Source organism: Agelaius tricolor, unplaced genomic scaffold, assembly GCF_023055355.1.
Source record: "Agelaius tricolor isolate 1412-34295 unplaced genomic scaffold, bAgeTri1.0.p SCAF_10, whole genome shotgun sequence".
Taxonomy (NCBI): Eukaryota; Metazoa; Chordata; class Aves; order Passeriformes; family Icteridae; genus Agelaius; species Agelaius tricolor.
In genome coordinates this window covers 25,099,994-26,253,426 of record NW_027269270.1, presented here as the reverse complement: position 1 = coordinate 26,253,426, position 1,153,433 = coordinate 25,099,994, and the positions used below count along the sequence as shown (strand labels likewise).

Sequence of the window (1,153,433 nt, the reverse complement as noted above, 5' to 3'; positions counted from 1 at the left end):
AAAGATGTCTTACTCACCAGGGGACATGGGCTGTTTTTAGGATGGAAATATCACTGTTTGTTTTTGGGACACTGAGCCCCCAAGAGCAAAGTTCTTGGCCTCAGTGCACATAACCCAAAACCCACCAAGCCATAACTGCAGCATCGTCTTTACTGAGGTAGCAGGGAACCATTCTGCCTCTCCCCAGAGCCACTCACCTGTTCAGCTTTCTGGTGGAAGACAGCAGACATGGCTAGGATGGTGCTGCGCTCATCCAGAGCTGCAGCAAAACTCTTCCACTCCTGATCCAGCTGGCTGGATATTTGTTTGATTTGCTGGGAAGCATAGTGGCCTGCCTCGGAGAGCCTCGACGCCACAGACATGATTCGATTGATGTTGACATAGGCATTCTGAAAATTAAAAAGCACACATAAATAAAGAGAGGGAAGAACTGTGACCACCCTCTGCATTCATTACACATTCCAAGCACCATCAGTTGGAGTAAAGCCAAGCAGTTCAGTGAGAGCAATCAGCCACCTGCTTCAATATGCATGAATAGCAGGCAGAATACCTTCCACTCTAAAAACACATCCCTCTGGATTCTTTCTGTACATCTATGCCATTATCTAACACTGTTATCTCCCCCTCTCTCCTTGAATTTATTTATGTAAAACTAATTTGCCATACTTCAGCTACTCACTCACCTGTTAGGGTGTACTCATTGCTTCTAAAATATTCCTGATATTTTTGTTGCATTAATTCATATTTCTGGATGCTATGTCCACATATTCATAGGTAAAAGGTTTGCTTTATGCCCTTTGAGAACTGTCTGATAATCCTTTATGGACATGTAGAGTCAACAAATGGAAAAGTCTTACAGAATTTAAAAGAGCTCATAAGGCTATCCTATAGAAATATAAGTGTTTCCATAGAAATGTCTATTACATTATGGTGTAGAGTTAAAATGTTATCTTTTCTGCAGGCTATTTTAAGCTGTTCTCCAGCAGAGATATTATTCAATGCTATTCTGCATTTAGAAGGACTCAAAAGCCTCTAAAAGGGTAATATTTTCTGTTCTTTCATAAGAATTTTCCATTATTGTTTTTATTCAGCCTTGAAGAAGTGGAAGAATGGTTTTTTTCTCAAACTGAACCTCAGACAGCAATATAATTGCATTACAATACCCCCATTCTGCATAGGAATGTAAGCTGAAAATAAATAGCCATCATGAAAGTGTCCCACACTGATGCACCATCACAAGACAAATGACAGCTGTCCTGCAGATTCCTGGAAAGTCACTTGGTGTAAGCACTTTTCCTTTCTCTTTCCTCCTCACCAGAGGAAAGGAACATCTCACAATTTGAGATGTTTTGCTAATGATGACTTACTGCTGCTTTCTTGTCTCTCTAAAATATTTCCAAAGGGCCTTACAAATTTCTGGGAGTAGAATCTGTAAGACCCTCAGGCACAAGGACAGACACAGCCCTGATGATTTTAGCAGCATTACTCATGGGCAAATAATAAATCAGAGATGGAAGTGTTTGTTGGAGCAGGATCTCATCAGAGTGAGTGGGAGCAAAACGTGGAAAGGTATCTGCCAATCCAAACATGAAATGCAACAGAGCACTGCCAAGGTAGGCACAGGTCCAAACTAAGTTGTAAAGCAGGGCAAAATATGTCTGCAAAGTGTGTGGGATAACTATGAAGTACATTCATCATAACTCTAGGTGCTAAAGGGGAAAAAGATTGGGCCCCAGCCCTCTGAGCCACTCAATTCTCCCTGGCAGAACCATGACTGTGACAACTGTCATATAAATAACATAGATCTAAAGCAATACCCAGCCTTCAGTCTTCTTTATTCCTCTTATCACAAAGCCTTTTCTTAAAAATTGGATTTGGCTCAAAATTGTTAGATTAATTTTTAAGAAATAGCCATCTTTTTTCACTACAACTAGAGAAACCAATAAAAACTTCTGTTTTGGAGCTTAAAGTATACTAAAAAAAGTTACTATGATTTGAAATTTTGACCACCAGCCACTGTCCAACATTTCTTTGTGTCCCTCTAGGTTACAAACTGGAAATCCTACTAAATGTTTAAGCCTTTTTCCCAGAAATCCTTCATGAGTAAAACCTCAGCCAAGATAATTTTGCAACATTGCAGGTCAATCCTTTTGATGGAAAGTAGTTCAGCATCACTACAGGTGCTAAAACTTAGATGAGTTGTGCCAAAGTCATGGAGCATTGCTGTGTTTGAAGAAAAAGTTCATGAAGAAGTTTCAATTTCCTGTAGAAAATGGTTGTTTTCATCCTGATTTTGTTTATTTATTTTTATTTTTTATTTATCTCAGCCACTGCGATGCAATGGGCATGGAGGGAACAACTGTGAATTCTGTGGTTCCCAATGGCTCCAGCGCACAGCTGTGTTAACCAGCAGGAGGGTAAGGGAAAGTTTAGCTAAACTGCAGCAGATGTTCTGAGAGTCTAGTTTTTAAGTCAGATAGATTTATATATTGTTATGTCTGTTGTATTTTTATACAGGGATAAGGAGGAAAATGTCTCTTTCCTATATGGGAATTTTTCATGGAAGGGTACCAACCCATTAACTCCATAGCTTTTTCAGCAGGAAGCAAGAAGCAGTTTGGGAATCACCAGCTCATGCCTCCATTCTTTGTGCACCAAGTGGAAAAGGCTCAAAAAACAGAGACTCCTGAGCTTCTCCTGCTCATTTTTGAGCAAAAACTGCACCCAAGTGCAGTATCACCTGTGATGGGCTCTTCTGTATTGCTGCAGCAGATTGAAGTAAAATGCAGTTTGGCCTCAAGGCAATCCATAATTTACTTTCAGGAAAAAAACCCAACATTTAACTGACCACAATCCACAAAATGCAAGACATTTCTGAACAAACATTGTAAGCCAGGTTTTTTTCTTTCATCTTTATCTGCCAATGTGTAATGTTCTGAAGTAAAATGGAAAATCTATGCTGACGAAATTCGTCTGTTGACATTTCACAAAGTTAAATTTTCCTTTCCCTCTGGTGTGTTCACTTCTATAAACTGAGTGAATTGAGATTTCTTCTGTGTCACTATTATATAGATCTTTCAATCTTAACAGGAAATAAATTCAATACAGTAACTAATGTCTGTGACTTTGTTTTTCCTTTAGGCTTAGAAAATTCACAATAGTAGGTGCATAGAAAGTCTTACTTTAAATTTAAACCTAACCTCATCTTTTTTTCAAACCTGAGAGGGGTCCCTGAAGAAGACCACTCAGGGATCACTCATCTATGGCTATATAGGAGCATAATAGATCAAAAAATGAGGAAACAATATATTAATGCCTAGAAGTAAAAGCACTTCAGTTAACATTCTGTAGTCATGACACTAGGATGCACTGAAATTTTAGCTAATAAATACCTTTCAGCATTTAACAAAGTTTATTTCACATGTACTTGCATGCTTTTCAAAGGCATTTCTCATGTTAGACTTGATTTTTTTATTTTCAATATTTCATCAAAGTCAGTATGAAAAAAAAACATTTTCTACAGGAAATCAAAACTTCTTTGGGAACTTTTCCTTCAAACACAGCAATGTTCCATGACTTGGACACAACTCATTTATTTCAACTTTGAAACTTTAGTCCAAAAAGGGGGATTTTTGCCTTCTAAAAATCACTGGGCTGGAAAACAAAACAAAAATTTCCCCGCATGTACACGGATATCATGATAGGTAAGAGTTTCTTTTACAGTTGACAAAAGCCTTGAGCAGTGCCTTGTAAGCTCTCATTCCCCTCTTTGTCCACCAACTCTCAGCCCATTTCTGTGGCCCAGCCAAGAGCCCGATTCTGGTCCCCAGGGTGTGACACAGCTGTCCCACCAGCACAGCAAACACTGTGCACGCCCAGCTCCCTCCCAGATCAGAGCCCCCAGTGTCAGCAATGAGCACTGACAGAGATGGAGCTGCAGCTGTGCAATGATCTCCCTCAGGGAAATACAGCCATTCATCCCTGATCACCTCATGGGCAAGCTGGGAGACCTCCCCTCTAATGAAACCCTACAAGCCTGGCTGGGACAACAAAGAATGCCTGACACTCAAAAAAGAAAAAGGAGCAGTGGAAAGCATTCAATCTGCAAGGAATTTGGAGTGTTCATCTCATCATTTCCTAGAGGACTAGGTGAGATACTGTGATGGCAAGCAGCAAAGGTGGACTACAAGACAAGGGTTCTGCAGATTAGCTGAAAGTCAAATTTGATTGCTGAAGGACTTCTCTTTAAAATAAAATAAAAAAAAAACGGTTTATACTGTGCTACTGTGACTTTAGAAACTATATGTGAAATGAGCCTAACACATAAATCCAAAGCAGAATATTTCAGTGACAAAAAAACCCTCATGAGACATCTTTAAGACCTTTAAGTTTCTATAACAAGACCAATTACATGTAGCCTATGTAATATTGGATGGCATTTAACTCAGCCTACATACAGAAAAATACCATTCATTGAAGTAAGATATTGGGAATTTTCAACAGATATTATTAGTCTTTACATGATAATTGTAACGTGTTAGAAATATATTGTGATTTGGGATAACATGGATCTCTGTGTGGTGTCAGATAATTCCCTGACACCAGCAGGACAGGCAGCAGTATCAGCACTGAATACTCTCATTTTTGTGTGCAGAAAGCAGGAACTCATAATTTAAGGAAATTATCAGATCCAGGCATAAAAAAGTCCAGGCAAGGGACATACAAATAACTTTGGTCAGAACAAATGGCTTGTACACCAGGTATACAAGTGCTGAGCTACATGTAATATGCTTTGTGCCATATTGGAACACTGAGGATTTGTTTTCTAGTGAATTTATTAGATTATTGATATTGCTTGAAAAAGGTCTGAGTTAAATATTCATCTTTGTGAAAAGTATTATTGCTTCAGTATAAACATTATACAGCTGTGATAAAGAGTAACAATTTATTTTGAAACTGAAGTGAAAACAAGCACCGCCTCAAATCACAGGGAAAAAAAAATAATCTATGCTCCTTATTTGAAAGAAAAATACCACACTACAGTTTATTACCTCAAATATATGATTTCCCACATTCCATATTGATCATTTAGAAGGAAGAATTATTGCAACAAACAGAGAAGCAAATTGTTTTTCCAAAAGGGAGCTTTGGTCACAGCATGCCTATGGAGGTGTACAGGAAGATCATGCAACAAAAGGCATGACCCAGTAAACATTAGGGATGTGCATTTTCTAGAGGAACTGAAGACTGTATTTTAATTTTTCTTAGTTATGCCAGGCTTAAAGGACAGTAGGCACAGTGTAAAGAAAATAAAAATCCCCAAAAACAAACACAACCAAAACAAAACACCTTAGAGATCCAAAATCGGATCCAGCTTTCCCTGAAGTTTGTAGGCTTTTTCCCTGCTAAACATGCAGCCATCTTTAGCTACTTTGTCCTCCTCCAGATCTCCAATAGATACTGATTTTAATGTATTAACAAAACAAAACAAAATTCAATACCATAAAAAAGCCCGAGCCCCACATCCAAAAAAAGCACCTCAAGATTTCATTATTTTATTACTCATACTTCTGAGTAATAAACAGCTGAGCTATTCTGAATCCAACAGTTGCTGATGTATTGCATGTAAAAAGATCCAGCTAAATTATACATCAAATTTCTACCAAAATCATTAATTTCCTGTTAACAGCAATGATCTCTTACCAAGCATAACTCCCAGTTATTTTAAGAAAAGAATACTAGACACCATTATTTTACATTACCATATTTTGTTGTATTATTAGCACAAAAAAGGATAAAGGGAGATCCTCAAGCCTGACTCTTCTAATGGTATTTCTGAAGAATTATGACTGAATTTGCATATTTTACAAGTCAAATGAATTTTAATGCACTCACCTCCAGGACACATTTACTTATTGGGACTCTGAGAGCAGCACTGTTATATGAAAACAGTGTTATCCTGGATTTTGCTAGATGGCACTGTGAGGGCAAGTTTAACTATCAGGTGCCTAGAGCCTGGTTTTGAGTGCTCTGCTCTGATATAATCACAATAAACACATTAATAGGCATTACAAACATTTCTCATCTCCCACTGTTATGCAATGCCCTAGCAAGGCACAGTGCTTGAAGTGAGGAATAGCTAGCTAGGTGGAAGTGGCCTGTGGAATTCAGGTCAGAGAAGTTAATTACCTGACCTGGAATTTGGCCAGAACCCCAGGGTTAATGCCTGTAACCTGATGAAAGCAATGTGGGGTCCTCAATTTCCTGGGGTAGTCAGGATCTCTTTTTCCCATTTCAGTCAGCTGCTCTCCAGTGCCTTACACCACCAATTTCAACCACCTCTGAGGTGTCAGCCCCTTGCAGCTGCAGCCTGACCCTGCACAGCAGGAGGAGGTTTCACCTTCTGGAGTGCTTCACTCAGAGCAAGCTTTGCTGCAGCTGACAGTGTTCAGAGAGGGCTCATCTCTGCACTGCACAGTTGCAGCAGGGGGTATACGTGCATTTTGCCATCTCACTGCAATGATCAAAACATCAATACATCCTGTCCTCATTTCTGTGCTGAAAGCAGGGCAGTTTCCAGGACAAATAACCTTATGTCTGGAAAGAATAAGAAAATGACCAAAGCACTTTAAAAGGTATAATGATTATAATGATGGTTTTCTTTTTTGAAAAAGAAAGGTAAATTGAGTTGGATTCAAAAGTTCTGACCAATTAACAACAGAAAAAGGCAAAATCCCACTGTGGCCACAACTGACAGCTTGATTAGTGTCTCCTTTTCAAGGTTTTGAAAAGTACCTTATATTTAAGGTGTATACCTCCACCCTCTGTGGAGAGAGAAGTATAAATTATTAAAGTGCATCCTACAGCTCTCATTAATTCCCAGTCAAAGAAATGTCGAAAACTTAAAAAGTAATGTATTTGCTCTCCAAAATGTAAACAAACTCCCCAGGACTGAGCTGCTCTTAAGTCAAGGAAGTTACCATACATCAGTGTCTGGCTGGACAGAGCAACACTGCTGCTGCCCCATCCAGCCTGACCTTCCTTACATCGCCTCTCCCAGGTCCCTCGTTCCCTGAGCACTGGAGATGCGGCCCCCTGTGCTGGCCCTCTCCTCCCTCCTGTGCTGGCCCTCTCCTCCCTCCTGTGCTGGCCCTCTCCTCCCTCCTGTGCTGCTCACAGCACCCTCAACTCACCATGGAATTCATGGCAAAGTGGTTGTGCTGTGTCTGCAGGTCCAGGGCGTGTTGGTAGCTCACACCGATCTCTGTGTGGCTCTGCAGGAACAGCTCCTTGTTGTGGCTGATCCAGTCGAACATCTAGAAGGGTTCACACGGAGAGAGGTAAAAAAAACAGAGTTAGACAAGAAGGGAAACAGTAACAGACAGTGCAAAATATAAAAATCCTGTTCTGAGATAGACATGTATGCAACACAGCCAAAATCATCTCACCTATGATCCTCAATAAAATAAACTGTTGCTGAGCAATGGAAGCATTGAAGTTATCCCCAAATTTCACTATTAACAGACTGATAGGTCAGGAAAAATAATTTATTAAACATGTTATTCAGTAAGCTTGATCCCACAGTCTTGTCCTATAAGTAATGGGAATTTCATATGCAGAAAAATGTCAGCAGAGGGAACTGTAATCAGGGATTGCTTCATTGCCCAAAGATCTAGCAGTTGATAAAGTACCTTTAATTCACAAATGTACTAAAAAATCAATAAATATTAGTGATGCAATTTTCTCAAACTCCTTTCTTTTTTATTTATATATAAAGTTTCCAAATATTACATTCAAATAGCCAGCTGACTTCCTACACTTTTATTTCCTAGATCTTTCCAAGCTCAAAGTCAGAACCCAGCCTTTCTGCGACTTACTATTTCTGGGAATGAAGAGAAAAAAAATAAAAAAAGTATTTTATTAATATCTATAGAGAGCACACATTTCAACTTCTTCCACTTCCAAATGTATTCCCGAGCAAAATGGATTGTTCAGTACTTCAGACACGGATAGAAATATATTGAATAAAGCTGATGAAACTCATTTCTTATTCAGAAGCACGTCAGTATGACATTTCAATCTGCAGCCCATTCATTCATTATAAGCTGTCACAAGCCAGCTAAGAGATAGTGCATTTATGTTTTAGCTTGTTCTGTGTTGTGCTAGAGACTAAATGCATTCACAGTGAGAACTTTTCATTCTTTACTCCTGACTGCAGCTCTGCAGGCAATTGCAATCTCAGACCTTTTCTGCAAATATTGTTTTTGCAGAATCCCTTTAAAACCATGTTTTCTTATTTCCATCCCAGTAACCTGGGGAACTGTTCATTAATAAGGACTCTTTCATCATCATAACAATAATAATAATAATAATAATAATTAAAAAACACTCTTAACTCATTAATTCATTACAAAAACGAAAAACTAATTATGGAGGCTGCACAGGTCAGGTCAGTGCAGCCCCTGGTCTTAGATAGTCTTAAAGTGTTTTAAGTGTAAAGAGTTTAAGTGTTTTAAGGTAAAAAGGCAGTGATGCAGCTTCTAAGTAACCACCTTAGGGTCAAATATCAGTCCAAATCTCTGTTATATCATTTACATGTCCTCCAATAAAAAGCTGGTTTGTTCTTTAGCACTGCATAACAACTTTTGACCTGTGACAGCTGAAGAACACTCAGAGCCCACTGCTCTGTTGCTGCAGTTGCTCAGGGTCAGTTGCCCATTCCCTGTGGAGATGGGGCTCCTGAGAGGAGAGAAAAGGCCCTGCATGGGTCACCAAAGATTCCTGCAGGAAAAAACAGCATTTCATGCTGAGCACTCAATCCAGCTTGGGAGTGCCCTGCTGTACAGAGGGGATTTGCTAAAATAACACTGAATATCCCTTTCAACACAAGAAAAATAAACATTCCATGTGTCACCAGACACACTACACTGACCTGGTCCCCAAGAAACTGTCACATATGACTGAGTTCTTAATCTTTTATTTATGAAAATACACGTGCAGCTAGAGAGTCTACATCAGCCTTGTATTTTCTGTTGATAAATAGTCCTAAAAGCCAAATTTGGTTCAAGTTACAAAGATGCAAGTCTAAAGTAATATCAATGACATGGATACTTTCCACCAATGGAGCTGATCAGGCCTATCACCTTTTTTTCAGGAAATATAAGTAACAAAATTTTTGCAAGGATGAGGTCAGAGTTTTCAAACTTTACTCTCAATTAAACAGAATGAAACTACCTACTACACCTGAGGAGACATTAAAGCTTTCTCACCTGATTCCATTTTCTCCCTTTATGAAGATTTAATAAGCAACGTTAGCACAACATAATTTGCCACACTTGTGTGCTTAAAGGAAAAAAAAAAGGACAGGAAAAACATAAAGGTAAAAAAGAAAGGAAACTTCCATTACAGACAAGTTCAAGTCCTAACAACAAGATTTTATGTCTCTGTGGAAAGACCAACAGAGATTTCTTGTAAGTAGATATACGTTTGATGAGAACATTTTTTTTTTTTATGTTTTAAACAATCTAAAGACAGTCAGGGAAAATTGGCAGCAATCCACTAAAAATAAACAATAAATTTAATATTTTATGCTCAGCAAAGCCAAATCAGGATCTTTTTAAGACAAGTAATTTAAACAAGTAATCTATTGTTCTGTGGATTGGGAGCATTTCCTTTATCTAATCTATAAACTTATTGCAGGATGAGAACCTAGCTTAAGTTAAACCATGCTTCTCCCTTTTAATGTAAAATAATAAACTATTATGAAAAAGAAAGGAAGTTTAAGAGATTATTTGCCTTTTTTTGGTCTTATTAAATCAACTGAAATATAACAACAACAGTTTAAAGGATGCTCTTCAAGAATTTTGAGCAACACTGAGCAATAGACCTCTATAATGAAATATGTAAGTATTACACAGCACCACAGGTCACAAGATTTCCTTAAAAATGATGGGATTTAAATAAATGCCTAAAAAGGGGGTCATTTACTTTTGAGATACAATGGATTGTGTTTTTCAAACGTTTTTCTTTGACCAAAAACTCCAAAATTTTCTCCTAATAATGTGACTCCAAATTGAGACTCTGAAATACCAGATGAAATGTGAGTTGTGATGGTGCCGTGAGAGTTTGCAACGCGTGGCCAGGAGGTTTTGATATGAAGGTTTGTCAGCATTGTCTGGCCTGGCCCATATTACCAGCAATATTTCCTGAAAGCTTTCAAGTGAAACCTGTTTTCCACATGAGAAACTCTGATGCTTCCTGTGTTCCTGAAGCGAGTGTGCTCCCTCGTTTGTTTAATTAAAACACACCATTACGGATGTGAACGTGGCAATGACCCAACTATTGCTGTTTCTCTCAACCCTGCAAGGACTGCCCCAGTTTCAAGGGGCTAATGTGGGCTCCTGGAAAAATGTTCAAGATCCTTTGACAAGTCAATTTCCCTGTCAAAGGAATGAGTTTTTAATACAATAAATATCAAAGAGTGGAGAATGTGCCCCGTGAGATCAGTTTAGGCCAGATAGAATGTCTCAGCAAACAGATTTTCTGTGTCATTCTAACATTGCTCTACAGCACTGTATCAATTGATTTCATCCCATCCATGAAAAAGACTCTCTTAACAAACCTAGTCTAGTGATTATCACAAAATGAATGGATCTTTAATTATTCCTGTGACTTACTTATTAGTTGGAGTCATGCTGACTGCCAGTGAAATAATTCTGCTCTCAAGCCTTCTAATCACTCCTGCAGTCATGAATTCACACTAAACAGCAGCACAGAATAACTAAGATTGGACATTACATCACTAAAAACACATGAACCAACTGTCCTCAGTGTCTCCCAGACTGGAACTTCTCCACATTGCTGTAGATAATCTGGAGACCAGTTAAGTACTTAGGAGTTTTCCAGTGACTGGGAAGCAGGGGGAGGGACTAAGCACACTTAAAAAAAAGATAAACTTTCAGTGTGATTATCTCTTGTAGACCTGTTTCTAAAAATACATAAAGAAAATTGAATGCCTGTGCTGAAGAACGTGAAGTGCTACATTTAATTAAGGTAATTAGTCTTTTATGAGAGTCAGAAAAACTAAGAATGATCCAAAGGGTCTCTTCCCTATGCATTTTAAGAATCTAGTCTCACTGTCACTAGCGATCATACAAGCACCAGTAATTATTATAGATGTGGTCTTGAGGCAACTTCACTCGAGATTAGGGTATCAGATTACAACTCCAGCATCAGTCCTGCTGGCAACAACAAGTTCTTAACCTCATGTTTTGTCATCATAGTGGATGAGTTACTAGAAAATCCAGGTTAAGTGTTAGACCAAACAGCAGGACTCAAGCTGGTCATGGATAAGTCCTACAGAGGGAGAATGTGACTCCATATTTTCCCTGGATTTGTAACATCTGGCAGGCCAGTGAGTACAGGGTGAGAACAGCTGTTTGAGAACAGACAAGAAACACACGGATATGGAACAGCATGTATGCAGGCTGTGCACAGTCCAGCTCTACATCAGCTAAAATGAGATTTATAACATAATTTCAGATAAAAACCTCTGCTCTCTGGCTTTTGTCAGTGCTTGCTGAGGAGCATTAGCACTGGATTCTGAACACAGTGGTGGAGAGCACCACAGGTTGATGTGCCCAGCATATGGCTGGCAGCCCACCTCATGCCAGTGGTATTGATGGGAGGATTACAGTCCTCATGGCCTTGGCAGCCAGTGAACCGAACATATTTATTAATGAAATTGTTTATACATGCTGGAAATAATAAATCCCAAATCTATTGAACACCATACTAGGGCTGGAATTAATTATGAACTGGCTTGTAGCAAATCATCTTCTTTCTAAGTTCTGAGCCATAAATATCAAACTCATATGGTTAATTAAGGGCAGAATGATAACCATTATAGCCATGTAATCTTGAGGAACAATATAGGGTACATATAAAGAAAACAGTTCCAAAGGGACATTCAGGTCAAGTCCAACCACTGCTTTTGGCAGCCAACCACAGCATAAAATTTCCTTTCATAAAGGGATGAAGCTCCACCTGAAAGCTAGTGAAGTGCTACAGCCCAGCTCCTCCTATGACAAGCAATTCCAAAAACTTTCTGCTCCTGTTACTGAGCTCTTCACATACACTCTTGTCTACACAAGGCTCATGTCCAGCTTATACACATTTTCTCTTAGGTCAACATTTCCCTACAAGTTAAAAAAGTTCTCCCAAGTGTTAAACCTTTTCCAGTGTGGACGAGGTGGGGTCACTGTCTCTTATGCTGTTTGTTTTACTACAGCCCAACTCCTTTGAAGCTTCTTACACAATCTTTCTCTGCACTTGTAGTTCATGGATATCTTTCAATCCCAACTGAGATTTTAAGGACTAACCCTAAGGACTTTGTGAAATGTTGATTTTATTTCTTTTTTGGAAATACTCCAGCTGACATCATTTAGGATAACTTGTGCAGTGCTTCTGCCATCAGTTCTAGAAAAGGAGATACAAAAATGGGAGAGCAACAGCTGCTGGATCAACGTCAGTACCTTCTGCTTTGCCTCACTATCTTTTCTCTTGGTAGTTCCCTGCACAAATACTGACAAAGACCGGTAGTGTTTATGTGATTTGCTCTGACAAGCACAACTCGGATGATGTTCTGAATAAAAGCAAGTTCAAGAGCACTTAGGGAAAATACAAGACAGGGTTTTGAAATCCAGGTAGTCATAAATGCCTTCTCTCAATATGCCTCCATATGCTGCTAACAAAGAGACAAAAAATGTTAACCTAAAAGAATGTCCTGCCTGTAGTTGTGGAGAGGGTAGATCAGAAATTATATGCCAGATGAAATCCCTTTTAGATTAGTGCTTTCCAATCTCTTCCAATCTGTAGACCCCATAATTTTTTTCAAGGCAAGCACTGTAGCCACTTAAGGTCTTCAAAGAAGAAATCTGTTTATCAAATACCTTTACCAACCACTAAGGAACTTAATATCCATGATTCACAGGTTGGGAAATGCTAGAGGTAAGCATACATTGCTTATTAAAGAGATGTCCGTTTAAGAGTCCACACGCATTTCGTATTTTCAAAACTGTCCAGCCAGTGTTAAACTGAATAATCTACAACAGAAAGTGGAAAGTTCCACTCTGAGAGCATCTACAGCTAAGCAAGTTCATTTTATATATTTCCACAATATAAACAATAACACACACACAACAGTAACTGCCAGAGTCCCTCTCTTGAGGTTTACAAAGTTTCCAGCTACAAGGTCTGTTCCTATCTCATTAAGGGAGTTCAAGTATTCTCAACAACTCAATTAAACAAAAAATCAAGGCATATTTCTTACATCTTTTGCAATTGAGTTTAGCTAGTATTTGAACAAAAAGAATACTGGGTAACAGATTTGTGGTACACACATAGTCTACTGACATGCAAGGGCATGATCCAGGAAAAATTTGCATGTGAGCTAACTTTATAAGAGGCAATCAAGAAACTCCCCCAGTGTCTCCAGACTAGAATCAAAACTACAGTTTAATTGGAACCAGCCATATGTCTAGGTCACCTAAACGTCTGGGAAAGGCCAACAGAAGTGCAACACCTCTGGGAAGGAGCACATGGGAAATGCCAACAGCCTGAAGAATCAGGAGCTCTACCTGAAATACAGAAAAATCCCTCCAGTCAAGCCCCTGAGCTAAATTCAGCAGAACAGGGGACTGATGCTGGCTGTCTAGGCAAGCTGGTCCCAAAGGGATCAGGAGCCAGAAATAAAGATTCAGCAGGTAGAACAGGGGGCTCATTAACCAGAGCCTGTCCCACAGCCCCTGAGGTTTACAACTGACAGCAACAAGACTTAAGCAAGAGGACATTGCACAAGCTCTGGTGACAAGGCAAGTCCAAGCTTAAGCTATGAAGTCAACCAGCAGGCCAGGATCAGGCCCAGTGAGGGTAACCAGGCTCAGATACTGCCCCAGGTCCACAGCAATGAGGGAGGTCCCAGGTCATGCCACAAAATGAGTTGATGGATCAGTGTCTGCCTCAGCAGGGTCTGTGGCCAGGCAGAACAGAGCTGTGGCAAAGCTGGCAGTGAGATTGGTCATTAATGTCCATCAGTGCCACCGGGCTCTTACAGTGGGCTGAATACCTCCACAGTGACCAGGAAAATGGATGTGCTCAGGTAGGAGGGTACTGGCTCCAGAATAAATTTTGGACTTAAAGAAAACTTTGATAGCGCATCTAATTTTTTTTTCATTAATCAACAAATTTTATGAAAATTGTTTCAATAAAAAAACCTCCAATCTGCTGTAATTCCTGTTGCCACTTTATAAATACATCCTTAATTAAATCAAAGCACTTGTAGCTTTAAAATAGAACTCTGCATACATCTAAATGCTTTGCTAAGCCAGGGCCTAAATGCAACGTTGTGTTTGTTTTTGTGTTTGTCTCGTGTTTACAGATGGTGACGGACAAGCCAATCCTTCTGCCAGATCTTTCCCTTTCACATGTGCTCTGTGCAGTCCATGGCCAGGATAAATTGGTGTCTTTCCAACAAGGCCAATTTACACCAGCTGAAGATTCAGACCCACAGCTGTATTTGTGTAAACCTCAATGCTGCATGAACACAGTTTTTCCATTATGAATATCTGTGTATATGATTCATAGAGTACAGTAAGTAAGGCTACAGCACATTAAATTATTCCAGACAATGGGCCCAATTGTCAACCCACTAGAAAATTAGCGAGATGTGTGACGTGACAAATAGCTTTGTATTTATAGCAGAGCACCACTTCCAACATACTCACACTGAATGTTCCCACTAAATGCCAGAGTAAGAGATCTGTGTATTTTTTTCCTGACACATATCAAGCCACAGCCATGTACAAAGTAAGGCATCTGATTCCTACAATGTTGAATAGAGAAGTAGGAGTTTTATTGTTGAAGGTGGGAGAAAATTACAGATCCTGAACATATAAATACAACTAATGACATCTGGGTGTGTTTTTATACATCTGCGTTGTTTGCTTGCTTTTTAGATATTGCACCTTTCCACCACGCTTAGTAACATCAAACACTTTCCAGCATTCCTGGAAAGGAGTCACTGTTCCTTAAAATGGAAATGGCCTTTTCTGGGCACAGATCATCTACAGAGAACTGCTTGCTGTCTAGGTGGAAATTAATTCATTGGTTGGATAGGAAATGTAATACTAAAAGATGTAAACAGAAAACAGCCATATGAATGGAAAACACAGTGTAAATTATGAAAATTTCCTCCCCAGATGGGGATCTTCCTTTCAGTTTTCAGAAGAAATTTTCATTCAGATGAAAATGCTGTAGGAGTTTGGTGACTTTGTTATAGACCCTGGTTCTATTCCTGGCTGAATGTGTAACATTCCTGTGACTCCAAATAGCTGCCACTAAGAACAAACCAGCCAGACAGATGTTTGCTGGTTTGTACCAGATTTGTGGCATTTCCTCTACCAAACCCACATGTGTCTGAGGTCCAGGAATGCAGCTGGGTGTAACCACAGCTTTAAACACCTGACTGCTCCCTCAGCAGTGCCCCTGGATCTCACAAGGTGGCCTTCAGGGGGTCCCTGAGCTGCCTCCACCCACTTCCTACCAGCTTTGGCACCAGGGGAGGCCCCATCAGGGAGAATCATCACATGCCAGTGCCTGACCATGCTGCCAGAACATCCATCAGACAGGAAACACCTGGACACAAAGTGTCAGGGAAAGAAAATGAGGGTTGCTGAGGGATACTGTGCTGGAGACACACTGTGGTGTCACACCTCAGGGACGAGTGGCCCGCGTCAGAGCAGGAACTCTAAGGAACAACAGCAGAAAAGAAAATAAGAATCAGAGAAGAGCTGTAATAGCAGCAAAAAGAAACTTATGTGAATATTATCCCTGACATGCTCTGCTGCCCACCAGCCCACCAAAAAACTTTTGATGGACTGGGTATAAACCAAGACACAAATGAGGGAAATTTAAGCTGGTGAAAAGTAGGTGTTTATGGCAGTGTGTCCTGCTTTTTCCTTTCAACACCCAAATCAAGATCAGAAGTTTGTGTTCATAAGCTTTAAACTGAGTAAAATTCCTCAATTCAAGACTGTTTTGTCCGTGACACCTCTTCAGCACCTGTGCAGGACATGAGGCATCCAGGACTCTGGTGCCAAATAATACAGAGGGGTCTTGCAAGACATGAGGGTTCAAGAAAATATTTCTGAATTACATTCTCTGTAATGTGCATGATTTGTAAGAAGAAAAGTCAGAGCCACCTGGTTTAAAATTACACTGATACTTCTGGAAGCTATCCACAGACCATGCTCCTGGTTTTTCCTCTTCAACCCTCACCAGCTCCAGAGAAGACAACCTCTCAGCTGTACACCCACCTTTATCTGCTCTCTATAAATAGATATAAAGGGTAATTTAAGACACACTTTTAAGACCCCAAGCACTGCCAAGTGTGGGCCATTGAAAGCATTTCAGCCAGGCCAGGAAGACATTAATTTAGAAATAATCACATCGCTACATCTGAAAGATGCTGCACAATAAGTCTGTGAACCTCATGTACAGCTTAATTACATTATTTCCTGACAGCTAGTCTCTTGCCACCTAACCTTTTTGAGGATCAAAGCAATAAGTTTAAAATAACCCAGCTTTCTCATCTTTGCCTAGATGTGTAGGCTTTGTTACCGTCTAGAGCATTTGGGTCTTCTCATCTTCATTAGTTAAAGCTAAAGAACTTTTTGGTTAAAACATGCTGTAATCATTCTTAAAAATGAGTTTTAAGTCTGTATTCATGTGCCCAAACTGATTTTTGTGCCATACTGATCAGGGGAGCATTCCTGTGCCTCCCAGCGGTGCCAAGTCGGAGATGCTGAAACAGTCTCAAAATGCTCCCTATCAAAATTGGCAAGCGAAAGAAGGAGGAAATTTCTGCAAATGCAAAAATATTCCATCAGAACATACTGCCTTCAATTATTTTTGGACCCATTCTAATGTTCGAGGAGGAAGCAGGAGGAATAGTAACTGCGTATCCAGTGTCGGCAGCAGGAAACTACAAATAGCAGAGCACACCATGTTCCAGTTCCAGCCACAGCGGCTGCGGAGCCGCTTCCTCACGGGCAGCGAGGCGGCTGCTGCCGGAGCCTGGAAACAGAGCAGGAACAGAGCCATGGCTTGGGCAGGGCTGGCTGTGCCCCTTGCACTGAGAGGTCACGAGCTGTGCTGGACGCCCCAGTGTCAGTGGGACAGAGTGGCTCCAGGTGCTGCAACTTGTGGGAACCCAGGACATTCCTCTGGCTGTCCAGGACGTCCAGGACCCTGCCAGGGGGCTCAGAAGCCCTGGCACAGAGCCCAAAACACCTGTGGGTTTGATTATGACCCATGGAGCAAATTACCAACCTTATATGAAGATCAGCAAGCCACAACAGTTTAGGTAGAATAATAGTGAAGTTATCATGGGGTGGAAAAGTAGATTTTGGAGTTTTTGGTATGGGGGTTCAGGAGGCAAGATGGAGGGAACTGGGCATGTCCAGCCTTTCTCCTTCTTCTTCTTGGCCTCCATCTTCTGCTGTGATGTTGGCACTTACAGATTGGTTTAGAGTAGAAGCTCACTGTCTAACATTGGAAAGTCATGGTAAACATTGTATATGTAGTTTTTAGTATAAAGACATAACACCGCCCCGGGGGCAGGCAGAGTGCCTGGAACTGTCCTGCTGGATGGACCTCGGCAGGACAGGAGAAAGAATTTTATAGATAAGAAACAATAAACAACCTTGAGACCGAGAAATGAAGAGCTCTGACTCCTTCTTCGAGCACTGGGCTGGGAAAAGAGACTTTCTAACTTTTCTCAGGGTCACTCTGACAAGCGAGGGATCCCGACGGTAACTGTGCTACAGGGCACGCTCAGCATGAAGGAAACGCGCAACTCTTCCTCACCCCGAGCTGCAGCAGCAGAGTGAGGCATTGTTAGTAATTTTACATTCCCATCAAAAAGATCAGGTTCAATTCCAAGTGCTATGGAGGAAACAGGTTTATCTGCCAATAAAAGAAAAAAACCCCACCAGATCTGGCAGCACAGGGCAGAATGAATTAATATAGAAAGAAGGAAAGCATTGAGATGTTTATTTTACACATCAGATCGGGACTCCCACTGCAGGACAGGCTTCCTGTGCAACAGGAGGCAAGGCAGTTAACCCCTGTGGTTTTTAATTCCCAATTTTTAGCTTTGAACTATGCATCCTTTGCACTTAATTTTGCTGCTCCAGTGCCAATCCAGCTCAACAGAAATCAGTGTCTGGCAGAAGATTGCCCTTCCTGATGGACAGCTGTCCACATCTGAAAAATTAGTACAAATGCCTTGAGAAGATTCTTGTGTTCTTTGTTTCTGGAGCCTGAACTTGGGTCATGGAAGTGTTAAGGGAGGAAGTCTGTACCCTCAGAGCTGTTGAACCAGCAGCAGACTTGTTGCAGGAGAAACAGAAATGTCAACAGGAGGCTACAAAAGCATCCTGCCCGTTTGTCACAGAGAAAGAAGTGATGGTTACAGCAATTGAAGGTGACATTTACCACTAGAATCACAGCCACAAGGAAGAGCATTTCTGATATATATATATATATATTTACCTTGATCCCTGTACTGCTCTGCTCAGCAGGCAAGGCAATCCCACACTTCCTCAAACCAGATGGCAAAATGGGGCTTGTAGCTGCTTTCAGCTGTAGGAGCAGCACAAAGCATTTGGTGTGTACTTGTGAGTTTGTCCTGTGGTTATTAGCTTTGTCCCCAAGCTTTCTACTGATGGATGGAAAGGCAGAAAAGCAAACCTTCACAATGCTATTGGCATACAAGGGAAGAACCCCCTGGTCTTGACTGATAGATAGGAAAGTAGCAGGCTTGACACAGTGGGGAAGCTGAAAGCTCTTTGGAGCATCACTAATAACGAAGGGACTCCTCTGGACTTGGACTCCTTTGCAGTCCAATTAGCAGAAATAAACTCTGTTTGTGCTTTGAGGAAAGTTAAAAATGTCTATAATGATCTCCTGATCTTGCAAAATATTTTTTTTTTTCCCCACTACAGGTACCAAGAACAGGATCTTATTAAGTGTGACCAGCAGTGGTCAAAGTAATGAATGCTTCCCACAGAGGCCACCAGGATTACTTCCCGCTCCGACAACTCCTCACTTTACATTGGGAGCAACAAATTGCAGATGGCATTAGCAACCTGTCAGAAAGTGACTTCCGATTAAAGAGAGCAGATGTCAGCATCTTTCATTCAGAACTGCAGCCTGCAAAGACAGCAAGTGCCAGCATGCAGGTTCTGAACTGAGACATGCAGGCTAGGCAGGATTCATCCTTCTATTAAAGATGAAGGGGTTTGCAAGTCAATTATTGTTATAGATGCTGAAGATTTGCCCCCACAGCTCCCCAAGGATTCTTTGGTGCCATTGGCTAGGTGATGGAAATGGCAGATTTGACACAGTTTAGCTGCCACTCTCAGAGCCTTCCAAAAGGGAAGGTCCAGATTCCACTATGAAATCTCTTTAGCACATGACATCTACGCTCACAGCATCACAACGAGCTGTCAACACACGCTCTGTGCACAACCACCCCTTGTTATAATGTTTTTTTCTGCTTCTAGGCAAATTTTGTTCTTTTATTTGTTTTGTTTAAAAACAAATAATCTGAGAGCAGGTAAACCCAAGTAATACAGGAAATTGATGAACCTGTTATGTCACCACTGAGGTTCCAAAAAATATCAGTAAAGATACATTCAGAATATTGTACTGTTTATCCAGCTGCATTAGAACACCTCATAGTGGCTTACCTATGACAACAAGTATTGAGGTGCTTCAAGACAAAGCAGGAGCAGTACTCAGTAGCAAAAATTCAATTATTTTAAAATGCTACAGAAAAAAACATGATAAAGAACACATTTGAATAAACACGGAAAGTTAATTAAAACCTGCTACAATAGGGTTATTGCTACATGCTTTCAATTCTCACCTGTTTATTAGAGCCTCCTTTGTTCTAGGAAGTGTGAAGTAATTAAATGCAAGTGATTAGAGCTGGCATAGGTTCATCTGGGGAAACACACAGATTTTTAAGAATAGATGTACAGCTTCCCCCTTTGATATGAACTTCCTGCGTTGGTATTTTGTCTGTCCTTGATTGATGCTATCAGAAGAGTTATTGCTCAAAACAGCTTAAGTGAAGCAGAATATTCTCAGTATATGCCAAAGCAACCCAAATCCTCTGTGAGTATACATATGTGTTCCATAGGAATATTTTCATACCCTTACATCTCCAAGGGCCATTCTCAACTGAAAATCTGCATTTCCTTTTTGGAAACAACCAATATCCCAGTCAGATTCAGGACCTCACTGTGCTAGATATCATATAAACACACACTCAAGTATTTATTGTTTATGCACCAGCTCAGCCTCAATTCAAGCCTCCTTTCCATATCACCTTTGTAATCATCTTTCCAACAATTTATGATCAGATACTGTAAAATGGTGTCTGCCAATCAAACAATTTAGGGACCTATCTGCACTTATTTTCTGTGTTCTGAGTGTATTAGAAATGATGTGCCAGAGCAAACACCTCATGTTGAACATGGGGCCTGCCCTCTGCTGTTTTAGTTTCAGAGTGGGTTAAGTACAAAGCATGGGGTGACATGATGACCTTCTATCCACGTGGCAGCTTATTTCAGCTGACAGCTGACTTTCCTTCCCAACACTGCCATCCCAAGCCTGATTTTATGAACAGTTGTCTAGTGAGAATCTCTATAGCAAAAAAAAAGACACCATATGCTAAAGGAAACTTCAGATTATAAAATAAAGTATTTGTCATTGGCAGCATGGGAGAGAAGATGCCAGATTTGGAAACAAGGTTTCAGGAGAGAACAGACACTATGTGCTCTGTTCAAGAGTCCGTTGCATGAAAAAAGACAAAGATGTTAAGGCAATTTAAAGTACTTTGACTAAATTCAAAGACTCTTGAGCAATGTCTATTCCAGATCCATAAATGTAGAGATCTGTATATTTATTCTATCTAATAAAAATAAGAACCATTTGTGTCAGGAATTGGTTTCAAAGCTCATTATTTATATATCAGGACTACTGAAAGCCCTGGCAAATGTTGCAGATGTGAACTAACATAACTGGGATCCTGGGATGGAGACACCAGCATGGACAGACGGAGATTTGGTCTCCTTACCATAAGTGGGTGGCCAGGGCTGACCCTGCCACCAGCAGGGCTGGAGCCAGAGCCAGCAGCTGGGACCAGGGAATGCCACAGTGCTCCAGCTCACTCAGTGCTGTCACTGGGAGCACTGATAGAGACCTTGAGTCCCTCACAGATTTCAACAGCAGCTGAAATTCTTTCTGCTTTACAAGGCCTGGCCTCTGTCTTTTTAGCAGACAACTCAGGGAGACCTTGAGCATGAAAATGCAACTAGATAAGGGCTACAGCTAAAACTAATCTGAAACTGAGTTGTTTCACCTGAAGGGAGAAGCAGCTGCTTTGGGCTGAGAGGGGTAACTATCACCAACAACTTGGTCCTCTGAGAACTCCTATTCTGGAATTACAGGTCAGAGATTTCATTTATGCTTAGCAGTAAATTCTTGGCCACTCTTCTTATAAAGCTCTCTGCAAACACGTGGATGTTCAAAAACATGACAGCCAGTATTCCCAGGCAGTATCTGCACCCCAAGGCCCTATCCTATCTCTGAAAAGACATTTGAAAAAGGCTGACAGAAACATGCTTAAATGAGTCTCACTTAGACCCTCAGTCAAATACCTCTGCAGAAGACACTAAGCTTATTGAATCCTTTCATAGCAGAAGTCTTATGGAGCTTACCTCAGGTCTAACAACATCCCCCGTGCTCAGAATCTCCAGGAAAGCTCCTTATTGCAATGCTCACTCACTGTGCTGTTCTGATATTCATGGTCTAAGTACTTAGATGGAAAATCCAGAGCATGCTGAGTTCTGCACACCAATTCAGTGTTCACGTAACTTAAATGAAATCTAAATCCTATACAAAAATCCATGTCTAATCCATTATTATTATGCCTGTATGATTATTACTGTTAACTGCTAAATACTATTCAATTCAGTAACAAATCCCTTCATAGTCAAACAGCACATAGGGCATATGTACTTCAGATGTGCTCTCATTATTAATCTTGACTGTGGTTCTGTCCCCTCTTAATGTGCTTCCTGCCTCCTCCCCAGTCCTAATTAACCACCTCCCCAGAACTCCTTCATTTTTTATTCATTTCACATATGAAAGGTTCCTCTGCCACCTTCTCAGAACTCTCCTCATTGGAGTTCTCATCCTTCCCATTCTCACTCCCTGGGACACATCCCTCTCACAGTAATTGTAAGCCAATAATTCACATGAAATCTTTGAGGTGATTGTATATATGGCACATAGCACAGATCAAAGAAACCAAGTGCTTCCAGCAGTGAAATAAGAGAGAGGAAATGGTCCTTCACTAAGTGGATTTTATCTCAGTCAGAGAAGTCTGTCCCAGGTGCTGTGCCTGGTGGAATTATGCAAGTCCTTAAGGGTTAATATGACATGTTGCAAAAAGGAAAACTCTATACATTTGCTTTATGCATCACTTCAAGGGTCTTTTGACCCTAAAAGAAGAAAACTTAGAGGTGATGTAGAATGTAAAAGGAAGCAAAGTTGGTTTTTAATCTTTCTTATACTGCTTTTCCAGAAAGTCAGCTAGGACCCATTTCTAGGAAATGCTTCCCTTGACTAAAAGGGCAGCTACAATTGCTCTACTTAATGGACTGTAATAAAATAAACTGCCTCCTATTAGCAAGAAGGATCATATCATCAGGTTTGTAATGCATTTTATTACAGAACATACAGCATCAGAATTTTCAAATGCAATGTGGGGAAGTAATGTACAAAACAGTTGAAGTGGATGTCATATAATCACAAATGTACTGATAGTTTCCTTTCTCTCAAACATCAAGATATCAATGTTTCCTCTTTAAAGCCATCTTTTCCCACCTAAATCACATAATGCATTTCCACATTTTGCATTCTATTATCCACCAAAGCCATCTTGCATCTTTTTAGACAAAGAGCAGTTTGCAGAACATTTCTTCCCCTTCTGAGGAACATGAACCCTTGGCAGGTGTAACCCTCCAAAACCAGTATGAGCATGGTCAAATACTTGGATTATATATTCTTGGATATTCCTCTCTCCCACTGACTTTGCTGTTGAGCTAGAGCTTCTCTGTAGTTTTCTAGACTAACTCTCCCTAGTGTTAAGTGACATTCTAAATTAGGAACTCCTAAATTTCATCTGGCACTTCAGAATGGGTATACCTTTAGTTAATGGGTATAGTGTGTTTATGCTAACAATAGGAGTCTTCCCAGTACTTTCATTAGGAATTGCAACTGTACACTGGACAGGAGTCAAGTACAGCTGACATATCTGTGACTTTCTTCCTTGAGAAACCTAATGTCACAGTATTTATTTCACTCTGTGGGGCCTGAGTTTAATAGCACCAACTCAGTAGAACAACACATCAGTTCCCTTATTCAAGTAGACCTGCCTGAGGAAGGGGCCAGAGGTGGGTGTGAGAAGGGGGGAAGGCAGTGTCTGCTCAGTGCTGTGGTCTCACTGCCCACACCAGCACAGGGAGCAGGATGCAGGAGAACTGCTGCAACTGTTACTGCACCCTATTCCCCTTAACCATTTGCTTATACCCCCCTCCAAAGCGGTCTCCTATCCATGAACTTTGCATCGTTCATCACATTCCCATCACTCTTGCACTCAGTGAACTCTTTCTGTTGTTCCAGGCTGGTCACATCACCTGGGAAATGGGAGCTACAGCTGCTGTGGGGTAGGAGCAGCAAGTTATCCACGCTTTCTGCTCCCTCTCCCTGCAGAGCAGCTGCACCAGGGCAGCCCCAGCAGCCTGCACAGCTTCCCATCGCCGGCTCCACAGGGAAAATCACTGGCAGAGCTGTGTTTTTCAAAGGGAAGCCTTGGTTTACACGGGGCTGATGGTTTTAACTGTAAGCCTGCTACTTCACTGCTCCTTGAAGACTAGATGTGGCCTGTGGTTTGCCACTAGACTTTCTACAAAGCTGGCCTGATCCAAATAAAATATTTCTCCCACCGCAAGCTTCCAATGAAATTCACTTGTGGCATTTTCTAACTCCTTCTTTTGGAGATCTCCTTTGTGTAGTGGACTGTGTGGGAAGTCAGGAAGCAGAAGGGGAGGTGAGGACAGGGAGAACATGCCAAGCCCCCTCTTGTTGGGGCTGACCCCCACAGTGATAGAGCAGCTCCTTGCTCTGCTGTGAGCAGCTTACAGTGCAGGCCCTCAGCTCAGTCCAGCTGGTGACTGTATTGTTTATACTTAACATGGACAACGCTGATTACATCATGATAGATGGTTTTCATTCACATCCATGTTGGGGTAGTAAAATTGGTGTGGAACCAACAGAAAATGATGTGGAAATTCCTACAAAAGTCAAATTGGGTGCCAGTTACAAATGATTTCCAGAAAAGCTGGAAAGTACAGAGTGTAAGTATAATTTTTGTCTTTTTTTGGTATTTATTCAAGTGTAAAACATGTGGACTCTTGCCTGAATTCTTCTCCCTGTCCAGATTTCCACCAACCAATTATCATTTCTCAGATAGTTCCAATACTTGGATCTACATTGATTGTGGGGTTTTTGTTTCAAACAATATTCAATTTAGACTGGGACATATTTTTTAATGTTACTGGTGACTAAAAATATTTTCCCTGTTACCCAGTAAAACACAGTAAAGCCTCAGTTCTAGTTTCAAAAATATATATATCTGTACATATGTATTTCTCCATTAGCTGGCGAGGAATAAATTTGTTGAACAGTGAGGGTCAGGGCTTCGCCAGCAGCTGAAATGTGTTATTTATCAGCAGATCATTACAGTCAGCACTGCACAGCATGTGAACTTCCTCACACCCCTCTGCCAAAGCTCCCCACATGGCTGACCTGCCTGCTGACTTGAGCTTCAAGGAGCTTCCAGTCTCCATCTGGAGATTCAATCTCACTGCACTGCTTGTGCCTATGTGATAGCCCCACTTTTCCTTTCCCTTGGCCCCAGCACAGGAAAGTAAAACCCTAAAGGCCTGAATGGGGACAAAGTTTCTCTACAGAAAGCCCTGCTCTCTCTCACTGATTTGAGTGGGAGAAGCCCAGGCTCTGACTGCCATCCCCTCTGTTTATTTTGGCAATAATATGAGTTGTTCAGCACACAACTATACAGACTTCTGTAAGTTGTAATGCATGTAATTTAAATATTTTGTGTGTCCAGGCAGTGTTTGCCATTTCTAAATGTTCTAATACAGGGGATCTCTAGGAGGAAGAAAAGTGAATTGATTTGCTTTTAAAACCTGGGGTACTGTAATAACAAAGGGTTCAAAAATTAACCTTACTTAAAATACTGTGTGTTTTAGTCCTTGTGTCCCTTTTTCTTCCCATTTTTAAGGAACTTTTCAGGCAATGAGAACACCTGAAATTTTTGAAATCAGAGATGTCCAGAAAATGAAAGTCCTTGTCCATTTTCTTCTTATTGGAACAGGTTTCCTGAAATATCATCCAATGAATATAGAGAGATATTTTAAAAGACCCTGAAACCTTGTTTATGCTCAGAATTTTATCTTGGAGTTTGAGCTTTCACAGGTTATTAGAGTTATCATTTGATTAGAACTAAATTACATGTCCAGGTTATACAAAAAGAGCTGTCTCTCTCTCCAGGAGATGAAGAGTAACTGGGCTCTGCTACCATACCTGAGTAGAATGCAACTGAGAAAATGAAGGTACCTGGAAACTCTAAAATTCAATACACAGTGGTGGCTATTTCTACATGGAGACAGCACTCGGGCTGGATTTAGCTCTGGACATTTTATGAAACAAGTACTTTCCAGTCTGAGGTGGTGAGACTACTTCAAAGAGACCTGAAAAAGGCAGCTACACAGGAAAAGCACATCAATGTTTTACATCAGTCTACACGTGTGAAATGTGATGTTAAAGGGTCTGAAACCCTTCCGGGAAGAATTTTAGGGACTCACAAACTGAGAAGATTAAAAGCACAGATTTGGGAATATAAAACAAGAAAATATTTTATATTCTTTAAGAAAATGTAGAAGTCAAGAAAAGGCAAGCAGAGCCTGAGCAGGGAGAAGCTGATTATATGTTTAGTTAATGTGAGGCAGACAAAGAAGAGAAGAGCAGAATCCTGGTGTTGTCAAACTGGAATTGCTCAAGACAGCTACTTTTACAAAGGCAGAAATCACATTCTGTTTCTTCCTTCATCTCAAAAATTTCATGCATTTTCTGACTTGCCTAGACCTTATACATATAAATCTCAGAATAACACATGCAAAGGGCTTTGCTGTTGCATTGCCTAGACTTATATCAAATCATCCTTTCATGCCTGTGCAGGAGGTAGAAAGGAAACTCCTTGGAGACTTCCTTCAATGCCACAGAACAGTGCTTGGCAACAAGGACTTCTCAAACACTGACTTGACTTGGGAGCCTTTCAGCTTTTAACATTATTAATTATAATAATTCACTAATAATACTGTTGAATAATTAATAAATTATACAATTATATTAATAAGCAGTGGTCATCTGAATAATCCCAAAGAAGTTGAAAATCCAAAGTGATGCACTAACCAAAGTACAGCCACTGCTGGGAAGGACAGAAGGGAGAGTCCTCCTTGTAGCATATGACACAGAAGGAGCAGGGAGAATGCTACTATTGTAGCATTTGGAATTAAAACTCTGCTCTTATGCATCCCTGAGTGGTTCTGCAGTGACTCTTATTTTAGAGGGACTCATCTGAATTCAAGGTTTTCCCAACAGGAGGATTGATTATACAATGGTGGAGCTTTTTCAGTCCTAGCAAGTCTTAGAAATATTTAGCAAATGCATTGAAAACCAATGTCAAGTATCTTGTTCTGCACTAATGAAGATTAAGTTTGTTTCAGCCATGTGCTTCTTAGTGATGTTTTAAAATAAGACTAACTAGTAGCTGATTAAAAAAACCGTCCTCATGAGATCCCCCTGCTCATGAGTCTGCTTTTCTTCTGCAACTCCTCCTGGGTCTGTCCAGGCAGACACATTAGTGAAACAACTGGATAATACATTAAGTAGAGAAGATTCAGAGATTGGTGCTTTTGATGGATATACAGACTAGATAGACACAAGTCTGAGAGCTCAGTACCTTCCACTGAGAATACCCCACCTCTGTGGCCTGGAATTTTAAATGTGCCACCTAAAAAGGTGCCAAGCACTTCTGCATTAAGAAAGCCAAGGCTTTAGTGCTACATGGTTTTCTAAAGTAAATTTCCTGAAACCCATACTTTAAATTTTCCACAGACTCCAAGAAGTGCAAACAATAATCATAGTGAATCAAACCGCAAAAACATTCTCTTTTCGGTGCTGTGACAAGAAGATAAATATATTCATAAGCTTAGTAAAAGAAGCTTGAAAAAAAAAAGCCAGGGCCTTGTGCTAATGTCTACCAAATATACTCATTATACGACAGAAAAGCAGATTAACTTTCACCAAAAGCAACACAGAAAAATTACTCTTGGATATTAGTATGCCTGCTACAGTTAGCTGGGTGAATTTGGTTTACGAGTCACGTAAAGTGTATCTGCTGGCAACATGAAATTTGCACTGGTGATGAACACCTCATGTTAGCATTTACAGAAAAAAATGGTCACCCTTGCAATAGAGTCTTGTTTAAAACATGAAAAAAGGAACAGATTACTCCCTACCTTCTCTGCATCTTGCTCAAAAAGCCGGAGTTGAAAGCACTGGTCCAGTTTCAACTTGCGGACATGCCACATCTGATGCAAGTGTTGCCGGGTAGAATGCAGCTTGTCTAAAAGGCTGGTGATCTTTGGCACAAGACTTTGAAAATCTGCACTTCCAGGAATGCAGTTCCTACCAGAAAAACCATCACTGGACCTTATGCATTGTAATAACCTCTGGCCCTCACGATCCAGTTCTTCCACAGGAGCTTTAATCACTTTTTTCTTAAGCTGTGTGTGCTCATCAATCAGCCTTCTTGAGCCCTCAACGTCAACTGGAAACTCTTTCCTAGCCAACATTTCCTGGAGATCCTCCAGCCTCGATAATAAATGGATGGCACTGTTGAAAAACTCTTCCAAGGAGACACGCAGCTCTATCCATTCATCGTGGTTGTAATCCAAGGACCCTTCAAACTCATCTGTCAGTTGAGAAGGATCCACAAGCTTTGCCAGGCCTTCCACAGACACCATACTTGTCTAAGGAAGGGAAAAGGACAGCATTTAAATCAGGGACCATCCAATCAGAATTAACAGCACAACCCACAAACAGCATGGAGCAAGTATTTTCCTCATCAATCCATAATTGAAGGAACATTGTAAAGGATGTCAAGGCCTGTGTTTAATTTTAATACATTAATTGGACAGAAAATTTTGCTTCTAATGGCATATATTTATTTATTTAGTCACTCATTAAAAGATCTGGCCTGACTATCAAAAACATGTAGTGAAAATGCTTCTGCCAGAGATTTCATCAGCCCAGTTGGACACTGAAGACTTCTTACTGCAGCTTTTGGATATCTGGACATGGTTGTTCACTAAATGGGTACAGGGCATTGCAGGCACTCTGCTTCTTGTGTTACACCCCAGCTAGCAGCAGCTACACAGAAGCAAAAGTTTCATGTATATGAACTGAAGCAGGTATTGCAAATTGCCTTAACAGTTGGGTTTCTTATTCCAAATTATTCCAGTTGACTTTTTGCCACTCTTTCATATTAGCAATTTCTAATGTAATTAAGCTAAAATCAATGTGCAAGTGAAATGTCATTGAAGTATTAACAACTAGAATTTATTGCCAATAGAAAGTACTGCTCACGAATCATACACGATCAATGAGAAATGGTTTTAATTCATTCAGACTCTGTAACTGGTGATGGAGAAAAGCACTGGGTGTCTGGAAAGCAGATTACAGTTTAAGGACACAGCAACTGATAGATTTTCCCATTAGTTTTAGACAAAATACTTTCTGAAATTAGGAGCATAGGGTTTCATATGTAACTAGAGATTTTCAGTGCTCTCATGTTAACGCCCAAGCTGGCAGCCCTTAAAGGCTTTTCTCTTCATCAGTGACTGCACATCTATCCCCTAAAGATCAGGCCTCTAAAGAAAGTCAGAGCTTGTGCTCTTCAGAAATGGAGGCACCCAATAATCACAGAACTCTTGTAGAAGACATCTACAAAGAAAAACATGTATAATCCTGACCATAATCCTAAATTATGTCCAAAATAGTAGGCTATCCACTGGTTAAAGGTTAACAATAGGCTTTTTCTTCCAATTTGTATCCATCCAAAAATATCAGGCATTCTGCAATGTATTAAAATTGAGACTGTATTGAACTTAATTTCAGGAGAAAGATTATTTTAAAATGTTCTTGCAATATTCCTTGCTTTGAGGAAAAAGGAGGACAGTGGGAGGACCAAACAAACATTGGGAAGGTAAGTATGCTGCTTCAGAGCATTTTCAAATTTTTATACCTCCTGACCTGGACACTGAAACCTCGAAGATAATTCAGTTTAGAGTTTAACTGCCTGTCAGGGAAATACTTCTCTTCATGGCTAACACTAGGGCATCCCCCTGCAGTCTGTCAGGCTAATGGAAACATTACTCTAATCATGCAGAGAATTTGACATTATGAGACAGTAGAAAGGCTTTTCATTTCTCAAATTCAGGAGAAATTTTCTTTATTCAGGTTTGATTTTTTATGTAGTTCTTCAAACTCTAATGAAAACAGTTTTAGTGAGGCAGGTAGGTGCATACGGTTTCCTAGGCATTGCTCATCCTTCTTTTTGAAATCAATTTTCTAAGTGCCGTCCACTGTTTAGCCTCCTTCTGCAGGAGAAGGAAAATAGTCTTGAAGGCACCTCTGAATTAATGCTAAATAAGCTGCCTGGTCCATTTCTCAAAGTGACAGAAAACTTTGGAATCCACATACATCAAACAAGCACTTTTCTTTCTCTCTCTGGGTGAAGATCTATGTACATGCTTCACTCTGGACTGTGACACAGAAACACTGCCAGAATTTCACTCCCCAAAATCCAGCTCATCAGAGTCCACTAAGGGTCCCACAGTGCCCTGGCACACACATAATGCTCCCTTTAGCTCAAAAGAGAAACCTGGCCTTAAAAGAATCCTTTCAATAGAAGTTCCTTGACTGTGGTGTGTATATTGCAGGGTGGACCACAGCTCAGGAAATCTTTGTTTGAATCATGGAATTGAAGGACTCAAACCATTCTGTGATTCTGAGTGTCTGCAGGTGGTCCAATACATAGTGAAAGCACTGACTCTCCTCCTCCAGCCCAAAAATTTGTGAGCCATTGGACACCTCTGTGAACAGCCCTGCAGACAGACTAAGGCTCAAAGGCACTGATAACACACACAAAATGAAAATACCCTTAATGCATTCCAGCAAATGAATCCAGAGGTTTTTAAACAATACAGACTCAGAGCTGTAAACATGAAGCATAACTTGATCACAGTTTACTCTTTGCTATCATCACAACAACTCCACATAATAAAATATATGTCAAGCCTCCAGAAGGTATTTATTAATTTTAAAATCAAACAAATCTTTTAAAAATACATACTTGAACTCTATTACTTTATCTGTCCTCAAAGGTACCAAGGAGTGTAAAGACTTATTTAATCAAAGCAAAATTTATGAGTTGACTGGATTTTGTGAAACAGGGGTAAAAATTTACAAGCATTTAAAATGTGATAACAATGAAAAATTGTGTTAATGAGTAACACTGATCTAATTCCACAGAGCAATTCAAGGGTCCTTGCAAGAACAGGTTGAAGATAAGGACACATTTATATCACACTGACTTCAACAGAACTTAAATATATACTTAAATACAGTCTTCTTAAATACAGTCTTCCATTGCAGTAAATGTTAAGAGCTATAACCAAATTCTCTTCTGCCTTCCAGAGATGCAAAACCTCTGTGTCTCTCTGAATTAATGGATTGGTAAAACAGCCAACAATATAAGTGTTTCTCAGTGAATTATTAAAAAACAATACATTGACTAAGTAATGGCATGGCATGATTGATGTATGAGCACTTCGTGCACCTGAATTTCAGCTTCTTTTTGGGCAAGAAGCTGAAATTCACAGAAAACTGAAGTGCTACAGAGAAGACAGCTGGTTTGTCTTCATCAACAACAAAGCTAGTAAATTCACCTTAATTATGCAGTTATATACTGGTTACTTCTCAAAGGACATGCCTGAGGCACCTTATCATTCACACAAGTTGTTAATGCTATCTCTGAACTATAAATTTAAATTAAATGAAAGAGGTGAAAATTTAGCAAATGTCTTTTCCAAAAAAAAAAAACCACTAGTGGAAGATGGATAGAGGTAAACTAACAAACTCATACATTTGCACCTAGAAAACTGTATCTTTATTATTTTGATGGATTTGGTGTTGCGGTTTTTTTGAGGTTTTTTTCCTATGAGAAACAAAGGAAAGACTTAATGCAACATCACGAAAAATAAATACCACCAAAAAAAACCTCTCAGCAAAATTAACTATGTGAACCTCTGGGATGTAATATGCAACTCATTTCAACAGTGTGCTCAGAAAACAACCTGATGCCAGGGCATCAGCCCCCTCCTGCACTCAGATGTATTTTTTGCTTTCAGTCACAGGGGGTTTTTACCTGAAGAAAAGTTCTTATCAGAAATTATGCTTTACAATTAATTTCTACATGGCTCTCACCTCAAAGATGAACTTGGAACTGCCGAAGTTTGTTTTCTGCTTCTGCCAAAAATTATCAGGTTTTATAATCAGGGCAACATGAATCTCAGCAGGAAAGGCTTCTTGAAGGGTTTTTAGGAGAGGCTTGATCAAATCCCATTTGGATCCCCGCATATCGATAATAACAGTGAATCCTCGTTTGCAAACATCTTCACTGCAAGAATAAAAGCACATCATGATAATTAATATTGTGGGCAGCCACAGTGACACTTGGCTTTTGTTGCTGGTGTTTGGTGCTTCAGAGCAAAGCAAGGAATGATTAACATAAAAGACAAGAGATAGTACAGTGTAAAGGCTATAAGAAAGGTCATATTAAATTGGCTATAATGTAATTTACATGAAATGCAAGTGTCTAGATTACAGTTTAATCTCTAATTTTCCAAACACGTGTAATTCAAATATTCACTAAAAAGCATACATACTTTCACACAATTGGTAACAGAATCAAACACATCTGTGTAGAAGCTCTTTATGCGTACATACAGTGTATTCTGCTTTCAACCCAGCCAAAGTCAACAAGCAGGGTCCTGTGCCTTAGCATTACCACCACTTTTAAATTTGGGTGCCTTCATTTTTAGAGGCCCTTTAAAAAGTTGAACTTCCAGAAAAGTGTCATGTCCAGAAAATGCCTCGCAATTACTCCTTGTCAGGAAGGTCCTTGTGACTCAGCATGTGCACTGTTATCATTGGGGCCCTTTTTCCTCACGACTGATCTTCCAAATGCTGCAGGACCTTTTTCAATCAGCAGTCAGACTTTTCCCCCAGCCCGTGCTCCTCCCTTCTCAGAAGTCCAAGGCAGCTATCTGGCCTGGTCACTGGCAATGCATGGGGCCCAACAACACCACAGCATTCCCTTGCAAACACATCTCTTCTTTTTCCTCACAAGGAGAGAGGAGACAGAATAAAAGGACATGTCAAGTCAAGTCTGTGCAGCTTTTAGCATAACTTTTCAAGGGACACAGTAGTATTAATCCTCAGAAAAAGTGGTTCGGGTATAATATAGAAATTGTAAAACTGTTAAGACTCCAAAGAAATATTCCCAGTGCACAAACACACAGGAGGATTTTCACTGCATTCTACCTCTTTAACATCTTAAAACAAGCTTTCTGATAATAAGATCCATCTCCTACATATTCAGTGGAAAACAGTTCTATAAAGCTTATAACTAGATTTCTGGGCTGGAACAAGGACAGGAATATACTTCAAAGGAGGCACACTGGATGGATGTATTTGGAGAGTTTGCTAACTTGAACAGTCTCAACATAGTTCCAGACAGGAGCACTCAGAGACAACAAGCTTGGTCCTCTGCCTTAATATTACTGGCACATCCAGAGCACACTGCATACAACAGCCAGTGCAAAGGAAAACAAGGGAGACCAGGCACTTCCAAACACTGTCAGGAATACAGATATTTTTATTCTCCTTTTACCTACTGCTGAAAGGTCAGACATCTGATCCTTTCATAACTAATGCCAAAGAAAAGGCTGTAAAAGAAGCTTTGTTGGGGGTGCTACCACCTCTTGCCTTTTGGAACAAGTGTTGAGACAAGGAAGCAAATCAGAAAGCAATGAATAGAAAGGGGTTTGTGTTTTGTGTTATTTTTCCTTTTTTTCTTGCAAAGCTTTAGAGGATACTTCAGGAACTTCTGCCAAATCACTGATCCCTGTTATCCTGAACACACTTTCCCAAGGATTTCTTCAAACACTTGACAAAGAGATGCAGGAGCCATACAGACACGTGGAGAGCCCCAAGAGAGGACACGTAACAGCTAAGTGCAATCTGTCTTTTCTGATATAAATAAATAAATACACCACCACCATCCATTGCAACCACAGCAAGGCACAGAGAATATCAGCTTCATTCCAACTCCCCTCACCATTGCCAACCTGCCAACTTACCTAATTTGATGTAAAACAGTAAGTTAATACTTATTGATAAAACCTGTTTCAGTAAGCAGAACAGGAATGTCCTAAAAGACTGAAATCTTCTGTTTATGAACCTGAAGTCTTAGACACAAACAGATGCAACTTAGCTGTAGAGCTAAGGCAGTGTGATACCCTGGCACCCTTGATTATATACTACCATGACTAGAAGTTTAGCCTGCATTAGAACAGATATTCCAGGTAGGGAACCAAGAAATGTCAATACAGGCTGGAGTCTGTCTGCTGAAGGTTTGCAGCCTCTCCAGGCCTGTGAGGTGCAGAGAAGCAGTGCAGGGAGCAGGCAGTACTGCCACCCACTCCCATCAGCACATGATGCCTAAGTGTGTGTGTGTGTAAAAAAATGCTCCAAAACACCCCAAAATCCCACTGTACTGCCTCTGGAGACTTCAAGCAGGTTTTCAGTAGAAGAAGAAATGGCAATGATTCCCCAAATTTTTCTGGTGGACACAGTCATGGTCACTGATCCTGAGGACTATTCCCAGGCTGGGAATGCTTTCTGATTCTTTCCCTGGAACAAGCAGTTATTCACTACCAGCTCTATCCACAATCCTTGTAACTAGACCAAATTTCCAACAAGCTTAGTACATTTTCAAGTATGAAACTGATGGGAAAGAGGGATGGAAAGGGAGGAAAGGAAGAAGAATAATCACAGAATACTTATGTTCAAAACACATCAACATGCAATCATTCTTACACCAATAATACAAAATTCCAAACAATGCTTTTTATTAGAAAGACAATTTCCCTACTTCTTTCATCATACAGGCATGTAAACTCCTGTATGAAATATAAAAGTGCAAAGGTGGATGTCCGTTTTCAATTGTAGTGCAGGAAACATACAAATGGGCAGTATTTATCATTTTGAGAAAATCCAACTCTATTTCAAGAGTGTTGGTGACATTCTTGAAGAAATAACTCTACTTGCAATTTTTTTCTTTAATGTGATAAATGGTACTATCTACAAGATCTGTGGGTCTTTAGTCTCATCTACACAATTTGATTCCCCCGGCACAGTGATAACTCCACATTGCTCTGATTTTCTGCAGAAAATTAGCACCTGAATCACAGAATTTCTAGGTTGGAAGAGACCTTTAAGATCATCGAGTCCAACCCATGTTCTAACACCTCAACTAGATCATGGCACCAAGTGCCACATCCAGTCTTTTTTTAAACACATTGAGGGATGGTGACTCCACCACCTCCCTGGGTAGATGTTTCCAGTATTTGACCACTCTTTCTGTGAAAAACTTCCTCCATAATTCCAGCCTGTATCTCCCTTGGCGCAGCTTGAGACTGTGTCCTCTTGTTCTGTCTGTTCTTGCCCAGAGAAAGAGACCAACCCCCAGCTCACCACAGCCACCCTTCAGGAAGCTGAAGAGAGTGATAAGGTCACCTCTGAGTCTCCTTTTCTCCAGGCTGAACAACCCCAGCTCCCTCAGTCGTTCTTCATAGGGCTTGTGTTCCCAGCCCCTCACCAGCCTCGTTGCTCTCCTTTGCTCTCCAAGCATCTCAATGTCCCTCCTAGACTGAGGGGCCAGAACTGGACACAATACTCAAGGTATTGAACTATTATTTAACGGTGTTTAAACTGTTGCAAGACAGAAAGCTGCCTGCTCATCATTTCTACTTTCAGTTGCAGAGCTTGCTGCAGAGAGGGTGCCTTAGAGAGCACTTACCCTGCACAAACAGGTAGCCAGATTCTAATAAGGTACTAATATCTCAAAGAAAGAAGAGTGAGATAAGAAAACTATTTAGAGTGTAACCTCTTCAGGACAGGGACCATCTGCCATGCTGTGCTTGTTTAAGGAGCCTGCCTTGCTGAAGGTCTTCAGCTGAATATATTCATACTACAGTCTTCAGCTGCCTGGAATAAATTCCAATAAATTACTTTTCAGGAAACCATAAATGCAAATCCAGGGAATTAAAAATAATGAGTAATAATGGTCTGCAAAACCAAAACTGAACATGGATGTGAAAGCACAAAAGGCTAACATAATTGTGGGGCAATTTATTAAAAAAAAAAAAAAAAAGTTGCATTATCCAAATATTTCCAGCTATTGACAGCATCCTAAAAAATTGGCCTAGACATAATGAAGCTCTGATAAACTCTGGTGAGGCAATCTGGGACAATCTGTCATCTCTGACAGTCAGTCATTTTTCTTCAGTTACCTCAGCATAGATTGAGGAAATGATGTGAGGCTCCTTTTGAATGGACCAGCCATGCTTATTAACTTTATTGCTTAAAAGCAACAACTCCAACCCTTCCCAATTTAGCAATTGATCGGGAAAAGCATCAGTAGCAATCAAGCTTCCTCCACATTTCCCAAGCAAGACATGCCTTATTCCTGGCTCCCAAGATGATACATCAATACACATATCTATTACACACAAGTAACCACTTTAGTATGGCAATTAATGTTGATTGTGCTGCTTAATTTTTTCCGGTATTGATATTTGACCAGAAACTGGAAAAAACACTCAAATCAAGGTATTTGGACAATCCATCAGCCTTTTGGCTGTGCTCATCTGGATTAGATTTGCAATGGTGAGCAGAAATTGTTTGATAGTTGAAAAGTCATTTCAGTTGCTCCATTGCTTTTAAGCAAAGACCATCTTCTAAGTCTAATAAAAATACCCAAGAATATTTGTGAAAATAACACTTATGATCTGGATTAAAAAAAAAAAAAGGACACAATTGAAACTCAGAAGCAGATGTGATAATTTTGTAAAAATAAATGCCTCTATTTTGGTTTCTAGGGTACTTTCATAAGGTTATTTTCTCAAATTTCCTCTTTAATTCAGGCACGCTCTAAATTGTATTTTCTTTGGCAAGAGCTGGGTTGCTGGGTACCAAATGAATTTAAGGACTTCATGCTTTCTGATTAATCTTCCAGATACCTATTGATTATGTGTATTTTTCATCCTTATGGTTTGGCCCAAGCTTCTGGCGTTTGGAAGCTTCAGCACTTGATTAGCTGAAATAACATAATATCTCCATTCCCATTTTGCAGTCATGAGTTAATGATGAAGCAGCACATTTAGCATTCCTGTTGGACCACTAAAAGCCCAGATCTGACATGTCCAGCATCTCATTCTAAATATGATTTGTTAACAGGGAGAGCAAGGTCTCTTTTAAGGCAGGTCAGCATAACCTTGTCAGGAGACACTGTCAGAATAACAAGTAGCTCTTCAGGCATCAATACATGGGAGCAAAATCTGCAGGAAATTAATTATTTTTGAGATCACCCTTCCTTTGATAAATGTGGCTGTAGTCAGCCAATTGGTTCCCAAGCTGAGGGTGGAAAAGGGGGAGGGAGAGGAAAAAAGCAGGTGTGTAAAAGCTTCCAAGCACAAACTGTTATCCCAAAGGCCTCATTTCATATGAGAACTTACTAACTCTGCTGCCTAGCTTCCATATCAAAATGCACCAAGGATCACTTCAGTGATTTATGTGTTAATATTTTTGATTAATTGCAAATTTTTATTCACTTTGTGTGTGGTTTATTTACTCAGCTGGGAAATAAAACCAGACAGAGAGGCTTATAATCAGCATCACTTACAGACTTTCATTCTTTGGTTTCACATCACCATGTTGAGCCTGAACTTCACCTTGTCAATAGAAACAGTCAGTACCTGTATTCATAATTTACTTTTCAGTACATTTAAAGGACCGGATAAAGCAATTTTTAGTAGACCTGTTTGCCAAGCACTCCTGAACTAGCATTATTTATTAAAATCCTTTGCTCTATTTAATACTTCTCAGCAAATGGTACCTTGCTTATTATCCCAATTAAGAAATGTGCTCCTGTGCTGTCATTCTGAGCTGTCACCCACATCCCCAGTGACAGTGGCTGCTCAGCAGCATGAGACAGATTATCTTTTCAAAGATCCTGGGACACTCGTGACTCCTAATCCTCACATCTCCCTTCTGTGCTGCTATATCAGACACCAGGGGAGGAACTTAGTGATGCACAACCCAAGAGCACCATCACTCTGGATGCAATTCACAGCAAGCTCCCACCAGAGAACTTCAGCTACCTAAAGGACTGTAGGAGGACAATCATCATCCTAGATTTTCCTTCTTACATTTTTGAACTTGGTTTCACAATGTTTTTTTGCAATTAGAGAAGAAACAGCCACCCAGACTCCACTTCCAATTAATCCTTTCTCCCTTTCTGTGACCTAAATTTGTTTATTCTCTTTCAGCACTGGAAAGGAATTGCTCATTGTCACTTTTCTTTTTTAAAAAGAGAGAGAGAAAAAAATCAAAGCCAGTTTCACAGTGGCTGGAGCTGGACATAAAGCAGTGATCTAGAGAAATTTCAGTGACATGTTGTAAAAAGACTTGGAGCCAGTGAGGTCCAGGCAAAGACAAACCTCCTGTCTCTGGTTTCCAGCCACTGCTCTTGAGGGACATGAGGTGTGTCTGTGAATGGCACAAGAATGCAGATGTGTGGGCTGCACAACATCCACGTTCAACCCCTGCCTCTGGCCCCAAGACAACAGGAAGGGAACAGAAAGGCAGAAAAATCCCATAAACTGCAGCAGGAGCTAACTGGTGCCAGATGGGTCCTCCTGATATTCTCAAGCAAGTAACTCATTTTGATATTCAATTTTTACATCTAAGAAAAATGGCTCTGAGCTCCAAGCAATTCTGTTGTAAAATGATGTAAGGTAGGAAGAACAGACATCAGCTAGGTGTAAGAAAAGCTTTTTCCAATATGTAACCATGGTTCCATGAGGGCCTGGGGGGTCATTCTGAGAGGTGCAGGTCCCACTGGCATCTCTGTCAGGGTTCAGCAGGGCTGTGTTGAGCTCTCTTCTACCCAGGTAAAAATCCTGATCTACATTGTTACAACCCAGACCAGAACTGGGACCCAAAGCTCTGCAGGCATTTGGCCTCCTATTTAATTGAGCAAATAAACACTATTTGAGAAGCTTCCTGTCTTCATTCAAATAGCAAAGATATAAAACACAGCTGTGTCCAAAAAATGATTGCAGCTGTTAAAGCCAAATCTGGAGGGCAAATGCTATAATTTTTCACATTCCTGTTAAGTTTCTGCTGGTAAATGATGCCTTCATCTAAACCCATTTACCCTCTTCCCCTTTTGTTGCTGCACATCTACTATATTTGGATCAATATCTGGCAGGTCTTCCTTGAAACAGCTGCTGAGATAAATATGAAATTAATCAGGGCTTTGTTTTTTTGGTAAAGCAGGGCTACATTTAAAAATTTGTTACTACAACAAAGAAATATTTGAACAGTAAGTACCATTCAACTCTCTCTTGAGCATTTAAAGTCTTGCATTTGAGATGATTTAGCAGAAACAAAACAAAAATGCTTTACCAAATGAAAATTATATGTTATTGAAATTTGCTAGAAAAAATAAATATTAGGGTTGTGTTGAAATAGAAACACACCATTCTTGAAAAGGTTTGGATGAGCAGAGGCTATTGGAAGCAAGTTTGAAGATTAAAATCCGTTGGATTCCAGAGGAGAAATAGATGTATAAGAAATATATATAAAAACTCCTAAGATTCAGAAAATAAATGGATCTTTCTGCCTGTACTATGAGTTTTTTTCACAGTTCAAGCAAGGAGACCATGAAGGTTGTTTCACATGTTGTCACGGGCAAGTTTAGTCTATGGTCAGCACTGCCAGATTTTCACGTGAGGAAAGGGATACTTCATCTGGGCAACGAGTGCTCGGGCTCTCAGACACGGCATCCTAATTTATCAGTTTTCAACATCAGTGACTTAACAAGTGAGTGAATGGTGCAGGGTGAACAGCTCCAGGAATTCCAGTCAGTGCCATAAAACAGTCACCTCAGAGTGGAAAGCCTCCAGATTGCAAATACATACATTTCCTTGAAACACGTTGTGGGAGGCAGAGAAACCCACAGGGGAAAGACCTTTACAGCACAGAGAAGCCTGCAAACATGTTCAGCTCATGCAAAGAATGATTAATGTAGGTCTAGACAGTCAACAGCAGCACCTGGTAAAATCCAATAATGTCCACAGGCAGACACCGTGCCAAATTCCTTCCTGATGCAGGCAGGTTTGACTACTCTGCGACTTGCACGTTTGATCCAGAGCTTGACTGAGCTCAGAGGTGACAAGAGGAAAAAAACTTCTTCAAAGATGGTAAAATCACTTTTTCTACATAGAACTGACATCTCCTGCAGTAAGCACTCGTCAGTTCCCATACCCTGCTCCTGGCAGTGAAGAAGAGCAATGCACACCCATTTACTGAGGAACTGTAATTAAAATAAGGAGCTACGGAGAGAAGATGAGATGCTACACGTCAATTCAAAGTAAGACATTTCATGACGAGTGCAGGTTCTCATGAAAGTATTACTGAATTTAAAACTGAAAAAAGGCTTTTATAAGAGCAAAATATTCTGGTTTACCTTTTAAGATGATTTCTTTGTCATCTTTCCCTTTTTTTGATCAGTCTACTTTGAATTTTATCAAAAAACTTTGAATTTTATCAAAATATTTTGACTGACATAACATTTTAGAGGTATGTTTGTAGGAAATTTCTAAATATTTTAGGTTTTTCCTCACTTAAAAACTTGCACTTCAAAATAGCAGATTCTTCCACAACTGTCTTAGCTTCTGCCCATTTGCAGTGCAGAGTTTTGCAGCATGAGATTTGCATGAGCATGAGCATTTGTAATTAGCATGAGATTTGCTTTGCACTTTATGTCTTCTAAGCAAAAATGGCATAACTACTCCTTAAGACATACAGGATTTTTTTCCAGAATCCACAGACATAAGGGGAAACACTGGATTCCAGTGCATCTGTCAGGAGGCATGGTTGAAACCCAGAAACATGGGTCCATGGTCCATGGGTGTGCTTAGATACTCTACAAGAATTTCAATTCTCTTTAGAATTGCACAGTTAAAAAGCTGATGCTTCTTTTTTTTCCCTGGGTTGGACACTGAGGACTGACCATAACTAATAAATGAGTGGTACTCTTTTTTTTTTTTTTTTTCTTTTTGAGCTCCACCCATACACAAACAAAGCCGGTTTTTGTAGGCACAATGATTTACCTAAAATAGTTCACTTATCAGATAGATGCTTCCTGCCGTGCCAGGCTGGGTGAACACTGCCTGTTGTATTACATCCAGAAGGACTTGCTCTGAAGCTACAAAATCAATCTATGCTTTAAGATACACTTGTAAAATCAATTTTTGTGTATTCATTCAAACAGCAGACTTTACTCATTCTTTCAAAAAACTACCATCATGGCATTGAGAGTGGAAAAAGTCCTTTTTACAGAGTCCTCAGGAGACAGGGGAAACTGATGAGTTATTTCCAACCCAGCTCCAAAACGTCTAGCTCACATCCAATTTATTCTGAATCTGCCTCCTAGAAAGGCCAGGCTCTCTCACTGTGTCTAGCAAGAGGGGCAAAGCCATGCCAATGAAGCCATGGATGTGAGGTATCATCCCTTTTCACGTGTGGAGACATAAATGTGGGGGAGATCAAAATCACTGGAGCTGACTGAGCACAAAGAGGTTGATAACTCAGTATTTCAAAGGTAGTAGAAGACCCAAAAGACACTGTTTACACCCAGAGTGAGAAAGCTGAATCTAAAAAGCTTCTGGAAAGCAAAAATTAATCCAACAGTCAAAACCCTGGCAATAAATGTGAGGTGAGTCAATAAACCCCAGGTGAGTCACTCTCTGAGCTAACATTCTCTGAGTGTCTTCCCAAGATCACTTGAGGTATTTCTCCAGCCTCAGGTTCTCTCATCTTTGCAGGAGACTGAGCTCCTCAGGTGTGTCTCCTCAGGTTTAGCATCCATCATGCCAGGCACTGTCCCACACTGATGGGAACTCACACATTGCTGTCACGGCAATGCAGTTTTAATGTTGCTTCCCTTACAATCCTGAACTTTCAGCACGTTGCAAATAATTTCAGTTCTCCATCAGTACCTCTGCCTATCAGTCAGCAATAACTGGAAAGACCAGAGGAACTCTTTTATCAGCTAAAGCAGGTTCAGATAAATGCTCTGAAAAGTAATTGCCCAGTTTCAACTGCCTGCTCCCTTTTCCTTATTAGCTATATTGCTTCTCTATCAAAAGCACAATAAAACTTCACTGGCAAATCCATCTACAAGTGCCACATGTGAATGATCATCAACCTATTCATCTCAGGAACTACATACCCTAGGTGGTGCTTTTCCTGCTGACAGACCTGAAAATTATATTGACAAATTAACATATGCCAGGTCAGTAATGATAGGAATCTGCTAGTCAGAGAACTTACAATTTATTGTAGATGTCAGCAAGCCCACAGTAATGAAAATCAGAGAGAGCAGATTCTTGAAATACTGCACCTAAGGATATTGGCCTAATACTGAGCCACTCATTTGGCCTGGAATAGGCACATGAAACACGCATTAGGCCACATCTATTCCACCAGACTAATGGGTTTCCTACCTGTGAGTTAAACTAATGCCAGTATTACATCCTGTGCAGAAATGGGCCCAATGTGGTGGGTTTCTGTAGCAAGTTGAACAACCATAGCTACCCCTTCCCCACTCTGCCAGAAACAACTGCAAGGATCAACAGAATCCATTTCAGAGCTGCTCTGCAAACCTCAGTGCCTCACACTGGACACATCCCCCAGTTTAAGAAAAGCCTGTGGCATGTGAGTCCCTGATACTGAGATAACACAAATACATGTAGCTATTTTCCTTGCAATTACAGCTTCACAAGTTATGCATTTTTTTTACACTTGGCTGGAGCACTGTAGTCCAAGGGATGAGACTGAGTCAGGTGAACCTCGTTGGGTTATTCACCCCCTTCTTGTGCATGATACCACACTTGTCTTTGTTGAAGCCACTGCATTCTTCCATTGAAGATATTGTATCTACCACATCTTCAGACACAAGGAAGATCCATAATTGCAGAAAAATTACAAATAGTTGTGGCCACCTCAGAGTTAATTTTAAAAAGCTTAAGAGAGATCAGTTAATAATCTAAGCATGTGCTTATTTATCCAGGCTGGGATACATTCTCTGTTACACGTGCTGATTTTATATAGGAATCATTTATTGCTCTCTACATATGCTTATCTAATTGTACTGAATACACATGCTTTATTAAACTCACAAATGAGCCCATTTATGGGTCTATGTGAAAGTAGACCCCTTCATATTTTATTTATAAGTGTGACAATAGAATGGCATTGACATAGAACATCCATTTAATTCAGAGGATTTAGAGTTGTCCTAGAGACTTTTCTATTTTTTTGCCAGAATCAAAGCTTCTGGGTTTTTTAATTAGATTTCTAGCCCATCTGCTTGCAAAGATAGCCCTGACAATATAGACTAATGTACATTTGTCTTGTTGAGTCTGCAGCCAGTGGAAGAAACCATGAGACTAGAACATGAACTTGCATTCTCCATCTTATTGGGATGCTAACTGAAAACCCAGTTCTGGCAGCTGAAATACCAGAATTCTTAAATATTTCACTGCTGCCACCAATTTTGCCACCAAACCTGCAGATACAATGTTTGTCAAAGCCATGAGTTATTCACAAAAGCTCTTGCCCATTTTGATGACCATGCTGTACAATTCAGGTTGTCAATTAGGACTGGGCAAGTGCCTGGCTAAATAAACATGCCTGCAATTATAATCAAGGATTTTGCTCCTCTTGTATTGTGTGGAGTAAAAGCAGTGATCACAGCATAATCAAACTAGTACTCGAAGCCTTTTCCTCTAGTGGAAAAGACTGCAAAAGCACAATTACTGGTGATTTGATGTAGAACCTACCAGAGCATTAGCTTAATGCATAATTTTAAGTGCTTTATAACATAAAAATAAGGAGAACAAGTTAAAACCTCTGTTGCTATAACAGGCTTGACAAACAGCAGAGAAAACAGCTCAAATACACTCAGACTTTTTCCTACCACTTGAAAACAAAAAGAATACTGCACTAGTCTCTTATGGGAGTTATGCTATGCAAACTGCTAAAATCATCCACAAAACTAATGAATCCAAAAAAAAAAAACCAAAACTAACCAAAATTCCAAATGTAAAATAACTGTCTCAACCTTCTTTTATATAAACTCCCCTAAAATAATTGTCAATGTGTGCTTATGTCCCTTAATCAAGCCCAGGTTGTTGGTATCTGAAAGGGGAGGTAAGATTGAGTCTGGGTTTATGACAGTGGCTGCTGCCTGAATTATCACATTGTGGGGAGGATGCATGGATGCAGTGGTATCCCAGCCCCGGGGTTTTTAAGGACAGCAATGTTCAGTGACCATGTTTCTTTAGTCCTATGGCCTGCCTGATAAAAATATCTTCCATCTGGTTTCTGTATGGTTGTGCCTCACAATAGAAGGAGCTTGATTAAGCAATTAAGATGGTGCATGAAGCACATGTTTGCACTTGCTGGATATGGATGGACACATGATCACACTTGACTGCTTTTCTGTAGGAAGATCACAGGACTTAAACAAGAATTAGCAAAAGGACACAGTAAGTAGAAGCCTGCAGGCCAGGCAGGCCTTTTACTGCTTTGGTTGACCTCTTGCATCAGTTTCCAATCTATTGTAGTAAATTAATGTGTTAGCCTGAAAAAGTATTGATATCCTCCTTTCATTTGGGACTAAGAGCTGACATGGTGAATGCATGTTTCCACCTTGATGATTTCCTTCTTATGCCCCTGGCAACTTACACAGGAATAAAAATCTTTATTCTGTCTTAAGATGTACGAGGCTTATGGAAAAGTCTGAGAGCTTGGTAATGGCTGCTTAGAAATCCTCTCTAGTCTGTTGTCTTGAGATTCATTTGTTGCCTGATTGTGTTTGCAGAGCAGACATATATTTCAAGTTCATTCAGATTCTGTTGAAGTCAGCTGTAGCCTGGAAGAACCAACAGGGGATCCTGTAATTTTCACAGGAGCCACACATCAAAGGTAGGAAGAACTAATGGTTCGATAAATCAATTGAGACTAACTCATAAAATTACCTCATATATTAATTTCCTTCCAAATACCTTAAAATCCACCCCAAAAATCCTGTTACATCATCTGGTGATAATGATTTCTTTGATCTTCTCTCTGCCCTATCTACCTAAAATAGTTTATCATTAGCTTTTAGAACTTGACCAATATTTGAACCTATGTGATGTGAAAAACAATTCAAAGTCAGTTGCCTCTAAAAGAGCAATGTGAACACAGTATTGACAAAATGGACTTCAGCTTCTGGAAATACTATCTTGTCACCAATTTCAAAAGCCCAGAAAGGGAGATCAAGACAGACTTGCATTGGTATTGTATCCAATACCTTCATTTGATTTATGTTGCTCAAAGTTCTGTACATTATTCAAACATTTCTGGTTTAATTTCCTAAGTGCCCCCGGGAATATAAAAATATATAATGAGGACAACTAGCATCTTATCTGCTAAGATGAACATTTCTAAAGCTAGTGTCTAAGTTAGAGCAGGTGAATTCTCAGATGGCCTCTTTCTCAAAGGTATTGAGTGGATTTTACCTAACTAAAATTTATGCCTTCTTTCTATAATTAGTAGTGCCCAACAAGTCATCGGGTAAGTGCTGCTGATGCTAATACACACAGATACAATTTAACAGTCCCTAAAACTACTGTGGTGAAGTGTCCTACAGGATTCATTCCCAAATGAAAATCCCAGGAAATCCTTTTAGCTGACCTTATTTCCATGTCACCTACATTTTACGATCCGACACTGCAAAATCATTAGGGTGGCTGTTCTGGAAAGTGAAGAGAAACTGAGATTTCCAGTAAGCCTGGTAAGTGAGGAATGATGTAACAGTTGAGGTTTGCCTTGTGAAGAGAGAAGAACAAAACCCTAAAAACCCTGCACATACTGCTTGTGTATTCGATTCCTAGCCTAACAGTTCATTAAAAAGCAGAGCTCCCAGACATTCTTCTTATGGGTAAGATTTTTCACTACTTTCCTATGTACCTGATTTTTAATTAGATTTTGGAATGGAATTGCAGCTCCTACCCACAAATCTCCAGTGGGGAGCAAAATCTTAACTAATCTGTGATCCCAGAAATGTTTGCTTCTCCAGATGCAGTTTCTGAACTAAATTACAAATGTTGTAGAAAGAGATGAATGGAGAAATAAGGGGACATAACCACAAAATTGGATGTCATTAATCAGTGTTGTAAGAGTTTAGTTCTGTCTTTAGAACAAAAGAAAAAAAGAGATCTTAAGGAAAAAGGAACATATTGCCTACTTGAATCATTCTTAGACTAACAGTTTATTAACAATCCATGCTTCCTATGTGCAAGATCACCCATTAGTTAATCAGATACTTTTGCAATTACTGTTCTCCCTTAAACTCTCCTTCCACTCCCTTGAATTACTGCATGGTGAAATGGTACATTTCATAATGAGACAGGTTTTCCAAGTGCATTCTCTAAGGTCAGGCAGCAACACAGTACATGGCCAATTTCCTACAGAATGCTCCCAATTCAGGATTGGGAAAGGCAGCTTTAAGACCCTGCTTCCCAGAAATTAGGGGTCTAATCAATGCACAGTGTTAAAGGGATGTGTACTTCTGCCTCATGCAGCATATCTATAATAAAACCACTTAGGGTTTTCTATCTTCAAGATGTAAAATACCAGTTAATACGGTTTAATATCTGTTTAATATGGTTTACCAAGCAAAAATAACTTTTAATTACTAATTCTTTCAAACAAAACTTCAAAAAGTAGTATTTATTCAATCCTCAATGACAACATCCATAGCACAAGCATCTGGTTTGTCATACCCTCAAATAAATAAACAAAATATAAAGTTTAACTTATCCTTCAAGTGAAAGTTTTTTAATAATACAGCATTAATATTAGAGACTGTCAATTCTTCTTGCAATCCCATGTGAAACAGGGGAAAAGGATAGGAAAGGCATTTGAAAGCAGACTGATCTGGCTGGAGATGAACTGCTGCTATGATTTTTGGAGAGAGATGCAATTATTCTACAAAGCCCATGCTCTATTACAATTTCTATTCACTAACTTTAACCAAAAGGACCATTCATCAAAGATGTCCCTTGTAAATACAGCATCAAGCTTACAGCAGGTTCCTACTTTCTCATGTTTGCACAGTAGTGTGGGCATGTTTAAGAGGTGGAAGATTTCCCTGAAAACAGTTGCAGGACAAGGGAAAGCTGTTTTGGTGCTTTGCCTTGTTGGTGAAGTACCACAAAGAATCTTTCTAAAATATTACATCACTGGAAAATTCTCTAGAGACTAAGGTTTCTCTTTAAAGTTAGACATAAAATAAAGCCCTGTGTACACAGTTAGGGAAACCAATCCTCCGCTGTTAATAGCAGAAAAATACACTGTGGCACACGTTGCTGACCAGACGTTTGCCAAGCCAAAAGCATGTCTGAATTACACTTTGCTGCCTTTTCTTAGGGGTAAAGGAGAGAGTCTAGAATTATTTCTCTTATATCTGCTTTTACTTTGCATTAAAGAATTTCTTTTTCTCTTTTTTTTTTTCTTATCTTAATCTAAGTAGCCCAGGAGTCACACACCATAGAGTTACAATTATGTTTTGCTGCACACAGTGCTGCAGGATCCACAGGGAACTCTGAAGCAGTGCCAGGATCCACAAGGAAGGCATAAAACACCACAGACTTGGTTAGGAACACCTTGTGGAAAATGAGAAGAAACCATTGATGAGATTTACAACTGTCTACCCAACTTGGATACCAATCCCCTTTGCAAACAGCAGGAACTGAGCATCCCAACCTCTGAGACAAATCTTGCCAGTCTCAAGCCATACTTTCCACACTATAAGAACATCAGCCTGCTCAATCCCACATGTTACCATGAACTGGTCATTGTTCTATTTCAATATGATCAAATTTTCTCATACCATAAACTAGCATGGGCTTTTATGAGCATGGGAACTGCCAAACCCTTGGTAGTGGTTTGCACATTGATTCTCTAATGGTTAATAACAAATGTGCCTCTTACATGATCTAGGGATACCTGCACACCTCCAGTCTCTGAGAAGGGCTGAGTTCAGACCACCTTCTCCTCTCTGTGGGCACTAATTAGGTCTCTTTCCTTGATGCAGCTGTCTATTCTCATTAAATTTGTAGAAATGTAATATTCTTGAGCATTTTCTCTGACAGATTTGGTTTAACAGTGACTGACAGCATGATAGAACAGCTTTTTATTATTCATTTGGAGATATGGCTAAAATTATATTCCTGAAAACATATCCTCAGTCGTACCCCAGCTGTGCACTGGGGAACCCAAACTTTGAAGCAGCCTCCCCAACATCTCCATGCATCCAGTGAGGATAAGGATCAGCCTGTCTAGGCTGAGACAACTCCACTCCTGTGTCTCCCATTACTTGCTTCATATTGGCACACGGTAAAGGTCTCATCCATCCTCCATGGGAGTCTAGAAGAGCTTTCCACTGACATTGAGATACCTTGGACAATATGCCCATTACAAAGCAGACTGCAAAGCACAGCAGTTGTTTTCCTGCTTCTAATGACATCCATGAAGAGATGGCATAAGCTACTTCCAAATTGTAATAATTTCTAATAGTGAAAAGGATATAGCACATACTGGAGTTACTGATGAGGAACACAAGCACCCATAATAGAATGAGACAAAAACTATTTTACAGTCTCTGCAAAAACTGTAAGAAAGAGATCACCTAAAAGAAAATTCAGGATTGGCTGAGCTGCTGCATATTCCACTGACGGCTGCTAACAGCTTCAGGAGGGAGCTGAGCACAGCCTGTGCCAGCTCTGCTGCCAGCGAGACGCTCCCACAAAACCTCTGTGTCTGCTAATTTTAGCTTCTCTGAATTACTGCTCACATTAGCACATGCCTGCCTTCTCCAAGGAATTCTGCTAGTCACTGCTGCCTGGACCTCTTGGAGCATTGTGGAGCCACAGGTCTGACGGTTAAAAGGCCCATGAGGAACATGCAAGAGCTTTACACCAGCACTAGCGTGGCCAAGGCCAGGGACAGCAGCATGGGGAGGTGTGCTGCAGAGACTCACAAAACACTTCTCAGAGAGCCACTGAGGAAGAGGATGGAGAAAATGATGCTCTGCATAAAATTTACAGCAGGCTGTGGTGCCCGCCAGCTCCCTCACCAGTGAATGGGTGCAGGATATATCCTAGTTTACAAGTTTCTGCCTTTTCTCCATCACCTCAGCTCCTTCTTCCAGGCAGCAGATGCCGGTACAACCAACATGCAAAAGCCATTTAGGAGGAGGAACAATGCTGATCTAATCCCCAGACTGAGGACCTGGACAGAGCTCAAAAGCAGAGTGTGCAGCACACTCTACATGAGACAACTCAGGGGATGGGATCAGGCCCCAGACCCTGCCAGCACCACTGGGTGGCACTAGGCCATGGTGGACAACCAGCAGTGGTGGCATGCATGGTGACAGGGGTTGTTTTGCTGTTTGATCCAGATTTGGAGAAATCCAAGCAGAATCGTTCCCAGGCAGAATCCTCTGCTGGAAATGCAGTGAGGTACTATGCACAACATTGCTAACAGAAATACAGCAACACAGGGAGTGGCTGCACAGGATAGGCACCCATCTTGAGTGAGAGAGCCAGAATCAGCATCCCACAGCCCCTGCAGGGGAGCTGAGTAGCGCCTGAGGCTCCCCTGAGAATACAGCTGAGGTTTTCTCAGGGCCTTAGCTAAGCTCAGATCCTTGGCAAAGGCCACCAAGCCTTGAGAGGATTCAGGTGATGCCACTGCATGGAATCACCACCCACATAGGAGGCAGCTGCCTCCAGGTCAGCCCTCCTGGGCCTCACAGGAAGCACTGCCAGAGGCAGCTCTGACTTTGCTCAGAGGGTTTTAACAGCCCTCCACTGGCTCTTCTCCCAGTAAGAAAGAGAGAAGCCAGGTGTGGTAGGACTGCAGAGCTGTGGCTGGGCAGCAGCACCTTTTGGCTATTTTCAGGACAGAGAACATGGGAAGATGGGGGCTGTGAGGAGGAATCCATCCTGCCATCCTTCTGGCTGCTCTGAGCTTGCAGCCTGAATGCACTGCCTGAGAGGGCAGGGCTGAACCAAAAAAGGCCAGACCGGTAAAACCAAAAGGCATTGGACCTGAACTGGGTAGAGATGCTTACCTTACTGTCTGGGTGGAGCACAAAGTAAAACAGTGGCCTTTTATTCCATTGGACATGTGCCCTCCACAAGCCTTAGCCACTGACTCCACTGAAGAAGGTACAAGTGAGCTCCCACTTGGCTGGAAAACAGCCAAGGAAACAGCCAGTGCCAGCAAAGGCAAATTCTCTTCCAGACCTGTGCATTTCCCTTCTATGCTAAACTTGGCCTGTAGGGCTACCCTCTGCAATCCTCAGTCTTCAAATTATTAACTCATTGAATTTGTGTTGGAGATGTTAGATGAACCAGAAAGAACCCAACATGACTTTGAAATCTCAGCATGAGATTGGCAGTAATAGAAAATTAAACTCCTTCTCCTACACTGTAAAATAGAACAATTGCCTTGGAAATAATTCAGACATAATAAATGGGGGATTCATTCATATTAACTGTTTTCAATTGCAGATTTATAGCCTAAAATTAAGCAGATGTTGAGTGTTGAATACAATGCTTAAGAACACAATGACAAGTTGAAATCCCAGTTTCTCTGTATGTGGCAATCAGTAACTTCAATTATTTATTGGAATACAATTAAAATATAATTAAATGGAGCAAGCTATACTTAAGAATAAAGAATTATTGTAGAACTTAGTGGGGAAAAAAACAGTAAGAGATTTTCAGGTCTTCCAAAACAGTACAAAATGTTTGGATACAAGATAAACAACTTAGAAAATACTTTGCAAATCTCTTTGGAAGTACTTTAAGGAATTTACTTTAAAGAAGGAATTCACTCTTGTAAGAACGTCAACCTTTATTTTATTTATTTCAATTCTGAAACAAGATAATATTGAAATAAGCTTATGAAGATTTCATTAAGTTAATATCATTTCTTCTATTTCACAATAAACAGAGACTTCTGTTAGACCCATATCGATGATTACTGGTAACAGTGAGATGCAGAGCCCAGCTTACTCTGCCTTTTATTAGTCTTTAGAGGGAAAGGGCTACAGGAGCTGTGCAATTCACAGTACATCAACTGCAAAGCTTTCTATCATGCTCTTTGTGCTGCTCATCACAAAACCAGTCTGAAAACACTTGCACTCTTATGGAGCAGGACAGCAGAACAGGGGTCAGCAGGTAACCAGGCTGGAACCACTCAGAGAGCACTCTCAGCTCCGGCAGAGGGCAGAGAAAAAGAGGACATCTGCTTCAGGTCCAGAGCTGTGCAAGATGGGACCTTATGCTGGCCAGAAAAACAGCAACAGGCAATGAAAGCAGGAAATAATTCAGAAACAGATACCACAGCCCTCCCATTTTCCTTAGGTTTGGGCTGATTTAAAAACAAACATAGGAAATTTTGTATCTGTTTAAAAACCCCACATCTTTATACAAAACAGTATCACAAAAGCTGGAGTGACTTTTGTTTTCACGCCTCTGTGGCAAGACAGGAGTGACAGGAGCTGGGTCTCTCCTGACACACCTAACAGGGTCTCCAAGATGGGGAGGATACAGAAACCTGTTCCAGTTCTTCAATCTGTGATTTTAATCATCTTCTTTTTGTCCCATTTTCCATGTACACTGAGACTAAATTGTTTACTTTAGCTCAGGCTTGCAGAGTGTATTTTAACAGATCACTCTACTTTCCTTCTCTAACATAAGCATCCCCAACACCTTCAGTCTTTTCTCATAACTCCTGCTCTCCAGGCTCTGACAGCTCCTGTCACTCTCTCTGCACTTCTAGGAAGCCCACATTTTCTAGCAGCTTCTGGTAAATGGGAGTTTCCAAGATTGCAGCTGTAGACACTTGCTGCAGAGTTTCAACATCAATTATAGCCACTGTCCACTCACCCAGGAATAAAATGCCTCAACAGGTTATGAACACAGCTGGAAGGAGATCAGAGATCCTCTTCTGAAGTGCTGATTTCCAACAAGCAGTGAACGTGTAACTTTGCCCTGAGGTGGTCAGTAGGAGGACACAGGAAGCAACACACAGCAGTGAGCTCTGAAGCCTTTCAGTAGGACAAAGTAAGAGCACCAATATTTCAACAGAAGTCCCCCAGTTCCTAACAGAATGATAAAAACATAACACACAAATACCACATATGGTAGAGGCTGGATTTGAGCTGACTACAGAGCAGCAAAACACTCTCAAATTCACCAGCACTCATGTCAGTTATTTACTTCTAATGAACTCCTTTCTCCAAAACACCTTACCATTATTTGTTAAATTATTAAATTATATCTGAAGAAAATATTACATCTCCATTAGGCTCATTAGGTTCACTGCATTTTTTTACTGCTGTATTTTGAAACAAGTGTATGGTGGAATAATTATCTTATCGATGGCACCAGATATTTAGTTACTAAAATTGGTATGATGTCCCTGGTGTTATTTTTTAAATAGATAGCTATTTTTATAGAGCTACAATAGCCTCCAGGAAAAAAAAAAAAGTCCTCAAAAGCTCCTTCTGTGCTAAGATCACATAACAGAAATCAGAGCTCTAGGGTTTAATTCCTATCAATCAACAAAATGAGTTTCACACTACTCCCAGCCAGAGGAGCTAATATACACAGAGTACCACAGGTCACCAGAGAAGGGCTTAAAATAAATCCAAGAGTGGGTGAGTATTGCTACATTCTGCCATCCCCTGTATTATTCTTCTAATTTTACAAAGCCCCCGTCATTAAACTAATTATTAAGAGCACTTCAATTGTTTTGCTGCTCCTAGCACCTCTCATCCAGCTTGGGCAGCTCTGAGGAGCTGCTCAAACACACAGGGCTGGCCCTTGGAAACACTTTGCTGCTGTTATGCCCTGGATGTCCCCCAGAACAGGGAAACATTTGAGCAGCTTTTTGAACAGAGCACAAATAAAAAGTAGATGTCTTTAAAAACACAGGCCCCTGAGGCATCTCAGGTTTCCCCTCTGCAGAGAGCACAGAAGATTGCTTATCTTGGCTCCAGAACAGATTGATGTGTTCAGCCGGAAGGTTCACTATAGCTGACAGAGAACATTTCCTTCATCGTATTGCTTCGCCATGCGAGGAGATAACTCAGCCTAATAATATTCTGTCTCCTTTTTATCCTCCTATAGCCTACGCATAACTTAATTCCTAATTCCAAAGGCTCGCAGAGGAGATTGGCCTGGTGCTAGTTTCATTTACACACACATAAATCAAAGCTCAGTTTACTGGAATAGATGGCACTGCACTGGTGTTAAAATATAAAATCTTCAGCAAGGCCAGAAAATTCTCCCTCAGCTCCCCTGATCATAAACACCATTTTATCCTAGATTCAGTCACACCCTCCAAATTTCTAAACATTGCATCCATTTAAATTTGCATGTAAATAGAAGATATCCTGAGTCACAAGAAATACAGCTTCGCCTACCCAGAAAGCATTAGTGCAAATGTAAACCAAGCAGAAAATGGCAGAGTGGTGGCAACTTGGCATCCATGGAATTATCTTTACATGTAATGAATAGTGTCTTCGTTCCTCAGTAACTAATTACAGTGGAACTGCTTAGAGAAAAGGACCTTGTGATGTGCCTGAAAGAGCCAACATAGGACACCGAACCAGGGCCGCATTAGTTCGCAGTGTCAGATACCCACTCACAACCACCTCCTCCTCCTCCTCCTCAAAACTGCAGGATCAGGCTTTTGAACCTTTCAGGAGCCTTAAATTACCCCAGGCAGTGTGGACTGAAAGGTTACCATTTCGGGATAGGAACAAGCTGTGTTCCTAGATCTTCACCCCCAGGCAATAATCCTCAACCACACAGGAAACCCCACTGCCTGCAGGCACCTGCCTGACTGTAGCTCCCAGCTGCATGAAAGCCCTCACTATTCTGCTCTAACTCAAGCACACATAGCTGCTTTCAGAAAGCCCACATTATTATTCTGGTTTTGAAGAAGGAACTGCAGAAAGCTGAATCAGAAATTTTGAAAACTGCTAGCAAGACCCTGGTTTCACTTACCCTAATCTATCATCACATTTCATCACCAATCTCATACCTGCTCCAAGCTCCCAGCACTGCGCCACCTCTGCCCCCTCCATTAAGATATAAAACAAGGGTTAAGTGACGGATAGTATCAATGTGGAGAGCAATCTGTCTCACTCAGAAACCAATGCACCAGGAATAAAGAAAGAATTACCATCCTGGTGTCAATATGATAAATTACAGTATCTTTTTCCTAAAGAATTTCTACTTTTTCAGCTAGCACAGAAAACTCTTTGCCTTTTAGCACTCAACATTCAAGTAGTTTCTTCTGACATCCTGTTCAGAGTTTCTGCTAATGAAATTGTTTATTTTGGTGGATGGCTGATGTAGTTAATAGCTACAGCACTCATCTTGGAATAAACATGAACTGAGAGCCAGTGATAGGAATTCCAACTGTTCCTTCCATATATTTGTTTCCAAAACATAAATAAGTTTGAAAGCTCTGCTGCTTGCCCTTGTTGAAGTGAACAAAATGTTTAGGGAAAATGAGTTTTCAGTGTTTCCTTACACCACACAGGTTATACAATCCCACGTGCCAAACCCATGAAGTTTGTGGTCACATTTCCCTCCTAGAGCAGCAAGTTCACAGCTGTTGCACCAGACAAAACAGGACTAGGAAGAACTGGGAGAAATAGCCTCCTGATCTGCCATACCCTCTCCATAACATTTATATCAATGCCAGAGGCTTGTCTATACAGCAACAAAAGGATTTAAGAAAAAAAATTGCGTGTCTTATACTGCTAATGGGAATCCATTTTCCTCATATCTAGCCTAATCTTTACTGCTTTGGTGTTACACATTTGTTTGTCTTTGCCCTACAAGCCCTCTCTTTTGCAGCATCACAACATGCTTGCATGTGCTTTTCACTCTCTAGACTGAGCAACCTCTACCCTTTTAATCCTTCCTTGACAGGCCACATTTTCAAGACCTCTGATCACTCTTGCTTTCTGTTCCACACCTCTCGATGTGCAATCATCCCAAGAAGGAGACAGTGCTCCAGGTTAATACCTCCAGAGGTCCAATCTGCAAGGACCCTTGGGAAGCCAGTGAAAGTGCTCCAGGCATAGCCAGTCCCTCACTGCTGGGCACATTTTCATGACAAGAGATTGCACAGAGGAAAGGATGTTCTCTGGTGTAACTAGAGAGACACCCACCAAAGGCTTCACACACCAGGACAGAACAAGGCTTTGTAGTGACCACCAGGAGGAGAATGGTTTTTAGTGTTTCTAGGGACACAGGCAGCCAGGTCTTGTATTGGTTCCTTCACGTAGCTCTGACCCCAGGTTCTGCATCATCACAGAAAAATCACTGCTGCACTGATAGAGTGAGGCAACTAAAAGCAGCATCAAAGACTGAGCTAATTGATTCAGTTGTGTGACAGTGGGGAACACAAAGGATGCATCTTTCTATTACTGCCACCTCCATGAGGGAAGAGCAATTAACAGAAAAGGTTGACACGTTAGAAGGTCATTTTTGCTCCGCAATTGCTTGGAACCCAGAGCAATGTCATCTCTCCATACTTGCAACCATGCAAAAAATGTTAAGATGTAGGGCACCACTTTCATTACTGCAGCAGCTGAGGGGGAAATGCTAAGCTCTGGGACACACACTCCCAGGGAGTGACCTACTGCTCCCCCAGCCCCACAGCATGTCTGTAATCTCTCACACAACATGGGTGAAAATGGAGCTGGCTAGAAGATGAAATGAGAGGAGGTGGGGAGAAAAGCAAACAGACTCACTTATTAGTAAAACCTTGGTGACCAAAAGTTCAACAGAGCAAAAAGTGCATCACCAGAGGACTTATGATGTCCAGGAAACAAGCACTGGCAGATCTGGTGCACATGGCTGCATTTGCTACTCACTCTGCGTCCAAATGATTAAGCCTCCTTAGCCCTCTTCCATACCAAACACAACCCTTGTCCTCTGCACATTGCATGTTTAAGGAACAGAGTGCATTTCCAAGACCCTTACCTCCTGACCTCCAGATGCAGCCAACCCCTCTGCCCTTCATGTCTTAACTTCACACTCTTTGCCAAAACATCAACATTGTAAATAGCTCATGCTCCAGGGGTTTAAAAGAGAAGGAGCTCCTGGGTGGCACAGGATTTCCTGCAACCTTGTTCCTGCAACCCTGAGCATTCCTTCTCAGTCCCTCACCTGCCCTGGGGTAACACTCACCTCAAAAGCTGAGGGTTTTGGGCAAGGATATTTGACAAGCTTAAAAATAGGAAAAGCAAGCTGGATGAGGGCATATGTAGGCTCACTCTCTGAGACTAGATCAGAAACACCTCTCTGGGCACTGAGCCCTATAAATGATCTCCCAAGGCTTGAAAAAATAAATATGCTCTGGCAACACACCTTTCCTCCAGTATCCCTGGGAAAAGGATGGGGACTTGCTTGTTGGAAGAGAGCCACGGAGACTAATGCAGGGAAAGGTGGTGGTTTACATTCAGAACAATTTGAAATGCCTTTCTTTGAAAGCTCCCTCTTTGGTCCACCCATGTTCCCTCCCCAGCCTGGAGAAATCTCCAGAAAGTACTGGAGCAGGAAGATCTGCCTTCTTGTACAGGCATTCTCTCCTCCCCAGTAACTACAGCCCCCTACCCCAGCTCTCCCAAACCTCCCACAAGGTATTAAAAAGCAACAACAGACAGCAGGCTCTCTCCAGCTTGCTATATTTAACTGCAGACCTCTAAGCATTCCTGCCTTTGCACTCCTTTAAAAGAGTTGCACAGAAACATGGAGAATGAGAGCTGCTCCTTGAGGCTGTGAGGAGCCTGAAGCCCAGGTTTGCTCCACTGCCTCCATGCTGGGGGCTCCTGCATTGCCTCGTGTGCCACAAAAACCACCGGAGTGCACACAGGAGGAGGAAGGGAACACTTTTGTTCCTCGGCCCCAAGAACTCAAGGTACTAAATGTTAATACTTGGAAATCAGCAACTGCCAAGAACAAGTTCCCCACCCACCCATCCACCCTAAGCTTTGAAGTGTTTTCTTTCTAGCTTTACCTTGGCACGCTGGCCAAATAAGTCACAAGTTTACGAAGGTCTTCCTGCCTTATTCTGTCATGATTGCTGCGGGCTGGGAAGGTCAAGACCGGACCACCTCGTTTATCACGGCCACCTGTGGAAAATAAAGGATTGTTAGAAAATCAGACAGGAAGCACACATCAAAAAAACTACGTGCACTGAATTGATAAATATAAATTACAGCACATTTAAGAGTGTGCACACCCGTTGTAGATTTCAGACTTGCCTAATTGAGGAAGACAAGCTTGCATTTACCAGGAAAATTGCTACTAGCACTTCTTTCACCTAATCCCATCAAATCTAATTTATCTGCCACTCCAAGCAGGAGATGCTAGTGAAATCCTACTGTGGGGATAGTTTTAAACTGGTCAGCACCAAGAAAGTGAAAGCATTTTTCACTGTTGCTGAGTCTGTTGCACTGTTCATTCCAAGATAGTGTACTACATCCTGCCAGTTTGAAGCGATGTATCCCAGTAATGTTTATGCAGCACAATGTTCTAATCTATAAGGTACTTCATTTGAATTAAAATTTTGATAAGAAGTTCATGTCTTCTAAGCTTTTCATTTATAAACTGTTGCTGGCAATCAGAATATTTGTTGGGGGGGAGGGGGGCTTGTGCGTTCCTGTAGCTTTCCTGTCTCAAAAAATCACTTATTTTAAACTGTCAGTGTCTGGCCCTTTGTCTTTTACAACAATTATTTAAAGGATTAGCCTTAAAATAATAACTCTACCCTGAACTGTACAACCACAAACACAGGGGCAAATATAATCTATTCTGCAGCACCTTATTTTACCTTATTTTATTCTCTCCTGTAAACAAAGTTTAAGAAGAGTGAAACTGAAATCTAATACCTCATTCAATGTTTAGTTCTTTCTTTACATATTATCTCAGGATTTCTTCCAGGAATTGTGTTGTTTGATACATGTTTGCACTGTTATCTAGGGAAAAGTTACAGCTAAACTACACCTCATAAAGCTAGTACAGAACTGCAAGGACCTCACAAACAAGCTGCAAAAATGCACATGAGTTTGCATTTCTCAATGGAAAGAATAATCCCTTTAACAGAAATATCACTTCTGAGAAAGGAAACTCATGTGCTTTCTGAGCTAATTTACTTGGCCAACAAGAAGAAAAAGCTACACAAGGACATGAACATCTCTGGCACTGATCCACACTGTGATCTCTCATTAAGAACTCGGGACACCTGCAGTCTGTGCTACTGGCACATTCCTGTTACTATATATACTTTTACTTAAAATATAGATAATTTTTAATTGCTAAGATCTGTCTAAAGAGTTTTCTACAGCACTGCTGCCTGTACAAGACAGAGTCTCTTACACAAACTTCATCTATACAAATAGAGATGCCACTGGCACCCATGGTTTTCAGAGGATGCAGTGCACCTGAAGGGTTACATCGTGCAAGTCTCCAATGGAGCCAGGTTGTGTCTGATTTGTCCAGAGATACAAATGGAGAGGCAAACAACAGATGTCATCTTTATTTTGAGCCCTCATGCAGACAGGGGTACATATGGAGTACAAAAACTGTCCTGCCTAATCTCCACCAAAATCTCTGTCCTTTCTTCCTTTCTATTTGCCTTTGGCTTTACACCATGAAAATGAGGAATGTCCACTGGAATTCAGTGTCACCTTGGCAGATCCATGCCTCTGCCACATAGCATGAAAGTGGGGACATAATGTAAAAAAGGATTCTATTTACAAGGAAATAAACTCTTCTAAATGTTCGGACCTTTATGAAAAAAAGCTTCCTCATTTTAAGTACATTTTCCCTTTGTTGAGATTGTTTCACACACCACATCAATGCCAAACCATTATATCATGCATGATATATGTCCAACAGAAAAGCAAGCCAGCCTATAGAATGGCAAGCAATACAAGCAACTAAAGCTGGAGGGAAATTCTTTTTCAACACAAGAGGCTTTTCAAGGTTTTGAAATATTTCCCATCATATCTAGATGTAACCAAGGTTTTCAAAAGCTTCCAGATATTTGCTGAAGCAGAGACCTCAACTTGAACTGTGTCCCAGAAGAACACACTACCCGCTACTCATTCAGGCTCCCTCTCCTTCATTCACAATCACTTAAATATTTGTACAATGTGGAAAAGCACTAAGATTTGAGATCAGAAGACATCCAAGCCTACATTTATAATCCTCTCTGAGGATATGAAACACCTGGAAAGGGCCATGAGCTTCCCACAGCCCAGCAGCACTAATCACTCAGATGCTGCTCATTCACCTTGGCTTCGTAAACCAAAAATTGTGTTTCTGGTCAGGGACTCCTTTAACACCTACCATTCCACCAAAGTGAGCTCTACAAAATAAATAAATAGAAACCTGTGCAAATTCTGGTAGGCTGAAAACATTAAGTCAGAAAATTCTTGATCCTTTCAGTAACAGCAACCCAATGATTTCAGCTACAGAAAAAAAAAACAGGATCTAGAACATTCCTGTCCTGTCTTTGCTTCAGGATAAAAACTATGTCTCAACAGTTCATCTAAACTGTCCTCAGGGGAGCAGGATAAATAAGGCTCAGGCACAGGGTCAGAAGTTACCAGGACAGGCCAGAGAAAATGGGTTAATTCTCATTGGAGGAGGAAGGTTACACGCTGACCCAGTTGGACGTTTCTGGATGATGGAAGGATAAATAAGCACCCAGACTGATTCCTTCTAGTCTTACAGCACACAGAAACAAGGAGACTTGGGTAAAATATCAAGACATGCTAAGTTTAGAAACAAATGTTTCTCATTTGTGATAAAAGTGCAGCTCTAGGCTTTGAGCAATAGAGTGAAGTTATTACAAATACATCATACATATTAGAATCCCTCAATTGCTTCCTTCAAGTCCATGCAATCCTAGTTACTGAGAAATCACTAATTTTTATGAATGCCTACATAATTTACAATATTACCATGAGCCTGTATAAAGAAACATCAGATTTCTTCTAAAACAAACCATTAAACACTAATTAAACACTGTATGTTTAATTCACCATTAGACTTACAGAGTTCAGTAACTGTGGTTTACTCTCTTAAATACTGAGCAGAGGTTTTGTTACATTTTGTAACTCAAAATCTCTGCTTTTCTAGGAATACTGAAGGGGATATTGCCACCATCGAACATGCCTACATAAGGATGCTCATCTCCTCTAATGGAGCTTGCTAAGAAGTAGCAACACACAATAAAAAAGAAGAAAACCTTCTGGCATTGCCTCTGCAGAGAGGCTGTCTATACCATTCATTTTCTTTATTATTATCTTTTTACTGAAGGGAATATTAAAGTACTAAGAGGGGAAGAAGTTCAGCCCAGATACCACAGTGAGTCACTTGAAGAACCAGGAGAAGAAATGAGGTTTTTCACACTTGATCCACTGTGTTGGAGCTTCACAGTGCTTGAGATTCTGCTTGTTACTAATCCACTCAGGGAGCCAAATCCTGCCCCAAGTCAGCCATGATCTCCACACCAATTGTACATGCACAGTCTTCAGAGAGCTACTCAGCACATTGTTTAAAAATACAATAAAAACTAGAAGGAAGCCAGGAGTCTCAATTGCTCTAATCAATAAGTCCCATCTCCTGCCTCCCCCTGGACTTGAAGAACAGTGATGAAATAATCAAACATGTCATTAGGCTTGCTAATTACAGTTATTAAATGCTAAAACAAACAGCTGATAATTTCTTACTGTTTTTCAAGTTGGGTTTTCATGAGCTTTGCTCTGATTTAGAGAGGCAAACAGATGGTCTGGTTATTAGTGCTCTGGAAAAAAAGAGTTAGAAAAACACATGCTCTTCAGGGCACAGAGTACACTGAGAACAAATATTTAGCCATATATGCCTTGCATTTCTCCTACAAAATCCTTTGTTGATGGCCTTTCCTGTCAGTGGCTTCTTTGCCAGTTCTTCCCATTTCCCCTTCTTCTATCCAATAAGAACCCATGGCTAAATTCAGAGTTTATTCCCAGAAGTAAGATCACATAATTCTTGCTCCACAAATCATCCAGGGGACATTGCAGTGATGGCACACAGCATTGTGATGCATACCACATTAAAAGAAAACCTTAAAGAAAGCTCAGAAAACCTGCATGCAGGCAGGCAGCACAGTCAGTGGCCTTCTGATGACCACTTTGCCAGTCAAGCCTGCAACCAAGAGGAAAGAGATTCCAGTGACAGGATCCCTGTTCTGGCAGCTGCCTGAACACTTCTTAGTGGTGGCCCCAAATATTTCTGCCTATAGTGGCCCCTACTGCCCACAGGTAAGCCAAGAAATTGGCCATCCCAAAGTGTTAGTGATGTGAATCCTGCGTATAGGCTTTACCAACCTCAAAAATCTCTGTGTCCTGAGCCACAGCCATCTCTGTTAATACACAATAAACTGAAATTCCAGCTATGTGTAGTCCTGTCAAGGACAGGAAATTATTAGTTTCCGTTAATGCAGACTTGTATACAGCAGATAATGATTTTATCAAGCTCTGTTTTCAAGCTGCATCTCTCCAGTTCTATCAGCCTTTCCACCACAATCCTTACCTGCCTGCAGAGATCCACATTTAAGGGTTTCAAACCCTCTGCTTCCTTTCACAGACTCTTCATAAGCATGAATTCACAAGGATTAGCCAGAGACACAAGCAAATGTCCACACATGTAAAGGTTCCCAAGAACCTTGTCTAACATCCTGCAGCACAGCAGCAACAGAAACAGGAGCAGCACACGGTGTCTCTGGCCCCTGTTCAGATGTCTACTGCAGTTCAAGTGAATGCATCACTTCATCTGACCCTGCAGATCATAAGCTGATCAATCTTGATGCTGTAGACTCTGCTGAGACCATAAGTGAGTTTCCAGAGGAGCTGAAATAATCCTCATCAGGTATTTCAGTCCAAAATATGGTGAAAAAATGAATTATAATGAAGAGAGCCAGGAGACAGACGGAGCTCAGTTGATGTCAGGCGCTTCAATACAGTGATAAACAATACACTCTGGATTTCTAAATCTAATTGACAGACTTCCTAGGAAAGGAAAGTATCAAGGAATTGGTATCCAGAGTCTTAAAATAACATTCCTTTCTCTGTCATAGCTGAGCTCTGTGAGTCTGCCTGCTACTGGACTTACTGTGAGCACACTTCTGTACTAAAACTCCTGCAACTTCAAGACAGACTAATTTGTTGCAAGGGTCATACACAGGATTAGCTGTGCACCCACCCTCCAGTTCAGTTGGTTTCAATCAGGTGATTCTAGTACAAGTGATGGAAATTTCAGCTCCCACAACAAGGCAATTAACACAGCTGTAGTGCAATCACCAAGGCCTGATCACCCACAGTGCTGCTCTTTGCAGCATCCATGTCTCAGAGTCAATTCCCCAAATCAAATTCTAATGGTAAACTTTCATGACATTACATTTAGGGTTAATGACTCCAAAAACAAGGCTAATTGTTCTTACCAGAAGATCTCCTGGCAGAGCAAGTCAAACACTCTAGATGGGATGCCCAGAGCAGCCACTGAGTGATCCTTTTCCTATCAAGTAGATTTGTCCTGCAACCACCTAAAGCCACTGCATGGATTTGAAGAGACAACCTGTTGTGTCCTGTAATTCAATTTCACTGCTTTATGCAAGGATTTTGGGGTACTTCTTTAATTTTAAATGTATACTGGCCAATAAGCCACAGCACATGGCAATGCCAGTCACTGCTGATAGTGGTACAGACACTCCAAACCCACACCCCAGGGCACAGGGCTGGAAACTGTACAGAACAAGGAGAAAGAAAGAGGACAGATTCACCCTGATAACACACTCTTTCTCTTCCTCATTTGAGACAAGAGTGGAGAAATAGTCAAGGAATGCCATGTTTTTCTAATAGCAGATTTCTCTTTTTTGAACTCCGTTGGTTTCAAACTACACCAGGGAATGGCATAAAAAGAAAGATATTTTTCTGTAACAAAATATAGAAGAACTGTTGATGTTTCATTTGAAATTTCCATTCCAGAGGAAAAGGAGAATGGAAACTTTTCTTTTAAATCAAAACTTTTTGCGTAAATACAAAATGTTTACATCACTCAAAAATTAGATATTTCGGTTAATTTTATTCCCAAACCAATACAAATTCCAGTGTCCACAAACCAGCATTTGTGACCTCCTGAAACCAGGATGTGAACTCTTTCAGCTCCCAGAGACACTTCAACACATTTCAACCCTTTTTCTGAAGGCTGAAGAAAAGAAAAAACTGAAGAAAAAGAAAAACCATGTACCTCGACATGTAGTATCTCTGGCACTAGGTGACCTGTGGTGTCCTTGGGAAGGCCAGTGTCCTCTTCTCTGAGCTTTCCTCTTTCATTAATGCTGCTGGCCTCAATTTGGTGGAATCTAATTGTAAAGCTGTCCTTTCTTTAGATCTATTTACAGTGAAATTCCTTCTCTGAAAGACCTTTCAGGAAATCTCTGCTTTTCCTTAAGGCTCTCAGTCATGTTCAGAGGTTGCTGTTACCCAGATAATGAGCCTTCACCCGAGATGTGGGGCTGGGGACAGTGGGCTACCAAAGGATGGAGATGGCTGAGCTGTTAGTGCATCCACTTCTCCCTGCTCTGCGCCCTTTTGGTGCCCAAAGCACACAGGAAACCCTCCTGCTTTGCAGACACAAGCTGGGAGCTCTGCTTGTCACAGCTGCAGCAGCTCACCAGCTTATTACACCCTTCTGCTGCTGATTGCTCTGTGCTCAACCACGCTCTCAGAAACCTGGCCAGCCTCCTCCTTTGTACTCCTGCCTCGGCAGATGAGCAGACAGTACCTGGGTGACAGCAAGAGCCCACGCGCCACCGCTCTGCCGAGCCCTCCAGGGAGCGGAAACACCGGGAAGGATCCTGAGAAACTCTCCTGGGTGGGATGTAGGGAAATGCTTTCAGCAAGACCCATGACATCAGTCAACTACCAAGCTTTTTATAGCCTAAGTGCATGAAAATTTCCATGCATGGGAAGGTAACATGGTAACAAATTCCCTTCTCTTTCCCGAAAGTTCATACACTTTGTTCCATACTGCCTTGATCAATAGAAAATCTACTATAAATATAATCAAGCAGCTGAACAACGCCCCAATTTACACCACCCTTCTAAAACAGAGTCTGTTTCCCAAGAAAGACTATAAGCCCAGTTTCCAAAATATTTCCCCACCTCTCACTGAAAAAAGCACCTAAAATAATCTACAACCTGTTTTATTTCTTCTCCTCAGTATTCATCTCCCTCTTAGAATACAAAAATCAGTCTCTGGCTTGTAACTCACTCCCTAATGGCTCCCAAAACCATTCCATTGCTGGAAGCAACACACTGAACCACCCAGGGAAAGCCAAGAGTTTTTGAGTTTAGACAACAAGCAGGTGGCCAAAGCCTCCCCCCTGCCAGCCCCCTGCTTAATCTGCTTCCAGGAGGTCAGCAATGGAAGCAATCAGCCATGGCTGGGATGTGCCTCACCCACAACTGCTCAGTCCATTGCTCTGCATAGGAGCTATGGAATGGGATTTTCAGGTATTCTTTAGACACACATGTGAACTTTGTTCAGGTTCAGTCTAGCTCATAGATGAGATCACTGGAAGAAACCAAGAACCAGTTCCAGGAAAAAGTCTTGATATTATCCACCACCCCTCAACTTTCCTGCGGCGCAGGGATGCAGATGCAGAGCCCTGCGCCTGCTGCTGGCTCAGCTGAGAGGAAGTGCCAGGCACAGAGCCCCAGACAGCACTTAGGCTGGATGAATCCATGCCCAGACAGATCTGTATGTCAACTCTGAAATTAAGAGCACTTGTGAGAGCCTGAGTGCTCCTCTGAGATGACACGGCTGTGCAGGCAGGTCCTGTTGTGCCTGCTCTGGAGCAGGCAGCAGCTGCTCTGCCTTGCCTGCCTGTTCTGCCCTTCTGCAGGGTCCAGGTGTGGAGCATCCACCACACTGGAACACAAAGCAAAGCATAGCCCTTGCCTGAAGGGTCTTGTGTGTTTTCTGCAAGTTTCCTGTTGAATCACAGACAAACAAGCTGGTGAGCCACAGCTGATGAGAAAAGCAATAAACTCCGTAACTGACATGTTCAGCTGAGAGTTTTTGTGTGTGCTGATAAATTCTGCTGGTGTAAGGAGAATCCCCTTGACAATTTTACTGTACTGTTATCATTAAAATTAACTGTAGTATTAAACTATGAAGAAGATTCAATAAAACTCTCCTGTTCTTCAAGGAAGCATGATTAAAACACAGTGTGCTCCCAGACTCTGTGCTAACTACAGAACTCTTTTTTTTTGTTGTTGATCTTGGAAAAATCCAGGTATTTGATTTTTCTTTTTTGTCAAAATTTTTCTTCTGTGCTCAAAGAATACTCTAGGAAATTATTCCATTTTAATTAAAAAGAACCTAACCATCAGCTGAAATGTTAAAATAATTTCCTTAATCTGCTTTATTACAACAGTCCAGGGGAACATTGGGCAGTACTTACACTGTGGGCTGGAAGGGGATGCTGGGGCTATTGCAGTGAACACCAGCAACTCAAAGTGTTCTGCAGTAAAGGGAATTGCTGCCCATAGTCATTGCATTTGGAGACCATGAAGAGGAGGTGTAAATCCTAGGACCTCTAGCTGTGTCAGGAACAGCACATTTTGAGCAGATCTAAGTCTGGAGGCTGGTGAGTCTATATGGAGCAAGCTGTACCCTGCCTGCAGCGGATCATGGTGTGAAAGCCTGGGGGATTGTGCTGGCACTGCTTATTTAACACCCCCCTCCGCAAGGCAGCCTTGGCACAGGACAGTGTCTAACGAGCTGATGATTTGATGCGAGACCCTCTGGCTCAGAGCTGAGCACAGGCACCATCAGTGGAAGGGGCTACATAAACAATCCAGACAGGTTGTCATTAATAAATATTCCATGAATTACCAAATGATCTTGCAAGCATTTCCATGCAAAGCAACAGCAGGAGCCAAGAACTAAATTGCAGTACAGTCCCTGCATAAATTCCTCCCCTCCACTTCCCCAGAGCACCCAGTTCAGCTTTTGTGTCTCAAACAAGTGTGCAGGTATGCTGTGTTTTTATGACTATGCTCCCTTCTTTGGGGCAGTGAAAGCTAGCCATGTAAAGCATTTCAGGATATTCAGAATGAGATGCAGTGCAAGATAAAGTGCTCCTGCATGTGAGTACTGTTGGCATAGTCTTGGGTTTTCACAAAAGACTTTTGGTGTTTCAGAAGCTTCCTTCAAACTCCTGGATTTTGATGTAATTGATGAAAGTTTAGTCAGCATTTATAGATCCTCAAATTGTTTCCCCAAGTCACAGCTGGACTTGTGATCTGCAGGCTATTTATTAACTGTTAAAATATGGGAAGACATCTCACAGCAGGTATCAGTAGAGGGGAAAGCTTTTCTTGCCTGGATGACACATCCATGACACAGCACATTGATGAACCCCATCCTTATGGGACTGGGGGCTCAACTCCTGCTGAGAGAGCCAGGGAGGAAGAGTCCAGGCACCAAACAGCCTTGCTGCAACCTCCTCCCTTCTGCAGTCAGCATTACTGTGGAGACAAAGGAAACAAAAAAGCAGACTACAAACAAGAGGAGCTGGCTATTCTTGATAGAGGTTTTCTCATTGCAAGCATGGTTTGTAATCATCAGAAACGCTGCCACTGGAAATACCCTGGGTTTATGCTGCCAATTTGAGTGACTTCACGCAAGATTCTGATTGCTTCAGACTTTCTCTTCCCCCTCTCACTGACAAGTTGTAATTCACACCAGAAGCAATATCATCCAAGCTATTCTCAAAGCCTCTTCCATATTGTCTAGTCCTCATCCACCCCCAGATCCTTGAGATTTGTCTTCTGAATGAAGGCTGTAAATCTTTGCACAGAATGATAGGAGAAGTTTGAGCATCTGAGTTATTATGTAAATGCAGCATCAATGGTACTTTTAACTGCAAGCTGATTGGGACTGTAAATGGAACACCAGTGATTTATAGGCCTGAGTGCTTCCTACATACAGGAATTGAATGCTATTCACTGACCTTGAACCAAAGGCAGGATCCCTGAATTGTCCTTCATGCTGAGACAACCCACATCTGGGCTGGAGCTAAGCAGCTGCCTTGCATCCTACCTGTGCTGCTCATTTACCCTTGCCTCAGAATATGAAGAAAATGAACGTGGACCAGTTTCCCATGCTCTGAGTATTATTGGATAGTCCTGGTCCATATACAGCCCCTTTCTTAGCAGAAGAGCTAATTTAGGTACTACTAAGTTTAAACATGTAACCAGTCCCTCGAGATTCTGCAGCATCATAAGGACCAGGATGTGGCAGACAGTGGTCACAATGGTCTGGAGGGATCAAGGAAAGATGTGCTCACCTGACACAAAGGCCACTTTCTCCTTCAGTATTGGAAGGACATCAGCAGCTTTTAAACCATCATTTCGAAAAGAACCTGAAAAACAGAAAAACAGGAAAGTCACATTAAAAGAGAGCATGTTCTTGCTCCCAGCTTCAGGGACACACCATGTTTCTCAAAATCAGACTGCAGAAAGGCTATAAACTACATAAAAGCACAAAGAGACCCAAATGACTGCTGAACAAAAAACATTAACATCAATAGAGATATGTTTGTTTAAAAAATTAAATACAGAGAATCAGCTCATTGCTCTATCCCTCAGAAGTTCTGAAAGGTTAATAAATTTTCTGTCACAGCATACATTGCAGTTAAGACAGCCACAATACACAGGGTATCATCACGCAGCTTCAGAAGGCTTTAACCCCTACAGAGTAATACCAAACAACTTCAAGCATAGGCCCTTCTTGTTCTTTAGCCCAACCTTTTACACCCCTCATGTTGATGCACTGCACCTGTGTGCCCTCTGTTCCCTTTGGTGGTTGGTCAGTGCCCCTTGGGCACTCCATGGGTGTCAGTGCTGCTCACCTGCTTCTCAAAGCTGTACCCACTGGGGATGAGGCTTGGCCACAGCCTCACTCCCAATGACCACAAACTGTGCACCTACAATTTCCGACCAAGTAACCAGATTAATCCCTGCTGCCTTTTTCACAATACTATCACTTGGGAGATCCCCATCTTGCAGAGCAAGCCAGGAGCCTTCTTCCTTCACTGTTCTGAACATAGCCAGGCAAAATTGCAGGGAACATTATAGCATATACACATCCATTTACATTATAGCATATACACATCAGCCTTTGAGGCAGATTTGCACAGGGGCTGGCCTAAAGAGAGCTTTTCCCCTTTGCCCCTTTCTGCTGTGCACAGCACAGCTGGGATGCAGCGGCTCGAGGTGGGACCACACTCAGAGGGAGGACTCGCTCCTTACGAGTGGTTTGAAACCCCAGCACATTCTCAGAGAATTCATGCTGTTTGATTACACATGAAGCATATCTGCACAGGCCATTTGCTTTCCCTGAAGTGCCTAATTACTTCATGTATCCTAAATATTCACCCAAGAAATCATAGTCTTTTACTCTCTTGGGAACAGAACTGCCCACAGTTTCAGGCTCCAGCAGCATCACTCTGCTCTGCAAAAGAACCAGCAGTAAGGGATCATCCCAGAGCAAGCCAGACACTGCCATTCCCAGAAAAGGTGGGTTTGAAGGACACCTCTGCAGTTCCCCTGAAAAATAACTCATCCATCACTGGGTAGTGAATAATAGCCATCATGACAAGTGATCTTCCATATGGCCTTAGATTTGTTCCAGCTCACCAAAGAATATAACACATTTGAAACCCTGTATTTTCACTTTCTGCCTTTCACAGGCAGGCAGTAACCACCGTTCTTCTGAGATGGTGCCAGGGTAAGAAAGTCTTCTCACTAAGCAGTTTTCTAGAATCAGGGTAACATTGCTGCAGCCATCACACCCTCCTTGCTGAACACAGCAGATGGTACCTGACCACTTGGGTGTGAAAGTGGGACTGGGGATAAAAGCTCCCCCTTTACATTGTCATCTTTTGCTGCCAACATGCAGCCTGCAAAGGCAAAGTAGTTCAATCCATGGAGACATTTGGAACAGACAGGAAGAAGACCAAAACATCCATTTTCAGCTAATCTACAAGTGTTAAGTATTATTATGGTTGAGTTACTGGTTTTTGCCAGTCACAGTCAGATTGTGCAACAAGGCTGTCTTGTACATGTAAATATGTCCCTCCCTGGTGACCAAAGGCTACAGATACCTCTCTGTGTCCCCACTTGCTCTCAGGTGTCACCTCTGTGACACTCAGCCCCAGGAGATGTGAAAGCTCACCAGCTAAGCCTTAAGCTAGTGAAAACTAGCACTCAAAGGAGTGAGGTAATTCAATGCAAGGCCAAGACCAACGTAACTGAAATTTGAACAGGCACTGCAGCAGAGTCCCAGAGGATGCCTAAAGTGTGCATTGTGTCAATAAAGTGTTTTGGGACCTGGGAAATGAGTCCTGATTACTGAATTCTTTCTGTGTTCAAGTAAACAGGACTTTGTGCACTCTGTGTTAAATATATGAGACTTGGCTATTAACTTATCCTCTTAACAAGAATAACCCCACAGATCCCAGGCTATGGCTACTTCTCACATCAAAGGTAGGAAGTGCTCAGCCACAGGCATCGTTTGGAATTTAAGAAGCTTTGTATATAAGCATCTCATCCAACCATGAAGCAAATGGGAACAGCCAATGTGTGAGACACAGCACAAGGGTTTGAAGACACTCAAGTGGAATATGGGGCCAAATTTATCCAGCTGCAAGATCTGCAGTGTCAGTGCAAGTTGAGTTTTCCCCAGTATTCGTTAAATTTGTCAGGAAAATGGCAAAGTCAATTCTTAGGCACCCAACTGTGCAGCAGATAGCCTACAACTGAAATCTTTGTGAGCATTGCTAAAAAAAGCCAGTGGGCGTATGTAAAGCACACCATAAGGACTTCTTAGCAAGAACCCACTATACTGAGGGCTGAAGACCAGTTTCAGACACTCTCCTGCAAGGAAGGACTGCATTTCACAGAGGAAATACATGGAGACCAGGAGAAAAAGGTATGACTTTAAAAGATGGTCATCTCCTGAGCTGTAGCAGGGCAGGCTGCAGGCAAGGGGCTCTCTGATAACAGCCCTGATGTCCTGACTGGACACAGGAGAGGCAAGGAAAGGTTTGAGTGGGCACAGTGCTGCAGCAGGTACCTTCCCCTTTCTCAGTATTGCCCAGGACAGGTCAGACACACTCCAAAGTGAATGATGAATGAATTGAAAAACTGTGAGCCTGTCCTGCAACCAGGAATAAACAATAAGTCCCAAGAGTTGCAAAACTTCCCTCGGGATGAAGAAGGAAGCTCTGAAAGGCAGATCAATGCCTAAAGCAATGCACAGTACTTAACCAAGTGGCACCTCATGACCCACAGATGCAGCCATGGCCAGTGCTTCAGAGGTTGCTCCAGTTCCTGACAAAATTCCTGCATTGGAGGCTACCTTTCAGAGCATGCAGTCAGGTTTCCAGCAAGAGCTGGGGCAAGGTATGCATAAATGGGAAAACCAATGGCTCTAATAAAGACTCCAAAAGCAACAGCCAATCTGTCTCCAGGAGGGGCCAGCATAGCAATGATGCATTCCCCAGTTCATAAGTTATTATAAGCATATCCCTAATGATGCTCATTTTCATCCTCTTCCCCAGCTGTTTCTAATACATTTGTTTTGTTTGTTTGCGTGCTGGATCCAAGGCCATGTCTGCAGAGCACCATCTCATTTTGCTGCAGAGTCCCATGCACACAAAGGCTTTGTAGCCTGCCCTACACCTCTCTGCTGCTTCTCTCAGACAGCCCCTCTGCAGCAGATGGACACAGACTGATAGAGGGATGAAGGAAGGGCAGGCTGAGCCATCCTGCCATTGGCCATGCATTGTTTTGCTGGTTCAACATCCTCATAAATGTGGCACTACACAACAGAGCCCCTCTGCCTTCTACCTGCATGGTCTGCCAAGACACTCAAGCACTGCAATCACCTCTTTACCAAAAGAGAGGCACAGAGAGCATGGTGCTGTGACCCAGTCACCCTGCAGCCTCTCACATCTTCATCACATCCTGGCTTAGTGTGCTATCCATGGAGCAGGGACACTATGACTGGCCACAAACTTTTATTATTCCAGTGACCCAAGAAGAAAGCACACCATACCAGCCTGAGCAGCTGACAGCATTACACGTTCTTGGAAGCACTAAAGAATTAAGAGTGGATCCTCAGTATGGCTGATTCACATCTCAGGGCAGAGCAGCATCGCACGTGCACAGAACATCTCCTAGCAGGGATTCCCTGGGTGGCAGAAGCAGCTCACAGTTTTAGATGAGATGCTGTAATGAGAAGCCAGATGGGTGAGCTGAGAAGCTTAGAGCATGCTTCCACAGTAAATGCAGCAATCTTGAAATTGAGAAAATTTGTTTTTCCCTTGCACAAATGCCCCAACTGGCCTGGAGAGCTCGCTGCCGAAGGAGAGGGAGGTCAGCAGCTCCAGGGGCTTCCTGAACAGGTTGGAGATCAGCAAACAACAAACATCTCCAGAGAACTGTAAAGATTAATAAAATAAGCAAGAGTTTTGGAAAGAATGTAAGCCTACAGACTTTGAAGTGAAAGCCAAGCTCTAACTCTTGGAGTGAAAAATAAATTATCCCCAGAGAGAGCCCTGTGAGCTTTAGCATTTCTTTCTCAAAGCAGAGTGCAGGGTCTCTGCTGGAGACACCGTCTTGGGCTAGATGGATCAATGGTCTGCTCCAGAGTGGCTTTTCCTAGAAAAGCTTCAGTTCTAATCTGAAAAATGCAGCTCTTGGCTTCAAATAAAGATCAGCTGCTGGAAATATGGAAATACTTTCTATACTTAAAAAAAGTATGCGTAGGCAAGAAGAAGGCCTCCTGTCAGAGCACTGCATGGGGCTTAATCACTTGGCTCCTGATGCCTTCAGCAAGAGTTGTTCATCCCAAGTCCCATGCAATGTTTCAGGAAAGGCAGCCCACATTCTCATAGTTCTCAGAACAGATTTGACTATTTAAAAACTTTGGCATAAAGTTTCTTCAACCAAACAAAACTGAACTCCTTGGGCTAAACCCATCCCTCAAGGAACTCCACTGGAGTCCAGGATGCAACAGTAGGATTAATCTGGTCCATATTTCTTCTTCCCCCAGCAAAGGCCTCTCTTGTATTTCTATACCCCCACACCCCAGTTTTTGGGGCATTTATCTCCCAGGTTTATCATAGCCTATTGCCTTCCTACCTTTTTGTTTCCCCACCCCCCTCCAAGTCTCAGTGGAATTTATTTGTCTTTGCAGTACTGTAGTGTCTTGGCTTTCTACAACACACAAACAGAAGGGACGTCTGATGTGAGCAGAGAGAAGCAGAACAAAGGAGACTTTAGTATTCCCATTGTAGCCTTTGCAAACTGAGACACAGAGAGATTGACTTGTCCAGTGTCAGACAGAAAGTTTGTGCAGAGCTGAACCCTCATTTCCCCAATGCTTTTCTCATACAAACATCCCTTTGTTTTCCAGCAGAATATAATCCTCCTTTTTCTTCTCTTTACACTTCTGGTTTCCTCCTCCTGCCCTTCTCTCTCCATTATTCTTTCCTTCTGCATTTGTGCCTCAAATATTTACTTTGTGTGTGTGCTAAACCCCCTTTAACCCTTTCCTCCCCTTCCTGCAGGCTATTGTCTGTCCCTTCAGGGCTGTGAGCCTTCCCAGTTTGATTTCTCTGCTTTTTCACAAGCCATACCAAGGGGCTTAGGGAGGCTGCTGGGGCCTTTGCCTCTGGGATTTTGCTGGCTGAGACTCATTGGTTCAAAGGCAGAGAGGCCACAGCACGGCACAAGCATTTGGTTGAATAGAAGCAACACGTGCTCTGGACTAGTATTTTAGCACCATCTGGCAGAGATAAATGAGGCTGGACACTCTACATCTGCCAATCCCTCCTCTCTGGACAACAGCCTGATCCTTGATGCAAAGAAAGAGCATTTTGGTGCTCTAGGCTCCCCAGGAGCCTGCAAGGCTTTCCTGCCATCCTTCCCCACTGCAGGCAGCAGAAGAGCAGGCTTTGATTTCACAGAGGAAGGAAGGAAGGATTCAATTCAATTGAATCTAAAGACAGCACCAGGGAGAAAAAAACCCACAAAATTAAGCTGTAAATATAATTACCAACTATTACTGAAGACTAACCCAGAACTATATACTTCTCCTTAACAACCAATAAAGTAATACCTGGTCTCACAAGAAGCATTTAGGACTGCAGATTGGAGTGTGGCAGGGACAGGGTGAAAGGCAGGTTGGATCAGCACCACAGCCCTGGGGCAAGGACAGTGGCTGTGCCCCTCCATGCTCGCTCCTATGTTGCTTTGTCCAGCCACCAGATCCAGTGTACAAACTGACACACAGATCCATGCCATAGCTTCAGAAGTTGCAAGAACCTTGGATACCAAAGAGATAGCCTGCACAAAAGATTAATCCCACTGCACCACATGCCACATTCTTTATCCCAGCTGAGACAAAAGTCACATGCATTACATTGCTGCATTTATTCTAAAATTAAAAGATGAATGTTGGCTTTATATGTAATAGTTAGGCTCAGTCCAAGACTAATATTATTTTCTCTGTGTTTCTTCATACTGTCCTTCTTTTTATTAATTATACACCACTCCTGCTTGCTGAAATATCCTTCTGGTCACATCTAAGGGGTGGCAGTACTAAAGGCTACTTCCCCTTCCAAGTTTTGCCTGTGTACTTCAGAAGTCTGGCTGTTTTTCTCCCACTCTACACCAACAGGAGGGTCCTTCTGATTTCTCACTGCTCAAATCCCTGCACAGGGACAGCCCCTGCCAGCACAGCCCCTTCCCTCCCCTGCCCCTAACAGGGAGAGAGGCAGGGCTGGGGTTTGGGGGACCTTGCTAATTGCTGAGATTGTTATTCCTTCCACGGGGTACTTGGCAGCTCTGAGCCTCCCAGCACAGCCTTTGAATGTCCACACATTTAAACAGTAGCCTCAGCTTGAAACCAAGCCAAAGAATGGGCAAGGCCTCAAGGAAGATAGAGCGGCTTGCAGCAAGCATGCAAATTCATTAGCATGCAAATTCATTAGCCCGTGCGCACGTGTGGCCTCCAATAAGCCGTGTTCAGCATCTGAAGCCCAAAACATCCCACCCTGTGCATCCCACCTAAGCCATCAGCCAGGCTTTGCCTTTTCATGTGGCACAAAACCATTCAAAGCGCAAGGATACTGAATTTATGCACAATCTGCAGCGGAGTCTCTGCTTCGACTTCATCCATGGGGGATTTTACTCATTTCATTTTAAACATCCACTAATAGAGATGCCAAGATAATGCAATGGCTGTGAATCAGTCTCTTGCACATTTCCTTTTCATTTTCATCAGGACTTTGGAATCAGGCTGAGATCTTTCAGTTCTTACACTTAGAAAAATAATTAGACATTATATGTCTAATATATGTGCTGTGGACAGCACATCTGACTGCTAGTCAAAAGACTTGGCTCTATTTGTGGTTCTGCTCCTAAATTGCTTTATGATCCTGAACAAGATGTTTTAACTGTGCCAGATCTTGGTTTCCCTCTCTACAGAACGGAAATAATGACTGCCCACATTAGTAAAGCGCAGTCAGGTTCACAGACCTCAAAAGCACCTTTCAAACATGAATTAATTTTGTCTGAAAAAACCTCTCCAAGTTCTCTGAGGCAAGGAACTGTTGCAGTGCACTTTTATAGACAGGCAAAAATGAGGCATAGAAGTAGGAAAGATTTGCTCTGGTGATCACAGAAAGGACTTTCTGGGAAGGAATGGGAGATGTTAAGAGAACTGGAAAAATTAGATCATCTGACACAAAATCCGGTGTTTTATTTCTTAAGTGTACAAGGGATAGATGTGCTGCCCTAGAGGGAAATAAGTATATTCAGCACCTTGAGATTTTAGTGGTTAAGTTTCTTGCCATCTACAGATTGCTCTGATCTACAGATTGCTCTGCACATCAGTGACCACCCAGATGCAACAGTCTTTTATGGTGTTAATAAACAGCTACGGGCCATTTGTAATCTGAAGTCACATTTTAAACACGGCCGTGGTCTCTATCCAGGCCAAGTGTGCATGAATATTTTCTTTTCATTTCACTCCCCTCTCAATTACAATTGGGTTTCTTACGGAAACATTCCTCAGAATTTTATAATCCCATAAAAAGTTTAGAACTACTGATGGATTCCTGCATGAAGGATGCAGGCCCTCTTTGAAGCTGTAGAGGCTGGGTACCCCAGGTCCCATCCTCTATTAAATCTGTAGGTTAGAATAATATCCTTTAACTGGCACTGGTTTAGTCAGCAGGCTTTTCCCAAAAAGCTGCAAAAGGGCATCTGCCAGCACCTGTCACATAGCAGTGATGTGCTTAGGGTTTTCCACCCCTATCCCAGAAAGCCTCCTACTCACATCCTGGAGGTCCCCAGCCATCAGTAACTTCTCCAGGACAAAAAAATAAAATAAAATATCTAATTATGTACAACATTGAGGAGGCACTTTGCTGAAACGCCAGCCATACAAAGGAACCATATGCCAGTGCCCCAAGTGTGCTTTGCAAACATCTGCCTCTCAGGGGGATTTCATGCCAGACACTAAGAAAGCAACTTTAATTAGAGGCCAATTGAAATCCTTGTCCCAAAGCCTGTGGCTGCCCTAAAAAAGAAAAAAAAAAAATCCTAAAAAAACAAGGCAATTGCATTTTCCCCCCCATGTTTAAAAAAACACTCCACATTTTCTCTTTTTAATTTTTCTGACAGAGTTCAACACGCCCCATCCAATCAGATTGACAAAGTTGCCACTGCCTTCAGAAAAATCCCTGTCCAGGAAGGATGGTTGTGTCAAATATGAATGTCAGAGTGGGTTTTAAATTAGTCATTTTTGACTGTGGTTCATTCAACATTCAGAAACCAGCACCTCACAATTAATTAGGCTTACATTTCCCCTGCCTCACGTCGCCTCAAATCCCTTCTGACCGGATACATTTCTGCCTTTGCTCATCTCCTTTGGACCCTCTTTCTTTCTGCCAGGGCTTATGATTTCAGCTTGCAGCTATTGTGTCATCCTGGGAAGCTGATTTAAAAAAAAAAAAGAAAAAAAAAGGAATAAAAGAAAACTTAAATCTGCAATTCAAAGGGGAGTTTTCCCTTCCTATGCATGAATTCCCTGGTTAGGGATAAAGCAAGATCCAGGCCCTAAGCTCTTGACACAGGGCAGGCAAAAGTAGGAACCGTCCCTGCAGAGGGGTACAGGGAGAGTAGCCAAAGCCCTGGTGGGATCACAGAGGCTGCTTCTACGCCAGAGCAGGACACAGTTCATCCAAACAGGGAAGTTGCAGGTCTCTGGGTAATGCATCTCTGGACAAACCCAGCAAAAGCAAGGCAGCAAGAAGAGCAGCAGAAAGCACTCCAGCTGACATCAGGCAGGCCCACCAGGAGCCAGGGAAAGGCTCACGGGTGCACTGTCATGCTGGGCTGCTCCAAGAGCCTCCACCTGGGGAGCAGGACCTCCTGTCACACCCCACTCTTCTGTCTTTATTACAATTTCCCAGGGTCTGCTCTCTGCAAACCAATCCACAACCAATGTCAGCCCACCAACAGGGCCTGTACACAACCCACTGGCAGCTGGCTTCCCATTGCCCACGCTTCTCTGACCAAGCACTGAACTGCAAAGCGGCAGTGGCAGCAGCTCCTCCGAGGCTCTGCCCAGGAAACACCCTGGGTGTAACAGCAACCCCTTAACTCCCCCACCAGTATCCCACATCCAAACAAAACCAGGGCAAACATTTTACATACATCAGCGGGAGGGGGAAGGCAAGACACTCACAGAACTAAATAATTTATCTGCCTCTCTTACGGATGCTGACATTTTTGACACACATTAAACATTAATGAAAATCATTTTATGGATGGCTGAGTCATGCCAGTCAATGGATAATCGCCTGCCTCTCCACCTGCCCCTTTCACCCTCATCTGGCTCCTATCTCAGAATGCAGCCACTTGTAACTCTGCCCTCTGAAAGAGGCCAGGCTCCCCCAGATGCCAAAGAGCAGAGCAACATCACCAAGGGGGCTGAACAGACCCCAGGGAATGCCTGGATGAGAACTGAGCCCACGGAGCCCTAACCCCACTGCAGTTAAATTCACAAACCTGCTGTTTTGTTAATTAGCTAACACGAGATGCCGTGAATCATTTTGGAAAGCAAATTACCTCCCTGATTTCCAAAAGCTTCCTAGCCGCATTTCTTTTTTTAACTTACTATTTTTTCCTTCTCTCAATGTAAAAATGCCAATTAAATTACTGCCTGCCTCTGTTTAATCTAATGTTAGCCTACTCATATTTTCAGCTGCTCCCTGATGCCAGTACGGCCCCTTATGCCCAAATCTCTTTAGCATGCTAGTATAAATGTTTATAGCCCTAAGACTTAGTGCTGTAAGAACGTTGACATTTTTGTGCTAAAAACCTGTGATGTTATTGTCATGATGAATTTAAAAGGATCAGTAATAGGTTGAAAATGCAGCTTTCCTTCAGTTTGTTCCAGCTAAAGATGCATATAAAGAGAGACTGGGATTAAAGTCTCATGAGCCGTCTGGATTGCTTTCTAGATAAGCAGCCCTTAAGTTTGCTGAAATATGTAACTCACCAGAAGGTAGAGTTACAAAAATTCACTGGGCAGGTTTCAAACACAGAGGGTATGCATTCAATCTCATCTCATCTATCACAGAAACATAGAGCCACTGAAGTTGGAAAAGACCTTTAAAATCATCGAGTCTAACTGTTAACCCAGCACTCCCAAATCCACCATTAGACCCACTGGACTGGATGCTGGGTACCAGAGTTACCAGGAATATGTTCTCCATCCCAAACATACCTTTTTTTATGGAACAGGCTAAAAGATTAGCACCTAAATTCAGCAAATTGCCTTTTTTTCACTAAGGGGGAGCTCAGAGCTGCACAAATAACTGGCTACAGGTTAATGAGATCTGACTGATCTCCAGAGGGTACAAGCTGCTGCTCTATAGATCCTGGACAGCTGGAGTCAGATGACCATCCAACTCCTCCCTGAAATACAGGGAAATAGTCTGGGGCCCCTTTCCAGCCCACTGCCAGGTTGCATTTTTTCTTTCAATGGAGGCGACAGAAGTGCAATATATTGGCAATGATATTTTAATTTCACAGACTGAATTATAAAATCCTTTTCCCACACACATTTTCCCTTCTGAATGTATTTTACTGGTTGGTGGTTTCACTGAACAGCATGCCCTGCAAAAAACAGCATTTCCAGGTAGGAGGAAATTGTCACATTCAACGTGTCAGTAACAGTCCACCAAGTTTATTAGATAGGTTTCTAAAGATAGGGAAATTATATTTTGATCTGAGATGACCTACTGCAGCCTTGCTACAGTGGCTGTCGAGTCTCCCTCAAGTATAAGATTGTAGAGCAGACACCAACCTAAACCAAGTTAAGTCAACCAAAGGACATTTAATACTTTCAGTAAATAAGATATGAGGAGAAAACACAGTTTCTCCCACATTTCCTGCTGCAGGTGAGTTTTCACTCCTTTGGCTGTAGCAGTTTTAATAACCAATTTCTGTATTCTTCCCCAGCCAGGAGTTCATCCTGCATAAACATCTGATGCCAGGCATCCCTGCTCTCCCACACAAACATGCAACCACACACACCTTTCCTATATTTGGCTTCTAGCTTTGCTGATAGAAGAACAGACCATGTATTTCCAACCTACTACTCAGACCAGGGTTTCCATGACCTTTTCCTGCAAGCTCCAGCTCTGCTGCTGGAATGACTTGTTCATTATGTTAGTTGTTCAATAATTCTTAGGCACTTAATACTGCTTTGAATAAACAAGTCACAGTCAGAAGTCAATGAAACTTTAGGAGCGATGACAAATCAGAAATAGCAAACTAACTGCACAAAGGAAAAGAAAGAAATGCAGTGATGTTTTTCTGCCTGCTTACAAAGAAAAGCAGAGTGAAAGATGGACTGGAGAGAACAAATTCATCATGCTTTGGCTTCATTACTACAATAATTAATTTATATTAGCAGGTGCACATTAAGAAGATTTGTTTCCGCCCCTCTGCCACCACCAGCTGGTGCAACATGTGTGTGTCAGTCATGGGAAAGAGTGGTTGTGCTGATGCCCTCACCATCTCTTACGTCTGCATCCTGCAGCTTTGTCGTGGCTCCAGTCAGCAGCACTGGTAGGGATGCACAAACACATCACAGAAAGCAGTTTTATCACAAAGGGCTTCAAGTGACCAGGGCCAGCTATGTTGGGACACAACCAGATGCAGAACTGCATTTCCCATATTTCGTGGGAGCTGATTGATGGCAGAGCGCAGGTGTCATGACCAGGTATTTAAAATAGAACATTTATATTATTCTTTTATAAACCTGATATTTATAAAACTGCACTGGAAAAGTAGCTATGACATTCCACCCAGAGCTTTTGCTCCTGAGGAACATATTCATGAGTCCTCAGATCTCTGGTTTATATCTCACCCAGTGAATCCCACTGCATGATTTGGCCCAGTATCAGAGTTCTCAGATTTTACTTGGGACTGAGAGGTCCAGAAAAATATCCTCTTGATAATGTCTACTTACATCTTGTGATCCGATGGAAATTCAGCCTGTGAAATACATCTACCCCCTCTCTCACTTTTCCTAGGAAGCCCTATCAAATGTTGTGATATCCATTTATAGCAACTCCAGAAAGCTGAGATACATGACACTGGCTACTAAGGAAAGCTGGAGGATAAAGCAATAATGACATCTTGGGAACAAAAAATGCATACTGAAATATTATAGAAAGATAGAAATATATAGAAAGAAATAGAAAGTTTCTATATAGAAATATATAGAAAGTTATCAGGCACAAGATGTACAAAATTCAATTATCTGAGTGCTATACCGGCTTAAATGATACAAACAATCTTTTCATGGCCATCAAATGAAGCTTTTTTGAAAACATTTTGTGAACTCACACACAGAGAAAAAAACAAAGAGATAAATAAACAGTGTCATCATCCCCTGCACTGAAGTGCTACAGTACTGAGTACACTGCCTGCTATAAGACTACTGACAATTAAGGATGTATCACCCTGAGCAGTATCTCTGTCTGCATGTATCTGATCTGCTCATTACCAACATCCTCTGCCACACAGCACAACCATGCACTTCATGGAATAAATATCCATTGAAGCCATAGTGGCAAGTCAGCTGAGCACATAAATTGCCCAGGTTCTACCCGGGGACAAGAACAATTATCTTTCCAAATCCACTTTAAAACCCTGACTAAAGAATACTTTCTGAAGAGGTCAAGCCCTGGTGATAGCTAGTACTTTCAAATGAATCTTTGTTATTGCCCAAATACAAAGAGCTGTTTTAATGCATCATGACAGCAGAATGCCTCTTCCCAGAGCGAGCTCACCCGCATTTCTGCGGATCATCATTTAAGTGTTCCGTAAGTCATACAACTTTCTGGCTTTGAAAGATTGCCCTTTGATGTCCAACAGACAGATGTCAACATAAAAAGATAACGGAGGGAAAAAAGTCCAAGCTCTGCACAACCAGCAATAATCAAGAGAACAACAGTGAGCTTGTCTGTGGAGACCAAGCAAGCAAGAGCAGCTGAGCTATCTCCTCACCCCTTTGCTTCCAAAAAGTGTTTTGCAATAGCACAGCTACAAAAAACAAGGTGAAGTGTCACCAGTACCTGTCAGTGGCCCTGCAACCACTTAACAGCACCACTAGCTCAGGAGCACCCACCATGCATAGAAATCCAGCAAAATAGTGCACTTGAAGCCATAACACAAGTCAGTCCTTTGGGTGTCAACTGTTTGGGGAACAGTGTGATGTAGCTTACACTACCACTGTCACTGCTGCTCCAGGGATAAACAGAAGGCTTCTGTCATCACTGTTTTCAATCCAGTCCTTTTCATAAGCATTGCCATTCAACTATAATGATTGTTTTGTTACGTGTGGTTCTACTCGGAAAACTAACTCCATAAAAACAGAATCATGGAGTTCATGTTTATTGCATCTCAATGATTTCCAGATCAAATACAGTCAGTTTACAAGTAAAAAAGATGTTTGGTTTGTTTTTCCAACTACCAGGTCTACAAACTCATGCTGGGATCTAGAAGTTAAGTTGTCATCTTTTTGGCTTGTACAACTGCAAGAGGAATGAAAAAGAAATCTGCTCGCCTGCTCCTGGAGCAGCTGTGTACTTCCAGCTTCAACAGAGATAATAACAAATAAAAATGAAGACAGTATTTTCAAACCCACTTATCTAATTCTGCACTCCAGGGCTCTAGAAAGGTAACCTGATTTTAAAAGCTACTCCAAGGGCAATTCAAAGTGACAAGACTTAAGTACCACTTAAAATTTTACTGCATATTTAGGTACATAAATAGTATGTACCTAACTTTAGACACCCATTTTTCAAAACTGTTCCCCTTAATTTAGTCAGCAAATTAATCAGATTTACATGTGATTACACATAGATAGAAGATCATTTCTGTAGGAAGGTGTTATTTTTATATAGACACTTGTCGGAGAAGAATTGCACGTTAAACTAAGATTTATGAGTCCGCAGGCTGAATTGACATTAACTATTTGACAGCTGCAATTTACTGCATTACAGACATGGCCAATTTGCTTACAGAGACCCATGTGCTCACATGTAACTTAACCATTGCTCAGCTGTCTGTCTGTAAACCCCAGTGTTGTAGGGGTTAGCAGGTTTCCCTTACAGCAATTCTGACAGGTTGCAATCAGGTTTCTGAGCCCCATTATCCTGCACATGAAAAAACAAGACATTCTAAGGGCTGAGGAACAGATTAGCTTTCTACCATGGTGACATACAGATCCTCTAATTCTTTGTCACATCTTCTATGGGTTCCCTACAGCAAAAATTTTCAGCCATGCCCTGGCTTCTCCTCATTTCATCCCCCAATATACTCAGCTTTTTCCTCTGGGCTCCTATGCCAAATGGTTTTGGATGCCACCAGTCAAACATATATTATACCCATAGTGCTGCTCTGTGGATCCCAGTGCCACCTCGAGCCTTGTAAAAGGTTTGCAGGAGAATTAGCTTTGAGCTTTGGGATTTGTGAAACTCAGATTCATGGAGGGTAAACTGAGGGAACATTGGCTCTGTTACCCAGTTGTCACAAAGCTTTCCTCCGTGTACAGGTGCACTAATGCTGACCACCTCATCCAGGTCTGCACTTCGCCTCCTCCATCCTTGTGCCTTAGGGAGTTAATGACAATGTCTGATAGCAAACAAAGAGAAAATGCATAAGAGCTTACAGGAGAAGTGGGCTGAAAATAAAGGCTGGGAACATGGCCAGCCTTTGCAAATGTACTGAGTTAGCGAGTTCTGAGGAACGTTCCAAAACATTAGCCAGTGCTACACACCTGGCCTTTCCATGCTGGTTTCATAAGCCAGAGGTGCCTGCTTGTAAGGACAGTCCTGCCAGGCCATCCCTGTGGCTTCCTCCCTTTGCTATCTCCCTCCAACAAGGAGGAGCAAGGGTGTTTAATTAACTCCAAATGCTAACATTTCTAGCTAAGTGTAAAATTGTTGATTTGGAAAGCAGCGCGCCTGGCTTTCATCATTAAGGAGCGCTGTGATCAATGTAACATCAGGCCAATTATGGCTGTTATGGTGCTGAGAGATGTATTTCTGTTCTCTGGATCTCTTTATGTATTCAGGTGTAAGCTAAGCAAGTGCAGCATCAAATGCTAATTGTTCTGCTTAGGACATACTCCCAAGGAGTCCCATCAATCACACAACCTTTTAGTGCCAGGCAATTGCCAATCCTTTCCCAGTCAGCCCCAACCAAGGTCCTGCCCATGATGATGAAATCTGCCTGCAGATTTTAGAAGCTCACAGTCACACAAGGCAAGGCTGCTGCTCCTGCAACAAGCCACTGCTGACTTGCCTTCATAAACTGCCAAGGGGACTCTGAAACAAGCACAGTGAGAAGGAATGGGTGTACTTGTGGCTCACTCCGTCCTCCAGATGATATTTTCCCAGCAGCAGTCACAGCATGTGCTATTTGAGTCATCCTCATCTGAGAATGCAAATAGTTCCCAACCGGTAGCACAACGTTTCTGCTTGCAGGCTGAGAGCTCAGCTTCTCCCCCAGTGCTCCAAGCTGAGCCCAGTCCTGGAGAGCTACGGGCTGCTCCATGTCAGGGGAGGGACCTTGTACAGATGGCATGGAAGGATGGCAGACAATGAAATGCTTGGGGCTGGAGGGAAAATTGAGCCCTCACAATACCAGTGGCTTTAGACTTTGGATTAAACCCTGTCCTTTGTTATGGTGATGCAGACAGGAGCAGCACTTGACAATATTCAGAGAATTGTGGATTTACCACACTGAAACCATCCTTTGACATTTCTGTGTGACTTTCATCATGGTCTCTCTGAAAATTATTTTAATTCTTTATAGGAAGAAATGGATTTGCCTCGTCATTTACAGCACAGAATATTGCATAGTTACTTGAATTTTCATGAAAAAATAACATTTAATTGGAATCTAAATTGAGTAAATTCAGATATCTGAAAGCAAAAGCAGCATTTTGTGGGAAGTTGCAATTATTCCAGACAACAAAAAAAAATCCAGAAAATTCAGAACTGAGTTAAATGTAAAAGCAAACTGCTATGGCTGAAGTATGAAAGCAGTGTTTAGGCACACTAGCAACAATGCAGAGCCTCCAGGAATATCAAGGAAGGTGTACATAGCTATGGGTAGGGCACAGTACTACTGATAGCAGCAGATTAAATTGATATTGAAAGCCCTTTCCAGATTAAATTGATACTGAAAGCCCATTTCATTTTTTATCTTTCCCTTATTAAATTATTTTAGGATGAGGAAAAAAAAGACCACATATCTGTCCGCTAAGAGTAACACAGAGGTATGCTACATTAATCTGGCAATAAAGCCATCATGGACAATCCATTGGCTAAAAGCCTCAGGATGTATATCTTACTCAAAGTTGCTTATAAATTAATTTAGCCAAAGAAACAGTTACTGACTTTTAAACAAGGGATGTTTCTAACCATTCATTTAACCGTTATCCTGCAAAAAAGTAGCAGATGATGGAGATACATAGACATCAGTGCAGGTCCCAAGCCATTTTTGTGGCTCATTTCAGAAAACTCTCGAGAAATTAACACTGAATCTACCCTTGCATTTTACTACTTGGAAGGAAATGGCCTTCCCTTCCTTGGTGTACCCACTCTGAAAGCCTGTGAAGAACATAACCTATGTCACAGTGAGGCTGAAAAAGCTGCAGGTGGCCCAATATGTGAAATTTTCCCCCAGTGCCATGCAGCTCTGCCTGGGGTCTTGCTGTGCCAACTCTCATCTCCAGGAAGCTGTGACATTTTCCTTGGTGGTCCCAAGATGAGGAAGGATAATGGTTCTCAAGGTTAGCCAGAAACATTTGGTTTTTAATCCTGGCCACTGACACAACTTGTGATCACAAGCAAATCGTTCAGTCTTCCAGCATCTTGGTTCACCCATATGCTGGGGACAGCGTGTTTCCTTGCCTCCCGAGAGCAGCCACACGGCCTGGAAGCAGCATCTTGTCTTTCTACTGGCCAAGAAAATTTCTTACCATCAGTGCTAAGTGGGTGTTTTTTCTGTATGGTTTGCTCAGAGGGAAGTCAAAAGGCAGAAAGCAAAGATATAAAGCTGTTCTCGAAGGAAAACGTCCATCTCTAAAAAAAAGTGAGAAAGTATTCAAGTGCCACACATAAGCACTGCTGCCAAGTGAAGTCTCGAGCAATTAGTCTGCTGATGGTTTGAACTTCACTGGGTGTAATCTAATTTACCATCAGTGCAAGCCAAGTATGTTTCCAGCACATGGTGGTCAGAGAGAGCTACTCCCAGCTGCCCCACTGCCCTGTTCCAACACAGTGGAGACCTTCAGTTGCAACCCAGCACTCAGTGCAAACATTTAGTGAAGGAAGTGAGAAATCAGAGTGGCAAATACTGCATTCAGAAACTCAGAAAAAAAACCAGCTTGTCTGAGTCATCCCTGAGCTTTTAACACACACATCTGAGCAGGGTTGCTCCTATTCTGGAGCAGCCACCATGGAGAACAGTAAAGCAAATCTACTGTGTGGGTGAAGGGAGAGAGGCATGGGAAAGCCAAGTCCCTCCCTGGGGTTGTGCAGGGGGTTATCACTGGCAGGGATAAACCCTTGTCCCTTGCACAGAGCCCTGTGCCATGCACTGCCTGGCCTCCTCTGACACAGACCAGGACCCAACCAGGCACTTGCTTATCCTCCATGCTGCAGATGCTTATGGGTGTTTTTACTAAACACTTCAAAAAGGTGCCTGTCTCAGAAGTCTGTTTACACATTCTCAATCTTCTGAGCTTTCAAACATTTCATTAGATCTGAAATTCCCACCACAGCAAGTGGTGATCCTCAGAAGGTACAGAGTCTAGTTGGTAAAAGAGGCATTTAAGCACAGAGTGGGTGTTAGCCTAAATCTAATCCTCCTTATGTCTTCCTTATATCTGACAAAGACTGCACAAAATTTCTGAGTACCAAAGTCGGCAGATTTGAAAATAAAGCATGAAACCACATATCCAATTGCCTGGATACTGGAGCATATAACTCCTCCATCTATGAGCTTAAAGGCTGCCAACACAGTTGCAGAGAGGAACTGCTGTATGGGGCAACAAGTACAAGTCTTTTGTAAAACAGTTTTTGCAAATTAGGAACACTTCGTCACCAAACCCATCACCTTCAACTTTTAAGGTATATGCCCCAAGTCAGTGTGGCATATTCAGTGAAATGAGGATGAAAATTTGGTCCTCAATAGGAAAACCTACACACTGAAATCTGGAGTAATCAGTTGTTTGTCAGGTGAACCAGAACTGATGCCAAATTACCTCTCACTTAAAACGCTTGTCCCATATGGTTACATGTGAGGTGCTAAGCAGGACACAGAGAGGGAGCTGGCAGTCAGAAATGTTTCATGTGTGGCTAAAAAACAGAGAGCTTCAGAAAGACTCCCCCTGCTCCCAGTCTTCCAGCCAGAGAATCACATCTGGACCAAAAGCTGAAGACTCGTCAGAGGCACCATAGCTTCCTACTCTGGAATATTTGGTTTATGGAGTCTGTGATTGTACATTGGGTAAACTAACCAATAATGTGGCTAAAGAAATGAAAAAGAAATGCATATCAAAAATGAGGAAAATATAGCAACGGGCAGAAATATTATATGATATTATGAATTACTAGGTTATCTTTTGCTGCATATAGGTAAAACCTTACAAAAGGAAGGCCTTGTAAAATCATGGCTAAGGCCTGTTACTTCAGAGAAGTAGAAAAGGACTATGGGAAAGTGACTCTGCTGAATTAGAGGCAGAAAAACAAGTTATGCAATGATTGTGTGTTCACATTGTGGAGTATGGTGGTTGGTTGAATTATGTTTGTTCTGTTTTAAAACTAGGTAACAGATAATGAGCCAACTGCCTAAAAAGGCCCTGTTTTTGCAATAAAGCAGCTGTCCTTTGCACTGCCTGGGGACTCTGCATCACTATGGACTCTCACCCACAATCTTCATCCTTCATCCTGCTGTCCTGTGAGGGAAACCAGGACTTGTACCTGTGAGTCAAATCTGTTCCTCCAGACAGGAGATACATCCAAGGTCTCATATGCATCTCCATTACAGTGGGTCCCAGCCACATGCTCTTCTGGCATAGAAGGCCTAATTCCAAGACCTTTTCAAGGCCTTTTTAAGGCCAAGACCCGGATCTTGTTATGAAGGGACTTGTGCTGAAAGGCAGTCAAGAAGTCATAAAGAAATGTGCTCATCTCCAATCTCTCCAGGCTGGAGCCAAATCTCTTTATAGAAGCTTCCTCTTAGAGAACTGATGTCATCTGGGAGACAATGCTTATCATTTCTTCAGGCTGAATACATATTTATTCAAGTCACAGATACCTATTATTTCTTGAAAACAGGGTGATCTAACTATCCTATGATCTTCCTTTAACCCAACTGTAATTTCTAAGAACTTAATGTAATATCAAGGACTTTTCTAAAAGAAAAAGATTGTGTGATAGCTCATAACTGCCAGGCCTCCTTTCCAGATGAAAAATGGGGTAAGAACAGACAGATAATAAGTGAAAATGAGGACAATGAATTAAAAAAAAAAAAAAAAAAAAAAAAAGGAAGACAGGAAGACTCGCTTTTAAAATGAAAATATTATTTTGCTAAATTGCATGATTAAAAGTCAAAAGAAGAAAATTTGAACGTGGCACAAGTTTAAAAAAGTACATTTTATGCAGATTTTTTTTTATCCTGTCTTCTAAATAGTCAATGATCTGTTGCACATAAAGCTGTAGGATGGTAATTGGAAACAGTCTAGTCTCATGACAGGAAATAAACTCTTATCAATGGCCTTTGCAGATCTCAGTCAAACCATTGGGAAATTGGTAGTCTTGAAAATTAATATGCAAGACCATGATCTTAGAGATGAATGTAGCAAATACACTTATCTGTAATGAGTTCATACTGGTTTTTTGCCATAAAGATAACCCTTGAATAAGAAATCCAGCCATTTCCTGGTTTGGACTTTGTCAGGGTTCCTGGTAACAGCACTGAGGAGAAAACCCACGTAATTTGCTTGGCAATCTGAGCCAGACTCCAGCTTCCAAGCAAGCGCAAACAAGAGATTTTCTAGCATCTCCCGGGCTGAGCTAAAGACAATAACAGAGCATTATATAACATGACAGAAACCCATATTCACCACAATCCATTAGTGCAGTTGAATCACTCAATTCTGCAAACTGCACTGATCGTTCAACATTAATTGGGGCAAATTAAGTTATAATTTATGACTGTTCTACTTCATAATTATTTATGGAAGGAAATAGTGAGGAACTAATAATTAAGATGATGAGGAAAAGCTTCAGAATATGTTAAACAAGAGTGTCCTTTCTTTCTCCTTTCTACCTGCTTAGAAACAGCCTAGTAACTTACCTCTTGGTTTCCTGGGCTGTCATTTACACTTGTGCCTCAGTACCCAACTCACAAGAAACAGAAAATTCACAGCACACTTTCTCTGGATGCATGGGCAGAACCTATGTCCATACTGGTATGAGAGACACCCAACAGCCAGGGGGCATCCTCAGATGACACAACAATGGAAAGTGTTTTTATAAACAGAAAGGGAAAATAAAGAGAAGAAACCAGAATAGCCAGGAGATCTGGAAACCAAGGGAGGAATCCCTGAGTTTGAGGCAGACGGGAGGAGTCCATGAATCTGAAGCAGACACATCGTTACAGAACAACAGTCCAGGCACAGTGTGACTTCTGCACTGGTCCTGAGCCTCTCTTCTTCCAGAATGATTTGGACCCTTAATGAAATAAATAAATCATTTCAAACAAGATCAATAACTACTGCTTATCTTATATACACAGAAAAGGAAATTTAACTTAGGCTCAAAGGCAAATTAAAAATAAAAAGAAAACATCTAGCTATGTAACCTCATTGCTTTCACAGCCTATTATTCCTTGCATATTGTCAGTCCTCTTCAATTAAATGCCCTGTGCTATTTTAAAAACTATTAATCAGTGCCAATTCAAATAGATGTTGTAAATTCATGCAGATGAGGAAGACAGACATCCAAGCCATAATTCTTTACTGCAGGCTAACTTGCTCAAGTTATAAACTGCCTTTTTGAACATAAAACAGGCCTGAATGATCCATTTTTCCATGGTGATCAGAAGACAAGGTGTGAGGTTGATAAGAACATCCTGATATTTGGCAGTAAAACCTCATCAAACCTTTCCAGACAAGATAATATTCAAATCCAGAATCCAAAATAAAAGCAGTATGCAATTTCTTTCCAAGCTGAAAATCCATGATCATTTTGTTCCCATTTTTCTCCTGTCAGACACTGTTTTCTTAAACAGAAAATATTTGTTGTAGAAAAAACCTAAAGGAGTTGACATGCATAAAAAGACTTTGGTTCCCACCCTGCTTTCCTGTTTACCAAGTAGCAAATCTTGCCTGAATTTCTCCACAGTACACAAAGATAACTAGCAGCTAAATAACACACTGCCAGCAAACATATCATTACAAGGCCAAGTCAGTTCATACTAACCATGAAACACCCACTGAAAAAGATGGGAAATCTTTACACAGAATCACTCTGGATTCAGGACCAGGTGGTAGCGTGAAGGGTATAAATCTGAAAAGTTGGACCTTGATTTCTATTTTTCAAGATAATATGTCTTTAAACAAAAATATGGAGCAAGCTAGAGATTGGTGATAGGCTCAAATGATGGCTGTTTTCCCAGGGAAGAACACAAAACCCTGTTACTGTAAAGGATGATGATGGCTTTTCACTTTGCTGGAGAGGCAGAGAAGGATTCTGAGGACAGCTCACAAGAGGATGTCTTCATGTCAAAGAGCAGTGGAATGTACAGATAATCAAGCAGTTATAAATGCACTTGATAAGCTACCACATTAAAAAGCTTGGCAGAGCGATTACCCATCTTCTAGGCAAGAGAAATCTGTGCTCCAGCCTGCTCAAGCACTCATGATGCTCAAGCTGGTCCCATTTGAGTCAGCCTCTTGGTCACCTTGCCACAGTAACCACAACAACAATTTCACCATCTGGAAATTCTTCCTGGAGCCTATTCTCTGCAAGAGTTTGGATCTGAAATGAAGATACACAGGGGAGTGAAAAAGCAGAGCCTGAACAGCAGAAGCTGGACATGGCTTCAGGATAAATGTGCTCCTTATTCTGTCCCCATGGTCCTCCCTCACCTGTATTAGCCATCCAGGCTTGGAAAAGGGACCTGAGTGAGGTGGCATTGTGTTATGTTGGCCCTGTGTACATGGACCAATTTTCTCATATTATAAAAGCAGCATACTCCTAAGCCCAGGGATGATGAACATCCTTTCCTCTGCCAAATTTCTCATGTCAGGTGTCTCTGTGAGAAAAGATGGTTCTTTTTGTTCTTGCCCACAGCAGCAAGCCAAAAATGACAAAAATAACAAAACCCTAAAAAAACAACAAAAAACCCTACACACACATACCAAGCCCCACCCAAAAAACCAAACCCACCCAACAGGAAAACCCTAGGCCTACCAAAAAAAAAAAAACAAAACAAAAAACCACCAAAACAAAAGATAGAACTATTCAGCATTTTTTGCTTTCTTTGAAATACCACAAGTACTTCTGACAATAAACCAGGATGTTCAAAGGGATGTCCATTTGGGGAACCTAGTTTCTTAGCAACTGCAAGAGACCTCTTAAGGAGTAGAGATTTCAAGAAGAGAAGCAATGAGCATGCTCGAAACCTTGCTTCTTTTTGGGAGGTTTCAGAAGGGAAATTTGAAAATATAAACCCTCAAAACATCTGCTTCCACTGGCAGAATTTAATCTCAGTGTTGTATCAGACACAGCCTGCTGGCTCCCCTGTGCACCGTCCTTCTGCTCCCACTAAAGTAAGGTGCTATTGTCAGTGCTGCAAGCAGGTCCTGTTTACATGAAGATCCATCTTTCAACATGCTTAGGAAGTTCAAACAAGCACTTGGCTGTAAATCTGAGAGGTTTACCCAGACAATGCTGTAAGCTGTTTGTGTATGTAGGAAATGCTGCAGGTTGACCTAACACTTCTTCTGAATAGGAGTTTTACAACATCTCCCGTGTCAGTCACAAAGGTAATGGGTGGAAAAAATGTTCATTGTTATTAAAAAAGAAAGTCCATTCCCAAAATAAGATATATCACACTCTATCACTCCTCTGCCAAACACTCCTGTGTACTTAATGACTCCACTAGGAAAAGAGATTAAAAAGAATTGTATAGATTGGATTATCAAATGACAAACTCTTTCAACCTGCAATTCTGAAAGCAGAATGTTCTGGCATCCCACCCCATGCTTCAGCAGCCAGAATGTCAGATACAACCAAGGCTTGCCTAATCTACTGCTAGTAAGAGAAGAGAGTTTCCTTCGCTGTTGGAGCAGAGATTTTCTATTAGTTTAAAACAGAAAGCAGTGCAGATGAGCAGAACACAGGGCAGTTTTGTCCTTTTCACTTGCCCTGCTGAATGGAGTGTCAGCAGTTCAGTCTATGTATCATGAATGCTAAAGCACTGCTTCAGAAGGGAGTCCTCAATAGAGCTGCTGTGGTACCAGGCAGCCTCCTAATTCCCACTGCTGCAAGAGCAGCACAGCACACAGAAAAATCCTCCCCCCACAAAAAACCCAAACATTCTCCCTTCCCCCACGTTTAACAACCTTTCTGCTCTCCATTTCTGCCTCCCCTTTCTGCATTGCTGGATATTACATCTGGGATGGGATCAGTCACATTTCAGTGCTGCACACTTTACCCCAGCTCTCTACTGGGAAACAGGAATCACTTTAGGTGCCTCTTCAGGCAAATTTCTTTAGTGGCATCTTGTTTCCCCTCTCTCCCCTGCCTTCTAGCCTTTTCTGATTTCTGAATAATTTGTTCACACAGTATTGCTTCCTTTGCTATTAGAAGCCATAAATCAAAACACAAGCACTACAAGGTCTTACACTTTCAGAATCTATTAATATTTTGTTTCTTTGGAAAATAAAAATCTATGTGACAAGTATGAGGGAGTTACAATTTCTCTTTTAACACAGGCTGATGGAAATGGAATTTCATCCAAATTTCTGCCAAAACCAAACATTTTTTCCCTATTACTCTAAAAACACAAGAGTTCCCTGAACCTTGGCTCATCAGGCTTGTGTTTGCAGATGCTGTACAGAACAATGTGCTTACATGTTGGGCTCCTTCCCTCCAGGGTCCCACCCCAGCCTCTGGCAACCCTTGACCCCAGGACAGCAATTTGAGGAGGGCTCTCCCAGGGTCCCAGCATCTCCTGTCAGCTTTGCTATCTGTCATCACAGAGCAGCATGAAGTGACACTGTGCATGAGGAAATCACCACTACAAGCCTGGCTCAGGGGACCTCAAATCAGGCTCATATGGCAGGACAAAATTACCAGAGGACAGGGAACTGCTGAACCAGGCAGCAGAGAGATTTAGTCTGGTAGCTGCTCAGCAAGAGAAATGCTTACTGTCCCCTAAATTTTTTTTCCTGGTCTTCTGGACAAAATCTCCTTTTGCCATTAAATTTGTAAGTCACGTTACTTTGAAGATAGCTGTTATTCTCTATTGCTTTACAGATGTCAAGATTATTTACTACAGAAGTTCCTTTTATTAAGAAAAGAATTTTTATAGTTGAATTTCACTAGTTGCAAATAAGTGAGACACCATTTAAAGCACCAAAGAAGGGCTTTCACCACTTCAGAGCATTGGTTTTTGTAACCACTTTTGCAAGTCTGCAGAATTTATGGCTGAAGTGTGTTTGTATAATGTGATCCCAGATTCCAAGAAGTAAGGTTCCAAATAATTCAAAGCTAAACAAGGTCTCACACAAATTATAAACTGTGAGGTTCTGTAGTGTCCTTTTATTCAGGGAGCTTCTGAACATAAAAGAGAGTGCAGCCAGAGTCATTAACAGCTGGCTGTCTCTTCCCAGGAACTCACTGGTAGGAACCACTGAGGTCCATAATCGCTGTTGGAGGATGCCAGCACAGCTGAATGCTCCATTCATCATTTGCATGCCTTTAACAAAGATTACACACACACAAACTTCAAAAGGCCAAAGGTTTAGCCAATCTGTGAAAACTGGGCAATAAGTGCAACATCTCCTGTTAGAAGCTGGTGTCCTCAGCTAACAATCCAGGACAGATCACTGAAAACAATTAGGGCTGTTAACATACAAGACACTAATGACATTTACAGTGTGAAGTCATGTGGCACCCCAGCACGATGTTGAGATTTTATACTAGAGGATACATATGCAAGCACATGTTATAAAGCTGCTCATTAGAGACTACCAGAAATGTCACCTTAGAATCCCCACTCCTCTGAATAAAAATGTAAAAGGAGCCACATGTTTTTTGCTGGTGATATAGACTAAAGATCACTGGAGTTGTACATTTAAACACAAGAAAAAGAGAGAGACAGAGGTCCCTGTCCTTATTCCTTACCTGCCACATTTGTAGGGACAAGGAATGGGTCATGATGGGCTCTGAAGCTAAATGCAATGAATCAACAGCAATAACAGGCCATGGAGATGGTTTTAAAATTCTGTTCAATCCCTCTACTTGTCTCATCTTTCAGAAAGTAGCAGAGTTCCTTCTGTGCTGCCAATGATGGGGTTTGATTACTGTAGCCTTTTTGAGCTCTCTCACACTTTTTAATGATGATGGAAAGATGTATTTCACCTCTAGCTTTGCAAATTCTGTTCCAATGGGAAATTCAAACAAGGTTGGTTTTATTCAAGTTTTGAAAGAAAACAAATTTCGTAATGTCAAAATTTTTCATAAAACAGACTTTCAATTGCTCACTAACTGCCATCCTGATGCTTTAGTGGACATTTAGCAGAGCAAATTTAAAACAGCTGAAATATCTGGAAAAATTAAATCGCAACTCCTGATCTAAGAAAAATATAAATTGATGGAGCAACCTGCATTGGATGCAGAATTAAAATGCACATGGGAAATAAACTGGAATAGCTCACTCAATTTTTGTTCATCACAGGTCATCAAGTTAAAATGAGAAAAGCAAACTTACAGGGTTTTACTAACCTGAATTATAGAATAGCAAGCGGTCTAGGACTGCTCCCATAGAAGTTTGGAAAAAAAACATGCTTTTTAAAAGGACTGATTCTTCTGGCAAAGTCTTAATGGAGTATGGCCATGGGCCGTAAAGGACAGACCACACACACACTTTCTAGACAATCAGTGACTGGACAAAAATCTTCCTTCTGACTTCATGATATAAACTTAATGGCTACCAATTATTTATTCACTCTGTAACTAAAGGTCATGATTTGGTGATACTTCTTCATGATTTGGTGATACTTCTCTGCTCTGCAGATGCTTAAACAATACAAAAATCAATGCACCATAAGGGCAGGGCCATGGCATTTTTTCAAGCAGGAAGAGTTCTTTGTCACATTTTTAAAGCAAAAATCCAAACCCAGAGGAGCAGAGATGAGAATGTCTTCTGTTGTCATCTTATTCCAAAAGTTCTAAACCTTCTTGGTGATTTCCCACAGGCAGCTCCTCACAGCAGTAACTCCATCACAGCCACCAAACTCCAACTCTCTCCTCACCCAGCTAACCCACTCTTTTGTGGCACTCATCTTCTTATTGGACACAGCTGTGCCTATTAAGGGCAGGCCTGTTCCTAATCTTTGGTGATTAGTACAGCTGCAACTCCTCAGGTGTGAGACCACCTTCTGCACTATCTTTATTTTCTTACATTCTGTCCCTCCACAGTCTTGGAAGAGTTCAAAGTGAACTGCAGCCCAAATGCAAAACACACAGATATTTTCTGTCAAGGCCTGAAAAATCCATTTTCCCTGTTGGCTGGTGGTGATTCGGTGGCTTTGGTTGGTACTAAGATGTCATGAAGCCATCACACACTTCTATACTTTCAGGATTCCACCTTTAAAATAACCACCAAAATTGCCAGAAGCCCAAAGCATAATTCTCCAAACTGACACATAATTTGAGGCAATTTGACACATAATTTTACCTTTTTTCCCTTTATCACATGAAATGCATCCACTGATTTGCAGTGTGGCTTTGTCAGAAGCTTTATTCTATAATCAATCTAGGAAAGCAGAAGACACCTTGCAACACACACCCGACGCCACCCAGCCTTTTCTTTCTTCCTTTGTTCCCTTCAATGGCAGTAGCAGGAAGGAATTCCATACAGCATTGAGGATGAACAATCCAGTTAATAACATTGCTGGAAATTCACACATCTGGGATAAAAGGAAGCTTCAGCCTGACAGCTGTTTGAAGCATACAGATAGTCTCATCCTGTTGAACAAGAGCTCCCCAGTACAAATTTTAGATGACTCAGACAACATTTTATTCAATTTTACTAACTTGGGATTTAACACTTGCTTGTGAAAAACCTGCAAGGTAATTTGCAGAGGCCTGAAGATCTATGGAGATTAAAATATCTTCAACTAACCTGCAGTTAGGAGAGAGCACATCTGAGCAATATGAGTGTCAGTCTGGTTTAACTGCCCCAAGAGCTCTGGGTTTGCACACCCAGCAGAGGACAGAGCCTGGCCCTGGCACTCTCCTCTCTCTCATGCCCAGCTCCACAAAGGATCACATCCTGTTAACATCTGCTGCCTCAGGATCCAGGAGGCAAACTGGAGGAAGCCATCAGTCATTCACTGCATCTGTCACACTTGTGTGAGCCACTGCTGTCCAAAGGAGTTTCTGTACCCACAGAAATCTGGTATAAATTGGGTAAAATGCACTTGCAGATCCTTGTCCTCAGCACTAATAATAATAATTGTGCTGTGTACAATCTGCAGGTCAGGAAAGCCACTTTCATTTACAATATGAATAATAATAAGCCAAGAATTTCCTCTTCTCTGCTAAGCAGAACCCACTTCTGCTCACTTTTGGCTCAGTCTACCCAATGTTTTGAGCATTTCCTGCATGCTTTGAGAAGGCAAAAGCTGACCATTCCACTCACAAGCATCCCAATAAAAATTCTGGTACTACAAACCACTCCTTGAACAACAGTCAACAAAGAGACATCTCCAAAAAGCTTTCAGCTATCCCATCAGCAAAAATGATGCTTTCAGGAGAGGTTTCAACCCTGTTTTTTAAGCAAGAAAGATGGATCAGATCAAACCAAGTCGTTTCAGCACAGGGGAAGGAATAGGCAGGAGGCAAACGTGAAGGCATACAGGGAAAATACACACACAACCAGTATTTCACTGCAAGGACCTATGATCTGGCAGTTGGACACGTCCAGCTTTTTTTTAACCTTTTGTTCATTGTTTTAGTAATTTTATCTCTTGATGACAGATGAGGCGGATATTACTAGGAAACTAAATGATTTCTTTGACTCAGTGTTCTGCAGGGAGAATGAGGGAAACATGCCAAAATTGGAGAGAAATTTCCCGGGGGCAGAAAATGAAAAATTAATGAAATGCTAGGCAACATGCAAGTATGTCAAATGACCAAAAAAGGGGAATAAGAACAATTAAAATCAAACAATGCTCTGGAGAGGTCGGGAGGATCAGCAAGTCAGGAGCAAGAGCCCGAAGAACCTTTATGAAGGAAACCCTTTAACTCCCCATGAGGAGCAGATGAGAGACCAGGCAGGCTCAAGTTCAGGACAGAGAGTGAGGAACATCAGGCTCCCTGAGCCTGGCCTGAGCACTGGGAAAAGTTACTGGCAGGAACTTGAATAAAAAGTGACACACATTCACAGGAGGGGTGTCAAGGTGAACAGACCTATTTTTTTTCCTGTAGAGAGGTGACAATGAGGACAGATCCAGAATGAATAAACCAATCCTGCTGAATTAGTTTTCAGCACTCAGGTACCTTCTCTATAGTCAATAAGCAAGTGCAGAAGACAGTATAGATATGCAATAACTTAGCAGACAGGAGGAAAGGTAATATGTGGGCTAATTTTCTTTATTGTACATAAAGCTGTGCACATATTATTGCATATGGAGGTGTTATGCACCCATGACCCAGTTATTGAAAGGCTGTGTCAGCACCAAGCCCAAATTTGCTGTATCCATCTTGAAGTCACTCATCTGCCTGTGAGCTGAGCAGTCGACAGCTCTGAGTCCCAGCCTCTAACCCATTCCCATTGTCAGACTGGCTCTGTGCACTGATCCTGCAGTGGCCCTGCACTTGTGATTGCAGTCCCAGCTTGGAAACTGCTCTCTCTTGGTGGGAGACAGAAGGAGAAGGCTATGGATTTAGTTTTAAACTCAAGAAGGCACTTAGGAATATGGCTATGCTACTTTGGGACAGGACTGTTCTCCTAGATTAGTGAGTGACACTTCAGCCTGCTGATAAAAAGACTGATGCAGAAACACAAAGAAATTAGAAAATAGGTCAATCATTCACTTCTGAGAACAGAAGAGAAAGGGGATAATGCTGGAAAACAAATAGTTGAAAGGAAATCTGACTAGATGATGGTGCAGGATATTGATCAAGAAAGAATCACCAGGGACAGCAGAAAAAAAAATCAAACAGGTCAATGATGGAGAACAGAATGCACCTGCTTTACGAAAAACAGAAAAAGCCTTCTTGTGGTCCATATCCCAGAAAACCAACATGTTTTGCCAGGCACAGTGCCTCCAGACTCTTTAATTACCTTTTAAAAGGATTAATTTTCTATCAAGGCTGCTTACCAACAGGTCACATGGTGAGCATAGAATATCTGCTGGTATCCACTAGGCTGCATTCCCCTACCACAAGCAGCCAGCATTTCTGTTTTACAGAAGCAGAGTGAGGAGAATTGTCAGATGGTGAGAAAGGTGCCAAGACTTCTTTGATGGAAGGTGATAGACAGGTCTCACACTTCCATACCAACTGTTTCAAAGCCTGATTTTTCAATCACTTTTAATAATTTCTCCTGGATCCAAAACAAATGTGGACAGATGACATGATACCCAGACAAAACCTGACTCTCCCACTGGGAGGAGGAATATTCCTGTGGTTTGTATGAACTCAACTTTTAAAGCCAAAGAAAGTAACATTTTTCCTATATGCAGCCATTACATTTCCTTTCTATGCATCTCCTTCTTCCTGTAAAAGAAAAACACTCATGAATAAGTGAGATCCAATATATATATACATTTATGTATATATATAAAGTGTGATGCTGGAAGAAACCTGCTGCCAGAAACCCCGCATGCTTTGGGACTGAAGCTGTGCTGAAATCCACTGGAGCCCTTCATCCACGGCTTGGTGGGCATCTTCCAAAACCCTGCACAAAGCTGTACCCCAGGGCCTCTCCTGCAGGTGTGAGGAAACTCATGGATTTTACATCACAAATGGCACAACATGAGAAACATCCTCATTCCTACCAAACTGACTGGCAGGCTTTTCTCCCAGCTGAGTGTTTCACCAGTTCAATGAGAATAAACACGTTGTAAATGGCTGTCCACCAGCAGTGTGGGGGTAAAGTGATGCTCACCAAACCCAAGCCAGACAAAAGGCAAAGAGCCAGCTGGCACCTGTCAAAGGAAGCCAACAGTAGGCAGAAAAAGCACAAGGTGGAAAGGGGAGTGCCAGATTTTGACCTCAGGTATGTCTGTGCAACCTTTTGAGTCCCTGGGTTTGGAAGTGGATTTGTGCAGGTGCAGCCAGCACTTTCACTGTATTTATGGCAGCATCAGGTATAAAGCCCTGGTTCAGTGGCACAATGATGAGCAATGACATCACAGTCCAGATTTGCTTTTGGGTCTACAGCTGCTCATCTGAATTTTTGGCAGCCATCTCCATGAGCTAAGGTTTTCATTGGGCTCATTGTTTGGTATGGGCTGGAACCTCAGCAGCTGGAGTCAGCAGCTGTAATTTCACATTGCTGCAGTGAAACCCAGGGGAACTCTTGTGATTTGTCCCAGCTGAGGATCTGGCCCACAGAAGGAGAGAGATCACATCATAAGGGAAGCAGCTTCGCCGAGGAGCCATCCAGTCTGCCATCTGGCTTTGCAGCACGAGGGGCTGACACTTTACCAGAAGGAGAGGAAGGAAAGATTCCACTGAGCCCCTGTCTGGATGTGCAGCCCTGCACCAAAGTTGGCTGGGGATGTAAATCCCTGCATGGGATCCTTTCCTACCTGGAAGCACCAATCTTTGCCCTGGACATTGCTATGCATTTTTCTGCATATAAATCAGCTGCATCACCATGACTTTAATTCATTCACTGGCACAAGTGACTCCTAAATAAAACTCGGCACTTTACAGATTTCAATTACACACACACACACACATATACACAAAATAAATTTTAAAAAAATGCAGCCTTTTTTGCTTTCCTCCAATATCCAACACAAAACAATGACCAGAGAAGGCTGTGAGCTGCTTGAGAATTAATGTCACAGGGAGAGATGAACCTCAATGTAATGGCCATGTGGGGAGAGGAAGCATTGTGCAGGGTCTGGCTCCCAGGCTCCTGGGGAAGTGTCTCCAACATCCAGGGATGAACCCACCCATGGATGCAGCCCTGCTATTCAGGGCTCTTCAGCAAGTGAAACAATGTATACAACCCACAACAGTTTAACCCTGGGCCCCTTTTCTGCATTTACACCTTAAATATCACATCACCTTGTGATGCACCCTGACCTTGGGGTGTCCCACAGATTCTGTGTGGTCCTGACATCCTTGCTGAGTAACATTAGAGAAAAGAGGCTGGTCCATCAACAGACGTGGTCTGTCCCTAAGCAAGCTCCAACCCTCACTGTGCAGCTCACAGGCCTCCTTGGCTCATTGGATAATTACAGAGAAGGCCAAAAGAATTTAATTTGGATAAGAGGTGCATTTGGCGGGCAACCACTGAAATAATATTTCAACTTGTCAGAGCATCTCCTCATGAGAAGATCTCAATATTATGAGGTTAAGAAAATCTGAATGTGAAGCAGAGCCACAACACAAAAGCTGTGCTATCATCTGTCAAAGTCATCAACAGCCTTGTCGGTGGGATTTAACAGCCCAACTCCCAGCCCAGGGCCTGTCAGCTCTGTCTCCCACAGCAGATAATACATTCAGCAGCAAAACTCTTTCACATGAGACAACAAATTATTTGACCACAGAAGTGAACTTTGGATTTCAGATTCTCCTTCTCTTCATTGGTGATGAACATGTAATAAGGAGGTGAAAAAAAGAACTGCAAAACAACAGAAAAACAGATGTAAGTTTTTCTGAATTAGACAGGAAGCTTTTTCTGACAGAGGATTGTACACACCTGATTTGCAGTACTTTCAGGACAGCATCCCTAAAAAATTCCTAATTTACAAGTAGGTTTGAAACTTCTACAGAGTAATAGCTGACCTTGATAAGCATTGATCAGAAAGCACTTTAGTGTGGAGTAATCCCCTTGCAATCCAAGTACAAAAGCTTTTAGAGAGCTCTCACCATTGCTGAAATGGTGGGGCTGGTATGGCTAGAAGGAAACAGGACTTATGCTCAGCCTCCCCATTCCCCCACAGGAAAGGACAGCAGAGTGTAAAATCAAAAATTTGAATTAGCCAAGTGTGGGAAACCTCTAACTGGGGAATTCAGAATGTCTGCAATGGAGTGAAAAGCTGCTTCCTGAGTGGCTGCACTCAGTGCCACAAGCCACAGGACAGTCCTGTCCTGAGCTGAGGGTGGTGAGCAGCAAGCAGGTTTCCAAGTGCCTGGGCTGCATGGTGACATTCCCTGCTTAACTGGGGGCACATGGCCACCTCCAGCTGCAGAGAGCTGAGCCTGAATTCCTCCCCTGCCCCACTACAGTCAGTACAGAAATTCAAACTCCAAAGACACATCATCACATGTGATTTCACAGACACAGGCCTGATGCTACAAGAGCTGGTGTCCTGCCTCACCAGCCTGCACACTCCCAGTGCTGAATGCCCCAACAACGTTGCTCTGAGAGCTTTTGTAATCACTGGAATCACTTGTTACAAGCAAAGGAGTATCTGACCTTTCTCTCCAGAGGAACTAGCAAATTAGCCCTCTAAACCTGCATCAATTGGGCTGTGTTAAAAGGGAGAGCCTTCAATCTCTGCAGTAAATCTGTAATTCAGACAGCGTGCAGAGCACTGGATAAGGGGGGCATCTGACACCAAACAGATGTCAGATTTTATCCTTTTTTTTCTCCTCTCTGCCTAGTCTAGACAGTGGGTCCCACATGCTCCCACTTGGGGACACATCTGCTTGATCAGGCTCCTGGAAATGAGCAGTGATGCACTTTGTGTGGATCACACAGAGAATCTTCTCTGAGAGAGCCAACGCCTACATCATCGAGGGGTGACAGTGACACCCCAGCACAGGCTGCAGGCAGGTACCCAGGTGAGGCTGAGCTGATCTGCTCTGCCTTTCAAACCAAGCTGACAAATCCAGAGCCAACACACAGCAATGTTCAGTACTGGAGGGCAAGTGATCACCTCAATGCCACAACACAGGCAGGGGAGTGTATCCTGCACCAGGCACCCCAAGCAGCCACTGTGATTCCCTTAATAAGGACAGGGAGAAAACAAGCCACAAATCTCCCCCACCATCTCAGTCTGACGCATTTGAAAGACTGTCCTAAAATCCTTTGCTCTTCTCAATGTTTGCAGGTCACATCTTTGATAAACTAGTTTCCAGCTAAACTTTTAATGACAAGTGAGGCACTTGTCATTAGGGCACTTGTCAGTGCTCCCAGGGCAGGGGAGGCCCCTCGGCTTGTGCCACTTCACAGCGTGGTGCTGGAGGGGAGGCTGCTGGGCTGGGGGCCCCATATCTCCACCAGCACCCCCTGCTCAGCTTCCTGAGAGTACAAACATTGCACCCTCAAGCATAACAGTAGGAAAGAAATTTAAGATGTTTGAGATGTTTAAGATAAGTGGGTCAGTTAGCAAGGCTGCACAAATGGCATTTCCAGAAGGGTGTTGTTATTTATACAGCACCACAGGGGACTCCGGAGAGTCAAAGACAAATAAATCATGACAGACTCCTTCCCCCAGGGACTTTGTAATCTACAGCTCCAGCCCTCAGGGATGGTAAATGCTTCCTGTGAGGTGATTAGTGCTATCAACTCCCACCGACTTTATAATAGACACAAGGATGCTTAACACCTTGAAAGACAGCACTTTCAAATTACTTTCATCTTCAGCACTAAGGCCACTTACACATAAACATAAAGTTTAAACATAAATCAAGTAGCAAATGGTAACTATACCAAAGAACAATATTCTGCAAAGGACAGGTGGAGGACAGGACTTCCTAGATTTTCATCTCCAGCTTCTACACCACAGGGATTTGCTGATAGGAGATGGACATCTCTGAGGAGTTGAAGAGAAAAGTGACCTCACATGAGAGTGCAGCAAGACACAAGGGAAAACATCACAACCAAAGCTGACCTTCAGCACTGGCTGGGACAAGACACCTCGCTGCTCTAAACTGTTTCTGGGGTATTTCCTCATTTGGGGTTTTAAGTTGGGTTTCTTTACCATTTCCATTTCAGTCGCTTCATAAATGTTAGTTGTATAATAGTAAACCATCTACAGCAGAAAAATTCCTTTCCTAAAAAATAAGTGATCCAGATGGAAGAGATGCAGGAGTGTCCTAGATCTTCAGACTATAAATCTGATTCAGCTGCTGCTTCCAAGTTCAATCTTTTAATTAAATTTTCTCCTTTTATAAGTGGTTTTGTGTTTGGGAGGGGAGAGAGGGATTTCTATCTTTTGAGCATTGAATCTTTCAGCAATGATGTTGCTTTTTTTCCCCCCAAATCCTACACCTCCAGGTAATTTAAGCTGCTTCCCCCATGTAATGATTGGCATGCTGTAATTCCATAAAAATTTCAACAGAGAGACAGGTCAGTCCATATAGTGAAGCTTATCTTGCTGAAGCTGTATTATTTGAGGCAGATAATCAATGTAGTATTTATGTGCTCTATTTATTAACACCTTTGATGACTAATGGTGAAGGTTATTTGTGTTTGTTGAGGGGTTTTTAATCAAATTGCCTATATTTCTGTATAGACAGGGAGAGATTATGATCCTGTTCTGGCAAGTGGTACAGAAAACACTGTACAGAAGCCCTTCAAATCACTAAGAAAAATGAGGACATTATTTTATATTCAGGAGTGAAAATACTGTTCACCTTTTTAGCACTTTTCATTTGGAGAACTCAAAGTGTTTTGAAGAGATGAAGGATGGGGTAGAGACAGTGCCCATTAGAATCAATTAAGTTACCCTTTAATCTTCAAAGTGATCTCTGTTCAAGTCGTACAAGCAGAGGGACAGAGAAGTACAGCCACTGTGGGGTTTGACATCAAAAATATCCCACAAGAACCTCACTGTGAGCAAGGCATACATGTAGAGAAGTGGACACAAGCCCTGTGCCTCAGAAGCAGGATCCACTTTCCTGTGCTTCCCTCTCAGCTGCAAAACTTCCCCAGCACACATACACCACTCATATTACCCTGTTCTACAAGCAGTTGAAGATGTGAAATACATTGGGGGTTTACCTAAATCCAATTAACTCTAGAAAGGGACAGGACAATTTTTAATGTCCACAGCTTCAAAAAGTTTCAAAAGTAAATCCTGTTAGTACAAGAACTGCTTCTAGTTCCAGAGACAGTAATATAAATACAGGTAGTGTCCTAAAAATAAACACCCCAGGTGGATAGAGACAGGAAGAGACAGAAGAGAGGTGTGAGTTTATTTACAGACCAGTGTGAAACTACAAGGCTTTCCAGCCTCGTCATCCTCTGCTTCCCAAAGGACTCCTTAAACATGTTTTTGTTTTCACTGGGATTTCATTCCAATGGGGGGAAACAATCAATCAAAGATATTTTCTGCTCTAAAATGCTGCTTGTCTTTATGAGGTAATAATAAACATATTCATATTAAATTTTATTCCTGTGAGAGATGAAGAGCAGCAGCACATATACGAGCAGTTCCTCTAAGTTCCACATTTTCTCAATTCACTGAAAGAAACAGATTTCCTTTCTGTCTTGCATTTCAGACAGGGCTAGATTTCAAATGAGGAATGTCTTTTGCAGGTGTAATTTTTGCAAAATTAGGGCACCCTCATTTCTGTGGCAGCCTTGAGAAGAGAGACAGGCTAAATCTTTGTGTCTCCTTCTGCCTCTGTGTGGCTGCATATCAAAGACCTAGAAATACTCTGCATCCTAAATTCAGTTAGAAAGCTGAAAACCTCAATAAAGGTTCAGGGCTTCAAAACCCATACCTGAGTGCTCTGCATTAAGCACCACATCTTCCATTCAATAATTTCAAATTACTTTGACTACTTGGTACACAGATCAGACTCAGATTTTTGCTCCTATCTTGTTAAAGCACCCTCTCAGTCACCAGCACTGCTCAAAGACAGTGGTGAGAGCACTGCTTAGAAACTCATCCAGATAACAAGAAAAAAAATACAAAAGAATTTAACTTGTGTTATATATGCATTGCTCAGCCCACTCGCAAAAGTCAGAGTTGTGAAAGCCAGAGAGAGAAAACTGAGCATGTGTGTGTATGTAAATGTTTATAACATCCATACCTGGACAGACAGAGTGATACACATATACAGATGTGGATGGTATAAATCTGTCAGATTAGCAGCTTATATAAAAGAAGTGCAACACCACTAGCAGTTGAGAATTTTTGGAAATACTTTTTGCTTTGCCATCCATATCTAACTTTATACAAGATGTGGCCTCACTGTGTGTTGCTCTGGCTTCCTGGATGCCATATGTTGTTTGTCCAGGTCACGGTGCATGCATGGCATGGCTCTTTTTGGCTGCCACCTGGTTAAGATGTTGTGAGTGACATGGCTGATTCCAGGGGATAAGTAATGCTGTGCTCAGCAGATGAAATGTGTTTTCCACTGTAACTCCTGAAAACTTCAAAGTCCCCAGTGCACTTTCACTTAATGTCTCTGCAGTGGAACTACCATCCCAACCTTATGATGGATTTGCTCATACTTTGTACCTGAATACAAGGCTTCCCTGTACACTTGTTCCTCAGTATGTGACAAGCAGCTGAGGAGCAAGCAGCTTTTTGCCACCTACCTGCCTTTGTGTGCTTGGAGAATGACTCCAGTGCTGCTTCACAGCATCTGAACTGGGCTGAGTGGCTGCTGCTGTGACAGTAATGGAGATGACAGCATTTTTATCTAATAGCACTTGATTTGTTTCTATTACATACAGTAATAAGGCTCCATAATACAGGCAGTTGTATGCATGCTGTGCCCTGCCAAATAACCCAGTTTAAATCTCTATGAAAAGATATAATATATCCCATCTCCCTGTCCACAGAATTCTTCCTTTGTCCATAATACACTTTTGAACAGTTTTTATTTGCAAATGAAAAGTGTTTGAGAGGCATCATCTTATTTAGTTAGGTCCTGCAAACAGCAGATATGGCTTGAACACTGGCTGATAGTCATCTGTCTTCCAAACAGTAACTGCTTGCAGATCTAGGAAAGCTGTTTAAGTGGATTTGGCAAGACACACAAGGTAATATTTACACTTCTTTGTACAGAGATCTGTCCTTGATGTATTTAGGGATTTTTTCCCAAGTCTAAGAGTTCTGTTATTGATTTGGAGACTCAAAGGTCCCCTCTGCTGTTGAGTAGGTTTAAAAGCCACTATGCCATGGGCTTTCCAGTGTCCAAATACCACTGTCATGATCTACAAGCAGTTGCTGGGTGCTCCAATTTAAACTGGAACAAGAAAGAGGTGCTTGCAGAGCACCCAGCTGCACAGACAGAGGTGGAGATCCTTCTTGGCTTATACCAGTGCAGAGGACTGAAAGGTAACAAACATCAACTCATTTTTCACACAGAAGGAAAATGCTGAGGAACCAGCTATTTCCTGTTTTCCTATGTTCTCGGTCAAACCTGGCAACAGGAGATGTTTCCAAGCCTCCAGCTAGCAGGTACTCTCATTTCTGAAATTATATCATTCTACAATGGATTATGCCAAAAAAAGAAACAAATCAGAAAATATAAAAAGACACAAAGGTCAATAAAACCCACTTTGGAGAATCCATCAAGTGATGTTTACTGTCATGAAAAGTTGCTGTTTCTATAAGAGCATTACAGACTGAAGCAGTTTGTGCTGTGATGCATGGGAAGCATCACGGATGTAGCAAACAATCCACAGACTGGAGAGCAGCCCTCCACCTCAGGCCATCCAGGGCAGGAGGACAATAAATCCTCCTTCAATCCCATTCACAAGTCTTGGCACATCAGGCTGAATCTGACTGATAAGACTGCCAGGAGTAATATCTTCTGAACCTCATCTCTTGCCCAGCTTCTCAACATCCTCAGCAGGAGACTCTGCACATTCACCTGGGCATCGACCAGTGACTCTCACTGTCCTAAAAGATCCTTTAAATTTTGGAGCTGAACCACAGGACAGGAAAAGGGATAAGCCTCATGAATTAAATGGTGTAACTCTGAATGGCTGGGTCACTTCTAAGAGAACCTTGTGAAAAACAGAACCAGGAACCTCAAGACCTGATTTGGTCCATGCCACCCCCACAAGTGGCAAAAAACTCCTATTTTCATTTAAAAAGTCACATGGACATAGCTCTCAGTTTAGAAGAGAGCAGTTGAAATTTAGTAGCCTCCCCTTCTTGCCTTTCTCTTGTCTAGAACAAAAAATTCCCTCAACTTCAACACAGAAAATTTACATCAAAATCACATGAATGTGGAAATGCCAGTTTTCAGTGAGGTGTACACCTGTCTTTCTGCCTTCTTACTATCTCTTGACTTCCACAAGGATGTATCTGGGTTTGGCTTGCTCTGCTCAGGGAAATTGTCATTTCTCTTTAAACTACAGCAATGGAATGTTAAAGAAAAACTAAGGTACCACTTAGACCCCTAATCCTCATTGACATTCAGTGTTCCTTTGTATTGAGCTGACTTCCCTTAATTTTTCCGATTTCCAGGCTCAGAGTTGGCATTCAGCACATCACAGGAGATGCTTTTTGTTGTTTATTACTGTTGCCTCGAGTTCATAACAAGATGACTATAACCTGGCTCCAAAATATTCACAAACCCCAAATCTAGCTGTGTAACTGTAGCCACAGAAAGCAAGAGTAGTAGGCAGCAGCAACACAGGACAGAGTATAAGAGAATACGTGGCTGGACTCACCAGTGCTATTCCTGGATTGGTGTAAGTTACAGCCTATCCATAATAAAATTTCCAGAATCTCTGACAATTGAGCCCAAAGCATAAGAGAAAAATTTTTCCTCTTAAATAAGGCATCAAAATGCAAAAGTACAAATCTATTCTGCTGTAATGCATGGGAGCATAATATATCTGAATAGCCAAGCATCAATTAAAAATCAGGCACTTCTAAGCATATCAACCAGGTAGAAAATATGCCTGGATTGACTGAAAGGATGTCCATCCTTAGTAAGGCTCATTTATTCACTTAAAGAAATACAATCTTAAAAAATTTGCTCTAGCCTTTGATCTCCAGTCATCAGTACAAAAGGCATTTGGAGTACTGCTCAGACTTAATTAGCTGGCTCCTTTTTTATACATGATCTCAGTCACACTCTAATTAATCCATTTATGGTTTAAAATCTATCAGTCAAATCCCATACTTCATTCTTAAGACAAGTTCAGAAAGAGATCCACTCCTCCTCCTAATTTGTTGCACTGCAAGAAACATCTACCCCTCCTCTGGACAGTCCCCCTTTCCCAGCCAAGGAGAAAACCCAGAAAACAGACACCTCCAAGGAGCAGCTGAACTTGGATCACCCGGAAACGGGGCTCCTCAGTACACAGAACAAAAAAGGAAATATCAGCCTTATTTTGCAAAAAAGGAGAATGATGAAAAGCTGAACTCCACCTCCTGTATTGCACTGAGCCACTGCTGCACATAATGCGGAGAGCTGTCAAGAGATTTAATTAGGATACAAAATCCAGCGATTTAAGAATTCTCTCCTTAGAACATTCTTAGGGATTTGCTCAGAATTAGAGGATGGTTTAAACATTAAAGGGTTTTTCCCTTTAATGAGATCAGCTGCATAGTGGAAAATGAGACTTTATTTATCTAAATATCACATGAAGAACTGAATAATTTAATAACCTCGCTCAACTAAATCCAACCCAATATATTTACATGTCTTTTTTCTTCTGCTTATAAAATACTTATTTTGTGTTTGATTTCCAATGTATAAACAATACTTAGCTTTACAAACCATAAAGATAAATAATAAGAATTCTGTATTAAAAAAATCATCAGCTATGTTTGGTAACAATAAAATCTCTTTCAGTTTCTACTTATATTCAAGTCCAAAATCACATGATTATTCACTTATCTAGAACTCAGTGAATATTTCTGGACACAAAAAAATTTTCACCTCATTTAATTGTGCTATGTAGCATTCTAAAATCAATGATTGTCCATTTTAGATCAAGAATAGGACTGGGAATCAATAACAATCAATTGCTCAATCTAGGATTGACTGAGGTATGCATTTGGTTAAATACAGTTTTACAGAAAACTTCAACATTTCAAGGTCTGGAAAATAAAATCTAGTACTTCTATTTCCTTTTTATACTGCTTTATCTATCACCGGGGCCAGGTTGGGCCACCCTTGCAAACATTTACTGTCTCAATGAAATGATCCATTTAGCTTAGGTTTATATTTAATTTTAGTTCAGTAAAACCAGTGCAATCAGTTCACCCAGCAACAAGAGAAGGACTGAGTATTAGGGGAAAAAAAAAAAAACCACAACAGAAACATTTGTTTTCCCTTACTGTTACATCAAAAATAATGAGAGTGGAAAACTGGGATCTAATAATTTGGAAGGCTGCCCAAAAATAATCAGTCTACTTTATCACATAAAAATAGTATTTTAAACCTTTAAAAATACAAGTATATTTAGATTACTAAAAAAACCCAAACCTCTTCATCCAGAACAAGTAGATTTACTTAACTAATACTAAGACAATTTCACAGTGCAGGTTCTCTGCATTTTAACTGAAATCCAATTTCCATTCTTAGCAAGTTTGGTATAAACTATGAAGGAAAAGTAACTTGGTAAATAAGAATAAAATTGTTCACTATTTTCGAAGTGATTAAAGCTAAAAGTTGCAAACAGGAGAAAGAAACTGGAAGCTATATAATTGCTTATGTTTGAGTATAATGTATTCTCTTGCTGGCAAAACTGCCAGATTTGGTGTAAACTATGTACTTTGGCAAATCATCATACCCTAAAGTTTACTAAACCAGACCAAGTCTCACTTGTAAAAAAGATCAAAAAAGTAAAAATAAAAAACAAAGACACTTCTGATGTTAATTACAGAGACTGGATGGACTCCATGGTGTGATGACTTCAGGGTGCATCTGCCCACTTTGGTGTATCTCCTCTCTTCATGTAATTTTGTGGCCATGCATGAGCTCAGCAAATGGAAAAGCTTAATTTGTGCACAGCTGCCAGTGTGCACTCTGCTCACCAGACACCTTCTTAGCAGAAAGAACACACTTAAATTAATATTTATTAAGTACCCCTAATGGCACTGGCTGATTTGTGTGCTTCCACTTCAGTCCATGGCTGCCTCACAAGAGCATGGTATGAAACAAACCAGTGCCCTCTGCAATATCTGCTTCACTGCCTGTAAGATATGGCTGTGGAGAGGGTCAAAATGCAAGTGAGGAAGTTTCCACCCCAAGTACCTTTCCTTTTCAGCTGCCAACAGCACGGAGAGTGGTGGAGTGTGGATTGCTGCCATCTCTCACTGCTCCCTTCCAAGTCAATGATGTTTCCCAGTCAAGTAAAGCAGAAGAAAAGTAAGAGACAGAAATAGAACAGGTTGCAAAGACACCCTTCACAGAAAGTAATAAAGCCCTAGAGCACTGTGTGGGCTCAGGAACACCTTCAATTGTGGGTTTCAATCTCTGTTTTTTCAGGAAAGAACACTTTGGAGCATTTCTATCTCCCTGGCTCCTGCTGATGCTTCACTTTGCATAGGGTTGGGGCAGGTACAAACTCTCCCTTTGCAGCACAGTGCTGGAAGACAACTGGAGAGGCCAACATTTGGTGGGTTTGCTCCATGGGCTGAAAATGGCTTAAAACAGAATCAAAGGAGAGAACAGAGAAATGGTGTGATATAGGGGAGAATTAATGTCATTTGAAACACATCTAAAAAGAAATGGAATGCATCACTCTCTAAAAGTGTCTACATATCAAAATTAACAACAAAGAGGTTCATGATTAGCCCAAATGAATGTGTAAATGTTGTAAACTTCTGAAGTAGGATCTATCAATCCCACCCACAACACCTTCAGAGAGCTGAGATCCCTGGTTGCCTTTGAGTTTCCTCAGCACAGAGTTTTGCCATCAGTAGCAAACCAACACATTTAGGCCAAATAGCATCATACACTCTGCTTTAGAGGGGGAACACTTTGGGGAAAAAACATGAAGGAAGATTTTCAACAATTTAGGCAAAAGCTGATGGTGTAACCACCATGAACACATTTCAGACCCCTGTGGTGACTAATGCAAGATCCCAAACTTTGGGTGCCTGACACTCAGCAGACACCAAAGTGCACTGTGCATTGCCTGGCTGTCTGGGTACCAGCACAGCAAGAAGCTTTGCCCTCCAGCAGGCTCACACCTAGAGGTTTGTCTGTAGCAGAACAAAACCAGGGATGAGGGACATGCCAGCCCCTCCTTTGGCAACCTCTGCTTGCATTAGCTTGGAACCTGAGGAGGTAACACTTCCTGAGGACAAGACAATCTCTAAAGACAATACACACAGAATAGGAGAAGGGAAGGTGCAGAATCCTATTTATGCCATGAAAAAACTGTAGCATCAGAGAGAGGAAAAGCTGGGAATGAAACCATCTCAATCCAGCATAGTCAAAAGTTCAAGTAAAGGGCTGTCCTTTTTCAAAATAAAAGAAAAATATGAAAATTCTAATAAATATTTGGGGTTTTTTTAAAAAGAGAGTGCATGTATATAATATTATAAGCAGTGAGAACACAGTATCAATATTGGTATATAGATATTTAGAAGGTTGATGTTCTCAGGATATAAGTAAGGAGCAGACACTTTCACAGTGCTAGCACAGCACAGCCTCAAGATGAACTGAAAATAAGACTATGCTATCAGTAGTTCACTTCTGATGCCAGGTTCTCATAGTCTGCTTTTCATTTTCATCAAGCCTGCTTCATTACCACTGCCTTGATGCAAATTAAGATGAAGTCATCATTCTCTAGACAGATATACAATTTTTGTTAGAAAGGCGATGAACCCAGTTCCTGTTCCTGCAAACAATTATGCAGTGAGCAGTCTAATTCTCTACAGATGGCTTAATGAGGCTGCATATGCATAAAAAGTTACCCATAGGCATATTTGCAATAGAAAGGCCATGGTTATCTCTTAGCTGCAGGGTCTTCCAGAAACCCATGTGATTACCATTGTTGAGAGCAACAAAAGCAATGCTATGAATGCATCATTAGAACAAATATTTCTTAACTCGGATTTACTTTTACACCTGGTGCTAATATTCTTCATGATGGTGTAGCATTCAGAGGGGAAAGTTGCTGCACTGTGTGGGGATGGATAATGAGCATGGACACAGCCAGTAGCAGCCTCTGTGGTGACCAGAAGTTCACAGAGAGTTCTGATGCCAGGATGACATTGGTAGCTGAGCTGCAGAGCTGGCATCATACAGAGGTAGGCAGAGCACCTTAAATCCCTTCTCTGAGACCCATGGAAGGATGGACAAAACCAGGTCCCTTCATGAACCAACTGAGTTCTCAGCTTCAAACACATCTCCACACTCTTGGCTGTATGAAGATTTTGGCACTGAGCTGCTAAGGAAGGATGGCCACCTCTGTGGGATCAATCACCCCAGGATGGTGGGCTGAGTCCAGGCAACGGCAGCGTCAATGTAGTGGGGACACCAGACATGCTTTTGCCATGGAGATGGGAGTAGTGCTTATGGGGAAAGCTTCAGCAGCCCAAATGCAGGGGTTATTACATGCCCAGAAATGCACCAGGGGCCAGTCAGGACTTTATCCTAGCAACCACTTAGAGCTTTCCCCTGACCACAGTGGAATGTTTCCAGGATCAAGTCCAGCATTACCACTCCTACATTTCTTCAGTGGCTGCTCTCCGCAGGTGTTTGTAAACTCCTTGGAGGCTGAGCAGATTTTATCTGCTGTAGCCCTTTATTCTTAAAAAGACCAGCTGTGATAATTTCCACCTCTCCTGTGTAATTTTTGCCCAAATTCTGACTGCAAATTGCATATGAATGCATTTTCTCACTTTGCTTATATTTTGCCTTGTTGCTCTTTAACATGGAGGCACACCTCACAGGGATGGAGAAACAGGGATTTTTATCACCCACAGTCACACAGATGTCATGTGCTTTCACCATGGTAGGACTGGGATGTCCAAGTTGCCACAAGTGAGAGACAAGTCAGCCCCAGGTACTCTTGGGTGAGACTGAGAGGCTGGAAACTGTTCCCTTGCTGTCTGCATGGAGCACGGACCCTGCAGCTACCCGGGAGCTGAATAAGGAGTACAGGGCCCAGGGATCTTCAAAGAGATCTTGAAAGGAAACAGCTGGTGTTTCAAACTCCCCTGCGTGTTTCTGAAAAGCTGCATGAAGCATGTAAAGGGAAAGGAAATATTTGTCTTTAAAAAGAAAACAAAAAGTCATTAAAATCTTGGAAGATGTAACATCATACAAGAAAACAGATAGAAGGAGTTCTTGGAAATATATCATTCAATATTTGTTCCATAGGTTCCCACATTAGACCAGGAGCCAGGAAGACACTCTGCTTTGCTCACAGACTAAAGACCTGGTAAGGGCTAATGGATGAAGTGGTGACTCTGAGCTGGAACACACCCAGGTAGGATTGGAGAACAAAACCCACCCAAAATCTGGGGGAATCCCATAAAGGAAACAGTAATGATATGAGAAATGCTGCCATATTTGTATATGCAATGCAATTGTACTGAAAATACCTACAGAAACTGGAACTGGAAGAGACTGATTGGATAAGTCCAGCGTTAACAAAAATAGCACTGTAAAGCACACATAAATCGGACAGTTGTTCTGTTATGTAGAACAAATAGATCTCCTGGCTCTGGACCCAGAGCTGTTGTCGAAATAATTATGAGTGAGCGAGGCAGAATCCATGGTCTGTTACACAGATGGGAAAGAACCTCTCAGGGCCCATTACCAGCCCAGGGTTAGACCTCATTAACCCTCGTTAAGCCAAGGCAGATTATATGTTGCAAACCAGATCTGAATTTGGCTTTAGATTTACTGCTTGTTTACACTAGCAGATCAAACAGCCTATTTCTGCTTCCAGACACTCTCACTGACCACTCCATGCTTCCCTGGGAAAATTCTAATAAAATAACTGTGCAATTCTGCATTGGTGCAGCTCTTTCAATCCCAGTCAGACTGGTCTAACTCCCAGATACTCCTTAGACAACTGTGCCCTCACTGACCATCTTGCAGGATCTTCTGGGGAAGTTTGGCCTCCTGGAGTCTGCATGAGCTGAAGAGCAGCTCTTCCCTGCTCCAGAGCTGGAGTAGATGGTCATTTCTTTGAACTGTGACATCATGGGTTGCATTTGATGAGTAAACTAAATGCAGGTGGGAAGTCCATGCTCTCTGCTGTTGTATAAATGGTGCCTGGTAGGATTTTAGCTTGGTCTGTTCCTAAACTATTTCCTAGCAGGGTAGCACAGGCCATGTACTATTATCAATGAGCAATTTGCATGCAGCCACCCTGCTCTGGAGGCTAAACCATGGTGTCAGCACAGACCTGGCTGCCCCATACCAGATGCTCTCACTGCTAGAAAATAGTCTGAACCACATTCAACTTGTTGGTCCAGATGCACTCCCAAGTCCAGGTTCAGTGGCTTTCTCAGTAAGATGGTGATTAACTGTCCTTATGCTGCAGTATGGGAATTACTTCTTGCCATATCTTGTGAACACACACACACAGATGCTGGCTTCTGGTCATAGCTCTCCTTCCCTGTCCAGAGATCACAGCCTGTAGGATGGAGAGAGCAGCCCTGCACAGCCTCTGTGTCCAAATAAACCAAAGTCCTGCCACCATCACCTTGCAAACACAAACCCTACAGCCCCCTGGGACAGCTGAGACAAGGCAAAGGAGAGGAAGGGACAGGGAGCATGATGAGAACAGAAGAGTTCAGGTGCAAACCAGATCTGCACTTAAGCCTCAGGCCCCACTGCTGGGGAGCTTCAGCTCAGTGCATTTCTAGGGTGACATATACCCATCCCTCCGTGCTGTGCAAACAGCCAGCGACTCCAGGGGTGGCAGCAAGACAATCAATCTGCCACAGCTGAGAGCATCCAGGTCTGCTGCTGTCATTGGGGGATTCGAGCTGTGGTGCTTTGGGAAACAAAACAAACAGCAGCACACTTCTGTACACACCAGCTCAGACAGCTCATCAAAATCAAACCAGATGAGCGAGGACTGCTTGACCTGGAGGATTTAATTAGAGTTGCCCCCCCTCCTCAAACCATCTGAAGGATTCGGTTTTATTCTTACTAACTTGCAAATTTACTGCTCTAATTCGAAAGGAAAATTCACAATCTCAAATGTCAAGAAGTTATGTTCAATTTCTTTATGGTGTTTTGACCTTCTCAACATGAAGGAAGTAACACTTAAAGAGCCAGTGAAGCAGGGCTGCAGAGAATATTTATGTTGAAAGGCTTCTGTAGGCCTGGGGACCTCTCATGCATCTCAGATCCAGGAGATACCTCTTCATTTCAATAGACAAGGTAGAACAAATATCAAAATTTTTCACAGACTTTGCAAACACCGTGAACAATCCAACCAAATCCAGTTAAGATTTCAAAATGGAAAATCAAAACCACTTCTTTTCTAATTTAAATTATATTTTTAATTAATTGTACAAAAGCAGCAACTGGGTTTTCATTTCTTCTGGTTTTTAGTGAATTGGCATTTCATGCAGCTGAGCAGGGCAATAACATAACTCTGTGAGAAGCATTCTGACATTGCTGGGTGAATTTTGGATAGCTAGCAATTTCTAGGAGTAAATAAATCACTGAGTTTCACTTTGAGCATTGCTGAAAATGTCTTCCAAGCTGAAAGGGAGTCCATATTCATTAAATAGTGATCCAGTTTGTGAAAAGGAGAGGGAGATTTCACCACACCATTTGTAGAAAGAAACTTAGCAAGAAAAATACAGACAATGAGAAAATCTCATCTTGTCTTGTCAATTATGAATACACTCTAAGATGAAGAGGACAGTTTAGTGTAACTTCCACTGGAAGTGCATTTGTTTGCCTGCTGGGAAGCAGCAATCAGCCAGCACAGTGCTTCTTCCACAGTGGTCTAGTTCAAAGCCAGCCTCGGGAAAGTATCTGCATGCAACATCTGGCTTCCATGAACTTCTACCCATCCATCCATCCATCGGCTTTTGGAACGGAAGGCTGCCCGAATGCCAAAAGCCACCATCATAACCTGCATCTGCACCTGCATCCTCTGCTGCAAGGCTGAGTAAGCAAATGTGCATGGAAGATGAGTGTCTCCCTTCCCCTTTAATCCCAACAGGCTCACTCAGGGCCTCTGTTGTGTCTCAACCCAGAGGCAACACTGGAAAATGAGCCCAAATGTCTTGTGGAAGAAGGTGGAACTGCAGACATTGCATGCCAACAGCTTGCAGCCAGTCACATCTAAACTGTCTGGGGATTTCCACAGATATAGCATAAGCCTCACTCCCCAGTCTGCGCAGAGTTATTTCAATGATTGTCACCAGCTCTGCATGTTCAGCCATGCCAGCTATTCAGCCTTCCTTGCAGGACGTGATACATGGACAGAGCATCTCAGTGCTAAGGAAAACTCCTTCCTGTTGCTGCTGTTGTGGCACAACAAGAGGGGAATGAAACTCAGCTCCTGCAAGAGATCTGTGGCACAAATTTGTGTTAGTTTTTACCCACTGCAAGAAATCAATGAGGCACAAGAGCAGAAGAAAGATGGCCCTCACTGGCATGAAGTTTTACAAGCATCCTCCTGCCGTTTCAGCCAGCTTGCACATTTCATAGCATTGTGAAGTTTAAATGCCATGGGATAGATCTGTCTGGCAATAAATTCAGCCAAAGGCAATCTCTTAAAAAGTCATAATTACGTAAGGGTGTGCTTGCTCATTACAATGAAGGATGGAAAATACAGTATGCATCACAGAGCGTAATTCAAAATTGATTTCCTATCGTGACACATTTTACAGAGGATATTCTGCACACAGTTTTTGCCATGGTCCTTTTGCCAAGATTTTTCTTCCCTTTCTTCTTCTCCTGTTTGCCCAGTGCAGGAGACTATTTCAAGGCAATGCCTTCATCTTTGCTGCACATCAAAAGCAAAGATAAGGGAGGAGTGCTGCTCCTATCCTGGCAGTTCTCCATCACATTTTAAAACTCCTTGAACCAAAAAAGCACATCACTCATTTTATTTTGCTACTCGTCAAAGAAGAGCTGGTTGCTAACAGCAAAAAGAGCCACTTGTGAAGCATGCCAGCTCCTGGTCTCATCCTGCCAGGAGCTCTGTCACGTCAGCTCCCACCGATGCTCTGCTTCCTACAAGAATCTGGACCATGCAGGATTGGGCTCTCTTAGAGACTCAGATGGTGCTACAGTTATATGCTTCTACGTTGAAGACTGTATAAAAACCCTGTCACAACACCCTCAGTTTTTCTTTCTGTTTATTTAGACTTTACCTTTTCAGTTGCTTCAAATTTGTAATCTTTTTTGTGCTGATGCTACTAAATAGGTCCTTATATCACAAAAATCACTTTAGTGACAACACTGCTTGGCACCCTTGTCCACAAACTCACCAGAGATGCCAAGAGCTATGGTGAAACCTGTATTTCCCACATTTGATCTTCTGTTGGCTGCTTCCCTTGACATTACTGTACCTGCACAACCTCACAGGTTTGTCAGGTTGTTGCACACCCAGCCATGGTCACATCTACACAAGGAATGAGTTTCAGCCAGTGTTGCACAGGTACAATCTACAAGACTGCAGTCCCTGTGGAAATAAATGCAATGAGCTGCCCTTGAGGAGACACTTGGATAAGGTCACCTGGTGCAAAACCATGCTATGCTCATGCTAAAGCAAACAGCCAATGGGGCAGAGCATTGAGTGGCTCAAAGGCCACTTTGCTCACTCCAAATCCCAACACCTTGGTGCTGGAAAGGCCATGGGCATCACTCAGTGATGATTTCTCTGTGTCACAGCCTTTCCTTGAGCCTGGTCTATGAGGGGCTGTGGTTGCACTGCAGTATGCAAAATACACAATCACACCCTCCTTCATAAATCCAGGTCCCTTATATGCCCTTGCCTCCTGCTGGCACACTTCAAACCCTTCCTGCAGGACCCTGGGGAAGCAGCTGGGTTCCCAGGATGGGAAAGATCTGCCCCAGCTGGGCTGAGGCACTGCCCTGCTCCTTGTAGCAGAACAGGGCTGCCAGGCCAGGACTGAGCAGCTCACACAGACACTTGGGCTTCACCTGCTACAAAGAAGCTGCAATTCCCCATCTTCAGAACTTGCATAAATCATTAAGAGATTATTAAATACCTGGGGTCCAACGAAAATTGGAATTTCTATTATTTCTATTTTTAGAAATAATAATTGAACTATTATTACTTCTATCCTGTAAAACAGAAAGCTCACAAACTCAGCAGTTGAACTGCAGCAGCTCAGGAAAACAAAGCAGCCTGACAGCCACACAAAGCCTGTTGGGGTGCAGCTCTTGAAATCCTGCCCTGTGCTTGAGCTACAGCACCATACTTGGTCCCTTTTGTCTTCCCAAAATAGCAGCTAGCAGGGCTGGAGAAGAATCAATTCCCAAGTAAATCTCATGCAAATTGGAACCACACAAAGGAGGCTATTAAACTGCAATGGACAGCGGCAGCACCACTCTCAGACCTGCATGACATGTTTCAAAAGAGGCTGATATTAACTAAAAACAGGTCTCGATTCATTTATGTTTCTTTCCACTGTGCTTTGTTATTTTAATCACTGAAATACTGGCCACTCATGACCCATTCCATTGTACAGTTTTATTCATAATTAATACATGCACATAATCTGCATTAAGTTACATAAAAAATAATAATGGAGTCTTAGCATCAATATAAAACTACAAATTAGGTTTTGTTTGTAGTTTCAATTTGTCCAATAAAAATATTTAAACATACTAGAAACTAACCAGCGCAGATCTTAATCAGATAGAAGGAAGCCTGCAGTACCTTTGCATGAGTAATGCTACATGAAATAATGGAAATTTCACATATATGCAACACTTCCCATCTCCAAGGGATCCCAGAACTGATTAACAAGTACATCAGAATGGACATATTTTGCAATATGTTGCCTTCCCGTGACAACTTCCTTCCATGGATTTCAGATCACTTAACAAACAGCAATCAAGCCTTCACACCCTGTGCTGCTGCACAGAAAAGAGGATGGGTTCTGCTGAGGGCACCCAGCCCAGAGCATGGGGCAAAGGCAGCAGGTCCACAACCGACTGCCCCAAAACAGCAAAGATTTCTATTGAATAAAGTACTTAATCATATGTTTAAGAGAGTTTTAAAGGATGTAAGCATGGCCTCAAGCACCTTGCTGAATGCAAGTGTGGGGAGAAAAAGTGTGGAAAAATGTGTGGTGCAGAGTGTGAACACCAGAGGCTCGTGAAGGCAGCTCCTGCCTGCCAGCTCTTTGTCATAATTACTTCAGGTTACACATGAATAATCCCAGTAAATTATTTCAGCTGTGTTTTACATGTAATGAAAATAACTAAATACCCTCAGACCCATCACCATTTTTTTCATAGATCCCCACATCTTTAACAGGTCTTGCAACTCAGCTTTCTTTTCCAACTGACAAATTTTCCAGCTGACACTTTCTAGCAGGGACTACATTTTAAACCAAGGATTGTTCTCCAAAACTGGCTGCCCTGGATGCTCTCAGGAGCACTGTGTGTCATGGATAGACACAGCTGGGTGAAGCAAGGGGAGAATGTCCCACCCAACCACTCTCTGATAGATCTTTCCCAATTTAAGTTTTTGCTCCACTGAGCTGAACCCACAAAGCACACCAATGTATGGACACAGCTTTGGCAGCTTGCCATGGCAGCCTCTCTTTTAGGCATGAGGAGGAACTGACTAAATGCAATTCACTTTATTGTCCTCAAACTTCCTGTATCTATAATAATGATTTTCTTTAAAAGATCATGGTTTGGGGATCATGATAAAAACAGATATTTAGAGGAAAAGATTTTCATATAAACTGTTTGTTACAACACCAAAATAACTCGAAGCTTTGTTCAGAAGCCTGAAAATCATATTGATTTGTGGGCAACATCATAGCGATTGGATTTTTGTTTTTGAGGCACTAACTCAACACTGATTTTTCTCCCATCATGTTACAGAGGACACAGACAATTATGTGTAAGGCTTTAGCTGGAACACACTTTTTTTCCCCCTGTGTTAGGAGTAAAGGACCATATTAAGAGGTATGGGAGATTGCAGCAGACTGAAAAAATTATTATCTTTGTCCTTTAAGAAAATGAGAGCAGGGCCTGGGAAGAAATGTCTGATAAAGTCCTTAAAATGTCCATCAAGTGCTAAGCTGAGGACTGTAAAACCTTCCTCCTTCTCTCTAAGTTCTGTACTGACAGCAAACCATGTCATCCATCAAGTGCAATGATTATTTCAGGCTAAGGTTTTCTTTTTTTTTTTTTTTTTTCTTAAGAAAGGATGGAAGTCTGTGGTTAATTCTTCACCTGCAACCAGACTCAGCTGAACTCAGAAGAGGAACAATTACGTTCTGTATTTTTCTGCCTATTATTAAGTGCTGGTTTCCAGTTTTGTTTAAATGCCAGTTATCAGGATTCAATTTACCCCCTCCGAGGGGGATGTCTGGTATCATTCTGAGAGTAGTAACTGCAATATATTATGTTAATTGAGCTCTAATAAGCCTCACAGTGCTTTTGCTTCCAAACAGGAATGGAAATGTCATTTTTTTAAACAGAGTGCACTAAGCAGCTGCCTATACCTGCACCAGCTTATTTCTGAATCTGAGAATATGGGGCAGCAGCACAGATTTCCTGGGCATTACAGAGAACATAAGGAAAACCCAAAAGGTCTAACCATCATTAACACAGTCTTCTCTAAAGCTCAGCCCTATTTAGGAAACTAGGAAATCCCACATGAAGAGTTCTTTTCATCAAGAAGGCCTCCCCTGTCAGCAGCCTCCAATGAACTTTAAATAATGAATTTTAAGGCTGTTGTCCCATGTAGCATCAATCTTAAAGACAAGGAGTCTCCAGCAGTGAATTTCTCTTTTGTTTAACTCTCAGCAGAACTGTATTTTATGCAATTAATGTCAGATGCTGCTTGTGCATTTTGATCATTTCATTTACTTACAGCACAAGAAACGACCATGACCACAAATCCAAGGCATCTTTTGCACTCACTAAAATTTGGCAGCAAGCCTGCAGGGTTATGCAGGCTTTAGCAGACTGTCAGGGATAAACGAGGATTATACCAGTTACTCTAATTAATATTTTGTTATTAGACAGATTAGGGACAATGACCTTTAAAGATGAGCATGAAGAATTCTCTCCTGTTTCCAAAACAGATTAATATATGCAACTGCATGCATTTGTCTCAGTATAGATTTTTAGACATTGTGGCCACCATATAGTTCTCTTTTTGGCATGGCAAAAAACAAATAGGAAAGTTTTAACACTGCTTCAGTTTGAACCTTTGCACCTGAACAACTCCCCTGCAAAACAAACCCCCCAGAATCTTCATGACTTACACAGTTTTAATAAAGGCAATGAGACCTCGAGAGATCCTCCTCCTCTACCACAGGCTGCAGCAGTCAGTCCCAAGCAGACAGCCCTGGGGGAGCTGTCCCATGTGCAGAGGGACCCCCAGCTGCAGGGGCACAGCTGCTGGAGGCCTGGCAGCCTCCAGCCTCCCAGCACATCTGCCCTGCTGCCCACCCTGCTGCCTCGCCAGCTGGTGAGGCTGAGCTGTGCCACAGGGTTCCACACCATCAAACCCTTTCAGTTTTGGATTTTGCATCTGCACTGATCAGCTGTTGGCATGAGGCCAGTTTCCAGCAGCACAAGTTTTCCAAAAGCTGTCTCCCTCTATTAGGCCTATCTGCAGTTCTAAAAAATGCTCATCCTCTAATATCCTGTCACCCCCCAAGCCAGCCCTCACCCTGCTTGTCCACAGGGAAACAACACTTTTCCAAGGGTTTTCTTATCACACCACTGGAGAAAGCTTCCAAGAAGTTTCCTGTTCTAAAGTAAACTAGGTTACAGCTTTATGGTTCACTCTTAACCATTTAAAAAATAATAAAAGTATGTTGTCTGGTCCTTCACTTTTCTCAGAAATCCGTCTGGGGACAATACTTTGAAACAGGTCCATTTATGGTTCACCAACCCCATTGCACATTCAGGCCAAACAATGAAAGGGGGTTTCCCTTCCACACCTGGAAGACATTATTTAAAAAGATAAAGGTAAAAACCTCACTAGGGTAGCAGAACTTTTAGAAAAGTAGAAGCATTTAATCTTTCCCCATGGAGATCCCAAACTAAAAGCTTTACTGGTACAAACTTGCCACCTGTAAAAATTTAAGAGCTTTACCCAAGTAACAGTGAAACCTGGACACATCTGAAATGTGGTAGGCTCTAGTCCTGCTTCAGTGTTAATTTGACCTTGCTCCAAATCAGAGGGGCAGCAATGAACCCACAAGCATCAAAGCACGCTCATGTAGTTCCTGCTGAAGGTAAGAACATGCTCAAAAGCTTTGCTGAACTAAGTCTGTAATGATCAGCCCAATCTAAATAGGGAAACTGCACACCTCAGGCAAGGGGGACAATGGTGCTCAGACATCTCCCCGAAATCCTGCCTTGCTCCAGCAAAGCCATGCTCATGCAACAGCTGAGCAAAGCCGGAATGTTTTCTGCTGAGCTGGAGCTGTATGGTGGTATCTCATTTGCAGGAATACACAGTTCTTCTCTTAATGAATAAATGTTACTGCTTGTTTGTTGTCAAAGTTATACTCTGGGCACTAGGAATGTTGCCTTTTCTTCTACACATCATGCCCAATCGCTAACACATATTAGTTTGCAGCCAGATATTAAAGATACAAGTTGTCATTAAAATAATTTAATTTATTATATAGGACACTTATTTAGAAATGACCATTGATTTTTTTAAAACCACAGTGGGAAGTAATTAGATTTAGTAGGTAGCAAAGCTTCTCATTGATGGTGTGGAGTCCAGGTTTTCAACACTCTCTATAAAGAGAGTTGCCGAAAAATAAAAAGAACTTTTCCTTCTCACCAGGCACAAAAATAAATAAAATAAAATCAACATTTCACCAAAGGCATGAAATTAAATACGTGTTTGCTGGCATGTGCTCTGAAGGTGTCACCCAGGAGAGCATTTAAACGCATATGCTTGCATTTAATGAGTTTTATAAGTCTTAGGAGTAGGTTTAACTTCGAGCATGTGTGTCTGTGTTTTGCTGCACAGGGGAGATGTGGTAAACCAGAGCTTCAGGAGCCGAAGAACCCTGGGGGAACGGGGCTCAGCAGTGAGGAAAGCCAAGCATGCCTTGCTCCTGGAGAGCTGCTTGGCCTTTTTCATGGCTCATCCCTGGTGTTTCACAGGAAGCACGCACATCAGTGAGCTTCAGCCAGAAGCAGTCACAGCAGTCATTCTGGCTGTGCGAGGAACAGCCCACACCTCCTTGTCTTGCAATAACTCTTACCCCTCTAAATCAAGTTGACTACGATACATAAATCCCCTTTTTTTTTCATGTCTGTGGACAGGTTAGCAGATGTTTTCAACATCCAGGCTGAAACCGTAAATGATGAGACAAATTTGGACCTCTGGAGCTTCGTGGGAGGCTCAATGTGGGAGCGGATCTGTCTTCACCCGAGCCTGTACTGCTGGCCCAACCCTTGTCTGCAGCTGGGGGAGAGGAGACATGAACCCGAGGGGGAAGGAGCCACAAAGGATAAGCCCCCAACTCCCCTGCACCCATTCTTGACTTCTGGGCTGTCTCCTTCAATGTCTGATTAGATAGAGAAAGAAAAAAAAACCAAACAAAAAAAATTAAAAAAAAAAAAAAAAACACCCCAAAACAAAACAAAACAAAAAAAAACCCAGACCACCCCCCCCCCAAGTTTTTTAAAAAACCCAAAAATAAACAAAAAAAAATAAACAAACCCACAGTGGTCTCAGTTTCAGCTTTAAAAAAAAGTGAAAAATTAATTGTTTTTTTTTAAAGGATGATCCACGTAAGTAAAAAGAGTAAATTCCTGAGAGATTATTGAAGGCTTCTGTGTGCAGCTTCCCTTCATGATCCCAGCATAAACTAAAAACTTGACACTGGCTGATCCCTCTGAGTGAACCTCCTCTCCCAGATGATGTTTGTTACTCAGATGCACAGAACTGCTTTTCAGAGAGCAGTTGGACATGGAAGCTCAGATCAGAAGCCAGCACAGACACTGGCATGCAAAGACACAGAAAAGCCTGAGGAAGAGCTGGCAGCTGTAAATACCCACAGTCAGAGAAGGACAGGAGTGGAGGGGCCAGAGCAGCAAAGCCAATGCTGGCTGCTCAGAGATGGCAGGGGCACAGAGGGACGAGGCATCCTCCTCCTGCCTCCAGATGGAAACATCTTCATTTTTCATCTTGGTTGTTTTTTCCAAGGAGCTTTATCCTACTAAAAGTTCTTCAGTCTGGACACAGCCAAGGAAGGCCCCAAATGGGCACCAGAGAGGTGGCCTTGCTACTCCCAGCGGGGAACCAGCAGGAGCATCTTTGCAGCTTTTATTGCAGACTGGTAATGAAGGGGGGGACACGGACGTTTTCTGCTCATTAAGGGGCAGAGGGAGTGGGACCACTGCTGTACTCCTTCCATGCACCCAGCACTGGGCAGCTACTGAATGACACAATGCTCCCTCATTAGGGAAAGGGTCAGCAAATGCATCTGTCATCCTTCTGTTACTATTTCCAAATGAACTCAATTAAGTAAATTATTTTTTTCAGTGCAAGAAAAATGCCAAGGAACATTAAATGAGAATAAAAATAAAAGATCGCTCCTCCTTCTCGAACCAAGATCTCAAGATTGTTTGCTTTCAAATGAAAATAATTTTCAAAACATTAACTTGAAGAAAATCACTAAGTGTTTTTCTTTGTGGCTGCTTAATTTGAAAAGTTACACCCACACTTCTCCCCACAACCAAGTATGATTAATGCAAAGCAACTTTCCTAAAGACGAATTACTGTCACACTTTTTTAATCTCAATCAATTATAGATACATCAAAAAATACAATGAGCTTACACTTAATCACAAGAGTTTAAAGGAAAGGTTATGTTATGCTTTAGTTATACAAGGATATGGGCCTATAATTTTTATTGGGACAAAACCTTATTTTGAGGGAATCTAGTAGGTAATCTACATATAAAGAAACAATTTCATGATTTACTATTTCATGTTTGTCTCCTGATGGAGTCTTTAAAATCATTTAACATGCTAATTCATTAACAATTTTGTCCATGTGCCTATAGACATGTCTAACATACAGCTTTCTAGAATGTGGAGAAAGAAGAAACGTTTCCCAGTTTTTTGTAATCTGCCATTGATTTCAGTCAGAAAAGAAAAAAGCAGACAAACAGTAATAAGGCAGATATATGATAAATCTTTAAATATTATTAATTACATTATTTCCATTTCATTTCTGTTTTATCCTTTTTTTATGTTAATGATTTGATAGCATCATGGAAGACCACCAAACAAACTTGTTTTTTCCACTTTGAAGAAATGACAGTATGAGAAAACTTCAGTGCATGAAAAACGTTCTCTAGAAAAAAAAAATATTTTTTTTTTAATTGATGCATTAAAAAAACACAACAGTAGGAGAGGCTGCCTTCTGTTTGTAAATCAGATTTAGTTATCTTGCTAATAAAAACATGGATGCATCTGAAACATCTTCAAGAAGTTCAGTCAAGAGGAAACATTTTAGCAGAGAAGCACAAGTATTACATGTCCAGTGACAACACAAGATCCCTTTCCACAGAAGAGTTTCACTGCACCATGCCCTGTATGAAAACCAGGCTGAAAAGATATTCAATGCTTCAATAAACTTTTCAAGCTGGTCTGAAGTTGTGTAAGATTTCAGCTCTCAGTACAGAAACTGAGTGACCTCAAGTAGACAAAAAGCCTTGCTTCCACTTCCTAGCACACCTTTTTTGCAACCATTTCAAAATTAGTATCATCTCTACTATGTTGCACATGCTTAAAGTCAATAACCTCATCATCTCTGATACTAATTTCACCTCATGCTTTGTTCCCTTTATCGTCTAACCACCACTCTTCTTGCTGAGAGATAGTTAACCAGAATTATCCTCCATCTGGATGCAATAGAGTCAGCCACAGTAAGACTGAAGATGTTTTTTATCTTTTTGTTCAAGGTCTCTCAAAACAGTCACTGAATGAGTTCTTATAAGACTCCTACAATGCACTTAAGGAGCATTATTTGATTGTTTCAGTTCTAGAAAAAGACATGTAAAAAATCCTCCCTTTAGAAGTTGCTTCTAATTTGATACTTAGAGGCTCTGAATTGCCACTGGAGACTCCAGTGAGTTCATACAGATCACCTAAGCTGGTGATTGAAGTACTCGGATCAAATGCATAAAAGTGGGATGTGAGTATTCCCTGCAGGAGATGGAGTTTCAAAGGTACTGCTTAGCATTGTAGAAGTTTATCCAGGTGACATCGTCAAATAAATCAGGAAAAGCAGACAGTGTTTACATGGGCACATCTAAACCATCATGTCTGGGAAATTTTTCCCACTCCTCTGGATGTACACTCTGGCCAAATCCCAACTTAACATCAGGGAAAGTGCTAAGTCCCACTGTCTCCTCTCCAGGTCCTGTGTTCAATGGAAGAAAACGAGGTAAGTCAGGAAACCCCGTTACGCTTTAACACATTGAATGACTGGGACTTAGCACAGCCTTCTGTGCTTTGGAACCAATTAAACCATTTGGGACTCCTGATTCATGGAAAGTTTAAAACACTCAGCACCCAGGAAGCTTATAAAGGTCTTTAATACCCAAACTGCCTTTGCTCTGCCATTTTGCAAACTTATCCTCTAAAAGACACATTATTATTGTTGTTGTTGTTTACCTGTGACCCTTATTTAAGGATCAAACCTCTGGTGTTTGGTGAGGGCTGCAGCTCCTTCCTTTAACACACAGAAGCTCACAGAGATCTCAGCAAGTGGCTCTGCTCTGTGCCAGCAATAGCAGCCAAGGCAGGCTCTGATTCTCAGGCACTTCAGTTTCTTGTGTGGGCAGGGGGTGAGGCAGGTGCCAAAGTGCCTGGTTCATCCAGGAAATGGTCCATAAAAGCCCCTAACGCTGCCCATTACAAGGTCAGCCTTTTGTCTCACCATTCAATACTTTCCTGGCAATTGATGCCCCCATCCATAGCGTGGCTGGTAATAAGCACAGCATCCTGCCAGCAGCTCTTTATGCTGCCTACCTAGAGGCTGATACCATTCCCAAAAGCTTCCCTCGATGTAAGCTTAATGGATAAGGCAATCAATGCAAATAGAATCAGATGCTGTCCAATGTTTTTCCTTCAGTAAGTAGAATCTGAATCTTGAGCTTTTGTCTGAGCTGCTCTTGAGTTCCAGGATAACTAAACACAATATGGATATTTACAATTAGCCACAACACTTCTAACATAATTATGACATGGGGGTAATTTCCTCAGCTAAGTTTATTGCCTAGCAAAAAGAATCTCAGTGGTGAAAACCAGTGTGTTGCTGTAGTGCTGCAGATCATCAGAGGAACATGGCCCTTGAAACCAGTATTTCAGGTGTCAGATCTCACTTTATGCCAACCCAGTGAAGCACAGATCAAGAATTCAGAGTTCCAGCAAAACTGCCTTTTAGTATCTGTTAAGAAGGAGATTAAGATAAACATCTACATGCACTTGCTTGCTATCACAACACTCCTTAGGCTTTCATTCCACCAGTTAAAAAAAAAAACAACCAAAAAAAACCAAAAAAAAACCAAAAAAGGGCTGTAAGCCAGGTTTTTGTTGGAAATTCTAGGTTGTTTTGATCTACCTGTTGCAGAGAAGTAGAGTATGTTGCCAGTTATTCATGTTTTAATGTACTGTCTCCCATGCTGTGTTTCGCCAGGAACACATTCTCCACAAAGGAAAAAGGGGGACAAGATGAAGTGAGCTTGAGAAACTCAAGAATATCAAGCCCTCAAATACCTTTAAGAGTACCACCAAACACTGTGCGACCAAGGACTGGGTTTTTTTGCATATTTCTGTGTATGCACCCAGGATATAATGGAAATCTGGTACAAATGCTAATAAATAATTTCATATTTTTTGACTCAAAAGATTCTCACTCCAGTTTTCATCCTGCTTTACCCTGCAACACACAACAAGGTTACAATCACCAGGAAACATTGGAAAGTTCATTTTTTTTGTCTCATTCAAAATCATGAACATGTACAAAATCCTGTACTGAGGACAAACCTGGTGATGCCTCGCATCCAGACAGACCCAGTGCTCAGCTCCCCTCTGCTCCCCACTACATTGCTGCACCTCTGTGTGCTCTTTGGGAAGTTCTGACACCCCTCTATTTCTGTCTTTAAACTTCTGTTTGCTGCCTCTGTGTGGTCTGAAAGTTTTTCAAGGCAGAAACTGCTTATGCCAGAATTGTGCTGCACTCTCACTACCAAAAATGACCAAGACATGTTTGCAGTTTTGACACCCATTTCTTTGCATTTTAAAGGTTTTCCTTAGTATGATTTAGATACTGACTACAAACTACATGCTGAACAGGACTGAAACACTTAGAAAATCTGCTGGTGCAATGGAATATTAGCCCAGTGCAGGCATTATCCTCAGCACAAATGTGTGAGCCTAGCAGGGTAACAGAGGAGGCAGGAGCTGTGTTTTGTGAAGAGTGCAAGAGTTATAATCTTACTGATTTATGGGACACTAACTGCCTTGCAAGGCAATAATGATTTTCCACAGAGGTCATCACAAATTCTGTCAGTCTGCTTTGAGCAAATCCCATTAAGAAATAGGTGGCTGCAATGTTTATTAAGAAAACCATGAGCCACATGACAGAGCTATAACATTACAATTTCAGTTCTACTGGATGGCCTGTAAATACAGAGAACTTGATGAAGCAGGTATTCCCAAGAGAGGAATACTAATTAAAATAGAGAGAGATGCACTGATAGACTGGCACATTTGTGTGCTTTGCACTGCTTGAATTACTTCCACATGAGCACACTTTATACTTTTCTTTCCATACATCAAACTCTGAGCTTAGATTTTACCTCCTTATCTCTGGCCATCAGCACATAAGAAAGATTTACAGCATGTTACACAGGGTGAACCTGTGAAAAAGTAGTTACCATGGCAACCCAGTATTTCTTTTGTGTATAAACTTGAAGTACTGAACCAAAGGAAGGGCAGAACTCCATACCAACTTCAAGTTGCTTTTTGTTTCTATTGTGTTGTTTTAAAGCAATCAAAATATTTTAATGCCATAAAGCATACAAATTGAATATGTTCTTTAAAACCTTTTAGAAGAAAATGGTCAGTCTTTGCAGAGCACAACTACAGATATGACTTGCCACACATTCAACACATTATTGTGAAAGAAGTACTTCAAGAGATACCCTGACCATGAACAGCTGTGGAGAAGCACAAGAAAGTACAATATGTGTCACTTCATGCCACCACAGGAATTCAGTATTACAAGTCAATTGTGCAATATTAAGATACATTATGGTCAGATTCCTACACATTCCTCTACTGGATCACAAACAAACCTTGACCCATGAAGATGAATCACAGCCATATTTTTGAAAGGTATAAACCCAGGTCCTATTTCACTGAAGTAGCATTACACCTTTGCCCTGTCATTTATCACAGACTACTTTATCTTCATGTACTTAGGCTCCACTGCCCCTAACTTTATTATTTCCCAGCAAACTGCATCTTAATTCAGGGCCCCCACACATTTGCATTGACATCAGAGAGCTTTACTGCAGAAGTCATCAGCAGATAGCTTGGGGTCAGGTTGCCTGACAAACCCTCAATCCTCTTCATGCCTCTACAATTAGCCAAGGCTCCACACAAGGAAAAGGTGAGCAGAACAGGAGCAGAACTGGGGTCCTGTGTGCACCATGGAGCAGAGACTCCCTGCTGTAAGGGGACTCTCTCTCTGTAAGGAGAATTTTTCTGCCTCAGGTGTTCAGGATCTGCAGGCCATGCAGAGCCCAACTGATCCAACACAAATAAACAAATGTGCACCAAGGTGGCCTAAACATCTGCTATGACCATTTATCCAGACCTTTTGATACAAAACACTTCTTAAGAGGGAGAGAAAATATCCAAGAGGAAAAAGTGTATACTTTCAGGGAAAACCAGATAAATGGTACACCTGCAAATAATGAAACAGTAACAACTTTTTTTTTTCTCTACCTTTTTTCAAAAGGAGAAAAAAGTTTTGGGCACAGGATATATCATTCACCTTGGAATACACAGCCCCAAATTTATAATTTTCACTGGGGACCTTAAAAACTCAGTGTCCTTGATCAATGTGGTTCTGGCATCTTCATGTCTCCATGAAGCATTGCCATAGAGCCAACTGGCCTAAGCAGCCATCCCAACTGCTTCATACCCTGGGACTGCTTTCTATTTTCCCTGCTGCACTTGTGTTTTGCACACAGCCACAGCTCTTCCCAATGGCCACTGCTGCCCAGCTCCCACATCTTCACATCCCTGTGGTGGAACACTGCACACTGCACTTGTCCTGAACTCCCTTCCAATTGAAATCACTAAGTCTTTTTTTATTATTAGCAGGAGCTGAATTTCCTGCAGTGCTGGTAGTGTGGAAACACAATCTCTGATTCACAATATTAAAAACACATTTCCCAACCAGAATGGAGTAGAAAAAGAGGGAGAAGGGGAGTGGGATACACATGCAACCCATGGAAGACACATGAGTCTCAGAAAATCACAGATTAACTGGAGACATTACCACCTTAGGGAAAAGAACAGTGGGTTTTTTCAGTTACAGATTGGATGGATATAGCACATACTTGATTTCCTCTGTAAACTGTGAGGTGAATGATTGTTTTTTTCACCTAGTGGAGCACTCCTGCTGCGTGTTCTACAGCATTTTGTGTACAGATTGAAACCAAAGCTTGGGCATTTTCTTCTCCAGTTATTAAGGGAGTCTAACAGTGTTCCCAGTGAACCCAGCAGTAACACAGTGTCATTAAGTGGAGGCCCAGTGCTGATCTCACTAAGACTGGTATCAGAGCAAAGTCATTCCTTTTTTACGGCAGAGCTCCATTTTAATTTTATTTAGGGAGGCAGCATGATCTCATAGGCAAGGCGTCTGGAGATCTGGGTTGTGTTCCCCACCATACCATGTGATCACTGGCAAAACGTGCAAGTGCTCTCTGCTTTCCTTGGTTTTTTTAATCATCTGCCATGTGCTGGAAGTGATCATTATTTACTGTCACAGAGTCCTCAATGAATGATAAACCCTAAAGAAATGCTGAGTGTTACCAATGAAGTGTGTGATTTTTATATGATTAGAACAATATAAATCAGGACTAAACCCACTGTCACCGATGTAATGCAAAATCAAGCCTCCAGGTGATCTGAATGGATATAAAGTTCTTGGGAACAACAAACGACCCAGGGAAGCACAGGTCAGCAGATGAGTGAGGTAATGGCAGAATAGGCTTTGACAGAGAAGACAAAGTGCCATAGAACAAAAAAGTGAGTTCATCATATTTTGTTCATATTGTGTCAATTTTCCTTTCCTTTTACAACTGCATTCTCTTGCACATATATTCTACCTCTTTCTGTTCCTGCTAAGCTTTGTCTTATGGCCTCCTCCTTTCCTCCCCTTTCTAAATTCATGCTGTGCATAAAATTGTCTCACTGATTTAGAGTAAGATTTATTCTTTTTGTCCCAATACTCTGTTCCATTGTAGGCCACCGGTCCTAAAGCAGGGAGATTTAGCATGTGTTTCATAAAATATTTCAACTCTTGGTTCATGTTTTATTCTTTTCCATTTCTTTCATTTTTCCTTTTTATGGAATTTCATCAACACCACAGGATTGGTACCTGGCATCTAAAACCAGCTGATTCAACAATGTGCTACCCTATCATGCATCATGATAGCTCATACAAATGATAATTCTCTTTCAGGTTTGTCTCTCATTAGTCTGAATTCTCTAAGAAAGTCAGAAACCAAATAAGCATTGTGGACTGTACCTTGAATCTAATCCAATCCTCAGAATATCATCATTATATCTATTATTAATAACTAAATTCCCAGCATCCTATCACACTGGTGGTCTGAACACTTAAAAGACCAAATAAAACAGAAATATTCATGTATCAGACATTTACACTTGCAAAAATAATCCTCAGAACTCTGGTTGAAATGAGTTCTTAAAAAGAAAAAGGTCACCACCTAGAACCAATGTTGTTGGTAAGACAGAAAATAAGATCATATAAGGTGCTTCAATGGGCCTAGGACCACCCACTCTTCTGGGTACCCACTCTGGTAACCATTCCTCTCCCAGGAGGCAAGAAACTGGAAAAGAATATTAAGAATATTAAACAAGATTTGGGCAATCTGACTAGTTAGGATTTTTAAATCCCTGGAGCCATGCTGACTGCTGCAAATATATTGGAAACTGTTATTATCAGGAGCACAGCTATGATGGAGGGACTCCAATTGAAATTCTTTCATTAAAGGCTTTTTGAAAGCCAGTTTTCTGTTAAACTTGATGGCAAGGTAGATACTGCAATATCCATAAGTTAGCTCAGTTCACTCTGTATTTCCCTCTAGCATCAGTAGAGCTCTGTGGAATCAAAGACAGCTTTTCCTATCTTTTTGGAGAGGGAAAGATATTCGAGAGCTATAGAACAAACACATCTTCCATGGGCTATAACCTCCAACAGGATGGTGGGATGTGATCTCTGCAAGAGAGCTGCCAGGTTCACAGCAGGATTCAGCACAAGCTCTACAAGCCAGACCCGCGTCAAACACCTTAATAGACTCAGCTTAGAAAAAACCAAAACAGGCCTCCAACTCCTGTGTAGGTATCTCACAAACTGCCAGTCTAAACACAGGAGACATTGAAATGTCCTCTGAGTGAAAAAAAGTTTAAAATCCTCCTGGTTTTCTAGGTTGGGTAAGCAATTTCATTTGCCCAGATGGAAGAAATGAGCTCCTAGAAAGCTCAGCTTAAATGGCCAGGTAGCACTGGTGACAACAAACGCAAACCACTTTAAAATACTGAAATTGATCTGCTTGGTTTTGAAAAAGACTCAAAAGCATTTCCAGCTTGCCACTTGCCAAGTCAAGTTTGGCCTGTAACAAAAAATCAAACTCTTAATAAAACCAGAAAGCACAGGCATATTCCCATAACCAAAAATGATTGAGCTATTATAGCTCAGCAGCTGACTGCCCATCCTCTGAGTTGCAGTAAGTATGTGAGCACCTGAAGCCCACTTTAGTACTGAAATAAAATACATTTGCTGAAAATGTGTGTGGGGATATCTGCAGCTGTTTCACGGAGGTATTAACCACCAATCTAAGAGCATACAAACAGCAGATTAGCATGTTTTGGCTGATAAACTAGAATTTGTGAAGCCACCACTATGTGACTGCTTCCAACCATCCCAATTAACCATTACTCTGTTAGCTGAAAGACTGGGTGCTCCCAGTGACACCAGTTCAAATAAAAACTGCTGCTGATTCAGAAACTGTAGAGATTGACAGTCATAGATAGACAAAAAGCCTTTGAGACAGCTGCCCTATGGGATACGTAGCATAATCAGACACTGAAGCCAGCAGCATTTCATGGATCATGTCAATCACAGTTCTTTAGGCATCTTTTAAACACATATATCTGAAAATTTGAAAACAAAACGTGTTTCTGCATGTATTGTTAGAAAGGAATGATCCAGTTTGTGGTGTTTCCTAATGCTCCTGTATGCAAATCTACATGTTAATCAGTCCCAAGTCACTCTCTGGCATATGATAAATATTTAATTCTTTGCACTGACATTCCAGGTTGAACACTTTTCTATTCCTACCACATTACTAAAGCCATGAGCAGTGAGGAAATGTCTGAAATAATAAATTATATTTGATCATTCTCTGCCGTAGCCACTGCACGGATAAATCTGCCAAGGGAAAGGTAAATGTGACAACACAAGAAGGTGACAAAGAACTGGAGAAACTTGTTAATTTGGCATTATGTGACAGTGGCAATATGCTGCCTCGTGCCTATGTAGAGAAAGAACTTCTAACAGAGTAAAGAACTTTTCCTTGGCCTCAAAGCATTTAAACTTCTCATCCAGTGTCCATGGAGAAACATGGACACTGGATGAGACATTAATTTTTCAACACTTTCTGAGAAATAATTAAACTATCAACATTTGCTCAATCATCACTGGGCATGTGAAGCATAATTACTTTTCCAGTGCATGCATAAAGTCTGGAGCAGGCATGTTCTCCACAGGCAGGACTGAGACTTGGGTTTCTCCTCCAGCAAACATCCAGGAGGTTTGACAGCAAAGTTCTGCTTTTCCTACTATGCAGAAATCCCACCCCAAGGAAAGAAGTATTTGCATAAATGCGGTCCTGTGGGAAGATGCAAGTCCCCTCCCTCCCAGCCCTGCCTTAGACTGGCTGAAAAGTCCCAGAGCTCAGCTTACTCCCAAATCTCCCATGCCCAGAGTGCCCCAGGGTCCCAGCACCACCGCTCTGCCACCCACCCTCTGCTACCAGAGTAGCAGCTGCCAATTTCTCTTCCAGCTCTTTTCAGTCCAGAGAGCCAGAGCTGTACTCACAGTGACTTTTCCATCATTTTTAATTTACAGGTTATCCAGCTGCATTTGATCAAGACAGAGAGAAGAAACCAATGATACAGCAGAGCACTTAGGAACACTAATTGCAAATTACTCTTAAATAATACATCATCCCTCTCTTAATTATAGCAACTTGTACTCTCCTCAGAAAAGTGCACATCTGCTAATGTATTTTTCCAATAATATCAATATGAAGTTGCAGAGAAAGGGTAGAGTAGTGTTTGCTTTGTATCTCGACCTGCTCTCAGCCTAAGTTTCCCTGCGCGTCCATAAAGCTTCTCTATTTTTTCCTTTCTGACTTAAAAAATTCATTCTAAAGATACATTTCTTGAGCCAAAGACTGCTTCCTAACACTCCTTTCTGAAGGAAAGGGTACACCAGGAACCTTAATTCCTTTAATAACTAACTAAATATTGTATCTCCCATTCATTTCCAGAGGCATTTGAGGCTGGACCACTGTAAATTCTGGAGATTTCATGTTTCTACTTGCTTTAGTGCACCAAAAATCCTTGAGGCCATTTTCTCCATTTAATTTGCCATTTTCCTCAGTACTTGTATGAGATATTCAAAGATGTTGAAGCCTTGGCTGCCATTCCAGTTCTACATATGTCCATTGCCACAGTCTCCAAAAGACATCCATGACTCTGAGCTCTTTAATGTCTCTGGTCAAATATGAGGATGACCATGACAAATTCCCAGCAGTGGCAAGCCCTAAGCATTTGCACCAACCAGTCCCTGGCTCTGGAATTGAAAACCAAACACACAGTACATTAGCTTCTGCACCCAAAGAAAATAGACACCTTTGAAAAAAGGTAAGAAAGACTGTTTTCCTAGCATTGTCCACTGTGTAAGCAGTGGAGCTGCAATATGAGCTCTGCTCTTCCTGATTGAATCCCCTGGATGTCACTGCTTCTTGGCAGTGCCACAGTCTGAGTCCTTTAATTTGAATTTCTAAATAATTCAGAATGTTGATTACTAGATCTGCTCATATTATTCTGTTGTCTAATATTTCCATCAAGTTCCAAATAAACCTATAACCTATAACCTGCTGTTACTATAACCCAATCTTGCTCTGGGATCATCAGGTGGCTGCTCTTAGCTGGTCAGCTGGCTCACCACACCAGCATCACCAAACTAATCATCTAAATGAGACACCCTTCTCACTCCAGCCAATTAATCACACATCTGACATGCACAGGCTTGAGATTATTACTCTGAGCAACCAGTTTTCCTCACCACAGAGAAAACTAAGAATAAATAATGAAAGGGAAAGTTAAATACAACCTCAATCTTAGAGAAAATTGCATGGATCTTAAAAGAGATTTTTCAGCCTTCAGTACACAGGGCGTGCATCCTCTTACTGACTAAAAATGTAAGATGGCTTTTTATGTTCTCAGATGTGCTGGCCTATGAATCTCCTTGCCCTGACATAACCTAGGGCTGAACAAAGGACAATTTCTTTTCTTTTGTTAGAGTTCATCATTCAACTGAAAATCTTTTCAAATTTTACAGGAAAACCAGTATACTCAAAATATCTGTTTCAAGGTAGAAGAGGTGAGAGGTCTGATGGAGACATTTCTCCTTCTTTTCAGAAGTAATTACAGTCTACATTGGTTCCCAAATAATCCCTTTAGAAATCATCCCTGAGACCAGTTACCACAAAACATTTCAGCTTCAATGCACAAAGTGTGGTCTTTGCCAAATTTTTCTGACCAGCCCTAACAGAGCTGCAGCCTCAGCAAAGCCACTCTTCCCAGGCACCCTTGAATTTCCCTGTCACTGGCAAAGGGAGCTTGTTCTTGTGTTTCCTCAAAGAATGCAAAATAGGAAGCAGTCCTAATGGTGACACGTCCCTCATAGATAATTAAACAGAAAATCTGGCAGATTTTCAGACAGGCTGCTACCTGCCTATGAATACCAAGTAGCTTTGCTTGACAGTCAGCTAATGCACCGGGCCCCCTGCCTGGGCTGGGTGAGTCTCCTGCAAGACTTTAAACAAATGTTTATGATAGATCAGCATTACACTGCTCACTTCGTCTCATCCAAGAGACGTGACACCCACATCAGTCTATGATGACTCTTGCAAATATCCCACCCCCTTCCCAGCAGCACTGTGCTTGCTCCTACTAGGTTTTCTTTCTAAGCAGTGCCCTGCCCATTTCTGGGTATTTTCACTGGCAATCCCCTACATCCAGCTATTAACAGCCAGGCTATTAACTGGTGCTGCTCAGCTGCATTTGTAGTCGGATTTCCACTTGTTCCAGACAATGATTTTAGCACTGACTGTCCTAGCGTGGGGTCTATTAACCCCACAGTATCCAGGCAGGTAAAAATGAACAACTTTCCTCTCCTCCCAGCAGCCCTAACAGCTGAAGTGTTAAGAGCGTACTGAGGGCAATGCTCTTTTTAACAGCACTTGGCACAATTAAGCTTTAATTCAGAGCTGTTATTTTACAGCTTCATTTGTTTCTGCCAATTTTATGTTTGAAAGGTGGGGAAAGCATGAAGGAATAACAATTTAAGTGCTGAGCAGATGGAGAATGAGTACCTCTTATTCTCTCCATCACTGCTGAAAACAGAAGTTTTCCACCTCACAGGGCTCCCTTGCCAGAAGGAGGGAGTTACACTCAGCACTTCCCAGTGTTTGAACCATCACAGACAGGTATGCTGCACAGAGAATGCTGCACAGAGAATGGAGCTGGGAATAAGGCAGGCACCTCAGCAGCACCACAAACAGTGGGTTGTCAGCATAGGGAATTGCATCTTCTAGAGATCCAGGCACTTTTCAGCCTGTCTTTTTTACCCTAACACTATGGATATGACACAGAAAACAGTGTCCCTGACATGCCAAGTCGCCACCAAGTGTGTGGGCTGGTTGTGCTTCTACTTTTCTGTGCACAGCTCTTTGTCCCTCTGTGTATCTGGCAACAATTCACCTCTGCACCAAGGAACAGGACAAAACCCACTCTCCTCCAGGTATTTCACGTATGACACAAAACACACACTCAGGCCTCATGACTAAACCCTGGCATGGGCAGATGGCACTGCAATTAAAGGATCATATCAGCTCATGAGAGGGAAAAGATAAAGACCTGCTTGTAGAAGTGCTACCGTTCACAGGTTGCTGTTCAAGCTGGAAAGGGAATAGTCCAGAGCACAAATTACTCTAAAAGAAACCAGACTTTAAAAATCACTCTGAAATGATCCAAAGCAAAACACATGCTGTTGCTGATGGGAGATATCCTGGTTTCTAACTCAAGGGTACTATGTGGGCAGAATTGCAGTAGCCCCACGACAGTCAATGTCATTCCAGTGTGTTGGACCCAGAGGTCCCAATCCCACATGGTGGTGGGAGAGGAACCACAGCAAGCAATAACCACCCTGGGCCAGATACAGAAGGTACAGAAAAGGGATGGCAAACTCAACAGTTTCCCCATCCCCAGCACCTCCCTGGAAAGAGAGAAGCAGAATATGGTGCAGGACCCTGCTGGGCGGTTTTGTATTTGACTCTGCTCTTCAGCTCACTGCCCAAAGTGCTCACATACCACAGTAATGAGAACAGTAGAAATGCCTCCAGAGGTAGAATAGATTAGAGACAGACAAACAAGAATGTGGCAGCTAAAGGAATAATCAGAGCTTCCCTCCACAGGGAAAGGGCAAGTCTCGGCACTTCTCTCTCTGCCAAATCACTTCTAAAAATAAACTAGGGAGACAGATCCAGGTCTAATGGTGTGACAAAAGTTAAAGTGCAGCACTGGGGGCCTGTCATGCCTCATACAGCTACAGAATTGATCCACTCAGAGGACACAAATACAAATATTTCTCTGGCATCCTCCACTATGAGCAGGGGTCAGGTCCTGGCCAGGGTACTGCATCAGCTACCACCCTACACTTTGGAGCACAACTTTTACTTTTTCTAGGACAGGTCAACTTTTTTATCTTTTCCACCCCAGTTTCCAGTAAAATAAGGCACATACTGAGCACAGGCTCAATAAGTTTCACTTGTAGCTCATTACCCCATGGTTATTTTAAAATCTACCCTTTTTTGTGCTACCGCCTTAGTATCACCTACTACACAGGACCCAAACTTCCCTGTGAGCTGGGGCTAGAGGAATGCACAAACCTTGCTTGATTCCCCTTCAAATGAATTGTAGCAAACACATTTTTTTCCTGTCTCTGTAAGAGCACAAGAAAAATCAATGCTGCAGCTAATACACTCTTCCATGGAACCACAGTAACCAGTAGTAGATGTCTGTGCTACAAAATAATACTTGGCAAACCCACAGCGCTTTAGGGTCAACAGAGAGATGTCATTCCTTCCTGCACAAAATCATTAACACTGACGCCACAGATATGCTACTCGTAATGCTGAATAAATACTCCAGAAAGATTAATAATATTTTCATTGAACTCTCTATTTAAAGGAATATAGAAGAACCATTTCATTCCTAAGCTGATAATAGGGTCCACGTGTGAAAACAATAAAATAATAAAAATGACATGAATAAGACTTCAATGGAAAAAGCTTTACCCAAGGAAAAGTTTCTACATCAAAGCACACAGATAATCTGACAATATTTTCTTCTACAAAACTGGATAAAGTTACTTAATGATTTAAACAAGATACAGTATTATAATTTTTATTAATCCCTAAAGAGCCTAAACTAAGCTGCAGGGGGAAATTGTCTGCCTTATCCTGATAGGAAATCTAAGGTAGTCATTCTTTTTTTCTGTTTTGCATGATCATGAACAAAAATGCAAACAAATAACTGATTTTCTAGAATTACGACTGCAAACATTAGTGGGGGAAGTGCAGAAGTACACAGAGTTAAAGCATTCAAGAACCTGATCAGTTTTCCAAATCAATAGGTGTAGGAGACTCCATTATTTCTCATTCTTTGTGCAGCTGTTGTTCCTTGACCAGCAGCTCACACCAGGGGCATAGGCAAGACATGCAGGATGTCAGAGAGAACAAGACACTTCACAGCAGGATGTGTCTGGACTCATGAAGTAGGGAGGGACCTTTCTAAACAGAAGAATTTCAAGTTATTCTCTCTCAAAACAACTAAATACTAACTGAATTCTATTCCAAAAGGCAGAAGAGAAAACTAATGTACTTTCCCTTTTGCTTAAACAAGTGAGATATTCATGGTGTAAGGGATAAGTACCAGCAACAATAGCTGTAATAATCAGCTCAGCTAATATCAAATGAGACACATTCCTTGTCTCTCTGTTGGTCCATTGGATTTTCTCCAGTGCATCTGACATAGCAGCAGCAGAGATGTGAGATTGGTACAGGTGTTGCAAATTTAGGAGCAGTAAACTACACAGTAATTGGTCATAAGTGAAGAAACCACTTGTAAAACCACAGATCTGCTACCATTTTTGTTACATTCTCAACAAGTTTTTTTCCTCTCCCGTTTTTTCACTTGCCCAACCCTTGCCACAGTCAGTATTTTGTTCAGTGGGATATGTAGAGCATGGCATCTGATGACAGCCTGGCCTTGAAGCTTAGCCCTCCATCCTAAGTCTTCCCAAGACAATGTAACAAAAGATCCCCAGGTTAAACAGCTGCCAAGATGAGAGGTAAAACAACAGTAACTTGCCAGGGGCCGAAACTGGCGCATTAGGAGCATATTTGTAAAATGAACATGCTATCACATAATTCCTACAAGATTGGAAAGATCTTGCTGGTTCTTTAGGCATGTTACAGCTCTCACTTGGCTCTCTGTGTGTATGTAATCCTGGTCATAATTACATGCATATGTTAGGTATTATTTATAATTCAATGACAAGAGACAGCTTTCATTGTTCTGTGGTCACTGCTGCTCTGTATGTTTGTGCTACATAAAGCACAGATTTACTTTGCCAATCAAAATCTGATGTCTGAGATCCTGTGGTGGACTGACCCTGACTGGACACGATGTGCCCAACAAAGCCACTCTATTGCTCCCCTCCTCGAATACACAGGGAACAGAAAATATCATTAACAACTCATGGGTCAAGATAAGGACAGGGAGAGGTCACTCAAATTACCACCACAGGCAAAAAATATTTGACTTGGGGAAATGAGTGCATCAATCAGATTAGAACAGGATAATGAGAAATAACCCTAAATCTTAAAACACTTTTCCCTCATCCTTCCCTTCTTCCTGGGTTCAACTTCACTCCTAATTTCTTTCCTTCCTCCCCTCAGCAGTGCAGGGGGATGGGGAATGGGGGCTGTGGTCACATCATCACGTGTCTCTGCTGCTCCTTCCTCCTCAGTGGGAAGACTCCTCACACTCCTCCCCTGCACCAGCATGGGCTCTCTCCCATGGCAGTCTCCTGTGAACTGCCCCAGTATGAGTCCCTTCCATGGGGTGCAGTCCTTCAGGAACTGACTGCTCCAGGGTGGGTCACCTGCAGCTCTACAAGTCCTGCCAGGATTCTGCTCCAGCCCTGGCTTCCCATGGGGTCTCAGCCTCCTTTGGGCATCCCTGCTGATGTGTGTCCCAGGGGCACAGCTGCCTCACCACAGTCCACATCGTGGGCTGCAGAGGAACCTCTGCTCCAGCACACATCAGATGCTCCAACTGTTTTACTTTCTCTTACAGCTTGGGGACAGCTCAGTCTCCTGAAATGCTTATTTTGAAAGTCTGTCTGGTCTATTAACAATGCAAGTGTGCATTGGTTTATACCACTGATGCTGCTCATTGCACAGCCAGCCTATAAAAACAGAACCAACCTGCTGAAGAGATACTGGAGACAAAAAATCTGTCAATGAATTACAGCTGGGTTTGCTCTCCTCCCCTTTTGTTGCTGAGCAGCCCATGGACAATACCTCTGCTTTTAGTTTTACTCCTTGTAAGTTCATGATGCAGAAATCAAATATACTGGGAGATTTATAATTTCAGTTGTTCCTGGAGGAAAGATGGCAAACAAGGTATGTCCATGAGAGGATTGCTGGGTAAACAGCAGGCAAAGTACATACAACTCTGGGAAATCCAACCATGCTAGTCTAAATTATTCAACCTGACCTAGTCAATAAATATTGCATCAAAATTCAGAGTAAGAAATAGAAAGTTTGTACATGAGATTTATGTTTCACTCTACGATTCACATTTTAAGTGGTTTGATTAAATATTTATTCTAATATTCGCTTGGGTTAAGAATTACACCAATCTGTCTATACAAAGCTATGCATAAGCTCATAGGAAATTTTACAAATACAGCAGAAATGCATTATTAACCTCCTAGTTTTATTCTAAAACCATTTTTTTTCCTTTCTTGATAAAAAAATCCTACCAATATAATTTATTCCTTTCACCAGTGGGCTGTTGATCTTCACAGCTGTTGCTCATGGGCTAAATCAAGAGAGGTTTCTGTTAAAAGAGAATTCAAGTTCTCAGACATCTCAAATATGTTCAGAAGCAGAAGTCTGGTAAAGGGAACATTAAAGGAGAACTCTCACAAAGTTCAGGTAAGCTCTGCTAAATCACCACAATCTTTGATACATTTGAAAATTTAGATCAAATTCTTCAAAAAGCTAAACTTCTTCCCTCTGATATTTCAGATAACAACATATTCTTTCTGCTAGAGGGAATGATTATGACAGCTTGGCTTTTCTCAGCAATCAGCCTAAAAGTACATGTTATTTTCTTGAGAAGACAAAGAGATCAGCAACATTTATATGAAAACAGATCTGAATGTTTAAAACTAGCAGGTGATATTGAGAGACATTTAATAAGACTTGCTCTTAAAATTGTTTATGGCTCAGACTCTAAAAATGAGCTCCAGTTATGTATGTCACTGTCATTACTCATATCATCAAACAGAAGCCACAAGTCATGATTGAAAGTGTTGATTATTGGTAGCTGACAGCTGCTTGTACATGGAGCTGAACTTGAGGAACTTTGTTGTCCAGCTCTGCTGGATTCACTGAGTTACGTGGTACTTGCCTTTAATACTCTTCCTCTGGAATAATTGAAAAGATTATTTTCCTGTTATGTGTTCTAAAGCTTAGACATAAAAGGCACTATATTACCATTGTGTTGCAGTTTATTAATTAAGGTAGTAAAAAGGCAAAATTGGGCATTTTTCTTTCTTTAGAAACATAATGGGCAGGCTGTGAAAGAGCTTCAAACTTCACCTCTGCTAATTTGATAGAGGGAATATCACATCATTAAGTACGAAAATGGCAAGCCCGTTATTATTCTGTCGGCCTGTCTTTGCCAGAATCTATCAGCAGACCTGCATAGATGGTCAAAAGTTATATGTAGTGAAAAATATGCAATGTCTCTCATCTGCTTTTACTATAACTTCTGTCAAGGTTCTTTCAGCCAGCCACGTAAGAGTATCTGCTAACAGTTATTTAAATTAATGAGCTAAACCCTTCTTTCAGTCTAGGAATGGGATGCAAAATGAATGAGGCTTGCCTTGCTTTTCCCCCCCATTATTTTTTAGCAATGGACAGAGAACTCTAATTCTCCAGATCACCAGACCAAGTATCAGTGTAACTGAGCTAATTTAACTGAAGAGAATATACCAGTACAGATGCTATGGGCTCGCCTCAGTCCTAGAAAAAGTTATATTAAAAAATCATGGTATGTTTCCAGTCTCAGTAATGTCACTGGCCTCCTGTATGCCCTTAATCAAGGAACTTTCTTCAGCATGTGGTTTTTTTTTTTTTATTAGTTAAGACATATATCATAAATAAGTCTGAGACAAAAAGTGTTTTGAAACTCATCCTGAGGATTCTTTAAGCCTAAAAATACAAAGAAAAAATTGGTGTTAATCCACTGCCTTGTCAGCCCTTTTAATTTCCCTGCTTAGGTATATGCAGAAATAATCAAAGCATGAGTACCTCTGTTCTGAAGCAAGAAGAGACTATCACAATCACAGGAATTTAGATCCACCACTTCAGACGAGCTGCAGATAATTCCTTAACAGTTCTTGGAAACAGAGCTACATGTTGTGGTCACATTAGATCATCCACTTCAGAAAGCTATTAAATCTTATTGAAATATTGCAGGTAATTAAGAACTTCCAACATCCACTGGTAAGCTGCCGCAGATGCCATAACCCTGATGGCTGAAGCTTCACCCATCTTTCCTCTTTCAATTTAGCTGACTACAGCTTCCAGAGAGAGGATCTCAGAATTCCACTTCCTACTAATTAAACAACTGTTTAATATGCTGTGCCTTCCTTTGTTTGAATATCCAAGGGGCATTTCTGAGCCTTGTTTTCACATCAGGTCTGGAAGGTCACTAAAACAGCACTCTCAAGGATGTGCTGTCTACAAGCAGTTGAAGCTCCTCCTTGCACATTTGTCAAGGCAAACCCATGGTTGCTTTTGCCTGGCTGGCCCAAGGAAAGTATCCTGGCACAGCCCCATTGCATTACTGACAGGGCACAATCACCTTAACCTGCATCCAAGCACTGGATGGCATCCAGTCCCCAAAGTCCTTGTGCAAGCAAACCCTTTCACCACCAAACCCAGCTGATAAGCTGGAACCTCTGATCCCAAAGAGACAGAGCCTGTTAAGGGAGAAGTTTGAGTGGCTTTCCAGCCTGTGCAGGAGTGTCTGTTAAGATCCATGTTTCAGAAGAAGACAATCTGGCTATACAATCCAGATTCTCTTTCTCCTTATTTCTCTAGTTCTGTGTTTGATCAAGCAAAGAAACTATAAAAACAATAGAAGATTATTTTACAGAAAATATATTTAGATACTTCTCTCTCACAATTAAGTCTGTTAGGCCCTCTCCCAAATCTGGCTGCTCCTGAAAGCTGGAAAAACCATCATGCAGATGTTTACTCAAAGCTCAGTGCCTAAGTATTCACAATGCACAGATTCTTTACTCTGCATTGAATAAAAGGAAGGTTGAGTGAAGAATGGCACTACCAGGAGAATGCAGGTCTCAACTTCCTTCTCCTCAAGGAAGGTGTGGTAGGCAGACAAATAAGACAACCCCATGACAACCGTGCTTGTTGACAGCTGTGGACAGAACAAGCACAACACTGAATGCACATCCAGGTGAACATGTCACCCCAATATGTGAAATCATATCAGATGTCTTCCTTTTCAGCATCATTTGATCAACTCATCCAGGTCTGCCACATCAGCATTTCCTCCTCAGCAAGGAGCAGACACAACAAACTGTCCCAAAGAACTAGGCCTGTGTAGGCTTTCCCACCATTCTCCTTTGACTGCCTTTCCTAGCTGTGAATCATGCAAGTGCCTGTGCAAGGCACTAAGGTTTCTCCATTGCTATGGGAACACAGTACTCTGCAGCTACTGAAATATTCAGCCCACCTCCATAAAATACCACGATTCACAGATATCAGCCAAGTACCTGAGCAAAGAAAGGTTTTCAAAAGCCAATGTGCTATTAGCATTTAATAAGGACAAAGGAAGGTTATTGTCTCTGAACAGCTTGAGATTACTCCAAGCAATGGAATTGCTGCCGGCCTGCTGCACTCAACAACCCTTCCTCCCCCTCACCTGAGATGTTCATAAAAAAGCAAAGTCCTGGCAGTAGAAAAAAAACTATAAAGAAACACCTACACTCAGAATAACACAAACATCAGCCATCCAAATGTGACTGAGTATTTGTGGTCAATATCCAGCTATCAGGCACCCAACAATTTGGATTGTCTCTGGCCTAAAATTACCCTCCCACAGACCTCCAGGATAGGTACACAGACATAATTCCGACATCTGGCCTGTACCTCCTCATGGGCTGAGGCTAGATGGCATTTCTTTCCAAAGAGCTGAATTTTTCCTCTTTTCTTTTACCCACAAAATAAAAAGTTAAAATAAAAAGAAAAATAAGAATTTGTTTCCCATCACTGGCTGGCACAACTTTTATGTATTGTGGAACAATAAACAAGGACACTTGCATGGGATTTGGTTTTTTGTTAGGCAAGGATATTACTGGGATTCAATGGGTTTATTGGGCTATCCTGCTTTAATAAGCCAGTTCTTACACAAACATATTTTGCCTGTCAAGTGGTAAGATGAGGCATAAAAACTAAGTTGCAACAGAATTGAGTTCAGTGGGAAGGGAATTAATTATTTCTCTTTGAACAAAACAAAATAAAAGACAAAAAGTCTTCCACACATATTTTCAGGATCATCCTGAATCTATCAAATTACTGATCAGTCAGAAAACACTGGGGGGAATGGAGATGATCAATTCTATGACTATTAAATGCACTGTAAAGCTGCTTTCACTGGAAATTTCGTGCCTGTTTTTTCTGTCTTCCCAGTGGCGACAGTGATGTGCAGAAAGACTCTACAAATCATAAAGTTGTAAAGTAGGTATGTATTTATTTGGTGTAGGAGCTGTAGGGATTGAAGGAGTACAAGAGGACTTGCCACAACCACAGCCTTTGCAGAGCCATATCAGCCACACTCAGCGAAGACTGAGTTTCTGGATGCAGGGTCCAGCAGCATAGGAACAGGAGGACTGGCCAAAATCCAGAATTTGCCTTTCCCTGAGGTAATAGCTAGCCATGGTTTCCAGTCTCCCACTTTTCTGTACAGGCTGATTGCAATACTGTGAACACCATTCCAGCCACACAGTGCCATACCTGGTGCATATGTGACCTCACGGGACCCTGCATCTTCTCCTTTTGGCTATCCATGAAAGTATTCACGTGATTCTTGGAAGTCACAGGAAACCCCAAGTTATCCCAAGACATCTGATCCAGTCTACCAGACAATAGCCATGATTTGAAAGGATCTATCTGGACCTTAGAGGAAGGTCACAATAATCTCACAAATGATGACAAAGTTTAAACTTCTTTTTCCTAGAAAATGCATAGAAAATTTCCAGCTACTAACCCAATCTAACTTGACTTGAAATTCTGAGACATTCTATGTTGAACAATAAGATGGAGTTCAATCTCTTTTAGTGGTGGTATAATAGATTATGTCACCCTTTATCCACAGAAAAAAAAACCCTTATCGCCCTCAGTCTTCATTATTCCAGAGACATAAACAACCATATATTGAGTATTTTTTTTCAACACGTACTTATATATAGCTTTTCTATTATTTTGATCATTCCAGTAGCCCTTATGGGCACCTTGTTTAATAGAGACATCCAGGCTTCTGTACATATTTTATTAATATCATCTTACACTGAGCTTAGAAGTACTGTGTGTTGGTAGTTGTCAGCCAGCCATTAAAGCACAGTAATTATTTCAGATGTGGTAATGCTGTCATGTTTCAGTTTTTCAGTTTGCCTAATGCACCACTGGAGGACAGTCAGCTCTGGATATGGTGAGCACAGTACATATATGTCAGATAGGACAGGAGGAAACACAAGTTACTGGCCATGCTGCTACAGATCACAATAACATCAAAGACTAAAAGTTCAAATAGCAAAAAGAAAATATAATACAGGTCACAATAACAGAGGTCTTTATAATGAAAAAGTAAGTGGCTTCAGTTTATGCCATGCACAAGTACATGAAATGATGGTGATTTATGCTTTTTAAACAAAAGAAATAAGTATTTTGATTAGGCTTGTGGGGGAGGGATTGCAGGGCTTTGTATTTAAAGCTTGATTTTAACCAGGGAAAATTACTGACTGCTGCATGAGGCAGCATTCAGCTCCTTTCCCTTCCCTGAGCAGGGCGCCCAGCTTGCCTTGGGAATCCGGAGCCGGCAGGACGCCTTTCTGACATCTCCCTCCTGAGCAGCCGTGGGTGTATCTGCTGACATTAACCAGCAGGAGAGCTTCTCAAGGAAGAAAAGCCCTATATGAAAAGGTTTCACAGCAAAAGGAGGAAAAGTCTTTAAAGGGAAAACTACACAGCATGCTGCTCCAGAAGCCAAGTTGAACTTTCATTTTAGATCTGAGCATTCTGTAAGAGCAGAGTGCTCATCTATTTCCTACAGTAAATTATTCTTCCTCAGCTATATTTCTGTACACTTTAGACTTTTACATAAACTTCTATAGAAAAAGAAATCACAGCAATTATAATCCTAGCAATTATGTGAACCCTTTTTGCAAGATGCCAGAAGTTGAATTGTTACCAGGGAAAAAAGCACTTTGCCCTGAGAGAAATGGGGCAATGAATTCTCATCATGCAAAGATGATTAACTTCTCTCCAGGTAATCAAAACCTGAACACATTTTCAGGCAGAATCTATGGAAAAGAAAAGCAGAACCAAAAGCAGCAAACCCCAAAGGTCTTAAATCCAGCTAAGAAGTTTGGCCTGAAAATTAAGCCAGGGAAAAATCTTTAGCAGACAAATAATGCTGTGCCAACATTGAAAAAGTACAAGCACAGAGTTAGGACAACTATAAACTCTAGAGTCTAACATTAACTACAGGGAGATTAATATAAAAGTTAATACAAAATGCAATTGATAAAGGTGAATATGGTCAATACCTCAGTGCATACTTCAATCACTGAAAAATCTTGTCAAACAGACATGACTTGATACTTCAATGAGCCAGCAAAATGTGGCTGCTTAAGTCTGGTTTTATTGGCACAGTGCACTTATCTATTTATAAAATTTTAAAATTAGTATGGTGCAACACCCATATTAAAAATTAGCATGACAGTTTACCAATGAAGTATGCATTAAATTAACTCAGACCTGGCTGAGATCTCAAACAACACATGAAGGATGGATGTTTGCAGAGGTTTTTTCAGGAATTATTATTATTATTATTATGCTTGAAGCCACTGAACATTTTCACCAGTATTCAGGAGGTAAAAGTAACTTCACTACCACTGTACTGCCTGATTGATACAAGGCCTGGTAAAGCAGCAAACAGTGATGAAGGCAGGACATCAGCAATCTGGGTTGCTTGGGAATCCATTCCAAAACTGTGTATTTTTGTAAAGCAAGGTGAAAAATGATACAAGAAACAAAGGGCACAGGAAAGTGGGACTTTTCTCTGGAAGGCAGCAAGTCTGAAGGAATTTAGGTTAATGAGCTACAGCAGCTGACCCCAAGTTCTTCGTTCAGTGATGTTACAAAAGGGATCTGCAAACAGAAGACTGCTAAAGGAGAACTGGAAAACTACTGTAAATTATAATCACTATTGCTACAGTGAAATTGAAATTGTGAAAGTGATGCAGAAACTGCTATAAAAAAATCCAAGTATAGAAAACAAAATCTAAAATGAGATTTTAAAAAACTTAATTTACATAGTTTACCAGGCATCTGACTGCATCACAGGGTCTAACTACTGCCAGTTTTAGAAAAAATATTCAGATGAGAAAGCCTATATAAAGAGCATGACCAACCATATGTTTGATTCTAGGAAGACCTATGTCAGTTCTCCATTTGTTACTATCTTTGTATCAAAGAGGATTTTGTTCCAGAAAAAAAAAAAGAAACAGGAAAAAAAGAAAAAAAAAAGCCAAATTAACTCAATTGCTAAGCCTCAGATGGCTGAGTGAAATATTCTCCTTTAAAAAGTTGTGCACTCAGCATGACAGTCAACCCTGACCCACAGCTCCCTTCTTAACCCAGCACACAGCAGCAAAGCTCAGTGGTGTGGTCCACTCTTGGTCACAGGGCAGATGCCTGATGTCCTGTTGGGAACTTGGTGCACTTCTGCAGTTCAGGCCTGGATCCCTTACCTGGGCAGCAACCACCTGCCCTTCAGCTGGCTAAGGCTCAATGTATTTGAACCATTTAAATGAAAGACAAAAAGAGCGAAAGGAGTGAAGATTTTTCAGACACAGATATACATATGGAAAGGTTAAAAAAATAGGAAAGGAAAATGCTTCTAAATTAAGAATATTTTCCATGGTCTTTTGATGGGTAGAATTAACATCTCCACAAATAGGACAAGCAGGTCATCAAGGAGTTAGGACATGCTATTCTCTGAACACCCTGTCAGGTGCCTTAACTACCTGTCACAGCTAAAATGGGTTACAAGACCTAGAAATAAATCAGTATTTGTGGATACCAGACCAGAGCATCTCAGACAGACCATGGAGTCAGTTCATGGGTCTGTTCCATATTATGTTCAATTAATTTCATGTTTAGCTTAATAGCATTTTTGTGCAGTTATTGCATAATAATAGCAACAGAGACCAGCCCATCTGCATGTTCAGTGCTCACATACAATGTCTTGGGTGTCAGCCAGGCTGCACTCCAAGCCCAAGACCTGGAGAGGTTTTCTCTGAGTCCTGACCCAGGCAGGGCAGCATGTCCCCTGTGGCTGCTGCCCCCCCTTACACCTCCAGCCCCAAGCCCAGCACAACCACCAGACAGCAGGGCAGTAAAAACCAGACCTCTGGGCTGCTCTCCTGATATTCTTACAACTGGCCCAAAGTGACACTGTGTATATATGCACAGCTGAAAAATCTGCACACATTTAAGCTGCTAAGTACTAGGTATGTTGTTACACAAAATATTCACTGACCTCTTGCTGAATGTATTTTAATTGAAGTAATTATTCACTCAGCTCCAGCTGCTAGAACTCCAACCTGATATGTCTGAAAGTAAATAGCTTTTCAGATTGGTTGCTCGGAAAGCTGGAAAGTATCTGCAAACTGATATGCAGCTGGGAAAGAAGTCTTCCCAGACCCATCTGCTCGCACAGCTTCTCTCAACAATTTATCAATAAGTTTTTAATGCTCTTATCAATGAGCTCCTATCAGGTTAACAGCCTGAAGTGGGGATGAGAAGCACAGCCAGGGAGAGGCTTATGCTTTGTTGATTTCCAGTTGACTCCGAACTCTTCAACATTCTCTTGTTTTCATCAAAGTGTAAACTGAGTTTGAACTTTCAAGGTAGAAAGTGTGCTTCTGGAGTTTCCTGGTGAGGATTTTTTCTCATTAATTAATCATTTTGTTAAAGGCTTGATTTTTCCAAAGCAATTGGCAAAGCTTTCACTGATTTGACTCGGAATGATTTCATCCTAACCTTAACACTGTTTGTACTTCCCTAGAAATAATATTGTGTCACAAATGAGCATTTTTTTGCCCTCCCAATCTCTGAAACAGCCTTATGCTGATTCTAGATCAAGCTTCTTGAAGGGTGAAATAATGTGTAGGTATCCAAGTTCAGTAACAGTGCCCTGCTCCTGTGGTTTAATAAGAGCTTCCAGAAATATCCCCATTAATGAGAATATCTCAGTGTAGTGAAAAGTGGGTCTGGATGACACAAGGGCTGAATGCCATTTCTCAAGGTAAACCACAGCGTTACCACTCAGAGTAGAACAGAGAGAAAAACATTTTAATCCTTTTAAAGATTATCCAAGATGGTAAAAAAAATAACCCAACAGTTAAAGCAAGTCAAGGTCAGAGTCAGGAAAAAAAAACCCCAACCAAGCGACAGATTTACTGCTTCCCAGCCTCATGCTCTAATGAAACACAATCAACACTGGCATTAACAATGCCCATTTCTTATGGGTTTCTGTCTTGTGGAGGAGTTCCCTGGGGTTTAAGATGCATTTTGATCCAAAGCCCTCTCTACAGCACACACCCTTTACAATAGGACTTCTCTACAGTCTAATAATGACATAACTCAATTCATACTCAGTCTTTTCCCACTGGGCTCAAAAATTACCCAGAGAACTGCAAGTATAACTCAATCACCACAATGTGGTGGTCTTTCACAAACTGGGCTAAGGAACAAACTGAATTTGTTCAGCTGCTTATCAAAATGTTTTGCAAAGCCTTTTCTACATCTTCTGTTCTGTTTAGATATCACAGTTTGCACATCTCATCCCAGGTATTTCTAAACATGCCAGAGGTTTAGCTGAGCTGATTATGCTTTATGATTAGCTAACTAAGACTATATAAACAATTGAAAACTTAAACTTTCAGAAGATCTCTGTCTAGCAATTGATACCAGATCCATCATTAGGGATCATGGTTCTTGACAGTGTTTGGTAGTCTAGTAACAACAAAAGAATTAAAATATCTGTTTAGTTATCTAGTTGAAATTCCAAGCATTGTTTTCAACACAACACAACCCAAATGAACTTATTTATATATTAATTACATTCAATTTTAAAAATTTAAACCCAGGAGAGATTTATAGTGCAAATGACCAAGGCAAAAAGACTGTTTAGAGAAGGCATAAAATTAATTACAAAGACTTACATGGTTAATATTGGCTTTGCTCATAATACTATCATGTTTCTTTTTCATAAGTTAAGGCTAGAAACTGATTGTCATTATCAGAGAGGCCTCAGCTTTGTTGATTTTGTTAGACCTCTGGCAATTGCACTTTTACAGGTTAACGAAGGCAGAAAATTACTCTGTTTCACATGATCAATAAAAATCTGACACTTTTAAATGCACAGTGAACCCTTCTGGAAATGCCTTTGTCATGAAGAAATCTCCCCTACTAAGAGAACACCCTGAAATTGCTCTACATGCACAGAGTACGTTGAGTCCCTCCTGGTTAGGCAACTGCTCTTTGTTAGTCTACAGAAGGATTTATTAAGACACTGACTCCCACATGGTCCCTGTAGGCACCAGGGTTCAAGCAAAAAAGGAGAAATTTGAAGTAAGCTGTATGAGGGACAGAACATAAAAGTTTCTTTAAATAAACATAACTAGTGCTACTTAGACACTGCAGACTGCAGGAGATGGCACAAAAGCAAGGAGAGAGTTTATGTATCAGCCATGTAAACAACAGCCACAAAGTTATCACAAAAATAAACCACTTTCAGCTTCGTAATCTCTCCAACCCAGCCCTTCTCTGTTTATAAGAGAGGGCCCCTCACTGGAAGGTGCAAAGCTGCAAATCCCCTCAGAGGACCCTGAGGTACAAACAAAGAACTGCCCAAGGCAGACACCCAGTGCTGGCCATGGCCACCCAGTCCTGGGGCTCAGCCATGGCCTCCCCACACCCACCATCTCAAGGACACCCAAGCTTGGGCATCTCCAGAGGATTTCCCACCAGCCCACTGTGAGCTGCCCACCTACCACCTTGGCTTTCAGTTCATGTGCATGAGAACCAGCATTTACAGGTGCCATCTTTCCTGTCCCAGTCTGCCTACCTGCCTCATGCTCTGCAGCTGCTATCAAAGAAAAATCCAACACTTCCCTCATCACCCAGACACTGTTCCCCATTTACATCTCCAAAACCCTTTTTTTTTTCAAAATCAGAACACACATTTCACTTAAGCATCTTTTATAGGTTAGGCTGAGTGACTTCTCAGTGGACCGACTCAGGCGCATATTTTATTTTTCTATTTTCTAAGTTGTGAAATTATCTGAGGAAGGGGCTACTATAATATTTGCATCTCATACAGTCTTGAGAAAATTATGAGTGCTTAACAGATATATAGCACATCCATGAGGGAACACAAACAGAAGAACCAAGATGAAGATGTTGCTTCTAGCAAGGAAATGAGATATAGTACAGCAGAGCATTGCATTTCTCATGCGCTATCCAGTGTGTGTCTCCAAGCTTACTTTGGCAGAGAATTACTACTTTTTAGGGGTTCTTTGCTGGTACTAGCAGGTTTTAAATGAATATAAAATGAAGGGGAAATACTCCACATTGAAATAGTATATGACACTGTACTCAGATGTCTCATTCTAAGAGACATCTTGTCAACAGTACTGGATATAAATCTAAAGGTATCTCATCTAAGAGAAAGTACAATATTTTCACAGAGCAAGAATTAAAACATCTATAAATCTATTCTAAGCATTCAGTTCACCCCTTTGATTTCAAGAATCCAGATTTCCCAAAACAAAGAAATTCTGCAAGATCTGTTTTGTGTACACCAGTGGAAGCCACACATCTGTTATTGCCAAGAAGTTTAGTTAAGCACATTCAGAATAGATTTGCTGCACAATGTTAGTGGCGCTGAACCTGAAAGCAGTCATTAAAGAAAGAATTTATTCTTGTGGTAACCCCAAGCAAGAGTCACCATTCAGCCAATTTAATATCAACAGCAGTAATTTCAACAATATGATATTTAACCACAATCCTAAAATGGCTCAGTCTGGAAGCAACACAATATCAGCATTTGAAAGAATGCATCTCCAGCAACATCTGAAGAGGGAGGAAAGATCCAAGGCCACAGTGGCTTTTGCATGGATTTGAGTACACAGCTCTTGCTTGAACTTTTTCTTAATTGAGGTTGCAAAAGAGTAAGCTGAGGAATGAACACAAATACCGTTCTGGTTGGCAGCAGTGTTCAGAGAACAGCGACAAAGGACAAATTCTTTGCTCTTGGATCATCTGGTTACAGTGCTCCACTGCAGCCTGTGCATATGCCAAGTGACACGCAGGGACCCACCAACCCTTTACAGCTTTTACAGCGCTACCCCTAAATGCATCATCAAAGGAGACCACAAAGCCCATAGATAAACCCTTTTTCCTCCTGCAGTTCTATCACTTGCTTTCCTCCTCTCTTCTCCAGCAAATTCCCCTTCCCCATAGACAAATTCCCTTCCATTCCTGCTCCCCTGAAAATATCCACCAATGGATGATATTTTCACTTCGCTCTCGTGACCCCTAAGCAACCCTGACTCAGTGAAGCCCAGACTCCAGTCCCTGAACCAGACACAGTTTTTCATGACAAATCATTTGGCCTTGAAACTTTCCTGTGGCTTTTGGGAGGGAAGATGTAAGTTCAAAAAAGTTCAAATTGTTCAAATTCTGACCCAAATTGACAATGGCTCTATGAGGCTGTCCTTACAAACCCTATCCTTGCATCAATGTATTCCTTGTATGTCTTATCAGGCTACATGATCAGACCTTTCTGTAACACAGAAATTCTTAGGTGAAATTCTATTTCCATTAAGATCAAGTTCATTTTACAATGAATTTCAATGGAGAGCATTGCAATCATTAAGGAAAAGAAGTAGATATAAAAGCTAATAGAAATGTCCATTTCTCAATATCTGCTGCAAACAAAATGTACTATGAAACTGTTCCACCCAACAGACTGAAAACAAGGGGACAAATGTAACATCCTGAAATAAAATAGCACCACTGCTTTTGTAACATGTTTCATATGCACTTCCACCTCAATCAGCAGAGAGGAAATAGATAAAAAGACACTTAAGAAAAAAGAAGAAGATTAAAAAACTTTTTTTTTTTTTTAGTACAGAAATTTGCTCATCTAGAGATTTCTGGTCTGATCTTTATTAGTCTCCATGCTCTTACAAGTCCCTATGTTCTCCTCACTATAATACTGAAGAAACACTGTTTCATAGCTGGAATTTGTTTGTAGCATTCTTTGCCTCCTGAAGTTTATTGTACTTTGGGAAAGGATAATCTCAAGATGTCACAGACAACAGAAATGTAAGGATTCCTACTGATAGCTCCTTGACTAATTGCCATGAACTTGTCTGCCATACCAGCGGGGTTTTCTATTGGTGTCAGCATCTATTTCTCCTCCAAACCTCAGTAAAATAAGAAAGTTTTGCTGCTGAAGCATACACTTCTATCAGTTTTTCTGTACTACCTGTGGATAACTTGAAAGGCTTAAAGTATTTCAATAAATTAAATAGGATAAGTAGGCACAAGTTCTCATGAAGGATCAGATAACTTTAGGGCATTAGGAGAGAAAATAAGATTTAATCAATGTTTCTGTAGAGGGTCTCTTGTTCCCTTATCACTTATGAGAAAACAAATGTACTGGTCCTTATAAATCTTCGATTTTACAGGCTCCAGGAGCTGGTTGTGACTAAGCATTCCCATCTGTCGGCACAGTTGCCTTGACTTAGCATTATCTAACCTCTGATGACACTTATTAAATACACCCACTTCTCATTCAAACAGTGAACAGAGCTCTTATCAGACAACTCGCTCTAAGCAAACTGATGTAGGGAAGTGCATCACCATGAACAAAGAAGTTATCCACTGGCTGGATGTTTTCAGTATCTTCAGTGTCTGTCTACAATCAACTATCCTTTACCAGCCTCCAACAGTTCTGTCTGAAGCAAAAGGGTTACTGTGCTGTGACCAAAACAGCTTATAGTTATCTCCTCTAAGACAGTCTCTTAAAATTTCTCTTTTTTTCTCATGCACATACACATTGTTGAAGTTTACCATAGCTGGTTCTGAGCCAAGAACACAATCTTTGTTTTTATCACATATTATAGTTGAAAGATATTAAACAAGTATACTACTCTGATGGATCTCTTGAGGGAAAAAAAAAAACCAGAACACCCCAACCCCCAAAATTCATAACCAAGTGCTAATTTGATACATCACAAAGACATATTTTAACTTTTAACAGTTCTTGTCATCATTTCTTTTCAGCTGCCACTAAAAGAGGACACTGAGGAATGAAAAACCCACTCCAGACAGACCACTGCTCCTCTGAACAGCCCATGCAGACCTCTCGTGTGCCACAAGATGTCTGGTGAAAAGGATGGCAAAAAATGCAACTTGAGCTGGGCTAAGATTACCTTATGATGACATAGATATGCTTTTTTAAATTATTATTGTTGCAGCAGGTGGAAAAAGCCAAGGAGTGGATATAAAATGCACGTCTGTATAAAATCCACTGTGCTCAAATGTCCTGTAAATTCAGCTTTTCCATTAAGTTCTCAAAAGAATATTGATGGATATATTGGCCAATTTGGATGGAATTCTGAGATCACTTTTGATAGAGATCTGTGAGGTCTCTGTGTGATATATGCATACAAAAGACTGGAAAGGAGCCCTGCTGTTTAAGCTTTGTAGCTCTTCCATTCACCTCTGAGAGGAATGGAAAGAATGACGACAGTTGTGAAATTTGTCTCAGAAGTCCCATCAAAATTGAGTTATGGGCCCTGGAAGACACACATTTCTTTATTGAACAGTTTAAACTCTTATCTTTGCAGGAAGCAAAACCAGACCATTTCTAAAACAGAACTTCTGGTGATCTTGTTGGGAGGCCTGACTTCTCCACTGGCAGGCTCAAAACACCTTGGCTCTGTGCTTTGGATAGACTGAAGATGTCAGTGAGCCAAACTGAAATCCTTTTCTACCTTGCCAGGTAAGTGCTCATAACTGAGCCCTTTCTGCTGCTGGTGAGAATGCCTTGAAATTTATGTGAGCTTCTTCTTCCAAAACAGCCACTCCACCTGCATTTGGTGAGATGGAGAGTGCATAAAAGGATGGAGAGAAATTGCAAGAAATGGATGGAGGGAAAATGCAAGAAATAAGCAGCATCTGGTGCAATGGAATGTCTTGTGCAGTCAACATCCTAGCCATGCTGCCACTCATCTCTGCATCAGCACCAACTTTACTCTAATGAGTTTTTCATTAGCGTGGAAGATAACAAGATGGACGTAGGAATATCACATGAAGAGACAGGTTTTAGCTGGACAACACACTGTATGTTTGTGTACAGGTGTCTGTGCTTCTCATCCCAGAGCAGATGTGTGTCATGGGCACTAAGGAGAGGTAAATCTGTTATTTGACAGTGATACATAAAGAATTAACACCATCAGAATTAATTAACACCATCAGAAAAGATTTATTTGATAAATACAAAATCATCAACCAGCTCCAAATACACTGTTCAGTAGTCTGGCATGTTGAACTACCCACATGCAGGGTGGTGTGGATCTCAGCCAACCTTGGCAAGATCTGGCTACTGAGGTTGTGTGAACTTGTGAAGTGTTTCACAGGTTTCAGAGGGGACTAAAATCCTTTCTGAGGAGCCACCTGGCTGGTGATGCACAGTCAGCACAGACACTATGTTTCACATGATAGAACCAACTTTTCTTTGTCTTACTCTGTACACAGCTTAGCAAGGAGGAATTGGTCCAGAGAGATTCCTGACTTTACATTTTAAATTCAGTGAAGCACTTGAACACTGGGAGTGATGAACCAAGACAAAACTCAGAGCATTCCTTTGCTTTACAGCATTAGAAAGAGGTAAAAAGAGGTCACCAATAGTAGCAGTCCCTGGATGCAAACACATATAAACTCTTCATTTTCTTAAAATCCCAGCTCACTCAGAGCTTCAAGTCTTCTCATGATGAGGCCAACCATGCCTCAGCTCTTCTCCTCTCACAGAGTCAGAAAAGGTTGCAAGGAGACAAGCTGGTAACAGCCAAATGCTCTCTCCTGCACAGACCAGCCTTGGGCACAAATGGATGTGTTCTGTTGTATCAAAGTCACCTCTTTGGGCCAAGATGAAAACAGGGATTCAGCATTTCCACATCTTATTTTCCATTTACTCTCATGAGCAGCAGATTTTCCATCCTCATTTTGGTTTTCCATCCTCTACAGTGCCTTATTTGCATTCCCTCTGCTCACCAACACTTGCTCTCAGCTCTGTCATTCAGTGCTGCAGGTTTGGTTTGAAGATTGCACAGCCAACTTCTCCCAAGTTTTATCTTCCCACAGGCAAACAAACTTTAAAATTCTATTTATAATTTTAGGCCACTAAAGACAGTAAAGAAGAGATACAGCTTTCGGATGAAGTAGAAATAACAAAAAGAATGTCATTGCTTATTTCTGTAAACAAACTATATGAAGCAAACAAGTGTGTTCTTTCTCTTTTGAAACCCTTAACCATCAAAAACAATGATCTCATGCTTCTGAAAACAAAGAGGAGTTTAGAGACATTTATTTTAAAAGGATGAAGACAGATAGGCTGCAAACAGATTCAAAAGGAAAAGCAAGAGAGGTGGAATGTACTGGACAGCAGAACTTTAAATGACTTTAGTGGAAGCTATGAATGTCCTACATGGCTCAGAGCCTGGCCCTCACTGAATGCTGGTGTAGGGACCCTGCAGTGTTTCCACGTGGTGTTTGGCTCACACCAACATTATCCCATACCCCTTTAACACTGTGTTCATCGAAATAAAATTAAGTTAGTTTGAGTGAATACAAACTTTTCCTACTCCAAATAAACAAAATCAGTTGAGTAAGATAAAACTGATATGGGTTTATAGCATTATGAATTGGGTTTTTTCCTAAATTCAAAAGCAAACAGAAAATTATCTTTATCTTCCCTTCCTGTTTTGTTTTTTGCTTTTGTTATTGCTTTACAGTGAGTTATATTCCACTCATCCCTAAATCAAACCATAACTGCTGCTTGGAAAAGCTGTAGTTTTCACCCTCTCTGCTCCTGGGTTTGGGGACAGAGAAGAAGCTGAAATTACTAATGGAAGAGTTGAATTCAAGTAATGGAAATGTTTGCAGAAGGCCTAAAAATCTCTCTGCAAGATACTATATTATAACCCATGGCAGCATCATTTTAGCCAGGTCCAGAGCAGAGAGGCTCACTCTGGAGGCAATGCTCTGCCACCCAAAGCTTTTCAAGACCATCTAAACAAAGAGAAGTCAGGATGGCTCAAAACATCCTGCTCAAAACAGCCACACCTGCTCCCCACATCCTGGGGCCAGCAACAGGCAGACAAAGCCTTGATCTGCACCATGGATATAATCAATAAGGATTCATGTTTTCTTGAAGATCCTTTCTTTTGTTGCTGCCCCTCCAAGCACAAGGCAACGTGGTGCTGAGTAAGAGAGAAGCATCCTCTGGCAAAAGTCCTGTTTGGCTGGAGGTAAGCACTCTCCAGGGCCAGAAGGGATAACCCAACACTAGTGGAGACATTGCTCACAGATAGGAATTCCAACAACAACTTCAGTGTCAGGCTTACAAAGGACTAAGATGGATTTAACACCCTTAAAGCAAATAACCAGGAAAGATATATTGTGATGGCCATTGTGCAGGGGCTTTAGCATCCAAGGGTGCTTAAGGAATTTCTCTCTTTACCATTAATGCCACAAACAGGCAGTTAACTATCATGGGGTCAAGTCCTACCTGGCTCTCTCTCTCTCACACACATATATACACACACAACTTCTGCTCCATGAGAGTTCAGGGAATCAGTTTATGGCATCAGACCCATAAAATCTAAAATTCTTGCAAGTGGCCCCTGCTGGTGTCCCCCCAAACCACCATTGACAACTCTGCTCTCGGCAAGAGAAGCGGCTCCTTCCCGTGCTCGAGGCAGGCCGGCTCCAGTTCAAACGTTCAAGCTCTGCTGGGCTGGCTCAGGCAATGTTTATAGTTCAGTGGTACGGATGAAAACTTACACAATGCTTTATGCTGTCAAAGCAAAATGTGATCGCTCCAGACTGTGCACTGACATTATTAAAAATATCAATTAAAGCCAAAAATGCACTTTTACACTGAGCTGCTTGGATTAGATTGTAACCAGCTCAAGGATAAGAAACACTGCTTGTTTATCTTAATCACATTTAAAAATCCAGGCCTTTATATTATCTCCCCCCACAACAGCCATTTCAAGTGACAGTAGGAATTCTCCAGTGGCTTCAAATGGATTTTTTTCTGCCAACACATTCCCTCTTAACTTTCAAAGTTTTGTCTCTCCTATTTTTATAACTTTTAGGAAAATACTACCAACTGGTGATTCCCAAAAACAAAGACACAAAGCGGAAAGAATAAAAAAGTCAATGTACATCAAGAAACACACAGGACAATTTGCAACACAGTGCCAAATAAATGCTCATTTGCCTCCATTGGAGGTCAGTGAGGCAAATCGGTGGGAACCACTTGTAATTACAAGTTGATGAGATACAATTGTGGCAGTTGTGTGGCCTTTTAATGATGCCTTTTGCTCTAATTTAGCTTTGGAGATCCTAAGAGAAATGGAAAACACCCACAGGCCTGCAGGTTCCCAGAGTGTCTATTTAAATGTGTTCAAATAAGCCTGACTAATTTGTTTCCAAACTCCAAAATTTTATCTCTATAAAATCTGTGAAATGTTACTGCATATGATCAGTGTGTTGTGTTGGATGAATATCAACAAGTCCCATTTGTGTCACATCTGGAAGTACATATATCACACATACGAGAATATGATCTAAAACTTCAGTTCTCCACAACTATTCCTAACAGACTTAACATACTGTAAAACAGAGATTGGATTGCTCCTGATTTTACCACAAACCTCCTGAAACTTCTCTTGAAACTTGGTTATCAATGTGAACTTTAAAAAGAATAGATCCTTGAAGCCTAAAGCCCAGGATACATATACAAAATGTTAGCAAATATATACTTCTTGCAAATCTCATTTTTAAGGCATTGGTGAACTCAATCCACAATTTTTGAAAGCCTGAGGTTCACAACATTGCCTAAGGCTCCCAGCTGACTACATTGATCCAAGGATCCCTATCATATGCCAAAAAGGAAGGAGAAACCTTGCACTTCTAAACAACCTTGTGCCTGGTGATACCTTTTGCTGACAGGAAGATGAGAAAGTACATTCACAACTATAAGTACAGAGCACTTCAGATTATTTCGAAGTTTTCCATTATTGGGCATCTTATTCTGTTACAACTACTGTTTTTACTGGGGCACTATTGATGCTTATCAAGTTTATGCTTAACCAAACTCTTTGCCTGAAGCCCATTTGCAACAGTTCTCTGGAAATAAACTTCCTATGTGTTGCTTCTTCCTATATATCACCAAGGAACCAAAGGAACCCTTGCTGTTCTCCCATTTCTGAGAGATTAGGTTTTTGGCCTGCTTAGGACTATTTATAACAACAATTAACAAAAAGCAGGCCAGAAGGATGGCTACACTTGAAGAATGCATTTCTCAGTGACAGGATATCTGGTCTTAGTCCCATGTTATCAAGGCACATATTTAATGCAAAAAATTACCTTCTAACATGGAGAAAACAGAACTCTTGTGCTGTAATCAACCACTAGCTCCAAGCAGGGCACTCGTGTATAGAAAAGAAAATGGAAACTCTTTCCTCACTGCACCTCTGACTTCTCACCCAAGTTCTGCAATGGGCACCGGGAGGGCATTTTCCAGGTGGGACGGAAAAACCAGAAAACATAATTTCTGTGCCTTTTTAATAACACTTCTGTCCACAGCAACAGTCTCTATGTACATATAGACTGCAGAACAGTCAGTTGGACTCTTGGCAGGCATAACGTGGTGGAGCAACCACACATGAAGCTGTTACCAGCAAGAGCAGCTCTGTGGCTACAACTACACCAAGATCTAAGGCTATTTCTACTGCACACTGGCTGTTTAGTATTATTAATTATGCAAATTTCTGAGGCTTCCTTTCTGCATGAAAAAAACCAACCCATAACAAACAAGGCAAACACTTAGGATCCTGCAGTTTGAAATACCAGGACATGGACTGTAAGGGCTTTTACCCTTACCCTTTTATCCTGGGTGAGATCCATTGTGCAACACTGAGATTCTGTTGGAAAGTGAAGGACACTCCTCTCCTGCAGGTATGGTGAGACTATCAGACACAAGGATGCAAAAAAAAAAAGGGGCATTAAAATAAAATTCCCTTTTTTATATTATATATGATTCTTTCCCCCATTTTGCTAACAGCCTGACACTTCATGAATGCAAACATCCCTTGACTCTACACCTTCAAGAACTTAGCTAATGAGCCTGTGCTTTAACCTTTAATGAGCAAAATAGGGGAAGCTTTCTGACAGATTCACATTCATTTAAATCTGTACAATGCACTCACCTAGATCCACGCCATGCTTGTACAGTTCCCTCCCTCCTCACACTAATGTTTCTCCTGAACAAGACTCTTTGCCCATAATATATGCCAAAACATTCTTAAATTACGGACATAAATAAAAATAGAAGAAACATTAATTCAACAAAAATCTACTACAGTCTTAAAAACTGAACAAACTTTGTCATCTACTGAACTTTAATTCAGGACTCCCACAATGGGGAGGAGAAGAGAATTATACAAGAAGTCATCATCTTTTCCCCACAATGGTGTCATCCCAGTGCCTCCAAAAAGCTCATTCTTGGAGGCTTAATCCTGACTTGTAGCAACTGATTCTATTTGTCCTAAATATTCATCTGAAAATATGTTCTACATTACAGTACTGCACAGAGAGTCTTTTAAAAGTCTTGCAATCATTGAAGTTAAAAGTCTGATGAGTAATGTTGTTCTGTCTAAAGTATATGTCATTCCCTTTGCCTCCCTGCTTTATTTTGAGACAGATATACTTAAAATAGTTTTAAATAAATATGGAGATTATTATCCAATCTAAAAGATTTAATTTAGCATTTATATGGGTTTTAAATGCATGCCAACACTTTCCTTCATTTCAACCTTTGGCAACTGTTCACTATTCACAATTCCAAGGGCTGCAGACTCATGTCTGATCATTTTAGGATATATGCAGTTGTAGCCAATAAAGACAGTGCTGATTTTAATTAAAGTTTTAATTGCTTTCTGAGACAACAACAAGAAATCCTGATCACGTGAAATTGTGACTGGCTCCTTTAAGAGCTGGTGGGTGAGGATTGCCAGAAACAGCATTGTCCATCACTTCCAATTGGGTGAGTATAAATAAATCCTAAATCATCACTCCTGATAGCATCAGTGGCAGTTTGGTAATCCAGCCCAACTGTAAACAACTTTCTTTCCTTTCTTTCCAGAGAACCAGAATATGGACTGGACAAAGAAAAAAAGCAATCCATAAATTAACTGTTCTGTCAGTCTGTCCCTGCCTTAGGAAATTCTTTGCTGAGGAAACTGGAACAGCTATGACAAATATCTATTACAGCAATTCCTGAGGTGGAGTGGACAAATCCGGGCATAGGAACCCATGCTCAGTCACTTCCATGTCACCAGTTCAAGTCTATCCAAGGTCTCCTGGAAGCAAAATCCCTGTGCTGCCATAAGGTTGTACTATAGCATCCATGCTTCCCAGGCTTTCCCAAGCCTTACTTTTTGCTCTCATTTGGAAGACACCTCCCATGCCATTCACTGACATGCCCAGTGCAGCCATTACTGATATGGAAATCTCCTGCATTTTGGAAGCCACCCTTTCAGGTGCTTGGGCAGCTGGAAGCATGGCTGTGGCTCAGTCACCGGGAGGGTGAGGGACCACCACCAAGAGTCTTCCCAGCTTGACCCAGGCACCACGGGTGGGTGGAAGGAGCCTTAGTGGCCTTTGGGCAATTTCCCTAGCCACACATCCATGTCAAAAGTTGCTGGGATGCCCAGGACAGGTGGTCCCATGCAGGCAGCCACGGGTGCTTCCCCGTGCAGGGCCAGGCTGCGCTGCTGTGTGCAGGACACTGCGTGCATAAATAAATGACTTCAGCCTCGGGGCTCTCTCCAGCACTAAACTGCTGTTCAGGAACATCCATCACCCACTCAGCCAGGCTGTGACTGGACAGACACTCCAGAACCATCAGCTGCCATGGTCCCTACCTCAGAGAAATGGAGATTATGCACAAGCTCTGCACCTATGCACCAGCCAGGGCTGTCCCACAGGCCCTGGTGACCACCCCGAGCACACTTTGCTACATGGAAAGCAAAGGTAATGTTTAGTTGCTTTTTATAGCCTTCCTTCAAGTCATTTGGAGAGCCACTTACAAAGTTTACATATTTAAACATATTACATCATTCTGCTGGGAAGATGTTATTTCTTGTTCATTATTACCACTGTATTCTGGAAAACAACAGCAACTTGGATATATCATTAGTATTTTGTGACAATTAGACAAAACATTGCAAGGTCTCTCTGTACAAAACATTTTCAGGTTCATCAAACATAACTGTGTGGGCCATGCCAAGAAACAGGCTTTTTATGTGGTTCTTGATGGGAGCTGTTAGCCTGTCTATAAATGCTTACCAAACCATCCCCATATAATTTTTCTCTGTGCTGAAATGTAAATACATTTTGTCTCTTCTGGGCAACACAAGATACAAGGTCCTAACTACCAGCCAATAACAACACTAAGTTTTTGGGAGGGCAAATATGCTTACAGAGTTATAACCAACAGCTGTTTTGTGAAATGACCTGCCAGACATTAACACTGATGCGATGTTTTAGGTGTGATTATAGTTACTTCAGCAAGCAAAGCCTTGCCTAAGGGCTGCAGGAAGGAGCTTTTATGGTCAGCAGTGACTGGTGAAGACAGTCCCACCCACATCTCTCAGTGATTAAAACCTCCCAACCCTTTCAATTGCTGACAACCTCCCTAGTTCCCCTAAAGCACCTTAAAGCTGTTTGGCTGCATTTCCCATGGACTATTAAGTTATTCAACACTGACTCTTTGCTCAAGATCTCCTGTATCTTATTGCATGTAAATCACTCAAAATTCCACACTAAGCCTTTTCTGACTTGCTATAGTCCACTTCAAGTGCTCCTATGCACACTGCAAGGCAGCAGCAAACATTGCCTGCAAAGACCTACAGGTTTCCAACCCCCTTATTCATTAATGGAAATGCTTAAAATCCCACTCTTTTGGTCAGAACAGCTCATGATGGAACAGAAGAAGACCTTTTGTAACTACAGGCAACTGCATTTCCTTAGTGATACCTGAGAGCATTTAAATACAAGAGAAGGATCTGTATGTGAGTTGCAATGATCATCTGGTTGGAGCCACTCCTATAACACAGATACATTTTTCATTGTTCAAATGCACTGGCATCGGAACATTACCTGTTTGAGGGAGCATCCCTGGTACAAACACTTCAGCAAAGTATTGTCCAATCCAGTTGAGGAAAGAATTCTTTTGTGACAAAAAAAAAAAAAAAAAAAGAATCTCAAGTCACCATAACCAATCTTTATAAAGGAGAAAAAGAGGACAGATATTTATCAGCAAATTATCCATCAAATGCTGACAAGGCTTCAAATGCTGACAAGGCTTGATCAGTTATTCCCAAGATCAAAACTTGTTATTTCTTATATAATTTTCACTTTTTTGCCAGGCTCTGCCTGCAGTTAAATCCCCCCATGCAGTTAAATCCCTTTTAGCCTGACTGATGTCAATTGGTTTACATGTGTTTAACTGGGAATGGGATTTTTTTCCCTCATGTTAATGCGAGCAGAATGGAGTACTGACCTCCTGAAAGTCAGCAAGACCCTTGGGATGCAGCACCATGGACCCCATACTTGTTCTGCCCATGACACTGATGATTTCAATGACTGCTTCATGGCTGGGGCCAAGTATTGGCTGCAGGAATCCAGGAGAAAGACCAAAGGCTAATGTTACTCTCTGTTTTCAAATTGAATAGGATATACATCAAATCAATGCTGTATTCTTCATTTGCAGAGCATTTAAATTAGTATTCTTCAGAAGCTGTTGAGCTGCACAGGGCATGTAATAAAATCCAGGCTAAGTGATTGATAATGTACCACACAGACCTCAAACTCTGGTGCATTAAATTGAAAAGTCCTTTAATTACACCTCACCTACTATTATCTCCAAACTCACAGGACTGTAACACAACATAGAGAATCTGTGGAGGATCCCCTTAATTAACCTGTTCATCACCTTTTCAGACTATTGGCTGTATTTTCATGTGCTGCTTTGACAATTATTCATATTTTATGCTTCTGAAATATTGGCATATACTTGCAGTCAAAAGCAAGCCCTAGGTAATGCAAGGAGAATCATTCCATCAACTTCAAGAGACTTTCAGACAAAGCCTGAAGATCTAAAATTTCAAGCTGTATTTACCAGGCATGTAGTTTATTCCTATATTTTTGGGGAATATTATAATGCACCTTTTTACATCCTCAGCTTTTTCTGGAGATATCATTTAGCTGGTTTTGTATTTGAATGAATTTACATATGAGGTAACTGCATGTGCAGATTAATATACAGGTATAAATGCCAGAGACTAATTTTTCCAGTTCTAGCTGCAAATCACACTTTAGGTTCTGCATCGGTGAGAACTGCTGGCCACAAAACTACAGCCCCAGTATTGCAACCCTTGGAAATGACTATTCATGCATTAGTAAAGAAAAAAAAAATCTTGTGATTCACTGGCATTCAAGACTTTTAGTGGTGCCTTATGCATTATGCAATGGTTTTTTGGTGTTCATTCCCAGGGCTGAATGTATATTCATGACCTGGTAGCACTGGGATCATCTACAGGTTGGCTGGATAAGAAGAAAAGGAACCATTCAGAGCTCTTTGTTGGTAAGGCTTTCCTTCAGATATCACTTGAAAGCTTCAACAACGAAAAACGCTGAGGTAGACTGACAATAAGGATATTTGGAAATTCCTTTTCTGTACCTTAGCAATATTTAAGGCTGAAAAGTGGTGCAAGATTCACAACACATTTTGTCTCTTTTGATAAAGAGACTTCTGGAACAGTTCCAGGATAATTGGCAAGGACTCAAGCAAAAAGAGTCCATCTCTTGCAGCTTCTGACTATGACTGATGGGTGGCTGTAATTTTACATATATTAGGAACATTTTTTCTCCACCTTAAATAATCTTATATTAAATTCCTTCTGGTTCTTTTCACTTAACCTTAGTAATGCCATGTATCTGTGTCAAAAATGCAAAAAACTTTGGCAGATCATAATATATGATTTTACTCCACCACAAAGAACTACTGATAGTATAGAGATTAAAACACAGACTTCCACTACAGTTCAAATAATTGATTAATTCTACCCAGTGAGTAAATATTTCCATACTTCCTGATTGATTTGGAAGCTACATCACACTGAAGCTGAAATGCTGAGTGATAAAAGATGAACTTTAAACACAACCTCATGCTTTCTGTGCTAATGCACAACAGTATTATGACAGCACCAACATCAAGGAAACAAATATAATTTTATAGTATTATATTAGTATATAGTATTATATATAATATATATATATTATATTAATATTATAGTATATGATATAATATAGTGTAATATTATAGTATTATTATATTATATATACTATTATATTAGTATTATACTATATTATAATATAGTATAATATTAAAATTATTACAAGATGGCTTTCATTCTTTAACCATTTCCTTTGAACTTACTCTGTGGTGCTTCTAAGGTTTGTTTGGGATTATTACTTTCATAGGCTAGGTCTTCAAACAAAATTAAATAAAATGGAGATGGGCAATCTCACAAATGACAAGGGCCCATTTTTCTTTACATTTCAAGGTAAGACCTAACAACAGTACATTGGTTCAATCCTGCTACACAGGGACCAGGGAAGAAGATATGCAAGTCAGATGTCCTACAGAACTATACAGTTTTAGCACACTGGGTCCTACATCTGGTAAATATATGTAGGTGTTTTTAAAACAAAAAAATCATCCTGCAATTTACAATAATCATAAAATTATTATTGTAAATTATATGATATCATAAAATGATATGAACTACAACGTTCTGTCATATTTATTCATTTGGAAAAAAAAAATTACTCTGCTGGCTTCGTTCCTTTTGTGCTAACGTTGTCCTACAAGAAGTGATGCTGTTTCCCTAAGAGCTGCTGAAGTTCTCCCAGATCCTTTTGGTACCACTCTGATGACCTGCACTGCTCAGGGCTGCAGGGTTGGACACAGTGCTCCATGGCTTTACCTCACCAAGGGCCTCATCGAGATCACCACTCAAACTCTGTACACCCCTTCACAGGATTTAAGTGTGATCAATATGCCCTTTGGTCTTGTTCAAAATGCTTTTAAGCATGAAATGTCATTATTATTTGAAGTGAATATTACATGGTAAAAGTAATTAGTATCATGTGTGGAGTTGTAAAACAGATGATTTTTCTTTTGTGTATGCATTGGACAACATCTTCACATTTCTAAAAGTTCTGCCCTTAGGGAAGATTTGTTTGTAGGTCTCATGGTTATCCATTGCCATGGTTCTTTATATCTAAAATAAGCTCGTTTAGATGGAAAATATGTGTTTAGATCTTGGGATATAGAAATACCAGCAGCAGTATTAAAACTTTTTCAGCTTTTTGACATTGGACTCTGTTCTGGAAAGCCCAAACTCTGGATATGCAACCAATGGGTAAATGAAACATGAAGCAGAAAACAGAGATCTGAGGCCCACAAAACTTTATAGAGATTTGCCCACGGTCCAACAGGACATTTATAGCAAGGACAAGAACTGAACACAGACTTTCTGTCACGTACTATAAACACATTACCACTCTTCCTCCATCATCTTATGCCTCTACTTCAGCTGAAAAATTGACTGTAAGTTTAAGCCAAGTTACAACAGCTGGAGAGATATACTGGTCCCCAGTTACTACAAAGCCTTGTGTCACAAATTTGACAGACATCAGTGACTTGCTCTTTGATATGCCAATAGCTTTCTTGTTTACTCCCTCTTCTTCTGGATTTCCAACATCTCCTAAGTTGCACACACGGGTTGGTTCAGTTCTTTAATATTATCTGCATTCAATACTGCTTATGCAAACAGTATTTTTAGTTAACATGCAATTTGGATAGGACTAGCATTCCAAATCTAACATTTATCTTGATTACTTTAAGCTAACTGTACCCACAGGTTCTAAAATGCCAGTTTGGAAACTGCTCTGGGCACAAGATAATATGAGATCACTAATTAACTAGGAAGTTTTAAAAGAAGATCTGATTTAGGCCCTGATTCAGCAAACAAATAACATTAAGTGTGAGTAACCCCATGGAAAACATGTGAAGTCATTGCATAAATCACACAACATTAAGTGCAAGCTGAAAGCACCTTGTTGAAACAGAGCCGAATTTAAAAGTCTCGTATTCTCTTTAATGGAGTGTACTCCAACCAAGTGCCTGGTGTGTTGTGGTTTTCTCTTCTCTGTTAGGGCAAATGGTCTGAACACAGGGCCAAGAGCCAGGAATTCCTGCTCTCTTAATCTCCTCCTGAAACCATCTGCGTTTTGGACGAGTGCACTAACATGACTGCATCCTGGACTCTCACTTGAAAAATGGGGAAAAAAAGTTTCTACTCAGCAACTTCCTCTACAAAAATTATGGTTAAGAGCAATTATTTATTTAAAGGTCTGTGTGATTCACTTTTAAGATCTTCTAATATAACACATTTTCTACTGTCTCTGATCAACTTTCCAAAGTTACGCACCCTCTGCATCTCTTCATCTATTGGATTTTGTGGTTTTTAATTAGTAAATATCATGATTTAAGCACTGACATCCAGAGGAACAGCAACTGAGAAGCTGCTTTCCCACTGCAAAAATCCAGCACAAAAGGTTGATGAGTCCCTTAACTGGGCAGCCTGGCCAGGAGCCCTTTCAGGCAGACCTTGGCACACACCTGGTAGCAACCCCATCACATCAGCTCCTTGTTCTGCTGCTAGACACCACAAATACAGTACTCACATTTGCCTGGGAGTGTCACCTCCTCACTTAATCTCCCTGCTATCACCGACTTTCACCAAGCCTTACAAAAATAAGAAAGTGGAAATAAAGCCAATGGGCACCTAAGGAGATCTGACTTGCAATTCCAGTGTCATGCTTTAGTTCTTCCTCGAGTGAATAGTTCTTGCTGACACTGCTCATCCCTCTGATTTTAATGGAAATTCTCAGGTAATGACTTAACGGGCCATTACTGGATTCGTGGCACAGCAGGAACTACCAAGAAAGGAAAATAAGGGAAGCTATTGATCACAATGGGGGTTTCTCTGGTTTCACCTATCCTGGTTTCACCTATCCTCATGAGGCTGTTACTGAGAGCTGTAACTTCATGGAACTGTCAGAAAAGGAGAGGCAGTGGGAACAGAGGAGGAAGAGCAGTTTCTGAAGGAGGCTCTGATGTGAGGGATGAAGTTTAGAAAAACAAGAGAATCACGTTGTTTTTCCCTTTAGCAAATGAAGAACAGAGACTTTGCTGTTCATATGAACTCATGGCATGGATTGTGCAGCAAAAGGGAGGGACTTTGGGAAAATAGGGGCCAATGGGGGAAAAGCCAGTGTGGTATGTGCTAAACTATCTCTCTCACTTAACTCCTTTCCTGGTCTCTCATATTCTTCAGGCAATGACACACTGAAAACTTTCAGCAAGTCCCCATTCATTCTCACAGCAGATATAATGATATCTGACCACTGCACTGTTACCTGGTAATAAACATGTTAATAAAATGGAAGAATATCATCCCAGGCTTTGTGACAAGACAATGCTGTCTTTTTAGCCATGACTTAGACATTTTCAAACAGTATTTCCTTTACCGTTCAGCTGATGCATTCTTTTTTGTAGGGATTTTACCTTGACAAATATTTCAGGGTCTCTGAACAGTGTAAGAACAGTAATTGCTGGTACTATAAATACCAGAAAATGCATTCCCACCACTTAAGGTGGATGCAAGATATTTTCTTAATTGAGTTCCTGGGATAATATTTTTCAAAAGCACAAAAAGGCTCACAAAACTACAACCTGAAAATTGTGTTTTAATTTGGAGCTTTACCAAGACCTAACACTTACATGAGTGAAGAGGGACAGAGTGAGACAGGCTTCCCTCCCATCCCTGCCTTTGAGGCTGACTTGAATTTATTTTGAATTCAGAAATCTGTCAGCTCGTTGTCTCACCCTGAGCCACTGGGAGCACAGGCATGTGTGAGCTCCTCTGTGTGAAGGCAGCCGGGTGAAAATATTTTGCCTGATCTCCATATTTAGGGCTCTGTCATATTCCCTGAACAAGCTACAATTTCACTCATGACTGAAGAAAACCAGTAGAGCCACACAAATGTAAGCAGCTACATAATGGCTGCATCTGTTTTAATTTTTAGTGGCTTTTCAAATAATGATTGTTATTAAAACAAAGTGTATTTTGTCACAGATGCTCGCAACAAAGACTAATTGGCTGCACAATTACCAGGCTTTGACTGAACGGGCACTGGTGCAGAAAACTGGGTCTGCCCAGGGTCAGTGCCCTACTGCCCTGCTTGGGTTGAGGAAAACCCAAGGGCCATGATGAGTTCCTGGTTTAATCCCAAAAACATAGGGTCAGAAATCCACCCTGCGTAGCCAGGAACCACCAAGGAAAAGATGCTTTGATTTGGTTCATTTCTGGGTTAAGATCCGAAGCCTTACGGTTGTGATAGAAGACACTCTCCAAGTTCTAGAATCTTTGGGAAGTGTGATGCCAAGGAACTTGGCCTTGTGAACCCCACTTTACACAGCCCTGTACAGTAACAAAAACCAGGAGCTGCCACAGGTCACTTTGCCTTGATCCCAAGGAGAAGAGAGAATGAGGCTGTGACCCTACAAGCCATTCTTCAGTCCCACATGTCATCCGTCCAGAGCTTAGGATGAAGGGTTTTTTCATACAAAGCTTTCTTTTCCTGTTTAGCTTTTAAATAGTGATACCAAAACTTGTTCTCCCCTGAAAGATCTCATCCAGTTGGGTTGCATATGTTGCCACCTTATTGTGAAAGTTCCATACCGCCACCTTGATTTCTCATGGGCAGCCCCTCACAGCAGTAACGACTTCTTCTTCATTGTAGAGCCAACAAACTCCAACTCTCCTCACCCAGCTAACCCACTCTTTTGTGGCACTCGTCTTCTTATTGGACACAGCTGTGCCTATTAAGGGCAGGCCTGTTCCTAATCTTTGGTGATTAGTACAGCTGCAACTCCTCAGGTGTGAGACCACCTTCTGCACTATCTTTATTTTCTTACATTCTGTCCCTCCACATGTATATGGTCCACATAACTGGAAGCCAATATTTTTTGCACAAGCATTGATCTTTGGAAGCTCTCATTATATCAATGAATCAGACTAAAACCCAACATGGTTCAGAAAAGTGATGTTTAAAAAGGAATTTTCCTTATTTTTAATGCAGTATGATTTTTTCCTCTTTAAAAGCAATTTTAATTATATTTCAGTTTTGAATTCATTTCCACAAGATGCATAAGTTATTATTCTTCATTTATACGATGTCACTGGAAGCATTTCACTACATGATAAAAAACCCCACAAGCCTGTCTGGCCTCAGGGTAGAAATGACTGGAATGACATATCTGTATTTTTAGTTCAAGAATCAAATGTGTATGGGCTGCAGCTTCAGTCCCTTGTGGCAGGCATCCTCCAGGAGGAGATGGCACATCAGGCATCACGACAAAGGAGAGCAAAGTTGGTGATGGAAGGCAGCAAGAGACTAATGACAGCCAAACTCCTCTGAATTTTACAGATACGTGGAAAAGCCCATGGAAAACTACACTGAGTCTAAAAAGAAAAGGAGGAGCAACCACCTGGTAGATCTGATGGAACTGCAATAATCCATAAGAATATATAGTGTCAATAATTACTAAGCATTTCTGCAACTGCACTAAATGGACTTGGATGGTGGGTGCACAGTCCTGACAAGCTTTAGCTACCAGAGTTGCAGGGCTGTATTCTCCGCTCAAAGATCTACATGTTCAGGTACAGAAAACACTTCCCTCACTCTGTACTGATACTACTTTGAGTACAGATTATTCAGCATCCAAATTATATGCTCAGCAAGATCACCTCCATTTTTATAATTGCCTTATGAATGCATAACACAGCAGTGTGGGGATTTGTATTCCCAGGAATGTCTGCTATCAGGCATCAATCATTAGTCTGCCAGGGATGTGGCTCACCAGTTGATAAAGAAGAGGCACAGAGCACTCTTGGAAAATTATCAGCAAGAATCTTATTTAGGCACAACCCTGTGTTCTATGTGATACAACAAATTTCAGAGGGGCTATGCAGGAAAAGGTCAGGTCTCTGAACAATTTCTGCAGGTCTGGTAGAGAGCAAAGCCCTGCACTCTTCTCATAGAGGATACAGTGTGCAACACTCTCTGCCCTTGCTGACACCTCCAATCAATGCAAAGGGACATTTTAGAGACACTGCTAGTATTGTTGAGGTAAAAAAAAAATACTCCATCTATTATATATTTTTACTGAAGGCTTGCAAATTACTTCTTTCCATTGGGCGCACAAGACAGGATCTGGCATCCCTGAAGTGAAAAAGACCTCAATTACTCATCACTCCCTTAACCTCAGATACCCCAGTAATTGCTGTGAGTCAGTGAGGCACTTCCAGTAAGTGCTCCATACAGGGGCTGATATCCTCTCTGCTCTTTTCCAAAATAGCAACCACTTGAGTGGGAGCAGTGCTGATGTGTGCACACAACTCCCTGGGAGAGAGGGAGGTGGAGGAGGCCAGGCAGGGAAGCTGGGTGCCTGCTCTTTGCCTGGCTGAGAGGTACAGCACAGCCCTCAGGGACAGCAGGAGGGGCTTTACTGCCCCTGCTTTACAGGAGCTTTACAGATGCTGCCAGGGACAAATGTGTCACACGGAAGAAGGAGAATGTAAAGGAGATTTTTGGATGGGCATTCATCCTTCAGAGCCACAGTAGTAATTATCACTGATTACAGGAAAAGCCGGCCCCTCACCTCATAAGGGTGAGAGCAGGTACAGCTACCTCAGCACGACAGCACAGGTCCAGAACACACTTCTGAAGCAATCTCCCAGCTGCTTTGATTTGTGCTGCCAAGGGGGCTTATGGACAGCCAAAGAGCATCTCTTTGGATGATGCTCAAATGACTGACACACACACCCCACAAATGGATGCTCTGGGCATGCACGGGGATTGGCCGGTACAAAGTGCAACAGTTGAAATCCATAATGTGCAAACACCAAATCCTTCACACCAACAATGTCTCAGGTGCAGATTTATTCCCTCTTACATATTATTTACTACTGAATATGTAGCAGCATGTACCAGCTGGGGATTCCGCAGCATTTCTGAGTGTCCTGAGCTCCAAATGCAGGAAGAGCATTTAATCCCTCCACAAGATGTATTTTTCAAGATTGAAGGTCCAAGCTAACTATTCTCTGTCACTTACATGACTGTGGATTGGAAAGTGCTGAGCACAGCTAGTAAGTGAACAAAAAGATTGGTCAGAGAGATGGTTTCCTTCAGCTATAAAAAGAGGACATTCAGATCTTAATGTATTTGAGGCATGCAAAAATATTCTGCTCTAAGAATGATAGGCCCAGCCAGGAAATGCCTGTTTTCACCACATTGAACCATGTGGCTACTAAACTTGCAAAAGAGGGGACAGTCATGCACAGGTCTCCATCACCCATTTCATCATCCCAAGACACACTGCTCTGAGTTTGGGCTCTTTATTCTTTCATTTTTCTGCACACAAATATGAAAGAAATTTATTTTACAGTATTAATGAAAATTTCTCTCACATTTTGCTACAAAACTAATAATACTTGAAAAAGACATGCATCCATCACAGGAGGTTGTTTCACTCAGAGACACGAACAACTGCTGTGGTTGCTGCCTCCCTCCTGAAGGGCTGTGCTTTTTGAGATGGTTTCATTCATCATCTTGTTGCCAACTTAGGTAGGAGCTGTTCCTCCAAGCCATCTCAGCATGACTGCAACTCCAGTATTTTCACTGCACAACCCCAACTTTTGGCTTCCACGGGACTCCATCCTGTTTGGCTGCTTCCCCTGACAGAAAAGATCCTTCAATCCATATTCCTGCAAATATTAAGTCTATACATGTGGCCCTGATTTGCAACCTCTCTGCAACTCCAGTGCTGAATCTGGGCCATTTGTTCAGTGGAAACGGCCAAAGTTATTACTGCAGGTAACCACAACCCAGAGCTGCAAATCAGCATAGGAATGATAAGTCAGTAGAGGCACTAACAGTCAAGAACCCTGATACAGATCCCATAAAACCAGCACTTTGCCAAACTGCTTAGGCCAAAAATCCTTCAGCAGATGCCTTATGAGTAACTTTTTAGAAATCATAATTTGAAAACCATTGGACAGATCAGCAAAGATAATATCACTGAAAGTCCAAACTATGTGGGTTTTCTTTTTTTTTTTTCTATAAAGAAGCAGGACCATATTCTGTTCTCATTTACAGCCATGAGGATGGATGGGGTCAGCAAACAGCCAGTCAAGATTTATATTCACAAAACACAAAAAAAATAAGTTCAGGTTATTTCTATGGCAGATTTTTTTGGTTTTTAACACAAAGAAAAAGCTAAGATACAATTTCAACAGTCTTAGGATAGCAAGGAAACTCAAGAGAAGTTTTCTTATGACCCAGACTACTGCAACAACAGCAAAGAGGCCTGAATCAGAGTTAGAAAGTAGAGAGGGTAGCTGGCTTGCAGATGAAGAAAGAGATAAATCAGTGTGTGGCTGGGATGGAACAGAGCAGTCAGTAAATTTCCACTGCCTTGTGCTGGATCTCTTTGTTTAGTTCTCAGTTACCCAAAAATTCCACCTGAAAACTAGCAGCAAGTAGATACTATAGAATGAAGCAGAAGAGAATAAAGAGAAAATATTATGTGAATTACAGCATTTGGGAAATTAAACCATCCCAATCACTTGCATCAGAGTTACAAGAAATTCATTAAATTGGCATTGGGCTACCTGGAACAAGCTGAATTAGTTGAACAATGAAATTTTAATTCTTTAGTTTTGCCTTCTATTTTACTCAATTAACTGTTTGAAAACACACTGTAACTTTGACACTAGCCAAAAAAAAACCAAAAAAAGGGGAAAAAAAACCACCCCCCCACAAAAAAAAAAAAAAAAAAAAAAAAAAAAAAAAAAAAAAACAGCCAACCCTCCCCAGAGATACAAATGTGCAGAGGTCCAGAGCACACAAACGCCTGGGAAAGACTGAAAGAGCTGAGGTTATTTCATCAGTGAGGACTATGGAAAGACACACAAAGGTTTTTAAGAAAAAATCATAAAAAGGTAGCTTCAAACTTCAGATTCCTGTTTAAATTTCTGCAAATGAGATAAAGTTTTAGGAAAAAAACATTTACAAACAGTGCATTAATGAAGTGCTGGAACAGATGCCACTGCAAGGGTGCCAAGCTGCCAGGTAAAATACAAGAGTCACTGTCTCCACCATGAAGTAGGGGATGAACTGGGCAAGGACAACCTCTTGAGGTCCATATTTTCCATGATTTGTTTTGCACACAACATGCTCCCAACTTTGGCAAGCAGCATTTCAAAAGGTGATCTGTTGATGATGAAGAATGAGGCACACCAGTGTCGCCTGTCTGAAGCACTGGGCCCTCCTGTGCCTCTGGTGAGATAAAACATGGGGGTCTCTCTATGCAGCATCCAGCTGTGAAACATCAGACACTTGAGAGCATCATCCTTGTGACAATTCTGAACCACAAGTAAAGGATCCCAGGAGTCTCTTCATCAATACGTGTTTCCTTTAAATTTCCTTTAAATATCCTTATAATTCATTTTGCAGTGGTGAGAGCAAATGGTTTAAACATGCAAAGGGTCATTTTAGGTAACTCTCCAAAGTGTACCCTCCATTACCTGCAAGTTTGAGAAATATCTATTACAGATATCCTTTAAACTTGATAATGAGCTATGTTTAATAGGTTGTGGGATTTTTATGTACGTAAATTTGAAACAGATTCTCCAAGTAATGAAACAAAGTTGGCGAGCTAGAATTTCACCATGTGGCTGAGCGCTGGCATCACAAGTACGTGGGGGTGCTCAGGGCCCTGCATCTGTCCCAGGCATTTGGCAAAGAGCCTCTATTCTGTTTCTACTGCCACATGAGGCATTTATGTTCAAAGAATTTAAATGCTTCCTGTTCCTGCCCATCCATTTATCATTTTTCTCAATGAAAACCTATTGAAGATTTTAACAAGCACGGAGTTATTTCAGGTATCTCAGATTTAGGCACCAGCTAGAAACAAAAGCTACAAGAACATGAAATATACATTACTCATTCTGGCACTTGAATCTCAAATTAAATCTGACTAACCAAAGGGCAAGTTTAACTGCATACTTGAATGAAAACATTGGGAATAATTCTGGACAGGACTGTATAGCACTGTCTCTGCCATGATGTATCTATAATCTGCTTTTCCCCTAGGTATCCCCTGGGCACAGTTAGAACTAAATAGTATTTTACTGAATTTTGCAGCTCTGATTATTCTGTGCTTTATCAACCTTTGCTCTTCTAGATTTCCCAGTCTGCAAAATTAATTATAATGAATTGGCCAGCATGTGTGAGCACTGCTGCCCTTCACTGTCCCAAAAAGGGCTGCCCAAACATGTACTACGGGTCAGATATAAGCTAATAACCCCAGACAAATGTGAACAGATGCTGCAAGCAGAGGGCTTTTTGTGCTCTTGGAACTGGAGATCAATGCTCCATCCTTGCTGCCCTTTTAGAAATTGACTTATCTCTTCTTGCAGATAAGAGATCTTCTATTTAGACAAATAGAAAGGTAGAAAGATAGAATGATAGATATCTAAGGACTGATTTTTTAAATTATTACTATTACCATCACTAATCATAGTCGATCTGCTGTATTCATTCCCATTATTGCTGGGGGAATACCACAGACATCCCCCAAGCATGTAATAAATTAATGTCTCCCACCATCCAATTGGTAGGGAGCAACAAACTACACCAAGTTTTAAAGTAGATGTGCACAGACTTTTCAAGGGAAAATCTATGGTGCAAAATTGCACTGCTACAGTAAAGCACTTGAATGAAAAAGGCTTACATTCAGCCTTGCAGCAACACTTAACATTTTTACTCTACAGAGCCAGATATCTCTCCTCGAGTATTTTTGCCTCTCTCATCTAGATTATAACTCCCGCAGAATAAAAACTGTCACCATCAACATAAAAAGATCCCTTGACTGTTGACCTGATTTTTTTTTGTCCCCTAGAAAACAGCCATTTGAAACTCTGATTAAACAGGACACGCAAGAACCTACTCTCATCTCCCCAGCGGTGACAAAAATAGCTTTTCTGAGCAAGCACGTCAAGAGTAAACACAAGCTGCTACAATAAAAGAGAAAGTTTGATTTCATAATTCTTCCTTTTGCAAGGAAGCCTTTTAAAGAGAATATGAGGCAGGACCCTAGACAAAGCAGGGGAAGTCCCATGGCAGGCACACAATAAGTGGCAGCACCATTAACATTAGGTCATAACCTCAGTGTTGCTGAGCCTTTGTGTGCGCTGAGCCCGCTGCGCTCAGAGCTGCCGACAGCTGTTCCAGGGCAACACATGGCCAAGGAGAAAGCAGCAGCCAGCAAGGGGTTAAAACCTCGCTTTGGGGTTTTTTGCTGTAAGCAGCACCCCTTGAACTTGCTATTATCCTCCTGCCAGCTCCTCCAGACCTGTCCAAAAACATGGGCGGATGATGTAGGTCTCTGAATTCAATGTAACCATGCCAGGTGCTTTCCTTTCCAGTATAAAATAGATTTTCCTTTCCTGTGTTGCTTTTAAAGTGGTCACTAATTTCTAGCACTTGTGTCAGAAATGAATCATCCAGGCTTATTCAAGGAAACCATCAGTTTTGCACTGAGATTATCTGCTCTTGTATTTTGACTTACTGAGATTCTCTTCTTCAAATTAAGAAAAAAATTTATAAATCCAAAACTGAATTCCTCCATTCAAAACAGCAAACAACAGACCAGCATGCTGCTTCACAGCCCAATAACAAGTTTATCTCAAACATCAAATGTATCATAGACATTATCTTTAAAACCTTTTTTTTAAGTAACCAGAACAAGCATTCTTTAGTCTCATGGCCTTTCTCAAGATGCTGGTAACACATTATTTCTGAATAGAACATATTCCTGAAGTCCAAGTATTTCATATAATAAAAAGATGCAGCTTGTTTTGGACCATCTTGTGGCTACTGCCAAAAAGCATAAAACTATCTTCCTGTTAGGAGTTCATATTTATTCCTGAGAAACAACATGCACTGGACAGAGCTGATAAATAATTCAACAGGGAAATACTCTTTTCTTACAACTAGGAGAGCATGCACTCAGAATGGGAAGTACAGGGAAAAAAAAAAAAAAAAACCAGGAGAAAGGACAAAGCTGTGCTGGAAACTAATTCTCCAGGATGTCATGATGGCATTGATAGGGTAAAACACCTTCCTTCATAATACAATTCTAGTGGAAGACTATTGGAAGACCATTCTACAATGGACTGCAGGGAAGCTTACAGTAAGGGGCTTTGGTAAACCGGAGTGACATAAAACAAAAAGTAAAACTGTGTGGATTTCTCTAATTACCAAAGCCAGGCCTGTACCCAGTTTTCCTCCACAAGCAGCTGCTGGTCAGGGGTGGGATTTTATACCAATACAGCTATAAATGCAGCCTCCCAGAGTAAGATCTGCTATGGCATCACAGGATGATTACAGTGCTCACCCCTATCCATGCAGATAGAATTTCCCCCGAGCATCAACCTTTTCAGGGAAAAGCACCTGTAACTATCCAATCTGCAGTTACATAAGGGAGTGGTGGATTTCTTTAGTAGCACTGGTGGTGTTACAAGTCATACAGCTCCCCAAGAGAGAAGGCCTTAGAAAACCACCGTGGGTGGGTATTTGACAAACTCAGGTGATGTGTCCTGCACCAGGAACCAGCTGTAATCAGGGATTGCTGCTGAAATGCCCAGACTGAGGTTACTGCTGCTCTGCAGAGCACAACACCAGCAACAAACACAGCCAGCAAAGATTGTTGTGGGCTTGACACAAAACAGAAACTTTTCTAAAATTTAAAAAGAAGGCAAGAAAAAAGCAACTCCCATCAACCTTGTGTTCATCAGACATAAAAACTGTTTTGTTTTCTATCAAGATCTAGCCTTAATCGGGTAAAATCAGGTCTCTTGTTTCATTAAACAGGCCCGGCACAAGCCTCCCTGCCCTGTCTATCGACAGGACAAGGTTCAAGACTTCACAGCTCTTCAGTCATTCACTGCTTTCCAAATAAGCTTGCCATTAATTCCCCCATTCTCTCCCTGGAGTCCTACATACAAGATGCACAGCCATTAGTAACTATTAACTGAGTCTAATCAAATACTTCAGCTGAGTTTGAATGTTGCTATTCAGTTTGGGATGTTTAAACATAATTACAGGCAGCAAGACTTTTTGACATGACAAATATTTTTTAATAACATTACCAGAATAGTTAGTTCTGTTTTCACTGTGAAAGCAAACAGAGCAATTCCAGCTGGAAAGTTAACATTTATACTTGGAGCAGGGTAAAAAAGACAGACTCTGGCAGCTATACAGCCAAGGGAACTGCTTCCACTAACCAGGGAGAGATGGTGCTTCCAGGGACACTTTCCTACCGCCAACTTTTCTGCAGTTCAGAGTAGTGAACTGTTAAGAACTTCATGTACTAATAGTTCATTCCTTCTATCATTTTTCCCCCCAATTCCTTCACAATATCCAGCTTCTCCCACACCCTTTGACATGTATCAGGTTGAGTTTTTATGAACATTATTATTATTTCTTCAGAAAAGGAAACACTGTTACTCAACATGGCAAATCTTCCGACACAAAGACTCAGCCTAATGCTGAGCACAGAAGGTTCAGAAGGAGGAAGGTGCACACTAAAAACCTTTGCAATCAGAACCAACAACAATAGAAGTTTTTTCACTTGGGCGCATTGTTTAAATTATATTCTACTGCAGAGTCTAGGCGCCTTTCAAATGTAAATATTTTACAAGAGAATACCATATGGGAGACCCAGCTGTTTGTTTTTATTAGGAAAAAAAATTAAATCCTTTCATTTTGCAAAGATTTTTTTTTTTAAAGCCCAACTCATAGTTACATGCCAACATTTGAATTATCTTCATTCAAATGAATCCCTAAGTAGTTGCAGGAAGTGTTTGAAGTTGGGGTTTTGCAGTTGTTAAGCGCTTAAAGAAGTTGTAAAAGCAATCAAGATTGCAATGTTTATGCATCAGTATTTTCCCGTGTTTGATTAAAAAAATAAAACACACTGACTGTACACATTACTATAGGTGACACATTTAGAGTTCAATAAGGCACAATGACACTTAAATAGGTACATAAGCAATATCAACTACAAAAATAAACCTAGTCCAAAATCAGAGACCAGCAAAAGTTTCAGAGTAACAAATTCACCTGCCAAATTAAGTGTCTAATTTTCTTCACAGATATCTCAAACAGATTTTCTCAAATGTGTTGCTGCTTAGAATCATTTGCCAAGAAATACTCACACAGTGAGTCAAGGCAGAAAAAAATTGCTTCTCTACCATCTTTAAAGCTCAGTTTGCACCAGACACACCAAGAGCCGTGAGTAGGAAAACAGCATCCATATCCCAAGCATTTGTGTTCATGGGTCTCAGGACGTTACTTGTTTTTTGAGAAAGAATTTGCTGTGCTGATCTCTAGAGACCAGTGAGGATATACATGCATGTCTCACCTTTTTTTATCCTACTAACTGGAGTTCAGGAAAACATATCCATGTCCCAGGCAGGCAGCAGTACAGGCTGCCCAAGCTGCTGCAGGTGAGCAGGCCCTGTGTTGTCCCAGGAAGGTTATTTCCACAAGGTACACCCATTCGGCACTCTCTGGAGGAGGCTGTAATTCAGCACAGCACTTCTGCACTGGCCTGGAAGTAAGATATGTTATGGACTGACCACACAATAAACATTAATTTTATCTCTGAATGTGACTGCCACTCATGGGTAAAGATGGGAAGTCCTTTTCCCAGAATAGGCTTGGTGCAGACCCTGCAGGAGAGCACATACTACAAAGCAATGATAGTTTGCCTGGGGTGTGTCTACATAAGGCAAATCTCACCGATGCTCATTTATGTCTCCACTTTCTCTCTGGGATTGTATTTTCTTCCTGATGCAGGCAAATTGTTCCTACAGTACCAACACAGCACACTCTTCTATGAAGTAAAATCTCTTCCTGGGGGAAAGCTGAAACCCAAGTCACTTGGGCAGTACCCTTCCACCTCCTCACACCTGCAATGCTATAAAGCACTGCTGTAGCCCACCCTGCATGCTCTTATCACAGCATCCCCCCAAAGAGCATCTGGAGTCTTTTCCTGAAGCAAGTGACAGTGGCAAAGCTTTTTGGTGACAAGCTGGTAAGACCTAGTCACACTACAAACACTGCATGCTAACACTGATTTACACTAACAGGAAGAAATCCACATGTTACAGCTTGTTCAGTAATGCCTCTGAAAAGCCAGTCCACATGAGAGCCTTTGCCTTTTCAGTGGGCTTGTGTTTGAAATTCAGTGGTAGTATTCAGCAGAGAAAAAGTTTTACAATATAAGGGAGAGGGATTTCTCTGGACAATTGGCAATGGAGGGGTTACTGACGTTCTTATGTGTGCTCCAGGCAAGAGCAGACTTTCTGACACTGTGCCCCAAACCATGTTGTTCTTATAATAAAATCATTCAGGTATCAGTCATGAGGTGGAAGATTACACTGAAATAGTACTCCCCACACTGTATCTTTTTCATTTGCATCATTTACTGCTGGGCATCTGAAAAGAAAGGACGGCTTATGTAAGAGACTTACCCATGTCTGGGAATGTTTTTCATTTCTCCTTCAACACAAAATCTTTCTTCTTATAAAGGGAAAGCCAATGTTTTTTCAAAACTGGACTATACAAATTCAGACATTTCCTCTTTCTGGTTGAAGTATTTTGCAAGCATAAGAGCAATTATCAGTTTAGCCCCATGTTCAGGTTGAGAAACACAATCTTTTAGATATTAATGAAAAAAAAATATCTGTGGAAAGGAGAGGTCTCCAGAATTATCTCCTTTGCCTACAAATAACAAATCTATTCATAATGACACAGGAACTCTCTATATTTAGTGCACACAGGAGTGATGCAGGACAAGTCTGTTTCTCCTGCCAGCAAAACTGGGCTGCACATTTGAGGCTGTGCTTGAAGAGGCTGCCCCAGGTGTCCCTGACTGGTGTGGCTACCACTGCCCTGCTGTGATGGCCCAAAAGTACCACTAGGCTTTGAGAGGCACCTGATGGCACAGGAACCTATCTGAGAGCTACTGTGGGTTAATTGACACTTCAGACACAGAAGAGATTCAGTATAGAACTGAACTGGCCTCCTTAAGCACTGAACTGACTGCATTTGGGTATCAGCCTACTTCACTGAGCACACTTAGTTATTATTTCCCTTCAAAGGTGTCAGGCTGTATGCTAGCTCCATCTCAGTGCCTCCCATCAGCACTCTGAAAAATTGTATTCAAGTGTTTATTAGGACTGAAAAACATCAATAGAGATTTGGCAAGGTTTCTTAATTTCATTTGCAGCTCAGGCCTGCTTGTCAATATTAAACATCAGTTTTGTGTGCAGACCACACCTCCACTCCCAGCGCAGGATGATGCAGGCTGAAATTTCCATGAAAGCCAGGGGAAGGTAAACCAGCATTAAGTTTCTAATGTAACAGCTTCAAAATCATCACAGAAAAAATTGCTATCACAGGTTCCAAGTTTCTACATAGGCCATTGCCCCCATATCCACCAGTATGCAATGAGCAATCAGAGAAGTTACTCCAAAAATAGAAAAATACATTTTGCATTAATGATAAATTCACTACAAAATATTTTTAGTAAATTATTATTAATAGCATGCTCCCCACTTAGGACTCAAATACCATCAAATAAAAATAGGCTTCTGTTGCCAATTGGAAAAGTAGCTCCATATGTGTTTATTGGAGCTATAACAGCATTAGTGTCCAGGTGTAGGGGTTATGATTTTGGCAAGAAAAGCCCTAAAACTTCTGGAAGTACCTGATAAACATAAGCACAACTTGGTGTGCTGTCCCCCTGATGCCAGGCCACCGTACACCTCAGCAGCAGCAGTTAATGCAGTAAAGCACAGATTTCAGATGGCATTTTGACATGTGACTCATTAATTTAAGGGTTTACTCATGGACAGTTATAAAAATACACACAAAGCTACAGCACTCACTCCATAACCTGCATCCAGACAATCTACTTCATGTTCACTGCCTGGCTTAGTAAGCCTTTATTTATCAGATTCTGGCTACTGAAATTAGTGGAAAATAAAATTCAAATTTTCTGATGCACCTAGACCCTTAATTCTTGCTCATTTCTGTAGGGAGTTAAGAGCATTAAAAAAAAAAAAAAAAAAAGTTTGGCACTTAAATACATTCTCAAATCTGGATGCCAGGCAGCAAGAACCTTTATAGGACCTGGGAAAAATCTCAGATCCTCTTTAAGGCTTTTGGTGTCACCAAATGATGAATAAATAAAATTACCAGAATTTTTACTTTGCCTGTTGTCATTAGCTTATCTAGGATTGGTCTGAACCACTAGGAATGCAATAGCACTGAAATTATAAAGAAAGGGAAAAAGAAATCTCAAGTTGATGCTTCAAAACAAGGCAAGGACCTGGGAAGTATATTATGCTAACACGTGACACAGCATTATTCATTCAAATGACAGAAAGAAGTGAGGCTGGAGAGAGCAATTCCCCAGTGTGCAATGCTTTTTCTGTTAGTTCAAATTATACATGATATAGGTAACAGTTATTACTTCAGGAAAAGAGATGCCATGAGGCCAGACTCTTGTGAGCTGGTATAGTACCAAGTCTTCCCCAACTGATTAAAGAGATGATAAAAGCTTTCTTCCCAATCCCTAACGACTTTTTTTTAAATAAATTTTTTAAAAACCTTAAATCACAGATTTACAAATCCTCTCTATTTAATCACTGTAAATGTCACTGAAATATCAGACAAGATACCTGTATGACAAGAGGGAATCAATTTCACCTCTTTCCCCAGAGTGTCTTTGGTTTTCAGTTTAAATTGTCAAACTGGTATCAACCCTCTCCTGGCCAGATGATGTCATAATTAAACACCCTGTGATTCTCAAGCCCTTACGATGCCAAACTGTCTCTCCTTTCCATGCAGCATCTCAGTGACAGAACTGGCATCGAGCAGGACACACAGCTGATGCTGGGAGCCCTGCACAGGCACTAGGCATGTGCTTTTGCTGCCATGTGACCAGAGGGGTGCTTGGCTCCCCCCAAAATCACCTCTTCATTAGCACACATTCACAAAGGTAACAACTAGGACACAATCTGGCTCAGTGTTTAATAACTCCATCATTATGCTGTGAATTTGGTAGTTTATTTCTGAGTGGGAGCAAGACTCGGGCACTGCAGCTATAATGATTCCAATTTGTAACACTCTCCTGATGTTGATAGTTGATGGTAAAGTCTTGGGAAAAAGTTTCATTACTACGTGATAGAGTTATTCTTCTGCCGTTACTATTATACCCTTTGACAGTTATGGTTTACTGACAATAGCTTCAGAGTCAACATTTTGACTGATCCTTTGTCATGTTTTTATCTTTACAAGGTGCAAGCACTCATGTAATACAGACCTGGCAGCTACAGGTAATCATTCAGCAAATCATACTGCTAGCCAAGAACAAACAAGGAATATTATGCCAGTAAATCTCATCCATTACAAGGGAAAGCATGGATGTGTTATACTGCATAGTTTTTGCAGTAAATTTGCAGCAGTGAAAGCGAGGAATTTGACCCCCATTGAGAGAGGCTCTTAAAAAAAAGAAGTGAAACATCCAAAATACCATCATGCCTTGTGCACGCAGCTCCACCAAAATCATACAGATCCTTGATCAGAAGTGCAAATTGGGAATACAACCTGGAAAGGCTGTGCAGTGAGACACACCACAAACTGTTAATCATTAAATGAGCAATTGCTGGACTTGTTAATTTCTAAAAGAGATGAAAGGAATCTCATCTTCTTTATCCACAATTTAACATGCAAAACAAACCTCTGAGCATTACAATACTAGGTGTAATCAACCCACCAGACAGCATTAAGTTAAAACAATAGCTCAGATATCACTAAGCCTCTTACAGGAGTTCAGTCAAATCCAGACTTATTTGGATTACATGGTAGTTTGGGAAATACTGTAGTGAGGATCATTTAACTTCAAACCAAATCCAAAGAATATGAAGTTTTTCTTCCCTTACAAGGAAAAAAAAAGAAAGAATTGCATCAGCCTTCTATAAAATTGCTCAACTGAACCAACTCGTAGCCAGCCTGGAAGCTTAGTGACTGCATCTCTGTGCCAAGCCATGTTTGAATAATGGTTCTTGTCTGCTGTTCCTGAGGCTGAGGATACTCAAGAGGCAAGAGAAGCTACTTATTTCAGAAAAAAGGTGCATTTCATCCTGTTCAGCAATAGCTCACATTGGCCCTGATCTTAGGGTCTGGAAGATAGAACCTAGATGATAAGAAAAAGCACTGCTGAGACTTGAAGAAAGACTTGTCATAGTCTTCTGTGCTTTCAAGCTGGTTTATTTGCTCACAAATTTTGAGAGCTGGTACAGGAAGTCCATCAAAAAGAGAGAGAATGGCAAGCCCATCCATCCCAGAGAGCTGGGAGCTCAACATCTGGCTCTAAGTCCTGGATGCTCCAGTGCTGGGCATGCACATGTGCAAAGCAGACCCAAAGCCTGCCACGAGCATTAGGATCAAACATCTTGATTTCCTTTTATGCCAACAAGGACTGCAGAGATTCAGCATGTCTGAAAGTAGGCATGTGTTAAAGACATGTCCATATATGGATTTAAATGTCCAAGTTTTTTAGAATGCTGCGCTGAAAATATTGGCCCTTTCTCCTTGTAACTGTTAGCACCCGATAACTCTTTAGATTGAAGTGAGAGATTTCCCTTTTACTCCATTCTTATGACAATGTGGCATTGCTGGCTTCAAATGAACTACAACAGAGTAAATCCAAGTGTTAACAGTGAAAATTTAAGCCCTAAAATTATATTTAGTAACTAAACACTGCTGAAGTAAATAAACCAGAAGACTTGCCTAGGAGAACAACTTAACCAGCACTGTCTGTGCTTTTGCTGGGCTGTAAAGGCCAGCTCGTGGAAGCTGTGACAAAACTCAGCTTGAAGCTATTAATTTTCCAACATGACATACTATGATGTTGATCTAAAAGTTGTGAATTAGGAGATGGAAAGAATTCCTGACTTTCAGATTCCATCACATATTTTCATGGTGGGGTGAAAAAGAAAAAAGTTTTGTTCTCTTCATCAGAGGACTGTGGTGTTTTTAGAGAGAGCTTTGCTGTTGTTCAGGATTGGAATCTTCCCTGTGCAGTATCAGTCAGCCTTGCACTGTGACTCTGTACAACAGGATTACACAGCTTGTACAGCTGCTAAGAACCAAATGACACTGAGGTTAAAAGCAAAACATCACCACTGCAAACTTCACCTCAAGTTGAAAGTCAAATTCTTTTTGTTTTCTGGCTCATGTATCATCAGTAATAGTACAAATCCTTTCAGGTCCAGTGCTGTGTAAATCCATTACTCATGTCTCCCGTGTCATCTGGCCAACACCATTTCCTTTCTGGGGTTGTATATGTGTCACTGGGAGCATAATTTGAAGACAATAAGTATATACAGGTGGCTTTGCAAGATAAATGCAGGTACCAGTAGTTCCAATAAAGCAGAAACAAGGGAAACTTTCAGGATTTTTGGCTGCACTTGTAGAGCAAAGTAACAAACTCCCAAAACCTGACTTTCACTATGTGCAGTGAACAATCTCCAGGGCAAGAACAGTCTATGTCATTTCTTTATGAAGAACTATATCTTAATCACTGGGAAAGTCATGGCCTGAAGGAAAGGAAACAAGGAAGGCTTAGAGCAGCACAAATGAAGTGTAAAAATACTCACATAATTTTGCCACTGTGTCTGCCAGGGATGTGCTAAGGCCTTTCATCCAGCTCACAGAGCTGTGCCAGTTGCAAGGGTTTCACATCAATGCAATTAAACCAGGACAACTGTGCTGATGAGGCTGTGGATACAGCATTTTTAAGTAAAAAAGGTAAAACTGCTTGACAAATTTATGCTAGTCTTTCCCAGGGCAGGGTGAGCACAGCTGCTCTGGTAGAGGTACATCTGTGCAAGGGTTTTTGGTCAGAAGAGCTTTGATGGATACAGGAGATCAGCAGTGACAACCACATGGCATTGAGGCTCTAAATAGTCCAGGAAGTGACTGAAAACCTCACATCAAAAAATTCACATCTCTCCCCGCTGGCTTTCTGAGTGATGAACCATCACCTCCAAGACCAGTTTATCCTCAGGCCCTGCTAAGTGGGAGTGCTGGCATGACAAGTACACGTGAACAGCTCAGAGCTGCTCCCAAGGAAGTCAGTGACAAAGTTCCCAGTGATCTTGATGGAAACAGAAGCTGGCAAAAAATGCTGCAAGTCATTGCATGATCTCACTGTGACAGTACTCTGAACAAATCAATATTTAGGTTGAATTTCATTTTGAAAATTGAATCAAAGATTCAATTACTCTGTCTTGCAGGAATTGTCCTTACCTTACAAGATACCAGAAGAAGAAGAAGAAGAAATAACTCAAATGTGCCTCATAATCATTTGCATGTATTCTAGGATCACAACCACTAAAATTCCTTAACCACATTTAACATTATTGCAGGACATTAGTATGAAAACTGATTAATTGTGCATTTCATATTATATCACAGTGATTTATTTGAAATCTCTCTTAAACTTCAACCTCACTGTGATTACAGTGCTCAGATTTGGGGAAGTTATGATAAAATACTCCCTGCCCTCCCCCAGGCCCCCCTGGGAGGAAGACCTGTCTGGGATTCTATAAACTCAAATGGGACTCTGGGTGTTTACTTCAGCAATTTGGCCCAGAGCATATAGTAAAGCTCAGGATGGGAAAAAGGAACAGCATGTTCCAGCCTGGAGAGCAGGTCTGAAGGACATCGAACCACTCCTTACTTGTACTTAGATTAAAACAGCTGATATTGGGAGTGTCCTGAGCACTTTTACTCACTCTGCCCCTGCTAGAAAATCATATGATGTGCCAGGAAGGAATGTTAAATTTTAAATTACAGTACAAGCAAACATTTTTAGAAAGAGATCAGTTTTAGTGGGTTGGACACAGGGCTGCTGAAAGCCATTAACTCAGTGATGGAGGGGTTACCCCAGCACCCCTTTGTAAGGTGTTTATCTGCTCTCATTCCTCATGTTCCAAAGGGGAATGAGATTTGCTGAATTTCATGGTCAAAAAGAATTAATTACTGACCAGGTTCTTCCCTTTGTTATCTTGCAACTCCGATCTCAGCATCAGTCTTGACTGCAAACATGAACATTTGTCTCACTGTTCAATTACCAAACCTCAGGAAAGCAAAATACTTTCCCTAACATTAGAAGAATCAGAGCCATAATATTAAAAATAACCAGGACCATATTTACTGCTATCTGATTTAGAGCTAGCTCTACCCACCTGCTTCCTTCCTGCTCCTAGCTTCAATAAAACACTTCATTCATCTTTGTTTCCTCGAGGTCCCCATACATCATAGGTTACATTCCAGTCCTTGTTTCCTTGGTTTGATTTTTATGATTACTTATCAGCTATATTTTCAGATGGTTCAGTGAACTTCACTGTTCTATCTTTTTAGAAACTGATGAGAGCTAAAACAACTTTTGCTATTAAAAGCAGAGCCAAAAAAAAAAATTAAAAAAAGAACATTTTACTTTGGAGAGAATCCATTTGGATGCAGTCACTCCCTTCTAGAAGCCCTAAACAGCTTGATCCAGGAGACCTGCTAAAAAGAAACATAATTTCTTAATTTCTTCTTATAGCAAGCTGAAGAAACTTTTCCCTTGGAGATTACATTACTTTGATTGGATGTTATGTTTTCCATCCTGATCTCTCTAGTAAAATGAAACTGTAGGAGAAACATATTGCTCACTGAAAAGCTGCATCCAGAACTACTGCAAAATAGGGAGAAAAGGAAATAGAAAGCACTTGAGCAAAATTCTTTTCTGATTCACCCCTACATGGCCAGACACAGTTGGAAAGAGCTGACTTCAGTACAGGAATGACAAATTCTAAAACCTTTTACTTTGACTATTAACTGTTAAAAATGTTCAAAAACAAACTCAAAAGACAAAATAACTCCTGCATGAAATCAAGAACAAATAACCAGATGAAATCCACGACTAACATTACAAAACATTTATTTTTTGTTTATACCATGTGCATATAAATAGAACACAGTGCAAACACCACTCCAAGGCAATGAGAAGGTTGCACAAAATAGCATTCAAAAATCAGGAAATTCCAGAATTAAGGTTACCCAGGCAACCTTAATTTTACCCCCCGTGCATATGCATTTTTACAACACAGCCCTTCAATGCACCATAGCATTCCATTTCTCAAATAGTATCACATACAGAAGAAAGCTCATAACAGCAAATGACAATTTGTCATGTTGTACATGTTGCTGGCTTTTCCTACAGGGAGGGAGCAGATTTAGTTGTAGTATTTCTTATTGCAACAGTGAATTCATTTCAGTCAAAATTTAGCACAAAAAATGTACCTTGGAACACAGAAGATGATTTTTATCCTGGCATAAAGTTTGATACAAACATATTTTAAATAAATATACCTGTGTGGGCAAAGTAGTCTTTTTTCACAGGTAAATTAATGTTCTCCTGTGCTAAACAGATACCATGTTTGCCCTGTAGTCAAAAAAAAGAATGGCATATTGCCCAGAAGAGACTAGATGGTTGACATAAATCCAGAACTTGTGAAGGACTGTTCCAGGGAATAAACCAGCCCCTGTGAAACAACAGAAATCTCCTTTTCTGAAGATGAATGGCTTTGAAGGGAAAGTAGGTTTAGATTAGATATTAGGAAGAAATTCTTCACTGTAAGGGAAGTGAGGCAGGGAAACAGGTTGCCCAGAGAAGTTGTGGATGCCCCATCCCAGACAGTGCTCAAGGCAGGGCTGGATGGGGCTTTGGGACAGTGGAAGGTGTCCCTGCCCATGGCAGGGGGTTGGAATGAGATGGGCTTTAAGGTCCCTTCCAACTCAAACCATCCTATGATTCTATGACATGGAAACCATAGAGCTGTAGAGAGAATAAATACAACTACAGGAATGAAATTAATAATGTCACACTAATAATGAACCAAATAAAAACACACATTTCCTTCTCTCCAACAGAAGCTGATGAATAAATAAATGCAGATAAAAACACCTAAGACTGACTATAAGGGTGCATTTTTGTTCCACAAGACCTACTTCACTCCAGTTTTAACAAGGATCTCAGGCATTTCTGAAACACCAATAGGAAAAACATCAATAATTGTGTTTCCCTTATTAGCACACTTAATCACTCAGCATCAGAACAACTTTCCTGAGAAGGTAAATGGTTATTTGTGGGAGCAGATAAGCCAAAGAGAAATGCTGTGTGTGGCTGCTATTCCCCATGATAATAGGCACTGTAATTCCCCAATACATAAAAGTCGGTCCCTTCTCCTTCTGCCCTTCAACATCAAGGGGCAGATAGTGGTCCAGCTGAAATCAATTTGAAAATTCCTTCAATCCCATCAGAATAGATCCAAAATTAGTCCAGCACAGAACAGAATAGTGTGCTTGGGAGCACTGAACCTGGACCAAAGAGGCTTGGCTGCACTCCTCATCTTTGTCTGCCACTCCAAGCAAGCTGTGTCCCCTCTGCACAGATCTCTTTCTTTGCCTGCCAGCTTTCCCTTATCTTCCTATTTACATTACAAGCTCTTTGGGGCAAGCTTCCTCTCCTGCTTGTACAGTGCACAGCATACTTAAGCTCAGTCAAATAACAATGAAAATATATTATATAAATAATAATGGAAACCATAGCAATGAGGAAAAAAAAACCACAACAAAACAAAAAACTAAGACCTTGATTTGTGCAAAATAATCAGCTCAGATAGGCACAGCTTGTGACAGAGTCTTTCCTACTCCTATGAAGTTGATGGCAAAGCTCCCATTAGCCTTAGTAAGAGCAGGATCAGACCCAGGTTGTGTATGCTGAAAACTTTCACAAGGCCAAAAGTTGTGTAGCTTGAATGACATACTGTATTTAAGTTTCTATGGAAATGTGAAATTCCTACAGAGTGTGGGATGCAGTCAGTCCTGAACCACAAGATATAACCACTTCCAAGCATGGAGGCTCCTCAGGGACAGAGGCACATCAGAAGCACTGGATCTTTTATGAGAAACTTCAGTCATCCAGCCAATAATGCTTACAACAAAAATAATATTTTCCATTCTCACATATTGCTAAGTTGTAAACTGTTCCTTAGATACCTGCACATGGAGTTTATGAGAAACACATGTAAAATCCTGACAAGCAAACCCTGTTTATACCTTTATACACAATAACTACTGAAAGGACCAATTTTCAAAAGATGCCTATTGGGACCTGTCGATTATGCAGTGTGCCAAAGTCATCATCAAGCAATGCACTTCAGATGCTGCTCTGCCTTCCCTGAGATGCCAGCACCTGTAACATCCCTTGCTTTCTTCCAGTGCAGGTAGCACCCTGAGGGTTGCCTTCAAATGTCACTAAGACTCAATAAGAGCTTGCTGAGCTTTCCCAGTAAAACAGGGAAATTCTCAAGTTTAGAGAATTCCTCGTACGATCCACTGTCTGGTTTAAATCATGCCTGGTGAACACCGCATCTTTGTGATCTTCACTGGCACATGACAAAGACTTTCCTACTCAGAAGATGCAAGACCTGATAAACAGCTCCACATTCACAAATCAGCCAGAGAACTCTGTCACATCCTTCTTGGCCTATATCTCTGTTTTCAATTATAACACCAAAATAAGGAAAAGTCAGCACAAAAAGGACTTTCTGTTGCTAAAGCCTGTAATTCCCAAACACAATACAAATTTATCTGATTGAACTGGTTAAAAAGTTGGTGGGGGGGGGGGGGGGGGTTGTGTTGTTTTAGTTTGGTTTTTAACCCATGTGCTTCAACACAACACTGTATGAACAGACCTCAGGCACAGCAACTTCAGCTGCATATTAATGACATTACTCCATCCCTCTCTCACCACTTATGAAGTGTATGGGAAAAAGTTACCTGTTTTCAATTCTTCTCTCCTACTGTATCTTTTCTGGGTCACCTCATGACCCCCTTCATCAAGTTAACTTGACCTTTGTACCTCCCAACATAGCAAAGATGTGCATTCAAAATGGGGTTTGTACTTCTTGTAGTGATGCCTCAACGTGACTAAGCTGGTTTGTATCAATTCTAGGATGACAGAAAGCTTCTTTTCCCTACTTAGATACAAATATCCTTTGAAAGCACACTCCTTTCAGCTTTGTGCTGTTGTGGGATTTTAATCCCCAGAGCCATAAATGTGGCTCTAATATATCACTCACTACTTTACTGATAAAAGTGGGTTCACTGTAGATGAGCAATGCTGAAACAGAATAAAATGTGGTGCTGAAGAGCCTGGGTTTACTCAGCAAGAAATCTCCACTTTCTAAATTCATCAAAACGTGTCTCCACACCTAAAATTAGACCAAAATACTGGAATTTCACTTCCAGTCTTCATCTCTTGCTTTTAGCTACCAGCTTCCAAGCACCAAGAAAGTGCTGTGAAACTTATTCTCTGGGGAACACAATCTCTCCAAAATTATGATCAGAAGAGTGGCTTTGTTTTATGTCATTTTTATGATCTTATACATTACCATTTAAACCTCTACATCACCTGGCATCATCATCTAGTACACACACAAGCTGGCCTGGCATTCCCTGCATTTTTAGAGAAATTCAATTTCTCAGCCCATTTTACAAGTTGTTTGTTTGTTTGTTTAATTATTAGTTTGCAGGTAGGAAATACCCTGAGAAAACAACTGTGCTCTACAAGAACTGACAGATATGCAAACAGAAGTGTCTCTTTTGTTGCATACAAATAATATTTTTAGCATGAAACCAGCAGTGCAATGTCCCTACTGAATTTATGATACAATTAGAAGAACTGTGTTGTCTTGGACCTTCGGTAAATTCTCTTTGAAGATTTCTGAGGCCTTTTGTAAGCTGAATCTGTTTAAATCAGCAGTTATAAACATAAAAACCTAATGAGGATGCTGAACAAACCATACTTTGACTAATTCCAAATTATAAAATTGAAGCTGGGAGCTGACAAACAGGGGTATTAAGTTTATCACACACATAGAAAAGCAACAAACTGTGTACCCCTCTTGCCTTGCTGTTTGAATTATGCACCAGTGCAATGGTGAATGATAAATCCAGCACTGCCTAAAAGACAAATCTGGAACTGCAAATTGGAGAATTTCAGCCCTTTGAAAAAAATTTGAAGAGCTCTTAATTAACGAGCTGTTTAGACACATAGGTAATCTTCAGCTGTTAAAAAAATTCACCCTCTGAAACTGTCAGTATTAGAAAGGATGCCCAGGATTCAGAGAAACTCACTACATGACAACAAATAAAAATAAAGAAAAGTTAGGGGAGTCCTGTAGAGACTGAGGGATCACAATAATCAATTATCCCAGATAACTGAAGGAAGGATAAAAACAATGGCTTTAAATGGAATTACAAAACCTCAGTCATACCCTCCAAATGCAGGAAAAAATTGGATCCATTTCTGTTTTCTCAACCACTGTCAAATCCTACCATTGCATCCAAATCTCCATACATTGGTGCCATCTGTAAAACAGAGATGCTAATAATCCCCCACATCTCACAGCTGTTCTGTGAATTAACTCGCCAGGGCTCCGTGGTGTTTCCATCCTGCTGATGGGCACTCACAGGACATGCACAGCATCACCTCTTTTCTTTGTCAACTTATTAATTACTGCAGTATTCTCCAGGTCTGGCAACTGAGTATCTTTGAACTGCTGAAATAAATAAACAATTGAGAGCCAATAACCTTGCCCTGACTACAAATCAACCATCTGTCACATTCCTGGGTATGACAAAACTTTTAATCAATATATAATTTTCACCCAGTTTTAATGAGTGTTCCTGTATCACTACCCACTGCTGATTGCAGTCCTGGCTCCTTTTGGGCTGGTATTAAACACTTCTGCAATAGAAGGCAATGCCAGCCCAAAGCCCTCCTCTTTCAGCTGTACCTGACAAGCCTGCACACATAAAGTGCATGTGTATATTACATATTCCACTCAGTTTCCTAAACGGGGGACAGCAACAGTTTAATAACCATAGCAGATCCTAAAAATTTAAAAAGCAGTCTTGGTAATTTTTGCAGAAATATTTCAGGGAATAACCAAGGAAGTTTTCACTGAATTTATTTCAGACTAAACGAACTTCTCTCATGCTGTCTGGGCTGTATCTCCTTCTGTCAGGATCTGAGGACGACATTTAAAAATACTTAAATAGGAAACATCCAAGGAATAGTTAATTGTTGAGAGAGGGGGATTTGTGATGGTTCTCTTCCTTCTGGGTCAGGAACAACTAAAGCTGGGAAGCAAAAGACTATTGCCTAATGCAGCATTTTAGTATTTAAAAACCTGGTTTTCTTCCAAAAGAAAAATGGGGCCCTAGTGGCTTGGCAGGCTGCTCCTGAGCCACAGACCCTGTGATGCCAGGATCCTCGGCCCCACAGCGGTTTGCATGCCCTGGCACCACATCCCTCCCAAGAGGGCACTGCCAACCTCACGGTGCCTGGCAGAGCTGGCAGGCTGCACAACTGGGACCCTGGGAAAGGTCCAGCTTCTCTCTCATTTCAGCAATGGCAAACCATGTAAGCAAAATATGCAGTTCCTTTCAAAGAAGGAAATCCAGTGAAATAGATTTTTCTTATCAGCTTTAATGTAAATCTTGCAGTTCAGGATGGCGTGGGGTAAAGTAATATCTCATGATCTCAAGTAAGATGAGGTTTGGGACCACATGTGGTCTCCTTGCAGCTTGTGCAAGAATAGCCTTTGCAGTCCAGTCTGGGTCACACTCTGCTTCAAAGAAAGCATGACTGGAGATTAAAGAATTTGAAAAAAAACAGAACTGGGTTTTATTGGTAAGAAGAAAAAACAAAAACAACCACCAAAAAACCCCCAACCAAACCCAACAGAAACAATCCACAAAAAAACATTAAAAGGCCATAGTCAACAAAGAACAACCACCAAATAAATATAATTTCCATATTTCCATATCATCACTTTGTAGGAATGTGATTTAAAATTTAAATTCTAGCTTCCCTTCTGTAGCCTCCCAGTCCAGCACGGAGCAGCAGAGAGAGAAAGCATTGCAGAGCAAGAACAGACTTTTTCAGCCCTGGCACTCTGGAGGATGAGCAACACTGCAGACCTGATGAGTGGGACAGACCAGCAGCCCCTTGTTTCATACACAGAAAATGGCCTCTTGTAACATTCTGCTTCATTTTTTGGTCCTCAATTCATTTCAAAAGCTCTGCGTGACTTGGTATGAAGACAAAATTAGAGACAGGAGCAATTAGTCAGCCCAAGTAAACTGTCATAGGCTGTTCTGTAGGGGCACAACTGTGAATAAAGCGCAGTGGAAGGAACAGGGTGAAGGGCAGAGTAGATGTAGGAGCACAAAACACGAAGAGCTCAAACATTTCAGCTGCCTTCCCAGGTCTGGAGGGCAGTGCAGCACCAGCTGAGGCTGGTGTTGATCCTGGATGGAGCAGAGCCACACTGAGCTTTCCCTTTCCTGGCAAAAGCTGCAGAGCTGAGGGGCCGTGGCTCACAGCACCCAACCCAGCCATGTGAGACTGAGCTCAGGCCACATGCACCATGAGCAGGCAGCAACAGGGAGGCCACATAAAACCCCCCACTTCACACACAGATACACAAAGCCCAGATGGCACTGGGGAGAGGCAGAGGGAAGCCTCTCTGTGTGTGCACACTTTATAATTTGGGGAAAACTTGCAGATAGCAGGGCACAGAGCTTTGCTACATCAGCAGACAGATGTGAATTTAAGCAAGCCTCAATATTGCTGCTACACTAGTACTTTTAATGTCTGCTAGAAAAGCAATGAAAGAAAGGATCAGGGACTAGAGAAAAGGGGAAATTTTGGTGGTTAGAGCAGATCTGCTTTTTCAGTAAATCATTGAATCTCTGTTCCTCTCTGCTGCAGAATCACCTAAGCTTCCCAAAGGCAATGGTAAAGCTCTCCTTGACTTCACTGAAAGGAGGATTACTGAAAATAGCTAACTAGAGGTGTCAGGAACCTGAATTCTAACTAACATTTTAAAAACCTACAAAGGCTGCTTCTTGCTTCTTTAAAGTGTGAAAACTTCAAACCACTGACAATTTACTGTTTGTGAATTCACCCCCACCCCAAGAAGAGCAAAGTGGGGGGAAAAAAAGGGGTCTGAGACACATCACTGCCAGAGCTGCATTTAGCATTCTAAGTTCCTAATTACACTGTTTAGAGAAAACATATTTTTCCTCTTCAGATTTTCTCTGCTCTAGGCTGCATGTCTGAGACATTAAGTGAACTGCTCTATCACAGCACCTGATCACCAAAATAAACAATAAAAGCAACCATGGACAGCAAGTCACAGAAAAATTGACCTTTTGTTGCTGCCACAGCCTTATTTGGTATGGTAGCTCCAACAAACCACTTTTAATGAATCAGAACAGAAGTATTTCTATCTCTTGGCTTGTTCAGAACAAAACTACCTCATTTTTTGTGCTGCATGAGCACCACCACAGACTGCTCTTCACAGGTCCAGCCCCCACCATGGGTATAAGAATGCTCCAGGTAAACACCAGTATGTGCCACAACTCAGAGACTCTGAAAGCTACAGCCAACACCTTGGATACAGTCTTGAGCAAGTGACTTAATCTGCAGATGCTCAAAAGAGCTGTGTTATTGCTCTTTTCCTAAATGCAGTCTCAATTCATATCCAAGCCCAAAATGTACTTATATGTCTAATATTAGGAGCTGCAGTTGGAACTTTTAGCATAAGCATCCCCTAAAGATCTCCTATCAAAGCTCATTTTCACAATGATGGAGAAGACAACACCTTTTTGTATTGCTTACAAATTGCACATTTGATACATGTAACAACTGAGCTCCTTTGGGTACCCAATAGGGCTGGTGAGGATTTTTGCTTTCTTGTTTGTAGTTTTGTTTAATGAACTGGTGATACTTGGAGTATTAGTTACTAAAGGCTCAGCAATACGGTGATTTTTTTTTTTAGCATCTGTACATTTCAGCAGCATAGTGAATGAGGCAACAAGGTTTCATAGTTTACTTAAAGGTGTTCAGATGTTAACAACTCCAGCTGGTCAAAAGGGTAAAAGATAGATAACAATAAATTACATACTCCAGGTAAAACACATGTTAACTTTCAGAAAACTAAGAACAAAATACTTTACCCAAGGCACATTACAAGCTGATGCTGGATTGAACCAAAGGAACCAGAAGATATTGAACACATTTTCATATTAGGTTTTAAACAAAAGAGCTTGATAAATACAGAGGTGAAAAGGAAGAAAAACCATCTCAAGCTTATTTTCCCAATCCCAATATTGCTTTGTGAAGTACCAAAACTATACAAATAATGAAAAGAAGCAAGTATTGCAGTCATTCAATTTCTGGTTTCTCTGTGGCCAAAGCAATTAAGAAATCCATTCACTAAAAAATTGAGCAAATGTCAAGGTTTTCTAAGCAGTCATGGAGGTTATATTTTTTCCTTTTTAGGACATCTATCTTGGACCAAGACAATGAGTTTCTTTTTTAGATGACTATCAGAAAAGCAGTATTATTTTACATCTGTACACAGAGCAGCTTAGTTGTTGGGATACTGAGAAATATATAAGGGGGCAAAAAACCCCAAACATCTGGCAGCAATTCTCTAGAATGAAGTTAAGTGTTTCAAAAGACAGCTCAGAGCAATACATGGTGCCAACCTGGCAACTTGGTGAATGCAGGACCAGCACTAAAGCCAAGGTGCTCCAATGTGCCCATGTAAGTCATGCCCAGGGCAGACCTGACTGTATCTATTGCCAGCTCTTCTAAGCAATCCCAAAGGAATCACCCCAGCCTGAAGGATACACATTTTCTGGTGCTTTAAGTCACAACCAGGTTAATGTTCTCTCTATGGTCATGGCCATGTGACAAGTCAAAACCAGGCACAGAGCAAATAAACCCAGTTTTCCTAGATTCATTTATTTTCCTAAAGAACTGGACAATAAATTAGACAGAAGTGTGACCAGGATGTAGGAAGAAAAGAAAAAAAAAAAAAAAGACATTTGCCAAGAAGTCTCTAGAAACTTATTTTCCACTAAGGAAGTTGTAAGTATTTGGAATCACCCGCAAAATTTTTAAAACAAATCCACTGGAACATCCAAGTGTCACAGGGATTCCATTTTTCAAAGGAAATACAGTAAGAGGGGGGCAGGAGGGGGAATTACATAATGAATGAATTTTTTCCTTTTAATTCACATTTTACTTCAGAGACAGAAATACACTCATATATACAGGAAAATATCCTTTTCCTCTTAGACATCCTAAATCACATTCAGTGGACAGGTTATGGGCATGCAGACCTACTGTGAAGGCACAGAGAAGGAAACCTCCTGACCTTTATTTCACTACTTGGCTTGCTTAAGGTAACAGCTTCTGACACAAACAGTCACATATATGGTCTCAAAACATAAATACTAACAAAAAAAACCCACAAAAAACCAAAACCAAACACTACAAAATACACATGGACTAGCCCCAGTTCCTAAACTCCTTTTCAAGAACTACCAGAAGGGGCCAGAAAATTTAAGAAGTTGGTAATAACTATTCAAAATCTTGGCTTAAAACCTAGTTTCCAGGTTTTTCCCTAATTGCTTCATTTTCATGTGGTGCAGCACATCTTCCCATGTGAGCAGCCGTGTGCAACAACCTCTCAGGGGGCCCAGGCTCGAGTGGCCTCCTGCATCAGGATCAGACTGCTCTGAGAAGTTACCCAAGGGAGGGTTTTGACAGCTGCTGCAAGGAAGACAACAATTCACACATGAAAACAATTTCAATAAAATTGTGATAACCCATTGCAGGTGAGCACCACTCACACTGCCACAAGTGAGGGTTGGGACTTTCCCCAGAATGCTGGAGCTTGTGCTTGTCCTCTTCCTCTGAATCACTTAGCTGAGATGATTTTTTTAAATCATCTCTAATCAGTTACACCAATAGGAAAATTAGGCTCCCTTTACTGTTAAATATCCCTTATTTCTGCTCAAGTTTTGCACTCTGTGACAAAATAAAATAAATAAAAAACAGCTTTATCTCACCTAAACTGCTATGAGACATGACAGCAAATCTGTCAGTCTCATAACCCAACACCACATGTATCTGTCTTTCCTTGCCATAAATTTCTGCTCGAGCAGCAGGACTATGACAGCTGTACCATGCACTGGCATATTCACAACACTAAACCTCTCCAGAGTAGCTTGATGAAGGGATGAAAGCTCCATACCCCTTAGTGAAACAAAGCCAGCCTGGGAGATAGATCCCCAAGAGCCTTGGTGGCTAACAGCCCCCTGCACAGTTTGGTGATAAATACTGCACGAGAGCAGGCGGGAGCAGAGCTTGCAAACTGCAGCCTCTGCTGTCCTTCTGGAACTGTGATACTGTTTGACTTCCAAATAGCATGAAAATTTACTGCAGCTACAATGCAAATTGCTGCTTTCCCACACATACACTATATATTCACACCGTATTCTGCAATATTTGTCAACAGAAACAGATTTTTCTTTTATTCCAAAACTTATCTTTGAAGCAAATGGGAGGGAGAGGGTATTTGCAATCTTGAACCCTAAATATCTATTGATTTCCAAGCATCCTACACAGGACAGCAGCCCTGGGACCACTTTGACCCACCAGACTCCCAAAATAATTGTTTTTTACAATTGTAAAAATTTGGGGGGAAACTATGTTGTGGTAGTGAGAATCTTGCCTTTCCTACTTCTCATATACCCTCCTCACACACTGGAATCACACAGCAGTAGTTGATGCAAATATCTTAAGGTCTTTTGCAGTGTTTGAATCAATTCCATATACACTGGTGGCAGTGAAGCCCCCTTCCTTCCATACTATTAGATCTCTAGTCCTGGCCCATGCTATTCAGAGTATCAATTGACTTTTCCTGCTTAAATTGTTACATCTAACCCAGGATCTCTAAATTGCCCTTGTCTTTTAAAATATTTATTCTTACTAACAATGTAACCAAGGGCTTGTAAATTTAATAACGTGCTGAGCTGGCCCTACTGTAAATGCCCATATTAGAGACAGGAATATCAAGTAGGACAAACAGGAGGTGCATTGCAGCAGGGAGCCTGTCTGCCTCATCCCACAGAGAAGTGAATAAAGAGTGATCTGGACCATCTTTGTGACAAGAAAGAGATCTGAGTTCTTGAAATCCTAAAATCATAGAGTTATTTAAGTTGAGAAAGAGCTCAAAGATCGAGCTCAACCATTAACCCAGCACTGCCAAGGCCACCACAAAACCATGTCCCTAGGTGCCAAATCCACACATCTTAAACACTTCTAAGGATAACTCCACAACTTTCCTGGGTGGCCTGTCCCAATGCTTGACAACCCTTTCACTGACAAAATTTTCCCTAATATCCAATCTAAATGTCCCCTGGAACAACTTGAGACCATTCCTTCTTGTACTATCACTTGTTACTTAGGAGAAGAGACTGATCCCCATGTTGCTAGAACCTTCTTCTAGGAAGTTGTAGAGAATTAGGGCTCTTCTGGGGGAAAGCAGGGGAGGGGTGAGGGGGATTGATTGTTTCAGCTTTATTAACTGTTTTCCAAACTATCAACAGAAACACTCAAAGATTTAGAATTCATTGAGACCTATTGGATTTAAAGCTTTCTACAAAATCCTGGCAATCTATATATTTGAGATATATGGTTCATGGATAAAAATAAATCACCCTTATGGATAACTTTCCACAAGGAATCATGTCCACACAGTGAAACATTGCTTCTAATGGTTAATGTGAGCTTCAGATGCCTGTACATAATGTAAAGTCAAGTGAATCCATCATGCAAGGTATAACTCAGCCAGCACATACAGCTGCACTGGTTGTGTCCACACTGGTCATCACGAGTTGGCTCAGGAGACAAAAGAACAAGATGGGCACAGATCTCTCTGCCTGCACTCTACTTTCAGGAGTGTCCCCACAAGCTGCCTGGAGGAAGTCCTGCAAGAAGCTCACCAGCATCCTGTTGTGTGCCCCTCCTGCCCTCAAACACACACCTCTGTCACAGTGAAACCACCCCAAAATGCCAGGCATACCCATGCAATCCAAAATAAGGACCTCATCTACCCCTGGTACCAAATCTGCAGGTTCACTGAAATATCACATGGCACTGTTTTACTGGTTGGTGCTCCCATAAAACAAGGACATTCACATCTCCAGGTAAAATTCCTGCTGGCCAGAAGCATGACAGGTGCTTCAGAGAAACATAGACATAACCCTGGCCCTGACAGCACTCAGAAACAAAAATAAGACAAATCTGTATTAAAGTGAATTATTCAGAGAGTGGAGACATTAACATGCAGACAAGACAGAAAGAGATGGAAGAGGCCACTCCATCAGAGCACCCATCAATCACCGTGGCATGAACACAGCTGACAGCTCCATTAACTCTGGCACATGCAGGTCACGGGCTTGCCTGCTTGTTTGTTTGTTAAGAAGTTATTGGACCTCATTTTGAACAAAAGAATTTAAACATGATAGTTTACTGGGGATGCAAACAATGGTTTTTTAGGAGGTGCTTAAGAAAATAGCTGAAAGAGCAGGGCTAAACAAGTTTTCAGCAAAATCTTCTTTTCACTATGAAATATGTATTTGACTCAGAAAAATAACCAAAGGGCCCCATGCTCTCAAATATAATGTAATATTTTTGTGGGAAAATGTACAGTACTTATTAGCTAATAATTTCTATTCTAATATTCTAGGTAGTTTTCAAACAAATTTTTTCAGTTACAAATGGTTTTGTCCAAACACATCAAATTATCTGATTTACTTTTTTTTTTTTTTTCAAAAAAAGCTGAAGAGATTTCTCCTCAAATCATCAACAAACTTTTTTTTTTTGTTACCACCAAAATTTTCAGGACAAGATTATGTGGAGACCATTGCACTGAGAGGCAGAGATGGCATGGAAAAAGCATGGGAAATGGTAAGTGAAACAGCCTGCATACCATGAAATTGGACTGAAATTCTACAAATAAAAGACAGTTGTTGCAGAAGAGTAGTGTTTAAGGCTGAAGGTAGCCAATTCCAGCTCAAGCCATGAGCTCACAGGGTCTTAGCCTCCAGGCAGGTATATGATTTGAAGGAGACCAGAAAGTGCTATAAATGCCAAGTATGCACAGAAAACACTACCAAATCATAGCAAAAGCATCTGGGATGCAGCTTTTCCTGTGTTTTTGTGTCAATCAAGCTCATTTCCAGATGTACAGATAAACCACTCATGCAAAGAGGTTTCCAAAATGCTGGAGACAGCCTGTAGGCTGTGTGTAAACTTGTTTCTGCACATACCACTGCAATCAGGAGACCGGAGAGCTGGGAGCACCTGCTGATAACACAGGAGAAATTGCAGATTTGCCAGGTGCAACCACCTGAGGTCAGACTGTTTTGGGACAGCTCAGCCCCACTGGTATGCATGTACTGCTGTAGGATTTTGTACCCCATCCCCTTACGAGATTGCACAGCACAGGAGCTGACCCTCTGGGTTAGACTCATGGCCTTTGCCTCATGCTAGAGCCCTGTGGGAGTGTGTGCATGAGGAAGTGTGCTTCCAGTATGAATCAATTCATTTCTCCCATATGAATAATGCCTATTGACAGAACCACAGAATAAGCTGAGATGGGACAAATCCATAAGGATCATCAAGGCAATCCCCCAGCCCTGCACAGCACCATCCCCAAGGGTCACACCACGTGCCTGAGAGTATTGTCCAAACACCTCATACAGCTTCCTCCTGAGGCCCCAAAATGACTGAGTTTAAAAGACTAGAACAAGCTAATGGGCTGAGATTAAGGATGTTGTGTTTGTTCTTTGAAGGACAAGCATACAATGCTTTCAATGACCCAGAAAAACATTCTGCAACATCTAGGCCTGTTTGTTGTGAGTAAATGTCACAGGAGGTGAAACAAGGAGAGGTCAAGTCTTCGCCTCAGACAGCTGGAGGAAGCACTGCGTTGTGCTGTGAATGCATTCGGAAATAATCACCAACAAGGGAAAGTCTTTTCTTTCTGGTTGTCCTGAGCCTGAAGGCTACCGGACATGAAGCTGTCACAAGTCATCATCAACACACCTGCAACATGCACCAGATGGGACTACTGAAGTCACTCACATGGGCCTTGGTGTTTGGGGAGCACCCCATCCAATGGCCCAGCCATCTCTCTTCACCACCATGCACCACACACCTCAGTGCACCAGGGCTCCCTCTGTTTGTTTATATGGATGCTCAACTCTCCTGAAGGAGTCTACACACGAAAGCAGGAGTCTCCTATTGTTGCCTCCAGCAGAAACTGAAAGAGAACAAGTCACGTGATGGCAAAAACACAATGCCCTGGTGAGGAGCTGGACCACAGCATCCAGTGTGTGTGCTATGGGAACAAGGGGATTGTATCTCCTGGGGAGGAAAGACAGGGTGAGAAAATGATTTTTCATAGCTGAAGGTATCTGAAATATCTAAAGCCAAGTAATAGAGCGGTGGCTTGTTATGCAGACAGGTCATAGCATGTAGACATGACCTGCATAACCACTGCCAAAAGATTCCCCAAGAGGAAAGAAAGAGCATCCATACTTTCAGCAGGCCTAACTCTACTCTCAAATGCACTGATGTTAAACCAAAGTAATTGAGTCTGAGCCCAGCAGAAATCAATGGTATCACTGTCAAGTCCAATGTAAAACACACACACACTTACAAACTTGCCCAAGAGATTTTCATACTATCCTCTGTGAACTAAAATCTCAAATGTTTTCATTCAGTTTCTATAGAAAGTCTTGCTGTATCTGCCTTTTATCAGCATGCTTAGAATGCTGTGAAAACCCACAGAGCATCTCGTGTCAAGTTTACATGTGTGTCACTCATGTGCATAAATATCTGAAAATTAATGATGGTTTACAGAAAATACTGCCTGGGTAGCAGCTTCCTTACAGTCCAGGAAAGCAAGCACCTGGGAAAGCAAGTTTAGCAGAACCTTACATTTGCTCTAAACTGCCTCTAGGGAAAACCTAGCCATTACCAGGCCCTTTGGTAGGAACATACATCTACAATAGATGGCATCAGGCAGCAAACTGGCCATCAGAGGCTAAAACTGGGAAACACCAGCTGCATTTCTCTCCCTTAACCTATTTCATGATTTCCTACAAACAAGACTATTGCACAGGACAAAAGTCAGGGCAGCTTCCTGAGCTCTCACAGAGCAGTGTTACTTGGCCTGTGGTCCCAGTCAGGGTTCAGCTGCAGCAGAGCTGGGTTCTGCCCCTCCAATCTGTCACTATATCGGCACACAGTCGCTCCCTAACCCGGTTGTGTCAAAATGATCCAGGTTGGCTTTCTATTTAAAAGCATGGAGGGTTCTCTTTAACCCAGATCATTTTGACTGATTTAGGTTAGAGAAGGACTATGTTTGCAGCTACACTTGCAGACACCAACCCCCAGAAGTGGGGACTGTGCCCAGGCACTTTAAGCCTGGCTTGGGTTCAAAGTCTTTGAACCTAGCTCAGCTGCAAGCCAAGTAGCACATCTGGCCACAGCTGTAGATACTGTAGTTCAGGGGAAAAAATGGCAAATGAGGCTACATTCAGTGTCCCAGATAAACTATGGAGTGTAAAAAGTGAGGATATGACCCACAGGAAACTCAGAAACAGCTTCAGATTCCATTATCACAATTTAACCTCCCCCTCCTTTGCCCACCCCCCAAATTCTGGTACTAATGGTCTTCATCTTTCAACTAAATTCTTCACTTTTGGATAAACTTGTTAATACTACAGAGCCACACACCAAGACAGGCATCCCACAGTAATTCAATCACCTCTCAGACTAGGTATTTCTTTCAGCCACCCAGCTCCAGAAATGTGAATTTTAAAACAGAACCACCCTAGAAGAGCTGAGAAGCTTCTCTCCCACAAGAAAAACTCTGTGTGTTACCTGTATGGTAGCAAGGCAGTTCAGATCTTTCTCTTCCTCTATGCTGGCTGTGGTTACACACACCAGAGCCCTTGTCTGGCTTCCTAGGCATGGGCAGAACACATAAAGGATTCATATGCAAAAATAATCTGCAACCCAGAGTGGGAAACAAACAGTTTTGCACCCTTCTTTTGTTCACCCACAAGAGGCACCAGATTTGTGACCACAATCACATTTGAGCCAATGTCAAACATAGCAAGACTCCAAGAATCTGTTACCCAAGTTTCTCACCTAGGCATGCAATCCCATATCATCTTCCAGCAATCTCTGCTACCAGCCTGACTTGAGAGTCAGATCATGTCCTGCTGCTGGCTTACATAGCTCTAAAATGGGAAATTACATTTTCTCGTTTCACACAAGTTTGGTTAAAATGAAAATATTTGGCTTTGTAAAGTACATGAAGATGAAAGATGTTCCTTAGGTGCAAAATACTAAATGTTTCTCTTCAGTTAAGAACACAAGGTCTAGTAATCCAAAATATTTTTGGGGATATTCTGAAGGATTAGACTCTTCAGAATCATTCAAAAAAAAGGAGAAAAACTGGTTGCACATATGCTTCATCATAAAAGTATTTATCTGACCTACAGCCAAAACCATTTTATCTCTGTAAGCAATCCTTAAACACTGCAGAATGCATTCACTGCTTTCATTACCAAATTACTTTTTAAGAGTTCAGCAGGTAATTGAAGTTCCAAATGTCTTAAAATGGTTTGGCAATGCTGAGATTTCCTAGTGGACTTGCTATCCAAGAACTTTAGAGGGAAAAAATCAGCTGGATACTAAATATATACCCTAAAGTAAGAAGGATTCAAATTACACTAAGACACAGGCTTTTAAAGCGGGAGAATGTTTTATATGAAGAGTAAAGCTCTGCTCAGAGGAGGTTCCATAATGTTGAAGCTTCAAACTCATATTCAAAAAGTCCTGTGAATTTTTCAAAGACACTATATTGGCCTAAATCTTTTCCTACTGAACTCCAGGGCTGTTAATTTTTGACAGAAAACTAATTAGGACAGTGCTGTCCCATATACTTTGTACTATTTAGCAGATGACTGTTAAAAACAGAAGGCTCTCAAACCTTTTTCCTAGATAAGAACCATTTCATTACTTTTCCAATTCAGGCAGCAGAAACAGTGAAAGAATGGGCCTAAATCTGTTGCCCACACTGAAGTCCTGTGCATTCTCCCAAGGCTGCAGTGCTCGGTGGCAGGGGCAGGAGGGCCACGAGCAGCACGAATCCTGCAGGCTGGGCAGGCAGCCCCCAGCTCCAGAGGTCTAATGAGGACTCTTGCCCCAGCTACATCAATAGCTTTTGGCAAACCATTTTCTGCCTCAGTTCCTCACACTTATGGAGTGGAGATGATGACAGTGTTCTGTGTTTGTAACTGTTATATGCACTGCTTTAAGTGTTATTATTTTACAGAGCTTTTTGTTCACAGCCAATTACCCAACTCTCATAGGGAAACTGAGGCACAAAGCAACACTAATTGCCTAGTGTCATCCAGCAGGCCAGAGCTGAATTGGGGTCTTCATCTATGGAATTTTACATTATCCTCTAAACTTATCTACAGACTTGGTATTAGACAGCAAAAATAAGGTTGCTGTTTGTCCAGCACTGTCAGATGGCACAACACTTGCTTACTTCCGCTAACACTGCTGTTTAGCTGGCTTGTTGTTGCTCTTGTTCCTGCAGAGAAACATAATATTAGGTTTGTAAAATCACACTGTATATGAAGACACTGTGATGGTAAATGCAGGATTAGTGTCTCACTGCAGGCTCCAGCAGCAGGGAAAGCCGGTGGTGATGTGGGCTGCTCACGGTCTAACACAAGAAGCTTTAATGATGACAAGAGGAACACAGAACAAGAACACCAAGAGCTTTACTTTTCACAGCAGCAATCTTTTCTCTTAGGATTACTCTAAGGCAAAAAAAAAAAATCATTGTTCTGCAATGGATCTGTTCTCACAGCAAGGGGATAACTGATATTTAAGATGAACATGAATAACTGAGGGACCTTCTGGTCTGGCATAGATCAGAAGAAGTGAGATGAATAAAATTAGAAGTCTGGATTCCCCTCTCCAGATTATGGCTCCCATCCAAAAAGGTACACCTGTTTCACCTTACAGGGGTGCTGCACTCCTTACCACTTTATGCCCACTTATTGCCTTACTGCTGAGGCATTTCTATTGCAAAGGTAGTAGAATTCTTGTAAATGGAACTTGGGGATACCCACAATTTTAGGGTGAACGTTTCTGGCTGCACCTTGATGCACTGACACCAGGTAAGTAAACCTTTAGAAGTATCAATTGAGCTGTCTGTCAGATAAAGCATGCCAGACTTTTCCTTGGGGAGCCTCAGGAAAGTTACAGATGCAGAAGCTCAAGAGCTCTTGTCAGAAGAGCTTGCAGCTTGGGTGCTGCATCCTAATTTAACCCTATAAGAACATGACACACAAAACAGCAGGAGAGAGCTGAGATATTGGAAACTCAATTCCAGTCAGCACCAGAAAAAGCACCCATTGATTTGGAATGCTGGAGACAATCAGCGCCTGCCTATCCCCTTCTTTTCATAGCAGGTTTTCTCTCACAAGCCTCTTATCAATCAACATAAGTAGGGAAGCTCTGTCTGACCAACACGTGGTGCTTAACCATTTATTGAGTTCTTCAATAACAATAACATGATAGTAAAATAACATTTTCCAGCTCCACTCGTGCTGCAGAGTGCAGCACACTTTGAAATCTGAAACAATGAGCTGTGACGTGCTGGAGCCACGTGCAGCTGGACAGGAAGAGCTGGAGATCCAAGGAGGTTTCCTTTAGGCACGGAGGCTGAGCCGTGACGCAGGGGAAGCCCGTGTGTTCCCGGACAGCTCTGGTAGCAGCCGGGAAGGATGGGGTGCTTGGACACGGTGTCTGCATGTGCTGTTCCTGACACAGCTGCCAGAGACTGTGTTTATTTTACCTCGACTCAAGCAAGGGACATTGGGCAAAGACAAGCAGAGGTGCTAAAAACACGATCTTGACACTGAAGCCCTATGGAAGAGACACAAATACTAATCACCTCTCAAAATGAAAATGCAGCAATTCATGCAGTCAAATTCAGCAACTACTCATGCACACGAACACTGCAAAGTATAACCAGAGTAGAAATGTGGAAAAGAAAGAGAAGAATACAGTTGTCCCAAGAGGAATTTGGGCAAGACACAGAAACGCAGCCTTCGTTTCCAGAAATTGCTCAGAATTGCCTTATTTGCACCAACAGCTTCAAAACTGTGAACCTCCAGCCTTAACTTCAGAAAGAGTGCACTTCTAATATCTAAGTGCCACTTAGGGGCTCAAATGGATGGGTGCCAACAACAGAGCCATTAGCACCTACTCATCCATGGCAGCTTTCTATCTAAAAATCCCATTTGTCAGCAGAGTCTCAGCAGGACTTCGGTATGATAAAAACCTCCATGACAAGTTCTAAACTTACAAATTTACATATTCATTTACTTATCCATGTGTAAAAGTGTGTCACTTAGCTTTCTTGAGCATCAATACCTAATCCAAGCCCATCCATCACAGCTTTCCATTTGTTCCTGGACTGAGAATCAACTCAAGTTCCTTCAGCACAATTGAAATATTGTGTAGAATTATACAACAGAAATACTGGGACAGTTTCAAGAGACTGAATACAAGGTTTATATTCACTCCTACATGCTGAATGCCTCCTACAAGGAAGTACAAGCACAGGCTGGTGCCCGCCAAAATCCCACTGTAAAGCTCCTGTGCCACTGATGTTAAGAGGAGCTTTGCAAGGACCTGTCCAGACAAGGCATCAGGGACTGATGCTGCAAGAGCCCCTGGCTTTCTAGATCAAGATTGTTCAAATTTCACTGACTGTAGTGGAGAGGTCTGGATGTTTGGTGTTTTAAGGTCTTAATATAGTACCTGTATCTGTAACTCTATAACAAAATCAAGGACCTTATGTAAACTCTTGCATGAAATCTTTGGTCATAGAGGATTTTGAAATAATGCTTTAAAGATAGTCAAAATAGGCATAATGATGTTTCATAAAACATGACAGACCCAACCCCCAGCTGCCAGTGCTTCAAGGGAAACAGGACAGCCAAGAAACTGCAATGTAACAAGTTTTATTTTCCTCAGCAAAAGATCTGCAACTTTCCACTACTGGCACACAGAAAAAGTAGGACTGAGAATGGAGAGAGTAATTTGGTACTGCCCAACACAGCAAGCAAATAGGATTGCAGTGGCAGAATAGCACACATGGACACTCCTGTGGGTCCAGGCTGCAACAACATAACACGTGGGCGCTCAACACCAGTTCAGATCAGGTCATAAAATCCAATTCATCAAAATAACCCTTTAAAAATAGATTGCTACAGTTGGTTTCCTCTGGAATCTAACTGCTTCAGGCTCCTGCCTGAGCCACTGTTTGCAAGGTGTCCTCACACCAAAAGGAAAAGTAATGTCTAGGGAGGTTTAAATGCAGTTCCTGGTACACTTCTCAGGGAAGTGTTATTTTTACAAACTCCCATTACCACATGGATCAGTTTCAATTGATTTAAGCTCATCCAATCAACAGGGTTTCCCCTCCAGTTTTAGCATCAGAGGTGTCCTAAACCAAGACATTCTTAAAAACTTTCTCCTGGCTCAAATAGTTCAAGACAGTCTCATTAGGGATTTGACAAATAACCTAAAGCAGCAGACAGATTACAGACTAGCAGGAATATGTAAGAGATAGCTGACCTGTTTAACAGTCCAGCACACTTTGGAGCAGGCTGAGTTGAATGGAGCAAGCTGTTAACAGGAGATTCACACACCTTAGATCTAAGTCCTTCAAGCTCACAAGATCATTACTATTTACCCGGTAGGCCTGAGTTTCTCCTTCGGACTAAATTTATCTGAATGCTTCAGACTGACTCAATTAGCATCACTCCTGAACTCTCTGCCTCAGCACAGAAAAGCAGAGCAGGAAAGTTAAATTGCTGCAAACAGAGTGGCAGCCAGATCCTAGGAGGTCGGCTCTCCATGACATGTTTCTGTGAACAAGAGGCATTAAACATGAAGCAGAACATGCAAGGATTTTGGGTCTGTGTCTTCACTTCATATGGAAACACCTTCTCTTCACAGCATCAAAGCAAGGCAGGCATCTGGTGCACCACTATTAAAAGACTGCAGTGTGATAATAACAGTCTTCAATGGTGAGGGACACCTAGAAGAGAAAACCTTGCTGCTTTTCCTGTGCTTTGTCATCGTTCTTATGGCTGTCTTACCCAGTCTGAACATGGAACATGCACAGGCTTTGCCTGTTCCTTCCTTTCACTATGTACGCAGGCAATCTTGCTGTTTTATTCTCTAGTGTGTCAGAAAATCTACCTTTGGCTTTCTATATCCCAAAAGCTACAACTCCAATCAAACCTCTTATTGTCTCATTCCTGTGATTTCCTCTGGTTTCTGACCTTCCCCACACTGACAACATCTGCTTCCCTTCCACGGAGGATGCAGGCTGTGATCCCTTTCTCAGCCAAGTGCCCTCCAGTTCTGAAGTGCTCTGTTAGGTAACTTTATGGCATTCTTCCATGCTTTCCCTACAGTTTTCTCATTTCTTCCTTATCTTTCTGCTTGTACCTTATTCTCATCCATTTCTTCTGTTCTGCACCCAGTGCATGACTCTGTAACTCCTCAGACTTGTCCTTCAGACATGTTTAAAAACAAAAGCAAAACATGAATATTTGGTTAAATGAAATTGCAGCCTATTTGACAGCTTTTGTCATAAGCACTCAATGGCAAGGATCCTTTTGTTCAGTGTTCATGCAGGATCTGCTTTAGAAGGAACTGATCCGTGGCTGAGACAGCAATACAAATAATAAACCCTGGTAGAGAACCATCACATTATGGCCATATCTTAGGTCCTACAGGAGGACAACCCAACTGGAAGTTTTATTGCATTCATTCGCAATCTTTTGAATATTCTCAAGCACCTACAGCTTCAAAAGCTGTGCAGACTGACAGGTACAGCTAAAAACCAAAGGCAACTCACTTAAAGTTTTCATCTGGAGTTTCCACTAAACTTGTCCCATGGGAAAGGACAGTAGTAAACAGTTGAAAAGAAACACAGTCCAGATATTTCCACAGCAAGTAAATCTGCTTCCACAGAGAACTGCATATTTCTTGCTAGCTATTATTTTTAACCTCTCGCAGATTTATTTTTACTACAATTTAAAAGTATCTGTTATATGCCATAACATTATTATTATGGGAGACACTAAAATAGCAAAGATTCTAGGCACTTGATACCGTTTTACAGAACAGGGAATTACAGACAGCAATGACTTGACTGCTGCTCACTGCAGCAGCCACCAAACACTTGTGACCCCCTCTTTCTTTCAGCCTTACTGCCTATAGCTCCTCTGTGGAGTTACTCCCAAAGTTGTTTAACTGGCTGGGGAGAAGGAGGGGGCAGCAAGAGGAACAAAAGAACTAAAATTAATCTAATTATTAGGATGAACTTCTGATTTCTGCTGCCAGGCTTTGGACACAGCTTTGGGCTCACAGCTCACAGTCTGAAGCCACTGAAACCATCAGCTACACCTACACATCTCATACCAAAAACTACCTGGGATACTATAGAATCAGAGAACAGTTTGGATTGAAAGGGTCCTTTAGAGATCATCTAGTCCAACACCTCTGCCACAAGCAGGGACATCTTCCACTGCCTCAAATTACTCAGAGTTCCATCTAGGCTTATAGGGAAGGAGCATCTACTACTTCTCTGGGCAAATAATTTGAGAGTTTTATCATCCTCGTCATAAAAAAAATTCTTCCTTATCTCTACTTTGAACTTATTCTCTTTTACTTTAAAAATTTAATTTAATTTTTAATTTAACTTTTAATTTAAAAATTCCTGTCCTATTGCAACTGATCCTTTTCTGAGCCTTCTCCAGCTCTCTCAGCCTTTCCTCATAGGACAGGTGTCCAATTCTTCGGAATCAAATCAGAACCAAGGCTTTAGTTCTGATTTTCACTAAACTCATTTAAATAAGCAAAAGTTCATTTGCGCAAGGGTCTCAGGCTTTGCCTTTATAGTGCATACTCTAATAAGACCAGGAAAATATATTTAAATAAATAAATTCCATCTTTGATAATCAGCTTAGCTTTTCAGTGCTCTAACACTGAGGAACATCTCTTCTTATTAAGTCAAACTATGGTAGATCACAACTTTCCACTCCCAACACACACAACTGGTAAAGCTCTTTGTGTTCAGCTTGGATGCTGTTTGGCACAACAGTCTGACATTGACTTACAAGACCAATGAAAAATATGCACTGCTAATTTCCTAAGTGCCATGCCAGCGCCTTTGGGGGCCATGCATTCACCTACCTTCCCATACAGTAACAGGATTTGCTCCCAGCTAATAAAGCAGGCTTCACATCAGCCGAGGAAATACTTTAGTTAGGATGTCCTCCTTCTTCATTACTGAATGATATATTCATGGCAAAGCACTAAAGTTGATGACATCTTTAAAATACATTTTTCCCGTAGTGTGGGAGATACAAGCCGCTAATCTCTGCAGATCTCCTTTTTCTCCCCCATTGCCCCCGTGGTTTATCATGTCCAATTAGCCATCTGCCATGCCCGCACTGCCACACAAAGGAAGCCCCCTCTCCTGCGCCGCAGCCCATCAGCGGGGCTATTGTCCCTGCTGACAAACAAGAATCAGACACTATTGTTTCCAGCTGACGATGCTGCTCCCAAAGTAGGCTGCCAGTTGCCACTAAAAGCAGCGGGAGCACCAGGGTCCGCTCCAGGAGTCAGGAACCATGCCAGCAGCACCGGTATTACCGGGGAACCTGTACAAAGCACTTTTTGAGATATATACATATAGAAAGAGATAGATATTTTCTGATTTCAGGTAATAAACCAACCCGGGCCAACTACTGCCCTTTTGTTGCACTGGAGCATGCCTGACCTGATGCCTTTACTGCTTCACCAAGCAGTCACCTGGCAAAGAAAGGGTCACAATCCCCAGAAGAAAGCAACATCTTAGAGTCAAATCTTTCCGTGTTATGTTTTTATTATTATTATTGCCATTTTAAAGATAAGGCATATCTTCTACCACTTCAGTACAGCTAATTGCACACACCAAAACTACCCTCCCCCCACCCAAAAAAAGTATTTTAAAAACCCGAAAACTCCACCGTGTCTACATGGGTACTAATTATGTAACAAGGTTAATTTAATTTCTCTCACAAGCAACATACAGTCACCCTTTTTCTCAAGGCCACTTCACTAAAAGAAATGACCAGAGCAGCTGGTCTGTCAGTCACCAAGATGTTAAATTGAAGATCATTTCCTCTTATTATTCTCAGCAAAGCATGATGTGACCTTACACTAAAAACTACAGTCTGCCTAATTATGGTAGTTTTGTTCCATCAGTGAAACTGAAATGCTGGTTCATATAATTAGGGTTATTAAAAAAGGAATTTCATTTTTAGTTTTAAAGGTAATTTGTTGCCTTGAAGTTGAAATGTAACAAATTAGACCTACATACCTGAATGTTTTCATTCTGTGCAATTTGAAAGAAACAATAAACACTCCTAGATTTTAGTAAGAAAGCCACACGTTGATAACAGACAAAGAACCCAAATAAACCATAATTTATTCCAGGCATTTGTTAATGAAGATGAGCAAACAAAATGAATATTTATATTTAAAAGTAGAAACAGAATTATCTTCTAAATCCTTGATTAAGTAACAGAAATTTCTTAAACTTCATCAAATGTTTTAAATTATATTTAGCACTTCAGCAGTGAACATACATAGTTTCAAAATATCACTTTGAATGATCTCTGAATAGTTCAAAATAAAATAAATTAAAACCAGCTGAAACTAATATGAATCCACAGTAATCACATAGGTTAATGACTTTCACAATGACTTATAAACAGAGGAAAGTCTTTGCCCTGGATTCAAACATGAGGATCATTCTGAATCAAATATGAAATACAACACGAAAACTTAGATATTTTGCTGAAACATCACTCCATTCCTAGCACGAAATGCTCTAAATCCCATTTCAACACACTGCAGGCCACATATCACACAGGTGACTGACTTAAACCTAGATTTATGATTGCCATTGCAGTGCCTGGGCCAAGTTCTGTTTTCAGTTACATCTGTGAAAACTCCCAAGCAATTCCTCTGAAGTTCTCTGGATCTGTACAGGAGTAACACAATCCATCCTAGAAGCAAGTGGGAAAGAAATAATTCAAAATATTATGGCTTCTTTTTTTTACAGTCCTTTACACTTTAAGGCTCTCCATTCAGACAATCATATTTGACTTCTTTTTTCATATCCAGCTCTCTTTTGTAAAACATGTATTGGAATATTCCCTGTTATTCTTGCCAGATTCTCTAGGCAAAATTCCCCAAGTGGCAAAGTCCCTTCAGTTAAACACAGGGTGTGTGAGCCATGCAAGGCTATAAAACGGGAGTTGTTTATCCAAAGAAATATTAAAAGCAGGACACCAGTCCAAATCAAACAAAAGCACAAATACCTCTAAGTTGTTTCATGACTTTAAGTTCCAGCTGTAAAAGGCACAACACTATGGGTTTATAAGGCCTAATACTCCCTAAGTATTTTCTTTGATGTAACTATGAAGTACTTAAAATACCACTGGGTACTGTATGGTACATGTCACCGTGGAGCAATAAAGCTGCTCTACATCCATAATCAGCCTTTCCAGAGACCATAAGGTCACAGCAGCTGAAACAACAGAATACTTCATTCCCAACCTTCAAGAGGCCCAGAGCACCTGTGCAGCCAGAGGACTCCCTAAAAGGCTCTTAATGTGGGGGTGTGCCTGGAAATTACAGCAAAGAAAACCCACCAAACCCATCAAAGCCGCTCCCATTTTTCAAACCTCATGTTTCCCCAGCAGGTTATTATTATGAGACTTGATAAAATACAGTATGGGAGGCAGGTGGTAGGAAAGAGTGATAGTTACATGGGCCTGGCCAGCTTGGATGCTCACTGTATCCAAGCCACTCATCATTCCAACACTCACACGGCCATCTAAGTCCACATATAAAAGAGTCTACACAAGCACCAGGAGGGTTCCTCTTTTGTGTGACTACAGGATTATACTTTTCTTCTTTCAGAGTTTTAACCCAAAAACACAGTGTAGGCAACTCTGGAAGTAATCGTGTTCAACATTAATTGAATTAATATCAAGCAGAATAATTAATATCAAGCAGTATCTTCCTACTTGCCTACACCACAATGCAATCTCATCCAGAATAAACACATTGTAAATAACTATCAGATATCATCCCTCTTGCCCTGTACATACCTCTGTGAGAAGGAAGGAAGCAGCATGGGAAAGAAATGCTCCTGTGAACATAAATCATTCATTTAAATTGCTACCTTCCAGCATCAGACAAAAAGAAGTCTTTCTTTTTTGACACAAGACCCCACAGTCCAGCAGTTTCTGCCCCATTTCTTGGCAGCATCTGCATGGCAAGAGAGGGAAGAGGACAGTCATTCCCACCAAGACCTCTTGAGTCACCTATGTGTCCTTTCCCATGTCTACATGAAAATTCCTGAACTAGCAGATCTGTCTGAGTTTGAGGGGGAGGAGATGGGACAAACACAGGGCAGAGCCACACAGCCTTCCCCATGCACTGGGGAGGTTTGGGGGGACCTGGGTTCCACCTGTAGTAAAACAGCAACTCCTCCCGTACATCAATCACATGAAAAAATAAAAACCACCTACATTAGATAATAAAGAAAGAAAACAACAAAACTCATATTCCTGACAGGGTCAGAGGTCAAAGCCTCCAGAACATGGTACAGATTTTGATTAAAAGCAATGCCTCAAAGAACACAAGAGCTTTCCAAATGGTAGGACAGAGCTGACAGTCTTTTCTGCAACGGAGCCTTCTTTTACAGCACACATTACCAGACCAGGCCTTATGAATTAGAAAGTCTCAAGGTGAGGAAGCCAGGCATCACACAAACACCTCACCCCACTGACAACTCAATTGAATCAATTTACCTGCACTACAAGGAGACACTTGAGTCCATCAACCTCAAGGAGCACTTCTCTGCTGACATCACTTCAAGCACATCTTTTGATCAAACAGCCTGGCCAATGCCAATCATTTTAAAGTTATTTAACAGCAGAACTGCCAGTCACTTGTGCACAAATGAACAACACTAGAAGTATAGCTGGCTGAAAAGCAGAGAGAATAATTCATCGCATCCAAAGGAAATGGAATAACGTCAATTTTCACCTCACTCACAGCAAGTATCAATGACAAAGTTGGCATCTTCATATCAGATATAATCAATGTTATACATAAGTGCCAGAAAAATAAATTAGAAAATAAAACAGTACCTGCTAGCGCATGAGAAATATTGATGACTACTTCTTTAGTAATTGGCAGTTTGCTAAATTGTTCTGTCACTGACCTCTAAATATAAATATAAATATTTAAAATTTGGTCACCCCTGTATCCAAAACACACTGCAGAAATTACTACACCTTAAGCAGGAAGTTAAAGTTTCTCTGTGTGTCTGTATTCAGGGGATATCTCTTATTTGTAGACTTTAAACGTGACTTCATTTATGTTTGAAACTGTAAGTATTTGGATTCTGTTCCACACAAGAAAAAAAGTTTCAGTACACATTTAATACAACTATTAACAATTCCAGAGAAACTGGTCATATTTTACCTGTCCAAAGAAACAGACTTAAGAAACTTGGTAAAGCATACCTAGGCATAGATTTGGGTTTTTACTCAAACAGAAGTGATAGAGATGATGCAGAAATTGCTGCTACAATTCAGCAGATGGTGTTATCCTAGAAATCAGAGCTGGAGATGGCAATACTAATTTCTGCCCTTCATCTCCCTCTGCCTGCTAATTTTTATCCCAATTACACGGGATTGATTCTCTAAAAGAGTATTCCTGAATTTCTTACTGCATATATCAGATGGTGACAATTAGAATAGTCCCTTTCCTGCCTGACTCCAGGGAGGTTTTAACTGACTGCCAGCATCAACTACACAGTTGTTAAATCCACCCTTTTCTTAAAGTTACTCCTAGTTCTCATCAGTGTAAGCACCAGAACAGACCTTCCTTTATTACTTCCTGTTAATTTCTTCAGATTGCCTTTCCAGGGACAGCTCAGAAACCTTCTATCTCAGGTGTCCCTGCATAAGGGACCGGTACCTCGCGTGTTTGGATGCTCTGTGAGCAGCGCCACCCCCAGCATCAGCCTCCTCTGCCGGTACCAGGGAGCAGCCTATCGATCCTCCCGGCTCAGTGCAAAGCCCAGCTCGTTGCTAAAAGCCTCCGAGAGAGCTTTAGTTGTTTTGACTCTGTTTTTTTAACAAATGATGAGTTCATGCTTTTCCATGTGGTAACTGTGAATCTGGGATGAGTTTAGGCTGTTTAGTATAAGCTTGGCTTATCAGGGCAGCTAATCTCTAAACCATATACACTCATTTTTTATTTGATGTGAGCATGTAAGACAATGGTTATGCTTTACAAATCCAGAACACAAATTAGGACAAGGCACAGAAACAAAAAAATCTAGCATCAAGGGATAACAAATGCTAAGTCAATGCAGGTCTCTGTAGCTATTACACATCAGACCACATCTGACAGTCCTTGCTCAGACAGGATCACTAGTGTCAGCCTGAGAGGTGTGGGAGTCAGTTGTATCCTGGCTATGATTGTTCTCCCAAGCCCCACATCAGCTGTTCTCCCCATCATCCACTGAACCCAACTTCACACAGCACAACAGCAGTGCACAAACCCACAAGTAAAGGGGCCCCAAACAACTCAGAGAACCAACACTGTCATTTCACAGAACTCCTACTTGTGCTCATGCCTTCCCCATTTTTCAGGGATGTTGCCAGCAGAGAGCCAAAATTCATTACTAATAGTCTGGGTTTTTTGGTTTTTTTTTACATCATTTTGGACACAAGATGCTACATAATGATGCAGAAACAAGACCTTCCTTGTTGAAGCTTAAGGTGAAGCAGACAACCATCAAGGATGGCCTATGCACACATGCTTCAGTGCAAGGATAGGACCTAGGCACATCTCCCAAGCCCAGGTTCCTGTCGTTTTGTTTCCTCAAGAAGCAGAAGTGTTAGGAGACTCTCTGAAATCTCTGGGCTCAATGTATAATGCAGGTTTACAAGTGTGTTCACAGATCTACAGGTGAAATTTAAGGCAAAGGAGGCAGCTTGGGAGAAATGTCTAGCCACATGGCTCCCTGTGCTTTCCCCTCATTTAGGAATACTTTTTTATATAAGCTAGACAGATCTGACTCTCTCCAAATTCAATTCTGGTAACATGCTTACATTGAGAAGGCAGTGTCACAGAGAAATGATTCAGCTTCGGGTGAAGGAGGGGAGAGAGTGAAAAGGCAGGGAGGAACCTTAATTAACACATTCCTTTTAAAAGGAAAATTGGTGGGTTGTTTTTATTTTTTCTAACAAATCTGTCATTGTTGAGACTTTGGAAATTATCTTGTAACCAGGTAGGCTATCAACAGGCAAATATCCTATGGCTTAATGACTTGTGGATCATAAGATACACACAGCCAGACCTTATTATACTTATCCTCTAGATCAAAGGGTTTTCACATAAATGGGGTGCAGTCTACCATAGCAGGGAGCTGCTGCAGGCCTTCAGGATTTTACTTCTTTAAAGTTTTGGTGATTACATAATCGCTTTTTTGTAACTGGAGCTCAAAGCATTGTGTGTAGCTAATGAGCAGGTAGAAGAAGGAAAACAGCTGAAAAGCAGTCTTGACAAACAGCTGTGGCAGTGTCAGTCCTAGCCCAAAAGGGTCAATCCCCTTATGAAACAAGTACTTAATCCTTTACAATTTTTAATTAAAAATTTACCAAGATTATAAAACTTTCTTAAGACTTTGATGGGGGAGGGAGCAAGAGAGAAGAGGGGGGTGTGTCATGCAGACCACAAGTTGCTTCAGCTGAGATGCTCATCCTGTGCAAAGCCATGTTTCAGAGCTGGGGGCTCCCACACAAACACCACCTCACAAACGAGTGCTGCAGCGGGGACCCCAGCACGTACCTATTGCCCACAACATTTAATTAACCACTGCTTCATTAGCAAAGGCTTCCTACACTCTGTTGTAGTCCAGCTACACTTTGGCTGCATTTCAGCATCCTCTGAATCGGGAGAGTGAAACAGAGGGCTCTCACCCAGCCCTGAGCTACTTAGCGAGCCGTCTCCGGGCGGTCAGCATCCCCAGCCGGCTGCGGGCGAGCGCTGCCCAGGGCGCCTCTGCGCTCACTCACTGCCCACCCGAGGGCGGCAGGGGTAGCGCCCGGCACTTCGCCCGGCTGGAGCGGGGCAGGCAGCCAGCTCCGCTTCCAAATACCAGCCGGTACCCGGGTGGCCGCCGCCGCCCGGGGCGGGGGCCCGGCGGGGCCCAGCCGGCGCCGCTTCCCGCGGGGGTGACAACGCGACAGCTCTCCCCGAGCACCCCCGCGGGGCTTTTGTGCCTGCTTGGGGCGGGGGCCTGGCCGGTCCTCTCCCGAGGCGGTGGGAGCGCAGCCCTGCGGTAGCATCCTCCCAGGGACGGGAGGGGCCACGGGGCCACGGGCGCACCGAGGGGCTGCGGCGGACAAAGCGAGGAGGCAGGCGGGGACCCCCTCCATCCCCTCTTCTCCCTTCCCCGCGGCTCCGCTACTGGCGGTGCCCGCGCCGCAGCCGCCAGCCCCGCATCCCGCGGCGGAGGCAGGGCCCGGCGCTGCCCTGGCCCCTTCCCCGCGGCTCCCCTACCTGTTCGGAAGAAAGCATCCACCTCGGAGTCAGGGACAGCGCCTTCCTCCGCCGCCCCTTCGGCGGGATTCATGGCTGGGGGAGAGGCGGCGGCGAGCCCGGCGGCTGGTAATATCCAGTGAGTTAGGGAGGAGGAGAGCCGAGAGAGAGAGAGAAAAAAAGAGGGAGGGAGAAGAGGAGGGAGGGAGGGATGGAGGCGCGTTCAGCTGCGAGCCCAACCGAGCGCCGTTCGGATCATCCCTTCCGCGGTGCCTGCGGGGCGGCTGCCCCGGGGCTGGGCTGCGCTGCCCCCGGGCTGCGCTGGGCGGTGCGGCCGGGGCGGGGTGCCGGTGCCGAGCCCCGCCGCCGCCGGCCCCCTCCCCTCCACCCGCTATTGTTCCGACCTGCTCCGCTCCGCTCCGCTCCCCCCGCCGCCGCCGCTGCCCCTCGCCGCGCTGACAGCCCGGCCCGGCCCCCGGCGGCCGCCCCCGCCGCTTCCCTGCCGGCACTTCCTGAGCCAGGCCGGGCGCCGGCCGGGGAGGCTGCGGCGCCCCCCGCCGCCAGGGCAGCCCCGCTGCGGGGCGCGGCCGCTCCGGGCGGGGCGCGCCGGTCACAGGTGCGGGCACGGACGCCCCGCGGGGCTCCGGAGGGAATTTTTGTTTTATTCCCTACCCCCGTAAGCTCCGCAGGCGGAGCGCTGTGCATCCCCGGGCTGCAACGCTGCCATGCCTCCCCTCTGATGAACAGCCGCGGGGGCACGGCTGTTAGACGGGCAGGTACTCGGGGGGCGAAAGTGAACGCTGATGGGGTTATACGGACACAAAAAATTGTTTTTTGTTTTGGGGTTGGGTGGAGGGGTTAGGGGTTTTTTTTATGTTCAGGAGCTGTTGGGCACGATTGCTTTGGAAACGATCAGCGAAACTGCACGTTGTTGCAGGTACGCCTTCATATTTTATTCTTTACAGTTCTCGGTGACTAGAGAGCCAAAAAGGAGTTTGGTAAGCCAAGATCCTGGTCCCAGCTCAGACATTGATTCTGCTCGCTAAATGATTTTGAATTCTCTACTGTAGTTCCAATATTTGTGGTTTGGGACAATAATTGTCTCAAAAGGAGTGCTCTGAGGAATACTTGTTTGTACTTTGTTAGCCACTGACTTAAATGTTCTTCCCTGAGCCCAGCTGTCAAGATTTCAAGCACAGACAGGCAGATATAGACGAAGACAGATGTTTGCCATTTGGGCACTTTCTTTTCCTGTTCACCTATTTGAAGTTTCCCCAGCTCCTCATTCTTCTATGATCGTATAACAGCTCTAAAATGAGCTTAAGGAAAAATGTTGCTTTTTCACCTAACCACCACTGTAAAACAGGAATGTTACTCTCACATCTCACAGTTGTCCATCTTTGCTTCCTCTACCATTAGATGAAAAAGCAACTGTTGGTATGATGACCCCTCTGGCTGTATTACCCTTGGATAACCCATTCTTGCTGCAAAATCCCATCCATCACTCTCAAGAACAGCAGTCTTTTAGCCAGAACATCCCCGTGGCCTCACTGCCTTTATCCTTTAGGGGTAATGCCTAATCATCACTCATTTGCCACTGAAAATCTCTGATGTTCAAGGGACTTGAGGACAAAACCTCTCCAAACATCCAGCATGGAGGGATGCACTGCAGCACTTCAAAAGAGGTATCAGTCAGCCTAGTGCATCTTAAGGAAAAAAATACTTTGTCTAGCGGAAGTGTCAGAGCCAACTGGTTGTAAGTGACACTGTTTGGATCAGTTCTCAATCCGCAGGTAGTTTAGCAATTGAGGTTAGCAGAACATTTTCTGTTTCAGCCCAGATTATTTTAGATTGCAGAGGAGCATGGATTTCCTCCACTTGATCTCTTCTCAATAGAACATAAGGGAAGGCTGGATTTGGATGTATATTGCACTTGATAAAAATACTGAAAATTTCCCTGCAGAAATTTAACTGTCAAAATGGCATTGACCAGGCAGGATGAGCACAGAGATCCCAGTCACATCTCCTCTGATCTTACTGTTTACTACTCCAATTGAAACAGATTTGTCATGCCCAGAGACTCAGAATTAAGACCAAACATCCTACAGAGATCTACCTAGCATTTCATTTCTTCATTCCCTCCCTCCTGATAGTTCATATGTAGTGCCATTTCCCATGCCTGCCTCCTGCTGGTTTTAACTGAAGCCATTTATCTTTTTATGTTTATGGATTAAAAAAGGTCATTTCCCAACTATCTGCAGGAAGTAGCAAAACAAAGGCTACGTCCAGGCTGCCAAAGCTCATTACAGACCCCTGTGCAGCCTCTGACTCCTCTCCTTAGGACCTCCAGGATGCCAGAAGCACCTCCATATCAGGGTGTGCCAGCAGTAGGGCACTACCACAGTACAAGGACATGAGGAACATCAGCCTTTCAAGCACCAGACTTTCTTCAGTGACCATTTACCCCTTCCACATCACAGCACAGTGTAGAAAAGCCTTCCCTCTTCCAGGCTTAAACAAGCTGCACCATTTTGGATCCCATCTCAAGATCTCATTTCTGAATATTCACGAACACAGAGCAAATTTGCTCTCCAGGAATCTTACATACAGGTACTTTCAGGAGTGTGAGCTTGGCAACTGGGAAGATTGCGGTTTCCTCATGAAGCTTTGAATCCACTCAGGATTTGGTACAACCTGGTTGATTTTAGAGTTAAAGCATTAAAGCAGCAGTCCTACTGTAACATTTTGCACACACTTTTCATATGCACACACCATGGCACTGCAGGATGGGCAGTACTACAGTCCAATATCAGTAAACTTCAGTGGAAACCCAGACACTGAGCTACTGTTTTTCTTAACATTGCAAGCAGAACAGGGCTGTCACTGTAAAATATCATTAACAACTAGGAACCACCATGACTTCAGTTCAAGTCCCAGCAATAAGTTTACAGTTTTTGTTGTTCAAAGAAGAGCTGTTAAATATAGAATGAAATACTATCTGCAATGTATAATTCCCTTTTTAGATATAATGCTGAAGACACCTACAGTTTCCTTGAAAAGCAAAACATGGGAAAAAAGCCCTGTAGAATTACGTAAGCCAAAATACAGTAGTTTCACTGACAGACATTGCTTTAATCTTTTGCATGGCTCTACTTGACAAATACCTCAATCTTTACCAAACAACTTCATTTAACTAGGTATGACTGGTTTTGGTTTTTTTTGACAGCCCCTAAAGCTGCTGAAAGATCAGAAAGTGTCACATAGGCTTTTGATTTAAGGCCTTTGCTACAGTCAAGTTTTCCAATGGGATGGCAATAGGTGGTATCTGAGATGAAACATTTTTTAGCTAAATCTCATGAGTTTGCATGCTACAGGAGGGAGGAAGGAGAAGAATGTGAACAAGAAATAAGTAAAATTCATCTTTCCAAGACAGCAGATCCAAGACAGGAGAAATATATTTGATGGCTCCAGGACAGCTGCACTGCTGGAATCAGAGCAGGACTCTGAGAAGGTACATGCAAAAGTGTGTCCTGCACAGAGTCCAGTGCTACAAAAGACAGTACATGGGTCAAGAGCTGTCATTCAAAAGGGACAGGGAGAAAAACCAATCTGCCAGACTCAGCAGATGAGCTGCAGTCTGTAAAGTGCTGCAGAGACCATTGCTTGTGCAGAAGTCCCTCCCATTCAGTGATACAGCAAAGTCTAAATAGAGAGTGCTTTAGGAGGTGGAATCAAGAGAAAATCTGAATAGTAGAGCAGGAAAATCTAAGTCTTAAAAGCACCTAAGGCTGCCTTGTTAATAAGTTATTTACAGCTACATTCTGGGTATGTGAGAAGAATTTCTCACACCTGTTTAGGCCTATGTCTAGGTATTAGACTTGAAATTACTATGCTCTTATATGGGACCAGGCACAGTTGGGTGGGAATTTCCATCTGTATTCTAGACTATCAGGGATCCTGCAAAGGAAAATCTGCAAGTCCCTGGAGACAGGGTGTTCAGAGAAGCCTCCAGGGCAGGATGGAGGAGGCAGAAGATATGCTTCATATGCTTAAATTCAAATGCCCATATATATGCCAAAGATTATTTCTGGCTCAACAGACAGCATGCACATATCAAGGTTGGCTTTGCAGCACCCACATTCATACTCACACATGTGGCTTAGCTCTACTGTTTGCTCAGATGTGGAACAGCTGTATGGGCAGGCATAGAGCAAGCTCTAATACCATGCCAAAGTCCCTGTCCCAGTATCATCCCTACTCTTTTTATATTCCCCCTCTGGATCACAGCTGAAATGGGAATGGCTGCTCAGTTACCATCTAGTCTCCTGCTTTCAGAGCTGAAACAAATTCCAATTTCCCCAAACTTGGACAGAAAGCTGAGCAATAAGCACTTCTCTACAGAAACATCACTCAGTAGAAAGCAATAGCAATTAGCAAAACAATTTACAAGATATAGAATATTTTTATCATGGTGGCAGTGCAAAGGTTTACCAGTATCATCAGACAAATGTGTCTCTTCCATAAGTTCCAGAACTACATTTGCCACTCTGGCCAGAGAAGCTTGGACTGAATTAGCAACAAGCAGAACAGCTGATGCATCCAAGAAGACACAAGTCTTAGCTAAACTTACAGATATGAATCTGGAAGAGCCAACAGTGACTGAAAATTCTTTTCTCCTTGGTAACTTATTTGGATTAATTTGTTAAATAAGTTGCTATAAGTGCTAGTGGATCAGAGATTCTGTTAACTAATGAAATAAATAAATCTAAACACAAAACTGGTATTCCTCAACCAGGTTCCATTTGCTACATCAGGCCTGAAAAGCGAACCTTGTGCTGGCCAAGTGTACACTGTACTTTTATGTTCATAAAGAACATCAGTCTTAAGGCACTGTTAAGCTGGAACATTTTATTCTGATTTTCCTGCAAACTTTTAATCCTGATTCTGAAGTTCTGCCAGATTCCTAGTGATACTGAGTAGTACTTCTTTACCAGTAGTTCCTAAATTCCAAGCAATCTCCCAGGCAAGTTTTGACCAGTGCAGAAAGAATTACAGAACCAGACCAGAAAAAGGAGATATTAAATATTGAAGTGTTTTTGGGAAGAATGTAAATGTACATAGTAGCTATTCAGAAAACTAATTTTAAAGTGAAGCATGCATTAAAATTAAACAGTGACTACTACTTTATTACCACAAGCATTCATTTCAATGCACTCGTAGGATACTAATTTCACACATGGTTGGACATAAATACTAACCTGTTTTCCATTTCACCAGTATAAATTAGTGTGAGAAAGAAGTTTCTTGCTGTGATAAAACTAGTAGTGATGTATGCAAAAACAAAAACAATGGTTTGGTTTTGGTTTGTTTTTTTCCACAAAGTTAGAAAACTAAAGTTTGGCTCTGTAAATGTGCCATAATATTTAATCCTTGGATTCTCCTCAAAAGCCCTAGTAAACTTAAAATTAATCAGCTAACACATCAAATGAGTCACGCATTCCTATTGAATCAGGTGACAACCTTTCAAAATCCCCTAGAACTCCATACTGCAAAGTACAGTCCTTGAAAATCCTGCCAGCAGTCCCTGTAACTGGCAGCTGTTTATCCAGCCTAGTGCTTTGCAATAGCTGTAATGCTGAAAATGTATATTGTGATGTTCATAACAGACTCCACCCACTAAGGGGAATGTTTTTTCCATTAATTGTCCAAATTAATAAATTTAATCAAATAAACTTTATTTTGCTATTAAGCAAACATCCCAGTATTGCTCATGTAACAAGGCTTATCTACAAATTCTTACCCGAGATACTGTCAGAAGATACCCCTCAGTGGTATTTTTTGAGGCAGTTTAGATTTGGTTTGTTGCTTTGGTGGGTTTTTGGGGTTTTTTTTTGGGAGAGGTTAAAAAAATGTTTTTGAAGGCAGCAATAAGTAATAAGCAATAATTTCTGAGACCAAATCTGATGCACTACAGTCATTCAGTGACTTGGAGTTTTCCCTCACACTCCTCCAGACACACAGCAGTTCTTGCAGCCACATCTCAGAGGCAGCCATCATTCCTCCTGACACCAGGAGTATGGCTCAGTTACTCAGTGTCCCCCTGCTTTCAAGTCACCACTTCTCTGCAGAGGGCTTTAAGAGCCTTGCTGAGCACACTTCCACTTCTGTCACTTTCCCCAGATGTATTTTCAGCCTCATTTGCAGCTACAGCTGGAGAGGTTCTAGATGTTCTCCTTCATTTATTATCTTTTTGGCTTTTTCTTTTCCGCTAATAGCAAGTCTCCTTTCCCTGCTGCCTAGAGATTCACAAGGATGGAGAGTAGCTCCAGCTTCCTCCCAGTATTGCTTGCATCAGGCGGCAAGGGTGATGGAGGGGAGGTATTGGGATACTGGGAATACAGGAAAACCACATTTTACAGCAACCAGAAACTTGTAAGTAGACAAGGAGGAAGCTGTGCCCACACAACCCCATCCTTGTGCTTCCCAGAGCTCCTGAGGGGGTGAGGGGCTGAGGACTAGCCTTCCTTCCCTCTCCACAGCAACTCCAGACCTGGTACTTACCTACCTGCAGGGGTTCTTCAGATCTCAGTTCAAACCCCAGCTTAGCTCTGAACTTTAAAAATAGGTCTCTACTGCCACCATATCTAGCTCAGAGCATCTTATATTTCTCATGCATTAAAAGGTCAGGGATGGATTCCTATGGCTCCCAAGGAGACCTAGAGAGTCAGGGATGATAATGTACATATGGTATACTGAAGATTCCTGATGAGGTTTGTGCCCATTCCAACAACTGCAAGAATTAATGTTTTTCCCCCTAGAAGAGATGCTTCAGTGGCAGAACATTCAAGAAAGAACCTCTGTATAATTTGAGTTTTCAATACATATTGCCACTTTGATATCTGTATTTTTAGTTCCAGTGCTGATGGGGCCAAGATTCATACAGAAGTGTGAGGATCTGGTGTGCTGACAGCTTAGAAGGAGACAAAATTAGGAACCAGATGGGAAGTCACAGATGATACTGTTCTGCAGAAGGGGCTAGACAGTATCTGCAGATACTATTTTCAAAACAATATGTTCCAAACCACTGTGACACTTGCTCTGAGAGGGAGGTCATTTATATAACAGCAGGTAAGACTGACATACTTTCAGCAGAAGAGCTGCCTTCAAGGTAGGTGTTTCTACAGCCCCATCTGTCAATCTGATAGAGGCTGGTATCAAAATTGACCTCCAGGAAAGCTGTGCTATAAATTCTTTAGGACCACACATGATTCTGAGTATCTTTGAAAACATAATGCCTCACAGCTGCTGGAGCTGAAGTACTGCCTTCCTTCAAAGGGTAAACCCTCTGTGGTCATCTGGATCTGTTTAGAAACACTGATATCTGCTAAAAAAGAAGGGCTCTGTATCACTGACTGATATAATGAATCTAGAAATTGTACACAAGAACCAACCATCTTCCTTTCCTTGATTGTGTCATGTCAGCTCTTCCCTGAGCTCTGGTGAACATCTGGAAGAGACCAATTCCACGCTATGCTATGCTAGCATGCCTTATTGCATAGCCAGCATGAGACAGCTCATGCTCCAGAGCTGCCAGAAGTCTGAGCTATAGGCCACAGTTCATCTGGCTACCAAGATCCAACAAAAAAATATATATTAGAAACAAAGATTAGCAGTAAGAATTCTTAGATTCAAATACAAGGTTTCTTTATGCTGTGAACTGTGACGTTCTGGAGAATAATTACCCCTCTAAATAATAATTAACCTATCTGCAACAGGGCTGTAGTATATTCCTGCCTTCAGGTAAAAGCTAAATTCATTACAGTTCAGTGAAATACTCTTGGATCTGCAGCTGAACAACACACAACTTCGGGGTGAATTTTAGTCCTGGAAGAAGCCCTAGTGGATCTTATGCATAGAGGTGATTTCCATACTCCCATTTATGGCAGATGGTAGAGAGCTTTAGCAGGACACTTCAGTGCCCAAGAACACACATTTCTCTTGCAGCTTCTCTCTTCTCCATGCCAGCACACTCTGAGCAACAGCCACATTGGTCCCTTTGCTCATAGGAGTGACACCCAAAACTCAGCCAGCCCTGCTCAAAGTCTGATGTTCTACAAGTGCAAAAGAATAACTGATTGTAAGCTCTGCCAGGAGAAGCTTTTATTTCAAAGATGCATCTCTTCATCAGTTATAAAATCGAGCAGCACAACATGAATTTAAGATTCAAATGTCAATATTGCAAACATATGCAGTTTTCCTAGGCAACAGAAATAAACACTATAGTCATTATTACCATTCACACAATCAAATATAATTTGGAATTCATGAATTGGTATCTTTTTATCTGTAATGGCATTTCAATCCTTCTATTTTAATCTCTTTCAAGGCCATCCCTCCTGCTCCTTTCACATATGTGTGGGTACACATGTATACTTGTGCCGATTCTTGCACCATCAATGGAATGTTTCACAGACACTTCTTTTTTTAATATATCTATTTTTCTAAAATATGGGAAAACAAAACTAGTTTTGACAATGAAGATTAATATTCTATACTAATTACTTTATTTACCAATGACTATCATCTTGTCTGACTTATTAGACTGAATACTTTTCCTATGCCTTGTATCTGCAACATTGGCCCAACAGCAGCATTTAGTTTTCATCAGTAGTGTACATGAGTGTCCTATGCCTACTATTGACTAATTGTGGGACTGAAGTAATGTCCCTGGTCTGGTGAAATTAAAAGCCAAGCATCAAAAAGACCATGTTTCATCCAAATGCCTTTCAGTTTAATCAGTATAAGATATTTTTATTGCTGAAAAGCTCAGGTTCAAATACTACTATCAGCACAACTCATCATACATTTAGATTACATAACCAGAACGAATCCTAGGAAGTTTAATTGGGAGCAATTTCTTACTTGAATTAAAAATCAACATGTTTGCATTCTACATGCTTTCAGTAAAGTGGGTTGTTCAGAAAATTATTCTTCCACCTTGTATTAATGTGGCCCAGGATGTCCCTTAGTATTCCTTCTGCATCAGCTCTTGGACTTTGCACTACCCTCAATAACACCAAGTTCTTACACTTGAGAAGTTGCAGATAATTCTGAATACATCAGTGCACAGGAGCAGCTTCAATTATTTCCTCCAATGCATTGTTGTGTGTTTATCTTCTGTGAATTTAATTTGCCATCATATTGCCCAATCATCCAATTTATTAAATCCTTCGAGACATTCTCCCAGTCCTCCATATTTTCTTGCCTGGTTTCACCACCTCGTTATTCAATTAATCTTCTAGATCTTTATGGTGTGTATTGAAAGGTATACTCTCCAAACTACAAAGTGATTATTCTTAAGATTGAATTGGATTTTGCTGTGATACATTCAGTGGTGCAAAAAACACAACCATGAAAGCATCAGACAAAGAAAAATACTCCAACATACATCCTCAAAGAAAACAAAAGCTTGATGGGCTTCCATGTCCACCAGGGACACAATACTTTGTTGTTCCAGGCCCAATAACACTTTCTGTGGTTTATGGTGTGCTAACAAAATAGCAGGCACTTAAAACAGAGTCTAAAGCTTTCAACCCCTCCAGTGCAAGGGAGCTGAACATCCCCACTACACCAGCAATGGCTGTGTTTGCTTTAATCTTCCTTGTTCCCAGGAAGAGCACCACAAACTGCTTGCTGACACGTTCACATTCCTTCTAGGAGCTCTTCCATCTCCTGCAAACCCAGGTGGGGAGAGGGAGATTAGTGAAATGGAAAAGAGGGGAGAAAGCATCACCATGCTGGGATTATGCCAAGAGCCTGGTAGATTTAGGCACTTCATTCCCACTACAGTTCTGTAGATGTTTAGTGCCAAAGACCATGAAAATTATTTCAAAAATCCCTAAAGAAATGACTACATCTGCCACACTTTGCCAAAGCATGGAGCTGCCTCCCTGCTGTGCTATGGTTTTGTCCATAACAGTGTAGGTGGACATTTTTAGACACTAACATCAGGCAGAAAAGCTACTGACTCAGAATCTGCTCTGAACTTTCAACCTAACAGGAATCTCCCTCTGCAAAACTTTGTCAGTCTTGAAGAAACCAATCCATGAAAAGGTCACAGAAACCTCCCTCTGAGCCTACCCAACAGATGTTGCTTTTAGTTCACCCCACAAGCAAAGACACTCATTTCTTTAGAGTCCAGTATAACTGTCATAGAAGTCAGAGGAAAGACAGTTAAAGTTCCAGGGCTGTCACTTCCTTATTCATTTTGGGAATATTCTCAGATGAGGAAAAAATGTCATGAGCCTTATTTCAATATTTCAAACAGGGAACAACAGCAGAATTTGACTCTTATTTGATTTTCTGAGTCTTTAGGGCAGTGCTTTCTATTTCCTTGCAATTGGCAAATTTCTACTCATGGTTTTAGAAATCTTATTTTCACAACTTTTGCTGTATAATCTTAATGAAAGACAAAGTATCTGAATTAAAAAAACAGAGCTGGAACTTGATCAGTAAAACTCAAGAATTGCGTGACAGTTGTCAGCAGTAAGTAGAAGGACTTGATGGCTCTGGGTGGTTTGTACACACGAGTGTGTGTGTGCGAATGCACAATTCTGCTATGAGTCTGCAAAGCAACCTCAAGCAATTCACATTTCTGTTCCGCTCTTTTATACTTCTGTAAAATGGGTATAGCGATACTATTTTCTTCACAAGAGTGGCAAGGAACCCATGTTCTAGTTTACAGTGTTCTGACATGCTCAAGGAGTGCTATTGAAAAGTGGAGAGTTAATTGGTTCATAAATTGTCAACCTTGTGGTTAAAAATAGCTTTAATACATCAATTCTTTCTGAGTTAACACAGAAAAAGGCAATTACTTATGACAAGGTAGGAAGATCGGGGGTTTTTTGCTGAAATGTACCCAAATGCTAATTATTGTGTAAACATTTTTAACTAACTACCACTCTTTGGAGGCCTCTAAAACAAACTTCAGTACAAACCAAACAAAAAAGCTACAGCACAGACTGCTATGCACTCATCACATACATTTTGTAAAATATTATTATAATGCTAATTGCTTCAAGACACTGTGATGTAATTATAACACCGTTATGGAGACAAAACAATGTTTCCATGGTTCTGTCACGATACCCAAACCATTCTGTGAGTCTAGATCAGAATGAAACTCTCAGTGTGCACACATGGAGGAAACACTGGGCTGCCAAAAGGAAATGAAAGGGTGATGCTGTGAATTGTTGACGAGCAACCTTCAAGAAGAAAATGGAAGTGACATTAACACGATTCTGCAAAGATGGCATGATGTCCAAATTAAACTGAACTAAATCAGAGGCATTCCATTTAAATCATGTTATGAACAAGAGCCATTTATGCATTAGTGATTCAGCTTTTTAAATGAGTCAGTGACAATAAATGACAATGTTTTGACAGCTCATCTTGAATGGCAAGAGCATCATCTGAGCCACATGCCTTCTCTTCTCCCCTTTCTCTGATCACCTTCCAAAGAGAGGGTAAGTACATTTCTGGTAAGAGGAATGGTTTCATAAAGACAACACTCCTGGTATCTATGTTTACTCATTGTCAGTGACCACAAGAAGAAAGCTCCATTCCTACTTTTTTTTTCCTCTAAAAAGTCTCATTTTTACTATAATGTCTGGAGAACATGCTAAGACCAGATCTTATCTTTCCTCATACTATCTAGACTGTATTTGCAGACAGTGCCTTGTTTGGAAGAGTTTGTAGCCTAAACTCACTAGGGAGTTTCAACCAAAGTACTACATTTTAAGAAAAAGTCTTCCAAATTTCAGAATTTCCCAATAGGAATATTCCTGATTTGCTGACTTCCTTTTTTCTTCCATTTTATGATAGAAAAATCAAACTTTCTTCTTTCCTTTTTCTTTCAGCTCAAATTCCTTACCCTTCCACTGTCACCTAAGATTAATCCTCTAGCCTGAACCACTTCCCATGATAAGTCACATCTCTGCCTTTCATAAGACACCACATGTTGCAGGAGCCAATCTCTTTAAAAAATCCCAACCGTATAGGAGAAATATCCCTCCTGTAATTGTGCAGAAGTAAAGATGGGGCAGAAGCTGGAATCCAGACCAGCATTTAGGCACATTTCAGTTCTTGGCTACATCATCCAGACCTGTGCATCTGGAGAGGCACTAACACAAACCCTACACTGATGTGCACCCACTGCAGCCTCACAAAAAAGCTTCAGCTGACACATCAGTGCCAAGCTCATCATCCTCCTCCTTTTGAAGAGCCTCTTCAGTTGAAGGAAATACATTGTACAATGGAGAAATCTTTCTCAAGTGACCACCCAAAGGATTAGTGAAAATGGGCTGCCCAGTAATGGCATTGATTTTTATTTGACCTGCAGTTAAAAGTCCAATCTGGGAAGGCTGATACTGGAAATAGCCTGTATGGCTCATTGCATTGAATAGAGAGAGGTTTTAAAGACACATTCTGCATTAAGATGACTTTACCCAAATAATTTTCTAATTTTTCTGTCTGTCTCCTGCTTCAGGGAAATGCAGTTGAACAAAGAGACTGAACTACCATCACCTCTTCCACTCCCATTTGAGCGTGGAGAAGATCCAGCATGTGCATACTGTAACCTCACAATTTCCATAGCAACACCAGAAGGGTCTTGTTAACCACAGGTAGCACAAAACACTCAGAGGTTTTAAACTATTCAGCAAGTCTCAAAAAAAAAAAACCAAAAAAACAAAAAACCAAAAAACCTAAAAAAAAAACCCCAAGTGCTAAATATACGGATTAGAATTTAAATTTTCTGATAAGAGCATAATTTTAAGGTAGCAATTGAAAAAGGAAATCTCTTTCAGGTTGAAATAGTATTGCTGTTGCACTCATCCAGCTTATGGTGAGACAACTCCAGAAGCATAATTTTCTGCTTTTTAAAAGGAAAGTACTAGTTCAATAGTTAATATGAATCATGAGGGAAACTTTACTACAGAAAAGAACACATCATTACATCTCTGTAATTGTTGTTTTTCTATACATCTGCTATATAAAGCTATAACACAACCTACAGCCAAAGAGAAATAGTGCAGCAATAGGGCTATTGCTCCCTCTACTGTAAATATTCATGATTTCTTATTACAGGTCATACAATACAGTCCAAGTCATTAAAAATACTTCAACTAATCAAAAAAAAAACCAAAAAAAACCCAAAAAACATGTTTTCAGAATGACTTAACCAAATTATTATGTTTTCCGAGCAATGCAGTAGAAATCATATCCAAAGAAATACAATTCTTTTTGTTTGTTTTTTCACTATATAAGAAACCAGCAAGGTATCTGTAGGTTTTAACTTAAAAAATAAATACATGAGGAAACCTTTCTGCCGCTGATCACACTTTTGCTTTCTAGTGGCAAATGAAAAAAAGAAGTAAGTGCCCAGTGAGAGGCATTTTGACCTTCTGAACAGCCTCCCATTATAAACATCAGCACTGAGGAAATCAGCAAATTAATCAGGGAGAGTGGAAAATAAACAAGAAGGTGATTCATGAGGAGATTTACCGGGCTGAATTATACATGTATGGGAAAGCAGATTATTGAATCACACAAGCCTTCCGTTACCAGAACTGCCTCATTTCTCAGCTCAGCATCGGAATGGGATCAGTGCCGAGGTGCTGGGCTCACTCAAAAAGTCTTCAAACAAACTCTGATTCTCTATCAAAGGTCAAAGAGGCCAAACAATTTTATCCAAACCATCTAAAATTAGATTGCTATTGAGCAGAGGACAGACAGAGTTGTCTTAGCACCAAATTGCTCTTTCAGAGGCTTTATTCCTTTGCAACCAGAGATTCATAATTTAAAAAAAAAAAAAAATTTTCTTCTGTCTTTTCTGTAATATTACAGTAATGGAGAATGAGAGTATAACCACTAGATTTTTAGTGCAAGATTCCTGCTGGGAGGCAATATGAAATTGCCTCCTCTCTTCCTCAGTCTCTGCTATGGCTCAAAGCAATCAGCAGCAAAGGGAGTCCAGCCAAGGAGGGGTTGATGGCAGGCAAATACCAGAACATAATCCCTGGACTTGGTTGGCGTTTACATAGGCAGCAGAATTTTTGATAAGGACTTCTAAGAGCACAGAACAGAAAAGATTCATGCACCTCCAAACTTCCCATCTAAATATTTCCCTTCTATCCTTTCTCTAAAATACTTTACAGGAAGGAATGAGATAACTTCCATTTTCTGGTGATCTGAATTCTGTAGGATAAGGTTCCTCAACTGATTAGTTTTAACACAATTTCCACTCCTCAGCTTGGACAAAGCACCTCTTCTTGACTTATCACTGATTAAAATCAATAGTAAAATCCTCACTGATTTCACTGAGAGATGGATCACTGATTAAAATCAATAGTAAAATCCTCACTGATTTCACTGAGAGATGGAGCTCCCTGTGCTCTGCAGCCTGCAAGGATCTGAAATCGTGACTGTATTTAAACATAAGAGATTTTTGTGCCAGAAGGCAATGTCAGGCACTTTGGGAAGTGTCTTCCAAGTGTCTTGTTCACTCTGGGCTCCCTGCTTGGGGAAGCATCTGGCTCTTTGTGCTCAAAGCCCTATAAATCTGCATTAGTTTCAAATATATGAATATGAGTCATTAGCCTATGATTTCAGAGTTAATAAAAGAGAACACAAAGTCAACATCACTTCTAAGAATTTCTGAATTTGGCATTATTGCGTCACTGACCACTCTTAGGACAGCTTTTTCTAGTGAGAAAAACTTCTTTTCAAGTTCAAAAGGACCTTTATTTTCTTTTGAATCTTCATGGAAAAATACCCAAAATAGCAGCACCATCACTTGAATCTAATTAAAACCATTTGTCAGAAACATATTTTAAAATTCAATGTATAGCCAGCCTTGAGATCAAACTACAATTATCCTGGCCTGTGTATAATTGGAATCACAGGGATTGATGAGCACATACAATTGTGATATTTTTTTCCCTTCCACCAAAGTTTTTCATTTTAGAGGAGGAAAGAAATAAGTCACAAAATAAAAGTTGTGCATTTCAGAATATGCTGAAGTGAAAAGCATCCACAGACAATAAAGGGGGTTTTGGTATAAAAGAAAGACTTGGCCAAGTCTGGAACTACTTACAAAACTTTTACTTCTAAACTATTTTCATGACCTGGCTAGAAAGATTTGATATTCAGGTGTGGTTTTTTTCCGACACAAGGATTATTGTCTTAAATTAAACTTGAAAGTTCTAGATGTTTAACCATCGACTGAATTAACAAAAGCCATTTATTTCAAGTAAAGAGAAAACACACATTAAAATACAAGAAGGAAATTCCTTCTTTACATGTACCTCCTTTCCACTTTGATTATTCCTTATCTAAAGACAAGAAAAAATAAAAGTGAGATATATTGCCAAAGTGGCTTTTCACTACCTTAATGCACCTCCCACTTCAAGCTTTTACCAAAACCTTGCAGCTGTTCCTTGTTTTGTGTTGGGGTACAAAGGACAGAACACGTAGAAAACAATGAGCTTTTACTAAAACTTCTCTCCAACTGTAATTTATTAACTCACCTGATATTTCTTCCATGGTAGATTAGAGGCGAGCAGCAACAGGCTACTCCAGCTGCTCCACATCACCGAAGATGAGCGGAACTAAAAAGGATAAATTGCAAAGATCCTGCATCTTAAATCACACTGCTATCACAAAAAGAGATATGGTGTGCAAAGGCAAGGAATAGCTTTTATTAGTTTACCAGGTGTAAGTGGGAAGCAGCAAATATGATTTTGGGTGCAGAATTCTTCTTTTAGACCTTTGAAATAATTTACCCTAAAAAGAGGTATACATTCCCCAAAATATATCTGTTTTTTACCAGTAATTCCATCTCATCTAAAATGTAGAATGTTTTGCTCTATTATTTGCTTTACTTATACCTTAAGGTTTGATCATCCCAGCTGCAAAACTGCAATGCTCTGGCAAGACTGAATCCTACATTTGTTTGTTTTGCAGCCGGCTGGGGAGGTACCAACAGCCTTTCATCACCCAGAAATAGTTCTCCAACAGTAATTTTAATGCAATCCCAGGTACAAAGAAGCTTCTGGTGACAAGAAAAGAAATCTCCAGGTCAGGTGTATGAGAAAACTTCAGGACTCTGATTTGGTCATTATGGCTGGTTTAATTAATAGTACTATGGTGTATCAAGGCTGTGTCTTCTCATGGTTTTGTTACCCTTCAGTTAAGCTGATCCAACATTTTTACTAGCTTTTCATGGACTCTGGGTGAAACTAAATAACTAAGCCAATTCAATCAATAAAGAACTTATCCCTCATTGGCATACTTGCTTCCCTTGCTTTTCCCTTAGGAAGAGCTCCTTTAAAGGCTTGATGCAGACTCATCAAGCACAGTACATAACTTGTGGATATGCAGATTACCTATGTTTTCACAGCTTTCCCCCATATACATAATAAATGGTGCTTGCATGGTGTGGGCAGAGTTATGCTACTGACAACTTGTCTTTATAATGCTTCTATTTGGTGTAAGGAATCCAAACACTTTTATCAAAGCAAAAGGTGAAAAAAACAGGCTCTGGCTGCTAAACTAATCAACAGTAGTTTCCTCCCAACTTTCACTGCCAACTCATTTCCTCCCATGGTCATTATGTTGTTATTTGTACAGCAAAAGCTGCTTCACAGGAGAAGACACTGCTTCTTTTGCCAGGGTCAGTAGGTGATGGGAGGAGCCCATCTTAGACCCCTGGGGATGGACTCACACAAAGGGTCTTTGGGCAGGAATGTTTCCAAGGCCAAAAGAACAATCAGGCTCTCATTTTCCAATGATCCAAAACAGAAAAGCAACAAATAACACAGGGCAAACAAAAGAAGTACAGCTTTGTAACAACATAATTACACAATTCTCTAGTTTCACTTTGTACTCAAATACATCAGCTCTTTCTCTACAGTAAAGCTGTGATTTAGCAGCCTTCCTGATTAGCCAACTGCTATACAGCAAGAGCTGTCTGATAATTAGGTCAGTATTAGACCCCAGCCTCTTCCCTTGCTAGCACTGAAGGCCACTGAGGTGGTTTTCCTCTCTGCTGCTACACCAGCTCTGTTCCAGGGCACCCCAGGGCTCCTCTCCCAGCACTGCCTCCACCTCCCACTGGCCCCACAGCAACTTGTGGCACCCCAGGCACCACCTTGGTCTACCTCTTCCCTTGTGCCTTATTCCAAGCCCTGATCTTTTTTCCAGGGAATTGTAATTTAGGTATAATACAAAACTTTAAAAATAACCTTATTTGATTTCATCTCGTTTAGGCAAAGGAAGGAGATAGGCTTTCTGAACTTAAAGGATTTATGATAGGTGCCCAAATCAGCACTTTCACTACAATACTCTTCAGGATCACAAAAGGCAAGATTTTATTTTCACTGAAAAGTTTGCAGTCATATTGCGTTTCTTCTTATATTTATCAAAGAAAAACTCTAGAGTCCTTCTGAAGCATACTTACATTAAAATAGCATGATGTCAGTCTGATTTGTCAGAATCAGTCTGAACGATGTCAGTCTAATTTGTTCATTTACAATGACATCTACTAAATTGGGCCCTGTGGCTAATTTGGGAAATAGACAAAGTGGCACTTTAACCCCACTTGTCCTCTCCACTATCCCAGAAATTCTTTCCTCCCTCAGCATGGAAGGGCAAGAAAATTCTGTCTGAACTGTAGAGTTTTGAAACTGAGCAAGAAAGAATCATACTGGGCAAAATGTGGGGCTGTAGAGACACCTGAGCTTCAGAAAAATACACTGTAAAGCAGGGAGTTGAAAACACCATATCCTATTTGCAAACTGTCATGCCCAATACACAAAACCTGTGGGGTAAGGTCACAGGCTTAAGCCCTGATTGCAAGATGGCAGCACCAAAGGTGTCATTGATGCAGCAGGATTAAACCTCAGATTACTCCTGCAGAGCACTTCCATTTGGGCTAAAACTCACCAGCTACTGCTCCCTCCCATGCAGAAGGTGATGTGAAGCCTTGGCTTTTTCATGCTCAGCCTCACTTGCCACACACCTACATCAACATGCTAGAGAAAGTTGCTACAGCAGCAATAGCTCACTACAAAATGAGACAAGTTTCCATGTACCTTTTTTTACTCCTAATTCTGTTTAAGCAGGACCCATTTCAGAACTCTTGTTCATTAATGCATCTGCACAGGTGACCTCATGATTTGAGACAGGACAACTGGAGGTGAGCACAAAAAGGGGTCAAAAGGACAAAGTTAACAGGTTCTTTGCAAGGCAATGGACATTTTTTTAAAGTCTGCTAACGTATATCCATTAAATATTTTGTCTTCTTATTATTTTTATTAGACTGAATAACCAATTCAGTTTTTGGGGTTTGTGATATTGTTCTCTTTGACTTCCTTTGTGCTACACACACACATGCAGGTACAAGTCTTCTATAGATTAGAAGACAATCTGTTGAGATGCCCATCAGGTAAACATCATTACAATTGTCACTGGAAGGGGATAACACCTAATGCATATGCACATCAGTTCCTTCCATTTTATTGCTATTTAAATTCAGTATATTCTCTGCTGATGTATCAACCCATACATATTTCCCTTGTTAGTGGACAAAACTGTAAGGAGAAAGGGTGAGCTGAGGTGTTCTGCCATTTACATTAATGTCACTAAAACTGCAAATGTTAATATTGTTATTCAGTTTATTGAAAATAGGCTGTAATCCCACCAGTAATTAGGATTTAGTGAAAAGAGGTTTTTAAAACAATACATTTTCTCTCTTGACACAATCCTTCTTTTCTCCATCTCCAGGGAAAACACTGTGTCTATGTCTGACTTTTCTGTCTATGTCTGACTTTTCTGTCTATCTTTTTTCAATCATAGAAATTTGAGGGAGGACAACCTATGTTGCTTTACTGTGGTTTTGGCTCAAGCCAAATCTAGAAGAGGTGCTAAAAATCTTGATCATTTCTTAACTCAATGCAAGAATAAAGCCCTCAAAAAAGATAGCCACATAGTAGGAAACAGAGAAATAACTCTAAAAAATACAGTAGGAAGGAAAAAGCATAAGCAAAAAAACCCATATGCATAGCAAGTGATTTTGCTGCATCATTTTCAGCATAAATCCACAGAGAATCTAAGGAAATTATAGATTCCTCTGCAGGCTCCATGATAAAGAGCTCAAATCTCTCCACCACCTACACAGACTGCAACAAAAGCTGACACAGAAAAAAAAACTAGAGCCAGAAAATGAGAAAAGTCTCTCTTATTTTCTCCAATTCCCACCTGATAACCTTCCTGAAGGTCAGTCCATTCCCCCATGAAGGTCATTATTCAGCCTCTGCCACCAGACTGGTCCTTAAAAGCAGGATCATATTTATAAGTCCCTCATTAGTTTCTTGATTTGTAACTTAATGCTTTAAAAGAAATGTTTGTAAGTACCATGTGTTAGCCAAAACGGGGCCAAGCAGACCGGTATCCAAAGAATGCTGCACCAATCAGCTGTGCTAATTGCTTCCACCAGCTTGCTGAAGTGCCTCAGCTGAAAGTAATATGGAAAATACATTTCTCTTTGCACCACTGCAAAAGGATTTCCAACACCTCTCCCTGAACAGCTGAAGCTATTACTGTTCTTATGCCACCATCCCTTGATACAAATGACAGAATGCTTCTCCATTTAGCAGACACTTTTATTTGCTCTTCTCTGCTGTTTCCCCCACAAGTTCTATCTCACTATAATTTTTTGGTTTAGTACCTTTCAGTTTCCTTTTCCAACCGTGCACCATGAAGACTCCTCTATTCTAGTTTGCTGAAAATTATAATTCTTTCTTCTGCTACTTGGCTTTCTACCCTTTGATCCTTTTTTTTTACTTTCCAAGTAAGCCATCTGACCCTTTCATACCTCCTCCATGCTTTTTTGCCTCATTCACCCCCTCCTCTTCTTTCTCAATTGCTTTCATCTTAATTCATCTATGTGCTCTTGCTGCCCAGTTCCTCTGCAGCTGATGTAAATTTTTTTCCTAGAGACTGATAAAGCCCAGAAGTCAAAAACTTCATCTTTAATCTTATTTTCTTATTTTCAGTATGGATTCTATAAAATGGATTTGGACTTGCCACTTTACAGTATACTGATGCAGTATTAGGAGAGTTCCAGTTATATCGTAAAGAGCCAAAGGAATTAAAAGTCAAAGCAAAATTCAGATGCTTTAAATATTTTGCTGATTTTGGTTTTAGGTAAAATTATGTACAAATGTACACAGCACCTCCTTCTTTCATTATGTTCTGCTCTTTGCAATTCTCTGGTCTCTTTACATTTGCAATGCCAAAATATACTGGTTAAAATAGACCAAAACAGGAGACGTTTATCCAAACTGGCAGGTTTTGATGGTGGGCAGGGGATTGACCAAGATGCACATTAAGAGAAAAGGAGTCAGGAATGTAACATTTGCCAGTGGCCTTTGTCACACAGCCTGAACATGGGTCTCTTCTGTTCCTGGAAACATCTGGACAGATGCAATAGTATGCTGCAGTCTCCTTCCTGATGTAGAGTGATACAGATGTGGGGAGTGAGAAATCCACAGATGGCAGAAGAAAGGAGAGACTGAAGGGCAAGGGAGAGGTTGCAAGTGTGAGCTGGATTCACAGAACTGGTGAGAATGTCATCTTTTACTCACAGCTTGTTCAATGAACCTCCTTCTTCCATGTCCCAGTGACCCTTCATTCTTTGATTCCAAACTTTCAAAGCCAAGGCCAGAAAGCAAACATGTTTACACACCAGCATGTCAGAGGTGCTGTGCCTTTACCTGCTGATGGCCTGTAGTTCCTATGGTGCCAATTTGACTTAAGAAAATGTGTAGTTGATGAAGAGTTGAAAACATGGAGGCTTTTGATGGGATCAGTTGCTATTGCTGTAGCTGGCAACCCATCCCACAATACCTCTTCTTCCTCTTCTCCAGCAAGGATGGAAGCAGCTGCATGGTACATCCAAGGGTGGGCAAGCCAGCGTTCCTTCCCTGTTGTAGCAGCATCTCTGCTGGATACTGGCTGGGTCATGGAGAGAGGAGAGAGAAAACTGCCCTGACTGCTTTATTTTCTGTTTCTCTTTGAAGCATGGGGTTTACAAGAGAACCAGAGTGGAAGAATGACTGATGGGATCCAAATACACTGTGATGAACAGGCTTCCTCCTGCCACTCATGTAAGCCTAGGGGCCATGAAGTAAGAAAATCCAGCAACCAGGTCATAACTGTCCTTTTTCTTTTCCTGCCAAGTGTCAGAGTAGCAGGTGGCTGGAAAGGCTCAGGGGTCATTTAGGATGAGTGACAGCACACTTTGCTTCAGCCATGGCCACATGGCATTCCTATGTCATCCCACCTGCACCAGAGAATTAGGGAACTAAAAATTTGCTGCCTGAAAGACATACCCTACTTAATTTTGCTGTCCTTGGATTGTCAGATTGGATGTTGAAAAACCAAGATCAAACAAGGTACTTACAGTAAATAATTGATTTTGACTTCCCAGGCTTGATGAAAGATGTATCCTTGACATGAGAACACAAATATGTGAATTTCAAAATGTATTCAGCATTCAAACCCCTCCACCTGCATACATACTGCACTCTGCTACAGTCCAAGAGCAGACAATATATGTAAGGCTGGTGTGCAAGGCTATTGTTTCCCTTGGCTATGGCTACAATTAGGGAAATTATAAACATTCATGTTTCCCCTCTCTACAAGGATATGATGATACAAAACCAGCAAGCTCCTCTTCATTGTCATTTTTCACATCTCTCACAGACTCGGTTCTTTCCGAAAGCCCGGATGCAAACACAGCCTGCCAGCTGACAGGGCTGTTGGCTTTTAGTTTTGTGTTTGTCAAATAATCCTGGTGCTCCAACCCATGAAGGACTGATCAGCCTCTCTTTTCTGCTCACCTTCTTATCAAAACATGGATTAAAGGATGAACAATTAGGAGCAAACTGGGGGAGGAAGGAGTGCAGGCAGTTTTCTGAGCAGCCACAGTGTGCACATGCATAGTAACCTCCTGTGATTTGCTTCCATCAGTGGTGATGTGGTCACCACATCATCCAGCTCTCTCTGGATCCACTCATTAAATTTAACAAGATAATTATCTTTTGTTTTTATCATGAAATTGCCCAGGCTATGCTAAACCAAGAATTCTTCTCTCTTTTGATGTTAATTAAAGACATTCCTATTAAACAAGGTTTATGAACTATTGTACATAGTAAGAATTTATGGCAAAGAGTAATAGCATGTAAATATGTATCACAACAAAAATCACCTATTATTTAATCAAACTCCAATAAAAACTGCTTAGTTTAATTCTCTCAAGGACTAAGTATCTATATGTGCAGTTTCTCCAATTGATTTCGTTCATTCCCTACAAGCTTTACTTCTGCTCTTAGCAATCCACAACAGAAAGTTAATGTGCCCATGTTCTACTGCATTTGCACAAAATATCTTCAGAGGAGAAACAGAATTAAACATGATGGTTTTATCATTATATTCTGACCTAGTAGAACACAAAAAATATGATTTAAAATTACCTGCCTGTTGATGCCAATTTAGATAGCAGTAAGTTTAAAAACAAATATGTATATCTAAATTAAAACAATTATTTGTGTGCAGTCAGGGTGAGTGTTATCAGAAGATCCTCAGATGGTTTCTGTGAATCCTGAAGGTGAGGAAGCCCAGAGATAGCTGTTCATTTCCCAGGTGCTATGGGGAGTCAATAAAAGAGGTAAAAGCAGTGTTCTGGTTTTAATTTATACCAAGCTCCTGTGCCCTTTTCTTTAAGCAGTGTTTTGCCAACCTGAAGAGCATGAAGTCCAAGTGCTGCCGATGCCTGTCTCCTGCAAATTGTTTACAAGTGTTAGAGACAGTGTTCCCTGTGTCTTCTGTGCAGGGGGAAGAAGAGGTTGGCCTTCTACTATTTTTTTTTTTTTGATGGAGGAATCTTGCTTTCTTTTGTATTCCTCCCACAGAGTTTCCTACAAGGCAGCATGATCCAGCCCTCAGTAATTAAGATGCCCATCCTCTTCCCACAATTTTTAAGTACAAAAGCTAGCTCTGACATCAACAAGAAAGAGAAAGTAATATTATTAATGCTAATTGGTTAGTAACAAATCTCTCTGGACATATGAAGCCTATTCACAACTTGAAACAGTTACATAGGGGAACACATAACTGAGCATGAGAGTGAAATGAATGGGGGAAAAAAGATGTTGATGATGAGAACTTCATCAAGAATCCTCAGCAAGCCTGAACCAGCTCAGCACTGACTTCAGCTGGCTAACCCCAATATCCAGTTCATGCTTTGATGAGCAACAATTTAGCAACACTATTTAGCTTTTTGCATCTGTGGGAAAAAAAAAAGAACTGCTTGAAGGAAGAGAGTTTCACTTCCATAAACAGCAGGCTAACTCCCCAGCATTTTCTGACCTTCAAAGATATCTCAAAATGCAATTTTAGACAAATGCATCAGGAACAGACTTTTTATGTAGAAATAAAATAACCATTTCTATTTCATTTGTAGATTAAAGTCACATAAACAAGTACTGCCAACTTCAGCTGGATGTTATTTAAGATTCACCTCCAGAAGTGTTTTTTTGGTTTTCTGTTTTTGAGCTAACACTTTCCAAGTCCTATTTTGCCTATTAGTAATCAGGTGGGAGATTATGATAACATCTTTTTTCCCCCATTCATTTCACTCTTAATCACATTGAACAGTGAAAGTTGATTAATAAATTTCTCAACTGTAAATAGTTTTTTCGGTTTAATCCTGTGGTTCATGTGCAGAAACACAATCCAAACAATAAATCAAATCTATGTCTACCCCACACCTCCTGAAGTGCCCACTAAACTCACAACATGAGAGCAGAGGTCACACTCCTCTCTGCAAGAGACCACGTGGGACAGGAAGCAAGACACCAGCACTGAACCTTGTAAAGGCAGGTCCACCATAACTCAAGAGCTGATATTTTTGGTGCAAGAAAAAGGCAAAAAAAAAAAAAAAGGGAAATAAACTAGGGGAGATGATAACTACTGGACTCAGACCAGGGATTAGAGTTATGAGTGAAAGTGAGGAATCCAGCGGGAGACACTGAGCACTTACTGCAAATCAGAAAGCTTCTTTATGTGTTCTGACACGGATACCAAGACCAAGGCCATCAGTTTCATCTCTGAGAGTGAAACTGAAAATGAAGCTGTGAGTAAGTTATAAGCCCTGGAAAACAAATCAAAGAGAAGGAAAGGGAGAAAATCCAACATCCTGATAGAAGTCAAATAAGGGCGGGAAAAAAATCCAATTTTTTCACAAAATTCAGGTCAGTCTTTGGACGTCAGATCATCCTTTGTATGACCGACAAATTGGGTCACCTTAGCCTAATTCAGCCCTGAGAGCCCTGGTTCACCTGAGGCAAGGCATACAGAGCTCACAAGGCATGAAACGAGTCCCATGACATAACCATAACCACTATTGCAAAAATATTTGAGTTTAAAGTCAATATTGGCAATTTAGGCTGTTGGGCAAGAGAATGTAGCCCTAGAGAAGTTCTCATATATGGCTCCTTTATGTCTCACCATATGGAGAAGCACAGACACAACAGTTCAAGCTTCCCTGGCTTCAGCCAGGGGTAATCCCTCAGGGGTAATCCACAATAATTTCTATTAGAAAAGGAAAACCTTTTCTCAAGTCTTTATATTTTCAGCCTTCTCTGCTGTGGGAGTCACAAATTATGCTAACATATTCACTAGCAAGCAGAGTGAGACCACTGAATTAATTTCTCATAAGACAGCAAAGAGTCATAAGATATGAAAAGATCTCCAATCACTTTCATTACCAGGCTGGACAAATAGTAGGCAGCGATTTTTACTTTTTAATTTTATTTTTTTACATAAAAGAGATATTACACAGATCCTGAGAAATATTTTTTTAATTATTTGCCCAAATATTTCAGGAACTATGATGGGCAGGATATCACTGAAGGATCTGCATGGCTGTTCGATAAGTGGGAGTAAAAATGATTGCTTGAGAGATTTAGCTGAGATATACTGATATATTGAAGATCAAAACCAGAATTTCCAGGTAAAGACTGTGATGGAGCTGGATGAGAAAAATTGAAGGATAATTCCCATCCCATAAAACAGCTTAGGAGAACCTGGGCTTAGAGAATAAATGCTTTCCTGTGACTAAAGTCTATTTTACTTCAATAATTGCTTTTCTCAGAGAAGATAATTAAGGTGAAGATGATGATGATATCAATGATTTAATGCTCTTTAATTCTACTGAATAATTTAAGGTAAAGACAACACTTTGCCTTCAAGCCATTGCTTGCATCCTTTGATGGAGTCCCAGTGCTAACTAGACACATCTAACATATGCTTATTTCAGTCATTTCCTTATTGTTTCAAGATAATGATACATTTTCAGCACTATTATGTGGTTTATAAAGGAAAGAATCACATGCCTACTATTAAATAAATAGTAAATTCCCTAATATTTCAAATGTTTGAGGTTAAGGTCCAAAAGGAGTAAAAATATTTGGAGCTCTGATAAGCTCAGATTCAGAAAGCTCACAGTGGCTAAACCAATAATACAGGTCAGCTTCATAGCTTAGGTAAATGTAGTAAATGTATTGATTAATAGGGACTTGTATGGATTTACATCAATTGCATAGGGCCCACCTGAGACTCCATTTTAAATGGATGGTGGTATCTGGCCTAGGTCTTATCTAATTTCCTAGAAGGATAATCAAAGCTCATAATTTTCACAGGCAGAGAAGTCTGGTACCTTTCTTTATTTCCAATACATCAGGGAAATTATCAAACCTACAAAAATAATATTGAATAGTATATATGTATGTAAATTACATAACCAAGGCATGTACATTTAATGACCAGGTTTGCAGTGAATCTGTTTCCTCATCACCCCACTGCCATCTTCTGAAGCCAATCCACTGCAGCAGCAAGCCTAACCTGGAATAACCAAGCAGTGTAGAAAGTGTAATACGCTGAATTTTTCTCATGACATCTTCTGACAGAACTGATTCATTGTACTGTGATGTTAATATTGAACCAAAAATGGTAATTTAAATGTTTGTATTATTAATACTCTCCTGATAGGAAGGGAAAATATTTGATATATGAATTGTGTTTTGGCTGCTACACGTAGGTAGATTAAAGGAAGCAGTTTCAAATCCTGAGGACCTAGAGGACAAAACCTAGATTAAAACTTCCCTGAACATATTTTAACAAATTAGAAAAGCCTTGTGGAAAAAAAGGTAGCTGTTTAATACAGGAATGTGCAACATTCCACAGTGATTCAGAATTCAGCAGCAATATAGACAACATAACTGGATTTCTTATGCTGTTGCACAAAGTTTTGAGGACTATCATGAAATTCAAGTTCAGCATTAGTTGACAACACTCTGCTGTTGCAAAAGAGAAAAACATTGTACTGAGAAATATAAACAGGGGTAACATTTATAGGCAGATGATGTAATCCTCCTGTTATTCTCAGCATTGGTAAGGTCTCAGCTGAAGTGTTTTGTCCCATTTTGGGCATTATATTTCAAGAAAGATGTGTATCAGCTGAAGTTTTCAGATTAGAGTAACTAAAGTTTATGAAACACAACACGTAGGCAGGATTGAGCAATTTCAGGATGTTTAGCACAGAAAAGGGAGTACAACATAGCAATTACCTTCAAATCTTCAAAACACTACTGCAAAGAAGAAAGGGAAATTACCCTCTCCAAGTTCAGGAAGAATAAAAAATAAAACAGTAAGTTTGAATCCATCAGGGAAGATTTAAGACAGGAGCAGGACAAACTTCTTCACAGTGAAGCATTGCAACAGATTTCTCAGGAGGATGGTAACTCCAAGTGCACAAGGGCCAGCTGCTCCCTCAGTGTTGGATGCCAGGAGTCACGTCCAGTTCCACAACTGGCAGGGCAGAGACCCCCACCCAGGGCCCATCCCACTGCCCTGAGCAAGGAATCAGGGCAGGCAGCTCCAGACAGCTCCAGACAGCATTATTCTGGTGATGCAGCAGATGCAAGGCCAAGCCAAGAGGCAGCCAGCAGCCTGGGATCAGGAAGGCACATGGCCAAGCAAGGCCTGGCTGTCGCTTGAGCCTGGCACCCTATGGCATTGCTGGGGCAGGGACTGATGGCCCTGGGCTGGGCTGGAATAAAAGTCCCTGGCCCAAGGGCAGGCATGAGGGCTCTTCAAGGATGGCTGGGCAGAACCATTAGGGCCACTGATGCCCTCAGGGCTGCAGGACATGGAATGCCACATGGAAAGGCTGGAGGTCTTCAAGAGCAGGTTCCTGGCAGGATGGGCAGAGAAATCTCTGATCCAGCCTTGTGGCAGAAGAAGAGACCTGGTGACCTCTGGGCTTGCCTTCTTTGTTTTGACATGTCAAGTTTGATGCCAGAGATCTGAATCTCTCTATTGTACAACTGCTGTGGCTCACAGTGATGTTCCCCAGACATCAGGAAGGATGCCTTGAACAGAATGAAAAAACATAACACCAGAGCTCTAAAGGTCTCAAATGAAAAAGCAAGAGATATCTTCCCCACTTCTGGCACTAAAATGTTTAACATTGATAATTTACATACATAAGCTTCTTATTCTACAGTAATAGTGTTAACACTGACTACATTTTTAGTTTGGATGATTTGCTTCCACCTGTATGTCCATAAATATTCTACATGGATAATATAAGTACAAGAGATGGTGAATACTGATCTATTAGCTGTTTCTATACAGTGGAAGGTAGATTATTTCTTCAGCTGTGCTTCCTCTGGCCCTGAAGATTTCTGGTTTTCATACTCAGATCACTTGCTCCTCCAAGTCATATCCCCATTGCCAAAGAAAGAATATGTATGTCTAAATGTCCAGTAACAAATATAAAATTATAGCCAGGCATCACTCCTGCAAAATTAACATTCTTCCAGATGTTACAGAACTAGATATTTTCTACACTCACACTGTTAACTTTACCTGGATTGTTATTACTTATAATCATTTATATGATTCTACTTTATTGTCCCACTTTATTTATGGAGTATTTTTGCTATAATCTTTTTTAAATGTACCCAACAAATATGTACTTTGGGCACCAAATTAGTCTCTTAGGTCACTGATGCTCCCCACATATCACAGCACACCTCTAAAAGAAAAGCCTAGGTCAAGCCAAATACAATTATTTTGGAGGATGATATGGGATTACAGAAATTTTTTTCCTCCTCTAAATGGAGGCAAATAGGATGCATTTTTCCTGTGATGCATTTTTAATTTGTGTTTATCCACAGATGGAAGGGAGAGATATATTGCCTGTAGCTGGATTGGCTCACAAGTAGGAGGCACTCAATCTCCCAGAAGAGTTATCTGAGAGTGCAAGGAATATTGGACACTTTACTGAAAGAACTGAGTGGCTGAAGTTTTTAAGCCTGGCATATAACCTGCTCAGAGTTGAAAGTTTATTCATACTTCTGTGGTATCCTGAATGAATATGCTGTATATTGTGGTTTTGTGTTGATGTTTATATTGAAAAAGGAGATCAAGGTTTTAACCAGGTAACCACTAAAAGTCAGGAGGAAAAACTTTTTTAGGAATGAGGGAATTACTTTGACTATCTTCTTTCAAGGATCAATGAGGCAAGAATATTTGTAATAGCTTTTTCCTTTCCAGACAATTGACAACAAATTAAGCATTAGGGAAGACAGCTGGAGAGACAGGGACAAAGCTGTAGGCTTCATGTAACAGTTTGCTACAGCTGTTTCTGCAGGGCTCTGCCTTTGCTGTGAGTGTGATCACAAAACATTTCCCTTGTTTCCAGCATCACTCAGCAGCCAGGACTGATTGCTGAACCAATATCCTGGTTCTGTCTTCCTATTCCTCACTCACTCTGATTTTGTATGGCTAATGAAGAAGAGTGGAACAAACTTCTTGTGTCAAAGGAAACATCAGCATCTTTCCACACTACCTCATATTCAGGCAGTCTCTGTCAAAGAAACCTAAGAGCATGAGGGGAAGTCAGTACCACAACATGTGTTTTCACTTACTAAGAAAACCAAAGGGCAGATAATGGGTTGGGATCTAATGGCAATTGATAGTCAATACATATGGAAAGCAAACTGCAGTCTTCTCACATTTTCTAAAGAAACCAGAATTTAAAAGCTTATCACTTAATGCTGACAACACAGGAAATACAGTCATGGGTTTCACTATGGGTTCAGAAAAGTACCTACAACCGTCTCACAGCACTTAAATGTGTGACTTCTTCAATTCTTTTAACTATTCAACAGAGAGAGGAAAATGGATTTGTGAATTTCTGTTTATCAGTGGAAAACAACCAGGTTACAGTGCTGATGTGACTAGTTAGAGATATTGGTGTGATTGATTCACTGCTGATCTTAAGAAAGGACCTCTCACTCATCCAATTTAGCCCAGCTGAGTACACATTTACATATATAGTCCCATAATTTCTATGTGGGATCATGAGGAGGACTAACAGTGCACTGGCTATAGCACTGCTTTTGTATCAGTATAGCCAGCTTTATTTCCCAGACAAAAACTGTAATTCAGATGAGGTTAGGCCATCGATGTGAGCAAGGCAATCAATTACACTGACATAATCAAAAGTGGATGTGAAGAAAAAAAAAAAAAAGTAGAAGAAAAAGGTTTTGAATCAGAATCACACAACCATTCAGCTTGAAAGAGCCCCTGAGATCACCTGAATGGTCTGGTACAGCTCAAACAGAAGTTAAAGCTTCAAGCAGAAATTTGTGGTTAAAGCTCTGCTGGCTGTTTGCAACAGAAGTATATTATTTTTAAGTCTCTTAGATATTATAACTTTCTTATCTATTTTCTCATAAAACAATAGGAGTTGGTGGGACCGACTTCATTGACCTTTGACCTCAATACTCTCACTGCTAGTTCCAAAACCTGCCTCCTGGGAAATTTGAACAAATGCTTTACTTAGAGACAATTCTGTTCAGATATTTTATTTACTGTTCCTCTATTGCTTCATTTCTTTTCATAACTTAGAAGGAAATGAATATCTGAGAAATTAATCTATTGTTAGTTTTTCCCCTAAACCCATCAGATTCTAGATCTCCTATTAAACTTGCATACTGTGAAAGTTGTCTATGTGGTCTTAAAGATCAGTTTGATGTCACAGATTTTATATTTAGTAGAACAATAAATAATAGTGTTTTAGGTAAAAATTACTATTTTCACACATTTCCACTAATAAAACATTACTCTCGTCAGTAAGATTGCCTGAAAAGACAAGTTGTGACAAAGATTCTATGAAATACCAGTGGAATTTTCCGAGTATTCCCTAACCCAAGATGTGCCTGGATTTATCGCGTGGAAATTCCCTTTTAGGTTGAGCGCAGAGCGGATTTTCATGTGCCCGTGCTGCCATCTCGTGGCAGTCAAGCCTCCTGCACCAGTTCTGACTCGGCGCGGTGTCACCTGCTGCCAGCGCCGTGTCACCCGCTGTCTGAGCACTCTGGGTGTGGCTCAAAAAGGCCATGACAGATCGACTCTTACTGATGTCTCCCAGAAGTCATAACTCAACACTCTTCTGATCTCATCCTGGTGAGAACTTCTCAGGATGAAGAGCATTTCATGAGCTTTACATAAAATCCTTCACTTGAATGTGGGTAGACAGGCCAAGCCAAATTATTTTTTCCCCTCTATATTTACATAATATGAAGAAGAAATTCATCGTTTATAGACACATTCATTCCAAATACATCAGAAAATAAAAATGTGGTGGCAGGCTTTGTGAACCACTGAGACCACAGGTCTCCCATGCAGCAAGTCCTGCTGTAGCTGTCACTATGCATGATCAAAATTGGAGTGAGACATTGAAAATCTAGTGTGCATAATTTTGAACCTTCTTTTACAATTGCACCTCAGTTCGAGGGTCCATAATATATTAATCTTTACTTTCTCATTATATCTCTACCTATCCAACTGAAACGTTCTCTATTAAACTTCTGCTTCCTCCAATCATATTTCACTGTGGACATCCCTTAAGCCTGACTTTGACAAAGAAAGAATCTGTTTTCTATAGGTTACTTTCTTAGCTACATATTCATTGCTATCCACCTGCTCTTTTCTGTTGGCTCTATGTAGCTTGAAGGACAGGTGGATAAACAAAAATCTGTAATTTGCTTTCTGTTAGTCAAGTTGTAGCTTAATTCCCTAATTCTACATTTACAGGGACTTGGAGAACTACCAAAATAATCTCAAACAATAATGACTGGTATTCTCGGCCTACTTGTCTTATAAAAAGTTCCTTATTTTGTGAAATGCCCTACTGTTAAGAACACACAACTTTTTTGAAAGCTCAGAGAAAAGTTTAACATTAGTTTGTGCTGGGGCTCAATCATGCTTAGGTTAGTATTTAGTTACATCACTAGAACTTGTTAGTAGTGGTAGCAAGAGACTTTCAGACTTACACTGAGTGTGAACTTGCCTTGGTTTTCCTAGGCAGGAAAAGACCCATTTTCTGACAAAACTTGATTGATTGACTGATTGCTTGCTTGATTGATTGATGTCTTCTCTCATATTTATTAGCTTCATTTTCTTCACTTTCTCTCCTTCCTGCAACAAAGGAGAATTGTTTTACTTTATTTGAGAATTGCTCCCTCAAAGATGTCTGCTCCTCAAAAGCTTGTGTTCTGTGTGTATTTGTTCATCATTATTAAGCATATCAGTCTTGTGCAGAGTTTTCTGTAAGACCCTGGTGTTTCAACTCACTCTGTAAATAATTTAGGGTAAGAACAAGCTTTTTGTTATTTTCAGCGATGCTTCATGCAATATGGACAGCACCTCAAGCATTAAGATTGCAAATACAACCACATGTATGTTTTAATTATTCATCATTCAGGCAGCTCTTCCTTGGCTAATGATTTGAGTCTTTTCTTCCACATATATTATGCTTTTATTTATCTCACATTTGCCAGCTTTTTTTTTTCTTCTTTTCTGATTGACATTAGCATTATTTCTACAGCAAATAGGGGTGAAATCTGGAAGATTGTCAGTTTTTTCACAAAGGCCTCAGCCATATCCAAAACCATGTCCTGGAATTGTTTGAGGAATGTTAGTTATCTGTCAGGAGGAAAATATAAAAACGGTTTCACTAAATGGAATTAACTTTTCTCTCTGAAAGATATCTTGATTATAAATACAAGTAACAATATAATATTTATAAACATGCAGATCATGGCTTTGAAGCATTTCAGCATTTCGATGTTAGACAAAAAATAATCTCTTTTTATTAATTCAGTTTTACCATAACAAGCAGACAGGTCAGAGATATTCAGTGGTTCCCCACACTGTTTCAATACAGAAAGGCAGTGTCAGTCAGAAGGAGCATCCATCTTCAGCTGGGTGTGTCTGTGCTCAGCATACACTGCTGCAAACCCTCGCAGTTCTGCCATGACTCTCATAACAGCTTGTTCTTCTCTTTAAAGAGTGACAACCTGGAGCTCTGTGACCATGAGAATTTTAATTATTTATGCAATTTTTAATCCTTGTGGTTGCATTTTTAAAAATTATTTATAAGGCAATCTTGCCTGTAGTTTCACAAAGGTTCAGTTGGCAAGAATGGGCCGTGATAGCTTTCTGTATTCATTTTCCTTCACATGATAAAAATGAAGTGCTGGCTGATCTGTGTGTCTTCAAACCAAAGGAGGGCATTGAGGGGGGATTGGGTTTTGTATGTTACCTGTTGCTAAACATCTTGCAATAATTCTTCCTAATTTAAATACTGCACCCACATCTATCAGTTATTAATCCATAAACTTCCAGAGACTACCTTAAAAAGAAAGTATGCCAATGGCTCTGGCTCTAATTTGGTAGTTACCACACATGTTTTTGAACTTTTTTCATCTTTCTCTTTTATCTTTCTAGTTTATATTCCTTCCTTCAGCTGTTCTATTAGTGATCTTATAATTTTTAATTTTCAATGAGAAGAATTGAAGTCTCCAAATTCCTACCAGAAAACCCTTCTCTTTTACTGTTTTGTTTGGGGCTTTTCTTGACAGGATGATAAATATATTCGCAATCTATTTTTAATTCAATTTTGTCATAGTTTCAGCGTAAATGTTAACATGGTAATAACAACACAATTTGCACATTGGGAGAGCAGAGATGTTGAATATTTATACACACTTCTGCTATGGTAGCCTTAATAGCATAGTAATCCAACCACATTTTCAGCCTGAGTAAATGTAATTGCTCCCAATTCTGTGTGTTTACAAGGTCTATTTCTTCAGCTAATATAAGCAAGGACATGCAGAATACTGATATGCCAGTGATAAACATGGTGTGTGTTTGTGAGTGTGGAGCTTGAGGCACCACCCCTGATGATCCACGCACACAGGTGTTCTCTGGGAATGCCACAGAAGGTTTAACAAGCTGGGAGCCAGCGTGCAGGACCAAGAACTGATGGATACAGCCTGCACACCACGATCCAGCAGCTCCTTTCCCAGTCATCCTGCTTTACCTTTGTGCCCCTGCAGCACAGGCAGGCCCAGAGGGGGCAGGCTGGACAAGAGGACTGTTAGAGATACATATTATAATATTGGCTTTTAGCAAATATGAAAATGGATTCTACATGTGTGGTGTTAAAGTAAATTTGTTATAAAGATATACTTTTTATTTCTGTTGTTAATTAAACTTAGACATAGTGAAATAGCTGATGTAAGTATGTTTGTGTTAAAATGCCTGCTTGGATGGATAACATCCAATGAACATATGAAGAGGACACCTGCTACAGATATGCCAACTATCAGCACTCACTGTCTGAAGATGGTGTTGCCTGAGGCCAAAACTGAATGTGATGATAAAAAAGGACTAGAACCACAACCAAGGAATACACATGCTCTAAAAAGGTGGATCCAAGGAGGAGATATGCTAAACAATTATTGGAACATGTTAACTAGTTTGGGGAAAAGTTTACTTTGGATAAGGCTCTCTGAATATGCAACAGGTTGATGCAAGGGAAAAGTATTTAAGGGGGTATCTCCGAAGATAACAGTGTCTTCCTGGCTGAGTGCCAAGACATACCTTTGCTTTATCTTTGTCTCCTATTGTCCTTTATTAAACTTTTTTTTATTTTCACAGGAGAGTGAACGTGTTTTTTACAGTACATAGAGTAGAGCTGCGCCAGTGGTGATTCAGGTTGGACATGAGAAGGTGTTTCTTCACTGAAAGGGTGAGTAGACATCGGAACGGGCTACCCAGGGATGTGGTGGAGCAGCGGACCCTGGAGGTGTTTGAGGAAAGGCTGGAGGCGGCAGAGTGCCAGGGCCTGGCTGACATGGTGGTGTTCGCTCACAGGCTGGACTCGATCAGCAGGGAGGTCTTTTCCAACCCGATTCTGTGACTCTGTGACCATTCACCTGCAGGGCTCGGTTTTCCGCTTATTTCACGAGTGCACGGAGCCTCAGTGCCCGGGGAGCATTGCCCTGAGGAGAGCTGCCGGCTCCGCAGGGCGGTCCCTCAGGGAGCGGCGGGGCGGGGCCGGGCACGCGCCCCCCCTCACGGCCCGCTTAGCCCCGCCCTTTCTCCTCTCGCCTCCCATTGGCTCCTCCGCGCGCGCTCTCCACCAATCCCCGGCCGCGCTGCCCAGCCCACCTCCTTCCCCTTCCCGCGCCCGCGCCCGCCGGCGCGCCGCGAGGCGGGGTCTTTAGTCCCGCCTCCTACGTTAGCCACGCCCCCTCACGGACGGACCGGGTGGTGATTGGCCGGCACGGGCGGGGGCGGTGCAGGAGTGGGCGGGGCCGGGCCGGGCCATGGCCGCGCCGGGGGCTGCGCGGCCCCGCAAGGTGCGTGAGGGCCGGGGGGAGGGGGGCGGGCAGGGCGCGGTTCTCGTTCGGGGCCTCCTCGCCAGAGCCCGGGGGATGGGGGGGCGTCGGGGGATCCCCCCCGCCGTTCGCGTAACGACTCCTGCGCGAGGTGGGGCCTTCCGAGGCCGACCCCGGCTTGCACCGCAGCCACCTGACGGCGGTCCTGAGGCGCTGCGGGCGGTGCTGGGCCTCTTTCTGCCCGAGAGTGGCTCCAGCGGAAGGCAGCGAGGATCAGTGAGGTCTGCAGCATCTCCCTGAAGAGGAAAGGCTGGAGGGACTGTGTTCAGCCTCGAGAGGAGATGGCTGGGAGCGGACCTTACCATTGTGTACGAATGGCTGAAGGGGGTGTGGGAGGATGGAGCCCGGCTCTGCTCGGTGGGGCCGAGCAGAAGGACACGAGGCAGTGGGCACAAACCGATGCACAGGGAGTTCCACCCGAACACCAGGAAGAACAGGTTGTCCAGAGAGGATGTGGAGTCTTCCTGACTGGAGATGCTCAGGAATAGGTCAGGATTCAGAGCTGTGCCATGTGCTCTGGAATGCTCTGCTTCAGCCACTGTGTCCCAGCCTCACCCATGCTGTGTTCGGTGACTGTGATTGTGTTCCTGTGCTGTGTGCTCTGGCATTCCTAAAGTCCCCGCAGTTCAGGTCTGTATTTATCAAACATAGTTTCCATTTGAAATACATTTGTACACCAGCTCTTGGTGAGTCCTTAAGTGTGTGGAAATTAACAAAGCATCTTTCTGTCAAGGCATATTTTGTGAAATGAAACCCACACGTCTCAGGCTCTACTGGCAGCAGTTGCACCCTTGCCTTGAGAGCTGTAACGTCCCTTGGACTGATCCACCTTGGCAAAAGTTCTTGGAATTGGTGGGCAATAGTAGTCTTCAAATGTTGTGAAAATGCTTCAAGAAAATCAAGGTGTATTTCTGTAATCAACAGGCTCTGTCTTCTGGAAGGCTGTCAGGAGCAACTAAACTAACAAATGGAAGAAATCAGTAAGACCTTATTCACTAATACTGTTTTAAACTGAGTGTATATGTGAGCATTTGGGAGCCTTATACTTGTCATACCTCAACTGAACAAAAAATCCTTATGTGTATATATAAAACATTTTGGACTGAAAGGTTCTAAGCAGCCCTTGAACAGACAGGCACAAACTGAATAGAAATTTTGTATATAAAGATACAGATTTCACTCTTCATGTTTTATTTATAAAAAGACTGAATTACTAGCTGTAGAGAAGACTGTTGAGTAGAGACTGAATTCTTCTTTGACATAAATTGTTATTATTTGCTTAACATGTTTTTTGCAGCCATGCAAAGTTTTCAGAAATAGGAAGTTGTTTTGTTTCATGAAGAAATTAATTTTCTTTTGCTTGCTATTATTGAATGAAAGTAAGTGCTTTTTTACTTTGTTTCCCATTAAGGAGGTGGTATAAACAGTGAATTTCACTTTTTCAGGTTTGGCTTAAAGAAAGGATGCCATTCTGATGTAAAATTCTATTCCACTGAATCTGCCAATCAGGTAAATAAATGGGTCTTTAACACAGTTATCTAAAGAGAAGGAAAATTGGAATACCTTGAGTAACAGAAGAAAGCCAGATTAATTTAGATCCTAATTAATTTATATCTGAACCTGAAATTGCTCCTGCAAGGCAAGCAAGAGTGTCTGTACCGTATCTTGCAGATAGGAACAAATGGACATTGTGTGCAGTGAGTTTGGCTCTGACAGATCTCCTCAAGGCACAGGATACATTTTGCAAACACAAATAAGCTGCCTATGGACAAGGGCTGGCCCTCACAGAAGAGCAGGTGCCCTTGTTAGGTTTTTGTGCTGGAAAGAAAGAGTAGCACAGTCAGTGCTGCAGTACTGGTTTTCTGTAGTCCTGAGCCAGTTGTCTCCAAAATACAAGTAGGAGGTATTGTTTAAATGTACATGGAAATAAGAATAAAATACATACCTGTAATTAACCTCAAATTGAGCAAATGGACAGGGGTGCAACAGCACAATTTAGTGATTTTTCAGAATCTATGTGTTTGCAAACTTCCATGTAATTGCAAAGTAGTACATGGGAAATGATATATCTTTTTGGTTATGAGTTGTTCTTTGTCAGGTGGCAGAATGGGGTACACTCACCTCTAAAACAGCATCTTGGTTTACTGAAAGGAAGCAGTGCTACTCATTGACTGACTGCAGTGCTCTTTGTGCAGGTTGATACTATTCATCACGGACTTGACCATTGTGCAGCTTTACTGAAGAGTATCTTACAAAAGGAAGCTCCAGGTTGTACCTATAGAAAACACAAGTTACATTTTTACATTTTGTAATACTCTGTTGATTTGTTTTGTTGACCACTTTTTCTTTCAATTAATACCAGGAAGGGAGACTGTCCATAGACAACCCGGTAGAACAACTACCTTTAAATGTACCTCCAAGCCTTTGCTAACCAAAGGAAATACTTCCAAGAAGAAAGGGTTAAAAAGAATCATTACTCCTTCCCCTGTCCAAAAAGAAGTTGGTAAGTGGGCTTTCTTGGGCTTGATTTAGTTTTTGTTCAAGCAACCTTGAAAGACTCCTCAACATATTGAGATTCAGCAAGGCTTTGCATAATTGTTGCCATTTGTTACAGGTTGATCCAGGGCTGGTTTCACAAAAGGATGTATTATTTCCTTAATGTTTAAACCTTAAATGTTTACCAAACAATTACTGAAATTCACAGGTGTTTGAACTTCAGATACTTGAAAGTTGAATGTTTACAAGTATCAACATCATCGGGTTTATCTGGTAGGAAGTGTGGAGGAGAATGGTAATACCCTTTCCCTGTTTCTTTTGGACAGGGAAACATTGAAGTCCTTGGAACTCAGTTTAGGATCCACAGCTAGAAACTGGTCTGAAGTTCAGTGTCCAGCCAGGCTTTTCTCAAAGAATAATTGGTGGAAACAGGGAAGTGTGGCTAGAAATGACAAGACCTCAAATGGTTTAGTGGCCAAAGCACTGAATAGAAAGTTAGATGGAGTGCTGTCAGCTGATTTGCTTCCAGGGGAAATATTTCATTTATTATCATTTCTGCCTCTCTGCACCCTGTTTCTTCTGTGCAATTTCTAATCCAGCAGATGAGTGGGGCCTGTGGGCAGGTGTGTAGTAGAATGCCCACTGGGAACTGTAGGAAGTGAGCATGTAGCTGATATCTTCCCAGCACTGTAAAATTACAGAGTTTTAATTGTACCTAAGCAGAGATTTCAAGAATTATTTTAGAACTGGCCTTCTGTAGGATTAAGTCTCTGTGCTTCCTTCAAGGACAGCTGCCTTTCCAACTGGTTTAGGTTGCTCTATCTGGTAGAAAAAATTGATGGATTCATTTGCTGGTGAATCAAAATCTGACTGGTACCCTGGGCCATAGGATCTTTGTTTTCAAGGGAGCCTTCCAGAATCTGCCAGACAATACAATGGGTTTGTGTAGATCAAGAAGACAGGCAACTTCAGCTGGAGTTTTTTGTTCTTTCTTTTTCTACAGTGCCAATATCAAATAGAAAAGTTGCCTCATCTACCACACCTGCTGAGAAGGAGCTTTCCAGTGCAGCCCAGAATCAGATGGTTCAATCAAATCATGTGCCTTGCAGTGACCACTCTCCTGTGGCGTATCAGAAACTGTATGAGCATGTGCAAACTCAGATGTCTCTGATAACTGGCCAACCCCCACAGAAGAGCAATGAAATTCCTACTCTAACTCCTTCTCCTACCTCAAACCAGGGTTAGTGGAACTGTTCATGTAGAGTTCACTATTTAACTGCATGAGTTGTGCCCACATTGCCCTGATCTATAAGTGTTGGTTTTTTTTAGGATGTCAAAATGTTACAGCTTTGAATTATCATTTACCTACCTCCACATCAACACTGTCCCTGCAGCATTCAGCTAATTCCTTATCCACTCAGTCAGTAAGTAAAAGTTTGATTCTCACTATCAATAAACATTGAATTAGCACTGTCTACTTATTTATACATTTCCTTGTGTCAGTTTTCCTAATAATTTCCCTTTAAAAAAATTGTGTATTTCAAACTGTAGTGATGCACAGACAAAACACTGCTATTCAAAACACATTTTATGTAGACACCAAAAAATGAAATTAGAGGCTTTTTAGCTGGCTGCTTGCTTCTGCCTGGGGAATTCTGTAAAGGACAGCAAACATGGACAGTGCAGGAAATTATTGATTACTGTTAATTGCGTTCTCAGTAATGGACACTAGGATCATTAAGCAACTCCTGACAGAAGAACTCATATATGCTATGGAGCTTTCCCTGCCAATGATCAAGGCAATTATTTCTTCAGACATGCTGTATTATCTTAGAGTCACATGTTAAAATGCCTGTGTATTTCAGGGTATAGAATAGAGATGATGGAGAATACCAGCTGCCACCTCAGGAAATGTGGCAAAGGGCTTGAATTTACCTTGAATCTGTAAGACTGTAGGTTGATTACCTTCCATCTGCAGGCAGTCCATGTATAGCTAGTGATGACCTTGACTTTTAAAAAATTCACCTACTTAAAATACTGAAAGGTAACAGTGTTGTCCTTTATATTTCTTTTCTTCCTTGTTCTGCTTGGATTCAAGAAACTGCTGAGGGTTTTCATTACAGAACTGCTGTAAAAGAACTGTGATTTAATGTTGCCAATAACATTAAAGGTAATCTAAATCAGATTTACATTTTAAGTCCTCCTTATTATACAGGAAAATTATTCCATTATTAATTTGTAGTTGTTCTTATAATTAGCAAAGAATTAACAAGTTTACATTGAGTCAGACAAGCGTAGTGCTGTTTGGGATTCTTCTAAAGATTTAAAAATCATGTTAATTTTTTTTTAATTAGAATATCTTTCATGCAGGGAGTTCCTGTAGACAGTGCCAATGAATGTGTGCCAGAGATGGGAGGACCTGTTGTTTGCCCAGTGGTTTCTGCTGCTCCTGCTGCTGCTGCACAAACACAGTCTGGAACTGCTGTTCCTGGCGTGATCCCCTGTACAGCACCGGGAGCATTAACCCCTTCAGTGCCTGCTCTGGTCCCAACATCTTGTGCCAGAGAGGTGGCCCCAGGCCAGGAGCAGCAGGTAAAAGAAGCGGATTTGATGCAGTGCATACAGGCCCTGTTACAATCCCATGAGATGCTGAATGGCAGGACTGAACAGAGGGGCCATCATCACTGTCCAGCAAAACATGATGGCTCATGTGACACAGAGGAGGATAGTCCTGAGGAGCACAGTGAGGACCTGGTCAGTGAAGAAGATGAATTGGATGTACTTGATGTGTCTCCAGTGAAAGATACAAGCTGTAAGACAAGTTGTGTGAAGAAGGTTCTAAAATCTAGAAAAGAAAGTCCAGAAGAAACAGCCCATAAAGTTAGGACTGTAAAGTATCTTATGGGTGAGCTCAGAGCACTGGTAACAGATCAAGGTGAGGACATTTTCATTGTGCACTAGAGTTATTACATGCAAATAACACAAGAGCTCAATTAAAGGAGTGAGCACTTCAGTTTCTGCAAGTTGTATGTGTGAGATGATATATGTGACTTCTTACTGTGGGTTTTCACAACTGTAAGACCTTCAGGATTCACTCTGAATAAGTATTAAATTATTTTAATAATATTTTAATCTTGTCATGACAGCAAGATAAAGATTGTTGCTATTCCATACACAGAGCTTTCCCCTAAGAAGGGTCCTGGTGTGGACAGATTGCAATAGCAGTCCCACCTAGGCTGGTTGGAACAATGGTGGGTTGTGTTTTATTGAGGATGTAAAGCATAGTTTTCATATTCAAGCTCAACAATTTTAAATAAAGATAGTTAAAAATTAAGTTTTCTAGGGGGCAAAACCCCCAGATACTATTAAGTCACTTTGCAGGTTGCTTAATCACATGTAAAGCAGTAGTTATATTACAGATTTATAGGTTTATGGAGTCTCTTTCTTCTCTCACTTCTTGCAGGTGACTCAGAAATGCTGAGGCTGATGAGTGAAGTGGAGGACTCGGTCTCCTTGCTCCCAGCTGTGGTGGGAAGTACAAATCTCCAGGCTGAAATAGCTCTGGCTTTGCAGCCCCTGCGCAGTGAGAACGCCCAGCTGCGCAGGTGGGAGCTCCTCAGGGAGCCTGGCCTCACTGCACTGCACCTACAGCATCTCTAACTGCTCTGGCTTAAATTGCCTTTCTTAAGGCTCTTCCCTTCTTGTCTGTGCAAAATTTGTCAATTAGAAAGTGTGCTGGTAAAGGCATACAGTCTAAAAAGCAATGATTAACACAGCATGGCTTTGGTATTTTGGTACTATCAGTTACCTCATGGTGGGGCCTTTGGCTGGGTGGGGTGAATGCATCACTCTGAAAACTGCACTGTCAAGATAGTTAGCCTGCTCGTGTTCTTTTTGTAGTTTATTCTGAAATGCAAAAAAGTCATTTCAGAGGGTTCTCACATAACCGGGTAGCATTTACTTCAGAATAGGGATATATACCAGGTATTTATCAGATACTTGGAAAGGGTCTTTTGTGTTGAAGAAGTACCAGAATGTAAGAAAAATATGTTATTAAGACTTCTTTATGTTTCTGAAATATTCCCTGACATTTAATTCTCAAAAGCAACTTCTCACTAATTTAAAGTGCAGTCCTTTTGAGTGTATTCTAATACTTCTGAATTTGTGCTTTTTCACAATTCACATTTAGGAGACTAAGAATATTAAACCAGCAACTTAGGGAACAAGAAAGCAGTGAGAAGACATCTGGACAGAGCTGCAGCTATGAATGTAAAGTACCAATTATGTTCCTTGATAGGGGTATATCTGTTAAAGTTTTATTACAATAGATATATAATTTTTAATTTTTAATTCTGTAGTTTCATATGTCTGTATGTATTGTGGCCTTTAGTGGTATCTGAACTAAGTGGGTCTAATGATGGAACTGCATTTGCATGGACAGTTGGGCTGTTTTAGACTCCATATACTAGGATTTGGCTCTTCAGCTGCCAAGCAGGTTATTTTTGCTTATGTGCCTCTGAAAATGAAGATGACTGATTAAATAATTAAGAAGAAAGCTTGACCTTTATCTTGTTGCAAAAAAAACCCAACCCTTCTATCTGTTAGCAAAATTCATATTACCAAGATAATTTAAAACCTCAGTTTTTTTAGAAATTCAAGTTACCACACAAAACACTTAAACATTTTATGTTTTACTTTTGGTAGTGGTTTCTTTGCAGTCCTTGAATATGATGCTCCAGAGTCAATTGAAAGAATCACAGAAAGGCCTTGATTCACTGCAGGCTAAAAATGAAGAACTACTGAAAATAATAGAAAGTCAGAAAGAAGAAAATAAACATCTTGCAAAAGGTATTCAAGATAAAGAAGAAGAATTGCTGGAAAACAAACAGCATTATGACATTCATTCCACCAAGCTCAAGATTGGTGCGTGTTTTCAATTTGGTCATTTTTTGTTTAGCATTTTAAAAGTCAAAAGAAGTAATTGTGTAAGTTCTTGTTGGCATTTCAGAAGTGGAAGAGGCATTAGGAACTGTGAAGAGCCTTCAGTTTAAGCTGGAAGCTTCAGAGAAAGAAAATAAGATTTTGGGCATAACGTTACGTCAGCGTGATGCAGAAGTTAAGAGACTGAGAGAATTAACCAGGTACTATTGGCTAAGGTTGTTTTTTTTTTGCCTCCTGACATTATTTTTCTTTTTAAAAAATCTTTCTTATTCCTTGGGGTTTTTTTTCAATCCTGTGGATTATTGTGGTCTTGGTATCTTGGTGGTGGGAGGTCACATAAGCTAAGCCTTCTCTTTGCAGTTCGTTTTGTTACAATGCTGCTATAATTTTGTTTTGAAACAGAGTTGTCATATTCTGTGACAACAGAGTTGTCATATTCTGTGAATTCTGCCAAAAAGAACTATTGCTGTGAATTTATTTTTTCTTGAAAATAGTGGCAAGCTGGGAGATATAAATAGCTTTTTGCAGCTGCATAGTGGTGTGTATCTACAATTGCTTTGGATATGTTGTGCTGAGGAAACAAAACTGTTGTCTGCTATATTTTTAGTTGGGAGTGATTGGAACAGCAGAATATTTTGAATAGACATTTCAAATGCTTCAGTAAAAGTTTAGACACTTCTATCACTGCTGTGCTGACCACCAGGTGGTGGTAGAATGATGTCAAATTACATGTGTGTGTGTGTGTGTGTGTGTGTGTGTATGCTAGGGACAAATATCTAAATGTTCATCTCTTTTGATGGACAGAGCAGTAAGTTAGAAGAATTATTTCTTTTATTATGTTTTTTTATTCAGATGCAATGGGAAGAATAATTCAGAAAACCTTTCTTAGTAATTTTGGTAACTGCTTCTATCTGCTTTCCAGCAGTTTCTTGGCATCAATTTATTTCATTGTATGCTGCTTAAAGCAGGTACAACAGGAATAATCTGGAGAACTTCATTGGGTTGTTCTATTTTTGTTACTTTTTAGCCACAGTGAGCTGAAGAAGAATTCAAAAAACTTGGAATTGGTTCACTTATAACAATATCTAGAAAGTGCATTGCAACTTTGCCACAGCCTGATAAATCTAATGGATTTTTTTCTATAGAAAAGTTTTAACTATTTATTTTTGGTGACTGATTTTGAATCTGTTTGGTTGATTTTACCCTAACAGAACCTTGCAGGGCAGCATGGCCAAGCTTCTGTCTGACCTCACAGGGGACACTGTTAGACCCAAACCTGAGAAATCACTCTCAAAGTCTCGTTTGGAAGACCATGAAAAGCAGATGCAACCCGAGCTGTTTCCTGGGAGTACTTCAGTAATGACTTACCTTAAAACATTAGAAATGGATCATATTTTGATAGATCCACATCTTCAATTCCCAAATAAAATTGGAGAAGTAGAAATGCAAAGTCTGTCCTATGACAAGTTTGCTGCTGAAGGAAGTAAAATTAACAGTACATTCACAGAAGAGCAAACATCAGCTCCCAGAGGACCACCAGCTCCATTGAAGCAAGATGCAGAAACAGGGAGTGATTCTGGAACTTTACTAGATGACCAAACCAAGTTGGATGAGACAATTTATATTCCACTGACTAGCAGTGCCTCTAAAAAACAGCAGCCAGTCTCTGGAAGAAGTGGTGTGCTACCCCAGAGCAGAGGGGCTTGTCAGAGGCTGGATTACCACTGTGAGCTCCCAAGCTCTGTGCAGCAGTATGGATGTGAGGATTCAACTCTGGTGGATAAATTAAATGCGGGGTACAGTGTGAAAAAGACTGTGGAAAACACGCTTGGAGTTACAGGGGGTAAAGCAAAGCCAGAAGGAGACAAAGTCCAAGTGAGACCAAGAGGCATTCCAGGTGGGGCTGCTAAAGATTTCATGGATAAACCAGACCAGCTTCAGCCTGGTCCATACCCTTGTGCATCGATGGCATTTCCAGCAGGGGTTTCTCAGAAAACAGGCAGTGAAGCAGCTGATTTTAGCTGCATTTCATTTGATGATTTCTCGGGGAGGTCTGACTGGAGTGCATCTTCTTTCTCAACATTTACTTCTCGAGATGAAGAGGACTTTAAAAATAGCTTAGCAGCCCTGGATGCCAACATAGCCAGGTTACAAAGAACTCTGCAAAGTAACATGAGGAAACAATGAGTATGAGAAAGCAAAATGGGCTGCCGCTATTTGGATAAATTAAGTTTTTCTGAAGTATATTAAGTATGGTACTGATATGTATATTTGTATGTAACAGGTTGTTCCTAGCTGTCTCAATTATGGATAGAATTTGTTCCTCATTAGGCTGTGGTGCTGTTCCCCTTGATATAACTTGAAATAACTGGCTTTTTATATAAAACAGAAATGTTTTTTTTAAATTATTACTTATTTTATACTCTTTACTTGCAGAATTAAAAGTACTCGTTTACTTGTGGTTTTTGTCTTTCTCCTAAGAACTGTTGTAAGATGCTATACATGAGCAAGAGGTTCCACAGGTAGAGACCAGGGAGGAGCAAGTTACAGAGCAGTGCTGAGATTTAGAGTTGCTAAGTCAGGATTATGCTATTCCAAAAATAAAGACAGCCATCAATATGGGATTTTTAGTGTATGATATATCCTATGAAATACATTAAGCAATCCCTTTTCACTCACCACTGCTAAAACTATTTTCTCTTTGCACTGTACTTGAAGGAAGTTGATGAAGTGGAGAGTCCAGACAAGGGCAAGGAAAGGCTCATCAAACTTCCATTGCTTTCTACAGTCCTGTTATAGGGCATGCTTTTACAAATGTGTGCTTTTATCTAAAGTAAAAGGGGATGTGGTACCAGTGGATAAACAGAACAGAAAGATGCTGAGGAACAGAAGCAACAGAGCTGACACAAAGGAGACAAATGAGGCTTTAGCTGAAAGTTGGCAAACCAGTACAGTTAGGAAAGCACCAGAATATACAGCCTGAGGAAGGCATGAAAACTCTACAGTTGAGGGGTCAAACATCTCTTGGACATAAATACAGGGAGTCTGACTGAATCACCTGAATTGACTCTCACAGGAATGGGAGTGGAGCAGGGAATTCCAGTCTGTGGTTCTCCCTGACAGGCTTTTCCACTTCTCAGTCTCAAGAATATGCATAATGTAAGTGTTTAAATTACAGGTGGAGGAAGGTACTATTGCTATCATTCTGTGCCTCTTATACCCTCAGCAATGCTTCAGAGCTGTTTTCAGGGAAAATATCTTTGGAAAAGGAACAGCAGTATACAGACCAGAATTTAAGACAGCTTTTTCTGCAGAATTGCCTATTATTTTTTTCCTAGAAAACATTGCTTTCCTTCCTGGCACTCTTTTCTTGTATGTTTCCATGTAGGAGAAAAGTTCCTCATGGTCATCTGCTTGTGTGGACATATTTAAAGTTAGGATGCTGTCCATGCATTGTGCTGGGGAGCAGCTCTGATTATTTTAGTTACTGGTAACTGAGTCATACAAAGGTATGAAGAGAACACGCACTACAGAAGATGCCAACTGGCACTCCTGCTTTGAAAAAGGAAAGTTAGACTAAATAGTGACTTCAGTCATTTAGAATGCTTTTAAGGCTTGGCCTGGATTTCTCAGTATTCTCCACACTCCTCGTGCTCAGATTCAAAATAAGGTTGATGGTATGAAAGTGAAAAAGTTTTAATTAAGTATTTACAAGTAGTTTCAGAGTAGAAGCTAAGCAAGATTTTAACAATTATTATGGAGTGGGTTAAAGACGAGCTACAATAAATTCTAATCTTTAGAACTCACAAGAAACCTAAAAAAAGAAGGGAAGAACATTGACTAGTAGACAACTCATTCAATTTTCTCCTTTCACCCAAGACTTGAAGGAGGGTGCTCCTCCTGGCCAAAACTAATTGCAGCATGTTAAAGGCACCTGTGATGTCAGGATGCCCAAGCATGTTGCTTTTGTGTTGAGAGCATTTACATACCTGTGGGGAAGATGTTTCACCATCTTACTTGTTTCCTCTTTGTCTTTATGAACTCAGTTCTATGAAAGCAGGAGGTGACTACTGGAAAACACTTCTGGGCATAATGACATAGGAGCAGGTTGGAAATGTGTCCCTCACTTTCAAGGAGGAGAAACTTAGAAGAAGAGACAGAAAGGAGGAGATTTTTTTAAAAACAGTCCTTTGTTTTGTACTCCAGAATGTCAATCAGAACTGTGGCAACCTAATGAAATATAGAATTTCCCATTTATGGGCATTATGAATGTGCACTGTTCTGTGTTCAGTAATAGCTGCTGTGAAACACCCCTTATGTTCTATGGATTAACTTGAACAGCTCAAACTGCAACATCAGTGATCATGACTTAATATTATAAAAAACTCTTCATTCTGAGGCTGGTGAGGCACTGGAGGAGGTTTGCCCCAAAAGTTGTGGCTGCCCCATTCCTGGAAGTGTTTGAGGCCAGGCTGAACAGGCTGTTCTAGGCTTTGAACAACCTGCTGTCAGGGACCACATCCCTGCCTCGGGCAGGGGGTTGGAACTAGAGGGTGTTTTCCTCCCCTACAGCCCAAACCATCCTATGAGATGTAGCATCGTCTAGGTTCTTGTTTCTTGTAAACACAGAAGTTACAAGAGTTTAATTTAAACAAATCATATTATGTGAAGTTGACATCTGTGCCTTCCAGTGACTCTTCAAACATGGCATCAAGCTCTTTTATGACTTTTATGAACTTTTATGACTTCTATGACCTTTATGAACCCTTTCTCCTGTGGAACATAGAAAAGATGGGGCAGTACTCCACAGTACCTGAGTTTAACATACACATAACCCTGCTCTGCTTTCTTGAGCAATGAGTGCCTGTAACCCAGTGTCCAATTCCAAGAACTGGGGAATGGTAATGGCTCCCTGCAAACACAGAGGATTGCTGTCTTACTACTGTGCCCAATTCCATCAAAAACATCACAAGGAACAAAAGCTGCCTTATTTGCTGAAGTAAAGCCTGCATCTCTGTGTGCTAATAAGTTACCTGGGACACCAGTTGAGATCAAGTGGTAACATCATTTACTTACCTATGGAAGGGAGGTTTTAGACCTCAATATTTCACAAAATGTGTTACCAAAAAACCCAAACAAACTAGGGATTGCTGCTGTTACCTCAAGTACCTTTCTTAAGTCTCTGACTTCATGCAGGCATTTCTAACAAGGATGATTTTTTCCTTATAAGGGAAAGAAATGTTTCCTTTGTTAGATCAGATAAACAGGCTAAGGCAAAAAAAAAAAAAAAATTAAAAAAAAAAAAGAGAAAGTAATAAGCTTAGTCATGTCAGTGATCCCAAATAGTTTAGATGATTATTCAAGTTTTTTCAGCCAGGACACGTCTGCACACCTGCCACAGCACCAGAATTTACCAGAAGAAATGAAAATGTCGAGTATGATTTTGGATATTAAAGTGGGTATGACAGATAATTCAGTCCAAATGCAGATTTAGCTCTAAAGCATCCTAGGTAGATCAGACTACCCACACTAAGTACCTGTTTCCAGTTAAGCTCAGGCAGGCCACCTCAAGTGGTTCTTCAAGATGTTCTCCTTCAGGCAGCTGTAGGGATATTCTGGAGTGTTCAGTTACATGAGTCAGGGCTTCTGCCTGCAGAGCCTTGGGTACAGAGGAGTCAAGTAGGAGATGAGGTCTTAATTGCTGAGCTCACTTTAACCTCTGCTTTAAGGTGAAATCAAGAGTCACTGTCACTCTCCTGACTGTTCTTGCAATTTGAGCTGTAACCAGACAGGAGCCTGAAGAGAACAACTGTCCCCCAGCCTTTGATTTGTATTGCAGTTGCTCAAGTCTCTCTTCAGCATAAGTGTAGGCTGAGTTTGTTTTTACTGAGAAATCTTTTTGGTAGAGAATAAAAGAGTTTCTCTAGTCTCCAGATTTCTCTTAATCTGTGAAAATTGATTGTTTCTGTGTTCTTTAACAGTCTTAGGAAGTGTATTCACTGTAGCTTTTTGCCTTTTACTGCAGTGAGGTAAGGGAGAAGTCCACACTGCTTTCGCTCTCAAGGTTTGGTGGAAATGCCACAGTTACATGGGGATTTTTTTGAGGGGTGAAATTGTGTGTGAGCAAGATGCCTCAGCCATGAAATTCAGATTTACACAATGCATCATCAGTGAATGGTTTAACTATTTGAAGACCAAACACTAAGGTGAACTGAAAGCCCAATGCTTTCACAGACATCTTCTGTTTATCGGGGCACAGAATGGAGAGAATGTTATCCAAAGGTTCTCATTGTACTCCTGGCCCCACACAAGACTGGAGTCACAGTGCACAGGTGTGGAACAATCCCCAGTCATGAGGTGACACCAGTTGTATTGCAAGTTCAGAGACAGGGGGACATGCTGAAAATCTGCTTTTTGCATTCAGGGAAATATCCATTACTGAAATTTTTACACTGTGTTCCAAAGACAGAGTAAAATCAGTGCTTCACTGACTGCAAAAAGAGCAGCTTGAACAGCTCAACATGTAGTGGCCATCTGTGTTACAGCTAACATTATGGTTTATAGGCTCTTTAGGCATTTGAATGTCTAAAGACCACTTAGAAGTATTATTTCTTTAAAGACTCCTGGTTTTGTCCAAGCCCATGATGAATTCTGGCTATTTCTCTGCTGCAATTATAAAGCCAAAACATATATTTTCTTACTGCCTCCTCCCAGATTCTATTCTGTATTTAGAAGCTAGCAGTGCTTTTGGACTTGCAATTATGATATTAAGCTAAGTGTAAAATATTTTTCTTGGCATAATCTAGAATATAAATAGCTTTATCATCAGTTTCTGGTTCTCTTTATTCCCTGGGGAATGCCACTTCTCTTCCATAGTTATTCTCAGTAGTAAGATCATCCCAACATCACCCTTGCTCCAGCACCCCCTTTCCAAGAAACACAAGCAAACCAGGGCCAAGTACTTTCCTCCACTCCCCAAGGCTTCAGACAGACAACACTGGGAAGATGTTCCTGTATATTCCCTGAACCTTCATCCCCCCCGGTCTGCAGGTGTAGAGAGCTTTTTGGAGAATTGGTTAGCTGAGAAAGGACATTCCGATGTGATACCAATGGATAAGGGTAAGAGAAACAAGCTGGGAACTGAGCAACCGATGCCCAATTACTGATGAAGGTCACAGTGACCTTCTCTAAAACGGGAAGACGGGGGAGAAAATTGCTTGCCAGAAAATGTAGTTATCCCAAGGTAGAGAAATTAGAAGAATGTACACATAGAGGCAAAATAATTGTTAAGAGATAGAAGTAGGTGTGTTTGATCATAGTGTGCTTTAACCAATAATGAGCTCAGATTTTGCAATATGCATAAGCTTCATTAACACTAATATAAAAATGTGTAAGCTTTCAATAAACTTCGAGATTTGCTATTCATCGCATATGGTGTGTCGCATCTCTCCCGCCGTTACGACATGCAGGGATGAAGCAGTTCACCATGACACTGAGCTCTCTTCAGCACAAGTCTTGTCTCCAAGCAAAGTTTCATTTCCACTCAAAGAATTTTCAGCATGGCATTTTATGTCCCACACAAGCCCCTGGGCAAGAACATGGCATTCAAGGACTACTGATTTTCACCTTTCTATTGTGACACCCAAACACTTGGGAATGCTGGCATCTTGCCCATCTTTTAAACCATGACCCTCTGTGTGAGAGAGCAGCAGAGCCACCCTGTGAGCACTGAAGCAAGAGTTTAAGTGACTCCTTTAATAGCAGTCATTGACTGAGGAGCAATAGGCTCAGATCAGACTTTGAAGTGAGCTTTTTTCAAAAGCACTCACTATTTTTATTTTAAAAACACTATCCATCATCAATCCAATTTGCTCAGACCAACATATACTGAGCAAATACAGGCATCTGCCTGTTCAAGCTTCCTACTTCTTCCCAGGAGCATTCCTGAACAAGGTCCCGCAATTACTGCTGTGCTGTTGGGAAGCCTCTGAGAGTCACTAACAACCTTCCTTTGGCAAGTGGTAACCACACCTGCAATCACAGTGTCATGTGAGATAACAGTGAGCAGAGTGTGTACAGACTGTGGAATCACAACCCTGCCCATTCACACCCTGTGTTGGGTGAGCACACATCAAACACTCCCTCATGTGCCACCAGTGTCTTTACTCCACTTTTGCTATCATAATCCAGCCCTAATCCTTACAAAAGGGTTAAGAGCATCCCCTGCTCCATGAGCTGGGCTCAGAGCACAGTCCCTGCAGCAGAGCTCTCTCCCAGCAGCTGGCTCTGGAAACAAGAGCAGGAACCACCACCCCAAAGCCATGGAGAAGACTCAGGCACTGCTCGTTCCTGAGGCTGCCTCAGTGTGTGCACGGCAGAGCTGCTATTGTTGGTGCTGCTTAGGAAATATTCCAGGGAGTGTGTAATTGTTTATGCTCAGATTCTTTTATCAACGCTTAATTAACTGCAGTTACAACACATGTTCACCATTAATATTTTAAATTACTGAGATGTTTGCTAAATCTATTCTGATGGCCCTCTTGGAAACTTCCACCAAAGGTTCCAAAAGTGCCTGCAGTACTTGGTCCCTTCTTGCTTAAGGGTCTTCAGGCATGATCTTGGGTGATATCTACATTTCATGCCTGTGACACTATAAAAGGGGCCATTTCTAAAAGTTATCTGAAGCTGATTTTCCTCCTTTGTAAACAGCTCTGGGCATTTTTAAACCACTGCTTTACTCGGCTACAACAAAAGCTGTTGTCATCCAGCCGTGCTGCAGAAAGTGGTTGTTTTGGATTTGGCCACATCTTCCAAATACACTGTTTCATCAGTCATTTCATCCCACAGAAGCCACAATTAGAAACATTTTGCTCCTAAATTCCAGAAACAACCTCTAAAAGCCTAGAAATTTCCCCTCAGTTGGCTCCTTCAGCTGGATCCCCTCTGCTGAAGTAACTGAGCAGCAGCTTTTTCACCTTTTAAACAGGAATGCACAAAATACACCCAAAGTCTGGTTTCCCTTTTACCAAGACCTGGGAGGACTGCAAATGAAAATCATTCTAAAGTGCCTGGGTTTTGTTGAAAAGTCGTTCAGGGCTCCAAAAATTAGCAAAAGAACCCTCTCCTTTTGAAGTTCACTTTACAGGCTTGCGACAAGATTCATTACTTGAGTCACAAGGCTTGTAATTGATCATTCTCAGCCTGTGCTCAGACAGCCTGGCGGTGTAGTATGCCAAGCCACCAGGGATTTAATGTTTGTGGGTTTGCAGGGTTTTAAAGAAGTTATTCTGGCAGTTTTAGGGGACATTAACTAGTCTTGTTGTTCTCATCCACCTCTTGTGAGTATTGACAACTGAGTCAAGGTTACAATTAATGTGTTCCTTCTGTGTGTTATTACACTGAATAACACTGACAGACTGTGCTCTTTTCCTCTGGAGCAGTTTTGCATTTCTTGGTCTAATCTTTGTGGTTTTATGCTTATATATTAAAGCCTTTCCCTTTCCTTCCTGCCATACTTCTCTTCTTGCAAATACCACGTTGTATATGAGTCTGCTCCCATCTTCCTTCCAGTGCAACCCTTACCAGGATAAGACTCTTCCTCAGTTATCCACTGGAGAAAACAAACTCTTACCATAATGGAGTCTGAATGTCTGTGGCTAGTTCTTTATAAATCATAGCTTTAACTTCCAGGGACCCTCCAAGCCAAGTTCCCCAAAGCATGCTTGTAAAAGTCTGTGTACTTGTAATCAAAGTACCTCAGCTCTGAGCCTGTGAAGGAACTCTGCATCTCAGTTTTAGGATCAGGACCTGTACTTGTTAGATTATTCTGTCCTATCACTATTTAACAGAGGAGCTAATAGCTGACAGGATGTGTTAGCTAAGCTTGCTAATTCTGGTTCTCTTACTCCATCCATAATTGATAATAAATTGCTATATGAGAATATAAATTGCAATATTCTTTGCCCCCATTGTACTCCCATTTTCCCATTTTCTAATTTGGCTGGGCAAGGAATTGCTGTTGAACCTCTTGCTAAACTGCAGTTTTCAGCAGGATTTTTCATAAGCACTTTTCCCATATGTGATTATATTGTTGGCATGGCAGTGGAAGTCTGTCAGCAATCTCCTACCTGAGCCTTGAATGCACCAAACACATTTGGAGGAAATCATGCTTTTGTCCTATTTATTTTCCTTGCAAATAATTTCTGTGTTTCAGTGAAAGCTTAAAAGAATCCCTAGATATCTGTAGAAGGTGGAAACAGTGACTGTGATAGCCCTGATCTCTCAGGAAATATTTCCATGGAAATTCAGCTGAAACTATCCTGGCCTTTTTCCTTCACCACTGAGGCCTTTCTCTATAACCCCTGAGCCCTAATGCTGGACCTGCTGCTGGCATCATTGCACTGGATGTGCAGTGCTCCTGAAGAGCTCAGAGCACTGTGAAGTCTGGATGTTTTGTGAGACATACATACAGCAAAAACTTGCTTTGTTATATGACCCTTGGGGCTTTGTAGCTCTCCTGGTTAACTCTGGTCATCTGGAGTCATTTAAGCACAAATGAATGCTCTAAAGGTGCAAGGTAAAATAGTGCTGCCCATCTTATTAGACACACACATCGGGGAATGTGTCTGTCACTTCCCTCATTTCTCAAGGAAAGGGCTTGGCCCCAACTTATTACAGTGACAATGAATGGCAGTGAAAGTCAAACTGGGACTAAAACAGATGTGAGAGAGAAAGAAAGAGGGAAAAGGAGGGAGAGAGATGGAGAGAATCAAAGGAAATAGGGAGAAAATCTCTTTTGCAGATAAAAGAGGAAAAAATCTTCTGCACAATGGACAGCAGCAGACACCAGGCTGGTGACATTGTCCATCTTTCCACTTCCAGGATGGTTGAGTCACTGGAACACCTGAAGGCCACCTTCACAGTTAGATGTCTTCACAATTTATATTCTATCACTTTCAGGCTTTTCCTCCACACTTTTATTTCCAAAAATCTGTTGCTAGAATGCCTTTGTTGTCAGTTTAAGCATGCCTGGACCTACCAAGGATTCCAGTTAGCTCTAACAGGCACAAGGTATGTTGTTTCTTTGGAAACATCAACTCTGATTAAAACAGCAGTGCAGATACGATGCCCTTGGGTGTCTTCAATCCAAGGCATATTTGGGATAATGGGAGATGGGATAATTTCTCATCAAAGTGTAAAGGTCATTCTGGGGACTAGTGGCATCACCTCCAGTTTGCTCAGCTGTAAATAAATTTCCTCAAAGTTTCAGTTGATATTCCATAGTTCAGTACTGGCAGTCAAGCCCTTGACATCCTTTGTTAAAATGCACAATTTCACAGTCCTACTGTCCCTTCCTCATCACCCTCTCTCTACATTGCTCACAAGCATAGTCACATTAAAAGCAGATGATGTTACATGCATTAAAATGCTAATATTTGCTAACATTCAGCTGTATTGAAGCCAAATTAATTCTGGACAAAGCTGATACCTTGGACAAAGATGATACCTTGGACAAAGATTATGTGTACAGAAGAAAGGGGCTTTCCTACAGCCATTGTCCAGCCAAAAGCCTCAGGTAGAGGTGTGTGAGCAACACTCAATCTGTTCCTATTTAGGCTGCTTTCAAACTATAATGAAAGCATATCATTTTTTTGCTAAGGATTTGGTTTTAGATCTCTTTGATTAATTCATTATCATTACATTTGCCTTAATGAGATTATCTTATAGCCATAGTTCCATGAATAACCAGCTCATTTGTGTGCTCTGTTCTTTAGAAATAGCAAATTATTTGAAATGTTCTCAGAGAAAAAAGTATTTTGCACTAGAAAAGCTGTTAGAGCTTTAATTACAAGTTTTATTGCAAATCATTTAGCACTTGAATGCCTCTACTGATGAATAGTCTGATCTGAGTCTCAGACTCTAGCTCATTCTGTTAATTAATTATGGCCATTTTTCTGTGCAATCAACTTAATTATTTCTATTGTTATGAGGCTAAAAGACTGCAAAGTAGATTCTGTTTTAGAAGATGAGGGATATGTATAGAGAAAAAGTCCTGAAAGTCTAGTACAAACAGGCAAAGAATATGTGTAATTAATTATTATTAGAACCTCTATTTAAAAGCAGGGAGGTTGAGGTACAGAAAGCTGCCCAAGTCAGATTACATTGTAAGACTGTGGCAAAGAAATTAAAATGTTTCTTGAGCACCATAGTTGGGGTGAAAACATTTCCTTTTGATGTGACAAGGCTGCCTCTAATTTCCCATCTCCAGCTCACATGAGAGGCACGTTTCTGCTCCTAATGAACCCACAGGCTGGGATAAAAGCAATGTGTGCAACATGCAAACACAGCTCCAGTCAAAAAATTAAACTCTGGCTGGAAAACATACAGGCTGAGGGGTTTTCTGCAGTTTATTTTGAGGGTGGATCTTGGAGTCATTTTTAGGTTGGTTGTAACCCTAGCCTCTTGGATGTTTAGGAAGTAATGGATGCAGTGTTCCAACTGAAGTGAGCATGGTTCCCACTTTACATGTATGCAGATAAAGACAGCTGGTAGGAAGCCTCTCCTTTAAGGGGTAAAATTGCAACTGGCTATGTTTAATGTATGTGAAAGCACCGGGAATTGGAATGTCTGGAGACCAACACATTCTATTGACATGTGGAAACATCTGCTCCTCTTCTATACTTCCCACCCCTATCTGGAAAGTGTAGCTGATCAGCAAGGTTGTTCTTTCTGCTGAAACCCTCATCACTTCTGGAATGGCCCACAAAGGTGCTAAATCAGCACCACTGGGGAGATAAGTCTGAGAAATAATTTGATTTAAGAATAGCTAAAATGTACTAGCAGTAATTCTAGACCTTAAAAAACATACACTCCACTCATAAAATTATCAAGGGATCTTTTGAGAGACACTTTTTGTGTAAGAGTTAATGAGTGTGGAAGGAGCATTGACTCTCATCTCTTGCAGCAAGCATACTGTTAAACAGCCAGATATTACCATAATTCATCTGGATCTCACTTTACAGGGCTTGGTTTTCTTCTTCTTTAATGTAGACATTTTGCAATACTCCAACAGAAACATCCATTCTGATGAAATGACACCAAAGATCTGAGGATGTAAGCAAGCTGTGGTTTGTACATGTTTGAAAATGGCAGAAAAGCTTGAAAAGTTTGCTGGAAGAATCTGCTGGCTATACTTCTGTTCTGCTTTGCTCCACTCCTTTATTCTGCAGTTCACCAGAAACACATTTAGCCTTCTGATCTGTCAAAGTCGTCAATCTTAAAATATTTCAAGCTCATTCAAAGGAACTGTTTTTGAAAATAATAATCAGAGTTGACATCTGCATTGCAATGACATCTTAGTCTGTTTTGGAGATCAGAGAGGCAAACTAGGTACCTTCTCCCAGATTAAGGCTTGGAAAGATCTTAGTGCTCTGCTTAATGACTAAATATTGCCTTCATGCTAAAGACAGTGGCACACATATACCTGTATATAGTTATACACGGAGGCAAAAAAGTCCTACAGCCACAACATAATTTTTAAAAGACTCTAATATTTTGTTAATCCTTATGGTGGAATAACAGAGCATTAGTCACAGTTTTCTGCATCCAAAGCACTTCCAGAAACAAAATCCACCAAGTGCACACTTTCAGCAGAGTGGAGTCCTGGCAGGGATCTCTCCACTGGATGTCTTAATGAATGCCAGGTACAAAATTCAGAGCCACAGCTGCCCTCCTTCCCAGCTAACAGCTTGTGCTGGAGCAGCATCAAAGCTGGCTGCAGGCGTAGCAAATGCATGCACCTGCACTGAGTAATTACTGAGCCTAATGCCAGTATGGATTAGCTTCAGTGCTCTTGTGAGAAAAGTATGGATTAACTCACAGCATTCAGCTCATTACAGCTGTCTTACTGCACATCCAGTTTTTATGGGCACTTATAAAGCAATATCCATCCACATTCTCTTTTGATTTCTGATGATGGAGTCCTTCAGCTGTGACATTGGAGTGTACTTCAAAGCTGCCCCTTTGTCTGCTTTTCTCCTCTTTTTTTTTTTTTCATTTCAAACTCAGCATTAATTTGTAGGTTACTGCTCATGTCCTGCCACCACACAAACACCTAATGTCTATTTCCAACTTTTATAGGTAATTTACTTTTTAATCTCTTTGTAATAATTTCTTCCTCATCACCTGGAACCAGTGGAAAGACTGGATATCCATAAAAAACAAAATAAATTTAGAGATTGCTTCTAAAAATCAAAATGGCTTTGACAACCAGTGCTGTCTGCAGTGGGTACTCATCTAATGAGAGCTCCATTTAGACACTCCTGACTTTTGATCAGTATTTTCCTCTTCTGGAATAAATCTAGAAACATAGAAATGAACAGCTGCTACTTCTGTAGTCATTCTCTTGAGCTGTCCCCGAAACCACGTAAAATTATTCTTATTGTCAACTTGCGATTTCTTTTCTGTGAAAACGTAATTAAGATAAAAATAAATTTCAGCTCTAATGCCCTGTCTGTCCTGTGTATGCCTGTTTTGTCTAGACTGTGAGCAATGAGAACCAGACACCATCTGAAATGTTAATTTACTTTATTAAGGAAATGAGACTTATATGATCCTGGTATCTGTCTGTATCCCTTTAATAGCTTTTGAACTCATTGCCTGATTTTGAGCGAATGTGACAGAAGGGGGGGGGGGATAAGATAATTGACCTGCTACAAGTTTCAAGAAAATTAGAAGTTATATAGAAGAGAGCAAATTGTAAATGCCCTGAAAGGCTGCTGCAAGAATGCTCATGTAGGCTGAGATTATTCATGCAGTAAAGATCTCTTACAAATTTCCCCTCTGCAGGAAAAAACCAAAACCCAAACACCTAGAATCTGAAGTTGTAGTTGATCAAGAAATACAAATAAAGAGCAACTGAAGCCTGAGTCAGGCCGGTGCCCAAGGAATTAGTCTGCTTCTCTGTCAAAAAGCAGCACCACACCTTGTGATGCACAGGAGGAACTGTCACTAGAGTGAGAAAAAGATCAGATTTTCCTGGTGCTGGGCTGGGGATCAGCCACAGGGGCTGTGGAGCTGGCACTGCTTGGAGCAGACAGTAAGCTGCATCAAAGCTGTGCTAAAACAGAGTTTTCTATAAGTGTACTTGTTTGGATTTGGCTGCCAAAATATTTAGGGACTGCAAGGGCATAAAGCAGCCCATGACAAAAGTAGTTATTTTGATCAGAAATAACTTGAATACCCAATGTTTCACTGCAGGGCTGCAGAGGAAAGAGATGCCAGCTGTGATGTCTGCAGATTCTCTGCTGCAAGGAAGACAATCTATTTTTAAGTTACTCTTTTCCCAGCACAGGTGAAAGGAAGAGCAGAACTGGTATTAAGAAACTGGTATTAAGGAACTGTAATTCGTAGTGACGCTGGGCTGGAAGAGCTGTGTTGTGAGTGGGTACAAGCAGATACAATGTATTTTACACTGAGCCTGTGGGATGAGGCCAGGAACAAGAACAGTGAAAGATCAGAGGGGGAAAAAAGGAGTTGCATTTCTTTTCAGTACTATGTGTGTCTCTGGACTGGTACTCATTTTTGTGCTCTGTCATTTTAAGCTTGAAAGTTCAGGGACACTCTGTAGTTATCCTGTGCTTAGCTCAAGGGTGAACATGAGGCAGAGTCAGCTGCTTTCCATCTATTTTCCTTCTCCTTGGGGACTCCTGTTCCTCCCTAGCAGAGAAGGCAGCCCTTGCTTTGGAGATGGAGGAGAAGGTCTAACTCTAGCAATGGAAATTTGGCTGTGTATATGCTGATGGTGTTGAGCCTCACCAGCAGTAGTTGCTGCTTTGGAAGTGGCCTAGAGAGGGAACGATTTTATTTAGAGTATATTTAATTCATTTTCTCTCCATAATGGGAACTGCTCACTTGAATGCTGCCCTACATCCTTTCTCCAAAGCTCCCTGTGGATGCAACCCCACATGGAGCCAAGCACCTGGATACAGACCTGGCTTATTCCATCAGGCACAAGAGGGCACTGTTAAATGGGGTCTCCTCTCTTCTACACGAGAGGTCGCCTGAAGGAATATGAGAGAATTTATCATATCCCCATGCCTGGGAGCTATGGCAAACAATTAAACTTTTTTAAGTTGTACTTTAGAAACAGGATTCCTCTGGTGCTGTAAGATGCCAGCAGCACGGGGATGTATTCATTGTGTAAGTAAACTAATAAAGGACACAACCACTGTAATTTACTCATTACTTTGCAATCACAAAAAAGGAACAAGAACTTGCCTCATTTAGTTCTCACCCTGCATCCAGATTCTAGGCATCCTTTATCTTTCTTTGGTGAGGAGATGAAGGAGGGTATAGGGTATTTTTCTAAGAAACAAAATTTAACCTTTCACAAATTATTCCTCTGGTTTTTGGGTTGTTTTGTTTTGTCTTTTTTTTTTTTTTTGTAACTGGTACCAGACAGGCGGTAGCCAATACTGATTTAAAATATATTTTCTCAGCAGAGGGCTAGATTATGGAACTCCCTGCCATATGACACGTTGGAGTCAAGAGTCCTTGCATGACCTGAAAGAATCTGAATGTGTTCCTGGACACCAGCAAATGCTGAGTTTTCAAAAGGAACAAGCATTAAGGTAGTGCTCCAGGTACAAGCTTTAACAGGGGAATATTTTAGGAAACAGGGTTCAGCCATGTTGCACTATGAAGAAAGAGCCGGGCAGCCTGACTGACAGAGGTGATGGCTGTGAGGCTAACAAATACTGATTTGGCATTCCCAGGCTTCTAAGGAATCACAGATTTGTTTCCTACTTGGTAAAATTTCCCTTGTGCTGACAAAATTCCTTGTCTTGCAAAGATCAAACAATTTCTTTATTTCAATGAAAGAGAAGCCACCAAAGAGAAGGGCCAAAATGTCCTCTATTGCTTTTACATCTTATTATTAGTATTCCACATTTGAAGCACTTGAAATGCTGTTTCTACCATGGCCCATGTGCCAAAGTTCTTAAATAGCTGCTCAGTTGTCCTGTGAGCAAATGGAGGCCTTCACACTTTGTTCTCCAAGTGCTTTCTCCTCCCTGATTCCCAGTAGGTTAAGATGTGTATGAATAAAATACACAAATGTGTAACATAAAAATGCTTTGGAGAAGGTTGTGTTTAGCAAAACAAATGGCCTGACTTGGCACTTGGTTATTTGTACTGCAGGAGGCCTGTGGAGCCCCACTGGGTGAGGTATTTTCACAGGTCTATAAAAGAAAATACTTTGCTTTGGGGAACACCTTCTGCCCCCCTTGTGTCACAGCCTAGAGGTGGAGTTGGACTGTGAATTGCCCCTTTTATCTGGAGTCAATGAGCTCAGCTAAGTGGCCTGATCTAACTTTCTTTGGTGTCCCAAAGCTTTCCTGTAGTCATTTTCTTACTTTATTTCTCCAAGAACTACATTGACACAAACAAGATTAATTCCTGGCTTCTGCTGGTTGTTGGTAGAGCTGAGAACTGCATTTACTGCCTTCAGGAGTGCTATGACAGCCTCACTCTTCCTGTGGATGATGCACCATGTTTTACCATGTTTGGACAGGTAAATGCCACTCACTGTGTGAGGAAAGGTAGGGTAAGAAGGCAGATGCTAGCTTAAAGTAAACAAACCTTCACCTTCCAGCTAAAGGAAAGCTGGAAATTTTTTTCAAGACTTTTTAAAGAAAAACTTGACCCTGCAACAGGAAGCTGGAGTTAAAAATAGAATATAAATGAGAATATCTCAGGGGGAGGAGTCTGTAAGTTTCCAACCTGCTGTCTGGGTTGGAGAACTCAGTGTGTCTGTGGTAAGTGTTTGCCCTACATGCTTTTAAATGCCATGGTGGCAGAAGTGGATTTGAAGCGTATGAAATGTTCTTGGTCTTCTGTAATTCTTGGTATGTTGACAGGGCAGTTAATGAAAGGCTGTTTCAGCTGACCAGTTGGAATATAGATCGAGAATGTGCATGTGGTGAGGAGATCTGCATTCAATTACCCTCCTACCACAGACTGGCTGCAGACAAGACAATTATTCTGTGCCTCAGTTCCCTAATTCTGAAACAATGAGCTTCCTTTGTCTGACTTGTCTACGTAGAGGAGATGCTCCTTGGGGCACTGATTGTCTCTTTAAATGTTTTTATGTTTTACCAGTTAATACAAAGCAGCTCTGACTATCTGAGTACTACTGGAATTTTCCTGCTCCTAATCAGAAGTGGTTAATTAGTCATTTTCTATCTCTGTGTTTAATTTTTGTTTTCTTTATCTAATATTGGCAAAAATGTTTTTTTCTTGAATAACAGTGTTACATTTGGTTTTGGAAAACTGTCTCACGTGATGTCTTTATTTCCCTTTTTTCCCCACTCCATCACAATTTAAGAATGTCAGCAATGGTGGTCCAAACTGCCATACTAAGCCACACAGACAAATTTTTCTTAGACCAAAAATTTTTGTTCTAAACAAACACACACAACTACCACTGCAGAGCTGCTTCACTGACAGTTATGCCCCTGTGCATAAAGTTAAATTGAAGCTTTCAGAGCATATTTGAGAGGCCAAAATATTACTGCCCTAGGTGAATTTTAATGCAGTTTCTTGTGCATGTGTTTTATTCACATTAAAAATATCACTTTGGCACAGAAGCCACTTGGGCTGACTTAAAAATATTTGACCAGATAACAAGGAGATGTAACAGTCACTGGAAGCATTTCCAACTTGGGATACTTAATTAGACCTTATGACTGAAAATTCTTATGGTCATCAGAAGACCAACATTCCAATATATTCCTGGTTATATTTATTAAGTATTTCCTTTTTTGGTCCTGAGTGTGAATGTTTGAAAAAATGTTAATACAACCCACTTGACTTCACTGGCACATTTTACAAAAGAAGAGGAAAAAATGTGGAAGCCACTGAAAACTAAAGGGTTCTTGCTTTGGAGAAAAACAAAGTTCAAGCCAGTGCTACAGACTGGCTGGAACTCTTCCACAGTTTTAAAAGGAAAAGACCCTATTGAAGGCTCTTTTCACAAAACTCCTTTACTTCCTTTGAATAAAAGAGGAACAGAGCACACTTAGCAGTGTGTAAAACACATTTCTTAAAGAGAAGCCAGCTTTATCTTCAAGTCCCAGCTAGTTAATCTGCTGAAAGTCATTTTTAACTTAAAGTCTGAGAAATCTGACACCACCACAGGGACTTAAAGCTTTTAGTCTAGATGGAATTTGCTGACAATACTTTCAGCTAGGGCACAAATAAAGACAGATTGGTTTCTCTCATTAAATTTGGTAAAAATGAATGTTTTCCTCTTTCAGGAAAAAAAAAAAAAAGGAAGGGGACAAGTATTCATTTTCTCTCTCCCTAGATCTGTGAACTGTACTAGCTACATTTACGTGGTATCTTCAGGTACATGTGCCATAGATGAATGATGTGCAAATACAGATGTTTTGGTAGTGCCTGGTAAATCCTGCATTCTCCTCCTGGAGGGGAGCATTCCCCTCAATAAGCTGCATTTTTTCACCTGCTCTGCAATAGACACCTGGCTATGAATCCCAAAGCCTGGGTATATCTGCAGCGTAACTGGGGTTGCCTTCCAAAATATAGATAGTGAACTACTTGTGTGAAACTCCTGCTGTGGGAGGTTGGAAATTCCAAATGTGCACTGGAGCATGGTCAGGTATGTGCTGCATTCACAGGTAACTATATCTTCTTGCATTTTTACTGTTTGCGTATTGGTTGATAACTGAACAGGATTTCCTGGCAAAAGCTTTTAATTACAAATGCTACATTACTCTCCCATAACTGTTGAAGTTACCCAATCTGAGCTTTGTCAACTAACAACAATTTTATTGCCATGAATTAGGCAAACTTCAAATATATCTCCCAATTTATCATGTTTACTTCTTGAAGGCAACAAATATGTGTTATATAACACTTGCCAGACATTGTTTCTATCACACTGTTCTTCACTTTCATTCCCAAGGGTTGGGGCATTTGCATTCTTTAGCATTGCATTAAAAAGAGAAAAAAAAAAGAGAACAATAAAATAAGAATACCGTGCATCTCTGTAATTATGCTGTAGCCATGTAGCCATGACCAGTGCTTCTTTCTTTAGGCTAGAAATTGAGATTAGAGACTGAAGGTTGTAATAAAAGTAAATTATACTCTGTAGCTGGCTTGGCTGGTCTCTGTATGCATAGCAATGGGTACTAACTCCAGATGTAATGGAAGCTCTCCACTGTAGATTATTGAGAAGAATATAACTGTGCTTTGGTAGAAACAGTAATAGGCATATTTGCTAAATTTTTCCAGCCTCTGATGCATCTCAAATTCCCCCTGTCAATTTGAACTTAGCTCTGCTGAAGTGAGAGCTCTAGGACAAGAAGCTGTATCTTCCCCATTCACAGGCACTGTTCCCATTTCATGAAAAAGGACACAGCTAAATGCACAGTGCACAGGGGGAAGATTTTCCTTCTGTTGATTGTCTTTACAATAAACCCAAAGAAGATTTGTGTTGGATACTAGGAAAAGGTTCTTCACCCAAAGGGTGGCTGGGCACTGGAACAGGCTCCCTGGGGCAGTGGTCACAGTACCAGCTAAAGAAGCGTTTGGAAAGTGCTCTCAGGCTCATGGTGTGACTCTTGAGGTGTCCTGGGCAGGGCCAGGAGCTGGACTTTGAAGACCTGTAGATCTCTTTCAGCTCAGGATGTTTTGTGATTCTGATTGATTTGCAGGGTCAATCTGTTTCTCTGTGTCCATTTGCACAACACTGAGGAACCACTCCCTTTATCTACCACATGAAAACCAAGAGCACCTGCTGATGGATTTCATTCAGCAGCAGTCAGAAGTAGTTACTGTTTTTGATGCTCTAATTTATGAAAGCTGAAGTTCTCTGCCACCACCTGTGGCTTTAGAAAAATGAAGATGCAGGATATTTGTAGTTCAACCAAATATTTGGTCTGCTAGTCTGAACAGTCTGTTAGTTTGAAACACAAGTTGTGCAGTTAAAATCAAGCAAAATTGCTAGATCTTCCTTGTTTATCCACTAGCTTATCTTGTTCCAGCCTCTAAATACAAGATGATAAAACAGCTGCTGAGCTTCCAAATCTGAAATTTCCCCAGCAGCCAAATGCTTACAGCCCTGTTGCCTCTTTCCATCAAACCTAGAAGTATAAAGGCTCAGATACCTGCACAAGTCACCAGATAGGCATGAACTACCTGTGTGGTCTTTTGCTGGAACATCTAATCCAGCTTTCTTTCTCCTGAACCAAATAAACTGATGCTGGCCTAAATGTTGTATATCAATTAATACTTACTACTACTATCATGTCTGCCCTCTTGGTTTCCTCCCTCCTTACATACTCAATCTCTATTTGCAGAAAGAAAGTCACAGGATTTTAATGCTTTCTATGTTCACAATCAACAAAGACATAAGCAGGATAAGGATGATAATTTAGTCTGCCTGCAGATTTGGGAAGATATTATAGAGGCTCACTTTTTAGAAGATTATCTTCTAATCTCAAGAGGCTAGAAACTGCATTGCTTTTAAAATGTGTGCTTACATTCTGAAAAAAAACTAAAACAATCTCTTGTGTCAGAAAGAAAAGAAAGAATGGGCTCTGGGAAATGGAGAAATGTGTTCCTTTCCAATAAAGTTAATTCCCAAGTACCTTATTCTAGCAGTTTCCCTGCTTAATTAGGGGTCATATCAAGAACAAGCCCTAAATTTAAGCAATTTCTGCAGAGAAGTGTAAGTGAGAAGGCAGCATATATTAAAATACAATGGTGTTTAGGTACCTCCTGAGCTTTATCCTGAAAGGAACCTAAAGGATTTTACAGAAAGATTTCCACTGAAAGAATGAATGGGGAAGAAAGCACAAGGCAAAAGGAGAGGTTATCTTTACTCCCTCTATGCAGTGCTGCTCCTTGTTCTCCTAATCACCTGATAATCATCTGAACCCTGTAGTTCAGCTTCAGTAACTCACTTTTCCTAACACTTCAGCTGGGTAACTTCATCCTTCACTCATTTCCTGTGCCCTGCCCTACAGAAGCTATATAAGCTCTCTGAGGGTTTTGTTGGTTACAGTCCGTGGCTTGTAAGCTACAAAAATCTAAATGTAGGTCAAGATGAGTTGAAATCTTTTAAACACAGCCAGCCGCTGTTTCCTAAACACATCCCTGGAGCAGCTGCATGGAGGATGTTTACAATTAAAAAACAACCCTCAAGCAGCCAGTTCAGAATGCACAGGATTACTGTAGCCAGCAGCATTCATTAAATGTCATATCTGAACTTTCATTATCTTGAGCTTGATCAGATTTAAGATCAGCATCTAAAGAAGTGGAACTATTGACTTCCAGCATCCTAGAGGGCTCTGAGGACAAAGGCCCAGCTAGAAGACAAATGGTCCCAAAAGGACTCTGGGGATGAACTGTGATTCGACTTTAAGTGTTATGTCATTCTGGTTTCTACTAGGATGGGAGATCCCTCACTTGTTTTTTGGTTTTTTTTTTTTTTTTTCCTTCTTGATCTGACTTGTGCAATTAAAAAACCCAACAAAGCAAACCCAATAAAAAACCCAGCAAAACAAAACAGGAAAAAAGATGAGCTCTGCTGAAAATTAGTCAATCCCTTGAAACCCAGCAGGGGCACCGTCTGCTCTCCTTATGGAGCTCAGTGGCTTTCATCACGATTCAAGTGTCTCCTACTCCTCCCTCTCAGCTGAAGGCAGATGTGGGTTCGCTGGCAACACTGGGCCTTGTTCTTTGTGAGTGTTTAAGGCCTGAGCAATCATTTTAAATTGAAAGCAGAGACAGCGATGCTATTACAAGATTGTCTAGAGCAGCAATTCCCAACTGGTAAGACATGAGAATATTTACAAGACAAAGGTTTCATGAAGTCTAGGCTAGAAATCAGCATAGAAAAGCATAAGCATGATGCAGAGCAGCATCTTCTTAATAGTTAAAATATGTTGAGAAGAAAACTCCTTCCAAGAAGGTGTTGGCAGTACAGTCTTCAGTCAGACCATGGAGAAGGTCAAAGCAAGCTTGTCCCTGGCTCTGTGTTACTCTTTGGTTTTCATGTATTTTCTGTATTCTAATGCCAAATAATCATTTACCTGCAGAAAAAAGTGTTCATACAACAATCATCTTGCTTTTAACAGCTCATGTGCTGATGTGTGTGTAGCTGTGGAACTGTGTGTGCATGCACTGCCATCTGAAATCCACTATAGACAGACAGTCATGCACGTCAGCAAAGATCAGGGACGGATTTGGGCTAAAGAGAAAAACATTTGGCAATCCAGAATTTGCCACAACCATGCAGTGAGAAGGGAAAAGCTCAGGAGTATCAGTCTGGCTGAATATAACCAGCAGGGAGAGAAATTTAATGGAGCAAGTGAGGACTGAGGTACTCAGAACCTCTGACAATAAAATAACTTTTCTTTAGGATTCTCTTCTCAGTGATTCTGGTCAAAATAAAAATAAACAAACAAATAAGTAAGTCTCTACTATCCTATTTTCAAAGTCCCAGAGCCTTTAAAACAGCAAAAGCATCTTGTTCTAAAGGAATTAAGAAAAAACACTGCCTCCTCCTGAAGAGTTAGCAGCAATTTCCCTCAGTGCACTCCCTTTGTACTGCACCTGAAAAAGTCAAAAGCAATGGCTATAACTTTTTATGGACTCATGCTGGTAACTGCTCTCATTGTTCACAGAAGCATCAGGAATGATGCACCAGGAAAAGGCAGCATCCTGCACTGCCTCCATGTATACAGCCTACTCAGGTTGCAGGACACATGGTCTATCAATGGCAGAAAAATTCACCTCAGAATCAAAATGGAAAACACTGAGGTCTCTGCAAATATAAAACTCTTGACATCACTGCAGCCAAGAACAGCTTTGCTGTGACTTGCTTATCTTGGCTTCATTTTTCTGAGTTGATGGCTGTTAGGATGAAACAGTGAGGGAAGAGAAAGAATTGAATCCTGGGCTGTGGTTTGCTCCATCACCCTTAAAAGTATCTTAGTGCCTGGTGAGGAGGCAGCTTTTCTACAGCTTGTACTTTTTCTGTAGCAGCTCAGAACCATGTATTAACACATCTAGCAGCAATCTGCAGCACAGAAGAACATTAGAGGACAGAAAAGGAAAGTTTAATCCATAGAACCTGGGCTTTTTGTATGTCTGTGCCCATGTGTGTTTATGATCTGGCTGTAAGTCCATTTCAAATAGGCAGCTGATTGGGTTTTTAAAATGTGCAAATGAAAAAGTTAAAATATCAGAGTAGAAAGGCTTTAAGTTCTCAATGTCTGTGATTATACTACCTTTCCTCCTCAGGGTCTCCACATTATAAAACAGCAGTTCTAAGATCTTATTGTTGAAGAGGATTCAATTTGTCCCCATCTCGCATTTGCTCTTCTTTCTACACTACTTTAGCACTTAACACAATTAACTGTAAACGGTTTATTAAAATAAATCCCTTGCCCCAGATTTGGATGTCCCTAGGCAGATGTGCCAGAGCATGGGCTCTAGGCAGGCCCATGGGGGTGGGGGAGGCAGGGAGAGCCCTGAGGCCCCTGTGTGCCGAGAGAATGCCCTGTGGCTGGCATCGGGGCACTGCATGGCAGGGCTGCTGTTCCACACGCATCCCTACACTCCCCATACATAACCCTAGGGCATCCCATCCCAGTCCCATGCAAACCTTCACATACATCCTCTGTGCTCTCCCCTATATGCAAGCTATGCAGTTCCTCCAGAACACACACACAGATCTCCCATATGTATTTCATTCCCATCCCATGCGAGCCCATAAGCACATTCCTCTACACTTCCCATACATGCACCCCATAGACACAAGGTCTATAACTCTCACATCCCCAAAGGATCTGCAGTGCACAGCTCTTATGGCACCCATGTACATCCCTACACACTCCTCACACAGCTCGCACCCAGGTCTGGACATCCCCCGTCCGCAGCCGCCCCACCTGGGCGAGCCGCGCTCCACAGGAGCTGGGCTGGGCTGGGCTGGCCGTGCCCCTCCCTTCGCTGGTCCTGGCGCACCCGGGGCTCCCCCTGGACCCCCGGCCGCTGCCGCGGGAGCCGCCACGGGGAAGGAGCGAAGGGCAGCCGCGCCCACCGCAGGCGGTATCACCGCTCGGCACCGCTTCCCCTGCGAGCTCCGCGCTTCCCCCGCTGCCCAGCCCAGCCCGGCCCATCCCGGCCCGGCCCGGCCCGGCCGAGCAGCAGGTGGGCTGCGGCCGGAGGCGCAGATCCAGGGCTGGGCAGCTCGGGGCGAGGCGGCTCCGGCAGCGCTCCCCGGAGCCGTGGGGCTCTCCCTGCCCGCTGCGCCCCGGGACGCGGAGGGAAGCCCGGGGGCGGGCACGGGCGGGGGGTACCGCGGCATCCTCCGCAGGGGGAGGTGAAGTAGGCGGAGAAGGAGGAGGAGGAGGAGGAGAAGAGGGAAACCTGCTTCTCCGGAGAGGCGAGGTAGCGGCGCTGCAGCGAGCCGGCCCAGCGGCGCGGGCTGCGCGCACATGCCGGGCTTGGAGCACCGGAGCCGCGGGATTCCTGCGGGTGGCTCAGCCCAGCTCCCGTCCCTTCCCCGGCGAGAGCGTCAGCTGGGCTCCGGCAGGGAGGAGGGCTCACCTACGGCTCCCCTCCCGGAGTGCATTCATCCCAGAGCAAGCAAACCTGGTAGTAAGTACTTGTCATCTTTTATGTATGATTTTTTTTTACAGTTTTATTGTTCTCTACTGGCAGGTAGCAAAGGATTTCTAAGATGAAGCATTTATAGGCTCGGCTGTAAGGATAATCTCTCTGGCTCTCTCTTGGCCTCCTGAGCCTTTCCAATATAGAGATGCATATGTGGAGACACGTGTAGCAACATTCCTTCACTACACATCTACATCTTTAATGCTTCAGACAAAATGCATGTACTGGGATTTTAATTTTTTTTTTTTTTACTTCTGCTGTTCCTAAAGTAATTTGTATCATGTTGCACAACATGCTTAGTCTCAGAGAAGGATAAATCCTGGTGACACCACTTAAACATCCTGCATGAGGATGGGGGATGGAGATGAATGTTTAAAATCATTAACTTGGCAGAGGCAGTGAAATCACTTCTCTGCAGGCTGCCTTCACGCTATGGAGCAATATGTTTTTGGGGATTCTTTGCCTTTTAATCCTCTTTCCTGTATGTGCACATCTGGACTCTGGCCTGGCACTGCTCCCTGCACCCAGGCTGGAAGGGAGTGGCATGGCAGACTAGCAGGGGCTGGAGACCAGGGATGAAAAGACAGGGGATCCTTCCCTCCTCTTACTCTTTTAAGATACTTTTTGCCCTAGTCTTGTCTTGTGCAAAGTAAATCCACAGGAATACTCCTAGAGTCGGAAAGTGGAATCAAAAGTGTTTTGAAGGCTGCATTATTCTCCCTACAGAGGGAATGGCTGAGAGGATAAGTGCAAATACCTGATTCCACACCCTTCTTCCAAGGGGTTTCCAAGCATTTGGAGGGGAGGGCGGTGTGAGTGTGGAGTTACATGACATGCAGAAGGTGTGTTCCCCACTACATCTTTACAAAATGATGCTACTTCTCTGTGGAGTGCTGGAAATGCCATTTCTGTCAGTGGAACTGTAAGAGAAATAGTAATTTCTCTTTCATTTTAAATGCCTAAGAGAATAACAATCTTTCTCCTGTTACTTCCTGCACACATCTTTATTTTATTCTATTTTGCTAATGACTTGCATTGTTATTTTCAGAATATGATATGTGTCTCCCTGTGCAACGATATATTTGCTGAGATGTTTCTGGAACTAGGTTCTAGGAGAGCATTTTAGGAGCCTTCTGTTTTTAAACCCAAATTATATTTACTAATAACTGAATATTTAATTTTCATCTGGCACATATCCAGTATTTTCTGTTTCCTTAAGTGATACTGTTCTTCTGTAGCTGGTCGCTGCGTGCTCTGCAGTTTGTAACAAAATGCTCATGATAACACATTTTCATAGTACACTAATGTTACACCCATCTTAGCCTTTTACAAATGAATGCTACAGGACAAATATTTAAACTCCAGAAGTAACTGGAGTGATTTTGTTGGTTGTAGCAGGAGAATGTTTGCTACCCGAGGACCAGCCACTAGAATGATAGGCGACCTGTTACTGGCATTTAACCTTTTCAGATGGACATAAGCAGAAAGGAAATGCCTGGTTTAATAAACATCACAACTAGAATTTTATATAAACGTGGGAGGCTCACACCAGTTAATGGCACTGACCCCATTTTTATTGGTCTTGTAGGGAAGTCTTAAAAGGTCTGCTGCAAAGAAAGTTATAAATCAGATACTATTCTGTTGCAAGCATGTGTCCATAGCTTTAGTTGCCCTGCTGCATGGTGCAAAGGAGAATGAAGGAAATCACTCAGTGAAGTTCTGTTGGTTTGCTTGTATAATGCTGAAAGGGAATTTATAAAGTCTGAAATAAACTGAGATTACGTATTGCCATTGGCTTAGGTTAAATGTAAGAGATGCATAATTTTTCACCAGTTTTTCAGTTTTTGGTCTGTTTCGTGTTCTCTGTTCTCCCTGGCTCCTCCTTTAAGTTCATTAGGACTTCCTCTGGGCGATGATCCGATTTTTACAGTCAATCAAAAGCCATACCAATATCCTTACACAGGCCAAATATACTGTACTTAGAAAAACTATAAACCAACAGCTACAAATTACTTTCAGAGCCCTCCTAAAACAAAATGCAGATGTAAATAGAGTTCAGAACTGCTCCAAATGCTGTGCTTTAAAGCTGTGGAGTCTAAATCCAGAAATGTGCTCAGAAGCTCTATTTGAGAGCCATGTAAGGAGATGGCTGAAGTTTCTGGTTAGACTCTGGAGAATTGGTAGCCACAGTCTGTGGTTGTTGGACTCTTCTGGGTAGTTTGAATTCAGGTCTGAGCATGGGCTGGAAGTGATCCTGGTTTTACAGACAGACTCATCTCCTTTCATTCATAAACTTGTCAAGTACATAATAAAACATGCTGTGGTTGTTTGCCTCTGCTGTGTTTAGAGCTGTACTCAATAGTTTTTCCAAACTTTATTCCACAGGTATGAGTTAGGAGTAAGGAAGGTAATTTTCTTCTCCCTTTGCTGATTACACACACTTCTCTCTTTGATGCTAAATTACTCTGGTTTTTTATGACCTCCCATGGAAGGTTAGGTGATCCTTTCTCTCATGGCTCTGGAAACACCTTGCTGCACCTGTTGCAGTAGACTTTCTAAACTTTTTCTGTGGCATCCACTACACCAAACAGGATCTTAGCAAGCTTTGTATAGCTGCCTTCATCCCACTGATGGGAATGCTTCCATGGTGTACATTAGGGCTACATATGTTGTTTGGATTTCAGCACTGGATGCAGGGAAGATATGATTAATCTATAGTGCTGAAAAGGATTCATCAGTGAAGCCAGATGGTTCCAGGTAGGATGGACTCTGGATTTTTTTTTAAATTTAGCACAGCTTTAGATGTCATCCACGTTGTCTGGGTGTTACTAAAATCTGTGTCTTTTACAGTATGGGTTTTGCTGAAATCTTTGTCTTTTCTGAGCAATTGTACAGGGTCTATGGAGTGTGCTAGAGCAAGGTCTGTCTCTAATAATGTTTTCATTAAGCCTCTCTACAGACAGAAGAGTAAACTAATTGCCAGACTAACATGTCATTTGGCTCTGTGAACAAGCTACTGAACACTAACTTATGAATGGAAACTTAAAAGGCTCATTAGCAACCTGCTACATGAAAGAAATGCCAAAGTGAAATGAAAAGACATTTATATTCCTGTCGTTGTTGTTGTTGCTATTAAAGCTGATCTAGAATTCCAGTTTAGTTTTTGTGGGAATCTTAACTAATTTCATAAACCTTTTTTTGCCTCTGAACTTTCAGCAGCTGCTCCTTCTATAAAAGCTAGGAATAACTGGTTCTGCTTTAGTAGGAATGAAAGGGGAATTGAGCTCTATAGAAATGAGGAGATTAGAGCTTCATGAGGCATATACCCATTTAATGCTGCTGGAAACCAAACCTGCTTGAATAATCTTAACTCTCACTTCTGGTGAGCAGAAATTCTAGGGGAAAAAGAAAAATTCCCTTAGTGACTTATTAACAAAGGCTTTTCAGGTTTGCTGGGATTTATCATGTGAGCCTAATCTACCTTTTGTTCATCCAGTTGGCAGGCTTTAAGATTTAAAAGGGTCTGCAGAAACTCCTCCCCCAAACTCCTTATTTAATTAAAGAGGCTTGGTGCATTATTTACTTTTAAGTCTTCCATTTATGTGGGAACAATGAGTTTGGGTTAACATATTGTAAAATATTTGTGAATGCTGCATTATAAGCAAGGAAAAGAAACAAACTTTGGCAACACCTTCAAATTCACACTGACCTAAATGGGTTCAGTGAAACTGACTGAAAGTGAGGCTAGACATATGTAAATGTAAAGTATAAACACAGGTGTGTAGCTCTACAACAAATTTGTCAGCTTCTGTAGGTGATTTCAAGGGCCTGGAGGAGGGTTAGTTTCATTTGCTTCTCTGAGCGTCATCGGATATGCAGATCAGGCTTTGCACATACCAGTAATTTTTATGTTTTGCTTTGGTAGTTCATCAAAGACAGACTGGTAACTGTAGTTCTCTCACTAGCTCCCTCAGTTCCTTCTCCTCCCCCACTCCATTCATCCCTGTAGCTGTGAGCATCAAGTTGCAGATAAAACGACTTCTGAGAGAGCAATGGGATGCAGCTCTTGCCAAAGGCAATTAAGTGCTTAGGATTACAGTGTGCTTTACAAAGTGTGTTCTTGCTGAATCCCTTTCCTCTTCTGTTTGCTGGCACTAAACAGTTTCTTGGCACTTACCTTTGTTGTAACAAGTCTGAGCATTGCTAAACTTCACTACAGCATGTCTAGCAAGCTGCAGTGTCTTCTGTTTTGAGGATAGTCTTTCTGGTGATTCTTTACTGGGAGTCAGCTTGACCTCATCACCTTTGCTGTAATTGGATTAAATTCACTCACTTGCCAAAGACACAACCAGCTGACAGCATATTAATTCTTCAGACTGAAGTGCTGTTTTGTATGCATAGGTTCCATGGTACCAAAGCCATTTTTAGGGCTTGTGACGCAGCCAGTGTGTCACAGGATACAAAATTGTCACAGAGGGATGTTTTCAGTTATTTTCTTCATCAGGAAAGAGTTCAAACAGACCACACACTCTGTGTGAAAGCAGAAGATCTAACCTGTGGGAGAAGAAATGACTTGCTCTCTTTGCCAGTCCTGTGCATCACTTGCTGCTGCTTCTTGTGAAATGTGATAAACTGCTGAGAGCCCACAGACATCCTGGCTGAGGAAAGTGAGTGATGGCTTGTGCTGTTTTACACACTCACTGCAGTTTATTTCTAATTATTGCACAGCAGGTTAAAATCATTATTCTGAGTTGTTGTTTTACTGCTTTTTTTTCTGTTATTCTTCAGCAGTCCTGTGACTGGAGGTATTTACAGAGCGACAGGATGATATCTGAACAAAAGAAATGTACCCAAAAAGGATACTGGAACTGTGTAGTGAAGGATAATCTGATCACCAAGCCTGTAGTTTCACCCAGAGGCCTTTTATATACTGTTTAAACCAGTGTAATCCAGCTTTCAGTGGGAATCACTGCTAAGCAGCAAAAATCACTATCCTGATTGTTAACCTCAGCAAAATGTTAAAGGATGAGTGAGTAATGGGGAGAGCAAGGACCAAGTTGCAAATACTCTTACAAAGAGGATTTGGGAGACACAGTATGGCACAGGCACTGAGATATTTCAAATAATGAAAGGATCCCAGTTTTAGCTTTTCTTATCTGCCTGGAAGTACTGCAAGTTTCCTGTTTGCTGCAGAGGCCTCTGAGAGCTGTGCTTTGCAGGCAGCATGGGCCAGAGGAACTAGAGCTCCCAGCTCTGTATTCCGAGCAGGGCATTGTTGCACTTGATTTCAAGGTGATGCTGCTTTCTCTAAATTCTATAAACTGATGAACATTTCCGGTGCAAAACAACAGGCAAACAAGGGGTGTGAGATTTTCCATATCTTCTAAATGACAGTCACAATTTAATTTACTATGTGAATATGCAGTGCAAATAATAACCAGGATGTCTGCTCTAATACCCCATTATAAAATGCATGTAGTTGCCTAATATTTTTGGCAATGTTGACTATTAAGAAGTTGCTTGTCTCCTAATGGAAGACATATATAATTCCATTAATTCTCTATAATGGTATAACCAGTTTGTTAAATACTGAAGTAAAGGGTTTTTGTCATTCACATATTTTATGTCATGTAATTGGAATCAATGGCATTAAAAAAAAAAATTAAAAAACCCCTCAGGACCAAAATACTGACCATCTCTCCTGGACAAAGATTAAGTCTGACTGGGTGAAAAGAATAAAGTATGTGGGCATGTTCTGTAAGAATCACTCACTAAGTCCAGGTCAGACATACACTGTATGTTCTTACACTGTTGATTGTATCAAAAGGAAAGTTACAAACCAAAAGCAACAAGCTGCATTTAAAATACACAGGAAAGAAATTTGTCAAGAGTGGCCTGCTTTATTTAGGTTATTTACCTCAGACCTTTTAGGGTCATAAGCTTTCCTTTCCTTTCCTTTGGCGAAGAAGATATTTAGTCAGTACTTCATGTCTGAAAGCGTTACTGACTTATCACTAGTTTAAGTCCAGCCTGGTTTTGGAGGTGAGAAACCTCTTCTGTTCTGTGCAGTGTGAGTTTACAGCAGAGCTGTTGTGGGTTAGGCTGTGTGGCAATGTCTGCTGCTGTTTCAGAGCTGACATTGTGGTCCTGGTGGCCTCGGGGGTGTATCATGGGCAGAGCCTGAGAGAACCTCGCAGAGGGAGCCCTGGCTTGGAAACAACAGCTGGTGTCTCACCCCCAACATCACAGCAGTGCAGTTCCTCTGACCTCAACAGAGTTGCAGCATTCATAGTTTTCAGTGACGTGGGAGCAAGACTGGGCCTATATTCTTTTAACTGGTCTATTTAGCAGCTCTTTTCCATATGCAGTCTCCATGCCAGTGACAGGAGCTTCCTGGAACTGACAGCAGACACAAAAGACCCTCTTCTCTAAACCACTGGATCTTAAGAATTTTGAAAGGATGTTACAACAAGCCTCATAATACACCATTGTCAGGCTCTCTCTGAAGGGGCCTGCAGTGGTATCATACCTCTAAGCTTTCCAGAGGGGGTGTGATGACCCCACATGGAAAAAAATACAAGAGTAATGGTTTGGGTGGCTATGAGGAATTTTGTGGTACTACTTCCCTGGCTGTAACTTGAAACCAGCTGGAGGCATTTAGTGCTAACTGAACTCTATATAAAGAGGCAGGCAAATATCTGAGCATGTATCCTGCAGGTTTTTTAAGAAGAGATCTTGGCTTGTGAGTCCATGCATTCTGGCTGCCCCTTTCTCACAGACAGGGGAGTGGTGAAAGAAGGTTTGTTTTATTTTCTCCTACATTTTTCTTTCTTCTTCCTACTCATTTTCCTGTTCCTTTGCAGCACAGCAGTTTTTCATGTTGCTGTGAAAGTGTCTGTGCTTGTGAGTAGAGTGAGCACATTTGAATGGAAGAGGCCGTGGGTTTGGGAAGTGTCGAGCTGCAGCATTCCCAAGGGAGGGGCAGGATTTGCATTCCCTCCCTCAGCCGTGCTCAGGGATGTGCCTAAAGGTGTGTCTGTGGGATGGCGGTGGCTATCCAGGAGGGAATCCCCTCACGGTGAGGGGGCAGGAGCCGGGCTGTGCAGGCCTGACCTCCCGCCATGCCGCCTTCAGAGCAATTCCTGCCGTTTTACCTCAGCCCCGGCCTGTGGGACCAAGGCTTTGCTTGGGGAATTTTGCTCAAGTTTTATGCTAAAGTCAGCCTGAACATGGGCACTGGGGTACTTATTGATCAAATAATCCCATCTTGTGCAGAGTAAAAGCAGTTTCATGTGTGTTTTCTTAAAATGCTTCTAAACTCAGTCAGCAGAAGCATTGCTCCTTCACTTTACCTGAAATAGTGCTTTTATCAAGTTCACCTCAGATGAAAATAAAGCGTTGAGTTCCCATTCAATTTTTTTAGTTCTTCCCTGATACAGAGCTCAGTAATATTTCTTTTCCAAAGCATTTCCAAGCTATAGCAGTGGATGTTGATGTGGCCCTGGTTAGCCTGAGGAGAAGTGGGGGCTCACTTCCTGACTGGACCACAGGGACAGCCAGAAAATGAAGTTACAAAAATAAGGACTTGCAGACACTTCACCAGCAAGGACAGTTGGACATGGTCAGATAATTCTTCAGGTAAAATAGTGTGGGACTTGTTCCATTCTCCATGTGTGCTGTTGACCTTAAACTTAATGTAGGATCCTCTAACTACAAATGCTGTACCACTTTTTGCTTTGTCTCAGAGGGTGAAAGCAAACATATATGTGTAAATAAGTTTTAGTACTTGTTATTCCATTGATTTTATATTATATTGTACTTTGCTGGACAACTGGGGTAACCTTTGAACTTGATGATCAGTTAAGCACTGCAGGATCCTGAGGGTTTTTTATATGCACATACACCTATAATACAAGTACATTGTATTAGTAATGTGTGGCTATTGATATTGGAGTAGGGGACTGTAGTAACAAGCCTACTCACTAAATTGCAGAGGAGAAAAAAGTGTGATGTTTCATGTCTGTTCATGCCTGTCATGATTTCTGTGGTGAGCTTTCCAGTGCTAGTTCATTTCTAGCTGGTTTTCTTACAGGCTTATAGGTGTAAGGTTTTGAGACAGATTGTGCCACAGACAGGAACAAGAGAACTTTGTCAAACTTTGTTAGTTTATCTGTGTAGCATATTTTTTTCCTGAAGAGCCAAACAAAAATATTTTTTTAAAACTGTATGAGTAACAAGTTAATGAAATAAATTGAACATCAAAACAAAGGATGTCTTGAAAACAAACTTGCTGTAATTGCATTTCTTGTGAGCTTTGTTTTGTTTTTTTTTTGTCCAAGCTAATATTTCACTTACAAGACAGGAAATACAGTCTTGCTGATTGCATTTTTAGAGCTATGAATAACTTACTGTCTTCAAAGATGGCGCTAATTTAAAAAATTCTTCTAAAGTGAAACTTCGATGAATTATAAATGCGATTGGGTGGGTAAAATAATTACTTAGTGTACTGTGTGTGCAGATGTTAAAGGCCTTTTTAGGGAAAGGGTGTTAAAAGAGAAGTTCTGGCACCTGTAACTGGTCTAAATTGTTTCATTTCCTTTTCTTTGCTGGTTGTATCTGTCTCTGTCCCATTCTCACCCCTGTCATGAGGGAGAATTAATGTGTTTGCTTTCTATCACCTTGCTCTTTTGTTGGGATCATTGCTTATCCTCAGGAAGCAGTGTGATGTGTGGAAATGCTAAGTCGCCCTAAAAAATGAATAACTTTAGAGCTGCCTCAGTGCTCCAGTTAGCCCAGTGTTGTGTCTGGCAAGTTAACAGGAGAACCTCCAACAGCTGTTTCTCGAGATCCATTTCTCTCCACACATCTTCAGTTTCCACAGCTCTTCTGTTAAGAATATTAGAGGATATGTACCTGTTTAGTCGTTTAGGTGTCTATTTATGGACCTGTTGACTGGAGTTTGTTTAATCCCTCTTTGAACCCATGAACATCCTTTGCCTTCAGAGTCTTGCGTGACAGCAAGTTCCAGAAGCTTGTAACCTACTGGATGAAATGTCCTTTCTATTTAAATGAGTTGGTTGCCTTTAAACGAGTACTGTCTTGTTCTTGTTTTGTAGGGTTGGGCAAACAACTGTTGTGCATTTAGTAGCTCATGGGTTTTTTGTTATACCTGGTAATATCCACTACATATGCCTTCTTTCTGAACTGGGGACTCCCAGCCTTTTTAGTATCTCCATTTCTATCTGGACAGCTTGGTAATGTCCTCCTTAGTCTGTGGAGAGCAGGTCACAGTACTAAAGTTGTGGGAGCACTCAGGCTGTGAGGAGAAATGTCCTGCCTTCCTCTTTTTCTGAAGATTTCAATGATGTTTCTGGCTTTTTTTGACTGCTGTCGAACACTGAACCATCAAGGATGGCTCTAGCTTCCAAGTAGGAATGTTTAGAATTGATACTGCCTTGAGGAATTACTACACTAAAGCTCATCTGCCAACATTTTCCTCAATAATTTAATTTTGTTATTGATAAACATGTTGAGTAACACCAGTCCCAGCACTGATCCCAGGAATTACATTGCTGATTCCTCTCCATCTTAAAAAGCCTGTGAAGCATTACTCTTTCTAATGTTCACTCTCCTACTTCAATGAATTCAGACTTGCCAGATTGTGGTTTCCAGGTTCCCTACACAGCCCTTTCTGCAGCTGGAAGTTATGCAAGCAAGATTTGTGTTTCTCAGGCACAGAGACTCTGTAGCTCTGGCTTACATACCTTGGCTAGTGGTCTGTAAATTCATATTTGAGTTTCTTCAGAACCTGTGTGAAAATTGTTTTGTCTCAGTGCTTTATTAACATCTAGCTTCCTTGTTCAGTCTGGTATTTCCTGATTTTACTTCAGATTGGTCTGGTTCCCCTACCAGATTTGCAACAGAGAGTGCACTGGATGTGTAAATCTCCCCAAAGATTTCATCAGTAAAGGCTGGTGTAAAGAATTCCCTGAGCTTCTCTGCTACAGCTGTATCATCCCTATCTGTGCTTTATACACCTTTGTCATCCAGCAGCTGGACTGCTTTTCCTAGCTAGTTTCCTGTCCTTGATGTATTTCAAGAGCTGTTTACTAGCACGGTCGTCTTTGTTTGCAGGCAGTTTTTGGATTGTCTTTTAGCCCTTTTAATTTCCTGCTTACATTTTACTTGCCATGTTTTATGGGCTCCCCTGTCTTTACTTAAGCAATCCATTTTCTGTGAGCTGACCTATGCCCTGCAATACTCTCCTAACTCTCCCTGAGTCTTCCTGCTTTTTGAACTGCTCCTTTTGAGTGTCCTCTTTTTTTTTTTTTTCTTTTTTCACATCCTTACACGATTCCCTTTCTTAAAATTAAATAACTGTACATAGGTTTTGTTTGATGACCCTTACATCAGAGCTGTTCTTTGTGTTACTTAACAAGTAGCCTTTATAGCTTTCTCTGGTTTGGATGCTCCCTGTACTTAGAAGTTTCTTTTCCACTGGAGAGCTGTATATGGATCTATACAAATGATGTTATATCATCCCTTTCTTTTACACAGGGGCTACTACTGAGTATTTCTAAACATCCTTATGTGTACTTGGTGTACAGCACCTATTAATATTGTAATAATCTGTGGATGCCATCTACCAAAACTGAAGGGCACAAGCTTTGTATGCAACTGTCTGGTGCTAATGGAGCTGGATATGTTATTGCCTTTGCATGCATGCAGTATGTGCAGTGGTGATGAAAACTTTGCACTTCTGAGACCCTGAACTAAATTATATATAAAATTCAGAACCTATGCACTTGAAACATCCAACAGGAAGAGAGCCCTGCTTTTCCAGTTTTGTAAACATGAAAGAAAACCTGAAGGCGAACACTCTGTGGTTATATGAGAAGTCTCTGTGGACATGTTTACAAGAGCTGAATTGTGTTTATATTCATTCCTGTGCAATTACTGGAGGGTTGTCCTTATTCCATAAAACATGTGTATGCATTTGAAGGAGGAGTACAGGTGTTTACTCTCTACAGATGCACTTTGAAGGACTGCTTGTACAGATGCAATCCAGCATTGAAACAGAATATGTAAACAAATTATTGCTGAATAATAGTGCTTGGCTAGTTGAAACTAATATTAATCAACAATACCTAGCTAGGTGAATAAATGTAGGTACTGTCTTCTTTTTGCCCTGACCACAGGGTTAAAGTCTTTGTGGTTTTTTAATTTTTTTTTTTGTACCACTGTGGCACACCCTGTCCCCTGCTAATTGCAGAATGCCTCACATTCTGTAAATGGAAACACCTAAATTTGCAGAGTTCATCTGTTTGAGCCTTTACTTAACCTGTGAGTTCTGGACCATCTTGCTTCAAATCTAGCTATGTGTCTGTGCTTTGTTGTTGAAACTCTTGGATTTAAGCCTGCTACATTTCTTCCAGGACCAGAAAGCTGTTGGAAATGTATATGCTGTCTCTGGGTGATGACTTTACTGATGAATTGCAGGAGTTTCTCACCCTTGATGAGCTAAATAATGAAGCAGAGTTCTATATTTCTATAGTTACTGCAAAAAAAAAAAAAAAGAATGTGAAATTGTCCAGAGCAATTTCTTCATCAAAGCTGACCAAAATAGCATCTGTGGTGAAAACTTGTGCCTCATCACTTCATTGTGACACGTGCAAGAGAAATGATGTTAAAGGAAACAGCTGCTTGTCATGAGAGGAACTGATCTTCATGATACAGAAGACTTCTTACAGTCCTGTATCTGACTAACCCATTCTCTTGAGTGATTCCTTATCAAGTGAAATTTCTGTGGTTGTCAGGATCTTTTGTGGTCATTGACTTCTGTGGAGGGCTTTAGCTGTGGTATTGTTCTCACTGCCAGGCTTCAGAAGGATTTTTATTGTTATCTAGAGACCATCTTCTACTTTGCAGTTGGATTGGTAGCTTTATATAGCTATTACAGCCAGACTTCACTTGTCTGGTATCTAGGTATCAATAATTTCAACAGGAGAATAATTCATTGCTTTCAATTATTTTTTAACTGTACAATACATTCCTTAATTTGGATTATTTGTAGGATCTCGACTAGAATGTTTCATGAGTGGTATGGTCATAGTCCGTAATACTTTCATCACTAGGTTCCAAAACACTTTACAGAGGAGTATCAGAGAGAAAGGAATTTGAAAGGACTCCTCTAAAGCCTGAAAAAAGGTAAGAAAGATGAATATTGTGTTTTTATGTCTGAATGCAAAGTTGTCTTAATTCTAACTAAAATCAGTTTAGGAGGTTATTGAATAAAACTTGTGAGTGAACATATTTGCATTACCTTTAATGAAGGCTTAGCTTTGATTTAGCTTAATGTACCAGGAAAAAAAATGAAAACCAAAATAGTCACTTAGAAATGCAAATGTACCCATGAGAGTGTTTAGGTATCATCAAATATTTAAACTCTTAGCTTTAAACTGCATGCTTGACATGCAGAATTTCTGGTGCTCACTGGAGAATTTTTTGGGGTGAATTTTTTAGCCTAATTCACTTTGAGTCTCCAATGTGCAATTCTTTTTCCCCCTACTTGAAATTTAATATTAGTTCTATTAGTTCAACTGGATTAATTAGCTCAAAAACATGTGCTTAGTTAAGTGGCAAGCCAAAATGAGAGCTTCAACTTCTGAAACTGTTTTTACATTTACTATGATGACTTATTATCCATACTTGTTCTACTCTGTTGATCAAGAAGCCTTTTAGGTGCTTATAAAATAGACATGAAGCTACTACAAGCTACTTCTGGGAGTTGGTAGCCTGAAAAAAATAACTCTTCAAACTTATTACATGGACCTGTAATAAGTCCTGTACCTTGCCCCTTCCAGATGACTGAGTTGAGGTCCAGTGTCAGAATTTGATATTTTTATTTTGAACAGCTCTGGTTAACTTAAACTCAGAACAAGGATTGACTGCTTCCTTTTGTATGCTGAAGTTACATAGTACAGTATTTAACTGGGAGTTATGTTATGCCAGCTTGCTGTGCAAACACTGAGGAAAGCCTTGTCACTGCCTCTAAAGAGTTTTGTCCAAGATGATGAACAGCTGCTTATTTCTAGTGCAGTGATATATCTACAGATTGATAGCTATGTATATAATTTTTCTAATGGGGAGCTGTACTGAACTGATTAAAACTGATTATTTGTGATATGTTTGTTTCTTTAATCTTGAGATTTACTGTGCTTCTGCTTTTACTCTGCTGCTTTTCAAAAGTGTGTGTCATTTCATTCATCTTGTACCATATTCAATGGTGTTGTTAAAAGAGATATCTCAAAGTGATGTGGAGTTTTTTCTCAGTTGAGAAAGATAGGAGAACAGAATCTCATGCAACACCTTTTTTTTTTTGTATTACTATTTTTTCCTCCTGAGTTGTTTCCTTTCCTCATACTGTAGAATAAAAGCATTTTCAGCTTTAGATTTCTGCAGCTTCAGTTTCCAGCCCCTGGGTTTTGGTATGTGTCTGAGATAACTTTAGCATCTGGTACTGCTGGGTTTCCTCTGAAGGTACTGCTCTGTGTGATAAGAAAGCTTGTAACCCTCTCAAACTGAACTTTGTATGGGTTTTGGCTATAATATGCATATATGTATGTATTTATATTTTGCTCTATTTTCCCCAGTCTCCAAATCATTGTCATGCCCCATTTAATTCTCTCCAGACTTTTTCAATGTCCTTTTAAGGACAGGAGTGAGGTGGAAGACATTTTCCATTATATGCTTGTGCGTCAAACTGAGAGGCCTTGCTCGAGCTTCGAAGTTCTCCAGAATGGTAAATTTAAACCAAACACTGGGGAACAAAATGCTAATGCTGTGTACTTTTTAAAGAAAAAAGGAGGGGAAGATCTAACTAGGCCCTGGGGATCCATCTTCACTGTGCCTTATTACCACAGCTTTATCCTTTCCAGTTCCTAAAGATGCTGTCAGTATTGAACTCTAATGACCTGATTAATGCATTGGAGGGATGCCTATAGGTTGTGGTATAGATATTATTTCCAGATGGCTTCCTGGCAGGCAGATTGGCAACAAGATATCATCTTTGTGGTGATGAGGAGGAAGAGTGTGGATATTTTACTTTTTATTTTAATGGAGCTTGTCTCAGCAAATAAATACCAGTCATTGGGTCAGTTGGTCTGAAAAACAGTAGCTTTGTGGTAAGCTGAATTCTATAGATTTATTGGAGTCTATAGAGTAATACAGGAAAAGGATATGATATCTATATTGCTTGCAGAGACTTAAGAGCCCTGTAATACCTGCTCCTCCTTCAGTCAGCAGGGAGTTGTCTTTTGAAGCTGCATGTATCCTGTGCATGTGAAATCTCTGGGATAATCCCAGTCATGTTTCTTGAGGCAAATACTGGATTTCACAGGATTGAATTCAGAGAATTGAGTTCAAGCAATAAAGCAGGCAGCAGCTGTTAAAAATTCCTGAAACACCACTGCTTATAATTTTCTTTCTGTATTTTGTGCTTCTGTCAGGCAGCACTGATCAGGCTCAATATAGATGAGAAAGGGTTAAATTGAATTACTGACAATATCCAGTGGGTCAGACTGAATGAGCTTCCCCTTTGCAACAGCAGTGTAATGTCCTACCCACTTTTCTGACCCACAAAGAAATTGCTTTTTTTTTTTAGTTGACAATGTTTTGTGTTCATGATGGCCACATGTACAGCTGGTTCCATTTAACCCATGAGACTGAAATGTGAAGTAGCTTCTTATTTTTATTGTTAAAGCAAAGATTAACCTCTAATCTCCTTTTTCTTACATGAGGATTTCTTCCATACATCAGTATATAAAGTGCAGACTTGTTGGGCAGAAGAATCAGCTGGGAGACTTGGAGTGTCACAGTGAATCTGCCTTTGGATTTGAGTCCTTTCAGTCCTAGAAAAATATTTCAGTTCCCTGAAGGGAAAAGAGATGGATTCAATAAACCGAAAGTTTTCTTATTTTTTTGGTGGGATTTGCAAGCTGTGCTGTTTCACCACTTCTAACTCATTTTAAAACCAGTTCAACTGTCTGGAAAAGCTGTTGCCTGTGCCAGCAGTATTGTCCATTTGTTTTGTGCATCACAGCTTACATAGAAATTTCCCTGAACTTTTTCCTTCCACCTTCATTGCATTCCTGTTTCACACACATAAATGCCTGATACCCCCTATGGATGTGCCAGGGCACAATTTTCTTCTTTCTTACCTGTTGATCTCTTTTAATGTCAGAAGAGATTAAGGTGGAATGAGATGTGTTTTGATGACTTTGAGACCACACATGCCCCCAGTGGTTTGCACAGAAAGTGCTTATGGAGATGGATACTGTAGCTCTAAACTGCTATTGCACACACTTTGACATTCAGCTTAGGGAGAATGTTGTGCCGTTGAACTTCCTGGGCTAGAAGAGAGGAAGATAATAAACTGCTATAGGAATAAAGCCTTGGCCAGAGTTTCAGGTCTTAATAACAGTTTTTGCTGTGAGGAAGCTCTGAAATTGCAGTGATTCTGAGCCAGGCCATGCTATAAAATTGAGATGTTGGAGACAACTTGCTCATAATGTTCTCTGAGATTTTTTTAGAGACAATGTGGTTCCTATTGCAGTATGCCTCCTCATTCTAAGAGGACTTGCAGCTGATTCTACTACTGCTGTTGACATCAACAATGCTGTAAACTCTGTTCTTTCTCTTAATCAGCAAATATTTTGTCTCCTAGACTGTGAAGCAGTGGTTTCTTTGTAGACATGGGCTTCTGCACCCTACCTCTAGGCTGGTAGGGTGCAGAGTAGCAAGGAGAGGCTCATGGTTTTGGCTAAGTTCCATTTTTCTACTTCATTTAAATTCACTTTTTGACCTGTTCTTCATCAGCTTCACTTCTGAGTTCTACACTGGTTCTTTTTACAGCCAGATCTGCAAAAACACCATAGGAGTTTGAAATGATGGATACAAGACACAACATGAGAAAGCCAACTCCTTCTGCCGTACCTCTAAACCAGCTAAATCCCTAATGTATGATTTGTGTCTTGTGTATATCTGGCCAAATGTTTCCATGCCATAATTTAATGGCAACTGCCTGGTGATCAGTTTCTAGTGGAAGGATCAGTAAAATTTTCTTTGGGAAAGCTTTTGAGGAAAACCAGTGTTCATTTCACCACTTAAATTGTCTTTTGACGACCCACAGTAGCCTGAAAAATACAGAAGCAACCCAAGTCTTGCTCTAGTTTGAATTAAAAAGTGGAATTAATGTGGACAGAAAATACATACCAGTGTCATTGGCTAGTTTCTTCTATAGGAAAATAAATTGGGTTCCTTGCTATAGATGTTTGAAGGGGGCAGGAAATGTTTTGGCTTGGTCCATCTAAACCAAGGAAATCTGAAATCGAGATTTATGTTCCCAGTGTAATTCTTAGAGTTGTGGGCAGGGAGGGAGAAAAGGAAGTGTATTCAGTGGTATGAGGCTAAAGGCAAATTGCCCAGATCTGCCCTCAGAAATGTAAGCACAACTTTCAGTAGTTTCAGAGAGAACTGCACAAAAATAATGAGAGGATAATGTGTACACAAAAGTATCCATCTCTTGCACTATCCTTGCAGTGAATGAGACCCAGGTGGGCCTGTCCAGCCTTATTTACAATGGCTGTGCCTTACAACCTCTTTCACAGTCTGACAATTGGTGAAGTTAGGGCTCTTTATTTAGAGGGATTCTGCTCTCTGCCATATTTGAAGTGTTCTTCTGGTTTCTCACCTGAGAATGTTCACTGTTCATTTTGCACCTATGACTGTTATGCCTCTGGTTATCATATCCTCTCAGTACTCAGAATTATTTTAGCATTTTTCTGTTTGGTTTTGGTGGTTTGATCTCAGTTAACAGTGGCTAGCAAGAGTGAGGCTCAAACTCAAAAGAGGGATGTTTATCGTAAGATAACAAAATTAACCTGGAGATTATGGTCACATGGAAGTTAACCCTATTAGGTTGGAAAGATGCAGCTTTTGGTGTGGAACTGTTGTTCTCCAGAAGCATCACTGACTTCTCACTGTGCTTCTCTGCTGTCTCTGCAAGAGGAGGTGGGAGCACTGATGATATTGTGCCCGTGGTCCCTGGAAATGCCCTGATTTTACCCAGTGAAAAGTGAGCTGTGCCAAAAAGTTAAATTAGAACAATTCTTCCTAGTTCCTCACTTTATATCTCAACTTTTAAGTTCTTGAAAATCAGCAGTGTGTTTAGTCCTCTCCTTGGCTGTACCTCAAACTTGTTCCTCAGTAAACCAAAATTAGCTGTACAAAATATTACTTAAAGTAACTGTGATTTGTCATGTTTTATACCTCTCAAAAGCTGTTAGGTGGTATATTAAAAAGAGTAAAGAAAATAATTACTCGTCTGCAGTATTAACACATGAAAGCAACTACAGTTTTCTATGAGTTTTCCTAAAAGTTATTTCCATTTGAAATATTAACTTGGCTCCAGTAAGTATGGCCTGTGAATTGTACTGTCCTTCTTCCACCAGAGAGCTTGCTCAATTAAAGCCTAGAAATAATGCAGTTAAATTTATAAAGGGGAGTATTTGAGGCATGTCCTTTCTTCCAGTTTCACCTTCTAGTAAAGCCTCATCACACACACAGGTGCTTTGTCCCAGTGGAAGCCATAAGGAGGCTTTGAAGCTCATTTCCATAGCCAGTAGTAATTGCCTATATGTTTGTACCAGTCCCCTTGGGAACTGTGAGACCCACAGAATCTTAGGCTACTGTGTTGCTGTATCTTCTGCTTCCTCAGCCAGCCCAGAATACCTAAGGTAATAAAAGAATAAAATAAAATTGTTTTATGACTCCCATTCATCTCTGCACTGAAGTTTTGTGCAAACTGATAAAACTCTATCTCTCCTCACACTAGGAAGTACCAGAAAATCCCCTTAAAATGTCTCTTGGATCCTCATTTTAAATTACAGTTATGGGCCATATTAAAAACTCAAAAGATAAATAATGCTTGTGTCCTGTCTATTTAGGTGGAGAACTATAGCATGAATTTCTGTTACTACTGCAGGGGCATTTGCAGCATTAACATTTGCTGGTTTGCAGAAGAATTGCTCTGCTTCTTGCCTGTGCACCAGATTTGGATGCAGTGAGGTCAAACCCAGATTTGCCTTCTTTCATTTGCATAATATAACATTGACGCTTCCCAGCTCCCCTCCTGTTCTCTGTTCCCCAAAAGTATTCTAATATTTGGAATTTGTAAACATAGGATTTTGGATTCCATATGCATCTGGAATTGATAAACTGTTGGTATTACAGAGATGTAACCCTTTATACCTCTAACCTAGGAATGCTCTAGAGAGAACTCACCGGCGCATCTGATGTAGACGCAGGCAGATTCTAAACAGCTAAAACCAAACTAAGAAAGTTGCTGCTGAATGAGTGAAATTTTCATTGAAAACTATGTACCCTGGGGGGCATAGAATTTTCATTGAAAACTATGTACCCTGGAGGGGGGAATAAAAACAGTAGAATCCGTTTGGCAATAAATGCAGCCATAATATTTTTGAGCCACTAACTGAAGAGGTGTGAGTCAAATAAAGCCTGTCAGATGGCATTAGTGGGAGAGAGAACCTTTTGGAAGAGACATGATAGTGAAGGCAAAAAAACCCTCACCAAGCAAAAACCTCACTCCTAACAGAATCTTGGATTAGTTGAGGTTCAGTGAATGGCTTTGTTAAAAACACAAGAAAAGAATTTAAATAGAGAAGGCCTGATAAGGTGCAGGGCATCAGAGATCTGTTTCCATAGTGACAGTGTTCAAACAGAGGCCTAGAGGGACATGAATACCATTGCAGATGAACTCCGTAGAAGACATCCATCTGCCAGTGGGGATACTCCTGTTGATTGTCTGAGGCTTTTCCCTATTAGTTTGATTTGGGGTAAAGGTGGTGAGGGGAAACAAGGCTTAGACAAACTATTGACTTGACAGACTACTGCTTCCTTCCATCTCCTGATTGCTGCATTTTGCATGTCCTCTCCACATATTTTTATTTTTGTAAATTTACTGTCATAATTGTTAAAATTAGAGAAAAGGAATAGACACCTCCACCTCTACTTGCCTACTGAGGCAAACACCACTTTACACCAGTGTGGGATTAAAGTATGCATGTTCCTTTACATCTTTCTTTATTCTCCTTTGATAAATAGGTGCACTAATCTAAGTGAGCTCCTTGTGAGAGTAACATGGTGCATTTCATGTTTTGTGTTGCCTACTGTCCTGATGATCCTGTACTGGGAAATTCACCAAGCATCAGCAGGACCTTGTTTTCCTAATTGATGTTTTTCCCTTTGAAAAGGAAGATCAAGCTATGATTAGAAAAGAGCTGTTTCATGTAACAAATATTGTGGTGTTTGAGTTCTTCCTTCCGTTTTTCTTCTCAAAATTCTGTGGATTTTTCTTAGTTAAGCATTCTCTGCAAATAAGCACAAACACCTTAAGCTATAGCTGTATGAAAAAGATTTTAAGATTGAAAGCATACCAGTCATGTCTGTCTAAATCATGATACATTTTGAAAACCCCACCATCTTTGACTAAAACTGCAGCAGTTCTTGGACTTAAACTTTTTTAGTATGGGCTGAATAAACAACGTAGTAAAAGAAATTTATGTAGAAAAATGGTAGAAAAAAGTTTTTGTGGGTCTTCAGCAGTTTGGCTTCATTGCATAAAAGACTGAGGCAGTATGGAAGTGCTGATTTTTATGAGAATGGCCAGGTTAGGACAAATGTCAATCACACATGAGCAGCTTCATACTTTAGATTGATCAGCTCATGCTTATCATTACCATGACAATTCTTAAAGTGTTTGAGACCATATGGAGTCATTGAAATTGCATCTAGTCTGGATCTGGTCATTAACCTGTTTTCATCCAAGAACACAAATAGATTGAATTGGGAATGTTGTGCACTCTTGACCTTAAGAGTTAGGGAGAATTACCTAGGGGGGAGTTTTGGCTTTATTGAGGTAAATGTATTAAATTTTGACCCAAAATTTTACCTTTAGTTGACCCAAAATTTTACCTTTAGTTGACCCAAAATTTTACCTTTTAAAGTAACTTGAATGCATATTGCAAAATACTAACTTTCTGTATGTTGATTCAATAGCTCCTTTATGAAGACACATCCCAAAGGTACTCAGAAGCAGAGGGAAGAAAAGCAAATAACAGTGAAAGTGCAGTGTCTTGGCATGAACACACTAACTTTACACATACTATTCTAGTTAGACTGGGTGTTTGTTTTGGTTAAGGAAACAGGCTAGTACAAACGTCCTGTAATGGCATAGATTTGAATATATAACTTAGACTGTGATGATGACATTAAACTTGGAAAAGAATTCATTAAAAAAGGATATTTTTGCAGGAACTAATTATGTTTTGTAATGAAATACATTTTTACATATTCCATGGGGTGTTTTTTCTCTCAATCATAGCCCCTCTGAGTGCCAACAGAGCAGATAATACTCATTAAATTCTTCCCCTTTTCCACTCCTACATTAAAGGGGAGAAAAAAGTTTACATTGAAATTTCTTTTCTTATTTCCTGGGAGGAATTGAGAGCTGCAAATCACAGCCACCAGGGCAAAAGTTATTTCTCTTCAAATGGCATGGAAGAAAATCTCACTTTTAGCTGACCTCTACTTTTAATGAAAGATATTATTTTACTCTGTGCTATTGTATTTAATTTAAAATCATGTAAATTAGCAAGAAACTGAAAATTTAACTCTTCAATTTCACTATTTCCTTTTCAAAGAGATTTCATTGGTAAGTGTATCCTACTCTAGTGATGGATTTACAAAGATTTCATATTTAGTCTTGCTGCTCAGCTGTCAGTCAAATCACAGCCTGCAATTACTTGAAGGGGAACTACAACTATGGAACACCCCAGCTTTTCTCAGCAGTGGCAGATGCAAAAGGGATGGGCAGTGTCCACAGGTTACAGTTTGAGTGGTTCCTATTGAAGCTTATGAGTGTACTGCAGCTGTGAAATTTGTTGCCCAGAAATGGCAGAAATGGAAATTCTTCTTCAAGCAAGATTTTGGGTTATGGATGTGTAGAGATCCTTTCCAGCTAACATTTCCTGAGACTCAGCCATTATGTTCCCTGCTTATTGGTTTTCCTTCTTTCATCCTCATCCCTGAGTAAGGGAAAGACCTTTTACAGCATCTCACAAAACTGGTGAACTCTGTGAACTCTGGTGAACCAATCTATGACTCAATGAACTGGTGAACTCTGTTCTTGATCTATTCTTGAGTCATAGATTGGTTTGGGTTAGAAGGGCCCTTAAAAATCATCTCATTCCAAACCCCCTTCCAGGGCCAGGGACACCTTCTACAGGACCAGGTTGCTCAAAGTTCCAGTTATCAGTTTATAAATGTAGACAGCTCATTTATTGGAAAATTTCTGAAGCAGTCTCTACCATTCCAATTCTGCACTGTTCTGGATCTCAGCAAGTAATGGTACATTTTTATCATATCTTCATATGTGGGGATTTTTCTGATGTGACAAACAGTCTTTCTGTTCATGGAAATGATATTGTCTTACTTCTCTTATTCTCCTCAATAAAGAATTTCAGGAATTCAACTTAGAATATATTATTAAGACACCATGTAGAGAGGGACCTTTGAAAAGTTGCATCTTGGAAGAAAGGAAGATATTCAATCTCCAGATTCTGGTCCTTTTGAATGTAATGTGATTTTATTTTCAGCCTGATCCAGATCCCTCTGTGCTTGGTTGGGTGGTAAAGTAATTAAAAAGGGAAGGGTAAGAATATGAGAACGGGGGGTAGGGGGACAGGAAGGAGAAGGTGAATGTTGTTATTGGTAACTGCTGATACTTAAAGTGTGGATCCAAGGTCCTTCAGGGCTGAAGATCAGAAACATGTTTCTTTTGCTTTATAAGCACTAACAACAGACACAGCTCCAGGGATAAGGAGTTTGCACTTAGAAACACAAAGGTCCCATCCTTTTATAAATAAAAAATCAGGAACTCTCTCCTGGAAGGATGAAGTACCTTAACAAAGGTCACTGTAGTTACCCCTTTTCACAGAAACTGATAGTGGCACAACTCATGTATTCTGAGTCCAGGGCATTACTGCCAAGTCATGCTTTTCTCTCCCTAATGATTTCCAACAGTCTGGTCAACAAAACAGAGAGCTGGTTACCAGGGAGCCGGCAGAGCCTGTGCCTGTGCGATGGAGCGAGTGCCTGTGTGGATTTGCTGCATGGGATAAAACCATGGTACTGCCCTCCAAGAGCCTCTAGAAGTATTTTTCTCTCACTTGCTGTCCAGGCAAGCAGCATTCCACCTGTGGATTTGATACCTTAGAAGTTTCCTGAGCCAGTTGCTGTTTTGGAACCTGCTGCTGCATGTGCAGAACCCGGAAGCTCTCAGTGGGTGAGCAAAAAACAATCTTTTCCAAGCACCCTTTGAAGTATATTTGGTTTTTAGGAGTGGATTAAAACTGTTCAATTTCTCTGAGTTAACATTGAAGAGCTATGGAATTAGAAGCTTTCTTCTACTTTCAAAGGAATCTATATTAATTTTTCTTGTTCTGGTTATTCAAAATGAGAAAATTATTGGGAGTCCTATTGCAAGAGAGAAAAATCATAAAAGGCAGTGAATGGTCTTGCAAAGCAAGTGTCCCACTGTAAAACCTGGCAGCAGTAGGGTTTCTTTTCCTTTGCACAGGATTTATATTTATGTTCTCCCCTCCTGTCTTTAGTCTCCCCTTTAAGTAATATGGAAAACGCTGGTGCCAAAAAAAAGCTAGATGAAATATTGATAAATGTGGGAATCGCTTAGAACAGAGGCAAATTAGAATACAGCTGGTTTTCATCTTTTCTGTTAACTTGGGAGGTGTGTGTGTGAAGCATTGAGGCTACTGGTTTATATCCATATATCATGCTCTTGGAGAAGGGGAGGGAAACAAGAGTGCTAAGAGTGAGAATCAAACACACAGCTTTTCTTGAGGCTTCTCTTCATTATAGATCAACTTATGAGAAATGGAGGGAATGTTTTTGGCAGCTTTTTGTTCCTCTATATGTCAAATACCTCTGAGTGTTAGGGATGATATGAGACTAGTTCATGGTATGTTTTATTCCCAAACCAACTTTGTACTTGAAAAACTTTGTGGAATTGGAATGAATGTTCACCTCCATGTACAGCATTGCTGAGATGTGGTGCTGAGATTTGTGTCTGGGTTAATTCTAGACAGATTATCAGAAAGTATTGTAGTAATAAATACAACTAGGGATTTGAGAACCTGCAATATGTTAATGAAACATGTAATTTAAATTCTTATGTAGAGCAAGGGGGTTTGGCATTGCTGCAGATAGCTCTATCAAACTGTCAGTTCCAGGGGTGGCCAAATAACAAAGTTCAGAATAAATCAGAAACAATTATTCTGGTATTTTCATAACTTGTATCCGCAGCTCTGACTATAACTCAGAAAGGCTTGATAGAACTGAGGATTCAGAGATGTGCAGAAACCCTCTAGGTATAGAATGACAGCCATAGGACCAGAGGGTAAACCAGGACTCTCCAGTTTGAGAAAAAAATCTTGGTTGGAGGCCAAGGGTGTCATAAAACTAGAAATTATGTGGAGAGGGTAAACAAGGAATAATCAGACATAGCTTCATTTGAATAAAGGGGGAAGTTAGTAAAACTCAGACAACAAGCTTCAAACAAATTGTCTTATATAAATATTTTTTACTTTTTTTTTCTTTAAATACAAGGCATGTGAAATAGATTGTGGAACTCACTACAATAAAATGTCAAGAAGGTCAAAAACTGGGTTCAGGAAGAGGTTAAATTAATAGAGGTTAAACTCAGGGACTATGAAACGTGATGGTCTGACTTCTTAAGTCCATAAACTGCTGACTGCCAAAAGCCAGGAGGGTGTATTTGGGAAAGAATTGCTGTAAGCTTACTCTGGCTTTGTGTTCTTTCCCAAGGCAAGTGCTACTGATGGTCACTAGAGATATGATATGCATAAGAATGAGACATTGGGGCATTTTTGTGGCTTGCTGTCCAACATCTCTGGCTGTCTGACTTAATTTACGACAATGATAGTTTGGTAACGTTTCACTTAATGATCAAACTACATCCTATCGTTTATTCTCTACTCCTTTCTTTATACATTAAGGCTCTCAGTAGCACTGTCTGCCAGAACTTCATCCAGGAGTTTCTCAGTTCCTCATTCGTGTGGCTTATCAATTTAATCAGAACGATTTCTTTGCGAGATGCTGATCCCAATTCTGTTTTATCTCTTCTGTAGCATCTATACATTCACTTTTGTTTCACTTGCTGTTGCTTTAATCATCTTGGAAGCCTTTTCCATTTCTGTTTATTGAAGTTATTTACTGTTGTTACCCAGGTACTTTAGCTGTTGCTTCCCTAATTGGGACCCATGCTTCTCTCTAGCTAACCTTTCAGATTGTCCATTTTGGGTTCTAAATCCTCCTCCCCTGGAATAATGGGTGGGGGGAATTTCCTGCTTTTGTCATGGAAGGGATGGAAGTGTGGTGCTCTGGTTCATGTTTGTGAATTTGAAGGAAGTGATACTGTAAGCTGTTAGTTCTGTAAAGCTCCCTTGACTAGTGACAGACAATTGTATTTCACATGGGCAAAATGCCTTTGAGATGTGGTTGTTCTGGAGTTTGCTTGTTTAAATCTGTAACTGCCAGGAGGGAATTCCAGATCAATGCCAGTGTCCCATTAGTGGTGTGTGAGGCAGTGTAGTGAAGCTGCAGGGCCATGCAGGTTTGTTAACCTCTGCAGTGCTGTGCTCAGAAAGTCTGCTTTTTTTTTTTTTGCTACTGTCCCAGAGACTGGGAGTGGGAACTTGGAAGTTTCCCACTGCAGTCAATAGGAAACCAGCAAGTACTTAGGAATGAGAATTGCTTGCTTTCTGGGATCTGGCCCACTGCCTGTTTTTGTGGTTTGTGTCATAGTCCAGCTTTCACACTCCTCTGGGGGTGGAGAGGTGACAGCTTTCCTCGCTGGCCATGCACATTAAAATACAGCTCACATATGGTGTGAATGTATGCAACCCTAAGCAAGCCATGAGGGAGCAGAGAAAATGTTTGTGCCCTCCTAAGAAGGCTGTCTTGCTGTAAAATGCTGTCTTGATGAAAACTGTAGGTAAACACATGACTTTTAAACTAGTGAGACAGACCTCCCCTACAAAAGAACTGGGTAAAATTTGGGGACGGGACAGATACCACAGTTATACTCTATTTTCTATGAGTAAATTTCTAGTTTTGGGAGCTGTGGAGAGATGTTTGAAAGAGAGCAGCCACTGCTGCAGCCACCTGAGTTGGCAAGCAGCCTGAAACAAGAAGCCTTGAGGTGCTGAATTCCTCTCATTCATTCAATGGATGGCTGATTCCAGTGGCACTGATACAGCTTTAACGGTGAGCATTAACTGTTTCGTTGTGCATCGCAGCAGCTAGAAAAACAGAAGAGTGTGTAATGAGGGTGAGTAGTGCTGTGTTGTGCACTCCAGTACAGCTCAGGGTGAGCTAAACATCGGCTCCTGAGTATCTGTGCAGCCCCAGGCTGCTCAATCAAACATTAGCTAGTGATGAGCAGCAGCAAACAGTGGGAAGTATGAAGTGAGCAAAAAAATAGGAAAAAGAGACCTTTGCCATAACATTTCATTTTTGCCTGTGGGAGGTCTCATGCTCACCAAATTATTTTTTGTCCTTGGCAAGCACAAAGGTTTTGTGGATTTGGGGTCGTTACCTCTGTGGCCTGCTGGAGAGATGGCATACTCTTCCTACCTGGTAAAGAGAACTTTGAGATAGGGGTGTGCCTGTGGTATTTTGTTACTAACAAAAGTAAAGAATAATTTCTCTACCTCTTTTGGAGTAAAGCTTTAATTTGAGACGGACAGTGCTGTTGCTGTGTAACCTAACCCAGGAGTGATTGGCATTCACATTAAAAATGGCTTTGTGCTCATCTGAGATAGAAAACATGGAGGACATTTACATTAAGTTTATTAAAATAAACCATTAATGAAGTTAATGAAATAATAAAATTATTTTTAAATTATTAATTAGTTAATAAAGTTTATTAAAATAAACTATTCTGAGAGGCTGAGATGCATCTAAAAATCTCCTTTCTCTGTATCAAACATGGCTTAATTCCTCTAATTACAGATTGATATTGATATTTTTCAATTGCTGTTATGTTAAAGGATTTCAGTATCCTAATTTGAGGAAGAAACTGATAGTCTCAAAGTTCTTAAGTCTGGAATGAGGTCAAGTGATATGAAAGTAGAAGAGGAAAGTAGTAAAGTTTTGCAAGGCATTCAGCATAGTTACTTTATCCATGAAGAAGAACTCTTGGATTAACATGCAGGTCAGTTCTGCAGAAGCAAGGAGAGACAGACGCTGGAAACTGTCAACAATGTGGGAATGTTAATTCAAATATTTATAACTGGTTATAGCAAAATCCTCTAAGGCTGTGTCCTCCCTCCCTCCTTTTACAAAAGCTTCTTGAAAGCAGATTCTCCTTGTCCAAATCTGTCTGGACATTAATGATATGGTAGATTTTTTCCAAGAGTCCTGGAAGATCAAAGAGCAGATCCAGCCCAGAATACATCTGCTGGACAACATGAATTGTAGTCAGTGGGCCTTCAACAGGACTCCAGTTACCCCAGGAAGTTTGGTATCACTCCTGGGTTCATTATCCTGGGTGCCCACTGCCAAGCACTGGCTTCCTGGACTGTTCTAGAGGTTTCTCCAACCCAAGGGTCTGTTAACACAAATTCTACCTTTTGGTTAGAAACTCAAACCCACAGTGAAACCAGGCAGTGCAGCTTTCTTGTGCACATGTAAAACTATCTCAAGATCACTTTAAAATCTGCCTCATTTCACACTCTGCCTTGAGTCATTCTTTTCCCCTGGTGTATCACATGTACTTTCCAAATAAAGGGGCCAAATGCTGTGAAACTTATTGGAAACGTTTAAAAATTTTGACCTGTTCTATGTTCCACTTGTTCTTGTTTTTCTTAGACTTTCTACAATTGATAATTCCCTTCAGTCTGTCCCATGTTCTTCTAATCAGTTCCTGCCTAGATCTTTTTCCATTTGGCTGTTCTTGCAGACTTCTGATCTTGTTGCCACATTTTCATGGCTTGTGTTATAAATTTTTTAAAGGGTGGCCAGTATTTCCAAACTTTCCATATTCCAGTGTCTGAATCTGAGAGCTGCCCAACCCCATAAGCTGATGCAGTGTCTGCTACTGCTTTATCAGATCCTGCTGATCTTGCAGAGCTAAATCTGTGTATCCCACCTCAGAGATGGCTGCATTCCAGGGCTGGGTGTAACAAGTCATATGTAAAACTACAATACCTGGAAAGCAGTTTGGGACAGAAAGGACACATGAATGTGTCAGATATTAATGCTAGTGTTCCTGGAGGCCTCACTGTCCTGCAGTAAAACAGGTCCAGATATTAGCTTTGTTTCTCTGTGGCTGAATTCAGCCAACAGCATTCCTATCCAACTTCTTAAGTGGCTTAAAAACATTGAAATGAATTGCTTTAAACACTAATAAGTAATTTCTGTTACTGAGAGGGGTGTATTCACTGCCAGCATGGTACTGGTGCTGAAAGTGGATTACATTAGCCTTTTGTTTGAAATCAATTGAGTTTACAACTCCACTTCAAAGCCTTTAGAGTTTTAAAATAGAGCCAGCAGAAACTGTTTAACAAGTCAATGCTGCCCTGTGATTTTCATTGTTCTAGCTTTAGTTGTGAGAGGGAAAGACTTCATTTTCCTCCACTTTCACTTCACCCAGGGAGTGTGGTGCAGTACAATAAGGAGCCCATTCAGCTTTGCCTCACCACTGTGTGCTGGGCTTTACCTAGGCTCCCTTCACATGGCACTGCAATTCCTCCTGCACAGTTTGAGTGTGTTCTCACTTTAAAGATTGATTTATTATGATTTATTATTAGATTGCACTGTCTTTTTGGATTGTTGCACCTTTCAAAATTTCAGTTATGATGAAGAATCCCTTAAAAGGGTTTTATGGAAGAGGGGAGCCCTATAGACTTCACACATTAACTTCTTATTTCTTTTATATAAAGGGCAGCACATTCTTTCAGTGACCCAGGGAAAACAAGAGCAAGGGTTTAAAGCGTGGATGATACCCTAACATTTCAAATTCATAGAGTTTTCAGACATTGTGTGTGTTCTTGTGAATCTAACAAACCAGGAAGCTATATTTAAACATCAACTACTTCTGAGGTGGGGGAGGTGTTTTCCTTAAGGGCTCCTCTTTAACCCTCACACAATGAAGAGGCTTCTGTCAATATAAAGAGACAGAAGGGGGAGCAGAGAGGGAGAGGGTGAGTACCATTGTTTCACCAAATGTTTGTCTTTGCTTTCTAATTTGTCACTAAAACAGTGAGAAAGCTGAAGCAAGGTACATTTTACCCTAAGGAAAGGCTACATCAGTCTTGGTCTGCTTTTTGAACCTTCCTTGATCTGTGTTGTTCCAGCTCAGGAGAAAAACTTCTGTATTTCTAACAGTCCACTGACTTGGAAGAAGTTGAGATGAAACATAAAGTCTGTGGAAATAGAAATCATAGCTGTTTCCTTTTTAGGACTGAGTGTAATTTGTAGTTTGAGGAGAAAGTATAGGGACTGGGTTATGCAGTCTGTCAAAAATGTAATGAAGAGCAACGTGCACTTTTGAAATTGAGCCTGAGATGTGTTGAGCACAAGGATTTTCCTTCTGTTCCACAGAAGGAAGCCCAGACAGTTCTGGATTCTCCCCACCTCTTTTCCCTTGAGGACAGGAGAAAGGGGAGACACAGACTCTTACTACTAAAAGACCTTTTAAGTGCATGGAGATACTTTCCATTCATGAAGTCATATGAAGCCTGAGGTACACAGGTGGCCTGTGTGTGATTCCAGTAGAGTCTGAACACCTGTGCACTCCTGGATCCGCATTCCTTTGGGGTAAGTTAAGATTGGTATTGCACTTTTTTCTTTGATTAGAAATTGCCTCCTTCACACTATCCTGAATGAAATACTTTAGCTCTGACAGAGGTACTGCTTTCTAAAACAGTTTTACTAGAGAAGTTCTTACTCACTCCTCCCCATTAACATCCTGTCTTCAGAGGAAGAAAAAGAGACCTTGGTTGTCATGTTCTTACACGTGGTTTCTGTGGCACCTAACACAGACCTGTAACTGCTCTGTCTTGCTGCCATGAAGATAGAAGAAAATAGAATCAAAGTTAAAGTGGTCTGACAGCATGAAGTGCTGAAGTTTTGAACAGCCCCATGACATTTGCTGCTCAGGGCTTCCTTGTTCATATAGCAAATGCACAAAATACTAGTGATGGAGTCAAACAGGCCTCCATGTGTGTGGAAGTGGTACTTATGGACAAAGCAGTGTCTCCCCTTGTAACTGTTGTTTTTATAAAGCTGCATAAAAATATGTTTCATCATAACTTCACAGTACTAGCAAAGTCAAGGGGGTTTAAATACCAAGTGAGTAAAGGTGGACTTGGAATTTTTACACTGTTCTAGGATGTGTAGAATTGATGGTAAGACTGGAGATTGTGAGCAAAGGATATTTATTTTTGCTTTTCCTGAAGACTTGTGCAAGGGAGCAAGGGGGGATGGGGTATGTAATAAACCCAGACCTTGTGCTTAGATCTTAGAAAAGCATGCTAATATCACAAAATGGCTTTGAATGAACAATAACTGATGTTTACAGATAGTTTCTTCTGTTGGAGTACAATTTGCATTCTAACACAAGCTCTTCATTATAATCACTGGCTTCCCTGTGCTGGTACAGAAAACACATCAGTGCCTTATGCTGCCAAGGACTGTGGTTTTTCAGAAGGAAGAAAAAGGCTTAATGCTATTTGTTCAACCCAGCCAGAGATCTACTGTTTATAATCTGAAATATCATAAAATGTGTTTTCAATTACCTTGTGCATATTTTTAAAGAATTAAATTTCCATCAAAGGATTTTGTGAGCTGTTTGATCTCACTGTGTCTAAAGAGGCCAATCTGACTAGAGATAGTTTTGTCTGAGCACATACAGCACAATTGTAACAAATGTGCCCTTTGAGTGTCTGTGACTTTAAGAGAAAACACTCAGTTTATTAGTGAGAGAAGAGGATGGTGGGGGTCTAATTTCCAGTGTTAGCTGTAAAATAAGTACTTAAAGACTGGGTGTGCAAAGGGACTATGATTCTTTGTGTTATATGAATGACTTAAGCTTTTGTTTTCTTCTGTGTTAATCTGGATATAATATTCCATTTTCCAGACATCTTTAAGTATGAGACACAGCCCTGTTGCACTGAAAGAAGACTGCTTATGATGCCATTGTGCTTAGCTCTGTAAAAGCACACAGATCCTTTGCAGTGAATAAACTACAAATAAAAATAAGAAAAAGTGGAAAATTATATAGATTTATCTAGAAATAGTGTCAGCTATTCCATTTCCTATTAGCCGATTGTTCTGCCTGCTAAACCAAGTTGTTTTTTCAGTGTCAGACTTTAAACAGTGTAATGATGGAATTTAGATTTCTGCTGCTCTTGCATATGTTCCCTAAACTAGAAAAGCAAGGTACAATATTGGGAGCCCACAGTTTTGCTTTCTGTGCTGATACATCTCATGCAAAGAAACACCTGCAAAAATTAGCTTAGGTCTCAAGAGTGATGATTAGTCCAGTGGATTAACGTGTTCTTGTTGCTATTTTAGCTTTGAACTGGCCTGGATATGTCTGTCGAATACTGTACTGCCCTGATGAGGCTTATGTGAGGTGTCAGAACACCTTTCCTGTGCTGGTAAAGTAGCTGGTATGTCTCTTTTATCAGTGCAGCTATTTGGAAATAATTCATCCAGTCAAGTGTGGGTCACAGCTTTTGGTCTCCTTTTCCACCATCCTTTATTTCTGGGGAAGCCTGACATGAAAGCAGAGTTTTTCCTACATATCTTGATTCTTCCTGCCACTTACTGGTCACCTTAAATCCAGGTCTTGTTTGGGCTTCACTGAAGATTGAGTAGCTTTTAGTATTGCTCTTCCTATGCACCAATTTTTAGTTGTCTTAGAAAGCTGTTATCTGTCTGCATTTAAGTAATTAATGAAAATACTTACTTCAGCAAGTTAAACTGCAATTAGGTTGAGAACACTTAATTTTATATGTGTGGTGGCTTTTTATCCACCTTGCTGGCATTGTAATTGTTCCTTAGGAAATACATGTGATATCACCAATAGATGTCAGGTACAAAATAAGCAGCAGTAGGTAAAGCTTTGAAAAGACAAAGGGCCTTTTTTTGCAGGTGTCATCCATACTGAGGAGGAAGGAGAAAGCCAGACAGTCTGTACAGCAGCAGCACAGTTGTATCTAAGCAGAAAGGGTCCTGTTTTTCCAAGGTTTCCAGCTAGTGATAGTAGAGGCAGTAATGAGATACAGGACTGCTTTCCATCTTACTCTGCCAATTCAGCTCCAACAGAGATGCCAAATAAGTTTCCATTTAGGAGTTTTGCAGTAGAAAACAGCTTTAGCAAAATCCCTTCTCCTTTTCCCCAATGCAATAGTCTTCCCCATTTTGTGATATTTGCTACCTGTCTGACTGTCAGCAGATGAAGCAATGGAAGATTTGTATGAATGATGGGTGGAAAATCCCTAACTCATTTACTTGCCTTTTCTTAGTATTTCTGGAAGAGAAAATAGCGACATCTCTGGGGATGGTTTTTCTATCAACTGTGCCTTCACTAATGGGATTAGCAGGCTAAAGGCTCCAAATAAATCCATCACTGGCATCAGTTGCATCAGAGGTGATGTTCATCTATTAATACATCAGTAAAAAACCCAGTGTTTGTTTCCAAGAGTCACTGGAAATGGATCAAATTCAATACTTTTATCCACGCTGTGTTTCGAATCAGCGTTTCGATGCAACACATACAAACCCATTACTGCCTCCTGACCTTTGTGTCTCCTGAAATCTTATGGGAAATTCCCTCCTCTCAGAGCCCTGACTGCAGCACACCATGTTCTGATTCTAGGTGAGTGCTGAATTCCAAGGACTTGTTGACAGTATATGAGCCTCAGTGGGGCAGAGAATTGGGGATTTTTTTTCCTTCTGTCTTTGTTTCTATATTTGATTTTTAACCAGTAATGTAAGGAGTGCATATGTGCAGTTCTGGATCTTATTGCAAGACAGACCCATGTTTGGTAACAGTCACTTGTTAGATGATGTATTGAGGAGTGGAATGTGGGTAACATAAAACGGGATGTTACATCTGAGAAAGCAGCTTTGGCAATGTTTTGGGGAAATATTTTGGCAAAATGGTTTGATAAAAAAGAAAATATGGTTTGGTTTTGTGATGCTGTAGGTAAGAGATCTGATTAAGCACTAATGGACATGTTGAGAAGTGCAGGAAAGGTGAGGAGAACAGAGGTGGGGATGTTAGAGTTTTGTAACACGATAGAGATAATGGTGCACTTAGCATATCCACTTCTTAGCTACAGTTCACAGAGGCTGGACTTGGAAATTATTCAGGAAAGAGAGAAAAGAATGATGCATTGTCTGGAATACTGCTGTGAAGACAGAGACTAAAGCTCAGTCCTTTTAATGTTTAAAAAAGTTAAGAACATGACTGTGATTATAATTGTACCTACCTGGACAGACAGTTACTGATGGTAGAATTAGACCCAGAGGCTGGAATCCAAAGAAGATTTTAATTTTTAGTAGAGCTGAGATGCCAAATTGTTCAATAACCTTAAAAAGTAATATGTCTTTAGAGACATCTTAGAATGACTGGAATGTATGACTAGGTATGTCATGGAAAAATTGGAGTAGCCAGCCAGCCAGAACACAGGACAAGGACAAATCTTTCAAGCTTTAATCCCACTTTGGCAATTTTTGAGAATGTACTTTGGTCAAAAATGTTTTAAGTGAGGACAAGTGTGTGTATCTGCCCAGGACATGCCCAAGTGTGAGATTGGTGTAGAAGCAGCAATGAAAGCTTGGGGAAGTGTTAGTTTGCTGTGCAAAACAAAGAAACTTAAGGAAAACTCAAGTTTCAAAGGGTGATTTGGGTTATTTTGTCCACTGTAATGGTGACCTTTAGAAACAATCATAGTAATTTGAAGAGAGCCACAAAGAACAGCTGGGTAGTATTACTGTAGCTGTGTCAAGCCACAGGAAGGATGGCTGTCTCCTTCTGTCAGGGCTAGGGGAAAACTGGCAATCTTTTAAAATGCCTCACTTCTCAGCTCATACTCAAACTGAAACACAAAAGAGGAATAAACTGTCTTTATCCTCAGCCTGGCTGTGTTGTCAGCTACTGATAATGAAAACGTGAATGGTGCTGCACAAGGAGAATGACTTATTTAGTATTAATTTGAGATCTTTTAAAGATAGTTGACACTGTATCAGTTCCAGGTAAGCCTAAATAACATCTAATTATTAATGTGAAGATCTGAGTTTGAGATAAAAAGCTGAAAAGCAATCAGGTTTTAGAACGCAAAATTACCAAGAGTAACAGCCCAGTATTTCCACCACTGAGTGAAAAATTGTCCTGTGCTAGTGCTTTTCATGTGAACACATTCTTGTTTTCAAGTAATCTCAAAAGATTAATGAGACTGTTTATGCCAAAGTCAACAAATCACCCTGGGTGAAAGCTGTAAACATTGTCTTACTTGTTTTGGTTGGAAAAAGCCTTGGTTTCACTGAGACCCATAGAAATTGAATTGTGTGGTGATTGGCACAGTGGAGAAGCATTTAGGCTTATAGGTTGCAGTGGGGAATATATGTGGAAGAAGGATGCACTGGACTTCTTGGGTAGTCTAGGGAAGAGATCATCTTAAGAGAGGTGGCAAATTCTCTTCTATGGATGCTGTCCATAGTTTCTTTTCCTCAATCTTCTTGTGGACTTTTCGTATGTCTCTTGGAAATATCCAGAAGCAAGGAGTAGTATTGCCTGTTTTCCAACTAGATTTGGTTTTTGCTAGATACCTCTCAGAGTTAAAAAGTATTTGTAGTTATTCAAAATCTCATAGGGACCAGGAGGGGTTCAAGTTTCTTTCTGTACTAGCAGTGGCACAAATTTTTGCCAGATTAATTAACATCTTTGATTAATTGAAATCCTGGGTAAAGGGAAATTCACTGATTGGACTTTCCTTCCCAGCCCGGTCCCACTCCAAATACCCCTTCAGTGCAATAAAAAAAGAACACAGACTCCCTTTAAGAGGCTACATTGAGGGAACTATAACTCTTCAGAAAACTGATGCAAGTCATTGTAATCCTTCCATTTCCCTCTCATGAATGGCTGCTTCTCAAGTGGATTTAGAAATCCCCAAAGAATTTCAGATAAACAGGATTATATTATGTATATAAGCACATACTCAGTGAAAGGAGAAGCAATGAACCATTACAAGCATTAAACATGAAAAACATGAAAATTCTAGATGAAAAGATTTTTGGAAATTAGAGTCATCAGCTTTAAAACTACTGGAATGTCTGATGTTCTTTTCCTTCCTTTTATGATTAAAAATGGAATCTGGAGTAGACTTCTTCTGGTTAAAGATATGTCAGTGATTACATTTTCAGTTATTGTATTTTCCCCTGTTCATGGGTGCATGGACCTCTAAATAACATCTATATAAAACTCTTGAAGGCAGTGGCTCCATTCCTGTAAATTTGTTAATTCTGTACAATTTGGATCTTGAATCTTTTAAAGGGCTGTTAATTAAGCTTGTGATGAGTTTCCATTTTTTGCTATCATTGGCTGATGTCATTGCAGGCATAAAGAAAGAATATGAATTGAGATGGAGCAGCCAAAATTCACAACAGCAGAAGATGTTAATTGGTTTTTCTTTGATTAGAGGTTCATTTCAGAGAAGTAAGTAAATTTTTCCAGCATGTAAAGACGTTAGGTTTTTATTTAGGGTTTTTTTTCCCAAGTTTTGACACTAGTGAGAGGTCAGGAGCACAAGACAAAACAAAAACTGGTCATAGGCAGGTATTGCTTAATCCTTTTTCTCTTTTTGCTCATGCTGTAATAATTTCATTGCAGAGCCAGTCTCTTGATCTGTATATGATAAATGCAGATATTGTGATCCTCCATCAGCTAAAAAATCCTGATTTCTTTCTAGTTTCACGTGTCTGGTTTGCGTTGCAGTGATAAATATGCATTTTCAACAAGAAACAAAATAGCAATTGTACTGACTAAATGCAAGTCAAGATAGCTCCTGGAATTCAGAAGGAACTCAGTAGTTCAAGTTACATGTCTCCTTTTCTGTCCCTACTGAGTAAAAACATAGGATGTGCCAAGAACTGGCAAAATCTGACCTACAAAGGAGGTGCTTTGGTGCTGGGCTGTCAACAGTGGCTTAATTGTGTCTTTTTTTTTGGATTTATGTTTTTTTTCCCCTCTTATTTTCATCTTTATTCCTGACATGTGGGGGTTTAGAGGGATACAGAAGTTTTTTGCACTTCCCTGTTGTCTCATGTGCACAGTCCCTCATTAGGAGAGGAAGGTTAAAGGTGTAGTCTGGTGCTGACACCTCCAGCTTAACCACAGCAAGGTGCCAGCACTGCCTGTTGCCAGAAGGCTTTGAGTCTTCAATAAAGAAAATACACCAGTTTCCAGACTGTTAATTCAGTACCCTTATTAGAATAAAGCTCACCTGGCTGTTTTTAGGGTGTTGTTAGATATTATTTTTTATTTTGGTATCTTTTCCCAGTGAATGAGATTTTTCATGTACTTAATCTGTAGCAGCTGATATGCAGCCCTAACTAGAGTCTCTAGAGGAATCACTCCAGTTTAGAGAACTGGCTTGAGCCTGGAAGTTAAACAGTTTGTTTGGATGGAAAATTAATATTATGAAGCTGATTTTGATTGTTTTCCTTTAAAACAGTGGAAGGCATTCTTATGTGCTGCCTTTCCTTATTGATTTGTGCTAGTAAAGTCTGTGAAATAAATTATGATACATATATATATATATATTCTTGGCTCTAATACTCATGACTTGAATGCTCTGCACTTGGCTCAGCTCAAGAGAAGCTCCACTGTGCCATGGATAATTCTCTTCTCAATGGGATCAGAATGAAAAAGCACACTACAGAAAGCAGATGGTAGTAGAAGATGCACTAGTGGGAAAACTGCTTGTCGTGAGAAGCACAAATCTACCCCTTATTTTAAATTTCTTACTCAGATTCCCTTAAAGAAAGGTTTGGGTTTTTTTAGCAAATTACTCTCTGATATGACATATGTAGTAGTACAAGCAAGTTGTCTGTTTTCTTTATAGATGAGTAAGTTTGTCTCCAAAGTATTTTGGAAACACTTGAATCTTCTTCTGCTTAAATGATTTTTGATTGTTGAGTCTCTGGTGTAATGGTGAGCATATGGCCAAAATTATTATGTCTTTTGTTGCTAGAAAACATGTTTCCTTCTTAAACATAACTCATAAAGTGACCAGTGAGAGTAGAAAATGAAATGGAAAGAGACAAAAGGTAAACCCAAATAAAGGATTCTGTAAACAATTTGGGTTGGAGAGTTCAAGTTAACAGATGTCTTTCTGCAAGAGGCATTTTGAAGGGTGTATTTTTCCTAATGATTTAACTAACAACAGATTTGCCTGATTATTTATTATATTTATTTGTAAACAATGCAAACCAGTGTCACCCTGTGGATGAACTGAGTAACTTGAAGCAGATGTCTCACTTAGCCATGTTTATGTGCCTAGATTTCAGTGGATGTCTGATCCTGAGCCCTAAACCTGTCAGCAGTGCCCCACTCTGTGTTGCGGTGATGTTTCTCATGCCCTGTAGGTTTAGTAGCAATCACTGCCATTAAAACATTTACTTTCCTCAATATTTGCTATACTCAAATGAGAAGTACAGCACTTCTAGTCAGATGCCAATGATATTACATCCAAAGGCTTCACAGGACCATCCTTCTTCTGCCTGAAAGTTGTACTAAGATTCTTTTCATCCTTGTTCCATGATTATTGCTTTATTTTCATTTTGACCTAGGTCTGCAAACTTTCTATTACTTATGTAAGCACACCCACTAAATTAATAAAGAGCTTTATATATATGCAAGGCTACAGATCTTGCAGCAAAGTCCTTAAGGAAAGGAGCTGACACAAACTAGGACTAGGAATTGGGGACAAATGGCTCGTATTTTCAAACTGCTACCTTCTATATGGTTTGCATGTATCTATTTGGTGTATTAAGCATTAACAATACAATTATTTTTTTCTTCCAAGAGGTAAAATTATTTTAAAAAACCCTTCAGCAGTTTATAGCTTAAAGTCAACTCAGCCATCTCCAAAGAATGGGGAAAGAAATAACTTTGTAACAGCACAGATAGCTTGAAAAGGCTAGAAAACTGTAAGTAGACATTTATCTCTTTTTCATCATTCACCTTTTTTTACCTGAACCTACATGTCTTTGTGAGGAGCTTGTTTTTAGTTTATTCTGAATGCTGGAAGTCCTACATTTTTAGAACAGTAACAGACATATATTAGTTAAGTGATGTGTAAGTTTTTTTGTCTGTAACAGATAATTTAAGGCTCTGGTGATTGGGATCTCCCATGCAGAAGTCACAGCAGCTCTGCATAAGAGGGGTTAAAACATAGGCAGCACTTCAGTCTAAAGAAAGTAGTAGTTAAAATACACATAGCATGGGGAAATCTGGCAAAAAGAAAGCCCACAAAAATCCTTTTCTACTCTCTGGGAGATTTATAAGGTACCATAGGATCTTCCCAAAGTAAATTTAAACTATTTTAAAAATGTAGCAAGATATCAGGAAAGCTATTGCTAACAGTTTTTTAAACTTATAGCAGGAAGAAAGAGAAATCAAACATTTAAGAACAACAAAATCCAAATCCTCTGGTCCTTAAAAACAATTGCTATTTTAAAAACAAAACAAGCACACTTGGGGAGGAGCATTTCATCGAATACTCTTCCAACAATATCCAGTTCTTATGAGAATACTTTCCACTTTCCTGGATGGATGTGTTGCACAGAAGAATGAAATACTGTAACTGATGGAGTTTGCCAAAAAGCATGATCAATATTCTGCTAAATCAGGGGAACCTTCCCATTCATTGCAACAGAACTTGAATGGGAAATAGCAACCTTACTTTAATTTGAGGCAGGTTGAATAGTAAAGCTAAGTATGAACTTGTTCCTTACGTGTCAAGTTTTGACCACTTGTTTTAAACTTGAAGCCCTTGCCAATATTGGATGTGTTCTTCCACAGAGCTAAGGCCTGGCATATAATAAGAAAAATTCATATATTGGCCTTCAGCCATCTTTCTACAAGAATGTAGAGAACAATTCAGGTCCTCATAATATGAGGACTTGCTTTCATGAGTAGTTTGATTCAAAAGTGCAACCATGTTAATCTTGGTGTTTTTTTCCTTTTTTAACAGCTAATATGTCTAGTTTAGTTCATTATTCTTCTGGATAATGCAAAATACATGTGCTAGAGCTGGGAAGACTTTTTAAAGTCACTTAAACCAAGATTTTTCTCTCCTGTGGCAAGTGCTGTTGCTAAAATTAACACTTACTTATTCCATAGGCCTGTGTCTGGTCTCCTTAAAGACCTATCTGATAATTTTCAGTAACTACAATTGTGTTTTGGTGCTTGTTTCCCATCTCTTCAAGGTTGTGCTTTGTCACACTTGCAGTGCTTTATATAGAAAGTTTCTGTGATGGTTTGGTGTGACATGGTTTAAAAGCAAATTATCTCTACCCCAGTCAAAACCAGGGCAGTACCTAAGCTTATAAAGCAAAAGAGTAGAAGTACAATTGGCACCTTTTCATGGCAGCATCTTGAAGATTGTTAGTGCATGAAAATCCAGTGTGGCTTTAGTTCCTGTCTCCCTCAGTGTGAGAAAGATAGCCCTGCTTCTCTCCTGGCATCTGTTTGGGTCCTGTGCTGCCCCAAGGCAAAAGAATATTGCTGAGTGTTGATACTTCCATTATTCCCTTCTTGCTTCCAAGTCTCTTTGATCATTGGATCCACATGGTTGATTGCAAGTGGAATTAATATCACTTTAAGCCTCCAGGCTCGTTCAATTTAGCATGCCTCGTCCTTCATGTGTATTCAATATTAAAGCCTCCTATTGAACTGAAAACAAACACAGTGCATTTGTCTGCTTAATTCATTTTACAAGCTTCTAAGATTCTCTGCTGCTGTGTCCCAGATAACATACAAAAAAAAAAAAAATCTAGGAGAAGCCTAGCTTCATTTGTATGTGGCTTTGTGTGGCACAGCAGAAAAGCAGCCACTTGCTGAAATGGACCAGTAGGCTTTAAGCTGAAACTATTATTGTGACTAGAGCAGCAAGAATCTCTGCAGCTTTACCCATTCAGGCTCAGCATGGATCTGTTTTATCCTGTTTCTGCTTGATGTGGTTTTGCATTAAGCTTGGGTTTCAAATTCAGAGAAAAGCCAATACTGGAAGGAAAAACTTGTTGTGATTAGGGATGGCAATGGTAACTGAAACATTTGCCAGCTTCAGGAAACTGGCCTAAGTTTTAGACTTACAAGAAACTACTTCAAATTAGGCAGTTGTGGTCTTTATTTGAATTTTGTTCTAAGGATTTCAAACTGTGATATCAAAAACCTGTAAAGGTTGGTTAACTTATTTTCTTCTGGATGTCTCTTCAGGTGTAGCACAAATAAATCCAGACAGTGTCTGTCTTTTCTAGCACAGGAGCAACTATCTCCTTTTGTAATAAGTGGTTAATAATTGCTTTGGGTATCTCACAGACTTAGATAATTGTGCTGGGAAAAATTGTTCTTGTCTGTTAAACCAACAAACCAATTCTTAATTGGAATTCTGCTGCATCCTGTTATTTGTTCTTGCTGACATTCCCCATCAGAAACTTAAAAATAGAAAATAGGGCAGGAGCAAGTCTTTTTGGTAGCTGTCCTGAGTGGAATTATCCATTTTTTCCCCCCTCTGACTTCTCAAAAGAGAATTCTTTTGCTTATGTGTTCATGAATTTGTGTGTGTTAAAAATACTGATGCTTGCTGGACATACTTTGTAACATCATCTTTAGAATCCTAGAAAAGCTGTTCTCTTTTGTCACCTGTGGGGTGAATCTTTCAGATGTTTGCTGTAGAACCACACATAAGCAACAATGCTGGGAATCAAGTTCAGAAATCTGGAAGTTTGGGTTCCCAATCCTCACTTGAAATATTAGATTTTCTGTAGGATTTGCTGGGGTTACTCTGTTTAAAAGTTATCACTTAAAGCAATACAGAGATGCTTTGAAGTATCCCCACTATTTGAAAGCAGAACCATCTATGTGATCCAAAGTAGAAAATGCTCACTACCTGCCTCTGGTCTCAGATAACTGAGTCATTCCAAATATGAGGCTGCTGCCTCAGAGACAGAAATTGTCCATTGTCCTGTATACCTCACCAGGCAGATTCCTGGAGGCTGTTTTTACCTGTTAGATAAGAAACAGAATAACTACTACAGGGTCATGGTGATTGCAGATCTCACAGAACTGTAGTTCTTTAGTTCAAGATTAATGGGTTTACACTGAACTGCCAAAGCTTTTACAGAAAGATGTGCTACCAGATCCCTGGCTGGTGTAAGCTGGCTCACTTCTGTTGCCCTGTGAAAATAGGCTGTTTTAAACCAACTTAAATCCTAGGTCCATACCTTAAAACATTCCTTTCCCTTATGAAAACATAAGAGTAATCTTAAAAGAATTATATTTGCTCAAAGGTTGGACTGCATGCTTGGAGGTCTTTTCAAACCTTAAGGATTCTGTGTTGTTGGAGAAGGGATCCATGGCCACTGGAAAAAGTAGCCAAGTGGTTGTGCTTACAGGAAAAGTAGGAACAGTATTTGAGAAATAGGGGAAATCTTCCTGTGATCTGTCATGTTACATAGCAGGAATTCCCTTGCAGACCTCTAACCTGCTATGCAAACATCTCTGTGCTTTTCCTGCCACCTTAGCTTCCTGTGCTGTGGATCTTTGAGGTACTTCCTGAGGGTTTGGAATTTGCTGATACTTGTCAAAATAGTGCTGTGGTGATTTGGAGTTGTTTAGTGATGCATGTAACTACTCTATATATTCAAGCAGTCTTTTTTTTCGTTATTAATAATTTTCTTATATTTATTCCTCTGACCTCACAGCTAGATTCCTCAGAAACTGTACATGATGTTTTAAAAAAACCCACCTCATTGTGATGCCTTTAAATGTAGTTAAGTACTTTTTTTTTTTCCCTTTTGCTTTGAAACAACTTGGTGTTTAAGTATTTTATTTCTCTTAATTAGTGCTTTTACTCAAAAGCTTTTCAACAATAAGTTATTTTGCATGCAGTTTTGGGGGCATCTTTTAAATCTGAAGCCAATACATTCCATGATCAGCAGACTTGGATATATGTCACGAGGTGCAAATATTCCAGGAATTTCCTCAGCAAGACCAATGAACTTTCTGTTTGTGTACCTTTGCAGTTTTCAGTGAAATAATTCCTGCTCCCTATTTACAGGCTCTGGATATAAATTGTCTATATAATTGTCTTTTATTGGAAGAACACTGTTTTCATTATCTCCATAAGAGACCAAAATTTCCTTCTGTAACAGGCCAAACCACCTTTTGCTAGAATTGTGACCATGCTGTATCTGAGGGAACACTGGGAAAAGCAATCTTCCATCTTTCTCTCTTACCTTCTTAGTATATTGAGATATTTTTTGTGTAAAGGAGGATCTTGTGTGGGTTCAGAGCTTTCATTTTATTTTGACACTTTCTGTGACAATTTCATAGGGTAACCTTCTGGTTGTTCCTGGTATAAAATGATACAGGTTTTATTGATATTTTCTCAGTCCTCCTCTCCAATATTTATTAAATTCTTTGATATTTTTGATCCCATCAATACTAATCAAGGATAATTTTCCCCAGTTCCTTTCTTTCCAAATTAATTAAGGACCTCTTGTTCATGGACACCTGGAACTGAGGCCTTCTGCTACATTTTAAATTGATGAATGAATCCCTCAGGCACATGTGGTTTGGAGCTTCTTTGCAGAGTTTAAAAGTGTACCCAGTTCTAAACTGGTTTTCAGAGCCTGTGGAGCTCTCTGCAGAGCTCACAGAATTCTCCTGGCAAATGCTTGTAAATGAAGAGCTTGCCTTGGACCTGGTTCCCTTTTCAGGTCTCACTGGAGACATTGGCAGTCTTTCTACTGACTTCAGCAAAATTGAAGTGAGACAACATTACTCTGCCTGTTGCTCACCTCTGCTGTACTGCTTGTGGAATAAAATGTATGGCCAAGGACAAAACACAGAACCCAGCCAGGTTCTGCCCTTTGTCCTCACGGCTGAAATTGGCTGCCAGAATAAATTTAACAGAGAGAGGTCAGATTTTACTCTCAAGGATTTAATAAGCTCATTTGCAAAGTGTAAATATCTCAGTATTGAAGTGGGACCTCATTTAAGGGGAGTAGAAGGATGATTTTCTTAATTTATCATTAAAGAAAAAAGTCTCTGAAGGGAACTACATGCAAAATGAACTGGAAAAAAAGGAGAGAACACAATCATTTTTTGTATAAGCAAGAAGTATACAACAGAGGTAATGGTATGTGAAGAGTCTGCATCATTTGAAAAACTAGCTTTTTCCATATGTTCTTTTTTTGAATCTTCTTGAATGCTGTATCTTAAAAAGAAAAAAAATGAAGAATGCATTTTTCTGTTTCTAATATCAACGGTGCACATTTTTATTCACATCTGTGTAAACACTTGGATAATTGGTGTCTTTCTGACCTGCTCTCTTTCAGTATTGGCATGCAGATCAGTTTTTGGGATCTCATATAAAGGAGAATTGCCCTAAATTGGCAAGTAGACAGATTGAGTAAGGCACTTGGGTAGGGACAAATATAAAACACTTTGCAAACAACAAGCCTGAGAAATGGGGAGGAGGGAGTTGTGGAGAATGACTCCTCAACAACCAACTTTGTGGATGAAATTCTGTCTAAAGGGGCTTGTATGAACCTCACTCATTCTTGGATCACCTGTTTGTTCTTATGTGGGGAAGAGGAGGAGAAAAAATGTCCTTAAGTTCCTTTAGTTAAAACTGTGGTATTAAAAAAACTGAGCCATCATGACTCTGAGCCATACTGCCAGTGTATCTGAATATTGGTTGGTCTGTGGCAGCCTCTGTCATAATTTTTTCTTATTTTCTCTCTGCCTGTGTGACCATAATCCTCCCCTTCCCTATAAACTTTTTGTGTCCTCCGAGTTCTCTTTCATCTCCTGTTGATTTTTTTTTACTTCTTAGTCTCTTCTTTTCTTTGTTTTTAATCTCAATTATCCCTTTTCTTCTCTGTTCCATCATTGTTAGGGATCATCTCTGCCTGGCAGTGTAATCACCTCCTACCTTTCCCTGCCTTTGAGGAGCGCTGAGCCAGTTACTTGTTAGGTAAGTTGATGTGACTTAGGAGATCAAGTCTCTGTAGATATTCACAAAAGCATCACAGTGCCATGTCTGGGTGAATTGGGGTCTTTCAGAAAGGGTTAGGAAAACATGGAGGACTTGATGGAAAGATTTCATTATTCCTCCCAGGTTTTCCCTGCTGATGGAGTAAATGTTGATATGCTCATTGAACAGATACAGTGTGTAAAGAGGGGCTAAGGACTGGATGGGGTCCCAATTTCATGAGAAGAGCCATCCTAATGAAGCTCCAAGCAGAAAAAGGAAAACAGGCCCTTGTCTCCTAGCTGGAAGCAGGGCAGTCAGGACAGACCTGGATTTCAGACAGTCCAACCATTCTTCTGTCCATAAAGGCCCCATGGAAATGTGAAGAGACTCCAAACCACTCATTCACATTTTAATCTTCTTTTATTATGTACTTTTAAACTGTTGCCTTCAAGAACACCCATTGTGTGCTTTTGTAGAACATAGCTGAAGAAATGTGATGTGATCTAAGTAACTTACTGTAATTCTCCACTTTAAAAATCCAGTAAAAAGTATGTAAAAGGGCTTTTATATGCAGTGTGGTGTTTGAATGTAACAGGGCAGTTTATGTTTGAAAGTGGAAACGTCATTAAAGGCATTAATATTTCTGCCTGCATGTCCCGCTCTCTGCAGTCTCAAATGAAAGCTGTTTCCACTTGTTATGAGAAATGGACATTTGGTTGAGATTTGAAAACTGATGCTTAAGTAAGATTAAACCAGATTCCTTCTGTCTCACTGCTTCTCACTAAGCTCTGCAATGTTAATGATTTATATATTGATATTGTTGACATTTTCATGGGCTGATTTTTTTCACCTTATAGCAATTGTTTCTTTTCAGATTTATAGTGTTCTCTACAGAGTAAGAGTTGTCTTACTGGCCCATATCCAGCATGTGAAAGTTCTATATCGTAGTTCAAATTTAACATCAACTGTTAGATGAATCACAAAGTCATGGGCTTGGAAGGGACTTGAGAAGGCCATCCAGCTTCTCCCATATCCAAGGCTTAATCAACTGTATGTGTCAGTCCTGACAGACATTTGTATGACTGCCAGCACTGAAGACTCCACAGACTCCTGGAGCAATCTCTTCCAGGAGTTCTTAAATTCTTAATTACTAAACTTTTTCCCATGTCTGAATGGTACAATTAAAAGTTTATGACTTCACACGTATTTCCTATGTACATTGAGATTAAATTTGTATTCATTTGCTTTGTAGCAAGCTTTTAATTGTTTGAAAATAATTACCACCTTAACTTCACCTAATGGGGCCCTTATGGGGAATTATTCTGTCTAAGAATTTGTAAAAATGCTGCCATTTTTGTTCAGTTTTTTCCTGAAGTCTGAGGTGGTTTAGGCTTGAAATGCAGCAGGTAGCACTGGATGTGAAACCTTACTACCTGTGAGAAGAGAGACAGATGGCTTCAGTGTTAGGAGTTCCTCTTGTTTGGTTACATCATTGCTAAAATCTGGACAGTAGAGGTAAAGGGGAAAGAAATCCCCAGCTTGAAGGATGCATGTAGGGGTTCACATTTCATCATCAGAAGAGTGCTTAATCTTCTTGATCTCTGTTATAGCTCTCTTGGAATGACACTCTTAAAGGTTTCACTTCCATCTGCCTGTGAATACAAATGGGAAGAAGATCACAGGAAGATGTCCTGTATCAGATGAGAAATGTGGGTGTTGTGGACCAACTGTTCTCTCTGATAGACATTGTATTATCCTGAAGTTTTCCCTGCAGAAAAGTTTAGGAACTATCATTGTACAGCCCCATCTCACACCAAGGTTCTAACTTTTTGTGCAAGGTGATTTCTCTTTAATTTACAGTGCCAAATACATTGTTAAGGATTGATGTATACCCAGTGATTATTGGAGTATGCTGGTTTGCATGCATGAAAAAAGCTTCTCTTTCCAGAAAAAATAAACCTGCAGGAGAGCTTAGGCTCTGGGTTTTCTGCTGACAGTTAATGGGTCTTCGTAGAGTAGAAGGCAGCTCAGAATTTGGCCTTGTGCAGAGTATCTCAGCGTGGAGGACCAGTGGCTCTTTCAAATGAAGAACTAATTCCTTTAGTATTAAGTATTTGCAATATAATTTGAAACTTAGTGGTGTTTATCCATGGCCCTGTCTATCTCTGGCTGAAGTCAACAGGTTTCTTTCCAATTTTACCCCAGGGTTCACACACCTCAGCCAGTAAAGTACATGTGTTCATTTTCCCAAATGGTTTAGAACTTGGCAGACTTGGGTCTGTCTTTGTTTTTTTGAGTTCTGGACTTATTTGAAACTAAAGGATAAAGCAAAATTTAGAGGCTAAATATTCTGTGGTTTATGAACCACTAATCTTCCATGACTCACCTTTCATGCAGTCTTATGGCCCTACTGGCTTGGAAACAGGCAACAGCAGTTGACCACCTGCAGCATCAGCATCAAGGAAAGTTAATGTGGTAACTCTTTGAAATGTGGAACCTGAAAAAACCCAAACCAACAGAAATTTCACTGTAATATGCTGATTTAGCGTAACTTTCCACCACCTCTAAGACATCGCAACAATAGGACTTTTACAGAAAAACTTTTTCTTTAAATCAAAGGGTAGGCAGACCTCTCAAAACTTGTCCCATGCTAATGTGCACCAGAATAAAACTTGTCAGCTCTGCTAGAAGTCTTGAAACCTGCACTCAGCTAGAAAGAAGTACCATACCAAATAAACAGGAAATAAGACTTTTATTTTAGAAGTCAAATTCTTTTATCCCGCCCTTGGTTCTTTGAGATCTTGTTTTTACATTTTCTTTTACAATCTCCCATCTCTATAATCCTAGACTAAATTATTGAAGCACTGAATCATTTTTCTTCCTGAGTACTGAGTCAATATATAAAAAATGGCATCTAAGGGGCTTTAATGGAAGGAGTTGTTTAAATGCTAGCAAAGCAATATTGTTGGACTTGTGTATCTTGAGTATTAAGGTCTGAAGCCAGACCTGTAGTTCAAATCTATCTTGTGTACTTGAGACTTCATGCTGCTGTCAGCTTAAATTAACAAGCTTCACATCCACTGGCACTGAAAATTATTCTATAATTGCAAATTGCATTTCAAGATGGTTTAAAGAGCCCCTTTTCCAAATATTTTGTGCAAGTTCTCTTAAATACATTCTCATCTGGGTTTCCCAGGTGTTGCTCAGGTATTCTGTGTTGCTCAGTCACTGGTGACACATAGAAGTTGTAGTGAAACAGTGCAAATTCCACCTGCTGTGAGAGGATGACCTGAAACAAATATCTTCCTAGTGGTTTCCCTGCTGCTTGCATCACTGTATGTCCTGAAAGGCAGCACAGTACTGGGAAAATTGTTTTCCTTCCTGCAAAAAAACAGGTCACTAGTCTACATGCTGCTGTTCAATGATCAAGGTCATACCCCCACCCTGAAGTGTCCCTGAATTTTGGATGGTCTTTGTCACATTTGTGTGTCTATCATAAACACCAGCTTGTACCAGTTCTTCTGTACTTGTCAAGCACAAGATACAAATTAAACACAAAGGTTTATTGGTAAGATGAGGCCTGGTGCAATCTCCCTTCAGAAACTCTAAGTGCATGTTCTGCATATTCTGAAAATCCTTCTTTAAGGACTAGAAGTTTGATCCTTTATGAGATCAGCTGTCAGTGATGAAATTCAGATTGAGATTTTTTAGTTCAAACCTTCTCTAGACAAAGTATTTGGGTTTTTGGTATATATTGAGTACTAGAAATGATTCTTTAAAGGAAAACCAGTAGAATTTTAGTGGCAGTGACTTGCTGCTTAGTACACCGAAAACATTTCTGGTGATCTTGCCTTTTTCTTTGCCTTCCCTTTTAAAATGTTGCTTATAAACTAGAATTGCAGGAGGTTTTGAAGTGAGATTGAATTACTCTTCCCAGAGTGGTTCTATAGGAAGCCCCTTTGGAATCAGCAAGAACAAGCCCAACTTGCATCCCGTTTGCCGTCTGGGCTTCCCTCTGGCTTCAATTTGCTGCTATAAAACAGTTCTTAGGTATGGATGCTGTACTGAACCTGCCCAATGCATGTCACATTTAGCTACTCATATTTCTTCCAAGATAATGACTGCAAAGAAGCTGTTTCTTGTGGTTTCCCTTGATTTACTGCTTCTTAATCTGATGTTTCAAATTAAACCTGAGTCTTCAAATGTCATTGCATTCTTTTAAGACATGTTCAGCTGCTTTGTAGTGGGTGTGCTCTTTCCTACAGTTTAATGCTCAGTGGTTATGGAATAATTGAATAATGTAGCATATCTGTTTTTAATCAGGATGATTCTATGTTATCAAAGGTACACATTTATTTCTCACTTTTCTTTATATTTCTGCACCCTTCCTTGCACCTGAAATACCCTTTGCAGCTGCTTTAATTTATCAAGAAATCTTTAAGGTATAATTGTTCAAGGGCAAACATCAGGTCTCATGTTAGACATTCCATTGCAGCCGCATGAACTACTGAGAGTAAGTGAAGTTAGAAATTTGTACAGATCCAGTGGGCCTGGTATCTTTATTTGGTACCCTAAGTAGCACTGATAAATTGAGGAAAATTAGAGGAAATTGAGGAAAATTTACAACCATTTGTAATTAGAAGAAAGTCATCATCGTTAGTGAATATTTTCTAGTCAGCATAGACTTGTATGGGAGGGCATGATTTTCCTTTAAAAGAATGGGGGTGATATTTAATTTGTTTGTTTTCTTACAGGGTTTTATAAACCAAGATTTTTACTCCCATCCTTGTCCTTTAATAAACCTGGCTTTAAATAAATGTATGTCACTTAGCATCATCTTGAGATATTATTTTACATAAGATCAGGATGAAACTCCTCACCCTTCTATGCCATTTTACCATGGAAACGATTTCAGTTTGATGTCCATGCTACATTAGTTGTGCAAATATAATAAAAGCAAAAAGTTTATTGATTAGGCAGATTTGTGATTTGCAAATTCAACAAAAACTAATCAATTGAACATCACTTGGAAAAGTATATAGGACTAGTTGTACTTCTTGGAAGGATACCCAAGACATAGAATAAAGGAAATCTGCCACAGAACACCTCTCATCTCTAACACTAGTTAGTAGGCCAAACTCCTAGAAGATATCATACATAGCAGCATTAAAAAAAATGGCCTCACTTCATTTCAGAAAGCTCCTTCTGTATTTCATACCTCAAACCCTATCAGAATCTCACATGCAGCTACATGAGAGCTTAACAGTATTTCAGTATTTGAAACATCCTGGAAAATTTTATTATTTCAGAATGGAACATAGGGGCTGCAATAGTATTTTGTTAAAATGAGACCTGGAACTGTTTGAACCTGTTCTTTCCTTTTTCTGTGTATGGACAAGATTTATGCTGATGCAAAGCCTCATGGCTGATGTGCTGAATGTGAAATTCAAGGCACTGAAATTATGGGGTTTGAAGAACTTGCTTCTGGGAAAATCTATGAAGTGATTGTCACAAATCAAATTGTGACTTAGTTTGGAATATTTTTGCTGTCACTTTACTGAGTCTAAGCTTTAGCACAAATTCCCACTAGATCTGTAATTCCCATTTTGTGTGGGTCAGTTATGCAAAAGCATATTGTGGGAACATACTCAAGGATTTTACACACATTTGCCAAAACTTTAGTTTGCAAAACTTTTGGATCATGGAGTTGTGCATGAAGATTTGGCATCTCATCCTGTTCCTACTGTGATGTCTAACAGTAGTATCAAATTTTACTGGGGAAAAGTTAGGACATTTAGGAGTCTGGGTTGAAAATTCCTATTTTTTTTTCTTTTTTTTTGACAAACTGACTTTTCTAAAAACCAGGTTTGTAGAGAACAAGCAACATATTGATGAGGCAACAGAGGAAGACCCCTTAGTCAAGTCAGAACTGATGGGAAATCTCTCTTACTCCTATAGTGTGAGGACACATTCAGGTTCTGCTTGACCACAACACTTAGAAAGACCTACAAATAGCAGAGCACAGGCACAAGATCTGAACATCCCAAAAAGAATGATTTGTGGGCAGTATCCTATTATCTCCTCAAGAAAGAAAAATACTTCTTTCACTTGCATTGTTTTCAGTTCAAATTAGTCCTACTTGTAGCATCATAATCCTGTTCCTATAGAGCCCAGTTCCTGTTACAGTTTCCTGTGTCTGAAGGAGAAGCTGCCCAGAACAGCATGGCCATGACTGGTGGCATTCCAACTCCCCTGCTTCTTATCCCAGCTTCCAGCCTCTGCCCCTCTGCTAAAATGACACACGAATTTATAACCTTTGCTGATCCTTTATGGTTTATTGTTCTTCCTACATGCTCTTTCTTGAGTATCAGTAGCTGACAGAAGGCAGGATACTTCCTTGTGTGGTCTTGTAGGGCAAGACTGAAAAGATAGGCACAAGTCATATGAATGCAAAAATTCATGTCTGCAGTTCAGGGGAGAACATGTTAAGTTATAGATTTGTGCAGAAATATGGCAACCACATGTCAGTCCTTGTGCATGTTAGTCCTTTGGTAAAAAAGAATCTGTCAGAAAGGAAATAAACTGTGTGAGAAGGGGAAAAGCAAGCAGGTTTAGAATAGAAAAAACCCCTTAATTTAAATACTGAAGATTTTAAAGCATAATAGATAGCATTTAATCCCTGGCAAAAGTCTGAGTTCAGTGATCTGTGTAAGGGAATAAACTGTACCCAGTGTTTTAAAATATGTGCTTTAAAAAAAACACCCCCAACTGATTTAAAAAAAGGAAAGGTATAATGAGATCCAGCTTCCTGTAAGTTTATGGTAATTTTGTGCCTTTTGCTAGTTGTTCTATTTACGTGGTCCTTTACTGTAGCCTGGCTCCCACCCTTTAATATAGTTATCCTCACAGCACTTCTTTGTGGTAAGGAAGTACAATAATCCCCACTTTACAAATGGTGAGCCATGGCAAAAGAGAGGCTTAGTGACTCGCCTGAGGTCATGCAGGCAGCCCATTATGGAGCAGGGAATTCAAGCAGGACTCCCAAACAGCAGACACATGCTCCAACCCCAGGGCTGTCTGTCCTTTAGCTCGCGTTTTTAAAGCACTCAAAAGGTTGTATCCAGATTTCCGAGATGGTTGAGGGGTTATTGAATCCAGTCTGACTAACAGAACAGAATAGCTGGACCAAGTGAAAATGTGCTGCTCAGTGTAGAGTTGCAATATCAGTAAGTCAAATAAAGGTTTTTCCGCTGGCAGCTCTGGTTTCCTCTCACTTGCCTGAGCTCGCTCTCTCATACACACACACACAGGCACTCTCTGCAGCTCATTTTACTCCTGCCTCGGAAGAAGGACTTGGTGAAAGGAAATTGGTATAATTAAATGGTTATGTAGGAAGCTGATGGTAAGTATTTACTTTTATAAAATAAGTGGAGGAGGAAAAAATCTATTAGATGGATTTCTTAGTGTTTGCTTTTTTGGGTTTATTTTTGGGAGTAGAGTATTGAGTGACAGAGATTTGTTCCCAGCAGAAAATGCTTGAAACCCATTAGTCTGCTTTGGCATTAGAAAGATTAGAGGGCACACTGTGAGAATTTGTAAGGATTTATGTGCTTTTTAGAGAGGATTAAGAATAAAAAAAAAAATCCAGATTAGAAATGCTATCTAACCACATCACTACTCTACAGACCAGCATTTGCATGATGGTTTTCTTCTATGTTTTAATACCACAATGTTTGCATTGCAACTTCAGTTACAGTTGGTTTTGTTTAAAGACTATAGTCTAGGTGTGCACAGCATGTGAGAGCAATTGTTAGGAGTTGATGTAGCATCCTTAAAATCTGATTCAGGAGCAAGCTGGAGCAAGCAAGAAACACCTAAGTATTTTAGGCATATTCATATTCTATAGAGTTGCTTAAATAAAAGAAAAAAAATATCAGACACATGTTCATGGCTTTTAAGTGCGTGCTTTCTCCTGTCTGTCAAATTGTGAACTTGAACAAGATTTGTTCTCTGGAACATTATTTCTTTAAAATATTTGGACATGGTAGTTCCCTAGTAACACCAGACTGTACAACATGGAATTAGTTATTTGTTTAGGAACAGAATTGTTAAACATCCTCTAAGCTGTAAAAGGATACTTCCTAATTATTTACTAGAAGCATCCATAGTTAATTAAAGTCAGACTGCTAAATGTGGATAATTAGAGGCTTATGTTGCTAGAAAACTGCTTGTGCTGATTTGAGCTAGTATTTAATTTGTAAATTCAATCCTTTTTAGACACTTTATTTAGAAAAAGCTTAAATCTTTGCAAGATGTTCTTATGAAAAAGACTAGCTATGTCTTTATTCTTACAGTCTCACTATACTACACAACAATTTGTCCATAGTTTTTGTCCTTACCAACATGCAATACAAGTGTAACTTGACCAGCAGCAGTGGCTTAATTGTTCAGGGTTTCTTTTTTTTCTTTCTTTTTACTTCCTTCTACACTGTTTCTTTCTTTCTTCTTTCTTTGTTCCTTTCATTTCATTTTGTGTAGAGGTTGGAGTTGGACTTTATCCACAGTATTGTTTGTCCAGTGCATACCTGAGCCCAGTGATGCTTGGAGGATGAGTGGAAGTTGAGTGTTGTGTATTTTCCAGCCACGTGCGAGTGGCTGTTTCAGGTACTTGGTACCATATCCATTTCCATGCCACAGTCACCCTGTGACAGTGACAGCAGTGCATTGTACCTGAGTACAGAAACTTGAGCATTTTGTCCCTGCAGGGGTCCTGTGAGCAGCTGTAGTACCTGTAATTTCCCCTCTAGCTCTTTTCAGCCATTGCAGTGGCACTGACCAAAGTGGAGTGCTCTTTGCATGTGTGAACATCGTTTGAATTGGATTCTGGGTGTTGGCTGTTGGGTTTAGCTTTGTTTTCAGTTTTACTTCCCTTACAACATAATTTTTGAAGCAACATTTAGGTGACATATGCTTTCTCTGATGCTGTTTTGTCATGTAAACACTCTGCAAAGTCAGTACAGATGTGTGGGGTAAGAGATGTTTTGTTACTGGCCTCTTATGGTTTGTATTGCAGCTTCACTGCAGCTTAGATTGTGTTGCATTCTAGTGCCTCCTGACAATAAAATATTTTCATACCATCTACATTATACCTAGCACATTATTGTCACTACTAGTGATCTGAAAATTTTATTGCAGGTTTTTAGTAGTGGAGACATTGCAAATACTGGCATTAGTACGCTGTGGAAAGGTGCATATTAGAAGGGGAGAAAGACATGTGTGAAGATTGATTACTTAAAAAGTTTGGTATTCATCTGAAAGGCAAAATAAATTTTAGAAATGTGCTGGCAGATACGGACTCAGTCTGCAGCAGTTTACAGCAATGTAGTTGATTGAAAGTCCACTGGCGTAAATTGTGGTTTTAGCTGAATGGAGAACTGAATTTGGAGCCTTGTCATTAATGAAAGAACAATTAGTTGAACAAGTCATTCTTCCTCTTTTTCAGGGAAATTGTTGTTTATTGCAGTGACTGTAGCTGTGAGAGACTTTCACTGTTTGTCCCTTCAGGTACTAAGTACATTTGTTAGAAGCAAGGCTTTGATTTCATCTTGTGTCTTTGGAAATGCAATCACTTTCTTTCTTATTTAGATGATATAGTGATTTCACATAATTCTTTAAAGTACAAAGATTTTTATTTTGTTTTCCTGTGTGTGTTTTAAAAAGATGCTTATACTGGAAAGGGAGGCTTATGCTGGGCTCTCAAGTGACTATGTGTCAATACAGACATTTACTGCAAGTTTAACTTCTGGAAATGAAGGCAGAATTTCTCAGTTTGAAGCTCTACATCATGGTTAGGAAATAATCTTTATCCCATTTCTGTGTTGACCTCAACAATTCAAATGCTGGAAACACTAGAGGATTTTGTGGGGGTTTTGTTGTCAATATACAGAAATGCTAACAGAGCACTATGCCAGAAGAAATCTGAAGTCCACAGAATCTGTGTTCTTATGAATGAGGAAGGAGATTCCAAGCATTATTTGAAAACCTGCGTACATAATTTATCCAATATCTCAAATGATTTGCTTTCTAAACTGTGGTTCCTGACAGGTGTATGCAGTGAAGCACAAAGCTCTGTGGCTCCACACCTTAGACCAAAACACTTTCTGGAACTGCCTCTTTCTCTCAGTTGGCTGTGAGGGAGAAAAAACTCAAATGAAATACTTTTAGACTAATATCTTCTGTGAGAAGAGCTGCCCTCTTAAACTGTTTTGTATAAACTTAGAGAAGGCGTTTCTGTTTGTTGATGAAACATGTCAGGTATGTTCTGTGGAAAACAATTCTCAGACTGGGTTTCCAGGTGCATACATGCGGCATTGAAGTGTAAGTCCTGTTTGGAAATGAATGAGTTTTCTGTTCCCCTGCTCTGTAGATAACTGCAGCCTGTTCTAGGAAGAGTATGCTTCATACAGTCAAAAATAATGTGGCCCTAATTTAATTGATTTTTCTCTTGTTCAAATTGAAGTTTTGCTGTTTAGTCAAGTATTGTTAATTGCAACTTTTGTCAGAATCAGATTAATAGATACATAGTCCATCACAGATTGGTATGTATGACAGAGGATTAAGATCAGAAGTCCAGTATTTTCATTGGTTTAACATGACTTATTAGTGGGTTGAGTAATTTCTCAGTTTTTTTCTTTGTTAAACTTGTCTATTAAATTCACATTTTACAGTTGTCTTCTAATTTACATAGAAAATTCAAGGAATTAGTACTAGGGTCAGCTACTATTTTTTTTCCTGAAAGCCATGAAATTTTACTTTTAAAAAATACAGTAATTTTTGCTTTTTCTTGGGAAATATGAACTGTTCAGCAGAAGAATTTCTTCTGAAGCAGATAACTGTAAATAGTTCTCTAAAATGCCATTCTTGTAGCATTATGAAATTTGGTTTCCATGCTATTTTACTAGTTTATGTGCTGTAAGAAGGATTTGCAGTAAAGACTTTGAATTTCTGCAAAAGCATTTGTTCTGTACTAGCAGTACTTTGCAGGGAGATATCCAGATATTTCTTAAGATCTTGAAAGCTTGGTATGAAAAATCAGATTTTCCACATTCCCGCTTGCAACTAAAATCCAGTGCAAACAGAGGTCTCTTTATTTCATAAGTACTTGTTTAACACTGGCTCACTTTTGAGGCTTACTGATTTTGTTGTATTCCAGGCCAGGAAAATCAAAGTCATGGTATGAAAATATCCTCCTGAAATAAGTTATTACCTTTTAGTGCAGTTGTAAAGGATGACTTCTTGGTTAAGGCTCTGGCCTGGGACTGGAAAGTTCAAGCTGAGTTCACTTCAAGACTGTGACCCTGACCACAACTGTGGGCACAGGCACCATTCCTGGGTCTCAGTTCCCCTCCCAGAAAATAACACCTTGCCCACCTTAGGCTGAAGATCCTGCCATGTACACAAGTACAGCACACATACAGAACCTGTCCCTGGTCTGATTCCTAGTTGGTTCTGTCAGAAAGGTAATTAAACATCATAATTCCCATATAACCACTTGTTTCTCTTTTGCAGTCCACATCATGGGGGATGTGAAACTGGTGACAACTACTCGAGTCTCCAAAACCTCCCTGACACTCAGCCCGCCTGTCCCTGCTGAAGCACCAGCATTTACTCTTCCTCCTCGCAATATCCGCGTACAGCTGGGAGCCACCGCCAGGTTTGAGGGGAAGGTAAGAAACAGACAATGGAGAGCTTCTGCATTGGGTTTTGCCCTCTCCTGGAGCTATCTAGGGGGCTGCAAAAGTAGTGAAGTTGCCTCTGCAATATGGGACCTTTACTGAAGAATAATACACCAGTGTTTACCCTCCTGGGGAGGGAGCAGCATTACAGGTCTGTTTCTGTGTAGAGGAGAGTGTTGCAGAGCCTGAGCATTGCCAAGTGTAGCCTTGTTGAGCATGCAGAGAACTGAGGTTATTATCAGTGAGAAACTGCTTCAAGGGCTGTCTCTAGTCAGCATGTCCCCTTACTGCAATTCTACATATTCTCCTACTGCACATTCACATCCCTGCATCCCAAATATCTGCCCATTCACAAGGCTTCATGCGTGGCACATATCTAACCCTGCTGCAGCAAGGGAGGAATCTGCAACGAGTGCTGTGATAGTTCAGTGTCTGCACTGCCTGCCATAGGTGTTCTTAACTTGAAAAAAAAAGAGCATTTTCAGAGTAAAGACTGATTTGTTCAGGAAAACTTGTTAACTCAAAGGGTTTAAAAGGCTGTGTAGTGGGGTGTGTATCCCCCATTCCCCTCTTGTCTGAGATCTTGAACTGTGCATCCTGGCACAATTCCATATTTCTTTCATGTGTCAATCCTGGTATGTATTCATCCTTGTTCTAGCTATCTTCCTTTCTCCTCCCTTAACCCAGTTCTTTTTCCTGGAGCTGTGAGCTTTCCCTCCCCGTCCTTTCAGCTTCCTTTGGTTCGTGTCACGCTCTGATTGCACGCTGACAGCTGCACCATCAAACTGACTGCACTTTCAGTCTTTGAAGTGGTGGGACTCGTCTGACACAGGCAGGAAACTGCAACCCTACTGTAAAAAAAGCAAGGGCTAGAAGGAATTTGGGAAATTCTTAACTTCTGAAACTCTAACTTAAACACAGGGCCGGTAGAGGGCATCTGATATTTATCTTATTTGTTTATGTAAGCCCAGGCCAGGAACTGGGTTTTTTCAACAGGAACTGTGTAGGAAAACAGGTTTTAGAGTATATTAATTTTGAAGTGCTGAAGCAAGACTCAGAACACATTGTTAAATTTGACTTTTTGAAGAAAAGTTGGCATTTTTCATACAAAGCAAATTTCACTAAAGTGCTTAAAACAAAGAACAGGTTTTACCAAACCTTCAAGATTTTTTTTAAATTTGCTTACTTTTAGATGATTTTAAGGCACCAGTCAAAAATGCTTTGTGTGTATGATGTTGGCCAGTCCCCATAAGCACTTCTGTTCTTACTCTTTGTAAGAGTAAGTAAATGTCTTATTTTTTATTCCCGTCATTGTTTCACCTTGTTGCAAATACAGTAGGAAAATGGCAGTGTGTTTCTACTTTCTCCATGTGACACCTGTGTACAAGGCTGTTCTAACTCCAACTGGTTCTTCCAGGCTATGCTGCAATAATAATTCAGTGAAATCAAAGTTGAAGCATGTGCTAAGATTTGGTTTTATAGTTCTCATGTTTCCTAATTAAAAGCTCAAGTGGGATATTTCCAGTTTTTATTGCACTCTGCAGAATTTTTATTATTTAAGTCAAATGGAAACAATTGTAAAATATAATGACCTACAAGCTAGAGTGCCATCACTGCTTTACATTTATTTTATATCTGGTTTTAAAGTGTTAATTTTCCAGGGATGCATATCCTGTTTTTAAAGCCACTTTGAAGACTGGAAGGGTGAAGTCTGAGGGGTTTTTTTAGTAGCTTGGAAAAAAATACACAAATTCAATACTAATTAAACTGTCAAGTTTAATTTCCTTGAAGGAACAAAACTTTGATTGAAGTCCTGGCTTGGACTTACTTGATGAAAAATCTAAATATCTCTTCTGGCAGTTCAGTATATGACTGTAGCCAAAACCTTTAATTTTCCATACTTAAAGTGGGGGTGACAGCATTAGTATTTTGTTTGTGCTCTTACTGTAGTAACAGGGGCAAAGTGAGGGGGAGCACAGCAGCCCCTTTTGAAAGGTGCTGTGGCTGAACAGCTGCAGGAGCCTGCAGAGCTGTTAACATCTGGCTCCATCTTCAGCTGGGTAATACAATGTTGCTTCTTCTCCATTTAATATTCCAGAGGTTCAGAAGGACAGTTGACCTGTTCAGAAAAACAGGTTCAGAAGGACAATCTTAACAAAAACAATTTATTAGGATTTAGTAATAGAAGCTACTCAATGTACTTAGTTTTTTCTATCCTGGAAAACCTATCTAGGCTACAGATGTTATGATATGTTGTTGCAGTATAAATATTAAACCAGACTCAGGCGAAAGAAAAATAAAAAGTTTTTTAAATGGCTAGACAGGAGCTTTTCTTCAAAGAGTTTCTTTGCAGTGGAATTGATCTTATCAGAAAGAACAAATATTTTTAGAATCCAAGACAGGATATAAATCTGATATTGTGATGATCCTGTATTCTCATTAAGTGAACAAGGAAGAGAGGGCCCCAGAATTAAATTTGTTGTTTTTCTTTCCAGCAGCATTATTAGATAAGTTGTGTGAAATGGCAATTCAAGATCAAAGAGAGTGCAGAAATTGAGAAATAGCCCATAAATGTAGGAAATTTGAGGTAGAAAGAAACTGGGGCTTCCTTTAACGGGATTTTATTTTTATTATTTTCCTGTTCCTTCAACTACCACCCTGATTTTCTTACTAAAATTTCAGGAAGTTTATTTATATCTGACTGCAGATCTCAGTTTTCTAGTGGCATCTTAGCATAGAAATTTAAATCATTATCTTTCAAGAGTATGAGTATGACTTTGTCTTGGAGCACAGAGTGGAAACAGTAAGGCAAAGCTACGGTTACTTTCACTAGATACTCCCCAAAGATCTGGATGGACATCTCAGTTGTTCATCAATAAATTGCTGAGGTGATTTTTAGGCAAACCACCCCAGAAAATTGTGAAACTGTGTTGTATGTTCACAACTTTTTAGGACTGGGTTGATAAGCTGTTCTTCAATGGCACACCATGTGTGAGGTGAGCAGCTCAAGGCAATAATCTTGTGCCCTGTGTTAAGGCATTTTAGCTCATTGTCAGAACCTTTAAGACACTCCTGGAAAAGAAGAACAAAATGTTACCAGGCTTTGTTTTAAGCTACTTCTTTCTGGATTGTATTGAACACTGGATGTTAACTTGTGCATTTGATTGCAGCAAGCCCTTAACCTGCCTTATTTGCACATGTATAATGTTGATGGTCATTAATTTTATGAGCCTAAAAAAATACTTGTGCTATGACTTTGCTTGGGAGGAACAGCCAAATGTTCTACAGACCACAAACCCATTGCCTAGTGGTCAGGCAAGAGCTTTCCTCCTTGGACAAAGCATTGTACAGTTGGCAACAGTGCAGTATGGGTGGTTTTTCTGCTTCATGTGGGCCATCATACATGGTCCATTGCCAGAACCAAGATATCAAACTACTAAATCTGTCTGGTATTCTAATCCCAGGGAGCTAGATCTCATGGAGCTCATGGTTTGAGTAGGTGTTGGGGTACTAAGTTCAGCTTGGTGCCCATTGAGTAGTGACTGTTCTGCCCTTCCCCTCCCATCACCCTCCAGGTAAGGAGCTGGATGGTAAATTTTAAGGCAAGCCAGGTCAATGTCAAATCCTACACTTTTAATGTGCTTTCTGGTTGTTCTTTTACAACCCTGCTGTTGAATCTGTTTGAATCAGTTAAGTCCAATGATGTACAGTTGCTTTTGCTGCTGGTGGTTGCACAGGTACTGTTTAGAAAAACAGACCTGAAGAAATGAATTGGGATCAGGCAGTAAAAACAAGAGGCAGTGGGAAGATCAGCAGTGATTCTGCCATCTATTCTGGGATAGAGAGGAGACCCATTTCTGCAGTGTTTTAAGAGGTAAAGAGTAGGGAACCTCTACAAGAATGAAGACTGCGTTAAACACTCCCACAGCATTTATAAATTCTTTCAACTACCCACTCATGTTAAAACTAATTTTAACCTATTTTTTTTTTTACTGCGGTATGTGTTACACGCATAGCACGAGCTAGGCATGGCAAAACCTTTGGTATCTTCCCTTAGATTTGGTCTCAAGGCAGCAGTGTGTGTGCCATTTCCAATCCTCAGTCAGCAGGCTCTCCAGAAAAATGCCTTAATTACACCACATGCCTGGATTTCAGATGACAGGATCAGAGAGGAGCCCATGTAATGGCAGAGGATGATGACATGGCACATCTTGCTGTTGGCCTGAGATATTGCTGTTACAAAATGTACTGAAGCTGCCAGTGGCTTTGGATCTGTGCTTTCTGGAGGGATGCCTGTTCTGAACCTTATAAGGGAAGAAATTCAGGAGAGACCCATGTTTTCATGGGAGACAGTTGTCTGATGGAAGTAAGTGCTGTGAGAGGACTTGTGCTGATACTGTGATACTCCCAGAAACCTGATACGAAACACTGAGGCATGTTCTGAAGGGGAAAGAATTGAAAAAGTTTTCAACTTGCCTGTGGATTTTATTTGGTCTTCCTTTCCACGTATCACTGGAGCATTCTTGGGAAAAATGTGGTGCATTGAGAAGTTACTTAGACATTTTGTGTTAGGCACAAGGTATAGACAGCTGAAATAAAAGAAAAAAAACCCCACAAACACAAAAATAAACACAAAGGGTGGCTGTGAGCAGCTTATGGCATGCTGGTTTCTGTTTGCATCTTCTACTGCTGTGTCTTCTTCCTTGGTGTAATCGACCTCCCATCATATTCACTCACCACATACATGTTCTCATGAGCAATGCATGCATTGTTTTATTTGGTTTTTTTACTCTCTAACTCTATATTGGCATATGGAAACAGTGTCAGCTTTACATGAGGCCAAAGTGAAAATGGCTGCTCTGCTGGGAAGTGGTTAAGGTGGGATTCAGTCAAAAAGAGTTCCCCACACAGTGTCACCTACACCCAGAATTATTTAAACACACTTCCTTTCATCAACTGACACAAGCACCCATGTGTTGATGCCCATTTTCCTTGCCTTGCAAATGATACATCCTTTAGAAAAATTGTAAGTGTTCAAGTTTGCTGCTCAAGAAATTTCTAGGTCTTAGTCAGGAGTGGAGGCCCATGAGCTCCACTTCTGTCTCTCCACATCTGTCTCCCTGTCAACTGTGGCCATCATAACTATACTCAGGATTTCCCTGGTCGAAGTATTTAAGCATTTCTTGTGTAGTCTGTGTGCAGGGCATCTGATGATGCTCTTTAGTGCTGGACTTAAAACACTGTCCCCTGCAGCTGATCTGTGCATGTGCTCAGGCCACAGCCAATATTTCTGGATATTTGGCAGCGAAGTTTGGTCAGACCTTTTGCAGAGGTTTTTTTTTTTTAATCTGCCAGATGTTCAGAAATCCTAGACAATGCTGAATATCCTCAATTCCACCCAGACAAAATTTCTACACAGGAAGGAGGCCATGAGTGGGGAACAGTGAACATACATACATCCCTGTTCTGAGTTGTCTTTTCTCAGGGTCAGTTTTATTATTTTGTATAATTGAGCGAGTGTTCAGTAACCCACCACCTCCCAGCTGTGGAAGAAATGTGCTGTTTGATCCTATCACATGTATTTTTCTATTTGCTTTCTGTCTCCTTTCCCACTTTAATTGCTTATCTACTACCAGCTGGTGACAGGAGTTCAGCTCCATGCAGTGCCAGAAAGATTGGCTCCCTATTTTTGATTGTTGTGGTAGGAACTGCTGTAATTCAAGGAATATAAAAAAATTATAATAACTGTGATGGTAATAATAATAGAAGTTTTTTAAAACACTCCAACTAATGTACATATGGAATTAAAGAGAATCTTGTATTATTTTCTTTAATATCTACCCAAACCAGTGTTGTTTTAGCTGAAGTCAGACTACATATTTGTGCTGCTTTTGATCACCACTTTCTTTATTTCTTTACTTTTTCTTTAATGTGTTTCTAAATATTTTGTATTTTTAGGTGGAAGCAATTAAAATCACATGACAAAGCTGACAGTAAAAGCCTGTGTGATTTCATTGCATCTACCTGCCCCCAGTTTGCTTTAATGGTTGACTCTGACAAGTTTATTTTAAGTAACTTTGATTTTTTTTTGTGACCACCCACTACTGTAGTGTGTTGTTTGAAAGCATGACTTTGTGTCAGCTAAAGAGGAAAAGAGTTTCCATATAATTTATCCATAGGGATGTCCCTAGGGTTGATTTTGAGAAAATTTACTTCATTAGCAGAGATTTCTGGACTTGCTATTTTTCTATAGTCATTTAACAGAAATTTAAAAAAAACCAACCAACCAACCCAAATTCTAAATTATGTATTGACAAGTTTGCTGAGGAAAAGGAGACAAAATATTCATATGGTGGTGTAAAAGAGGTTCAGTCTTTAAGAAAAATAAGGATGGACTAAATGCCATGACTAATCATAAAGTCCACTGTTTAGGGTCGATAATATACATGTATCTGAAAAAGAAGTAGCTCAAATCTATGTATTTCCAAAGAGAAAAACAGCTGATCAGCATATCCTAAATAGCTGAACAAAGAGATGCCCAGAGACTGAATCCATGTAGGTCAGAGTAGAAGCAGTCATTATAATTCTTCTTGGGTTTTCTGTCCCATGATGGTTAATCATGAATCTCTCAGATTTCAACAATGTCTCATTAAGTTCTTCAGTTCTGCTTTTAATTTGAAAAACATCATCATCTTTTCCAGACTAGTCTCCCTTGCTCCTCTGGGTCAGTGCAGAAGGCTTTGTTGTGGTTGATTCCACTGGCAGTAAAACTCTTCATGTAGCATTGTGCTTTCTTATTTAAATAAACGTTCTTAGTAGTACATGAAACATGACTGCAGCTTAGCATTATGACGTTTTAAACTTGATTTTTTAGGGAATTGTGCCTTTGACTCTTATCACACTCATATTAGAGTTGAAAGTTAAAAAAGATCTAGTAACTGTAACAGAACTGAGAGTAGCTGACTTCCTTGTGCTGCAATAGCCTATATTGATGTGAGAGGTATGAAAAGGGAGGTAAAAAAATTTTGGTTGATTTTTTTTTCTTCCAGAAATATGTCTCTAACTGGAAAGATTTAAATTTTATTCTTCTAGCTCACCCTGAAGGTAGGACAGAGTGTTTATGATCAGATGTGCATTTGGCTAACTAGTAATATATTTACTTTCTGCCATCATAAAGAACATCAAACTCCTTGCCTGCATCTGGCTGATGAAACCAGAAAGGTCAGGGAATGGTTCAGTGCCATATGTAGAAATGAGAACCCTACATAAAATAGCAAAGTGTGCTTTTGACTGTCTTTAAATGGGTCCTTGGAATTTGCACCAAACGACTCCAGGTCACACTTTTTAATATAATTCTGCTTTGGCCCTGTGGGAAAAGAGAGTAGTCATTAATAGACAGCAAGCATTATGCATTCAGAATCTGCAGAAGGCAACATGTGGAGAAGGTTTATAATCAAAACACATCATTACTCATTGTGGTTTTGCTCAGTCCATGCTCACTCTAGCACCTCGACTCCAAAGCTAAAAATTTCTGCTTTTGACATGTTACTTGGCTCTGTTCACTCATGGATATAGTATGAAGTTTGGAAACCTACTGGGCAAAACCAGACAAAATAATATTTTTCCATGTAAATTTTGGACTCCCCAGTATCTAAATGCATGCTGAACAGAAAATTACATTGCTGTGAATTCAGCCCATTCATGAGGGGGAGAAACCTGTCTGTCTGACAGGGAGCAGCAAGGGCTGGCTGCTCGCCAGAGGAGCGTGAGCCAGGAGCCGAGGGGAGCTGTGCACGGGCTGTGCCATCACCAGCTGGCCACAGCCCTGCACCATCACCAGCTGGCCACAGCCCTGCACCATCACCAGCTGGCCACAGCCCTGCACTGGCCTCAGTCCTTCAGGCTCTGCTCCAGCAGGCACTGCCATGTGCTCTAACAGGGCTCTGACGTGCCCAGACATGGCAAACTATGAACCAGGGTCAGGGTCCCAAAGGAGGATACAGTCAGGAGAAAAAGTAGGCAAGGCAAGATTGTTCCTCTGTAGGTTTCCAGTTCAGTTTTTAACCTTCAGTCTGTAAGATATTATCTTGTCACTAGAGGTTACTGGATCTCCAGCAGAGATCCAGCAGAGGCCTGAAACAGCATCCATGTTTCTAGCTAAGCTTTCAGAGTTCATTGTTTAGTGTCTGGGGACAAACCTGCCTTGATCATGATTCTTAAGCCAAAAGTCATCCCAGTTCATAATTCAGCATCCCATGTGAATGCACATCTCTTGTGTTCTTCTCTTATGTTGAGGAAATAAGCTTTGGAATGGGAGTGATGTTGAAGTGTTGGGCTAGTGCTGAGGGAGCCACTGCTGCTCCTATTTGGGGTCAGAGGTTACATGTCAAAGCTCTGCACTGGTTGGAGCCAGAAAATCAAGGCATTCCACTGACTGATTGTCCCTGGAGTGACTAGTCCAGTATAAGGGCTTTGAATAACCTGCCTAAATATGTTGACTTTATTCTTCTAGGGAACCAAGCAGGCAGGCTGTAGGTTAGGAGCTAAATAATTTTTGACTCACAAGTTAGTAACCTGATCTCTAGGCTAGCCATCCCACATTAAGAATATGTTGCAGTGAGATTCTAGAGATCTTAGACCTTTCTTTTTCAGAGGAGTTTTAGGAATAGACAGAGTGAAAACCTGGATATTTTTGTTTTAAAAAATTAAAATTCTAGGCTTTTTGATGGTGGAGATAGTTTTATTCTCTGTAAGTAAGTGCATTGTTGTAAACCTGTAGTCAAACAGAACAAAGCAATCTTTGTCTTCTGAAAATGCCGTGGCCTAAACTGGTACAAATTCAAAGTCAGCTTTGCAATTTTTTTTATTGCTTAGATGGAAACCTTTGTAATTCATTTGAAGAATGAGGCAAAATGGAAAAATAAGTTATTTTATATTTTTCTGAGTTTCCCCTGCTTGTCTGCATATTTTTAAAAATACTATGGTAAATGTTACTCTGTGGAATATACTGTTTATTATAAATGCAACAGCTGAGCTTACTAAAACACTAATTAAAAGTCTTACTGCATTCCAACTGCAACTTTTCATTTAAAGATGACAACAAGCTGCACATGGAGCCCAGAGAAAAGGGAGAGGCAAAGACTGACAAATTAAATAATTCTGCTCATGATTATTTGCCTGTTGGCAATGGCATATTGAACTTACTTCATCCAGCTCTGTGCTCTCTCAACTCACATTGAATGAGAATGGTAATTTTCCTCCAGCTGCATGGTAGAGTCAAATCATAACTGTGTGGCTTGAGAGTTTGCCATTCCTTCAGTATGTCCTATAATACACGAGCAAGCCTTTATTTATGGTGCATGTATTATTTAAATTGCTTTTGCAAAGCTTAGAATATTAATGCAATGCACACTGTTTTATAAAAGATTTGTAAAAGCACCTGCACACACATGGCAGTATGAAGTGTAACTTGTGTTTCAAATGTAACTCATTTATATCACACTCCCATACTGGCAAACAGTGAATAAAGATTTTTTTCTGTTCTGTGAACTCTCTGGAACAAGAGTTCAATATACTTAAGGTTGATTTTTTTTTTTGTCTATATAAATTCTGGTGTTCCTTTATAAAAGAATAACTCAGCAGTTTGTCTCTGCAGGGAGGCAAATATAAATATTTCAAAACAAAGTTATTCTAAAAGCCAAAGCACTGGAAGAAAAATTATGATAGAATCTTGGAAGTACAGATTAAAGAACTATTGCAAATGGTATTGATTTCTGCTCATTCCATGGTACCACTTAAACCGCCTCATTCAACTGGAATCCTAGTGTTTGTTTGTAGTATTTAACACATACAAAGGCAGAGTAGAGTTGGGTCCTTCTCTGATGGTCTTTCTAGCCAAAACAACAAGGGAAATAATCATTGTTACCTCCTTGACATTTATGTGGGGCACCAAGGCATGGTGAGATTTATTGTCTTGGGCAAGATGACACAGAAACACAGAGATACATACCTGGATTCAGAGCAGAATGTCTGTCTTCCAGAGTTCAATTCCCATCCACTATCCTAAATGTTTGGGAGATAAATAACTTCTGATTTTGGAAGAGAAAATGAAGATGTGCAATGGGTGCAAACATCACAGATACCTAAGTGCCTCCTGTTGGATGCAGAGCATCATATTCACAATGCCAGAACTGGGTCTTCAGAGCCTTGACTCAAAGCTGGTTTGCTGGGATATGCAAATGAACAGGTTTGTCTGTCTGGGAGACTATTGCATACCCACAGGTTTAATGGAAAACACGATGTTGGATTTGTTCAGACCTCTCAGTAGGAATGGAGCAACTGCAGTTAAGTGGAGCTCTATTGAAAGCATATGCAGAGTAAGCTCTTTTTCCACAACCTAAACAGCTACTTTTGAATGCATGTGTGTTTCTCTTACCAAAATCACAGCAATTTTAGTTTTAAGAGAAAGCATTAGAAAGGAGAAGTGAGCCCAAAAACTTTCTCTTAAACTCAGCATGTCTATAAATATTTATCCTGAATTGTTGAACTAGAAATTTATGGTCACAGCAATTTATACTTAGTATTTCAGTTAGTAGTTTGAGGTTTTTTTCTTTTAAACTGCTGTTTCTCAGTCCATGGTTTTTATTTTTATTCTAAACACAGCCATTTGTGCATTGTACTACCTGAATTACCTCTGCTAAGATGTTACTGAAAGGGTATATGTGAAGTTAGGAAAGCTTATCAATTTCACAGATTATTACAGGGTAAAAGAATCACCAACAGTTGCTAATGAGCAGTTGATGTTTTTCCACAGGATTTTATACAGAAGTCCTAATTATTTCTGGCACAGCAGTAAGTTGCACTTGGTGGAATAAATGGTGCAATGGAAAGTGCCAGTCCTTTAGGCTGTCTGATGTGTTCACATCTTCATGATCCAACATTGCATTTTGTATCTCTTCATAAGCACATGACTCTTAAGTGAAGTTTGTAATAAATGACACTTCATGCCCAGTGCTTTCTCAGCCCTACCAAGAAGCACTCACAAAGCAGAACACATAACTGAGGAGAATTTTTATAGCTTCTCCAGAGCACAGCCTTTTCCAGCAGTCTTTGTCACTATCAGCAGACAGTCGTTAACTGTGCAGGAACCCAGCAACAAAATCCAGTTTCAGCATTTTCTGTGGCCATTGCCAGACTCCTAAATTGCAGGAAATAAAATCTTGTCTGCTTGGAAACTGATAAAGTATGGGCATATTCATTTAAAACACATAGTATTTGTTACCACCTTACACTTCAGAAGTGGATTGCTGCCCTTAATTGCAAATTTTGTAACTCCAAACATATTTTCCAGTGGCTGTGTGTTTTGGGCACAGAAAGAAAGCAGTTTTTTCTCCATAATTTTTCATAATAGGTCATGCATATAGTGTGCACTCATGTAAATTTATAGAGATTCCTTATCATTGGTAGCATGCTAAAAACAGCATCCCCAAACTAGGATAGTATGAAGCTCGTTTGGTCAGTGGCATAGCTCCTACAGGAACATAGGGCCATTAGTGTTCAGTGACATATGAGATAAATTCTTGCCCTATTAAGACAGAAACTTTACACCAGGAAGTAAAAATGCAAACAAACAAACAAACAAAAAAACTTTCAGTCTTCCAGAAATAATATCCAATGGAGAAATCATTTTTTGCAAGTTTTATTGCAATAAATGATGAACATTCTCTTGTTAAAGAAAAGAAACAGGGTGAATTGTCTTCTTTAAAAAGTGACTGCCAGTTCCAACCCCAGGTATTGCATTTATGAAGGGATTGTTATGAAAATAATTGATGGTGTTTAGTTGTGCTGCTTTCCTGTGGTATCAGCAGTCTTTAGACCTGATGATATCCCAGTCTTAGGCTGTGGCTTAAAGCATCTGGATTCTGTGATCAGTTCTGTGAGATAAAACAGCAAAATGTTCTCCTTCTAAGTGGGGACACACATACATTTTGCTAATGACAGAGCAAAATGTTGGTGTTCATATCATCCTTACTTGCTCAGGGAGCTTCCTCCTGCTTCTACTTTGTCAAAACAATCATTATCCACCTTTCGGAATTATTACTGGATAAAGGATGAATGAAGGATTGGCAACTGAAAGTAAAAATTTTGAAGTCTTAAAAGTTCAGCTTTTTTTGATGAGAAGAGGGGAGAAAATTTCCCAACAATTTATTTTTATTGTGTTAAACTGTTTTACGTTTCAGTTTTTGTTCTAGTGCTGCCACATAACATTTATGAACAAAATTAGTGGCTAACACCATAAATCAGGCTGTCCTGCTGAACTGGAAGTTAATGAACCACTTCTATTCTGACAGCTTTTCAAAACTCTGGTCTGATTCCTCAAAATCTTGTTTCCTGTAGCAAAGATTGCTGCTGCTCTGAAATGAACACCAGTCCTATCAGGAAACTTCTGACATGCTCCCGAAATCACTGTTACTGACATAAAGCAGCTGCTTCATCTAGTAATGTTTGATAGAAATCTTGACTCAGAATCACCAAAGAGGTAAACTAGGAGAAGGATGGGGAAAGAGAGATAATTTTAGGGACTTGCTGGGCTATGTGGAAAAATTAGCAAGAGCATTATTTCCATTCCACAGCCACAGTTCTTTCCCTTTTAACTCCCTCATATTTGTACTGCACAATCCTAAATGATACTTTACCCTGCTATTTCTTAGCAATTTTTTAGGATTTTAAGCTATTCAGTACCTCATAAAATCTAACACTTTTTAAAAGTGGGACCATGGGCAGAAAGCTTTGTCTTTGCAGTTTGCCTTTTCTTCTCTAAGGAGAGACTTAGAACCAGGGAAAACTTTTATTAAAATTGATGAGAGTTTCACTCAAGAGAGGGCTGCAAAGTTTATCTTTGTATTGTGTTGAGAGCTCTTGTACTTGCCCTTGCCTTTGGAATCTTTTTGGCCCATTCTGTGTGGCAGTGCTGAAGGTTTTGAGAGCTGACAGAGTCATTTCTTATCATGTTGCTCACATTTTCCTGTGGTGGTGGCTTTACTTCTCATATTTGTAACTCTGTTTTGTGTGGTTTTTATTTCATTGCCAAGGCTCTGGACTTATTCTGTCTGGATCTCTTCACTGTTCACTCAGTGCTGTGCACTTTGGTTTCTGAATACAAACACATTCAGTCATTGTTCATCTAAGGAGAGCAGTGGCCCCTCTGTGCTGCATCTTCAGACTTTGCATTGATTCCTCCAATAGCAAATTTGTTGGCAAGGAAGAAGTATGGTCAGATTATTTCATCTAATGGTATTAACTATTGAAATCTAAGTTCCTTTAAGTGTGAGTTTGGCAAAGTCTGAGTGTCTCCATGTCTCAGATCCTCAGCTATGAAGTCAAAGTTACACTTTCCCAAGTGACAGCTACCACTACCTATTTTGGACTGGAATTATCTTCAGTTTCTACAGAACTCAGTTTCCTGTGCACTCTTACTTTGAAAAAATGCCAGAATTTTACCACTTTATGGAGACCCTGTCATCTTTGTGTGCCAGGACAGCATCTGGATAGCATTGGAGGAAAGAGCCTAAGCTTTCTCCTAGACTTTATCCAAGGTTTATGGCATCTGCTTTTGAGTTGGCAGCCAGAGGAAGGCTTTTTAAAAATGGGAGAAATCAGACAATGACTAAATAGAAATACTAAACAGATCTATCTAAAGATGGACAGATATTCAGTCTACCTATAATCCCACATTAAATTCAGAAAACTTGTACTTACAGAAAAAGATGTCCAGGTGAACTCTTTGGGTGGTTTGCATAAAACTCTCATCACACACCTAATTGCTACAGGTCAGCTGGCTACAAGGTGGGAAGAGTAAAAAGGCAGATGTTGCAGCTGGCAGAATGATTTATGAAAGCTGCATCAGAAAAGCTCTGCCAGTCTGAGACAGCAACAGCTGTGTGAAAATGCCCCCATTAGTGTAGCAGAGGTTTACAGCCCCTGATTCAGTTGCTGATTGACATCCCAGCTCCACAGACATGTTCCACTATACAGTGTGCTCCTTTATGTCCTCTGTACAGGAAAGCGTAGAATCCATCATGGCAGAGTTCTGTATTTCAGCTGACTGATGTTTCAGGTTATTTTGTGGTTGTATGAAGACTCCTGTAACAATACTACTTTAAAGCAGTACAGTTAAACTTATTCCTTAAATTAAATAAAATCTGATTTAGGAAAAGCACCTGTACATGTGATTAATTCCAAAAGACATAAATAGGGCTTGAACATGCTCTTAAGAGCTGCATAAATTGAGACTGGTGTTTGAACTTGGATAAACTCAAGGCAGCTTGACACCTGGTGCTACTCTGAAATTCGACTTGATTCCTTCAGAAAACATATAACACAAGTGGACTTGTTTAGCTTGTGGTACCTGGGATAGCAGTGCTTTTTTTCAAACAGTTATACTCTGGTGATTGAGCATAAAGCCAATACTCTGTGCACCTCTGGGAACTCTTGACTCTGAATTTTACAAAAAGGAAAAAAAAGATCAAATGTAGAAGATTGAAGAAGAAATTATGTGCAGCTGCTGTCTGCTTTTCAGTTAGCAGACCATGTCTTCCATGGATAGGTCATAAATTCTTCCCTGCTGAGCAGCATAAAAACTGATTCCCCTAAAGACCTGTGGTAGTATGTGGAGTGTTCAGCACCTTTGCAATCTGCAAAAAGGGGCTGAATAGTGTGATACTGAATGAACAGACTATGCAGAACTACTTTTCAAGTGTCAAAACTAAAATTTTTGGGGTGCTGTCTGCCGAAGGATCTTGTGTTTGGTGCTTGGACTATAAAGTATCAAATGCCATTTGGCACTTGTGAAGGCAAAGTAGAAAAATAAAACATATCCTAGGTTTACAGAAAGACCATTGGTTTTTCTTGTATGTAGAGGAGGTAATGCTTTGAAGTGAGCATGTTTGCTCCTACTCTGTATTCCATTTTTGCTTTAATGACACAACTGTGGATTCTAGACTGTTCTGCAGAAGAGGGAGGATTTTCGCTTTGTTTGCAAAGTTATAGCTAAGTCTCCAAATATTTAACATTTTTATGTTTAACCTTGCCAGGCGAGTTCTGTGTTTTAGAAGCAAGCTTTTAAAATGGATAAACTATTCTTGAGATATGGTTTGTCTGTGTTTAGAGTCTCAGAAGGAGCTTAACAATGTATCATGTCCACTTTCCTTTATCAAGAACATCTGCTGTTCATTTGTTAAAGCAAACTGCAGCTTGAGCCTAACAGAAGCTTTGTTACAAGACTTAAAAAGAGCTGCACTGGCCAGAACCATGCACCTGCACTAACATTAAAAATTAAATCTAAATCAAAATATAGCACCTATTAGGTGGGCTATAGTTTCAACATTCATGTTGCAGTTTCAACAGTTTTATAGAACTTCTTTCCTAAGACTGAAATTAAGAGTTCACAGCAGTATGAAATATTAAAACAAGAAGCAGCTTTTTTCTCTAGTTTGAGAGAAACACTGCTCTGTCTACATGGACAGAGTATGTTATGGTGTAGCATCCTCTGCTGAGGTCCCTTCACAAGTCTTTTGGTCAAAGTCCAGGGTCAAAACCTATGGGTTCCTGATTCAAGTAAATTAGAGGGCTCTGGCCCTCTAATGACTATGGGAAACATAGTCATAGTCCTCTTTATTTAGAGGACCTAGGATGAGCCACATCCACAGAACAGCTGGTACCATTTGGATTTAATCTCTTGGGGCTGCATGACAGCCTTCAACCATATGACCTTCATATGAGCCTATCTAGAATCTAACTTGCAGTAGAGGCAATAAAATTTTATTTTTGCTGATACCTAGACAATAGAAGAAGAGGAACACTATCCAGTCTCTACCACATTTCAAGTGTAAGTGTTATTTTTTCCTGTATCTTTACTTTTTGGATTATAATTACACTTGCAAAATGTGTCATGCTGTTTAATGGCGTTTCTTCTGCTGCTTTCTTGATAAAATCTGATGGCTTATTACTCTAAGTTTTGCAAAAAGTGCAAGCAGTTTAGTCCCTGCTAGAAATGAGTATTTGCCAGGTTTGCAGGCAGCAGAATAAAGGTCAGATTTTGTCAGGCATTCTGAGTAGTTTTCCACATCTCCCTTGACTTCTCCTTATGGTGACTTCTAAGCATCTGCCAAAAGCAGATGTCTGGGAGCTCAGTGCTAACATCTGACATCTTTGGCTGAGGCTATCCTCATTTTATTCCTTTGCAGCTTCTGGTCTCTATGGCCTTTTCTGAGATGTAGATCCGAGAAATTACTGGTTTCCTCCTGAAGATGAGCATGGAACAGAGAATAGGCTACAAAACTTTCTCAAGCTTCCCTCAATTTCTGGAATTCCTTAATTTTAAGATAGGCAGGCAGCCAAATAAGCAAAGGAACCTGCTGTTCCTTTAAAGGAGGTGACTGCTGACAATCATCTACCAACCCACTGGCTAATTTCGTTTGAAAGCTTATTGCTTGCCCAGTCCACTGTGGATGTGGGAAATAATTTATTCTCTTCTGCATTACAGATACCTATATGTATTAGAAAATATTTAGCATTTCTCATTACTGCCGTTCTTCATTTATGACTTGTTACCCAGGTCGTCCACACTTTGTTTTGTGTTGTTTTACTGCTTCCAGGCATTACAGTCTAACTGTGAATGTCCTCATTATGCTACCTGCATGTGAATAGAAAACATTTCTGTCTTTCAAATGTATATTCAAAATCTATTTTCTTTAGATGTATTGAATCACCCAAATAAAACTGATTCTTTCATTCAATGGTTGAGAACTATACACACATAGGTCTTAATTCTGGACTTTGGGGAATTAAGGCAAAGGTAGTCTACAGAAATAGCAGCACAACTGAACACTGTGTGCTGACAGAATCTGGATGTTTTAAAATTCTGATTTCATGGGAGCAGGATTGTCTCTTGAGAGGAATTTTAGTCATTAGTGAATTAATACTTCAGTATATGAAATCATCTCTATGACGGGAATTATTTTGAATATTATTACTCTCTTAAGAGTTGTAATATTTTGCCAGTCTAAGTATGACTTGTGATGTGCCTGTCTATATATGATGTAATCCAGGGAGATTTTGCAAGCCAGTAAATCCTGTTGATAGCTGTCCTCTTCCTGATCTCAGTGCTTGTGGGACCTTAAACTGCAAAATGGGACATTTATCTGGTCCTTAACATCAAGCACTGAACACCTCAGCCATTACAATGGATGTAGTGCTGGAATACGTCATGTAATGCTTGCCATCATTTCTAATAGACTTTCGATGTAACCGTCAAACTGAAAAATACTCAGTAACAGTACACACCCCATCAATGTTTCACACTTACACTTTGGTTTTTTTGTAAGTCATGGCTGCTTCTTTTGGGTGCTGTGGGTTTATGTTCATTGTCGACCTCACTGGAGCCAGCAGCAGTTTGAAATTTGAAGTTAAAACCATAAGCCAAAAGGGTGCATCCCATTGCCTTAAACTGCTACTGCAACTATGTTTAAGTAGGCAAACCTATGTTTTTTTGAAATTGGTACATAACAGCTCTTTTATGGAGCATAGATAGAGACCAAGTTTGAGAAAATGTTTCCTGTGCTTTTGAACAAGGAAAAGGATCGCTAAATGTATTTGGTGTTGGTGGTCACTGACTGCCTTTCAGTTTGTGACAGCGGGGAATAGTTTGTAGGAGCACATTTTCTAGTAATACTGTCCTGTAATGTACAGCTTCCATGAATTTATTGTATTTTTTTTTTATTTTCTTTGGGAAGCTAGCACCATCCCTTTTCAGTAGCATTCTCTCAGACCCAGATGTGGAACAACCTGAACTCTGGGAGTTTCACATGCCACAGGTTCTCTCTCAGCTCTTTCCCCTTGCTGTTGATGCACTGTTTTGCCTTATCAAACTTTTCCAGGAAGGCTCTAAGCACTTGAAGGGTCCAGAAAAACACTCAAAACTCATGTTTGTGCTAATACAATGGTTATTTGCTGCTTGCTGTCAATTTTCCACTTGTTATTGTAGAGCAGGTAAAGAGAAGCTGCAGCCTCGCTGAGACTGGCAATACTCACACAGGCCAAGTTGTAAATAAGGGTTATAGCATGCTGCTGCTGGGCATTAAATAAGCAGATAAATTTCTTTTTGCTGTGGATTTATTCAAGGCAGATGTTTTTAGTGAGCTCTGGAAAGGTTTGGAGGAATATAAAACCTGCTGCAGTTCTGGAATTGATCCATGAGGATCAAAATCTGGTAACCAGTGATTTGTTTAAGGGTCCCTGACACTTTTATGGCATGACCATGTATTTCAGAGAGGGCTGGCTCAGTTTGAAACACATTCCAAACCCAAACCTGAAATAAATCCTTGCAACAGAGCAATTCTCTAAACTTCTGCTTTCCCATTATTTCATTTTTGACAAAAAATTCAAGAAAAAAGAGTCATAGTTTGGGAAGGGAATGACTCAACCTTTTGAAAGGAAATGGACTGCTGATAGTCTGTGTTTGTAGCTTTTGGTGAGGCATTTCCTCAATGTAGAGATGTAGATGAATGCATTATTGCAGACAGAGCAAGTGTAAAACAAAGACAGAGAAGAAATGGAAAAACACTTAATGTAGCTTCAGCTATGTGATACTGGAATTACATAAATAATGGTCTACCAGAACTTGAAGGGTCAGCTAAAAATGGCCTTGTGTGGTCCAAGAGGGACTTAAGAATATTGTAAAACAAAATTGAAAAGGAAGACAAGTATTTCCTATTGTTTTGACCCCAATTGTTCTCTGTTACAAGTGATGGAAGGTTAATGCTTGAGGCCTTTGGAGCTGGACTGAAGAATTCCATGAAATCACCAGAAGAAATGATTATGAACTGAAAAAAACCAGTAAATATATTAGGTGATGTGTAATTGATGACTTTGTTTTGCAGGCCAGAATCTCAGCAGCTGTAAACAGATGTGGCTAGGCTAATTCCAGTAAAGAGGCTGTGATGTGAAGACAGAACCACTGAAAAGGTCTTCACATGAAGTGCTACTCTTCCATTTTACTGTACTGTAGATACTTGATACATCAGTGTGAAAACAATTTTGCCACAAATATTTTAAGTAAATCTTAATATCCAGGTGAGGCAAAATGAGAACTAGTAACTCCATTCTAATATACTCTCTGGCTTTGGGTAAATCACTTAATCTCTCTGCTGGTTTCTTAATCCAGAATGAAAATACAGGTATGAGGGCAAGTTAATAGTAAGAAATATAAGTTAATAGTAAGAAATACAAGTTAATAGTAAGAAACAGTTATTTGGTGCAAGTCACTTTCTGTGACAGTGAGCACATTATCAACTACCTGGAGTCAGAGTATTGTAACAATCTCATATTGCTGCTACACAACTCCTTTTTTCTGAAATTGAAATGTGCTGAGAAAGATATTCCTTGGAGCCTGTGCTCTGAGTAAGCACTAAATCAATATGCTGGAGTAGGGTGAGGAGTCTGGGACAAGAAGGAGCTGCTGTTTATCAGAAATCACTGGAAAAAGACATGACCACAAAGAGCTTTAGAAAAATGCTTTGACATTTTTAAACAGAAATCAGCCCTCCATTGTGCAGGATCCCACAATTTGTACTTCATGGAAGATGGTTTTCGTTTAGTTAAAGATAGACTCAAAAAGAATTTGAGAAATTATACCAGGAGTAGAAAGTTTCTCTGGTTTATTCAGCATAGTCAGCTCATGACAAATGTTAATGTCCTTAAATATTGAGTAAGTAATGCCAGGGAGAAGACGTCACCCCATCACTGGCAAAATTAATTTGTCTGAACTGATATCCCAAGATTTAAAGGAAAGAGAAAAATTCTGACAACTGTAGGTTAAGCTGCAGCAGATGAGAAACCCAGCTGGAGTGAGGTGGGGCTGGATTAAAAATGAAAGGTTTTTAAAGAAGAGAGCCTAAGAATGGGTAAGGTTGGTTGGCTAAATATTGTAATTTGCAAAGTAAGTGCTGTGCAGTCAGAGAAAACAGAGCTGAAATGAGAATTGGAAACTGAGAGGAGAATTCTGGGAGGAATTTGCCCAAACCACAACCAAGCCTTCTTCACTTCAAGACAGATCATCAATATTTTGCCCACCTGGAGGTTGAAGGGACTTCCTGCTCCGTTGCCAAATTTTGATATGTAGTTCAGAAGGCAAAATTGCTTCTTTCCCAGTGAGCAAACACAGCCATGACTATTACTCATTCCAGCTCATCTTGATTCACTCAGTTACTTCATGGCTTGTAGGCAAAGGATCAAAGAGTCAGGAGATGGAGAGCTGACATATCAGAGGGGGCATAGGAAAGGAGTACGGCAATCAGCAGTTGTTATGATGCCTTGGCAAGCGTGCTAACAATTAACACGTTCTAAAGTGACCCTCAAAGAGGATGGCATTTCTCACAAAGCAGAGGAAGAACCTTTGCCTGAGTAGTTTTTTTATTTGGTGGAAACTGGTGTATGTCTGCTTTTCCCATTTTTTTTACAAAAGAAAGTCACAGGTCCTCATCAAGTTTCAAGAGCTCAATTTCAAATCGATAACTCAGTTCTCAGTTACACCAGCCAAGGATCTGCCTGTAAATCTGAAGGTATCATTAATGCCATAGGAGGCAGGGATATAACAGTATGGTTGTTACTTAATGAGAACAGGACTGGTTCATTTTGCTGATCATTCTTCCTTTGGCTAAACCAGGAGTCTCTTTAGATTGAGCTGTATGTGTGTGACTATATGTAGGTGTTTACAGTCCTCTCCTGCTATAACATGAGAATGACCCTTAATGATGCTTTCTCAAATTGCAGCTCCTTACCTTCTACTTCTAAAGATCAAGACAGAATTTGGTATGTGTCTGCCTTTTTTGCCTGTGTATTGTCAGCAGCTACTATGTCTCAGCACACTTGAAAACTAGATGGCTAAGTACAGATTTACATTATAAGCCCAATCCGTGGCAACCATGCTAGAAGTATTTGGTCCAACAGCCTTGCACTCTTGCATACTCAGAGGTGTAGTAGTATTACTGCCCTTTTTTTTGAGTTTCTGAGCAGTGGGGACCCAGGTGTCAGGATTTTTCATTGGCACTCTCACTGTGTTTTTTCAGGGAAACCATTCTAGTGGGAAATTTTTCTGCATGAGTATCTATCTGCCTGACTAGTCTTATGATTTTAAGTTTGGCTTATCCAAGAGTTTTTTTCATTTCATTATCTTCTGCCATTTGGCTTGCAAAGAGTATGTCTTTAACAGGCGTATTAAAGAGTATGTGTCAAGAAATTTCCACTGCATTGCTAAATGTCCAGCATTTCTTCCTGATATCATCATCTGTTAAATTTACCTTCCTTCTCCACTCTCTCTCACATCTTGCCAGGTCAGAGGCTACCCTGAGCCACAGATCACATGGTACAGAAATGGGCATCCTGTCCCAGAGGGAGACCATTATGTTGTGGACCGCAGCATCCGGGGCATATTCAGCTTGGTCATCAAAGGAGTACAGGAAGGTGATGGAGGCAAATACACCTGTGAGGCTGCAAATGATGGTGGGGTTCGTCAAGTGACCGTGGAACTGACAGTGGAAGGTCAGAAGACTCTTATACTGTTGTTTTGGTGATTATAGTTTAAGTAGAAGCACAAGCTGTGCTAGACAGTCTGGTTAAAATCACAACACATGCCTTCTCATTGATGCAAGAGTAAGGTTCATTTACTGCATTTCACAGGTTAAGACATTGTGCAGGGAGCTACATGTCTACAATTAGATAAAGTGTGAGTTCTGTTTCAGGTGTGGGTGATGATGTGCAGGTAACAAAAGTCCTAGCTTTAAAGACTTTGTTCTAAACTTTGTAATTTTCCATGAAAATTACCACTCGGGACAAAAACTGCGAAGCTGCATGCCTGGTTGTAATTGCATGCTTAATGTCAGACAGGAAACAGCCAGGATCAAACCCAGGAATTTTTAAGAGCACATCTGCATATTAGATAGTTGCAAACTGCCAAGTTTAAAATTTAAAGAGTGACACAAAGCCAGGGAAGGATTGAAATCAATTGTACTGCTTCTCCTCTTGCAATTTGGTCTTATCAGAGACCTGTTGAATATCAAAAACTCTCCGGTCACAACTTTGTCTTGAAGAAAAGAAAAAATCTGCAGCAGTCCTGAGACTATCAGTATTTGGGTTTATTCAGAGTCAAAAACTCTGTTAGAGTACATACTGAAGCATGCATACATCTGACACGATTGCTTTGCCTTCTGTTGTAAAAATTATGTGAAGTACTTATTTTTCCCATTGTTTTCAGTTGGGACAATTTTATGAATGACAGTTTGCATGGAAGTGAAAGATTTTTTTAAAAGTTGTTTTCATATCAATTTTTCTGACCTGGGTTTTGCTGCAGTTCAAAACAACTTCAGGGCAGTACCCAAAAACTGAATTTCACAGAGTTTAAGAATTATATGATCTTTGTTCTAAAATCCCTTTATCCTTCAAGATAGCAAACAAAGCACAGAGGTTTTCTGGGTTTTTTTTTGTTTTTTTTTTTTTCCTCAGCAAAGATAACCACGTGGGGCTGCCTGCTGGTTGAAAAACGAGTGACTGAAACATGATCTATTGTTTCCATCTGCACGGCTGTCCTGTCTGACAGTGAAGTGGGCTCTCGTTAGGCTCTGGGACAGGTGTTTTCTCCCAGCCCGGAGCTGTGTGCTTGCTGCTGCCGTGTCCCCGGGCCGGGCTCTGTGTGCAGCAGGTGGCGCTGGGCTCCCGCGGCATCTTCCTCCTGCCGCGGCATTGGGGGACCAGCTCCTGTGGCATCCGCAGCAAAGGTGCTTCGGGCTGGCACAGGACTGAAAACTGAGCCAAGTAAAGACCCCTCTCACACTCTGAAAACATCCTGCTGTCTTAATATAAAGTACTGGTGCACTGTAGAAATTAGACAGTGTTTCATTCAAAAAGTATTTTTCCATGAATAATCTTCAGCATTGTTACAGCTGAAGCTGGGAGTTAGACAGCAACTCTGCTAAAGCTCGGTTTTGAAGTTGGAGAGCCTGACTTTGAATTACAGGTGATATAACCTTATACTGCAGGTGTTGCATTCCTCCTTTATGTTTCTAACCTAGAGAAATGCAAATTTACCTAGTCTTTATTATCACTAATTCTCAAATTAGAGATAATTGACAAAACTTTGATAATTAGTGATAAAAATTGATAATTATTATGATAAACTAATTGATAATCAGTGATAAACTAATTGACAAAACTTTCAACTTCCTGTCTTTCTGTCCTATGCTTACAGGAAACTCCTTGATGAAATACAGCCTGCCATCCAGTGCCAAAACCTCTGGGTAAGCAGTCTACTGGCTTGGATATTGTTTAACAGACACTTAAGTATATTTTGGTAGGAAAACAAGTAAAATTACTCTTTCTAAAAGTCTCCACTTACCCCAAGCAGAGTAGCTACTGTGAGAGCTGCTGGCTAAACAGTGTGGTTGAGGCAGTCAGGAAGATGGACAGCTACTGCTCCAGCATACTGACTAAGGAATTAATGTGGCTGAAAACAGAACATCCTGCTGATGCCTAAATATTGCACCCTCCTCTGCTGTGATTTTGCACTCTCTTCTCTGCTCTCTGATATTCAAGAATCCTTCTCCACAGCTTCCATGAGTCGACAGTCTCTTTTTAAAGCCAGAGCAAATACTGCTTAAGGAGTCATCCGTAAGAAATAAAAGCAACTGAAATCAGCATTCTTGCACAAAAAATATAAATATTTCCAAGCAACACAGTGGGTAAACTGCAGTCCAGAAGAAATAATTGTTCTGGTTTGAGTAACTTTACCAAGACCAGTTGATGGGGTGATGTAAGCTGGCACATAAAAGCATACTTGTACTTTCTGCACTTCAGTAAGCATTTACAATTATGTGAATGTCACTGTTTTGAAAGCCTCAGGCCTAATTTTTCCAACAGCTGAATTAATTTCTTTATAAATAGTTTGAATTTAAGCAGAATTTTCTCTGACTTCTCTCTCACTGAGTCATTCTGGATGTTGGCAAAAGCACATGTTCTGATTATGTTAGTGATTAAAATACAGATAGTTAAAACTGGAGTATTTAATTTCATCATTAATATGAAATTTGTTTATTTTTTGATTTTAAAATTAACAGATTACAACACTGAAAATGGTAAGTAAAACTGAGTGATCAGGATACATGATTTCACATGATAAATTCTGTATTGCAAATTACCTAGAGACATACACACAGGATAAATAATCAAAACAAGAAAGGACAGTTCAGGTTGCTGTTTGGTTTTGTTGTATACTCAGACTACACAAAGCACTATCCTAATCCATTGTATTGCATAGAGCTAGAGTGATTGTCCTCACTTTTCCTGCTCCTGTGTTTTCCTCCTCTTCAGTATTAATAATTCTATGGTAAGAAAAGGGAGAAGAATAAAAAAAATACACATTTTCATTTGTTCATGTCTAGGAACCAGCCATAAAGCTGCAGGCCAGCAAGTAGTTGATTTTCTTTTAATTTATTATGTGTATAGATATATAAATATAGACTCACCACCTAAAGATGGTTGCTAAAAGACTTTAGTACACATTTGTGTTCTTCTTTAGTAGTAGTATGAGAGAGATGACATTAAAAGTTATCATATATTTAATTATATGATAAAGTGATTTTCATTGTAGCCCATTACAATCACCCTTCTCTCAACACTTTTTCTGGCCCTCCTGCCCATGTAAATCCTTTCATTATGGTATCATCTCTTGCTTAGAAACCTGGAGCTGCCCATATGGCAACCACCATGTCTTGGCAGCACCTTGGGCTGAGGCGATGCAGTCTCTGTTAGTATCTGACACCTGGTAGAAATAGTGAGGTATTGACACGTCTTACTTGCATGTAGTAAAAGGCCATCTGGAAAAGAAGGCCTTAAAAATGGTTCAGTTCGCTTGAAATTAAATGTTAAAAAAAAAAATCACCATCTGCCATCTGCTAATGTGTCTTTGTTGTACCACGGCTTCAGAGCAAGGAGTGAGTGTGTTCCCTTTGACATTAACAGACCTGAAGTTTCACCTTTTTGGTTCTTTTCATGCTATAATGCTGTTTGATGTTTGATGTTTTATGGTTGTGTAGCTGTTTGCAGTTTTGGACTGCAGTCACTGATGCCACTTTAGTTTCATCCCATATATCATTTTCCAGCTGTAGCAGCCATGTAAGTAGAGCTGGGCATCCACACTTAACAGTAATTCACCTGGGACAGGTGTACTTTGGTTTTGTGCCCTCTTCACCTTTGCTTTGAAAATATTATAGCAAATGAGTTCATAAATAAAAGTCTTCCCCAGACTAAAAATATTTACCAGGACATGTCAGAAATGTTGCAAAACCAAGGTGCTGATTCATAAATCAGAACTTAATGTGTCAATTGCACTCAAGAATGAAACAAATTACATGATAAAAACCTGTGAACAGTAAACAAGTATGCACAAATAAACTCTTAGGAGGCAACTAAAAACCAGAAAATGGGGAAAAACTAAATACATGCAGTGTTTCCTATCTCTTCGTTTTCCCAGCTCTGCTTATTACAACTGAAATGGTCCCCAAGATCTGTTCTGTGTATGCCAGATGAGGGTGCATGAGGAGTCAAGAGCAGTCATTACCAGCATTTCCATTTCTTCCACAGCCAAGAAAAATATCGTGCAACTACAGTCTAGGTTACCACCAATGATATACCCTTGTTGGCAGACCACAGGTCTAAAAATGCTTCCTGACATGTGCTCTAACCACAACAGCTTCCAGCTCTTCTGTAAAACCAGAATGTCAATTGCCTTTGCAGGGCAAGACTTGCTGTTCCATCTGTGGAGCAGAGGCCAAGCATCTGGGGAGAAAGTCCACCCAAGTTTGCTACAAAACCCAACCGAGTTGTTGTGCGTGAAGGCCAAACAGGCAAATTCTCATGTAAAATAACAGGACGACCTCAGCCTCAAGTAACTTGGTCTAAGGTATGATTTCCCCAGAAGTTTGTGTTTTCCTTCTCTTTTGAAATTTTGTGCCTTGCAAGGATGAAATGCACATTGAAGTCTTAAGTGCCAGTGTCCCCTTTAGGCATACACAAGATTTTCCAAACACATTTTTTTCTTTGTAAGAAAGGAGCTTTCAGATGAAATTAGCTATTACACTGATTGGGCCATTTTTATTGAAACTCTCAGTTTTTTAGAGAATTACAGTTACTTTCTTTGATTTGGAAGGGCAAATATATGACTGCTCTGGTGGCATCCTGCTCTCCTCCACCCTTCAACAGAGTAATGCCTTATATATAGTGAACAAAAAAAAAAAATCAACTCTTATCAATGCTTCTATTTTCTCTTGATAGCTCCAGGTTTGTGGGGGAAAAAACAAACAAAAAAAATCCTCAGAGAACAGGAAAATGCTTCCAAGTCATTGTCTGCTTTATTCCAGACTTATCCTTGTCTGTAATATAAGAAGGTCAAGGTACATCCCCAAACACAGGCAGCCTCTTGCAGTGTTTTTCTTTGTTTTTCAGGGGGTTTTTTGGAGTTTGTTTTGGTTGGGGGTTTTTTAAATTTGTTTTTGTTTGTTGTAGTACTTTGGTTTTCTGCCCTCTACATATTTGCTTTGAAAACATTGTAGCAAATGAGATTACTGATAAAAGTCTTCACCAGATCAAAAATATTTACCAGGACATGTCAGAAATGTTGCAAAACGAAGGTGCTGATTCATAGATCAGAAATTACTGTGTCAATTTCTAGGAATCTGGGTATAATTAACAGGGAATGGCCAAAACCAAACCTAGATGAGTAGGTGGCAAAATAGAGGAAAAAGGAAGCCTCCTGAAGACGTGAATTATAGAATTTTGGGCACAGTTTATTGTTTTGTTTATACCATATGAATATAATTCACAGAAGGAATTTGGCTAAAGGATAGGAAAAAGGCAGGTTGACCTAATGTTTTACTAAAAAATTCTTGCTCCTCTTCTCTTGAGTAGTTACTGTCTCATGGTGCCTTGTGGTATTTGCAGGGTGATATTCAGTTACAGCAAAATGAGCGCTTCAATATGTATGAAAGAACAGGCATCCAGTTCTTGGAGGTCCACAATGTTCAGCTTGCTGATTCAGGAATTTACACGTGCACAGTGGTGAACAGTGCTGGGAAGGCGTCTGTGTCTGCAGAGCTCACTGTTCAAGGTACAGCAAAGTTTGCAGGGCAGAGAAAAGGGGCCAGAGACATGTCTCTGTTGTGTTCTTGGTATTTACAAGAAACATTCACTTCTTCCCATTTTCTTCTTCTCTCTTTCTCCCTCTGTTCATTAAGTGATGCTGTGATAGCTTGGAACATGCTACAGCTGTAAAAATTGTGTTGGTTCAATGGGAAAAAAAGGCAATCCAAGTGCTTTGTAAAAGATTTCTTTAAAAACACTTTTTCACTTTTACTGTGACTTTGACTTCTATGTTTTGAACATTGATTTGATTTTCAGCAAATGGAACCTGGCACTTGTCATTATAATCAGTAATTAATTTTGTATTTGTTGCGTACTAGCACCAGCTGCACATTTATACCAACTCCCTTACGGGAGGCAAAATTCTGTCTAGATTCATAGAACTAGGAAAGTAAAGTAAAACAGCATAATTCTAAATTATGAGAGAGGGAAAAAACCCATCTTAATAAGATTAAAATTCAGACTTCTCAACTCCCAACCCAGCCTTTCACTGCTTGTTAAGGAAACAAATATATTTGCATAAGTAGAATGTTCTCTTTCATACATGCATTATCATATACAGCTCATTTTGCAGTTTGATGCTGCCTGTTGCATCAGCCTCAAAATCATACAACCTTCATCAAGCTCACTAAAGAGGAAGTTCATCAGTCAGTGGGTAAGCAGTCACTGGACCCAATTAAATAATTAAAACCACAGCTGCTGGCTTCAGCTGCAGTCGTGAACTCAGTGGGTTACATGTGCACCCAGCAGTGACTTTTTTGTTGCGAGACTTTCAGGTTCACATCAGTGCTGTCACTCTGTAAGGTATCAAGAATATAAATAACAAGTGGATGTACATTTGGTATGCTCAGAACCACAGCTAACCTTTCTACAAATTAAAGCTGTACTTTTTATCTGTAAGTTCCAATCTGATTAAGCCATTGTAGAAGAAGCTTCTACAGTTTGCTTCTTCAACAGAGCTTGTACAGAAAGGCCTGTTTCTTTCAATAAGCCTTTTATCCAAACATAAAACTCGATTCCTCATTGCTCTCCCTGGAGTGGTGAGCTTTCTGTTCTGTAATGGCTGCATCTGCCTTGAGAGATGATGCAGAACTGGGGTCACAAAGTCACTTGTGGTATATGTTTGCTTCAGACGCTGACCACATCTCTGAATAATCCATTCTTTCTTGGATTAATGCAAGTCAATCAAAAGGGCACTCTTTTGCAGTGCTCTTGATTAATTGGATGGTTCCACTTACCTAACCTCAATATATAATACCTAATTCTTTCGTTATCAATTAGATCAGGTTGCCAGAGTTGCTGCAGATGTTAGCAGACAATCAAGTGGCTCAGAAGTACTACATGTTCTTTCAAAGACATACAATCTCATATATAGATATTTTCCTCCAATAGCTATACTTTTTCCCTTAGTGGAAGGTGAAGAGGGAAGAGAAAATATTCTTTTAATAGACAAGGTTGCATGGTAGTGTCTTGTCTGCAGCCAGTAGTTATGAAGCTTCCTTTTCTGCATTTATCCAGTCTTTTCAGTTTTCATTTCTATATTTCTGTTACTATTTGACAGGTTTATTGAAACGAGGTCAATGGGTTTTCATCCCTCTCTCATCTCAACTTTTGTTTGTGTGTAAATAGATGTGACAGTGTTCACAGGGGTTCTTGGATGAGGCAAGAGATGAGAATGTTGACTCCATGTTCAAAAGGCTTGATTTATTATTTTATGATATATATATATATTACATTATAACTATACTAAAAAGAAATAGAAGGAAAGGTTTCCTCAGAAGCTAGCTAAGAATAGCAAAGAATGAATAACAAAGGTCTGTGGCTTGGACAGAGAGTCCAAGCTATCTGGTCTGTGGTTGGCCATTAATTGTAAACATTCAAGATGGCCCAATCACAGACAAACCTGATGCATTCCAGAGCAGCAGATAACCATTGTTTACATTTTGTTTCTGAGGCCTCAGCTTCTCAGAAGGGAAAAATCCCAAAGAAAAGGATTTTCACAAAAGATGTCTGCAACAAATGGATTCTTTTGGTCACTCTGAATGTCATGGCAAGTCCAAGCATTTAGATGTGAATTTTTGCTTGCAAAACACTGTGGAAATGAGGATATCATCCATCACATGATTTTGTCTTTTCCCTGAGGCAGAGATGCTGAGAGCATTTTCATGAAGTGCTTTTTGATGACTTGAAAAATTTGTTATCTTGCAAATTAATTATTACGTGTCTTTCTACTGTAGTTTCTAGTCTCACAGCTGACAATAGCATAGGTGCAGCTTTGATCTGACCAGGAGAAAACAAATTCCATCCTGAAATCTTAATTAGGGGGTAATGTAGAGATGTGGTTGGTATTTGGCCTAGAATGGCATTTCTCTCCTATCAACTATTTATCTCATGCTGCCCCCAAGAGAAACACTGTCAAGGTTTTTGAGAATTCATGGAGGATTACAAATCAGGAGACTGATTGTGGGTTAATATGTGCTCAGTTTTATCAATGCAGCTGATGAGGCACCTTGGCAAATCAACATAGCTCAGCCATGTTCCCAGATTTCCTGGTGGTTGCAAAGTGAAGAAATGTGATGGATTAGCTTTTGAGTTATTCGTGTTAGTCATGATAATTCTTGCTACACAGCAAATGGGTTAGTAAATGTTTACAGGTGGGTCCAGGTTTTGGGAGGTTTTACTCCAGTTTACTTGGTTCTGTGTTTTAGCCAGAGGACTGCTGCTGTTTCACTGTGAGGGTGCTCAGGTGTAGGACTGATTGATGGCTTGTATTCCTCTACCTCTAAAAACTCTGTGGAATTACCATAAGATTTGATAAGCTGCTTTCCAGCTGGAATCTCTTCATACACCTCTCCCCCAACAGAGAGCTTTTGAGGGTCCCTGAACCTTTAGCGCTGCAGGGTTGTGAGAACATGATGCAGCAATGTCTCAAAATGGACCCAGACCTCTTTGAGTTTCAGCTGAGCAGCTTCCTGTTGTCCATATCAATTCCAAGTGTGGTGACAGTCAATCTTGATTTCAATGCATTGAAAATTTGAAGAGTGAAGGTTCTTAAGTATATTTTTTGCTTAAAATCTTCTCCAAATTTTTAGAATTGTGCACAGTATTGTGTGTATAATTTCCCTGTTTCTTCTTTTGTATTTCAGGTCCAGATAAGACTGACACATACACTCAGCCACCTTGGTATGTTTTTACTGGAGTACTGTCTCTGAGTGTTGAATTGCAGTGCACTGATTTTGACAATTACTGCATGTGCTTTCTTCACAAAGATAAATTTTTGGGGTGTCAGTCTATATTTGGAAGTCAGAAAATGTTTGCTTGGAATAAGATTCTCTCTTGCTGCTTGATTCAGCTGGTAGACTCATAGGAAATAGCTGGTGGAACTGGTGGCAACATTATGAAGTACAGAGTTCTGGTCTGGTTCAGGAAAGCAAAATTTTAAAAAAACCAAGCTCAGTGAGCAGAAATTCTACATTGTACCAGAGGGTCAAATGTCATTTTTGGAGTTAACATTGAGTGCACCTTGTCAGTACTGAGCTAGTTGTTCTTTCCTGTCATACACTAAACATGGTATGGCCATGGTCTTAGCTGTTGTCTGAAAATACATATGAAAGTAGGGGTGAAGTAACAAGAAAGAAAAAAATAGAAAGAAAATAGAAAGAAAAAAATAGAAAGAAAAAAATTTAGGCCTTTATTGGGATTTTTAATTAAATTACTATAACTTTTAAAATTATTTTACAGAAGTACTTTTCTTCATTAATGGGAAATGCAGGAATGAAAAGTTCAAGGCTGTCTGTGTAAGACACTTTGATGAAGGCCAGTTGCTTTGTAGTCATTGGGATGTTTAATCTGTTCTCAGATGCCCTGGATGAGATTTCTAAATGGCATGCTCACACTGTCCTAACTGCAAAGTGGAATTGAAAATGCTGTGCTATTCTGTTTTTCAGATCTGTGTGATTTTTAGGAACATACTTGAAAGTAAGTTTAGTGTAAATGAAACTGTGCAGCACTAGAAGCAGAACTCCCCATGCATGTGGTTCTCCAGAGTAGTTCTGCATCCTCCATCATTTATTCACACACACAAAAAAAAAAAGATGTTTTTTAAAATGAAAAAGTCCTACTTCCTGAAAAGCAACTGCAAATCTCAAACAGTACATGCAACTCCAGCTGAAGAAAGTACCCCAGTAAATATCCCAAGTCTCCCTGAGAGAATAAATTAATGGCACCAAGTGTAGCAAAACAGAGCTGGGCTGGAAATTGCTGCCCTTATTTCAGATCTGTTCCAATTCTGCCTTGGAGTAATTCTCTGGATGTGTGAGACACAGACAGTGCTCTACAAGTAACAGCTTAGGGATCAAGGCAGTCAACTTCAATGAAGGAGATTAGATTTAAGTCCCCAGTTGGTCAGCTGCTCTTGTGCTCCCAAAGTACTGAGCAGCAGATCAATCATAATTCTGAGAAACTCTTCCTAACAAATGCATAGCTGGTATTGTTACATCCAGTCAAGTTTTAAGGTGCCAACACCCCTTCTTCCTCCCCAGACTTTGGTCTGGTTTCTCATCAGTCCTGTTTGGAAATTACCTGAGTTACAAGACACCATAATTAGAAATAGTAAAATTACTTCACAATTTACATTTTCATTTCCCTTTAGGGAAGTAGTTTATGTGACATTTTGAGCTACATTATACATGACCTCAATTTATTAAAGCATCAAGTAGTATTACATCATGGTCATTCAGATCTCATGTAATTGCTTCCCATCTAAAGAAGTGCATGCAAGGTTAATGTCTGACTCACAAAACATGTTAGAACTTGAGCAGTGGACTTATATTCAGAAATTTCTGAGTTGACATAGTGTCTGAGCCCTGATTTCATCTTATGAAGCTTTTCACTTCACCTCTTTGACCCATCTTCGTGATCTGTCTGAAAGAATCTAAAGGTTAATCAGTTCACCTTCTTGCTGAGGGTTTATATATTTATGTCATTAGTGATAATAATAATAATGAGTCTTTATACAGTGTCATGTATCTCCAAACTTCTCATTTTCCTTCAGCATGCCACCAAAACCAACCACACTTGCTGTTAAAGCTGTTGAAAATCCAGAATTCAAACAGGCAACCAGCAATGGGATTCCTAAAGAGCTGAAATCCAGCAGCACAGAACTCATGGTTGAAACCAAAGACAGGGTGCCAGCAAAAAAAGAGTCTGTTTACATCACCAGAGAAGCCAAAGAAAGTAAGCAAGGACAGCACCAAGAAACCAACACAGAACATAAAGAAGGAAAAAAGGGACCCCAGGTCTTGCAGAAAACTTCAAGCACCATCACACTACAATCTGTCAAACTGCAACCAGAACCAAAGGCAGAATCCCAGGCCCCTTCCATCAGACAGGGTGAAAACAGGAAAAGGGGTGTGCAGCTCCTGATGTCAGCTCAACAAATGCCACCTCCTACAGGGCACATCAGTCCCAGGACTAGAGAAGCAGAAAACAGGTCTGGAGCTCAGGGGGCTGTAATGGAGGAGAAGAGGGAGCCCCTGGGAATTCCTCCTCAGTTTGAGATCCATCCACAGAGCCTGGAAGCATCAGAAGGCCAGGAGATTAAATTCAAGAGCAAAGGTAAAGGGATGAAAATGATTGGAGCCCCTGGGTTTAGTCAGAAAGGGGTTCCCTTTCTATGTGTAGAAGTGGAAAGCAGTTCCTGGTTCTTTGAAAGTTGCTCTCCTCCTAAAGCCTTTTGGTAACAGATGCAGAATCCAGTGCTGTTTCCACAACACTTGGTGAAATTTTCAAACCAAACTATGCCATGGTGTCCATCTCCTCTCTCATCTGGGGTTTCCCAAGATGTAACCAATGCTGCTCCTTCTAGGAGATAGTTTTAGACCCTCTTATATGAGGCTACAAGAGCAAAAATGGGTGGTACACTTTCCAGAACTGTAATTAGTGACACTGCCCTTGAGCCAAAAAAAAAAAAAACAGAGGAGAAAATACAATCAGTCAGTTCATGTCCCTAGGGGCATCTATTTTTATGTCTCATATTTGGTCAGCATGATCTCAATGCTTCCTAACAGCTGAAATGATAAAGTAAGAATTAAAAGGGAAGTTTATAGTTTGCTCCACAGAATATGAATGAGTTTTAACCTCTTAGAAGAGTAATGAGAGTTGCATTTTGCTGAATCTGGGTAGTAGATTTGGAACACTTCTCTTTTTTAATTAATTGCAATTTTAGAAAATAATCTGGAAGCATTTTCCTTTTTTTCTTTTTTAATAACATTTACACTTCAAAGTGTTCACATAAATGAGAAAGAAATTGTTTTTTTGTTTCTCTAGAGGCAAAAAAAAAAAAAATCACACAACACCATGGTAATTTATTTCATTTCTTGATGAGTCTTGCCCCATGAGTACAGATTATAATTTCCACCACAAGCAAGCCTTGAGCATTTGGAGCGGAGAAAAGATTCCAAAGATTTTGGTACATTTTAAACAGTTTATTTTTCACATATATTATTAAAAACATGAATTGTTTTCTGTCAGAGTATCTCACACACTTCGCAAACTTTAACTAATTCATGACCCTGTTTGATAGGTAAATAGAGCCCCTATCACAGATAAACAGGGAGCTCATCCAGTTTTTATTGCAGCCAGTGAATGCCTTTTTGTTTGGCTCTGTACCCAAAACACAAACTCTTACATGCAAGGCAAGGTGTCTGCAGGGAAATCACAGTGGGACATCCCTAATCCCTTTAATAGGTAATCTGAGAAACTCTCCTGAGAATCCTCTCTGCAGGTGGTGACCAGGGTTGCTTTCACTGACCCTTCTCCCTGCTCATGCAGCCTCACCTCAGGCAGGTCCAGGACTATATCAAAGTGACCTTTGAGTATCTCCAGGGCAGGGAAAGTCCACAGCCTCTCTGGGCAACCTGTGCCAGTGCTGAGTAAAAAGGAGTTTGTGTTTGGCAAAAACCTTCTCTGTTTCAGTTTCATATCCATTTTGTCTGTGACTTTTAGAAGAACAGTTTTCAGCCAGAAGCTTTTTTCAGATATGGTTTTATGTATTACCAAGTATTTGTTATTTTAAGAGATGGACTAGCCGAGAAGTTTTAGAAGATCAGAAATGTCAAAATTTCTGACAACAGTTTTGTGTATTGCTAATTAAGGTTTATATAATTATATATGTGTAAAGTGTACCTAATTTATACTAAAGTAAATAATACTAATTAAATATATATTAAGTAATATTAGTTACGAATACCTATTCGTAAAAGTCCAAATGTCTGATTGTCCAGTTTCAGGGAAGCCAAAACCAGATGTGGAGTGGTTCAAAGAAGGCCGACCTATTAAAGCTGGAGAAGATGTCCAAATATATGAGGAAGATGGAATTCATTGCCTGTGGATAAAGAAAGCCAACTTGAGGGACAGTGGATCTTACAGCTGTACAGCTGCCAACCCCAAAGGCCACAGTTCCACCAGCTGGTTGTTAACTGTCAGAAGTAAGTAAGTTCTTGTGAGCCCATCTGCACTTTGGAAACTGTGGCTGGACTTTTTTAAGCTGTCAGAGCGTGGTTATTACATAATTTTTGTTTGACTTCTCTGTGTAGGTTAATTCTGATTCCTACCTCTGTGAGTAAAGTGGTGTGTAATAGCTGGCAAGCCACTTCATGCATCAGTTTCCCTTCTGAAATATTGTGGGTTTTGTTGTTTGTATAGCTAGAACCATCTCAATACATGGCTTGTACACAGGGAGGCCTATTTTCTACTCAGGTTTCCTGTTAATACTTGTATTTAATACAGGCTGTCAGTGGGTTTATTATTGTTGTTCTGCATTTAGTTTTTTTGAAGTTGCTTAGCATTTCTACACTCCAAATTTGAAATGTTTTTTGTGTACAAGCCAATTCTGTGCAGAAGAGTGAATAAGAAGATAAGGGAAGGAATGAGAATTATGATTTGCTAAATTCAAGAACATGTCCCAGTGACAAATTATTTTAAGCTTTCAGGCAGTGTTCTACTGGTCTGCTTGAAATTTTTGTTGGTTCTAGCAAATCCTGTCCTCAGTTGTAATGTTTTCACCTGGTTTTAAGTTTTGTTCTGAATCTATGTTCATGTTAATGCAATTTTTCTCCATTTACTGTGCCTGAAGTTCAGCCAGGATACCCAAGATAATTTCTTTCTGTCTCATGAGAGACCTTTAAACTGCATCTTTAAGTCACACTGTTTCTCACTGAGAGAAGATGAACAAGAGCAGAGAATTAGCCATCCTCTTCTTTGTGCTGAGCTCTCTGCTAATATGCTGCATACACTTCTAGTGATGGGCTGCAAATGATGGATTCTGGCATAGGAAATCACCACCTAAAGCAGAGCTTGAGGCCTGGCAATGCCTGCCTAGGAGATGAGAGAAGAATGCCTTCCTTATACCAGTCAAAATTATTTCTATCCCCCGATAAAACATTTCACCGTGGTTAGCCCAGCCATTTCATCTAAGCATACTTAGAAAAAGGCTCTAAGTGGTAAAGCTAATCTCATTAATTTCAGTTGAAGGAACTGTTTTCATTTTGCTTTTTAAGGGCCTAAAGTGGAAGAGGTTGCACCATGCTTTTCCAGTGTCTTGAAAGGATGCACTGTGAGCGAAGGGCAAGACTTTGTGCTGCAGTGCTGCGTGGGAGGGGTCCCTGAGCCCCACATCACATGGCTTCTCAATGGTAAGGAATCCCCTGCTCTGCAACACCTGCATGAACGCACTGACACCCCAAAGCGCTCTCCATCACCCTCATGCAGCCCGCTGGGACACCTGAGGAAAGCCCTTTACAGGAGCACCGAGTGCGCGGAAAAGGCGCCGTGAGCAGGGGCCGTGCTGCCGCAGTTCTGCGAAGTGACCAGCAGGGTGCGCTGGTGACACGGCTGTGCCAGGTGCGTTACCTGGGCTGTGTCACGCGGACACCCCTGTGCCAGCTGAGTTACCTGGGCTGTGTCACGCGGACACCCCTGTGCCAGCTGAGTTACCTGGGCTGTGTCACACGGACACCCCTGTGCCAGGTGCGTTACCTGGGCTGTGTCACACGGACACCCCTGTGCCAGCTGAGTTACCTGGGCTGTGTCACATGGCTGTGCCAGCTGAGTTACCTGGACTGTGTCACACGGACATCCCCATCCCCTGTGCCAGGTGTGTTACCTGGGCTGTGTCACACGGACACCCCTGTGACAGCTGAGTTACCTGGGCTGTGTCACACGGACACCCCTGTGCCAGGTGTGTTACCTGGGCTGTGTCACACGGACATCCCTGTGCCAGCTGAGTTACCTGGGCTGTGTCACACGGCTGTGCCAGGTGCGTTACCTGGGCTGTGTCACACGGACACCCCTGTGACAGCTGAGTTACCTGGGCTGTGTCACACAGACACCCCTGTGCCAGCTGAGTTACCTGGGCTGTGTCACACGGCTGTGCCTGCTGAGTTACCTGGGCTGTGTCACACGGCACACCCTGTGCCAGGTGCGTTACCTGGGCTGTGTCACACGGACACCCCTGTGCCAGCTGAGTTACCTGGGATGTGTCACACGGACATCCCTGTGCCAGCTGAGTTACCTGGGCTGTGTCACACAGACACCCCTGTGCCAGCTGAGTTACCTGGGCTGTGTCACACGGACACCCCTGTGCCAGCTGAGTTACCTGGGCTGTGTCACACAGACATCCCTGTGCCAGCTGAGTTACCTGGGCTGTGTCACATGGCTGTGCCTGCTGAGTTACCTGGGCTGTGTCACACGGCACACCCTGTGCCAGGTGCGTTACCTGGGCTGTGTCACACGGACATCCCCATCCCCTGTGCCAGGTGCGTTACCTGGGCTGTGTCACACGGACACCTCTGTGCCAGCTGAGTTACCTGGGCTGTGTCACACGGACACCCCTGTGCCAGCTGAGTTACCTGGGCTGTGTCACACGGCTGTGCCAGGTGCATTACCTGGGCTGTGTCACACGGCTGTGCCAGGTGTGTTACCTGGGCTGTGTCACACAGACACCCCTGTGCCAGGTGTGTTACCTGGGCTGTGTCACACGGCTGTGCTGCTGCCCTGTGCTGAATACTGTGTTGCCCCCCTGCCTTTGACAGGAGCTTCTGCTCCAAGCATAACAGGTTGGCATCATGATCCCACAGAATCCTGCAGTTCTAAGCACGGTATCACTGAATATTCTGAGGTGGAAGGGACCCACATGGATCATCAAGTCCAACTCTTACATGAATGGCCCGTACAGGGATCAAACTTGCAACCTTGGTATTACTATCACCACAATCAGACCAACTGAAAACAAAATTCACAATTCCAGCTGTACAGTGCAAACAACCTTAAGGTGGATATAGGAAAGCAAGTGATCATTTAAACATCATTAATTTTTCAATATATGTGTTTATGCTTTTCAGTCTGAGTATTTCACTCAGAGGTAGGGAGTAGACCAATGCCTGGTTCCACCCTTCCGTCAGCTGGGTAGGTCCTAATAGGTGTTAGCAGCTCTGTTCCCAAGATCTTGAAATCAAAGCTCTTCTGGTTTCTTCTCAACTAGAATATGTTCCTTGGCATTCTAATGTTTGCCTAAAGCTGACTAAAGAAACCAGTAAAATATATTTTACTTTTATCAGACTGTATATTCTCCTACCCTGCACTGATTACACAGCTGAATAGTCAAGTTTTCTTGACTGCCTCCTAATATAATAGCCAGACCCAAAAATCAGTGTTTTGCTTTGATTCCAAATTATTTCAGTGATCCAGGCACTATGTGCTTTGGCTAAGGACTCTCTCCATTAAAAGCCATATCTGTAAAACACTAGAAAAATTTATTCAGCTTAACTCTTGCTCACCTCTTTTACTCCTGAAGTGCAATTGATTTTTTTTAAGACTCTCCCAGGCTATCTGTCTTTGAGAGTGTGTGTGTGTGGTTATTTTAAAATTAATTATTTGCACATGATCTCTGTTTTCCTTTAGCTATTCAGAGTAAATGGGTTAACTGAAAAAGGTGGCAGGGCAAATGAACCATGACCTTGAGATTGGTATGTTCCCACAGCCTGGACTGTTCCCCTTCCCAATAACTCCATGTCCAGAATAGAAAGGCCAGTGCTTTATTTACAACACAAAACATGTGAGTAAAGGTTCTGACACTGTCCCATTGGACACCATTTGTTTCTCTGTCTGAAGGCTATGCTGAAGTTCCTCCTTTGCAGATGTGAGCAGAATCTCTGGCAGTTCAAGAATTGTCTTGCAGCTCAGGAGCAACTCTGAGTCAGTCATTTCATGTTCATATCCAAGGTAACCTTGCTCCTAGTGTTCCCTTAGACATTGACTGATGTAGTTACATTCAATTATCTTCACATACAGAGCATCTTCCTGTCTCAGATCACTGACTTTGGGTTGATTTTCAAAAGACTTACAGCTCATCAGGCACAGATATATGGTCTCCATTTGTGTAGCCATGTTCTAATCAGAACACTGGTGTCTCCTGAGAAAGAAAGCCTAGACATAAATAACCCACATGTTCCTGTGATGCACTGTGCTTCCCTGCCTTTTTTAGGTTGTTTGTTTTTTACTGACCTTTCTTCTTGCTGAATCCATATGTCTGCCCCTGTTCAGGTATAATCATGTTTACATTGCATCCAAGCTTCTAACTGCAGTTGGCTCAATATCACAATGTAGGTGGGGTTTTTTTAGTTAGTTGGATTTCAAACCATTAAAGTTCTGTAAGTGAGAGTCAGTGCATTAACTCTGCTCTTAAATCAAAAGTCAGTGATGAGTCTGCGTAACAGAAGCACAAGAAACTCTCATAATAATAAAAATTAGACACATCATATATTACTCTGAAGACACAAGCACACGACTTTCATTCCAGGCTGCTGAAATATATCACTATAGTTTAATGCTTTTCTGTCTTGCATAGGATTGTGAGACATAACTGTTTATATACCATTTTGATACAAACGTGAAAGGATTATAAACAGTTGTTTAATGTTGATAATTCCATGTACACTCCTAGGGGTATTATTTTACTCAAGGATCAAATTTGCTGTTGTGATATCCACTTGAATGCAAACATTTCCTTCCTGTCTACCACCTAGCTAGATACTACAAACTCCTCATATTTATATCCCTGATCAAATAAAGGAGAAAGTTGTGAAATATTACTCCAAGGAGACATAACAGTGCTTTTGGCAAAATGACATGGTGGAGTCTTTCATCAACTGGCCACATGAAGAAAACAGTATATTCACAGTATATAACTGGAGGCAGGCAGACCAATTCTGTTTAAAAAAAAGGTTTGTTAGCATCTGCTCTTCCTGTCTGCAATGTAAAGCTTTTTATATTCACAACTGAACTCTGTTAGGACAGAGGATAAAGCAACATGCTGTGAGCAACCCCACTACTGTTCAAAATACAGCACTTTTGCAGAACTACATAGAAATAAAAATCACATGCAACAGGATGTGTAAAGTTCACTAGAAAATATCAAATTCAAGTTGTCTTCCAAGCATGACAATGATAACGAACCAGAATTAATTTGAGCAGAATAGTGGAGAAAGAATGTATATCTTGGTGAAATAATGAATGCAAAGACCAAGTTATCAATCATAAGAAGCAGGAACAGAAGGCTGCTTTGAGAAAAAAATTAAAAAAAAATAAAATAAAGGGAGGCAGCAGGACCTGCTCCCTTCCAGGCTGGCCATCCCTGGACACTGAACAGGCTGCATGGTGTCCAGTCTGCCTTCCCCAATGTCCAAGGATTCCACGCCACCTGAGAACTGAAAGGAACTTGCAACAACTTGTACAATGTTACATCCAAGTACTACTTTAGATACCAAGACTATTTACCAGCTGTGACTGCATACCAATTCAAAATATTTTCCAAGCATTAGACAGGTTGACCTCTCCTTCAGGTCAAGTGAGACAAAACATAGATGATGTATACTCTGCATTGTCTGTAATTACTTCTTACCATCTGTAAGGATGAGTAGTTTTCCATATTCATAGAGAGTCCACAAATACGAGCTGCCTCACTGAGCTACGAGTTTCATCCGAGCTCTTGCTCTTCTCTGCAAATCCTACCATTAAAGCTTTTGTCCCAACTTTTTCAAGGTGGTTCTTTTCTCCTTCTGGTGTTTTTTTGTTCTCCAATTCTATGTTTTATTTAAATTTCTTTCTGAATTTTCAGATTTATTGGCAACTTCCCTGAAAGTAAAATTCCTGTGTTTTAGTTCTGTGACAGTACTTTAGTGTGTAACTCCAATTTACTTTATCTTTTTAAAATACTTTCTAGTTAACTTCTTTTTCAATTGCAGGAATAAGGAGTGTATGACTGTTAAGTAACTTTTTATTCATATTGCTTTCTTTGTGGGTTTTCTTTCTTCTTAAGTTTAATTGAACTTCTTTCTGCTGAATTTAAGAACAATATGACCATGACTTTAGCATAACAATTCTCAGTAGTGTTTGGTTTTAGGATAGCTTTGTGATTTGTCCAGAAAGCTTTTAATAAATGGGCCAGGGGAAAATTTCCTTTCTTCAGGCATAACATGCCAGCAGAAAGGTATTTTTTGTTATTGTTCCTGCTGCCAAGCTGTCCTGGGGATTTGACTGTTCTGCCTCTGGAGAAGGGAACATTTCACTACTGGGAGAGTTGTTTTTATTACATAAAAATATAAGTACTGTGGATGTAACTTAGGGTCTTGCTGCAGGTTATTCCTATGTTTGTGTTCTTTTTCTGGAGTCTAATGAAAAGGCTGTTCTGTAAGTGAATTCACTATTTTTTGAATAATGCTAAAAAATAGCCAGTTTCGTTGGGAGCTGAAGTGAAACAGACCCTTGGCAAAATTTGAGGACATGGTAAAGAGACCACATTTTGCTTTTCCATGCAGAACACTTTCCCTATTCATCTGGTTACCTACAACAGAAATATAAAGGCATTGTTCTGCTTTTCATGGTGCAGCTTTTATCCCGCGTGTGTTTCTGGAATGGCATCATAGCATCATTTGTCACCACTAATACCTTCAATGTCAGAATGCCATGCAAGGACCCTGTCAGGAGAGACATTCTATAGGTGGACTAGGAAGTCAGTCCAGTGTCCCTTGTCCTCTAACAGAAAGCTTTGTCTGCTTGGGCTTTAGCTCAGCCTGTACATATTTGAATGTAGTCCTATTCCCACATGCAGAAACACTGTGGTTTAGTGTAATAGTTCCAACAGTCTGTGTGAAAATGAGCTCAGAGGAGCTAGTAATAAGAATAGATAATCTGTGACAAAGGTTGGAAAGATTTTATTCTAAAATTCTTCTGGGTAGTTGATTAAATATTCACCGCAATTTTTCATGCAATAGAAAATATACTAACTTAACAGATGGTTATAAGCAAAGGATGAAGATCATCTACCACATTTTTAATATATGCAGGTATTGGATGATGCTGATTTTGGCATATGTTTGTATTTCAGAATGAAACTGTGTATGCATATAGATAGTGCACAGATAATAACTGCCTTCTGAGTTGGCTTCCTTTGAACATCAGAGATGAGAGAAAAATCTGTCCCATCATTTAATTTATCCTGTTCATAGTGCAGAACTGGTTCATAAAACCCTAAGAGCTGTGTGCTTTAAAATTATTTTGGCAATGAAATAAATTTTGATCTTTTTTAACCACAAACTCCCGAGCAACAGACACCTTCAGATCAGTCCTGCACAATTTCTCTGCTGTTTCATCCTCTTCTCTTAGATGACCATGATTTCTATTTCCAGCATGATGTTTATGCACAGGTATAAGGCTGGCTTAAGTATTGCATACACTGGGAAAGCAACCAAAGATGAGTCAGTAGTGGAAACTATTTAATATTGGGAAAACAGATTGCAGAAGCATTTCAGAAAGTTAAGGCTGAGACTCATGACAGTTCCTGAAACAATTGCAAGACAACTTTAAGCCATCTATACTAATATTTAAGCATGTCAAACCAATTCAAGGAAGCGGTTTCTTAAAATAATAATAATCACATCACCATAGATGAGACTGCACCTTTCTGTTACTGGCCATACTGTAGTGTAGATTGACTGCTTCTCTAAATCAGCTTCTTGGTTCCATTGCAGCTTTTACTGTCTCTCTTGGAATGTTTTCCACTACAAAATACCCCTTGAAGGACTTCAAGTGCTTCTCCATGCCCAACCGATTTTGCACATCTAGCTTTCTCTGCATTTTCTCTAGTTTCAGGGAAATTACAAGATGTCTGAAGCAAACACACAGTTCTGGTCTTATCCACCTGAAAGAGAATCCAAAATGAACTTTTACCCTTTTGCTGCTACTCAAGGTAGCAGGCAGTGAATCTGGTGGTGAGCTTTGTCTGACAACCATGCTGTGCTTTGTGCTTGGGATGCTGCTGGTTGTAGTCACTAGAGAGCAGTGGCTGTGCACAGAGTGGGATTTGGCTCTGCACTTTCATAGGCTGGCTGGTCTTAGGCATCCAGATTTCACTGAAAGCTAAAGTGCTTTTGAAATTTGTGGCTGATGTACTAAGTCAGTTCTTTTCCTTTCTGTCTGCAGACCAGCCAATTCAATATGCCCATTCCACTTTTGAAGATGGAGTTGCAAAACTGACTGTCCAAGATGCCCTACCAGAAGATGATGGAATTTATACCTGTCTGGCTGAAAACAACATAGGACAGGCATCTTGCAGTGCTCAGGTCACAGTCAAAGGTGAATATCTCAGACTATTGTTATTACTGTAATCACACAATCTTTTTTAACAAAAATAACTTTGGATCCCTAACAGAGGTGGTTGTGAGTAGATTCCATGTTTTGCCAAGCTTTTGTCAGCTGGGTACCTCTTCTCTCCATTGCAGGTGTGTGCAACTTAAGTGTTTAAGTACTGTGTAAAGTAATAACCACATTTCAGAAAAAGGTATTAGTGCTTTGACCTTCCCAAGGGCTTAGTGTACAGAGCAGTGAGGCTGTTCAGGAAAAGGTTTACCAGTGTAAGAAAGGACCTGGACAGCTGAAAGAAAAAAAATAACTGCAGTATCACCAATATCACCCATCAGAGAATGTTACAGGGAGGAGGCAGATGCTTCTCCTTTCTCCTGAAAGGCAGAGCAGAGACCAATGCCAGGGACTGCAGTTGTGATAGCAAATGCCAATATTCTTGTTCTATTGCTAAGATTTATCAGATATAATTCTGAACTGACATCTATCACTATCAGCTAACTGATAGATAACTCTAAATAAGTGGAATTTTGGTAGTGAAAGTACCAGAAGAACATTGTAGTAAGCAATTGAGGTGACTTGTTGTCTCAGAAATCTGACAGAGTGCTGATTTGACAGAATTGATTTGTTCATGAAAGCCATAATTCTGTGCTAGAATCTCAACAAACACATGAAAGAATTCAAAATGAAGACAAGAGCTGACAGAATTCCATGGATAAATTCAACAGTGAGGTAGTATCCATCAATCTCATGGTCTTTATTCTTTCGATCTCACCTGGCATCAGTCTATTCAGGTGTTTTGTTTAATGGCCTGGAGATTATCCCCTCCTGCCTCTCCAATCCCCCTCCCTCAGACTCTCCCTCCCTCTACAATCAAGCCTGTATTTGGTATTTTTCACCTTCAAATGATTTTTCCCCAAAGTTATAGCAGTTTGTCACTGCCTGTCCAACAGACTGCTGAGGGACAGCTGCCAAGGGAACTATTCCTTTTGTTTATGACTAAATAATACCTGCCCTAAATTTGTACATTCAGTTTGGTGGGAAAAGTACCCTGATCCCTGTGATCTCAAGTTTTGTCTTTGTTTACCAGTGTTCTGAGGTGTTTGTCTACAGCTCTTTAGTGTTATGCCTGCCCTATTCTGTATGACAAGGTTAAAATAAAAACAAAGTAATTCTGGTAAACCTATGAGTTAATTTCTTGATCACCAAGCAGGAAATATAACCATCCCCTCTCCACCCTTCACTCCAGAAAAATGGCATGAAGTAAGAAAACATTAATGTAAAATAAACCTGAAACTAATCTGTTCTCAAAGTTATCAATTATGATTTCTCAGGAGCATTTCACCTGCATTAGCTAAAGGCCAGTGAAGAGTGGTCCACCTCAAGGGAGCTGTTTTTGACCTGGGGCTTTCTGATCCTTGACTGGGACTCAGAAACCAAAGGGACAGTCCCCTCTTACAGAGCATTTCTCAGTTATTTTAGGGCTGACAGGCAATGGTAACACGGGAGCCTTTCCCTGGGCCTGTGTGCTCTGCTGAGCTATTTCAGGCCACGGAGTCACTCTTGCTCTGTGTTGAATTCCTCTTGCACTTCACACAGTTTGGGCTGGAAGGCTGCTTTGCCGCCATCATGGGGAGTTGGTTTCTCTCATCTGCATCCCATTCTGTTTTCTAGGAGTCATGGAGTAGGGAGGGGGAAGAATAAGAGTAGAATTAAGAACATACATGAAAGGCTGTAAAACTACATGTTCAATATTTTTACAGTTTTAGCTATCCTGTCTTCTTCCCTAGAACTCATTATGTCCCTGTGGCCATGAGGATTACAATAACTTTCCTCAGATCAAGTGGATTTTTCTGCCAAAAATAGTACCAAATTTAAAATCTAATTTCCAAATCTCTTATCTGTTTGTGTATATTTTTCCATCAGAATCTCTATCAAAAGCTTCTTGGCATTAGAGTTCTCCGAGTCTCTGAATGCTGCTACTAAGCCTTCTCTAAATGCTCAGCCTGTGCAAACAGATTACAACAGAAAATGGTTGTATGTGCAGAAAGGGAGAAAACCAAAAATCCTCACCTGACCAAACACTGCATTGTGGAATAAAGTCTGCAAAATCGTTTCTGAATTATAACCCATCCTTATCCAGGTCCTTTTTGTCTCCAAGATGATTTAAGGATGTCAAGTTTGCTGCAGTGCTCAGTTTTTACATTCATTGTTAGAGAAATAGTTTCCTTTTGTATGTGAGAAGTAAGCCATATTTAATCTAAGAAGGAATGGATGTTCTTGGCATATCATCAGTATTAGACCAGTTTTAGAATCCAGCTTTTCCTTAACTTGCTTCTGTGGTCTTTGGACACAGCTCTGTCAAGGTCTACATTTCAATCCATACTGCCATTTTTGGCTTTGCTGCTCTACCACAGCAAGGATCTCATGAAGGGACATAGCTACTCTGATCACTGGGAAAATCTTACCTGGAGTGAATAGCCTTTCTTAACAATAAAACTGATTTTATTTTTCTAAATGAAATTCAGCTCATAGATAACTCAGAAAAGTTAGCAGCAAGGATAGTGAGTGTCAAACAGTTAAATTCACATCTGAATTGTAGTGCAGGATGATCCTTTACCTGCTAGTAGGTTACAGATGTTATCTAGCCACACACCATGTTTTCTAATCAACTTAGATTAGAAAATCTGTGAATTCTTTGCCTTTTTGATAGTCTATTACTTTGTTTTTTTGAAAGGAAGTTATTGTAGGAAACATTTAAAGGTCCTTTGCCCAATAAAGGGTTACTGTTCCAAGTCCAGTTAAATTCAAGAGTGGGATTTTTTTCTAGTAGTTTCAGCATGATTTGCATTGGGCCCTGGATAATTAGCTAAGCTAATTGTGGCATAACTTTCCTTTTAAGTCATCAGTCTCAGATTCATTTATGGTTGTCATTTTCTTCCTTATTATTAAGCAGGATAAATTCTGTCTAGCACTGGGCAACCTCAGTATTACTCCTTAGTTTTGTATGGAAAAGGGTGAAGGTACTTAGCTGTTTGTAGGAGGCTTTTGGCACTGTATCAAAAAAATCCCACATTTCATATGGATAGGATTCATATAGAAGTGTAATAGTCCTTAAAAAATTCAAATTCATCACTTTTCTGCTTATTTAAAGTGAGAAATTACCATATTCAGATCACTTCAGATCTCTGTGCTTAAGAAAGTGATCTGAAGGCTGAGTAAGTTGGGGTAGATCCATCAGGTAGTCTGTGGAGAAACTAAGTTAATCAGGGTGAAGCTGATTTTGGCCTTGTAAAGGACTAAGTAGATGAGGTGAGCCCTGACAGCTGTCCTCCCTCTGTCAGCAGTTTCTCAAAGCTGACACACAGGTAGAGAGGAGCTACAGAGACTGAGCAGGACTCCCTGGAAAAAACCAGCTTAACAAATGTCTTCACCATGAGCATCATTTCTAACTGAACCTCCCAGTGAGTGGGGTGCACTGGCCTAATGCCTGTAAGCCTGAGAGGTGAGAAACAGTGTTATTCAAACACTCAATTGTAGAAATTCCTGAACTGGCACCATTTGCTACTAAATGTAGGATTATTTTTTTTCTTACGCATTTTTTGCTGTTTTCCACACACAGGAAAATCAAAGTTTGGGAGGCTTTGGGGCTGATGTACATTTTATTTTTAAAGTTTTTAAACAACATGTGCATGACTGATTTGTTCCTGTTATTGTGTATGCAAGCTATTGTATTTGGTGTTCACATTTTCACATTTCATATTACAATTTTCTTATTGTTCTATGATATGAAAATAGGTATACAAGCCATTTTTAAATACGCCAGGCATCCAACTTTAAAAAACAAGCAAACCAACCAGCTCTTAACAGGAATTTCCAGAGTACATTCAGGTCACCTGAAATATATGGTGATTATACACTGATGGGGATTGCAGATACTCAGTTTTATTTATGAATTTATTAATCAGGCTATGAATAAATTATGAAATTATTTATTATGAATTTATTAATCATTTTTAATCCGGGTGGTTGAATAGTTTAATCAGTTTTTTATGAATAGGAAACTGAGGTGAGGGAAAGTTAATTGACTCTGGATGCACATGTGTAGTGAGTTGGTGTTACTGTTTTGCTGAAGCTATGACAATCAGAGTATAAAAACAATACAGATGGAAGTAATAACTGGTGTAGTTGGAAGGTAAGGCCAGCTCCCAGAAATGGTGATAGTTCTTCAGGTCTGCCTCATTTCTGAGATAAGCCCTCTGATTTGTGGTTGTCTGACAGTTAACTGATCACTGACAAGGAGTTACAGGTCAGGTCCACCTGTAGAAAAAATGTGTCAAAGGGATGTTTAATTACCTGACACTCACACCAGTACCTGGGTGTGCTACACATGATTATGGACTGCAGGGAGAGTGGGCTCTGCTGTGCCAAACCACATCAATACTGCATGGGGAAGCTTCTCTTATTTTGCAAACAGACTGCATGTCAGAGGGGCAGGTGATTGCCTGGTCCAGCTTTCTCTAGGTATGGTATCAAGCTAGAGCACTTGCTGGGACTCCTAGGAGAATGTCCTCTGCCTTGCAGCTCTGCAGTAAATGACAAGCAAAATACCTGACCCACTGCACGCTCCTTGAGATTTCCGCAGCCTCCCTGCCCCAGGCAGCAGCACCTCTGGCTGTTTCTAAGATGGAGAACATGAGGTGTGGGCAGTGAGAGCAGCAGGGCAGGCTGGCAGCCACAGTGCTCCTGTGGGCTCTAATGCTCTGCAGCCACACATTCTGCTGATGCTTGTTTTCTGCACACTGCTGGTTTTTTGTTTGTTTCTTTCTTTTTTAATACAGGCCTAATATTCTTTGTAAGCGGACACTATTCAGCAGATAGAGCTGCTCCTGCTTATTAGCTCTTGACCTCATTTCTCTTTCCCTGCCAGCAGTGCATTTGCCTGGGCTCACATCTGTTCCCCTTTCTCCCCCACCACTTTCTGTTCATGTTTTTTTTTCCCCAATGCAGCCTCCCCAGCATAAGTGTCTATGTTGGGCAGCCTGTAGCCCTTCCAAGCCGATTACTGTAGTCATTCATTGGTCACTGCACGAGCAGATTAGAGCCACCTGAAAGCCTGCCACAGTCCCTGCTGCAGCCAGTTTATCTGAGCAGCAAAGGGAGATGCTGTCTGAAAAACCAGTTTGTTTTGTTCCTGGCACTCTCCCATCTGGTGTGAGTGGGACCATAAAATATAACCAGGTGGAAGAAAACCTTTCAGGTAGGAATCTTTTCCTTCAGTCATGAGAAATGCTCTCTTCAGGTCGTGGGTTGTTTTTCTTTCTGTCTCAGAAGGAGCCTTCTTAGACATTAATCGTTTAAAGAAGGTTATCACTGCAGTAAGCAGCCTCTCTTTGGGAGGCCACAGCTCTGTCTCTCTGAGATCCATATTTCTGCCAAAGGTAAGCAAAGAACACTCTTACTTTCCAACACTGATGAAATGTTTGTGACAGCTTATCAAAGTCACTGCTTATTTGAAAGCATTTTGCTTTATTTCAAGCATAACATAAATGACTAGAGATGACTTTACAAAATATGCCAGTCTAGTCCTATTAAATGGCCAAAAGGCATTCCAGAGCAGTAGCTGGGTGGGACCACTTGTCTTTGTAAGTATTGGTTTCAGAGCACGAAGTGAAAGGGAGAGGGCTTTTGTTACTGTATTGAAAAGTCAGAGATAAAATGTCATGAGCATCAAAGAACTCTGTTGCAAAGCTTTCAGGAGTGCACCAAAGAGCTCAGTCCAGCATTCTGTATGGTTCATCAATAGCTATTGATCAGCCCTTCTAAGTTTGGGGTCATTTTTTTTAAATTGCCTTCTTGCAGGACCTCAAGACCAAATGTGGAACAGAATGCCAGCTAGAAACCAAAACTGAAAGGCAAAAGCAAAACACGTGTGAAAGCTTTTAATAATAGAAGATGTGACATCAATATAAAAAACGCACTCTAAAGACAGTTTCTTATTATAAATCATTTCCAGAAAAAGGGGAACCAAATTTGAATAAAAATGAGGGATGAATGCATGCAGAATAAGAAAAATTTAAATGTCAGAAATTGCATTAACATTTCTTATAAATGAAATTAAAAGGTGAGATGCTGACAGAAAAAAAAATTAAAAAGACAAGAAAGAAATGAAGAAACTTACCCCTAAATCAACTGTGACACATGATCAACAGGAATCATCTGTTGAGAGGGTGGATAAACACTGGAACAGGCTTCCTAGAGAGGTGATCAGTGGCCCAAGCCCTTCAGGGTTTAAGGGGTATTTGGACACTGTCCCTAACATCAGGCTTTAACTTTTGGTCTGCTCTGAACTGGCCAGGCAGCTGGACTAGATAATCCTTGTAGACCCCATTCACCTGAGACAGTCTGTTCTATTCTGACTATTCACTCACACCATGATTCTTACTGGTGCAGCCTTTTGATAGTGGGATTTCTGCGGTGCCATCTCAGTTGCACAGAATTGTAGAATGTGCTGAGTTGGAAGGGACCCATCAGGATCATTGAGCCCAGCTCCTGGCCCTGCATAGGACACCCCAAGAATCCCACCTTGTGCCTGAGAGCCTTGTCCAAATGGCTCTTTAACTCAGGCAGGCTTGGTGCTGTGACCACCTCCCTGGGGAGCCTGTTCCACTGCTCCACTGGAACAACTGTTTGCAGAACAGAGCTGGCAAAAGAGGTTAAAATGCTGACCTGGTGGTATCCCATACAAAGGAAAGACCCTGGAAAGAAGGAGCATACATGGAGCTGCAGGATAGAGCTTGAAGCCTAGCCCAGACTAAAACAAAGATTTCCAGACAAGATAAAGTGGAACTTGGTCTCCTTTGCATTTCCCCAGCCACCCTGACTGGTACAGGCTTAGGGCATTGTCAGTCTTAGGTTAACAGTTTTTCTGTGTCATGCACAGCTCAGTTTTGGACAGCATGGAGACAGCATGCAGACTATAACTTGCTCCAGCTCTTAAATCTTACCATCCATTTACAAAAAAACAGACTATAATTGCAAAAAAAAAAAAATGATGGGAGGTAAATGTGTAAATAACATTGCTAGGTCATTGAACACCTAGTTCTCATGACCTAAGTTTGCAAAATGGCATACTAACCTGAGATCTTTAATAAAGCAGAAATGTTCCTAGATGTCTCAGGAGCACAAAGGTCTGATACATTTTTATGCCATTATAAATCAAGTTTTGAATTTTCGAAAAACTCTCAGAAAATGTTATGCCTCAGGCCTGAGGCAAAGACACTTTACAGAAAGGCAAATGTGTGTCTTCATATAAATTTTTTGCCCTATAAAATCTCTTAACTTTACAAATAGCATTGTTAGCTTAAGATTTAGTAATGGCTGGATTTGTTTACACCAAAAACATTTGAGGATGTGAAACTCGTTTCAAACTTGAGATCTGTGTGTGAACCCAAGTCTTGTTTTGAGAGGTTTTAGTGGAATCTGGTGCTTCTCTCTCTGAGCCTGCTCACACAGAGCTTTGTGAGTTAAGCATTCTCCTCAGCTCAGTTGAGTTATTGGCCTGTGAGCCAGACTGATATTTAAGCACCATAAATGGTAAATGTTGCCGAGGCAGCCCTTCCGCACGGCTCGGAGCAGGCATTGCTTGGCAGCCAACCTCACAATGCTGGCAAACAGATTCCTCCAGTATAATTAAACCTCTTGTAAGACTAAACACTGCGAGGTTTTGCAGTGTTCTGAACATAAGGCAGCAAACTCTCTATTCTTTGTGTGTCCTTGACTTGTGACCAGTTGTAACCCTGGCCTTGGCCGCTGAGTTGGTGCACTGGAGCTGTGTGTAAATGCTGTGCTGTAGCTGACCCAGCTTGAGCTGGGGGCTGGAAAGGCCAATCTCCAGAAGCTCCTTCCAAACTCAGTTATTGTGTGATTCTGTGCAGTGCTCAGCATGCTGAAGTCCTGATATTTCAACAGGAGATGTCAGCATTCTGCAGCTCACATGTACCTTCAGTACATCAGGGTAGGCAGATGAACAAGAAAATTTCCTAGACTAGATGATGTCCATAAAATGTTAACTGGTTTGACTACAGCCCAGGTAAAGCCCAGATCTGGTCTTTGGAAACCTTCTTAAGGTTTGCATCCTCATATGGATATTCTTCTTCAGTTTTGGCAGCAAATCTGGGAAGGGGAATGGCACTATGCAATTACTGATTCTTTTTTTCCTTCTCTCAAGGATATAGATTTATCTGTGTCTTTTAGCTCAGAATTTAAATAGTTGGTTGCATAATTGCCCTTAAACTGGTACAGGTGTATTGTGCAATTGACTTGTACTAGGTTAACTCTTCAGTGCAGCATGAATTTTCCCCTTTTCTATTAGATATGCACCTTCAGCTCAATAATTCACCATTGCTTATCAATATAAATATGTTTACAAATATGCTGAAATCCCAAGTCCTGATCCAGATCAAAGCTTTACAAAATGCAAGTTTATTTTGGTTTAGACCCACAGTTAACATTAAGACTCCTCTTGCAATAACTTCCAGTCTGCAGATATGCAGAGGTTACATTTATGTAAGGACTCTTTAAAACCCGTATTGAGAAAATTCAAATAAAAGGAGAGCATTTTTTATCACTTTAAATTTCTAATAATACAGGTTAATAAATAATCCATATTTGTAGTCACTGTAGATAGATTATATTACTGGATTACATAAATCATGGAGCACAGAATAAGAGATTAGTAGAAATAGTTTTATATCAAAGATAATATATCTTTTCCCATTGCCATTTGAATATGCCGAGAATTTGTATTTTTCCTAAGAAATTGAAAGAATTTAAATTCTCCTTAATCTCTATGGATTTAATGCAGTAAGTGGCTTTTTTAAACAGATTTGAGTGCTTATTAGAGTGCCTTTCTAATAAAAAATGAACCCTCAGGGGTAAGGGAATGTGGTGGGAAAAGCCTATATTCCTTTTGCTTTGTTGAAAATATATGTGGGTATAAAAAGTACCATTTACATGCTTTGCTTACTATTTCTGGTCTCCCAGGCTGTGTTTCCCACTGAGTTGTGCATCTTATTACTTGCTGTTTCCCAACATTCATGCATATTAAAGCCTGGGGAAAGGCAAAAACCAGGAAACTTTTAAGTGGGATTGTGATGGACTTTTAAATCTATCTGTGTAACACCTTATCAAAAACGTCTTGAAATGACAGAGAGATCACTGTCCACTAGAAAGGCTCCAGCTGGGTTTACATATTGTGCCAGGCTCTGTGCAAAAAATTGTTCTCTGTGAGATGTCTCTCAGAAAATCATAGTTCTCTTCCATATTATCTTACACTATTTGACCTGTGTAAAACCAACAGCTGTGGCTATAAAATGGTGGCAGCTTTTGTAAGCTACAGTAAAGTACACTAGACACAAGTTCTGAAAAGAAGTCATTGAAATGTACCTGTGTTTTATCAAGGCCATCTGTAGGAGCAGTAGGTAGGGCTCTCTGATGTCCCCCATGAACTGAGGGAATTGAGTGCACTATCAGAAGCTGATTGAGGAAGGGAAAGGGACAGAGAAAATTAACTGACAGAGGAATTTTTAGTAACTGTGTGTTGACTCTTATATTCTTTGTTTTCATTCTTAGAGATGAACCTACTTCTATGTGAGAGCAATAAAAATTAAGAGTGATGAGGGAGCTATTAAATGGCTATTATAGGTGATTAGAGAGCATTAGCATAATAGACAGAGATCAGATCTCCTCTTTTTTCACATCCAGCTGAATAAGCTTGAGGATGCATAGATACATAATGAAGTCATGCCTTTATGCTAATGTCAAACAAAATTTTCCTTGGGTTCCAGATTTCCTTTCTGGTGCCAGATGTGCTGTACTTTTATTGTCCATAGTTTTGGCAGCAGAAATACCCTGCAGTGTTATGAAAGAGGATGTTGCAGCCAGAAACACAGTGACTTGCAGTATCTCAGCTGGAGCTTTGCCTCTGCCTTCTTGCTTTCCTCCTGTCCTCCTGCTTTGGGCTCTGAAGCCAGCACTCCCTGAGAACATATGGATTTTGAACCCCAGCAGAGTTTATATGGTCAAAGGGACTTTGGAGGAATGAGGGAAAGCAAGCACTAATCCTGGCCAGGACTTTCTGTGCAGTTTGTTATTTGTGTCCTGTTTTCATTTCTGCTTCCCTACTATTTTTCTGGTACAGGTCATGGATTTTGTTCCTGATGTATGAAACCAGCAAGCACCTAGCAATGGCCAGGGAACGTGAACTTCTATGTTTGTTGCACTTGAAGCCACCCTTTTGCAAACAGTTTCTAGCTTTTTGTGTACGATTTTCCTTTCAATATTTTAATGTCAAAATAAAGCCAGGTGTTTTCAAAAGGAAGTAAAATCACACAGTGTCTTTTCAACATAAATAGGAATAAGAGTTATTTGCTTAATCTCAAATGATCAGCATCCCATCTTTTCACTCCAAAATCAATTTTATTGTTGTTTTTCCAAAAAAGACCTGTAAGGCTAATATTGAAGGAGCCCTTGGGTATATTATATGTAGAGTGCTGCTATTACTTCATAAAATTGTGAAATGTTAAAGCATTCATCAGACAAACACTGAGTCATTGCATAGTGCTATCATAAATAAACAACTAAAAGCATTTACAAGCTTCAGAAGAATTTGAAAATAGTTAACATTCAGGCTTTGTAAATTGGCCTCTGCATGATTGTACCAGTCCCTCTGAGAAAATGCAATGATTTTAGACTAAATAACAGAATTAAAATGGACTGCATTTTCTTGTGTAAAACATCTGTGAGAAACTAAAGTTGTCAGTAGATAACTTGAATTTTTTCTAAGTCTAGAAGTCCATAACATCAAATTTCAAGTAAAGGAAAAAAAATTAAATCAGCCCCCATGTTTTCTTAATGAAATAGCATTTATGGGTTACAACTAAAGTCTTTTTAATTGTTGCTGCTACATCAAGAAATATTTGATGATTTTTGTGATATTCTGATAAAATTGTTGGTACAAAATGCTACTGATTAACATACACTTCTAAACAACAGTAGCATAAGATTAGAGATCCCCTTTAAAACTATATATTTTTAGAGTAGGGGGGACACTTATGTTTTGAAGAAACCCTGTTCAAGTTGCCATGAAATCAGACTTATTAGTCATATATTTGCTATATCCTTGATGACACATGTTTGGGTAAGAATACTGGTTGTTTTAGCCATGATTTCTTTGTTGGTCTAGAGCCACAAGTCTGCTTCTGTTTTTCTTTCCCTGCTTTCCTCTTCTTGTATATCTGCCTTCTAGATTTGCAGTGTTACCAGTTATCTCAGTAAAAAGGATAACAAGAACCCTTTTTTATCCATACTTTTCATTCTTTTTTTTCCCCTATGCTTTTTTCCTGTCTTACTATTTTATTTGTTTTTTTTTTTCCTTTTCTTCCTTTCTTTTCCTCCTTTTTTTATTATGTGGATTTCTTCTTTCCCCCACATTTTGTGACACAGTTTCCTTTTGAGGGACAAAGGGATTTCCTGCAAGACATTAGAGCAGTGAAGGTGCATGTGCTGATGTTGCTTTGTACAGCAGTTTCTCTGAGTAACCATTACAAAACTGAGGGCTGTGGTGAACCACAGGAGTTTATTTCTCTAGATGAGTTTCCCCCAGCTTCCAGGCTATTTTCTGTACAGCATTAGTCACTTCCAAGCAGGTGCTGTGGGAAGCCCTAAGGCTCATCAGTGTGGTCTGATGGGGAATCAGGAATTTCAGAGTTGTGCTTCCATAGCACCAATCCAAATGGGTCTCGCTCAGGTCCCATATTTCCATTCTCACATGCATCAATGTCTCCCTGCTCAGTGCCAAGAAAAGACCTGCAGCATGAGCCAGTGAGACAAGATTTTGGCTAGAAAAAGCTTTGCTAGAGAAGAGGAAAAACTTCCCCTCCACGCTGCTTCCAAATTTATGTTGAGCTCAAATTACCCGAGAACAAACTTAACTTTTTACCTCCAGGAGGTTCAGTTGCTGCCTTTTTTTTCTAATCACTAATTTTATGAATTGTGGTTTTTCTCCAGCCTGGCACTTTCTGTAATACTATTTTGGATGAGATTGATATTCCTTTGAAAATTTTGAAGGTAGGGATAAACAAAATAAAAATATTTTCACATGTACGTAGGGCTGGAATTTTAAAGGCAAGGCATAAGAGGTCTGAAAAGAAGCTAAACCAAACAAAAAGTGTATCCAAGGGACTGATAAATATTTATGACTTTTTATATTTGGTCATGATCACTGTTTGGGCTTCAAAAGTGTCTTTGCTCAGGTTTTTAGAGCAGGAGTATATTTCCTGGTCTAGTGTACCATATAGATCACAGTTAAATAGTCTTGTTTCATAGCCTCTGAATAGCTGTGGCTAGTGGAAACAGCATATCACAGATAGACTGAAGAGTGGATTATTTAATTCTAAATTCCCTCAGTATTTGATTGTACAGCCTCAAAAGAAAAATTTTTAAAGCCCTAATCCAACAGTTTTCTGATATATATTGATAACTCAGGTTTCAGTCTTTCCTATCATCAATCAATTGCTGAAGTAAAGGAGAGGAGCGTGGTGACCTCAAACCTATTGGATATTGACCATCTAACAATCTAAATGGTTTGTAATGGTTTGTAATTACTTACAGAGTTACAAATCCTGTGCTGCAGTGAGCTTGCATTTCTAGCTCATCAATCACAGCAATGGCAACTTGTAACATCCCCTAGGGTTTTCAAATTAATTTAGCAGTCATTACAGGCACTGAATTTTTGGTTACAAGTTTTTGGGTTGCTTTGCTTTTTTTTTTTTTTTCACCTGAGCATGTGTACTTGGGGAAAAATGAGTGTGATTTCTCAGTGATACTCTCTGATATCTGTTAACAATGATTTAAGAGGATTCTCGGAAGGAGGACAGTTCCATTCCTATTTCTTGTCTTTCTGCTTGGAATACTGGCAAGGCAAAAAAGCTTTATTAGGTGGTTTCAGTTATTTTTGCCTTCTGAGAGCTGAAGCAAAACCACTGTCTTGAAATCATGTTGTGCCTAAGGTCAGTTAAAGTTTGTCTTGAAAATTCCAGTAAGCGACCCCTTTTGTTCTTTTTTTGACTTCACAGAAAAGAAGAGCAGCAAGAAGTCAGAGAATGCACAGGCTGCAAAGTTAAACAAGACTTTTGCACCCATCTTCCTTCAGGGCCTGACTGACCTAAAAGTAATGGATGGAAGTCAAGTGATAATGACTGTGGAGGTATCAGGTGTGTTGCTATATAACAGTGTTACATAAAAGAATTAAATCCTGCTGCAAAGTGTGTGGTTTTTTTATATTTTTAGCAGTTGTCTTTGCATTTGGAAATAATATTTCTAGGAACCAGTTTTTAAAAGCTAGGTTGTTCAAATGTGATCTTCAGTGTGGCTGAATATTGTCCATTTTTAACATGTTCAGACCTGTAGAAGAGTTTCTTGACTAGAATGATTAATGATATAAGTTTAATATGGGTCCTCTTGTTGAAATGGACTTGTTTTTTGTTGTGAACCAAAAAAGATTGAGTTCCTGTCAGCTGGGCTAAGATTAGTGCTGCAGAAAGAGCAGTCTTGATATGAACTTTGGTATCAGAAACTCTTAATAACCATCTTTGTGGTGTCTAGAACTCATTCTCCCTCTCGTGCTTTATGCATGCTTCCCTTATTAATTTGTATTTTAATCAGAATAACACAGACCATTTCACATTACACAGCATTGACAGAGTTAATAATAGAAATTCCTGAATGTTCTGAAGATGAAATTACAGAATCAGGTGGCAAAAAAACCCCCAAACTTGTTCCTTTTTTTAATTGACATATGGTGGGGTTTTTTGCGTGTGCCTCAGATTTTTGTTGCTTGCTTATTTTTAGCTAACCCATCTCCCGAAATTATCTGGCTGCATAATGGGAAAGAAATCCAGGAGACAGAAGATTTCCACTTTGAGAAGAAAGGCAATGAGTACAGTCTGTACATCCAGGAGGTGTTTCCTGAAGACACAGGCAAATACACCTGTGAAGCCTGGAATGAAGTAGGAGAAAGTCAAACACAGGCTACATTGACAGTTCAAGGTAGAAAGTTCCTCTTCACCTTATAAAATGGTGAAAGAAATGTATTATTCTAATGTGCTGGAGGAATGTCTGTTTAAAATACATGAGTGTTTATAAGGTTTGTTGTGAAGGACGCTCAAGTTCTCAGTCTCTGCATCTGAATTAAAAAGGATATTGAGCAGAAGCAGCTTTAAAAAAATCTTTTCACTCTGGAACATTATGTTACTATTTCAAAAATGCATTCCTGAGTCCTATTTCTAGGGACAGTGCAAAACTTCTGCTAAATGCAGCTTTAGATTACAACTATCAGGCTTACTTAACTATGGATTAAAGTAAACCTTTTAATATGTTTTTTGTTTCTAATTGAAGTCCTTAGTCTTTGAAAAAGCTTTCTAGGAGCTAGGTATCCTGGCTTTAATGTTAGCATTGTAGTGGTAGCAGGTGAGGAAGATATGATTTCTGCAATCTGAGAACTAGCTGCAAAAAATTTGGCTTAAATCTCCTCACATGATGTTAACCCCACAGCAAACACTCAAGTACCTACAGACTTCCTGTGACTGGGCACACACAACCTTTGTGACAGGGACTTCTAGTATTATTGAATATTGACATTTCCTCATAGTCACTACTGAGAATTAGTGGAAATCCATGTGAGACTTTTATTATTTTAAATGTAGAATGTCTTATCTGCAGTGTTTGAGGGAGCTGTTTAGTCTGTTGTCACTGTCTGCTCTGAATTCAGACCTTCCTCTGTCCTCCAATCCCCCCTGAGATCTGGCCTTGGGGTCAGTCTTCTATATTAAATGCAATTTTATGCAATTGTTAACGATGATTTATTGCATGAGCTCTCAACTGCACAGCAGTCATAGTACTGTTACTTGCCCTTAAAGCTATTTCTACCCGTATTCTCAAAGGACAAATCTCCAAGATTCCTTTTAGGGCAGCTTTAAAGTCCCTTTGTTTTGTTCTTAATATAAGCTTGGATCAAGCCAGTAAAGTGCCAAGTAAATGATTAATTTTAGTATGAACACAAGTTACTTCCAAAATTAAAGTCTGACTTATTTTCAGATTAAAAACTTATACCATGCATGTTCAAAATAACTTTCCTTGCCTGTGATTACCTTCCCTGAAATTAGTTAGCTTAGTGGTGACATTCAAGCTTGGCATTTTCCTCTGACTTGTAAACTGTGTTTGTAAACTGCAGAACCTCAGGATGGTATTCAGCCCTGGTTCATTAGCAAACCGAGATCAGTGACAGCAGCTCCTGGGCAAAATGTCCTGATATCCTGTGCCATTGCTGGGGATCCTTTCCCCACTGTTCACTGGTTTAAAGATGGGAAGGAAATAATGCCGGGAACAGCATGTGAAATCCTGCAAAATGAAGATATCTTCACACTGGTCTTGAGGAATGTGCAGTCCCGTCATGCAGGGCAGTATGAAATTCAGCTCAGGTATGTTGGCTGTGAAAAATAAGGTTGTTCCCTTTGACCAATTAGTTATATTTACCTTCAAGTTAAAATTCCCGCTCAAAGAAGATAGGAGTCCCGTCCTATTCAAGTGGAATATTAGGGTACTAAAAGAACAGAATATTTCTGAGGGATAAAAAAGAACAAATAAAACTCCAAGAGAAGAGAGGAAACACAAGAAGAGTCAGAAAAAAAGGACAAAGCAGTATGGCTTTTTTTGTGATCCTGTACAGCAAAGCTTTGTGGCAGCAGTGTGGGAAGCAATTTCTAGCAAGGAAAACCACAATCAGTGTCCTGAGTTTTGGAGGTGTTGTTTATCATCTTTGGCATCTCTCTAGGTATTTGTAAGGATGCCTCTTTCCATGGGAGCAAGCTGTGTAGAGAGGGCAGTTACACAAGCTCCATACTTTTAAAAGTGTTTCCTTGCCATGTTTGAAACGTCTGAATCTTGTAAGCAAGTTGTAGTCTCCTGTTGCTAACGTATCTTTGAAATAAGGCAACTTGGTGCTTTGAACATCTTGTCATTCCTACAAAATCTGGAAGAGTTGTTTTGAATTTAATTTTATTTTATTCTGGTAGAATAATTGTGCTTTAAATGAAGAGTTAGATTTGCTGGAGCCTTACCTTGTAGAAAGTGCCACAGCACTTTACACCTGCAATGGAAATAATTCTGTGCTATTTACTGTGCATAGATGTAGTTGCTTTACTTGGCTCATGTTTGGGCCTTTCTTAATTAAAATTACTTCATCATCATGGGCATTTGAGTCCATTACACTGGAAGAAAATTATTTGGTTTTCCCCACACACTCACTTTTTAGGCCAGGTGTACAAGTCTGAATTGTCCTTTGCCTACTTGCAAATAAATTACCCCTATCTTCTTAATGCAAGAAAGGAGGGGATTTCTTAATAAATTCAACCTATTTAGCTTGTAAATAATGAGTTTAATTTTTTATAGATTTGGTTTTTTTCCAACCAATGTGTCCCAAATGATGGATATGTCACTATGTAAATGTGTCCTAGCTTGAAGGTATGATTTCATGGACTGTGACAGGCAGACACAAACTAGCTTCAGTATATTTTAGTATTTAAAGTCAAATGAGGCACTTATTTTTCATCAGAAAAGGGTGTTTTAGAAAATTACAGATGTTGAATATCAAGATTTCCTATAATGTTTTTCTATACTTAATTTCAAGTCTTATTAATAACATTTATGTAGGTAGAGCCACATGTGCTATGACTTTCTTGCAAATCAGCTCTTCAGTAGATTTAGGCCCTTTGTAGTCTGCAATAAGCTGTGAACCGGCTCATTTCAGAGCTGGCTTTTTTGCAATTGGCCCAGGTCATCTGGGACATTCATAATGCTCATTTGAGCAGCTCATGTCTACAGAAATCCTTGCATTTATTTTCCTTTGGAGATCAGGGGTGTTTCTACCATTCAGTATCTCTGGCAGGATTAGAAATGCCAGTTCAATTTCATTCAGGTCACCAACCTCGACAGGAGAGAGCAGAAACTGTGAGAGCTCCTACCTTCTGCTGGTACATTTCCACACCTCAGTGTGTGTGCCCTGGGCATCTTCTGTTACGATATGCTGGTGGTTTCACTTGAACTGAAAAGAGAATGAGATATTTCAGCAAAACTTCAGGGGTGGAAGAATGAAAAAGGACAAAGGAGAGCCAGGAGAGCTTTGTGGAGAGTTTTGTTGGGACTGATGTAGGAAGTTGGCCGTATTGATCAGGTGTAGTTGGTGATCACTCAGACCAAATTCATCACTGGAGCCCTTTTTTCAAAGTGGAAGTCTCATATTATCATAACTCTGGAATGTACACTTAGAAAAGAAATTTTTTCAGACAATTAGTAGATGAGAGGAATTTTTAGGGGGAAGGAGAAAAAGTAAAGTTGTAGGTCTAAAACAAGAAAGCAGATCATATGCTAGTTGTAGCTATTCCCTAATCCTTTCGCTGCAGAAATAACTGGGGACCCCTCAAAGATTAGTACATACATTCTGGCTTTTTCTAATCCATAATGAGTAATGCTGTGCTGAAATTAGAGCAAAGGGAATGCTGATACCTCATTCTACCCTGCTCTCACTTGTAAAATTGCAGTGAATGTTCAGAGAACAGAGAGTCATATGGTTTTAGGCACTGGTTGTGTACTATGAGTAACAGAGACGTAACAGCCTCGGGCATATCCAAGGAGCCAAAAGTCAGCTGTGTAACTTCAAGTTTGCAATAGAGTTGCAGTGATCTAGCACTAAATAATCTTGACTAAATAGCTGTTGAACTGGCTGCATTTGTCTTGAATACTTGATTAAGAAGTGTTTATATATTCAGAAACTGTTTTAACAGCACCTGAGAGGAAGAGAGCTGTGTTTTGTGTCTTTCTCTCAAAAACTCCTACAAAGTCCATTAACAAATATGGAATAACTGAGAAAACATAAATCAATTCACTAAAGAGTTTACCGAGTTGACAGTAGGCTATTTTTAAACATAATCATTTTCATTTCAAATAAAATTTGCAGCTCCTTTTCACATATTAATTTTAGAAGCAGGTTGCATAGCTGCTCTTAGGGAGTCACTCCTTCTCCAATTCTCTTAATTTAGTCCAGGCACAGTTTCCTATTAGTGTTAATTATTTTACTATTTTGTTCTCCATTATTCTTAAACTCTAAATTCTGTCCTGATACCTCCACATTTCTTCTGTTGTGTTGGCTGCTCACAAATTAAAACTTTGGTCTTAATCTGTTTGATTAAGATCTGTTTGACTCTTGCTGGTTCTTTCTCCTTTAGTTAGAGTGAGCTGATGAGGATGTGGAGCCCAGTGTGATCCTGGTGTGATCCATCCGTGATTGCTCATTGGCTTTCTGTCTTACCATTCCTCAGCATTATTTAGAATACATCTTTGGTTTGCCTTTTACTATTTAGCAGACTGTTAAGTCTGGATTTTAGAAGAGTAGTCAATGTAGACCTTCCTGGTCCTTTTTTTAAACCTACACAGGCCTGATTCCTCTATATTTGCATTTTTTGTTTTAATTGTGTTAATAATGTTCCATTGAGCCTGTTATGTCTCAGGCTCTGAGGAGTAGTGCTGCATAAATATTAAAAGAACAGGTTCACCCACTTCTGCAGTTCATCCATTGAAATTTGGACATTTTACAGCCTTCAAAATGCTCTAAAATGGAAAATAAAATGTTTTCCTTACTCATAAAAACAAAGATACCTATTTCCCCTCCTACCCTTTGCATCCTTCCAGTGATGGTATCCTGTTATCCCAAATGACTTTTCTGTATTCTTTCAGTGTGTGCATCATAAATGTGAGAACTGGACAGAGACTGTGATTTTTGAGCAAAACCTTTATCTTTATAGCAATACAATCAACATGAGACACTTCAGAAATCATGCTGCAGTTCCTTAAACAAATCATCTGCTTGGTCATCCTTTGTCTTCTCAGACATTAAGTGTTTTTCTTCTCCCACACTCCATCTTCCATACAAGCTTGGTTAGTGTTGATTAGTATTTATTTAGATATTTTGATAAATAATGTAAAAACACTCCCAAGATTACATTTCATTAGGCTAAACAGTAAATATAGCTCTGTTTTTCTGTAAAATTCAGTTTGCAAACCTTGTTTTCTCCTATTAATACATTGTCTATTTTTAGAGAAGAAAGCCATTACTCCTTCTTGTTCCATCCTCCCACTTAATGCTGTAAAATGCAAATACAAATATTGTTCTTTCAGGTATAAAAAGCTTCTGGCAAAACATTCAAGTGAGGTAAATCAGTGCATCCTCTTTGAAGCCAGTAGAGCTGTTCTGCTTTATACCAGCCAGAGTCGTGATCCAGTAGATTAGTTGCTTTCTTTGGGGCTAAAGCTTCCTGGAGTCTGGGCTATCTCTCCACTTTACTCACAGAAAAGCTTCAAAACCTCTTTCTGAGCATTTGCAGTTAGCTGCACTGTAGCACCAGCTATAAGTAGGGATCAACTTCTTCGCCCCTTTCAGTTCATTCTTGAAAAAATTTACTCTGCAATATTTATTTCACACTTGGTAGGCTGGTAGGAAATTTCAGTATGTCCCCTCAGTATAATTACAACTGGTTTTTTTCCTGTTCCTCCAGGGAGTGCTTCCTAGGGACATGCAGACAATAAGTCTCATCTAAGGTTCAGTGAAAATATTTGAGTAGGTTCTGCCAAGAAACTAGTATTTCAAGATATTTTGAACATAAAAGCCATTCCAGGGAAAACTGATCCCACAATAGGACACAGAGCTATTTTTAAAATTGCTTCAGGCTTTGCAGCTGGGGTTTTATTTGTTTTTGGTGGGCTTTTTTATTAATATTCCTTGACATTTTAAAGATAAGACCTGTGCATGAGCATTCTACAGAATAGTCCTGCAAAAGTCAACACTTCCAGGCACTTCTTCACAGCAAAGCTACTAAGCACAGGTTTTATCCATGTCTGTCATTATTCCACAATAACAGAGCCACTAAGACCTGTCTGGGTTTTGTTGACAAAATGCCAACACAGAGAACCTCAAGCTGCACAAGTAATGTTGCTATTGCCAAGATTCAAAACAGCAGAGACGTGAAAGACTTGAAGATATGCCCATGTAATGCAAGGCTCTCTTTTTTCTAACTGTCCCTATGCATCTATGCCTTGCCTGGGTTCTGAAATTGTATAAATGTAAAAAACAATTACCAAGGTTCTGGAATTATTCTTGATTGAAATTGGTATCTAAATCACCCAATCCTTCTTCATTTTTCTTGGCTTGTTTCTCTTTTTCCATCCTGTGATCTCCAAACTGGGTCGGTGTTTTTAACTTCACCTTTTTAGACTCTGTCTCAAAATTCACAAGACAAGAGTTTGTTCTCCCTGCTCCTAAAATCATCAGTTTGATTTCACTGGGAGCAGGCCTTACCCTGGGAAGGCTACACTTTTGAACAGACACAGACTCAAGGTTTGTATCCAGTAGTCTGCTTTTCAGCCATTCACTTGAATCAGAAATCATAATTAAGATCAAAAAACTACCTTGTGAATAATTTTTCCATCTAGGTACTTGTATGTCCCACTGTTGCCATAATTTGTAAGTGCTTCCCAAGGTTTTAAAAATAGAAAGAACAAAATGCTCTCCTACTTTCTTACCCCCTCCTTTATTTTCCAAACCCTGTGAAAAATAGCTTACTTTAGAAGGATTTACTTTGCCTGCCTTATTTGCTTCTTCACATATGCAAAGAATTTGCAGAGGGAAAGATGCCTTGCAGAAATGGGTCCTGCAGAAATGCTACCATTCTTCACAGTGGTCAGGACCACATGCAGTATCCCTGAATTTCTCTCCTGGGACAGTGCTGTCTCTGTTACTTCAACCTCTCCCACTGGTGACACAATTCTTGTGAACAAATATTTTTACCAAACAGTCATGACAGAAGCTGAGCAGGGCTGCCTCAACATTTAATGTACTCTGCAAATTGTCTATACTTCAGCATGAATGGCTTGTCCTTAGTCAGCTTTGCTTTGGTTTTAAGTGCTGAACAGGAGGGGTCTTCAGGTAAACCAGCAGCCTGTAAAGCCCTGCAGAACTGGTGAATGGGCAGCTCCAGAGTGTGTCTGCTTTCCTTAAAAACTTTGGAGAAGCAGAGAAAATAACTCAGGAGTTCCCATAGCAGCAAAAGGGGCCAGTTTGAAATGCATTATATGAAAACAACAGGTTTTCAGCAGTGTTGTTTCCCTGCCATAATTTTATGCCAATCAGTATGTTGGGAGGAGGTGACGTGCTATTCTTTTTATTTATCTTTCCATTTGTCCTAACTTCTTTCTATTTCTCTTGCTTCCAAATGGAGGCAACACATATGAGTGAGTAAGAATGGCAGGTCTCCAGTGCAGGGCTGAGTTCAACCCTCTGTGCATTGACTTGGATCCTCTCCTGCACTTTGGACAGTTTCTGTTTGGTACTCGGATGTTATCTAGTTTTTTGTATTGAAGGAAATGAGGATTGTGGCTTTCAGTGCTGTCCTCATGGATTGTCTTCAATAGCAGTTTGTGGTGTACGTATTCTGACTTACTGAATGTCAAAGTGTTAAAAACATTCCTCTGGTTTCTTGCTGTTAGTGGTCTTAAGATATGTTTGTATCAACAGGGCCTTTACAATCCAGATACTTTGATCAAACCTACCAATTTCTTTGTAGTTTTCATGTTAGGCTGATCCACTGTTTCTTTTTCTGAAGCAATAGAAATCAGGAGAAATCTGTCTGAGAAGGTGATGGCACTAATTGCTTTTGTAAAGACAAAGTTTTATGCTGAATCTGTGATTCTGTTATCTGTGTTAATTATCTTGCCTTCACTGCAAGTTAAAAATGTGTGAAACTACAGAGGGTTTTTCACCCAAACAGTACCATATCTAGGAAAGTATTTCCATGCTCTATTTAAAAACCAGGCCAGACAATATATTTATGGCAAGCTAGCAGTCCTGAGTCCATGTTTTAAACCTCAGGGCTAAGTGGACTTGAAGGTGCTCTTATCTAGCAAGTTCAAAGCAGAACACAGCTGGGAAAACCTGCCTCTCTTGCCTTCCTCCCCTCCAACACATGTGTTTTGCTTATGTCCAGGAAATGTTTTCAGTAGCAAAAATTATTTTTGCTCAAAAAGATAAATAATCCAGGAGTTTCTAGTCCATTTACAAGCTTATACCTCAACTGGGAAGGACAGAAGTGTTTTCACTAATAAAAGGTATTTCTAGTCCTTAATCAGTTCAAGTCTGGTTTTTTAATAGCAGTCAGGGGAGTGGTGGCAATAGTTACACAACTGCTGCCCTGGGGGAGTTAAATTTTGCTTTTGGCATCTCCTGTGTTAAGCAGAGAAGAGCTGTTTGGGGCTGGAAGAATGATATATATCTGCGGGAGGGAGGGAGCTGCAGGGGAGCGGGGAGCACTTTAAATGAATTCTTTAATGGGAGCCCTTTCCAGAAGGCATCCGTGGTATTCCTCTGCAAAAGGAAGAATAAGTACTCAGCACCATATATGGTGACACTTTTATGTTTTTTAATATAAACACGTACAGGCTGGAGCAATCCGTGTAGATGGGTTTTGCTGATTGGTTGGGCCAGAGGGGAGGGAAGGAAATGAGACCCTGTTTTTAATATCTTAACATTAGAAAACTTAAGAGCTTGGGTTTGAATAAATAAACAGCAGGCAGAGTTGGAAAGATTTTCAGCTTTGTAAAATAGCCCTTACCTCTGTCTTGATTTTCCAGCTTTTATATTTATTTTCCTTTAGCTTGTTTGTTTGCAGCTGCTTCATTCTGTAAATTGCTTTGATTTTTGTTCAGGGAGTATGTTGTTCCCAGTGCAGATAGCAACAGATCAGTAAAAACTATTTGAGATAGCTTGGCTCCAAATATAAGGGGACCAAATTCACTCAGTCAATCCCCACAATGCTGGGCACAGAAAAGGGGAATGCCACACTGGGTTTGAGCTACTTTAGTGCAACACACAATCACTTAGCTCAGGCAAGTTACAGAGGAAGAAACCCCTGTTTTTCTGATTTCACTTAAATATTTCAGGAACCAAGTTGGAGAATGCAGCTGCCAGGTGTCTCTGATGCTGCGGGAGAGTTCAGCTTCCACAGCAGAAATGCTCAGAGAGTGAGTATTTTTCCCAGGGACTTGCATGGGTGGGTTCTATTTTTTGCTCTGTTAATTCCCTGCCCTTACAGACCCAGGCTGGCTGCTGTTCAACCTAATCCCCAAATGTGACCTAACAAATTGTTTTCATCATACAAGCTAAGCACATTGTACCAAGCCAGAGTAGAGAAGATCTTTTTTGTTTGTGCCCTTATATGGCTCCTGAAGTCATCATTGATGCAATAAACTAATGGAGTATGCTCCTCTAATCAACCTCCCCTTCTATAAACACATTTTGTTCCTGCTCTGAGATTGTTCCCTGACATTTTTAAACCAGCCCCTTTCCTGGCTCTCTCTTTCTTTTCTTTTTCGGATCATAGTGGGAGGGAATCAGCCAGCTGTGGAGAGCAAAGAGATGGTGGAGATCATGGTAAACTAACATTTGGTAGAACAAGTGGCTTCAAAAAGAACAGCAGCGTAATCAGAGTAGCTGAGGAAGAGCAGGAGGACGTCCGAGGCGTGCTGAAGAGGCGAGTGGAAACTCGGGAGCACACAGAGGAGAGCCTGAGGCAGCAGGAAGCTGAACAACTCGATTTCCGTGATATTTTAGGCAAGAAAGTCAGCACCAAAAGTTTTTCTGAGGAGGAACTGAAAGAAATCCCAGCCGAGCAAATGGACTTCCGAGCAAACCTGCAGCGGCAGGTCAAACCCAAGACCTTGTCAGAGGAGGAGAGGAAAGTCCATGCTCCCCAGCAGGTGGACTTCCGCTCTGTGCTGGCCAAGAAGGGCACCCCAAAAACCCCATTGCCAGAGAAGGCACCACCTCCTAAACCTGCAGTTACAGATTTCAGGTCTGTGCTGGGCTCCAAGAAGAAGCCACCTGCAGAGAATGGCAGCACTGGCACCCCTGCACCGAACGCTCGTGCCAACTCTGAAGCCCAGAATGCGACCCCCAATTCTCAAGCCCCTGTTGCCAAACTAGCAGTGAAGAAAGAGGAGAAGAATGACAGAAACTGTGAACGTGGGTGTGCAGTGGTGGATGGCGGAATAATTGGGAAAAAAGCTGAAAACAAAGCACCAGCAAGCAAACCACCAGCGAGCAAAGGAACAGCACCCTCCTTTACAGAGAAGCTTCAGGATGCTCAAGTAGCTGATGGTGAAAAATTGGTCTTACAATGTCGGATTTCCTCTGATCCCCCTGCAGCTGTCACCTGGACTCTAGACAGCAAAGCCATCAAATCATCGAAGTCTATTGTCATCTCCCAAGAAGGTAAATTAATTGCATTACAAGCCAGCTGGATGGCACACTGTTATATCTGGCTCTTGATTAATAACATTTAGTTCATTAAAGGTAATGCAATATTTATTTAAGTCCTGTGCCAGTAACTGTTTCCAGATGCAGCTTTCTTGTTATTTCAGTGGAGTACACAAGGAATAGTATCGTTTGACATTTCTTGCAGATTCCCCTTTAAGAGCCTGCAGATGTAAATTTTATAAAGTTGAACTTCTTGCATTTTTAAATGCTGTTTACATTGCTAACACTGTTTAAGGAGCTGGTACACGATGCTTATTTAAACTAAGCTTTAAGGATTTAGAACATTGAAAGCATAATAATATTATTGCAGGTTTACAAATTCTAATTGAATTCTTCTGTATGTTTAATATTTCAGGCTTTTTATTGCAATAAGAAATACAGAAGCAAAGAGGGGTTGTGTCATAGAAAGAAATTACTAAAACTACAAGTTAAGATCAGAGTTGAGAACAGATTTCCAGTGTATTTAAAGCCCCACCACAGATGCTTCTGTTGCCATTACAAGCACTGAAATATTTGAACTCCACTGGCTTGGTGACTTTTAACTAACTTCAAAACTGTATAAAATTTGGTAAAAGTCCTTAGAGGGAATACTTACTGTTTTCAAACTGACTGATTCCCTTATATTTCACATTTTGGATCATCAAACCCACTAGACTGTTTTTTGTATGAAAGTTAATGTTTTATCTAGACAAAATATATTTTCCTTGGGACAAAAATAGGAAGGAAGGACAATTAATAGCACAAAACAAACCTTCTTTACTTCATATGTAAACAAAACATTCTTCTTTACTTCCTCAGTGTTCATGAAACACTGAGGAAATTATCAGGAGAATTATATGCTCTGGCACATTGTAGCAAAAAAAGTTCATGTTCACAGTGAGAATTATACCTTGAAACAGGGTCTGCACTCTTACTTTTCAATCTTCCTTCATTTAATCCAGGTTATTTTTAGTGTTACCCAATGAGAACCAAATTAATATGCAGAACAGTTCAGCACAACCAGTGAATCCTTGTGCAGTGTTCCAAGCAGAGTAACACAGGCATTCTCCTGAAGTGGATGCAGTCAGAAATTGCATTGTCTTCAGAGAGGCTTGGGGTACTTGAGTAGTGCATTAAGGAGATGCCAAAGTAAGTAGATGGAGAAAGGCAAATGGTAGCAGGTGCATTGTGTCTGGCCTGTGTCTGAAGTAGCATAATGTGGTTTTTGGGGTTTTTTTGTGAGTACATGTTGGTTTTCAGCTAAGGGGACTGTGTAGAATAAGGATCAGTATCATGTATCTGAGAAAACATGGTGGAAATGCCATTCTTACAAAGAGGGCTGACAGAATCAGTCAGCTTAGCCAGCTTTATGCTGGAAGCAAGATTTCAAGGCTTTTCATGGAGTCACTCAGAATGAAAAAGAAATTATGCATCCCAAAGTTCCATGGCTCCTGTCAAAGTACATCAGATAGCACCTCTGAACCAAAGCTTCTGAGCTGTGGTGGAGCTTCTAAAGTCCCAAAGCTTTAGTGTTATGGTTCTGCAGAAAGCTGGTTTTTTTTTCACTGAAATAATCAGAGTAATTGACTATCATAATCCCCCACCTCCTATTCACTCTATAAAATGGTACTGTGGAGCTGCAAATCGAGGGTAGCTGTTTACAGTGAAGTAATCCTGATGTCCACAAATGCTCAGCCACCTGTGTGAGCAGGGCAGGAGGCTTCTCCCATCCAGCTTGTCTGGGCTGGGTGACACTCCTGGGTCACAACACTCCAGGGTGTCAGCATTAACAGTGCTTTCCACTGAGGTCAGGATCAAAGCTCAGTTCTGCAGAAGGAATCCACTGTTCAGGACAGCTTCCTGCAGAGGGTGAAGACACTGTCCTTGTGTTCCACTTGTACCTGCACTGTTGCACTTGAGCCATGCTCAGGAGTCAGTGTTATCAGTATCTCAAAGTTAGGCTTCCTTCTGCACGTATTTGCAGAGGCTCTTGGAAAGAAATATTACACAGGGCTCTAAGTTTTGTCCTTTAATGGAAAGACAAGGAATGAGGATTAGAACTATTTTTTTTAAACCTTATTACATACCCTCTGGTACACTGGGTGCATTGCATGATGGTCAGTTTTGGTTTTTTTCCTGACAGCACCAGCTAGCTTTGGCTCTTGGAGCAGAATGTGTTGCTGCTCTCTCATTGTAAGACTCTTTCATGCCAACTGTTAAGTAATTAACTAGGTATGCATGATACTTTAAGTTCCAGATTTCATAGAGATTCAGTTTTCTCTGTTTCCCTAATTAGGAACACATACTTACTTGAGGGAACCAAGAGAGGAGAAGGAATAACTGGAATAACAGACTAGAACTGAGAAATAGCAAATTCATTCAGCATCAGGAAATTCTGTTCAATAGGGAAACTGTATGGATTAGTCTCACAGATAGTGTTGGAGCACCTTTAAACATAGAGAGCAACAAGAACACTGGATGCAGCACACAGCAGGCCACAGGCAAAGTCCCAGTTTCCATCCTTTGCCCCAAACACTGAAAATGCAACAGCAACACACCCACAGGTGTACCTCAGCAGCAGTGCCTTTGTCAAAGCTTGGAGCAGCATTTAGTGGGCCCTGGAGGTAATGCCCCAGAGTCATCCTCACCTGGAAGAAGGTTGAGTCTGTGGGGAAGAAGAGGAATTCAGAGCAAACAGACATAGCTCAATTTAGATCTTGCAAAGCCATTTTTTTATTTCTTTGCTATGGCCTTGCCCCTCCTTGTGTTCAGCAACAAAATTCTCTATAGAGGAAGAGGATAGTCTAGATCTATTCTTAGCCATTTTACCAACTGCTTTAGTGCTGTTGTGATGTTTGGTGGTGACCATGGGGGTTTTTTCCAGATTCAATAGAGGTATTTCACAATAACTTACATGTTCTTAATGAGCTGATACTGGGAAATTCCTTATCTAGAGTAAAGCATGTCTGTCTGCTTCTTAGCCACACTACTAACCCATCTTAGTATGGAATACTGTCCCACACACTAGTCAGTGTAAGTAATGCATGAACCCCCAGAATGCTATGTAATCGTGTTTTGGAAATTGAATTATTTCTCTCTGTGATTCCCAGAAGAGAGGAGAAAAAAAAAAAGGCAAAAAGAGACAGAATTTTGCTCATCTCCTGGTGCCAAATATGTTGTGAAGATAAATACATAAAATTCAGTTTCAGGAATATGTGATTAAACAGTGGCATATTTGGCCAAGAAGGTCAAACTTAGAAATATACTTGTGTGTAACATGTTCACAGGACAGGCAAACTATGTACAAACTATGTGTAGTCGCTGAAAATAGCTTTCCTTGGCATATTTGATACTGATCCTTTACCAGTTAGAAACAATGCTGTTCACAGGTCTGCTCTGTGCTTGCAGAGCCTGACTGACACTAATCTGCCCACCCAGTGCAGTTTAGCCATTGGAGTGCAGGAGAAGGGAGAGTGCCATCCCTGCTTCTGTACCATTGGAGAAGCCTGGGTACAAACACCAGCATCAGAATAGTCTCTGACTGGTAAGGCCTTTGCCAAAAGAGGAGCTAAACCCTGCTCAAAAAATGACCAGGCATATTTATGCAGCAATGGGGTGATTTCTGGTAATCTAGGGCTTGTAGTGTATTTCCTCATTCCAGGGTTAAGTTTAGTTAGAAGTCAGAATCTGGGCAGCATTATCCAGAATGTCACAATCCCAACAATAGCTGATAGCATGTCATGTTCCCTCCATTTTACATTTCAGCTATTTTCCCTTTGAAATCATGAACATCAGTACACTTATTCTTCCATTCCTTTTTACACTTCCCCAAACAGTACTCTGTTGATTGATTGGCAGGATTTTTGGCTTAATGTATCATTTTTATGATGAAGTGAGCTCTTGCACTATTTTTCTGATGTGGAACAATTTTATTAATGGTTTGATTTTATATTTTTCTTCTTTTAAACCTGTCAAAGTGCAATTATCTACATTCCTGAGAAAGATATTAATGTGCTTTTTGCCCATTAAAGATCAAAATAAGTGGTTGCTAACAATAAAAAGAGGGTACTCATAAATTGGAGCATTATACATTCATACAGCATTGGGTAGATGATGCATGGTTAAGAGCCCCTTTAATGAGAGGCTTCTTTGCTTGAAGTCATGGGGGGCTTTTTGTTTGGAAAAAAGTTTTTAAGAAGGCTCTAGCAGACATTGCAGTGAACTTAGACATATAAGGACAGAGTAGAACAATTTTCCTCACAGAGTGAACCCTTTACAGCAGGATCCATTTTGTTTTACATTTGTATAGCACTGGCCCAGCAGTGCCCTGTGCTACTCTCCTGCTGTGTGACTCGCTCTTGGACCGAAAATCCACTGAGAAAGTTCTTGCATGGCTCAAAAAGTTGTTCTGTAAGATAGCAGTGAAAGGGTTGTGCACAGCATCCTTAGTAAACTGGCCAGCTGAGATGTATGAGTGAATTCAAGTCTGAACTCACATATTTGCCATTTTTTAAGTCAGTTTGCTCAGCTTTTTTTGGGTAGATTTAGTACTCTGTGACTATATAGATAGAAGAGGAACTTTTTAATGTAGACTCAGGTAGCAGTGATGCTGTAGCTTAGAAAATGCCCTGAGTTTGTATTGCTTTGTCTAAACCAGCATTTTTTTCTTCCCAAATTTCTTGGCAGCGTACAGATTTGGTAATCTTATTAGCAATAATGCCTTAACAACTTTCTTGTGACTTAACTCCTAAATCTTCCTACCAGTCATGCAAGTCTACGTCTGCCAGTCTAGCTAGGATCTGCTGTGACTTTTTTGTTTTCTTTTTAATTAAATTTGAGCAAGAATTTGCTGTATAACACAACTCTATGCACTGCTGAAAGTAGATGCATTTTGCACCCTACAAAACTTCTTCAGAAACTTTAAGGTTGGGGAGATCATCTGAGCATCAGTTCTGACACAATACCGTGTTTATCACAGGCCACATTTCTCTCTGCACTGTCATTTATGTCTGAATCTATTCTCTTCCAGAAAATGCATGAAGTGTGGATTTGAATACAGCAAAAGAGAGATATTTCCTATAACCACTGGCAATTTATTGCAAAGTCTAGCTATTCTAGTAAGAGTTTTGTTATTAAATCAAGAACCAAAGCAATGCCTTATTTCTAACTTGACAGAAAGGCTTTGGCTCTGCAACCAAAATAGCTTTCTCCTTTTTTTGAAACTTGACAAGTCAAGCTCTTACTAACTTTCTCTCCATAATGCACTTCTTCCAGCTCTTGGAGGTTTGGGGTTGTTTTGGTTCGGTTCTCTTTCCAATACCCCCTCTCCAGTTGCTGTCAGTTTATTATCCTATTTAGAAAAGAGGAAGCAGAATCATGTGTGGGTATCAGCATCAGTGAGAAGAAGATCACCTTCCTGTGGCTGCCCTTACTAGAGGTTATTGGTCCTCTTTTACCTCACAATGTTGGAACTCATGTTTGTCATTTCTCTATTAAGCCTTTAAACCTCCTGCATATACAGCATCAGTTGGTGCCATTGGTGCTTTTCTTGTCACTGTCTCAAGCTACATTTTCTTTGAGTGAATGGGACTCAGCTTAACAAGTAAATGAGATTGTTTAGGAGGACTACTCTGCTAGCTTTTCCCTTTCCAAAATTCTTTCTAGCATCTGTAAATTTACAAAAGTTCATTTATGAGTACTTCCATGTCATAGACTAAAATATTTAATAACTTGGGTCCTAGTCTGATCACAGAGGAAATCCACTAGAAACAGACTGAGTGATGATTTCCTATTGTCAGCTTCTTAAGGAGATCTTTATTTTGGCAGCTCTAACTCCTCCTAAATCAATGTCATTTATATAGTAATTAATGATTAATTATATAGCATTAACTAAAATCGGGATAATGTGATTTATCACAAATATTTCAGTAAGGGTTAAGAAAATTACCTTTGCACAGATACATTTGCTGGGTAAATGTCTAATGTTGTGGATCATGAAAGTACATTTCTTACATTGTTTTCCTTAAAACTCTATCAATTATCAATAATTACATTTGACATTTTTTCTTCTCTGAAATTCATGTGGTTTTTTTCACTGTTTTTTCTGTTGTCATTGCAACTGTAGTCAATATTTTCCTCGTCAATCCACTTCTCATTTTTAAATATGACTATGACACTAGCACGCATTTGAACTTGCCCAGACAATTTGAGATTTATTAGAAAATTAGCTCTATAAGCCAATTAAAAATTGTTCCTTAAAAATTTATTATGTCTCCTAGGGACAATTTCTCACAGACCAGTGTTTATTAATATTGCCTAAATATTCCACAGTACTTTCTTGTACCATGGGATACAAATGAGAAAGCCATAAACTTGAGTCTGCATCATGGACAGGAATCAGGAGGTTGGCCAGCTAGATGCCAGTGTGGGGAATGAGACTAAGGAGCTGTTTTTTGTTGGTTTGTGTATTTGTTTTATATCTGAGGTTGACTTTCTGGGGAGTTTCATGGAAAGAATGTAGAAGCCTAGAGATATTTTAAACTGTCTTGCACTATTTTTGAGTAAGTCAGAAAACCCTTTAATAGCTCAAAATTCAAGGGAAAGGCTCTGTGTATCTAAACCGGAGTCTCCAGTAAAGTATCAGCTTCTGTGGCTGTTAAGTTCTTTTCTAGAGCTGCACCAGTCCCAAGTCTAAGTGGTAGATTCCAGTATTCATGTTTATTCCAATCCTGCACTTTGTGACAATGTTTAAGGATCATCCATGGCCTGTTTCCTAAAAACAATAGAGGGGTGGGGTGACAAAATATATAGCAAGCATTTTTAGCTGACTGGGATTTCTGAAGTGCCAGGATTTCAGAATACCCAACTGGAGTAACCAGCCTGGACTTTCTAGCAGTTCTCAGAAAATAAGCTTATTTCAGGTCATGATGGGGTTTGCAAAGGAAATACCAAATACTTCATTGAAAGACATTTGGCCTTCTAGCTCCAGGAATCGACTGTAGCTCTAGATCACAGAACATAGGCCTGGTTGGGAAGTTTCCTGTCCTTATGAAATCTCATCAAGTTTTGCCTGGGTTTCAGTGGTTTGGGATTTTTTTCCTGGTTTTCCATGAAAATGAGGTTTCAACAGCCATGCTCCCTCAGCCTTCACTTATACTCCTGATCCAACCTGGCCAAATCTTTCTGATCCATTGGTCAGTTTCATACCTAGTCCTAGTAGTCCACAGTTTCATAAATACTAGTGGCTATATAAAGGAAAGTGAACCAAATTATTTCATTTCCCTTCACTCCTCCACTGAGAGCTGCTACCATTTTATCTGTGGCAGCAAGAAGCCCAGCAATCCCCATGTGTTTTGCATCTGCTGTTCCTGTGGAGTTCCTGGGGAGAAAGAAGTGGAGGAAAATAGGATGCAGATTATTTCTTCTAGGAGGTGGGAGTTAGGAGGAAAAAGGGCATGGCCCTTGAAAAAAAAGCACATTTCCTTCACCCTCTTTCTCACAAAATAACTTCATGAAATGAGTGTTGAGGAGTGACCCTATGTCACATTAGTCTTCAGTGAGCTGAGGAAGGGCTTTTGGGCAGGTAGAAAACTGCAGAAGCTAAAGTAAATTCTGCATTGTTCCAGTCCCTTAATGATTCAGTTATTCTTACAGGTTCCCTTCCTTCAGTAAAGTGGCCCGTGGTCTCCTTCACATGTATGTGTCTTTGTTCCATAGTTTATGGGTTTTTGTAATGGCATCTTTAGGTTTCTTTTCTAATCTTGTTACATAGATTTATATCAATTCTTAGACTGGAAGTTATCTCTGGCTTGCTCTCCAAATGTCTCTTTAAACAGCAGAGACATGTGAATTTATATTTGCTAGATGCCTGCAAGAATACTTTTCTAATGTCTCTCCTCCATTTGGAATGGCACTGCAGCTCGTGACATTTTTGGCTTCAGCCTGACTCATGGAAAAGTGTTGCCTCAGGGAAGGCACATGGATTTTCTTTTTGCCCTGTGGTTGGCTGAGCACAACCCATGTGAGTGAGGGGTCAGTGTTCCTCTTCTGAGACAGTTTTCACATCATTTCTCAGGGGAAAATAGTCATTATTTAAAGCTGCTTGATTTTGTGGAGGATTATAAAGAGGGGGAAAAATCATTTTCTTCTAACGGATGTGTGTTTTTGGCAAAAAAATTTGTTGGAAACTACTTGAACGTTTTTTATAAGATTTTTCTTGAATAATGACACCCATGTTTAAAATGAGAGAAAAATCTGAATGCCAAGAGCATAATTGCCATGTCCAAATGGAGTTCATCTCCAAAGAGAACCAGTAAACTCCCGAAGTTCTTCAGATGGAGGGGAGTTCTTCTGCAGGTCCTTTTCATGGACCAGTATCACCTGTGCCTGTGCCATCTCCCACATCACAGGGGATACATTTGATGGGGAGCCTGGGGTTGAGCACTCTGGGAGTCTTCGAGTTACCACAGAGAGAAAGGTGATGGGAAATTTCTTTACATCTCAGGAAACAGGGTAAATGTCTGAAAAAAAAATCCATCTCTTCAATTCTTTAATTAGGAATGACTGTGAGAAAGTCAAACAGAGGAAGGGGGAAGGTTTTACTGCAGCTGAGGTAAGTGGAGGGTGGAGGTGTTCTGGACAGGCCAGCAGCAATGGGCAGAAGTGCACAAGGCCTCAGGCTGTGTTTAGAGGACAGACCCAGCTTTCCAGTGAAGAAGGAGAAAGCAAGCCCATACTTCACTTAATAAGAGATATTTGGAAGGGGAAAGTGTGGAGCATTTTAATTGGGGTTCACCCTGGGGAGGAAAGCACTTCATTGTTCCAAGCAATGCAAGTGAAAGTAAGGGACAAGGTTCTTCTTCCTCATCCCTCATCTACTGGGAACAACTTCTATTTTGGTTCACAGAGTTTTCATTTTTAAGAGGAAATGTATTTCCCTTGGGTCATACCAAGCTTCCCTTGGTAAATAACAAGCTTATGTCGCATCCTGTGTCTGCAAACCAAATTAAGTCAAATTTTATGGTTTTTGTTTGGAAAGAAATGAATTTGTTGCAGTGATAAATTTGATTGCCACTAACGTATTGGACTTCCTAATGGATGTTTTACAGGCAGTTATTCATTAGGCAATTCAAGCAAAAAGAAAATGTCTTTCAGTTGAGTTTTTAAACTTAGGCACTGAGCTGAAGTTCTGCTCTTACACACGTGAATGCTCAAGGGAGTGCTAGAGACAAGGCTGAATCAATACTTTGATAATGTGCATTGGACAGTAACCCTCTTATTTACAGTGCCAAACTATGAGCACTTTTGGAAAAAAGTCACCCGAGTGAGGACTTCTGATCTCTGCTGTAAGACAAGAAGAGCAGCAGAGGTGCTGCTCTGGGTCTTCTCTGTCTTTAGCAACCAGTTCAGGGCTGCAGGGACTACTTGGAGTACCCAGGAGAAAAGCAATAAGATTCAATTTTTTATTTATTTACCACCAATAAGGCTCCAATAAGGTTGAATTTCTAAGGACAGCTTTTTCTAGCAGAGAAGATCACCTGTAGTGAAGGACTGGCTCATTTGACACCTTCTGCTCCTTACTAGCACTAAGGTTTTTGTGATCTGCAGCCTAACATGCATTTGATCTCTCCCTCCTCTGTACAGGGACACTCTGCTCACTGACCATTGAGAAGGCCATGCCTGAAGATGGGGGCGAGTACAAGTGCATAGCTGAGAACCCAGCAGGGAAAGCTGAATGTGCTTGCAAGGTGGTGGTAGAAGGTGAGTACTGTGCTGGGTACAAGAAAACCCTTCCTTAGAACTTCCTCCTTTCCAGCTTATTTCCCAAGAATGACCTTTAGGGGCTACTTACACACACACACACACACACTCACACAAAAAGAACCCTACCCCCTTCCCTTCTGCACTTTTTGGTCAATAGCTAATTCAATGTCTACCGTAAAGGAGCATGAGCAGAGAGACAGTACAGAACCAAGGGATCTGGATGCTTTGTGACATAATTTGTATTCTCCTGCTGCCCACTGTATTTCTAGAAGGTTTTTAGAGCAGTTAGCTGAACTTGTAAGATGTGTTTCTGAGCTGTGTGCATCCTTTGAGAGCCAGTGAGAATTGCCTGTGTGAGTCTGGGTGTCAGTCTGCCTCAGGACTACATGTGGCACATTTCTCACTCTACAACTCCCCACTTCTTTGCATTCACAGATGTTTGGTTGTTTGATTTTCTAGTGTATGTGAGAAAAAATAAATTAGCAGCTCAACCACCCTTGTGTTCCATAGTTTTAGAACATGAGCAATTTACAGGCTGAGGTACTTGTTTTCAGCCATGGTCGTGCTGATGACACTGTACTCTTGTTCATTAGTCTTGGCCTTGGGCAAGGCCTAGGTGAGGCTGTGTGATACAGACTTATAAAGCTGCCATAGAGTTTAAATTATTTAAGGGGCTTTAAATAACCAAATGTCCTTATCAACTCACCTTCTGGTGAATTTATTTCTGAATACTCTGATACTTTCCATTGTGGTCTAAAATGAGCACAAAACTAGACAACAAGCTTAATAACAGAACTTGGGTACTGAACCTTCACTGCTGTGTTGCAGATGTGGTATTTGTGGCAGGAGATCTAGAAAAGAATACTATTATTTTTTTCCTAATGCTACATGACACAAGGTAAGACTGTGATTCTGTAACTCCTCACTAAAGGTCAATCTTCATGTAACTGGAAAATAAATGGATTAAATATTGATTACAATTAAATACCTGTACTTTCTGTGATACTATGGTCACAGTGTAATCTGCCTTAGATATTTGATAAGCTATTTTTATGGTTCTGTAATTTAAAGTAATACATTTTATCAGTGCTGAAGTTCGAAGAATAGGCTTTAAGCAAAATCTAGTCCCTGAAACACCTTAACCACCACAGATCCAGAGTGCTGAAGGATCAGATCATCAAAAGCTTAGCATACAGTATTTCTCTAGAGCTACCCTAGCAACTTTTAAATGTCTCAGTTACTTATGTATTTTTCCTCTATCTTCTGATCTCCTTCAAGTAGTTGCTTTTCTTCCTGAATCTTCTCTTAGCCTATTCCCCACTTCAAGTTTCCTGCTGGACAATGCGTACTCTAGGAGGCTGCAGGTAGAGTTTGGCTTGCAAAGTTTGTTCCTGGGAGGCTGTGAGCTGCTGGTCCGATGATGTGAGTGACATTACCTCAGCTGCCTGGCTTTCTGTGGTGGTGGCAGCCATGGCTGTAGGAGCTCACTGCTCACATCATGCTGGGCACCAAGGTTACCACATTCCTTACCTCCATACTGGCTGCCTCCTCTGCCTTTTTCATCCTCCACTGGCATGCTACTGAGGAGAGGTTTTTGACAAATGGCACCATAGCAAACTCCAGCTATTTAGGAAAGACGCCATCTGATATCCCATGTCTGAGACTGGCAGAGGGGATGACTGTTATTTTTAAATTAGAATTGTGATCTAAAACAAGAGTTCAGATTTCTCCCTTCTTCATTCCACTGTCAGGATCCCAGATGCTGATTTTTAGACTAAGTAACCACAATCATTATACTTCTTTTGACATCAGGGACTCAGAATTGGAGGAATGCTTGACTTCAGTTGGCAGATCTGTAGAATCACACCTTCCTGCTCTGAATTATTTACTAGGAGATTCTTGCTTCCTCTGTTAGGAAGGACACTTAGATGAATTTTCACACACTGGCACCTAGAAGAAGGTGACTAAAATAACTGTTTCCATAACATTTATGTCATCTTTTTCTATGGTAGCTAACAGCTCTCTCCCTCACAAATACTCTGAAAGCTGAATATTTGAAAGCTGTAAAGTGATACAGACATTGCTGAGATCATAATCTATAATCATACTCTTTCTTCCAAAGATAAAAGTCAGTATTGAACAATGTAGCAAGCAGAGCTTGTTAGGATTTGCATTTTAGGTCACAGAATCCCAGAATAGTTTGTGTTGAAAGGGACCTTAAAGATCATTTTGTTCCAACCCCTACCATGGCCAGGGACTACTTCCCACAGATCAGGTTGCTCAAAGCCCCATCCAGCCTGGTCGTGAGCATCCCCAGGGATGGGAAGTCCACAGCCTCTTTGGGCAGTCTGTGCCAGTGCCTCATGACCCTCACAGAGAAGAATTTCTTCCTAATATCTAATGTAAATTTTGCCTCCTTCAGCTTAAAGCCATTCCTGCTTGATGTGGCACTACAGATCCTTGTGAAAAGTCCCTCCCAGCTCTCTTGGAGCTGGTTTAGGTGCTGGAAGGGGCTCTAAGGTCTCCCCAAAGCCCTTTTCTCTTCAGGCTGAACTGCCCCAGCTCTGTCAGCCTGTCTTCATAGGAGAGGTGCTTCAGCCCTGTGATCATACTCAGCTTGGAATAACCTTAAAAAAAAGTTGCACCTTTTATTTGTATCTCATGTGGGATACACATGGAAAGGAGCTTTGTTGACTCCTAGCTGTTGGTGTAGCCTGCAGTGATGGGCAGTTTCTGGATAAGAGCTGTGCAATTGTGAAAATAGTAGAATCCATCCAATTTCAGTCCTGTGGTGTCCCTTTTGCTGTTTCTATTTAGGAGTAAACAAATGGCCAAGAATATATTCTTGGAAAGATTTAAACAAATGGAGGAAATGTTACTCTTCAAAATGGGTTAATCTGAATTGATCACACAGACAATGGAACAGAAGAATTACTTTACATCATTTCTTTTGAATGAAATTATGTTTTGATATGGCTTGTTTCCCTTTTCTCTGCACTGCCTAACACAGCTTTGTGCACATTGTATTTGGTCTATTCAGCTAAAATACCTGTCAGCTTACATGGGACCTTTTGTCTAGCTGCTTGCTTGGCTTGGGTTCTTAGTGCAGCTGCTTTTGTAGAGGGTTTTTCCCTCTCTGCTCCCTCTTCCTATCAGAATGTGACAGCAAATCTGTGCAGAAAATTCTTCATAAAACCCTAAAGGACAGCAATTTCCTCTAACTTTGCAGAAGGATCCAAAATAAACCTTTTATTAGAAAGCTTTTTCATTATTGATTTTCAAGTCGGATTTATATTTTATTATTTGTTTTGATTGCAGATGCCTCAAAGACCTCAAAGCCTACTGAGAAGAAGACCAAGAAGCCTAAGACCACACTTCCCCCAGTGCTGCCAACAGAGAGTAAGTGGCTGTGATTTGATTTGCTTTATTTCCAGTGGAAACAAAAGAGTGTTTTGGGATTCTGTGGTCATCCCCTTCTGTTTGCAGACATAGGATCAGAAGCCTGTGCTGTTTCTTTAGCCCTTGCACTTAAGTCATGTGAAATGAGTTTTTGCCATGTGGGGATTAGAAGCAAGAGCCCAAACTGCGAGTTCAGACCTCGCCCCTCTACTCTGTTTTTCATAATGGTGCAATAAACTTGTGACACAGATTTATTTTTGGCTGCCTCTCAAAGAGCACAGAAATACTCGAGTAGTCTGCTTCAATTTGTGCTGTGTCCTGTGTAAACAATATAAAGTTTTACTATTGGTAAGCAAAGCATCTTGACTGAAATGTCCTGTAGAATTATCTGTCCTTTTTTGGCATGACCATGGAGAGTGATTTTGCAAATTTTGCATTCTTTGTTTTAAGCTTTAATGCTTAACTTGCTTCTAATACTTTCAGAAATAATAAATTAGCTATAAAGTCCCATGTTTGCTACTCAGCATACATGCATTTGTTTAAGAGGAAACTTTAAATGGTAAAGGCAGCACAATAATTTCAGTTTAGGAATTCCTAACACCAGTACTACTTAAGAAATTAAGGGATACAAATATCTCTTAAATCAAAACTGGACTTTGAAAATTGTTTCTCTAAGATGTCCACCATGTGAGTTCCTAAAAATATGTAAACACATGGTTTAATGGAAATATGGAATATTTTATCCAGCTCTCTCAAAAAATAAAAAACAAATAAACTCTAATCTGGTCTTCCAGCAAGAACATTTTTAGCTGCTTTCAGCAGAACTCAGAGGAGTTTTATAGTGATTGATGATCACAGGTAATAACTGTGCTTCTGGAAATGTGACTTACATAAAACTATGCTCTGGGCTACAGCTATTTCTGAGTTGCTGGCTGAGCATTATAACTCTCTCTCCAGCTTCTCTTTGGGGATGTGGGAAGAGTCCCACTGACGTGCTCCACCTCTGCACCTGAGCTTCACGTGCCATAAATAATAACAATTAACAGCAATCATTTTGTTATTGAACATAGATAGAAAAGAAATTTTTAAAGCCATTTAAATCTCCATGAAAGAGTGTTTTGAATTGTGATTTCTATGCATACAACACACACATTTCCTCTGATCCTCCCAGCAGTGTTATCAATTGCAGCTTTCCCAGGAGAAAGTGTGAGTTGGGAACTAAGTCTAAATATGGAGATGTATGAACTGATCCACATCCTGCTTCTTTTGCTTCTGGTTTTAGTGGAAATTAAAATAGATAGCAAAACAAAAGCTACCAACTCTGGCTGCAGAAATAATTGGAAAAAGAAGGTTGAAATAATGGGAATGGTTTTTCTACATGCCATATTATTTCAGTATTTCAAGTTCTTGAATTTCTCATAAGCTCTTTTTTTCCAAAATACCTTTAACACATCTTTCCTGCTGCCCAGTAAACATCAAGGTGACTAGAGAGAATATTAGGAAGCTGGGCTTTGAAAGAGTTTTTGGAAAAGCTTTGAAAAATACATATTCAATTTTAAAAGGATTTGGCTGCAGAGATTTTACAGGTGTTTTTTAACATCTGAGTCTCTGAGGAATGTATTTGGTCTGAAATAAGTTTTTGTTTGTGTGTTTGTCAGGGATAAAATATACAAAGCAGATCCAGTGGACTACACAGTTCCAATCTACACTGAAATTCTTATCAGATACAGAGACTGTAAAGTTCCTTACCTGAGAGAGAATAGGCTTTATGAGTCAGATGTTTGTCTTTACTGTATATCTCTTGAAAAGAAGGGTAATAGAGAATAACTATGAATTAAGGTGTCTCAGTCTAATAAGGAGATATATTTTTACTCTTATATTTTCTGGTCTTTTTTGCCACATTGAGTTACCAGTCTTAAGGGCAACTAGAGTGTACAGATTGATACTGAAGAAAGAGAGAGCAAAAATTCCTAATAATGTGATTTGAATTATTAATTAATAGATTCTGAATTTTGAGTTGTGAATTCAGTCACAGCAGCATATACTTCATAGGATATAGATACTATATATTCTCTGTACTTTTCAGAAATACTTTTCAGGGAAAAGATCCCTATTTTCCACAATCTGTAAAGAAGTGCAAGTCAAATTTCATGGTTAGCAGCTATGTCATTCTTTTCTCCCTTCAGATAAATTACAAGTGATCCTTGGAATTTTTGCCCTAGTAAACTTTCAGGAAAGTAATTAACTTTAAGTTCCTGAAAGCAAAGATCAATACATTTCTTTTTGTGGAAAAGAGTGAATGTTGTCGGTATGTTAACCTGTAGAATTTGTCTCACTGTGAGCTGCTGACTCAGGTCATTTGGCTGCTTATTCTGACCATGTTATTTAATTACTGGAAGCTTGGGGTTTGTAAGCTACAGAAAACCAATAGTAAGCAGAATTTGGGCCATTGCTTCCTTTGATATGCAATACATACTGGATACTGGTGTAGAAAAAGAAGAACATCTTGAAGGAAGCTGTGTGGAACTCTGTGATTAACAACATCTCTGAATGGATGCTTGCAGTGTTTACTGCAGAAAGATTGCTCCCATGCTGGCAAATTACAAAACTTACAATGTATTTCCTTTTGCTTAGAATTAATATTGTGTCACCAGAATTTAGTAATAATTATGCAACCCCCTAAGGATAAATAGAATAAATGATTGTTTCTGAGAATAAGAAACAGATTCACCTCTGAATCTGGGTGAAATAAAAGGGAGAAGAGAAGAAGGGCACTTCTGGAACTGGTTCTTTACTGACTGCCCTGACTTGGGCTTTGTCACTTGGGTCTTTGCTCAGTGGATGTCAAATGTTACTGAGTTAGAATAATAGAGTGTTATGTTTCTTCTAAAAGAGGCAGTGGAAAATTGACCCTTTCATTATTTATCATGCTGCACACTGTGTGCCATGCCAGAACAATCAGTGGTAATGTAAGGGTCCTCCTGGCTTGACACAGCCCTGGAGCAGAAGCACTAAGCCAAAAATTTCACCACTTGAACATTTCTCTAGAAAGCTTTGAAACTGCCGTGAAGGGATTTAGGCACCCAGTTCCCTTTGAAATTAGAACTTATTTCAAATTAAGCTTAAAGGGAATTGCTTATTTCAATTACCAAAGCCACTTGCAAAATCTTAAGTGCCTATTAAATAAATGTTTTTGTCACAACAGACTGTGGAAAAATCGAAGTTCTGCTTGAGATTTTTAAGAGTAAATAAAGATTTGAATGTTTACAAATAAATATTCCTTTAAAAAAAATATGTATTACTACTCCACACCTGTAAATATTTTGTTGTCCTTAAGCAGAGGACCAAAATAGAAGGAATTAGCCCAAGATAAGGCAGATGTGTTTCCAAGTCTAGAACCCAGATTTCTTGATCCTCAGTCTCAGGATTAATTTGCATGCAGCATTGAAGATACTATAGATTTTTTAAAGTGGCATCACAATAGTTTACATAAAACATGAGCTTTCCAAAAGGACTTTTTTTCAAATTATTTTTTTCAAGATTTGCTGATGAAAAAGGAGTATTACAGCAATTAGATTCTATTTTTTAAACTACACTATGGCTGAGCTGTGCAACATAACTTTACTATAGTAGGAAGAAACTGTATCCCACTTATGGCTACTGAGAGAAAAAAAAACATACTTTAATGCTTTAGAAAATAATGCTCATAAATCTAAGCATTGGATTAAACTGTTCAGAAAGAAATGCCCAATGTTTTTGTAGGGCTAATGCACAGCACTACTTCCAGTAAATATTAAGAAATAGCAATTATCACCTGTCACAGTTATTGTTAAGAAAACCTGACAGGATATCCCGGATTCCCTCATCTGAGTAATACTTCTTAAACTCACTGTTCTCATATCCAGACCACATACATTGAAGGGCTGACCCAGAATAGAGTTGGTTGCACAAATGTAAGTTCTTCTACTCAGTTAAAAATAAAGTTGCATCAAAGAAAACAACTTTTTCTACGCACCTGCAAGTTATTTAGCAATATTTGGTAGCTTCTGATAGAAATTTTTTATCTACACTACTATGTAGAACATTTGATTTTATGTCAAACCTTTTTAGGTAGCTGTATAATAATACAGGTAGCTATATTCTCTTGCTGATGGTTATTAATAAATGAACAACTGAAACATTCCAGATCAAATCCTCCAGAAGGTTTCACTGTCACCTTCCCAGATCTGAATTTTTAACATTATTGGTACTTGAATGCAAGGCTGAGCAGTGACATCTCTAGAACAATGCATTATTAAAGTAAATATACTACACAGGACCCCTTATTATGTTAATATATTCTGATCCACAGTAGGGAGAATTCTAAGTGTTAATCACCATGGAAAAATTATGAGTCAGTGGCCAAGTGATTGGCATGCAGTTCTTTCAATAAACAATCTTGTCAGAGAATCCAAGTCTGCAAGCACCATTTTAAGAAAATGTTATTAAAGCATTAAGCTTGATGTGTCCAATTTAGTTAGTGTATCATTAAATCAGTAAACACTTCAGGTTTTCTATTGATTTCTGTTCTATGAAAATAATATGAAACATGGCTTAGATGAATATGAAATGTTTCAAAATCTTCATTTCATGACAGATTGTTTTGCCCTAAGTGTAAAATGTGCCACTTTCTAAGGGAAGAACTCAATTACTAAGGAAGTTATTCTTCTGGTCAGAGATGTTCTTTTAATTGCAGAAGTGTGGGCATTGGGTAGCAGCTGTGCTCTGTGGCTGCTGCTGACCTCTTTGGTGGCTGGGATAGTCTGGGATGCTCTTGAGGGTCACTAAGGCTGTCCAAGCCAGTTCCCTCAGTCCCATTCATTTCCCTGAAGGCTCAAGCTGCTCTTCTCCTGGCTGTTGTGAGATCCAAGACATTTTCTGCACAGTGAGTGTAAGTACTTAGTGTGTTAGAACACTATGAATTACATTGTCAGAGAAGCCTCTAACCAAACTTTTCAAGGAAAAATTAATCTTTTTTCCTAAGCTGAAAATTCCATTCTTAGTACATGTAAATCAAACTGCCATTAGCTGTTTCTAAGACCTAAATAGGATTTCTCTGAAACTCTAAATTATGAAAGGTGCTGCCTTCATTCCTGAGGCTCGAGGGTCCAGAGGTGCATAGCTGTGCCAGAAGGCCTGACAGCCAAGGTGGGCTGAGGTAAACAGGCAATGCAGGATTTAACCGGGTGACTCTGAAGGTTGGTTGCTTCCACAGATGGAAAATAAATCTGTTCTTTTAGTATAAAATGAGCAGTGGAGAAACACTAATTTGTTGTCCAAATCCCTTCTCCTGAGTGCCCAGTTCAGCACTGTTTCTTTAATGCTGGGCATGCATTTTGAACCTCTGCCAAGTTACTCTACAGTTCTCATTGTACTGACATTTTCTGAGTTAATATTGGCACAGAACAGTATTTTCCACGTGTATTTCATGGAGTCCATCCTACGTATCTGTATGTTGACAGAAGAAGACAGAAATGTTTATTGACTGTCTTACAGAGAGAAAAATGAATAGTTTTTGCAATGTGGCCTTGAACTGAAGAGGTGTCATGCTTCATTAATTTACAGTTAAGTTGTTGGCTAGAAATCGCACATCTGAGGCATATAACAGAAGCATTAAGTTTCTTCTCTATAAAACAGGGAACTAAATCCATTGGCTTAATTAATGTCAAAAGCATACAGCACCTAGCTTTTCCCACTGAAACCATTTGGAGCTCCTGAATGTCCAGATGACCTGGCAGTGTTTTCCTACGGAACAGACTGGGTAGCAGGGTAGTAACCTACCTTTGACTCCTGTCCCTACACACTTGGGCACAGCCTTTTAGTGTCTAATTGTAGATGTTCTCCAGGACATAAAAAAGGTGAAAATTGAACTTATACTTTAGAAACTAACCTTGCTGATTTGTTCCCAGCAGAGCTCTTAGAGCATTTTACATGGCCTGGGTTGTTTGTGAGCTCTGTTTGATACTGGATCTCTTCTTCACTGCTCAGATTTGCTTTAATTGTAGAAGTTGCTCAAGAACGGTGTTACTAAATTGCTGTGGAATTGTTTATTCCTTCAGCTGAGCTGTTTACAAATACTGAATTATTTTCAGTGTACCAGATCATATTATTGAATCTCTGAGTGCACTGGTATATCCTAGGTCTCTCGTGACTGCAAAAGTGAGTACTTCCTGTGTTTTATTGTTGTTTTCAGAAGGCAGAGGCTGTATATTTCTCATTTAGAGGACAACCTCTGCATGATTTAGAAACTAAATATGGGATGTTGCAACAAAATGACAGTTGTTTTTAATGAAAAAAGCTTTAAAAAACCGTTATGAAGCACACAAACTCAAGTAACTGACTTGCATGGAATCAAGTTTTCTAATTTCTGCTTGTCACCAAATTTAAGCCAAAGTTGCTTTATGGTTTATTGTATTTAGATACTAAACAGTTATTTGGAAACACTATGAGAAATTTGCTCTCTGACATGCAATGAAATGAAACTGTTTAAACTTCCAAACCTTGAAGTTTTCAAGCTACTGAAAACTGTGTGTTCAGTGCATTGTTTATAATTTTCCTCTCTAGCAATTAGCACAGGTTCATGAATGTATGAATAAACTTTCTGCTACGCTTGTAGCCATCATTTTTCTCCTGTTTCATCTTGTCTGTGCTAAAATCTGTAATGAGTTTTTGTACCATCAACTAAGTCTGTGCCAAAAGCAAGGACAAAACAGAATAATTGACTACTTTGAACACAAGGCCAAGTGTTTCCTTTTTTTCTCTACTTCTAGCTCTCAGTCATTCCACTCTTCTGGCAAAGCAGGCAGTAGTGGAGGTTGACAGAGAGCAGTCACTTTTGATTCAAACCTGGATATCTACCCCCAGAAGGGTCTGAAGGAGGCTACACTGGGATTCATGTACATGGGGGAGAGAGAGACCTCATGATCTCACATCCCACAAGCCTGAAGGATCCAAGTGAGATGGGGAAGAAGGAGCAGATACTTGAATCTGGGCTTTCCATAAATTTTCCATAAATATTCTTCTTACCATGGTGTCTGACACATTACAGAATTGACTTCTTTTTTCAGTTTCTCTTGAACTCTGAAAATGCTGAAAAAAACCCAATTTAGTTCAAGATGAAATCTCGGCATGTTTTGCATGAGGGTAAAATGTTTTTTTTATGTATGAGGGTATGTCATTAACCCTTCTTCTCTCCTGAGCTAAAATGAGGCTGTTCCACAAGCAGACAGAAGTAGGGATAGGTCTGTTCCTTATGCTAATGGAGTTAGGTATTAACTGTACTTGTTTACCAGGTGCTGAAATCCATCGCTACAGAAGACATGCACATAATTTTAGGCATGTCCCTCAGGGAAGACAGTAGGAATTATGGATTGGTTGGAAATACTATCTTGAGTACTGATGTTTTTTTCAGATCCTAAGAGTTTTCCTTCATGCTTTATGAAAGCAAGTTGTGCAGAGAGCCATTTCAGGGGAGGGCTATTCCTATTTTTAGTAAAATTCCAAAAAAGGGAAGCAAAAAAGAAAGACGGAGGCTTCTGAGCATATCTGCTCTCATGACTGCACCGTCAGGGAAAGGAAGAGCACAACCAAATGTCTAGCAGCTACCAGCCTGGGTGGGGTTTTTCCCCTTTTTGCTTTATGTCCCCTCACTCAAAACAAGCTCTGTAAGAGGCAAACCTGCCTTGTAATGTTTATGTTGTTTCTAGAAGTCAGATTCATGTAAGGGGGAAATATTAGTCCTTTTACTTCCAGGCTGATTTTCAGCATTGGCCCATTTCAATGTAAATACCAAAACTAAGACAAACCATCTTTAAGAAAAAAAAAAAAAGCATCAGAAGCAGACTTGAACTAACATTTCCAAGAGGCTCAAATATTTTAATGAAAACAATCATTTGACCTTGTCAACTTTGAGTTATCTTACTAGATTTTTTTTTCACTAACTGTCTCCAGCAGCCTTTGAAAAAAAAAAAAAAAAGTTGCATTTCAAAGAGATGCATAAGATGAGCTGGTATTTTTAAGGAAGATCTAAGAACAGTGGGGTGTACACTATTAGGCAAAGAAGCCAGTTACATAGAGCCAGAGACCTGTCCTTGTACTCATCCCCTTCCACCCTGCCCCAGCCTTTCATTTCTGCTCAGGGATATTTGTGTCTGCAAAACAGGATATTCAGCCAGACCTTCCAGCAACCCTTGGCAATCTGCATGGTTTGATGAAGTCCAGTGACAGTCTGTATATCCTCAGTTCAGTGAATATAATGTCCTGGTGGGTAAAATCTAAAATTTAAACAAAAAAAAAAATTGTACCTACATATAAAAAGCAGTGCCCTAGCTGGATGAAGTGATGAGTTCATGTTCTCTGCTTTGCTGCTATGGAAATCTTCACTGAGATGAGAGTCTTTTAAACTGGCTTAAGCATAGTTGTTCCAGTATGCATGCACCTTACCTATTAACTAAGGTACTACAGCTAATACACAGTGTTGGCCAAGAGGGGATCTTTGAGTGAAAATCATGCTGGATTCAGGAATTTACTTTTTTTTCCCGAAAAATAGCAACAGTATCTGCAGCCCGAGATGGCACTTGACAAATGATGCTTTTTCTTCATCCTTGTTGCTCTTTGTTCATATCAGGCTTAATGGAGTGTGGAAGCAATCAAATTCCTGTCATTGTAGCTTTTATTAAAAGCCCTTGCAGCTCTGAAGACCCAAGAGCTATTCCATTTCAGTTTAGAGAAAAGCAGAGTGTCTGATGTTGAATACAGCACACTCACAAACAAAAATGTTTACACATTTCTAAACCATGTAACTGAGTGAGTTTGCATGGAGTTATGCATCTAATGAGTAACTAATGGGCTATTCCATTAATAGGGATGTTTAAGGGCACATGAGAGGCCAGACTCTACAGGCCTTACAGCTGGCACCTGATCATATACATAGTTTCATCCACATAATACAGCTCCAACCTGAAATAAGAATTTCAGCTCAGGGTGAGACCACACCACGACAAAGAGGAAAGCTGCTCTGAAAACACCACTTGCTGCCTTTGCTTGTACAACTCAGGCTGGAAAGAGGCTGCAGAAATACATTTGCTGTCACCACAGCAGCCAGGGTACATGTCACTGTGTTGGTGGCTCATGAAGTAATGTGTCCCTTTAATGAGTAGGTGTTTGAAGGCCTCAGTTTAAAGAGGGCCAAGTCCCCATGGAAGATGTGGCAGGACAGGTACCTTGCTTACAGCCTGGTAGTCCAGTAATACTGGGATAAACACCTCATAAGTACTCATCTAAACCTTTAACTAGATCTGTTGTGCTGGCAGTTGTGAAAGAAAGGCTTCTTTGGGAAATATTTTTTTTTTGTCTCAGCCATAAGTACTGTGAGAATATCCTACCTCTCCATTTTTGTGTTTCTGGTTGCTACAACATCAATAAATTCAGAGTGTATAAAAGCCAAGCATACTTTTAGGGAAAATTACTAAAAAAATGGAAAGAAGGTGGAAAAAACTTTTCTGTATTAACTGCATGAAGTTCTTCAGAATGAGCTGAATAAACACTGCTGTTGACAGCTAAGCAGCTAAGCCATTAGATATTTTTAAAGTCTTTTGGTCTTTTCACATCCTATACCACATCATCTACTATCTCCAGTTACTCTGAAAATCAATCTGTCTGTTGTTTGAGCTATAGCATTAGAGTCTCACAGTGTTTTTGCAACTCATGGCTCCTGAGTTTCATGGAGCACCACATAATGTGTTCCAGGGTATCATGCGCAGCTTGTAGCTTGCTGCAACCAAAAGGCTTAAAATCAAAAAAACTGGTTTTGTTGGTCTGGTAAAATTGGGGGATATTTTGCTGCTCACTGTCTTTCTAATTTGAAATAACTAAATAAAGAAAAGAATGGACCAAAAAATTCAAAGCTTTTGCATCTGTTATGACTGTCACTAGGCACCTCTGTATAGTCTGCCAGATACTCAAAAGCACTTAGCACACATTGCTTCCGTTGGAGGCAATAACATCTTAAAAGCCAGACTACTTCGATCAGGCTGCCTAGTTGAGCATAAGAAAATAAGAAATGTTCTTTCACAGCAGAGGCCATTCTCTGACCAGGATGCTTAGAATAGCAGGCAAAAAGAGAGTGCTGTAAAAGGAATGAACTCCTTCATTTCTGGAATTCAGTGATTTGAAGGCATCCAGACTGTTGTATTTAATGGCCACCACTATACATAACTCCTATGAATTTGTCCTTTTGAACCTGTTTGTGTTTCTGTATTGTAAAATATTACTTGTTTGTGAAGGTAGGTTATGGATGTTATATTTAACTCGGTGTTTCTCTTATGCCTGCTGTCTGGTAATATAATTGGGTGGCCTCTAGTTCTCGTTTTGTGAAAAATACTTAATAGCCATGTTCTCTACTGTTCTTCTACTTACCCTACACAATTTGTAGAACATTGTCTTCCAAAAATGGATGGATCCAGATTTCCAGTTCTAAGCCATGTTTTTTTAGCTATGACATTTTCTTTTGAGAATATAGCGAAAAGTTATCCTTGCTTAAGGAAAAGGATGAGGCAAAGGGGTGGTACTAATATTTACTTTTGGTATATAGCTGTTTCTTTGTGAGCTCACAAGTGGTATGAGAAGCAGCACATGGTGTTAACTACTCTACTTTTAACTGGGATCATTCAGCATTAATTATGCTGGAAATCTGAGCAAAAATTCAGTATGAGATGGGTCTTGGCCCAGTATTTTCACCTGTTAAACTGCTATAAGGAATGGATGATGACAGATCGTGGGAGAAGTGTAGATTATCTTAAAAGTTATCTTTGATTATCTTAAAAGTTCCATCTTCAACCATGAATATTCTAAGGATCGTCCAGCATAATAAAAGTGGTTCTTAAAGGTATTTTTAATTATTTAGTTTAATATTCTGGAAGAACATATTATATTTTCAAGTGCCAACAAAGCATTGCTATGGATGTTTGTGATTAGTCTGGTTCCTTGCAAAGCTCACCTTTGAATTCACATGGTTTGTTGCTTGTTTGTTTTTAACTAGGTGAAGCAACAGTGAAGAAGAAACCAGCTCCAAAGACTCCTCCAAAAGCAGGTAATTTGTTGCATTGCTGTCACCCACATTTACCAGTGCAGCTGTTTGCCCACAAAGTTTGTTTGCATGTGTGATTAAATGGTCGGTAAGTCCAACTTGTTAACACTGTACTAAGAATTAAATCATGAGCATCCAAAGAAGTTACTCTCAGATGGACTGGAGCAAAATCCTACAAAGTGTCAGTAGTGTGTAACTTACACCCTTTTGCATATCCACAACAAACCTTGGCTTTCTGTGAAAGAATTTTTTCTGTGTATCACAGAATCCTCTACATGAGTAGCTACCACAGAGAAGGTGATAGATTCTTCTTTTCCTCATCACTGGCATTATGGTAACCTGTTTGTGTGTTTGCAGTCTCTGAGGCAAAGCCATCTATATTTAAAGTTACAAGGAAATTTCCCCTATAGGAACCTCTTTTCAGTGTCTTAAAACATCACCAGATTTTTAAACTGTCCAAGCTGCTTTCTAAGCCAGTTATATCCCTCAGCCTAGCTTCCTTCAGATGTTTTCAAAACAAAAACACTTTTAAAAGGTCAAGTCTAGAGTGGGGGGAACCCACTTTGTTTTAATTACTTTGAAAAGGAAAAGAAAGCACTTTTGTCATGCCCAGTAGCCCTGTGTTTTGTAAAGAATGTTACATTTGGCAGTGAGGTCATTGTAATATTAGGGAATGCCTCTTACCATTTCTGTCAATATGTCCTCAAGTCCGCCCCCTTCAATACACACACACAAGAATAATTTTTCTATCATGCTGCTTTTATAAGCAACAGTATTGGTTTCACCCTGGAGTTGTCCAGCCTATGATATTTCTGGCCTCTGTGCTTAGCAGCTACCAGGGGTCTGACACTCAGCAGCACAGCTGAGAGCCAGGAAGGAGCACTGTTAGCAGGAGATGTTCTGCCATCTATTGATACTCAGGCAGTGAGAGGGAACAGAAGGAGGAATGCCTGATTCATGAACAGAGGGGAATGAATGGGACTGCAAGGTTTAAAAGAAGCACTGTAATACAGAAAAATCCATCACTGCTCATGGCAAGATTTATTGTGATGGAGAAAGACATCAATTTCCTTCCTTGTCTCTCATTATGTTTCTGTGCCACATAATGTTCATCTGGCTGCTGAGATAACTATAGGCAGATCTTGACTCTTAAATTTTTCTGAATTCTGTTGATGACATCAGGGAGCAGGTTTGCAGACCTCCTCAGCGCGTGCAAATTGATAAGAAGGTAGCTGGAGCCATTCTTCAAAAATACAAAGTTCAAAAGAAAAAGAAGATTTTCTGAAAAACCCACAACAAAATTTCATAAACTGTATATTTGGAATTGGTGGTGGGTGCCAATGTTTTTGTCTTTTGGATGTCTGTACCTTGGTCTTGCATGAGCAAACTTTGGATGGGTAAATTGTTATTGCTTCACTCCTCTAGAATTACCAAATCCACGGAATTTTTTCATTGCAAGCAACAGGTAGCTGCTAATCTGAAGTTCAAATGCTGCTGTGAAACAACTGAGCTGAGAAATGTATGTGTTTTGACTTTTAAGAAAACTTTGGGTCATTTAAAGGGTTATTTAATTTATGTTGTTTTTTCCCTTCAGCTGCTCCTCCTCAGATTACTCAGTTCCCAGAAGACAGAAAAGTCCGTGCAGGTGAATCGGTGGAATTGTTTGCCAAGGTGGTGGGAACAGCACCCATAACTTGCACCTGGATGAAATTCCGTAAGCAGGTAAATCATGTTTTGGTCTCTTTTAACAACCATTGAAAAAGCAGAGCTGGAAAGTAACACCAATGACTATCTCCCATTTTTCCATCTCCCTTCCTGAGGAACTAGCAAAGTCCATCTTGTTCCTGCAGATGTTCTCTTCACCTCTACTGAAAACATTTCACTGATGAAGATTTCACAACCTCCATTAGCAAATTATTGCAGTGTTTATATTGCCATAGGGTTAGAATTTTTTTCCTGATGCCAAACCTAAATCTTTCTTGCTACAGTTTAGACCCTTTGCTGCCTGTCCCCTCCTGTAACAAATGATAGTTTCTTTGTGAAAAGTCTTAGAACATGAATTAAAGGATAAGAGATGGGAAAGATACAGGTATCTGAAAAGTATGTGTCACAGAGGACATTTCTCCCCTTTGAAAATTTCTTTGTTGATGCTGAGTCTAAAGTTATGTCAAAGGGGCAAAATACAATATAAAAAACTTGAGTGAATTGTATTGCAACACAAATGTCACCATACAAGGCACAACAAAAATCCATGCCATCAATGCCCTCACTCCTAGGTTTAAAGTTCTTTCTACTTGAATTAATATCTTTAAACTGTATCAAATGCCCATAAGGGTAGTGTCCAAAGAGAGTTGCTTTAACAAAGCTATTTAAAATCACTTTAAATCAAATAACCCAATATGCAAGTTCAGACTGGAAGATGAAGTGTCACGCTAGGACAGAGCAAATATAAATATCTACTGTAGCTGCTGTTCTGTTTATTTCGTTCTGAACTTGTCATGCACTCTATAGAACACAAATAAAAACATCTCCTCCTAGAAGGAAGTTTAGACTCTAAATCCAGACATGTCAGCATTTAATTGAAAGAATTCAAAACAGTTTGTTAGTGCAAAGGGTATTCCAGAGTCCATCCTTGCTAACTCCAAATGACCTCTTACTTTAGGGGAAAGGGTGGGTTTTTTCCTGAATTCTTATATTTCCTTAAATTTCTTTAGCTTCAAGACTGAAGTTAACCACTGCTTTCCACAAAAAATAGGTCTCAGAAGCTTCAGTGACATTTAGTGTTTGATTTTGCTAAGCTCTGTCTTAACATTCAGGTAAAATGTGCCCCTCAAAAATGAGTTTTTGGTTTGTGCAGAATTCTGAGTTCATTATTGAATACAACAATCCTATTTACCTAGATTTTAAGGCCTTTTTAATATGCAAGGTCTATGTGATAACAGGGACTAGCAGCTCCTTATGCCCATATCAGATCTGTAACCTATGATTCAAGATACTTTCTCCTTTGTAAAATGCTATTTTTACCATCTTTATACTTTCTTCTTTAGTTATCCACTATGAGACAAAGTGAAGTATTGCAAAATCATAAATTAAAATGACAATTTTTTTTAAATTATTCATTCGGGTGAATGAGGTACAAAAGAAAAAAAAAACTTTAGGAAGGATACCAAACACTGTAGGACAACAAGTGAGGGCAGCAGTCTCTCATTTATTAATTTAAAAGGGGAGGCACTTACTGTGTCCGTGCTGCACCACAATTTTGCTTTATTTTTTCACTTACACTTCACCACCATATTGTTTAACACTTGGATTTCTTCCTTTTCTATAACTCTGGTTGATTTCAACTCTGTTCTATTCCCAGTCCTAAAAGTGAAAACCAACCAAGTGTTTTGACAGTTTACTGGGAGTTATATGTAGTTGTTATTTGAGCTGACCCAGCAATTGGTGAGCTGTGATTCCAGCCCTGCTGCTTTTTGCTGCAGCTTCCTCTCCGTGTTTCTTCCTCACATCCCCTCAGGTGCAGGAGAGCCACAGTGGCCTCTCTCAGTGGTCTCTCTATCTTTTTTGGGTATTCCAAAAGAGTATCTGTTGCTTGTAGAAAGGGAATGTCATGAATCTGTGACCAATACTGTTGTATGCCATGGCAGTACAGTGGAGGGATTCTGGAACTGTGCTGAGCTAAAGAGGAGAAAGTCTTGGAAAGCCTCTTCATCAGCTGAGTCCATTCCCAGTCCTAAAAGTGAAAACCACTGCCAGCTGTTGAAGCTTCTCAGCTACAACCAGTGAATTTCTTCCCCAAAGATCCAACCCATGTTCCCCACAACCACTGCAAACCACTGAGCATCCTTTCAGGGCTGTCTGTTTCTGCGTCCTTTCAGGGCTGTCTCTACACCCTTTCAAGGATTTCTCTGCATCCTTTCAGGGCTTTCCCTGTATCCTTTCTGGGCTTTCTCTGAATAATGCAAATCTAGTTCTACTATCACCCCTTGACTAATTTTAATGAAGCATAAAGGAACAGTTTAGAATCTCAGAAGTATGTTGGCAAGGTGGAACAATTTTCACTAGAGTTTAACCCTACATAATCTCATTTGCTAACTTTCTATTTGTAAGAAAAACTTTTCAGAAGTTACTTTTGGGCAGATAGCAGTGCATGTGTTTTGCCTCAGCTGAGGAAAGAGCAGGGAAAGTCCTGTTCTTAAACTTTTGATTTCTTCTTCTCTCAATATATGGGACAAGATAAGGCAAACTGAATAGCCTCATTTTTAATTAAATTCTGAGAATGGCTTGGAAGAGTCACTTATCTAAGAAGGAAGTGGTGGGAGGAAGAAGGGCATTGACATTATGTTGTCTGTTTCATAAGAACACAGTGTACAGCTCTGTAATGCAGGGTAGCATTATAAGGTTTTTAAAGAACTGTCATGTCTCAAGCTAATGCTGATTAAAATCTAAGTCACCTTGGCCATTTATGCTATGGTAGCTCTGTTTCAATTAAAAACTAGTTTATAATATGCCTATGCTATTCAGCAGAGATTTGGATTTTTGCTTCTTCAGAAAATTAAAATGCTATGGGAAAGCTCAGTATGCTCTTTGAATGTCTCTCTGTACAGCTGGAGTGTTGTATCTCCATTTCATATAACATTGTCCTCAACTGTTCAAACCCAAAAAACTGCTACCCTGGTTTGTGTGGAAGTACAGAATGAAGCTGGTTAAAACAAGAGGGCAGCAGTCCCAGCTGTGGATGGTCTGCTTGTGGGGCCTCTGAGGGGGGTGGCAAATGAACTAAGGCTAAACCCTTGTTCCACTGTGGTTTCTTTAAGATATGTGAGACCAAACTTTGCACTTCTGACAGTTGCACAGTTTGCACTTTCAGCCTGTCAAAGAGAAGCTAAAAAGTGACACACCTGTTCCTTAGTGGGGTTCCAGCAACACCAGTGCTCCCTGTGGCCATTGCAGGACTGGAGCCCTTATAATGTTCCACTGCATTTCTAGATGATTTGTGTGGATGACACAGTTTATCAGTCATGCATATTCACTTCTGTAATAGAGTTATCTGCAAACAGCACTCATATGATAACATTGTATTGTGCTTTGAGCTCTTTCACATACAAATAAATCACATAATTTCTCTTTTAATTTGGCAGATTCAAGAAAATGAATATATTAAAATTGAGAATGATGAAAACAGCAGCAAGCTAACAATATCATCAACAAAGCAGGAACACTGTGGATGTTACACTCTAGTTGTAGAGAACAAACTTGGCAGCAGACAAGCACAAGTCAACCTTACAGTTGTTGGTAAGTCCAAATTAATATTTTATTTATATACTTATTCTTCAGACATCAGTCTACATTTGCATTTTATATAATGATATGCAACAGGTTAAATAAAATAATCAGTTAAATTAAGAAGACTGAAATAAGAACTAGTTTTTCAAAAAATGTATAGTGACATTGTAATAAGGACTATAAGTTAGTATCTGTAGGGCTATACTGTGTCTATTTGGAAAAATTCCTAATTCCATGGTGATGAATGTATAAAATAGATAAAATAGCTCATGTTTAAAAAGAAATCCCCCCACGAGATAAAAACAGCTCATGTCTCCATTTTAAATTCCTACCATGGTCTATTGTTTCACAGGAACAGAAAGTAGTGAATAAAGACAGTCTGGTTTAAATCTTTTGGAACACTTCATCTGTGAGCTTTTACACAGGTATCTTAAAGCTTCAAACAGCCTTGTCAGGTGACACTCCCAGGCTGTCTGGTTTGTTGCAGCAGACTCTGGACAGCTGCACAGAAATGCAGACTGGCAGACAGTTGCAGTTTATTTGCAGATAAAACTGCAGCCTAGTGAGGATCAGCCAAAATCTAGATCTGTGACATCTGGCTCTGAAAGGGCTATAGAACCCACCTTGGTGTGGATGCTTCAGGGAAATCCAGGGAATTTCTGCAAGCCAAGATATGGTTTGGCTAAAACATCAGTCTGTGGGATGGGTCTGCTTCTGGGCTCTGTTACCTGCAGAGGGGTTATCACACAAGGTGGTGCACTGACAGCCCAGCCACAAGGGTGTGAGCAAGGCAAGAAATGTGGGTCTAAGGGCAAAGATCAATGTCTGACTCCAGTGAAACCAATGGCAAAATACCTTTAACCCAAGTGGGACTGGAGATTCATTCCAGCAATCCAGTTAATACCATAGGAGGTTTAATGAGTACAATCACATTTTCAGGTACAATATCCACTGAAGCAGACTGAATGTGACTCAGTTGCATGTTGCTCTACATATTGTCATTAGAGGCTTCCTGATTATTTAAATTAATTCCTTTAATCCAGTCTGAGGCTTTAATTGCAGTTAAAAGATAACTGGATGAATGAGTATAAATATCAAGTGGATTCCAGCAACATGGCAGAGAATTCAAGAAGAGAAGAAAATAGAATCAGTATTTTTCTCTTGATGCATAGATAAATTGCACTACCCCTCCCAACAGTTGTACAGGGTTGTACAGGTCAGAAGTACAGCTAGGTTAAAAATGAACACTGCTCCTTGAAAAAACATATACATTGCTCTGGATATAGGTTTTGGCTGCAAAATCCCAACACAGCTGATTAACAGCTGGAAGAATGGCAGGAGATTAATTGCTCTTTATATTTCCCTCCTTTTCACTCTTTCCTAGGCAACTGCTGCAGGCAGATAATTGTAGCAGGTTATTGGGCAAGATGGATTTTTTTAGGTGCACAAGGCTGACAATTCCTATTATCTTGTTACTGTGTGAGCCTTGACTCATTATTATATAAGTCACTGGTTTATATCCTTTGGAATTAATTGGTTTGAAAGTCTTTGAATTCTATAACCTTATAAAGCTACATCTCAGCCTCCTGCTCTGCTCTTCCCTAAGAAATGTGCCAGAGAACCGTGGGATTCCCAGAGATGCTTTTGGGAGAGTTGGGTGAAGAATCCTTACAATGTGCAGGAGTTTGCCATGTGTTTTGGCTGATGACAAGCTCTCTGTTTCCAACTAAAAAGAATAAATTCCATCTTGTACAATTGCCAAGCTCTTCAGTGAGACATCTCGCTGATGTCAGCACTGCTGAAGGCTTGACAAGGCCTCCTAGCTTGCTGCACATGCATTTTAAGGCCAGATTCTTCCATCTGGGCACTCAAAAATGTGGGAAAAGGGAGCAAAAATGTCTTCCTTATATGAAGAGGGTTAGATTCTCACTATGAGATAAAATTCTTCACACTGTTTGCACCTTTAAAGGTGTCAAATGTTCACTGAAGTTGGAAGGTACTTTTCTCTCAAGCCTGTCAGTCAAAATAGGGAAGCTGTGTTTCTCTGAATATGCAAAACCTGGCACTTCTGAGCCTACCAGAGCTCATCCTTAATCCTAAATTCCTGCCTGTCCATTGTCTCTGCACCATCCCAACTACTGGGAAGAAACTTGCTCTCCCTGCCCTGACCCCACTTTCATAACAAGCATTGGTGGAGAAAGTCCTGGTGCTAGAGATCAGCTCTGTTTGCCTCAGCCCTTTATAAAAAGTCTCTAAATTCTGTGTGAGCTGCCTCCCTGTAAGTTTTCTGAGAAAAGGCACATCCATGTGTGTGTGTTGTGTGCTCAAAGCACTGCTGCCTGACCACACTGCACAACGGAGCCTTGAATGTGTTGAAACTACAAATGCAGAACATTTGCTTTCTGGGGGAGCGTGTCTGAGCAGACCCAGAGCTGCATTTCTCTGGGGCTAACAGGCTTGGCTCTTCTGAATTTTAGCAAATCAAAGACATTTGTTAAAATATAAAATGAAATTAATATGGAAATAAAGCTGTATTTATTTTATTATTATTAATTCTTTAATATTCAAATTATTACCTCTTTTAATTTATTATTACCTCTTACAACCATGTAGGTTTCAAAGGCTTCATGCTGATGGGCAAGTTTCTTATGCGAAAGACTCCAATAAACATTTCTCAAATTAAATTTGGACTGTAACACATGTTAAGGAGCAGGTTGCCCAGCAAAGTTGTACAGTCTCCATCCCTGGAGGTATTCAAGTTCAGACTGGATAAGCATCTGAACAATCTGGTCTGACCTTATAGCTGATCCTGCTTTGAACAGAAGGTCTAAAGACCTTCCTGAGGATATTTAAGACCATCCTGCATCTTGGTTTTATACTTGCAGTTGTCAAAGACTTTTCTTCACAAAAAAATAACATTATTGACTTAAACTCCAATCAGAGGACAAAGGATTCAAATCAGAAATGATCCTGCTATGATTTAAACTCTTGAGTCTTAGATTGCAAACTCTATCTAAGTACAATTTGTAGAAATTATTTTTAATAATGACATTTAGGGAAATAAAGATGCTTTGCATTCCTTTGAATTTAGCTCCCAAAGTCTTAAATTTAGCTGTCAGGCCTCAACTACAGTCTTAATTAAACTGTGCAAGGGTTCTGACACCTAAAGCATTTAAATAATTTATGATTTGATGCTGTTTGGGTCATGGGAAAGGATGCTCTTGAAAGAAGCCCAGCTTCATCCTATGGGGTTTTCTTTCATTTAATGAAATAAAAATGAAAAAAATGTCCTTTACATTCAGCCTTCAGTGTGAGCTGTGTGCAGTCCACACAGCAAATGCACTGACACATAAACAATTTAGAGGAGACTTTTGAAATAATGGTGTGGTGCTGAGCACAGAGCCTTCAGCCACAAGGACTGAGCCTTGTGATTCATTGTGTAACTTTGTACAAGCACTAATAATACTGGAGACCTGCAAGTCTGTGAGACATACAAGTTAAGCAGTATCTTCTTTGAAAGGGTTGACTGGTCCCAAAATGTCCATGTCAAGCTCTTCTCTATTGTTATGATCAGCTCTCTTAAATAAGCAATTTCCTTAGCTGACTGATCTCTCTAGGGAGATTTTGTAACATGTTTCTGCTCCAAAATCAAAACAGCCTGATGTGAGATTGAGCTAATGATTTACAGCAGACAGTGTGTCAGATGGAAGTGGACGTGTGTTGCCAAAGCTGTTAAATGAGCCAATGATGAGCTTAGTGTAAAACATGACTGATTTAGGCAAGGTAGAGCCCTCAGTTTACAGTGACAGCAAGGAATATGCATTCCTTTCCTGCCATTTATTGGATATATCTGATATATTTATCAAAATTATGATTCTGAACATTTTAGCTGTGTGATAGCCCTAGGTCTGTAACCATCTTTGAGAAAGAAACTTGGTTTTCCTACTGGCTAAAGCTGGGTACTATGACAGTGTCCAAAGAATAACACAGAATTCAACAAGGGTATCTGGCACTAGAAAAATAACCTGTTCTGCAGCTATGCCACAAACTTGCCACATGCTTTGGGCTTATTGTTTCACCTTTCCATGCCTACTATTCAGGAGCTTTTTGATGATCAGTGTGTAGTGAATACTTTGTTTACCAGTACTGTCTTTTAGGTTTTTTTAAGACAGAACTAGAAACACACATACTGCCTAACTGGGGACTGACCAATCTATTTTGTCTTTTATAAATCCTTTGGGATTTTTACTGTTCCTGATGTCGTATTTTGTGTGTATATACATACATCTATATATGTATTGTACATACACACACACACATATATAAGTATCATGGTGATTAGTAAGCTCTATGGTAGATATATGCTAAAGAATAAGAGCAATGACATTAGACCCTGAGAGGCCTGAAGTTAAAAGTTATGGGGGTTCTATTACTCTCAGCATTGGTGCATGTACTGTGATTTGCAGCCCTCTCTGCTGTTGGAAAGTGATAAACCAAGTACTCAAGGACACACATATACAGAGGCATGCAAGTAGTATATCATGAATTCACTAATACCTGCTCCTCTACTCCATTCCATACTTGACTTGGGATGGGGAAGTTATTTTCTGTGTGGAAGGTGTTACTTCTATGCCTTTAGCAGAATCTGTGTGAGCCAGGTCTTTCCAAGCACAAATGAGAAAATACAAGGGTACTTGAGAACAAGGTCTGATTATCACTAGCTCCAAAAGTCATTGAATGTAATGGTAGGATTATTAATTGCTGCTATGAAGGGCTTGGTTCTGCTTCAACAAGTCACATATATGCAAGCTTAGAATTTGTTTTCTCCTTCAAAACTCTGTTACAAGGAAACATGGTAGCAAAACCAGCAGTGCACAGCGACCCTTTCAACACGGTGAATGCATTGTGGGAGATCCTGAGAAATCTGGCTCAGTGCTCACCACTCAGACAGAGAGGACCCAGTGGTCAATGTTCTGTGCTCCCTCTCTGGAAAAGTTAAGTGCAGACATCTGGGAAGCAGACAGTGAAGCGAGACATCCATAGACATTTTGACACTGAATACTGCAGCTCAGAAGTGCAAATATGAATGATTCTAAAGTTCTTTTTTTGAAAAGAATCAGATTATATCTTGCAGTATCCATGTGATTCCCTGTTTACAGTCAGGTCAAGAATGCAATGAATTTCTTAAGAATATGTGGGTGGACTCGCTCTGTAACCTTCAACCTTTCAAATTCCTCTGGATTGCTGGAGTATTTTTGTCATTGGTTTTATGGTTAAAGGGCAACTACACTGGTGGTTAAGGAGGAGATGTCTTATGTTGCTGCTGTTGTAGTTCAAGAGCATAGTAACCTCCACTGTCAGCTTCCCACTAACACATAGTGGCTCTCCAGCTGTACCAAAACTAAATTTTCAGAGAAAGACAAAAATGTGTGGAGGAAAACCAGCTTACTCTGCTCTATGCATCAGTGCTGGCACACTAATCCAGGTTTATCCCTTGAATGGCCATGTAGCTTCAATGTAATTTCTGCTGGGAGACATTTCAGTAGAATTCCATGCATAGCTGCTTGTTCCTGATGCTTACCTTCAGCTTGTTTTTGAGGAAGAAAATAAATATCTTGACAATTGCAACAAAATTCCTATATTTTACCTAGTTACTCAAAAATGATTAATCACAACTCCTCCACGCTAACATGGGGTTCCTAAGACCCAAACTCACTCCAGTGGAGACTAATCCACTGAAAGTCCTACTAGGGAGACTCCTAAAATTTATTGTGCCTTTCAGTGGGCAGGTTTGAGCTCTAATTCAATCAGTTATCAAAGCAGATACCTAACGTGCAGCACATGAGTAATCTGAACAGCTTGTTGATTCAGGCTCAGGAGCAGATGGTTTAGAAAAAGGCTCCTGAGAATGCATTATATATTTGTTTGTTCCATTAGGCCTGTGGCAGAAGGAGATGTTCTTGTGCTGAGGGCATTTGCGTGGGAGTGGTGAGCTCTGGTTTCGTTCCCAGCTCCATTCTCCTGTGTGTCCTTGGGCAAGGTCATTTTACACTTCCATGCCTCAGTTACCCCAAGAGCACAAAGCGATGCTCTGGGCCACCACTATTTGTTTGCTACTTTATCCACAGGTCTCAAAATGGCAGTTTTAAAATAACTTCATTTTCTGTCAGAGTTGTCAGGAGGAGCAATCTGGTAAGAGTATTCTGCAGTGTATTTTACAGGGGAGGTGTAAATTTCAAAGTCTGGACTAACAAATCTTTACCATGGGGTTCTTGCCTCTGCTGCTTTTTAGGAGAAAACTCAGGTTCATTTCAATGTCTCTTGAGCTGTTTTGCAGGAAAATGCAGGCATTTTTAAATTTAACTTTATCGTAAACCTGTGGTACACTAACGTACAGGGTGTACATGAGTTACAGGAGTTAAGGGGTAATATCTCCACTTGTAGCACTCCTCTCCCTTGGAAAAAGAGCTGCAGGGCATAGTTTTCCAAGCACAGCAGCGAGGTCTGCCATGACCCTGAGCCCTGTCAGCAATAGTGCCGAGTTCAGTTATGACCTTTTATGGTTTCGCTTTTCTCCTGCTGATGGATTTCAAATGAAAGCTTTGCCAGTGCTGTCGGCATGGACAGTGTTCAACTGGCTGTTGCAGCATATTAAATACCTTGCCTGGCTAAACAGCTTGTGGAATGGAATTAAATTGTTTCTTTCTGTCTGTTCTTTATCTGGCAGACAAATATCACAATAGCTAATAATAGTATTATACAGTAATATGATAACTGGATTTAGAAAGAAAACAAACCAATTTTGAGAACAGATAAAGAAAACTACTTCAGAGACTTTGTTTCAGTGATGTCTCTGTTCATAAAAGAAAGGAAAAAAGAACTTTTCAGAGGCTGTGGTTATACTGCTCTCAGTTTTCAGAGGCTTTCTGCTGGAGCAATATTTCTGCTTAAGAGCCAGGGCCGTGCGAGCTCTTAATGCACAGCAAACTCCATTGCCTCGCCTTGGCTCAGCCTGACCCTCACAGCAAGTAGCAGAACAATTTCCATTTCCCTGCACTCCGTTAGATAAGGAGATTGCTGCCTTTTTTGGTCTCTTGGAATGGTTCTTGTGTTCTGAGGGCTCTGTAAACTGAGCCATGTGGAGAAGGCAGTGAGGTCTCAATAGCACAGTCTCATGTCACGTGGATGTCCTGCATAAGCTGTGGGTTTGCCTCCACTGCAGAGAGAGAAAAAGTCCCTTTGCTTATGCAAAGGAATTTTCACAGAAACACGGAATATTCTGAGTTGGAAGGGACCCACAAGGATCATCGAGTCCAACCCTTAAGTGAATGGCCTGTACAGGGATTGAACCCACAACCGTGGTGTTATTAGCAACATGCTCTAACCAATGCACCACTGGAAAAAAGGCAATCACATCAAGTCAAATTTGTCTGATAAACAGCAATGATTTAAAGGCCAAGCCTGCTTATGTTTTCTGCTTCTCAGAGTGCACAAATACAAATTAATTAGAGTTTACTTCAGGCTGTATATCAAAACCTGTTTACCAAAATATTTCTGAGAACTTATCTGAGGAAGGAGTGCAGCTGAATTCAGTTTGAGAGTAAATAACAAGTGTGTGTTTCAGTGCTGGTATGATCTTGAAAGTGGCTTAAACATTTCATGTGAGGCCAACTCATCCCATTATCATTTGCCCTAAGGAATACATGCCACAAAGAATAAACTGGAATCTGACCTTATTGCTTTTGTGGTAGTGGTAATTTACACCTCCCTTTGTTGAGAAGCAGGGGGTTTTAATATGTGCCTGGTTTGCTGGAGCACAAATGGCTAAAAAGCTCCTTTACATCACCTCCAGTCTCCTCTTACTCCTCTCTGCTTGGCTTATGTCTCACAGCACACAGGAGTCACTCCTGCTGCTTCCTCTGTGATGCTGGTGTCAGCAACTCAATGCAGCCTCTGTGCTGCTGTGCAAACAGTCCCTGAACCAGGTTTGAGGCCAAATTAGCTGCTCCTTTGCCTGCCACAAGGCCTTGGAAGCCAGCTTGGGGCAGCCCTACTTGTATTCCTAGAGAGATTTATGTGAAAAGGCATTGGAGTTTGTAGCATTCTGACCAGGTTCATGGATACAGCCAATCTGACCATGATCATCTAGAATATCATAAGTCTTGATTTAGAGGTTATGTAAGTGCTGTAAGTTAGCCAAGGCTGGAGTACTCCTATTCTCACATTGCTAAGGTACCTTATGGTGGCTTTCCTTTGTTGCTTCTAACAGTGAAATTGAAGTTAGAGCTCAATATTTTAAATTAGTTCCTTCTCCTGTAGAAATGTGCACAAGTGCACTTTTGGATGCCCTGCCTTTGTTCTAGTTCACATATTGGATTGTAGCTATGCATTGTTGCAGAAGAAGAAGAACAAACTTGTGGTCCATTAAAGCCAATGTAAAGCCTTCATAACATAAGCCTAAGTATGAAACATGATTGTGCATGTCAAAAACTGCACATGACATGCAGCAGAATATTGGAGACATGCAGCTCAGAGACATGAGTGGTATAGTAAACACTAAAACAGAAAGACAAAATAGAGAACTGTGCTTGTCTTCCCCACTCCTTCTCAGCTCATGGGATGTTTTTATTGGAAGCAGTTAATTGTGCTGATAGAGATTTCATATTCCAGAAGGGAATGTAGTTTGGCAAAATATTCTAGCTTTCAATACAGACAGATGAATACAGGGTAACCTTTAAAATCCCCATAGAATAAAGTATTGAGAAAGAAAACAGACACATGGAGAGACCATCTGCAGGTTCTCTGAATGTGCAGAGCTGTAGAATACCATCCAGTCTGATATCAAGTCATTTTTAAGCATGTTAAAATGGTACATATACATCTGTCATATTAAAAAAGAGCAAAGATTAGGCTTTCATTCCTGTTTAGGATCTCCCATAGCAGCTACTACTGTATTTATACACTGAACAGATCTGCAAGCAGCAGCACAAGATAGACTTCAAACAGAAACGTGCATCTTTATGGCTCAGTAGAATCCAGCCAAGGTTGCAGGTTTTCATCTCTGCCTATTGAGAAAAATGCCTTAGGAATATAGAAATGTTCCCAAGGCTGGCAGATACTAGTCTAAAGCCATGTGGCATTTCCTTTGCCACTGCTATCCCCTTGGCCATGGATGCTTTCTCTGCAGTGCTCACATACCTAAGCCTTGCTTCTGTAAACCATACAGGCCAGAGGGACTCCAGTTGTCTAGGTGAGTCATGGAAAGAGAGCTTACTGAGGGAACTGGGGCCTAGGAAACTGATAAATCATGCCCAGAGTTTCATTTGGAAACAGAAGTGTGTTGAAAGTCAGCAATGAGAGAGTGTATTTTCATGTCCTGCACAGGAAGCAGGCTACTGTTGAAACATACTGCTGAAACTGCTCTGCAAATGCTGAAACATTGAACACTTTCTCCATATCAATTCAGTGCACAGCAGTAAAGCAACCTAACTTTATTTTTAAAGCAACACATACATCCAGGTTTGGCTGTGTGCATAGCAGATGTCAGAGAATCTGCACTGTTTTGAAAAACTTCAGCAGATGCCACTGTAAGGTGATGGACTACTGGCTTGGCTTTTTCTTCAAAGTATTTTCCTCCTGCTATCTGCAACTGCTCTGTTCTGTTTGGATTTAGGATAAATAGGCTGTTACTTACTCCAGCTCTATCTGCATTTTGAAATGATGCAGTGATGGTTACATAGGAGGAAAACAAGACACAGGGCTGAATATTCCACTCCTGTAAAGATTTTGAGAAGGACAGAGAATCATTCCCAGCAAGGTCTGCATGGCTAACAAGTTGTAGTGAAAAGAAGATGCTGCTGCCACTGTCTGACTAAAATCATCCAATCCATGTGTGCCATGCCAGCAGCTCTCTGATGGCTGCTATGGGTATGGTACAAACATGCTGATACTGCAAATGGTGTGGGCACTGAATCCTCACTTCTTGCAGCTCCAGGGAGGCTGGGACAGGACCAGTACAGGGAAGAGGGGTGCTGCTATTTGGGCACCAGGAGATCAAGACTCAGTTCTCATCTTTGCTACAATCTCTCTTTCTAAGCTTAGACAAATCATGTAAGTCCTCTGTGATTCAGTTCATTATATATCTACTCTATAAACTCATGCTTGCTAATAGCCCCTTCCATTCTGTCAGAAAATGAGGGGAGTAAAATGTGACCACAAAGCAGGACAATAAGCTGTTCCAGAGGTTAAGGACATCTGGTCTCTGACAAGTGTTTAACAAAACATGTGCTGTATAATGATGACTCCTAGTGGAATGGTGTTTAAAGTGTTGCCAAAATGAACAAAGATAATCTTGATTCTGGCAGTCACTTTTTCTTCCACCTGGGGGTTCTCATACTGAATGCAGTGGCATACTCAGTGTCCACCTCCCTTCCTCCCTCTCAGTCTTTTCCCTCATACTTGAAAATTTCTATTTATATATCTTCTAATATGTTTAAGTTGTGGAGGGAGATGGATTTTTCATCACAACTGAACTAAATTTTTCTTTCAGGGAAGTCACTAGGCAATGAAATTTGCACTCTTCCAAATAGTGAACTGATACTTAACTATTTTGATCAGATTAGACTGTCCTAATTTCACTCTCTATGAGTTAAACCACAGGAGTCAGAGGAGAGGTTCCTCTGTCCAAGAACCAAAGGCATCTTTCTGACAAATTGTGGCTATTTCTGTCAGCTCAGTAATTTTCCTAGGAATGATAATTTGAGTATGAAGGGACATGGTCTGTCACAGTGAGGCTTTGATCAAAGTCTACAACAGCTTCCTCCAGCATTTGGATGTTTTTATTGCTGAGAAAGTGGCAGTATTTTTTGGCTGCTTTGTCAGCTCTGCCTTTCCTACAGAGCAAATGATAATATCCGTTAGCACCTTGAACAAGCAAATTGGGACAGGATTTTATCAGTTCGTGTTCAGTGTAACCACTGTTTGTAGTATCTCGCACTTTCCATCTTTTTTGTTTTCCTCTTCTCTCATTTATCCCATCCTTTGACTTCTCTTTCAACCTTTGGCCACTAGTTCATCCACATCAACATCATCATTATTTTGTAGGTTTTGCTAGATTATTTCTGAGAGGATTATTTCCAGAGAAGCTATCTGTTTCCTTAAAAGTCTTTTGAAGTGCTTAAATTCTACAGTTATTTTCTAGCAATTTATTTTAAAAGCCATCATTTTTCTGTCTTAGAAGAACATTAATTGCAATAATTAATCATTCGACTAAATCTTGAAAAAGTCATTTACCTGGAAGGCTGTTGTATTTTCTCGGGTATTTGCATAGTTGGCAGCACATCTGCACACCAGGTTCTGGTGATACTGGTTCCACTCATCTAAATAAGGACTTCAGTAGCAATCCTCTAACTATGGAAATACAGAAATTTCTATCTCCCACTCCTCAACAATTTCCAAAATGCATATGAGATTTAAAAAATCTCACTACTTAAAATATGTATTCTAAATTGAACTCCTTCTTCCCAAAAAGTGCGCTAGACTTCCAAAAACTGCACATAGATGAATTTGTTTACTAAATTTTTGGCAGATAAACTTGTCACCCTTCAAGACCTTGTTTCCATGCCAGCAAAATGGTTCCAGTATTTCTGCTACCCAGGTGTATTTGGATGAGTGGCACTTTCTGAGGCTGTGAAAGGTGAGCAGTGGCCCTGAAGTGTGGAAGCAGATGAAGGGAGCTGAAGGAAGCACATCGCAGTGATGGGACTGTTACAGGGGTGTTCCTCTAAGAAGGATCACCGAGGAGAGGTTTGCACCATTGTGGGAGATTGCAGGCATAGCTGGGACTGGTTTTAGTCTGCACAGAGAGACTATATAGTTTCTATAATGCTGGTGTGAAGCAGAGCAATGGAATGGAAAGAGAAGGGCCAGGAACACCCTGCTGAAGTTCTGTGTGACCCTCACAGTGTGCGTTGTGTGCGTTTTTGCAGATAAACCGGACCCACCTGCCGGCACTCCTTGCGCGTCGGACATCCGGAGCTCCTCCCTCACGCTCTCCTGGTACGGCTCCTCCTACGACGGCGGCAGCGCCGTGCAGTCCTACACCGTGGAGATCTGGAACTCGGTGGACAACAAATGGACAGACCTCACCACCTGCCGCAGCACCTCCTTCAACGTGCAGGACCTGCAGCCCGACCGCGAGTACAAATTCCGCGTGCGAGCTGCCAACGTCTACGGCATCAGCGAGCCCAGCCAAGAGTCTGAGCTGGTAAAGGTTGGAGAGAAACAAGAAGGTAAGTTCTCAGAAGGAAAAAAAACATCTCAATTCAACTGAACTCTTCCTTAAAGAGTTCCTTAGCAAGGCCAGAGAGCTGCACACCCTCCTTCCCACTTGTCTCTGTGGCTGTAACTGTGCTCAGGTCCTTCAAAGACGTCATTTGGGGGTCTGAGCACATCAGTTTTGCATACTTGCAGTGTGGAAACTTGGCTTCAGGGATCCCAAATCCCTGCCTTGTGAAAGCAAGCAGTAATTCTCATTCTGGCTTGCTGGGTGAGTGCTGGCTGAAAGAATTCTGCAGTTCATTGCACAGGTAATGGGAAATTAAACCTTTCACAGATGTTACACATTCAGTCCATACCCAGCTGGAAAATGATGGTTGGTAGCTTACCTGAAATATGCCAAGGGATTCATTAGCGTTTATACTGGACACACCATGGAAAAACAAACCATAAACACTATCCCAAATTTGCATTTGGAAATAATGAATGTGCTTGCTGCTAGCCAAGCACAGAATATACAGCAGAAAATAAATTGGCACCTTGCAGCTAGCTGTATTTCCCATGCTTTCAATCCCAGCATGATGGTGTCAGGCCTGTGTCCCCTAGTACATACAGTCAGCCTGTGAATTCAAGGCTATCCTACTTAGTATGTTGGTTTTGCAGCATTATGGGTGCCAAAATATTTTTTTAGGGTTTTTTTGTTAGATTTGCATGTACTTTTAAAATTCTTTTTCCATATTTTTTACTTCTTAATTTTTGTTTAAGATCTTCTCAAAGGGCTAATAGAGTTTGATCATTGTAGAAATTATTCAGGAACTGGTACAAAACTTGAAACACACAGATGTCCGCATTATTTTTCAAAACCAGAAAGTGACTACATATTTTTGTGCACATCTCCATCTACCCACTGTGCAAGGATGACTTTGATAGTCACCTTACCAAAAAGCCCAGACCAGGAATAACAAATTTTACCATTTTTCCTGTCTTTGAGGAGCGCACTGTGTGTTGTATCTTTCCCTCTTCATTTATGTGTGCAGGGCATTGGAGTGTGAAGCGTTCCATATAACCCTTGTGAAGTTATCTTTTATTGCTAAAGGAAGACAAAATGAATGCAAAGTGATGCAGCATCACACAACTGTGTAAGCCTCACAAACAAAAGTAAATCATATTTCTCTTCAAGTGCTAAATTGGATGCATGCTGAGGAATCACTTCCCTCTATTTGCAAGATTTAAAACCAATCTAAATCAAGATGCACCTTCTCTTCAAAGAGGGGAAAATAACATTAGGAGTAGCAATAAAATTGAAAGGAAGCTAGATGGTATTGGCTCTTCATAATAAAATTCCCTGTATTTGAATGCTCTCTTTCTTTAGTTGCAGGACAAACACCTTCTGGGGCTGGAGGCCTGACTCTTCTCTATGTTTTTCCTAGTGCAACCACTACCTACACTGGACCAAAGCAAACAAGTTATTTCTCCGTTTTAGTCTGGGCATTTTCTTACATAGATTTAGTACAAAAGGCTAGAAAGTGTATGAGTCATTGCAATACACATTTATAAAAAAAGCAACAAAAAAGTTGTTTTGAGCAAAAAGAAAATATGTTCTGTTTGCAGGAGGAGGGAGGTTGTCTTTGTGTTCTCAATTCTAGGGTTTATTGATTTCAATGCTTGATATTGCAGATAGTGTGGAAAAAGAGCAAATCATTTAAAGTGTGATTTTTCAAGTGTGAGAATAGAACTGGTGCTTTAATTAAAGGCAGTGGAAAATGCATGCGTTCAGCACCTGTCAAAGTCAGGACTTTAGGCTGCCATCTTTGTGAACACTTAGCTGAGTAACTCGGGATTTTCTAGGCTGCCAGGAAGTCTGATTACTGATTTTCATACTGAGGTGGCCAGCACATGTTAGCAATGTCAGTATGATCGTAGTGAAGAAAGGCATGGCTAAATTTTCACAGTGCATTTGAAGAAAACTAAAATAAGATTGTAAGTCTCAACAGATTAAAGCATGCATTGCCATGTTTGAGGAAAATTTGGTACTGTTGACTGACTTCCGAGAAAGGTTTCAGCACAGCTGCTCAGCACTTACCCAGATCAGATATGTACCACTTAGATAATTTAGGCTTCCACTGGTGGACCAAACTGTTCCTATTCTGTGGCTTCAATGCAGTGTGGCTGCAGAACCGGGCACTGACTCCTTGTCTAAGCAGTATTTGGCAGACATTACCTACTGGCAGCCTGGCTGGGAGCAACTCCCTTACACAGCCCTTAAAAGGGGAGGAAAATGTTATGTGCTCTGTGCAGGAGTGGTTTGTAGCTGAGGAAGGTCTGAGAAGAGCTACCCTGGGTGGGGAAGGCTCCCTTCCCTCCCTGCCCTTCTGGTAGATCTCTGCAAACCAACTCTTCTGTGCAGGAATATGCAAGGCTTGCAGCTCCAGACAAAAAAGGAGAGAAAGGCTTTAGCAACAGATTTTATCCACTTGATTGGCTTTGCTGCCAGCACACAGATGCAGCATTTTGTGTAGGATGTGAAAGGGTGATGCCTCAGACCAGATATCTGCTCCCCCTTGCACCCTTTATTTCTGTTGTTTTCTACTTATTCTCTGCATCTAACTCTGTGCTCTGAAGCACCTAACAGCACCCAGAGTACAGCATAAATTTAATAACACAGATCTGCTGGCACAGGGGGGATAAATCCCTTGGTTAGGCTTGCACCCCATGATGGAAAAGTGCAGCTTCAGCAGCAACAGGAGAATTAACTATGTAACAAACAGCCTTTGCAATTTCTCAAATCACTGGTCACAGCCACAGATCTTAGGAGCAAGCCCAAGTGGTGTAAGTAATGTATAACAACATCACAGCTATAGCCCCTTTCCCCTCTTACCCACGGGCAAAAAGCAGTGCTGCAGGCAGTTCATGTACATGAAAATTAGAAGTGAAAATCAGGACACTCAGGCCAGCTTTTACTCTGACTTAGGTCACTGGGTTCATCTGTCTTTGAATCTGCCCACAGAACTGAGGCTCCTTTTGAACCTCAGTGATTACAGAATTTAGCCATGCTCAGGGGAATGCTTGCTGTTCAGAGTTTCTCAATATCTTGGGTCTGAAAACTGTGTCTGGATGCTTTGCAGGGAATCTTTTCTTGTACTTACTTGCCTAATTTTTGGCTTCACAATTCAAAAAAGGCACATCAAAGCCAAGAAAAAACTGTCATGGAACAAGAAGTGTTATTGATTTTAATATTTTTAATTTCTTTTCTATTTCCCCGAGGCATTCTAAAGGTATTTCTTAGATTACTTTGAAATGATGCAGTATGCTGATGTTTCTAGTAGGCAGGTATAATTGACAAGTAATGCAAACCACAGGAATGTGATTTATTCAAAAATGGTGACTAGATAGTGACTGGATAGTCAATAGTGATGAAGAAGTGGTGAAGAGATTTTAATTATTAAGTTAATGCACAAACTCCCTGACTGCTTTTTGCTGTTTTGCCATAGGGTCTATCAGTTGTCCATGTCACTTAAATATTCCATGTCACTTTGAATATCTTATATAAGTGAATATACTTTTATATAAGTATATATCTCACATAAAAAGTTATTCATGTCTTTTTATTTTCATCACAGAACCTAAAGAGGATGAAGCGGAACTATCTGACGATGGTAAGAAGTGCATGTTTTAAACAGGACAAATACAAATCTGTGTTCTTCATTCACGTTTTCTGGAGGTTTGTAATCATGGTCCTTAATGTTATTTGTAGAGGAGAAAGAAACAGAGGTGGAGTATCGGACGGTTACGATCAACACTGAACAGAAGGTGTCAGATGTCTACAACATCGAAGAAAGGCTGGGATCGTAAGTACTGGCCTGTGCTGTTGAAGACACAGTTTTCAAGGCTACCAGCCAGTTATGAAAATCATGTGCATTTATTCTTTGACTGTCTTGCACTTTCAGCATCCCAGTTGGGGCTCCTTTGTTGCAGTAAAAATAGTTTTCAATGTATTTTGGCTTCCACTCCATAAAGATCCTTTGCTCCTATTAGCTGATAATTTTAAATAGGCACTACATGTATTTCTGGCAAATGGAGCCCGCATATGAACAAAGCTAGAGGATTCATTAGTTTTTCAGTTTCCTGAAAGCTATCTGAAAAAAAAAAAAGGTACACATTGTGTACTTGCATTTCCATTATATCCATTAGTGGTAATAAGATTATCCTGCCCACGGGCTGGAATCTCTGTTGACAGCGGCCATAATCCCAAGAGCATTAATACTATTGCTGAGAGAAGGTCAGTGATTAGCCTGGCTGTGTTTCTCAGGGCCCCAGCTCGTGCTGGTGTGAACTGCAGGCCATGATAATCCTTCAGTGATCAGTGCTGAAGGCCAGGGGATCCTCTGTGCTGCCATGAACAAATCCTGAGAAGTGTAACACAGAGGTAGAATTGTACATTACAGCAAAGGGAAACAATAGTACTGAAGCCTTGGGCATTCAGATTCTGATTTCACCTAAATCCTGTGCCTGAGATGTCCCACCTTCAGAGGTGTATAACCTATAGAAAACAGGAAGACCTGAATTAAAGCCTGGTAGGAGTCACAGTTTTTGAACTCTTCTATGTAAGACTTATTAACTGGAATGGCACAGTATCTCTAAACATGGTATTCATTCAAAAGTTCTTGCAGATCAGTATAGAATAATACTTGATACTAAGACATTTTAATTTCAGAATGGAGTGGTTGTACCAGAATATTTAATAGATTGTTGTGCTGGAATATTTAGTAAATTGTTGCTATTTGTGGTGGTCCATATATTGCAAAAACATTTTATGGAAATAGTTATATATTTTCAGGGGAAAATTTGGACAAGTCTTCAGGCTTGTTGAAAAGAAGAATGGAAAAGTTTGGGCAGGAAAATTTTTCAAAGCATATTCTGCTAAGGAAAAAGAAAACATAAGGGAAGAAATCAGCATCATGAACTGCCTACATCATCCAAAACTTGTCCAATGTGTAGATGCCTTTGAAGAAAAAGCCAACATCGTTATGGTTTTGGAAATGTAAGTATAAAGCAGAGCACTCTGACAAAGTTAATAATGTTGAAAATAGTTGTGTTTACAAAAGTAGCAACTTAAAGACACAGGACTGTTAAACCCTTCAGGATTTGCAGAGCCTGGCTGGTTTTCAGATCTTGCAAGTTTTTCCAATTATTTATCCAACTTGTTTAAACTGTGTAAGTGATTCTGTATTAATCATTTAAAAATCAGTCAAAATCTGCTGTAACAGTTGTTATTGTCTAGTTCTCTTGTTTCTTAAACTACATGGGGTGGGGTTTTGCAGCTTTACTCTTATTGCCCACTTGGGAGAGGTGAGAACAAAGTTAGCTGCATTTTGGACTTTCATTTAAAACCTAAAATGTGTTTAAGGAGAACTTCTTTTACTTTAGGCAATTCTAGACATGTGTTGAACAGTCTTCACAAACAATAATGGCCAGCATGAGCAATATTTATATCATCCATAGTGCACCTGCTTAGTGTGAATCCCATACTTGTGGTACCAACTGGAAAGAAAATTAAATCCCGATCTGTGCTGATGTTTTTCCCAAAAAGTTACTTCAGTTACAATTCTGCTGCCACAATGACTTCATGTGCTCTCTGATGCAAGGAGAAGCAGGTTTTTTTGCTGGCTGGAAGTTCTAAGATACAAATTGTTTGAGGCAAAAGAGACTATATGTCTATTTTGCTTCCTTGGCATTTGCTTAGATTATGTGCAAACTACTACTGCACTGGCATATTTCAGAGATGGGATTTTACAACCCTGGAACTTATGTGCAGGAAGGTGTTTTTATTTTTAAATTGAGCAGTTGAGCAAACTGCCAATGGTAAGGGAAGGGAACCCTACTTAGCTTGGAACCGAGAGCTGGCAGACCTAATGGAAAACAGGGAGATGTAGAAAGAGTCTGCAATAGCATATGGCTTTACATTCCATTAGTTCCCCCCTGACAGCAAAGGGGCTTTGCTCTTTAAAAATGTAGAAAACTGCAATCAAATTTGAAGTAATTTTGTCACCCAGCCTCAGGAGGATGTGGTTTTAGTCTGGGGTGAACACCTCCTCTGGGTTTTGAGCCCCCCAACATTTCCACTGCGTGGAGCAGCAGCAGAGCAGGTCTGGGCAGTGAGGAGCTGTGTGGCACTCGTGTCAGGTGACCTGGTAGCCTCTCTACTGTCATTTTACCCAGCTGACACAGTCCCAGCCCAGCAGCTGCACCTGTATGGATAAAGAGCCTCCAAGGGATCAATTCTGCTGTAGCTATCAATATATTTCTTTGCATATCAAAGAAGTTATGGGAAAGAGCTTTAAAAGTTCTTACAATCCAACATTTCCATCAGAGTTTAAATGCATGGATTTCAAATAAATCAAGCTCACTTGCTATCAGTCTGCTTTAAATCAGATTTTAGTAGTGACTGGCATTTAGGAACTCCCCTTCTACACAAATTAATGAGAAGCACCCTTTGATTTTTCTTCCTGTTATTTATTCTAAATTGTTCATTTTAATTTTATTCCCATACCTTTCCTGGAACCTTTTAAACTTCATACTCTCTGCTTTTAATATTTCTCATTACACTATTTTATATGGTTGATTTCATATTCAAAATAAAATCAGATTTTTTTATTACTACTTTTAAATTAAACACTATAATGATATTCTCTTGCCTGGAAACCATTCCATCTAACATTTACTGGAAGTCAGAGGCAAATCTCAGGCATTTCCTTTTCAAATATAAGAACATATTGGTTCCACTGTAAAAATCTCAGTGGAAAAAGTAAATCTGAAAATAGTAACATGTTGTCACTTTATGCAGCACTGGGGGCTAAGTGCCTCAAAGTTTTATGTACTTCAGATAGTTTATTTTGACATAGAACAGAAAGAGATTATTGTATTGCAAATTAAGATTATTGGAGCAAAATGTCAGCACTAGGTTCTATCCTTTGATGTGATTTAAGCTAGTACAAGTTAATTGGGTTTTTTATTTTTTTCTAAGGTAGATTTTTAAAAATGCAGTTGAGTATTTGCCTGGGCAACTCCAAGGTAGATTCTTCTCACTGTTCCTACTGCACCAGAGCCTTAGATGAGTATTCTGTGATTCCATAGATAAGAATATTTTCCTATATGACTCGTAGAGAAGACTGAAAAGAGGAGAATCCAGAAAAAATAGAGATTTGGATTCTGAACTAGTTGTGACTGAACAAAGCCAGCTTCTCCTCCTGTGTATGTGTAGAACCTCATTCACACTGATTTTATTCAGCTTCTTAACCTGGCAAAAATCAAACTGGATTTGGCTCCTGATATAAATGCAAGAGTATTCACCCCATAAATGCACTGCAGTTTAATCTACCATTGCTACCAGGGTGTTGAGAGCTCCCATGGTAAAAACAGCAGGCAGGTGTATTAACAGTGGTTTATTTACAAAAATATACTAAAAAGTGCGGCTTGAGACAATGGTAGAATTTCTGAAAAGTGTTCCCTTTAGGGATCTGGGAAGGGTGGCACTTTTATAGTGCAAATAAGTCGTCACTATCTGCGTTGAACAGTCAGAAACAACTGGTGCATTTTAGCATGAGGATGATTGTCATTTGGAGTTGCAGAGTACTCCACATACAAACATTTTGCCTGCAGATGTTTTCATAAACACCCATACTGGTTAATGTCTTAGCAAAGCAACAACACACTAGATACCCTGCATGTTTATTCAACAGGTTTGGCAATACTATTGCTTTATGTTACAAATGTGCTCTCATCCAACATAACCTCTCAGTTTGTCAAGCACATGCTCTTCTTACTATTTTCATATTCACAGGAAACCACAATAGCATTCTAATTACATATTTTCTGAAATTTTATAGCCAAAGCAAGAAATGCATCCAGAACTTCAGATGTTTGAAATTCAGTTTGGTTTTTGAGGGATATAATCATGTATCTGGCAACATGCAAACGTGGCAAGGCTGCCTTTCAGCTGTGTGTTTTCCTTCTGTAACTGCAATGTGCAATTGCATTTGGCAATAACCATGAACCCTGCAAAATATTAAACCATATAAAGACCATGGTGTGTTTAATTTCTAAAAGCAAAGCTGCTCTTCACTATGTGCTCCTTTCTTTATGGGTCATTCACCCGCAGAAAGAAAAAAGTATTTCCCATCTTTGGATGCAAGCAGATAAACCACTTGAGTGATTAATCAAAATTTAAAAAACAAAATGAAATCAACAAAAAAATTCCAAAGAAACAAACCAAAACACAAACTCAAACAAAAACAGAATGAAAAAACCTACCAAACCCAGTAAGCCACAACTTAAATTATGCTTTATTAAATCTAGGTTAAAAATGTCCCACTTCAGTTGCAGGAACAGTTCAATCCAGGAGATGCTACCCTGGAAAGGACAATTATTTCACATCCTAAATTAGCATTAAAATGGGATTGACCTACAAGGAGTGTGATCAGGGCTCAGCTAAAAATACCAACATAGAAAGTGTTGTGGGTTATATCCTTCTCCTGTCATGGCTGAGGAGGAAATTCCCTCTCAGCTCACTTGGGTCAGTAATTTACCCTTTGAGCTTTGCATTCCAGTTAACCATACCATCAGAATTCTTCAGCCTCAGTCACTCTCAATCGCTCTTCTTCCTGAATTTTTGCTCATCTGCTTGCAATTTGGGCCCTCTTTCCCTGGGACCCATTCCATGTATTTTAGTTTTATTTCTAAATTATGTTATCTGCACTTGTGCACTGCTGGATCACAGGAGGGAAGGGAGAAGTGGGAAGTGTGTGCTCGGAGTCAGGAGCAGTGCTAGGAGCACGTGCCTGCAGGGTGGCAGTCACAGAGCACACACTCCACTGTCACCTGCAGGTGACACAGCCCTAGAGGCAGGATGTAAACCCCTGCTGCCTGGAATAACAACATTGGTGTTTCACAGTCCTCACCTGCAACACAGATTCAGAACAGAAAACATCTATTGATTTATACCACACAAAGAGGGGATTCTTCCCACGTGACCCTTTTATCTATGGAAAATGCCATTATAAAACACAGATTGCATCCTGAAGTGACTGCTGCAAGCTTGAACTCTCTGTATTGCTGTAAAAAGAAAGCCTGATTATTCCCCAAATGAGTATGTTACAGAAATCTCTTTTAATTCTGTCTTTCATAGGGTTTCTGGAGGAGAACTCTTTGAACGGATCATTGATGAAGACTTTGAACTGACAGAGAGAGAGTGCATTAAATACATGAAGCAGATTTCAGAAGGAGTTCAATACATTCATAAGCAGGGTATTGTCCACTTGGATCTGAAGCCAGAAAATATTATGTGTGTCAACAAGACTGGTACCAGCATCAAACTCATTGACTTTGGTCTCGCAAGGAGATTAGGTAATAAATCTCTGCCTGTTTCAGTATCACAAGGGAAAGAAAGGGCAGGACAAGCAGTAATTCATGCTACCTATTATATAGAGAGTAAATACATGTTTCCTATAAATATTTCTGGGTTTAAGAAAAAATAGAGAATGGAAAAGAAGACATTCAAGAATGAGAGTAGGGCACCTCAGCTTTAAGAGGAGTTTGCAGTGGGATGTACAGAATGTATCTGTTTCCACAGCAGGATATCCCTGTAGATTCCACCTAAAGTACACAGTAATACTAATATTAAAAAATATTTACATTTGGTACCATAAAGCACTAACTCTCTAACTAAATATTCACGCATACTACAAATCCTTGAAACTTTTTTAACAGCAGAAATTAAGGCGATGCTCTAGAAGCTTTTCAGATAATTACAGTAATTTTACATTTTCCTGTCAGTTTATAATTTCTTATCTTAAACAGCAGGATATTGTCATACATGTTAAACATAAGAGGAGTTTTATAAAGAGCTGTGTAATAGCAGTACTTAAAAATAATGCAACAAGGGGAAATTCCATTTGACAAGCCCTTCCTCTTCCTACGCTGCTTTTTAGCTGCTTTCCATCATTCGTTTTGCTCTAAGCTTCCAACATGATCTGTAACTTGAAAGCCAAAGACCTTCAGAGGTTCTTGTCTTCATATTGTTCTAAAAAGCATCCCTTCAGTTGTATTTTCACTGTTAAACAATACCAACATCCCACACTGATCTTTTTTCATCTTGTATTTTCTCAAAAGAAATAAAAATCATTGCAGGAATTAGAAGAAAGAAAAATAGTTTATGAACCTGTTATACTGGGAGAGCTGAGATTTGTGGCTGTCCTGACATTAATTGATTGGGACAACTTATATGAATTCCTACTCTCTATGTAATGGGGTCCACAGCTGGATTCCTGCTTGAAATCTTTTGCCTTCCCTCTTTGAAAAAGTATTAATTTTAAAATGTTTAGTACTTATTTAAAAGTAAATAATGATTTTTGAGAGAGTACAAGTGAAATACTACCACCTACCTTTTATTACCTGCCTAAATGCAGCTCATCCTACTTCTTTTAACACTTAAGTAACAGACTACTGCATTCCCAAGAACAGAATTTTACTAAAACAAACTAGAAATGGTTTGTTGAATGAATAAGGGAAAAGAAGTCTGCTTTGAAGAATTTTAGATTATGTTCTGCTCCAAAAGTGTATTAAATGAATCTTGGTCAAGATCACTGCCATTTCTGTTCCCTCACCAATACACAGCCAGTAGTGCTCTGGGAACATGAACTGATTTAGTTCTTGTTCAGGAAATAGATGAACTGTTAACTAAGTTCCAGTGCTGGTATTTTTGTGTGAGAGGTGTGGGAAAGATTCCATCCCATGATGTTCCAGCTGTCAGACTGAAAACTGTACATTTACTGCTGCACTGAGTGGATTTCATCAACAAGAGATATAAAGTAAACATGGAATGGCCTTTTTATAGAAACTTCTTCAGCTACCTTTTTAACTTCAGACCACAGTGGAACCCACATTTAGCAAACAGAAGATCCTGTTTTCAGCAGCCTTTTCACATCCACCAGCTTTCCCACTTTTCTGGTAATCCCGTGGCATCACAGTGTAGCCATGGCTGACAGCAGCTTGTGAGCTGCTTCAGTCATGCCATAGGTAGGAAATCTCTAAACTCCAGATAATTTCTCTCAATGTAGAAGGATGACAGTTGTGGGCACTAATGCTGATTCTGATTTTACAGTACTGTACATTCATTAGGCTTAATATGCTGTTAATTCTTGCCAGGGTCCATTGTAGGTATTTGCTATTCATCACCCTGCATTCTGGGTAACGCCATCGTGGGTGGCATTCCCTAGGAAGAGAAAGGTCCTTTCCATTCAATGCCCAGCAAGCATAAGCCCTGTTTTAATTGCAAAAAACAATTGTAACATTTCAGTTCCAAGAGCAGAAAGCAACTTTTTCTGTTTCATTTACTTACAAAAAATAGCTAAAAACACTTCACTAATGCCTGCTTCTTGCCAGTTGTCTTATGTGGTGCACTGAGGGCACATTCCTCCCCCTTGTGTTCCTTCAAGCTTTGTGACTTTGAAATTGGCTGTCAAATTCACTGTGACATTGATAGATGTGGGATTGGAGCCCTCATCCTACAGACCTGACCCTGACTGAGCAGAAACTGCTCAGCCAAGGGATTGCTGAAGGGAGCAGTGGCTGATTCTGCACTTCAACTTCTGAGATTTAACTTTTTGTAACTAATGCAAACTAGTGGCTCTAAATATTCAGTGTTGTGATCAGCTTTAAAGATATTAGGATCAGCTCCTTCTGCAGTCATCTCCTGCAGCTAATTAGTTCCCTTGCACTGTCAAGAAATACCAAAGCTGCAGTGGGATATTTTCCTGACCTTTTTTGGTGTGCTGAGGAACACATGTAGAAAATTGTTTAAGATAAACTTCTTAAGGAGAAAGAGAATGGGTTTTGAGTACTGTAAAGATATATTTTTTAATCAGTTGATTATATACAGTGTCAGCAACAGTTTCCAGCTAGCTTGTCAGCTTTCTATCTGAACTAAGGGATATCCAAACACAGATCTTACTTGTGTACTAAGCTTGTAAACAACTGGGTAAAGACTTGACATATTACTGCATAGAAGGGTCTTACTCCTTTCCTTTCTTTTTTCTTTTATACACAGAAAATGTTGTGTCAGTTGTTTCACACTGTATGCTTGCACTCAAATGCCATGTTTTCAAAAAAACCCCACATTTCTCTGACCTGTGGGCAGCACATTTTATACACCAGTCTTGTGCATACACAGTTGCTCATGGTAGTTTACACAGTGCACAGAAAAGCCTCCAAACTTGGATGTGAAAATCTGAGCCTGAGATTTAGATTATCATGATGAAGCTTTTAGAAAAATAGATTCATTGTGATAAATTTCAATAATTTCTTTTAAGGACAGTTTGAAAAAAATTTAAATGTTGACTTTAAAATGAAGGCAGATGAGAAAATGGGATCTTAGGCTTCCTGTTGGATCTTCAAAAGGGAAGGTGATCTCCCAGTCCTCATTGCCACTGTGGAGAACACATTGCCCTTCTTTCAGGCTAAGTTATTTTAGATGCCATGTTAGAAAAAGTACACTTTGGAGTAAGAAAACTCTGGTTATGTGACTGTAGGGATATTGTGGAATATTTTTTGAATGTGCTTTTTAAAGGATAGTCAGAGAGCAGGAGGGTCTTGATGTTGGTGAATTTACATGGAAGGATCTGGGTAATTTCTTGCAGCTGCCCCCAGGCATCCTTCTCTCTGTTTCTGTCTCTAAAAATGGTGGGAGCAGGGAAAATGTGTGAAAATGAAGTTTCTGCAAATAATTTACTATAACCATACCTGACCAAAGCAAAAAAGGGTGTCACAGCATTTAAAATGGGAACCTGGCACAACTGCAAGTGAATTGTTGTGGTTGTGCTCAAAAATTGCCTCAAGCATGGTGTTCAATCATGAGGTAAGTTATTAACCCCATAGATGTTTCAGATTCCATTTGGTAAGCTGGGGATTTGGGTACCTCAAAAGAGCACTAGCTCAGGTGTTTGATTGCATTTCATGAAATGCCTTAAGAGCTTTCAATGGAGCTAAGTTTGAGAGTGGAGTCTGAAAAAGGATCAGTATTTATGTTGCAAAACTTGGTAAATTAAGTTCTGGTAAATAAAAATATTCTGTTCAGATTCAGTGTTGTGGACAGGTTGCTTCTTTTGTAGACTCCTCAAAACTTTGACTTGCTGTTGTTTGAGGATTTTCTAGCTTTTTTGATTGCAGAGCTGCAAATCCCTGTACTCCTGGTAACCTTAACAGGAGCAGGACTGGAATGTGTTACATCTGTTTGCCTTCCCATCCGTATCTGTTTTGTTTAGATGCTAATCTCTTTGGGAGAGCAATGGTTCCTCACTAGGACATTCTACTGTGCCTGATCTGGCTGCTGCTCTTGCACAAAAGATAAATCAAATGCAATGAATCTCACTGAAGGCATACACTGATGGTTCAGGCAGACGTGCAGACTAGACATGAGTTTCTCAACCTAAATCCAAGCCTGTTTCAAGTCAGACACAACTTATACTCTGATATTATTATATTTTTACAATACAATTCTATTACTGGGATGTGGGGTTTTTTTCCCCCCAGTCCCAAAACTATTCCTTAGTTTTCTTTTTTCCTGACCTTGCTTATTCTTTTCTTCTTCCCATCAGATTTAGAACAAGCACTGATAAAAATGAGCCCACTGAGATTTGCCTAAGAATTTTTAGCTTAATGACTCTGTGTTTCACACTATGCTAGAGAGTAGACACATCACTCACTTGCACACTGGCAGCATAATCTGCATAACCAAGCAGCACTTGGTTATGAACAGGTTTTTTCTCTTACCTCCATCACTGTATTTTCCAGCAGGGCAATGCTGGTGGGTCAACACAAGAAGAATGTCAAGCCAGTTCACATCTCATAACCTCATTCTTTCAGTTCATATTGGAAGCAGTAGCTTCACTGTAGATCATGTTAAAAGCATCCACAGAGTGTTTGAGCAGAGCAGATCTAGAATACCTGTGCTACAGGCCAGCTGAACAGGAGTTTGCAGCAGCTGGTGACTGACAGCTGGTGATTTGTGCTTCCCCTGGACCACAGGTGTGCTTGTAGGCAGCCTGGTTTTGACAGCATGCCCAAGTCCAGTTTTACCTGGGAGGTAATGATCTGACTGGTGCTCATCATCTGCCCCTTCTTTTGTTTCACTGCTGGCTTCATTTCAAATTTAAAAGGCATGCAACCCACTATTGATTTTCTTTCCTGTTTACACTAGAAGAAAACGTGTTGGATTGAAATAGTTATTTCCTACTGTTACAATTTTATCATGACTGGTTCTTTTTACTACAACATGCAGAGCCCCAAGCTTTGATAAATGTTCAATAATCTGTGAAAACTGTAGTTTCTTTCTGACAATGGAGTCCTGCAGTTCTCTTGTGCAACTGCTAAAGGGATGGAGGCTCAAGCACTTTTTTCCTTCAGGATAGACAGACCTGAATTAAGTATTGATGTCTCTCCTTTTTCGTAGATTTGGTCTTGTGGAAGCTTCTTGCAATAGGAACCTTCTTATGTGCCTTATACAATGCTGTGTGTGCTTGAGGATGCTTAATAAATAATTCTTTATTGCTAGACATGTATCAGCTAAGAAAACAGCAATTCAGGCATCATTTATTTCTTATGATACAGATCTTTAATGAAATCACAAATATTAGGGCAAATGTGGTTTTCCTGTTACTGGGCAATAGGTGTTTTTTAAAAATCTCCATGCAGCAGTTAATGGTTTTCTCTTTCGTTCTTCACAGAAAATGCAGGCTCTCTGAAAGTTCTCTTTGGGACACCTGAGTTTGTGGCTCCAGAAGTTATAAACTATGAACCTATTGGATATGAAACAGATATGTGGAGTATAGGAGTTATCTGCTACATTTTGTGAGTACTTTCCTATTTTTCCTATTCTTAAATTCACAAATCCTGACAATTGCTGAACATACAAAATTTTCATGAACTTCTGAAGTTTTCAGACCTTTTTTGTTCGAATTAGCAGCTCCAGCACATTTAATAGAACTTTGCTGTTCTCTGAAGGGTGCAATTGGTAAACTGCAGAACGGGCAGTTCTGGAAATTCAACTGTTTGGTGTTGTATCTCTTACATCCTAAACCAGCAACGCTTCATCTCATTTAAAAAGATAATGTGACTTTTATTATTAATTTTGAACTATTTTTCCTTTCCAGATGTTAAGAGAAATATTTGAGCATGCACTCATTAATTTCTGTTATTTTATTTCATGAGAGAACTTTTGCAAAATTTTGGGGTCTCATGGGATACACTGAAGAGCCCCAGCATTGCCATATCTGTTCACAGTGCATTTCAATTTATTACCAAGCACAAGCCACTGTATATATACATTTTATAAGCAACATGGATTAAGCTCATGGAAACACTTTTGTATATGGTTGGCCGCAGCTCTTGGTTACATATTTGAGTATTAGATTTGATTTTTATATATTATTTGATACAGCATGTTTATAAACATCAGTGAATCTAGAGAAATGTATATGGAAATAGTATCTCCATGCCTAGACCAGCAAGTGGTTTTCTTCCAGCAGTGATTTTACACATTCAATGCCATATAAACAAGTGAAAAGAGAAGCTTTGTTTGGAGCATGGTTCCTTCTCCCTTGTTCCAGCTTCAGTAGTAAGTCAGTGGCAGATCTGCTTTGCACTGGTTCTTTTAAAAGACTCCTCTCAATACCCTTCTTCCTTTATTAAAGAGCGGCTATCCTGCTCCTTGACCTGGCAACGCACAGTTGTTTGCCTCGCTTTTACTCAGTTGTCCCCTACTCCTGCTTTTCTCATGAGCCTGCACTTGTTCATGCTCTTCTCATTCCCAAACCAAGCAACACAATTTCCTTACTTGGCCTATGCAAAAGCGACCACATCAACTCCCTCTTGCTCCCAGCAAAGCCTCGGAATATTTTTGTTATCTTCAATTTCAGATGCGAAGTGTACTCCGCGCTTCAAGGTCGCTTCGCTCTGGCAGTTTATTTACAGGACTTCTATTTTCCATTCAGTCCCAAGCACTTCTTTCTAGATCGGGAAAGCTGCTTTGGGCGGTTCCGTAGCCGCAGTCAGGCAGCCCACCCAGGCAGCAGCGCGGTGACAAACGCCCGTGCCCCGGGACGGCGGCGGCACCGGGACTCGCTCGGTGCCGGCACCGGGACTCGCTCGGTGCCGGCACCGGGACTCGCTCGGTGCCGGCACCGGGACTCGCTCGGTGCCGGCACCGGGACTCGCTCGGTGCCGGCACCGGGACTCGCTCGGTGCTGCAGCGCCGCCTGCAGCCCGCCCGGCCCCGCCCGCATTTCGAGGAGCTGCTCGTCCTTCGGGGCCGCTCGGTGTTATTTATCAACGCCCCTGGCGGGTTTCCGTGTGCTCCCGGTGTGAGCAGCGAGGCACACGTCGGGGCTGGCACCGAGCGTTCGGGAATGCAGCCAGGGCTGCCGCTGCAGGGCGGCAATGCTGGGGAGCAGCGGCATCGGCTGAGACAAAGCCAAGGGAACAGTGGGGAAAAGGTGACCTGTCCTGCCAAAGACCTGTCTGCTTCTTCCCAGTTTCTCTGTGCCAAGCAGGGTATTTGGATGCTGCACCGTTCAGCTGATGAGGTTGGGTGGTGTTATACCTATTCACCTGATTGGATATGCCCTGAAAAATACGTTATGAAATTACTTGTTTGCTAAGGTATTTTTAAGATCATTTAACCTGTTATGAGGGAAAATCTACATTACCCAAACACAATGAAAAATATTTCTTTTGATGCATTGCTATTGCCACCGTAATGATGAGCAGTGATAATCAGCTTTTGTCTTTCTTGCTATAAGAATAAAATAATAGAAGTTAGGGAAGACCCATGAGTCATCACTTGGACTTTACCTCTCCACCCAATCTCTTAACCTTCTTACAGCCCAGCTGTTTTCACAGACTGACAACTATGAGCCATTATCCAAAATGACCTATCACATCATCATTACAGAATATAAATGAAAGTCAATGAGAACCACATCTCTCTTTAGTTGCAGCTCTGCTTTCCCGTTTTGATTTTAAGCTCAGAGCTACCAAATCTCGTGCCTGAAGTGCAAGACACACTCACTTGGTGTCTGTCTCACACACCACCACTGTGCCCATCACCTGGGCATGTGCATCCCCTCTCCCCTGCCATGGGAGTGGGGCCATGCAGACAGAGGAGAGCACTGGCTGTAAGGGCAGCTCTGCTAGAGGCAGCTAATGGGCCAGAGCTGCTGTGCCCACCCTCTGTCCCAAGGGAAAGCAGGGAGCACAGGCAGCATCACTTGACAAAACACCTGCCTGGAAAGTGACTGTGTTTCCATGATGTGCTGCACAACAATGAATACAAACTGGCTTTAGCAGAGAGCTGCTAAAGTGATCTCTGTGAGTGAAGGGTCTTCCCTGCAGAGGAATAAATGGTTGGGTTGTAATCTTAAGTAGGAAGCAGGGTGACAGCACTCCTCCAAAGCCCCTCCCCAGCCCTCTGCTATGCAGATGTAAGTACAGATATTGCACTCCCTGCTGGGGTACTGCATCTGTCTTCCTTATGGCAAGACTGATTTAATTCCATCCTACAGTTCATAGGTTCCCTTTCCACATTTCTAAACTACATATTAATTTTTATCTTCCTGGATAACTTATTCAGTCCTGTCTCTTCATTTGTCTTTGTTCTTCCTTAAATTTCCGTTTGTATTCTCTACCTCATGTTTTTTATCTTCCACTTTTATCTTGTACTCTGTCCTGTTCTGCATCACAGTGCTGTTCCACATACTTAAGTTGATCTATTGCCTTTGAAATAACAGGCCACAAATATTATAGCTTGTGTATATCATCTCCATTTATGTCTATTTCAATGTTTCTTTCTGCATTTACAATAATCTGTGTCTAATGAAGGTTAAACCTCCTGAATTCTTTCCAGCTCTTTCTGTTCCATTTTTTCTTCTGGGCATTGCTGAATTTACATGTTTTTTTTCTATTTCTAGTTTTTTTCTGATGATCAATTTGGATAGTCATTGTTCTGAATATTTAGTAATCTGAAATAATTTCTAGTTTTTGTTTCAAACCAATTTTCAGTCTAAGGTTTCAGCACTGCATGGGTGTACATTGAATGTGGGGGTTGCCCTTTTCCTTCTGGCACCAAAGGATCCAAGTAGTTTCAGGGAGTAATTGTCTGTGGCTGATTCAAACCCCTGCTTGTGTTCCAATGAGTCTCCTTGCTTTATCAGTGCCAGGCTGTGTTTATCTTTTCAGCATAGTGGATTTCTGTCAATTAATATTGTTTAATATACTTTATCTTAGGCTGTGTTTTAATATCACATTTGATCTTGCTGCATACTCTTTCCCTTCAGCACCTTCCTAACAGCACACACCCTGATTCTTCAAACATTCTCTTTCCCTTTTATCCATTGTGTCATCCATCACTGCTCTTCCCCCTCCCTTGTTTGGCAGATTGGGTTGGTTGAAAGATCTTTCAGCATCGTTCATCTTTTGGGTGTGCTGGCTTGGAACCTGGATAAAGCAAGGCTGACACTCGGCTCTATGTCATGTTAAAAATTTATACTTCTTTATATTAAAGATGGGAGGGCACTCCTTGTTCTTTCCTTAAAGTAAGTTAGGGTGTGCTGGCTTGGAACTTGGATAAAGCAAGGCTTGCACTCAGCTCTATGTCATGTTAAAAATTTACACCTCTTTATATTAAAGATGGGAGAGCACTCCTTGTTCTTTCCTTAAACCAAGTTAGGAAGGCTTTAATGTCAGACTGTACCACTCAAAAGAAAATGTTTTACTTTGTTCAGTGGCACTGGCAAACTGTGGTTCCTCATTAATCCACTGGGCATGTGAAACAAGGAGGAGAACAGCAATAACACCCTGGCTTCAGCAATGAGCTGTCCTCCTTTACATGGGCTCAGTGGTCTGCTTCTTCCAGGGAGGACCAGTGTGGGCTAAGTGTCCCATGGATCGGTCCCTGACAAAGTATCCTCAGACTGTTTATTTGCTGTAGTTCACTTGGAAAAGAATTAATTTTCTACATGATCTCCAGGGTGCAGGTGTCATCCTCACATGCTTATTTGACATGCCCTGCACAGGTTTATCAGAAGTGGAGCAGTCCCAGGCAGTTGGTGCTGTGAGCACTGCTTGCAGAGGAATGCTCACAGTCTGACCCTTTAGACAAGGAGCAAAGCCATCTTCCCTGGATTAGTGGGAGTCTTAATGCAAAGATTTCCAGTTGAAATGCTGTGGTGTTTGTTACATAGGCAATGAAATCTGCATACATTGGACCCTTTTCATCGTAACATTTCTAAGTCTGCACTCAGAGCTTTGTTAGAACAGACCAATAAATGTTAAGGAACTCCTAGAGGATAAAATATATTTCTTCTTTATTTAGAAGTGGAAACTGTGAAAGACTTTCTAAACAAATGGTTCTTAACATGCCAGGAAGATGCCTGGTAAAGTAACTGGAAAAATGTTTTCAGTAAACAGCCTGCTGCTTGTCTAAGAGTAACTTTGCAGTGTAAGCTCAGAGTTAATTTTCTGGAGCAGTAGCTCATCTTTATCACTTCAGCATTCCAAAAAGAAATTGTTTCCATTATCTGTCAAAAGAGTTGCTGGACCATTATTACTTTAAATGGCTATTAAGAAATGAACAGCCAAGACTTCGGTCAGTGAAATCTGTGCTAGAGATAAAAATTGCTGGCTATAATCTACACTAGTTGCTGGATTTTGTTTTCTGACTAGACAAGGATCTAGTTCTCATTAAAAGTATTTCCACAACAAGCAACTGATTCACAGTGTAAAACTGTAGTAGAGAGAAAAAATTATTTTAGCTTTGTACATCTGCAACAGCACATTCAGAAATACAAAAATAGGTTCATTGAAATATGAAAATAGGTTCATTGAAATGTTTGAATGGGCACCATTACACTGGTGTTCAGAAATGACAAAGTGAGTGGAGGCTTAACTGAGATCCACCTGGTAATTTAACAAATGCAAGGGATAGAGTAATCCTACCATAGCATTTAAAATTTTATCAGATAATTCTGTTGTACAATTCTAAAATATTTTTTAAAAATACACAAAAACAAAAACAACAACCAAATAATTTTTTTCCTTCTCAAATCTTCTCATCCTTTAATTTATCCTCACCCTTCTAAAGCTGCGTGGGACATGCAGCACAAGCACTGCCTCTTACAGCCCCACAGAGCAGTGGTGTTTCCACATGAAGCAATGCCCCTGCACTTAAAGCAGGTTTTTTAGTATGCACATGATCTCTCACTACTGCAGCTTTAACCTCTGGAAATAGGCCAAAACCTTGTCCAATGTGGTGCAAGAGCTGCAAAGCACTATTTGTGGTAATACCATGCAGAGGTCACCTCTGGAATACTTCGATCAAGTATTGAAGGGAAATGCAATTTTTATTGCTCCGGCTGCCCAAGCATGGGCACGGAGCTTAACTGGATGAAGAGAAAATGTACATCCCCTCTTTTGACAGTGAGCTAAAGGAATACTTCACAGACCTGTCACTGTATGAGCTGCTGGCTTGGCTGAGACTGTTGTTCTTACCACAAGGTAAAACCGAGACAAACCAGCAGTCAGTGTGTGGAACCCCAAATCAGAACTGCAGCCTGCACAAGATTTTTTCACTTGCTAAAACATGATGGAGAACACTGACATTGTCATAACTGAGCAGATGTTCAGATGCTGGAGAGGAGGTGGGTTTAAGGCCCTGCAGGAATGCTCTGTGACTCCAGGACAGAGATTCCTGTGCCTCCTGGCCGTGAGGGCTGCAGGGGGTGCGGGCAGAGCAGAGCCCGCGCTGCCCGCGGCTGTGGCAGCTCTGCAGTGCTCTCCTGCCAGGCACAAACCTTCTCTCCTCCTGTAAAGCAAGCATCAAACACAGGGAAGAGTCATGTAAAAAGGCTTTGTGGGGGCATTTCTGGTATGTTCATCTTTCAGCTTTTGGTAACTTGTCCAGTTATATCTTCATAAATGGGTTTATGCCACCTTACCCATTTACAAAGTCAGGATTCACTGCTGCATTCGAGTGCACCACATATAATGGAAAGTAAGACAGCAAATACATTCTCTTCTGATTTACCTTGTTCTGCCTGAGAATAAACAAACCTTTTATCTTCAGCTCATGTATTATTACTAAGAAGCTTCTGAAGTACACACATAAGATTCTAGAGTCTGCTGTACTGCACACAACTTCCAGAAATGGTAAAAGATTTAGTGTCTGCTCTGTGTGACACTTCAAAGAGTGTGCGTTTCTGCTTTGCTTATAAAATAAAATGCTTAGGAACAAATCAGATTTTGAATGTAATAAGAGCCTAAAAAGAAGCAAAATAACTTTGAAGGAGATCATTCTATTATTAATCTAATAGCTCACTTTATTTGATCCCAATCTTTTTTTAACCAGTCTGTTCTGTGATATTCACTGGCACCACGATATTAATATAGTATTATTTCCATGTAGTGTTTTCAAAACCCTAAGTTACAGCTATTTTTCTATATTTAAAAGAATGGAGTAGTACTAGTTAACACAATTGTGCAGAGAAATCAAATAAGTCTGTAAAAATTCATGAAGAATAGGTTATTCTGTAAATTGCGTGCCAGGAGGACCTGGAAAAGTGAATAACTTGTAGTTCTAGGGAATAAGCAGCCTTTCACCTCTAAGTTTTTACTGAAAGTGTGATATATACAGCCATCAAAAATATCCAGATGCACAGTGTAATAAAGGATAATGCTTGACTGCAGAAAGAGACTGCAGAAATGACACCATGATGTTCTGTAATTGCCTTTCACTGGCAATTTATCAGTTATATTGTATAAAAAGCCTTGGAAGCTCAACTTAGGTTATAAGAGAGCATTATTTCCATTTCACACATCATCGTGACTGATGGAGAACATAAAGACCAAATTACTTGTGCATGCATCTGCATAACTCCACAGCCTGCAGTGATGCAGCATTGCTTTATCTGTCTGTATAAATCAGGGTGGGTTTGTTTACAAAATAGCCTTGTGGATTTCACTATTTCATAATGTATCTTTCCTCTTGAGGTCTCTCTGCAGGAGTAAATTAAATAAGATGTACAAAAACCCCCTTGGTTTGACAGTAAAGGCAGGAAAATCACCCTGAAACTAGATAATCTCCAGAAGTCCCTTCCAACCCTAACACTTCTGTTATTCTGAGGAAATGTCAGGGGAGAAAAAAAGATATTCCACCGAATTTGGTGTGAAAAATCCAGTATTAATTATGCAGAACTAGACAAATCGTTTAACAAACTACTTTGCTCCAATTTCACCTAATTTCATTCTAATTCTCCTCAAACATGTCTTGGGAAAAGAGAAGGAAACTAGAAAAACATGCCTTTCAGTTTTGCTGGCAAAATCCTAGTTTCCTTCCCATAAGACTATCTGTGGTTAGTTTTGAGTCCTTTTAAATTTAACTTAGTTTTTAAAGCAAGCTTTTATTTGTAAAGAAGCGCAGAGCACAGGAGATGTCACACATGATTTAAACTCGCTCCTCCTGTAATTTGCAAATTGATGTGGTTTGTTCCGTGTCTGTGTCTGCTCCGTCCCCAGGGTCAGCGGACTCTCTCCTTTCATGGGAGACAACGACAACGAAACCCTTGCCAATGTCACCTCAGCAACGTGGGACTTCGATGATGAGGCTTTCGATGAAATCTCCGACGATGCCAAGGACTTTATCAGCAATCTACTGAAGAAAGACATGAAGTAAAGGCTGGATTTACTTGCTGCACTTTGTGTGTTTGCATTGAGCCGGAGTTGCCGTTCGTGTTTCCCCGCTGTGCATCTCCCCAGGGCCGCAGCACCTCTGGCCATACTTTATAAGGAGCTGTGCGTGCCCGTGTGCAGCTCTGGATTTCACTCGCAGGGTGCAGGGGCTGAATGGAGCTTTGGAGCTCTTTGTGCTCTTCGCTTCCCTTGTGCAAGGTGCACCCGGGGCTTTTTTGTGGCCACTCTGATCCCCTCTCTTTCGTGACAAGCATTCCTGCGTGACACGTCCTGTCTTGTCTGAATAGGTTGCAGTTCTGCCTTGTGTTGCTTTTAAGTGTGGTACCTCTGAGTAGGCGGCTTCCCTATAAATGTAGTAATTGGGCAAGAAAAAAAAAATCAGAGTTGGAAGCCCTGTTTGCAAAAGTGCCTGAATGAGCCAATGAAAGGAAACATACTTCTTCCAATGAGTTTGCAAGTGGAGAACAGAGGGTTATTTACATGGGCACCCTGAGCAAAGTGAGGAATAGGTGGCGAGAGATTTGGACATTTCTGTTCTGTGAGATGTTCAGGAGGCTATTAAGTGGTGGGATGGGGGAATCTCTGTAAGTGAAGGAAAGGAGATCTGGGACAGAGTTCTGACAGCATGAAACAGCTGAATCACTGCCATTGTGGCTCTGCTGTATGTGTTCCATACTTAAAACAAATGTTTTTTCCTGCTTTGTTTTATAATGTTTTATTAACACTTAAAAATGCACAGTTTTCTCTCAAAAAGATCTACAGAAATTGTGAAAGTGAGTTTAAGAAGTTAGAATGGCTGGGAAAGCAAAACCATGTGATCTTTGTTGCTAAATTTAGGAAACAGAAAAATCAGCTCCCAGCAAAAAGAGCACAAAAAAATGTTATAGCAGGTAGGTTCCTCTTTTTTTATTGGCAACACTGACTGGTCTTTTTATACAAAACAGGAGTCGCTTAAATTGTACTCAATGTCTTCAGCATCCCTGGCTGCAAAAAGACACCAAAAACATGGAAGCCAAAAAACTTTCCAAAGATAGGATGAAGAAATATATGGCCAGAAGAAAATGGCAGGTAATGAAGAGGACGTGGAATTGGGCTGGATATCCTAACAAGCCTCATTATTTTTAATGTTCATGATTCTGGGGAACACATCACATCAAGGGGTTTCTGCTGCTGGTGGAAGCTGCAGCGTGGCCAGGGTGGGAATGCAGGACAGCAGGTCTGGTTCCTGCAGCTGGGCAGTAGGAGGGTGCACAGCTGCACATGGATTACACAGGATTATCCCATTTCAGGCTACTGAAAGGCATGAGTTCAAGTATTGTTTTTTCTACTCTTCTGGGGTTCTCTCTCTCTTCCCATGCCACTGAGAGCTGGAGGATTGTGTAATTCTTAACAAACCTGAACAGTACAGGTAAAACTTGCCTGCCTGGCCTCCCTAAAGGTACCTTAATTTATGGCAGTTTAATTCTACTAAGCCAAGAGTTCAGTCTTGTTGGAACCTCCCCAGCTTCCCATGCATTCAATCAGATTGGTTTTCTTTAACATATTCAGTCTCCCTATCTTCTTTTTTCCTAATGCTGGAACTGGAGTAGCAGCTCCATCTGTGCCATGCTGATAGCTACAGGAGTTGCTGTGTGAAATCCTGGGTCCTTTTGAGTAGCCTATGAAATACTAACTTGTGTAGGTCTACCTTCTACTCCCTCTTACATTCTACTCCTTTCTCGAAGCTCATGCAATACAAGTGTCTGTACTACTGCCCTCATAGTTTGAGCATATTTTAGTAGCCTGGTGGTTGATCCTGGGTCCTGTCAGAGGTCTGCTCCTATCATGCAGATGGTGCTTTCTCATTCATTTCCTATCAGCCTGTTATCCATGTTGGATGAAATTCAGCCCAGCCCAGCAGGCTGTGGAGAGAGGCATTCCCCACCAGAGTTCAGTTCCAGTTACACAGGACAGGGCTTCTCTGCTGGCCCTCCTCTCGCACAGTGCTTTTTATCCACAGCTAACAGAGACATTCATTTAGGTATGAGTTCATCAGGGGAAGTTTATATCTGCAACTAAATTTGGTAATTCAGTCCAGCCTGCTCTGTCTCTCCTAGAACAACTGAGCTATATATAAGCAGTTTGTCCACCAATTCCAGTGAGGTTTGCAGAGATCCCAGATAATTTGTCCGAAGCACGATTGTTGCAGAAAATCACATGCCTGTTGGATTGGATTGATCAGAAGCCTTTTCTGTTATGTCTTAGAAAACAGGCCATGCTGTCAGAGCAATAGGAAGACTGTCATCCATGGCAATGATTTCTGGCATGAGTGGGAGGAAGGCCTCTGGGAGCTCACCTACAAGCCCTATAAATGCTGACAAAGCAGAGAATGAAGGTAAGGATTTTTTTTCTGTCCCATATTTTCACCTGTCTCTGAATCAATCCTACTAAAACTTTTAGCAAATTGCTAGAGACCAATTGAGTTGGATATTACTGTGCTCTCTCTCTCTCTTTTTATCTTCATATTTTTTAAAGAAATCTGTCAAAAATTCACTGTCCTTATATTGTCCTGCTACTCAAAACGTCACAGTATAAGCCCAGGCAGTAAACTCTTTTCTTTTTAAAGCCAAAGAATTAAGGCAGATTTGTCAGCTGCACTTTCTCTGGGTTTGGGAATGCATGTTTATACAAAGATGACAGTGATGTATGGCCTTCTCATGCAAGCAAGCAAGCAATGAAGTATTAACGCTTGCTGTAACCATGGCACACACCCTGCATTAACCATGCTCCTCAGACAGAGCATTTAAGGAAATGTCTGTGTTACTCCCATAGGTCCCCAGATGAAATGTGAATTAGTGGTGTGTAACAGTCAGATGTTACAGTACAGCAGTGCAAATGTTTGACACTAATGAAAATCAAACAATTCTGACAAATCCACATAGACCGTGGGCCTGATACAAGTGGGGCTCATTTATCCCTCTGACTAGCAAAAGTCCAGGTTTGGTTAGAAACAAATTCAAGGGAAAAATACTGAGGATTTGTAGCAGGGTGGCCTTGAACATCCATTTCTTTCTATTTATGGCCTGAATCCTTTTCCAGCTGCAAAAAATCGGCACAAAGTGACGCAGCCAACGTCCTCGCTGTCCCATTAGTCTGACAGAATTAAGTGAAGTAAAAGGTGCTTTCATTACCATCTGGTAATTAAAAACTAACATACACTTTTTGAGAACATGCCCTGTAATATTGTTCACTACCTCTTTGCTCTCCTCCAGATGCTTTCCTCGAAGAAGTGGCTGAAGAAAGGCCCCACGTAAAGCCATATTTTACTAAAAAAATCCTTGACTTGGAAGTTGTGGAAGGAAGTGCTGCTAGATTTGACTGCAAAATTGAAGGTACTTTGAATAACCATATCTATTTCTTTCTCTCCTTCCTTGTCAACTTTCTGCACTGGGTAATTGTTTTACTTTTTCAATTTTTACTTCTGTATTATTGTTGAGTTGGTGCCATTTTGCTTTACCAGTATCTGCAGAAATAGCACAAATGTGTTGCAATAACAGAAATTATTTGGAGCTTGTTCTGTACTTGCCATAGAACAGAAGTCTCCAGGAGTCCACGTGTGAATCACTAATTGAGAATAGCAAGTGAGAACTGTAATTTGATTTTTGAGGGAACAGTAAGAGCAAGATGCAAAGTAGAAGCATAAATTCCAACAGTATACTCTTAGAGAGTGCCAGCCAGACACCAAGAATTAGTAGGAGGTCAGTTGTCTGAAAGGACAGACCAGATCAGGGCACCTCAAGATAACTTTAAGCCATACATACGTTTCATTAAAGGCAAAAAAGTCCCTAACTGCATATGCATAAGAAGTAAAGATAATATTCTTGTGCTGGTCACATAAATCACATCTAGAAAATACTGTTCTGTTGCTTGGGGGTTTCTAACTTATGAGTTCAGGAAAGAAACCTCAGACTGGAATATGCAAAGTATAATCAGAGGACACGTAAGGAGTGTGAGCATGATCAGCCCAAGAGTCTGAAGCCAAGAGCACTGGCACTTCTGCAGTGAGATTGAACCTTGTGTATCTCAGCTGTGAATGAAAACTAGAAATTCAGAAAGAAGAGCTGTGAAAACAAAATGGGTAGGTCAGTACCATCCTGCATGTGTACATGTTAATTTATAATCTTAAAATGAGGAAATCAGAAACGGCCTCATTGACTTTCTGCTTGTTCCTCTGCTCTCAATCTTTCCCTGCCTGGGTTTCCTATCTCACAGGGGAGATGTGAGGATGGATTAATATTGCTGATGGATGCTCAGCGTGGGGGGTACGTGCACAAGTACTGAATGGAATAAAACAGATGGATGTACCACAGCTGATGCTCCAAACTTTGCAGTGTATTGCTGCAATGTTCACTCTGCTTTAGGGATTCCTGCACTTTATTTCTGTTCAGTGGGGAGTTATCCTCCCCTGGGACTTATCCTCCCCTCCCAGTCCAGAACTTGGCTGAGATCACAAACCTTCAATTTGTTACAGCAGCCAAGAGTACTGTATAAGGGATTGTTCTGCAGCAGGCGTTGTACAGCCTGCTCCGAGGCTTAGCAGAGACATTTGCTTCCCAAAAGTCTCTGAAACTCCTGTTGAGACACACAATCAAAATGCTTTTCTTAGACTTCTTCACTTACCCTAACAAATACAGAAAAACAGAGTGCAATGTTCAGGACAGGCTGGCTTTTAAGGAGCAGATTAAGAGGAGGAAGATTCAGAATAAGCACAGCAAAGCAACCTGAGAAAGGTATTAAATTGTAAACCCAAACCAGTTTACCCTTGAAATTCTAAATCTCGGTGTTGGGAGCTGTTGTCTCCGGAGAAGCTGCAGTGTAACGTGAGCCTCAGATGCACTGTCAGGAGTTCCCTGCTGGCTGATGGCTACAGCACACAAAAAACTGTCTGCAGGCACTGCTCAGGGACTGGAAGGAGGAATCCAGCGAGTACCGCAGTGCTCACGTGCAGTTTTTGCTATTCGTAAAAAATAGTTTCAGGTAAATGTGAAGTAAAAAAGCCTCACATCATCTACATTTATTTTCCATAGAAGTCAATGAAATATTTGTCTATCAAGACATTGGCACGTCCCCCCACAGGAATTAGAGCACGAGGTAATTAGTGCTGAGTTAATGCTCGTTTATTGCAGTCGCTGTTCTCTCTCTGCTCTCGCAGGCTATCCCGACCCTGAGGTGATGTGGTTCAAGGATGATCAGCCTGTCAAGGAGTCCCGTCACTTCCAGATAGATTACGACGAGGAAGGGAACTGTTCTTTGACTATTTCTGAAGTGTGTGGGGACGATGATGCCAAATACACCTGCAAAGCTGTTAACAGCCTTGGGGAAGCCACGTGCACCGCAGAGCTCCTTGTGGAAACAATGGCAAAAGAAGGAGAGGGAGAAGGAGAAGAAGATGAAGAGGAGGAAGAATGAAACAAGGCTAAAATAAAATATATTTAAAGACTCTCCTTATAAGGCTCAGAAAACCAAGTTATCAAAAGCACCTTGTGTGAAATGTAGGTCTTTGGGGGGTTGTTATTTCAGCATGATCAGTTGATACCTGTTAGCTTTATGTATGGGCATTACTTCCAACCAGCAGGCTTTTTAAGTTGCTAGCGTGATTGGATTGACTTTAAGCAAGCCATCAACTAAGTTGCCCACACTACTTTTAAAATCAAATATATGGAAACTAAGTTATATTCTGAACATCTTAAAGAAAAATAGTCTATTTACTGAGCTCATTGCTCTTTGCCATCACTTTTCTCAGCCAAAACCGCAGCTAAGTTGGCTCCCCAAGATCTACTTTAAAGGAATTGTTGGCCAGACATGCAGTGAATCTCTCCAGTCCTGAGGAATAGGCTGAGCTGCATCTTCTCTAAGGGAAGGTTTGACAAAGCCAGCATTGCAATTTGTATGTTGGCATGGTTCATTTCTTGTTTCCTTTAAGCAGAGTCTCACAGACCAAACTTCAAACATTTTCACTGCCTCTGACAGTGAGCTGTTAGTGCCCTTGTATTTCTGGCAAGCATTAAACATCCAGGTGGTTTCCTGAGATACTCCTGATCTTGCTTTTAGCCAGCTGATCCCACTTTGTCATCTTTCCCTTATGGAGCCTGTCACTTCAGTGCAGTTGCAGCTGCCTACTTAAGAAACAGACTGAAAACACAAAGACTGAGAATATTTTCTGTGTTTCTGGTCAGTCTGATAAAGACTAACAATTCATATATATGCTGCTGTGAAAAAACAGGTTATTGCACAATCAGTGATTTCTCCGTGCATGTCTGTGAATGGAATCCCAGGTTAAAGTTTTACTTGCATTTATTTGGCAATTGCAAAACAGATTTCAACTGATAATAAGCTGGAAACTCCCACAGTTTTGAGTAGCCAAAAAGATAGTAGCCTGGATTACAAACTCCTCTATTCTTAGCAATTTCCAAAGAATCTTAACCTATATAGGACCTATTTCTACCTTATGAGCTTGACTGTCTTGTTTTTGTCTTGAACCTGCACCAGTAAGGCTGTTGCGTTTTTTAAAAACGCAGAAAAACAAAACAAAAAAAAAATCCAAACCCCATTTTTTTCTCAGAAATGGTTAACGCACTCAGACTTAGTAACTTTGCTTTCCTTTCACAGTATTGGCACTTTTTAATTTTTTTTTGTTGTTGTTCAGAGGTAATATCAGAGGCTGCAAGGTGATTATGCATAATCCAAAACCAGTGTGTCTTATATCTATGTATCATTCCAAAAGTGATTCTTTTTCTTTTCCACTTTTTGTGTGCAAAGTGCAACCATTTCCATTTCAAAGGTTACCTCTTTTAAAAAAAGACATTACCTTAAATCCTCACCATTAAGTAGTCAGTGTACTTTAATACAGGTGTGTACATTACCAACCTTAGGTTGTTTGATATTACCTAGTTGTGTATGTGTTTCATATGATTTGCTCTTCTGCATTCAAAGCTCAACTAATGTGGGTGACACAACGGTTTGTAACTGCTTTACTCTTTGTTGCTAAGTTCAGATTGCCAGCATGTCTTTCTTTACAATTGATAAAAACCTCTTGTTATACTAAACACAGTATTGCCACAACTCCTTATACAGAAAGGTTTTGAATCTGATTTAGAGCATACAGAGCTTTCCTCACTTTTTTTTTTTTAATGTTTTAGGCAACGGGGTGTATTTTATACCTTAATAAAAATATGCTAATGTTCTCCCTGTTTGTTAAACCATCAGAATTGCAAAGATGAGACCGCTACGGCTGTAGTTACTCACGGTTCCTAAATAAATACTACCACAAAGCACACTCCTTGTATGCTCTATTGCAGCGTCACCGTGTCCACCTTGGCCAAGCCTCTCCTCCTGCCCCTCAGGTGGCAACAGTGGAGCCCTCCTGATGTCTGGTGCTGTGCCCTTCTCCTGCCCTGGCTGGCGCTGTGTGGAGGCTGCTCTGCCCCAGTGCCACCAGCTGCAGCCTGGGGCTGGCACTCATGGCCTCGTGCTCTGCCACGTCTCTAGTGTCACCACAGGCCTCCATGGGAACGTGGATGGGGCACCAGGGTGGCTCTGGGCTTGTTTCACAGTTGGGAATTCCCATATGGCGGGGAAACATAGAGTTCTGGAAGACTGTGGGAGGAAGAGAGAAAAAAATCAGGGAAGACTCAATGTAGAATACTGACTTACACCAATGTTTCTAAAAACTGAAAAAGAGATAAGCACAAATCTGCTTGTGCTGCCTTCATTCAGACTTCTGCTGACATGCAGCCCACATCACCACAGGCCATGCAGGACCACACAGACTCTCCTTAAAGCAAAGGTTGTGCAAACACCCTGCTTGTAGCAACATGCTTCTTGAGCAAATCCTCAGCCCTTCAAAGAGCCATCTTTGCAGGTGTGCCCCACTGTCTCGTGACTGTACCTGGCTTTGTTGAGTGACTGCTGGTTTCCTACTGCAGGGAGGCACATGCCTGAAGCAGGAAAAGCTCTGGCTCTGCTGGGCTGCTCTGCAGGCACAGCAAGGTCTGAGGGTGCACTGTGTATCAAAGCCCACAGACTCAGAACTGCTGTTCCTGCACAGATCTTCCCTTCCCTCTCCTCCTTCACTAGTCCTTTTGTGTTCCACAGGCTATAAACTGCCTATCTTTCTTTTGGCCCAAGGATATTCCAAGGAGTTTACCATCTCCCTCTAGCTTCCTATTAACATCCATTCTAGTCTGCAGGAAACAATGACCTCTACTTCCAAAATTATGTGACATGCATCTGATTCAGCTCTGAGCAATTGACTGCAAGCTGTATTTGACCTTGAATTTTTTGCTTTGTTTGGTGAATAGAATTCTATTTCCACTGAAGAAAGATATTTTATGTACTTGAAATCCTGTCTCATTTGCCAGCCGTGGTTTAATAAAAGGCATTACCTCTTTCTATAAGCCTTCCCTTGGTTGTATAATGTTTGCAGAAGTCCAGTCTTGGGGTGTCATAGGGCTGAAACCCCAGTAGCAGAGGTTATGCAAGACACAACAACTGCCAGAGGTGGGCCACTTAATCCCCTTGTATTTCTTTTGTGTAACATTCAGTCTTCTCAAGAGACAGTGGAGAATTTGGGGCTGGCTGCTGTTTTTCACTACGTGTGTTTCTGGATTTGCAGAAACTTAATTTACTTAATGACCAAACTGTCCAACCTCCCAAGTATCCTGTGCACATTTCTGGTTGATGAGGAGACCTTTGCTAATTGCATGTGTGGCATGCAGTCACTGGGTCCCCGCTACCCTGTGCTGACAAAGAAGACAGCACTAGACTGTACACCCCTCTCCTCTGCAGAGTCTGTCAGACTTTGCAAACAGAGACCTTTTTTTTTCTTTACTTGCATACATGAATAATGAATGATTTGTTTTTCTAAAATTTGTTACATTTATTGAAATACTGCACTAAAGCATAGCTGTTTTAAAATTGAGTTCTCATAAATCATCTTGCCTTTTGAGCCCTATTGTCTGCATGAGACATGCACATGAATTTAAAAGCCACAAAAATATTCAGATGGAAGCAGAATTTTCTGAGATGGGGAGTGAGGCTTATGCTGTTATTCTGCACTGCTCATAAAGGGACTGCACCACAACATGCATGGGAAATAAACCGAGAGATGTTTATGGGAGTGGAGAAGCAACTCCACGACGTGTTTACAATTTCTGTAGGGGAGAAAAAATAAAAATTCTTCTGTTGTGGCTGTTCAGAAAGGCAGTTCTGTTTGTTGCTGAGAAAGTAATGCTTTCCAGGCTTTTGCTCTTGTAGGGAGCTTCAGCAGGAAATGAGTTACAACTTCTCATTCACACAGCATCACAGAATTGTCAGGGTGGGAAGAGACTCTGGAGATCATTCAGTCCAATCCCCTGCCCAGGCAGGGTCACCAGAGCAGGTGACACAGGGACGTGTCTGGGTGGGTTTGGAATGTCTCCAGAGAGGAAAACTCCACGCCTTCGCTGGGCAGCCTGTTCAAGAGCTCTGCCACCCTTCGTGTAAAGCAGCTTTCCCTCATGTTGAGGCGAAACCTCTTGTGTGAGTTTATGGCCATTGCTCCCTGTCCGGTGGCTGAGCACACTGAAAAGCCTGGCAGCAACCTCTTGGCACCTGCCTTTGAGATGCTTATGTGCATTAATGGAGTCCGCCTCTCAGTCTTCTCTCCTCTGAAGTACATTATAAAAGTGATGAAAACCTACGAGATATTCCATAAATAACCGTACCAACTAACGCCGTTAACGTCTCTAGGGACACGGCACACCTGTCTGCAGAGGGCCCTTTTGAACCAGCCCTGAAAACCGAGCGATCAAGCCGCTGGTCGCGGCCGGGCCCCCCTCCCTGCCCCGCGCTACCGCCGCCGCTCCCGGGCCGGGCCGGCCCCGCGCTGCGAGGGGCGCGGGCGCTGCCGCGGCTGCGCGGAGCCGTCCCCGCCCGGCGCGCGGGAAGTCCCGCCCCGCGCCCGCCGAGCGCCGGCAGCGGGCGGGGCGCGGGAGCCGCGAGATGGCGGCGGCCGGGAGCGGCGGGAGCCGGGCGGACAACGGCTACGGCGGGCAGCAGGCGCGGCGCAGGAAGGGCCCGGGCGCGCTGGCCACGGGCTATCTCGTTATCTACAACGTGGTGATGACGGCGGGGTAAGGACCGGCCGGGGCCGCTCGCGGGCCTCCCCGGCCGGGGCCGCCGCCGGAGCGCGGGGCTGCGCTCGGCCGGGCTGCGGCCGCGGGTGGGTCTGGCGGGGCAGCGAGGGCAGGGCAGGGCTGGGCAGGGCTGCCCCGCGCCGCAGGGAGCGGGGCCGGGCCGAGAGCAGCGGCCTCTCCCGCCGCCGCCGTGGCCGCGCTCCCGTCCGTCCCGAGCCCATGGGCTGCACCGGCCGGGGCTGGGGCTGGGGCCGGGTCTGTGCCCCGCGCCCCCCGTGCTGTCAGCGGCCCTGCCTCGCACTCCGGGTAAGGCTCAAGCGCACAGCCGAGCCCTCGCTCGCTGCTCCTCGTGCTGGAGAGCGGCTCCTGCGCGTCCAGGCTCAGCTGCCTTGCCGCTGTCCCGGCTCTGGCCGTGCTCTGTGACCGTAACCCCGGGCGGGCGTCCCCCAGCCTGTCCCTGCCCGGCCCCAGAGCCCCTGGCCCGGGTGAGCCCTCAGCGCTGCCCGCCCCGCGGCTCGGCCCGGCTGCCCCTCCAGAGCGGGCTGTGCTCAGCAGCACGGTGTGGGTGCGGGTTCCCCGGAGCTACCCGGCTCTGACATTGACACTTTCATTGCTCTGCAGCAGCTCTCACAGCCAGGTGGCTGTAGGTTCCTTGCATCACCATGTCTGCGGTGTAGAGTCCAGCAGGTTTCACTAAAGAGGTGACCCTAAATACAGGGAATTTGTCCACAGCAGTAGTTAAAGGCAAAGATCTTGAGCCCTGCAAGATTTCTCCACAGACCCTTCAGCTGCTCTGTAGTTTGAGGTTGGAAGCTGCTTTTGGGATGTGTGAGCTCCTGGACCAGCTTGGTGCTCTGCCCTTGCCCTGCATGGCCTAATGCAGACTGGGGCCAATTGGTGCTTGCTCTGGTGTGTTCTTAGGTACAAAACTAAAAATAGTGACAACTGGCGACTCTCAAGAGAAAGGAGACTTTTTTCTTCTTTTTTTTTTTTTTAATTAATTTGTGGCTGTCACATCTCATTAGAATCCAGATAAAAATAAAACCATCTTTTGAAAGATTGAGGATATTTGGGTGGGAGAAGAAAAGAGCCTTTAAAATGGATCCCAAATGATGGTGTTTTCCACTAGATAAACCCTGGCGGGTGAGGAGTTGAGCAAACAGAGTAGTGTCATGTTTGGGAGGAAGGTTAGTGTAGAACTAATATAGATACAATCCACTTCAATAAGGCAGTTGGACATGAAGATTCTAGTCTTTGCTGGTGGCAGCTGATCCTATTTCAGCTTACAAGATATTTACACTTGTGTGGATCAGAGGTGGGGAAGCTGGCAGAGCTCAGTTCTTGTGAGGTGCTTGGTACACCTGTAACCCAACATCTGTGTTACTGTGAAATGTTACTGAGCTGCTTTATGGCTCCATAGGATATTTGCAGGGTATTTCACTCAGAGGGCAAGGATAATTACCACCAGTTTGATTTTGAACTAATCTGTTGTTTCAGAAATAATTGCATGAGTAATACAACACATTGCAGGCAATCAGGAGAGCTTTTTAGTTTTGTTGTGGTGTCCTTGCACAATGTTAAGAAGTTCACCTCTGAACTCTTGTAAGAAATAAAAGCATTTCCCTGCTTATTTTGCTGCTCATATGCAATTCACTTGTATTTATAAAAGATATAAAAAACCTGAGAGAGAAGCTGTGGTATAAATGGAAAGTTTTCTTTGTGGTCACGAACTTTCTGTCATGGCATGTGAGCTCCTGGGAATGGGAAATTTCTATTTCCTCAAGAAAGAGGAACAAATTAAAAAAAAATTGAGTGCTGGAAGCTCAGAAATAAATAGCATAAACCTCTATTTAGCTTTCTGTTGTCATATAAATCTTGATCACGGTGTTGCCCATTTTCTTGATTTACATCAAATCTCTTAGAAAATTCCACTCTTGGGCGGGATGTGATTTATGGTGCTTAAACATGAGCTGCTTTTTTCTGGAGAGGGTTGTGATTAAATGATTTCTGCAGTTTGGGGGGTTACCATATGAGTTCTGTGATCATGGTCATATCTCTGTGTTGTCTCACTTTTATTTTGGGGTAGGTCACCAAGGGCTCTCACTGATAATTCCTCTTCAAATGGATGAGGAGTTTGCACTTCCCCTGGACACTGCTGAAATTCCACAATATACAGGATTGAGCTTAGGACAAAAGTTCAGTTTGTTTCTTATTATTGTGAAGCCTTTTAGAAAGGTACTTTTTCTGGAGTTGGTTGACAGAAGCTCAGTTGTTCAGATGAAAAGATGGAAAGATTGATACACAACTGGTGGCACTGATTATTTACTGACCCCATGTCAGTCAGAGTGCTCAGACTTAGTTTCTCCAACTGCACTGCCTTGGAAAGAGAATTGTGGGGAAAAAAAAAACAAAAAAAACCCCAAAAATTCAAGGTGCCCAGATGTTCAGGTGTTGAAGTGATGCTCTAACAGCTCATGGGATTTTTTTGAAGTGGTTTGTTTGGTTTGGTTTACAAAAGGCTTATAAACTAAAGCACACAACAACATTGTTGTGCAGTAAATAGGTACTAAAGTAAATGTTTTAAAACCATAGTTGCCTTAAGTATTAACTGTTTAAAATAGATCAAGTGACAGTTTAAAAATGTCAGCATAGCTACTGCATTTACTTTGCATTTATCTTGGCTTAGCTAAAGAAAACACAACTTACTCCAAAAATAATAGATCTTATTTCTAGTTTTATGCTGTAGTGCACGTAGTGTATGGAGTCCTACATAAAAAAAACCATACAGTGGTTTTTGCAGGAGCAAAACAGTACAAAAGGCATGGGTACCTGTGGGTCTCTGACTGGAGCTGCATGCAGTTACTATTTGGTTCATGTTTTTTGGGTGTTTTTTTGTTAGAAATGGGACAGTCATGGTACAGCAGGGGATAACCAGGACTGCTGCTGGTTCTCAGCTGTACTTGCTCAGGTTTTGTTGCCCATAGTTCAAAGCCTTGGGCTGCAGAAAGCTCTGCATCTTGTTTCTCTCGTGTTCAGGCAGACTCTTTCCCCATCACAGAGTGAAGCTTTGTAGTCATGCCTGACCTAGCAAGGGGGGCTCATTTCTGGAGGCAGAGATACAGCATAGAAGTTATTTTTCCTAAAAACTTGACCAAAATCACTGGGTAGTGCTGTGTGGGGAGATGGAGCATGCTGTTAGAGTGAGTGCAGATGTTAGATAAGCTGCTTTAAAAGGTGATTATGTTTCTTATTTTTAGTCAAGTGCTGTAACTGACTAGTACTTCTGGGCATAAGTAGCTGGTGGTGGTATAAACAATGAATTTAAGAAGGATTTCACTCAACAAGGTCGATGGTAATGTAATAGCTTTTGAATGTGCAAGGGTTTGTATTAATCAGTGCTGCTCAAAGAGTGTTCCGGGTTATGAGTTTCATTGTCCATGTCTTCAGTGAGTGGTTGTTGAGAGTCAAAGTACATTTCTCCCTTTCAGGTGCACTCACTGCATAGCTCTGCTGTATTCTCTTGCATAAATGTTACAGAACCTCAGTAAACTTTGCATAAGAAAATGCCTTTTTATGACCTGTGAGAGAGCCAAGGGAGTTTACCCAAGGACCTGAGCACAAAGCTTGTCTATCAAGTCTGACCAAATTAAAGTAAAAAAAATTCTGTGTGCGGTATCCGTTTTTCTTATTCTGGATTAATCAAAGAATGGTAATTGTCCAGTTTGGAGTTTACAGACAGGGTAACAGTAATTTAATGAAGTGTAACTCCAGGTGGAGTTCAGTGTGTAGGTCAGAGAAGTGAGCTTTCATGAGACAGTGGTGCCTTTTGCTGCCCTTCTAAACTTCTTGCCAAGTTCCATTTTCAGCTGATATTCCTTGGTTTCACCTTCTCCTGTTCCATTTTGTCTAGTCCTAGAGGGTGAAGAACTATTTCAGAATCACAGAAGCAGGACAGAGATACTAAAAGCTTCAGCACAAACCAGGCTCAGCTTCCAATTTGGTATGGATTCATGCTCTGATCTGTATCAAATGCTTTTTGAAGGATAGTAAATGGAATGGAAAGTACAGTCTTGCTGGAGTCAGTGATCTGGCACGAGGGTGGAGCAGAGCCAAAGGCTGGAGCTCCTGTGGGAGCTGTGGGATTTACCTGTCTCTGTTCAGGTGAGAATGGTTTGCAGGCACAGCCAAGAACTGGCATCTTGTGCAACTGAGAAGTTGCTCAATTCAGCAGTTTCTCAACAAACATGGAAGATCAGGAAAAACAGAGAAACCTGACAGATAAGAAGAGTATAGTGTCAGCCTGCTCTGATTTCCTGCTCTAAAGAAGCAGCAGTTGGTGTTACAGGGGAGGATCACTAATACTGTAGTGCTTACTGGTTTATTCTACACTGAAGTCCAAATACAAAATGAATCTGATTTATTCCTTGTAAACAGCAATTACTTGGCAAATGTTTGTCTTTGGGTTTCACAAGATGGCTTTAACTGAAATAACTTGTCACTGTAAAAAAGAGAGGGCTTGTTTTTCTTTCCCATTTATCTTCCCCACTCCCCCTGCTTTTATTTGGTGCATGTCTTTCAGAAGTTAAGGCAGAAAGTAATTAGCTTTCTTTCAATTTTGCTAACAGATTTTGTTACAAACACAAACTTGGATGCCAGACTTACTTATTGTTGAAAAATCTGAACTTCACTGTGTGTTTCAAACAATTACTACATTTGGGGTAATATGTGCTCATACTTTGCAATATCCAAGCTAATGTGGTACTTGTAAGATTCTTGTATGCTGTAAATAAAGGGAATTTCTTCATCATCTGTTACAAAACCACAGCTACACACTTTTTTCCAAAGGGTGAAAACTATTGTGTAGTCATTGGGCTTGCTACACGTCTACACATTGAGGTGAGCTGTTAGCAATTGCACTTGGTGATTTACACAAGGGCTTTGGAGGGAGATGGAGGTAAAATTGGGTGGCATTCAGAGTAGCTGAGTGTTAGACAGCCAGGATGAGCCTGTCAGTGAAAAGTTTGGGGGCCCCTGTTAAGGATTCTCCTTGACCAACCAGCCCCTTTTCCCCATGTTTGCCTAAAGCTATTGGAAACTAAAGCTCACTGTAGATGCTATTTTCAAATGGAAAGTGTGGGACTGGGGTTGACCACTCACCTTGGGTTTGTGGCTTGGCATAAACTTGACAGAAGAGTTTCTCATGTTGGGGGAAAGCACCAGCTCTGGACAGCTGTGGTGGTCAGTGAAAGCTTCATCAGCCAGGATGAAAAATTTTTAGGTTTGTTTAAGTTACCTGAAGGGAAAATCAGCAGGGTTAACAGGTCACATTGTTCACGTGTGCAGTTACAAGGGCACTACTTACATAGGCTCAGATATGGTTAAAAAGGAAAACTGGGATGGGAATGGCCATGCTGTCTTCAAGGCTTTAGCAGGCTCAGTTTCCTTGAAGTTATTTATCTATAACCATTTCTCATATAATATATGCTCCCAGGTAAGCTGGATGGCCTCTCATAGAGTCTAGGGGTTTACTTTGAACTGAACTGAACTGTTAAAATCAATGCCTTCTGAATCTTGTTTATGTCATACTCCTGTAAGCTGGTAATAGGTCTCTGACTAGCTGTCAGAGGTTTTCTGCCTAAACTGAAAAAATGTGATACCAGTCTGCCATTGAATACATTCCATAACTAATTAAACAGAGCTCACTGAAAAATAAATGGAGACATTAGAGAAATTGCTACCATGTTGGTGCTGAAAAATGCTTTTAAGATGCATCATCTTTCACTTGGATGAATTTGTAGAAAATGCAAGTATTTGACATTTCCAGTTTTGCAGAGTTAGTGTATTTCAGGACAGTTCTGCCTGTTGCTTCCTCAAGTATTGAAAGAGGGATTAAAGGTTTCTTTTTATTTATGCTTCACTTAATGTCTCCTTTTTTCTCTCTTTCAGGTGGCTGGTTATTGCAGTTGGTCTAGTTCGGGCATATCTGGCTAAAGGCAGCTACCACAGCCTTTACTATTCAATAGAAAAGCCCCTGAAATTCTTCCAAACTGGAGCTTTGCTAGAGGTGGGTGTAGTCCTATTCCCTGGCCTTACTAATATTTGCATGAATGTGTTGTATTTCTTACACTTACTTTAATTCTACTGCACAGCTCACACAAAAGCTGAGCTTTCCTTTTAGCAAGAGGGAGTTTTACTGTCTGCTATTTAGCTTGGGCAGCAGAGCTAAATATTAATCTTAATCATTGAAATGCAAATACTGAATCTTAAACACTTGTAACAGAACTAAATGTGTGTCTGAATTGCTTAATTTGAAATGTTAGTGATTTGAATTTTTCTTTTTGTTCTAGATTCTGCACTGTGCACTTGGTAAGCTTGCAAATTTTCTGTTTACTATTTTTATAGAAGACTGAACTTTTAGCAGTATATTAGCAAGAAAAATGTTATAGTCTGTGAATTGCTGAATTTAATTCTTGCATAACTTACTAATTTTTGTTTGAAGTACATTCCAGTTTTTAACTCCCTAATTTGAGAAGTCACAGAACAATAAAACAGTCTTCAGCTCCTATCTGAGTGTTCACTAGCCACTACTTAAAGAGTAAGATGGTGTTGGGGTTCCTGAAGCTGTAACTACAAACTTGCTGTTTTTCATCATTGTCCAGACAGCCACATAATGCAGAGGTTATTGGATTGTAGGTTCATTGTGAGTTCTGGGGGATGTTTTAATAACCAAGTGAGGTGTTGGGAGAACTGGTGCTAGGAATGTGTCAGCAGAGGGCAGTCTGGTTCTGTAGTTGAAGTAGTTCAGACCCTCCTGAATCATCCAGCTGCTCTGAAAATGTCTTAAGAAGGCATTTAATAAACTGTACACAGATCACCCCAGGAAAGGAATGATCATATACACCTCAAATTAATGTAAAGGCTTCTCAGAGTAAGCTGTGTCTATCATCTATTTGACTGTGCTGCCAAGGCAGTCCTTCCAATGCTGTTTAATTTTACTAAATCTCAATTACTGTTTTTTACCAGAATAAACCATACTTTAAAAAAAAAAATGTAAAAAATTAATATTAGAATGTGCCACTTTTAAGGTCTTATTTAGCAAGTGACAAGAAGCAAAAGTTAAATCTTGGAACACTGGAGAGAAAACCTTGCAGATAAAATGCTGGTTTTATCATCCTAAATCCATAATGCTTAGCTGTTTTCTCAGTTGATTTGAGGTGTGGATCCATTTAGCCCATGTGATCCTTAGTAGCACAATTTAATATTAAGAGAGAGCCATTAGGAAAAAGTGGCAACATTTTATGCTGTTTTTATTCTTTTTGCTTTCCCTAACAAAGCTCTTTTGCAAAAGACTGGTTTTCTTCTAAGTGGCTGTGGATTATATTTTTTTCTGTTAATGGAAGTGTTTGTCAGCTAAATAAAGTGAGGAGGGTTTGCCCAGCTGGATGCACTGCTGCTGTCTGACTGTAGCAGAAGTCCCTATGCAAGGAGAAACAGGAAATTTGCAGATTCCTTTGCCCCTGCTGAACTAATTGCTCTAACTAGAGCTGTAATGCTCTGTCAGTAGAAAAGCTTGTGTGTGACAGATGGCTGTGTGTATCAGCATAACTTTTCTCTCCACATCTTTTCAGTAGAATCTGAAATGTTAGCATCTGTGAGGCAAGTCCTTCAAAATACAAAGATTGATAGGGGAGTGTCTCTGTGAAGCATGGTTGAGAACAGGACTTTGACATGTGGCAAAGATTTTAAAAATGCAGAGCTGTACCTGGAAAGGAGGTAACATGTAGCCCAGAGACCAAGACAGTGTGATAAAACTGAAGAGAACTATGGAGGATTTTCCTTTTCCCTCTCAAAGAAGCCAAAACATATCAGTGAAAATAATTCAACTGAAACTTGCTTTTGACTTTTCTTACTCTTTCTTCCCATTTCATTTTCTCTTTGGTCCCTACATATTTCTGAGGCTGTTGTGTTGCTTGTGGCTTGCATTAGCTTTACAAGCACTTTTCACTGTCTCTTAGGAGCTACACCTGCTCTTTATCATTTCACTGTAGAAGAAAATAAAACTTTGGGATGCAAAGTTTAGAAATTTTGTGTAATCCTCCAGTCTAAAACTATTCCTGCTCTGAGAGACCTGGCTGTGTAGGGTCCTTTTCCTGACAGGTCAGTTGGAACTTGCTGGAAGAGCCAGTGATATCTGCTTGCTTGAGAAAATCCTCGAGTTGCTTCTGTACCTGCCAGAGCATCAGGTGTTCCCTGGGGTTGGTTTTTTTTTGTTGGTTGGCTGGTTTGGGTTTTTTTCTGAGTTGTATTTCCAGGAAAGAACTACAAACTTTTCATCTATCAAAATATGGGCTAGATCAGTGTTTCTGAAAAAGACTTACAATTTTTGATGGCTCTTTTTTTTTTTTTTTAGGGTATACAGTGCAAAGCATATTTATTGTCTTTACTTTTAAATCACAGTAATGAAGAGTATCTTGGATATTTTAATCAAACAGGATTATTTGAAATTCTGTATCCCAGAAGCTGTTTGATTGGAATTATCTGATTGAGCTGTTCTGTGTATTGAGGAATGTGCTGTGATTGCAACAAGATCAATTACATTTGTTTGCATTTTGATGCAGAAAGCCTTGTCAGGGGATTGCACTGCATTGTGCTGTATAAACACACTGAAGGACTGACTTCAGATTTTCAAATTAAAAAAAAAAAAAAAGCTTTCCTTCCAGAAATTTCAAATGACTGGACTTTGGTTTAGCTGTGTTTTATTTCCCCACCCCTACCTCCTACCTTGTTAATCAGGCATATTTACTAATTGCAAAATATCTTCCAGGCATTGTCCCCTCTTCTGTTGTTCTGACTGCTTTCCAAGTGATGTCAAGGGTTTTCCTGACATGGGCAGTAACACATAGTGTAAAAGAGGTAAGTGAAAATACAAATTGATAGAAAAACTATTGATCCATGATGAAAAGCAAGTGTTGATTGCTGTCTTTTTGTCCTTAAAATGTTTGTATCCCACTATGAGAAATTGTTCATATGAATTTCTGTGGATCAAAAGAAATAAAAATAGATCTGATGTCATCTTTTGTTGACAGTCAAACAGAGCGAGGTCTGATTCTATGCCTGTAAGACATCTGGCTCCTGCATAGATTCTGCAGTTCTTACTGACAGTCAAACAGCTTCCAGTGTGTAACACAGAACACAGAATTTGGTACAGCTTCTAGTGTTCATCTCACTAGTGCCATCATTAAAAGCAAAATCTCACTGTCCTCCTGCATATGCAGTTCAGTTCATGTGGCATCTGAAACTCCCCCTCAATTGTGCACAGCACTGCCTCCATGCTCTTCATTGTCATTCTCCAGGATAATCTTTCCTCTGTCCTTCATTCAATTTTCTTATATTCAAGTGTAGGTAAATTTTGGGGGCTGAGTGTTTTTTCTCACTGCTCACCACACCAAATAGTGCTGTATTTTAGGCAGATCTCTTTAGAATCTTTTGGAAGCCCTGTTTTTTGAAGATTATTTCTGACAGCTGTTTTAAAATCTAGACATACTTTAATTGGTACAGGTTATGGTGACTGACTCCTGTCTTCTGAATCCTTGTAGTAGCCCAAATATGCTGCATCTCTGCTTTAACTTCAGCCAGCTAATCTTACTGTTTTTTTTCTCATTAAAGAAAAAAATTAGTCTTGATACCAGTGTCAGCATGGGTGCCTGAAATAAGTGACAGTCATTTTATGCATAAGATTATTTGTGACTTGAATGGAGAATGTCTTAAGGAACTTGTCTTATTACAAAGTCTTGAGGGAAGCTGCTTTCTCTTCCTTCCTCCAAACCTGCTATCAGAGCATCCATGCACATGTAGAGTAACATAAGTCACTGTAGTTCCCAGCAATCATCAGTCCTTTCTGGTATTGTGATGCTTGTTCATGTGAAGCTTTATTTTCCTCCTACTTAAAGTGGAGGAATGTTATTTTTCTCAGTAAACATAAAACCTATTTTCTAATGGACTTCCCTATTGGTGCACATTAATGTACTCTGGTCTCTGTTAACTCACCAGAAATAAGTACTAGGTTTTGAACAAAAAAAAAAAATAAAAGCCATAATCTCAAGACATTAGATTTTATATATATATATATATATATATATATATATATATATATATATATATATATATATATATGTATGTATGTATGTATGTATAAAATACTTTAAGATAAATACTCTTAATTTTGCTTGTTATCTATATGATTTTGGGATATCTGGTGCTTCATAGAAAACAGTGATAATCTGTTTTTATGAATTGTCTCCTGGTTTTGAAGTAACCCAAATATTAAAGGTTAGATTGGAAGGATTAGAATTATTCCATGTGTTGTCTGTTAGACATCAAAGAAAAACCTGTAATGTGATTGTGGGTTAGGTTTTTTTGAAGCTTATGCCCACATTCTCACCAGAGAAAATTGACAAAATGAGAGCAATGAGTATAGCCAAATATTTGACTTTTAATGAGGATTCTTTCAACAATATTCCATGCAGATTTTTTTCCCCAGACTTGTGTGGTCTTCTGGTTAAAGTCTTGCAAGAGACTGTATTATGTGTATTATGTGTTACTTTTTTAATGTCTTAGAAAGTAGATATCAGAATGGCTTGGATGAGGAACCCTGTGATGAATTTCTGACCTGTGACTTAGAGCAAATAAATCAAATAAAAGGCTGTATTCTGACCCCTCCCCTTGCCCCAGCCAGGGAGCCTGCAGGCTCACCTGGGAGACGTTTTGCAAGTGTCACAAGTGTTCTACTTTCTCTAAAGGGCTGTCTGCACAAGTGAGCTCCATGGTGAAGGCCAGGATTAAATTCTCACACAGCTTTATGGAACTTGTAAGCGATGCAGTTGCATGATGAGGTCCTTGTAAAACAAACTGCAGTTTTCCTCTTTAACTTTTTGAATGAGACTTGTTCAGTATCTTGCTTTTCCAGACTGTTTTCATATATAATACAGCTAAAAGAAGAAATGTGTATTGCATCCCTCCTTCTGTCAGGATACACTTTTGGAAATGTGATGTGATTTGAAGCATGCTTCTTGCCACTAACATGTTTGTGCTTTTTGTGGACTTCAGTGCTGCTGTGTTGTTAAACTCAATTTGAAGTTATTCACAATAAATGTTAAAGCATGGCAAATGTTAAAGCACTGCACACTGAGATTCTCCTCACCTGCACTGTGGGAGCAGTTGTTGGTGTTGTGGAGGAGAGCCTGGCACATCATCAGTGCTGGCCATTATGTCAGAAAGGAACCAGTTCAGTGAATTTTACTGTTTCCCCTGCAAAGGAGGGCAGAGAACAAACAGCCTGGTGTGAAGGGCTGGGAGAATGTAGGCATAGGAGAGCAGGAAGTGCCCTTCAGCTCAAAAGATGCCTTTTGGAATTTGTGTGAGCAGTGAAATCATCTGGTGACATCATGGCAGGCCTTTGTGGAGTTCCATTCTGATAGATAATTCTGCACCCAGTTCTGATGGGTAATTAAAAAATGTGTCAGCAGGCATTTATTGCTTATCCCATTGGGCTCAGCTACTGATGGGTTGCAAATAAGTGTAATTTATATTTAGAGGAACTTTTATAGAACACACAGGCAAGACATGCTGTGAAAACAACATTTAAAGCATGTAGAGTTGGTAATTGGGACTCCAGTATCTGCAATGGGGAACTGATATCTTCAATCAGTAGTAAAGCATACTTACTTAGAAGAGGGAAGAACATCTTAACTTATACTATTTAGGACTAAGTTGTTGTAAAAAATCCCTAATGGAAGGGTCAGAAGTCTGAATGGCTGAGTACAGTTGAAAAACCTGACTCATCATTGCTTTACATCTATGTAAAATTAAAGCAATACCATACAACACAATAGTCTGTCAGGCCCCTTGAGCCTACTGCGAAGTTTCCTTTTTTTTTTTTCCCTGAATTTTATGTTTTATTTTTTAATTACTGCACCAGAGAACCAGCTCTTTGGAGAGAGACATGCTGTTCCAATATTTTCCATCATTACACTTGCATAGTGCTGCTAGTTTTGCTCTTCTGCATTGGATTGCTTAATTATGTGTTTAGCTGAAATTTTCTGCAAATTTGTCAAACTGTTACTCTTAATGTAGAGAAATTTCCCTTTCCAATCTTAAGGAGAACATTAAAAACCTCTCAGGCTTTATTTTGTCAACTCCCAGTTCTCATCTTTGCATCTTAAAAGACAGTGGTTTGTTTTATATTTTAGCAAACATTGTTGGCTATTCACAGTATTTAAGAAAAGCTGAAATATATCCAGGACCCTCCTTGATGATATGTTGGCTTGAAACACATGCCAGAAATTATGCCTGTTGTTTGATTGACCCCTATTAAAAGAGTTGGATAAATAAGGTGTAAATAAAGTTTTGACTTGTGTCTAAGACTTCCTTGAAAGACTGGCATGAAGAAAGTAGTGGAAGAAGAATTGAATTCTCAGGGAGCATTGGCCTTAGGGGTTATTGTGTATTTGCCCTTTCTTCAGCCTGGAGGAGCAATGATGCAAATGCAGCATTAGCAGTGGCTAAAAGAGTAAGACTCCTGAAAAATTGTTTTTCCTTAGATAGGGAGACAAGCTATGAAGGCACAATCAGTGATTCTTTAAGTGACCTAACAGGGTTGTGTGTTTCATAATGGGGTGAACTGTTTTAATAACTTATAATGCAAAGGAGAGGGGGGAGACCAGACCTTGGAGGCAGTGTTAGAGATGTCATGTGATAGAACTGGACTGTGACTGCTGTAATTTTCTACTTCCATGTGTATGATTCACTGTTAGTGTCCCAGTTTCGTGTCCTTGCTCATATCCTTGGGTGCTGCTTCAAGCTGCAAACTTTAGGGTTTTGACTTTTCCCATTTCCATAGCTAGGGAAAAAAGTGGGATTTAAAGCACAGGTTGAAGCCTGGGACTCACAGGTTTAGGTGAACTGATCACTAAGCTGCTACTCCCGAGTTGGCCAGAAGATGCAGCTCTGGAGTGCTTGTCAAGCACGTTCCTCCTTTGGAGCAGCAGCATCTGGGAAGTGCTGTTCACTTTTCCCTGTTGAGAACTAAGTCTTGCTTATAGAGCAGACCTCAAACAGGATTAGGATCCTGCAGCAATGTCTAAAAATAGATTTGGTCTCTTCTCTGAAAATCTTAAAATAATTTTTGGATTCTGCTCTTTTATTATGATGTAAGGGAGATTAATATATAAACATATTATCAGAATGTGGAAAAAGAATAAGGTGCTTTTGCTGCAAAATGCAGTGAAAGTGACCTGAAATGTTACATGCTGCAGAACATAGATTTACAGCACAATACAGATTACCAGCAGCTCTGCATTCCAGGATAGCTCAAGATTTCTGTATAAATTTTTCCGGGTTTTGCAGTCTGTAACAAAGCTTTTTCTGGGTAATGCCCTTGGAAAAAAAAATCCCTTTTTTACCCAAAAATATATGATCAGTCCCCTCCTACTGAGAAGATTCTGATTGTGCACCACCCACATCTCCTGACTTCCTTTTCCCTGTTTTCAAGAGTTGGAGGAAAAGTGAGAATATGGGCCCATGTGGTTGGGCTCTTTCCGTTCCCACTGTCCACTGAAATTGGGCTCAAGGTGCTCATACAGCTGGGAATTCTGTTGAAGAGTAGAGGGAGAAGGCTGAATTAAAATCATGTCTGGTCCCTCAAGAGTTTGTTCTGTGGGTGTGTGACCCCACATATACTTGAGATCCATCAGGAACTTGAACCTTATAATGATGCTCCATAATGTAATAAATATAACTCTTCATTTTAAAGTACATGCTTTTGAGGATTGACCTTATAAATATCACAGATAAAGGCAGTTTATTACAGAATATTTTGGGCTTAAAGGGACCCACAAGGATCACTGAGTCAGCTCCTAAATGATCCCATTCAGGGATCAAGCCCACAAGCTTGGCATTATTAGACCATGCTCGGAGCAGCTGAGCTGATCTCAGGGTTAAAATGTGGAGGGAGTGGCAGCAGCTTCACTGATGTGTGAGTGACATAAAAGCTCCAAGAGGTGTAAAGCAGTGAAACGTGATACTGCCTTGAGTGTAACATTAGAGGAACTGTGCTAGTTACAATAAGCAGAAAATGGAGCAAGGAACAGTGAATCAGGTGCCTGTCAAGCTAACCTGAGGTGAGACAATCTGAGCATGGTTCTTCTCCCAGCCTGAGATCTGGTGTTAGCTGTTCTGCTGCTGCTCAAAAGTAGGACCCAGTTTCTGACCAGAAAAGGAAAACAGTGCTTCTGCTCAGAAGCACCATGAACTAGTATCAGAACATTAAGTGTATACCAAGTATCACGTGTTAGACCATTCTTTCTGCACTAGGAGACAGTCATAGGACTGAAATAGAAGCTGGTTCTTTATAGAATGGGAAGAGTTAAGAATTATACTCAGCATTTCAGGGTTTCTTGTACCAGTTTACCTTGCACAGAATATGAGAGCTGAAGTTACGTGATCATGAAGCAGAGCTATTCTTAAGCAACTAGAAAAATACAGAGCACGATAAGAAGGGGTTTTTACTGTTGTTACTAATGTTGCTTTTAAGCTCATTCTTGGAGTCTGTTCTCTAAAATGATGCAGTAAAGTAACCCACAGGAATTGATTTCTGTGAGGTTTCCTGGGGTCTGGTAGAATAACTGGTAATGGTCAAGTTCATACAAAGCCTTTTCTCTGTTCTCACAGGTACAAAGTGAAGACAGTGTCCTCTTGTTTGTAGTGGCCTGGACAATCACTGAGATCATCCGTTACTCTTTTTACACCTTTAGCTTGTTAAACCATCTCCCTTATCTCATCAAATGGGCCAGGTCGGTAGCATCATAAAAGTTGCAGCCTTAAAGCACTGATCTGACAGGGATATTTATCTTGTAAAGTAGTTGCAGTGCAAAAAATTAGATTCTGCCTTGAGGTAATTGCCCTGTTTGTGAACGTGACTGCCTAGCTTCTTTCCAGCAGACTTTCGGGTTACAAAAATCTATTGCATTGCCAGCTGAAAGAGTCATTTGTCTGAACTTATTTTCAAAATAATTGTTTGTCAGAAACTGATATGTAACAGTAGGGGATGGCAGTAAGTAAACTGACATTTAGCAGTAATTCTTGAATGCAGTGGTTGTCATTGAAATAATATTTAAGCTCATTGATTAACATCAACTATATTTGGCCCTGTTTTAAGTATTAAAATGACTTCTACCAAAGAGTTCAGAAATCAAATTAATAAAGTATGTATGTGTGGAGAATAGTTTTAAAGATAATTTGTAGGTTCTCAGATAAAATCTTTATAAATATTTCCAAATGATTGCTGATCTGAATACTTACCTTGCAATAGTGCTCATACCTTGCCATGCTCTAATCAAATAAGATCTAAGAAAAATAAATACTGAGTGGAGAATTCAAAATTTGAGTATCTCTAATATCATTTAACAAATATTTTGTCAGTTTGTCATAAGTTCTAATTCTTTCTGTGTTTCATTCTAGGTACACTTTGTTTATAGTATTGTATCCAATGGGAGTCTCAGGTGAATTACTCACAATATATGCTGCATTACCCTTCGTCAGGCAGTCTGGCTTGTATTCCATTAGTTTACCTAACAAGTACAATTTTTCATTTGACTACTATACATTCCTGATCCTGGTCATGATCTCTTACATTCCAAGTAAGTATGAGTTTGTTAGGTTTCTTAGTATTAACAGCTGTACTGGGAAAAGCAAACAGTTATGGGATTAGCATACATAGGAGTAACCAATTTAGCCTGCTGATGACCTTGTTTAATTTTTGCACGGTTCCCAAAGGTTTCTCATGGAAATTCAGCTTTTGCTGTTTGTGTATGTATGTTTTCCACCCCCTCCTTTGTTGTTTTGCAAACATACTGTTTACCATAGTTTTAGAAACAAAAAGAGAAAAAGCTCTGGATAGACAGAGATGAAAGAGGCACTGATGTGTATAAAATGCCTTAGAGCCTGAAAAAATGACAGTAGAATTAAAAAAAATCAAACAAATCTGGAAATTTTTCTGCCCTGCAGTCTGTTTTCTTTGTATTGTGTGCATGCGGTTATGGCAACTTTTGTCATCTGCTTCCACATTTAGAGTTAAATAAGGCATTTTGCATTTTATTAAAAATGTGATTTCTCTAGCAGAAAAATTAATAGTACCTGAAGCCTAAGAAAAATATCAGTTCATCTCTTTAGAGTGTAAAGAAAATAGATAATTTAAGCAAAAAGTGGATTAGCACATCCTCTAATAGAGAATTGGTGACTGTGCATCTTGCAGGCCTCTCTCCACACTTTATTGACTCGAGTGTGTTTTCTCCTCAGTCTTCCCTCAGCTCTATTTCCACATGCTGCATCAGAGGCGGAAGGTGCTCTCCCACACTGAAGAACATAAGAAGCCGGAGTAATTCCAACTCTTTTTCAGAACTTTTCAAACATCAAAATGCTGCAGTTTTTCAATACCCAGCACATTTGTAAAGAGTATACCAAGATAAGTCAGAGGTAAAAGACCAGTAATTTAGCAAGAATAACTAATAAATCTGATTTCAGTGAAATTCCAGGATGTCAAACATTGAAATAATTTTCAGCTTGCAGTGCTTCAGAAAACTTAAACTTTATATGGCTTGGCAGTTAACCTTTTCCTTAAATGATGTGCTAAATGGTTTTCATTTATTACTAAATGTCTGAAGGTTACAGTATGAGTGATGAAGTTGTACCCACTAAATGCCTGAATTGGGATTATATTACTGATACCTCTTTTTTTAAGTGCTTGACTGCATGCCAGAAACTGTATGTATTGCTGCGAAAGCAAACAATATGCTCTGGAATATTTCAGGATAATGTCAGAGACTTCAGTGGAAAATGTAATCTGGGCAAAGTATTTGAATTTAGAAAGGTAGGTTGTGTATTTAAAGGTGATGGGAACAAGAACAAGAAACCAATTACGGAAATTGAGGGGAATGTGATTCTTTAGGAATTTAAACAGTGTCTGACCAGAGTGTGCTCTCTGAAGATCTTCTTTAAGCTGATCACTCAAATGCTAATATTAATTCAGAGGCTGTAATTCTTATCTGAAACATTAAAACTACCCCGAGTACTGCATCCCTGAATATTTTTTACATATTTAAAAAAAAATACTAACTGTAATACTTTAGTGGTATCAGTAATGAATCTAAACAATATAAGGAGGTAGTTCACCCAGAAATAGGTGCAGTTCTCCCTTTTTTACTATAAATTATCATCTCTAGTCATTGTCTGTGGTACTCATCTTTCAGTGAGGTCTGCTTGGTCTACTGTGTTTGGGGGCCTTGTTCCTTAGCCTGACTTTTCTCAAGTGACTGAGGTCATCACTCTGGCACATCCAAGCAGGCAGTTCCAGGCACTCAACTTCTGAAGTGTTGCAAAGGCATAATCTGCTCCTTGCAGAGCAAATTCTCATGTGTTACTTGCTGCCTTTGCATGGAGGACAAGCCACCCTTGTCTGCTCTTTGGAAAGAGTGGAAGACCACAAGAAGTTCTATTCTCCTAGGTGCTTTCTCAGGTTCTCAGGATTTACCTTTCCTTGGGAAGGTAAAAGGAAAATGAAAGAGCTGAGAAAGGCTTGTGGTGAGGCAGAAAGCACTAGTGCTGTGTGAGCTGTGCCCCAAGCCTAGAAGAAACTTCTGACTGGAACTAACAGGGTGGGGAATGAAGGGAACAGAAGGAGAAGGGAAATGAATGGATATCCAAGCAGAGACAAAAGGAAATGTATGTTATGGCTTTGCTCTGTTAGGAATTGATGGCCAAGTAGTCCTGTCTGCATCCAGTCAGTCACTAGACAAGACCATGTGAGGCTCTCTGGCTTCCCTCTGGTCATGATTTAGTGCATAGATGAGGTGTAACCCCTCCCATGCTGCCTGCAGTGCTGCCTCATGCTGGAACTGCCAGCACCTCCCCTGGACATGGCCTGGTTGTGTTTGACACATCCCAGCTCTTCTAAACACAGCTGGGAAGTACTGAGGACACAGGCTCTCTGTTCTAGCAGCTGGGAAGAGCTGGATTTACAGTTATCTTATACAGTTATTATATACAGTTACTCAGATTTGTGCTTGTCAGAGAGATATTAGAAAAAAAGCCTTGTCATTTTTCAATAATTTTCTTTGGCTCCATCAAAAGGACTGAATTTCCCTATCTCTGACTATATAGAGCCTTTCCTGTTCAACACAAACAGGATTATTATAGGCAGAGAAAGGACAAGAGACAATAATAATCTTTGCTTCTATTTTCAACATTTTGGAGCCAATTATTGACTGGATTATGAAACACAGGAGGTTGTAGCAAGTTGGATATTGGTCTTTTCTCCCAAGTTACAAGCAATAGGACTAGAGCGTACTGCCTCTTGTTGTGCCAAGGAGGGTTTAGATGGGATATTAGGGAAAATTTCTTCATGGAAAGGATTGTCAAGCATTGGAACAAGCTGCCCAGGGAAGTAATAGAGTCACCATCCTTGAAGGTATTTAAAATACCTGAAGATTGGTGCATAAGGATGTGTTTTACTGGGATTTTGCAGTGTTAGGATGATGGTTGGACTCAATCTCAGAGGTCTTTCCCAACCAAAACAGTTCTGTGATTGTATTACTATGGCCATATACAACCTCAAAATGGTTTTGGATTCAAAGATGCAACAATTCCGTTAATTTCTGTATTAGGTTATGTGCTTTGTTGTAGTGATCTGAGAAATGTTACATTATTCTGAAGTCATTGTTTGAAAGTGTGAACTTCCACCTCTGAACAAAAATCTCCTTTTGCTTATACTTGCTGTTAAAGAAGTTAATGTCAATATTTCTGAAGGATGTCATCTAAAAGATCTGATTTCCTGATGTACTTAGGTTACTGGATATTGTCAGTGCTCAGCTCCTGAACTTTTCTTAATTTGATTTCTGTGCCCAAGTAAAAGATTTGGTTTCAAATTTGTTGGTCCAATTTGGAGATAAAAAATGGCTGTGTAATATTCCTGCATGAAACAAGCTCCAGGCTCTGTTGATGAGAAAGATACAGTACAGATCTACAACAGATAGCACTGGCACCATGGAAAAGCAGAGCAAGCTGCCAGTAGGGAGAAAAATTCTACAACCAACACCTTTGCTGAATAGGCTTTAATATAGAATATTTACTTTAATTGAAAGTATCAGTTTGTGACAAAAATGCAAATAAACTATGGCCTTTTAAAAGAAAATGGAGTTACTTTTCCTTTCAAAAGAAAAAGTAGTTGCTTTATCAGTAAGAATTCTTACCGGCAAAGATGATTTATGGATTATATTCTGAAGTCTGAATGTCCAGTTACTATGTACAAAAATTCAGTGCTTTATGTTGCAGTGCTTTTTCAAGTTTAACTTCCATGGAAATCACTGGAAGGTGATCTTGAGAGAGAACTGTAGTGTGGTGCCCTAAAACTGTTTGGGTTGTTCCCTAACACTGATTTTGCTGACACATGTGGGGTTTCTTCTCCTCATAAGAGAAGAAGTTTCCCCTCATCTGCCACTGAAATTGTGGTTTCTGTGAGCTCTATAATAGCAGCTTTGATTGGTACTGTGTCACAAGTGCAGAGGGGTTTATTTTCCCCACAGACTGTTTACTTGGCTTGCATGTTCTCTCTCAGCCTCTCCAAACCAGCAGGCCCCCCCTGCTTTGGTGCTCTCTGTTGTGTGCACTGGTTCAGTCGACAGCACTTTCTGTTCTACCACGCCAGCTCTGAGTTAGTCACTACCCTCCAAAAGACCAAGGTTTTCACCAGTGTGTAGTTTACAACTGGAATTGTAGAATTGTTCATATTTGTAAATTACAGTAAGAATGCAGGTTACAGTGCAGGTAAATTGTAATTTTTTCACAATGTGATGTTTTTATCAGAGGGTTTTTTTCTTATCATTATGAAGGTTGGCATTTGTGTGGACCAATCTGCAGTGTCATTTTAAAACTTATCTTTCAGCTTAAAATTTTCATGAGTATACATCAAATCATATCTTTTGATGTATATGTCCGTGAAACTTGGGTGAAAACTAGATACAGTCATTTTTGTATTTTTTTCTATGTTGTGAAGAATAAAATTGTAATTTTATAAGTCTGATTCACTAAGATTATTATAAGTTAAATGTATTTTTTGTATATTTAGGAATCTGATATTACCTGGAGCTCTGAAAGACTTAAGCATAGATTTTTTTATGCATGGTTGAAAGATATTTCAACTTGATAATGCAGTGAAATGGTTTGTATGCTAAAATACTAGTCTGTGTTGTTGCCTTGTGCAGTTGATTCTGTGCTCTCTGCCTGGATTTGGCCTACTGAACAGTGATACTAATTGCTAAAATCCAAATAAAAAAATTCTGAACAAAATACGTTGTATTGTTACTGTTTAAGGAACAAAAGCAGATACTTTGCAAGTGTGAGTTAGGGCTGTATTTTTATTCATTTGTGTACAGTGTGTGTCTTTTAATTTACATGTTCTTTTAGCATAGGTAACCCTGGAACTCAGACAAAAGAAATAAGAAACTTCATATTGTTATTAATGCTCTGCTTTCCACATTCAAAAGAAATGTTCATAACAACACCTTGAACTGACTATGTCAACACTCAGAACTCCCTGAAGGATCCTCAATTGAATGTGAACTCTTTGTTCTCCTGCTGTTTTCTGTACTCTGGATGCTGATGGTTTCCTTCAAAAACAAAATTGAGTATTATAAATATAGTGGAATGCTAAACTAATGCAACAGAATACTTCAGAGTTCATTTACTAAATATAATATGTCTGCTACCACGGCAACGTTTTTAGCATTTTTAACACTTCCTGAGAGAGATTTAAAAACTGTGTCTAGATGACATTAATGCCCATAAATAACAAGTTATAATCCTCTAAAAGGAACTGAGTGGTAGCTGCAGAGTGAGTGCTATTATTCTAGGCATATGCTTGTCATAAGATTGCACAACTACAGGGATTTTTTTGTTGACTGAGATGGGATGAAATGGTGTTGTCATGCCCAGCATCAGCACATGTCCTACGCATGATGGCTGTGACTTAGCACTGCTGTGTAATTAAAAACTCAGAAATGCTGTGCTGGAGAGATGCTGAGCTCTCTTTGTGCCTTGCAGGAACTATCATTGGCTATTTGTGTTTCCTCTCTGCAGTTTGAAAACAGTGTGTGGAAACAATTTTAGTTCCCTAGGGTAACAGTAAAGAATCTGAAAACCATAAGGATTCTGTGGTTGTCAGTAAGTTAATGTCACAATAATATGTAAGGCTCAGCTTAAAGCATTGGTAGTTCTTTATTTAAGACTAGAGGGGGGATCTGTGCTGGGCTGAATATAAAATAAAAAGGTGTGAATATCTGTGTGATTCAGTTTCATGTGATGTGAACTGAGCATTTCTCCAGTTGGAGTGATTGATTCAAGCCATCCACCTGCCTGGAACTTCATTCAATATCAAGTGTCTTTTAAATTCTGCTTCCTGTCTCCTAAACAAATGCTCTTCCACACTTGTCAGAAGACTTACAGTGGTAAGATAATTAATAAAGCTTCTTAGGTGGTTTCTGAAGGCTGCCTTTGAAGTAGTTGCAATTTCAAATGTGGATTAAAAAATTTGTAACTCTTTTAATAATCTTGATCACTAATTTCCAGAATAATATTTTCCTTTACAGATGTGCAAGATCCTAAAGCCCTTTTTATGGCCTCACAAGTTAGCTTGGGCATTAGTGTTATCAGAGGTTTGTTTTTCTCTTTGATGTGCCTCAGCTGCCTCTCTCTAGATTCAATTTATTCTGTGCAGTTTGTACATAGAAATTTTACATTACCTGTTACTACATGAGGATCTTATTATTGGGAAATTCTTTGGTGGAAGTTTTTTGCAGAGGCTTATTCAGCTGAATTGTGAGCAGTGAACTGCATTTTGTCCTGTGTTTTTGACTCTCCTGCTACAGACAGTCTACACAGTCTTCTGTGAGCTGTAACCACTTGCAGCAAGCGTACATGAAAAACTTCAGGATTGGCATTTTCTGCTTTGAGCACCAGAACTTGCAGAATCTTAGCTCCTTACATTCAGCCTCTTGGGCAGGACAGTGGATGAGATAATTGGAAGAATACCTATAAAGGGATACAGGCATTTCAGGGATTTTCTTTAATATCAGTTTTAAGTTGATGGAAATGTAAAGATCAGCACTTTGTTCTTTTCTGCACATAGCATGCCCACAAAAAGCATCACTTGTGAAGAGTATATAGGAAGTGGAGGACCCTCTAATCAGCCTGGCAATAGATGGCTTTTATGAAATGAGTTTGCCATTTAAAGGTTTGTTTGGGTAAAATACATCCTCTTCACTTACTGGATAAGAAAAGATAATGAGTACTGGTCTCTATTTAATAATCAATGAAACGATGAGATGAAAGAGGAGAGGTACTGCAGGTTACAGAGCTGTACCACTGTGTTTCCCAAAGAATATTTGGGCATTGACAAAACATGAAACTTTCTTCCTGTTCCCTTGGGAATGCAGTAGTAGTTGTTGTTCTTTGGGGCGAGGGTGGTGGTGTTTGGTTTTGGGAGGGATTTTTTGTTTGTTTATTAAGACAGAACAGCAGCCCTTAATGGAAATGCTGCAATGTTTAGTCTAGTGTGCTGATGACATGAAGTTTGTTTTATTTTCCTCCAGGTGTTTATTACAAGACTGTAAGGAACTGGATGCACTGAGTTAGGTGCTTTGTTTCAGTCCTCCATTCCTGTGTATAAACCTCTGCTGGGAAAGTTGCTGGTTTGATAGTATCAAATGAGTTTCCTTACCCAGCTTTTTGGTGCAATTTAAATTAAGTAAAAAAAAGCACTTTGTTAGCAAACTGGAACAGTGGAAAAAACTGTCTTGCATCAGCAAGAAAATGGATGTGAAATTGAAAGCCAGACATTGCTGGTTAGTTTTGGTAGTTAGACTGGATAGTGTTACTTAATAACTAGTTACTAAATAAGGCAGTTGATACTGTTACAGCACTTTAGCAGAAGCAAACCCTGCAGTCTGAAAATTCTGAGTTATTCTTCAAGAGATATTGTCAAGTCAGACAATGTATGGAAACCTGCTCTAGGCTTACAGGTGTGTTCAGACAAGTGATGGATGTAAGCATTCTTGGGCTGCTGGGCTCCAGGTTCCTGCTGATGCAGAATTACAGATGAGGCCTAAGCATTTGGGATTTTGAAGGAATAAAGTGCTGGCAGAAAGATGTAAAACTCCTACAGAAAGATATAAAACTCCTACTGTTGTGCTCTGAGCTTCATGCAGCCTCCAGGGATCCACTCAACACAGACACTTCAGTCCTGTTCATTGCTTTGCTGCTATCCAAAGGTGATGAGGTAAAGCTGCTACAGTTAACAAATGAGCTGCTATGTTCACATTCTGTGTCAAAAACTGGAGTCCTTGGCTGTTTTTTTCCTAATGTCAGGATTATGTGAAATCCCTGGAATGACCACATGAATTACATGCATTATGGTGAATTTCATGATGCAATCCTCTTGTGTTGCAAATGTGCACATGGAGATCTGCACCCCAGGTTTGCTTGGACTAAACAGCATGGCCATGCAGGAAATTTTATTTCTACATTTGGGGTAAAATATGGGTGCTGCTGTGAAAACACTGATAAATGTGATTCAATAAGCACCTTCTCTTGCTAGGCTCCTTGTGTATCCCTAAAAAACCCCAAAAGTCAGTAATGAGTCAGATTGTTTTGGGTTGGGCTTTATGTTTATTTTTTAAGTCACTGTGGTTTTGTTTTTTCACTATTTTCTCACTTCTGGTTCTATTCATTTTGAATCATCAGATTACTGGGAGATGGGTGGTGTGGAGCAAGAGAATTTGTAACAGCAGCTTGTTCAGTTTGAGTATTTCATGGCTCCAAGCTGGACTGTGTGATTATCTCTTGGTTTCAGAGGGCTGCTTTGGATATTCCAACGTTCTGGATTTAATGCTTCCATGAATCTTGGAGTGCATGAAGACCATGAAGAGTGAAATGTGACACAGATGGTCTGAGGTCACTATCTAGTTGGTATTCCCCATGTAAAGTAAATAATGGAAAGAAAGAATGCTAATGTTTGTCTGTTGCACCTGTTGTAATAATAATAAAGTAAAAATGTTTTTATACAAATTATGAGACTACATGTAAAACCAGAATTTATGTGAACTTGTATATTGAAGAAGTTTAGATCTGCCACAGTAGATCTCTGTTGACTCCCTCATGGCTTCCTGAAGGTTCTTGAGGAGGTGAAATTTGCAAGCGTTCCCTAAGTCTTCCATGTGTTTACTTCCATTTAGGTATTATTTTAACCAGATAAATAGTTTTTGGAAAAAGAGGCATGGTTCAATTTTAATCCATAATTTTATTAAGATATTATCAAAGGTACTGAATTGATTTTTGCCCAAATACCCCACCCACAAAGAATTAAAAAAAGAAAAAAAAAAGCTTTAATGATGGGGCAGGTAAAGTTTATGAAGGCTAGGCTAGACTGGAAGGTGCAACATTAGCCTTTCAGGATAAGGAAGAGGAAGTTTCTCTGTTTTTCTGCACAGTATTGTGATATTTGTATTTGTTGATCTCTGAACAAAGTAAGTAAATATTCTCATTTTATATGGACTTCTATGCAAAGCACACTTGTATTGATTAAGGTCATAATTTGTACATAGCCATATTGGGACTGAGATACAGAAGCTCCTCAGTTTTACACTCATCCTTCAGAAAATGGCTGGGCTTAGTTGTGAAAGAAAAAAACCTCCTCTCTATGTATAATTCATTAACAAACTATGATTGCCTGAATGTTCTTGTAGTAAGTGCTAGGCGTTTTTAAATGACTTCACAGCCACCCAGAATATGCAGTGTTTTGCTTTCATGCATAATTTTTAGGGTGAGACAAACATTGTGTCTTACTGCCATTTGTCATGAGGTTCCTGAATTAGAAACGAGAGGCAGGGCTTGAGGAAACTGCGTGTTAGAAGGAAAGCTGTAGATAAGCTGTCTGTATTATGGTCTGTATCCTTAATATTAAAATATCCTCCTTGTTGCTTTTGTTCTGCTCCTGTTCTATGTCATCCAGTACCATCATCAGCTAGAAGTGGGCATTAAAGGTTTTTACTATCCATGTGGAATCATACATCATCTTTGCCACAGCCCTGTATGTCCTCATTGTGTGAGGGACCCATTAAGTTGGTGCTACTCTTGCTCCTGAGACACTTTTTACCTTCTTAACATCCTTGTTCTTCTCACAAGCTACAGATTTTCTGCACAATCTCTTCCAAATGCTTCTTTACCCCTCTTTAAACTCAACACCTCGTACTTTTCTACCTGCTTCTAAAGTTACAAACTTTTGGTTGAAGACTTGTTTTCCCCTGTAGCAAGGACAAAACTTTTTTCCCCTCTGGCTGAATTTTTTTTTTTTTTAAAAACACCCTAAAATTGATTAGGCATCAGTTCTTATGACATTACAGAAAAGCAAAACTGTATGTCATACAAAATGGCATAGTGAAAAGAAACATGAAGGGTACTCTAGAATTGAAACTACCATTTCCCTGGTACCTCTTTACATAAACTTCCTGGAGAAGGGTCTGTAGCTTACTGTGACTGGAGTCCTGCCTAGGATTCAGCCTTCCAGAGGCTTCCATGATGCAAAAGATAACTAAGACTTCATTTAGTCCCAGTGGTGAAACATAAAAACCTTAAAATGACTTGGTCTTTTATCTGAGCAATGCTTTGTTGATATCTTGAATGAAATGTAACAAGATGTGGATGTTGAATGTGCTTGGTTCTTACACATGCCTTCATAGTAACTTTCTGTGAAGCAGAATTAATTTTAGGGTCACCAATTTTATGGATCACTTTTCTCCTTTTACCTGGTTTTAGTGTGAAAAAGTGAGATCTTTTACTGCTGGCTTTGACAGAAGAACTCCAAAATGGGACTTTGTGTACAAAACAAAAAGACAGGTCCCAGTTTACAGCTCACTGAAGAATTGTTTCACTGTCTTTATCCCTTGGGTTCAGGCACTGTTCAGCCAGAGTGACCAACTACACAATAATTCTTGAGTGTTGTTCTACTCAAGCAGAACAAAAGTAGTGTACGGATAGTGACAGTGTTGTATAATATCACAAGAAATGATAAATTCCATCTGAAGGGCAGTGGTATTTATATATAAAAATGTCCCCTCATGGGAAGCAAACTGTAAGTCCAGTTGTGATCAGCTGCAGTATGGAGCATCTGTCAGGAAAGTGCCCTGGAAGTGAGCCCCACTGTAATAGTTGTATTGTTTAAGGGAAAATCTTTAACTGCGAATTCCTGGTAAATAAAAGATGCTCTGCGGAAGAAGCTGCTGAAAATTCAGCATATGGTTTTACAAACCACTGAAATGCACAAAGGCCTAAACTGCTGTAGTGTGTGGAGTTACTTGCACGTGTAAAGGACATGTGAAGGGCTTCTGTTTGGAAGGTTATCCAGTTTGGCTTTTTTTGCCCAACTGTGTCCAGCAGTATTTCCTCTCTACAAACGTTGCTTATCTCTGTCCCTTGATAACCACAGCTTCAGCACTCCTACTGCTAAAGACTAGTGAGCAGGGATTTCCAATGTTTGATCAAACATCTAGACAATTACCAGTTTCAGCAACTTAAGCCAAGCAGGTATCGGATTTGACAGTTTGTTTTCAATAAAACATGATGCAGAACATCAAGCAATAATATTATTCTTAGCACATATGATGCTTACCTTCAAAACACTGTAAATCATTAATTGGCTCACTTGCATCTGCAGAAAGAGTGGTTCACCTGAAAGAACATTGTGGAAGAGTCTGGAGATGGAAACTTGCTGGGAACTGTTCCGGTGTGGTCATGCCTCACTCCCAGGTTAGGGAACATGCCATAAAACGGTGTCACAGCGCTGTCGGGTGAAGCTGAGGGCTGTAGCTTAAGTGGTTGAAAAAACAAGGTAAACTGACCCGTGCGTGTATTTTACCCTTAATTTCTGCGTTAAGGTGGGTCCAGTAACAGGTGCTGCTGTTGTGGGAGGGCTTTCTGGGGCTTGATTTTCCTCTGTTCGCCAGTTCGGCCCCCGGTGCTTGAAGCACCAGCAGCTTGCGGACAGAGGAGCCGGGATGCAGCGCCCGGAGCGGCCCCGCTCGCCCCGTGCGGCGCTGCCGGGGGCGGGCCCGGCGCTGCCGGGCGGCGCCGAAGGGGTTAAGGCGCCCCGCCCCGGGCGCGCGCATTGGCGGGGCGGCGGCGGGGCCGGGCCAATGGCGGCGCGCGGCGGCGGGGCCGGGCCAATGGGGGCGGGCGGGGGCGGTGCGGCCGGCGCGCGGCTGAATGGGGAGCACAAAGCGCGGCCGGGACGCGGCGCCGCCGTCCCCGGGAGAGCCGCGCGCGGGGCCGCTGCCGCCACCGCCACAGCCCCGCTCCGGCACCGGCAGCGCGGGGGAGGCAGCGCCGAGCCCCCGCCCCTGCTCCTGCTCGGGTTTTTTTGAATTTTTTTCTTTCCCTTTACCCTTCCGATTTTTCAGATTTGCCGGTTTCTCTTCCCCGGTGCCCGTGGGAGAGGCGCTGCGGCCGCCCGAAGGCACCGCGGCGTAGCGGGAGCGGCGGTCGGGTGCATGAGCGGCGCGGCTGCCGCCGGCCGTGCCTTACCGCCGGGGCTCCGCCGCTGGGAGGCGAGGCGAGCCGGGAGCGCCGCCGCAGCCCGGTCCGCCCCGGGCAGCCCCCCCGCCGCGCCCCTCGGGCAGGGGATGCTCCCGCCGCCGCCGGCTGCCGCATCCCTGCGAGCCTGAGCCTCCGCCCGCTCCCCGCCGACCGGCCCGCCGCGAAGCGCCCGCCCTGCGCCCGGCCCCGAGCGGCGGGGGCCGGGCGGGAGCGGTGCGGGCGCGCTGCGATGCGGCTCCCCCGAGGCGCCCCGAGCCCCTGCGGCCGCCGCGGCGCGGCTGAGGGCGAGCGGCCGTGAGCCGGGGGCGTCCCGGTCCCCGCGGTGCCGAGCGCGCTCGGCGGTGTCGAAGTGCCGGGGCCGGCGATGGCACTGCCCTGAGCGTCCCGCCGGGGACATCCCGGCTCTGGGGACGCCCGGCCGTTCCGGAGACTTTGGGGGCGTTTGCGGGTTTTGCCTTTTTTCTTTCTCATTTTTTTTTTCTTTTTTCCCCCTCATTTTTTTTCTCCTTCCCCGCTGCCTTTTGGGGTTTTCTCCCGGCGGCTCGTCCCGTGCGCCTGCCCGGCGTTCATTCCCTCGCCCGCGGCCCCGCTCCTCAGGGCATGTCCCGGTCCAACAGCGTCAGCCCCCCGGGCTTCGGCGGTCCCGCGCCCTGGGCAGGCACCGAGCAGCACCGCTCAGCCTGGGGCGAGGCGGAGGCCCGGGCCAATGGCTACTCCTACCCGCCGCCTCCCAACAGGTCCTCGGGCAAGAAGGCCTCCCGCATGTCGAGCAGGTGGAGGAGCGAGGAAGACTACGAGCCGCGGAACCGCGGGGAGAGCGGCTGCAGGATGATGAGCTTTAGGTCCAAATCCGCCTGGCAGGAGCACGGTGACGACAGCCGACGTCACCGGTCCCGCCACCCGCCCGGCAGTGATTCCCCCGCTGCCCCCAACAATGCCAGCCCCCGGCAGCTGGGGGAGCAGGGGGAGGTACGGCCCCGCTCTGTGGAGTTGGGGCTGGACGAGAAACGCATCAAGGCCAAGATTGAGGAGCTGGAGGAAGAGGACGGGGACGAGGGGGACTCCGAGGCGGCCTTCTCCATGGGCAGTTGTTGTAGTAGCCTGCTGCAAATCTTCAGGTCCAAGAAGTTCCAGTCTGAGAAACTGGAACGTCTCTATCAGCGCTACTTCTTTCGGCTAAACCAGAGCAGCCTCACCATGCTTATGGCCGTGCTGGTGCTGGTCTGTGTGGTCATGCTGATCTTCCATGCCGCACACGGCCGCTATGAGGTATCCTATGTCGTGGTGCTCTCCCTGGCCATCGTGCTGATGGTGGTGCTGTGCATGGTGTGCAACCGCAACAACTTCCACCAGGACCACATGTGGTTGGCGTGCTACTCTGTCATCCTGGTGATCCTGGCAGTGCAAGTGGTAGGGGTTCTGCTGGTGTGGCCCAGGAGCGCCTCAGAGGGCATCTGGTGGACCGTCTTCTTCATCTACAGCATCTACACGCTGCTGCCGGTGCGGATGAGAGCCGCGGTCATCAGCGGGGTGGTGCTCTCCGCCATCCACCTGGCCGTCTCCCTCAAGATCAACGCGGAGGATAAGTTCCTCCTGAAGCAGGTAGGCAAGCCCTGAGTGATTTGGATGTGTGCTCAGCATTGAAGGGCGAGGGAAGTGAGGTAGTCTTGACTTCCACAGGCCTGGCTGATGCTGGAAGGTTGGCAGGACTTTCAGCTGAACTCCTAGGTTACCTGCTGCTGGGTGGGATGGTGTGCAGTGCTAGCCTGTAATCTTGCTTTTTTTCATTGCTGTGGTGTTCCATTTCTGCTCCACGTTAAGGCTCTAAACATACAAGAAGTGTGTCTTACTGGGTTCCCATGACGGCTGCTCCAGCACTGTCAGCTGGTGCCCTTCAGTTGAATTCAATGTAAACAGCCCTGTGCTAAGCACACCTGTGGAACAGTATCCAAGCATGCTGCTGTTTTACTGAGAAAGGTGTGCAAAGTCTGGCTGTTTTTGTAAGGTAGAGCTTATCCTTGTGTGTCACTCTGGGTTCAGTGTTAGCACAGAGCTTTGGCATCCTAGGAGAGTGTGCTCCATGGGAATGTGGGGTAGGCTTTTGGTTTAGCAGAAAAGTGTTTTTCTCTGAAATGTGCTGGAAATCTCTACGGTGAAAAAGCCCAGAGTTCCTGTACAGGCAGGATTAAAAAGTACCCAAAAAAAGTATAAATGCAGGTTGTTATTTAGCTGTGATATCATGTTTAACTGAAGCAGTTCAGTTCATGGGAACAATAAGACTATTATCAAATGCATTACAGTGCAATTTTTAATTACCATATCTGTATAAACAACAGCAGTACAAGGCGCCACTCTTCAAGTGAAGCAGGCAGCCTTGGGACTCGTGCTTTAAGCTTACCACATGTAAAACATTGAAGCTATGAGGCAGTTGTCATCCTTCTGATGTGCAGGACTCTGAGCAAGGATGAGCCTGTCACAGTCAGCCCTGATACTTGTGTGTTACCAAGGATTTGTTTATTAAAATCAGGTGTTTGGTCGTTTTACAGCCCTAACACATAATACAAAATAAAGCCTCGTGCTCAGCGCCTGCTTTGAGTCTTAGTTCTGAGTTGTTTTGAGTTCTACCTATTGCAGTGGCAAGAAAAGTTGTAGGACTTAAATAAAATCTCGTCAGAATGAGGCTGTCACTGTTTTGCTATACAAAATAGCCCATGAAATTACTCTCTTCTCCCCACCGCCTCGTTAAGCCTACTTGGAGAGTTTCTGGCTTTTTTCTTAGTTTGTTACCAATATTTTTATAAACTGTATGTGACATATTCTTCTTATGTTTGATATAAATGGCTTTTTGTGCATTTCCAGCAGAGCATACAGTGTGAGTGGGACAGTTGGTGTTTTTCTGCTTGACTTGAAAAAGTTTGCTAATGGCCTCAGCTCTTCTCCACTGGGGCTCTGGTCTCGCAAAGCCTCATGTGTGCTTTTTGCTTTATAAACGGAGACTGGTCCTGTTGAAATCAGCGTGTTTGGAGACTGCATCCTTACATGGCAAGGCAAATCCCATCATGATTGCTGCTAGAAGATTTAGCAGTCTGTTATGAGCAGGGTTCGGAGCATACTAACAAATTAATAGAATATCATTGCGTTGGAAAATGTTGGTAGCTGTATTTTAATAGGAAGGAGCCTGAACTTCCAAGGCCAAATGATTGACTCCCTCAGTAGAAAATTTGGAACAATTACAGCTCCCTCCCGTCCCAAATAGCAGGTTGTTTGTAAGAGGTTGGCTCATGTATGAATGTGCACTTGTCAAAGGTAGAAGCATGGGCAGTAGGTGATGGTACAGCACGCACAAATCTGTGCCTTGCACAGTTGCTTTTGCTTTCATAGTAATGCTGGGGTTTTCCTATGGTTTGGCAATAAATGTTCAGTTAAAGAGGAATGTCCTAGGAGCACTTTTACTTTATCTTCGAAGGCAGAGCATCTCTCCACTGTTTATTTTTCCTACTAACACAGTCTCTATCTTGCTATGGTCTGCATTGGCGTAGCACAGGCTGAATCAGTTGGGTTGTACAAGGCCAAGCATCAGATTCCTTACACATTTGTGTATGAACACGAGCTGCTATCTCTGGCTGTCTGATAGAAAATCTGTTCTGCTGAGCACATTGCCTTACAGCTACTAACAGGCCTTCTTCACTGGGGCTGTATCTTGTTGCCGTGGAAATCAGTTGTGTTCAGCTCTGCCCCCCTAATGCGCACAAGCCCCATTTTCCTCCTTCAAACTCCCAGAGGCAAAGGCAGGTGAAGACCAGATAAGTCAAGAAGAGTGAGTTAAAATATTTTCTGTGACTTCACACTGGCAGTCACATCAGCCTGGGTTTTGTGGAGCAGGAGTGAATGTGAGTGCCTTTGTGACCAGATGGTATACTTTACATCCAGCAGTCACAGAAGAAAGGCTGGTTAGGTTGTATACCACCTTTCCTCTCTTTTTCATGGCATTTTAAACTATAAAACTTAAGCAAGTTTTACTTTGTGGGAGCTTTTTTGCTTTAAGTCCTCTCTGAATTGTTTCCAAACCGGGAGAAATCATACACTCTTGTTATGATCCACCGATGTTTAAGGCAGGGTGACTCTTGTGTTGACTCCTGAGCACTTTTATAAGGCTCTAGAGCCTGTTACAAACTCCTCTTTCTCAAGAGAGTGGAATTCTTGGTAGAAGGTCCCTTTTGGGGGAAAGGCAGCTTCTTGTATTCCCTAGCTGAGGATGCATGAGTTTATTGTCTGAATTATCTTGTCCTATCATTGCTGGATTTTTCTGTCCCCAAACTCTCTGCTCCAATGCTATGCTAGTCAGACTTCATGGAAGGGTTAATGCAGTCTGCTGTTTCTGAATCCATAAAGTGCCAAGAACAAGAGTAGTTGTCACTGTTCAGTCTTAAGTGAGCTGCTTTTTAAAATAATTCTTCTGGATTCACTGCATTTGGAAAATAGGCTCTGACTTCTCTTTGCTACTTGGAGGAGTCTGTCTTTCAAACGAGAAAGCACCTCTGTCAAAAAGATGAGTATAGTTGGTTCCTCTGTGAGTCTGATCAGCTAGAGGCTGATCTTAGCTTCTTGAATTGAGGCTTGATTGGAATAAAGAAGTGCTAATTATTGCCTTATATTAAAAAGTTATCCAGTGTTGAGGGAGGGGAGAAAAAGAAATCCTGTGTTTGGGAACTTACTTGTTTCCAAAGGCAGCATGCTGCTGGAAGCGGAACACAGTGAATAGGTGATGCTCTACCAACTACAAATTCTGACTGCTTAAAAGGGGGTTTTTCATTTGTTCCTGTGATCAGTTAGCTCTAGAGGAACTGGTTTTGGATTTACTGGGGAGGGGATGACCGTATTAGTTTTCAGGTTTATGTTCTTGTGTTATTCTGAGACAGATTACAAATATGTTTCACTGTATGGAAGTGTGTTATCTTCTCCCTGCATGTAAGTGTATCTCTTTTCAGGCCACCTTTTCCATGTGTTGGCTCTGATGCACTTTCAGGCTCTGAAAACACGCTCAACTCTAGAATTCACGTAAGCATTACTTTACATGTGAATGAGGCTTTCTAATACTTAACTGAGAAAGAAGTGTACCGTTTATCAGAAATCTGCCTTGCATTCAGAGCAGAGATAACAGTGAGATTTATTCCCAGTCCCTTGGAGCGAGCTGCCCAGCTGACCCACGGGCCTGTATGGGCACATGGGCAGAGGCTCAGCCTGTGGGCTGCAGATGCTTAACTGAAGTCATGTGAGGAGACAGCTGCCCTCAGCGCAGAGAGTCTTGAGCAAGCACCAATATTTTTGTAAGACTATGGGCTAAGGGACAGGGAATTTCACAAGAGAGTTTATTGGACTCTGAATCAGACTTAAAAAGGGATGGGAATTATGTGTGGGAGTGAGTGGGGGACCAGGAGTAGGGGATAAGAATGCCATATACAAACATCAAACAAGCCCGTGGACTGAGGTTAGATTTACTCCTGTTTTCCCATCCAAACCTGTTTTATTGTAACTTTCTGATGTTCCATGTTCAAGGATACAGTTAAGTCTTTGTAGTTTATTAACTCAGTGCGAGTGGGTGACTGGTAAGGTACCACGAAAAATAAATACCTTTTTTTTTGTCTTGTGTCAGTAACCTCAGTGGAATAGAAACTGAAATGCACTGATCTCTTTTCTCCCCAAATACTACTGCAAACCTTCTGCAAAGGATCTCTGATAGCAAACTACCTCGGCACATGTCTTTTGTTTGTCTCTCTGATTCAGGGCTCCTTCTTGCTCGACCCTTCTCCATGTCTCCATCATAAAAATGTTACATTAGTACTCCTCATCCTTCACTTCTGAGAAGTGTGTATGTGTTGGCCTTTCTCTCTGTCAGTGCATGTTAATGGTAGATGATTGATCTGTATCTGCGTGGTGGCTCTCTTGAAAGTGTAACATTTCAGTTTAACTGTTTCTCAGAAGATGTTGGTGTTATGAGAACCAGTCTCTCTCCTCTTCATAAACAAACTCGCTTCAGCAGGGCTAAAAACAATTCCTTACTGTAACAGCGAATTGACTTGAATCTTGTGGAGATCTCCTAGCACCTCGTAGAGATGCTTTCCAGTTGGCAATTTGAATGGCATTCAGCAAGAAGTTAGTCACACAGTAGGAGAAGTAGTACTGTATGTTCCATCTCAGCCTCAGCATGCCTACTACACGTGAGCGATGACTGATTTAGAGACAGGTTCTCAGCAGTGTGTTAATCAAGTCCTTGCACTGTGCTTTCATTGTCTTCAAGCAGCATTGTCTTTATTCATCAAGAAGGAGAGATGAACCACCTGGAATGCAGATGGATCTGTGTGTCAGCTCTCCTGTGGTTATGTGCTGCCTGTTTTACTTTTGTCCAGTTGGAAATAGGTTTGAGTAATGTTTGTATAGGATGGGATTTTTAAGGTGCTCAGCCACATGGGGCCAGCTACTGGGTGCCTCAAACAGCACTTAATGCCCTGTTCTGCATAAATATTGGTATAATTGATATCAGTGGGGCTCTTGTGCAATGAGAAGAGTCTAGCACTGCTCACTACTAAAGAATCTGCCTGAGCAGCTGTTGCACCGAAGTTACTGAAAATTGATTTGTGGTCTTCTGTTCAGGGCAAAAAGTGGCAACCTGAAATATTCAGTAACTGTTGCATTGCTAATTGCCTCCCTAGGGTAATTCTGTAATAGAAGTAATTAAGTAAATCCCTGAGGTATTGTGTATCAATTTAGTCCTTTGTAAGAATATTGTCTTTATCTCTTGGGCATGTGTTGCTTGAGGTTTACAAAGGCGTATCTGTTTTTCTTATCTCCTAAATTATCCTATAATCCTGCCACCTCCTAATCTACCCCCTTGGTTTATCCTCCTTCCCCCCTCCATGAATTAGTTTAATATTTCACCGTAATGTTCACCAGTATCAAAACCTATTAGTGTGATAGAGTGCTGTGTGTCTAATTTCTCTGTGTTCCTGGATTCTTAATAGGTTTGTTGTCTTGATGAACTGACCCATTTGAATAATTTCTCCTAGCCTTGTGGTCATAATCACACTTTTATAACTGGCTTGGATCTTGGTGAATTCAAGACAAAACCTAATGGGGGTGACTGAGGTGCATAGCAAAAAGACTTGTCCTTCTAGGCACTTTTATGACATGCTTGAAAAGGCAGGGTGTGCTAGTTCTGGTTATTTCTGGAGAGGTGAAGACACTTTAGAGCAGCATCAGGATTCATGAAGGTACTGGAGGCAGAAGGACAAATTTCTTTGCCCTAATCTTACAAAGCAGCCATTGACTTGTCCTTCAGTGTCCTGGGCACAATGGCTTAGTTTGACCCCTCTTCTCTGTCAGAGACCCATCCAAGGCAGGACATCTTATTTATGAGGTCTTTTGTGATTAACCTCATTCAGATGATTTATAAATCTGAGCAGCAGTGGATATAAAATGCTGATTATCCTGGTGCTAAAGGCTCACTGGAGCTGGTTGTGCCCTCCTGGAGCCTGAGTAGCCCAGTGCTTCCTCAATGCCCTTTTGCTCTGAGTCCACTGTGGTGTGGGCAGCACTGCCAAGGTCTGGGCTGGAAGAGGACTGGGACTCAGCCCAGCTGGAATGTGAACTTTGGGCACCAGGCTGTTCTCCAAATGCATTCAATTTGTGTCTGATTAGCTAATCATTCAGTCATGTACCATGGCTCCCTCTCTGTCTTTTAAGAAAAGTGGAACAATTGCTAACTTTTTAGCCATTGCAGTCGTTGGAGTAGTTACAGTCTTTCGGTAACAGCTGGTTTGGTCATCATATTGTGGTAGTACTGGATATTTACTCTCATTTTCTAATTGAACTAAAAGAATTTTCCTTCTGTCCTGGTAGAAGATGCAATGAAAAATTCCCAGCAACACCTGAAGAACTGAGAGGTAAAAACCAAAATTATTTTGACAGCATATTCTGTCTGTGTGGTCAAGTGATCCACCCTGTAGCTGGTAATGGCTTCCAAGAACCCATGCTTTGAAAAGCTCTTGTCTTTCTCTTTTCTTCTTTTCCTTATCATCTCTTTTTTTCCTCTTGTCTCATTTTACTTATTATAATTTTTTCTGTTCTTTTTTTTCTTTTTCATCTTCTTGTGTTGTTTTTGGGTTGGGGATTTTTTGGGGTTTTTTTTTTAATTTTTTGTTAGGTTGGGGTGGTTTTTTTATTTGTTTTTTTGTTTGTTCATTCTTTTTCCCTGTGCAGGTGGGTATAGTTCAGAGAAAATAACCCAGTTTTGTTTTAGGAGGTAGAAGACAGGGCTCCAGGTTTTACCAGCCTTGGGCAAGGTTTGTCCTTCCATCTGCTCTGTACTGTAGGGTTTACATGGCACCCTGTACAGGTAATCTGTACCCAGAGAGGTGGTGCTGAGGGAGCTGGAGTGCACCAGCATCTCCCTGGAGCCTTCCAGCTGCTACTTGATTTCATGGTGTGCTGCATGTTGGTTTTTTATGGCCCAGAGGGGTAGGACAGTGACAAAGTGTATGCAAGGAATGTGAAGATTTACAGCTTCTGGGAAATGGGTGGGGTTCCTGTCTAACTGCTGTGTGACTTTTTCATCTCCTGCAAGTCCTGTGTTTTGATGTGGGATAGGCTCGGTGTTAGTTCCTTCCCTCCCTCTGAAGTCTAGCCTAGTGATCTGAACTTGTGATATCTTTCATCCATGGGATGCTCTTTCTTCTTTTTGTTTTGACATTGGTGATACTTTAAAAAAAATATTACTTTTTTTTTGTCTTTACCTGAGAGGTAGCCCGCTGCTGCCAGAAACTTAATTTGATTCATTATTATGGAGTCCTTAGGCTAGGTAAAAACCCAAGGGGAAATCTCATGTGAATGAAAAAACACAACCCCAAAGATATTAAAAAGGATAATCTAGTTATGAGGGGGTGTGGGAAACAGACAAGAATTTTAATATATTTGTCTCCTGAGCTCCTAAATCTTCTCACCTTATCATAAGAAAGTTTGAAGTTTCTAGTACTTAATAAGGTCACACATAAAATGGCTGTCAGGCCAAGACAAGGCTCAAAATGCTTTTTAGCACCTGCAGCTGGACCACTCCCAGTGAAACTCCCCATGATGTTTTATGATGGTGCTGACTCTTGCTGGTTTCATCACTGGCTGGTACAGGAATGGCAGCATTCAGCAGACCTGCAGTAGAATTTAGCATGAGAGGGTCTTGTTCTGACACTCAGAGAAATGGACTGAACACATTTTAAAGCTCTCCCTTGCACTTCGAGTCTTGCTCTTGAACATTTGGGGAGCTCTGTCCCACCAGGAGCCTGGTGGGCAGACAGGCTTGTGAGCTCCTCCAGCCAGACGTGGTTGGTTTTGCCCCACAAAGATGATGTGTTTACAAATGGTAGGACCCCCCACAGCTGAAGAATTAATGGGCAGCATTGGCATCACCAAAGTATTGCTTCTGGTGCCAGGCTGGCCTCACTAATGCCTAGCAGGATTTTTGTTGCAGCACTCACTATAGAATGTTTCATTGTTTTGTCAGGCTTTGTTCTGCAAATAAAATATCATTGTGTTCTTTTTTCTCCATATTTATATGACACTAATGTAATTGCCAGGTATCTTTATTCCCTTCCCCAGACATCAGGAACACAAATCATATTTGTGTATTTAAGATGTTATCAGGACTGTCTGTAGTGTGCATTGTATAGTCATCATTTGTGGCTTCTCCTACTTCATAGCAGCAGAAATAGCAGAAGAGAAGTCTATTTCAAAGCATCCTCAATCCTGCCCTGATTTTGTTTATAATTCCTTTACCTAGACTGCTTCTTCTGCAGTTTGAGTGATGAGTTTCCAGATGAAATATTAAACTGCCTTTTCTTTTCATGAAAAGTTTTACACACCCATGTAATACCCTTCAAATTTTTTACTGTGAATTGGGTCTTTGTGGTATTGCCGTGTTTGGCTATCATCCTGTGTTTTCCTGGGAAACTTTGCTTTTGGGAGGTTGAGTTTTGGGAATTAAAGCTGCTCTTCAAATTCAATATACACATTCCACTAGTATCAGAGTGCATCTTTGCAGACAGTAAACAAAGAACTGTGCTGATGCAACACAGAGGGAATAGAAATAAAGAAAGGTTTGTGTTTTGTCTTTCTTTTCCCCCCAGACATTAGAAATTGATCTCTCAAAGAGGCAACTTACGCAAACTGTTTATTCTTCAAATATGTTTGCAGCTTGTATAAGACATTCTGTCTCACTTCATAGTCAGAAGAAAAGGCTATGACATTGCTTGCAAGAATCTGTCATAAAATGTTGCTGATGCAAACAGTTCCCTGGCTGTATCTTCCCTTCCAGAAAAAGTCTTGCCTCCTTCCCTTAATTCCCTGCTCTAGACTAAATGCTACAAGCACCGATCCCTTTGTCCCTCTCACTCTGCAAACTGAATTCTTAGAGCCAGCAATGTGGTAAGGGACTACTCAAATCAGTATTTCTAAAAACAGTAGTTTGCTGGTCAGCCCACAGATGACAGAGCTCCTCAGACACGCTAGCTGAGTGATGAACTCTTTCCATTTGCTGGGAGGTACCCAATGGCAGCTTTCTGCCTGTGTTCTTGCTTTTAACATGTGGGTATTCATGCACACAAATGGGGGGACCAAAGGACATGTTATTAATGAAGATGTTTCCATTTAAATGGGATTTCTCTTTTCTGGGCAGGTGGTTACTTGTACTCTCATAGGGAGAGGAAGAAATGCTCTGCAGTGCTAAGGAAGGAGGAGGCTGTGCAGTGTGGTGGGAGAATGTGTAATCACAGTGTCAGTCTCACTCAGGCTGAAAGCTAAATGCAGTCTTTCAGGCCGTTGAACGTGAAGTAGGTTACTAGTGTGGGAACTGCTGTTGAGTGCTGAACTCTCTGGATCTTAAGGCCAGGATGGACTTCTGAGCTCATTTAACAGTACCCACTGAACAATTCTCCTGCACTTTAAAATTTCTTCCATTCAATAAAAAAAAAAAAAGTTTAAGTGCTGAATTGCATGGTATTTGTCAGTTGAAAAAGCAATCTGCAGTGATTTCTGAACTGAACCAATACTTATTTTTTTCCTCTCTCCTCTTAGTAAGACAGGATTTTAATACTATGTGATGGAACATATTGGGGATATTTCTCTGTTCAAGTTGGTGGCATCTACTTAAATATAACACAGATGGACGTGTTAGTTGTGAAGGGGTTCTGACATCATGCCCAGATTTTGTACTGGGTAATTACATTCCTGCCTTCTTAATTGATGTTGAATATGGCGTTTTTCTTTGCTCCATGTCTATTCTGGACTTTTTAGCAGCACACCACCAAATAGATGCTGTGCATATGGGTTTACTATCATATCTGAGAAATTTGCAAGGCTGTTGACAAGCCAAGAAAATGAGGGACTAGAGCTCAGGCTTATATCTTCTTAGTCATGTCGGTGTGCTAGAACAAGTGCCACCTCCTTGATATGACAGATGTACTGATAACTTTTGAAAGGTACAAAGCCAGAAATTATATGATTGAAGGATACTTCCAGAGCTCAGCCATGCCATCCTGCTGCACCAAGACAAGACCAAGTCAGCCTAAACCATTTGTGGCAGGTACTAATCACAGACCAGTCTAGAAAAAGTAAATATCATACACCACTCCTTTGTGTATGTGCTCTTGGGGGTCACAAAAACAATGATGTGCTTTCTAGTGTGTTTGTTTTGTTGGTGGGTTTTTTAGCAGAGCCCTGGGTAGGGGCAGACAGTAAAGAAGAGCTGTCTGTGACTGGAGCTCTCTGGCTGCTCTCAGATGAAACTGGTGCTTAGTTTCCTTGTCTCACCTGGCTTGAGTTCCCACCCCACCCAGAGCCTGCTGTTCTCTATTGTCACAAACTGTGCATTTGAATGACATCTGGCACAGCTGGGTCTCATTCCTGACTGGAGCCTTCCTGGAAGCACTGCAGTACAAGCTGTAAGCTTGAAGGTTACACCTCCTTTCACAGGTGGCCTCCTTTTGGTGCCTGGCCCCTCTCAGCTGTTAGGGTAGCTGTGCTTAGGTAAGTCCTTAGAGCTCCAGGGACTCTTCAAAGTGTATGCCTCTTACACTGTGGTTGAAATGACTGTGAACAAATACTTAAGGAAGTATTTCCTGAAAATATTTTCATATCTCAAGAGAGAAAGTTAGGAAACTGCAATTTTGTTTCTGTTAGCTTGTTTTCCTTCTTCCCTGATGCAGGTAATGAGTATCTGGCTGTGTCATGACACTGAAGGTTTGTCCAAGTAATGATGTCTAGGAAAGGTAACACTCTGGGAATTAGTTAAACCACAATATAAAGCCCACTATACAGAAACTGTAGTCCACTGCTGAAACCACCTTACTTGTCTATTTTAGATGCAAATGGACCTAGTTAATTTAATTCACTTCCAGAGGGAATGCAAACTAAATAAAGTCATGCTTGCTAAAAGAACTGTTCTCACAGGTTTAAATAGTTTTCTTCAATTTATTTTGATGAACTTTTCTGAACAGACCAATCTTTACCATAATATCTTCAGGCTAAGACTGTAGCTTATGTAAGTGAGGAGTACTTTATACTATTAGCTTAGTGCATGGCCCTTGTATGTCATTTTCTTTTAGAGATAGTGTAACTCTGTGCTGTGTGCCTTCCCCCTTGGCAAGGATTGGGGCTGGTTGTGATAGGGACAGAGTCAAGAGAGGAGCTTATCTGTCATGTTTAGCCAGCTCTTGGCCCCATTTCCAAAGCTGCTTTTCAGGATCCTGGTGATGAGTGTCCCCTCTATGGCTGTCTCTGTGCAAGGGGTGACTGCTCACGACCCATCCTTCCCAGAGAAATGATCTGCTTTCAGAGCATGACCTCTTGCTTGAGGCTGAGACCAAACCTTTCCATTGCCAATTCTCTAGCAGCTGTGATCAGGACAAAATTCTGTATGCTAAGATGCTAGGCTGCCACCTGGAATGCCACAGAAGTGGCAGATGATGGTCTTCTGTGTATTTCCTGAGAGAAACTCCTTTGGTTTGCACAGCTCTCCTGTTTAAGCCATTTGCAATGCTCCATACGCTATTGAGGCAGTGCCTTGCTGCCACATGAGCATATCTTGTGTGTAAAACCTCATGGGGAGATGCTGTGACAGCTCCCTGCCTGCCAAACCTCCTGCTGAAGCTTATTGGAGAAATATTGTGCTCCCTTCAAATGGGTGGCATTGTAACATTGGCTTGCTCATTGAAACAGCATTTGGGTCTGGGCAGAGTGAAAATGTTGATTTCCTTTGAGTAGAAGGGAAAAAAACCTGAAGGGTGCCTTCTGCACAAAAAGTGGTCTTAGGCAGAGCTGCAATTTCCAGGACTGAGCCAACTAACTTTTGAATCTTAATGGTCATGATATTTACTTCTCCTTCTGCTGTTCCCTGTCCCAATGAGATCTAAAGGAATCTTACCTCTCTTTGAACCATACCCCAAATCGTTGTTGCCTTGTTTAGTTTATTTTTAGCGCAGCAATAAATGAGTTGGAATCTAAATGCCTCCTGCCTATCACCAAAAATACCTTTTTCCCTCTGGCTGCTTGCAAAATGCCTTTAACTCCCCTCAGGGCTTTTCTGTATGAAGGGACAGCTGGTGTAGAACAATAGTGACTGATTTACACTGATCAATCCTCACATTACTGAGAGGCATCTGTCTTGTACTAGGCACCCTGCAGTGTATCAGACACACTGGTGGAAGATGTGCCTGCAGTGTCTCCTGTCTCTCTCCCCAGCCTGACTTCTCTGTAGGTCCTAAGGAAAAAAAAATGGGAAGAAATACTGTAAAAAGACTTTAGTAGTAAGAGGTGCATTTCCTCTTCTTCACTTACGTGGTAATGGATCATTGGGTCTGGTTTCCCAGGGCTTTTTAGTTGTCTGTGCTTCAGCAGCAATTCCATTACTGCCAAACAGTCAGACTCAGTAACTGAAATGTTTTTTGCAGCCCAACTCACCCAAAGTTAGTTTAGCCCATATATTTGGACCAAAACAGTCTGGGAGGAGCACATGCCCACCTGAGCAAGCAGCTCAGAGGGGTGGGTGTCCTCCAGTGAGAAAGGAGTGTTAATGAGCTAGGAGCAAATGCAGCTGAAGGATGTTAAGGACATGTTACCATTCTGATAGGGACATATGTTGCTTTCAGACTTTGCTGAAGGGAAAGACATAAACCCCTTTTTTGTAGAATCATGAAGTGGTTGGGTTGGAAGGGACCTTAAAGATCATCCAGTTCAACACCCCTGGCATGGACATCCACTAGACCAGGTTACTCAGACCCCCATCCATCCTGGCCTCAACACTTCTAGGGATGGGGCATCCACAGCTTCTCTGGACAGTCTGTTCCACTGTCTCACAATTCTGTTTTTCCAGGAAACCTTTAACAAAACAGGAGAGAAGATGGCCAAGCATGATCTGTCCACCTGCTGCAGTCCTCCCTCCCTCTGCTTTTTCCTTGCTTTCACCTCCTCAGTGATGTAAACAGCCCCAGAAGAAGCCCCAGGCAGTGCAGCTCTGTGTTCCTGCCACCAGTGTTTATTTTTCTGATGCACTTTACCTGTGCAGGTAACTAGGATGAGCCCTGACAGCCATCAGCTTCACTGAGAGCAATCAAATAGTGTTGCTATTACTGACAAAAGAAAAGACAGTCACAGAAGGTGGCTGCAGGATAGAATGGGCTGCTCCATTGCCCTGTCCACCACAGTGGCAGCAGGGAATGGTTTGTTTCGGTGGCTCTTACCTTTTTGGACTTTGATAAGAAGCTCCAAACTTTGTTGATGTTTTGAATATCTCTGGTGGTCTGGTTAAAATTTCCTTTTTGGTCTCTAAATAGTCTGCACTGGATAATTTTATGAAAAAACAAGACTGCACTGATTCTTTCCATTCTTCTTTGGTACAAGTGGAATGTGTGGTGAGAGCATGATCCAACAAGTGCTACTTTGGAAGACTCACCTACTGCCTGGGATTCAAGTAGTGCCCAGTCCCTTGCACTTCATGTGAGGGCAATTAGTGCACGTGCATGGCAATTAGTGCTGCAAATGAAGTTGACACGGGTGTATTCTACCTCTTTAATGGCTTGCTTTTCTCCTCTGCCAAAAGAGCAACCAAGCAGTCTCAAAGGAACCTGCTGCCTTCTGATATTTAATTTGCTTCAGGCTTACATTGGCTTCCTGCCTCTTTCTTCTGCCTGGCCCACCTGCCTGCTCTGCTAGCAGTGCTGCAGAGGAAATGATGCCTATTTCTGGGAAATCAGGCCATGACTTGCCCATGTGCTGCAGTTGGGCCTCACACTCATCCAGCACCATCTCTCCCTGATGTGCTTTGTCACTGCTGGTTTCTGACCTCCTTTCAGCAGAACATTGGGCTGGTTTCTGATGAGCTGCTCTGCAAGTGGCAGTGCCTGGCAAAGGAACCTGCTGGTGGGAAACTGCAGAGCAATTCTTCTGTTATCCATCTTCTTGAGCTTGATATCACAGTGATGGGGCCCTTCAAATATCTGTGATACCCAGTGTGCATTTGTGAGCAATGATGGCTCTGGAGTACAGATGGTATGTGTATAAGTCCCATATACATGAAGTGACATGATGTGATTCTTAACCAAAATTTTAACTGTTTCAGAATATTTTTTAAATGAAACCAAATAGGAAAAGTCTGGCAAAAAAAACCTTGCAGTTGAGTACTCAGTGATTATAGAAAAAGTAAGGGATTAAAACACTGGAAGAGACCTACAAGTCACTGACAACAGGAGGAGGGCATAGAAGTGTAGATGTTGCATGTTAAATCAATAATGAAGTTTTGGTGCAGGCCTCCCTGAATGGCTTTCTTCATTGCACCTTCCATGGACCACACATCTAGGTTCGTTTTTGAATGCTTGAAAGGTCATACTTTTACAGTTTTTCTTCATAGGAAGCTGGTAGTTTAGATTTATATTTTTGGGGTCGAATCTGGTTGTTTCCCCAGAAGCAGGACATGAGTGCCCTGGATGGGAGTATGTAGTCGCCAGCTTTGCTTTGAGTGGATGCTGTAGGCAAGAAAAAGTTCAGCATTAGTCTCTGTAAAATTGTCTTAGAGAACCCATCCACTGGAGTTAACACACTGGGTTAATGGTGCTACTTTGGGAGCCTTTTTTATGCACCACTGATTACTGAGACAGTTCAAATGTGGGTCAGTTTTTCTTTCTTTCTAAGTAGAGTTTGCACAGAGTAGCATGCAAGCTGTTGCTTTCTAGAAAATGTGGGTCAAGTGCAGTTTTGCTGAGGAAATCAGGAGGTTTTTTACTTAGCTAGCACTAATACTCAAGTGCTTCCTTACTTCCTTGCAGCAAGGTCCTGGGGCTGTTGTGCTGATGAGTAAAACACTTTCTGGAACAGGAGTGCGCATTGAGCCACGATTTTGTGTCACCAGGAGCACTGGCTCGTGTGATTCACAGAGGTGCATGGAGTTCATGAAGGATGTGGAGCCCTGTCATCCCTGCTGCCTTCAAAACAGCTGCAAAATCCATGGAAAGCAGCTGACCCAGGAGCACTGGTGACTTTTGGGAGGAGCAGGGGCAGACAGACAGAAATTGTGTGGGACAGGACTGCATATTCCTCCTTGTGAAGTAATGAGCATGTGGAACAGACTGTGGTTGAGGAGGTTGTGGGGGGTGGAATATTAACCATGGTGAAAATAATCCTGGAGGAGCACATTTATCCATGCTGGCACTTTGCACATGTGTCATGATGGAATTTTCAAAGAAGGCCCTAAACAAAACAGCTTTATGGAAGAACAAAACAGCATTGTCAGAAATGGCCCAGGAGGCTGTGCCAGCGCCTCTTTCCGTATCTGTGCTCTGAACTGGTTCATGTTCTGGGGCTGTTGCATACACAAATGTGTGTTAGCATCTGCCTTGGAGGTGCAGAAATGGGTGCCTGGGCTTTGTTTTCACTTAGCTATGATTTCTAAAAGTTACTTCATTTTTGTTTTGTTTTGTTTTCAGACCAGAATAACTTGTCCTAAGGGAACAGTGTATGTTATAGTGAGATTTTTTTTTCTTTTTTTTTTTTTTTGCACAGCTGTGTTTGTGAGCTTTTCCTTGCTTTGAGCCTGGGAGGCTGCATTAGAGCCCTCTGCAGTGATCATGTGTCTAATCCAAGCTCAGTCCCTTGAGCCAGCAAAATCCCTCTCTGTGCTGGGCTGTTTGAGGAGTGTGATGAAGACTTGAGGTGGTCTGATCCTCCTGCATGAGCATGCACAGAGTTTGTCTGTCTTGATCATGGTGCCATAAGAAAGTGGGTTGGGTTATGTTGTGCAGCATCTCATATTTGCCACGGTGAATTTATGGGACTCTTGGCTTGACCCATGTGCCTTGCAGTACAAAGGGAATGGTTACGGCTTCCTGAGGCCCTTGGTGTTCCAGCCTCAGTAATGAGGGAGCTTAGGAGAGCTCTGAGGAAAGAGTAAAACCTTCTTGCGTCCCACTGGATTGGTTAAAATGTGAAATGAAGTTTCCAAAGCCATTCTTTCCTGTGGTGCCTCGGCTCTCAGCATGGTATGCCTCAGGCACCTGAAAGTTCCCAAGTGGGTCTTGTGAATTTAGACATCTAAAATCTTCCTAAAGAGCATTTTTCATTGACTAAACAGTGTGACTGCCTCCTCTTGCCTCTAGACATTTCTACAGAATAAATAATGAGCTTGTGGGCTTCTGTATTTCCTACTGTTCAGTCCAACTTTTGAATGTAGCTGCACTTGAACAGGCATGAGCTGCCTGACCACTCCTGCATACCACAGCATGCTGATTACTGATGTGATCTGCAGTGGAAATTGGTGTGGCAGAGCAGAGAGGGTTCTCACAGCACCTTTGACTAAACTCTGAACAGCAGACTTCTGCTAGGAATTAAAGAAAATACAGTCGACTTGGAGGCTTGGTGTCTGGGTTTTTTATTCGTGGGAATGCAGCTTTAAATTTGAATGTGGGGGAGCAAAGGGAAGAGGTTACTATGGGCAATTATTTGTGTGTTGGACTGAAGAGGAAAGGCCTGGTCTGTGGTGTGCAGGTAAAGGGCAAGAACTGAGAGGTGCTGATGGCTTCCCTACAGATTCCTTGCTGAATTTGGTGCTTGCAGTCCTGCCTGCCTGCTCTCCTCTGCTCTCCACCCCTTCCGTGCCATCCATGGAAAGAGAAGGCAGTGGCAGCCTCCTCTTCTTCTCTTCACTGCTGGGAAGAAGTGAGATGTATGGGATGGTGGAGTTGGGTCTGTGGGACCCTGGGAAGGGCCAAACTGAAAATGGGATGCAAAAGAGAGAGTGTGTGTGTGTGTGTGAGGAGACAGTAGACACCTTGCTGAGATGGAGGAGGCTGGTGGGCCTGTATCCATACAGGCAAGGGCAACAGCCTGAGAGAGAAACTAGGAGGATCAGTAGGATGGTGCATGGAGCTGAGGAGAGACAGCTGTGAGACGTCATTTGGAGTTGTTATTTTCAGAGTAAACTTGTCCTTTTGAAAGCAAGGATCAGTTATAATCTGGACTGGATCAAGCAATTTTTAAATTTTCTTCTCTCCCTTGAATAAAGGAAAACACTACAAAGAAGTTGCAATTAAAATGAATTGTGAAGTGCTTATCTGTTGCCTGCTGAACAAAATCTCGTGAGCTAGCTGAATTAGCAGTCTGGTGGTGTTCTATGTAGGATGCAGGGAAGTGCAGAGTCTTTGGTGGCACCAAAATGGGCCAAGTGTGCCCAAGACCTGCTGCTCCCTTGGAAGGGGGCTGTGGGTTTATGGCAACAGGCTGAGTGGGTAATGATTGTGCAATATTGTATGAAGGAGGATTCAAAGAAGAGGGTGAAGGGAGGAGAGGACAAGGGGCTGAATGCAAGAAACAGTCTGAAAATGAGACCCACAATGTCTTGTGACAGATCTTACATTGGGACTAACACAGAGATTTCCTGGCATGCACGTGCTTTTTTCACATGTGACTTCTCCATAACAAACATCTCTCAGCTGGGACTGACAATGGAAAAATTGTAGGAAACTTTCACTAAACAACTTGGTGGTAGGGCTACCTCCTGTTTTGAGCTTTTCTGTTTTAAAGGAACCATCTGCTGTATAAGTGTAAACACAGCAGGCTGCTAGCAAGCTCAGTCATCCCAGGGTCAGTATCCATCCAATGCACTCTGCTGGCACAGCCCCGTGCCCTGTCCTTGTGTTGCTGCCACCACCTCTTCTTCCAGGCTCTGAGCCCGTGGAAGTGGACAGAGGTAACTTTGCAGATCAAACCTTCCCACAGTGTGGTGTGGTGTCCTCTTGCCCATGCAGAGTTACCAGGAGCAGGAGTGAGGGAGGCTGGAGTGTCACTTGTGCCGCAGTCACGCTGATGTTCGTGTGGCCCTGGCAGTGAGTCAGCCCGGCAGCTGAGCAGGTGTACTGCAGTTTCTCTGTGCAGGCTGTTTCACAGTGTCTAACCATGTCAGAAAAACAGGAGGTGAAGCAGAGTACTCTGCAGAATACTTTCCCCTCTGCTTGCCCTTGCCCAGCAGCATAGATCAGTGGTTATGTGCAGGAGAGTTACTTGGAGGCCATTGGATCTTGTGTTAAAGCAGATCCTGACCGTGGGGTCTTGAGCTCTTGCACAGGGTAGGCTTCACACAGCTTTCTTCCCATGCTTTTATTGAAATCGTGTTTTGCCTGTTCCGCTGGCAGAAGGAACAGGTGGAGGCTGCCAGGGCTAGATGGAGGGAAGGAGCTGCCGAGGATGAAGGAGTGACAGCTTGGTTCATTAAGACAGGGAACTCTGGCAGGGTCTGTTGGAGGCAGTGCTGGTCAGGGATGTACCTACCAGATGTGATTTCTCCTCAGCAGAAGGGAAATCTTCTGGCCTGGTTTAATGCACACTATGAACGTGCATAGCCTGGCACAGCCACCAAAAGAAGCACTTGCTGTGGCAGAATAAATATTTTTGTGGCATGTGGAGACCCAAATCTGGGAACTCGCTGGATCTGAAATTACCTGAGGAAGGGAGAGAAGGGTAGTTTGAGATGATACAAGGGAAGACAGGAGACATAGCATGCTTGTTAGTGCTTGTGTGGGTGAAATTGTGTTTGAATTTAGTGTGAGAGAAACTGGCCAGAACACAGCTCTTGAAGTGGTAATATATGGTTTAATGCATCTAACTAAGGGGATCTGACCTGGATTGCATCAGAGCAAAAGAGGAGAAAGCAGGTAACACTTCCTCTGTTAACAGCTAGGCCAGATCATAGGGCTTGAGAGGGCCCAAGTTGTCATGCATGTCTTTAATTTAAGCTGCTCTCTTAGCAACTCATTTTGATTTATCAATTTCATCTTTGTTAAACTGATGAGGAAATTAATGCATGTTTATAGAGTCCATGCCACAACTGATATGAAGAGCAGCTGGTTAATGTTTAGCAAAGTCCTCCTGAAGATGAGGAGTGGTATACAAGTGCTGTTCTGACTGTACCATTATTCTTGAAAGAAAAATGCTGTTTTAAAGAATGCTTGTGTCCCCTTCATCATTGTCCTTAAAGTCACCTTAAATTATCTATACCCATATATTCACCCATTGCCTGGCTAATACAAAATTGCAAAAGCAGAGGCATGTATCCCTACAGCCTAAAGAGAGATGTATGTCAGGTGAATGAAGCCTGGAGAGAGCCAAGCTAAGAAGCATGCAGAGCAAAGTGACTCAGATGGCAGAATGCCCCAAAGGAAGCTTTCAACAAGGGTGATTCATTAGTAGTCAAAGAGTCCTTTTTCTTTTCCTGCTCTGCTATATTTACATTTTGAAATGTGTGCACATCTCATGGAAACAGCCTTCCTAGTTAAAGTGTTGTTCTAAATGGGAGAAGAGAAGATTTTGTGCATTATGTTTGATAGGCTGTGAGGCTTGGAATACAAGCAAAGCTTTCTTTAGGGAGATCCTTGCATGTAGTCTGTAAGGTGTTACTAAAATCTTGTGCTGATAGCATTGTAGGGATTTGGGCTGTGATTTCAATCTGCCTAAAGAAGGCACCCAAATCCCAGGCCTGGATTAGTGCAAAAAGGAGAGACCTTGAATTTGTCAGGTAATCTGCACACATTCTGGCTTTTTCAGAGTGTGCTAAAGCAGCATTATACCTGTGAATCCATTTGCATCAAGAAATCCCTCTGAAACCAGGGTAAATGCCTTACCACGGGGATATTCATAGTGGTGTGAGCCACGTGAACTACTGACACCCCCTCTCTGGTGCTGGAGAAGAGTCCAGCAGCATCCCAGGTGAGTGTGATTCCTGCATGGCACTCCCAGCAGTGTGCTGTGTCATGATTGCAAGGCTCCTGCTGTTAATGTGTGAACAGGATGAGGTTTCCTGCATCGGTGTTGTGCTGGCAACAGCTGCCAGCTCCTGAATCAGTTAAAGCCAGGCACCGTGTGGGCAGACTGGTAGCTGTGATTTACAGGGCTCTGTTGGATTAGAAAGCCTGTTGTCTATCAACACATTGTCCAGGCAGCACAATAGGGCAAGGTAAGCCCTGGAAAAGCAAGGTCAAAGAGCTGACAATACCATATTGTGTTGTGTGACCCTGAGCAATGGTTTACATGCCTTGCTTCTGCTACTCTGAGTGAAACCAGAATAGTGCTTGCTTTTAGAAAAAATGCTTTATGTTCTGTGGGTGGAAAGCATTCATCTGAGTGTGAAGTATTTCTGTTGTAGAAAGAGATATTCTCCCTTTCCATAGTTTCCCCATTCCCAGACCTGGTTTTCGGAGAGATCAGATGCACTGGTTCCTTTTGAAGATGAAAATCTCTTTGTAGGTGTTCTGTACTTCATTCATCACGATCCATCTGGAAATGCATTTTAGAACAAGCCATTTTGTTTGTGGCTTTGGCTGGATTTGCATTCTCCAAATAGCAGAGTGTGGTTTGGGCTTAATATGGGATGTATGGCCTCCTTGGCTTGGTTTCAGCACAGGTTGGGGAGAGCTTCTCTTTAGGTTTGTAAGGAACTAGAAAAAGGCAAGGTATCTAGAAGCAGAAGTCGACATGGCTGCTCACTTACAAGCAGCCTGTATAATAGTGATATAATTTGGTGGTCTCAGACAGCCAAAAAAAAAAAAGAGAGTGCCTGGAGTGCCTGGTAGAGGATCCCAGCAGATAAAAATGATTTGTAGTGAAGGATCAGTTACTGATTCAGGTTGCTCCTAGAAGTGGTCTCCCGTTCAATATTGGTACAGTGGGTTGTCAACCTTCACAGCACTGTTTTCTTGCTCCTGCTAGTTCATGACCTTTCTCCAAATTCATAAGCTGTGGCCCAGTCTGCCAGTCTGTATGGAAATGGCACATTGTACCTGCCAGGTGAGCCAGCACCTCGTCTTTCTAGGCAACCTGGTGCCTAGAAGAATTGCAAGAATTTAAGCCTGTTAAGCCACAAACTCTCTTAGAAGGTTGGGGTTTTTTGCCCTTTAATGGGACTGGACCAGATATTATTATTAACCTCTCCACCTACCTCCCAGCTAGCTTTCCACTGAGTGTCTGCATTTTTAGATTCTGTCTGTCTGCGGTCCAGCCCCAAGACAGTTAATTTTAATAAATAAATAATGACAAAAATAGTCTCTGAGGACTTGGCAGGCAGCAGGCCAGGGAATCTGGGCAAGTCGCCAGCAGCTCTTCCACTTGAAATCTGATGTTAGCTCAGACTGTGGCGCTCACATGGGTCTGTTCAGATTCTTTGGAAAGTGCTTTGCCTTCCCCACCTCAGATGGGAGCTGTGCCTGCTGCCCACTGCTGTGGGCTCTAGGGGTTTGCTGGGAGCACGGGACTCAGCCCAGCAGTGGTGGGGAACACACAGCTGGGGGCAAAATGCTGCAGTGTCAGTGCCCCCCTGCACAAAGCCTGGGGCATCAACTCAGGCAAAACTTTCCTAAGCGCCAAAACTGCAGAAAAGCCTCAGCTGGAGCAAGTGGGTCGGCCACAAGATGCAAGGAAGGAGGAGGAAACCAGCCTCTGTGCGTTCTGGCACTTGCAGTGCCAACTGCTCAGTCTGCTCTGGTTTTTCAGCCAAGGCTGCAATGGGCTCCATTTTAATCCCCAGGGTGACTTAATCATTGTGTGATGCCCCACACCAATCTACAAGTTGTATCTTAGGATAGGAGCTGTCACACCTCATGCCTTTTTATTCCCATTTCCTATCATGCCATATATTAACAGCATATGGTACCAGGACCTGAAAGAAGCCCGTCTGAATCCTGGGCAGACAGCTACCTCTATCAAGAATGTCTGGGAAAGTATGTATCCAAGAAAGTGCATGCCCTCTGGTGAGAATTAGCCTGCCAGCAGGTGGGAAGGTTAAGAGTAAAAGAGTTTAGTTTTCCCCCTTGAAGGAGAAGTGAAGGGGTTTGGAAGAGCAAAGCTGTTTGGACATACCAGAACACAACAATCGGCACAGTTCCTGCACTATCATGCCTACAACAGAGAAGTCAAAAGTACAAATGCAAACTTGTGCCTTCTCAGCCAACCCTGCCAGAAGCACTCCCAAACCAGCCCTGCTTTTCTCAAGTTGGTTGAGAGCTATTTTAAACCCACCAAAACGTTCAGACTTGCTCCTCTGTAGGCATGTTCCAGAAAGAGAGCTCTCAGTAGGAACGGGTGGCAACCAGGTTTAACTCTAGCTCCCACGGGCTTAAAAAATCCTCAGTGTGGGATAATCAAACATCCCCAGATAGCCACACACCTGCTGCACTGGTGTGGGCATGGAAATTCCAGCAAAGGCTGGTTTGGGGCATGGTATGTTTGTTTCACTGACAAGGCTGGGCACAGTATCTCCTTTTTTCCCCTTAGCTTTATTTTCTCTGTTAATAATGTTTGGCCTAGAAAACTGGCAAGGTAGCAAAGATGAGTGCACTTTGCAGATTTCCTATCGTGCAAGCCGGTCCCTGGGGATGTGTCTGTCAGTGGTCTCACCTGGAGCTGGGAGTGTAAAATAAAGCTGTTCACAGCTGGGGGGTGTTTGGCCAGCAGACTGAAGAGGAGAAATATCCAAAGTACTTCTGCTTCCAACACCAGGGACAGTCTCAGGTGATAGGGAATAATGAGGGAGAGAAATCCCTTTGAATATCTGAGATGTCAACTCCATTTTGGGCCATCTAGGGGTGTACATTGTTTCTGAGGGAGGCAGTGTGATAAATTACCATGACACCAACTCACTCGTCCAGGGCTCTGGCTGCAGGGATGCAGGATGAGGGCTTGCACAGCTATGATGGGTCAAAGGACCTGTAGATGAGGGACACTGAGAGCATCCATGGAAAATCCAGCACAGACTAGGATTACAGTTCTGTTTATTTGTACGTTTACTTTTTCCCTAACCATGCATTGGGAAACCCATCATGCCCACTTTCACTGATTCAGCCACTGTTTTTATAAAAGCCTGCAGTGAGCTCTGGGTGAAACTTCAGGGCTTGATCTTTCTGAGGGAAATTAATCACCCTGAAGCAGCCTTTAAGATTGAGCAATCTTAAGTCATGTGTGGGGAAAAGCTGGTAAGCAAAAGGCCTCTGGGATGTCTGTACTGTCAGCTACCAGATTTAGGGAGGGAATTTGCTCTGGAAGCACCATTCCTGTGAGGAGAAGATGCAGAGAGAAAATCAATGGCTTTAGCTGCATCCCTGGAGTCTGTCAGTTCTTGGGAACTCCATGCCCCTTTGCAGGGTGATAAGGGCCCTTTGTAAATGCTCTTCTAGAGGGAGAGTTCTCAGTTTCCATGACAAAACTGAAGTGACAGGGCTCTGCCTTTTCCCCTGGCACCAGATGTGCATACTACATCAGTGGAAAAGTGAGATGATCTTCAGGGTTTCAGCACAGTATTGATGGCATGAGAAAATTGCAAGGAGCAAGCCCAGACAGCTCAGAGCTCTGACTGGGTCTCATCTCAGGGAGTCCTTTTCCACAGTAAAAAATTCCTTCTTGGTCTGTAGCATTATTGGACTGATTTGTCTTATTTGTCATGGGAATACATTCAGTTGAATAACTCTGGTCATGGCCTGTGAGGCTGCATAACCTGGAAAGTAATAGATTTCCTTTGGTTTATCAGCCATCATAGAGGAAATATGTAAATACAAATTCTCAGAAGGCTGAAGTACTTTTTGTAACTGTGTGCTGTAGCAGCTCACCTGGTATTAATGTGGACACAGGATAATCCTGCATTAAGACAGGCTGGTTCATCTCAGTTATTTAGTAGTTAAGTACTCAGATCCTGCTGCAGTGACTGCTTAACTTAATAGTTCGTTGACTTTGGAGGGTCTGGGATAATGCTGATAATATCTACTTACAGCTTCTATTCCCTGCATAGTTGGAATGAAATGCTTTGTGTAGGTGTGGGAAGAAGGGCTGGGTGAAATTTAATACCCAAACATATAAAGCAGTTATGGAAGTGGGAATCATAGGAATAGTTTTGCTGAGTCTGTGAAGTCTATCTTGTCTATAAGATACCCCTATTCTAGGAAAGGATGGAGAGGAGCTCTGCCAGGTCAGCATGCAGGGTGGTGACTCTGAGATCACCAGACTGTCAAGCTGAAGACAAAGCAGGCAAAATAATTACATCTTGGCAAACAAGTGTAATTAGGAAAGAAAGGCCATGGCTTAGATGGCTGAGCACCCCTCCCCCTGCCATGCTGGTGCTCCTTGGAGATTTCCACAGAGCAGCCTCCACTTGAGTTATCCCTTTACAAGGAGACACTTGGGAGAAGACAAAAAGTGAACAGCTTGTTCTGACTTAAGCTCCCTGTGCTCTGGGAAGCACAGCACAGCTCCCAGCAGTGGTGAAGGGCCAGTTAGTTCCTGAGATAATCCATCAAAACCAGTGCTGTGCTCTGGGCTCCTTTGCTGTTTCAGAAATGGTGGTGGTCAGCTACTTGTGCTGCCACTTTTACCAAGCCCCATCATCCCTGCCAAGGAACAAACTTCAAAGTCTTTGGCAAAGGCTTTTCAGCTGTGACCAACAGCAACTGTGCATTTCCATTGACAGATTATATGTTATTTTCTTGGTGAAGTTGTGACCACTTTCTCTCTTGATTCAGATAACTTTTTGTCTTACTTCTCTACTCTTTTTACCAACCTTCCATCCAAGAGACTGGGCTGTTCTTTCAGCCTCTGTCTCTTTGCCAAGTCATTGCTGCATACAGGGAGAAGGGATTGTGTTTGCTCTGTTCCATCACTATTTATTGTTGGTTTGTTTCCAGTAGCTCTGACTGCCCCTCCCTGTATCCAGAACTTTTTGGTTAGTGTTCATCACTTTTACTTTCATTGCCAATTTTCCCCGGTTCTGTCTTTCCTGTCCTAGTGTGTCATCCTGATACCTCTAGCCACCAACTTTTTGGATTCACCTCTCTTGACTTTCTCTCTCTTTATCTCTCTCTCTGTATCTATCTAAACTATCTTCTAAATGTCCACAGAAGTAGGGAAGATGCTGGAGGCTTCAGACAAATAGTTGTGGTTTGCAGGCTCAGAAGGAGAGTTGTGTCTTACAGTGGACAGGAATATGGGACAAAGCTCTGATTCCTGTGCTGGCTGTCACTAAACCTCTGATTTGCAGTGGCTGCATTATTGCTGATAGATGTCTCATCTGTAAAATGAGAACAATTGTGGAGCACCTTTCCTACTAGTAGTGAGTCCTACAGTATTTGGAAAAAGTGTGTTTTATCCCATGGAATGCTGGCAGCAGTGCTAATGGTCTTGTTGAGATTAGAAAAGCATGGACTTTGAAAAACATAAAATATTGGCATCATGTAAAAGGCAGCTAGGCTGCTCAGCAGCTGAGCCTAGATCCTAGAGCACTAGATTCCTAAATTAATGATATTGTACTAGTGAAATAATCTCAGAGAGTTGCTGAGAATCTCTGAAAGTGTGCTTGAATGTTGCAATTAAAGCTGTTTACCTTTCATTTACTTGTTTAAGTTGTGTGAAACATGAAAGAGCGTGTCTCTTACCTTTAGCTATGGGGTAATGTTTGAATGTTTAAAAATAAAGTAGCTTTAAAAAATTATGTTGAGGTAAACAAAAAAAAAGTTCCAGTAATCTATTGCTGGTTTCTCTTTGTGTCAAATTTGCTGTTGTTTTAAATTCAACTTGCATCCCAAATTTTTGCATTTTTGGCTCTCTGTTAAATATTTCTTTCTTCAATTCATCTTCCCATTGTGAGACGAGTTGGGAAGTCCATGCTCCAAAGGAGTTCGCTGCACGATGTTTCCATCTTGGGCCAGTGCTCATAATTGAATATTCGAGGTAGTGTTCACTTTTCCAGAGAAGTGAGATTCATTTTGGTAACATAACCCTTGCATGGCAATTTCCTAAAAAAACTTTTTTATGAACATTGTCACTGTTTGGTGAAATTTATGTACCTTCCCTCCAGTCAATTTGCTTCACAAAGAACATGGAGGGAATATTGGCTGAGTACCTTCCCATTTCCCGTTTATTTTCCATTGTTCCGCTTTATTTTCCAAATTTAATTTCCGTGTTTGTAATCAAGTAACAATATTGACTGAGACACTATTAGTTTAAATTTAAATTACCCTTAAAGGGTAAATTAATTGAATAGTATTCTTAAGTCCTCTGATTAGCAATGGAGTGGCAGGTTTCTGTAGAATATCTGAACATCTTTTACCTTTAGTTTCTTCACTGTTGAAGACTTATAGCTGTTTACCATTCTGCTGTCAGGTGGTGTGGTTGGTGATACACAAACATTGCATTGAAGGGTCAGGAGGCTGCAGTCCTCCAAACCCATAATTGAGAACTAAATTTTAGCTGGCAGCACTTCACCTCTGTCAGTGGAAAGATAGGGAAGTACCTACATTTCCCTCTGGTTTACAAGATGGCTTGTTCATTCTTAGCCTTGCAGGAGAAAGTTAATAATAGTTCCTGTATTGGAAAAAAAAAATGGAATTATATCTATACACATTGTTGCGTGACCTTTAATATAGCAATAGAAACATACACCAGGAAATAAATAAAGGCTAAGTTTGATCAGCCTAAAATAAATGAACAGGATTCCCTGGTATCAGTATTGTTTCTGCAAATAAAAAGCATCAGACATCCAAAGAAACCTTTCCTATGTCTAATCTGGATATATTTGTACAGATTATAGGTAGATGTGAGGCTCCTGAAACAAATAAACTTGCAGAAAGCTTTACACAGACAAGGCTGTGCAGATGCTGTGCAACCTCTTCCCCTCTCTTACGCCAGTGCCTCTTGCGTGGGCTGAGGAGCTGAACATCCATGGAGCTCTTTCAGACTCACAGGGCTGCATTATGCAAATGTGATCAAGTTCCCTCTTGAAACCATCAGGGTCCTTTCCATTGCCTCTGTAGGAAGCTGGGGTACCCTGCAGAGCAGAATGGCTTCTGTTGACAGTTCCAGCCTTCCCTGTTTCTGAGGTTCATTAGTTTTCCCAGAGGAGTGGTATGCTTAAATGGAGATGGAAATTTGGAATTCTGCTGAATAGTGCCGGTGCCATTTCCCAATTTAGAGCTCCTGGGATTGGCTCTGTCTCTAAATCATTGCACATGGATGTAAGTCTACCTCAACTGTCCAGTCTATAATAATCTCCACCAAAGTAGGCTGACCTTTGGGACCTTCACCTAAAACTACCTATTTAACAAGGAGTTTTTTCAGAAGAACAGCATTTTTCAGTAGTGAAGAACTGTGTATAGAACCAAATTTACAGGCTTTGGGTAGTGTCTATTGTGTTTTATTGCCATTATGTTATAACTGAAAAATACTATTGTTGTGGATTGTGCCATTTTAACTACTAAGGTTAGGAATAGGAATTTTTTAAACTCAAAGTATGAAAATAAATGAGAAAATTTGGGATTAACAGAAGTATTCTTTATGGAAACCTCTCAATATCATATCAGAATCTGTCCTTAAAGCAAGGTATTCTTATACAGTTGCAATCTTTCAGGAAAAAGAGTGATGCAAAGGTGGAAGCTAATTGTTGGCTCAAGATTAAATTGGATGAAAGTCTTGGGAACTTACATGATTACACCCCAGAATGGAATCAGAAGATCAAATGTAGGCAACGTGGGCTCTTTCTACAAGGGAAGTTGCAGTACAATGCAGACAAGCAATAGCATGCTGAGAAGAAGCTTACAGAATTTTCTTGTATTTAAATATGTAATTAAGGATGCATTTAGGCCCTTGCCCCAGTGTGAATCCCCATGAAGGGATTTGAAACTACCAATAGTGGGCTTGTGCTCCCAAGCTCTTTTCTGTAGATTAAGGCAAGGCTGCCAAAGCAACACGAGGTTTCTTGGAATACTGACATTTCCTCTTCACTGACTTTTTGCAAGTCTTTCAGAATAGCTTCTTGTTTGTGTAAATGGTTTTGTACCAGGCACTTTTCATCAAACTTTGCTTGTTGATTATCTCTAATTACCAGGGAAACCAGCTAGGCTTCCATCATCCTAAGGTGTTCTAGATGAGCCCACGATAACTTGTGTACAAAACAATATTTTCATCTTCTAATTCTGTTCCCTAGGACAAACTCCCAAATGCATGCACAGAACTTCATGAACTCTTTGAGACAAATATTTTTAAACTTTCTCTGCTGAAGGAGGAGTAGTTCCTAAATATTTTAGTTGGCAAATTGCTATTTTTCTGACAGCAAGATTAGGTGTGAATTTTCTGCAAGTACCTCATTGCAATCAGTTTGAGAAGTATTTTTTTTTCTTTAATAGATATGAAATTGGACACAATCTATCCATTTTGAATTGAAGTGTTTAGAAAATTCTGGAAGTCTATGGTCATATTAAAAGGGAAAGTTGCTTTTGGCTGTGAGACATGTTAGGTTTGGCTTATACCTGGGATTTCTAGCAGCTGAGTATTTATTTTAAAGTATGATGATGGCTTATATCAACATGACTCTTAGCTTGTATTCAGTTGTGTGACAGCATGCAGTACCATTTACAAAGACTTGTGTTTTTATACATAAATAAAATGTTTTAAGTGTTCTCATGGTCATGTAGTTTCATCCATGCTAAGGAAGCTTCACTGTTTTCCATGAGAGCTGTTGAACTAGATGTATACCACATCAGGATGTTAGCAAGGCTTTTGTTTCAGGCTGTTAGATTTTCAGAGTTTTTTGTTTCAGGAGCAACTATGTGACTCTCTTACATTCAAACCTCTGGTGACCCTCTCATGTGATAAGAGAAGTGATTGATGAAACTGCCAGAAAATTGTTTGTTATGCCCTCAGGCTGACAAGCTGTGCTCTGGGCATTGGAGCAGGGGTGCTTCTCTCAGTGTTGGTAGGAGCCATTTTCTTAAAAGCCCCATTTGCTGTCAGGAGAAGGCCTGCTAGAACACTTAAAGAAGTGGCTGAAACCCCCTTCTTACTGTGTTAGTTATATTTGAGAGGTCATTGAGGTTACAGAATGATGGAAAGTATCAAACATATAATGCCTGCCTTTTAAAAAAGGGGAGAGGGAAGTGGGAAGTGCTGGGGAATTGCAGATCCATCAAGCTTTGGTTCCTGGAAAAATCTGAGAGAAGTAATAGCACAATGTGCAAGCAGCTGGGTCATAACACAGAGATGAGGAACAGCCAAAGTAGCTTTGCTGGGAACAAATGGCATCCAATCAGTCACATTTCCTTCTGCAAATGCAGTAAAAGAAATTGTAAGAATAGTGAAGTTTTGTGTCTTGTGGGTCAGCTTCTGACTGTCTCATACAGTAATCTTGGAAGAAAACAGTACCCAGAGTATATTTTCCCAGTTGGGGTCAAACAGGAGAGACAAAAATGATTGTCTATCCCAGCACAGTGGTAAAGGAGTCACTAGTGAAGAATGCACTGGGTGAGATTCTGTAGGTATGGTTGGGTTTTTTTCCTGGAACTGCTTCTACTCAATGCTTAGCAGAAGAGATATAGCTATCAAATGTGTAGCTGACCAAATCCCTGGAAGAGCTGTAAATCCATCAATACTGGTGGTGAGACAGCAAACCTCTCCTTGAACCTGAGCTGTTTTCCCTGGCCTCCATCTGTAAGGCTACAAATAAAATCCAAACTGGTTGTAGTCAGTGATGCATATCTGTTTATCTTGTCCCAGGAGTGGAAATTTGAAGCTGAGGTTAGCCAGACCTTCTTTCTGATAAAAACTAAGGTGACCTGAAGGTTACAGAGCATTTCAGTTACCCCATGCCTTCCCCATATCACCCCACCAGGCTGTAGTGTTTCTGCTGACCCAGCAGACATCCCATGTCATGAGAAAACTCACTTTAAACAAGCCACCCCAGCAGACACAGAAATAATATTCAGGCACAGATTTGGTCCTTTTTTGTTGTTTTGTTTTTGTTTGGTTTTTGTTTTTTTCTTTTTGTTTGTTTGTTTTTGTTTAGTTTTCTTTTAGTCTGCAGCTGGGCTGGACAGCATGCCTTAGTTAAAGTGATACAAGCATCATTGCATGGGCTGTTGGAAGTAATTACCATTTACAGTCAGAGACAGTCACCCTTTCTGACAGTTTGATGCTTAAAGCCATAAATTCAGTAGGGACAGGAGAAACCAGTCAAATGCCATGTATTTCTTCACACCTTGTATGACAGGCTAGAAACAGCTCTTTGACATGCTGACTTTGTCAATTTCCTTCAGCATTTGGGGAAAGCTTGGAACAGCAAATATAGATGGGCAAATTAATTTTGTTCTAATTGCTTCCCCTCTAATTAGCATATTGGAAACAAGATGCTGAAAAAAATGCAAACAGCATGGATTTCTACAGCATTCTTAAAGGATGCTCTTGGGATTCAAAAGACCAGCTTCCAGATCAGGGGGTGGTATAAAGCATAAAATGTTAATATGAATAATTTTGTGATACTTTTGGCTTGGCTTCCAAAGAAAATCAGTCTCTTTCCTTTCTCTTCCCTTGTTCTCATTGTAACTTTCAAAGTGTTAGTAACTTCCACTATTTTGAACCCAATAGGACCCTGTTACAGTAGCAATTTCAGATAAAATGTCATGTGTTTAGGCAGGTAGAGGACAAGACATCTCATGCATTAGTGCCCATTCAGACAGATGGTAACACTGAAAGATTGACCTCTGCTTTTTTGAATCCTCAGAGAAGAAAAAATTTATAAATATCCCAACTGCAAAATAAAAGCCTTAATCAACAATTAAAGTAAATCTCAGCAAACCAAACAGTAAGTCTATGGGAAACTATATTTATTTCCCCTGTTGATAGGGAGATGGTGTGGGCTGAGGCTCTCGTTCCAGTGTTTGCAGGGTTGGAACCTCAGAACCAGAACCTGGAACAGCTCTGGAACAACTCTGCAAGTATGACCAGGCTCCCAGCAGGCAGTTTCCTGGCTCCTGAGGATTTGCAGAAAACCAATGTCTGAAATGTGTTTAGGACCTGGCTCAGCTTTTTTTCAGCCATATAGAAGGAAAAAACAGCAGAAGTGGCAGACTCTCTGCAAGGCTGAGCTGCGCATTCAGTTCTTTTTAACTTTCATGTGCTGCCTTCACTGCTGAATGCTTAAGCAGTAGTTAGATTTCTCAGTGATTTAAATCATGCTTTGGTTGTTTCTCTTGAATTTAGTGGTGAGAATTGTGTAGGTCAGGGGCAGCTCAGCTCCTGTGTTAAAAATTAAATGTAAGCACTTTACTTTTTATCTCGTATGATGCCCAGTACAGCAACCATGAGTAGGCCCTCAGTGGGCCCTACCTGTGAGTAGGCCCTCAGTGGGCCCTACCTGTGAGTAGGCCCTCAGTGGGCCCTACCTGTGAGTAGGCCCTCAGTGGGCCCTACCTGTGAGTAGGCCCTCAGTAGGCCCTGCCTGTGAGTAGGCCCTCAGTCTTTCTTCCTGTTAGAAGTGTCCCTAGAGACACTGTGTTAATAATGTCTATGTTTTAGTGATACAGTTATCTTTGAAGAAAATATTGTGAAGATATTGGAGGGATATTTACATGGATCCCTTGTTTTCCTAGTGTTTCTACTGCCTGTTTGGTTGTTGGTTGTTTTTTTTCTGTCCAGACTATAAAAATTTGAGGGCAAGCTGCTTCAGGTAATTGAAGGGTTAATTAAGCCCTTAATGTAAAATGCTCTACTGTGTGTAGAGCATTTGTGTTAAAATTGTTCCCATTTCTGCTTTGTATAAAAGGGGAAATCTTAGTGTAGTCTAGCCTAGGGATGTCCAGCAGTTCCTAACAAAGCTGAAAACTTCAGCTCTACTTTCCCTGTGGTCAAACTCTGGCAGGTCACATCTTGGAGCAAACATCTGTTAGGTATTCTCTGCTGAAGGTCTTTGTCCCAAAACCCATGAAGATTTCCTGTTTGAGCTGAAAGATTTGGTTTGCCAGGTTTTACCTCTGGAATAGGCATTGCTAGGTGGAGGCAGGACACAGTGGGTGTGCAATGTCTCTTTTTCCTCCCTGTTGGCCAACCCAAGGACATTTTATTATTTGTTTTGCCTTGGGCACCATAATCAAAAGCTCCCTTTCCTTCTCCCAGGGAAAGGCTGGGGTGATCTATGCAAAGGAGAAAAAGAGCCAGCAGTAGAATGCCTTGCCTTTCTTTCCTTCATGCAGTTTTAGGTGGTTGAATGTGTTGCTAGAATGAAATAAGCTTTCAATGGTGCTGTCTGTAGTTGTTCAGACTACATTTGCTGCAGCTGAAAGTTTCTTCTCCTCTGATGGCTGCTTGTGGGCTTAGACAACTTTTTAGCAGATAACAATTCACACTGAAGACCAATGGCAATATAATTTTTCATACTAAAGTCCAAAAGGCTGTGGACCATGACTTGTGGTGATAGAGGGAGAAATCAGAGCACTGGTGAAATGTGAGGATGAACTTACTATAGGGTGGTGACTGAGATAGAGAAGAAAGCAAATTTTATCCCTATTTCCTCAAAATCTTGCTAAATTGCTTCTCTAGCTATTCAAATTAAAAAACTGGGGTATGTGTCATTGAAACAAAACCAGATACTGGGGGGCTGAAATATGTAATTTTCTTGTTCTCCTATATGTGATGTCTTCATGCACCCATTTGGTAATACAAACTGAGAGAATGAATATTGCAAAATTTAAGCTCTGTTTATGAAGTATGGAAAAACAGATCCCACTTTCTGGGGACCAGCAGAAGAAGAGCTAGCAGTGTTTCTATTAATCTACAAAGAGATCTTTCCTTTGTATTAAAGTGGCAAAAATGAGTAATTCATACTGATGCTGTCTTAATGATGCTGCCTTGGCACTCAGAGCGTTTCATACTTCCAGTCAGTGGCAAAGCTGGAAACAGTCCATCATTTCTGTACTCAGTTGCATATTACTGCTATTAGTGGCTGCTAGCTCCTCTTATTAAGGTTTCTAAATGTTGTGTTAGTGGAATCTCAATAAATCATCCCTGAGTTCCAGCCACACCAGTTAAGCTGGAGCTTTCATATGTTTACTTTAAAATGTTTTCCTGAATGTTTCTTTCTTCACCTTGTATCACAAAGACTCACTTTTTTATTTCAGGAGGATTCAGACTACTCAGAGAGAGTGCAATGTGACTCTGCTAGCCAAGCAAAAGGTGATTTATAGATTAATAGAGAATAAATCTGTGTTTCCCTCTATTGTCACCATGGCAGTCAGATCTTTCACAGGTGGACAAAGTTTTAATCTCTTAAACTTTTTACTTTGGAAAATAATTTAGTTGACAAATGCTGCTTCTTTCAGGATGCTGAATTCCCAATTGAATTTAGATCTTGTTTTTCTCTGGATAAGGAACCAGGAAATTTTCATAGGGAAGCTTTGAGCTTAAGCAGCTTTGATAGAAATAAGAATTGAGCCTTCTTGTTTGAATGGTGATTATACAGGTTCAGTTCTATGTAAAATCCTTCTGAAGCAGAAACTTTGTTCCTTTAGCAGCAGTTTGTTTTCAAGCTGGAATGTAAATCCCACCTGGTAGAAAGGTGTATTTCTGGAGTGATAACTCATTGCCAACATTAAATTTCTTTGGATGGGGTCAGTGAGACTCCTGTCTCTAAGGCACAGATGTGCTTTGTGTTTGAGGGCTCAGTTACTGGGAAATTCATTATTTCTCCCTATCTTGCATCCAGAATTAAGTAATGTAAAGCAGGAAACAAAGTAGCTGAAATTGAGGAGCTGTGTTCTTTCACCTACCAAGGCAACAACAATTGGCAAATTGCACCTTGCTAAATAGTACTGATTCTGACTTAATTTTATCCAAGGTATTTTGATGTGCAAAACAGAAATGGTTGAAGAATGTAAGTTAGGCAAGCTGGGAAAAAAGCAACCTTCCCCTTTGAAATAGATCTTATCGTAAGATTAAAGTAGGGCAAGTAATTTCTTTCACTTTCTTAATTTCATTATTGACTTTTATGTCCTAATGATCTGTCATTTTGTAAGGGTGAGGAATCCAGGAATGGGAACCTCTGAGCTTCCCACATGGACAGAGGCCCATCTGTGGTGCAGTGAGATAGGCACTCCTGTATGCACGGGTGCTTACATTCCCTTTGAAATCCAGAAGAAACACCAGCTCTGGTCCTTGATTCGAGGTCAATGAAAGCCTGATTAGTGTTGTTATCCTTAAGTGCACCCACCTTTTCCATTAGTTTTTAGCTTTGATGGTAGCTTCAGCAAACTCTGCCTTTATAATGACTCTTTTGTTGTATAAGCAAATGAAGGATATTTCTGGCTCTCATGTAGAGAATTGGTGGCAGTCCTTAAGTTATAAAGTGTTCCACTATAATACACTATTGTTGCACATCAAAATGTCCGTGCATTTTACACTTGCTTTGTATAAAGTTGTAGAATTGGATTTGTAATGCAGCACATCAGCTGAAGACCTTTCCTTGCCCTTTGTGGGTCATCAGTTATTATGGTTTTTTTAGGAATTCCTTGCTGTACTTTCAGAATGTTCTCCTGAACATTTCAAATGAGGACAGAACAATCTCCACCAGTCGGCTAAGCAGCACTTTTTTTCCAAGGTCCCTTCTAATATCTCCCTGATAACAGCACTTTCTCTGCCTTTCTGAGGAAAAGGTCACAGTGGTGGAAACTGTGTTTGTTCTCTTGTTTCTAAGCTGTGCTATTCTTTCTTTCTTGTTGTTGCTGCTGACAAGATGGTTGCCAAGCCACTTTGTCATCACTCCTGCATCTTGACAGAACCCAGGAGCTGTCCCAGATAACAGGAGAATACATCCTTCCAGCAAAACCTGAGTGACTCTATCCTGTCCCAGATTTAAACAGACCTGACATAATCTGTCCCTGTTTACAAACTGGATGCTTTAACAGGACTCTGTCACAGAAGAAGCTATGTTTCTCTTGCTAGAAAACAAATGTTTCATTTTGGAAAACACAGAGCTTAATGCTGATGGCATAATCAGTAATGAATCTTGGTAAGGAGCCCATGCTGTTTATTGCTATCTGTCTTAAGCCTCTGATATTGCATTGTGCTGCATGTTGAAAGACAACAAACTAAACAGAAACTGTCTGCTGGGGCTGCTACACTGAATTCAGGCAATATAAGTTTACATTAAATTACGTGTATAGTTGCTCTAATTGCATGAGGAGAAGGAAGAACAAAGAATGAATATAACAAACTGCTGGCATCATTATCTTTTGTCTACATCCCAGTGCTACAGCCAGTTACATTAATGCAAATGGTAAGAGCCTCCTTTGATGCTCTTATCAGTGTGCCTGCAGTTCCTGTGCCCTGATGACTCCCAGCAGTCCATCGAGAGGCACACTCTGTGTGTAGCTTATCGTTCGGTGAAGTCTTGATATCCTTCACAGCTCCTTCCCTCATCCATATACATTAGTAAAGTATATCTATTTCCCTTACATGTGGATTCTGGGATTTGCTGGTTTGGTGTTTATTTTCACTTAATGCTCAGTGAAAAAGGCATTTCATAAACCTCCCTGTGTACCTCAGTCAGGATGACACATCTGAGATGCTGCTTCCATGCTAAACAGCCATGCAGCATTACTGATGCTCTACCAGATGCTCCAGCTGATTTTGTACTTTCTCAGTCTCTCAGAGATACTGCCTCCTTATGTACAGTTTCCAATCTCAAAGTTATAAGGTGCTTTTAATGACATGCTTTATCTTAGAGATTCATTTCTCTGGGAAACTATGGCAAGATGTGGTGTTTATCATCAGTCATGAGGCTTACACTTATTTGCTTCTGCTACTACTAACAAGGGAGCAGCTGTCTCTGAGGGAAGACAGACGGGCTTAAAAAGTCTGAAGAAAATCTAGGTTGGTTTTTTACAGCGAAAATCTTTTTAAAATTGAAATAGCTAAGACTACCTTTTTGAATCACAGAGCATAACTCTTTTTCTCAAAAACTTGTCGAAATTCAACATCCAGTTGACTCAGGTTTCTAAAATTATTTCAGAAGATTTTAGAGAGTATATCAAATAAGATTTGCACTGGCAAAATGATGAGATAAATATAAATTGAAGGAGAGGAGAGGAGAAAATAGTATTCAGTAATGCTTTTGCAGTGTTTTTTATCTTGCCATCTCTTCAAAGTAATGTAAAGATCCATAGCACTAGAGATGAGTGGAGAGAGCTGCCTTTAAAAGATGAAGACTCATCACATGCTAATTTATTGCCATCATTCATCAGAATTGCACGCTGCAGTCCTGATTTTTCAACAGCCTCTGCTATTGCAATAACCACATCCGTAGGGAGGAGAGCTGGCTGAACCTAGCTGCAGTTCCAGGCACTTCAGATGTTTAATGTTGCCTGGAATGATACCTCGCACTGAGCTCTCCCACATCCATGAAAGTGTTTTAACCATGGGGCTGTGATGTCATGTTTTCCTTCTGCTCCCATGGTGTTTGCTTTCTGACTGCATTCAGGGAGTGCCTTCATCTAGATCAGCCAGATAGTGCAGGAAGGTGGGTACCATAATTTTAAGTGTTCTTTAACTGAGTAGGGCATCTTTCATTTTTCCTGGCTGAATAAACTGTTAATTAAAGCTGAGCAGGGACAGCATGACCTCCTTCTTGCTTGACACATATGCCAGAGAAATCTTCAGAGTGAACCTCATGTTCAGTGCTCAGTCGGGCATCTCTCAGTCAGGGTCTCATGTCCAGCTCCATGAAGACATCCATTGCTCAGCCCTCATTCCAGTACCTGTATCCTAGGGAGAAATGGGAGCTTAGAGACATTCATAAGTGGGATGTAGGTGTCTCCCTGTTATGGCATGTGGGCCTGGAGTACCCCTTTTCTGAAACATCCAGTTCTCCCTACGTGACCCTGTTGGGAACCCAAACATCTGGTTCTGTACTTTGAGTTGCCTGAGCTGGGCCTAGGGCTTATCAAATGTGGTGATATTAGACAAAAGGAATAGATAAAGGAAACCCCTGCTAGTCATTGCTTACTTGACTTCATCACTTTATGGTGTCAGTCCTGAGGGACTTGGAAATCATGTGAAATAACCTAATAATACTTAGCATTAGGTGGGGAGGATCAGAAGGGGCAGAGGCTGGCATGGCATTTCAGGAAGTTTGGGCTTCCTGAAATGTTTGGGTATGAGTTTGCAGGTAACTCTGAGCATTCCATAGCAGACTGGCAGTGTGCAGCCTGAATATCAGCTCTCTCCCTCTGAATGTTTTAGCACCTTGGCTTGTTTGCATCCATGTCTGGGGGAAAACCTGCTCCATCACAGAGCTGAGTCCTCTCTAGCAGTGGTGTGGGTGGTGCGAGCTGGTGAGTAAGTGACACCACAGAAAGATGACACCTTCTTGCTACATGACATGGAAACTTTGGCTTTGTATTTCTGAACGGGCAGCAGCAAGGGACCTGCTGTTTGTCTCAAAATCACCTGGGGAAAAGGACGTTACTTTTGTTATGATAAGTGTGCTTTAGAATCAACAATTGATTGTCTACTACATTCAGATATTTTAAATGGACTGTCCTACTCCTGTCCTAAACTATCTTTATTCTGAGTTATCGAGTCTTGGTGGCTGCAATAAAGACACTGCCTTTGGCTTACCTCTCTCTGTTACCAGTTGAGTAAGAGGACTGCTCTTAAAAACTGTGTTTTGCTGGGCAAAGAAATTAATTTTGTGCAGATCTTAATTTTGTCTGACTAAAGGAAAACCTACTTACTATAACAGCTACAGAATTCCTTGGTAAAATGCTAGAATAAATTAGGACTAGCCAAATGTCTGTGCATTTTGATGTCTCCAAAAAGGCTTGATCTTTAGGGACAGTTATGTGAATACGTGAATGACTATTTCTGCTGGAAAATAAGGCCCTGTGTAATTAATTAATTGGCAGTGTTTGTGTGTCAGAATGGTGTCCTTTAACTTTCCAAGGGGGATATTAAGACAAGGTCTTGGATAACTATTAATTGTGGGTAGGTCAAATAGATCTTTCAATGAGTACAGGATAGTGTCTGATGATAAAGAATCTGAAATTTAAAAAAAGGGACAACAAGGAGCCTTCTGTGTCCATGAAGTCTTTAGTAAAGAGGTTGGAGTACTCCCGGAAATGTGATGGCAGACTTGGCTGTGGGGAGGCATCAGTGTTTTGCAGTGGAAAATGTTATGCTTATATCTCAGTGGTGCTGGGTGAAGTGAAGCCTGGAAGAAGGACGGGTGATGTGGCATTGCCCAGTAGCTGCTGAGTGAAGGTCATGATTTCCCTCAGAGCAGTGCCAAAGAGCAGCTTTTCTTTTCATGTGCTGGGAACTGTGTGTCGAGGGCCAATGCAGCAAGCTCCTCTTCCAGAGGATTTTGCAACCCTTTTAGAGAACTGAAAGACTGTTGTTCTTGGATAAGATTTCTTTTGTGACAAAGCAATTCCATGCAAGCTGAAGGTTGTTTTATCTGTCTAGTGGCAGATCCCAGAGTCTGCTCTCTGAAAGAAGCCACCAGCAAAGCTGCCTTGTTGGGCCCCAGGGAAACAAGCAGTAGACGGTGGTCTCTATCCTCAGCAGGTGAGCAGGTGAGTGGTAGATCTGGAAAAGGCACTTGCTAAGCCAGTAAGGAATTTGAGTAGAATCAGACTGAAAGTTTTTAAAATACTTTGTGTATTCTGCTGTGGATTCACCTAAACAGGCTTTTAGATAATCTACAAGGTGCTTGAGCCTTTGGTGTTTAGCTTGGTTATGTGCCTGGTGGAGTTAGTGTCTTTCTGCATGTGGGTAATTTAGATAGCTCCTTGTGGGTGCTGAAGAACAGAAGTTATTCTGCAAAGCTGCCTAAAAGTAAGTTATATTTACTTGATGATTCAGAGCTTTACATGGCACTAAGAGCAAGTGACTTAGAATGGTCTTGGAAAATAATTCCTTTCTGCTGGATTGGAATGTGTCTGGCTGACTTAGAATGTTCGTTTTGACATTAAAAGAGGAGTCAACTACAGAGAAGAGAACGATGCTTGGAAATGCAAAGGCGTTTTGAGCTTTTTCTGTTCTTTAGTAGCTCTGAGATCTGGATATACAGGCAAATGGCAACACTTGGCAAGCTTAAATGCACGGATGGCTGTATATTTTCATTTTGCCCTCCCTTTATGTGTACTATGCATTGTTTATATATGGCAACCACGTCAGTGAGGAGCGAGCTCCATGAATTGTGTGCAGGAGATGTGGTAATAAAAAGAGTCCAGACCATCCAGTTAGACATCATTAATTCGGCTCTTTAGCAGCCTTTCACTGTTGGAGTATCTGTGTGCTAACCATGTGCTCAAAATCTACTGATATCTGCTCGCTCTCCTTCCTTCCTTCCCTCCTTCCCCATTGCACTGCCATAATGCGATGCATCATGAAAAATGGATCAGTGCAATTATTGCTGACACTCTTGCTTAAGACAGTGAAGGGCATATACTTTCTGCTGCTTGAGGTTTCTCTGTCATCTTATGCTCTGAAACAGAGCTGGCACTAAACTGAGTGTTCATTTCATAATTTGTTGGGTTTAGCCTTGTTTCCATAGGAAACGAGCACGCAGGATGAAGCTCCTTCTGCATATATTTTCCTTCCTTTTTCTTTTCCACTCCCTTTTTTAACCCATTGGCCAATCACAGCCAAATTTTACAGCCTGGTGGAAATCTCAGGGATAACTGTGTTACTACAGATGAGCTTCTTCCTGTGAGCACTGAAAAATCTGCCCAGGGCACAGCCTTGCAACATGGTCCCAGCCATGGGAAGAGCTTTGCTGGAAGCTTGTGCTGTGAGGTATCACTGAGCTGGAGTTGCAGATTCTCAGGAAACCACCTCCTTGATTCTAGGACTCATGGAATTACATGTTCCATACCAACTGGCAGCAATACCAGTGTTTGTGGCTTGACTTTCATTAGGATTGTGTTTATGTGCAGTGCTCTGCAGCACGAGGACCTTCTGTTGGAGACTAGACTGGAAACCAGTTAACCCCAAGGCTAGGATCTCAGAAGGGCCTCCTGGGTATGTGTGTGCTGTCTCTGTCTCATTCAAACAAACAAATAAATCCTCCTTCAGTTGTTCTTACTGTTTAAAATCTCTAATTTTTGTTATGACATCTTTATTCTTTGCAAAATAGAAATACTGCTGAACAATTTTTCAAAGCAGAAGCAATCCTAGTTATACTCCTGAGCTTTACAGTCTCATCTCCATGATGCATAGCCTCCAAGTGATTTTTTTATCCCATTTCTGCTCTTCACCTCTCTTGGTATTTTAAATAATTCCTGTGGTATTGAGGTTTTCAACCAGATATTTTCTCCTGATTTTTCCTTTAGTCTCTAATTATTTTAAGTACTTTGAGAGCTGTTTTCACTGTACTCTGCTTCAGGCCTAAAATGCTATGTAAAACTAAGACTTGGTGATGAAAAAGCTGGTTTCAGTGGCAGTGTCTGGAGGGATTTCCATTTTAACAGTGTTGATAGTGCACTGGGATGCTGATGTGAGCAGCTCTAAGCCAGTGTTTAGTGTCTACCAAATACAGTATAGTTGGGTCTTTAAATAAAAATGCTGCTCATATTTACTAAGACCCAACTTTATTTCTTTAGCCTTCCTTCCTTCCTTCCTTGTGTTTGTCTCACACCCACCACTGTGACACCTGGAAATCATACAGACCTAAGCCCATCCTCGTGCATCACAGCCTGAATCCAGTAAGGAAAGCATTACAGTAAGGAAATAGCAGCATCTTCTTTCAGCTGATGAAATCCCAGTTCTTTTTTTGATCTCTACTTCATCTTGGCTCACAGTGCACATTGATCAAATGTATTTTGGTCTCTTTTTTCCATTCTGACTTCAGTTTCCTTATGTACTCTTCATGTGATCCATAGAACCATCTCAGAATGTCCTGGCTGTGATGGAATTAAACTGTTTCTGTAAAAATGAAAGCCTCAGGAAGTTGAATTATGGCAGATGAAATTGGGATATCAGGATTGTCTTAAATTTGAGTCTTAAAAAAGACTGGTCTGTATCAGGATTATTCAGCAGCATAGCCTGTTGCACTGTTGCTACAAAGCATCCTTAGTTTTTACCTTCCCCATCAAGAGAAGGAAGTTGAAGGAAGGCACTCAGAATATCAATATTTGTTGGTTAAGTACTTTTCTTATGGTGATTTACCTCCCTGCCTTCCCCCAGCTGATAATTGTATTGAAGACAGGTAAAGTTTCTCAATCTAGCTCTACTTTAAATGAGGTGAGATACCATTTTGCTTCTTAGCTTGAGGTAAATCAAATTCCCTGAACCTCATATTTTTAAAAGTTATCCCCACAGAGCAGTGAATGGGAGCCAGATTCTGAATAACCAGAACAGCTTTTCCTCTTCCTACTTGGACACCAGCAGCCTTGCACAGCCTTATCCATTGCTTGCCCTGTTTTGTAAGGCTGTGCTGATGGAGAATCACAGTGTTTTGGACGAGTCATGTGGTCATGTTATGCTCTTAGTCAGAACAGGAGAACAGATGGGTTTCTTCCTTTGGGCCTCTCTGGCAAGCTCCCTAACAAAGCTCAGTCTCACTTTCACTCTGTCCCCCAGTTGCATTCTTGTGTGTGCTCTCTGTAGCTCAGCAGAGATGTCCTGAAATCAGAGTGACAGAACTGGTGTTTCTGCCCAGGCACATGGAACTGGGCTTGCATGTGCTCAGCAAGCTGTGGAAGTTGCTCAGATTTGTATCACTGTACAAAAATGAGCCATTTCTGCCCCAGAAAAAAAAAATTACTGAGATGCTTTTTCTCTGTCTTCCATCAGCAAGAAGCTGTGGCTTGGGGAGGTTCTGTGATTCCTGTGTTTTTGTGACAGAACAGCAGCAGGAGAGAGAAAAGCTAAGTCTTCTGGCTTGCAGTTTCTCTCTTTGCTTAGTGGTGAGAGCTGCTATGTGTTGTCAAATTGCATGTCCTCACTTGAAGTTTTATCTTGGTGGTGCCTAGAGTACAGCCTTACATAAGGACCTACGTGCAATTCAGTCTTTGTCACACCTTGTTGGCTGCCTATCCTCTTTTTCATAACTGCTGTCTGCTCTTAGTTTACATGAAGGCATTTATTTCTCTGGCTCTGCATCATTCTTCAGCTGTTCTGAGCATAGAGCTCAGGACAAGGTGCACAGTAAAGTGTTGTGTAGTGTATTTAAGTATGAGAACTTAACAAATGCAATGTTCTTAGGCTGAAAGAGCTGGATGTTTCTTCTCTACATTTTTTAATGACTATGTCTCTCGAAGTTTTAATGGGGAATCGGTTCCATATAACAATTACACTGAAATTTCAGAGGCAAAAGGTCATGGTTTACTTAAAATGTCAACATCTAAAATACACTGACATTCTGCTTTAGTTTTAGATGAGTATCACTCTATGTTTCAGCTTTGAGGAACCTTTTATTTTCATTTCAGTGTCACTATGGCTGGCTTTCAGCCAGCTTTCACAATTTTGAAGGAATTATTAAGGAGAACATCCTGAAGATAATAGCATTTAGGAGATAAATTAATAATGATGTGGTATAAAGCTTGTATTGCAGATAGTTTAAGAGTAGTGCATTATTTGCTAGCAGAAAAATCACTTCAGTGTAGCATATTCTGACTGCTAATAAAAGGAATCTGCACCCCACTATGACATGTTTAGGCTTTAGAGGCTCTAAGCTAAAGTCTTCAAATCTGGGCTTTTTGTTCACATGCAATTGGCATTTTCTGCTTTGCATCCTGATGTAAATTTTAGACATTGTTCTGACCGCAGGATGTTGGTAGAGGTTGTAGTCCTCACCTTCAGAAACACAAGAGCTGTCCATCTGACCTTCCACCAGTGGGTGTGATGTGGGTGTGCTTAGTAAGAGTGTAGAAAACAGGAGGGGAAATGGTTTTTATTCTGTAAAATGGGGATATTCTAGAAACCTGTATGGCTTTGTATTGATAACATCAGACTGAGCGTGTGGGGGTACCAGTGCAAGGAAAGAGAACCCTGGGTTGCCCTGGGCATGGCACTGAGGACTCCATGAGAGAGGAGCTGTGCCTTCAGTTCCACCAGCTCACCTCATTCCCTGCATGTGCCAGTATCCAGCCTTGCTCAGGAGCCATCCCTTCCACAGTGAAGGGAATGTGCCTGTGGTTGATAACTGTTTGCATATCTGTACAAAAGGACTGGACTGAATTGCTGCAAACTCCCAGCTGGGGAAGCCCTGCAAAGAGCAAGCCATCATCTATCACAGTTGTGTTCAGACTTACAGCTTTAACTCCTAAATGACACATTGTGTAAGTCCCAACTAATTTTTGCTTTAGGCTGGGATGTGTACTGATGAATTAGAGAATTTTCATGTGAAATACTCAGTTTAGATTAAAGTGGGTCCTAAATGATAGTTAATTACCATTGTCCTCTCTAAGCCATCACAGTAAGGGATTACCTGTGTGGTAAAAATATGCCTTCTGTTTCCAGCTTGAATATCCTGTTTCTAAAATTCTGATGATTGGGATGCTTCAATGGAAACATTCCCATCGTGTTCTGCCTTTAGCTGCATGACTCAAAACTCGGTGGCATCAGTGCTCTTTTCTGCATATGAATAATTGTCTCTCCCTCTTGCTTTCACTGAGCTGTAAATGAGCTCCTTATGATCAGTTCTCAAGATCAGATCATTCTCATAATTTTTCCTTGAAACCTTTTCAGACTTTGTCTTTTTTTTGTGCAGGCTGGGCTAGGAGAGGACTTTTAGTAAAAGGCATGCCAGGACAGTCCTTCTACAGTGCCAAGGCAACCAGGGGCCACTAGGCCAGATACAGAACTTAGACTTCCCCAAATTGTAGTTTATTGCATTGATAATGCAGGACTGTTGTCAGGGTTGAGATCCTCACACAGAGAGGGGAATCCTAAATTCCCAGGAAAGTTTGTATGAATTTTTGTGATGGTTTTTGGTTTGGTTTTGGGGTTTTTTACTTGTTTGTTTTGGTGGGGCGTTTGTTTGTTTGTATTTTTGTTTGGTTTGAGTTTAGTTACATTTGGGTTTTTTCATTCTTTCTTTTTTCTTTTTAATGAAATGTGGACTATGCGTTATAAGTTCAGCATACAAATGGGTGTAATGTTGTTTCTTCTGCTGACTGCAGGTTTCCAGACAGTACATGTTTCTCATAATGATAGCAAGTTGATTGATTGAGCTGTTGCAGCTTGGAGAAGATGCTTGATTTCTAAGCAGCATTATCTCCACACCCTTTTCATGCAAAGTTTTGCTTCACAGATCAAAACCTTGCATGAGACAGGTCTTAAAAGGCATGGCACTGATCTTAGGGAATTTGTGGAACTATTTTATATTAAGTTTGTGTGTAATTCTGAGCCCTATTTGAGAAGTAGAAAAAAAATGCTTATGAAAAAAATACTTTTCCATAGCTCTGTAGGTTTACAGAGGAACAAAAACCAGTTTAATGTTAGTTTCTAGCATCTTGTCACAAATACACAGCTTGAAAAACCTCGTGTTAGAGTTTGGGGTTTTTTCTATTTCTCCCCTCCTCCTTTCCCCTCTCTGTGCTGCTGGCAGGTGGTCATTTGCCCTATGGTCTTTATCAAGTATGGAAATGTGTGGGTGATTTCATTTCCAAATGGATTCAGAAGAGAGCTTCCACCCACTCAGAAATTACAGTCACATGGTTTTATTAGCCTTCAATTCTCACAAACTTGCAACTCCTAGTGGCTTAGAGAATTGCTCTTTGAAACAGAAAGACATTAGGATGCTTGGCTAACTAAGTGACTCGAGCAATTGAAGGTGTTTTTGTGCTTCTCCTTCCCCTCTTTGCTCTCTCCCTAAATAAAGGAGCAACTTATTCCACAACTGTATTCTAGGCTTTTAAAAATCTCTGTGGGGTAAAAAGAGTCATTGCTGCCTTTTATGTGTGAAAATAACACAGCGAACAATTGATTCTAAATTAAAGTTTGGGAAAATGAGTCAAATCCCTGTAGAAAAATAAGATGCGTCTGAAAATGCTTCTTTTGTAACAAGGTGATGTCAGATTTCAGAGTTCTGAGTCAACGAAATTGTCATTGAGTCAACAAAATGTGCCAGACAAATGTGTAGTTTTACTGCTTTTTTGCCCTGATGTGATTTGAGATGCCTTTTTTTAAATATCACCTTCTTCCCTCCTGCCTCTCATTCCAAGTGATCTGCCAGGCCTGCTAATTGAAATTAGTTTCCTAAAGCGCTGATATAATTTGTAAAGACGATAACGTTCAGAAAGAGGCGACTCTTTGGCAACTCTTGCAGCTCTGCTTCTTACTTTGACAGCTAGGAGAAAGGTGTTTTGTGTCAAGACTAGGTCAGTAGGATGTTGAACAGATGGTAAATGGCAGTGCATTTTTAGCAGTTCTGCAAATGAAGATCTAATACTGGTTTTACGGGTGAGGGGAGACAGAGACATGAACAAATGAAGCCCTGCAGCAACTCAAGGTTACATTTGAGATTCCAGCTCTGTCTTGTGCTTGCTGACTGTTTTGCTGACTGTATGTTTCAATACTTTTCCCCAAAGGAAATCTTTCTCTGAATAGGGTAATCTTTTCCCTTCTGTCCATAGCAGCTTACTGTCTCCAGTTAAAAGAGTTGCTTAGAAATAAATTCATTACAATGGATAGTTTTCTGTGGTGGCAAAACAGTGGGGAAAGCTCCTGGGCACTCATGGAGATAAGTGTATCCCCCATGGGGAACCACACAGCAGGGAGAGGCTAAGACTTTTTCAGTCCTAGGGAATTTCACTGGATCTCCAGGCTTCCTCTGTTTCACATTTCTGTATTCAGAAACTGCCACAATGAAAAATTTGTTCCACAGGGAAGAAGAGAAATTGACTTTCTGGCTGTGAAATAGCATGCCTTTTGCTGCAGAATCTCACTGCTCTGAGCTTAGAGAGAGAAATAAATGTCTTCATAATTGGCAAATAAAAATCTGAATCCCTTCTTGCAGTATATTTTAGGTGTAAAAATACTCCATACCTTTAATGGTCATGCCTGTATTCATCTTCCAACAAAACACAGGAACCTTTCCAGATGTGCACACAGCCCTCTCAGCTTTGTTGAGTGCCCCTCTTGCCATGGTTCTCTTGTAAGGCAGGGAGAGAGAAGACAAGCCACGGGGGAGATGTGACTGCTCCCTTGGAGCCATGGTTGATATGTAAGGGTGTGAGGAGGCCAGGCAGCACCCACAGGTCAGTCAGTAGGAATGGAGAATTCAACTAAAACCCCTCCCAGGGGGGAGCTACTGGCCCTTGCTGGCAGGTCACTGCACTGTCCCTGGGCTACATTGCATGTCTGCTTAGAGCTCTTGGGACTGGCAAAGAGGGAAAGGAGCAGTAGGTACAGCTGTGCTGTCATCTGCTCCTCAGATTATCCTGAGGCCCCAGCACACGCAGTCTGCCATTCCCTGCCTTCAGCTGGCACCGTGGGATGTGAAGATGGGAGGTGTCATGATGGACCAACCAGCTACTCTCCTACCTGCTGCTGGCCCAGGAGTTCACCTCTTCCAGGGCAGATAGAATCTGGTGCTTTGCTCTCTTTTGCATTTCTTGGGTCTTCCAGCTAGTGGGAGAAGTTAAAAAATCCACATGGTTAAATTGCACTTCTTAATGAGCAGAGCCAGCCCCATTTGGGTGAAGAGCTCTTTCCTGACCAGGGGCACCTTAGCAAGGCAGAGACTGGATGGCCAAAGGAAAGCACCAAGTCAGCCTTGTGAGGCATTGAAGACAAGCAATACGTTTCCTTTTGTAAAGCCTTTCTAAATCAGTTTCTTCCAGGCTGGCTGTGTCCACCTCAGAGCACAGCAAAGGATGCACAATGCTGGGTTTTGTTCCATACCTCAGTATTTTATGATATTATACAAATCAATGCCAGTCCCTTCACCCTGACTGCACACAAAATAAAAGAAGTCGTGGTAGTGTGCAGGTAGTTGCTGATGCATTTCTTTCCCATCCATTATAGAGTTTGCTCAGACAAAAAAGTGACACTGAAAAAGGGACTGATGACTTGAAGTACATACAGCTGTATAGGAGAAAACTGGTGCAGGGTTGGACCTTAGCATGAGGCTTACAGAGGTCACTACAATGCCCTTGTGCCAATTTATTAAAGTATTTGCTTTTCCAAAGTTCAGGCAGCTGAAATGAAAGCAAATTGCATGAAAGGAATAGGCTGTGTCCTGATGAAAAATAAAACTCCTTTTTTACCTCAGTTTTCTCTGAATGAAGTGTATCATTGCTTGCAGTTGCTAACCTGCAGTGTTCTTCCAAATCACAATGGGAAGGGCAGCAATAAAGTTAAAATTATTAGCCATGTTTGTGCAATGTGTCACTGATGCCTCATGACTATATTTTGTGTGCATTTCTCTCAGGTGATGGTAGGACTTCAATTATACAAATAACTGATATCCTAAAGCTATAAAACATGTGTTGCTGGTAATTCTGCTTATCAGCACAGGACAGTTATGCCTTGATTTATTGCTTTAACTCAAGTTGTTTGGCAGCAATGCTGAAAGATACTGTATGCACTTGCCAAGGTCTCCTAAATTATGAGTATCATAAAAAAAATCTTTTCAGTTATTGTGAGAAATAGTTGGAAAATTAAAAGGTCAAAATTATGGTATGAAAAACGATGAATGAATTTTTTATCTGTTTCATGTGACAGGTCATCCTGATGTTTGCTTGTAAGCCATAAAACAGGACTGATCCTCTTTGGAGAATAATTCACTGTAGTCATTTTGGGAGAAGCTGGTACATCCCAGGCTTTTCATATGTTAAAGATTTAAAGAAATCCAGTGGTTATGGTACTGGGAACATATGCTTCACTGTTATTCTGAATACAGAAAAGGGAGAATGATGGGTAGGAAGAAAAACACTCTCTATTATCAAAGAATATGGAACTATGTCTGCTTCTATATGTTTTATCACAACATGTATAGATTGGTTAAAATCTTCTCTAAATTTTCTGCAGCACGGCCTTGAAAAGAATAGCTTGTAAAGAAAGACTCCTCTGAGGTACAGTTAGCTTCTATTGTTTCTTTTCAAAGGCTTAGGAATACAGCTCCTGCACAAATGCCTGGATGGTGCTGCGTTGGTTGTGATGGAAGGCTGTGAAATGGAATGAACAGTGAACAGTGGAGGAGTTATTCCCACAGGAGAGTGGAGAAGTACTGCAGACTTCCCTGGGATGTTCAGCAGCATATACTGCTGGAAGTTTTACTTCTCAGGAGAGAAGGTTGTAAGATCAAACCTGTAACTACTGTGGCAGACAGGGAGTGTTCCTCTTTAAAATTATGTTGAAGTCATGAGGTTGAGTAGATTTGCTTGAAAGTGACTTAAGATTTAGTTAATGACTAAAGATTTAGTTAATTTATATTACTTAAGATGTCATATAGACCACCAATAGTGTTAAAATGACAGCAACTCTGGATACTGAGATGATGTTGAGGAGAATATATCCATTTTGGGGGGTTACTAAACTATAGTTGTGAACCTTTGGGAGTGTGCATGCATGCAGCTGTACAGTGCTGCAGTTAGAATATGTGATGCAGGGAACTGTCAAATACAATCTGCAATGATCTCTCCTTGTTTAGTATGTTATTTGTCCATTGGTTTTCCTGTCTCCATCAGGTTTAGAGTTGTTGAAGGTTTACCTAGAGAGAGGTTGTTGAAGGTTACCTCTAGGGAGGTAAACCAAAACATACAACTTCTCATATTTTTTTCAATACATGAATTGTCTTCCATGCATGATCAGTCTTAGCTGGTAACTTCTTTTAGGTTTAACCAAACCTCATTTGATTTAGCCAAATCACCTGGTAGGATGGAAGGCACTGAAGTTATAACAGTAGAAAGGGAGTAAGTTTTTATTGAAGATGCTCTTTTAGCTGGAGAAGCAGAGAGCTAAATCATTTGCTAGTACTTCAGTGAAGGTTGAGGTATTTGGTTTCCTATTAATTTCTACTATGTTTAGCTGAAAACCGAAGATGGTGATGAATCTGAAAGGACTGAATAAATCCTGGGAACTTTCTTGGATCAGTTAGTCACTGTGTGTGTACACATGCCAGTGTGTAAAGTTGTATTGGGCTATTTTTAAGAAAATGAGTCAGGGAACCTGTTATCAGAGAAATGAGTACATTCAATGATTAAGCTTTGGTAGGTGAAAATACAAAGGAATATACTATTCCATGAGACTGTTTGTACTTAGTGGGTTCTGTCTTGCTGTGATAGAGGTAAGTGTCTCATATCTGACTGATACAGATAGAAATACATATATAAGTCTTATTCCATTTAAATATGTAAGATTCAGAAGGTGGAGAAGTTCACCTTTCTCACCTTCTATTTCTTTTGAGGTAAATTCACACAAAATAGAGAAAACTGACAGTAAAGTACTGATACAGAGAAAGTCATATAATGGACTCCTCTGTCTCACTTGGCAGTTTAATCAGTGCAGCAAGTCTTTTTTAGTCCCTATTTTTTGTTGGGGTTTTTTGTTTGTTTGTTTTTAGTTTGGTAATTGTTTTCCAGTGTTTCACTTGGTCTGTATCTGTCATTTTCTACCTGGGGAGGTGTCTCAAAAGCTATTCCTAACATCATGTTTACAAAGGCTTCCTTGGAGGCACAAGAATGTTGGCAGCAGGAAAACAAGCCAGAAACATGTCTGTTTCTGGAAACACACAAAACCTGAGCGTCTGCCAGCGCACAAGCCCACTGGATTTATTGCTTAAGAAAGGAGGATCTTGAACAGGAACAAGCATCCAAGGAATGGACTGGCACATTGTTACAAGGGAAGACACAAAGTCTCTAGGGTATAAATACAGTAGATTTATGTTCTTAACTGCAATACTGGACTTGGTGATTAAACTCTTTCCTCTTTTGCAAATCTCTCCTTTGAAGACTTTGGATGGAACAAAACTGTGTCCCTATAAACTTCTGTTCTTGCTGCCATTTTTATTTCATTAGGAGCCTCTCTAACAAAGCCTTCTTAAAAAAGAAATTAAGTGGGTTTTTTTTCCTTGTTTACTTCCTTGTGTATTATCTGTGGCTGTAGTTTTGGGAGTGAGGCTGAGCTAACTGACCCTGTGTGGGTGAGGTGAAGCATCGAAGGATCTGATACAGAGCTGTCATTCATATAAATAGTCCTGACTGCCCAAGCTTGATGGCTTTAGAGCTTGATAGCGATAAAAACTATGGCTTGATGCCTTATGGGGTGTGCCTGTGCAGACCAGTGTGGGTTCCCCAAGCTTTTATCAGATTGATTTTCTGTCTTGGTGCTAAAACTCCTTTCTGGAAGGACCGTTCCTAGTTTTTACCAGGAAAAAGTGTGAAGTTGTTGTTAACATTTTTATCAAGGCAGAGAGCATGAAATGCTGATGGAGGTGGAACAGCAAGACTGAACATGGTTCTACAGCACTGGAGAAATCTGTGGTAGTAGTTCTGCCACAGGCTACTTCTGTCATTTTGGACAATTTGCATGAAAATCTTTACCTTTTCTGCTTATTAAATAGTGAATCCCACAGGCCGTTAATATCTCATTGTAATGGTATATTAGACAGGAAAAGTTCTTGATGTTGTATCTATGGAAAAGTCTTCCAGAAACACTCATTTTTGACCCTATTCTGCCCCCACCAGAAGTCAATAAGGGCGTTGCCTCTTTCCTATAGAAGAATTAGGCTCAAGAGGAGTGAATTTTAAAACAAGATAGAAAGAGTCCTGGTGTTTCACCTTGTGCCTGGAAGACAGCTTCAACAGGTTACAAAAATGTGGTTTTAAAGAAGTAATGCTGATTAGACAGTTCCTCAAATAGTACTTGCATTAGGAATACAGCTTCTATAAAAGCTAACTCTCTAACTCTCCTGTCATTTTAAAACATTTTTCTACCAGTGACAAACAACAGACTGCTTAAATTATCCCTAAATGCTTAAATTTATTCATTATGCTTAAATTTATTAGTTGCAATATCTAGTTATAACCTTTATTGATCTTTTGTGTTGCAAACTTACTATGTTATTTACAGCAGGTGAGAGTACAAGTGCAGTGTGTAGCAGCGTGTGCCTTGTGTGTAGTGGGTGTGCTACAGGAGCAAACAGAAAATCCTTGGTATTCATGAATGTGTGTGTGTTTAAACATGGCAGAGATTAACAGGAAAAAGTATGTGTTTCTTTGGAAACTGCAATTTCTTCACACCATTTAAAACAAAAATGAGGTGGAACAGGATACTTTTTTAGGGTGTGTGTGATAATCTAGTTTCTGATAGAGTTTTGACAGCATTGCACAATTATCAGTTACAGCTATGCAAAGCTTTTTCCAGTTGGCAGCTCTGGTTGTAATTTATAACAATGACGACTTCTTAATGTTTGTGACTTGCATTGGACCAACCCCTCTGGCAAGTGAAGTTTAACTCTATTTATGCAGCATGAGGCAGGAGCAAGGAGGCCCATCTCCAGGTGTCTGCTCCTTGACCTGGAACAAGGAGCCCTGCAGCTTCCACACCCACCCAGGCCTTGGCCAGCCATGCTAATAAGAATGCCAGTTATTTTTATGGACAAATTGCCAGGGAGAAATCTGTCACCAGACCAATGTCAGAGATCAGCTGTCTGAGCCATGCTGCAGCAGTCTGCACAGAGGAATTGTACTGGGCAGTTCTGCTGCACGAGGCAGCCCTAAACCATTTGCTGGGCTTCGATATCCTTTTCCTATGTTGTGGGATCATTTTCTTTCAGAGGAAAATGTAGGATAAACACACTTGAAGCAAAGTGCAAGACATTGTTTATTTTAAGAGTGTTGCCAGCAGTAATACAAGACTATCCATTTCTCTTGACAAAATGCAGTCTCTCATGAGCTTAGTGGGTTTAAAGAACATATTGTGCTACACAAGGTATTAAAGGTTTCCATGGAAATATCAAAATGCGAAATACATTTGCTACTTTTTAAAAAGTTTTCTTGGTGACCTTTGCCTATGAAACTTTTTGATTGGAAACATGGGAGAAAAAGTTAAAAAGTAGAATTGTTGGAGCTTCTCTGGGTTGTTAATTTGCAAGGGTGTGCTGCAAATAACTGTTTGCTATATTCGACCAGACTCTCATTTAATAGAGCTCTGCTTATGCCTGTGGAGTTCAGCCAAACTCCTCCTTTGTGTGTTTTTTCATTAATCTGTGCTAAAAGCATCCTTTTCTGTGGATTGCACTGGGGCTGACAGCCAGTGTCCTGCTGTGTTATTTCATCTACTACTTGAATGAGATCTTGATCCACAGAGCAGTGTTTGTTTTGTGGTATAAGGGTCCTCAGCTCCTTGACTCAGCCACTGTTACATGAACTGGTCTCTGTGTTAAGATCACATAAATCTTCAGGATAGACTCAGAAGTGCTGATTCAAGTCTTGCCACGGCACAAAAGGTACCCAGCTCATTTGGTAGGCTTGACTTTGAGTAAAGCTTTCAGATTGCCCTCATGAGCAGTGCACCACACAGTGAGGCTGGTCTCTGAAGAATTCATCCCTTGCTTCCCCACTTTCCTTTGCCTTTACTTTCCTGTGAACAGATCTCCGTAACTTAATTTCCGTGCAGTGTAAGGATGATATGGGATGGTGACTGCACGTGGGAAACAGAGCCAGCTCCTAGGACCAGCATCCAAGGTGAGCGAGCTGTCTGCCATAAGGGTCTTCAAATGATACAGTGATTTGAAATGAAAACAAATTTAGTAAGTTTAAACTTGTGTTAGTACTGAAGCATCATGGCATTACTTTGGACCCTCTTGCCCACTAACCTCTCTTCTGTTAGTCATGTAACCATAGATATTAAACTATAATTTACTTCAGTTAGACAGGGTTATTATTTTACAGTCCTGGAGTGTACAGTAAGATCCCAACCTGGCTAATGGCTTCTCTGCAAAACACTGCTTCACATTTCACTTGTGGGTAGCGTTAAGGATCCTTGAAAATTAGTCCATATAACATCTGGCTAAATGTCTTATTTAGATATGGTCTTGCATATTATAAGACTTGTCTTTTACTCAGTCTATCTTGTGCCATGATGCTTTATCATCTAATTTTTGCAGCAGAAGTGTTTCTAATCAGAAGTTGGCGTGGGCAGTGTGATGGGCAGGTCTGTGCTGACGGCAGGAGGGAGGGCGGTCACGGATTGCACAGCAGACGATAACACACCCGCTGTAAAACTGACCAGCTCTTTGCATCAGCAGTGCCACAACCCCACCTCTTGAAGATAGTGTGGGAACAAACAGTCCACTGCCCTGGAAAGCGCTGCAGGGATGGGGAGTGATTACTGATGGCTTTAATCTGTAGGGAAGCCAAAACGAACATGGTGACAAAGCAGTTAATTTTGCCTGGGAAGCGACCGAAATAATGAACCCAGCAGGAGCAGCTCGGCCTTGCTGTACAGATGTTTCATACACCATGTGATAAAGAGGCTGCTGGACTGCTCAAGGCAGGGGTGATACTTTGTCAGATGAAGTGAATTGTCTGCTTCAAACTGGTGAGCTATTGGAAGGTTCTTTAGCACAGACTCCTTTCTGAGACATGTTTAACTTCACAAGACAGAGCTAGCAGGAAATACATTAACGGGCAGGAAAAAATGCTGCTCAGGCCAGCTCTTTACTATTTTTACCCAGTGATGAGTTCCAGAAAATGCTTAGGAAAAAGCAACTTTGTCAAACTTAAGGAGGCCAGAGTAGAGTGGTTTGCCTCAAAGTATGATATGAGCTTGAAACAGCACTCTTCAAGGCTGCAGTTAAAGCAATACTGTCTGGTAACTGTGATGATTGTGATTTTAAAGTATAGAAGTGGAGGGCAAAGGTTAAGGGTGGATTCAAGCTCCATCATTATTATTCTATCCTTTCCAAGGGAAAGATAATGGATTGGAATCTACTCCCAGATTTTCACATTACCCACTGTCCAAAACATCATCTGTTTATGAATGTATTGATATTGTGGTTTTCAGCTTCTGTGAGCTTCTGGGTTTTTAGCAGCTTTTCAGTCGGCTGTACTTCTCATGGAAAGATCTTATGTACTGGTACTGCTGGCATAAGGAAGTGAAAGAATAAGAAGAAAAGGTTATGAAGAAAGGGCAGACAACTAAAAAAGGACATCTGAAGACGGGGCAAGCAGAAACTAAACTTAGTTCAGAGAAATGGGGTGACTAGGGAAAAAGATGAGGAGGGAAGAGAGTTATCTGAGCACGCAGTAAAAAGTATATTACTGCTGGGTGTAACTACCATAAATCTTGAAAATGTAATGTTCTGTATTCAAATTCACAAAATGGAGTAATGCCTTTTAAGCTTCTTTTAGTGTTCATTCAAACAAGTATTTCCTAAATAAATAGCAGTATAATTGACATATCTCCTTTAAAACCTCAAACTAGCAAGCAGGAATTTAACACTGCAGTTCCCATTTTACTGAAAGATCCACTCTGCATTAAAATAAACAGAACAGTCAAGATTTCACAGGTCTTCAGAAAGCCTACCATGTATTTCAGTATAGATTAATCTTCATTTTGATCTCTAATATCTTGAAGCAATTTTTTACCTCTGCAGAAACAATACTAATGCTATTGTGGTAGCCTACAGAGTTGGTTGGAACTTTTAAATGTATAAAACCTTTAGAAGAATATACCAAATATTTTTTTGGTATATGCTGCTTGCTGTATCAAGTTGCATTATTTATATAGGGCGAACTATTTACTTACTTACTTACTACTACTTACTGGTGTTCTGGGAATGAATTTCTTAGACACTAAAACAACCTGGAAGTCACAAATTCTAAAACCTCTGAAGTTTTAGAAAATGAGTAGTGTTTAGAAAAAATTATTGGAGCTTCACTTCATTTGCACCTTGGTCAGTTTTATATATCTTAAAGTAGATTGACTTAATGTATTCGGACATTAGGAATCTTGTAGCTGCTTGTCACTTTAAATGAACATGGAAACTTAACCACCTTGGAAAAGTCCCACAGCTGAGACTTCTTATGGCTTCTCATGGGTCTGTGGTTTTAAAAGAAAACTTAAAAATACTATCATTTTTTGACTGATCTGTGCTGCTAAGGTCAGGCATCATCAATCAACTTTTGAACACTTGAAAAACCCCTGTATCTCCCTCAGTTTCTCTTTCCAGTTGTGTTTATGATCTTTGGAGATGAAAGCTGTGGTCTTCATATTGTTTAGAAATTGCTGTTTGAGATCTTTGAGAAATTAGTTTGACTTTGAAGAAGTTGCTGCTCTAGTGATCTAATTAGCTACATCTCTGTCAGAGTGGGCAAAAACCAGTGATTATATGTTGCATGTGTTTCTCCTTTTGACTAGAGAATTGAAATTGTTTGATAGTCAGGGAAAATGTGTATTTGAAGTTTTAATAAATGACTACTTGTTTGAATAAAGGACACCTAAGAAAAAGTTAGGGTTAGAAATCATTTATTGTATTTAGAAAAGATGCCACAGTATTTGAAGTAGACTCTGAGATCCATTTCTAATCCATATTAGTCCCCTAATACCAATCTTGTTAATTTCAAGCCTTTCAGCTGATCAAGATAGCAAAGATTCATAGACAGTCCATGAATCTAAAATAACGCAGGGATGGTAACAATTTTGGACAGGTAAACTTATTGAGCATATTGAAGCCTTGTTAAGGGCTCACTGGGATAGAAACTATCACTATTGTGCTTCAAGGATGATTTCTAAACACCATGCTGTTGTCACTTGAGTGCCTCAAGGCCCTAACTGAAATCTAGGCTCTGAATCTTCACTGTCAGCAACAAATTAAATTTAAATTTAGAAAGAAGGTGTGTATGTTCTGTCATTTTTACACTTGAAATAGAGTAGGGTATGATCAGCAGAGTGATTTGCCTGGAGTTTTAGGCAGAGCTGATATTCAGTAGCACATCTTCAGTGACCAGTCCAGTGCCTTATTTGTAGTGGGACTCTCTAATCCATTGGTCCCTGTGAGGTCCAGAGCCAGCTCAGTCCTGGTACACCTCTGAAGATCTTCTTCACAGTCTACTCCTCCTTTGTCAGAGCTGCTTCTTGTGGCCACAGGAGAAGGTTTTGCTTGTATTTCTCTCCAGAAGGCAGATGGCAACCAGTAGTATACCAAAAACTTTGGTGACAGTGAAATGCATTCAGATGTGCCAGATCTAGATGCCTGTCTAACATATTTAGCTGTAACCTTTTCAATTTTTTTTCTTGTTCTGCTGAAGATGCAACTTTCAAGTTCTGGTGACAACTAGTTCTGGTGCAGTAGACTTGAAACCTGCTGATTTCAGGCTCTTCAAATTCTATATTGATTCAGAATGAGAATTCAGCATCTGCCTGCCTCAGGAGACAAGATTTTCTGGGACTGCTCTTATTTTTAACCACATTAACAATAAATTCAATCAAGTATCTAGGCCAGAAAGGCTGTGGTTGTGTACCTGTAGCTTGCATACATGTCAGTTTTGCATAGATCGGGATAGGTCTGACTGTACTCCCTAATGCATAGTTATCAGCTTTTAACTGTAGCCTCCTGTTATTCTTTGAGTGGCAGACTGAATGAGCCTGAGCACTCTGCATGGTGTTTGTGAGTGCCATTTTGCTGGCTCTTTTGGGTAAAATCCTTGCCCTTTGACACTCCTCCTATCTTAAACTGCTAGCAGGGACTGTAAATGCTCTAATTCCATGTGCAGCTGCAGCAGGATCCCTCCAGGATGAAAGCTTCAGAGGGCAGTGATTTTCTAGGCAGGGCTGATGTGATTAGACACATCCACAAGCCCTAATGCAGCACAGCCTCTGAGCAGGGCTGTGGCCCATGGGGCATCCTCACATGATTACCATAACTCAGAAAGGCCCAAAGGTCAGAGCAGCCAGAAGAGCACAAGCAGAAGTGCCAACAGGTGACACAAAGTCTCTCTGGTTTGTCCTACCCTTAGGCTCTGAATTCTGAACTGCTCCTCTCCATGGATGTAGGATGAAATCTTGCCCTTATTTCACTCCCAGAATAATGCATAATGCTGCAAAATTACATCCATTTCTTTCTAAAGCTGTTGCAAAAACCTTATCAGTGGTAACAGCTAGAGAGAATACCATTAAAAAATTCATCCTGTGCACAGCAAAGCTGGGGTTCATCTTGTGTTAGCAGCTTAAAAGTAACTTGTATGACTTATTACTATTTCATTAACTTAGTGTTTAAGTACATGTGAGAATGTAAGATACTTTTCTCTGGCACAGGGGGGGATTTCCCCCCTTAAGAGCTGGAATATTATTCATGTGATAATCTGCAGCAGATCTGTAATGAGAAAGATGAATACAGAACAGTTCATTAGTTTTCTTCAACAGTATGATACTGTAGATCTATGTTAATTTAGTCTGGAACATAAGTTTTGAGGTCTGTGCAGAGGAGAATGTAACCAGTTTTGTACCTTTGTGTGGGGCATTCCTTTCAAAGGCAGCAGAGTGCAGGATCCAGATATTCTGTAGCCATAGCTGTAATTTTTGCTTCTTCTCAGGTGTTAGTGGCATCCCCTGGAAAAGCTTCTCTATTCAGTGCATGTGTTGCTTCTTGGAAAGACAATTTCAGCTTTTGATTAAAACAATCTTTTCATGTGCAAACAGTTGTTATGAGGGACAGGTTCAAAGCCCACACCCTATAAAACTTCAAATCTAAACAATGGGTTGTGATTTTCAGAAGGCTCAGAAGTGTGTTTTTCCCCATGGGAGCCTATGACTGCCATTAGATAATAAAGGGTAATGTTAGAGACCCACAGCTAATCTTGACAAGATGGGGTTTTTTTCTTCATGCTCTGTGAGCAATTTGAATGCCATTCCTTTCTCCTCTTTAAAAATTGTTTTCATTAGCATTTCCAAAATATACATTACAGGAGACTGTAAACATTATGGGATAGCAATCTAGCTGTGATTTGATACAAACTAAAATTACCACTGTCAGCAATAAGCAGAGACACCATAAAAGGGAAACGAAGCAGCTCTGCATATTTGTGTAGGGGCAAGGTCAAACGTGAGAGACATCCCAACCTCTCTGCTGAGGAGAAAGAGGTGATTGAAAGGGTGAGGGCCTGGGATTTCATCAGGCTTCAGGGAATGTTTGGAGGGAAAAAAAAAGGCAAAAGACCAGCTTTACATAAATGGGAGAATATCCCACGCAGGTGGGATGAACGGCCAGGGTGCTGTGTCAGAAAAACTAAATTGTTTGATTTCTGAAGGGGGCAGCGTGACTTGATGTACAGGGGAAAGGCCTGTGGGAAGCACAGAAACTTTGCCAGGCGTCATCTTTGTTTTTTCCATGCACTGACTCCCTGGGCAGGCCTTGTGATGCTGCTTTGCAGGGCAGGATGTGTGCAGTGTGCTCCATGGACAGACAGTACCTTGGGCTAACACCCGATGGCACCACCTGAGCCTGCAGTGCTGCAGTCCTAGGCAGGGCTGGAGCTCACGGACAGCCCTGGGCAGGGCTGGAGCTCATGGACAGCCCTGGGCAGGGCTGGAGCTCATGGACAGCCCTGGGCAGGGCTGGAGCTCATGGACAGCCCTGGGCAGGGCTGGAGCTCATGGACAGCTCTGGGCAGGGCTGGAGCTCATGGACAGCCTTGGAAGGGCTGGAGCTCATGCACAGCACTGGAAGGGCTGGAGTTCATGCACAGCACTGGAAGGGCTGGAGCTCATGGACAGCACTGCTCTGCCCATGCAGCTCTCCTGCCTTGAGACTAGGGCAGGCATCCTCAGGGAAGGCACAGCAGCAACCCCTGCAGCTCTCTAGAGGTGTACTTTAGGGGCTGGACAGCACATGCTCCTGGCAGCATCCAAACAGTTTAAAGGTAATATGCAGGATTTTTCCCACCTGCCTGTTTCCTACCTTTGCCATGGAGGATGTAGAAAACATCTATGTGGGCTGCACATCCTGTTGTCCAAGGCAAGACTGTTGCCCTACTGCTCCCAGGTATTTCTCCTGTGATAGCCAGAAAAAGCTGGGTGACAAGTAGCTGTGGATGGTGATGCTTCTCATTGCAACAAGCAGATTCTAAGAGTTGATATCTCTTCACAAAGTTTTGTGACACTCAAATTTGAACTAATTTGAACTGGGGTGTAAAGAAATCTGTTCTGGCACAGGGAAGGGATGCTTTCCTTCATCTTGTTCCTTCCTGTACAACCACAGCAAGTTCTTCTGCAGGAAGCTGACCCAAGCAGGTATTGTACAATAAAGTACTTTGCAAGAGCAACATCTTATTTAATTTTCTGAAATATTGCACTTTAAATCTATGCCTCATTCCAGAATCAAGGCTTGTTGTAGATAAACCTTCTGAGGGAGAATAACCTTAGAAATACTGAAACTGGAATAACCAAAAAGACAGAAAGTCAAGCTGGGAACAAAAGTGAAACAGACTGGGAGAGCAGTCCCTGGCACTGGAAGCCTAGTGCTCAGTGGGACATATTCCAGTTTCTGTGCTGATTAGGTTGCACTAGGAGGTCTCTCAAGTGTTCTGTAACACAGTGATGGCAGAGAGCCACAACAATCAATAATGCAGTTGGGTCTGTGATAGGGAACTCACCTTAAGCTGCAATATCATCTTTGTGTGAAGGTGTGCTCGCAGATCTTGCTCTTTGGAGGCCCTGTGGGCACATTTCACAGAATCACAGCAAGGGTAGGGTTGGAAGGGACCACACTGGGTCAAGCAGGGTCATCCCAGAACACATGGCACAGGATTGTGCCAGACAGCTCTGGAATATCTCCAGTAAGGGAGACTCCATACCCTCTCTGGGCAATCTGTCCAGTGCTTAGTTACCCACACAATAAAGAAGTTTTTATAGTCAGGCGGAACTTCCTGTGCATCAGTTTCTGCCCATTGCCTCTTGTCTTATTTCCACTTCTATCTCTTGAATGTGAAGTCACTGTTTATTTACTCACTGGAAAGCTTGATGATCCTGGGACAGTGGATTTTAAGTCTTCCTTTTCAGAATAGGGGGTAAGAAAAATATTGAGAGAAGTGTAGATAAAATGGAATGCAAGAGATGTTTCCAGGTCATCTGTTTAAGGCTGATTGATTGTCAGTGCTCTTGAGAAATATGGCTACCTGAGGGCCTTTTTTATTTATGGGCAACCTCATCACTGCATAGTTTGTGGCTTTATTATACTGCACCTGCCATCCACTCCCCCACACCTCCTCCCACATGCAATTGCTGATACAAAATGGTTCTGTTACAGAGACCCAGATTGCATTGCAAACAAATAGGCTAAAATCACAGTTCAGCGTGGTGCAGATGATTTGTAGCTACAGTGCAGTGGCCTGTCATTTCACATTACTGAAATGTGTGTGTTGCCTGAGAGGATTTTAATCAGGGAGCTCCTGGGCACACCTTTAGTGCCTGTAGGGACTGTGTGCATGCTGAGCTCTGTGACCCAAAAGAAGGATGGGGCTGGGTTGCAGATGCCTGATCTGATTGCCCTTTTAGCATCATAGGCAGTGTGAGAAGAGGGCAGAATGGCACCCAAGCAGCTACACCTTTATCAGTGTAAAATTCACCTTTCACAGGAAGAGCCCCACTATCAGGTTCTGCAAAGATTGTTTCTTATCCTGTTTCTTAGGAAACAGGCTGGAAAATGCATGGCAGCCAGGCTGGCTTTATGTCTGGGGTGCTCAGATGGTTTTGGGTGGGAGGATCAAACCCAAAGATACATTACAGAGAGGCTAGAGACTGGCTTTTCACTCACACACATGTTCCATGTTCCTGATGAGTTTCCAAGGTCAGTAGATTATGGTGACATATTTTTCAAAGACCTAGAAGGAACTATGTATTGAAAATGTTTTTACTGTCAGTTGCAAAGTCAAGATAGCTTAGGGGAGGCTTTAAAACTGCCTCTGTTTGTGATGGACAATGCAGGTTTATTTTGTAGACCTGTCAGTATCTTGCATTAATTTGTTCTATCTCAAACGATGCCAACAAAAGATAAAAAGTAGAACTTTGAGATTTTTGTTAAATGAGTCGATATTCAGGGGTCTGGAGAAGATGGTCATGGGTTCAGTTGTTTTCTTTCACTTGTTTTCTAGGTTAAATCTGGGGGGTGTGTGCTCAACAAGTGTGCTATACTAATAATTTATAACTATACTGACAGTGAAGACAGGTGACTGATACTGCCAGCTTCTGTTGGATGGCTTGTAGACATCTGCACAAGATTTGTGTTGTTGATGGCTTCCTAATGGGAATAGCTTTTCTTTAAACACTATAAAACTTTCTAATTAGGTTGTAAATAGGGCACTACATTTTGAATAAGAGGAATGTTAAATAAGCCATAATATTTAAACCAGATTTTATTTCTGGCAATTACTCAGACTCTAAAGTTAAATTCCCTTTCATTAAGTCACAGTGAGGGCCTTTTGTTGCTAGCCTTTGTGTAAATATATACGTACCTGTAGTCAGGGAAAGATGGGCAGAAGAAACATGGAAAGAGTGAAGTGTTGTGTGTAAGGAGGCAGGGCTCATAGGGGATCCTTCTGAAAGAGATATTTCACTGCAGCAATTATAATCCTTGACGTTTGCACTGCTGCTTTGCACTGAATTGTCCTCATGTTATCAGTTGTCTTTTTGTAGAATTAATTCCCCTTCTTCCCAGATGAAGGTGGCTTTACAAAAAGAATACCTTAGATAGCCCCAGTTCTTCCAGGCAGGTTTACCCGATAGTAAATAGTGCCTTTGGAACACTAGTAGTTTCATCAGCTTTTTTCATCAGAAAAGATTGTCCTTGAAAATAATTTCCAAGCATATTTTTAAGACATCATATAGCTGGAGGTAGGATTATTATCTATTTTATGCAGAGTTAAGTGATCCCAGCTTATTGTACATAAAAGTAGTCTAGCCCTCAAATATAAATATATTTTTTTTAAACCAGGATAAAATATTGGAAAAAAAAATGAATAGGGAGCTTCAAGTAAAACATATAGAAAATCTTCCTGTTTTAGAAAATAGTGTTTTAGAATCTGGTTTGCCACTGGAGGAAGAAAAAGATAAACATTTCTGGGATGTTTGTTTGTTTGTTTGTGGGGGGGTTGTTGGCTTGTTTGTTTGTTTGTTGTATCGTGGAACTTCCACTGCAATCAGTAAAAGTTTGCTTTAAGGTTGCCTTGTCAGAAATACAGACTAGCTACGTTTCTTCAAACTCTCCATAATTTTCTGTTATGTTTGTGCAAGTGCCAACTATTCCACCATGAGTTTGCAATTCATTTAAATAAATACATACTTTACTGTATCCTATGTGGGCTAAGGCAATGCTATTCTAACTGAGCAGTCCCTTTGCAAAATTTTGCACATTCACAACTCAGCACTTCTCGCTCCCGTAGGTAACACTGTCACAGACTTGCATGTCTAAACAGATGCTTGATTTTTCAGTGGAGTAAATACTGACTTCTTCTCTGTTTCAGACAGCTCTTGCTTACTCTAATGCAGAATAATTTAGGGTTAATGTTGCCTGTTTGATTTGAGAATGAAGCAGTTGTTGAAGGTAGGGTGAATAATTCATTTTTCAGAGTTGTAAAGGGTACATGTTAATATTGTGAAGCTGCAGCTGATGCTACTAAAGCCATTCATGTTAAGAGAACAAATTGCCATTTGGCATGCTGAAAAATTAACCCAATTTACAGCATGGGTGAAGATGAACTCTCTCTGGTGAAAGCTATATTTAAAGCACCAATGAGATAATTACATCTTGGCCTTCTAACACATCTTATGTAGCACAGATGTGACTGCTTTTTCTTTATAAGTGAATGCATCTAACAACTTCTAAAAAAATGTGCTTGTTTTTCTAGATTTTGTGCATTTTTGCTGGGAAAGTCTGGAATATAAACAATGTAAAACATCCATGCATAATGTGTCAGCTAAGGATTAAGCAACAAAATAGACAAAGCCAAGCCAGTGGAAGCTGTTTGTATATGACCAAAACTTTGGAAGAATTAGTGCAAGTCCTATTTCCAAGAAGGATGAATATCTGTTGTGGGTGCAGCATCTCATGAATACAGTTAATGACTGTACAAGTTAATCTAAAGGGAAGCTTTGTCTTTTCATGTTTATTATTTTAATGGAAAAGTTGCACAAGCAGACCAGGGTCACTTCTCTGTGATGATAAAAATAAGGCCTATGATATTTGAAGGGGGGGGGGTTTAGCTTTATCTGTTTCAATCATCTGCAGGACCTCACAGCAATTGCTACTCCTGCAATTGAGCTGAGCTTTCCTGAGCAAACAAATTGTCCACCAAAACAATGTCTTTGTGTTTCTAACAGAACTGGAACAAACACATCTCTTTTGTTCCCTTGTTTGTGCATGATTTGTGTAGAAGATGACAGTGCCGAGCAGGGAATGGCTTTCATCTGCTAAAATCTCTCACTCACCAGGCTACAGGAAAATCCTGGAAGCACCTACCACCCTGTACACATCTTTTTGCCTCCCTGCCTTTCTCTAATCTGGGGGAAATGACAGCCCAGGTGTGCTGTCTTGTGCCAGTTGAGAGTGGTGGGGTGGCTTTTGAACCTTGTGGCATGGTGTCACCAGGACGGGGTGAACAGTCACTGGTGGTCACAGTGTGAAAAAAAAAAACTGAGAAGGGGCAGGACAGTGTGGAGCAGGGGTAGGACAGAAGGGGTAGGACAGTTCCCCCAAGGGAACTGAAATTGTTTATTGTAATGAGTTCTTCTCTAACCTTTCTTTCCTCAAATCACTGGTCTCACAGCTGTTCTTCCCTGGGTATTGATAAGCTTGATGGCGTCCATGAAGTCCTGAGCTTCTTCACCAAGAGGGGCTGTCACTGTGCTTGTAAAAAGGTTTTGTTCAAGCCTTGCCCCTTTTTCTGTCACTTTCTTCTTGGGGTGAAACTGCCTGCTATTTACACCATCGATTTGTATGTTTGTTGAGAAGTTATAATTCACAGTCAGTTACAGAATTTAAGCAGGCTAAATAAACAGATCATCTTCCCATGCAGGTCCTGTTGGTTAAGCAACCTCAGATGCAGTTGCAAGGACAAAAAGGTGCTCTGTTCTTATATAGCAGTATCCAGTCCCCCCTCCACTGTGTCAATCCAAGAGCACTTTCTGCACTCTGCATACCTGCAAATGTGCCCCAGATCCTGTTGTTTAGTCAGTGCTTACAGGCAGCATTTGGGGAAGAAGGATTGTGGCATGTCATGTATTTACAATTACCAAATGTCAGCATCTAAGTCTTTCTGAGAGAGCTTGGGGTAGCTGTGATGCATTAAGATATTCTTAATCTCCACATGATGCAACCACACAATAGTTCTTGTATCACAGGTACCTAAAAAAAGATTGGATGTGGCACTCAGTGCCATGGTTTACTTTAATTGAGGTGTTAGGGCATGGGTTGGACTCCATGATCTTAAAGGTCTCTTCCAACCTAGTGATTCTGTGATTCTGTAATGAAATACTGATTTGTTTTCTTTGTAAGTAGACAGGTAAAATTAGACAAATTGTTACTTAGCTTCTTGAACTTAAAAAGGAGAAATAAAAATGCTGGTTTTGAGATGGAGCTGATGAACTCATTCACTCAGATTTGTCTAAGAAGAAAAACAGCTGAGGAGAGGTAAATTGCATTTTCCGTTTTGTTTTGAAGCCGTATCTTTACCTTTAAATTGATCTGAACCCTAAAAAGAAATCTGGATATCTGAAGCTAATAAAAATAATACTAATAGTACTAATAACAATAATATTAAAGCAGTCCGTTTGGGAACCTCAACAAAAAAACTCAACCAAACAACAAAAAAAAAATCCCCAAGCAAGAAAAAGAACCTATTTGGGTATGATTTTTGATTATTTGGTTACAGCTTTTTCAAAAAAAGGAGACGTCTTTGATTTGTGCAGCTCCATGCACATTGAGTGGCTGAATGTCCAGGGGGCTTATCTCCCAAACTTAAGAGCAGAGGAGGCTGAATTTGGAAAAACTAGATGATTTCTCAGTTTTTTTATTAAAGAAGGAACAATCACAAGGGTGAAGTAGCATGCCAAAAGTCACACCACAAGCTGGTGACAGAGCTGAACACGTTACCCGTTTGGGTGCCTTGATCACCGCTCCCTCTCAGCTCTGCAGGAGAGGAAAACACCTGCCTGTGGCTGACAGACTGAGCTATCTCCTCCTTGTGCCTGTGCCACACTTTAGCAAAGTGGGGCATTAAGGCTTTTTCCTCGTGCTGTGGTTACACCCCTGCTCCTCTCAGCCATGGTTCGCTGACAATCATTTATGCCAAACTGAGTTGTGCAGTGGTGTTGACTGGTTATGGTCTCTCTGTTCTAGTCAGTGGTTGCAGGTTAGGGAGGGAATGAATGCACTGTGGTATCTGTATGGCATTAGAGGTGTAGTTTAGTATTTAATCTCCATTAAATACTGACTTCAGTTCTTGGAAAAACAAGACTTCGAAGGCTCCAATCTGAGACTTGCCATTCAGTGGGATGTTGGTGTAGATTTACACTATGGGGAATGCTTTGCAGCTCCTGGCTGTCTGCTTGTGGGAAATATCAGATCCTTGAACCTTCACTCAGATTGTCCACCCAAGCATGAGAACTGATCTAATAAATAGGGGTTAAATTATTCCTAGTGGAGTGAGTTGCTGGATGGATTTGGTGGCTGGATACAGGAACTCTCCTTTGACCTTGTGGGTGCCACTTAACTGCTGTTGCCCATAAAGTGGACATAATTGCACTGTGCTCATAAAATGAGTGTCAGAGCTATCTCACAAGGCTAATTAATGTTGTTAAAGTGCTCTAAGGCTCAGAGATAAAAGGGGTCATAGACTATTGGTGTTAAATCTGACATTTATTTGTTGATAAAGTTACTTCCCTCAGTCATTGGATTTCTGCCCTATTGTCTAGGATCATATTGATTCCTTAATAGTTTCAGTGTTTGTAGGTCTGGAGATAGATAGCTAATCAACTGCATATCACTACAATTACTGATATGGCATCATCATTTTCTGTAAGGATTCCTCGAAATTGCTTATTTTTACATTTGAATTGTCCACACACTTCATTACCATTTGGCATGAAAAAGTTTTGGAAAAAGTTTCACTGTGATGATTAACTGGAAGCATAGGCCATCTCTTGTGTCTCACCACTTGACCTAATCACATGTGTGATGTACAGCCCTAAATGAACTGCATCCAGCCTGCCATGGATTACCTCTCCTTCCCACTTCCAACAGGCATTTCCAAGCTTCCAGGTAAACCATGCTTGTTACAAATAGGGCTCAATGTGTGTTTAAAGCAGGAGGTGGTACGGATTTAAATAATTCACTGATTCTTGCTGTAGTATGTCACAGTCTCAGAGGAAGGTTGCTGCTCCCAAATGCCATGAATTTACCCTAGTTATGTAGAGATATTAAAAAAATAAATTCATATTCTTATGGTGATGGTCAGCTGGGAAAGTATCAGGCTCCTTTGCAAGAACAAGGTTGGTAGGTGAAAAAGGCAATCAAGCTGCATTTTCTTAGCTAGCATCCCTTGATTTTCTTTGTAGAAGCTGTGGTTGAGGTGGCCTTAGATTGACATCAGATGGTGAAAATATAAAGCATTTTCCTTGAGCTTTTCCCTCAGTGCATAGTTCTGGCTCTGTTGTACTTGTGCATCCCAGCCAGTGCAGCACAGAATCATTGAGCATGCATGCTTCTGTGTGCCTGTGCAAGAGGAGAGGAGGAACTGTTCCAAGCAGGGCTTGTTGTGGGGTGCTGGATTGCACTCATCGTGGTAGATGGGAGATTATGGTACTGTGGGAAGATGTGTTCCCATGGTAACTGAGCTGTTTTACCCAGAGATGGAGTGGGAGCTGAAGCTGTGCCTTTCCTATGGTCCCTTACTACAAGTTTTTCATCCAGCATTAAGAGCTCATTATGTTTGAATCACATTGGTGTGGATAAGAGATTTTTCAGCACGAGGCAGAACCTGGTTTCTCTTAGCTGCAAAGATGCTGCATGAAGCTTTGTGGGCATTGGGAATTTTAGCAATAGGACCATACTGACAGTGCAGCTGTGGGGTTCCAGTTCTCCCCAGCATGCACTCTGGGAAGTGCAGCCTCTGAGAATGAGCTCTACACCATTATCAGAGTGACTACAGAGCATCTATCTATCATCTATAGACAACCTACAGCATTGTGTCAGACTAGCATCTGCCTCTGGAGCTTGGGAGCTGATTGCCCCAATGCTCCTCTTTGCTCCTCTCAAAGGAGAGGAGTGTACAACCATCCCTTCACAGACCTCACACAGACCTTATACTCCAGGTAGGAGAACCAGAGAAGGTGGAGTTGGGTTTAAGCTGTGCCTTTTATATCCAATAGCTCATTATTACAGCTTATTTTAGGGACTTGCTTTAGAAGCCAACCATGTTAAGTCGTTTGAATGTGAATCTTGAATTTAAGAGCTATCCCTTTAGGGTGATAAAACATTTTCCTTTGTTTAACAATTTTTCTATGTATGTACTTTCCCCAAAAAATATTTTGTCAAATGTATGAGAACAGGGCCCTCTCCAGCCTGTTTTGTGATGAGTGTCTAAAAGATAAGTAGAATGGACACTTTTCAAATATTGAAAACTCTTACAAAGTTGTAAAAAGTTTAATGCAAATTGCTCTCACTTCAAACCTGTCCACCTACCTGAATCTCATCTTCCCTGTTTTTTGAAAATGCAGAGGAGGAACAAATCTCACTTTGATAAAATTGCTTCATCTTGTTCCTTAAGCACCTGAATAACTCAGTATTCTAAAACTATGCTAGGGAAACATTAAAGCAGAAACAGACAAAGAACTCCAGAAGCTGACAGTGATTTGTATTGCTTCGTGCATATGCATTTCTGCATAGCCCTGAATTATTGATTAGCTGTTATTTCAGTAATTGATTTTTCTGCATATTTGCACTGCCCTTAGAGAAACCTGCAAGAGCACAATTGTTCATTTGTATTGTTGAGACAATCTAGCATGTCTTTAATGGCTTTTATGAGGTGATCCTGACCTTCTATGGCACTGCTGATCCATGGAAATTCATTGCACTGGATTTACTTTATACTGATATATATATGAGTGAAGATGGGGCCTTTCATTGCTTTGATACATTTCTCTTCCTCCAAGCAATAACTGTTGTGCATTTAGCAAGATGTTTTTTCTGGTTTCAACACGGAAGCATTATTGTAGTGGCATGGAAACCTTTTGTCATGGACATGAAATTTCATGCAGCAGTAGGTTTAGCTGAAGTGGCTTTTAAGTCATGTAGCAATGCCCAGATAAAAGAAAACCTAAAAGTATCAAGTATAGGTAATCGCATTAGTTTAAATAATTGCTCTTTGTAATATTTCTGTTAATTTGTGGCATAGGGAAGGAATTAAATTTGGATATTAATAAACATCAGACTATCAAAGACAAATTTGTCCATTTCAGAAGAGCATTGAAACAGCTACACCGGGTCACCGAAAAGACCTTCTATGACTCAGACCAGAGCTCAGCCCTTCACTTTCTTTTCCCAAAGCATCTGCTGCTGGCCAGTGTAGAGCAGCAGCAGCAGCAGTATTTTTTCCCAGCTTCTGGCAGCCAGCCATTTGGGTTCTGCTTCAGCCAGAGGTTGTATCTGCATTATTGTATTTAATAGCCCATGGTGGACCTTTCTTCCATGAATTTCTCTAATTGCTTTTCTTTTAATCCGTTTATGCTTTTGGCTTTCAAAACATCCTGTGGCAATAAGTTCCACAACTTAATTATGTAGCGTATAATAAAAAAAAATAAAATTGGCCCCTCTTGTTTTAAGCAAACTGTCTGACCATTTCATTTGGTGCCCCCTATTTCTTGCATCATGAGAACAGTTGTTCCTGCTCACTGTCTCTGTGCTGTTCCTGATACTAAACCATAATCATATTCTTCTCCACAGTGATCTCTCTTGCAGGCTGCAAAGTCCTCATCTGGGTAATCTCTTCTTGTAAAAAAGGCTGTTTTCTACCTCTGCTTTTTATGTCTTCCTTCTCCCTGTCTTTTTCTAATTATCCCAAATCTATTTTAGAACAGCACCCGCTAATGAAGATGTGGGCAAAACTCAGTTTCTATGCAGAGAGATGATGTTCTCTGTTTCTTCTGTAATTATTCCTGACACTGTTTTTCCCTTTTACCATCCCCAAGCATTCAATTTGGCGCTTTTCAGAGAATTCCATGTTGTGGTTTCAAGATGTCTCTCCTGAGTAAGAAAGGGTAACTTAGATCACATAACTGTGTATGCAGAAACTCTCTGGGTTTTCTCCATGTATAGCCCATTGCATTTAGTGACACTGTAATTCCCAGTATCCCACAGGAGCCTTCTTCCTTCCTGCAGTTTATAGAGCGTATCTTTGCCTAATGGGTACAACTGAGCAAATAATGTATGTGAAGATTTTTGCCTCAGTTGTTTCCTGTTTCAGTTGAATTGCAATTTCTTCAAATACAGGTTTTTCCACTGCTGTACAAAGCAACACCAAGTGGTGAGGGGAAAATGAGCCATTTTCTCAAGCAAAAAACCACACTGATCTGTTTGTGCTTTTCCTGGGATCCAAGCTAGCTCTGGAGTTGTAACACAGCCCTGCATTGTGCTAGAGTGTCTCTGCCTGCACAGAAACTGGTCCAAGAGGAAAGCTGTCTCTCAGTAACACTTTTCTCTCTGAGTGATAAAAATTGCAGCTAACAATACATTAAAAAAAGCCCCAAACCATTAAAGGTGATGTGGTATATGTAGGGCCAGAGTATGACTGTGTAAATTCATTAACAGATGAAAAGTGGATGAAGGCTTCTTCATGCTGTCCCTCACAAAGGCAAGGTAGGAAATGCCACCTGGGCAGGAAAAGAGGGGTGTAAGCAAAGGACAAAGGGTGCAGCAAGGGACCTTGCTTTCCTCCAGCTCCTTCCTTACCTCCTGGTGCACAGACATGACTTGGGTCAAGGTCTGCTTTGTTCTGCAAACCCTTTCTCTCTCCTGCTTCTGGATGAGTGCTAAACCAATGCAAAACTAAATGCAAAGGTAAAAATCCATTTTACTGGCATTTGACATGCTGAAAGGCACAGTATTTCTGGGAACAGAAAACTTGTGTGCTGGGACTGGCTGTTTGATGGGAAATGTAAAGCTGAATAGCTTGCTAAAAAATCCAAATAATCTATTTTCTCTGAAGCTCTGGCTTTCCAAGTAGCAAAGCAGTAACCAAATTTGGTTCCTCAGGGGCTTGCATGGTCATTAGGTATTTAGTATTGAGTAAATATTAGCTTTCCTGGTCTGGTGGATTTGTGGTACTGTGTGTGATTACTGTGTTTTATTAAGAGACATCTTTATACATCTGTGTGATAAATAACTGCAGCATTATGTCAACTTGTATCTGTCATGTGAGTTCAGACACAACCAGAAAGGCAGTATTTCTTCTATGGCAAATGCACATTTTGATGCTTTTTTTTTTCCCCAGAGGAACAAGAAGACTTTTGTTCTCTGCAGCTCTGTGTTTATTGTCCTTCTGCTGCTTTACACTAGGGGATGAAAGTGGAGGGAGTGCTTTTTAAATTATTGTTGCTATTAATTTTTTTTTCACCTGCTGCTATTATTGTCCAGAAATAGAAATTATCACTTTTTGGGTATGAGTAGAGGGTACAGGAGAGCCATGAAGTGCTATTGATATGAGGTGGCAGCAACTGCAGCTGAGCTTGCTCAGGAACCAGAATTAAAACTGCTGAATGCATAACTAGACCTGAGATAAGTCACAAAGGAAAGCAGGGAAAAAGTCAGTTAATAAATACAGTAGATGCAATATCTGGCAGAGAGCCTTTCCTTTTATATACCCACCCCCCTCATTCCCAGAGTATCCACTGAGTATAAATTTAGAATCCCTGAATCTTTTTGTTGCCTGAGTTTTGTGTGTGTAAGTTGATACTGAGGAAGAGGGGAATGCTTCCATTTCCAGGTTTTGGATTGCTGGAGGAGGAAAGGAGGGGCATGGTTAGGCTGAACTGCACATGAGAACCAAAACAGTTTGCTGAACCCAAGAGTCTTTCAATAGCATATGAGCCAACTAATCCTTTGTGGTTATAGCTTGTATTGATCTCATTAATGGACCTCTAACAATGAAACTTCCCAGCTGCAGATGGTTCACTGACAAGTGGAGAATACACAAAAGAGATTTACCTTGTTGACTGGATTCTATTATATTTTAATGTACTACCATATATAAACATAGATGGATTCTTTTAAAATCCTGTAATGCTTGAACAACTAAACTGGATCTGAGAAAACTGGTAGAGGAAATTATTTGTCTGGGAATGCTCTTGTTAGATTACTTCTGAATCATGAAAATTTCACAATAAAGATGAGAAACTTTTAAAATCTACATTTATGAGGAATAGCACAGTTAACTTTTATTTCAGTCTCATAAATATTCAGCATACTGTTTCAATAACATAATAATTAGACATGGAAAAGCATATGTTGAGAACAACTACAAGGAAAAAAAAAAGCAGCAGCATTTTGTACTTCAACGAGTCTATATATGGAAAATGAGTCATTGCACCCACCTCTAAAAAGGAATGTGGCCACTTACTAGAAGAGTATTGCACCACTGTGTGCAATACTGTGATAGTTCAGGGCAGGTAGCAATATAAATGTATCCCAGCCCACAGCTGCAATCTGGGGGCAAAGAGGTGTCCTCCTGTCCTGTGCCTGCTCTGATAAGGAAATTTTGCTCTCTGCCCACAGAGCATGAGCTGCAAACTTCTGCAGAGGTTTCCTTTCCATTGCCCTGCAAGATCAAAAGCTTCCCAATCTAAAGCTCAAAGTAGATACGCATTTCTTAAAACAAAAACCAGGAGATGAAAGAAATTCTTCAGCTTTTGTTGACTGCTTTGTCTCTGATAGCTAGGCCAAGATTTAATTTTGCATGCTGCACTGACTGCCACGTATTTTCTTTGAGATGAAGTAAATTAGAAAGTAGAGAAAATCGTTACCATTACAAACAGGTCAGATTTGCACCTCATCATGCTTATGGAACGTTGAGCACGTTTTAATATCTGTGCTTTTCTGGTCTAGGGTAGATGCACAACTCTTAATAGTTTTCCCAGATTAGGAAGAAGATAGACTGATAGCATCAGAGTTAAAGAGTGGATATCCTCTCCTGAATTCCATGTGGCAGAAGGTCCTTAAGAAAGGCTATCCTTAGGGCAGTCCTTCAGCTGTGTAGAAAGCTGTACTGGACCCAAAGGCGAATATTTGCTCCCCTGGGTCGTCCCACTTTCACATGTTCCTGTGTATATTGTAACTCAACAAACACATGGAAAAGCATCACTAGGGCAGCACTGTGGGGCAATGAAGGGAAAGTTAATGGGATGAAATGTGGCTGTGCTATGGTGTGAGAGTGAGTGATGGTTGGTTATTTCAACCCCAGTCATGGATTTGTAAGGAAGATTTCTGCCCAAGTGAATTATGTGAAATTATTTGCAAAGCTGACAGTTATTAGTAGCTGATCTAATTGGAACATCATGGGAGGACTGGAAATTTTTGCAGAAGAGGCTGAGTGGTTTTGTCAGTTGTATGTATGCCAGTGGAATTGCTGACAGTTTAGGGAACCAAGACTGCATATGCTTAAACAACAAATGAAGCCCTGCTAGCGTGGCCGTATTTCTGTGAGCAGTTTGTGAATGCCTGGAGCTTCACCCTGTTTTACTTGTGAGGATTTTTCTAGTAAATTGGTGTACTACTAGAAACAAATCAGCACTGTGCCTTGTGTTTAGTCCTGTCTGGACTGCAGGTGCACAGTGCCAGTGATTGGGGCTCACCTGGGTGCTGGGGATTTTCCTGTTACTTTTTAATGCCAAAGGTGGACACATGTGAGGAGGAGGTGACCCTGCAGAGGGGGACTGTGGAGGGCTGAGGAAAGCAAAACTGGAAACCCCTCTGCCTTCTGGATTGCAGGGTACTGATGGGCTTTGTTCTGAATTTCATTTTTAAAAAGGCAAAGTGTGTTGTTTATATTGGGGAAAAAAGCCCAACCACGACTGGAGAGACCACTGGGGGCTTTTGGGTCTGAAGGAATGTGCTTTTTGTACCTCAGGAAAGGCCTGCTTAACTTCCCTCACTGTGTCTGCTTGTTTTCTGTGTAGGGCTTGGTCTCCTGTCCCTCCCCTCTGGGCCAGGCCAAGGGGGTGCAGTCCCCACCGTGCTGGTGAGGGGCACCTTCAGCCATACCCCTGAGCGTGGGATGGGGGAGGAAGCAGGCCAGCTCCTGGAGCTCTTCCTCAGAACCCACACTCTCATTCCAGCAGATGTTAGAAACAACCTTTGACAGGCTTTTCTGTTTCTGTTTGGGATTTTCAGCCTGACTTTCCAAGCAAATCAGGCTGTGTGATCACACTGTCTGTGAATTCACCTCCTTCCCTCAGCAAGGATAGATTTAAACCAGCTTGCTGGTTCTCTACCATGTTTGACAATGCAGAAGAGGTCTCAAAAGTGGCTGAGGCTCCCAGAAATTGTGTAAAATAGTATCTGGGGAGAGGGGGCAATCCACGTTCATGCCTGCTGAGTGTACAGGCAAGACTTGGGGGCAGAAGCAGCAGTTGGGAGCCCAGTGTGAAGGGAGTGGTGGCCCAGTGGCCACTGCTGTGAGCCAGCCCTGGGCAGCCCTTCCTTGCCAGGGGGCAGGGCAATGGGGTGCCACAGGAAGAGCATGTAGGATGTGTAAATCAACCCCTCCTTGTGTTCTGAACTTTGGCTGTCTCCCTTCCTTCTTCTGCTGACTTGCTCAATGTCTGCATTCACTTGTGCTTTTCTTTTACACAGAGCTTCTAAAGAGTTGGGTTTACTGAAAAATCAGGGTTTGGCACTTAGGTCACCACACAAGGCATGGCCTCATGAGAGAGGGAGATGGTGGACAGTGGGATTTGGAATCCTGCTCTGCCACCTCAGGGCCTCTCCAGTCACAGTTTAATTCACATAACCAGAGCCTTTGAGGCAGGAAATGCATTGGAATGATGGAAAAGGCCACGATCCCAGCTACCCTGTAACCAGCATCTGTGTTCATGAGCTAAAAATCCTGCTTGGTGCAGTGAGGTCCCTGTGTTCCCTCCCTGCCCCATTCCCTGCTGGCAGTAGGATAAGGGGACACAAAGCCAACTTCTGCTGAGCATTGGAGGAACATGCATGTTCCCATGACATCTGCTAGAAAATAAAGTGGTTTTCTCAGGGACATGAGACAGTCCTGTAAAAGCCCCGTTTGCAGCACAACTTCCAGTGGAGGGAGCATAAACCTCTCCTGCACATTCCTGGGAAACTGCAAGTGAAGTTGCCATTTGTAGCACTGCCTGTGGCTCCCTTGGCACTGTGAGAGTTTGTCCCTGTTGGTCCAGGTGCAGATGCATCCTCTGGGGGAGGGTGGATGTGTCCCAAAATGCTGTGGAGACACAGAAGCAGGGTACAATTACAAGGTGGGAGCCCGGGTTTCTCTGCACTCTGGGCAGCTTGCTCTGAGCACTGCGGAGCCACTGTGGTGCCGCTCTGTCTCCAGAATCATGCTGCCTTGAGCTGGGTAAGGGACACGGGGAAGCCAAGTTTGTAGGAGGTGCTTTCCAATTGCCACTTTCAGAAACTTGTAGCAGCTGATTCCACCAAATTCTCCCCAGATTGCAAAGACATGGCAATGTGACCAAAGGGATGGAGGGCCATCCATGAGCAGGGTTGCTAGCAAAACCCACTTTTTCAAAGTTGAGAAAGTACTCCACTATGCAATGCTGTGTACCATGTGAGCCAGAGAGGATTGTCTCTTCTTCAGTTTAAGTGTGGTTTTTTTGCAAAAATAAGCAATGTCTCATAAGTGAACTGTTTCACTGAAAATATATTCATCTAGGTTCTGTTTGTAGCTTCCTTTTTAATTTTTTTCCTGAACTTGGGGAATATACAGAAAGCTTTCATAAACAATATTTTATTTTTGAAACAAAAAGTAAAATAATTGTTAAAACAGAATCTTTACAACTAGTGAGCATATGCATCTCCCAGTTGTGTGGCTTGAAAGTTAAGTTCTGGCAGGCAAAGCTGACAGATCTGGGGAAATGATGTTGTACTCTTCACTGGGGTATGCTTTTTTATACACAGCATAAATATATTTACAGGATTTATATTGAAACTAAACTTTTTAGGACTTCTCTCATATTAAACATTGGAAGCCATTTGATGACAAAGCATTCATAAAAAATGTGTTATAAATTCAGCTTTTTCAGAGACACTCATTGATAGTAGAGTAAGCCTGGCTTTAGGTCTTTTAATAGTCCAGTATCAAGGCCACACAGTGATGGTGATGTGATGCATATACCATGTGCTGCCTGTAGAGTAAGTGCTGAGAGATGGCCTCAGTGGATCCCACAATGGCATTTGTGGAGTCCAAGCTGAAGGTGTAGAAAAGAATTTTCAGCTTCCCCTCCTGAGGGATTTTTATTAGCACAGATTTTAGGCTATGGAATGGCCTGAAAGTGTTTATTGTAGGGTGCCATTCCTCACTGAATAGAACTGTATTTCCCTGTTAGGGCTTCTTTCTTTAATGTTAATTTTCCTTCAGAGTATCTGCAGCTGGGTTTTGTTTATTGTGTGGGAATTGTGGAAATTTTGTAGTTCAAGGAACTATAGTGTGAGGGCACTTCTTCAAGATTATATTGTACTAGAGATAATGTAAAGATATAAGTGGGTAGGGAGCCACTGGACTGGGCTTCTTGTTGAGTTTTGTTTCTCTCCTTTGATAGGTGTTCCATTTACTGCTTGGATAAATTTAATTTTTATACTGCTGTTTTGTAAGGTACATGCTTATAATTCCCATTTTTCCTTTTTACCAACCCACAAGCTGAAGAGCTTCCCCAGACAGCTTTGCTAAGTATTTGTGTTTCAGGATAACTGTAGGAATATACCAAGCTGCTGATGGCAATGGAAGTACATTGAGCATCTGTTATGTTTGAAATAACTGTAGAATAGTACAGTAAAAATCCAGAGATGTAGCTTAAGTAATCCAAAATAAGATACAGATCTCAAGTCAGTCTGTAATTCAGGTTTTTTCAGTTCATTGTGTTTCACAAGAATAGTCAGAAGAAAAGGAACATAAAGCAGGTTTACTCATAGCTTGATGCTCCATCTGCATACAAACTAAACATGTTAAACTTTGCTCACAGTGTGTATTCACCACGCTGGGTTGTAGCTGTGTGGCTTTATAGAAGAGTATTTACAATACATGGCCAGCATTAAACTTACCAAAGCCTCATTTATCTGGAACGTGTTCTTCTTTCCACAAAAACAATCCTGAAGTTAAATTTCCCAAAATGTTTTTGTTTGTATGCCTTACTAATTTAATGAGCAGCAAACTATTGGAGGGCTGCTTTTAACTGCTTGCTTAAAAATACCTCTGTATCAGCCTCCCAATCTCACAGCAATTCTTACTGAGCCAGTTTCACTGTATCACTAGATCATGTTTCTCCAACATTTTAATGTGTATAACTACTCTAAATGTTATGGCAGACAGCGACTTCCCTCCATACTGGAGGTTTTTTTAGCTATAATTAGAAACATTTACTAGTCCTGGGCAGAGGAAAGATGATCTCTGAGTCCTACAGGGCATGCAGATAGGAGCTGGTGGTGTAAGCAGTATTGTTCTTTACTCAGGTAGAAGAAGCCTCCCTTGTGGAAGGTTATTTTATGGTAATAGTATGATGTCTGGCATAGATGTGCCTCCTACTATTGTAGGAACCTGCCCCTGCAAAAAACACTTGTGATTTTTTGATTTTTAAAAAAAGCAAGAGAAAAATTTATTTTCACTAGAATGACATTTTAATCTTGGGAAGGGAAAGAAACATTCATTTTTGAGTTCATTCACCAAAGACTTTGTCAGTAAATTTTGTTGTCCAGCAGATAGTAATAAGCAGCACATGTCTGTCAAGAAAGCCTTTCTGCTTAGTTGTTCGAAACACCACCCCAGTGGTACAGAAACCTCTGGTTGCAGTCATGGTGCAAATTCTTTTCTTCACACCAGTGATGCCACTTCAGCCATGCTCAGGCAGAGGAAATGTTTCCCCAGCTGCAGTAGTTGGTTAGATGCAAGGGTCTGTGAGCTGCTGGCAGCTTAGAGAAAGAGAACTTTGGTCCAGTCCATGTCTAATATGGGTCACATGCATTGCCCCTCATTGCAAGCAGGATTTTGCTTGTTTTTCAAGTGAAGTAGTTAATGTTCTAAGATGTGTCATTGTTGTCAAGAGCAGTGCATAGTGTTCAGGAGGGTTGGTTTGTGTGAAGGCTTTTTTCTCAGCCTAAAGAGCCAACTAGGAGGCTTTTCTGGGAGCAGTTCAGAGCACTCATAGCACAGATTCAGGTTTTAATCACTGTCCAAAAAAAGCATATTCTTCTGAATCCTTTTGCAAAGTCAGTTCAGCTTTTCTAAAAGAGCCAGAAGTTGTGAGACTAGCAGCTACCTGCAGGTGGCCTTTGCTTTCTGCTGCTTTGTTATTTTATTCCCTTCCCCCCCAATATCAGCTCAGGTTTGTTCCTGAAGCCTTTGGGAATCAGAAATTTAATCTGCCCCTGGAAGGGACTTCAAGAAACTACAGAGCTTCATTTTTCATGACTCACTCCCCTTTTTTGTGGCACAGCTGAATATCCCAAGATGTTCCTGAAAGCTATTTTTTTAATTCATAAGCATTTTTAGTGAACACAGGTCAACAAGTATTCCTTGGACATGTTCCCATCCTCAACTGTCCATATTTAGGGAAAAATTCCCTAGAGTCTGACCTTAATAAACCTTCTCAACTGCAAATAGAGCCAACTACTCATCTTTTACTCAGTAAATGTGATGAACGATTAATTGCTGTCTTTTTAAATATTGCTAAAATATATGAAGTTACTGTGGCCTCTCACATTCCTTTTTCTTAAGCTAATCCAGATCTTTCACCCTCTGCTTCTAATTATTCCCCAAAGCCTTCCTTTTCTAGAGAGAATTGCAACATTTCACTTTCCCATTTTGCTGAGTGTTTAATGTTAATGGGAGAGTTTTGAAGATGATTGGCCATGATTCACAGGTTTGTGTTTTTCTGATTAAATTCAGTATTGGGTTTCACCAGAACTGCAGGCTTGACTGCACTTACCCTGTCTTACATTTTTTAGCTGCTTCCTTCCTTATTCTTGTTTGTATTTTTGACAGAGTTTTGGAATTGTGTGAAGATTCTGGCCATAGCTAAGCTCTTTTAGACATGGAAGCAATAAAAGCATGGATTACTTTAGTCTCTCTCAATCATTTATTCCTTCCTTCTGATATATTTATAGAATATTCCCTTTTCATCTTTCATGTCCCTCAGTACATACATTGCTCTTGTGATGTAGGTTCTGATTTTGGGGTAAGGTAGGTTTGCTTTTACTTCACATTCATACTGAGCCACAAGAAGTGGTTTCTGTGTTGGATTTTCAAAACCTCTGATTCTGAGAAGCTAATACCTTCTTGTCTACTGTCCTGCTTCTGTCCTGCTTCTATCCTTTCCTTCTGGCAGCTTTCCAGTGTTTTCTTTTGAAGCTAGTTCCCTGAATTTAGTGAAGCTTTTTAAAGTCCCATTATCCTCATTTCATTGTTTTTATGCTTTGCCTGTACACTCAGAAGGTTTAGTCACCTTTCCCTTCTGAACCCTGAGAAGGTTCTTCCCTGTAAACCAGAACTACATCAAAACCACCTCTATTATAACTTCCTGCAGGTTTGAAAAAGAGTTATTCCCATTGTGAGTCTCCTTTAAATAAATTGCCACGTGTTTGAGATTCATATTATTTAAATGTGGAGGATTTAAATCCCTAAAACCTTGGTGCTATCTAGGCAGTACTTCTGGGTGATCTAGACAATGGTAAGTAACAGGTACCACTAGAGCAGTTAATCTCATTAGAGGAAGAAATTTTGTTGGAGGTTGGATGGTCCAAGGGCCGGGACAGAAGAAGTGAAGAAAACAGTTAATGTGTCGCAAAGTTACTTTTTCTGCTATGTCAGCTCAACAAAACATTTTCCCTCAATTTGCAAGCCTTGTTTTATCTTAGAGGATGGGCTTACTTCATCCCACCTCAGTAGAAGCCTTTTGTTTCTGGGTAGGTGGTAAAGAAGGGGAAGACATGGATGTGCCCACTGATGCTGTGGTGTACCCCTGCCACACCTGAGAAGAAAATTCCTAGTGGACATCATGGCCAAATCCATTTGAGGAATTGCCTAAAGCAAAATAGTTCATATAAATCACCAGATTGAAAAACTGGACCAAGCAACTTCTGCCACTGTCCAGACTAGGAAAATGGCCAGTGTTTACCAACTGCTTTAGCTAAACTGTTTACCTAAAGTAGGAGCTAAGTGGTGTTTAAAACGTTAGCTAACACCTTTCCTGAACATGCCTCATCTGGTTTGTTTAGACAAGGCTGGCCAATATCTCCTTTCACTGGGAATGATTAGTCACAACCCAGACCCAGAAAAACTGTTTGTCATGGATTTCTCAGGTTTGAGAGTGTGGAGACACAAACCTCAGCCCCACAAACTGGTGAACGCTGCTTGCAGTTACCCTCTTAGTCTTTCATGTGAGTTGTGTGGGTTTTGCTTAAGTACAAATTGTGTTTTTTCATTGCTGGCTTGCAGCTGGTCTGAAGGGAAAACATGAAAAGAGTGAAGTGCTTATAAAACTTACTTCAGAAAAGGCTCCATTAACAAGCGACTTATTTACAATGATGGTTCTTCCAAGTCAGTGTCAGAAGTTGACTGAAATTTTCTCAAGTCAGTATCCACATGTAGTGAAGAACTCACCACCTTTTAGTCATCTCTTGCAGGACTTAAACTTTTAGTTGGCAACAGAAGTGTAAATTTCAGTAGGAATGGGGAAAGTGGTAATGTTGTTTCCCAGGCCTCTACCTTCCCATCAAGCAGGGATGTGAATGTGTTTGTGGATTGTTGATGTTTTAATGCTTTGCTGAACATCCCAAGTCATGCCAAATCCAAGTGCCTCTCCCTAAATTTTCCCTGCAGCTGCCTCAGTAGGATTATGCCTCCTTTTTATCCATCTTTCAGTAAGTGTATTGTGCAAGAGCATGTAAATATCTGTACTGAGAGGGCAGCTCAAACTGTGCACATGGTACTGTTTAGGCAACTCAGACAGATGGTGTGACTGTAGTTACAATGAAAACAATTCCTTCAACATGGGTGGAGGAACGTTTCATGAATCTTTGGCTGTGTGGAAGCTCTAGAGGGATCTGAGCCCGGGTGCAGAGTAATTCCTCAGCTCAGGGCTTTTGCTGGCAGAAAATTACTTCATGCCATTCCAAGTAGCTTGAGTCCTATAATAGTTCTGACTTCAGCAAAGGTGCAGGATGAAGGGGTAATGCTTGTTCAGCTGCTTTTTGTTCTGATCCTTCCTATTGTTTGGCTTCCAAGAAGCATTTTTATTTACCCTTCTGCAAAATAAAACATAAAACAATAGTGGGATTGGTTTTTCAGGGCTTCCCATCCTCTGTTAGTCATTTACACTGCTGCAAAACATTTCCTGTGGTGCCAGACCCCTCTTCTGCATTCTCATTCCCTCACGCGCGGGTGAGGTGGTTGGAGAAAACAGAAAAGTAACCAAGGACCCCTTTTGGAAATAAGAACCAGTGGCAAAGCTCACCAAATCAGACTCCCCATATGCAGTGGAATGTGTGTGTTCCATCCATCCATCCATCCATCCATCCATCCATCCATCCATCCCTGCCAGACTCATTCCCTTGCACTTGCTCATTATTCACCATTTGGCTGCATTCCTTTTAAAACAGGGACTTGGCAACGTGGGAAAATAAACCCAGGGTGAGAGGAAGCTGGGAGAAGGCACACACAGGGTGGGAAGGGCAGTAAATCTGTGCTCAGCCTTTTCCTTGGGAACTGTCCTCACCATTTGTCTTCCTCTGGCAGGGTGCCTTTGCTGCTCCCCCCACACCCCTCCAGCATGCAGAATCCCTCCTCCCCTGCCATGCAGGAGCATCATTCCCTGTCTCCCCAGCTGCTTTTTGCTGGAGCTCCAGGGTGACCCTGATGCAGATGTGTGACAGACAGGACCTTGCTCAGGAGAGCAGCTGTTGCTAGGGATGGATGTGCCATTTAGTGCTAGTACAAAGCGTCATTTAGATAAGGGCCCTAAAGATAATTCCTGTAAAATGGGGTTTGGTGATTTGGAGTGAGGGAGACAGCAGCAGGAATTATGCAGCCACTAGTAATCTAAGTTGGTTTGGGTTTTTTTAACCTTGCCCCAGAGAGATCACAATTTCAAGCAGACAGGTGTTACCACCTTCAGATATTAAAGACATGCTTAATCTCTATGGAGACATTTGCTTCACCTAATGAAATGTGCTGCAGCAATCAATTTTATTCTGCACTTATTGATCATGTCTGTTTTATGGAGACAAATACAAGACAACCTTAATTAAGAGGATCTATCTCTTCTTTTAGCAGTGTTTTCCGGCAGGAAGCTTTCACATCTCATGTACTTTTTGATAGAAAGTATCTCTGCTATTTGTATCAAGATGAAATGGAAATCAAAAGCTTTCATTTCTATACCCTGCACTGATATTACAGGAACAAAGTAGTTTGTCTTTTTTTAAGTGCCTAATTCAATTTATTCAGATTTATTGTACCACAGGAATTTGAAAATCAATAACTTTAGCTGCCAGGTGCACTCTTTATTTATACATATATTTTTAAGATTGTGAATGTGGATGACATCTGTCTTTTCTAAATTGAGCATCTTTGTTGTAAATAAATAAAAAGCATAGGATTATTTTTTCTTTAGCATTTATGTTTGAGAATATTCTCCCTTAGATTCTTTCTTTCTCTTCCTGGCTGTATTTCACATACAATACATGCTGTTTGCAAACTAGTTTGCCTTTAGCAGAGTCCTCAAAGCAAGGAGCTCCAGGCAATCTAATGGGTATTGTGAGTGCTGTGGAGGGACATCTAACTCAACAGCTGCCCTATATATTAAATGAGATAGTGGTGCCACTGATGTAGAACATGCTCCTTTAGTGTCTGAGGTCTAAATGTCACTTAAACTACTGTGGTGAGGTTTCTGAGAGAGTTAGTTCTGGACATGGATTCTAGAAAGTGTTTGCAGTCAAATCTGTGAAGTGTTTGTGGCTGGTATCTGGCAGTGTCGTGTGGAGCTGGCTTGTTCAGCCAACACTGAGCCGTTTTTTGCAGGAAAGAGGGAAAAGATGGTAGTGTGATGGCTTTGTAGCAGGAATAGAGTTCTGCATCATTTCCCTGCCAAAGAAAAGTGCTCCTGAGTGGAGGAATGTTTTCTCTGCTCACAAGGCAGCTGTGGAAAATGCACACAGGAATTATATTTAAGGAAATATTTGTTTTTGTGAGGACAGTGGCATAAAACCAGTTAAGCAGTGGCATTAGAAAGCTCATGGTAACTCATCATGGTAGTGTGGCTCAGTATCAAGGAATGAAGGTACCAAACTCCATCAGCAGGGAGCAGTTGTAGTGCTCAGTATGTGCTTGTTTCTCACCATCCCAAAGCACATGTCATCCTCCTCAGGAGTGAGGCCTATTCCACTGCACAGCACAATAAATTTGGGCACAGTGAAGTGTCCAAGAAAAGTGTTGTATGGCAAAACTGGGAACGCTGCAAGAGGAGCTTTGCTGTTCATCCCCTGAACCTCCAGGTGTAAAACAAGAACACTTTGTCTGATAGCTCAGCATATTAACAGGGTTTCCTTGATTCCCTTGTTTCAAACTGGTTTAAGCTGGGTGCAGCAGAGAAATCTCTGGCACATGGTGCAGAATATCAGTAGGGTTATCTGGTCCTGACTGAGTTGGGGGATGCTGAAGATGTAGCAGTCACTCTGTGCCTCGAAGTCTCTTGGATCCAATGTCTCTGTGTGGGTGTGAATCCCAGAATGGTTTTGTAATAGCAGTGCATTCACCCAAGTTCTCTTAGCTGAGAACTCCTCTTTGTGCCTCAGCCCACCGTGTCCCATCATGCAGAGAACATTAGGTCTCATAGTGAAATTTCTTCTTCCATTCTTTAGAAGTTTTGCTGCAGGTACTTCTCAGGTCAGGGTCAAAATGACTTTTTTACTTCTGAACTCAAGTTAGCCAAAGTAGTTTCCTTTTATGGGAAAGCTATGTATGGCAGCTGGGGGAAAATGGTAGTTTAGCAAGTTGCTCTAAACAAAGGGAATAATTTGATTCTTCAGTCTTTTAATCCCCACCTTTTGTGAAGCTGATAACTCTGTTTTTAGAGAATAGTGCCTGAAATAATTACATGAAAAAAGTGTCTTCTCAAAGTAGTAATTAAAGTGGTTTTACTGAACTGACACTGAGAATTTCTTTGTGAACAATGATGGACTTACATAAGCTCATCTTTATTTACATAAAGTTCAATAAAATAAGCTATTTCAATCTATAGATATTTTCTTCCTCCTCCTCCTTTCTAGGATATAAATTTGATTTCATTTGATTTTCTTAGACATTTTTTGCCCCTATAAGGAAGTTCAACATCTCACAGCAGTTTGCTTTGATTTGTTTTAGTTCTCTGCTGGGTCCCTGAGTGAAGTTTGGTGTTCTTTAGATGCTACTCAAGAATTCAACACTCTAGTTTGTTTATTTGTAGGAAAACAGTTGTTGCTGGACATCTGCTGCTTTTTGTATTTCATGCTAGAGTTAATACTGTTGCACTGCTCAGCCTGAATTAGTAATAAGTATAGTTTGACTTATATGACTTTGAGAGATGGGACTTATCCAGGGCCTTACTGAGAGTGGGATGAAACATTATGTGAAGATGGATTTCTGAGTCCTGCTATGATGGATATTGTGCAGCCAGCATGAAACCACTGCACTTCAGAGCTCCGGCCTTTCTTATTGTTATTTTTCTACTCAGGCACTTGCTTCTCACAAAAAACAAACTTTAATGATTCATTAATTTAATGATTCAGCCAGCCCCCGTTGGTTCAATTTAGCCTGCACAGATTAAAAATGGTCGTTCTGTTGGTCTTGGACAGACAGACTGCAGAGAAATGAGCTCTCCGGGATGATTAGCTCGAGAGAAGGGGACTCTCCAGGGCTTTTCTAATGAACTGAGAGCTCTTTTAGGGGCCTGCTGGTAAGATAGGAGTGCCTTCTGCTTTTCTGTCTCCTTCCTCCGTCTTCCTGCTCATCACTGCAATACAAGTAAACCAAACAAAAAAGCCATGATTCATGCACAAAAGCTTTAGAACAATGTATTTTACAGCTGAAGACAGTGTTTTCTGTCCTTTGAGATACTGATGCTTAGATTGTTTTCTGTCTGGCACTTTTCTGTTTTAAAGCTCGTCAGTCATACTGGTATTTAATGACTTCTCAAAGGCCAGTTAATATCTACAGGACTTTGTGGGATGTTTTTGTCCCAAGTATCTCTTTTCTAACCTTGACAGTGGATGGGGTTTCATTCTCTTTGAGGTCATTTAAATATGAGACCAGTTTATCCAACAACAGATTGAAAAATGGGAGTTGTGGCACATGTTGAATATTTATTATTAAAATTGTATAATTGGAAATGTTAGATCTGCTTAAGTACCAGGTTGTATTCAATCTACCTAAATTTCCATTGGAATTTCCCAGTTGATTTCCCAGAGATGGTTCAATTCCTCCTCTCTGCTGTCCTGTGAGTGGTTGAGCTGCCTCAGTCTTATGCAGCAGGTTTATCCAATGGCACCAAGCTGAGTGTGTGTGACTGCATTTCAGAGAGCTGCAATTCCTCTACTGGTATCTCTGCAAAGCCTGGGGGATTAAGGCACTCTGCTGTTGTGAAATGTTTTCTTGGTTTTATTACTGCAGTGATAACATCTCACATTGCTTTTCCAGTGGCAGTATTGCACCCAAGAGGGCAACGGTTCGTGCATTAGGACTACTACAAATTAACACTACTTTTCGCTTTCTCTTTAAAGTGAGGAAGTAGCATCCCTCTTTAATAAACAGATGAATTTGAGGCAGAATTAAAATTCCTTTTGAAAGACAGTCAGAAAAGCTATTGCAGTGAGGTTTTAAGAACTCAACCCAGAAGGCACTTTGTCATTGTGCATTCCACAGGATGGAAAGCCTCTTTTTTAAATTAATGAGGCTAGTTAAAATAATATTCACCCATACACAGCCTTAGGTATCATGGACTTGCTGTTAGTTCCAGCAAGGTCACATTTGCTTACTACATGGAGGCAACAGGCTTGGCTTTCAAAACCCTTTCATCCCAAGGTGTGGGAATCTGCTGTGTGGCAGAAATGGAGGGGGAAAGGAATTTTCTCCTCACTAGAATCTTTCTGCAGTTTGCTTGCATTGCACAGCATAAGTCAATTGGAAGTTCATGGGAAGAGTGTGTTTTGAATGCAGCTGAGTATCCCATATTGAAATAAGGGCGGAGGATTTAATAATTGTGAGGTTGGTGGCCAAACATATTATAACACCACTTAGTATGCAGTCACAAAGTAGAATTGACTAAGTCATTTGACATGTGAACTCTGCTTACAATGGAAATGTTATTACAGCTTCAGTTTCTTATGTTTCTGTTTAATGGTTAAATAATATGAGCAACATTTGATTGTTGTAATGTTGCATTGATTTTAAACCACAGGTTTACTCAAATGGTAATGATTCAGTTGTCTTTTTAGGAAACTTAGCAGAAAGAATTTCTTCTTTGAAGAAAAACACCAGTTAGTGGGCATTTTCAGGGCATCTCCATGGCATTGTTTCTGAAAACAAAGCGTATGAAGGAGCATATGGTATTACATCTGCAGAGTGTTTGACAGTAACCAGTCCTGGGTGTTTCAGAGGTCAATTTACAGAACTCCGAAGAAAGCAGTTACTCTGCCCAAGGAAGTTGCTCTTCTGAAAGTCAATAGCTTTGAGGTTAACATAAATTCTGAAGTGTTAGACACGTAACTCCTTCACCCCTTGCCATTTCTGAACTTAATTTCTGGACGCCTCTATGATCAATTGTCCAGAGATGGGTCCAATTTTTCCTTGAACCTCAATCAGACTTTGGCTTCATTAGCATCATTAGTATTTTTCAAGCTTTACTAAGGGCCTGGGAAACTTTTGAATAACCCTTTGGACTTCAGTTATGAAAGAGTAAAGCATTCTGATATCCATTCTGCTGGTGTTTTGTGACAGCACATCCTTCTGTCAGTCATTTTCTTACTTCAGGTATGCAGTTCCCATATCATTTTGTGAGAACACCTTTTCCTACCATGCCCTTGATTGTTGTCATTTGTTTATAAATACTGGAAAGTTCTTTTTTCTTTTTTATAATGGAGAGAATGCTTCAGTCTTCTAGATGAGAGTGAACTTTTGGTTTAAACAAGTCTTTCTTCCAACTTTATGGAAAGGGAACGCTTATTCTTTGGAAGATGGATGGGTTTCCTTTTCCACAGCTCTGTCCTTAAGCCCTGCTGATATAAAATTCTCATTTTAGATATTCAGTGATTAAGTATGAAGATCTCAGTGAAGCAGAGCCCCATCAGAACCTAAATTGCAATACTGAGATTGCTTTAAGCAGATAAATGATTTCTGTCCTATAAAGACTTCAGTGTCTGAAGAGATTAAATTGTAGCAGTGAACAAAACCCATAGTGAAATTATGTGATTAGCAAGATGAGCAATTTTTTTTATTATAATGTGAAACTGGACATGAAAACCAGCCTGAACATTTAAACTAATAGAGTCATTCTTACTTTGCATGTGCTTTATTGTTTCACATTTGTTATGTTTGTGTCTTTGACTTTTGTAGTAACTCCATAATACAAGCAAATTGTCACCAATGAAGCAGATGGAATGAAATTCCTTTTATATAATGTAATTAAGGAAATAAGCACATTGTAGGGAGAAGCTAGTATGTTGCTCTCGGTCTCATCCAGCAGGAACTTGTCATCCATGCCAACCTCTTTTGGCAAAGCATGAGGGTGCTTTTTCTCTTCTTAAGCAAAAGACTGTTCTGTTTGGTTTTTCTTTTGATTTTGTGTTAAAAAGTCCTATGTAGATGATGATGCTCATAATTACTGCTATCTCACTGAAATGGGAAGAGTTTTGGCCTCATTGGGAACACTGCTGAATCCCTTAGATATACAAGCTAGAGTGCATTTTCCTCTTAATTAGAAAATAACTGTTTCTAATAAATAAAATAATTTTGGTATTTATTCAATGTTTTATTCTCCTAGCAAAAGCCAGCTGAGATGTATAATCGTCAGACATGTTAATTGACATGCTGTATTTATTAGGAAACTGTGCCATTTAAAAAGTCATGCTCGTAAGATAGTAATTAAAAAAAGCAAGATGGAAGGCTTAAGTGTCATTTTTGACCTGTCTCAATTATTATGTAGCATCTCTGGAGTTTGAGATTTCCCAGCTTCCCTAGGCAATCTGTTTCACTGCTTAATTATCTTCACATTTAGAAAGTTGTGTTTGTTCCTTAAAAAAATAGAAGAAAACTAATGATGATAATCTGCTTTTTTTTTTTTTTTTTTTTTTTGTGCTGTTAAGTTCTTGTCCTGGCTAACATTGAAGAACATGAAGAACAGAACAGATGATTTTCCTCGTTTTTGCAGTAGCCTTTCATATATTAAAATGTCAGTCTTGCAACTGTCTACTTCTTGCAGTATTACTTTAGTGATCTGTGTTCTCCTGTTGGAGGAGAATGGCATCATTGCTGTCTGTGTCATGCAGACCAGGTTCCTATTTATATACCAGTACCAGAGTTTCTGTTGGTTTTTTTGTGTTTAATATTTGACTTAATTTCATATCACGTGATGAAATATATGTCAACGGCATCATGTAGCTTACAAAAAAGAGGTGAAGATGTTGGATTATGGTATATCAAGGGGGAATGAGTATTTTTGTAATTTAAATGTTGTTTTCCTGACATTACAGTTTTGCTTTAGTTCTTATAGGGAACATTGGTAAATATTCACCTTGTCTATTTCACAGAATCACAGACTGGGTAAGGATTGAAGAGACAGCTGGAGGTCATCTAATCCAACCTCCCTGCTCAGCAGGGTCCTCTGGAGCACATTACTCTGGATGGTATCCAGATAGCTTTAGAGCATCTCCAGGGAAGGAGAGTCCTAATGATAGTTGCTTGTGGCTGCTGCAATAAATCAAAGAAACTGCTCACATCTTTGCAAATGGTTGATTTATCTTGTTTTCAGGAAAAAAATCCTAACAGGTCTTGTTCAAAGCAAATCAGATGAGGTTGAAATTAGAGTGGGGACAATGGAGAAATAAAGAGCTGGAATAGAGGAACGCTAGCAGAAATTGTAGCAACTATGTTTTTTACCATTTATCTTGTGTTTTATTGGTTTTGAATTGATTCACATTAATAATTACAAATTACTGTCTCACAGGGTCTTGTAGTATTGTGGTTTTCTTTATTCTTAATGTGGTGAAATGATTCTTTCAGCAATGATCTCCGGACTGTTTCCAGCATAAATCTGGATCTTGATTTTGCTGTGCATCAGAACATTTTTGCAATATCATTAGTATCATGGCATCTCAGTATTCCTCATGTTCTTGAGATGTGTTCAGCTGGAATATAAAAATGCAGAAGGCACCACAGCCCGAGTTGATTGACCTGGAGAGAATGATAGAAACTTAAAGAGATTGGCTGTAAAACTGCCTATCAGTACTGCCACTGAAGACATGAGGAAACATAATTTCCATCTTTCCAACAACTTGCACCTTTGTCTCTATTGTTCTTGCAGCCTACAATGCTGAGGAATTCAGTGCAAAGACACCTGAGCTGGCTGGCTGCAGTCAGGTTGAATGTCACTGACGAATGACCTCCTTAAATTAGCATTAGTGCAACCTAATAAACTCACCTTAAACTAGAGTTAATAAGACTTAGATGGCTTTGCACTATGCCATGCCAGATATATCACCTTGGCCCAGCAATAACTCATGTCTGTTTGCACTGTCGTGGTGTCATGTAAGCTTGTCCACTGCCTCGCAGATGTCCTAAAAGATGAACAACTTATGGTTTCTGTGTATGGCCATAAATTGAATATAACGCCCATAAATTTTTATTTGATGGCAAATCTAAAGGAGATAAAGGACTGCTTGAAAGCTGGGAAAAGAGAAACTCTTGGGAGAGTTTGGCAGTGTTGTTAAACTAATGCAATCTTGAACCTAGGGGACACAAGATGTCTTCAGGTAAACCAACATTCCAGGCCCAACTGAAATGCTGCAACTCCACCTCTCCAAAGGGAATTTGCATGACTAGCACTCTGTTCTTTAACAGTTTATCATCTTCTTTTGTGATTCCCTAAGCATTTTCACTGTGGAAGGTGTCAAACCCACAGTACTTCAGTTTCAGGTAGAAAAACTGCATAGAAATTTAGATGAGGAATAAAACAGAGAAATAAATGAGAAAATTCAGACTAATGAAGTTCTTGCTTATTATCTTAATATTTGCAAACAGTGCTTCTGTATTAGACCTCACTAACAGCTTACCATAATGCAAATGTTTATCTTAATGCTAAAAAATGAAAGAGAAGGAAAGAATAGATAGTTATAATAAATGCATAATTTTAAAAATATGGTAGACTTCAAATTTCCCATTAGGGTATTTCTTTACAGCTTAATTTATTCCTTCTCCTGTAAGAAATCACTCAGAATAAAACTACTTCAGCACCTCTAATTTAATATTTGTTTCCTAGTGAAAAATTCTGCAAATAGGTGCTAAGGTTGATAATCATGCAGATCTCATGATCTAAACTGAAAGCAACTGTAAAAGATTTTATCTTCTTCAGTGCATTTTGGACCACAGGTCACACAGAGAGGATTAAAATAGGATAAATTATATAGATATAATAGATTAAGCATTAATTCTGTATTACAAGCAGCATTTAAGCAGAATTTGGCATGTGTTAAAGCTTCATAGAACTGCTCAGTTTCAGAGTTATGGCCAAATGATGATCTGTACTATGTACTGGTGAATTAGTCAAAGAAATGGGTGTTTGGTTCATCTTTCATCCATGACCAAAAGTCTTACCAAGATCTGAACCCCTCAAGGAACAGCTGCAGGACTGAAGGCTGCCATGGTCTCTTGTGCAGCTCTGGGATGTGTGCAGAGCACACTGTGGTGAAGGATGAGGCTCAGAAGCTGAAGTGATGTATCATACTGTCACTTTGAAAGGCAAACCCAGCAATCCAGGGCAATATGAAATGTGTTACCACTTTAGCAGCAAAGCAAAAGCAGAGACCCACTGTCCTTATTGTGTACCAGCTCTGAAATGAAAAGCTTCAGGGTATAACTGAACATTTATTGGAAGAAAAATCCAAATCTTCTAACATGTGTGAATTTAAAAGAGATGAGAGAAATAACCAGGCTGAAAAATGTGTGCCATCCTCAGAAGGAATAGCAGCTGTTGTTTGGATTGCAATGGGAATTTTAAGGAGATGTTTGCTTTCATCCCTGCTGCTATCTTGTGAAGTGGTGTGAGCCAGAGAAGTGACCAGGAGATGTTGGGGCACTAATAGTGCTGGCCCACCCAAAGCAAACTCTTGGGAATAGAGGATTAAAGGAGTTTTCTAAGCTTCTCGCATTGTCTTGAAATAGCACATTGGAGAATGTGGTTTCCCTGGCATGGGAGAGAAGGGAAGACTGCTCTGTAACTTATCCCAGCTTTTTGTTCCCAAGCCAGGCTAATGCCTGAGGTCATTGTCCAACACAATTGTGGAACATTCAGCAGGATTTATTTTTCAGTGTAGAAATACTTCTCTGTATTTTAGCTCCTCATCAAATACTCATCCAACTTAGCACCCCACTCATCCCCAGCTCCACCCATAGGATCCCTTTGCCAAGCAATAGAGGAATTCAAAGGCCCATACTTCCTTCATGTTTTAGATATGTCCAGCTACTGGAAAGCTGAGTGAAGTTGTCATCACCCACCTGGCCCTGATGCCAAAGGGCACAAAGTTTCCTTAAATGTTGGATTGCAAACATCATTGTTCTCCATTTTTCTGAAGCCAATAATTGTATTACATGTGGGGAGTTCCCTAGGTCACAATATGCTGGTAAAATTACTCACTAACATTGTTATCCTCTTTGCTAAGTTGCTGCAGCTTCTAATGGTAGCATTACTTTGAGCATTCTGCCAAGAAAAACAGCAAGTTTAGGAATACTTCCTTTTGTACAAAGTCCAGTATTTCATGTTGTGATGCATGGACACGATGAATATAACTGAGAAAATGTGATGGAGCATAGGGAGTAGTTCAATATGGCAGGGAACTGTAGAGGTTAATGAAGATTAGGGCAAAATTAAATGAATGGACATGGTGGTATATGAAATGCATTTTTGTCACAGAATAAAGAGTAAAAAGACTGATTTGTGCACGTTGGGCAATTTTAAATTAACAGCCATTGTTCGTGGGTGGAAAAATATTTTTAGGAAAAAAATTATTTATTTCTGGAGCTTCCACTGTGGGAAGCTGAATGAGCATGTCAGCTCATTGTATCGTGGTGATCTAACAGAACACATGTCAGAAGAGGACAGCAAATAATATATTTTCCTTTACTATTAGTAGGCATTTTCTGTCACTAATTCCATTCTAGTAATGCTGCATCCTTGGTAGAAAAGTAATGAGATCTGAACAAAATGATGCCTACCCAAGGTTTGGAACATATCCACCAGTAACTTCCCCCTTTTTACTTTATAGAGAAGAACTTCTCTGATTCAGACCATGAATTATGGTGAGTGATGGAGGTTAGGAGGAAGCTTCCTTCTGTGTGCAGTTTATCATCTTATTTTTTCTCTGGAGAGTTTCCTGCTCTTCTTCTTTATCTGTTACCATGCATGATCAGTTACTGGATAATTAACTCATCCATGATCAAAGACTGGCCAAACTTGCATTGATTTTTTGTATGGATTATATATACTTATATTACAGGTTGTTTTATATCTGATACAACAAAAAATCAAACTGACATTATTGGTGATCAGTTCTGTATAGGCTTTAGGTCCCATCTGGGACAAACTTGAATATTGAGGAGCAAACTAAACAAGGAAAAATTTAAAAATGGATGTTGTTTGTGCCATATTCTTGAAGCAAGAGTAAAAAGCCCACAATTTTTTCATCAATGCTGCAAACTCTTTTGCAACACAGGTATGTGTATGTTATTGTAGATATTGAAGATCCTAAGAATTTTAGAGAGAGAAACTGGAAAAGATATCAGAAGTCAATTACTTGGTAATGAAAAGACACTGACTTGTAGTGGGACTTTGTAGATAAATTGAAAAGGTAACAGCAGAGAACGGGCATAAGAATAACTAATGCTGTGAAACAATTTTATCTCCACAAATTTGTTTGTTTGTTTGTTTGTGTTGGAGTACTGAGATGACCACTAACTGGTTCCTTACAGACCTTAATTTCTGTTACCCTGTAAATGTGCAGTGAGAGATCAGGACCTTGCTGTAGTGAACACTGTGCAAATTCCTAACAAGAGATCCCCATGCAGGCCATTCACTTAAGATCTGGATTTGATGATCCTTGTGGGTCCCTTTTAACTCAGAATATTCTGTAACTTCTGTCAGAGAAGTTTCCTTCTGTTTCCTAGCCCATAGGAATGTAAGGGATGACTAGTAAACAGGGTTAATACTCTATTTGTTCTCATGTTCTGAACCACTGAATTCATCTTAGTCACATTTTCACAGTTTCAGGATTTTATTGTAAACTGAGAGTTCTGTAGCAAAGCTGAGAGTATGGATTATTTCCATTAAAATCTATGGAAATAAGAACTAGTTTATGAGCCCTTCAAGTCCATTTTGTATCACCCCATATTATACAGATTTGAACTTGGGCAAAGCAGAAAGAAGGTTAACTTTTTCATGTGTCAGCCCTTTTGTTTGTGCAGTGTTTAATTCAAGATATGGATTACCTGAAACTCCCCTGTTCCAGCAGGAACAAAACTGCTCCAGATGACTTCACATGGAAAAATAAGATTAGGTACAAATAACATGGAGTTCCTTCCTGACATTTGTATTCAAACTTCACTTGCTAACTGCCACTGAAATCCATCCAAGCTTGCATTGCATGGGACAGAGCAGAATCTCTCAGAAAAAGTGCTACTAAATGATGTGGAAATCAGCTCTGCTTTTCCCCACATGTAATAGAAAATATAAGTCCTTGAGGAGACATGAAATATGGAGTAGCTTAATGAGCTTAGTTTGTTTTTAAAGATTCCTTGCAGCCCTTCAGCATAACATAGCCCCTCCTCATGTGAATTTTTCCTTGAGCAGTGGCAGTGAAAAAGGCATGTCCAATTTCCACTTTTATAGAAATATGCCTCATCTTGTCATGATGCTTGGCCATCTAGTTATATTCTTTCATCCTTTGAAAGCAAGGCATGTTGCTTTCTTTCTTTTCTTGCTGCTTTTCTATGTAAGTAGCCCTTTCTCCTCTTCTTACACAGGTCTGCACTGCACTTCTCTCTCCTGACTCTTAAGGGCAGTCTGCCATCCTTCCTCTTTGGTATTGATGTCTTCCATAGGTCATGAATTTTTAATTTCATGTGCTGTATGCTAGCTGTGATGCTGCCCAATTTATCTGGGACAAGTCTCTCTCTTTTTGATACTCAGTTTTTGTGGGGGGTTTAGCTTCATCCTTATATTGGTAGTGTTTGATTCAAATATTTGCTTCTACGTTTTTTCCAGCCTGCCTCAGTTTTAATCTTTCATTAAGTTTTGCTTCAGTTTTGGGGGGGATGGATTTATGTGGAATAAATATTGACAATATTTTGACAGGTTGGCATATTACACTTCTTGTGTAAACATGATTATAATAATCTGTGGCCTGTTTTAAACCAGTGTTTGAAGCTTAAGGATTGCAGATGAAAGTGAGTCATGGTGGTGTATTGTATGTAAACATAACAGAAGATTGATTGATTTCCAAGATCATTTAGGGTTACTCGATTGGAAAGGGTTGCTGTGGGAAAAGGAAGGTGATATCAAGAGTAAGCAGCTCGTTTCAGCCCATGGTGGCAACCACACATTCTCATCACAGCAACAGGACCATGTGCAATGGGGTGTTCTTAAACCTTACCTTAGTCCTGCGTAGTGAAAACATTTGCTGGAGTTCTGCCTCAGTGGAGCAAGAAAGAATATTTGCTGGAGAAAAAGGAGCATGGGGCAGGGTCACAGCAGCCTTTCCTTGGCACACCACAGCTGAGCTGGCTGGCTGATGTGCCTCCCAGCCTACCAGTCCACTCTTGTTTTTCCTTTCAGATGAATGATCTCTGGGGCAGCCAGGTTTCTGTGATCTCTCAGCAGGGGATGTGCGGCATTGTGTGTGTGAGGTTTTATGCATGCTTTGGAAAATGCTGGCTTCACATGCCTTCTCTCTCATTTTGGCCAAGTCCCTAGATTAGAAATGTGTTCAGTAAATATTTAGTTCCAGATATGCTGCCAAAAGATTCCATGCTCTCTGACTGCTTCGAGGTTTGTTAGTGTGAATAAGTTTTTTATTATTTCTTAAAGCTGACCTTGCAGAAGCAGAAAAAATGGATCTGAGCAATAATCAAAAACACGAGGTGAACCACCAGCCAGTGAAGTTGTAACTGAATACAGTGAGTTGTAACTACAGTACAAGGATAGCAGTTGTACCCTGTTATTTCCTAGGAACCAGCTGATGATTGTGGCAGAGCTGTGATCAGTATCTCACCTGTCCCTGGCCAGCGTTTCTGCCTTTTGGTTCAGTTCTTGTTGCGTTACAGAACACGAGGTTCTGAGGTGTTACAAACTGGCTTTCTTCATCACACTGTGTCATTTAACTACCCACCTCATTGCAGTAATCCTGTTCTTTTTTTTTTTTTTTTTTTGCCTGCCTGAACATATTTACAAAGATAAAAATAGAGCAAGGGAAGAATAGCAGCTGCCAAGGCTGGGTTTGAGTTAAAGACCACCTAGGAATGGATTAAAGGTGAATAACTGTTTTGCCTCAGGACAATTCCACTGAACGACAGAGGAGAGGGAGAGAAGAGGTGAAAGGAACATTGCTATGGAAGAGATATGGAGAAGTGATGGTGTAATTGACATATTTAAATACAAGCAAGTTTTAAGCATGCTGAAGTGGAGATAGGGAGAAAAATGAGTAAAGAAATTGTAACAGGCAAATGGTAGTATACTGAATTTTAAGGAATGTTTTATTTTGGAGAGGATGCCATAGGTCTGAAGGATGGCAAATACAGATGGATATCTGAGAAGAGAAATTCATCTGAGTGAACTTTTAGGATGGTCTTCTGGGTGATCTCTGTTGTGATGTTTATTGACAAAGAGAAACCTTGGCCTCAAACCCTGTTTTACAGCTGCATACTCCTTCTAGAGGAGTGCACACCCTAGAGGTAGGGTCTTCTGAGTTGAAAGGTGTTAAATCATCACAGAGATTCCATTTCAGCTCCATTCTTAGCCTTCATCAGTTGGAAATGACAGAAAAGGAGAAAGACCACAGTGCATGAGTCAGTCTGAGAATGACTAAGCTGCTGCTGGTGCAGCCGTGAAAGACAAGTACAACCCTGGGATGCATTTAGTGAATGCTCCCTATGCAAGGGGGATTAGCAGTTCTGTTGCACACTGAATGAGACCCTGCAGAGTTAGGGATGCTGCATACAGGTTTGGCTAGCCAGGCTTGGGAATTAATTTCCTGAAATTAGATGTATGGGAGAAGAAGGGGTTAGTAAAGGAATGGAGAGTTGCTCTCTCACACAGGGAAATGAAAAGGAAATAGCTTCTCCTTACTTACAAAAAAGTAACACTGAATATTTTAAAATATAGTTGTTTACCCTGTTTCAACTAAGAGCAGAAGACTGAGTTAAACCAGAGGAGAGTATTCAAACAAAAAAATGTGTGGCTGCGAGTTTAATCGAGCTGAATATTGTTGTTTCTATGCCTTCAAACAATATTATTTTAGGATAGCCTATGCTGGCCCTTCCTCAAATATCTGCCCTTCAGCTAAAGTTCTTTGGTCCTTTAGTCACAAACAGAAATTTATCCCAAAGTTGTCACAGTTGCACCCATCTGGCCAGCAGCTGGAATCTGCAGAAAATTAGCAGACATTAGATTCATATAGAGCACACATTACAATGCATTTCCAGCTGCTTCTTCCTTGTATGTATTCACCACACAAACAAATTCATCATCTGTCAGCATCATGACAGCATGCTTGCTTGCACGTGTACTCAGTGTGTTCAGGACTACTGCAGCTTTGGGGCAATCTTTTCAATTAGTGCGTGCAACTACATCTGAACCTAATTTGGATTATTTTAATCCTGAGCCTTTGCTCTTGTTTGCCTGCCAATAGGAGCATTGCACCAGATAGAACAGGCACCCAACAGGAGTTCTTTCCATGCTGGCTGGATGCATAGTATTTATGATCAGTGAGAGATCTGCATAGTAGAGATGGAAAAAGTTAATTAGATTCAAGAGTCACCTACATAAATCTGCTGGAGATTGCCTGCGACACTGTGGGCCCAGTTTCCAACCATCCCTTCTGCATTCCCACAGTGCTGGAGTAGCAGCATGGCTTAGCAGACCCCTTTCAAAGGGAACACGTGCTCTATGAAAACAGTAGTATTGCCTTGACTGTTGGCAGCAATTCTCTTTCCTCCTACCCCTTTCCTTCAGTTATCTTCATACTGATTTGATATGTTGATGTTCTTTTAAAAATATTATTTAAAAAAACCAAACAAAGCGGAAACAAAAAAAAAAACCCAGAAAATGTAGTCAATTCAAGTCCATTGAGTAATGTCAGAGTAACAGTTTCCCCTCTCCCCACCCCCCCAGCTTTGTCTTTTTAGTGCTGTTTTAGGTCAGGTTCTGTCATTTTACACCTGTCCAACCTTGTAAAGGGCCTCACTGGGGTTGTACAAGGACAAGCGTGGGTGGAACTCAGTGTTCAAAACCTTGTGTGGCTGTTGACAATGTGTGAGAAGGGAAGAGCCCTCTGCTTCCCAGACCCCAAATTAAGCCTGCAGGGCTGACAGCAAAGCAATTTTTGTAATGGTACATGGAGCTAATTTGTTATGAAATCAGAGAAGCAATAAATTTGGAAAAACCCCCATTCCAAGTTTAGAGTAGTCTTGAGGGAAATTACACTGTGAGCTCCACTGTGCTGCTGCTAACTTGCTGTTTTGGAGACTTAGGCAATGACAGAATATGGGAGGTTCACCCCCTCTCATTTAGCCTTTCCTGAGCTGGGGAAATGCACTTTTCCCTACCACACTGTAAAATCAAGTCAATTCTTGTGGAGATCTCCCCCACCAGGTTCTCAGGTGTGCTCTTCATTCACAATGCAGAGCTGCTTGTCAGTGCAAAATTGCTGTGACTTCTGAAGAAAGCAAGACTCAGCTGGTCAGCCCCTGACATTCCTTGTTCCTGCTGCTCAATGGAAAGGCTCTCCAGCCTCGACAGACAGAAACAGGCTACATCTGCAAGATCTCTGCAGGCAGCAAAGATCTGCAGCAAATCCTGCTGGCTGGGCCAGCTAGGATTTGTGTGGCTGTGTTGCCAGGGTCCTGAGCTGCATTCAGGAGAGCAACTGCTGGCATTAGGGCACCCACATGGTTTTATTCCTCCCTGCATCATCCATGGCACTCATTAGTTCTGGTTGTGAATACACTGTGGGCGTACTCAGCACGCTCAGTGCCCTTTGCAGATGAAAGGTAGTGAGGAAAAGTTGAGACTGGTGATAAGGCTGGGTTCAGGGCAGTATAGGGGTTTTTTTGTGTGTCTTCTGAATTATAAGGCATCTCCCATGCCAAGCTTTTTCCATTAAGGCACCAGCCAGGAAGTCTTGGTCAAATGCAGGATTTCTGTGCTTTATTATTCATCAAGGCTCATGGTTTTATTCAGCTCTATCATTGTTTCTGAATTCATGACCATAAAGAAACAGAGGTCCTGCAGATAGTGTAGGCTATGGGAAATTGCAGCACTGCTGAGATAACATAGTTGGTACCAGTATGTCCTGATCTCATGCTTTCCGAATTACTTATGTTAAAATAAACAAACAAAACAAAATACTGTGCTGGCCTGGAAACCTTTAGGCATTTTTTCCCATTTTATGTTAGAAAGATTTAAAGAAAAAGGCATTGTCTGTTTCCTATTTTCACTGCTTCTTTTTTACAAATTGCTTTTAAGTGGAACACAAGTAAAACAGATTTTATTTGTTGTCATAGGAAAACACATCTCAGAGAGAGACAAGGGTGGCCTGGAAGGAAGAAATTATATTTTGGGTTGCTATTTGAAGATAGCCTTCATGGCTGCCTGTTGTGACTCAGCACATTGGTTAGGGCTTTGGGTGGCAGAGGGGATTCAACAGGTTGAGGTTTTAGCGGTAGGTGATAGGAAACAGCTATTTATTGATGCTACTGCAAGTGCATTGATTTATTTTTTGTATAAATTAAGAGATTACTCTGACCAGCTGAAGGCACTAAGATAGACTTTGTCCAAGGGACAGGACTGTGGGGTTAAATCATGAAGAGTAATTGCTCTGTGTATGCTGTGCCTTGCTGCAGCCTTTCCCTGCTGCCACTGGCCGGCCACACTGTTTGTAATAAATGGTTATTAAACTGTTCTCTGTAGGACCAGGACTGGAGCTGCATTGTGCTAGAGGCTGTGGAGCTGCATAGTAACAAACTGTAAACTGTTCTCTGAGAGGCCTGGTTAAATATGAGAAGGGATATGAAACAAAAATAATCCACAACCAAGCTCTGGCACATAATGATATTAAGTGAGTAGCTGTGGGTTGTACAGTAGGTCTGCTGCAGAGGAGGAAGCTGGGCTGAAGTCTTCTGTGCTGTCATTATGTGCTAAAAAATATTAATTCTTTATTATTTTTGTTCTCACTTAACTGCTCTAATTTATTCCATCAGGTCTTGTCCAGAGGAGGGTGTAGATGCACGTGCAAGTGTGACTGGATTACAGCTTTTTCCCTCAAGACTATTTGCTCTCAATCCTCTACTACCCCTATTACTGTAACTGAGAGATTGCAAGATTCTTATATATTGCACTGGCACAAATAGGATGCATCCTCAAGCGTGTTTAGTTTGAACTTAGGCTTTTGTGATCAGCATCTGTCATTATGCAAGATACTTTTCTATAAAGACTTGTATTCATTCTGGTTTGGGCTAAGGAATAGTTACTTGGTGATTTTAAAAAGACACTTAGAAGACATGAGTCAACTCAGCTATTTGCTCCTCAGCTTTTTTTCTCTCCCTCATCTGTTTGATGGAGAATTGGAAATTAAAGAGGGGCTATTGTCTGAATTGATTCTTCTCTCCACAGACCTGGCAGTGGCCAAGGAATTTTGGTGTGGCTGCATTATTTTAAATATGCAGGAACAGGAAATTCTGAAGTGTAACTTTTATGTTGGTGCTTGTTGGGAACACCAAAATAAATTTAAAGCTTGGGAATGTCTTGTTCATATGCAGTCTGTACCAGAACATCAGCAGCATAAGCAAGGAACAAATCCTTCTTCAATGAGCATGGTAGCCACAGGGCTTCCTCCCTTTCTTGCTATTTTTTTTCTTCCATCCCTCTCCTCTCTATTAGTTCTCTGTAGCTGAGCGTGTGGCCATGCCAGTAGAGCCTGGGCTGCAGTGCAGCAGTCCTGACAAGGCAGGGCCTGATGCTCTGGTTGGTTTTCAGAGGTGGAAGGATTGGCAGTGCCGACACAGCGCAGTGTGGTGGGTGCCTTGTCACCCTTTGCCTTTCATTTTCTAAAGTTACAGCTCACCTGGCCCTGGCCTGTGACTCCAGCTCAGGGGAGGGTTTCATGAGGCTAAATCAGGAATCAGGGCAAGCCATGCAAGCTGAATTCAGGGAGCCTCTGCATGTGTGATGTGGATGCAGGAACTCTGTTTCTTTTGATGTGCTAAGCCATGGATTAAAGCTCTGCTGACTTAAACCAGCGAGCTGTGACATATGCACGCCAGAGAAGTCACTTTAAAAGGGGTTTCAGGCTTGTTTTCTGCAAGTGCTCAACTTGATCAAGGCTGGTAGAACAAACTAATAAAAGAGGGGACAGGGACATAAGAAATCCTTTGTGGAGAGCTATAAGTAGTACTAGGGAGAGATGGTCCTCACTAGACTGTATCAAAAGTATTTGTAAGGTTATGTCTTACAACTGCGAGCTCTGTGCATTTACTCACCTGCCCCCAGCTCTTGTCATACAGGCAGGCATGCAGGCAGCCATGCTGGAAACTGCCTCCCATCTTACTTTCATTGTTTCTTTCTCTTTTTTTGTTTTTAAAATTCATTTGAAGGTAAATAATCAAAACAGAATTCAGGGCCTCAAAAGCTGGAACTGCGGGAGTTGGCACTTAATGGCAGCTTTGCCTCTAGTCGTGGCATCAAGTTACTTTTGAAGCCTTTGAAGTCAACAGGGCTGGAGGGAGAAAGTGTTGTGTTGCTTCTTTAAAAAGAAACATGCCTCAGTTATATTTGCAGCTGGGCTTTTAATGGCTGTGAATTAAAGCATGTTTTATTTGGCCTTTGTTTTTAGTGCACTTTTACCCCTTGGGGCACTTGAAGCCAAGGCACAGCTTGAGATGTAGCTGGCTGCAGCACAGGAGCAGAGCCATCACCAGCCTCCTCTTCTGCTGCTCTGCAGAGCTGGCTCTCAGGGTTTGTGTCCCCCACACCTCCCGTGTCCCACCCTCTCCAGTTTCTTTGCCTGGCACCTCTTTGCAGGCCCTGGGCCTCTGCTTACACAACAGCAAGCAGTTTGTGGCTGGCAGCGTGGCTTGGAGTGATCTGATGTAAACTTTTTGTATTGGCCCTGGAGACCTTAATTTCTAATCAGCTCCAATTAAATTACTATGAATCTGATAAAGGGAAAGAAGCTCAGTTCAAAATGGTGCAGATAGGCACTTAATGTGATTTAATGTATGTCTACATAGTCTAATTGCTTATCTGCACATCTGGCCTAAATACTTGTGCAAATCTGACCCATACCCTTTTTTTGACCATATTAGCTCTAAAAGGAGAGAAAGTAGATTATGCAGTTAATAGGTTACAGCTTGTTTCCTTGTTGATCCTTGGGGCATCAGCCACCCTGCTGAGGAGAAGGAAAGCTGCTTGGAGGATGGTGATGGGGGTGGCTGGGCAAAGAGCACTGCATTGATGGTTTAAGAGTCCTCTGACTTGAGAAGATGTAGTAACCTTTCCAGCTATGCATTTGCTAGGCCCTGTGTGTTACAATCTTTAGCAAACCACATCAAAATGGTGGCACAGGCACCAAAAAATACTGAGCAGCACCTTTTTTTGACCTTGCTTTATATTCTGCTCAATTGTGAGTGTTGCTACATTCTGTGAGTAGCAAGCCACATCAGTTGGCTCAGTCAATTCACTCAAGCAACACGAAAATAAGATAAATTTTTTAAAATGTAATTGTGTGATAGAAAGTAGTGCTTTGTAGTGTTAGCTTTTTAAAGTATGGAAGCAGAGAACAGAAGACATTTGTCCTAACAATAAAATAAAGAGGTTTTTGTATGTTTGACTGGTGACAAACAGCCCATTTCAGACTGTCTTTCTAGGGGCTATGTCAGCATTCTCTTAATTCCTTGAAGAATTAACAGAATTATACTGTTTTATCTGATTCACTGAATTTCAGTAAATATAGTAATGATCATTCTGATCCATAATCCATGAATATTAAGGACAAAATACTTTATGGTTTCAGTGAGGCCATGAAAAAGGGCCAAGGAGATTCTTACATGTCCTCCACATACTTGCAGATGAAAAGCTCTGTCTCATGCAGAACAGAAATAATTCTTTGGTTCTTGTTACAAAGTCATTTTCTTTAGGTCAAGGTGATTTTATTCCTCAGTATCTGAGATTTTTGCAGCTGTCAAGTGTTTCCCGCCCTTCATGAGGGACCTGGGGTCACTTTCCCTTCTCAGAACTCACAGAGGATATGGTTCAGGCAAATTCCGTAACATTTCTGACTTCAGGTGACACAGCAAGAATATTTTGCTTAGTTCTCCCTGTTTAGCTTTGTCTCAGAGACTGTGATAAAGAATCTGGTGAGTACTTTTATTAAAGTACTGGATAATCTGTTGCTTGAGAAATCTGTATGCAAATCCTACCTTTGCTGCTGTTTTTTGCTGTGACCTTGGACTAAATATTTACTTGTTCTGTGTGTATGAGACATGAGGGTCTATGGCTGTCATTTTCAAGCATGGTGTGAGAATAGATCTGTAAGTACTTGAGGGGTCATGGAGGCAGGAAATGTCATCAACCAAATGTTATCACCATGCTTGTACACCACTGTAAAGAAAAAAAAAAAAAGTGAAGAGAGAAGATTTTTCTTGTGTCTTCTGCTATTCCAACAGCCTGTGTTTAGTTTTGTTTTTGCTGGGTTTTGTAGTTATCAGGACACAGGTGGGAAAACTTGGAGCATTAATTTTGTCTGAATGTTACCATGCCTTCTGCCTGTGCTTGGTCTGTGCTTGGTCTCTGTAGTAGTTTTCCTTGTCAATTTTCTTTCTGAATAAGAGGAATAAGGAGTGGATTTCTGTTTCATAAGGCATTTCCACTGCCTCCTGTTGCTTTCTGTGCCTAGGAGGTGGTGGCCTGCAGCAAATTCCCTGCAGCATCTGTGTTATTGCATACACATGCTTGTGACACTTTAATAGTAGCTGTCAGATAACATTAATGTATTGCTGCTACAAATAAATCAAGCAGGGCTACGAGTGGAGAAGTGAGTGAATGAGACAGGACAGGCTCGTCCATCACTATCAGACAAGGCCACCCTAAGATTGTCTGCTCACTTCACCACTGGAATTGTGGCCTGTGTTCAGATGTGCTCAGGGGAGACACCCAGACCTCAGCCAGCAGCCCTCCTTTCTGTGAATACCCAAAGGGCTCAGTGTGTCATTTATTCAGAATAAGGAGAGGAAGCCTTCTGAAGTGACCTTGAAGGCCCTCTTTTCTTGAGTCCTGAGGACAAACCTTTTTTTGTGGGTCTGAACCTCCCAGTTTCTGTCAATGACTCCTGTGCCAAGCCCAGGGTGGTCAGGTAGATCCTGGAGCCTGAAACCCCTGGCTGCCCTGCCAGCCCTCTTTCTAGGAAGGGTGTAGGCAGTGGAGCTGGTCACCAGAAGAAACAACAGAGTGAGGGAAAAGCAGTCACACTGAAATTCCTCCCACAAAATTATAGGCCTCATCTGTCAGTGTGCTACCACTTAAGGATCTCTGTTCTGTGGCTCTCTTTATACTTCGTAGAAATTCATTAACTTAGTGCTGCTTATAAAAGGCTCTTTATCTGATAGTGCAGATGTTTCCAAACTCAGGAGTGCAAACTGTGCCTGGAATACTGTCCTCCTCCTACTGCTTGTGGAGATCCTGGAATTATCTCTTGCATTTTAACGCTGTATTAGAAAATTGGCCAGCAGTAACTTGCTCACAGCTGAGATTGCAATATACTCCCTGCACTGCCTCTGCAGGCTCTGCAGACACACTGGGAGTACAGGTCTGGCATTTGAGGGCTGGCATAATGTAGATGGAAAATTACTGTGTTAGTTCTCCCACCTTAACTCTTGTTGATAGTTGTAATAGGCTGTGATAGACTACAAGGAAATATAAATCATAAACTTAACCAGACCACTGCCTAGTTCCTGAAAAGCATTAAAGTGTCACATCAACTGACTCTGTGATTCAAATATGTTCTTTGCAAGAAGGCTCAGAAAGTTTCAAGAAGTTTTTTTAAAAGAAAAAAAACTTGTTGCAGAAGATTTGCTTTTACTGTGTGAAGGTGGAAAATTATTCTTCAGGATCCAACTGTAGAAAGGATCATCATTACTTTTTTAAATTTATACATGATTGTCGTGTTCTTAAAATTCTCTCCATGACAAGTCCTTTGTAGTTCCTTAAACTGGTGATGATTTTATTATGCTGAATTTGACAGGTTAATGATCATGTAGGAAATTGTTTAACACTTGTTAGTGTTAGATATAGAAAGGATAGATTAACTCTATCCTTTCTATATCTAAAATCAGAAACTAAATCTAGAGTTGGGTGGTAGGGCAGGGATTGTAGCAGGTAAGTAGCAAGAGGACTGGCTGAGATCAATGCTCCCTCATCCCCTTGCATATTGCATTTAGGATAGTAAAAGAATCATTAACCATGATGCTGAAGAGTCAATACCAAAATAATGGGCCCTTGGAGGAATGTTGTGTGGGTTATTATAGTGACACATTGTTCTAACATAGAGTTTCTTGAAGTATGTTTCTTTGAAATATGAGGATTGGAGTTTTGCTGTCTGGCAGAGGTAGCAGTAACTGGTGGTTTGTGTGCTGGTTTGGAAAACTGAGCCTGTTTGAAGGGGACTGCTGTCCCTTTTTGATTCAGTCATTAGCTCCCTTGCTATGAAAGCACTATAAAAACTTGGTTTGAATGGGAACCTCTGTGGTATGGGCAGTCTCTGACAGTATGGTGAGGGAGGTAGCATGGACAGAAGTGCTGACATGTCACTAATAGTAATAAAAAGCAGTAAAGCAGTAGGAAGAGTAAAGGCATTTGGTCTAGGCTTGAGATTTGGAGAGCAAAAGAACCCACAGCCTGTTTCCAGTCCTCGTGCTCTGTGTATATATTTTAATAACTTATGTTTTTCCTGTTTGAACTGAGCAAGGCCCAGAGAACAAGCTGTTCTTCTGGAATCCTTTAGTTCATTTATTCCCAGTAGATTCCAGTGGGAAATAAAATCAACAGCCTCTCCTCTTCTGAACAGTGACCCTCACTGTTTGTTAATACCTTTCAGTGTCTGTCTTCATCGAAACTCAGGATATAATTGTTCAACCAGAATATGCAGGGGAACAAGAACTAAGGGTTTTTTGAGCATTTAAAAACGTTCATTAATTGCATTTCATATTGGATGCCCAAAGTAAATGCTTTACTGTGGAAGCAGCTCATTTGTTTAAACTGTGATCCTGAATTTTAGATCCTAAAAACATCTCATCAAACCATCTTAATGAACTGGTGACAGCTATACACCTGAAAGATTTTTGAGTGTGTGGGCAGAAATGCAAAAAAATTATTTCCCTGTGGGACCAGGAGAAAAAGGCAATTTTTAAAATCTTCTGGTTGAATTTGCATGTGACTTTCCTATCACTTCATGCTGCTTAAATGGATTAGTGACTGAGTACTGCAGCATAAGATCTAGAGCATATTTCTAATGTGCATACCTTGAATATGCCCAAGATAGTCTTAAATCAAGTGTTGCAGAGCAATTAAAACTGGGTTCTGTAGTGCACACAGTGAGAAAAGGAGGCAATAGCCAAACAAAGGACAGGAAGGTCTGATTTACCAAAATAGACATAGCAAGGGATGTGGTATAATGATATCTGGTAAGTAAAAGTCTCCTGGAAATGCTAAAATTCCATTTGAATCAAAATCCTGGAGGTCTAGACTGTAAATCCACTTTCTGTATATTTTGCCAAATGGAGAAGGACTAGAATTATAGTTAGGGGGACAGAAAACAGTGCAATTGAGGCCTCAAGCTCAGAGCAGACTGTGGTGAAAGGGGGAATATATGACAAAAAGTTACTTTGAGAAACATAATAATTTCTTTAAAGGATACCCCTCCCTGTGATAGTTGTAAAAAGTAGTGGGAATGGCTTAGGGATTAAATAAATTCTCTCTGTCTGACTAAAGTACTAGTGACAGTGTCAATATTTTATGGGTCTAAGCACAAACTTCTTGACTACACAAAGTGTAAGGTAACATGAAGAAATGTGTATTTTCTGTTTAATGCAGCTGTTACAGACAGAGGAGGTTAAAAGGGGGCTTGATGGAACTCCTGGTGGGTGAGATTTAAGTGTATCTGGGCTGAGGCAATTCTGTAGAGCTGGGGAAATACTGAGATGCCATTGCATGGAGTTATTCACCTCCCCTGATGGAATTGCACCTGCTGTTAATAAGATGATTTTCAATGTCAGGGATCTTCATCTGTTTCCAGAGAGTTTAGGAATCAGTGTACTTGAGCACATTTTCCATCTGCATTCAGACCAAGGGCTGACTTTCTTCTCCCTGAAGTGGAAGCTGTTCCTGCCAGGTGTATCTTTTGTTCCTTTGGTGCAGGAGCTGATGTTTGACACTCAGGCTGCCAGGAGCAGAGCTGAGGAGGCATGCTTGCAGACAGGCTCTCCATGATCCACCAAACTGTTTTACTGTTTAGTCAGTGTCAGCCACACTGACTCCAGTTCTGGAGTGGCTTTTATGATAGTATGTAGGGCAGTGGACTTGGGACAATGAACAATTCTGGGTCTTTCTTTTCTCTCCCTTTCCACTCCTGCAAGAAATCATGCTGCTCATGTTTCTTGAATTAAAGAAACACATGGGTAGTAAGCCAATTTATCTTCCTATTTCTGTTGTTTTCAATCTCTAATTCCCATCCTTCTTGTGGATAGGTAACTTCTAGCATTTTAATCCTTGTTTGGAACTGATTTGTGCATAGTTGGATGATATCTGGCATCTGACCCATCTGTAGCAGTAGGAAATGATGGGGAAGGTAAATATTCTTCTTGGAATCCAAGTCCTGGATATTGAGCTGTGTTGTATACATATTGAAAGTCCAGTAAAATATGATGCTGATCTTTCAAGTAGTTTCTCTTCCAAAAGAACACAGCTTGTTCTGAAGTAATTAAACAGCCATTTTTGAGATAGTTCTTTGTGATCTGTGCAATGCTGATAATCAGATATAGAAATATTGCATTGTAAAAGTGATATTTTAAGGACAAATGGAATCTCTGAAGTTGGATACTCATGCTTGGAAATGTGACACATTGCCCACTGAGTCTTGCTTGAAACAGATAAAAACTTGCCTGTGAGCTGATGAACATTATTCAGCATTTAGGTATTTGCTGCTGCAGCCTCAATGCACTTCTCTGGTTCAAGGCAGTCCCAGGACAATGAGAGTGTTTAATACTTACATTCCCTGTGCAAGGGATGGCAACAGAGTCCATTTGCTCCCTGCTGGTTGAAGGGACTTTATGTGTAGTTTGTTATTCAGCAGAAGTTGCTTTTGAGGCAGAAAAAACAGTGGGGAAAAAATTAGTGGTTTGATTTCAGGTTCCATAGGAAGGAAATAGGTAATCATTCCAAAAAGCTGTTTGTGCTTCTTTGTCCATGACTTACCACTCTTAGTCCTCTGTTCTGATCTCCATTTCTTCCCTCTGTCCCATTTGGTGTGGGTTCTGCCCCTTCTGAGGTTTAACTGCACTCTCCTTTCCATGTGCCTTTTGTGTGTGTGTGTGTTTTCCAGAACTGCAAAGATTTTGTGAATTTTTCAGTTAAACATGAATGCAAGAAGAAAGCTGGTGGATGATAACCACATGAGAAATTGTCAAACAGGTTATGGTAATAACAAAAGCATCAGACAAACTTAGCTGTGGTCACTACTGCTTGTGATGCCTGATGTTATGCCAACAGCTTAGTGCCTGATTGCTGGACTAGCTGTGTTTATCAGTTGATTTCTGCTATAAATTTCCAAAATTGTTTCTTAAAAGGGAATAGTTTGGACTTTTTTGTTCATAGGCAGACAATGTTCATCTGAGTGAGTTTATTTTGTGCTTGCTGTTCTCAAAGAGATGTTGGCTTCTTTTAAAGGCTGTCTTGTAGACCTCAGTGGATGAATCAAGTTGATGAAAAAAGTGGCCCATTTAAGTCTTTTGGTTTAGTCTGTTATGTTTCTGTATTCTCCCACTTTCCATTCCATGTCTGGATTTGTGATTTTTGCTATCCTTTAACTTTTCCTTCTGTTTACTGTTATTTTACCAGCTCTGCAGCAGGATGTGCAGGTTATCACTGCTGTCAAGGACCACCTTCTTCACATTTGAAGGGATAGCTCATGTTTGCCTCACCAGAAAGCACAAAGAAGTGTGCAATGAAATAACATCTTAGAAATATAATTAATAATTTTCCCTAGTTCTATCTGTCTAAAGCTGATACAGTTAAACTGATAAGAGTAGACAACTTCTTCCAATGTCTTTATCCTATCAAAATGGTTTAGGAGCTCCCTATTGGATTTAAACTGACAAATGCTACCGCATTACAGTAGCATGGCAAAGATCCAGTTTAGGATTTCAAGCCACAGTCATGGATCTGATCACATACTGAAACATTTCACACCACTTCTTTATTATTATCTCCTGCTAAATTTTTCATTTGTGTGGCTTTCATTTCCATAAAGGCAACAGCTGTACCTGTTTTTCAGTAGACAGCAAAACCTCTCAGCTGTTTTTCCTCTTTAGTCAATTGTTTATCCCGTTATCTTCCACGTTTGAAGTACTTGCCTTAAACTCGTTTTGTTTAGTAAATCTGCACATGATACAAGGGCTGATTTGTGAAAGGCTTACTAGGCAAGGCCAAGTGCACAGGAGCTGTATTCTTGGGAATTAAAAATTTGATGCCATGACTTAATATTTAAGGAGTGGTGCAACAGATACTGAAGACAGGGAAAGAAGATTGTAAGTTAATTTGTTTATTGTCAATATTGTCCACTCCAGGAAAAATGTCTCTTTGGAATATATTAAGAGAAGTATTATATATAATATGGGAAAAGCAACTACTGCTATTCAGAGGACTTCAAACTTCAACAGAATTGTGGTATCAGTTTTTTTGGTTATGGCAATTTTTAAGAGGCAACTGGGAAATGAGCTCTATAGACCAAGAGGTCTCTTAGGTCCTGTCTTGTTGTCATATTACAAAAAATTCTGAAAATAAGTACTCCCTATTTTTTCTGTCTGTCTTCCTCATATTAGGTTGCTTTAAATAATTGTAATTTATTGTTTTTCAAAGTTCAATTCTGTGGTGTACAGTATCCTCTTGGGGAGGTTAGTATGATATTCGGTCTATTTTAGGTTCACCTCAGAAAACCTATTCAGCTGCATAATCTCTGGTAATGATCTTGGGGAGAATAAAAGTACATGCTCAATTACAGGCTCAAAATTTTCCACTAGCAGCAGAAATTTGGATTTAGTTTCTTTATATCCTACCCAATTCCCAGCCAACCCAACTTATTTGAATTGTCAGAATTCAAAGGCTCTTCCAAACTGTACATGTCCAGGAAAGTGAGGTTAATTTGTTTATTTCTGTTAAACAGTGAAATTTTTACAGTGTTGTAATTCCAGTATTTTCAGTATATTCATTTTACACATTTGACAGGAAGGAAAAGCAGGTTTAAGATCCTACCAAAATATCCTTTGCCTTTAGCATATCTTGATTCAAGAATCCAGTTTCCTGCCATTTCGTAATACTTAAAGAAATTAATGGTGCAATCTTGGGGTATGGGGCTTGGATAATGTTTCCAATGCATATATCTTGAAAATTTAGCTTGAAATGTTTTCCTTCAGATTCTGCAAAGCAATGTAAATTGTGACTTGCAGAGTATGTTGTGAAAAACTCACGTAGTAGTGAGTAACCAAATTGTTGATGCTATTGGGACAGAACAAGGTTCATCTTGGCTAATTTACAAGCAATCATTTGGTTTGATCCTGTAATCGTGAGGCATTTGTGTGTGTGTCTGGGGACAGACAGAACTGGGGAGCTGAGGAGAAAGTGCAGGGTGGAAAAAAATAGGATTTACTGTGTAAATGTGTGGCAGAATGAAAGACTCATGAAGAGTGCAGTAGTGCAGCTCCAAAGGCACAGAGGAGAGAGGTTTCCACAGTGAAATGGAGGCAGGCTAAATTATGTTGTAATTTGTATTATAAACAAAGCCAGTCATAACCAATGTCATTGGGTTGTCTTACACTTGCCCTCATAAACAGTTCTGAAGTGTCTTTCAGAGCTTCTCTATAAAATCTTTATTATATTAGTGTAGACCTCTGAAATTCAGCATGACAAAGCTGAAGGCCAAGGAATGCTCCTTTGAGCTGATCACTGGGCTGCGTTAAAATTTGGTCAGGAATTTGCTTACTGAGTTTTTGTGTTGCTGAATCCAAATCTGTTTAGAGATCAGTGTGCTCAGCTGCTGGAACAGCCAGATGTGATAACAAATCTCAGACTTGTGTGCAGCCCCTGTGATGCAGAAGTGAGCCCAGTTTACTGTAACAGCTGGCAAAACCCACAGCAGCCTTGGGAGGAAAGGATGTGATCCAGCCAGGTCCCTCACAGATTGACTTGGATGTTAGTGGTGGCTGTGCACAATCTTTGCAATCTGCTATGAATGCTGCTCCTTCACCTCATCTAGTGCAAGCCACTGCTTCAGTTCAAGAGTTCAAATTTTGCTGGTGGTGCTTGGTAAATTTTGTTTATTAAAAATATATGTTGGGATAGAGATGTTAATAGGAAGGAACAGAGATTGTGGGCAAGATGCTCTGGCTTGATTTGCAATCCAGCAACAGAAGAAGAAAGGAGGTATTTTTTAAATCAAAACCAAAATACCCATCTGTATTCCATTCTTTCTCCAATTTTACATTTCTTCCCACACAAACAAACAAAACCAGTCTAACTCACCACCTCCCAAAAACACACATTCTAAATGCTTGGGAAATAGTAATTTTTATATCTTGCAGACCATATTTAGGGCACTCATTTCTGCCTGCTGAGCAAGAGGAGAATGTTCCTTTTTCCCAGATAAGTAAGACTTTCATGTAACTAGATAAATATTTTTGTTTTCCCAGTGACCTGGAGGTGACTCCTGTGCTTAAATGACGATGGAAGATAAGGGACGTGATGCATTGCCTGTATCAGAGTCCAGGGCTCCCTGAAATATTCCCAGGAACACTAAGGACTAGGATTCACTGTGACAGGGGGAAGCAGAGGGGTGTTTGTCTTCATGATTTTGCCTATTTAGTGCAGACATTTTCTCCCAAAGCCATTGAATGCAAGCACAGGCCTTGGGCACGTGGAGCATTTGCTGGCACTGTGCAGCGTGTTGGGAAAGGCAGAGCTCCCCTGGACAGGAGGGCAGGGAGGGGACATTGTGGCAGCCATAGGGGTGACTGTGTAGGACTGGGATCCTGGGCTTCACAAGTCTCTTCTGCTGTGATGATGTACTTGGCATGGCTGCCAGGCACAACATGTTCCAAAGGGAAAAAAAAATACAGAAAAGCAAAGTAAACATAATCTTGCTTCCACTATGGCTTAGACTAGTTTATGTATTTGCTTGTTGAGTTAGTTGGTGTGTATTAATGGACTTTCATGTATGTTTCAGTGTAGCAGACTAATTTTAAGAGAGCCTGATAGAAAACCTAGGCATTTGGCTTCTGTGCCTCACATCCCTTCCATCAGATAGAGAAGGAAATGGGATATAAATTATGAATAAAGCACATTTCTTGACTTTTCTCCTCATTGATTAGACCTCCCTTTAGCTTCAGAGACATTGTGCAGAATCTGGATAACCAGACATTAAGAAATCCAGCTTCTATTCAATTACAATATTTTTCTATTAACACCTATTGTATCTCTTATCTTACCAGCTCCTCATGCCTTGGGAGCAGAGGGACAGGTGGGACTGGCATGAAAATAACTCAAACGTGATTACAATCATTTGCAGAACAATTGATTTTGCTGGAATATCAGAGCTTTGCTTAATTTTCTTAACTAAAGTCATTGCCTAAGCTATCATGCATCTGGGAAAATTTTGTACAGTTGTCAAAATTATCTTGACATGTTTTTTATGGGAAGATGTTTATCCAATGACAGCTGTGAGTCATGCACAGAAAGTCTAGAAGATTTCATCCACTTTCACATCCTCAAGGAGATGTACCTAATGTTTCAAGGCCTGTTTCAAGGGCTTTTATTTTGGTAGGATTGTATTTGGTTGCTGAAGTCTTTGTCACATCTGTGGATCAGAAATAAGCACACTTCCAGGGAGATGAATTCACTCCTGGTACAAATGCTTTTTTACTAGGGTCAGATTAAGTGAGCTGGAGGGTTAAAATGTTGAAAACACTGCACAGTACTGCTCATGAGATGTGTTTCAATCCAGGTCCTCCATTTTATCACATTGTTCCTTCTGGAGGCTGCCCCAGCAGATTTGAAACAGGCCAAACTTGCAGCTTGTGCTCAGCAGGAGCATCTGGCTGGTGTTCCATCTCTTAAGATAAGAAGCCCCTGGATTTCAAGGAGACAGCCTGGTTGCAAAGACTTAGGTGGTAATTTAAATCAAAAAAGCAGGGGCTGAATTGTCAGCAGGAGAAAGGAAAGGGGAAATGTCCCTGTTTTAGTGGAGGAGGCCTCCCTCAAAGTTGTTTCAGAGAGCCTGTTCCAGGCTTCATCTCGATCACCATCAAGGGAGGATCCTTGCTTGAAAACCAGTGCTGATTTGTACCTTTTAAATTAAGTGTGGAGGTAAAGAAAAACTAGTTTGCCACAGAGATCTGTGGAAGATGGAAGGCAGACCCAGGAATCTCCTTCCCTACAGTTTTATTGCTAGAGAAGGGCAGCATTCCCTCCCCCCAGGCTGTGCCACTATGCAAAGGATGCTTTTCTGGGGTCGTGATAGAGTTCCAGGAAAACTTAGACACACAAATATTTCTTTTAGCTGATGTTACACCAAGAATTGGTTAGGACAATATATTTGCCACTTCTTAATCTTATCAGTCAGTAATGAAAGAAAATGAAATTCCAGCAGAAAAATTAATAAAACACTGTTAGGGAAGTAGAATTTATCCATTTCATGTAAGAATTTTTTCCTTTTTAGAAGCTTTATTTAAAAAATCTGTATTGGTAATATTTTGTTCTTTAATAAAAGCAGGATTTAAAGGTTTTCTTGATAAAAAACCCCCAAATCATAAATACTGTATTCTGCATGGCAGTACAAATATTGTTGGGCAAGAATGCATAGAAGGTTTGCAGTTACAACAATCATTAAATGAATTAAAATTATATAGAATAAGGTGGGAAGCATTACAATTAAGAATGCAGCATCAAAGATTTTGGTATCGTCTGAAACAATTACGAGAATTGAAAAATATAAATATCTTTCTTTTTTTCCTCTGGATTAGGGTTATAGTGTATTATGTCTCCACATGCAGCTATGTATTTAAAAGGTAAATTAGATAATAAGTATTTTAATTTTAAAGAAAGAATGAACTTATGTGGAGCAAAATACTTATATGGCTTTCCTTTGGGAGAACAGCAGCACATTTGAAGGATCAGTATACATTGGGGCTGAAAAGGTGAGCTGGTCACTGAAATGCACAGAATGGATGGCATCAGACGAATGTTTTATTGACTGCAGTCCTTGAACAGAGATATTCACAAGTGGCATAAGGGCTCTTTTTGTGTTTTCAGCCAAAATACCACAGGTCACTCTCAGCAAGTAACTTTATGCCAAATATAGAATCTAGTTGAAGGAGTGAAGTGGGCAGCTTTTGTTCCTTGTAGGTTCACCAAAGAGAAGGAACATCAGAAAAGTTTCAGAAGTGTTTCTGCAGAGACATTTTTTGTTCTCACCATCAGCTGAAGAGATTTAGTGCACATGTAGAGCATCGCTCTCTAATACTCTCTAAAAAATTCTGCTGCTTTGCAATAGTTCAGGTATGACTTAGGAGGCATTTAAACCTGTGACACTGGCTTCAGCAGCACTGCTCTTGTGTCACAGAAGCCTTTGGAAGGTGATGGCTGTCACTGCTTTTCTGTTCTGCTCAAGATCCAAGCAGTGGCTGCTGTGCAGCAGCAGCAGAACAGAGGGGAAGGCAGCACACAGCACCTTCAGAAAATTTGTTCTGAGGCTCTGGTGTATTGATGTAATCTTTGGATGTTGCAGTTTTCCCTCAATACTCAGTAGAAATACTTGCCACATTTGAAATTGAAACCTCCTGATTTCTTCACTAGTACTTACACTGTTCTTTACTAGCCAAACACTGGAGAAGACCATGTGACTTTAACTGTTTAATTATCTTTCTAGCATAATCTACAAATTTTCACTATCTTAGTACTCTGCTGGCTGTAGCTCTGGGAAATGAAAGATGTTGTTGTATATACAACACAAATACATGAGTAATTTGATCTTGGAGCCAGCTGATGTTGTCTTTCATTTTAATTTTCATTATGCCTTTGGCTCTGTAGCTGCTCCAATTTTTTTATTAGACAGTAGTGTATAAAGAGGCAATAGAGGGTTAATTGCAGTTCAGGGAAAGTGTTTAAAAACCAGCACCAGCTATATCTTATAACAATAACATTTTCTTATAATGTTGGTGCTTTTTGTCTTTAGAATTCATCCATACTTCCAATTCATGATTGCACATATTGTGCAGCAGAATTGTCTTATATAGTTAGAGCTTTTGTAATCGTCATATTTTTGTTCTTACATTGTTTACAGTAAGTATTCGAGATTTCATAATAATTTTTAAAGGTTAAAAAAGTAAATCTAAAAAGTAAAGATAATCTCAGTGTCTGCCCCTGCAATTAATAAATGGACCACTTTGCCAATTCAATGTACAACCACTTTGAAATGTAGCTTAGAAAGTCAAATGTTAGCTGTTTTTAATCTGGCAGTTGCACAGATGATCACTTTACAAAAAATTTGCTACTGGCTGAGTATTATGAGAGTTGGAAAGCTGAGACAGAGCAGTGTCACACTGGAAAGAGGGGGTACATAGTTTGGTGTTTGTTGCAGGTTGTTTCCTATGACTTCTAAATCTCCATATATGTGCTTTATTTCTCCTTGTGACAGTTTTATTGCTTCACAGTAAAAGCTTCAAAAGTAATTGTTTTCAAAACAGGACCTTATGAAAATATTGAAACAATATTTTGATTTAAATGAGAAATAAATAGAAAAACAGAATACTGGTCAGTGGTGTTGGAAACTAAAGGGAATAGCCTAACGCTGTGATCTTTGAATAGAAGTAACCCTGAGCCTCTGCAACAGAAGTGGACCAAAGCAGAGTAACTTGGCAAAAAAAACATAAGCTGTGACTTTTGTAATAAGCAATGATATTGCAAGGAATATGGCCCACCTTCTCATGGCAGTAGCCAGCCGTGTTTGCTCTGGCAGAGGTAGGGAACTAACTAAATTTATCTTGATGCTATTTCTCTTAAGCATGTTGTTGTCTCTTAATTACATATTGAATAGCATCTGGTGTTTGAAGAATTATCGAATAGAAACACAGCAGGGGGAAATGTGGCAATATTGCTGCAAGCTGATACTTTTTCTGCTGTGGTGGTCTGGAGGCTCTCTCCTGGCCACTGAGACATCCTGCTTCTTCCTCAGCTTTGCCTGAGGTGCCCAAAACACCAATTTTGTAACACTGGTGTCAGGCCAAATTTAGCTCTTCATTTTGATTTTGTAATACCAGGTTTTCATAACTCCTAGAACATGTGGAACTAAACTGTTTCCATCTCTTTTCTTTTTTCCCTTTCAGTCACCAGGGGAAAAAATTATTGAAAACAGTTTCCTGCGGGAGATTCAACAAAGGCATTGCAGTGCTCTGTTAGTGCAATGAAATCAAAGCCGCTGGAAACTCTTTTGTTGTCTGAGATTGAGGGATCTTTTATTTCAGTGGCACTAAGGAGCCACAGTTTTTTTTGAAAACCCCTCATAGTACACAGCTCTTCCTTAGGTGCTGAATCACCTTTGAAGAGCCCTGCCTTGGTAGCACCAAGAGAGCAGCATTTCTCTGCCTCACCCAGGTCATGGAGGAGTAAACATGTTAGTTTATGAAATATCACATGTGCCAATACTGCAGGCAGGTTTATTAGCTTACCTAGGAGTTACATGTAATTAAATGGTCTTTATAAACTATTGTATTTCAAAAGCAGAAAGGTAGGAATCTTCTGACTTTAAATCTCTAGTTAGGCAGGGGAAGGAAGTCAACTACAAAACAGACAATTTTATCTTTCTATTGCCTTGAACAGCTCTTCAAGCACAGATTGTCTGAAATAGCTGCCATAATATGTTTTTACTTTTCAGGCCATGGAGCTTAGGGAATCAGATTTTTAGTATCTACATCATCTCTTTCCTCCTGGGACTGAAGCTGGTTACCATAGCAAAATGGCAAGGAAGCTGATAAGCAAGTAGTACCATTTGGCAAACAGGATATAAATTTATTTTGTTAAGACAGAGGACTGTGAAAAAAAAACAGTTGCTCCTAGGATTTTTTTTTCCTTTATTGTGTTTTAAAATGGCTGTGTAGAAAACTATTGTGAACAGATATTGAACAAAATTCTTTCTAACTAACAAGTGTGGCTGCAAATAAAAGGAGCTTTAGTTTTAAATCTCTGCAGATCTTTAATATTTTCACAGAAAAGTTACACAGTAACAGAGATAATACAGCGTAATTTCATTCCTTGTGTTTCAGGGTGTTGCAAAGATGCCATACTGTGATTTAAATGAGCTCCTGCTAAACAATAAATACGGATACCTCTCCCCCCACTACTTAAAAATTACATTGCAATATAGTTTTTGTTCCAACTTGATGAAGCATGGTCATCTGAGTCTGTGTTGTAAATCAGTCTGTGAAGTCCCTTGGGTTTATGTAAAGTGATGTGAGTGCTGAAAAGTTAAATTGCTTGGTGTTCCAAAAATGTTATCAATAATGTCAGTTCTGATGGTGTTTTTTGTACTCCCTGTCTCAGTGTCCAATATGAGCCACACACCCTGAACAGCACAGCCTGGCTGTTTAAGGCATCATCACAGCAGCTGTGCATGGACCCCACTGGGGGGACTTTTTGTAGGTACAACACCAATGTGTCCAGAAAGACCTAAAAAGAGCTTGTTTTCAAGACTGAGGTGTTCCTCTTTCTGCTGGGTCAATTCTTGATATGTTGCCTGGCATCTAAACTACCCTTTGTCTCCTGTTCTTGGTGCAAGACTTGAGTCACTGCTTTGGGGATGTTTTTTGGGATTTAGTGACTTGAAGTGAAATGAAATCTCAGAGTCTTGGGATTAAAGCTGAAAACTGCTTATTTCTGTAAAACGTTCGTTGTTCTCAGTTTTATCCATTCAAAATATATAATACGTGCTTATATCATTTTCTATTCCCTGGCAAATTTTCTAATCACTACACAGCTCCAATAGTGAGGATTTGGGAGTCTTGCTGTAATCTGGACATACAAAAGATGCTGTTTAGTTTTAACCCCTTTGAGCCCACATTAACCAGATTGAACTTGTAGAAGTTCTGTTCATTGGTTGAGAGTCTCAATCAGTGCACCCATGGAGTGGGAACCAGAGTAAATCCTAGGCAACTCCTATTTTGACACCCTTTTTATGTTAGGGTTTTTTTTTTCAATAGAATAAGCACTGGCTGAAGGGGTTTTTTTATGCTAGGAGGGATTTATCATCTTTAGAAATCATCATTATCACCAAAAAATAGCATCAAATGCCCACTGGATGCAGCACTGGCTCAGGTTAATTGGGCAGGATTTGGGTGGGAGTTGACTGGTGTCTGATCAGCTTGGGGGAGAGAGGTGGAGAACCTTGGATTTGGCAGGATCCAGCCAGGCTTAGAAAGAGCTGAGTGAGAATACAATTGTGAAGGGGATGTGTGGGTTTAGTATTGGGATTTATTTCATGTCCACATGTGTGACCTGCATCTTCATCACACCTCTGTGCCATCTGTGGGCTCTGCATGGAAGGACCCATCTGTAGGGGTTGAGAATAACTTCATCCTAGAAAACCTGTGGTCTGCAAATAGATCTGGACTGGTGACAGTCACTTGGGGGTGTCCATGACCTGCAGGTCCTTGTACTGTAGAGTGGCACACAAATGTGGGGACTCACTGTGGGGGCATGGCCCAAAATGCAGTGCTTGGATGCAGGAGCTTGGAAGTTGGAGTGTTGCCATCTACTGGCAGCCACCCACAGAGAGGAGTCCCTCCTCTGGTAGTTGATGGTGTTGCTTATTTTGAGCTGAAAGATGAGCTTTTCTGCCTAAATCCTGTTTCGAGTTGGAGTTGTCAATAAAAGAATTGTTGCTGTTCTTAGCATAGGAATGTAATCAAACAGTTGGAGTAATACCAGTCAGATTTTTATGGAGAGGTTGTTACTCTTGGGATGTGGGTCCATGTTTGAGATGGGCACAGCTCCTCTCTCCTCCACAGTGTCCAAGTTGGTCTGGGGAGTTCTGAGCACCCGAACAGGCTTTGAGCATTTTGCCTAAAAGAAATCCCAGCAATGGGCATGAATATTTTTTTTCCTTTTTATTAAAAAATAGTTGGGAAATAAAAGGTTGCAACACAAATTTTCAGCAAAAGTTATGTGACTGCTTCCTTACAAAACATAACACGCATGGGAGTGGAAGAGTGACATAGCTTTCCTTCATGCTTGTCCAGCTGAAATATGCTTCAGACTTAGCAACTCATTTCTGTACTCATCCATAGAAATGTAAAAAATGTATGCTTTTATCTAGAAACATAAAATTTTGAGTTGGAACTAGATTATAAAAACTTCTTGTGAATACCAACACTTTACATTTGGTATTTTAAGCACTATTTCAAAACAATGGTTGATGTACCTTTGAAATGTTTTTGAGCCAAATATGTAGGTGCACAAACATGAAAATATTAGTGTTCCTCTGCCAGATCTCTCTGCATGAGTTATAGGTGACCTCCAGTGATGGAGCAATGATGCACTTTTAGATTGATTTGTGTCTCAGTAGTTCCCAGATAATAGATAACCAAAGGCAAGATTGCAGAATTACCAGTCGAATTGTATCTTTTATTTGTGAAGTAGTACACAGTGAAAAGAACCTATATTTGAGGTCGTATGTGGAAGTTTTGTATTTTAATGACTAGAGAGATAAAATTCATTAAAATTAAGAGCCTGAGGTTTAAATATGTGTTGGTTTAAGGAGTCATGGAAGGGGCTGGATTCTGGCTGGTGTTTTGTTACCAATGGCAGTTTTCCAAAGTGTAACCATTTTTCTCTCTTTTTATTTTCTTTTTTTTTGTTGTTTTTTTTTTTTTTGCAGCTGGTCTCCAATGTTCTCATCTTCTCCTGTACAAACATTGTAGGCGTGTGTACCCACTACCCAGCAGAGGTGTCCCAAAGACAGGCTTTCCAGGAGACCAGGGAATGCATACAAGCCAGGCTGCATTCTCAAAGGGAAAACCAGCAGCAGGTAAGAGCAACAGTTGGAAATAAAGCATGAAAACGCTGAAACAGAATTAGCATGCAAATTGTTCCTGTAGGATGGCATTTGCAGGCTTCTTGCTTCATGAGTAATCCAGGCAAGAATAGGTTGTTGTTAGAGGACAGGACTTTTAAAGGTTTGAAAGAAAGCTCAGGGGTGTAGTTCTTGTCCAATACTTTTCCAGAGACAAGCAATACTTCCAGTGGCATGTGCTCTGTGGATTAAAATTACACAAAAGTACACAAAGAGTCTGCACAGTTTTTTTGCACCCATCATTGCTGCCAAGTGTTAAATGCAGATGCAACACACAGGCTTTGGACTGACCCTCTTTGTAAGGTCAAGGCCTGACGTGATTGTCAGCCAAGCCACTGCCAAAAGAGAATTGTAAGGCAGGCAAGAATTGGTCCACACAATGTAATGTTCCTTGATGCCTCCAAAGAAGGTCCTCCCTCTTCCCTTCTTTCCCAAAGGTTCCTACCTGCTTACACACCTCTCTGTATCCTATTGTCTTCAAATTAATTGTATTTGTTCAAAAATTAAGATTCATCATCAGCTTCATTGGTTTTTTGCTATAAAAAGCCCTCTTGCTGCCAACATAAAGCTTAGTTGTCAGGGTGCTGAATGTATCTGCTCCCCTAATTCATTTGTGGGTTCTCTTGCGATGAATCTCTTGTGTCTCAGAATTAGACACAGAAGGTCTTTTGGGGCAGCTTAACTATTCCCTTGCTAACTAACACACAGCTCTGCCCTGCACTACATCTCATAGTGGTCTGTTCAGTCCAATTTGAAATGAATCATGAAATGGGACTTCCATTTATCCCTTGGGAGATATCTCAGAGCTTGGTTGTGGGTTTGGGGAGAGGTCAGGGGACTTAATCAGCTGGGGAGTCTGCATCTCTGTGGCAACTCAGTTTCATTTTGCTTCACGTCTCAGCCCATCTGCATCTATGGATTTGTGTTTTGGCAGTGTTTCATGAGGTACCTCTGGCTGACACAGCTGCTGTTCAACCCTTACTGTGACATAACGTGTACACGTGCTTATTTGGTGCTTTCTGTATGAAAACAAGAGTCACACTCAAGACTCCTTTTTCCTTTGCAATAAATATTGTATCAGAAAGATGAAATGAGCAGCCATTCCTCCTTCCACACCTTGAAGCGGAGGAAAGGATTGAGCCAAGAGAATGTGCCATTTTACTCATTGATTTCAGCCCTGTGCTCCCTGCTGAGAGGCTGCCTCAGCAGCGTGGCTCAGATGCCTGTGCTCTGCTGGATTTGGGCACTTCTGTCTCAGAAGCAGCTCCTTGGAGCAGCCCTGACAAATGCCCTCTCTTGATGCTTTTTTCTTCTCCCCCTCTCCAGGAAGCATAGCATACATAAGAAAGCCAGGACATCAGAAAAACATGGGTCAAAGCCAGTCCCTGCCAAGCCAAGTGCTCTTCAGTGCCTGCAGCAGTGACTGCGGGTCCTAGCAGCTGGAGACTCCTAATGAGATTATTTGCTGTCACAGCCTGGGCTGACATTGATCTCCAGGTTCAGTTCAGATGACTCCATGCATAATGCGTTGAGATAAGCACGAGGTGACAGCAGACACAAATAAGGACAGCTCAGCCCACATGTCCAAACAGGGGTGGAGGAAAACACAACTGCACAGCCCAACACTGTTATTTATAGTTGCTTGTCTTTTTCTGGAGATCGATGGTGCTCCTGTGTGCTGTTCTCTCATAAAGGCAGGCAGATTTTCTCAGGCAAATGACCTTGTATTTTCCTTTACTAAGCATCTACCAGCACCCATAATTAGCCTAAAAGTAAATAGAAATTCCAGAATATCCAATGCAGAAAAAGATGACTTGTGATTTAATTACTTGAGATAAGCTCGGGCAGAGCCATAACAGGAATTGGTGTTGTTTGCCCACAACAAAATATTCTTGGACGAAAAATCATGTGTTCTCCATATTGTGTAGGGAGCAAATAGCATTTGGGTAAGAGATGGGTTGTTGGGACTGCAGTGTCTTAATTCTAGCATTGCATGTCTTCTGTCTCTGCAAAGTTGTTCTCTCTTTTTCATCTCAGCGTCACTTTTGGTAAAAAGTAACTGTTACTAAATCTGAGGAGAAATGGATAATCTTAAGATACTAAATATTCACAGTGATTTGAGGTCATCTTGGGAGAGGACTTCATAAATAGTTAAAATTTCTTTGCAGAGTCATTGTGGGGATGTGTGTGCCCATGCACAAATATATCCATGTGTACATATGGAAACAGGGTAGATCTGTGTTGAACTCCTTCATCTATGTGCCTGTTTTAGAGACTAGTTCTCCTTGGGATGCAGTTGTTTAATGTATAATTCAGTGGAACTATACATGCATGTTATTTTGAAGGGAGAATTATATATGGATTTGCTCTTGCATTTTTATCAGGTCAGAATGCTGCCTTGTTATACTTGTAAAACACCAGTCCTGGTCACCTCACTGGTGCCTAATACAGGATTTTACAGCGAGGGCTGCAGCACTTTCTAGTTATTGTATCAAAATGAAAATTGTTCTGTAGTGGAGACCCTCATTTCTCTGCTCCATTTGAAATAAAACATAGGGATTTTGTTGTTTCGAAGGCCTTTTCATGTGCTTATGCCTTACAAATGCACTTGTTGTAGCCTTCTGTTATAGCCTTCTCCTCTCCTTCAGAGGTTATTTTCAGTGATTGTGATGACTCCAAGCAAACAGAATAAAGATAATGCTCAGCTCTGTAACACAGTTCAACTTCCTAATTAGTAGCTGCACGAAGGGATGTTGTGCCACATGCATTTGTTTCACCTGATGAGCCTATCTCATCCCCTGATTATTAGTTCAGAGCAGCGGTAGTGCAGCTCCTGGAGATCTTAAGTGCCTTGAAAATATTGGTGATTTAATCTGGTGAGTGCCTGTGGTGTCAGGAAGAGTAGGGGTGGGGGCTCTCAAGTAAAAGCTACTCGGAAATGTAGGTGACAATCTCCTGGAAGCCCCAAACAGACACTCAGGCTCCTGTCTCTGTTTTGGAAGCGAGTAATGCTCCGTGCCCATGTGCCCACAGGGAGTGTTCCAAACCTGTGGGTGCCCCCAAACCTCCCGTAAAGCTCCAAGTTATTTAGAGGATGTGTAAAATCACACATAAAATAGCAGCTTTCACACATTTGAGGATGCCTATTAGAATATGCAAATGACAACAGTGTATACAGCATTTCCTCTAGAAAGCATACAAATGTGTTGTGCTTTTCCACTCAAGGAGTGCACCAATAGCTGACAGAAGCCTAAGGACACGTGCATGATTCATGAGCTGCTTTTTAAAAAAAAAAATAAGGATATGTAACTGGTAGCACCTGCAGTATGCTAGTGACGGTGACAGTACTTTAAAAAACAAGTGTCTTTTCATGACTGCTGCAGTTTTAAGCAGAGATAGAAATCCCTCCAACACATCTTCTGTGTTATTACCATCTCTTCAAAGACTGAAAGCAGGCTCTCTTTATGGTTAAAAAAAATACTGGGCAGTGCTACAGACCATAAAATGTCTCAGTGCATGCTGAGCACATTTTCAGTAAATTCATCTTCCTCTGGTTCCCCCAGGGTTCCTCTCTCTCCTTAGAGGAAGAAATAAATGGTGAATTTTCAGTTAAAGCTAGGAATTAGAAGCCAGAAATGTGCCTATAACTGCAGCAAGGGGTTTGGTGACGTGAGTACTTGGGACAGGATTGCTGGACCCCTCTGAGTCAGGCCTGAGTTTGAACCCTGCTGCTCCCTGTGTTGTTGAGAATTAATGAGCTATTAGATAAGGTTGGGTCCTTCCTTCTGTGTCATCAAAAAGGAAGGCCCTTTTCTTCCTCCTGTTCACTGCAGGGAAGGAAAAATAAAGAAAAGAGTGACACAAGAAAAAAAATCCCACTTTTTCCAGAGCTATTCCAGAGCACTGCCTGCAGGTTGGACCAGACCACAGCAGAGCTGATCCCAAAGGAGATGCTCCCCACCTTCATGAGCCATAGCAAAACCTTTTGAACTTCACGGGGTGTGACTGGGAATAGAATGCAGCTCTGGGCAGAATTCTCAGGTGTGATTCCTGATATACACAAACGCATCCCTGGGGCACAAATTACCCACAGATTTAAATTCTATAATTTCTGTGTGAAATTGGCATCAAATTTAGAATAATAACAAGCACTTGCTTTTATGTGAGTTTTTAGGAAAATCACCATAAAGTCATCATTTTGTCAATTTTTGCATACGCTGTAGGAACAGTTTGCAAAATAATGTTACAAAAGTCACACAAAATCTACGATCAGTAAATGAAAGTGCCAACTGAGGGGCAAGGAGAGCCACAAACTGTTGATGGTATGTGGTTATTGAAAATGCTCTTGTAGGTGAGTGGGTGGGTTTACAGATCTTAATGCAATTGGGCACTACCAGCAGTTTAAAGTGTAGCAGTAGCACTTCTCATGCTGGTGTTATCGGGGCGTTTCTACGACATTTTAGCTGCCAAGAGCAGGTTTGTGCCTGCTGGGGGAATGTGCTTAGATAATTAGATAAGCAAGGAAGGAATTTTAAATAGTGCCCAAGGGTGTTGGGGTATCATTTCTCTGGTGTAAGGTGAAAGAAGACTTGGTGGTGGTGTGCAGAGACTGTGTGGGAGGTCAGACAATCTCATTTATCAGAGTCCTTCCAAGAACGGTGCACGGACACTCTTTGACTTGCATGGTTGGCATGAGAATTGGCAACCATGAATTGTAAGCCCAGTGTACCTGTAATGCAAAATAATACATTTCTTCTAAAACCATTGAATTCTTATTGTGGGGTTGGGAAGACAATTGCATATGACTGGTTAGGGGGTCAGCTCCTGGGGTTATGGAGCCCATTTTGCTTGGCTGTACTCATCTCTCACCAAACTGATGAGTCACTTCTCCCCAGTAAGGAACAAAGTGTGTTTGTTAACTGGGCAGCAGGTGTTTTAATTGGTTCATCTGTCTGACTCCACAGGAGCGTCTCCTGCTCTCTGTACTTCCTCGACATGTTGCCATGGAGATGAAAGCTGACATTAATGCCAAACAGGAAGACATGATGTTTCATAAGATCTACATCCAGAAGCATGACAATGTCAGGTAAGAACAGCAGCCTGTCTCCCAGCCACGGGGGAGGAGGGACCCTCCCAGTGCTTGGCCCTGAACGCCCAGGGATGAAGATGTCAGTGACACATAATCCAAAATCAGTGTAAAGGCTCTGAAGTGTCACTAGCTGACTTCTGAAAGTTTGTTTATAAGATGGTAGGAGGATTGCCTCACTCAAACAGTATCTTCCTTTGAGAAGTGACTTGAACTGATCTCTTTCCTTACGTTTTCCTTTTTTTTTCCCCTTATTTCTTTGCTGGAGTAAGTGTTGATGGTTTTGAGAAGGTGTTACACTGGGGGTGAGTTATTTCTGGACAATTACAAGCACCCCTCTGATAAGAGATGATGGAATGCAAGTTAAAAGTTGGGAGCACTTCCAACAAGGTAAATTGCAGAGTCTGGCTAAGGTCTAGATTTTCTGGAGTGGTTTCTCTCAATTTGAAATTACAAGCAGGGTGTCCATTAGTGGCAGCCTTGACACCTGCTCAGGCACCCAGCAATGTGTTGCTCCTTGGTCTACCTGGATGAGGAGAAGAGTTTGATATCCAGTCTCTGGCAAGTCATGCAAAATCAAGCTCAGCCTGTGCTGCTGGGGTAGACCAGCCCCAGGAGCTTCTGAGCATTCCCCTGTCCAGTTTCCCAGGGAAGAGGCAATAAAGTAGTACTTCAGGTAGCTTGATAGCTTTATAGGCTGCACTTGCAAAGTTTAACCTAATCTTAATGCATTTCACCTCTGCTGTTGTACCTGATCTCTTTGGACAACACTTATGTCTCAGCTAAGCCAGAAACTGTGTAACAGCTCTGTCAGTCTATAAATGCTTCTTTTGAGACACAGGGACTGGGGACAGAGAGCTGCCCTTTTCCATCTCCCCCCTTACAACAAGAGTTTTTTCCTGAGAACTCCCTCGGTAGCTTTTCTCTCTCATGCAGCTTTAGTATGTGGTTGAATTATATTTTCTGATACTTTATGCTCAAAAAAAAAAAAAGTGAGTTTCTAACATACTGTACCCTCCAGTAGCTGACGTGAAAAAAGCCACATGAAATTCTGATGCATTTGAAGACTTTACCTTAGGATTGAGGGTAGCTGGGAGAGGCAATGTACAAGCAGAAAACTGGGAGCTTGCTCAGTGTTGAATGTAGAGTCTTGTATAAAACTCACTGAAATCAGGGAGAGTCTGTGTGCTGGCTTGGATGGAATTCAGCCCTTCAGTTTTTTTGGTTGTGACTCAGTAAAGAGATAAAGATCCACTAGCAATACAATGAAGACAAATCAGTATCAGAAATCAAAGACAGTAACAGTTCAGTGATTAAAAATGAAGGATATATGCATGGTGATGAAGGGGAGGGGAAGAGGCCATCCACAGTGCCCTCAGCAGACTTTGTGCTACAGTAAATTACATTTTGTGTCTTCACATTCATTTTTTCCTTAATGACACTGAGCTTGTTCAAGTAGGTGTGTAAATTACTTGTGATAGATGCTGATTGTGAATTACTTTTTTCCATTACTCAAAGGTCAACCTGACATTCAAAGTAAGTGCAATTCATTAGCATGCCACAAGACTATGGTATTTTAGTCTTCCACATCAATTTCCATATGTCATTATTTTGCAGGTTTGAAAGTGGTTCAGTGGTCAAATCTTAGTAAAGCTGATTGTCTCTTTAGGATGATACTGATTTGAAATTTTAATCTATATGACCACATATACAAAAACTGGATAAATAATAATGAACTAAGTTTGCAAATGAAAAATTTTAAAGGGGGAAGGGGAATCTGATATAACAATTGTGACTGGAAAAAAATGATCAAAGATAATGGCCGGTATGGAGATCTCAAAAGATGCATCAAAAAATGGCACATGGCTAATAGCATAGAACGAGAGAAGAACTGTGATTTTCAGCTATGGCTGTGAAGAAACATGAAAGGTGAAACACAAATACATAAATGGTTATGGGCACCAGTCAGTTCCTGATGAGTAGCTAACAGAACTCTGGCAAACATTTAATTTTCATATCTTGCATATTTATTGAATAATACAAGCATTTATGTAATAGTGTCACTTCTGCAGCTTACAAGGAATTTTGACTTTATTCCTCATGCTAATGAGTGTTTAGGAATCAGACCCTTGCAGGTGCCAACCAGCTCCAGTGCAAAGGGACTCTAAGGTCTCAAAAGACTTAAGAGGAAACAACTTAAATGATATCTTCCTCAAAGTGTGGGCTTTGTTGTCTGTGCCTGTGAGGTCCTAAATCACAGCCCACTGAAATCATGGAAAAGGCTGGAAAAGTGAGATAAGAAATAGGAATAAAATAGTGTATGTGCTGAGAGCAAACAGAAAATAACTCAGGAACATCTCATCTTCATGTACTTTAGGGAAATGAATAACTAAGTGCGAATATTGAAGAAAGGAAACATGATTTGGAACAAATGACTCATTTCACACCAGGAGTTCAGCATGGAGCCTTTGCTCTTGCCTGGGTGCACTGAAACCACCTCTAGTGGGAATGGCTGGGGATGATTTTGAAGCATTTACATGCACACAGAAACACCCTGGAGGGGGGAGGCAGCATCTCAGGGATGCTGATTAATGAACTGGCTGAATAAAAGCAAGCAGGCTCTTTACTTTGCACAGGGAAATGCTCAAGGGAAGGCTTTTGAGAGGAGAACGCTCCAAGCAATTCTGGTTTGTGTTCGTCACTATTCAAAAATGTCATAAGAGCTAAGTTTTTATGAGCTAAAGGTTATTGTGTCAAGGCAATTGAGAAGTATGTGAAGTCAGTGCAAGGGTGCTGTGCCCAGCCATTGAATCTGGCTTCCTGTTGATGATTTATCAGCAGGAGCATTTCCTCTGCAGCTCACAGGAGTGGGAAGGTCTGCACAGAGCTGTGGGTTTTCCTTCTCCATCAGCTGTATTCGGTGATGCTTTTTCCCCCATTCTCCAAGATTGTGTATAAATGCAGATTTTAATGAAAGTATAATGGATGGGAATTTTTGTTAACTATTAATTTAAAAGTTTGATTGTCATCTTAAAGCTTGGAACCTAACATCTTGATTTTTACTGGATCTTCAGAGTGAGGTTGCTTTCCAAACCCACTGCCAACATGGAAATAATGAGGCTCTGGAGGTTTCCATCCAGATGGGTTTAACTTGGGTCCTTTGAACTCGAGAGGCACCGGAGCACAGCCTGGTGCACTTAGCCTGGTTTGACATTTTGTGTGGGAGAAGTGGCTTACTAAATTCTCTTCCAGACAAGATTAAATATTTTAATTTTCAGGGATGATTGGGTCTGGGCTTTTGGGACCACCTCTAATTTTAATTAAAAACCAAACCCAAACCACTCTACCAGCAGAAAACGTTAATCTAAAATTATGTGAAGTTAATGTGTGTAGGCTTTCTTTGCTAGTTTAAAAATGAAGTGTTTTGGGGTTTTGGGCGGGTTTTGGGGGTTTTTTTGTGGGGTTTTTCTGTGGTTTTTCTTTTAGAAAAAGAGGTTACACACTTTTTTTTTTGTTTGGTTGTTTAAGAAAAAAATAAGTCAGTTTAAACCTGTGTAGAAGAGATCTTCCTTAAGTACCAGCAGTAAGTCTGTAAAGCATAGCCATGATCCTTCCATAAGGAGCAGTTCTGCTATGATATTTCTTACTGTGGTACACTTCCCTTAGAGGGTGGGCTATATCTCCATAAGGGAAAGATGATTTTTTAAATGCAAAATACTGTGGTCCTTTTGATCTGAATGGGTAAAAGACAATCTTTTTTGAGCAAATCTTTTTATCTGGATTTCCTGCAAATGAGTTCATAATCTCCTGATTATTGTTATGGAAAGTAAAGTTCAGAGACTAATTTATCCACAATGAAAATATAATTTCCTGTAATTTTTGGCAGCAAAATTTGTTTCAGGATCATGTTCTTCTGAAAATTTTAGTGGTGACAAAACAAAGGTGCAAATGTTTGAGGTTAATACCCTCTTTTTCAATGCACATGAAGAGAACCTTTAAACAGAGAATGAAACATTTTCCTGTCCTGATTTATTGAATGAGAATTAGCTTTGACAAATCCAGAACCTCAGAGCATGATTTGACCTTTCCCACATATGTGTGTGTGTTAAATATAAAGTCTATTGTCAAAAGCCATCAGGAAAGGAGTTCCCAAGACTATGCAAGTAATTTTGGGTAAACAACAAGGTGAATTATGTAACTAAATTTGTTCATGTTATCATGAATAAGATTATGGCTGATAGACAAGCCCTAAATTATGCATAGATAATATTGTTTATCTATCATGCTTCCCAGACAGAATTTTAAGTGTTTTACGTTACTATTGCTATTTATAGTGTCTCACTGCAGTGATAATGGCTTTAATGTTATCTAGGTTTGGCCAAATATAGTAATCTCTGTGCTATAAAAGGAGGCTTGAAGTCCTCTGTGAACGGATAAAGGTTGGCTTTGTCATTGAAATTCCTTTAATGAACTGTTTCAAGAAGCTTATTTTAGGGCTGGCATCCAAGTGCAGTAAAAGTGACAGTTTCCTCTCTTCACCCCTTCACATAATTCTTATGAATCATGTACTCAACAACATTAACCTGCTTTCAGAGTTTCTTAAACTTCTTGACAACTTGAACTAAACCATTTGCAGAAATGAAACAAGACCATTTGCTTTCAGCTTTTAAAATGAAAAGCATTTGTAGCTCATCTTCTGATTTAATGACATTCTAACACCCAAAGGTTTTCCCCTTAAAAATGACCAAAGAGTTGCACTTTGGCTGAGTGTCAGGGTATTAAGACCAGCTGTGTCAACTTAACCTCTTCACCTTTTAGGTGTTGTGATGCCTAAGTAGTTGCTTAGGAAGTTGTTTAAATTCCCAGGTTGCAAGGTTCTATGGAATTGTGAATTATGACATTTAAGGAAAAATTCAACTAAGTAAACATCTTTTTCTTCCCTCCTCCCACTGTCCTCACACACAGGACATCCATTCTTAATATTTCTTGGTAGTGAAAGACTTAATGTTCCTTAATAAAAAAGTTACATTATGGCAGGTATAAATTTCTGACAATTCTGACAGGGATATTTTCAAATATTACACAGTCCCTCATCTCTGCCAAAGTTTGCGTAGCTTTAATTTCTCTGGAAGGCCTCATTGCCAGGAAAGGGCAGGAGCTGTAACTTTTTAAAATATTTACTGTATAATCCATCTTCCTCCTTGTCTTCTTTCCTTTCTGAGGGGAGGCAGAATGAAAATTGATGGTTTCTGTTTAAAAACAAGGAAGACCAGCATTAAGAAGGAGAAAGCCCAAGAGCCACTTTTATCCATGTTTTGCATCCTTGCTGCTGCTCTCTGTGCCAGTCCCTGAGCTTCAATTTCCTCCAAAGTGTGTTGATGGGTTGGTTGGTTGTTTCTCAGAATCAAGGCTTGGCAAGACCTCTCCCTCTTTTTGCTTATTCAAGGCATGTGCCCACGAGCAGTAGAAAGTTATTTTTTGCTTGTAGGTGGGGGTAACTGTGGGTTTCTTGTGAGTTTAGAGCATTTAATTGCTTTAACTTCTGGTTGAAGCTGTAGGATGAGAAAAGCGAGTAGGAGGGAAACGAGCCTGCCCACATCTTTCCCCAAATGACAGCAGGGAATTTTACCTAAATGGGAACTCTCTCTGTCAAGAACCAGCTCTTGGGAGTTTCACCTATGCCTGGCAGCTGTGAATCTTTGCTTTTTAATGTTGAAGATTTTTCTCTTTTTTTTTCAAGTTAGCAATAAGTTTTGGGAAGTGCAGAAGTAGGTTTCACCCATGGATGAAGGTGAAATACTCTGCTCTTACCACCACTAATCACTTGTCTCTTCCTAATCAATTTGTTATTTTTGAGAGGAAAAAGTCACTTATCTTTTGGAGATTTTCATTCACGCCAAAATTCATGTGTAAAGAAATTCATTTATTGCAGCCTTGACACACCTCAAAGCTGTGCAGTAAGTCTGGGTGTTGATATTACAGGGGATGTTTCAACCCAGGATCACTCCCTCTCCATAATAAATGGAGAGGGAGTGATCTAGACAGGGATCACCAGAACACCAGACAGGGAGTGATCTGGATGATGGTTCAGCCATGAAAACTTCTAAGCCAATAAGGACAGCAGTTTTATATATTTAGCAAATCTACCTCTTTGTGCATGTGCACAGCAACCTTTAAGAACAGCTAACTTGTTGAAGTATTCATTTGCTCTGTGATCTTCCTCTTTGAGCTGGGAATATATTGTGATCCTGGTCCCTGTTGGGAGCCCCTGGATTCTTCAGGGCTGTGAGTGAGCCTTGTACCCTGTGCAGAACAAGGCAGATAAATTCCTGGTGCAAGGCACCCCATCCTGAGCACGTGTGCTGCAGTCAGGATAAGGTCCCAGGAGTGCAGCCTGCCAGGTGACTGCAGATCTGCAGCCGCCAGCAAGGCAGCAGCAATTAGGAAGGGCCTGTGATGTATAATTCACACCCTGCTATCTGAGTGTACACAAGGGCCTGTGAAGTTCACAGGGTGATGGATTGAAGAGTGTTAGATGTTTTAATGATGAAATACTGTGAAGAGTAATTTGGAGAGAATAATGAAGGTGCCTGCAGAAGTTTACAGAGCAGAATTTTAACTCATCAAGGTTATTTGGATTCTCTTTTTTCTTCAGTAGTACTAAGAAGAAATTGATTTTTAAAAAAATGTATGACTGCTGATTGGTCTGATAAAAACAAATGTATCAAATTTATAGTAAAAAAACCCCATCATATTACATTTATTCAGCTAATTCACTCCCAGTCCTCTGTAATCTGGAGTAACCTTGACAAGAAAAGTTGAGTATTCTCTGAACAAAACTTTTCTTTTGTGAAGACTTGCTTTTACAGAATTGCTTTTCTCCTGTAAAGACTTTGTGAGATTTCAGTTGATGAACTGCTTTGTCATGTAGTTAACATGCAAAGTGGTTTTAAGAACATTGAGTTTATATAACATTTGAAGAGGTTTTTATTAAAATCATCATCCCACCTTTTTGCTTCCTCCCTAGATGATAATGACTGAAAAGCAAAAATTAGTTAAACTTTTTATTCTGTAATGCAGGAAACTTTGCAAAACTATTTGAAGCTCTCTTACAGAAGCTATAAAACAGAGGCACAGCTCTGGATGGGGATGGATTAACTTCTCTTGTTTTATACTGTATTTATATCCCTCAACAATTGCTGCTAATTTGTGCATCTGTTCCTACTGGTGTATATATAATTTTGACAGTGGATAAATAATGAAGAAGAGACAAAAGCTGGAACCAATTAATGGAGAAGAGCTCTCGAGTGGTCTGGCATCCTGTGACTCAAGTTAGTACCACTGCTAACTGGAGTCTCTGTCCTTCAGTAAATGAAAGTCATAGCGTAGTTTCTCAAGTTTCTCTTTTTTATTAGCTTTGCCTTATGCTAAGTGGTGAAAAAGCTGGGGAGAGGTTGGTACTGACTGTGCAGTCTGCATAATTCTGTTAGTGGGGTTTTTGTAAGAAACCAAGCTAAGAACAGGTCACTTCAGAAACAGAACTGACAGAAATGAGGAGCACCAGAGGACTGCAAAAAGAGCAAAGGAGGCAAAAGACCAAAGGTTTAATTAATTTCATCACACACATCCCATTGGCATGGCATTGCCCCTGTGGAATGATAGTTGTTCTCTTTTTAGAAAATTGAGATTTTTCTGTGTCCATTTGTGGTTTTTTTACAAAGCCTAATAAGGATGCACATAATTTTAAATGGTGGGAATAAGGATTTGTAAAACTCTGTAGATTCTGGGGACTTGGGAATTTGCAAGTAGCTTTCAGAGATTGGGAAGTATCTGTGTGATGCTAGTTAAAAAGCAGCCAAAATATAGCACTATGGGTGTTATCTTCCTTGATACCATGACCAGCAGAGCTCTTTGTGGTTGTTGTGTGTAATTTTGTCAAATATCTGAGGCTCTCAAAGGCACTGAGAAAATCTAAGGAGATCTTGACCAGTAACCATGTCCATTTTTTGGATCAACCTCCCAAACTGACCCCTTAAACATATAGGAGGATCATCAACATTCAAAATCAACTTCCTCATCTGCAGTTCTACAGAACCGACCCCCAAGATGAAAAACCTGGTGTCCTATTTATAAATTTATTTATAAATATTTATAAAACTATTTATGAAACTCGGATCTGTGTGATCATCAGCAAACCATTCTCTCCTGGCCTCCTGTTGCAGCAATCTCCCCAGTAAGTGGCATGCAGAAGGCTGAGTGTCCAGGGCTTTGCTGAGTTGTAGGATCAGCTGTAAATGCTTGTGTGTCCCAGCAGCAGCTGTGCAAAGCACCTGAAAGCACGGCCTGTCCTCTCACATGAAGGGGAAGGTGCAGGTAGGAAGCAGTGGGGAATTTTCCCAGCAGAGTTACAGTAGTGATAGTTTGATCCACCATGTCAGCTCATTGTTTTGGGATGTTTTGATGGTGTTGTTTTGGGTAGGTTTTTTTCATGTAAGCGTGATTCTTTGCACAGTGTGATCATGCACTGGCTCCATTCCTGCTCACCGTGGGGAATGCTGCTAATAGAGGGTTACTAGGACAACCCTCCTTCTTCTCACAACTATTTAATTTCTGTTATTTCCAAGGCCTGGCAGACCCATACATCAGTGCTGAATGAAGCAGCAATTCAGAAAAGTGCTTTGTAACTCCCTGGACCATGAAGGAACTGAGAGAACCTGTGTCACAAAGCTGATGGGATGTTAGTGGGGAGGAGAGGTAGGCAAAAAATATGGGGAAGATGAAACCCTTGGAAAGAAAGGAGCAAATTTACCAATTTTTAGGATCTGTGGAGGAAAAAAGAAAGGGCAGTGGAAACCAGATGCAAGCAGGTGTACATGTGGACAGTTATGTGCCATAGCAGTATTGGTGGAGAGCCTCCATTCCCAGGAACATGCACACCAATGCACCACTGCTTTGTGCCATGGCTGTTTCCAAAGAATGAGCTAATAAGAATCAATTTGTGGGACAAAACAAACAAAACTTTGGCTTCTGCTCAGAGGAACTTGAGCATTGCAGTTACAGATCAGGCTTCAACAAATGCCAAGAGCTGATCCATAAAAGTATAATTATTCTGTTTCATTTGGAATCTTTTGTTCTGGATTGCATTCAAAGCTACTGTAAGCCCCTTTGTGAGATTAATTTCCTTTCCAGGCAAGAGAAGAAGAGGCCTTTTCATTTAATAGTTCTACTTTGTTTCAATTAAAAATGAGAAAAAACTCACATCCTCGCCTTTCTTCCCTAAGATTCTTCCCTTCTGTGGAATCATCAGGTCACAGTTTAGGATGACAGGTCTCATGCAGAGACAAAGTTGTGTTACAGAGTGTAAATTGTGATATTCTGTTCTTACTATCTAGTACTCTTTATAATTTTCAGCTGCAAACTGAGTAAAATTTTTCTGTTGAAATTGGAAGTGATTACAAATTTCTTGCAAAGCTCAGGGACACTGAAATTGCAGGTGTAGCTTACCTGCTGAGCTGCTTTTCCTTGGAAGTATGCAGCGGGGAAAAAAGTAAACTGAAAATGGTATCTTGTCTGAATAGTTAAAACCTGGGATGAACAGTGAGTTCTTTAATTTGACTTGGTGGTGAGGCTGATCAGAGCTCAGACATGCTTGGCTCCCATTGCAGAAATATCCTGATGACTGTGTGGTGAAGGTTCTGAGGAGCTGTGCCTAAGGAGCCAGCAGGGAGCATGCACAGACACAAACACACACACAAACACACAGACACACACACACACACAGAGGCACACAAATACACACACACACAGACACAAACACATACACAGACACACAGACACACACACACAAACACACACACAGACACAAACACACACACTCTCTGTGCTGGGCACTTCTCATGGGTGCAGGGGAGCGAGCGGGCCATGGCTGGGCTGCCAGGCCAAAGGGACATCTTCCTGTTCCTCACTAAAATGGAAACTCAGAGAATTAATAACTCAGTTGACATTCCATGTGGCAGAAAGGACAACACAGAGGCAGCAAAGACCTGAAGAGGCACAAGGGATGAGGCACACCATGCTCATCAGGAGCCCACTGCCAGGGTAGGTAATCTGAATTTGGTTTTCCCATGTACCAGAGGGCATTTGAGGCCACATCTCCTAGGAGAGGCCATAAATGAAGAAGGCATCCTCATTTTCTTTTGTTAATTCTGTTTCATTTTTCTATATAAAAGAATCAAACCCTGGAGCAGCAGCTTGAATCCCACTGTCCCATGTCACAGCGTGCACCATAATCAGCAGGGCAGAGCGGAGCGCTCGCTGTCTCTGCCTCTAATTATTCTGAGTATTTTATATGTAATGAGCAGCTGCAGCATGAGGTCCTGAGGGCACCCCTGTTCCCAATCCAAAATAGCCAGTTGTCCAGTTCAGGCTGTATTCAAGCAGAGGGAAAATTAAATCCATGTTTTCTCACATTTTGGGTGATGGGTCATAGGAGATGGTTTTCTTGCTTTCCGTTTCACTCCATTTACTTATAAATAGCAGGCATTTGCAAAATACTATGGAATCAAGGATACAAATTTCTGTACCTTAAAGATATGCCAGTTTTTTGTGTCAGGCTGGTGGTATTTTATCTGGCAGGAATCTTGGCTCCCAGGTACGATTTGGCTACAGTCATGTAGATGGCAGCACAGATGTGGGAGGGATGCTCTTTAATGCTGGACACATACTGTTTCTTACTGTAGCTGCTGACCTAGTCTGAGCCCTGTCTGTACCTCTTAATTCAAGCAAACAAGTAGCAACCAAAGAAATAAATTAAACAACAGTCAAGAATTCCTGTAAGGTGCTATCACTAGGCTCAAACTGAAGTGGAGAATTGCTTGCCAGGGTTTCTAGCTCTGGTGGTCTTTGATTAACTACAGCATGTCCTAAGTAGCCAGAAGGTGCAGAAGCCAAAAAGATCCTGGGGATAGTTTGCTTTTGGCTTTGACTGCTGTTAACTTCTTTTCAGATTCTGTTTACAAGGACTCTGGTGACTGGATGTTGTTAGCAGGATTTTTTCTCTGTTGCATAAGGACTGAGAAAGCAGTATCTGTCTGACTCTTCCACAGTGAATGGCTTTCAAGTTAAGCCATGGCTGCAGTTATTGTGCTCTAGCTGTGACACTATAAATAAAGTTATTAACAGCAATATGTAAATGGGTTTCTATTTTTGTTTCCTGTATTGTTTGCAAAATCTAGGGCAGTTATTCAGTAAGAATCATCTGCTATTTAGCACTGAGCCTACCAGCATTTGATGTTGTGTGGGCTGCTGCACTTCCCCTCCTCCCTTCTTGCTTTCTTTCTGTGCAGTGGCTATTAGAATGCAGCACTTCTGCAAGTTTGTTTATTGTGGTATTTAAGAAATAGAGTAGCTGTGCTAAGCATTTTCAGGCTTCCGGAGAGTGGCTTGGTGTGTAGGAATAGGGAATCATCTCCTGATATCTGAACTGCAGGAGCATTTAACCCAGCCACACAAGCGCCAAATAGCACAGCTGCACTTTGCCTTAGTGAGCATCTTGCAAGTTGCAGGCTGTTCAAAGATCTTTAGGGTTTGTGTTCTGTTTGCTTTGTTTCCTCCCGCTGCCCTCTGCTCCAGATGTGCCTGACAGCCCCAGGCCCTGCTCACTGGGACCTGGTGCCACTTCAGTCCATGCAGCCACAGCACAGACCCCAGGGAGAACACAGATGTGTTGTTTGAGAAACACTTCACCACAGCCATGCCTGCTCCTGTCTGGAGGAGCAAATCACTCTAATCCCAGGCATCTGTTAGAAACCTGAATGTGCCAGTGCTGGGGACAGGATCAGTGTGGCTGTTAACATGGGTATTCTAAAAGACATTTCACTTGGGGCAGTTTGTTCAAACTCCTTCCTTCTCTGAAAGTGGATTCAGCTCTGGATTCCCCAGATCCCCAAGAGGAGAAGTCCCAACCTGTCTGTCCTGTGACTCGTCAGCCACAATTTTGTTGCCAGCTTTGTTAGATTTCACATGGGCATGTGTCCTCCCTGGCACTTAAATTCCATTCCATGCAGCTTTGTGAAAACCAAAATTGCTGCTACTGTGCTGGCATAGAAAGTAAACAGAAATTAGCTAAACTGGTTTTGCATAGATGTAGAAAGATCTGAAACAGCAACTTTCCTCTTATTTTTATACTATGAGACACATTACCATATTATATGCTTTAAGTGGTCTCCAAGGTGGCTTTCTTTGCTGTAGAAAAGACCTGGTCAGATTCTACTGATTTTATTGATATTAGAACACTGGTAAACTAATAGCTGTTTGCAGGAACTACATTTGGTAATAATATTTTGTGAATATTGAGAGTAGCAAGCAAATGGCTTAGTGAAATATCTTAATGCATTAACACAGAAATTAAATTTTCCAATGGAAAAGGCAAGAGAAAAGCCATTTCTTTATATGCAGATCTATTATTCTGTTGGTGGCAATTACAGTAATTCTCTTGAAATCAAGTTAAAATTATATGTCTGCTTCATTATGAGAAGAAACCACTGAGTGCAAAATCAGGGGAGATTTAGGGGAAAGTTAGAGAGACATTTGCAGTGAGCAGACCTGCCTTCACCATGGTTCCTGCTCCAGCATGTCAGGAGTAGGGTTTGTGTGGATGTTTCCTGTGCTTAGGAGGCCAGGATTCACACTCCTGCTTTGCCAGGGTTTTCCCATGTCACCTTGAGCATCTTTCTGTATTATCTATATACCATACTGCTGTCTCTAGAAAATAGTGTGTTGTTGCTTCTCTAGCACCAATGGCATTTTAACAGTTGCTCAGTGTCACTGCTTACTCTCTATGAAATCATGGAAATATGCCAAGTATTTGGAATATGAGATAAATTAGGGGCTGAAGAGGTGCATGGAATTTCATATTCCCCGTTCAAGGACCATCTTTGCATAGAATCTTTATGAAGTAACTCACCTGAACTACCTTCTGAGGAGGAGTGGTTTTACTGATGATACCAATTGTACAGAATTTCATTATATTTACCTTGTTTCTCCATGGAAGCTGGAGTTTTCTGTGTCACCAAAGGGAACCAAAAATAGATATCAACCCAAGTGACACTGGTCAATTCAGATGTGATGGTAGGTGACATGTTAAAAAGGGAGAAAAACCCTTAATGTTAAATTATAGCTCTTGTAAAGTTGGGAAACTTCAGTTGTGAGTTGAGGATATCTATTCATTACTGGTTCTTATCAAGTAAGGAAAATTAATGCAGTGTACAACAACCAGATAACAAGTTCAATTTCCTGCAGGATTTTTTCCTTTTCATTTGATTCTGACATTGCAGCCAATCTCTCTTGTCACTGAAAACATGAATGTGGTTTATTATTAAATTTATTATCAGGTTTGTTTATTAATCAAATAACATTGATCCCTTAGTTAATGAGCTGTGCCATTTTCTTTGGGCAGCCATTTTAACTTTCAAAATACCTGATGAAGAATTATGTCTTCATTTTACAGTTTCTCTCCACTGATGTTCCTTGGTGTTTCTCAGAAAAGTGACCATTATAAAGTGCAGTTAAGTGTCTCTAAATGCTTTGGGCCCATTTCTCTTTACAGTTTCATCAGTGCAATTTTAAAAACACAGCTCCTCAACTACATTTTAAAGTATAGAAGTGGGGGTGCAGTGAGTCCACTCATGCTGACTGTTCCAAAAAGGGCAGGAAGACTCATGTTTGTGCTCTTCAGCACTGTTTTCCACCACTTTGTGTTATTGATCTAATAATTTCTACCCATGGAAATCATGTACACAGAACATCACAGCACTTGTCCCTTCTCAGCTGATCCATTGGGAGTGTGCATTTTGCTACTTACCCACTTTGGGAAATGCACAATTGCTCCTTAATGTTTTAAATGATTACATTTATATACTAATGTAATGCTTTCATTCTGCAGTGACTTTCCAGAGGGAAAACCCTGACTTGCTGATATGACAAAGTAAATAGATACTCAAAGGACAGGACCTGGGGAAAGAGTGAAGAAGTAAGGTTAGATTGAAGTGCTGGCTGCATGCAGAATCACTGCAGCTTTTTGGTTAGGGAGTACAAAAGCATCATTGTTAGCCTGAATATCCATGATACCAGACAAGAACAGACTGAAGGCAGTTTTCACAGCTATGAAGAGCTCATTCTTTCTCCATCAAATACAAAGACCTGAACAATATATAACAGAAAGCATCACAAACCTGATTAGAAGCAACTTCATCTCTATGCCATGTATCTGAGCCAGGATACACTTGTGAAACTGTTAACTGTGACAAAATATATTTCTCTCTTGCCTTCTCTGACAACCAATGGATTGCTGGCACATGGTCCCTTTGCAACAGGTTTTCTTTTGCTTTAATACTTAAATTTTTAGTTGTTTCTCTTTCCTACCATGCTGATTCTCTAGCTTCAGTCAATTTTGAAAGGTATTGTCTCAACGAAAAGGCAGGAAGGAATAGGGCCCTGAATAGGGCCCTGAACAGAATTACAACTGTGCTGGTCCCTTAGCTCTGCTGTCCTACTTATTGGTTTACAGCAGGATTTTCATATCAGAGATTGCTCCAGTCTCAGAAAACAGGCTTCAGGAATGCTCAAAGGAAAAAGCACACCTGAAGTTTGAAAACCAGAATATGGCTTTTCCTTTCTGTTTTACCTGCAGTTCTGGATTTCAGGCTGTATTGTGGAACAAAAATGAATCTGACATTTATTTTGGTGTGGGCTGGATTCAGCTCCAGTTTGGACAGACCTGCCAGCTCTTTTGTACTGGTCAGGCAGAGCTGGGTGGGTTTGGGCTTGCTCAGAGCCACAGCAAAGGCATGTGGTTGGGGTCAGCACTGTGCATGGGTCCTTCCTGCAAAAGGCCCTATCCTTCAGCTTTGCCCTCTTAAACTTCTTTGGAGATGGAATGGATTTGGCATCTTTTTTATTTACGTGGTTTTTTTCCCCTGACCAGAGCAATTGGAAAAAAATTGGCATTCCCATAAGTCCCTTTTTAGATAAATGAAAAAGGTCTAAATTTTCTCCTTAATAACACAAAGTCTTATTTAGAATGGTTGGATCTCTTTTTTAGGTTTGACAGACAGAAGTATCTAATTCAGCTGGCAATGATGGAGGATTAAAATTTCTTTCAGTCATCTCAAAGTCATCTATAGTGTGTCACACCTATAGTTTGGCTGGTAGCTGCTGCATATCTATTTTTATTTAGTTTTGCCTTCCTTAAGTAGCTTTTCTTCCCAAAAGACTATTTATTACTCCTGTTTCCAGTGAAAAATCAATCTGGTTAAATATAGTCTGCTGAAATAGGAAAATCTTGTAACTCAAAATGTTTAGAAGGAGATGATAGCAAGTTTTTCATGTTTAAAATAAAAAAAGGAGTACTGATGTTGCCTAGCTATAGCTAAGTTCCAGTAACTGGGGATTCTACTCATGCTTGTAAACTGCAAACCTAGGGAGGTCATGGAAAAACTTTTCTTTGCATGACTGGTGCATTTTTCCCCTTCTGGTTAGGAATTTCAGGATCTAAATTTCTTCTCATTTCCTGTTGCTGTCAGTGAGGGACAGACCAGTGAGGTGAGGAGATGACCATGATGGACAGTCTGGTGCCATTTTTCCAGCAGCTCCTGAGCATCAGCAGGGCCAGACCCTTTCCATAGGGCGTTCCCAGCCCTGCTAATGCAGACAGAGCTGCAGCCACAAATGTTTGTGCTGGAGATGTGCATCTCCCAGATGAGCCCCTCAGGCAGTTCTGACCTCCAGTAACACTCACCTGAGAGCAAACACAGGAAAATTGAGTCAAAGCAGGGCTCTGCAGTTTGTGTCTTTGCAAAGAGCCTGGCTGTCATCATGCAGTGGCTGTGGATGGCAGACTGCACGTTGCCACCAGTGTCTCCCAGAGCCATCTGCTCTCCTGCTTCTTTGTTGGTTTTTGCTGCCACCAGATTCACTTAGTATGACCTTGCAGAGTGAAGTTCTCAAATATGGCATGTGAGTTTGGTTTACATTTTTGGCAACTTTGAAGAGGGATGGGAGGGAGGTTTTCTGCCTTTTGTTGTAAAGAAAAAGGTGAAAAGGCTTGCAGTTTTTCAGGGGTTTGGTTTTATAGGCGGTTTTTTTGGTGTATTTCCTCCTACTTTGTGTTTTCCTCTCTCTCACCAGTACTCCTTTGCTTATCACAACATTTGTGTATATGTGCCCCTTGTCACCCTCTTGAGCAAGTGGGAGCCAGCATGAATGGTCTCAAGGTGGAATATGGTGCAAGACTGAGTCCTCCTTTCCAAAGGGGAGCTGTGCCAGCTCATGTGTCACAGCAGTCCTTGGGCTCATTTTAAACAATAGGTGATTTCCAGTACTAAATGGATCTTCTCCAAAATGACCATATAAGTTGAGGATAGAGCATGTATCTTTTTGCTGTTGTGTTTGCTTTTTTCCCATGACTGTAGGAAAAGGAAAAAATTTAACCTCTGGTCTGTCTGATGTCCTGCTGTTCTGGAGAATATTTTTTGCATCGCTAAGGCTGTGTCTTTAGCCTGTCACACAGACATCCCAAGAGAGCAAGGCTGATGTGCTGTTGAGACCTGAGATGGTCTAGAAGCAGCTTGCTGGTCTGGTCACTGGGCTGTCACTCAGCACAATGATCTGTGAGGGCCCCTTCACCCTCCCTAGGTGGGCTCTGCTGCCCTTGCTCACATTGGTGCTGCTTTTCCCAGACATGCTGCTGCCTGACCATGGCCACTGTGGCACTGCTGGGAACCTGTCCTCAGCTTGTTTTGGTTTGTCCTTTTGTTATTGCTGCTGTCAAATTCAGCAGGGAAAGAGCATGATGAGATGTTCTCAGTGTTTCTGGAAGCTGGAATCCTATCTTGTGCACAGGGTGAGTAGAAGACAAAGAGGATCTCTGTGCCATCCCATCCCCAAGTAGCTAAGAAGGAGAGATTGGATTTATCTTGATGTCTTCTCTACTCCAGGAACTTCTAGATGAACATAATACTTCGTTTGTGCCACTGGAGCTGGAAAATAATTCTGGGTCTACAGTGCAGGAGGGGAACTGGCTTTTAAACAATTGTCCAAGTGCAAAAATTGACTAATTTACTAAAATGCTGAAGAGATACTCCCACCCTGGAGATACTCAAAAGACATCTGAACATGGTCTTGGGTAACTATCTCTAGGTGGCCCTGCTTGAACAGAAGGTTAAATGAGATGACCTCCAGAGGTCCCTTCCAACTTCACCATTATTGTAGTTCTCTGAAAGCCCCTGCTTTGGTGTAAAGAGCTTGACCCAGCCTTTCAAGTGAGAGTTTTGTTAGCTTCATCTTGGTCCATCCTTTTTCTTTGTTCTTCCTTGTTCGCAGTATGACTCAATGGCATGCAACACCAATTGCAGTGGATGGTGTTGTAGCACCCTGAGACCCTGTCCTCCCCCATTAGCTTAGTGAGCTCACTGGCAAGGGCAGACTGTGTGTAAAGTCAGTGGCGTTCTTGTTACACCTTTGCTTGTGAATGCTTGCTTCTAGTGAACAATGATTATTTTACCGTGGCACATGAACTCTTTCTACTCTTGTAGGTAGTGTTCATTGTGGTAAAATACCATGGTTCAGATCCAGTCAAAAGCACTTTGCAGTTATTATAAGGCATTAAAGCTCTCTGAGTCTGGGGTTTTGTTCTGTTTCCCATGCAGTGCCTGTGGCGTTTGGTTTCCAGCAACACATGGTGTTTATATTCCTGACTGGCATCACCGTTGTGATGGTGATAGGGTTTGTGTTTCTTGCCTTGCTTGATTTATGTTGTGGCTGGCGTGCATGGCACGCACATGGCTTGAAATAGAACACGGCTGGGTATTTTGTTTTTACATTAGAAGCACTCATGATTTAATTTCGCATTTTGAATAATTCTGCATTTGCAGGGAAAAATGTGTCATGTCCCTCCTTTAATAACTGTATTAGCTCCAGACATTTAAGTCTGCATTGCAAAATCATACCCTGTAGATGTGTGTGTGTGGTTTTTAAGCATCTCGTGGTTTCCTGCTTCTCACCTTGTCCTTAGCTCTTCTCACTCCTTATAATCTTTGCTTTCTGCCAAACCTTTCCCCTTCCTGCACACTTGCAAAGAAAGTTCTCCTTTGCCATCTTTTGCCATCTCAAAGATCCTGTGATGCTTCTGCCTCAGGATCACCTGACTTATAGGAGATAGTTTTAAAGGACCTGCAGTGGTAGGACTCGGTGTAGTGGGATGGACCTGAGCTGGTCTCTGGGATGTTGCACTGAGGTTCCTGCTGGTTCCAGAGCTGCTTGTCCACAGGTATCTTAACTGTTGTGTGAATGTATTACAGACCAAAAAATGGGAAAGCTGAACTCAGCAGAATGGGAATTTTCTCCTCTTGTCTCTGCATCCTGGCTGTGTTCTCTCCATTTCAGCTCAGTCTGCCTTTGCAGTTCTGTGGAGCACTGTGCACAGAGCACTCAGACATCCTGCTCATGGAGGCCTTGCAGTCCGCTGTGTCCTGGTGGTTTTGGGAAGAGCCAAGCTCAGGCAGAGCTGGCATTGCCATGGCAGCAGCAGCTGGAGCTGTGAGCCCAGCCTGCCCTGTGCTGCCCTTCAGACATGGTGGAATCCATAGGAGCCAGCAGCTATGGGGTGTTCCAGTCCCTGGATCTGCCTTTCCTCTTCCTGCCCAGGGTTTGGGTGACACCAGACAGGTATCAGGCTGATTCCTAAGCAGAAGGAAGGATGGCAGGATCTGCCATCAGGTTCTTTTCCATCCTTTTTTCCTGTCAGCATCATGAGCCATGCAGGGCAACAGCCACAAAACTGAGCTTGCCTTGTACAGCTATGCAATCTTGAGCCAGTCCTTGCTGGAAATAGGAACTGAAATAGGAGCTTAGGAAAGTATTCACCTCTACCCTAAAACACAATTTGTGGTACTTTTCAACCAAAATAAAACAGAAAGAATTTAGAAAGACATATAAAATTAATGATAACTCCTCTTTTCTTCCCTGTCTTTCCCAGAAATGAACCATTTTCTGTATTTTTTGAGGTCATACCCTGGTTACTGCTGGACAAAACCCAATCAGATGGTAAATCTGAAGACCGTGATGGAGTGGAAAATATATCAAGAACTCTGAAACCATTACAACATTTTAATTACATGCTAAACTGGTTTTTCCACAAAGCAGTAGCCTCCCAGATGAAGGGACTGGGACTCAGGGCTGATAATAGTTGCTGATGTCCAGACTGCAGATTTTGTGGTCAATCCCTTCTAATCTGCTCCAGCTAATAGTACTGCTAAACTACTGCCTTACTCATCTCACGGTATTTTATGGCTATAATATTTATTTCCTTTGACCTTTTTGTGACCCGCTGTCATTTGCCGCACATTTTGGCACAAGGGAGGCTGTTACTGGCATTGTCCTCCCACCAGCAAGGAAATGCCATGACCTCTGAAGACTGACAAATAGTTGGCATGAGTTGGGCCCTTCATCACAATCACCAACACCATGGTCCTTTAATAAAATATTTTCACTGCTGAGGGGAGTTAGTCTGACATGGCTGAAGTGTGGAGTAAGGAGTTAAGAGTAGTGGGAATCAGTGTGTTTAATCTCTAAGGCTGCTAGTCTGGGTAAGATGCACTGGCAGGCTCTGGAGGTGCTTCAGACATCTTACTCTGTGTGTTGTGTGTATAAGGACATAGACATAACAAGCTTCATTTCAAATAACAGCTCTGACTAAACACAGGATGAGGATCATGGGCTGTTCCATGATGGCTGCTGTAAGAGACAACTCTTTTCCTTGTCACTTCTGGGTTGTTGGGTATTTTACAGGGAGCAGGCTGAATTGTAAGGGTTGCAAGGCTAGTAACAGCAGGAACAGAAATTCCTGTCTCCATTCCTCCCTTGCAGGAGGGGCTGGGACTGACAAACCTCGTTGGAGTCTCTGCTGCGGGAGCTGCAGTGCTAGCAGGAGTGTGTGGAGGGGGCAGATTAGGCAGAGGAGTAAAATGTGATTTTGTGGCTTTCTGAGTACCTTGCTGAGAGCAGAGGACAGAGGCTTCAGGCTGGGTTCCAGTTGTCAAGGACTGTTTTCTCTGACTCTTGTGTCCTGCTCTTTCTCCAGTCACCTGGCATGAATGTGTGTCTGTCCTCTCCATCTTCAGTTCCCAGCTACCTGCTCTGTCCTCTGCCGTCTCACATGCAGTCCTTTCCATACCCTGGTGAGGTTTTCCATTCCCTGCAGCCCACGTGTCCCAGAGAGTGTCTGCTGATAGCTCAGCAGTGTGGCTGTTGGGTGGCAGAGCAGGTCACACAGCTGGCTGGCCGTAATGCACCCAGGTGCTTGGTTAGCTAACACAAAATCTGTGTGCAGAACAGCTCCATAGGGCTCTGCTGATTGCTTCATTTGTGTGGTTGAAATATTGCCACCATTTCACTTCTAGAAATGTCTGATCCATTTATCTGGAATGATAGTAATGGGGAATGAAGAGAGCAACCTCAATCATTTTTCCACGTTTATTAGGCATGAGGAGAAGGCTCAGGGCATCCCTGTGTAGTATTTTCTGATACACCCGTTGATATCTGAATGTCAGGGCAGCAGCTGATCTTGATTTCTCCTGTTCTAACACAAAACTATTGCAACATGCACACAAGCAGAGTGTGAACATGTTCAAAAATTACTAATTTGCAATTTGCCCTATGTTGGAAGAGGAACGTGCTTTCAACAAGACATTTGGTTACTGCCACTAGAACTGGAGACATTTCCCATTTGTACATTACATATTAGCACGTACTTAAATTGCTTATGAGCAGTACAGACTTGTCTAAGCTTTCATTTGATTTCAAGAGTGTTTCTTCAGGAGGTTTACTTTTATTTGTAAATATGTGGAATCTTGATTTATTTTTGTGTGTTTTCTCAAGTGCTTAAAAATGGCAAAGTATATTTTGATTCAGACATCCCTGCATTCGTCTTGTTTTTCTCATGTACATTTTAGCATCAGTGTGACTAACAAAGAAATATTTAATGCAATATGTTTGCTTGGTGATTTATTGGAGTTGAAATGTAGAAGGAAAATAAGAAAAGCATGCCAGAATTGAAATGTGTTTTAGGATTTTTGCAAAAAATGCTTGTGAAAATATTTTTGTTGATTTTGCTTTCTGACTGAAGGCATTGCAGGGAATTCCAACTGAAAACATACCTCTGCAATTTGCCTAAAACATGTTGGAGTTTTATTTTACAAAGAAGAAACAATTCCAAAGTGGTTGTTTTTTATACTTTTAATTTCTTTTCCAAGTACATCTTGATGGCAATAATCAACTTCAAAGAACAAATCAACCACTGAATAAATATTCCAATATACAAGTAGAACTCATGAATTTTCTATTTATATAACTGTGTGCACATGTCTACATTTTATCTTGGATCTATATAGATAAAGTCTGCTCTTGTTTTACTGAATAGTTTTAAATTTGCCATAATGGCTGGGTTTGATTGCAAGTCAGTATTTTCCATGTTGTAATTATCAATGAGACAAAATCTTTGTGCAGCTTAAAAAAATCCCACAACCCACTGTTGTCCTTGCAGCACAACATTAATATTGATTCACTGAAATCAAAGAGTCATTAATAATACTTGTGATTCAAATAATTGCGCTTTCAAAACAGTCCAGGCTGCTTTCACAGGGCTTTCCCAGTCCATCCTGGGTGGACCTGTGATGTGATATCCTTATGTCACAGCTGGCCTCAGCTGGCAAGGTCTGCAATTGTCATTTGGCAGCACATTGGTCATTTTGGGCTTGCAGCCTAACTGGGAGGAGCTCCTGGGTGCTGCAGGTGGGGTAGGGGCTGCATCCTAAGGTACATTAAAGCTCTTCATCTCCTTGTTGCTCTGGGGCTGGGACACCCCACATGCCTTCCCATCCTAGACTTCTATGTGCAATTTACACTTACACAAATATCAGCAACAAATTTTGTAACACTTTTTTTTTTTTCCCTCTCTTTTCCCAAGCATCCTCTTTGCAGACATAGAGGGTTTCACCAGTCTGGCCTCCCAGTGCACTGCTCAGGAGCTGGTCATGACACTGAACGAGCTCTTTGCCAGATTCGATAAACTTGCAGCTGTAAGTTCTCTATTATAATTTTGTTTCCTCTTGTTTTCATTCTCCTGTTGCAAGAATGACATACTGTGCTGGTTCACTGGATTTCTTAAATATTCACTGCCCTAAAAGGCAAGCTATTGCAAGCATGAATATAAGCTGAATACTTCTTTCTCCTTTATTATTCTTATTTTTTTTAAGGAGAACCACTGTTTACGGATCAAGATCCTGGGTGATTGCTATTACTGTGTGTCTGGGTTGCCAGAAGCAAGAGCTGACCATGCACACTGCTGTGTTGAAATGGGAATGGATATGATAGAGGCCATCTCGTAAGTACCATATTCCCCAGAGAGAAGCTCAGAACAAATGCAAGTAGATTCTCTTTCCTGTTAGTTCTTAATATTAGGAGCAAGGTAACCAAACCAGAGAACTCTGGCCAGCAAAAAGGAAAAACAGCTGGAACAAAAAACCAAAATGCTGTTAAGGTTTGACAGCAGCAAAACAGACACTTGTGTCCATACAGTCATGTGGATATCAGAGCTCAGCCTCTTGATGGGAAAGGCAAAGGTTACTGTAGTTACTGGAAGTTTCATTCCCAAAGGAGGATTCCAGTAGATTGCAGAATTGTGAATTCAGAGGGTTAGTAATAACCTTATTAAATTTCAGTCGCTATTCATTTATGTCTTTAAACCAGTTTTTTACTCACCTTAAAACTGCTCTGCTAAGGTCTGTCTTGTCTAGTCCAACAAATCTTTATTTATGTGTCCCTATGCCAAAAGGGTCAGATTCAAGCCTTTCTTACTTCAGTTAAATTAATTACTGACACAGATTGGTCTTTTTGCTTTATTTCCATTTACTTCCCCATCTGTATTTTTTTCTTTTAAAACAAGTGGAGGGGCTTTGCCTGCTCCTGAGGTCAGACTAGCTACCCTGTTAGACCATTCCTGTCTTTAGAGAGTAACAAAGAGGAGACCCATATATAGTTTATTGCTTGGAGGATTACAGACAGTGTTCAATATTGTTTGCATTGTACATGTGCTTTCTTTCAGAATTCAGGGAAGGAAGATTTATTTGGTCATCTTGAGTGTATGCAAGTTCAGGTGCAAAGTTCAGTCAGTTTGTGATGGTACTGAGCAGACCTTGATATCTACACCATCCCCACTGCACAGACTCTCCTGCTCTTTCCTTTCTCTTTTGTTTTTTATTTTCTGCAAGCATCTTCTGAAGTATTAGTGGTACCAACAGAGAAGTACATGTCACATCATTCTCCATTTATTCCATGCAGTAAATTGGTGGAGTTTCCACTTCAGCTTGATAAAATCTAGAGGTACCTCCTTCCTGAGCTTGGTACAGTACATCCTATACCATTTGAATTTCTGCAAGGACATCAATACACCCCCAGAGTTTTCAACCTCATTTTCATAACACAAATACACAGGGTGAAAAGCAGCATTTTCACCCAGGAGTTCCCATTCAAAGCACAGCATGCAACAGCATTCCCGTGCTCTGTACACAGTGTACACTGCCAGGACTTTCTACCTTTTCTTTCCTGTTTTTAAACTCCATTGTCTTGGACCAGTCTCCTTTTTGGGTTTGTATGCAATGTGCAAATTAAGAGGAATTGCAAGTGACTAGTTCCCAGTAGCCCTTGAAAGAATGCTCTTTCTTCCACGTGAGATACAATTAAGTAGCAGGTGACAAAGGGTCCTGTCAAACACAAGAAGCAGCAATCCTTGGCCACCAGCCCCACAGAATGTTGTGTTCATTGCCCAGTTGTTGGCCTGATGAAATCCAGAGGCCTTCTAATGTTGCTGTATAATTCCCCACAAGGCTAAATAACACCAGGAAGTCCAGACTTCATTGATTAGCTGCAACCCACCTTACTGGAATAAACACAGAGCTGAGGTGCACTCAGTGTTTGTTTACAAATAGCTCTTCAGCAGCCTTTAAAACTTGTTTCCCACTCGCTGTATAATGAATGCATTTAACAATCTTATATCTTAATAAGCCTTGAAGGTGATTCTGTTCTCACTACCCCTGCTCTCCCTCTTCCCCCCTCCTCCCCTAAGGATCAAGATAAGAGGTTTCACAATTAAGGTAACCAATAGCTACTGAACATTTGATTGCAGGTAACAAATAACTACTGAACATTTGATTGCAGACTTCACCAGCACTGGGCCCTGCCTGTAGGCTGATTTCATCTGTGTCTAATAACAGCAGGGAGTGTTACCCCAAACAGGAAAGACTTCATGAAAATTGTATTTGCTGTACCACTGGTATAAATGAGCTGAAAAAAGGAAGTTAACAAAGGATATTTCATTTATCCAATGAATAACCAAACTTATTTGTTTGCTGCAAAGTCTGGACAAAGTCACCTGGTCATCAATGAATCTACTGAGAAAAGTTCCCTGGCCTTGTGTCAGTAACATGGCTTGGCAGGGGTGCAGGAGGGGTTGTAGCACCCAGTGGAGGGAGGAGCTGCAGCTGTATTGTTTCTATCAGGTTTACGGGTGCAGGTACATTTTTATTACTCCAGTTCCTGTTTCTTTCTCAAGTGTTGTGGTTGGAGCTTCTTCAGTTCACCAGCCTGTAACACCTTGCCCATATCAGCTTCCTTTACCTGCTAGACAATCTCTGCTGCTTGTTAATAAAAATAGTGAATGTCACTTCAGTGAGAAGGTAGTGAAACATAAGACAGGGATCATAAAGAGAAAGGAACTCGAAGAGGAGAGGAGCTGTTTCAACAAGAAGTCATCCTTGACACTGTTTTAAGGGACATCTTGCACTGTTAGGAGGGAGCTGGAGTCCAGAACTGGTCTATCTTTATTCATGAAATTCCATTAATAACTAAAGTAAAAATATTAGGACTGTGTTGATGTTAGGGAGTTGGGAGGACTTACCTATCCAGATGATGTTATCTAGAAAGGACTGGATGAACCTGAAAACTGAAGAGACTGAAATCTGATAGGTTTAAAGTACTTCCTTGTGCAAGAAACTTACTACACAAAGGAAGGGACAGTGGTATGTGATGGAGGTGAATTGGCCTGTGAAGCATGGACATTCTGGGAGTGATGTGATTGGCAATAAAGAGAAGCAAGAGTTGTTCTGAAGGCCTCATCAAGGCTTTTCCCTACTCATACTCCTAAATATATTTCTCATGTGAACAGCTCTTGAAGTTAATTTTTGCCCTGAAGGGGAAAACTCACAAAGTATTCCAGCAGTCTTTTTGGGAGTAAGCAGAGCATCCAAAATCTCATTACATTCAGAACTTGAGTATTTGTAGCTGCCTGTTTGGAGTGACTCCAATAGATGTGGTTCTCTGGTCTTGCTGCTGTAAGGCCTGCTCAAGCTTTCCAGCTTCAGTGAGGTATTTCACACACATATCATATTTCATCTGTGGAAGAGTTGATGCTTGGTGCCATACAGACAAATTAAGATCTCTGAAATCATTTCCTTTTTCTCTTTGCAACATGCTATTACTCTTAATGAGGCCAAGTGCTGGCAGGTTATGTCCAGCTTTGGTATGGAAATCAGAGACCAGCACTTTAATCCTTTTACTGCCCCAGAGATAATTTTTTTATAAGTTCTCAACTTGGTCCTGAGTTCAGTGTACATGGATTTACTCCAAGAGCTCCATGTTCTAATTAGGGCTCTTCTTGGCCAGCCTGGCCATCCAAGAGCAGTACAGCTCGTCCAGTTTTGTTCTGCTGTCCTCTTGATGTGGATGAGCTGTGCCATGTGTATCTGTGAATCATTTATGGATCATGATGGATTTTTGTGTTCTGGGTGCAAGTTTGTGCTGCTGACAATTGCAGCCATTCAGTTGTTAGTAATGGCCCTTCTCCCCCCTGTCTCTTTTCAGGCTGGTCCGTGAGGTGACGGGCGTGAATGTCAACATGAGGGTCGGGATCCACAGTGGCAGAGTTCACTGCGGGGTCCTGGGCCTCAGGAAGTGGCAGTTTGATGTGTGGTCCAATGATGTCACCTTAGCCAACCACATGGAAGCAGGGGGCAAAGCTGGGTAAGTTGCTTCATCCAAGCTGTTGTGTTTATCCATTAAACTCCCACACTAAATGTGTAAGAGTGATGGCGTGGCTAAATCAATTGGGGTTTATTGCTGGTTTGTTCCAATACATGGAACCCATCCCTGGCAGGATCTGGCTTTACAGAGTCTACAAAACTTCCTTGTCTTTTGTCTCATTGAAGGCGCATCCACATAACAAAAGCAACCCTGAACTATCTCAATGGAGACTACGAGGTGGAGCTGGGCTTTGGAGGGGAGCGCAACGCTTACCTGAAAGAGCACAGCATTGAGACCTTCCTGATTGTGAGGTGCAGCCAGAAGAGGGTAAGGCCAAACAAACTAACGCAGGTTTAGGTACCTTTCATATCTTGATGTCTCTGACAGACCAAAGTAGAGCCTTTATAGATGAGACAGATGACATTCAGTGGCAAAAATTCCTGTTTCTCTCTCCTCTTCTTGAACTTTTATGTGCACAGGAGGGAATAGCCACCATCTACAAAGGTGTCTGCATCTAGCTCTTTCTAATTCTTTCAAAGAAGTTGTCCTCAATTGTTTTCAAAATCATGTTGAAAAATGTTGTTAATATAGATATGTATTTTGTAGAAGTACTTAAAGGCATAGATTAAAACCACAGAGATCTTTTCTCTGTCAGATTACAGAGGTGATTTTGTCTGCCTGCTCACCAGATAAATGAATATGAAGATTAGAGCAGTTCCTATCATTGCTTTTCAGTCTCTCTTTCTGAAGATGAGAAAAACTGGTCCACTGTAATGATCAATCATCATTGTGAAAGTAAGATGAGATCATACCAAATGTGACATGGGTCAGGCTGCACAAAATAAGGCTGTGAGGGCATTACTGACTTGAGCTTGATCAAGTCAACCTCAAGTGGACATCAACCAATAAATCTTCTTTTTGTGACACTGCCAATGGCAAACTATCAGTAGTGTGTATTCTTTTTAAAAACAGTAGAAATACTAGAAAAGGACCTTTTTGATCTAGTTGAGCATAGCCAATAATATTTCTCTTAGTAATTTCTGCACTATAGCCCCTACTTTGCTATTCACAGTATGGGCAAGCATATACAGATTGGCCTGAATTGAAAATAATTTAATATGTTTCTGAATCTAAAACCTTCCCACATCTGTAAATATGATTGCTATGAGATTAGGTGAATTAGTGTTTTTGACATGTTGCAACAGCACAGTTGATTTGAATAACCAACACCTGTATAGAAAGACTTTGCTACCATTGCCTCATTTCCTGAGAGAATGGAAGTCTCAAATCTCCTTAATAGATATTGTGTAAAAAACCTCCAAGAAAATCCCTTATCATCTGCTAAAAAGAGAAGCTGATGTTTTGGTCTCTATCTGCTCATAAAATAAATCTCATTAACAATGTCAATCTTCAAAAGAGGATTAGAACTTGCAGTGCAAGATTGTTGTTCCTGAGCATCACTGCCTGTCAGTGAGCCAGCTGATGTTTTAGGTATCTAAGTCACTTCCTCTTTGCTGGGCAGATTTAAGAATATAAGCCAAAATACCCCTGTGGTCAGACCCCATCTCTTGGAGTGGAGAGCCTATACTGACTCTTAAATCATACCTGGTTGTCTGCATGTTTTTGTGGAGAACCAAAAGTTTCTCTGGAGAGAACATGAAGACATAAGCACTTCAGAGTGCTTGGCATCTGCCTTCATTTCTGAACACAGGATATATTTTGAGTAAGAGATTGGACAGAGACTCATAAGAGATGTGGATTCCATTCCAGACATAGGTTTTGAGGAATTTGCATCTTTATGCCTTGATTTGCCATAGGAAAATGAAATGGGCCATTCTTTCACTGCTTTATATGTATTTATTGCAGCTCTGTTACCTAGTGTAGCCCTTAGCTGAAGTTTCTGAGCACTACTATAATGCTGCTGTAACGTGCTGCATCCCAGAATAACTAAAAATTGGGAAATTTGGATGACTTATGTAATTATTGGGCTAAACTGAGACATTAAAAAGCAGCTATGCAGTGTCATGGGTATTAGGTGTTTGGAGTTTGAGGTGTTTCTGGTTTGCCCATACTGCTGCAACTTTTGTGCTCCCATAGCTGTTTTTTATCTCTTTGTGAATAGTTTCATAGAATCATAGGAAGCCTTGGATTGGAAAGGGCCTTAAAGATTATCTTGGCCCAACCCCCTGTCAGGGCAAGGACACCCTCCATTAGTCCAGGTTGCTCAAAGCTCCATCCAGCCTGGCCTTGGACACTTCCAGGGATGGGACATCCTCTATTTCTCTTGACAACCTGTTCCAGTGTTTAAAGTTCTCTCCCTGTTCAAAAACTCTTTTTCACACAACATGAAGATCAGAAGTGAGAAAAGCTTTTGCCCATTGTCAGTTCAGTCAGTCTTGAACTTTTTGCCTGATGGCAAAGTTCTGGTACTTTACTTTTTCCTTTCATTTCTGCTTGATTTTAATGACTTCTTGTGATGTATTTAGCCAGGTTTTCAGTTCATTCTGTTCCAGTAATGGCCATAAAATGTTCACCTGGCTTAGTGAAGAGTTGCTGTGAGTTGTGTCTGGGTTCCTGCTGTCCTTGTACATAAGGCTTGGCATTAGTATTGACCTGAGAGCAGATCCAAGTAACTGCCTGAGCTGTTCCTTAGTTCACATAGCAGAATTATTTGGATACCTGCTTCATCAGTCCCACAGCCATCAAAACCCAACAATACCATGAGTATTGATAAATAGATAAAATGTAAGGGTATATGTTCCCTACTCTTTCTTCTTCCTGCTGCCACAGGGAGCCACAACTTTGAATTTTCTGTCTTTTTTATTTTTTTAACTTTTTCATTGTGTTAATGCCATTTCTTGGGCACAAAGTGGGAGGAACATCTATCTAATATTTTTGTTCCAGGAACTGAAAATAGCTTCTTCTTTGAAAATATTTTTTTTTGCTTTTTCCTTTTAAAAAATGCTATTAACTGGAATATAGTCAATGTGGTTTTAGGAGGGAGAAAAGCTAGATTCTTCTCCCTGAGTCTTTAATAATATTGCTAGATGTGAAAATGTAGTCCTTGTTTTCTGTCTGATACACAGAAGAGGTGCTTTCTATTAAAAGAGAACAGAAGGAAAAGTTTTAAAATCCAGTCTTTTTGGACTTTTTCTCCTCATCTTTACCTCCAGATCTGCTTTCACCTTTCTGTTTGCCCTGTCCTGTGATTCTGCTGCCCTCATGGGTGAGCACTTGACTGAAAAGATGAAATTAGCAGGTTCTGCCATAAAGGTCTGTTGAATCTTTTGCTGTGGTTTGTTTGCTCCCATTAGTGCTAAGACTGGGCTGCTCTAAAACCTGGATTGCTCTGGTTGTCTGTCAGCAATTGTACCCCCTCTCCCTCTCCTTTTTTCTCCTGAGGCAGACTCTTCTAATGTTTTCACACAACAAGAAGAGACAAGCACATCTCTCATATTTTCTTGCTCCTCAAAGGAAACCTTTACCTTTTGCAAAGTTGGATTATCTCAGTGTCTTCTATTTATTCTGTGATGAACTAATGTGATTCCTGATAATGAAATTAAATTTCTGCCTGTGATCTCTAAGGGAATGATGCATTTTGTACACTTAAATGGCTCAAGTTCCACTTCTACTATATTAGTCCTCAAATGTTGGGTGCTAATACTCCTTTTCTTCATATCTATCAAATACACCTCTGCCTCTCCCATTATCCAAATCATTGCTCACTTGCTGCCACTTGAGAGAAGAAAAAAATTCAACCAAATCTACCCTAAGAGTAGTAACTGAGTAACACTGCTTGTAACTTTCATCCAGACTAATATTTCCTTATTCAACACTGTCTCTTGCCATTTCACTAGGAACAAGCTCTTTTCACAGCTTCATGTTCCCCATCTGTCTTAGCCCTTACTCTCCAACACAGCTCTCTGTCAAAGTCTCTATGGAAGAAACAAAGCCAGTGAGAGCTACTGCATTTTTTTTCTCATTAGAAAAAATTGGATTCAAGGCTGTTAATCCAAACCCAGCATTTGCTGCTCTACAAGCTATGTGTCATGATCACTGACTAAATAGTTATTAAAAATATCTGTTACCAGAACTGACATGGAAGTTGGCAGTTTTCCACAGATCTGGAATGGAGGTTGTCTTTCTGAATTCAGCACATCACACTTCAAGTTTTGCTTCCAGACATGGTTTTGTGGGACTTGGCAGTGCTGTATTTAATGATCTTAAATGCAACCTAAATGATTCTATAATTCAATGTTTTCCATTTATAACCTTCCCTTTTGCCTCCACTGAGGCAGTAGTGATTACCTGGAAAAAACCAATCTGCTCCTTCTGTTCTACAGTAATGAAGAATTGAAAGTTTCTGTTATCCTCACATGGTATAGGGTGATTTGCACAGGGTAACTTGGATTCTTATCCAGTTAATTTTTACAATCATTTGGATATGTGTTTCTAATGGACTTAATATATTAGAATGGTAGAAATACAGGAATTCTCCAAGGAGATCCTTGCCTTTCTTCCTTACTGGCTTCATTCTTTACCTGAAAGTCTGTATTTCCAGATAAACAGCAATTTATCAGCTAGAATTACTAAAACTGTTGCCCACATTTTAATGATTCCCAAACTTAACCCCTAGGCATTTCAATGGCCTGCACAACAATGTCTTTACCCTTCTACAAAGTGATTTTGTTTTATCCATGTTTTTTAGCTTACCCTGCAGACTGTAGCGTTCATATCGCATAGCTCTGACCCTCCACCATCACAACTTTTATATCTGCCCTTCTGAATCTTATTCAAACCATTTGTCCCAGTCATTATTGCTATCTTATCACTTCCCTGATACTCTTACAGTACTCCATTTACATATTCCCAGTTCTTGTGCTGCCCAAGTTTCTGGTGCTTGTACAGGAGCGTGTCACTCTGTGGTTGTTGCTCACTTTCTGCTCTTCTCTGTGATCAGGTGCTGCTCTAATTTGCAGAGCCATCACAACTCTGCTTCCCAGCACTTCAAAGCTTTACTCTGAGAAGAGTGGAAAAGTGTGTGTTTGGAGGGAAACAGACCTTAAGGGGAATAAGATTTTAACAGCACATAGTTTTACAGCTAGTTTTATCATCCTCAACATTGTCAGAATCTAGGGGAATGCTTTGCTTTGGACATGAGTAGAAACAAAATGTGCCTGCAAACAGATGAGCAATACTGCTGACCAAACATGCTGTGCTGAGTGCACAAAGTCTGCAAAGGGAAAAAATGTTTATTTTTTCTAATGTCTTACAATTGATTACACTTGGGTGTTTCTTTTAACAATAGCAGGTACACACCAGTTTCAGAAAGGATTGTTGATGGTGGCCTTAAAACAGCTCAAGAAAACTTTGGCTGTAACTCCTAGAAAAACAATTCTCATTCTTTTCTAAATAGCGCCCTGGAATTCCGTCCAGCTGAAGAAACAAAATGGTCCTTTAAATGTTGATCATGTGACTCTCCTAAAACACAATCAATCTAATGTGATGATTCCTCAATTTAAGACATTTAATCAGAGCTCAGCAGGGTTCCACTTATGTGGATTTATGAAGGCAGTGGTTTGGAGCATGTAACACTACCAGAAACATCATGCACATGTCAGAAGAACTTCAAGAAAATCTAAATAATATGTAGCTAAATCTGATATGGCTGATCCATAATCAGATTTCACTGCTGCACTGATAGTGATCAATATGTTGGAAAATCCTATTACACACACACTAAAGAAATAACAGGCATTCTTGATTCAATTGATATGTACAAGAAAACCCCAGCTCTTTCTGCAGCTTTGCTGTAACATTACTGTAGCTCAGTGTGTGGGAACTGGTGGTGGGAACACAATGAAACCCCTGGGAATCAGATTTACAGTCTCTTTGTGAGTCCAGATTTGAAAAGTTCCCACAACAGCTTTCTGGAGTTTAGCCACCTAAAATCTGAAAAACTCATTGCTGTCAGAAACTTTTGCACCTTCTCTTGTTGGTAGTACCTGTAATGAATAGGACTGAAAGGTATCATCCCTTCTCTTTCTTTATTCTTCTTTTCCAGTCTTGTTATGCCTTAGGCAGCTTTGTGTGCAAGTTGTCCTTATGCTGTCACTTAGCCAGGAAGAAACAGAGGAGGCATCCTCATAAATTTCCACAGAGGAGCTGTGACCCATCTAATGCTTCATTTTTAGAGTTTGTTATTTTCATCACCCACTGAACAAGTGATTTTGCAGAAAATAAATTATCTCAAGTTTTTAAAACAACAGGTTTAATTTTTTCTTTAATAAGTGTTGATGTTAGCAGCAAAGTCCTATTATACAAGATGACCTTGTAGCACATTACGTAATGTGGAAAAGCAGAAGTGCACTGTGCTTGTATATATGTATTTTAATCTGATTGGAAATATTGCTGAAACATTGTCCACAATCCAGTGAAACTTCCTACAAGAGGTGGGGGGGGAAATACTGCCAGAGTTCATGAAGCCATGGAAAATTTATGGCACCTGACCTCATGGTTAGAAACAATCTCAGAATTACATGTTTACCCATTTTCCTGTTCTTACCTCAATCCAGATGTGTCAATAAATATGTATGAGGTCATTAATTTCCTTCAAATTCATCAAGCAGTGCTCCAGACCCACTAGCACTTGCAGCAGGTATGAGGATCACTCATGGGCTGAGAGGGGTACTATGTCTTCATGGACTTTGGCATTAAGGCTTTTCTCAAATTCTAACCAAATTTACTAACTCATGGGGCAAAAACCTGCTGTATATCACTTTTATCATCTGTTGATGTAAAGGCATTTCTAAAGTAACCAAATAGTTTTGCTTTTATGGGTCCCCAGACTAGTTTCAACATCTGGAATTTTTTATTCCATTTGGTTGAAAAACTCTCCCCTTAGTTGGAATAAAATGGATTGACAGTGTCACTTCTGTTATTGAAAAACAATATCTATTTGCTTGGAGATAATGAAACTGTATTCCCTACCAGTTTTCTGGCATCACATCATAAAAGAAAGAAGCATAACTATGAAAAAGATTGCATAACTGAAAAAAGCCACAAGAAAGTATTACAAATAATGGCAATGAGTATAAAGAGCAGCGAGTCTTAAAAAACAAAACCTCAAACCAACTCAAATCTGGACATCAAGATTTCATCACATTAATGTATTTTTAGAAACATTTAAAAGAAGTCTCTCCTGGAAGTTATCCAGTGGCTCTGTCATGGTGGCTCATGTGAAACTCAGCTGGTGCCAAGTGCTGGAATTTTCAGGCTTTTCAGATGAACCAGTGGTGGGTTCAGTGTGGGGAAGAGGCGATGTGGTAGGCACTCGCTGTCCTGGGGGCATCCATGTGGGAGCACCTATGGTTCTCCTGATGTCATCCTGCTCCCACAGGGTTTCCTTGTGACCCTACACCTGTCATCCTGGCTGGGTGAAGGTCTTTGCAGCACCACTGCTGCTCACTGTCACGGGGCCAGCTGGCCGTGGGGCACAGGGCTCTGTCACAGGTGGCCCCATGTCCCCAGCCCATGGCCATGGGGCTGCAGCCCCACGGGCTCTGCAGTGTTGGGTGCCCGTGTGGTGAGCTGTGCTCTCCAGGGAAATGTTGTCATTGTAGCTGACTCTTCCTTGCAAGGAGAGAGATGATTTCCCATGCTTGTCAGTCAGGCAGCTTTCTCCAGCACTGAATTTCAGCAAGCCTTTTTAAATTTCTTTTTTAAAACCCTAATTTAAGGCAGCACAGCACTTGACATTTAACTCTGTTGTTACCATGGAGATAACACCAGGTATTTTGCAAACTCCTGAAAGGTACAAGTTACACTGAATAGTGGGGAATCAAAATAAATAGATATGGAATGCAGACTCCAGGCAAGAAAAACAGCGGACCAACTTGTATTGTCAAATAACACTTGAACCAAAACTCTAGAGTTGAAAGCAATAGAGGCTTTCTTTTTAAATAACTCATTTGTCTGGAAATCTAAAATTAACTATTAAGTCTGTTTTCTTCTCTAATGTCATTGAAGCAGCAATTCTCTTGAAAAAGTTTAATCTCTCAAGTAATAAACAACAATCCATACCCTCTCTTGTCCCAGTCAATCTTTTCAATCTCTCCAGAGTTTGTCTGTTTTATGCAAGAGTATAGAAATTACCACCCTTCTGAGTCAGTACAGGTAAATCACACAATCCTCCCTGAGCCAGTCTGCAGTGCAGCCCTTGCTAGAGGGACTTGTGTTCACAGAGCACATTCCTTGTGGAAACCTGCCTGTCTTTTTGGCTAGGGACTATATTCAAAATAAGGAACTAATCTGCCTGTTGTTGAGCCTAGTTACAGGTTGCTCTTCCGTGCTCTTGAGACTGGCACTGAGCTGGAATGAAACCTGTCTGACAGATCCTGTGCTAACCTCACAGTAAGCTCCCATTGCAGCCAAGAGGCAAAGCCTTGATAACAAAATCAAAGACTCTGTCCAAACTTTAGGAGAATTAGTGTCAATGTCAAATTGGAAGGTAGCATTAGAGTTGGGAAGACCATTTTGTCACACTCTGCAATTGCATTACCCTAATGTGAACACAGTTGTTTGCAAGATTTACATGCTTTCCTTAGCATGTCTGGGAATATGCTCTTGCAAGTGTGGAAAATTATTTGCTTCTGCCTATAGAGAAAGGTGTCCTGTATTCTGCCTATAGAGAAAGGAGGCCCATTGCTTCAAGGAGCTTTAAAGCTCTTGGTCTTCAATCAAATCACTCTGTTGTTTCTCTTCTAGATGTAACTGTTCTTTGGCTTTTTGAGGACCCTCTGTGTAGTATCTCATCTCGGAGCTGCAATTTTCTATCTGAAATTATTCAGTTTTATTCAATTTGCTAATAAAGACAATAGATGTCTCCATTTTTGAATGCTCCCCATGTTTACACAGGTTATGGTGGTCATTCAGAACAAGTAAAAGAATAAAATGATGGGCACCATTTAGAGTAAAGTGTTCTAAAAATAAGAGAAAGAAATGCTGACTGTGCTTCTGATCAGTGACTGCTTCATAGAGTTCAAGGTGCCAAGCCAGCTTTTGGAGTGAGAGATCAGACGTGAGAGATGCTTGGAGAATGACTGCTGTGTAAATGTTTGAAGATGTATCATGCATTTCTCTGTGGTTTCTATTCCAGAAAGACGAGAAAGCCACGATAGCCAAGATGAACCGGCAGCGCGCCAACTCCATCAGCCATAACCCGCCTCACTGGGGTGTTGACCGGCCCTTCTACAACCACCTGGGAGGCCACCAGGTCTCCAAGGAGATGAAGAGAATGGTAATGCCTTGCTCTGTGGACATTAATTCATTTTCTTCTTAATAGGGTGTTATATATCCCTCCTGCTTTGTCTGAAGGTTTTTACAGCCCCCGAGGGCGTTTTCCAAATGGGGGTGGAAAATTCTACTTTGACTCCAGAAATAACAATGATCAGTACATCTGGAGGTGAGTGATTGTGAGATGAGGCACAAGGTTGTTGGAGAGGGGAAGGGAGGCTGAATGGCTCAAAGAAGGATCTTTTGTCTGACTTGTCCCACATTCTGAACACTCATCCAGGCTGTGTGAGAAGATGTGATTATGTGCAAAAACTGCTCCATAACCCAGGCATTCAAGAGGCATATGACTGACATTTCTGTTAGCTCAGTACCTGCAGAGGGTTCTTGCAATGTCACAGCCAGGTGCTGTTCTCCTCTCCTCTCTGTGTGCTGTGGGGCCCCAGGGATGTCACTGCCATGTTTAATCCTGGAGAACACATCCTCGAGTACATGGATTAATTGGCCTAAGGTAGCAGGCATCTTCATTTCTTTCTTGTACCTTTCACAGTCTTTCTAAATTAAAATGAACAAGAGCTAATTACCAATTCAGTTTTGCACTGAGAGGACTTTTATGGCTTATTTTACATAAAAGGTGTAGATGATATCTTTGTTTTCTGCAATAAAGATTAAGAAGGTAGCTTATATTATAGTGGCTATTTTTAATAATAATAGAAATATTTAGCACCTCTGTAATTGCATGCATAATCAGATTGTTCTATAACCTTATTTATGCTGTTTTGACCCTTCATGCACTGTCAAAAGTGTCTATTTGTTACTCACTTTGTTGTCTATAGTCAAAGTTCTGCTCCAGGTCATCAAAGCCTTTAAATATTTTAAAAAATATATGAACATGAGATTCAATCCCACAGTTTAAAAATTTGGTCATAGCTTTAAGAAATTGCATATGGTATCTTTTAAAGGGAAATGCTGGCACATTTATTAGTAGTTGGTGCTAACATTATTCAATCTTAATATTATTTTACAGTGCTAAACCAAATTTCTTAGTAATAGTAACGTTTCTTTCATTTCTCAGATCTCCAAATGAGGGCTTCTGACATGAGCATACAGATCAGTGGAACTGTGCATTTTTTTTATGTGGGCTTTTCAATAGGGTGTGCTCAATAGGCATGACATTATTAGAAGAGACTAATCACACTAGCACATAATTATAATTATAAGTTTCTTTGAATAGCTTTTAAGGGGTTCTTGAAGCCTCCTGTTCAGAAACAAGGTGTATGCATGCCAAATGGTATTATGCTTCTTGGTGTTAATTACAGTTTGCCGTGTCTAGCTGGTTGTTCAGTTGGAAAAACATAATTATTTATTGAAATACCAAGCTGAGTCCTAAAAACTTCACTGCCCCTCACTTGTAGGAGGAAAAAGACTTTCTTTTTTTTTTTCCTTATCTTGAGCCTTTCCCTATAATGCTATTTTCCTTCTTGAAAATTCAGCAGCTCAGAAAGTCGCTTCTACTACTCAATCTGCCTCTTGTATTAAGCTCTCTTTAGAGAAGCTGATGTTGCATGCATCAGGCAGTTTCTTGAAAACAAACGGAAACCTGATTTAGATGGATTATTTTCAGCTAGACTTTTTGTTGTTCTTATGGACTGTTTTTTAAAACCTGTTATTTACAGATTTACAGATCTGTTACATTTGAGATGCATTAGTGAAAATGCAAACATCCTCCCATGGCCTCCCATTTTAATATCTGCTAGATGGATATTTTAGTGATTAGAACACAGGAGCAATTTCTCCATCTCCTATCTCAACTCTGTGTAAACTTCTAATTTAAATGTGCATTTTTTTGTACCACCCAGCTTTGCACAGTGCTTTGTCATCTGTAACACTGTGTTACATGTATGCTGTGTGTGCTTAATGCATGCAGAGTGCATGCTGGCTGCAAACTGCCTGCTTAGAAATACAAAATGCAGAGAGACAGAAGGGGAGCAGAACTACAGAAGCTTTTATCAGTGCTCCTCTGGGATGACATGTCATTGATCTTGGTAAGCAGCACCAGCTCTCAAACCTCCTGAAAATGTGCTCTTTGTTCCACATCACCCACCAGACCTTTTGCATGTTGTTATATATAGCCTTTCTTCTTGGAAGCTGTGAACATGTAAGGTTGGATTAGTCAAAGTATTATGCCAAAGGTGGGCAGTGCAACATTGCCTTTCTCTTCAAGACCTGGAGCTCCTTAGCTCTGTAATTTCAAAACAGGTATTTACAAGGGTAATTGTGAGACAGTCCTCAGGCAGGAGCCAGGTAATACTGCAGTGATGTCCAGTTCCATTATATTCATGTGTAGATATGAATACATTTGTGTGTAGGAAATAATACAGATGGTTATGAAGGGCATTGGGTTTTGTCACAAATGTAAAACATTTTGCATTTTAAAGACAACCATATTTTCAGAAAAAAAATAGACACAGGTTTTTTTTTTGTGGCTCTACTTACAATTCCCTGAAAGAGAATATGAAAGTTCCCTGAATTGCATTTTTGGGAAGGCACTGTTATATTTAATAGAAAACAGAATTATTTTGGCCATTTTTCTTTCCAGTGAATGCTGGCTCTGGTAGCTGTCTCTATTCTTAGGATATATTAGCAGTAGTCTGAGAGGAGACAGAGTAGCATCAAATATAGCCCTTTATTCCTTTTTTCCTCCTCCTCCTCCTCCTCCTCTTTGGTCACATCATTCCCATGTGCTGCCATGTCTGGGCACATCACCAGTGCAGCTGGTGGGGTTTGTGTGGAATGGCAGAGTGGGCAGTGACATGGGGCACCTTTGGTCCCTGCTTCTCTCCATGTTGTGGCTTGGACCTTAACCTGCACCAGGTCCAGCAGATTTTCCATGATGTTTCTAACTGAAGTTTTTCCCTTGTGCACACAGGAGTTTTTTCAGACACTTGCACATATGAATAAGATAAATTATCCTACATGTGTCCATGTGGTTGTAATCTAAAATGTCCTGGGAAACAGGAGTCACTTTCCTACTCCTACCCTGGCTAACTCAGGCCTGAGTCAAGGAGTTGCAACTGGGTCAGTTCATCCCATCCAGCACTTTCCTTGTGCACTGGTCTTCTCTCCAGACCATCACAGATCCTTCTTTTTCCCTTCCCATTGCTTAGCAGTGGCCTTCCTCACCCTGCAGGGCCTGCAGGGGGGCAGCAGCCCAGACTCATCAATGCTGCACGCTGCTGATGCTGACCTCCATTAGCTGGTGCAGGAGCCCCAGCCCTGAGCAGAGTGGTCACTGTGCAGAGGAAGGTCAGACCCAAATGCCCTGCCCTGAGCTGGCAGCCTCTGCTGGAGCCCTGCTCTGGGAGCCCAAGGGGCTGCAGGGGCTGGGGGCAGCTCCAGGGCAGGGGAACCTGCACAGCATCAGCTCAGCGCTGCACACAGAGCAGGAACTGAGCCACAGTCTGGCAGAACAGCAGAGATGCTTTCTATTTTTATTGCTTTTTACAGCTTGTCTTCTCATTTCCTAAACAAAAGCAATCAGTCCAGCACCACTGACTGTATCTCTCTGGAAATGGAGACTTCTGTGCTGCTCATTCCCCCAAGTCTCCATGCACCAGTCTTGCCTTCCCCACTGTCTCTCTAGTCCAGTTTGTGATTGCAAGAGGGTCAAAAATAAGTGGACTTAAAAGCATTTGAGAGTACAGGTATATTTATAGCTAGAACAATATTTATAGACCACTGAGAAATACTTTGCTTTTCCCAGTATATATTTCAGAGCACTTTTATAAATATTGATGAATTTTAGACTTCTGGAAATAATACTCGTGTCTCAGTTTTCATCAGCAAAACAAAATTGCCATTAAAGAAAAACCAATTTGGGGATTGTAGTCAACTGTAAACTGAAAGAGGTTTGTTGTAAACAGCAATAAAAAGGGAAATGTTGATACTTTCCAAAATTACAGGGCTGTTCTAGATGACAAATTATTTTCTTGCATCTTTTACTCTGCTCAACATTATTAAGTTTGTGTCCAGAAAAGCACATCCAGTTTGGGATTACAATAATTTAGGAGATGTGGATGAGTTAGAGATAATCTAGTGGACAAAATTACAAATTAGCAGAGTTTCAACAGTGTCTCCTCTGAAAGTGTTGAAATATTGTGTTTGCTCTAACCTAGAAGGCAGAAGACTGATTAGAAATAAAAGTCTTCAAATACAGGAACGTTTATAAGGACAAGAAATAATGATAAATCATTCTCCATGACTGTAAAGGGCAGGTTTAAAAATAATCATCCTAATTTGCTGAAAGGAAGGTCTAAATTAAGAAAAAAACTTAGATGCAAGGAACAGGCTGTATAAGAAGCTTGTGAAATCCCTGATTTTCATGAACAATTTCTAATTATTTTATTTAGGGCTTTTAAGTCTGGAGTGACATCACAAAATCCTTTGCAAATATTGAAACAATAAGGTTAAAAATACTCTATTAGGAGAATGTATAGGGAATAAATAATATATGAATTATATGAAATACATGTAAAGATTTTAGAAAGTTTCTGATCTGGGCTGCACGGAGATCCATGCCATCAATCTCCCCACTTTGTACAGGAGCCAGCTATACCCCCAACATTGCTGACAGAGACTTGTCTAGCCCTTGTTTAAAGACCTGAAAGGATGGAAAGTCTTGCTGGGCATTCTCTTCAACAGTTTTATGATTTTTGTTGATGTTTTACTTCACATGTCTTCAGTTTGAAACCATGGTGCTGCATAAGCTATTCACAGTAGATAGAAGACAGTTTAATTTTCTCTCCTTTACAATTATCTTCTCTGTGGTTGAAGACTATTACCATGTCTCTGCACAGCTCTGATTCCCTCTCAAGTTTGTTCCCTGGTTGCAGTGCTGGTTTCAGTCTGACCATGCTTCTGTCATGAGTCTGAGTACAGCTAATGAACCATTTAATTTGCAGTGAAATTGTGTATGAAGTCTCTGTTAGTTACAAAGTAAAAAACTGACATAAAATCAAATAGAGATTATATATGTGTAGGAAATACCACTGCATGCAGATGTGAAAGATGTGAGACAAAGTTATAAAAATGGATCCTGGCTGGCATGATAAAGGCAATCAGTCCTGATTCCTTGTGGTGCTGCTCAGAGCTCTGCACATCCTTCTACCAAGCCATCTACCTTGATGGCTTGGTGTTTGTTTTCTAATGAAACAGCACTCATCTACAAGCAGGGCCATTCAATAATAAAATAATTCTTTGTCCTGTTCCCCCTGTCCTAAATCAAACAGTTCTTTGCATTTTGCATTGTTAATACAGCTATTTCCACTCTTTATGTCTCCAAGTTGCCCTTACAATAGATCTTGTTACTTGGAAATCAAAACTGGGGGACAGGTGCCTCAGTGGAACAAATATCATAGCTGGTTCTGTGCCAATTCTACCTCTTAAATATCAGAAATAATGGAAATAGAAAATAAAAGCTCCATAAGACAAGTTTTCCTCAGTCAGCTCTGTCAAAGAGAATTGGATTTGAGTCCATGAATTAGGCACTGAGGGTTCACCCTCCTCTGAAAGGTTTCATTTAACTGCAGGTCACCATTATCCTCTTTTCCAGCAATCATCTGCTAAATCTGGTAATTGCAACACTGACGTCAGCAAAGCTGGGCAGGGGCCCCCAATGGAGAAGAAGTTGACCCACTATTTTTTCACTGCTATTGTAGTAATCTAACTCGTAATCAAGCAGGGAGAAACTCACAGAATCCCTTCTGCTGTAATCTCCACATATTGCTGTAGATCTGGGAGGAAATTGTTAGTCTAGTCTGGGTTTTATAGAGCCAGTTTGGTTTTGATAGCTCTCAAACAGCAAGGGGAGGAATCCCATCCAGCAGTTATTCTGTGTAATTGCTTTGGTGCTCACGTGGAGAAAGAGTTTGCCTGATTCACATGATCCATGGGATCTCACACAAATGACTGGGTGTACAATGTACATTGCTCAAATTGTCAGAGGCTTTACATTCTGGTACCCTCATCTGCTAGCCTTTTATTCTAGTTGATCTGGACTTGCAATCATCCTTGATTACTTCTTTAAAAGAGGGATAAGAATCCTTCTTGTAAAGAACTAATCAATGCAACAGCAGATCTGCAGCTGCTATTGAGAAACCTAGGAAGTTTGATATTTGCTTGGAAGCCTGGCACTGATAATTTTCCCACCATTCAGTACCCTTTTCTAGAATAAATTTTACTCATATGGGAAAGGTCATTTGGATTGAGACAGTACTAAAATGTGTCAGACTGGTTTTGATTGGGACTAAATTTAGCCTGCAGAAATAAAGATACAATTCCCTTTTATTCAAAGAAACACTTCTTCCAATGTTCCTGGAAGCATTGCACAGGTGGATTGGTGGCACTTCCCAGAATGATTTCCAAAGCCTTCTCAAGCAGGCAGTAAGCCTTAATGTCAAAAGGCTGCAGGTCAGCAGGTTTGGGTCTGGGTTTCAGACAGGGTGAGCAGCTCTGGCCAGCACCAGTGGGCAATTTCAATTAAGGCTGGTTAGGCTGGGATCCAGTCTGTCTGCATCTGATTAGAAGGCAAACAGTAGTTTCTGGAGAAGTTTGTGGTATTTATCATCATTTGGAGAGTAGACATGGAAGGGCAGAGATTATGGAGCCAGAAACTGATTTAGAGCATTTCTAGGACTGCTTATTTTTATGTCTGCTTTGCAAGTTCTAAAAACTGTTCACAAAGGAGGCACAGAACCAGAAACCATTTCACTTGAAAATGTGACCTTTAGACTGGAGAAATTTGGATTCCAAGTTCACAGAAAACTGTGAGCAACCTGCACTTTTCAGAGGTGTGAGTTCAGAGCCAGAAGTTAATTAAAAGTAAGGTAAAGAAAGCCTATTTCAGCCAAAGTAACCGCTTGTGATCTATAGATTTAAATCTGATGGCCAAGATTAATTCATGGCATTGGCCAGGTCTGGTCTGCCAGCTGACACTGCCTACAGAATCATTTTGAGTTGAAGAAAGCAGAGGGTTTCACCATCTGTGACCAGTGCTGTGGAATTAAAGTCTTTTTATCAAGTGGGGTGGGCTGCAGAAAATGAGCACTTCAGCTTTCCTTTTCAGACCTCATTAGTCTCTGTTCCAGCTACAGCAGACACACTTATCATTTAATCTGTTTCATAAACTGGTTTTCTGCCAGTCTGTTGTTCTGCACTTAGATGCTTGTTAAATATCCTTCCTGTCAGGCTTTATTCTTTCTGGACTCTGGAAACAGAAATTGTGTTATTTTTGGCTTGAGTGCTTTGAAGTCCTTCAGTTTTGCTTCTGCATTTACACCTGACAGCGTCTATCTTCATAGCGTTGTCTTTTTGACCACAGGGACAAAGCAGAAGGTACAACAGTGCTGAAAATAGATGTGAATAATTAGTTTTGTGGTAGAGCCAAAGCAGGTTTGTTTTTATCAACAGCTACTCTCAGCCTGTCACTCTCCCTTTCTGTTCTCCATGGTCCCTGTCTCTGGGAAGCACCTCTGCAAGTTGGCCTGAACTCTTACAAAACTCATTTTGTCCCTAAGTCCAAAGTTATTTCAATTTCTGCTTTAACATCATGTAAGTTCTATTTTGACTTTGTTATGGAGATGAAAACAGGGTAAGAAAATTTAGTTTCTTTGTCATTTTTGCTCCTAAGATCTTTGCTGGAGTTGAGAACGAAGTTTTTAAGGGTGGAATTTATGCTTCCCACACATATTGCCATTAAGAAGGTCATGAAGCTCATCAGCCCCTCTACTGCCTTATTTTTGGAGTTAAATGAAAAGTTAAAAGCATATAAAATCTACTCCACTTTTCTTTGCATATTTACAATATGTTAATAATTGCAGCCAGTGTTCTCAAAGTTAGAATTATTATTTCTAATCGTTCTTGATTTGAAGTGTTATGGTGTAGCAATCAGCTTGTCATGTCTTTGACAAACACTTTGTCATTCTATTTAAGGAATCAGTTTTAATCTTCAAAGAAAAGGGCTTAGTTAATTTAGAAGTCAAGCAGAGAGATGGCAGTCATATGAGCTTTTAGCACAATAGATATTCATAAAATATCCCCCATAAAGTAGTAAGCCTTAGGGGCCATAGGGACTGAGGCAGTAACATTCCCTCTTTTCTTCCTCCTGCACATCTACTCCCACTGAGGATGTCAGTGTGGATTCTGAGTCACCTGACCTGCCATAAAACAATAAGGCTTTTTAATAATCTCCTGTAGAAAAGACAAAAGAGCAGAGCCTTGAAGGGAGTTGATTCAGCTGAGTTTGGGTTGTTCCTGAAGTGAAAGAGAGGACTTGTCTTAGTCCCAGAGGAACTATTAAATGCTATTACCTTTGCTTTTGCAATCTGATGGCAGAGTAATACAGCTTCCTGGGGGAATGAGAAAAACACCAGTATCAGGGATATTTAAAATGAGACTGAATAAAATTTGCATGAGGTCCTATGTGCAGCAGTCCATTAGTACTGTACTGTGGTAAGACCTATCTCATGCCTTATGGTCCCTTCCAGAAGGAAGCAATTTTGGCCTGAACAAGGGCAACTTTATCATCATGATTATGGAGCTATTCTTGAAATCCTGCAAACTCCTATCTGTCTGATTCTTGTAGCCATCATCACTTTTGTAATTTTCAGCCCTACTGACAATTCCCAGCCTTTTCTCCATAGCTCCCTGGAAAACCACTGGTATTTTTTTCAGTCTGCTGGGTACAAATCCATGAGCAGGCAAGAGGGGATTTAAATTCTTAACTCCAGGAATTGGTTGTTCCTCTTCCTATCCTTTTACACTCCCTCTCCTAAATGACAGGCATCTCATTTTTATCAGTTTTGGGCTTTTTTTTTGGGGGGGGGGGGTCAGATTTCTGTATATGTTTGCACAGAAACGCCAATTTTGCCATATCTCTGTGCAGCAGTACCCAAACAGGCTGAACCCAGCCCCAGCCCAGCTGTCCAACCTGGCTGTCCAGTGGATCACATGAGGGGTACTGAACAGTGCCTTTAACCCCTTGTATTTCTCTGGAGTTTGGAAGTTTGGCTACCAGATTATGAGTAGGAATGAAGAAAAATCCATCTCAACCCTATTCCTGCAGGCTTGGTTGTGTGTTTATCCTGTGTATAACACAGACCATTGCAATTGATGGGAGCAGCCTTACTCTGAGCCAAGGGCTGGAGCAAAACATCTGACTCCTGAAGATACTAAACTATTTGCCAGCTGGGGAGAAGAAAAAAAGACCAACATGTCATTAGTGCTCAAGCCTTGTGCAAGGGGAAGGAAATAATTTGAAGTGCAGATTCTTCAATGAACCGAGCATGCCCTCAAGAGTGGGAGAGGTGAAAGCGCATTAACCAAAACCCAGGGGGGAATTTCCCTCCCAACCCAAAGCAGGGTGGGCAGCATGACCCTGAGCACCTGATCACCTCCTCTGCCTGAAAGGCTTCTTGGTGAGTGATTGAAACATGGATGCTTTAGTGGAGAGGGAGGAAAATCTCTGGTCACAGCCAGGTCCTAGAGGTGTATTTGCTCTATATCCTGGCAAAGTCTTCCAGTGCAAATAAGAAAGAGATCCTGTAATAAATGACCAGGTTTTAAGAAACTGTGTTTAAGGATGTTCTTCCTAAAATAATCCCACAGACCTTTCTCTAGAACAATTCCATTTTTGGCAATTCTGCTTGAAGAATCTTTAGTATGAAATGGGAGCATTTGAAGTGAATCATTTAATTTGCTTAACTTAAACAGGTTCCTACAACATTTAATTTTAAACTGATTCTCTCTAATTAAAGTTCAAGTCACTCTTAAATATTTAGCCTTCTTAAATGAAGATCCAGGAAAGAAAATGTGATAGTCTTTTTCTTTTCTGCTATACTTGAAATATGTATTTTTTTGGTCTTTAGTTTTGAAGCACCAATTTAATTTGAGTTGCCATCAAGAATAATTTCCAGAATTTCAAGCACAATTTAGTATTGTAAATTGAAAAGCTAGATCAATTAATTCTCTTTTATTTTAGAAACTTTCCTTGTAACAATTTTGATGAGGAAGAGAAGCAGGGCAGAATCAAACTCCATGTGGATTAAGTGTTCACCCATATAAATGGCCAGTTAAATATTATTCCACACTTGAAATATTGGGGAATTTTTTGAGGATATGCTTGCTGAGCTGTTCTAGTGACTTGACCTGGTCAGCCTGTGTCCTCAAACTTGTGCATCCCAAAGGCAGGAGTGTGAGATCTGTGTTTAGTTTGAGGAATTCAGTGGGATGGAGGGTTACACAGCTGGTTGTGAAAATCAGACCATTTTAGGGGACTCTCCCACTGCAGTCAGTCATCCAGTTCCCAACTGGCTAAGCTTGAAAAAGTGACCTTGATATCTATCTAATAAAGCACTGGCTCTTTTCTCATGCCTTCCCTCTGCTTATTTCTTGGCTGGTAGCTATTCATGTTCAGTTTACTTGGGTTTTTTTTTTTTTCCCAGCCTAACTGACTATGATACCAGACAAATTAGTGAGCATTTTGTCTCCATGATTAATCAGTGAGCTTTCAGTTTTGGCACTGTGTTGTAGGATTACTTAGAAGATAAATAAATAAATCAATCAGATATTTTTGACAACTGTAAAATAATTAGGCAAAAGAAGAAGGAAAAAAACCCACGCAATAAAAGGTTGAATGATCACACTTTAACATGAAATCAGAAAGTACTTTTTTTTTTTACTTGAATAACTGGACATGCTAACTTTGAATCAACATTATTATTTCCTTCTTCCCACTGAATCTGGTGGTGGCTGTGATATGGGACTGAGAGAGTTCCTTGATCTGAATTTCTGATGGGTTAAGTTGGAGTGGCAGTTTCTGTTTAGGAGTGTGGTGTGGTTTTAGTCTGAAACAGAGTATCAAAAATGGGAATTGCTCTCTCAGTGAATCACAGTCCTGGCTGCTGACCTGAGTGACAGACCTCACTTTTTCCCTCTGGCAAAGCTGGTGTGTTGGCTTTCTTTCTGCCATGTGGCCACATTGCTAACTCACTGCAAGGGCAAAATCTGTTCTCATTTAGTATCTGGTCAATGTTGTTGTTTCTGATGGTTTTGGACAAGGCCCCTGTGGGAAGACTTTTGCCCAAAGATGTTTGATTTTCCACAGTCAGGATGGATTTCAGTGTGCTGCCCCCAGAATGGTTGCTGCTGCAGGTCCAGCAGCTGGAATATCCTCACGTGCCCTGAGCAGTTTTGGCCTGAGGTCTCTGGGAGAAAAACAAAAGCAATTCTTCATATCTCCCAGCTACATTTGTTTTATGTTTTGGAACACAGGGTACAAACTCTGTGCCTGAGTATTTGACCCTATTTGTCAAATATACAACTTTTCTTGACTATAGTTAAATTTAAGCCAAGATGTCAGAGGGCACATTTTGTTTCAGCCCATGCAAAATGGCAATTTTGATGTAATTTGGTCTGTTAGGTATGTTAATGCTAAGCAAATAAACTTTTGCCCCCATATAAAATTTTGTCTAAGGCCTTCTAGCTATTACAACTATGGATGACTCATAAATACTTAATCTATTCAGGTGGTCCTGAAAGAATTGTGAATATTTGGGCTATTGCAAATATCATAAATAATTCCTGAAATCTTATTCAAGAAAACGTGTTCTGTGTGTGCATGTGATGAGGGGAGGAGCATGGAGACCCTTGGGAGAGATGAAAACCAAAATGCATCCGTTGCCCTTAGCTGAGCCCTGGTATAAAGAGATGCAGCCTTGTTGAATACAGGGGGTTGATTTCAGTTATTGTTCTGAGTTTTGTTTCAAGTAAAACACATCCTCAGTTAAAATATCAGCACAATTTCCATTGTATCATTTGTAATGGTGGCTGCTAAAAAGAAGACACCTGAAATAAAGTGTGCCAGCAGTCAGCTGAAACCTTTCCTTTATCTGCACTCCCATGAATTTATATCTGAAGGAATGTGTTTTTCCCAAGCTGCTCTGTCTGCCCGCTGGCAGGCCTGCACAAAATATTGTTGTGGGTGGGAAAAGCTGTCCATCCACACCTAACAAATGAGTGTCCTGAAAAGTCCCCTGTGAAATGCTGTTCCTGGGATGCTTTGTGTTCTCAAGGTCAGCCTGTTTGCTCACCCTTGTGCCCTTTTCCTTTCTTTCAGGGTTTCGAGGACCCCAAGGACAAGTAAGCAAATTTACTTCTGTCATACACTGTTATGTTTACACGTTTGGGATTTTTTTCTCATATTAAAAAAGGACAAAAATTGATGCCCAGAAGCCAAAAATAATGCTTGGGCTCCCCAGAGGTTTGTCCTGGAGGGACAGCCAGCTGAGGGCACAGGATTGACTGATGTGCATTCAGAACAGCCACTGCCCTCAAAACATTTATTTGTTTGGTGCTTCTAACTTGCTTTTATAATTAAAATGCTTTTGCTGCACTTCCCCTTGCCCCAGATAATCTTCACTCTTTAAAAATAAGCCAAGACAAAATCTTCCTCTAAAGTATATATAAGAAAGGCTCATGTATGTATTGAAATGCCTGTATCACTTCTGAGTTTACTTGTATATATTTTATGTTACTCATTATTGCATATTACTTATTTCTGCATATAAAAATACACTCAGAAATGATAACTTTTCTGAAAGAGTAAATTCAAAGTTTAATGGTCTAAAATATAGTCAAATTTTAGCAGCATTTTCATTTTTTCCTGTAGAACTTTAGAGAAATTGTTAAAACAATTTAATGTTAATTTAATTTAATTGTTAAAACAATTTTATTTTGAAAAATTGCCTTTGGAGGAAAAACCCAAACACATTCACTTTTTAACTTCTACAACTGGACACAACAAAAGCATTTCCTGTATTGAAGGTCTTTAGAATAATTTCATGTTCAGTCCTGCTGAATGGCATTAATTACAAGCTTGCTTAGAGCCAGTCAGGCAACAGTGGAGGAGACTGATGCCTAAAATATGTTGCTGTTGCTCTTTGTCATGTTTCTCAGGCTGAGTGGATTTCTGTGAGCTGGGACAGTTAAATGCTTCTGTAAGCTCTAGGCATCCAGCTGTGGCAATATTCACATTATGGTAGAGAGCAGCTGCAAAAATGGAAAGTGATAAGTTTGAATATGGCAATATTAAGAGTCATTCTCTCCTTCCCTTGATCTTTCCCGCAAACTGGATTTTTGTAACATTTAGCTCTGTGCACCCTGGGATGTTTCTCTGGTCGCACTGTTTACTGTTCACTGTTTCCTGTGGTATCCATGGATGTTGGGAAACTCCATTGATGTTAGATATGCTTTGGGCAGAAAAGAGTTAACAGATTACAACAAAATAATTCATAGGAATACAGGAATTTTCAGTATCCCTCATGAAATAGTATTTTTCCTCATAGTTTCTGCAAGAAAACACAAAAATCAGCTGCCTCAGTGCTGGTCCACAGCAGAGTCACCCAACAGCTGAGGAGCAGCATCTCCTCTGTTGCTCCAAGGGCCATAATCTCTGTTCTCCATCCTATAGTTTGAAAGGTTCCTTGGGCTGTTACAGCCAAAAGCTGAGCTGTCTCACTCGGGGTGGTGCCAGCTTATTATACAGATTTCAGGATTTTTGCATTTCTGTTCAGTACCAAAAGAAGCTACTACTTGCCTCTGATTCTCTTTATCCAGAAATCTGTTTAACTCAAGTACAAAGATTTGGCAAAAATAAATCTCTAGCAGAGTATGTTCATGGTGAGAATGGTTAAAATTAGATACCTAAACCATGTCAGGTCCTGAGGCAGCTCCTTCATGTGCAGAAATACTGAGGGTCAGTACTTTTGTCTGGCAACAAAGGAAGACGTGGGCAGCACACATCCCTGAAAACAGAACAAAACCTCATGTGCATGAGTGCAGGTTTAGTTACTCAACCTAAGCATGAAGCATTTAAAATTATGGCATACATGTAGTTTTGGCAGTGGTCACACTCTGCATTGGCAGAAAGTAATTAAATCAACAGCACATTTTTGGACCACTCTGAAGCCAGCATCTCTGGGTTAATTGGTAGCATTCACATTTGCAAGCAGAGTGAAAAAGTTGCTACAAGCTCTTGTTTGTGCTGTTCCTGTCCCTTGACACAATTTTCTGTTGGCTGCATTTGAAGAAACCTCAGCACTGCTTTTAGGATGTGTTTTTGGAAGTTTCATGGCAGCCTGAAATCCTCATTTCCACCCTTCCCTCCACCAACCATACTATCAATATATCAAAAGGCATTTTGACATATGAATTTCATTAATCTATGGCAGTAGCTCAGCTCTGACTTACAGGCACTGCCTCCAGGGCACTCCTTAGAACTGGGAACTTTAATATGCCAATTTAAAATTACATTTATGCAAATGTACCCAAACTTGCTGCACTGTAATTTAGCTTGGGTACAATGGGCTGTGAAAGTCACCTGAACAGCTCAGGCTGTGCGAGGTGGCTGAGCTTCCCTGCAGTCTGTGTGAGGGTGGCTGCCCACTGCCAATGTCCCAGCAAGGCAATTTCAAACCACAGGGGTGACTCCACACAGCCTGCAACCTCGGAGCTTACTGTAGTATCAGAAACACCCTGAGCAGTAAAACAACCTATTACAGACCTGCAGGCAGCTGAGGTGGACACCAAGCAGGCAGGTTCTTCAGACTGGAACTGGAGATGTGAGTGCTCTTTGCCCAGCTGGGTTGCAGCGGAGAGCGCATCCCATCCGCATGCAGTGCGGAGCGGGGAAATGGGAATGGCCCCAGTGTGTACAGAACTCACAGGGCCTTGGAAGGCATTCTGTAAATACAAAGCCTAATGATTTCCTTCCTTGTTTTTATGAGCCCAGAAGACGCTGCAAGGACTGAATGAAAAGAAGCAGCATCCCTTTGAATGCTCAAGCAGATGTACTTCCTCTGAGGAAGTAAATTGAATGTCCTGACCTTGTAGGAAAAAAACCCCACTTTTATTTTCAAAGCTGATTATATGAATTTCTAGGAACTAAATAACTTCTAGAGCCCCAAAATAAAAAACTCTTTCCCCAACCCCTTTGAAATATTAAGGTTGACTAAAATAGAGATTAGACCTTGAGACAAACTAGGCTTGTAACTGCTGTATAGGCACTGAGTAGATGCCACTGCTGTGCTGTCATGACCCAGCTGAGGTGCAGACACATTCAGCTCGCTATCTGGGTCAAGGAGTGGTAGAATGGAAATGAGCAGATAGACCTGATAAACCTGATAGATGAGGTACAGAGGGCTTCTTAAAATCTGATCCAGTTTTGCAGAAAGCTTTGAAAGAGCCTTCCTTTTGGAAAGAGACCTTTAACTTTTAAAACAGAGTCACATTCTAGGTTGTGAGTTGCTTTCCAGCACAGCCTTACCTGCGGGAGCCTGCTGGCTGCAACACAGAGTGCATTGTGTGCTCTGGTGCCGTACAAATGAAACCAGGGAAATAAAGCAGAGTAGCTTTTCATCATGCTTTTCAGACCCCAGGATTTTTCCTCCAGAGCTGGGGAGGGTCACACGGCAGGAGCCCAGAGTTGCTGTGGCACCGTGGGGTTTGCACACAGAAATAGTTATCTGCTGGAATATACCCCCGTGCAAGGGGGGGCATATTTCAGTGGATAACTATTGGCAAACCCTGGGGATAACCTGGGCAATCATGCAAGCAGAGCAGAAAAACAGCACTTCAGGATTAGCTTTTAATTTCTGCCTATAGCTCGTCTGAGGGCAGGCCATTAAAGTGACAGCATCAAGTCATTAAAATACTGTTAGATTTTAAAAATAACTAGAATCTGGGGAGGTGCTTCAGGTTTCCTCATCCTCAGTGCAAAATGCCTCAGGACAATTAAATTTACAGTGTTATTTTTTCTCAATAGTTTTTGAATATCAGCTTCATTTTTCTCTAGCTACAGCAGAGATTCAGAAAAACAGTGGCAAAAAAGATCATAATCTTGTTCCACATATTTAGAAAGCAGAATCAAATTTGTATTTTTTTCTTCTGTTGCCTTTTCTTTTACAACCTTCCCTTAAGTAAATATCTTGTAAACAGATTTTTCTTTCTGTTTTATGCTTTATACTGATGAGTGACTGTGTGAAGGGGAGTCAGGCCACATTATTTTCCCCAAATGTTTGTTCTGTAAACAACTTTTTCTCAAAAAGGGAGAATTGTTCAAGTTTGGAAATTTTCAAGTAATATTTAGAGAAATTGTTACTAGAAAGCATGAAATATGACTGGAGGCATAAATCATTTTTTTCAGTGCAGGCACTAAGAGCTACAGCAGTGCAGGGAAGGATAAGTCAGAGGACAAGGGGAACAAGGCTACCCAGTGGTTTTAGATAATGAGGGATGGAAATGACACCTGAGTGCGAGGAAACAGATGTAGTGTAGAAACAGGGCAAATAAATAGAAGCTTTGTAGTAATGACTCAGGACTGGCAGTGAGCTCCAGAGCTGACACCACTCCCTCTCTGCTCCCAGTCCCTCTCCCAACTGGAGCAAAATGCCATTAACCTCCAGCTCATTATGCACTGCAATAACACACAGTGCAGAGGCAGAAATTACCTTGTGCTCTTATGCTCCCTTTCCATGGCATCCCCAGGAGCACCCAGGAGAGCATGAACCCAGAGGATGAAGTGGATGAGTTTCTGGGCCGGGCCATCGACGCCAGAAGCATCGATCGGTTACGCTCAGAGCACGTGCGCAAATTCCTCTTAACATTCAGGGAGCCTGACCTGGAGAAAAAGGTAACGCTGTCCAGAACCCATTGCAGTGGGTCAGCCAGGCTTGTCAGGAGTTTTAATTCTCCTGCAGAAAGTTAGGCTGTTCTATCTAGGGTTTAAGCTGTGGTTTGGGTGCTGGAGGTGGGGTTGTGACTTTAAAAAATCCATGCTTCTTCATGGAAACTTTAATGTAACTTGTCCTAAAAAAAAATCACAGTCATCTGAAGGGAGCACTGGCCAGGAAAGCCATTTCTATCAGACACACATGAATGTGCAGTGATAAGCAGTAAAAGGAATCCAGAATAAATCAGATTTTTTCTCTGACTTTCAGACTCCAAACTGAGATTGCAGTCACCCCTTATCTCCTTCAAATCACTGGAGAAACCCACTTCAGCCTACCTAAGCTCCTCTGGAGGGACTCCTCCTCTGGAGGGACTCCTCTGCCCTTTGTCCCCATAGAGCCCCAGGTACTATTAGGGCTCATTGGGATGCAGTCTGTACTCTGGATATTTTTGGGAGCCAATTTTAAGCAAGAAATAGTTCTCTATCCCAAAAATGTGAGAAAGGGGAGTAACAGACCTCAAGCTCATGAGCAGTTGATTTCTTCCTGATCTGGTTTCAGATATTGCTGTCAGGCAAAGACCATTTCCCTGACTATATAGTAGAGACTATCCATTATCATCAGCTCTAGGTGGCTGCAAAGTTAAATTTCCAAGTCTAATTTCTAAGTCTAGAGGTACCTGGATGACATTATTAAAGGTACCATAAGAAATGGTGGGTTTAATTGCACAAAGAAAGTAATCCTTTGTTTCTTTCATTTTTTATTCAAGCACATATCCTTAGGATGCTTGAGTGGTCTGTGGGTTAAACTCATTATTCCATGGAAAACACTTCACTAATTATTTTATAATTTTATTTAGAAACAGTCTTTCCTTGACAAGAATGACTACCTATTACAAAAGCAGAGCTTTTGAGGATTTACAGCTGTTCAATGAATCAGTGTGGGACTGGATAAAAGCTCGAGCATGTAATTTCCCCCCACTCCTCCTCTTCAATTTTATAGCTGAAAACTGCCAGGCAAATTAGTGGTTCACCTGTTCAGAGCACCTTTTATTTTGTGGTTCAAACACTGATATGGTCTGTGCTGAGAACTGAGCTCCAAGCTAAAGAAAGCATCTTTGGGAACAGGGTGCAGCTCCCACGTGGCTGATATGATGACAAGAAGCTGGAAGGAGAGACTGTGTGACAAGCACAGCAGCCTTGCACTGCCACCAGGAACAGTCAAGTCATCTGCACAAATGCAAGGTTTTAGCAAGTCATTAGCAGCATTTGTCCCTCTTGGAGGAAACTTCCCATGCAAGAAGTTTAGGTCTGATGACAGTGACCTAGAATCTTGGTCCCAGATAATCCATTTCTGTTCCTCTCATGCAAGGGGCAGCTGGTGAATGCTCTCTTCACCCAGCTCTGTGGGTTTCTTCCCTGGCCTTTGGGCCTGTTCTTGCCCTTACAGATTGCCTGGGAGAGGAGAGTTGGGAATGTAGTTTTATACCAGCACTGCTTTCCAAGGACCTAGACAAAAGCCAAGCAAGAAGTTTTTGATGGCAGCCAGCCAAATTTCCCACTAACAAAATAACTGTGGTTTTTTGCAGTACTCCAAGCAGGTGGATGACAGGTTTGGAGCCTATGTGGCCTGTGCCTCCCTAGTCTTCCTCTTCATCTGCTTTGTTCAAATCATAATCGTGCCACAGTGAGTACCCTTTCATCCTTTTGCTCCCATCTGTTCCCCTCCTCTATTCCAGCCTACTTTTTTGTTTTTTCCTTGAAAATTCAGAACTCCAAGGGGAAGAGAAAAATCCTTAAATAATTCATGCTCAAGTGATGCATGGTGCTTATTGTTTTCACCCATTTCTAGTGCAGATTAAAACCTCCTCACTGGCATGTGAGGATTTCTGTTTTCCCAAAGTGATTTCTCTTATTATTTACCTCAGTCCTAGGAAATTCAGTTCAGCACATTTATAAGCCTGTGGAAAACAAATATCACTGAGTAGGAAAGATTGCCTGCCAAGGCATAGCACACACTCACAGCGCAAGGCTGTGCTGCCCTCTTGTCTAAACACATTGGGACAGGGAGGTGGAAACCCATCACAGCCTCATTGCTCAGAGCATGGAGGTCTCAGGATCTGCTTAGCAAATGAGGATAATCTCTCATACATTTATTCTTCTGGACTCAGAGCAGCTGGCCAGGAGGAGAGGTAGAGAGGAGGCTGAGCTGCACATGCCTGAGCTTGTGGCTCACTCCAGGTTTCAGGGTTGCAGTCATTTCTTTTCCCAGGCAAGAATGGCAAAAGCTCCTCAGGGCTGTGGGGCACAGTGCTCTTGGCCCACTGCACTGGTCTGCAGCTTTGTCTGCAAGGCACAGCTCAACCCACTAAATCTTTTCCAGCAGTGAGCTCTGCAGAAATGGGACTTCTCAGTTCTTTAAAAATCACTTAAAATTACAGCATGTGGGTATTTCCTATAATCTGGTTTAGTAGCAATAATACACCATTCACTGAGCAATGCTGTGTTGGAAATAAATTTAGAGTTAGTCATTTTTAAACTGAAAAACAAGATCACAGAAGCTATGAAAAGGCTCCAAATTTATCTTCCTTACAAGAAGACAAAAAATTGTCCCTAAAGAAAGCTCCAGCACTATTTTATGCCATCACAACTGTTTTCTATGTCTGTTCCCACCACTCTTTTTAGACTAGAGACTGGTTTGCAGTGTTCAGATCAGATATTCAGAAGGTCACAGAAATAACACGTAGTCTGATGTTTATCATTCACTCTCTCAGGCACAAGTGCTCACAGAAGGATTGAATCAGCAAAATAACATCAGGACAAATGCACAATGTAAACAGACAGGTCTGCTTTGGGAACTGCAAGTGAAGCTGAAAGAGGCTCAAAATTGGAAGTAGATAATTCCCAGCAATTAATGCAATGTTAATTACATCCAAAAATGTTCTCTGAGAGTAACTAATTTAACAGGGGCTTACACTTTGGACTTCCAGACATTGCTGTCATAACTTCACACCTGCAGAGGCCCTCTACCAGCCTTGTGTTGCTCATCAAGCTCCCTAAGCAGCCACTATGCTGTCTCCATAAAACCCAGTTTAACATTTAAATGACAACTTGACAATTTCTCATGTGTGGCAGCCATATGGCTGCCTCCTTTGTATTACGCAGGAGCCCATCCCTTATGGCAGTGTGGTGTAAATGTTGTGCTGTTCAGTCTCCTTACATGCTGCCCATAAGGAGGGTGGTTGTTTATTTGGGGTTTTTTTTTGCAAGTTCTGAAGTGTCCTTAGTCAGCCTGGCCCGTCTGTTTGGTTCAAGAGTAAATAAAATTCTGTATTTTAACTGTAGGTCAGATACACTTCCCTTCACCTTTTGCTTTGTTTTTCCTTATATTTCAGTTGCATAACTTTGGTCTTTTATTGAACACCAAGTGAAACCACAGGTGCATATGTGTCACCATCAGAGCTTCATGAAAGACACACCGTGGAATCTGAATTTGAAACTAGAGACAGAATGTCAGTGTCAATTTATTATGATAAAGAGGAATTGCTTTAAGGAATTTCTAAAAAGGCTCAAACAGTGAATTAGCAAGTACAATTATCCTAGTAGTCACGAGAGAACACAGAGACCAGCTGGCTTTGGTGTTGTTGCCCTCAATGTCACATTACAAGAGTACTTCCTTTAGATTATGAACAAGGCTGACTCCTGGGAGGGGCCTATCCTGTCACACTGAGACCAATCACTGGGAAATTGGTGTTGAATCTCTTTGTGAGGAAAACAGACGAAAATTCACAGTAAAAAGTTGGCCCTGGAATCCTCTTTGTGCTTCAAAGTTGGGAGGAGCAGGAACCTCTCAAGTTGGCCAAGATAAGGCTGTTATCCCTGACTGTCCTTATGCTGTGCTTGCTCACATCCCAGGCACCAGACAGAGCACAGAGAGTGGTGCTGCACAGACACTCCCTGTGCAAGACAGGAAGCCATTCCCACTGAGATTATTCTCACCCAGCTGCACCTCAGCACTCAGCCTGCCTTCCTTCCCAGGGGTGCCCTGCCCACAGCCAGCTGGGGGCTGACCTGCCACAACAAGTTCTTCTGTCACCTCCTCCAGTGCATGAAATGTGTTTCAGTCCCACCTCTGTCACCCCAGCAGGAAGGTGATTGCTGTAAAAGATGCAGCATTCTCTGTTCTGCAGCCTGTCTGAATAATTCTAAATAGGCCAGAGTATCTGTTGGTATTCAAGGCACCTCGTGTCTCCCACAGCTATCCTAATTGGAAAGCCTGTGCAGTGTGTCATAGCTTGTACAAATGTGTTCTGGAGAGCAGAGCTGGAGCTATTCTATACAATGTGCATTTAAAAAACAAAACCAAACCAACCAAACCTCTCCTTGATTTCAGCTCTACATTTATGCTGGGATTTTACCTGACCTGTTTCCTGATCCTGACCACGGTGGTGTTTGTTTCAGTCATTTACTCCTGTGTAAAGGTGAGTACTGTGGTTTCTTTGTAGTCCTCTGCCTAAGATAACCAGATCAGCAATCTGCTTCTTCAGCTAACAGAGTGTGTTTTGTTAGCCATCCTTTCCACACTATGTGATAAGGGTTACAGAAAAAGCCTTTGATAAGGCAGAATGAACTGCAAACAGATGCTAGGGTTGGCATCTCTGTAGCTCAGCAAGAAGTAATCACTCTGTGGATCTGCATGTCTATTAAGTCCCCTGCAGACACTCTCATATTGATATCAGAAGAGCACATTTTCCAATGTGAGACCAAGCCCTGACCATTCATTTCCTCCCTGTAAACTTCCTGCAGCGTTGCCTGTGTGCTGGCCCCTGCTGCATATGCCTGTTTGGGTAGGCAGATAATCAGAAGCAGAATATCATCAAGGAAAAATGTCCTGGAGGGAAGTAAAAGCCATAAACATATAGAATTTTATCAGCCTTTCTCACATGAGTGTACAGAGCTTCCAACATTCGCTGGGCTCTTTCTTGTAGCTGCCTTTGATCAGAAAAGAAGTACATTGTGTGAAGTCCAAAAACATATTAATTCTTCTTGTCAGCCTGTGGTAAACTGGCAGTGAGCACTGTGGGAGGGGTGCTGTGCTCATCCATTTCACTTAAAGGTGTTCCTATTAAAAACATTGATGTGTTTCAGGTTTAGGGATCCTTCTAGTCTAGAAGTGTCTGAACATGGAACATACTGAGATTCAGGCTCCTTAGCCCAAGCTTAGATTTGTTCCTCAGTGCCTGGAATAAAATAGCTCAGTAGCATTATGTTTCCAGCAGAAGAAACAGTGGGATAATGGATAATGTCAGGCAGATGATTTGTCTCACTTTAATTATCTTCTCTGTGCCATTTTCAACAGTTGAATGTGGGTGCTCTTGACAGACTTGCACCTTACATGTCTTTTTGATTTTTTTTTAAGTTAAATTTGGAAATTAAGCTTTGCCTTCTCATATAATAAGAGCTGCAGAGTGTTCCCAGTGACAGAAGCTTCAACTACTATTTGAAGTTAACTACTCACTCACAGGGTTTCCTTTGGCCTTATGACAATATTAAAGGGAGCCTAGTTTCTAAGTGCAGCATCCCATTGGTCGGGCTTGTTTTCCAGCAATGAGAAGCAGAGTCAGAAATAACACTGCTGATAGAAGGCTTGGGTGCCTTGAGCTGGGAAATGGTACCCACGGATGCCTGGTTGCACTTGGTGTGTCCATTGCACTTGAGGATGTTACTGAAAGTCATCCATTTGTAAGCAGGTATCAGCAGTTCATGTGATTAGCAGCTAATTGTGACAAGATTCAGGTCACAGCCACAGTGAATTTGGGAATTGTGTGCTGAGCTGTGCTGCAGGTCTCTGGCAGCACCATCCCAGCACTCTGCCAGCCAAGCAGGGCCACCCCAGGTGCCTGGTTCTGCTGGGACAGGAGCTGGGGCAGGCCTGGAGCTCTGGAGCACCCCAGCTGCCTGATCCAAGGCTCAGAGCTGTTTGTCACCCAGTGGCATTTACAGGCCACTGCCACAGACTGACAGCAGCACTCCATTCTTCCATCTTCATTCAAATCCTCTGGTTATGGTCTGGACTTTTTGGTTAAAGTCATTACCGATCTTAATTACTGATTAATTTAAAAGGCACACAGGACTTTTCAGTCCCTGGGATGTTAGGCAGATTTCATTCTTGCTTTCTTTGTCTTGATCTTCCAAATTCCTGTAGAAGAGGAATTTGAATCTGTTCAGTGGTGCCTCCAACTGTTTCTAGGCTGGCTTTGCCTCAGTGCATAGGCTCTGGATGCACAAGACATCAGTGGGAATTCAGAATAACATCAGAATTTAATGGGATTTTCTGAAGCCCCTGACATTTCCAGCAGTGAGTTTTCATCCCCACAACATACTCATGTATAACATCCAGTGTGGCTTCTGTGCAGAGATTGCAAATATTGAAAATATTGGGCCTTCTAGCTCAGGTTCCTTTCTGATTACCTCTTCTTAGTGCTCCAAATTAGCCTCTGCTGATAACACCTGATTATGAGATGGCTTGTTTAGGGAACAGGTACTTCTAGTTTGTCAGCTCCATGTCTGATGGCAGCAGCTGCTAATAGCTGCAGCCCACTTCTGTCATCCAGACCAACATCTTTGTGTTTCAAGTCTTTGATTTTTAAGCAGTGGGTTTACCCAGCCCTTGGATGAGGGGTGTTATTTTATTTCTGTACTCCACATTGCTCCAGGAAACACACACCTGCAGAAGGAAGGCAGTTTTGCAGATCCTTCGGATGAAAACCCTGAAGACAGGGATGTCAGCATTGTTTGCTTTGTTTCACACTCATGTGGGAGAGGAGAGCATGTGTTTTAAACACCAGTGGTTCATTCCACACAAAGTTGGAAAGCAGGTGTTCACCCCAGGACATCAGCATAAGCATAACTTTTGCCTGTTTGCTGTGCTGTTACACAGTAAGTGTCTCTTTTTTCTTCCTCTTTCCAGCTTTCATGTGAGATTTCCCCTCCCTGTTTTGGCCTCTCTAACTCTGGCTTTGACAGTGGCCAGCAGGCTCTTTCTGAACAGCTTGATCATGTTTTATTTTCTTTAGCTGTCATTATTATCTTCCACTATAAAATTCTCCATGGACTAGAAGTTGATCCTGGAACTGCCAGCACAGCCAGCCTGGCTTTCCAAGTTTCTTCAGCTGTAATAAACAAGAGAGTTCCAGTTCTTTGCTTTGATGCTCCATGAAGTCTTGGCCACTGTGAGGTGGTGTCCCTTCCCAGTAGAGTCTAAGGTCATGGGAACCAGGGTCCCTTCTCAAATACTCTGCTGACAGACATCTGTTTTGCTACTAACTTATCAAGTTTGTGGTTTTTTCTTAAAATCCTTTAACTTCTGGTATCTGCACTGCTGTGTGGAATTCAACTTCTTGCATGGTTCTGGGAGAACACAGGAGAGAAATTTCAAGTTATCCTTTATGAGAAAATAAGCTTCTCTGTAGCTCTACATAGGTGTAGCTTGCCCATCACATTCTTTGCCTCCAAAAGCTGGTCTAGATGCTCCTAAAGCATTTGGAGGTTCTGTCTCAATCAGGAAAATAAAACCCTCTAAAAACTGTACTTTTTAATAGACTAATAAATCACTGTGAAATAAGTTACAGAAATGGACTTGCAACATCAAGTTGCCTGGAGATGTTGTCTTTTACTGCAGAAGCATCTTAATGTACTTCAAAATGACTCAAAGGCTTTTATTACAAATTGAAAAATCAGACCTTAAAGACCTCATCTTACAACATAACAGCAATTATCTAAGCAGTTTTCCATGCCCACACTAGATGTTAAGAAGACAAAAGAAGAAATATTTCTCTTCTGTCCTACATCAGCTGTTGTTCCAAAGAATTGACTTTATTTAGAATAATTTCATCAAGCAAATGACTGGAGGTTATGGATTATTTTCAGTGTCGCATACTTCTTGTTGGATCACTTTTTAAACTTGTACTTTCACCTGCACAGCAGTGCCCTTTCTTCACCTGCACTTACACATTTCAATTCAGAGGGAACTAGAATCAACTGGACAATCCAATTTTATTTTTTTCCCATTGTGGTTCTTTTTCTTTACATGGGGATTTCAAGAGTGCTAATGAGTGACCTCACCTTGTGTGGCTGCCCAGATGGATCACATCCTTGCTCTCAGCCCCTTCTCAGGAGTGCAAATGGGTCTGGGAGCTGCCATTTCATCAGATTTCTGTTTGTCACTCAGGCAGGATTTGAGTGTCCCTCTGGACAGTACAAGCCAATGGGCCCACCAGCAGTGCTGCTTGGATTTTCACTGTACTGCAATGTCCTGATATTCTGCTTCTTTTACAAGCACAGAAGAGGTCTTATTTTTGGTTTGGTTTTTTTTTTTTTTTTTAATGGGAAGGAAAGTCATCTTCTTTCCTTTTTTTCTACTTTTGTGCTATGCCCCTGACTTGTGGATATTTTTATGGAAGAAGCAATGCATGAAAGGAGCTGAATTGTCAGACCTGAGATAGCTTTCAGCTCCCCATGTCTATCATAGAAGTCCTTCAAGCTGCAGGTGTTCCTGGTCTCCAGCTGCCTCTGTGAAATGGGGAGAGCGTGATTTATGTGACAGATCCCCCACGAGTGTTCATGAGGCAGAGGTTCCTCAGAGGCATGGCATGACTGTGTTGTTGCACTCTCAACTGCAGCCCTGACCTCCTATGGGTTTTGGCATTTCTTTCTTCTCCAGGACTTTTCCCAGCTATACTTGTTTACTGACCTAAAATTTTTCCTAGTTTGCAAAGTAATGAGAACCAAGATTAATACAAAGAAAACATGTTTTCATTAGAATTCAAGTGTCTTCCACTGATCGCCTTGCTTGATATCTCAGGCTTGGTTCAAAGTCAGGCTTTTTTGGGATTGTTGGCAGCAGGGGCTTGAGCCAAGATCCACAACAAAAAAACTCCAAAGTTTTATTTAGGTGCCTGATTTCCCAGAGATTACAGCTGGAGGTTAGATCCCTGAATACCTTTGTGGAGCTTGGCCTTGAGGTTTAAACAGAGAAATGGAAGGAAAACCTGTCCTGCTCTAATCTAGTGAGAAAACTGTCTAAATGAAGTACAGATCCTCCTTCTCCTTCCAAATCCTTTAGGGGCTAGAGCAGAGGAAAGCCCCATTGGATTTTCCATAACCCAATTCTAGTAGAGATCTGCTAGCTGACATCTGTGTGGAAGCAGCTGGACACGGTAGGGCAAAGAGATATTTTGGTTCATGGCTTATCAACAAAGCTAAAGATTTCTATGTCACCAGAGTTTATTTGAGGGAGAAAGGTGTTTTCCTTTGTTTTATAGTGGCTGCCACTGAGCCTGAAGGATTGCATAAGTTTCCAGTGCATTTCAATCCTCATTCAGTGCAAATAAGTTACAACCCCCCTTTCCCCTTTTCTCCAGTCCCCCACAGAGCCTGTGCTGGTAGCAGGTGAAATCAACTCTTTCAAAACTCTTGCCACAACCTCTCCCTGCCTCTGTAAAGAGTCTCCAGCTAATCAGCTGCAGCACTCAGTAATTACACTGCAGGGCTGCTGTGTGGGAAGCACAGCGCTGACAAAATGTTGCATACCCAAAGATGTAAGAGTGAAGGATAAAAGGGAAAAGGAAGACTTTTAATAGAAACATTAGTCATAGTTAAATTGCAGTGCCATGGTGCTGTGCTGCTGTTTCTTTGTGTCTCTAAAAATACCCTCTAGTGGCTTGGTTATTGGTGCACTGAGTAAGGGAGGGGAGAGCTGGGCTCTGGAAAAGGCTCTGGTGGTGCTGGGCAGAGCCCCTCTGCCCTGGTGGGGTGGTGTGGAGGGGCAGGGCACTGTGGGAGGACAATCTCCCATGGGAGCACAAGGCTCTCCTGGCATTCCTGCTCCAGCCCTGAGCTCCCACTGGCACAGCAGTGGCACATGAAGGGACAGGGCTGCCTTGGCTGTCTCCTGGACACTCTTGCAGCCAGAGCAGTGCAGGGAGGCCTCAGGCCCCCCAGGGGTGACCCAGGCTGGGAAGGGCAGGGTCAGCTCTGCTCTGACACACGGGCTGTTTCCATCTGGAATGGATGCAGCAGTCAGTAGCCATCAGCAGGGAGTGCCTGGGCCAGCTGGGCTCCCTGACTGCCCTCAGCCACGGGGATTTTTGTCACTGTGAGTGTGGAGCAGAGTGCCATAGCCCAGCCTGGGCCAGCTGATCTCTGCAGAGGGTCTGACACATCACAGGGCTGGCCTGGGCTGTTTTCAGTCTGTGTCTGAAATGGCACCAGAGAGCCCCACAACATGTCTTGGTGATCAAAGGGCCATGACATGTACTCTCATTTCTGCGTTTTTAAATTTTTGCTCCAGTAATTTCCAGGCTCGAGCTCCTGGCTATTTCAGTTACAGATGGCTTGTGGTTTGCTTCTCACAACAGGATGAGCACAGCCCTGCAAGCCATGCTATCTGGGCTCAGGAGCCATCACTCCCATTAGGAAGGCTAAGTAGATTTGGAGAGCCAGCTGGGCCTGCTGCCACGAGGCAGACACGTCTCTGCCTGCCCTTGTCCCAGAGCTGCCATCCCCCATCACCATCCTCCATCCACACAGACCCATGCTGAAGGATGCAGGCAGCTCAAATACAGGTTGTAATCTGTAAAACAAGCAAGGATTTGATGTGTCTATTTGATTTTTTTTCTCTCATGCAGCTTTTCCCAGTTCCTCTCCAGACTCTTTCTAAGAAGATTGTACAGTCTAGGACCAATAGTACCTTAGTTGGAGTCTTTGCTATTATCCTGGTTTTTCTGTCTGCCTTTGTCAACATGGTATGTCCATTATTTCCTTTTGATGCATTCAGTTCTGCATTGTTCTCTTATTGGTGCTCTGCAGCATTGTGACTCTTAAAACCATTGGATTTAACATGACCCTGCCTAGGACTAACAGCATCTGAGGTTGGTGCCCTTTGCTTTTTGGACACAGAAAAGAAATGGGAGCCCAACAGCTCCATCCCTAGAGCCCATTATATGCCTGGCACTGATTTGTGCCCAAGTCCTTTTGTGATTTTTTAAATGCTTCTGCTCCAAGTACAGGGGCCCACCTGATGCAGATCCCTGCAGGAAGGGCTGGCACGAGGCTGATGTGTTAAATAACACACACTATAATAACTCCCACCATACTGAGTGGGACATAAGTGTTCCTGGGGCTTGCTGCCAGCCCTGCACGGGGCTGCCTCCTGCTCCAAGGGCAGGGATCAGCTCATGGCACGGTGATGACTCTGCTTTTGAGGTGCACTTTTGGGACTGAGGTGGTCTGGCTGTGATTCCAAACACCACTGCTGAGTTTGGGCTCACAGAGAGGTGAGCTGTTCTCTGGGGCATGGATTTTGTTAATTAATATTTTGGGGGAGACAAAACATAGCTGCTGCACATGCAGTAAAACATAAGTTGATTATTTCATCTTGCATATTTTGCTACAGCCATTTCCAAGGGGCTTTTAAACTGATATAAACTATTTTGTTTTCTTCTCTTTGTCTATGCTGTGGAGCTTAATACCATCTTTGTTTTCCAGTTCATGTGCAGCACTGTGGATCTTGCCAGCTGCATGGCTGCTGAATACAACATCACTCCTGACCGGGTGGACATTTGCCTTATCAGCAACCTGACTTCCAACTACAGCCTGGGCACCTGGCAGGGGTTCTGTGACAGTCCTTTGCCCAGCTGCAACTTTCCAGAGGTATTGCTTGGAAAAAATGGGTTTCAGAGGTCTGTCTGGAAAAAGGCTATCAAACCTTTGTGGTAAATCTCAGTGATTCTGAGGAAAGCAAGGTTGTTCTTGACTGACATTGCAGGACTGACACAGGCAGACTTAAATGTCTGAAGTTATTATCATGAATCCACATTCATGTTTAAGTTCCTTCAGGGCTGAATAATTTGTAGGCTTTTAAAATAGTTGGATCCTGCCTGTAGCAGGGGAAATGTCCCTCTCCAAGAGGTCCTTAATGGCATGCAGAAGTGAAAGTCATTTCAAAGGAGTTTGTGGGTGCTCAGTTTCACCTAAAAATCAGTTCTATGAACATCAGTGTCTAGTCATAGATTTAATGCTTCCCTCCATTGTTTTATATCCTGATGAAAAACTTGGCTTATATATTCTTTCCCAAGGTATGGTAGGTCTGGCCTCAGACAGATCAGCAGCCCAGACAGTGGTCTGCTTCAATTTGCAATGCAATTCCTGTGTCTTCAGGACATCTCATTTAGAAAAAATTAAAATGCTTCTGATGGGAAAAAAACCCAACCAAACCCTCAGCCCAAACCAGCCCAAATATGTTTTTCACATTGATAGAATACTTTAAAAAAAAAAAAAAATTATCTTTTTGCATAGCTATTCAAGACCTTTCTCCGAGTTTTTAGGTCATGGCCATTACATGTGTTGTTTACTGGAAATTGAAAAGGAAAAACAGCTCTGTTTAGGATGGAGGTAGAACTTATGTCAAGGTCATCTGGGTTTATGTGGACCTGACAAATTTATGGTGGATCTGTTACCATCCAGATGTCCAAGGTGCTACTGAAAGTCCTGGTATCCTACTGAACATATTTCCTTTTAACTTAACAGGAATATGGTCCCTGTGTGATTCAATGAGGTTTCTGAGACCACCAATACTACAACTTTTAACCTTGCAGAGGCTTTAGTGTGCAGAGGCTTTCTGCAGAAAGGCCCAGGAGCAGAATCTGGCACAGTGCAGATCTAGGAACAGTCTGTGCCCACCAAGATTTTGTATGGAGTGCTGGCCCAGGACAGAGAGGAACTTTAGGCAATGAGGAATAACCATTTTGCACACTGAGGGTGCTCTGGCAGCCTTCAGCCAGGTCCTTCTGTTCAGTGGGCCAAGAAGTGAGGAGTCCCTCACCTGCACTCTGCAAGGCACGTGTTGGATCTGCTACAGGTGTTGCCTGTCACTCCCAGTGTCCACCCAGGAGACAGTGGAATCCTACCCCTCAGTCAAGAGTGAGGAGTCAAGAACAAGCTGTACAAGTTATTTTCTCTAATTTAATATATCAGACTATTAATAAATGAGCTCAGAACATAAGCATATTTCTGCTTCAACTAGGGCTTGCTTTTAACTGAAAGGATGGATTGCCTCAGGCACATGATAGGGGGTTTTTGCCAGAAATAGGCCTGTCCAGACAGAGTGGAAGCTTAAATCTTCACAGATTTGATAGCAGGAAGGTGGTGAGCTGAATAACATGCCTCTCCTCATTTTGCATCCCTGCTGTCCTTCCCAGGAGCCATAAATGGCACCCACAGTCACACTGGGCAGCACTGGCATGCTGAACACCCAGCTCCCAGCCTGGCAGGAGCTGCTGCTGCACCACCCAGCTGTGCCAGAGGTGCTGCACAGCCACACATCTGCACCTCTGCAGCTGCTGGCTGGACAAATTATCATGGGGTGGGCATGGGGTGGGCATGGGGACGTTTGTCCAGCCTGTACCTTGCTGATGGAGCCAGTGTGTGACATTGGAGGGGACAGTGCTTCCCCATTGGCCTCAGGTGGGCATCTGTCCAGGGGGGTGAATTGCCAATACCTTTGGTCCTATGTGTTGTACAGATATGCACATTTGAGCCTAGAATTTGGCCTTAAAGCACAACTTAATCCAGCAGAACTGGTAGTAACTGTGTCCAGGGAAAAGCTGCATCCCAGCCTTGGTGTCCAGCTGTGAGCCTGTGTCTCTTGAGAGTGAAGCAGGTAATGCCTGCAGAAGAGGGCCACGGTTTTCCTGTTCATCCATTCAGTCTAAACTTCTGTAATGTGGGAGAATTCCGCAGGCAACCCCAGGTTTATATGTTTGGTCAGCTCAACAACATAACTACCAATCCCTTTCTATCCCTGTGTTTAGTTTCCTTTGTTTTCAGTTTTGATTTATCCAGCTGACATTCATCTCTCTTTTGGTTTTTTTTTCCCATTTTTGTCTTTATACAGTACTTTACCTACAGTGTCTTATTGAGTCTCCTGGCCTGCTCTGTGTTCCTTCAGATCAGCTGTATTGGAAAATTGATCCTTATGTTAATAATTGAATTTATATATGTTCTCATTGTGGAAGTGCCAGGGGTCAACCTTTTTGACAATGCAGATCTCCTGGTTACAGCCAACACCTAGTAAGTGCCTTTCACTTCTGAAATCTTTGCCTGATTTCTTTCACACAGTGATTCCAGCGTGGCATTAGGTGGATGGGAGTGCCAAGGCTGTGGTGCAAGCCAGGGACATGCATGCTGTGCTCTGCCTCTGAAGAGTAGGAGAATACAGTTCCCTTTAAGACCTTTTTAATGTGGGACTTGACTAATGAACTATCTATTAATAACAGAATATATCTGGAATCAGAGTGGATCTGTATTTCCTTTTTTCCAGAAATGGGGAGTGTAGTTAGTCATTCTTTATGCTGGTATTACACTCCCAATATAGAAATGTCATTTCTCAAATAAGAAAAAAAAATCCTCCAACAAACTTGAGCTTGTTCAGGGATGTGATGTGAGCCACCACAATATATCAAACCCAGCTTGGGATGGTGGAGTGGTGGTGCTTGATGTTTGGCCAGTGATCTACTTCCAGTTGCTTCCAGGACAAATGTCCTTGTTTGAAAAGCCAGTATCACAGCTGGGCTCAGCACAATTCCCAGCAGAAGGGGCTGGGCTCAGTGGGAATGGGCAGGTGCCCTTTTACTTCCAAAAGCTGGCTTGTCATCAGGTCACACATTAATCCTGGTGGCAGCCTCCTTCCACTGCTGTGGTGGTTCCACATTTCCTGGGGCTCCCCACACCAGGGAGGGAAGTTTGGCACATCCACAAGCCTGTCCTCCTCCAGAAGTTTTGTTTCTTGTTGGGAATTGCTCTGTTGTGTTAACTCCTTGTTTTGATGATTTCCCCTTGTAGGCAACAATTGTACTTAAATGTGAGTGAATCAACTAATGCCAGTTTAGGTGAACTATTTGTCAAGGCTGGTAGCTGTGGTTGTTCCTGCCTAGGACAGGAGGGTGTCTGAGAAGATTCCCATGGCCCTTCCCAGAGTGTTATGAAATACATTCTGTAGTTGCTCAGATTTCAGGATGGCCATTAACCATCAGCCCTTCAAGCCCAATGCATCTGGTTACTCCTCTCCTTCACATGACTATTCCATGATTTCAGCACTCCCATGTGCCCAGTAACAATTAATGGATATACAGCTTTTGCTGCCATTGCCAGTTAATGGAAGTGTAGCTTTTGCTGCCATTGGCAGTAATCACTTAAAATATTTTGTTAACTCAATGGAGTGAAATTAGGTAGGAAACCCCATGGAGCTTTCTGTGGGGAGGTATAGGGAGAATGAGGTTTTCTTCCCTTTTTTTCAGATATTAGGTGTTCCATCAGCAGAAACTATTTAGCATTTTCTAACACAATTAGAGAAATAAAAGCATTTTATATCTCAAATATAATTTCATTCTTGTAATTCAAGCACTAAGCGAAATTACAGCACTTGGAAGTGTAATTTACATCACTTCACAATCAGAATGTCAGTAATAAAGTCAGTAATAAAGTGGAGAAGGTTAGCATGTTTTCCCAGAAATAGCTTTCTGTGATGCTGTATTATCTCTCACTAAAAGGGATTTGTTCAGCCCCAGCTGCAGCTCAGCCCCACACAGCCACTCACTCACTGCCCTGTGCTGGGACGGGGGGAGAGTTGGAGGGGGAAAAGGGAGAAAACTCATGGGTTGAGATAAAGTCAGTTTAAAGGGACAGAAAAGAGAGAAACTAATAATAGTAATAATAATAATAATAGTTGAATTAGAATAGACAAAACAAGTGATGCACAATACAGTTGCTCACCACTTGCCAACCAATGCCCAGCCAGTTCCTGAGCAGCAGCCCCAGGCCAGATTTCCCCCCAGTTCCCATACTGAGCCTGATGCCATGTGGTATGGAACATTCCTTTTGGCCAGTGGGGGTCAGCTGTCCTGGATGTGTCCCCTCCCAGCATCCTGTGTCCCTCCAGCCTGCTCCCTGGGGTTGTTGAGGAGCTGAAAAGTCCTTGACTTAGTATAAACACTACTTAGCAACAGCTAATACATCAGCATGTTATCAACATCCTTCTCATACTTAATCCAAAACACAGCACTGCACCAGCTAGGAAGAAATTTAACTAAATTCCAGTGGAATCCAGGACAATTTGTTTTGTCCAAGGAGCTCCATGGATGGCTATTTATTGCCCCGGTGTCTGGAAGGCCATTTGTGTGAAATGGGAGCTCAGCATGTAGCACAGAGTTCAGAGATGGACCTTTTTGTCCAGCTGATACTAAAAAAACAGAAAAGCCACCATGACCTCATACTACTTTAATTGGGTGCCCATTGTAGCTACATAATTAGTGTCTGCTCTGCAGCCACTATGGTACTCTGACTAATTAGAAGTGATGCAGGTGTCACTTCACACTTGTGTGTACAAACCAGCCCAGCATGCAGGCAGCTGAAGGGCTGATTACAGCACGTTGGGCATTGCCAGACTTGGCAGCAGCCACACCAGTGTGTGACACAGGGAGTGTGACTGCATGCACAGGGCTATGGTGTTCCCTTTTCCTCTGCAGAGGAAGACAAAACTAATGCATTGCTTTAAAGATGTGATGGGCCAATGTGGTCTTCTAAACTGAGCTCCTGCACAGGGAAGCCCAAAGAGCTTTGCCCTGTGATTTGTTCATCAAAGCCATCATTTCTGTTCCAGCTGTCTGTCCTTGCAACTGTGGCTGGGAAAAGTGAGATGCTCTGGTCCTGTGGGAGCTGTCTCTAAAATGAACTGTCTTTCCTGCTAAAAATGTGCACTTCACTTGAGCAGGAGTGTAGTTAGCAAGCTTCTCTCTGTGTTCCCTTCCAGTAATTAAAGAACCATCTGCTACTGGAAATGTCTGTTCCATGGGGGAACAACCTACCAGTGTAACACCCCTACTGCCTGCACTGGGCACCTTCACTCATCCAGAGTTACTGTGAATACTGGCTTGCTGCACTTCTGCAATGTGGGAGTCTCTGATGAAGGCTTTAGAGCAAGAGTAGCACCCACAGAGAGCTGCAGCCTCAGTACTAAGGGTCAGGTCTGCCATGCTCCCATCATGAGGGAGGGTGATAAGGGAGGGCTGTCAGTCATCCTTGGCCAGGTGATTTAGGGAAGCATGGGAATCATACTCTGTGTGGGAAGTGTCTCCAGCTAGATCCAGCCTTTCATGGGGGAGTTCCCAGGCTTTATGTCTGTGTCCAAGCACACATGTTCAGTGCTGGAGCTGACCAAGAGCCATGCAATAGATTGTGTGCAAGACAACAGTGGCTTGCAAAATCCATGTCAGAAGAAATTCCATGCTCAGAACTGCAGAAAATGTCTTGGAACAAACAAGGTTAGAGAGTCACTAGGCTTTTATTTTTTGATGTTATGCCCAGTTAGGTTCCCTTGCCTATTTTGATTATTTAGATGTCTGATTTGTGTGCAAGGTTCCCTCCAACCCCATAAAACGGTGGCCAGGAGCTCTCTAGAGAGCTGTCACATTCTCAGGCTAGTCACATTGGTAGCCTGCAAAGTTCTAATTGCATCAATGACACTACAGTAATTTAAACCCTGATCTCTTTCCTTCCATTTCAATAGTGTTTTAAAAGATGCTTGTGCATGGTTCTCAGCCACCTAATACTCCACCCACACTCAAGAACAAAGCCAGCAGCATTAAGCAATCAATCAATCAGGAGCTCAGACAGCTGCTACCTACCAGAAAGCTCCCTTGTTCCGTGCTTTCAGTGTCAAAAAGCACCTTTCACACCTTCCATCTCCCCCAGCAGCTCTGATACACGTGGGTACTTTGCAGAATTGTCAGTAGTAATAGGGAGGTGCTGAAGGGTTTTCTTCAGTGCCCTTGTGTGTGGTACCCAGAGCTGGGCACAAGCTGGCTGTGAGGAATGTGCAGAAGAAGAGAGCAGGATTAGAGTTAAAGGAATTAAATACATCTCCATGCCACAATAAAAGGAGAAGAAAACAGCTATCCCTCACAAGATAAAAAAGCCCAAAGCTTTCTTCCTTAGGCCAAATTTTGTAGTCTGACCTAATGAAGCAGTGATCGATGTACAGGCATTTGCCAAGCATCCCACACTGACATTAAAATCCCAAATTATTCTCTCACTCTTAATGCTTCTTTGATATTTTACCCACATTAACCATGTCACACTATCACTCTGGAGTTTTGAGTGTAGCTCAGAAGCCTGTTTTCTCCTCCCCCTCCCATCTTTTAGTAGTTTTCTGCTTCCAAAGAGCTGTAGCCCCACACAGTGTTAGAGGTGCCACACTGCAGAGGAGCTGTGCAATGATGTGCACAAGGGCAGGAGCTGCAGGGAGCCAAACACTCCTCTGACCTTGTGTTTGTGCTTTTTTTTTCAGCGTGTCTGCAAATGATACATCCTCATGGTGAGTCACTTTGGCATGAAATATTTTATAAGTTTTTGTTGGTAGGTATTTTCTGTTCACAAGGTGCAATAGCAGCACATTGACTCACCAGCAGTGTCTGGTGTTTGTGCATTGCTGTGAGCTGGTGCAAAACAGTGCAGATGCCCTGAGTGGACTGAGTGTTGCCCTTTTGTATGTATAGCTACTCTCAGAGCATCCTCTTTCCTGTGGGACTTATGTCAACCCAGCGATTATTTGTAATACAATTTAAAGGTTTTATCAAAATATTTTCATACTGTGTAACTCAGTAATTCATATTTAACAGTTTTTATTTGCCTGCTTGTCAGAGGAGGTGTGAATGTGCCTTAGTGCTCTTTTCAGCTTACAGAGCACTTACACAACAAAGCCCATTAAGAAGTGACTAATTAGAGAAGCCATGAGTTGGAGCAGTTCCTTATTCAGGAGCCTGGGGAAGTTAGTGCAGAAGGCAGGATGAACACAGTCTGAGGAGCTGTCAGCATTTTGGTGTTGTCACCCTTAGCATATATGGCCACTCTCTGCAGAGTGCCCTTTATATCAATGACAACCCTTTCTGAGAAGCTGGATTACTTTTCCAATTTCCAAGTCCTCCTTTAGAAACTGGCACTCGTGAGCCAGAATCTCCAGCTTTTTGTAAAGGTTTGTCCCTTTACCAACACAGGCTTGGAGGAGAATGAAAAAAAAAGCCTGAGAGGCTGGTGAGCCTTAGTGTTGGAAGTGTGGGGTGTGGCAAGGCCATGTTCCCCCACTAACAGGGAAGTTGTCTCTTTGCTCGGCTGCAGCCCCCCGGTGACGACACGAGTCGCGCTGAAGATTGTGACCCCCGTCATCATCACCGTCTTTGTCCTGGCACTGTACTTGCATGCCCAGCAAGTGGAATCCACTGCAAGGCTTGATTTCCTCTGGAAACTTCAGGTTGGTGGGTGTTTGCTGTGGGAGGATCACATGTAGTCTTTGGTGTTAACATAAAATGACTGAGCTCTTCACTGTCGAGTTGAGGAGTGTGATAAAGTGCCTTTGAATTTAATCTGAATCTGGTTTATAACTGGGCATACTAATAATGTTCTGCTCTTTTTTGGTACTTTGCATACTTTGCATCTCATCCCAGTTATTCAACCCCTTTTTTCCTTGTAAATGTACCTTGGATGGTCCCCATGGTAAAGGGTTATAGATCCGAAGGTTGAGATTAATGAATTTGGGCAACTGAGCTGTTACTGCTGCAGGAACATGTAATGTAACACAATTTATAAATATAGGAAGCTCATATTCACTGCTGAATTGTTTCCCAGAGTTCAGTGAGCTTTAGTTTGCTGTGCTCAAGGGTGTGAAAGATTCACATTTGCATTTTCATTCAGTTTCCTGTTAAGCAGTGGGAACTGGCTCAATGTCCAACCTTCATTAGCCCCCAGGCAGCAGTACTGGCTAACCAACACACTGTGGATAATGCCACACTGTGCTCCTGTCCCTCGGTTCACTGTTAATGTTTTCACTACTTGTGCCCATGAGTGATGTTGGGGCCCTGTATGTGATTCCCAAGCAAGCAGGACAGGCCTGGGCTGTGGCCAGCACTCATGGCTGGGGGGCCAAAGGGCTGCAGGTTTTATTTAGATTTTCTACCTTCTGGGTAGCAGGACATCATTCTAATTATAGGTCTTTGTGGTTTGAGTACCAGGCACTGAGGAAGCAACAATTAATTAAAGCTCCTTGGGAAGCAGATAAACATTGTAATCCTCATTTATAAATGGTAAAACAATGGAAGGAGTGAGCTGAGTGGTTAACCAGTTCAGGGCTCAGAAATACAATGCTGGATTCTGGCATTATTCTCTGCCTGCTTTTCCATACACATGTGCACAAAGAGATGGAACATTTTCCACTGCAAAACACAAGTTTCTGCATCTCTCTGGCTCTGCTCTCCTTTGCAGTTTCCCCCATTCTATTTCTGCCCTCACCGCAAGTTAATTTTCAGCTTTTTCCCCCTCCCCAGAGCAGCTCCCAAAAGATTAAGTGCATCCCTGTGTCTCCCCCTATCCTAGGCCACCGAGGAGAAGGAGGAGATGGAGGAGCTGCAGGCCTACAACAGACGCCTGCTGCACAACATCCTGCCCAAGGACGTGGCCGCGCATTTCCTGGCGCAGGAGCGGCGCAACGATGAGCTCTACTACCAGTCCTGCGAGTGCGTGGCCGTCATGTTCGCCTCCATCAGCAACTTCTCCGAGTTCTACGTGGAGCTGGAAGCCAACAACGAAGGGGTGGAGTGTCTGAGGCTGCTCAATGAGATCATTGCTGATTTTGATGAAGTAAGTCACAGAAAATCTGGGTGAGCAAAGTGAGCTGAATCCATGAGTTTAGTTGGGCTCTGCTGAGCTCTTGAAGGAGGGTGGTTTATTGAATCCATGGTTCATTTCTCCTTACTCTGGGAGTCTTCAGTTTTATCTTTTTCCCACACTGATATCCCTTCTATTCCCTTGTGATTCCTTTGAGTATCTAATCCCTTTTCTTCCTCTGTCTTCCTGGCTCTGTCCACTACTTGCAGCAAGGCAGGGCACGTGGCATGGACATTACCAGAATCTGTGTGTTTGTCAAAGTTTATTTGCTTCTCTTGCTCTTGTGACACAGATAATAAGTGAAGACCAGTTCAGGCAGCTGGAGAAGATCAAGACCATTGGCAGCACCTACATGGCTGCCTCAGGCCTCAACGACTCCACTTATGACAAGGAAGGGAAGACACACATCAAAGCTCTGGCAGATTTTGCCATGAGGTTAATGGACCAAATGAAATACATTAATGAGCATTCATTCAACAACTTCCAGATGAAGATAGGTAATGTCCTTATGCTCACAGGATTCCATGTAGGTAGTGGTCATTCTGAGGTGGGGATTTTATGGACAGTAAAAACCACAGATGTTACATTAGCTATACAGTGATGTTGATTATCTGGTGGCTGGTGACTACTTCAGCCTCTATGAAACATCACAGTGGCTTTTTAGGTTATAGCAGCATCACTCTATAGAAGCTCCCTAGGGAATTAGAAGCAGTGTAGGTGCTGCCTACACTGCTTCTACACTAAGCATGGTCTTACCTGGTGGCTGACCTTGGGCTCATTTTGCCCCTGTGCTTCCAGCTCGGGCAGTCTTGGACATTAAATTGTCTTTTAAGTCAGGGAATAAAAAGTGAAAGAAAAGGAAGAAGAAATTTGAGGATGTCAAGTGTTGTCTTTGTTCTGGAAGGCTCTGGGCTGCTGCCTTGCAGGCCCTCAGCATTGCAGGTATGTGCTGACTTCAAGTGAGCAGTTTGCTTGTTACCCAGGTGGCAAAAAACTTTATGCCATTATCTGGCACTGGAAAGTAGCTCTGGATTGAGCAGATCCCGCCCGAGCTGCCAGTCAGTTGGGCAGAAATGATGGATCATGGATCAAAGAAGCCAAATGCTATTTTAACATTTCTCTCCCCACAGTTTGGCCATAGCTCTTTACATGTCAGGGTAAAGTACAGCTAGAACCAGGGAGGCTCAGGATGGGTTTTTACTGTCTGAAAAATAACCTGCTTCAAGCAAATGGATCTGAGCATATTTCTCCTCTCCTTCCAGGCCTCAATATTGGTCCTGTCGTAGCTGGGGTGATAGGAGCCCGCAAACCCCAGTACGACATCTGGGGCAACACAGTGAATGTAGCCAGCAGAATGGACAGCACAGGAGTGCCTGACAGGATTCAGGTAAGGCAATCCCTGGAAAACTTACACTGCCAGCCCTGTGTCACTTACACATTTTGAAACTTAATTAGAATTGAAATTTTGGTTTCATTTTATTCCTTTATTCCATACATTTACCCACACAGAACTGAAAGAAAAGCCACTTAGGGAATGCTGGTGGTACCAGCAAGTTTTTTCTTTTAATCGTGACCAACATTGCAACCTTTGTTTAAAAGCTTGCACTTTAGTTCTGGGTGGAAGTGCTGAGCTGAGCTTCCTGCCCTGTGTGCCTCACTGGCACTGAGCACAGTCCTGCCTGATCCCTGCTCACCTGTGCTGCTCAGCTGTGTGAAGTGTTTGTTTCATTTTCCAAGGGCCTGATTCAGCCCTGTATTTCTGTAATTTGCTTTGCTGCTCGCTGTGCCGTGTGTGGCGTGAGGCCAGCAAGGGTCCAGGCATCAGCAGGATGGGGATACACAACAGAGAGAGAGGATTGTTGAAGGGGTTAATGGGACCTGTCTGATAATCACACAGATCCTCACCCTCCAGATGTGACCTTTCCAGTGAGTGATTCAATTCCAGTGTCCTGCTTTTGCTGAGCCAATGTCCACAGTAACAGAATGCCATTCCTTGGGAAACACTGAAGGGTTATAAAATTAGAGCAGCTGGTGTAAAGCCCAAGAGAGGCAGCCATGCTGTTTCCTTGCCTGTCAGTTAACTGGATCGATATTTATGCATCACTCTTGAGATGGTCTGTAAAGCCACCTGAAAAAGGGTGAGAAATTATATTGTGATAAATAAATACCTCAGGAAATCTGGTCTTTAAACTTCTCTTGTTCTGCAGCACAAGTGATTATTTTTGACTGACATCTGCTGAGACAATTTGGATGCTGGCTAGAATATTCCATTTGATCAGTTCTCTCCCATTGCCCACTGCCTTCTCCTTCATAAAAACAACCCCTGACTCCTAAGCTGTACATCCACTGTGTAACTTCTAGGTAATTTTTGAGGATATTTTAGTAAGTTTGACCTGTTTTCCTACTGGTACTCCAGTGATACAATGAATGCATCTGAGCAGACTGAACTGACTGGTGTGTTTTTAAAAATGTGACTAATTTGTTACACTTTATCCAGTGATCTCATTGAAAATGCAGTTTCCCCAGTTGTGAACTGTGTGTGACACCTGTACTTTCTCAGTTTTTAATGGTTGTGTTTGTTCAGCAACTTGTGCCAACCTTTCAGTTAGTGATTGATATGCAAATGTTGATTGACTTAGAAACAAAACAGTTGATCTACTTTATGTTGTCCATGGATTACTCCAAAAGCAGATGGAAAGACTGTGTGGAAGACAAGGCAAGCACCTGTTCACTCTTGTTTATTCTGCAGGTAACCACAGACATGTACCAGGTTTTAGCAGCCAACAACTACCAGCTGGAGTATCGAGGGGTCATAAAGGTCAAAGGCAAAGGAGAAATGACCACCTACTTTCTAAATGAAGGGCCTCCAATTAGTTAGCACCGACTGCAGCGCCACACAAAGATGGATTTTGCATTACCCAGGATTGTGAATAGGAGAAGAATCATTTTTTGGTAGTGAAGCTGAACATTTGGCGCAGTTGAAATTTCACCCCATGACTCATATCAGCAAATTCTTTGGCCACCCATTGAAAAAAGCAAGAGAAAGAAACCACCTTGGAGTTGTTCCTGGCTGAGTGCTAAGCTGACCAAAGATGTGCACTACAGAGTTCACAGATAAGACATGAATTCGGCATCTTTAAAAAGGCTGCTACCACAGGATGGCATAAGAAGCTATTTAAGTATTTATTGACGCAACACAACATTTACTTGGTTGAAGGAATGTATGATTCACTACAAAGCATTATTTTGGAATGGATTTGCACTCCCATAATGTTTCCATCCCATACTGCCAGCTATTTGAAGTGTACCACTGTGCTTTTATTAGCTGTTTTGAATGGGCTTTCAAAACTGACACCCACTGTTGCAGCACACAAAAAGGCCTTTTAGAAGGGCATTGGTAATGTTTTAGTGTGAAAAGACATTATAGCCTTGCCCCCTCTTTTTCCTTCTTCTCCATGGCTAAATGACTGCTCTTCTGAGTGGGGCTGGCACACCTGATGAAGGGGAAGATCAGGATAAAGGAAGATGGCTCTACAACCATATTTATTAAAAAGTCGTCTGTGCTCTTCTTTGGTATCTATCAGTTTACATGGGAAAGACTAGATGTAAACAAGAGACACTTTGTGGGGGGAACTCCCCTGAAATTTGTTGTGGGTTTTTTTGTATTTTTTATTTTGTAATATTGAAAACATGGAGATCTAACAGATATACCAAATTCTATATTTTGTAAATTATATATAAATTAGAAGGCAGGCTGTCCACACCAAGGTGTGGGGGGAGGTGTATATAACCTGTAGACTTTTGTGTAATTTTTTTCTGTGTAATACTCTGAACACAGACTTGGCAGTTTTCAGATTATCACTATACAATCAACCAACAACAAACAGGTGACTTTCCAGGCTGAATCAGATGCATTTTAGAATGAAACTCCAGAAAAATCTACAACCCCAAAGAAGAGGAAAAACCCGCGGTAGTCACAGAATTATTCCGGCAGCGCTCCAGCGGAGGGTGGCGGCTTCCCAATGGAAACAGGACCTTTGAGTTTTAGCTCCTGAGACGGTATCAAACGTGTCAAAAAGAGCTCCACCCAAATCTTCTAACTCTTAACAGGAGCTCTTATGAGAAAAGGAAAAAAGGTCATTTGAACTTTTCTTTTTAAAAAATACTTTTTCATAGATGGTCTTAATAGAATCCTGTTGATCTGAGAGTTGTCTGACATTGTAACTGCCATGTGACATTACAAGGAACTATGTGCTGCAGCATTGAGTTTACTTTCCTGTAGTAAGCACTTATTCACAGATTTTCAATTTTCAGGAATTAGATGATCTTCAAAAAAGATTATGATGGCAAGTGTGTATATGAGGTGGTCAACCTTAAAATAGTGCCATTGAGACTGTGTTGGGCATCTTTATCACTAGTGGGGGGGTTTCTGAACAGTTCACTGTTATCATTTATGTACCTTTTCTAACTATGAAAGAAAAATCCCTTGATATTTTATTAAAAAAAGAAAATTATTTAAAAAAGCTATATTTTTTATATTCTATGAGGGGAAGGTTTTGATATTGAATTTGGCTAGAACTAAAAATTACTCCAATCTTTTGACATTTAATAAACTTCTTTTCCACTCTTCTCAGGGCAGAATTATTGTAGTACTCACAGCATAATGATTGCACTATGGTGGTGGCGATTTCTTTTTCCTACTCGACAACGAGAATAAGTGAAAATCCATGGACCTGTCTTAATTAATTTGCTCTATTGCTAAGCATGACCCAAGCATTAAGCCATTTAAACATGAGCTTAAATGGCATCTCCCCTTTCCTTCTCCCTTCCACTAGGAAACATCTCTGAAAAGTATAGTATATTGACTTCTGTAAAACTGCCAAGTCTGCCCTTGTACTATACTTTTGCTCCTTTTCATCTTTCCTGGTTTGCAAAATAAACTTAAGTTGCATCACAGTGTTATGCCTTTGTCCCCTCCTCCACCTCCCATCCCCTTTGTCCCTCACTGAGTTTCATTTCCTTCATGCCATACACTTGATTTTAGGTTCGCTTTCTGCTTTCCAAAAGTCTGCAGTCTTCTTAACTTTTGATTCACCTTATGAAGTTGTGTTGTCAATGAAATTTCAAGTCCCCAGTATCTCTAGCTGTGATTGTTGACAGTGTGTCATGATCATTTCAAGGGGTATTCACACACTCTTTACTCTGGATCTTGCAAAAATGGATACAGTTATGATTTCCCATGGAAATTGAAATCTATTTAAGTAATTTAACTATATTAAACACTGTTTCACTGGTGATGTGTCTCTGTTTTATTTTAGCTGCAGCTGGCTGGTGGGATGACACTTAAGTTGTGTAGGAGATGCTGGATCTGCAAATAGAAACATCCAGGTCTTGTCTGGCACTGATGGATGCCCTGGTCCTTTGCACTGCCCCATTATGGAGCCCCAAGGGCTCAGACCCAGCAAACATCCCCTGGGTCCTTCTTGTGCTCCCAGCTGCCCCTGGAATCAGTCTCAGGGCAGCTGACAAAATACACCAGCATAACTGAACAGCTTAAATTTGTGTATGTGTCCTATTAAAAAAAAGTTTGTATTTATAAAAGCACATCACCTTTTCCAAAGAGTACCCCAGGTATGGTACTTGTCCTCTCAAGGACACTGGAAGAAGGCAGCACTGCTGCCAATGCAACATTTTCAATCTTTACACGTAAAAGTAAACACTACACATGACTGTACCAATTAACAGGAGCCTCAGGTAGAGCTGAGAAACAAAACCCTGCAGCTTCCAGCTGACTTCTTTTAGTTGAGAAGACATTACACAGGCAGCTGAAAATGAAATGCCCTACAATCTGCTATAGATTAGGAGGGATTTTATGAGTGTACTGAGAACACAGCTGCAGGAACAAAAAGCAATGAAGCATTTAAGGTACCAGTCTTTATGAAAATTGGTGGAGAACTATTTAATATTTTCTGTGCTCTCCTACATAATCATACAAACAGCAGTTTAGGCCATTGCCTGATGTAAGCAACTTTTTTAAACTATCTGTAGAAGGGTATTCCCCTGGGCAGGGAAGGCAGGAGTCTCCAATGCAGTGTTCTCTCATTTCAATTACTGTACACAGACTGGCTGTATAGTTTCCCCCAAATGCATCTTTTTCCCACCCAGAAAGCATTTTGATGAATTTTAGGTGTTTAGCCACTTCTCTCCAACACAGATCTGACTACCTCAAGTATCTGCCTGCACTTAATAAAATTATACATTTGGGACACACTGAATTTCTTAGATGTGTGTCCTCCACTGCAAATATCTACAGCCTGGCTGTTTATGTGTTACACAACGTCCACAGACACCAACACCTGGCCAAAAAGTATGCCCAGAGGCAAATATTTTCATTCTGTTAAGTTTCCCAACTGCTCCTCAGGGCACCATCACTTCCAGACTGAAGTTTAGGAGTTGTCAGAGAGAGCAAGCTTGGGATGCTGCTAGGAAAAGGGCAGCTTAGCTGTTTTAAAGCTGAGAAAACTCAAGTTTCCTTGCTCTTGACCCACTTCGTCCTTGCAACTGAAGGAGCAAGTAGGCTCTGGGGAGGTGGGGGAGGACTGAGAAAATTGAATTTCAGGCCGGATGGGGGGCAGGAGCAGCAACATTTTCCTGCCATTTGGGAGCAGATAGTTTCCTGTGAAAAGCAGAGGTGGCTGCACTGCTGGGGCCGGCCCTGTCCCGAGGCTCCCCTGGCAAAAGGGCTGGGAAAGGGGCGGGGTGGCAGCAGGGAGTCACCGCAGCAGGAGAGCCCAGCACTGACACGCCCGCAGGGGCAGCACGGCACCGGCATTCCAATAAAGAGCTCCAGGGGACAGCGGCTGCACTCAGCTTCCCTGTGAGCAGCTGGCCCCAGAGATCTTTTAACAATTTCAGATGCAAATAACTATTGCCATCTACTGGAAATGGCATTATACACCTACCTTTCTAAGTCAGGCAAGCCTTTGGTCATTCCTTCCTGAAAGCAAATACAGAGACACCTTATTGAAAGATAAACATTCTATGGTGGATACTCCTTTACAAATACAGCATGAAATGGGCTCTGCTGCTACTAAATCCCACAGAACAATCAAGCAACCACGAATGGCCATCTGCACTTCACACTGAAGTAAAGCCTGTTGTTCAAGAGAGTAATCAACTTTCCTAAATTCGTCTTCCTAAGCCTGGTAACTCAAGTACCTGGTAAAATCAGCAGGGAAGCCCCTGCCTGAGTGTTGAGTTTGTGTAAGCAAAAAGGAAATCCTGGGAATTTTCAATAAATTTTCACCTCCAACCTGGCCTGCTGTATCTCTGTTCTGATCTCACACCAAGATGTCAGCAAGTTCTAATATTACAAACTCAAACATGCTAAGAAGCTAGGTGGTTTTAGCACCTAGTAATACCACATAATGAAGAACAGTCATGCTCATTAAGTTTTCATTGTGAAATGGGATTTTTATCAGTGCTATAAAAGCAGGCAAACAAAACCCCAACTGTTTTCTGATACACTGGCAGTTGCATTTGTTCATGATACCTGCTAATCAGCAATTAGTTTAATGCCAGCATAACTGGAATGGAATAATGGCTCCAGATGCTATGACAAAGGAAGTTTTCATTCCTTAAAAATGGATCTTTGGGAATAGCAGGAAGGGACGGTGCCTCAGAGAAAACAAAATTCTCTGCCAACATATAAACCAAGAAATGATGCAACAAGAAATTCTTATGTGCACAACAACCTGAGCTAAAATCTTAGCAATACTTAAAACATTCATAGTAGCTTCCCTGCTTATCAATGGAGGTGAAAATACAGGTATAAGGGCTCTTCTAGACACTGTAAGCAAAATAAAACCTGGTTTTATACTTAAAACATAATACCTCTCTATTTTTTAATCACGGATTTTAAATGTAAAGGACTGCTCTTCACCTTTTCAGAATGGTGCACTGGATGTTAATACAAGCAATTCTGGGTGCTAAGTAAGGGCTGTTTGCTGCTCATGTTCATACACACCTTCTTCTTCCCTGTCTCGAAGTAAGGAGAGAAGAGAATTAACGGAGAAGCACCAACCCTGGAGCCTGCACACCAGGGGTCTCCAAAGGCTTCACCTCAGACAGCAGCCTCAGACACAGCACTTCCCACTGCAGTTTCATTCTCTAATTCTTCTTGGTTGTATTATGCACAATCTTCTTCACTAATACTCCATCTATTTAAAAATAAAATAGTTCCTTTTTTCCTGGTCATAAAATCTCCACGAAGTAACTTATTTAAAAACATAATATTTTGGTATGAAATGTCCAAGAAAATTTGCCTGGGCCAACATTTCACAGCACAGCAAAGCTCTGCCCATTCCCAAATCCAGCAACACAAGGGCATTGCAACCTCTCTGCCATTAAGCCTTGATTAAAACTTGTAGATAAAAACTTGTATCTATTTGTACATTTTAAAGCATCATAAATAACTGTAACATAAAAATAAAACCCCAGTGTAAGTGATGGTGGTCCTCTGTGGTTGGCTGGAGTTTGCTGGTTGATTCACCAGCTTTAGCAGCATACATTTGTTCTCTCGACTGAATCACAAAGGTTTTATCCGAGCACAAAAACACCCAACCCATAAAGCCCAAAGAACCAACGCAATCCCTGTAATTTCTTGTTTAAGCTAATCAGACTGGTTTATTATTTTCCTGTCACCAGCTGTCTGTCTCAGGTTTGAGCTAATTATTCATCCATTTCTGAAAGTAAGGAAGAATATATAAAAAGGACAGTATTCCAACAAGTACAAGTCATTCCATTTACTCACCAATCTGTTCCCTTTCAACCCTTCCAGAGTCCAAACACATGAAGTGTGCAAGGGTCCTGGTTAGTGGCAGAACTTTCTGAATAATTACAAAAAATGAACCCTATCTACATAAATCAATCCAAAGAATAATTAAAAGAAAATCATAAATGAAAACACATTAAAGAACTTACAGCACAAGACAAAGCACCACAGGTGAAGCCGATCCCTAGAAACTGAGTTTCCAGGTTACATTTTAATTAAGAAAACATTCACATATATGTCAATGTGAAATAAAACATTCCAAAATTTAGTATCTTACATATGCCACATCTAGTTGCTAATATGCAATAGCATTATTATTATTATTTATTTAGCCTATTCCCTACTGCCTCACAAAGGCAAAACTGACCTTGGAAGTGAAAAGCTTGCACAATATGCAGAACATACTCTACACATTCCTCCATTAATGTACAAATGTGCTTCCACCCTACCATCAGATAATGTGATCATGAAATACCATCCGATAATTCCACATCAGATTATCTCCATGAATGTATGAATGAAGCTTTTTTATGCCACCAGTTCATATTCTACATACATTTCACTGCATGGACATACTTCACTTTCCTCCTCTAGTCCCATAATCTTTTGTGTCCTTTTCAAGAAAATAAAAAAATAATTAAAAAAAGGTTCAACCACCAAGTGTAGAATGTCCACAGGCATCTTACATTGACTTATTAAAAAAAAAAGAAAAAAATAAAAGTCCCATTCAGACAGCTTCTTCTTTTGGAGAACAGCTTTACATTCCTGAGAGTAACTAGTGGAACAAGACTTGGTCTCAGTGTTCCAGGACTTGTCAGACGTTGTAATCAGGGGACTTTCCCTGGGGCTGCCGCAGTCGGATCTGCAGGGTAGAAAAGGCTCCCACAGTGACGTGGAAGAAGAGCTGCCACAGGTTGCGCAGTTCATACAGATACATGTTACACAGGCAGATCAAGCCGAACGTCAGGAAGGACTTGGCATTCCTCCAGCCTGTGTAGTACACAAACAGGTAACACTGCCAGGAGACAAGAAATCAGGTTACCTCATGGAAAATAACTTCTACTGAAGAAAAACTGTCAGGCCACCGAAAAATTACAGCCCAAACCAAGGAAAAGTCTGAATCACACATGGAAGAACAGTATCAATTCAGCAGCCATAGAAGAATGAAGAGACCTGATATCAATACAAGGTTACATTTGCCTTGCATTAAACCCTGCCAACAATTCATTCCTAATAACTAATTACAGCCTGACATGAGTGGCCCATCCACTAAAGATAGTGGATGTTCCTGGCAATCTCTGGTCAAAATAAACTCTGCTCTACTCAAGCAGTGCAGAAGGAACAAGAGAAGGAAAGGAAAGCAATGGGAAGGACAGGGACAATACCAGGGCCCCAGAGGCCAGCACAAGGCAATCCCCAGGCAGCTCCCAGTGTCCTGCCAGGGGTGATGCTGAGAGTCTCCTGTCAGATGCAGAGGCCAAACCCACTGCCCTGCTTCAGCTGTTGCAGGACTGATCACATCTGGAGAGAGACACAACTCCTCTCCTGTAATTTTTAGGCAATGTTTTGCACACTGTGGTGTAACACAGTCTGTCAGGACTGCCCACAGTTCCCTACTCAGCCCTCTTCCTACTGTATCTGGAAATCTGCTCAAGTCTTTTGTCTCAGTTTTCATCTCTAAAAGGACAAAGCTTTTACCCCAGACATTATTTTTATTTCTCCTATTGTTTGAACTGCTCCTTTAACTGCTACAAAATCAAAAAATTCCTTTGCTCCTTCCCTGGATTCAGGTCATTTCTGCTGAAGGAAGTTTTTTTCCTGAGCTTCAAGGCAGATAACAATAGTATTTATGCTTACTTTCTATTCCAGATCTGTTCCCAGTGGATTTATAACTATGGTCACACAGATTTAACAGCATCCATAATCAGATTATCTAAGTGCCATTTCTGTTCTTCCTGGGCATTTGCCATGTTTTATCAGTCAAAAAAACTCCACTTAATTTTCATTTTTCATGTTCCTCAAAAAAGGGCAACTGAACAATACAATTTATTGAGGTTACTTTATATTCTATTTGCACTCTACCACTTTGTTATAAAGCATGCATTTCCACTCCAAGTGTGGCTGAGAGCAGCACAGCTACTTGTAGTGTCTGGGCATCTAAATATTATCAGAGAGGTGAGGACTGGCATTATCAGTAAGATTTGTATGTTCTTCCTCGAAAGCAAAGTAAAACTAGAGATTAATAACCTGCATGTTTCAGAATCTAGACAAAAGTGTTCTGAACCCGCTTGGCCATTTTGAGCAGAGTAAATGCAACCTGCTTGTGCTGACAACTTCACAAATCATATCTAAAAGAGCAATTAGTTGGTACTGGTATCTCAGCAATAAGAATTCAGATAATTTCCTAGTGTTGTCACTCCCGCTGACAATGTACGAACAAGTGTGACGGCTTCCAAGATTAAAATAAGAGTCAGGATATGCTTCATCAAAATTATTAATAAAGGCTTTTAAACAGTAGGTTAAAAATGTTACTATAACACAATGTCTAATGATGGAATTTTACTGAAGAACTGGAAGTGGATCTTTAATTTCCACTTTTCACTTTCCACTTTCTGAAGTGGATCTTTCATTGGTCTAGCTCTGAACTACTGGACGTGCCCCTTACAGAACAGATGAAAATGCCAAAAAACCAGTCAAAAGGCCAAAACAATGCAACTTTAACAGCTTACTGTAACAAGTACTCTTATGAAACTCCTGAGGCTTGTTTTTCTACTACTAAAGGGAAGTGTTATACTGAGCATGCTTTTATGGAGAAGGCTCCTCTGTGCCACTTCAGAGAAGATTTTGACTTTTGGGTTTTTTTAATGAATGTTAAGAGATGACTGAAGGCTCAAGTTCTGATACTTTGCACTTCTAGTACAACTGAGGCAGTTATTACTTTTCCTCCTTTATAGAAGACTAGAAACTATGAAGCAGCACTAGACATGTCAGTGAGTCTAAAACATCATATTCCATGTAAGTCCTGGTCTTTTGTCTGCACAGTTAAAAACATTTCTTGGGAACCAGAGACACACTGCTGTGTTGTTGTTAAGTGAACAAGGCAATACAGCAGGATGGACACCTGGTGGGTGAATGAGAGTGAAATGGGTTGTCATACCACACAGGGAATTAATGTCCTGAGCTCTTAACTGTAGCCAAAGAGCATCAGAACATGCCAGAGAACCAACATCCCTCAATTCTGAAAACTGACCAATCACATATTACAAAAATGATACCAGAGGGTGGGAAACAGAGTTTCAACAGATGTATTTTGGATATTAATAAAAAGCCTACATTCCAGGTTGCATGGATTCTTTCTTTCAGACAGCTCTGTTCAAGGCAAACAGTGCAGGAAAGATGTCTCAATGGACAGACATGAATACTTTATAAAGAATAAGATTTCCAGTTTGGGAGAGGAAGGGGAAAGTGTATTTTTTTACAAAAACAAAATGGAGAAGCTCTACCTTATCTAATATGGAACAGACTGTTGGCTTAGAAAATTAACACCAATCTAAATTATTTAAGGCAGAAGTCAATGGAAAGTCCAACAAGTGTTGGAGGACACAAGTTGCATTGGGACATTTTGCCAGAGATAACAAATAACCTGGGCAAAAAAAAAGACTGATAGAAAGGCATTTTCTTATATTAATATCTGACACAGTACTAAACACTGGCCAACAGAAACAAGTAAAAACTGGATACTCCACAAGTCTAAGATTAAAAGTCAAAGTAATTATAATAACTGCAACTGAGCATGAGAGACACAGACACAGGTTAATGTAACAGCAGTGTCACTGAATGACAGATGCCAGTGGGCACCTTGCTATAAATAATAAAGAAAAGTCAAATTCAGATGCAGAAATGGAAAGCTGACAGAGAGGAAAAGCAAGAAGTGCCAGGCAGGAAAACAGTGAAAAGCAGCCACAAGCTTTGAAAAGGAAGGAGATGCACATTAAAGTACAGAGTGAAGAAAATTCTAGGGTGCAGAATTATATATAAAAAAAAAAAAATATAACCTCCACTGCTTGTGACTTTAGAGATAATCGTCTTAATTAAATGTCTTAATCATCCAGCTGGCGAAAATGCCAGCAAACAGAAGTTCTTTGTATTTTTTGTATCAATCTACTACTACATGATACTTTATGATTCATGAAAAAAAAACAGAGCAGAAAATATTTTCTGTAATCACCTTATTCAAGTATCTGTGACATTTAAGAAAACATGATGACACTTATGCATGACTGGTGATGTTTCTAAACTCTAGTGAATTATGCAAACAGAAAAACACACCTGGTACAAACAGGCTGCGGTTCCAAGAAAAAATGCAATAACATAGCTGAAATCTTCACCTTCATTCTGCAAGAATAAAACAAAAAGCCATGTTTTACAATAAAACAAGTGAAATACCAGTATGAAAGTTATGAATTATTGCATGTTAAAACAGTTTCACACAGGGATTTGTAGCAATTCCTTTACCACACTAAACCGACAATTAAGACTAATCAGAGCTTACTTACATGTCTGCAAAAAAATCATGTCCTGGAGTCTGACCAAAATCTTTATTCACAACAAACTCTTGCCAAGATCTTCAAAAGCTTTAAAGATATCCAGGTCTAACACTGGATATTTACCTTCTCCAGATGCCTTTGAAAATTCAAGTCTAAACACTGGTAACTACCTTTAATAGCAACTTCACAGATTTGTGCCTTCCTAAAGCTTTGCGAAATGGAAACGAGGTAACAGGAAAGGACCCAGACTGGCCACTAGGGTGGAGTAAAACTCTGCACAGAGAATAACGAAGGCAGCTCTGTGCTCATGCAATGACAGCTAACAGCAGCACAGGAATTTATCAGAGAGACTTGGAAAATAGGGTTCACTTGAAGGAAAGATAGAAAAATTTACTTGAAGTGACAGATTTTTCTACTATGTGTTTTGAAAACAAAACAAACCCTTTAACTTATTCAAACAGGTTGTAACAGTTCCTAGAGAGCTGAGCAGAGTAAATTTCCATGCTCAATGACTATATTAACTGCATTTCTAGCAGACATCTGCAACCACCAAGAACTTTCCTAGGAAAACAATGGGCACTCATGCAAATGTTTGTCCTTGAGAGCAAATATCACTTGAGAAGAGATGGTGTTCCATCCACAAGGACAACTTGTGTCTGCTGAGAGTATGTTCAGTATGAAGCATTCTCATGTCCTGTGCTGACCAGGAAAAACTTTGCATGTCTGCACACAGAAGTTACATCCACAATGCAGTAATTTCTACCCAGTGTGTCTTTGACCTAGTGCCACTGCACATTTGGTGGAGTACAGTTACAGATTGCAACAGAATTTTATTAACACTCAAATAAAACCACTGATTATAAAACAAACAGTAATTCAGAGACACGCTTTTGAATGACTTCTCAGAACACGTTCCATTAATTGTGTTTTGGATTACTTCTCCCTAAACCTTGTGGATTTTTCCATAATAAAGTAAACTAAGAGAAATTTTAATGGAATTTTAGTGTGCCTCATTTGTCAGAAATGAAAATTATCTTCCATCTGTACTGCAATCTATTACCTCCAGATGCAATAACATAGAGAATAAAATTAACTGGATGTCCTGTCATCCCTTAAATAGATTAATCTAACATTTGTGTTCTTTTTCAAAAATCAGCTGCAGAAAGGTAACAGAGTAAGTTTTAGCAACATCACACTAACTGACAAATCCGTTCAGTACTATTTGTACTACAGCATACTTTAAAATCATTCCTATTTATAAACTGAGAAAATTGTGCATAACACAGAAAAACCTAATTAGGGATAAAGTAGAGATGTAGGTTCACTTGGTCCTTCTTTAAAAAACAAACCAAAGACAACTCAGAAAGGAGGACCAAGCATGGAACGTTTTCATTACTCTTGTTCATCTATCAACTAGTCTTCCCCAAATGCTGAGAATCGACAGTACTGTTTATTCAATCTTTACATATATCAATACTATATAAGATAACTGGAATACAGGAATTCTTCTTTACCTTATTTCCCTAAAAAAAAAACTCCATTAGGTATCAAAAACATTGCAGTTAGCTACTGAAAGGGCTAGAGACCAAGACTTACAAGGAGCAGCTGAGGAAACTGGGACTGTTTAGCCTGGAGAAAAGGAGGCTTGGGAGAGAACTTACTGCTCTCCACAACTACTTGAAATGAAATTGTAGCAAGGTGGGGGCTGGGCTCTTCTCCCAGGTAACAATGGGTAGGATGAGAGGAAATGGCCTCTTGTTGCATCAGGGGAAAAATTTCTTCACTAAAAGGGCTGTCAAGCTGCCCAGGGAAGTGGTTGAGTCATCATAACCCCTGGAGGAATTTAAAAGCCTTGTAGATGTGGCACTTTGGAACATGGTTTAGTGAACTTGGCAGTGCTGAGTTATGGTTGGACTCAGGTCTTTTCCAACCTAAATGACTCTATGAAGTCCAGATATGTTTAAATAAAAAGACTCTCTACCAGCCAAGTAAGAGGATTACCATTTTCTCTCAGAAAAGTTCCACGGGGTTTTTACACTCTATATCTATCACCACAATAATAGCCATTAAATTGTGAGGAAGTCTTTGAATTTTTTAGTGGCAACACATATGAACTTTCTGTGCATGCCTGCCAAGTACTAGCAGCAAATTCACCTGAATTGCTTGAAAGCATAAACCATTATTAGTGACACTGTAGCACTTGTGGGAACACAACCAGCACAAGAAATGGAATAGAAAAAAACTGAAAGGCTACAGGGAGGGTCATAGTAGAGATTTTACAGAAAAAAAATGGGTTTGGGGGAGGTTGTTTGGGGAGGGGATTTTAGAAGAAATTACTTGACAATTTTCTGACACTGATCAAGACACAATGAGAAATAAGATTTAATAAATGCAAACAAAACTAAAAAGGTTCTCTAAGAAACGACTTTACAAAACCTGTTTAAAGATTCCCGCTCTGTGGACTTTTCAAAAAAACTGCCCAGATTTTCAAAGCTGTTCATCATGTCACTCAAGTGTTTTTAAATAGTATCCATAGAAATTAAACACCTCATACCCTGGCATAAATTTAGCAAACAGAACATGATGTTCACATCCTCACTGCTCCCAAGGTACCAGGGAAGGAGCTGGCCACCCACCTTCCACTGCTGTAGGAACTCACAGCCTCGATGAATGAGGCAGCACACTTGAGGAGGATGCACAGATCACAAACAATACAGGATTTGTAACAGAGGCCTGACCTCACAAACAGTACTTTTGAAATAAAACTGGCACAACTCAGATCATGTAGAATCTCCTAAAATGAAAATTGTGGTTGCTATGATGCATAACTTTTAAACTCATGAACAGGTACAATACCTGGAGAAGGCTTTCTATGGCATGGAAGCCACGGATTAAATTCAAAGCTCCACATAACAGACTAAGTACAAATGAGACAATCCCTGGCAGAGTCACAGGTTCCAGACGTTGATGAGGAGCTGCAAAGCAGATCAAAAGAAGATATCAAAGGTCAAAGCAATGCCTTCAGAAATTCAATAAAATAATAATCTCATTTGTCAGTGGTTTCTAGCTCAAGTAAACGCTGAAGCGAACCACAAAATGTCATTTCTGTTTTCTAAAAAGACAAAACATGGAAAATGCTTCAGCACAAGGTTTAGCAAAAAGTAAACGTTCCTCCAGTTCATATGTAATTGTCTTGTTATATTTAGTCTGTATCTCAATAGATTCCATTTATTCAGTATGTTAGTCATGGCTGCTCAAACATGCCAGATAATCAAAAGTAAAAGATGCACTTGCTACTGAAATCTGCCCATAATCAGTAACCAGCTAATAAGTCATGTGCTTAAGAGCTTCTCTCACAACCTCCACTCTTCTTTAACACCACATTAGTGAGATATTGAGACTGATTTAGCTTGTTTGCTGAACAGAACACTGAGGCAAAGCTATCAGTCCCCTTCCTTAAACACAGGGTGTGCTACCAAAGACACACATGAAGGGACAGCTCTGAAACTCAGCTGGCATCTGTACCACAATCTTATATGGACCTTCCAGATTGTGCTTAGCATCTTACAAGTAAAACACATTAAAATTAAAACACTTTCTTTCCATGCACACCCGCTCTTTCAAGCTTATCTAGGGTCACAAGTATGTAACAGTTATGTATGTTCCTCATTACTGTCCCTTTCCATAATGAATAACAGAAAGCAAATGTGAAAAAACAATGCAAAACTCTTAACAGTCTGGGCAACACTGAGATAACAATGAGACTACTGAGCTGTACTCAAATCATTCTGTTCAAATCAACCAAGTGTAAAGATCTGAACAATGAGGTTAATGAACTGTAACATTAATAGAGAGGGGGTGTCAATCCCAGTTGTTTGTATTGCACAGACCCAGGAAAAAGGTTTTTCAAACAGTTTATGAAGTTACAGAACCTAAAAAAGCCCCAACAAAAGCTATTTCACATTGATAAGCAGGCAGGGCTGTCTAATTAAGAGTGTACAATAAAACAAAAATATACAGGATGAGTTCAGTTAATTAATTTGTGCTGAATTTAATACTGTATAATCAGTTGGGGTGGTTTTTTTAAACAAAGTATAACCCATGTTTAACTGTGAGAGCTCACTGCTTTTCTAACTGTAGAGCACATTACTACCAGCAATCACTCAGTTAAGGTTAGATATGCTAGATGTGCTATTTGCATACCAAACCACTCTTTTTCAATGACTCCCAACTGGTGGTTTTGTTTTGGGTTTTTTTTTTTTTTAAACCATCTCATCTAGAGTGGAAAAAAGCTGAGGGTGTATATGACTGTTTTTATCCAATAGTAATGCCATTCCATTAAGTGGTGGATAAAATTAGTTCACTGCTCTCCACTTGCAGCCCTCCAGAAAATCTCCTTTTCTCCATGTATTGGGTAACTTAAAATCATTGTGTGCTAAAACAGCATTTAAAACACCTCTTTGAGAACTATGGGGGAAAAGTAAAGAGTCTGGACAGCTAAATCAACAAAGTCAACGAAGTCTATGAAGGTTCATAAAATAGTAACTTCTCTCTTGTTAAAATATGAGAAAAAAATAAAGGACGTTATATACCATTAATAATGTCATTAAACTCACCAGGTCATAACAAATTTTAGTGTTACAATCAAAGCAACAAGACTCATTTATATACAAAAAGGAGAAGGTAAAACCAAAGAATGAAGAAGGAATGCCAGAGAAGGCAGGGTAAAGGGCAACTGTCTTCAAATTGGTACATACATCAATCTTAGAAATATGATTAAGTGCCATATCAAAAATTCTCAGTTCAAATAAAGCACAAATTCTGAATTTAATGTTGACATTTACATAAAAATTCAGGAAATTTACATGGCATGAGAAACTACATTACTTTTAAGAAAGTTTATTTAAAACTAAAACGTAAAAAAAACCCAAACAAAAGCAGGGAGTATACCATCAAGCAAAAAATAACTTTGATCTGACAACTGTTTCTTCACTGAAAAAAAGCTCAGAAAACAGTAATTTCATCCTAACCTGAAACATCACACACCAGCATGCTGTGACCTTATTTCTAATGCCTGCCAACACCTACACGTACCTTTGCAGGAAGATTGTATCCATAATCTGCACACTTTATGCTTCCCACATGCAGAATTACCCCTGTTCCTCACTGCACTGCACAACTCTCAGAGGGAGAAGGCTGCAGGCACTGCCAGCACAGCAGGCCTGGATCCCCACCCCGGTGACACACCCAGTTACAGCGGGAGGGAGCGAGAGCCGCTGCTTCCCCCACGGCCCGAGCTAATGCCTCCAACTCTGCCATTCTGCACAACAAAACAGGATTTGCATCCACCTAACTTCCCACCTCTGGATGCCCTCCAACTTCATTTAACACAGCTCACTCCAGAAAGTCCTACTTTTTAACAGTACAGCATATTCAGGAAATTCCACTAGGCAAAACATCTTTTTGTGAGAATCTTTTTGCTCTGTCCTTAGAGCAAAGGAGAAACTTGGAAGTCCAGCCAACTGAGTGGGCAGCAAACATCCAGAGAAAGTTCTTTTCAAGGGTGGAGAGAAGTGATGAATGTAAAGAACTACAAAACCATTAGCAGACTTTCTAAAAAAGACACTGTTATTCAACAGCATCTAAAATGTGAAGAGCTGAAGAAGTAGCAAAGTGCCAGCTTCTCATAATGTACAGCCCTTTGATGGTGAGTTTCTACAGCAACTCAAGGAAGGAAGTGGATAACTGAACAGAGATCTATGGAATTCAGAGGAAGAAGAAAGTTAAAAGCAACTGAAAGAGAAACAGAAGAAAAATGACATGGAAAGAAAAGAGGACAACAGAATTTCTTCTGTAAGAAGTTGTGGAGAGGTAAGTTAAAAAAAACAGACAATCACCTGCCAATTATTGTTGAATCTTCTTTTTTAGTTAAAAGGGAAATGGTCCCTATGTTTTTTAATTTAGGTCTATATAACCTTCCAACACTCTTATTCAAAAAAAGGGGTAAAAATCATATTTTCCACTGCATGGACAACTTTTAAAAAACAGCAAATTTTGACACAGACTGAATTCTCTCATGCTTATTGCTGTTTCTTTTTCCAACTGCAGGAACTTTGAATCTAGACAATTTTCAGAGCTAACCAGCTCCCCTTCTGCCACCATAACCCTTTCCACAAAGCAGGATTACATGAGAACATTAAGAGTAAACAACAATACAGGAATCAAAAGTGGCAAAAGAGTGGTATCACAGCATTACGTACCTTTAAAAAGAGCCCACACATGTAAAAAGATGACAAAGGTATGTACAGTGCTGCTTAGACAATTCCACTCTTTAAAACCATTTAAACACCTTCACACTTTTCCTTTAATCCTTTCCCTGACTCTAACTCCAGTACTGTTAAATTGCAAATACAGAGATTGTAAGCTATTTCTACACTGCCTCATAGCACCTGGAATTCTCAGAATCAGGGCCCCAGAGTACAAACAGGGCACCCTACTGGTTTTGTTTGGTTTTCATCTTCCATAGAAAGCAGTTTTCAATCTTCTAGAGTAATCCTCATGAGTAAGTACATAATAAGGATAATATACTGGCAAAGAGATCCCATTTACGTATACATATACATAAACTGCACAAAATCACATTTATTACAACATTGTAGGAGGTGTTTAGATTTATGATTGCAATTCTATGATTTATGATTGCACCCTGACACTGTAAAGTGAACAGCATCAGTATGTGCCTGCTCAGGATAATTTATAGACAGCAGTACTTCTGGAAAAAAAAGGAAAATATATTAGCTAATTAAAATCAACACTTCCTTCCATTCTATTTATGATTTTGGTTCACTAAACTTGGAGGACTGAAATCAGATGATGTCAATTTCACATGTGGAGCCCATGTATCAGTGCAAGGATTTGGCATTTTGTTTCTGTCCTGCTGAGAAACATCTGAAGATGGGCCTCAAACCCATTCAGAGGATTCACCAAATAGCACAAACCTTTAACCCAGCTCAACCCCACGATTCCACAATTAACTCCTACATGAAGTAAACTAAAGTTTAAAAAAATTAATGACTACTTAAATAAATTTGGGGGTTTTATACAAATTGCAATTCTTAACGCTGTACATAAGGCACTCATTTTAGAGAGTGCATCTCTATAAGCCAGAACAGCTCTTTCGATTTTCACCATTGCAAAGGCTTCCTCAGGAGATGCTTCTCCCTCCAGCTGCTCTGACTCCTGACACTGCTCTCAGCTTATGTCAACACTGAGTCTTACTGGGCAGAAATATCAAAACTTTTCAGAAATCCTAAAAGGTCAAAAAAAAAAAAATCATCTTCTTGTTAAGTGCTCATCTTCATTAACAGGGCTTTTTCCCTTCAATAAAGCAGTCTAATGGACAGAGTCATTTCCTCCTCTGAGTGCCTCGAGAAGGAAAGCATTTGGAGCAAGAGAGAAAACAGACATCTGAGTTAAAATACACATATGGTCATATCAGCTTTATGTTTTAGAAACATGAAAAGAAGCTTTTTTTAAAAAGAAAAATAATTGAATTTTACTGCATCTGTCTCATTTAAGGATATAACAACACGAGTCTGGAACTTACCTGCAGATATCTTACCAGTACCCTTATACTCCCCCACAGGTACATGAGAAAAGCCATTGGCTGAACCAAGTTCTGACACTGAAATCTGATACGGTGGCCTCAGTTTGATTTCAGTCTGCATATCAGCAAGATTCATCTTTGTTGACAAAGAACGTGTGTTGTTGTATCTCTGTTTGGTCCTCTGAATGAAATTATCTGTGCAAAATTTAAAATAAAAAGGTATTTTTCTATGGACTTTGTTAATTACAAAATCCAAGACCATGCAGCTTTTCAGTTCACAGACTGAAATATATGGCTTGAAACATTTGTATTTATCTTGGATTTTTAATGCTATTTCTGTTTTGTGCCTAATACATCATGGGTTATTTAATGCTGCAATTAAAAAAAATTAAGCTCTAAAAATCTAATTATGTAATAACTGAATAAAATAATGACTTTTCATTGCATGAGACTGACTGCATTTCTAATACAATGGATTTACTGCAGTTATTCTAGCTTTTCTGTTAGTTTAGTAAATATCCTTATGAAAAAAATATGTTGTGGAAGAAAAAAGTGTCATAAGAAATCTTCACAAGCAGGACAGTAATGTCATACAGAAATTGTCATTAACTGACTGAATTATAGACAGGAATTAACCAACTGGAGTATCTTCCCCCGTGTTTCTAAAACTGCAGTTCTCTTTGCTCTAATGTGTTTCATAAGAATATCTAATTACAGTAATTTCTAATACATAGTATTAAAGCAACATAAATGAATGGAATTCAGAACAGCTGTTATCTGGTATATATGAGATGAATTGCATTTGCAGTCTGAAGAGTAAATGCTCCACTACATCATATGAGAAGTAAAAATTTCTCCCTTTCATATACTGAACAAGAGATAGCACAGCTAACAGCTAACATGAAACTGCAATCTTTTCCTTGAGAAATTTATGAAGCTCAATGACTTCACAGGTTAAGTATTTCAACAGGTATGAAGTCAAACAATTGCTGGTATTACTACCAGAAGATGAATTCCAGAGTTGCTCACACAAGGCTTAAACCAAAACCTACTGGAATGAACAGAAGTAAGTTTGGATAAAACTCTAGTAGCCTAATTTAATGCCCCCAGAAGTATATCTTTATTGACTCTAAGAGCAGTTAAATCAGATTCTAAATCCACCTGAAACACAGCTATAAATTGCTTTGGACATTTTTTTTGTGGGCATTAAGTTGTATCTATTTAAATACTCATTTGTCTTAGTATGAGAATGTAGGGGGAGAAAGTGAGATCCTTACCAAACTCTATAAAACAGTATGGTCTGATAGCAGTATTCGTCTTCATCATATTGTAGGTAGTGATGAACTCCTTCTGAAGCTCATCCAGGAAACAGAAAGCCAGGACATTGGGATAATTTTCAGTGCACAACATCATATAGCTTACTCCCAGAGAACTTATAAAGCTACAATTGAGAAAACATATTCAAAATTTAAATTCAGTGAATTAACTGCTCTTCTCGTCTGATCTTATATATTCTGTAACCAGAAAAACAAAAACTTACATAGGGTAGCAAAGGAATAAATGTTTACTGAAAACCAAAAGTATTCTAAAAGAAAAACAGGTTACTTTTAAGCAATGTTTTACTTGAACACCACATTGTACAATCATATGAGAAGCTGGTTTACATGAATGTGTATGTAGGTATCTATATGTGTGTGTGTGCACACATATACACACACTTGTTAAACAGAAAATAACAAAGCTTTTAGGATGCAGAAACACAGCAGGTTCATCCCATAACAGCTTTTCACTCATCTCAAATGTACAATATGGGATCTGGTGCAGCCCAAAAATGCAAAACCTTATTTTCAGATTCAGAGGAGGGCTGTTGGCTCTTTCTAGAGCATGGGAAGAAATAAAACTGTTCTGTAGAGTTAATTAATTAATAATTCTCCAAAGACAGTTGGAAGGACAACCAGAGATGGCAAATATGCAATCAGAAAAGGACAGTTTGCAGTATACATATTCTGTTGCGTTTAGGAAATCCATTAGTTTCTGGATAACTTACAGTATTAAAAGTAATCAAAGACAAAAGCAGTAAAATCTAACCTGATTAAGCCTTATAGCTTATTCTTAAAAAGTTTGTTTTAAGCTAATCAGTTTACAGGCCAACTGTAGTTAGCCTGTAAAAAAAAGAAAAAAAAAAGATTGAAACAATTTAGTCCATCCCGGGCTTTAATCTAAGAAATGCTGGAAACTCACATATACCTATAGGAGATGGAGAGGTCTTAGCACTTTCTAGGATCATTCAGGTGGTACATGTTCCACTACTGTAACTTCCACATGGTTAACTAGGGGCTAAGATGAAGTTACTCACCTCATTTAAAATATCTAAATTAGAATCAGAATTTTGGTCAGTTTAAGAGCAAGTGAACTATAAACAATAAAGAATTTCTTCTAAATATCTAATCCAAACCTACCCTTTCATTTAGTGTAAAACCACTCTTCCCATGATGTTGTCCTATGACTTTGTGCCATTATAAAGGAACTTCCACGATGGTCTGAATAGGTTCAAATCTTTCTAAAATTGCTCAATTTTTAAATTTCAGATATATAAATAGTGCCAAGAATTAATCTTAGTTTGATTAAGCATTTCTAATGTGCACAATTAACTTTTTCACTTACAGAGAGACACAACCTAGGATGTTGCAAATACTTAAATGAGATGCCTTACTTTATATTATACTGTCCAGTTTTCAGAGTACATCTGTCAGGAAGCTGAGAAAGTTTTTTTGAGAGCATTTTAAAATATTTTCTACATTCTTGCATTCCCGTGCTCTGGTCACAATCAGTAGATGCAGAAAGTGGGAGTCCATCCCTCACACGGACCACGGAGGCAGATAAAATCATAGACATTGCCAACAGAGTTAACAACAGCCTGCAACAAAACACAAATCAGGAGGAATCAGAACTGAAGTAAAAGCACAGACAAGAGAGTCAACCGTGATGAATCAAACTTCTCCAACTGTACAGTGGGTTCAGGCCTCAACTGGGGCACAGTTAGGATTTTCAACTGTAACTCAGACTAGAGTACTAGAGTCTTCACTGAACAGGACCTACTAATCTACACGAGCCACAAAACAGTCCTTCAAACCTTATATTAAATCAAAACATTCAAAAGTTTAGCAAGACAAGAATTAAAAGGATTACTTATCTGCTAAGCATCAGTACACAAATTTGTTCTCCTCCAAGTGGGCGAACTGCTAGAATTTATATGAAGCCAAAAGCAAACACTTCCTCAGCTCTTAACATTGCTCTGCAGACTCCTACCATATACTACACCTATCACTTCAGACACTATGAAAAAATATTTTTGCCTCCCTCAGATGATGCTACTCAAGTTCCATACAGTAACAAACTGCAAGAGGAAACATATTTCTGGATACAGCTGAAATATGCTTTTGTGTGTGATACTGACATGTTTACAGCACCTTTCAAACTATGACGTTAAGGGTGCTTTACAAGCCTCAGCAGCTGAATGACTGCATTTTCACAAGTCAGAAATCCAAATCTTCCCCAAAAAGACACTACCTCTTCACAAAAGAGAGGAAATAGCTATATTTACCTGAACTCTCATCTTCTCTATTTCCCACTCCCCAAAGATTATATATCCATCAGGAAACTTAATGAATAATCAACAATATTCAGGCTTTTCAAGGTTATTTACTCCTCAGAGAGAAAGAGGCATATTATAACATAAGCACTAAAAATGTGTTGTCACTTTCAGTTTAGTAAATTCAGCTTCATCAGCAGTCAAACTTCAAACTCCTCTGAGATCCATCACATTAGCTGAATAAATTCCAAATTAATACCCTCATATTTTACTTGTACAGCACATCAGACTCTCCCCAAAGCTGTAACTGTTGACTGCAGTCTGCTGAACACCTTGGGGCTTTTATCAGGTGCCTTTGTTATTTCAGCACTTCACTGGAGAAATCCCTCCTGAACAAAGTGCTTCCATCAGCTGGACACAAAACCAGAAAAGAACCCCAACTCCAGGACTTCCTCTAGATCAGCCTGCTGGCATGAAGCATTCAAGAAACTAAACCCACAGTTCTAGAAACTTTTACCTATCCCCAGGTTCATGCACATATTCCCAGAAGGACAATTCACATGGAATGCACATGGACTCATTCTCTTAACTATACTGCTAACCATATAACCAAGGAGTGAACCAAGCAGCTCAAGAGCACAACAAAATTGCAGAGGAGCTTTAAACTGTAATGGTTCTCTACCAATAACCATCTCTACCACTCAGAACTCGATCCTGACAGAGACTTTTGGGAGCTGTATCAATATAAACAAGAGCAGTGATGCCATGGCACAGTTTAAATACCCCTTCATCAATTTACTTGGACAAAATGTAATTTCATGGATCTGCATTTCCCCTGATGAAACAAATAACTTACTTAGCACCTAACATGAAGAAAGGAATGCAGCTCCATGTCCTGTTTCAGGAAAAGGCAGGGAATAGGACTGCACAGCAGGAGAAACCCTGGAATCCTGCAGCCAGCTCTCAGAAGGAAAGGTATTATTCTGTTCACTTTGTAAATTATCTCGATGGTTAAAGTTCATGTTGAGCTATCTGATGAGATAAGAACAAACAAAAAAAGTTAATAAATACATTTACTGGGTAACAACGCACTTCAGGTCTCTTTTGTGAGGTCTTACATATTGGAAAGGCCTGAACATAGCCAAGGGAGGTTAGTCAAAAGATAATAAAAGAAAAAAAAAAACTGGGATAATAGAGATATTAAAATGTTTCTGTGTTCTTTAAGTGAAGTTCAGGAAGTCCCAGCACTTGAGGCATTTAAAGCAAGGAAACATGCTAGTCATCTGCACAGTACAGGAGTAACTCAGGTTTACACAACCTTTGATTCTGAACCCCATCAGTACCCCCATCCACTACGTTTGATTAATCCATCATCTCTGCTCAGAGCACCTCAGGAACGAAACACAGCACAACCACAGCTCTATTTCCAAAGCATTAAGATTTTCAATGTTCAATCTCATCATAGCTGCTTTGCTCCTACAACTGAGAACAAAGAACATAAATACCACTAACAGCAGCATGAATGCACAGACAACAGACAAAGCAAATGATAAAGCCATGTTTAGAGGTATTCTTTCAACTTTTATGTCTATTCTATATGTAAATAAATATTTGCATAAATCTTGAACAAAACTTTGAGACTCCTACTTACATTCAGAGGAAAACAGGCTCTGTTTTTCAGAGAAGACAGAAGACAAGCCTCTACTGGAACCTGACAATTCTCTTAATATACTAGGAAATCATGCAAGGTAGAAATTGTATAGAGCTGAAGATCTCAACACCAGTTAGGTTTTGTTATCATCATCTTAAAAAGCCACCCAGTGAAAATATGAGCTTTTTTCTCAGCCTCCTAACAGGCTGAATTTATCATAGAATCAGAAAGCTATCTAAAAGCCAAAGCTAATAACAGAAAACTGCTTTGGCTGGAAGATCATACACATGTCAAGGGATGTATAATGCACATAGTGTACAGAAGATTCAGCCTTACCTAAAAATGTATTAACAAAGAAAAAAAGTTTACTAAATCTACCTTATCCAGCTCTCAAAACAATACAGCTTTGCACAAGGAGCCAAGTGGTAAATTTGATATGCACTTACATATTTAGAGATTGAAAAAAGATAAATATGCTTTCAGAGCTACCTCTAAATGTCTTTTTGAAACATCTGTTCAAAGCTGCATTAAGTAATTCACCAAATCGTAACAAACTTCATACATTTTCCTCCAAAAATTCTATATCCCTCAACCACCTGAAGATGACAAAAGACTGCACTGCCACTACAAATGGTCTGTGAATCTCTTACAGGTGCAAGGAAATGAACAGATCAGGTTTGATGTCTCATTCCATGACAGAACTGTGGAATACCAAATCCAACCAGCAGCTGTTTGGCTCACAGGTATCACAGAGGGTCCAAACATGTCACCAGCCAGTGGAACTCCTTGTCACAGGCTGCTGCTGTCCATGCTACAATGTCATGGGAATTTAAGAGGCAACAGGAAAAGTTCACAGACAAACTACCAGGGGGATTAAAAGCAAGTAGTCACAACCCTTTGATCAGAGGGATTCTGACCCCCACACAAACACCAACAGCGAGAGCACATCACAGAAGCATCACTCACTCCATGCTTGCACCATTCTTGTTTCCCTTAGTTAGTATTTACTTCTGCCCCACCGTTGTTGATTTCCCCTTCACAGCCCCACCCACAAACGAGAGAGCTCATGGAAACGAGGAGCATGCAGAAAGCTGGCCACAGACAGGTAAGAGTAGCAGGGTGACTATTCCTCTGCTACTGCACCTTCCCAAGAGCTGCCCAATTCCTCATGCACGTTCAGCATCCACTGCTTCACAACTAGGAATCAGCACATGTGCCTGGTTTCATTTCCTCTCAGGAACAAGAAGCCTCAGGTGATGGAAACCAGAGCCTGTTTCACTGTACTTGTTTTTTGGAAGCCATAGTCAATTATCATGTTGTTTATTTCTGTGTTATTATGGTACTTGATCCTGAAGCAGCATCTAGGAAGGTCCTAGAAACACTGAAAACAGAAACTAGAACATTCCAGCCTTCTGTAGCAAATTCATCATCTAACTTGTGATCTGACAGTTGTTTTAAACCTATCTGACATAGTCTTGTAACACTTTTAACAAGTGTTTCAAAGTGGCTTGTGACTTTGATTTGCTCAGGATACTTCACCTAAGAAAAACTCTAGCTTTCTCAAAATTCTGAGCAGATCTAGTGTAATGGCAAGCCTATTCTCCTGCACCTGATAACCTTCAGCCAATTTAATCACATCATTTCTTGCTGGGATGTCTGTCTCTCATAAAAACTTTCCATAAAACATAAAATTGGGAAGCGTGTGCAAGCTGCACTCCTGTCTGACACAGAATACAGATAAAACTTCTGTGCTTACTTCAAACGTGTACCTAATACTGTTGGACAATTTATTGTCCCCACTTCTGAGGATTGCAACAGCTGCATTACACAGGAAGGAGCTTAATTTTTTTCACTCTACATTATACTTCAGAAAGTCGTGTTACAAACTGGAGCACTACAGAAGGACACAACAAATAAAGCCACTTTGACATCACCAGATATAAGGGAATAATCCTAAATCACCAGCCAATATAATCCCTTCCATAAAGCCAAGGGGAAAGAGAGCTCAGAGGCAGAATCAAGATTCACAGAATCAAAGAGATTGGAAAAGACCTCTGAGATCTTCGAGTCCAACCTGTGACTGGACACCACCACGTCACCAGCCACCACTAAGTGCCACGTCCAGTCTTCCCTTAACAGGTGGCTCCAGGCACAGTGACTCCATCACCTCCCTGGGATCCCAATCCAATGTAAAACCACCCCTTCTGAAGAAATTCCTCCTAACGTCCAACCAATTCTGACAAATTAAGGGAGCGGAACCAGTTGCATCCCAAACTTTGGGAGCTTGACCCTTTCACCTAGCACCTACTTACGTGGCAGCTCCGACAGGACCATCTGCAGCTGCAGCAGAAGCGCTGACTCAGTGGTCACTGACAGGCGGATCCGCGCCGCCCCAGGACACAGAACTTCACCCACCCTCCCGCGGAGCCTGGAGAGCGGCGGAGACCCCTACACACAGCGGGCTCCTGCTACCGAGCGGCGCTTGCCAGGAGCTCCGAGCGGCCCTGGCTGCCTCCCGCGCCCGCCCTGCCCGCGGTAGCGACGCTGCCGCCACCACCACCACCACCACCACCCCCCGAGACGGCGGCAGCGGCCGCGGCGCGAACGCAGCCGGCCCTGAGGCTCCGCGGCCGGGCCTGGGGCCGGCAGCGGCGGTAGGCGGGAGGGGAAGGGAGTGAAGGCGAGGCCGCGGCGCGGGCGGGGCGGGCAGGGCCGGGCGGCGGCTCCGGCCGCGGGTCCCGCCCCGCCCGCGCCCCTCACGGCGCCGGCCCCGCGCGGGGGGCGCGAGCCGTACCTGGGCAGCGGGGCGGCGGCGCGCGGCTCCCGCCGGGCATTGTGGGAGCGGACACGTCCGCGCGCGCCGCAGCGCCCCCGCGCGTTGCGGCCGCGCCGCTGCGGGGCGGGGCCGCCCTGAGGGCGCTCCCGGCGCCGCCGCCCTCAGGGGCCCCGGCCAGCCCCGCTGTCAGCCCGCGGAGCTTGGGCGGCTGCCCTGGGGCTGCGGGGCGGGCCCGGGGCCGCTGTGTGCGAAGGGGACGCCGCCCTTGCGTGGCTGGCATGTGACGGCCACGCTCCTGGGCCAGGCTCCCGGGCGTGGGTGTGTCTGACCGGCCGGGCGGGAGCAGCCGAGCACCGGCAGCGCTGTCTCACACAGCCTTGTCTGAGGCTGAGTTTGTCATAGAATCAGGTTGGAAAATATCTGCGGAATCACGGGGATCAACTTATGACACATAACTACCCTGTCAACCAGACCAGGGCACCCAGTGCACACGCAGTCTTTACTTAAACACCTCCAGGGATGGTGACTCTGCCACATCCCTGGGCAGCCCAGTCCAGTGTCAAAGCACCCACTCTGTGAGGACGTGCCTCCTAATGACCAGCCTGAACCTCCCCTGGTGCATCATACTGTCCCCTTGTCTGTGCCCTGGGAGAAGAGCCCAACCCTCAGGGTCTGCAGCCTCCTCCCAGGGAGCTGTGGGGAACGGTGAGGCCGTCCCCGAGCTCCTCTCCTCTCCTGCAGGACAATTGGCTCTGCTGTCAGCACAGCTCAGCTTTAGGAGCTGTGCTCTTTGGGTTCTCCCGTGTAATAACTTCTGACAGCGGCTGGCTGGTGTCCACTAGGTTTAATGGATGACACAGCCCTTGGCATGTGCCTGGCACTGTGTGGATAACCAGGTGTGTTTGGGGTCCTCTGCTGGGGCAGCGAGCGTGGCTGCTGGCAACCTGTGTGATGGGGACAGAATAGCCACCAGCAAAAGTGCACTGAGATGAGACCAGATGCCAGGCTAATCCCACTCATTTCCCAACAAATCAACTGGGCATGGTTCAACAATAAATGACAATACAAAAGTGAAAGTTTGCAAAACTCGTTAGTAACCTAGAGTGATGTTCCTATTTTAAAACTTTCTTTACTGATACAAAGATAATTTTCTCCCTGTACCACTCTTTGACTTCACTGTTTTTGTACCAAATCACACTGTTTCAGTCCATTGGCTCAAATCTGAAATGAAAGCAGCTTATTTCCTTGCTATCTCCTTTTAATTTCTTCTTCCATCTGTTACTACTTCACTATCCAAGTGCCTGTAGCACAGCAGTGTTGGGATAGAGGTAACATACCAGCTCTGCTGAGCTCTACTCAGGAGCAAGGGGATCAGGAAGATGGTGCTGGAGAAAAATCAATGCTCTCCAACCTCAACTCTTCCTTCTCCAAGCAATTTTCTGTGGATACCTATGGCAACCCTGGATATCAGAGGGGCATTGCCTCACTCCCTATTCCAGTGATCCAAGTGAGGAAAAACAATCTCTTATGTCACCGTGATATTTTCTGAAAATCCCTTCGCCAGGATTTCTTCTCCTGGGAAGATGAGAAGTCTCAGCTTCTCCATGTTTTGCTCCTCTGGAATGTGGTCTGGAGATTGTTTATCCAAAGATGTGAATTGTTTTTAATTAATGGCCAATCACAGCCAGCTGTGTCAGATCTCCGAGACAGTCAAAGGTTTTTATTATTCATTCTTGTCTAGCCTTCTGATGTCTCTTTTCTCTTTTCTTTAGTATAGTTTTAGTATAGCATTTCTTTTAGTATAATATAATATCATGAAATAATAAATCAGCCTTCTGAGAACTTGGAGTCAAATTCTCATCTCTCACCTCATCCTGGGGACCTCACAACACCACACTCTTGGATCTTAGAACAGGAGTAAATTGCTGTTGCTGGAGATTAATTGCACCCTTTCAGCCTCCAGGCTTTCATCTCTGTGCTTCAAGCAAAGCTCAGCCAAGCCAAGGGCTCGAGCTCCCTGAGTCAAGCAAGACCACAGTAAGGGGTAAAAGATTAATTGTGGCTCTGGGGCAGAGTAACAGAGGGGAAAACTGGCAAAAAGGGAAAAAAATTTTTTAGAGCAGACTCGAGACAGGGAAGTGGTGAAGAGGGGGGTCAGAAGATGGGGCTCCATGGAGATGTGGGAGAGGAAGGAAGGAGCAGGTGAGGAGAGGGGCCACAGCAGGAGAGGTCACCTGCTTGGTGAGGTAGTTTTTCTCTGAACATAAAAGCTCAAAAAAAGTGATGTCCTGGAGAGCCTTTCCTGAGCACCCTCCTCTCAGTGAAAGCTGGCTGTTGGCAGGAACTGTCAAGGATGTGCACCACGAACAGGTCTTGCTAAAGCCTCCCAAGGGATGGAGCATCTGCATGTTTGAATACACAACTTGGCATCTGCAAGTCAGTATCTAGGCCTGTCAGGAAAAAACTGATCCCAGCCAGGCTTTTATAGAGTGGAGCATGTGAACATCTCAATCCTGACTGACTATGCACAGGTAAAGCACACGTTCAGATGATACATTAATCTGAATAATTTCCAGAGAGTCCTTATCCTGTATAAACAGAGTGCACAGTATTACACACTGCTACGCAGTTTAACAGCTTATGATATCATCTGCTATAATGCAGACAACTAGTGATTACTTAATTAGAGGCTGTCTAAAGGTTTGTGATAAGTGCATACATGTGTAATTTTAATTTTTCTAGTTCTTCTGAACTGTTTATCTTTCAACCCTAGAATTCTTTTAACCTTTTGTAAATGTTTTAAAGAAAAAAGATAAGCATTTTCCATTTACATAAACAGGATTTCAAGTATTGTATATACATCTATTAGTTAGGATTCCTAGAGGAAAAAAAACACATTATTCTTTATTTTCAGGTGAACCTGACCCCAAGAGGTTAAATAAATTGCACAAGGTCGCTTGAGGGAGGTGGTGGCGGAATCAGAAGTGAGGTTACAGCTCTCAGCTCTCATGGTGAACTTAAATCCTATGTGTTATTCAAGAATTTGCATGGCTAACAAGCCAGTTACACTTTAAATTGTGTCTTTTCCTTGTCCCATTGACTCCCCTAAGACACGGAAGCAGTAAAACATTGTCAGAGGGGCAGCGTGCAGTGAATGCATTAGTGAAAGCTGCAGCCAGAGATAAAACATTCATAAGAAGTAAATCCGGTCAGTGCAAAGGGAAGCCAAGTGGAGGAATGAGGTGTTTCAGAATGAGGAGGAGAGATGAGGAGACCAAGAGGTGTGGGCAGTATGAAGGGAGGGCAATGAGGGAGTGCCCATGGTGCCAAACCCCTCAGAAATGCCAACGAGGGGCCTCTGCAGGAGCAAAACAGAGAAGGCATCACTTGCTGAGTGTGTCATCAGCCAGCTGAAAGCAAACCCAACAGTGAATGCTCAGAGATGAGTTAGGACAGGATTTGCCTCACCAATGTTCAGTGATCTGGAAATTGCCCTCTGTGAAGAAGCTCTTTGTTGCTATTTCTCCTCAGTCACTGCAGGGAGCAGACATGTCCAGCTGCATTTATACACCTTGGCTTTGGATGACTTAAGGTAGGGAAGACAAACCCTTAGGCTCTGTACACTGGATTTAAACATGACTTTTAAATCAGGTTTCCCCAAGGAAAACACCCAGCTTGAGGAGCTGGCAGTAGTTGTGTTCATCAGTGATGAAGTCACAGGAGCAACACAAAAGTAAGGTTCTGAAAGGAAAATTCAGCTTCAGGGTTTTTTGCAGCAAATTAAACTATGGAATGTATCAGATTACTGATCCACTTTGTGACTGTTTTTATGGGGAAAATAAAAACCTTCTCTGATTTAGACTAATTAAACCCAAAGCCTTAATAAATTTTTTTTCTTTTAACCCAAAAGGCAAAAAAACCCCTTTCTGTTTACTACATGTCTCTCATTCTAGTGCTCCTTTCTCTGTACCATTTCTTTTCTTACATCTTTCTTAAAGTTTGGTGCTTGAAGCTGGAGGTATTATTCAAGCTGAGGCTTTAGCTAAAAACCAGACTAACAACCATTAATATGCTTCCTGTTCCTTGGAAAGTACTGTCAGTTCCCAGGAAAAAACAGGTATGTTGAATTAGTGAATTCAGGAGGAGTGCAGCTGCATCACGAGGCCTTTGCACTCTGAATCAGGCTCCTGAAATCATGGCACTAGCTAAAAGCCCGTGACTTTCTAACAATTTTGCACTCTAAAAAATTGCATTTGATTTTCAAGGTTTCAGAGAAACCTGTGTCCATAATCGCAAGAGCAAGGATTATACTCACTGGAATGAAATGTTCTTGCTAACACAGCATCAGCACAAGTGTGAGCAAGGTCATAAAAATCATCAGCAGAATATGCAGTTTATTTCCTTGCTCCTCTTTTTTAAAAACCTCCTCTGCTGATTCAGTCTTAAGGTCCTGTGCTGGGCCCAAAAGTTTCTTTCCTGGAACACTAGTATTTAACTCTTAAGGGCTTTGCAAGACTGAAGCAACATCGTAATGTCACAGAAAGTCTCCAACTGGCAATAAATGCAGCTGTTAGAACAAAATACAGAGCTCTCCCAATGGCTCTTGTTGCAGCAGGGCCCAGTATGATCTCCTGCATAAAGAACATCCTATTTCTGAAAAGTAATCTTCACACTGCATCTCAATTAGTTTGAAAAGCAACATGTTGTTAATGTATTTGTATTTACAGGGCCATAAGCATTATGGGCTTATGGAAATAACACGAGTGAGCTTTTCTGATGATCATGTCCCAAGCCATTCCAACAGTGACGGGCTCTCTTTGGGGCTTTTCTGCTTACTTTATTCCCTTTCTGGTAGAAGCAGCTGATCTGCAAAGCCACATGAATATACTCCTAGTACACATAATCCCTTTAGTTCCCTGCATGACTGTAATTGAACACATTGGCAGACTTTGTTTATATTTAAATATTTTCATAGAAGGGAAAGTCATTCCAAGCTGATCACTTCATGAGGCCAAAAATTTCATTAGGAGCCATTCGAACAATTACAATAAATAAAAACATCATTATTTTTCAGTGCAGTTGTGCCATAAACACTATAATTTATATGAAATTAATTCTTAGTCCCTAATGAAATTCATCTTGTTATGATAATGACGACAGCAAATTTATTGAGTAAGAAAGAAAACACATATGGCTTTGTAATCCACAGTTAGGTTGTTCTATTTGAAATTTAATTCAGAAAGATAGAAAGGTTTCTTAGGACTGAAGGGATTATAGGCACTGTAATAGCTAATAACATTATAAGATGGAGATGGTGGCTCACTGTAATAGAAATCCACTAAGACACAGGATAGGCAGGACTTTCTGGATTATCAAATCCAGTCCCCAGGTAGGCAACTGGATCACATGGTCCAGCTAATATATTTTGTGAGCTTCATGAAAAGCAAGGTATGATTTCATCCCTATAACTTTTATACCTTCACTATGCAGGTGGATAAAGAACACCTAATTGATAGTCTAAATTATTCATGGCAAATTTATACCTACTTATTCATACATTTAGAGGCCCTACCCTTAATATTCCCCCTACAAAAAGTAATCAAACCACATCTCACTCTTCAGCTGCTGGGCTGAACAAGCCCCCTGTGCACCCTGTCCTTTCATGAAAGGTTCTCCAGTGCTCTCTTAGCAGCCCTTTGCTGTACCCATTTCATTAAGAGCCCAGCTTTCTTTAACACAATCAGAATAATGTGGTTTATTCCAAAGAAAATCTTACTAGGGTCTTATTCAAGGATGTTCATACCTCCCTTGCTTTGCTAGAAATGTGTCTTCTACTGCATTTTAGAGTTTCAGTTGCCTTTTCCATGCCCATGTTGCACTGAAATACAAAATCAGTGTCATTGGAGGTTTCCTACAGAATTTTGTCTGCTGCTACCTCCCTTACTACTTCCGTGGCCTTGCTCTTCTGCTCTTGCTGCGTGATATTCTGAACTTTCTCTACACTGATGATACCTCCTAACTTGGTGACTTCAATGTATTTTAATGATCAGACACCTCTGTTTTCCAAATAGGTCACTGATGAAAATAATACCAATCAGTCTTAAGACTTACAGTTTAGGAGCTTTGAATAATTTCCTTTCAATACAGTTCAGCTTCTCATCTTCCAACACCATGTATGCCTTGCAGTTCCTCTATAAATCTCAGACTTCTCCATGCAGGAGATATAAATTTATACACAGCTCCTCATCAGCTATTTTATTCAGGTCCAGACAGCCACATTTCCCTCTTTGTCTAGCTAATGAATTACTCTATCGAAGAAACCTATTGAATTAGTTTGATATTATCTAGCCTTGGTAAATACCCATTCCATTTTATTCTGTTTTCCAGTGACTGTCATGACTTTTACAATTTTCTCCTCCCACATTATTTCCAAAAGCCTGACATAAAATATTGCTGTACACAAAACAAAATATATTGTGATTTTTCAGTGAAAAATCCATGTTTTATTTGTCTATGTATAGATTAGTTATTTACAGCAATATACAATTTTGACTAGCAGGTAGTGTTGAGCAGCAGTTATAGATTGGTTGGCTGTATATTTGCAGCAGAAATGTATATGCATCCTTTTTTTATTCTAAATAGTGTTAGTATCACTTTTTAAAAGGATTGGAATACAAATTTGGCAGGCTGGTCCAACTGAGAAACAGCCCCACATGCAACAGGGTCTTTTCCTGAACAGCTTTATAGATAACTGATACATGTTGCAGAAAATCAGAGGACAACACCTACAGTGACTTGTATGGTGGTCACAGGCATTGGGCATGGCAAAAATAGAGGTTTTGAAGAGAAGAGAAGAGTTGGGGAGGATTTGGCTGAGAGGTGCTGAATGATTGTTACAGATAGAGATAAATTGCACAGAGTGTTGTCTTCTTTGTGCTTAATTTTAATTATGTTGTGGGCAGTACAGAAATGGAAAGAAGAGCTAGTAAGAAAGGAAACCAAGACTTGAATTTCAAGTCCACTGCTGACCCACAGACTTTGTGTGTCCTTGGGCAAAATGCTTTGTTGGGGTTTTTTTCTGTCTCACTGCCTCATCTGTAAAACAGAGATAACACTACTTCTTTTTTCCCAACCTGACTATTTACATAATAAAAGCCTTTCCATGCATGACAGACTCTTATATATTTGTACAGCATCTAGAATAATGAGGACTTGAATCTAGGGACTACAACACAAACAATACACAACAATTAGGATTATACATCCATCCAAAATCTACCTAATGCACCTCATACTACAGTACCTTGCCAGAGAGACATGACTTTATTCCATGGTGAATTCTGTTTCTTTGATTCTGCAGTCCCTCCTCTTGTGCTGCTCTTTTGCCTAAGAAAAGCTTTGGCAGAGAGTTAAGTTTAGGGTAAGCAGTGACAATGGTTTTGTGGTGTACTGCAGGTGGAAGGCATGATGGACCCCAGAGCTCAGAGGGAATTGCATGTCACTGGCAGCATTGTGCAGCATCTCTGCATTTGTGCAGCAGCTCTCCTGTGGCCCCATTCACCTCCCACTGAATCAGGGAAAATCTGCCTTAAAGGATGCTTGTCCCTCTGTGAAAAGGGAAAAGAAAGAGCCTCTCATCCATATTGCCTCTGGGGAGGACTGTGCACCCACTGCAGGTGAGACCAACATAAAGCTGTCTTCTTGGTAAGCAAACCCTAACACCCTTGGAGAGCTCTCAGTACATTTGGGGATGCAGTAGGAAATGTTGGATGTGCTCATCCTGTTCCATGCTTGTGGGGTGGGGTACAGTAATAAGCATTTATCACCATCAACCTGGTGGCTACGGGATCAGACATCCATTACTGTGCTTCATATTTTCCTAGGAAATGTTCTCTGAAGAGTTTATGCTCAGCTTGGAGAAAGACAGCTTCCCACGCCAGAACTTTGGGAAGTGGGAAGCTTTTTCCTCCCAGCCTGTATGCCCAGAAGGTAATGCCAAAATATGTTGGAGGTCAGGCTGGGTTCACACTGTGATTTTTCTTTGTGCTGAGAGAAAATAAAACAGAGGTTGCTTGGCTGCCCTGAGCTGGTGTGTCCAGGCCCTGAGGCTGGGCTGGCTCTGCAGCTACTTGGCATGGAGAGGAGGAAAAACATGCATAAATTAGGAGCTCTTAAGGCCAGTTTCCTTCTTTGGTCTCGGAATAACTGGCCGAGGGCACTTGTATTGCAGCAGCAGACCAACCCCTCTGTGCTGACAGGTGACACTCTTTAGTGCTTCCCCTGTGCTGGCAGATGCACCACGACATTAATTACACTGTGCAGCACTGCCCTGGCTAAAAAACATGGACGTTAAAAAAAACTAACTTCATCCCTCTCCTTTTCTTCATGAGATTTTTACAAACAAAAAAACCCAAGAGAAGTGATGGCAACTGCATTATTAATAATACATAGTTGTAACTGATTCGTTTGGTTTGCTGTCCTGCACAAGGAAGATGGCATTGTGCTGTGACTATTGTCTTCTGGGAACTCGGGCTGGATACCAGATGTCTGTTACAAATGTTGGGCACCAAATTAAACACCCACACATCCTGAAAGGACCAGCAACACGACACAAAGAATTATTCATTTTGCCAGCAGTAAAATGACAAAGCAGAGGAGTGACAAATGCTCTAGATAAACCCAGAGCTCCAATTTAATGCATGGGATAAGGACCTCTTTTTCCAGATAAAGACTCTCAACTCTTGCAGTTTCTTACTTCTCCATAATTTAGCTGTGCACATATTTGGCATTTAGAGTGTGACGGATTTACACATTTGCTATCAAATGAGCTGCAAGAGCTAATCAGCTCGCACAGAATTGCACATATTAATGAAGAAGGCTCTTCTGCATGCCTGCGATGTAGACACCCACTTAACTGGGGCACCAGAGACTAATTTGAAAAGATTTTGTTCACGTAGCTCTTTTCCTATGATGAATGCTTGCAGGGAATCATGCTGTAGAGAAGGAGCAAGCAGTATCTGCAAAATCTGGCTAAATGGTTCTCATTACTGAGTGATGGAAGAGCAATAGGAAAGATAATTTATTAGTGGCTCAAAGCTAATGAGAATAATTAGCACTATTATGCTTTCTAAGCAAACACAGAATAACTGTTCCTTAAGGAGCACTGTCTCCCTGCAGCAGTGCCAAGTGCTCTGGGCAGGAGGACGTGACTTCCAGGGGCAGGAATCTTACTAAGCAAGGACCAGCTGTGTGGAAACACCCAGACATCCTATGGGCCTGCATTAGAGCTGTGATTTCCTAAATTTTGGGCTAAAAGACCATCTTTTTTTCTATCTCAAAACCAACTACACTGGGCTGATGAATAGAGTTTACACTTCAGCTTAACTCCTCGGAAAACAGAGGTTGGAAATTGCTGCTTTGGATACTGAGATTTTTTTGCAATATTGCATCACACAGTACCTTCCAAAACCTTGCAAAAGCTAAGCCAGTCGACAGTGCTTTGCAGGGAATATTTCAGCAGCAATGGTCAGTCCCCGGGAATCCTGGCTGCCAGCAGGAAAAATGGCATTTGGCTTCATTCCCCTTTTAGATACCCAAGTATCCTCCTCCTCCACTCTGTAAATAAAAGCAGGATGTGCAGAGAAAACACAACATCTTCTTATGACCAGTCAAAGAAACTAATGGGAAAAATTCTGGTTTCCAATCAGTTCCAGCACAGAGCAGTAATGTACACAACCGGATTAGCCAAAGGGCTGCACTCCTGTGGTTCCCGCAGAGCCATGGAACGCTCAGGGATGCTGGGCTGCCAAAGGCAAAGGAAAATGCCAGCGTTTGGCTACAGTGCTCAACACCTGCTGATAAGAGCTGATTTTCCCCCCACCTCTCAGTTTTCAGAATTTACTCCTGCAATCTCAGTGTTCCATTACGGAGCCAAACACACTAAAGTAAGCTATTAAATTAAAACGAGGTGCATGTGGGCAGCAGTCCCCACTCCCCCGAGTGTGAGTGTTGTTTGGAGCAAATAGCTTGTTTCATAGTTTGTAAAATGCAGTTGGCAGGGGTTCAGTCTTATTCTAGGAAATCCATGTAGGCAAGATTTCTTTCTTGTAATATAGCACTATCAGGAATATGGAGAGTGATTCTGATTTTATTTTTATTTTTTTAAAAGGCAAACAGACAAAACATCTGTAGGCTATGTCACCAAGTCTTGACTTTTCTTTTGAAAAGCAGTTTGCCTCTAAAATCAAAATCACCCATAAAGCAATTCCATCTGAAACAAGACACTCTGAAGCATTCTCTTAGAGCTTACTCATGATGGGAGTTTTATCTGCTTTTTTACTCCCAAATTAAATGCTGCAAGAACATAGACCTTACCTCTCTTATCTTTTTTCACCAGTAATATCAATCTATCTTTGCAGATGCCTATCAGAAGGATTTTAAGTTAGCAAGATTTGGGGACTTAATTTGGTCTGAGTGGGAGTTGAGAATAATTCCCAAGGCTTTTTCACCCAACTGCAACTATTTAGGAGAGGCTTGGGGGTCAACGTGACTGTCAGATCCAAAATGCAATTTTACAGGGGGAGGAAAGAGGAAATGGAGATTTGTTAGGCTGCTTTTCTTGACTCAGATTGCAAAGTTTCTCTTCCAGTCCCTCTTGGAGGAGTTGCTCTGGTTTGAACAAGTAAGGACACAGTTACTGGGTCAGAGATAGATGGATTACAACAGAGCCAAATCATCCTCTGAGGTCGCAGGGGCTGGGATAGAAGCTTATGCTCATCTTGGGACTCCCAAGTTGTGTTTGCCATATTCCAGAGCATTCACTCTCCTGGGAACTTTTCCCTCCTTTTCCCTCCTTTTGATGGATGAAACAAATAAATCCAACATCTCAGGCTCTTTCATTAGATGGGAAAACCATTTCCTCTCCAGCTTCCAGTATGCTCAAAATGCTTGGCCCTGCTGCCCTTCATCTCTTGGTCCAGCCACACAGCAGGACTAACACAGCCCTGTGGGCTATTTACATCTTGTTTAAGCCAACACTGGGGAACAAAATGATGCACAATCCTGGCTGAGCCTCTCTGCTGCGTACACGTTTTACCCTTCCTTGACAAGATTTAATCTGCTCAGGGTTAACTATGTAGCAGATGTCCAAGACCTTTGAATCACACCTTAAAAAGACTGAAAGACCAAACCCATAATTGCAAGAGCAGAATCTCTGATTCACTGCAAACCATTTGTTATCAGCAATTGGGTTTCTTGCTGATAAATGATTCATGACTTGAAAGCCCAGATTACTCACTTTTAACCATGGCAGAAATTCCTGTGTGATTATGAATGCCTGGGCTACGCATCTACTGCGACAGGATGGGGAGTCTGAATGTGTGAAATGACCAACCATTTAAATACAGAAAATAAGAGCTCTTACATATATTTTTCATTCACAGTTTGTAAAAAATAACAACATATTTCAATTTCAACGTGACTGATGTGAATATAAACATAAACTGACTTCACTAACACTTTAAATACCATTTTTTGCTTTACTGGAGGCAACAGAACTAAAACAGTGTGACTGACCAGACCTGGCCTACTAATTAAAAAGGCTTGAAAGCAAAATTCTGAGCTCCTGGTACACTCTAGTTCACAGTAACTAAGGCTTTTGTCAGCCATTTGATGTAATCATTTATGGTGTTCAAAACCGTATTTTTCAAAAACCATTCAGACCATAAACCAGATGAGTCATGACCCTGTAACAGAAGGTAAATTATTCTCAAATATTTTATATTTGTGCATTAACACATGCACAACACATTTTTTCTTTAGCCAAGAAAAAATGAATGCCCAAGTCCAAGAAGCAACTGACAAAAGACTGAAGGGAAAAAATGAGAATTCTTAATTTTATTATGGTGTAACCAGCTGTAAGGAATTACTGGTCTGAAGCACAGTGTGCAATTGTCTTATCCTAAACATTTACTAAAGCCTGTAATTCAGAATGATCCTGACTAGTGAAGTCACCATTGGCAAGCTATCATTTTTTCCTTTCTTATTTTTGAAAAAGTCTACATTTCTCACCAATTAGCACAAACATAGGCACAGCCTATGCATAGAAATGCTCAACATTTTCTGGAGGCTGTATTTCGTTAGTGCCTGCTGCTTTGACTCTGAGATCAAAAGAGGCAGCAAGTTCTGGAGTGATCATACTTGATAGTTCGCTAAAAGCAGAAGAATTCCTGTTTGAGATCAAATGACATCAATATGTATTGTTTCCTAAATGCAGAGTGCAGTGCCTGCTACTTATGTGAGGATAGCTTGAAATAAAGAATTATCATGATCCTCTGCAAAGGTGCTATACACAACATAAATAACTGTGCTAATTGAATGGAAAAAAGCAGAGTAAGAGTCTTCATAAATTAAGCTACTTTTACACTATGATATTATGTACTATCAGGCAGCTGATTTTTTTGGGTGAAGAGGCTCATCAGGTGCCTATTAAGAGAAGATACTTGGCACAGCTCATGGCCATTCCAATTGATGTTATGGTTAACAAGCTGGCCACCATACAAGGCCAATCAGGCTACTGGTATTGCACAATACTCACTAATGGCTTCAGCAGCTTAACGGTGCCAAACATACAGTGTCATTAATTGGGCAAGAGAGAGAAGGAAAAAACACCCAGGGAGGAGGCAAGATGCCATTCAACTCCTGAGCAGCCCCTCAGCACAGCCCGCAGATCCCAACTGGAAGAAAATGAGACGGGCAGGCTGAGGAGCAAGAGGAACGTTTCAGACCCAGGTGACAGCTCTCTGCTGTGAGAAGCTGTTGGTGTCCCCTGGAGTGCCAGGGCAGAGGAGTCTGACCCTCACACAGCACACAGTGTGACCCTCACACAGCACACAGTGTGACCCTCACACAGGACAGTGTGACCCTCACAGAGCACAGTGTGACCCACACACAGGACACAGTGTGACCCTCACACAGCACAGTGTGACCCTCACAGAGCACAGTGTGACCCTCACACAGCACACAGTGTGACCCTCACACAGCACAGTGTGACCCTCACACAGCACACAGTGTGACCCTCACACAGCACAGTGTAACCCTCACACAGAACACAGTGTGACCCTCACACAGCACAGTGTGACCCTCACACAGGACAGTGTGACCCTCACACAGCACACAGTGTGACCCTCACACAGGACAGTGTGACCCTCACAGAGCACAGTGTGACCCACACACAGGACACAGTGTGACCCTCACACAGCACAGTGTGACCCTCACAGAGCACAGTGTGACCCTCACACAGCACACAGTGTGACCCTCACACAGCACACAGTGTGACCCTCACACAGCACAGTGTGACCCTCACACAGGACACAGTGTGACCCTCACACAGGACAGTGTGACCCTCACACAGGACACAGTGTGACCCTCACACAGCACAGTGTGACCCTCACACAGCACACAGTGTGACCCTCACACAGCACAGTGTGACCCTCACACAGGACACAGTGTGACCCTCACACGGCACAGTGTGACCCTCACACAGCACACAGTGTGACCCTCACACAGCACAGTGTGACCCTCACACAGGACACAGTGTGACCCTCACACGGCACAGTGTGACCCTCACACAGCACAGTGCGACCCCCACACAGGACACAGAGTGACCCTCACACAGCACAGTGTGACCCTCACACAGCACAGTGTGACCCTCACAGAGCACACAGTGTGACCCTCACACAGCACAGTGTGACCCTCACAGAGCACACAGTGTGACCCTCACACAGCACACAGTGTGACCCTCACAGAGCACACAGTGTGACCCTCACACAGCACAGTGTGACCCTCACACAGGACACAGTGTGACCCTCACACAGCACACAGTGTGACCCTCAAACAGCACACAGTGTGACTCTCACAGAGCACACAGTGTGACCCTCACACAGCACAGTGTGGCCCTCACACAGCACACAGCTGCAGTCAGTGTGACCCTCACACACCTGCAGTGCTGCCCAGCATTCCCAAGGCCACGGGCTGTTGGAACTCACCCCGCGTGCTCCAGCTCTTCCTAAGCCACCACCAGCTGTGGTCACTCACCCAGTGGGGAAGGAGCTGAACAAGGCTGATTAATGATAAAAATATTTGTCCTTTTAAAAATTTATTTTTCGTTCAAAGTGAATCACAACTTCCTGCCCCTCCCTCTCCCCTCCTGTGAAGACAGAAGTACCAGATCAACTTTTTTTTTTGTTTAAGCATCAAAAGTGTAACACATTTCAACTGCTGCTGATACAGGTTTTACAGTGATGACTGTCGGAGAGAGATTGTGCAACTCCTTAAGGAGCAAAAAGGAAAAATCCCTCCTACAAATGCAGATAACTTTTGGAATGTAAACAGGTAACACACACAAATGCTGCATTACCAGAAGTATTATGCATTTCTCAAAACAGTTGAACATAACACTTTACAACACATATTTGGTATGACTCAGTCATAACTTGAAGGGAAACTGTGTACCCTATAAGAATAACTATGTACCCCTATAAGATAGTCATTCCTGCCAAAACTTACAGATACATTGACAGTATTGATGCCAAAGAAGGAGGGTTTAGTCTGATTGAACCCATGCTCTGCTGATTTTTAATGTGGGGCTTAATTCACTCAATACATTTTATAAAGGTATGTAAACAGTTCTGATTTAAGGACCAGAGAGTTTTAAATTAAATTAACAGATCTGGACTGGTCAATGTTAATGTCTTCATTAACTCAGATACCTTATTTATCCCTGAGCACCTTAAAATTGTTGCCCCCAAATCTCAGTCAAGAACACATAACTATTTCACAAGAATGAAAAACTTCATTTGAATAAATCTGTCTTATAAATCCCATTTTCCTGCGCTGATTTAAACACAACAGAACAAAATAAACCCAAACCAAACCGTGTCCCCTCCCCTTTGTTTTATACATGTACTGCAATACCGGAACAAAAATTTCACCCTAACAAACAACATCACCTACAGACACACTACAGACTACAAAAATATTGCATAGGAGTGTCAGTGGGCATAGTCTCCCAACATGAGAGAAAATGCTAAGTTTTCTTTAAAACATTATGGCAACATTCTAATTTACTTTCCTTTTAAAAATCAAGTGGTTTCACTTTATTTCAAAATTGTACAAAATGGCCATGGCTGTTTATAAAAAAAAAAGTCTCTGTCTTGAGAATATGTGAAGTCTCAGGTGCATCAACAAAAGACCTGGAACCATTCACAGTGCAGCGGAAAGCTCCTTTTGAGGCAGAAACTACAATTCATCCTTCTTCTTTCCTACTCTTTCATGATCTCTTTCTCTCAGGGTTCGCATGAAAGTGGTGAATCCAGACTCCTGGTTTTGAAGGAAGAAAAATATGGGTCATATTTTTACCAACAAAGCAAAACAATGCATCAAGAACACTTTGAGCTTCTGTATCCCAGCAGAATATAAACTAAGGAGCAGTTGTTTAGTTTCTGTAGCCCACAGCAGAATAGAAACCAGGGAGCAGTTACTGCTTCTGCACTGCCTCATCCTGCCACACTCTGGTCCTGTGCTGCTCCACTGCAGGGGGAAAATATCCATGCACATCCCACATGTCAAACTTTGAAGAGATGGGACACAGAGAAAAAGTCCCTAAAACTCATAGGACAAGGTAAAATCTGTCACTAGAAGTGCCATTGATGCCTTTACGTCGAAAATACTCAAAAGACATTTTCAAGCTGTCTTTGTATGCTATTTGAGTCATTTTAAAAGCAGTTACTGGATTGTTTGTTGACTATACACACATTTGTCACTCATCCTCTAATAGTTTTCATCACAATGATGGAAATCACTTTTTTCCCCCCCAAGTTACTATTTAAATTATTATCAAAAATTTCAAACCTGGCTGTCTAGATGCCAACCTCTGTATTTTAACAACTTATGATTTAAGGCTGTTGAATGCCACCAGTTTCCTTTTCCAAGGCAAGCTGTGAACACAGCTCTTAGGCATTTCAAAAGGCTCAAATGGGTGGAGGTGTGAACACCTGTGCTGGAATACACTGTCTACTGGTACTCCAAAACTGAAGTTTTCTGGGAAAGTGACACTGCTCCCACTCAATCTGACCATTTTTGCATTTAAACAATCACAGAACATACCACTCAAAACTGGTAATGAAGAGGGAAAATACCAAAGGTAGAGAGCAACTAACAGAAGTTAAAGACTTAAAAGAATGTTGTGGAACAACAAAACAAAATAAACCCAACCCAAACCACAAGGCTGGTAAGCTTTTAGAAGGCTGAACAACAAAGAGCTTTTCCAAAACTATTCACTATTCTTCCACGGAAAATAAATGAAGTGACATGCTTCAGCCCTTTGTCACCTGGAGACATCTGGCAATCAGCAGCCCCCATGACAGGCTCTGTGCTAAGCACTGCCTCCAGCATTACCATGGTAAGAGATAACAAACCCCAATTCAATGCTGCACAAGCAGAAGACGATAGGGTCCCCAGAGAGGTGGAAGGGGAACAAAGCAGCCATCAGCAGAGAGACCAGGATGTTCCTCTCGGGTAATTTTTACCCAAGAAAGGGTTGGCCGCATATAGGGGATTTGTTAGTCCCCTTTTCAGCATATGGATAAATATCTCCTAACTCCTGTGGCCCCAGAGCACTCCTGTATTGGATATAAATTCTTTTTATCAGCCACCACAGATCCTTCCTTTTATATATCATTTCTCTAAGAACGGGTTAGAAATGCAAAAACCGCAGCTGAAATCTTACTTCAGTTGTTGGCTGCTGCACCTATCTTTACTTTTGTGTAAAAAGTACTTTTAAGAAAAGATCCAGAACTGGAACTAAACACAGTATCCATAAAAACGGCTGGATCAGCACCATGAAACGGTAATTACTGGAGTCCAAGTAGGTTGAAAAAAACTGGGAGGCAAAGCTCCATGAAGACTTCCCCAAGATCCTGACTAACAGAGAACCTCAGAACCTGGCTTTTTAATTCATGCTTCTATACAATTTTCTGAGCTCTAACAGCAGCAATAACTTTCATGCAAGACCTTTCTCAAAATCACTGCATGGCTCAAAGACCCCAAGTTTTTCTTGCAGACCCCAGGCAATCAATGGCTGCTGAGGAGTAACCTCCCTCTAGGAGGTTACGACAAAGGCAGCCCACAAATAATTGAATTGCTTCCTTATTTTCAGGCACTTTACAACCACTGAAGCCATTATGCCATTTCTGCCCCCATTTCTTGCACTCATAGCATATAATTAGCTGGCCACAGCAGGACAAAAGAATGAAACTTCAGCCCAGGGGTAGATGGCACAATTTGTCTTCCCATCCTGAGTGCCAGGAGTGAATCTGATTCAGGGCAAATGAGATATTTACTTTCCTCTAGTCTCCAAAGGACAGCTTTGCCCTGGCTATAAAACCAATGGTCTGTCACCATTTGGCAGCCTGGTGGATCTGTAACACGTTTGCAGTGTCCATGCGATCCAGAACTGACAGGAGTTAAACCCTGTATTTTCTGGCATTTCTGCCAGCAGCACATGCAATAAACCCTTCCCTTTCACTCAGTCCAAATTCACTCACAGACTTCAGCTTAAAGAATAAAATATACAAAGCATATTACCAAATCTAATCCTTTTTCCTCTTCTCATGCTCCTAAAAATAGACCAAGAGTGTTCCTAATGCAGAGATGTACAGGGGTGTGGTACACTATGATTCATCCATGTAAGACAGCAACAGAGGCATGGTAAAAATTCACTCTGCAGTTTTCATTTGCAAGGCAGGACAGGCAGAGGGGGCTTTGCTCCCTGTACCAGGTGATGACTCTTGCTTTCACTTACCCCCCGATCTCCAGTATATTTTTCCACAAATTTCCCGTAGTTGTAATAGTTGAAGGTGGGGTAGCCATCGACCCCCTCCTGCTTACACAGGTCATGATTCTGTCCTTTGGCACAGTCCACTGCAGCGTAGGCAATCTGAAACACAAGAGATCACACTGAGGCAGGAGAGAACAAAGCAAGAACCCATTTTATGGTGATGCTGCTGCAGCTTAGCCTTAGCACTGAGAGAGACCCAAGTCTTCTGCCAAACATGCAATGGCTTCTGTAAGGGCTTAGCTGTGGAGAGAGAGCAGAGGATGGTCATCTCCTGGCCTGTGCACGGCAGGTTCAACTCACAGAGCATTAATCACCTTTGCAGCCTTCCCACTGAGCTCTGCATTAGACTCCAAACAGGAAATCCAGAGGCTGGGTTAATAAAACGAAATGCATGCACACTGGTTACAGCTCTGTCATGCTGCAATATTTTTCCTCCACTTTTTTTAAGTGATGAATTTTAAGTTTTAAGTGATGAACAGTGACAGTGGCTTTGGTGATAGTAATGACCCACCTAACCCATCCTCATTCCCATGGCATTGCTAATGTTCGTAAAAGTTACCAAATATGGCTGGTCACTAATGCAGCCTGTTCACAGATTAATGATTTCTACTCCAAATAGCTTCTCTAAACTCCATGCAGTTCTTCCAAGGTCAGATGGGGATGGGTGAGAAGCCACAACATCATCTACCAAGCACTGCATGTAGAGAGAAAGGTTCCTTGCTTACAATCTCAGCCTGGGTTTGTATTTCCTTTCCTGTCTTCTTCCAGGATTGTACATTATATGCAGGCATTAGCAAAGTGGGCTTTAATTCCTTTTTAAACCTCTAGATGCTACTGTCACACAGACAAACCCTGAGTAGGAGAGAGCCTGCCACACTTTCAGCCTATTGACAGTGGAGCAACACCCTCAGTCCCTGCCTGCTTCCACACAGGCACAGCAAGGAAACACAGCCCCAGAGCAGCAGCTCGGAACATTCAATACTGACTCTGTGAAGTATTGAGAAGGGGCTGCCCTTAACAGTTCTGATGCTGAAACAAAATGTAATTCATAGGCTTCTACTCAAAGCAACTGAGCCCTGTGCTGTGATTTCTCCCTGACTGTTCCTGTGAGCAGCAGTTGGGGCTCTGCATGCAGGTGCTCACATAAGCTCTGCCTTCACAGCAAGCACATTAAATTACAACCTATGTAAAGAAACCAAACAAATTAGTGGAATGACTTCTTGCAACTTTTTTGTGGGTTACAATTTATCAAGTAGCTAATTTCATAACAGACACATCCTAATTTGAAATTTCCATTCCACAAGCCTCCTTCAAACAGCTGATCAAAATACCTTTTGCTTGCATGACTTTAGGGTTGCGGTTGAACTGTTCTTCCATAATTAAAAGATCACTTAATATTCCACAAAGCCCTCCTGTTTCATGGTGACACTGTCAAAATGGGAAAACCTGATCTCATTATCCTAGCAGTAATTAAAGAGATTGGCAAAGCCAACTTCAGTTAGTTTCCTTGTTTTGTTTAGGCTTTGAAAGGCTGACAAGACAATTCTCAGTATGATCTCACTTGGTCTGTCTTCAAGTGGAATGTACCAGATAAAGTGAACAGTGTTCTTACCTGAAATATCTGATTTCTGATTTTAAACAGGACTCTTGAAAGCTGCTAAAAACATGTATGATCCTATTTTTTTTTCTTTTTGTAAACACAAAGACTCCTACACATTCAGGGCCAATTTAAATGAAAGATTAGGAATAATAAACAGTAGAACACTTTCATCTAAGTATTTCTGCCTTCCTGACCTCATCAGCCAGCCAAAATTTAGAGCTCTGTTGGCTACTTCTGTGTAAAGAAAAGCTTAGAATGGAGACAAACTTTTATTTCATGACACAGCATGAAGTAGAAAGAATACCAGAAGTCCTGATTTCCTAAAAACTAGAAGAATAAGTAAAATAATCTTTTTTCTCACTGCTCTAAAATCACACAGGGAGAGATTACAGCCAGAAAAAGGGGAAGGTATGCATGTGCTCATCCAGATCTTAGTAGCTGGTTTGAGACATTCAACTGTTGTGACTGATGACCCATCTGTTCTCAGTGTCTTGGAGATTAAAAAAAATGAGTTTTTAGTACACTGGAAGGAAGAGGGAAGAAGGAAAAGCAACTCTCTTTATCTGTACCTCTGGAAATATCTAAACTGGTACCGGCTGGAGCCAAGTGTCCAATTTAACTTACAAAAGGATTTTGTGAGAACAGCCCGCAGTGAGGAGAGGGTGCAGTGCAGGAATGCAATGCTGTAAGCCACTGTTAACCTTGTTCAGAACATCTCCACCTGCTGCCTCAGAACAGATGACTCAAGGACGTTGAAGAGGTGGCTTCTTTAACATGGCTCAGTAGCCTCCTTGAGACACAGCTCTCCTCTACAGCACATGCAAACCTAAGCTGGCCCATCTGTGCCTTAGTTGTGCACACAAAGATCCCAGTCTAAGTCTGTCCATGGCAGCCACATGAGCCCAGTGCTGTGTCTAATCCAACAGGTCTAAGAGCACATCTGGAAGAGCAGCTGGGGGATGTGTCCATGGCCTGTCCCCTCTGCAATGCTCCTAATGCAAGCTCCCACACAGCCCCACCACTGCAGCCAGCATTTTGAGCCCAGCTCTTCAGAACACACAAGTTTGGTTATTTTTGCAGCCAGGGAGAGAAGAGGAACAGCGATTTTCAAAAGCCTTGTAACTCATAGAGACGTGAGCAAAATTTCATAGAGGAACATCTAATTCCCAAGGCTGTATCTGAGGCTGCATTCAATGCCTGCTGCCAACAGTGGCTGAGTAAGAGTACTTAGGAGAGCTTGAGTGATTACTTTAGAGTGGAAATGTTAAGGCAGCCTAAATATAGAGGTTGCTACCATCTCTGTGCACTCATTATCATAGCATCACAGTCCTAATTGTCTTGCCTGTCTCACAGCGGAAGATCAAATATAGTGCACTGAGAGAGGAGAAAAGTGATGCTGGAAAACACTTATAGCAAAACACACTTCTGGACTGAGGACCAATTCTCATCTCCATTCCATCAACTCCAGACAGCTGAACTCTCAGACTCACCAGAATTTCAGCAAATAGCACTGATGCCCTTTGCTTCTTTCTGTTTGTGTTTTCATGGGCTGTGAATACTGAGCTCCATTGCTGATAGAGAAGTGCTCTGTCACTCTGAATTCCTGCATGGCTCTACTGAAAGGCTGCATGTAAAAAGATGCAGAATCCTGGTTCAAGTGAGCAGTGATACACTGTAGGGAAAGTTTCCTCTCATTCTCAACTCTCTTAGCAACAGTCAGCTTTTCTGCTTCACTGGAAAAGGAAACTGAGTCAGGAAAAATAACAACCCAAAAAAAAACCTCTCTCAAAATGTGGTTAAAGACTTCTGGAGAATATGATCCTCATATTCAACTATCAGCAACAAGTTACAGAGAAGTGCACTGGAGAGCACAGGTCAGCAAGACCTACATGCTCTGACCTGCAAATCCACTAAGTTTATTCAAGCAGAAACTGCAGACATATTAAGCATAAGACATCCGTAGTAGGTGTCCAAGAGCCAAGACACTTTGGTATCACTTCTCACAAATTCCCGCTCATCAAGAGGGAAAAACCCTCTAAAAATATGTGAGAGAAAGAAACTCTGCTAACACTGGTCTAACATTTATGAGTGTGTGTATATATATATATATATATATATATATATATATATATATATGTCCATTATGGAAAAATCCAGTGTAACAGCTTTCAGAAAGCAAGATTGATTTTAGGGAGATTTTGATTGTAAGGGCTAAAATTTAATTTCTTGAGCTTTCCTCTAACCAGAGGGGAAAATCCACTGAAAAAACATTTCAGGGAGAAAAAGCTGTGAGTGCTATATCTGCAACATGCACAAAACTCCATGGGATTATGGATTCTCTATAACCCAAAGCTCTGCTGCCTTAGATATTGACAACACATCATTATATACAAGTCCTTTCTCCAGAGCCAATGCTGTTCAGGTCTATCACCAGCCTGTTCAGGAGCTGTAGCAGGAATAGAAATGTTATCAAATGAAAAAATAATCAATGAGAGACTGTGGACCCTAAAGGAAGTTTCTTGAAGTATATCCAACTTCCTTACTTTTACAAGTAGTTCCATAACTGGTATGCACTATATAATAATTAATAGTACTGGGTGAGTATGTACAGTAAAGCATAATAATGACAACAGCAACAACAGTAACCCACCAAATAAGTATGCATTTCTCCATAGTCAGGATAGGCTAATATGAGTCTAGAAACATCTGGGGCTGGAAAATACCTTTACTTGAAAAAGAAATCCTACAACGTTTTGTGGTTCTACCAAAAAACTGGGAGCTTAACTACAGAGTTGCAAACTTAACTCAGCATGGCAATAGACTGTGAGCAGTGTATGAGCAGCTCTGAAGAGCTCTGAGGAAATAGAGCATGGCATATTTGTCAGATGAAGAGGACTGATCACAAAAGCTGAGCTGTTGCAAAAACCAGAACTTTTCATTTAGGTGCTTCAGTAGAAGTAGAGCTATGCCAAAAATATGACCACTGATCTCCAGGTGCCCCAACTGTAACAGAAGGGTGATGCCTTATTTTGTTACTAAGTGTTAGAAGGAAAATGAGGTACTGGCAGTATAATCTAATCATACATCAGAAATCACAGTTCCCTTCCAACAGATTTATGAAACAACTTTTTGCTTTAGAGGGATCTTACAGGTAAGAAACACAATTACATTGAGCAGTTCAAACAGATGTGTAGAAAATTGAAAGTGGGATCCCTTGACCTTCCAGGTAACTCCTCCTTTCTGTTCTTAAAGCTTTCTTTTTAACAGTTTGCCTCCCAGTCCCCACATGATGATCCAGCAAAAATAACCCCCTGCAATCCTAGCTGCTCTCCTGTTAAAATATGTACTGCCACACACTGGTTTATTGATTCAAGAAAATAAATCTCTGCTTGAGCTAATATTGACTTTTGTTATGAAAATTGAAGTGAATAGCTAACTGAATATTGATTTGAGAGAGGAACGATATTTGATAAGCTTAAAAAAAGTAAAAACAAAGTTGCAGCATGGAAATAAATGCTTCCAAACAACATTTTAAAAGTAGAATCAATTTCAGATGACAATTACCTGTTTACTAGTAAAAAAGTCTGTTGTTGCCAAATATCTTGAAAGCACCTGTAAGTAAGACAGATGTGCATTCTTCCCTATGATTGCTCCATAGGTTTCTTTTTATATCACCTGTTCTGGATCCTAACAGCAGTTAGGGACTGGTCTGCTAAAGCTTGCTGCAATTCAGCTACTGCTCTCAAAGTGAAAGGCCTTGCAAATGGGAGATTCATTATGAGCTGCCCTGGTGTGGCATGGCATCATTACAGGAGGTGCAGTTCATCAGCTGCTCTCAAAGCAGGCCTATTTGCAAAGGGGACATCCATTAGTACAACATGATGTACAGTGCTAACATCACCATATTTAATGAGTCTAATTAAAAAGAAATTCAGCACAGGCTTTTTAAGCAAACAGGGATCAAATTCCTTGCCAAACTAAAATATTATCTCATTTGGATAACTCTGTACAGTCATTTGGTTGGTATAATAATTTTAAACTGTGATTCACAATACACATTGGGGACCCACCAGTTTCAGTGCTGACTGACCCACTAACACCCAGCTCACCCCATTTGCTGCACCCTTTCCAGCAATTGCTGCCACAGCTGTTTCTGTGGGAACTCACTGGAACCCAGCTGTGGTGCTGGGATTTGGGTCAATGCATTTGTACAGGAACAGTCTCCTGTGAAAATGGGAAGATTGGTCAAAAAGCAGCTCCTTTGCAGGACTGCCAGAGATTTGTTACTGAGAGGCCTTGAAGAGTCAAGAGCTTTCCTTCAGCAAATCCAAACTGGAACACCACAAATCAGTTCCTTCGAGCTGAGCTTTGGGATCAGCCAAAAGGCAGAATGCAGATTTTTTTAAAGATTTAGTTTTCAAGAGAGACTGTGGAGCAGTTACTGAACATGCCTTTCTGCTCTTCAATCTGTTCAGCTAAGTGACAACCCTCACATTTGCATTTTCTGATGTTCACTGGTCACTGCCAGAACTTGAGCTGTGGGGCACTGGCCATGGGCTTTTCCCTGGCAGCTGCATGCTACGGCCACAGCGCCCCAAGCTAAGAATGCTCCAGATGGCTTTTTTTTTTCCCACCTTTTTTTCCTTTTAAATAACTGAAACAATATGCTCACTGCCACTGGAGTAGCCTCTCCACTGATCTGGCCCTACTGGCACTGAATTTATCCAGGAAGATGGAAAGACTGAAGGCTCTGGTTTGTGGGTCTCAGCTTGAGCCATGTTTTGAAGCAGCCACAGGATTGCCCCAGGCCAGCGAGCAGGCTGGGGATTCTGGCTAAAACCACCAGCAGTGATGTGGCCAATGAGAGCTGACATTTGGGGCCAATGTTCCAAGCAGTGCATTTTTAAACTCCAACTCCAGCAGTGCAGATGATGAAAAAGTACAGAGCATTACACACAGCCCCGGGGGAGAGGGGCTTCAGCGCCAAAACCAAGAGACACGTACTTAACAGCTTCAAGCTCTGCTCATCTTCAAAATTCCAATGTAAAGACTCAAAGTCTCCCAAAGGACACCTTTTAAGATACTATCTATAACCAATTCAAGACTGGAATGTTTTTGATTGTTCTTTGTCTTCTGCAGGATTAAATGTTTAATTAAAAGACCCTTCTTTTAAGAAGAAGATATATGCAAAAATACTGTTAAGTGAAAAACTTTCTCCAGGGGGGAAAAAAAAGGACACTATAGAAATGAAGTAGTGAAAAGAATCTGCTACTTAAAATGAAAATTAGTAATCTTGCCCTGTTTTTGAAAGAATAAATACTTCCTTTCTCTTAAGCAGTGATTTTACCAGTTTGAAACCCTACAGAAATACAAATTAGTTTGAAGGCACAGTCCAGTTTGAAACATGGAAATATGGCCTGTGCTGCTTGTGGGAACAGCAATGATGTGCCCTTCTAAAGTCTAAAACAGGTTTGTTTTCTTTTCCACAATGGCACAAACTGGCAGCAGGAAGCACCTTGGCAGGTTATAGCTGTACACAATTAAACAGGGGCTCCCAACATAATCAATCCCTGGCACTTTCGTAAGTCACTGGGGTGGAATAACACCATTCTCCCTAACTGCACACACCTCTTTAAAAGTGTACCAGCCTTAATATTCCCTACTGGCTCTCCTGTTCCAACTCATTACATTTTATATCTCCCCACTCCAGCCTTAAACTGAAGTCAAGAGTTGCAACCGTCAATCACTGCTCTGCTCCTGGAGTCCTTTCATAACCTGCACTCTGAAGGAAAAGCTTCCCAGGCCTGCACTTCCCACCACCACCCTCTACAACTAACTGTGGAATTATTCTGATTGCTTGTTAATACATCCTGGGGCTCTAATAAGCAAGTTCCACATTGTTTGGTACATTTGTTTCAGCTCCTCTGACTGAAATTTTAATGAGTTTAGGAAAGAGAGGCTTCGTTTGGAACTACCAGAAAAGTGGGAAAACAAGGATACTTTCTCAGAGATCTTGGAAACAAAGAAGTAACCAAAAGGCATCTGAGCAAACTAATTTACAGCAGTAGGAGAACTAAAAGCTGCATGCCTATGAATCTTGTGTGTGCCAGAGGGCAGAAGTGATGGACTAATTTATGCAGTCAGTGATACAAGAATGATTTGTTTCTTGTCAATCTGATGCATTCTCTGTGAGTTACAGAACAGATGAGAGGAAAAGAAAAAAATTACAAAAATTCTTCTGTTATGGAGTACAACTGTTAAGTTGTTAAGATGTTGTCCAAATGTCCCTTAAACACTGACAGGCTCAGGGCACTGATCAGCTCTCTAAGGAAGCTTGTTCCAGGGGACTGTTCACCTTCTTGGTGAAGAAGTGTCTCCTACTGTACAGTCAGAACCTCCCCTGACACAGCTTTGAATTATTCCCCCATGTCCTATCACTGGATTCCAGGGAGAAGAGCTCAGCATGTCCCTCTCTGTTTCCCGTCCTGAGGAAGGTATAGAGGGCAATTCCTATATTAAATTACCAAATCTTTTTCTTGCCACACCTAAACACAAAGCAATTGTGTAGGTGGAACGAATTCAGAGATTGGAATGAAATATTGAAAGATATCAAACAGGTTCCTAGCTAGTTATATGGTTAAATCCAGGGGCTCAAGTGTTTTTTTGGGTTTTTTTAGATCCTAGATCTCCATGTGCTCAGTGAAAAAGTGGTTCAGCTGATGCAAGGAAATTACCCAGTGTGATTCAGCCATTGAATGCATTTTCAAGGCTGAAGCATCAAGGTCGTAGAAGAGCATCCTGGGCTCAAGTCAGCCAATTTACAGAAATACATTTTATTTTGTAAAATGCAAGCAAGGAAGCAAGGATTAGTTAGTTATGTGATTGAGAGCCTCAGGACAATCACACAACTTGTGGTTTCTCTACATGCACCCCAACAGCTGATAAAAGTTGAAGGGGAATGGAGATTATACGAATTATATTTATTTAATCCCCCAATGAGAAAGAATTGTGTTTCATACAAAGACTTCAACATAAAAGACAGCAAATTAGGGAAAACAGAACAGGTTGGAAGTATAACTCAATTTGACCATAAAAGATAAAACCCCTGTGATACAGATACATTTCTTTTAGTGTAACAGCAATTTTATCTACAAACCTATTACCTTATCAATAAGCAAAGCCTATAAAGTACAAAATACGGAAAATATTCTTAAATATCACAGAAAAAATTAACAGCAAGTTACCTTGCGATCTTCTTTGAAGACTTCAGCAGCAGTTGTGAAATGTGGAATGGCATTTTTACAGTGAGGACACCCTGTTTGACAAAGGAAGAAAAAGACATCATAAACTTTAGTTGTAGGAAAGATACTGGGACAAACTCAAGACACAAGGTGAGTCAGTGGAAAATTTGAATTAAAAATCGCTCTAAACAGGAGCTCTCCAGTTCTGGAATGAGCAGGACAAAATGTGTGTCAGCTACACAAAAGTAAACACATGTTTAAGATCCCTGTGACTTCATGGAGTTTAGGTGTATGTTTACAGATATGCAACATCCCATAATAGGGGCCTTTTCTCCATCACCAGCCCCCTAAGGGCACTTCCAGAGCACCAGCCACAGACACACCATTGCCCTGCTCTGTACCTCCTGGTATTGCCAGGTAGGTTTTTACTGCTGTTGCCACAGATACCAGCTAGATTTGGGCATGGGAATAAAGACAGCACAGCTGGGAACAGGAAGCTGGAAGCTGGAAAGGAAATTGCTGGGAGCATTTATAAGTATTTGGAAATGGCCTGTGTTAAAGCCAAGCCATTGGGAACATAAGGGAGGGGAAGAGAAGCAAGTGCAATAGGCCAGACATCTTTCATGGATGGAGAGCAGATGTCCAGTCTCAGGTTAGGGTGGCTGCTGCTGGCTTTCCTGGAGACTTTCCTGCTGTTCACCACAGCTGGGCAACCCCTGAAGAGTTTTACAGACATTGCACACAGGAACCCCAGAGCTTTGTATGGGAGATGGGCTGATACTTCTTTGTACCACTGCAGCACTGAACAAAAGGCCAGCTAATCCCTTGCTTAAATACACACTGATTTGACTCAAACATTTCAGAAGTCACGGAAGGGAAATTAGAACTGCTCTCTTGATTCAAGGTTCAGATATGAGTGCTCTCAATTCAGAAGCAATGTCTACAAATTTTTGTCTATGAATAATCTAAACTCCTCTCAAAACATCATTACTATACTAAGTAAGCCTTTGAAAAGGAAAGTACCTGCATATATGTAACAAATTACCTTTTTTCAAACCCAGCACAAAGGTTGATCCCAAGCAAAGACTCAAGACACTATTTTTTGCTTAGATGCACATTAAGAGAGGAATGGACACACTTCAGTCAAGCCTGTGTAATGCTGGCAAAGGAGTCCATCTCACTATTATTTCTGGGTAGGAACAGAAAAGTCCCAAATGAGTTGCTCAGAAGCAGCAATTACAGCTTATGCTACTGTTGTTCACCAGTATTTTACATGATGAACAAGTGTCTGTGTTACTTTAAAATCAGGAGTGAACAAATGCCCTCTTAGGAGACTTGCAGCCACCCTCCTAAGCTATGCTCACTCTTTCAGCTGAAAAATACTATCTCTTTCACAAGGAAAATAGTATCTATGCATATACAATGCACACTCCTTTCCACAAAGGAAAGGCTGAATACCCCTTCCACTTCACCAAAACATAACTTCACTGCTTACATGCACTGCTTTGAATTCTAGAGCATTTCTTTCTTCAGAATAGGATTCTGAAAGCACTGCAGTGACACACCTGTGTAAATACACTGAGAGTCTGTGCAGTAGCTAAGAATACCAGAAAGTCAAGGGGATGTTTCCTGGGAAACTGAGGCACTTCTGTAAATCCATCTTAATGGCTTGAAACTCTTTATGCAGCACGATGGCAGCTGTGTTTCAGTGGGAGACAGCACAGTGTTCTACAGCTTGCAAACTATTAACCTTGTTGAGTTGTTCAGCACTTGCCTGGAAGAAAATGGTCATGAAAGAAAAGGAGGAGGAGGAAGAAGAGAAGAAAGAGGAGGAGGAGGCTAGTGTTTCAGGCTGCTCCCACGTCCATCAGCCCACTTTGGTGACCCATTTTCTCTCTTAGCACTTGCCTGGCCTGTCTGCCTGATACTGAAGAGCCTGCAGGTCAAGCCTGCATCTTAACGAATCTTGGTTAATTTCCTGTACTGTGGGGGGACTGCCTCGGTTGCCTTGTTAACACTGCTCTACACAAATAAATCAGAACTGGTGACGACATCTAAGAAGAATTTCAGAAACAAAAAATGGATAAAAATCAGGCACCTCTAAAACAGGAACACTTGTTCTTAACTACATGCTGCAGTTTTTCTGGAAAGCACTTCCAACTGTTACACTAAAACATAAAGGCTCTTAAAAACTTAAACCTTTCAGGTTCCCTTTTTTGCTTGTGATCTTGAGCTTGAAATTTAGGTTTCACCCAAGAACATCTTGTAAACCCTCAATAAAAGATATTTCAGGACAGTAAGGCCTCTCTCAAAGCCCCTAGAGAAGTTGTAGCAGGCAAGAGCTCTTCATGAGCCACATTCCACATGAAAATGGGAACACAAATAACAAGCATATTCTTCCACACAAAAATACCAAATCCAATACCAAATCATGAGAAGTTACCTTCATTTACCCATCTGAAGCTCCATCCCTCCTCCCTTCACTTCTCCCTTGGCCCAACCTCCTTTCTTTACTGCACTGTGCTCACAGAACTAAAACACAACCATATGGCTTTTGGCAGAGCTGCCTCCAAGTCCAGTAGGCATTTTGTTAGCCTTGGACATCCATCCACAGAACAGATGTGAATGCTACACTGAATTCCCAAGGAGTTTCAAGGAGTCACTAAAAAAGGGGGAAGGAGCACATCATATGGAACAGCAGAACTTCATCTGTTACAACTTAGAAGGATTGCCAAATGCAGCAAACATTTGGAAGTCACCCAACCCAGTCATTCTATTTAAAGCACACATGCCAAAAAAAATAAAAGCAGAGGTTGATGTCTTCATTTTGACAGACGGAAAACTTGTTCTCCCCATTCCCTCTTCACACCCACTATCACACGTTTATTTTAAGTGTTAACACTATCTTCTAGATTCGAAAGTGCAAGGAAAGGAAATGTACTGAGCACAGTACATGAGGATAGGAAGTGTGCAGCCTCCTTACAAAGGAATTTTCAGATGGGCTGCAATGGAAAGAGATTAAATTGGTGGCATACGAAGGTGTGGATAAGGTGTCAAGAACCAAAAGGTCCTGCCCCTTCTCAGTCACTATGGACTAAACAAATTGGAAAATTCATTTTAGTTTAATAATTTGGATCCCATGGTAAGCACACGGACTTCCTGCAAGGACAAGAAGTAGACTTTTTAACTGAGCAGCATTGAAAAGCAGCACTTCTGGGAGCAGAGCCCTCTAACACAGATGCAGGGCTTTGCTTTAACAATTTTCTTTTTTCATTTTTACAACAGTGTCAAATTTGATCTCAACAGGGTTAAGAGCAGATGTGAACTTAACAGTAATTTCCTGTGCCTGACTTGAGAAATGTGAAAAAACCTGCTCCTGAAATATCCAACCTTTCCACAGGATCCCAGTACTGGCACTGAAAACCTCTAATCATTCCTGCACATCTCAAGATAACTCCATTTCCTACTGCAGAAACACAGTTGCATCACCTGGTAGGAAAACAAGAGAACTTGACATCTCAGGCACGTGCAGTAGCATGTGCTGAGGCCATTCCCTGTTCACAATCAGCAAACAATACAGCTTCAATAGACCTCTAGTCAGGCACTCAGCTCTGTGCTCAGAATTTGGCTCTGTGGAGGACTCCCCATACAGTCCCTGGTGGCATCTGCTCCCCCTGACCTGCTGGGGCACAGGGGCTGCCTGCTTAAATCACAGGTCCCAAACAGCTGCAGCTGAGGAGTTCTGAAGTTCTCTTTGCCCTTGTACTACAAATTTTAAAATGTACACAAACCCAGTATTTTCTACAAGGTTTTTCTCCACCATGCATGTTGTAAAGTTGGTAGGAGATGTGGTACAGTCACAGCAGGCACCATCACATTCCTCACCTTGAAAACCAAGTAGTTCTCAACTGAGCCAGTACATGAGAAATATGGTTTCTGTGGGAAAAATTCAAGAGGAATAGCTGATGAACAGCAGACAAGGGAAATCAAGCAAGCAAGCAAGCAAGCAGGCTTCACTCAGAGCCATTATCACTGAGGGGAGAGGGAGTCAGATTAAATCTCCTCTAATTAGAGAGGCATTTAAAGGAAAGCTACTGGGTGTTCAGGGAAATGAAGTGATGGAAAATATATAACCCAGCTTGTTTTCCACAGACTGGATTTACTGATAGCAGGAATAGCCTCAAGGTACAGCACCTTCTCAGGGTATCTTTGAGGTAAGACCCAAGGAGCCACCACTGGTTTGGGCACAGAAAGGGGCTGGAACTTCATTCTTGTGGAAACACTGCTTTGAGGACTGTGAAGAAGTAAAGAACTGCAGGGTTGAGCTGGATGTGATTTCCAAAATGATGCCACAACACATTTGTTGCATGATGCAAAACAAAGATAGCACATGGGGTAATAGAAAAACTTAACTATGTGCTCACATCATCTTGAGAACTGATTTTTTGGGCTTTAAATAAAAAGAAGACTAAGGAAAAAATATTATAAACCCATTTTTCAGGGACAGTAAGAATGACACAAAATTGATATGATGTGGTAGCAATTTGATAATTTTTCAGACATAATAATACCTGTGAAAACATTTTCCATAATTGCAGGGTCCCTTGGGATGCAGAAGGGATGCAAAGAGGGTTTCAAAGCAGTGGAACAACCTAATGAATAACCTACATGTCTTTATCGTGTTCAAATGGAGAATTTTTCATTGAACAGAGCTTCTTTTTTTAACCAATGAATTGCTTAGAGATGATAGTGAGTCAAAAGTAAAACTTAAAGAGATTCTTAAAACTTCAGTGCACAAAGGTATTAGGACCAGATGGCAATTCTAAAGATGTCTCGAGAGTAGTGCATGAAACAGATGCACCCTGTTGTACAACAGTCACCTCATTACATTTAAAATAAAATTGTGGCAAATTTTCAGAACTGCCTAAAGGAATCAAGTCCTCTTTCCAAAAACACAGGTTTCTACTTGTTTAAATATGAAAAAACATCCTTTAGGTTAAGTTACTTCATGCTTTGTTTAATTTGAAATTACAAAGCCCAGTGATATAATATAACCTCTCTACAGCTGAACATACAAGGTTAATTCAGTTTCCTTAGAAGAGAGGAAGCTGTATTAGCATAGCACATAGAAGAAAGGTGAAGCTGCTTTTTAATGAATATAAATCAAAAGCTAACAATTTGTACAAAATAGATAAAGCAAGCAAATGGACATCAAAGCAGTACCTACAGTCAGCAGAGGTAATAATGATGTTTTAAGTATATAAGGGGCTTTAAATGTATTAGAAGCAAAAAAATCCAAACAATGCTAGCAATATAGCTTTGAAAGAAAATGATGGAGTTGTCAAAACGAACTTCACTGAATATATAAGTTAAAATAGTAAGCAGATGTGGAGAGGGCCTCTATGCCTGGCACCTCTGAAGGGCTGTTTGCAGTTCTGGGCCCACAAATCAATGAGTTCAAACTGGAGGGAGTTCAGAAGACCCGTAAAAAAACCAACAGAACTGAAAAACGTGTTTCATGGCAAAGGGACTCAGGAAGCTCAGTGTGTCAACAGCTTAAACCCAAAGATTAAGAAATGATAGAAATCGAGAAAAGTCAGTCTCTAAATTTCATTATAACGAGCTATTCAAGCTGGGTGCCAAGGACTGAGTAAGCTCCAGAGCTGGTTGCGTGCTGAAGCCAGTCAAATTTAGATGGAAATTCACATTCCCTATCACTAGTGATTTTTAATCTGAAAGGAAATGGTTTTGTAAAAGAGATGCTTTCACACAGTGGCTCTCGAGCTGATCAGAAGACAGCTGTCCTTGACTTGCATCGCTGAGCTGAGATGCTCAGCAGTGACATGGTCTGCCCGTGCTCGTGGCACCATCTCCGAGCGGCCGGAGCTGCAGGAGCCAGCACTGCCCGTGGGTCAGGCAAGGACGACAGCCCCTGCCAACCTAACCTGAGCATCCCAACTAGAATACTACAGCAGCACTGACTGGGCATTTTGCCTGCAGAAAGCACTACCTTATACCTTCTGCCCATCAGTAACATGTAATGATTTATAACCCTTCCCATGTTGTGCGTGCTTTTAGCATCTCATACGTAATCAAATCCTGATAAATAAAGTCACAAAGTGGTGTGCATATATTTTACATGAGGGTTTTTTAAAGGAGAGAGTTTAAACATGCACACATTTCAATGTAGACTGCTTTCATATTAAATACACTAACATAAACTGTCAGTACTTTCATAACAAAGTCCTGGCCAACTCCTTAGAGGAGATCTGAAAGCCCAGTGATTTGTGAGGCCGTGGCATTTGTGCTGTCTGTGCTCTACCCTCAGCACGAGAAAGGGCTCTGCTCCCCCCTCAGCCCCCGGCTTCCTTTAGTACCTCTCAACGGGTGATCTCAAATGCTTTAACTAATATCAATTAATTACCCTTCAAATTGCTCCTAAGAGAGACAGACGTGATTATCCCCCTCTGTCATTACATCCAAGGTTAAACAGAGTCAGGAAGAGGTTAAGTGACTCTCAGGGTTCACAATCCTGCCTGACAGGGAGCCAGGCTGCAAGGTGCTGACTCCATTTGTTCAGCTGTGAAACCATAAGGGCCTCAGAGGGCTCAGCACGTGGCAGGATGGAGCCCTCAGCATGCAAAGTGCAGAGCAGAGAATGACTTTCCAATTCCCCATCTCTGCTTGAAATCATCACCGTTTAAATAACAGGGGTAGATAGTGCCCTCTGTTACTGGCTTTTAAATGACTGCAATTCTAAGCAAGTGCAAGCAGCAGCTCTGCACAGCTATCAAAGCCAGCCCAGGAGCTTGTACACCACAGAGTCAAGCAAAGCCTGTTTCCACTTCAAGAGTTCCAAGTGATTAGCTAGAATTAAAACCAGAATATTACTTGGTCAATCAAGGAAAGACAGGCCACAGACAGTAATTGCACAGATAAGAGCTGGAAAAGGGTATACTGCTTAAACCAATGCAATTTGTGTGGCTACAGGAGTTATTGAATCCACAGGCAGATTTGAGAAAGGCATTTGGAGATGTAACTGAAAGGTTAATTCATTTTGTTTTACCAGTAGAGAACTGGAGGACTTTTTATTGCATATCTGGACCCAAAGCTCACTTGATGACATGAGCTGACACCATAGAATAATCATATCTCTAAGACATCAGTAACTGAAAGAGGTGACACGTCCTTTGATTTGAAAAATGTTATGAGGTTTTCAGTTAAGCATCAGGTCAACCAAGCCTTGTCTGACTACTCTTAACAACAGGTAAACTACTCCAAATTTCACGGCCTGCTGGTAGATTTTGTTGAGTTTTTCCCAAGCTATCTGAACTCTTATTTTGTAACACCTTGGAGGTATACAAATGAGACAAAACACACAAAACCTAAATTATTGGGAAACCACAGCCATGAGATATGAACAACTGCAACAGGTCAAATTGCAGAAGTGAGGAGAGTAGAAAGACTCAGCACAAAACTCCTGGACTGTTTCATCCACTACAAAAAACAAGGATATGACTGACTGCAGTGAATTACAAATGACATGCCAGCACTCACATTTGGTAACAAGCAATCCTTTGAGTTGGAAAGCTATACAGCAACTCACCTCGGGACTGAAAGGGTATAAAGGTCTACAATTACACCCAAAACATACCTTTGTGCCAGTTCCAGCAGACCTGCATTTTCCACTGTGCCACTGGTCTGTGTAGCTTGAACAAAGCTGGCAGCAGCAGTTAACCAAGCCAGCATCAGCCCTGGTTAACTGCAAACACAGTCATAGAGCAAATGAAATAATTTTGCCATTTGACATGCCAGTGGACACCACTAATTGAAGACATGCTGCTGAGTTAGCAACAGTCAGCAGAACACTGGAATTTCAGCTGTGCTCATGCTTAAAAGGAGCTCCTGTCAAACAATGTTACACATCACCAAAAAAAGCATTTGTCTTATTGGAAATGGGTTTCGTGACAGTGCATAAGGATGGGTGGCATGCTCATAATCTCCTAATGTGCCCACAGTGACACTGCACCAACACAGCTGTGTGTCTGTGAGGAGAGAATTCCACGGAGCAAGGCACACACTTCCCTCCTCTTCCCTTCTCACGAGCTGGAGCTGTTTATATACAGGCAATATTCTGCACACCAAATCAAGCAGCTGTAACATTTTAGAGTTACAAAACAAGAGGAGCTGGATCACCCCAACAACTTTTAGTTTACTGTCACCACTCCACCACAGCCACTGCAAGCACTTTGTGTTTGTTATGCACAGGCTGGGGAAGTGCAGCTCAAACCGTTCTCTCGGCACTAATTAATCTCCTCGGCACAAACAATGGGGCTAAGAGCAGTTCTGCCAGCCTGATTGCAGAGACCACTCTATGAATTCATCCTTTATCAAACCCAGCCTGTTAAGGGGCTCTGTGGCATCAGCACTATTTACACCGAAAGGAACACACCTCGGTAATGCACCTGTAACAAGAGCACCACTGATGCAGGAGGGAAAGCAGTTAGTGGCAGAGCTAACATCAAAATTCTGCAGTGCCAGCCCACACAGGACTTACAGCCTCATTATCAGAGGGTCCAGACATTGCCTCGCTCAGTCAACAACCAGAAAATCCTTCCTGCAAGGTTTTTTGCCTTGAAAGGGATTCTTTCTGTTCAGCATGTTTTTAATAATTTTTTGATAGCTTAAGCTTCATTTATAAACATGCACATTTTGTTCAGGCTCTTTGATACAGCCTCCTAATCAAAACTTAACAAGATGTGCTTGCAAGTGACAGGAAAACCTCTTGGTGGGAGCCAATCTGAGGCCATCGTGGGACACTAAATTCATCTGTGCTGCTGCTTTGCTCTGCACATCTGAACTCATAAATTCAACTGTCGTGTATGTTCTCCCTCTCTGTGCACAGTTCACACAGAACAATGTCACCCAAGTCTGCTGAGTGACCCAACAGTGACCCAGACTGCTCATCTCAGGCCCAGCAGCCACAGGCTGAAGCCTCACAGCCAACAGAATTTGCCATGTTTTCCTACAGCAATGCAGCTTAACCAAAACACAGCATTAACTCCCCAAAACTGCCTGTGCAAAGGCTGAGATATGGTGCAACGAGCTTTGGCCAAGCTTCCTCCAAAATTAGGAAGGATGAAAAGGAAACACTTCCTTCAGAAGTGCTTCCTTCAGAAGAGCTTTTTGATGACAGCTTGGGTCCCAGGGAGGGAGGAGCACACTGCCCTCCTGGCTGTCAGCATTAACAGCTCAAAGCCATGAGCCCCCCCTGTGCCCAGTGTGACCCACCCTGGCAAGGACTCTCAGCCAAGTGCTTCTTGTCATTGGATATCCCTTGATGTGTAACTTGGACAGAAGAAACCAAGCAGTTTTTGTTGTGAAAACACAGAGGAGCAGCAGACCAGGATACAGAATAATTAAAATCTTGAACAAACTTTGTGGGTAAAATGAATGCAGGTTTGCTTAGTTCTCAGCATTTTATGGGTTCCTGATGAAACACACAGGGATGGGCACAACTCATTTAGTCAGATCCCTGTCTGATTTCTTACTGCTGAGCTAAGTCCTACCACTTACTTCTTAATGGTGGCCAGGAGTTGACCCATCAGATAGCAATGATGTCAGTATTCCTGCTTTACTCTCTTTGTTTTACATCAGAACCAGGTTCCACTCCCACAAAAACCTTAGATCAACATACAGCCTTTTAATGGCTCCAAAAGCATCCTTAAGGACTTTATCAGATGCAACACAAATTAGGCACCTTTATTCCCTTCTTCCAACCCTTAAAGAAAAACCCTACAAAAAAGTGTAAGTGAAGAACCAAAGAGGCTGATTATCTCTAACTGCACACCCTCTTGCAGCAGTACAGCCACTTGCTCCATCCAAAAACACTTCATTAAAACCATCCTCAGGATGGTTTACTGCTGGGTGTTCTCTCAGTACCCCTGTGGGTCAGGCTTCACCAGAAAATAACTTTTTCCAGCTGATGAAATTAATTACTAGTGAAGTGAAAGTTTCACTGCTGAACACAGAACTGGAAATCAACTCCCAGCAAAGCATTTTTAAAAATATCCATTCTGTGAACCCTATTGAGTCCCACAAATAGAGGCCATTTGGCAATTCAATAACATTGGCAACTGCCCCCCTTACGAACCATTAAAACTGAGCACTTTCTCCCAACTACTTCCCATTGCTGCTGGAAGTCTTTATTTTTTAAAAGGGCTTATTAACTCGTGTTTTGACACTAAAGGTAAAAACAGAATGAATTTGATAAGTGCTGATTCCTGCCATTTAAAGTTACTGATCTAAAAACAGAGTGCCCTCCCCCCATCATTTGGACCTGTTAATGGTTGATCTATTATATATAATTTCTTTCTGACACAGTTGATTCATTTGTAGTCTCTTTGGAAGCAGTAATCTCAACCAAAAAATTATGTTCTTGTAACTCAAAAGTGGACATTTTCTGTTTCTGCACAAGAATTAGCAAGGGGTGTTATTAAGCCTTTCCTGTTTAGAGAAAATCAGAGCTGGATGAGAATGGGGGAAAAACAACCTGAACCACAATCAAGAAAACCAAACCCCAAACCAAATAAAAATCCACTGTGTATCTCAAACTCCAGTATAACTATTCCTTACAAATACAGCATTGCTGTGTTGGAAGGAACTTTGGGAGATCATCTAGTCTAACTCCCTTGCTCAAAACAGGATCAATTTCAGCAGGTTGCCCAGCACTGTCTCCAGCTGGGTTTGAATATTTCCAAGGATGGAGCCTCTTGGGTCACCTTGTTCAAGTATTCAACCACAACCATAGTAAAAAAACCACCACTTCCTCTAAATGGTTATGCAAACTTTCCTGTGTTTCAATTTGAGCCCTTTGCCTCAGTGTCCCTGGGCACTGCAGAGAAGTCTCACCTACCTTCAATCATTCTTTTTTTCCCCATAATTTGTTTGAGTAATGCAGAAAAAACATCTCCAACCACAAAGACATTATTTACTGGAACTTTTGTTACTCTTTGTGATTCTGACAACTAATCACAACCAACTGCTTCTATTTTGCACAGTTTTCAGCGCTACAGTAGTAGGAGGTTAAAATTTAATGCATTGTCAAAGTCAAATCTCAATTATCTGGAATAACGGAGTGGAGAGAGCACATAAAAGTAAAAATGCAGATAAAACACATCCAGATAAGCTTTATAAACAGGGAGGACATAAGAGAAAGAAGAAAGAAAGGTCAGGGTGCTGATGCCAGAAGAGGCACCGATGCAAACAGGTCGGCCAGGACACCTCACTTGAGTGCTGCAAGTGTTGAACCAAGCTCTGGGTGCAGGGCACAGACCTGCAGCCACTGCCCTCCCAACCCTGGCTGGTTCAGCACTGCAGTCTGCCTGCTCTTGACCATTTGGCTCACTTCCCAACACAGTCTGCAGCCCCCACATCCTGATATCCATGTACCAGGCTCCATGTGCACATCAAACCATACTTGGACTAGTTGCCTCATCTCCCCATTTCTGGACAAAGCCAAACAGTTATAAAAGCAAACCTGAAGTAGCTGATGGAATCCAGTAGTCCAAAGACTGGATTATGAAAAAAAATACAGACACAAGTCCTATAAACTCTCCCCAAAAGCTTCTGAAGTGCTGGTGCATCAATCCTGCTGCTTTCAAATACTCCCCCAACCCCTCACAGCAGTCTCCACACACACCTGAGGCTTCATGCTTCCCTTCTGCAGATGGTACCATTGTATTCCTCTTATTTTAGGCATTTTGAACTTAAAGGTACATGAGTGGGATGACAATTACATCTTCACAAGAGCTGCACAAGGGTTCAGAGAAGAGCTGGGCCAGGTGCTGTGCAGCACAGATGCCAGCAGCCTGCCCCAAGTCCTATCCCTGAGTAGCTCTAACACGTGCCAGCCCACACTCCAGCCTGTGTGGCATGGTACAGACCTACCCAAAGGACATCTGGATGAAGATCTGGTCCCAGGTCATTACTGGCACAAGCAGCACTGGGTTTTCTGCAGCAGGCACTTTTTCCCAAGTCAGTATTGGGAACCTGCCCCTACTCCTGCCTCCTGCCCCAAATCAGTCATTGCAGCACACACAGATGCCAGCATGCAGGAAAGGGAACGTGAAATCAAGATCTCTGTGATGTCAAGTCCATGGGAGCGGGCTTTTTCCCCCAGTAATTTCCAGATTCTGATTCTCAGTCCGTAAAATATTCCACAGCCATGTGGAATAACCTTTACGTTTATGCTTCACCCATATTCCAGGAGACAGAGTAATGAGCTCCCTATCTTTTCCATGTGGATGTAGCAGCCTTCTCCTCCAGAGCTAAATCACTGTGAAGCACTGCTCAGTACCATTAAAGCCCTGCTCAGCTCAGCCCTGAGTTATCGGCACAGCAGCACATTGGTGGCTCTCCTATACATATTAAGTAATTTGGACTGGAAGCTGCCACAGGAAAGCCAGATCTCATTTTAATTTGCATCTAAGATATATATCTGTGGCCTTTGCCTAAAGGTTTGTCACTCTAGCTGAAAGCTTGACAAAGGTCAGAATACTCAACTTTCTGCTTTAAATTCTAATGACAGATGAGAGATACATTTCTTAGCATAAATATTTATATATAAACATACTTTATATATGCATGTATACACACCCCCCCAATCCTTAAATATCTCAGCATATGTGTAAGTGTAACAAATACTGCCACAGAGTCACAAGTGAATGGAGTAGCATACTGTGAGTCTGCCCTGACCCAAGATGTGGATTTGAATAGAAAAAGAAAATCAGTTGAGGTAATGGGACCTTGAAATTTTAGCAATTTTCTGCGCTAAAATAAGCAAGTTAAGATTAATTGGCAACGTAAGCTTCAAGAGGTCTCAAGATTGAGAAGATGGTAAACAAAAGCTAATCTATAAAATTTAACAGGAAGCACATTATCACTGCACAAAAGCTGAAAATATATAGTGTTTTTAATAATTGTAATTATTTTACTGCATTAATGCTTATTTTATAGAAAATGGAGATTTAAAATACTCATCTGGTACTTTCCCCTGCACCCAACAAAGAGCAGGCTCGTTGCACGCCCTGTGTGTGCCTGCTTTGTGCTTTGCTCACAGACACTTCCACATTTAGAGAACAAATCTGACAAATCAGAAACCGTGCATGACCCACGTACTGACAGCACAACAGCAACGCTGCCTTAGGAGTCACAGGAAGGCCAGACTGGGTTCCAGTTAACACCCCTCTGTCCTGTATATAGGTGGTCTCATGCAGCACTGTGTCAAAAACAGTGCAAAAATGTGTCTCAAGTGCAGCCTCAAAGCACCCAACAGTTTTACATCACACAAGCCATGTTTTTACAGCCTGCTCATATAGAAAGAGCCAGGCTGATCTTTACTCACCCCTCCTAAAGTAAGGGTGGAAGTCAAATGGCAAAAAATTAGCCCATCAGGCAAGTTCCCTCATGCTTTCAACCCTGGGAGCTGCATACTCATCATACATAGAGTCTTTGCTTTAAATGTGGCTTTAAAAAGGATCAAGAATCTTAAAAAGATGCAGCTAAAAACCAAAAGTGAAATAAATCCCTCTTATGCAGAAAGTCACTAATCGGGTAAAGAGAACTCGAGAGACAGTGAACTCCTAATCTTACCATTTCTTGGGCAATCATTTGATTTTAAAATTACAATGTGCTCTTTACCAGCTGAGGTCCATGAATCAGAAATTCCTGGCACATGGGCAATTTTTAGTCAATAGGTGGTGGGAACTGGACTGGAAAAGGGATTACAACCCCTTCCGTTTTCTTTTACAACCTTCCAGAAATCTCCCTCCTGAACTGCACCCCTGCTTTCTCCCACATCCCTTCATATGAGCCCCAAAGCATTCATGTTTAATTCTCTAACAGAAAAGCAAAATAAGGGGCTGCCTGATTAAACATTAAGGACCTTTTTCTCTCTTTATGGAAAATAGCTTTGATTTAATGGGAACAATTTGGTAGCTGTTTATCTGAAGGTTATCCATTACTTGTTGGCCATGTGATTTGGAAGAATTGTTTTTTGTATCTGGGGGCGTTGAGTCATGGTGGCATAAAGGCACATTAATAGTTTCTAATATGAAATGCCTGGATTATCCTCTCCCTCTGATAAGCCCCTGAAAAGCTAAGAACTTGTACCTAGTCTGCCAGTCTCTGGGACAGCACAGAAAAACAGAAGAGGTCCCTCTCATTCACCTTATTTATAAAAGGCCTCATTCTAAACTTCCCTAGAAATATTCTCAGGAGCTTCAAAACCAAAGTGATTATGTGATGCATGCAAAAAAATCTGGGAGGAGGAAGCTATGTCCCTAGTCCCAGTGGACACTCAGATGCAGATTTATTACAGACAAAATTTATTCCATCAAAATTTGTTCTCCACCTTGTGGACTGATTCCTCCTACACTACTGTATTGATTTCACTACTGAAGTGCTGCATTAATGAATCAGGCTCTCCATGTCCACCGTGCTACTATAAAGGATCACATTTTGTTATATGGACCATAAAATGCAGCAGAGGAAAATAAATCTGTTTTGTTTTTGTATTGCTGCCTGCTTTGGTGTCTGCATTAAATAATATAACCATTATATACTGTTTTGTTTCCATTTATAAAGATACAAATGATGGTGCCAACAATGTTCCCATGCACTTATATTCAGAATCAGGTCTTTACCCTTAAAAGTCTGGTGACAGCAAGGGAATTAATTCACAGTAAATGTAGGGCTGACAAAACCCATCCTCGTAGAGAGGTTATTTACTCACATGGTGCATAGAACATGACAAGGGTGTGCTTCTTCTTCTTCAATGACTCCCTGAAGTCTTCTCCAGCCAGGTGGATAACACTGGTCTGTTTTTCTTCCCATGCAGGCTCAGGTGGAGGTGGTGCTTCAGGACTAGAAAAGCAAGACAATGAAATTGGTTTGAAAATGTTTCTGGAAGCAGATAAAGGGACAGCATTGTCCTGGTCATAATTAGCATGTGGTAACTGATGTGAAAAATCCTTCAAGATGCCTGTGCAGTAGAAAGACATACTCAATATTTCCAACACCAGGCAACAGCAAAAAAAAAAAAAAAAAAGAAAGTTAATTCCTGAAACTCAGATAATTTAAAATATAATTTAAAATAATTAAAATATAATTTAAGTGACTGTAGTCAGGCATATGAGTAGAAATGTCAAATAAAGACTTCCTACATTGCATCCAACACCTGGGTGGAAAAAACATTGATACATACCACTGTATCATCCACAGCCTTGAACTGAGAAGAACAGCAAGCAGGTGGAATTAAAAGGCAACTGATATAGAACAGCATCTTCCATTCAAATATCCTTTTTGTACTCTTTATCCCTATCATGCAAACTTCTGTAAAGAATTTCATGACCTCTAGAATTCAGATATTAAAGCCAGGATGCAAAAATCAGCATCGTTCCACTTGGAATACTGGGGGTGACTGAACCAGAATATTTTACTTTGGTAAAGAGAATGTCAGGTTTCAATTATGACTGCACATACTGGCTAGATCAGAGCAATCCTGCACACCTAGAGCGTCTCTAACAAAAATTCTGCTATTCACTAGCTCACAGACCTCTCTCAGACTCATTAAATTCATTCCTGCTGTATCTTAAATAGTGATTACTTTATATAAAATCATCAGAATGGTGCCACAGTATAAAGACCTTCATATGTCGCCTTGGTAATAAATTAGCTTTTCAGACTTTCCTGACACTTTCAATGACACCATTTTAAGTTGTATCAGGTACATAAAAACCAAATGGAGAAAAACTCAATTTTTAAAGTCCTTTTCAAGGTCACTTGGTGGACATTCATTGCATTTCCACCATTACTGATTTTCCAGTTTTTAGAGAAACTGGACTTAGATGTGTTTCAGAGAAAGAAGAGTTACACGGTGTGTCCTTTAGCTGAATTCCTCCATGAACACAGTTGTTGTGAGCTATCACTGATTACAGGTACAGAGGTGGGACTTTACTCTCACACAAAATTTTCCACACTGACCTGGAATAAGCTACCCAGCAACTGGTAACAACCTATGTGGCAGCACAATCACCAGAGAGAAACCAGAGCCAAAACCTGCATGGCTGCAAGCACCCACCGAGACAGGTCTCCTCCACAAGCCGTACTTTTACCACCCGCCTGCACCCCAGATGCATCCCTATTTCCACCAGCTTCAGTGCAGCTGTGTCAGTTCTCTCCCTGTCAGAAAACAAGGATGTTATTCTACTGCATCTCTAGCTGGGAGAACATCCAGGAGCCAAGAGCAGGAGGCAATTGTCTGGGCTTCACCTGTACTGCTGACTAGCTAAGGCTGCAGACAAAAGTCTTTGAGAGCCACAGCAGGATCCAGAAGAATTAACACCACTTTCCTGGTCCTCATTGCTTATTCACCTGCTGGTACAGGCAGCATCAGCCTGACTGTTTAACTCACCACAAAGTGCACAGTGCTCAAAAGAGTTGAGCAAAGCAAGGACAATGACTTCATATACAATACAGATACAGCAGCCTGGAGCCTCTGTGGGCAGGGAGGCCAAGGGAGTACCATGTCTAAAAGTAAAATACAGATAAAGCTCCTTAACATGCTACAATGATAGTGCCAGACCGTATCCACTACCTGCTTTGAAGCAGTCAGAGATGTAATGAGAAGAGAAGAGAAGAGAAGAGAAGAGAAGAGAAAAGAAAAGAAAAGAAAAGAAAAGAAAAGAAAAGAAAAGAAAAGAACCAAAAAAACCCACACAGCCTCTTCCCCCACCAAATAAAAGGGGGAAAATAAAGATTACATTCCTCATGCCCACTGGTTAAATGATTAAAATATTCACAAAACTCTGGCAGGTTTTCTTCCCCTTAACTAATGCAGAAAATACATGAGGCTTACAGTACCTAAAGAAAATGCATATTTTATATATATATGCATACTTTTACATACATGCATATATAATAAATACTTAAAGAGATAATTGTGCCAGCAATTTATTTTGAAATGGAATTATTGTCATCATTTTCATATCAAACTTAATTCTGCATATTTCAGCACACCACCCAAGAAAAGTTGGTTAGTGCACTCAGAGGTGCTGGTTTTGTTGGTCTCACTGGCTTTCCTTCAGCCTCATGTGGGTGGAATTCTAGGCATTGGCTCTGAAATGTTGGAAAGAGAAAAGTACAACTGTTGAAATTCAGTTACTAACACTGGGATCTGCTGCTTTGTATAAAGAGGGAACAACAAATGTTCTGTTTATTTTTCAGAGCCATTGCTATTCCTTCTCCAGGGAAAGGCTTAAGGTGTATTTGAAAAAATGTTTAGTTTGGGAAAGAAATACGGGGCAGCTATGAAAAACCCCACAGCAAATAAAGGATTTGGTGCATTAGAAACCATAATTAACATACACGTTTCTGTGGGTTGGAATACTGGAATTCAGTGTAATTTTGTTAGCAAGGGATTTAGGCAGTGTTGAAGCTCTGCTTAGTTCCTCATCAAAGCCATCTACAGGAGTCACTAGCCAGGAACCCAAATACCATCTTAAAACCCTCAAAACTTACTTTTGCAACCAGTCAATGATCTTCTTCTTTGTTCTGAGGTGTGGCAGAGTGTATTTCTCCTCTCCATCCTTAAAATACTTCAAAGTAGGAAACCCTGAGATATGGTATCTTTCTGCCAGAGCCTTGTTGACCGTAGCATCGACTGCTGCAAGGACACCCGGACTCTGAAAGAGAGATCACCCCCTGTAAATCCCAGCCACATACACACACCCCTCAGCAGGACACAGTGGGCTTGGGGGCAGTCACTCATGCTCTAGGTGCCTTTGCTGCCTCTAGGACAAGAGGACATAGTCTTAAGCTGTGCCAGGGGAGGCTTAGGTTGGACACGAGTAAGAATTTTTTCACATAAAAGATGATTAGACATTGGAATGGGCTGCCCAGGGGGATGGTGGAGACACCATCCCTGAAGGTGTTTAAGGAAAGACTGGATGTGGCACTCAGTGCCATGGTCTAGTTGTCATGGTGGTGCTTGGTCATAGGCTGGACTTGATTTTAATGGTCTTTTCCAACATGTTTAATGCTGTGATTTTGTGCACAGACATACAGAAAGACACAGAGAACTGATGCAAACCCAGAAAGGGACATACTCTGGGCTAAATGTTACCAGTCTTACCTGTTCCCCTCCCATTTCTGATGGATTCTCTTTATATAATTCACTCTATAATGCTTAAGAGCCATTCCCATAAATTGCATTTCCTCCCACATATCCCTGTTCCTCCTAGAAGAAACAAGCACTGCTAAAGGTAAGTTTAAGGCAAATTCATCTTTCCCTAACTTGTGGGTATCTTTTCATGGACCACCTTTAGAGACACAGAAGAATAGGCATTTGTAAAGTGTGATTCATTGGATCTTTGTTTTTCTCATCTCCTCCCTCTCCAACAGCAATAAAGGAACTTTAGATGTCTCCACAGATGATGCTTAAAGTATGGGGGAGACCAATTCTACTTCTCCTCCCGCATGGCATACACAGCACGAGACTGAATCAATAACACTAATACTTGTATTATTGGATCTCTCTTCTCCAGCCATGCTGATGGAGCACTTATGATGAAGCTAATGGAGTGGTGCAACCATTAAAAACAGGCTATTTGAAACAGGGATCAACCCCTTTTGGTTTTCTCCAAATCTAATTCATAAATAAAAGCCTATGTTTTTTCACATTCAATGTCTTTAAGTAAGAGGAAAAAAAATCCATTTTTGGATTTGATCATATTATGTATAAGGCCTACAGTAGAATACATAAACATTTTTCGATTTTGTTTTCGTTCAAGACAGAATGTTCTTTCTCAGACTTTGGCAGGGCTCATGCATCAGCGATGAGACTGTACTTTGGAAGCACATTTTGAAGGGTCCTGTGGGAGGATGAGAACAGCTGAATTTGTTGTAGGGAGAAAAGTCACTTTTATTACTCTAGTTATTTATTACTGATTATTTGAAGGATATAATAAAGGAAATTAGCTTACATCACTGGTTACATGGAGAAACTCTGCAGCCTTCTCATATTCTGGCTTCATTTTCTTACAGTGCCCACACCCTGCCAAAAAAAAACTACAATTAAGTTGTATACACCATGGTCATTCATTGACCCATTCAGCCATTATCAAAATCCAGAACCATGTAGTAAAGATTTACTAGAATTTTGTATGCATTTTACTTAATACATTTGTAAAGCCTTAGTATGATATAGGATTTTTTCCAAAATGATCACAACAGTTTAAACAAAGAATTTCATCTATTATTATTATTATTAATAATAATAATAATAATAACAATAATAATAATAATAATACACCCCTGCTTTCACACCCACACCTCTTTCCTTACAAAAAGTACTATAAACATTTGTCAAGCCCATTGCTTCTAGCATGCTCTTGGGCAGAGCACAACCTCACCCATTTCAGTTTCCAAATCTTTATCTGCTTTAAAAAGAAACAACACAACTCCTCACATGACTTTGTGACTTTCAGTGGAGGCTTACACTAGCACAGCTTAATAGAGTAATATAATTTGAATTCAACTGCACTGATAATAAGCCCTGCTTTACAGTGGTGCAGCATGTCCTTCTAGGAAGGATTTGCACTGATTTAATCACATCAGTGTAATTACACCACCACATATGTTCCCAACATAAGCAGGATCTGTAAAATTGAGATAATGGTGCTTTCTCGCTTGTGCGAAGTTCTCCAGAGATCTGCCATTACTTCACTGCTAAGTGCTGACATTACAATAAAGTAAAATGAATGTATGAGTGAGAAAAGCAGACTTAGAATAAATTATTTGGGTGTAAATTAAACTGCTTTCAGAGGTGCAGTTGCTTGGAGGCAGGCTGAACTTTCATGCCCAGGTGAGGATCCTGCCACGATGTGAAGTAACACTTTGGCACCTCCAGTGCACTGCTGGGCCTCAGTGACAGCCCCTTCCCCGTCCCCAAGGGACTGGCACAATGGCAGCCCCCCTGGGACAGTGCACAGGGACAGAGGGGCTGGGGTGAACACCCAGCAGGTGAGGCTCAGGTCTGACTGGAGTGCAGGCAGCTGGGACAAGGCGCTGGCCCCGGAGCGCTGCAATCCTGTGCAGTGCCTTACTGCACCTCTCCCTCTCCTCTGCAGCAGCTGCCAGCTCACTTTCCTGAGCTGTTTTTGTTGGAAGGGGCACTTGAAAGCCCAGACTTTGCTGATCTTTTGGAAGTTATATCAGAAGATATGGCTAGAAATGTGTTTCAATGCATGCCAGCAAAAGCTGACTCTGAGGTGTTCGGATAACAGGGCTGGGGATATTTTTACACCATTGTCTAAAAGAAAATAAACCAAAGACTCTGAACCTCAGTGCTGCTTTGTTTCCCTCTGATGGGATGATGGCTGAAGCCAGCAGACACAAATCTGGGCCTGAACTCAACCAGACAAGCATGTTTTATATAGCCTAAGTCAAAGAGTGTTTGCAGCCAAGAAGCAGTAAGACATCCAGGTGTAAGTAACTTCACCAGAGCAAACAGAGCTTCAGCCACCACAGCACATCATGGAACACTTTCAGGGCATGTTTATGGAACATTTGAACAACAAATGTAAATCCCACCTAAGAATTACAGCAAATACCAAAGCAGTTGAACTCAGACCAGCTCCTGTTCAAACACCAGCTACAGTCCATACCACTTAGTCATCTGCACAGAGATCACAGCACTAAAGAGCCCCATGCCATTCTTTTAAGGAAAAAATAGTATTGTGGTAGGAGCAGCAGAACAAGGGGAGCTCAGCTGGTGGAGAGAGCTTTGTTTTAATTTTACACCATGGTGTGAGAATGCTGGGAACCCAATGCGACAGCTTCACAGGAGAATTCAGGAAGAAGCTGGGACAGGCTGAGGAAGAGTTACTGTCTCAGCACTGCTTATCTTGGTTAAAAGCACAAAAGAGGCTGGAAAATGATTTATTTGCCACCCACAGAAAACTTGCAGGCATACGGCTTTGTGTAAGGGGCTGACAGATCCCTCTGACACCTGCCCAATTTGATTTATTTCTCCTCTTAGGAGCAGGGAACTGAATTCATTTTGTGCTCTTCCTCACTTTTTACCAAAGGGCATCTCAACTCCCAGTTCAGATACCTGGGAACTCTCTGAATTGGGTAGCTTAAATTTGTACAAACAATGATTTTCTGCAGGGCTAACTTCACCTTGATGGGATTTACACAGTGTGTCCCTTAGCCACAGCAAGGTTCATACTGTGCTCTAGCTACAGTATCCACATAATCTACACTATATTCCAATTATATTACAATAATTAATTAGATCTGATCAACCAAAGGCATTAAAGAACCAGAGTTTTCACAAAGCCTTGCACAGGGGGAAAAAAACCCAAACCAGTAACACAGGCACATATTGCCCAGGAAATGAAAAAATATCCAAAGCATCTGAAGATCATGTAAGTAATATTTTGGATGAAGATATCTAGACCATGAAATGTCACTGTTCCAGGTTCTTTCATGAAATCACGCAGACACAGCACTACTGACTGCCACAAAGCTAACTCACTCAGGCTTAAAATAAAGGGAAGCTGCATCAGATCTTTAAAAGACATTTAAATGCAAACTGAAATCTTCAAATCTTTATTGTGAATGCTTGTTCTACCCCTGACAGAGGACAGCATGATGTATCAGCCCGGAAAAAAGTCACAACATTAGACTGAACCTGAGAGAGGGACAACAAATTTTAAGAGCTTCTCCCACAATAAACAATGCTTTTCTGCCTGTCTTCATGATAATTTTGCTATTGTGAGCTACAGCCTGCTTTCACCTACCATTGCAGAAAAGGGGAGATATGAATTACAAATCAGACCTACAAATTGCAAACTAATTAATCTCTCCTATGATTATTTATCCTATCTTTGAATAATCCTGTGAAGATTGCCATTACATTTTTGAGGCCAATGAAAAGTTATTTAAATGAATTCCAAGGTCACTGCCTCTCCTTTGATTGCTACATTAGGTTGTTCAGCAGCAGCTTCATCCCTCTGTGCTAAGCTCCTCTAGTTTTAGATGATTTCTCTTCATAAAATGAGTGGGGAAAATAACAACAACCCTACAGGCCCAGATGCTCCTGTGTGCTGCTGGGACAATGGAAGGAGCCCAGAGGTCTGCAGTGGGCATCTGTGACAGATGTGCTTCTAGAAGATGCACTGTCCTGTTAAGTGCTTACTGACATTAAAACTGAAAGTCTAAGCAAGGGAAGTTTGATCCCAGTTGAAAAGAAAGGCTGCACTCAATACAAGGATGGCCTGGGCCTGCTCCAGCACTGCCACCCTCTGAGCCTCTGTGGGGCATGGCTGGTGGGAACACCCAAGGGTCTTGTAGGTGTCCATCCAAGAGGACTCCCACAGCCTCAGTCTTTTCTTGCAGAAGACAAGCAGCTGCTCTGGGGGTGCAAGACAGAGTTACTCTCCATCCAGCAGCAGAAACCAGTCCAGGTTCAGTGCCTGGTTCTGCTGACCAGTTCAGGACAACTCCTCTGACTTCTAACACCTCATCTTGCTCCTCTTGCACAAAATGAGCCCAGGCTGCTAGGGCCAAGGCTCAGATAGAAAGAGCACACAGATAAGCAAAAAGGAAGTGTTACAAGACAGGGAAAACAAGTCAAAACTTAAAACAATCAGTGCTAGGACAGCTGGTACACACCCTTGCTAACCATTTTTAAAACAGATGTCTAAATGAAGTAAGAATTCTGCTTTCCCAGTTTACTTATAATCAGTCTTCTCATTTGCACTGTGCAGATGGGCAGATAAGCAGCTCCTTCCTTTTGTGCAGTTACTGTCACACAGCTTAGCTCAGCTGCACCCCAAACAATGGTGATCAAAGGTCCCCATGTCACCTCAGTGCAGACAAGTCACCTCCCTCCAGGGTCCCACTGCAGGGCAGAGGACAACACTTGCTCAGCACTTTGTCCTCTGCAGAGTGTGACCACATGCTAATGTAGAGGCAAAGGCCAAGTGTGGACAGAGCAATGCTGAAGTGAAAGGGTGAGCAGCACATGGACAAAGGAAAGCCTCACAAACATACCAGGCAACTCTTTTTCCAAGGAAGTATCTGTATTTGTTTATAGCAGCCTCTTTGGCACCATGGCAAAGACTCTCAGCACGGTTGCTCCAAACCTTTTCAGAAATGAACTAATACAAGTACTTCTACTGCTAAAACCAAGATTTACAGGCAGAAAACCAGCTAAGCAGCTCCAGCTAAGCTTCTGCATATGCTGTCTTAGTGATGTCTCAAGAATATAAATCTGTTTCTCTCTGTCATTCACTGTTTGCTTCTTTCAGGTTATTATGACTATATAAATAAATGCCATGCTTTTAGCCATGTCCTCTCATCTCAAGATAACATTGTCTGAGGATCTGAAGTGTGCGTGACAAGCAAGAGATAAAAGACAACATCCAGGCAGTTGTGAAGAAGCTATTTCTGACATCAAGAACCCTAGAGGTAAACTAAATTGCAAATAAAGATTTTAAAGAATCATTACATTTCTGTCATCAACAGACTGCACGAATACTGTTATCATGTACCAGCTATTTATTGTATAATGCCAGCTCTATATCCATCTATAGCTGCACACCAAAAATACCTCCATTAGCCTGACGAGAAAATGAATTTGAAGCACAAAACATGTCCTGCTTTCAGTAAGTGGGCCACTGGCAGTTCAGAATACACTCATAGAAGATTTACAGACAACTTCAAAAAAAGGAAAAAAAGAAGTAAAAAAATTCAGATGTACCTTCATTCTTTAAACATTTAACACCTGGGGATAACACCATTGGTTTCTCTATTTTTAATCCCAGAAGAACAGTGACCTCTGAAAACAGCAGAATAGCCAGTTCTTACAAGTTAATATTGTTAACTTTGAACTCTCATCCCTACATATGAACATAGGAGTACCTACATGGAGCAGGGAAGACACAGTCCTTGCAGCCACAGCAAGGACACACAAATCCCAGCCCTCTTATCACCCATGCAAGAACACAAATGTATTCTCTTCTGCCATGGAAGGCTGTAACATACATCATGCAATAGAGGATCTCTCAGGTCTGACATGAGTCAGTTTACAGTTCCTTCACCGGTGTAGGAGAGCATAAACTACAACAGCTGCAGACTCCCTTGCATAATTTAGCCATCTGCATTGCAGACATCTGATGGAAAATCATCCACAAATTTGGCAGGGAGGAAGGATGACAAAAGCAGCTGTTTCTCCCCGTAATCACAGGTATGAATTTGCAATCGTGTTGGTTGCATGTTCACTTAATAGTCACAATGGTCAGAGCAGTCAGGCCATGCCACGATCTACATGCATTAAAAAAAAACAAAACAACCAAACAAACAAAAAACCAAACCAAAAAAAAAAAAAAAACCCAAAAAAAACCCTACAAAAACCCAAACCAAAAAAAGAGAGGAATCACCTTAGGAAGGTAGGAAGGATCAGGAGCTCAAAGAATTTTGCACAACCTTTTCCCTCTGGGTACTTACTCCCACCAAACCATTCATCTTCTTACCAGCAGCACTGCACACCCAGGTAAAATTCCAGATACTTAAAGACAAGGATGTTTCAAGACTTGACGTTTTCTTACAAAAGGCGCATCTTCAATATCTTTAACATGATATTGAATTCAAATTTCCAACAGCTAGAAATGTTGCACACATACACAAATCCAGACACACCTCCCCCCAATACTGTATTTTTAAAGGCAGGTTTGATTCCACCAGTCATTACACCGCTTAGAGATCAGTGACAAGCAAACAGCTTTATGGCTTTACAAAAGACAAAGCCTATGAAAGGTCAGTCTGGAAAAGACTCTGAGGAACTGGAAATGCAGCATTAGAAGGAAAATACTTAAGCAGTTTGGATTACTGCAGTCAGGGCTGCTGCGGCTGCAGCCGAAGGCGGCGGCTGCGTGGGCTGCACAGCTCATCCCGGAGCACTGCAGCGGCTCGGCCCCGCCATCATCACCATCTCATGGCACTGCCATGAACTCAGAGTGCAGGCAATCTGTGCGTGCAATGAGCTGTGCAAATCCAATCCCAGCATGGCCACACAGAAGAAAGTCTCTGCCTGCTTCCAGGAGCCCTTCAGTGTGAAGTTAGGGCACAAAATTATTACAAATTGGTCACACTTTCTGTCCGTATGACTTGTTGAGGTGGTAGTGACCCAAACCCAGACACCATCTTGGCTTTTCTATAGTGGCATAATTTCTTCCCTCCCAGCATCACTGAAACTGCTCAGGAGAAGAATCATAGCAGTTTTAGACAGTTGTAGTATGAGTTAAAACTATTTACTTATTTTTAAAAAAGATAGATGCATTACATAAATCAGATCAAACTGGGAAGAGAGCTTAACTAAACACATCCTCCAGGAACACTGTCTGCATCTGTGCCACATTCACAGCTCTGGCAGAAGGGCCACCTTTAGCCAGCAACAGCCCTTGGGAAGAGAAGGCTCAGCACAAGGGGCAAAGATGGAGTGAGTGCTGCAGGCTGCCTGCATGGGACTTAAAAGGCAGCAGCTCTGGTGAACTGCACACACACACTTCTGCCTTTATTTCTGGTAACACTGGAGTGTGTCTTCTGACTCAGGCTCAGGGTAAAGGGTGAATATTCTCCATGGCTAGCATCAGCCAGAGGCTGCTGCCTCCCAGGGATTCCTGGGAGTCAGGCAGGAAGAGAGATTTCTGCTCCATCATGCCCTCAGTGTGAACTCTCTGCTTCTGAGCTCACAGGGGGTCGTGGCTGAGCTGGACTCCTGAAAGCAGCCTTTGAAAAAAATATACCCCATCTGCACAGCACAGAGTCCAGCACACATCCAGGAACAACCTCAAAGTTGATCATCATCTTTATGTAAAATAAACTAAAACAAAAAATCACATGGCTCCTTATTTTCATTCCAAAGGTGGTTTCAGCTTCTGGCTATTGGAGATTACACTGCATGTATTTCCTAAAACTGCATATATATTTCCTCTCACTCAAGACTGTGGTGCAACTGGTAGAAATCAGTGTTGGGAGATGATGGTGCCTCCTACCATCCCTCTTGGGAGGGAAAAGAAGTGAAGGAAGGTGGATCAGCTGGCATTGGGAGATATGAATTACACTTCCTACACCAGCTCTGAGGAACGTGGCCCCGAGTAGGTGTTGAAAATTAATCTTCCCCTATTGAAAAGTGAGACAACAGCACGGTTGCCTTAAGGTGAAATTGTTGAGAGCTTATGAAAAATACCACCAGAAGGTTTCCTTCTCAATTAAGCCAGATTTATTTAACATCCTAAAAAGTTTCACCCCCTTCTCCATTGCCAGGTGAACAACAAAATTTTACCTTGAGGAGGAAAGAGAAGTTGCACTGGTTTTCCCCACACACTTACCCCACTATGGAAGACTTTATGCTATGGATTAAGCAATGAAAATGCCAGAGAACACAGGTGAGATGAAAGAGCTTTGAATGTTCAGCTCACAAAAACAGCATAACCCATGAATTATTTCCTAGGATGCAATTTGTAAGACATCAGCAAAATGGATGCCATGCAAAGGGATCTTCCTAAGAAAGGTAAATCCCAATGAACTTCAGCTCAGGGGACAGGGGCATTAAAAGGAATGGTGACATTGAATATTACTGTGAAGATAGATGGAAAAGTCAAGTATCAAGAAGAGATACTATACAGAATGCACAGTTTTTGTCCAAAGTCACAGCAGAAGTGGCTACCAGTTGAGATCTAGTCACCTATTTAGGAGAAGAGTGCTGTCACAGTTGCCAAGCACAAGCAGTCAGAAGCCCAGAAGACACAGCTCCACCATCAGCACAATGCTTCAGTGTCCAAACAATGAATTCATATATAATATATTATTAAAAATACACTGCATGTATTAGGCATCACTTGCCTACTCACCTTCTGAAGGGGCACAAGGAGCAGACAGACAGGCAAGCAGGAGCAGACAGGCAGACTCTAGGTGTCTCCGTTCACTATTTGCCCTTTATGTAAGTTCTCTACCTTTCACAGAATAAAAGCTGAAGCCATAAAGTATTTAGAAAGATAAACTTGACGATGAAAACTCCACTGGTAATAACTGAAGTGGCCAAGATACTATAAGGCATTTTCCAAATGAGAGCCCTGCACAGTATATTGAGCTTATCCAAGCAAGGAAATTAATTTATTTCAGAAAAAATAAACCTGGAGTCTAATTCTTAAAGCTAATTCCTACTGTTACACCATCATTAGAGACCTAGAAAAATAAGTTATGTTTCACTCTTATCAGAACTCACCACAAGAGCATTAAGGGCTTATATGTACACTGGGGTCAAGCTTGCCAGGAGGACAGCCATCCAATTCACACACTCAAATGTGGATTTTTAACAGCTAAAATTACCTAAGTCCTCTAAAAGACTCCTCTGAACATCTAAATAACCTACAACAAATACCCAGAAAATGAGGCCAGTCTCTCTTCAGCTGTCACCCCTCAGCTGCTCCTTGGTGCTCTGGCAGCTACTCCTGTGTCATAGGCTGAGTCAGTCGGTAAGGACTCGTTAGGAGAGAGGGAAGGCAATAGTAATGTGAGAAATGAGGCAGCAAATCCCCAAAGAAACTAATGTTCCCTTCACACCACCTGCCACACATTCACATGAAGCTTTTTTTCTGATTGGTATAGCCTTTGAAAATGTCTTCTTTAATAGAGAAAGTAATTGCTCCCAATCGGAGGTGAGCATACAGCAATGCATTTTGAACAAACCTCCCAAATTTCACAACCCCCAAATATCCACATTTTGTTTCCTTTCCTTCTTCCTTTACTTCTAGCCTGCATTCTGCTCAACACCCACAACTGCTACCAAGTAAGTTATTCAATGTACACGCCGTGTCCCCAGAACAGCGCCATGCCACAGAGCAAGTTGAGATCCAGCCCAAAGGCAGAGCAGCCCAAAACACCCCACGTCTGCCACTCTCCCTGTTGTGATGCTGAACCAGAGCAAGCCAAGCCTCCTCCCTTTTAGTCCTGGCATGAGCTACAACCAGGTTGTGAGTGATCAGCTCCAGCCACGATAATCTTGTCTGAGCTCTGTGCTCACCAAGTGGCAGATGGGGTTTCCTAAACTGGGGGGCCAAAAACTGATGTCTGCCACAATCCAGAGAACACCAAATGCAAAATCCTACTTCCTTCATGTTAATCAAGACTGTGCAGAGCTCATACACCTTCCATATCTCAATTCCTGCAATACTGGAGCAGCTTTCAGTCTGGCCATGGCTTGCTAGATAAAACTCCCACGCAAGGTGAAATGTTATCTCCACTTCACAGGTTGGAAACCGACAAATATTTAGTGACTTGGGCCGTGACTGTACAAATCAAAGCAAAGCAAAGCAAGAACTAAACTTTCACATCTCCAGGCCAAGGCTATTGCTTTTATCACTAGATCATCCTTTTTTATGACCATACCCTGCTCAAAGAGCACAAACTGCTTCAAAGAGACAAAAATCCCATACGAACTGTGTGCTCCAGTATCAGAAGACTGACAAAAAGAGACAATGGTATCAGTCATTACTGTCTTCACCCCTTCCATTAAGTATCCTATCAAGTTTTACTGCACAAGACAATTGTCAGGATTCTTATATTCTTCACATTCCCATTTATATTAAGTACCACTAAAAACTCATATTGATTTTTATTTTTAGATCCTTGAGAAACATGAGTGGTATTGTCATTAAAGGAAAAATCCATGCCAGGTTCTTAATTTTCCTGGTTTGCTGCCTTTCCAAGTACTTCTATTTTAATGTGTGATTAAATCTCCCTGAAAATAATTTCTGTGATTAGTTTAATGAGACAGATCTCTGCACTGGCAGGTCACTTACGCTGAACTGTTTACACTGCTTAAGATTTTTGGTGATATTCAAATATATGTAGTATCAAGCAACATCTTGTTGTAGACTTCCATGCTTGTTAATAATGAAGAGCCCAGTCTAAATGTTCCTGACCTCCTCTCTGTGAAATCAACAGTCAGGACTTGCTCATCTCAGTGGAAGCAGATTCTGAAGCCAAGAATGCACCAATTTCTAACTGGTTTACGTGAAGAATGTATCTGCTCCAGAAGCCTGCCATGAATGTTCAACTGAGAAGCACGTGCATGCAGTGCACAGAAAGTTGGCACAATTTATGCTTGTACAGGGAAGCATTTTATTATACATCCCATTAAAAATACACTGAGGCAACATTAGAATTAGGAGCCTATGGGACATAGAGTCAGGAAACACTATTCTAAAACTGAAGCACATCTTTTCTCTTCAACAATCTGTCCAGACTCCTAAACAGCAACATTCATCATCCAAGTGCCCTTACACAACAATTCAGTTTTCAGTGATGTGGGCACTGCAACAGCCCACCCTGACATCTGCATTGCTCCACCAAAATCCCACCAGAGGCAGGCACTGCCTGTGAGCCACAGAACAGTCCAGAAAGTGTGACTTGTTCAAAGCTTTCTCTAATTATTCTGAAACAAGAATATGTTCACAGGGTCTGGTGGCCCACAGCAGGCACCCTGACACACAAATGTCTCCTTGTGTAGCTCCCTATGGGCTAGTACATGCACCTGCATCATGGGCGTATGGCATCTGACCAGGTTCCAGATGTACAACCTGCCTTACACACCAAAAACTTCCAGTAATCCAGACTTGCAGAGGTGCATCAAAATCAGCTTCTAAGCACCCACTGTCTGCCTTTATCCCAGAGGCGCTACATCTGAAGGCAGATGCCAAAGTACCCACTGAAAACAACCAACATTTTATTTTGAAAATCACAAATGTCATAAATGACAGGAACAAATGAAAATTAAAGGATCTTTCCATCCATAATTCAGTGCTGCTGGATGCCTGGATAACCCACAGGCCTTTAACCTCTAAGGAGACAACTGCGTTGGTTGACATTTAAAAAAAAATCTATGATTGAATCATGAATTAGCATGGAGAAACTTTATTTATTTATAAATAATATAATTTCTTTATTTATCACAGGCTGCCAATGTTAGCCTGCTGCTGACCTATGCCAGAAAGGCCATTTTTTTCAGGCTGCAGAGTAGATTATTCTTCAGCCTTTTCAACTCGTGGCCTTTCTGTTGATGCTGCCAACAGACATCCCAATTAGAGCTCACAGCAACATAGCTTGCTTTCACAAGGAACCAGTGGGGGTCTGAAAGGGAGACTTATTTATTTATAGTCGTAAAACATGGTTTGAAGAAATAGATTTGATTTTGTGCACACATTTTGGGTTCACTTTGCTTCATATTTAAAGCGAGCAATGGATTCCTACATCCCAGTCTCACCACATGCAGCAGTAAGAAACAAAAACAAGGCCACTGAAACCAGTGATGGTGAGCTGGCAGGGAGAGAGACAAGTTCACTACTTGGTTAGAAGCTGAGGCCTTCTTGTACTGGGCTAATTGGTTGGGATTCTTAATAATGAGTTCACAAAGTCACTTAAAACTTTGGGTTTAAATGCACTCGGAGGGAGGAGGGAAGGAGTGAAGGGTGAGAAAAGCTGTTTTTCAAAGCCAAATTGATAAAACCACTCCCTGTGCAATTAAAAACCTGAACAGCTAAATAGCTGACTTTGGAAAGCAGCAACTGCATAATTTATTGGGTTGGTTTATAAAGGTAGAGAAAATAGCCAAGGACAGGAAAGGAATTTCATGGACATTTCAACAACACATGAAAACTGTGGTGCACCTTATCATTTCAAGGTTTATTTTTGCACTCCCTTCCATGGGAGGAAGCAAGCAAAGGTCTGTTAGGCTGCATTATCCCTGCTTTCCCTCTTTATCAATGGAGGAAAAACCACAATGGCTCCAATATACTACTAAGGATATTGACTTTTTTCCTACTACAAACCCTGCAATCAGCTTATATAGTCTCTGAAGGAGCCCTATGAAGGGGACTGGGAAGAACACAGGTTTAACCTGAATTTAAGCTCACATACAAGGAAGAAATGTTGCAGGAAAACATTTTAATAGTTTAATCCTTTATAAAAAGCATATGCACACTCACACTAACAGTACAGCCAAAGCACTTTTTTATCCTTTGTTTGTTACCTCTGGAATCAGTATTGGACCACAAACTTTGCTCTGGCTGACGGGGAATGAGAGAGGGCAAAGCAGGCCCAAGCAAACATCAGGGGTGACTGACTACAACCACCAGCCAGCACCAGAGACTCCTCAGATCCATGCCTGCTGAAGGTACAGGGGCAGGCTACAGCTCACAGTGGCACCAGGACATTATTCTGCCTGAGGCTGCAAGAACAGGTATCCTTTAAAACATTAGCAGTGTCACTTGTGTTAACAAAACATAATGAAAAGTAACTCCTGTGTGTGAACAGCAGACACTTCCAGAAAACATTTCTGAGTTGACTTGAATTTCAATCCTGGACTTTGAACACCTTTCAGTGGCATTTGAATTGACTTATCAGTGACTTGGCTGGGTTTATTTAGTGGCTGAGATGTGATTTGGAGAAAAATGCTGAGGAAAAATGTAGAAAGGATAAATGTGTAGGGGTTTTATTCTTTCAACAAAACACAGTCAGAAAGACTGCAATCCTCACTAATTTGGCAAATATTTTGGACAGAATTATTTTTAAAATTGCATTGGACTCAGCAAACAGTTTGATGAGGAAACTGAAAACACAAACAGGGCTTTTTTTTCACAATCATGGGACTCAGGAGCATTTTAAATCCCAGCTAGTCCCCATGACACTAAAGCACTAAAACATTTAACAACACTTGACTGGCAGCATAACCCATATTTAGAGACATTCAGAACCCAGCTGTCATCTTGGGCATCTAAATAAATTGATCAGCTGTAGGCACAGATATCAAGAAGCACATACAGACATGGAATCATTATTCTCATTGCTAGCATAAGCTTATCATAAGCAGCAATGGTGCCTTTAGTTATGTTATAATACAGAAATGACTTTGGTTGGTGCAATAAATCCTTTGTTATAGATTCAGAAATAGGCCCACTAACATAACTGCTATCTCAAGTTACCAAATATGATCAACCCAAATGAAAATGCCAAATCCTTTGGGAGAGAGGGCCCTTTCTTTGTTCTTTTGTACAGTGCACAAGAACCCAGTTTTTGGGTACAACAACACATTGAAAAAACACTTCAGATGTCTGCAAGACTCCAGTCTGGATATATCCAGGATAACACTAAGCTTACCACCAGAAATTATGAAATTTCAGCAAAAATAAGGAGCACAAGACTGCACACCCTTCACAGATGGCTGGGGAGGACAGTGCCTTCAGAGCCTGACTGGCTGGGTCACTGTTTACCTATGCTAAACATTCAGATTTATTGAACATCCTCTTAAGGGCTTTACAAAGGAGTTTGAGAAGGTTAGAAATCCTGCTCTGTGTCCCCAGTGACCTGTGAAAGGAAAGCAGGATGAACTCATCCTGCCCACCCACACTCACCCATGTCACTCAGGGCTGGCAGTAATGACCTGCAGCAGCACATCTTCTGTTTAATGGTTGTGATAAATTACTGCACAAAAGGGATGGTGTCTCTGATCCCAAGAGGTGCAAGTTGCATGCTGCAGACCTTCCTGATGTGTTTCAAACACACTAGCTGCTCTCCTTGAACTTAGTTATGCTAGGCAGCACTTAAAATGCTGCCATGTCCTTGGGCTAGTTAGTGCACCTGATTGTAAATAATTACAGTGTGGTCCTCAGGGATGATCATCAATAGCCACAGGCATGGAGACCCAAGTGGCCACATCCATCACAGTGCCTAATGGTGCAGTTCACAGGTGTTTACCTGGGATGTGTTTGGTTCAGCTCTATCTTCAGCACTGGGGGCAGGGGGCAGATAAAATGCTGCCAATTCCCCACATGTCTTTTCATACTACACACTATAAATGCATTGGTCATCTGAATATGCAATTAAAGCATCACTGAAATAATTCTCTTCTAGTAAAACAGCTCCTCGTGTATGTGAGATGGTTTGGGCTGAGATAGAGCTCATTTTCTTCACAGTAGCTGGTATTGAGCCATGAGTTGGATTTCTGCTGGGAACAGTGTTGATAACTCAGGGATGTTTTAGCGATTGATGAGCACGCCTTACAGAATCCAGACCTCTTCTGCTCCTCACCCCATCCCACCACAAGGAGGCTGGGGTACACAAGAAGATGTCAGGGGACACAGCCAGGACAGCTGACCCCAAATGACCACAGGGATATCCCAGACCATATGCTGTCATGCTCAGCATACAGAACTAGGGAAAGGGGAGGGGGGGACATTTGGAGTGATGGAGTTTGTCTTCCCAAGTTCAGCATTATGCGTGATAAAGCTCTCCTGGGAATGGTCAAGCACCTGCCAGTCAATGCAAAGTAGTAAACAAATTCCTTGTTTTGGTTTGCCTGTACATGGCTTTTGCTTTTCTTATTAAATTACCTTACAAACCCATGACTTTTCTTGGCTTTACCTTTCAAACTCTCCCCCATCCCACCATGATGGAGCAGCTGTGTGGGGCTGAGCTGTGGCTGAGGCTAAACCACAATAGTGTGCCAGAAAAACTCCAAGTCACGTGTATGCTGCGTGGTGACATAGGAGTTTAAGTACTTGCTAATTCCAGGCCAGTGCTGAAATCCCCTTGATTACTCTTAGTTACACAGAAATATATCCTGTGTTATGAGCTTATTTTATAGATGTTTCAACTTTTTTTTATTAATACATTTTTAAAAAAAACTTCCTCAGCCTGAGCTACCAAGGTTAAAATAATTAAGATGCTCACTGGTTTTGCCACTTCTTACTGGAATAATTTATCTCCTAATATTCATAAGGTGACACCATTAGCACATTTAAGAAGTGCTAAGAGAAGAGCTTTTAATCATGGAGATAACTGTTTATGATAGTTGTCTGTCATTAATTAGTTTGCAAGCCTCATACTCCCTGCTGAGGATGCTCAGAGAGGATTCTTACCAACACACATCTTTTACACGTGTACGAGCTGGATTCTGCACGTATTGCCATTACCACCTGAATGTAAATAAAATGCCCCAAATATTCAAGTTGCATTTAAAATGGAGTTGTTTTGGCAAGGAACACTCTTCATCCCCAATTCTGAGCAGCTGGAAAATGTTATCAGAAGATTGTGACAGCCCAATTAAAGCATTTGATTTACTTTCATAACAGCATTTGCCAAAGCACCGCTGGTAGAGAATGCCCCTTAGTACAAAACATTTCTGTCTGGAAGCACCCCTGCTCTCAAAACAGGTAATGCAATATTGTTACTCCTAAAACTGTGTTACCTGTGTTCTTGAAAATACTGAAAAAACACTAAAAAATGAACAGAATCCTACTGAGATTTGAAACTAACTTGAACTTCCTATAAAATTTGATTGCAGTCATATGTATTCATCTATTTTTAATCTGGCTTCCTAAAGGAATAAGTTTTGCAGGGCCAACTGTTGATTTCTTCTCCCTCCTGAATACATGACCAGACTCCTTTGCCCATTTACAAACTCAAAAAAAGGCAAAGCTTTAAAGTACTACTAAGTGTGAACATGCTGAGAGAGAGCAGACACTTCTTCCATGTCATTGTGCAGGGAAAGGGAAAGGAGGGAAATTTAGGAGTTCCATTTGTGCCTGGCAGCAGCTGCTCAGCAAGCACACAGCTGCCGAGGAGCAGCAGCCCCTGCTGTCACTGGCACACCGGGGTGCAGGGAAATCTGGGGAAGGAAGGAAGGATTTGGGTAATGAAGGATAACTCCTGAGCAAAGCAGGCCTCAGCAGTTCTGCTCCTTGTGTTTGGGGTTTCAGAGCAGGCCTCATCAGTTCTGCTCCTTGTGTTTGGGGTTTCAGAGCAGGCACTCATCTCCGGTCCCACTTTCATTAGTACAAATAATCCAGGGAACACAGCGACAGAACAGCAGTCAGTCCCCTGCTCCAGTGGACCAAATTCTTAGACATTTCACCAGGCAGAGGAAATTCATTATGGTATGTTTTACAAATGAGTCTTATGAGCAGACCTTCAAAAAAGGTATTTTGGAGCTAACTCCTGCTGGCTTAAAGGGAAGCAGGATTTCAGCCTCTGTGCCAAGACCCTCAGCTGTCAGCACACAGTCTGCCTCCAGAGTCCTAACCTTTAAATCTAGGCACTTGAAAAGGAACATCTCACCCAGTACTGCTGCCAGCACAGCAGCAAGAGGAGACAGAAGCTGTGTGTCACACAGTGTAGCAGATTCAAGCCTGAATTGTCCATCACAAACACAAACAATTAGAAGAACCAGATAGGCAGCTGAAACAAGTTATATCCACAGTGAACTAAGAGTTTAATGCACTCTTCCACCCAACAGCATCCAGGAGGGCAGTGTGGCATTCAGCTTCCTGAAGGCAACCCACTTGATTTTATTTGTCAAGCTAAAACCTCAAGTCATGAAAAAGATCAGTTTAATCCATTTTCAGCAGAACAATACACAGTATCACCACCAACTCTGCATTAGTTATCAAAGACCTGGGGTCTTTCTAAACTAGGCCTAGTTTTGGCATAGTTCAGCACAATATACAATGACAATCACCCCTTATATTGCCAGAGAAACTATGGCAGAGGAGTGAAAATGCTCAAAATGGCATAGCAGCAGCTATGGACAAGAACCCAGGAGCTCAGGGTTCTCAAGTTGAGTTGCTCAATCAATCAGAGTTCTGCTTTGAAAGCAAACAATACTGAAGAGAAGTTGAAAATGGGAAATCATGCTGTAAAGTGATGAGTAATCAGACTATTTAAGCAGCATTACACTCCTCAGTTATGTTTTGACTCAGCCTACAAAGTGTCCCTTTTCCAGAGGCACATCTCCATCCTAAATGTGAAGCCAGCAACCTCACAAACATTTCATGCCTTGTGTATTTAACAATCATCACAAACAAGAAAAGCCTGGACTTTTGAGTTCATGGTTCTGTGAAACTTCCACGGAAAAACATCACTGATTTCATTAGCAGGCATTTGGCTCAGAGTACAGAAGAGAAAACAAACTCACATGGTGCATGGAACATCACTAGCACAGATGAATGATCTTTTATAAACTTGTCGAAGTCCTCATCAGTCAGGTGATAAACTACATTTTCTTCATCTGCCCAGGGAGTCTCTGGAGCCTGTGGCTGAGGTGCCTGTGGGCTACAAGACAAACAGACAGAGCTTAAAGGCAGCTCTCTGGTGCTAAGCAGTCATCTTGTCAAGTCAAACTCTAAGGAACCACTTTGTGCAGATGTTCACACATGTCTGACACACCAACCCTACTGAACAGCTTCCATAATCCCATACCCATCCAGAACTCACAGGCACTGAAACACAGATAAAACTGGAGGAGGAACAAAAGAATCTGCAAGAAGCTCCTGAGAACAGATCAGTAATGGAAGGGGATGGAGTGAGGAGATACCCAGACTGCTTGGTTATTACATTATAGAAATCAAATGCATTTTCTATTACTCTTTTACCCTCCTCAGCAGGATGCTCCCTTTCTCACAGCATTCCCACTTTGTAGTTCACAGGAGTCATTGCAAATGAAAGAAAAAAGCAGTGAGCAGAAACAGCCAATTTAACCCGTCACCTTGGATACTGACAGCGTGATTAGGGCCGGCAGAGCAAGGAGTGTTGGGACCATGAGCCAGCTACACACACCATTTCCCCAGGAATACATGGTTTTACCCTGAACAGCTCCTGGGAGCCAGGGAAGCATCCTTATGTCCTCACTCTGCAGTGGGCTTGTAGGCCTAACTCAGCAGAGATACTCAGCTGCATGCTTCACCTAAAAGGCAAGTGATGTGTTCTACCAACATCACTATGACTGCACCTGAGTTCAGCTGTCTTTGATGGGTCAGAGCCTGCTCAAAGACATAGTGGCAAGTCTGGAAACTGAACCTAAGCTCCTCTGCAGCTCATCATCCCAATAAACAATTGTATTTTGGCTTTTATTAATGTACATTAAAAAGAGAATTTGGCAGCTGTGATCTGAACTATGCTAATTGACATTTTATTTATTAAAGCAGTGTTCATAGAAAAAACACCCAAACATAAGAACATTGGGAGCCAGACTTTGAAGCTATTTTTGTCAGTTGCAGTAATGAGTTCTAAAACCCCCCAAATTCCCCAAATTCTTTGGCAAGGTACACGTCTGGATGTGACCCCATCTCTGCTGAAAGCAGATTTACTATTTTTTATTAAAACGTATTATTGTGTTAGCTGCCTGGAACAAGGAATGGCAAACAAATGATAACTCATTTATCCTGCCTTACTCATTTCTAGGCTGAAAGCCTAGTTTGATAAAAAAAAAGCAGTAGAGATGCACAGACTCAGATAGCAAATTCTGTTGATGTAAGCAATAGGTGTGATCCAAGAATATTAAGCAATCCATGCAGAACTGTGATGCACATCTTTGCCTCCTGCTGCTTCTGTGATAAACAAACTAAGAAGCAAACATCAAAGTGAAAGGTGGGAGCTGCACCTGGCCAAGCAGCCCAGAGAACAATAATCTCCAGGTATCCTGGCAGGGTGAAGGCTTTCCAGCAAACACCATGACACTTAATGAATTTGGGAGCTGGGTTGAGCAGGCAGAGCATGATGAACATCACACAGTGCCTGCAAAGCACTGGGAGAACATGGTGCTCAGCAGGGCCTGGTGTGACCTATTTCAGTCAGGAATTAGTAAAGCAGGGCACGGGATGTTTATTCAAATAGCCTAATTTGAAATGCTCTGCATGCTAATGAGCCTACACAGGAGGTGGTAAGAAACACCTCAAGGCCTGGAGAAAGCAACAAGCAAAATTTAAAATGTGATTCAACACTGAGACAAGGCACACCCTTGTCAACACCTGATCAGGATGATGACAGAAGTCCAGAAGAGTTATCAAAAGCTAATTCAATTGAGACACAGGACAAGTTCTTGATTTAACAAAGTAGCTGATGCTAAGAAAGGGCCTGAGGGGAATCTATAAAAACAGCAAGACAAACTAAGCAGCTGTTGAAGGCAGCAAGAAGCTGCTGGGCTTGCCTACCACTCAGGCTGATACAGCTCTGTATCAGAATTAATAAAAAAGTGGTATGTACAAAACAGCATCTCTGCTGGGTTGGATTCAGGCTGTGTGACAGTTCATCTCTATCTTCTCACAAAAATATCTGAATCTCCATAACACAGTAGGCAGTGCTTATTAGGAAGATAAGAAAGGTGAAGTATTTGTAAGACTGATACATTAGCACACTTCAGCATAAGAAAGAAGCACCTTTAATAAGCAAGAGAAAAAAAATAGTAAAAATAAGAGAGGTGTTGGAGCCCTCCAAACTAGCAGCATGAGGAAAAAGCATGGACAATGATTTAAATAATTCTAACTTTCATTAAATTATATCACGTTCTCTCCCACAAATGAGCCTAAGATCACCCACTTTCAGCACTTTACCATGAGTATTTAGAGGGAAAAAAACAAGAAGAGGGAGAGAGAGAGCTACTTTTCTGCAGAGTGTACTTATTGTCCACACATAATGGGCCATTTCATATGGCTCAATGTCTGCTGGATTTGCTTCCAAGACTCTACAAGGACAGCACATGCATGCACAGTATAAAAATGCATTGGCTTTCCTTGCCACGGCCCTGCCATACCCTGGTCCTCAGAGTAACATTTTGTACAAAAGCAACCTTTCAATATTTTAATACTATGCTATTCTGAAACACAGCCAGTGCACCCTACAGCTATCCCATTGTACTCCTTGGCTTTCCTAAAGCCCTTGCCATACCATTTTGACTACCTGCACTGCAGATTCCTCAGAATAGTATAATATTATGTATGCAGCATGTTCAGCCTATATGCAGTTTTATTAATAATTTAATTGATTGTAATTTAAGCATCAATTACTGGCAAAATGTAAATACACATAACTACTCAATGTGGTTTCCTTAAAGGTTGTACTTATTACACAAAACAGGGGCACCAGGCTACTGCTCAGATCATCTTTTGGGCAACTAATAAACATGCACTAAGTGAGAACAAACAGCTGTCTTTAGCTCTGGACTGCTGAAGTATCAGGCTTGTTAGCAGAGATTATCATTGGAAAGAGCTTGCAGCTGTTCTGCTTTCCTCCAGTAGCTGTGTTCACTTGCTGTCACAGCACTGATATAAAGGTACTGCATATTGCAGGGATTATCTGGATATTATGTGGGAAGACAGGGGAAAAAAACACCCCAAACAGCTAATGTTTCACATATGGTAGCCAAGAGATAACCACATCCTTGCAGAATTGAAAAGCATAACAAAGTGCAGGTGATTAAGCCATATCCTTGCCCCAAGGGCTGATCATCTTCAAGTTGCTGGAGTTGCCATCTTGATCACTCACATTTGAAGACTTAATTGACTACACCAGGCTTAATGACTCTGGCTGAATTCCTCCTCTTTGAGCCACTGGGCAGAACTTGCTTGCAGTGTTTGTAGCCCCTGATGCTAACAGGATGCTGCTCTCACTTCATTTGTGGGTTCCAGATCCTGAGGTACTCAGCCTACTGCTGCTGGAGACCCTGGGCTACTTGCAACCATATGCACATCCCCAGCACAGCAAAATACATTTATTCTGAGCCAATTTTGCTAAGCTGTACTATTACAGTAGTTTGCAACAGTCTGTTCCTTCCCATGGGTTTGTTTCCTTTCTTTAGCTTCATTTCAGTACTGTTTCCAGAACTGCAGCAAACAAGGGAGGGTTAGAAAGATGACACCATGCCCAAGAGCCTGGGCTCACTGCAAATGGGATTTCTCCATCACCAGATTATCTCAGCTCTCTCCAGCTCCTCCATCAGCCTCACTGACCATGTGGGGATTTGCACCAGTTGAAGAGCAGCTACACACAGACACTTTTCCTGTGTCTCTGAATTGCTAGTCCCATAGGCTCATTCAGCCCCCAAAATGTTTTATGACTGCAAATAGCTCTCTTTAGATAGAACAAGGTGCTTTCTACACTTTCATGTCATGACAGCAAACACAGATGTTGTAAAAGCGACTACCTATCCAGGGTGCCTTGATCTTCAGTTTGTCACTGCAAGACACTTTAAAGGCTTCAGCTAAAGGCTGATGAACCAACAAGAACTGCACACTTGGTATATACATTTTTAATAACACAACAGACAGAAGTCAAACCTTTTGCAAGTTATTAAGTTCAAGCACTCAAGATCACTGGAAATTTAACCTGGCATTTTTAGTAAAATTGAGATCTGTGTATCTGCAATTATTTTAATCCACAGTCAGTCTGCTATTACAGACAAAATGCAATTGTGACATGCAAGGCATGCATGCTAAAAACCAAACATTAGTCAATCTCTCCGTATGAGTTTAGCTGGTCTCAGCGGGGTAGTTTTGTTTGCTCTTCTGAGCAGAGGGAAGGAGGGAGAGATGTCTGCTCCCAAACCATTACATTCTGTAAATAATGAAGAGTACATAAAAGGTGGAGTGCATGAAGTTCAATGCCTTACTGTTTCAGCCACTCTGCGATATCTGCTGCGGTAGCACCAAAGTTCTCAAAGTTGAACAGGAACTTTCCTTTCCTGTTAAAGCAACAAAACAAGGTTCAGTCCTGGCCCTAAAAGATAAAACCACTCAATTATACAAGAGTGCATGATTTCTAAAATAGTTGCAAAACATAACCGACTCAAAATAGCAGATTGTAGGATATCCCCGGACATTGAATTCTTCCTTTATCCTTTCAAATTCAGCAGAGTAAACATTCATCCCCGCAAGGACCTGGAAAAACAGAGCATAATCTTACTGATTCTTACAATACAGCAGGAACATCACACCATTTGTTTGAAGATTTAAGTAAAACCCACTTCAATCTGGGCAGATTCTGATTTCATTCATACAGCTGTCAAGCAAGGGGCTCTCTCTAAAAGGCACTGAAGTTTTTCTGATTTTGTGCAAGGGAAAACAGAACAATACTTGAGTCTAATCCAGAGAAAACACACAGCAGTTAGCATGTCACCTCCTCATTGCTCTGGAAGCATCTCTGTTTCTTTTTATTCACGCACTAACAGAAATACCTAAAGGGAATTCTCTCAATGGCACCGCTTGTGCTCTGCTTTGCACATTTGGATTTTAAGCTACAACTAGATTTTTTCCTTCTTCTGCATGTGGGAAAAAAGAGTTCTTAGTTCACATCCAAACATTAAACAGGACACCAGAAATTCTACCCTCAGCTCTCTGGTTTCCACTCCAGCAATGAACTTGTCTATGTCTAACCAACTTGTCAATGTCTAACCAACCACAAGCATTATCCCAGGTCAAAAATGCACTTACTGAATGGCAAGGGGAAATCAGCATGACTTTGATGTGAAAATAAAACATGCCCTATATCCATGAGCTCAGGAAATAGCACATGGCATTTATATGCTCTAAATATGTTAACTTAGGTAGGGCAGGCTATAATGAGAGTTAAGAATTAACCTTGTCCTACAGTCTTCAAAAGAGAGGCAAAGAAGCACAGTAGCTCTTCAGACTAGCACATAAAACAAAAACTCTCTCCTCCTCACTCCTCAATTCTATTCCAAACCATCCTCCATCTCAACAATCCCTGAGCTTCAGGTTCAGGGCTCCTGTGACTTATATTGTGCCCTGTGACTTATTCTGTGCCCTGTCCAAATGTCTTCCAAATATTTGTGACATGAAAATTGGAAGATGGGATTGATTCCAAGTTTTTGTGGGTGTGCAACTCACACAGAGGTCATTCTGCTGTCAAACTTGGACCCAGCAAGTTGCTGAGATACCACTTCCTGATTAACTTAGTTTAATGGCATTGACGGCTTAAATAATTTTAGCAGCAGGGTCTTAATCCAACCCCCTCCTCTTTCCCTCTCCAAAAACAGGATTTTCTCCTTCCAGCTGAAATACCACATCAGAATTTAATACCACGTTCCTGACTGCAGCAAACTGCACAGACCAACCAAATGTGCTCAGAGCCAGCATGAAATAAATCTTAAAGCAGAAAATCCTCATTTGAAGGTCAACCGTTCCTAAGAATGTGCTGGAAAGTCACAAGAAGATACTTTGTTTTCTCTTCCCTATCCTAAGAAAGGATAAAATGAACAGAGGAGAGTACAGAAGTTAGGTTTATACATGCTGGCCTAATCCTCCACTTTGAATTTTCCTTGTAGTTCAAAAAACTGGATTGATTTAATTCATATGAGATTATCTAGACTCAATTCTCCCCTTTCCTTATCCTCCATGCCACCACCTAATGGCAGGTAAATGCAATAGGATCAAGGTACAATGGTTGCTCTATAAAGCAAGAACCAGTTTTGTTAACTAATTCCCTAATTAACACCAGCCTACCAGATTCCGTATCTGCTGTGAACTTTCAGAGGATTTCCTATGATTTAAGTGGGCATTCCTGGCCATGTCAGACAATTTCACTGTGCCCATCTAAAGGTGATTGATAAAAGCCAATAACTTGGATTCATTCCAGTGTTCATTACATTATATGAAGAGTATTTAGCAAAAAAAGCTTATTACAACAGGATTTGTTTTAATGACAAGAGTAACAGCTTTAGCTGGCCAATAATAACAGAATTATGAAATATCAGGCTGCCAGAGACCATCAAAAAACACCTACTGCTCAAAGCCAGGGCCCTCCTGCCAGACGTTTGGCATATTTGCTTTTAGCAAAAGACTGAATGACCCCAACCTCAATTTAGGTCCATTACCTCTTGTAATAGCCATTGCAGAAACAAAGATCAGTTTATTCCTTTCACCTCTGCACTGACACTTGACATATTTCAACACTTATCTGCTCTCCAACAAGCTACCTGTAATCTAAACCAGCTCTGAACCTTTCCTAGCTGCCCAAGTATTTGAAGCTTCTGACCATTCCTGTTTAATTGTGACCCCCTACCCTGATTCTCAGTTTTCTTGATGGGAAAAAACTGGTACCTTACAGCACAAGAAATTTTTAAAAGAAAAAAAAGACAAGCACCAAAGGAGGAAAGCACTTAAGCATATTCTCAATCTGGTCTTTACTGAGCAGAGCATTCTGGCACACTCACAAATTTCATGGCCATTAGGGAGATGGTGAATGGTTTGCTAATATCCAGTTCCCCCCTGCTCTGGTGGACACTCACTCACCAGAGCCCAGCCGAACCTCTAACCACAGGAATCTTTTCTGCCAAGATAAAATAAGTCCATTTCTGATTTGGAGCACTTTTTCCTTCTGCACTGGGTGCAACAGAATTATAAGATATAACCATAATATAAACTAAGTATGCCACCCTGCCTTCCTCTCAATAACAGGACTGGGACAAGAAACAACCAGTCCCAAGGGAACACAGAGGCCAGTGACAGGTACAGTTCACCCCTTCACTTTTATGACCTCTTCAACAGGCAATACTGCACTTAATTTTCCTGCTATATAACAGCAATAATCACTTTTGAGCCTGGCACATCCTGACAGTTAATGACAGGTTAGATTAAAAGGCCAAACCTTCAGCTCATCCAAACCACTCATAAACTTTGCAGCCAAGTCTGATCTGGAGGTCAACGTCACTCCAAGGCACTCCATGAATAATTTATGATGGGTACAGCACAGTTAACTTTAGAAATGGCAAGCTGTGTACACATCCCACTCAGGAAGCTAATTGGGTCATATTTTGACAAACAGACCAATTTTTGTGGAAAACATGGGTGGTAGTGGCATAACTGGACTTTGCTCTGAACTGATGCTGCACCACAAGCCTCCACTGCAAAGAACTGTGTCCCAGCCCTGTCACTCAGCTGTGCAGGATCAGCCCGGATCTGTAGAAACCATTTCCAAGTGAGGAAGGAAATACTCAAACCAGAATAGATCTAAATTATCTGAATTTAATAAATGAGCTGCACATGAACAAGGAAGGGAGAACTGCAGGAGGACAGAGTGCTGTGCAGCATGCCTTCTCTCTAGCACTGTGTCTGTAGGTGATGTTTACAGTCCTAATCCCTCTCATCCCACAAGGTACTGCCATGTAGGGTGGGAGTGCCTTCCCAAAGGCTGCAGCACATGTTCCTCTGAGGGGAGATGGCCTTAGAATGCTGCCTGGCTCCACAAAAACACTCTTGAACATATCTTCTAAGGCTTGTGCCATGTCCTAAATAAATCTGAGTAACTCCCACTCATTCCAGCCCTAAGCAAACAAGGATTCAAAGAAAGCACTTCTGAAAACAACTGGTTTGGAGAATGTTGGGCAGTCTGAAAGCACTAGGCAGTCACAAGAACAAATGGCCAGAGCTGCCCCAGCAATGAACTGCAGTGCTTCATCTTTTCCTCACAAGGAAACCTAAACACAGCAGAGAATGATCCAACAGGTAGGATCAAACCAAATCCTGCTACAGCCATGAAACAACAATCCTATTTCTTCATCCTTTATGTACTACTGGCACCATATAAATCATCCGTTAAGCCCATTATAAAACCTCAACTAGACAGGTGCCTTTGACTTGCTTACAGAGATCAATACACCTTGTAACTACAAAGGGGTAACTAAATTACTGTGAATTCTGTACTTTGTTAGAGTCAAAACTTTTATATCAATGTGACATCAGCTTTGACAGAGCTACAGTTAAACTGTAAGATTCTACTAATGCTGAGTGGCTGGAGGGTGACCAGTAGCTTATGGGAAGGGGATTTCCTTCCCATAACACTGTGATTCTCCACTAAAAGAGTGGATTAATAACTGCAATGAGGGCATCCATTCCTGACCTTGCTATGAAACATCAGGCCAAAAAGCTGATCAAACCCATTAAAGCAAACATTTCTTTCTTTACCAAAATGAGCTCAAAAGGCCTGAAAATTCATAAATTAGAGGCAAACATAAATCTACATAGTGTCAGAGCTGGCATCTCCATGGAAAAAACTGCAGTGGATCTAAAGGGCAAGGGAGTTCACATCTCATTCTCTAAAGTTCTAGAAGGATAAAAACCAAGAGAAAATTCTAAAGAGATCTGGAACAGAATAGATTATTTCTTTTTTCAGCTGGCTTAAAAATTTTGATTTTGCTAAATATTTGTCAATTTATATACTTAAAAAAAAGTTAAAATGATTTTTGAAATGTCATATAAATCTCATTGTCTCACTTACATATTTACCCTTGAGTTCTGTGGCTGCCTGCTGATAAGATGGCATCATTCTCTTACAAACACCACACCCTGATAAAAAATAAATTGTGTAAGTAATATGCCAACAACTCCATTCAACCTCTTCTACAGTATCTATGTTCCAAAGCATATGAAGTAATATTTTATATTTTTTATATTTAAAAATTAAACAAAAATTCTTTATCTACTTGTATTTTTGATCTACTAAATCATTATTAGATTATTAGTTTCTAAGTATGTTACTTGTTACAAGCCTCTATTTTTGCAAATTTTTCATGCTCTTCATTTTCATATTCATTTCTCATCCTTGTATGGAGAGAGCAAAACCATCTTATATTCCTCAGGTTCTGAGTTGAGCCCAGAGGAGAATACAAGATGAAACACACATATCAAAAGTCAACAGAAGATGTCATAATTGTGAACTCAAAACAAAAAGCTTTGTGCATTTATGGTCTTTGAAAGGACAGGGGGAGGTACTTCAGATTCATCCCAGCTTAACAAGGCTTTGAAATTAATTTGAGATGCATTTCCTAAACACATTACACAGACATCAAGTGTTAAACGGTGCTCTGTTAATTGAGCAGACATAGCTCAGAAGCAACAGCCCTTGTAAGATACAATAATGTGCTGTGGAAAAGACAAAGCGTGAGTGAGGAAGACCACCAGTGTGTAGTTGGAGTGTGCTGAGAGCTGCTTGATGATGCTCTGCAGTGCTAAGCAGATTAGCAGTAAATCACCTTGTAAGCAGCAGTTTTCACCCCTGCCAAGTAAAATCTGTGCATGCAGATGGGAAGGGGCAGGAGTGCAGACAGCATGGAAGAAAGGTAGCTGGAGCCAAGCACTCCAGACACTTATTGTGGAAACTCTCAGTCCACCACAGGACAGTAGTCAACGCTTCTGTTCTGGTTAACAGACAGAGTTTTGAAAGTAACCTCCAGGAAGGAGGAACAGATTTTGCAGCCACTACTTTAGGATCACATCAGCATGCCTGAAAAGAACATCCTTTAATCTGACGAAGGAGAGCTCTTGTGTCTGTGGTCTTTCCATCTTTGATCTCTCTGCTCAAATTGACAATGAAGTTGTTAAATTAGTGCTGGTCAAAATGACAATTTCTTGGTGGGCACAGACTGCACATTTAAGGCCCACTGAGGTCTTGCAGCTTCATCCAAACCACTGGACAGACATCAAAAGATGTGAGTTGGCAGATATCATCTTCTGAATCCTCTATTTCTTCTCTCCACAGGAGCCTCAGGCCCTTAAGTCCTGCAGCAATTTCCCTGTTTTCCCCTCTTCACTCTCTTACTGCTCCCTGGAGTACCTTCTAGGGCACAGGCACACACCAGCCTCCTCCACCCAGCCATCATCCCCATCATCCTCCCCTTCCCAGCTCTGCTGCTGCCTCCAACTTGCTGCTCCCAAACCCATTTCAGTACACCCTCTCTTGTCCTCATACTTCTGGGTTATATTTTTCAGGATGCTGCCAAGCCACATGTACCCCTCTACAGGCATAATAGGGGAACCTCAAAAAACTCATTTTCTTCTGTTCTTTCTTCTTGTATTTTTTTTCCCAAAAGGGAAGCTTAATTAAATACAGATTAGTTTTTCCACTAGTTAACATCTACATTTTTAAAGCCTTGTTTTCAATCATGTTTATAAACAGCTCCTTCTTTATTGCCAAATCCAGACAGTCTCCTGCAGGAGTCCTCTTTGACAAAGTTAACTACAAATAAATCTGAATGCCTTCAAGTACACCTAATATTTCATCTTTAGTGCTGTCTGACTTTCTAATATAGGCCAAAAAGTACAGTGAAAGGTCTGCAAATGGCAGGCAATATCTTCTGAGGAAAGCAAGCCTTGGCTTTGAGTTGTTTTACCCAGACCAACCATTCCTGAAATATTAAAGTAACTACATCTAAGTCTGTAGTTGCATTCATCTCCCTCTGCACTGGTACCTAATGAAAGTGCCCATTTCCTATCAATATGCCAAAATTAATCTAAAGCCCCTGCTTCCAACAAAGCAAGGAAATAAGGCAGCTGTCTTCCCCACAGCCTCCCAGACAAAGCCTATGATGTCCTCTCACGCCAAAGACCTCCCTTACAAATAACAAAAAGTGGAATTTCTTTTAGTGACCAGTCTTGATGTGCTGCTCCAAGTTAGGAAAGGTAACACCTGTATGTAACCAATAATTTCAGCTGCTCAAAGGCCATATTTTATTGCAACTGCTGGATGTATTCTGTCTCCAGTAAATGGAGCAAGAAAAAATTTGGACAACAACCAATTCAGAAAGTCTTGTGTGTTAAATAAAAGATGAGGGAGTTACAAACTGATAAATCAGAGGGAAAAAAACCCTCACAAGTAGACTTCCTTCACAGCAGTTTGGAAAGCAGCACAAGTATTACAGCACTGAAAACTAGCAGGTGTTTTGCCACTTCAAAGAAGAGAAACTGGAAGGAGGAGGGTTTCTGGGGGAACGGTTCAAAGAGAACGAAGGGTTAGATAAGGCACATTTCACAAAGAGGCTGGGCTGTGGAAAACAATTACTCCTGATAGAGGTAAACTGTGAAAGCCCAGCTCTCCCTGGAGGGACGATTTCCAGCAGAGCAGCCGTAGCATCTCCCGCTGATCCAGGGCTGCAGCTACTGGGAACAGCCACACACCACACCAGGCCACACAGGACCACTGCAGAGTCCAAAGGCACAGAGCCACAAGTGATTTGATTTAATTTAAAGAAAAATCAAACTAAGTCTTGGGCAATTTTGGCCATCTTGGTAGTGCTCAGATGAGAATAAAAAGGTAGACTGGTGTTTCAGGCAGTAAGTACAAGAGAAAATACACTGAGAAACACCAGATAATGCTGCCATGGGACACAAGTTTTAAAGAGAATGAGACAGCAAATTTCTTGTGGTACCCAACATCAACTTCCCTATCAAGGCACTGCTGGGAGGCTTTTCCTAGTTTAGGTCACACATTTATTCCCTTCTTATGGCTTCCCTGCTTCCTGAACTGAGCAACAACTCAAGTGCAACACAATCTTGCTTAGAAGAGCTGGAAAGCCTCTCACACAGGAGTCACCAGGAAACACAAAAAGGCAGCTGTAAGTCTGCAACATTAAGGAACAAGTAGCCAATGCAATGACAAGATAGCAGCAATACAAGGTCAAGGTCACAAAAAGAAATTCAGAGACTCCAATGTGCTCTCCTCTTCCTGAAACCTCACTGAGTTACCCCTGCCCATGTAGGCAGGAACATTCAGGGTGCCTCTGGGATGGAGCAGGAACAATAGTCCTGCTCCTGATGACTGCACTGTTCCCTCTGCCTGCAGCACACAGAGTTTCTGTTCTGTGCAGCACAAATCTAGAAAGGACAACAGGTTACAAAATTATAGAAAGCGGCTGCTTAAAAAAACATTGAGCAAAAACCATCATCACAAGAGAAAGAGACAAGACCAGGATACAAGTGATGGAGAACCAGGGGAAAACTGAGGACAAACAGGCAGAACAACACAAGGAGCTGAATGATAAAGGTGGCACAAGATGGTATTATTAGTGAAGCACAGGCAAAGCCTCTAGTCAGACTTGGACAACTCTCAGTGGAGAAGGGGGAAAGAGGCGACAGGACATGCTGAGCTACTTACATGGGGCATAGAACATCATCAGTAGGGGTTTGTCTTCCTTCTTCAGAAGCCTTCTCAATTCCTAGTGAATGAACCAAGGAAAATAAAAAACACACTTATACTCAACGACACTGTACTACAACTTTAAAAAACTAATATATGTATTCATAGAACACAGGCTCATTTATCTGAGGGAAAAGGGCTCATCTTCCCTAACAGACACGACTCAATTTTTTTTTTCCTTGCTCAATTTTAACTTGAAAGAAAATGACAAAATTTATTATACATTCAGCTATCTGCTGACTATCCTAAACCAGTATCTCCACTGTTAATATGTGGAAGTTCCACGGTTTAGTTCACTCTCACTGCAGAATCTCCACCTGGAAACTCTTTCTTCGCTGACACATCCAAAATCTATATTGCAATTCAAAAAGTCAGACTCAATAATAACAAAACAAGTTCACTTTTCACACTATGAAACCTTGCCAAACCTATGAGATGCCATGCAAAAAGGATTTTTCAGTACCAGCATGATAGAAAAACTAGATGAAGTTTTCAAATTGAATGCAACCCCTGGAAGCCTTGTAATAGAGTACAGAGGGTGAACATTAAAAATTAATCTTCCTACAAAAACTGAATGTCAGAATAACCATTTCTAATATTAAAAATGAAAGCCAGAAAATTGAAAAAGCCCTTTACAAAATACCAGCTAGAGTCCAATCAATTAAAGTTTAAAAAATCTATAGACTAGAAAACTAATATAAAAGACCAACTTGATTATATTAGAAAAAACATAATGAGTAACTGTGGTGGCACTGGCTTTTTAAGGAAGTTTCACCACATTCACTGCTTTCCCACTTAACACTGAGAAGACAGTTCCTGTACCAAGTTAAATCCCTCAAGATCTGGACCCCCTTTCCTCCTGCTTCACACTCCCTAACCTCAGGCACATGAGGGAACAACAGGTTTAATGACAACCTGCAGTTTGAAGAGCAGCATTTTACCTCCTACTTGCATTCTGCACTGACTGCACTCTGCAAGCTGCTCCAGTTCCCTGAGACAAAGAGGGCTGTGCCCCCACACCATCCACAAGCTCTGACACTTGCTGTGTAGCTAGCAGACTGAGGTCATGACCACATGCAGGGCAGAGGAGCACAGGAAGCACAGGACTTTACAGCCACAACCCACAAAATTTGTCAAATCACTTCAAACAGGCTGGGTACTTTAAATTTCCCTCCCAAAGAAACAAAATAATGGTGTTTCACTAAGAGTTAATACAAACATACATACTCCAACCCATATATTTACAAAACAACAGAACATCTATCCAGTTAATGTACCTTTTCACTGTCAACATGCACAATATCTTTGGCTTCAGGATCTTCCTCCCACAGTGGAGCACCTTCTGGATCCTTGAGAAAGGCCACTATGGACTGTAATCAACAGGGGGGAAAATCTTTTAGAGAAACACAAATGGAAATCATGAGACATCCAATCTCAAATCCATGCTGTGATGTAAACCACATCCAATTAATGCCCTTGCTTTTCTGCTCATATATTCATCTGCTCTAATGCAGATTAGCACAAATCTCCTGTTGCAGAACCAAGTGATCCGTGGGTGTGTACCTTCATCATAACTGGTATCCAACTTAGCTGTTCCCACTCCCACTATAAAACTGGGGAAAACAGAGTGGAATGGACCAGCACACAGAGATTAGCTTCAAGAGCTTCAGAGAGCTCTTTCAATGGTACTAGACCTTCCACAGAGAGTCCCTGGGTTAGCAGGAAAGATTTCTTTTTATGCAGAGGTCAGGCTCCCATGCCCTTCACAGTATCTGAGTAACAGGCTAGCTGGAGGGCACACTAACACTTGCTGTGAGCAAAAGCAAATCAACACACTTACAAATCAAACTGCTCATTTGGTCAAAGGAAGAATAATCCACCAACAGTTCCCTGTGTGACCCACCTACCTAAAAAATCCATTGAATGCAATTTCAAGTATGAGAATAAGAAACAAATGTGACAGGAGAATGTGGGAAATAGGATTCTGCAGCTCCCACATTCAACAAACTGAGTACACCTGCACACACACTTTGTAACTGCTTTACCTGACTGATATGCAACCAAAAATCCCTTTCAGCAGAGCACAGATATACTGTCTTGACCAAAAGAAAAAATACTCTGCTAGCTCTGACTTCAATCCCAGCCTGAAGGAAACTCCAGCCTTCCTAAATCAATGAGATACTCTCCATGGATTCCGGCAGTCACACTGCTCCCTGTTTCCAGCTGTACATGCAAACACAGGCTTGATCACTTTTATCTCAGATGTCTGTGCTCTAGGAAGCGTAAGACCTGGCATTCCATGTTTATTCACCACTCAGAATACCCCAGTGCTTTCTCTATGGCATTGCTTGTAGGCTTGTGTCCGTTCCCATCCAGGATGTCTGCCCCACCAGTAACACAGTGAGGTCCCTGAGGAGATTCCTTCAGTGTGAGTCTGAGTGGATGAAGCTGCCACAGCACTGAGCTATTCTAACACACACCAAGGCTACTTACCGAAGAGCCTTTCTCAGGAGCAGGCTGGCAGCACAGCTGGTGACACATCCCATCACTGGAAGGGTCTCAGAGACATTTTTGCTGCCTGTCTGCCTTTGGTGGGGCTGCTGTGCTACAACATCCCAATAACTTATCAACAGAGAGAAGAGTTCAGCTCATTTTCCTGCCTCTCAGTTGGTACTGTAAGGCTTGGGAGGATTCAGAGCTTACAGCAGGATCCATTTATTGCATTTATGTTTCTGTCTGCTTGCACAGCTAATATTGAAAAGATTTGTCTTATCACAAGAGACAGCATGTATCAGTCACCAGACAGCAACCAAAACACTTAATGTACAGAGTAAAAAGGATCTAACCGCTGAGGATGACAAGCAGCTCCAGAAGAAATTTGTTTTACAGTGGCATTATCAGGGAAAGGAGCTAGTTAGGAAAAAAAAATATAAAATCAAGTAATTTACAATGGAATTGCAATGTAAAAAGCTGTAGACTTAGAGGCATTAACATCCCAAATGACATCCTAAGACTAGTAATACATGGGGAAAGGAAAGTGAGGACAAAACAGCAGAGATGTTCTACCTTCAGGACAGCTGCATCAAGTTCTGCTCACCCTCGGCAGGGACAGACCTCAACTATACACTGGAGAGGAGGAGAGAGGGGTGAACATTTTGAACAGCTAATGAGTGTAATTGACTCTGCTAGTTTCAAGAATTCCTGCATGCCAAATTCAGTCATGTAGAAACAGATGTGGTTAGAGGATGGGGGATTAAAGAGATTTAATTCATCCAGCCTCTCCCTCTCAGCCAAGACAGAAAAAAATTAGATGTGTAATGTCTTCTGGCAGGAGCAGGCAGTACACTGCCTTGCTGTCAGTTCTTCATGCAGTGAAGAGAACTTCCTCTCTTTCTTTAAACAGGGAAGAACAACACCCAAACAATCTACAGCATTCTCTAATCACAGAAAGCAGTGGTCCCCAGGCTGCTGTGTTAGAGGCCACAGCAAGGTCCAGGGCTCAGCACCCCTGGTGCTGCAGAACCAGCTCCTCTCCAGTCCTGCCGTGCTACGGTCAGGACCTGCTTTGACCACAGGGCACGGACAGAAACACCATGGGCTGTAACCAGCTGTGCCAGCTTTGAACCTCACACCTCCATTCAGCAGAGTACAGGACATGCTTCATCCAGCACATGCTGCTAAAAACAAGCAAGTTTTAACAGGAAAGCTGATCCGTAATCATATCCATGGACCTAGGTTTTAACCTGAAAGAAAATATACACAAACACATCCTTGTGCTTTTCACTTCTTTGAAGCATCATGCAGTAAGGATGCTAATAACTAGACCTGCCTCAATTTCACACATACACTGCTTGCAACAGCCAACTTGAAAAGGATTCAGTGTTTAGAGCAGGACCAATTTATTGAGTCAGTCTATTCCCCTTGCTAGTACTAAGCAGATTTGTACTTCAGTGAGTTCTCTCCATCTTAGAAGAAGGGTAAAACTCTCCTGGTACTTTATACTCCAGAAAAGGCTTCATCATGTAATAAACACAGCCTGGATCCTGGCATTGTGGCTCTCTTGAGAATTAGACATCATGTGGCTAAAGCAACATGTGAACAGACATTCCAGGTGAGATCAAAGCCTCACCTAAGCTTGTCTTCAACAGCAGATGACTACAGCTACTTGAGGACAAGACAGACTAGTACTTATGGTTCTTATATAGCTTATACTGGCACATGCTCTCAGTTTCTGGCAAAAAGAAAGTAAGTTTATGGACTCTGCACCAGCTGTTGTATATGGACCTCTGTGCTTTCTAACTACCAATGAACCAATCTGTTATGACTATCTAAAACTGCTTTTCAGACTCCTAAGTTCTTGGCTTTCACAATGTGTAGCTACAAGTTCCAATTTTTTTTTAACATTTCAGTTATTTGTTTCAAATCAACCACCCCAAAATGCCACAGCTTGTCCTCAAATTTGGAGAAAAAAGAAGTAATTGCTCTCTTTTTTAAGCTACTCACAATTACAGAAATATATTCTATTGGAATTTCCTCCAGCTGTCTTTTTTAGTATTGTGAGAACCTAAGATCTTCTGAAAAGAATTGGAAATATATTTTTTAAACTATTACTAAAAATTTTGCATCAATGAATTCTATTCTCTTGCCTTCCATCTCCCTTTCCTAGATACCCCAAACTGCTCAGATCTTAGCACAGGTGTCAGCAGCAGGAGGTTCTGACTGACAAGTAACTTCTCCCTGCTGTGAACACTGACCTATCCTCCTCATTTTTCTAACAGTGAAACCATAAGGACATCTCTGCTAATTACATAAGGATTTTATTACTTTAAGACATGAAAAGCTTTTCTAAAAACCTGAGTACATGATCAGCTGGATCAGCCACATCTATGAAATTGCTGATCACTCCAGAAAATCCTTTTACAGTTCTTCAGAGCTGTGTCCATCATTCTCCAAAATGTCATCCATATATTAATATGTCTACTGGATGTCTGGAAAGAAGATCCAAGTTTTATTGCCACAAATTTGCTGAATGATGTGAAACAAATCCTTTAATCTCCCTGTTCTTTGGTGTGTGTCCACCTGTCCATAAAATGAGTATGATACCCTGTGTTATTGTACTGCTCTGCTGCTCTCTGTTTGTATGTACTGGGAGACTCCTGGCAAACACAGCTGAGAGGGAGAAACAAAGGTCAACTGGCCCAACAGAAGAAAACAGGGAGAAGTGGAACAGAGGGAGAAATATAGAAAATATCCAGGCAGCTGTGAGCAGCAGAACAAGCAAACAACTGAATTATTTGATCACTGCCCAGATCTGATCCACTGCCCAACCTGTAAATAATTAGTGGCTGGTTTTCACAGGGGCAGTTTAATTGAGAAAGACTCCAGCCCCTAGAGTGAGGGAGCTTCAAAATCCCTCTTCCACCTCCAATGGAATCCCACACCCCTGTCCATGGGATGCTGCTTTCTTCTTCCCAGCAGGCAGGGCAAAAGGGAAGGGTGAAATGCTCATCACAAAACAGCTGAAGGAATAAACGATCTGGTTCCTGTTGTGCTATGATTGCCTCTCAGCCCAATGCTCCCTGGAGCACTGCAGGTGCTTTCCACTTCCTCTGATCTGTAAGGAAGAGTCACAGCACTAATTCCTGGTTGCAGCACTTTATGGAGGGCAGGAGAGATGCATCATGTATTGTTCAAATCACCCAAATTTAGGCAAATAGCAAATCTCCCTTAACCCATCACCACCACGAAGGAAAAAAACAATCACCAGCTGCAATTCCTCATTAAGCACAGAAGCTGGTTTAGGCAGCTGCTGACTGGGCTAGGTATTTAACATTGCCCTTCCTAATGCCAGGCAAGATTTCTGCTGCAGGAGATGGCAAGATACATGGCCCTGCCCTTCCCATCTCAGACAAATCCTGCATCACAGCCTCAAGTGAAGACTGAATTAATTCAAGTCAGGGCACACATCCAAGACAGTCTCCCATCAGATACTATCCAACTCTGGCTGTAAAAGCAAGGTCCAGAGCAAGTGCACTTAGGAACAGCCACTCTGGCAGACTCAGGTTCACCGAGCATCTCACACAGGCTTTCCTCCATCCCAGGGCAATGCCCTGAAGAAGCCAGAAAGGGGAAGTACCTGGAATTATATCAACCTGGGGTGATGTCACTAAGCCTTCGAAAGACCAATGACTGTGCAGAGCCCATGTTTGCTGGAGGAGGAAGAGAAACAGGAACTGGGCATCAGAGCTGGACAGAAGTGATTTCTGGAAGCCAAGTCATTGCCAGGCTCCTCATGTCAGGATACTCCCAGGGCTTCAGCAAGGCTTTGCAAAGGAAAGCTGCACACTTCTGGCCTGCTCACTGCACTTTCAGTCCACCCTTCCCATAATCATCTGCATCTACAAATTCGTATCATGCCTCATGCCTTCTCTCTTCCCTTGTCCACACAATGTTGCTTTCCATTGCTTTATGTCAAGATTTGCCAGAAAAGAAGAAAGGTCATTTTATACCTGATGCACTCAAAGCACTTTGAGAATAGGATAGGAACTGTGGTTCTATAATCTGATAAAAGATAAGGCCGCTCAGCTCTCTTTAAAGTTTATAAACACACAATCTAAGAACCTCAGAGAACTCCTTATCAAAACACAGTATCAGCTAATACTTTTAGTTATACTACCACAAAGAGCACCTTGTAATCAAAGCAAGAAAATCCTTATTTGTTACCGGCGTGTAAACTAACTTACAATTTACCTTCCAGTTCAACATGGGGTCAATCTTTTAAATAATAAACAATTTTGCTGGATCTGTGGTCGACAGACATGTATGCACACAAAAACCTTTAGGCCATTCTAACCACTGTTTATGAAGATTAATCCCCTCCCTTTCATACCTTCAGCATGAAAAATATCAAAACCAGTTTTTAATCCACAAATGCCTCACCCACATCTACCAAAACCAAAAGAAAAATAATGGAATATTTGAATTTACCTTCAACGTGACCGCTCTGTTATATGCAGTATGAAATGCACCGTCCCTGTCAAACGAGGAGTGGGGAACAGTGTTAACTTACAGTAACATTACTGGAATTCACAAGCTGCTCTTCCTGACTTTTCACTAACCAGAATAACATCATCCTGCTGAAGCCACAGAACTAAGTAGAATTTACAGTACAGTAGTTTAAGGGGGGATGCGGTGGGGAGGAACGAGAGCAAGGAAAAAGGGAGGGTACAAACCCAGTGTAAAGAAAACAGTTTCCCAGTAAACAATTTCCTCCCTGACACTTTAACAAGATTATTTACTAAGGCATGATCTTTGGAGATGGAGATGCAGCTGCTTGGTGTACCTAATAGTACTCCCACTCCTATTATTTTCAGGAAGAAAAATATCTTGCTATCTCACAACACTTGCCTTTCTCCACTCACATTATGAAGGACTATCTCAAGTCAGAAAGGCAGAGAGAGGTGAAGCAACTTGTCCAAGGCACATGCCAGCAGGCAAGAGACAGAAAGCAAGAGAACTCAAATCTCAGGCATTAGCCCCACGCACTGGGCAGTTTTCAGTCCACTGAGCATCTATCCCTGGCCCCACTCATGCTTTTAGTGTTCTCTGTTCAACAGCAGAATAAATTTAACTCAACTTCTGTCGTAACACATGCTTGCAAACTGAAGAAACAGCAATTAATTTCATAGGATAAAGAATCAGTCATTTTAATGCTGCAGCAGCATGGAACTGAACGAAGAATAAACACTTAATGGGGGTATCAACAATTATGAACTACAAATCCCAGCCCAGCACTCACTTATAATGGAGTAAATCCACTCCCTTCTCCTTTGAATTAGGATCTACCTTCATCTTCTTGCATAATTTTCGGCTTTCAGTATCACTGCAAAAAACACATATTGGAAGAAAGGTTACCAAAATAGAAAATCAAATGCATTCAGTCCTGAGAACTCATTGCTGTGGTCAGCAATCATCAGCAATTAATCCAAACTAACAGTAATTTGGGAGCTGTTTAGTTAAGTTTGTGGGACAAGCATTGTGAAAAGCTCCATTAGTCAATTTAATTTCTCTGTTTGCTTGGTCAGGACACAGTGAACTGTGTTAAATTTACATTCCAAAGCCAAGCCCTAACCAGTAGAAAAGCAGCTCATTCCAGCATGTCCAAGGACCTCAGCAGATCTTCTGTCCATGAGATTAACATAAAATTTAAGAAGGCAAATTTCAGTAAGACCATGGTACTGTCAGGGTGGTGGTCAAAGAGCACTGTTTGTTAAAAGATTTAAAAGGAAAGAGCAGGTCAGCTTTTACACTTGGCAGAAGATAATAGAAAGCCAAAAAAAAACCATGTTCGTGGTATGTCCAAGTCCAAATCACAAGCGTTTAGCCTTAAAAAGGTCCTGCAGAAAACAACAACCAGTTGAAATTCTGGAGCCCCAAGCCCAGCAACTCTATTAATTCTAGGTATGAAAGATGTGTCCTGGAGCCACACCTGGAAAGCAGAGGCTCATAAGAACAGAAACAGCTCATAAAAAAGAGGGAAGTATCAAAAGACAAGCCTGCTGGAAGGGATCTTTAATTTGAATAAGACCGAATTGCTTCCAGCACCAAATTAGGCTTGAAGAAGAGAGAAGGGTCATGGGAGAGAACTGCAAATACATTTGATTCAGTGGGCAGGTAAAGAAAGGGTCTTCACGACCTAGCAGCTCTCCTAAACAGTGCAGGACTGAAGCCATAAGGAGACTTGAAGCTGAAGTGAATAAGAAGCTGGTCAAAGATCTGGGGAGATGAGCAAAACACAAAAGAGGATGATTCACATTGACAAGGCTGTTCTCTGCATTGACAAACAGCAAGATTAAACAGCTCGGAAACTTGTTCCCAGCAGAGGACAACTTGTACCTTTTACGCAGATAAATCAATTTAGAAAATGAAAACACTGAAAACCCATCAAGTTTAAACTGATTAGAGACAACAAGATGCAAGGCTTGCAAGAGCCCCACCAAATTAAGTGTGCTGCCAGCACTGGTGCTAATTCTCCCAATCTTCTCCAGCTGCCTTTCTACAAATGTGAAGAACAACAAAGACCAAGCTCACAGTGAGCTGCAAGTGAGAATGCACCTTAGTGGAAACTACCCAAATGCTTCTGGAAATAAGGAGGAATGTGCCATGGACACATGCAGCAAAATCAGAATACTATGCTGAAGATAGAAATGAGCATTTTAAGGACCTAACAAAGCACACAACTACCACATCAGGAAGGAGCACTTGTAATCTCAGTTGAACAGAAGTGTATTTATCTGAAGAGTCTTACTGGATTCATGTCAGTTTTGCATTTTCACATCACTGTATCCCAGAAACACTTTCTTTGCTTCTCTGTGAGGCTGGAGATTTGAGCTTGAGAACTGAATAATGTGGACACATCTCCTTGTAACAAAACCAGACTATGGAACAAATGCCCTGGATTTGGAGTTATGCCAAAACACCATGTTTGCCACATGGAGTTCATACAAAAAGCCTGCAGCAACGTCAAATCCATGTCTTCTCTCCCCTGCAGTTCTCAAATGGTCTAAACCTAAATGGCTCAAAGGTCAAGGAATCTCCAGAGAAGACACCAGTTTCAGACCATCCTTTTGTCTTACCCTGTACAGATTCAGAGGCACAGAGAAGGTCTTGTGGCCCTGCTGCAGCTGAGTGCCAGGCAGTTCACCACAGTCAGACAACACAACAGTCAACATTTGTAAATGCTCTTCTAGACACTCCCAAATGTTTCCAGCATGCAGGTGTACCTGTGGTTATCTCAGCTTTGCCAAGACAAATGTTAGGTGCTTGATGTCAACAAGTGTAATGCTGAAACCTCAGCAACACGGTCTGTGAAACCCCAAGATGTGCAGACATTTGTTCTGGTATAGGCAGAGGACAAAACTGGGTATCAAGAGAATCCTGCGCCTGTTCTACCAGCTATTTGGTGCAACAACTAACCATGTCGGGAAGAAAGTGTAATTTTCCCTTGCGTGTCATTTAGAGATCTGAATGGATACTATATTCTGAAAGGTTTAGAGTGGAAAAAAAGCTACAAAGCATTGTTACTGATCTATACCTGTGGGTATGTAACTAGAAACTCCTACCACTTCAACTCCTAGCAATTCATTTTCTGTTTGCATGAGATTCTATTTTAAAAAAAAAGGGAAGATAAGAATAGCTATTTCACTGGATCTAAGTGTGCCCCGCTTTCAGGATTTCTCCATTTGCAGAGATTCACACAGCTGCCTGAATGCACAGCCATTATCACAGGAAAGAAAGCAGCAGTTTGCTCCAGTATGTCTCCTACCATTTAGTGGGCAGATTCTCTGCACCACTGCATTGAGAATTAAGCCTGTTTATGCAAGCTATCTGCACTGATGCATGGGATAGAAGAGGAGCAAATTCCAAGAATAGGAAACATGTAAATATGTATCAGTAATTTTTTCATGCATCAGTGCAGATTTTTGCACATGCCAGACCCACCAGCTCAGATGCTACGCTAACTATTATTCATAAAAAGCAGAAAAGGAGATGTACAGAAATGGCAGAGATGGACCCCTCTGCTTTTCCTTCTGTGTTCACTTACAGAGATACAAAAATAACCTGAAAAGAGCAACCTGCTCTGATAACACTTGGTAATGACCATTATTCTTAATAAGAGTAAATATCAACACAGATGCAGCCTGCTTTGAGATTTGTCTCTTTTGAATCTCAGCCAACAGCCTCTCTCTGAAGATGAGCTCCTCAACTCTCACATGGGAGAGGGTAATTAGGACTCTGGTTCTTGCAATTTAATTATATCACTTGAAGAGGCAGTGTAAGAGTTTGTTTTAATGACTAAAAGTAAAAAAAAAAAACCAAAAAAAAACCACAAAAAACCACCAATCAAAACAGGAAATAAAAATTAAAAAAAAAACACCAAAAAAACAACAAACCACAACCTAAGAAGCCAGAAACTACCCCCAAAATAAGCACTCTACCAACCCAGGCCAAGGCACTCCAGACAAAGGCACCAGGCTCAGGAAATACTGGCTTGAGGATGAGGTCAGTAATGTGTCCCCAGCAGCCATCCTTGGCTGCCTCTTGCCATTTCTGTCCAGAGCAGTTTGAAGCCTGGCAGGTCCCTGCTGTGCTACTGCCAAAGGGATCCTTGCAGGCAGTCCTACAATAATCCAGCATTATCTCCCTGGAAAATCATCCAAAACATCAACCTATTTGCAATACCACAAGGACCTAACCAGCAGCCAGCTATGTGGTAATAAGGTCAAACCTTCAGTGGGCACAATAGCACAGCTTCCTTCTAGTCCTACAGGCATGTTCTCTACTCTCCCCCTTCCACAAAACCAAACCAGGGCTTCAAAACGTGCCTTTGCTGGAGAAGTGAAGACATTTGACAACTTGGTGAAAAGAAAAATGAAATGAGCAACCAAGCTGACCTAAGCAAAAGTGTAAATAACAACAACGGCAGTGTGCACTGCAAAGATCGCGTGCACACTTCACCCTCTCCATTCCTGTCCCCATCCTCTCCACCAGGACACATTTCTGTCACTGGGGGTTACAATGGAGCTGGCAGGAAGCCCAACTGGAGCACTCCCTGTAAACCTCTGGGGTCCCTTGTCAGTGTTAGCATGCATGAATTATCCCTTAGCACAGGCAGCCAGCTGTTAGCAGGGCAGGAGGGTGGCAAGGGACTCCTGAAGGAGACCTGGCCTCCTTTGGCTCAGCACCAGTGCAGCCAGCTCCTGAAGGGGACATGTCACAGCCCTTCCATAGGAGTGGCACAAGATGCTCTGCCTGTCCAGGACTGCCCACAGGTCTGGGCACTCATGGCCATAAGGATGGAGAAGCAGGGAGAAATACTGATGGCAGTCCCCAGTGGCAGGAGGAAAAACACAGAAAAAGGATTTTGCAGCAATGTGTCAAGGTAATTTGGAGAGGGAAAGAACAGAAGATAAAAGCCAGACAGAAGGAACACAAAATAAGACCCAGGAGTTTTGCTGCAGTTAAGTCCACCTATAACAAGTCCGAGATGGATGGATCCCAAGTAAAAAATTGTGCATGGAGGTGGAAGTGCAAAACCCTCTCCTTGGGGTAAATTCAAATATTGTCCAGTTGGGTCCCAAAGGAACATGGTAAGACCAAACATCCTCAGCACCATTCTCTTTCATGAGCACAAATAATATCTTTTGCAGCTTCCTAATTATTTCCCTTATTATTCAATGCTGCCCATCAGCCTCTAATGAAGGCGGGAAAACAGCCCCACAACTACATCTCTGGGAGGAAGGATCTGGAATGACTGTCCAATCCCCTCTTTGGCAATGGCAAAAATGCCATCCCAAAACATTCATGTCTCCAGCTGCCAATGTAGCAGCACAGTGTGCACATGCTGTGTGGCCACATCACTTCCATGCCACTGCCCTGGCATCCCTTGACACTTTTCAATGCAGAGTACACCCAGCTTTCTCTTTCACCCACACCTAGAGGGTTTACAGGCACAAGAAAAGTAATTAATAAAAATGCTGACAGAACCAATTCAAGCAACCCGGTCAGTAAATGTGCCTGCACAAAATCTCATTCCTCTATCAGCATATGATGTAACCACATGGAACCCACAGACCTCACAATTTCTAAACAGATTTTCTCTTTTATCTGTACATCTCACCATCTGAAACAGGGCTCAACAATCCACATAAATGATGCTTCAGCAGTCCCTTATATCACAGTTGTGCCTGTAGACTCTAATGCAATGGAGGCTCTGTTGCATCTGTGACTGTACAAACACTGTCACTGTCCCAACAGCTGGAAGAGATAAAACTGAGCAGGTAAGGAGAAAGAGCAGGCTCCAAGAGCAAGGCAATACAGCAAAGCAGAAGCAACACTGCCTACAAAGCAAGCCTCCCAACACTGGAAAAGCTTTGGAAGGTACCAGTCAAAGCAGTCATCTTGTTATCAGCACGTTCTCTCATTCATGTCTGTTGTTCAGGTGCTTTCATTCTTTTATGTTATAGTGAAACCCATCTCAGAGAACTCCAGTTATAACTTCAGGGAAGTTCAACTGTGATTTCAGTCCAGCAATCAGAAGTGAATTATCAAACAGGGTTTCCCAGCCCAATGCACAGCACCTGCAATACCCTCTGGCTACCTTCCTTAGAATACACCCTCCAGACAACAGACTTGGACATCCTGGGAAAGCATGGAGTTGAGACCCTGCCAAACAACTAACTGAGCTTGTGACCCCAAAAAAGCAGCAAAAGAAATGTTAGCAGCAAAAATTTCCTCAAGCTTCCTAAAAGTATGTAATACATTTGCACTTGCAAACCTAATCTGAAAGAGAAGTCATTAACAGTCACTTGTAATTAAATGTGCTCCTACAAGCTTTTGAAATAAAAAAAGGAAATTCATTAGCCATTGTTTGGGACAACATGGGATTTTGACTTGTGCTCTGTCTTATCAATTCCACCTTCCAACAAATACTGTGTTGTGGGATCCATTTACAATATAGCAGTTTGTGTACTTTGCTGACCAAGCAAAACCAGATCGATTCTAGCAAAACTCTCCTCTTCTCAGACCGCAGGCATTGCCTGCCGACCCATCATCCTCACTTCTCCCTCCCATCCCAGGCCAGCAGTGCCACAACTACTGCTGCTAACAGTATGCCACATTTGTAAGGCTCCTCATCTTCTCTAGTGATCCCACACCTTCCTGTATCACTCTCTGGAGACTGATCTGAAATCAGAAAAAAAAAAAAAAAATCCTAGGGAAAAAATCACTTCTCAAACCATCAAGCTGGCTTGCACTTCTCCAAAGATCTGGATGGTAATGGCTTACACCTACTTGAACAGAAAATCCATACTCAGCCATCAATGCAGAAAGGCACTTAGAGATTCTGCTCCTGAGTGGGGTTTAAGGACCTGCAGGCATCAAAATAGGAACAGGACCAGGAGAAACGGATGCAGAAGTAATGAGCACAGGAAGCTTAAACACAAGGTTTGTCTTGAAAAAAAAAAGCAATGTTTTGCACCCATTCTGGGTTCCTGATGGAAATTATCTTCTAGAACAAGTAACAATAGCAACAGGTTTCCACAGCACAGAACAAATGAACCAGGCAAACAGCGCGGCACATGAAAAGCTTGAGTCTTTTAAGGGATGGGGGAGCGTGAAAGCCAAAACCAGAAAATGTACTGCTGGAAAGAATTAAAGATAAGGATTAGCAGATGAACGGGACAGAGTCTCATGTGAATTTAGTGCCTGATTTTACCCCCTAGAATGCAGCAAAAATCCCCACTTCAAGGGGGGATTGCAATCACCTTGCAGATGATTGCAGCCTTCTGCTCCAAACGCTCCCCTGGAACATGCCAGGAATGCAAACAGAGTAATCCATGTGCTGTGGAGACCCAGCACCACTTGTCACCCAATACAAACGACTCCCTGTGCCCATTAGTCAATTAGAGAGGCCAAGGATCTAGAGGAATAAGATTAAAAAGAAGTATTTTTCAAAAATTAAAACCCATGAGATTAATTCTTACTGCAAGCAAGAGCAAGCCAAAAAGCAGAAGGAAAACCAAGACAAAGAGGTAACACGTATCATCATATCGTCAAGCTAAAATAATTAAGGGAAAAAATTATAAGCTCCAGCCCCTGCAGAAAGTCACGAAGTTATAATGAACAGTACTTCCCATGGAAATATAAATTAGCAAGAGACACTTGGCAGCCCACATACCTGCACAGAAATAAGGTAAACAAATTCACAACAGCTACCAAAGGCTTTGTAGGAAGTTGAAAAACCACCAAACACTCAAACTCTTTGCAAAGCAGCAGCTTCCCCCATCACACAACATGGGAGAGGGGAACACTCCCCTAACCTGGGATACAAGATTAATACTATTCTGTCTTTGAGTTCACAGGAATCTAAGAACCCAAAATGCAGGTTTTCAACATGTCACCCATGGGCACACAGATGCTGTAGCCCTTTGTACACCCATTTATGACCTTTAGCTGCACCATGGGCCTGGAGAGGATGGATGCTAGAGGATGCTTTAATTGAATTACTGGGTGCAGAAAAATAGAGGTGACTTCTTTTACATTAAATCTGAGCTGGCTTACTCTTCATTTTGATCTGAAAAGCAGCAACACTGAAGATTTGGTTAATGAGCAACTCTAGGCAAAACCCATGGAATACTCAAGTTTAGGATGAAAGACATGAGCTCAGGCTCATACCCCAGCCACTGCTGTGGATTTAGTTAATTGCTCTGTGTTTCTGAATTAATGCAATACACCAGACTGAAAGGGTTTAAGTTAGGAACTGAGAGCTTATTTTAAAAAGGAGTTTTTTTAAATTCCTGCATGGTCACTCTTACAGTAAAATGAAAAGGCTTTAATGTGAATGAGCATTAACCACACAGACAGGTTATGACAGAGACAGGAGGAAGGCATCGAAAATCTATGCTGTAAATGCAGTTTGCCCTTTTAAATGGCACTCACACAAGGACCACACTGGCAGTATAACTCACTTGCAAAGCATTCCTGAGGGACATCTGCCTTGCCTCCCCTGGAGCAGCTGCAAACAGAGCCCCTGCTGCCTCCCCCAGGCTGGCACTATGAGCCATCCTCCCCTGAGCTGCCCTTCACCTTCAAGGCTACTGTAGGAAATGCAGAAATCCCAGACACCACAAATTGCTTAGATGGAAAGGGCTGTACCAGGGCAAGAGCAGCATTCCTTCTTTACTTTTTCTCTCTCTATTAGGTCTGGTCAGTTTTATTTGCAATTTCAAAGCTTTTTATCAGCTTTAAAATTCAGGTACAAGTACAAAAGATGAGTAGACTTATTCTCCTAAATAAATCCTACTTCTGAGTGGCTTTACAGGATGAAGGTAAAAACTAGAGAGCAAAATTACTCTAACACCATCTGTACTGCCAGCCTTATTTCTGAAATTTCTGCCTTCTATGTCAAGGCATTAAACACGTTCATTTATGACTGTGTGGATAGGTAAAGCCTTTCTGTATCTAAGCATTAGGAAATCAGAAATTTTGGAAAATCTCATCTAAAAGACAGAAAAACAGGGATATCAGGGAAAACCCCAGAGGAGACAAATACTCTTTAGATTTGGCTCTCTTGTGAAACAGCACGTTTAGCTGTGTAGGTTTGAATGTACTGCTTTGCCAGCCAAATTATGGTCTCACCTTTATGCTAAGTGTCATGGGACTGCTACAATAACAAGTAATTATTGGGGATGGGGACTACAAGAATGATGCTCATGACACACAAAAGGGACTAAAAGAATGACACACAAAAGCAGAAAAAGTGGGATTAAAACCAAACAAAAATTAGTCAGACATTTTAACCAGATGGCATTTCCTCTTCCTAGCAGTCTGATGTGCTAAAGCCAAGCACACGCGCTATGACAGCAGATGGAAATCACACAGCTTTGTTTATGTTTGGGACCTACAGTAAAGGGAACCATGCAAGTTTGAGCAGAGAATAATTACCCAGAGCCAAAGAAATGGGTGTTTTTTAAAAAAAAATACCAACCCACAATTGGGCAGGAGTTATAGTCAATAAAAACATGAGACAATTCAATAACTGGAAAACCCAGGAGTGTTTCCTAAATCATATTCAGGATGGAGAGAGCTACTTTCAACCTCTTCAAAGCTGCACCTGACCATAATGTGCTTAATAACCTGCCAAACACATTTTCTTCTTGTCAACAAAGCCATTTTACTTTCTTTTCATGTCACCCAAACTAGTTACAGTTTTCCAAGTAACATCAGTCCTTGGCCACACTGTGGTCTATCACAAAACCCACTTAAGAAGGCTAGAGAATAACTTTGAATGACTATTCTTCAAAACCACACATCAGGACATCACAAACTGAGACTAGAGCTTTGTTTGCTTTAAATACAAGTAACAACAACTTTGTCTTTTGCTCAAAAGCTAATTCCATCTTACTGTGTTCCCAGGCACACAGCTTTTACTGTGCAATTCCATCTTACTATGTTCCCAGGCACATCACTTTGTACCTTTTACTTGCCACCACAAGGATTCGACAGGAGTTGTTATTTCTATCAAAACTCCTTTATTTGACCCCATCAGTGCTTACCTCCAGTTTTACCAGGCCTTAAAAAATGGAGGTTTTGTGAGATCAGAGGGATGCGGAGGCTCTGCAGCACAAACCCCAACCAGAGTTAGCAGCAGCCAGTCTCTGAGATAGAAAATATCATGTCCTTTTGTGCTTTTTTGCAGATATCCTAAGCTTTCAATTCCCTATGATGTCCTTCAATCTTCCCAATTTCTATCAGCCTACAACTAAAAAATAATTCAATAAATAGCCCAATCTCCTGCTTTCTTACATACCCATTCCAATTTCACCAGAATGCCCTAAAGAGCACCCATTCATGCTGCTGCAGCATTTTTCCTTTCAAAGTTCTCCACACTCTTTATAAACATTGACTAATGAATCAGGCAATATTTACCCAGTTGCCTGGAAAACAGATACACCTTTTGTAACTGCACAAAGTAACAAGAAGTGACTCATTAGCAGAGTCGGGAACAGAAGCTGTGACTCCAAGCTCCTATTAACGTGGCACGTCCCCAGACATGAGCCCCAGAACATTTGCTCCCAAGGTGCCTACTCCATCTCTCTGGAACACTGGAGATTTAGCAACCTGCAATGTTGTGCTCCATCCCCAATACCATGCATCTCATCAGGCATAATTAGTTCAGTATTCTCTTGTCTCTCACACCACCATTCATTCAACGTCAAACGCCTCAGCAAAGACTTCCTAATTAAAACATGTAAAGGCTAAAATAAAGCATATTTTTGTCACATCACTGCTGGGTCTTTCATTCACAATTGAAATAGCTTCACATTTAACCATGTATAGAGCCACATATGCTATCTCAGCACACAGCAGCAAACAGTGACCACTTCAATGCTGGGAGCAATTCTCGAGCTCTCCCTTCATCTCTAGGAGGAGGTGTGGATCTGCCTGCAGGAACAGACTGAGCTCTCCCAGTCCAGGACCTTATCTACAGTGCCACATGCAGGGGGGTCACACCCCAGCACGGCACTTGGCACAAGTAAGCCCAGCTGTGTAGGAAAGGCGGGCACATGGCATTTCCAGCCCTACACTTCCCAAGCCCCAGCATGCTGGGGATCTCTGCTACCCTGCCTCCAAGTGACAAACTAAGTGGCACCCTCCTCTACTCAACACTGTCTCAGCCAGAAACCAAGTATTTCCCCACACCATGCTGAAAAATTAACTTCCCTCTCTCTCTGAGACACTCAATCTGGAACTGAAAGTTCAAAGCTAATCCCTGTCTTAAACCACAGACACAACAGAAGCCAAGGCCAAGGAGCATGGTTTCCATGCAGACCAGCATTCAGGAAGTCCTGAATGCCACACTTCAGCCACAAACCTGCACACTCCCCTCCACCACATGAAATACAGAACATGCTGCTGAGACTTAGCAACCCACACTGAACTCTGTCCACGCAGCGGAATGTTCTTGCCTTCTCTTGAAAATGAGGGGAAGGAGAATTACAAGTAACAAAAAAAAAGCACCATCAGTAAAGAAAAATGAAAGAAAAGGCTGCCATCATCGCCACAGGGAAGCAGAGGCACAAACCACAACTCCGCATGCATGCCAGCCCTGCCAACGCTTGGATCCGAAGGCAAAGAAGCCCAGTACAGCAGGATGTGAAGAGCAAAGCCAAAATTTCCCACTAAATATTGCTGCCAAACAAGACATTTCTTGTCAGTATTTGTAAAACAAATTGAGCCTGTGCTGTAAATATCCCTGCATCTGTGTGCTGTTTGTTTCAGCATGAAGACTTGCAAATAAGGCTCCCAGCATATTTGCTGCAGGAGAATGGCTTGAGCCGCTCTGGCAGGACTCAGCTGTCCAGGCCCTCTGTGACCTGGGGCAGACAGCACTACTGCAGCCTCTGGTACTGTCACTGCAGCAGGTGACAGCCTGCTATATTGTATACAGGTGCAGCCACCTGTATATAATTTTTTAAAAAGCAATAAGCAAAGGAAAAAACCTCTCATGAAAAAAAAATTGTTTAAAAGCTACCTCAACACTACTAGATTGATTTCAGAATGCTTCAGAAGTTAACAAGCAAATCAACCACAAAACTTGGTTTAGCCTCAAACTTTTTGTTTAGGGTTTCTTTTTGCATCCACCAAGACCTCCTTTACCACAAGCCTGTCTTCCAGCTCACCTTGCCCCATGAAGCAAGTTCACAGACCCTGTTATAGTATCCCTCAGCAGGAGTGACAGAAGGATAGAAGTCCATCTCTGAAAAATGCCCAGCTATTTTTTCCAGGTGCTTCCCAAACAAGACATGAAAGACAGCTCTGCTTTACCCTCAAAGAGAGAATTACACCTATTGCCTTGTTACAACATCCTGGTCACTGCCTGCCACTCAGGAAGTGGTAATCTGATTGTAGCATTACTGGTGTCAAAGAAAATTTTGGCAACCTACCAATCTATTCTCAGGTGTCTCAACCCGTTACAGCATGACTTTCACCTCACTGCTTCACTGTCTGAGATTAACTCACCTTTCAATATTTCCCCCTCATGGTGAGAGGAAAGGCACTGCATATACCCAGCTTCCTATGAAAAGTATTAAAGCACTGCGTGGGAGAGACTTGAAAATAAATTTATTGCAAGTAGCTTCCATAACAAAGTTTGGTCTAGATGCCAACATTTGGAAAATGAGAGTATATTAGGGTTTGATTAATTGAATTTTATTTTACAGCAAAACCAAACAATACATTTCCCTCCTCATCACCATTACTTACAAACTCAGGAGTGGAAACTGACCTGTTGAACTAAGTGCCAAAACTTCCCTGGATTTCAAGCTGAAGTCCTAAACACTAAATCTTTCCTTCTCCAACCCAGAACTAAAATAAATCCCGAACAGAGTTCTTGTTTAGTTGTATTACAGCAGCATTTTGAAGGGCCAGCTGAACGGCCTCATCATCCATCATCCAGCATCATACCACATACACACACACAGAGTAAGCAGTAAGTCCCCCAACACAGAGATAGCCTAAAACAAAAGACACAAAAGGATAGCAAGCACTCTATAACCAGAAACTGAAGCTGATTAGAAACTGAAGCCAAGAGGCTGGCTCAGTATCCTATTTGCTAGCCCTCACTATTGACAACAAAAAATTACTTATCAGTGCTTTTCTTAGAAATGAAGACTGATTTTCATGGATTTCAGAGGTATGCCAGGTCTCCTCACGACCTTCACCTTGTCAGAGTCAATACAATTTGTCCACTGGCTTTTCAGCAGGTGGCAAGTGGTGCAGGCTTCACTGACCTCTGAGGAACAGCCCTGCTTTCTGCCAGCAGATGACTTGGAACTCTGTCCCCACCAGTTGGGCAGAGATGAAAGTGTGTGTGCACTTGGATGAGCCCCAGCAGAATGCAAACAGAAGGCAGAAGCAGAGGACTCCACAGGAGAGATACCTGCCTGGTGGCAGCGGGGGGAGCAGGGCAGGTTAATAATAATCACAAACCCACATTAACTTCCAATTTACCAATGACTTATTCTGGGTCACTGTTTGATGGATGAGGGTTAGTTTCAAAAGTGTAATTTTAAGGGAGCCACATGATGTGCAGAGCTGACTTACATTTGTGCACAGTGTACAATCTGTTCATACCATGGCAATCCACCCAAACACACAGGTAGGCAGCAAGCTGCTCCTCTGCAGTGCAGGAAGGGGAACTTGCCACCTGCAGGCAAAGCTCTCAAAGCTGCAGAGGCACTACAATACACAAGCTAAAACCACAAGCAAACTGTTATTGAGTTGAACCACAGCGGAGATTTTCGCATCTGCAAACCAGAAAGTACACACCTGTTCATTCCTCCCCACACACACAACCACTTACAAAAACAAGTTACTCTGCCTTCACGTTAAAAATTGCCACAACTTATACCAGCATAGAAGAAGGTCTTTAAAAGAAAGCACATTTTATTGAGAAACACAAATGGGTGGATACTTCAAAACCAAGCAAACAGCCTTACTGCTCACACAACATTTGCTGCCAGAGCAGAATTGCACTGCCCTCCAGCTGAAGCACAACATGTGAGATTCCTCCTCCCCTGGCTTTGGAAAAAAAGCACCCTGTGTGTCGCCTATGAAAGGCAATGTTAGCTGGGGTCTCAGCTTCAGGCTGAAAAACATGCTGCCAGAGAAGTAACAACAGCCATAAGGAAAAAAATTATTCCCCTCCACTTGTTCAAAGGAAGAGAAGATGGTAAGATATAAGCTCCCTATAGAAGAAACTACACAGAATTATGTGTCCACTTAAAGGCAAAAAGTTTCAGAGCCAACAAAAAAGCTAAGATAGCAATAAAAGTCAAAAGGGGAAAGGGAAAATAAGAAGGAAAAGAGCACAACACGTACCCACAGTCTATCCAGCTTATAGTACCTCGTCCTTTCACCTCCTGGGCCACACTGGACAGTAATCTGAGGGAGCTTTCAGCAGCAGTGGCTGGAAGACAAAATTAAATAATAAAACTCTATTAATAACAGCATTACTGCTCCATATAAAACAACACAACGTTGCATTTCTATGTTCTGAAGCACCCAAAGAACATTTTGTCTCATTTGAAGAAACCTGTGTAACAGCGATCAGTAAAATCTTCTGTAAACTAGAAGGAAAGCTGGCTGCAGGTGAAGCTGGTTGCTCTTTCCCTCTACCCCCTTAAACAAAACAGTAAAATTGGTATTTCCAGACATGTTCCCTGAGCTGCATTTACAGAGCTATACGGTGTCCTCTCCTACAGCTTCCATCCCAACCCTGCCTTCTTCCCTGTGGCTGGGCATGAACCAGTTTGTACCACAGCCTGCTAATTAGAGCAATTTCATTCAGGACTTTCATCAGCTGTAAGGGCAAGTCATTCAGCATCTCTGCCTCCCTAATTCTACCCCAGCCATACACAGAAAATAACAGACTTTATCCTCATAACAACCCTGGGAGATACCCAAACCAACAGTCATAAGCAGTACCCAGAAAAGGTCCTTCCAAGTACTGGCTGTATTATAAATACCCAACAGAGATTTTTATAATGCCATGCCACATGTGTAGGTTTTGCAAATCACTACCATTCCAAAACAGTCTTATAAATGGTATTAAAAATAAACAGAAGAGAGAAAAATATAGCAGTACAAATAAGTATCCATTCCCCAAAAAAATCTAACAGGAACTGTTTCCTTCCTCAATAAGCAGAAAATAGAAACCCAGGGCCTCTTTCAGATCTTCACAACTACTTCAAGTAACTGAATGTAAGAATGGCAATATTGGGACAGACAGAATGCTTCTGCAGACCAATATCTTGTCTCCAGCATTTGAGGAAGTGAGGACCTGCAGATGTCAGAGTAGACAAGCAGAGCCAGCATGTAGGGATAACCTATCAAATAATCTCTAAACCTTCACAAGTTTTACCTCAACAATCTCCTGAGCCAGAAACAGCCTTTTTGTATTTTACAGACTTTGCTTGGGCCTGATGCTATCAGAGACACCAACCCACACATATCAGCTCTCCAGAAACTCTCATACCCCCATACCCAGAACATGCAACTGCCACCTCTCACCAACACAGGGAGTTAGACAGGTGAGGGAATTCTTTGTATTTGGAATGGAACAGTTTGGCAAATACACTTTTAAAAATAAGCCTTCAGCTTGTCCCAGAAGACTCAGTAGCTGAGTACCCTTGGTAGGACACCCAGCTGGCAAGGGGAACTAAAATCTCCCACAAATTATGACACCTCCCAAAACCAATGAATTTTCTGATTGCAATAGAAAGTGACATCTAGTTCTGCTCAGCTGGGAAGTAAAGCCTTTGTTCCAGCAGTATGACCAAATGCCAGCCAACATCTCATCACAGCTGGGGGATGTATATCTGGGATTGAAATTACACCTCCAAATTCCCATCTCTTTTTTCCCCTCCCCTCTTTCTGAGTGACTGCTGGGCAAGAGATTTAAAATTGTGCAAGGATCACTGTTCCAGGAAGAAACATTAATTCCACAGTCAGCTCTGCATGCAGTGCTTTAGACTGCTAAAACCAACCAATTAAATAACAAAAACAGAAAAAAAGAAATCTCCATAACATGGCTTTTGAACAATGCCCATAGGGCAACATTTATTAGATGAGTGTCACAGCTGAAGTGTTCTGGTTGTGCTGCTAAAAATGAAAGCAACCACCACTTAAAATATTAAGCGTAAAAGAAAATTTTCCCTTTAAGAAGCTGAATAATACAGACGTCTTTTTATCTAAAGTGTTCCTTTCAAAAATCAAAAAGCATTAGAAACTCTTTTATGATTTTCACTTTGAACCTGTTACTACAAAACCATTTGACCAAGTTCAAGTGCTCAAAGTTCCCCACCAGAGCAAAACACAAGTATTTCAATAAAAAAATACGCCACTTATATAATTTTAACTGTTTCAGAATAAGCATATCTTTAGGAAATAAAGTTAATTACTCCAGGACCTGAATATCCTTGTCTGCAAAATTCTCTAATACTGGGGGGCAGAGGGAGGAGGATATTGGTCACCCTATGCTGCTCCAATTTGATACACTATGAACCCAGAGCAATGCTACCACCATTGTGTTTAATTGACGTAAGACTTTTGCAACAGAAAAGGTCAGAAAAGGAGGACCCAACACAAACAAGGCATTATCTTGTCCTGTCTGCCTACAGGAAAAAGAGGGAAGCAACAACAAAAACAATACAGCACGAAGGAAAATCATCTTAATTACACATTTTACTTCTTGCTGTCCAGTGACTTCCACACTCAAAACAGCATTCTGCACTTGTGTATGGAGTTTAAAGATAGTTTCTTGATTTTACATGGTGTTGCGCAAAACACCCCCCCAAAAAAAACAAGGCAAGAAAGGAGAAAAGGTAGAGCAGGAGCAGAACAGAGCAAAGGAAGAGCAAACAGTTTAGTAGACAGCTAGAAAGGTGAGCCTGAATGACAGAGGAACCAACAAAAAGATTCAAGGGGACAGGTGGCATAATGTGAAATGAGTAATTTTCCATCTTACACAACAGTTCTTTTTTTATTTTTATATTTTTTTAATTAAAGCTGAAAGACAACTATGGGACACTCAAAACTGTCAGAAGCAAAGATGGATTGATTTCAGTTCTGTAACTATTCATTACGCCTTTCAGTGTCACCAGGAAATCAAAACTTGCAAACTACTGTGCTAAACACACCAGAAAGCTCTTATTACAAGGGAGCCAGTTCTGGAGACAAAGCCAGAATAAAGTACATTTTTGCCAATGTGACAGAGCAATTAGAAGGCTGAATTAAGATGACTCCAGTCTTGAAACATCAGGAGCCTCTGAATTAAAACAAAGGACTCCAGTCCCCAAGGAGCCCTTGCAGTCACACAGAAGCCCCTTGGTACACACCTTGCTGGGCACAAAGAGCTGTAACATCAAAGAAAAAAAGAAAGAAAAAAAAGACTTACCAGATTTGGAATAGAGCACCAGTACGTTATTCCGTGTCCTGAGAAGCTTCTTAAAATCCTTGTGATCACTTATTTTTTCTATGAGTGGAGACACCTTCAATGAGTACACGAATGCTGGCAAGAATGCCTGGGGAAACAGAGAGCCAAAAACATCAGTCACAAATAAAAAGATAACCTGCTTTTGCAAATTGCCATCATATTTTTTAATAATCTTGAGACATGCTGCCTTAAATAGGCTATCACATTGATTTGATCAGCAAAACCAAAAGAAAAAATGCCAGGCACGTGATTTATTGAAACTGGGTCAATACATTCCTAACAAGTACCCTTACATGGAAAAATGAACAAAACATCAAGAAATACAGTTTTACTTAAGATGCCACCCCTTTAAAAGTTTGCTCCCAAATCAGATAATCAGATAACAATTCTATGTAAACTGAATATACTTTACCAAGAGAAGCAGCAAATTGCCACTTTGAGAGCACTCTTGTCCCTACATCTCTGAATATGTTGCGAACTCAATCCAGTACTTTGATACCCTACAGAAGACAGTCATGAAGTTAAAATAACCCACACTGACAGGGAGCAGATGTAGGAAATGAGACCAGAAAATGCAAGCAAGCCAGCATCCGCATTAGAGCACTAAGCACAACCCTCTCCCACCCACCCTTCCAAAGTGGAGCAGGGCTCATGTTTCCCAGTGCCCACGCTGTGTCACACACACAGCAGTGCCTTGTTCAGCTTCCACTGGCCACCTGGAAGACACAGCACTTAATCTCTCTGCATCTCAGCTCCTAATCTATGCAAATGAGTTTTTTTTTTCCACTGCATCTTTTACTCTATTTAAATCACAACAGTTCCAGAGCAGAGTTTGACTGTCATGAAGTAAAGCTCATATCAAATTATGACCATAACCTCAGCTGGGGCATTTACTGCTTATTCTTACTGCAATATTCTTCAATAATAATAATATAATAATAATCTTATCCATCAGGCTATGCTGCTTCCTTTCTGCACTGTACTGAATTCGTGCTAATGGAATGATTAAGGGAAGCTTAGCTGGAGAAATTATCTAGTTTCCATTCACCTTACAGTAAAACCTTAACACTTAATTGCTTGGCTAAAAGCTTTAGCTCATTTGCCTAACACACACAAGAGGTTCAACATTTCCTTAATTACAGAACTGATTTTGATTGTGCCTTACTCCAACCAGGCTGGAAAATACGTCCACAGTGGATGTGAAGAAACAAAAGGCAGCTCTTGCATCTCATGCGTTACATCATGCAGTATTTAAAGAAGGGACTAAGCCAATGAAGTCAGAACACACAGCCCCAGGCACGCACTTCATTCAAATTCAGCTACTTCCAAGCACCACAGTCACTGAAGCTGAGAAACAAAACCTGCACCTACAAAGCAGACTGTATAAATGCCACAAGTCTTTACATGTGGAAAAGGGCATGAGGGGAATCCTGGGACATACGAGGTAATGGAGAGAAGCTGAGCTGAGATGGAGATCATCCTCAAAACAACCAAGATGTTTGAGAACTTAGAAGTTACCAGAAAATACACCTATAACACAAAATCTAAGAGTGAACAAGTCACCCCACTCTGCAGGCAGGGATCCCACCACTGGGCCCTGCTGGCCAGATGATCAGACTTGAGAAGGAAGTGAACACATCTGCAAGTCAGCCTCTACCTTCAGCATAAATGTCCTTGATGCTTTAATTTGACCAAAAGACTCACATTCTTCTAAACCCAGATGTCCAGGGCTCAACCTTCCTACTTTAGGCTGATGTATGTGTATCATTTGTGTATTTTCTGAGATGAATACGTGGTGTTGCCAGTCAAAGCAGGCAAATACAGTTGGGCTAAATGAGGCGACACAGACATGAATAGTCCTGCCCAAAACCATCAATACCAGACGCTGCACAGGAGAAATTAATCCAGCATTACAGGCAGATCTTTTTAAAGCTAAGTATTTTTTTAAAAAAATTCTTCCCTTCACTTTAATTTTTGTAACGATTCAAAATAGCGTCTTATAGTTTTATTTATGCATTGAGTTACAGAAGACAATAAATAAGCTTAACTGAAACTAAGGCTGAACACAGGAAAAAAGTGAAACTACAGGTTGCTCATTTGGCTTAAAAAACTGGACTCAAGGATATTCTAGTCTGTGAACTCTATCAAAAAGAAGCAATTAGACTAAAACATCCCACAAATGCCACTTTCAACATGACACCAAATGATACTGTAAACTTTGTTTAAAGTGCTTACCAACAGCTCAGAAGAGGGGTGTTAGAACGAGATGATCTTTGAGCTCTCTTCAAATGCACACCATTTTATGGTTTTAATTATAGTCATTCCATGTCTTTTCCAGTTAGAAAGGCTCTTTTGCCAGTTTCAGGAATTTTCTCTCTTTTTTTTTCTTTCTTTCCTTAAAATGGCAGAGCTGTAAACTTCTTGAAAAATTGGATTCTGAAAACAATGACAGCTTTAACTAGTGCCTTGTTGGTCTTGCCACGAACAGAAAACCCACTGCACTGGTGGAACAGCAGGGACTTGGAGGGAGATGCATGTCACATTGCATATATCCACTGCTTCTTTGCCAAATTCCTCTCCAAGTATCAAATCAATACATGCTACTCATTTTCCTGCAGTTTTACTACAGTAGCTCTCTTTGTTCCCATGGTTTAGCCCAAAACCCACTGGGAAAGGCATTGTGCATACAAGCACACCAGTCACCCAGCTGAATAAATCATCATCTCCCTTTAATTAAGATTAATGTTGCAGGCTTTCCTGGTTATAAAACCCAAAAGGTCCAAGCCAAAGGCATCGAGCGGGACAGAAATGCCCTGCTTGCACATCTAAGGCAGCCACTGCAACACTGGGAGGTTATCGGCTGAGCAGAGAAATTCACCAGCCCCAATTCTGTTTGTACTACATGATATTTGCAAACTGATAAGAATTAAGTAGTTCCACACTCTCCAACTTTCTCTTGCTGAAATTAATCAATACCCAACCTAGAAATAAACGAGAGGCTGGTTTATAGCTAAACCTCCAGAAGAACCTCTGTCTTCCCTACCAGCTCTGTTGACGGCAAGGGATATCAAGGAGTCAATTCTACCAGACATCTGTCCCAAACACGGGGCTGCTTTGCCCTGCTCTAGAGTCACAGCAGTGATGACTGTACCAGCAGCTACAGCCTCACCAGGCCTACAGCCACTAGTTCTGGCAACAATGTAAAATTAAGAGGATAGGAAAAAAGAATTCTATGGAAGCAGTTGCACTCTTCCACAGAAAACCAAGCGCATGTTCCTGCACAGCCCATAGGTAAAGCAGCAGCAAAGATGAAGCTAATTTGCATGTACTGTGCTATATGAATTTATTTGTAAGCCATGACTCAGGTAGATTTACTCCAGACATTTTGCAGGGGAGCTCATCAGCCAGGCACTGCCCAATCAAGCACACTGCTTCTTGTTTAAATCCAGGGCACAAGAGGAGACAAGCGCATATTAAAAAAAGAAAAGGTCAAGAAAGGTGACAGTCCCTCCTGGGCAGGAAGCCTCTTCTCATATGCGTCAGGAAGTGCTACATTCACACATATGGAAATCTATAAATAAGAAACAAGCTAAACTCTCTTGTCACTTGAGCATCCTAAAGCTTTAAAATCTATTCATGACCACCTCTGAAAAGTTAAGAAGTGCTCCAAGTATTTTTCTCAAGAAGCTGCCCACCCTGATACCTGCTAAAGTAAAAGGCATAATAGGACCAACATGGACAACATCTCTGCCACCCTTGCCAGTTATGGCAATGAGAAACTGCAACAAAACTGAAGGAAGGTCTATTTTATTTTGTGCTGTGTTTGCACAGTTACCTGTCATAACAGGTCCTTATCCATGGCTGGCTTGGTGACACAACTGTCACCTGGTGTTCTCAGATGCAGGAAACTTTGGTGGAGACCTTCCAAAAAAGACAGACTACACGTGGCAGACTATGAAATGCAAATCTCATAGCAATTCCAGGCTGCAGATTTTCCCCAGCTCAAGATCGCAATCTGAATTTATTTTCACAGAATTTTTATGGCATAGGTCACACATCAGTCATGTGACTGTAGTGTCTGAGATGCATGAAAGACTCTCAAGTAAAACATAAGTGAACCCAAATCCCCAAGACAGTCAATTCAAAACTGCTGAGACACAGCTACTCAAGTACAAGGTACAAAACCCCCATGTGTTCTAACTGTCTCTGTTCTTCAAAGTTTGTATTTAGATATATGATCTTGCAAGCTTGGTGGCAGAAGTCTGATCGGTCAAAAAGGTTCGATTTTCTTTTTTTCCCCCACTGTCTACTAATTCCTTGCAGAGCTGCCAAACATATGCACATGTTAAAGAGCAGTAAACACTCCACAACCCCACTCCCTTAGAATTGGTACCCAAGGAAGATCTGAGCTTTCAGAAACCCAGAGGCAAAGAGTTACAGGCAAATAGCTATTTGCTAATTATACTTCCAGGACTAACACTATTGAAAAATGTGGTCATCCCTCAGGCCATGTTTTCTCAAAATTATCAAGGATCTGAGAAAGCAGAGTCTATTTCTCAAGTTTTTACTCTTCTCTGAATCTCATTTTAAAATGAAAAAAGGGAATATCTTTCAAACAGCACAAGAATGTATTTTCATATTTTACATTTATTATTCAAATTAAATGTGATAAATGCTTAACTACTGCTCCCACAGAACCCAGTTCAATTTATGAGTTGCTCCCCACAAAAGCTTCGTGACAGCATGGTCTTTTGCTAAGGATAAGCAGCATATCTGGAGAATTACTTATGTATTTATTTTACATCAAGGGCAATGAAAACACACAGTTTTAAAAACAAGAAAATAGATCTTCCTTATTTAATTTTGATTTCTATCAGAAGGGTAGCATTGTACACTGGACAGAAAAACTACTCCCTATTTCTCCTATTTCCAACTCAAGAGCCAGAAATATATACTTCCCTGGACACAAATAATGCATAAAAAGTATAAATGGATATGCAGCTGAAACAGTGCTTAGGTGCCTGAATCCATATGTCAACATGCAGTTTTTATGCACACACTACCACATGTATAATTAGCAGCCAATTTGCACACTATTCATCAAGAATAGCTGGGGCTGTGACAACAGACTCCAGCTCCACTGCTGCTTGGCAGGGACACAGCCTTACACTCGACCACAATTTCTAAACTCTACTTTTTCAGGAAGACATTGACTCGGATTTCTGCCTTAGCTTAGCCACCCACTGGTGTCATTCTCATTTTGGGACAACAGCACTCAACCCACTGTAAATATGATCAATCAGCAACCCTGTGCATATGAAACAGATTGTGTCTGACAAGGCATTTTTTAGGAGTCTAGTTGAAGAGGAAACCTGCCTCAAAATTCCAAGTAGAAATGGAGATGACTGAATTTTATTTCATTATTAAACTTCTTTAGGAGGGGAGTAGTTCACATTCCGAACAAGGGTCTCATCTGCCACATTAAAATGGGGGGCGGGGGGGGGGTCAAGGGGAAGAAATCCCAACCAGAAGACAGAATCTCACCTTTCCTTTCCTGCTCAGCTCCCAAAATGAGCCCTGTGATGGACTGTGCACTTCACTTCAGAAGGCTGGGACACCTCTGTACTGTGGTGACAGAGGTTTGTAAACCTGCAGATCAGCTGGTGACACAGTCAGTCCCGTGGTGCAGACACGGTGCATGCACTGGCAATACCAGGTCTAAGTCATCTCCAGGCAAGCACAAGGGAGAAACTGACCCATTGCTTCCTTCCCCCCAATTCCTTCCCACTGAAAAATACAAGATGTTCAAATCAAAAGCCTTCTTGTTTACAAGAATCACAGTTTGACTGCAGATGTTTTATCTTCCTTGTTCATCATACAAACCACTCTTGACCTTGTGCAATAATTGCTTGCTTTTCACTCAGGAGCCCTCCCTCTGCTGCTATTTACATTCAGGGTTGTGCTGCTTTGATCACTGAGCCATTTGTAACAAATGCCTTCCAAGATGGATAGTGATAAGTAGGACAGTCCCCTTTTTTCGTTCATGATTAATATCTAAAATAGCTGTAGAAACATTTTAATCAAATCAGATGGGAGGAGACGGGTTAGCCCTGTTACCCAAAGGTACCTCAAGGAAGCCTGGTAAAAAACTACTTTGTGGAGTGGGGAAGAGAAAGGGTAGTAGCTCTTGGGTCTCACTTCAGGGGTCAGAGCTGAAGCGGCCCCTGCAGGAGTGTCTGCAATCCCACTGGAATCACAAAACCATCTTCTGCCAGTTGCCCCTGTGTGGGCTCACAAAATGCAACCTGCTGAGGACTCCCAGCACAAAGGCTGCTCAGTGATGTCTGTGATCAATCCAAAGAGCCACCAACGGTCTGAGTGGGGAGCAGCAACTCCCACACCTACAGCAGTGTGGGATAGCCAGGTGAGCAGGCTCCAGCAGACATACAGGAAAATCAACAACTTCTGCACTGCAAGAGCAACAGCATTTGAAAACTGTGGGTTTGCCCAACAGATTTACATCGGCAGAGATGCCCACTGGACACTCCCTGGGTTTTGGTCATTCCCACAAGCTCTGTGGAAGAACACATTCTTACTGCATACATAATCCATATCAGTTAACTCTCACCTCAGGCTGTTCCATAAATTAAAAAAACAGAAGCAGTACTGACATTTTGTTGCGGAGGGTCATATCTGCAAAGAGGTAAGTATCATATTTTCTTTTGTTTTCAAAGGAAGGCAAATTAAAATCCTGACAAAGAGTGTCTTAGTACTCTCTAACTTAGGCTGAAGAACGCTACTAATAAGACATTCCACTTAAGGTGGTACTTGCTATGTTCACTTTCCAAATATAGAAGGTAGCAAAAAATACCATGGAGACGTCAAGATTTGACTAGACTCTACTGTTCATATTGTTCTAACACAGTGGGGTTTAAGCTACAGGCATAATAGTCTATACTAAAGGATGTTCTTAAGGGCTCTGAGTAACAAATTAATTGTATGGTTTATCACTGGGTTTCCAATGCTCTGTGAAGGAAAACCTGTGCAACTATTTACTAATTAACAACTGACTGTAATAGGGTCAATTACTAACGTTGACAAAGAATTTTCTCCTTATTATGAATGTGAAGCTCTCTCTCTTCAAGCCAGGCAATGGCACCATACATATATTAAACAAGCTGTCGATGAAATAATATTTCAGATATCACTTCTGAGCAAGCACATTTGGCTACAGAAGTTAAGGGCATGAGCAAAGCATATGCCACATAATCCCCCACTAAAATTTGGGTTTTTGAGAAGTTTAAAGAAATACCACCTACTCAAGAAGCCCGTAGGAGGTACTATAAAAAGAAGACAGAACCACTATTAATGGGATTTATAAGGAAGAGAGGGCAAAAGATAACACCTGAAAATCTCTAGCACTTTATATGGCATTTGTTATCTTCAAAGCATTGCACAAACGTTAACTAATTAATCCTCACATTCTTCTGCCAGGTGATGGGATACAAAGTTTAATTTTAATAGCTGGAGCAAGATTCACACAGAAAGGAAGTGATCTGCAAGAGGCAAAAGGAAGGCAGCACCAGAACAAACCAGCACACAGCTGATCCTAGAGCAGCACAACCACACACATCATGGTGTGCCATATCCAGGAAAAGTGAGGAGGGGGAGAGAAAGAGTCTATTTGCAGTCACCCAGCAAACAGGCTATATGACTCTAAACCCAGAGACAGCAGACAGGACCTCATCAAGACAGTCACAAATTAAGTTACCCTTCTGATCTGTGTTCTGCAAGCGTGCAATTCACAGCACCATCCACCAATGCTACCAGCCACTCACAGCTGACGCAGTGCCTAAACTAAAGACTTGCTTTGCTATCACAATTTTTTGCCATTCACAAGCTTGAAAAGGTGGCAGGAACAAGGTAAACAACAACTTATTTACAAAGTGACCCTGCCTGCACTAAGAAATTTAAGGCAATGCTAGTTAGTGCAATGCAATTTGCAGCCAGAGTTTTTCCATTCCTCCAGCCACAGCTCTCAAGAAATACCTCACTGCATCCGTTTTACTGAAACAGAGGAATTCAAGGAACTCCATCACCAAAAGGCAAAAGAAATGGTCAACAACAGAACAAGCACCTCTTCCATCACCAATTGCTCAGGACACCATGAACTCACCCCTGGGCAGAAACAGCAGTTCTGATGACACCACACTGGCAGGGTCTCCAACATCCCAGGGCCTCTGAGCTAAAGAGGTGCTGTGGCACTAAATTCAATGGATTGAAAACATCCCTCCATAAGGCATGGAGTGGAGTAACGAAGCCAAGGTTTGACTTGGGAAGGGCATCTGAGGACACACAGCATAGCCCACATCAGAGTTTTACAAATCCGTATTTTGAAGAGGGAATGGACAAAGTATGAATACAGTGGGGGGACAGCAAGTAAGGAATTTGTCTCTGCAATACTCTCCCTCTGACTGCCAGGAAACACTGTCCAAAGAGGCTCCTGTGGTACAAACAGTAACTGGATGGGAAGAGGCACTCCTGAATTCAAGCCCAAATGCCACAACAGGAAACAGCACCTGAGCACTGCAGTGGTGAAGCAGGGCTCACACCCTGCCTGCAAACTCACCAGAAGCAAGCCACTGCTGCCATGCTCAGGGCTACCTGCAGCACAGAGGGAGTCATGGCCAAGCCCTCCCTGCAGGCCTGGATTCACAAGTCAGTGTCAGGGCTCACTAGTGCATTCCCTAAGGATTAAGGAAGTACTTGAGGAGCTGGAAGCCAGAAATGTTCCTTCCAAGCCCTTCTTTGAAGGCACTGGGTTTGAGTGGCACCAGGCCACAAAGTCTGCTTCCCAACAGTGCTCAGCCAGCTGGACTCTTGACTGTTTCTCTGTCATTAAGCAAACACTTGGAAGACAAACTGATCTTTGCCACACTGGTATGAGATAATATTCATCAGTGTTTGCAAAGCAAACAGACCCAGATGCAAAATCCTGTAGGAAGCAGTGGCTGCCTTCTGCTAGGGAAGGCACAGCACCTGATGCATCAGAGGAAATGCCAATCCACCTTGGTGTAAAACTCCTTCCCAGTGCCTTGGACAGTAAATTCAGTCCTTTGAATGTGAAATACAGTCAACCACTGTAATAAACCAAATAGGGATAAACCAAACAGGGAACCCACAACTTCCTCACGGCTCTCCAACTCATTCAAGAAATAAAACTACAGCAGGCAGAGATCCCCCCACCATCTTTCTCATGTGTGTGTCACACACCCACAGTGATGCTGAAGGTAACAAATTAACAGCTTACATTAGAAGCTACTGAAACATATTTTTCATCCAGCTTTGTAGGTTCCCTTTTATGTATGTAGCCACCTCCAATTCTGGGTCAAAAAATAAGCCCTATTTTTCAGAAGTGCTATGCACGCACAACTCTAGCTGCTGTTCCAGGTGCACTGCAAGTAGTCAGCACTGCCAGAAAAACTAACTAACAAACAAAACAAATGCCAAAAAACCAAAACACATTGGGATACATGAAAAAGGACTGGCTGGAAGAAAAAAATGTTTCTCATTGACCTACCAAGCAGTTGGTATTACCTTTAGTTTAACTTTACACACTGATAACCACCTGATTTAACAGCCTTACATCTATTCAAAATAAATTAAAAGCAGGTTTTGCTATGTCACAGCTGTAAAGCTGTAAACTAGTTTTTCAGTCCTCAAGTAGAGCGAGTTACATATTTCAAGATGAAAAATCACACCTTCAAGTGCAAGATAATGCAAATTGGAAGAAATAATTTAAACTACTTGTACACAGCAAAGGAGAAAGAATTAGCTGAATCAACAGCTCAATGAAGACATCCACTCAGCATGAAGCATCACAGAGCAAATAAACTGCTGTGGCAAATTAAGAAAGGTAAGTAATAATAATGTGGATAAATTAAAATGGCTTTGTATAATTTCACTGACAACAGCAGGGCCCCTCTGCTCATCTCAAAGACACCAGCTCTGCAACAGAAAAGGTCAAAGAGGGCAACTAGAACAATTAGGAACAATAGATTCATATGAAGAAAGATGGGGAAAATATCTTTTAATCTACAACGAAAAATCACAGGAAAATATTTACATTAACATAAAATGAATGTTACAGTAAGATGAGGTCTGACAGTCATAGTGCATATAGTATGAAATACCAGAAATAGCTCCATGTGCTTAGCTATTTTGAAGAGAGGGAAAATTCAGTCCACTTGTAACTCCCTTGGTCCACAGTATATGCTCAATCTGAGGAATGCACTGCCACAAGTATCACTGAGAAACTACTGCATACATTAAAGACAAGCCACAGAGGAAAAAATTCACACTGAGACGTCTCCAGCATTTAGGGAGAGTTCAGCCTGACTTCAGTTTCACTTGAAATCAATGAAGTGAAGATAGCAGAGGTCTGGGATTCTAGATCAAGCTTAACGCAAAAGTTGTTCAGAATGCACAGCATTTCTCCTCCCTCCTGAATGAGCCGAGAGCCATGGCCCTGCCAGGGGCAAAAAGGCTACATCAGGCAGGGCTGAATCTTTCTGTCCCACAAAGGCAATTCTAATATTAGTACAGAATAAGCATATGGTAATTAGCAATTCCACACTTGATTTGTATGAACTAGGTGAGCACTCCACAGTCATGCATTTCCAAATACGTTTCAGATCACTTGTGCATAAAAAGATTAACGTAATTTTTCATTAATTATTAGCTTCATTTGCCCGGGCAGAAGGATGAACTGTAGTTCATGATAATAAATGGAATAAAGTACTGTTTTAAAGCATGCCTTCATTAGTCTTTTGAGCTATTTATGCTAAATTCTGTGGATTAAAAAAAAAAGGTTAGAAAAATCAGACTTTAAAGTATTTCTGGAAGTCTAGGAGCCTCCCTGAGGTAAGCAGCGCTCTAGTCAGTGTAACGTCAATGAAGCACACACCCCGATTCTGGGGAGCGCAGCGGGATGGACAGCGCCACATGCCAGGGGCGCAGGGGCGGGGGTGCCCGCGGCGGGGGTGCCGCACACAGGTGCACAAAGCCGAGCGCGGCAGCTCCGCTGCGGAACAGCCGCCAAGGGGGAAATCCTCTGGAAACCCTCTGCCACCGCACCGCTTTCCACACGAAACTTGGGACCGAAGCGCCGCCGGTCGGAGCCCCCGGGGCCGGGGCAGCCGGGGCCCCAGCCCGCCGCCGCTCGGGGAGCCGCTGCCGCACGCCGGGGAGCGCTTCCTCCGGGCGGTGCTTCGGGAGGCAGAGAGAAAGGGAAAGGAGGGAAAGGGGAAGCGGGAGAGCAGCACACGGGCTGAGCGCTGGGAAGACACCCGGGAGCAGCGCTGCCGGAGCCCGGCCATGCCGGGCTGTGCCGGGCTGTGCCGAGCCGAGCCCGCCCGCGGCGGCGGCGGGTGCGAGCGGCGGGGGAGCCGCCGCGCCCGGCCCCGGGGGCCTGTCCCGCTCCCAACTTTCGCCCAACTCCGCCGGCCGCGCCGCGCCCCCGCCCCGGCCCGGGGACGGGGGACACCCCGCGCCGCCCCCGCCGCCCCCCGGCGCCACTCACCGCCAGGCCGAGCAGCAGCAGCGGGAGCGACGGGAGCCGCCCGCGGCGCCGCGCAGCCCCCGCGCCCTGCCCCGGCGCTGCCATCCCGCCGCCGCGCCGGACCCGCTCCGGACCCGCCGCCGCTGCGGCTGCTGCCACGTCTGGCGGCGCAGGCGCGCTCGCCGCCACCGCCCGCCCGCGCCGTGGCATGACGGGGGCTGTAGTCCGGCCCGCGCCGGGGATGCTCATCCCCCGAGGGACGGTGCCGCTCCCGCAGCCTTCCCGCGCTGGGAAATAAACGCCCAACCCCTACCGAAATGCTGCCCGAAATCCCAGTCCCGTTTGCTTCAGCCGAGGTTTACAAGTTCCAGCTCTTCTCTCACGTCCCACTAGCCTCCCGTCCGGGGTTCTTTGTGCCTCTACCTCTCTCCCGGCGTGTGCCTTACTCCAAAAGGGCTTCTGGCACACAGCCTCTTTCGTGATGCTTGTTTGTCAGGGGTTTTAAAGCTTTAGCTGATCTTAGATCTGGAATAAAAGGTGAAAAAGGGAACAAAAAATAATGAAAGGGGAGAGAGAGTTAACTGGTAGAGAGGATTAGAAACTAGGACCTGTTGTCTTTGTAAGTTGTTCCCACTCATTAAATCCTAAAGGTGAACCCTGTTTATCCTCACATGTCGGCAATGATACCAAAGTGCAAGCAAATAAATAAATACAGAGTCTGACCAGGATCAATTTGTGCAGCCTGCATTATAATCACGGTATTGGAATGGTTGCTGCATCCAGACGAACAAATCAGTCTGTGCCCCGAGTCTGGCACATGCAGTGAGCTAGCTCTGCCTCGCAAGGACATCCCAGATGTCCTGCCAGTAATCTTCAGGTCAAGGCAGGTCAGCCACGTTATAATTGGCTTCCCACAAACAGAAGGGATCTTCACCTACCGCCCAGTGGCTGCGTGAAATTCTTCCTTGGCTCAGAAACATCAAAGGAAAATCAAAGGCATCTTCGAGCCTGATCCTTACAACTGACTGTCACCCGAGCATTAGACTAAGAGGCTGGCTGCAAGGGAGCAATTTGTAGATCCACACAGCTGACTGATCACTTCAAGTGGTGATGATGAAAACTGAATGACGTTGACATTAACAAGTCCCCTGGTGGAAATACAATTTTGCAAAACAGAAATACACATAGAGAAAGTTATTACTATTAACATTTACACTTTTGTGGCATCTTTTGCAGCAGAATCAGAGCACACTTTCTCAGTCACAGCTGGATAACCTTTAGCAAATCATTTCACAGTGCTATGCCTCACTTCCCATCTGCAAAAGGCCTCGGTTAGCCTGCCTTAAAACAAGGTTAGCAATCCTCAGCTCTTGCTAAAATGCCAGTGAAAGCACACATGAGGCACAGCCCTGAAGCCATCAGAAGGAGTTTGGGATTAGAAGGGATGGATGGCTGAAGGGAGACTTAGGGAAGGAAAAAGCACAAATCTTTTCACTTCACAGTTGAAGAACCCAAAACAAAACATCCTTTATGCCAAATATCTGTACCCCTAACCTATTGCTATCCACACTGCCTCCTCTCACCTGCAGTCCTTACTGACTGCACTGGGATGGATAGATGGACAGATGGGTGGGCTGCACTAGTTACCACCACTGCTGGTGCCAACCTCCCAGCCTGTGATAATCAGCCTGCTAGTAAAAGGGTCTGGATCTCCAGTTCAATCCCAGTTCAAATAAGCTATCAAAACTTCCAGGAATAGGTAACCTCTTCTAGATGCTGTTCATCTTCAAATCCCCAGCTTATAGCTGAAAAGCTTCTGCATGCAACTACCCTGACACATCCAGACCTCTAATCTCAGCTGGATATCCAGATCCTCAAAGACTGCTTGAGTCCTCCTGTGACTCTTTTGTGTAGAAAAATGTTATATCTTCTGATGCTTCACATCACAGTTACCATTATCAGGCAATGTAAAAGTAACCTCAGTGTGGTAGAATTTTCTGTGCCGTGTCATAGCCATACAGGATGTGCTGCCATTGTGATAGGAAAGTATAAAATCATGGGAACATGGTTGTTTTGTCACAGCAGTACATTTTTATCGTGATGGCAAGAGGAAACATTCTCAGGAAGAAAGAAAAAAAGAAGACAAGCTATTTCAAACTGAGCTTCTGAAAGGTTATATAAAAATCCAGTTTGGGAAGCTGCAGTTTTTATATACAGGAGAATATAGAAAAGGTATCCATGTGGCAACTACAGCTTCTTTCGTTCAGTTCAGCTCAGTAATTTGTATTGACATGACAGGCTCTGCCAAAACTTAAGAGACAAGATCATTGAGCATCTGTCGCAGGTCAAAATAATATATCAAGTATCGGCTCTAGACAAGGCTTTACACAGTGGCAACTACTTAATCAATCCAGTCGTGCATTACTAATGAACTCATTACAGTTGTATCTCAGTGCACTGCTTTCCAGTATCCCAAGTTTACCCTGTATCTGTTTGACATTAATATCATATGTTGCTTGCTTCTCTGTAATTGTAATATTTGTATATGGCACTGCAAAATACTGTGAAAGCATTCATTTATTCACCACTGAGAAGAAAGCATTACTACCCTTGGATTATAGATCAGAAAACAGTAGCAGTGAGATTATATGATTTGCTCAAGGCTATAAAACCAGACAGTTTCAGATCATGTTCATTTCCAAAGCCTGAACTGGGTCTGCTAATCCTTACTGGACTATCTACATTCAAACACCTCTTTTACCAAGAATAAAATACAAAACTGGACTGACAGTAAGTATGTCTGTAAGGAATTACACCTTCCATATTTCCTCTATGTTTCTGCTTTTTTTGACAAGCTTTATTCTTTGTTCTCTTTTTAACCTGAACAAGTCTCTGTTGGCTTCTCACAAAAGGTAAAATGAGTCACCTGTACCACAAAAAGTGATACCAGAGCAGACAGAAAAAGATACAAGTAAAATTTCAAGCCATACGGAATCCAGGGGCAACACAGGCTCTGCTGGGACCCAAAACTACATGTCATTTGCTCAGAATGGAAGCATGATTTTCTCATTGCCTTAACTACACAAAGTTCTCTTCCTTCCTTCCTTCCAGCAACATCTCTTCCTTCTTTAGCTCAGCTTCAGCCAACTGATTTTGATCTGCAGGCTTATCTCCTGTAAGTTTTGTGACATCTGTGTGTGGCACTGATTGCATCAGCTGAAAAGAGACATAGGAGCTGGTTGCCGTCAACAGATTGATGGTATCCTAGCCCTGGGCTCCTCATGACCTTCCTACAGCTCTTCAGCACATGATGAAAAGGAAGAGACAGGACCAGCCCCTGTAGGACTTCATGTGGGAGTGGTCTCAGAGAAGAGGCACAGCTGTACATTGCTTTTCTCCAGCTGATATCTGTCAGAGGGGAGAGCCTGAAGGCAGCTTTCCACTCCTGCAGCCTCCTCAGCATCCGACAGCAGGGCTGCAGATGCCGCATATCCATACACATAACTCAACTAGCAAGTTCCATGGAATACCATTAGTACACCATAATCATGGATGCAAAGGTGCAACAGTTACATAAAGGATTGTTTCTTAGGCCACACATTTTAGTTTCATACTGTTGCATGAACTCTTTTTAACACTATTTTAAAATACATCATGACTCTCAAGAGACTGCTGTTATTCAAGGTGTGACATATTTGTGCTTTTCACCTGGTTCCCTCACTGAGGTCAATGGGAATGGCATGGAAGCAAGCTGGGATGGAGTTAAGTTGGAATGCTTCAATAGCAGTGCTCTCTAATGATGTTCTCTGCAGCATAGAACTCTGGGCCTCCATTTGCTACATCATATCCTTTTCCATTCCTTCCAGACCTCGAAGGCCTCTGGACTTTTTGTACAGACCTTGAACACTACAAAGAAAAAATACACACATGCAGTGTGCTTTCATGGGAATTTTACTTTTATACTTTATGGTTGTTGTTTTCTTCATTCTAGAATAAAAGTACTTTTGGACCACAGGTAGACAGATGCTCTTTATATATATGAGAGGAAAAAAACAGTCAGTACTGCAGGAATCAGTTAAAAGTTGAGTACAGATATTTTCCAAGTATTTCCTCCTAGATATTTTCCATTATAGTTTTTATTGTTTTCTCTAAGTCTGAGGTCTGCATGCCCCTTTACATTTAAGAGGCCCTACTGTTAAGAACACTGTCGTTTCTTTGACTGAGTCTCCAAAGCTGGATATAATGTGTTCCTGAGTAAAATAAAAGCCTTCTACAGAACAGGCACCTTGCTGGCAGGTAGTTGATAATTTATGTCTCACAGTTACCTGCTGAGACAATAGTTAAACAAGATTAAAACAACCATTGGAGTCTAGCTGTTGTGCACTGACTGCGGCACTGCTGCATGTTCCCCAGCTACTGTGGTCAACAGTTTTCCAGTGATTTGCAGAAAATATTTAGGCTTTAAAAAATATTTAGGCTGCTTTACCTTTACTGTATCTTCGGGAAAGCGTTGAACAATGAGCTTGTGAAGAGGGCAGAGATCTGAATTCAATGCAGAGTCCAACCACAGGTTTCCTGCATGAGGATTTCCACGTCATGTGATCTATGGGGGCTGACGTCTCCACCTATAAATCAAAAATAGGTGCATAAGTGGAGTTTAGCTAATACCCCCTGGATGGTGATGACCTACATACTCCAGTAACAGGGGCCTCTCTGGTTATTTTTGAACAATATAGGTCGCTATTCTGCTGGCAAAATGTTTGACTTCATATGCAAGTTCACATAACAGGACTGATTCTGCCATGTTCATCGGGGTAGCCTCAAACCAACAGAAAAGGTGGGGCTTCTCCTGCAAGTAGAGTTATTATGCCTCTGGTCTGAGTGCACAAAATATTAATCCAAATGAAAGACCAAACATAAAGACAGGGCTATAAAAATAAAATCAAAATACTATTTGGTGTAAAACAATGTTTGCACTACTGGCCTCAGTATTTAGTGGAGCTGTATCCATTCACAGTAGCTGTGCATCTGTCTTCATATTATGTCCAAAAATGTATTAACATTCAACCATCAGCACATATTTACTGCAGACTATGTTCTACTAAAATATTTTTCACACACCTATCCTATGAGAATATAACCAATATATCCAATATATACATATTCAGTACTTTTCCCTCTCCATACATAGATAGATAACTTTGTATCTACTTTTTTACACATGTGTACACACACACATGCACACATATACATGGTATGTATTAGAGATGCCTTGTGTGGATTTGCATGATTTTATATTAGTAAATATCCAGTCAATATTGGGTTTTCCCCTCCATTTTCAGGTTTCCTGGAATTAGTTTGTGAGATTAAATATTGCCTGTTTGAGCTTAAGATCAGCAGACTAATTAAGTGTATGACTATGCAGTCAGCAGCCACAACATGTAATATGGCAGAGTTTAATGAGGGATTTTCCTCCTGGAAACCCTTGTCTTTGCAAAGACCACTACTCAGAGCCATATGAAAGAATCTGTGCTGTGATGAAGCAAGCATGAAAAACTCCCCTAATCTTATGATCAAATCCCTTGGCTTTCTGCAGCTGTGCACTCAGAGTAGCAATTTAGCAATCCTGTAAGGAATTTACTAGGTCCTTAGGATTTTCTCTATAAACCTTCTTCCTTCCCTGCATATTGCAGTAACCCATCTTTTAGGAGGAAAACACCACAGAGAATGCTGCACAGGAAAAGAGATTGTAGAAGAAGCAGAGAAGCAAGCGGAAATAAGACCTTGATCCTAAACTCTTTGAATGTAATGGATTGACTTCAGCAGGCTTTGGCTCAATCCCTAGCTGTCAGGGAGGAAAATCAGTAGGAAAAAGGAGGAAAAACAGCTGAGGATCAACAGGGAAAGAAAAGAAGTAGAAAGAAAAAGTATTGAAGAGAAAAGGAAAAAACCAGAAAGGGTTAAACATAGAGTGCCAAGGAAAAAGAGGCAGAAGAGTAATAGTGGACACCACTAAAACAGAAGTAGAGAGGAGTGAGGGAAAAAAAGTGAAAGGGATCTGTGAAAGGGACTGTGCAGGACATTGATTTGCTCTTGGTTTTTATGCTGGTTGCACATAGCACAACCTCATGACCATGACTGAGACTGTCACTGTATTTGCCTGTTGATGTGCTTCCTGTCATGTCCTGTGCCCCAGCTCCTCTGGGCACCAGGCCAGCACTTCCTAGAGAGCACCATGGCTCCCAAGTGTTCTCTGCCTCAAGGTTTCCTGTACATGGAGCAGCCTGGTGTGCACCTAGGTCTCCCCTTGGGTATGGGGGTAAGCTCCTGCAGAAGTCAGTGGGACTGGAAGGAGATCAGTGTCAGAGTAATACAGAGTCTTGCCTCTTGCTTCCACTGCAGCAAATAATAAATCATTTAACATAGGTCTTATAAGCACAAGATTGTTTTGTAGGCCAAGAACAGAAGTTAGGAGACCTGAATTCTGTTTCAAAGAATGTTGACTGTTGCCTGTCACAAAGCTCTGGCAATTGTTAGTAAGTCCATACAATTTTTTTTTTCTCATTTTCTTCTCATGAAATATGCATGCACCTATTTGACTTTGGTTTTGGCCTCTTGGGAGCTCACAGGCTGAAAAGTATTCCCAAAATCATACCAGAACTCATATCAATCTGTTGGTGATCATGATGAGCAAGGAAACATGATCAGGAACCAGTGTGAAGGGCGGCTCTAAGAGAGACCATAGAGATGCAGGTAGGGATGGTGGGCAAAACTCATGGGTGCATGAGGAATCTGTGATGGCATGAGGACACTGGGAAGAGTCTAGGACTGAATGATGGATTGAATGAGGAAAACACAACAGAATTTTAAAAATTGGTGGATGAAACTTAAGGTAACAAGACAGGAGCTAGCAGGACAGCAGAAGCTGTAGACACACCCTCCCCCAGAGCCATTAGATTCCCAGATTTCTGCTCTCAGTCAGTTTGTGCCTCAACACGCTCTTATCTACAGATGGCAATTTGCTATTTCTGTGAGTTAATTATGGTGTCTCAACAACCAGGATGGCGATGTGGAATTTTAGTGATGTCAAAGACAGAATATCACCTTCAAAATGAAAATCTTTTTTGTCCGGATTGATTTAAAAAAAAAAAAAAAAGGAGATCACCTGCATACAAAACTCTGTTCAGAGGGAACAAAGTCACTCACTCAAAAAGTCAGGAGATGCCAGATAAAGAATGCTTGAAAAATCATAGTAGCCTCCCTTGAACACAGTTTGTGGAATGGGGTTTTTAATGACACAATTATTTTTTCCTCACAGATTGCCTAAGCTGTTTGTTGCAATAGTTGGGAGATGTATAATTAAAGGCAGGAGATAACTGAAAGGAAAAAGATGGTCTTATCGTTAATGCAATGTGACCTCTGTAACACTGGGCAAATTGCTTAAATGAAAATTTCCCCACATTATCTCTAAATGTTCATATCTCTGTTTCTGAGTATCCAACTTGGTATCTGAACAGATTTGTAGAAATGCTGAGCACTCGTAAGAGAAACTGAATTGAATAGGAGCAGTGCAGTGAGTACTCAATGCTCTGTACAGCTGACTATTCTGAAATAGGAGATCTTTGACTGCTAAACGGTACACTCAAAATAGGAAACTCAACCATATATTCCCTATCTGTGAAGTGGAAAGACATCCTGTTTTGTTCTACTATGTAATGGAAAGACAAGCTTATCACAGGCATGAAGCTCTTGAGCTCTTAAATGATAAACAACACACAGAGGTAAAACTCACATCAGAGGGAAGTCTGAGAAGCATACAAAGAGAGAGGCAAGGGACACACATGGATCATGGAAGTTAAAATATGAAAAGCTACGCACCTACTGAGCACCCTCTACCCTGTACACTGAAAAAGGAAAGGGATTGTGGGGAAAAAAGTGTGGTCAAATATTAACAGATGTCTGTTTATCTAAGAAAACCATTTTAGAGGAAACGAGCAGTGACAAGACAAGAATGTGTTCAAAAACATTCTGCCAAGCCTATGCAAAAATGTGTTAAGGACCTATAAAACAGAGATAATGATACTTTTCCTTGCAAGAAAAGTGCTTGGAGAACTGTTGGTGAAATCTGCTACAAAACTTAATGCATTTTTCTTTTCACAGGAACTATAAGATCTTACCAAGTGACTCCCAGATAACTCAAAGGATGAATCTGAAGACAATTTTAGTCAGTGGGAAATTAGTTAATTTCAGGGATTTTGGAGCAAAATCCATGAGCCATCAAACCCAGTTCAATTTTATGAAGTGGCTTGATGTCATGAACTGTACACCCTAGAGACAAAACCACAGAGTTGAGGTTATTAGGGTGACATAAGCCAGGATCTGGGTTTGGTTTATTTCTTAAACAAGCCGTGTCTTGGCAGCAACCCAGAAAAAAAGCAATATACATAAAAACAATAAGAGAAAGGATAGCATGGTCATAAAACAGCCACTGAAGTTTGTGAAATATAAGGGGGGGACAGCACTGAGTCTCCACAAAGGCATTGTCCAGCTGAACTAGTAAAAAACAATAGAACAAGGCTTAGCTGAGGCTGCTGGGGTCACCTCAAGCTCATATCCCCACGCATGCTGCAGAAGGAACTTAGCTGAAAGGGACAGGGATTTTTCACTTTTGTCAGTTATCCAGCGGGAAAAGTGAGCACCTGCTGAAGGCTCTTGCCAGTGACAATCAGCAAATGGTAGCACTAAAAGTGCAAGGCAATGCAGTGAATGTGATCTGAGAAATACAGGCTGACAGTGAAAAATGCTGCAGATTTGAAGTGCACCATAGTTCTCCAAGTTTATGAAAGCAGTACATCTGGGCAGCTCACAGGGGACACAATGACAGGACACGTCTGTGATGTTACTGTGGAACGACAGAAAATGCAAGGTGCTACTCATCATTTAGAAATGGAGTCTTACTGCGATAGTGAAGAAAAGAGAACCACATTACCCATTTTTGTCAAATTCCTGGGCCAATCCTGTTGCCAGATTTGCAGGCCCTGCTCTAAGTCAGCTGGACAACTGTTCCTAGTCAAAATACTCCTCAAGAGGCCAAGTACCCAAAAGCTTCTGCCTGTCACTGGCAAAAGATGCATTCCTCTGTGAATTCCCATGTGTAAGCTTTTATCTCACTTTGCATATGGCTTCTCTGAGCCCCACGGAAAAGGGCTCCATGTACATTAGTGCTGAAAGAGGGAGTTACTGTCATTGCAGCTCCTCTGTGTAGGTGAGGGCTTGATGCACTGCGTGTGCAGAGTCTCCAGAGGTAAAGGAACACCAAGTATTTTCTTGAATAGGTTATGCTTAAAGCCAGCTCTGAGGAGAGCATGAGCAATGAGGGATTCAGTGAATTTGCCTCAATGAAGAATTACCAAACACTTACGTTCTTCTAGCAGACCTCAAGACAAGAGCTCTAAGGTATAAGCACTTTTATTCTGCTGTCATGTTTTTGGAAGAGGAATCCTCTTTTCACATCTTGCACTATAGTGTTCTGATCTGATTAGAAAACCTTCACACTGCTGTGTTGCAAGTAGTAATGGTAATATTTATTTTCCTTTTCCTCTTGATTCAGTCCTGAAGTGGTCAGAAAAAGACAGAAATGGAAATATTCAACTATGTGTCATCCATGAATTCTTCCTTATCACCTTATCTTCCACCTTCCTTACCTTGAGTTTGTGCCTTTCCCTGTCCCATTAGTATCTGATTGGTTATGTATGCATAAATGCCAAACTTTTAAGTGGGAATGAACTTGTTTTTAATATTGTGTACTTACAGGAGGATTTTTAGGGCAAAGACCTTTTCTTTAATTGGCACATAGATATAATGTAATTGTCTGATAAGGAACATAGATATATTTGGATGACATAAATCAAAACACTCAGTGTTTATACCACAAGAGGGATGATATGCCTTATGCAATGGAAAAATCATGACTCTCATATCTTCTGGAATTACAAACCCACAGCTTTAATCAAAATCTTTTGGCTTTTTCCTGTTAATACTAAAGTATTACAATACATGCAAGATAGAGACATATTGAGACTCAGCAAAACAAGTTAATTTTTCTGCAATGTCAATTCATGTTCCTTTCTTAAGGCATGTTGTGTGGAAAAAGCACAGCTGACTTCTGATACAGTTCTGCTTTTGTAATTGGATTTACATACTGTAGTAAGATGCCCTTTTAAATTTCCTTCTTTCCAAATCTGTTCATTGTTTTTCTCTTATCATGTTGACAATACTGCCACAAAGCCTATTTGATTTATAACTGCATTTTGGCAGACAAATTTGTTAACATAAACATCACATTTTTTTGCCCACATTGCTAGTAAAAAATATTTTAAATTATTTTAAAAATCCATTTGACCTTTCACTTTTGAAATGTCGTAGAGTTCTGAGGAATTTCACCAAGTGTATGAATAAGACAGCTTCCTTCCTTTGGATTGATTTTATGTTTTATGCAATAAGAAATACAGGGAAAATAAATGTTCTTTGTTTACAAACAAGAGACTCCTATTCAAGTGTTGAACAACAGTTATTATTAATTATTTACATTGTTATAGCTCTGCAGAGATACCAGCATGGAGCATGGCTCTATTTCGTTAGCTGCTATACAAACATAGATGAAAAAGATGATTGGGACTATTTCATATGCCCAATATGCTAAGTTGCTTAAGGTAACAATGATTTGTCTATAAAAAGCAGGAAAAGGCTTGGATTAATCCAAACAAAAAACCCTAATTGTTCTGCTAAAATAATTTGTGGTAAGGAAAAGGGAAACACAACTAGAAAACAATGTGCTGCATTAACCTCACATCTGTTTACTTCTAATAGAGGGATCAGCTATTCAAACCATCAGAAGGGCCATTAAAAAAACAAGACTGAAGGAGAATTAAGGGGGTCATGAAAGGAAAGTGAGACATTTTTAAATGGCTGCTTCCTGCATCACCTTTGTGCTGAATTACACCAAAGCACTGCTGGAGCAGATCAGGCTCTGGAGGAAGCCCTTGGTGACTTGTGACTTTTGCCAGCTTTGGCCTAAACCCGAACAAGTGCTGAGATCCTGTTCATTGAATCACTGAATCACAGAATATCCTGAGCTGGAAGGGACCCACAAGGATCATCAAAGTCCAGCTTCTGGCCCTACACAGGACACCCCAAGAGTCACACCATGTTCCTGAGAACATTGTCCAAACACTTGTTGAACTCTGCCAGGATTGGTGCTGTCACCACTGCCCTGGGGAGCCTGTTTCAGTGCCCAAACACTCTCTGGGTGAAGAACTTTTTTGTGATATCCAACCTAAACCTTTCTGGACACAGTTTCATGCTGTTCCCTCAGTTCCTGTCACCAATCACCAGAGAGGAGAAATCAGTGCCTCTCCTGTTGCTGTTTCTACTGGACCTTTTTTCTCTCCAATCTCTTTCTTCTGTATCTTTCTCTTTTTAGCTTTTTTTTTTAAGTAAGGGTCCTGAGTCAGCCAAGATCTCAGGCCTTGTTGCTGGGACACTAAGTAAGCTGAGATCCCTGTATTCAAAATCCCAAATCGTGTTTAAATTTTTAAAACTAGACATGAACACACTTTAGATTCACTTATCCTATCAAATTTTTAAAAAACAGTGATGCAGGAATCTACAATCTAGGAGCACTGCAGTAATCTAAACTTATAGAAAGACTATTGTATGTTCTAATTTTGGACCCAGAACTATTTAAAAGTGTTTCTGTTATTGATAAAACCAGCATCAGAAGGTGTTAATCCCTAAGAAGTTTCAGGTTTAAAAGATGGATGCAGGAAATCTGTGGCATACCAGGACACTGAAGTCTGTAAAACTACAGGCTAACATTATCATTACTGGATTTCTTTCTCCTAGCACATTGCCTTTCCAGTAGATTTGATTCATTATTGTTGCTTCATTTTCAGTAAAATGCCAGTTTCTGGGACAGCCAACACAATATACTGGGTTCCACTGAATTCTCCAGAAACAACAGCCCCCCACAAAGCCCCACTCCCTTCAGAATGCCTATTGAAGATGGGATTTGTGTGTCAGAAAACAGTCAGGCATGCCTTTCTCTGTATGCCTGCTAGAAGATATTTAACATACTGTGCCAGAATCTAGAGAAGGCTGTTTTCCCCTACAGAGTTTTTCTGAGGAAAAAATTGCTTCCTTTCTCTCTAAGAGGGTTGTTTCCATCAAGCTTTCGGAGAAGCAATCTCTGCTAGAAGGCATGATCATGATCATAAAGGCATCTCAGCACTGCAATTCATGTATGAGAATTGGAGGGAGCAGCCCCCATCATTTAATCTGATTCACAGGGGGCTGAGAAAGAAGCAGGCAGAAGCAGTGTCTGCTCAATTTGTCAACAGGAAATCTGACCAAAAACTGTGAAGTTCTAGTCTGGTTTAGGTGAAGAGCTGAGCTTTTGATAGAACTATTTTAATTTAAAAAGCTTCTGGTCAATGGTGCTTGTTCTCTGCAGAGAAATGCAGCTGAAGCAGTGAGAATAATTCTACTATTACAATTTTGCAACATTATTGGGTCTTTCATATATTTCCTCTGGTCGTCTTATACTGTTCTTTTTAGGCTGTGTTATCCCTTCATTGTGTTGTGGACTGCTGTGATGCACCATTTCCTTGAACAAATAAAGTGGAAGAGGAGGTCATGTTGGTCTACTTATTTATTACAGAGAACCTAACCTACAATGAAGAATATAATTTTGCAATACGTGGACTACATTTCCCAGGAGACAGAGCAGCTGTGTTTAGGAATCAAAATATTTTTCTTTTTCTCTGCCATCTCAGGCTATTTTGTACAAATCAAGGTCTCCTTAACTGCCCATTTTCCAGGCAGTGCTAACCAAGGATCCACAATGACACAATAGAGGAGACCTATTTAAGGGAAAAAGAAACCTAGACTTTTTTTCATATTTCAACATCTTCTAATGAGTTTATTTTCTTTTATGTGAGGTACTTAGGCTGATTCTTCAGAAAAATTGGAAGTTAATAATGATCAATCTACATTTACTCTGCACATAACTGTAGAGGTTATGATGCATGGCATAATTGCAGTGTACTGAATGTTTCCCTTCTACAGCTGGCTGCAGAGACTGTAATAGCCTGTTACTCATTTCTAGATGAAGGAGTTCCTCCTTCAGTTTAGGAATTTGTGCTTCTGCTGCTGAAATGTCTGAACTTGATCCTGACTGGTAGTTGTAGACAGCTGCATTTAATTATCATACAAACAACATTTGTTTATCATTCTCCATTCAAAACAACCCAAATACACCTGACAACAGTACTGTATCAAATAAGCCAAAGATGCTCTTGGAAAGGAAGTTTTCCTTAATGCCCTTCTTTACAGCTAGTAATTCATCATATGCTCTAAGTGCTCTTGTTTCTTTGTTTCATTTCTCTTTCCCTCTAAGACAATAAAGAAGCAGAGAAGACCCAAGGTTAGATCTGGCATAACTCCAACACCAGTTTGCCTCTTATTCACCGATTAATTATTTATCTATTTTCCCGAGAAAGACAAACAACATGCAAACAAAATCAGGATGTATTATGTGTATTTACAAGCAAGTGAAACACAACTAAGATAAAAGAAAGAATTGAAAATTTAAATTATTCTTGAGGAAAAGACATCAGGGATGAAGTGAAATTTCATGAATGCATTCAAGTACTTTGGCCCAAATCCATGCCAGCTATTAATCCGTAGCTCGCAGATGAATTTGTTTCACTATTATTTGAAAAGAGAACAAAACCTGAACTGGAGCTGTTACAATGAGCTGACAATCTCGGCACAGAGCACAATGTAGTGGATTAGACCAGAGAAAACACATTTCACTAGAGAGCTGTCGCCAAAGAGTCAGGATGAGCTTGTGGCTATGGCTTTAGTGATGACTGGGAAGGCTGGATTCACATCTTGTGACATGAAAATCTCCCTCTCCCTATGGGTCTGTTCCCTGAGTAAAATAAACCAATTTTTACCATTTTGCCCCACGCAAACCTTCAGTGAAGATGTGATGTGCTGCCATTTGAGACAATGCCTGGGCTTTGGAGAGCAAAAGCCCTGCACCTCTTCTGCGTGAAGGCCAATCCCAGCATTCTCCCAGGTCCTCAGGCATTTCAGCCAAAACGCGGCTAAATTGCTAAATTTTGAAGGGAAGGACGTGGAGATGCTGTTATCTGTGCTGGCCCACAGACGGGATGAGCAGACCTGGCCAGAGATGCCGCACAAGAGGAGTCGCCCCTCAGGGGGAGTGAATCGCCCCTCAGGAGCAGTCGCCCCTCAGGAGGAGTCGCCCCTCAAGGGGAGTGAATCGCCCCTCAAGAGGAGGGAATCGCCCCTCAGGGGGAGGGAATCGCCCCTCAGGGGGAGTCGCCTGGGGGCAGCGCAGTCCGGCCGGAGACCCTGGTGCGCTCCCTGGGACGATGCTGTTCCCCGGCCAGCCGTGCCCGCATCCCCCTTCCCTCGGAGCCGGTGTGGTGCCCTGACGATGTCGGGCATGCAGGCAGGCGGAGCCGGGTCCTGCTGCCATCTCAGGAGCTCTCCGGTGGCTGGCACCCAGGAGGAGGTAAGGCTGGAAGCACGGTGTCTGTTATCACCGGGGGGATGGCAGATCATGGTGTTCAGAGCTCCACATGCTCGTTTATAACTGATTTAGAGAACCTGTGAAAGGGTTTCCTGGGTTTTTCGGGGGAAGCCTTAGACTGTCCCTCCTGACCAGGAGGTCTCCGGGTGGCTATCGGGTCCCTGTCACTGCTTGCCTGACCCTGAGGTGTTTTCATCAGTTTTGAAGGGACAGGATGGTTTTGAGGAAGTGCTGCTGGAAGGTCTGAAGGGAGCCCCCGGAGCCCAGAGGTGCTGAGGGCCCTGGCCCGGCTTGGCAGAGCGGCCTCTGGGAATGTCCCACTCAGGGCAGCAGTCAGCGCTGAGGGAGGGAGCTCCCAGCTGGTGGGGGCCAGGGCGTGTTACACACAGTAGGCTTCTCTATGAATTCATAACAAATATTTGGGGAGGGGAAGGAAAAGAGAAGCTTTATTGTGCTTGTTCACCAGGAACATGTGACAGGGAGCCATTAGAAGCGGCCCCTCCCTGGGTTCTGGAGGTGGCAGGACATCCCTTTCCAGGGATCACAGCAGTGGGGGATGCCAGGCAGCTCCAGCTCCAGGCACAGAGTAGCTCCCTGGGTGCAGGGATCAGCTTGATAGGACCCATGGATAGAGCTGTGGGGAGCTGGAGACCAGTGCTGTTGCATCCCCATGGGCAGGAACTGAGGGCTCCAGGGCCGATCAGAGCACCCAGGTCTAAAAGTGCACTCAGGGCCCTGGCAATGGGCTGGAAACTACTGCACAACTGAGTGAGAAATTAAATTAAACAGCAGAGAATTCGCAAAAGGAAGCATCTGATAAAAATAAGCACTTTTGCTGACCATGGAACATACTGTCACAGAAAGCCACTGATGCCAATACCTTAAAAAGATTGAAGAGGGTTTGGTCAGTTATGTTATAGTAAGATTGCCCAGCTTTGGCATTATTTATGTCAGATTTCAGAGAGATTTTAAAGCATGTGCTCCAGAGAAGTATTGAGTCTCTCAAGAGATTAACTTGAGATTTAAAGCAGAAAAAAAAGTACCAGATTATTTCACTGCCCTCTTAGACTACAATTAGAGAGGATACTGATCTGAACAGATTGCCAAGTTGAAAACATATGACAATTCCCATACTCTAGGCTGAGTGCAGCCCTGGAAAACAACAGGGGAAGTGAAAGGGACATGATTTTGGATTTTGCAAGGCCTATGGCAACTTATCTGCTGGCAATGGAAAACATATCTGACCTGAGCATCTTTCAATCAGTGAGGTTCCATCCTTCAGGAAGGAGGAATAACTGACAAAAGTGTTATTGCTTCCACAAACTAATTCAGGTTTCCTGCTCTTTCATCTGGTACATAGTGCTTTGTTCTCTCTCTCCTGCCCTCGTTTTTTATTCTTGTATGCATAGGAGACAGGAATGCTCCATCACTTAGGTAATCTCTTGTATTTACAAAACCAATCTGGTCTTGTAACATTTCTGATGACACATGAAAAATCACCTCTGGATGTGCCAGTGTATCAGCACAGCAAAGAATAAGCAGGACATGCATTCCTTTGGCAACTCACACATCAATTTAGAAAAGTTATAATACAGGAATGTGGGAAGAAGGGTGCCATTCCTACCAGCTGTCCTGCTGCCATTCCCAGTTTGGCAGTAATATGGGGTTCTTTAAAATATACAGGCTACAAATTGACCTTAAAGAATTCCTGGGTAAGCCTTAAAGTTAAATTTGCATTAGTTGTATCAAGCTTTTCCCATAAAGCATGCACCTGTGTAAAATGTAATAAATTAGAAACATCTTTCTTTATATACTTTAAACTCCACATAGCAAAATGCCCCAGCACTTTGGGGGCTGTTGGGATCCTTTGCCTGTCCCTAAAGTGCAGTCATTCCTTGGCTGCAAAACAGCAGTTGCTGCAAGATCCACTAATGAACAGTTTGAATATTGTGTGGGAAGAATATTATCTCTTGCTGAAACCACATGGCAAATATGAACAGTAATGCATGAATTTACTGATTTTCAAATACTGTGCCATCACAATCTGCACCTCAGATCTTTCATGGATTCTGTTTTTCTTTCCAGTGTCACAGCCTTTTTCTCAATACTTTCTAACATACACTGGAGTTGCCATAAAAATAGTTAAGCAAAATTAGAGTGACTATTGGCAACAATGTGAAACTGAGCTTCCTTCAACAGGAGGTGTGCATCTGCTTTGCTGCACCCTGTCATTCAGCATTCTCTTGGCAGAAGTGTTAGGAATTTACACTTGTTACTGGGGACTTTTTTTCTATTGCATGCAGACACACAATTTTCTCTCCAGGTCACTCAGTGTGTTGGTTCCTCCCTCTTGTTTGTTGCCCTCTTGTTTTCAGCACCGGCTGAAAGTTTGCTCATAGCTGGATTTTTGCCAGAGATACCTGATATAGAAACAGCTCAAAGAAACATTCTGATTTCAGAGTCTAGCTGGTCAAAAAACCCCAAAACAAACCAAACAAACAGAAAACCAAACCCCAAACAAAACCACCAAGCTTCAGGACAAAGGGGGGGGGGGGGAAAGAAAAACAAAATCAAAAAGCTTTTGGAAATCTTAAATGAATTGACCTGAGCTCCAAGCAGCAGAGCCTTGAAATTGACAGATGTTTTACTACTCTGGCAGCAGTGGTCTTAGTAGACTGGAATTTGGGAACTGCTGCATTTGCTGATTGCCTGGAAATGGAACTGCTAAATATTTGAACACCTATGCACAGATCTTGCCTGGCTTCCTCTTGCTGTTCAGAGGAAGAATTAGGGATGGAACACAGGTGAAAATCTGGATTAAATTGAATCTGAACTCTCATAAAATGTGTCTGGCTCTGTCAAAAGATGTGATTATTCAGACCCAGCTTTCAAACTTGGGAGCTGAGAGAACGTAAATTCTAACACTGTTGTTGAGGCTCATCCGCTGATCACCTCTGAGTAAGTACAAGTGGGTGTAAAGCAGGACATGCAGTGGTAGAGGTAGAGGATGGTGTTTCAGTGCTGACCACTGCACCTCATGAACCCTCAGCACCATCATTTGTAGCAATGTGGCACCAATTTCCAAGGCTTGTTTCAAATCACGCAGTGGAAAATTATTGGTGCTTAGGCTGGATAATCTTTTCCCTTGTTATGTCAGGAGCAAATGACAGTTTGAAGTGAGTACTGCTGCTTCAGCTCAGCATCTGATGGGTTTGCTTACCTGATGCAGTGTTCTTAGGCAGTGATTAATGACAGCTCTTGAGTCAGAGCCTGTAACTGTGATGAGCATTAACAGGTAAGCCTACAAACAATAAAGGAAAAAGCTCCTGAGAGAGCCAAAGGTACTGACTGGCATCTCAGTCTAACTGCTTATATATTGGTCCCAATCAGACTGTTCAGAAGTCACTACATTTCAACCAAAGCATCTTAAGGGTCTAAAGATATATAATCATTAGAATAAATGTTTATAGCCAAATCTGGCCCCTACAGAAACTGGTGGCTAATTTCTCTGGTTTAATCAGACCCAGGCTGAGAACTCATATTGGAATGCTACTTTTCTTCTGTGGCAAAATCAAAAATGCCAGCAGTATAGTTCTATGTAGAAACAAGGAGATGCAGAAATGCCTGCAGTGTTAAAAAAAGATGGTGGAAGGTCCCTGTTTAATACTCAAGGATATACAAATAAAAATACCCCAGATCATTATGCATTTAAGCACATGCCTATCTAAGCAAATGCTTGAATATCACTGTCCTTCCCTGAACTTTAATGGGACTTTGGGCCTCTGTTCAAGGATAAATCTATATTTGTGCTTCTTGTACACCTGAGATGGGCTTGCTTATGCCTTTTTTTGCTTTGCTGGATCAGGGTTTATAACCCTGTAAGTTGATTTCTATCCTAGTCTGTTTAAATATTTCAAACACATACACAAAAATAAACCTAATCTTCTTCCAATATTCCACCTCTCTGGTCTCATGACATCCAGGAAACAAACCACTGATCTTTCCAATGATCTGACTTACAAATCTAGTTTTAGAAGGTACTGGCAGCTAATAACTCCGCAGCTGGAATACCTGCATTACTGCATCTCTGTTGCATGTGACTAGCTTGGAAAATGAAGTTAAACTTGTACAATAGAAGTAATTTAATACATGATTTAGAACTTTAACCATCTTACTACAAATTAATTTGCATGCCTACAACCCTTTACTTGTGTGAGTAACCCTATGTGTTTTGATGAGGAAGGAATATTATGAGCCTGTTGACTGTAGAAATGATTGTATCATAGATCCATGATAATATTTACATGAAATGTAGCAGTTCCACTCATTGTTCAGGGCAGAACAGTTTCTATCTTTTGTCTTTTCTTCCTTCATTACTACTGCTGAATCCCACATTTTTGAAGGAAAGGAGAGCAGAGTCAGGTTTGTATATTTCATCATGTTACAATAATCTGAATATAATATATAGGCAATCTAATAATTTATTTCACTTAACCTGATTACATACCAAATCAAATCAGAGCTAAGATTTAGGTAGGTCACTGCTCTAATAAGCCATTTCTGTTGACCCCTGACAAGACTTGAGCACCTTGTATGGCTGGTGGAAAGGATATTTAGTATCTTATGGAACTGCATTTTGTGAGATGCATTCATAGAAAACGTTAGGTTGGAAGGCACATCTGGAGTTCTGTATACCAAGCTTCTACTCAAAGCAGGACTAACTTCAAAATTAGATCAAATTGCTCTAAGCCTTGAGAAGCCTTGAAAACCTCCAAGGGTGATGACTGAACAGCCCCTTTGGGCTCCTGTTTCAGTGATGCTCTAGTCCCACTGAGATGATTTTTTTCCCTTCCCAATTAGTATTTCCCTTGTTGCAGCTTGTGACTGTTGCCTTTTGTTCTTTTGCTGTGCACCCCTGAGAAATGTCTATGTCTGTCTTCTCCAATGGATTAAGATAGTGGAAGACTGTAGCTACATCCTGTCTTGGGCTTCCTGTCTCCAGCCTAAGCAAGGCAGTGGCCTCTGCCTCTCTTTGTACCTCAGGTGCTGTGGTTCCCTTGTTGCCTCAGCAGCCCTTCCCTGGGGTCTCTCTGGGCTGTGAGCAGCTGTTGTTGTGTGAGCCCCAAACTGCAGCTGTGGGGCTGTTTGCTTAGCCCTCAGGCTGGCCTGGCACATGGGGCACTTCTGATCCCAGTGCACAACTCCATCTGGCTTTGTTGAACCTCATGAGGTGCCAGCTAGGTTGCTTCTCTGGTTTGTTGAGGTCCTTTCAAATGGAAACCCTGCTCTCTCCAGTGTTCCACTCCTCCAGTTTGGGTGTCACTTGATGAGGTTGTGTTGTGTCTCAGCATCCAGGGCCATATGGCATAGCAGCAGAGTAACATATTGACTTAGTCAGCGAGTGATAATTTTCAGCTTATCTGGCAGGAATAGAATTCTTGATAGTTGTTGACCAGAATTCATGGAATATTTTTGGCCACTAGACTAGACTGAGTATAAAATATACTTTGCAGTATATGTTACACTAATTAAAAGAGAGAGAGAGATTGTATTTTGATTATACATATCCAAATGTGTTTTAATCTAGTAAAGGTTTTTCCGATGAACAAGTTTGCATGGAAAAGAAATGGAAAATAGATAATAAGTAATATATCATTACATACACAGTGTAATGAAATGGTTGGAATTATCTGAGTAGAATAACAGTGCACTGCTTAATACCTGGGACTCAATACCTGACTCAGTACCTGACCCTGCCTGTTCCAACACCCTGATCTGTGTGGCTGCACCACGTACCTTCAGAAGGCACTATGAAGCTCTTGCTTGCTATTGAGATGCCATCACTATATGTTGAGATGGCCAAGCTGAAGGAAAGATGTGGTGTTTTGGAGACGAAGTTGCAGTGTTTTTAATTATTGAAAATACAAAGCAGAAAGCTTCTCTCAGTGCACTAACCTACTGTGCTGCAATCATTTTCCTTTACTGACACTCCTGGTGAAGGGAAGCATGCACTTTGTTAGGAAGTGCAGCCTAATGTGACAGTGTGCCTGGCTTTCTGTTACTGCAAGGTTTGCAGTATGCCACAATCCTTTGCTGAGGTACTGCAAGAAAAGAGTTGTCTATGTCTTTCAACTTTTTTCTCTAAAAAACCAGGTTACACACTGTAGAAACACCCAGGCCAGCCTATTCCTGATTTACCAATGATAAAATAACAAGGAACACTCATGTTTAACATATTACTTCTCAACCTAGGCCAAAGATTCTCCTTCATCACAGAGCTTCTTCCACCACTCTTCTCTTTGTGTGGGTGAGAAGCCACCTTGCCTCACTGAATCAAACAGTGAAAAGGGCAGAGAGGGCTTTTTGGGGAGACTTCCACCTCTTCTCTAATGCAGGGCCTTCCATTGCATTGCCAAGTCACAAAGGGGGACACTGTTTGCCAGTTCAAGGGGGAACATGGCTACAATATTTCCCTAAAATAGCAGAAAGAGCTTCTTGTGACTTTTCAGGTTTGTTGTTGGGAAATGTCTCAAGCTGTGAAATTTTAGCTAACCTGTCTATGAATTTGGAACCACATTTTCCCAAAAATCATTGACCTGTCTGCATCATTTCCAAGGGGCCTATTTCTTAAGAGATTAAAGACTTGGTGACTTCATCACAACCACTGTAGGTGAGACTACAATACAGTTTCCCCTCTAAGCCCTTATTTTCATTATCAATCTGAAAACCTGCAAAATGGAGTGCTGAAATCTAAGCTGGTTGGCATCTGCCTAAGGATAAAAATATGTGTTTGAAAGCACTTTATATTTTGATTGAGAATACTAAAAAAGTTTAATTTAAAAAATATTTTTCTCCTGGTATTTTAGTTTAAACAGCCCTGTGGCCAAAGTGGGTGAGATTTGAAAGTCAATTTGTTTTGATTTGAATTATAAGCATCTGAATATCACAGACTGAGTAGGTACAGTATGTTTCTTAGTTAAGTTCATAAAAAAACATGCAAGTATGTAAGGCCATTGTATTAACTGAGCGCTGAACTTCTTAAATCCTCAGAATGGCTTTCCAGATCATGAGTTTCAAATACTACAACAGAACTACAATCTGCAGAACAGATACTCAGTTTTATCAGCATGTTCACATTCCCATTACACTGAGAATTTCATTTTCCAAACCAGACACTGCAAGTTGCATTATCAAGGCATTGGTCACCATGTAAGCAAGTGGAGGAAGGAATATTAATACTTGCAAAACCTCCTCACATTTAGACTCAGAATTTTCAGCTTGCTGGACATGACAGTTCATTGTATAAGTGGGTCCTTGTAAAGCTTTTTAATTTAGCTTTTTAAAGGAAAATTAAAATAAGACAAGGTACTGCAAAGGCTGTAATGGGAACTTGCAGTGTTGAGCTCATCTTTCAGCTGAATTGCCTAAGGTGGGATATGAAGTCAGTAGATAAGCTGTCAACAGTCCTGAATTCACTTTCAATTAAAATGTGTTTTTTCTAGAGAGTGTTTAGTGAGATGTCTGATGTGCTAAATGACATGTCTTTAAATAAAGGTTAAGGCTAATTGTAAAGGTACCTCTAATTCCCAGAGAAAAGAAAATAGAATTCCCACTTGTATTTAGCAAGGAAGTTTTCAGTCCCTCAGATAATATGTGTCTAGGGCCACCATAAATGTGTTCGGTGCTAGGTTTTACACTTCTAGTCTCAAGGCAAAAGTAATATACCATAAACACAGTCACTAGGCTGAAAGCTTGAGTTAGAGGAGGGGAAAAACAAGTTTTGATGTAGTGTTAAAACCTCCTAATGGTATTGTTAAAAAACTAATTTTTCACTGCTCTTTTTTATCTGCCAACAAAGAGGTGACGGCTAGGTGCTGTATATCTTACCTCAGTGTGGATGCTTACTGGGCAACAAGAAGTATCTCAGTTTAACTTTCCCTTCCTGCTAGTGTATCATTGTGTTAACACAACTTTTATGTTTCACAAGTCTTTGTCTGCAAAGAGGGAACTTTCTCCTTTTGTGAGACTCAGTGGGAATACTCCGGCCTGCCTTTATGAAGTGTGATGACATTTGCTGACTTTGTCATGTCGAGTGACATATGAAGATTGGCCCCTGGCATCAGGGGGGAAACAACTGTACAGCACTTGTCTGTAGGTTTCAGATGCAATTCTCTGAAAATAAAGCAGTTGTCCCAATTTAAGCCCGTTTCATTTCTTTCCAAAGAAGTTAAATACTGTCACTCTGGTGACAGTCAAGTCATCCCTATATATTATTCTATTTGTTTCATCACAGTGTCTTTTCTCCAGGGAGCTCATTTGTATTCTCTTGCATTAAGGTCATCTGACTTTTTGTTAGTGTCATGGATTTAAATTCGACTTATCTTTAGTAAAATCTAAAATGTTGCTGTCACCACCAGACTGAGCCCGGAAACCACATCTACTGGCTATATAGCAATCTATTTTAAATTCAGGAAAAAAGCCATATACCTAAATATTTTATGGCTAGTTGCCATTTGGCTTTAGATCTAGATCTCATTATTCAAGATAATGGTTACTATTGCTATTGCTGCGTGCCACTGCTTCTGAGTATTTGCTGAGATACTGTGTTTAGAAATGTATTTTTTCTCTTTTGAGGAAACTGCATTAGAAGGGCATTTGGGCTCCACGCGGGGTCAGGCATTTGAATCATCAGAGATAGTCTGCTGCATATATTTTGACTGTTTATTTTCATGGCAACTCTGCTTCTTCCCTTGCAGTATGATGGGGAAACAAAAACGTGTAGTTGGCCAGTGTAGTGATTGTCTGAACATATGTGTCCAGCTCTAAATTCCAGCATAGTTTAGAATTTTTGCCACTGATATATGCACTGTCAGTCTGTGTGAAATGGTCTGGGTATCTACAGCAGAAAGAATTTTCTAATGAGACTGTTGCTAGTGTGGAGTCATGGTCCAGGCATCAAGTGTGGGTCAATGTTGTTCCCTAGCTTCCAGACAATGAGGCCAGGGTTGATATTCTTCTAGACCACCCTCTAAAACATCTACCAGGAAAGCTTATCTGAATGCCCAAAACAGCTTAAGCTCAAGCAGGTCCGTGCAGTCAGTTCAGTCATGAACAGACTGACCTGTGCGCAAATGGGGGCTAAAAGATGCTCTGGTTAGGTTGCAAAGATACCATTCTATCTGCAATTTGGGGGACTGCCTTTGGATGACCCAGCTCATAAAAAGCCTGAGTTTGGTCTCTTCTTTCCCAGAGAGCTCTGTTCTACACTTGCATGTCCTCGTCCCCACCAGAGCCCAGCTGTATCTGTTACCCTGCCTCCTTCTGCCCTGTAGCCCAAAGCGCTCCCATCCGACTCCTGTCCCTCGTCCCTGCAGCGTTTCCGCTCTACTGAACTCTCCCCCATCCCTCTCCGTGCTCTGCACCGCTGAGTTTGAAGGCAGCAAAGGCGGGAGCCCCTTCTCCCTACAGCGTTCCCGGAACGCCTGTGCCATACTCGCCGCTGCCCTGGCTGGCCAGGCAGGCTGCTCACACGAGTGCTGCAGAACCCACACGGGGTGCGGGTCCCCGGCTCACGGGGTGCGGGTCCCCGACTCACGGGGTGCGGGTCCCCGGCTCACGGGGTGCGGGTCCCCGGCTCACGGGGTGCGGGTCCCCGACTCACGGGGTGCTCCGCGGTCCGGCTGCCCCGCACCGGCAGCGGCGTGAGCGGGGCCGGCGCTCCGGGAGGCACCAGCAGCCCCTAGCGGTGACAGCCGCGCCGAGCGCCCGCTCCGCCACAGCCACTGCCACAGCGACAGCCACTGCCACAGCGACAGCCACTGCCACAGCCACAACCACTGCCGCTGCCACTGTCACTGCCACAGCCACAGCCACAGCCGGCCGCGGCTCTTCCCCCGGCGGAAAGGGCGTTTGTCCAGCGGCGGTGGCTCTGGACAGGGTTACAGTTCAACACCTCTGCGAGCAACTGTGAGGAGTCTTGCCATGACCTCGGCCTCCGCCAAGCCCGGAATAGGAACCCGGTACATCCTCTCCTTAGGAGACTGGAAACAAATTGTTTGATACAGATCACTTCACATGCAATACCCTGACTTTTCCCATGACATTTCTCTCTTTTTCATAGAACTGTAATTGTAGCGCTTTGCGTCACAAGCCCTCACTAAAAGGATTTGAGTAGTTTCTCTGTCTGGCCGGTGATTTCCCGGATACCATGCTGTGTAAAGGCATTAAGGTGTCAGTACCTGACTGTCCGTGGAAACATTACAAAACTTTTATTTATGTGCACGTTTTATTAGTAAGTCTTTGAGCAATGCATACACACACATGACCAACAGAACTGATCCCAGCCTAGTGGGGGAAACAGAAAATTAGTAGCAGGAAAATGCTAGAAGATTTTAGGACAAACAATCTTTTCTTTAACAGAAAAGTACTATCCATTATATCTTTAAATGTTGACAAACATTTATGTGGTCTTAAGTTCAATGCTCAGTGCTGCATCTTGAAGTCTTAGGATGAGGAAAGGTTGAGCTGTCTTCTGGAAATTGCATATGAAGTTGTGGCATTTGATGAGGTGATCCTGAGGCTTAGATAACCAAGTGACTCACTCTACAGTAAAACTGCAAAAGGAGACAAATAGTGTCCCAGCACACAGCACAACCTTCACTGTTCTGCTCTGTCCACCCAGGCTGTTGTACATCATTATTTAAAGTTCAATTCACTAAATAGAAAGATATCATCCTGTATATTAAAGAAATGGAGGGGCACTTACTATTCACATGTAAATTAAGACAATATTCTAAGAAGATACTATTACCAAAAAAAAATCAGCCAGAGTTTTTTCAGTATTAGGAAAGATGGGGAAAAAGAGAGGCACAAATGTGATGACACTGTGAATGAGGCAGTTTACTCAGCACTTTCCAGACTATGCCTGACTCAAGTCTTCTTCCAGAGTTTGAGTTTTGAACAGAATACATAGGTAAATTGCAATTGTTTTGTATTCTTCACCTGTTCTATGCTTTCCAGTGTGAGTTTTAAAATGGAAAGCAAATAAAAAATGATATGCATATAAATAATATATTGACTGCTTCACTCAAGGTATCAAAAATACATTACAGCATGAGCAGATGTAGTGATATAGTTCCTTGGTTAAGGAAGAACTGAGAAATTATGAACAGGCAAACAATTACATGTTGTATAATCATCATCTCAGCGGATCTATGCAGTTACTTCTCTGAGATGAGAACTGGGAGCACACCCACTGCCGCCACAATTGGCTGTCACAGCACTGATGAGCCATCATACAATTACACTGTTTTTATATAGCTATAACATACTGTCAACATGAATGACAGGATCAGTTTACAGAAGGAAAAAAACCCCAGCCTCATTATGTATGCACATATACATATGCAACGGCATCAGTGCAGGCCGTTCTATCTGGGGATTCAGCTGATAAATAACTGAGGCTCTTATCTGGCGATTTTAAAATGTCACTAGACCAGCCCAGATGTGTTTTTATCCTTTGACTGCCGGGCGGCTTGTCCATCAGCAGGGTCCATCCTATGGCTTTATGCGGTTGTCGCTAACGGCGTTCGGGCGCTGTGCATCAGCCTTCCCAAAACCACATTTGATGCAGCCCCCCCGGCCTCGCAGCGATTCCCCGCGGGCGGCCCCCAGGCAGCGGTGGTGCCGCGGAGGGACAGCGCTGCTTCTCCCGTGCGCTCCGCGCCGCGTTCTCTCCTCATCGCGGATTTTCCGCCGCTGTCTGCTCTTCGCCGTGAGAAAACTGCCGCTTCTCTCCCCGGGTTCATCTCGACCCCATTAGCCTCCGGCAAACAACGGGACATCAGGGAGACGTGGCCACAGCCCCGGGCCCCAGTGAGGGGGCTCAGTCAGGGCAGGGGACCGCGCTCTGCTCCGCGCTCCGTGCAAGCCCCGGCCGGGCGGCGTGTCCGGGCGGCCGCTGCCGCGGGGGCTGCAAGGGAGCCCGGAGCCCCACGGCGCCGCTCCGAGCCCCAGCGCAGCCGCTTCCCCGCGCCCCTCTCCCATCACAGCCACAGCAACGCAGCCGGCCCTGCCCCTTCCAGCGGGGAGGGAAGAGGCTGGATTTAAACGCAAACATCGCTCCGCCGCTCGGTGGATTATTTTCGCTCTTGTCTGGTGCCTCACCTCCACCCTCAGCCCTCCCCACATCGGCGGCACTTGAACCTGCCCGCCTGAAAAGTGTGCCATCCTCCATCCCCGACCCCCTCCTTTCGGGGCCAGCCCCGCCGGCTCCCCTCCGCAGGGTCCGGCCGGGAAGTGCCGCTGTGCTCCGCGGGACCCCCAACCGGCCCGGGGAGGCCGGCTGCGACCAGCGGGGAGGGCGGCGAGGGCGATTCGCTCGCTAGAGAAATGCCCTGTTGAACTTTGAATATATTAGTTGACATCAGTGCGAGTTGGGGCTGCCAGCCCCTAGCTCCCTCCTCCTTCCCTACCTCCTCCTCCTCCGCCTCCTTCTCCTCCTCCCCTCGGTCTCCGATGGAAAGAGTTGAAGCCGTGCTGATAGGAGCCGCTTGGAAGAGACAGCGGAGCGCCCGGGAGGACTTCGGTCCCAACTCCGGCCGCACCGCGGGGACGCTGCCCGCCGCCGCTCGCATGGCCCGAGGCGGCACTCCCTGAGCGCCGGGCTGGGCAGAGCCGCCGCTCCGCTCCCCTGCTCGCCCCGAGCCGAGCCCAGCCGCGCCGAGCCGAGCCCAGCCCCGCCGAGCCGAGCCCAGCCGCGCCGCGGCTGCCCCCGCTGCTGCCGCAGCCGGAGCGCGATGTGCCGGTGAGCCCCGCACCGGGAGCCCCGCGGCCACCCCGTAAGCGCAGCGCGGCGGCGGCCCGGGGGGCGGGCGGCGGGACGGGCCGGGGGCGCGCAAACTTCCCAACTTGGCGGGGTCGGGGGGAGCGGGCGGCGCTGGGAAGGGGATCCGGGAAGGTGGGAACCCCCGGGCTGCTGCGCGTCTCCGTCGCCCCCGGAGCAGCGCCCGGTAATGGGGGCCGGGGGCAACCTGCGGGGCGTGGGGGTGTGTTTGTGCCCGGCGCTCGCCGCGCCGTCCCCCTGCCCGCCGGGGAGCCTAAGGGGCATGTTTTTTGTCGCTGTGTTCGCGGTCCGGCAGCGCTGGAGAGCACGCTAGCTCGGAGGTAGCAGTGGAGGTGGTTTTTTTCCCCTCCTCTCTCCGCCACCTTCCCAGTTCTTCCTAAACCCGCTGAGGGAGGCTGTGGCGGGAGCGAAGGGGTGCAGTGGTGGGAAGGAGGATAGCCTAGACGAAGGGATATCAATGATTTTTGTTTTTCAGATGGTAATTTGTCTTTGTGGTAGGGGCGGCCCATTAAATTTCAGCTCACGTCCAGATGGAGATCAAAAGCGAAGGGGAGAGGGAGAGGGAAGCAGAGAGCCTTGTGCTGCTCCTTAGATCCGCGCATTGTTAGAAACTTATGGGGAGTATATGGGGGGGTAGAATTTCCAGAAACAACCTTTGTAGATCCAGCTCAAATATCCACACCAAAGTTGGAGAGCTGTGTTTTCCAGCACTACCATCTGCTCCTGGTGCTGCCCAGGAGCACGCTTACTGTTATGCCTCAGAGGAAACAAACAAAAGGTGTGCTTGGCAAGTCGGTCCTGAATCTGTCTCTTCATGGACTTTTAGGTGGAGCATTAAGTATCGAGGAGTATATATGTCCTAAAGGTTCACTGTCCTCTGTTGGCTCAGTTTAGACTCTTTGATAATTTCTTGTCCTTAAAAAAAAGGTCTCCAAACATGGTAGATGCCAGGTCCTGTTTTATTGTTTGGTTGGGTTTTTTTTTCCTAATTTATTTATCTGGTTTTGGTTGGGGTTTACTCCCCCCCCCCCCCCCCCCCATTTCTTTTAACTTAAAACTATTTATGTATGGATATATTGGTTAGAAACCACCATACTAAAGTTCCTTATTTTATTGTGGAAGTGCTCCCTCTCATTACAAAAAACACTTCCTAAATTATGGTCTGAGCTGCAAGAGGTTTGATGTCTTTGCCTCTGGATGTGTTCAGTGGTAGGCTAAGACCCAGGCTGACTGCACTGTGGACAAAATAGAAACCAACTAAACTAGAAGTTGTCAGGGCTTTGATTCTTGCTGCTGCTTGAGATCACTAGAGATCCCAGGTGAGCAAAGGAGGAGGAGTGAGGGTAGCTGGAACAAACTACTCATACAGAAAAGTACTGTTGTGATTATACATCTGATTTGTAAGCACCCAAGGTAGAAAACCAGTCATAACTGCAGACAAAGTGGCAGTGGATAAGGAAAATCCTGAAATCCTGCTGATATTTAACCAGATTTTTAACAGATTCAGTTTTTAAACAGACACTTGAATCATCCCTATCTTTCATCTTTTCTCCTTTTGCACTAAAACTTTTCTGATTGGATTGGGACTCGACACTAGGCAATAGTGGGGAATCTCTGTGTTTTATGTTATGCTTCTTGCATTTTCAGTGAAGTCTAGGCACATTGTTCTGTTTTTCTCTCTACCTTTTTTTCTTTTATTAAAAAGGCCAAGTTTTTGTCCTCCCCTGCCAGGGACTCACTAATCCTGAAGTCATGGGGGAGAGAGATCCCACCCATCAGAATATAGATATTTGCTTTGTTCATCCCCCCCAGCCTGTTGGCTGATGGAATTGGCGGTGGCTGCCCTCTGTGACCTCCCTCCCTTCCTGCAAAAAGCTGGGGCAACCAGGGAGGAGAAAATGTGCAAACTCCAGCAAGTGAAAAAGCGCAACCCCAGAGGACAAAAGGCTTGAACAGAGAAGATGCAGGGGATGAGGTTCTGCACAGAAAATGACTTTTAGCAAACTGGTCTTGATCAGTTCACATTGACTGGAAACAATGGCATGGGGATGGGTTCAGCAGGAATGTGGGTAGCCCAAGAGAAGCTCGATGCGAGGGTGCCGTGGAATTTTAGTTGCTTTGCAGTAAGATTAAAAAAGTTTCCAGACAGAATGGCTTTGGTCATCCACTGTGATTGCCCTTTATTCCCCAGGCCGACGGCTGACCTGGGGGAACATACCCCCAGACTATATACTCTTCTTCTTACCTTGTAGTCAGTTGTAAAAGTGCTGCTTGACTTGGGCTGACACACGATAGGGCCCCGTAAGAGGGAAAGTTCCTGGGAAGCAGGCACTCTGTGACATTAAACATGGCTCAAACAATAGATTTCTATTTTAGTCAGGACAAATAATCATGCGAACAGACATACTAGGGTTAAATAAGACCATCTGCATGAATATATCTTCCCGAAAACAAATAGATGCCGGGCAAAGTTTCAGAGTGCAGCCGGGGCTGTTGCCTTGCTGTTCGGCAAAAGGGGGCAGTATCCAACAGTGCCAGGGAGCGATCTGCCGCTGCCGCCTCCCTGCCTCCCGCGCTGGCTGCTGCGTGCTCTATCAACTGGGATCTGGGAATTTAGGGTGTTATCCGGTAGCCCGTATTCAGGTGATTCCTTGTAACGACATCGAAGAGGTTAATTGACTGTCTAAAAGATGCAAGATCAAAGCTGTAATTGTTTTACTTTGTGGTTGCATCACTTCCATATGCTGGTAAACGACTGGAAATTAAGGACAATGCTGTATGACTGCAAAGCTAGTTTTGTTCACATTTAGTAGGCTGACAGCAGTAAGTAACCTTGCCCTGTTTTTACCGTACTGTTTTTAGGGAAAACATGGTGAAGCCTTAGCTTTGGAGTCCTGTTGGTATAAATGCCCTCCAAGGAATTATCACCACTGTTTCTGTAGTAAGAAAACCAGACAATTTCTTCTCTAAATTTAACTTTCTTCGAGAACTTGTTTGTTTCCAGCCTAGAGAAATATATTGATCCATCTCATAAAATACTGGTTTTAGAATGCATTTAAAAACCTTTTCACCTTTCATTTATCTGCATGCCTGCACTATTAGATTAGCATTTCTTAGTTCATTTTTTACTAGAAGCCATGGGCAGTTTTACTGAGGGTCTGTCATTGGGAAGCCACGCGCTGGACTCCAGCTTTGTCAGGTCTCCTAAGTGCTGCTCACTGCCTTCATGACAAGAGCTGCAGCAGTAGGGGCAGACTGGCCCCAAGGGAGGGGACATGCTGAGGAGTGGGAGGTGTTCCACTGCTGGAGTAGTGCTGAGATTCAGAGTTCAGGTGCCAGTGTGAAGTCTTCAACTGGATTTTCCTTGCTGCAGATCATGCCCACAAGATAATTTCTGGTGTAAAGCTGAAAAAGGGAAATTTAATTGCCTGCAGAGAGTGGTGGAGACAATTCAGAATGGTTCTCTAGGGGTAAAATTCATCAGTGTTCGTTGTGTGTAAGTACCAAATTACACTGAAATCAAAAAGTCTTAAGTGATGGACTTACCTTTTACAGACTGACTACTGTGAAGGTGAACTGCCACAATTTTGGGTTGGATCCCTGTGATTTAGTCCAGGAGACAAACCGTGGCATATTGCACTATCCCTGCTGTGCCTTGAAATGGGCTGTGTCCAAGCGTTGTTGCTTCTGAGGATCAAGTCAACAGCTCTTTGTTATTGTTCTGTTACTTAAGGAAACAAAAATCCCCTCACTGAAGACACTGTGTCAGTTTTAGTGTAGGGATTGTTTCTCTTGCTTTTAGACTGCTGACTTGTCCAGTGTGCCCAGTATCAGGAGTCATCCCATCCCTGTCCATGGTGGCAATTTTCATTAGTTTCAGTGGGAGCTGAGTGTGAGACTTTGACTTCTTTGAGCCTGCAAATGTGTGGACAGTGCTTTGCTTGCTGGAGATTATTCTTCAAGCACAGTTAACCTTAGTATTTATTTCCCCACTGTTCTCATTGTTGTCCAAAAAAAATTTACTGCATGACAGCCGTTTTTTCTTACCCCAGGCTCAAACCATGAGAGTAAAGTGCAGCAGAGCTCTGACTGCACAACTGTGACTTTCAGCACGCAGGGTCTCCTTGACTACAGCGCCGTGACTCCCAAAGTTACCTCTGCTTCAGAACTCATTTAAAGCACAATTTTTTAAGGTCCACAAAAAATCACTCAAGGTGATTTTATGAAGATGAGTATATCAGCAGTAATAGTCCAGAAATATTTCTGTTGTCAAAAATGTATCTACAAACCAAGTGGGTTTGTTTTGTTTCTAAATGTAATAATTCAGGGAGGTAATTTGCATGTGAAGGATGTTACCAAGTTACAAAGTATGACTCTGAATTGGTGGCAGGGCTATTCATGTGCTTATAATTAAACATGTACCAAAGCACTGTGCTGGTTAAGGACTGGTGTGTCTTTATTTACTTTTTAGTGAGCTGTAAATCAGACAATAAGTAAACATGCTGATTACTAGTTTTAATCCCCAAATCAATTGTCAACACCTGTAGAGTTTATAAATCATATGTGTTATTTCATTGGTGTTCAGAAAGGGGTCATTTGTGGAGAGAGCACAGAATATTTTCTTCCCAGAAGCTTGATCTTACAAGGTGCTGCATGTTCCTCATTGTTGTTAACGCGTCTCCGGGAAACAGCGCCCGGCACAACCAGACCCTGATAAACACAAACTGCAGCAGTGTCTGACCTCCGTGGCTTTGTTGAGCAGGCAAAATACTTATGGGCTTGTTAGTCTAGATAACATACTCCCTATTAGGCTGTTGCTGCAAGTTAAATAAATTGCAGAGTGCCAGTTTCAAAGGTTTGACTTCATCCGTGATGCAGCAACATGTGACCAGCCGGGACATAGCCACCTGCAGAGAAGAACCTCAGTCATATGTTTTATTTCTGCCAAATATTGTGCTGCACTCAAAAGCTTCATCACAACTTCAGACTGATGAGGCAAACCCATTCCATAATTGAGAATATCATGTGAGCATCTGGTGATGCAGAATTGATCCTCCAGTAGCCTTGGACCCTCTGTGCTATGGAGGATGTACCCTGATGCCAGATTGTCTTAGATGTTAAGCAGAGATGCCACCTGCAGTCTTGCAGAACAGCCCAGCCAAGTCCTGCATAGATGATCTCTAAGCCATTTGCAGTTTAAAGGTTTGTAGCTTTGGAAGTTTGTGTATTTTCCAGATTGTTTGTGCCACAGTCTTCAAAAACTGTTAGCTTTTAAGACAACCAGATGGCTTTAACAAAATATATTTGCTGGCACCTGGAACAGGTGGATCTGGAATCAATTTATGCAGTGTAATTTTTTCCACACCCCTTTTGGAATAATTTTATACCTTGGAGCCACCTAAGGTGCTTATTATGTAGCCAATAGGGAACAGCTTCTGTCTGACTACATAAGATTTTACACATCTTTTATAGCTAATGCCTAGATTGAAATGCAAAATTTAGTGCTGGGAGTGCATGTGAATTTGTGAAACTCCCTGGAGAAAATGTGGGTGCATGTATCAGTGAATGAATTATGCTTCTCCACAGACAGAGAGAGTTTTTTTTAGTGGTAACAAATGTCCTGTGTTCAGTGTTTGTCATTTTAAAAGCAGTATTTTTCATTTCAAGTGCAAACCTTGTGCAAACCCTGTGCAGGTTTACTGATGTAGAGTGAAAATGAAAAAAATAGCTTCAAATTTATTTGAAAGGATAACAGAATGAAAACTTCTTATGTGGTATGAAATTGTCCTGACTCAGAGATCAAATTGGTGGTTCCATAATATGGCTGTGACAGTTATGACTAATTTTGTGGGAAAGAAGCAGATCCTGCCTGTTTTCTCAAAGTGCAGAAAACAAACTTCCATGAGATTTTGGCCACATCCTCATTCTTGCAGCAGATTCAGGGACAACAAGTTTACCCAGATGTGTGGATTCATAGTAACTTCAAAGGGGTTTTGAGTGGGTGCTGTGGAACCATCTGCACAACTCAGAGGTAGGATTAGAAACTAAATCTGGGAATACTTTGGCTCTTAAGGGAAGAGGAGTTTGACTACAGATGGCCTGTTGGGCAGGTTTAATTGCTTTGCTGTGTTGCTTGGCCACGTGGAAGTTGTTTAGCCTGCTGTTTCACCTAAAGGTTGCTTATTTTTCTCCTATGGTGCTGATTTACAGCACATCAAAGATAGGAGGAAAAAATAAGGCAAGAAAGGAAAGAAGAAAGGAAAGGGTAGGAAGTTGTCTCTGGATAACTCAGTTTGACGGATAATATAGTAAATTCAAGAATGCCGAAGGAGATGCTTTTGGGGCCTGTATATATATATATATATAAAAAAACACATGGAAGGAAAACTCGGCTAGGTCTCAGAAGTTTGTTAGAGTGATTACAGATCCCCCTGCCCTGCCTCATGTTCCTTTCTCTGCTCTCCCTTCCTGACTGAAGATGGTCTGCCAGAAGGAGATTTTCAAACATGTGGTTTGGACAGGGCAATCAGTCTATATTTGTAAAACACTTAATATTTCACTCTCTGACCTTTTCTGGTGTCCATTCCACATATGAAGGGCATTTTCATTAGAAACACAAAGCTGAGACTCATTTTTTGCCTGCATCCAGTGTGCTCCTCCACTCCAATAGAGCTTAGCTTTTAGTTGTAATTGCAGCTTGTAACCACCTACTTAAAATAAAAGGCAACAGGGGGAAGAATATCATTAGTGGCTTGTGGTTGGATAAAGATACATACTTGCTGAACACGAGCAAAATAGGAATATGCACTGTGACCATGTGCTGTTCTAATACTGACAAAGGATGAGGTGAGGTAACACATAATATGAAAAATTTCACAGTTCCTGCTTTGTGAGGATAATCAAGTGATATAATAGTACAACTTAACCTTATTTCCATTTTAATATCCACGCTCAGCAGTCAGAAGTAATAATCATCAGGGACAGAAAGTGAGGCATAAAAGGACTGTGGCCTGGAGAATTTTGTGCTCATCTGTTAAAGGTATCATGAATAATGATGCAGATGGGCGCCAGGTAGGGTTGCCAGCGACTGAAATCTGTACAAATTAAACTTTGAGGTCTGTAAAAAGCTGGTCTTATGCAACTTGCTCAAGGTCATAGAGTGTGTTAGTGGCAGAGGCAAGATTGCAAGCCCTAAAAAGAGTTATTCAATTACTTAATTCTATAAGTGTAGTTAAATCCTATGAATGAAATGTTTCATCTTGTTGCTTTCCTGCCTCAAAGCCCTAAATTCGTGCCTTACAAGACTATGCATTTATCTCCATGCTCAACATTGCCAGTACATAAGTTTATTGTGAAAATCCTTTACACAACTAAACAGTTCAGTGTAAGTTAGTGCAACTGTGGCTCAAGAAAATAAGTACCCTGCTTGCATGGGCACTGTTGGTCCCAACATTTTGAAGATGAGCTAGGGATTATTCCTGTATTTTGCATTTTCATATGCATACCAGACATGCATCTATACAGGTTGAAATAAAACAAAAACAAGTGATTAACATCTTTAAAATTTAACATTTCCCCCCCTTAACCAACAGAAATTGCTCCCGAGAGAGTAATTTACTAGATACATTCTGTATTTGTCTAGGACTGTACATCAGTAATACAAACCATGATTTTGCTAACGCTGTGTGCTCCCTCTAATGAGTCTTTGAAATATTAAACCAGCTTATATTTGGAATGAGTTTTGCACACTTCCTTGTCTATGGTAGCTTTGCAAATCCAGGCTTCACTGTTTTGCCTCAGAGAATTATGAGTTTATTATACTCCTGGAATGCTAATTGCACTTCATTTTCCCCCTAAATTTCTTCTTCATATTTATTTATTGATTCTTCATTTGAGCACAGTTTCACAGATAATGATAGTACTACTGAGAATAGCTGGTGTGAGTTAATTTTAAGAAGGCTGCAGTTACAATGCCATCCTTTTTTGCCAAAAATTTCTCTGCAAAGTTCATACGCTAAGGCATCCAAAATACTGAATTAGTTAAGATGACTGGATAAGATTACTGCCAGTGCTTTATTTCATTCCTGGTTTCATCAAAACAAAGCACATCAAGGCTGACAAGTTTAAATTTAATTTTGCATTGAAAACTCATGGGCACATTTGAGGGTGATGTGCTTTGGGCAAGCAGTCTTTGGTCATTTGGTCTTTATTCAAACGGAGTTCATTGACCTGTGAGAGTACATATATGAACAGGGTTTCTAGCATTTTACCCTTTAGTTCTTACCATTTTACTTTTGATTCCTAGGGTTCTTCCCCATCTAGTCCCTCCTCCCACAGTGATGGACTCCAGAAAGGTGCTTCCAGTCATTTTTTTCTGCCTTCCCCGAAGGCAAAGAACTTCCCTGAGCCAATTCATGTTCAAGCTTGTCAATTTTTCTAAACAAACATCCAATTTTGATTTAAATATTTATGAAGAGAGACAACATCTTGCAATTCTTGGTTAAGTGTTTAAAATGTAGCAATTCTTGTGATTATGCTGCCCCTTAGTTGCTAGGTTCTTGCCCTGCTATGCTTTTATCCAAAGAGGAAAGCATCACATTTTCTTGCTGTGGAAGTACTTTGATCTGCAGTCAAGTAATATCTTAATTTGCTGTGATACTTCAGTATGATTCTGGATTTTCTAATGGTTTTTGCAATCCTTATTGCTTGATGGCTCTTCTCTGAACTTTCTAAGGATGCTAATGGTCAAAGAAGGCCGTAGAAGTGACAGCTACAAAGGTTTGGGAGAACTGAAACAGCAGAGGTTGTAGAGCAGAGCTGAGCAGATAGACATCAGGAGATAAGGACTGCAAAGTTGGAATGCAGAAGAAAAGGATAGTGGTGGAGGAATCTCTTGGCATGAGAGGCCTGGCGTGTTCCATGCCTGGTGTAGAGCTGGAGTGGCTGCAATGGTTAAAGGCAACAGCAGGTTTTTACTGGCATGGCTTGGAGCTGGGTGGGGATTGCAGCAGCAGCACTGCTTGTAAATCAGAGCAGTGTTGTATCAGGGGAACTCTGCAGGGAAATGTCAAAACATCTGTCTGCACTTTGCCTGGGCATAACCAGACTCTCATTCAGGAGCACTGCAATGCAGGCAAGGTAAAAAGAGACACTTTAAACTAACTGAGGGCAGAGTTCAGGCAGAATTTCTGGTGAGGAAGACATTCTATTCTTGCAAGTGTAAGATCTGAGCCTGCAGAATAAAACTCACTTTTGCAATCTGTACAAATTCATTTTAATTTCAGTAAAATGACCCGTGGATGAGAGTTTAATGGCCTGAGTTCTTGATTGCTAACACAAGGCAAATGGTTAAATTATTTGAAAAAGTTATAGTAGTATCAGGTTGGCTTGCACTAACCTTAACTGTGATACCTGTGGTTAGAGAGGACTAGAATCTTCCCATAAGTACTACAATTTCTGTTTTTAGTTTGGAAAGATGTTATCATTTAATGAAAACCCTTTGTTTTCTGGCAGCCTAATCTGCTATCCATTTACAAAGCTCTCAGAGGGCTTGGATGTCCATGAAAAGTGCAAGAGCCCAATTCTACTCACAGATAGATGAATGCAGCCTCAGTGAAGAGCTGTGGTTGTGCTTGGCTGAGGACTGCAATGCAAGCCCCAAAAATCAAAGACAAGTTGGTACCTATGGAACCAGATTGCATAGGGATGGTATTGGTCTGGAGAAGCTCTCCTAAATGAGGTCTGCCAGATTATGCTGTTGCAAAACCCAGCACCAAGAGAAGCATTTTTAGTTTTAATTAAAACAAAAACGTGAAACAACATGATCTCTATTTCTGCTGAATTTTAGGCTTCCACATGTTTGAGCATAAGATGCAGAAGTAATTGATTAGAAACAGAAGTAAAATAATGAGGATTGCTTTTTTTTTTCTTTCCCAAACTGATTCAACTGAGGAAAGAAACAAAAAACAACTTCTGAAGAGTTAACTTGAGATGAGTAAGACTTTTCTTCACAAATAGACCAAATGAACTACTGAAGTGCTTCAGTGAAGTTATCACAACAGCCTTGAGCCAGCAGGATTATTTCCATGGCAGACTCCTATTTGATTGAAACAGGGGTTTGAATTAGTAGTTTAAAGAATTGGAAAGAATCTGATACATGTAGTTCTAATGGTCTAAGATATTTGTTGAAGATACAAGAGCCTGACCCTGCAACAAGGGACATCAGTAGGAAGAGTTCAATTCTTGTGAGTTAAAATTTGATTTTTCATCTTAAAAAAACCCAAAAAGCTTGCATTTTTCAGTTCTTATCCAATATTTGGTTTTGAAATTGGCATACTACCTGAGTCAGAGCTGCAGGAGATAGCCCCACGTTTTCAACCTGACAGTGCCACTTTAAAATGCAGTGGTATAATTTAGGCATCACTTATTTGTTTTGAATAGCAGAGCTTACATGTCTGTCAGTCACAAAGACTTGATAGACATGATTAGAAGGCAGGAGATCAGGAAATGTGTGCTTACCACAGCCAGCTCTCCCCAGTGAAGAAGTGAGTGGCTTGGTAGCATATTTACAATTAAGGTGTAACTGAAAGCTTTTTAAAAACTGTGCTTTGTAGACTGCATTGAAATAGTGTTTTCTATTATGACCAGTTTCTGGAACAGATTAGCACGATTGTAGGAAGCACTTCAAAGCAGATTGATTTAGGAAGATCTTTCACCAAAAACTTCAGCTTCTCTGTAAAACAGAAATCTACAAATGTGTCTGCAATCTGGGTTGTTTCAGCTACAACAGCATTTATTTGATAGAAATGGTCTGCTCTTAATTTCCAAAGTACTACAAAGCTCTTTTTATTTTGCTGGCCCCTCCATTTCACAGTGGAGTTCAAAGGTTGTGTTTCCTTTCTCCCATATCCTTCTAAATTTCTCTTTGGTATTTTTAAAAGGCTAAGATTTAAAGATTATAATGAAATACTGAGCTGCATATGATAAAGTCAGACAGTAATTTAATATATTGGTGGCCAGACTTTCATAGAACTGACTGTAACATGTTGTCCAGTCCATTCCCCCAGCTCAGACAGCATCAACCAAACCTCCACCATTTAGGTGAACACACGCTCAGCTGAACTAAACCATGGTAGGAACTGGAAATGCCCTTAAAATGTATTAATTTCTGAATTTTCACACAAAAGGCTAGTGATATTGCATTTCATCAAGACTGCTAAAAATTTTGCTTGTAGGCTAAAGTCTCAATCTTTGAGAATTGAAGTCTTCTGCTTACTAGCAAACACCGGAGCAAATGTGAAAAGTCATTTTTCTGGCTGGGATAAAACCAGGTGGTGACAGCACATTGAGCTGTGGTGGGATGCCACTAAATTCTTCTTGGTTTTCAAGGATGTTGAAAAGAGAGGAAGCTTGTGAAGAAAATAAAAGGCAGCTGTAAGAACAAAGACAAGAATCAATTAGAACTGTCTTGCTCCACTATATTTAGTAGCACATGCAGAGGACAGGAAGAAGAATTTACAAAAACAGTCATCATTGTTATTTTGTGCCCTATCCAGCTGTAATATAACACACTCATTGCATTGTCCTTTATGAGTCTTAAGTGAACAAATTGATTTTTACCAGGGAAGAAGATGAGACAAAGAGAAGTCAAGCTACTTGTCTAAACTCGTAGAGGGCAGCAGTGAAAGACAGTCCTGCAGCCACAAACATTTTTTCTTGTTTGACAGCAGAAATCTGATGGATTCTTTATATTAAAGAGGGGCCTTGAAATAGTCCCTGTACATTCTGGGAAATTATTTTTTTCCTATAAAGCAAGGCTGAATGATGTTGAAGAATATATTATGAATACTTATGGTAAGTGCTAAAAAATAAAAGTGTTTTTTATCCTCAGTGTCATTAAATGAACAATTCTGACAATTCAGAACACAAGTTATTTATCAAATGTGGTGAGTAAGTTAAGTTATCTTATGCAGAGGACTTATTCTGGTTCTTTCTGAAAAAGTACAGATCACTCTCAAATAGGCTTCTAAAGCAGACAACTCTGTGAACGCTTACAATTTCTTTTCTCCATAGAAAATTAATAGCCAAGCACCAATTTTGTCTGTATTGTTAATGAGCATAAATTAATCTGCTTAATATGTAGCATGCTTCTTGCACTTACACATAATTAAATCATATTTGTTCTTAGAAGCTATTCATCCTGTGTAAACCTGCTTCCTGAGTAAATATTTCTTTAATTACTAGAACAAAGAGATTGTGGGATTTAGAGTTGATTATCACAGCATTTCTTTCCCTGATGTGTGCTTCAGATGTGCACAGCAGAGAGGTGTGCTAAACACAGCCAGGAAACACAGCAACCAGCTTTTTTGCAATTTGAAAATAAATATGTCTTATGAATACTTCACACCTACAGAATCCTTCATTTGGGGATTACAAAGTGCTTTGCCATGCTTTGTGGATATTATTTATTTCCATTTTTGGGAAGGATAAAGGGAAAGGAAGAGAGAGATTAGGGCCCATTTGCAACATCCCCATGTTGTATTAATAGAGGTAGCTGTACTAAAATGTATATGGTTGTATGCTACTTGTGTAGAACAGCAGAGGACATGGCTTTTCCTACAGGATAATGAGGTACAGCCTCTGTTTTTGTATGTCTGGTAGTGCATTTCTGGTCTCAGGGGTCCTGAAAGCTCAAAGCAGGGGGAAGTCATGGAGAGTTAGAGATACTAGGGATCTCAGAACCATGTGTCTCCAGCAAGGCACCTCAATGGCTTATGACTGGGGTGTGCAGTCAGTGGCAGAGCTGAGAGAGAAGTGCAGGTGTCCAGTTTCCTGGACATGCTGTGCCAGAACAGAACAATTTAGTCCCAAATGCATATCCTTGTCTTCACTGCACAACTCATCTAGGAGGTTGGAAGCTCTGTGTGAATAGTACAACAGCAAAGCCATGTGCCTGTCCTCAGTGCCTGTGTGCTTGCCTCTGGGAAGGTGTGTGTATCTGTGGGTGTCACTGTCTCCCAGGACTTTTTTTATGTTGAGACTATATAGGAGTAATTCCCCAGAAGTTATGGGAGAAATATATTTCCCATGGGAGGAGTGTTTAAGAGTTGTCAGCGTCTCCACGTTTCTTAACTGCAGAGTAAGGAGTTTCTGATAGGGGAGGGTAGATTTTGAGCTCTGACTTTCTCTTGCAGAGTTAATTAACTGGAGTTTAAAGCACTTCCTCTCCTGAGCTGGAGTTTCTTATGTGGGAAAGAGAGGTAAGAGACCATAGTCAAATGAGATCCCCAATTAAGAATGCAGGTGAACAAGGCTTGTAAATGACTGTCTTGAGTCTGAGCAGAAGACCATGTCTGCCAGTAAAATACTGTTTGGATATACCCTTAATGAAAAGAAAAGGTTTACTGGGGAGTCAGCAGCAGCCAAACCACCCTTTCTGCTGTTTAGAGTGCAGCATGTCACATGTGCTGAGCCTCTTCCTGGCTTTTCTTCAGGATTGCAGGGAATGGAGTAGGAATTTGGAGGAGACTTTGGAATATCAGAGCTGATAGGGGCAGTGGGATACTACATGATACCATGTTATTGGGAAGAGTTTTTGGCACTTACTTGTCTTTTGATGGGTTAAATTCATAAAATCATCATCACTCACACGTGTACTTACAGAAGCCCTGTCTTCTGACAGTTGCTGGTTTATTTTTTCCTCACTGGAGCTTTTAGAAGTAGCTGAACCCAGTCAGATGATAGACTGTGAATGAACAAATACATCACTTAAACTAAAACCTCTTTAGCATCTTGAGCTTTAGAGTTTTATTTCTCTGTGCACATCAGCTCTGAAAGCTCACTGTTCTTCATGGCCCCTGAGGGCTCTAGTTCAACAGCAAAGGTGTCAAGTGCCCAAGTAGGCACCTGGATGTTGGTAGTGCTAATACAGCCTGTGCCTTGTCAGCTATCACAGGTATGCCTACCTGTGCAGGGGTTGCATCTCCTGCCTGAGGTGCAATGGTAACTGAAAACTGCCTTTATGTGGCTTAGTGTAATCCTCTCAACCACAAGAAGATGCTCTGGCTGTGCAATACAGTATCCACTCAGGGAGTTAATAGGAATTACCTATTGCAATTGAGATTTACATCCTGGATTATTGGGCAATAATTTCCTTTTTGCAGGAAGTTCTAATTGACACAGAGGTCAGATGATGCTGGGACAGGAAGTTTAGACCAGCTCCAGGAGGATGTCTGATGAGTACTCTCTGCCTCAACTTTCAGTGAATGAGTATTAGAGTACTTTTAGTCTGTTTTGGTTTTTTGAGATCAAAAGTTCTTTGGGGATGAGAAGTTACTCTGTGGATAGCAACTTGTGCAGTGGCACTCATGTGGAACATCTGCCTGACTCTAAGTCAAATAGCAATGGAATCCATCTGAAATCCAAGCACCTTGTGGTTTAAAGGCTTTCTCTGTGTTTTCAGATACCAATCTCTTTAGCTCTTTGAGGCATTTAATGAAAATTGTTTTAACAGGACTGCAGCATCAGAGAGAGCATTATGTGTGTTTTCATGCAGTGGGGGGTGCAACCATACAGTACAGCTGGAGCTGGAGCATTTTACTGTGCTGTGACAGGTAGCATTGATTTTACAGTTAGGTGAGACTGATTTCAAATGTTCCCTTGTTGAGTTTATTGGCACCTACAGCTAACAGTGTTAAAAGGTTAAATGGTATGTACGTTACACTGCACACAGCCCCAAAATTTGTTTAGAGAACAAAACAATAGTCTCTTGTGACTGGTCCTTTCACCCTACAAAATTTCTGTATGTGGATGTCTGTCCTTAATGAGGTTGTCTGAGAACACACCGCCTTACATCTTCTCTGAGCCTCTTATGGAGAACATTTCTGGCTGAAAACGGAACTGAAGGAAAGGAAAAATGGACTCGTGGGCTGAACATTGGCTGAAGACTCAGAGAATGTCGCGGTACGTGGGGATGGTGAGATGACACAACATCGAGGTTTCATGCAGCAGAGAGAGATTATTGGTCTATGCTGCTCTTTATAAAGGCCATTCAAAAGACTCTGGATTTGACTCTGACTGGTTACCACCCAGCCCACTGACCAGTTGTTACCTGCTTGCATTTATATCAGGGGCTGGCTCTCTAGCCAAACCCTGCTTCTCTTATGAGGCATACAGACCATCTGCATGCTGTCATAAGAGAGCCCTTGAAACACCTGGGAATGACATGGACTCCATGGCTAGCATCAAGTCCTGTCACATGCTTACTCTGTGAATATGAACATGTCCCATGCACACTCCATCATTCGCTACTCAGTCCCCTTACAAAGCAAATAGTACCTCACAGGGATGTTGTAAGGCTTTGGTATCTGGGATTTGTAAAGCTCTGCGAACACTTAGTCTGGGCCAGCTATAGAATTGCAAGTATTAATATTGGTTGCATTCAAGTAATTCTGTATAAATGTCACCTGCCTTAGTCTGTGTTAACAGTTAGAAAGGGACATGAATTGACTGAGAGACATGTGCTGTGATTGCTTAAATACAAACCTGGCAGTTGGTGAGTTTTAACTTCTAAGCTCATCTCTACCAGCAGCTTACTCAATGCCTTGGGCAAACACTGGGAAGTCAGTATCAGGTTTCTCTGTTGAAGTAATAATGCTTAGGGGGGAAAAAAATGAAGGTAGACATCATTTTCTAGAGCTGTAAGAATTAATCAAAGATTGTTTTAAAGGATTACCTGAAAAGTGCTATGTATTTTAATTTTTTTCTAATCCCTGTATATTAGTTATATACATAGGAAGTAATCAGTCTGAATAACAGCTCCCATTTGGTGAAATCCATTTGAAATGACCCATCAAAACAGCAGAAAGGACAGATATGTGCTATCAAAAACAAGATGTTCTACTTCAAACTGGCAGCATTATCTCTGAAACCCGTCCTGCTGGAGCAGTACTTTCAGAAAAAGTAGATTCCCAGCAGTTAGCTGCTGCTAACTCTTCAACTTAATTCCCCAAGTTTTTTGCAGAACAACTGGTATTAGCTGCCCTTACTTCCTCTGATCCAAGAAGTTTGCATTTCCAGTTCTTAAATTCCTCCACATCTGTGCTCCCAGTAACAAGCAGTGATCAGTGGTGAGTCACTTTGACACATTGAGTGTCTAGTGTTGGCTTTGCTCCTAGTGACATGTGCCAGCCTGGGTGGAAAAAAAAAGAAATGAAAAGAACATAGACCCTAAAGGCATGGTAACTTGAATTATTTCCCTTCACCTCTTCCTGAAGTGGAAATCCAGCTTGCATATGGAGTTCACGAACTGGAAACAGGCTGCTGACTCTGTGGCTGCTGTTGGCCATGAGCCTCCAAACCTCAGCATTCAAACTGAAAGCCAGACCTCTCTGGTGCATTAAGACTCGCAAGCTAGCTTTAAGTGTTGAGCTTCCTTTCAAGACTAAGAGGTTACTAAGGAGTTGCCAAAGCTCTCTTGTCTGTATTCCATGTTCCTGTGATTCCCTAGATAACTTCACTTTGAAGTGGGCTGCAAATGAAGATGCTCCCCGTTCTCTCTTCTCCAAATGTACATCCAACAGCCGCTGAAGTTTCCATCAGCTTGATTAGTTGGCACCAGCTCTGACATGTTCTGAAATGATGACAGTGAGTTTTCTTTACAGACTATCCCTTTAAAAGTTACTCAAGAAGTTACTGTATTTGTTCCTCCTGAATTTAAAACCTATGGATTGCTATGAACTTCCAGCTATGGACCTGATGCAAAGACCACTGACATAAAAGGGAGAGTGTGTCTTAAAATTCCTTCCACTGTCTTCAGGTTAGGTTGTCTTTTGAATATACTTGTCTTCTAATCTCAACCAAGTGTTCTTGTGGACTGTGCATGTCTGTACTGTTTCAGAGTTTTTTCATTTCACTCCTTTCATGCATGCCCAGTTAACAGTTCCTCTCATTTAGAATGGCTTGTGGTCTGTAGAAGCAGGTTGGTTTTCATTACTGCATCCGACATGGATGGCTACCAAGATTGTATTTTAATAGAAGGTAGAATAGATCAATGCTGTACAATTGAAGTTGCAACCAATAGCATATTTTACCTTTAAACTAGTGAGTCTACCAAAGTCAGTATTCTTTAAATTGGAACAGGGACTGTACATCTGTGCAGTACAGCTGGAATACACATCGTTAAGGGCAGGGTGTCCTCTCCAGGGCCTGGGTGTAGCACTTTATATGCAGTCCACCTGCGAGGGACTGTTTTCACTTGGCTGCACTCAACTGTGGTCATGGTTGAAAATAAGCAGATTTGTTATTTAATACCTTTGGCAGTCTGACAGGTAGTTTTAGTAAAAAATCTAAAGCATGCTTGGTTGGCATCCTGTTCCCGTCAGGAAGGACTCATGTAGCCAGAGATCCCTGTGCTTGTCCTCTTCTGCTAGGGGTGTTATATCTGCTAGAGAGGGAAGGACTTCTAGGGTGTTGCTGTGTGTTGAAACCAGTTTGAGAAGAATAATCACAGTCACTGCTTCTCAGAAAGAGCCTTTTGGCTCTGGCTGCCTTCATTGGTCAGGGGTTTGAGGATAGTGTTTCTCAGCCTAGAGTTCCTGATGCATGCAAGTGTTTTTGTGTTAGCCTCCCCTTAGAGGTTGTGGATCTGTTCTGCTGAATGCAGGAGGGCAGGTCTCTGTCGTTTTTCTGTCAGAAAACCCCCCAAGAGGGAGAGCAAACTTCAGTTGAATTGCCTCTCTTAGAGGCTCTTTAAATTATGTGGCTCTTTTAGATGGAAATGGGCTGAGCTCCAACCTCTCTCATGCTGTTTGCCCTGTAACCTCTGTTCCTTTCCCAGTTCCCATCTGCATTGTCAGAAATGGGCAAGCTCCCGTCTGCTGCAGGCTGGGCTGCTGCTGACAGGATTGCTGCCCTTCCAACAGGGCAAGGCCCTTCCCTCCCTCTGCCCAGTCCTTGCAGACTGCAGTGCTTGGATGTTGTCCTTTGCTTTCATCCTCAGAACTGTACCTAATCCAGTGAATACAGCTGTTTGTGTTCCACCAGAAAGCCTCCCCATCTGTCTGGGGGCAGGTTGGGTGGTAAGGGAATGAGGAGTTTTCAGCTACTCCAACCTTGGGCTGAAGTACAGACTTTTAATGACATTTTCTCCTGAATGTTAACGTTAGCTGGTTATGAAGCCAAGAATGTGTCTCTTCATGCCACTGGAACACTTTACTGAGGGTGAGGGCACGATTAGTCATTCAGCAGGCAAACATCTGGTGCTTTTGTGTGCCCTGCAGCTCTTCCTAGTCGGGAGGCCTCACCTCGGCCTGGCTAAGCCAGGAATGTGTTACCACAGGCATTCTAATTTTATGCTTTTAACCACCATCATACACGAGCAGGGAGTAAAACTTGGTTTCTCATGTGCTTTTTCAGCTCTGTACCCTTGTATTTCTAGATCCCAGTTCATTCTGCACAACAATTTGTCTCTCTAGGTATGTGTGATAGATAAGAAAAATAGGATTTTCAGAGAATTCCTAAGCCACTAGCTCTGTCCTTTCATGCAGAATAAGCATCAGAAAACTAGGGAGAATAAAAGATGTCCATATTCAATCTCTGCTCCTTTCCTTCCCATGCTTGGCTTCTCTTCTGAATCCCAGACTTACCCTTTGAACATGGCAATTCATGACTGATAGTTGAATCATTGCAAAACCTCCTCCTTTTATTTCTTTCCCCTGACATTGTTTCCTTCCTTTCTGCTAACCCACACAGGCTTTTAATTCTAGAGTGACAACAAGTTTCTTTGTTTTCCACAGATGGGGAAACCTTCCTTTCCAAATGCCTCTCCTTGCTGCTTGCTGAAATAACACCCTTCTCCAGCACTTCCAGCTCTTAGCACACCTTTTTTCCCGTCTGTACATAAAGCTGCTCTCTTTGTCTTTTGTTTGTGTCATGTCATCTTCCAGGAGCTTTGTGAGATGTGCCTGGGCTCTTAGTTCACCTTGTCTAGGGCTGACGCACAGTGTGTTGAAGTTTGGAGCCTGAGCTGAAAGTGCATTACAGCTGCTAGGAATGCAGACAGTGTCTGTAGCCAGAGCCCGGAATTGCTGCAGGTATCTCAGTAGATCTTAATCACAACCTGTTTTCTTCATCCAGGCATAACTTCCAGGCACACTCAGACTCAGACAGACAGGGTGCAACTGCTCTGTTGTTTTGCAAAGTGCAAGGAGGTCTAGTTAAAGCGATCCTCACCATCATTTGGCAAGTAAACTCTCTGTGGTGAAAAGGATTCACTGCATTTCAGTAATTGCAAGGTGATAGTGCAACACATTGTACAGGGAGAACTTTTACTCTCTGTCTGTTGGGTAGCCTGCATTTATGGAGACCAGTAAGAATAGTGGAGGTCTGAACCTTTTAACCCAAAGAAGAATTATTAGTAAATCATAAACTAACTAGAACTGGAAAAGGCTGTTAGCCTATCCACTTTATCTATTACTACTGTGGAATTGTTCCCTACAATGCGTTCTTTCCTGTTGGCTTTAAAAAACTAAGCACCTGTTTCTTCCCTGGGGAAGACATATAATGGACCAGTAGTGAACTCTAACAACCAGCCTAAACGTTCCTTGATTTTTTGCCCATTCCCCCAGTTAACTCTTTCAAGACTTTTACACTTTTCCAGTATTTGTAGATGGCTCTGTTGCTACCATACTTCGTGTGAGTAATCAGTAAGCTTCATTCTTATAAATTACAGCTTAATACTGCTACAAGTTTCACTATGGAGATGTACATCTTCCAGAGCCACCACTTAATGCTCAGCTCAAACTCCAGCATGTCCTTTGTTAAACCAGCTTGTGCATCTTATGGGCTCTGCATAAATCTCTTGCTTCGGAAACCTTTGAAAATGTGGCACTACAGGCTTGGAACAACATGAGTCTGTGCTGTGGAAAGCCACTAACTCCCTTTTTTTGATATGTGAGCACCTGTTTATTTCATTGCTCTAGGAAAGTGATTTTGCTTGAGAAGTCAGGACAGCTTCTGAATAGAGGTTTGTGCATGATTAGTATAGATTGCTGTTACAAACTGTGTCTGGGGATGTGTGTGTGTGCGTGTGTGTGTGTGATACATGGGTGCAAATGAGATGCTTCAGTCTTCCCAGCTCTGAGTTAGGAGTAATGTCAATTGCAGGGACTATTGTAAAACTTCACAAACCAAATACTAATCACTATTGTATCAAAAATGTGTCTTATCTTCAAGATAGGCTCAGCTACCACCAAGTCCTGGAGAAACCTTTCCTTTTGTCTTTACCAGATCTGAATTTGAAAGGTTTCAGAGGAAATACTTCATTTTAGGCTATCTTTGCCATCCTTCAGCCTAGTAATTAGGCCACCATTTTCTTTTATTTCAGCTCAATGACCAAGCTATCTGGAATTACATATCAACCCCTGTTTCATATATTTTATGACTCATTGTAATTTAAAAAGAGTCCTTTATTAGAAGCCTGGAATTTTACTGGTGGTTGAAGATCCAGAAAATCCATTTAGAGGAAAAAGACTAGTAAAAGTAAGAGAGGATAAGAAGCATCAGTGGCTGTGTCTTTTGGTGTAAATCACATTCATTTCATAAAAGTCTTGAACACATCTCTTAAACTTTAATACCAGAATTTCAAGCCCAGCAGTCAGTGGAGTTTTTAGCACCAGCCAGAGAGTGCTCATAGTTGGCAGGCAGATGGTCCTTTCCCCTCTTTTACATTCTTTTAACACACTATCGCTGCCAGTTGGGCATTTGAAAGCCTCATTACTTTTCCTTGCTGTTTGGCAATAAGACCTTGCTTGTTCCTTCCTGTCTTCCATTACAGAAACCTGTGAAGTTTTCAGATTGCTCCTACCTGTTGTTTTGATGTGGGGCTGGATTATTTGCCTTGCTCAGGAACCAAGTGGTGGAGAAATGTTGAATGATGTAGAAACACGCTGAGATGTGGTGTCAAAAGCACAAGTGGTTAGAGTGTGGAGAGGAGAAGTTTGGTGTGTTGATGCAAGGAGGGAATTAGAAATGAGGAGGAAAAGGACATGTCAAGACAATATTGATGTTAGATCCAGCAAATTCAGAGAAAACTCTTTTCTCTGTTTAAATTGTCTGTGCTTTGACGCTGTGGAATAACGGTGGTCTTTTTCTCTACTTTCTGGGGAGGTTTCAGGTTTCTGTGAAGCTCTGGAAGTACACTTAGCTACAAAAAATACTAGTTTTGCTGAACTTCTTTTCTTCCCCCCCCCAACAGAGAAATGCTTTACAATGTAGCCATCTTTAATAAAATGAATCTGAGAAGTGACAGCATGGGGCCCCATGCTGAGTGGTTTCGAATGGGTCTATATCTCATTATCCAGGTTACAGGGTAGATTTTTGATTGCCTGGCCTGCAAACTCATTTTGAGACAGGTGTGTTAAAAATGCATGTGTCCTTGGTTACCTGGAGAGAGCAGAGGTTCTTTGTAGCTCAGAGTTAAGTTAAACGACTAAAGCCTGTATTATTCATCAAGACAAAATCATTTTCTGAATCTGGAAGAAAAAAAAGCTGTCTTGTCTTTGAAAATCATTTATCTGGCCTTGATTTTCCTCAGGGCAGCAAGTAGAAGTCAAGTTTAAAACAGAGATTAAAACTCTTTTTCAGTGGGATCAAGAAAAGTAAATTGCCAGCAGAACCACTTTTGATCAAATGAGTGTCTGCTGCAGGAATTGACTGTGCTGCCTGTGCAGCACAATGTTACAGCGTTCATCTGCTCTCCAGTCAGTTAGCACCGCTTTGTGCTCTCCTCATGGTGTGCCTGGCAAATTGAGAGAGATGGATGTGTAAAAAAGGTTTTGTCTTTCTGATGTGGACTTCTTGAAGGTGAAGAGCTCACTGATAGATCAGCAGCAGTTGCCTCTGTCAGCACAATACAGAGAAACCAGAGGTGCTGGGGATTCGTGGTACCAGCACCTCTGCTGATATCTCAGCAAACAGTGCCTTGTTCTGTCACAGCCTAAAGAGGATGTGACTGGCATTCTGCAGATCTCTACCTGGGGTGGCATTGTCTGGGCTCTCACAAGTTTAGAGGAGCCAGATACAACCAGATCTTCAGTGCAGAACTGAGAGTGATAATTATTGTTCATGTGTTGAGTTCCTCTGCCGAAGGGTAGGATGTTGCTGGAGTCATTATCTTTAAGGGACGAAGTAATTCTGATAATCTGAACTGTCTTATCACGGTCAGTATCCATCCATTTCATACCTCAGCGCTCTTTGCTTTTGAGTCCCTGAGTCCTGACGGGTGGCAAATTGGATCAATTTATATTCTTGGTGCCACAGTGAAATACAGAGGAGAATAAATCTCCAGAGAAATGTGTGTTGGGTTTGTGTGTGAGTAGGTGCTAAGCAACGTCACCAAGGGGACCAGGGCAGGCACAACTGGGGGGAATGTGTGTGGCAAATAAAAAAAGTAATATATTGATTGATTTTCTTGAGCTTTTACACAAAGAGAGAGGGGCTGTGCAGAAATTTCTCCATACAAATAATTAGAATTGATGAGTTTGGATAATCTGTATTCATATTCACTGTTGGTCTATCAACCAATGCCTCTCTTTTAAATTACACTCCTCAGACTTGTTACAAGTAAGCTCACCAGCCAGCTTGTGAGACAGAGCAAAAAATAATATATATATTTTCCCTAAAAATTCAGTTGATCTCTTTTAATTCTTGATGCCAGTGATATTATTATTTTTTCATTGATTCTCTCCTACCATACTGGTAGTTAATAAGGTAAAACCAGAAGAGATACAAGGAGTAATTTTAGCCTCTTCTCCAACAGGAAGCATTCCAGGTGTTCCCTACAACAGGAATGTTCAAGTTAACCTGTATTTGAGTCTGCTTGTAATTCTCCATAGCATTTCAACTGGTTATGGTGTTCTTTCTCTTCTCCCCTAAAATATTTGTGCCTCTGTATGATATACAGGTAAACAGGAACCTGTAACTGTATTGCTGGGCAAGATGGAATGTCTTTTAAGGATAGTTCACAAAATACTTCATCACTCTGAGCATGAGATAATTCTACCATGAACAGCATATATCCTGCCTTCTTAATAATTCTCAGACTTGTTTTCTTTTAATGGATTAAACAAAACCTACTATTTTTCTTACTCTTTTGTAAGCTGTACTAGTTGTCACCCAGATTCTTGCAATAGCATTTTGTTTGGCTGCTTTTTCTTCTTCATTATATACCAGAACTTAATTGAACTGAATGAGCTATACATGAACATGAAGTGGTGATTACTCAGCCCTGCTCGTGTTAATTCCCAAATATAATTTAACAATTTAAAAAAGTCTTAACTTCACTCAGTAGTTTTAGAGCATCAATCACAAAATTAATTAAAGCTTTCTAAATACGTCATGCAAATTATGCTTTACACCCCCAAATACATAAATCATATAGAATTCATAAGTGTCAGGGAAGGTTTATTGCTGCAGCTGCCTGCAGTACACTGGTGTGACTACTTACATCATAGCACCACAGTGTAATGAACTACTCTTTGATGGCTGATTCTCTGCACAGTGGAGGCTGCCATCAAATGTGTTGTAGTTGGAGTCAACCTAGAGTAAGATGTTATCACTCCAGCTGCTCATCTCCAACCTTGCTAGAGGTTATTTATTTTGGTTTACATGCTTCATTCATTTGCAATGGGCTAGGAGCACTCATGAAGTCAATTTTTTATGTTCATCTGACAAGTGGTAACATGTTACCACAAGATTTACTGTTGTTTCTTTATTGTATAGGCATAGCTATTGCTTAGACTGTAGCTGTTGCATGTTTTTATTTACCTTTTTATTAACGCTCCTGTTGTTGAAGTCTTTTCTTTCTCAGCTGCTACTCCCCTCCAATCATTCTGCCCTCAAATCTTGTAATCTTCCCTTAAATTTTGGCCAGATTGTTTTATTAGTTTTTAAGTAGGATGCCTTTTGAATCTATCAGGTAAGAAAAGACATAGGAAAGCTGCAGGATAGTAAGAGTCCATAATTTTGTTATAAGCCCATGGATGGTGGGACTTTTGTTCCTCACCAAGGCTGGGAAGTCTCAAGTACCCCACAGGGTAAGACTGGGATGACATCTCCAGACTACTGACCCTGCTCCCTGTTTTTGATAGATGGTAGGTTGCTCAGTCCCAGCAAGAGTCACTATTATTACTTGTGTTGTTCCCACTATTCTCACTGGAACATTATTAAAGAAACTCAGCCCTTTAATAGCCAGAAATATTTTTGAAGGTGTAAGTTAATACTATTCAGAGATAACTAATATAATTTCATTTCTTGTGTGAACACTTCCTATTAATCTAAATAGCTATTTTGTACTGATATATTTATAGTTAGTAATCTTTTCCCCTCTCAACTTTTGTTTTCCTTAACCAATCTAAGCTCATGAAATCCATAAACTGTCTGATAGCATGAGTAGTTTTTCTCTGGGCCTACTGAAATTTGAATTCCTCTGCTTTGGGTACAAGACATTACTGCATTGAACAGCTCTATTAATGATTTTTCACCTCTGTTAGAAAAATGGTTTTTTTATACAATGATATAGCTTCATTTGTCTTTGTAACAGCTATGCCCTGATAATGGCTCAGGTGGCTTGTGAATGCAGTTATGAACCCAGGTCTTTCTCTTTCCAGCCGCTTATATCCACAATATTCTTGCTGGGTTTTAAGTACTGTACCTTGCCCTTTGCTTTATTTAACTTCTTGATTCATACCTCTTATGTCATGTATGATATCACTCTTCTCTGCTGTATCACTACATTTTTTGAACTGTGAATCAGCATCACCTTTGTTTAGAACATGCTGCTGAATTAAGAGCATGTGAGATGTAGAACTGGGGCTGCAAGTTACACCGTAGCTCTTGCTGAGGTCTGCCTCATCTGCAGAACTTACACTGTAATGAAGCTACAGAAGTTATAATCACAAAGTTTTCATCTTTCAGTTCATGGTAGCAGACAACTTAGCTCTGAATGTCTTCAGTTAAATCCCCAACATACCTGTCATGTTGGTTTCCACAGTGTTGTAAGATCTTGTGCTGTGCTGGACTATTTCAGTGTGTGCACGCTTCAAGGTACTCAGCATATGCTAAGACAAAGCTGCTTTGCTCAGGGTAGCTTTTCAGCAAGATACATTTCTAGAGGTGCCCATGCAGAATTCTTCGCAGGACAGTAGCCTAAATCACTTTCAGTTTGATTGTAATACAGAATCACTTTCAGTTTGACTGTAATACAGATGCAGTCTATGTCAGGCTGTGTGTGTTTGTGCCTCCCTGTGTGTGCAGAATTTGGAGGTCACCTGCTGCGACCCACTATCATTCCATTAATGAAACTGGAGCAAGCATGATTTACTTCAAAGCAGTGGAACTCCATACAGATAAAATTTATGCCTGTATGGAGCTCTTCAATAAAGCAGGATTTTATGCAATATTACTCGATCTTCTAATCTAGACAAAGACTGGAAATTCCGCTTGCTGGCAAAACCTGAAACTGGTCAAATTCCGTATTAGAATTGTCTATTGCAGGATCCCACTGTCCTATTCAGTAATTCAAGTGAGGTTACACCAGGGGATGAGTCTGGCTAGTTAATTTACCCTTGATGACAGCAGTTGTGCTGCTGATCTACACAATTGGATTGTGTTTTGGCATTGGAGGGACTCCGGGGAATCTCACGTGATCTGTGCTGTGAAATTAATTTGATAATGCACCATTGTTTTTCCTGAGCTTGCTCATTCATTCCCTGCTGAAGCTAAGGCCCTCAGCATCGGATTCATCACGTTTAGAAACCAGCTACAGCTTTCCATTTACAGGATGTCAAAATCCCTGTGTGGTCTTTCTCTTAGGGAAAAAACAAAGCACAGCACTGTGCAAAAGGAGGCCTGACGGAGGTTTCTGCCAGTGAGGGGCACATTATCATCCCTCAGGCTTTACAGTTTACTGGGAGCACTGTAATCCATAATCACTGCCCCATGAAAAACTGGCATCATTGAGTTTCCTCAGAGCTGATCATGGGTGAATCTGCAGGTGCTCATTCATGAAGGAATTGATGCAATCCATTCTGATGAACGTGAATCCTGCCAGGTTCAGAGGGAAGCATCCAGTCCCTCCAGGCTGCTGTCTTTCTGTATCATGCCTGCAGATTTTAGCTGTGCCAGCTGGAGGCATGGGGCCAACTCCAGCCTTGGTGTAAATCCATTAACATCAGTGGAGTTGCCTGCACCTACACTTTGGCCCACTGTGGTTAAACTTCTGTGAGTATTTCCTCTAAGCCCTTTTCTTTATTCATGGGTTTAGAAGCTGGCTGTAAAAATGTGCTCCATGCTGACATTTGGCATACAGCATCTCCTCATCCTGGGAGTACAGAGTACAGATTTTCTCCTTCTGCAAAACAAAATAAAACAAATAGAGTAGCCAAACCCCACTGAGGAATTTTAGTCTGATTTCCTGGATTAGAAATAAGTAGGAGTTTGTTTCAGACTTTTTCGTATTCACCTGTGTCTCTGGGGTGGATTTGTGTTAAAGATTATCATACCAATCTGTGTGTACATACGGAGAATCTGATTTTTTTTCTCTCATCTGTGTGTGATGAGAGCTTATATTGCCTGTTTTGGTAGTTGGGGTGCCATGACCCTTTTAGAAAATGTAATGTGTTGCTCAGGCCACTGCATCCATAAATCAGTGGCTTGTGCTAAACAGGGAGCTTCTTTGTGATTTGAGATCCCTTATCTAAATCACAGCAACTGCTTTCAACAAGCATAGCTCTGGTTTTTGTCTTCACACAGGGATTTGTGACTTGATAAATTTGTTTGTTACTTAAAGTAAGTGTCCATATAGGCTTTTATGGAGACAAATCTCAGTTTTAGAGTTGCTTTAGAGTGGCCAATTGTGGTTTTGCATGGCTCTCATTTGTTGGTGGCCTCTAGTGTAATGTACACAAGCCACATGTGAATCTGTCATCAGTCTGAGTGAATGAGAGAAGTGTTCACTAAAAATGGGGGGCTTAAATGAGTCCATTTTGCAGATGTTTATGCCAAAGCATATTTACAGGAGCATTCATGAAACTGCTAGGATTTCCTCAGTCATAGTTCTTTGTCTGTTTTTTGGGGTTTTTTGTGGGGTTTTTTGGTACAAATGCAAATGCTTTATGTACTACAATAAAATCAGCCCTAGAGCTGTCTGTATACTGAAACGTGTTTGCAGTGCTGGTTCAGAGGAATTGGCTGGAGGGAGTTCAGAGAAAAAGGGAATATGCCCAGTGCTACTGCCAACACCCAGGGCTGAGATCAGTTGAGAAGTAGGTGCAGTAGAGGCAAACTGATTTCTGCCCTCAGTTCTGTCCTGGATCCACTATGGTTACAACAGACCACACAAGGGTAATTAGGAAATCTAGGTGTGGAAGGAGTGTGTCTATTAGAATATTTATCTATTTCACCAGGATATTTTGAAAGATAGTCATGTCCATGCATTTTAAACAGCTGTACTGATTTAGGTTGTTACTGTCTCTCAGCTGTTCATTATCTGCTGCTCAGCTGACTGATCATGTAAGTATTCCTAATTTGTTTCAGTACAAAGTGAAGCAATTCATTTAATGAAGCTTTTAATGAAGCTGATAGCAACAAGGGATGGCCAGATCTTAAAGCACAATTGTTTTCCAAAATAAAGATAGGGCAATAACTGCAACATTTGCAAAAGTTGAAGGTGCAGAGCAAGAAGTGATGGTTTGGTTCATATTTTTAAAGACGTGTCTTGCCCTATATCCATAGGATATACTGTTTTAAAACATTTTATGGCTTGCTTTCTTTCCTTTGTAACAAAATACAAGGTCCTGGAAAATAGAGCCAAAGAAAACTGGGAAAAAAAATGTCCTTGTAAAGTGCAGACTTATTGGAAATTAAACCCAGACATTACAGGAAAGCTGTAGATTCAGACTTAACAATACTCATATTCCTTATTGCAGCAGTGTTTACATGGCCAGTGATGGAAAAACCCCAGTGTTCTCAGATCTTCTTTTTTAGACTAGAACCTTCACAGATTTATGCAGTGCCTTGCCATTTTTTAGCTCATAAATCATCGGTCCTGGGGAAGCATATGTCCATGGACCTGTGGGCAGCAAGACCTTGTTTGGTTCTTTGTAATGGAAATATCACAGCCCATCTGCTTTTCCAATTGTGGAGCTGTCCTGGTCGGTGTCTCACTGGCAGAGGAGCTGCAGGGAGCACTAGACAGATACACATGTAGTATTAATGTATACTACACGTTCTAGTACCTTTCACACGCTCCTTTGATAACCCTTGTGCTTTAGTTTTCAGTGCTTCTGAGGTTAGTGAAATATCAGGCCCTGAGGATATGCTGGCTCTACTTTTGAAGACTTGAGCTTCAGAGGCAGCCAGTGGAAGCTGTGGGGGCTCAGGACCTCTTAAAGCTAAGCCACAGGTTGTGCTGTGTTTGCTCATGCAAAATTAGTACCTCATCTGCAAGTACTTCCGCTTGCTTCAAAGCAATCCCCAGTCGAAGGAGGTGCTTTGCTGTAGGAGTGAGCCCTGGGGCCAGATGGCTGGAGTCGCTGAAATAAAGAGGGGTGCCCAGGGATGCCTCAGCTCTTTTTGGAAGGGTCAGTCCAAGGATGCCTTGGATCCTGATAGGATATTTCTGCATGCTGTGCACCCACACCAACTGAAGATCTATGGCCAAGGGATGAACATACTCTGCTGAATGAAGACCTATTTTTATATTAAACCATTGTTTTCAAAATAGAATGTAATACCCAATGTTACCATTATGTTTTACATATGTTTTTTGGTTTGGGTCAAAACCTCAAAGCTAGTTTGACTTTTATCTTTAATAAATTTCCCTTTCCAGTTCTGTGTTTTCTTCATTACTGTTTTTCCTCTGTACTCCTGGAATGATTTTAAATATTTGCACAGAAATAAAAACAAGTGGAACTGTTTCTAAGAGTCTCCTTTGTAAAGAAAATCTTGATATTGTTATAAATGTAGGATAAATAACCAGTTTAACTTTGAAAGCACTTTGTGATGCTCAGCATATCATAGAACATGTATTTGTTAAAACAATGCAGCATTTTTCATGGCCACTGGTTTTTACTGCTCTACCCTCTGAATGTCCTTCACTGAGTTTCTGACCATTTTGGTGCCTGAGCACATTAGAGTACCTGATGCATTAGAGTATAATGGATTTGTTTCTTTGCTTATTAAATATACGACCTAGTTCAACCTGAAATTATGTCCAAAATGCAGGAATTACAGGTGATAGTCTGTACCCTGAGTAATTCAGAAGGTCATCATAGCTTAATCTGTCTGTAAAATATAACAATTTGTCTAAACTTGTGCAAGTATTTTAAAGTACTGCAAGGTACAAAGTAGTCTAAACACAGTGAAGAGCCACCATTCGAGAGGAAATGACAACAGCCTGGCTTGCTGGGCCCAGCAGAGCGGAGGTGGAAAGGTAATATAAGTGTTCATAAATATATCACGAGTGTTAATACCAGGGAAGGAAAGAACGATTTAAGCTAAAATACTAGGCTGGCACAGGATTAGGAGTGTATCCACTGGTTGTGAGTTCAGACTGGGAACTGTAATGTTCTGGCCACTAGAGAAGTGAGAGGCAGTTTTCTGTCACAGCTTCTGAAAGGGAGAGTGTGTTTAGTGGGGATCATGGTTGTTTATGAAAAGGATCAATAGTGTGGTTGTGTGCGAGAGCGAGAGACTGGATGACCCAGCAGAGTTCAATAAAGGAGCACAGACAGCCAAACTTTTGTTACAGGCACTGAAGTGTCCGATTCAAACAAACCCCAGCAACACTGCAGCTCAGCTCGTCCTTAGCTTACCCCACTGCACATATTTCCATCACTTTGTAGAGCTGAGGTCTGGATATTATATGTAAGATTTTACCTTACCTGTAAAGTAAAACTTGACATTCTCATGATGGCCAGAAGATTGCATGGTAAGAAAAGAAGTATGTTTTCCTGCTTGCCATTACTTTATTTAGACATGATTGGGTAGAATGAATCTCTTGAGTTATCTTCCATGTGCAGTACTCTGTATCTTGAGTGAAGTTTAATGAGAAAGCAAGGTCACAGAACAATAATGGGAAATGGCTGTGTTCAGCTATGAAGAGAAAAAGATTGATCCAGTCAATAGCCATTCAAGTTGGAGGAAACCTTTACATTGATTTCAATGAAACTGGATCAGAGCCTCAGTGAGTAAATTACTGTCTGCTCTCAGCACCGTGTCTGTCTAGTATCGTGATATAACGCAATTATATCTGTGAGGACATTTTGCTCAGTGTTTGTGCTGTAAGGCATTAGGAATAAAAGAAAAAGTGATCCCAGCTGGAGCATTCTCTACACTGCAGAGGTCATTAATTTTTATCTGGAGCTGTGAAATATAATTCAGAACTCTGTAGAAAATGGACATTGGCGTTTGCGAGCTCTTTTTTAGAAACACTCATTTTCCTTCTCAAAAAAATAAAGCAGATAATCACTTTTCTTCGATCAGTAAGGAGAGCTCTCTATATGACTGGTTTCAATCAAATGAGGAATTTTCTTCCTTGGTGATTTAAACTACAGATGAGTCCAACCTGAAATGTTGGATCCTAAACCTTTGACTCTGGGACAGGTTTTTAGATTTCTACAGATGTTTAGTTGAGACTACCAGGGGAGCGGCTGTCTTAGTTTATTCTCGTTAGTCTAGCAAAAAAAAGCTGCATCTGAAGTGAGATCCACAGAGTGGTATTGTTATAGTTCCCCAAAATTGTTGGTACCTTTTCAGCTGTAGCACAAATCACATTGCCTATTTAGAACTCCATTTTTGAAATCCATTTTCAAGATGATAACCAGGGCTGCAGCCAAGTCTGAGGGACTGAGCAGGGGTCAGTGGCAGAACCAGTACTGACCCTGGATTGTCTGTGTTGCAGTATTTAATTCTAGACACCACCATTTAGGTCACTGAGCTGCATTTTAAATTTATAGCTTTCTCTAGCCTCAACAGGCTCCCGTGTCTTCTGAGTGTGGAGGAAACAGCATTTTTAAGAAAAACCTTATTTTCTCTCATTAACTCTGAATGTTTTTAGAATGTGGTATGTTGGAGGCTTCCAATAGAAGTTCCTTTTTCACCTTCTGTGTTATCAGATAACAGACCAAAGCCAAACAAAGGAGAAGGAAAATCACATGGCAAATTAAACCATATGGCAATTCTGAACATTTTAGGTACGCCATCCTTTTTTCCAGTTATGCAGACAAGATTGTCCTATATAAATCGACCTATCAGGTCTTCAGGGATGGAACCCTCCCATTAGAACACTGTTTATGTGTTAGCATTTTGTTTCTGAGCCATCCACAGAGAATACTTGAATCTGACTATTGTGTTTGTCTGGGCAAAGAGACACCTCATGTATTCTCTTTGGTAGCACTGCAAAGCCTTCACTTGGGATGCACACACTGAGGATGGCTTAACCTGCCCTTTCCCCCCCATGGAATATGTATGGATCCTGGATGCATTTGCATGCACTTACATTGAGCCATTCTGGCAGGTTTTTATTTTGTACCATCACTGTGGGTTTTCCAGGCCACAGAGGGATGGCTCCATGGGTGAAGGAAAGCTGATAGTCCTCTGCTTTACAACAGATACTTGGATGTATGTGTTTAACCATTGCTGAGTCAGAGGCATAAAAATTTTCAGTGTTGTGTGAGAAAATACTTTGAGCAGTGAGGATCACGGTCATGTACTGGTCACACCTGTACTGGCTGCACATCCACAGAGAGCTCTCTTTATCCCTGAGAGCCATCTGCCATCCATTGGCTGAGGAGTGCTGGGACCTCTGCCCCGTTTGGTGAGCCCCTGTTGAAGGTGCACCTTGTCAGTGCATCCTTCAGCTCACCAAGGGCCTGTGCTTGGAGAACAGGGCCAGCACAGTGTTGGACCCTAGCATGGGTGTGTGCTTCCCAAAGGTCTCCAGAGCTGTGTGATCCTGTGTGTCAGGCATATCCTCTGTCTTAATTGCTGGAGGAGAGGAAACAAGGAGTCTCCAAGTGCTAAAGTTAGAAGCACGTTCTCTCGAATTGCTCAGAAATGTAGAGGATGTTCCCATGGTACTTCTGCTTCTCATCTTCCATCCTCCTCAGAGAGTTCAGAAAATACAGAGCTGTCTTCACCATTTTCACTCTGTTTTCTCCAGCTTTTAAATGTCAAATCTGTGTTCCCATATTGTCTTCAGGCTCCAGCTCTGCTGGTGTTACTGCCCTCTTAGGTCAGCTGCTCATTAGGTGGTGTGAATGCACCCCACTGTTGTGGTGCAGATGAGCTGCAGTTGAGTATCTACTGTTTCAACTTAAGTTAAATGACATTTCTGCTTCAGCTCTCCGTTTGTTGCTGAGGTATGGCTTTGCTCATCCCACTGCAGTGGGAGCTCATGTTGAGTTCCTTGTTTGTTCTGACTCCCTGACTCCTTTCCTGGAAAGCAGTAGGTCTGCAAGCAGTTCTTTAGGTTTCCAGGATGAATTATTGTCTCTAGATGAATTATCTTCTCCCAACATTTGACTAAATTAACTGTATTTTTTTTAGTAGAACCAGAATATATAGAAGTCTGAAGCATATTGTACACGCTTGGACTGTGAGGACCAACTGAATACATCTCTTATTAAAGGCAGCTCCTACTTTCTTTCATTCCTTAGCCAGGTCCCTTTTTTTGGCTTTGGTGGCAATCTGATCCTCAAGAACTGAGGGTATGATCAAATTCAAACAGTTAATACCTGTGGACCCAAGAGTTACTATTCCAGCTAAGAGCCCAGCTCCATGTTCCGGGATCCTCTTTGGCATGCGTTAGCTCTGCAAGTGTTCTCTCTTGTCACTCTTTGTCAGATGTCACTTGTCACTGCTATCACCTCAGGGCCATTGGGGTCAGACAGCTCACATGCTGTGAGGAGAGCAGAGCTCAAATGCTGCAGTGCTCAAGAGTGCACTTTTGAGATGGGCTGAAGCAAAACTGTCAGGGAAAAAGAGACCTGGTGAGTGTGCAGATTTGAGAGCTGTCTGTCTCCCCTCTCCATATTGATGAGTTTAGCTTTAAACTCTGTAGCTCCACTGTGTCTGGCATTTTCAGCAGTGCCACAACACTGTTGGTAAGGCAGGAATTTCTTTAGGAGCTCAACATGGAGAGTTTCCCCTTCCCAAAACCGACATTGAACATACCCAGCAGAGAGAACTCACAGGAGTCTGGCTGTTAATGCAACCAGAACTGGAACAGATAGGACATATGTGTGAATCAATTCCTGACTTCCCCATGCATGTCTTTATACTCTCCCATTTCAGCAGTGTGGTGGAAACAAACAGTATCCTGAAGCTATTTCTTCTGCTTTAGCATAAAACACGCAGGATACAGTAGAGATCAAATCAGAAATGCATATAAGCATATTTTATGCACAAGCTAACTTGATAATCTCCCTAGGTAGGAGGCATTTAAAATTATCCCAGTACATTCAGAAGCACTAATGCAACAGTTAAAGGAGTTGATTGTAGCAGCTTCTTGAAAGGTAAGTGTAGCTTAGTGTATTTGGTGCTGGCCTAAGACTGGGGAGCTGAGGTTCTGACTCTGCTGTCAGTTCTTCCTGTGCAGTTTTCCTGTTTGTAAATAAAGACTTATCTCCTTCTGGAGAGCTTTAAAACCAGTTAAGGAAAGTCATGGGAGAGCTGTAATAATAAAGAGACATCTTGGTTCTAGAAAACAATCTGGAATTTTAAATTTTTGTACTAATATCTAAGCAGGCTCCTGTTCTTTCTTGCCTGGGGGGTCTCTGTTAGGAGTTCAGACCAAACCCTGAACAGAGGGGCAAGTGTTCTGTGCAGCTTTACAGACCCCAGGCCCTGTTGCAGTTAATAGGACACTGTTTCCATAAACAGTTTGTGGGATGGATGGATGCCTAATTAAAGACTAGAGGCAATAAGTGAGCATTGCAGTAGCAGAGGAATGGAGAGGTAACTGGAATAAATGGGAGTAGCTGAGCAGTCCAGATTGCTCACAACTGGATTTCCAATTCTGGTTTCACTTAGGGGAAAAAATCAGCTCTCTATGCATGCACTTCTGCTTCCATTTAAAACTAAAACTATTTTAAAAAACTATGTTTATCTTCAGAAACCTGTTTCTGCCTGTTTTCATTTAGTTTTTTAAATTACTAGTTTAACCCAGTAAGACTTACCATGGATTTTCTTAAGGGGAAGAAATGGATTCTGCAATTTCAAGCCAATAATGATCTGTCCGTGTATAACATGAAAGAAAGAAATGGAAGGAATTTTTTGACAAGGAACAGACGTCTCTGTAAACTAATCTTTTCTAAGCCAACTGTGGAGAGATTTAGCTTTCTGGTGTTTCCCATGGAAGCATACTTAACTCAGTGCTGCTGAGTAGTTTCAGGTCACTTAATGGAGTATAATTAGCAATACGTAATGAACTGGTGAACCCACTGCTGGTCTTGCCAGGAAAATGTTTAGGATTATGCAAAATGTCCTTTGTATATCACAGGCAATAGTTGGATGCATTGAGATATTTCTCCTCAGTTCAGAAGATGCATTTGATGCACATCTACATGTGGTGTGTATATGGGTCATGGTGCAGTTACAGGAGAATGTGACCACATCAAAATTGGTGCTTCACTAACAATTTGGGTTTTGTGAGCTGCCACCACTATTCCCATGGATGGCCTAGAGAAGAGAAGCTGCCAGGGTAGGATGGGAAGCAGAGAACCTGGTGTATAAAAGAGCTGTTGTGTGTGTGGTGGTAAAAAAGCCTGAGATAAGTGATAGAAAACCCCTCAGTGAGTACTCAGGGATTGCCTGATTCTGCCCATCATTAGAGGGAGAAGCTCTGTGGGAGAGCAGATGTCTTCTCCAGAACTAGTCACTGGAGTTTGGAAAGGATCTCAGGGAAATCCGCTTTATACTCAAAAGCACATGTTTTCTGAAATGCTTTCTGACTGTGCATGTTCAGCACTAGCAATAATTCAGGCCCCAATCCAATACCCACAGAAGTAATGGGTGTCTTTCTGTTAACTTCTTTTTAATAGACCAGCCCATAAAGAGAAAACAAGCATATTTTTAAGAGCCTGCTAATCTGTGGAGCATGTGTTACTTTGAGTGAAATCCCCTAGCACACTGTGAATGGAATGTTTCCAAAAAAAAAAAAAAAAAAAAGGAAATAAAGAAAAAAAAGTAAATATCCGTTTGTGGAAGCTAAGAAACTGAGAAACTGCAATGGCTGAAAAAGGAAAGGTCAGCTGCATTCCAGGCTGAAAACTGATGATCTTCATGGTTATGAATGTGCTTTTTCCATGTGGGAATTGTGAAGATGCCTCAATATTAATTTTATAGGGGAGAAATCAACAAGAAATCCATCCAAACAAAGCCCAAACCTCCTCACTTTACCTCAAAATAAATTGCATGAGTGGAAGAAGCAAGGGAGCCAACTTCCTTACAAATAGTTGGAAAAATGTTTTACCTGCTGTTTTATAATCAAGCTTTTTTTTTTGCAAAGATGTATTCTAAATGTCAAAAAGTAATGATAGTGTTGTTACTACATTGCATGTTTTTGTAATGTTATTTCATATAATTTCCATAACTCTATTGTGTACTTATTTTTCTTTTTAAAGCAGAACAGCCTCTGAGTGTCTAGTTTGATTTTCTGTAAAACTTCAGAATATGGAATTTCATGGGCTAATTCTGGCATTTAATCCAATAATATATGACTGTGTTAGAACATACCTGTACTAGGGAGAAATTCACATTTTTACATCTAAGAAATTGACAGTGTATGGCATCCTGTGTTGAAGGAGTAGGTAAAGAGTAAAATGTCTGCTTTTTCCAGTTTGTTTGTCTAATTTCACCTTCTAGTGCTTTGATGTGCCAGATTAAAGAACTGCCTAGGACCAGATACTGTGCAGGTACTTAAAGACTGTGATCAAATCTTCTCTTAACCTGCTCTTTGATAAGCTAACATGATTGAATTCTCTACATCTCCCACAGAAAAATGTTTTTTCCAGACCATAAGTCATTCTTGGCCATTTGTTTGATACTGTTGCACCGGTGTAAAATTGGAGGTGTCCAGTGGAGAATCAAGCTCTGTGCTTTATTCATTTTGTAGAGGCTCTTGTTCTTTGAAAAATACTAGGCATTAAATACCTTCCAAAACGTGACCAGCTCTGTATTTTTGCCATAGAAAAACTGACAGTTGTCTAGAAGCATCTTCCCTTGTGTAAATCCATAATTTTAAATATTTGCACACTGGCAAATGTTTCAGAAAGGCAGTTATGGTGAAGTCATATGCACTGAGCTTCTGGAGTGCCTGAAAAGCTCTGAAAGAACCAGAAAATGTTATGGTTGGACCAATGTGGTATGAATGCCCACATGATGTTTTTATCAGCTAGGTAGGTGAATCATCTGTCTTGATGATCGTGTTGGTGATGAAATCAGTTTGAGGAAGTCCTCCTCAAACTCCCTTGGCAGGAATAGAGTATCCAGCCACTGCCATCTCCTTGGAGTCTGTACCTGCTCAATCCAGCCATCTCCATTCTGTGACAACTGCACTTCTTGGGAAATCCAAGCATTAAAGTATTACTGTGCTAAAGTAAGTGCTGACTTTTTGCTGAGATCTGGCTGCAGATTTTGCTGGCCCAGACAGAACGAGGTCCCTTGTTGTTTGTTCAGTGTTCCAGTAAAGAAGGAAAGTTGCCTCTTGGTTGCAGTAGTACAGGATCAAAACTGACAGCCATCAAAACCATCAGAGTTTAGAAGTTCTCCTCTGGGTCATTCACTAGACATAGCACTCTAAAGCTCCTGGTGTCTGCCTCTGACAGCAGGCAGCTGCAGATGCTCAGGGCAGAATCTATGCAGCAGGCACTGCACCAGCATTTGGAGAATTCATCCCTAGAAAGCCCTCCTTGCATCCAGGGGTGATGTCTTCTTTAGTGCTCCCACCTTAACCCATTTTTAAGTTATATTGTTTGAGCTCATCTTCAACAGAAGATAAATCCACAGGATTTATCTATTTCCTAGATAAATTTCCTTTCTATTTCCAGCATTAGATTTAGGAATACAGGTTTGTTCAACCCACCTGTAGAGATGGTGGTTAAAGTTTTTGAGTCCTTTTTGTCTAAACTGTGCCATTTGGTGTATGGTTTGGAAGCTTATGTCTTGTGGATGAGGAGATGGATTGCAGGATTGAGGGATTAAGGTTTAGCCAAAGAAACATAATATGTGTCCTCACATATATATTTAAAGGTGGAAAGTAGGTTCAAAAAGGAAACTCAGATCCCTTATCTGACTCTAATTAAAGGCAAAGGTGCAGTGTACAAAATTTTGCATCTTATTTCCTGGCTGTACAAAGGAATAATTCATGTGATGTTGGGGAAGTTATTCCTGGTTGATAACCAAGTAAATGACAGCAGAAGCTAGCAGTGAGCCTCCCTCTCCTACAGACAGGTTCCCCAGAGGCCGTAATTGAAAAACTTCCTGGGACTACAAGCAGTCAGTGAGAGCTGAATGCATTCAGGGTGTTAAAACTTATATACCATGAGCATAAGGGGTTTGGTCAAAGCTTTAAGGTAAGGTATAATCATCTGCGCTAAAACAAGTTTAAATTCTTCCCCTGTAGGCAGGAAGCTGCAATGCATAACACGTACATGAACACTGTCAATATCCAGCTACTACAATTAGTACAACTGTAGCTGAAGTTGCATTGATCCTGAATGAAGAATTCCTGTTTATGGCTGGCAGAGGCAGCTTGCCTGCAGGATCCACTGGGGTTGGCACATTAAGCACTCTTCGGCCTAAATGCATGAACTTCAGCCTCTTTTGCTCTGCTTAGGTCTGCTTATATTTCAGATAAACCACCAGCAGTTTGATGTTTATAGTGGAATGCAATCTGAAAATCAATGTTCCCTTGTCTGCTTTCGCTATTGTGCTCCGTTGCTCTTTGTGGTGTTATGTTATTAAAATTACATCAGGTGTGTGGCTGTATTGTTTGATTTGGTAGTTGAAACACAGATAACACTTGGATTATTGGGTCAGACATATTTATTATCTGTTCAGAGGCTGGATATCTGATGTGAATTTCTGGAAGTGTCTGAGTCAATTTTGCAGGATGAGGACAGCTTCCCCACCATTGGCTGCTGTGTGCAGACAGTCCTCTGGCTGCCGCTTACCTTTCCTTTATCGTCTGCACCGCTGGAGCGTAATGAGCATCTATTGGAAATTGTCTGTGTGGGGAGAGGCAAAAACCTGTAGATGGAATCCAGCATCCACTGATTCCCTGGCAGAGGAAGAAGGGAATAGATGTTTCTTGAACTTTTGTACATGCCATGTGGGGCTGGCACTTGGCTTTGAGCTCAGACACTTCTGTCTGCACTTACTGAGGGTCAAGGGAGTGGCATGTGTTGATACAGGAAAATATTTCCAGTGAGCAGGACAGTCATGGGCACTGAGCAACTGCATGTGTTACAGTGACGTCCTGTGACAGCTGTGTCACTGTTACCTTTCTGCCGTGTCCACGCTGCACTCACACAGTGTCTGTGGATGCACACACAGCTGGGTGTGTGCCTCGGGGCGGGTGGGGCAGCACCTCCCTCTGTCAGGCAGGAGTCCCAGCTGTGGGCAGCAGCAGATGGTTTGCTACGGTACACAGCTCACCTCAGGCAGAGCAGCATTTCTCAGAAATGCCCAGGTGAGCCCAGGAGGTGCATGTTTAGCAATGTAGAGCCAGGTGACGACACCAGGGTGATGCCTTTTTGGGTTAATTAGTCTTCCTTGGAAGCAGGTTGCATCAGCTTGGCAGTGTGGTTACATTGCTCCCAGGTGCCAAACAGAAAGCGATTATGTTTCTCTCAAGGCTCAGCGTAGCTTGTCGAGAGCTGTCTTGGGTGTCTGCCCAGCAGTGCACTCCCGACACCTACTCTTGGAGATGGAGGCAAGTTTAAACAGACTCATCTTTGCATGGTGAAGAGAAGGGAATCATCCAAACCAGCTTCACAGTGTGTGGCTAGACTTGTGCAAAGGAGTCACAGCCAGGATGAACAATTTGGCCTCACTTTGGAAGCTGAGTAATGGAGAAGTACATGTGTGCCTGGTGGCCCGGTTTATAGGAGCCAACACATGAAAAATCCCCAGCCTCTTCCCTCTCTTCAGTCCTCTGTTCACAAGCAGAACCCTGCAGGTTCAGAGAGACTTCAAATGATTGAATCCCTTACAAACTCACATTCAGCTACCTTTCCCTCCCCAAGAGCCAGCTCCCTGCTCAGCCTTTTCTTTTAGGAAGATGCAGGGTTGTCCTGCACCTCAGCTTCTTCACTCAGGTGCCAGCAAGCTGGAGAGGGGATGTACAGTGCCTTCCAAGTGAGGAGGTGTACTCAGCCAGCAGCTGCTGAACTTCCCTATCAGGAGCTGACACAGACATAAAACATTGAACCCAGGTTCACCTGAAGTCTTAAAAATACTTTACAAAGCTGTATGCATATTACTCACTAAAACAGATTGCACCTGGCCAGCCCTTGCAGCTGTACATCAAAGGGATGTACACAGAGAGGAGGGAGGGAGAAAGGGAGCTGGGGAGAGATTTCTCATTAGATTGTTATCTAGGAGATGATGCTTGGCTCAGCAAGCCTGTTGCTTCCAAGGTTATAGCTGAGATTTTATTTTTTTGCTGCCACTGTAAATGGCTTCTGGCTTCTGAGTATAACTTGTCAGATCTTCTCCCTAGGATCAGGTATGGTCTTTGTCATACACTTATTTGGCTCTTCTCTGGCAAGGTCCAGTTTGCAGGGCAGCTCTTTTTGTCCTAATCAGCTCATCAGGAGGGACCTACCATCTTATGAGTCATGTTTGTACAGAACTGTCGATATCAGTTGGGCGCAATCCATGCTTCACTGTCTTGGACTTTGAGATCCTTCACATGCTTCCTTCAAGGTCTTGTTTCCTTCTTAATCAATTCCACCCTTGGGCCTGCATACAAATTTTTAATGATTCTTTCCTTCTCTGCTAGCTCAGTTCAATTCTCCTCAAAGCCAATCTGGTAAAAACAACAAGCTCTTGGTATCTTGTGGTGTTACCACTTGCCTCTGGGCAGCTGCAGTGCTGACTGCCCCTGGGAGCTCTCTGTACTGAAGGAGAAGCTCAGGCTGCCATGTCCCTGTCTGCAGGTGCCAGTGGCACTAAAAAAAGGAGGCTCACACATGACTGGGGGGAGCCCAGATGTTGCTCTCCCTCAGGAGAGGAAATAACTGGTGCTATCAGCCCAGTGCCTATTAGTGTGCCACACACCACAGTGGATGTTTCTATAAGCAGTAGTGCCTGAATTCATTTTGATCTACCTTGGTTCTGGATTAAGCTTTTGCAGAGTCCCAGTTTTCTTTTTGTGAATCCAAATTTCCAAAGCAAAGGGAACACCTGGGGTGGAAGATACTGCAGATGTCAGAGATTCAGGCTATAAAATTATAGGATAACTTATTTTTCTCAGTATGTGGTTCAGCAGCAGCTAGGCATCCAAGTATTTAATTTTAAACTATTAACACATAACATGGATTTGAAGCTCTATTTTCAGTGCAAATATTTTATAAAATATTGAAATTTAACACAGCTCTATATTCCTTGTTACAGGATAGTTAAACCTATAACGGCAGTTTCTTTCTTCACCAAATCCTGTAGAATCCTATTAGCTGTTGAGCTATAAAATCCAATTGGCCTTTTTCCCGTAAGATCAGCTGAGAAGATGTGATATAAATTCAAAATATTAGCACAGACTTTAGCCTAGGGCAAACACTGTTCTCTGCAAGGATATAGGGCCTTCACCGTACTTACACTAATATTTGTGACATACCCTTTACCCTCAGTTTGAGACTTTGCTTTCCCAATCAACAAACCTGTCAGCTTGAGACTTATTTGATGAAGCAGTTGAAGCATCCTGCTGTGAAAATAAGCACAGCATTCAAGGGTCATTTGAAGTCCAGCTGACCAAGTCCTTTCTTTAAGACCACTTGAAGAGGGAGGGAAAATTGGAAAAAAACTCTCTGAAGAGAAACTTTACACCAAAGGAGCAATTTGAATAAAAATATTACATAGCTGCCTGAAGTGGCAGAAAAAGATGACCAAACAGGGTTAATTGCATCTGCAAAGTGTTTTCACATTTAAAGAAAGAAGAAAAATGTTAAATCCTACACTTTTTCTTGTCTGCCAAGTCCATTTATAAGCTTCTTAAACTGGCATGTAGCTCTGTGAGCTCTTTCAGGCCATAATCATGTTACAGGTGTGGTCAGGGTGGCCCACAAGACACTTGTAGTTCCCGTGGGAGAGGGGAGAATGTGTGCTGTAACCAGCACACTGAACAGGGGGTCAGGAATGGTTCTGGCACAGCTGGAAGCAGGAAATGTGGCTGGGGCTGGGTCCAAACCAGCAGAGCACTCAAAGAGCTCTTTGGCTGCAGCCCCCATGGGCCTCATGTACAGAAAGATTTCCTTACACTTAGGATTTGCTTGTAAAGGACTTCTGTGGGGACTGAGCATGTAAGCTCAGCCTAATGAGATCTGGGGAGCTGGTGCAGATCTTTTCAGCTTTGTCTCAGAGCTGGCCATGCAGCATCCATGCTGATTGACAGTAGTGAGGTGTCTTTATGATTTTCATTTTGTTGTTGTTGTTTTCTGTTTCCTGGGATATTCCAACTTCTTGTTACTTTGGATAGCAGCATGCAGAGGGTATATTTGATCAGTTTTTTTTTCACATAGCTAGAACATAGGAATTTAACACATACCTTATAATTGGCATTCATTATACCAATAAAAACAGCAATTAACCTGCTACCCTTGCCTGAGGTTGACAAAACAAGGAATTAAAGTTGTTGCCCAGCAAAATGGGATCTTTTACTTTCTCTCAGAAATAGGAAAGTTTAAAAGGCAATTCACTTGAGATCACAAGAAAAACCAACCATCAAGGGGCTTGCACCAAGGAACTTGAAAACACATTGATGGCTTTATTGCTAAAAATCTTGTCTTTCCATTACATTAAGGTATAGATGAAATATGTAAAAAGAAGCTTGCATTGCCAAGCTTCTTGCTTAGTGAGTTTAGTAGCATAAACAAGCACCTCCCTACTTCATGCTGCAGGTGAGGTCTGGGTTGTACACACCCAGTAGGAAGCATCTTGAGGGTCAGAGATGATTCTTGCATGAGATTGTTACTTCTTTGGCAGGATGTGAGTCAGCAACAGGTCTTGTCTAAAAGACATGACTGGAGGGGGTGAATTGGGCCATTTTCAGTGATCAGCAGGACAGAAAGCCCCAGCTCCCAGCAGTGTGTAGTCACAGCCTTGGGCACATTGTGCCCTTGCCAGAACTTGTATAGGAATTTATATTTGAATAGGTCTGGTCCTAGAGAAAGACTCTTTAAAGGTGTTGGCAGATGATGACATGGATGAGAGAGGAATTCCTGATGAATTGGTCAGGCATGGTGTCACTAGTCCTCCCCAAAATACGTAAATAAAGTTTCTGACATTTAAAATCATTAACTATCACTTAGCACTTTTCAGAAATGAAGAGGTCCTTGTTCCATTTTGCATAGTTATTTCTTGCAGATATAATAGACTAAGAATTCATGTAGGATTTTCTTCTCTGTACCATTTAACAGCAAATGTGTATTAAGCAGTGGCCACAGTGATCTCTAGCTCCAATCCTTCTCCAATTCATCCTTTTTCATATATGAGGCCTGAATTAATTCAGTGTAGAATTGTGGCCATAGTGTATAAGACACCATTATATCTTCCCAAGGAAAGTACTGTACAAATTCAAGATCAGTATTTTAAAACACCCTCCAGGTCTGGACTCCTGCCTTAAACTCTATCTGAAAATAAGCAGAAGTGCCAGACACTGCCTGTTTTGCCCTGCCACTGGCCCCCCGCCTTCAGAGCAAATTAGGAACAAATGTGGAACTCACAGGCCTGCTTAAGCACTCCAGCAAGTTTAAAAGCAAACATGATGATAAAAAATCAACAACCATTTCATCGAGTTTTAACTCTCTCTAACTCATTAGTAATGATGGAGATGTATTATGTAAAATAGAAATGTAATATATATTCATTTCTTCATGATGTCTCTTTATAGTTAGTAAAGGAGTAATGGGGTAATTGAGGGGAGGTATTCATATATTGTTGGAGGAGATGAACGAACTTTTTCCTCACTGATATCTCCTCCTGTGAGAGAAAACACATTCCTTCTCTGATGATGTTGTGACTTTTGTCACGTTCTGCTTCTGAGAGTGTTTCTTAATTGGCACCTCTCAGATGAGCCTGTCTGTCAAAATCACATGTAGCACCTGGATGCATAGTGTAACAAAATACTCCCAGTATTTGAAAGGAATCCAGATTTAATATCATATTCTATAAATAAAGACTCCTTGTTGATATGAGATTGATGTGATGCCTTTAATCATAAAAATGAAAAGTCTCTCTGCATTTTCTTTCTAATGTTGAAGCTTTCAGATCCCAGATCAAGACAGAACTTGGACCCACAAATAAGCACCACTGAAATCGATGACCCCTAGACATATGCTGAATTTGAAGTAAATGCTTCTTAAATGCTTAAAAGTGAGGCCCTACTTTTCTTAAAATCCATTAGATTTCATTTTTGGACTTTATTGGTGCCCTAATTTCCGTGGATTTGGAAATGTCCCTAAAATGGGGATAGACTATATAGTTTCCACAATACTGCTTTGGCCACCATTCTGCAGCCACATCCAAAGAGTGCAAACTATTTTCATAGGAACAGAGATTTCCTGGATGCTGTACAAATCTATAATCCCCTTCTTCACTTGTAGCAAGCTAAACTTACATCCAAGAACATATGATCATGCAACCCAGTTCACGGAAAAAATCATTGACATTGGAGGAAGGGCTCTCTATTAGCATGTGACATTTCCCAAGTGAATTACATTGTCTGTTCTCATGTCCTGTGTTCCATATTAGCAGCTTTGAAGGTTGCAGGTATGCTTGAACCTCTTGTTTAGTGATAATGACTGAAATAATTGAACACAGAGAATCTCAGCTAAAGACTGTGGGGTCAGTAAAAAGGTCCTTACTGACTGGTTTTGATGATTACCTTGTTTTCTCTTCAGACCAAACACTGAAGTAGGAACTGAGTTTATGAGAAAGTGTCCAGCACTTCATGCTGAACACAGGTGTGAGTTTGGAGTCCTTTCCCTGGTAGGTGGAGATCTGTGGATATTGAAAAGAGAAGCGTTCTGCATTCTTACTTGTGTGCACAATGTGGGAAGGCTGGAGAAGCACGTGGCTGAGCATAAAAATGAAGGATAAAGTGCTTTCCTTGCGCTGATGAGAGTGAACACACAGACAGAGAAATGCACACAGACAGAATGAGCCCTTTCATGCAGGGAGTGATGATTTACTGATGTGCTGACTGCATACCAAGTACAGCTGTGACAGGAGCAAGGCTCTGCCCCACGGGAGACTGGGGGCAGACACCCAAACACCTCAAGTCCTGTTTTCTTCCTTACACCAATATTGTTCCACTGACTGCATGAATTTCCTGCTGACCTGTACCAGTATGAGAGTTATGATTTAAGCCCCTTCTCACCTTCTCTTCCCTCTATTTCCAAACTGGTGTAAAAGGCAGTCAGTTGATACCAGCAGTTTGCATGGCTGTCAGTATAATGCGCTTTTCTCAGGTGTGAATAACTTTGGTGGCCGAGATATGGACCTATTTCCTTTAGTACTGATGATCACTTACATTGCTGTAGACACCACTGGGTCCCATTCTGCTGGTTATTGCAGTGACTCTGAGGAAGAGGCAATCCCTTTGCCAGATCAAGGGCCTGAATCTGATTTCACATCCTCCGTGACAGGTTAAATGGGTTGAAGTCAATGGAGCCATGCAGGGTGAGAGGAGAATGGAGCATCCAGGGTGATGGATCTACCTACTTAAGGAGTTTTTATGGCTCCCAGAGCTGTGATGTTTGAATGCCTCACAAACTTAAAGACCACTCCTGTGAGAGATGGAAGCACTGTCATCTCAGCCTAACAGCTGGGGAGCTGAGATACAGTGAGATGAAATACCTTGGCCAAGGTCACTGTGGAAATCTGTGACAGAGCAAGGTCTGCCAAATTAAACCTTGCCAGGTTTCAAGCTGGTATGTGGACGACTGGGCCAGCTTTCCTCGTAGCATGAGGTGAATGGGCTGTTCCTGCCTTCTGTCCCCCTCTGCCCCTTCTCTTTCTTGAGTTGTGATGGTGGGAGCTGCGTACCTGCAGGCCACTGAAAAGGATCAGCCTTTGAGATGCTCTCCCCAGCACAGGTTGGCTGAGGTCCCCTGAGGTGCAGGCAGAGGATGGATTCCTGTTTCCCAGGAGTGTGGGAATCTGGGGTCAGCACACCAGCAGCCTGTTCATTACCAGGGTCTGAACTGTAGCACCTTCCCCTCTCACATTTCTGTTATTTAGGGCGACTAATCATAATAACAAATTGATTAAGGTTAACTGGATAAAGTCATCTAAGTCATATTTACTGCTAAACTAACTGCCCAGGGAGGTGAATTAATGATCTTTACAGAAACCTTTTATGGTTATTTGGCCACAAGGTGCGATCTGGTTTGATCTTTTATGCAACATAAATCAGTTTAATGGTTAAATCTGTGCAGCTAGCTGTTGAATTTAAATGAGGGCTTTTTAAATGAAGTATGATGCTTTTTCACACACAGAGGGACATTGAGCAGGTGTATATTGCAATTAAATGGGAAAACTTACAATTAGATAATGTTAAGTTTGTGACACTGGCTGACAGGAGCCCAGAGATTCATGGTGAAGGTCCATGATCAATCATTAATCCCTGCCAATGCAGAAGAAGTAAAATTGCAAATGGTTTCAGCTGAGGTCAGAGCAGTGTGGGAGAGTGATGTGGGTCGTGCAGCGGATGTCTGATATCAGCCATTCATTTCAGTAGCCTTGGGTTCAAATACTCTGTTGAGTTACAGATGGAAATTATTTGATCTTTTGAGACAGCTCTCAGCCTTCTAGTATTTATGCTGTTTTGGTTAACACCCAGGAAGGTCTGGCAGAAGCCAGGATCTGTTACAATAGGCAGCTATAAACATGTCCTGACGTCCTGGGAGATGGCTTCAGATGGTTGCAGATTTTCCAAGGTGGGAAAATGCTAAAAAGGCATTGGTAGCTCTCCCATCCTTCCTGCACTTTAGCACTGCTCCTAAATTGCCTGATGTAGTCACAGCCTGTCCTCCCTCATTTAGATAGCAGCAATATCTTTCCCAAGGGCTTGTTGTTTAAATAATGAATGCACTTTGGGAGGCAGAGGCTGACAGACCTGTGCCAGTGCACCACAGGTCAACAACCCAGATCTGGAAATGAAACCAGAGCTTCTGGTCTACAGAGCATTGCCTGCTGGGTCTCCTATGAGTCCTGTCTTCACCCAAAGATGGAAAAGGGATCAACTGTTAGGACAGCTTAGCCATGAGCTACTTCTCAGGGATTTGCTGGACCTGAGAGCATCTGTTAGACACACCTGTTTGCTCAGGTGTTTCCTAAAGAAAGGGAGGAGTGTTTGGGATGTTGACTGAGCACTGGGGAAAAGCTGTTTGTATTTGGGAAGGCATGGAGAGGAGTGAATATTTCCTGTTTGATTGACTTCTGTTCCGAGTGCTCCTATGTTAATGTTTTACTGGAGATATTAAAGAATAGGCAAACAGCTGAGATGGGTGGATGTAGGTGAAAGGATTCAAAAATGCTCAGAGGAGGATTGGCCCGGGCACAATTAGACACTTCTTTCCCATCCAAGTTGGACATGATCCTCCTAGTCTTGTCTCCTTGTTGAGCAGACAGCAGTTCCTTAGTTTTTCCTGTAGAGCTTGTAGTCTCTAAGTGATTTTTTTAATAAGTGATTTGGCCAGGTCTTCCTGCACGTTTACACTCCCTGGTGTGACAAGGACAGGCAGCACAGCCATGTGCCCACAATATTGAGCTGGGACTTGGTCATCCAGTTACAGCCTTAACTCTTGTGTGTTCCCCACCCATGTCCCATCATGGAAAACAGATCTAGTAATGCAGAGTTCTGGGTAAATACTGCTTTCAAGTATGAGGATGAAAATGGCTGTGTAAGAGTTAAGTCTGCTTCTCATAGCTGTGTCTTAAGTTTACTGCTTGAAGATATAAAGATCCACCTGTGTGCAGGGTCAGAGTGCATCATGGGCACTTCTTGGGTTACAGTTTTCCAGAACTGCCAGCCAGTTTGCTTTGTTCCTCTCTAGTGGTTCACCTGTGCTGAAGTTCTCTCCCAGTAAAGTTAGGAATAATGTTTTAACACTTACAGTAATCATTTACATCTTCAAAATGAGTTGCAAACACAAATGAGGAGTTGTTTTCAACCAAGAAATCAGTTTTGCCTTTTTGATTTTCAACTTACTTTCTTAAAAACCCTACCTGAGTACTGTAATAAATGCTGCTCATAAAACAAGGAAAGGAAGATTCTGTGGATTTCTTTTTGTCTTCTTTTTCTGGTCAAAGTTGTGATTGACAAAGTTTTAATTCATTTTTTTCTTTATTAACTGGCTTGATACACAAAACAACATGAAAAAGAAATTAGCTGCATTCCCTCCAGCCTGGTTTTGCTGTGAATTTGCAGTATTGGAAACTGGGGCTGTTTGGATTCTAATGCTTTTACCTTTAGTTCATTACCTTTTTGTGTAGAACAAAATGGAAAGAACATCACAAAAATACGTGATTTTTTTGAGCCTTAAAAACAGAATGGGGAGGTTGAGGGTAGTGCCTGAAACTGCTTCAGACATTATCTTTTTGTATTGCATTAAAGTGCAAGTTGGTGTATTAAATCTCCCACCACTTTGGTGAGGTAGGTAAATATTATGATCCTATTGAACATATGCCTCAAGCCATATAAAAAACCAACTAGAGACTTGGTGTCCTTGGAAGTAAATCATTAACACTGCAGCTCATTAAATGAAGACTGAATTCAGTCTGAGGAGAGGATGTTAGGACTGGAATTAGACTTGGTCATGGACCCATCTCCAGTCCACCAAACTGTGATGTAATGACACAGTGACATATGAAAAACGGCACTGATGATTCTGATGGCATTTCAGATGCTCACTGTCATGATTTTCCCCTGTTTTTATATTAAAGCTCATAGTTTCTGCTGTGCTTGAGCTTGTATAAAGGGTCATAACCAGCCTTAGATCTGTCTGGCTTATACTCAGGGGAGTTATTGCCTGGAGCCCTGGTACTGTGTGAATCTGGGACCTCAAAACAAAGTTTGAAAACTTGACTGGCTCCGAGTTCAGTCCCTGTCATGGAGAGCATAGGATTTCCACCAAAGTCCATAAGGAGGCTTAAATGCATGCAGAAATTGTTTTAAGCATGAAGCAGGGCTGTTGTGGCAAGCTTGGAAAGTGGTTTTGTTTGGAAACAACCTATTTTCTGTAGAAAGGCAGTCTGAGGCTGGGCGGAGAATGTCGGGTGCCAATTGCTTTGTTTCTTTACCACTTCACAGAGAAATTGGCTTATTTATTTTATTATCAGGACTTTCAGGATTCTGAAAATGAACATAATGATTGCCCTGTGCCAAGCCTGCACTGGTCTATCAGTAACTTTTATGTATATTTCAGAATGGAAATCAAATCAGAAATCATAGACATTTTGTTTCATTTCCAGACTAATAAAGTTGGCTTGTTCACGTCATTTTGATGTGAGGTTTACATTTAAGAAACCTCCAGATATGGCAGCTAAATTCTGTCAGCAGAGAGAGTGAATAGTAGTCATCTGAAATATCTGGCCCTGACAAAAATTACTCAGGGATGCATAGATCAGTCTCTGCTTTGATTATATGATTTGATTTTCTTAATTTGATGTTTCAAGACTGATTTTAAAAATATGGTTATCCCATTCTGCTGAAGAAGAGATGTAGTCACACATCACCATAGCCTCACAATTTAGGAAGATCAAATGCATTTTCTTCTTTCTGTCCCACCTCTCAAGGAGGAAACCAAGAGGAAAATGATTGTGTGGGCACTCTCTCAAAAGACTTGCAGAGTGTCAGCAGTTACCTGCCTCAGCCGTGCTTTCAGGTTTGCCCTGGCAGAGTTGTCCAGTTAGAAATAAAAAATAGTGTTGGAGCCTTACTGTGGAACTCAAAGAAAATGCCAAAGTTAGTAAGCATTCAGCACTGCTCCCAATTAAAACTGCTATAAAACACAAAGCAGATGTTCAGAGGGGATGCAGGCACTGTGAGAAGCAAAGCAAGTGAAGGTAAATCAGCTCTGCTTGCTCAAATGTCCACATCTACATAACTCTGCCAGATATGCTACAGAGAGGGAATGGGGAAGTGATCCAAGCACTTCAGGAGCTGGAAGCAGCTTGCAGCTGAGGGAAAGGAGGTCTCTGGCTGTAGCACATCTTCATTAATTGTCAAAAAAGTTTGCCCACTTGACACAGCTGCTCCAAGTGCTCTGTTTTCAGTCCCACCTGGCTGTGCTGTAACTCTCATTTTCTGCTTGTGCTGCAGGAAGGGAACAAAGCAGCATTGCCACTTTTCCTGTTTTGCACTTGAAAGGTGAAGACACTCCATTAGAGGCAGAGAGGAAAGGCCTGTGGTAAGGGCACTAGCACAGGACTTGGAGGATTCTGGTTTAATTCTTGCCTTTGCCACAGATGCTTGTGTGACCCCAAGGAGTTGGTTAATCTCCATGTTCTTTCAGTACTGCAGTTGTAGGGATAATCCTTCTCCAGCCTTTTCCTTCCTTGTCTTGCATATGAGCTGCTCAGGGCAGTTGTGGTCTCAGCTTCCTTTGCCTAATGCAGTAACTTAGGGCTCCATGGCTTGCAGGAAAAATGGAACAAAAACCCAGGCCACTGTGAGCTGATTCAGGCCTCAGACAGATGGAATCAGAGGGTGGAGAGCTGGTGCTTGGCAGATTTGTGAGAACTCTGCCCCATGGGTGTCTGCAGGAATGTTTCTCTGGGGAGAACTCTCACAGTTGTGCTGAATGTCTCTGTGTTGTGCTGGAGGTGAGGACTCTGTGACGCTGCAGTGCCCTGTCAGTCACAAGGGATAATGAGGTGCTCTGCTGATAGGAAAAACTATGTGTGTGCTGGGCAAATTCCTGTGGGTCCAGATTCCAGAGCAGTTTCTAGGCAATAAAATTCTACTTGCAGTTTTCGTTTCATTTCCCAGGCCTGGGACTTGCTTTACTTACTGAGGTTCACAGCACATCTGTTAAGGTTCAGAGGAACCTAGAGGCTAAAATGGGATTTGTAACTCTGTAGGACAGACACCATTTGAGTTCAGCCTCATGCTGGAAATGACAACAAGAGACTGAGTTCTTATGGTGACAAGTCACTTCCAAGCTGGAACCTGAAACAGTTTGCCACAAATCCCAGTGGCTGCATTTTAAATGGCCTCGTGGTGCTAGGTCACCCTTACACGTTGTACCTGTTACAACATCTGGGGCTGGCAGTAACTCAGTGCTGAGCCCTCCTGAAACAGAAGAGAGATTTGTGGGGCAGCTGCTCCCCAAGACAAAGCAGAGCACAGAGGGTAGGAGAAAACAAACAACAGCAGAGAGAGATGGCTACTGGCCAGGTTTGATGATACAATTTTTAGGAAATTGTGAATGTATAGAGAAGACTTCTGTTTTCCCTGATGTGTTAATGATTCTTGTTGCTCCAAAGCATTTGAGTGGAGAGGCAGCATGAGAACCTCTATTCAGTTCTGTGGGAATAAATAGAAACCTTGTAATGCTGTGGGACAGCCCCAGCCCTCCTTTGCAGAGGAATCTGAGTAACAAACCAGAAGTGGCCCAAGCACATGCTGTGAGCCTGCAGACCCAGCCCTGCTGAAAAGCTCTTGAGCACGTTTTGAGTAACCTCAGAAGGGTTTGTATGTTTGATTCGGATCTGGCATTACTTCTGTCACAGCCTTGATTGGCAATGTCCCTGCAGTGACTGGGGCCTGAGCAGTGTGATTTACAAGGGAAGTTGCTATGTTAAATAAAAGTTACATAAGGAATAATTTACCCCCAGCCGCGCACAATAATGCTGCTGTAATGCCATCAAGACACTGTGCTGACTTCAGAAACTGCCCGTGTGAAGTTGAGTATCTTGTTTTTCTCCCCAGGCCTCACAGAGGGGCTTGGAGCCGCAGCTGTGCTGCTCTGCTGCCCGTCCTCCCCTCGCAGGCAGGCGCAGCACGGGAGGCACGGGCACGCAGCCCTGGCAGCAAGGAGCCTCCCAGCACCAGCCATCCCCCACGCAGGGCGGTGCGGTTTGGAGGGGAATTACCCCATCTCTCCACGCTTCTGGCTGGCTGGGTGCAAGTCAGCTCCAGCCCCGAGGCTGCAACCGGAGCCTCGGCATGGCACAGAGCTAAGTGCCTCCTCGGGACTTATTAACAAACTCCCCTTTGATGCTCTTTGAAATACAGTTCTGTGGCTCCTGGTCTGCATCCAGAGGGCCCGGGGTGTGGGTAGACGTGGTACGAGTGCACACACCTGACCTGCAGGCGCGATCGGCGGCGTGCCAGAGCAAAGGCCTTGCGGGTCTGAAGGGCAGCTCTGCCGCCAGGCTCGCTGGATCCTGACATCTGGCTGCCAGTCCTGCAAAAGGCTGGGATTGTGAACTGGGTGTGTGAGCCGGGAGTGTGAGCCGGGAGTGTGAGCCGGGAGTGTGAGCCATGAGCATGAGCTGGGAGCGTGAGCTGGGAGTGTGAGCCGGGAGTGTGAGCTGGGAGTGTGAGCCATGAGTGTGAGCCGGGAGTGTGAGCTGGGAGTGTGAGCCGGGAGTGTGAGCCGGGAGTGCGAGCCGGGAGTGTGAGCCGGGAGTGTGAGCTGGGAGTGTGAGCCGGGAGTGTGAGCTGGGAGTGTGAGCCGGGAGTGCGAGCTGGGAGTGTGAGCTGGGAGTGTGAGCTGGGAGTGTGAGCCATGAGTGTGAGCTGGGAGTGTGAGCTGGGAGTGTGAGCTGGGAGTGTGAGCCATGAGTGTGAGCCGGGAGTGTGAGCTGGGAGTGTGAGCCGGGAGTGTGAGCCGGGAGTGTGAGCTGGGAGTGTGAGCTGGGAGTGTGAGCCGGGAGTGTGAGCTGGGAGCGTGAGCCAGGAGTGTGAGCCGGGAGTGTGAGCTGGGAGTGCAGCTGCCCCGTGCAGGAGTGGCTGAGCCTGGAGCAGTTTACAGCAGGCCCTTGTGCTGTTCCCTTCCTTGGGCCCCTTGGACTGTTTGCATGCTCATGACCCCCAGACCCTCTCCAGTGGGACTGCAAGCTATAACGTTTCAAATGAGAGAAGGATGACGGGGGGATAAAGAGGAGCAAGGGAAAGGCACCTAATACGATTTCAGAGAGCCCTCTGGCAGTCTGTCCGTGGGAGGCTGCCATGTATAATAAGGAAACAATTTGTCTGGGAATGATTCAGCATGTAAAATTCTCCCTCCCTGACCTCTTTCTAAGTCCCCAGCATGGGATTGCGGGAGGTTTCCAGCAGAGGAGAGCCGATAAGGCGCAATAGTTTTCATATGCTTGGAAGAGAGGTCAAAGTGTCCATGCTGAGGCAGCATTCTCACTGCCATGTGGGGCTGCGTGGAGCCTACATTTCACCTTTACTCCATGGAAGGAGGTGGGTTTTGCTTTGCTTAGAGACACATTAACCATCAGGGAGCTCTCCTTCCCAGCCCTTGGGCTTGTCCTTCCCACAGCCTCTCCCTCTGCCCTGGGGACCATGGTGAGCAAAACCCCACCAGCAGCTGCAGAGCTCCCTCCTGGCTGATTTTCACAGGGCTGCCTCCTCACTCTGAGTTGGCCCATTGGTATTTCCCTGAGGTTTCCTTCCCTTTTGTGGGGGAACCACAAGGAGGGCTGGAGGCTGGAGCAGCTGCCCTGTGGGATCCTGGTACTGAGGGCTGGTTTTCAGCAGGGGAAGTTCCTATGAATTTTTTGGAGCTTGCTCTAGATATGAGGGTTGAGACATTCTTGCTTCTCAGGTGTTCTGGGAGTTCCTTCTGTCCTGCACTATAAGCCTGACTTGCACAAATGATTACAACACTACTGTTTCTTGGCATTTGGATTTTATAGGTTGTCAAGCTCTCCCATCAAGTGTGGGAGGGGAAGAGGAGAGACAGCAAGAAAGTAAACTCAGCCACCCTGAGTTTGCAGATGCTGACTTCTAATGCAGTAGCCACCTGTGTGGGCTTCTCTGTACCCTAATATGCACCCGATGTTTGCAACCTTCTTTCATTGAAATCCTTATTTTCTCTTGGGGTGGGATCTTCTTTTGCTGCTTGTTTTCTGCAGTAAGTTATACTAATTTTAAAAAGATATGGAGTGTGAGCAAATCAAAATGGGCAGCCTGAGGGGGCTGCAGGTCCCTGCCTGCTGCCACTGTCATGTGGGGAAGGAGCAGCTGTGCTTTTGAGTAGTTCCCTTCCAGAGCACTGCAGCTGTGTCCAGACCTAGGGTTGCTCCTTTCCTGGAGCTGAATGTAGAGATGGCCAAGATTCCTGACTCTACAAGTTCTGGGCAGTCCAAATTCTCCATGTGGCTGAAGGCCATGAAATACATACAGCATGCCTTGGGGAGCTGGAGGGGGAGCTGAGCCTAGTTCAGAGATGGGAGAAGAGACAAGATCTGCAAAGGTGTGACCATTCTGCTGCAAGACAAGGCTGGAGTGGGCATGCAAAGGGGTTTCAGGGTGAAAAATGAGTGACAGTCAGCTCACTTCACCTGCAGCAGTGACTTATGCTTATACCTGCTGCACTGCTGGCAGTGTAACCTGCTCAGCCTGGGGGCTGGGTTTGAAATAGTTCTGAGTGTGCAGCTCAGAAGCTGCCTGTGGGCACCCCAGGCTTAGTGAGTTCACAGGGTACAAAGCCAAGGTGAATGAGGCACCAAGTGTTAGCCCACAGAGAGGTTGATGCTCAGCAGTGAGGAAGATGTCAGAAGTTCAAACCAGGGTTTATGAATTCACCTTCTGAATGCTTGGCTTTCCAGGCCCGTCAGAGATACAGCATGGACTGCAAGTGAAATAACTCTTTTCTCTGTTATTAGGTGATATCTATTACCAGACACCTCAGTTTCTGTTCTGCTCCTGATGGGGACATTTTGGCCAGAAGCAGTTTCCAATCTGGCAAGCACAGCAAAAGTATTACAGGAAGGGAGAGAAGTCCAGATCCATGGAGGAAATATTTTTATTCTCTTCTTCTTGCTGGTTTGAAAATAGCCCCTAAGCAGGATATGTCAGCCAGAAACTGAATTGTTTCAAGTTCCCTCTTCATATGTATCAGCTAGTAACAAGTCCATTCTGCACTTCTGTCTCTTTTCTGATTTTGGTGGGAATTTTAGAAAAATTTGCCCAGATCTGGATTCCTGCTTGAGCTGTGCATCTGCTGGGTCTGACACTGGTAAAAATTGGCTGCTTTGTGGGGTGTGTGCATGCAATAAATGGTTCTCTGTGAATATCTTCTCCCAGCTCCTAATATCCAGGGACTGGCTCTGAAATGGGTAGCATTTTGCAAAAGCTTTTGCCTCTCCCTGTCTACGGTTTGCCATCACAAAGCTGGATAGACTTGTTACCAGTATGAATGCCCAGTCCCAGCTCTGTGTTTTGTACTTTCTCCTCATAGCTGCCAGTACAAATGTATTGCAGTCTGTCACAGCCAGGAGCAGAGGAAAACCAGGGAGTGTGGAGGAAATTTGGTGACTGTCTGTCAGTCATCATCTTCCTTGCTCTGCTGTTCACTTTTGCTGTGTAGAACAAATCACATAACCTTTCTGTGTCTCAATTCCTTCCCGTATAATGAGGACAAATATTAATTTGTCTCCTAGTGACAGAGGTGTGTTCATATTCACAAAGTGCTTTGGTAATCACAGGTATTCCATCAGTGCCATGTATTGTTATCCAGCCATCTGAATGATCAGGGTTTCCTGACATCTGGCCACATGGAGCTGGCTCTGTGTCGTACTGCAGACCAGCTTCCTGCTGTGCCCAGGTGCTGAGTGTGTGACAACCAAGAAATGGTGGGTCTGGATGTGGCACCTGGGTCTGTGCTGCTGCTTTCTAGCCTGGTGCATTGTGAGCTATGGAGCTGCTGTGGCAAGGACAGTGTGTAGCTCCATGGGGAGAAAAGAGGATGTACAGATCCCTCTTTCTCTTCCCATCACCCAACCCCAACCTTTTGTCATCACTTGCTCTATGAGCCCCTGTGAATTCTCTGGTGTGCAGCCATGGCTTGTGATGGGATGGTCAGCAAACCCATCTGCTCAGGCTCTGTGATCCTGTGCCTTGGCATAGTGGGGACTTGCTCAGTGGTAATTAACAATGTGCACTTCATTAGCACTTTCACCATGACTTTTCCGAGCAGTCTGTGTCACACCAGTGCTTTCTTCATTACCTTTTCCCACTTCACTGTTGAATTAATTCTTTCAGACCTCTTCCCAGAGGAGCTACCGCTCACTCACTGATATATTGGGATTTCTTAAAGCCCAGCTTTTTCTGGTTTTCATACCTTGGATATTGTTTCCTATCTTACCCTGCCTTCCCTAGATATTTAACACTTTGCATTTCTTTTACAGTCCCTGTCTGATATTTTCTCTCTGCATTTTGTCATCCCAGTCTTCTTTTTTAGTTTTCCCAGTCTCACTCTTTTATACAGGAAAATGGAGTTTTGAGCATTCTTAAATCATCCTGTAAAGTTCTGCAGAACACAAGTTGCCAGCAGCAGCATCCTAGGTGCTGGGAAAATTATTCCCAAAAGCCTTTCATTCTTTTCTTTAAATACAGGTTTTGATCCTTTCTGTAGACCATGGTTGCAGTACTGCAGAAACTCTTAGTTGCATTTATGTTCAGAAGCCCAGGACTCTTCCACATGGACATCTGTGCAACCACAAGGGAAATACTTTATTTTAATTCTCCTAAGAGCCTTACAGAAGGTAATCTTCACAAGAACGCCAGGATCTGGGGTCTTGCACAGGTGGGAAAGCTGGAACACAGATGCTTAACCAGGGTCACAGGAGGAAATCAAAAGCAGAAATGGGATTGGGATTTTTGCACTGCTGCCTTGAAGACATTGTTGAAAACATTCCAACAACATGTTCAACAGTTTTTCTGCTGCTCCAGTGCATGCACACCATCTACCCTCTACCAAATGCAATGGAAACTGCCACCAGGCATGGACAGCTGGCAGATTTTGAGCAATAGGTCTGAGGTGCAGCTTTGGGAGGAGCATGGATTTATGATGACACATGGTACATATTATGATGTGTGACACGTAGGATACATTTTGTGAAATGTCCCTTAGTTGACTAAAAAAAAATCAATTACTTGCATCCAAGATTCCTGCCTGAAAGGATTTCTGTCTACAAATGGCCAAACAGCATAAAATTTAAGTGCTCTAATGTAGCAGGCCATTTGCCCTCACACCCTATTGTTGATCTGAAGAATAGTGGCTTTGCACAGGGTGGGAAATCTGTATGGGTCATTTTTAGCACTGACTTGTCAGGCTGTCTGGAAACTTATCTCGATGGGTTTTCCTGGGCTTTGCATCTCTGGCAGCACCCCCACAGTGCAGCAGCAAACCAGGACTGGCTCTGCCCTTGGCTTCCTCCCCAACACAGCTCTTCTCCCTTCTCTACTGCTCAGGGTATGGTGGGGCTATCTTAAATGCTGCAGTGCTCTGGCTGAACAGGCATTTCTTCTTGTTCCAGATGAGATCTGGGACTTGGGCTAGTCTGCTTTAGGTCACCTTGGCTATATGTGATGGTTACTGCAGTGCGTTGCTTTGACCTATCTCTGCACCAGTGGTCCCAAGCTGCTGGTTTGTACACAAGAAGCTGGGATGCTGCTGCTTGCTGAATATTGTCTTTTGAATCTTGCTGCAGAGTGAGCAAACCAGAGTATAGATTATCTGATCATGTGGCATGTGGATTATTGCTTTTTAGTCATAAATAAAACAAAGCAGAAAAACTGAGATGTGATGTAGAACATGAACACATAACCAGTCTGGATGTTCGGCTTTTGCAGCTCAGGCCAGTACCTGCAGAACACAAAGGGTTAGTTATTCTTGCAGTAGCATGATTAGGTGCTATGAACACTAATGATCCAAAAAGCTCAGTTTTAGCTTACGTGAGAATTGTATCCAACTTTTTCATGCCTGTTAAGTTTGCAGACAGCAGAGTTCCAACAGGAGGCAGAGATCCAGGCAACTACATGAAAACTTACTGCAAATGCACGTAGTGTCTGACTAGACCTGTGGTCCGTGGTGGGGAGTTAGACAAGGTGAGACTGTAAAAGGCTGTAATTGTACACAGGAGATGGCCGTGATTGCTTTGAATGTGGAGCCATTGTCAGGAACACAGAGGGAAAAGCACTGCCTATTTGAGCACTCTTATCTCAAACTTCTGGCTAAGTGAAGTCAGGAAATGATTGGGGGGTGCTGTTGTTGTCTGTGCATTTTCACCCCTAGGATTTGAAGAAACTTGGGATTTTATGCTGCCTTTGGCATGGCTTTGTTACCCTTTGCCAAGTTTCATTAATCAGCAGCCAGGGGTTACATGAAGGGTATAGTGTCTACCCGATGGGAATTCAAGGACCACAAGGAGAGGTTTCAGTAACGTTTGTTTAAAGGCACTTCAAGGTTTTTAAATTATTTTTGGCTCCTGAAACATAACTGCCATCCTTTAACTATTAGCAATGGCAGTAGAGCTTCACACAATAACAGCATGCTGGGATCCATGAGAGTGTCAGACTGGCTTGCTGTTATATGAAAAATGTCACATCTTTCGGCATCTCAGCTCTTGATTTTTGTCTGGTTTTTAGCACTTTGGAATTTGATGCCGTCATATTATCAAAGGGAAAAATGTCTCAAATTAGAGCCTGCTTTAAACAGATGCTTGCAGTCTCGGATAAGTACAATTTGTAGACATTACTCAGAGAAATTTAAATGTTGAAGGCAGCTACCCTCACCAAATTGCTGGGATCCACCTAAACTGCTGAATTTTTACTTCAGATTCCCATTACCCTGTGAGGAGATCTTTTCCTTCTGAGGCATTCCCCTCGATTTGCTGTTATCCCTGAGACTCTGGTATCTTCTGTGCTGAACAGCAGCACTATCCCCTTGTCTTTGAGTCTCCTATGCATCACTGTTCCCAGTTGTATGATGGTGGTGCTGCACTTCATACATCTCTCTATGTGGACAGAAAGCTTAATTATGGCACATTAAGTGGAACAATATGTAGAGCCTGGGCTAAACTCTGGGATATTTTTAGTCTTTGTTGGCCTTGTCATGGCCCTTGGTGTATTTCTCTGGGAAACAGTTGCTGAGTATCATCATTTAGCTTGTCCCACATAACTCCAGGCTCTTGGAAAGCCAGCTTCCTGCCAGGCTTGAGACTTCTGGGATGGCTGTTTTCCCAGTGGGAATGTGCCCATTTTAGCATATAAGACCTCATGCTTTATTAATGTTTTGATGAGTGTTTGGGGTGGAAAGGCAATCTCAGAATTAGTGTTGTATTTGGGGGGAGTAAACCCCCAAGGTCAAGAGTTTAAACCATGGCTAGGTTATGTGTAGCCAACATCTGCATCCCCAAGCTCCTTTTGCAGAGCAATTGGATCACTGGATCACTGCTGTCGATGGTACCTGGTGCACAGTACTCCCCTGGAAAGGGACAAGAAGCATTCCTGTGACTGAAAAATGAAAATGCTGTAGTCAGGTGGAGGACAGGGAGCCAAATCAGTGCCTCCATGGAGAAGCAGCCACCTGAGTGCCATGGTGGCTGACTGGGCTGGGCTGTCAGCTCAGGCAGCATTCAGGTCTCCATGCCAGGCTGTTTGGGGAGAAAAACATGTTCTGGCTGGGGCTGTGGGACAGAGTCTGTCATGAGGGGATGTCAGCAGATTTGGAGGAGGGAGGTTGCCAGGGCAGGGTGGGATTACAGAGGACATTGAAGAGCTGAGGTTATGGGGTGACTGAGCAGGGAAGCCAACCTGACCTGGATTCTATGGCAGCATGAGCATTGCAGCTTCCAAAACAGCTTGTGTGAAATGCTGGGGTGCAAAATGAGGGTGCATGAACCTGGGGCCAGAGAGCCAGAGGTGTGGCTCCACTGTCTGTCCAGCCCTGTCTGTCAGGGCCCTGTTCCACAGCAGAATAGGCAGAAGGGAAGATAAGCCTGGGCTGCCTCCAGCTCTGCAAAACCTCCCCTTTAGCTCAAACCTGAGGCTGATGGCTGTGCACTGAGATATGTGGCTCTAAGCTGTTGTGCTTAAGTGCAGACACATGTTCTGCTCTGCCCATTGCCTCAAGCAATGGAAACCTCTAGCAAGTGGTTGAGGCAGCCATCTGGGGATGGCGATGTTTTAAACTGCTGTAACATGATTTGCTAGGGCTGGTCTGGTTTTTGAACCTATGGTATTTTTGCCTTTGCAATCTCCTCTTTCTTACTCTGTGCACTAAAAGTTTTTTTTTCTCCTTCCTTTTTTTTTACATTTTGGTCTAATGAGAATTTTGTGTAACAACATGGCTCCAGGAACTGCAGCTTTATGAAGAAGAAAAAGTTATGAGAGATCGTATAAAATCATGCTCTATTATATTACATAAAAATTAAATAACGCCACACTTCAGAGACAGACAAGCACTTTTATTAGCTGAGAAAACACACGTGAAATTTGAGTTTTACATGCAACAGCACACAGGGTGGGTAGCAGGACTGGGAGCAGAACAGACCTCTTCCATATCTTAACACTGGGAGGGGAAAAAAAGAGCAGCTGAAGATCCTGAACGTGGAGTTCTTCCTTTGCTGGGCAAAGAATTAAATTAAGAATTAGAACAATTTATTTTCTGCAGTCATTAAACTTGCTTAGCAAAAGCAGACCTTCTATATTCTACTTTAAAACTAATTGTCCAGTTTTAAAACTTCTAAGAATCCAGGGAGTGAATTTAACACAGAGTTTTTTGAAGAAGACACTGCTAGTCCCAAATTGAACCAAGACTTAGATTAATCACAGTCTTCTGTGCAATAGAAGGCATTTGAGAATCCATCTAGTTCATGGGAAAGTGATCTTGGAAGAGCAACAAATAAATAATATGACCTTTTGACTCTGCTAGCCCTGGAGCTGTGGTAAGTTTGCAGTCAGGCACTTGGTTCCAGACAGGAATTTTCATTGCTGCAGTGAAGTAAATCACCATGAGGAGGAGGCCTCTTTGGCCCTGTCTGCATGGAGATATTTTCAGAGCTCTAATTCTCTGTGAGTGCCCCCTCCATCAGTGATAATGTAAATGAAAGCTGAATGGTAGACCCGCTCAGGAAGCCTGAAATACTGGCATCTTAAACCACCCTAGCTGAGGCAATACCAGAAATGCCAGCTTTATCTCTGCTGTGGTCTGCAGTGGGTTTTGGCTAAATCCCATCGGTATGGGTTGGATTTATCCCCAGGGCAGATTTAGTGAGGGAACAAAGAGTACTGTAGTGCCTTTCGACAGCATCATCTTGATGTGGCACTTGTAGGACAGATTCTGTTTGCCATTCATGTGCACATATCTTTAGCAATTCAAAGAGGCTGAATTAATGATGGGAAAGAAAATAACTTTTGGAAAAACCATTGGTTTTCATGATTATTAATTCAATGATCCTTAGAAACAAATGGTTTCTAAACCTTATGTTTGGGAAAGGTAATTTCTCTGAAATTAATGTGGTTGAATTTTTTTTCTTTGTTTTGCTTCTGTAGCCAGGCAGGGCTGTGTCTTCCTCAGTCTCAGTTCACATTTCAGCCTTTCCTGGAGCTATATCCTGTCCAGAGCTTGTGTTCATGAAATTTGTGAGAACATACTTATCCTGGGAGCCTCCACTCTTCTCTGCTCTGGATAAAAGCTGGTCCATGAGTTCTCAAGTTAGTAGGAAGAAGAGAAAGTCATACTGCACGTTTGGCCTCATTTCCTTAGGAACCAGGCACAGCACTCATTTTTGTGTAACTATAGAAACCAGTGCTTTAAAGAAATGACCAACCAGTGCAAGATTTGGGATAAAATTGAGCATTGACAATGATGGTTTCTCCTGATAGGTCATCATGCACAAGGGAATAAAAGGCCTGATTACCACTGAGGCTGCTTGAGGAGACAGTCCAACCAGGCTGGATGTTGTTTTGTTCTGCTTGATTGCCACGGTCTCTGTGAGGGCTCAGTGTGACACACCTGTCATGTGAAGAGAGTAAGAGGGGTTTGTGCTCTGTGTAGTCCTTGCCAGCTTGTCCAAGGAAAATGTGGGGAAAACAGCTTTTCTCAGCATTGCATCTCCTGTTAGAGAACCTTCTGCACCAACAGACTCAGTTACTCACTGGTACAGCTGCATGAACAGGCACCTGTAGCAAATGTTCCGTCTTTGTCTTTATGGGCTGTGTGGGCTCTGTCCCTACCCTCAGTACAAGACTAGCCATGTTAAACATGCTGAGAATACATTAAAATGAGTCCATTTCCTCTAATGTTTGCAAAGCTGGTGCTCTCATCACTGTCATCCCTGGAAGTCTATTATGGAACAGTTCCTAGGACTCAGCTTCCGAATAGGAGAAACCCCTGGAAAAGTACCACAGCCTCTGCTGCTGGCTGTAGAAACCTCCTCTCCTTCCTCAGCATATGTGCTCAATCTGAACCTGCGAAATGCTGAAGAAACAACAGCTATAAACTCACTTCTCTGAAATACTTCCTTTTCCTCTTTTCATCCTCTCCCATCTGCTCTTTTCTTGTGCTTTTCTCCTTTTGGTGATGACAAAGACCCCCCATATTCATTCTGTGGTTTTCCTCTCCCTCAGGCAGCCAGTGAAAAGTACAAATGGTATTTGATGTAAATCAGAGTAAGATTCTGCTAGGTTCCCCCTGCCCCCCTTTCCATGCTCTAGGCATTAGTATAATAAAGAAGACAATGATTGTTATTTAATTTACATTCTTTAAGGCAGATGCCTTTGACCTGTGAGGGATGGGAAAAGACTGGTCAGTGTGGCAATGTGTGAATGTCTTAAGTTTGGACTGAGGGTGATTTTTCATGCATTTAGGCAAAGACAGGAATGTACCCCTGCCTTCCTTCTGCAGATCATCCTCACCTGCCATACCCTCCCTTGTCACCTCTTTGTGGGCAGTGATTCATGGGCTCCCCAAGAACAGGGCAGCTGCTGCTGGTTCCAGTTCCAGGAATGGTGATGACAACTGCAGCACTGCTCCCCCACCAGCTGAGAGACCCTCTGTAACTGGCCAGAGCAACCACTCAATGAAAGGAGACATCCCATGGCTGAGAGCTGTGCCAGGGATTTTCTTATGCTATGCACAAAAAGAAGCCAGACTGGAAGAGCTGGGTTGGCCTGACCTGTCCCTGTGCATAGGGAGTAGAGTCTACTCCCCCACTGTGTTGTCCACAATATTTCCTCCTGCATTGGCTCATTTCCCCATGATGGAGTGAAGGGAAGCAAGCAGCTTGGTTCTGCCCCTTGTTTTCCCTGTAGAGTGGCTGCACACAGCCTGATGCTTAATGTTTCTTGAAGTGAAGTGGATACAGCTTTTCTCTGGCAAGACTGAGGGAACTGGAACTGCCTGTGCCACAATTTGTTCCTTGGATTCTGCTCACTGGGAAAGCTGGTGCCAGCCTTTATCAGAGCACATGATGTCTTACAATGAAGATGTAAGTGATTGCACTATTAGGAATTTTTTCCAAGTCAAAAATGGCCCTCCAATGACTTAAAATATTTCATCCTTGATCCTACTGTCATGGGTGCATTGTAGTTCTTCTGCTCCCCCAGCACATCTTCCATTTCATATACAAAGGTACACCAATCATTTACCATGTTTTCTGTCTTTTAAATATTCCTTAAATTTCCATCACTGGGAAAACATTTAATTGTCCTAAGCCCGCAACATGGTTTTGAGACTGGTTTGTTGAGGCTTTGAGGCCAGACAACTTTATTAACAACAGTGGCTTGCTTTGCAGATAAATCCTCCTTTTCAGAGAACATATTTACTAAAGAGTTTCACAGCTGATTATGGACACAAATAACTCATCAGAAAAAGTTACTGATACTCAGTGCTTGGCAAGCCCTGAGTCATTATCCAGTTAATGCTGTGGCACCGTGCATTTCCAGCTGTGTTGCAGTGGCATGCAGACCTCAGCAGCTGTTGCAGAGCTCATCAAATGGCTGTTGAGCATCATCCTTGATTTGTCATGAACCTGAAGGTTTCTCTGGGGAGTGAATGTTATCACCTGCCACAGCCTGGCTACGCTACAGTGGTGATCCGGCACTGTCGTTATCTTACATACACTGCTTGTTTGAATGCTTTCCCTCTCCCCTTTGCTTTCATTATTTCTCCTGGTTGTTGGGATAGTTGGGATCAGATTATTCATAGCCTTATGCTTCTAACTGGCTTGTCTGAAAATGCAGTCTGGTGTATGCTTAGTGCTATCTGGCTTCATGTCTTCCTCTCCAGATGAGTTTACATTTAAAAAAAAAATATTTAGATGCCTAATAAAGAGTCACAGAACATTTGGTGAACTGCTCAGGTACATTGTCCCTACAAAGAAGAATGGAGTTTTAGGTGTAAGTTATGGTATGGACAAAAGCTATGTTTTATGGAGGATTTTAATGTTTGCACTTATTCTGAATAGGATCAAACACAGACAATTTCAGAACTGGAAAGAAAATTCTTAGGTGAGGGAGGGGGGAAGCTTTGTATGGGGTTCACAGAAATGCTTTGTTTTAAGAAATGTTTATTTTCAGATGCATAATACAGAACATGCAGAAGCAAAACCTTATTTCAAAATGTTTTATGCTTCTCAAAGCTTTTCCATGTCTATTTTCCCCTTTTCATAACTTCCCCAGTTTTCTTCCCTTTTTTGTCTTTCAGACACAATTTTAGCAGAACTGATAAGGTACCACAAATTGTTTTGGCTCAAGGAAAGAAATTTTCCAAAGATTTTTCTGACCACTTCAGCCTTACTGCTGCTGGAAACCCTATTTCAGTACTTATGTGCTTCCTAGAGACTTGAAAAATCAACCCAATTTTCTGCTGCAAAAGGTGTTTTGCAGATGCATGAGATCACAGTTAAGTTTCTGATCCTGGTGGCCAAATTGCTTAAACCCTCTGTGCTTCACAAATTTTGTGATATTATGTGAACAACAATAAAGTTGTTTTTCTTTTTGGCTCCTATGATTGTCTCTGCAGGATCTGAATTATTGCAGTGCCAAATTTCAGAGCTCAGCTTTTTAACTCAACCAACACCCCTCGGTCTTTTAGTTTGGAAACACCTTGTTCAAGTCTCTGCTAAGTGGCCCTTATGTTTGTATGGAAACCTTATCATCAAAAGAGATGGAAGTCACTCCTGGCCACATCTCTTCATCTCTGAGAAACACCTTGACAACAGTATTTTTCCTCCCTTATGTTGCACTGTAATTGCAAGAGATTTGCAGTGGTCACTTCCAGGGACACCCAAGTGTCACAGGGGAAAGAATTTGTGTGTTTTCACAGAGAATTGTTAATTGTGTGACTGTAGTTCTCGCGAAACTTGCCTGTCACCATGATTGGGCTGTGAGTGTCCCTGTGATTGCTCCATAAATAGCCTGGGTGGACAGAGACCAAACAGAGCACTTAAGCAGTAAGGACTTTTCTGTTGGGCCTGCTGGGTTTGTGCAGGTTGTCATTGTCACTGTCAAAAACAGGCTGCAAAAAGTATTTTCAGCTGCTTAAGATAAAATGGGCAGAGGTGGAGACTTTGTTTGGGCTCAAAACATTGAGATGCTTTCAGGCCAGAAATGTTCTTTCTGCTGCCAGGCTCCTGAAGACTTCTTTGGCCTGAAGGCTCATGTGTTACAGCTTATATATTAGCCCAATAAAAGATTCACGATCTGCCTTGTCTTGCTATCAGTCCATCTCCTAAAAAATGTTGCTGCAGCTAATAGTGGCTCATATTTGATTTCTATCCAGGGTATTTTAAGGCTGCAAAACCATGTAGCAGGATAGGTGTCTGTCTCAGTGCTATCCTCTGCCTGTTATTATGTGTGTTTGTATTAATGATGAGATATCCTGCAGCATTAGTTGATTTAAATATTGAAAACAAATGTTCTCCTATTTCTCTGCCTTGGGGCTAGGAGTAATTATTCCAGCCTCTTCAGTGTACAGGAATCTGCATCTGTTGAGGTCTCTGTTCTGCTGTGAGCCCAACATATGAACTCAGTTTGCAAATTCATGTGAGAAATGCTAAAATCAGCACCTAGTTCTGCAGGTACCTATACCTGTACTATCCCATGGTCAAAATCCTGCTGTGCTTTAGAAATGCAGATTTTTTTTAGACTTGGCCACTTGGGTCAACATCCTTCTGTCTCTTTATTGTTTACATCTTGATGTTTCAGTATCACCAGGATACATTATTATGACCCTGGGATGCAAACAGTCCACTGCTGATGGTTTTTTTTAGTAACTTGGCAACGTTATCTAAAGCAAAGCAGACTCTTGAAATTGGGACATACTGCAATTCACAAGGACAATAAAAAGTATTTGTGGTACAGAGTATTTTGCACATTTGAAACCTCTATTGTATCAATCTTAATCAAAAAAGAGTGCCTGGAGCAAAAGAAATTGCTGTTTAATATTTCTGATAAAAGTAGTATTTGCAAAAAAATACATTTAGAAATGGTATAAGAGTTTCACACAGTAGCCTTAACAATGTTGATAGTGTTGTTTATAAATATGTGGTTAGGGAGACATAAAATTGTAGATCATTGACTTGCTAAGTTATAATATCATTTCCCGAGCTATTTAGGTGTGTCGACTGAATGAATGTTTAGAATCCATGCAGCACATGTAGTAAAAATTTGCATGAAGACCATATTGATTTCAGGTGCAGGGGAAACATTTCAAGGCAGAATAGATGAGCTGCTGGATTTATCTGTATTCTCAGTTGTGAGAATGCAGAATTTGCCCAAGGGACCCCTTCTCGTCCTAATGTGAGCTGGTGCAAGGCAGGGGGAGGCATCGCATACGAGATGTATTGAACATCTGCAAGCTGCATCTATTGGGTTTGGTTCCTGGCCTCTCCTGTATATCCCAACAAGGCATTCCGTGATGGATTCCATCAAATAGCCTCATTTCTACCCCTTCACACAAGGGAAAGCTGCTCCCACAACTACACCCAGAGAGGTAGAAGTAGATGTTACTCCTCAGTCTGCTCGTGACATCAGTCTAGTGCTGAGTCACCAGCACTTTTTGGTGGCTGCGTGCTGGTTTTGGCATTTGGGGCTGCAGAGTTGGGATACCAGCAGCAGGAGAAGGCACAGCCCTTGCAGAGCAGTGGGTCAAGGGAGAACCTACATTCTTAGTGAGTGGGCAGTGAAGAGAGCTGGAGGAAAACAAGAAAGCATGGGGAATGTTGCTATTAGTTGCAGAGAAGTAACAGGAATTGCAAAAAACTGATGTTCATGTGGTGATGTGCCTTTTATGATGAAGTGCCTCAAGTTGTCAAGATAATTTTGAACATTTTGTTTCTTCAAGCCAATGTCAAGATCTTTTTGTGTCCTCAATCTGGTGCTCATTAAGTGTATGACGCATGAAAAATTCTGTTTATCTCTTAATAATGTGATACTGGGGAAAACAAGCTCTTAACCCCATTTTCTGTGGGACACCTTTTGTACTCCAAATTCAATTTCTTTCATATATGTGCACTCAAGTATTTGTATACATGTCTTGCTGTGTCTCAGTGTGAATTTGAAAGTTGTTCTGTGCAGAAATCTCACCTGGGCATTGAGAACAAAATACATAAGCGCATAGCTCTGTCCACCTGAGATGGCCTGGGATGGAAACACCCCCTTACTGCCAGGGTTACAGATGGGTATTTCTCTGGAGGGAGATAGTGAAGGATGCAGTGCATTTAGGAGTTTGTTGTTGCCTTGCTTCAAAGCGAGGAGAGAATCAATAATTTGTTAGGCTGTGAGCTGACGTCTTGTCTGAGTGCCAGCTCTGGTGTCCTCCAGGATAAGCTGCCAAAATGTCTGAGGGAGCAAAGCGGGATGTAAATTCCACAAGTCATTTTCCTGAAACTCTTATGTGGGAAACCTTTAGAAGCCTCTCAGTAAGGACAAAATCCTTCCAGGCTTAATGCTTGTTTGAGCAAAATTCCTTCTGAGGTCAGTAGACCTAATCCTGAAGTCTTATCACTTGTTTACCTTGATGGGATTTGAGTGTGTGTGGGGGGAACAGAGGGTCTTGGGACAGGGTGTGCTGGAAATGCTTTCTTGGGAGGCTGGAAGAAGCCTGCCAGGCTCTGCAGAAATGCATGTTTGAAAGGAAGGCTTGCTTCAGTAAAAATCACCTTGGTTTCCCACTTTCTAGGCAGTGGTAGAAAGGGCAGGTGAGGATCTGTCTTTCCTCTGAAGGCTGTTTGGTGCCTATGGGTGGCCCAGCCCCATCTCTCAGGGACGGTGCATCTCCCAATTCCATGTGTGTGCTTCTAAAGTGGTTTGCATCTCAGACTTTCTTTTGCATCCTAGATGAAAAAAGCTTCCCAGGCTGGCAACCCCCTTATATCTTTTTAATTGTAACATAGCCCATCAGAGTGATAAATAGTGTCAGATACAGAAGCAGATAAGAACTGAGATGTTGGTTTCTCTTATGCTTAAGCTGGAAAACAAGCTCTGGGTTTGCCGTGTGGCTCTGGGGGAAGAACCTTGCAGGGGGCTTTGGAGCAGGTCCTGGCTCTGCTTGCCCCATGTGCTGTCATAGTGAAACCCCATAAAAGGCCCCTGTCCCTGCATTACAAGTCATGGCGTGCCAACAGTGCCCTCAGCAGAGATTTTTCCTGCCTGTCTCTTTCCCTCCCCTCTTTCTTCTTGCAAATTGAAATCTATCTCCTTTATAACAGACTCAGCCTTTATTAGCCGAAGATCATGCCTCTTTATTAACCTTTCAGTAAGGCTACATCAGCTGAGTGAAACACCATTCAGCAGAGCATATGGTATCATAAAAGTCACTGCTGGTGTCACACAGCTGTGTACAATTTTGTTTGGTTTGAGGCTTTTTGCTTTTCAGTAAAGAGATGGAAAATGTTCTTTTCTTCTGTTCTGCTTTCTGGTGAGTGACTTATAAACAGTCAGTATGAAATTGGCTCTGGAAAATATAATCAGAAAAATATATATAGGCTGTTGCATTGTTTTTCTGAATTCCAGGTCATGGTACAGGGGAGATTCTGTGGTAAAGTTTCATTAAAAGTAAAGAAAGAACACTAAAAGCTCTGCAACTGACCCAGGAAAAGTAAAACATTGTCAAGACAAGTAACATTGGGCCATCTTGTACTTTATTCCCTGCTGCTTATCTAAAGCACATTACTTACATTCAATAGATTTCTACTTCTGGTAGTTTATAAGTCCCTGAGTTTAAGAGCCTTTGACTAATTAAGAGCAGAGAGATTTTCACCATGCTGTCATAGCCCTACTGGAAGAATAATTTTCAAATGTTTTGTTCTTTGGGGGCATATGAGGCCAAAATTACAAATAAGTGTCTGTGTAACTATACATATATATTTATACTTACATATATAAATATGCGGACATGTACATATATACACACATATATAAATATGCAAACATACACACACACATATATGTCCATATCCATATTTGTTTAAAAAAAAAGCCTTAGAAGTGAACAGCTTTGGCAGGCAGAATGAAGGTACTGTTAGCAGTCTTCTAGGTGGGTCTCTGGTTGGGTTATAAGTTATTTGCAAGTTAACCATGGAAGAATTTCAAGAGGTTTGATCCTATTGGTGAAGAAGCAGATGTGATTGTGTGATTGCATGTGTACACATGCAGAAGGCAGCTGGGAGGGATGTCTGTGCCTGAACTGAACAGACAAGTTTTCTTACTTCTGTCCATTGATGCTGATTTGAAATATGGGAGGCTAAGCCTATTAAGGTAGCTCAGAAATGTCTTTCCAAAATGGGGTTTGGTCCAGGACCAGAGAAAGACATACAGGAAAGCATATGAAAAATAGCTAAGAATATGTAAATGAAGAGACAGGCAGCTCAGTTGAAACTCACAACTGCACTAACCTTACTGTTGTTGGATTCCCAATCCCACAGTAAATCCTGTACCCCAGAGCTCAAGATTTAGGAAAACATAAGAGTTCTTAACTTCATTCCTGTTTGACAGCATAAGCCAGTGCCTCTCACATCACTGTGAACCTGATTGCCAGCTCTCTCTGCCAAAGGCTTGGGCAGTACTGAGACCCAATGGGTTTTTAATTCCATGTGTAGGTGTTTGTGGTGCCACCAGGGAAGTGTCTGGTCTGAATCAGCAAATCTATCCTGAGATGAGTGGTGCAAAATGAAAGCAGTCAGGAAAAGAAGTATTTGTGGATGGGAGTTATCAAAACACCATTCATTTTAGTGAAGGTTGAAAAGCAGCTTAGTTGGGATAAGAAAATTTACAAATGTGTCATTATGCTGTTGCTAAGATCACACCTGTAGCATCATGCACCAAGATCATGCTCTTAATGACAGAAACCAGACTCCAAAGGAACACTGCACCATTAAAGGAAATAGAGAAGCAGGAATGAATTTAGCCAGTTTCATCTAGAGAAATGCTTAATGGCAGCATGATCATCTTAAGGGTCATTTAATACCAGGAAAAGGAAATGATACATAACACAAGTAGTAACACAAAGAACAGTGAATTCAATTTAATAAAGGGCAAATTCAAATTGGAAATGAGGCTAAACTTTTAGATGGTTAGGGGCCGGCAGAAAAGGGAAATCATTTGCTTAATGAGGTAGTTATGACAAACTAGGTAGAAATACTTTGTTTTCTGAAATCAGCAAGTGTGACATTCAGTCTTTCCTGCCTGATACAGTGGGTTCAACAGCAGAGTCCAGTGGTGTTTTGTCAGCCTTGTCCATCATGACCATTAGTTGCATTAATAATCCGTGTTTGGATAAAGGCGCTATGGTAGCACTGTAGAATCCTTCTTGTTTCTCTAACACCAAAGAAAGAAATTGGATATTTTGTATCTTCATAATATGAAACAAAAACTTAAGTGTGTCGGGGTTGTACAGGTGATGGAGATTTACAGCCTCATGACTTTTGTGCCTGGTCAAAACTGTGTTATAGAAAGCCTGGGGGGGACTCTTCATGGGGTTGTGGGGGGTTTGGGTGCTTCACTCTTCACTGTTTGAGGACATTGAACACCTCAGAGGTACCTGCTGGAAATCCTACTCTTGTATTCCACTCCTGCTGTTTCCTTGAGGCAGAGCTGACCCCATGGCTGTTGTTACACAGTGGGTGATCTTAAATTCCCGACCTGCCGGGCTTGCTGCTCCAAATGGGCTCTTGGGCTCCTGCCTGCTTACAGCACATTTTAGGAGCATGTCTGAAAACAGCCTTGTCTCTGTGTTTCCAGGAAGGCTTTATGGAAAAGAGACTACAAATGCATACTGCCAGAACCTCACATCTGAGTAAATGTGAGCCAAATGAATTTCCAGTGCAAATTTACTGCAATTGGTGAACTGTGCAAGAACTGATACTGATATTTAAATCAGGGATTCTGATACAATAAAGACAAGTGATTAACAAAACTGTTTATCTTTTTGTAGCACAGATATAGAGTTGATAGTTCTTGCTCTATTTTAAATATATTGATAGGCACAAATTGATGAGGTTGCATAGGGATCCCAGCTAACAGTTAATGACTGTCAACTGATGAGTTTTGCAATGTCTGAAAATGACAGGGTAGCATCCAGCGCATGGAAGTGGTTTCTATTGTCCAAAACAGCTGATCATTACTGTGTTTAAGAAACCGAATTCTCATAAGGATTTGAGCTGCTCAAAATTTGATGCAATTTTTCCAGGACCTAGACAATCATCAGGAAATTAATGTAAAACTGTGATCTCATGTCATTTGGAAAATTAATGGAATAATCTGATGGGCAGAGCTTGCTAGGGATCTAACTGTACACTGGAAAAGAAGTCTTTAGGCCTTGGTCTCTGTCAACAGCAATGGAAGTGGAGAAGACAGTAGATTTTATTCTGTAATTATCTGAAATGAAAATGGGAGGTGTCCTAAAGAGAAATAGAGTAGTATTGCTTTCAGCAAGGAACATTGGGCAGCCTAAATACTAGCACTGGTTATTACATGCTACTATGGATGTGTGTGTTAGAGAGCTGGCTGAAAGATAAATTTATTCCTGTAAAAACATTGCTTTATAGAGATCTTCTTTGAGCTTTGAGATTTTCATTGGAGATGTGGAAAATTAGCAGTTTCCAGCTACCAGAGATTTTCAGATGGAAACCTGGTTGCTAGTCAAGTTTCTTTCCCCAGTGCAAATACAGAAACACTTGCAGAAAATCATCTGTACTGCTGTGGACATTATTTCCTCTGCAGTACAAGTGAGTCCATTTTTACAATCTGTCCTGTCTCTTGGTTCTGCAGCATCCCTTACTGGATGTATAAGTCACTTTAGCCGCAAACTCTCACTCCAGTTGTGAGATTTCAAGTTTTTGCTTCTAGGTTTCTGTTGCAATCAAAAGTTTGTATGTTGCTTGGAGAACTTGCCATCCCAGTTACTCCCAGATCTTCTCTGCTCTTTGGTGAAAATCAGTAACAAAGTGTTTGTGATGTTCTGTGGAAACAATGGCAGCAGGTGCACTGGCAGTAAATGTCAAAGAAAGAAGTGTAAAAGCTGAGGAAAGTAAATGTGAGTTATCAGGAGTCAGCACAGCAAATGTGAGTTATCAGGAGTCAGCACAAGAGATTTTGGTGCAGTAACTCAATCTTTTTGGCTGGGGATAGTCGCAGGTTTAATCCAGCTCTCATACGAGACGTTGAAGCAGTTGAACAATAACCTATGAAAGTTATACTGGCAGTGTTCCAGTGCCATAGGAAAGATAACACTTCCACAGTGTTTGGCCAAAATATTTTTTGGACCTATATAACACATGACAAATATTTATCTACTACTGTGTAGCATGTACTGGACCCGGCTATGTAACTGATTCCAGCTTTAGTCCTTTATGCTGTGACATTGAGTTGCTCCTTAGGGTGCAAATGCCAGGTGGTCTTCCCCCAGCAGACCCCATCTGTATCCCTATGTAAAATGGGCAGTGCTTTGTGGGGGAAGTCTTTCCTGTGTTGTTAAATTAAGGACTTAGTTAAAGTATCTTCCCTCCTTTAAGTAGGTGTCAGTCACATTTTTTTGGGTTAGATACCATAGACTAGTTCTGTGTCTGCTTTGGGTCTGCAGTTGAAGAGAGTAGTTCATCACTGGGGGAAACAAGTCTTTCTCTATAAGTGTTTATAACTCTTCATTTTATCTGGGCTTGTCAGTGTCTGGCAGATTCTCCATCCTTTGTGCCATTCCTCTTCAGCTCACTAACAGAGCCATCATTAGCTCTGCATATAGGGGCAGGCTTGGGATTTCATCACTCTTCTGAAGTTCCCTTCACTCTTTCTTGAGCTTCCTTTGAAATTTATTTTCTATATAGTTGAAAAAGGATGGGTTCTGCCCTGAATCTGGTCTTTGCTCTGTTCTTAGCACTTGTAATTATTGCAGGACTGCACTGACCTGAAGTGGGGCTGCAACTGTGCTTAATGTTTCTGCTTGGAAAAGCATTTATGAGATGCTGGCATGTGCATCTCATTTTGATAGGTTTAATTGTACTGTTTAGAACAATCTGAGGAGATTTATAATTGCTTGTTTTGTAATACAGATACAAAGAATTAAGTAAAGGCTTTATAAGTAATCTCTTTTTTCCTCTAGCCAAAGGAGCACTGTCATGTTTTCATTTATCATCTTCTTTAGGGTCAAAGTTTGACTTCTCTCTGAATTTGATAGGCATATATAAGTGCTGCATCTGAGTAGTTCACAGAGGGATTTGGCACTTTGATTTTTAAATGCAGTGCCAAAAGTGTGGACAGAAAAGTGTGGCTTGATTAGAATGGAGCCCATGCAATGACAGGAGGTAAACTTTCAGCAAAAATTACCGTGAGAGGAGACGATGACTTAGGAAACCAATTGCAATTAAAATTGTTGTAACTGAGTTGATACTAGAGGCAGAAAACTGCTTTTGATATTTGCTAGCTAGGCAGAAACTGAGAAAATATGCATTTTCTGAGAACAGAGATATGGAGGAAAGATGGTTTATGTTTAAGGCTCTACACAGGGACTCAGAAAATTGACTTCAGTTCCTTTCCTGGCTGCCTCACAAGATGCCTCTGTAGTCTTGGGGATGATTACAAAGTTTTCACCATATGTTTATGCTGCATCTAGTGATCTGGAGCCCTCATCTTAGTTGGGTTTCATGAAATTCTAGCCTATCAAGTAATATTTACTCACTTGTGCATACCAGAAAGTAAAAATAAATGGTCTTTGGAAAAATTAACCTGAGTTATGTTTACACTGAATAGGGATTTTGTGTCCTGGTCGGTGATGGAAGAAAAGTAGACCCTTCAGAAATTATGACATATCAGACTCAATGCTTAGACCCAGAATGGGATAATTTAAATTGTTTCAAAAATTTTTGTGAGGAGGGAAAAGGGAGAAGGGGAGATGGTGCTTACCATGAAGTTTATGAGCTATGTTCCCAGGATCTTTGTCACATAACTCAGCAAAGAGGAAGGACATGAAGTAGAGAGATCCTTCCTCAAAGAGGCCTTTGTATCACCATTATTTGTGTCAGCCAAATGCAGACACACTTCTTTTTTAATGGAGGAAAAATGTGCCTTTTTTTTTTTTTAATAGATAAATCATCCACAAACAAGCTTATGTGAAAATTAGAAGGAAGAAGTCCAAAGAGGCATGCCAGAGAAGGAAGTTTGCAGAGTCCAAGGGATTCAGAGAAGACTGCAGTGGGACTGTCTCTGAGAGGGAGTGTTTACATCACCCATTCTTGACGGGTTTACCTTCTGGGACTCTGACCTTGGACTGCTGCCGGGACATTTGTCTTGGACTTGTCCTCTGGGCTGGTGAGTTAGTGATGGAATGACACATGTCTCTGTTGGGCTGAAACATGATATTTTCAGATGGCTCAATGTGAGGGGTTTTGGTCTCTGATCATTCTGTCTCCTGCTCCAGTGATGAGAGGATATGTCAAGTAGTTAAAGCACAAATCTGGGAGCTGGAAGACTTGGCCACTGTGTCTGAGGCTGCCACAGCCTATTTGTGACTCTGGAAAAGGCAAAGAATGACAGACATTAGATGCAGCATTTTCCAGTGGCTCAATGACTTAACTCTGCTGTCATTAGACTCAGTGGGACTTTCTCTCTTGACTTTGTTAGGAACCTTATATTTCAGACTGTCTATAAAGCATGTATGTTCCTCTAATCATTTGGTTATAAAAGAAACATGTGTCTGCTGCAGTGTAGGGAATTGACACAACTTTTTAGCTGCTGTATAATGGGTGGGAAAATCACACTTGACTAAAAAGGGGGATCACTGCTGCAGACCCTGGTTATATACTACTTCAAATCCAAAATAGTGTTTGTGTATTTTGCTAGAGCTCATTGTTACACAAGAACCTATTATGACAGATAGATGTGATGTAGTATAAGCAGGGGAATGCTGAGTGGAAATTGATTAGTTTGGTCCTACAATATATCCCACAAAAACTCAACAGATTTTCCATAGAAGCACTACAAAAAGGTACTATTTATAGTTTGTGCTTATTTTGTGCTGTCTGAAACTAGGAAGAGTTTCCACTTTGGAAAGGTTGTAGTTTAAGTTTGGAAAATGGAAAGGCATTTTTAAGTTCCTTATTGAAAATAAACTTTTTATTCTAACAGAAATATAAAATATTTTTGTCTGATTTTGTAGAATGATGGACCCAACACAGAGTTTTCCAGAACAACTGATCTGGTCCAATCATGTTGATTTGTTTCCCTTTGGTCTGTCTGGTAAAGACATATGGGTCCAGAAGATGTTTTTCCAGGGGAAGTGTCAGTTTCAGTCCTGCAGACAGCTCCCAGGCTGGGAGTCCTCTGAAAGAGAGGAGACGTGAAGGAGGCTGCAGGAATCAATCAATCAAGTGGTGCCATTAGCAGACAGCAGTCTGCAGAGATGTGTTCAGAAAGCCCCAGAAATCCCAGAAACACTGTTCTTTTGCAGGTTGCTATACTGAGCATAGACTTGGTCATCTCACAAGGGAGAATGGGATCATATGGCCTAACTCTGCTGCTGGACAAAAATACACATCCAAAGGGAATGAGTGCCACAGTGCCTAGAGAAAAAAGAGATAGTCATGTGCTCCTTAGGCTCCAGAGGCTTGCTCAAGCAAGTCTCTCCTGTACCCTGGGCAGTCAAGGGGCAGAGGAATGTTATTTTATTGAGAACTGTTTGATTGCATATCAGGGATCCTAAAAGCCCTGTGAGTTTGATCCTAAAATTTGCTTGTACTTCCAGTGCTTTGGTTTGTGGGCTGGCTGTGCACTGGCCTGTAAAAGCCCTGGCCCTGTTGCTGTTTTGCCCATGTCCTGCAGCGTGAGCTGGTGGGAAGCTGAGCAGTGACAGGACCAGCAGCACAGGCTTGGTCCCCTCACATCTCTTCTTTGAAAGACCTGGCAAAACCAAAAGACTGGATGTGTTAATGTCAACAGATAAGCTTTAATCAGAAAAGAGTCATGTTGGAGATTTCCTGGGCAGAGTTGCTCTCAGTATCCTGGCACTGGCTAAGAAACAATGCGAAAGGTGAACTTGGCTCAGTGGCTTTTAGTTCTTTGATCTTCCTTGCCCAGAGTGGTACCTTCTGCGCCAGAATGGTGCAAACGGAACTCTTTGGAGGAAGAATAGGAATTTTATTTAACTAAAAATGTTTGCAGTCATTTCCTGTCTCTCCTTGAATTCTTTTCATATTCATATTCATGGATTTAGTGCTAATGAGAACAATAACTATATGTTAAAAAGATCACCTGTCCCTTAAAAGGTCTCTTGGAGTACCCAAAGGGGGGGAAAAAAAGTAATGAACAACAGCTCCCTCTGAATTTTTGACTCATCTAATCACCTAAATTAATCTTAGTGATTTAATTAATCTTAAAGAATTCTTAGTGTTAAAGAAAAGTGTGTAGGTTGGTGTGACCATCCAGGACGTTCTGTCTGGCTCCATGACTTACCCTGCCTTGCCTGTGTATCCAGTGTGCTCTGGTGTGGGATTATGCTCTGTCCTCAGGTGCCTGCCATACTCAATGCTGTGTAATCAGACTGAATTCAGGACTAGTGTTGGCTATGACAGACGACTGTTGCCAAGCAGCTGTAGGTCTAGTTTAGGCCTTTTAGGATCAAACTTTCATCTCCAATTTAACTCTACTGAAGGAAAGAGTTTATCTTTCACAGCTATTGAAAGTAGAACCTAGAGCTAAGTATTGTCTTCAAGCACTATCCCGGGCCCTGCCTCTGTGACCTTCCATGGATATGTACATGGTTTTGGTGACAGTCTGAAGTTAATAGTCATGTCTGTGTATGGAAAAGGCAGGAATGAAAATAATGCCTAACTTCAGGTTGCTCTTGCAAGCAATGAGGAATTGCGTCTGGGAAGCACTGGCTGGTAAGTTGGGGTTTCCCCCTTCCCCCAGCTGTGCCACTGGTCTGCTGTAAAATCCTTTGCAAATCATTCACCTTCTCTGGAGGCTCAGTTTAGCTTTTGTGCAGCAGGAACAATGATTCCTTTCAGCTCTGCATCCACAGTGGTGATTGCATGGGGCTAACGAGCAGTAATGCAGCCTTCAGGGAGCTGCAGTGCTGAAGCCACTCTAGCGAGTGTTTTGTGCTGGGAGAAGAATAGATCCTTAAAATATTTAATCAACAATCAGTGGGTATATATACCCCCACTTCTGGATTAAATACTCTTAGTGATTTAGGGCTCTATTATGTCTTTTCCTCTTTTGTTTATCTCCTGTTCTCATCAATCAGAGCTTCACTTAGGACCATGATAAAGCACTTTAACCATGCCTTTACTGGCTATAGTTGTTAGAAAATCTTCTGCATATTTTTAATAGTTTTAAAATAGTGATTTCATTCTCACTTTCTGAAATATCTTGACTTTTTTTAAAGGGAAAGAATAATGAATTTCCGTATGGGTTATACCTTGTAAAAAGATTATCTCCATTTGCTCTTTTTAGAAACTTTTCAGAAGGGAAGGCACTGTCCCAATGCACAGAAGCAATTTTTCTTTTCAATGGATCCTGTGACTCAAATCTAAACCTTTGCTCTCAGAGGAACACTTTTCAAATGTTTACTTAATGCTTGATTCCTGATAGGCAGTCTGGAGAAAAAAACAGATGAGGTGTTACTCCTGAAAGTTATACTGCTTTATATTGTTTGAAAGGCAGAGATTGAACTGATTTGTCTAGCAGCTTGCCTTTTCTCAGCTGGGGGAAAAAGTTCCTTTGTAGCTCAGGCTTTTATCAACAGTCCAATAAAAGTGTTTTATATATATACATAAAAAAATCATACAACATATAAAGCCTTTTATCTTGATGGCTCCAAAATAGTTGACAAATTTGTCAAGTAATTTGTCAGCTACTTCCCAGCAAAGTTATCTCTTACTCCAGAAAGTTATCATGGAGGTATTTCTATGGTAGGTGAAATTATTCTCGCTACTGATAGCTTTGAAATAACAATCAGACTTATAATGCATGCATTACAAAATTTTAATCTACAAATTTTAGAATGTTTTCCTAGGCCTTTTTCCTAGCTGAAACAGGTTGTTGTGGATGGGCAAAAACTGCATGAACTGATGGGGATGCCTGCTCCTCTGTGGTACCTCCAGACCCATCCTAGGCTTGGAGAGGACCCTCTGGGCAAGAAGTAAGTTGTCTTCAAGGGCCTTGTGAAGTTCTTCAGAGCAATTTGCCCTTTACCTCACCAGTGACACCATGACCTTCCATGGCCACTATTCCATATAAGCCTTATATATCAGCAGCGTTTGCCTCTTCTGGCAGGGCTCTGGATACACATCCCACATGCACGCACGCTCTGCATCTGTGAGGCTTCACCAGAGGATCCCTTGGCTCCCGAACCTTTCCCCTGTGCAAGTTTTGGCTACCTCACGAGCAAGCTGGTTGCAAGGTGGCTGAGGTTTCGTGAAGGGATCCATAGCAGGAGTGTGTTAATGGACTCAAGTGCTATTTATTGGCTCCAGTGGATTTCGCTGTGCCCTTGGCGCGTCCGTGCTTCCTGTATGAAACTTGGCTGAAGGAGCCAGAACTGCAAGACATCATCCCAAATTCCAGCTGGGATGCGTAACTTGGCTACATGACACTCTCCCCTCTTTACCCCCCTTAACTACTTCCCATGTTAAATAGTTTCTCAGGACTCAAAGGGGAAAGAGGAAATAATCTCCAGGCCAATGATTCTCATAAGTAGAAAAGTTGCATAAATAAATTAGCAATGATTAATAGGAAGAAATTGTCACTTGTCTCACTTGCCTGGAAGCTGTAGCTTGCTGAAATGACAGTCTTGGTGTTGAGGAGTTGGGATGCAGAGAGTGAGTGATGGGGGTAGGGATTTATTTTATATATATTTTCAAATTGAAAAAAAAAAAGTGTGATTTATTTTCCTTTGCTGCAGCTTGCTCCACATTTTCAGTTTTACATTAATAGCTGTGGGAACAGCAGTTCTTACTGCCATATACTTTAGCTATTAACACTGTGTCTGGTTTGACAGTACATCTCTCAATTTATTTTTTTTATTCCCTTGTGATCATAAAATATGTATCAGCCTTCCTTTCTAATCTCCTTTGGCATGTCCAGCTAGCTATTTTGTATCTTTTCTCTGTTTGAATTTGATTTTTCTAGCAACATATACTTAATCAGAAAAAAGAAACCCTCTATTAAAACTCCCTTTTTTAAAAATTTGAAGCCTGAGTGAATTCATATATAATGGAATGATTTCTCTAGTAACCCCTAACAGCTTTCTACCCAAAATGTTTGCTTCACTGATATTTTAATTGCTGTAATAATCAGCATTCTGAGTACGAGGTCTTTCCTCTAGCTCAGTAAATCCATACTGGCTGAGTAAAGCATGTCTGTGATTTATGTGCAGATAAACAGCTTTGGATCCTATCCAATCACTTCATCAGTTTTAATTCGGCTGCCTAATCAGTAGCAAACAGAAGGATTGCTTTTTGCTGGTTTGGTTGTTGGGGTTTTTTTGCTTTATTTTGTTTTTAACAGAGTTGGGGGTGTTAATACAGGGTTTGGCATGTTCTCCAGAATGGCACAAATAGCTCCCCATTTCTCATCATCTTTGTGTCAAAATCAGCTGTAACTTTCTGAAAGAGTTTCTAAGAAGGGGATGAGATGCCAAGCTGTGCCTTTGGGCTTTCGGTGGTATCTAAGGAACCAGGCAGATATGCAGTCTGAACAGCGAGTCTGCTCTTATCTCATGGTTTATAAAGGACTTCCCTCAGATGCCTGAGAAAAGTGGAAGAAGCAGATTTTGTTTACTCTCTGTGTTTAGGGGTTGATGCCTTCAAAATCATTTCCACAGTAATTATTATACTGCAGTTGCTGTTTACTACAGGCAGAGTGTAAGGGTCCTGGGAGGGTCCTGGGAGGTGCAGGGGGCACTGTGGGGTGCAGCTGTGCGGGAGTGGGACAGCAGAGCCCACTCCCACTTTGCACCCTCAGCCTTTTGTTTGCTGCACAAGCCAGAGGGCTCCAGATGATTCCAGACAGGATCTTTGAGATTAAGGCTCGTGACCAGAGTTCCTGACCTCATTTTTGTCTAAAATAACCTAAGCAAATGCCTGTTAAGGTTAAAACATTGCACCATTTACATTATCATCTATTAGTGCCATGTGTCAAGAGGTGAAGCATTCTCTGATTTATAAGCAGCCTCTGAAGGATTACAGAGAGCAGCCCCATTCTGGACATCAGATCTAGGGCATGCAATACCATCTGTAATAACAAAGCTTACCTAAAGAGCTTAGAATGGTTTGAGTAGTAAACCATGGCTGTGTGTCTATGAACCTTGTCAGCTCTCCTGGCTGCTTCATTTCAGTGTGTAACTATGCCTGGCCACTCCATTTACACTGGGAAACTGCAAGAGGTATTAGTAGCTCTTCCTCTGCATCTGCTTTTTTCCTGTTTCATAGCAGCACTTGCTATACAAGCAAGGAGCAGACTTGGGAAAGCTGAGCTAGGCTGTGTGGGTACCATTGGAGTGTGGGAAGGGGGACGCTGGCATTGCTGCTGTGTCTTCTTGGGGGTTCACATCATAACCCAGTTGATACATGCCACCTTTTTTCCATGTCAGGGTAAACCCTCCCAGCTCTGTGTAAAATTTCAGTCTTACCAAGAATCCAGTCAACTTTTTGGCTCAGCCTTAATATTTTCCACACACCCATAGCTGTAGGCTTTAAATAGACTTTTGAATCATCATGAAATTCAGAGAATTAGGCTGGGCTGGAGGGAAGGGCAGGGCACTGGATTTGTGGCATTTTGGGATCAGTTCTCTGATCCCAATGTGGGTGTCCCAAGGGACCTTGGGTGAGGTGTGTAATTCATCTGCTGTGTTAGATTTTTTATAGCTTGCAAAAGGGCAATTAATCCTTGTTGCCTTTGACTGGCAATGAAGAGAGAATAAAACCCATTAATAAAGAGAAAGCATTTAGACCCAGTGGTGGTTCTGGTACAGCTCCACATCCACTAACAGCAGTTACTGGGCTATAAAAACCAGTGCTTGAAGAGTTTTCAAAAATTATTTGGCAACATGTGTGGAGGGGGAAGTTTGGCCATTATACTGTTGTTTATATTATGTTGCTTCTTTTTAACTGATGACAGCCTGTGGAGGGACTACCAGGCTTGGGATTCTCCTGGCTTTGACTGAGCACAATCTATAGCTTTGGTTCTCTTAAACTTAACAGGAGCTCTGAGCATTCCTGTTAAAATTGATGGGAAATGAACTTCAAGAGTCCTGAAAGATGAAGACTATCCCATCTGTCTATCTGCTGCTTTAATGGAGAGATGAGAAAGGTTTCATGCTGTAACCCGGCAGGGAATTCAAATGTCTGAGAAGAAATTTCAGGAGAAGGCTCAGTGTCTTGCAGATCAAAGGGTTCATTTAGGGAATCCTCTATTCTCTAGCCAAAGGGGAGCTATTATGTTTAGAGAGGCAGTGTGCAGACCAGAATTCTTCTGCTGATGAAACTTAAAGTTTGTGCTGTCCAGTGGCTTTCTGTATAGGAAAGACTATCTGCCAGTCCTGGAGGTTTGAGCTAACAGATGGATCTTGTTTTCTCACAAGCTGGTGTGCTGGGCTCTGATCTGCCTCCTGGGATATCACCAAAGGAGCATTTCCACTGTCCCCATTTTAAAGAAGCAGGAGTTATCTGACAGTGAAGACTGAGTCCTTTTGGTGGGTGCTCTATCACCCCTGGGCTCCTTTGGGTGTCCCACCTTCAGGATTCAGCCCTGGCAGAACAGCTGCAGAAATGTTCTCATCTTCATCCCTTTCCTATGATTTCTTCCATGAGGAAAAGACTGATAGGAGAAAGAAGGAAATGTGAAGACTCTGTATGCATGTTAGTCTTAATGTTGAAAGAGAGGACTGTGAGAGCCTTTTCTGGCTTCTGGAAATGTGATGAATGAGGTTTCTTGAAGGAAACAATTGCTTCAGTCCTCTCAGTGAACTGCATGACTGGTTCCTCTGTTTCTTCAGTTTGGTTTTTTTCAGATGGTGCTACATTTATCATGTCTTTCCTTTATAATGTTTTTTTTCCTATTTTCCCTTTTTACCCTCCCTTTCCCTTTTTCTCTTTCACTTTTCCTGATTCATACTGTATAGAAGCCATTGTTCAAAAAATAATTACCAGGGTGGTAAGAAGTCTGCCTATGGCTAAAGCCTGATGGTCTGTCCCTCAAGCAGCACCTTAACCTACAGAAGCCCTCTGGCATTATATAGGATTTTGTCAGATCAGATACTAGTTTCCCTGGAAAAAGCATTTTGTCTTTTTAGTATCTCTGCTCCTTGTCTATGATGTAGCATTTAGCAGCATGTGCTCCTTCTCAGGAGCACAGTGAGGAAAAACCCATCTGGTTTGTGAATGCTCAGACATTGCTCTAATGGAAGCCATGTAAATAACTAGATAAATTATTTCATTGAGTTTGTCTGTTGAGCATAATGGGTAGCAGGGTCAGAATCTCTTCACAGTGATTCATTTCTTACTGGCTGAGTGGGATTTGTGTTCACAAGCCATTGTACAGAAATGTCCTCCAATTTTTACTGTCTCTGTCTTTTCCCTGCCTACAGTTTTAGCTCTTTGATCTCTTGCTTGTGAGCTCCAGGGAGCAGAGACTACCACAGCCAATGTCTGCACTGTGCTCAATGCAAAGAGTTCAGGCACAGGATAGTCTTTTTGGTGCTGCCATAACTAAAGGATAAATTCGTACAAACTAATCTACAATTTCTTAGAATTTCTCATAATTTTTGCCTTTTTACTTTCTGGAGACTGTAAGGGTGAAAACAGTGAGAATAACCTTTCAGATGTGGGTTTCTTGAGCAAATGTGTTCATTCTGAGCTTTGCTTTTGGTGTTTCAAAGAGGGGATTTATGGCTCGCAGCCAGTGTAGAGGCTCTCTGCCCTGCCACGCCTGCTGTGAGACTGGGAGCAAATCCTGTAGGCTGCACTCACACAGCATCTGGCTGCAGCTCCTGCATTTACTTGAGCAATTCAAATAATTCCTGACTAACCTGAGCACATCTGTAGTTCAACTGGCAGAATGGAAGGTGCAATGAACTACAGGAGGAGTGAATGATGAGGCAGGGTGATGGATGGTGGGGACAGGAGTGTTCCCAAAGAGAACATTTCAGTGAGGAGTAAGATATGAGTTCACAGCTTATATTTCTCACTGGTGCAAATCTCCCACTTGGAAACTGGGACAAGAATGATTCCTTGTCTCTTCTGTGAGGATGAAGCATTTAGGATTATGAAAAGTTCAGAGAGGGCTGCAAAATTTCTCAGTCAGATTGATTGTGTTAAAATATTTATTGTTTCCACAAACATTTTCTGCTACCCAATCTATGGGCTAGGATGTTTTGCAGAAAACAAATAATTGTAGCTAAAGCTAGTTTTGAAGCAACCTTCAGGTAAGCATTAAGGAAAAATTTTTACATTGCTTTGTGGTTAAACTTAAATAATATTTTCATTACATTTGATTTCCAAACAATGTCAAATTTCTCCCCTATCTTTTAGAAGATGTAGTTAGAAAAATCCACTCAAAACTGGTTTTCTGGTGTTTCCACAGGTCACTTAAGATTCTTCCTGGAGCATGACTTCGAATATGACACTTCAGTAATGCAGAAGCTGTAAGTAAATAATATCTTGTTTTCAAGGCCTTGTTTAAGAGCTGTGTTTACACTCTTTCCAGAGCTTTGCTAGAACTCATCTTTGCTAGACCCGGTCTACCTCACAACAAGCTTGCAGGGAAGTCACTGAGAGCAGACATGGTTTCAAAGTCAATTGTGCCATTTTAGATGCTTTGCTTTATCAGCTTCTTGTTTAATCTAAGAACTCCAGTAATGGTTGCCTAATCTGCAGGAAGAAAGCCCAAGACATCTGTCAGTATTGCAGGAAATGTCACAAGCAGACAAAATTAAAAATATCTCATTAGCAGTGAGCAGGAATAAAGTGCAGTGATACATTACCAAAAGCTGGCATGCCATTGGTTCCCAGGCACAGAACCTTCCTTTGCTTGTGATGCTAATTAAAAAGGCCTACTAGAAACTGAACAAATGAACCCTAGAGGCTGCTGACCTGGTCATGTATTTCTTGGCCTTTGGTGACTTGATGTCAGAGTTTAGTATCCTAAAAGTCTTATCGCAGAGATATTTCACATTGATATATGCAATCACAGAGATTGCTTTTGGGCAATTTCTGGTTGTGAATGCATGAAAAGAATACAGTTTCCTTCTCCTTCTCAACTTTTTCCATCTTTTTCAAAGGCGAATTAGTAATGTGCTAATTTTGGTATCTCTTTTCTGAATTCTGCATTGTTTTTCCTAATCAATTCTCTCTGATCTGCTCAATCTCTATTTAATTCAGTCAGCCACTCAACATCCAAACCTTTTGTAATAAAGAGAGTGCTAATTTTTCCATTTATTTCAATTGTCTTTCATCAGGTGTTATCATATAACTCAATCATCTGGCATTGGAAATTGTAATTTAATCAATAAAAGAGGCCATTTTCCTCAAGAAGATCAAGGAAGAAAGATCTTGAGGAAAATGCACAGTGAAAGGAAGATGAAGAACAAAAAAGGGTGATAGGAACTGTGGTTGGCATTTAATAGCTGCACACCTTGGTGGCTATACTTGCCTGGCAAGTAGCAAGCAAAAGAGGTATCACTACTTTAAAATTAATGGATATAATGATTTTGCCTGTGCACTCATCTTGAAAAATCTAGAGGGACAATCATGGATAATACTTAAGTTGCTATGACAAGCATCTTGCACCATCTCCAGGTGTTGGCAACCCCATAGATGAGCAGTACAGTTCACAGGAGCAGTTTGATATCAAGAGAGACATCAAGAAAGAAACTTTGCTGTGTGAGCTCCTCCAGCCTTCCTGCTCACATGGTTTTTTATTGTGTTGCTGTTGCTTTAGATAAGGGCAGATGATCTGCAGCCTCCCTTGATGTGATCACTGAGGGGCCCAAGGTTTTGCAGCACAGGGATGTCCCTGCCCACACTAAAAGGTGGCTGTGGCCTGTGAACCTGCTCAGTCCCTGCCTCTGCCTTTGCTTGCAGGGCTTCTGCAGCCCCAAGGGTGTGCATGGTACTGTGCTCTGCTGGCAGGATGAGGCTGTTCACTGCTAGCAGTGAGAGCTGTTCTGGCTTTCTGCCCTGGCTCATCTGAAAGAGCATCTCTGCTAGTTCTGCCAGGGGTGTGCATTTTGCCCCATGGTGAGGTTTGTTTTACATTCAGCCCCTGGAAGACAACATGTCTTTTGCACACTGCCGAGCAGCTTTGAGAAGGCCTGGCTGGGAGATTGAATGCCCCACTGGAGAAGTGTAGGTAGAGTTTGTGGTAATTGGGAGTGGGGCTGTGGCAGAGCCTCATCCCCAATGGGTACAGCTGTGAAAAGCAGGTGAACAGCACTGAAGGTAATGAGCCATGGAGTGCCCAGGGGCACTGACCAACCACCAAAGGGAACAGAGGGCACACAGGTGCAATGCATCAACATGGGGGTATAAAAGGTTGGGCTAAAGAGCAAGAAGAAGATTCTTGTAGACTTCTGAAGTGGTATGGTGTTACTCTGTTTGGGTGAATGCTTAAAGCTCTCTGAAATTGTATGGTGATACTCTGTATCATAGCTGTCTCAGCTGTGGCATATGCTCTGGCAGAGAAGCACTTCTGCTGGGCCACAGCTGGGAGTCTTTCCTTGGCCACTTGACTTCACAGTGGGATTACCCGGGCAGGTCTCAAATATCAGGCCTCTGTAGAGTCAGCCATGGTTTTGCTGATAAATTGCTTATAAGTATTATGGCCTCAACTTGGCAAAGTCTGCAAAACACAAGATGAAAGATACCAAAACTCTTCATTCAGAAAATGTTGCTATTTAAAATTATAGTAAATCATTTGGTGTTTAAGGCACGTCACTGCTCCTTTGCTTCTGTCTCTCATGAGGTCTGGTTGCTAGTGCTATAGATGCATTTTCTGCAAATCTAACATTGAGCCAGCCATTGGAACACCCATCTTGTGGGATATTTAGAACAGGTCTTTTAGTTGAAGCAGCCATTTTAGTAAAAAAGACTTAATGATACAACATTTTGGGGAACTTTTAGTATGTGGTGTTTGGCATTTGTCTTGAAGATTTTAGTTCTCCCCTTGAGTGCTACTCCAAATTGAATAAACAGGTATTTTGAGAGTCTTCAGGTGCTTATTTTCAACCTTCATTGACAAACTTTTCCTGTGGTAAGCACAGGAGAATCAAGTGTAGAGCTCTACAGTAAATAATCTTACTTCCCCACCCCTTCCATCCCCATCAACACCCTAAGCACTCTACAGTAAAAGCTGTCTCTTAATGGGTATAGGGTCTTAGCTCAGGGTTTATTAAGTAATGAACTTCATGTATTGAAAAATGCCTGGACAAGGATTTCATTGGAAGGGGCTGCCCATGGAGCTGGTGGAGTCACCATCTCTGAAGGTCTTCAAGAAATGACTGGATGTGGCCCTCAGTGCCATAGTCTGGTTGACAAGTTGGAGGTCAGTCAAAGGTTGGACTCGATGATCTCAGAGGTCTTTTTCAACTTAAATGATTCTGTGTGAGTCTGTGAAGTGAAATGGAGATGAAATTGAAATGGCTTGGTCCTATATTCTCAGCCACTCTTGAATTCAAGTCCTGCCCCTGTTTAGCACAGTTGTACCAGAAAGTTTTGGACAAGGAACGTGTGGAGTGTACTAATCAGACAGCTACAAAATCTACAGAACTGCAACTAGATGACAAATCATTCCCTCTGTCCCTGGAAACTTATATGAGCAATATTGTAAATATTGTTTGTCTTTTTTTAATAAACCTGTGTTTTGAGTCTATTCTCCAACCTTTCAGTGGTGCCAAAGGATTACCAAACATGCACCATATGATCTCTGGTTCCTTTCTTGTGCACTCCAAATAATGTCATCAAAGCTGGTGCTGGTCTGCCTGTTGTGTTTGGCCAAACATGAGAGCAGAGTTTCCAAGGAGTAGCTTAATGTGCTGTATTTGAAGATTGACTTTTGGAGCAATGACTCTTTGACTGGCCAAAGCAATCAGTGCATTGCCCAGCCAGCAGCCCAGGGAACCCAGGTCTAAGAAGCTTTCTGATGAGAACTGTGGCTGAAGACATTTCTTGGGGTTAATTTAGCACTCAAGAGCTCAGAGCTTTGTGGAGCTGGAGCATCTTCAGAAGAAAGCAATGGCACATGCAGATTGCTGCTCTGTCCTTCCCACAGTAATGGCTTCCTCTTTTCACCTAAAAAAGAGAAAATTATGAATTATACTTTAGTCCTGCTTTGTAGTGGTATTTTGCACAAAATCATGCCAGTGTAATGTATGTCCAAAAATATTTACATAAATGTTCATTAATTTTTCTCCACTTGCTTTTGAGCTGCTAAAACATTTTGAAACACTTGGTTTGGGCTTTTTTTGTCCTGCTCCCAGCACCAAATCACCCATTTTAGTGATGCAATGCCAATCAGGAATTTGAGGGGAAAGAAAAGAAAAACTGCAACCACTTTTAGCTCATCTCCTAAAGGAAGCTGGATTTTGCTCCCACTGATTTTTAATTCAACAGGCTGCAGAAGGACTGGGTGTCATTTAGCTATTAGAGATTTTTGTTTTCCTGATCATTGTGAAGTAGCATCATTAACACAGGCAAATTTCCGTGCTTCGCTGTGCTGTGTCCATGGTACATTAAAGGCCCTTTTCCATTGGTAAAGCTGAGTCTATTCTTCTGTAAAATCAGGGGCCCATTGGCAGTTCTTTGGCAAGTGAGACAGAGGGACTATTTAATGGGAAGAAGAGTGGTTTAATAAAGGGGAAAAAGTCGAACATGACAAGTGCAAGGAAAGATAGCAGAATGTTAGTTTATAAATCACTGCATAATTGGGCCAAAATATTCATCCATTTTCACAGGGCCAGGGAGAAAGAGGACAGCAGTTTTGGGGTGAATGAGTTACGTGATTTTTCCAAAGTGCCTTTTAGAGAAGTCAAGCAGTCTATCCATTTCTCTTCCCAATATGAGTGCTGTGATTTCAGGCTAATGGAAAATGGTTTGTATTGCTGAATTTTCTTTTTTGAAATGGTGTATTGGCTCTTGGTGAAGAAATTGGACTTATGCTTGAATATGTCTGGATTTTACAAATACATTTTTAGCTTAATAAGATGGAACCAATTAACCAGAAAAGTCATTGCCAATGGATTTTACAAGTACATAAAAATATATTGCTTTTTCTTGAAACATTTCATCACCCTTTTTTCCTTTGCTGCCACTGACAAAGCACTGTGATAATTTGTTCCCTCATGCCTTTTCCTGAAAACATTGATCTCTGGCCCTGATTGTGTATCTGTGTGTGTGGGGGAAGGATATTAGGCATGTATGTATGCATCTTTTTGTTTCTGACTCAGTGTTTATTTCTTTCTCCAGTGTTGTTCAGTGTGTTTAACTTGTGGCCTGAGGAAAAACAGAGGACACAAACTATAAAAAAGTTGTTCTGGAAAGGTTGCTTAAAGTGGCACAGGACCCAAGGGCTAATGAGCAATCTCTCAAAGCCACGTATTAATGCAACTGCTAAAACGTTTGGCACAGCAGCGGCACTGAAGAAAGCAGTAGCACCCAATTCCCAATTGTTACCCCTCTGGATCTCTGGGAGTGGACATGTCTCCTGGAAACTCTTCTGAGGTCCCTCATTATGTCAGCTGTGCCTTGCAAGTGAGGGGGGGACAGAGCCCCACTATCCTGTAGTGGCACAGAGGTCTGTGGAAATGAGTTCTGGTCTCTGCCTGCCTGTCTCTGAACAGGAATGCTTATTTAATCACCTATAGCAATATTTTACTTGGAGGAAATTTTAGCATGAGGCCCCACCAGCCTCCTCTACCCCTAAATTTCCATCAGCTCTGCCTGCAAAGAAGGGCTGGGTAACACACAAGACATGGATGCATACTGAGGAGTTGTAGGATTTCTATTTCCATTACCTCAGCCTTCCCCATTCCCTCATAGCCTTGCCTTCTGCTTAAAATGCAAAGGATATTAATTTCTATGAGCATGTGGGGCAGTAACCCAGGCAGGCACTGCCTTGGGATGACATGGTTTTCCCTGCTCTGATCAACTCGGTAAACTTAAGCACAGAGAGCCTGCTTTGATCCTTAATAACTTTGCTAGTTTGCTTTAGTTACCAGTTGATACAGAAATGACTTAAACACGGTACTTTGGGGTAAAATATTGAATATTTATCCAAGTACATGGCAATGACACACAAAATTAGCTGTTGCAAACAGACGTCTCTGTTCCCATCAACTTTGTCCAATTTGTCAAGAAAACATCTGTATCATCTAAAGAAAAACAAACAATAAATTTGGGTAACAGGAAAGGCTTTAATGCTTTTCTTCTGCAAACTGTGGGAGTGCCCTGCAGGACAGTGCCCTTTTTGCATCACTGCTTTAATTTAGCTGTGGTTCTCACATTTTAAAAGTAAGTTTAGATATTTTACCAGCAGTCTGACATCATTACTAAGTCTCTGCATGTTTACCACAGAACTGATGATCTAGTTGAAGGAAATTATTACACGCAAACTTTAAAGGAGATACCCTTTCAATGGGGTGTGAACTTCACAAACCTAATAGTTGCTTAAAGTCCTTCTGGATTTGTGAAACTGTCCCATGAGCCACACCAGTTGTGAATGATGCTGTCCTTCAAACAGCCAGGACAGCCCAACACCTCTTTCCAGTAGCTGTGGTGTGAACAGCATGTGCTGGTTTACATCCAAGCTCGTCCACTGCTTATTTAATTCTCACTTTTTATTTTTATTTTGGCCTGAGTTGAATTCCTGGCCTGTCCTTCATATTAAAATGACCTTGTTCCTCCAGGGAAACCTCCCCTGCTTCAAACAAATGGTACCAACACCAAATAGCTGCTTTGTGGGATCCAGTTTTGTCCTGCATTTGTTTTAAAGCTTCCCAGGAACCCTTGGCTACTTCGCACAAACTGTTAACTTGAGGGTAATAATTTTGTCTGGGTTTTGTCACAGAAATTCAATTAAGGAGGATTATGAACACAGTTGTAGGCCTGTTTCATTTACAGTTGCAAATGAAACCCAGGCCACACACTGATTGTTTATATAGGAAAGGAGATGCTGTGTAGTTTTGAGTGACTGAATTACCTGCATGTTCCTTTGTGTGGCTTCACTTATTGCAGAAGGGAGGGGAGTGAGACTTGCAAAAATTATTAAAAAAGTGATATAAAGGCAGGAAAGAAATCACTAAGGGAAAAACTACCCCCACTGCTTTTCCCTGGGAGGCACACATCCCTTCTACACATAATAAACTCCACAGGGAATTTCTTCCTCCTTAGAAAACATATCCCAAAGGGCAGGAGTGAGTAGTCATTTATTTATTTATTTTTAGTAAACAAAGAGCAATATTCTGTTTTCATGGCCTTGATTTGGCTCCAAGTCCCTGAGCCACTGGGGACAAGGCATAAGGTTTCACTTTTTTTTTCAGTTCTTATTTCTGGGCCATAGAAGCCAACATTTTATTCCAGTTTTCTCTTCTCAAGTTTTTCTGCAAGCAGCTGAATTCCTCAGGTAGAAAAGGGGAGAGGAGGGGGAAGGGAAGAAAGGACATTTACCATATTGGAGCAAAATGGTAGCTGCTGCAGAGGCTGGCTCCAGGTGGAAGGGAAGGGAAGAAGGGAAGGGAACAAAAAGGGAATTTGTTTATTTGGGAGATGCCTTTTTAAGTTATGAAGGGCAAAACAAAGGCAAAACTTGTTTTGATGTCCTCTGATGAAATGTCTGTGTTTGTAGAGGAGCAATATCTCTCAGCTTTGCAACAACAAACTTGGGAAATACTTTGCACCACTCAGGAGATATGTGAAGGGCATGGTACTTGGGTCACCCCTTCCTCCTTTTGCAGGCTTTGTCCCACAGCTTTGGGCTCTGCCCTCTAACCTTTCGCCTGGAAAATCCCACACTGATTTCCCCAGGGTGCTGCCTGCCTGGAGACATGAAGGATAAGGCTTAGCTCCCATATACTGATTTTTATTCATAAGGAGTTATCACCATTTTGCAGATGGGGAAGAGAGAAGTGCTCAAAGGTGGAATCAGCCCCAAGTGAGTGCAGACTGGGCACAGTCCCAGGCTGTTCCCTGTATGAAGTGAGTGCTGCAGTGTCTGCTGAAGGACCTACCCAGTGATTACCAGCACCTTTGATTAAAGCTCTCCGCAAGCATACTCTAGCAACTCGTTTGCCTCTTGTTTCTTACTTTATTCCTGATCCTTCAATTCTAGGAGAGGTTATACTGTCCTTACTATGGTTTCAACTACATGCCTAAGAGGCTTACTGGATTCTTCACCAGATGAGGGGAAATAAGCTCTTTAGTTTCTAGCTTTAGATCAGATACTGTTTCTGTACCTCTATACAGACTTGACACTGTTGAACACTGAAAGAGAAGCAGGCAGCTTATTAACTCTCAAAAACTTCAGCAAAATTCACTGTAAGTGATGCAGTGAAGTGTGAACAATATCTGGATGTGAATGCTTCACATTTGGGACAATTCATCCTGTGGTGAGGGGCTGTTACAGTATTTTATATTTCTCAGTGGTTTTGTGGTAGAGTTGTCTGGTGTCAAACCAAACTTCTTGTTGAGGTAAAACCTGGATGAAAATAGTGAAAGGCCTTATATAAAGGATGATCTGTGAGTCTCTTGCATTTTGGGCACCTTTTCTAGAGAAGTTAGGACAACTGAAATCAGTATCCTCAGCAGCTTTCAGTCCAGGTGAACATGGACTTATGGAGAGTATGGATGGATTTGCATGTGAATAACCTTGCAGAAGTCAGTGGATTTATGCTGACACAAAAATAGTGGGGGAGAAATGTGGAGCATCAGTTCATGTAGCTATCAGATTGTTTTGTTACAACTGATTGGGACAGTCTGTCATAACCCAGTTTTGTTGTGTAGTGGAGGAAGGAGATGAGCCTCTCCAGAGGGTGACTCACCAGAAGCGCCTTCCCATGGGTGCCAAGAGGTGACCTTTGGGACTGCTGATCTCCTGCTGACATACCAAGGCCTTGCAGCCTAGCTTAGCTAGGTGAATAAAGTAGGGTGAGATGAATCTCTGCCTACGTTTCACTCACATATTTCATATTTGGTAGAGCATATAGAAATAGTCCTTTTTTTAGCATCTTTCAATCTGTAGATAGTAGAGTTGGATCCTTAGCCAGCATAAATGAGATAAACGTCAGTACTAAAGAGCTGACTTTGATGGAGTTACTTCTGCTTTGCTCTAGTTCAAGCAGTTTCAGTCTCCATAGAGTTTTCTGGGGTTGTTTCAGTAGTATCTCTGAGCTTTATACCTAAACTTCAGGAAAAGGACAGAAAGAGGCTGCATGGTATGTAAAGTACACATGATTTCAGGCGGTACCTTATGATTTAGATAAAGCATTTTAGATTCATGACATCTGGCAGCGTTGCTCTCTCAGAGTGTAGCAGAGAAATAATCCTTTCAAATCAACTCTGTTGGAGAGTGAAACATTTTTCACCAGCCTAGTTTAAAAATCCTATCTGAGCCTTTCTCTCCTGCTAACTGGTTCAGCACAAACAAACAGTGCATACAGGATGTAGCTGTTTCAGCAGTTTCCCTGGAACTTACTGTACATTTAAAATATTTTCTAGCTTTTTTTTTCTTTTCTTTGAGCAAGTTTTATTTTACATAGAAGGTAAAATGTGTAGTTGAATCACAAAACTAGATAAAGTATTGTGAGCCTGTGTTGGCCTGAAGTCCTTTTCATCCAAATAATGACTTTATCTGCTTATTGTGGAAGAATTGAAAGAAGTGTGGGAAAGTAAGACCAAAACACATTCAGGACCCTATATTTCAGCATTGTGGGGGAGGCTGACCATTAATATGGGAATTAATAACCCACCAAAGCCACCTCGTCTGAACAGCAGCAGTAGGAACTGGTAGTGCAGAATGCACAGACTAATTCTCGTTCAGAGAATTTTAATTTTAACTAAAATTAAATGTTTGTTACAGCTTTAGGTGCATACACTCTCAGCAGGAGCTGTTTTCATTCCCTTTAGGCAAACTCAGAAGAGGTTGAACATTTAACAGCCTTGAACTACCCAGTCTGTGTGCCATATGTACACAGCACTGAGCCATGCCTGTGTTGTCAGTCTTCCTGAAAGGTGGAATCTGGATGGTTGCTAGCAATCCATGTCCTTAGAGGCACTGGAGCAAAATGCTGATGTTGATCAGAAGGGGAAGGTCTGAAATTGTAAGCAAACAGAAAAGATCCATCATGCATTTTCACAGATGATAAAAGGCTGACAGTGGCAGTCTGCTTATCAAATAACTAGATTTATTGAAATAGCCTGTGCTCTCATTAAATAGTTTGCTTTTTGTGTTTTTGTTTTATTTCATCTTACTGAAGCTGTCTGGGTTTTTTTTCCAAACCTACTATTGCTGCCGTGGCAAACTGGCTAATTTAGACCATTTCTGCTGTTAATGCTTAAAAGCAGCATGGACTGCAGTGTTCTCTTCTCACTGACATTGCAGGACCTCAGCAAAACCAGTCCCTGTCATGAAATCTGAGATTCCAGGAAAATAAATCAGGAAAAATAATGTAATAATTATAAGTTTGTTCATTCCAAGATAATAGTGCTAATGATAGTGCTATGCATTTCATTTAGCATAAGCCTAGTGCTGTCAGCTATGCTGAAAAAATGGGGTAGAATTGATAATTTTTAATCAGTAGAGAGAAATGAAATGCAGAAACAGAAATGTTGCTAGCATGATATGACATCCCTTTCCCAACTCAGTAAGGTATCACATTTGGTGGTTTTGTTCCCAGGGGAATGAGCTTCTGCTTTCCTCCTTTTCTGAGAACATTTGTAAGATGGGAAATGGAATATTAATAATTGAAAATGCAAGTTGCAGTAGTGCCATTTGCATAAGGATGTTTCTTGACCCATGGAGGATATTCACTGTTTGTTGGAGAAAATATCAACAGAGGAACTGTGGGAGGCTGATGGATCTAAAAGGCTACCTGGCAATAAATTTATTTCTCAAATGAATCCTAATGTGGTTCCCAAGACTGGAATTCTCCATTTGTAGTCTGCCCTTTTTCCTGAAGATGTGATGCACTATCAAGAGATCAATATTCCCCAGTAGTGGATGTGGTGCCAGTAAGCAGATATTTAACATGAAATAAAGGGTTTTTTTAAACAAAGGACATGGAGACAAGTCCTTCCTCCTGCAGAATTTGCTTGTTGAAGTTTAACAGTCCAAGTGACCTTCGCTGAGAAAGCATTTTGACAATGAACCACATGGAGCTCAGCAGTTAGGGTTGAGACTGATTTGACTCTGCTGATACTTTAACCTGTAGTTTCAGGAATTGTGGTTTTCTGTTTGGACCTTTTGGGGTGTTGTTTGTTAAGCCAGATGCTCATGAGGCAGAGCCATCCTTCCATGGTGTTTTGAAGGCCAGTGTTACCAAAACATTCCTCATAAAGTGCGCACGCAGTTACGATTCGTGACTTTAACTCTCGGCATATTTATAGGCCTCATTTCCATTTCTTGTGGTCTCATTAATGGAGCAGCAATAATAAAATGAAATGTTAATGGGAGATCATTTCACCAACAGCAGAAGGTATTAATGAACTTGATACAATAGTTGAAAGGAAAATAGCTTTTTAGTAGTGTAAATTTTTTAACCATTGCCCCTGGTTCTCTCCTTCCAAACATGTGGAACTGGGACAGTTTCAAAATTATGGAAATTATTTCATGCAGACAATCAGCTTCCTGGATATGTTGCATAGGAGATGCACTGTTTGCAGAAATTCCAGTGGGGACAACCATTCTGTAAGTGAATCATGAGCAGACTTTGCTGTAGTCATGGTGGTAGAGATAGAAACCCAGAAAGCACCTTTTGTCCGTGTGAATTAATGAACTTCATTAATGGAGAGTGAAAAAGTGGTCCTCCTTGTATGAAGTGGGCATTTCACACCCTGTTGTGAAATGCCTGGGGATAGTGTTAAGATGTGGTCTCTAAGGGGACTTCAATTCCTCAGCAGACAAGGGAATTGTACCTTAGGGTCCCTTGGGAGCACTGTATCTCAGTTTTCCCACTGGTAAAGCTGAGGGCTTTGAGCTAATGGAAACAGCTGGATTTTAAGGCTTGGTCAGTTAGTGTCTGTGGAGAGTTAGTGTCTCCTGAGGGAGAGGAGTTATACTGTGGGGCAATCCTCAGCTGAAAATATACAGTACCAGACACCATCCAGCACCTTCCCCAGTGCCACGTTGTTGAAGACCTCTGTGCTGCAATCAGTTACAGCTGTAAAGACATTTCTATGTGCATGCTTAGAAGTTGAAGGCTAACATTTGTAATACATTTGAAGTAAATTTGCATTCTGGCCCCTGGTACAGAGCATGTGTTTGATGCTTTTGCTGCTTAGTTCTAGAAAGTTTGTTCCCACTGAGTTTTCATCTGAGTACACTCATTAATCCTTTTTGGACTTAGCTTACCCACAAATATAGAAGAAGCTTTGAAGTGGATTGGCAACTTTTCACCACCCTTCTTTCTTTTGTTTTGTTAAATAGTAAGTTTAAAGGTACTAGAGTAGGTCAAGAATTGCATGCTTAAACTGTTTGTTTCCTTCAAGAAAAGAGATTGGGATTTAAATGTGCCATTCAAGCTAATCATCTCATAATCAGGAGTTTACTGACCTAGAAACTTAATCTAGTCCTGTGAGTTCATGTATCTGGAACTGTTTATAGAAAACAGAAAAAATATTCTTTTCAAATGAGGCATGTGATTAGTCTAATTCTCACTTTTTTGTAGATACCATTAATTTGAAAATTACTTCTGTGAGGAGCTGTTATCTTGTTTCTGTGCAGGCAAACTGTGAAGTCTAGCCCCCTGAATTAAGCAGAAGGTGACCAAGTACATATGAAAATGGACAGATAAATGCCAATGCAGGCCCATTTGAAACAGGAAGAAAGGAAGGGGAAAAAAAGAAAATATAAAAGGGAAGATTATCTGTCTAGCCTTATTGGCAAATGATCAGAAAAGTGACTGAAAGCATTATATTGCATTTTTTCCTTCTTAGGGTTTGATAAAAAACTCACTAAAATAAATTGGAAACTTCCCTTGATGTTCTTGATTTTGGGCTGGGATGCCTGATCAACACTTACTCTGTCTCCCTGCAACAAATTGCTAAGTGCCTGTAGCAAATAAAGATATCATCAACAACCACCACTGTCAATACTACTCTGCACTGTTAAAGCAAACTCATCTGTTGTTGGCTAAAATGGCTCCTCAACATGTAGACAGGAAAGCACTTGCTTTGAATATGGATATGGATATAACCCAGTCATGTGGCATGGAACCACATATGTTCAATAAAAAGTCATTTTTAGATAGACAAGTGACCTTGAAATGCTTTTAACAATTTTCTGCATCATCACCTTTTACACTTCTTACTGTTCGGCTTTAGTTCAGTTGTATTTAATTTTTCCCCCGGTTTCTTTATGTCTTACAACATTTAGTGTGTGCAGATTTGGTTTGGGAATGGAGGTGGAGCACAGCTGGTGGAGTGGAGGAGCAGGGAATGAGATCTTTTTAAAGCAGCTCAACTTGTAACCAGAGAAGATACTGCATTTATAATGTTCCCATTCTTCTCAATACTTAACAAGAAAAATGGTTGTGTGTGTGTGACGTGAATATTCAGCACAGAGCTTTGGTAGCTGACCGCTCTCTTTTCACAGCCATCCAACCGCACACACATTCCTAAGGGATTACCTCACTGCCAGCGCTCCTCAAAGTGTGGGATACGCCGAAGCCGACCAACTGCAAAGCTCCTTTCTGCCTGCTGCGGGACTGGTTTTAGGCAATGACCTTTAAAACCACAAATCTAACCCTATGTCTACCCCCAAAAAGGTTTTTCATTTGTTAGTTAAATGGGAGAGATGCTGGGCGTGGAAATAGGGTAGAGTCTGTAGGTTACATACAGAAATTCCTTTCCAAGCTTTCCACTCCCCTTTGGCTCCAAACACTCAATAACTTTCCAGCCAGAGAATGTTTGTCCCTTCCTTCTCCCTCTCTTTTTTTTGTGTTCTTCCCTTGTTTTGCATATTCTGACAGCACTGTTTACTTCAGCCTGCAGCTCCCACTGCTTTGTCTGCTTTCTCTGTCTCACAATTGCATAAATAAATCACTAAAGAAAATTTGCATTTGATGGGAATTTTTAGCTGATCTTAGGTTTTATGGGTGGAATATAATATATGTGAGTTGGCTTAATTAAACTGAATTGTCATTTGTGACACGGAGGTCTTTATCTGTACAAGACTATTTTTGCCTTTCATATTTTTTGCTATTAAACATGCCAGTGGATTTGAAAACCCAAGGATGACAGGTCTCAGAAAGTAGCATCTCTCTTGTAGCAAAATATCTGCTTATGCCAAGTGAAGCAAATCAGCATCATCACAGAGCTGAACAGTTAATTTATGCCATGAATTTCTAAGTGCCAGGGGATGGAATCTGAGGCCCATATATGTTGTAGCACCCTCTAGTCGCCCTGTTGGTGATTTGCGTCACACTAGAGGAGAGATGGAGTCTGGCAAAATGGTTTAGATCAAGGGAAATTTGACTAAAAGTTTGTCCAGGTTTTCTGTGCCCTGATATCCTACCTAGGCTGAAAGTGGCTTCCAGCCCCTCCCAAGCAGCCGTGTGTGCCCCGGAGTACTGCTGCATTTGGCTTCTGGGAGTGCAAAGGTCTGGTGGGGCTGGCAGGTGGGGGACACAGCCTTCACTGGGTGGGCACAGCCCTCCCTGTGATTGCCAGGCCTGCAGATACACACTGCCCCTTCTGCCACACGGGCTGGGCTATTAACCCCTGCACAGCAGTGGGGAGCACATGGGAAATTCATCTCATCAGCTGCTGCAGCTTTGTTTCAGAGGCAGGAGGATCCAGCCTCCCAGTTCCCATTTTCACCCTGTTCTTAAATATCTGAATTGAAGGGAAGGGTGGAAATGCCATTTTACCCTGGAAATGCCATTTATGGATTAAACATGCCCAACTAGAGCATGTTTAATCCATCCCTCTGCCCAGGACCATGGTCTGTGATACTTATCCTTCCATGAGAATCAGGAAGGGTGTGAGCCTTCTGCAGGATCCCCAGATCTGGCTTCACAAAGCACAGGTTCTTGAGAGGGCTCCATACAAGTTCTGAATTTTTGATTGTTTTTCTGGAACAAGGCTGGCAAAGTGTAGCCTGAGATTGTCACACTGATTAATAATAATAATATCGGTGCAGCTCCCCAAAGTGTGTGAGGGACTGATGGAAGTACTAGTTCCAATTTATTTATTTTTCAGGCTAAAGATTTCCACACTTGCATAACTCTTTGCTGTCATTTTCCATGCAAGGGGTCTGTGTGCCCCTGAGACTGATACTGCATCTGCTCCTCTGCGAAGACAAAGATAAACTGGTTCCTGGTGTGTTGTTCTTTCGCTTACTCTTCAGCATAAGAACAAGCAACAAGAATGCATTTTAGATGTTAATGAAATTAATGAAAGCCAGATCTCGGAAACAGCTGAGATTGTTGACTGTCTCAGGCAGATTTTTACTTCATTTCAATTACAGATGAGCCACAACCAAACCCCTGATTAGAATTGCTCCAAATTTTGGATCCACATCTCTCAGCTTTGCAGTTTTGACCAGTTTCCAGTGTTTAATTTTCTTCCTGTTTTATTTTCCTTCTGGTTTTACTCCAGGTTTTTTAATGTTTTCATTTTGTATCCATGAAAGAGTGGCCTCGTGAAGGACATGAGATGTGCTGCCCTAAGTTCCACTGGGGCTGCAGAGGCATAATTTGGTTTCAGGATGTGCCTGTACATGCTGGGAGGGCTCACACTAGATTTGGGGTTGAGAAGCATTGCTGTGCCATCTTGGCAGGCAGGTGGCTGCTGTCCTGGTAGCTCAGTAAGGCACAGCCCCTGGGAAGTCCTAAATGGCAAATGTCTTTCTCACTGGCCTGAGAAGGCCAGTGACTCTTGAGAAGTCCTCAGCTGCAGAATCTTACTGCTGGCTTGTTACCATGCCTTCACCCATAACTCCAGGCCATGTCATCAACAGTGCTGTGTTCTCAGTCTGCACATATATAAATTCCATCATGGATTTATACTCTGATTTAAAAAAAAAAAGCCTCCTGGAGAGAGTGTATTAATAGTAACAGATTCTTTTTTATGTCTCCTGGATATAAGGGGACCTCAAGCCTCTCCCTAGGGAGAGAGAGTGGTCTGAGCAATCCAGTTAGAAACCTCAGAGGCAGCAAGCACACAGGAAAGGCTGGTTTATTGTCCTTGTTCTTTTATTGCTGTACTCAAATCCCAGAAACAGGTTACTTTGGGTCCACAGATATTGTGCAGTGCATTTTTAGGGGAGGTTGAGAAGAATCTGATCATAATGGTATTAAAAACATTGATAAAAGAGGAAGAGGAAAACATAATTACATTAAATGCTACAGTACTTCATTTACACAATATAATAAAAAGCAAATTTTGTGATTCAAGTAATGATTGCAGGTTATTAAACTGGGCTTTAAAGGCTTCATAAATAAAAACCTTTTAATAAATTGTGAACATGGTTGATAATGCTCTTGGAAATAGAGAGAATCTTTATGAAGCTTGACCCATTTGCTCTCCACCCACCCACTTCACTGTTGCTTTACTTGGTCCCTGTATCACTGTCACGAAAATGCGCCAGTGGGACAAAGCTTGAGTTGGGATACTAGATGGAAAAGCACCACTTCCCATGGCTTCCAGGGCCTGGAGAACATGACAACTTGGGAGGAGGCTGCAACCCCATAGATTAGCTCTGGTCAGAGGAGTGGTTGTGGGGCAGCTGAAGGAGGTGGGAGCCAAATTCATCCCCAGATGGTTTCCAGCCACATGTGTAAGAGAGCTCTCCTCTGGCAATTTTGAAAGATGGAGCAGAGCACTCACTGACACATGAAAGTTGCTCTCCCCGGGTTCCTGTTCAGTTGGGAATTTGGCAGCTGGTGATGGGAGCAGGAATGGGGCTGAAGGGCAGAGCAGGGCTGGGCTTCTTTAGGGCCTGATTTAGAGCACAGTAACACCAGTGCTGCTTTCTCACTGGCTTGAATGATCTGGCCTCAGCAGTGCCCGAGTGAGGAACTTCGGCAGTCATTTCACGGTTTCTTTTTGTTTTCAAGGGTCTGTTCTCACTGGCATCAGGTTGGGACTCAGTGACCCAGAGGGGAGGTGGCAGAGGGAGAGGCAGAGCCGAGGCAGGCAGCAGACAATAGAGCCTTCCTTCCCTTGACCGATAATAAACCGTGTAAGGGAAACTGTTCCTGCAGGTACAGCCTTTTGATTAGAGATCTGAGAGTCATAAAAACCTTCCTGTCATGAGGGTGAGCACATGAGACAGCCCTGCCCAACTGCAGTTTTAGATAACTTAATTTTACCTGCTCAACTTGCCTTCTCATAGAGTGGAATATTCCTCTCTATTTTGCCTAAATTATTAAAGACTGATGAGGTTTCCAACCTCAAAGTGACTGCATTTCAGTGATGGATGAGTTGATTCTTCTGTGGATATAGTAATCAAGGCATTTTTCAGCATCTTCGGCATGAAAGGCACAATATAAATGTGAAATATTATTTTGTGCCATGCAACTGCTCAAACCTCAAATACACATTATGTCTCAGTAATATAGACGGTGTTTAAGACTGTTAAATTAAACTATTAAAGCCTATCGAAAAAACAGAGATGACAGAGTGCAAATTAAATCTGAATAATGGTTAAATTGCTGTGCCAGTAGTTTTCAAACACATTCATGGTGACCTGGAAGAGAGCAGGGGGAGTGGAATGACATTCACACCTCCTAATTGGAGTCATTATCCATTCTTTATTATCGTGCTGCCCACAACAAGGGCATGGCTGGGACACCAGTGACTTGGTGGGGGCACAAGGATGCCTGTGGACCACAAGGGATGTTTTGAATGTCCTGCCATCTCTTTGACTTAAAGTCAGGACACAGCCAGGCAGTCAGATAGATAGTTTTTAAAGGCAATAAATGCCTGCAGGCTCTTTTCTGTGCATGGCGACTGGGGGGGTTTGGGAGAAGAGAGGGGCATGATGCATGGCTAAGTTGTGCTCCTGAAAAATGTTGGTGTCCCAAGGACATGTTGGTCCTCCCTCCCCTCTTCTCTTCCCTGCAAACAGCCCAGGCTCACTGAGGGCCTCGATGGACCAGGGGTTTGTAATAAAATCTATGGGCCTTCTTGGAATATCAGATAGAAAAGGAGCTTTTTAAGTTACCTAAATGATCTGCCTGCCAAAACATGAGAGCACCTGATAGTATGTTCCCAGGTACTTTTTCTGGTTCGTTTCTATCCAGTTGCAAATGATGAAATTTTCAGAACTTCCTTTGGAAGTTTATCTCTGCTCCATTCTCTAATAAACACTCCACAGTGCATTTTCAAATTAAGATTTTGCCTTTGTTTTCCTCAAGTCATTACTCATGATGGTATCTCTGTGTACCTCAAAAAATCCTTTTCCATCCTTAATCTTTACAAGCTTGCAGGCATGTGGATATCTGTTTATTGTGAGTAACCTGATGCCAATCCATCAGTTTGCTTCTTGGAGGACTATATGACAGCAGAAAGTGATTAATTTTCAAAGCAGACACAGCCTTTAATCTGCAGAAAAGGAAACAAACTTTCCCCCTCTTCTTTGCTGATTGAATCTGGAAATGAATGAATGATACCTGACTCAAATATGTTTCTAAACTAGTTTTCATTAAATATATTTTCATTAAATATATTTGCTGATCATCAGAACTGTCTTGAAGATTGGTCTGTGTATGTATATGGTGCTAAAGTCAGAATAAGCTTAGTGATCGATATTCATTCAACATCTTAATCTGCTCAACAGTATTAAATGGATTGCCCCAATGTCCTTGCAAAGCAGGGAAATAATGTTAACTCTTGAGCAGGAATATTAAAGTAGAGAGGATAAATGTGGTGTCCAAAGTATTGCTGAGCAGCTCCTGACTTGTATCTTTGTGCCCATCATCCAGCTGTTTGTTGTCATAAACTAATGCAGTTATAACTGTGGAAAACTCCCAAGGATGGCCAAGAAAATCCAAGACTGACAAAAATGAAGTAAATATCTCAATGTGGCTCCCCTGTATGTGCTATTGTATTCCCAGATCTCTCAACTTCTTGTCTCCAGTGGCTAAGTTGTTACTAAACCCAAGTGCACGCACTACTCTAGTTCTGAGTACAGTTTATTTGTTGTCTGGGTGTTTTATTAATCTTTGGGCTTCTCTTCGAATGGTATGAACACTGATCTTTATCTTTAAGTCCATTCCTTGCTTTGCTGTTAAAATATATTTCCTGTTTCCAGCATGGGACTGAGCCTCTGTCCCTGAGAAGTTGAAGTTAAATATGCAAGTCATTTTACAAACTGCTCCACTATAAAAATCCTACTAATTTTATATACATATACAGTTAGCACAGTAATGGCTAAAGATCTGTGTTCCTCCCTGGACTTACCATAGGCGATCTCTTCAATTTCCCTGCTGCAAAATGAGAGGGTAACAGTGTATTTAATTTAGTTATTTGAGGCCAAGACTGCTACGGGACATTTCTCTGTGGCTATGTCTTCTGGGGAGATTTGAATGAATAGCCAAGAAGAATCTGAATCATCCAGTCATGCAAATTAAACCATTTCAATAATATGAGGGCTACTTTTCCTGATCCATAGTAATTGATGAGGCTCATTATATGTTAATATCACTCCTTTTTTTTAATCTTACATGTAATTCGCTACAGTGTTTCAATGTGAAGGTATAATTAAGATTCAGATGGCAATTTCATTCTAGACTGCTCTCTACAGTTGCTTTAATAAAAATTAGAGCTTGGGATGCTATTTTCTCTAGAGGCAGAAAAAATATTCTTTTTGATACGTCAGATATAAATCCATCCACCCACTGCTGAATTTTCTAATTGTGAAAAAATGCAAAGTACCACCACTTCCAGGCAAGCACCACTTCTCTTCCCCCTGTGCATGGTTCAGTGCCCTTGCTGAAGTTCTTGTGTTCAGTGCAGCAGCCAGGACTCAGTTCCTAAATGCTCAGAAACTCTGACCTTCATGTCAGCCATGCTCAGATCCTCCATCTACAAATTAATGTTAATTACCAGTGCCCATGGTGCTCCTGGTACAGCAGCCAGCTACTCCAAGATTTTCACCACCAAGCTGCTGGGGGGAGACCTGTGTGTGAACCTTAATGAAATTTCATTGATACTTCATTTACATATCAGGTGCTTTTGTGGGCAGAAAGCCTTTGCAGTGAGGGCAGGAGAGGCACATGTGTGTCTGTGCCCTTGCAGTGTGTCATTGCGTTGTGCTGATCCTTGTCTTTACCAACAGGATCTGGCTGTATGTGGGATTTGATGGCTGCCTACCAGCTGACTACACACATGAGTTTATGGTGGGGATGCAGTTCCCTGTTGACAGAAATGCTTTGGAATGTAGCATACGAAAAGAGCAAACCAAAATGTTTCTGTAATAGCATGTGAGGAAAGACAAATGTGGGTGTACATGAAAACATCCCAGCGAGCCTGCTGACACGGGCAGGGAGAGGGGGAGGTGGGAGTTTCTGTGCTTTTGTAAAGAGAGTAAAATAGTCACCACCTGGTAGTGGGAATTTCTGAAGTGGATGGCAAAATCTCATCTTTTTTATAGCAACCATTTTTTGAAAGTGACCGTTCTGTTACTGTTTTGTGTAGGCTGACATCAGGTGCTTCATGAACCCTCTCCAGAGGTTTTCTTTGCTGGGTACTTGAGGAGAATGGGTGTCTCTGTGTCTGGAGCACAAACCTTGTGCTGGTCTGAGCTGGTGCCTGACAGGGCCCATCAGGTCTTTCTTCTGCCAGAAAGGAGATGAGTATTTTACAGAACTCTCAGCATGACTCCTACGAGGTTCATGGATTGGAACATACAGAAATGATCCCACCAAAGCCATGGGAATAGAAGAAGAGCAGAAGAGGATATCCCTGGGGATATCCTTCTATCCCTGGGGATAGAAGAAGAGCAGAAGAGGAGAGGCTGCTGGTGGAGGGGGGCAAAACCCCACCTCCACCTCAGTGCTGGAGGGGATGAGACAACATGCACTTATCTCACTTCTTTTCAGAGAGATAAATGCTGGGGTGATCCTGTAAGAGCCAGAGTGACCATCATCCTGCTCGACAGTGAGGAGCACCAAGCAAAATCACTGAGTGGCTTTCTGACTCAGTTTCCCCTCCTGCAAGTTGGAGATCTTTCCCAAAGATGCAGTAAAGATAATTAGGATTACACTGATGCTGTGGTGTGAGGGAGCATGTGAGTCCTCCAGAGAGAGAGCTTTCTATCTGACAGCTGCTTTAAAGATGTAAAAAGAAATGCAAAAATTTGGCTTCACTTTGCACCATGTGGAAAAGCAGGACGTGTCTTTCAAGAAAGGAATTTATGGCAGCGTTCTGGTTCTGAAGGACTGCAAGTGGTGTGGGTCCTCTTCTCCCTGGGTGTAACTGCAGCTCCTGCACCAGGCTCACACAAACATGGGAATCTGGGGTTGCCTGCCCGTGCAGGTAGCTGCAGTGGGAGTGTGTTGTCTCAGTGCCATGTGTTGTACCATAATGTGAATTTTGGAACCAAGCCCATTTTTAATAAATTGTACCTTTCCTCAACTGCTTCCTATCTAAATACTGTGTGTTAACCCAGAAACGAGCAACCATCACAGCAGCTGTCAGTGGATTTTTGTATGCTCTCAGCAAAGACCCTCTGAGGAATTTCCTTGTTAAACAGACAAGCTATCAAAAGCACCTTTTCCTGCCAAAAAGGGCAAAAAGCACAGAAAACTGAGTGAATGTTCAGTGAAATTCTGTTGCAGTTTAATGAGATCAGGCCTTGGAAGGAGATCTCTCCTGACTTGTGCCTGCTGCGAGGAGAGCCAGAATTTACGTGAGAATCTTGAGCATATAAGATTCCTTTATCATCTTTGCTTTGACCCTTTCAGGACATACCATTTGATGTATTTCTGGTGGATGCTGTTGCTCCTGGAGCAGAGCTGGGGGTGTTTGTAGGGCATCAAGTACAGTGAGGTCTTGGCTACTCATGGACAAACCCTGATCAGGGAGGCTGGGGTTTATTGTTTCAGCCTTCAGTTGCATTTCAGACTTGATCTTGAGGAGGGAAATTACTGACCTCAATTGTAAGAAAACAAATGAAGTTTATCACCAGGCCTGTCTGTAAATGAGTAAAACAGACCAGGACTCTCCAACCTGAAAAAGAGATGGAACAAGTGGACATGTGGTAGAGATCCAGCAGACAGGAGAGAGTGTGGAAGCAGGCAAGGAGAGGGAAAGAGGAAGGATGTATCTTCAGACACCTGGAAGTCACCATTTTTCTTGCTGTCTTGTTTTATGGCAAATTCCAAAGGAGCATTGGTTCAATATTGCTGTTGGGTGGAAAGCTATGAGAAAATCAGGATGAGTGGTGATATGGAGGATTTGACCTAGAAAAGTGATGAGACAAGGTTTGATTGAAGCAGTAGAAAGGTAGAACCTGGATTTTTGGAAAGAAAGAAGGAAAATTTTCTGATTTGAAACAGAGGGTGATATTAAAGAGAAATTCTGTGTCTGAGAGGCAGACAAATTGATCACATGAATTAAAACTATTTATTTCAGTGGTAGTAGAGAAATGTGCTGTCTGCTTTTATTCTGTCTCAGCCTGGGTTTGGCCATTTTTATTCTGAGTCACTGCTGCCCTTCTGTACGGAATTCAGGAAAGGCTCTATACTGAATCTAAGTCTGTCCATTATCTTATTTCCTTCCTAAGGGAGCAAGATTGATTCCCAATAAAGCAGCTGGTTGATTTTTAAGATTCTAGGACTTGCCTCTTTGCTTGATCTTTGGGTTTTGCATTTAACTGGTTACCTGCTCTGTCCCGCCTCTAAATGACTTTCCCCCAGCCTGTGGGCACGGACTGCAGCTTTGTGTCCAGGCTATCACACACTGCACCACTTCTCCAGGGATTCCCTCCACAATGTCAGATATGAAAGCTAATAAAAAGTGTTGTTTCCCCTTTTGCTTTGGTGGTTTTGATTTTTATTCAATTTGTCCCTGCCTGTCAGGACTGAATGACTGGAAAGAAAGGAGAAGTCACTGAAGCTTTTTCTTCACATACCCCGTGTGTGCTCTGCTTCATTCTCCTCATATTCCCAGCTGTTAATAACCATTTTTTTCAAACTCTTGTATTTTCTTTATGCTTATTTTTCAAGGCAGCCCTTGTTGCCTTGACTTCTTCTTCTGACACTGAGATCTTCTTCTTTGGGGTATTTCCTACTTCAGTGAGTAGGTTTGGCAGTAATGAACATCAGAGCATAGTCCAGGACAACAGTGCAATACATACCTTGATATTTCTTATTTATTTCTGATCAATGTTCACACACTAAACCCAGCCAGTTTCCAGGTTAGAACATTTTTTTTTCTTTGTCTATAACCACTGCAAACTCTTCCTTTTATATAGAGGAGAAAACAATTTTTCCTCCTGCTTTTTAAAGGGATGCAGTAGCACTGAGGAGGCTGGGTTAGGAAGCTGGCTGGTAATTTTGCATATTATAAACAGGGCAGAATAGGACAATGTCTTTTCTCCAGAGCTGCTTTGGTTGTGTAGCACGGGCCCTTGCTTGTGAATGACACAACTACTGTGCAGATGAAAAAGGGAATGTAACTGTGTCTGGTATTGAGCATTATTTTTTAATACCTTCCTGAAGATAACTTTCATGCAGAAGGATGTTGGTTATTTGACACACCATATCATTCTTGTGGGTGGTACCTTCCTACAGGACTCCAGAAGTCTACTGGCACAACAATTAAAGGTGCATATTTTAAGCAGTGCTTTTTGACAGATGCAGATAAAACTGGCAGTCCTCTCGGCGGTGTGCTGCCAGTGGCAGTATCCAATGTCACATGCTTTAGGGAAGATGTGAGAAGTTACATGGTGCCATAAAGGAGTTTCCTTTGCCTCACAGCCATCAGAGCTGTCTTGTGTCCTGAAGCATGTTGACGCTGTGCATTCGGGGATGTTAGGAGGGAGGTGCTGATGTTACAGAGCAAAGCAGTGATGGAAGCAAAGGTAGATGGACCAGTATGGCTGGCCAAGTGTGCAGCCAGGGAGGGTTGGGATAAATTTAAATAGTGCAGTGGAAATGCTCAATTTTCATTACATTTATCACTTACAGTCCATACAGTTTAGTCCTTTCTTTCAACTGGATAAATTAGGTAAATCACTTACACAAGTCCATAGGCAAATATTACAATAATTTTTCTCAGAATTAAAATAAGCTTTGTTAATGAGTTCTTATGGTCTATCATGAGGCAGTGAAGACTTGTGAGCATCTGAATTACATAGAACTCAAATGAAAAATAGGTGTGCTTTTTTCCTCATTACTTAATTAACCACAGTCTGCTTTCACTTTTAGCTGCTTTTTTTATATTTGAGTGACTGTGATTTTGCTCTTTCCTCACGTATTTGAGTCAGCAGAGCGATCACTCAGTTTTGATATAATAACCATGTAGGAGATCGGGGCCGCTTCCTGTAATTTCTTAATTCCCACCTATTGAAGAGAGAATTAAGACAGAATTGATACAGACAACTTGGCTATAACATCTCAATGTATAGGATGTCAACATCAGCCTGAAATATCCTTCCTGTAACTCAGACCTGAGCATTGCCAACCCTGACATCAACTTGCCTTGGGACTCTGCACCATATCATTCTAGCAGGTGGATCCTGGTAACAAAGGGAGATGAAATATCCCAAAGAATTCTACTCAGCTGTGTAAAACATTATTTAAAAAAAACCCCATCTAAATAAGGTTTGTGTGTTTCTTGCTCTCTGGCTGGGCAATGTCAGGGTGCCAGGCACTGCTGGCTGATTTTGTAGGTGTGGGAGGCACAGACACAGTGTGGTGGTGAGACTGAACTCCTGCAATTTTAAGGAGGCATTTGTTGGAGAAATGCCCACACAAGCTGCAGAATTGCAGCAGATTTAGCCATTGTTAGGTGGGCAAATCCATTTTCATCCAACTCTATCAGCAGAGTGAAACTGAGTAGGACTGCAAATAATGGAGTACATTGGCCTGTGGTGTAACAGCAATTTCCCAGTTCTGCCCTCAAGGACAGGCAGACCTTGCTGCCCAGGCAGGCTCACAGTCACCACCCTCCACCTCTTGTCTTCTCAGGTAGAAATCAACTTGACTTGGTGGGCTTGGGTTTTTCTTGTGTTTTAAAGCTTCAGCACATCTCCAGTTTCTGAATATGAAATAGTTCCCTGTAGAAAACTCCATCAGACAGGGCCAATACAATGCCTGTTGCCCACAACATTGAACTCTTTTATTCTGGTCTTCTGAGAACTTTGCCATTCAGAGAATCCACATCAATAAGGCAGCAGTAATGCAGAAGTCAGCCTGTGCTGAAGTGCCTGAATTTGGTGGCTAACCTGTGCTGATGTCTGTGTGTCTCAGCTCAGCTGCCTTCCCTTCCAGATGTAGCTAAATGAGACCTGGCCCATTTTTGTCTATACTGTGCTGCAGTCGTGCAGTTCCATTAGTTTGCAGCACCTGGTACAAAATTATGCTTAAACTAATTTAAAAGGCAACTTTCAAAAAATTATATGAAAAGGAAAGAACAGAGAAAAATATTAAAAGAACATACCTAGGTCAGCTGCATGACCAGTGTTTCGCCATTATAGGAAGAGAACAGCAGATCTTTCTTTAATCAGCAATTCCAAGCTGCTGAATTGCTCTGGAATATCTGATTTGTCCAAATATCCTATCTTACACTGAAATCAGGCTCTAAGTGTTGCTTATACACTCCTCTTACTGCTGAAAATCCTAAATAATTTTAACATTTCATCTACTTTACTCCTTTGAACAAAAATAATGGAAAGAGGATAGAGGAATAAAGAAAAACATCTATGGGAAGTAGAATCAAATCTGACTGATGAGACATAATATAGTTAAGTAACAGATGTCAAGCACCTTTAACTGATTCTTTATATATTCTTCCAAAGACTCATCTCCCCTGACTCTCACAGCCGAGAGGTTTGGGTGTGTGTACAGCAAGTTGGTGCAAATCAAAAGCAAAACATTTGTCCACAGACTTACAAGGAGTTCTTCAGTTAACAGTGGTGGTATAAATGCCAGCCTGATCTGATCTATTAGTGCAGTTGAGTCTAACCTCTCTAGCCTCTTAAACATAGAAAAACAACAGCTCTTAAGTGACTGTGAGGTTTCAATTTCATTTGCACCCCAGAGGGACACAGCAGTGACCTGTTGCTGATGGATTTATGAGTATGTTGTCTGACAAGAAGGTGGGTTTAAAAACAGTTGCTGCACCATGTGCTTAGTTATTACATTAAACTACTTTCCTTGACTTGGACATCTTTATTTTTCTCCTCTCATCAGGCTCAGGTAGTTCAGGAGATTCCCACCTCTGATACCAAGATTCTTCCTCATTGATATTCCTGAAATCAATATGAAAACAGAAGTAATTTTAGATATTAAAAAAGCATATACCAACATTCGAACCCCTAGCATGGTGAGAAAACTGCTTCAGATGTTTTCTTTTAAAAGCTAAGAAGATTATTTTCTCTGACTAGTCTGAGCAAGAGTTATTTCAAATGTAAAAGAACAAGTTAGATTTTTGGGAACACTTTTAAATCCTTAGAATAAACATTGTCTTACCGACATTATATAATAAAAGAGCTTGGTTTACTTAGCTGGAAGCCACAGATGATTTTTCTTGAAATGAATTATGAATTGCTTTCCTTATTCCTTTGGAGCCTTTTATTCTCTTTTCGAGCTAACCAGTAACAAGAGAAGAATTAAATATTGATTGATAAGGCAAAGATTTTAAAGGGGCTGAAAAATATGGAATTGTCATGACTCTGAAAGTGTTGAAATTAAATAGAAATATTTAATCTTTCTTTAGTATGTCACAAACTTACATGCGTACATTCCAGCTCAAAACAACTGTCCTGTGTAATGGTTTTGGTTTTACGGATGTATTCACTATTAGCCTATGTGTGAAGACTGCTAAGCAGTTTTTAATTAACTTATGTTGAATGTTGCATTGCGGTACATCAACAAGAACTTAGAAGAACAAATCTTAATTCAGCTCAGATCAATGCATGTATGTAATTCAGTGCACCTGTACAGAAATATCCTGCAAAGACACCTTAACTCTGACCCATGAGGCACTGCAGACAGCAGAAGTCTATTTCAATAATTATTTCAATAACAGAGATGAATAGAAATACATCCTCAGATGCTTTTGCACATACTAGTAAGTTGCCCATATCTATCTGCCTGCATTAAATTGGGTAAGTTACCTCTTGCAGAGCTAGGAGCTGAATCAGGGGTTCCAGCCATGGTAGCTCCAGTTCACATCCTTTTGATCTTGTAATACAGACAAGATCAACTTGGTGAAAGTGAATGGCTGTGGATTCATCTGCAGGTGTCTCTTTCTTCAGCAGACTCTAGCTCTGCCTTTTCAACTCCTTGGAGCCAGCCTACCAGGCAGTGTTAATGAGTAGCTATGTGCTGTGAGTTTGAGGCTTTCCAGCAACATTATGGCTTAGATATTCCCAGGCAAGATGTGTAGCTGTGCTCCATCCTGCCATGCCTAAATTGCTGATGATACCTGTAGTACACCTTTGGAAGATGGTGGGAATGCATCTGCACCTGGCTTAGGGATCCCAGGGTAAGTCAGCCCTAAAATGTGAGAGGCTTCTCACTTGAGCTGGTGAAACTGCAGAACATGATTGTACTGTCCAGAAGAAGGTAGTATTGAAACTTTATAAGCTATTAGTTTTGTATGCCAGTAAGAATTACCCTTTGAGAAGAAAAAAGCCCCAGTATTATTCACTATGAAACACTTTTGAAAACACTCCTGCTTTGCAATGTTTTTGTCTTGGCCATTTTCTTTTTTCTCCAGTGGAGAACAAGTGCTTGAGTCTGTGACAGTCTCAGATGGTTCAGGTATGCCTGAGTACCATCACTGAATTTCTTACAGTGGCCTGAGTGCCAATACCTAGCCTGAAGCAAGTGATAAAGAGATCACTGGGTGGTTTTTTTTTTGATGAGAGCTCACTGGCAGCACTGCAGCAAGAGGAGATCTGCTCATAGGAAATCAGATCACCACAGTTGTGTGGACTTCATGTGTTACACAGAAAGAAGCCTGACATGGTCAACAAATTTCCTGCCTAGCCAAATTTTCTGCCTAACAGTAAGTGCATGGATCAGTCAGGAACATGATATATCTACTTTCATAATTTGTCCTTATTCCTATTGCCTTTCAAGTAGTCACTGAGGTACAAGGATGAAAAAATTAAATGTGTGAATGGTCAGTATCACATGGCATTTGCATAACCCACTACCTTGACAGACCTCTGCAGCAGCAGCATTTCCAGTCCATTTTCTCTGGCTGATCTCTGCTTCTGTACAAAACAAACCAGCTCGCAACAAACAGGAGTGTGTAACTTATCCATCCTTGAACCTCTCAAGCAGCAGCCTCTTGCTGCATAAATCAATGGACTGTTTACATGATGGGGCAGAGAATATGAAGTCAGGGATTTTCACTTCTCACTGTGGTTCCTATTTGAAACTTGTGTGATCTCCCTGTTACTGCCAGGTTAGCAGCAATAAAACATTTTACTGAGAATGTTTGGCAAGGAGGGGTTTTATTTTGTTCTTTTCCTGTCTGACAGATGGTTTTTGGTTGAAGTAGGGGTAGAAATTCCCCACAGCAGTTGCAGGGAGACTTGGCCACATCTACTGGCATTAATTATAATAATTGTCCTTTGTAATTAGCTGCATGCCAGAGATGGAGGCACGACGTCGCCTCTCTGCTGACTCTGATTGTTGGGTCCTTTTGTGGATTGCTCTCCCACAACTGGGAAACAGATTGTTTGGGCTGGAATTAGAGAGTTGTAGGTAGGCAGCAGCTGCTCTTGAAATTTTTTCTAATATGCTAGTTAGATGTGTGATTTCAAATTGATTTTGTTCATTTAGCAGCCTGTTCAACTGGGGAGGAAGAACAACACAAGCCCCTGTAAGTGGTAATGCTCTGTTCTGTTAGAGGCTCTGCCTTAGATGACGCTCAGGTGTATCTGCAACTCTGAAAATGATCAGTTCCTGTTCCCCTGCAAAGGTAGAAAAGAAGCTCTGCAGGTAGCTGCTCCTGGCAGAGAAACCCTTACCCATTGCATGTCACACCAGCCAATGCAGGTGGCATTTGAGTTGACCTGAATTTGGTGTAAGCATTTATTCAGTGAAGTAGCACTGCTGAAATTACACAGGGATTTTCTGCTTTCTGATTTAAACCTGGAGCTGATTTCACTGTTAAGACCCTCACATTTAATATATCAGCCTGTGTATGAAAAGCAGGGCTTTCATCCCAGCCTAACTAGGTGAAGAACCCAGGCTTACACATTTATTTGGCAGGGTCCCCTGCTTTCTAGGTTAGAATGAAGACAGTCTAAAGATTCACAATTTTTCCGAAAAGGATTTCCCACCAGTGGGAACAAGGGACTTGGTATCTCTTAAACAGGAGTGATAATCTTCACTAGAATTCTGAGTGAATGTTGGAGGTGGGCTACTGCAATAACCCATATAATCATGCAGATAGCCAGGTTGGGATGATAGGGCTTATACTACTGAATTTTCCTCTGAAATTTAGTCCTTTATATCATGCCAATCATATCAAGTTACAAAGGGCAGAAGTCTGTTAGCATTCCAAATTGGTAGAACTGTAACATTGCCCACAGTGTACAGCACATCTGATCACATCTGCAGCAATGCTCTGACTCCCCACAGCCTGTTTTGCCCTCAAATCTCAATGCATTTCACAAATTTAAGTAACTAAGATATTTTGGTACGGTGAGCAGGCAGTCTAAGACCCACGTCATCAAAAAGCAAGATAGTGTTCACAGAAGTTAGAAAACTGCCCAGACTGTGTTAGATTCAAATCCAGAGTTTTTACTGGGCAGTCCTGCCCCTAAACATCAGACCTGGACCAGGTGGATCTGCTGATGTGGATGATGCATTTCTGCTCTTGTCAGTGGTCTTGGACTGAGTGACAGCTGTGCAATCTGGCTCCTAACATGTTGTGTGCCAATTGGTGTTTTGTGTTCAGGATATGGCATCAGTGCAATATTGAAATGAACTCTGATTTGTGTCACACAGCCCTGACAGCGCAGAAACTGCAGTGATGCTGTAGCAAGTGAACAGGTAACCAACCATGCTGAGCCACAGGATGGATGTTGTCCAGAGACACTCCTATGCAGTGTTATGAAACCTCAATGATAAAATGATTAACTTCTCAAAGCAAAACAAAGATATTCCACTTTATCTGGAGAAGAAATGCAGGGTGGCTGCCAACCCTGCACTGTGGGAAGAAATCTATGCTCTTTTTTTTGACCCCATGCCAAGCCAAGGCTCACACCAGGGATGGCTCTAACTTTGCTCTGAATGTGTAGGAGCACAACAATACAGATTATTTTGGTGCCTAAATCAAAACTTTCAGAGGATGAGAAAATCTACATTTTACTCCTGCATCAATTGCATCAAATGACTTCATCTTATGATATTGCATTGCATTATTAAAGCAAAACTTCAAGGGAGCAGGTGGTCCACTGATGCTATTTCACCTCCCAAGCTGGTTGGCAAATCTGTCATTTTAACATCAACTGAGAATAAATATTGGAGGTTGCAGTCAAGGGCTTTTTTCAAAAGTAGGGAGTTACTAATGATAATGGCTATTAGTGTTAAATGTTTGCTTTTTTGCAAAGGAGTTGACTATGGTTTGTACTAATTAGTGTAGAGAGGAAAAGGAGACAGCATTTTCTCTGAAGCCATTCAATTCCCAAACCATTTTTGGGAGAGTTGGGACTACCTCTTCTCTAAATTTGAAGTGATGTGTTCATGTTGAGGATTCAAGGGTTATTTTTGCAGGCTTGACTTGGAGGAGAAGGCGTGGATCAGAACAAGAAATTCTTACTTGTTGCCTGTCTGCATTCTGCATAGTTTAAATCATCTCCAAATTGAAAAGAAATTTAAGTAGAAAGAAAACCCATATCCAGCACTCTCAGTATTCAAGGGAAAAAACCAAAACCACAAACAACACAAGGGAAAGAATCTGCATCTCAATCTCATTGTTGCATTAAAGGAGATACACTGAATTTGCAGAATGGCTGCAGCAAGTTTTGAATAATAAATGAAAGAGGAAAATTGCTTCCCTGTGCATAGAGAGAATGCCAACAGCTGTGCTCGTTGCTTGTGTGCTGCTTGCACAGATACACTGGCATCACTCAGGACCCATGAAGAAGAGTGTAGCAAGTCCAGAGTTCCTCAGTTTTCCCTCTTGCTCTGGCTCAGTCCTTAAAAAAGTTTAAAATTACTTTTATTGCTTATAATCAATTTTTGTTGCTTATCTCTTCTTCTCTATTGGCAACTGGCCAGTTAAAGGGAGGGGAAAGGAATGAGAAACAAAGAGGCCGAATAAGGAAACACAAGTCTAAATACTTTAGGGTTTTTTCTTTTTGAAGTCAACCTTCTCTTTTTCAGTTTTGTTGTGTATTTGCTGTAGATGCCATAAAGACACCACCTAACTCAGTCCAGGTTTTATTTTATGAACAGGAGATAATCAAGAAAAAAAAATTGAGGTCTGACCTGTGATGCATTGATGCACCAAACTTACTTTGAACAGATTCTGAGTTGTCATATCAAATTTACAGAATCACAGAATCATCTGGGTTGGAAAAGACCTCCAAAACCAGCAAGTGCAACCATTAATCCAACACTGTCAAGGCCACCACTAAACCATGTCCCCAGGGGCCACATCTACAGGTCTTTTAAACACCTCTTGGCATGATAACTCAACCACTTTCTTGGGCAGCCTGTTCCAGTGCTTGACAACCCTTCCAGAGAAGAAATTTTTCCCAATATCCAATCTAAACCTCCCCTGGCACAAATTCGGGCTTTTGCCTCTTGTCCTATCACTTGCAGCTTGGGAGAAGAGACGCACCCTCACTTTACCACAGCTTCCTTTCAGGTTGTATATAGAAAGCAACAAGGTCCCCCCAAAGCCTCCTTTTATCCAGCCTAAAGAACCTGAATTTGCTCAACCACTCCTGATAAAGACTTGTTCTCTAAATTAACTACTCAAGGTAGTGACCTTTGCCAAGCCCACTAATCCTGATTTCTCATAGGACCAACAGGACACCAGTCTTTTTTAGAAGGTTGTCTGAGCTCACACCTTTGGAAGAGAAGGTGAAAGAACACAAACCCATTACTTACTTAGCTTTCATTTGAATAAAAGAAGCTTTTAATTTTTTTAAAACAAGCTTTAAATCCTACACTGAAAATTGAAGCAGATGAGTGAATAGCAAAACACAGCTCAAAAATCTGTCCCTCACTGCCAGGAAAGCCTTTTGTCTGATGTGGCAAAGAAAACACAGACAATTAGTCATTTTTATGCTTTCAAAGCATTGGTTTGATGGTGCCAAACTTTTTCTGACAGATCTCATCTACTTCAGTTATCTGCCACTCCAGTTTATGAGGTTTCTAGGGCAACTGTCATCTTCATAGTGAACCACCCAGGATTCATAGAAGGCTGCTTTTCCTTTAGCACTCCTAGAATTCAGTAGCTGTCTTTTTAAAACACAGTAAAGTATTATTTTCTAAGAGCACAGGCAAATGATTTCTTGTTTTGGATTTTTGCAAGCCTGGTGGTTAGGAAGGCACCATTTTTCTCCTCTGTCAAGTGTCTTCATAGGCAAGGAGTCTTGGCCATGAATATTGTTGTAACTCTCTTGAACTTTGTTGCGAGTAACATTAGCTCCATTGCTCTGGAAAAAATGTAATTGTCTGAGCCTGGGAGCTGGGCTTATCTGGGGAAAAAGAGGTGAAGAAAAAGGCAGGGAAATAAAGAGCTCTGAACTGGGACTGCAGAGAGGGGGAGTTTCTGCAGACTGTTCCTGAAATTGTTTCTATCAAAGACTCAGTGCATCTGAGTAAGATGATATGGGATTATTTGTATTGGTAGTATCCAGTCCTAAAAGGACAGGTGCTCATTTCCTGGCTGAAAGAGATGGGAGCCTTTGCTCTGTAAACCCACAGGCTGGGGGGAGTTCAGTAGGATACTGTGGTTTTGGAATGCTTGTTCAAATATGTTTATTCTGTGAAATGGGAAAACCATTAATCATGCTACCTGGAGGAAATAAATAATCTGATTCGTCTGAAATTCTATTTTTTCTGGGGGAAGACGTGTATACATGCTATGATAATTAACTATGTCTCTAAAGTCAAGTCTCTGTTCTTAAAACACTTTCTTGTGAAATGAGATCATTTTATCATTCCAGGTAAGATGGATTGATAGTGATAAGGAGATGTAAGGAAGCTGCACCACAGCTGGGTGCAGTCCAGACATGAAGCGTGGAGTTCCATTGATTCACAAAGACATTCTCCTGTGTGTTAATTTTGTGTTCCAGTGGTGCCTGGGAGCTCTTTGACAGCACTTTTAGGCTGGATGTAGTGTATTTGAAAAGTATCTAGCATGTTGGTGGCAGCTATTGAGGAAGGAGTATTCTTCACTGCCTGTTGGTATCATTCTTCCTGCACTGTGCAGAGGCAGCAGCCGAACAGCATTGATCATTCAGGTCTCAGTTTCCAGGCCAGAATGTAACAAAGGGGCCTTGCTGGCTCAAGAGCTCGCTAAGGATAAATGGGTACAATGCTTTTCACCAGACCTTCTCTATGAGGGGGTAGAGGGGCAAGGAAATGCAGTTTGCTATTGAAAATAATTGATAAAGTTGCTTACTGTTCCAGCTGGAGCCTGTTTGCTGACACCATCCACCCCAGCCACTAATGCTTCCCACTTCCCTGATGAGTGGCCATTTTCTACTGCTGGCTTGGTGTAAGAATAGCATGAATAGGATTTTTTATTTATTAGCTGTGTTAATGTGGCACACAGGAGCTGCATTACGTTGGGCACAGTACAAACACATTTATTTAGACTTGTGTGAAAATTACTAATGAGAGAAGATCGCTGGCCAAAGCTCTAGGCGTTCTGACACCTCTGAATAAAACAATGACATCCCAACAATGTTTAAAGTGATGATTCCAGCAGAAACTCAGCCAGCTGCTTCCAGAAACTCCTACAGAATAACATTAGCCTTCTCTAAATACTCTAAAAAACAGAAGAGTTCACAAATGTTAGGAGATGGTCTTTACCCCGAGGTGTTTACAGTCCACAGCCTCCATCCTTCAGAGAAGTGTCTGCTTATTTGGTGCATCCAGGGAGAAGTGTTGATTCTTGCCTTCTTTAAAATTGTGCATGGGTCGGGATGGTCAAGACAGAAAGTAAAGGGGAGAATTAAGGAAAACTATTACTTGCTTTAAAAGAAAGAAAAAATGGAGACTTAGAGCTGAAAGGACTTGCCTGAGGCTACAGAGAGAGGCGGTGGCAGAACCCAGAATAGAAGCCAGATGTTCCAAGTCTGTAGCAATATGACTTAGCCAGATTTTAACAGAGGGATGTTTTCCTTCGAAGTCTGTTTTCATCTTTCTTTTGAATTATTTTATTTTATTTTATTTTATTTTATTTTATTTTATTTTATATCTAAAGGGTAGTGAGGGGAGTTTCAAATAAAATAATACACTGAGGAACCTGAGCTTTGGGATGTTTGGTACGATTCTGATTTACCATGAGCAAGAAGAGCAGCTCTGATGCTAATTCTTAGGTAGGAACTTCAAAGATTGCAAGAGTCTATAAATATTTGCTTTATTTGCAGTGAAGAGTACAGGAAGTTCTGAGTTAGCCTAATTTAGGCTTCAATATAGACTATTTATGTACTACCTCCTGGGACCACCTCTGATTACTGAAAGAATGACCTTATTGGAAACCAACAAGTAGGTCTGCAGTTAATTATAAAGGGTTCAGAGCCTGCTGCAGAACCTAACAATGGCATTTTTGTGGATGATGTTATGTGTTTTTATTTAGCTGTTCAAGTCAGGAGAGCTTAAACAGATGGCACACACTTTCCTGCTCTCTGAGAACACCTAGAGAAAGACACTGATAATAACTGAGGGAGGCCAAGCCTAACAGGTCAGGAGAAATGGCAAAGCTCAGGCTGTCTGACCTCACTAATTACCATCTGAAAGCAATAATGAACTGGTCAGTGGGGTCAGGAACAGGTGATGCTGTGTGGAGAGGGAGAAAGGGGGGTTTGTTTGTCTTCTGCATTTGGAAGAAGTGGTTTGGACATGTTGCCTCTTTTTTAACTTTACAATAACAACAATGACTTAATGTAATCTAAATGTGGCTTTTGGAGAAAATCTGCTTTAGAACTTATCCAAAATAATTTCCTGAAGGAAAAAAAAATATCAGTACAGTTCAGGATGTCTGAAGAGAGAAATGTAAAAAACTGACTTACAGGGCAACAAGTTTATACATGGGATGATGCTCCTCTGGGGCATCATATAAAATGATTATACCAGATTTTGTTCATCAAGGCAAAGTAAGCTAAATCAGATACAAGTCAAAGCCCTTAGGAGGAGGAGGAATGTATTCAATTTAGTGAGGCAACTGTGATAGTAATTAAAGCCCAGATGGAAACCTTTGAATGTGTCTGGCGTCTGTGTATCCGCTGTGTTTTTTCTGTTAACTTGACATTATAAAAGGAGCACCCAAAGAATAAAGAGATGGTGTTTGAAATTTCATCAGTCAAACACTGTCCCAAATTTGATTTATTGTAAACAATCTGCAAAAATTGCTTTGGGTATATATGATACAGGCAGGGAGTTTTCTCAAGTGGTAATTCACAAAGAGAGAAATTGTACATTATTTCTAGATTTGTCTTTGCTGAAATGCAGTTAGGATTAATTACACCATTTGACAGCTCTACTGTGAACCCCTTATATTTTGGACATATAGATAGAATTTTATTCTGCTGTTATATATTCTCTCTGAAGCAGAGTGCTATGCTGGTTACTTTATAAGCAGATACACTGCAAGATTTCAGTAAAAAACCCTATACAATTAAAAAAAAGTAAAAATCGGGAATTAAGAAGGGAATCATTGTCCTACTTTTTTCCCTGTAATACACAAGCCAGGAGCAAAGGATGGTACAGTATGGAAACACTGCTGAAGGGTTAGCAAAACGTGAGGAGTGATTTGCTATTCCTGCTGAATGGAGGGCTGGGGGCAGCTGTAACTCTGCTGGGCTGTCGCACACACTGGGAGCCTCGAGTGTCTCCTGCCTTGTGTTTGAGTCATTACTTTATCTGGAGCAGACAGACTGCTTGCACTCCCAAATCCTCCAGCATATGCACTACTTGATGCCTAGTACAGGCATGTATGTGCTGCTGAGATTTACTACCGGCCCCTGAGTGAGTGGAGAGCTGCAGCCCCTGCCCAAGTCTGCCCGGTTTGACAGGCCAGACTCAGCATCCCAGGCTGGCCTCAAAAGCATGGAGGAAGAGCTTGGTGTTTGCAGCAAGGTAAATATAGAAAAAAATAAGGAGGGGAGAGGGAAGATGCTCCTCTTCAAGTGTGATAAATCACTTTTCCCCTTATCATCTCTAAGCATATATTTAGGGACTTTTGAAGAAGTCTGTTACTCCCTAGACAGTTTATTGGCATGTTGTGATGTTACAGTTCCAGGCAGAGCTGTAGTTGTGTGTATAATTAGTGGCAATATTAATGGTCTTTAATGATACTAACTCCAGGCAGAGGTGTTTTCCCTTGGTTTTCATTACCTTTATGCTGATAATGGCTTATATCCTTTGTACTAAATCAATGTTGCCAAAATCCTCCTGGTGGTTTTCACTTTAAAAAGTATCTCTATGTGAGCATATTCCCCCCACATACACTCTCAGTCTTCATTATCTTTTTTTTTTTTTTTAATGGAAGTACATGGAGCCTCTTTTGCAGTCTATATCCTGAAATAACAACAAAAAATCCAATTTCTTAAAAATGAGGTTTGCTGTTAATGGAGAATTTTTGAAGAGCTCTGTTCCTAATCCACCTGCTCTGTGTCTTCTGAATTCCCTGCAAGTGGTTCACTGCTCATTGATGAGAAACCAAAACCCCGAGTCCCACAACTCATGAATTTGAGACAGATTAAATTTTCAGATCTAATTTTATTTTAATCTTTATTTTACCTCCAAAATTGATATTATAGGGTCTCACAAGTGATTGTCTATGGAAGGTGGTTTTTTTACATGAGTCAGGACAGCACCTATAACCTTTTAAGTGGAGTCTCAGTGTTCATGGGCTCTGTGATCAATCCTCCAGAAAGGGATGAGAAATTTGCAAGTTGATAAAAGACTTATGTGTAGTGCAAAAGAGGAGCCTATTCCTGTTCACCTTTTCAATCAGCTTTTCACTTCTCATCCTCTGACTTTGTTTAAAGACAAACTAATTGTAATTAAAAAAAGAAAAGAAACAATGGCCTTTTTTATTCCCTACAACCAACATCTTCTAGAGTTTATAAGACCACAGGTTATATTTATGGCTCTTATATTTCCAAAGGGGGTCTGTGATGCTTTTGTCTGCAATATCATTGCCACCATGGGACTGAGGTCTGAATCTTACATCAGTGTACATAAGAGGAGGCTTGAGAGATTTATAATGGGAAAATGCTGACAGCTCCATAATTTACTGCCGGGCTAACGGCAGCACTGTAGCTCCTGACAGCTCTAAACCCTTGTTCTGTGGGATGGTTTGTTTCTAATACACTCCCTTTGCTGGATCTTCCCCCACCCTCTCTCTGGATGAATGGGCCTAGGCCTGTGAATATCTATATTGCTGCATTTTCCTTTGGTATTTTAACAGCCTTTCACTTTTAGGATTTCCCATTGTTGAAATTTGTAAAAGATTTCAGGAACTTCTCAGCAGAAAGGCTTTTTCATATAATTTGCCTTTTTTCTTGTTGTTCTTTCTTTAGCTTGGAGTATCTTACATATTCATTGTCACACCGGATACTCCAGCAGCAGCTTTACATTTTCAAGCCCTGGTACTTTGCTGTGTCCAGAAAATGGGTAGACACTGAACAATACCTACTTTTAAACTTATTTGAGTAGAATGCTGTGCATCTACATAATGGTTTCACACAGAAAGTGCTTTATCTTCATGAGTTAGTGAGTCAGTTTAGGGGTATTCTATTGGCAAAAGCTTTCAGAGAAATTATGCATGGTAAATTAATGAAGGCTGTCTGAGGTATTATTGTGTGTGAATGCACATGCCATTAGAATCAATGGCTGGCTGAAAAAAGTTAACGGTCATTAAGGGGCTGTTAAAAAGGCCAGTGGACACAGATTTACTCTCTTGCAGGGCTCTGGTTGGGTTAGGTGAAGACAGAGATTGCTATTTGCCTCCAGGCCACAGGACAGCCCAGGCTTTGTGCTTTCCGGTCCCATTTCTCTTGGCTCCTGTCAGTGGCAGATTTAAGAGAGACTGCAATAGCCTGTCTTCTGAGGAGGTAGAGAACATCTTCTCAGCAGGTAAAGACCTTTGCATGACTTTTCCTTAGTTTACAAGTGGTTGGTAACAGAAAGTCCAAGCGGTTGAGCTTGAAATGGCTTAAAACAGTGTCTCAGTCGTGGTGTGAAATGGAGAGCTTGCCAAAGAGAAGGTTCTGTTGGTTTTGGTTGATGCCACCCAATCTGATGGTGAGTCTTTAAAATGTTGCTCACTCGAGTTGTGGGGTATTGGCTCCAATCAGACAGGAAGAAAAGAGCCCTGCAGCAGATCTGACCATTAGCCAATGGTATGGGAAATGCTGAATGACAACTGGAGATTAGGCAACTGTGTGCCACTCCTGCCAATACAGCCAGGAATTTGTCATAATTGAGTATAAGTGACACAAACTGGCTTTCCTGGGCACTTGTATTCCCCTGGGCTGTGTCCTTTCCCTTGAGCAATGTAGATTTTTTTTTCCTGCATTGTATTTTGAATGCAGTGATTCTGACTGAAATAAAATGTATGGAGAAAATTAATGATTTGATATCTTCTTGCTGCTGCCAAAAGAAATGTAAAAGAGTCTTTGATCTGGTGGCTTTAAAAAAGTGAACTGGACCAGTTTCTGGCACTTACTGACCTAAGTAAGTGATAAAGCGACTGTGTCGAAGTTTAATTAGTCTTGATCAAGATACGTTTTTAAGATTTAGAACTAGTGGCCTTTTGAAGAAGTAAGGCTTCTAGTTGTCATTTATGTCACAACATGTCCTTTTATCATACTTTCTGTGTCTCCAGCAGGAACAGTTTTTATTTTAAAGGAAAAGAGAAATAGTTCATTTGATGGGGATTAGCACAGACAAGCTTACTAATATTTGAAGGCAATTTCTCTGCCTTACCTTTTTCCCTATTTCATATCCCACAGAGATTACCTCAGACTGCCGTTGTTAGTCACTGTTATTTATATAAAGATATGTAATGCATTTGTGCTTGAGGGGTCGTCTGTAACGAGGTATGCAATTTCAGACTGTAGAGACTGGCAGGAATTACTGTGAAGGATTGCTTTGCAGTGACAGCTTTATCCTGCCTGTAATATGTCATTGCGTGTGACTCTCAATTAATCACGCAATAACAAAACATTGCGGCTGGCGACAATGGTGTGTCCATTAATATCGAGAGGTAAGGCTCAGCTTTATGAACACAAATGCTGTCCCCTGCCCACTCGTGCACTTTAATCAGCAAGTCTCAGCCCAGAAGGAACATTTTTCTCTTCTCCTCTCCCCCATCATCCTCTATTGCGATCTATTAAGCTGCAATCCATAACGTCTCATGTCTCTGTAATGGCCTGATGGCGTGTGGTGTTAAATGATTGCATGAATTTGACTTTGTCTCACTCCGCCTTGACCTTGGTGTCTTCAGTGGCTTCCCCTCTCTCACTTTCAAATCGGGAATGGGGAGTTGGAAGAGAAGATGGAAGAGTGACAGAATGGAGATACTACAAAGGAGGTTTGATGTTGTTCTTTGAGGAGATGGGGGAGACAAGAGGTAAGAGGAACCATTGCTCGGAGATGAAAATGCAATGATTTGCAAATTTGCAGGAGAAAATCTATCATGCTTTCGAGCATAACCTGTTCCACAGACTGAAGTCTGCCACGTGCAGGACCTCATTGGTAAGCAGAGTGGAAACCTTGCAGTAATTCTTCCCCTTGTTTGTTCTGCCATTTATAATACGATTGCTAAGTAATAGATCAATTTAAGTAAAATCCCCAAATCTCATTGTGTTTTACAGCTGTATTTATGTCCTGAACAGAAACATAAAGAGGCACCTGGGTGTTCTGTGCTTGGGCTACAAAGAAAGACACCCCAGTCCCAGCCACCAAGTCTGAATCCCTGTTATTACATCCAGCCAGGTTTAGACATAGATTCTCACTCCCTTGATAACCTTCGTTTGTTTTTTTTCAGTTGATTTATTTTGAGTTGGCATTGAGGTTTTACATCCTGTGCAACACAAATAGGAAATCTGGTAGTAATTAGTGTCAATGTTTTAGGGTTTTTTTGCTAAGAAAACTAATTTTTAAGAAGTGCTTGGCAGGACAATCTCAGAAGAATCTCCTGAACATCCTCAGTTTGGTTTACACCAAAGTATTGTCATGTTAAATGCAACAGAGGAAATTAATTATTGTATCTCTTCCCATGGGTTAATGCTGTTTGTGAATTTGTGGCACATTTGACTGGTAGCCTTGAAAAGTGCACACTGAAAGAGGCATTTGGATTTTGACAATGGTGTGTCGGGTGCATTGCAGTACTTACACTTTTTGTAAATAAAAAACAAAAGCCTTTGGGATTCTTAGCAATAAAAAGGTTTGTAGCTCCTTGGGGAATTCTTCATGGTCTTCATTGCTGAATCTCCCCATTGTCTCTGAATTATCAGCCAGACAATAAAAAAATAGTTAATCCAGGGTTTATGTCAAACTTGGTTATTCTGGAGTAAATGCAGTATTATACCAGCACCATACAAAGTTCTTACTCCCTCTGGGCAATGTAACTTCTGCCAGTTAGCAAGAGCATTGGTTTTGGTTCTTTAATTAAGTCTAACCCCATCTCCCCTGCTGGATGAGCAGTGGATCTGACAAGATGCTGAACTTGCTAAACTATATAAAATAAAAGCACCTGCCCTCACATGAAATTGAGGGCACTCAGTAGTGCAGAAGGTGTTCTCCTTGGTGATCCCTGGCAGATACAATCCAGCACAGCTTCATAAAGCCATTTGCTGCCAGGTGTGGGGATGCATATTTGCATCAAGCTTTTCCATCAGGTGAACGCTGTTAGTTCATGTTTAGGAGCCAAGCACACACAGGGGAGACCTCCAAGAAGGAGGGTTTGTAATCAATTTCTCATTCCCAAATTATTTTTTCAGGGTCCCCACAGTATGGTGTTTGAGTAACAGAATAATTTCCTAGCTATTAAGTGCCTGAAAATCAGCAGTAATTAACTTAGCACAAGTTCTTCTCTTCCTCTCCCTCCTCTTTGCTCAAAAAAACAAACAAACCCCCTTTCTCAGCAGAGGAAATGCGGATGGAAGCAGTCTCTTCTGCCTGAGTGCAGTCATGTACAGATTACATCTTTTTCCCCCTTTCGGTTCTGTGAATAACATAATTGCTTTGTTATCCCTCGGGGGATTTGTAATATTAACATTGGTTAATGACATTAATTGAAGTTTTTACCATTAATAAAATGGCATTGCTTAAAATTAAGCATTACATTTCAATTAGTAGTCCATCAAAGACTTTAATAGTCTGGAGCATTAAAGTGATATTTTTTTAAATTTCTTATTAATTTTTTATTGTATCATGCTAATTTCCAAAGAGTGATTGAAAGCCCAGCTGATCCAATGGATGACCCTATCTGCCATGTTTCTTGAAGGAACTTCTTTCTTTTATGACATTATGCAAAAAGGTCACATTTCCACAAAGCAGGAATCTGTTTCAGTCACCTCCTGAATTCATTATCATCCTTTTTACTTTTTAACATGAGGCACATGATATACAGGCACCCCAGGTGGACATGTTTAAATTAATCTAGTAATAATTGATTCAGAAGAGATTTGGAGGACAGAATTTGCATAAAAGCCATAATGAGAGCAACTCCTCCAAGGCCAGACTGAACAGCTAAGTCCCTGAATAACTTACATCTCCTAAACTAATTTGGTTATATATGCAGGATGAAGGTGTGGGGGCTGGAGCATCATGTGATTGGAATTCATTACAAATAATTCATCTTCTCTAGGAAGGCTGGCCTCAGAGTGCATTAAAATTATATCAGCTCCCAAATGCTTGCTCAGACCCTGCCTCTGGAAGATGATGACAAAGTTTCTGTCTGAGGGATTGTTTGGGTATTTTAAAGCATTTCTGAGGCAGAGAGCTGACACCCCAGGGCTGGGGTATCCTCTGGCAGGCTGCTTCTCCTGCCTGGTGGAAAAGTATTCAGATACTCAATCTTGGCTGGACATTTCATGGTCAAAAACATAAGTGCAGAGGAAGATCCCAGCTTTCGGTCTCAGATATTCTTCCCTTCAATTTCAGAATGGAATTTCTTAGCTAAGTTGTAGATCACTGGATTTGCATTAAATCCTGGATCACTGTGATGTCTTTGGGAATTTAGGGAGTCCCACTGCAGGATGAGGACTCTGTACTGTTTAGTTAAAGTAAATCTGCAGACAGAGAAAATGACAACTGTTCAGTCTATTAAAAGAAAGCAGCCAAGGCCTTTTTGAAGGTCAGCTGTCCTGCTTGACTTTGCCTTTGCCTAAGTACTCTTCTTGAGAAAATCTCTAAAAGGATGCCTCCGTGACCCAGCATAGTAATGCCTGTGTTCTGAGGCTGGTGAGCTTCAGTTAGCAGGTATCACAGTACCATGCTCCTGGTATCAGAGAAGTTGCATAGCCTGTGTGGAAGGAGGGGGAAATTCAGCTCTGTCTTTTCAGAAACTGTTGATCACCATATATTTTTCATGGGAAAATTGATGTCACTGTTGTTTTCAGCAGATAAGGAATCCGTCCCATTTTGTTTATACACAGCAGTCGGTAATACCCTGTCATTTTTGAGCTGTGTATGTTCTTCAGTGCTGCCCTGCAGCCAAGAGGATCTGGGAAGGGCAGATCCTGCTTTTCAGAGTCCCAAATACAGTGCAAGAGTTGGGGCAGATCAAAGCAGCCCTGCTGCTCCAGTGAGGGGAACAGTTAACAGAGCTCAACTGGTACCTGCTGTTGCAAGAGGTATGAGAAAAGCTGAGCATGGCAGGAGAAAAAAAGACTCCGGCTGACAATTATTGTTTTGTCTGTTCACATTTGGGGCATATAGAGGCTGGCTGAATGCTTTCTAGCCAAAGGTTTCTGTATGATAAATGATGCTGTGCTGTGCCAAGAAGACAATGCAGCAAAATATATTCTTGTTTCCAAACAGGCTAAAACTTGGAGTTGTGCTACAGGGATGCTTTATGCTTCTTCTCCTAGAGTTAAAATTAAACCATGAGTATGTGTTATGTGGCACTGGATAATCACAAATCTTTGACAAAACAAACAAGCTCTGGTTTCTCTCTCCTGCATGGGCAAGCATTAAAAGAAAAAGTTCTTCTCATTCTGTTTTTCCAACATAGTGGTGGAGGAAGGAGCTGCAGGGAGGGATGAGTTGGGTTTGCAATGTGCAACAACTGCCTTTGACTCTGGCATGTGGGGCTGTGTCAGTGATGCAAGAGGATTTGCTGGATGGAGTAGAAGGAAGTGGGTAGCAGAAGCTGGAGGTAGTTTCAGAGGTTTTAACAGGAAAAACTGGAAAAGGCCAGCCCATATGTTATGGCTGACTCTCAGGCAGGAGGTTCATTGGTGTGATGATTTCATGGCTTGGTGTTTGTCTTCTGGACACTTGAATTGTGGGATTGCTTTAGGTCAGAGGAAAATTAAGTGGTTTGTTGTTGGTTTTTTTTTGTTGTTGTTTTTTGTTGTTGTTGTTTTATTTGTTTGTTTGTGTATTTAATTTCTGCTTTCTGTTGTTTTCCCAGCTCTGTGGACACAGGGCCACCACAGTGACTGCTACATAGTTTATCAGGATTGCTTATCTGCAGGGCACAATCTGGGGACTGTACTTGTCCCCAGATTGCTGTCCCAGTGAGGAGGAGAGAAACTTTGTGAGTTACCAACCTGTATTAGGTCTAATATAATTTGGAACTGTTGTCACCAACTTCCTTACTAAGCATCCCAAGGGATGTCTGCAATAGACCCTATAATTAGAGCTGAATAAAAAAATAGGGTCAGTAAAACATTGGTTAATACTTTAGTAAGTCAAAAAATTCAATAGCATTTATGGTTTTCATATTAAACTGTGAGAAAAAAGATAAGCCCATACAAAAATCATTTTGAAAAGTCAGGAGGAATTAATTCCTCTTTCTGTCTCTGTCTAAAATTGTCTGCAGATACTAGTGACTGAGTGACAATCTGTGTCCTGCCTCAGTTTCCAGCATTGCAGCATCACAGCTGCAGTGGGGAGGTCTCTGAGCAGGACCACCCCATGTCTGGAAATCACTGCAAATAGAAGATTGTCTTCAGACTGTCAAGTACAAGAGTGTGTTGGAATGACAGTGGCTGTGCAGTGTGGTCCTGGAGACTGTGGCTCTGCTAATTTGCACATTTACAAACCAACTACATTGGCAGGGGAGTAACTTGAAGAAAAGCTGCTGTGTTGGTATTTCTGTAACAGCTACAGGCTTAAGGCATCGGTCTATGGGTTGAGTACCAAACCTCAAGCCAGAAAGAACTCTTGCAGCCAGGTGATGATTTGCAATAAGTGTGATACTTGCAGAATGCAAACAGTGTGTCTGATACCTTGGATTTACAGCCCCCATGCAGGGAATTCCAAATCACATGTTCAGTGAGAAAGGTGACTGCCCTGCAAGGGGTGCTGAGTCCTGTGCACGCTCCCCTGTTGCAGACAGGGCCTCTGGAATAGTTATTCCTGCTGTAGCTGCTGCTCCATGAGCCCTGGGGTGGCTCCTCTCTTGGGCTGTGTACACTCTTCCTCTTTTTGGCTGAGGATCTGGAGACTTTGACTGGGAGTCAGGATCTCCTGATTCTAGAGCTAGGCTCCAGTAAATGTCAAGTCTGAGCTGCAGTTGTGCTCAGTACCATAGCATCCATTACATTCTGCTGTTGTGTCAGGCTGTGCCTTCATCTCCGTGTTTCACAGATGGAACACATAAAAATAATTCCATAGCCAGTCCAGGTCTGGGAAATACCAAAAATTTGGTAATTCTTTGACAAAACTTTGACATCTCTCAGAGAGGTCATTCTGTGAACAGTAAATAGCTGATATTTCCATCCCCCCTGTAGAGGCACTTTTCTAGAAGAAACAGTGGCAGCACACCACCAGGGAGATAAATGAGTGTGAGCCTTCATTGCCAAATACAATCTTTGAATAAACAGAAGACTTCAGACTCCAAGGCACCTTTTCTCAAGTGCTAAATTCATACCCCAAACAAATGCTAACAAAGCCTCTCATGTCTTTATATTAAGTGTAGCCTGTAAAAAAAAGATCTAGAGCTCTCCTGGGGAGCCTCTTGAAGCACTTGGGGACACACTCAATGTGTGGTCAGGTTAGCACTACTCAGAAGCAAGTCTGAGTGTCAGCAGAGCAGGTATTTATTTATGCCCACTGGATTTGGCAGGAGCCCAGAGGTACAGTATATTTTGTGCTGTTGTACAGACTTTTATTGTTGAATCAGCTTTATTTAATGGAAGCTCTCTATAATAGGGTCTTGTTTTGGAGGGCTTCCTCTACAGGTGAGGAAACAGTTCTGTTTCCAGGACCTTGTGGCAGTGGACTGTGCTACTAAGGCCCAGAAACCAAGTGGCGGCTGATGGTTTACTGAGGGCCCACACCAGTCCATAGAGAAGTGGCCTGACAACAACCAATTCATTTTGTGCTAAACCATTATTAAGAGTTTTGTCTCTGTTACCTGTTCTGAATGAAAATTTCCCATTGCATTTTGTGGCCTTGGTTTTGGACCATGACCAGTCCCAAGTGGCTTTGATCAGCAATCAGAAAGAGCCCTAGAAATAACGTGCCCCCAAGTGCACTGTCAATTTTTTGTGGAATGTAGTCCTAAGAACATCAAAGTATAGACTATTACAATTCAGCTCCACTGCAGGATTCACAAGCCATGAACCAAAGAGTATATTAGGAAGAACTGATTTCTCCCTTGTAAAGAGTTACCTGAATTATTTATACAGATCTAGATAATAGAAGGGTTTCAATGAATTGACCTGTCTTGCAATATCTTGATTGTTTTATTCCTGCTACAAAACCCACTGTGATACTGCCAGTGGTGTCCTGCAGACCCTGTGAGGCAGGAGCTGTGAGAGGGGTCAGCATGGAGCTCAAGCTTCTGCTCTGCCACAAGACAGCATATTGCCTGCACACACTTGTGATGCACCCTGCTGCTGAATTGCAGGGGGGTTTGAAGATAACCCTTGGATTATATGTGTGAAAATGTGGGTTTGTCTTCCTGGGGTGTTGTGAGAGCAAGATCAGTGTGAGACTCATAGATGATGTTGCAGCTGAGGCCATGGGAAGCCCTGAACAAGGTGGGTACACACAAGCCTGGTGACAGCCAGAGCAAGACCTTTGGCATATAAACTGCCATGCAATCCAAAGTGAGCTCACCGATTCTTCTGAAGACTGTAGGGTGATTTAATTAAAGCAAAACAAGATCTCTTCACAGATTCTCATCTCAGCCAGAATTTGACCATTTCCACAGATTTCCCTCACAAAGTAAGTGAGAGAAGCTCAGTATCAAGTCCAGTCTAACAGTGCATATGAGATTTGACCTCTGGACGTGAAGTGCAGCATGGCATGTTTTGGCTGTAAGACAGATCCATGGGCACAGCTGAGGGCTGAGTGTGTGCATGTGGCCAGGGGCAGAGGGAAAAGCTGTGATTTTTCTTCGATAGTGTGGAATGGCCCTTGGAGCCAGTTAGGTGGGATGGATTCCAGCTGGAGAGGGAGGGAAGCGTGAGGAGCATCAGATGAATAAAGGACCATAGTTTTGTTGGTCTTGGAGCTATTTTCTAGGGCAGAGCTGCCTGTGCCAGCCTGTCATAGCCACATTTCTGAGCTGTCTTTCTTTACAATGTTTATATTTATTTCCCTTATTCTTCCAATACTTTTTTGAATACTTTAATGTCCACATCTTTCCATTTCACCTCTTCCCTCTGCTATCCCAGTCTAATAAAACCATAACTGTGGCAATCACAAAAGATCCTGAACAGAAGAATTAAACCTTTTGCAGGAGGTTCCTTTTTTAGTCTTTTTTAAAGGCATGTCTTTCCTTTAAAATGAAAGATGAAGCATTTTCTTTTATCCTTTAACTTTACTGTCACATTTTATTAAGTCAAAATGATAGTTACAGTCAGAGGAAAGCAGGATATGAATTCCTGGTACAGCCATTTTTAAAGTGTGCTTTGTTTTAAAGCCCTGAAGATTGATTGAAGGTATTTTTCTTTTAGACACAAAGCTTTAGTCAAAAGGGGCCTGATCTGAGTTACCCTCTGTAAATCAGGATTAGTTCCTGTGAAATCAATGGAGTTGCAATGATACAATACGGGTGAGTTGGAAAAGACTCATGCCCTGGCAATAAATGAGGGAGGGACTGTGGGCGATCCCCTGAACGCTGCCCTTGCGCTGGGGTGAAGCCACAAGGCAAAGCAGAATTATACCCTGTCCCTCTTGGGCTGCCATGGAATGTCCTGGCTGGGAGGTGGGCAGGTAGAGTGCTGACACAGGCACTGAGGTTGCAAATCTCAGCTTTGGAGATGCTCTGAGTGTGCAGACTTCCTGCCTTTCCCAGATGGAGCAGCACATTCCCTGCCACTGCCACTGCCACTACAGGCAGGGAGGCCCGTGAGCTGAGAAAGCCTGATTTAAGAGACAAGAGGATGGTGGCAGAAGTGGTGCTCTATAAAATGCCTGACTGTGGGGCAAATGTCACCAAATCCAGTGTAGCCCAAATTTATCAACCTTTTTCTGTCAGAGGGCTGTAGGGATTCACTGGGTGGGGTAGAAAAGGGGAGAAAGTTGCCCCATCACTGGCCCTTGGGGCTTTGCAGAGACTCAGAGGACAGCTTTCATGAGGGACAAGACAGATAAACTTGGACAGCTAATATTTTTGAACGTTTTTATCTCTTTTTCATGTGTCTGCATTGGGCCAGGGAGAAGAATAGCTAGGTGGTAACTTGCATCAAGATGAGCAAATAAAGAATTGAAATGATGTGTCCTGTCTGAGATTTCAGTTTAACCAGGGATTTGAGCTCTTGTCTCTCATCTGCACTGAAACCTTGACAACTGATTTCTTGGGCCCTCAGCCATTCTGAGCAGACAGTCTAATAAGAACAGCTCTTTTTATAGCATTTAACTGTATCTAAATGGCTTAAGGCCAGGGCAAGTTCCAGCGCTGCAAAGCACCACTACTCTGGGTTGTGCTTGGGATGTACAGTGTTTTAGCAGTCTGGATGGGGACTGGCCCTAAGCACTGATCATACTCCAGGCTTCACAGTGAAAATCTGCAACTTGGGCAAAATGGGAGGCTTGGATTTGGCCAACTCCAGTGAAATGAAAACATTTCATTTCATTAAAACACTTCATAACTGCTGGACTCTCCCAGGCAGTTACGAGCTTGCTCTTGGCATACAACTGACCTGTGCTTGCACATGGCACTGCTTCATATTAGGAGTGTGGGGTTCTCTTTGGAAATGAATTTGCAGCAGCTGGGAATTACCAAGTTAGAGTCTTAAAATATTGAGAAAAAGTGAACAAGGAAGCCTGGGAAAGGACAGGTTGAAGGACTAAGATTTTTCAGTGTTATCCACTGTCTCAATATTGTTCAGCTCTAGGGCTCTGACTTCTGTTGCCCTTGATCAACCTGGCATTTACCCACTGACTCTGACTCCAGTTACACACCAGCTCAGGGCTGCACTGACACTGATTTTCCTCAACTTTCCAGCACACAAATGCTCCACACATTTGATGAATGCAATTGGACATAGGAGGTAGAGAACACAGTGAAGGATATGATTTTTTTATAATGTCACCTTTTTGGTGACATTTTCACCCTGGTTTGGTCATTATTACTTTCCACTTCAAGTTCAAAACCATTATTTTCATGCACACTTTGGATTTCCCTATGAGAATAAGGAAAAGAAGATGGAACTTTACCCCAAATACTGGTTACAGCTTTCTAAGGAACACTGAAGTCTCTTGGACTGTGGTAAAATCTCCCAGGGAAAGTGGCAGAAATCCAGATACTTGGCACATTTTACAACTAGTCCAGACAAAACACTAGTAAATGTACTCTGCTTTGGCACAGAATAGGCTGTGGGATGCTATGAAGCTTCCCTGTATGCAACTTTTTATAATTTCATGACCATAATGAGTGTGAAACTTGAATTTACTCATCTGCTGATTGCACACCACACAGGTCTGTAGAGGAGCATAGGACCCTATCATGTGTCTTTGTTTTAAGATTTTTTTTCACCTAGCTTGAGATCATTGTTTGGACGATTAGTACATGAAAATGGCTGTATTGGCTCAGACTAGAAGTCTGTCTAGTTTAGTACCTTCTTTCTAGGATTAGCCAGTAATAGCTGCACTGGGAGTAGTAGAGCGTGCATAAAGTGAGATTTCTATGACTGTCTTTTCCAGTTTCCAGCAAGGATATCTGACAGTGAAAAAGTCCTTTTTGCCTTTTGTGCATTTCCCACAACAACCATCTCCTATCTCAGGAAAGTTTGGCTTTGACTTAAGTGTATCCGAAAGCTATACAAAATGCATCTCACTGGCCTTCACATCTCTGTGCTGTGCTTCATTTCTGGATTTTTACTGGAAAAAAAGGATCATTTAATCCAGTGGTTGAAATTATAATGTGAAGCTTCATCATCAATAATTTTTATTACAGTGTGGCTCATACAACATGTCCATCATGTGAGGTGCCACAGTACTCAGTGGTGTACACCCTGCAGTATGCTTGTGCTTAATGCTGTGCTGGCCTTAGCTTTAAATGATTTCACATCTCTTCCCTCTGCCAGTCCCATTTCTTAATTTAACATTATATTTGCTGTGTTTTTCAAAACAGTCACCCTCTGTAGTAAAGTGCCGTAGAACCTCTTTTGGAGAACTGGAAAGGGATTTTATATATCACTGCATAAAATCTGCATGTATATGGGGATGGAAAAAATGTGAAATGTTGTAATGTCTCACTCACACTGGTTGGGAAACCAAGTCCCTAGAACTACCTCGAGCCCTGAATGCCAATGCTATTTTCAGTCAGAGGTATGGAGCTGCTGCTGAGGACGTGCAGAATGAATGCACTGGCGACTCATCTTAATGCATGTTTAAAATCACAGAGAAATACAGTTAAGAATAAAACACAAGATCCATTTTTTCAAACCAACTGTCTCCCATTTCTGGTGTAAGCAGTCCCTTATTGCTCTTGTGATGCCTGAAGACCTTTCAAAGTTTCTTTCAACTCCTTGATGTCACAATATTGTCCTCTATATTGGAGTTTGCTCCAAGCCACAATCCTGTCATTGTGCATCAGTGCCTCATGTTACCTGCCATCAGCCTGCCCATTTCAGGTCACTGAAAGTGTTTTAGAGACTTCAAACAAAAATATAGAGGTATCAGATACTGCAGGTGTTGACTGTTACACTAACTTTATGAATAACATCTGCAGGAATTGAAAATCTCATTATGTGTGAATTTGATCAGAATTAGCTTTATCACTAGATAAGATTTAAAGGTAGGAGACTCTATTTGTTTGAAAACACGTGCTTGCAATAATTGAACAAAGTCACATAGGAAAATATACTATGCACATCAATAAGATTAAATTTAGCAATGCAGATTTTCTTAAGCTGCAGCATCATCTTGGGGAGCTTGTGGCATGGGCTAATTAATCCTCCATCCACTGCCTCAGGCCTGGTAGGCCTGGGAGAATTTTTAGAGCTCTGCCTTTACTGCTACTGTTGTTAAAATGCTCACGTAGAAAAGGCATGACTTTCCTCTCTCCTCGCCTGAGAGTGAATGCTCCTCCTCTTGAGCTGTGCCTCAGCTCTTGTGACTGGGAGCTACAGCATCCCATAATAATGAAGGTGATCAACTCACTTCTCACCATTTTCCCCTTCAGATTATTCTAACTTTTATTACCTCAGTTAGCACTTTCCTGGCAAGACCTTTATACTGGCTTGTTTTGTTTCAAGACACTGTAAGCAGCAGTGGTCAGATGTATGAATCACATGTTAGAACAGAGTTTTCATGGTGACTGATGTTGGCCTTCCCTTAGCAATCTCTTGAATTTAGCATGGCATTTACTATGGACACATTTTGAAATTGAGGAGGGAGGTGTCCACACTGGGGGAAACATTTACACCTGGGATATTTGAAATTTCATGTTGTCCGTGCCAGCCATTGCACACCAGGTGCTTTATAAGACAGACCCCAAGGGTACACAGAGATAGGTGTTTAGGGAGCTGTGCACTTCCCTTCTTTATGGTTGTAAATTGGGGTGGGTTTTTTGATTTGTTATTTTTGTTGGTTTGGTTTGGTTTGGTTTTTTTGTGCTTTTTGTGGAATATTACCTTCCATACTTAAGCACAAGTGGGGTTGGTAGGAAAGGGGAACTCCACCCTTCCCCATGTTACACAATCTGGACAAGCATTTGCCTTTCTGAAAGTGGAACCTTTCTGAAAGAGGAATTATTTGTATTTCAGGTATCCTCCGTGGGCCTGTCTTGGAAGCTAGATCTGCAGCCGCCCTTCAGTCATGATTGTTTCAAGATTAAAGGCCATTTCCCTGTCATTGCCAAGCCTTTTTGTTCTTGCTTTTCATCTCTCAGCATCACAGAATGTACCTGAATACACTGAAGCTGAACATCAGCAATGTGTTAGGAAAGAACACCCCACAATTGCTTTTGAAGGTAAGAGCTTCTATTCCTGTTCCAGATTCCAATTGGATGATCCATTTAGGTTTAGTCTGTGCTGTTTTTCCTTACAACTCTGATCCACAGGCCAGGGGAAGTGGCCTGACGAATCATTTTCCCTTTGATGCTTTACAGTGTTTTAATTCTGAGGTTTCACAGCAGTCACTTAATCCAGGCTGTATTGGGACTACTGGTCTAAGAATCTCAATTTTCTACTCTGTTACAGGCTCCCTGTAATCTTGTGCCATGCTGAAACCGTGTTTCAGTTTCCTTTTCTCTAACTGGTTTCAGTAATGCTTCACCTGGCTTGCTGGAGCCAGACACTTAATAAGTGAAATGTGATAGAGAATTTGGACACGCTTGAATGCAAGAGAAATGAGTTGATTTAAAATTGCAGGGAGTGGCTGTGCTTTTGTTTGTAGCAATCCTGGTTTGGTTTGGTTTTGTTACGTGTTTGTCACCTGGGCTAGTAGTTTTTCTGTCCTTCATCTGGGCATTTAACTTGAATGTGAGAGGGAGCCTTTGTGTTGCAATGGCCAATTCTTTTCCTGTTCTTTTGAAGCGTGGGATTTTTCTTGTCCTTATCCACTCAGATTTTCCATGACCAGACATGTACTCCTCAATTGTTGTCTATATAATCTGTCCACTTATCCACAGCTAGATCTTTATATTGGTACCACTATTATTTGAAAATTCACTCCAGACTAGTGTGTTCAACTCAGTGTGCCAGCATCAGCAGCTGCTGAGTCTCCTTGCTAAAAATGGTTTCCTCCGAAATGTTGGAATATCGATTTTGGTTCCCATTTAAGACTTTGCAATGCATCTCCAGTTACATTCTTTGCTAAAGGCAATTGAGTACCTTGCAATGTGTCTCTAGTTAGGTTCTTTGCTAAAGGCAATTCAGCTGTGGTTTTGTGACCTTTGAGATAGGGTTTCCAGGAAGAAAGTAGTCAAAGGCTTCCTTGCTGACCTTTCAGGGTTCTTCTAGAGAGCTTTACTATTCTTCACAGAGGAGAAAACTCTTGTCTCTTAATTTGGAAAGTTTAAGAGATTTCTTGTCTGTTTTCCATTATCCATGCCTTAAAGGTTTAAGTAGATTAAAATAAATTAGCAGAATCTTAGAGCCTACATGATACAGCACTGGCTCTAACCTTGGTCTGGTAAATAAACCTTGATTTTAGTTGCTAAATAAATCTAACCATCTGTTTTAAGTGGGGAGAGCCAAAAGGAGAAGCCCTTGCTATTAAAAAACAGTGAAATTCAATTTCAGTAAATAAAAAAGTTATGAGAATATTATAGGTACAGAAAAGAGAAAAAGTGTTGCTCTCTCTGTTAACCAGGAGCATCAAACTTTGAGTTTAGAGGATGTGTCTATGAAATCCTGCATTGAGGTAAATCATTCTGTAGGGAATATTAAAAGCCCCAATTCCTGAAGTTGAGGAATTGGTGGGCATTTCTTGGAACTCAATATGAGTGCTACTCTGCAGAATTGATGGCTGTGTAAACACACTCATAATCTGCCAGTTTGCTTTGTTTTAATAAGGCATGAATATTTCACAGGGGAAAAAAATCTGTCCTCTTCTTTCACTGTTCTTGTTCCCTTCCTTTTTTTCAATGATAGAGGGCAAAACTGGTGAGTTAATTAGAACCTGACAATTGTGCAAAAGAAAGAAAGATTTAAATTGCAGATGCATCAAGAAAATTACCCAGATTATCATTTGAGATTCTTAAACCCAAGTTAGATTCAGAGTTATGGTTTTTTCACAGCACCTGTTTCCTTGTGATTGTTCATGATACAGTTTCATCTTGTATTTTCTGCTGCAAAGCTCAGCTGGAAAATACACTGTAGGAATTAAATTAAAGGCACCTTTTGTCCACTGCACATAAGGCCTGGTGAAGAGGGCTCACATGTCCAAAACCACATCTCAGTTCATAATCTGATTTCTCTTAAAGCTATACCCTGTTCTGATGCCAGCACACACAGGTTTAGGCTACAATGGTAGACAAGTGGGGGAATCCAAATTTTATGTGGTGTTCACAGATTGCTCTGAGGATGTCTCTGCTTAACAGTGTGCCTCAGGGGCTTTCTGTGGCTCTCCAGATGCATGGACTCATGAATCACAACCTGGTACACAATGGGAGTGTGTAATGACTGAAAGAGTGACCCCAGCAGAGCCCTTCTGATGCTCCTGCTGCCAGGGGAAGGGATTATGTTACACCAGCAATTTTCTGTGGATGGGCCACAATAATAATAAGGCCTGTGACCATTCAGTCATACAGGGTACATTAATTTACTGCCAGAATGAATAGGCTAACAAAACAGTTTATGTTACAAAGGGGTTGAATAACTTCTTTTTCACAACCTTGCTAACCAGGCTTCCCATCACCAGACAAATGGGATGCCATACCATGTTTTGTGTTCTCTAGTCTTCAGTTCCCACTTTGCTTGTGCTCAGTCTTTTTTTATTATACTTTACCCCTAGATTATATTCTTAACATCTAGTTGGATAATGTCCTTGTTGTAGAAGAATCCAAGTAAAACTTCTTTCTGTCTATTTTCCCTTTATTTCCTGAGAAGTTCTGTATTTTTATGTTCTTATTGTATCTAATCCACACTAGCCAATCATCTGCTTGATTGGGTTTGTATCTCTTCGTCTTGCTATGAGGGTGGGTAAGAAAGATAGAACCCAGTACATGTCCTACCCACTTAGGCAGAAAGGAGATTATGTATATAAAATGCTTTTACTTTAGCTGTGTTCAGACCTGAAGAAATGTTTCTTTACAGACTCCGTTCCCAAAATTATTTGTGCTATTACATGTGACATAGAGAAAATGGCCTAGACAAGTCAAGGGACATACATTCTGGTTCTAGATATACAAACTTTAAATGCTAAAGATAACATTGCTCTGCCAGGACAGATGTGGGCTGGGGAGGGAACATGAGCTGAATGGTTTATCCTCACAGCCTGCATGGAGATCCTGAGGGACACAAGAGGAATTTTGTGCTGCAAGCACTGTTCTGTGTGTTTGCACAGTACCAAACTATCACAACAGTGCCCCAGTTTCCCTGGGGCTTATAAATGGTGCTCATTGTACAGTTCCAGCAAAAATAACATACCCAATTTGGGCTTTTCATAATTAGATTGTTCTACTCTATGCTTATAGGAAATCCAGTTAAAGTTTGATTTCTCTTGTTAGATCAATAAGAAAATGATCTTTTACTTCCCAGGAGGCTGTTTCTGGGTCTTACTACCTATTTGACTGTTAGTGGGTAGCTACATTAGGGATGTTGCGTGCTTGTTTGTTTTTCAGTGAGTTGAGAATTTAGTGAAACAAGTCAAGTGTACTCTTAGTGCATCCCTTTTTATTTATACATGCGTGTACACATGCTTCCAAGTCCCATTTCACAAAACAGTTTGTCATTCCAGCACAGCTCCCCGGTGGTCCACTCTGGTAAGCCAAACACCAGAGAATTGGTTTCTACTTCTTGTCAATCATGTTCATATTTCTTGTTTTTTTTTTCTGTATGGGTTTTACTGCCAATAGATCAGTGCCTGCATTTGCAATTGGGCTGTGCCTGTGTCCTACTGTCCTGGTTGCCAGCAGTATACTTCATTGTTGTACAGCTCTTTCTTGGATATAAAACACTCTTGCTATTCCTTAAAGACATTTGGAGCTCCTTTGTAACGTGCCTTTTGGGAAAACCAGAATCATCTTCCATGTTATATCTTCCTTCCTATATAAGGTTTGTTATTTCAAGAGCCAGAGCCATGAGGGATGTGCACTCATGTTTGTAAAAGCTGCAGAGTGTTTGGCTTCATCTTGTTTACCAAGTGCTTAAAACTTTGCAAACTCATCAGTGTTATGTGAATCATTTGGATGTTCACAACTTCACTGGAAATGAGTTGTAGACAGGTTTCCACTTGCAGTTCTTTCCATTATTTATTTCTCATTAATTTCATCCATTAAATCAGTATGCTCAGGAAAAAGTATGATAACTTCTCTGTTCTGTCTCTCAGGACTTTTTCCCCTGGGTCATGGCAGTTAGGGTAAACTGGAAGAACATAACTTGTCCCTGCTTTAATAATTGCAGCCTGCCTACATCCGTAAAAAAACTTCAGCTGATCCCATATGGAGGCACAGGACAGAGGTGGACTTGGTTATATAGCTTAGATCTCCTCAGGACTGCAAATCTCAGCTTTGCAGACTGTACCATCATGGCCAGTGTGAGTTCTCAATGCATGGCATGTGATCCATTGTCTAATTCTCAATCTCTCCTAGATGCAGACAAGTTGCTCTGTCTCTCGCTTCACGTTTTCAAAGTGATTTAGTTTGGGAGTGTTTAAATCTGGGAGTTTACTTCAGACTGTCTGTAATTATTACCTCCTACTAGATAAATGTGATTCAGGTGACTTGAATGTAGCTTGCTATGCATTTTCTCAATATTTTATTTCTTTAAACAACATTTTATTGAAATGTGTCCAGCTTCAAACACTGAAACCTGTGGGGAGCAGCTAAATGTTTTCTTGTATTGAAAGCAAAAGCTATTTTAACTTTGTGGGCTGCAGGATAATAAGGTATGATTTATTTGTGTAGAAAGTTCTTGACATTTCACCAAACACTCCCACTGTTGTTGAATTGGTCACTAATACATTATTCCCTTTACTGTATACTGATGGGAAAAAAGCACATTAGCATTCATCAACTCCAAAGGCTGGCTGGGAAAGCCCCATAGGAAATTCTGGTCAAGATATATACTTTTCTCGAGCAAGTGAGATTTTGACAATCCAAACCAAAATTTTAGTTAAAGAAGGATGAAGATTGTGAGGTGAAGTATTAGAGGTGTATGTAAGCATTAAGGGAAGGGACCATAAATTATGGGAGAGTTGTCTTCTAGCTCATAGCCTTGCTGCTCTTGGTTCTCCATGCAGGGAGCCCAAACATTAACTAATGATGGAGTTTCAAGTGGAAACTGGTGGCATCCTGTGGATGCTTCTGGATATTTGACTTTCAGTGCATTTCAGTATGGATTTTGTTTCCATTAAGCAAAGCTTGCAGCAATTTTACTTTTAATCTTGGAAAACAGAACTGTGGCAAATGGAAACTAGAACTATCTTATTTAGATTTGATTTAGAATTTGTTTGAAAATTATGACTGATAAAGCCATAAATATACAGTAGTTAGGGAAATAATTGCTCTCAGGCAAAACTTCAGAAAATTACACCCAACCACTCTCAATATATTTTTTATTCCAAAATAATAATTGTAATAGTAATTATGCTGGTTCTTTAAGACTTCCTCATTAATGATGTCCAAGGCACTTCACAAATAATAGCAATGAGATTTGATTGAAAAAATTACTCAGTATGCTGTTTCTTGGGACCTCAGGAAGAAAGGGAGGGTTGGAAGAATGCCGTTCACTCACAAAATGCTTTAGATGGATGGATGAATCATGAGAAGCAGGAGAGAAAAGAAAGACTTTGCAGTGAAGATTCAGGAAGTGAAGTGATCAAGTAACTTAACGTATGGGAGTGAGGGAAAGTAAAAGTTTAAAGAGGTACAACAGCTCAAGGGAAGGAGCAGCCTGTGACCATGAGTGGTGGTGTTGATGAGAGAGAGGCATCCTCAGCAGCAGGACTGAGTAGACTCAGAGTGTGGAGGAACAGGCACTCAGGCCACCATTCTGCATGGACCAAGGCCATGAAAAACTCCTGTGAGCAACAGAGTAGCTGAGTGATATTTTCCAGAGGTACCACTGGTGTAACTGAGGCTAACAGCAGCATGTGCCTGGTCCTGTCTTTGGCACAGGGGCTGGATCCAGGTTGCAGAGTTGGGCAGCCTTTTTTTTTGGATTTTGGGCACACATCATAGAAAAAGAACAGGGTGGAAATCTAAAGTGAAGTGCTTATCTTCTTTTTCTGTGGTTCAATGCAAACAAAGACATCCCTTGGAGAGACCTCATTTTCAATTTCAAATCTTACTTAATATAGTTCCCTAACTGAACAAGTTTGTGATACAGCAGTGGTACAGCAGACCTCATTTATTTAGCACATCTGTTTCTGGTGAGTGTTAATGTAGCACATTCTCCTAAAACCTTCCATTCAAGGATGGCATTATGCTTTGATAAAGTTCCCTTTAGTACTAGCAATCTCATAAGAAATATTCTTGTTTTATCATACAGGGTTCACCCTGGAAAGCCCACAGATAGTGTCATCTCAGTCAGGTTCTGAATATGTACTTTTCTTGAAGCCAGTGGGGTTGTTTATTATTAGCCAGTTTCCAATTTAAAACACCAATTCTTATTAGAACAGCCTAATTTCAAAAGTCTTTCAGGAATTTACAGCCTGTGCTCTCCTTCTTTGCTCTAACTGCCTCATGGTGGGAGTTTTGTCTGCAGAAGACAAGAGTCCTCGTAGGCCTGGCAGCTACACAGCACAAACTGTGCGTTAAACCGGGCATCTCCAGTTCAGTCTTTGGTTAGCCAGCAAAGAGGATCACCTTCTGCTTCAGATGTTCACCACAATCAGACACTTCTGCTTCTGTGGCAGATCTGGTTACCTGCAGGAAAAATTCAAGGAGAGTTTAGCCCTGCTTTCTCTGCCTTCTCCTACCTTCTCACTAGTGAAAATGGTTGTCCTGAGCACCACCTCTGCTGGCACAAGTGCCTAATTTAGACATGTAGCCGTAAGGATAGTGAAAAAATTTTGCCTTCAGGTGTGGAGGAGAGAGACTGAAGGATTCTTGAATAATGACAAAGAGGTGTTGATTTTTTTTCCCTATCAGACTGCAGTGGTTGTAGAGGCCAGGATGCAGGTTGCTTTCTTGTCTGAAGAGAGGGATTATACTGATCAGAATGTCATAGGAAGCTGCAAGTGATGCATGAGCACTCACTTTATCTTTCTCAGCGAGGGAGATTGCGTGACAGCTGCAGGACTTGTCTCAGTAAACAACAGATCACAATACTTAAACACTCTGCAACATCCTCAGGAGAACAAGAAGTCTTTGGGTTTGCTCACAGTGGGGCTGTGTGTGGCACTGCTCAGCCGAGTTTCACCAGCTGGTGGTGGGGTGCAGGGCTGTGGCCACATGACACAGTGCAGTGCTCTGTGAGGTTGCAGGCAAGGCTCTTGAGGAGAGGAAGAAGTGTCAGGGTGGTGCTTGTCCCATCTGGCAGCCAGCTGAGGAAAGCCAAATCTATTCTTTCCATAAAGTCCTGTGCTATGTGGGCACACGCCTTTGGTCCTGTAAATCTCAGGCAGGGCAAATGGACATGCTTATGTCTCATGGACACACATCCAGATCCACCACTCTTGCAGCACTGTGGCATCCTCTCTTGTTCTTTATTGGCCGCAAGGAACACAAGTGAAACAGAGAGGGATGAGACTGACCTCTGTGATGGAACAGAACTGCTGCATAATGTAGAAATGTGCCAGATTGAGAATGTAAATTGCAGTCCTTCAATATCCTTCTCTGAGGTGGCCCCAGGACAATTTACCAGCATACTGTCCCATACTGGAAGTGAGCATTCGTTCATGTTTACTATTTAGTGTTTGCTTTATCTGGGATTGAATCCCTGAGTTCTTCCTCATATATTGGTGTGTTTTGCCATCTGTTCCATATTAATAATAAAAAGTAAATAAACAAGCAGTTATAATTGTATTTTTTCAAAAATTTGGTTTGAACTAAATTATTTATTCTTCATATTGAAACAATTTAGCAACATTTGTTTTGAAGAAACGATTAAAATTTAGGAAATAAAGAGTCAAAATGCTTGGTATGCAATATGCAATACTTAGTGCCTCCTGTATATCACATGCATTACCAATAATTACACGTTGATGCACCAGCCAGTATCCCTAAACCCATTTAACAATTGGAACCACTGAGACATTAAATAGTTTCATGATTTGCTCAAGACAGAGAACTCCTGTGTCAGTGCTATTGGGCTCTTGGGACCATGCCTACATCTCCAGCTGTCATCTCTTGGGGTGGAAGAAGCTCAGCAAGATCTGTTCAGAGAGAAGCTGTAGACATTAAGGGAAAAGGCATAAAATCATCCAGATCTTTAAATTTTACTATGTTTATTGTGATTCCTATGGCTCTGTGGAGGCAAGACCTGAGTCTTTGGTTTGGGGATTTTTTTCCTTCAGGATGATAAAAAACAGAGCCTTTTCTTCTGTGCTGTTCTATTCCTTGGTAGCTGAGGAACAGGACTATTCCTTCTTTTACAAGACCAAGAGAAAAAAGTCTTATTCTTTATTTTCCCCATCATCTCCTATCCACGTATTCTGGGACAGTTTGGAGAGGGACATTAGCAACTCTTGCTTCTTGGATCTCATGGAAATGGAATGACTCACTGCAAGCTGCTATCACAGTGGCTCACAGGCCACTCATGGGTTAGTTCATTGCTCTTTCATTTGAGAAGGGGCTTTGTAGCTGGTCAAGACAGGAAAAATTGTTTGAGTGGGCAGGAAATGAGGTAGAAACAGGTCTAGAAGGTGAAGACTGCTAGGAAAGAAAGCAGGAATGGGAGGAGAGGTGAATATGGGGTCAGAAAGGTAAACTGAATGAAACCATGAAACTGAGACAGCTGGAAGAACATCTGAGTTGGGTTTAGGTATTGAGGGGAGAGAGAAGGAAACTGCTGGTTTGGCCCATTTTGTAGGAGGGCATGTATTCTGTCAACCGCCTTCTAAGTCCTCAGAGCTGTGAGTGGAGATCAGAGATTTGAGAAGACAATGACACTGGAAATTGCAGCAGTTGGGATGAGGACATATTTAATGTACAATTAAAGATTTCAATGGATCAGGTTTAAAGAAAGAAAGAAAGAATACCAGCAATGAGGTGGAGGTGGTGATGGGAAGACAAGACAGCAGGGTGATATGTATGTGTAGGAGGACTTCTGGGGTAAAGCCAGATTGAGTTTTTGGCCTCATAAGTAAAGTTGAGCTCTGAGTGCTGACACATTTGTTTGCTCAGCTCTGCCCATGCAGCAAAAGATTTCTCCCGCCCCTGATAAATTTGCTAAATTGTGGAGTGGTTTTGCATTGTGGAGGCTACTCTTAAAACTCAGCATGGAGTTGGAGTAAAAGTTAATGTCCAAAGTCTATTGCACTAACCTGTGGTGTGACCTACAACTGAGAGCTAAAATTTAAAATGAAGCTGATATTAAAATATGATTCATTGTCAGTCCAATAAAGATAATGCTGTAATTTCATTGGAACATCTATGCATTCTTGGAAATGTCCACACTTGCAGCATTTGAGAAGACAGGTGATAGCATGGCTGGGTAATTATTATCTTTCTCAGCTTTGGTTACAGCCTTGTTTGCCTTGTCTCTGATGGGTCTGGTCAGGGGCCCACACACAATGGAAACTGTGGCCTCAGTCTTAGCAGGCAACTGCCTACTTCATGGAAAAGCTGTGAATACTGAGGATAATTGAAGCAGAGGATGGTCTGAGATGGTAGGTCTGATTCTGAAAAGGGGACATTTCATCAGTCTGTACCAAGAAGAGAGCCTGAGGCCTTTCCTTGTTTTACAATATGATTTGCATCTCTTGGTCATGGTTCAAATCCAATACTGAGAGTCCTCCAGCCTAGTGGGTGGTCTGAAATAAAACTGAGTGGTTTAATCACTATACATCATCTGCCCTGTGCCAAGGCTGAAGCAAACCAAAAGGGGATATTGTACAAGTTACAGGAGTCATGGCTGTCATCTAAGCTTTGCCAGGAGTGCTCCAATACTCACACAGTAATTAAGCATGTCCTGAACTAGTAAGCTGAGTTAAGAGAACTTAGAAGAGACCATGCTGCGGCAGTAAGGGAAGCATTCAATGTGTGATCAAGTTAGCACTGCACAAAAGTAGGTCTGGGTATCTGCAGAACAGGTACTTCTTTATTGCCATTGAGTCTGACAGGTCCAAAGTGCTGTGTATGCTCGACTTCATTGCACAAATTTTTACTATTGAATCAGCCTGTTTTACAGAGCGTTACATAAGGTATGGGATTCAGGTAATCTTTTCTGGAATGGGGACCCTCTGAAGTTATCTCTCATAAGGTCTTTTTATAATTTCTTTGAAGATTTTCTGTGTAGTCCTAGGATAGGAGCACGGTTAGTCTGTGCTGGTGGGTATACCCTTATCTTACACAAAGAATCCTTGGTCCTGTTCAGTTTAGTTTCTTTTGCTTCAAATAGGAGATCCTTGCTGAGAATTATTTTGCAAGACCTGTTGTTGAATAGCACTGTGGGTAGCCACTCCATGCACCTACAATGGCTTTGCAATTTTAAGGCATGGGCATTTAACATCTCTGCTCTTGTGTGATGTGTGCTGGACACTCAAAGCTGTTACAGCCTGCTGGGGATGGGAGCAACACGGGGCTTAAGTGAGATGAAGCAGTGAATGCTGCCCTTCAGACAGGGAAGCCTCAGCTCAGTCTTTACATATTTCCTTCGTCCAAAACACAGAGTGAGGGTGAGGTGAGGTGCAGTTGCTTTTGACATCAAGACTCAAGTATTACCAGGTTTACCATATCTTTAGAAGGTGATCCAAAAACCATCAAACTCAGCAGAAAACTGCTAATGATTTGGAAAGCTTCTGGATCAGGCCCTTAAACCCAGCTCCTGCAAATTGGCTTGCTGTGCTTTGTGCTGCTGAGTAATCCTGGTCCCAGCCCTGTGCTCTCAGGAAGTCAGAGCAGAGCAGTGTGCTGGAGGCTGCAGGGACTACCCTCTGAAATGGCAGAGAGCCTCTTTTCACCCTGCCTTAGGCTTGCAGAATAGCTGAGCACTGCTGTGCCTGCAGACTTACATTTCCTTCAAAACTTTTGTCTTTGCAGCTGGATACCTGAGCCCCCTTGAGCTGTAGAGGGACCCGCGGAGTTTTAGAGGTTCTGAATCAGATATCTGGAAATGGATGGTGTTGGAAACTATTAAACTTTTGTTCATTAGTTTTCATGTGGAGGAAGTGAGAGCACAGATCTTTAACCCCCTGGAAATGATTAGAGACAAGAAACACAAAGGAGGCCTTGATGAACATTTTGCCCCTAAGCCATGTGGTTCCAAGTTTTCCGTCTCCTGCTGCCGACATGCCAAGCCAGAGACTTGGTTTTTAATTTTTCATACTGTTTTTAAACAGATACTTTTGCAAATGTAAACATACCCCAGCACTGAAGGTTTCCAGACAAATTAAAGAGTCAGCACTGGAAAAATCAACCTTCAGAAGAAGGTCAAATACAAGCAATCTCTGGAGTTCATTGGGTCCATATGTGTAAACTTCAGCTAATATGGGGTGGACCTAGGGCAGCATTTACCTTGAAGTACTGAGTTAGTTTCAGAGTGAAGTTGAAAATGTTTTTAGGGATGCCTGTGGTCTGAGCAGTAGATTTGAATGTGTTGAATGAAAAAAGATCCATGTCCTGATTCTTGGTTGTAGTTGCATTCCCTCTTAACAAGAAGAAAAAAGTTTGGGAAGGAAAATGTGCCATTTGGCATTAATTCTGACGACTTGCATTTATACATTGTTATGTGGGACCATGCTGGGTTTAATAATCTCCAACTACATGCCTATAAAAGCTTAATTTTGCTATGAGGATGCATGCCTTTCAGCCTTTAATTTAATAACTGGGAAGGGTTTCTTTATAAGTTGTACCACCTGCAGTACTAATAGAAATCAAGACAGTGCCTGTTATTTCTTGGGCTTGATTGACATTTGAGCCAACTTGGAAAGATTCAAGCAAACTACTGCCTTTAATTTTTATAAAATTATTTTTACCTGTAGTTTGTCAGAGCTTGCCATTAAAAGGAAGCACTGATGAGTGTACCTCTCTGAAGTGATGAACTTTTGCTTAGAGCAGCAGATGAAGAAATATTCTTCCTGCTACTGCACTGTAATAGTAGGTTAGTTAGTAGGAAAGAGTCAGTAAAAGAGGAGGTAAAATGACAAGAGAAATTATGGCCTAAAAGCAGGATCCTTAAAAGGTATCATCATTATGTAGCAATTCTCTAATCCTATCCCCATCACCAAGAGAAATGCCAGAAGATCTGCAGCACGTCAGCCAGCTAACCTGCCTGAAAGGTGTTATTGTTGCTGGTTCTGCTACTTGGCTCAGAAATGTCTCTGCAGCTAAAGAGCTACAGAAAAAGAAGTCAGAGTCCCATTAGGAGAATGCCAGAGGTGAATCTGCAGTGCCTCCCTGGTGCTAGTACATCATTAAGGGTCCCAGAGGAGTGTAGGAGGATGCTTGAAGGTTAGAGGAGTTATTCCTTAACTCGTGCCTTTTCATTGAAGAGCAGAGGAGGTACACGTGTTGTGTGTGCTTACATAGTGTGACAGGAATGCTGAGAAGGGCTGAAACCCTCCAGCCCCAGCAGCAGAGTTTTTATTATTGTGAGGATGGAGGTCTCACTGTTGGAGGGGCCCTGGCAGTGTCCAGTTAGGCAGGGCATGGGGCCAGGCCAGATGGTGTCCAGCTCTGTGGTGAGGGACTATAGGAGCTGTTTTGAAACATGGTGGTGTTCGGGGCAGAGGCAGAAGCTCCATGTCAAGGTCCTGCTTTGGAAAGAGAGGCAGGCCATGTAGACTTCTTATATATGTTTTCTTCAGGTTTCAATAACTTAAGGGCTTGATTAAGGTTCATCCATCCCTGGAGGGAGAAAGGACTTGAAATTGCACCACAAAAATTCCTACCTCAAAGGTTTCAAACCATTGCACATCTGTAATCCTGTGAAGCATGCCAAGACACCACAGGCCTTAGTGAGATTCCTCATTAGCATTGTCCTCTCACCCTGTGGAAAGGGATACTAATGCCTGCAACAAAGTGTTCGAACCTGACTGCCTTCAGTGAGACTTTTCCATTTATCTTTGGGGATATAAAATGGAAGTGGAACATATTTTTTTCAGAGCTCTCTTGAACTGGTCTGAACTGCATCATTATTGTTATGAGTCATCAGGTCATTGGCCTGTGTAGTGGTATCCTGTTGGCATGAGACCAGAAGATGTTACCTTCCATGCTGAGCCTCCTGGATCTTCAACAACCAGTCCTTGAATGAGGCAGGGCTACTTGTCAACAGGTCATGGAGGGATTAGAGTAATACTGATTTGGTCTCATCTGTGCCTTGCCCCCTGAGGTATTTGGTATTCTCTGTGTATTTTACAGCCAGAGTAGTTAACAAAATAAATTCTCAAGAAAAGTCCTCACAGTAAAGCTGGATGACTTTCTGAAAGACATATTTAAATCTATTCCCAGTTATTTTGTGCAATAAAGGTGTAAGGTGGGAAATTGAAATTCTGTGATCTGTAATATACACAAGGTCAAAGTTGGTGGTGGTATTGAAAGATAGGAGGCTGTGAATGCCCTAGCATCATGCCTGAGGGTACCCTAAAAGTAGTAATTCACATTTTGTCTTTTAAAATATGTGTATTATTATTATTTTTTTTACAACAGGACTTCCTGCCCTAGATTGCTCAGTTGATGTTAACAGATGTAACTTCTAAAAGAGCTTTGTCTCTCCGAGCAAAGCATAGCCAGATCTATTGCTTTGCATTTAACCTGTGTGATTGCATTTTGGATAGTTGCCTAGATGGGCAAATCCAAAGCAGTTGATAAAGTCAGTCTCAAGGCTTTGCAATTGCTCAGCCACAAAGATGCTGTGATGACACCCAACATCCCACCATGTAAAAATGAAGGAAGGATTTAGCTGATAGGCTGTGAAATGCTAGGTAAAGTGAAACAGAACAGAACCTAAGACCTGAAAGAGAAGTCAAAATCTGTCATTGAAGCTGCCAGGTCTTGAGTGCAGATCACTAGTATTCTCTAACTTGATTCTTCATCATTTGGCACAACCTTCTCTTTCTGGCAGGCAGCAGTTTCCCTTTGATTAGCACAGAAGGCAAGGCTGGGGAAGTGTTATGGCAGGCAGCCTCATTCCTTTACACCACTTAATCCTGACACTGAAGATGTTTCCTCAGTTTTAACCTAGTAAAATTGAGCTGCTGTTGTCTCTGAAACCAATACTGACACTCCATTGTGGATGTGAAAATAACTGCTGAGATGGCCTTGTGTTTATGTGTGGGTTTTTTGCACGTTCTGCCGAGAATCAGAATAAATAGAAACCCTTTAAAGAGGTTATTAATTAGCCTTCCCTTGACAGATAACTCAGTAGGAAATCCATTAGTGGATGTCCGGGTGAACTCACTGCTTCTGGAGCAGCTTTACTGTTTTCTGCTTTCTCGTTTCCATTGCAGATCTGAAGCCCTGGGTGTCGAATTTCACCTATCCAGGTGTGCATGACTTTTCTCAGCTTGCACTGGATGCCAACAGGAACCAGCTCATTGTGGGAGCAAGGTAAAGATAATATTTTGATGAGTCTAGGGTTGCTGCTCAAGCTCCTTCCCTTCAGGTTCTGGCTTCAGAGGAGAGTGTGTATCCAGCTTATGTGGCCAGTTTTCCCCTCGAAAAGAAAGCTATAATTTATGTAGAGGGATTTAGACATCCAGTATAATTGCAAAGAAGAGAAAATTACTAGAATTAAAAAGAAAAAAAAAAGATGCTATCAAAATGACTGGTTAATGAAGCAGAATGCTGGCATCTCACTCAGTATTGTGAATGTTAGAAGAGCTACAGTAAATCATTCTGCATCATCCCTCTGCCAGCACAGAATTTAACTTTATGGTTTATTTGCCATGGCAAGACTTTTGCTCATCTACACACCTTTGAGTAAGTGATAGAGCCAAGGTAAATGGTTGCTTTCTTCTCTCTTAGAATTCACTTCAGAATCTGGTAGCTTCATCTGGCTGATGTAGTCAGATCCTCACCCAGTGTGTTCTGGTGCAACTCTTTCTTCTGGCCCGCTGTATATAATTATCATATATTTTCCTTTATTTTTAAACATTATTTTTATTTAGGATGTCACAAGAAGAGAGGGGAAACACATAAGCACAGGCAAGGTCTTACAAATTTAGAGCTGCATTTGTAATGGAGAAAAGAGCTGTGTTTCAGTGAAATAATATATGTCAGAAGTGGTTGAGTCACAAGTCCCAACAGCAACTATTTTTTGTTGCATAATAAACAGATAAGACAAGCCAAAAACCAAAAAGATACTAAGCATGGGCTAACAGATCAGTTAAAGTGTAACACTTAGAACATTGAGGTATCAGTCACTGCTCTTAACAAAAATGGAGGGAGAGTGCTTTCTTCCGAGTGTATTCAGCAGTAGAGGACAGGGACATGAGGAAGAGAGGTGGAAGAACTCATGGTACGAGCAAGAGAAAACAGCAAGATATGTAGCAGAAGGAGAGTTTTATGCTTCACAGAAACAAGTGAAGTGTGATTTAATATACATTTTCTGCCTGTATATGTGCAGTAAATAACAACACTTACCTTCCTGTAGCTGTTCAAATTGCCAGAGGCCCTCCTGCTTTTCATACAGAAACATTTTACTATTCAAGCTGAGGCTTTACTTGTGCTGGGATCTTTAACCAGAAATTATTAATATTTATTACTTCAGAACAGCATTGCTTTGGGGATGGCTGTGAACAGTGCCTTCTGTCAGGCATTGCTCAGGCACGGTGCTCTGAGGAATTTGTGGTTTACATAATTGGGCTGCACGGCAGGTTTCCCCCACGCAGTCCCTCACCCCTCCCCAAACCCCACAGCACATCCTGAAGGGACTCTCTGCCTCCCGGAGAGTCTGTACAAGCCTGGTTAGACAGGGGTACAACATCATCACAAACAGGGGAGTGACAGCAAAGCTGGCTTCCCACTGGAGGTACACTATATTGCAGGGTATAGCCTCATGAGGAAGCAGTGACAAGTATTTATAGAATTTGCTTGCAAAAGTCAGTTTTCATGAAGCACTACCCACCTGACTGGGAGACTGAAAGTTTCAGTGGTGCCGCACGGCTGCGCCGCGCGGTGCAGGGTATGTTTAATGAAGATATCATTTCCTAGGGTGTTTTTTTTTGATTGGATACACATGCTTGGTGTGGAGAAAGTGGGGAGAGCTGAACCCATTTCCTCATCTAAACTCCACCCTGTTAAAGGTGATCAGGAGAGATTCTTGAAAATGGGGTATGGATGGGGTCCTTGCTGCTGTACGGCTCTGGTTGCACTGAGCTCCTGCTGGAGCTGTGCCTGAGAAATGGGAAGGGGAAGTAAAGCCTTTTCTGTTCCCTCCTTCCCTGATAAATCCACACCTTGTTCTGGACTATTTTTAGGGGTGATTTTTTGAGTCATTAGTTGCTCGTGCACCATCTGCTTGAATTTGCAAATGAAACAATACCTCAAAGAGATAGGAGCTGTCTCTATCCATCTTTGCAGAGTGTAATTTATGAAACCTAAATTTAAATGTTAACCATGTTTAAATGTGCTGCTGTAGATCATATTAGTAGTAATGCCAGCTATTCTGGGGTTGTGGAAGGAGTTTGGGATCAGGGTGGCGTTTATAACTACTCCCACTTCTCAATTTCCTGGTTAACATCATTCTCTTAGATGACAGAGTTATAAATTATTTCAGCCTGCTTCTGTCTGTCTCTATTTAAAAGCAGTATGACCTCACCACAGCATCTCTTTGGCTTAGTTTGTCCTGTGTTTCAAAGCTTCATAGAAAATACTTCCTAGAAAACCCGGGGGTTCACAAGAGTTTTTGGTTTCAGGAATTGGACACAGCGTGACTGAAACTGTAAGAGGTATTCAGGGCATGCCATGCAGACAGGCAGCTAGAATAACATGAGGCTTGGATTTTTAATCTTTATCCTTATCTAAGAGCCCTCCTTAAATGACTGGTGCTGTTTGAGAGTAAACCAGAGGAGTTTGATAACTCCACTGCACCAAACACCTGCCAAGTTAAAAACCCAGAAACAAAAGAATTAGTTTCAAAAGCCCACCATGGTTTCTAAGCAACGTATTTACTTGTCACATCATTTGTAAAATCCAAACGCTTGAGAGAAAGGATATGAATAGTTTAGAACATTGTAAATCTACACTCCCTATATTATGAGTCACATTTCATTAAGTATAAAAACACACATTTCAAAAATTCATGACCTTCATTTTGACTCACAGTTCACATGTTTTGTTTTTGTTTTGGGTATAGTGTTAGTGTTTTAATGTACTGCTTTTCTTCTGTGAATGAGTGATTGTTTTGAAATATTTGCTGCTTTTTTTCAGCTCTTGAGCACAAGTGATTGCCATTCGAGCTTACTTTAATGGGAGGGAAAACTATAATCTAGACCTCATTATTAGTGAGAAAAAAATTGAAAATACAGTCACAGTGATTTCACCTGTCTGTTGGAGAAGCTGTGCTCTGCTGTGTCACCTGTGCTGTAGGCAGGGTGCCCAGGCCCCAGGAAGTGTGAGTTTTGTGGAGGAGGGACATGGTATAGCTGTGACATTCCACCTCCTCAAGGAGCCTTACTCCTCGAGACTGTCTGATTGCTGGCTGGGCACAGACACAAGCCAGTAAAGTGAAAGACCCTGCATGGAAGCAGGCCAAAAATCATACTTCACAAGAGCTCCCTGGTGAGGACAGCATAAAAGGTGTGAAGGAGGGTGGTTGAGACACCGTGTGACAATCTGGCACAACAGCAAGCTGAAGGGAAACATCTTGGACAACAGGAGGATGGCACCCAAACAAATGACTGTACAGAGAGTGGCTGGGAAGTCCTAAGGGAAATATTTGACTTTTCCCAGAAGGAAACTACAGGGGTGTGAGCTCAGGGCCATAGCCTGATGAGGCAGCTGATGTGAGAGGCAGGGCTACAAGGGTCAGCCATTTACAGTGAGTGGAGGTATTACTGAGGGAAACCAGCCAGAAAACATCATGGCCAGAAGCCCTCATAGTTCTGCCTGCCAAGAGGGCTGTCAGCTCCATCAGGAGATGGGAAAGGATCATCCCCCGTGGCTGTCACACAGGAAAATGCAGCTCAGGAGCCCTTGTCACAACTGGCTGTTACCAACAAGAGCCCAGAGGTAGAGAGGAGGGAGCAAAAGCTGCATCAGGGACTCAGAACTGGCAGGTAACGTGCACATCATTATGGACTGCCAGACTTCTCAGCAATAAATGTAAAACTGCTTAGCTGCAGGTGAAGCAAGTCTTGATGCTGGACAGAGGTGATTTTCATACTTGATTTAGAGCTGATCTGAATGTGCCTGTTACTGCCAAGTAGATAGGTGCAAGGGAGGAGATATCACAGAGTGATAGAAAGGCTTGGGTTAGTAGGGACCTTAAAGATCATCTAGTTCCAGCCTTCCCACCATGGACAAATATGGCACCCACCCACTAGATCAGGTTTCTCAGGGCCCCACTAAAGCTGGCCTTGAGCACTTCCAGGGATGGAGCATCAATATGGTTGGTTTGGGGAGCAGGGAAGGTGCTGTGTGAAATTTCAAGTGTTGTTTTAGGGGAAGCAGCCTAGGCACGCCCTTTTCTGACTATTATGCTTCTGGCTGTATAAAAGCATTCAAAAAGGTCTGGATCATGTAGGCTTAGGAGCTGAAGGCTGTGTAGAATGACTGATGTCCCAAAAGAGTTCCTTCAAGTTGCAGCTTGCAGAAATATGGCAAATTGTAAATATATTCTAGGACCCTCAGCCAGCAGGTTTGGCACCCTGAGTTTATTGAAAGTCTCTGGTGTATGATTGATTATTCTGTCAGGAACCAGGTTACATGCAGATTTGTGGCTGAACATAGGCTCTTTCCTGCTTGTTTGGCAGAATGCTCCAGAGCACTGCAGTAAATTGCTCAAAACCTGTGCTTGTCAGAAAAGATCACTCTTACCCTTGGGCGCATTCAATCCTGTCCACATCTGGGCTGCCACTAAACCCTTAAGTCTCTATAGATAATGTCTAGGCAAAAAATATTTTGCAAACCAGGAAATTCAGTGGCAGCAGTTGGGTCAGAGTTGTTCCACAGATCCACAGAGTGTAAAATCTGTCAGCAATACTTTCTATTGCTAAATGATCAGGGCCCCTCACCAACATTTGTTCTCACAGGGCTTTAGTGAGGCAAGAAAGCACTAATAATTTCACACTATAGATGGGAATCCAACGCCAAGAGGGATTAAGAGCCACCTTGCCCTGGGAAAAGGCTGTGATATTGTGGCACATGGATGTGTAGCATATCTGAAAAGCAGTGCAGTACTGCACCTAACACAGCTACTCCTGCAGTGAGACTGCACTTTCTGAAGGTACCAGTCAAGGTCTGCACAACCACAGTCTGCACTTCACTAATGTGGACAGAGCCAAAGTTCTTCTCTGGGCTCAGACAATCCATGGCAGAGGTGTAATTTGGACCCCTTACTCTTGTATTGGTATTTTAATCACTTGCTCTTAGCCTTGCTTCTCCAAAGATGCAAAGTGTTCATGAAAGCCTGTGAGTCCCATGCACTAACACTGGGAAAGTGTGACTTCAGCATGGCCAGACAAGTCAAGTCTCTTATAGCACAGGGAGACTCACATGCACACAAGTCAGCATTGGGCACATCCACATGGGCAACAGCTATGTAGTCCACAGGCTTGCCCTGAAACAGGCAGGAGTGGTGTGCCATTGGTCCCTGTTAGCATCTGACTACAGGATTTTTCTCAGTACTTTTCTGAAGCAAATGGACTGAACCATTTCTGGTGGCTTTGGGCTTATTTTTGCACAGCCTTACGCCAGCTTTACCCCCTGCTAAGTCACATTGGGCTGAGAAATTACCTTGCCAGTAGAGGTATTAATGAGGACATGAGCAAGCAAAGAGCATGATAATTTTTTTGATTACATCCTGATCATAGGTGGGCAGCTGAAAGTGCTAGTGCACAGAATTGGAGAGAAACAAATGTCTTCCTTCTCACTGTGATTTTTCTTATCAGACAAAAGAATGGTCTAACTGAAGTTGCATCCTTGTATCATAGACTGGACAGGGGCAGATAACATGATGATGTGAGGGAAAAAAAACCCCAAATCAGTCTCTGAAATGAACAGAAACTTTCAAAGGACCATGTTTTTTTTTTAAGACATTGTTTGACCTGTGACGTAAAGAATGTGCTGAAGGTGAGAAAGCTGTCATTAGACACTGCAGCTAGTTAAATCCATAATTGGGGTGCACAGTTTCTCTACAAAGGGAACAAAAGTGTGATTTAAAGTGCAGGTTTTAACCTCCTTGGTTGAGCCTGGGATAGTTCAAAGGGAGATTTTCCTCTCTGATACTCTGCCAGGTGAGGTCAGCTCAGCCCTTGTATAAATTGTGGAGGGCGAAGCCTCACTGGGGTGTCCTTTTTTTACCTATAGGGTTTGCTTTCCTCTGCTGGTCTGCAACCAGTGTAAATTTGGCATACCCTAAATCTATGCTGTTCCTGACTTATATCCCTTGGAGAGGAGGGGAAAAGGTGTAGAAAGGATGAAGGACAGTTTTTGTAATTATGGGATTCTGGGGGGTTTAAAGCCTGGTCCAAATTTTGTTCAAAGTGTTTTTTGGCTTTTTCTTAGTTAAAATTTCTGCATTTTTTCAAGCAAAGAACATGAATTTTAGTTAACTCAAAGTAAATAAATCAAATAAAATGCTATACTGCAACACTGTCAGGTTGTTGGAAAGCATGACTGTACAGAAGAATCTGCAGCTGGAGGAGGGCAAAGGGGCAGTTTTGCACATTAATATTGTACATGGAGAAGAGGATGAGGCAGTGGCAGTCTCTGGTCTGTCATCTCTGTCAGCAGGGAAAACAGCTGCTCCTTCAAATTGCCTGCAAGGCAGCACCACCCACCTCTCTGCAAGTGACCTCAGCATTGCTGTGGGGCTGAGCACTTTCACAGCCAGTGCCTGCACAGCCAGTGCTGTGTGAAAGGCAATCTTCATGCAGCACAGACTGATAGGAGGCATCTTTACACAGCAAATTGCAGGCCTCACTAGAAAAATATCTCATATTCCAGATAAAATGAAAATTGGTGATACCCTATCACAAAAGCAGCCACCCATGAGAGGCTCACTTGCTTTAGTAATGCACTGAGAATAATTAAGTTTGACGATTGCATTTCTGAGAGTGGGATGGGTGCAAACCCAAGGTCAGGATACTTTGGCAAAAGCCTTGGAGACTCGGACATAATGTGTTCTACAGCATCACAGAATGGGGCTGCAGAGCAATTTTCCTCTGCATTGCTGAGAATACTTTCTCTTGCTCTGGTTAAGGTAGAGATGTGTCAGTTTTATATGGCACAGCTCACCACAGTGGTTTGCATACCACTTTGCATCCAGATGTTTAGGTGCTAAGCCTACTGTTCTGTGCCACTGCAAAGGTATAAAAACCCAGCAAAGAGAAGGGATTGTTGGGCAATAACTTAATCTCACCAGCCAAGTACATCAGTATTTACATACAAGTCATGTTGAATACATCCAGAGAACTGAGGATGTTTATCAGCCTAAGTAGCCAGGTGGGGAGGCTGCTAGGGGAGATTTGAACAATAATCAGTGCATCAGAAGAAGAGGAATTTTATGTTGTGATTTACTGAAATGATGGCCAAATAGGAGAGCAAAGGTCTCTGTGTGTCTTGGGGCCATATCAAAGTGCTGTAAGTGCTCTCTGACTGCAGCTGGATGAGAGAGGAAGAGAGGAGCTGTCAGCCACATGTCAAAAGAGACTTGAGGTGGCATTTGGGATAATATGTGATGGTCTGAGAGAAGGAGTCACTCTTCCAGAAAAATAAGAACAAACCCACACATGCACTTTGAAAATTTGTCTCAAGTTCTCTGAGGTTTTAAAGAAACTCATCTAGTGAAAAAGAGGGAAGAAAATATAGTAAAACAAAACAAAAAAAAAGAAATTGACCCTCATTTGATAAATATATTCAAACAATATTACAAAAAAAAAAAATCCCAATCCCCATTCTTTGAAGTGTCTCAGGAGCATAGCAAACACTATAACCCCCAAAGATGTGGAATCATTTTGCAGTGAGGCTTTGCTTCTCCTGTCCTGGGGAAAGAGAAGGGCCAGAGTCATCAGAGCCAACTTGCTGTTCCCTTTGCTGATGGAAGCTGATGGAAGAGGGGGTGAGGCTGTAAATCCAAAATCCAATCCCCTTTCTGCTTCTCCCTTCCCCAGCAGCATCCATCTATCTAGATTTCTGCATATTGGCATAGCCCAAGTGTGCCTCAGCTTTGCTGTTGTCCTGCCTGCTCTGCAGCTGTGTCTGCCTCTATTGACTCTTCCTAGAGTTGGCCCTGAATATACAGCATCTAGAGGAGCATAGCTGTGCCATGTGCCCCGTGCCATTAAAGCTGATGGTAGTTTTCCACTGAATGCAATATAGAGGAATTTCATCCTTGTTTCCACAGAGAAGTACTAACTGGGCTTCAGTGCAACACAGAAACAGTAGCTGAGCCCCTGGCTCGATTTGGAAGCTGTTTAATACAAATGATATGCTGCCTGCATAAGGATCCTCTTCTAAGAGGTTGTTTCTCCAGCTCCAGCTGAATTTATAACCGAGAAAAGTTGCATTGGGAAAAGCAATGCTTCATACAGCAACTGCATCATATTACTGTCTGCCATTTAGTATGGTTCTCTGTTGTACATCTATTGATTTTTGAGGAAGAATGATGTATTGGACAAGTTTTTCTTCAATAGAAACAAAATTACTAGTGAATAAGGATCCAGCTTGTAGGGTAGCTGCTGGTCCTCCACTTTTCTCCAGCAAGTGTTTGCCAGGAGCTTCAAATGAACCACTGGGGTAACATTTTCAAACAGATTGTCACATCATGCTCTGGACCAGGCATGTAATTAACTCCTTCTGAAAGCAAAGGCCAGAATCATCCTTCAGGAGCTGGGTTTCTTGGTATGCTTGGCTAGTTCCGAAATGTGGATAACCATCTGAAAAGTTCAGCCACAGCTGGACCTGCATGCAGGCACTGTGCGTTAATCTAGCATGAGATTTGGTAGCCAGGAGCCCTGGGGTCTGATCTCAATTCCATCACTGCCTTGCTGTGTGCTTTGGAGAAGGTCATTTAACCTTTCTCTGGCTCATTTTCTCCATTAGTGTAAGGGGGGCAATGAGACTAACCACCTCCCTGGGAGTCGTGAAGCATGACTAAGCTGTGTTTGCCATGTAGTGTGAAAGTACAAAGTATATCTAAGGCCTCCAGGAGCAAAGATAGGAAGAGCTGACAGGAGTTGCTGGCTCCTGGCCCGAGGCTCAGCCCCAGCACGTGGCTTCCAGGAGTGCCAGAAGGGAGCATTAGTTGTCATATGCATAATTCTGTGTCTTGTTTCATATCACCCAAAGGACCAAAGTTCTGTTAATTGTTTTTCTTATTATCTACTCTGTGACAGTTGTGAGACCTTCTTGCAGACCTGGACCCTGACTGCAGCACAATCCCACCCTGAGGAGGGGAAGTGAGAAGGAAATGCAGCTCTCTTCTTCCTGGCATCCAGTGATAGATAGGATGCACTGGGATGGTTCAAAAGTGTGACAGAGAAGGTTCTGACTGAACATTAGGAAGCATTTCTCTACTGACATAGTCTATTTTATTTTATTTTATTTTCACAAGAAACCTCTTCCCAGAGCACCATGAGCCTATCTGAGGCTCCAGTTCCTCACCCAGGCTGTGTTGCATGATGGGAGCAGTGCAATATTAGTCCCCAAAAGGGACAGTAACTCTTCACTCAGTTCTTTTCAACTTTCCCTGTCCTGGTTTTGGTTGGAATAGAGTTAATTTTCTTCTCCATAGCTGGTACAGGGCTGTGGTTTGGATTCAGTATAAGAATAATGATGGTAAGACACTGATGTTTTAGTTTTTGCTAAGCAGTGCTTATGCTAAGTCAAGGACTTTCCAGTTTCCCATGCTCTGCCAGGGAGCAGATGCACAAGAAGCCAGAGGGGTGGCCAGGATAGCTGGCCAGAAGGATATCCCATACCCTGGAACATCACTGAGCACATTAACTGGGGGCAGTTGGCTAGAAGGGGCCAGTTGCTGCTGGGGGATGGGCTGGGCTTTGGGCAGGATGGAGTGAACAATTTTATTTTGTAGCACCTGTGTTTCTTGGGCTTTATTCCTCTGTCTCATTATTATTGTAACAATAACAACAACAAAAATTGACCTTGTTTCAATTATTAAATAGTTCTTTTCTGAGCCTGTGGGTTTTACCTTTTGCCAATTCTCCTCCCAGTCCCACTGAGGAGGGTGGGAGTGAGTGAGTGGTTGCATGGCTCGGGTTAAACCACAACATTCTCTCAATGTGTATTTTTTATGCATGATCAAACATTATTATCAGCTTCTGTTGGCTTTGTGTCTACTTGCAGAGTAATTGCTTAGAAAGAGAGGGAGCTTAAGACAGCCAGCCCTGTAAGGAGGAAGGGGAGAATTTTTCACACCTACTGTAAGGTGCAGGGAAGTAGCAGCAAATGAGCAGATGTAACATGGAGTGATAGAGACCAGCTGAGTTAAGGCAGCATATTGTTGGTTTCTGTGTCCAAGTCCTGAGAGGTTCTGGTCATGGTCGGCATGTGGGCTGTCATGGCTCCAAATTTGATAGCAGGGGTTATTCTGAAATATAGAGATGTTTTCTTACCTACTTAGTGTGTGAGGAGTTAGGAAATGCGAACAAGCCTCACTCATTTAAATATCAAAAAGCATCTGAAGCTAGGATAGCCTTTTATTTATGAATGATCAGTCCATCAACTGCAGGAATGCTCCCCCTGATCTACCACAGCAGAACTGAAAAGCTGCTCTCTCTTAATTAGGAGGAAGCACCTTTTAATCAGCCAGTACAGTGCTGACAGATGTGGTGCCTGAAAAGAGGCACTGAGGAGGAGGCCTGAATGAGTGACTGAAGCATGCTGCAATGCTTATGATTTCAGAGCTCCTAAGAGGAAGGGTCTCTGTTGTTGTTCAGGCACTCTTATTATGTGGCTTCCCAATAGAAAGGCTTAAATTTGTCTTGTATCTCTATTGCTCAGTGGCATCATAGCCAAAGTGCTCTGCTTTCAAAGTTGTTTCAAGGCCAGGCAATGTGTGAACAAGTGCATGGGCACCATGTTACAAAGTTCACCCAAGGTGCTATTGGCTACATGAAATAAATACTTAATAAGCAGATTTGACTTGGAATTGTCATGACAAACAGATTTACATGGGTATATTCTTCCACACCCTTTCCTGAATCACATCTCAGCTGCTCTCTTGCTGCTCTGGTATGTGTGTTTTGTGGTACCAGGCACAGTGAGCACTTAATCATTTTACAAGCAGCCAAATACAAATTACTAAGCCAATTAACAAATACTTTAATTTAAAGGATTTCTGCTGCAGCTTGACTCTGTTCATATGCACACAGGATAGAGCTCCCAGATAAGAAAGTAATTCAACCTCTACTCATGAGTGTAAATGACACTACAGCACAGGTTTACATGCTGTGCCCCAGCTTTGGATGCAAGTTATTCTCCTAACTAGGGCATAAACTAATGGTCCAGGAGATCTTCTCCTGGTTGTGCTGCAGATATGTTCTGTGATGTTCACTAAATTGCCAAATCTATGCTTTGAATTTAAATGAGTGATGTATCTTTTTCTCTCCTCTCTGTATATCCAGATGGCAAATTCTTTAAGCCTAGGTTTTATAGAGCAGGACAGTCTTTACAGAAGCTAACTTTGTATATCTGAGCTGGGGAATAGTATCCCACTGCAATCAGAGAGAGAATAGAGAGGATCTGCCCTCAGGTTGTTTGAACAGGCATTGGCTGGGAATCAGTTTCCAGAGGATCCATCATCAACTCACTCTGTGCCTTAGAGCAACAAAACCACATCCTTGCTTGAGACTTCAGGGCATTACTGTTTAACATGGGCATTTTCAGAAAGGCACTGATGTTTATCAAAAATAAGGTTAGTTGTAATAGTAATTAATAGTTTGAGGCATAATATCATTTTTAGCAGAGTACTCAAGAGTGTTGTCATTTGCTCTGGAGATGGCTGAAATGCAGCCAAATCTGGGGTAAAACAAAGCTTGGGTTTAATACTGTGAAGTTGTGTGGCCTTTTAGGACAGCAATTAAGAAGGTTGTCCTATCCCTCCAAATTTGTGCACCAGCTTTTCATACAGAAGCAGGAGGATATTGGAATATCCTGGCTCCACCAGGCCATTGCTCTTCTGGCCTAGTCCAGTGGGTTCAGTTCAGGAAAGAAAGGAATTAACCAGCATTCACTTACAAGAGAAGATGGGAAGGAAAGAAAAAGACAGAAAAAAAAAAGACCAGGAAGGTACCTCATGCATTCATGTGGAGATCTCAGTGTTCTTTTATACTTCTTAATCATACTCTAAAGAGTACTCTATTTAGCTGCTCTAAATTATAGTTCAGCAAGGTATTAAACAGACATAACTTCAAACACAAGCAGAAAAGAAGGACACAAATGGGGCAATTCTAGCTACACTAAACCATGCCTGTCATTCAGAGATCTTGCTCATTCTTGGACTGAAATCACAGTTAAAATGCAATTCATAAAAATGACATTCTCTGATTCGGCAGATGTTTTCCTTTGGCATTTTACTCCTGGTACAGCTTTACAGAAAAGTATGGTTAAAAGAGCATGTTATTAATTAAAGATTAGTCAGTTCTAGCTGGGCAGGTCAGCTGGAGTCAGGAGGTGTCTGATAGCCTGGTTTGCCTACAGGTGTTTGTACTGCTGCTGTAAGATGTGAGAAGGATCAAACAAACAAAAAGAAACTGCCAGTGCCTGTACAGACACCAGGTGAGGCAAGCTGATAAAAAACATGGGGAAGACCTCCTTTCTGTAAGAAAGCCCTAAGGTCAGACTTAGAGAGCTAAGGTTAGTATAAAGCTTTTGGAAAATCATTGTGCTCTTCACATTAGCATTATGTTCCTGCCTGGTCCAGGTCTCAGCCACCCCAGTGGCTTTGTCCAGGTGCTACACAGCAGTCAGTGAGAGAACAGACTGGCTTTATTGAAATGGACACTATCCCTGTCTGCATCTGTTTTGGCTGAGTGGAATGAAAATTGTGTCCTTTGGATATGTCTCTTTCATTAAAGGTATTTTGGTTGAATTTGCTCTGCAGTGCTTTCAGGGAAGAAAAAAAAAAAACCCTAATATTAAAACTTATTACCTAGTCAAACTGTCCAGCTTTTTGCAAGCCTAGAACAAGGAGCTGAAATCTGCATTATAAGACTTCCAAAATCAATGCATTTAAATAGCATGCTTAACAACAGGAGAGAAACTTCAAGTCCCTAGTTATGAGAACTTTTTTCCTGAGGGTATTGTAAGATTGTAGGCCTTTCCCAGCAGAAGGCTTATTCCATGATATCTCATGTCCTGGAGTTGCATTAATATTTTGGTGTGAGTAGGCATGTAGTATTCTAAGGGAGCGGCCATGTCTGTCACTGGATGAGAATTTAGCTTCATTTTGAGATTTTAGCTGTGTGTAGCTTAGTGCTTCTGGTCTGCTGCATGCACCTTTATTTAAGTCTGGTGCTAAAGAGTTAATAATTTTGGGAGGAAAGTATGCAACCCTTTGAGACAGAATAGGGTTTCAGACTGTACAAAAGAACTGCTGGATCTTCAGTGACAGAACCAGGAGAAAGGATGGAGATTTCCTCTATGTCTGTATACTTCTCTGTGTACTTACAGGAGGTATAAAAATCACTGATACATTTTCTTCAGACACTGCTATTGGGTCTCATTCTTCTCTGGGTAACCAGTCCCAGTACAGAATACAATGGTGCAAGTCAAGAGCGAGTCAGAGCTATATCAGCTGAAGATTTGGTATCAGGAGGTCAACTTCCCAAGTTCCCCATCATCCTTGTCCCCATCCTTCTTTATTAACAGTCAGCAGTGTTTGAGAGATTTTGATTTATTTATAGAACTGAGACAAGTACAACTCCATGCTTATGGCTTAGATGGTATATAAGTGATACATAACAGGAGAAGGAAAAATTGCTCAAGCCTTGTTGTGGTCATTGTGACCCGATATGAATCTCTCGCTAGAGAAGTTTGAATTACTTTTTTTGCCTGGTCAGGGTGTGCTGCTGTACTGACCCTACAGAAGGATCTTCAGAAGAGTCCTTAGGACATTTCCATCACTATAGGATCTTTCCTCTGGGGTAACTGACCTGGGACTGGAACTTGCATTTTCACTAGGTGAGGCAATGTCTGTATACTGGCATTTCTAGAGCAGATGAACCTATATCATCAAAGCTGCACTTTGTACCATTTAAACAGAGCCACTTCCAGAAGTATGGTTCAATTCACCTTGTATTTCATAAATGTGTGTTCTCTGCAAGATTGTGGTGATGTTGGAAAAGGATTACAGCTCTTTGGACCTTGTGACAGATGGTACGCAAAAATATGAAGTTAGATGTGGCCAAAAGCCTCAAGCACACAATCCAGTCCCTATGGCTTAATATGTCAGCTGATTCCTGGTGACTGCATTGTCTTAGCAAGAAAAATGTGAGATAAGTCATGTTAACTAAGCCTTATCTATAGATGTTTATGCAAATATGTGTTGCCTCCTATTTGTGATGGAATATGAACATTCAGAAGGGTGACAGGAGCTCAGCTGATATGTGGTATCTCATGCTACAGTGACTTCTGTCAGAAATTCCCTTGCTTTGCCCGTGAAGAGACAATGACAGGAGGACTGGGAATATCTGCAGTCACTGCCTTGATTTCCCTGCTGATTTTCTGTGCAGAGAGATTCCACTGAGAAGTATCTGCTCTCTTCTCTTCCACAAAGTCCTGAATGGGAATTCCCACAAGAACAGGCTTGGGGGAGCATAGTAGGAAGTCAGCTCTGCTCCAGCTGGCTTCTGTCCAATCCCAGTTTTCTCAGAATTCAGTGAAAAACATGACTGCAGCCCATACGGACCTCAACTAAAGCCTGCTGAGAGTTTGCAAATGGCCCTTTGTGGCTGGGATTTCATTGTGGTTCTTCAGTATGGATTCTGGAATATTTAATGCAGCAGAATTTTATATTCTGCTGCTCAGAACTTTGTTACAAGGTTCACTAAGATACTGATGAGCAAGTCAGTGAACAGACATATAACTGCTTTTGTATTCTGTGGAGAGGAGTCCAGGAAAACATTTTATTTGTAGACATGAATGACCAAAAAACTCTTACTTGCTTTAATAATTTTTTCCTTCCTTCCTTGGTTGCCTAATAGTTTGTAATTTTTCTGCTTGTTCATGCAGGAACTACCTCTTCAGACTTAGTCTACACAACGTTTCTCTTATTCAGGTATGTTCACTTTTTACTCTCTTATTTTATTTGACTTGTTAATGAAAGTTCTGTAATATTTGATGTACATTTTCAGAAGCCTATATAGTGTAAATTTGCCCAAACTGGTGCACCAGGGAGAAGACAGAGTCAGAACCAAATGCTTATTCCCACTCCAGTGATAATGCTGGGGGAAGGGTTCTGCTACACTTGCCCACTTGGATGGTGCTGTCTGGTTTTGATTGTCAAGTATTTGGGTGGTAATGGTGTCTGCCAAAAATTTGGCATCTTAAGGAAGAAAGCATGTAGTGTGACTGATACAGGCTTAAACAAAACAATCAGTAGAAGTCCTTGGCTTTCTTTAGAGATGTCAGTAACATGCTGGAGAAGGTTTTACTATTCTCATCCATCTTCATTTTAGCCCTTGCAGGCCTTTGTGAACATGGATTGTTGAGGAGCTGTGTGTTGCTAGATGCATTACTAAAACCATGATTGGACTTGCAAGCATTCAAGAGGCAAAAGGGGTTGGAAAATGTGTGTTACCATTGCCTTTACCAAGGAAAAGCAGCTGAAGTTTGAAAGCACTTGAAAATATCCAGCATTATTAGGACTTTACTCTCACTGCACTGAATCTGGAATTGAAAGATGCAGCAAAAATTGTTAATGAAAACACCAGCTGCTTATCTTTAAATAAATTAACACTTGTGCTCTGGGATACTTACCATCTCCTATAGTTGCTGGATCACCAAAGAAGCATTCAGCATTTTTTCAGACAGACTGAGAGGCCTTGCTTCTGTACCTGACCATACAAAGAAGCCATTAGAGTAGTATTGCCAGCCATTCTGATGTGCACAAGCCTTTTGCTGTTAGTAAGAGTTACAAGTATAGCTAGAGAGAAGAAAAGATGTTTAATGGTTGTAAAATGCATTGAATCTTTCTTTAAAAGGAAAACAAAGTGCAGAGTTACCAATGACAACAATAAAGAGTTAGAGAAGCTGCTACTCCCATTTGGCAGTGCCTTCCCTTTTGCAGAGCTGCATTAGCATGGCTGGAAGGTTTCCAGTGAGCACACAGGAGAGGGAAGTTCATAGTCATGAGAGGTGTCATACCTTCTGCAACGCCTGTTATCACACTGCCTGACACAGCCTCTGCTGCTTGTCAGGGATCCCCTTCCACAAAACCCAATTGTGAATCTCCCTCACACACTTCTGAAGCCAGGCTTGGCCCTCTTCAGTGCAGTGAGTTTCCTTTTCTACGCTGCAAAACATGGGAAGTCTCCTTCTATGGCACTGGAGGCTGCTGTGGGATCTCCGGTTAACATAATGAGCTTAGTCCGCTCCTGCTTTCTGGGTGTATCCGGTTACTTTGCCAAGACTTTTTGCATGACAAAGAGAGCATGGAATTATGTTGACACACGTGTTGGGAATGATGGAAGTGATTGTTTCCCAACCTAATGGTTGCCTAAGTAGCTGCTTGGCTTGACTCCATAAAGCTCATGATGCTTTTTAAAGGCACCACCTTCCCTTCACCGTGCATCATTTTAAAGGTCAGATCTGAAAGTGAGACAAGAAATGCAAGGAACTTGCATTTAGTTCTATAGGGGTGAGAGTGCACTTCAAGAAATAATCACAATGTCAATTTGCATTTTGTATCTCCTTTTTGCTTGTAAATAAAATACAGGGTGGATCTTTCCAGGCCTGAATTGGGATAGTTTTTCCATCTTGAGATTGTATTCTGATTTATTTCTGCTCATGAAACCTCATTGTCATCCTGCCAGTGGTGCTAAATCTGCTTCATGGTGCAGGTTTGTGCTGACAGGTATCTGCTCCCTTGCATTTGTACTTCCACAAAGTGAGGGCAGAAACATGAGGAGCAGGGTCTATGGAGAGAGACATCAGGATATGCTGGCTGTGGGACAAAGCCTGGCAGTGAGAGAAATGTACCCCTCTAAGCATGGTTTGATGAAGTATAAAGCTGTTCTTTCCTAAGTGTTCTTGTGCTGTATCCTGTAGCTGCACAGTTCCTGTGGGAAAGAGGAATGCCATGTGGTTTAGATAGGAAGTTACGGTCTTAGAATTGCTGTAAACTAAAAGACAAAATTTTGTATTAACTGGGAAGTTGTTGATTAAGAATTGTTTAAAAAAGACAGCATTACCCTATAGAAAGATTTTGATTTCAGGGGAGTGAAAGAAGAGAGGTCGATTTTGGATGTGTCAGCTCTTGGGCCCCTTTATAATAAAGGGTCAATTCTCTTTCTTTCTTACCTCCCATCTGCTCTACTATGTTTCCTCCTCACTTCGAATTTTCTTTTGGTTCTGCTGAGATTGTTTCTCCAAGGCACTAATCTTTTACATGAGAACTAGTAGGTGGAGTGGAGGAAAAAACTGAAACAGGACAAGCTCATTTCCTGCTCCACAGAACCAAATGTCCCAACTTTTCAGAGATTTTTCCTCCTCCTCTCTTTGTTTCTAACATGTGTTCCAGAAATTTCATTTGGAACCTGTGAAGCTTTTCACCAAATGAGTTTTAGTTGCATGAGAACTTCTGTGGTGGTTAATACTTTAGTGAAAAACATTTCTGGCTGATCTTCTTCTTCTTTATATCCATAAGGAAGTTATGGCCCAGGTATTTTGGGGATCATTTGTGATTTTGTCTACCTCTTTTACGTGCCAAAATTGAAGCCCCTTGTTAAAGAATTACTGAAAATCAACATCTTGAGGTGGGGTTTCCAAAAGTACCTGTTAATATTGGAAACTTTGGCAGTAGCATTCAAATTCTTGCAGCAGTCAAAAAGCACCATTTAAAAATGGATACTCTTCTCATAATTTTTAGCATCTCTTTTAAACAAAATCTGTTTCATGTCTGTCTTGAAATGATTGTCTTATATGTATTGTAAACTCTTGTTACTAGACATTCAATAGAACACTTCTTTTAAATGATGTGCACTTGGAGAGCATGCTGGTTAATTTATGGATGGATCTGAAACAAGGCTAGCTCCTAATCTGCAGCTTTCGAGGTGAGGCCATAGAAAAGTCAGTTTTATACTGGAGTTGGTAATTAATAGAGTAGGTGGAAGAGTAATTTTAAAAACATAAGACTTTAAGCAAAATTTTTAAAATTCATAGTACTGATTGGGATTTCTTAGCAAGGAATGCTATTCTGGAGTGTGTTAAAAGCAGGCTATTTGGCTGGCATTTCATAAATCACAGTACAGTGCCTACCCCCTGCTCACTGTGATTTTACCTGGATTCTTAGTTCTCAATTAAACTGAGTAGGAAATTGTTTTTGCAACCTTTTTGAGATACAAAGACTTCCAATCTTTTTGCACTTAGACGAAAACAAGCCTCTGACATTTTTCTAAAATCTGAAGGAGAATAAGATAGACATGTGGTTAATTGGCATGCAAATACTCTGGGTCAAGTTATTTTCTGAAGCATCAAAAGAGAACATTTACATGTGCATTTCTCTCATCTCAAACAATTGTTCTTGTTTGTTTGGGGCATCCTTTTGCCTCTTCCTCTTTCCCTTCCTTTTCATTTTCCTTTCCTCTTCTTTTCCTTCCCTTTTCCCTTCTCTATGGATCTAAGGTGTCCTTCTGGACTCTCATCTGATAAGTGTAATAGAAAATGTGGGAATTTCATCAAATATTTTGGCTTCAATTGTTTCTTTTAATGGACAATCTCTTATAAAAAAGTTTTTAAGCAGCCCTGTGAAGTCTGTGTGCTGGTATGTCAGGCTAGTAGTGTTTCAAGTATTTAAAATACTTCAAGAGTTTGTACTGTATTTTAACAGACTGTGAAAAAATAAATAAGTGCACCTATTGCAAAACTATTTGGAAGACATAAGTTATTTCACTTAAGAAAAAAAAATTGAGCTCAAAATATGCTTTAGTTGACAATTCAATATTTTTTTCCTAAGGACAAAAATGGAAGTGTGGTTTAAGCACAGAGAGAGAGTGTGTGAGTTCCCCAGTAGTCATAAACCTGAATTAGGAAGGATTGCCTGTGGAGTTCCACACTGTCCAGTACCACCTAGGTCTACAATTACAGATCCACTGGTACCCCACTGCAAAACACAAAATGCTACAGAACACACAACTTCATTTGCTTCTGGAATTTGGCTTCACATTTCTAAATAAGATCCCCTATATTCACAGGGGCACTTTGGATAGTGCTACCCAGTCACTAGGGGAAAACCTGAGGTATTTGTCAGTTCCACTGAGGCATAAGACTTAAAACCAAGCTTAAAGTAATTCATCAATATACTGGTGCAGTATCATCTCTTAAATCATGATCTGAACCTTACTGAAATGAATTTCTTCCTGCTGATATTGTTGGGGTTTGGAATAAGCATTTTTCAAACCTGAAATAGAGACAAAACATTTCCATAGTGTCCTGTGACAAATAAACTGCAGCCACCTACCCAGTGCATTTCTGATAAGGATGTTTTTACTCCAGTTTTTCTTCCCTCATTCTGAGAAGCAGCAACATCCCTGCTGCAGAGATGAAGCTCTTAAACTGCACAGCTGCTCCTGAAGACACACTTCCCTCCCTGCTACTCCCTGAAGGGATCTTTAGCTCTGTGGCATAATCACTGGTAAATCAACAGCATGTATCAACAAACTGTAGTTAATAATAATAAAACTTGCCTATCAGTCCTCAATATGTCACATAGCAACAAACGGAACAGGTTTTGTCTTTTGCACTTTGAATCAAACCAAGCATTAAATGCATTATTTTCTACATATTTAGGGCTCAGTAGTGCCACGCTTATGTCTGCTGATGAGAAACATGCTCTGTAAGTGTATAGAAGTGTGAGGAGAGGTGGCAGAGTTTAACTTGGTTTTTCTCTGTATAGTTGAATAAAATATGATAAACAAAATCAACAGGGAACAGTGAGTAATATAGTTTACAGCACAAGTTGTCACTCAAGTAATCTTTCCTAGTGAAAATACTTCACTGAGAAATATTAAGGATTCACAATATGTTCATAAAGCCCTGGCACTTACCAGAAAACTTGCAAATGTTAGAAAAATCTTCCATCTACAAGAGTTGCTGGATAGGCACCAGGGTTGGGGGGCCAAATTTGTGCTGCTGGCTCTGCCCATGGATGCCTGAGGTAAAGTTAACCTACCCAGGTTGTCTGCCTGGTGTTTAACATGTGCAATAGGGCTGCAGAACTCCTCTATAAAGTGCTGTGGGCGTTGCCAGTAGAAGAGAGGTAAAAGTACTGTATTTCAGATTTCCTTGCAGAAACATCCTTGAGCCAGAGCTGCTCCTATTTTTCAAAATATCCTTTCAAAGATCATGAGAAAATTAGGCATTGATATTGTAGCGTAAGCCCAGGGCTGGGCTGGCCCAACTTTGCTGAAGGTATTTATTTCTGCAATCTAGTTGGAATGTGAGCTTATTGTCCAATTTAAAATCCAGTTTGGGAAGTAATTTTGGGAAAGAGTAAGAATACTTTGCCTATCTTTATGTACCATTGAGTTGCCTGACAGGAGCTCTATTTTGAAATGTTCAGAAATAAGCTTCACTTTTCAGAAGTAGTTTATTGTTTGTTTCTTGCAGATTCCCAGATCTGTGTTTGAATTATGCGGCACATATTTCTAGATACAAAGTTTATTTCTTTATTTTCAGGCTAGTGCAGTTCCCTCATTTAAAAACATAATCAAAAGACATCTACTAGAGCAGATGCAGTCTTTAATATGTGGCTCATAGCTGAGTCCTGGTTGTCACATATTTTATCAGTATGAAACATTTTTTATTAACAGATTAACATATAAATCTATTCATAAATCACCTTCCAAAGCTGCACCTAAAACCTCTCACTCTCAGCCTGGTGGTTTAAAGCTATTCCATAATAAAGCTTATATTGGCTGGAAAAACTTTCTGGTAAATTCAACTATTTATTCTTATGGTTTAGGGTCCCCAGATAAAATCTACTCCCTGAATATTCCCTTCCTTAAAATGGCTGGTCAGGAGGCAGATTGCAGCTTTCAGGTTCAAGTCATCCTTCCCAAGATTTATGTAAGAGAGAAATTTCTATGTGGAGTGAGAGATGAGGAACAAAAATAATGCATGTCAGACTGAAGGTGACAGTGTCTGAAGGCCACACCTCATCCTTCAAGGACACACTTCTCCAGCTCCTCACTGCAGGGAACTCTACTCTGTGATGGGCTGCAGCATCTGCTCTTGGGAACCAAAGTTCTGCTGATGTTACTCATCAGCTGAAATTCAGAGAGCCGAGAAAGCAAATCTCTTCTCACAGTCCATAGTGTTGAGTGATTTCTGAACACAATATCCCCTCTGTCTAAGAGAACCCAGCTCGTGAGTCCATTTATAACCAGTAAAGCTTTTAAGCCCAGGTTTAGCTTTAAATAAATACCAGTTTTCTTTTGAGAATTCTCTGAGTTAAGAACATACTGCATGCTCTAGTGAGTAAAAATGTTTCAATATGCACATTCATAAGACTGCTAAACTGGCTCAGAGTCTACTGTCTAGTCATGATCAATTTAATTGCTGTCTAAAGTGAGTATTTAGGCATGGTATAGGAAGTTCTTATATATATAAATTTACATATCTATTTTTATATATGTACCCATACACAGGAGGATCATATACATAGGGTACCCCTATATATACATATACATATAGCACCCCTATAGAGGAGGTCCAGGAACTGTGCCTGTTTAGGTTTGTACTTTAAGCAGGACAGCCCTCCTGAAGTCAGTGAAGGCCATGGAGCTGATTTGCATCCGAGGGATCTACCCTGTTCTGCTCACACAGTAAAGTGAGGTTTACATGATGGATGTCAGCTGTGGATTGCCAGCTTGCTTCCCTGGGTAATTTGTTAGCTGGCATTCTCTCCTTCCCAGCCTCACCTCACCTAGAAGCCAAAATTACTACAGGGGTTTTGGTCTTTGTCAGCAGACATTATGAGCAGGATTTAGAAACTGAGAATTTAATTAGCTGCTGAAGTCACTTACTGATAACTGTAGCATATTGGACTCTTTATTTGATAAAACCCTGTCAGGCATTTTATGTGTAGGGAATGAAGACTAATGCTCTTATTTCTTGCAACTTACAGTCAGGACTATTAGACATACTTTAAAAAGGGAAGAGAAAAAAATGAAAATCAAAAGAAAAATAAATTCCTTAGACTTCTCATTTCCTGACACTACTGTTGCTTCCTTATCATTGCAAAATATATTTTGGTTTGCATGTTTAGCCCTTTTTCTCTGTGGGCTGCTTCCCACTCCAGCAGCTCCAGGAGGCTTTGGGGGATCTCAATGTGCTTATGGCTGTCCCCTGCTCTGACAAACTCACTCATCTGTGGCTGCTGTCAGCAAACCCAGCCCTGCACATGTTCTGAGAGGCAAATCAGCCTCTTGTTGTAGGCAGCACTTACCTAAGCCAACATTTATACAAAATGAGATTTATACAAAAATGTGCTTTTAAAATTCTTATTACTTTAGGTACGTGGGATATTTTTTAGGCGCGGGAGTGGTTTGTTCGCTAGCTGCAAGGCACGGACCGCATTTCCGAGCCGCTCCTGGCCCGCTGAAGGCTCCGTGACACGATCGTTAGCGGGGCTCCGGCACAGGATGGCTTTAATGGCACCTCGGCCGGGAGCGCTCGATGCGGGGGCAGTGACCTATTGAGCTCCACACGCGAGCACTGCCAGCTCCTGGGGACGAGGGGATGCCTCCCGCGGTGCTCCCGCTCAGCAAGCCCGGGTTTGTGGCGGGGGAGCTGCCCATGGATCCCGGCAGAGATCCGCACGCTGCTGGGCCGGCGCTGGGGCTGCCCGGCTCGGCCGAGGGCTCCTCCTGACCCATCCCTGCCCGGGAGCTGAGCCGCACAGGATGCGAGTCAGGAGTAAGGGAGTCCTTGAAAACACAAAGGACCACATTGGGCATCTTACAAGATGAACAATGGAATACGTGGGACAATTACTGAAAAAAAAAAAAAAGAAAAAAAAGCAGCAGGTTGGCGCTTTTTAAGGACTGAGAATACGGAGGAATATCTACAAGGCAGAGCTTAAGTGAGATCTAAATGATTCATGTCCCCTGCACTGGCTCTCTGCACAGGATTAAGTTTGACCCTGTTAGCATCCAGTCATTTATAATGAGAGCATTAAAAAAATCGCAATTTATTGATTTGCATCTCTCAAGGGCCCACAAATGACCTCACGTTTCCTCTAAAACCAACTATTGAGCTTTTTGCAAAAAAGCAAAAAAAAATTTTTATAGTAAACACATTTCATATTACTGTGTATATTTTTTGTCTAGGTAAATAATCCTACTTTTCTCTGTTAGTAACAGTTTAGCTGATATGTTTTACAGCTTCTTTTAAGCACAGCAGTTCTGAATGACTAATAGGAGGGGATTATTGGAGCTATGGAGCAGTCACAGACGTGGTCTGCACAGCTGTTACCAGACACCCAGAGCTGGGGAGCTGGGATGGGAACAGTTTGCTCATCACTCCCACAGGATATTGATCCTGTCTCAGCATGGCAGGTGCAGCTGAATCCCTGAATCCTTTGAAAACCTCAAAGAGCTTTGGCCTCCAAGGTTTCACCTGCCTTCCTCAGGCTGAGCTGAAGGAGAGCCCAACCCACACCCTAAGAGGACAGATGGGTAAATGGGCACAACCTTGACTATGCCTGTGGCATCTCCAGCCACCCTGACTGGAGAAGGATGGGAAGTTTGCATCCTCAGAAACATTTCTTCGGGGCTGGAGGAGGGTCAGCAGCAAACCTTCAGCTGAAGGAGATCAGGCAATAGCTGCTGTGGGTTGCCTGCTACTGAGTGGGCAATGGGAAAGGAAGGGTGGGTTACACCACTGGAGGAGGGTGAGGAAATGTGGCTGTGGGGTATAAATGAGTTGCTGGGTGCCACTGCAGCTTGAGCAGTTAATAGGAACAATTATCTTAAGTTATTCTACTGTCACTGAAATGCTTCTTTCGTCTAGAAGATACCACACCATGGTTATAGGTACCTATTACATTTTTATCACTAACATGACCAAGTAAGAGACTATTCTGAGACTGCAGAGACCAAGAGTGGTGAGTTGGGGGGAAGGGCACATGCAGAAAAATGACATCTCTTTCTCCATTCTCTGTAAGGAGAGTTTGGGTAGCATGGACTGGCTGCTTCACTTGCAGACAGCTGTGAGCAGGTAAGGTGGTTTCCAGCTATCCCCAGTTTGAGCTTTCCTTTCTCTAGATATGAAGCTGAGATAATGACACTTTGTTCTTTTGAAGTGCTCTGAAATATGTGGCATTTTGTTTAATATCTAAATCTTGTATGTGATTACATGCACTTGTAAATATAGGAAATTTGCCATAACTGTGAGCCTACAAAATTGTCATGTTCTGATTCATAGTAGATGTAGTATTAAGCAGTTGTTATCTTCATCTCTTCTCTTTAGGTAAGCAGTTAGGCAATTCCAGCATATCCATGTGTTTAAAATGGACCCCTTTTTCACTACTTGTTTTCTAAACATTTTCAATGAAAACCTTTGAATGTAACAATAGAATAGCTGGGGTCTACTAGGGGAAGAATGCTATACAAATGTATCCCTTCAGATAAAAATACTTAGAATATGAATAAACCTGCAAATTTGTGTAAAAAAGAGAACAGCTTGGAAGGAATGTGGGGGAGGGTTAATAAAAAATATGTTTTCATCAGAAACACTTTTCTGTCAAGAATTCTATGCACTAATTATTGATTATTCACTTCAGACAGGAGACAAAGCAAGGTTTTGAGGTTTTAGAAAAGAAGTATTTTACTTCCTTATGAGTAAGGAAAAGGAGCTAACAGGGCTGCAGCTATTTGAATAGGCTGCAAGGTCGTCCAGAGAGAAGTGATTTAAGCTTTATTAAGAATGTGAAAAAAAAATCCTAACTTAGCCTGGGAATATTAAGAGACAAACTGCAATTGCCTAAGAGGAGAGAATTTTGATGCATGGGGCAGAAAGGAATGATCAATGGTTCATAAATATAATAGTGGTAAACACAGCGACAGGAGAAAAAAATGTATGTGGCTAATATAATTGTTACAAATTTAGTAGCTTTTGCTGTGAGATCAGTTATTGAGGATTTAATAACAAGGCAAAAAAAGAAAAATAATTTTTTTCAATAGAAGATAAATGTGAAAGCTTTGAAAACCACCAGAAAGGAGTTAAGAAGAAACACAAAGTATGCTGCATTAATCCTGTTGTAGAATCATTTTGTATTCCCTCATCTTAATTATAAAACATATTCTCAAAACTCATTTATGGAATCTTTGACCTTCATAGAGGTCAAATGCAAATGTGCTGGAGGGGAGGTGAGGGGAGAGCCAGGTGGAAGTGAGAATGTAAAGGCAGGACTCAAACTGAAGGAAATTGAAAAATAAATCCTGGGTTGGCAGGAGAGTGCAGACTGGAGAACAGAATGGAGGATCTGGGAGGAAGGAATAAAAGACACTGTACCAGAGCCATGTTTGCAGGAGAAGGAGCAATACATTCCTTGTTGAGATGAAGCTTGGCAGAGCTTACTACAGCATCAGGTGCTGACGTCTGGTGTTGGAAAAGAGGAGGCAGAAGCAAGGCAAACTGTGACAGACCAAGCAGGGAGTCTGAAGGCATCTGTTTCCCAGCCTTGGGAGGAAGAGGGGTGGATCAGTGCCCTGCACAGTGGTCAGGTTCTGGCAGGGGCTGTGTCCAGCTGGGCTGGGCACTGAGGGGACAAGAGGGCTTAGAAACACTTGAAATTTTGGTGGTGGGACAGGAGTGGCAGAGAGCCATTGTCCCTAACACTGCAGTTCAGTTTTGATTTAAATTGTAGTGCATTCCTATTAAAAAATAGACTTGAGAAATATCATTTGGATTCTTGATAAATCAACCCCATTGTTTTTTTCCCCCTGACTGACTCCTTGTTCTTCTTGAGACAAGTATTTGACTTACACAGATCGAGTGCTGGACTCAACCACTGCATATGTTGCTGGGGATGTGGTGGTTTTTGAATTATGAAGCTCTTCATATGAAGAAATTGAGAGATTCAGGTCCTTTTTGCCTTGTCATTTCCCCACTGACCACTGAAAAGTATTGCTGCATCAGAGCCTTCCATAGTATTTAGGACTGGATGTATGTTGGCTTCATACTTCGTTGGAAATGCTGGGGAGAGGAGGTAAAGGCAGGATACAGGAAATTCTGCACTTTTGGTTCTCCACTTTCTCTGTATTTAAGTGTTCCTTTCTGATGGAGCACAAATAGTCTTAGATTAAGGAAAATACATGCCAGCCTACCCTGCAGGCTAGGCTCAGACTGGGAGTTAAGCTTGACATGAAATAAGCAGAAGGCTGTAATTAACTGATCAAGAGCGTTAGGCACTTGGTGGAGGAAAGCAGAGATGTAATGCACAATGTAGCTGTAGAACAATAAAAAATACTGAAATCTCTTTTATGAAACATTGAGGACTTTTCATTGCTGACTTTCTCTTCCAGCCCTGCCTGGTAATTTCAGGAAGGTCCTACTTATTCTTGGTTATTAGTGATTTATCAAAAATGGCCTTTTTCTGACAGTTTATGATGCTGAGCACCAAACCCCATTGAAGCCAGAGAGTCTAAACGTCGAAATCTAAGTGTGTTGTCAACAAACCATCCTGGGAAGCTTACACCACACTTGCCTGTGCACCATGTGAACCCCCTGATTGCAGATATCCATTGTCTCACTGGTCCATCTCCTTCTTTCTGCCTGTTTTTTCCAGCCACGTGGTGGGTTTCACCTCTATGCTAGGATTTAGGCCCACTGGGGCAGAATTGCCTTTTAATTTCCAACAGAAATGCCTAGCAGTATGCAGCTGTCCATGTGCCTCTGCAGTTCATGTCAAAATCATACTAGGAACAGGGTCTGGATCTTTTTTCTAGGTGTGCTAGAAAACAAATGGCAATTCTCACATACATCTGCTGAACTGAACAGGGAAAGTACCTTTTTAGTTTAGGATTTAGAATTTTTTATCCATATTATTGAAGCTCAAAAATGATTACTTTAAATTGGAGAAGAACAAGTGGGAAAGTCTGGTTTCACTTAAGTTCCTGTGGTTCAGGAAGGATCTCTGTTTTCAGCCTGCCTTGCAAAACTTTCCCAATCTCTTTGGCTTGCACAAAACTGGCCTTGGCTCATTAAAGGAGTCTCAGAGCTTTCGTTTGGTCTCAATAATGCAGCTTTCACTTAATTAAAGATTTCCAGTGCCTTTTTTTTTTCTCTTTTGATTGTACTACACCAAGCATAAGTGCACAACCAGAAAAGCATTTTGATAGGATAAAATAAATCACATGCACATTTATTTGTTTAATTGTGCACGGCCCTCTTTTTTTTTTCCAAGCCAAGGCAAGACTTAAACCATGTTCCACCTCTTACACAATTTTAATGAGAATATATTGCAGTGTTTGTCATCTGAAAAAGTATTAGCACCCCCCAATGCAATAGATGTGATTTCCCTAAAGAAAAACAGGAGGCACAGAACAGTGAAAATGTCATCTTAGTTCTACATTAGTCTCTTTAATACTGCAGGAAGTGCTGATTTTGATTCCTGAATCTTAGCCTAATTGTTGTAAGAATCAAATCCAAATTGGACAGTTCCTCAAACTTATTTTAGCTTCTTCTCAAAACAAACAAGTAAATGCTGAACAAGTATATTCAATGATGCAACCTGGAGAGGAATAAAGAATGCAAGACTTCCCCACTTTAGAAAGCTGGTAGTACACGGCATTTCCAAGTGCTTCAGTGGTTGCATTTTTGGTTTCAAGCTTATATGGAAAGATTGCGTTTCATAGCTGAACCCTTAATGCAGGTGCACAAAATTGCACTCAGTTGACTGTGTAGGATTTGTCCATAAGCTGAGGGGGAGGGAAGCAAAAAATGTATAGTGGAGAACCCTTAACATCTTTCCACAAGCATTGAGCTTCAAAGAGTTACAATGGCAAGGAAACCCAGAGCAGAAAAGTGAAGGAGAACAAAATCGCTTTGCTTGATGCAGAAATACAAAGGAGACTATAGCCATGGTAAATTGATTTTGTACTGAATATGGGCTGGTCCATTGGAGGGGGTTTTGAACCTCCTACTCCAGAAATCATTGTGCAAAACAGTAAGAGGAGGCTGCTTAGAAGTCTTGTCACATCTATCAGCAGAGGCCACAAAGAAGTAGTAGGGATTTGGTTCTGAATGGCGACTCTGCCAAAGAACATAAAGGGGTGGAGATGGACATCTTTTGGCGCTAGAGGAGCCTTGAAAGAAGAATTGCCTCCACTCTATCAAGGGAAACCATTGCTGTGACGACATTCATTGGCTCACTTCTTAGAAATAGCTTGTTGTACCTTGTTTGTATCAACTGAAGAAAAGAAACCCCAAAACAAAGCCTGCTCTTTACAGAATAAACAGTGCTGGTGCTATGAGAAATGGTTCTATGTGATACCCACCTGGCCAGTGACAACTGCACCTGCCTCTACATCAGCTGCACTTATATTTCTGACCTGTGCTTAACAGCAGTGAATTTTTTCTTTAATTATTTTCCCCTCAGTATATTTTAACCTCTTTATTTAGTTATTTTATTGATTTAACATATAATCTTATGTCTCTGTAATCTCCAGTACATTTTGTAAATGTTTGTTATCCTAAGCTGTAAACTGAATGTGACATGGCAAGAAACCAAATTCTACTGTGGCAGTTAATTACCCAGTGTGCTGAAAGTCTCATCTCAGTTTCTGTATGCTTTCAATCTTCACTAATAGGAAAAACATTGTCATCTTTCCCCAACATCCCCTCTGCTGTTCTCCAGTTCTAGATGTTGTCATTCACTCTAAACTGGCTATAGGTGAGAGCTTCAAGGTCTTTTTTCACTATCATCCCAGTTTACTGAGACTGTCAATTTATATTTGGCCCCATCCATGCTTTTTCATGCTTAAAAGCAATAGCTTTCAAAAAAAGATAAGCATTCCCATATAGAACTTGCAACTAAATCATTGCACTGTTAAGCACTTTCAAGCAAAAGGAAGTAGATCACCAGCTAAATGAAATCATTGGCACACACTGACATTTTTCTTTACATAGAATGATAAAAATACAAACACTAGATAGTGGGAACAGAAATGCAGTGCCATCTTTATCTCTCTTCTTCAGAACTGTATCTTCCTTGCAAAGCTTCGTGTTGGTGTGTTCATCTAACATTGCTGTGTAAATATGCAACTGTCAAAGCTCAGCACACAGGCAGAGCAGAGTGTGCCCTCCTTTCTTCATCATCATGGACAGCTCTGCATCCCAGCATCGTTGTACCCTTACACTGATTGCCCTCTCTTAGGACCTGTCCTTGTGGCATTGCCTTAGTGCTTGTGTTAATTGTAAGGTCTTCCACAAACCTTCTTATCACTCTTAGTGAGAGATTTAACCCACTCTGAATCAGTCCATTAAGCCAGCACCTCTTGTGCCTTTAGTTAATGTGCATTCTCCTCTTGCTTTTTCCCATGTGTCCCCTTTGGGTCTCAGAAGAATCCAATCCTTGATATAATAAAACACTTCTGGTTATGAAAACCTCACAATGAGTTATGTGGCTGGTGAGCTGTGACCTTTCCCTTTTGTGTGGTTGTGCTCTTTTATCTCTCAGTGCTCTGCTGTCCACTGCTACCTGATGTCCCATTTATTATTGCACCTTACTTATAATGCATTTTGACAAGGCTGTACCTACACAGGCTTGCATGGGGAGTCTTGGGCTGCAGTGGAGGCTCACAGGTCCTTTGAAAACTGCAAATTGGGATGACAAAGTTCCATTAGGTTAAAAAGCTCAAATTCTCCTCTGTATGGGATTCAGCATCAAGTTACAAATGCTTTACAGAAGAGTTACTGAAAATACACTTCAAGCAGTGGCAAGACAATCTGCTTGCTTCGGATATGAATTTTAATTTGACAGCACCTAAGACTGAGCCTGCTGCTTCATCGTAACATGTTCTTTGTACACTAAAATTCCTGAAGAGCTGAAAAAAGCTGTAACCTGTACATGGCTGTTGTTTATCTCTTAGAAAACACCATTTTAGTTTAAGTATTTGGTATCAAATGTTCTTTACTAAATCTTTAGACAATCGTCTTTAATAATAAGACCTTAGACTTGTACAGTACTTCCATTTGGGTACACTGCAGAAACCATGATCTGTTAAGCCTCACACAATGCTCCTTTCAGATGAGGGAATGCATAGTCTGGAGTTGTAAATTCCTACCTGACATTGTAGAGGGGGGGGAGTGTCAGATTTACAGACCTTATGTTGTTGTTTAATGGAATCTCCTGCAGGACAAATGGAAGTTGAAGGCACAAAAACTCAAATTTCTTTTTGTAGATGAGACTGTAGCCATGCCCGAAGATGTCAGAAAGAAGAGGACAGGACATGGAGTCTTGCCCATTGTTCTAATCTCTAACCCCACTCCCTCACACACCACTGATTCAGTGGATGTATTTTGTGACACTAGCAAAAGAAAAAATGCTGTCTAAGAACTCATTTGTGCTAGACAGGAAAGTTTTTAGTCCGCAAGAGAGCAAGGGTCAGTGCTCATCTCTGACTCTGACATGCTCAGTGGCTTTTCCTAGTCAGTTGACCTCTTTGTGCATCTGGTTTTCCCTTCCTCCCATGTGCCTGTGTTTTCTGTTTAGATTGTAAGTGCTCTCAGGCAGAAATTCTCTCCCACAGCATGTTTGTATATTGCCTAGGAATATGGGGTCACAATCTCAGTTCACTACGTGCTTCTATAATACAAGTAAATAACAAGGGATTTTGAAGCTGTGAAAGAGAGAAAATCAGTAGCATTGACCACCAAAGAAGAATTCACAGCAGCTAAGAACTTTCTCTGAAAGAATAACATTTGCAGTTGAGAGTAGATTGTGCCTTTAGGCACAGATACCCAACTGTGGTACAGGAGCTTACCTGTGCACAGGAGGAAAACTGTGAAGCATTTTACCTTGCATCTGAGATACAGGAGGACCAAGAACAGGGTGAGTGACCATGGCTCAGCTGAGGTACAGGACCTCATTTGGGCTGAGATAACTTGATCAAAAGAGCAAGAGCTCCCTTATCTGGAGTCTGGGGCCCTGTTCTTCCAGGTGTTAGAGTGGTCCTGTGTCCAGTTGTGCCTGGAAACATAAAGTGAGGGGCCAGACTACTCTAAATCAACAAGGCTTAAGAATGAAACCAAAGAAAACAAAGTCGGTCTTCTGAAAATACTCCTCCCTGTTTACTGGTCAAAAGCTGATTTGTGCAATAGGTGAACCAGGGCAGAGGAATGTACCTCAGACTATTGCATTTCCCTTTGCAAGGATGTGAGAACAGTCCATGGGACAGAGAATCATGAATATCCAAAGATGGTATTGCTTGGAATTGAGTAACTATCCATTCTTAAATGTCCTTCTTTTGATGGATTATTCCATCCTTACTATGCCAATATGAAACATCCACTTCTCTGGCATGAACAGAGTGAACAATTGTGTTTAGCAGCCAATAAATGCCAGGCCAAGAGCCATCCCTGTACAGTGAGATGCTGACATTTGTTTGTAGAGCGAGGGTCTGATTCAGAGATTAAGGTTACAGGACCTGAAACCTACTGATGGATTTTTTTCACTTGTTTGTTTGTTTGTTTGTTTGTGAACCTCCATCTTCCAAGTGTTATATTTGAGGTCTTCCCCAGTTGAGTTACTGACCAGGCACTCCAGGAGAGCCATGTCTGGGCCATTCTGTTGTTAGGCACTATGGGTTTAAATGGAGCAAACAGCTTGAATTTACTACATCTTGAAGGATCTGAGATCACTTAAGGGAAATCAATTAATAATTTGATAACACACAATGCAATTCCCTTCATCCAAATCCCCTCCTCTCCCTGCAATGAATTGACTGAATTCCATGATCATTCCTCATACCTGTCACTGCACGCAGCAGTGATCTGCAATTCGAATACTGCAGTGTGAAGCAGAACTAATTATTGAAGTTTGGCATTCTGTTCTTTTGGTATTAGTTATCTTTTTATCAGACATGCTTATCACAGTTTTAATAAATTACCAGTGTTGAAACTTCAAAAATGGCCTCTAGGGCATTAAGCTACTGTGCTTTATTAGATTTCAAAAAGTTATTATTTATGGAGCACTGTAAATGTTCCTTGTCCTCAAGAGACAAAAACCAATGCTTCAAAAAGGGAATTTAACTTTCCACTTTTAGACTAAAACAGCAAGTATTTATGGAGAAGTTCTGGAGGATTAAATAGGGGAGAAATAGCTAAAGTGTTGTAGGAATGTTTTCACTGTAAACATCATAGAAATGGAATAACCTCTACATGGATTTTCTGCATCCAGCCTATAGAACTTCTTTGAAAGATTTTTTTCCTTCCAAGTGTTGTAAGACCCAGAATTTATCAAATTCTTTAAAATGCTGCAGCATTTGCCCAGAGAAGGGTAGATCTACACTGCTGCTATGTTATGTTAGACACTACAAAATATATTGAAACATAGGGAAACACTTGTAAAATGGATTTTTCATTATCAGCAAGAATCTATGGGTGATACTTTAGAGGTCTGAAATCTGTTCATCAGTGTGGATGGGAATATTGTGGCTGGCATCTTGTAAGGGAATGAACCAGCCTCTGAGCAGCCACTGAGGGAATGACTCTGCACTCCAATTTAGCAAAGTCCCTAAGAACGTGATTAAGCTAAACTGGTCCAGTAGGGTGTGTAAATATGTGCTTTATTTACGTTGAAGTTGGCAGATTCTAAATGCAGGGTGGAAACATAGTCCCTCCATGTTATTCTCTCCATAGACTTGAAGAAAATCTTCCATGCCTTACTGTAAACTGAGCTGATCAAAAAAAAAAGTTATGAATTTAAATAAGAGATGAAGAGATTCTTGGTCTGAAAGCAAGTTTTTGGTTTGTTTTTTTTTCCAGAGGTACATTTTTCTGAACATACTAGTTCCTTGTACAGTTACTGGAAAGGAAGATGTAAATAAATACACTGGGAAAGGAATAAGTCTGCCAGCTCAGGTCTCTGGTGCACAATAGCTGTCACAGCACAGCACCTCTTGCCCTCCTTCCTCATGCATAACTCAGCAAAGGGTGATGTGACTGGCAGGCTCTGCTTGGGGTGCCCCTGCAGCACAAGCAGAGAACCAAAATCACCTCACATTCCATGGGCAGGTTGAGAAATCTCCTGTGGGCACTGTGGAGAGTTGATGGAAATGGAAACTCCTGCGTCAGCAATCCCTGCACACCCGATCCGGGGACACAAGGTGCTGCTTTTGCTTCTGCATCTGCTGACAGGAGCAGAAACCTGAGGAACACAGTACCTTCCAGAAAAAGCTGGCATCTCATGGAATCAGTACCTGATTTGGGGGGTGTTCGCTTGTTTGTTTCGTGGTGGTTTTGTTTGTTGAGTTTGTTATTTTTTTCTAGTAAGTTTGTACTTGAGGGATTTTTGTTTCCTTTCAGAAATATACAATGTGCATTCTGGTATTACACATTTTTCCCCTAAAAGGACTGAACAACATGGTTGTGGGTCTGTCTTCAGGCATGCAAGTGGTTTGCATGCAGCAGTTGTTTCATGGAAGTGAGGTTGGTAACGGATAGGTTTGTAATAAAACACCTTAGATGTGTTTAACAATGTGTTTAATTGATAAATATGCATGTAATATATTCTCCTCCAATCTTAACTTTCCGGTTTTAAAGCAATGGTTTGGTTTTGCATGAAAATCTGCAACCTCTTATTGTGCAAGTACAGTGCAGGGATTAGTGTATACTTAATCTATAAATTCATATTGTGGTGTTGAAGTATAAATTGCTGACTTGAGTGTAAAAGCTGGTCCATAGAAGTCTAAGAAACTTTCACATTAACAGTTGAGGATACACATAACTATTGATAACAGGACTTGCTAGTGACAGGCAGGTGCTTTGGAAGCCAGTGCCGGGATGTGCAGGTAATTAAATAAATGTATCTAGAAAGCTTCTCTCAGCAGTGCGTGCTGAATAACTGATGTGACAGCACATGATGAGCTAGAATTCTAGAGCACTGCTGATCTGCAGTCAGAGCTGGTAGCAAACTGTGATGCTTATAATTTATTGGGAGAGACATTAACTCTTTCTTTCTATGTCAGGATGTGACCTCTGAATATTCACATATGCACTGAATAGGGTTAGCTATTGTGGCCCCTTCTGTTGATTTCTAATTGGGTAATGCCACACCAGGTGCATGTGATTGTACACATGAATGCTTCTCTGTGATTGTCTCCTTCATGGGACTTCTAAAAATGCAGAAATAATACACAAACATGCAATTAAAAAAAAATATTTGAGAAAATCTGCCTGCATAGAACTCAAGAAACAGAGATGTGAAAGACTAGTTGTCCTCACAAATAGGCTGAAGGAGGGCACATTTATTTGCATTTTCAGTTCAGGGACAAAGTTGCTTGTCCTCTGGTGTCTGTCTGCACAGGTGGCTGGGCAGTCCTGCCTGTGGCCTGCATGGCTCATCTTACAGAGCAACGGCAGCCCTGAGCTGTTCCCTTCACATGACACATGGATCTGGGTACCTCCATCCTGCAAATGGGCCATGTGGTTATAGAGGAGGTCCTCAAAGTGGCTGGAAACACTGTGAGAAACTGCATTTCTTCTGGAAATGCATGAGGGAAGAAATACTTGAGAGTTTGTAAGGAGGTAGCATGAGAAGCTGGAGTGCTCTCTATAAGGATGTCATGGGAAGAATTGCTGACACCCTGACAGCCTAAAAAGCTGTTTGCTTGGTTGCTTAAGCACATGGCTAGTACACACTGTCCTGTGTTTGCATATAGCCCTGCTCCCAGGTTTGTCACGTCTTCATCCAGACTGTATTCCACAACCCATGTTTTATTGCATATGGGTCCAGAGATGTGTACTGCTTTTGACTGACACATGTAGCAGGAGGTATAAAAATAATCCCAGATGTGTGTTCTGGGGCTGGGAAACTGAAATGTCTCAGACAACTGAGAAAATTAATCATAAATTCAGGATGATATCCCAACAGAGTGACCGAAAACATCTGGTGGATACAGTTTGTACCTCATCCAAGTGTGCAGAGGCAGTTAAAGCAGTAAAAAAAAGGAAAAAATAATAATTTGGTTTATTGAGAGATATGAGGAATGGGAGGGGAGGCACCTAAGCCATTGTTCAAGAGAATGGCTTTTGAGAAGCATTATGATCAGGTAAGGAAGACAAAGTACAAAGCATCTCTTACAGTGCTGAGGTGTTATGCAAGTGTTAAGTAGGTCTGTGCCTCACTGATTAATATACAGCTACACACAGATGCATCTCAGAGAGAGAGATCTTTCTGAAAGTTGCTCTGTCAAATGTCCAGTAGTTTGATCCTGGGGCAAAATGGATCTAAGGCAGAGGAAGAACATATGTTCATCTGTGGAGGAGGGGCTTGGGTTGGATACACCAGTGAGAGGACAGAACAGCAGCATCCATTGAAAAGACAGCTGATCAGTCAAGTAAAGAAACTGAACAATGCTGGAGAGCTCATGTGAAAGCCCCAGACTCAGAGGTCTGAGCCAGGTCCAAGGCACAGGCCATGGCCACAGATGTGTGTGGACTCCTGGGAGTACGGCACAAGGCCTGGTCTAGTCTGTAGGTCAGTGGACTTTGCAGTACAAATATTTAAGTGCACATTAGCTGTTTGGCTTTGCAATTATACTTTTATTATTTTCATGATGTTCTGCTTTGCAGGGTCATGAATATTTTCTTTGAGTCACCAGAGGTCATTGGAGTTACTCAGCCCTCAAGCTAGCTCCCCCCTGTCCTGCCAAAGACATGTGTGGGACTTGTAAAACACTCTCTGGCTTGCCATATTGCTTAATTATCCTCTTAGCTCTAATGAGATGCACCCTGACTAATGGTGTAGTCACAAACAACATGTTGCTGTAATTTGGGCCATCACTAAGATCTTCTTTATCACTACACATCAAGGTAGTGCCTCAGAAGGCTGAAGGGCAATGTGCCTAATAAAAGAAAACATTTGGGCACATTAGAACATGGCTGGAGGAGAGCAATGCTCTGACTAGAGCTGTGTTTGCAGCATGCCTCGAAGTTCTGTGGTGCAGGTGTCTGGCAGGAAGAGCTGAGTGACCCCTGGGAGGCCAAATTCTTGTGTGTTGCACTGCTGCAATCCCAGATGACCCAGAGTATTTGCAGAGAAGCAGCATCGATTGCTGGAGCAACCAACAATTTTTGTTTTCATTTTCTCCTGTCAAGCACCGTTAAAGCAAACTGGGCTGTATAATGGAAAATTCTCTGTCTCTGGTTTTAAAATGGGAAGAAGGGCCTCACAATAAATGATCTCTTTTCTGAGTATCTTTTTTCTTTTTCTTTTTTTTAATTAAAATTGTCAAAACTTGATTGAAGGTACAAAGACACTGTGTTTTAATGAGCATGGGCTAGAGCTGGGATTACAGATCATAATCCTACTGTGCAGTTGCTTTGCTGATGTCAACGGCTGCTGGTAGTCAGCAGGCAAAATTCCTTGCTCTCCTGTGATGGCTTACAACGTGAGCTCTGTCATCCAGTGTCATTCCCTCTCAGGATATGACTGAATGATCCTTTTCAGCAAGGACTTGTCCCAGCTCTCATAAAAACACTTCTGAGGCACAAGCTTTTGGCCTTCACCCTGGATTGGACTGCAGTATATGGGAGATATTTCCCAAGTGGCTTCCAGGGAAAGACATGTGCTCCTCTCTTCTCTCACCAGACCTTTGCCTGTGCTCATGAAGTCTTTATTTCAAGTCAAAATGAATGGAATGCTCAGCTAATGAAGAGATGGGGTGGGGTTTTTGGTTTTGTTTTTTGGGTTTTTTGAATGAGATAGAACTATCCCTTCCCCTAATGTTGTATATAAACGCATTTCCTGGCTGGTTGCATTTCTTGTACATCTGAATTAGTGTCTTCATGGACCTGAGCTGGGAGTTGGAAAATTCATCTTCTCTTTTTAGTGGTTTCCCAACTTTCTCCTGCAAAAAAATATGGATTTATCATGTGTCAGGAGGACAATTTCTATGGCAGCCTAGGTTTTAAAAAACATATTGGCTGCAGTGAGAAGTTCAAGAAGAGTTCAGATCCGGACCGAACTTTGAAGCTATTTCCTTTGTTGGTAATGGACTGAGGAAAATAAAAATAAAGAAAATCTGGCTCTGTTAAGGGAGCTCTGGATCTTTATCTTTACTTTGTGAGCCTGGCCTTTCCCTATGTAGCAGAGCTGTTTTTCTGGTACTCAGAATGATGTATTATGTATAGTATGGATATTTATATGTATTTTCACCTCCAGCTAACAATACCTGCTTGAATTTGTTAGGACTATTTTTAAAAAGTGCTGAAGGGAGGAAAATTGAGGAAGGCACTGAATAGTTGGATATGTTGCTAAATATTTTACATTTAAAAGTTCTCTCTAATGCAGCTTTTCTGGTCTTGACTTTTCCTGTGAAGGAAGGGGCCTCTTCATTCTGAAGCAGTCAGAGGTCACAGGGGACCCCACATGCTCTCAGCCTCCAGTCAATAGTGCCCTCAGCCTTAATGTGTTTTACTCTACCTCAGGACCTGACCCCACTTGTCTGGCATCACAAATCACCATCAGCCTTTCTCCCCTCTTCCCGTCTCTCTGGGTTTTACCTGTCAGCTCCCAGTTCTGATCCAGCTTGATTCACTGTAGGGTTACTTAGAAGGTGATAATCTTGGGGGTAAATTTAAGAAGACCAACAGATTTGTGCACAACTGCTGGACTTCGCTGTAGGGAACTTTTCTTTTTGGCAATGAAAGCTTGGGGTTTATACTGCACTATCCTCTTTAAAAAGAATGTGATGACTTGGTGTGTGGGGCTTATGTCTTGGACCTTCCAGCTGAATGATGATCAGAAGTTATATTTACATGTAAATTAAAGTCTGTCCTCTGTGAACATTCCAGTTGCCACCGCCTCTGAACTTCTCATCTATTTATCATTTGTGTGCACTGTGAGCACAGTGGGAGTTAGATACATGTTTACTGTCACAATGCTGCTTTTAAACTGGGCTGTGTAAATTGGCTGGAGATGCTTGCTTTTGTTTTGGGAGTCTCCAGACATGGTGGTTGGTGGCATTCTTGTGTGACTTGTGCACTTTGGTTTTTCAGGCAACAGCATGGGGTTCAGATGAAGACACCAGGAGGTCCTGTCAAAGTAAAGGGAAAACAGAGGTAAGTTTTGCTTTGTTATAATGATGTTATGGGTAAATATATTTGCAACATGTGAAATCCACACAGAGAATGTCTGACACCAGTTTGAGCTTGCAAATTTGCAGCAGTTTAGCTGTACTGCCACATGGGTATGAGCACCACCAAGCAAGCCACTTCAAAGGCCCCCTGTCCAAGTTATTACACTTGCTCTGCATGAAATTTAAAGGTGATTTCACTGTTGGAGAGGACACAATTTGTGACACATCAGGGAGTGGAGTGGTGACAAGCCAGGGGTAGCATCCTGCAGAGGGGTGTGAGGCCAGGCAGGCTGGCTTAGCCCAGGTCCTCAGCAATGAGCCGCTGGCATTCAGCCATGTGGGATTCAATGTTTGCTTGCAGTTGGAGTTTGTAGCTGTATAATTCCCTGGAAGGTGAGAATTGAATCTGCTCACACACTGCAATCTGTTCAGGTTGAATATCACAGAGCTGCTTGGGAGGCAGGTACACTCTGTTAAACTGCACTTTAAAGTAGGAATTGCTTGAACTTGCACATGCTGTCCCAGAAGTTTGGAGTTTCAGGCATTTCTGATCCAGCCATGGGGCCTTTCCACCCTTCTTCTGAGAAGCTAAAATGAAGGCATCTATCTAAAAGCAGGAATTTTTTTGATTTTTCAAATGTGATATTTGTGTACTTCAAAAATCTTCAGTCCTCAACTGAGAGGGTGTCCATTGTCTTCAGTAAAACACTGCACAGAGCTTTCACTCCAAACCAGAGGAGCTGGGCAAGAGATGAGACACAATAAGCACAATCTTTGCTTAGACACAGGCAGTCAAGCACAGAGTGATTGTGTGGCTAGCCCAAAATGCTGGAATCTGTCACATTCTAGTTTGCTGCTTTAAACACAGGATTATCTGATCTCCCATTGACAATATTATTTTTATATAATAAAGTTCAAATGATTACTATATAAAATTGTATTTACACAAAAAAAAAAAAATAAAGCTAGCTTGAGTTTTGCCAGATAGGCAGCAATTTGCTTCATGCAGCTGTGGAGAACAGGACTATGGGTATCCTAGAACATCTGTTAGACTTTCAAGTAGAAACTACATGATGCAGGAAATCAACATGGAGGCAAATTGGGTTGGGATGGGCAAACACCAGACACAGGCAGGAATGAGAAGAAGTAGGATAAAATTGAAAAACACCAAAATTCAAGACATGAGGAATTTTTGAATTTGTGGTATTTGCACTTTAGATGTGCAAAGAAAGGTTTTCCTCTTTTCTTCCACTGTAAAGTCTGTGAGATTTAAGTTGTGTCCTTTTGTTCATGAAGAATTTGTATTTATAACCTAGAAATATTTTGTCAACCCCTGGATAAAGCCATACATGTGACTGAATAAATTCTAGGGTAATTTCAATCTCTCTTTGTTACTGTTATGTCAAAAGTAAGCAACAGTCTGAGTATCTTCACTGCTGCCTTCTCACACTGCAAAGGGTTTGCAAAAAAATGTCATGAGCAATGAGCATAATGCTCTGAACTGCTGAGTTTATGCTGATTGTGACACAGAGTTTGAAATCATTTGGTGGGTGCAGTGATCATGAGTGAAGTTTGGAGGAATGGAGGTATTCAAGCAGACTGTTAGGCACTTCTTGACATACAGTTAGTGGCAAACAAAGGTGTTGACTAAGACTCTGACAAGAAGACAGGAAGCTACAAAGGCAGAAGGATTCTGCAGTAGCTAAGTAAACACTGATCTCCCAGGTCTGTATCTACACTACCCTGTGAGTCCACAGCTGAGTCCCCTATACATTCATTGTTAGTTATACTGTAGAGAAATGACTCAGCACCAGCTCAAAAAGACCAAGTTCATTCTAGTCACCTGATGAATCTCTACTCCAGCTAAGTCCAGATCTGACTCAGGATCTCTGCCCTTGGCTGGGTAAATGCAGAAAGTGAGGGCAGCACCATTGTGAACACTTCTGATTCTGCTGTGCAATGGTGGTACAAGGTGCAGAGATCTGTCTGCCTCAAGCTTGACTAATGGCAGGTTTCTACCCAGCACAGATAATTTGATGATAAATGTGTTATGGATTGTTAGACACTCAGATATGTGGTGATAGAGGCTAGAAATAAGGAGAACCTTTGGATCTTACATTAATTCACAGTGTAATTGCCTAAGTTATATGGCTGGTACATTTTCCTTGCCCATTTAATAATGTATGTATTTTAGGTGAAGCTTTCAAAACTGGCTCATGTATTAAAACGCCTCTTTTATTGTGCCTGTTAAGTATGAGATGATTCTTCCTGCTGCTTAGAAACTCTCTTCCTAAAATGCACAGAGCTGTACCCTAAGAAAAATAAGAAGCAGGAGACTAAAAGCCACCAAATGCATATCACAGAAGTATAATTATTATAATATAATAGTCACTTTCCATTTGAGTACCTATTGTCTAGAGGAGAGGCAGATGAAAAATCTGGGTCTTAGATAAAAGGTGAGAAGGTCCCTTTTTTCCTGACACCTTTGGCCATGAATTTCACTTGCTTATTCCTAAATTGAGCTCAGTGTCTATGTCTGTCTGCTGTACCTTTTTGAAAAAGATGGAAAGTTTTGCTCTGAGGGCCTGAAGCAAATGTGCTTCCTGTGCTTTGCTGGATTGTTCTAATGGCAGATTACCTTCCCTGGTAACATGTACTTTACTTTTTATTTGGATATAACTTCAGTTTTGAGTGAATGGGCTTCATTTTGCCCTTCTCTGCTAGATTAAAGAGCCCTTTAGTTATCAGTATTTATTTTTTACAGAGGCACTTACATGCTCTTTTCAATGAAGTACTTTGGTTTTTTGATAAAGTAAAAAGATGAATTCTGCAAGCCTCTTTCCCTAAGTCATTTTTCTACTGCCCTTGAATACTTTTTGTCTGTTTTCTGTATATTCAATTTTTTCACCTGTATTCCCTTGCAATTTCTCTAATGCCTAAGTGTGATTAAAACAGCCTCCACCCTCCTCAGTTCATATACATGGCGGTTTTGTAGCTCCTCTGCCTAAATCCTTTCACAGTTACTACTCTTGGGATGAAATCTCCATGTTTATACATAAAGCCCTTTTGTTCCTCTTTCTTTGATGCATCGTATCTTTATAAAATGGGACATTGGTCTCACTGATAGTTGCAGCTTTTGCCATCTTTAGGTTAAATGTATGTTAAGAAAAATGTTGATACTGAGCTGGTAGCACCCCAGCTGGGGATCCACTAGGACAGCAAGTTTATGAATGATTTCACTTTGAGGATTTTTTTAATCACAGTAATTTATCAGATTTTAATCACTTAATGTATAAGTTCCTGAACCTGGTTTTAAAATTAACTCTCTGCAATATATCATGCAGTGTTAAAACAAACACCTCAGAAAAGTCTCTTTCATTGAAGTTATTTTTATCAACTGAAACTTGTGGTTTCCTCAAAGAAGTGTACATGCTTTGCTTGCCATGTCTCTGGAGACCCATGCTGACTTCCACAAGTAATCATTCTTTTTTTTTTTTTTGCAGCATTTATAAAGTGTAGCATGATCAATATCTTTAAGCTGTCCCCTGGAAAACATCCACATTACTGAGACAGTGCAGAGAACAAAGGCAGTGTTATGTTGCCTTTCCTTGTGTCTTCCAAAATCATCCAGAAGTTGTAGTTAAAATGAATGATGGGTAGAGCAGAAGGGGAAGAGATGTATTATATTTCATTAGCAGTTGCTCAGTTCCTGGTTTGTAATTGGTTTGTCTCTGCGTAACAGTCACCATCCACCACATCTAAGGAATTTTGCCTAACATGGAAAATTGTGGCTTTTTCAAGATTAGAACTTTAGTCTTTCTTTTGTCTAAGCACCAAATTATTTGTTAATGTTCCAAAAGCAGCACACCATCATTTTAAACTGTTTAAAGAAACCATTTGTGAAAACAGCAGTGAAAAATGGCAGTTCTTACATTCTGCCCTAAGAGCTTTGTGTAGCCAGGAGGAAGATTATGCACTTCTGGAGCAAGAAAGAAGTGAGATTAATATCTGATAGGCATCCAGCAGGGTTGTCCCACTGCACTGCCAGTATAGCTTCTTCCCTCTTTTTGTGTGGTGTCCTGTTGCTGTGGATGCACAAGGTTACAGGGAAATCCTAGCCAAGGCTTCAGCCCAGTGGAATGGGATTGGTACATAGAAATTGCTGAGCTAAAGGAGGATTGAGCTATTTCAGGCCTTCCAGTGGTTATGTGTCACATAGAGGATGCTTATCTGCTTATCTGGTGGAACTGGGAAACTCCACACCATTTAGGAATAATAGACATCCAGGTAGGAGAGGCACCACAGAAATCCCCAGGGAAACAGAAATAGCTGGGAGGCCATCAGCTATTTTTATCCACTTTGTAACTGTTCCTAGAGACCTGAACCTACATTCCTATTACTTCTGCTAAGCTATCAATGCAGAATCAGCCCCCAAATAAATTTGATTAGAAATCTATTAAAGAACATTTGGCTAGAAAAATCATTAGCTATCTGTTCCACTCAGAGGAGAAGGGTAGTGTGGCTGGGGCCTTGGCTTAAACTGAGTAACAGACTTGCTTGTCCAAAGAAGTAAATACAGATATCTGAGAGTGTACCAATAGCAGGGCTCAAGAACCAAGTTGGGTCTTGATTATTTTTAATAAATTGGGATAAGCCCCAGCAGATAAATTAAATGTTTTCTGCACTCTAAAATGTCACAGAAGAGGTAACTTGGAGTTCTGCTGGCTGATTCTCTGAACTCCAGGTTGTGCTCCAGGAGTCTGTGTTTCTCTACTGAGCATGGCAGACTGTCTGCAGCAGCTATTTTACTCGTACAGTGTATAACTGTAAAACATGTCAGTATGTGATGAAATAGTGTTAACCAATAATTAAAAAGGATATCCCTGACAACAGGACTTGGGTAGTTTATTTAAACTAGAAAGCCATTAAAGTAATGCCTATATATAGCTATGCTTACAAAGAAAAATTCATCTGTACAATGAGATTAGGATTTATAACATTTTAGAACTCTGCTGTTAAGAGATGATAGAATAAACAACTAAGAAGCATCTACAGCTGGCTTGTTTGCAGCAGCCTGAAACTTTTTGAGTTTTACGTCAAATGGAAGCTGCAGAAGGTCAGCCCCTCCATTGCTGATCTCTCCACATGAATGAAGGCAGTAACAGAGCACCACTCTTGCTTCTCAGGTTTGAATTGTTCTCTCAAAGCAACCTGATGTCTCTGTGAGCTAGAAAGAGACCTGGTCCTGTCCACAGTCATGGACATACAGCATTCACAGACAGTGCATGAATAGTAATTCTAAATGCTACAAAAAATAAATAAATGAGAGTAGGCTTAAACTGAGGAGGGGGCAGGAAGGGGCTTCAGTGCAGTTTGTTCTGACTGTGAGATCCTGTGGCCTGTAGTGTTGAGCATTAGCAGTCATGACCTCTTCCTTTTTAGGAAAACAAGGGTCATTAGACTGGAGAAAAGTGATACCTTCTAAATTTATGGCCCTATCTCAATAAAGGGATGAGTACCAGGTAATTTTGGGGAAGGAGCAAGAACCTCAAAGTATGTAACATACAATTCATAGGAAAATCAGAAATATGCTTAATTCTTTGGCAGTGAGCCACAGGTTTTTATCAGCTCTGCCATATATTTAATAATAATCCTAACTAATATAACTAAGTTATTCTTATTAACCATATAAATATGCAGTCTTCCCCCTTTATTTAAAACCTTAATCTCTTGATCCCTGTAATATCTTCTGGTGATAAGATTTGCAGACTGATCATACACAGATTTAACTGTCTGCTCCATAATGTGAGAGCAGGATCCAAATACTGTCTTGTCTGGACAGAGGTGGGTTCAAACTTGCCAAATTTTCTGCTTATATTACAGCCCATCTGATTTTTGCTTCCTGTGTGCCTAGAGTTTTCCAACCACATGGAAGAAACTGCATTAAATAGCTCCTACTTTCTGTAGGGGTTTGTGAGATCATTTTACGAACCAGTTGCCTCATCTATGACTTGCTGCAGAGAATGACTTTTCAGAGCAAATCCAGGCTGGTTTAAAGAACACAGAGAGGAGGCTGTTCCTTGCTATTTATTTTGAGAATGGGATAGTAAGAGAATCTAATTAAATCTCCCAGACACTGTCTTGAGAAAAATCCTGCAAGCTGGAGCATTTCAATGGTTTTGTTTCTTTGCTTTTGTTGGAGGCTTCATAGACTGATGTGACTGGCCATGGGTACAGCAATAAGAAACACGAGGTGAGCACTGTACTCTGCTTTGGGCCAGGCAGGTTGGAGAGATGTGGACCTTTGTGTGTGTCCTCTAACCCAGTGTGTCACCACAGAGAGGTTAGCACCTGCAGTGTTTCCATTCCCCCAGCTGACAGAGCAGGGCAGACAATGTGCATCTGCTTCAGAACATTACTTTAAGTGTCTAAATTGCTTTGAGACCAGTGCATGAAATGAGCACATTATCACTGCTCTTCCTCCAGGAGCATGCAGTGCTGCTACCATCATCAGTAAAGCAGGTCTAGGGAAAATGTCTGCTCAGTTAACTCATAGGAACAACTACAGGTGGACATGGCCTACATCTAGCAGCATTATTTTTAAGCCGTAAAAATGGAGTAAAAGTGTGCAACAGATTAATCACTGCCAGTAGTCTGCAGCATATGGTCTTCCACAGAAATTCTTTTTGCATGCTATCTTCTCAGCTGGGAAGATTTTACAGAAATTGAAATTTGTTATTCTGTAATTCAGCTCTGTGCAAATAAAGGGAAATCTGCAAATTAGGATTTTATATTTTTGCTGGGCAGGGCTTTAGTTAGGAATACATTGTAGTACCTAGGCAGGAAAGGGTCCAGCAACGTAGCTGGTCTTAGCTGTTTTGGGTCAGAAGCTATGCTCAGACCTTTCACAAAGCAGAGAATGGTGGCAGTGGAGGGGGAGCAGGTAGGTATTCTCTTGTGTGAAATTTGAGTACAGAACTGCATTCTAGGTTAGATGGCAAATCAATCATATTCTGAAAACAACACTCTGTTGGGAGATGACCTAACACTTTTTTTTAACAGCATTCGTTCTAGAATTTTTAGTACTTTGCAGTCAAATATATAGTGGTCCTAAAATTATGTGGGATTGAATAACTGTACTCTACAGAAAGAGGAATTACTTAACCCAGTCATGAAATGCAGACATCTCTAGGGCAGGAAGGAACTGACAGGGCTCCCAGCACCATGCAGCAATGATAAGAGAGGGCAGAGAGGATGGCAAGCCCTTTGTCTTGTTGAAGGAAGCAATGATACCATTATTCTCAACACAGCAGGTGGGACAGTGCTTCTCAAGGTCCTGTTTGATAGACTGATGCACAGTCACCATGACTGATCTGCTTCTGAAATAAAAAGAGTTGACTCAGCTATGAATCTAAGCTCTCATTTTTGGGTGCTGGGCATTGGCTATCTGATTCCTGCTGCCCCTGCTGCCCCTCAAGGCTGGCAGCATGTGCTCTGTGGCACTCAGTAGCCTCTTTCCAGACTGGGCAAATGCTCCTGGGCAGGCTCTGGAGTGGAGTCTGTGCCATTCAAAAGCAGGGATCACATATCATGTCCATGCAGTTGCCGTCTGTGGGTAGCACTGGCAGGTTTCCTGTTGGATCCTTTCTGTACAGCAAATGAAACAAGATAGTGTGTAATTCAGCTAAGCAAGCCCCTTCCTTTCCAGATGATAGGGGGTGTTTTTACACTGCTGAGTCTTGCAAATGAAGTCTTCTGGGGAATGATCAACCTTCCCAACATGGGAGCTTGCTGAATGATTGCTGCTTACAGGAGGGAGAAGTGGTGTCTGCAGCTGTAGGCTCAACTCAGTGGCAAATGATCTATTGGAGGGAAGAAAGCAAAGCAGCCTGGGTAACCCAGCTGAGGTTGCTATTTTTTAACAAGTTTCCTTTTCTGTTTATGGTACAACATAATAGATTTTCTTCCCTTGGAGCCCAGTGGGTGCCAGTCATTGCTCATATCCTCTCCTCTGAGGTGGCCCAGGGCCTGGGGCAGGCAGGCTGGTGCACATGGCTCATTGGGGCTCTTTGGGTGATCCTCGGGGCAGGTGGTGTTGCAGCCTCCTGCACTGCCTCTGGGAATTGCATACTAGTCTCTCACCTCCCTTTTCCTGTGTGTAATGTTGGAAAGTTCCTGCCCTATGTGGCCTCCTCCACCCCCACAGCTTAACTCCAGGAGATGCTCAGTTAGCCTGATTTCCACAGGTCTCTGGCTATAGGGAGAAAGAGAGACCATGGCTCTCTCTAACAACATGAAGGTTATTTTCTGAACAAAAAGGCAACTGCAGCCTTGTGCTGCCACCCCAGCACAGTGTGGGACAGCAGGACCCCCATGCCTTTGGGGACTGGCATGTGGAGGGAGTTGCCTATTGGTACCAGCAAGTGGTCAAGCAACTGACACTGGGAACTTGCTATTTCTTCTATTTCTCACTGGCCTGGCCTGAAAGAGAAACTCCTTCTACCATGGAAAATCCTGAGCACACAATCCTCTGGGAGGCAGGAAGTAACAGCCTGTTCAAGCACGAGATTGTCTGACCTGTCTGGTCTATTAAAGAGAAGTTCCTGCTGTTTTCCTGCTGGCACTGGTTTGAATTACAGTGTAGACAGACCTGCTGTCCTTCACTGGTGAAGTTGGTGTCTGGGTAATGTTTTCAAAGCTGCAGCATTACCGGGAAAATAGGTCAGAAGTATCATCATGGAAAGAGGGGAAAATTTCTCCTCCACTCTAAGCAGAGCACAGAAAGAGGCACTTGTAGCTATGACAAAATTGACCTGATGGCTAACATCCTACCCCAGGACTGTGCAGGGCTATGGTTAGAGAAATAACCAGCAAATTGGGCTTGCTCTCCTGGACTGCTGGCTCCCTACAGCTGTGCACTGCTTGAGGCAACAAACCTCAGCTCAAGTTAGAGCTAAGGAAGGTGCATTCCTGCTGCAACACAGGTATTTTTAATGTAATAATATTTAAAAAAATCCTTTGTCTCTGTCTTGTGTCCCTATAGGAAGAGTGCCAGAATTATGTCCGAGTGCTGATTGTTTATGGCAAGAAGGTTTTCACCTGTGGTACCAATGCCTTTTCACCAGTGTGTTCCAGTCGACAGGTCTGTTCTGCCTCTTCTGCAGTGATGGAGAGGGGTGGATACGTGCTCTAGGGAAGGACAGTCATTTGGCAGGCTATCATGGCTGCACAAAATATGTTCTAAATGTAGCTGACTGAAATTATGTTGGTTTTTGTCTTTGGGCTGCTTTGGGGCAATGACTGTGTCTACAGTTGGGGAACAAAAAGTTCATGTTATGGGTGAGTTTGGTCTGGACAAAGTGCTGCTCATGTAAACCTTGGGTATGGCACTGAAAATGGGAAATATAGACAAGCTTAGCTCTGAGTACCTCCTGAGCTAAACACTTTAAAGTTTCTTTAAAATAAATGGCAAAACTTCCTTTGGGTTCAAGGGAGGCAGGAGCAGGTCCAGAAAAAGTTAGTATGTTTTTTTAAGGCCAGTATATATTCAGGAGGTGTCTATAGAAGATTAAAAACCTGCACTTGCACGAGGAGCACCTGATTACACCAAGGGGGTTTGGGCTTTATTGACTGGGAATGACCCTTTGTACAAAGCAATAGGATCAGCGAGGCTCAGACACAACTTCTTACATTGGCAAATGTTGGCTGTAAAGATCAATTTTCAGTCATCTCTAAGATTACATTCTCCTAGCTACCTGATTTTTAAAAATCGGGGATTTGCTCATAGGTACTCACTGGCAAAGCAAATTCTTTATACTATTAAGAAAGTCAGATGCTCTTTAAATTTTCTTCTCTCTCCTTTTAAATACAGGTAGGAAATCTCAGCAAAATCATTGACAGAATTAATGGAGTGGCTCGGTGCCCATACGACCCTCGGCATAACTCGACAGCTGTGATTACATCACGAGGAGAACTCTATGCTGCAACTGTGATTGATTTTTCTGGACGGGATCCTGCTATTTACCGCAGCCTTGGAAATGTTCCCCCACTTAGGACAGCACAATACAACTCCAAATGGCTCAATGGTAAAGTCATGTGGGTCACATCTGAGCAAGAGATGTATTAAAGTCAGCTTGACAGGCTTGTAAATCTTTCTCTCTCTTTTCATATTGAGATCCAGAGTTATGATGGGGAAGGGCTTCCGGAGCAATAATCAATGCAGCTTAGAAGACATTTAAAAAGAACCTGGAATTATTTCAGAAAAGTTGATTTAGAATATGGAAAGTGGGTCTTATAGGCTACTTAACATATATATGGGTCTCTATCTTGTGAGATGACCAAATACATCATTTTAACAAGAAAACCACTCAAAGATTTGAAGATCAAAATCAACTTAAAGCATCGTATTGTTGACCCAGTTCTGCAGAGTGATAGGCACTCTTTACTTCCCCTGACTCAGCTGAAGATGCCTGGTTTCAGTGCAAGATCACTCCAAAAATGAGAAATTTCACAGCATGTTATGTTCCATATGTGAGTCCATGCTGATGTGGATTTATAGTTATTAAAAGCAGCTCTTACCCCAGTGTGATAATACCCTGCATCAAGCAAGCTATAGAATTTCAACCAGCAATCCCTGCACTGAGTCCACACCTTCCAACTGGGGCAAAGCACTTCTAGTCTGAGCAGACTATAGTGATGGAGACCCCAGTATTCCCCCTATCATCTTTTACCCAGGTAAATTGACCAGATATTTGAAATATTTCTATTAGATTTCAGGACCTTTCAATTAAAGATAAGAACAGTGGGACTGTGCATTCTCTGGAGCTTAATAAGACTGAGCTAGGCTTCTGCAGGCATCTTGAAGTCAGTATGGAGACCTGGAGTGCAAGGGAAAGGATGTCATCAGGAAAGACTGTGAATTAGGAACAAGAAGCATCATAGCCCATATACACTCATTGGAAATATGTTCCTTTTGTCTGTGCATGAATGCAAGATTCAGAAGGAAGCCACATTGGAACTGGGGAGTTTAGGGAAGACAAACAGTAACTGAAGTTCTCATATGTGACTGGAAAAACTAATGTGACTCTTGGATTTATAACCTTGTGCAGCATTGGTGACATTGGAGTAATTTTGTCCTGTTCTGGCCACTTTTCAACAAGAAACAGAAAACCAGAAGGTGATTCAGAGAAGAGCCATTCAGTGATTTGAAACTTGGAAAGCCTGCCTCACAGTGAGAGCCTTAAGGAGCTCAATTTGTTTATCTTTCTGAAAAGGAGATAAAAGGTGTTTTGTTCATGATATGGAAGTACTTACATCAAGAGAAGATTTTGGAAAGGATAAAGTTCTTTAATCTAGCAGACAAGTCATGACAAGAACCTGCGATTGGAAGCTGAAACCAGATAATGTCAAATGGGAAAAGAAGTACAGGTTGCAGCTGGGTCAGTCTTTAGTGATTTGAACAAGTCCCTGAGGAAAGTGATGGATGTAAAGCCAGGTGACATTGTCCATTAATATCAGATCTCCTTCGAAAGATGTGGTCTAATTCTCCTGTTAGTTACTGCATCCGATGGTGGAATTACAGAGTGTAATTCTCTGGCTTGTGTTAGACAGAAGGTCAGATTTGGGATCACAATGGTCCCTTTAAGGTTCATGGTTAGTTTGAAGGAGAATTTTGATAGGAGATGATTTGCAATGCCCTCCCCTCTGTACCATCATCTGCCTCCGAAATTTGCCTTGCAGCAGAAGTGGGCTGCCTTTCTGTGTTCTCCTTTCACTCCTGGGCTGCAGCTTTAAAGGAATCCTGTCCTTCCCTTTATTCTTCTTCCTTTGAGCACTATTCAGAAATTAACATTGTGAAAACACCCTATTAAACCAACAGGTTTGGGGAAGGTTTGTTTGTTTGGTCAAATATTATTCATTGGCCAAACTTTTCCTTTTACCAAAGAAACTTTTAGGATAAAAGACTGTACACTTTAAAGCTTTATTATATCCCCAACTAAAATATTTATTATTAAACCTACTAAATTCAAAGTTCTTTTCAATTCTTGTGAAAATAATACCGAAAATTTTAGGAGAAAAAGCATTAAGGAGAGCACATTTCACTACTGTCTGTCTCTGGCATGGTTTTGTTTTATGGACATAAGATAATCTTTTGTGCCTAGAAACTGGAAAGGTTTGATGATAAAAGCCAGATGTGACAGTGCTGGGAGAGTAGCTTGAATGTTTCAGCACAGCTGTCTGGGGAATCGGGCGGATGCACGCAGCATATTTAACACATCATAAGGTCCACTTCAAAAGTGAATAGGTGAAGCAGCCCAATGGGGAGACTTTGTCTTGTAAAATGAGTATAGGTACAAAGAATAGTCATGCATATGCAAAATGTTGAACTCTGCTTTCACTGAAATCAGTAGCAGCTTTGCCAATAAAGTGGAGAAACAATGGGACCTTTCCAAGATTTGAAAAAAGGTACTAGAGCTATATCCTCATATATCATTATTCCCATCTACTGTTTTTATGTCCTCTGCTGACTCCAAACTCCCTGTGGTCCCAGCTTTGACAGGCTGCAAAAATGGAGCTGGCAGTGCAATGCATTGAGCAAGTCAGTGAGCATGGAATGATTTCTAACCTATATAAATCTCTTTAAATGTTTGTTTTTCAGAGCCTAACTTTATTGCTGCCTATGACATCGGCTTGTTCACCTACTTCTTCTTCCGTGAGAACGCGGTGGAACATGACTGTGGGAAAACAGTGTATTCCCGTGTGGCAAGGGTTTGTAAAAATGATATTGGAGGGAGGTTTTTGCTGGAGGACACATGGACAACTTTCATGAAGGCCAGACTGAACTGCTCCCGTGCTGGGGAAATCCCTTTCTATTACAATGAATTGCAAAGCACCTTCTACCTTCCTGAGCAAGATCTGATCTACGGTGTCTTCACTACTAATGTGTAAGTTGCACTGGCTTTACTGCCCTTCCTCTATTCCCAGCAGCCTGAGACTGACAAGGTATTGATTTCTTAGACAGTCTGAGCAATCATTTTTGAAAGATCATTTGGTAAACGTGAAAGAATAGATAGATCTGTGTTATCCATTATGACAACATAGTCTTAGGACAGTGTTTTTAATCCATGGTTCACAGATTCCTGGACTCCATAAAAGGTGACTGTGCAGTTTTAGGGTAACTTAATTTGATGCAAACCTGGGCATTGACAGACCTCAGATTTTTTGTAGGGACAGTCCAAATTGTGTAGTTTAGAGTGATGATCTAAAAATGACCCAACAGAAACACATTAATTTCCAGCCAGGCTAATTGCCTGGACAATCTAACACATTTGTGTGCACACTGGAGCTGACCCATGAGATGGACAGGTACACACACTTGGGAGAGAAGGGCTGGAAGGAGAAGAATGAGGCACATGGGATCACAACAGCCTAGACTGAAAACAACATCTATTGCAGTTGAACAGCACTGTAATAGCAAGGTCATGAGGGCCACAAGGCATTTAGCATTTCCAAGGCAGGATGGGGGGGACTTTACCTCTGGCAGACTGTTTGAGGTCCACAAATCAAAAGCAGTGATGGAACTCTCAGGGGAAGGTATGATTTCTGATACTTCATAATCACCTCTTCTTGGCTTGATATTGAAAAAACTTGTAATTGGAATGATTTAGTGTAGCTGTGAAAGCAGAAAGGAGAAGAGGAGTTAATTAAAAAATATATTAAAAAACTCATAATGTATATTTTTAAGTCAGGAAAGCTCAAATAACTTTTTCTCCGATGCCTAAGGCTAGGATGATAAGTTTCAAGCTATAACCAGTCTGCATGGTATTGAGTTTCAATAATACATGTTCTCCAGGGGGGTGTTAGCCTGACATGTAAACTAGAGAATGAAAATCTGAGTAGTTAGTCCATATGGCAAATGCTCAAAGTGCCTTCCTTGTGCTGGGCAGCCAACTTGTTTGGGGTTTTTGTGTGCAGTGCTGTCCAATATGAATAAGGGCCTGTTCCCAGGGAGCCCACAGAAAACCAAAGCAGTGAAGCCCTGCTGAAGTACAAACCCTCCTGTTTTAATGTGTCACCTCCTGGTGTGACAGGGCTTGAACTTCAGCCCTTGAAGTCACAAAGCATCAGCCCCAACTCCTTGAGCTAAAGCACTGTTGGGAGCCTCACTGTGAGTCAACAGAGCCTGAATGTTCTTCCCCCTCTGTAAATTCCAAGAAATAGGTAAGTGTTTGGCCACCCTCATCCTCTTCCATGTTTTTTTTCTGTTCCATTGCCAATGTCAGTCAAAGTGAGCCAGCAGAGAAGCAACTAGAAAAAATAAACATGATTGAGCACTGCACCTTGACTGTGGGCTAGGGGAAGAGCTGTCCTCAGATTGAAAGGCACATGAGTCATTCTTTAAAATCATTTAGAGGATATTTGCCAAACTTCCTGGGCATTAAAAGGAAATCTGGCTACTGCTTTGGGCACTTGAGCTGACCCCCTCCATTTTTTTTTTTTTTTTGCTGTTGGAGAGGACTTCTGTGCCCATAGTGATAATGTTTTATCTATCCATTTGCACCTTCATCCAGCCAAGAATGGAAGCTGGAAATGAGAAAACTATTAATAACTGTGTTTTATTTATCAAATTGGTGATGGTTTTGGACAATCAAAGGGGAGACATAGACTAGCTTTGGCTGGGACAGTTCTCTTCTGCTGTGTCCATCTCCCAAGTTTAACATGAGATGTGATGAGTGTTACCTGTCTCCTCAAGGGACACTTGAGCATTCTTTGTACATCAGGGATGTAGGATCTCTCTTTTATCTTTTCAATATAATATAATATGCAACATTTGTGTAATTGAAGAGATTAGTAATTGATAACAACTGAAGTTAGATCAAATAGCATTTTGGGTCTACAACACAGTGTTCTTTTAAAAGTTCAAAGAGAAAATGCCCCAATTTGTCATCCAACTAGAGAAATAATGGTAATTATTCTTTTAACTTTCACTGGGACTTATATCATGCTACATGAGCTCTGCATACCAAAGAGGGTTAATTTATGCACCAGTCTGAGATTCTTTGTGATAAAATGCCAATGCAACACAAAACTATGGTTTTGGTGGTTTTTGGTTTTTTGGGGGTTTTTTTGCTGATGTTTACAGGTATTTTTTACTTTGGAAGGTTCATGTTTATCAATTTAGGGTCATCTTATAAAAAAGGGGAATTAATGGTTGTGGCAACACCCACGTATAGATTTATTGCTTCATGTTATGTTATACCCAGCTGAATCAGTGGGAAAGAGAGCTTTTGGGGGAAGCTGCTGATGAAATATTTAAGATGTTTTTATTAAAATTTTCTGGGAGGTAATAGAGAAAATGTTAAAACCTCTTTGAACGTAACCCATTCTTTAAACCAGCTAGTTAGTCACAGGAGGTAGAAGGTGGGAATAAAGGAAGTTGCACTTCACACCAAAACACAGGGGCCAGCTGCACCAGTTAATGTCACTGGCTTGAGACGGGGATCAAACTTTTCATAAGGAGGCATGGGAAATATGCCAGGCCACAGATGGAAAAGAAAATGGTCCACAGATTTAATGGAAAACCTCTTTCCTTTCTCCTTTCCAGCCAAGAGAAAAGGTTAAACTATGAAGTCCTTAGCAGGTCCCTAAAAATATTCTTTTTTTTTCTCTTTCTTTTAAGTATTTTCATTAGACTAGTGGAATTTTATTCTTTCTTTTCCTTTTTCATTTTCTCCCTCATTGTCTTTTTTTTTTCTGTGTGCGCCTCAAGGCATTTACTTGTCATCCATCATTAGGTTTGTCTTAAAGGCTGCTGTCTGTGAGCATGCACTGCATCAGCAGTGTTCAGACAAAAGTGGAGAAAGGTTTGCCTGGCATTGCTTTGACATGTTCAAAGTGAGCTACTCCATCATTCTGGGGATGCAAGGGGCAGGGGGGAGCAGAGAATGGGAAGGCAAAGCAGGAAGTTCTTCCTAATGTTGTATTGCTAGGAAGAAATATGCTGTGAAAGAATCTGTTCTTCTGCTTTCCAGCCTGGAATGGTGAAGAAAGGCTTTTTTTGTGTGTGCAAGAGAGTGTAATTATTGGTTTAGTTAAAAAAAAAAGCAAAAAAGTGTTCTTTTCAGGGAATTCAAATTGCCTTAATTAGCAAAAAGATTCATACAGAAGGGCTTGGGTTATTTAAAAGGCACCGTGATGAATCAGTCTCTCATGCTGGCCCTATTTTTAGTTTTATTTTGATATCTTTTTCTCTAAACCGTGTAGTTTTTCTTAAAAAAAAAAAAAAAAAGAAAAAAAGGGAGGGGGAGGAGGGAAGAACTGGGAGCAGGTTTGAATTTCAGGTCATCACTTATCAAATGTCCCTGTGAGTCAGTTTTGTTAAGGTCACCATCTAGGAAGTGCCCTCCAACCCTCTTGAGGCAGGAGGCGATGAGCTGGCTCAGGTCCCTGCAGAAGTGAGTCCTCCTGGCCTGAAATGGAGCAGCAAAGGCCAAGTGATCTGTGTGCAGTGTGACTGGGCAGCCCAGCATCACTAAAACACACTCCTTTCCAAAGAGTCCTTCCCACAGCAGCACTTCCCTCATCATGCTGTGCCTTCCCTGGCTGAGTGTGCTTCAACAGTCTGCCCCAGACAGATCCTGTTCCCACCTGGGAACACACAGAAGTGAACTGTGGTCATTTGAAAACAGAGGTTTTCATGAATTAGCCAGACCTTTTTGCATGCTGAGCTGCTGTCAGAACCAGCTGGTTTGTCACTGTCACCTTTTCCCTTCCACTGCATATATATAAATATAATATTAGGTGATATATTTTATAGCTGAAGATTTCAGGAGCCTGTAGAAACAGAATTTCACCTTGAGAAATCACAACAGATTAAAAATTAGCTTGTTTGTAGATGGGTTGTTAAAAAAATAAAAGTAAAACCAGACACAAATAATCCATGCAAATTAAACTGTATTCACCTTTCTTGTCAGAACTGCTTCCATGGCCCTTTCATCTCTGACATTTTAAAACCAAACTTTAAATTCATTCTCAAAATTGTCACGCAAGTCATCTGCATTTTACAGTTTATTTATTTATTTATTTATTTATACTCCCTATGAGATTGGTATCACTGTACATCTACCTAGCAATTTACATGTATTTTATTTGAGTGGAGTTTGATGTCTGTTATGATGAAAATGTCAATGTTCTAATGATTAAATTGATTTTTTTTCCCCTCCCCTTTTCCAGAAACAGCATAGCTGCCTCAGCAGTGTGTGCCTTCAATCTGAGTGCCATTACTCAGGCATTTAATGGCCCCTTCCGCTACCAAGAAAACCCAAGATCAGCCTGGCTGCCAACATTGAACCCCATCCCAAATTTCCAGGTACTGCTGTTGCCCTTCAGTTTGCTGCAGTCCCTCTGATGTTCTGTCCCTTCAGGGGGTTGATTTGTGTAGGGCTCATTTTTCCAGGTAGACCCACAGTACAGATAAATTGTATTTCTCCACATTTATGAGTGTTTTAGTCTGTGGAACTCCTTGCCACAGAATTCATGGCAAAAATTGAATGGTTTAAGGAATAATAAAAATGTTCTGGGTTTTTTTATAATAATGAATGATTTAAATCTCTGTTGCACTTATCACTGACATGTGCTCTGAGGATGTGATTCTCACAAGAGGACATCAGGCATGTCCCTACTAGAACTGGGGAGGACTGAAAGCTGAAGCTGGACAAAGTCAAACTAGAATGGAGACAATCTATATTTTTTAAACAAGAAAGGTAATTAACCACTGTGACTCTGCAAGGAAGTGATGAATTTTCCATCACTTGATAGGGCCCCTAAGGCTACCAGTGCTTCAGTGGAAGATGAATGACTTTCTAACACATGGTAGCTCAGCCAGAAGCCATGGACATGTTGCCACAGTAACTGGTGGAAGGGGACACATGAGGATTGTCACAGGATTGTTCCTTCTCCTTTTAAAAATCTTTGAGTTTATGAATGAGCAACTTTCCAGGATTATCAGTTAAAGTAATTTTGAAAATTATAAAACAGCTTCAGTTGCTTTATCACCAGATCCAGTCAGTGTAGGGCAGAGTATGTGTATGACAGCCCTGACCACCCTGAGTCTTCTGGAGCATGAGCCCATTTTACAGCTCAGCTCCTTCCCAGAAGGGGAATCCTGGGGAGGATGCACTTTTCTTCATGTCCTTGCTTCCCCATGGCAAATCCTTTCAGCCTGATTTTCTGAATCTGGCTCTCCTTTATTATGGCAAATATGCTGAGGCTGCCTGCAAGTGCCATCTGCCTTCAAACTGATGATGTCAAGGACCTTCCAAAAAGAACTCTAGAGTTGCCTGAAATCACAGCAAGAGCAGATGGGAGACAGGTCTCTGCTGCAGGCAGGGACAGCCTTGTCTTCCTGCTGAGGAACCTGATTTCTTCTCCTGAATTCCCTCTTGGCACCTGACTGAGGGCTCCTGCCTGTATGAGGTGGGACAGGCTTGGCCTCTTGATCACCCTCTCAGCTTGGTGCATTCAAAACCAAGAAACAAAGCCCTGCTGAAGGTCCAGCCATGCCCAAACATAGCTAGGTTTTTGTTGTTCTTGGTTTGGTTTTTTTTTTTTAATTTAAAGGGCATATTATGGCAAACTGAGAATCAAGGAATTTCTGTCCCTTGCTTGGCTAACCCAGAAGGAATAGTAAAGGACTTTGGAAGGCATTTCCATGTAGAGAAAAGTATCAGATAAAATGTGGAGTATAAAGATTGCAGCAGCAAGATGAAAGAAAAGGGTCAGAGGAAAATAAGGAAAGGAAAAAAGAGGTATGTGGTAGACAAAAGGAAGATTGCAAGAAGAGATTAAGATGTTTTTCAAGTATAGAAGGAACAAGAGGTCAGTGAGGAGCCTTAAGGAGATGACAAGGGTAATTTAGTGACAGAAGAGGCAGATATTGCAAAAACATTAAATTAATTTTTGTGCCTCAGTGTTCACAAAGAAAGATGAGGGAAGCATGCCAGAACTTTTTTTCTTGCAGAGAGGAAGGAGAAATACTGAAGGATGCAGAAGACCAGGACAGTATAGATAATCAGGAAATTAGAACAAAACAACATTAAACCAAATCAGAGGGATGCTGCGTCAGCACATGAGCTGCCAATAGACCAAAAGAATCATCTGTGACTTGCTGAGAACAGAAAACAAAACCAACAATGACATTCCTGCTACTGGGACTCCTTTTAGGTGATGCTCTAGAAGGAAAAGTGAATGGGGAGAAAAGTATCCAAAGGAAGACAGTGGTGAGAACAAGGAGCATAGGATACAACAAAAGAGAGAGATCTAAGTACTCTTTAGAATCTGGGATGAGTCAAGAACTAAAAAAAGACCATTGCAATAGAAAAAAGTATTAAAACCCACCTGAGGACACATAAAAAACCCACAGATGTTTCCTTAATCTGGCTATTCAGGAAGATGCTTAAATTGATTTAAAAGTGACCATGTTCATAGGTTGTGAGAACCAACATAACTTCACACAACCGCTAGACTATTGTAAAGCTTAGTACACCAGCCACTGGAATCCATATTTACTGTGTGAATGTGTGTTTAATCCCTGACAACTCATTTCAGCACACAGTGGGAGAAGGGCTGCGTGGTGCACCCAGGAAAGGCAGCAATACCTCCAAGGGTTGCTGTGATGTGTATGGAGAGTATGCACATGGGGAATTTGTACACTGCAGCTCAACTGCTGTAAATCAGCATCCTCATTAGCAGTGTTCTGACTTTTCTTCAAGGAAAGCCCAAACACCTGGATCCAAAATGAGGAAAAATAAATGTGTAGGATTTTATTTCTAGTGAAATTGCTCAGGTGTGAGTTTCATTTAGTGAGTAGTGAAGTTGTTCATCGACTGAGTATGGGACTTGGCAGGATTTGGTTGTACCACTGTCTCCCATGGTCTTGGGAAGATAAATAGCCAGTCACCCTGCTGCCTTTTGGAGTGATAAATTTTTTGCCCTCCAGGCATGATATTGTAGGGAAGAGTGAGATCCAGCCCCAAGAATTGACATGGACCAAAAGAGTAGCACTAGCTTTTGAAAATATTGAGTTATAGAGATTAATCTAAGATGGCAACTCAGGCCTTAAAATGCATTATCTGCTGGTTTAAAAGACACAAGATGTGCTGTTTTAATTCCCAGTTCTTGCTGTACAAGGGAATTGAGTCCTGTTTCAGTGCCTCCCTTGGTGCTGGAGGATGGGTAGTCATGGCTTGATCTGGTATTTGCTGTTAGGAGAAAAGGGGTGGGGGGAGCTTGTTGTGAACCTGCCTTGCTTCAGATGCAGCTGGGGGAGCCTGTCCAGAGGGGAGCACATCAAAGAAAAGCAATGTGGCAAGTTTAGCTCTTTGCAAAACCAGTCCATTTTTAGGTTTTTTAAACTCCAGGTTTTGTTCATTGTACAGACTGAGATGCTAGGTAGTGTCTGAAATATTTTAAGGATTTATCACCACAAAAACTTTCTCTCCACTGCCACCTTAAAATGTTTCTACCGCTAGTTTTAATTCTTTCTTTTTCTCCATGGTTTGTTGAAGGCTTTTGCCCTTCTGTTGTGCTGGTTGAGGGTATCACAAGGGAATGAAACTCCACATTGCTGGTCAGTGGACCTAGGAGAAAGGTTTTCATAGAGTGGGCTAAAGGCCAAATCTGGGCTAAGGAGCTATGATCAGGCTACATGCCTGATCCTGTGACCCTCACACAGACCCACCTCCCCAGGAAATCAACAGGACATGAGTTTCCATGCTGGGCTGGGTAGATGATGCACTTTCTGAAATGCAGTTTTCTGGTTTAGTGTGGGACACTGAATGATGACAGCCCTAACGAGAACCTGACGGAGAGAGTTCTGCAGGATGCTCAGCGCCTGTTCCTGATGAACGACGTGGTGCAGCCAGTGACCGTGGATCCCTACGTGACTCAGGACAGCATTCGCTTTTCCAAACTGGTGGTTGATATTGTTCAGGGGAAGGATACCCTCTACCATGTCATGTATATTGGAACAGGTAAGAGTGTGAGGGCTTCGAACAGTTCCTCCTGCTTGCTTGTAGACCTAGCAGCCCTGGGAGTCCAATTGGGAAGTCCTTACACAGTTGTCATTCAATATGATTTTGGTACAAAACTGCATGGAAGTTGTTTGCCTGAGTAAATTAAAAGCAGGATGGAGGACTTGAGGCAGAGTCCCAAGTGATCAGACTGTAAATCTCCATTGTGTTTAAAAAGAACAATAATATTTTCTCCCTCTAATAAAAACACATTTCAACTAATCAGGCTAATAAATAACAGTGGGGAAGAGCAGAGATGGCTGGAATGCTCATGTGATTTCATGCATGTCAGTTGCCTCTTAGTGCTATGACAGACCCGTCTCTAAATAAGCAGTAATAATGCATAACCTCCAGGCTTGCCCAGGGATTTAATTGTGTCTTTCTTTGCACTTTCATGGTCCCACTGGTGTATATACAGGGGACTGTAGCATGGTCCCCTCCCAGTGCTTTTGGGAATGGGCATTCACTGAAGTTTAAGGCAGATAGGGAAGCTGAGTGCTTTTTTTGTGGGAGTATAGCAAGCCAGTGGTAGAATTAAGTGTATGATTTAGGCTCTTGATTTTGACTTCCATCCACTAATTAGCAGAACCTGTTGCCTCTTCTGAAAAGCACAGGTATCTTGGATAAGTGAAAATGCTGAAGAAGGACAAAGTGTTATAAATTGTTGTCTTAGCCCATAGTAATACTAATGATAGAGGTTAAATTAAATAGTTTGATTAATCAGAGCATATGGCCAGCTTAATGGGTATAATGTTGTTATCCTCTGCAGCAGAAGCTTTGACTTTAAAATAAGATGGATAGTTTCCATAAGTGTTCATTTAATCCCACATCTGAATGCAGAGTCATTGCCTTATTCTCATGTTTAGGAGAATGGATCTTCAGGACTGTGTTATAATTTTTTTTAACTTTTACCACCACTTATTTCAAAAGTAATTGTCTTGGTTTATTATTTATATGTTCTAGCAACACTCCCAGTATGGGAACTCCTTGAACATTGATTATGATGAGAGGATTGTACTTAAATGGAAATTCAACATGATTCTGCCAATATGATATCTTGATATTTAAAGTGAGGGGTACAAGCTACAAAGCCTTACAGAAAGTTGGAATACTTCCTGCCTCATATCATTAGTGTAGAAAGGTCCAATGCCATAACCTTAACTACTTACTCTTGTTTGCTTTATGGCCCTGGTTAGTGGTGGCTGAAGAGTAAGATCTGCTGAAAATGTTTAAACCTGTGAAATGCTTCAGTAGAGGCAGCCCTGAGCACAAACTCAGTCCTGAGACTAACTGAGCCCAAACTTTTGTCTTGTTCCACATGTAAGTGAAAGGGAAACTTCACATGGTGGCCAACCCCAACATTATAAATTGCTGAGCTTTGGCACCAGTGCAGAAGTTACTGGAACAGAAAGATTAAGTTTCATGAACCATCCGGCTGACAGTCCTCTTGGGAGTATCAGTGAAAAGTGGTGTGCATTAATCTCCCACAGCTTAGCAGATCTTTAAATTGTTTATCTAAGAGCACTGTGAGCACAAACATGTATGTTTCTGTGTATGCGCTCCTCATGCCATAACATCCCCTTGTCAAGCTGGCTTCTTCCAGGGAGAGGATCAATTAGGTCTGTGACCCATGCAGTCATTATGGAGGCCTCAGAGCTTTCCAGCAGGGCTGCTGCATCTGTTGTCATTTGTCATGACATCAAATCACACTAATCTGCTCCATAAACCACTAGAAATACAGACTAAAGGCACCAGAAATGATTCTTGCCATTCTGGGTCACCTTGCTCTGTAACTCTCTGGTAACGGGACCAGACTCCCCTGCCTCAGTGCTCCAACTGGGAAAAACTGCCAGGTGCTCACTGTCCAGATGGTTCCCATCCTTCTGAATTCCCATTTAAGTGCATTCTCAGGTGGTTTCTGCTGAGGATTGTAATGATATAGCTGGAGCTCTCTACCATGGGCAGCAGGTGACCCAGAACTACATTAAACCAGCTCTGTAAAGGTGACACTAATATTTCCCTCTTTAGGCAGGTATGCAATGAAGCCACTGCCTCTAAGATTTACTTGTGCCTTGTTTCTTGTTCTATTAGAGTATGGCACCATCCTGAAGGCCCTTTCTACCACCAACAGGAGTCTGAGGAGTTGTTATTTAGAGGAAATGCAGATCCTCCCTGATGGACAACAGGAAGCAATCAAGAGTCTCCAAATCCTACACAGCGACAGGTCGCTCTTTGTGGGTCTAAATAATGGAGTGCTAAAAATTCCTTTGGAGAGATGCTCCATGTACAGAACAGAAGGGTAAGTAAATTTACAGCTCTAATATATCCCTGCTGGAGTGCATCTCCTGACAGATACATGCATAACAGGAGCAATGAGGATAAGCAATATAAGCTTTTTTTTTTTTTTTTTGGTAAATGTTAATTAGTCCTCTTCAGAAATTAATCATATGTTTACCAAGTAAGGGTTTACAATATTTACTTCTGCTTTTGTGGGGTTTTTTCAACATCATATTATAGTGTTGCTTTTATTAAGTCCATGTGTTTTCCTGGTGGTTCTTATTGGCAGTATGGCTGAGGGTTTTTGAATTTGGGTTGCAGCCAGCCTTTCCTTGCTTATCGGAGTGATCACCTCTCAAACATAGGATTAGGCAGGGCTGGGCTCTGTGGCAACTTGTTATTGCTTTTGGAAATCAATAGTTCATCTCAACTATGTGTGACACCTCTTACACCTGGATAGATTCTGTGCCTTGATTCTACCTTATAAAGGGAGTAGGAAAAATGACTTTTTCTAATTGTCTGCCTTGGCTCCAGAGCAATCTTCTACACAGGACTATAGAAGGTTTTTGCATCCAAATGGTGCCTCTCCATTTAAGCAGGTGAAAATGTGATAGCAGCTGTTTGAGACAGATGCTGAAATAGTCTCACTGGGTGCTGTGGGCATTTACTTGTTTACATCTCTTTAAAATACTTTTCCTTCTCCTCTCATACTTTTGCCTTGCTTCTCTCTGTGAGAGTTTTGTGTGAAACTGATGTCCTCTGTGCTAGACAAGAGGAAGGATTTTGTTAGCAACATTTAAACAGATTCCTTCTTCCATGGCCTACTGCAAGATGTCCCTGTTCTCCTGCCAAAAAAACTGATATAGAAAATGTCACCTTAACTTTATTTTCAACAAGTAGAGTTTATCTATCAGCTTGTCTAAATCCATGCATGTCTAAAACAGACGGACACAAAAGTGTTTAGTAAGAGAAAACCACAGCTGGAAAATGCCATCCTTTCCTTAGCCCTTAAAAGCAGAGATTTTAAAAGGTAGAACATAACAGCTGTCCTTTTCAGGCTGTCCTGTAGTCTCAGTCTGAGAATATTTATGTGTGTATACATATATATGATCCAGTTTCAAGAGAAATGAGTTCTTCCTTTCCTTTCCCCTTCCTAATCTTGAGTTCAGCTTTCCAGTAATTTATAGATGCTGTCCTATTTTCAGCCTGCCCAAGTACTTTGTATGACACTTCCATTAAAATTCAAATGTTGGATGTTTGCTGAATTGCCTTAAAATGGGGCAAGCTAGAAAAAAGAAGTGACTGGAGAGCAGACAGGTGGGTTATCTCACAGGACCACCATATTTAGGTCCTGGAGGCTGCAGAGCAGCCTTGTATAAGCTTATCCCAGCAAAAGAAAAACCTGTCCTCACAGAGGTTCCCTTGCCTGCTGGTGACCAAAAGCAGCCTCAGTTTTATGCACTGTATGGCACTGAAGCCTGGCTGAAATTACTGGGAAGTTTGTGTACCACTGCTGGTTTTTTTCTAAAACAAACTTCCTGGAGGCAATTTTGAGTGAAATGAGAAAACGGCCCAGTTCTTCAGGGTTGGGAGATTCAAATTTTGCCTCCATTGACTAGTTTCATGCTAGAAATCATCATCTGGGCAATAGCAAGGTACATTAGATAGGTCCTGATGGCATGGTGGGGTGTGATGTGGGAGGCCAGAATTTGCTGAATTTGAGTGCTGACAATTTAGTGTTCTTGTGTACCTTGCAAACCATCCTTGTGAGTGAGTCTTGTGCATTTGGAAAAAGGAAAGAAAAAAAAATGCAGGAAAGCCAAGAAATTCCATCATTTATTTATTTGTTTGAGAGAATGTTTATGATATTATTGTTACATTTTAGACTTAGAGTTTCCCTTTTTTATTTTTTTTTATCTAGGAAATTTTCAAGTGCAAATTTTTCAGCTGCAGGTGTTGGAACCCTTCCCCCCCTTAGCATCCTGGCTATGTAGGTGATAAGTCAATTTGACCTCCTTTGTATTTCTTTCAATCCTGAACAATATCAAGAAGGATATTTTAATTTCCTCCAGTGCATTCCACCTGGCACTTCTCCTGGGCTGTGATTTATTGCTTATTGTTGTGTCTATATTTAATACCCGCCAATATTCAGCCACTATGGGTAGAAGGGCTCCCGCCCCTACAATACTCCCTGCTTACTTTTTTGTTGTGCTGTGACTTCGTGACTGGCCTCCTTGAAAAGCTCTGGTTTCAGCAGCTTTTATAATGTAATTGTTGTGGTGGGGCGGCTCGGGAAGCTTGGAGGTGATGGAGAGAATTTGTGCCTCCCAGGCAGGAATACCGCGTTGTTTGTTGTAGGCTCTGCCTTCTCTTATCAGGAAACTTTTCAGCCTTTTAGACCCTGGGGGCTGATGTGGGTTTATGATTGCTGATACAGAGCTGTTGCCTTCAACCTGCCTTCCTCTTCCTCCTCCTCCTCCTCCCTGGAACAGGCAATCGTATCGAGAGAAAATTGACCCTAGCATTGATCACGACCAGCGATCTTTGCTGCTCTGCAGCTTTAAAACCTCGGGGCTTGCTACTGAGGCTCAGAATTGGGGCAGAGGGAAAAACAGCAGCAAACAGCAAACAGGAAGATGGAAAGGGATAAGAATTTCTGCCATCTCCTTTACTGTTTGTTTATTGACACGGCACCAATTTAATCTCTTAAATGGTGACCAGTAAGTCAGCCCCGTGTCTTGATGTAGTGGGTGTCTGAGCAGTGTTTTGTGTGTGCCCACTGACCTGTCTCAGTCTGTCTTTTCAGAACAGCCACTCTTAGCAACAGGGACACAGGAAGACATCTGTAATGTCAGCTGCCCAAATTTACAGGCTGGACTTGGCTGCAGGGTGTGCGTGTGTGTTTCTGGTGTTTGTCTTTCCTGCTCTCCTGAGTGCTGCCGTTCCCCACTCACTGGAGACTCTTAGGAAGATGTCCAACATGAGCAAAACCTACAAGCCCTTTGAATATGCAGAATGTTTTGAAGGTTGCTTTGCTGGGTGGTAGTTTGGCTGTGCTTGCTGCTGAATTTTGCATGGCTTTGAAATCTTTGTAACTTCCCTGCAATTTTCAAATGAGCTTCAATTTTTTTACTTCAAGTTGCCCCCAAGCTTTGGTGAGGAATATTTGAAGAACCAGTACTGCAACCAATACTGACACCACTGTATCTTTAGAATGCGCCTGAACAAAATCCCAAATCTGAATTTCAGAGCTGAGGACTTCAGATCTGCAGCATTATTTTCAGGTGGGATGTATCTGTAAGGCATAGTTTAGTAATTTTTTTCAAAGGCTGAGGTGCAGTTATGCATTTTTAGAATTGCAATCAGACAGATAGGAAAATGAAGCTGGTTGTTACAAGGAATAGTTTATGATCTCTTTCTGTTGACTCTTTGCAGCATCAGAACCATGGGCCTCTGAGCACATGGAAACCCTGAGGTGGGCCAAGGATTTTGATTACACATTTAAATGAGGAAAAGAAAATGTTTGGAAATAAGACCAGACAGCCTCTTGAATACCCACTCCTTCTCCTCTCCCTGTCCTGAGCAGTTTATTTTAATGCACTTTATTTTGATGTTCATTTCTTCCTCTTTCTCCTTCCATAATTTTTTTCTGCATAAAACTTGCAGTTATCATGAAGCAGGTTGCAGTTTTGGACGTACAGCATAGTTCTGGGGATAGTTTGGCTTGCCTGTGCTCTCCCTGCCATGCTGTGGGCATCTCCCAGGTTGTGGCAGTGCCACCTCAGGTTACCTTCATGCAGTGTGGATCCTCCTGCTTCCAGAGCCAGGTCCTCTTGCATGCAGCTATGACATGCTCTTACCTGAACCCTCGCCTGCTTTTTGACTGGATTGTAGGAATTTGCTCTTGAGTGATGGTGAGTTTTTGCCCTCTTATTTGGCCTAAATTCTTCTGAACATCCCCTCCAGCCATGGTACTTAATGCAAAGCTGGCAGAAATGACTCAGCTGACGAGGACTCTTATTTGCTGACTTGATATCAGTGAGAGAAGCACAGCTCACCTCTAAATAGCTCTAGGCCAGTGATCACACAAACTAAGTACATATAGGTGAGTAACTCCTGAAATGGCTCCAGGGAGTTTTTGGAAGAAAAGGGTCAGCAGCTACACTAAAGAAGCAGAGAGTTTTCTGCCCTCTTTGTCTCTCTCCAAAGTGTTACTGTAGCTCCAAGCACAATCACTGTACCACCTCCACCTTTGAGGGCTTTGAGATATCACATGGAGGATTGCTTTGGAGTTTAATGGTACATTCTTCTTTTTTTTTTTAAGCCTTATATGAGGTAAAATCCTCTGTAACAAAGGAGTGAAGCACTTAAATGTAGGATTCTAAAACCTGAATTACAGGATTACCATATTTCAGGACTAAAGCTATTGGGGAATTTAGTTTGGAGAAATAACATAGTCTGGGAAGAGGTAAAAAAATTTTCCTGGAAATCCTCTAACTTCTTCGTCAGAATGATGATAGTTCCTTGAAAGACAAGCAATAAACTATTGTTGGGTAAAAAGAAAAATGTTTAAAAAGGTAGGGGAGGGAACAACAGGGACACTTGCTCAGTGGAGCCCAGCATCCAGCAGATCGCTGAGGCGACACTGATGGCCAGATTGTTCATCAAAGATCTTGAAAATCCAACACTTTTTCTTAGCTGAGGCTGTTGAAAATCTGGCCCAGATTTTGTTTTGAAGATCTTCTGCCTGAGAGTTTAAAAAAATATTCAGCACATTGAGTATCCGTTTAAAAATAGAGGCAAAAGGAAAGGTAACAGACTACAAAAATGTTGTGATAAAGCTTAATCATTAATTTCCATCTGTTCTGGCTGATATGGCCTCTCCACAATTAAGGGAATTAGCTAATTATTGTATCACCAATAATGCTGAAAAGCTTTGGAAGACTTCATAGGCAGAAAGGAGAGTGCTCAGCCCAATGTTTTGTCATCCACAGTATCCAATAATACATCAGAATAAATCACTAAACATCTGGTTTGACATTCTGGTTGCATTTAAGAAAATAGCGAGACTCCCACTGACAGAGAATGAAGACATCAAACAGAACCATGATCACTAAAGCTCTTGGAAAGAATGAAGTTTGTAGATGAAATGGATCTGTGTTCTTTAAATAGAAGTACAAAATTATACCATTTTCTCTATCCTGACAACACATTTGCATCTGCTGTAGCAGGCAATTACTCCCATTTTCTTTAATGTAGCTGTTTATATATGTAAAGTTAAGTGCATCCATACTATTTGCAGGATATGGACGTCTAAGGTTTGAAGGGATGGTAAGGTCTAAGGAATGTGGCTTTCAGAATAGCAGTCAAAGAGCTTCACTTGAATGGTCTGGGAAAGGAATGTGTCTGAAATTGGAAATAAAAAGCAGACAAGGATAAGCAGTGAGGTAGTGAGCTGGGGCATGTTTCCTGTAAGATGCCAGAGAGATTGGTTTTCAGTTTCATCTTATTTGACATTATCTTTAATGGCATGGAAGAAAGAAAATAGCATACTTTGTAGATGGCATTTAAGTATGAAGGAATCACAAATTATAGTGAGGAGAGAAATGCAGTGCAGGGCCAGCAGGGAAAGCAGCAAGAGGCTGAGTTTGAGGAATAAGCCTGTGCTCAGATTTCTGGTGTATGTGCTGCTGAAAAAGAGACAGGATACAAAATAGGAAGGGGCTAATTCATCTGCTCCCAACCAGATGAATTATTACAGTTTTTCTCATTTTTACTAAATGCTCAAACCAATTACATGTATTATATTAATTTTAAGCAGCCTGTGCACTTTTAGGCTCCCACTTTTAGTTCTGAAGTCTGGAAATGACCCTGAGTGAACAGAAGCGGAATTTAGCAGTAGCTGGAGTCCAGAGTAATACAATTGCTGAAACAGACAAAGGTCATTTCAGAAGAAGCCAAACAAAATCAGCTGATTTCAGGACTCACTTCCTTTTGTCTCCTTCCTATGATTGGGTTGCCAAGTCGTTTCGGGTTTGCCAGGAGGGAGGATACAGGTTGAACATGCCAGGGCTTTTGTTTGCTCCCTATTTTTAAAGCATCCTGCCAACAGGACTTAGGAACAGTTTAGTGTATGGATCCTTTTACCTCTAGGAGGTTGGCTGTAGGCCAGCTCAGATCAATGCTGTCTAAAAGTCATTACCATCTGATGCCTGCTAGGTGGGCTGTGTGAAATTACTTTCAACACAGTGGCAACTGACAGGAAAGCATGTCGTTTTCTTGGAATATGTTATGTTAGGATGACATCAATGCTATTGTTATACAAACAAGATTAATAACTAAAGCTACCAGCAAGCCCTAGGGCAGATATCCATTGCATCTGTCAATTCTTGCCATTTGCTACTATTTTGTCATAAGATTTGTATTCTAGGCAATGGTCAGATTCAGTAACGTGGCTCCTGATGAAAGATCTGCAGTCTTACTGCTGCTGTGGCTGGTTTTCTTCTTGTATCAAGCTTCAGGCAGAATTTGCAGGGCAAAACACAAATGAGTCCAATATTAATACTGAGTTAATGTACTGCTACAGATGCATCATTAACTTTTTATCAGGAGATGTGCTGTTTTACCTGTTTGGGGAAGAGGAAGTATCTGGAGTCAGAGCAAATTTGGTTTTGCTGGCTTCAGTTTAAAACTGAAGTACATATAAATACATAAAATATGTATGGGTTATCAAAAAATGTAATATTGTACAGTCTGATATCTTCTATCAAAATAGCAAGTATTGTAGAACTATTGGAACACTCCAGTCTGCAAGAGGTAAAGCTGGATTTCAAGAATATCCGTTTACTTAAGTGATGTTCTCTTGTTAAAAAGAGGAATGAACATTGTTTGATGGTGTTATTATAATTACATGGGAAGAAGCACTGGAGAATATGTAGCAGAACCATTTTGCCCCTTATACAGTGTTTAAATATCCCTGCATTAGAAGGCAGATGTGTTTGATCCTCAGGCTGTAATGGATGGTCTAATATTTATTTGACTTTTCCAAGATACATTAATCTACAAAGGCTCTATCCAGTTTAATCTGCATCTTGTTGAGCAGAAAATAATTACCCAGATCTTAACAAAATCCTACTTTCACAAAGGAGCTGCTTGAATATGGATTATTTTGTGCAGACTAGGTGACAACTGTAGGCTATTTTCAGGTTTCTTTATCATCGTTCACACTGCTTTCTAAGTTTTCTGTCTTTGCATTTTTCTTTCCCATCCTATGTTCCCATTTTAGTGTAACTTGTCTTCTTAAACCATCAGCGTCGTGCAGAGGCTACATAAAGCACCTGTCTGCCTCTCATGCAGTGGATTTGCTCTTGCCTAAGCCACCCTTTGCCCGTCTCCACCCACACCACCAAACTCCAGCAGTTTGCTCACAGAGATCTCAGATCTGCAGCCACAGAGCAGAAGCACAGGAGCAGAGCACGTCTTGATGTGACAGCTGCCTCCAGACACTGACTGACACAGGGCAGAGACAGCGAGTAACACTTGAGTGCACTGATCTGCCCAAGCTGCCTTTCCAAAAGGATGCCTGGTCCCCTCTGCCTCTTCCCATATGGCAGCCCTGGGGAGCATGTTTTCTTAAGGCTCAAAAGCCTGCTGAGGCTTGGAAATGGTGGTACTCTGCAACCCCGACAAGCATGCCCTGCATTCAGGAATTCCTTCTGGCTATTCCTTTCATTAGGACTTCAATAGTATCTGAGTTTTCTTGTGGATGAATGATCCTGTCACTGGTAGTCAGAGACCCTCTGTACTTTTGTTTTTATTAGAGGTCAGTTTTGTTTGGCACAGTGACAAGAGTTTCTAAAAGTGTTCATGAAGGAACACTCTTTTTTTTTTTTTTACTGATCTGTTTTACTAATGTAAACATAAATCCAGATTTAATCAGAGATGGCATTAATCTTCATGTTTGAATAAATGGAATGTTGTTTTATTTCACAGCTTTAAAAATAAAAATAAATTCCTATCCAATAAACAAGTCACTGTTGCTAGAAGATGATGGAATGGGATGTCAGAAAGTAAGAAATGGAATAGTTGTGTAGCTTGTGCAGGGCCATAATCTATAAACCTCAATCGATTAAAGTGATATTGAAAATGGTAGGCCAGAAGGTGAACTCTAGCAAGAGTTTCCCTGATGTGGAAAAGAAAATGAGATGAAACTGCCTGAAAATCCTCTGTCTGTGCACTGCTTTTTTTTAATAAGTAACATGTGTTTGACTCATAAATGGACTTCAGTTTTGGAGGTTGCTTTACACCATGGCTTTAATTTATTCATTCAAAACAAATCATGTGCAGAGGAGCAATCACTGATACTAAGCATGTGTGGGTGATAAATGACACATACCCATTTCAGCTTCTCTGCCTCTGCATCCAATATCGCATGCCAAAATACCAAACCTTGTCTGTCCAGATTAACATCAACTGCACCCCTCACAGTGGTGGTACCTGTGAGCTGCAGTATGCTCTTCCCAAGCAGGGCTCTGCTCCACAAATAGCCCTGTGAATTCCTTATGTAGTATGTGGCTACTGGTCTTGAGGAAAGGGCAGTAACATCTGGCATGGAATATGTTATATTCACCAACTGAAAAATGAAGCTGCTACTTGACCAGCATCTGACTAAAGCAGCTCAGTTCCACTTGGCTTCTCTTCTTATGGGGAAAGATAATGAATTCGTACAGATCACTAACTCATTTCTGCAGTTTGAATTTTTAAAGGTATCAAAATTAGGCGTATTGTTAGAATGTCTGGTGCTTTTTTTTCCCTTTACAATCTTATTTTCTTAAACCACAATCATCCTTTTGATTCTCGTTCTTCTCTTTTCATGCCATCTGGCTTTGGGGAAGACAGAGGTCCACTCTTCCTTGCATGGGCTATTGAGGTTGTCAGTAATTATGATTTGGTTGGCTGGAAGCTAATATGGTTATTTGTTTAGTTCATCCCCTCTGCAGGTTGCTAGCAATGGGACAGTAAGCTACCCTTGTCAGGAAACAGCCAAACACAGCCTCATGCGTACAACTAACTCAGCTGAAACCCCTTTATTGCTTGCAAAGGGCTGTTCCCTCACAGGTAACCATTCTAAGAGTGCAACAAACCAGCGTGGAATTGGAACTCTGAGATCTTATTCCCCAAAAGAGCAAGGGGCACTCCTGTACTGCCCATGCTCCTGAGATGCTGAGCAAGGATGAAGCTTGCTCAGTGCCTTGCAGGATCAGGGTTATAAATGTTTGCACTGCACCAGTGGATGTGCCTCTGATGGACTGCCTGGTGATGCCCATGGGGTCTAAAGAACCAGGTACAGAGACAGTTCTTGTGTCTCCCTGACAAACAGGACCTTCACTGCAGGTTCCAAGATCAAGAGTGAAAATGCAGAACTGTCTCCTGGTGCAGTGATGGTTTTGTGAGCAAACACAGTTTGGGAAGGAACTTCTCAGCCTTTGAGTCTAGAGCCTTGCCTCTGCACATCATCATGTCCTGCCATTCCATTCCTATTTGCTTTTAGTCATAAAAAAGGAGTGATAAAAAGTTAAATGAAAGAGAGGAAATGAAAACTGGGAGAGTAAGCACAACCTGGCAGATGAAAGGAGCAGAGGTCTTTGTTGTAAATATTTTGAATGAGTTTTGTGGCTCTTGGTACAAAATGGCATTTTTATGTGTCTTCTGTCTGGTAGTAAGAATGGGAAGAGGCTATAGTAATTCTTTCTTTCCTTTGGTCTGTCAAAGCCTAACCTCTTGGGTCTGGTTCCATTGATTTGATGATTCATTTTCAGTCTAAAGTTTTAACTTTCAGGGAAAAATGACCAAAAGATGAGGTTGTCTAGACCCAGAGCAAATTAAAGTGGGAATGAAAAACTTTTTAAATACAGATGTTTAAGCTTTAATGAAGATTCTGAAAGAAGATGTCATTCAGGACATTACGAAAAAATGGATCTTGGGCAGCATTAGCATACTGGAAGCAGAAGCCCTTTTACAGCACATACCATTAGTGAAGGCTCAGCACACTGGCTGTCAAAGACCATATGAAAACTCTTTTGAGTCTTAGGTAAGAGTTTCCATTGACTTTAGTGATAGTGTCCCTGTTGCAGAGTCTTAATCCTTTGTGTTATCCCAGATCACTGCTGTAGAAATGATTGCAACAGCCAACAGCAGGGAGGCTTACAGCTCCCAAACAGCTGGCAGCAGGTGAGCTCTTAGGAGCAAAATCTTATTTTCATGCAAATGACCTTAGTAAGTGAGAATGAGGAACTGGAGAAAAAAAACACCTTGAATAGGAGACACAAATGGAATTGTTTTTCAATTGAACTTTTCAGTGTATGCCTTTATGCCTCACACAAGGCATTTATTGTGAGGCAATGAATTAAAATGAATCACTATTGATAGTAATGCCCTATCAAAATAAATCCAACCTCTTAGATAACTGTCAGGAGGTTCCAAGTCCTAACTGAATGTGAGATTACTAGATGGCCAGAGGGAAACAGGGCATGGGCCATGTGGTGTCATCATCATCATCATCATCTTACTTTCACAAGCATCTCACTTAGTAGGATTTCATTAACTATGTCATTAGCAGTAAGAGAGTCAGTGTTAACCTGCTATGCTCAGGTAGTCTTCTGGGATAATGGGTTCCCTCTACCCCTGGGAATTGTGGTGGGAGACAACAGAATAGTGTCTCATTAGTTCCTTGAGTCATTCCCAGCCTGCTACTGAGGAGGCTTAAGTAAAATGTTCCCTTTATGTACAATATAAAACCCGGGCAACTGAGCCAGTGGCAGAAGTCCCATTGCCTTTGAAACATCAGAATTTCATTGTTGTATGTAAACTCCTTTGTATCTTATTTCACAGTATTTACATACTGCCCTGCAAGACTGTGGCCTCTGTGAGATTTTTCAGCAGTATCATAATACAAAATGGTATTTACATGTAAACATTTCAATTTATTTTGTGTTATGAGCACAGGGAAATGCTGTGATATCTTTGCATTTTCCACACCATGGTGCCTGATCTACTAAGAATGACAGTGTACTTCTGAAACATTTTGATTTGGGTATGCATGTGTGCTTGCATATATTTGTCTTTTGGTATGTGTTTCCTGATGTGGTTTTACCTTTTAATGACATAAACAGGGATGTATATATATTCCAAAGATACTGTAAGGATATAAATTAGGATGGCTTTTGAAGTGTTCACTGGAAGTATTTGCCAGAAATGTCATTTTCTTGCGTTACATACATTGTAATGCTTTTCCTGCCTAAAAAGGGGGAAAAATGGGCAAAATTTTGCCTAAGTAGATAAATTTCTCCTCACCCCTAAGTGTATCGCTGTCAGCTGATATAACAGGTTTCTCACCAGAGCTGAGGCAGATGAGTGTGCTCTGAGTCCTGAAGGGAGGCAGACAGCATAGCTATTTTGTTTTTAGATTTCAAATGGTTTTAAAGGCCTGCCATGAGATGAGAAGTCCCAGGCTGTGATGGTTGTTAAATTACAGAGTGTGTGTTCTGACAGCCCAGCAGAGCCCGGGCTGGGTACAGGAACTCATTACACCCCAGATGCAGCACACAGGGCTGGCTGCAGCTCCCAGCCAACAGGTGCCATGCCAGTATTTCCCAGTGCCCATCACCATGGCCTGCCATGCCAGCATTTCCCAGTGCCCATCACCATGGCCTGCCATGCCAGCATTTCCCAGTGCCCATCACCAGGGTCTGCCATGCCAGCATTTCCCAGTGCCCACCACCAGGGTCTGCCATGCCAGCATTTCCCAGTGCCCATCAGCAGGGCCTGCCATGCCAGCATTTCCCAGTGCCCATCACCATGGCCTGCCATGCCAGCATTTCCCAGTGCCCATCACCAGGGTCTGCCATGCCAGCATTTCCCAGTGCCCACCACCAGGGTCTGCCATGCCAGCATTTCCCAGTGCCCATCAGCAGGGCCTGCCATGCCAGCATTTCCCAGTGCCCATCCCCAGGCCCCTGGCAGCCGTGCAGCTCGGTTGCTGATGGCCGTCAGCTGGGGGTCACGGCAGTGGCAGGGGAGTGCAGGCTGTGATTCAGTGAGAGCTCTGTGAGGGATCCAGAGCCGGCTGCTCCCAGCCAAGAGCAGCCCATTAGCTCCATGACATACATTATGGCAGTGCCAGCAGAGTGGTCAGTGCCTAGCTGGGCTATGCTTCAGCCTGCAGAGTGGCTGAGGGCTGCATCACAGAACATATGGAGATTATTTCCTGAATTTATGCAGCACATGTTTTCCTATAAATTAAATTCAGAGAAAATGTGTATCATAATAGGGTGATGCTCACAACAGCCTTCCCCGTTATGAATTACAATGACCTCTCTCAACTCGCTGGGTGCCCAGTGAAATGGCTTCATGCAATTGGGAACAATAGTGTATGTGGTGTCAGGGTCTGAACAATAGTGGATGTGGTGTCAGGGTCTGAAAGCCTGACCAAAAGGCTCTCTGAAGAAAAGCAGGACCTTCCCCCCCGCCCCCCCACCGTCCACTGCTTCTCTTTTTCTACCTTTTAGAAACTGCCCTGTTTCCTCCTGAGGTGCCAAGTTGTCACCTCAGAGTGTGGCAGATGCCCCAGGATGTGCTCAGTGTTGAACTGGGTGCTGTCCTTGCTGAGGGGCTGCTGTACAGCAAAGGCAGCTCTGGATGTGGCAGCAGCCCCCCTTGGTGAGTGAGGGTGGTGTGGGTTGCCAAAACAGCAGGACAGGGGTCTTTAGCCAAAGTAATGAGCAAAGCAGCACGTGTCCCTTCTGTGTCCTTGGACTGAGGATCTCAAGACATTTTCTAGGTAAATATTTGATGTTCTGTTGCCTGGGGCTGGGGTAAAATCATCTTTGCCTTTCCTTGGGTGTGCTGAAGCAACTGAAGGAAAAATACAGTAGAGACAGTCATTGTAACTACCTTCCTAAGCATGAAAAAGAAGTTTTGTTCCTTACAACTCTGTGTGTGAAATCTTTAGCAGAGGAAATGTAGGAGCGGAGCAAACTGGAAACTCATAATTAAAATATAAATGTGTCTGTGTATAGATATATATAAAGCAATGGGTACCAGACATCAAAGCAATCTGGGGTTTGCTTTGGGACAAATCACTGTGGAGTCAGTACAGACTAATAGAGTGTTCTCAGCTGTGTGTGAGGGACTTGCTTTTTCATTTGCAGCTGATTACAGGCTAATAGGATTTCAAAGATTTCTGGGAGGGAACAGTTCACATCTCATTGCATTTGGGGGGGGGTTTGATGTTTCGTTAATCATACTGATACCTTGCCTTAGATTACATTTTATTACTCTCCTGTTTAGCTTCTCAAACTGAATCTTTCCCCTGGTCCCTTGCTGCTGTCTAATTGTCAGTTTTCAAGTCATTTGGGATTTTTTGAAAGATCTTATCGGCCTTTTGTGTGACGAAGAGAATGGATCATAGGGATTAAAAATAGTGTTGTGAATATTTTTAGGTTTAGTCCTCTCTTTGTCTTTCACTAATACATGCATGATGTGACTTGTACCTTTATATTTTCTTAATGAAAATTAACAATTTGAAAGCAACTCATGGGAAAGACCAATACAGCTGAATTTTATTGGTACAGACTACTTCTGTGACTGATCTTCACTGTTAAGTGACAGTAATAGCCCTAGATATTTTTGTTTAGCAGCTCACATGTTGGGAACACACACTTAGCCTGTAAATATGGATTCAGGAGGAAAATGAATACAGCAGTGTTCAAAGCAGCCAAAAGCTTAGAAATAATGTTCTGCTGTGACTTTTCCAAACTGACATCTTGATGCTGGGATTATAAATGAAACCATTGTTCCAGCAGAGACCAAGACTAATAGAAAGCCTTTATTACCAGTCCATTGGCTAATTCTGCTTGTCTAACCCCTTCGGATGGACACAGTGTCAGAAAACATAGTCACAGAGGTCGCTTTGTGTGAGATTTGGCCTGCTGTGTGATTACATGGGGCTCAAAGATATCTCAATGACAAGTGTTCTTTGACTAAAATTTGTAAAGTCATTTTCTTTCCCTAGACCTTGGAGAAGAGTGAAGTGATTTTTAATCTACAGCTTCTATGAGTGATATTTGCTTTGTGTCCTATCACCCTCCTATCCATTTTTCCCCCCCTTCCAAGCAGGTAAACCTCTGCTTAAAGAAATTGTTTCTTCTGCTGAGCCTCAGTGCGGTTGACAGCTGTCACATACAAGGACTATACTTGAATACATGTCTTTGGAGCTAGACAGTCTTAAAGGGCTTTAATCTTTTGTCTTTGCACATGCAGGGAATGCCTGGGAGCCAGAGACCCTTACTGTGGCTGGGATAGCAAGCAGAAGCGATGCACCACCATTGAGGACAGCTCCAACATGAGCCTCTGGACCCAAAATATTACTGAGTGCCCAGTAAGTGGAAGCAGTGGAAGCATTTTATATATACTGATGTGTGTATGTGTAGAAGGGAGAAGGGAAGGGGGGTGTGTGGCAGCCTGAAGAGGTCTGGCTGTTCTAATTTGACTCCAGCAGACCTGAGACCAAATCTACATGATATTGCAAAGATATGGCCTTTTTTCCTGGTTCTGGTCTCCAAGAGATACAAATAGAAAATAACTGCCTCTTCTTGAATCAGTTTGAGTTGCCTCTCCAGCTCCCTTCCCAGCCACCCACCCTTCTCTGATGACAATATCCAGTTCCTGGCTGTGATCCCCAGAAGCTGTCTGGCTGAGTATAATTCCTGCTGCTTGAACTGTACCTCCAAGATGGCTGGGAATGAAAAAGCAGTCTTGTTAAATAAATTGAGGGTGGAGGAGAAATTGTCATTAATGCTCATTGTTATTATCTAACGTCAATTAGCATGTTAATACTGCTAAGTCCAGTAGATAGGGAGAGAGGACTGGATGGGTTATATCTTCAGTACGCTATTTCTGTCTGGAGGTGCTGGGATGTTTATTCCCCTTATCTTCCTTACTCGGAAGATATTTTCACAGGAAATATTAGTCATTACTTCAATCCATCCTCAGCTTGGCAGGCTTGAGTTTTTCACTGCTAGATTCAGAGGCTTGTGTGTTTATAACCCTCCTGTGCTGAACTGGGATGCAGTGCTTCTTGATTGCCCATGCTGTTATCTCATCCTGCTTAATGCCTGTGTCTGTTGATAGGTGTGTGAGGTGTTAATCCTCTAGTTTGAACATGTCTGCTGTGGTGCACACTAGGGAACAAACTACTCCAGGTCATTGTTTCAAGGTCATAAAAATCCAGCACAGAATATTCAGGAGCTTTGACTGCTCTTGGGGTGCATTTTACATTTGTTTTAAAATTCCATTGTGTCTATTTTCTGTGTAGATGCTCCTATTCTGTTACATATGTCAGCCTTGTGCTCTTTGACTGACAGGCTGCCAAGCTGTTTAAAATCCACATGCAAGTGCTTCCTTTTCCTTTAACCCCTGCCACTCACTGGAACGAATTCACACTGACATGGAGTGGGATGGCTCATTTAAACACCTGCATCAGCAATATACAAGTATTTCCTTCTATTCAGTGCAGGACAAAGGTCATGGACAACAGAAGCAAGGGCCTAGAACAGCATGTGCAGATGAGCACTGAAAGGGAAGGGGAATGTAGTGACCCAATGCCAAACTTCATTCCTGCAAAAGACCTGTCTGTGAGTTTAGTTGGATGAGTTACTCTCATAAGAAGTCCTGGCTTTTCCCACCCTACTTTTCTGGGCTGAGCACCAGGCACTCAGCTGTGCTGGTACAGCTGTATGTGAGATCACAGTCAAGTGTGAAATGGTGTAGATTAAAAGCACCCCTCCCAAATAAACTTTTCCTAACCCAGTAATGTCAGTGAGTTCTTCTGCAGCCTAGCCCACAAACAGATGTCCTGGCACAGCTGAGAGACTGGCATTCAGCAACTTTTAAAGCCAGAACTGGCATATTATTGAATTATATCCTACATGGGCCAGGCATTTGTATGAGTCAACCACAACACTGACACAACTTGACTGCTGCTCTTGTGCAAACAGACTTGTTCAGAGCTAGTCTGAACATCTTTGTACAGAACTACTTTGTGCCACAGATCCCCACTCTCCAGCTTTAATATTAAGGGACTATAGATGGAGGCTTAATCATGCAGTGTTAACATAATACATGGGGTAATGGTTACTGTATGGTATTACTAGATAACATCCAGAATCTCCTAAGGGTTACTGAGATTGCAGTCTCAACCATTTTAACATTAAGAAATGGTAGCACACAAATCCCACAAGCTAAACTGCTCTTCCATGTATGTGCCCATAGTTTACCAGGGAGTCCTGATACAGGATTGTACCTGCTTTCTTGGGAGAAGGGAGTGAGGTGCGCTTTGATTTCAGAAAAACAGATGCATCCTATTTTGTGGTATCTTACTGATGCCAACATGAGCCACCAGCAGGAAAGGAACTTTAGCTTTAGCTGATAAACTGTTAGTCAAGCTCATGGTGTCACTGTTAAGGGTGGTTGGCAAGTCAGGAATTGAGTATTCCCAGTAAAGTGTACCATCCTCCTTATCCTGAGCCAAACAATGATCTTCCTTCCAGGTTTTCATCCCAGTCCCATTCTGTGTTTCCAGCAAACCCCTATCTTACTCATATTGCATCTGTTCCATGCTACCTCATTTTCTTGCTATCCGTGGCAGTTTCCCCACTCTGTTTTTGGGTGTCTTGTACCCTTCTGTCAATTCACATGGACTCAGCTGCTCAGAGCTGCAGTGCTCAGGGTGATCCTACTATGGCCCACACTGAAGCATCTCCTGTGCACAGAAGAGTCTTTGGGTGCTGGGATTAAAATCTATGAATCTCTGAAAACTGAATTTTCCCCATGTCCTAATGATTTTATACTCTGAACAGTTTTGAATGGCTTTTCATGGGAATTGCAAAAAGGTGTTACAAGGACATGAAGTTCAGTTCCTTGCTCTGAACACTAGTTTGTTTCAAGGAAAATATTGCAACTTATGGACAGCATTTTCCTCTAAATTTGATTTTATAAATGGCTTAAGCAGTTTGACTGAAACTTTGCAAGAATTTTCAGCTTTCATCAAACAGCTAACGTGGCAACTTCCAGATTAAGTAATTAAAGCTTGGCAAAATTATGAGCAGTTGATATCTGAATCCGAGATAAAGAATAGATGAATTGAAAGAACAAGGAATGCTTCCAGTCTTACCTGTAATATCAGAATAAACATGGAAAATATCCTGGTAGCAGAGATTAGGAGTGGTCAGTCTGAATTTTTAGATCCTGCACTTGAGCTTTTAGATTCTACAAGGAAGAAAGAAAAATATTAGGCCTTTGGTGTGAGTATGGCAGTTTATAAAAGACAAGAATTCCAGAAATGGCAATATTGTCAGGTGAGAGAAGGTCATTTGATCAGATGTGTTTTTATAGATGTCCTCTCTGCCTGATGGTCTTCAAAGGATTTGCCTTGTAAAGGTATTCCTGAAAAAGATCAGTGCATATGGGTTTTTATCCCACTTCCTAAGTTTACTCTTTTGAAGATATTTTTGTGGATTTAAAGATAGAATGATAATCCATATGTAATTTCTTAAGTATAAACTTCCCACACTCACAGTGTGACATGTTTATAAATCTCAGCATTTTGGTTATGGTTGCTTATTTGTTTAATTTTTGGGTTGTTTCCCAGTATCACTTATGAGCCAATGATTATTTGCTAGCTTTTTTTTTTTAATTGATGCCATGGGCCACATCATCCCATTGATTTCAGAACAGAACTCTCTGCTGGAATCGGCAAGGCTTTCTGGCTCAAAAATGAATAGAAATGATCCAATACTTGGATTATGACTTTTCTAAGGCAGGAGGAAAAATGAGATAAAAATCTAGTATTAAATACCTCAAAGTACTTATTTTGATTCCCCCCCTCCAACCTCTAGAAACCCAACTGTATTGATTTTTAAACAATGTTTAAAACAGCAAATTCAACAACAACAAAGCTCAGTGATCTCCTCTGTGGGCATCTTGCCTTGTAACCTTCAGCCCAGAGCAAATTTTTACAACTACATGATAATCTATTGCAAACAAAGGCTTACAGCAGATGCCTGAAACCCCCAGCTGGAGCCTGAGGAGTGCAGTATCAGATCTAAATTGCTTCCATGCCACTGCTGCATAGTTTTGATGCTGCTGTAGATGGGTGAGAGGGGAAGATGACAACCCACCAGAGGTACATTCGGAGTGTTTAACGTAGTGCCAATCTTGGAGAATTAGCACAGAGCAGCATGTTTCAGAGGATGAATGCTGGAAAGCACTCTTCCCATGGCTGTGGTTGGCTCCCTGCATGGCTGCTGAGCAGGCTCACAGCCCCTCCGTGCCTTGGTTTACTTGTCTGTAAAGCAGGGACAATCATTCCCCCCTGGGGCAGCCCAGGGGACTGATCCTGCTGGCAGCAGGGCTCAGTGGAGCATGGCACTGTGGGGTTTGTCAGGGTAGCTGGCTCAGATCTGGGGCCAGGGCTGCTTGCCAGGGGCCCAGCCTCTTCCTGCCTTCACCCTTCGTTGTGTGAAACACTGAGGCCAAACCCAGTTTTGCCTTTGCCAGAGGCTTTACCAAAGCTGCTGAGCACCCCACCACCGCATGGGTCACCCCACAGGCATGGGCTGCTTGCAGGCAGCCACCATCTGTACCATCTGCCTGCAAGGCCTGGCACTTTGGGATGGGGCATGGGATGGGGAGCATGGACAGAGCCAGCAGGGCAGAAGTGCATCATGGTGCTGTGCTCTTACAAGGGGGTATCTGTAGGCAGGCAGGGCCAGCACCAATCCCTTTCTGCATCTCGTTTCTCAAGTCAGTAGCAGAGGGGATGCCAGGACAGGGGTGCTCAGGGAAGCTTTCAAGACATGGTCTTGGGCTGCAGGATTTTGCAGAGTGGGCACAAGAAGGCAGTAGTGGCCAGGAGGGATTCCAGGAGAAGCAAGTAGCTCACATCCTCTCCAGACAGCCTTGGGGGCAAGCAACCCCAAGGGCCCCAGCAATCTGGTCTCCAAGCCCTCAGCTTAAGGCTCCCCTAGAAGCACTGGTTAAGCAAATGGAGAGCAAACTCTGACACCCTCTCTACCGGAGAGTTGTCACCAGCCCTGAAACAGTTCTGTTTCTCAGGCTCTTGGTCTGCCAGCACTACTGTATTTTTCCCTCACTACAGCATGCAGGAAGCTGTCAAGTCCCAGACTGTTCAGAGCTGTGCAGGCATGAAGCAAAGGGTAGAGGGAACAGATAGCAGGATGGTCTGGTCTATAAATTGTCTTGAGATGAATTCTTAACTCTGTAGGTGACTATGTGACCCTCAGCATTAATGCTAGTCACCATCATGTCCACTTTTTGTTCTTCAGCCATTTAGGCTGTGCCTCACTTTAGAAAGGGAAACAGTTTTTACTGCAGGTTTGGGCAGCACCAACTCAGTGAGGCCTCTCAGCTGGTCACTATGGTTATAGGAACACTAACTTGGAAAATACTCTGCAGGAAGCCCTGCAGAGGCTGGAATATGATGGAGTGGGGTCAGTCAGTACTGGCCACAGTGTTGCTTGAAAGGCTGAATCTGTGCAGTGTGGAACAGGGAGCGTGGTGTTTGTGTGGTGTGGCAGATGGATGTTGCTCCTGGTGTGGTGCTGGCTGGGTCGGCTCGGTGCCTGTGTGCACATGTTAGGTATGCAGCATGGAATTTGGAGGGTAAATACTGATGTGGCATTGTCTGAAAACAACCCTCTGTTTTGAATCCTGCTCGCAAGCACAGACAGCTCCCATCTAAGATGCATCCTAATCCCCCCGGCAGCTTTGTTTGGCATTTCTATTGTGGGCCCCTCTCCAGAAATGTAAACTTGCTATTAATGACTTTTTTTTTTCTCTTAAAATTAGGTGAAAAACCTGACAACAAATGGAAGATTGGGGCCTTGGTCCCCATGGCAACTGTGTGAGCACTCAGATGGGGACAGTACAGGCTCCTGTATGTGTAGGTCACGTTCATGTGACAGCCCTCGTCCTCGCTGTGGAGGTCGCAGCTGTGAAGGGGCCAGGATTGAGGTTGCAAATTGTTCAAGGTACCTCAGCATCTTTGTGCTTCTCAAGAGAGCAAGAGATGTGTGTGTGCACAGCTTAGCTCCTTCCTTGTGACCATGTCATTGTATCCCAGCCAGTGTGAGGTGTGTGAGGTCCAGCTTGAAGTTAGTGGAAAATGTAGAAGCCCAAGCGCTCTGAGCAAAGGGCCCTCAGGCAAAGATCTTTGGAAACCCCAAATTACTGTACACTATACTGTGCCTTGGTTTCCTTCAGCTGTAAAGTGAGTAGTCACCCATCAGGAGGAGGTGAGTAAGGCAGAGGTAGTTGTCAGCCAGCTGAACAGCAGACTAAAAAAATCAACAAGCCCATAACTTTTCAGAGTTTGGGTTCCAAGACCACTTTGCCAACACCAAGCAGAGCTCCTCCAGAGCAACACTTGTAAGGACAGGGCTGAGCCTAGCTCCAGGCAGGGCTTGTTTGCCTTGTTCTGTGAGTCTGTGACCTGTCTGCAGCACAGGCTGTCTGCTGTGCAGGTGAGAGCAGCTCCTCATCCTCTGGCTCATCCTCTGGCAGCCAGCAGGTGCGGGAGGTGACTGCCAGGATGGTGCTGGAGCAGCACAGGCAGCTCAGCTGGGGCCAAAGCACTGCCTGCCCACAGGAGCCTGAAGCTCAGCTCTGGCAGTATGGAAGCTAAATGTCCTCCTGGAGAGTGCCCAAACATAGCCATGGTGTTTGTGTCTGTGGTGCCCCATCACCCTCAGACCACATCACGTCATGACTCAAGGGAGGATGATGCAGTAGTGTAAGCACTATTTAATCACGGTGGGGGCAGACAGGATTTTGGTAAATATTGGGTCAATATAGTTTTTATCTACTTTATCTCCTCCATAAACATTCATTCCATTAAGGACAGCTGCCTCTTGACTCATCCCTGGAGATCAGTGCTGACCTTGGCACCAAAAATTCAGCAACACTCATGTTTTAATTGGCATTTTCCCTTCCAGTTATGAACTGTGTTGCCCAAAAGGTGTGCAGTCATTCCTACCCCTGTGCTGCCACTGTGGGCTGAGCAAAGCCTTTCCCAAGCAGGCTTTTTCTGTCAGTGGTAAATGGAAAACATGCCAGTGGGATGGATTTCTCAGCACTGCTCTGATGCCTCTTAAGGCAGGAACAGCTTCTAAGAAGGGGATGAAAAACAGATTATTCAATCTTAAGACATACAAAAACAGCATGGTTTGAAAAATAGGGACATCTGGTCATCTTACATCCGCTTCAGCCCTCAAATTTCCTTTAATTGACTTCATATGGCATTGAGATTTCTTTCTGCAAAGAGGGAGTAGGATGTTTACAGATGAGTTCTATTAAAAAGCTGGAGATATGAAAGTGGAAGGTATCTTTCTTTCTGTTAAAAATCCTGAAACACAAATGGATGTTGAGAATTGTTGGGGTTTTGAGGATTTCTTTAGTAGAAGTTACTTGCCCTTTTTGCAGCAGTAACAGCAACCTTCCATTTGATTTTTTTTTTTCATGATTTTACATATAATGATTCTTTTGGGTTAAAGAGTGGGGAGGTAGTAGGTAGTTTAAAACATGGCAGAATAATATGGAATAGTAGGATTTTTATATGAGTGGATTTCTTGTTCTTTGACTTTGTTTGTGGTGGGTGAGGGGAAGGGAGAGAGGGAGAAGGATGAGAGAACAAGAAGAGGAGGGGGAAAAGATCTAAAAGGGTTCTGAAATAAAGCTGCCAAGAACAGGCAAGAGTTGATAAAAAATACAAAAACTGTGAAGGGCAATGTGGGTTTTAACTTTCATCCTCTGCCCTGATTGGTGCTATGCCAGAAAATACTTCTTGCCAGCAGTGTTATTAGTTCAGTAAATGCTTTGAAAATTAACATCTGTTTTCAAGCTTAGCTTTCAAGAGTCAGAGAGCACCTGAGTTGTTTTTTGAGTAGATTTTTTAGAAAGGTTTTTCTTTATAAAAAAACACACCCAGGGAAAGATATTTTTTGGCTTAAGGCACTGAAGTGTCAAGATTAGGCAGTTTTATAAGAATGAGCATTACCACTGGCTTCATATGAAATGAAACCTGCCGCACAGAATGGATGAGATATGGTTCCTCCTCTCCTGCTTCAAGGTCCAGTGCTGCCAAATCAGAGGAAGGTGAGCTTTAATAGATGCAAGATTTTAAAGATGAAAATGTTGGCCTCTGTGTAAGCACATGTTTAGGCACCTGCACGTGCTCAGCCTCTCACAGGAGCTTTGCCAATGTCTCCAGCGCTGAGGTGTGAACTAGGCAGTTTTACATCACACTGGCTTCAGGCTGTGTTACCACTGTTCAGCAGAGATGTGATCGCTCATTAAACCATGAAACTTGATCCTGCCTCTGAGCTCTTAATTGCCTCTGGTTTCTACAGATTTAAGGTCACACTACAGTGACGTCTGCAGGCGGCCATGAAAGCTAGAGGCAATTATTGTTATTTTTAATGAAATCTGAGATTTCCACTTAATAGGATTCAATGCTGAAGGCTTTAGGAAAACACAAGATATTATGAGGTTTGTGATAAAAACATGGGAGCTGGCAGTGGTGTTGCTGTAAAAGATTTAAACCATCAGTACCTACTGAATTACCAGAGGGTAGGTTTTTTACATCCTTCAGCACAACTGGCATTCATGATCCTTAAAACCAGAACTCTTTGTGCAGAAGAGTTTGGAACATACAACTTTGGGATAAGCCAGTAGGTCAGAAGAGCAGGGTTATGATACATGGGGAAGATGATGGGGAATAGTCAATGAAAATTACACTAACCACACTATCACCCAGTAAATCCTAGGAGACATTTTCAAAATTATTCAGCATTGGCTTAGTTGTCTTCCTTTACAATTCCTAGAGACTTCAAAGGAGGAAAGTTAGGCCACTGATAGGCACTTTTGAAGCTCCCTTTTAAAAAACTCCCCCAATACAAAGACTGGTTGAAATGAATGATCTATTCTACCATGAATTCAACACTTTTCCCATAGTGTGTTCTCTCTCACCCTTTTTGCTAGAAATGGCGCTTGGACGCCGTGGTCTTCCTGGGCCCCATGCAGCACCTCCTGTGGGATTGGCTTCCAGGTCCGGCAGCGCTCCTGCAGCAATCCCGCTCCACGGTACGGGGGCAGGGTCTGCGTTGGACAGAGCAGGGAGGAAAGGTAAGGGCTGTCCATGATGCTGTGTGTTCATTCCTGGGGCTGTAGTGGTGCTAGGAAGGCACATTGAGGCTGCTGGGCTCAAAGTGCAGAGCGGAAGCAGTCCTGGAGCATGGGAGGGATGCGGCTGTGTACATGCATGGACACCCTCTTTCAGTGAGCCTGTGAACATCAGACACTTCAGAGCTGCCCTCACTCCCAAGCAGGACCCTTCAGACCTCTGCAAGTATTCCTGTCCCAGACAGAGGGCTGACCTCCTCCCCAAAGGCTGAAGCTGTGCCTGCTGTTGGCACTGTAGAGTTTATGGACACAGTTACTCCGTTCTGATCCATCCCTGGAGTGGCAGCTGAGTATGTGCAGCTCACTGCCAGTTGCACCATTTCCAAATCTCTATTACTTGTGCTGATGCTCTAAAAGCAGTTCAAGGCAAAATAAGCTTAACTCACAGATTCAGGCTTGAGTTTTTGCAGGGTATGATATCAGAAAAACATCTTTTTCCCCCTCTAAACTATGAAAATTTCACACAAAATTACTAAAAACCTAGAACTTTCTGAACCTACAGAGCCATCTGCACTATATCCCTTCTTCAAGCTTGGCCCCTCATGAAATACATGCTTCAAGGCATCCCAACTTCCTTCCAGGCCTGACATTTCATTAAAGGTCACCTGTACTTGGCAATAGGCTGTTGCTTGTCCCTTGAGTGGTCACTAAGACATATGTCTCTGCATTTCTCAGAATAAAAAGAGCAATTCATTTAACTTCCATGTTTCAAGACATTTTAATGTTTGGTTTGATTTGTGTCCATTCACAATAGTCCTTTTTGGGTTTAAAGACTAGACTACCTCTGAGTCAGTTGCAGTTCTATCTGATTAAATTTGAGAACAATATTGATTAAAAAGATGAACAAAATCACAGTTACTTTTGACACAGAACATGAAATAGCATTCACTTAGGGCCTGCCTTTAGATGCACATAGGATCCAGTTGCAAACTCTAGCTTGTTAGGGCTAAGGCAGCAGTAAAAGCCAGAATGTGTAAAAAGAAGATTGTGAGGTGTTTAGTACCTGCTATTAGTGACAGATCACTGTTGAGTTGTCTTCCTACCAGTCATCCCATTTAGAATATTTGCTATCCACTGTCTCTTTGTGACACTTGGGCATCAGTTTATGAGCTCTTTTGTGGACTCAGTGTTTCTGGAAAAGTTTTGAGACAGAGCACTTCAGAAAACCTGATCTCAGCCATTTACTCCAATGAGCTCAGCCTGATTAACCATTCCCATTTGGTACAAAGGCTACATTCCTCTTCACGGACAGGAATATTGCTAATCTGATGTTGTGTCAGCCACTGCTGGCTCTGTGCATGCATCAGTTGTGCCCAAATGCAGTGTGCAGTCTTGCATCCCACACCATTTCCTCCCTTGGATGTGCTGACATGGAGTTTTTTTAAGCAATGCACTTTCTTCTCTCAGATTCTGTAATGAGAACAATCCATGTCCATTACCGATTTTTTGGTCTTCCTGGGGACCCTGGAATAAATGTAGCGTGAATTGTGGTGGAGGGATTCATTCAAGGCAGAGGTCCTGTGAAAATGGAAACACATGTCCAGGCTGTGCTGTGGTATGTATTATTTACTGACATTGCATGAGGGGCACCTATTGACAGTAGCATTGGGGAATGTGGTATTTAGCTTCTCTCTCCATTGTGGTTTTATTTCTCAAGCAAGAAGAAAATGCTATCCTCAGTTTTTTTCTGCAGAGGATGCTGAAATGAACTTGGAAACAGAGGGGTGGCAGATTTAGGGACAAACTTGTGTACAATGCTCTTCCTTAGGCCTCTGTAGGCTGATATCAAGTCCTTTACCTGAAAGCTCTAGACATGTTCTTTTCTTCTGTCCCACTCCCAAGGATGATCCTGTTGAGTCAAGGAGGCCACACAAACATCAAAAATGAGTTGCACTGTTACACTTGAGTAAACTACAGGTCCAACAGCCCATTTGCTCTCTTTACTTTCCCATTGCTGTTCCGACAGCTGTTTCATGCAGCCATTTTAATTGGTTGTGTGGGGCTTCATTTTGGTGTAAGCAAGTTTGATCTGGAACCTCCCATTTCTTACCAAGATATTTGGCATTTACAGTAGAATCATGAAGTCCTGAAGCATTACATTTCTTCCCCTCTACCAGAACAGGGTTGTTTATTTAGTTAATTTAAATCAAGAACACAAATGTTTCTCGCTGGAATTCTTCCCATTAGTGATGAGAATTGTAAAACCCTCGAATCTCCCCATTCCCAGCCAGCCAGAATGCTGTCTGTGCTCAATGGCTGCTGTAGACCAAGGATGGAAAATGGTTCACAACCTTCACTAGAGAGTTTGAAAAGCCAACCAAACAAAAATAGCTGTAAAATATCTACTCTAAACCCTACTATTAAAAATAAAATTATAAACTTTCAAGGAATAGACCTTACTGACATTTTGTCCTCTTGAGGCTTCTCTAGGCTGACCTGAGAAGAGCATCTCAGGGTCAGAGCAGAAAGCTTGTTTGCTGTTATTATTATCTCTTGCCTGAATTATTCTCCTGCCGATAATGAACCAGGCTGTTGAAGCCCCACAGGACTTTGAGTCAGCAAAGAAACACAAACCTGAGGGAGACATAAAAATAGCAAGCACAGTTTACCCTTGAGGTCCACCTATGTAGCACACTGCCTCCATAATCACCACATTTTGTTCCTGTGAGGTCAGATAAGGTGGATGGGGATTGTTTGAGATCCAGAGAGTACCCCTGTTATTTTCTGAAGTGTAAATAAGCCTCTGCCAGTTAGGCTGCTGCTGTTTAATAAGTAAGGAAGGAGTGATTTTCCTTCTTGGCAGGAATACAAGACCTGCAACCCGGAGAGCTGCCCAGAGGTGCGCAGGAACACCCCCTGGACCCCGTGGATGCCTGTCAACATCACCCAGAACGGGGCCCGCCAGGAGCAGCGCTTCCGCTACACGTGCCGGGCCCAGCTGTCCGACCCCCACGAGCTGCAGTTCGGGAGGAAGAAAACCGAGAGTCGCTTCTGCCCCAACGATGGCTCCGCAGTGTGTGACACTGACTGTACGTCCTGCCAGCTCACAGGGACCGAGGGGCAGGCCTGGGTGGGGTGGTGGAAGGGGGATGCTCTTGGAACAACAAGCCCCTGACTGTGGCTGCAGTTGTGTCGACATGTATGACTGGTGTCACTGCAGAGTGGCAGGGATGGGGAGTGCCCCGTGACACGGATATACAGACATGAGCTCTGTGCTTATGGCATTGTATAGATTTGTTCTTGCTCCTGCTAGGCTGCCCCAAAGATAACAGGCGAGTAATGAGGGTGTAAAGAAGAGAAGAGCTGTTCTCAGGACAGCGTGTCTTTTCTTTCTCCCCTTGCACACTGTCACTCAGGTTGTTCCCTGCAGGACTGCTGTGATGCAAGGCAGCATCTTGAGGGCACAGCCTGGACTGCCACAATTTGCTGCCCAGGGAGGTGATTTATCAAGGTTACCAGCAGACTCAGCTTGTATGCGTACGAATTTCTTTTTCTGTCTAGTTTAGCTGTAGCTCTGGGGAAAAAAAACCCTCTTGCCAAGGGCTTTCAACAGAAACTATTCTGCATGGCACATAGATCCTGATTTTATTAATGAGCTGAGCCCCTTTTTAAAAGCTCAACAAATGATTAATTTGTGATCCTATGGTATCTTGTTTGTTTTCCTTGAAGCTCTTGTTGATGACCTCCTCAAGACTGGTAAGACCTCTGCACGGATTATCAATGGGGGCTGGTCCTTTTGGGGGGCCTGGTCTTCCTGCTCCAGGGATTGTGAGCTGGGCTTTAGAATCAGGAAGAGAACATGCACAAACCCTGAACCTAAAAATGGTGGCTTGCCCTGTGTGGGGTCAGCGATGGAGTACCAAGACTGCAATCCTCACCCCTGCCCAGGTAACCATGATCATCTTCCTGCATGAAATTCAGAGGTGTTTTCCTAAATCTTAGTGGTAGAGCAACAACAACCACAAAATCAGTATTTCTAAGCTGCCTTCTTTTTTTCTTTTATTTTTAATTTGGGGGACTTTTCCTTATGTTTTTTAAAGTTATTGTAATGACCCACATATGTTATCTTTAGTGCTGACTTAGGTTTCACCTTGGCTCAGAGGGTAACACAGCCACATCCTCTAGAGGAAGTGGTATGGTGGCTTGTAGCAATCCTTTGCTTCAGGAAGGTTTGATGCTCCATCCAGTGGAGGGCATCATGGTGCATCTGCTCCATGATGAGAAGGCAGACTTAATAAATGTGGCTTAATACTGTATAGAGATGCTTGATGTGGTGGTTCTTCTTGTGAACACTTATTTCTTCCCCCTCTCCTGCTTACGTATTGTTCTTGCGATGGGCATCTACTCTTGACATCAGTTACCATTTCCTGCACAGCCAGCAGGGAGTATTCTTGCCTGGTTTCCTGGTTTTCGAGTTTGTCCTCATGTTTATGTTGCACTCCTGGTCCAGAATAGTAGTAATAGACCATTGACAACTGTATTCTCTCTCACTTATCCTTCTCCTTGCTCTGTAATAACTGTCTAAAGTAAATTTAAGTGATCTTACACAAATTACCTTGCCTCTTTGCAGTTCCAGCAATTATCTACCTCTGGCAATATAGTTTGAGGCCTACACTTGAAAATGCTCTATTATAGTCGTATTATTATGATTCTAAAATTCAATACAAAGATAAAATTCAAATGCAGATATGATCAGAATGTGCAGCAAGAGTATAACAGGAGTGCCAAATATTGCACTCTATGGCCTATAAAAAGGAAATAACTCTAGCACTATAAAGGCAGCTATTAGTACTATTTTGGAAGCTCTCAGTGGCTTTTTCACTAATGTCTGTGCCCCTTTTCTGTGCTGTTTTCTCCCCTCAGACACTCTGATGTTTTACAATCTGTTCTGAGTGCATGATTACTATTTCTCCGTGTCTCCCTCCTTCCCTGCCTCACTCAATGTGTATACACAAATCCTGGGTTTATTTTGCTCTAAGTCATCAGGTTATTATCTTCTGAATTAATGGCATGTGGACCTGCAAACCAGGCAGTTTAGTGGGTGGGGGGCAGGGGATTCAGGGATCTTAAGTCCCTCCCTAGTTTTATTATTAAACTCTTATGGGGTTATGCTTAGATCATAGAGTGGTTTGGGTTGGAAGGGACCTTTTAAAGGTCACCTAGTTCAGTGCCCTTGCAATGAGCAGGGTCAATAAATAAAGCCTCTGAGTTGCTGTTTCCTGAAGGTTGGAACTAGAGGACTTGGGCCTCCCACAGAAAGGTGCCATATAAGCTCAACTTCGGTGCTACAGCACTTTTTTCCCAAGTAAATCTGCTGTTGCTATGAAGTTTCAGGAGACAATATAGTAGTCGTTGTTGTAGTAATGGTAATAATAATAATAATAGTAATAATAATAATAATAGTAGTAGTAGCAGGAATGCTGTTTTATAAAAAGGAAAGGAAGAGACTGGAGTAGAACGTTTCAGTGAATATTAATGACTACAACAAAGAATAGTTTCTGGTTTTGGCACTTTATGATGCAGAGTCTTCTTCTGCATAGATTTCATTCTGCATCCACAGAGTGAAGTGGATTTGTACTTTCTCTTCATGTGAAGTTCTTGTTGTCAGGCCCAAATGTCCTGGGGTGCAGGAAACTGCTAGCTAGTGTGGGCAGGGTGGATGCGCAAGGTGAGACACTGGGGATCTCCAGCTTTGTCACAGTGAGAGGAGTAACCAATGGCCTCTGCCTTTCTGTGCTTTTCAATATCCTCCAGTGAAAGGCTCGTGGTCTTGCTGGACTCCCTGGTCTCACTGCTCAGCCACCTGTGGGGGTGGGCACTACCAGCGCACGCGGACCTGCACCAACCCAGCTCCGTCCAGCGGGGAGGACATCTGCATTGGGCTGCACACCGAGGAGGCCCTCTGCAACACGCACCCCTGCCAAGGTAGCTGCTCCTCATCCCTGCTCCAGCTGGCTTCCAGGCTGATGGGAGCAAGGCACAGCTGCAAAATGTTTAAAAAACAGATCAGAAACACCACCAGTTACAAGTTTTTTGGTCATTTATTTGATGTCTCTTGAGCCAGAGGATAAGGAGACATCCCAGTATCAACTACAGTGAAACCCCTTCCTCTTCGCGTGCTCACTGGCCCTTGCTCTAGCTGGTGCTCTATTCTGGTGCCGGTCAAGCAAAATTTTGCTAATGGTTGATGCCTTTCAAGTAATGGAAAAAGCAGGAGCTTGGTTCTTCAACGTGGAAGTTGACCTGACAAACAAAAGGAGTCATGAGGCAGCAATCTGTACAATTGCTGAAGGACAGTCCTTCCTTTTTGTTTCACAGACAACAGATCAGCATGTGCTACAACTCAGAGGATAGGGTTTAGACTTGTGCTGGTTTTGAACTACCATTGTGTATTTCTGATCCAGTGCAGGCTGACTCCTGTCCTTAGGAACCTCAGCAAAACTCTGTGAGTGCTCTAATTTGTGCTGGCTGCTTGAGGTATCTTTGGGAGGCCATATCAAAGCTTGGAGGTCTTGGTGCAATGTTGCCCCACCCCGCTCCTTGTATGTCTTTGACCAGAGAGCTGATATAGGAGCTTTTGAGACAACTTTGTTCTGTGCAGTGCTCCACCAAGGGTTAGTTTAGTCCACATTAGGAGAACTACAACCTGACAAGTAGGGTGCGATGCTTGCACTGAGAATATTAAATCCACTAAGGGCCCATGGAAAAGATGTGTGAGAGAGGCCCAGGCCAGGATCTGGGATCCTTCAGCAGGGGAGAAGTCTGCTATCTACAAAGCATCCTCTTCCTTCTTGGTGATGCTGTGTGTGTGTTTTCCTGCCCCTGGATTTCAGGTGGCTGGTCAGAGTGGTCAGAGTGGAGCCTGTGCAATGAAGAGGGCATCCAGTACCGCAGCCGCTACTGTGAGGTGCACAGCCCGGACTCTTCCCAGTGCGTCGGAAACAGCACTCAGTACCAGGAGTGCCTGTACAATGAAATTCCTGGTATGTACTGTGTCATCCAGGAGGGCAGGGTGGGCCAGTTCGGGAGAGCAGCTCATGCCTGGACTGTCAAACTAGGCTGAGATTTTCTCTATTAAAAACTGGGCTTGGATGCATCTAGAAAAACAAGGAAATAGATAAATGTTATAAATTCCCTTGTGGCAGGCATGGGATAAATGGCTTTCCCTTAAGCAGCTTAGCATTTCTTTTAAACAGAATTACCTTGATTCATAACGAATAACTAGTGTTGGTTCACCTGAATTGAAGCTTTTAAATTTGTACGGTTTGTCTTAGGCTGGGTTATAAAAATTGTTTCTGTTCTCAGTATGCATATGGGCAACAGAAGGTCGTTGATTTCAGGTATCCAAAAAGCATCCCAAAAGAGATAAGAATTAAGGTGAGGCAGATGCAGAAAATTGGGGTATGAAGGTGGGAGATTAATCCAGGGTCTAACAGAGCAACACTGTTGATGGACAGATGGTCATCAGCATATTCCACCCTGTGCTTTCTGGAAATTGAATCTCTCAGGCAAATATCTGATGTAGATCTAGACTGAATAATGCCTTTCCACATGTTCTTTTTTTTTGATTACGTTGCACTGACTTAAAAATCTGACATCTCTAGGCAATGGTATTCTTTTTCATGGTTTTTTCAGCTAACATCTTTTCCCTAAGTTGAAGAAGCTAAAGAGTGATCTGGTAACGGAACTGGAATTATAAGATCTTTGGAGAGGTTTTGTTGCATGTGTTTCAAACCATGAGCATATAATTCAATCTAGAGAGACTCTCAGCTTGCTGCAGAACACATGAGCACCTTCTTGTGTCTGAAACACAAAGGGTTTAATTACTTGAAGAAATAAAGGGATGGCAAAATTATAACTTTCTCCAATCTTCTTTTCTTTGTTTAGTGATCCTGCCAGCCTCCAGCATCGATGAGAGCACGAACTGTGGAGGTAGGTTACCACTAACTATATATCTTATTTTTATCTTAACCTGACTTCTTTTCTCCCTGTGCAGTATCAACCAAACCATTAATCTATGCAGCTCATATCCCACTGATAGCCTTAATTCCACTGGAGTCTTGCTGTCTGAGTCAGACTGGAGGAATGTATCTCATGTCCACTTGTCAGGTCCAAGACTTTTGTTTATTTGGAAGTTTGGGTTGGCCACTGAGGGTCATTAATTACTAGAGAGCAATTGCTTGTGTCTCTCTACCTCCAGGGTAAATGGTTCAGGTGGAAGAAAGGGTTATTCCCCATTCACCATTGTAAGCCTCCAGCTGTTTGGAGGCAGGTGTTTTTAAATAACCCATAAAGATTTCAGTGAACAGAGTCTCTTAAACAGATCCTTTGCTGATATAGGATGAGATTAGAGGTTTATACTTAACCTCCAAGCACTTCCTTTCATTCAAGTTCTCATCTCTCACAGAAACTGTGTCTCCTTTCTACATGTAACATGGAAAGGTCCAGCCATTAGAGTCACTTTTCCACTGCCCTGGGAACCCCTATGATAAAAATGCAGACTGAAGAAAATGGCAGGTTCCTTTAATGTTTTAAAATGCTAGTTTCACACTAATAGCCATGCCAATTCCTGCTAGCGTCACATCCCTGCTTTCCTGAAATCTAGATGATCTTCAGGCTGCCAAAATCTCTTCTCCCTGTAGAGATCATGGCAAAAACAGGCATGCCACATGTGGCATGGAAATGTGGCTTCTCAGTTTGCAACTGAGGGCAATCAATGCAATTAAGATTTCAGCTCCTGCAATGTAACATCTGGCTTCCTGCATCACTTCTCCCTCAGAGGGTGCAATGGTTCTGCTTTGATTCGAGGCCCCTTGCTATAGCTTGCACTCTGCTGTTATGCACTGTACCCACATTTCCTTCTTTTTCCCCCACCACTGCGTTTGCTGTTGCTATCTACATTTTTCCATAGCTAATATTATTTATTAATGTAGTGTTCTACAATATTTGGCAAAGAAGCCAATCAATAGAAATTCTGTTGATGCATCTCAGAAAATCTATATTTTCAAAGTGATGAACCAGAAAGCTTTCCCCTGGGGACTCACATGTGGCAAACAAAATAATATTATTTTTTCCCCCCTAAGATACAGCCAAAACTCATTTGAAAAATCAGATGGGTGTTTCAAAGGTGAGAGAGAAATAGGAGAGAGCTTTATGTTGTGACTTGCAAATGTGGCAGTGAAATGAAACATTCACTGCAATATAAGCAAATCTGGGCAGGAGGAGAATGTGGCAGCATGTCATGTGGCTCTACTGAACACAGTTGCATATTCTATGTTTTAGGTCTCATGAGTGATGCAAAACAGACAAAGGTTTTTAGAAAGGAAATTTATTTTTTATAAAGTCTAGTGACATTCAGTAGGAAATTATAGTATTTCTGCTGGATTTTTTTGGACCATCATCCAAAACAATAGAAAATGGTAATCTTGCAATGGAATTTTATAATGTGGTTTGAAAAACAAATCTAGCTCATCAGTTTAATAAATTCTGAATGGTCCCTACTGTAATTATGATTGAAGTGCATTACTTTGCTGTAGAACTCTACTGGTTTTGTTCTTTTTAAAATCAGAAGGATATTTTTAAACTAGAGATTAGACGAGAGCCATTGACTAATGGGCAGAATCTGCTATTTGAAAAACATATCACTTAAAATGTAAGATGGCACCAAAAAACTGCACACCGTGATCAGACTAAGAATGAGCCTCATTTAAAGCCACTCTCTGAGCAGCCCCATTTCTCTGCACACAGTCAAGTCAACACAGCAGTCTGTCCAAATGAATTGGCTTTTTAAGTGTTAAGGGAAATTTACCGCTGCAGTTGCCACTGAGGCGATGTGACTGACCCAGGGACAGCTGCCCTGGGGCCAGCAGTCTGGGGGTCCCCTCGGGCTCTAGGGCCTCTGTCATTCCTGTTTGAAAGATGGCAGAGCAAAGGCAGAGGAAAGGCAGAAGCATTTGGAATCAAATAGCTGATTCCTTTCTGTATAGTCCCCCCTGCACGTAGCAAGATACAACAGGGTCATAAAGTTTTGCCATCCCATAATGCCTCTGGTTGCTTTTATACCTTGGTGGCTCTAATGGTCGCTGCTGTTGGTTCTCTTGTTAGAGATCTGGTGGTGGTGTGTTTTACTGGGAGGTGTGAGACTCAGTGAGGTGCGGGAGGAATGAGGAGTGCTGTTTGACTTTGCCTTCCCCCTCCAGTCAGAGCTGTGAGTTAGGTGCTTGCCAGTGTGTGGGATGCCCAGCTACAGCTCCTTCCAGAGCTCAGTGCTGCCCTTGAAGGGTGCTGTTGCAATCCCACATGGAGAGATCTCTGCAGGAGGCTTTTATAGTCCACACCTGCCTGCAACTGATTTCCTATCTCTGCAATTTGCTGAGAAAGCCAACAAAGAAGTGTTTTTCAAGCACTGTTCCCCTTTCTTTTGTCCACTTTATCTTTCCTGTTCTCCAGAGGAACCCTATTTCACTGTTAGCCGCACGAATACACCTCAGAGGTAGCGCAGACCAACCAAGGCAATGCCATCTCATGAATAAGCAAGAATACTGAGCACACTTGGATTACAAGGGGGAGGAATGTGTATCTCCCCCACCCCACACACAGTCCCATAGGCATTTTGGGCAGCCGACAAAAAGTGCTTTTCCCTCCCTTCCTTCCCCTTCAGAGAAACACTGAGCATTTTTATCCCCTTATTTCCATGACACGCACATGCTTTGGAATCCATTAATGTGCATTGTTTGTATGGCTCATTTCTTTAGCTGTCAGCTTAACATAATGTTTAGTTTCAATATCAATAGAGGGGAGAGAGGAGAGACAGGGAGGGAGCTTTGAGAAAACAATGCATGAACCTGTTAAACTGCACAAGGCAGAGCTGCAGTGGGGAGACCGATTTGCAGGGAGATTATGTCAGTTTATGTTAGAACGTAAGACTCTGGCTTCAACAGCTTATTAATGTTGATCCCGAGATGTCACTGCTCTGATTTGCACCTGTGGTCTTGTCAGGGGAGGGAAAAGGGCTGTTCTTTAAAAATAGCATCTCTTGTCATTTCCCTTGCAGGTTTTAGTCTCATCCATCTGATTGCCACTGGGGTCTCCTGTTTCTTCGGCTCCAGCCTGTTAACGTTTGTGATTTACGTGTATTGCCAGCGCTGCCAGAGGCAGTCTCAGGAGTCCACTGTTATCCACCCAACCACTCCCAACCATCTCCATTACAAGGGCAACACAACCCCCAAGAATGAGAAGTACACCCCTATGGAGTTCAAGGTAGGGTACTTGAGGAGAAATACCACAAACAGCTTGATACTGCCTAAATAAATTCTGTATTCATATCATGTTTGGAACTGGGTAGGTCTGTGTTTCTGTGCCCAGCTGATGGCATTATACATGGGGTTGAAAGGGCATTTAGCTGTGCTGTCACAAAGGGGTTAAAAAGCCTCATTACTGCAGTGGGATTTTGTTCTGTTTCACAGTCCTGATGAATGCCAGTCTGGCAAGTACATACCAAGATACTCCAGCCCATTCTGACTATTGAATGTATACAAATTGTCCTCTAAAAAAATCAGTAAGAGCTCAGTTCAGTGCATTGTTAGTGCATGGTAAGAGGAAATGGAGGGGAGGAAGAATAAAAATGGAAACTTCATTGCACAAATAGCTGGGAAAATGTGCATTGGTAGGATGAGATTTTGGAAATTCTTTGGTGACTGCCAAATTGGAGTGAATGAGAAAGCAGAGAGGGTTTTGCCCCCCTCTATCAGTACTGGACAGAAACTTACCCCAGGCAGCTGTGCAGAATTCAGTGACAGTAGCAGAGTGGGGAGCTGAAGCCTGTAGGAGATGAGTGCTGAAGTGGCATGTGTTGTTGGCATGTTGGCTTGCTAAAGTGAGCATGGCCCATTATCAGAGCAGATAGGACCCAGGGTGCTGCAGACAATACCCTGAGACTGGACTTGAGCATCAGCCTCCTGGTGAAGCGTGGGATCAGAGCAGTGAGCAGTGGCAAGGGTGGAGGGGCTTCATGTTCCTCCTTCACAGGAGGAACAGCCTGCCTAGGGTCACTTGAACAGTGTGGAGCATGATTTGGGACAGGAACACAAGCCAGAAGGAAACCCTGCAGCTGCTTGTTTCTTTGTACAGCTACGTGCTGTTGACATTTTGATTGGCTGCCTCTGCTGGTCTGGCCTGGCTTCTCACTGAGACCCAACAATAAGATCAGTGGTGGGACTGTTGCCACAGTCTAAACTCCCTGGGTGTTGAGGACTGTTTCTAAGTAGGAATTGGGAAATGCTGGGCACAGTACAGTTCCTGATACATAGCTATGATTTGCAGTGTGAATGCATATCAGAAATAAGAGCTTGCATCAAATAATTTGAGAAGGGTCAGTGTTGTTTTGCTGTTTTAAAGGAATACAGTTTGAGCTAGAAAATAACTGACCAGTGTGGTAATAAAAGTGTGGTGAAATCCTTGCTGGGCATTGCAGCCTCTCAGAGGATACTGCTGCCTATAAATGCAGTCTCAAAAACACGTTTTCTAGCAAGCTTAAGGCTACAGTTGCATACAGTTTAATAAGAGTCCAGCATCATAATGCAAGTCAGCATAGATTTGTGGAAAGTAAATCATGTCAAGAAAATTGGATTCCTTTTTTAAATTAAATAAATATTGATCTAGATAGGAGGGAAGCAGCAGACATATTGGGATTTTCAGAGACTTTTAACAAAGTTTCATGGGATGCATTATTCTACACACTCTGCATATACAGGTTCAGTAATAAATTATTAGGACAGGTAAAGAGCAGGGACTTGATCTTGGCAGCATCAAACTTCCAAGTAATCCTTTCAGTTATAGGAGCTGCTATGGCAAAGTCAATAGGAAGACCCAGATTAAAAAGGCTTGCAGAAATAAAGAAATGAGCAAGAGTATTCCCTTGTTTCTTATAAAGCAAACAATAAAGAAAAGACACAAATTTATTTTTGTGGCCAAAAGCAGGTAGTTAGAGGGCTGGATTTGTGTTAACATTTTCTTCATGATTTATACTGTGCTATCGTGTTATCAGATGATGCTAAAATAGGCAGAATGGTTAAAATTTAGAAGGATGAGGTTGTTCACAGAACGATCTTGATCAATTGGGTAAATGGGTTATGAAATGCACTATGTCTATGTCAAGTGGTGCAGTGAAGTAGAAGTAATAACAAAGCTAAGCAAAGTTTAAAATAGCAGCAGATTAGTTAATGTGGTGTCAGGAGGGAGTTGACCTCTTTGATAGATCCATCTCTGAATATTTGATCTAGTGTATAGTAACAGTGAGCAGCTGTTAGAGTCTTCTTTCGAGGGACATAAAGAGCTTAGGCATTAGATCAAGGTTTGAAAAGTCTGGTTTATTTAAAGGGAGGCATTAGCTAACTGAGACTGTATGACTTACATTCGGGGAGAAGGGACTTGGACACAAGGAGAGATAGACCAGATGGGGCTTATTTACAGAATGTTAGGAAGTGAAAGAGTTCAAGTGCATAAATCTGCAGTCATTGGACAGACCAAAGCTAAATGTTTAGGAGCAAGGGGCTACTTGCTGAGAAAAACTCAAAGTCACACACTTCAGAGTGGTGAATGAGGCAAAGAGATTTACAGAAAGGGTAAAATCTATTTGTCAAGTGAAGCCTCCTTTTCTCCATTCCTGTTGAGTATTTCCTTCTGCTCACCTTCTCTATTGCCCCTCCTTTCTTAAGCTCTTGGCTGAAAATTTCTCATTTCATACTACAGATCTGCCACTCCTCAGTGTTCCCTTGAAGCATATAGCATTAATGAAGTAAAAGGAAAGGCTCTGTGTGCTCTGTGCTGTGTAATTACTTATGGAACTTGTTATTAGCCAAGTTTATATTTAGGAATAACTGACAGATTTTTTTTTAAGGGTTAGGAGGGAGATTTTTCATGCCTTCAAGGAGCATGTGTGGTTTTATTGTGATGCTGCAGATTTCACATTAAAATGATGGAGAAGCTAAAATTCACCTTCTTGATAAGGAGGGCTGGACTGAGCTTGGATGTGGGCCTATCTGAATTTAAAATGTGTACATGTGAAAGAAAGTGGAAGCACCTGAGATTCCAGATTCTAAACCCAAATAAGTTTCTCTTCAGCAGATACCAAGGAAACCACCCTCAACATTTTTTAATGAAAGCAAAAGAATAATTGTAGGTTTGTATATGTGTGTATCTGTGTGCAAGAGTTAATAAATCCAGGATTAAGGAAATAGAGGGTGTGTAGACTACTTTTCAGTAACAAAAAATTATAATACACAGTGACATGATGGTAGCAGAAGGCTGGCCTTATGCACAAGTTTATTATTTTCCATTCTTAGATAATAATAAGCCTTCTGCAACCATCTTTAGTTTGTTTTCATCTTGAAATATCTCTGCTCTACAACCAGCAGGTGAACACTGTAGAAAGTTTGGCAGTGTTACATTCAAATGTACAGCACTGAATGCAAACTCATAAATCAAGGTAAATTTTATATGAAGGCAGATTTTAATGAAGGAAGTGCTAGCTGATATGAGCCTTGTTGGCCATTCCAGCACAGCAGTGCAGTAATGCAGATCAGATGTAAATACCATACATAATGGGTGACCTATTGATCATGTAGCTGATGCTAAATTGCATAGGCAGTGTTTTGCAGAAGCATGTTTTATTTTTGTTGGCTCCTTTTCCCTTCCTGTTCTGCTTTCTCAAGAATGATATGAGGTTTATTATTAGCTATTTTAGCCAGGATGTCTTGAAAGATTTCATGCATATGCATTTACCAGCAACACATTGATTTTGATTTGGTATTCACAAATCGTAGGGGAGAGACCTTTTGGGTCACCTAATAAGCAGTTCATGTTTCATTAATTGGTTGAAGTTCAAACAACACTCTGACAATATTGAAGACTGTGCAGAACAAAAGCATAATGAAATAAAAATTATCTGCTCTTCACGTTTTGGCATGACGGGTTACAGAACCACCTACAACCTTCCCAGTACTGCCACGCCAATTAAATAATAACTGACTATCAAAGCAGTGAGGAGATCTTCTATTTAACATCTTGCTTCAGCTGCTCCATGCCTTGTGTGAGTTACTTAGCACAGATGTGCTGATGGAAAGCCAGATGATCCTGCAGTAGAAGCAGGAGGATGTAGGGTCAAGATTGAGCCCTTGTGAATTAGGATCTCTTGGAACAGCCACACATGGAGAAAGGGTTTGGACTGAACTTCTTCCTATTGCTAAATCCTCTGCCAATAAAGAGAGCCAACATTTTATTCTACAAGGGATTTGGACAAAGGCGTCTGCATATTGGGCCAAATCCAAAATCCAATGGCCTTTGGATCTGGCCAGATGGGATCAGTGAGAAACATAAGTTGCAGGATGGTTTTGATGATGATTCTGCAGATTTTCTCTGCGATTGTGCTGGACAGACCTCCCTCTGTCCTTCCTTCCTTCCACACAGCTTTAGTAGTGAGTCACACAGTAAAACTCTCTCTGCTGATGCCTCAAATAAGCTGAGGAAGCACCTGAGCATTGCATCTTCTCTGGCATCAGCACTGCTGCTGTAGGAACTAAGGGCCAAACACTGAAGCAAAACAGTCATTTATGTCAAGGATTAAATTTATTGTGGGAAAAGATGAAGTGAGATTGCAGAATATGGCAATGAAAGAGGGAAACTGAGTGTTTGATGTATTGCTTGATATCTGACTTTTCTAGGACATTAGAACAATACACATTAACTTTAGTAGAACTGTGAGTCCTAAACTTGCCTAAAATTATACAGCAAATATAGATGCAGTTACCAGAAAATGGGGGGAATAATCAGTAGATCACTTGGACTGTATAAATATGCTGCAACGCATATTTTCTAATGAACTGAGAACAATGCTGTTGGGAAACAAATGACAGAATGCAGAGCAGAACCCCTGCGAAGGACTCCGAGCCCTGTGATCCACACTTCATTACTAATCCCAAATAATTCATGGCAATAAAATACTAACATGGAGAGCTGAGACGCAGAAACCAATTCTGTCTTTGGAAGATGAATCCTTCTGAATAAAATAACATGCTGCGTGTTTGGGGTGGCTTTCAACCTTGCAAAAATTAGCAAAAAGATTAGTTCAGTTGGTTCGAGCATGGTGCTAATAATGCCAAGGTTATTCTGTGTGGGCCATTCTCTTGAGAGATGGACAGAATAATCCTTGTGGGTCCCTTCCAGTTCAGAATAGTCTGTGATTTTATTCTGTGAAAAAAAAAAGTAGAGCTTAGGGTATAGGAAAGTGAATCTCTGTATGGATTTTAAATGTCTCTCTCTTGGTGATGGTCATTTTCATTGCTGCTGAAAATCACACCTTTTTTATAGACAGGAGGCAGCCAGTAGTTTAAGTTAAAGCTATTTAAACTGCTGTCAAGTGCCCTAGAGGAACGTTTGTCAAAGTCAGCCTTGGTCTTTGAGGATGTTTGCTTCTCCATGGAAAATTTTGTGTTTCAGTGTCCTGCCACTTAATTTGATGTGTTGTTACTTCAACTAAAATTGGCTAACCCATTTATTTTTGGTGATCACAGCATATACATTGATAGCACTGTGATACAAGCTTTTTTCTTTTCCCAGTGACCCTTTCACTGCATCGTTCAAGCCACAGGAAGTGGCTGTAAAGTTCACATATAAAGCAGTAGTTGATGATACCCAGTGTTCTCAAGAAGTTATCAACAGTGTCCCTGAAGTATTTGCTTTAGCTGCATGGTGTTAGCTGATGTAATCAGCTGGGGGGAAAAAGCCATATATATATGTATAGATATAATAGATCAGATTGAAATATAAATTCCGTTCCCAGTGAATTGCATGTTTAACAAAGGCCATTTCCCTTGAACAAAGTGGCATTTAAGAACATTAAGTGCTTGAATGGTAGAGTACATATTTTTAGTACTTACCATGAGTATAGTATTATTTGAAATAGAATAGTAGGGGCAGGGGGTTGAATTGGCAAAGAAGCATTGTGCCCTTTCTTGTATGATCCTGCAGTTGCAAATATCACTTCAGGGGACTCTTGATTTGCATAATGCCTACTATGAAGGGAAAGCAAGAGAGCTTACTGATGGGGAAAAAAGGATTAAGTGGTGCGTCTCAGTCAAAATCTATTAGTGTCTTTTCTCCCTTTATATCATTGGCTCGAGTCAAATTGAGCAGTCAAGCATGCCTGGAGGTGTGGCTGTCCTGGGATGATTGTGCCCAGGGAGGGATGTGCCTCTCCCGGCGCTGCCCCCACCCCCTGGCAGCAGGGGCTCAGCGGGTTGCTGTGTGTGAGTCACAGATAGCGCACTCGCGTAGATAAAGTATTTTAGAGTAGGGGAGACCGCCAGTTCAGATCGGAGCGTTACCTTGCTCCTGCTCCCTCTGGGATACTAAGCAGCTGTTCACAGCAGTCCCCCGATGGGAATTGAGTCCCTGCTCCATCTGTTTTTCATGCAAACCCTTGCTGCTTCACAGGGCTGTTGCTGCTCCCTGTAGGGTGGGAATCCTCACTGTTTCCTTTTCCCCACCATTTTTAAGAGAGTATGGCTTTTGAGATGACTTTTTGTTTTTAAGCCACATTAAGAAGTTTTGACACTGTGGGTAGATGCTTCATAGTATCCTGTCACATTTTTCCATTTATTGACTCAGCCTTCTCTGCTCCCCCTTTACAACCAGGCATATTTCTACAGCCAGGTTAGGGATATGGTCCATGCTCTGCCTTCTCACAGGCTAGATCATCATGGAGGCTTATATGAGCCTTTCTTTGGAGAAGTATTACTGCAGCTGTGATAATCTGTTTGTAGGCAGACAAGTTTCGGTTTGTTTTTAATTAGATCAATGAGTGTAGCTGGAAAATCTGGCAGGTTTTTGAACATGTGAGCTGCTGTTTCAGAACTGAAGACAGACAGATGTGTTCTAAAGCTTATCTGATTTTTCTGGCTACACCAATTGATCTAATGACTGATATTACCTTTTTCTTGCAATTTTCCCCTTTCCTAATTTCTCTGAGGTTGACATGTACAAGCCTGCACCCACCCAGCTGTGCTGGAAGAATAGTTAATTGAAGAACAACAGGAATGGGCTTAACAAAATTGCACTGGACTTGCTGCTGCTTACTTACATGACTTCCCTCTACTGGTCAGCAGCGGAATAGTTCAAATATACCCTGTCCTCATTTGCTAGAAGTTAATGGTTCTCCCTTGGTCCAAGTGCTTGGGGTGATTCTCTCCTCTTTGCCTTTGTTCTCTCCTCTTTGTCAAAGCTCTCGCTAGAAGTGTTATGTGTATTAGCTGAACTAGGAAATCCTCAGTACCACCAAGGTGCGCAGGAGGAATTAATTACATGTTTGCAGAAGACTTAAAAGGGAGCCATGAAAGAGGCAGGGAGCTAAAGTAAAGGGAGAAGGTAATATTAGACAAACAATAAATATCAGAAAACATATAACCTTTGTGCTACACTTAGAGACGAACTGCCTTGCTATTTCTCTTGAACAGTTCCACTTGCAATTAATGGATTCTTAAGTAGAGTTATAAAGAAATTGAGCTACATGGATACAAAATAAAGATAGCTGTGTCAGTATTCAGGACTAGAGCTCAGTTTCCAGAGTGTTTGGCAGCTCTGAGTGAGGACAGATTAAATACTTGAGCTTTTTTTTTTCTGGACCATGACCACCCAGTCCTGAAGAATCATTGAGAGCTCAGGGCTGCTCAGGATGCACTGGCTGCTGCCACAGCATGAGCTGCACAGGCTGGGGAAACACTACAGCCACAGCCACTTTCCCTGGTGCATCATTTGTATATACACGAGAGGTTTGGCCTAGGGGAAGCAGGAGTAACTCTGCCTGTACTCCCACAGAACTGGGGGAATCCTCACTGAGTGAGTCAGCTCTAATATTGTCCTGAGATTTGGCACAAAGCATGTGAATAAAGGAAAGAAGTGAAAATCTGTGGGTGAAGGAATCTAGATGGACTGTATCCCAGAGTCTCTGAGAACCAGCTAATGAACAACTCTAATTACCTTTGTAAATATCAGGGACCTTAGGCAAACCCCCAGTGCCATGAATTGCAAAGGTAATAGAAAACTGTTAGTGAGAAAGCAGGCTCATTTCTGCCCTGCTAATTGAGTCACTGTTAAGCTACAGAAGTGCAATGCACTGAAGTCCCACAAGTAGCTTGAGTAAGTCTGTGTGGGAAATGTCAGTTGGATTTGGGGATCAGACAGAACATCTGTGAGCATGCGGGCCCACAATCGCTAGAGAAAGCCTGGGCCTTCCACATTCAACCAAGCACATCAATGGGGTGTTAAATCCTGCTCTGTCTGTAAAATTTGGCAGCCAGGGCCATACTAGAGAGTGAAACCAGGAGAAACAAATGGGATTGACTCGACTGTGCTTTCAGTTACAGCAATGGAAACTCATTGAAACAAATCTGTGTCAGTATTAATATGCAGGAAGATCTGAATTAATAATTGAGAGGCAACATATCACATACCCTGATGAAATGAAAGGTGGTTCAGCTGAGCTGACAGCTGAGCCAAGACCTAATGCTGAGCAGGGAGAAATCAAACATAATCACTTTTTGCACAGAGTTAGAGCTGCAGATTCTCAGCTGGTTAAAAATGTAGCTTCACTCGTCCATACATCTAAAGCAAAGAGGGTGGTATTGGTGTCTTAAATAATCTTGTGATGTGTAAATAGAAATTGGCTTGGACAGGAAGGCTGCTGTAGAGATTGAAACCTGGCTAATGGACTGTGAACATTGGGCAATTGTTGATGGGAACAAACAGGGCTATGGGGAGGAGTTGTTTGGGACGCCGCAAGCAGTAATGCAAGGTTTGGCTTTATTTAATATCTTCATTAATGACCTTGGAGAGAGTGCAGTCAGTGTGTTAATTAAATGAGCAGAAGATATTAAACTGGGAGGTGTGTCAAAAAAACAGCCACTGGTATAGGACTAATGGAAAATGACCTGAGGAGGTTACAAATGTACAGAGGAAATAACAAGGTGAGAGGCAACATGGGGAGAAAATAAAGCAATCCTGAGGAAAATAATCAAAAAGCAGCTATTTAGAGGGTGGGAGAATTTGGAAAGCAGTAAGACTATAAGAGAGTGAATGGAGTTAGCAGATGGCAAATTGGGCCCAGTTTTTACTTTTATTTTTATTACTTCTTTTTTCACCACTGCAGTTACACCTTTGCAATTCTCAGTCTAAATGCAGCACTGTGGGCTGGCACGAGGCTGCTGCATGACTTGTGCTGGTAATTCACCAGAACAAGCAGCTCTGAGGCCATCCAAAACCTTAAGGCTGCTTGCTCCAGTTTGAGATCAGGGGGCAGTGGGAGCTGTGCCCCCAGACAGCCCCAGACCAGTTACCATCAGCTGAAGCCCAGTACAGCCCAGTGCTCCAAACAATCATCTGAACCCAGAGTGATTAATGTCAGTTTTAAAGGGCCATGATTATGCCTCTGGTGAATTTGTCTGAGTACTGGAGCACGCTGAGCCTCTCTAGTAACACTCTGTGTGCGTGGGGCACCCAGGAAGGGCATTCACCAAGGCACAGGAGCGCAGTGAGGAGACAGTTTACACCTTCCCACACAGCTGAGATCATGTCTGCTATATCCTGTGCATCAGCTATATTGGGAAGCAGTTGGGGCAGCCTTGAATTCCTCTTTTGTGTCTGGACACCACGTCATGGGTGTTGCCATCCCCAAATCATAGGCAAGCTGGGGCTAAATTGCAAGCTTTAGGCTAGACACCTGCACTTGCCAGTGGGAAGAATTTCCATGACCTCCTCAGACTTCAGTTTCCAGTTCAGAAAAATGCTTCAGTTTGCCTTACTATTACATGCAGTTTGTTTTGCCATCTTACTTATGTGCTTGAAGTCAGAGATGTGCCAAAGTATCCTTCTGACAATGGTCCTTTATGCTGCCAGCTCTGAAGGGTTTTATAAGTTTACAATGGCAGTAATATAACTTCACTCCCTCCTAAGTGCAAGGATAAAATAGCTATTTTCAAACAGCTATAAATAACTTTAGCTATTCATTTTCTGATAATTGGATGTTAGTTCTATTGTCAACCTGAGCACATCTACAGATGCTGCCGTCATTTGGGGGTTGTTTAATTTATTTACCAATAACAGTGAACAAAGAATCTCCAGTCTAAAAATATGGTAAGCTTTCATCCAAAAAGAAAACGCAATCATAAGTTTAGTGTCCCAGTGGGATTTTTTTGTATCTCTTTTTGAGATGAATAACCTTCTTATATAGAAAATAGGTTCCTCATCTGTACATCTACACTTCACTGTAAATCCTGCAAACAGCCTTATTGAATTCATCAGGAAAAAGCTCAATACATAAACCCTGGCCACTGCTTCCTTTGACTCCATGTAGGCAGAGCTTAAGAGGTTTTATAAAAGCATCAGGTGAGATAGTTTGCTTGGCATAAGACACTAAGCAAATTTTAAAGAAAAATCAGAAAGAGGAGTCATTCAAGTCTTAAAAATCACTCCTAGCTTGGAGTAAATACATGGGTCTCATAAGGTCTTCCTGGCAACTTTCCATCTTTCCAGGGTTATTTGTAATTCTTTGCTCAAGAGGCACAGCAGTGTTGTGGCATCCAGTTGATCAGAAGAAAGGGAGCATGTGGGTGGGCCAGACGTCATGTATTTTCTCAGTTATTGCCAAAAGAGGTTATTTTAGTTGTATGGTTTATTTTGTTGAAATGTAATTATTATGCTAATTATTCCCAAATTTACTGATTAATTATAATTCTGAGATCTCTGCCCTGGTACTTCCAGAGATGTACAAGCTTTGGGAAATGTTTCATAATATTAATATATTTCCACAGCCCTGAGTCATTTGGCTAATGTTCCAGCAATGCAAAAAGTAACATCCTTTAACAAGGAGGCATGTCTAGCTCCATGGAACAGCTGATCTGCATCAAAAAGGCATTTTGCTCAATCTGATTTCACTGCAAGAAGCAAATGGCTTAAAAGGAGCACAAAAGAACCTAAATGTTGATCTTGGTTTCATTACATCATTGCACAATTCCCTTATCCCTCCGTTTTCCTGGGGAATGAGGGGGCGTAATGGCCATCCCACTGTTGCTACAGGAGGTCTGTTGGATGCTGTTACAAGGGAAGTTGGAAAGGTTGCCTCAATTCTTTTAGGGATAATTGTGTGGCAAAGTTCAGCAAGAGTGTTGTCCTTGATTTCTGCAGCGGAAGGATGAGGGATGCACAAGGGCTTCATTTGGATATACTGAGAGGAATCGGTTGGCTACAAAGTTGCTGTCTGCTCCCTGGACCCTGATTTTAGACCTTCTGCCATGTTCACAGTGGATGACGAGGGTTAGCAGTGATTGAAGTTCTTACCCCTGCTTCCTTCATGCCTGCACTCATCCTGGGGTGAAGGAAAGGGGAAGATTTCTCTGTAGTACACTGGGACGTTCAACATTACAAACAAAATTCCAAGGTGGAAACCTAAAGCTGTGCAGCCCTGGCACAGGCAGCACGTCTCTGATCAGCCATGGAAAGGTGTGCACTGCATTGTTCAGCCTCTTCAGAGGCTAAAGTGGTGGTAACCATAAAAACTGAAAAAAAATGTTTGAAGCTGCCCAGGGAAGATTCCCCAACTTTTTCTTTTCTACTTTTTTAAAGAGGAAAGTGTCATGGGTGGGAGGCAGAAGAAGTGAAATTATACCTGTTTACAGAGAAATAGTGGAGGAGCTGTGAGGCTGGAGGATATTGTCCTTGCTTACTGACTTCATTGGGATTCTGGTGCTGCATAGCTGGTGAAGATTAACCTACAAAACTCCTGGGAAACTTGCTGACTCTTCCTCCACAACCCTCAAAATAGAAAGATCTGGAGCTCAGAGAGAATGTTGAGCTCTGAATAGCTGAGTGCTTTCTACATGAGCAGATTAAGGAAATCTTGCCATCATATGTTACCCTGTGGGAACTACATTATGGCCCTAATTTTAGTATGAGTTGTACGAGTATCAGAAGCTTTTAGAAGTATAATTTTCACTTAGCTTCTCAAAAATATATGGACTTCCTTTTAATTGTGAGTGGGGAGATGCCCATCTACTTTTTAAATCAAGTTTTGAAATTTTCATGACTGCATATTGGAAATTGAAACATTTGATCTGTTTATGTGTGTAAGAAATGTTTACACAGCTTATACTTGCAGCTGTGGGATGGGAGTTGGGAGTAGTACTGGAAGTCCCATACTGTTACGTGTAAAGATGTTTTGATACATCTGGGAGAAAGTAAGCAAGTTGGTCAGTGGATAATGACTTAATGATTTGGAGCAGAGGTAGAATTTGGGGAAGTAGTGGCAAGGTCTTGCTAGAGAAAAATGAATAAGTGGAAAATCTGAATGATGACTTAGGCTAAAAATATCAATGGAGAAATCTGAACAAAGTTAAATGTATGCATATGCTACAACAGTCATGTTTAATACAGCCAGAACTGAGCTGTAACTGGGAGAAGCAGCCTGTGAGTGCTCTGCCTATGGTGTGACCCTTCTTCTCAGACTCCTCCACTTCTAATGCACACTTGCATGAGTGTTCAGATTGTTCATATAATTCCATAAATATTGAAATATTCAGGATTCTGCTGTGCTTGGCATGGACGTGCAATTCACCAACAAGAAGACTGGATCTCTTGGTTAGTTGACAGATCACATATAAGGGAGCAAGCTGCTGCTCTTTTACAGTCTGTTAAAGCCATAACCATCGTAGGCCATCTGAAAACATCCCTCCTTGACAAAGCAGAGTTCCTGCATCAGAGATTTTTTCCAATTATATTAGTCATACACCAATGCAGCCTGAAGGCTGTGTAAGGTGTCATTTAAAGAAAGCAGTTAAGCTGGGCTTGCTTTTGAGTGATCCACTTGGCTGTGTTAAAGCATGCTGGTGGCTTTCCTTCTGCTAGCAGGGCCTTGAACTGAGGTTAGTGGTGAACAGACCAAAAGAAACAAATTATATCAGCTGTGCCAGGATGTCATGGCTCATAATGTGAGGGAGGAAGCAGGTAAAAGAAATAATTGTTAGTTGAATGGAATACTTTTCCTAAGTGCCTTCCACAGGTTTTCACATTAGCTCAGTCTGGCCTCACTTTTTACGTGGAATATTATGCTTGCACAAATACCAGAAGCTTCTTTCTTCTCAAGGTAGGAGAAGAAAGGGGAGGTAGGAGGTAGGACCAAAATGAGGGCCTGAAATGCATTTTCCTTGGTGTTTGGAATACATTTTGTGTATGGCATGGAGATTTTGCCACAACTAATTTGCAGCAGTGAGCATTGATCAGGCTTTTGGTTCTTTCTGCTTACTGAGCAGACAGTTGTAAAAGGTTGTAGTTGCTGGCAAGAGCAGTCAGTAGTGTTTGATATGGGAGGAAGCAGACAATAAGTGGAAGATATAGGCTGAGTGTCAGGAAAAGTGTCATTGGAAGGGTCCGGAGGTGCTGAGATGACTGACAGATCTATTGCCCTGGAGGGTGCAGGATGGTGGTGCAGGAGGGCTCAGGTTGCAAAGGCAAATCTCTTTTCCTTCCCTGAAACCTCTGGTGAGCTCTAGTGCTGGCTGGGCTGCTTCAGTCAGCTTTGCTGCTGCAGCCACTGACAAGTCCCTGCAAAAGCACCAAAGGACTGTCCCTTCCAGGAGGACATGCTGGGCGTTGTCTTCAGGAAACACTTCTTGGCCCTGGTCATACTGGGGACCTGGCTCAGGGGGGGCTGAGGGGATGAGACACTGGCAGGAGTTGGGCTGGGAGCCAGGGTCTGGTCTGTGTTGGGTTTTGTGACAAGCTGGTGACAACCTCAGTGACAACTCTCACCTTTCCCATTGGGACTGATCAGTACTGCTGAGACCATCCATGGGTGCAGCAGGATGTTCCATCCCACAGGAGCTGCAGTGAGTTCAGGCTGTCAGTAGGCTCTGATCTCAATGGCATGACCCACACAGCAATGAGGAAATGCCTTCCAAAGGGAAAGTTATTGGCCATCTCTGTACTGTCACTGTGAAGAGCTGTGGGATGAGAGCAGGGGTTAAAACTCTGAGTAAAGCAGCACAGGAATCGACCCAGAGAGATTTAACTGCAGCCTCTTCTCCTGCAGTGAATGCATGAGTGTGTCTGTGTACATCTCTAAATTTCACTGCTGCCTAATTTCCCTTCTACAAAATATCAACTAATTTCTAGTGCCAAGGAACCTAATCATCTGTTTATTAAAATGAGACAGACAATAAGTTTGTGGGGGGAAATGTTAAAGCAGTGCGCATTGATCATGCTGATTTAGGACAGTACTGCCACTGCAGCATTTCCAGACACAAATTATTTGTGGCTAATTGTATTATAAATTCCACTAAGCCATTTTATGAGGTATTTACTTTAGATATAAACCCTCCATCCAAAATAAAACCAAAAAGAGCAAATGACCGGTTGTGGTGTTTTTCTTAAGTAAGTACTACATGAACATAAGAAGAGAGAGAAGGAAAAATGCAAATCATGTTAATTAATTGCTAAATCTGTTGTAATGGGCTAGTTTTTAATGCTGTGTAACATGTTAAAACTCATACAGATTTTCCATCCCAAAGCCAAAGAAGTTGAGTCCTGAAGTCTTTGTCCTCATATCAAGATGGTCCTGAGCTATTGCAGGTCAGGGTTTTCATCTCACTAAGTTTCAGAGGTGGCAATCCTGTCATGCCATGAATCTTAACCAACCAGACAAGGCCTGGATGCTGGACCAGAGAAAGTCAAGGGAGTCCAGAGAAACTGTGGCAGTGGTACTCAGCCTCTTCATCTTCCTTCCTGCTGTGGCCATGGAGTTATGGTGCCAGCAGAGGGTATCCCAGTCTAGGAACATCAGTAGGAAACGGCAGCCATCGTGTACGGTGTGAACGCCTGTGGGGCTCACCAGAGAGCAACTCCCCCAAATATTTGGTGGTAGTACTTAGAAAAGTGCCTTTTTACAGGGAATCTCAAACTGTTTTTCTCAAGCTGGGTCAGAAGACACAGAGGCACAGAGCAGTTAATTGGATTTCCCAAGGAAGCATAGCAAGCACTGGAGGACTGAGGCTGGCTTCCCTGTTTCCCAGTCTCCAGCACAAAGCTGCAGACTGTTGGCCACACTACTTTAATATTTCTTTGGGTGATTGCGAGCAAAGCATGACATTTCCTTTTTTACTTCCATATTGAAGGGCACAAATTCTCATTTCTTGAAAGTATTTGTCACTTAGAGCATGCCTATACAAATTCTCTCATTGGTTCCTACAAGTGTTGTGCTATGGGATCAGTTTAGGGAGTCCAGGCAGGGGGAGATTGCAGTCATACCAGGAGGGGGCTGGGTCTTCTCCAGTTTTCATGTATGAGATGTTTCAGGCAGTGCTTATTTCTGAAAACGTTATTTGGTGGTTCAGCAATTGGGAAATTTCTTTGCCAGGGTAGCTTTGGCACAGGAAAGCTTTTCCTTCTAACATCTTGTATGAAATTGGGAGTTGTAAGCTCCCAAGGTAGCTGTAGCTGTCAGTCTGCTGATTAGAAGAAAACATTTTCTTTTCTTCCTCCTCCTCTCCCCCTCCCCATGCAGTAAAATGATTTGATTACAAAGAAATAGGGAGATAAATGTACTGCCTGTGGTCTTGTCTTTGAGCCCAGGGTAGCTGATCCTTTCAGTGCTCACAGCTGGGATGTGGATGAAGCCTGACTGTGCAGCAGGGAGCCCACTGCTGTCAGGTCACCCTGCTGCTGGGGCTGGGCAGGACAGAGCCTTCCCCAGAAACTTCCACCTGCACCTGCCCTCAGGCAGAGAGAGATTTCTCACCCTACTGAGGGAGCCACTTTACCTGAAGTTCAGTGGGTCAAGTAAAGCTGAAGGAGCTGGGTAGTTCATGGATTCAAGCATTAGTTAATTAGTTCTCACCTTGCCCTGAGCTGGGTCAGGCATGAGGGGTTTGTCTCAAGGGGGACCTGAGGTGAAGTGGTTCCTCTCTTAAGCAGCATCAGATCATGCCAGAACTACCATTAGGGCCCAGGACTAGCTGGCTCATTAGACCTCTCCATCTCTGCTCCTGATGGAAGAGATGCTCATACTCTCTTAAATGTGCTGCTAATTAAATGTTCCCTGAAGATAAGGATGCTGTAGCAGCATGCCTAGTGTTGACTCCCAGATCAAAGGAGTGAGTTCCCTGCACAACAGCCATTAAAGGCGCACTTTGGAGTGACATAGACCAGAGATAGGCATAAGAAATTTAAGCCGGGGTTAGGTGAAAAAACTGTGATAAAAGTATCTCAGACAAATTCACAGAAATCAGATGACTGTGAGGAAAGAGAAAGTTCCATAGAATTATTGCACGCATACACACAAAGTGTGATTTTATCCTTGCACATAGGTAACAGCTGGCATAGCAATGGTCTTTAATCTGGGGAGAGGGGAACATCTGCTTGTGGGTGGGAAGAGGGGAGGGAGAAAAAAAAGCATTTCTAAATTTTTCTGGTAAAACGGGCATTTGTCGTTCTAATTTTTTATGTTATTGTTTCCAACAATTGTTACGTGGTTGTTAAATTTTTTAAAGTAATTTTAGATTTTCCAAAAGTGACCATGATTTGTTACTTATACTGTAGCTTACAGAAGTGACACACTTAATATCGGGGGGTCCAAACCTGGATATCTACCAATGGAGATGGAGATCAGGTAAATGCACACCTGCTCTTCCAAAGAGGAAAAGGTTGGCACCGTTTGGCACCTGCTTTGAGAGGGAGCCACAGGCTGTACCATGAGCATTTTGGACGAGATTAGAGCTGAGCCATGAGCATTTTGGATGAGGTTAGAGCTGAGCCATGAGCATTTTGGATGAGGCTAGAGCTGAGTGCTGCCGGTAATCGCCAGCCTTCGTGTAGGCCCAGCATGGCTTTGTGTGACAGTGGTGTTCAGACACACCATCCACCAGGAGACTCCGTATCCCTGGAGAGGGCTCTGGCTCTATCCCCAGCAGTAGCTGAGCACAGGGCAGCTGAAGGACACCCGGCAGGAGCTGTGGTCCCCAAGCGCAGCCCGTAGCGAGCGCGAGGTGCCAGCTTGCTCTCCCAGGCAGAGGGAAGGTGGTGGTGGCCGCAGCAGAGTCCGTGCTGGAGAAGGCAGGTGAGAGGGAGGTGCCTGCAGGTAGAAAAGAGTAATTGTGTGGCACTGTGGCCATGCCTGTCATCTCCTCTTCTCTTTTACAGACACTTAACAAGAACAACTTGATACCAGACGACAGAACCAACTTCTATCCACTGCAGCAAACCAATGTGTACACGACAACCTATTATCCCAGTACACTGAATAAATATGATTACAGGCCCGAGGCCTCCCCTGGAAGGACCTTTACCAACAGCTGATGATGGACAGATCCTATGGGACTGGATGACTTCCTATATGATTTTTTTTTAAAATTGATTTTATGGACCAAATACCGGCCCAGCTTCTAGATGTAAATATTGTACAGTAGGGTCTTTTTTTTTTCCTCTGGTTAATTGTGTTTCTTGTAAACAGCACATCTCCTTACAAGGACAAGGATTCAAATGGACCATTCTGCAGAGCTTTTGTGGATATTTGTCTGGAGATGGCTCTTCTACTGCAACTGTTTATGGCTGGAAGGTCAGCATGCTGTCCAAGGCTGAGGTCGTTGAGGAAGGGGCTGTGTGCTGGGCTCCAGGCCACTAAGCAGCCACACACAACACATGGGAGCACTCCAAGAAGGCAAGAGGTGGCCTCCTGGAGCAGGGCTGGATGCATCATTCCTGAGCCAGGACAACAATGGTGTGCTAGATGACATACAGCTCATGGGACAGGCCAAACAGAATTCCATCACACCAACAACTTGAAGAACATTTTCTTTTTCCTTTTCTTTAATTTTTATTTTTGATTTTTTTTATGTTTCTGAAAAAAAAAAAAAAAGTAGTAACTTTCTAGGGCAGTGTTCCCTGTATCTTCAAGAGAATCTTTTCATATTACAGGAAATACTCTCTGCAGCCTTCTTTGGTAATATGCAGTTCAGCTGATGAGAAACAACACACAAACGAAGTGCATTATCCAAAGAAGCTTTCCAGAATGTTTCCAGTCTTAATTAAAAGAAAATTATACAGGCAGTGAGACACTGAGAAAAGTAAATGTTGGAATAACATTGGAGACATGAACTTGGAGTGCCTAACAAACAAAGATGTTTATATCACTGGAAAAAGAGATGTGATGATTGCCGCACAAGAGCCATGGGCTTCTTTTCTTTCTTCTTTTTTCTTTTTTTCTGAGACAGTATTAACTCTTCTTGTTCTAGGTTTGATCCTGATTGTGTCTGCCAGGAGAGGCAACTTTAGAGGCCGCGCTCTTCTTGTGGGAAATCACCTTGCTTTGGGCTAATATTTCCTCTTGTTTTATTGTTGGGTTTTAGTTCATATACTTTCAAAAAATGAGGGATTCTGACTTTGCAGGGGGAAGGTATTTTTTTAAGGAATGTTTCCATAGTCTGACATGACCCAGAAAGTCTGCTGCACATTCTTACAGGGTCTTCCACTCAGTACTCTATGAAATAGTAACACAACTGAGTAAAGCGCGTTGCCAATATTTCTTTATTTTTTCTGAGAAAAACAACCCAACAAACAAATGCTGCTGCAGTTATTGAGGTAAATTGGAGCGGTGGCATTATTAAACAGTATATCCAGCCTTGAAATGTAATTTTGTGTATGTGTGTGACTGTGTCTATAAGAACTGTATTAGTCTGATGCAGAAGCCATGTTGTCTACAACCAGATGTTTGTCTGACATAATTGTTTGGCAAAAAGGAAACTTATTGCTGGTGCTTAATGTACAACTACATCCAGTGTGTTAGCAACGTGAACAAGTTCACCGCTGTTACCATTCAGTGTTTCTAAATATTTATGATGAACTCCTGATGCTAAGTATTTTAGAATGTCGCAATACTGAGCATGAGATAAAAGTACACCCTGAAATACGCATGAGCTCCACGTGGTCCTGAGCTTGGCTTTGTTGTCCGCACCTTCCCCGAGCAGTGCCCGGCCCCGGCTCGGTGTGCTCCCAGCAGTCCTGTCTGTCCCCGCTTGGTTTCGGATTTCGCTGTGAGCCGACATCGGTTGTTTCTCAGTGCTGTTCCTTTGCAGTTGCTTGTTTGGAAGCCCAGCTTGGGCCGTGTACTCAGCTCTTTCACGTAGGCAGCTGGTAGGAAAGCCTGTGCTACTTGTGACAAGTATATTGCTTTTCCTGCGAGGAAGAGCCCGACGTGACTCTGCAAGCCTGTGTGTTATGGTGGTTTGACCAGAGGGCAAGTATACAATAGCCTCCCATTTTTAAATTACTTTGTTTGACTTCAGTTTGCAGTGATTGAAAGCTGTAGGGATATTTGTAATAAAGTGGGGTTACTAGCACTGCTGCAAGGACACCTTAGGCTCAGCGGTGCCCACCATTTTCAGGAGCTGCTTTTCTTATTTAGCAGCCCACCCTGTTTCTGCTCAGGTGAAATAGATGGGGCAGAGGGAGAGAGAGAGAGAGATGCCCTTATAACCAGATTTTAAGCAGCAGAGTGAGGAGCTGATGCAGACCTAGAAGAATGTCTGAAGCAGCTGCTGCAGCTCTCCAAGCTGGCACAGTGGTTCAGCAGCCCTGAACCCTCAGCAGCACAGCCAGGCAAGAGCAGCTGGAGCAGAGCAGGATCACCAGGCAAGCAGGAGAGCACTGGTGGCAGGCAGCCTTCAGGGAGGCTCTTCCCAGGCCCTAAATCCCATTTGAGGAGTGATGACTTCGTGCCTTGTGCAATAAGGAGTTCACTCTGTCTCACTGAATTTCCACATGCCCCTCAGCAATATTTAAAATCCTGACTTAATGTAGTTCTAACAAGTATGTAGCCCAAGGGTTGGAAATCATTTCATTAGACTATCAGGATGGGATTTCCCAGCTTTAATTTATGTGATTCAGGAGAAAACACTGGCTCCCAAGATAATTTCAGCGATTTTAAAATCAAAATCATCTCTGAGCTTCCCCATCAGAAGATACCCTGTATTAACACACTCTGCAATTACCATGCACGTGGCAAGATTGCAGCTGGAGTCTGAGGGAATGCAAGCAAGTCAAACCTTGCAATTATCTCAGTCTTCTCTTTTTCCTTCTCTTTTCCCCTCTCCCCTTTTAATTTTTTTTTCCATTTTTGGCTTCACGGAATAACATGATGTAAACTGATTTCTTTTTTGCAGAGTACCATATGAAATTATTTAAATGTTCAAGTGTTCAAGTCACCAAGATGGGTGATTATTGCCATTGTGCTCAGGAGGTGGATATTTTGTAGGCTATTGGAGGGCAGATGCTATGAGGGTGGTGCATGTGGTTATAGTTTCATCAAGACATTCCTTCTTATCAGCCATCCAAATGGATTCAGCCCTTTTTCATATAATTGGCAATCACAGCAAGGGGCTGTAGTCTCCATTCGAGCAGAAAGCAGAATCCAGGAGAGAGTGAAAAAAAAGAAATCAGAACACTGTATTACTCAATTAATGTTTGCAGAGGAGTGCAGTTCTGTAAGGACGATGTTAATGCAGTGTGAGAGTTGCATTTTTTATGAGCTCTGCAATGTGTGGCAGGTTAATGACGTGATGTGCAGGGATGTTCTTGCAGTCCAGGTAATTTGGCACCTTGAGCATCAGGTCTGTAATATCTGTAGAAGTTTGAATTGCTCCTGCAGCTGGATGTTAAACTTGCTAAAATTTCCTATTCCTAATGCCATCTTAAACTGGAGTGGAAATGCATTTCCTTTGGGAGCATTTCCATTGCTTTCCAGAAAGTTCATTATGCTATATATATTTTTTTCCTTTACTTCTAAGGCAGAGAGAAGGAACCCTAGGTGGTTCCTCTGTAGGTCTGGAGACACTGTGTCTCTGCAAACCCTTTGGATAGGATTCAGGTGTACAGGACATGAAATATGATGGAAATCTTACAGCCAAGTGTGTAGTGGAAACATCTGCAATTAGGCCATTCTCTCTTTTTCCATGGAAATGGCTGCCTTTCTCCCAGCTGAGGGGCTGTGCCTGCTGCTGTTATCCAGGGATGTTGTGCCCTTGCTGTCAGGTTTTCCTTGAGCAGTTGCCAGTAACTCACAGCTCACTGACAGACGAACCACTGGAGGATCAAACCCTCACAGAGGAGGTGCTGTTGCTCTAAAGGTGCGCTTGAATGTTCAGCATATGAGCCAGGGCTGCTCTTAAATGTATGACCTGTACAGATATATAGGAGAATAACATTTATTGTCTAACCACCACTGTTCCTACTGCCTTATGTTCAGAAAATGAAGTGTTTGCTTTGAAATCAGCAGAGAGCAGGAATGGAGCCCATGTCTGATGAAGACAATTTGATGCCTCCGGTGATAATCTGCTGTTCAGCCCACCTGGAGAGAAAACTGCTGTCCATTGAGATTGATTTATTCTTTGTACCAAATGTAGCAGGGGAGAGTTTTATATATATATATATAAATATCTATAAATATATATATAAAAATGTAAATGTAAAGTTTCTGTAACAACTTACTCTTCTTTTTGTAACAGTGTATACATCTATCAGTGGATAGATATGGTATATATTTATAATATATACACACGCAATATATATATTTAGCAAATGCCTGCAGAGGAAACTTAGAATAAGAAAGGCAGTGCTGGTATTCAGATTCCACAGGGACAAACTGAAGAAAAAATCCTATAAAAATCTACTACCCTTTCCATTAGGTTTAAAAACACACTTTTGAGGTAAATGAAATATAATTTTTTAATTGAAAAATGAATTGATTTTTCTAGTTAGAAATGCTGATTCTCCCCTAAATCATTCTGGTTAAGAGTTATTAAGAAAGAGATACTTGATACTGTTTATATTTTCATAATAAGACTCCTAAATTTCTCATGTGTACAATCTATTGTTCTTGTAATTATAAGTAGGGAGTAATTGTGCAAAGAAAATTAAAATAGCAGGTAGGAGTAACAAGTCTTGTACCATTAGAGCAAAAGACATCATCTGTTAGAATGGGGAAAATGTCATTTTCCATGTTAAAGAAGTCAGTAACTGCCTTCTGAGTTATTGATCAGCTTTGCAAACCTTGCCTTACAGTCATACCAGGAGGTTTTATCTGAAGTGTAGGAAAAGAAGCCCTGTGATCCCATATATTTTGTTTTTCAGAAGGGTCCAAAAAAGCCACCAGGCCATGGAGGCACCTGGTGCCATGGGTGTCTCTGTAGCTTTCTGGAGTGTCAGTGGCCAAGGCTCTGCCCCACGCCTCACCCTGTCCCCCCTGAGCCAGCCCTCACACACAGCAGGGCACAGCACCCTCAGAGCTGCCTGGCATGGCAGAAAAATACCCAGTAAATCAGGTCTGGAGGGTTCATTCTTCTCCAACAAATCCCTTAAATGCCCTCATGACCGAAGCCTAAACTCCCAACAAATGAATCTTTCCCTTAAGCTTTTTAGAAGGAAGCTTCAGGTGGCTTCAAGAGCAGTTTGGAGGTAGCTGAGAGAGCTTTCTGTCCAACTTTGTTTTTCCTGGTTGCCAGGACCTTCAAAACTGGGCAGAAACCCCTCTGGAGCTGGGTCCCAGCGGGACTTACCCAGTCTCAGCTCTTCTGCCTGGAAATTCCTTCTTTAGAACCTTTGGGCAAAATTAATTTTATCAACGCATTAATGCTGGCTGGAGGAGCAAAACCAGCTACTCACTATTTACAGAGCCACAAACATTTGTGCTCAATAGCATTTGGTGTAAATTCAGGTCTTGAACCTGTTACTGTTTCCATTCTGCCTCCAGCCTCATCTGCAGACTCACCCCTGCTATTCAAGAGGATTCAGTGCTATAAGAGCAGCATTTGGCTTTCTGCAGGCCCAGCCATGATTTGGTTTTAAACAAATCTGGTCATGAAAGTATTAACACTGCACGCTGGTTCTGATGCCTCTGTCAGCAGGACGCTGCTGATTCTCAGGCCACGGAGTCAAGCAGAGGTCGGCGTGGATGGGCCATTAATAACTGGAGCAAAAATGTTATTAGTACCAAAATGTCAAACAATGTAAAAGCCAGCCAGCTGCACAGCAGTGTGCTTTCTTTCCATACCCCTCCTTAGACAGCATCCAGACCTGCCCCTACCTAAAAGCCATGTGCTTAATTAGGAGCATTCCCACAGAGGAAGCTTTAGGGAGGATGCATGGTATGTGAGATGGAAATTATAGGATTTAGCTTGTGGTTGAGGTGGGAGAGTGGCAGATACAATATTGGATCTTGGATACATGGGAAACAATTATGTGAACACGGAATGCTTGCCCCAAAACAATAAAACCTGGAGAGTGTTATTGGACTCTGTTGTGAAGGCACATCACCTTTCCTATGCAATCGAACTTGATGGTACTTTAGCATAAAGGTGACCTAGACTATTATCACTGCCTTTAGACACTGTGAATTTTTTTTGGGTACTCTGTATTTTTATATATTGTACAATGTAAAGAATAATTCAGAAATAAAACAGACCAACCTGACAAGCCTGTGAGTTATTTCTCCTGCGTGGCCAACGCGTGGCGGATCTGGGGCTCCTGACAGTGCTGGCAGGATGGGCCAGCAGGAATGAGGAGGAGCTTCCTCCTGACCTTTGTGGCCAATGGCCATGCAAAATCCACTCAGCTGCCTAAATTGGGATGAGGAATTGCAGCATCCATCCTGCCTCCCTGTCTGCACTTTGGCCACATCCTGAGGCCCAGGTGTGGATTATATTTGTCATGAGCTGCAGTTTCTGGGGACACCAAATTGTATTACTGGATGTAAGGCTCCCTTCCCCCATCACAGCTTCAAACATGGGGTGCCTTTCAATAAAGGTATTTCTGAGTGAGGTGCCCACTGAGGTAAGATTGAATGGGATTGAATGAAAGTCAGGGTGCCAAATCCTTGTCCAGATCTGCAGTAAGTGTCTCCCTTGTGCTCCTCAGCTCTCTGCAGGTGACACTGAGCCCCCAAGGGCACAACTGCTCTCTGTGCCAAGCCAGCAAAAAGACAGAGCCTTCAGCTGTGTATGCTCAGCTGCAATGAAATCCTGTCGCTGCTGCTGCTGCTGCTGAAGCCCTACATATTGATGCAAAAAGTTATGAAAAGCTGAGGGACATATTTTGATTGAAGGATGATCGTAGCCTCGTGTTGAAGAACGTTATAGCTCTTGTTGCATTTATTAATCAAAGTAAAGACCATGAAAAGTGACAGAGTCAGGAACATTTTAGTTTATGTTCCGATACAGCTTAAGACTTATATCGAAGTTCCATACAGAAAATTACACCATAATGTCATAAAAAATAGATTGGATTGCTAATAACCTGAAACGTGCTACACCTGCATACATAATACTTTAATCCTACTAAATCATAAGCTATCATTTGGGTGTTTTCATATTCTCAAGTGTGCATACAGGAATTTCTTTTCAATGCAGACCATTAAAAAGTAATTGAGAGGCTCAAGAACAGTAAAAACAAACTTGCTGTGAATAAGATGGATTTTTTTTTCTCAGTTAGTTTGCACGATAACACAGGGAGGTCATTTTTGAACAGTTTTGTTTTGCATCAAGACACCTCTGCATACAATTAGAGCAAAGTATTACATTGGAACCAATTTCCAATTTCCCTTAAATCTGTCTACCACCACATTTTTTTTCTAGTTGCTAATTTGACTCATTAACATAACAGCTTCACTTGTAGCATCAGTAAATTTTGTTCTCTCACCTTCACTGTTCATCCCAACTGTACCCTTTTCTCTCTTTAATTCTTAACTGTGTGGAAAACAGAAAGTTTCATTATCTTGTGGGTTCCCCATGAGGTGTGGGAGCACCCCCAGCAGCACAAGCAAAGCAGGGACCCAGGCCAGGCCGTGGAGCTGCTTGGGGGGCATAGCAACAGCTGCAGCCCCACAGACCCCCTCAAACCTGCCTTTGGTAGTGCTCAGAAGTTTGGTATAAAAAATGCAGGAAAAGGAAAAAAGCAGAAATTTCCTCATGACTTGAGTCTGGTCTCGCTGTTTCCTCCCAGCTCCCTGCCAGAGGGGCTTTGGGGACAGGCTGCAGTGACAAACCTGTCCCAGCCCTGTCACTCCATATGAAGCCCATTTGCTGGTGTTTTCTTCTCTATTAAGGGATGGAAACATCCATGGCTGGTGGGGCACTTGCCTGGGCAAGGGCACTGCCAGCACTCGGTGCTGTGGAGGTGAGGAGGGGCAGGAACTGCAGCCCAGCCCAGGTAACCCCGTGCTCATGAAAATGCTGGAGCAGGGACTCGCGTGAAGGAGCTGCAACCACCACAGAGCAGCTGAGCAGAGGTTTGGGCACCCAGGCATTATCCAGAGCAAGTTAATTTCCTCCTCTGAACAGGCACCACGTCGTGCAGATAGCATGGAAATAAGAAATATCCTGCAGCCTGATTTTAGCAAGGCTGCTGACTCTCTCATACCTGAGCCTGATATGCTGCCAGGAGCAGTGGCCAGGCAGAGCATTGTGCAGACACACTCCTGTGAAAGCAGGCAGGCTGCAGCAGTAAAAAAGGTCTCAGGTGAATCCCCTACTCCACACCCAGCACTGCTCCTGGTGCCCAGCACCCCCACCAGTGCCCCCAGTCCCCCATCACAATGTGATCACATGGCCTGGCTCTGACTCCTGAATTTCCCTCTGCCCACACAACCATTTCACTCCTCTCTCACAGCCCAGGTGGTCGTGCTGCTGTGACCAGGCAGGGGGACAGTCCCCAAGCTCAGCAACATTCCCTGTGTTGGCCTAAATCAGCACAGAGCAAGCACCTCAGTGTGTGAGAGGCAACCCTCAACTGCAAAAGCTCTGCTCCCCATGGTACCCCGTGTGTGCTTCCCCCTCGAGGGACCACACACTCAGTTACCAAAAGCTTTGGAGACTCATTGTAAACTGTTTTGCTAACAGCTGAAATGCATTCTGACATGGTTTGTTTTGTCCATTCATAAAAAAAAACACTGACAGAGTTGTCATTGCACTTTCTGTTTAAAAAAACTGAGGTTCAAATTAATCAAGAAGGTGACAGAGTTCAGCTGTTCCCAAAGGAAAAAACCCAACCACATGCACACATCCCCATCTTTGGTGAGATTTCAACCCTTCAAGCTGCTGACAATATCTCCAAACCAAACCATTCCCCTCTGGGGTAAGGACCAAACGGGGTGAGGTGATTTTGGTGTTGTGACAGAAATGCAAACCTGGCTCTTGGCAGCTGGGCAGACTCTCACCTTTTTCTGCTGCCCCAGTGTGATCACAGGCCAGGTTTATTTTGTGACCCAGCAGTTCTATCACCCTTTTTTTGTTCCAACTGGAGTTATGTTGACATCTCACAGCAACTTTAACGTGTGTAAGGTCAGCTGGTTTTCATTTTAAAACTACTAAGATTACAAGGAAACGTTGTTGTGCTGCACACCAGCCACATCCATCTGTCAGCTCCATGGTGTGGATCTCTACAGAGTATGGAAGGTGCAACTCTTTGGGTTATCGTACCAGCTGAGGCAGATCTGGAACCCAGCAACCACTTAAAGCTCCCCTTGGCTGTGGAGGAGCTGTGGGCAGTGTCTTCTGGCTGAGCAGCTGTGCTGCAGCATTGTCACCCTTCAAAATAACATCCCTGAAGATTTTCAAGGTCAAACTTCACAGTTTGTGAAAAAAGCAAAAAGTAGTCCTGGCTTTCCATCACTCTGGGGACAGTGAGGTGTGTCCCAGAGTCAGGGTTAGCATGGAGCACAGTGAACAGCAACAGGCTGTTGAGGTTCCATCCATCTAACCTTGCTGCATTCCTCTGTTTTTAAACCCCCATAGTCATTTCCTTGCTGTCATGGAAATAATGGAGCCAGCAAAAGATTGCTCCCCTCTCAAGCGCAGGGTAATGAACAGCCATCAGAAACATTTGATATTTCCATGATGTGAGGCACCAATGGCCACAGAGAAAACCATTCCCATTTTGGCAGTACTTAATTTACTGTCACGAGCAAGCGATCTGTACGGGAGAGCAGGCACAACGCTGATACACTTTTATTACCCTGCCAGGAGCCACATTATTGTTTTCTGTTTTCACATTTCTTAGCAACAACATTTTTTTGTTCATAGGTTTCTTCCTAGGAGCTTGGCTGGAATTATTTTTATGTTGTCCCCAATTTACATGCTGACTTACATCAGCCTGTCCTCGAGCGAGAGCCTTGCTTTCTGCCTGAAAGCCTCCTGGCAATTACTGCTGTCTTCTGCTGATCCATCACTCTTTGGCACTGGAGGAGATGAACCTCCTGCCTGGCAGAGCTGCCTGTCCTGGGGAGCAGCTCAGTCCCTGGCAGGCCCCACCGTGCCAGGAGCTGCTGGAGCCAAGGAGGGTCTGGAGTGAACAGGTACAAACTTGCACTCTGAGCATCACTGCTGCACGCCAGCCCAGAGCCCCAGAGCCCCCCAGCCAGGATAAAACCATCCCTGACACATTGAGTGTGCAAGGGGGGACAAGCTGCAGTGCTTGCCATAGGCTGTGGCCAATGATGAAAACTTCTCTCAGAATGTGTAAAGGTGAATGCCTTGGGTGCCAAGTCCCTGATGAGAGCCCAAATCATGCTCCTGGAGCAGGCAGAGCCCTGCCGCTGCTCAGCTCTCGTGACCCATGGATGGAGGGTGAAGGCAGGAACCCCTGCCTTGGGGTGCTGCTGCTCATGTTTCCCAGCATCAGCATCCTGGGAGTTTGGCTGCAGCCCAAAGATGCCAAAACACACAGACCAGCATTTTCAAGTGGCCCCAACTTTTCCCCAGCCTCTGCTGGTCCCACGGCCATTAGACATGAGGTATCTGTGAGCCCACCCACATCTGGGCACATCTGGGCACAGCACCAAGAACTTTCAACCAGCTGGACCCAGTCCAGCTGCTCCCCCATGTGCAACTGCAGCACAGTTGAAGAGGGAGCTGCCAGCACCTGGCACTCTCTCAGGAAAGACAGAATAAATGTCATTTACGTGCCAGGGAAAGAGCAGACTTCAACAACAGCAAAGATAAAACAGAAAATAGGAAAAAAACCTGAGAAAGAACAAGGACAGGGACTTCACCAACACACAGAACTACATCAGGGCTCTGAGACAGATCCTCAGTTCTCATCCCCCTTAGGATGGAGATTTCTGTAACACTGCAAAGATAAATGCAACTGGGAACTGTGTCATTAGAGGCGCTTTAAGCTCCCATATATAGCCTGGAAAGAGATTGTTGCTAAGAATAGTGGGGCCCAGATATTCCACGACATGAGAGTTGACAGATTTCTTCCCAGCACTAATAGGATGTGAGGCTATTTTAAATTTGCCCTGATAAGTAGTCAGGCCATTCTTGAAGAGCTGGTCCTAGAAAATAAACATGGATCAAGAGATGCTGGGCTGGGTCTGCTTCAATTAAATGCAGGGTAAACACAAGGAAGGTTCTTAGGAAGGCTCTCCTTTCCAAAAGCCCCAATACAGTGATGATGGGAGCCAGCAAAATCAGCTGGCCTGCAGCATCCTGAGCCCTGAGGAATCAGGGTGTGAAATCAGAGTGGTGATGATGTGGTGGGGCTGCAGAGGCTGCCACCCCT

The 1,153,433-nt window shown here is 41.5% G+C and overlaps 8 protein-coding genes and 1 long non-coding RNA gene across 33 annotated transcripts in view; 6 read left to right on the top strand and 3 right to left on the bottom strand.

The window, feature by feature from the left end:
• Positions 1-220,350, bottom strand: part of KALRN (kalirin RhoGEF kinase) — a 465,290-nt gene extending 244,940 nt beyond the window's left edge. For 13 of the 14 annotated variants that reach the window (XM_071435301.1, XM_071435303.1, XM_071435298.1 and 10 more), the window contains exons 1-7: positions 219,949-220,053; positions 67,315-67,389; positions 56,926-57,040; positions 31,828-32,020; positions 27,798-28,310; positions 7,194-7,316; positions 198-389 (exon numbers count right to left, since the gene is read on the bottom strand). In XM_071435301.1, the coding sequence (XP_071291402.1) occupies positions 198-389; positions 7,194-7,316; positions 27,798-28,310; positions 31,828-32,020; positions 56,926-57,040; positions 67,315-67,389; positions 219,949-220,021 (1,284 nt within the window). In that variant the 5' untranslated portion in view covers positions 220,022-220,053. Of the gene's footprint in view, positions 1-197; positions 390-7,193; positions 7,317-27,797; positions 28,311-31,827; positions 32,021-56,925; positions 57,041-67,314; positions 67,390-219,948; positions 220,054-220,331 lie in introns of those variants that run through there. The other variant, XM_071435302.1, reaches the window with a different exon arrangement.
• A 9,723-nt stretch (positions 220,351-230,073) lies between these two features.
• LOC139593860 (uncharacterized) lies at positions 230,074-242,303 on the top strand. The gene is made up of 2 exons (XR_011680408.1): positions 230,074-231,452; positions 241,068-242,303. It is a non-coding gene; the product is annotated as an uncharacterized lncRNA (long non-coding RNA).
• A 12,453-nt stretch (positions 242,304-254,756) lies between these two features.
• CCDC14 (coiled-coil domain containing 14) lies at positions 254,757-264,767 on the top strand. Its single transcript, XM_071435297.1, has 13 exons — positions 254,757-254,831; positions 255,795-255,850; positions 256,316-256,379; positions 257,066-257,138; positions 257,233-257,373; positions 258,370-258,606; positions 258,696-258,790; positions 259,737-260,301; positions 260,830-260,971; positions 261,556-261,635; positions 262,071-262,289; positions 262,375-262,507; positions 263,519-264,767. Exons 1-13 carry the CDS (start codon positions 254,799-254,801, stop codon positions 264,492-264,494), a joined length of 2,814 nt encoding a protein of 937 aa, XP_071291398.1. The 5' UTR covers positions 254,757-254,798; the 3' UTR covers positions 264,495-264,767.
• A 22,775-nt stretch (positions 264,768-287,542) lies between these two features.
• On the top strand, positions 287,543-482,553 carry MYLK (myosin light chain kinase). 5 transcript variants are annotated; one of them, XM_071435295.1, is made up of 33 exons: positions 287,859-287,996; positions 331,391-331,468; positions 343,037-343,194; positions 364,593-364,800; positions 366,503-366,551; positions 369,046-369,211; positions 370,249-370,414; positions 373,593-373,629; positions 375,500-376,062; positions 377,730-377,933; positions 379,005-379,139; positions 385,984-386,136; positions 399,279-399,416; positions 400,054-400,251; positions 401,435-401,681; positions 409,246-409,326; positions 409,686-410,575; positions 420,242-420,358; positions 423,680-423,760; positions 434,838-434,888; positions 436,480-436,607; positions 440,027-440,180; positions 452,159-452,461; positions 456,068-456,103; positions 456,202-456,295; positions 457,285-457,488; positions 461,632-461,849; positions 467,225-467,348; positions 475,065-475,217; positions 476,183-476,306; positions 477,483-477,612; positions 478,490-478,609; positions 480,430-482,553. In XM_071435295.1, the coding sequence occupies exons 3-33, from the start codon at positions 343,045-343,047 to the stop codon at positions 480,684-480,686; spliced, it is 5,679 nt and encodes a 1,892-aa protein (XP_071291396.1). In that variant the 5' UTR covers positions 287,859-287,996; positions 331,391-331,468; positions 343,037-343,044; the 3' UTR covers positions 480,687-482,553. The 5 variants fall into 5 exon arrangements, with proteins under 5 accessions (XP_071291392.1, XP_071291396.1, XP_071291397.1 ...); XM_071435296.1 differs by lacking the exon at positions 287,859-287,996 and adding an exon at positions 310,227-310,434; XM_071435291.1 differs by lacking the exon at positions 331,391-331,468 and having other exon boundaries at positions 287,543-287,996.
• A 2,650-nt stretch (positions 482,554-485,203) lies between these two features.
• On the top strand, positions 485,204-505,789 carry HACD2 (3-hydroxyacyl-CoA dehydratase 2). 2 transcript variants are annotated; one of them, XM_071435289.1, is made up of 7 exons: positions 485,204-485,389; positions 491,339-491,456; positions 491,740-491,758; positions 494,217-494,305; positions 500,120-500,241; positions 500,909-501,087; positions 501,746-505,789. In XM_071435289.1, exons 1-7 carry the CDS (start codon positions 485,259-485,261, stop codon positions 501,826-501,828), a joined length of 741 nt encoding a protein of 246 aa, XP_071291390.1. In that variant the 5' UTR covers positions 485,204-485,258; the 3' UTR covers positions 501,829-505,789. The 2 variants fall into 2 exon arrangements, with proteins under 2 accessions (XP_071291390.1, XP_071291391.1); XM_071435290.1 differs by lacking the exon at positions 485,204-485,389 and adding an exon at positions 487,499-487,587.
• A 6,948-nt stretch (positions 505,790-512,737) lies between these two features.
• ADCY5 (adenylate cyclase 5) lies at positions 512,738-716,890 on the top strand. The gene is made up of 21 exons (XM_071435286.1): positions 512,738-514,687; positions 633,342-633,491; positions 638,501-638,622; positions 660,644-660,755; positions 660,933-661,060; positions 664,594-664,752; positions 664,938-665,079; positions 673,910-674,050; positions 686,216-686,238; positions 690,643-690,787; positions 692,413-692,510; positions 695,217-695,304; positions 701,512-701,628; positions 702,371-702,535; positions 704,778-704,953; positions 709,227-709,253; positions 710,054-710,186; positions 711,305-711,568; positions 711,888-712,092; positions 712,858-712,982; positions 714,345-716,890. Exons 1-21 carry the CDS (start codon positions 513,686-513,688, stop codon positions 714,471-714,473), a joined length of 3,651 nt encoding a protein of 1,216 aa, XP_071291387.1. The 5' UTR covers positions 512,738-513,685; the 3' UTR covers positions 714,474-716,890.
• Positions 716,891-720,384: 3,494 nt separating this feature from the next.
• On the bottom strand, positions 720,385-740,768 carry SEC22A (SEC22 homolog A, vesicle trafficking protein). 2 transcript variants are annotated; one of them, XM_071435287.1, is made up of 8 exons: positions 740,619-740,768; positions 737,030-737,205; positions 735,295-735,498; positions 733,859-734,022; positions 732,582-732,776; positions 727,832-727,950; positions 724,758-724,823; positions 720,385-721,443 (listed from the first exon to the last, which is right to left on the bottom strand). In XM_071435287.1, exons 2-8 carry the CDS (start codon positions 737,041-737,043, stop codon positions 721,243-721,245), a joined length of 963 nt encoding a protein of 320 aa, XP_071291388.1. In that variant the 5' UTR covers positions 737,044-737,205; positions 740,619-740,768; the 3' UTR covers positions 720,385-721,242. The 2 variants fall into 2 exon arrangements, with proteins under 2 accessions (XP_071291388.1, XP_071291389.1); XM_071435288.1 differs by lacking the exon at positions 740,619-740,768 and adding an exon at positions 740,137-740,493.
• Positions 740,769-754,738: 13,970 nt separating this feature from the next.
• On the bottom strand, positions 754,739-852,508 carry PDIA5 (protein disulfide isomerase family A member 5). Its single transcript, XM_071435285.1, has 17 exons — positions 852,360-852,508; positions 840,740-840,866; positions 837,664-837,751; positions 824,021-824,104; positions 823,210-823,255; positions 817,500-817,592; positions 816,181-816,241; positions 812,530-812,597; positions 808,081-808,172; positions 807,905-807,976; positions 803,438-803,574; positions 786,381-786,451; positions 784,918-785,081; positions 782,132-782,262; positions 767,341-767,411; positions 758,461-758,595; positions 754,739-755,978 (listed from the first exon to the last, which is right to left on the bottom strand). The coding sequence occupies exons 1-17, from the start codon at positions 852,441-852,443 to the stop codon at positions 755,898-755,900; spliced, it is 1,605 nt and encodes a 534-aa protein (XP_071291386.1). The 5' UTR covers positions 852,444-852,508; the 3' UTR covers positions 754,739-755,897.
• A 26,379-nt stretch (positions 852,509-878,887) lies between these two features.
• On the top strand, positions 878,888-1,143,070 carry SEMA5B (semaphorin 5B). Of its 6 annotated transcripts, XM_071435282.1 has the most exons (25): positions 878,890-879,800; positions 953,632-953,855; positions 963,129-963,189; positions 1,014,477-1,014,682; positions 1,028,929-1,029,028; positions 1,043,837-1,043,882; positions 1,067,051-1,067,113; positions 1,076,174-1,076,272; positions 1,077,002-1,077,215; positions 1,079,789-1,080,074; positions 1,084,363-1,084,498; positions 1,087,952-1,088,159; positions 1,090,290-1,090,497; positions 1,104,795-1,104,912; positions 1,110,402-1,110,583; positions 1,113,591-1,113,734; positions 1,115,199-1,115,346; positions 1,116,595-1,116,820; positions 1,117,461-1,117,679; positions 1,119,546-1,119,716; positions 1,120,625-1,120,774; positions 1,121,679-1,121,723; positions 1,124,845-1,125,050; positions 1,141,428-1,141,497; positions 1,142,028-1,142,163. In XM_071435282.1, exons 4-25 carry the CDS (start codon positions 1,014,529-1,014,531, stop codon positions 1,142,033-1,142,035), a joined length of 3,201 nt encoding a protein of 1,066 aa, XP_071291383.1. In that variant the 5' UTR covers positions 878,890-879,800; positions 953,632-953,855; positions 963,129-963,189; positions 1,014,477-1,014,528; the 3' UTR covers positions 1,142,036-1,142,163. The 6 variants fall into 6 exon arrangements, with proteins under 6 accessions (XP_071291385.1, XP_071291383.1, XP_071291380.1 ...); XM_071435279.1 differs by lacking the exon at positions 1,141,428-1,141,497 and having other exon boundaries at positions 878,892-879,766; positions 1,142,028-1,143,070; XM_071435278.1 differs by lacking the exon at positions 1,141,428-1,141,497 and having other exon boundaries at positions 878,892-879,800; positions 1,142,028-1,143,070.
• Positions 1,143,071-1,153,433: the final 10,363 nt, after the last annotated feature.

Bases quoted from the DNA above. Each gene is read 5' to 3' on its own strand.
- CCDC14 (XM_071435297.1), top strand. From the start codon at position 254,799: ATGGCCGCGCCGGGGGCTGCGCGGCCCCGCAAG. The intron at 255,851-256,315 runs GTAAGACCTTAT...TCACTTTTTCAG, and splicing joins CTAACAAATGGAAGAAATCA to GTTTGGCTTAAAGAAAGGAT. The intron at 260,302-260,829 runs GTGAGGACATTT...CACTTCTTGCAG, and splicing joins AGCACTGGTAACAGATCAAG to GTGACTCAGAAATGCTGAGG.
- MYLK (XM_071435291.1), top strand. From the start codon at position 287,834: ATGCCGGGCTTGGAGCACCGGAGCCGCGGGATTCCTGCGGGTGGCTCA. The intron at 401,682-409,245 runs GTATGTTGGCTG...TAAATATTTCAG, and splicing joins CAGTATGAAATTCAGCTCAG to GAACCAAGTTGGAGAATGCA. The intron at 478,610-480,429 runs GTACTTTGAATA...CTGCTCTCGCAG, and splicing joins ATTTGACTGCAAAATTGAAG to GCTATCCCGACCCTGAGGTG.
- HACD2 (XM_071435289.1), top strand. From the start codon at position 485,259: ATGGCGGCGGCCGGGAGCGGCGGGAGCCGGGCGGACAACGGCTACGGC. The intron at 494,306-500,119 runs GTAAGTGAAAAT...CTGTTCTCACAG, and splicing joins TAACACATAGTGTAAAAGAG to GTACAAAGTGAAGACAGTGT. The intron at 500,242-500,908 runs GTCGGTAGCATC...GTTTCATTCTAG, and splicing joins TATCTCATCAAATGGGCCAG to GTACACTTTGTTTATAGTAT.
- ADCY5 (XM_071435286.1), top strand. From the start codon at position 513,686: ATGTCCCGGTCCAACAGCGTCAGCCCCCCGGGCTTCGGCGGTCCCGCG. The intron at 695,305-701,511 runs GTGAGTACTGTG...TCTCTCATGCAG, and splicing joins TCATTTACTCCTGTGTAAAG to CTTTTCCCAGTTCCTCTCCA. The intron at 704,954-709,226 runs GTAAGTGCCTTT...TTTTTTTTTCAG, and splicing joins CTGGTTACAGCCAACACCTA to CGTGTCTGCAAATGATACAT.
- SEC22A (XM_071435287.1), bottom strand. The intron at 724,824-727,831 runs GTATTGTACCTG...TTATTCTTGCAG, and splicing joins CCATAGAAAGCCTTCTCCAG to AATGAAGGTGAAGATTTCAG. The intron at 721,444-724,757 runs GTGTGTTTTTCT...GTCTCCTGGCAG, and splicing joins CCGCAGCCTGTTTGTACCAG to TGTTACCTGTTTGTGTACTA.
- PDIA5 (XM_071435285.1), bottom strand. From the start codon at position 852,443: ATGGCAGCGCCGGGGCAGGGCGCGGGGGCTGCGCGGCGCCGCGGGCGG. The intron at 808,173-812,529 runs GTAAGTGAGACA...CTGTTTTTCCAG, and splicing joins CAGAACTCAAGGGTAAATAT to GTCCTTGCGGGGATGAATGT. The intron at 782,263-784,917 runs GTAAGTTTTGAG...TTGCTTTTCTAG, and splicing joins ATCATTGACTGGTTGCAAAA to TCCTGAAGCACCACCTCCAC.
- SEMA5B (XM_071435281.1), top strand. From the start codon at position 1,014,529: ATGATTGTTTCAAGATTAAAGGCCATTTCCCTGTCATTGCCAAGCCTT. The intron at 1,080,075-1,084,362 runs GTAAGTTGCACT...CCCCTTTTCCAG, and splicing joins GGTGTCTTCACTACTAATGT to AAACAGCATAGCTGCCTCAG. The intron at 1,090,498-1,104,794 runs GTAAGTAAATTT...TTGCACATGCAG, and splicing joins TCCATGTACAGAACAGAAGG to GGAATGCCTGGGAGCCAGAG.